Genomic DNA, 1153433 nt, shown 5'->3' with positions numbered 1-1153433 from the left:
ACCCCATCCATGGCCCCACGAAGTCGCGGGACCTCCTCGTCCACCTCCTCCTGGCCCTGGCAAAAATGGCCATCTATAACACCAGGGAGAGGAGGTTGGCAGGGGGGGTGCTCTGCGACTGTGGGGCCTACTTCTGTTCCCTTGTGCACTCCCGCATCCGGGCAGAGTTCCTCTGGGCGGCGTCCACTGGCTCCCTTGACACCTTCTGGGATCAGTGGGCGCTGTCCGGGGCTTTCTGCTTGGTACCTCCTTCTGGTTCCCTCCGTTTGACCCTTTGACCATCACACCCCTTCCTGTTTTCTCATTTGTTGTCCCCCGTATTCAGTTGAGTCCTGGATCCAGTGGCTCCTCCCCTTAGGCTGGGGGGGGCCTTTAGTGGTGGGCGGGCTTGTGCCCGCCCACCCACCGTGGTCTCAAATAGTAGCACTCTCCTGTAGCCATCTAGTCTGACCCTGTCACAATTAACTCCTTGTTTTGGGTCCTTAAACAAATACTGGCAATGTCAGTAACAGACAGGAGACTTTGATGCAGCCTTTTGTTGGTGGGGACTGATTCTGCCACCCTTACTTACATTGAGTAGTGCTTGCCCATATGTGAAGTCTCATTGACTTCAGTGGCAGAGAACTAAAACTATATTTAGGCAACTGTTTAGGTGCTCAAGTTTGAAAATTGGCTATTTGATTTAAACTGCATTTGTTGACTGCTATGTCTACCCCCAAAACATTAATCAAAACAAAGATGTTTTAAATTGTCACAACTCATGGTGAAGTCAGTCAGAACAAGGAGTAGAGCCTTCTTTTATACAGTATTGGGGTGGAAAAGGGTTATAGATATGTTATATGCAAAAAGGTAATTAACCATACACGGAGATCGAAGTGAAGGCTAAATACTGATTCAGCTGTCAAGCTGTACGATTGCTGCAATGACACTATAGTCTTAGAAGCTAAAGGACAAGTGAAGTAACTAACAAATGGACAGAATAAAAGCAAAGTGGACAGGGAAGGTGAAAGGAGGAAAGGTATTACGATAACAAGATAGTGTGGCTGCTTAGAGAGTAATGCACTCATCCTGATGGGTTTGTTTTGGTCTATCTTATTTATATTATAAAAACATAGGGCTTGATTTATTATTGTTACTATATTGATTACTGAAATCAGTGGAGGTACACTAACGTAGAACAGGAGTAATTCAACTGTGAATTAGGCACATAGGCCTGGGCTACACGACGAACGTAGATCGACAGAAACCACCTTTCGTCAATCTAGTAATGTATGCGTCTACGCTACCCGGTCCCTTCCACCAACCTAACTCGCCTGTTACATCAACTTAATTACTCCACCTCTGCAAGAGATGTAGTGCTTACTTTATTGTTGATGGGTCAACAGAGAAGCAGTGTAGACACAGTGTTGTGTAAATTGACTGAATTGGTCTTCAAGAGGCGTCCCACAATCCTCCACTGTGACCGCTCTGGAGATACTTTTCAACTCTGCTGCACAGCAGCCAAGTACACCCCTACCCTGTTAAAGCCCCACGAACTTTTGAATTCCCATTTCCTGTTTGATCAGCGTGGAGAGCTCACCAACCCAGCTGATCATGGTGACTCAATGCCCTAAATGGGCTCCAGCCTGGAGCACAGAAAGCGGTGGATCTTATTGGTCTGTAGGGAGAAGAGTGTGCAGGCACAGCTCCAATCCAACTATAGAAACGTAGACATCTATGAAAAGATCACACAGGGCATGGGGGAGAAAGGCTACACAAGGGACATATAGCAGTGCCGAGTGAAAATCAAAGAACTTTGGCAGGTGTACCAGAAGACAAGGGAGGTGAACAGTCATTCTGGTTCTCCACCACAGCATGCCACTTCTGCAATGAGCTACATGCGATTCTCAGTGGCGACCCCATCACTACCCTCAAATGCAGCATGGATACTTCCCAGGAGTCTGAGTCCCAGGACACCTCAGGCAACAAAGAGGAGAACATTTTGGACAAGGAATAATCTACATATCTTAACAAAAAGATGATTGTGTTGTTAAAATGGTCCTCCATACATACGTTATGCCATCACACAGCAAGCTCAGGAGGACGCTGGGCTGGCAGAGTGGTACTTCAGTCTTCATGGCCATGAACTCCTGCCCACCTCCAGAGGCACTGCTGGTAAGTCACATAATTCAGAATGGACATGAGCAAGCACTCAAAGAAAAAAGAACGGTTACTTACCTCGTAACTCTTCTTCAAGATGTGTTGCTCATGTCCATTCACAACCCACCCTCTGTCCCCTCTGTCGGAGTTCCAGCAAGAAGGAACTGAGAGGGAGGGGGGCCAGTGGTGCCCTATATATGAGTGCATACACGCGCTACTACAGAGGGTGCTAGAGACAGCCCTACCACTAGGGGAAAAGTTTCTGGTACCAGTGCATGCAGCGCACACACACCTAATTCAGAATGGACAGGAGCAACACATCTCAAAGAACAGCAGTTACGAGGTAAGTAACTGTTCTTTTTTGTTGAAAAGCCAACGCTGCAAAGCAAAAATGTCAAGGTTTCTATGAAGGAGGCAATCTTTACTGTACACCCCCTGCCCCCAATGGGTTCCACCTCGACAACAGATATTAGTCTGGGTGTTACCTTATTTAGTTCACAATAATCCACAGCTAGCCTCCAGGTTCATTGGTCAGCTTTGAGGGCTGGCCAGATAGGAGAATTGCACACTCTGGAAGTCTCTATAAGCATCCCTTGATCCACTAAGGCTGTTATTGTTTCCTTCAATACTTTCTCTGCAGCCTGTGGATATTCGTACTGATGTTGCAGTTTTGGATCTGGACTATGGACCATTATCTCCTCCTTTATCTTGCCATATTGCAGCTTCTTTGATGCGAATGTGGCTAGGTGACCTGTCACCACTTCCATCACTTCCTTGTTCCAGAAGTTTAAGTTCTTCAGGCACTTTCAACACTGCTACCCGATGTGATGCTGGAATTAAACAACACTCTTCATAACCTGTTCCTTGCAACAGGGTTTTGTCAGGTAATTCCACTATGGCCTCGAACTTGGTTAGAGCATTGATGCCTAGAATCCTGTGGCTATCTAATTGCTGAATTCCAAACATCATTGTGATCTTAAACAGTACATAAAATAGGTTTTTAAAAAGGGCACTGTGCTTTCTTGGCCATTATAGCCTTCAAGGATCTTTATTTCTACGACAGGGAGTTATTTTGCTTCTGGCTCAGATCTTGTACAAATGAGTGATATGGTGGCACCCTGTATCGCAAACATGGTTGGATTAAAATTTCCAAACTCACCCCTCAGTGTGGCTTTCACCGCTAATCTCTCCCGTTGCTCATTAGAAATTGGTGCCATAAATGATGGGGAACAAGAGTGAGTTTGGCCCCATCACAAGTTGGCATTTTCAGCTTCATCAACAATCTTGTGTTCTGCCAGTCTTCTCAGGAGCTCTTCTGTTTTATAGTTACATAGTCATAGAAGCTTAGGGTTGGAAGGGACCTCAGGAGGTCATCTAGTCCAACCCCCTGCTCAAAGCAGGGCCAACCCCAACTAAACCATCCCAGCCAGGGCTTTGTCAAACCGGCTTTAAAAACCTCTAAGGATGGAAATTGCACCATCTCCCTAGGTAACCCATTCCAGTGCTTCAGCAACCTCCTAGAGAAAAAGTTTTTCCTAATATCCAACCTAGACCTCCCGCATTGCAATTTGAGACCGCTGCTCCTAGTTACGTCATCTGCCACCACTGAGAACAGCCCAGCTCCATCCTCCCTGGAACCCTGCATTCAGATAGTTAAAGGCTGCTAGCAAATCCCCCCTCACTCTTCTCTTCTGCAGATTAATAAGCCCAGTTCCCTCAGCCTCTCCTCATAAATCGTGCCCCAGCCACCTAATCATTTTTATTGCCCTCTGCTGGACTCTCTCCAATTTGTCCACATCCTTCCTGTAGCGGAGGGCCCAAAACTGGGCACAGTACTCCAAATGTGGCCTCATCAGTGCTGAATAGAGGGGAATAATCACTTCCCTCGATCAACTGGCAATGCTCCTACTAATGCAGCCCAATATGCTGTTAGCCTTCTTGGCAACAAGGACACACTCTTGATTCATACACAGCTTCTTGTCCACTGTAGATCCCAGGCCTTTTCTGTTGGTCCCCAGTCTGTGGCAGTGCATGCCAATCTTCCATGCTAAGTGCAGGAGTCTGCACTTGTTGAACGTTATCAGATTTCTTTTGGCCCAATCCTCCAATTTGTCAAGGTCACTCTGTATCCTATCTATATCCTCCAACATATCTACCACTCCTCCCAGCTTAATGTCAACTGCAAACATACTGAGGGTGCAATCTACCCCATCCTCCAGATCATTAATGAAGATGTTGAACAAAACCGGCCCCAGGACGAACCCCTGGGGCACTTCACTTGATACCGAAATCAACTAGACATCAAACCATTGATCACTACCCATTAAGCCTAATGATCTAGCCAGCTTTCTATCCACCTTATAGTCCATTCATCCAACCCATACTTCTTTAAATTGCTGGCAAGAATACTGTGGGAGACTGTAGAAGATCCCCTGTAGGGGGCAGCGCTGGTGGATCTCCCTCTGCGTCAATCTCAGAGGGAGGCCACACCTCCCAGCTACAGAGACCATAACAAAGGCTTTGTTAAAGTCAATGTATATCACATCCACCGATTTCCCCACATCCACAGAGCCAGTTATCTCATCATAGAGGGCAATCAGGTTGGTCAGGCATGACTTGCCCTTGGTGAATCTATGGTGACTGTTCCCAATCACCTTCTTCTCCTCCAAGTGCCTCAAAATGGATTCCTTGAGGACCTGCTCCATGATTTTTCTGGGTACTGAGATGAGGCTGACTGGTTTGTAGTTCCCCGGATATTTCTTCTTCCCTTTTTTAAAGGTGGGCACTATATTTGCCTTTTCCCAATCATCCGGGACCTCCCCCGATCACTACGAGTTTTCAGAGATAATGGCCAAGGGCTCTGCAATCACATCAGCCAACTGCTTCAGCATCCTCAGATGCATTTCATTCAGCCCCATGGACTTATGCATGTCCAGCTTTTCTAAATAGTCCTGAACCAGTTCTTTCACTACTGAGGGCTGCTCACCACCTCCCTATATTGTGCTGCCCAGTGCAGCAGTCTGGGAGGTGACCTTGTGTGATGCTCTGCACCCCCATATTCAGCCTTATAGTATAATTGTGTATTGTTTAATGCAAACTATGTCATATAAGATGTTTTTGGAATGTTCATGACGTACTGAGCATTATTGTTATAGTAATATGTCTGTTGTAATGTCATGTGTATGGTTATGAGGCTCCGTTATGTAATATTCCCAAAGATGTGTCCTCATGGCTTGAAACAGATCCAGGCAAAACTCTCCAGGAACAGAGGGGCAGTTCACACCTCATTAAAGTGTGTATAGAACGAACCCAGCACAGCATTCCAGGAAGAAAGGACTGGCAAAGGCATCAACAAAGGAACCACAATAAGGTAATGGTCATTGACTCAGGGCATGGATGAAACCATATAAGGACATTGTTTGTCACCTGACCCTGCAAAGGGGAGGGTGAGCAAAGCCCTAGAGGGGAGAAGGAACATTTTAAAAAGGGGAGACATTTGCCATGCTCTCTCTCTTCCACCTCCATCTACAAACACCACCAAGCAACTGAAGTGCTGACCAAATGCTGAAGGGAAACTAGCCAGTTTATGGTGAGAATCATCTGAGTCTGTAAGGTTGCTGAAAGTGTTAAGTTTAGTTTAGAATGCGTTTTGCTTTTGTTTATCCTGACCAAATCTGACGTGTACCCTTTGACTTATAATCACTTAAAATCCTTCTGTAGTTATACATTTGTTTTTGTTTGTTTACCTAAAGCAGTGCATTTGGTTTGAAGAATCTTGACTTCACTGGGAGTAAGAAGGCTGGTGCATATCAATTTCCTTGTTAAATTGACGAACTATTGTGAGCAACATAATAGACTGGGCAGCACTGAACATTGTAAGATGGACGTTCCTAGAGTTGCATCTGGGACTGGGGTTTTTGGTTGGGATCATTCTGTTGTATAATCCAAAGAATGGCTGGCTAGAATCACTCACTCACCTAGTTGGGATCAACTTGCTTGCTGGAGGCTGTGCATGAACAGCCCAGGAGTGGGAGTTCTCACAGCAGAGCAGAGTAAAATGGGTTCCAGGAGTGGGGAACTGGGGTGGCACAGCGATTCACCAATCCAGATTGCACTAGGGGAACATCACACCTTGTCTGCGAAGACAGAGCATTGAGTAATTCAGCATTTTCCACAGCATCTGTCACGAGGTTGCCTCTTATTCAGTAAGTATTCACACTTTCCCTGACCTTCTTGTTGCTAACATACCTGTAGAAATCTTCTTGTTACCCTTCACGTCCCTTGTTAGCTGCAACTCCAATTAAGCTTTGGCCTCCCTGATTTCATTTCTGCATGCTCAGGGAATATTTTTATACTCTTCGCTAGTCATTTGTCCAAGCTTCCACTTCTTCTTAGCTTCTTTTTTGTGTTTAAGCTCACTGAAGATTTCTCTGTTAAGCCAACCTGGTTGCCTGCCATATTTGCTATTGTTTCTGCACATCAGGATGGTTTGTTCCTGTGCCCTCAATAAGGTTCTTTAAAATACAGCCAACTCTCCTGGACTCCTTTCCCCTTTATATTAGCCTTCCTGGGGATCCTGCCCATCAGCTCCCTGAGGGAGTAAAAGTCTGTTTTTCTGAAGTCCAGGTGCCGTATTCTGCTGCTCTCCTTCCCTCCTTCCTTTTGAAAGGTCCTGAACTTGACCATGTCATGGTCACTGCTGCCCAGTTTGCCATCCACTTCTACTTCCCCTACCAATTCTTCCCTATTTGTGAGCAGCAGGTCAAGAGGAGTACGGCCCCTAGTTAATTCCTTCAGCACTTGCACCAGGAAGTTGTCCCCAACACTCTTCAAAAACTTGCTGGATTGTCTGTGTACTGCAGTATTGCTTTCCCAGCAGATGTCAGGGTGATTGAAGTCCCCCATGAGAGCCAGAGTCTGTGATCTGGAAACTTCCATTAGTTGTCTGAAGAAAGCCTCATCTATCTCATCTTCTAGGTCTGGTGGTCTATAGCAGATGACCACCACATCATCACTCTTGTTGCTCTTTCCTCTAAACTTAACCCAGAGATTCTCAATAGGCTTTTCTCCTGTTTCATGTGTCATACTGCTCTCACATACAGTGCAACTCCTCTACCTTTTTCCCCGTCTGTCCTTCCTGAACAGTTTATACCCATCTATGACAGTGCTCCAATCATGTCAGTTACCCCACCAAGTCTCTATTATTCCAATCACATCATAGTTCCTTGACTGTGCCAGGATTTCCAATTCTTCCTGTTTCCCAGGCTTTTTGCATTCATGTACAGCACTTAAGTTAACTAGCCAATTGCCCTACCTTCTTAGTATGAATCAGGAGGCTTCCCCAGTTGCACCTTCCTCCTTGTGCTTCCTCCCAGTATCCAACTTCCCCACTTACCTCAGGGCTTAGGTTTCCACCCCCAGCAAACCTAGTTTAAAGCCCCCCTCACTAGGTTAGCAAGCCTGTCTGCAAAGATGATCATCTTTCTTTTCGTCAGGTGGATCCGTCTCTTCCTAGCAATCTTTCTTGGAACAACATCCCATGGTTGAAGATTCCAAAGCCCTCTCTCTGACACCATCTGTGTAACCACACATTTATTTCCACAATTTGATGGTCCCTACCTGGATGTTTCCTTCAACAGGAAGGAGGGACGAGAACACCACTTGCACCTCAAACTCCTTTATCCTTCTTCCCACAGCCACATAGTCTGCAGTGATCCATTCAAGGTCATTCTTGGCAGTATCATTGGTGCCCACATGGAGAAGTAGGAAGGGGTAGTGATCTGAGGGCTTAATGAGTCTCTGCAGACTCTCTGTCACATCCTAAATTCTAGCTCCAGGCAAGCTCCACACTTTTTGAGTTTCCTGGTCTGGATGGCAGATGGATATTTCTGTTCCCCTTAGGAAGGAGTCCCCAACCACCACCACCCACCTCCTCCTCTTGGGAGTGACTGTTGTGGAACCCCCATCCCTAGGACAATGAATCCCATGCCTTCCGATTGATGGGGTCTCCTTCTGATCCCTTCCCTCAGATGACTCTTCCAAACCATTCTCCACAGTAACTGTGTAGAGAGCCTGAAAATGATTGCTTACTTCTATCTGCATCGGGGGTATATGGGTTTTCCTCTTTCTTCTTCTGGAGGTCACACTCTGCCAGTTTTCTTCCCCGATCTTCAGCCAGCCCTTCCTGCACCGCGCTTTCTGATTCTTCAGCACGCTGTGCCTGCAGAAACAAATCCTGACTTCTATCAAGAAAGTCTTCATTTTCTTGGATGCAACACAGGATTGACACTTGGGTCTCTAGTCCTTTAGCCTTCTCTTCCAATATGGAGACCACTTTGCACTTCATACAGACAAAATCGCTTTTATCCTCTGGGAGAAAGACAAACATGGCACATCCTGACCTGACATGGAACAGGTCAGAAGATCTGATCGCTCATTATCCACATTATCTTTCCTCTGAGAGCCTCTTCAGATGCTGTATTTACTGCTCACAGAAGCCTGAAAGGTAAAAAAAACATCATGTGAACTGATGCAGCCCAAGCTTTGCCCATGTCTGCACTCCTGGATCCTGCCAGCACCTCTAGGAATGCAAGTGGCAGGGGAGGAAGTGGTGCTGGCAGTGGGCTGGCTCCAATCCCCTGCCATATGCTGCCTCTGGAGTGCTGCAAGCAGTGCACAGAGCAGGGTGAGCCCTGGGGAGAGGCAACTGAGGTCTGGGGCTTGTAGTGCCAAGGGTGTGAGATAGGACCCCTCAGTTCAGCTCAAAAGCAAGAAACAGGAATATGGCAGGGAGCTGCTTGAAAACCAGGCAGTGTTGCCAGCTGCCACCTTTGCAGAGATCTCTCCCGGCCTCAGCTGGAGGACACTAACTGCAGGGAACTGTACCATAATGTTTTATTCAAAGTTACGAACATTTCAGAGTTATGAACAACCCCCATTACCCAGGTGTTCGTATCTTTGAGGTTCTACTGTATATGTGTACTGCTGATAACATACAACTGTTAGACATTTCTTATCTCATACATATGCTTAAAATAATACTTTCTGTTAAACAGCTACTGTTTGAGCTTATGACATAGTAACCCAAAATATTTTAAATAGACCCATATATGACATTACTCAGTGTGCAAAAAATGAAATTTCATAAACATCAACACATGACTTCAACTTTTATTACCAAAAATATAGCAGAGGTCATTAAGAAACCTCTGAGCCATCAGCCATCTCAAGTCTCATATTTTATTTTGTAGAAATGATGCCAGAGGTTTCCAAGATTGCTAAAAATCGGTGCTTTTTCTGTCTGATAGAACATTTCAAAAGATGCAGGTTGCAATTTTCAAAGGGTCTGAGGAATTTGAGTGCCAAAATCTCAGAGTTAAAAACTCAGCCTCTAAAATACATTTAATCAATTATTTCTTTTCTTTCATTTCATGCAAACTTTATTTCATCCAAAACCCAATAAAACTAGTTGTTGAATCTGAGTTGTTGTAACATTACAAGCTAGGCTGTTAGTTCTGCTAAAATGTGCAATGTGTATTCCCTTTCACTTTGCAGGTGACAAGAGGAGAATGAAATTGTGTATTTTTATATTTGGCCAAAACCTGGAGGTCTTACTTTATATTTGTACTTAGTTCTTACGCCAATAAAACATCCATTGACTTTTGCAGCAATCTGATAAAGGCCACAAGGACTTGGCCAGTATTGTACATATGGTCCATACTGTATACATTGTAGAGACCACTTTCCAATAGCATGAATATTGATGTAGAAAGTGTTAAGGGAATTTGAATTCCTTATTTATTTTTCAGGAGGTGCATACAAATGATGATAGGGAATTTGGGCAGAGAGGGTCAGGAAGTTGTGAACAGAATAGAATGAAAATGCATCTTAACTCCTAAATATGTTTTATACCCGCAAATATCATAAGTTTCCTATCTTCCTAACATGAAAGCTGCTTAAAGGTTTTGTGAACAGAATCCTTACCGAAGGGAATTCCAGTTATTTTTCTATCAGAGATGCACAGTGCTAGTGCATACGTTCCTGTATGAGTTGTGAAATGGAGAAAATGGAATATGAGGCAGCTGTGACTAGGTTAATAGTAAATTAGCATTTTTCTATTGGAGTGTGAAGAGGGAGGTGAGAAGCATTGTTAATTCTCAGTGTCCCTAAAGAGCTTTAAGAAAACTAGTCAGTTATCTCACAACTTAACATTTTCCAATGCTGCTTAACATTCAGCTACAGTAAGTGAAAACCAGCATTGGCTACTGTGCTGTACTTATTAAAGCTAACAGAGCATTACAGAAAAAGATTTACGGTTACCAGAAAAAAAAGTGTTTCCAACAAGAATTAAAATAAAATGAATTGAAGCTCAAATGCTATTTTTGGTTTAGTTCATATGCCATCTATAATTTACACAATGCCGAAAACCTAAAAAATACATAATGCTTATAACAGAAAAAATCACTCAGTAATAAAATAAATCATTCATGTAATAAATCAGCTAACTGCAGTACAAATAAATCAGCTAACTGCAGTACAAAACATGTCCCTGATTCTTCTCCAACTGTCTCTATATTGAAGACCTGAGTGTATTCTCAGCTTGATACATGTGGAGTTAAATACATAAGGCTGTAAATTGATCCAAGTTACAATGGAGTAATTCCACTGAAACCAACAGAGCTACTCAGCCTTTATACCAGTGAATGTGAGATTGCAATCTTTCCCATAAAATCTCTGTGCATTCAAAAAAGAATGTACCCTTTTGACTGTTGAGTGATATAATCTTCTATCCCAAAACAATGCACAAAGAAACATGGACATATTGCATCCTAATATTTCTTGAGCAACCAGGTCAGAATATGGGGCTCTATCCAGAAGAAAATATGTCCCATGTGCTGGGTTATACATGCTAGTTGTGCATTAGCATAGCATGGAAAATCTGCTTGCTGCTACATAAGGAAAAGAAGTGTGAAGAAAAAGTTGGATGTGCGGTGAGCTCACAGAAGTAAGCTAATAATAAGTAAGTGTTGGTGTAGCCACGTTAGGCCCAAGTCTGTGGAGCTTGAAAGCTTGTCTCTTTCCCCAACAAAGTTGGTCCAATAAAAGATATTCCCCACCTTCTTTCTCTCAGTAAGTAAGTCATTAATTCTAGTCCATGTAACTCAACTCTCTGTCCTGGGTCTTTCCTCAGCACTCCTACTACATATCTCCTCTCCATGCCCGTCGGGAGGCAGATGGATAATTCCAAAGCCCAATCCTCTTTTTAAACATAAAACAAATATACATAACTTAAGTTAGGTGTTAGAGGTTTTCTCTCTTTTCTCCCTGTCTTTCCCTCATTTGCCCTCAGTTTCCCATCAATTGTTTTAGTGGTCATTGTCCCACATAATCTTTAGCTGAGCTCTATTTTGAAACCTGGCAGTCAGCCAGGGAAGAACTCTCTCCCTGTCTCTGGGCAGTCTCCTTCTTTGGTGATTACACATTTCATGTACTTACCATGATGTTGGAACTTTGCAAGTGGTGGGACGAGAGAGTGTGTGTGTGTGTGTGAAGAATGAGAAGATCTTTAGAATGCCAGGAGTGGCTTGAAGATTACTGGTAGTAATTTCCCTACCAGTGTCACAAGTTTATATTGGAGCCCCTAAGCCTGAGTGATTAGCCAATATTTGGGGCTTTGCCATGTTGTTTCCTTTAGGAAGAAAAATGGTTACACAAGTCAGGTATTTCTTTCGTGCAAACCTGTTTATTTACAAAGAATGAACACAAAGTCCTGTTTCTCTGAAGATAGTAGGAACACAGTAGGCAGTTTCCTTGCTCACAATTTCCAAGCTTACCTTTCCAGCGAGTCTTGTATCCCAAAGACCTCCCTCATTGCCCCCTCTTAGGGCTATCCTTGCGACTGCTTCTCTAGTTATCTGTTAGCTTTCCGGCTCTGATGCACAAAGGCACACACAGCTGCTTCAGCTCCTGTGCTTGCAGTCAGTCCCCAGGTTTAGCTTCTGCTCAGCCCTTGTATGCTGGCCAGTGCATTGGGCAGTAGCTTTCTATTATGTCAGCTATCACAACACAAAGGGGCTTTTAAAGTGTGCTTAATACACCCAATGACTTTACCCAGGTCTGTGATTGATGGATGCCATTAGCACCTTCCAACATAACAGTATGAGGAAGGATCAGTCTCCTAAACCACCCTCCCCTCTCACAGGTCCCAGCGCCTGAGCTCCAGCCTGAGCCCAGATTTCTACACTGCAATTATATAGTCCCACAGTCTGAGACCCATGAGCCCGAGTCAGCTGATATGAATCAGCATGGGTGTTTTATTGCTGTGTAGACATACTCTCAGATACCTCCCTGTACTGAAAATGTTGACATTTAATCATGATTATTGTATTTAAAAGATCAAAAAATCCTGCAAACTGCCTTGTTTCTTCTTTTAGATTGAAAACTCGCTGGACATGGACCATGTCTTCCTCTGGATTTTGCGGAGTGCTGAGAATGATCTTGGCACTTAAATAATACAAAACCTGTTCTTCCTGCAGGGAAAGAGTGAAACATAATCCAAATTTTGTAGTAATTCTAACAACCAAAACTTGTGACACTTAATAATTTCCTTACATTAAGAACTAAGCTTTGCTGATTGTTTGTTCTACTGAATTCCTTTGAACCAAGTTATCCACTGTGTTGGGGGGAAAAAATTAAATCTGCCACATCTGTTCTGTTTCCATTCAAATCAGTGAAAAACACCATTTGAAGAAAAGATACATAAGATCCATTATCAGAGCATTCAAACTTACAAAACACAAGATGACTAATCTCTCCTTTTGGGTCTCTAGAGAAATAACAGCATGGTCTCTAAGGATGTAATTTAAATGAATGCTCATTACAGAGAGTACCATTTAGATGTTTCATTTGGGTATCTTAGTCTCTTTTGGACTTAATAAAGAAATGACTCTTCCATCTTTTTATGATTTGATCATTGAAATGTTGTTTCCTACTTTCCATCTGTGAGGAGAGGTAGCAAATTTGTTAAAGAATTGTTATAGTAGATCAATTAGATTATCTAGTAATTATTTTACTTTGTAATTTGCAGTTCACTGATGATGTCTTGTTTCTAACAATATTTGGCTGATTATGGCATTGTCGGATTCTTTTATACTTCAATGCTTTTATTCTCAGTAATTAACATTCACAGTTGCTAGCCAGGATTGCAATCCCATGAGTTTTTGTAGTCACATCCTACAATCCATTGCGTAAAATCTGCATTTAAATATCAAGGTGACAGATGCCCTAGAAATAACGAAGATAGACTTGTGGCTACATTCTCTAATCTTTCTGCATATAGATTTTCTCATTTGTTACATTTACTTGGTTTACTAGGGATTCAAGTTATAATTTCCAGATGGTAGTTACTAGTGCTTTTTTTTTTTTAAAAAAAGATCAATACCTTATTTACTTTCTCAACTCCACAGGTATGTCTCTGGCTCTCCATAACTTATGAACTATAATTATTCATCATTCAGTAATTTTATTAGCTAATTCACTTAAAACCCTGGGATGCATATCATCCAGACCTGCTCATCTGTATATACTCCATTGCCCCATATATACCCTTACCTGCTATTTATCACCAGATGTTTTGACACAGTTTTCATTACTTAATCACCAGGATCTTTCAGCAGCTCCTAGCCCAGACATGTAGCTTCCAAAAAAACCCTTTTTAACAGATCAACAACCAGTTCTAAAAATACTTGGCTCTAGGAATATTGTCTACTCCTTGTCTAGAAAAATCTATATGAGACTAAATAATATTATATTATTTGTGGGATACTATTTAATGATTGTCATAATGCAAACAAACAAGGGTGCAGAATTAAGGTCGTACATGCATTTACAGCTGTATAATTTCATGGCTTTTGAAAGCTCTAGAATGCAAAGTCAGTGTTCTGTTATGTTTTGTGTGGATTTTTTTAAAAGAAAAAAGATGGAAAAACAAAAAGGAGCTTGAAACTGCAGGTCTGTGAAACTTTTCTGAAACAAATTGGCACTAGTACCTGTAAGTAGTGCTTTAGGAGGGTGGCAGGGGATAGCTTCTCTTCTATGCTCTTGGGGATGGCATTTTGTTGTGCTTTTCCTAACTATGCAGGAATTACTTAGCTGCATCAGAGTGAATCTAACATGGTGTGCAGCGGCCCTCATTTGGTTTCATTGTGCAGGAGGCACAGGAAAGAGGGTGACTGTTCAAGGTGTTTGAATCCCTGCTCTCTATTAGATTGTGCGTCTGGATTTTCCTTCTGTGCTGTCATGGAGAGGATTTTTTTTGGCAGAGATGGAGAAAGGTAGATTAGGAGAACAACATTAATCTGCATTTACCCAAATGCACTAGCTGAACCCCCTTATCAGGGCGGGGAGGTACAGCAGTTTCATGGTAATTCTTGTCTCTTATTGGAGAGAGTTCCACAGTTCAAGTCATTATTGTTATTTGCATTTTGGTACACTTAGAGACACCAACTAAGTTCCAGGACCCTATTGTTCTGGGTGCTGTGCATACACTTTGTAAGAGAAAAACCCTCCCCCAAACAGCTTATAATTTAAATGGAAATACTTCCTTTGTCTATATTTCTCATCCCCATTCCTCAATTGGGAAATTGAGACACAGAGAGATTAACTGACTTGTGGAAGACATATGTGGCAGAACCAAAAATTAAAAACCAGTCTCCTGAGTCCTAGTCCAGTGCCTTAGAAACAAGACCATCCTTCTTCTCAGGTCCAGCTCCCGTGAGCGTCCTGTCTCTTGCACTTCAAACTCTCAGTCTAACGGACAACAGTTTTGTTGTTCCGGTGGAACATAGCTGTCATGGAAGGTCATGGTTGCAGAGGGAGAGGAGATCTTGCAGGTAGCAATCCTCCAAAGAGCTCTCATTATTGGGAGTGACCTTTACCTGGACTCTGTTCAATGGGTAAGAATGGCACAGAGCAGAACACCATTGTGATGTGTTCATGCTGACCCTGTGCTGCTGGTCAGAAGGGCAGAAAAGGAGTATTTGGCAACCAGTGGTATGAGAATGGATATCATTCCATTGTCTGTGGAGAGCAGGAGGTCATCCCCTACAGTAACAAGTGCTGTCTCTGTATCAAGCCTGACTAAGATAGATCCAGGATGCTTGTAGGTAATATGGGCGGTGTGGGAGAGTGTTATGCTATGTTTTTAGTTGACTTGACTGAAAGAATGAGCCAAATTATTGGAAGGAAGGTGTGGTGTTTCTGATCTTGCTCTGATGGAAATTTTTTATTACCTACCAGAGAAGGAAGCAGCTTGATTAGGACAGAGGGTTGATCTTACATTTCTTGTGTATACTTCAGCCCAAGGATCCAGTCCAGGTTATGGTCCTGTAACTGAGCTCCAGTCACCACATGCCTCCTGCTGGACTTCTTGGGAATTAGCTCCACAGGGCAGTACACCCTCTCCAGATAGTGTCTTACCCACTGTCAGTTCTGCTCCTGAACCCATGTCACTCAGCGTCCTCTTCATGACACAGCCCTCCGGACAGGTTATGATCTGTGCTTCCCCCTTCTGGGGGTGAGTACTACAGTTCAACTGTTCTGCCACTTCCCCAGTAGCGACTGTTAGGGGGAGGAGGGGAGCAGCCTGCCCACTACTCCATGTCCCAGCCCAGGGACCCTGTAGATGGTAGCTACATGCTGTATCCCCTTCAACTCCTCAGTGCATTTCCCATTGCCCTAGCACCTTCTTCACCCATGCCTCCAAGCCTCAGCCTGCCAATCCTAGCAGCCAACCAGGAGCTTGCACTAGCTCCCCCAGTCCCTGCTAGTAGCACTGCTCTGTCTAGGTGCTACCTGCTTCCTCCTGACTACCAGACACCCAGTCCTTCCTCCTTGAGCTCCAGGGAGTAACTGACCCTGCTCTGCCCTGCAGCTCTTCTTATATGGGCCTGCCTGACCCTGATTGACTGCTCCTCTCAGCCTCTCTCTAATTGGCTGCTTCTTGCACAGCCTCCCTAGGGCTCTATTAACTCCATAGAGGCCAGTGTGGGGCCAACATCCCATAACAGGCCCATTATGTGTATGGGTAATTCTTCACCTGCGGGAAATATAAGGTGAAGAATTAGGGGAAAAAAAGGTTTGGTTTATCCTGTGAGAGTCATCATCTCTGTGGAGGTTGAAATCTCCCAGAACAACAAGTCTTGTGAACTTCATAACTGTGTCAGACAGAATCTATATCACCTTCTCTGGAAAGCTTTATATGTCTAGGAAAGTTATGGATTAGCAAAATGGCCAAATTAATTTTGCTTCTAGACTCATGGATTCAGTGTGACTGGATAATGTTAATAGAATAGTTTCTCTGCTTCCAATTTTGTACTTCAATAGCCCTGATCTGTGGTGAATAAAAAAGTCACATTGGGAAAATGATGTGAGAACACTTGTCGTGCATTGTTAGTCAGTTTGGGTTCTGTGTCAGCTTTGGTGTCTCATCAGACACTAGATTGTGGATGGAGATGAAGGGTTTATCAGCAGCAAATAATCTGTTCCTAAATCTTTGGCCTGGATGCTTATGAATAAACCCTTAAAAAACTGAACTGAGTGAAGAAAATGCAATGTTTTTTTGACTCTCTAACAGATTGAAAGAATAGGTTTGAGAAGAGTGATCTGCTTCTTAACCAGATGCCAGAACTTCCAGAAGTCCCTGACATCCTCTACAATGTAATTATGCAGTCTCAGTAGAAAAATCTTAAGATCACTGAAAATTGAAGGATGACATAGAATGAGTCTTGTGATCCTCATTCCTATGTCAGCTTGCACTTGTACCCACTTGTACAAATTCTTTTGGATATTAGAAGCTTTTCCTTCAAGATTCCATTGTTCTCTCACTAATTGGCTTATTTTCTGCTTCCCTCCTCCTTGCCACCAATAGCAATTTGGTTTCCAAGGTACATCAGAGGCAGCTTTTTTATTTTCAATCAATATCTTCAACTTTCATCCATCTTAAATTTTTGCAAGAAAAAAAAGGGTGAAGGGTTACAGAAAATCAGAAGTTCACCAATTTGGGGAACCTTTTTCAAATGAAAACCAGAAATTTGATTCAGTAGTATGTCCAGGAAACACAGGACCAAATTCTCAGCTGGCATAAAATAGTATAACTTTATTTACTTCAGTGGAACTTTGCTGTCTTCCACAAGCTGAGGATCTGGCCAGTAGCTTTGCATGCTAAACACAATGGTTATTTTAAAGTTAGATTGATATCTGAATGCCATTGTTTCACTTAGACGCCCAGAGACTTCTGTGCACTTTAACAGAAATAGATTTAAAATATCATTTACAATAAACAGGCAACATAACAGAATAGGAATAAAGTCTGGAAGGGAAAAATCAAAGTAAAATATAGTGCAAACCCACACAGCACCAAGAGGAAACGAAAAAGGTCATGAGCCTAGCCTTAACGGCAGCTACTGATGTACTTTTGACTATATAGAGGAGAGAAGGAAAGGCCCTGTCTCTCAAAATTGCATCTTGGAAAGGTCACTAATTCCAATTCACTGATTTCAGTTGCCATAATGGGACATAGAGCATCAGAAAGACCCCTTCAGGTACGCAGCTTCTATATTCCTTACAGAGAATATTTTCAAAGCCATAAATGAGATTTAGGCACCCAACTCTCACTGAGAGTCAGTGGGAATTGGATGCCTCACTGCCCTTCGTGCCTCTCAAAATTTCTCCTTACAGCTCTAACTACTGTTGAAGAAAACATAGTCTTCACTTCTGCTTGGGTGGGCAAGGAAAAGACCTTTATTAACAAGGTAATTACCTGGGGCAACAGCTTAGCTGAACTGCGCCCCCGATCTGCATTGTGTGAGGGTTTTTATAAAGACTTATTACCAAGTCATTGTTATACAGCAAAATGCATTAAGCATGCGTAAAAAGAAGACATAACGGTGAGTTTGCACAAACAGTGTCACGTATACAAGGAACTTTCCGTATTTGGTTACAAAGGAAGGCATGCGCATAGCTTATTGTTAAAATGAAAAAATACAACTTTCAGTTAAAAGAAAGAGACTGTCGGGCAGTTTACTTATCTTATTTAGCCTCAGAGAAAACTTTGCCCATGCCTTGCTGACCACGCTTATCGGTCAGCACATTCTTAACTGCCTCTTAGCTTTCAGCTATATGCTCAAACTGTCTATGTGACAAACTTTATGTTTCCACATTACTAATCAAAAATCATTGTATCACATTCTCTAAAGAACAGGCAGCTGGTGCAGGTTATAAATTTAATCTTATAACTCACATAGATTTTCTTGTATTTAATTAAGAGGTGGAGAAATGCTAATAAAAGCAATGATATATGTTAATTTGATTATTAAACTTGTAAAGTGTCTTTCTTTGCTCCAAGACAGCCATCCTGTTACTATATACACTTAGAATATTGAACTATTAACCTGGTGATATTTTATTTCCATATATGATACTGAGCATGATGTGTTTTAATATATAAGCCAGCATTTTATGAATATGTATATATTACTGAAATGCCATTTACTCTATATCTTCTGTACAACCTAATAGATTAGATTTTGCAAAAAAGAAATAAGTTGTTACATACTATGCAGCAAATAAAGGTAGTGTCCTTAAAATAAAATGGTGTTTCATAAACTAATTTAGATATTTATTTTTTCTCTTAAAGGCCCAGTTGCTGAAACCATGAGATTGCATGAGAATCTTGGCTTTCATTTAAAATAAAAAGGAAGTTTCTAGTCCTCATGGTTGTGGAGAACAGCTTGAAAATATGATCTGAGCATAACTTAAAAGTTCAGAAACCAGAAGGCAAATAAAAAGAACTTCAAAATTATGTCTTGTTTTTTTAAAATCTTAGTTTTTTGAGATGTGACATATTTTTAAATACTTGGTCAGAGGTGCTGGAACTTGGGGTGCTGGGGTTACTGCTGCACTCCCTGGCTGGAAGTGGTTTCCATTATATATGGGGTTTATAGTTTGGCTCAATGGCTCTCAGCACGTCCACTATAAAAACTGTCCCAGCACCCCTGTATTTGGTGTTGACAGTAGTGGGATTAGATTCTCTGGATAAGAATGGAAATAGAGTATGCTAAGGTCATACCATCATTATGGACACATCCGCTCCTTTGGGCTAATATTGGGCCTTCTCCTCTCTTCTGTTCATGTGGCAGACATCTTTCAGTCATTATTCCCCAAAGATCAATGGACATATTAAGAGCCAAATTATTACTTTACACCATGGCCCACATTGGGTGGGGCAGAAGGGTGAGCAAGGGCCTCATTGCAACAACCTGATGCCTCCTACGACTTCTGACTCTTCTAAAATTCCCTTTGAAGTTCTTGGGGATCCCATACTGGAGCCACAAGTCCACCTACCTTTAGAAGGATGCAGCATGTGATTCCTCCATTGCCAGTAGATGTTAGCATGAACCAGAAGCCATAATGCAGAGGACCAACTTGTGCTAGAAAAGAAGAGTGCTAATATGTACTGAGAATTTTAAAATTAAGATTTAAATTTTCTAATTTTTGTGTTATGTTAATACACTAAACTTGCAAAAGAAGATAGATATTTAGAGCTGACTTGCAAAGGAAATGTAGTGCTATTCCATAACCTCTTAAAAGTGACATGCAGTTCTCTCAGGTTGTTTTGTTTGTTTGTTTTTCCCTTTCCAAATGCTGAGGTTAGAGCTTGGGCATATATATTGTGAACTGATATTCTGGAGTTGTGGCTGAAGTGCATGAATATCAATTGTGCTCATGAAGGTGAGTGAGCAGATCTCCCTGGAACAGTTCATTCATGTCCACTTGCCTCGGAGCGGGACTTGGATACTCCAGCAGCTGCCCACCATGCTGAGCGCAGCTGTCACCTTGAGGGAGGACTTCCTGGCCACAGAAACCGTTATTGGGCCCCGGCCCTAGCCCCCAGACCAGACTACTCCAGGCCTGGTGAAGAAGCCTGGGACCAAGGCCGAACAACGACCTGAAACCCAAGCATCTGACAGCAAGTCCAGTGATGCCCCTCGGCAACCTGGACCAGTGTTTCATGCGAAGCCAGACATCCTTCACAAGAAGACCCAGGAATAAAACCAATGCCCCCCTGTGTTGGCGACGCTCCGGCCAGGGTACCCGGAGGTGAGGCCCTGTTTCTCCTGCAGTCAATTCAGGCACTTGCAATGGGAGTGCCCCGAGATGGATTGCAGCTTCGGACAGGTCTAGATGGGGGAGTCCCAGGCTCACAAACAACCCATTCTGAAGCTGATTATCCCTGTGGAGGTGGGGTAGAATGGAGTCATGGCCCTCATTGATTCAGGCTCATCTGTAGGGAATTCGCCCCTGACTCTGGACCGGCGTTTGGAGAGAGAAGCCTCCAATCCAAGTGCAGTGCATCCACAAGGACATGAAACCATACCCCAGTGATTGGGTCCCGCTGACCATAAACAGAGTGATGCAAGTGATGACAGTGGGGATGGCCTTCACCCTCGACTATCCTGTTGTCCTCAGGGGAGACTGGCTGGGCTTCGCCAACCTGCTTCTGGTCACAAATCTCAAGGTGCCCTCTACCTGGGTGGCCCTAGAGGGAGACTCCATTGGGGAAGGTGGTGAGGAAGCCATGGAATGAAAGCCCTTCAAGGGTAGCCTCAATGAGGGGACCCCAGTGAGCCTGTGACTATGATACTACCTCAAGACCTTCTGGACGAGGGTCCTGCGACGATCCCTGTTATAGATTTCTGTCGAGACCATCTGGGCCTACAAACAGGTGGTCCGTGTCAATGGACCTGTGACTGATCCCTAGAGGGCGGCCAAGTGGCCCCGATTTGAGGTGGTAGGCGATCGCCTTTACTGTGTTGAGTGGTACCCCAAACTCATGAGGTCTGGACCCAATTGGTCATCCCCCACAGCCATCGGAGGGCCATTATGAAGTTGCTATTGGGCATTAAAAAGCTACAGACTTCGGTATATCACCAGTGGATTGACAAACTGATCGAGTGTTTCAATAGGATCCTAAAGAACATGCTGCAAAAATTCCCCCCGCAAGAACTCCATCAGTGGGACCAGCTGCTCCCACTGCTATTGCTGGCTATCAGAGAGGTACACCAATCCTCCACCAAATTCTGCCCCTTCAAGCTCCTGAATGGCCAATAACCCCGCAAGCTGCTAGACCTAATGAGAGAGGACTGGGAGCACACCCTGTCGGCCTCCTAGGGGCTCTTGCAGTATGTCCTGAAGTTGCAGGAATGCCTTGCCCGGGAAGGGGCCCTAGCGAAGGAGAATCTGCAGATGGCCTAAGGGGCTCAGAAACAAAACTACAATCAGAGGGTCTGCACCGGTACTTTTAAGCCTGGGGATTGAGTGCTCCTTTGTCCCTCGAAACTCCTTGCCCATTGGCAGGGCCTGTGTGAAGTGGTCCGTTGGGTTGGGCTGGTCACATACGAGGTCCAACAGCCAGACTGGAAAAAAAGCAGATTTTCCATGTGAACCTCTTGAAGCCCTGGCATGTCCGCAAAAGACTACTGATTACCCGTTATCCTCCAGCCCGGCCCCCAGGTTCCTCATACGACCATGGCTGAAAAGCCACACTTGGGTGACACCCTCTTAGCCAAACAGCAAAGACAAGCCTGGAGCCTGCTGAAAGCCTTTCGCATGACTTTCACCTCACTTCCAGGTCAGACCACAATCGTGCAGCACACTATTCAGACAAAGCCTGAGGAGGTAGTCCAGGAGACTGTCCTGCAATAGACACGGGAGGTCATAGAGAGGGAAGTCCAAGCTATGGTGGGCCTAGGAATCATAGAGCAGTTGCAGAGAGAGTAGTGTAGTCCCATCATGCTGGTTCTGAAGCCTGATGGGACTCTCCAATTCTGTATTGACTTTCAGAGAGTAAACAGGATCTGAAAGTTTGATGCTTACCTGATGTCCTGAATCGATGAGCTCCTCAGTCGTCTTGGAACAGCCAGATATATCATGACACTCGACCTTACGAAGGGATACTGACAGATTCCCCTGGACCTGAGCTACAGGGAGAAGACCATGTTTGCCACTCCAACTGTGCTATACCACTTCACCTGGATGCCTTTCGGCTTTAACGGGGCCCTGGCAGCCTTCCAGCGCCTGATGGACTCCCTGCTGCAACCGATATGGAGTATACTGTGGCCTATTTGGATGATGAAATGATCTACAGCCAGTACTTGGAAGATCACTTAAATCAAGTGGCCCCCATCCTCTGGACCCTGCGGGATGTCAGGCTAACTGCCAATTCAAAGAAATGCCAAATCGGGTGACAAGAAACTACGTACCCGGGATACTCTGGGGCAAGGCTGGTATGCCCCCTTGAAGGGAAGGTCCAGGCTCTGCAGGTCTACCCAGCACTGACTACAAAGCAATAGATGTGGCAGTTTCTAGTCCTGGCCAGGTATTATCGATCGTTCGTGCCCCAGTTTGCATCAATCGCAGCGCCTGTCACTGCACTGCTAACCAAGAAGAGCCCCTGCTGGGTGCACTGGTCAGCAAAGTGTGAAGATGGCTTCTGAGCCCTCAAGGAAAGCCACTGTCAGGAACCCGTTCTTTTCAGCCCTGATTTCAACCATGAGTTCCTGGTTCAAACAGATGCTTTGGAGATGGGGCTCGAGGCAATCTTCTCCCAGGAGTTGGATGGAGAAGAACATCCCATCCTCTACATCAGTCGGAAGCTATTTCCCCAAGAGCGAAATTATTCAGTAACAGAGAAGGAGGCCCTCGCTGTTAAACAGGCTATAGACACCCTCAGATAGTATCTCGGGGCCCCCTTTATGCTGGTCACTAACCATGTGCCCTTTAAATGGCTAAACACGATGAGAAGTACCAATGCCCAATTAATGCGATGGTACCTATTCCTCCAACAATATGCCTTTATTGTCTGACACCAGGCAGGTAAGGAGAATGCTAATGCAGACTTTCTGTCTCACTTGGGGGGGAGACAAGATGCCAGCCCTGAAGATCCGGAGCTGGATGTGAAAGAGTGTATGTGTAGTGGGGCGGAGTGGCCTCCCACTGACCCATTGAGGGAGGGACCACTCCTTGAACCCAGGTGGGTTGAGCCAGGCAGGGCCTGCCCCTCCCACTGGAAGCTAAGGGTGGGACAGGATGTATAAAAGCAGGATTCTGTAGCTCATTTGGCCTGGAGCCACCAGAGGAGATGGACACCTTCTGCCTGCTCTTGGATCTGCCATGTGGAAGACTGGCTGGAGTTGCTGGAGCCACCAGCTGACTGAGGCACCAAGGAGGTATTGCTGCTGGAATTGTCACTGACTATCTACCCCAAAGAGATGAAGGACACCCACAGATGCAGGTATTCCCCAGGGGAGGGTAGGAAGTGGCCCAGGGACAGCCAACAATAGTCCAGCTGCATTGTTGTCGGTGCTTGCATCAGCGTGTTTCGACTGGATCCTTGATGACAACAGTGGTGGAACTATCTGCCACTGTTAGGGCCCTGGACTGGGACCTGGTGGAGTAGGGTGGGTCTGGTTCCCCCTTCTTCCTGGCTGCCAACCTCACCCCTGGGATGACAGCCTCTCCACCTGAGGCCGAATGGCCTGTATTTGCCTGCTGCTCTGCCCTGGCTTGTGGGCCAGAGCCCCATAGATAGCTTGCTAGCTCTGCCCCTGCCCGAGCCCCATAGACTGCTTGCTTGCCCTGCCCTGCCTGAGGGCCAGAGCCCTGTAGACTGCTTGCTTGCCTTGCCTTGCCCTGCCTGAAGGCCAGAGCCCCATACATTGCCTCCTGAATGGCTAATTCCCCTGTCACTTGGCTGAGCTCTATCCTCTCTAAAGGGCACAAAGGTAATGGAGACTGGCTGCTAAAAGTTGCCATAGATCTTTCTAATGAGAAGACTAGTATTTTATTTAGATTTTGTGCTCATCTAAAAAAACTAAGTACCCAGGCCCAGCCCTGTTCTGACCAGTAGTCACTTTGTATAAAGAGTATAAAGAGGCCATAAATCCAGGGTAGCCAGCTACAGATGAATCCAGTGCAGTGGGTATCTTCTAGTACTGTAGAGCTGGTGAAGTAATTCCTAGGCCACCCCTCTGTGGGTGATATTAATTAATTAATTTGCAATACTGTAGTGCCTAGGAACCCTAGTCATGGACCAGGACCCCATTGTGCTACTTGCTGCACAAGCACAGAAAAAAAAGACAGTCCCTGCCCCAATGAATTTACAATCTAACTAAGGAGCATGGCTGGGAGAATGAGGGTATGGCCAAGGCATATACCTGCTGATCCCCAGCTACACTGGCCCTTTGGGACTGTTAGCAAGTGATACAAATAAGAACTGGCTTCAGACTGCTCAAACGGGGGAACCTCCCCAGGATCAGGTGAAAGTAAAAGGTATTTAAACGCCTTTGTGCATACTGTGTTCCTTAGCTGCAGCTGAGTCCCTGGGCCATAGATTCTTCAGGCATACAAGCAAAGTGAACAAGCAAAGTGCTAATGGCTGAGCTAAGTCAGGCTTTCCTTTCATATAACAGATCTTCTCTTGAGGTGTTACTGGTTGCTTGGATCTCAGAGAATGCTGCCTTTGCAACAACAGGTGGATGCCTTAATGAGAGCCAGAAGCCTATGAAACCTTTCCAGTAGGTGCAGATGTAATCACCAGATTAGCTTGCAATGATTAATGGCAGCATACGTTACAGATACCATGATTATCACAAATACTACAGAACCCATAGATGTAGCAGTCAGAATAGAATTTATGACTTGGCTCTTGATGTCCAGATCATCCACTGTGCCTACTATAGTAATATTAAAGTAGTGCCTAGAGACCCCATTGTGCCAAGGTATTGTATATACATGTAAGAGGCAGTCCCTGCATGGAAGAGTTTACAGTCTAAATAGACAAAATGAAGACAAAGGATGGGGACAGGAAATATCTCAATTTTACAGGTGGGGAACTGAGCTAAAAGAGAAGCTGAACTAATATTTGCAGACCATCATTTGTTCATTCTGCTTGTATGTTGCATCTCTTTCCCCTACCCAGAGTCTGTCTTATCTATTGAGCTTGTAAGCTCTTTGGGGCAGTGACTGTCTATTATTCTGTTTATACTGTACTGAGCACAGCAGGGCTCCATTCTTGGTTGTTCCCTAGGCCCTACCATACCACTAATCAGTCGTAGGAGAGATTGAGGATTGCACGAGCATTCTGATATATTCTGTCCAATAGGGGACAGTCATACCAATATATACACTAGCACAACACAAGCAGACCCTGCTGATGTCATTGCTATATATTTTAAACACAATGGCTTTGGTCCAGCCATTTCTGGTAGCAACATCTATTGCCTTTCATCATTCTGCAGTGCAGTTATTGAGAACGCTCTAGAACTGGAGTAGAAGTTGCCTCAAAGTAGACTCAGGTGCTGAATAAAGATCTTGCTTATTAACCTCCTTTTTCCAACTGCTGTGCAAACAACTGTTTGCTTGTAAACACACCTCATTTGTTTAATCGATGAAAGGTGATATTCTTGGTGAGGTGCTCATTGTTTGTGTTGTGTTATAAAACTAATGGACTGTTATGTCTGAAGTCCTGCTTTTCTATTGCTTAATTATTTTTTAAATATATAAAATGAGTTTAATTATGCAAACTCAGGGCACAAGAACAAAATTAAAAATGTTAGTGTTCAACTGATGTGCTATTAATGGCAACAGACTTAGTTCTGTTGGACCAACAGGCAAAATGAATTCCAGCACACAGGGCCTGTCTGCCCTCAGCCCCTAAGCATTTAAATTTAAGGACTGGTCGCATGAATACCTCTCCTAATCTCTACTGCCAAACTGGAAAGGGAGCTGTTTCTTCAGTTAGCTAGGATCCAAATCAGACAGGACTTCAGCATTCATAGTTAACACCTTAAATTGCACCCACTATTATTCTTTAATTGTATTATGATGAAAGGGATTGCATTTGTCAGTCAGAGAGAAAGTTGTGGCAATAATTGAGACAGGAGACACAAGAGCCTGAATTAGAGTTTTAGCTGTGTGGATGGATAGGAAAGACTGCATCTTAGAGATGTTAAGATGATTGAAAGGTCCAGCAATGGCTATTAACCAAGATGGTCAGGGATACAATCCCATGAGTGTCCCTAGTCTCTGTTTGCCAGAAGCTGGGAGTGGACAACAGGGATGGATCACTCAATGATTGTCTATTTTGGTCATTCCCAATGAAGCATCTGGCATCGGCCACTGCTGAAAGACAAGACTATGGGCCAGATGGACCCTTGGTCTGACCCAGCATGGCTGTTCTTATGCTCTGCAGAAAAAATCTGAAAGATGTATATGTAGGCTGGATGAGAGCACCTAGAAAAGTATTTGATTTGAAGAGGATGCCCATATTTGCAGGGTTGAGTGATAAGCAGGATAATGGTGTTGTCTACAGTGTCCGCAATAGGAGATAGCAGGGAGGACATAGGCCTCATATGCATTTCAAACAACATCATGGTGAATCTTACTTTCCTGGCCTTAAAAGAAATCTGTTGAGCTGAGGTGTAAAAGTTAAAAATATAATCTTTGGTATTTTAAACACTTTATTCTGTCAGATAGCCCTGGCCTTTCCTGTACACAGTCACGTAAGCCTAACATGTAAATTGGCTGTGAATTTGCCGATTAAGGCCTGGTCTACACTACGAAATAAGTTTACTATAATTATGTTGCTCAGGGACATGAAAAATCCACACCCCCTGAACAACGCAGTTAAACCAACCTAACCCCCACAGTAGACAGCACTAGGTTGAGAGGAGAATTCTCCCATTGACCTCTCTGCAGCCTCTCAGGAGGTGGATTACCTGCGCCGGCAGGCGCACCCTTCCTGGTCTGTTGGCACAGGTAGTGTTTATACTCCGTCCAGTGCTACAGCAGCGCTGCTGCAGCACTTTAAGTGCAGACAAGCCCTAAGCCACAGCATAGCCAGTGTCCTCAAGTGCCAAGAGGCTCGAGCCTTCAGGTGCTGCGGCCTGGCTGCTGAGACCTGCGGCGGGGGGCGAGACTGGGCAGGGGCAGGGGCTGCGTATCACTCTAGGCCCCGCGCCGTCAGCGTGGCACACTTTGGGACGGAGGCAGGCTCCCGTCAGAAGAACGCAGCCTCGCCGGGCCGGGCCGGGCCAGGCCAGGGTTGAGGGAGAGGCCAGGCTGGCGGCTCCCCAGGCTAACCAGTGCCCTGGCGCGGCCGCGGCGCTGGCTCTGCCCAGACACCAGAAACCCAGCCCCGCCCTCTCTCCCCGGCCGGCGGCGGGGGTGGGACTCGAGCGGCTGCTTCTCTCTCTCCCAGCCGGCGGTTCCCCTTCCCCTCCCGGCTCGGGCCCGCGCTCGGAGAGCGAATCCATGCGCTCGGCCATCCATTGCGCAGCTGCACTGGCTGAGCGGAGCCCCGCCGGAGAGCGCGCGAGGAGGAGGAGGAGGAGGAGGCCGGAGCCGGCGGTGTCTCATGGATCCCCGAGCCGACGGATGAGGCGAGGGCCGCTAGCTCTCCCCAAGTCAGGCACTGCAGCTCCGGTGCCCGGGCTGAGGGGGCGCCTGGCTCCTCCCGCGGCGGCTCCAGCTCCTTCCCCCGTGGCGGTGTTATGGCCCCTTGTGGGAGCACAAAAGGGTCCCCAGGGTGGCGGTCGGCGCAGCTCCTGCTCCTCGTCTTCTCCTGCTGCGGTACGTACCCGTCTCTGAGGGGCCCGCCGGCGGAAGGGGGGGGGGGGGTTGGAAGATGAAGGCTGCTTTGTCCCCTTCCTCCTGCGTGTGTGAGTGTGAGAGGCGGGCATCGCACAGCCCCACGACTGGGGAGAGGTTCCCCCCCACTTCCCTCCTCCCTTGGTTTAATTGCCCCAACCCCCTCTTCCCGAAATCCCTCCCCCGGACCTGATCGCTATTTAACCCCTTCCCCCAGCTCCCTCCCTAAATCTCTTCTGCCTTGTTATCTCCATGTAGGGGTGTTTAGTCTGTTCTGCTGGTGGTGGAGTCTTCCCTAGGGGCTCCCCTAAACTCAGCCTGGGACTTGGCCCAGGTTTCCTCCCTCCCCTCCCGTGCACGCATCTGCAAACTCCAGAGCTGGTGTGTGACTGTTTAAAACAAAACAAAAATTACTGAATCTTGAAAGATGATTTCATAAATCCCTGCAGCGTGCTCCAGCCAGGCCAATTTGAGACGGATGCAGCCTGGTCAGTGCAGGACTTGCTTCCCCAACGATGCTGGATGATAAAATGATGATAATAATATTATGCGATGCTTTCCTGATCCCTCCACACATACAGAAAGGCCTTGAAGCAATTCCAGAGCTCTGTGCTCTTGTTTTGGCTGTTTTGTTTTTTGTTCAACCTTTGAAATGATACTGTGTTTATGTTAACATAAACGCCCATATTTCTTTTCAAGCCTTGTTTAAAGAAATATTTATCATTTCTATCTCCTATAGTGTTTCTCTTCCCAAACTATCTCAGAGTGACTTACAGACAATAGGCCAAGTCCAGCAGTTGTTACTCAGATTTTACTGTGGAAAATTCCTGTTGGCTTCTTTGGGAATTCTGCCTGAGGACAGAATTTCATGACTGGGTTCTGCTGTTTGTTTTTTCTTTAGGTCACACAGTGTTTTAAAGTGCTTTCCTAAGGTAAAAGATGGCTTATGCCTTGAAGAACTTACAAATTGCAGCACTGATTCAACAAGCTACTTAGGCACATGCCAAACCTTAAGTCTGTTTAAGTATATTGTTGAATTTGGGGCCTCTGGGCCTGTTGTTAGCACAACAGGCCTAAAGCCCTGATCCTGCAAATGCTTAGGGTATATCTATGTTGTAGTTGGGAACAAATCTCACAGCTGGGTTGAAAAACTCATGTTAGCTTTGCTAGAGATGGTGCACTGAAAATAGCAATGTGGACATTGTGGCTCTGGCAGAGAGTCCGACTAGCCACCTGAGCTCAGACCCAGGAGTTGGGTGGGCCTGAGAGCCTGAACCACAGTGTCCACCCTGCTGTTTTTAGCTTGCATGGATGAGCAGAGCTATATTGTGTATCCAGGCCAGGAGGCACAACTCCAGTTGCAGTGTAGACTCACCCTTAGGGATTCCTGTGCCAGAGATTTTTGCACCAGTATAACTACACTAATGTAGTTACATTGCTGACACCACTGCAAACCCGCAGGGTAGATGCAGTGTACTTCTGCAAGTTGGAAATGGGTAAATTGGATGGGTGCAAGCCCCATTTTACATTGGTGCAGCACATCTATACTGGGGGCTGTATTGATGTTGCTACAACTATATTACTATAGTGGTGCACAAATCTATAACATGGACAAGCCCTTACACATGTGTAAATTTACACGTGAGTAATCCTGTTGAAATCATATATGGGAGTACTTATGTGTGTAGAATGTGGCCCTGATCCTGTAATTAAAGACAAAGATGGGGGAAAGGGTATAACTTGTAAGTAAAGTGGTCAGGGTTTGGCGTATGTGCACCAATATGTTATCAGCACAAATGAATAAAGCCGCAGTTGGAAGAAAACAGGTCTGTAGTACTGCAGGCAGTGGTAGGGAAATTTTGGCTCAAAAGATACTGGGAGTGCTATGAGATCTTTCATTTCTATGCAAAGCAGACAGGACTTTGGTTTTTAAGAAACACTGTGTGCATGCCCACCCATAAAGTTTGCATGGGACTGAGCCATTATAAGAGTTAATTTTTTTTAATTGCTTTGTGGTTTTTTTGATTCAACCTAACAAAAAGAAAATCACGTTTATAATATGGGTCCTGATATCACTTATAGTATTTGTTAGCATTTCCATTATTATAAAACCATGCACATGTTTTTCAATCAGATGTCTAACCTATCTATATATTTGGAAAAAAAAATCTTCCTTGATGACAACATGCAGCTTTAGTCAAAACTTACCGAGGACCTACTAGTCAAAGATAAGAAGAGAGCAAAATCTGGGGGCTCCACAAATGAGTTCCATGGGCAATGCCTTGCTGAGAAGCTCAACTTTGTCTGTTATCTCTGTTACCAAGGAGAGAGAGGGTGCTCAGACTTCTACCAGAGTGCGGTCTCTAACCTTTCTTGAAGGAATAATCTTGTACATAAGTCTTTGACGACTCTGACTTATTTGAAGTTCCATCCCCATCTTGCTACTTGAAGGGAGAAGAGACTGAAAGTATCTTCCCAGTCCAGAGTCTGCTGGGGAGAAATGGGACTCCCCTAGTCTAGTCTCATCCCCCTCTGTCAGTTTGCTAACTATTGCTGAAAGAAGGGGGAGGTTTTCTTATTCTCTAGAGACTATTTGTGGGTTCAGTTCCTCTTCCTATTGATGCTCATAACTTCTCCAGGCTAAAGCAATATAAAATTAACAAGAATTTGATTGTTTTGCTGCTGCCAACAGTGGTTCTGAATAGAAGCATTGATATTGACCAGAGTCTTATAAATGTCATTATGGTGCTACATGGTTAAGCTTTGAGTAGTATCAGAAGCACTTGAACACTCATCTGTCTGCAGGTTAGAAAGGCAGTGGTGCATCAGTTTGCATTTGGTGTCCTTTGTGAAGGTTCACAACTGTAAGGTCTAGAAATTCTTCTGTTTAAAATGAAAGTTTAGATTAAGTAGATTTTGATACTTGGCTTTCATGCTCTCAGGAGAATGCTTCCCTCTTGCCAGTGGTGAATTGATTTTATTTTAAAAATTCTCCTATTTAAAAATTAGAAGGTGGATGCTAGTGTGTGGTTGTTGAGTAGCTAGGTTCTGATTTAGGGCTTTGTTGTGAATTCTTAGGATGCCCAACTTCCCGTTGGTTTCAGTAGGAGTTTTGTGTGGATAAGAAATGCATGATTTCTCTTATGTGCACGTATAACTCTAAAGTGGTCTTAATTTAAAAAAAAAAAAAAAAAAAGGGGGGGGGGGGAGCTGAAGTCTTTCCTAAATATCATATGAATTGCAGATCAAAAATCGGTTTTAAACAAACAAAAAAACCAAACAGTTCACGGTACAAAGTATATCTTTTTAAAAATACTTTAGAAAAATGGGCCTTGTTCTCAGGATGGTGCCTGACTTTTCAAAGCAAGGTGTGGTGAATGCTTAAATAGGAAATATGGAAGTGAATGAGTCGTTTATGCTTGTTTTCTTGTTGACTATCACACTATTTTGTGCTTGAACTTAAGCCAGACTGGTAGCATTATTTAACTATGATGTGTGGCTTTTTATTAACATTTCACAGGACAGTGGTTCTCAAATGATGGAGTGTGGAAGCCTTCTGTGTGACAAAATGCAACATTTTGAGAACTAAGCAGGGAGAGATTGTGATTTTTGGAATGGAAAGTGGGCCACGAAAGGATTTCTATAATAAAGTGGCATATGGAATGAAAAAGCTGGTGAAGACTTAAAATGGGACATTTTGTGCTGACTTCTGGACAGCTTCACAAAACTTTTGTGACATGCTTCACAGTAACAGTGCACTTTGATGTACAGTGGGGATATTCTTTCTTTGTGCATGTGTAGAGCTCCCTTTAGCATCACTGGTGTTTTAAGCATCAAAGACAGAGTATTCCTACTAGTCAGATGGTGTCATGGAAATAGTTTGAAGCTTGAGGTAGATGTTATTTCTCTTTCCCTTCTGCTGGAACCTGTGAGTGCCTCTTCTAGCACCATTGAGTGGGGGTCATTAGAGAGCAAGACAAAATACATTGAGAATAGTCAGAGCTTGAGAACAGTCAGTGCTTCTACTTTGGTCGCAGCCCCTGCTGACCAGGAAAAAAAATTAGTGTTTTGAGATTTGAGATGTTTGGTCCTGGACTAGTCCAGGTTTCAGAGGTACAAAACGGTGATTTGATTTACAGTAACCTTATTGTAAATCAGTTAGTTATTTTTCTTTTTTAGTGAAGTTTGCAGAATTGCCATGAAAAATTACCATTCCAGGAACAATTTTTACTCACCCACCAGTCTATAATGATGACAGAGGGAGGAATAATTTTACTCGTCCATTTTAAAACAGTTGCTTGACTCAGGCAAGTGGGTGAGAAGAACTTTGCTAGGCTAGTTTAGTTAATTTCCTAAAGAAATGGTAATTCTTGCAGGTTGATTTGAGAGCCAAAACACATTCTCCCAACAAGATGGTTTAACTTAAATTACTGTGTGCTCAATTCAGATTCTTAAGTGTCACTTTTTAGTAATATTATTTTTACAATTTACTGGACAAACATTTTGATAAACAGTCATTGTTTAATTACTTTCAACATAACTACTAAAATCAATATGTTAGAATGGTTTTGTATTCCTTGAAAATGAAACTTAATAAATTTAATGTTATATCAACCTAGGTGAATCAGATAATAAACACTACAGTATATTTATGGGGTTGTACTGTCACAAAGGGTCCCAGAGTTTGTCTGACTAAAATCGCTCACCATCTTTTGTGCAAGGAGGTATAAATCTAACTTTCTTTTCACAATTGTGCTTAAGTGCCATTTGGGATCAGGGCCAGATTAGGCATACTTACAATACACCTATGGCTCCAACTGCAGGGTCATATTATGACTTCTAAATTGTAGCTTTCATTTAAAAAGTTTGTAGACCTCCTGGTTTCAAAATGCTAAAAAACGTGACCTGCAGGTAATTGATGCAGTGATGACTGCAGACTCGGAGAACCTCCAGAAAGTGGAAGAGCAGCAGCCACTAGAGCCTGTTCACCATATCACCTTAATGATGCCGTTTAGTGTGCTGTTTACTCTCTCTTCCAGATCTTTAATATAATTAACCATAAATGTTAAATAACACTTAACCATCTTTAAGGCAGCGGTTCTCAAACTTCATTGCACTGCAAACCACTTCTGACAACAAAAATTACTAAACGCTGGGAAGGGGGATTGAAATCCAAGCTCTGCCACTTCAGGTAGGGAGAGCCAAAACCCGAGTCCCGCCACCCTCGGTGAGTCCCAGGCCGGGGGACTGTAACTCAAGCCCCACTGCCCACGTCTGAAGCCAAAGCCTGAGCCCTGCCATCCAGGGCTCAAGCTCTCGGGCTTCAGCTTCAGCCCTGGGCAGTGGGGCTTGGGCTTTGGCTTCAACCCTGACCTTTTGCAAATCTAACGACAGCCCTGACGACCCCATTAAAATGGGGTTGGGACCCAGTTTGGGGTCCCAACCCACAGTTTGAGAACCGCTGCTTTAAGGCATTCTGCCATATACATTTCTTTAAATCATGCCATTTTTCATAATTCTTTGTATGAACATTAAGCCATTCTTGCAATAGACACAACTTTGCTTGTATCCAGGCCAACTTTGTAGGCTATTTTACAGAATATTTGTCTACTGAGGTGACAGTTGCTTACATGTGATTAGGATATTTAATTGACATTTAAAAAATGTATTTAAATGATGTCTTTCAGAGAGAGTATCACTTGTATACATTCAGTAATATAGTGGCAATGGTTGTAAATTGAAAGGCGAGTTTTAACAGATCTAAACTTAAATATCCAAAATTAGATTTAGGGGATTTTGTAAACTTTTTTTTTAATTTTGTTTATAGGCAAGATATTGGACTTCTGAAAATCACATCATTCTGATTACCTTCTTTGTAATACTGCTTGAATTCATGCACTTGTGTAGCAGCAGTTATGTGAGGGACTGCTAAAGGAAGAGGCTAATGCCTTATCACCTGAAAGCTCAAAATCACATGAACTGGAATGATATAAAGCATTGACTTTTGTGTCCGGCTCAGGGTGGCTTGATTTAAGTCAAAGTGATTTAAATTATGGATTTTAATCATGATTTAAAGCAGCAAGCAGACACTTTGATTTAAGTAACCAATTTTTAATCAGGTTTTGCATTTGTACATTTTAATATTTTCCTAAAGAGAGGCTGATTCTTCATGGTTGGTAACCATTAAAACATGTTCATTTTTAACTGAATATTCTCTTTACATAAATCACAAGAGGATACCCTATAACTGTACACATTTATTTAAGCAATTATATAGCTTAATTTACATTTAATTTATTCAGATCCTTTATTTTCATGTTTTTTGTGTTACAAAATGATGAATGATGCCTTTCTTAGTTCTGATTTGTGTTAAACTGTATTTGGATGGAAATTTGAATTCAATTAAACATACACAAACAGCATCTAAATTTTTTTTATTAGTTAAATGTGCTGGATACACTGTACATAAGAATAAAAGGTTGTCAGACATGTTTTGTATTTAAAACTGATTTATTACACAATGAAAATATTATCTAAAGTTAGTAAATTGAACTAATTGTTTTGGTCACCATTGAGATTTTAGAACTAGTAGATCTCATCATCTCATACCTAGTTTTTATTCATAGATTGGAAGAAGAGAACAAGTTTTCCTGCATTTTCAACTCCCAGTTGGTTTCTTAACTTTGAATGAATTAGTCATTGAACTGAAATGACAAAAATATTATCTTTGCATCTGCACAAAAGGCTACTGGTGTTGAGAAGTGGCTTACCACTTCAACTAACTCTAGTTCAAGGTGCATAGCCCCTTCTACCAGTTAGGGGTTTGACTTTTGTTAAAATTTCAGCAACAGACATATACTGTTTATTATTATTTTTTAATTTAATTTAAATCATTACAATAGATTATAGTAAGTTTTAGTTCAATTTAAATGAAACATTTTTTATTTAAAAAAAACAGCGATTTTTATTTACTTTGGTCTTGCTGTTCACCAGGGTATCAGCTACTAAAATGTGGGAATAGTGCTGGGAATGAACTTATTTGGCAGACCAGTGTAGCACGTTTTCAGGACTAGTAAACTTTTCCAAGTTCTGATCCTGGATTAGCATTCCAAAGTGGAAGTTTACACTTTGGATCTACTATGAATTAATTTTGCTGCATTTTGTTTATTTTGCTGGTCTTGGGAAAGGATTCCGCTCTTAAAACTGTACAGATATGCATGCTAGTAGTCTCCTTTCTTACATTAGCAGTCCACTAGTGTTTTTCCATCTCTGTATTTGAGAGTCTTGACTTTCAAAAAGTTTATTCATGACAGGACTTCCTGATCATTTTCACTATGAACAGCTTTCTAGAAGTAGTCTTTTTAATAAAAAAAATTCTTTAGTATCTTGCCAGTGGTTTGTCTGAGCATGTCTGTTACCACATCAGCAGTAAGTTGGCAAACCAGAACAATTTTGCCTCTGAGCCAGAAAGTTCTGAGAGTTCAAAAGCATAAGTCAATTTCAGAGGAAAAACTTAAACATTTAGTGACAATCTATTACTTATTTAGATTTCAATACCTGAATATTTGGTTTACCATTATTAAATTCCTATGCAAATAGCTCTCTGGCTTAAAACATTAAATACAAATCACAGTTTATCTTTGCAGCTTTATTGATTTCATCATTAGGAAACACAAATTTCAGTTCTTATTCATATATATTAGATTTTTTTTTTAAATGTAAGTTAATGCCGTGAGTCCCTTAAAGTACTAAATCCTTATTTGATGGGGGATTTTTTGTTAACTTGAAGCACACTATAAAAGTTTTCTGTCTTGTTTAAATATAATCTGTGACCTCTTTCAGGTTTACCAGCAGGCCCTGTATGGAGTATAAGAAATGTATGTCAAATTGATAACTCTGTACACTAGTTATGAAGAGCCAATAATAAAAAAAGAGCTAAAGAGGAAACTGCTTAGTGGTGGAGAAAAGTTTTAGGAAAAATATATCAAACTGGCAGATTTGGTTCAGTGACATGAATTGTCACAAGCTGTTCTACTTTGTATCAGCATGAAGGGTGAAACAGCTTTTTTTTTTTAATCTTGTGACTTGTACTTTACCAGATACTCCACAAAAAAATATAGTAGAATCTCACTTAGTCACCCTAATGGTAATTTAGCAGCAAAGCAAACAAGTTAAAACAAATCTAACATACTATCATTTAACAAAAATATTCTGTAATGTGCAGTAAAATATAAAAAATATTTGAACTTTGTAGTGGAATCTACATGCATCAATATCACATTTCTGATGTGTTCTAGTGTCAGGGAGTCTATTGTAGAAGCCAGTTGATCTCATTAGTCTGTACTTAATTAATATGCAAAGTTCTAGTGTATACAATTTACATTCACTGAAACATTTTCACTTAGTTTAACAGGAGACTCCTGATGCTGTTTCAAGAGCTTCATTTTAATGTATTTTACTATGTTACTTAATTTTGGTAGAATTGACAGTTTGGCAGCATGCACATGTAATGTACTGTATTAAAGATATTTTCTTTGTCAATGGCCACTTGAAATTTGCTGATTATAAACTGGCTTCCAAGGAAACTGAGAACAATCATGGTCAGTTTTATTCAGACAGAAGATTATGTGGGTAAATGTTTTTGAGAACATACATAACTTAAATCTGGAATGCATAATAATTTAATGAAGGACTTTAAACCTTGCTCAAGTCAGGTTCCTGAAATGCTGTTTTCATGTTATCTTATGCTCAGAATAGCCTTATTAAACCACCACTTTTTGTTCATTCACTTTTGCAGCATTGCTTGTGATATGAATGCATAATCTTTTTTCCTGTAGCCAATGATCCCCTTCCCCTTGCTCATACCTAGTGTATATCATCCCAGAAGAATGCCTTGGAAGGAAAAGTACTCTCTGCTTTATTAGCTCGGGAAATTCACATGTGGAAGACTGCCTTCATGTCTGTATCTCTGGCCGACAGTCCAAGGCAGTGTTTTTTAAGTCAGCTGCAGATACAGAATAGTGAAGCAGAACTCTGGTAGGGAGTATACACTGAGTTGACATTTGGTAGATGATTGGAGTGAGGTCTTCAGTAATGCTGATGTGAAATTTGAGGAAAAAGTATACACTTTAAAAGGCTCCAGTATCCTGGGTTTAATAGTCTGATTTTTCTATGACGCTAATGGCATGCTTTCTAACCCCTTTTAGCACTTAAGTATAGATTGAGTAGTGTATTCTTCTTATTTTGTCATCTAGGAATTAATGCAAACTATCCTCTTTCTAGTGAGCTACACCACAGTGCACTAGTATGAACTAGAAAGCACTGCCTTTCTGCTTGACATGATCTCTCTTGAAATGTAGGCTTTTCCTTTTTTTTGCAATATGAGTGCATCCTAAAAGAAATTATTGGAAATTGGAGTCCGGCACTTCAGAATGCAAGTTCTGCTGCTCTACTTTGTAAAGGAAAAGCAGACATTCTTGTTTATATGCTTTGACTTCTAGATTTTAATCAAAAATAAATTTCAGTATCCTAACAAATGTCTACACTATATGTTCTGTTCCCATAGCAATATATTGGAATCCAGCAGGTAGCCGCCGTCTCTTACAAGGTTCATTCAGAGTGGTATAATCTAGGCCTATCTTCTGCACCATAGCAAGAATAATATTCAGATGTAGAAATTGAGACTGAATTAGGCCTGGTTTACACTAGAAAATGTATCTATGTCCCCGTGTAGATGGCGCTAGGTCACTGAAAGAATTCTTCCAGCAACCTAGCTACTGCCTGTCACAGGAGAATCCCTCCCATTGGCATAAGTAATGTCTACACTGAAGTGCTGCAGCTATGCGGTTGTGCCACTGTAGCATTTTAAGTGTACGCAAACCCTTAGTACTTCCATAGAGAGCCTCAGGTTCACATGATTTCTTTTAAGAAACTGGAGCTTGGTTGGAAGTAGTAAAAAAATGGAAGTTTTCCATAATCAGGGGTATAATAGTAAATGCATACAAATTATCCTTTATATAACAAAACTCGGTGTCATCCAACAGTAGTTCTAACTACCTTCCCCCCTTAGGTAGAGTTGAAGCAAGTTGTCTTCAGAGGCAGATTGACCCCAGAGGCTTAACTCACAAGATGTGTTCATAATACTTCCACCAAGAATGTGGTCTGCTTCTCATACAAATCAGCACATTTAGTTTTCCACTTATCCTTCTTTGAATATGTGCTCCGGGAATTCAGGAGAGAAACTACCATAGCTTGCTTGCCTTAAACTAAATAAAAATATCTTTAACAGACTGTGTAGAACTATCATCTCAAATTATGTTTCCAAGAGAACAGTTATTTACCACTAGTTTGGAAACATAACATTATACTGACATAGTAAAGTAAGGCCGGCTAAAGCTGAATGTCTGTAAGAGGCGTTTCAGAGTTTTAGTTTGGAAAAGGAAATGTAAAATGATCATTTCATATCTTTGAATCGCAGCACTCTGCAGCTGGATGCCATATCCTGGGGCTGAATTGTACTGTGGGTTTAATTAGTGAAGGCGTCTCTGCTGTGGAGACAAATCTTTCCATTTCCCTAACATGTCCGAAGGTACTGAAAGAGCAACCAATTCCATAGCTAAGGTTTGTTTAATAGCTCTGGGAAGAGCAATCACAAAGTCTGTAAAAGCTGAGGTGGCAGAGGATCACAAGTTGGGAAGGGCCTCCACTAGAAGGCACACTCATGCCTTCTCTGAGGGAGGCAAGGGAGTAAGTCCTCCTTAATAGTGAAGAGAAGGAACAGTATAGCCCAGGCTTCGCTTGGTTTTCTTTTCTGTTTTTAATCTTTTTAATTTTTGTTTAGGTTCTTGTGTGTGGGGAAGGAAGAAAATAAGAGATCCACTTGTATTTTCACTGGGAGCAGGCGGGAGAGGGGAGGAATGAGGCTCAGGTCAGCCTGTGAGTCACTGCTCCTTTTAAGAATAGGAAGGGAAAGTAAGGAACAGAAGCACCAGTTTCAGAAGAAGGATACTAAGCATCTTTTGCATTCCAAGTGCTAGTATGCTTAGTCCTCGGCAATGAGGTGTCATGGAAATTTTGAATCCTTGCTGTTTGCCTTTTGTCCAGATTGAGTGAATGAGTAAGCTTTGACTTGTGAACGGTCAGGTGATCTAATCCCTGACCATCCCCAGACTTTTACTGGGCATGTTTGAGCAGCTCAAAGGCCCATATTTGCTTGCCAAGACATGAGCACAAGAAAAGTGTTTGGGAGTCAGGCCTTTTCTAGCTGCCTTACCTGTTGAGTACCGGCCCCTGCAACCCAGCTAATTAGGCCTGAATGTTGCTGCTGTCTTGGCTGACGTTGTTTCAGTGTCCCTTAGCTGTTGCATGGTTGCCGTAGTATGTATGCTGCTGAACTTCAAATCCTGCTCTTCTTTCCCCTGCTGTCACTCCTGTGCATGCACCCCCCCATCCCCAATTATAATTAAAAGCACGAGTAGGGTAGATTGATTACATAGATGAGGGTCAATTGAATAGGTTTGCCAGTAACCCTCTTTTGTTCTTGAACTGTGTCCCTGGCCTTAGGAACCTAAAAAGCTGGTGGTTTTAGAAGTTGGCAGCCAACAATATGGAGGTTGGGGACTCGGAGACATCAGCTATAAAATGCAGTAGCATTTGAGAACCATGAGCAACCTCAGTGAATACAGAGGAAGTAAAATTATTAGTCTGAGGTCCTGCTTGGTTCCAAACTATAGTCTAAATATACACAAAGGCCATCTATGCCTTGACAGTTTCTTACGATATTGCGTAACACTGTCTGGACAAAAAATGCAAATCAAATGTGCAGTATGGTTGGCAATAAACTGCTAAAGACATCTAGGATTTGAAACAAACTTCCACAGTTCCAAAGTCTTGTGTGCATTATTTAAGTTTTGTGATCCTTTCAAATGATAACTTTTCTCAAGGATTATAAATAGATCTGAAAAGAAAGTGGATTGGAATAGCTTTAGAAACTACAAGGTGCAGAATTCTTGCCTGCATATAAAGGCCATGTGTGTAGATAGATAAATATATCAAAATTACTTGTGTGTGTACAAATATGAAGCATTTAAGTATATAAATCCCAACAGCAGCAAGTTGTTCAGCACTTCCTTGAAAAGGTCTAATGGTGAAATCTTGGAAATGTAGGGACATATTTTAGAAATGCTTGAGATTATTTACATATATTTGAGGGTGATAACCAAATTTCCATTGTTTTTGCACTGGTTTTCTACTTTTTGGTCACATCTGGAAATCTGCCGTTAATAATCTGTTTAAAATACATACTATAATTATAGCATTTTAAGCAGTCCATTCTTTTGTGCAAGCGAATGCAATTTAAAGAGTTAAATAGAAATTAGAAGATATAGTCAATCTACCTAAAATTAACTCTCCCATCAGGAGCTAAACTGTAAGAGCATGGTAGTGTGTTTATGGTGGCATTCTATAAAGAGGCATTACGAATAAATTGTGAATTTTGTCAGCAAAGAGGCTCATAAATTAGGTAGAACATGGTTTTTATTACATTTTTTCTTCTGTAAAACGTAGTGTATTGAAGCCTAACTCATTTTTCCCCTCCCAAGTGTATTCCTTCAACTAGAAATTTTAACCCACTTTTGTTTTGTTTCCTACTCATAAGAATGGGCATATTGGGTCAGACGAATGGTCTATCTAGCCCAGTATCCTCTCTTCTGATAGTGGCCAATGCCAGGTGCTTCAGAATAGGATGTATCAAATAATCTATCCCATTGCCCATTCCCAGCTTCTGGCAAACTCTGCCCACCTGGCAAATAGGTCCATCAATGGCTATCTTCCATGAATTTATATTCATGGAATATCTTGAACCCTGTTATTGTCTTTGCCTTTACAACATCCTCTGGCAAGGAGTTCCATAGGCTGACTGTGTTATGTGAAGAAATACTCCCTTTTGTTCGTTTAAAATCTGTTGCCTATTAATTTCAGTTGGTGACCCCTAGCTCTTGTGTTATCAGGAGTAAATAACACTTCTTTATTTTCTTTCTCCACATCAGTCATGATTTTATAGAGGTCTGTCATATCCCCCTGTCTTTTCCAAGCTGAAATGTCCCAGTCTTATTCATCTTCCTCATATGGAAGCTTTTCCACACCCTAATAATTTTTGTTGCCCTTTTCTGTACCTTTTCCAATTGGAAATGGGACAACCATATCTACATGTAGTATTCAATACGTGGGCATACCATAGATTTTATAAAGAGGCAAAATGATATTTTCTGTCTTATCATCTATCCCTTTCCTAATGATTCCCAACATTCGGTTAGCTTTTTGGACTGCCACTGCACATTGAGCGGATGTTTTTAGAGAGTGAATGTTTTCAGAGAACTATCCACAAGGACTCCAAAATATCATTTTTGAACGGTAACAGCTAATTTAGACCCAAACATTTTATATATGGGGGGATTGTTTTCCCAAGTGCATTACTTTGTATTTATCAACATTGAATTTCACCTGCCATTTTTGATGCCCAGTCACCCAGTTTTGTAAGATCCCTTTTGTAACTCTTTGCAGTCTGCTTTGGACTTAACAATGTTGAGTAGTTTTGTATCATCTGCAAATTTTGCCACCTCTCTGTTTACCCCCTCTCCAGATCATTTATTAATATGTTGAATAGTACTGATCCCAGTATTGACCCCTCTCTCCATTCTGAAAACTGACCATTTATTCCTAACCTTTTTTTCCCCTATCTTTTAACCAGTTACTGATCAGGAGAGAACCTTCCCTCTTATCCTAGTATCACTTACTTTGTTTAAGAGCCTTTGGTGAGGGACCTTGTCAAAGGCTTTCTGAAAATTTAAGTACATTATAACCACTGGATCACCCTTGTCCACATGTATTTTGACCCCTTCAAAGAATTGCAATAGATTGGGGAGGCATGATTTCCCTTTACAAAAACCATCTTGACTCTTCCGCAACAATTCATGCTCATCTATGTATCTGATAATTCTGTTCTTTATTATAGTTTCAGTCAATTTTCATGGTACTAAAATTAGGCTTCTTGCTTGTAATTGCTAGTATCGCCTTTGGAGCCTTTTTTAAAAATTGGCATCACATTAACTATTCTCCAGTCATCTGGTACAGAAGCTGATTTAATTGGTAGCTTACATACCACAGTTGTTAGTTCTGCAGTTCCACATTTGAGTTCCTTCAGAACTCTTGGGTGAATACCATCAGGTCCTGGTGACTTATTACTGTTTAATTTTATCAATTTGTTTCAAAACCTCCTCTAATGACACTTCAGTCTGGGGCAGTGCCTCAGATTTATCACCTAAAAATCTCCCTCATATCGTCCTCCATGAAGGCCAATACAAGACTTTCATCTGAAAAGAGAGAAATCTGGTTCAGAAATCTCCATCTTATGTGACAGCATAAAGTACTAACCACTGTATTAGCTTATTTTATGGCATGTATCAGCCTTTTAAATCATATAAAATGCAGCATATTGGCACAGCAGGATCCTTGTCAGCCAGGATTAATGTTTTTTGTGAAGAACAAGCTGGGAACTTCCATGTTATCACTAAAACATTTTGCGGATTGGGTTCCCAATCCAATATCCATTAAAGTCAATGGAAAGACTCCCATTGACTTAATTGGGTATTGGATGCTAAACCAGGGCCTGATCCAAACTCCAAGTTGTCAATTGAAATTGATAAAGTTAGAGATAATATCTGTGTTAGGTATTTCTAAGATGAACATCACTTTGATATGTAAGTGCTGGTATGTCCTCTGTTTTGCTCAAAATTAATCATTTGCAAGAATAGGGGTGTAACTTTCAATAACGCTCAGCTTGTTACCTTGGATTCTGCCAACCCAAAGTTTGGGGTAACTTTACTGTGTGCGAGGTAGTGTCAGGAAATAAGCCAAATGGAGACATGGCCGTCTAGCCAATAGATGGACTGGTAGAAATAGTATAACACAAAAGTACTCTTACTACAAAGCTATACTTTTACTTAGGCTTAAGCACTTACACACGTCCACAACAGGTTAATAAAACACCCCCACCCTTAATAATTACCGAAGTCGGGGGCTGCTTTCGAGTGGAAACAGTGACGGCTTTCCAGTTGGCCTGATCTTCCAGCTGCCATTCGAGGATCCAGAAGCTGTGTCCAAGAAGAGATCCCAAAGAGTCCAAGCCTCTCCCCTTCCATTTATCCTTGTTAGTAGACATTAACAGGTCAAGAAAGAGGGAAAAATGTTTCAAAAGCTAGACCTAAGATCACCAGAGTACTTAATTAACTAGATGTGTTCTTACAGAATCTGCATATCTTGAGGCCCGGACAATAAGCGTATTGGTCTTTTCCTGAAACACAGATCCCAGGACATCCACCAGAGCATCAGGGAGGGGTGCAGGGTCAGGCAAAGATTGAGCAAGAGGCTCCCCTCCCCTCCTGGCTTAGTTATGCCAAGGCTGCACAGGCCTGCAGAAAGGCCTATCAAGTTTGACTGCTGTTAGCAACAAATCTTATACTATCAAGTGGTGTCTGGCCCTGCTACTGGTCTATCAAAATATCCTTGTAAAAGCCTTGACCTAGCTCTGCCTCATTGTAGTCCAGTGGAAGTTTTTTACTGTTGGCTTCAGTGGTAAAGTTAGATCAACATTGACGGCTTTTGAAAAATCTCATTCCAGAGGGCTAATAAAATCAGTGTGTCTGAAGCACTTCCATCATAAGTGAAGAAACTATTTTATTTTAGACATTACATATGTATACCCTTAATTTGTATGCTTTAATTATTTGGTCATCAGTTCAGAAGTGGTTAAAAATAACCCTTAGTTTGTGGATTTCAGTTGATGGTTAATGGAAGTTTTGACCACTCTGTAGATCTAATATTAAGAATTTGCCATATTGTATTGCAAATGAGACACAGTACTGTAGGTCATTCATCTTCCTAGTTAGGGGTGAAAGGTTTGGCCTTACTGAAGAGCTCTAAATAGTTGATTGTTAGACAAAAAAGCCAACAAAAACAAATGTGTTATTTTTAGCAGGCAGCATCTCTAATAATTGCCATTTGGGGACTGATCCAGGTGGAATCTTGAAGAATGAACATGCAGACTGCATGAGGGATCAGCTCAGTTGCAGCTGCCCCAACACTTATGGTGATGACTGAATCTATATATACAGGTTATTTGCTAATGGGCATGTTCAGTCTCTATATCTATTCTCACATATCAGAGGATCCATCATTTAATGTCGAACCACATAGCAATTTGAGTATTTTGTTTGCAAAGTATAAATGTTATAAAAATATACTGCTGTTGCCATCTCTGTGGCAAATACTTCAGTGTGAAAAGGGCCTGCCTTTTAGATTTAAAAATCTACATATCTACTTGTTTTATTCAGTAACATTTAAATACTGTCAATAAGGGAGGAGGAATTTTTTTAATGGAAAATTAGGTACAATGAAATGTTTTGTTCTCCCTTTTACATCCTTTTCAGAACTGTAGTTCTCATAGTGCTGTCATCCTCTTCTTGAATATCAGCCACAGCAAGAAATCAGTGCTCTTAAACTATGGTTTATTACTATTGATTATACATAGTTACCAATAAGGAATTATGCATTGATGAAAATAGATTACATTCCTTGCAAATGTAAGAATACTTTTAATGCAAACTGAAAAGAAACACACCCTAAATAATACAACTGCTTTTCAAATACAGTGAGTGTAATTGTAATATATAAAATTTTTAGTACATGTTCCTAGAACTGAGTTCTAAAATATTCTTTATCCACCTCTGTAACAGATGCTGTCTGAATATTGGGAGTTTCACAATAAATGGCCTTTTTTGTGTGTGTTTACTACCTTTTGTACTTACATCTGGGATTTCTTGCAAAAGAACTTTCATTCATAAACCAATGATTTGTTGGAGCTGAGCTACTTAAAAATTTTACATTGAAAGAACAGTTAACCCAATTAGCTTAAATTACTGTACTTCACAAATCTAATCTACTAATAAACATCCTCCCAAAGGTTGGGGATTTGTACGTAATACGCAGTTTTGTATAGTAACTCTAGACTCCCGTACTGTTTAATTTCTGAGTGTTTCAGGTCATGGCAACTGCACCTGTATTTTCCCTCAGTGTTCCAGCAGGGTTACCCACTCTCAGGCTTCCAGCTTCCTAGCTGCCTTTTCTTGGGTGGAGACATAAGTCTCTCCCCCTTCTGACTGGAGTATTTCCAGGCTGAACAGTTCTCTGCCTTCACTGTATATTTCCCAGAAAAGACAGTCTTTTTAAACAGACCTGCTTGCTTTCTCTTCAGAGACTGATAAGAATAGTACTACAAATATGTTATCACACAGTTTTCCAAGCAAGGTAAAAATAAATTACAGAGAAAATATACTAAAAACAAAAAAAGAACTGACATGCATGCTAATAAGTAGGGCTGTCAAATGATTTAAAAAATGGCCATTGTTAATGACAGTTTTAATCGCACTATTAAACAATAGAATACCAATTTAAATTTATTATAAAAGTTTTGGATGTTTTTCTACATTTTCAAATATATTGATTTCAATTACAATACAGAATACAAAGTAGTGCTCACTTTATTTTTTATTACAAATATTTGCACTGTAAAAAAGATGAACAAAAGAAATAGTATTTTTCAGTTCATCTCACACAAGTACAGTAGTGCACTCACTTTGTTGTGAAAATGCAACGTACAAATGTGGAATTATTATTTGTTACATAGCTGCACTCAAACAAAACAATGAAAAATTTTAGAGCCAAGGAGTTGAATTATGAAGAGACATACGAATATTTAGCATATCTGGAATATAAATACCTTGCAATGCTGACTACAACAGTGCCATGTGCATGCCTGTTCTTACTTTCAGGTGATATAAATAAGAAGCATGCAGCATTATCTTCTGCAAATGTAAACAAAAGTGTTTGTCTTAACGATTGGCTGAACAAGAAATAGAACTGAGTGGATTTGTATGAATTAAATTGAAAAATACTATTTCTTTTGTTCATCCATGAAGTTTGTGTGGATATTAAAGGATAGTGTCAGTCAGTCACACTGAGTACAAATAGGGAAACAGCTATGGAGAAATCAAAATCAAGTGGCTTCTCCAAAGTCACACAGGAATGCAGAATCAGGAATACAGCACATCTCTCAATTCCCAGTCCTAAACTATTCTTTGGTAGTGAGTGCTGAGCACATGCAAGATATGCATTGGGTGTCTGACAAACACCCTGAAGAATGGTGTACCTGTAAAATGAGGGATGATGGTGCGGGAAATGACAGTAGTTTAAAACATTTAAATAATGAAGGAAGACAAGCTTTCTTTCCATCCCCCACTTCCCCAGTGGAGTAAAAAAAAATTCCCATTGGAACTGAACACATAGTTACATAGAGGGAAAGCAAAGGTAAAAATTCTCCTATGTTTCAGATCACCCCATTTCAGCTTTATATCAGATGTAGGAAGTAGCTCTTCAATTCTCCTCCTCCCCCTCAAATTCCCAGTCAACTCCCTTGCCTCTGCCCCTTCTTACCGGGAATGGGAGTCATTTGTAGACAGAGGCCATTCTTTTCTCTTTTAAAAGAAGTTCTGCTGCAAGCTGCTTAATTTGAGTCCATTGTTGAGAGCTGATGCTACTACTTAGAGTTGCCCATTAGGATAAATTCTCATCTGGAGGGAACAGATATGGCTTGGAGGGTCTTGCTGAAATTCTGACCTGATTGTGAAATGCTAGTAGCAGCTTCATCTTTTTACATGCCCCTCTTAAACATACTTGTCTCCTATATCGGCTGGCATCAGCAGCATTTTAAGAGTTGCTTAGTTTTAATAATGATCTCTTTGTATCCTCTCACTGAAACTTCTATTGATCAGATTAGTGAAGGTAACTTTGTTTTTTATAATTAAATGTAATTGATACTTCAGAAGCACCTAAGTGAGAGTCTTTTAGATGCTTTTGTCAAGTTTATCTGCTATTTAATATGTGTGTGAAGTTGCTGTAGAGTCCCAGTGTTTGGATTCATTTAGAGATCATTACATAAGGTCTAATAGGCTGACTTTCAGAGATGTTGAACCTTTCCAGTTGACTTTCTTGAGAGCTGTGGGTGCTCATCATTTCCAGAAATCATTCCCTAAGCCTCTTCTGCTAGTTAGATCGTAGCATGTATCCACAAGTATGTTCCTTATGAGAGAGACGTGCAGCTGTTCTGATCACACAAATAATAGGATGTGATTGTTTTCCTGTGCCACTGCAGCAGTTTAATATCATACTTACCTGAACTGTGCAGCCATTAGGTACTGGTTAACAGAGAACAATAAACAAGTTAACCATTTAGCTAGAGCAGCAATCTGTACATAGAAACATAAAATTGGAAAATTGGATTCCCTAAGGACTGAGTACCAATCCCACTATGCATTTGTTGAATGTCCCTGTATACTTTCTCCAACCCCTTTTTTGTAGACTGTCAGTAACTGAATATGTAAATAATTTATATAAATTTAAATATTCATATTTCATACACTTTCATTCCACACTTCTCATAGGAAAGAGTGGAGAGCTGTTTGTTCTGCGCCCCAGTGGACCTCAGATTCTGTAATGGCATGAAAGATGGGAGGGATGGGGAAGTTGAGAATCTTCATGTTACCTACTGATACACTCATGATATTTTAATCAGATAGAAAGCTCAAACTCTGAGTACTTGTCTGTGCCTCTCAGTGCTGCGGGAATCAGCACTGGTATAAAGCAGGAATTGTGAGAGGGATTTTTGATACAATGTAGGTCCTCTGTGCTGTAGAATATAGTTCTCCACCCCCTCCCTCCCCTCCCCCTTCTTTCCCCCCCCCCACTGCTGATTATAAGGGTCTTTCAGCTAGGGAAGAATGGGCAGGCCTAAGAGCAACAGTACTAAAGGAACTTTGGCGTGCCCCACTCTCTCAGCCCTGAAGAGAATTTAGATTTTTCGTCAGCCTAAAGTAAAACTACATAGCATGAAAAACATAGTATTTACCATTCTAATGCCACTTGTTAAAGTCTTAAGATATTGTAAGCTAGCTGTTTTATAGTGACTTAAGATGTTAACGAATCATAGAAACATAGAGTTGGAAGGGACCTCAGGAGGTCATCTAGTCCAACCACCTGCTCGGAGCAGGACTAACCTCAGCTAAATAATCCCAGCGAGGGTTTTGTCAAGCCGCAGCTTAAAAACCTCTAAAGCTGGAGATTCCACCACCTCCCTAGGTAACCCATTCCAGTGCTTCACCACCCTCCTAGTGAAAAACTTTTTCCTAATGTCCAACCTAGACCTCCCCCCCCACAACTTGAGACCGTTGCTCCTTGTTCTGTCATCTGCCACCATTAAGAACAGCCTAGCTCCATCCTTCCTGGAACCCCCTTTCAGGTAGTTAAAGGCTGCTATCAAATCCCTCCTCATTCTTCTCTTCTGTAGACTGAACAAGCCTAGTTCCTTCAGCCTTTCCTCATAAGTCTTGTACTCCAGCCCCCTAATAATTTTTGTTGCCCTCCGCTGGACTCTCTCTAACTTCTCCACATCCTTGTTGTAGTGGGGGGCCCAAAACTGGACACAGTACTCCAAATGCGGCCTCACCAATGCCGAATAGAGGGGAATGATCACTTCCCGTGATCTGCTGGCAATGCTCCTACTAATGCAGCCCAATATGCTATTAGCCTTCTTGGCAACCAGGGCGCACTGGTAAATACTGTTACTATTTAGACATTGTTCTTAAAGATTTTAAGAAAATGTTATGTAACAGTATAAACTATCTGGTAATAGCCCATAGCATAAATTCAGAGTCTTATTCTGTGGTTTCATTGGTTCAGATATTTTTGGCTGGACTTCAAGCAGAGGAAAATTCAAGTCACTAATGATTTCATTGGTATGAGTCCTCAAAGATTTCTATGCTCTTTGGTGCTAAAGGTGGACAACATATTCTTTGGTATATTCTTGTATGACCTGGCTGCCCCTTTTTCTTTTGTGTGAGGCTGGAGTTTGAGAATTCCCCCAAAAGAGTGTCTGACAATTGATCACTATTGTTACTGTGACCTTGGGCTCTAATAACAAGTCAATTTACACTTCTCTTTTCTGGGTGCTGCAGGCATTTCTGACTCAAGTTAATGGTCTTCTGTTCATGATCCCTCTTCTGGATGTTTAATCCCAGTTTGAGCATGTAATTACAAAAAACCTACTATTCAAGTTGTTGCTGCTGTCTAAAGCTACTGAACCTGCTGGCTACAGTTTTTGGACATGAACCTAATTTTTTGCATGTCTTCCTGTATATATTTGTTTACATACTCACTTTTACATAGTGCCATAGCTGTGGTGCCTATGTACAGTCATGTTTCATAACACTGAAACTTTATTTGCTGCATATATATATTTTTTTTTAATGGCTGAAAAATCCAACCTTGAAAATCCTGAGCTTGGGTTTTGTCAATGCTTCGGGTGCTGGTTAGTCACTCAAACCAATGTGTGATGACTTTGTGTAGTTTGAAACTTTTGATATGAGTGAAGTGCTTGGATACATCAGATTGGGAGGGGGACAGATGTTGAACTAGTTGGAAAATTACTTTTCTCTGAAATCTCACTTTAATTATCTGGAGCTCAGTCTAAAATGATTCCTGTAGATTACATATATACACATCAAACACCAAAGAAAAAACAATGAGAGTACAATGTTGATTCTGCCACAAAGATTTCACTCTTGACACTGTTTATCATATATAATGTCTAGGAGACCTAGTCATAGATCAGGAATCCAATTTGCAGGGTGATGTACAACACAGAACAAAGACTATCCTAGCCCCAAAGACTTTTTACAATCTGCTTGTGGTTCTCAATCTATTTACCATTGTGGGCTGCATATGCAACTCTCTATGTGTTATGTGGATGGCATCCCACATTATATATACTACCTGTATGGCCCTCAGGATGTTATGTGGACTGCAGCTGTGTGCTGATTGGGGCACAAGCGGGCCATGGGTTGATCTTAGTATAAACCAAGAGACAATCGATGAATGCTGACATAAATCAGGAGGAGGGAGAGAGTACAAGGAAACAATGAGACAACATTAACATAATGAACTTGTGTTCGAGCACCAGCAACCTACCCATTACACAGCACACAAGTTGTCTCCTTGTGCATAGTTGTAGATTACTAACATATCAGTGCATGTCTGTTTGCCAGAATATTGTTAAGGCTGTATGTTTGATGTCAGGAGGTGGGAGAAACTGTGACCTTTGGTTGTAGTTTTTGTTTTTTTTTACACCCCCCCCCGCCCCCCCCCCCTTCACCACAAAATGTCCTTGTTGAAGACCTCAGGTTTTAGGAAGGTTCAGCTGGAGCAGAAGGTGTGGTAGGGAGTTCAGTGGTAGCATGACAAAGGCACAGAGGCGAGAAAGAGGGGAATAATAAACAGGAGATCGAGAGAAATATTTGTAGTATGTGCGGGGGATTGGACATTTCTGAAGTTACACAAGACTCATTATTACGGAATTGTCCAAATAATTCCCTCCACTGCAGGAATTGCTGGATGCAATTTTATGGCCAATTTTATTGCTACGTAGGCAGTCTGATCAAATGATTTTTGGGTAGGAAGCATATTTGAATATTCTGACTTGCTTTGAGCCTCTGTTATTTTGTTTTTAAATTGCCTGACCACTATTGATCACATCTTGAACACAATTTCTTTCCTACTTAATTTCTGCCTTCAGTTAGCTAAAAATCTAGGTTTTAGTAATCCACTTTTTTTGCACAAGTTGAGATAATAGTGAATTACCATTCCAATGGTGATGTGTATAAAGGCAGAAAGGTTAATACAGTGCTTTCCTCTCTTTGTAACACTGTCATTCTGACATACACCTTGTGTGAATGTTTTCAAATAGTGTTAGTCTCATCTTTGTGTCTCATGTTGTATGTCCATTTGTTTGAGCCAATGCTCAGTTAATATCTAGTTCCTGTAATACCATTACAAAGTGTTAATTGGAGCTGGGTTCACTTTCTCTGTAAAGTCTTTCTAATTTTCCATCCCTACCAGGTACTCTTTCCCACATTGTCCTATTTCGAAAATAACTGTGAAGCCCTGTGAGTCATGCCATCACTCATTACTGAAAAGGATGTGAAGCTTTAGGTGTTCCATATGCTGCCAGTAGGATTAAGTAGCTTCTTCATATGCTAGTAAGGTGAAGGATTCCACCTCTGAAAAGCATGAGGTAGCTTCATAGTTGTTCTTATGTAAGTTTATGAATCATATGGTTTAATTTAGTTTATCTGAACTTTCTTTCAGGGAGAAAGCATGTCAAGGCATTGATGAAACAAGGCTAACACGCAGTTTCAAATCTTGTGAGCATATCCAGTGAATAACACTTTTGTAAAATACTAATTTGTTACCTGACTCCTAGTACAGGCCTGCCACACGACTCTGATCACCAATAGACTTTTTCACAGCTATTTTACAATGTAGCAGTTAAGTGGACTATTGCCTACTACCCCTTCCTCCTTCTGTTGTGAGGCATTAATGGTAAGGTTAGTCTGACCAGTATAGAGCGGAAGAAAAGTATTTTGCGCCCAAGGTTGTTTAAAATAAGTGGATGGGACCAGCATGCATTAGGTGGGCAGCGATATGGCAAGAAAAAGCATAGCTTTGAAATAGTTGCAGCATAGTTTTTCAGCCTGTAAAGACTTGACAGTTCACATTCAAAACTTGCCTCTCCTCTAACATTTCAGTGTCTCATGTATGAGCTGCTTCTTTCTCTCTGCAACTGTGCATTCAGATTACTAGGATTACTGTTTTTGAAAATGTACAGTAGCTCCAAACAGTTGATTGTGTTACAATAAAATTGCTACTGTTCTTTTTTTAACTTTAAGATATCTAATAAATTTCAGCATTTTCTTTGTAATATGATACATTCGTACATGGCATTTGAGTGCTTTCAAATAAGAAAGCAAATAGTTAGATTGGAGTTGTAGGTAATAGGATGTAATTACTTTGAGACCAGGTGTATAAACCTTATGCAGGAGATATTTTAAGAAATGTGTGGGTGGAGAAACTGTTCTTTGCTGTTTTTTTTTCTAACTAGCTTCCTTGTGACTGATTCCTTGATAAAAGTTGCTTTTTATTAATTTCCTAAAGCAATAAAAGGGAAAATGGATTGTTTACTTGTAATGCATGATTGTCAGAAGAGACGGTGTAATACCAATATATTTATATCCAATATTTAAAGTACTGTCAGTGTTTTCAGTCTTGGGTTCCTTCTGTAGTACTCTCTAGACTGGCAAAATAAATACAGCCTAAACATATTTTCTCTGGACCACCTCCACGGAACATCTACAACCTAATATCCAGATCATATTTTAGCACATGCCCAACTTGTACTAGGAGTTGGCATCAGTGGACCCAACTACTTGCATGTTTAATGTTTAAGCATCTTGCTGAATCTGAGCCAATGTCCCAGCTAGATTCCAGTTTTCATCTCCTACTGCTAAAAGTACAAGAGGGGTTCATAAAAAGATTGCAGAAATTTTGAGTGAACAGACAAAGTGGTGGGTTTTTTTACCTCAGTCTGGTCATGTTTGGAAAAAGTCTTAACTGTTTGTTTTTAGTGAAACTCTTAGGTAAAATTTCTCCAAGTGTACCAAATTTCAACCGAAAAAGTAGAATATTGAGAACATTGGCCAAACCTTTCAACTACCAAGCACAGTCTTAATATTGGTATTGTTCTACCCATCAAACAGCTAGTTACAGGAAAACTGCAAAATGCATGGGACACTAACCACAAATTTTCATCCATTGTATAATATTGCTGAAGTGACCATGTAAATTGTGGTGTGGTTTTTTGGCTTTTTTTTTTTTTTTTTTTGGACGCATCTGGTAAAATTAGAGCCCCTGGCATTTGTGGACCTTGAATTTTCCTTCCGTTGTGGAGTGCTTGGGTCTCTGTAGAAAGCTTTTCCTGCTGCCTCCTGTACTATCTGTCAGCTGCTCTCCAGAAGACAGATCAATTGCCTGGGGGCTAGTGTTCAGTCAGAGGCAGCTGAGTATCCATTCCAGAGATGTTCTCTGCTTAATAAATGCAACTGGTTGTGATTGGGAGCTGCTGCTTTTCTTGCCAAGTGGAATAGAGAAGGAGATAAGGAAGAGAGAAAGGTGCCACGAACCCAACACCCACTAATGAGAGAACCCAACAAGTGTATGTGGTCCTGTCCTTCTGAACTACTTCAACTTCAAAAATTCTAATTCCTCTTTCTCTCCACTGCCAAGTGTACCAGCTCCACCCTCAAAATTGCCCATTACAATATCTCCTTAAGGTGCCAAATCTTCTAGTTTTCCCTGGTATAATGAGGTGTCTTATTAAATTCTGTAATAAACTGAAATGTGTTTTCAATTTTTTACACTGCTTTTGAATGCTACCAGTTGTTGTTTAATGAAATATTAAAAATATTAAAATAACCAGTTATACATGAAGTTAAAATATATAAAGCAGCTGGAAGTTTGTCAACAGAACTGAGACCATGGTGAGCAGAGAAGAGCCCAGTTTAGTCTCCTTGTGCTATTATCTTTGCAGTGCTAGCTCTGCCAGCTTTGCAGTGCTAGTTTTAAAAAACTTTTGTCATTGAAATCAGTAAATATTATTCAGAATACACTCAAGGAACTGATTTTACAAGTTGTAATACTTACATAGCTGATTTTTTAAAAGTGCAGTTCTAATTTGAAACATACTGTTTGCAGAGAAAATGAGTTTATACAGAAGTATTTTTTAATACATGTAATGTGTTATATTCATGTTAAGCTGTATGGTAGAAACAGAAGTTTTTCTCCATAGTAGGATTCTAGATTCTAGGCCAGTCACTATTAATAGGCAGGCAGGAGATAGAGATGAATAATCATTTAGTCTGATTTTCTAAAGTGCTGAGCAACTACATCCGTATTTGAAATCACTGGGAAATGCAAATGCTCAGACACTTTGAAAATAAGGACTTAATTACACAAGTTCTTTCTTGCACATCAGTGCAGACTTTCAGCAGCACTGTGCATTCTTCTTTATACTTCAGCAACAATTTTTCATGGCATAAGGTAGTTATTAAAAGGGCATTGTCAAGATTGTGCATTATGAATCATTTGTCAGAATTGAGTGTTCTAATTGTTTTGTCGTATTTTTTTAAATAAAAATTACACCACAACTTTACTTAAAATACTAACTCTAGGTTATACTTTCAACCTTAATATAGTTAACTACACTAAGTATTGTAAACACTGTGTGGGTGTATATTTTATTCAGGGCTTTGACAGTGAATATTTTTGCACTCATCTCCTGCATGCATATCTTTAAAATTGTTTAAGTAAGCCATAATTTCAGTGTGTCCTCATCATGTATGTCTCTTTTAGTTAAATAGGAAAGGGAAATTATCAAAAGGGGTTAATTGCAATATTACAATACAGTTGAAACATCCATTTTCCCGTTTCCCATGAAACACTTCACTATCACTAAATGTATAGATATAATATTTACAATACCTTTGCAGTAGAGATTCCTCAGTTACAGAAAGAAATCTTGTTGGTTTTTATGCTCAACATGGTTAAGCAGGAAATTTGGTTGATGTTTTGATAGCACCAAGGCAGTGTAACTCAATTATCTGAGCATTTGTGCTCCCGTTGAATGTCTAATTTATATTATTAAAACAAATGGTTACCTATTCCTTTCTCTACCTGCAATGGCAACAGGCCTCTTATTGAACAGCTTACAATGTTAACTTTATTTGACAAATGTCCAACTGAAAGTCCAGTTAACCCAATTCTTAATTCTAAAGAAAGATAATAGAGAACATGCAGTTAAATAAAATATGTAAAACTTTTTAACAATCCTGTCATGTGTTCTTCAGCCAAACTGGAAATTATTGATCAGAATAGATAATATCTTAAAAGCCAGTTGCATCCCTCCACAATATCTTTTTTAATAGTCTATTGACATTTAACAATAAACTATGAAATAAGTGAAGACTTACGTGGAAAGTGTTACCCTTTCTTGCGCGCACACACAGAGGGTCAGGGGTATGTCTACACAACAAAGAAAAACTCCCAGCTGACATGAGCTTGCACGACTTGGGGCTGTGGGGATGTTCGATTGCTGTGTAGACTTCTGGGCTCTGGCTGCAGCCTGGGCTCTAGGCTCCTATGGGATGCGAGGGTTCCAGATCTAGGGCTCCAGCCTGAGGCTGGAAGTCAACACAGCAGTGAAACAGCCCTGCAGCCCAAGCTCTGTGAGCCTGAGTCAGCTGGCATTGGCCAGCTGTGGGTTTCTCTTTACCATGTAGATATATCCAGAGAGAGGGGGAAGTAAGCAGCAAGTGGATCCCACCTGATAAAACAATATGGTGTAACAGAGATGCAAGGCATTATACTTGGGCTGTCAATTAATCGCTGTTAAAGAATGTGATTAATGCAGAACAGATTAACTATATTTTAAAAAAAAAGTTGCAAAAGTGGATCACTAGATTCATCTTGAGTAAGCAGAGTAGGCAAATTCAAATGTATATTGCAGCATAGATCAGTTAAAAATAAGTAGGCAAAGATATGAAAATATTAGTGATTAACTGTTTCATTTTTACCAGCAAAGAGATTGCAGGTGCTTGCATTTTGGAAATGGGAGAATTTAACTTTGATAATAAAATAAGTAGCGAATCTGAAGTTTCTCACCTGTATTACTAAATAAGTTCTGTGGATATAGTTATGTGTAAGTATTTAGGAAATGCATGAGTGTGGCTCATTATTATTATTGCTGTAGAGACTAGAGCCCCAATCAAGAAAGATGCCCCATTGTCACAGGCAATATGCAGTCACATTGAGATGGGCCCACCACATACCACGTACATACTTACAAGTAGAACTGGTCAGACAATAGTTCCTAGCCCCAGTCTGTTTTTTTGCTTGCTTGTTTGTTTTTTACTCCCCACCCAAAAATTGTTGTGGAAAGCAGCAGGCACCTTTTGCAAAATCAAATAGTTTCAACCAAAAACTTTCAGTCAGCCCTAAATACAATCTGAGTGGATAACAGTCAAAGGGTGGGAGAAAAGAAATGTCATCCCCATTTGATAGGTGGGGAACTGAGGCACAGAGAGATTATTACTTTTCCAGTGTCACACAGGAGGTAAAGTTTGTGTTGCACATATTGTGCATGAGTGGGGAAGCCAGGAATTGTTTAATTAGCCAGTCCCAGACATGTTTTTGTAAGAACCCAGTGGCACACTGAACTAAGTCCCTGCTGAAACCTGCCCTTTTCCTGCAGTTCTACTCATACTACATAAGTGACTTACATAGGTCACCTCAAATGAGTGCCATTAAAACTTTATACTACACCATTGTGTATTTTGTATATACCACAGAAGACCTATTTTAGGAGTTGTTGTAAAGATATTAAAAAAGTACTGGAACTGCCTCTTATCTCTCTGTTTGTAATGTCTTGGTTATTAGCAGTGACAATATACAGGATACAGAAAGAGCCTTAAAAACCTATGATTTACTCAAAATAACTGTTCTATAACTAAAAGTCACAGTTTAAAACTTGATACTGTACTTGGGGACTTTCCAGGGTTACAAGCAAGTGCTGGTCCCATTAGTGAACTGAGAATCTCCCTTTCTCAGTGGCTTAAAATCCCTGCTTCTATCCCTTCAGGTCTTAATATTAATGATATTTATGTATTAAGATTAATCCTGTACCAGTAGCATGCTTATCTGTTCTTGCTGGGTCTGTGGCAGGAGGAGACATTTCCTGGGTGTGTTGAAAATTGTTTAAATTAAAGGCAGCTTTTTATAGTTGGTCAGGGGTTTCGGATGTTGAAATAAATCCCAGTAGAGAAGATTCATGCACAGTGTTCAGAACAAGCACTCACCGATCAGAATCGAGCTTTTAAATCATAATTTTTGCAATTTATCACATGGATATGGCCCAGAGATGTGGAGGAATATATAATGAGAGAGAGAGACTATTAAAGAATGGGAGGCTTCAAAATTAAGTTCACAAAAGTCAAAGAACACCAAAGGTAATTGTGAATTGCAAAGCTTTTTTTATATATAATATAAAATATGAGTTTGTGCGTTTCTCTGTTTGCTACTTTTGACTGTTTTTGCTTGATGCTGATTTAGATATAATTCTGGGATGTCAAGTCTGGTTTTGCTAGAGCACTTCCTGGAAGTGTATTGTGAGCTCTCACACCTTAGCTGAAGGGAAGAGGAATTGAATCTGTCACAAGAATGCCCTTTCTTCAAAATGCTCATTTGTCAATGAAATTAAATAGATGCTAAAACAAAGTTTTATTTGCTCTAACTAAGCATCCTTTCCTCTCAGTTGTTCAGCTTTCAGTCCCTTGACTCTTGTGATGTCCTATCACTCACTGGTGGTTCAATCACTGTGATGTCTTCAGGCAAGGAAGGACCTGAATTTCTAATAAAAAAATGTTTAGGCATGAGAAATAAAGAAGGACAGAACAGAATTAATTTAATGAATCATTATCTTATTTCTGCTGAACTCCATCACACTAAGGTTGGATAGTTGGTAGTGAACAAGACTGTTTATCCTGTAGATTTAAACCTCATTTTGCAGTTACTACATCGTTAATTTCTCTAAGCAAATGCATTTACTCTGACTGTACATTGGTGTAATGGAGAGCAGATTTAGGCCTTCAGTATTCAGGGTTGATGATGGTCTGTGCCCTTCCCTCATTCAGTGTGCAGATAGAACAGTGTGCTATCAACAAAACCAATGTTTGTCCTCACCTTGAAGTATAATATTGATTGATGATTTCTTACACACTGATTAAGACAGTGTTCCGGATTTTAGTCTGCTATAGGATGCCCTGTAACTTTGCCATGCATATATGCAGTTTGACTGTTGAGATATCATTTTAAAAAAACATACCCCGCTTTATTTTAATTTAGCACATGTTTGGAAGTAAGGTATTTTTTTTCCAACCATTACTATTCTTCTAAATGAAAGTGAATTTCTGCCAGCAAGCACATGCTTAATTTAAGGTCTATCTCCTATGTCAAATTCACTTTCTATCCCCTTTGCTTAGGAGTTATAGTTGTTTAAATAAAGGTTGTAAGCATTTGTTATAATGGCAAAAAATGTTAGGAAGAATATTTTGTTTGCTCCATCGACATAAATGGTTGACCTTAAAATAACAAAAGAACACATGTGCAAAAAATAATGAATTTTTAAAATTTAGATTTTTAGACCTAATTTTTTCAGCATTCAGTCTGGTTAAATTTTGTGTTTTGGCTTTAGCATAGATAAGATTTTTCTGATAACAAATGAGTGAATTTGTACTTGCATTGTGACTGAGCAGACCTGCAAAAGGGATGGCCACACATTTCTTGTCAAATTAATCATTGTCAGGTTACAAAGATGGACAGGCATTGGAAAACAGCTGAAGGAAACCAACCAGAGTGGCTCTTAAAGTGTATTCTGTTGAAAATTATAGCAAGTTGAAGTGCACACAGTGTGGTAAAGCATATTTGGAAATATCTGTAGAAGATTTGTTTGTTTGGACACCTTAACTGAGTTCAGCTGAAGTGCTTCCATCCAATCCGGTGCTGTGGCATAATGTTAGCACATTACAGTTTAGCTTTTGTTAAATTAGCTATCATTATCACTTTTTATAGCAATTCTGCCATGGCAGGTCTTCAGTTTATAAACCTTTATTTTAGGTTTCATAATCTGGCTATTAAAAATAATGGCCCAGACTTAATCTTGACATGGAAGGCTTCAGCTGGTAAGAAAACATGTCTGCGAAAATTTTGTAGGAGGGGAGTAATTACTGGTCTGACTGCAAAAACATAACACAGTTAAATCTTCATATTTTTGCACTTGGATAAAGACCTCCTTTATTTCAGATGAATTCCCCTTTAAAACAGGCTTTGCATTTCTTCAGTCCCAGTGTGTATGCATGCAATTTCCCTTAATTACTGCAATAACAAATTAATTAAATGAAAAGTTTTCCCAGACAGTGCACATATATATTATGAATGTTTAGTTTGTGTGCACTGAACAATATTCAACACTTTAAAATAAGATTAAATAAATGTAATATCATAATGTCCAGTCTGTCTGAGTACAATAATAGGCGTTTACAATTAAGGTGACTTTTGCAATTTCACTCTTCAGGACTGAGGCACAATTGGTTGTTTTTATTCTTAAAATTCCAAACTGCAACTGTTGATAGCCCCACATAGATAAGGGTAGAAATACTGGTCTATGCAAAACTAACTTCTGATAGAAAATGAAGGCACAATTAATCAAAATAATTGTATGCAATTAGTCTTCAAGATGCTTTTTTTAAATATCCTTGTTCACCTTGTTCATCAGAAATTTTTCTTGTTCTTTATTCTGGACTGAACTGTGCCTACATCAGAGCACTTCAGATAATATATAGCTTCCTGTACTTTTACTAGTGCCATGGCAATTCTTTCTTCCCAGAAAAGTGTGTGTCCATTCTGTTTGGACAACTGATTAATTCGTGTGAAAATTGGAGGAGCAGACCATTTGAGCACTACAAGATTTAGAGTTTAATATTTTGTAAGAGTCACTATTGGCTAATCATTTGAGCCAGACATTCCCCTCCCCCCTCCCCTCTCCACACAGCCACATTCACTATCCAGTTGGACAGGATGTTCGTCAGAACTAAGAATTGTGAAGGTAAAAGCTCAGGTCTAATTGTCAGCATCCAAAGTGACCTCAGAATGCCTTTCATCTCTGCATTCTGTACATGTGTGTACCAGTGCAGTAGAACCTCAGAGTTACAAACACCTTGGGAATGGAGGTTGTTCATAACTCTGAACAAAATGTTTTGGTTGTTCTTTCAAAAGCTTACAACTGAACATTGACTTAATAAAGTTTCAAAGCTGTATTATGCAGGGAAAAAATGCTGCTTTTAACCCCCTTAATTTAAATGAAACAAGCACGGAAACTGTTTCCTTACCCAGTCAAATCTTTTTTTTAAACTTCCCCTTTATTTTTCTCGGTCATTTATATTTAACACAGTACTTACTGTATTTGGTGTTTATTGTGTCTTCTGCTGCCTTATTGCGTACTTCTGGTTCCAAATGAGGTGTGTGGTTGACTGGTCAGTTTGTAACTCTGGTGTTCTTAACTCTGAGGTTCTACTATACTTGCATTTATATCCTTCTATCAAAGGATTTTGAGGTGCTTTTCAAGCATTAACAAATTAAACATCCAGCATCATTAACTTTCCACAGACTGTTGGTTTTATATCTGCAGTCTGGTGAGTGGAGCATTTTATTTACTGTGACACCTCCCGACTTTACCCCTACCTCTTGTCCTGACCACTTTTCCTACTTGTTTCCATGCTTTTTGGAATTGGATAAGAAAAATATCCTGAGTAGTAACTACTTCCTATTCTACACTGCTTGAGCCATGGCCTTTTTCCATGCACTTTTCCCTTCCAATACTTGAGGGTGGGGAGCATATATGCCTATGGTTCTTTGACCAGACTATTATGAAGGGACAACTGCATGGTTTTTTTTTTGTTTTTTTTTCTGGGTATGTCTACCCTGCCAGCTCCGTGGGGGATCAGTGCAGCGGGATTGATTGAGCGGACTGTGAAGACCCACTCAATCAATCCCGGAAGTGCTCTCCGATTGATGCGATTGATCCACGTCCCCCCCGCCCACACACACACACACACACCCGCAAAAAAGAGGAAGGTTGCGTCAACTGGAGGGCATTTCCGTAGTGAAGTGAAGACGCCGCAGTATGGCATTGTAAATAAGTCAACGGGAGATACACAAGCTACAGTATATAGCTTGCGTATCTTCCATCAACTACTGGCGACAATGAAGACCAGGCCTCTGTCTGCTGGTAGGAAGAGTTTTATATATATATTTTTTTCTTTTTCTCTCTCTCTCTCTCTGAACGAAGATGCTAAGTGACATGGAGAACCATATTCAAAAGAAAGAAATCACCATTCGGGGGGGGTTCAAAGTAGCAGGAAATTAATCTTAATTGGTCAGCCAAAATTGATGACTTGTATAAGTGTTCACAATTGTGTTTTTGAGCCTTGGAAAATACTTTGAAGTAGTTGTTCTAAGATAGAATGTCTCCTAGTGGAGATTGTCCTAGTGCAGGCTTTACTGTGTAGCACTAACTCATTTAACAATGACTAACTGGCAATTTTCATCGCAGCTGATGAATCATTATATTTGTTGAGGAATCAGTGTAATAGACATTGATTCATTTTTTTAATTCTTGAAGTGAAAATCTTACTTAGAAATGGATTCCAAACTTAAGTTTATCCATTATTACTACAAAGGATTTTAATTTGAACTTAGAAATTTTTTCAATGCATGTTTGTTCTGGCTTGAGATTTTTAAATAAGTTTCAGCTGCTGTACTTCAACCACATGTTTGGCCAAGGCTTATTTTAGTTTTATGTTTCCTCTTAAACAGCTGCTTTATATTGGTTTTAATGGAATTACAAAGGTCTGGCCCATGTGTCAAATGTATTCTCAACCATGTACACCAGAGATACCATATATTCCTGGTCTGTGATCCAGTCAGTTCTTTCAGTTTTAGTGAGCTCCTCAAACAATATTATAAGATGTGAATTTTCTTGAAAACAAGCTCTTTATGGCATGTAAGGTAAACTAGTATAAAAGATACAGTGGTGCATCAGAAAGAAACACTATTAATCAAAAATCTAAAATATCCAACTCTCATATAATGGATTCAGGCAAATTTTACCTCAAGATTTGTTTAATCTAAAACACATATATTTTTAGATAGTACCTCTTTTAATTAATATTTTGGTAGGTTTAAAATGAGGTGAGCTTAGAGTGTGGTTTTTTTAAACTGAAAAGTAGTAAATATTAAACGTGAGAAATGTCATTGACCAAATAAATGCCTTTTTGCTCAAATTCCATTGTAATGGATGTCTAGAATTTCAGGAATTCAAAAAGACATTTAATATTCCAATTCTTAGTGAAAATTACCATTTTATCATCAAATATCTTGATTTTTCCAGTGGATTAACTTTATGGCAGAGCCATTCTGACATCATAGTTAAAGTCAAATAATTAAATCTTTTCAGCAGAGTTCCTTAAGCCTTTGCCAGTAGCAAAGCTTAAATGGCATCTGGTGTAAGTGTTTACACATTTTTACTGAAAGTTCCTAATAAAAAGGAAGTATCTAGTACCCTGGTCAGGTCCATAAGATTTGCATTTTTTATGATGCAAAGGGGGTTATGACCAGGAAAATAATAGCAAAATAACTACCTTTAGTGTCCGTTACCCAGAACCATTGGATAACTATATTTTTCCTTCATTTCCAAATAACAGCCCGCTTGTGATGTTGTTTTGAGGATGGCTTGTTAGATAAATGTGATCTCTGTTAATATCAGATGTTAAACTGGTGGGCTGAAGCACTCATTTAGAGTGGAAGGTGTTTAGAAAGGTGGTCCTCTTTCGGAAATTAATTTTAGTTTACATTGTTTTCCCTTGATCTATCGTCATTACTTCTGACTTATGTCCTGTTATGTGACAATTCCTATCCATCCTATCCTATCTTGGTGTGTACAGCTATTTTAAGGGGTATATATTTACATTCTGTTTGCTTCTAACAGTCTAAACAAGCTATAAATAGTTTTCTTAATCTTAAATCATTCCCTCCAACCTCTTTATAATTCTGTGGCTGCTGTTCTCTAACTTCCTCCAGCTTTTTTCAGTGTCTTTTGGTATTGTGTCCAGAATAAATGCCACATTCTAGATCAAGTTTCATCAGAACTATTACCTTCTTAGTCTGTCATGTGTATATGAAGCCCAAAATTACCTTGTTTTTTTTTTTTCTTTCTCAATCTCATTGGAAAAGCAAGCTCATTTATTGTCTAGATCTTCTGGATATTGCTGGTTCTTAAGTCTCTCCTGTCCACTGAATGTCATTTTTGGATTATTTTTCTCTCAGATGTATTGGCTTGTTACAGTCTGGATAAATACTTTTTTGTTTTTCCTTCCGTATTTCTTTCTTTTCCTCTGTTCCCACTGCTCACTTTGCCTCCAAATTAATAACATTTACAAATTAAATGTAACATGCTTGCTACCTCTTCTTAAAATCGCTAATGAAAATGTTGAATAATCCCTGCTGCAATTCACCAGATAAAGGCTCTGTAACTTAAAACAAAATGTTTTATTATTTAATATTAGTGCTTTTCTTATTCTTGTACTTCTTAAACCAGTGGAAGAAACAGGACAGAGTTGGTTTGTGCTCTTTTGGGGCCACCATACTGCCAGTGTCACAAATAATATAATTTTACATCATGAGTTCTGCCTATAGCACACGCTCAGAATAGCCAGCTGTTATTAAAAACTTGAAAACAAAACAGAGGAACAAAAGTTTCTTATAATGTGAATATCTAGACTTCCCTCTGTGTAAAATGGAGGCAGCTTTAAATGTGATATATTATATAAGGCTATATTTTAAACTACTTTGTGTAGTTTGGTCAATAAAGTATTAATTTGAGGTTTAATATTTGGGTATGGGTTACAGGTATTCCTTTCAATTTTGGAAATCCTGTTTGTTTAATTGGACCCAAACCATTTATCATTAATTAAGCTGTTTGAAATTTTGCAAATTATTTTTTTATTGGAATGTGGTGTGTGTTTTTTGTTTTTTGTTTTGTTTTTGGTTTTTTTAAATAAAGGGGGAACTCAATTAGATATACCTTTTGGGTTTGCTACAGTGTTCCTTGAAAGTTTTCATCACAAATGTTATCAAACCCAATATCAAAATAATTGAAATTTCAATAACTTTTTCAATAAAATTCACAAACTTTAGGAAAAATGGATCCTTTTCAAATACTGAGAAATGGAAACAACTTGGACATTTTTATGTATTTATTTATTCCCTACCACCTCTGGTCATTAATAATATTTTTGTTATATGATTAAGATGTGTACAGTTTTCTAGGAAAGTGAGTGAAAGAATAGTCTTGCTCCGCCTTTGGTTCTTTGCTATCACACAGGAAACATTTTTGTAACTACTCAACACAGTAGTTGAGCATTGTGAGGTGTGTTCTTGGTGATATGCTTTCTAATTTGCGTATTAGTATGTGTTTCTCAAGATTCTTTGTCCTCGTACTTTGTCCTGTCACTTTCTACATTTTAGATTTCCATTAGAAGAAACCTCCTGCTGCATGCCCCCAACATGGGTTCTGAATTAAGAACTCAGCCCGATCTATTTGGGGTTGAGTCCTGTTTGTGGCTGTTTTGGTCTTACTGGTCTGGTTCAAGCTAAAGGTTCCTTTATCTCATCAGTGCACACCATTCATGAAAACAGCTGTCTTCTGCAGCTCCATAAACTGGTTGCTGCATATGGTTGTGTTTAGATGGCTCCAAAAGCAGTTCTAAAAGTTTAAAAAAAAAAATTGCAGGGAAAAGGAAGAGAGAGTGAAATTGATGTAGTGTGGGGAGATGGGGAGAAGTGCACAAAGAAACAGAGGAATAGAAATGGAAAAAAAAATGCACAGAAATTAACAAAAAAACCCCACCAAACTCCATCAGAAAAATGTTAATTTAAATTTGTAACATAGCGTAGCCGTGGTCAGCAATAAAAATATCCTTTTTGCTTGACCCTCAATTTTTAACTTAATACACTTTTCCATGCAGTCTTTCCATGGCACATTTAATTTGCAATGCATATTGGTTGCTAGTCAGTGGTTAGATCGAAATTTATCTCCTTAGATAGATGAGCAAGCAGCATTCATTAGCAGAGTTATCTCTCATGGATGTCTTTGTTTGCATAGCAATTGCTTTCCTTTTTGTATCTCTGTTTAAAAAAAATGGTTCATTAAAGCTATCTTCCATGAAAAAATAGAATGATTGAAATAAAATAAAAATGTTATAGGAAATCCAAATTCTTTTTTTTAAATGTATTGGAAGTTTTTCAAAACCCAGTAATCTACCAGGTTCTCCCTGCCTAATTTTCCAGTTTATTCAACCACTCTGTACAGACTGATAAAAATGCTTTGTTTTCCTCATAATTGTACAATAGTTCTGTTTTTCTAGTCTCCCTCAAAGGTATTGTGGTAGAAGAGGCCTAGGATCTCAAATATTGAATATTAATCAAAGTAGCTCAGTTTTGTTCTTTCTCTTTTCTATAGAAGGGTATCTGAAGAATTTTTACAAATTTTATCTTGGAAATTAGTTTATTCATTATGTTTAATTTTAGGAAATGGTGCTCTTGCAGAACATTCTGAAAATGTGCATATTTCAGGAGTGTCAACTGGTAAGTCATTTTTTGTAATGTTTAAATTTCATGCATGACTTAAATGGTAAATATTGAAAGCCACCTGGTATCTTAAGAAGAGATATTTGGCTATAAAATTATTACTGCCTTTTGCAGCATGTAATAAGGAATGAAGCAACTGGAACATGGAAAAATTCTCATAAGATAAAATTGATACCTGCATGCTCATGAACAGATTATGCTTTTCTAAGTGGACTGCTTAATTATTTTTCCATACAAACATTGAACTAAGAGAAAAGTTGGTTTAAGTTGAATTGATGTTTTCTTTCCACAGAAAAGTTTTGTGAAATGAAATTTATTGAAATGTAATTTTGGACACTGTTTCTATCAAAGAAAAATAAATCCAGAAGTTAAACAATTTGCTTGATTAGATTGACACAGTACCTGAAACTGCTATTCACTTGAGTGCACAGTTTCTTTAATAAAAAAATAAATAAAAAATTTGGAGCTCATGAAATTGAGGAACTGATAGATGCTGGTATAATACGGGCATAGCATGGGCAAGCAGTGCTAAAAGGTTGCTGCACTCCTTTGCCAATATACTATTATCACAATCCTGCCTGCAGCCTTCTGTTACTGTAGCTCATGGGCCTTTTCTGAGTAACTACCATTTATGCTGAATTGTTTGTTTGTGATGTGGACAAATGTCCACAAAGGACTAGGTGACATCAAAATAATCTTCATTTGTAACTTCAGTCTCCAGAACAAAAAAGGCTAGTAAATGAAAATGCTGTCAGGTGGGCTGAGAGCAGAGTTTTGCATGGCTAATACATATATTTGATATTTGTACCTAGAGAATTGAGCCACTGGTAAACATACAGATTAGATACCACCCAGGTAAGGACCAGTAGTGCAAAATGGCTGTTCGGGGTGCAGTATTTACCTTGCATCCATCTTTTCACTGTACTACACTGTTTCCATTACAGTGCCTTCTAGGTACCTATCCCACACTTTCTGGCACATCTGCTTGAAGCAGTGGCTTATGGGAGACTTCAAAAAGCATTCTCAGAGCCTAGTGGACTTGAGGGTGAAGAGATCTAGCTCCTATAATCTCATGGGGAAACTTCCATTAGTTCCTGGGAACCAATAGTTCCAAATAGTCTTCTCAGAGTGGAGGCCGGGATGTAAACTCAGCTCTTACTTTTGCTCAGCAAAAGAGGCCAACAAAACTTGAAAACCCCATCCTTGGTATTTTTTATTGCAATATAGTGTCATGTGAATTAAACTTCTCATTTTATATGCAGATAAACTTTTCTTTAGGTAAGTTGACAGTCTCCATTATATTTATTGCTTATTTTCTTTTCTTTCCATTGCTTGTCAGGTGAAGACTTGTCAGTTTCAAATTACAGTAGACCTTTACTATCCTAGTGTGGCATCATCATCCTCATTTCATCAAAGTTGGTGTGCAAAGTAGTAAAGTGCCATGCATATTTATGGCATTATATTAATAATGAATAGCACAGATGCTAACAGCTCTTGTGTATAGTCATTGTTGAAGATAGGGTGAATCCAGCCTCACAAAGAATGTGAAATGTCTCCACAAAACTTTTTGTTAACTTCCTGGATTTCTTCTCCTGGACATTATCCCTTTTTTCTCCTTGTGACAGCCTGCATCGTGTGTCACAATCCAGGGGGAGAAAGCATCTGCTGCTACTCCTTTTCTTGTGTGGATGGGTAGAAAGTGGTGGAGTCTTGGGTCAGTCAGTCCCTTAGCAATCTGACCAGCACAGCTGAGTCAATGCAGAGGGTGATCTGAGCTATGGTAGGAAGAAGCATGACACAACTGTCGCCATGGTGTTAGGGTAGACTTTAAGGGTATATCCACACTGCAATTGAAAACCCTCGGCTGACCTGTGCCAGTTGACTTGGGCTCGGGCTAAGGGGCCGTCTAATTGCTGTGTAGGCTTGGCCTGGAGCCCAGGCTATAGGACCCTGTGAGGTGGAGGGTTCCCGGATCTCAGACTGCATCCTGAGCCTGACCAACTACACTTCAATTAGACAGCCCCTAAGCAGTGAGCTGAGTCAGCTGGCATGGGCAAACCACGGGTGTCTAATTGCAGCATAGACATACCCTATGGGGCCACCAGCCCCTCAGGAGTAAGATAGCAATATGGTTCTTAATTTTTGTAAATGTCAGTTTTTCCAAATATCTACAATTCCCAGATGGAAATGATAAGTAGTCTAACTTACCTATTTCCTTCACTCTCCTAAATGTTCATCATGAAGTTTTTTCACTACAGAATTTTTGTAATTACCTTGCCATGGGCATGCTTTTTCTGCATATTTATCTCGGATTGTTTTGCAATATAATGTAATGATTGCAGTTAAAAGACAAGGGGCGAGCGGGTGAGTTAAAATAATAAGGTCTGGTGAGAAGAATACCGCCAACTGATCTGTCTATACCTTGTTTTTGAATGTGTCCATTCTGCAGATACTTGTAGGATGCACTTAAATCACTAAGGATAAGGACATACTACCTGCCATACTACCAGCACCTGCCTTTCAAACAATTATGATTGTATTTTCAAAACTCTCCCCCTCATCCCCCAATGTATCATTCCTCACTGAGGACTACATACACCAATGAGTCAAAACAAAGTAATTTTATCAGGATATCTTAAAAAGACAGAACAACTTCCTTAAAGCCAGAAAACTTGTTTAAAAACACTTGACTGATGGCTGAAGACTTTTGCCCTTTAATCTTTTCAAATTCAATTTTAAACTTGATGTTTAAAAAAAAAAAAAAAAAAGCATGAAACTTTTTCAGAAGGTTGTAATTGAAGAGGGGTTTAGTATGAAATGGCTGTCTTGACTGGTCTGCAGATTTCTTATGCTGCTACTCTAAAACTACATTACTAAGCTATGCTTTAATATCACAAAATACCATGATCCCTGGTATTTTTGTATGTAACAGGTTATGTATGTCAGACTAGCACTTGCTCCTTAATATAAATGAGCACGGCTTTTTCAGCATAGCAGTAAAAGACAGAATCATATTGTCTGTGTTCATGTTTGAGCAGTTTTTTGTGTATATGCAGACGTTATTGTAACCAAGTGTTTCAGAAATATCCGGGTGGGAGAGAGAAGTGCCAGTTTGGAATTCAAGGGGGCATTTCTTGGCAAATAACACCTAAAGTACTAACTGAAAAAGATTGGGGAATATTTTTTTCTGTATTTCAACTTGTTCATATGCTGTATTTGAAAATATATGTTGTACAATATTGTTAATATTGCTATCTCTTTCCCTGAGTGATGACTCAGTTCACCCATTGTGTGTATGAGTCGTTCACATGGCAACATGTGAGAGAAATATATCTTTTAAAAGGCAAATGTGAATATAGCAGCACAAAAATAGGCAAGAGGTAGATGTAGTCCCTATTTTTTTTTAATTGTACAGATTGCAAGCTGATAATGGTGACTCTACAGTCCCATCTTCATTGTGAAATAGAATTTATTGAATCTGTTTTATAAAACCCAAAAATAATTTCAACTTGTACAGTTTTACCACCGCTCTATATTGGTGGTTTTTAAAACAAGGTGTGTGTTTGTTTTTTGAAAATTGCTCTTAAGGCACATTGAAATCATTTTTAAGATTATTTATAAACATTGTTTGAGAACATTGTCAGTTTTGCAGTGCAGATGGTGGTTAGTGTTTTAGCTGTCTCCTGCAGCATTTCAGCTGAAGTTTTTTCAACTTCATCCTTCAGGCTGGTAAATATTTTCCTAAAGATGTTTTTCTGGCTCCTTTTCCTCTTAGTAATCCTATCAAGTCTGAGTCAACAATTTTAGATAGTTACCAAAAAAAAAAAAGGGGGAGTGGGGAGGCGAACTGCTCCCTATTTTTTACTTGAACTTTATCACAATCTTGGTCCCTTGTTCTGTTTTTGTTTTAAAACACTTAAACTCCTTCACATCTCTTACTGAGCAGTATCCTTGGCCTTACCTAGTCTGTTATAGTACAGACATATCATAGATTTATAGCTTATTCTTTTATCTTTTTAACTAAACTTCTTCTATTATTATAAAGATAGATCATGGATTTATCGCCTTCTTTAATGAAGTCTGTTTTCCCTGAAATGTTGCTCATTGTTACATCAGGTAACTTCTTACTTCTCTAGTTCATGCTTGGTAAGTCTAGCTTTCTGTTTCTTTACTATTTTGATATTGATTCTTGCAAAATTAATGTCTCATGATGTTTCCAGGAACTCTTTCTTTCCTTCTCTTCCTCTTTGACTGACTAATGTCTCATGATGTTTCCAGGAACTCTTTCTTTCCTTCTCTTCCTCTTTCACAGGCACCCAACTAATGGTTTTAAGTGATGTTTCCCAACCTGGGGAGATGGTAGACTTCTACAGATTTGGGGCGGGGGAAGGGAGACATGGAGCAGAGGTCAATAGTTGTGGAAGTGGGGAAAGCTGCTTGGCCTGATATGTACTTAAAGCTAGCCCTACCTGTAGTCCATATGTGCAGGGATGCAGACTATGTCAGCAACCCATCACATCCACTTTGTTTTAGAGCAAATTACTTCAGTCATGAGAGCACATGTGGCCTGCAGGACACCTTCAACCTAAGCAACAGGTAGCCGTATGTCTATAAGAAGGGGGAAAAAAACTGCAGGAGATGAATGACAGGAAAAATGAAAGATTCTAGCAATGGAACTAGGAGATATTAGGAGGAGTAATGGGGTGGAGGACAGCACTGACTAATGGATTATAAGGAAGGGATACAACCCAAAAATGTTGGGAATCACTGGTGTAAGGGGATCTGAAAAAAGCTATCCAACATCTATGGCAATGTGTCGACATCTCTATGGGACTAGTGTAACCCATCCACTTACATATATTTTATAATATATTGCCCCCTCTAACCATGCCCTAGTACAGTTGCCAGTAACTTTCCTTTTTCTTGCCCCGTATCTTGCTCTGCTCATTTCCTCCTGCTGTTTTTTCTTTTTTCTTAATAATTAATTCACACACATGCGCAGAAAGCTGCTTTATTGTCCTGTAATCCTAAACCCTTCTTTTCTTACAACCCTTTAAACCACACAGTAATTTACTTAAAGGGGCAGTGTCAACCTGAAAATTGCATTTGTATAAAAACTTTGTACTCACTGTAGTTACAAGTAACATCTAACGTCACTAAAACTGAAAAGCTGTTAGTGAAAATTTTTTCATCTTATCAATTTATTTTCTGCACTGTGTGTACTTAGTTTAACTATTTTGTTGATTCATTTAAACTTCTTGACATAACTCTCATTCACACATTCACAGGCACACGAAGAGGTGTTCAGGCTTGTCCATCTGGAGTTATTCAGTAATAGCTATTGCTCTTTAAATCCACACCCTGCCTTAATCCAAATTAATTCTGAAGTGTGGACAAGCTTTTAGTCATGTTCTTCCACAGGTCCTGCTCTGGGATAACTATCATTAGCAGCTGTCATAGGTGCACACAGAAAAGGGGATGGGAGGGGCAGGAAAGATCCAGAGCCTGTCTATTATGGCAGCTTTTGTAAAGCTCTTGTAAAAACATTCATCAAGGCTGCAGTAAAGTATTTATTAATATATTTTCTTTAAGGGAATTTAATGTCTGTTCTTACATGATGCTCGTGATGACCCAAAAATACAATATTTTGAATTTATTTTTTTGTTTAAAAAAATAAAAGCACATCTTTGATGTTCCTGCCATTTAATATCTTTATTTTGTAAGTGTCCCTTAAATTTTTGAAAAAAATTATTCTTTTTTTGCTTAGTAAAATTTTTTTTTATAAGGAGATATTTTGATAATCTTTATTCCCTTTCGAAATGGTAGATTATTTTTTGAAGCGCACCCACTGTACAATTAATAATCCTGCCTTTACAACCCTCTCTACCTCTTCAAAAGTTCTGCTTAAATTTGCTCTTGAAAATAGTCATAGATATATTCATAGATTCATAGAAGGAAACTGTTGTGATAATCTTATTTGATCACCTGTATTACGCATGCCGTAGGACTTCCCCAAAACAATTCCTAGAGCAAATCTTTTGGGGAAAAAACATCCAATTTTGACTTTAAAATTGCCAGTGATGGAGAATCAACCACAACTCTTGGTAAATAGTTACAATGGTTATTTACCCACACTGTTAAAAATGTGTGCTGTATTGCCAGTCTGAATCTGTCTAGCTTGAGCCATTGGATCTTGTTAAACCTAGATTGACGGTCTCTATATCCAACATTTGTTCCTCATGTAGATGTTGATAGACTGTAATCGTCCCCTCTTAATCTCTTTGTTAAACTACATAGATTGAGCTCTTTAAGTCCATCACTGTAAGGAATGTTTTATAACCCTTTAATCATTCTAGTGGCTCTTCTTTGAATCCTCTTCGTTTATCATCAGTATTCTTCTTGAATTGTGGGTACCAGAACTGGACACAGTATTCTAACAGTCGCATCAGTGCAAAAAGTAACCTTTGTATTCCTTATCTTTAGTAAAGAACAGAATCATCATACCCACAAATGAACATGATTTGTTGGGGGAAGAGTCAATGTGACTTTTGTGAAGGGAAATTATGCCTTGCCAATCTATTAGAACTCTTTGAGGGAATCAACAAACATGTGGACCAAGGATACAATGTACTGGGACTTCCCAGAAAGCAGTTGATAAAGTCCCTCGCCAAAGGCTCTTAAGCAAAGTAAACAGTCATGGAATAAGAGCGAAAGTCCTCTCATGGGTCAATAACTGGGTAAAAGACAAGAAACAAAAGGTAGGAATAAATGGTCAGCTTTCACAATGGAAAGAGGTAAATAGTGGTGTCCCTGAGGGATCTGTACTGGGACCAGTGCTGTTGAACCCATATTCATAAATCATCTGGAAAAGAGGTGAACAGTGAGTTGGTAAAGTTTGCAAATGATACAAAACTACTCAAGATAGTTAAGTCTAAAGCAACCTCTGAAGTGTTACAAAGGGATCTTGCCAAACTGGGTGACTGTAGAACAAAATGGCAGATGAAATTCTGTGTTGACATATGCAAAGTAAATGTACATTGGAAAACATAATCCTAACTATACATATGAAATGATGGGGTCTAAATTAATTGTTACTACTTAAGAAAGAGATCTTGGGGTCATTGTGGATAGTTCTCCAAAAATATCTGTTCAATGTGCAGTGGCAGTCAAAAAAGCTAACAACGTTAGGAAGCATTAAAAAGGGCTAGATAACAAGACCGTAAATACAATAATGCCACTTTATAAATCAATGGTATACCCACATCTTGAATACTGCTTGCAGTTCTGGTCACCCCATCTCAAAAAAGATACATTAGAATTTGAAAAGCTACTGAGAAGGGTAACAAAAATTTTAAGGGCTATGGAACAGCTATCAGATGAGGAGACTGGAACTGTTCAGCTTGGAAAAGAGATGACTAAGAGGAGATACGAGAGGTCTATAAAATCATGAGTGTTGTGGGGAAAATGAATAAGAAAGTGGTGTTTACTCCCGCATCACATAACACATTAACCAGTGGTCACCCAAGTAAATTAATAAGCAGCAGGTTTTAACAAACAAAAAGTACTTCACGCAATGCACAGTCAACTTGTGGAACTCGTCGAAGGTCAAAGGTGTAAGTGGGTTCAAAAAAGAATTAGATAAGTTGATGGAGGATAGGTCCATCCATTGCTATTAGCCAAGATGGTCAAGGATGCAGCCCCATGCTCTGTGTGTCCTTAACGCTATGTCTAATTTCCAGTTAGATTCCCACAGCTGGTCTATGCCAGCTTACTTTCAGGGCTCAGGCTAAGAGGCTTTTAACTGCAATGTAGTGTTTGGGCTTGGGTGGGAGCCTGGGCTTTAGGACCCTTTCATCTCACAGGAGCTAGCCAGCACAGGCCAGCCATGGGTTTTTAATTGCAGTGTAAATATACTATAAGCCTCTGACTGCCAGATGCTGGGACTGGACAATATTGGATGGATCACTCAATTATTGCACTGTTCTGTTCATTCACTTTGAAGAATTTAGCGTTGGACACTGTCGGAAGATAGGATACTGGACTACATGGACTATTGGTCTGAGCCAGTATGATCGTTCTTATGTTCTAACTGAGATACCCTCTTTATGCATGCAAGGATCGCATTAATCCTTTCAGCCACAGCGTCACACTGAGAACTTGTGTTCAACTGATTATCCACCATAATCTCAGAGTCATTGTTTCCCAAGATAGTCCCCACCATTGTGTAAGTATGGCATATATTTTTTGTTTCTAGATGTATACGTTTACATTTAACCATATTAAAATGCATATTGTTTGCTTGCACCCCAACTTATCAACGATCCAGAACACTTTTTATCAGTGACCTGTCCTATTCATAATTTACCACTCCCCCAATTTTTGTCATCAGTAAACTTTCTCAGTGATGATACTATGTTTTCATACAGGTCATTAATAAAAAATATTAAACCGTGTAAAGCCAAGGATCGATCCCTATGAGACCCCACTAGAAACACACCCCTGCTCGACGATGATTCCCTGTTTACAATTTTATATATTTACAATTATATTTTGAGATCTATCAGTTAGCCAGCTTTTAATGCATTTGATATTTGCCATGTTCAATTTCTCTTTCTAGTTTTTAATTGAAATCTCCTGCAATACCAAGTTAAATGCTTTACAGAAGTTTAATTATATTACATCAAATACTATCTTTGTCATCAAAATTTGTAATCTCATCAAAAGAAGATACCAAGTTAGTTTGACAGGATTTATTTTTCATAAACCCATGTTGCTCGATATAATTACTGCCAGTCTAGTCCGGTATCACACTCCATTATCTTGCTCAAGATCTATGTCAGACTGATAGGCCTGCATCATCCTGTTTAGCCTTTTTAAATATTGGTGCAACGTTAGCTTTCTCTTAGGGTATGTCTATACTGACGAAGGCAAAGTCACCACTGTCAATTTGACCTTTCTGGATCGATTGAGTGGTCAGTGAAGACCCGCTCAATCGATCCAGAAGTCGACCTGGTTATAGCACCACCTCAAGTGGCGTAGCGCTGTGTCGACGGGTACGCAGTTTCTGTCAGCACAGTGCAGTGAAGACTCGGCGCAGAATGGAAGCACAGCAGTCGACGTGAGTTACGCAAGCTACTCTGCGTAGTTTGCGTAATTCCCGTCGACTTCCACCAGATCACCAGGTAAGTGTAGACCAGGGCTCAGTTTTCTTTAACTTATTGAAAATCAACTTTAACATTCCAATGAGCTCTTCAGTTGGCACATTTAAAATTCTTGGCTGTCAGTTATCTGGACCTGTTAGTTTGGAAATGTCTAACTTTAATAGCTGCTGTTTTCCATTCCAATAGAATCTCTGGAGGATGGCAAGAGTGTTATATGATATGACTACGTCATCTTTTTTCCCAAATACAGAACAGAAATATTTATTGAACACTTCTTTCTTTTTTGCATTATTATTGATAATTCTGCCATTTCCATCAAGCAGCGGACCAATCGAATCATAGAATTGGAAGGGACCTCAGGAGGTCATCTAGTCCAATCCCCTGCTCAGAGCAGGACTAACCTCAGCTAAATCATCCCAGTCAGGGTTTTGTCAAGCCACAGCTTAAAAACCTCTAAAAATGGAGATTCCACCACCTCCCTAGGTAACCCATTCCAGTGCTTCACCACCCTCCTAGTGAAAAACTTTTTCCTAATGTCCAACCTAGACCTCCCACCCTGCAACTTGAAACCGTTGCTCCTTGTTCTGTCATCTGCCATCACTGAGAACAGCCTAGCTCCATTCTCCCTGGAACCCCTTTCAGGTAGTTAAAGGCTGCTATCAAATCCCCCCTCATTCTTCTCTTCTGTAGACTAAACAAGCCTAGTTCCTTCAGCCTCTCCTCAAAGTCTTGTACTCCAGCCCCCTAATAATTTTTGTTGCCCTCCGCTGGACTCTCTCTAACTTCTCCACATCCTTGTTGTAGTGGGGGGCCCAAAACTGGACACAGTACTCCAAATGCGGCCTCACCAATGACGATTAGAGGGGAATGATCACTTCCCGTGATCTGCTGGCAATGCTCCTACTAATGCAGCCCAATAGCTATTAGCCTTCTTGGCAACCAGGGCACACTGCTGACTCTCATCCAGCTTCTTATCCACTGTTACCCCCAGGTCCTTTTGTGCAGAACTGCTGCCTAGCTCGTCGGTCCCCAGTCTGTAGCAGTGCATGGGATTCTTCCGTCCTAGTTGCAGGATTCTGCATTTTTCCTTGTTGAATCTCATCAGATTTCTTTTGGCCCAATCCTCCAGTTTGTTAGATCCTTCTGTATCCTATCCCTACCTTCCAGGGTTTCTACCACTCCCCCTAGCTTAGTGTTATCTGTAAACTTGCTGAGGGCGCAATCTACCCCATCCTCCAGATCATTGATGAAGATGTTGAACAAAACCGGCCCCAGGATCGACCCCTGAGGCACTCCACTTGTGACCGGCTGCCACTGATCACTACTCGTTGAGCCCTATGCTCTAGCCAGTTCTCTATCCATTTTATAGTCCATTCATCCAACCCATACTTCCTTAACTTGCTGATAAGAATACTGTGAGAGACCGTATCAAAAGCTTTGCTAAAGTCAAGGTATATCACGTCCACTGCTTTCCCCACATCAACAGAGTCTCTTCATAGAAGGCAATCAGGTTGGTAAGGCATGAATTTCCCTTGGTGAATTCATGTTGATTGTTCCTGATCACTTTCCTCTCTTCCAAGTGCCTTAAAATGGATTCTTTGAGGACCTGCTCCATGATTTTTCTAGGGATTGAGGTGAGGCTGACTGATCTGTAGTTCCCTGGATCCTCTTTCCTCCCTTTCTTGAAGATGGGCACTATATTTGCTTTTTTTCCAGTCATCACGGTCCTCCCCCAATTGCCACGAGCTTTCAAAGATAATAGCCAATGGTTCTGAAATCACATCAGCCAACTCCCTCAGCACCCTCAGGTGCATTGCATCCAGCCCCAGGGACTTGTGTATGTCCAATCTTTCTAAATACCATTGGTATGATTCTTTTTGTTCCTAATATACTTTTATAAACTCTACCTCCTTTGCTGGTGATAGAATTCTCCTTGTGTTTGCTTCCTTTACCAATTTTCTGCAGTTCCTAGCTACTGATTTATATTCATTACTATGCGCTTCCCCTTTCTTACATTTGTTATACTTTTTTAAAAAGTAATATATAGCTGCCTTCACTTCTCCTTTAAACCAGGTCAGTTTTTTTTATGAATATGGCCTTTTTTTGGGGGGGGGGAAGGCAGCCAGTAAAGTGTTCTTGAAGTGTTTTTTCATGTTTTCCTGATTAAATTCTTCCTCGCAGTTGATTTGGTTCATAATTGTTTTCAGTTTTGTGAAATTGGCCCTTTTAAAACACCAAGTATATATTTTAGTGCTGGTCTGGACTTTATTATGTTTGCACTTTATAAATGTGCTCAAGTCATGATCACTTGTACCTAAGCTACCATTAATTCTACTTCGAGTGATTGCTCATATCCATTCCAATATAGGTGAGTGCGTGCCACCGTGCACTGGTTCCCGGAACTTTTTTCCCCTTAGCAGATCCCGTAGGGTCGGCTCAGGCACCCCCTGGAGTACTGCACTCATGCCGTGGTACATAAGGCACCTTCGACCCTGTGGGCCCTCAGTTCCTTCTTTCTGCCCATGACGGTTACTGGAATGTCTTGCCTCTTGCCTCAACAGCAAGTAACTTTCCCCGTTTGAACTGTTCTTTATAGTTGAACTTTAGAGTTAAGTAGTTAGCATAAGATTAGATAAGAAGCCCTTAGTAGCTTACTGTTGGGCCATGCCTGTCACAACAGGATTCATGTCCTGCGCCGCTTGTGGCAAACCCGTCCCCGTGATCGACCCTCACGACTGCTGCCTCCGCTCTTTGGGAGAGCAGCACTGTAAGGACAAGTGTAGGATTTGCAAAGCCTTCAAGCTGCGCATGCAAAAAGAACGAGACGCGCGCTTGAAGGTTATTCTGATGGAGTCCGCGCTTCGCCCGGACTCCGAACCAACGTGTTCGCCCACGGCACCGAGCGTCTTCTTGGTGCGGAGCGCTCCACCGGCACCGGAGTTGACCTGTTGCGAGTCACCGGTGCTGAAGAAGAAGAAGCGCCAGGGCATCGAGCGCCTGGACTCCCCTGCACCGCGGCCGTGGCCTGGGGGGAGTCAGGAGATGCACCAGCCACGGGCCATTGAGGTTACTCCAGCAACTGCATCTCCATGCAGGGAGCTTCTCCCGACTCCTGTGGGTGGGGGAGCGCCCCTGCAAGCGCCGTCGATGCCGGGGGCATGCCCACGTCTCCGTCCCCCCCTCGGCCGAGGGCGCAGTGACTGGCGTCTCAGGGTAAACCCACGCTGGGTGGCCCTGGTGGGTGGCAGAGACAGGAGTCGAAGTCTCCCCTCAGATGGTCAGAGAGGGTAGAGCGTGCGAGCTCCCCTCTCAGCTCCGACTAAGGGTCGTCGAGCTCCTCCGCACCGCGGCACCATCGACAAGCTGCGGCACCGGAAAGGTCCCACTCGAGGCGAAGTCATTATAGTCCCGTCTCATGCAGCTCCTCGGCACCTAGTTCTTCACCACGGCACCGGTCACGATCCCCGGACCGAAATCCGGCACGGATCCCGGTGCCGGAGGAAATTGCACCGACTGCACCAATGGCACCAACAGCTCCGTGCCGCCACTTGAGTTCCTCAGGCTCGGCACCATGGAGGCACGGCCGGCACTGCTCCCGGTCCCCGAAGGGGAAGCGCCGCCGCAAAACCTCAGCACCGAGACGGAGGTCTCACTCAACCTCGTCCAGCCGTGCACGCCTCCTCACCGGCACCGCACACGACGGCACCAGCGCTCCAGGTTGTCGTTGGGGTCCTCGCGCAGCAGATCCTCAACGAGGGCGGGCAGGAGCCTGAAACACCGCCGACACCGCTCCAGCGGCTCAGGGTCCCGCGCTCGCCGACTGGACCCACTGCAGCCGGCACCCATGCCGGCACCGGGCTGGCCACAGGGACTGTGGCAGTGGCCATACTGGGAGCCATGGGGGGCCCAGATGGGCAGGGCACGGTCTCAGTCCCGTCATCAGTGGCCCAACCGGCACCTCCCCCGCCTACTCAGCCAGACAAGGGCCATTCCTCCAAAGAGGAATGGGACCCTGAGGAGGGATCCCCTACTGGGGCCCTTTCACAGTCCTCCTCCTCCTCCTCCCTGACGAGGAGACCGCCAGGGACCATAGGGCACCCCTACCAGATTTTAGAGCTCACTAGGAGCTCCTAAAGAGGTTGGCAAGCAACCTCAACCTCGAACTGAGGGAGATCTCTGAGGAGGGGGACCCCCCTCTTTGGGGTGGCTGGGTCAGCAGGACCGTCCAGGGTGGCCCTGCCTGTCCACGAGAGAGTCCTGAAGTTGGCCAAGGCTCTCTGGCAAACCCCTGCCTCGGTTGCCCCTATATCTAAGGGTGCTGAGAAGAAATATTATGTGCCACAGAAAGGGTTTGAGTTTCTGTATACGCACCCGGGACCCTGCTGGTTGACGCGGCCAACTAGAGGGATAGGCAAGGTGGACAGGGCACCACGCCTAAAAATAAGGATAACAAAAAAAACTAGACCTGTTTGGCCGCAAGGTCTATTCCACAGGGACCATGCAGTTGCAAATAGCGAACCACCAGGCACTCATGGGTCGCTATAACCTGAACCTGTGGAACTCATTGTGGAGGTTTGTGGGGGGCCTGTCCCAGGACCAAGCGGCAGACTTTGCCACGGTACAGGAAGAGGGCGCTACGGTGGCAGCAGCGGCCTTAGAGACTGCTAGCGACCCTGCGGACAACGCCAGCAGAGCCATGGCCTCTGCGATTGCCATGCGCTGCTGCTCGTGGCTGCAGTCTTCAGGGTAATCCCAGGAGGTGCAGCGATCCATCCAAGACCTGCCCTTTGATGGGGCATGTCCGTTCTCGGACAGAACGGATGAGAAGCTGCACGCCCTGAAAGACTCTAGAGTGACCCTCCACTCTTTGGGCCTTTACACCTCCCAGGCCTTAAGGTGCCAGTCTCGGCTGCAGCCCCAGCACCAGGCCCAACCGCCCTCTAGGCAATCACCCAGACCATCGCAGCCCCATAGGGGCCGTGATAGAAGCAGGGGCTTTGGGCGCCGCGACCGCCCGGGATCTTCCGGGGTACCCCGGCAAGGGACCTCCAAGGGACCAAACCCCGGGAAACAATTTTGAGAGTGCGCCCGAGGGTGGCACCGATACCTCACTCCTGGATCCACACCCCCTGTTTGCGGAGAGGCTCAGAGCCTACTACATCGAGTGGCAAGCTATTACATCAGACCGTTGGGTCCTCCGGGTAGTCCTCAGGGGATATGCCCTCCAATTTATGGCTTTCCCCCCAGATTCCTCCCACCACCCCGTCCCTCTTCAGGAACTCCTCTCACGAGCAACTCCTTTCGCAAGAGGTTCCTCACGAGCAACTCCTTTCGCAACCGGTTCCTCCACAGGAGATAGGGAGGGGATTTTACTCCAGGTATTTTCTCATTCCCAAAGCAAAAGGGGGCCTGAGACCCATATTAGATCTCCGCCAACTAAACAAGTTTATCAGGCGTCTCAGGTTTCGCATGGTCTCCCTAGCTTCCATCATCCCTGCTCTGGATCCAGGAGATTGCAGGAGGTCGAGGGCGGCATACCATACTTCCACATTTCCATCCTTCCCAGCCACAGGCGCTTCCTCAGGTTTATGGTAGCTGGCTGCCATTACCAGTTCTCGTCCCTCCCCTTTGGGCTCTTGTCCACCCCCAGGGTCTTTACAAAATGCATGGCGGTGGTAGCGGCCCATTTGCGCCACAGAGGGGTGCATATCTTCCCCTACCTGGACGACTGGCTTATTCGGGGCAGATCCAGGGCCCATGTTCGGAACAGCCTAGCCCTCATCTGCGCGACATGCACCAGACTGGGGCTGCTCATAAACAAGCAGAAATCTACTCTTACCCCGGTGCAGTGCATAGATTTCATCGGGGCCACGCTGGATGCCACTCAGGTCAGAACCTTCCTCCCACAGCCTCGCTTCCAGGCGATGGCCGCCATAATCGACCAACTTCACAGGTCTCCCATGACGACAGCCAGGCACTGCCTGCAGCTGTTGGGACACATGGCGGCATATACGTACGTGGTGAGGCTGTCTTACCTCAAACTCGCGCCTCTCCAGATGTGGTTAGCCTCAGTGTATGCACCAGCCTGCCATTCCTTAAACAGGTGGTCACGGTTCACCCACAGGTCCTGACCTCCCTGAACCGGTGGAGGATCCCCGGGGAAGTACTAAGAGGGGTCCCCTTCCGGGATCTGGTCCCATCTGTCACTGTAATCATGGACGCTTCGGATGTCGGGTGGGGGGGCCCACATCAGCACCGACCTGAGCACCCAGGGGCTCTGGTCGGAGGAGGAAAAGAGCCTCCATATCAACATCCGGGAGCTCAGGGCCGTATGACTGACCTGCAAAGTATTCCTCAGGTTCCTGAGGGGCAGGATGGTGCAGGTCCTCATGGACAACACAGCGGCCATGTTCTACATGAACAGGCAAGGGGGGGGGGGGTGCGCTCCTCGGCCCTTTGCCAGGAAGCCATTCAACTTTGTGACTTTGCGGTGAGGCACAACTTCCATATATCTGCCTCTCACCTCCTGGGGGTCAGGAACGACAAGCCGGACTGCCTCAGCAAGTCGTTTCTACCCCGACACGACTGGTCGCTACACCCGGAGGTGATAACTTTTATTTTCCGCAAGTGGGGTGTTCCCCAACTGGACCTGTTCGCGTCATCCTGGAACAGGAAGTGCCCGAGGTTCTGCTCGCTCCAGGGTCGCGAGCCGGGCTCCGTCTCCGATGTGTTCCTTATAGACTGGACGGGGACTCTCATGTATGCATTTCCCCCCCCATTCCGCTCCTACCCAAGGTCTTCTTGAAAATCAAGAGGGATAGAGCGGACGTGATATTGATCGCCCCAGCCTGGCCGAGACAGCATTGGTTCAATATGCTGCTGGACCTATCCATCGCCCCGCCTGTGGAGCTTCCGAGGCGTTACGATCTGCTCTCCCAAGACCAGGGTCACTTGGTGCACCCGGACCTGAATTCACTCCACCTGACGGCTTGGAGCCTCTGTGGCTCACGGAGGGAGAGAGAGTCTCTTCGGCACAGGTCCAACAGATTCTGCTGGGCAGCAGAAAACCTTCCACTCAGGTTGTGTACTGGGCCAAGTGGAAACAGTTTACCTGTTGGTGGGAGTCCCGGGCATCCCTATACAGGTGATCCTGGAGTATCTGCTCCACCTGAAGCTTCAGGGCTTAGCACTGGCATCCCTGAGGGCGCACCTGGCAGCCATCTCGGCCTTCCACCAGCCGATGGAGGAACGGTCGTTGTTTTACCACCCCATGTCGGTGAGGTTCCTCAAGGGGGTGGAGAAGCTATACCCGCAGGTCCGTGACCCCGGTGCCTCCCTGGGACTTGAACCTGGTCCTTACCAGACTAACGGGACCCCCTTTCAAGCCCCTGGCTACATGCCCACTGCTCGTCCTCTCATGGAAGGAAGCCTTCCTGGTGGCCATTACATTGGCTAGGAGGGTCTCCGAGATAAGAGCTTTGACCTCGGAGCCCCCCATACCATCTTTATAAGGATAAAGTGCGGTTGAGACCCCATCCAGCTTTCCTGCCTAAGGTGGTCTCCCAGTTCCATTATAATCAAGATATTTTCCTCCCCGTGTTTTTCCCAAAACCGCACAGGTCAGAGGAGGAGCGAAGATGGCATTCACGCAATGTGAGACGGGCCCTGGCCTACTACACTGAGAGGACGTGGCTGTTCTGGAAGTCTACGCAGCTGTTCATTGTAGTAGCGGACCAGATGAAGGGCTCACCTGTCTCCACCCAGCGCATCTCCACCTGGATCACCGCCTGCATCAGGTGCTGCTACGAGCAGGCAAATGTACTGCTTCCAGGGGCTGTTTCAGCACACTCAACCAGAGCCCAGGCCTCGTCCGTGGCCTTCCTGGAGAGGGTGCCCCTGCAGGACATCTGCAAAGCTGCCACCTGGTTGTCGGTAAACACCTTCACATCCCACTACGCCATCGTGTAGCAGTCGAGAGAGTACGCGGGATTTGGACGTGCCGTGCTGTGGACAACTTACCAGTAAATCCTACCTACCTCCAAGGTATGGCTATTTAATCACCTATATTGGAATGGATATGAGCAATCACTCGAAGATAGAAAAGAGGGTTACTTGCCAGTAACTGTTGTTCTTCGAGATGTGTTGCTCATATCCATTCCACACCCACCTTCCGTCCCCACTGTCGGAGTTGGCAGAAAGAAGGGACTGAGGGCCCGCAGGGTCGGCGGTGCCCTATGTACCACGGCATGAGCGCAGTACTCCAGGGGGCTAAGGGGAAAAAAGTTCCAGGAACCAGTGCATGGTGGCGTGCACTCACCTATATTGGAATGGATATGAGCAACACATCTCGAAGAACAACAGTTACTGTTAAGTAACCCTGTTTATTTAGTTCTGTGGTCAGTTCCTCTCTAGATGTCAAGAGGAGGTAAACTAGAATTCCTGTAAAGACAACAAGAGTTCTGTGGCACTTTAAAGACTAACAGATTTAATATTTGGAGACATAAGCTTTCGAGAGGCTAGCTCTCTTCTTCAGATACCTCTGTGTTACCTATTTTTGTATTACTGCATCTGAAGAAGAGAGCTAGCCTCTCGAAAGCTTATGTCTCCAAATATTAAATCTGTTAGTCTTTAAAGTGCCACAGAACTCTCGTTGTCTTTGCCGTATACAGACTAACACGGCTATCCCTCTGGAACTAGAATTCCTGTGTGTTGGATGCAATACTTTTTGAGTTAGAAAATTATCTAAAATATTTAGAAACTCCAAGGATGTTTTAGTAGTTGAAGCATGAGACCACCACCATATGTCACTCAGATTGAAGTCCCCAGTGTTCATACCCATTCTAGATAGGTGCCTAGAGGGTCACCCATTCTGTTCCCTAATGTAATTTGGTAGTCTGTAGCAGACACCAGGGAATACTCCTTCTTGTGCGTCATCTATTAGGATATTGATCTATAGACATTCAAAATAATTTTTTTTCTGAGTTATCAGTGACTTGGAAACAGGTAATGCTGTTTTTTGACATAGAGAGCTACTTTCACTCAACTTTTGCCCATTTGATCCTTCCTAAATAGGTTATAACCATTGATTAATGTTCCAATCATGTGAATCATCCCTCCAAGTTTCAGTAATACAAACAAGATCTAATTTGTGCTCATAAATGAGCAATATGAGTTTGTCTTGTTAATGAGCAGTTTGAGTTTGTCTTGTTTCTTACCCAGGCACCTAGCATTTCTTAAGGCAATTCATGAATTTCTTCTCTTCATGTCCTTTGGTTCCTTGATCAATTTTTTTATTCTCAATGCTTGATTTTTTGTGTGCTGAGTACTGAGACCATCCAGTACCCACACTTCATGGCAACCCTCTGGCACTGCTGATAAGCCCCTGGATCTTTTGGGCATAGGCACCAAAGCCATGGTACACAAAGACAAGGGAAAATGCCCTAAGATGCTCCCGGTATGCAAATCAGTGTCGGTACCGCTAGCGACATCAGCCCAGTCTGCACCAGAGAGGTTGTCATGGGCGGGGTACTTATCTCTACCACCACCTGGGTGGTCGGTAATGATAGATTTCTATTAAGCCATTGATCAAACTCTCTTAGACCTCAACTCTCTGCACCTCAGTACCAAAGTTACGGAACCATGCCATAGCCAACCAGGAGGTATTTCCCCTTGTCCATATCCTACCCCACCATTGTCGAGTGAGGGATCAGAGTGAGCCAGATGAGGCTTCAGTGTACTCCTACCAGGTTCCATATGGGATCCAATACCAAAATGGTCTGAGAATGTACCGCCAGATTGCACCACCACCATCTAGTATGGGCACTTGTGGGCACCTCCACTAGGCCCTATGCCACCTCACTTGGCACCAAATATTGTTCAAGAACCATCATGACATGCTCCCTTGGTTGCAGCATTGTGGGCCTCAGAGCAGGAGGTGGAGGAGCTGGAAGTGGATGAGGAAGAAGAGGCTGTCCCCAAGACCATATTCTCCTCATTCCCGCATGAAATGGTCATTCCGTCACCACCATCCTTGGGGGATGACTTCCGTCTGTTTTAAAATCTAGCAAAAAGAGTAGCGGATACTCTCCACATACCTTTGGAGGTGATGAAGGATACACACCATCAATTAATAGATATATTTCATGCATCTCCAAAATCACCCTCCTGGTCAATGAAGCCATTTTAGACCCAGCGAAGATGGTATGGCAACCCCTGGCATTGGTGGCCCAGACTTGCAAGCGGGCAGACAAGAAGTATTATGTCTCCGCAAAGAACTCAGTTCCTCTTCACCCACCTGCTACCCAACTCCATCGTGGTGGACTTGGTAAATTCTTGTGGCGCATACCACCACTCCAGGGCCACACTGTATGACAGAAACTGGAAACGCCTGGACCTTTTTGGTAGAAAGGCATACTCTTCAGCCACTCTACAATTCAGAATCGCCAACTACCAAGCAAAATACAATTACACCAATTATAACAAGTTAAGTGACTTTATAGAAAAATTGCCGGAGGTCTCTCAAGATTCTTTTTAGGCCATAGTCCAAAAGGGGCAATTTGTTAAGCCCTCTTTGCCATTATCAGCCCTTGATGCTGCCGACATGGAGTCCAGGACCATTTCCACGGCTGTAGTGATGAGGTGAGTGTCATGGCTCCACCTCTCAGGATTCCTGAAGGAGGTACAAACCAAGGTGGAGGACTTTCCTTTCGAAGGTGTAAGTCTCTTATCTGAGAAGACCGACACCTCTCTCCACCCCTTAAAGGACTCCAGACTCAGGTCTCTGGGGATCTACACCCCAGGGCAAAAGAAATGGTTTAGCCCTCTGTACCATCAAAGGCCTGACTTATCCCGTTTTTCACCACAGTGAGGCTATGAGCCGCAAAGGAAGAAGGGCAAATTTTCAAGGTAAAAGCCTTCTGGTGCCCAGTCCTCAACCCAACCACCTGCCCAGAAACACCACTTCTGATAGGCAGGTCAAGGCTCTGCAAGACCACTCCCCACAACTGTCTATACACACATTTGGCCTTGTTCTGCAGTGCCTGAGAATGCATAACCTTTGACAAATTGGGTCCTGAGATCACAAGTTCAGTTACTCCATCCACTTAACCTCCCTACCCGCTCCACAACACCCTTCCCCATCCCTCCTCAGGGACCTTTCTCAGGAGAGTCTGCTATGGCAGGAGATAGACTGCCTCCTACAGATAGAAGCCATAGAACGGGTACCTCAACATCTTCGAGGCAAAGGGTTCTATTCCTGCTATTTCTTAATACCCAGACAGAAGGGAGGTTGGAGACCCATCCTGGACCTCAGAACTCTCAAGTTTGCCAAAGCTCAAAAGTTCAAGATAGCTACCTTATCGATGATCATTCTGTCACTGGAACAGGGAGACTGGTTTTCGTTCCTCAACCTACAAGATGCCTACTTTCACATCTTGATTCTGTTGGCTCACAGATGCATCCTAAGGTTCACCTTAGGACACGACCATTACCAATACAGAGTCCTGCCCTTCAGACTTCCATCAGTCCCAAAAGTGTTCTCCAAAGTTCTCTCGGTGGCCACCCACCTACGTTTTTGAAGGAGAATGATCTACCCTTACTTGGAGTTGTCTCCTCAGAGGTTTGTCAAGCCACCGAGGACATCATACGTTTATTCTAGGAATTGATTTGTAGGCCCAATTCCGTAAAGTCGACCCTCATACTGGTACAATGCCTGGAGTTCATAGGGGCCGACCTGGATGCACAACAGGCCAAAACCTTTCTTCCTCAAGACAGGTTTACATCCCTGATATCGCTCATAAATAGGGTTCAGTGCAGCCCACAGGTGTCTGCCAGAATCTGCCTCCAACTCCTGGTGGCATATATCAATCAGCATGGCAGTGATTCCACACACCAGGCTTCGCATGCAGTGCTCACAGATATGGTTTGTCTTGATTTAGTGTCAATGCTGCAGCACCAATAACAGAGTAGCTGGATAAAAAGAGAAGTCAATCAAAAAACAGTACAGGACATACCTAACTCTGTGAAGGGAGATTGCAGTGGAAGGTCCAAGGGAAAACTCTAAAGAATGTAATGAGTTAGTGAATGTTGTAGATTAGCTTTTGTGTTGCACCATGAGCCTAGCCAGCGCACGCGGGCTAACTATCCTCAGTTCCTTCTCTACTGCAGAGTCACGATTAGACTCTGAAGTAGAGGGGAGAGGACAGGTAGTGGAACACCCATAGGGGGACACATCTTGAAGAAACATCATTACTGCATAGGGTAGTAACTTTCCTCTTCTTCTTCTAGTAGTGTCCCTCTGGGTTTCCACTGTAGGTGATTACCAAGCAGTACCCTTTCAGAGGTCTGGGACTTCAGAGTCCAGTTAGTCAGCATTGATAGTATTGTGGAGCTGAAGATGGCATCAGAGGCAGAGTCCCTAGTGATCATATAGTATTTATAAAGGTGTGGATTCACACCCACATCACTGTTCTGCAGATCTCTGAGACGGGGATATTCCTAAAGAAGGCAGCAGATGCAGAGATCAATCTCGTGGAATGCGTATGGATCGAGTCCGGAGGGATCATATTACAGATTTGGAAGCACTGTTTGATGCAGTTCGAGATCCACTTGGAGAGTCTTTCAGCTAATATAGCTGAGCACTTAGATCTTTCTGCAATGGAAAGAAATAATCTAGGGGACTTCCCAGAAATCTTTGTCCTACCAAGGTAGAATGCCAGAGCTGTCCTGATATCCTGCATATGGAGTATGGCCTCCATATTGTCTCGGTAGAAGACTGGAAGGTGAATGGATTGATTCATGTGAAACGATGAGATCACTTTAGGGATGAACCTTGGATGTAGCGTATGTGTGACTTTATCTGAGAAGAAAACTCTGTATGGGGAGGGGGGATGTGCTATCAGGGCTCTTATTTTCCCATTCTTCTAGCCAAGGTAATAGCAATCAGAAAGACTGTTTTCATCGACAGGTGTGCTAGCAAATAGGTAGCCATAGGTTTGAAGGGAGGCCTAGTCAGCCCTTTCAACACCATGTTTAGGTCCCACAAGGGTGTAGGGAGACAATGTTGAGGGAAGAGGTTTTTGATTCCCTTAAAAAACTTTTCAGTGGTGAGATGTGACAGAATTGAGTACCTTCTACAGGTTGGTGAAAGGCTGTAATAGTTGTCAGGTGGACCTTGAGGAAGCTCAGAGCTAGTCATGATTTTTTAAGGGTCTGAGCATAGTGGATATGCAGAAGAGTTGCCGAGACTGGAAAGACTTGTTGGGATGCATACCAAGCCTGGAACCTGGACCATTTCTGCAGGTAAGTACGTCGTGGAGAATTTCCTGCTGTGTAGTAGACCTCCTGTACCTCTTTTGAGCATGAGTTTTCTTGGTACTGGAACCACAGAGAAGCCAAACCATGAGGTGGAGGATCCCCAGGTTCGTATGTGTCCTGAGAGAGAAGATGCGGCATGGCCAAAAGGAGATCAGTAGGCATATCGCAAGCTGCATCGTAAGGATACCAGATGTGTCTCAGCCACGTGGGACTGATGAGAACTACATGAGCTCTGTTCCTCTATCTTTAACAGCAACTTTGATAGGGGAAGAAACACACTCATGCTCCCAAGATTACCATGTTAACATAAAGTAGTATTATTAAAACTCCTAAAATATCTGGTATAAAACAAAAATAAATAGAATTTCAAAAGTGTTGTGGCTAACCTGCAATTACCATCTGCTTCCAGCACACCAAATCCTGGTGGTCATTTGAGTTGAATATTCTGTGCTGAGAGTGAATCCTAGAGAAATCTACTCTTGAATGTACAAATGCAAATTAACAAGTAAGACTGGATGTGTATGAGCTCTGTCAAATCTGTGTTCTTACTTGCATCACATGAAAGACAATGACAAACAAGGGCAAGCCACAGTAAAATACACCTTTCTTAGGGTTAAGAAGCTAAGCTAGCAATGAATGGGTTGTCATGTCACAAGAACACAACCTTGAGAGTATTTATGATCAGATAAACAGTTATTGGATGGTAAGTATAGCGAGGTTTGGAATGGTCAAGATGAAGAGATTTATACTTGATCACATTTGTTTTAAGACAGAGCTGTTTGGTAGCAAAATCGTTAGGCTTTTGTCTTGTAGTCGGCTGAGTGTTAAAGTTCTCTGTCTGTGGCAAAAAGCAATCTTCCTTATTTAAGAGGAAAATTCCCTTAGTTATTCCTGCATATCACTGCTAGAATTTCATGTGCTTTTTAAACTGTGCTGGTTGATTAGTCATTTTGTAAAATGTAGAATTATTTTCAAATGAAGAATAAGTTATAGTGACTTAAGGTTTTTTTTGATCTAAGTGCCATACCTACTCAGAATGAAATGTTCTGTGTGGTTCAAATTGATGTGTTTTTAACAGGCTGATTGAGTTAAACAAAGGCAGTTATATTTGAAAGGTAAGTATGGTTTCAAATGGATAAAGATGGGGAGTTCACCTTAAGATAGGGTTGCCACCTTTCTGATGGCTGGTAACAGATCCAAAGGCCACGCCTCCTGCCCCTGCATGCCACAGGCCGCTGCGAGCCACCCGAGCAGCCTGGCCCCGAAGGTGGTGGCTGTTGCTGCTGCACTGCCTCCTTTCTTTCGCTTAGGATTGCAACTGATCAAAAAAAACGGACATCAGGGCATGTTAAGTGGCTCCTGGACATACAAACTGAAACCCGGTCTGTCCGGGTGAAAACTGGACAGGTAGCAAACCTACTCTAAGAATACATACATATTGTAGAATCCAACACTTAAGTTTTTTAAATCTTTGGGTTTCCCCCCCCCCCCAGTAGAAGCAATAAAAACCCTAGCAGGTAAACTATGCATGTTACTGTCTCTTTCAGAACAAAAAGCACATGTGGTAACTTGCTGGTGCCTCTGATTTCTAATGCACAGCAGCCGTAACATATGCTTCAATGTGCATGCTTTGAAAGCATTGAAACTATCTTTTGCCATGTTACAAAGCCTTATGTTAAACTGGTTTGTGGAATTTGTCGGTTATATAGCTTATAAATACTGCAACTTTCTTACTGATAACACTAAACTAACAAAATTTTCATGTATTTTTTTTTAAACTTGCATAGCAAGTGAAAATTGGTTTTGGTGCCATCCTTTGCACAAATTACTTACTGTTACAATTTAATTTCTTTAGCAAATGTCTGGGAGAGGTTGATTGTTGGTGGTTGGGGAGTTTGGTATGGGGTAACACTGTATTGGGAATGGGAAGAGGTTGTAAGATTTAGTTAATAGATCTACAGCTGTTGCCTGTATTTGGACAACCTTTTCTTCATATTTAATTGTATTATGTATATCTTGTAATGTACGTAGCATTTTAGAAAGTTCAGCTTCATAAATTTGAATGAACAGATGGCTATTTTGAGGTTCTGATAGTGTTTCACTTGCCCTAATATTATATATGTAAGCAAATTTAAAGGTTTCTTGAAATGCTTCCTATAGCAAAAATTTTATATATCAAGTTACAAACGTGCAAAACCACATGGATTTTCTAACTGTGTGTATTTCATTTTAAATAGCTAAAAGTAGTATAAGATCTGTATCTTGTCACTAATGAAGTACTTGTCAATAATAACATGTTATATTTAAAATACTTTATACACATTATTCATCTCTTACTCTGTGGAGGTTTGTTCATGTTAATGGGTATTCAAGGAAAATAGTAAACTTTTTAAAATAATCTTTCTTGCTATTCATTGAATCCAATTCTTGTCAATAACATGAATATCAATCACAAACAGTCTGTATTTCAGTGCAAGGACATAGAAATGCAGTTGGCATTGCAAAGTATAATGGGGTAAGAGCACCACCTATGGTGTTTACTGGAAACTAAAACAATTTTTATTTTGTGAAAAATTTATAGAATAATGAATAAAAAGGTATTTCTATATTTTTGTTTGCTTTTTTCTTCCATAATCTTTGTCAAACCTTGTGATGCATACCATAAGTATGCCACTGCTATATAACTCATGTATTGAATTATTAAAGCTTGTTAAAAAACATTACTATTTTTGTAAGCAATGTTTTCTTAAACTCAAAATGAACTTGTTTTACTTGATGACATTTATACTGGTAAAGAGGAGTTAAAATTTGGCAACATCTAAAAGTCTTTTTAAACTTCATAACTCTTGAAAGAAATGTGTTTTCATTGATTGTGACACACCAAAATATTAAGGTTGGGGAGGATGTTGGGTGGGGGGATTACCACATCTATTCTGTGTACGTTAGTTCATCAAAAATTTTCAAACAAATGTGGGTTTTTTTGTTGGCTTATTTTTTAAATGGCCTATTTCACGGGGGAGGGGGGAGGGGATAAATAGGGAAACCAATTAGCTGTCTTAAAAATTTTTATTCAGATTATAAATTGAGTCTTTATGTGGTCCATTTATTATGTGATCTTAAAAGACCTCTGGACCACATCACACACATTTTTGTTAATTTTTTGTCTTCAGTTGTATTTTTTGTGTTGCCAATTTTGATTGGTTATAGCCAAATGATTTTGAAAATTTTCTTTTGAAAATTATCAATTTTGAAACAAAAATCTATAAATCCACAAAACAATTTAAAAAAATCAGTCCATAATGAAATACTTCCCAAAATGTCATATTTTTTGTAAAAATTTGATCACCTATATGGGGTGAAATTATAGTAATATTGCCAATCCCAAATATTTAAAACCTCAAAAATTATCTTAATTGTGAGATTTTAAGAGTAATATATTTGGAGTTCTCCATTTGCTTTTTGAACCTTTAGGGTCTCATTTTCCAGTTATGCAACCATGAGAACAACGAACTGTTTAAAATAAAAGCTGAGCTTCTGGAGTTCTGAAATGGCTTTGGATCTAGGACTTTCAGCAAAAACAGCATAGCAAACTGTAATAAAATCACAAAAATTAGCAAAATTGGTATAGATTAAAACACCACTTAATTATGGGGTATAATTTTGTATAGTGGCTACATGGATCATGAGAGCAAAGCTGAAATGTTTTATGTAGTCACTACAGTCCAGAGGTAGAATGAGTCCCAGAAGTCTAAACCTTCCTGTTTGTTTGCATTTACAAGTGACCACCTGCACGGGTCAGGAAGGGATCCCCATAAATGTATTCTTGGAGGCATGAGGGGGAGGCTGGTCTCCTTTCTCTCATTCTCCAATGCTTCAGAGATGACTGCTGCTGGAAATGGGGCATTGAACAGGGTGCGCCAGGACTCTGAGGTGGCACTGAGCATTCTCTCTCTCTCTCGAGTGCCTGGCTGGCTGGTTCTTTCTCACATGCGCAAGGTCTAACTGATTGCTATATGTGGATTCAGGAAGGAATTGCCCTCCGGATCAGGTTGGCAGTGACCTTAGGTTTTTTTCACCTTCTTCTGCAGTGTAGGGTCAATCACTTGCCAGGATTATCAAATTTAATCATGTCCTTGCCATCACAGGGGCCTCAGGTTTTGGTAAACTTCAGTCCCTTCTATTCTCTGCCTATGGCACTTAATAGTTTAGTCTCCTGTGGGCTGGCTAACTTCATTTGTTGGGTTTAGTGTGTGGTGCAGGATAGTATTGATGGGTTGTTATATACAGGAGGTCAGACTAGATGATCTGATGACCCTTCTGATCTTAAGCTCTGACTCTCATACTGAGCACAAAAAGTACTTTGCCTTCAAAGCACTTGCTGTCACGTGAGGGGAAATTCACTTCTGTGCAGACCATTTAAACTCCATTTAATCCTCAAAATATGGTTTAAGTGATGGATAGGCTTTGTGCTGGCTCTCCCCACAAAAGCAAATTTTACCTATTTATTAATTTTATTTTGTTATTTCACTCTTTCCTAATGCACCTATCAGCATAGTGTCTGAGTGCCATAGTTTCAGTAAAATTAAAGAACGCATCATGTCCCAAATTACTTTATGCCACTAATTTTTGCCGGTATTGCTTTCTTAAAGTTAAACCAACCCCAAGCAAATTAGGAGACAGATTTTCAGGGATTTCCAGTACTCATATTTAAGAGAAATCCTGAGCAAAGGAAGGGAAGAGTGTGGTGATATGCTTTCCAGTTTTCTAGTGTGAATTAGAAAATGGCCTGCTGCTGAAAATGGCGTACTCTGCACCAGAGTCCCTTGTGCCGTTAATCCAAGTATCACCCTTACCAGCTACATAGTGATATCCACATTTTACAGATGCGGGAAACTGATACCTTGGTTGTAATTAGACCAAGGCCATGGAGGAATATTGTCACAGTTGGGATTGAAAATTGAGCATGGTTTGGAAGTCAGGAATGCTTATCGCCAGGAAATACCTCTGTCTGGATAAGTGTTGATATATGCCCTTCATGGGCCATACTGGCCATTTTTAGTCAGACTTAATGTCATTGCTTTCTACTGATAAAATGATTCAAGGTTTACCAGAAAATAATTGTATCATGCTAGTTTTTTAAATATGTAGTTAGTTAATTTGCTTTTAATATCTTTCAGCTTGTGGAGATAGTCCAGAACAAATTAGAGCACCAAGTGGAGTAATCACGAGTCCAGGTTGGCCTTTTGAATATCCTGCCAGAATCAACTGTAGCTGGTATATCCATGCAAACCCAGGGGAAATCATCACTATAAGGTAACTTTAGTACTGTATCATCCTGGTGTATTTAATAGTCATTAATTACATGTTTCTAACTATAGATTATTTATTTCTCGGCTTCCTATATTCAGAATTCAATGCTGCAGTGTTTTACTCCAAAATCTTTCTTTATATTTCTCTACATCTATTTTGCTGCTATTTTGGCTTGTAGCATTTGTCACCTGGGTCCAGTTCTGCAATCTCTGTGTACTCAAAGGCCCAGATGCTCAGAAGAGCACAGTACCCAGCAGCTACCATTGAAAGCAATGGGAGCTACTGAATGCTGAAATGTGTTTAAAAATGTGGTCACTGAATGGGAGCTGAGTGCTTCTGAAGACTTGAAACATGGCTCAAGGTGTCGGTCTGGGTCAGGGCACTTCTGAAAATCTTATGCAAAACTCTTGTAGAAATTGGTGGGAGTTTTGGTGCACAAGTAACAATTATTCAGGACTTATGTAAGTGCTTAAAAGAAGGAATAAACATCTGCATTCAGTGGTATGGAAAACGTGATCATTTTAATGTAGTCCTCGATGCTGAGGAGACAGAGTTACTTCAGCTTTTCCATTAAGAATTTATTTTGGCTTAGTCTTTTTTTAAACCATAAATTCACAGTAGTCTTCATGCTTTCACACTTATTTAATTTGCTTTTAATTTCTCTGTAGCACTACAATCCATCTGTTTCATCAGGGTTTTTTTTTTTTAAAAGGTACATGGGAAATTCCAAAATTCTGCAGTGTTGATAGAATTCATCTTAAAGAAATCTGAAATAATCACAGGCATCAGTTACAAATTTTGAGAAGGTTGACTTTATTTTTTGTTATCAATTTCATATAGCTAGTAAGTTCCTAGAGAAAGTAATGTCCTATCTTCTATACCGTATGGGGATGTACTTATCGGTTCATTCCCTCCCTGACCCCCAATTTCCAGGGAAATCTAAATTTGTTTTAACATTAAGTTACAAGTTAGAACTTTGTATACAGTCCACAGTGCTGATTGTGAAACTGCTTTAGCTGCAGATTTTGTTTGCTCCCAGTGCAAACTTGCTGGCTTGGGAAGAAAGGAGAGTTATGTCAAAATAAATACTTTGCTAAGAATGTAGTCTTTTTAAATTGTGTTTTTCAGTTCAGAGCTTTTATTTCTACCAGAATCATCTTTTATACAGTGACATGCCATGAAGCTTCAGGGTACAGTGGATGCAGCTGTTTAGCTACAAAAAATGTTTCCTAAAAAGCTTTATTTTAAGTTAGATTGATAAAATTTGTTATTTAAGTGCTATCTTTCTTCTATTAATCTACTTTGTTTTATTAGCAATACCATTTCTGGTCCAGTGCTTTGTTTTCTGCACTGGCCTACTTTTGCCCATGCATAAAGAAATGTTTGTCTCCCATTCACATCACTCCATGGTAATGGGGTCTCCTGATTCAGCTTATATATTTAGTGTAGTCAGGAACTAGCACAGTTTAGTCAGCTCGGGTGCACAGGGCCAAATGATGTTTAAAATCATAATTCTGACACAATTTGACTCTGTCTACAATGGCAAGCCTAACCATAGGAAGCTGCTTTAGCTGAAACAACGTTGAGACTTGGTTTAAGTAAAATCCCTTAATTTGATTTGAAAATCATTAGATATTGGGACTATAAAAAGTATCTTTGCAACCAGAAAGATTAAAATCTTTTTTTAAATGAAAACTAAAGTCCTGTCAAAAACAGAGCTTGCTAAGTATCGGGGGCAATAGCCTAATTGCTTGGAAAGGGGGGGAATTACAAGGATGTGAATTTCTGGGGTCCTGGTAATGGAAAGACCATATCATTTAAATCATTACAAGGTATATAGTAAAATTCTACCTGCAAAAAAGTAATACGGCCTTACTAGTCATTTTCTTAGGTTTTTTTTTCAGTTTCAGACCAGCAAAAACTATTTTTACTAATTTCCATTTTTAATTGCAATAATTTATCAAATACCTTGTAAAATAGCCGCTTCAATAGCAAAGTTTGACTCTCTATCTTTTGCAGTTTTCAAGATTTTGATGTTCAGGGATCACGACGATGCAGTTCGGATTGGTTAACAATAGGAACCTACAAGAATGTGGAAGGTTATAGAGCATGTGGCTCTTCCATTCCATCGCCATACATCTCTTCACAAGACCATGTTTGGATCAGATTTCATTCGGATGATACTATCTCTAGGAAAGGCTTCAGATTGGCCTACTTTGCTGGTATGTTTCAAATAAGGACCATTAATGTTTTCTTATTACATTAAAAATTCTTCTAGTCTAGGTTTTAAAACCTGCAACAGTTCCTTCAGCAGCATACAAAATATGGTACCTTGTAAGTAGTGGTGCACTGCACTGGGAGAGAGACATACATTGCCTGAAGTATTTTAATAGTTTGGGAAACGTTTTAAAATATACCTGCAAACCTAGAGTTTACAATAATAAACAAAGTGAATGAGGTTGAAAAGAACTCCATTATAAAAATCTGTTTATCTTTCCATAATTTTAAAAAAAAATTGTTCAGGGTTGAAATTCTTAACCTCAACTCTCAACATTTAGTAACATTTTTAGGTAGATTGTTTCACTTGTTTGATTTGCTTAAGTGTCTGTGGGGAGAGGAAGGAAGTATTTTGTATCTCCAAATGCTGTAAATACAAATTTCAAACTTGCTATGATTGAGTATTTATCTTGCAGGAAGAAAGGCTACGTTAACACTTTATGCATATGAAAATGCACAAATTTAATCTCTTTGGGATAAATTATTTTCCATGCATATGACCTATTAGCTAATCTTCAGTAGGTAATAGACTGAGGTTGGCAGGACTCCTTGCCCAACCTGGAAGGCAACTCTTGGCCTATCACTTATCCTCCCATTGGAGAGAAAGGGAAGCTAGTAGCAGAGCAGAGAGCAGGTTGTGAGGTTGCTCTCTAGCTTTAAAAGTAGGGCAAGAGAGGCTATTATATGACAGTCAGCATGGATTCACCAAGGGCAAGTCATGCCTGACCAACCTGCTTGCCTTTTATGCTGAGACAACTGGCTCTGTGGATGTGGGGAAAGCGGTGGATGTGATATTCCTTGACTTTAGAAAAGCTTTTCATACTGTCTCCCGCAGTAGTATTGTCAGCCAGCTAAAGAAGTATGGGTTGGATGAATGGACTAAAGGTAGCTAGAAAGCTGGCTAGATCATCGGGCTTAACAGATAGTGATCAGTGGCTCGATGTCTGGTTGGCAGCCGGTAACAAGTGGAGTGCCCCAGTGGTCGGTCCAGTTTTGTTCAATATCTTCATTACTGAGCTGGACAATAGGGTGGATTGCACCCTCAGCAAGTTTGCAGATGTTACTAAGCTGCGGGAATTGTAGATATGCTGGAGGATAGGGATAGGATACAGAGTGACCTAGACGAATTAGAGGATTGGGCCAAAAGAAATCTGATAAGGTTCAACAAGGACAAGTGCAGTGTCCTGCACCTAGGACAGAAGAATCCCATACACTGGTACAGACTGGAGACTGACTGGTTAGGCAGCAATTCTGCAGAAAAGAACCTGGGGGTAACAGTGAACAAGAAGGTGGATGTGAGTCAGCAGTGTGCCCATAGACTCTTAAGTTCAGAAGGGACCAATATGATCATATAGTCTGATCTCCTGCACAATGCAGGCCACAGAACCTCACCCACGCAATCCTGCAATAAACCTCTAACCTATGACTGAGTTACTAAAGTCCTCAAATCAAGGTTTAAAGACTTCAAGGTACAGAGAATCCACCAGCAAGTGAACAGTGCCCCATGCTACAAAGGAAGGCAAAAAACCCCCAGAGCCTTCGCCAGTCTGCCCTGGGGGGAAATTCCTTCCCAACCCCAAATACGGTGATTAGTTAAACCCTGAGCGTGTGGGCAAGACTCATCAGCCAGACACCAAAGAAAGAATTCTCTGTAATAACTCAGAACCAACCCCATCTAAAATCGCTTCACAGGCCATTGGCATATCTACCACCAGTAGTCAAAGATCAGTCAATACCCAAATTAGTCTGTCCCATCATACCATCCCCTCCATAAATTTATCAGGCTCAGTTTTGAAGCCAGCTAGGATTTTGCTCCCACTGCTCCCCTTGGAAGGCTGTTCCAGAACTTCACTCCTCTGATGGTTAGAAACCTGCATTTAATTTCAAGTCTAAACTTCCTGATGGCCAATTTATATCCATTAGTTCTTGTGTCCACATTGGCGCTGAATTTAATAATTCCTCTCCCTCCCTGGTATTTATCCCTCTGTTGTATTTATAGAGAGCAATCATATCTCCTCTCAACCTTCTTTTGGTTAGGCTAAACAAGCCAAGCTCTTTGAGTTTCCTCTCAAAATGCCCTTCTCTGCACCTGTTCCAATTTGAGTTCATCTTTCAAACATAGGGACCAGAACTGCACACAGTATTCCAGAGGTCTCACCAGCGCCTTGTATAGTGGTACTAACACCTCCCTATCTCTACTTGAAATACCTTGTCTGATGTATCCATGAACCGCATTAGCTTTTTCACAGCCACGGCACATTGACGGCTCCTAGTCATCCTGTGATCAACCAATACGCCCAGGCCTGTCTCCTTTTCTGTCACTTCCAACTGATGTGTCCCCAACTTATAGCAGAAATTCTTGTTACTAGTCCCTAAATGCACGACCTTGCACTTTTTCAGCTATTAAATTTCATCCCATTTCTATTACTCCAGTTTACAAAGTCATCCAGATCGTCCTGTATGATATCCTGATCCTTCCCTGTATTGGCAGTACCTCCCAACTTCGTGTCATCTGCAAACTTTATTAGCACATTCCCACTTTTTGTGCCAAGGTCAGTAATAAAAAGGTTAAATAAGATGGGTCCGAAGACCGATCCCTGAGAAACTCCACTAGTAACCTCCCTCCAGCCTTATCAGTCTTGTTCATCTTTCAGTATGACCTGTTGTAGTCTCCCTTTAACCGGTTCCTTATCCACCTTTCAATTTTCATATTAATCCCCATCTTTTCCAATTTAACTAATAATTCCCCATGTGGAACCGTATCAAATGCCTTACTGAAATCTAGGTAAATTAGATCCACTGCATTTCCTTTGTCTAAAAAATCTGTTACCTTCTCAAAAAGGGAGATCAGGTTGGTCTGGCACGATCTGCCTTTTGTAAAGCTATGTTGTATTTTGTCCCAATTACCGTTAACCTCAATGTCCTTAATTACTTTCTCTTTCAGTTTTTTTCCAAGACCTTGCGTACTGCTGAGGTCAAACTAACAGGCCTGTAGTTACCTGGATCACTTTTTTTTTCCCCTTTCTTAAAAATAGGAACTATGTTAGCAATTTTCCAGTCATATGGTACAGACCCTGAGTTTACAGATTCATTAAAAATCCTTGCTAATGGGCTTGCAATTTCATGTGCTAGTTCCTTTAATATTCTTGGATGGAGATTATCCGCTCACCCCCCGTCCTCCTCTCCCCCGATTTAGTCCCATTAAGCTGTCTGAGTTTGGCTTCTACTTTGGTTGTGGTAATTTCTGCCTCCATATCCTCATTCTCATTAGCCACCCTACCACTATTCCCAAGCTCATCATTAGCCTCGTTAAAAATGGAGGCAAAGTATTTGTTCAGATATTATGCCATGTCTAGATTATCCTTAACCTCCACCCCATCTCAGTGCCTAGCAGTCTCACTTCTTGTTTCTTTGTTTTCTTCCTATTTATATGACTATAGAATCTTTTACTATTGTTTTAATTCCCTTTGCAAGGTCCAGCTCTGCTAGGCTTTTGGCTTTTCTCACTTTATATATACATGTTCTGACCTCCAAGAGGTAGCTTTCCTTTTTGATCCCTCCCATCTTCCACTCTTCGTAGGCTTTCTGCTTTCTCTTAATTGCTTGTCTGAGATGCTTACTCATCCAGCAAGAAGGCTAATGGCATATTGGGCTGCATCAGTAGGAGCATTGCCATCTGATGGGAAGTGATTATTCCCCTCTATTCGGCACTGGTGAGACCACATCTGGAGTATTGTTTCCAGTTTTGGGCCCCCCACCATAGGAAGAATGTGGTCAAAGTGGAAAGATTCCGGTGGAGAGCAGTTAAAATGATTAGGGGGCTGGGGCACATAACTTATGAGGAGAGGCTGAGGGAACTAGTCTTGTTTAGTCTGCAGAAGAGAAGAGTGAGGGGGGATTTGATAGCAGGCTTCAGCTACCTGAAGGGGGGTTCCCGGGAGGCTGGAACTCAGCAGTGCCAGATGACAGAACAAGGAGTAATGGTCTCAAGTTGCAGCGGGGGGGGGGCCTAGGTTGGATAGTAGGAAAAACTTTTTCACTAGAAGGTTGCTGAAGCACTGGAAATGGTTACCTAGGGAGATGGTGCAGTTTCCATCCTAAGAGATTTTTAAGGCCCAGCTTGACAAAGCCCTGGCTGGGATGATTTAGTTGGGGTTTGTCCTGCTTTGAGTTGGGGGCTGAATTAGATAACCCCTTGAGGTCCCTCCCTACCCTATAACGTAAGTTTTAGATGATGACATGGTGTTATGGTAAGGAATGAAAAGGATACAGCAAACTGAACAGGAAAACGAGTACTTCAAATTATGGTGCCTTGTGTATTGTACACCATTCGTTTTACTCCTGCACAGATGGATATACAGACCTAACCGCTCATGATTTATGCTGCTTTTAAACTTAATGCATTTTACTCAGTTTAGACAATAAAAATATCCAATTTCACTTTGTTTCCACATAGTTTTGATTTTTTTTTTTTTTTTTGCCCCAGTACAGTGCTTGTAGTATTTGAGTGGCAAACACTTCAAGAAATGCATAAATCCAAAACTGTTTTCAGGCATTTTAAATTTAAAATATTTTTACTAGTTTATGTTATTAGACACAGTCTTTACAGAAATCTTAAATTTTGGTCCTGAGATACTAGTTTCCTTTTAACTTTTTAATAAACTTGATGCACTGCTTTGAAGATGTTTATCTTTAAATTTAGTGTGGTGCTGCTCAATTGAGTAAAGCAGTCCTCAAGTGTCCCTTGCACAGGGAAGACTGGGAGACCACACAGTAGTGCAGCAGTTCCCAACCCATGGCCTGGGGATCAAAAGTAGCCCGTGGGATCTTTCAAAGTGACCCGCTGCGCTCCTCCTTTTGACTGCAGAAGGGAGCTGCTGCCATGCAGGTTCCTTGCTGCACCCAAGGAGATGGGAGATCAGCGCTCCCCTCCCCTGGCTCCCAGAGGGAGCACAGCAAAGTGTTCTGCCTGGGTCCCTAGGTGCTGGGGTCCCTGCTGAAGCTAGAGGAAGGGGAGCACTGATTTCCCGTCTCCCTGGCTGCAGAAGAGAGACCCTGCTTAGGGACCCAGGTGGAGCACATAGGGCTACAGGACGCATGCAGATTTTCTGCTGCAGCCATGGGGATGGGAGATCGGCAAGGAGGCATCCTCCTCATTACTCCTTCTGTCTGGCTGTGGGCGGGGAGGGGGAGGGTTCCAGCGGAGCAGCCAGGACCCACCATGCTTGAGGAGAGGGGTAGGACTCTAAAAATCAGTGCCTTCTGGTTTGGCCTGCACTTAGCAGGCCACCCACCATGACTTAGTTGCCAGGCCATGTGCTTCAGTGTGTAGTGACAGTCACTGATATACACTAGTGCTTTGTTGGTGAGTGTGTGACATACTGTGAGTAATTTGTGGTGTAAAATAATCAATGTAAAAATGAGCACAGTATCATCAAAATGTTTACTTTAAATATGCAAAACAGCGAGAGTTCAGTGGCACCTTAAAGACTAACACATTTATTTGGGCATAAGCTTTCATGGGTAGAAACCCACTTCGTTGGATGCATGAAATGGAAACTTCAGTTTGGTAGGTATATATACACACATGCAAGGATGTGTGAGTTACATCACAGTGAGGAGGGCAAGTGTTAACGGGTTAATACAATCAGGGTAGATGAGGCCATTCACAACAGTTGATGAGCAGGTGTGAACCTCAAAAGAGGGAACATTATTTTTTGTAGTGTGCTAGCTGCTCCCAGTCTCCGTTCAGACCTAGTCTGATAGTGGCAAGTTTGCATACGAGTTCCAGCTCTGCAGTTTCACGCTTAGTTTTTTTGTTGAAGTATGGCAGTTTTCAAGTCTGTTACTGAGTGTCCAAGGAGGTTGAACTTCTCGCCTACTGGTTTTTGAATGTTACCATTCCTGATGTCTGGTTTGTGTCCATTTATTCTTTTGCATAGAGACAGTCCGGTTTGGCCAATGTACATGGCAGAGGGGCATTGTTGGCACATGATGGCATATATCACATTAGTAGATGTGCAGGTGAACAAGCTCTTGATGGTGTGGCTGATGTGGTTAGAACGTGTGATAGTGTCGCTTGAGTAGATATGCAGGCAGAGTTGGCAACGGGGTTTGTTGCAAGGATATATTCCTTTAAATATGCAGTGATTTGTAGTCCTTAATGGTGTATACATCAATACATTTTTTAAGTTGAATGACTGACTGGTGGCGCTTCAGGGTTGTAAAAATGATATTTGGGGTCCTTGAGCCAAAAAGGTTGGGAACCACTGCTGTAGTGTGTACAGAGAGATGTTGAAACATAAACACAGTTTCCCCTGAACACATCAGGGATGGTCTAGATTAATGCTTGGTCCTGCCATAAGTGCCACTAGATGACTTTTCGAGGTCCCTTCCAGTCTTATTCTATGATTCATACCAGCTGTTATGTATACATTTAAGCAGCTGTTTCAGAGAGAGAGGATCAGAGCTGTGACTTCACTGAATCAAGGCTACACTATTGTTGAGACAATGGTCAGTATGTTGAGTTTCTTTCCAGCTGGGCAGTAGAAACCACAGTAAGATGCGGTTAACTTAAATGGATATGGTTACTATGATTAAGAGTTGCAACATTAGGCCCTTAGTTTGTACTTCTACAGTGGCTAAAGAGCACTTGACTAACGCCAGCTAAATGACTGACATTTGATAATTGTGTGCAGCACTAAAAGTACCCACTTATGTTTCTTAACATGAAATCTGTTATTAACAGGAAATATATGGTGCATAATCATGACTAAAAATTAATAGCTGTGTAAAGTGATGGTAGTAATTTGCCATGCAGTATGATGCCTAATCATGAGTAGAGAAATGTTGAAGAAATAAAAGAAATCAACACTCTGAAAATAAGTAGTAGTAATGGAGTCCTGTCACGTCAAAAGATCTTTGCCACCTATGGTGGGTTAGTTAATTACAATACCTGATTATTAACCTGTTTGGCCTATGGGAAAGGAGTTAATGAGTGTCCATATCAGAAAATCAGCTGACGAAGAAATATATTTAGGCCACCATTCAAACCAATATTAATTAACACCCTTCTTGGCAAGCTTGGTGATTGATGTGACACAGAGAGCTATTCCAGAAGCCTCAGAGGGATTTGCCACCTCTGGAGCCTGTGCCAGGTCCATTGAGGCTGTCCCCTGAGAAACATTTGAGGAGCCAAAAGTCGATGCAGCTACTGTCTACCCCAGAGGCATACGCAGCTGCAAGAGACTTCCTTAACCTGCTGGTACTGACTTCACCAGCATTTGAAACTGTCCAACTGGTTCCTGCTCCAGCAGCTCACCCTTCATCTCACTGAGAACCCATTGTACCGCTACCTAGATCTCCTCTCAAACCAGTTTTATCAAGAGGGAAAGCTCCCATGGCTTCTCCGGTACTGCTATTTCTGGGTTCAGTATACTTTTCTCTATTACCATCTATATCAGATCCTCCGTCATTGGAAGCCTTTGATTCCACATCTAAGGCTGGGACACAGCACTTACCTCTCCATCAAGGTCAAGACCATGGATAATGCAACAGTCCCAACAGTGGCCTTTTCTTAAGGGGCAATGGCCCGGACAGGGATGGGTCCCAGGTCCATACTAGTGGCCACTTCGAGCTCCATGGAATGTCCATCTTCCAGCCACAATGTCGTCTCAATAATCTTGAGGAGCCCATCAGATGCAATGGCACCAGGAACACCATTGCCCAGTACTCAATGTTGAGACAGGGAACAGGCGCCAAGAGCATCACTCTCCAGTGTCCATTACCGTGACTGCTCCTGCCAACCTCAGGAGAAGGTTCTCAACCACAGATTACTACCCGCTGTGGGCAGCACCATCCCCCAAAGGCACAGGAGCAAGGTCCCTGCCCTTCAGCTCCTGGTTGGCCTCAGGGCCAGTGGCCAGCACATTGGCCATATTAGGAACCTTGGAGGTTTCCAGTGGCCCCGGGACCATACCCCTACAGGTCTTCTCGCAGGCAGTCCACGCTGGTAGCCCCACAGGGGGCTCCCGATCTGGTGTCAGAATCGGATTCTGACCCCCAAGAGGGGACATCTGTGCCAATTCCCCAGCAGCAGGAGGAAATGCTGCCACCTCCTGTGCCAGCACAGTCTTGTGGTCATCTCCAGACGAAGTGGTCACGACAGGGCTGTCTGTCCCTCTGGATGATTTTTGAGCCCACTAGGAGCTCCTTAAGCGGGTGGCCTTGAATTTAGGCTTGGAGGCAGAGGAGCTCAAGAAGACCTTGGACAAACTCTTCTATGTACTGGCAGCTGCGGCGCTGGCCCGGGGGGTCCTGCCAGTTCATGAAGGGGTGGTTAATGCCCTGTGGCAGACGCCATCTTCCCTGCCACCGTCTTCAAATAGGGCAGAAAAAAAGTACTACATTCCCGCCAAGAGCTTCAAGTACTTGTTCACTCACCCTTCCCCGGGTTCTCTAATAGTGGTGGCCGCCAATAAACGGGACAGGCAAGGTCAGCCTAGCGCAACTCCCAGAAATAAGGTCAACAAAAAGCTAGACTTATTCGGGAGAAAAATTTATTCAAAGACAAGCCCGAAATTTTGTATTGTAAACCAGCAAGCACTATTGGGCAGGTACAACTGGAACTTTTGGGATTTCTTCAAGCATTTTTGGGACCGGGCACCGGGTTTTGCCACCATCCTAGAGGAAGGTAGAATGGTGGCCAGAGCTGTCTGCAGCAGCCTCGTATGCGGCAGATTCAGCTGAGAGATCCATGACCTCTGCTATTTGCGTACACGGTGTTCATGGCTGTTGTCTTCTGGACTGTCCCAAGAAGTTCAACAGTCCACACAGGACCTTCCCTTCGACAGGAATGCTCTGTTTTCAAACCAACTGACGCTAAGCTCCACAATATGAAGAATTCAAAGGCCATGTTGCGCTCCTTGGGCCTTTACACACCTCAGGCTTCTAGACGGCAGTTCCGTCCCCAAGAGCTGCAGCAGCCAAAGTACCAGACCCCATGCTTTGTCCTCTACAGAAGAAAGGACAAATATAGAGGGTTTAGGAGGCGCCAATCAACTGTGACTTCTGCTTCAGCTACCCAACTGGAGCCTTCCAGGCACTCAAACGGTCAGCACCAATCCTTTTGAAGGTACACCCAAGGACTGCGTTTCACTCTCGGAGCAGGATCCTCCCTCCCATTCCTCAGCCAACTCGTTCCCTTCCTATCCAAATGGGCCAGAATAACATCAGACCGTTGGGTCCTTGGCATCATTTCAGCAGGTTATGTCCTGCAGTTTTCTCTCCCTCCACCCCATAACTCCTCCTCCCCATCCCTCTTCAGGGACCCCTCTCGTGAGCAACTTCTCATGCAGGAGGTGGAGAGTCTTCATGGACTGTGGGATATAGAGGAAGTTCTGCCAGCATGGGAGAGAAAGGGTATTTCATCATCCCCAAGGTGAAAGGGGGTCTCAGGCCCATTCTAGACCTGCGTCGTCTCAACAAATATCTCAAGAGACTGAAGTTCTGCATGGTCTCCCTAGCCTCCATCATCCCTTCCTTGGATCCAGGAGACTGGTATGCCGCCCTCGTCGACCTAAAGGTACTTCCATATTGCAAACTTCCCTGGCCACAGACATTTTCTCTGCTTTGTGGTGGCTTGTTTCCACTACCAGTTTACGGTTTTATTCTTTGGCCTCTCTTCTGCCCTGAGGGTGTTTACAAAGTGCGTGGCAGTGGTTGCTGTACACCTAAGGCGCCAGGGTGTGCAGATCTACCTACACCTGGACGACTGGCTGATCAAAGGCAGGTCCCAATCTCCGGTCCGGAGCAGCCTAGACCTCGTATGCATCACCTGCCACCGCCTGGGCCTGTTAATAAATAAGCAAAAGTCAACATTAACGCCGGTGGAGCAGAGAGAGTTTATCAGAGCAGTTCTTGACTCCACTAAGGCCAAGACTTTCCTACCCCAGCCTCATTTCAAAACCATGTCCAGACTTCTTATGTGCTTTCACGCATGTCCCCTCACAACAGCCAGAACTTGTCTTCAGCTGCTGGGCCATATGGCGGCTTGTATGTACATGGTGGAGTTCACACGCCTAGGGCTCAGACTGTTCCAGACGTGGCTGGCTTCCATGTATGCTCAGAGCAGACACTCTCTGCCCACATCCTGTCCACACTGGTATGGTGGCAAGACCCTCGCTCCATACTGCAGGATATGATGTTTGAAGAGCTAGTTCCCTCAATCACTTTGGTGTCAGATGCTTCAGACTTTGGGTGGGGGACCCATGTAAGCTCCAACGACAGCACTCAGGGGACTTGGTCTTAGAAAGAGCGAAAGATGCACATAAATGTAAGAGAGCTAAGGGTGATGTGCCTAGCTTGTAGGGTATTCCTTCCCTTTATCTCAGGCAAGGTAGTACAGGTTCTGATGGACAATACTGCCATAATGTACTATATCAACAGATGGAGGGGGCTCGCTCACCGGCCCTTTGCCGGGAGGCAGTGTGTCTATGGAACTTTGCAGTGAGCCACGACTTTCACCTCAGTCTCCAACCTCCTGGGGCATCAAGAACAACGCAGCAGACTGCCTCAGCTGGTTCTTCTTACCCTGCCACAAGGGGTTGCTCCACCCCACGGTAGCCAATATGATCTTCCAGAGGTGGGATTTTCCCCAAGTGGACCTTTTCGCGTCCAAGCTGAACAGGAAACGTCACCAGTTTTGTTCAATTCACGGGCTCGATGAGGGGTCACTGTCAGATACCTTTCTCTTATAGTGGACAGGAGCTCTGTTGTACGTATTTCTGCACATCCTGTTAATACACAGAGTCCTGCTGAAGATCAAGAGGGATAGGGCAGATATTATCGTGATTGCACCGGCATGGTCCCACCAACATTGGTTCAGTGTGCTGCTGAAACTGTCAATTGCTCCCCCGCTAGAGTTGCCCCGTTGGCACGATCTTTTCTTCCAGGACCGGGATCTGCTCCTGCACCCAGATCTGGAGTCTGCATCTGACGGCATGGAGACTGCATGGCTGAACCCTGAAGAACAGGCATGTTCATCACAAGTTCAGCAGATCCTGATGGGCAGCAGGAAACCTTCCACTCTGGCTTCATACCTTGCCAAGTGGAGAAGGTTCACCTTGTGGACAACATCCCAAGAAATTCCGCCCGAATGGTCATCGATTCAGGATATTCTAGATTACTTGCTGCACCTTAAGCATCAAGGCCTAGCTATTGCTTCATTGAGGGGTCACCTGACAGCCATCTCTGCATTTCAACCTCCGATAGAAGGGAAATCAGTTTTTTCCCCACTCTGTCAGTGAGGTTCCTGAAAGGAGTAGAGAGGCTCTACCCTCAAGTTCGGGACCCTCTATCCCCTTGGGATCTGAACCTAGTTCTGTCCAGGTTCATGGGCCCTCTCTTCAAGCCTTTGGCTACCTGTCCATTGTTGTTGCTCTCCCGGAAGGTATCCTTTCTAGTAATGATTACCTTGGTGAGAAGGGTATCTGAGATTAGAGCACTTATCTCAGGACCATCATACACAATCTTCTAACGACAAGATTCAATTGAGGCCTCATCTTGCTTTCTTACCCAAGGTAGTGTCTCAATTTCATTATAACCAGGATACATTTGTTCCAGTGTTCTTTCCCAAACCACCTGGCTCAGAAGAAGAACGGAAGTGGCACACGCTTGATGTTAGGCGTGCCTTAGCATTCTACATTGAATAGACTAAGCTGTTCTAGAAGACATGCACATTTTTGCTGCAGTGGTAGATAGGCTAAAAGGCTTACCTGTCTCCTCCCAGCGAATTTCTTCTTCAATAACATCCTGCATCAAAGTTTGTTATGAGCAGGCAAAGGTACCTCTGCCGGAGATTGTCACAGCCCATTCCACCAGAGCGCAAGCTCCCCCGGCAGCCTTTCAGTGCAAGTACCTGTGCTGGAAATGTGTAGGGCCACTACTTGGTCATCAGTGCACACCTTCACCTCCCCCTATGCCATCGTTCAGTAGGCATAGATGATGCCAGCAGAGCAAGGCTGTGAACGGCTCATCTGTTAACTCCGGGCCCACCTCCAAGGTACTGCTTGTGAGTCACCTAGAATGGAATCGACATGAGCAAGCACTTGAAGAAAAAACAGTTACTTACCTTCGTAACTGTTGTTCTTCGAGATGTGTTGCTCATGTCCATTCCCTGCTGTCCCTGCTGTTGGAGTTGATAGCAAGAAGAAACTGAGGGGTGTAGGGCCAGTGGTGTCTGATATACTGCAGCATGTGTGCAGGCTCCAGAGGGCGCCAGAGCCAGCCCTACTGGTACTAAGGGTAAAAAAATTTCCGATAACCATGCATGGAGGTGCACACACACCGAGAATGGAATGGACATGAGCAACACATCTCGAAGAACAACAGTTACAAGGTAAGTAACTGTCTTTTTTGCAGTTCTTTAGCTAATTATCGATTCACTTAATGGTAGTTTTACGAAGACCTCATTTCTCCAGCTTACTGATCAGAATGTCATGTGTGACTGTGTTAAAAGCCTTGCTAAAGTCCAGGTATATTATGTCCACCATATTTCCCCCATCCACCAGATTAGTTACCTTGTCAAAGAAGGAAATCAAGCTGGTTTGGCATGATTTGTTCCTAATAAATCCATGTATGGTTTACTAGACTCTGCTGTTCCTCTTTTAATCCCTCGGGAACTCTGCTTTTCTCCTGTTCACTGCATTCTGGTTTGTATGCTCTAGCTGTGGCTATTATACTGGACTCTGCTCCACCCAACCCTTTTTAAACTCACTCAAATATCAATTTTCATTCCAGCTTTCAGCAGCATTAAAACACACAATACAATAAAATGTGAATCACCAATGAGCACTTTGCCAGCCAGTGTTGGCAGCCTCAATAACTAAAAATTATCAAATATAAAATGCTTGTCTTCACTGTCAAGGCCCTTCACTGGCTAACTGCCACCCTAACTATCTTCTCTCATCATATTGAGATTTTGACTCTAGCCTATGGTTGGCCCATGATGCCAGATTCTGTCGCCCACTTGTTACATTTCTGAACAAGCATCTTCATGCTTTCTCCCATTCTACCCATCACATTTGGGAGGTGCTTCCTGTAAACATCCACAGAACTACCTTGTTATCCTTCAGATCACTCCTTAAAACTCTCCTTTGTTGTGATTCCACAACTTCGCTAGGAACAGGTTACCTAGGGAGATTGTGGAATCCCAGTCATTGGAGGTTTTTAAGAATGGGTTAGACAAATATCTGTTGGAGATGGCCTTGGTATATTTCATCCTGTCTCAGCACAGATGAATGGACTAGGTGACTTCAGGGTCCGTTCCAGCTCTACATTTCTATGATTCTAGGCCTGCAAAAAACTTAAGGAAAAACTTTTTTGCTGCAGGTGCCTTCATACCGCTGCCTGTCATGCTGGCCTGTATTGTCTCATTGTGTCCTTGTACTCTGTTGGCTGTATCCATCTGTTGTTTCTTATCCCATACTTAGATTGTAAGCTTTTGGGGGCAAGGACTGTTTGTTTGTTTGTTTTTTGTTCTGTTTGTACGGCACCTAGCATAGTGAGGCCCTGGTCTATGCGGAGGGCTTGTAGGTGCTATGTTAACACAAATAATAATTTTTAAACGAGTTAAATGCTTCCGTATTTCCCAGGAAATTCATTTTTAGGATAAGAAACTTCTTGTATTTAAAGTTATCCATTGGTGAACGTGGTGCTGTATGGTAGGTCAGTGTGCCAAACCAGTAACACGTCTGTGTCCTCAGCTCGAATCAAAGGCACAACAGATATAATACAGTACAAAAGAAACACAAAATGGTTTAGCCATTGCTTTATGGAACAGATAGGTAATTAAAATGCTGCTGTTCTTTTAAGTAATAGCAAGAAGTTTTTCATCCAAATGGGTAACTTTTTTTTCAGAAAGTTTAGAAGCATGTGAAAGTAAGAGCTTAGATTTAAATCACTTCTGCCGTCATTATTATGGTATTGTTTTTAATTCTTGAATCTTTCAGCACCTGAAACCCTCGGAAACTGTCTTCTGTCTCATTGATCAACCCTTTTCCATTTATATATTCAGGGTTCTTAAAAAACTAACTTTCATTACTTATTACTAAAAGACTGTGGTTGCAGTCTTGCAATTTGATCAGTGCAGGCCCAGCAGTTCATTCACATGGATCCAATTCCGGGACGAGGGCTTATATATATATATATTATATAATATATATATGTATTTTTTTAATGCAAATGTCTATAGTATTTGTAGTAATCCTATAAAGAGCACCTTTCCAAATGTAATGAAATTATATTAATCTGAATCTTAAATCACATGGCCTTCATTAGATTCTTTGGGAACTGATCTCAAATTTTCAAACATTGAAAACTTGGTCATTCCAAAAGGTAGGTGTGCCATAATGTGTGGGATGTATAGAAACAACAAGCTGCTAATTTGCAGTTGAGTTTATATTTTTCAGTTAAAAGGCTTTAATAAAAAGACAGTCAATCTGTTCATTTAGTTAAATATTTTGGTGTGCTAATATTAAATAGGGTATTTTATGATAAGAACAAGGCAAAGTCACTTATATCAAATCTGGTTTTCCTTTAGTTGCTGCCCTAAAAAGATTAGCATCTTCCAAAGCACAATTACTGACTGATTTTGTATCCCTTCTGTGCCCTGCTCTTGCTATATGTGTAGCTGTTTGTTAATTAAACACTCTTGGGCAGTGCTCACTGGGTTTATCATTCGTTTGCTTTTTATTTTTCTGTGTAAATTTTTTTTAAAAGTGTTTAGGATTTGTGTGGCTTTTTTATATGCTAGAGATGCTGTTTTATCCTATAACTCTGTTCCTCTCCTTTTTAATTGCTGAGATGATAAACTTAGTATTTAATTGATCTTTTGCGTGGTAGTATTAGATGTTTAGGCTGAAAGAGAGGAACAGGGAATTGAAGCGACTTGCCCAAGGTCTCTCATCAGCTCATTAGGGGAGCTGGAAATAAAAACCTACATCTCCTGAGTCATAGTCCTATGTCCTAACCATTGGAGAACACAGCCTCTGTATTGCTTTCTTTAAAATACCCCATATTTATTTTTGTTTCAATGCAGTTTTCATCAAGCTACCTTCCTGAGGGTGTGCTGTACAGGGTCCACCCCTCATAGTTTTTAAACAGCACCTGGGAACTTTGTAAATTTAAACCTAGGTTATAAAATGGTTTGGCAAAAACTGGTTTTTAAAACCTGTTCACATTTATTTTAAATGTATAATATATATGTCCCAGCTTGATTGTGGAACCAGGTAAGTGTTCTCAAAGCATGCTTTACAGCTGTGTATAGATGGAGTCTTAATAAATTAATCCTTGATGAGAAGTGCTGTTGCAACTGCAAGATGGCTCTGGAAGAGAGTAGTGGCCAATAGAGTGTGTGGCTCTCAGGATAGTTCTTAATACTGAATTAAATACATTTATGCAGGTTTTAGTATCTTCTAAAGCTATCAAAGATCTAGGCAGATCTGTCAGATATCAGGCCTGCTCCCTGGTATCTCCAGCTTCCTGGGTATATATTTTTGTTTCCAGTTTTCTGTCCTGCTTGCCTGCTACTGGGCTCTGCTCTCCTATCTGTTTCAGGATAGGCAGGAGAAAACTAGGACCAGCCAAAGAGTGATCGTCGTCTTGGTCCTGTAGGGAGGAAGTGGGGAAAATAATGTCTTCCAACTCCTCCTCCAGATTCCTGGTTGCAGAGCAGAAGCTGAGGAGCAGGCAACAGTCTGCAGAAGAGAAGAGTGAGGTGGGATTTGATTGCAGCCTTCAACTACCCGAAAGGGGGTTCCAGGGAGAATGGAGCTCGGCTGTTCTCAGTGGTGACAGATGACAGAAGGAGAAATGGTGTCAAGTTGCACCGGGGGGACGTCTAGGTTGGATATTAGGAAAAACTTCTTCAGTAGGAGTGTGGTGAAGCACTGGAATGGGTTACCTAGGGAGGTGGTGGAATCTCCATCTTTAGAGGTTTTTAAGGTCCAGATTGACAAAGCCCTGGTTGGGATGGTTTAGTTGGAGTTGGTCGTGCTTTGAGCAGGGGGTTGGACTAGATGACTTCCTGAGGTACCTTTCAACCCTAATCTTCTATGATTCTATGAACATACAGTCAAGGGGAGTGGAGCCTGCTGCTCTTGTGAAAAAGATCCTGTTCCTTGGAGTTATTGGGGGATGACAATACTTGTGCTTTGGTTGGGAGGGGGAATTGATTTTTATTTAACCATTCTTATCTAGCCATTTTTGGTATCTTTTTGCAGACCAGGGGGCCAGATTTTCTACTAATGTAAATTGTCATCTCTCCGTTGTCTTCAGTGGAGCTATGTTGATTTACAGCAGCTGAGAATCAGGCTCAAGCTGTCATACTGACAGAATTTGCTGTTTAAAATACTGTATTATATTTAGATGTATTTGAGGTTTCAGTGATTTACAGAGACCTAAATAGTTATAAGGTACTTTCTAACAACATGGAATTTATAATAAATATTCAATAATGACCAGAAAGTGCTAGATAGAGTCTAATAGAAGTTACCTATATTTACAAATTGTTAAATATGTGTTTTCAGGGAAATCTGATGAACCAAGATGTGATTGTAACCAGTTTCATTGTGCTAATGGAAAGTGTATTCCAGAAACTTGGAAATGTAATAACATGGATGAATGTGGAGACAACTCTGATGAAGAAATCTGTGCCATCGCTAATTCTCCAACAGCTTCTTCCTTTCAACCTTGTGCTTACAACCAGTTTCAGTGTCTTTCTCGCTTCACCAAAGTTTACACCTGCCTTCCAGAAACTTTGAAATGTGATGGAAACATTGATTGTCTTGATTTAGGAGATGAAATAGACTGTGATGTGCTAACATGTGGGCAGTGGTTAAAATATTTTTATGGTACTTTCAATTCACCCAATTACCCAGACTTTTATCCTCCTGGAAGCAACTGCACCTGGCTAATAGACACTGGTGATCATCGCAAAGTAATTTTGCGCTTCACTGACTTTAAACTTGATGGTGCTGGTTACGGAGACTATGTCAAAATATACGATGGATTAGAGGAAAATCCACGCAAGCTTTTGCGTGTGTTAACTGCATTTGACTCTCATGCACCTCTTACAGTTGTTTCTTCTTCTGGGCAAATAAGAGTGCATTTTTGTGCTGATAAAGTGAATGCTGCAAGAGGATTTAATGCTACATATCAAGTAGATGGCTTCTGTTTGCCATGGGAAATTCCATGTGGTGGAAACTGGGGTTGTTATACAGAGCAACAGCGCTGTGATGGCTATTGGCATTGCCCAAATGGAAGGGATGAAACCAATTGCAGCATGTGCCAAAAAGAAGAGTTTCCATGCTCTCGAAATGGTGTTTGCTATCCTCGTTCAGATCGCTGCAACTATCAGAATCATTGCCCTAATGGTTCAGATGAGAAGAATTGCTTCTTTTGCCAGCCTGGAAATTTTCACTGTAAAAACAATCGCTGTGTATTTGAGAGCTGGGTATGTGATTCCCAAGATGACTGTGGTGATGGTAGTGATGAAGAGAATTGCCCGGTCATTGTACCCACCAGAGTAATAACAGCAGCTGTCATTGGGAGCCTTATCTGTGGATTGCTGCTTGTCATTGCACTGGGATGTACTTGTAAGCTGTACTCACTGAGGATGTTTGAACGAAGGTAAGTAGCATATGTTCCCAAACCTAAGATAAAGTACTGTAATTATATAATTTACACAGTAATTGTTTACTGTGTAACATAAATATGTATCAATAAGAATGGTTTTATAGGTATGATCTGATTTCTAAAGATATTCTTCCCTCAACACATTTTTGAAATTCTTATTTGGCAGTGAGGGTGGGGATGACGGGAAGGTATAATTTTGATCACTTGCCTATGGGTAGCAAAAACATCAAATTGAGTTATCCAACAGAAAAAAAAAATGGTACTAATTTTCAGGTTGCGGTCTCATTCTGAAGTAAATTAAAATTAATATTGTTGCCATGATTGACTGGCAGCATTTCTCTGCATTCTGCTTGTTCTGTTTTGGACTGTCATGTGCCAGAGTTTCTCATTTTTATCATTTTTAGTGTTTCTCCCTCTCACTGTCTGGTGTTTAAATTTTGTCCTTGTTTTAATATGAATTAAAATGCTGTTTTTGTCACCAGTCTTATATGGAGAATAGCACTGGAATTGTGTAATCATGTAATCAAACATAATTAAAAATTCTATTACTTAAATAATATGAATCTTCTCAGTCTGATGTGGTCTTACCCCTATCTGTGAATACATGTTTTCTGTTTATGTACTACATAATTTTTTATTCTTCTTGAAAGATCATTTGAAACACAGCTGTCAAGGGTTGAGGCTGAGTTGTTAAGAAGAGAAGCTCCTCCATCTTATGGACAGTTGATTGCACAAGGCTTAATTCCACCAGTTGAAGATTTTCCTGTTTGTTCACCAAACCAAGTAAGATGTTTCTGATTATTCCAAATTAACAGGCCATCCATTTTAAATTTTTACAAACTTTGCTTTCTAACTATCATGTTCTGGTTTTGAGATTTATCACTTTTTTTCAGCCAACATCAATATTTTGTACCACAATTACTTTTAAATATTGGACAACTCTCCATCATAAGACATGGTGACAGCACACAACTGAGTCATTTGGCAAGCAATTTAAACAATTTTTTTTAAAGTAATGTCAATATCTCACAATAGTGAAAGCCATTATTATGTGAAAGGTTACAATTGGTAGGTGCAGTGGTGGATGTTCTGTATATATTACATACAAAGAACATTAAGGTTACAAAGTCAAGCATTCAAAAGTTGGGAAAAGTCAGAATTAAGGTTTTGTGTGCAGAACATAATTTAATCCCCTGTTAATACACATGTTGATTGTCTAGTACTAAACCTCTTCATACAGGTAAGGTGTCTACCAGTTCTGTCTATAATATATGCCTAAGTCCCCAAACCTGACTATATTTAAAGAAAAACTTAAGACATCTTTCCTCAAACTTCCATTTACCTACAGATCTTGAAATCTATTGATACTTCATTCAGTGGCTACTCTCAATCACGGATCCTTTCAGGGAAACTTGGTGAACTGCAGAGTACATACTATTTTCAAGAAAATGCCATATAATTACCAGTCCAACCAATGTAAAGTGCATCCATATGCTATGATGTTTAGTCAATGTTTAATATTTTGTCTGAAGTTTAAAAGGGAGGGGTCTTCTACCTGAACATTCAGATATAATTCTCCATAACACGTGAGATACACATCCATCAGACCTTTTAATGTTAACTCATATTAGAGCTATTTGGTGATCTGAGATTCCAGGTTTCATATGTGACTGAGGTGTTTTTCAATAGAAATTGGGTTAATGTCACTTTCCTAATTGTACATATTAAACTGAAACAGAACAGCTGGCTTCGTTGATGGAAGTAGGTGGAGACACAAGGCCAACAACAGATAACCTCACAACTTTTGTTGGAAAGGGTATCTTCTATATTTATCCTGGCAAAAATACTCTTCCCTCTGTCTGGAAATTCATATTCAGCAGTGGCTGTGGATAGGATTCTGAGCTCCATGGATGTAATAGATATTAGAATTTGCCCCTCTATGACGCCTGTTTAAAAACAGTACTTTGTATTTACAGATGTGGCTCATACAATTCGACACTTCCTTTGCCTATTTTAAGTATAAGCAATTTGTCTTATGATTCAGGAATGTGGACTTTTCAAGCTGAATATCATAAATCCCAGTTGTATACAGCCAAGTTCTTTCAGTGTTTGGTAACATTCAGAATAAAGAAATTAACAGGACATATAAAAATTGGTAAGAGATTAGTTCCCCACTGTAACAAAGAAAAGAAGGAATATTCTTCACAAAACAGATTGCTTTTCTTTAGGCAACTAGGATATTGAATTACCAGGTTGGGAATTAAATAAATCAAAATCTATCATCTTAATGTTTAAATGACTTTTGTTCCCTAATCAAAATTGTTTCCAGGTGAGAAGTGGTTTTTTACTACTTGTATAAAAGATCCCTGTGAACCTCCTGTGATGTGTGTAGGACTCTGCACTTCCTTTATAGGAGTAAATTTGAACAGTAGTACAGATTTATAAAGACATTTTAGACTCCGTAGCCCTTCATGTGTTTCTGAATCTCATATAATCTAAGGAAATATAATTTCAGTGGAGAGGGTTATACTGCAGTTTTGAGAGGAGATAAGAGGCAATGCTAGAGGAATACAGAATATTGAATGGTACAAAGTAAATAAATCAGGCTCTTCTGTTTACTTCTTTTCATAATACAAGATCAGAGTGTATATGTGAATATTATTAATAAACCACAAGGTATTGCCTAAAAACATTTTTAAAAACTTTGGGAAATGAAGTACAGTAGAAGCTAATAAATGGGCTTTATAGCTAATTACTGAAATTTACAAGTTACCAAATATAAAACAAGTAGTATCATTGATATCATATCGCAAAACATATTTTCATCTTAATTGTTTATGATAGTTTATAAGAGCACAAGTGAATGTATAAAAATTCTTTCAGTGAAGTGACACTAATGAACTCTTAACATTCTATGATCCTGCAAGCCCACATGTGCTTAACTTTAAGTACATGAAAAGTAGTCATAGTGGGTGACTACTCCTGTGTAAACCCATGTTTCTTCTTTGAGTAGTGTCCCTGTGAGTGTTCCACTGTGGTGTCCCTGTGGGTGCTCCAATGTAGGTGTGTCTGCATCCCTGCACTGCTGATGGAAGAACTTCAGCAGCAGTGTCCTTCGGGCCCTCACATGCACTGTGGCTAACCATTCTCAGTTCCTTCTCAACTGCTCCTGGCTAGAGGTGGAGCCATTAGCTGTCCCTTAGTGGATCATTAACTCTTCTTTTCAATTGCTAATTTTTAGTTTTTAGAAACTTTTTAGCCTTCTTTGACTTTGTTTGTTTGTTTGTTTACACACAGCCAAATAAAAGACTGTATTCTTGTGTCAACCTGCCCCCACAAAGGTATGCCTAGCTCTCTAGGCTTCAAGAAGTGTCATACTTGCAGCAAGGTGATCCTGATTGTGGATAAGCACTCCCAGTTCATTCGCTGCCTCAGCAAGGGCCACATTCAACAAAAGTGTTTTCTCTGCCAACAGCTCCGACTGAGATCCTGCAAAGACAGAGAGCTTTGCCAGAAAATCATCTTTGTAGAGACTGCTCTCCAACCACAGCCCTCCAATAGGTGTGTGTCTTCCCCTCAACCTTCGACTTCAAAGGATAATGGGTCAAAAAAATCGGTCAGGGGACTCCTCTCACAAATTGAAAAACAGAATGGGAAGTCTTGTCAGCAAGCCCAGGGATAACCAAAAGCGATCTCCATCTCGCTTAGTAACCTCAGCACCGACGGCACCAAGATCATCCAGCACCCACCTCACAGTGACTGTCACTGTCCAGTACCGTTGATAGGCCCATGTACCCATTGGGTATGGGCGTTGAATCTTCAGTACAGAGAGACAAGAGCAAGTACCCTAAGATGCTCTCAGTATGTGAGCTAGGGTCAGTACTACCAGTGTCATCAGCCCATTCAGCACCGGCGAGATTGGTACGGGCAAGGTCCTTATTCCCCCTGCTTATAGCACCACCACCGGCACGCCTAGTACCGACAGAATCCCATCAGGCCAATGACTGGGCTATGTTGGAAGCCCCTGACTCTCTGCACCTTGGTATCAAGATCATGGAAATGAGGCATAGCCGACCAACTGGTATTTCCCACAATTATGCCATGCCCCTCCAATGTCAAGCAAAGGATAAGACAGTGAGTTTGATGAGGTTTCTTTATACTTCTCCCAAGATACATATGGGACCCAATATCACCAGTGTCTGGGAATGTACCAACAGATGGCACTGCCACCATCTTGGTACAGTCACCCATGGGCACCTCTACCAGGCCTTATACCACCACAGTAGCCATACTGGGACCCTTGAGCGGCGCACTGACCGCCTGTCTCGGGCATGGAGCATTGCTCAAGAACTTCCCAGACATGACTCCTCAGTTACATCATTGCAGGCCTCAGAACTCCAAAACGTGGAGGAGAAAGAGGTGAACACAGAGGAAGAGATCACACCTAAGGCCATATCCTCCTCATCCGCAGATGAAACAGTCACGCCGTCACAACCATCCATGGCAGATGACTTCCATCTGTTCCAGAGCTGGCAAAAAGAGTAGCGGATACCTTCCACATAGCATTGGAGGAAGTTAAAGATACACACCATCAGTTTATTGAAATTCTCCATGCTTCAGCCGCCTCCAAAATCACCCTCCCAATCAACAAGGCCATCTTAGACCAAGCTAAGACCAGTGTGGCAAACTCTGGCCTCAGTGGCTTCGACATGCAAGTGGACAGACAAAAAGTATTATGATCCTGCAAAAGACTGAGTTCTTATTTACCCGTCCACCACCCATTGTGGTGGGCATTGTGAACTCTTGTGGCTGACAACACCATTCCATTTAACACACTACGATAGAGACTAGAAGTGCATGGATCTCTTTGGTAGAAAGGTGTGTTCCTCAGCCACCTTACAACTTCGAATTGCTAACTACCAGGTGCTCATGGCAAAATATGATTATATAAATTATGTGACTTTATTGAGACGTTGCCAGAGGTTTCCCAAGACTCCTTCAAGGCCATCATACGACAGGGGCAATTGGTGGTAAAGACTCCTTTGCAATCAGCCTTTGATGCTGTTGACACAGCTGCCAGGACCATCTCCATGGCTGTGGAGTCCTGCTCTTCAGACTGTCGTCAGCCCGAAGAGTTTTCTGCAAAATTCTCTTGGTGGTGGCCATGCACCTACACTCTACACACACTCTACACACCTACCAGGATAATGATCTATCCTTACTTGGATGACTGTTTCCTCAGAGTCTGATCAATTCAAGAGAGGCTTATTGAGCCACTGAGCACACAATACGCTTGTTTATGGAACTGGGCCTGCAGATCAATTCTCACAAGTCGACCCTCACACCAGTGCAACATTTAGAGTTCATGGGGGCTGACACAGAAGCACTGCCAGCCAAAGCCTTTCTACCTCAGGACAGGTTTCTCTGTCTCTGGTTTTGCTTATAGACACAGCTCAATGCAGCCCACAGGTGCCAGCCAGAATCTGCTTCCAACTCCTGGGGCATATAGCAACTAGCATGGTGGTGATTCAGCACACCAGAATGCACATGTGATGCCTGCAGATATGGTTTGGCTCAGTTTACAGATCAAACAGGGACAGTCTGGTCAAACCTCAGCCACTACCCACCAGGATCAGGAACACGATGGACTGGTGGACGAACTTGACTAATACAGGCAAGGGTGTCCTCTTTCTACAGATACTGCCTTCGTCACTTCTTATGACTGCCATGTCCCTCATAGGATGGGGTACACGTTTGAATGGCCTCACAATGCAAAGCTAGTGGTCACCTGCAGAGATATCCCTGCATATCAACCTCCTCAAGCTGAGAGTAGTCAGGAACGCCTGCACCTATTTCCTTAGGCTGATAGCAGGATCACATATAAAGATCATAATGGACAACATAGCATGTATGTATTATTTCAACTGCCAGGGAGGAATCAGATTGCCTCCCTGTGTTTGGAGGTTATGGAACTGGTGCACCTCTCACGTCATCTTGTCCGCTTACCTCCCATGCACGCAAAATTCGATAGCAGGCAATCTAAGTCACAAATTCCTGCACAACCACAAGTGGGAGATACATCCGGCAGTACTTCCCAATGTGTTCACCCAATGGGGAAAACCATCCACAGATCTGTTCATCACTTACCGGAACAAGAAATGCCAGAGATACTATTCTAGAGCGGGGATTAGTCAGCACTTTTTCATGCTCTTCTCCTCTAATGGGACATGGACCTTCTCTACACCTTTCCTCCATTTCATCTTCTGCTAAAGGTCCTGTTAAAGATAAAGAGGGACAGACTCATGTAATTCTGATTGTTTCCACGTGGCTGATACAGACCTGGTACCCTTACTTAATGCAGCTCGTGATGTGTCCTTCTGGCCACTCTGAATCTTCTCTCTCAGGACATGGGGCACACACCATACATCCCATCTTGGGGATCCTCCGCCTCAAGGCATGGCTCCTATGTGGTTCCAGCACCTAGAAAGCTTATGCTCAAAAGAAGTACAGGAGGTTTTTCTACACAGTAGAACTAGTCCTCTACATGCCGCACTTACCTGTAGAAATGGTTCAGGTTACACACTTGGTGCACATCCCAACAAATCTCTCCAGTCTCGGCAATTCTTCCGCATATTCTGGAATATGCCCTGACCCTTATAAAATCAGGGTTATCCCTCAGCTCTCTCCTAACAGCTATAACAGCATTTCACGAACACTTAGAATGGTACTCAGTTAAATCACACCTGAACGTTAAAAGGGTCCTGAAGGGAAAAACAAACCTTTTCCCTCAACCCTGACTTCCTACCCTCTAGTGGGACCTAAACCTAATGCTAAAGGGGCTAATGAAGTCCCCCTTTCAAACCTACGGCAACTGTTCACTAGCGGACCTATCTAAGTTAAATCCTATGAGCAAAATAGAAAGGAGCATAAACTCTGGCAAATAAAGTGTAAAAATATAATTAGGAAGGCCAAAAAAGAATTTGATGAACAGCTAACCAAAGACTCAAAGTAACAGCAAAAAACTTTTTAAGTAAGTCAGAAGGCTGCTAAACAACCAGTGGGACTACTGGATGATTGAGATGCTAAAGAAACAGCCATATCTTCCTTGAATATTCGAAGAAACTAAATGAATTCTTTGTATTGGACTTCTCGGCTGAGGATGTGAGAGAGATTCCCAAACCTTGAGCCTTTTTTTTTAAGGTGACAAATCTAAGGAACTATCCCAGATTGAGGTGGTGTTAGAGGAGGTTTTGGAAGAAATTGGTAATTTAATCCATAATAAATCATCAGGACCATATGGTATCCACTCAAGAATTCTGAAGGAGCTCAAATGTGAAATTGCAGTACTAACTGTGGTATGTAACCTATCATTTAAATCACCTTCTGTACCACATGACTAGGGGATAGCTAATGTGATGCCAATTTTTAGGAAAAGGTTCCAGAGGTGATCCCGGCAATTACAGCCAGTAAACCTAACTTCAGTACTAGGCAAATTGGTTGAAACTATAATAAAGAACAGAATTATCAAACACATAGAGAAACATGATTTGTTGGGGCAAGAGTCAACATGGTTTTTGTGAAGGGAAATCATGTGTCACCAATCTACTAGAACTCTTTGAGGGGCTCAATAAGCATGTGGATGAGGGTGATCAAGTGGATATAGTGTATTTAGATTTTCAGAAAGCCTTTGACAGGGTCCCTCATCAAAGGCTCTTAAGCAGAGTAAGCTGTCATGGAATAAGAGGGACGGTCCTCTCCTGGATCAGTAACTGATTAAAAGACAGGGGGAAAGGTATAGGAATAATTGGTCAGTTTTTAGAATGGAAAGGGGTAAATAATGCCGTCATCCAGGGGTCTCTAATGGGACCAGCACTGTTCAACATATTGATAAATGATCTGGGAAAGGGAATAAACAGAGAGATGGCAAAACTTGCAGATGATACAAAACTACTCAAGATAGCTAATTCCAAAGAAGACTGTGAAGAGTTACAGAGAGATCTTACAAAACTGTGTGACTGGGCAATGAAATGGCAGATGAAATTCACTGTTGATAAATGCAGAGTAATGCACTTGGGAAAACATAATCTCAGCTAAACATATCATATGAAGGGGTCTAAATTAGTTATCGCTCAAGAAAGAGATCTTGGAGTGATTGTGGATAGTTCTCTGAAAACATCCACTCAGTGTGCAGTGGCAGTGAAAAAAGCTAACTGTTAGGAATCGTTAGGAAAGGGATAGATAATAAGATAGAAAATAACATATTGTCTCTTTATAAATCCACGGTATGCCCATGCAGATATGGTCACCCCATCTCAAAAAGAATTGGAATTTGGAAAATGTACAGAAAAGGGCAACAAAAATGATTAAGGCATGTGGAAAAGCTTCCATATGAGGAGATTAATAAGACTGGGACTTTTCAGCTTGGAAAAGAGAGAACTGCAGGGGGATATGATAGAGATCTATAAAATCATGACTGGTATATGGAAAGTAAATAAGTACTATTTACTCCTTCTCATAACACAAGAACTAGAGGTCACCACATGAAATTAATAGGCAGCAGGTTTAAAACGAAGAAAAGGAAATATTTCTTCACACAACACACAGTCAACCTGTGGAACTCTTTGCCAGAAGATGTTGTGAAAGCCAAGACGGGGTTCAAAAAAATTAGATAGGTCCATCAATGGCTATTAGCCAGATGGGCAGGGAATGCTGTTTGCCGGAAGCTGGGAATGGACAATGGGATGGATCATTTGATGATTACCTGTTCTATTCATTCCCTCTGAAGCGCCTGGCATTGGCCACTGTCAGAAGACAGGATACTGGGCTAGGTGAACTATTGGTCTGATCCAGTATGACTGTTCTTATGATTGAAAATGGTCTTTCTGATTTCTGTTACCTCAGCTAAAAGAATTGGGGAAAGAGCAGCCCTGATAGCACATCACCAATATACAGTGTTCTAATGCTACATTTAGGCCGCATCTGAGGTTCATCCCTAAAGTGATTTTGTTGTTTCACACGAATCAGTCCATCCATCTTCCCGTTTTCTACCCTAAGCCTCACTGAGACAATATGGAGGCCATACTGCATACTTAAGAGATCAGGAGAACCCTGATATTTTACCTCGATAAGACAAAGGCCTTCAGGAAGTCCCCTAGACTATTCCTCTGCATTGCGGAAAGATCTAAAGACTCAGCGATATCAGCCCACAGACTCTCCAAGTGAGACTCGAATTGCAACAGACAATGCTACGAAATCTGCAACATGACCCGTCCAGATTCTATCTGTACACATTCCATGAAATTGATCTCCTCATGTGTTGCCTTCTTTAAGAATATCCCTCTCTCAGAGATCTGCAGAGTGGTGACGTGGGTGTCAGTCCACACCTGCACAGTACATTATATGATCAGCATCAGAGGCAGCGCACACAGTATCTTTGGCTTCACAATACTATCATCAGTGACTAACCGAATTCCAAAGTCCCAGCCCTCCAAAAGGGGTACTGCTCAGTAGTCACCTACAGTGGAGCACCCATAGGGACACTATTTGAAGAAGTTATTCACCTTGAACAGTAATGATGTTTCTTCAAGATGTGTGTCACTGTGAGTGCTTCACTGCCCGCCCTCCTCCTCTGTTCTCATTATGACTCTGTGGTAGAAAAGGAACCTGAGGATGGTTAGCCCACGCACACTGGCTAGCCTCATGGCGCAGCAAGAGGGGAGACAGCACATATGCAAGCCCAACAGACACTGCTACTGAAGTTCTCTGATCAGCAGTGCAGGGACGCAGACACACCTACAGTGGAGCACCTTAGGGACACTACTGAGAGCTCCCATAGGGGGAGACATCTCAAAGAAACACTCACATTATGCAGTAATGATAACTTCTTCATAAGTGCTTGAACGATTAAGGCTTAAAGCGTATTTGAAAAATGAACACAGCCAGCAATGTTTTTTTTAACAAATAGATCAGCAAAGTCTAAAAAATGATATTTTATCTTAAATTCATATTTTGGTGTACACTTTTTTTATGCTGTTCGTTTAATGAGGAAGTATTAACAGGTTCACAAATCCTTGTTGTGTAAATATCAGAAACCAATCATTACAACAGTAAACTCTTGTTTTAAAGAGACATATAGGAAGTTAGTCATCAGAGGTCTCTATGTTAACAGGAGGGTTTTACCATAATACAGGGGGAGCTGCATTACAACACCTATGATTTTCCATTTGTGGTGATTTTTATTAAATTGAGTGAAATCTCTGATTACACACACTTAACAGGCCAGGCATGTCTATCAAATGTTAATATTCAAAAAAATTGGACAGGTATACTGTGGTTTTTTGCAGATGTTTATACTTAGAGTATTGAGTAAAAGGTAACCAAATATCTATGATGAATGTGACCAGTCAAAGTACTGGGATGCAATCCATAACCATATATCACAAATCATTGGATATTTATAAAAAAAAAAAAGAGAGAAAGAAAGAAAAAAAAAAGTGAAATCAATTTGAGTGACTGAGAGAAAAAGAGAGAGAGTAGTTTTTTTAACCTGACTGAGTTACCACTGAAGCAGTATCTTAAATAATTTTTCTGTTACTGTCCTACAAACTGAGATTGCTGGTCCTCTTTTCCAGCTCAAACCCTTTTCCTTTAGGTAAGTTTTCTATCCAGTATGTTTTCTATCCTTTTCCCCCCCCCCCCCCCCCCCCCCCTTCCTAATTGACCCAGGTCCCAGCACTTCTGTTAAAAGTTAGATTTCTGTATAAAAGTTTTTTTTAGAAAAAGTTGAAAAACATAATGTGCAACTTGAATTATGGGAGAGTAGGCTAGTTAAACTTAGTTTTGATTTCTAAATACATTAAAAAAGTTTCTTTTATTGGATAGCTGGCCAATCTTATGTATTCTATGGCGCTCTCAATGTTTAAAACTCTCTGGTTCATGATTTGGGTTAAGATCCAGATTATTTGCAGTGGGTGTCATTGGGCCAGTGTAAAGAGCAGTTATCCATTAAAGAAACTGGGAGGCCAAAGTCCATATGGGACAGGATTGAAACAAAGTTCCATTTTGTTCTCTCAAAGGCTTTCTGTACTTCTAGTGATGATAAAAGAAATTGACCTCTTTTTTTGTTCTGGCATTATGGATGTTTCCAAGTACTTTCTAACAATTGTTTATCTTTAATGAATCCAGCTTGATCAGGATTTTATATAAACTGAGAGCATGAACTGCAGTCAACTAGCTAGTATTTTTTTACTAAAGCCTCTGTCATAATTCAACAGTTATATAGGTTTCTAGGAGCTGCATATGGTTAAGATCTTTTCCTACTTTAGGGAAAACCAACACACTAGCTTTTTTCATAGACTGTGAAAACTCCTCCCCCAACAGAATAGTGAGAATTGAAAGAAACCCTCAAATAACTCACTAATACCTCCTTTAATACCTTGTAAAATTTTGGCCTTCACTTGATATTAAAAGTATGCAAGCATTTATGCAAAATTTGAGAGCTTATTTCATTCCTTTGCCAACAACTGGGAAGCTCTTGTTCAGGAACAGATGCAACATTACAAAATACATACATGCTGTCTAAGGAGATAAAGAGAATATTATCTGAATTGTTTATAAATTACCGCCAACCCATGCTGGAATTCTTAAAGGTGCCTATCATTTGCCAGTAGAGAGGTAGTCATAAAGGACTGTGTCTTTCTCCAGTTACAAAAATGGATGTACTCCTAATTTCCATTGATGTCAATAGTTATTCTGATGTAAAACTCAATGTGTTGAAAAATGGGAATATGAAATGGAGAAAATAATTTTGCAGTTCTTTTAATCAGCATATGTAAAGTTGCAAAGAATTCTTTAGATTGATTTTAGTAAAATATTCTTTTTTTAATTCCTTATATCCTGATCAGCAGGCACATTTCAAATTTGCAAACATTTTTTAAATTTAAAATACAAGTATATGGCTAAGATTTTTTCCAAAATTTACTAGTGACTTTGGGTGATTTTCAAAAATATGAGGCTAAAAATAGACTCTTTAAATCTATATTTAGGGCATCTAAATAATACCTTGATTATTTTTCAGAAGTGTTGAACATCTAGAAGTTCTTGTTGAGATTAATAGAAGCTGCTGGATGCTCTGCACTTCTAAAATGTCAAACTACTTATTTAGATGCCTAACTTTAGGCTCCTGTTTTTGAAAACCGTAACCTTTGTGTATAGGCTTTATTATCACTAAAGCTTAGAAATTTGGTTTTTGTGTTCAACTCCCCTCTCTCATCCTCCTTCAGACTCAAAACATTTGCCAAATTTTGTCACTTCTTTTGAATAACACCTCTAAAATTGATTATTTCATCTTTAACCTTCCAAATAAGACACTCTTGATGCCTTGATTATCTTGTACCTCAACTACTTCAGCCTCCCTGAATTTTATTATGCAACTCCCTCATCTTTATAATTTTTGTAATGCTGTTACTAAAATCATCTTCCCCTGTTGCTCTTCCAACCATATTACATCCCTCTTCGTGTCCACTCACTTCACACAGGCCCTTGAATTTTGCAACGCCCTATCCCATTTACATTACTGTAACGCAGCCTTCATGTTAGTTGCCCCATTTATAGTATTTTCCACACTCTGCAGGATCAATGCATCTTCCATACCAATCTTACACTCAGAATAGTTTCCCACTTCTCATATGCCCAACCTCTCCATTTAAATCCCTCTAAAATTTGCACTAAGGGTTTGTTTACACTGGAGCTTATGCCGGCAAACTTGTCGCTCAGGAGTGTTAAAAATTTTTTTGCCAGCATAAGATCTAGTGTAGACAGTGCTATGTCAGCAGAAAAGCTCTCCCGCCAACACAACTACTGTCCCTTGTTTAGGTGGTTTTATTACGTTGGCGGGAGAACTCTTTCCTGCCAAGATAATGCAGCTACACTAGTGCTTATGCCAGTAAAATTTATGTTGCTCAGCAGGGTGTTTTTTCACACCCCTGAGGAACAAAAGTTTTGCCTACATAAGCATCAGTGTATACAAGCCATAAGTGAATCTTTATTTGATCTTTCTAATATTCCAGCAGTATTCCAAGATTATATCTACATCCTGTGTATTTCCTGGACTGTATTTTATTTTGTATTGGTTCTAACCCCACAGTCATCACTGTAGTATCTGAGCGCCTAGATTTAGATCTTTCTCATTTAGATTCTGTGTTTCTTTGGGCAAGAGCTGTATCTTCCTCCTCTTCTGGCACACTGTCAGCTCTCAATGATTAATTTGTGTCATTTTTTTCAGGCTTCAGTTTTGGAAAACCTGAGACTAGCGGTACGATCTCAGCTTGGATTTACCTCAATCAGACTTCCGATTGCTGGCAGGTCAAGTAACATTTGGAATCGGATTTTTAATTTTGCAAGATCTCGTCATTCTGGATCACTGGCATTAGTTTCAGCAGATGGAGATGATGTTGCCAGTCAGAGTACTAGTAGAGAAGCTGAGAGAAATAATACTCACAGAAGTCTATTTTCAGTTGAGTCTGATGACACAGACACAGAAAATGAAAGAAGAGACACCGCAGGAGCAGTTGGTGGTGTTGCTGCCACTTTGCCTCAAAAAATCCCCCCTGCAACAGTAATAGAAGCAACAGTAGGAGCATGTGGAAGTTCCTCAACTCAGAATACCAATGGTGGTACTACAGATAATGGAAGAGAAATTACAAGTGCAGAACCCCCAAGTGCAAGTCCAGCACGCCACCAGCTCACTAGTGCACTAAGTCGTATGACTCAAGGATTACGTTGGGTACGCTTTACTTTAGGGAGATCAAGCTCAGTAAATCAGAACCCAAGTCCTTTGAGACAGCTTGATAATGGGGTAAGTGGAAGAGATGAAGATGATGATGTTGAAATGTTAATTCCAGTTTCTGATGTAGCATCTGACTTTGATATGAATGACTGTTCAAGACCCCTACTTGATCTCTCCTCAGATCAAGGGCAAGGGCTTAGACAGCCTTACAGTGCAATGCATCATGGAGTAAGGTCATGTAAACGAGATGGCCCATGTGAGCGCTGTGGTATTGTACACACTGCCCAGATACCCGACACTTGTTTAGAAGCGGCACTGAAAAATGAAACTAGTGATGATGAGGCATTGTTACTTTGTTAAGTATGGATTGAATAGGGAAGATTGTATACAAGTTGGAGCAATATCAGTCATTGTTTTGTACTTCATAGTTAAGAAAATTTTATTTTAGTTTTAAAAAGTCCAGGGCAAAATCATGTGATTAACATGTTTTCGCCTGCATGGCTGAATAAACATTTCTTATACCGGGTAACTCTACACTACTAAAGTGAACGTTTTAATGACTTGGAATAAATAATGTGTATCCAGTATAAATGAGTTGCTCTTTAAGTAACCAGTGTTCATCCAGTTAGTTTCAAATTAGTTTATCCTGGTACTGTAGTTCACAATAGAAACATGGCTGCTCGAGACTTATTGACTTCTTATTTGTTTACCCAATGTTAACAGGTTAATTTGTACAGAATTTTTCCTTTGAAAATTGAATCCATTGTATTATTGCCAACATACTTGTAACTTAATATAGTAAATGCTGGTAAGGATTGTTAATGTAAAAATGTGTATTTTTCCTTTTGAGGTTTATATAACATTTCATCTAAATAGTCTTGAATTACATCATGTGAACTTTTTCAAAGGGAGAGACTTTCACCAAAACATTTTTTTCTTTCAAAAGTTCAAAATGAAGTGATGTATGAAATTTAGGTATAATTAAACTGATGGCAAAAGCCCTTTATAGCTTTTATAATATTGGAATCCAACATTTAATAAATTGCAATCCAATATGGTACAACCAAGTAGTATGTAAAATCCCAGGTCATTAGTTATCTCAGTTTGAGGACAAAAATCAAATAGCTGAAGATATGCATTCTTAAAATTCTGATATAGGTACAAATACTAAACAGGATAAGTTCCAACTGGTAATAGATCTTTCCCTAGTAACATAGGGTATAAAAGCTTATTTGGATTCAAGGGATTTGCACTAAAATCATAGGTCTCTAATGAGCTTAGTGCACAAGCACTATCACTTTAAGTACTATTCTCTAATATTGCAATTACTATAGATTTCCCGAAGCTCTTTTCTTGGGGTGTTGCATTTTTGTTACAATTGAATTTCCTTTACTAAATCCCTATTTATTCGTTGTATTTAAAAATTGGTTTACTTGGTTACAGACTGGTTGTTCAAAAAAAAATCAACTTCAGTATCTCAATTTTTATTTTTTTGTAATATTACATGTTGGCACAAAACAGATAAGTGAAAAAAATTATTCATAATTTCCAATTTTGTGATAAGCAGGTAAATATGTGGCAACTAGCGTGATAGCAAGAACCTACATCTTTTTTTTAAAAAAAAATTGTCAACTACTGTCTTATTTATTCTTTGCCAGTCTGTTTTTAGTAGGCTTAATGATTCAGTATGAAAATGTATTTGTGTGTGACTGTATGCTATTTATTAAATTTTAAATACTTTGCTGAATGTCATTTTAAAGCATGTTTAAAGTCTTGTGCATTTCTGTCATGTTATGCTGTCATGCAGAACTGACTAAAATGTTTTAATATGTATCAAAATTAAAATGAATTTTTGTTATGTTTTGAGGTACTTTTTAAAGATAACCCCAAAATCTATTTGTTTTTATTTATTTTTTTTTAAAAGCAACCCTCATCTACTGAGTAGAAACACATCTAAAAGAAAAAATTGAATAGATTGCAATAGGCACCTTCTCTCTCTCTCTCTCTCTCTCTCTCTCTCTCTCTCTCCATTCACAGACAGCAAGCCTAGAAAGTGAAGCAAAATTTAACACACTGTACATTGACTTTATTCTCAAAAGGTAATATGTACATATCCAGCTCAGGCTGTGATCCTGCAGGTTTAAGCTTTGGGGAACCCGTGTTTAGTACAAGTGTTGAGGATTCTATGAAATTAGTCACTCTTCAGTTCCTGAGTGCAAGTACTAATTGCAGTTGCACCGGAGGTGCTTGAATACAAAATCATTAGCTCCAGATTTTGCAGCCCTTAGTCTCATTGACTAATACCATATTCGATTCGTTTTAGCAGGATTACTTGCAGAGCAAGGTACTATGCAGCATGAATAAGGTGCAGCAAAAACTAGCCCTAAAATATATTTGAACCAAGTAAAATCTCCATGTTCTGATGTAAATTAGTATTTTAATATTTTTTAAAAAAACCCTAACTGAATGAATGACATTAGAAAGTGGTTCTGAAAATGTTTGAATAATTGAGGTACAGTCTTTCTATCGAGTATTAATACAAGGACCCATGAAACATTTCAGACCACACATATAAACAAGTGAACAGTATCAATTCTATTAGTCTATAGGTTTGTATATATAGCTTTGATGGGTAGAAGTGAAGAGGTATACAATGGTCAGTTGTTCTTAAGGAGAATGATTAGACAGAAAATGGAGGAGTAGGATTTGATTGGGAATTTGATGCACTGGCCATTGAAAATATAGATTTTATTTACAATCTGTTTCAGTGCTTTTAAGGCAACATAATTTAAGGGTAGCTCATTGTTACCAGGAATACAAATAATATAATTAGCATTCTGAGCAGATAACTGTATTTCTACACTTTTGTTTGTCTGACCTGCTGGAAATACACATAAATGGTTTTTTATTTGTCTTTTCTGGAATGTGAGGACATCTGAAGAAATGCTAAAGATACATAGTTGATGTCCAATAAACATTTTGCTTATGCTTCATTTTTTTTAAATATAACATCACTTTCATCAGACTGCACAATTTTTATTAGGGGTTTCTGTTTTCTGTGCATGACAAAGTTTCTAAATGTGGAAAGAGTTGGCATGTGCATGTAATTTGTTCCTTTCACACACCACAATTTCTCTTTCACCATCTGTCATGCAGACCTAAATATAAGGTTGGTTGCTTGAGTCTCTGTGTAACACAACTATTTCAATTATCTAGTTTCCAGTTACAGGTTCACCATGTGCATGAATACAAGTGAATATTTTTGACCCATCCCTGCTGCAAAATTAATTCCAGTAGAGCACACTGAAAATAAAATAACTTCTTTAAGTTGTAATTATTATTGTATTTTATTTACTACCTTGTCAACGAAATCAGAACTCCCATACAAAGTTTGTGCTTATTCAAACTGGGTTAATCTTCGTTTTAATTCTGGGAAATTCAGATTGATTTTTGTCATCAATGAGTGTTAAATCCTTTATTGCAAATGGGACTTAATCCACAGGCTCTTTAAGTGATTACATAAGTCCATTTCATTTCACTTCATTTCAGGTGCGTGCACATCCAGTGCACCATGGTGAGAGATTTTTTTCCTTAGTGATACCCATTGGGGTGTCACATGCCCCCTCTGCTTTCTCATGCAGCTGCGCAATGGTATAAAGGGTGAAGCTGTCCCCCTACTTCCCTCAGTCCTTTCTTCCCGCTGGTGGGTGGTAGTGAGAGCACTTTCCGCTTGCTTCTGCAATTGTTCATCTCTCCCCCATCACCCTTTAGGAAAATTGTTCCCTTGTATATAGTTGGCACTCATTTTTGTAGTGTTTTCTAGTTTTCATAGTAGAGTTCATAGAGTTGTGTGCTCCTGCTTGTTCTGGGTGCTGATGCCCAGTACTGAGGAAATGCCTCACTCTCTGGGCTTTCAGCATTGCTTGCACCAGCTGCAGGAAATCCATGCTGGTAAATGACACCCATTCTCGTGATTAAAATGCCTGTGAGGTTACATCTGAGGCAGGTGCAGCTCTCCAGGGACTTTAAACCCTGAACCAAGAAAGGGAGAGAGGTGAGGTTTCATCACCTTCTCATGGAGGCTGCCCTGTGTCCAACTTCAGAGCCTTCCTGTTTGGCGTGAGTACTAGGCACGTCAACTTGAGTAAGGAGTGCTCTTCTAGCCATTGCTGAATCCTGGAGCCTCTCTCCCTCCCCAGTGCCAAGAAAGCAATGTCAGCAGGTGCTTTGCAGGACTTGTCCTCCAAAAGGTTGAAGTCTCCAGCACTGTCAACCATTAAGTGTGCTCAGAAAGGAGGCATCTGTTTGTCATCAGTGGAGGGGATTGATCTCCTGAGGGGTCTTCTCTCCCTAACTGAACTAGGAAACCTTTTTGATTCTGTTCTGACCACGCCTATTACCTTCATATGTATGCCTGAGGGTTCCACACCTCATAAAACTTGGGGTGACCTGGTTTTCATAGTCCTCTTTGTTCCCCCTATTAGCAGCTGTGTATACTCATCCCCATGGTAACCTGCAATGCCAGCAGAATTTCACACCATTTGGTGTCTTGTGGCCTAGACAGATACATTGTGGCATATTTTCCCAAACATTACCCATGGGCATATTCTTTACACTAATCTTGTTGCTTTACCGCTACAGGGTTATTCCTGGGTCACCTGCTTTTGTCAAGCTTCCCTTGTGTTTGGGCCTAGTATGCCTAGTGTACCTGTGTTTAGGCCTAGTAAGCCTGTATGCCTTGCAGTATAGCCTTATTTTGCTTATATATTTAACACAGTGTTCCCAAACTCTACCATGTTGCGCACCACCAACATAAAACATAGTACCACCACTAATTTTTTATGAACGCTATGTATGAAAACAGTCTTAAAATCTAAAACACATTGTATCAATAGGATAGCTATGTATATAAAAAGCTGTAGTCTTGCAAAATATTAATAAATGCATTACAAACTTACCCCCCGTGGGAGAGGGGTGAGGGAGGCCCCCATGCTGCTTGGGGCAGAAGCGGCTCCTGGTCAGGGCACTGGGTCCATGTGAGAGAAGGGCAGGGGAAAGGGGTAGGAGGGGGGAGTGGCCACAGTGTTTCTTCGGGGTAGGGCCGGTGCTGGAGCAGCTGCTAGACAGCTGCTGCGTGTGTATCCAAGGAGGAGGACAGGACAGCCTGGCAACTTTGCAGGGCCACTGCGCTCTGCCCCTGCACAGCTGAGCGTCACTGGAGGCTCCACGACCGACCCCACTCTCCCCACATACACACTTCCCCGCAGCACAGAGATATTGATGGAGCTAGACCCACATTCCTGAATATTAGTGGAGCATGGGCACCACGGGTCCATATAACTCACCGCCTATGGTCAAGATGGCAGAGTGAAATGATTTTTTTAAAGAATTCTGCAGTCTTAATTGGTGGATGTGTACCTTTAGGACCGGGGTGGGGAACCTTTTTTATGTCAAGGGCCTGATGCTGGCCCTGGCGGCGGGGGAGAATTCGGCGGTGGCACGGTTTCACGGCGGTGGCGGGGTTCCGTGGGAGGCGGGGGTCAGTGCTCACCGCCGAAAAGGGACAAACGGCGGCAGGGTTTTCGGCGGCAGGGTTTCGGTGGCGGGCACTGCCCCCCGCCGCTGCTGTGAAACCGCGCCACCGCCGAATTACCCCCTGCCGCCAGGGCCAGAACAAATGATTTCGTGGGCCGGACCAAATCATTATGCGGTCCGTATACGGCCCACGGGCCAGACGTTCCCCACCCCTGCTTTAGGAGGTGGTCTGCGTACCACTGTTTGTTTGATTGCACATTAATTGCTTATATTTAATCACAAAAATTCTCTATTAAATGAAATAATTGGCTACATGTTCCCTCTGTGAAGTGAATATTATGGAAAAAATAAGAATCTCATCACACACGCTATACTAATACACATCAAACACTATAATTAAATACAAACATATCTTAAAACTTATATGTATACTTAAGTATCTTATGCTTATTAGGGGCTGGCTATTTCTTTGTACAGAAGATTGGGTGGTTGATGATGTACAAAGCACATGGAAGTTCTGATATTTGATGTGGATTTATGCTATGTGTTTCTTCATAAATACTCCCTCTACACCAGCTATGAGTGCTGCTGGTGAATTAACTGTGGCTAGAAAAGGAATGGAAATAGAGTGGACTGAACGTGGCTGGATCCTAGGCATTTCTTGACTTAATGCCCTAATCTTTCCTCCCATGTAACATAAGGCACAAATAATGCCCCTAATGAGGTTACTGTGGACGACAGTTGACCCCTTCCAACCAATTTCCATCCCTACAAGGTAGTCAATACTTCATCTGTTCAATCAACTTATTTAGTGTTGGTGGTTCTTGATCCATGTCATTACTAATTCCAATTAAATGCAAATTTTTCCTTTCTAACTGTTTAAGCTGTAAAATTAATGGTGTATGTGCATGAAAGATTGGGGTACTTTGCCTGTGTAGATCTAGAGAATCTGGATTACTAATAAGTATTGTCTTCAAATCCAAGTATAGGAAAGTGTCGTGTGCCCAATAATCATATCTACTTTGGGCTTAAAACAAAAGTTTGGAGTTATGATCACACACCTAATTTGAATATAATAAAAATCTTTGCAATTAGCTACTACACAATATTGTCCCTCTCCACTGTAGGTCACCAGCTTCATGGGAGATTTCCATTTGGTTAGTTGCACCGGTACTGATGTGTTGACTTTCACTAGGTTCTTTTGGTACACTTCCACTTGGCCGCATACTGGCCACACACACACTTGGCCACACACACCTCAAACATGTTACACCTTCAGATCCACTGATGCCCCCTCCGAAGGCAGTTTGCGGGACTTTCCACATTAAGGTGTCTTAATACAACACCAATAGAAGTACTTTCATTCATTCCTTGTAAATGTCTTCTAGTTGACCTATGGAGTGGAGAGCAGCTGCTTGATCAAATGCATACTCATCTGAGTCAAACATGTATAATGACAGCATGAATGAAATATATCAGGATTCTGAAATGCCACATGAGTTATGATTAGGATGTAGTGTCACAGATCCTAGGTTTCTTAATTGCATCTGTCGTAGGAAAGCTCAGGGCCCGACTAAATAGTTCTTTGAGGCAGTTTATTACGAGCAGCTCGGAGAAATGTCGGTCACCCTAAGGCTCCCACGGACTTCTGCCTTACAGACTCACATCACTAAGTTTTATACAGTATTCAGACAAAGAGAACAAAGAAAAAGATGACATATTACGGTACATTTCCATTAGCTCAACCTTTTCTTCATTAAGATATACTAAGAAAATCCTCCATACTGCCAGTTAACCAGGGCCTCTGGTTTCTATAACAATTATCTATTAGAGCTAGCTAGCAATGTCCTGTTATCTACTGACTGCTGCAAAAACCTGCAACATCTGCAAAATGTACCTGTTTCAAGGCTAAGAAAGCTAGTAAAAATCCAAGATGGAATCTTTAGCGTACAAGATGGAGTCTTAAAAGCTTAATACAAAATAGAATATATAACTTGATAAGAAAGTAGAATGCAAAATGGAGTATATAAAAACTTTTCGTTTCACACATCAAACAATATATTTTGACACTTAGTCTGACACTTGGCTCTCTGTCCTGCATGTTTTTTAATATATTTTGGACAATACCAATTTAAAATGTGTATCCTTAATCAACTCTGGAACCTTTCCTAATTCTAAGAATTGTAAGGCATTACCAATAGCATTTACCACAAATTTATCATGTGCCAAACAAATAATTTCCTTTCCCATATACTGATTTTTTCCCTGATCATTATTGTGTCCTCTTAACTGGTTAATCTGAGTTTCATTGAACAATTTTATTTCATGCATTTTATAAACTGTAAATCTTTCTTCAATTGCTGGACCTTGGATTCCCTTTAATATAGGGGTTAACCACCTTGTTGGCTTCTTCCTGGGCCACATAATTAATTTGTCTTTTTAATGATTTGAAAATCCATCTGGTTCCAAATTGACGTTTCTGTTTCAAATAGACCTATGACACTTCTTAGAATGCTAAAAGGATTAATTCCTTGTTTCCTTCTAGGAGAATAAAGGTTCTGAATTTACATGAATACATCAATTTGCAGTATCTTGCACTCTTTGATAAGCAGTGATTTTATCCATAAGGAGTACTGAAAAGAAAGAAGCCACGTTCGTGTTTACAATAATTAAATTCACCCATCTGCCAGTTTAGAAAAAATTAATACAATGGGAATATGCATGAACTGAACTTGATTGATCAATACTCCAAGCGTAGGAATAGCCATGAGAACACTAACAGAGCCTTCCTGTAGAACTGGATGTTCCACAGGACTTGTAAATCGTAGTCTCTCTCCACTATTGGTGCCTGTATTTCTACTTTAAAATAACATGGCAAGAGACGGTGGTAGAAAAGAGTGACCGAGGAAGCAATGGATTGATAGCATCAAAGAAGATGGTAAGCAGGTGGGCCTTCGTGCTGCTTTGGACAGATGAAGATGGCGGATGCCTGACTCAACTCCAGATGATGGGACACGGGGAAGAAGTAGTGATGGTGATGACACCACTTAGGAGTCCCTGTTACGGATCAGGAACCCACTGTGTCTAGGTACTGTGAAAACACTAAACAAAAAGATAGTTCCTTCCCTAAATAGCTTACAGTCTAAATATAAACCAAGAGACAACAGGTGGATGCAGATAGGTGGAGTACAAGAAAACAAAGTGAGACAATATTGGTCAGCATGAGAGGCAGTGAGCTGAGCCTAACCATTGTCAAGTTTTTTTATAGGCCTCATAGCAAAGTAGAGTTTTGGAAGAGGAGTTTGTTTTGTGGATGTTTGTGGAGAGCTTCTTGCAACTGTGAGGAGCAGCATAGAAGAAAGCACAAAAGTACTTGCTTGAACAAATGGGCAGTGGAGCCTGACATCATGGGCTAATCAGAGGCAGGGGTCAATTTTTCAATACTTACTGAGAGATAATAGATAGAATGGGGACAGGTTATGGACGGCCTGGAAAGCGAACACGAGTAGCTTATGATTGAAATGATAGAGAAGAGGGAGTCAGTGAAGAGTTGCAAAGAGAGGGGGTGATGGTCAAATTAATGGGCTAGAAAATTATCTTTGCAGCAGCATTCTGAATGGATATCAGCGGGATAAGATTGCATTTGTCAAGGCCAGGAAGAAGGATGTTGCAGTAACCAAGATGTGAGATGATGGGAACGTGAACAAGAATTCTAGCTGTGTTGATGGATAGAAAAGGCTGTATCTTAGAGCCATTACGCAGAAAAAATCTGCAAGACTTAGACAGACATAGCCAGGATGTGAAGACCTACAGCAGTCTGGGTTGAGTATAACACCAGGTTACAGGCCTGAGTGGTAGATAGAATGGTGGTGTCCACGGTGATCAAGAAAGGAGGTAGTGAGGGAAGCTTGTGGGAAAGATTAAGAGCTGTTTTAGTCAAGTTGAGCTTGAGTTGATGGCTAGACATCCAGAGATGTCAGACACAGGCTGAGATTTTAGTTTGCACAGCAGGAGACAGGTCTGGAGAAGAGAGGTATAGAGATAGTAGTTGAATTTCGTGGTACAGAGGAAGAAGAGAAAGGGACCAAGGACAGAGCCCTGTGAAGCCCCACAGTAGGTTGGATGGGGATGAGGTGGATCCTCTAAAGTACATGTTGAATGAGTGATTAGAGAGGTAGGAGAAGATCCAGGCGGGGAGAGAGTTACAGAAGCCAAAGAAGGACAAGGTTTCAAGAAGCATGGTCAACTGCATCAAAGGCAGCCGACAAGTCAGAGGTTGAGGATTCGGGGATTTGTCTAAGAAGAGGTAATTGGAGACTGAGAGCAGCTTCTGTTGAGTGAAAGGGGAAGAAGCTAGATTAGAAATGGTCTAGGATGGAATTGGAGGAGAGGAACTCCGGATAGCAATTGTAAACAGTGCATTCAGTGAGTTTAGATAATAAATGGAGATGGGTAAGTGGCATCAAGCATGGGTTTTTTTAAGAAGGGAGAGACTAAAGCATGTTTATGTTGCGAGGAGAAAGAGAGCTAAAGGAGAGCAAAAGGTTAAGGAGTACAGTAGGGGATGAGATGTGAGCATAACGGAGAAGGAAGAGGTTCCTGGGGCATATTGAGGAGCAGAGCAGACAAACGTCTGCATCTGAGACCAGGGAGAAGGAGGAGAGAGTTCTAGGAAGAGAAGGGACAGTGAGCCAAGGCGGCATAGAGGAGATGTAGAAGGTCATGTTCTATTTTGTATTCAATCTTTTCTTGGAAGAAATCTGTAAGATCCTGTGCAGAGTCAGAAGTGGAGGCAGGGGGAGGGGTAAGAATTATATCTCCAATTTGGTGTCCAGGTGAAAAGGCAAACCACTGTATCTTGGATAAACGAATGTTTGGGGAGTTGTGATTTAGAGAAACCGTAAAGAAGGAAATGACTAAAGTTTAGATGAGAAGATGAATACACAAATAGGATTCTGCAAAGGAGTTGCCGTTCTGAGATGGACAATGTTCAGTTGGCATTTAGTCTGAAAGCCAAAACAATTCAGAATGCCCAGATTCCTCAATGTGTGGGTAAAAGTGAGCTGAATAGAGGAGGGCAGGAAGAGGTGTGATGGGAGTATTGTTCAGGGTGCTTTTATTAGCAATTAGTAATGTCTGTTTAGGGAACATTTAGAAGAAAAATAGCTGTCAAGTGATTGAGATTAAGAAACAAACACTAAGGAAGAGACTCCAGGGGAAGGATATAAATGTGGATTGTGTCTGCAGAGAGTCAGAAGTTTAAAATCTGTGCAGGAATGCCCTGCTTTGGCCTGTGCTGTTGTAGCTCCCTTCCAGGACAGCCCCACAGGGAGAATCCCAAACATGCTTCTGTGACTGCCCAAGACACAGAATGAAACAGGCGTGTTCCTGGAGATGTGATATTTTAGAGCATGATCCTTTCCACTCCTACCCCAATCATCAGGAATACCCTGTGAAAATGTGCCCACTTTCTCTGACTGGCTGACAATGCCCTTCAAGAAGCAGCCTGCAGATTGAGTGAGTTGCTTTTCCATAACAGCTGGGAGCCCAGAACTTTGACTCTTGAGTTGAACTGTTCTCTTGTTCTTGGTAGGAGGAAGTTTGCAAATAAATGTCATTTTGTTGGACACTCTCCTGGCTACTAAAAAGTGGGTGACCAAAAGAACATAATGTGTTCTCAATGTTTTTCATGAACTGGATCCTATCAGGATCCTGGTACTTCTCTTCCTTGGTTGTGGTCACACTGGTAGGCTCGATCCCCCACACTCCAACCACTAGGCATAGGGTGTAAGATCAGCTGCCCCTGAGCCAGCTCACCACAAACTCAAGCACTCAGTCCAGTGAAGGGAGTAGTGGAGTTTAGTCACTGAACTGAGGAGCCAAGTTGTCCCTCAGTACAGAGCAGCGGCTCTGGTTAGCTGCCTTTCCCCAGGAGGCAGGTGAGTTGGGATAGCAACCCTGGAGACTAAGGAAAGCCTGCACTATGTAGGAAAAGACTTGGCAAGTTTGCTTATCTTTTCTTCCATGTTATTGTAGCAAACCAATGGGTTTCAGGTTGGAAGGGATTTGTAAGCCTAGAGGTCAGTTTAAAATGTTTACTGTGTGTGTGTGTGTGTGTGTGTATTTATATATGTATACTATTTATATAATAAAGACAGACACCAATATCTTGTTTCCAACAGCAGCCAGCACCAGATGTTTGAGAAGGTGGTGTAAAAACTTCCATAATGAGCAATTATAAAAAGACAAAATTACAGTTAGTTGACTAATTGATATCTCTTAAGTTTTCAACCTACTTCATATAATTAGATATTATTGTTATTCATCCAATTTAAAAAAAACAAAAAAAACAACGTCTTTGCCAGAAGAATATACCGTGGTAGTGTAATCCAAAGGAGCACTGTGTAAAAATATATATCCTGTTTATCAGTTTTAAATTCACAAACAGGAATTGTCTCAGTTGTTCCATAATAAAGTCCAGTCCACTGAAATATATGGCCGGATTCCCATTGACTTAACAGGAGCAGGACTGAATCTGTAAGAAACAAGGAAAAACATTCCAGTGTAGATAGCCTCTGTGATTTATTTCCAGTGTTGACTTGTTCTCTAAGGAAGCATCCATGAAATGTCTGCTACTAACTGCTCAGCAAACTTAGTTAAAAATCTTTTCTTTTTTTTTTTTAAGTTAAGAATCTCTGTTGACATTTTACACTCATCAGGTCACCAGATAGGTGAGAGAGTTCTGTTTTCCAGAGTAGTTACAGAGATCAAAAGGATGAAAGAAGAAATATAATTTTAAAACTGCAAAAGAATAGTACCGAGACAGAAGACTTTACCTTTGGCTGCTGATTCAAATAGAATAGTGCGGCACCTTTTCATAAGTACTAATATTTTTATAGTGGACATTCATTGAAGTAATGAAAATGTATTTGAAACTGAATGATGAAAGTTAAAGAGAATTATACAGTGAAGAAATGGCAGTCAGAGGTATGTAATATAGTCAAAGGTTATTTTTTCCCCACAGTGCTCTATCGCACTGTCTATATATATGTGTGTGTGTGAGTGTGTGTGTATGCTCTTCAGACATCAGCTCAGACAGAATTCCTTGCATGTGCAAGAAAGCGCAGCTGCCTGCTCCTCAACAGATTCCAGGATCTACTTTAAAACTGGCATATTAACACTCCATTGATCATTTTCAGCTTACATATATAGGGCCTGATCCAATGGCTGTTGATGTCAATGGGAACCTTTCCATTAACTTCAGGAGATGCTAGATCTGGCTCATAAAGCACTTCGATATCCATGGAAGAAAGGTGTTATAAGGTCAAGTATTATTACTCAATATACCATATCTAGCTTTGTACCCTTCCTAACATCTAATGCTTCCTTCTTCTGTATCCAATGTCACTACTTTTGGCATGAGAGCATCCTGTGCAACTTGCCTGCTAGTACCTCATGGGCTCTCCACCTGTGTTCATATTTCATCTGAACTATTCAGCAGATCTTTTTTCCTAAGCTGTAGTTCCCAATTTCTCCCTCCCACTCTGGCTTTCATTTATTCTCACTTTGTAAACAAGAATTAAATTCTGCTCTCATTTACACGGGGGTAATTCCCAATAACTTCACTGTAAGACCAGAATCTGGTCCTAAATGATTCTGTGAAGCATTTTAGTATACAGTACATCTACTAGGAGAGAAGTGACACAAAATAAAGTCTTACACATTTAGTGCTGATGATGTGCTTGGTACTGTACAAGCCACGCAGTGTGACATTGTCTGCCTCAGAGGTTTGAAATCAAAGGCAGATACTGATAAGACACAGCACACTGGAAGAGCCAGAAGATAAGTGAACTTAGAATGCACATTTTTATTTTACTTTTTGTGTGTCTTCCCCACTGAGAGAGAGCCTGATCCCAAACCCACTGAAATTATTAGGCATCTTTCCATGTTTAAGAGGCTTGTGTGTTTTTGAGAGAGTTGAATGATGAGAATGGGGGAGAGTGGTGCACGGGAAGGGTGGGAGTGTTTTCCATGAATAGGGGCCAGTATGGACATAGGCATAGAAATGAAAGCAGACAAAGGTTATTAGTGGGGTCGTGATGAGGCTGACCATTAGCAGGTTGAAAGGTGTGGTCAAGACTTAATGTGAAACTTCCTAGGGGTTCCCAAGCTTGTAAGCACCTCGCTACCACCTGCCCTTAGCCTGCGAAAGCCTTGCTTTGCCTAGCTGAAGGATCCCGTGTGTTTCCTTTCACCCCCAAGATGCTTTGTCTTTCTGAATAAACAAAACACCTGCCTGCTCTTTTTCTCCTGTAAATTTCTTTTGTCATAGATTTCACAATCTTTTATTTTGCCTGTAGCTCACTATGCAAATAGGTATACAGTACATAAATGACCAGAGAGGGAGATAGCTGTCTGTTGCCTCCTGCCTGAAAGGAATATTGCTGAGGCATGTCACCTCCTGGTGACTTGCCTTAACCCCAAGACCTTAAGCATATATCTTTTAGTATAGATACATAACTCATTAAATATTATCCACATATATTGCAATGATTATGATGACTAGTGGGCCACTAGCTCTTGGAAAGACCTTGCAGACCTTGCAGCCACCCTTCAGTGAAATATTCTGCAGATATCCAACCCAGAAGATCCCTATAAAACCCTCTGCACCTCCTGTGCCAGGTGGCACCAAAGGGGTCCTCAGTCACACCTCCCTGCCCCTTAAATTGATGCAGCAGGGTTAACCACTGGCTAATCCATAGCCAGCAGCTCCAAACCCTTTTGCCTGGAGAGTGCATCTGCCACCAAATTTTAAATAATAGCAAGATCTGAAAGAGGCTGGGATGGAAAAAATCAATGGATTCAAAGAGCGTGTATCTTTTTCAGAAGAATTGAAATATGTTGCATCTTAATTTAACGTAACTTTGAGGCTGTACTATTCACTAGATTTATTAAATCCTACAAAACTACATTCTTGCATTCTAACATCCATGTCTTATAAACACATCCTTTGGTATGTTGTACAGTAACTCACTTCTTGTTGGTAAGAAATAGATCTAGCTTGGGTTTTTGTTTGCTTTTGAGATCATGAAATTAAATTGATCTCTGACGCATAATCTCTCTGCCTCTTAATATTTCTCTGTATTTGTCATGCAACTGATGTCTAGGTATAGTTCCACTAGAATACTTACTTTGCTTCTGACCACATAACCATTAGTCTGATTCCAGTTAGGCTTTGAAATCTCAACCATTTCTACCTAGCTCTAGAGAAGTAAAAATGCTAGGGCACAAATTATTCTTACACATTCTCTCAAATCACAGATTTACTGCGTAAAAGCGTTATATGAGCAAACATTGCTCAACAACAAAATCTTCTATGCAGTACGAAGTCAGGTTTTGATCCTACAATAAAGACAATTTTTCAATAGTGTGAAGAGAAGTTTTGGAAAAATATTTGAGGTGCAATTTTTTAAAACATTTAGGAGAACAAGTCCCACTGAAAGGCAAGGGTGCTTAATAAAACCCCCACCCTTGGGGAAAGACATTAGCAATAGTAGATGATGAAGAATTCTCTTTCCATGGAGTCCAGTGGCAGGTACTTCTATCAGGAGAGGTAATTCAGGCCAATCCGATTAGGTGCAGTTGCACTATGACCATATCAAACATTTACCAAGTTTACGTAAATGTTGCTGATATGAGATTTTCTTGTTTGTCTATGTGAGATAAATAAATGGACTATTGGACAGAGCTTCGATATCTGCCAACAAAATATTTAGCTCCAAGAGTAAAACTTTGAAAAGCACATAAGTGGCTTAGGCACTTAGACGTGTGCCTCATTAAAAGCCAATGGGACTTAGATTCCTTTCTCGGTCCTGCAGGCACCTTATGTACCATGCTACAGTGCTCTATGTTTGGGGCAGTAGAGATTAGATCAGATCCCTTTCCACCTGGCAGACAGATTGTCTGGGCATGGTGGAACTCGCTATGAAGGACTTACCACATCTGCAGTGCTCCAACTCTTTATCATGGTTCACCCTATAGCTAGATCCATATTATCATGTAGGTTGTTGGTTCAAGATACGTTATTCTGTTAGTCAATCACATCTCCCCTTCTCATTCATATCTGAAAAATAATTTGCAGTGGTTGAAGTTCTTAGCTCATAACCTTGGTACCTTAGGGGACACATTAGCAGGCGAGGGTAATTCCTCCTTCTTCTAGGACCTGATTCTGTGAGGCGCTATCCATCCTCCACCTGAAGTCATGTATGAAAGCTGTAACTTTCTCCTTCCCTCCTTAGTTTAATGCCTTTCTAGCAAGCTTTGCCCATTTTGAATCCAGGAGATTTAGACTCCTTCTGCTTAAGTGAAGTCCATCCAATGGAAGCAGCCATTCCAAAAGCGGAGAAGAAGAGTCCTGACTGCCCTGCCCCCAGTAAAGGCCTCCCAGATGTGGCAAGTACGTTGGGGGAAGGGGGCAGCTTAATATCACTTGGCCACTAACCAATCTTCTTGTGGGACAAGAAGGATGGGGTTGTGGGGGCAGGGAAGCAGGCCTCCTTCAGGCAAGATGGAGGGAGGGGCCCTCCCGCATCCACACAGTCCTGTGAACAACAACGGTCAAACAGAAAGTCCTTGGATAGCTACTCCAATATCCAAGCAGTGGTCCTTGCAGGGGGGTAAAAGGGTTTTCCCAGAGCACAGGGCTCAGTGAGGTTGAAGGCCTTCCCCTTCTCCCTCCAAGAAACAGGCTCTGTGGGAATGATGGTCCCCTATTACCGCATAGGGAATGGGTTCAGTGAGGGGGTCTCTTCCTTCCTCATGAGCAGTGAGCTCACCCCTTGAAGTGGTGCAACTAGAGCGAGTTAGGGCTGGAAGAGAGCCCTGTGGAGTGGCGAGGTGACCCTAATTGTTACTGTCCCTAGGGCTCAGGTTTGCTTTAACCCAACCCTGACTGATGCCTTCTGTGAGGGTGGGAGGGAAGCCTGCACTGCTGCTGCTTGTGTTATCCCTCATCTGAGTAAAAACAGACTCTAGGGCCATAACCCCAGCACTAGACACTAGCTTTTTGAAAGAATTCAGCGCTCATTTAGACACCAAAATAAGTAGCCAGGTTTGCAAAATAGCTCTGAAAATCTGTCGGTAAGCATCAACACGGAGCATGAAGGCTGAGCACTCTTGAAAATCTGGCCCTTATTAGTTGCCTACACAGGAGCTAAGCTCTGTTGAAAATGTGGCCCCACAGTCACTATTTAATTTTTTTTTTAACGAAATTGGCGAGACCCCTGCTTTCTCTGGCCAGTGCAGAGTGTAGCTGATCAGCAGATGTTACATGCTAAACTGTGGCACTGGGAGGAGTTAGTGGTGCAGCAGGAGTGTCCTCTGATAGAGATATAAATACCAATATGTTTGGGAGCCACTTGCAAATGACTTGACTTGCTGAGAGAAGTGGGCTGGTGAGAGAGCGAATGGGCAGCAAAGCACCTTTCAGGAGGAGCTGCTGGGGTCAGTTTTAGAAGAGGAACCAGGAATCTGTCTGCTTCATTCAAAAGGAATGCATGCAGTGTGCTCTTGCCCTCCCAGTCTGTGTTCCTGCTGGAACTATCTTCCTACAGAAGAGAGGCCTGAACCTGATGCCTAATAGTGCCACTGCTTCTCCTGCTACTCTCAAAGCTTAGGCCCCACTGCTGGGAATATTTGCAAGGACCCTGTAGCAAAAACCATGGCTCCCCAACAGCAGAGGATTTTGATCAAAGGGGGCAGAGTGGTGAACGATGACTACTCGGAGCTGGCTGATGTGTATGTGGAAGATGGAGTCGTGCAGGCGGTGGGACCACACCTGCAGCCACAGGCACCTGCTGGGATCGTAGTGATAGATGCCTGCAACAAACTGGTGCTGCCTGGGGGGATTGATACCCACACACACATGCAGTTCCCTTTCATGGGCACCCAGTCCAAAGATGACTTCTATCAGGGAACAAAGGTAAATCAATCTGTCTGTCTTCTCTTTCCCCGGAGGAAAATTCATTACCATCTACTCTATTCTCTTGCTCTAGGAAAGAAGTAATCTCTGGATACCCTCTCTCACTTTTTAGAGGGTTAGCACGGGAGGGAGGGAGGTTTTCTCTTCCATTTTTCACTACCTCTGTCTCTCTCTACCAAGGAATGTCCAGTTTGGATCCAATTTGTATCTGCCAGCAATGTCCTCATTTTCCCTAGTTCTGTGCTTGGGTTCTGTTTGCTTCATCTTTGCAAGCAAGGTAAATGACATGAGCAGCTCTAGTGATGCGTTTTTTCTTCCTGGAGAGAAGTACACGTACATGTAGAGTTTATTTAAATTAGAGAATCAATTTAATTCTTTATGTAACTGGCTGATATCGTGCCCTGGAGACTGAAGTTCACTGTCCCCAGAGCAGCTTCAGCGCTGCAGCTGCTCAACATTCCTCACTCTGTCCTGCTGGTAGAATTGGCCCATCACCAGCTTCCACTAGAGTCAAACCAATGTCCCAGAACTGAGCATCTGTATCCCATTACCTGTCCCTTGACCTATCCACTCCTCTAACGGCAGAATTGCTGTTTGCAGAAAAGAGAAAACAATTGTGTATCCTCCTAAGGAGAACAGGGTTAAAATAAATCTAGGTTACATTAACTATGAATTTATCTTAAATTGTAAAATATATCCAATAATTGAAATACATTAAATTAAACTTTCATTCTGTTATGTAGTGATGTCATGCAATAACCATGGAATTATGATTTAAGGCATTTTAGTATCTGTGATCACAGATTAGATTTATCTGATTTTTAAACATAGATCAGATATTCATTTCCTGCCCACCCCATGTTTTCACTACAGAACAGTGTTAAAGTTGGTTGGGTGTCTTAACTATGCATTCCCGTACTTTAACCTGTTTGGATTTCTTTTATGTTTAACCTTAACTCTGAATTTCAGAGTTTGTAATGTTTGTTTTTTGGGATAATTACAAACTGTCTTGTAATGAGTGTTACCAAGATGTACCTTCAATATTAACTCCAGCATAATATATTATATAGGAATCTTTATACTGCATTTTCAACTTTATTAAAGATTGCTTTTTCTCAACATGCACCAAGTCCACTGCCAACTGTTAAAATAGATGGATCTTAAATTTACTGCAAAGTGTTCAGTAAAGAATGATTTTTGTATCACAGCAAAGCTATTTTCTAGCATAGTAAAGTAGCTTGTATGTCAAACATGTCATGTTTCCTGTTTAAGGGAGATTTATGAGTTAAAAAAGACACTAAAATATTTGATCTCTATATGCATGAATATGTATTAAGCTTGACAACTGAACAAGCATTTTAAACTTAATCATGGAGTTTTTTTGCAAAAATCCAGGTGCTGTGATGGGTAGCTGGTAGATATGAGAGAATAATTAGCAGTGAATCTATTATATGAATTTCATACTTTTATAGGTGTAAGCTGTCCATGAGTTTATTACATTTTTCTCCAAAACCCTCGTTCTCCAAATAATTTCCACAAATAACTCTTAGTTTTTAAATCGTTCAGTGAGTGGCTTTTTGTGAGTATTGGGTATTAGAAATTTAAAATTCAAGTTGTTTGTTAGTTTTGCTGGGACATATGGATCACATGGTATGTAATCTGTTAACTGATTGGAGGAGTAAAACTCCTAGAATCAGGTTTCTGCTCTAAATATTCATGTTAATATATTCAACATTCACTGACACTGAATATTCTCCAAAACTTAACTTATAGCTTGCTGTTACTACAACCATTCCCGCCCATAAACTTGTTCATCACAATATACTCAGAATGGGTGAAATTCTAGGTGAGAATAAAAAGCTCAGTGTTGTGGTTCAAGCTTCATCTCTGGGAAACCTAGTTGATGCTGGCTGGCAGAAGGAAACACTTTGAAGAGTTGGCAAAAACTATGACCTTGTTCCAGTTGAGGGCATCTGTCTTTTACTCATCAAAGAGTCACCAAACTTTGGTACCTGGTGGATTCAGCTCAATTTATGGATAGCAGCTAGGACCAAAAACACCTTTAGCAATCTGTGGATGGCTAAATGACTACGCCTTTTTTTGTCAGGTGAGGATCAAGTTGTGGGGATTTATGCTCTTCTTCACCTCCAGAGTAGAGGGCTATGGCTGAGACTGACCTTGGAAGTGCAATAGTTATATTATGCAGCAGTTCACTTGCTAATGAAGCATGACATAGATCTGTACATTTTAAGGTCAGAAGGGACCATTAGGTCATCTACTCTGAGCTCCTGGATAGCAGCAGCCATAGAACTTCATCCCATTATCCCTGTATTGAGCCCAATAAACCTGCACTTGACTCCCTTCCAAAAAGTCTTTAAGAATTCAAGGGATGGAGAATCCACCACTTGCCTTGCTAGTTTGTTCTCATGGTTAATCACCCTCACCGTTTGTCCAGATTTAACTTCCAAGTCAGTTGATCATCTTATGCCTTTCTCCATTTAAGAGCTCTTTAGTACTTGGTATTTTCTCCCCGTAAATATATTTATATGCTGTCATCAAATAACATCTTGATCTTTTTGATAAACTAACTAGATTGAGTTCCTTAAGCCTCTCGCTGTGAGACATTTTCTCCAGCTGCCGAGTCATTTTTTTTTTTTTTTTGGCTCCTCACTACACCCCCTCACATTTTTCAATATCCTTTCTAAAATGTGGACACCAGAACTCTAAGCAGCATGCAGCGTTCCAGTATCAGTCTCTGCCTTATGTGGAGGTAAAATCACCTCTCTTCTCCTACTCACTATTCCCCTCTGAATACATCCAAGTAACGCATTAGCCCTTTTTGCATTGCAATAAGAGTTCCTGGTTCAGTTTTTTGTCCTATATGACCCCTAAATCCATTCCAGAGTAAATGCTTTCCAGGATATAGTCCCCTATTCTTTAGTTATGGCCTGCATTCTACATTCCTAGATGTGACCTTGTGTCTCTTTTTGTGTTAAGTGCATTTTGTCTTATCATGCTTATGAAAAGATCCAGGTCACTGTATATAACTGCCCTGTCCTCATCATTATTCACCACTCTCTCAATCTTTGTGTCATATGCAAACATTATTAGCCCTGATTTTATATTTACTTCAAGGCTTTGCCAAAAATATTGAATAGCATTGGGCCTAAAATCAATCCATTAAAAAGATATTAGAAATACCCCCATTCGATGATAATTCCCCATAGACAATTACGTTTGGAGATTTTTCAGTTAGACAGTTCTTAATCCATTTAACATACTTTATTGATATTGTATAGTGCTAATAACATAATATGCTTAGAAAGGCTTCAAAACCCAGAGCAAAGCAGGGGTCCTGCAGAAATACCAATGTAATCATGCCAGTACAGGCTGTGTTTAAAGTATGTTTAAAGTATGTGCACAGGCAGGCAGAATGCACATGCAACAATTCTGTCATTTCCTGAATGCCTCACATTGCAGCCATGTGATTCTTTTGACATTGGTTTTGAATAGACTAGATCATTTTACGTATCTTCTTTTGTGCCTCTTTTTATAAGAGGTTCTCAACAGCAGTTAACAAGTATTAATTTCCATAGCCTCCTATCAAGGTAGAGAAATAATACTATCCTCATTTTCTAGATAGGAAAACTGGGACACAGAGATAAAGCAACTTGTCAATTATCATCACACAGTAAGTATGTGGCAGAGATGGAAGTAGAACCAAGTTTCCTGACCCCTAACCACTGCTTAACTCCAGGGTCAAATACAGGAAGAATATATCACACACATGCTCCACCAATGACACCGATGACATGTTTAGTCCCACATCCAAGTCATATAGTAACATAGTGGTGAAATACTGGCAACATGTGAACAGACAAAGTGCATAGGCTCATGCAGCAAGAGGGCTAATACACATTTGAGGCTATAAAGGCCAGACAAGCAGACAGCTGAAAGAGAGATCGGGAGCTGTGAGAGAGGACCTGGAAGCAGCTGGGAAGCACATTAAAATTCTTGTGTTAGTTGCTTATGCCCATATGCAGTAGATAGGATAAAAAGAACTGTCTGTCCTAGTGCCTCAGCATAATCTGATCACCAGCTGGGCCAGGAGAAACTTTCCCCTATGGTAGAACGTGCACAGTTTGCCAGCTGCATTATAGATTTCATTTGGTTTTACTTTCTTTTAAGCATCTGGAATAGGCTACTTTTAGAAATGGGATGGTGGAGCCCAGGGCTCTGTATTAGCTGCAGGAGACAGAACTGCTTGGTTGATTACCCAGAAAAAGGGTTGAATTCTATGTGGGTTACACCTGAGTGAAACACATCTTCTCTACCTCTTTGACATGATTATCTGTGATCAGTGAGTAGTCAAGAACAGCCCTCATGTTCTTAAGAGATCCTCCATTTAAAGTGGACACATCTTTGCATGGTGGTCCTGTTCACGTCTGCCTTGGTCACATTAGGAACATAGGAATTTGCCATTCTGGATCAGACCAACACCCATCTAGTCCAGTGTAGGTTCAGTGCTAGGCATTTATCATGTAACCAGTCTGTAGTTTCCACAGACTATCAATTGATAGAGCAGCCTTCAATTCCTAAATCTTAATCTTAAACCTAAATCTTAAATCAGATAAATCATGATTTCCTGAGTGAGTTAAATTGGGGGAAGCTCTGTTATGAAACTGTTTATAATTGATCATTATGGAAACTTTGGTAAGTGGTACTGCACTATTTATGCTAGGTAACTAGGGAAGGTTTAATGCATGTTACCTAATTTTTCTAGGAATTTTACTTTGGGCCTGAGCCTTCCTCTATTAATCACGTGAGCAAGTGTTGAAAGAATTGGCCCTGTATATATCTACTTCATGTCTATAAATGATTCATGCAGTAGTATTTATTCAGATTATATTCAATAGTAAAAGCTGCTATCTATGGAATAAACCAAACAAATTATTTATTCTGTAAACATAAATATTTCACATTAAAAGTTGAAAAATAAAACTTAGATCCAAATGTCTATTTAAATGTACTACAATAGGCACAAGGACATTATCAGTAGAATAAATCTGTGTTGCTAAGAAACAAGAAAATTCTCCAGATGCATAAAGTCTAGCAACTTCTCTAGACATATAAAAGATGCCACACAGTTAACTCTGATTGTCAGGCAATAACCACATATACAGCAAGAGGTTCTGGTGCTATTCTAATAAAATTAAGAACAGAGCAGAAGTGTTTTGTGATGTCCCTGGAACCAGTAAGTTGTGCATCTTTTAGCCCCTGGGGGTTAATTGAAGTTCTGATGAAACACAAGGTTTTAGCATATGTTGTGTGCATGTCGGTCTCATGATATTACTTTACCCACCTTGTCTCTCGGTTTTAACGTGATTTTTGTTTGTTCACATTGTCTGTAATGCATTGTCCTACATGCTCTGGGATAGATCCTGAGCTGTGACTGAGGTATGCATAACATATCTTAGGAGGGAGAGTGCAAAAGTGGCTTTGAGAGAGCTTTGCTCTCTTCACAGTCCTGGCACAGCTGTGTACCATGGCAGTCCCCTGGTATAAATTAGAACAGATCAATGGCTGTGTTAACTTAAGCCAACTCTCTGCAATCCAAGGGGCTAATAGCAGCCAGGGGGTGGAATGCTGTGACCATATCTCTTGTCATGCCAAGCCCCCTCTACTGACGACAGGAAGACATTTCAGTGTAGGAGATGCTGTGCCACTGGAAGATTCACTTTCACCGGGATGACCTTCCAATGGCCAGCAATTTAGGCTTTAAGACTGTTTTGTACCATTAGTGTGGCACAGCCGGGCTTCTTCACCTAAATCTTCTATTGTGTGATTCTGTTTGCTACACACACTGGCACCCCATCCCCACACCCCATTTGTTAGGGTTTTTTAAACTTGGCTTGATTTCAAAACCAATATGGAAAGTTCTGTTGGATTCTAGGGGCACAATTACATACTACTGGGCAAAATGCTCTCTTCTCTGAGTAACCTCACACCTAATAGGTCCTGGTCCGGTAAACACTTGCTAAGACTGTGACATCAGCGGTTCCTCAGTCATCATCCAACTGACTTTGCATCATTTGCATGCAACATTTCTGTTTGTTCTAAGGCTGCAAAATTATCCCCTACTGTAATATCTTGTATTTCATAAGGCTAATCTAACTGCTGTGAAATACACAGTAATGCTCTGAAAGCCACATATAATTACAATAATTAATAAAGTGCTAGGTGCTGTAAAAACGCAGAACAATAAGACTGTCCCTGCCCCAGGCAGCTTACATATGAGTTTTTTTCACTAGCTGCAAGTGGTACTTTTGTTATATGATTATATAGCGAGATATACTTTTACTTTACTTCTATTTTGAGAATTCATGATTTTTCTTCCAGTAAAATGATTCAAAGATACCTAATAGCAAGAATAACATAATATACTTAGAAAGGCTTCAAAACCCAGAGCAAAGCAGGGGTCCTGCAGAAATACCAGTGAAATCATGCCAATACAGGCTGTGTTTAAAGCATATGCACAAGCAGGCAGAATGCACATACAACAATTCTGGCATTTCCTGAATGCCTCACATTGCAACCATGTGATTCTTTTGACATTGGTTTTGAATAGACTAGATCATTTTACGTATCTTCTTTTGTGCCTCTTTTTATAAGAGGTTCTCAACAGTACTTAACAAGTATTAATTTTCATAGCCTCCCATCAAGGTAGAGAAATAATACTATCCTCATTTTCTAGATAGGAAAACTGGGACACAGAGATAAAGCAACTTGTCAATTATCATCACACAGTAAGTATGTGGCAGAGATGGAAGTAGAACCAAGTTTCCTGACCCCGAACCACTGCTTCACTCCAGGGTCAAATACAGCAAGAATAAATGTTTTATTATCACCATATTTAAAAGCTGTTCTACAACGTGTATGGCATTATATTAGACTAAATTATAATTGTTCATTTAAACATCCCACCTTGGTTTGCTTTGGCTGAGTCACTTTCCAATTGGTGGCAAGTTGGCCCACTGAAAATTATTTAAAACCGAAAAATCTTCTGATATTCAAAAAAGGATCCAGTGCACACTTCATTTGCAATGGAAAATATCAAATCAGATGACTGTAGATCAGAATGGAAAATGCATGACTTGCCCTTTTGTTTTTTTCTGAAAGAAAATTGCATATTATGTGACATTTCGCTCCACTGAGCTTTCCTGCGTGTTAAGTTTCAAGAATGAGTTGGGGAGTGGATTTTTATGAGACTGAGGGTAGGTCTTCACTGACGGTGGCAAATTCACCGCTGTCAGATCGATCTATCTGGATTGATTTAGCAGTCAGTGAAGACCCGCTCAATCGATCCGGAAGTCGATGCCTTAAAACCACCCCTTCAAGTGGTGTAGTGCTGCATCAACAGGAATGCATTTCCTGTCGGTGCAATGCAGCGAAGGACGTCGTGTAGAAGAGGAGTTATGAAGTCGAGAGGAGTTACGCAAGTTGCTCTGCATAGCTTGCGTAACTCCTGTCAACTGCCGCTGAATTTCCAGGTAAGTGTAGACCAGGCCTGACATGACATCAAAATCCAGTCATTGTGGTTAACTCACATTCAAAGGGACATGTGCTTTGTCTTCATTTTCCATAAGCATAGGGGGCCTGAAAAGCTGTGAAATTAGTTCAGTGAAATCTGTGGAGAATTAAGTTACAAAGGACTAAAGTTACTTTACTCCTGAATGAGAGGATCCACACGTGTTAACACACTTTAACGTATGTGCATTGACTTCACACCTCCAGTTTACACACACAGCAGATTCTAATTATTTTGAAAAGATGCTTAAATAATTATGTAATTTCTAAAAACCATCTCCCTTTTAAGGTCTGTACATAGTATCCACATTGTGCTAGATAGGGTGACCATACGTCCCATTTTGGCAGGGACAACCCTGTCTCAGACGTCCTGACTTTTTTGGCAAAACTGGGCATTTGTCCCATTTGTTTTTGTCAACTGATAGGGGCCAGCTCCATGCCGGGGGAGAAGGGGGGCTCAGGCCAGCTCCTTGAGGGGGGCTAGGGGGTTCAGGTGAGTTCCGTACAATATCCCATTTTCCCTTTGGGAAATATGGTCACCCAATTGCTAGATTAACTTTTCAACTGGTTTGGTCAAAAGTTCCCTAGCCCATGGGTTCTCAACCTGGGGTCATGAACCTTAAAGGGATTGCAAAAAGGTCAGGGAAGGTCACAACTAGAGCAGAGTGAAAATTTTCAAATAGTTCATTTGCTGAAAAATGTAGCTTTGGTCAGCCCCAAAATATTTGTGAATTTGACATGAATTTGCTGCATGGTTTTGCCCCAAAAATAATTGAGGAGGAGGGCGGTTAGATTCGTAGTGGTGGTACCGCCCCTCATAAAATTTTTAGCCCAGTGGTAACCACCAGACTATACAGTCATTTTCCTCTGGCTCAAAGTATTTTATACAAAATGAAATAGCTCCAACAGGAGAGACTGAGCAACCCACCATAGAACACACTATAGACTCTGATTAGTGCACTCACCCGGGAGGGAGAAGACTTGGGTTAATCCGATCCCGAGAACGAATTTGAATTGGTGTCTCCCACATCACAAGGTGAGGTCCCTACCACTTGGCTAAAGGTCATAAGGGGATTCTTTTGGAAACTGGCCCTTCATTTCCTTTGCTTATTTAAAAAAAATGCTCAGAAATTAAATAAAACATTGCATTTCAGGTCAAACAAAATGTTTTTCTTTGTTTATCCAAAATGAATATTTTCCAACTTTTGTGAATCCCAAAATTTCAAAAATTTGTGATTTTGGTTCTGATCAAACCAAATTATTTTGGATTTTTTGGAACTGCCAGCAAACTGAGAAATCTGTTACTTGTACAGTTCTAGCCATGATGATCTTTCTTTTCTTTATGTTTAGGTGAAATGGAAAGATCCCACATTTATGATAGAGGTCTATAAAATCATGAATGGTGTGGAAAAAGTAAATAGTGAAGTGTTATTTACCATTTCACACAATACAAAAACCAGGGGCCACCTGATGGAATTAATAGGGTGCAGGTTTAATACAAACAAGAGAAAGTAGTTTTTTTCACAGTGCACAACTAGCCCATGGATCGCACTGCTAAGGGATGGTGTGATGGCTAAAAGTATAACTGGGTTAAAAGAAGAACTGGAAAAGCTCATGGATTATAGGTCCATCAATGGCTGTTAGCCAATGTTGATCTCTCACCTTGTTTCCTTTTTTCTTGTTTTGAAGCCTGCTGTAAGTAGAAGATATTATAAGGGTATGATATTGGCAGGTATGCATTGCTGGCAAGGTTGGAACACACATAAGGGAAGTAAGTGAACATAAGTAACTGGGTTACTAAGTTTACGGGCCTGTTTATTAGTGTGAGGCCTTGTAAGTAGTTATGCTAAGGGCTAGATTTTAGATTAAATGTGATAGCCTAAGTGGAGAATCCCAGATCATATATATTTGCAGTCTCATTCTGAGAGACAAACAAATGACCATAAATGGGTACAGTACACTGAAGGATTTCACAAAAAGGAAGTTTTGTGGAGGGTTTTAGAAATTGGGTTGCTATGCAGTAAGCTGGCAGTTAAATCATATTTACATATCAGAATTAAGAAATGTGTGACGTACTTCCTATAGCGAAAGATACACAGATCTTTTGGAAGAGAAAATTCTGTCTAGCCCAATTTCAAGAACCCATGTTAATGGATAAAATACACGTGTGATCATCAATAAATAGACTAGAAGAGTGAAATATACAGTGTCATAATGTATCAGGGCTACACCAAGGTGATCAGGGATGGAACCCTATGCTTGGGATGACCTTAAGTCTCTGACTAGAAAAAGCTGGGAGTGGAAGACAGTGGGATCACTCCATAATTGCCCTGTTCTGTACACTCACCCTGAAGCTCTGGTGTGGGCCACTGCTGGAGATAGGATATTGGGCAAGATGGACCATGGTCTGACCCAGTATGGCAGCTCTTCTGGTCTCCTTTTTTGTTGGTGTTGCTGTTGTTGCTTCTGTTATAATATCATTAAACACCTATTCCAGCAAGAAGGATCACAGGGCCACGTTTATATCAGAATTATTGTGAAATATAGTGCGAACAATTAGCTAAGGGATGGATTGAATTCCTCTAGCTAAAGTATGTGCTTAATGATGCCGTAGGGCAACAGATCTTTATTATCTGTACTTGCAGATGTCAAGGAAAAAAGATTCAAGGACAGAATAAGGAGGTGGAAATACCTATTTTTTAAAAGTGCTCACAAACAAGGTATTATTGTATTCTGTATTATGAGAGATGGTCTATTTTGTTTCAAAATAAAATCTCACTATAAAGTGAATGCAAATGTGTGTGAAAAGTTGCATGGACATTGATAAAAGTGGTTTGCAAAACCCAAACTGACTGAATGTTCAAAAGTGCTTTGAAATCCCCAAAGACAAACAGAAATGCTGTTGTTGCAAAAATGTCTCCAATTCTGGCATCCATGTAGTGGTAGGTAGAATATTAAATTGTTTTGGAAAACAAAGAAGAGGACTAAAAGGTTGAAAGAAAGAAATAGCTCTAAAGCAAATCATGGTGGCTTTAGCAAACAGGTTTAGGAAAAAAACAGAAACAGGCTGAGTGAGATAGAAATAGGAAAAGAGCATTGCAGTGTTAATGTGAACCCCAGTGTACTTTGATCTGAACTGGGATTAACAGCTATGCAAACAAATACTATTCAGAGGAAGAGAACTTGTGGCTGATCAAACTAAATAATAAGAGCAGTGACAGGCTGGATCAGATTGGTTCTTTATTTTAGTCCAGTAACCTGTTTCTGACACTGACCTATTGCAAGATGCTTCAAAGGAAAGTGTAAGAAACCCCACAATGGACAATTAATAAATAATTTTCTCTAGAAGGGAAGTTCCTTCCTAAATCCATGCAGATAGTGGTTGACTTATGTCTGAAGTATGAGTGTTTGTGTCCCCGCTAAAAAGAGAATTTTTTCCATGTAAAAAGATATTTCCATGTAACTATCTAATCCTTTCTGGATTACAGCCATGCTTTTGCAGTCAATATATTGTGGCAATGAGTTCCAGAGGTTAAATGTGGACTGCTTAAAAATGTATTTCCTGGGTCAATCCTAAATTTTGTCAGTGAACGTTTTCTTACATGTACACTATGCATGAGAGAGGCTAAATAAGAGCACCTGATTTCTTTTCTCTGCACCTCATGTCCCCTCTTAGTCTTCTCCTATTTAAAATAAACAGTTCCAGTCTTTTCAATCACATTGTATACAGGATTATTTCGTAATTATTTTTGTTGCCTATCTCTGAAACACTTGTATTTCTGTTTCTGAGATAGGGTGACCACAGCTGAACCCAGTATTCTGAGTGAGGCTGTATCATTGATTTATACAAAAAGCTTTAGAACTGCTGTTCTGAACAGAGGTTTCCACTGAATTGCCCACATTGAGATGGAAGTCTTTTACTGAGTGGTTCTAGTTAAGAAAGAACCCAGCAATGTGTTTCGTCCAAGTCTGCATTACATTGCATTCCTCAACACTGAATTTCATGGGCCATTGTGAAGCCCATCACCTACCTCATACTAGCTCTTTTTGAGGTCCCCTCACAGTTCTCTTTAGTCATGACTTACCTAAATAATTTTGCATCATCTGTGGTTTTGCCACCTCACATGGTTACCTCCTTTTCAACTGATAAATACTTTTCAAAAATACTTTTAAAGTAATTTTGGTGTTCCACAGAACTCAGGTTTTTAAACTGATGCTGTTCTGTATTGGAGGTACAATAATTCAAAGGCATCCTTTCTGCCTCTATTGTTGTTCTGCTGATACTTGGATTTATTTTTCCAACTGGGGAAAGCATTTTCCACTTTGGTTACATGCCTAAGGTGATTCTGGCACTCTTCTCTCTGTTATGTGTACCAGCTGGTTAGAGATGTTCAATGATGCATGGATGCTGCAGACTCTGAAATCTTTACTGTGGTTTGGGGCCTGTGTAACTACTTTTCCTTTAGTTTGTTTAGTCTTAGAGTTTCCTGTGTTCCTTCTGAATGCTGGGTTGGGACCTCTTTACTTTGCTCTTTACATCTAAGCAGAAATTTAACATCCTACTTGACGGAAACCAAGTATGTCTCTGCACCATCAAACTTTGTATTCAGATTTCATGCAAGGTGAGTCTTCACTTGCATATAGCATTTCATGTTCAAGGGTGGGCATGGAGAGGAAAAAATGGATTTTTGAAGATTTACAAGATGGAGAAGGAGGAGGGAGTGAGAGGAGCCTTTCTTCACTGATTGCTAAATAACTGCAACCCCTGTGATTGCAGGCTGCTCTAGCAGGAGGCACTACTATGATAATCGATTTTGCAATACCTCAGAAAGGATGTTCCCTTATTGAAGCCTATGATACATGGAGGAGATGGGCAGATCCTAAAGTATGCTGTGATTATGCACTGCATGTGGCAGTTACATGGTGGAGCAGCCAGGTAGGTACAAGAGTGTGTTAATGCTATATTGATTTCTTAATGTTAAGTTGAATTATTCATGACTAGATTTCAGATGTAAAGTGTAACTTGCTAACATAAGTAAAATGTATATATACTTAACTGTATTGCAAAGCCCTGCAGTAGTATTGCCTTGGTCTGTGGTTTTTTTAGATCTTACAAGCTGAACACAAGTGGAGCTGTCAATTTCTTGAATGAGAGATTTCCAGGAAAACCCCATTAATTCTTGTGTATATTTGGCCTGACCCAGAGAAGTGCTAAGACCCTGCTCATCATCTAAATATGCCGTTGATTTCAATGGGACTTTCAGGCACTTTGCACCTCACAAAACGATGCCCGTTCTTTGGGATCATATAGAATGTGAGGTGCTATAGTAATAACGGTCAGATACTAATATTAAATATCAGAACATGGTCCTTTTTGGTTCCCATTTTTAACTCCTAAAATCACACACCAAGACCTTAATCCTGTAACATCTCAGGCATGGGATTCTATGCACTGAGCACTTAATGTATTGGTCCCAACCTTATAATTTAAGACAAAGGTATAAAATAAGTTATCCAGTAAAGCTAAATGTATGATGATTTCAGGTAGAAAGGGAAAGCTGAAGAAACCAAATAAAGACATGTGCATATGTCATGCCCTTTTGTCATGGTACAAACTCCTCATGCTCTAGCAGGTACTGCATCTAATTCTAATTTAAGACAACAGAAAATTGAAATTCTTTAGAAATTCCTTCACCATATCATAGTATTTACACACAAAACAGACCTATTGGTTTGTCATCTCCATCCCCCTGCCAATGTGGGATCATGCCTACGTGAATATAGCAAGTGTGAGACGTGTCAAACACTTCTGACCCAGTGTGTACACTCTAGTATTTTTATCCTGTTCAGAAGTCTTTCTTAGGTGACTATTCCACTCCCTATTGGATCTCAGAAATTCCCTGGAGTGGTTCCCACCGAGATGTACTAAAATGTTAGAGAGATGGTCTAATTTTTGCACTGTCTCACAGAGGACTGCAAAGCACATGCAAACTAACAATCAGAAGTCTATTTTCCTCAGGAGTTAACACTCCAACCTTGCAACTAGCTATATGTGGGCAAATTCCTGCACCTATGTGGAACCCCATGGTTGTACCCATGCAGAGTCAGCTGCAGGTTCGGGGTCTAAATGACTTACCCTACATCCCAGGAATTCTGTGTCAGTTCTGGTAACAGAACCAGGTTTTTGAACTCTCAGAGCTGTTCCTTATCCACAACACTGCCTTACATCACTATATAAACAATTTTAGCTGGTGACCAAGAACAAGCAAGTGATATTGTGATGTCTCTTCTACTAATGAGACAGACTGCAGTTTATCAGCCATATAAGATAAGAATATGCCCTAGAATGGGGAAGGAAGGGCTTTCTAGATTGGCATATACCCTGCAATAATGGGAAGTGGGGAAGAGGGAACTTTCTAGATGGGCACGTATCCTGATATTGGAGAGGGGGGCTCCCCAGATGGGGCATATTCCCTCCATTCCTCTCCTCCAATTCCAGGGTCTTTTTAGACTTATGTAATTTGGTTATTTTCAACCTAAATATAAATTGACATTTTGGCCACCCACAACATATAGGGGCCAGGCTTGGAAATCTCACGCGGTTGCCCTCGCTCTTTGGACTCCGAGGTTCTAATAAAATTGGAAGCCCCAAATCCCAAAGTTTCCTGGTGGCTTAGCAGCCATTACAGGCCTATGCCTTTAAACCAATACACTTAATAGAGCAAACTACTTGGATGTCATTCTACTCATTTGTTCCATCTTGTGTCAGTCTAGAGTCTGCTAACTTCACAAGCTGCCTGGGAAGAAGTTACCTGTAAATCCCAACAGTTAATGTCAACCTGCCCTGCAAAACAAATTAAAAAAAAAATCAAGTTGAAGTTTAAGGCACCAGCCTGTGAGAACCCACTTGATTACTGTCGCAGGGCTGGTACGCCCCGTCACGGGTGTCGGGTCACTTAAGCTGGGAAGGTGGGAAAAAAGATGATGGCTTAAGTCCACGCCGCAAGGCTTCATTCCAGGACAGGGGGGCCTAAGTCACTGGGGCTACCCTTTTCTTCATGGCAGTGCAGCCTAATGGCCAGAGTCAGGAAAATAGTCCTCCAGTCAGGGCAGCACGGCCTAAATGGCCAGAGTCAGTACAGCAGCCCGCCAGTTGGGGCAGCGTGGCCTAATGTCCCATTGAGGTAGTGGGGCACTGCCCACAGAGGCGCAGCGTCCAGGGTAGGGGGTTTCAGGCCCTGCCTGCTCCTCTGAGCCTCAGCGGCAGCATTCCATAATTCCCCAGGGCTTCTGGGGTCCTCAGCTGGTGTGGTTCCTGGGAGCTCAGTCTCTCTTCGAGGTTTGTCTGGCAGCCTAGGATCTGTCCAGGGCTCAGCGTAGTTTGGCTCAGTGGTCAGCATCTGCAGCAGTCCCCTGGAGAGAGCCAGTGATGTGCATCCTTCCCAGTCAGCAGTCCACCCAGACTGAACTGGGTTGCTGTCTTTTATATCCCCCTTCCATGTGGAACATGCCCAGAAGGGGTGGAAGGGCATGGCCTCCTCAGCCTGCAGTGAGTCTTTAGCCCTCTCTAGGGCAGAGCGGGGCTAGTATGCTCTGTCACAGTTACCAAAGAGAGGTTTGGGGGAAGCCTCTGGATCCAGTTAGTATGTAGAGTTGGGAGGACAGGAGTATGAAACATGCATCCCTTTCTCCTCCAGGATATACAGTTAGGGATCAGGGCCTGGACATCCCAGGCTCTGGGATCCATGCCAGCAACAAAGGAGACTTCCATGCAGATGATGTTTAGATTTGCTTTTGAGAACTGGGGCAAAATATCCCAAATGACTGAATACTACTTAGCCCCCAGGTCACAGTTCTAGATAGCAGAAACCTTTTCCTTATCAGTCATTCCTGATTACTCTTTGAATATGCCAGAGGTTAATTCTCAGCAGGAACACTCTTTTGGTTTAGCATCTGGAGCTAAAATCCTGAATCAAAACTTGTCCAGACCTACTCGACTCTCTACCCTTTTGAGAGAGAGAACTTGAATTAATCAGCTTATGGCGCAGGACTCTTTCCACAAATTTCAGGCTCTTTGCACCAGTTTCTTTGGTAAAAATGTCCTTTCTCTAAAATTGCTTTGTGTCTTGGACATCTATATTGCAGTGGTGTTAATGTATGTAGTTTGTGAAGCCCTTTGATACAAAAGACGCTATATAAATTGCCCTGAAACATTTGACTTTCAGGCTTGCTTGCTTGAACTGAGTATATTTTTTCTTGATGGGTGAGTAAAATATCATTGGTTAGTTCATTATCTTCATCTCATGGCAGTTTAGCAACGCTGATAGAAGTGGAAAAGATAATTATTATATTTTTCACAGTTGCATTGTGGGAATTCTTGATGCTTTTTTTCTTTCAGGTCAAGGAAGAAATGAGAATTCTTGCTGAAGACAAAGGTGTGAACTCCTTCAAGATGTTTATGGCCTATAAAGATTTATATATGGTTGGAGATAGTGAACTATATGCAGCTTTTTCCCAGTGTAAGCAAATTGGAGCGATTGCTCAGGTCCATGCAGAGAATGGGGATTTGATTGCAGAGGTAAGTGTTAGACAGATTGATTGAAATTTGGAAGTCAAAGGTATTTACATGGTCCCAATTCCCATCAGGATGCCTTACTGTCTTTACTGTAATGTCGGGAAATGCTGTTATTCCCATTTTACTTGCCAAGAAGCCTGCTCAGTGCAAAGTAAATCAACAAATTATTTTTAGGGATCTGACCCAGACACCTTTGAAATCAACAGGAGTCTTTTTTTTTACTTTGGTGAGCTTTTAAAGCAGCCCCTTAATGTTTCTGAATTTCTTTTATACAAGTTAAATAAACAACTGTGTGAGAGCGTGAAGGCTAATATTGTGCATGTTTATTATATACATAGTTTAGCTCCCCTAAGTAGTTAGTGTGTTGTGCTTATATGCACAAAGTGAAAAGTGCTGAGTAGGGCCAGAAGTATGTGGTGGGGTGGGAAATGATCCTGCTGCAGTAAGAGCAGGACTGCACAGCTGCTAAGAAGAGCAGGAGTCGGAGCCTTATAGCAGGAGTGAGGTCAATGGGGGGAACACTTAGCTAAATGTCTCAGTGGCATGATGAGGATAGTACTTACCTCCAGGCCTTCTCAGAATATGGCCGTTCCCCATATGTTTCTTACGCTGTGTAATTATGAGTAATGGAGCCAAGCACACAGAGGACTCTGCACTGGGTAAGCACAAGTCTCAAGGCCACTGTGTCTATATGTAGCCTCTGCTTACTCTAGTGCTGGTGTGTAATTTCTCTGTGTCTCCATCTAAGCACTACCCTGGGATTTACAGGACTTACAGGATCCAGGCCAAGCTGGCTAGAGTTTTCAGTTTCTTCAACTACTCTAGCCAAAGGTACTTCATTAGTCTCTTGGGTCCCTCAGTAAGGAATGCATTTGTCACTAAACTGCAAACCAGTGAGTATTTAAATTCTTCTAACACAATGGCAATGTCAATACTTTGTGCTTGCCTAGCCCCTTTTCATCCCTAGACCCCAAAGCACTTTACAAACGTGGGTAAGTATAATTATCTTTACAATGTGGGTAAGTATCTTTGCTACCGACTGGGCCACTTGAGCAACTAGATGTTCGGGCTAGGATTTTCAAAAGCATCTAAGCATCTCTGAAAGCCAATGGGACTGGTGCTCCTAAGTCATTTTGGCATTTTTTTTAAATCTGACCCCTAAATATGGGAGTCTGCCCCTTTACTTCAATGGGAGCAAAGGGAGGCCAGTGCTGAGTGGTCTGGAAAATCCCACCCTGTGTGACTTGTACAATGTCATATAGCAAGTTGGTTGCAGTGTCTGGATTAGAACCCAGATCAGCTGACCGCTTAGTCCACTAAATCCACTGCCGCACTTATATAATTGACACTGCTAATTAAAACAACACTTGCATATATATATTCTTGTGTGTTCTGTAGGGTGCAAAGAAGATGTTAGCACTGGGGATAACTGGCCCTGAGGGACACGAACTGTCTCGGCCTGAAGAGGTGGAAGCAGAAGCCACACTGAGAGCAATCACTATAGCAAACTCAGTGAACTGCCCTCTTTATGTAGTTCATGTGATGAGCAAATCTGCAGCAAAGATGATAGCTAATGCACGAAGAGAAGGTAACTGTCCTACTTGCACATTCATGCTTGGTCCAGGGCATGAGAGTAACAATCAGGCTTGTTGAAGGATGGTAGCAGGAAAGTTTGTTAACTGGCTCCTTTGCTGGGGTTTTTGTCAGGGGGCTGAGGGTGGGAATGGTATTTGGGAGGTAGCAAGGGGAATTTTAAGCAGTTGGGGGAGGGCAGAGAGACAATCGATCAGAGCAGTATACGGCGCCTGAGTGTACTTGTCCTCTGTGTGTTAGACATACTTGGTTAGTCACTGCTATGTCATGGCACAGAAATCTAAAAATATTGTGAATTTCTGAGTCAGCTGCTTCTTTAATAAAAACAAAATAGATTTGCAAGATGAAAATCTCTCTCTAATTTTCATTATCTACTTGGTGTCTAGGAATTCGGATAGCAGGAAATGGGAGCACTAGAGGGTAGTCTGGATATTAACTCCACATTGTCTTTGCCTATAAAAGCTTTAGTCTGGCCCTTGCACTGCTGTTGAATTATTAGTGCACTCGGTTTTTAATCAAGTAGTGGGACGTCACATACTCGCTGGCCAGCGCTGGTATTTGAAAAAGTGCTCACTCATTTTGGGTGCCCAATTTGAGGCACCATCCACCCCCCGTCATTTTCTTTGCAAAGTTAAAAAAGTTAAAAGTTAAAAAAATGCCTCAGACCAAAACATGTCAGTCAACAGGATATGAAACTTTTTCAACTTTTTTGATTCACCAAAAATTCTGAAGAATTTTGATTTTAGTTTGACTTGAATGGAATTATTTTTCCAGATTTTCTGAACTGGTAGCAAACTGAAAAACCAGCTATTCACACAGCTCTAACCATGATGTAAAGGGCCCGAATCCTTATGGAATACTAGCATTTTCACATCCTACTTGGCTTCCTTCTTGATCCAACTTGATCCATACATGCCTTAGTTCCCCCCCATGCATTTTGGATACCTGCCTACCTTGTAGGTTTGATTAGATGGAAGGTGCCATAGAAGTGCACAGTAATATTGTTACATGTAGGATTAGTGTAATGTTTATCCACATCCTGTTTTGAAGTATAGACATACTGGCAATAACCAGTGTGTTATGGTCTACTAAGACGACTCTGTCCTACTGATTCAAATATGTAAAGGAATCTTTTACGTATATCTTATTTAGCAGCACAGATTATCAATACTGTGCTAAACTAGATTTATCCACTAGGTGTCACTGTTGGTAGTAATGTGGAATCCAATTTGTACACCTTTGCAAATTCATTCAATGACGTGGTGTCAGAATCAAATATAAGAAACTGTAAAATCAGTCAAAATATCCAGGTGAAAGCAGACATTTTGACAAGTGAATGTAAAGGTCTGATGACAGGAAAAGGGTGTTTTGCACTATGCTGTGTCAATACTTAATGCTAGCGAAACCCGAAACACACTTGCAAAGTCTCCTTCATGCTATATGTACATCCTGGAGTGCATGTAGGATCACTGGTGACTGCCTCAGTGTGCACAAAGAACAAACCAGTCACATTCTGATCACTGCTACCCTGGGAAAATCTGGAATTACTTCATTAAGTTGCTCCCGGTTTACCCTGGAGAAATGAGGCTTGGCCTTTACTTAAAATTTGTTATCAGTATAACTCTTTCAGTTAGGCGTGAGGGTTCTTTGACTGAAATATAGTTTATACCAGTAAAAGCCCCAGTGTGGGTACTAGTGTAAAGGTGACTTGTACAGTTTACTCCGCTTCCGTACAGCACAGCTGAACCAATATAAGCGCTTTGTTTCTGGTATAACTGTGTCCATGCTTTGTGTGGGGAGGAGGGAAGTACCAGTATAGTTAAAGCAGCAAAACTTTCTAGTGTAGACAGGGCCTGAGAGTAGAAATTGACCAACTAAGATGTCCAGCCCACTGAATTTTTAAAAGATTGATCCAAAAACAACATACCAAGACTTAAGACTGGCTTTGTATTTTTATTAAATACAGGAAAACATGACAAATGCAAAGGCATTATAGGTCTGATCTGTCACTGCACTATTCCAGTTTAGTGTCTATAGGCAAAACACAGGTTGAGCTAATGGAGCCTTCCTTCATAATGACCTTGCTTGTTGGTTTAAGGCAGGTTCTTAATATTATTTTACCACTAAATCCTGTGAGTCACGGTCAGAATGAAATGCAAGAAATAGTAAAATCAGCAAAAATGTCCAAATTTAATCTGGCAAAACTGCAGCACTCTAGACTCAAGGCCATTACTGAAAATGAATCTGCAGGTTTATGCTCCTTGCCACTCAGGGGAGCAGCTCAGGTTATGTTCTGCTTGCAGAAACTTCAGCATGAGTGATGATACATAAACCAGAAAGAACCAGCTTGGCACTTGCATCCCAGAGAGTGCGGGACTGACAGATGAAAACATCTATGCACTTGTAAACCCTGAAACTCAGCTATGGAATTATTGGCAGACAATAATCACGGAATACCACAGTGACATTTTTACAGGCTTTTTTCACAGTAGTTCACAGTGAAGCTCACTTTGGAAGGAATTCTCTCCCCTGCTGCTGACCCAAACCCAACCAGGGGAGAATTCCCCGTGGCACAGGCTTTGTGCAAGCACTGCCCCCACAGGACCCAGTGTAGGACACATGGCGAGTGTGGGAGAGGAGTGTTGCAGGTTGAAGGTGAAAGTCAGGCTGCCACCCATAGGCAGCTGAGGACAGGCTGGTGTAACCTGAGCAGACTCTCAGAATTGTCTAAATTGTCTCACAGGCCCCTGCAACAGCCCAGATTTAGGAGGGCACAAATGTGGTCTAAAGTCACATTAGCCCTCGCGCCCCTTCTCCCCCCCCCCCCCCCACCCCACCCAACCATGCTGTGAATTTTGTGCTGTGACTCTTAGAAGTCAGTGCAGAATTCTGTCCTTAAAGATTTGAAAATAAATGGACATAATAAAAGGAATCTACTGCTTAGGTCTTGGGAGAGTGTCCTGGGATTCCCATCTTCTTCTCTTTGTATTTCTCTCCTCTCTTTGTCTAACTCCATAACACAGTTAGATAAATGGGACTGGAAGCTTAAAACTCCACAAGCCAAAGACCAAGCAATAAAGCAAAAAATAGCATTCCCCAGTATGTGACAAATGAGACAATGGGAGAAGATAAATAATATCTGTGTTCTGAGAGATGCTGAAACCGTCTGGTAACTGGTGTAACTGGAAAATAAAATTAGAACAGTGCTAGAAGTCCTATACAAATAGGTGCAGTCATATAAGGATTGGTTAAAGCTTAAAAATGGTCATAAGGGATTTTTGTATACCTAAACTTCACAAAACAATTGAGGAATAGTATAACACCTGGAAAAAGAATGCCAATCGCCAAAGAAAGGCACACTTGCATGTCTGAAAACTTCAGCCCCTTTCGAACTGGTGGAACTAGGTTATCTTGAAATTGAATGAATTAGATGTTTTTAGTGTTTTTCATTGTCATCTCACAGCCCTTCACAAAGTAATGGATTACATACCGGTAATGCAGTGAGTGCCTGTGCCAATACAATAGCCACACAACTCACACAGATATTAGAATCTGGTTTATTGAGATATAGCTTGTTGGTGAGGCTATGACTTATCCCTTTCGGAAGGTGAGAGTGGATATTTAATTTCCACTGGGAGAGCCACAAACAGAAGATGCCCTTCAGAGGAGACGTTAAACTGGGGTAGCATCTGTAACAATGCAACATCCTTCTCTCATACTGCACAATGCTGTTAGTATTGAGCCCTTGAGGTGGGAACTTTTCCTAAATCTTCTGGCTCAGAGAAAAATAATAGAAATTGAGCCATGCAATCATCTGTGTGAATAGTGTTACCTGTTTGTAGTAATGTATCATTTTACTCTGTGACATAGCTTCACCAATATGGGTCCAAGCTCTTTGACAGCCGTCACATCATGAGTCTATGTATCTATCATACTTATAGGATAGTACATATACTTATATAGTACACTCACTTATGATTAGAGCGGGGCTTCTCTGGCCCATAATTTTTTTCCCATTCTGCATCATGAAGGGCGAGGGGAAGAGAGAGGGGGAAAAAAGCCCTAGCCTAGTGGTTAGGACACTTATCTGGGATGTGGGAGTCTGGGGTTCGAGTTCCCTGTTCTGGATCTGAGTGCCCCAAATCCCAGGTGTGTGCCCGAACCGTGGGGCCCTACAGTGCCTCTTTCTGTGACTTTGAACAGAATGTCCATCCTGGACCTGAAAAACTTTTCCCCACAAGAGTTTTGGTTTTGACACATTGTGACTTTTTTTTAAATGGAAAACCATTACATCAAAAAATTCCTAGCCAGCTCTCCCTATGGTAGGCAGTATCTGAGCACCTCACAATCTTTAACACTATGAGGAAACTTCCAGGTCTCTATCATAACTTAATGTAACCTCGGATTATAGTAGTCTATCTGACAGAAATATAATTGAAAAAGCTTTCCCAAGCAACATTCTTATGAGAAAACATATCTGGGATGATCAATAACATGTTTACAATGGAGACCCCGTATTACAGTTTACATGTTGTATCCTTCTGTACATTAGTGTCTAGTTTAAGATGACAGAGACCCTACATGTTCTTTCAAACTTAAATCTACCATCTTCAAGAAGAACCCAGAAGAGAAATTACAAAACCAGCATATTTATTTGTTCATTTGCTTTTCAATGATTATATTAACGCTTCATGTTTTTCAGGGAAGGTAGTATATGGGGAACCTATTGCTGCTGGTCTTGGTACAGATGGCACTCACTACTGGCATAAAGAATGGCATCATGCTGCAGGACATGTCATGGGACCTCCACTGAGGCCAGATCCTTCAACACCTGAGTTCCTCATGAACTTACTAGCCAAGTAAGCAGACTAATACGCAATGACAAGTCCTGCTGTATTATGTGTGAGACCCATTTAGATTATTGATGAATGGGTCACAGCTACAGCACTTTCTGTATTCAAAGAAAGAAAGAGAAAGAAAGTTACCAGCACAGGACAGTAAGGCTGCATGTTGGCAGGAGAGGTGTAACCAGGTGGCGGGATCTATGACCACACCTGGGGATGCAGGGCTCTTTGGCTGATCCCTTTGGTTAGCAGGCATTTGAACCCTGCATCAAACTGCTGAGTAAATTCTGCTGACTCATTGTGGCAGTTAGGGCTTGATCACTACAGAGGTTTGGCCCTCTACTCAGAAGGAAGTAAGGGCAGAGCCTGGGGGTCCTGCAGAAATCCTTAGGAAACCAGCCCTGAGGAAAACGCTTAGCCTGAGACTTATTTTGTTGTTGTTATTTCAGTCACCAATAAAGTCAAACTTCAGGAAGGGGGATACATTTGTCTTTCTACAGCACACGCAGATGTGGGGCCCAATTCTCTTCTCATTGACACTGGTGCATATTAGGAGTAATACCACTGAACTCCAGTAACACTGGTGTAAAATTAGTGTGGGAGCAGAACCAGCGCTTTGGTTGGGACAAAGTGGGGATGCTACGAGCACACAGAAAGCTTTCGAAATATCTGAAACCAACCATAGAAATGGTGGATGTCTCCCCTTGGGTGGGATGGGAGAGAACTGCATTGCCTCTACTTCGAAGAAGCTATCCTTCATGGGGGCAACGAACTGAACTCAGACTGGCAGGGGCTAGCGGTTCTTTTCAGGAGGGATAGCTGGGCATTGCCAACCTTCCCACAAGCTCTCTTTTCTATAGGAGTGTGGTGGCATACTTCCCTTCACTTTATGACATATCTTGTTTCTTTGTAGTGATGACCTAACTGTGACAGGGACTGACAACTGCACCTTTGACATCTGCCAGAAAGCTCTGGGGAAGGATGATTTCACCAAGATCCCTAATGGGGTGAATGGTGTAGAGGACCGGATGTCTGTCATATGGGAAAAAGGAGTGGTGAGCATTTTTCTCATGATAAAACTGATGCTGGAGCAGAAAAATCCATCAGTATCCTCAGCAAAAGCTAATCTAACTGCTTAAAAATACCAGCTCTCCAAAACTGCTAGAGTAGCTATTACGGCACTTGATTAGATGAAGCGGCATGGTTGGACCCAAATGTGATTTTTGGTAACACATTTTCAACTCCTATTGACTCCAGACTCCCGGTGCCCTCAAAGGAAGTGCTTTGTATCTCTCAGGATCAGGCCCTTTGAACTATAAACAAAACCAAAAGCTGAAAGCTAACAGGCACATTTTCCAAACGTTTATGATTAAAGCTAGAAATCTAAATAAGCGACCTGGCTTTCAGAGGTGTTGATTATCTACCACACACTGGGGTGAGTTGGCACTAGAATATAGAACACTCTGCCCAATTCAGCAGTATTAAAAGCTCCAGAGAATGTTGGTTTAATTGAAGTTTAATTACATTTCTTTTACCTGGTGAATCTGAATTTTTGCTGGTAATGTAAGTTCAGAATATATAAATGTATCACTTAAAATCTCTCAGCCCAGTTTGGTAATTGTATTGATTGTTATCTATTTTGTAAACCTCTACTTGGGATGCAAAGCAAATATGCAAGTTATACACTGTGGGTGGCATTCTGTCACAATTTATACTCTGTGTAATGTCAGTGGGCTACGAAGGGTGCAAATCAGGACAGAATTTGCCTCTAGATTTACTATGCAAGTGAGTCATTAAACACGCAGACCATTTGCTGCTTTTGAAAGTGTAACTCAAAGTACCGTTTCAGAAAAGATCACCAAATGGGACTTCGTCAGTAAACCTCTCTCTTTTCATTCTTGTAGGATGTTATGGTCACTTTTTTTATAGCTAAAATTTTTCTCCTTCTGGGGCACCTGTGCGTTTAAAGCTGTCGCAATTTCCTTTCCCTCCCCATCATAAATCTTTATTCTATGTAATTTAATCCAGAGTATTTACTGAGTAGTTCTAGCAGAGAAGAGATTTGCAGACCATATTTTGGTGTTGCACAGTAATCAGTGTTGCCTTGCCTCATTGTTACCAATTCACAGACTACCTTAATGTCCACATTGTTACAGTGATTCTGCTCTTGAATCTTAATTTTTTCCCGAGGTATCTAGAGGATGTGGCATCCACAGGTGAAATTTAGAAGGATTACAGAGCCTAATCCGAAACCGACTGATGTGAATGGGATCTTTCCATCCATTTCACTTGGCTTTGGGGTCAGATCCATAGATGACTACTCTTTTGGAAAGTTAAAAGAAAATTACTGTATAAAACTCAGCTAATGTACATTCCAATATCTGTGTCAGTGTCATGATATTCATGTTTCCTTTAAACTCATCAATACAGCACAGTTATTGGGAAAACTGATGTGGTGTTAGCTGAGACCTCTACTCCAGTCAACCATGTGTTTTGGATGGCAGGCACTTATTTCATTCCTTCCTCCTGACAAAATTAGTGTTTTTCTTCCATGTACTGTTTTTCAGCACAGTGGTAAACTAGATGAAAACAGATTCGTAGCTGTTACCAGCACAAATGCAGCGAAAATCTTTAACCTTTACCCAAAGAAGGGAAGAATTGCTGTGGGTTCTGATGCTGACATCGTTATTTGGGACCCAGAAGCTACAAGGTAAGGTCTGAGTAATCAAAACCCATCCACCCAGCCTTTATGTGGGGAAAGAAACATGGAAGCATTTTGTACTGCAGTAAGTCCCTGGGGGAGGAGAGGGTGAGGGCAGGTCTTATTTTAACAGCACTGCACATAACGTATTTACAGATTATTTGGCACTTACAATAGTGTATCTAAACAGAAGTCTTTGATGTTTAGACGGACTGTAAAAGTTCCTCTGGACTGCTGACCTTACAGAAAAACAAGGAGGTTTGTACATTATACTAAACACCCTGCCCCTGTGCCTGAAGAGTAAAACTGGGTTGTGATCAGTCACCAGGTGGCGCTTGGTACCAAATGCCGTATTAAAGCTAACCTTAGCCAAACCTGGCAGAGCATTAAAAGACCTTACAGCAGCGGTTCTCAAACTTTTAGTACTGGTGAGCCCTTTCATACAGCAAGCCTCTGAGTGTGACCCCATGAGTGCCTCCCCCTTTCGCCTCTGGCCCCTTTGGGCTCCCCACTCTCCCTTTGCCCCTAACCCCTGCACTGTGCCCCCTTCGCCCCTAACGCCTGCATCCCCTCTCCTGCAACCACCCGCATACACAGAGCAGCTGGTATTAGCAGCTGCATGCACAGAGCAGCTGGTATTGCTGCTCGCTCCCACCTCGAAAACTGCTCCTCCAGGCACTCTTAGGGGCTGTGAGCGGGGGGGAGTGAGGAGCAATGCCAGGGCTCCCTGCATCCAGGTCACTTTCACCACCTGGGCTGCATAAGGGGAGAGCAGCAGCTCCTAATGCTTGCCCAGGTGGGGAAAGTGACCTGGATGCAGGGAGCCCTGGAGTTGCTCGTCACCCCGCCCCCAGCCCGCTACAGGGGGTGGCTGAGCAGTATCTGTGTGTCACCGCTTGCCCTCCCTCCCCATGTTCCTACGCAGGGAGGAAGCAGGGAGGCTCACAGCCCTGCAGTTGGTGACACTCCAAACTCACACCCCTATGCCTGACTGGGGTCGGGGTTCACAGCTCGCGACCCCCACATAACCACATTATGACCCCCTGAGGTGTCATGACCCCCAGTTTGAGAACCAATGCCTTATAGTGAACACGTCCAGAGTGTGTCTCTGAGAAGTAAGTTCTATAGTCAGTGTCTATCCGAGATCCGATAGATATCAGATATCAGAAGCCTGACCGGTTAGTAGCAGCCCTGCAGCCTGCTCTGTACTCTGTACATGACACACTAGCCACGCTGAGACCTCTGCGTAACTGTGATCCGTGCTAGATTAAGTTCAGCCTCCCACCAGTGCAAGAGGGTGGGAACAGGAAACAAGCATCCCTGGCTCCCCTGCAAAGGGCCCAAGCGTAATCCTAGTCCTTGAACTCAGGGAGTGCGAGGGCTGCTCTGGCTAGTGCCTATTCAAAGAGGGCTATGAGGATGGAGCCCAGGCCTCATTCTGCCCCTCCCCCAACCAGTTAAGTTACACTCACCCACTGGTGTGTGTGTGTGAGTGTTATAAGTTCCCCCTCTGGGCTAATGCACAGAGGATACAGCTTCAGTTAGAAAACCTGGTTCTGTAGTTCAGGCTGTATCTGCTCATGCTTTTAGCTCTGGAGGTCCCTGGGGTTTCAGCCAAGATGGAGGCCATCCCGCGAGTCCCCCCCCCCCCCCCAGAGTATGCTGTACCCTGTCAATGGATGGTTCAGCAGCTACGCTCCCCTGGGCTCCCAGAATAACAATGTCTTGCCAGGAGTGCTGACTGGAGCAGGGCACCTATGCACTACGCCCAGTTGTAACACCTCCATCTGTGTGTTAAAGTTTAGCCCTATTTGTTGAAATCCTTTTGCTGCTGTTGTCAAAATAGCAGGGCCCTGTGTCTGAAGACCTAACTCACCAAACCCAACTCTTTTAGCTTTGATGAATGTGCTATTGCAGCATTGCCAGCTCTTATTATTGTATTGTGATATTAGGGGGTTTTCTTAGAGCCCCAGCTGCTGGAATCAAGAGATTGCATGAGAATCTCAGCTTCTAGCCCCCATGGCTGGGTAGAAAAGCTGGTAAATGTGACCCAAGTACACCCAAAAGTCTCTGAAATCAGAAGGCTAACGAAAAGAACCCAGTTACCAATTTTAAAAACCTCAGGATTTTTAAGCCAATCTTATGATTTTGGGGTCTGACTCATGACCTCTTAACACTTGAGGTTGGCAATAATGCTATTGTATATTTCAGGGTTGTGAGTGGCAACATTACTTTAACGTGACTGACATAGAAAAGATTTTGCAACTGAGGTTTGCCACGTTGGAAACATAGAAGTTATTGTTTTCAAAAACAAACAGCAGACGTGGGCAGTTTCTGCTCCCTTTGTATTACCTGAGCAGTGCAAAGGGAGCACAATGTGTCAGAGATTCCGCTGCTTCTTACAGAATTACTTCCAGTTTATTTTGCCCACCACTTCACGCCTCTGGATCAGAGGGGCTCTCCTTCCTTGTACTTAGTGTATACAGTATTTGCTCATATGCATAATGCTTTCTGGCATCTCAGGTAAACACATTTTGAGAAGCTGGCTGTGAGCTGTTTCAGGAGAGTGAAGCTGTGATCTCTGTGGAGGGAGCTGGCTGCTGTTCTTCAGAGCATACTTCCAGTATGTCAGGATAAATAAGAATTGTTCCAGTGGGGATGTCATTGTCCAGTCACTGAAATTATCCATGCTTTCTCCACTGCTTTTTGTCTGCTATCACAGTCCTTTGTCACAACAGATTTCAGCTCCAATTGCAAAGGTACAGTTTTTCTGTCGGCATCTTTTCAGTCAGCAAGGCTCTGCTTCCTTATCTGGACATAGGAATTTTAAGTTCAGCAAATGCATTTTTGTTTAGGATCTGATCCTGCTCCTATTGCATGGGACGGGCGTTTTGCATTTGACTGTAACAGGAACAGGATTAAGCCCAGACAGTGGTTTGTGAAACCAACATATTACTAAGTATATAGGTAATGCTAATTCTCACTAGTAGCATCTTTATAAATTTCACCAAAATCCTGAAGAGGGCGCACACAACTTACTGGAAAAACCGTGCTAGCTGACAGCCTTCAGCCATTTGAAATATTGCACAAGGGCCAGGCAGCCGCATGAGCTTTGTTACATGTTGGCAGTGATTTGAAATTTCATAATAGTTGTGCTCTTCTTATTTATTAATACATCTTAGATGCTGGCACATTTGAACCTAAATTATTAGCATCACTAACATGCCTCAAGTCCAGCCCCCAATGGGGCTGCAGTTTTAAAACACTGGATGATACCAGCAGAAAGAATTGGATAAGTGCTGATTCGTAACTGTGGAGCACTGAGTGAGGAGACTGGCAGAGGAGGCCCCGTAGGAGATTCTGACATCTCTCTGAAAGATTACCTACATTAATGTGAGGCAGGAAAAAAAAAAAAATCCCTACAAAATCAGCTGCATTAGCCTTTCTATATATCACAGTAAGAGCAAATCGGGTGCTTTCTGTGCATGCTGAGTGTTTTTGCTTTGCTTTGCTTTTCTTCCTCGGGTTATAAGAATCTAGTGGATTCAGTGTGACAGCTCAACAAGCCCGTAGCAAATGCACTTGACAGAGGTTCCATTTCCAACACTCCACCAGTTTGGCCAAGACTTTCATTTTAAGGGTCCATTTCACATTGAAATTTTCGGCCTATTTCTGCAGGCTTCCCTGGTTATTTTTGTTGAAAAAGTGCTGAGCATAATTCTTGGTGGTGTATGTCTTTAAAAACCTCAGTCTCCTAGTTTTAACTGTTTCCGCATAGGAACAAGTAGTCTGAGCAGAGACGTGTTAGATGTACGAACTAATTAAAAAAAACACTAGAAAAGATGTAATAAAAGTTACTTGAAATCCCCAGGAAGCAGGAGTAACTTATTTTCCACCAATTTAGAATTATTTTAAACTCCTGTACTTAAGTATTTATTAAACAGCACTTAGATAGCAAAAGAACTGTCATGTTAAAGTATTTGTGTTACAGGACATCTTCTGACAAACCCCCAACACACACAGTCCCACTGTACATCCCGTACATAAAAGTATTGGGTGAAGAGACCTGGGGAAAATGTGTGTGGGTAGCAAATGTGCAGTCTTGTACTCGCTGTACTTTATTATTTTTAATCAATGCTTTGGCTCTGAATGTGCAATACATTTTGATTGAACCCCATTCCCCGATTGCTCTTGTTGGCTGTTGTGTTGTTTGTGTGCATTTTGACGACCAAACCCAGTGAAACAAAAGCAATTAAGTGTTACATTCCAAAGAGGAGGGACAGTGGGGAAAGCACAAAAATGTGCACATAGGAACACACACAGTCAGCTGTCCTTTAGTTGACACCTTTTAATGCCTGAGAGATATTGGCAAGTAGTGATTTCTAGAGTTAATTTTAGGAGGGTCTGACATGGAATCAAAATACTGCTGCAGCAAGTAAGGGCTGGGCCCTGCAAAACCAGTGGGAGCAGAGCTTCTTGTAGGGTCAGGCTTTAAGAAGCTTAATCTCAAGCCCACTGAAATCAACTGCAGCCTTTACATTGATGCCAATAGACCCAGGATCAGGTCCTAAGTGCCTACGCATTTTTCTGATGTTGATGGACAAATCTGCACTCATTTAAAAAAAAAAATCTACAGCCTGTATCGGTCACATTTTTTATCAGTCTTCTGTCCCAGTTGCACATGGGGAAAGCCACATAAGTTAACGACTCTTTGCTGAGAGACTATTTGCTATTTTTCATAAGAAAGAGAAACACAACATGTTAACAGAGTAACTTGTGCTGTCACAGTGTTCTGAACCCCTTTGACGTGTGAGCATAATTTTGAATACCTAATATATTAAATACCAACAATTAAATATCATGGTGAAAGATGCCATAAAAAAACAAGGATACATAAAAGTATGTGCGTGTAACCTGTGTGCACTGATATTTTCAGCAGATCTTATTCTTCTATAAATACACACACACACACACACACTCAAAATCAAAAGTAGCTTTACTGAAGTCAGTATAGTTACAGGGTTGCGAATAAGAGCAGAACCAAGCCTGTTGGCTTTAAAAAATCCCCTTACTAAAACAAATGGCTCTGTTCTTTCTGACCTGTCCCACCATGGTTGATCTCAGCTTGCATTTGATAATATCTAGCTTGGAACAAGAACCTATGTAATTAGTAACCAACATTGGAGTACGTAAACAAATTCATCAACAAACTCTCTTGTTCAGATCTTGGATGCTTGCAGTGAGATTATACCTTCCTTACACTGAGTAATATCTTAATTCACCGGAAATCCCATTGCTCTCAATGCGACCACTTTCAGCCCCAATAAAGGTGGCAGATTTGGACATTTGATTGTAAATTGGCAGCAGCAGTTCAGATGCAAGTGCCATTAGCTGAGCAGTCAATATCACTCAGACGTTCAAAGCAAATACAGGAACATTCAGAAGCTTCCTGGTAATGTTGCTCAGTGGTGTTGTCAATGATAACAGCAAACACTTTGAGGCAAAATTGAATTGAGTCATGATCTCCAGGTCAATCAGTGCTCTCTGGCTTCTGTTTAATCAGATGTTCACTCATTCTTTCTACTTTTGCAAGTCTGGGGTACTTTAACTGTTGTGGCTAACACCTGGATTCCCAAGGGTCACACCTAACTGTGGAAGATTTTTTAAAATCAATCTATTTATTTATTTTATCAAGGGCTGTTAAGGAGACTGTGCTTAGATCATGCTGTACTTTCTGAAGATTAATACTTGAATTAAATTGCTATAAAGGAGCTTTATGGAAGGCAGTTTCCAGAAAATCCATTATGTCATCTAGTAAGTTTTATCACTACCATTGGATTTTTTTTTTTTTTACTTGTGCCATATCCCAAGAATGTCATGTGTCCTCCTTTTGTTTAGGACTATGTCTACCTGGGATGACTCTATTATATTATGCTTAAGTAGCCTCCATGATGACTCTTTTTATTAGCTTTCTGATATCCTTCTTTCCAAAGTTTAGTGTCTCAGTGCTAGTGTATGATAGTATATGATCCCTTCCCTGAGGATGCTAAAGATAATTCCATCATGCCCACTATTTCTTACCGTTGGGGCAATTGTACCCAGAAGGGTAACGGAGAAAGCTGTTCATAGAGACAAACTCTTTCTATAGTTATTGTAGTGCCTGTGGGTGTGCTGGTTCAAAGTTTTTGGTAGGATTGATTTATGTTAAGAAAAGGCTCTTGAGCTTTTACTTCCATCTCTTCAGTCTTGGAGGTGCATGTAGCCAAGATTCTAGAAGACGATCTTGACACTGAGGCATGCTTATGCATCTATCTTCTCAAAGCGTGCTAAATAAAGAGCACCTTTTCCCTAGGGCAGAGCAGCCATTGAGAATACAGCACATGTGAGGCATCTAATGAAAAGTCAGCTGCCACTGGGATTCCCATATAACACTTAAAATCAGTCCCTTCCACTAAGTCTTCATGATTTACAGATTGATATGAAAGGAGAACCACACATTCTTCTGAAGAATCCGGTAGCCCTTTCACTAAGATTTTCCTGCATGTGTTTGCCTAATTAATCTTTTAATAATGCCAGTGCTAGCCCAATGGGGATCTAAGTAGGAATATTACCCACTCCCAACACATAATAAAAAGCAAATAAGGGGCCCCCATGAGCCTTCTAGTCTGCTTATGCCTAGCACCAACTCTTCCTTTAAAGTACATGATGCATGAGCACTATTGAAAATGGTAAACCTTCAAGAAAGTATTTATTCAAAGTCAGTCAGATATATTAAGATTTTTAGTATTGCTCTCAGTGAAAAAAATAATTATTGCTTATAATTACTCTTCTAAAACAGATGAACATAGGGAATTCTATCTTAACTTTGTCTTTGAAAACTTTTTCACAAGATAAGGCCTCTGACGTAATGTTAAGGCTTTATTTTCACATACATAGTACTTTTTTTTGTACAACATGAGTGGCCAAGTTTGAAAATCTCTGGCTACTTTCAGAAGATGTTCAGTAAGTGAAAACGTAGATGACAATAAAAAGGCAAAATGTCCAAGTGAAAATAAAACACAGAGAGGAAACAAAAATAATAACTAAATAAAAATCACACTCCTCATCATACACTTAATGGGAGCAGTGTGTCAGGCCAAGGGGCAAAGAGACAGGATGTTTGAGTTCTAATCTCAGCTCTGCTACTGATTCTGTAGTCACTTAGGGCTTGTCAGTATGGAAATAGCGATTGTAGAATAAGATATACATAAATCACACTAATTATTCCAGAATATGGGGCTTTTTATTCCAGAATAGAATGTCCATACAGGGAGCTATTACAGAATAGCTATTCTGGTCAATTTCCTCATTCAGACAATCCCTTCATCTCTTAGGGTTCATCTGTACAGCCCCTTGAGCAAGTATCAGAGCTCAGGTTGACAGACTCGGGCTTGGGCGCTAGCAGTAGTTGTGTAGGCATTGCGGCTTCAGCTGGAGTTCGGGTTCTGAAGCCCCTCCCCCTCCTTAAGCAGCAGACCCCAAGCTCCAGGCCAAACATCTATGCAGCTATTTTTAGTGCCATAGTGTGAGCCTGAATCTGTTGACTTGGGCTTTGAGTTTTGCTACCACTCACCGAGTGGACGTACCCTTAGTTCTGTGTCTTGTTTACCCGTCTATAAACTGGAGATAATACTCATCTACTTCAAAGTAGTATTGTGAAGTTTAATTAACATAAATTGCTTTATATCCTTGGAGGAATGGTACTACAAAAGTGCAAAGTATTATTAGTATCATAGCACAGTAGAGTAAAGTAACACAGCATAATAACAAGGCCTCTAGGTCACCAGTTCAAATCCAGGCCAGGCTCACAGTGCCCAAAAATTCATTATCAACTTCTGACTCTCCAGTGTCTTGTCTTGTTCATACCTCTCAATATCTTACATGCCAGAATTTTTACACTAACCTCTTCACAGTGGAAAATTCTACATGTAAGGCTGCACAGTCTCTTCCATTTTAAACTCTTCTTTATTCTTTTGAAATGCAATTACTTTTCAATGAAATGTTAATGCTGTATTCTATTTTTACAGCTGCTTCCATGATCTACAGTACAAAGCGGCAGTTTAATAATGGTGCTAAATTCTCTCCCCCTCCATTTCTCGGTACTTTTTTAGTGTAGAATGTCAGGATCATAGTAATTTGTTTGGGTTTCTGTTTGTTTTGTAAACACAGGACTATATCTGCAGAGACACATCACCATGCCAACAATTTCAATATATTTGAAGGAATGATCTGCCACGGGCTGCCAGTTGTGACAATTTCAAGAGGCAAAGTGGTATATGAAGGTGGAGTTTTCAATGTCACAGCAGGAGATGGAAAATACATTTCACGTAAACCATTCCCTGAATATGTCTACAAAAGAATAAAGCAGCGGGATGAGGTTAATTAAAATAATACATTGTTGTAGTATTGCAATCTTTGTCCAACATGAGGAAAACTAGCATTTGGGAGAATTTCTGGGCTTCTGTGGTTATTTCACTTGCCTTTATGATCAAAATGTGCCCAGATTGGAGAAAGTGAGGCTGGAAGTTGGAGTTTTATTGCTCTTCCTTCTTTTATACAAAAACATTTTGGGCTAACTCTTGTTCTCAGGCATACCAGTGTAAGTTGGAGGCTTGAATCATGTGCCTTTGAAATCTTGGTCCCATTTATTGTACAACAAGTGGTCACACTGCTCTAATCATGGAAAGCTCTGAGAACCTGTAATCGCTATTGACTTCACGGAAGTCAGAGATGCTCAGCAGCTTGCAGAATGAGACCCTAAATTGTGAAAAAAGAGCAGCAATTTTCGAACTCATAGTTACAGATATTTGGGGCTCAATCCTGCAAGGTGTTGAACACTGTAGGATTTGAGGCTTAAATAGGTGAAGAACAAGTTAAGAATAACTTAGACAAGTGAGATGTCTTTAAGATGGCAGAGCCTGATGAAATACATCGTAGAATACTTAAGGAACTGTCTTCTGAGTCATTAGTGATTATCTTTGAGAACTCATGGAGGATGGGAGAGATCCAAGAGGACTGGAAAGAGGGAAAAATAGTACCTATCTATAAAAAGGGGAATAAGGACAACACAGGGAATTAGAGACCAGTCAGGTTAACTTCGGTACCCGGAAAGATAATGAAGCAAGTAATCAAACAATCAATTTGTTCACACATAGAAGAAAATAAGTAACAGTCAACATGGATTTATCAAGAACAAATCATGTCAAGCCAACTTAATATCCTTCTTTGACAAGATAACCATCCATATGGATGGGGGAAGCAATAGATGTGAGACAGAATCAAAAACCTTACTAAAGTCAAGATATATCACATGACCTTTTAATAAACAAATTAGAGAAGTATAGCCTAGATGAACCTACAAGGTTAATGCACAACAGGTCGGAAAAGTGTACTCAGAGCAGTTATCAAGGGTTCACAATCATGCAGGAAGGGCATATCAAGTGGGGTCCCACAGGCATCTGTTCTGGGTCTGATTCTATTCAATATCTTCATAAATGATTTTGATAATGGCATAGAGAGTACACTTATAAAGTTTGCGGATGATACCAAGCTGAGAGTTGTTGCAAGCACTTTGGAGGACAGGATTAGAATTCAAAATGATCTTGACAAACTGGAGAAATGCTCTGAAATAATTAGGATGAAATTCAATAAGGACAAATGCAAAGTATTACACGTAGGAAGGAATAATCAATTGTACAAATAGAAAATGGGAAATGACTGCCCAGGAAGGAGTACTCTGGAAAAGGATCTGGGGGTTTCAGTGGTTCACAAACTAAATATGAGTCAACAGTGTAATAATGTTGCGCAAAATGTGAATGTCATTCTGGGATGTATTAGCAGGAGTGTTGTAAATTAATTCACGCAAATTAATTCTTCCACTCTACTCAGCACTGATAAGTCTGGAGTATTGTGTCCATTTCTGGGCACCACACTTTGGAAATACGTGGACAAATTGGAGAAAGTCCCGGGAAGAGCAACAAAAATGGTTAAAAGTCTAGAAAACAGGATCTATGAGGAAAGAGTGAAAAAATATTGGGTTCCTTTAGTGTGGAGAAAAGACTAAGTGGGGATATAACAGTGTTCAAGTATGTAAAAGGTTGTGATAAAGAGGGGTGTGATAAATTATTCTTCTTAATCACTGAGGACAGGAGAAGCAGCAATGGGCTCAAATTGCTGCAAGGAAAATTTAGGTTCAACATTAGGAAAATCTTCCTGACTGTAAGTGTAGTTAAGCAATGGGACAAATTGTCTAGGGAGGTTGTGACTGTGTCCCTGAAGTTTTTAAGAACAGGTTGAACAAACACCCATCAGGGATGGTCTAGATAATACTTAGTCCTGCCTCTATGGAAGGGACTGGACTAGATGACCTACTGAGGTTCCTTGCAGTTCTACATTTCTATGATTCTATGATCCAGCAATGCACATCTCAGTAGCGGGACTACACATATGCTTAAAGTTAAGCATGTGCTCAATGCTTTACTGGATCAAACTAGAGTGGTCAGCATTTTGCATGATCAAGTTCTTAATGTATAAATGACTAAAGGAGAAAATCAGTGAAACATTTAGTTTGAATATCCTATGCCTGTTTACCATGTACTGCTCATGAGAAATATTTTTGTTGCCTTCACATTGCTGACTGTGGGTGGGATTTCAAAAACACCTAAGTGACTTGTGTTTCTAAAGCACTTGGGTGCTTTTGAAAATCCTGCCCTGAATCTGTAATATTCATAACACTTTCTCAGAGACGAAACAAATCAACATACATGTGAGCCTTTTTCTGGTTGAAATGTTTCCAAACCAATTAATTGTGCACATAGTTTCCCCCAGTGCTTCCCTCTTGCTGGCCTGATGAAATATATGTGCCAAAGGTTAAGTGGTCCTTTCTCTCTCTAACTCCCTCTTCCAATTGACTCCCCCTCTGTACATGTATTTTCTGTAGGAATTGGTAGCCTGCCTGCTAATTGACATACCTAATACAAATAGGGCTACAAAATGCTCTTTTTTTTTCTCTCTGCCAACCTCCTAAAGAAACATATATTCTTTTGGCTGAGAATTAACAGGAGATTACTGTGTAGTATTGCGTGTGTACTGTACTGTTAGCATCACAGACAAAAAAGAAGGGCTGGATCCTATACAACTGTAAATTGTAAATTGGCAAAAATGGAGCTATCCTAATTTACATCAGTTGAGGAACTGACCCAAGGATTCTTGATTCTTTGCCTGTTATTTGCCTTGAACCCAGTCCTTCATTTAAACATCTGCCCAGGTTTTTATATACATTATATTCACCTTTCAATGTTAACAAGAGTTTTGTGTTTGAGAACCTCTGCTTTACATAATACATCTATACTGTACTTTCTCAAACATTCCTAAATTAGGCAAGCTATTTTTCCAGAGCACTACTTAAAAATTGTCACTTTTGGCCCAATCCTGTGAGGTGCTGAGCATCACCTGCAAGGTGCTGTGTGCATTGAATTCCATTGATTGCATTGGGAGTGAGAGACATTCAACACTTTAAGTCAGGGCACTTTATTACTAGTACCATGTCTACACTGTTTACCTTTAGCTCTGTGGGTTTCTAATGCAAAATAAATGACATTGAATGCTAAGTCACTAAAATTTCTGGAGCCATATTACATCGGCAAATACACAGGAAGTTCATCTATGTCTCTGGGAAAGGGCCATGATTTATTTAATGCATAGTGAGAGGCTCAATGCAGAGTGCCGAGCATTCATATCAGAACATCATTACATCCAGATTTGGGCATTATGGCTAAAATAGCAATCCACAAGTGGGATGGAGATTAGTAGGGGCACTGGGAATGCAAAAGAACAAAATTGGACTGGATGTATCTTTTCAGTGGCAAATTCACAGATGAACTAAGGATAGGCTTGGCAATCTCAGGATTTCTCAGACTTTAGTAACTGTGCCAGTTTACATTTTCCATCAGAAAGAACGAGGGAGAATTTTCCCTGAACAAAACATGAAGAGAAAAAGTCTTTAAAAGTTACTTCAACCAAACTTGATCTCTTTCTGACACGAGCTAGAAATGCTGGAGGGATGGTGCGCAGATCTGCAGGGGGGACATTGTGCATCACTGTTACATACCCAGCTATCTTGCCTGTAGTCAGAACAACATTGACTAGTTACTGAGGAAGCCCCCAACACTCTGGGCTTTGATTGGACTAAAGGTTTGGAGTGGTAGGGAAGTGACAGTAAAAGGAGATGGGAAAAGGCCAGCTGTTCCTAAAAAATGCTTTCAATGGCACTTAAAGGTTGATGGGTACTGAATGTCAATCCCTCTTGGCACTTTGAAACACTGTAGTTTGGGATTTTCAAGAGAGAGATGATGATAATGTTGTGAGGCATAAAATACACAGCCAGGAGATGACAGGCTTCCACTTTTGATTGCGTACAATTTGCAAATGCAGAGGGAAACAAATAAGAATGAAATGACTGAACTGTTCTGTTACAGGCCTGCCAGCCTATCCCTGTGGAGCGAGCACCATATGGAGAAATTGGCTTTGTCCAGTCCAGCAGCAGAGGAAAATAGACATCTCTGAAGTGTGGTTCTTCCAGGTAATTCTTTCCTACTTTCATTCCTGCACCTTTTTGAAAATATGCAGAAAAATATGGCAACCCCTCTTGTATATCACAGGCTCATGTGGGCTGAACACTCATGGAGTGCGGGGGCCCTTGTATCTTTAATTTTGATGAAAATATCTGGCAGCTTCTGAAGCCCATGTGTGGGAGACCTCTTGCTGATCAAAGCTTCAAACAGGAAATCTTGTGGGATAACTGAGCTGAAGCCTGGATGAATTAAGTACTTGAATGAAACTTGGATCTGAGGAACAGTGAAAAGGTTGAGCTAAGTCCATTGCTGAAATAACACTCCTCTTTTCAAGGGAACTATGCCTGAACTATACAGCAACAGGAGCACTAGCAAAATCTAAACACTTAATGGCTCAAAATCCAATGCCAAATTTTACAGAAGAACTGAAAATAAGCTGATTTTTTCAATGAATTCAACTTCTCAAAAATAGAATGCTACCAGCCCCTCTGTTTCCTAAGCAATAAACTCATTGGGCTATAATGTTTATGTTAAGCACATAAACCTGTGTCTGAAGGAGACCAATGAGTTCCATATCAGCAGAGGTATTTTAGTTGATTCAGAGGATTTCAAGATAGAAGAAATAAGTTAATATTAGCTGACTGAATGTATGATAATAAGACAGTGCTGTCCCAGTGACAGAGCAGGGATCTTTCCATCCCAGTTCTGCTTCTTACTTCTCTGTATGACTTATTGCAAGTCATTTAATTTGTCTATGCCTCAGTTTCTCCATATATTCAAATGGCATAAAAGACCCTACCTGCCTAACAGATGTTTGTGTATAAAATGCTTTGGTGATTGAAGACATTGTGTAATTGCCAAGTATTAATTATGGTGATAATTTAGATTCTTTAGCAAGAATGCTAAGTGGACACACTTGTATCATGTGCATTAGTAAAGTGAGTTGCATTAAATAAGTTACCACACCTTATTATCTAAGTTACGTTACCCTTGTTATTCCCTATTCTAAACAAAGAGAAATGCAGGTTTATTTCAGATGCTGCTTTGTGACAACTGTTGGTAAATGTCAATTTTTTCATGGTGACTACTACATCACTACTTCAGCATCTTTGCCTCAAGGAAAATATGCTCCACTAGGAGGGTATTGGTCACGTCTTTTCTTTTCTACAGGAAAATGCCATTAAGTGTTTAAGATACAGAAGGAACTGACTTGTAAATAAATAATAAAAACTATAGTTTCACCAAACAAGAAGGAGAGGGCAAAATAATAACTCTGAACAACAAGTATTTAAAGGGCATATGCCCCATGGCAGGGTAATAATTTAGGATGGGCCAGGCATGTAGGAGTCATCAGATGAAAATAAGCAAAAAAAAATTTAGGCTGAACATGGAGGGGAGAAATTTGTTAATAGTGAGGTCTGCTAGCCTGTGGAACAGTATTCTAAGGGACAGGGAAGAAGCTCCAGTACTTGCTTCACTTAAAAAGCAGCTGTACAAGGCACCAATGAATAAATATACTGTTGGGAACAAACCTGCAATAGCAGGATTATGGACTTATCTTTTCCATCTTAAATTTCTATAAGTCTGTGGAAGTCTCCAGCAGTGTGAAGCTTCATCCAGAGCATCAGTAGCAGCAACAATGAACAGCACGTTGTTTGTTTTCCTCTGTCTTCTTGTAACAAAGAGGAACAAAGGCTAAAGCTGCAACAGAGCAAGGGATCTGTAATCATTCTTTCCAGTTCTTAGTGCTCTTCCTCTGTTATTATCGCTATGGGAGACAAATGGCAACGTAGAGTCTTTCTTTTGAAAGATTATATCATATTGTCTTCCTTGTTTCTCTGTAGATAAAGCCAGATGAAAATGATCCTGCTCGCCCAATGCATTCTGCTGCCCGTCATGAACAAAAGCAGCATCAACTTCTGAAGAGACAAAATTTACCAGCTGCAAAAATAGCACTACAGATCTTAATATGCTTTAATGAGTGAATGTTGTCATTCTAATAATTGCTTTAAAGGAATTTAGTCAATTGAACCAAATGTTTATAAAATCAGAGTAACACAAAAAAGCAAAGCATTGTTAACATGACAGCTACTCTGCAAAATCTTAAAACTCCCTGCAGCCCAGGGAGGGAGGAAGCAGTGGCGTGACTGGTGGCTGGTTGAGCTGCTTCCCAGCCACATGAGGCTGCTTTGCCTTCCCTGCTGCTGGAATCCCAGCAATGCTGCCTGCTTTGCAGACCATCTGCTGAGGTGAGTCAGGGGGTAGAGGTGGAGGCAGTGCTGGGACTCCAGCATCAGGAGACACAAAGCAGCCTGATGAGGTGGGGGAGGAGCTCAGCTGGCAGCCTGCTGCTTCCTCCCTCCCTGGGCTGCAGGGACACAGAAAATGCTGCTGCCAGGGGGAACCACTGCCTCCTTGCTGCTGGTTGTTTGAGCCATAGGCATCCTGAAAAATCGGGGGGGGGCACATGACCCCCCCCAGAACCTTTCATTTGTTCCCCCCACCAGTATCACAGATACATGTTGCCTCTGGCTGCCACTGTGCCAAAGCTGATGGTGGCCTTCCTGTCCCTGCACCTAACGAAATTTGCATATTGCCCTGGAGCTCTAGTCCAACCAGTCTCAACAGGTGCTTCTTTTATCCCCTCCCGAAGGCTAAGCTAGGCGACTGGAAAGCTGGTGGTGATCGTACAAATGGGTTAGCATTACCCAGCTGCACTGCTTTCATCAGCTGTGCACAATGACATGTACTACGTGTAGAGAAGCATGGGCACATGATGCAATAAAAGTTTAGCAGGGCAACTTGGCCCAGAGTCAATGAGCAATAACTTTTAGGTAGAGCTGATCAAAAAATAGCTTCAACATTTAGAAGATTTTTGCAACTCTGTTTTGTTTCAATTTTGCAGAGTTTGAAACAGACCTATTTTTCATAGTTTTTCATTCAAATCACTGTTGAAATTTTTCATGAACCAAAAATTGGATTTTTGGCAAAGGAAATGTTAACAAATTCAAATAGTCAGTGTTTCCTGGAATCCTTTTCTTTAAAAAAAACAATTTTTAATCAAAAACTTCTAGTTTGTTAAATTTCAATCAGCTCTTTCTGTGGGAGGCAACTGTATTCCCAGAAGGACTGTTACTGCTAATATGGTTCTATAATTGTATGTGTATTCTGTTCCTATGCAAGAAACCAAAAGCAATCCCTTTGCTACACATCAAACCTGTTTTTTGTGGTTTTTTTAAACTGAATTTTCCCCTGTATTCTCCCGTGTTTGACAGCAGTTACTAATAAAGTGTGTACCACAGAAAGCATGGGAGAGTGGTGAACCCAGCAAACCTTCTCTAATGCATGGAGCCAATGGGTCCCAACTCTGATGTGTTTGATAGCTCCCAATCCTATGTGTGGAACCAGCAGAAGCATTCATGAGGTGTGGGAAGATTTAAAAATACTGTATGAACAATATACCGTAGCAGTATAAAAAAAATCAGGAAGGTCAAGGCATGATTGGAATAGCAGCTAGGTAAGGGATGTGGAAGGTAACAAGAAAGGTTTCTACTGGTATATAAGCAACAAGAAGATGGTCAGGGAAAGTGTGGGCCCTTTACTGAATGGGGGAAGCAACCTAGTGACAGATGATGTGGAAAAAGCTGAAGTACTCAATGTTTTTTTTCCCTCTGTCTTCATAGACAAGGTCAGCTCTCAGACTACTGTACAGGGTAGCTCAAAATGGGGAGGAAGTGAGTGGCCCTCAGTGGTGAAAGAACAGGTTCAGGACTATTTAGAAAAGCTGGACATACTCAAGTCCATGGGGCCAGATGCAATGCATTCAAGGGTGCTGAGGGAGTTAGCTGATGTGATTGCAGAGCCACTGGCCATTATCTCTGAAAACTCATGGCGATTGGAGGAGGTCCCACATGATTGGAAAAAGGCAAATGTAGTGCCCATCTTCAAAAAAGGGACAACGGATTACCCAGGGAACTACAGACCAGTCAGTCTCACCTCAGTTCCCAGAAAAATCATGGAGCAGGCCCTCAAGGAATCCATTTGGAGGCACTTGGAGGAGAGGAAGGTGATCAGAAACAGTCAGCATGGATTAACCAAGGGCAAATGATGTCTGACCAACGTGATTGCCTTCTATGATGAGATGACTGACTCTGTGGATGTGGGTAAAGTGGTGGACGTGATATACCTTGCTTTTAGCGAAGCTTTTGATGCAGTCTCCCACAGTATTCTTATCAGCAAGTTAAAGAAGTATGGGTTGGAAGAATGGACTATAAGATGGCTAGAGAACTGGGTATATCATCGGGCTCAACGGGTCATGATCTAGTTGGCAGCCGGTAACAAGCAGAGTGTCCCAGGGGTCGGTGCTGGGGCCAGTTTTGTTCAACATCTTCATTAATGATCTGGAGGATGGAATGGATTGCGCCCTCAGCAAGTTTGCAGATGACGCTATGCTGGGGGGAGTGGTAGATACACTGGAGGGCAGGGATAGGGTACAGAGTGACCTAGACAAATTAGATGATTGGGCCAAAAGAAATCTGATGAGGTTCAACAAGGACAGTGCAAAGTCCTGCACTTAGGACGAAAGAATCCCATGCACTGCTACAGATTGGGGACCGACTGGCTAGGCAGCAGTTTGGCAGAAAAGGACCTGGGGGTTACAGTGGACAAGAAACTGGATATGAGTCAATAGTGTGCCCTTATTGTCAAGAAGACTAATGGCATATTGCGCTGCATTAGTAGGAACATTACCAGCAGACTGAGGGAAGTGATTATTCCCCTCTATTCGACACTGGTGAGGTCTCATTTGAAGTACTGTGTCCAGTTTTGCCCCCCCCCCCCCACACTACAGAAAGGATGTGGACAAATTGGAGATAGTCCAGTGGAAGGCAACAAATATGATTAGGGACTGGAGCACGTGATTTATGAGGAGAGGCTGAGGGAACTAGGCTTGTTTAGTCTGCAGAGGAGAAGAATGAAGGGGATTTGATAGCAGCCTTTAATTATCCGAAAAGGGGTTCCAGGGAGGATGGAGCTAGGCTGTTCTCAGTGGTAGTAAATGACAGAACTAGGAACAATAGTTTCAAGTTGTAGTGGGGGCGGTCTAGGTTGAATATTAGGAAAACGTTTTTCACTAGGAGGGTGGTGAAGCACTGGAATGGGTTACCTAGGGAGGTGGTTGAATCCCCATCCTTAGAAGATTTTAAGGTGCAGCTTGACAAAACTCTGGCTGAGATGCTTTAGTTGGGGTTGTTCCTGCTCTGAGCAGCGGGTTGGACTAGATGACCTCCTGAGGTCCCTTTCAGCCCTAATATTCTATGAGTCTATGAACTGGAAAAAGGAAAATATAGTACCCATCTTCAAAAAAGGCAAGGAGGAGGATCTGTGTACTACAAACCAGTCAGCCTCACCTCAGTCATGGAAAAATCATGGAGCAGGTCCTCAAGGAATCCATTCTGAAGCACTTGGAAGAGAGTGTTGTCAGTCTGTCAAGGTGTGCGGACTGGTGTGAATTCCCTAGCTGGACGCCGTCTCAGCTTCTACAGCTATCTGAATTGACAGACCTCGTTAAGCATGACCCATAAATTACCACAGACTTGGATAAGCGGTGAAGGCACTCGGTCAGATTTATTGCAAGCGAAGTACGGTGGTAACGCCCCATAGGAGCTACAGGTACATTAGGACATGTATGCTGGTCACAATGAACCAGCTCAGTTAATGGCGGGACTTTCCGTTATCCCCTCAGCCAGAAAAAGATGCTCTTGCTAGGATCCCCTTCTTATATCCTGATGTAAACAGATTACACAATACCTCTTTGATGTCTTTGATATTGATTATTGTACCTTGCCTCCAAGTCAAGCATAACATCTTCATCCATCCTCCTGTCTCTTACTTTAAGGTCAGGGTGTCTCTGTACTATCCTTTATGATTATGTTTATGCACTACTGTATCTTGGGGAGAGCTTGTACTGGCTCCCTGTATTGTGCTGCTGTTCGGGGAGTACTTGGACTATCTCCCAGGATTATGTTTCTGCAATCACCATGTATTGGGGGAATTAGGACTAATATTGCTCTTAACAATACTGTGTTATTCTGCTACTGCTTCTTAGGAATGCCAATGTATTACCAATGCTGTATTTCTGCCGAGTGCCTGCATCAATCAGTGAACTTTTAAGCAGGCAAGCAGTTGCTGTTTCCTAAAGCCAGACTTTGGTTCAGGCCTCAGATCTTGCATCTAGGCTCATTATACTACGCCTCAGGCCCTCATTTCTACTACAGAGAGGAAGGTGATCAGGGACAGTCAGCATGGATTCAACAAGGGCAAGTCATGCCTGACCAACCTGATTGCCTTCTATGCTGAGACAACTGGCTCTGTGGATGTGGGGAAAGCTGTGGATGTGACATATCTTGACTTTAGCAAAGTTTTTGATACGGTCTCCCACAGTATTCTTGCTAGAAAGTTAAAGAAGTATGGGTTGGATGAATGGACTATAAGGTGGCTAGAAAGCTGGCTAGCTAATCAGGCTCAGTGGATAATGGTCAATGCCTCGATGTCTAGTTGGCAACCAGTAATAAGCAGAGTGTCCCAGGGATCGGTGCTAGCGGCAGTTTTGTTCAACATCTTCATTAGTGATCTGGAGGATAGAGTGGATTGCATCCTCAGTTTGCAGATGACACTATGCTGGAGGGAGTGATAGATATTTTGGAGGGCAGGGATAGGATACAGAGTGACCTAGACAAATTGGAGGATTGGGCCAAAAGAAATCTGATGAGGTTCAATGAGGACAAGTGCAGGGTCCTGAACTTAGGATGGAAGAATACCATACAAAGCTACAGACTGGGAACCAACTGGCTAGGCAACAGTTTGGCAGAAAACAATCTGGGGGTTACAGTGGACAAGAAACTGAATATGAGTAAACAGTGTGCCATTATTGCCAAGAAGGCTTATAGCACATTGGGCTGCATTAGTAGGAGCATTGTCAGCAGATCGAGGGAAGTCATTATTCCCCTCTATTTGGTACTGGTGAGGCCACATCTGGAGTATTGTGTTTTGGACCCCCCACTACAAGAAGGACGTGAACAAATTGGAAAGAGTCCAAAGGAGGGCAACGAAAATGATTAGGAGGCTGGAGCATATGACTTATGAGGAGAGATTGAGGGAACTGGGCTTGTTTAGTTGGGGTTGGTCCTGTTTTGAGCAGGGGGTTGGACTAGATGACTTCCTGAGGTTCCTTGCAACCCTAATCTTCTTCCATGATTTCCCTTCCCACCCTGCTTCCATATATGGATCAAGCAGGAGAGAAAGTCAGCTCAGAGGCTGGTGGTATTTGCCACCCATGTATGAATCCTGCAACTTTAACAGAGGTATAGAAGAGTCATGGTAGGGGCTGTGGTGCTAGATCTGACAGAAAATCATCATGGCTTCTGTTATAAAAACAGGTCCTGAGTCACTTATTGTCTTATAAGAGAACTAAGCTCTTGCTAGGCCAACAAGCTCTTATGCCTATGGATAGCAATCTAGAAATAGCTCAGCAGGGTGGCCAGTTAAGATATTCAGGAGGAACTAAGATGGATTTCCACTACACAGATTAGCTTTGAGATGGCAGAGGCAGCGGGGCAATTTATCCATACAGTATTGCTGAAATGTTCGTTATAATTCTCTTCACCACTGATGAGTTGAAACTTCTAACATTCATGGAACCTGCAGATTATTGCAATCTGCTCCACTCTGCAGCTATAGCTGTCAACCAAAGAGCCAATGCATTTTCTTATTAACATCTTTTGCTATTTGGGGGAGTGAGAGAAGTGTGGAAAGAGGGATGAGGATAGGAGAAGATAAACTTTTGGATGTAACAATAGTAATTTGCATTGATACTATGCCTTTCATGCAAGGATCTAAAAGTGATTTTACAAATATTAGGAAAGCCTCACACAATATACCTGAGAGGCAAGTAGATATCATTACACTGATTCTGGTTCTGGGATCTGTGAGTGCTCAACACTTCTGCAAACCAGGCCACTCTCTTAGCTGATTAAATAAAGATGTTGATATCAAGTTTGAAAGGGTTGGCCTCAGTGATTGGCCTGAGGTGACAGTAAAACAGTGAGTCTGTGATAATCAAAACTAGAACCTGGGAGTCAAGACTCAGTCAGCTGCATATCATAAATGTGCCCAGAATTGTCAAATGTCCTTTGGGCTCAGGAATTTTCTTGATGGCCCTGCTGAGATGAGTGTGACACAGAAGGCTGCAAATCATTACAGCCCTAAGGAATTGAGTTAGTGATTTTTCTAAAAACAGATGTTTTCACAGTGTGAGACAGACAGTAGCTTTATGAGTTATATAAAAAACTCATGTAAACTGAGCTCTCTAAACCATGAAAGTATATTATCTGTGAAAATATATAATCTCTTTAGGCTCCCTGCACATATTTTTACGGCAGAAAACTTTAGAAATAAGGTACCTACATTTCATCTCTTTACCACAAAACTCACCATTTCTATGTGGACATCTTCTGCTATTTGGATATCTTCTGCTTTATGTCGTGGCTTGCACTCCTTACAGAAGGATTCCTTGGATTTCTGGTCATTAATGAAGGGATGAGATTTCTGTTTATCATTTATATACTTTTTACTTGTAATTAGCTTTTAAACAATGGATAAACTTCATGAATACCATACTCTGCTCTTAGTCACAGACTGCACCCTGGGATCTGCCCAATGTATGTTTTAGCTACAAGAAAATTATGATTTACCGCAACAGATAGTTAGGGTCTCTCATTTGCTGTGGTAAATACAGCCATTAGGGCCCTAATAATCGAATCTTAGAAATGTAGGTCTGGAAGGGACCTTGAGAGGTCATCTAGTTTAGCTCCCCAGACTGAGGAATGACCAAGTAAACCTAGACCATGCCTGACAGGTGTTTATCTAACCTGTTCTTAAAACCTCCAGTGGCTGGGATTTCACAACCTCCCTTGGAAGCCTTTTCAAGTGTTTAACTAGCCTTAGAGTTATTAGCAAAAACTTTCTAACCTAAATCTCCCTTGCTGCAAATTAATCCCATTACTTTTTGTCCTACCTTCAACGGACATGAAGAACAATCTGTCATTGTCTTCTTTATATCAGACCAAAACATATTTATTTTCAGGTATCCTTTCAGACTTCTTTTTTCAAAACTAAACACGCCCAGTTTTTTTGACTTTCCTCATAAGACATAGGTCATTTTTGTTGCTCTTCTTTGGAGTCTCTTTAATTTGTCCACATCTTCCTCAAAGAGGGGTGCCAAGAATGGGACACAGTATTCCAGTGGAGGCTTTATCAGTGCCAAATAGAACAGGACAATTACCTCCTGGATTTATATACAAGACCCCGGAATGCTATTAGCCTTTTTAGCAGTTGCATCACATTGTTTGCTCATATTCAATTTGTGATCCATTATAACCCACTGATCCTTTTCAGTATTACTGCCTAGTCTGTTATTCCCCCATTATATTGTTTGATTTGATTTTTGCCTTCCTAAGTGTAGTACTCTGTATTTGTCTTTATTACATTTAATCTTGATGATTTCAGATCAAGTCTTCAGTTTTTCAAAATAATTTTTAATTCTAATCCTGGCCTCCAAAGTGCTTGCAACCTCTCCCATATCAGTGTTACCCACAAACTTTATAAGCATACTCTCCACTCCATTATCCAAGTCATTAATGAAAATATTGAATAGTTCTGGACCCGGAGCAGTCCTCTGTGGGACCTCACTAGACTTGTCCTCCCCGTTTGACAGCAAACCATTGATAACTACTCTTTGAGTGAGGGTTTTGAACCAGTTGGGCAGTAATTTTATAGTAATTTTATCTAGACCACATTTCCCTAGCTTGTTTATGAGAATGTCATGTGGGGCTGTGTCAAAAGGCTTACTAAAATCAACCACTATTGCTTCCCTCCTATCCACTAGGTCAGTAACTCTGTCAAAGAAGGAAATTAAGTTGGCTTGGCATGATTTGTTCTTGACAGATCCACGCTGACTAGTTTTTATAATCCTATTATCTTCTAGGTGTTTACAAATTGATCATTTAATAATTTGTTCCAGTATTTTTCTAGGTGTCGGAGTTAGGCTGACTGGTTTATAATTCCTCAGGTCGTCTTTGTTCCCCTTTTTACGTTTCTTCTTCTCCAGCCCTCTGGGACCTCACCCATCCTCCAGGAGTTCTCAAAGATAATCACTATTAGCTCTGAGATTGCTTCAGCTAGTTTCTTAAATATCCAAGGATGAATTTCACCAGGCTCTGCTTATTTGCCTACATCTACTGTGTTAAAATATTCTTTAACCTGACCTTTCCCTGTTGTAGCTTGTGTTCCTTCCACCTTGTTAATATTAATTGTGTTAAGCATCTGGTCCCAATTAACCTTATTAGTGAAGACTGAATCAAAATAGGCATTAAAGAGCTCAGCCTTCTTGCTGTTGTCTTTTATTAGCTCTCCTTCTCTGCATAGGAATGGACCTATGCTATAAACAACAGATTTCAGCAGCCTAAGAAGGAAATGATTTGTTTCATTGTTGGTGAGAGGAAAGATCAGCACAGACCAGCAAAGACCCTTTCACTATTAACGATGTTGAGCACTTCTTCATAAGGGTGAAAAGAAACCACTCTGATTCTGTTCCCTACCCCTCCTTTCCAGTATTGTCCATGCAGAGGAGTCTTCCGACGCACTTTAATAGTAAATAAAAGCCTCTGTTACATACATTTATACTAGTTCTAGCCAATCAGACTTCAGGTTCATCAGATCTAGATTAGAGCTGTGTGAATAACTGATCGATTCACTGGGCATACAAAAAAAAATTGTTTTGGATTAACCACAAATGAAAAATTTTCAAAATGTTTGGCGAATCAAAAAATCAAAACAAATTTAGATTTGGTTCAAACAAAATATTTTGTTTTCTCTGAGCTTTGCAATTTTAAAACTTTTAAAATAAAACTGACAAATTTTGAAGTAGTTTTGAATTACAAAACAAGGAGTTTCATTTAAAAAATGACAAAATGAAACATTTCATTTGTTCAGATTTTTTTTATTTTAAACAATTTGGTAAATTCTATATGAATTTGCAAAATGTCAGTAAATCCAAACCTGCATTTTTTGGGTTAAGAAAAAAACTTTGGATGAAAACTTTCACTAGGCTCTACTCCAGATGCATAGATTTTATAGGCATCAGCAGAGAGAGAATTCAGGGGCTCCTGAACCTAAAATAGATATCCCCTATGACATAAACTAAAGCTGAATCTCCATTGACAATTGTAGTGTTATGGTATATATCTTTTCTGGGCTACTGGAGGACAGGACTGATATTACATATCCAGTAGAGAGAAGTTGGTCACAGGTACATTAGGCAGTACATTGCACATTTTCTACTACTTCATAGCCTAGTATGATCACCCTCATCAAAACAACACTCTTGCTCTCAGGCTTATTTTAACAACAGCAAATTAATCTATTTACCCTGACGTTTAGTACTTTGCAAAATTCACAGATTCCGAGGCCAGAAGAGACCATTGTGATTATCTATTCTAACCTCCTGTATAACACAGGCAATAGAACTTCCACCAGATAATTCCTAGAGCAGCAGATCTTTTAGAAAAACATCCAATCTTGATGTAAAAATTGCCAGTCATAGAGAATCCACCATGACCCTGGGTAAATTGTTCCAATGCTCATTTACTCTCACCATTAACAAAAATATGCCTTATTTCCAGTCTGAATTTGTCTAGCTTCAACTTCTAGCCATCAGATGTTGATAAAGAAAAACAAAACTGGAGGCTTTTTATAATTGTTAATTTCTCAGCATGAAATAGCCTCTGGGCAATTTAGACTGTACTGTACTGTACTGTCTACTGTACTGTACTATACTACAGTACCTTGCCCACCCACACAAAATTCAGCAACAGCCCTAACACAAAAGCAAAGCCTTCAGCCTGACCTTGAAGAAAGTCAAAGCTGGAGGGTGGCATATTTAGTAATGAGGGGAGAGAGTACACAGACTCAGGCCATTAATGGTTCATGCCCTTCTGAATCCTGTTCCCCTCATTTAGATCATGCCAGGCTCAATTGCCAGCACAAGACAATCAGGCCAGCTTTTTATGAATTTTAAAAACAGGAGTTGATTTGGTGTGGGGATTTTTCACAGGAAACTAAACTTCCTTACTGGCAAAGAGTGTCTAAAAAGGGAAGCTGAGCACTGCCGTGGGTGGGGAAAGAGAAGGGACAGATGAGTCAAAGGGCAAATCCAGCCTTCTAGTTCATTCTTTCAGTCTGAGTCTTGGCTGTGTGAGTTTTATATCTGGGACTCACTTAAGAGAGAGGTTTGGGAAGGGGTGGTCATAAGCAACCATGAGAGAAATGTTAGGAAATAAATCCATTTTAAAATTGGCTGCAAATAAATAAAATCCTTATTTCACATTTACACTGAGGGAGTCTATGTTGAGGTGAAAGTCTTTCATCTGTTGAAAAACTAAAATAAAAAGGCCGGTGGCTGGAAGGACCAATGCCACTTGAACAATCTATAAAAGGAGAGGTAAAATCCACCAAAACAAACAAGAAAACAGCAAGGGAGGGGTGGAGTGGGGAGGGAATAAAATGTTCTGTGTTGTTTGGATATGTAAGGGAGAGAGAGCAAGAAGTGAGACACAAACAGCCTCTGAAAGCAGGACAGCTCCAGAAAGGTACTGAGATGGGGAACGTGGCATAAAAACATAAGGCCAGAGTCTGCTGCCATTACTCATGTGGAATAGCACCTTCTTCCTTGAGTAATCCATTGGAAATGAATAGGGCTACCATGAAGTACGATGCAGCCCAGCGTGAGTATGGATAGCAAAATCTGACCCTTGGCTAGGTAGATCTCAGGCTTCCACCATGATCATGATTCATCCTGGTAGCTTATTTCTTGAGCGCTCTAGTTTTCTACCTCCTCCAAGTCAAAACTGCACAAGTGTCCTTAACACAGAGTCAAACAAATGGCCAGAGGAGCTTGGGTGTTACTGGACCTGCAGACACAAGTACCAGTCATACGTTTTTTATTTAACTTCAATTAAACTTTATTGGCATGACAAGCTATGCAAGCATTGGCAAAGTATCAGGGAGCCCTAGCCCCCCCTGAGTATCTGTCAGAGGTAGGTATGTTCCCTGCATGGAAGGGCTGTATGGTGTGTTTGGGGTTTGACCTACCACATTTTGCACTGTACAGTGGGGACTTGATCGCAACTCATATAAACAGTGCGGCACCCTCCTCACCAAAAGCATTACCAGGATGGAAGACCCACCCTCCTACAAGAACTTGGACTTTGTCTGCAGCTGAGAGAGACTGAGCAGAATTTATAGAGGCAGCTGGTAACAGATTTCACAGCACCAACCTTTTGTAATTAAATATGATCTATGTATCAAAACTGAAGATTATTCACATAGCACCATATGTGTGTATGGCAGTTTGGTGGTATGATACAAGGTTGCTGCCCTACGGAGCTGGCAGTCTGATAATATTAGTAGTATCATCAGAGACTATCCTGGGTGGTCTCAATGCCAACCAAAGTCTGGGGAGGCTGCCTTAGTTCATTATATAACAAAGTGGACTTCTGGTGACCAGGGGCCATAGTTGGAGTCTCTGGGAGCTGTGAATAGATACAGCAGTTTCCTGGGCCCTGTTGTGGGTGATAAGAAAGAGGGTAGGCCAATTTGCTCACACCTCCCCAGTTCATGGAAACAGAGGAAAGAAAGGCCCAGTAGGGGATACTGGAGGATCTGAAGCACATGGGTGAGGAACAGAACGTTTTGGAGGACATGTGCAAGAGAATATAAGAGTGAACACTGACAGCACATGCACACTTGGACATACACACAGAAGGATGAGGAACATTGAAGGGGGATATGCAGACAATACACAGAGGGGACACTGGGAGATGAAGGAAACCCCAAACCTCCCCAAATCACAGGACAGAGGCAAACAGGAGAAAGACCAGGAGGCCCATCATCCTCCAGTAGGGAGAACAACCTGTCCCCTGAAGACTCCAGAGGGGAGACAAATCTTCCTGAAGATTCTGGAGGAAGGGTTTCAGGCCACTGGACCTCCTCCCCCACACACCCACGCAAGAAGGCAATTGAGGGAAAGGGGATAGTTAACAAACAGAAGAACAAGAGGCTTAATGAGGCGCCTCCATAAATTCATATCAGTATCCAAATTTCCCAGCACTGCTATGAGCCCCAGTCTCTCTGAGGCCCTGAAGATAGTTAAATTTAGAACACAGAATCACCAGGAGGCATAGAATTCTCCCTTTCCTCTTGAATAGCCTAGCTTTTGTGAGAATGACCTCTAGAAATTGCTCACCTGAAAACCAATATGGAAGACACAGCTGTGAGTCTGACAGTGCCCCAGAAGAGCAGCATAGCTTCCCTAATCATCTTTTATCTGCTACTCATGCATCTGTCACCAGTGCTTTGAGATAGGCAAGAGGGCACCTGACCAAGTGACGTGTCAGTTAATTCAAATATTCCTCAGAGAACTGGGTGTAACAATGACAGAGCATCCTAGAGTATTCACATTACACGCACAGACTAACACCACCTTTGGTAGTGTATTTCTAACCATTTACATTTATGGAAACATCTTTGCGAGAGGTGTCAAGCAGCTGGACAAAAAAATGAGTATATAACTCATCTATAGTTAATTCAATTTTATTCTTAGCTGTTCAGGGCAGAGATTGGTCTTTACCCTCTCTCTTGTAAAACACTAACCATGTTGTCAGGCTAGATAAATAATAATTGTCCAAGAAAACAAGCAAATGCAAATAACCAATGAAAAGCACCTCAAACTAGCAGCAGTAGCATTTCCAGCTGAGGCTACATTCTGTAAACATTTCTAGCCCAGCTGAGCCTAGTATGGATTAATAAGCTGTTATTTCTGAATCAGCTATCCCAGCAGTCCTCGTTTCTTTAAAGAAACACTAACATGAGTGCAGCATAAATCTAGTAGTAAACTCTTAATCTCAAAATCCCCAACCTCATTTTAGGGGTTCAAACCAAGTGTAATCCCCTTCTGGCTGTCGTAGGACAACCTTACCATTGCACCATGAGGCTTTCCTTGCCATCGTACAGAGAAGAAAGAAATACAAGAAAGAAGAACCAGGAAACTAGCCAGTCACAAAACAGAGAGAGACACACACCAGCCATACAAGGTAAGTGGTTTTACATTCCTGTTAGCAAGTATGCCACAACCCTCCACATCCACACTAGTATGTCTACCTTCTCTTTGGTATCCTAATCAGCCCCAGGGAAGGAAATGCAAGGGGGAAGAGGGAGTCCCCATCCACCTGCTCTAAGAGCTCTTCTTTCAGGGCTCACAAAGAACAAAACTGGAATCACACCAGCCAGGAGTGTGTCAGTACTCAGTCAACATGCTAATCAATTCTTCCTGAGCATTAACTCCTTTTTCCATCATCTGCTATCATTTTCTATGTAATAACTAGGGCAAAAGAATGTGCCCCTTCCACACCTTTTTTTTCTCTTAGCCAAGATTGTCAATGGTGCCAGAGTAGTCCAATGGCTTTGTGGCATTCATATATGGGGCACAGGATGGACACCTCCCAAGGATACAGGACTAGGGGGAAATTTGGAATTTTCCTCCTCTATGTTTCCCCTTCCAATCCTGCTCAACTTTCTCCTTCTTTAAGAGTGCTATGGCAGTACTTCTTGTACCTCTCCGCCCCTGTTATTAGCTGCCTTCCATGCTTTGCCTGGCATACATGGTCAGAGTGTGGGAGCCAAGCAGAGGTGTTTAAATAAAGCTACTGCAATGACTGGGGCTTGTGTGTCAAGCAAAGTGGGGAATATTGCTGACAGAAGTGACGGCGCACTGCAGAGCACGCCCACACTGCTCTCAGAATCAGGGGAAGTGGCTGGTAAAGTCTTCTGCTGATTGTCTGGTTTTTCTCCTGCTCTGTTGCCTCTGGCCTCTTCCCACTCCTCTCCCTTCTTACTCTCCAGTTGGACTTCAAAGTGAAATGTATTACTAGCCCAACTAGAGGGCAGTTTAGCAGTTCTTGGTGACTACGTGGATTCCTGTAGCTGGCCAGAGCCAGTCCAAAATTAGGCGCTGTTAACCAGGGAGGGATCATGACCTGGAGACCACACTGATTCAGCACATCCCCTGGAAGCCTGTATATATGCTCTAGAACAATGCTTCTCAAACTTATTTGATCACACCCCCCCCCCATTCTTTATGTCTGGAGTAGTTTACACCGCTCCCCTGCCACACAATTAAATATACTAAGAAAGAAAAACCAACATGCAACTCTCACTAAATATGAAAAGCAGCAAGGCATTGATTGAAACAACCCATGATCCATTGTAATAAGAGCAAAAGCAAAATTGCCCTAGTGATTGATGCTTGCAATAAATGTGCACACCGCGTCGCAGCAAACGGATTAAAGTACAGATGGCAACAACTTTGTATAATGCTATGCAAGCTTAGCAGAAACCCGTCCAAATGCACTGCGCCATCTCGAGTCCAACGCACAGTGCCAGCTGAGGACCTGATCTGTCTGGAGGGATCAGCTTGGCTAGTTAAAATGTGTGCAGAAAGGATTTTTTCAATAAAGGTTCTCATGCCCCCCTCAGAATACACTCCGTGCCCCCCTCGGGGGGTGGAGGGAGCCCACCCCCCAGTTTGAGGGGGGCCCACCCCCCAGTTTGAGAACCTCTGCTCTAGGATGCAAGTGTCTAGAGGCAAAATGTTAATGCGCTAGGTCACTGTACCACAATATCCGCACAAGAGCTAGTGTTGTTTTGGATGCTGCTTGGCTCTATCTTTGGTAAAGATATGAGATCTAACAGGATTCAGTAACCCTGCTTTAAAGTGGACATCAGCTTTGAAATCTGTTCTCTATTTTTGACTTGCCTTGGAAAGGAAGTTCAGCTCAGTATTCAGCATCAGAGTGTTCCCAAGCAGCTGATAATGACTAATCCTGTGTGAATTTACTTCTCCATACTGCTTTGTGTTGCACATTCATGCTGACTCATCATAAATTCCTTTGGGGGGGGAAGCGGGAAGAGAACTGAGTGGTTTGGGGTAGCCAATATGCATTTATTAATACCATTCTGTGGAGGATTATTGTATTCAGCAATAAGATAGAAAAGCAATATCTCTCTGCAACAGTTCTTACTTGCCTATAGGGTTTTATTGGCTTCATAACACAGCCATTTGCAGAGAGGAACCTCACGTTCATTTAAGTGGAAAGTAGCTTCATATATTCAGTACTGGAAAACTTTAAAGACATCTTTATTACTGTATGTTGGAGAGACGAGTGTTAATAAGTGAATGGGTTTTATGTACACATTAGACCGTAATGGTGTGTAATTGCTATTTCTAGGTAGCATTGAGGGGGAAGATGGTCTTATGGCTAAAAGCACAGGATTGGCAGGATTTCTTCCCCCTCCTCCTGCTGCAAAGAGAGTCTACTTTAAAAACTGTTTATCTTTTTGATATCCCTTCTTCCCAGAGACTAACTCACTTTTTACATCGTTTATAGCCCTTTGGTCTGTTAGTTCGCAGCATTGCCAAAACAGCTATGTCACTTTGGCTACAGTCAGGATATAGGATGCTCAAAGCTAATAGCTTCACATCTTTCAAATGTGTGCTAGAGAGTTCTGATCTTGAGAATCATGGAGTTACCGTCCCGCTTGTTCTTCCCACAGCCCCACTGAATTAAAGCAATATAAGAATAGTGGATTAACCGTCCACTGCCCTGGTGTAAGCATACAGGCTATCTTGATAGCTAGGTTATATACAGTGTTCATAACTTTATTACAACTCAACATTCTGAGATTATTACATAGCAGCTGCCTGTCTGCCACAATCCCCTTCAAACCCATCTTTAACATGCATTTGCACTCTGAAAAGTGACTGTAAAAATGACCTGCTTATCATGCCTGTTAATGATTTCATAGCAGATTTGCTGTTTACAATTAAAGAAATTGTACCTGGGATCTGTGAGTCAAATTGGTCTCCTTCTGGCCCATGCCTTATCCCCACTAACATAAATTCTGTCAGTGAAACTTCACAAACAATTCTGTTGGTGATACACAAGCCAGAGAAGAATCCTTGCAGAAATCAAATGTAGTAAATCTATTTGTCTCTAAAGTTGGCATATTTGGCTCTCTCTTTCCATACACTGTGATCGAATGAGTCATTTTAATAGTCACTTTTCCTACCATAACTGCACTTGAAAATATGTTTCTTTGCTACAGCCATTAAGTGAAAATCTACTAAGTATAATTCACATATTATGTTATAGGAGGGGCCAATAGTAAGGTTGCCTGACACTTTGCACTATAAAACGCTGTTTTAAATTGCTTATAACTTTGCCAAACTTTAACTGTTTAGGCTGAAAATTACATGCCAAGTGTCTTTCTCCGGCTGAACTTTGTTTCTGAAACTGTCAATCAAAATGGTTTAGCCATTTGTGAGAATGAGGCAAGGGAAAAATAATTGTTTGGCCCATATTAAAAATTCTGGCAACCTGTGAAGCAGGAACTTGAATTTAGCAGGAGGATTGCTATTGTGCCTTTTGCCATCTCCATGAAAATCCACCCAAATTTGGCCTATTTATAAGCCTTTTGAAAAATTGCAGTTTGAATAATCTCGGTAGAGCGTTGTTTTATTTTAGCAGCTAAAATTTCCAAAGGTTTCATCCTCACTGACCATGCCTGAGCCTCTCACAGCAACTAGTATGCAATAGACCACGCGTGTGCCATCCCTGCAGAGCACCTGAGCATACTCTGTCCCATCACAGCAGCTAACACTGAGCAGGCTGCACATTCACCATCCCCATAGAGTGACTGAATATGCTTCTCCAGCCCAGGGCTACAGGCGTAAAGCTGGGCTTTTCCCATGATGGCTGCTCAAGCCAGGGTGGGGAGTTGAGAGCAGGGAGCCGGATTCTTCTGTGTGATTAATGACATCCCTGCTGACAGCAAGGAGGAGGAAGTCACATGATTTGAATGCAGAAGATAGAAAAACTGGAAGAGGGGAACTAGACTGAAACAAGGAATTTGGGGAGAATGGAACTGGTGTAAGGAAGAAAGAAATTGTAACTGGGACAGGCTGGGAAAGGAGACTGGGACGTGGGGAGGCTGTGACTGGGAATTATGGGTGGAACAGAGGTTTTGGACTGGGAACCGGTAGGAAGGGAGTGGAGGCTGGATTGGAAGCTGGTGAGGGAAATTGGGGAGGGACTGGAGCCAGATAGCTGTGGGAGAAGGAAGTAACACTCAGATCAGACAAGGAGCTGGGGGGAGATGAGGGATTAGGAATCTGTGCGGCGGGGAAGGCCAAATGAGGGCAGAGGGAGGTGAGAGATCTCAGGAGGAACTGAGTTGCAGGTGGAAAAATGGGACTGGCTGAGCAGAGACACTGGGGCAAGGCACCAGGAAGGGTATATGAGATTGGATGAGGGGTCAGAGAGTGAAACTAAGATTGAGAGCCAGTGGGATGAAGGAAGACAGATCAGACAAGGAGCTGGTAAGGAGGAGCTGGCACTGGCTGAAGAAGGAGACTGGAACTGGGATGAGAAACCTGAGGAACAGAGACTGGCACTGAGTAGGCAAGGCGAATGGAAGTGGGACAAGGAGCCAAGGATGAGGAAGAGACAGGACTGGAAAAAGGGCAGGTTGGAGGGGATGGGGCAGGAGGGGTCAATCTTGAGACGAATGGGCAGAGATTCTCAGTGCACATTAGAGCACATTCTACTCCAGAGCCTGGAATGGAACCCAAGATTCTCTTCTGTCAATAAAGTTCTGTGAAACTCACTGGTCTGCAGAGATCAGGGGTTCCCAACCTTTTTGGCTTGAGGGCCACAAATATCAGTTTTACCACCCTGAAGGGCCACCAGTCTGTCAGATCATAAAAAATGTATTGACTTATACACCATTAAGAACTACAAATCACTACATATTTAAAGTAAACATTTTGATGCTACTGTGCTCATTTTTATTCCCTATTTTACACCTACAAATTACTCACAGTTTGACACACACTCACAGACAAAGCACTAGTGCAGATGAGTGACTGTCACTACAAACTGAAGCACATGATCTGGCAGCTAAGTCATGGTGGGTGGCCTGCTAAGTGCAGGCCAAACCAGAAGGCACTGATCTTTAGAGTCCTGCACCTCTCCTCAAGCATGGTGGTTCCTGGCTGCTCCCCCCACTGCAACCAGACAGAAGGAGTTCAGTGAGGAGGCTGCCTCCTTGCTGAACTTCCATCCCCCTGGCTGAAGCAGGGAAACCTCACATGTCCTATAGCCTTGTGTGCTCCATCTGGGTCCCTAGCTGGCTCCATTCTGCAGGCAGGGGGATGGGAGAAAAGTGCTTCCCTCCCTCTGGCTCCAGCAGTGACCCTAGTGCCTAAGGACTCAGACAGAGCGCTTTGCTCTCTACTGGAGCCAGGGGAGGGGAGTGCTGATCTCCCTTCCCCTGGGATGCAGCAAAGAACCTGCACCGGTTATGTAGCCCCACGGCAGCATGCTCCAACTGGGTCCTTAGGCAGCACATCCCTTCTGCAGCCAGTGGGAGGGGAGCAGCAGGCCACTTTGAAAGACCCCACGGGCCACAGGTTGGGAACCACTGGCATAGAGGATAACAACCTACCTCTGCTGTCAGTTACCCTATTAGTTCCAATGGCAGAGATATGTGTGATGGAGCTAAAGATTCTAACCTTGCAGATGAAAGATGTGGTGTTAACATGCTTTCACAGGACAGAATTTATGTTTTTACAGTTTGCTTTTTGAAAAACCTAAGAAATTACACTCAATAAAACTTTGTTCACAGAACATTGTTAATATTGCAAGTCAAAAGTTAGGGAATGCCTGAATTAATGTTGCTCTTGCAACCATATACATACCCATAACTTTATTTACAAACAGTGTACTTCCCTGAAATTGTTTAGGGGAGAATAAGTCAGTCCAAGAGAAAACAAGGATACACGGAAGGCCTGTGTAAAATGAGTCTTGAGTGGTTGTCAGATGCTACCAGTTCAGAATATAGTATCTTGCTCTCATTTCACACATGTGAGGCTACCAGTTCAGCAGGAGCCATAAGAATGTGTTTAACTTTTATCCCCTGAGTAGGCACAGTGATTCCAATGGGACAATGCATGCTTAAAGTTGGATTGGAGCCTAACCGCCTGATTCTTATTTTACAGTAAAGCCACTTTCCACACTCTGGCACAACACAGAGTGTTCAAGGTGGGTGCAAATGTAAGTTACAGAGTAATGCTGCCAGACCAAGGTAGGATGGCCGCACCATGAATAGGAATCAGGCTCTGAATATCTGCACAAGGTGCAAGGCAGTGCAGAATCAGTGTTGAAAATGAACTAATTAATAAGAAAACTAGGCAGACCTCAAATGCTAATTTATATTATTTACAGTCTCCCAGATTTTACTAAAATATTGCAGGCTGCTAGCTTTTGACATCTTTTTTAATTTATTTATTTAAAATTAATATATAATATGCAATTAAGTGGCAGCACTTTACGGAAATATTTAAACAAAGCAGGAGCAATACGGGTGCAATATATGGGACCTGTTGAAACAGAGAACTGTGAGCTTATCCAAAAGGTTATTTGACCTTCTTCAAACATTGTTCGTATTTATCATGTCTTTTTCTTTCTTCCTGACCATCCCAATTGCCTTGAATATTGGGAACCAGAAGTGGAACTGAGAAGACAGAAAAGGTATGTTAGTGACATGTTACCACTGAATACCAGTCCTTCACAGACCCTGCCATCCAGCTTCTTAACTACCAAGAGCTATTTTTGCATAGAAATCTGTTAACGATATTTGGGTAGTTCGTTGTTATTTGCACGTGAAAATAAAAAGTTCTGCTTTCTATATGCTATTTGCAATATTCATCCAATTCTTTTGCAGACAGAAATGCATTACCCATAATGCATCTTGATATACTAGAAACTGAACATGGTTCTTAACAGTAAGAAGCTGACTACCAATACTGTTATTTAATGTTTGGATCATGAGAACATCATTTATATAGTAGGCACTTTCCACATAAATATGAAGACACAGTCCCTGTGTTGAAGAGGTCAGAGTCTGTGAAGTCTAACTGTGCCAGGTGCATGATTACCTGGCCTGTTTAGATGTGTCTGCGTTCTAATATAGTTTGTGTTGTGTGGATAGGACACCATGGCGATAGAACTGCAATTTACCTCTGGCTCCAATTCAGAAAAACACTTAAGCATGTGCTAAAGTCCAGTCCTATTCAGGAAAGTATATTAGCATGTGCTTAAAGTTATGTTAATGTTTAAGTACTTTCCTGAACTGGGGCCTCTATGACCAAGCAGACCAAAGCCCTGGTTTCAGCTACACCTGGACTTTGGAAAAGTTCTGATCTGCATCTGAACCTCAACTGTGAAATTATTAGGAGACAGAGAGAGATCGCTTTTTCCATGGTGTTAATGGCTTACCTTTGTAGCAAATGAGTTCAATTTCCTTTTTACATTTTTCTGTGAAAATTCGGATCTTTTTCTCAGTAGTTTTGCGTGCAGATAATGTATCCGTTTTATCTCTATGTTAGGATAAAATGACGTTGACACAAGTACTTTAAGTTGCGTCAAGGTGGTGGACAGTAACACAAATATTATTAAACAGAAGATGATGCATCCAAGCTGGATCCATGTTGCGGAGAGTGAAAACTCTGGTTTAGGCAGACACTCATGCTTAAATAGAGAAATGTTAATGGGACCATCTGTTTTCTTGAACTCTCCATTGTTGAAAATAAATCTGTTTTCATTTTTCTGTACAGGGGGAAAAAACTGGTGTTAGTACTAATTTCTGTTAAAATAGTTATTGCATTTCATATTCAGCTATGCAGAATCATCTATATTAGATATGATTATCTAGTCCATCCTCTGTGAAGGAAAGATTGTTCATAACAGTATATTTATTAGTGAACTCTCCAGTTGTGTTTGAAATATACCAAGTGATAGAATTTGTGCCACTTCTCTTAGGAGATGGTCCTTCAGCCTAAGGAGTCAACGTGTCAGGAACTTTTTCTTGATATTGTCCCTCTTCTTAATTTTATCCCTTTCTTTCTGTATACCATCTAAATAATTTCTCTCTGGTGTTTTATACCCTTGAGACATTTGTAGACATGTTTCTGCTTAATTTTCAGTTAGGCAAGAGCTAAGTACACTCTCCTTTATTCCAGATTTACAGGGGTGCAAATGGAAGTGGTATTTTGCTGCTTACTCTTGCCTCATAAATTACTCTCTGTGCCACCCAATAACTTCTGTTGCTTTTCTCTGATCTCTTATGATGATTAACAGGTAAAGAGCGGGTGAGGGAAATCTATTCACAGAGATACTGTGTAAATAGACAGTGGATAAGAGAAGAAAAAGCACATTAGAAATTCAACACGAAACACAGATACAAAAATGGAGCCAGATTGCACCTGCCTTTATTGGGAGTAAAGCTTTCAAGAGGTTGAAGGGTTCATTCTGCATGATTAGTCTTTGGCTTCTATCTCTGAGATTGACAACTATGAGGCCAGTTGTGGTGAAGATAGGGGTATTTTTATGTAGATACTGCCTACAGGGTATTAGAGCCACTCCATAAGATCTAAATTCCATAGACTTTAAGGAAGTTGAAATAAAGGTTTGAACTTTGCAGCATGGGTTCATATTCCTAGGAACTGGACTCATTTCCCACACAGTTAGAAAAATGAACAGTAATCAGAAGGCTACATGATTCAGTCAAATCCATCTCTACATAACCAGACAGCTCTCCACAGAGCGCAGTTTGGATTACTTGTGGATTATCTTGTTTGTGTACTACTTTCCTCTATTATAGATTCAGAACTACTCATTTGTCCAGTACAGGTAGAACTGACCAGAAGTCAGAATCTCCATCCCACAAAATTCTGATAGTTTGACAATTGTTTATGCCCAAGTTGAAATATTGATTTTTTTTTTGTGAAAAGAAAAGTCCTGAATGAAATGTAGAAATGTTTTGCTTCAGCTCAATACAACATTGAACTGCATTCCTTCACCTGAACTGCTGTGCTGTCTCATGGGAGTTGTAGCTTAGTGCCTCATATCCCTATGCTCCTCTTTGGGTCGGGCTCCCCAGCCAGATTACATCCCCCATGATGCTCTGTGACCATCGGGGTTCCCATTATATCCCTCAGTGGTTCAGCCAGAGGGGAAACTGCAGTGTAACATGTATGTTATCTAGGGGTAAATGATGGCACGAAGCCAGCAAACTACAAGTTCCATGAGACACTGAAGTAGTACAAGTAGATATAGATTAATATGGAACTGACCCAAAACGAAACATTTTGATTTGATTAGACAAACTGAACTATTTCAATTTGGGAAAACCCAACCCAAAGTATCTTGTTTCGATTTCCCCACAGAAATCTTTGATTTTGAAGGAAACATGCTTTCCACAGAAAAAACACGTTGTTGGAAAATCCTTGATCAGCTGTAGTTACAAGTCTTAAAGCTAACGGCTCTCCACCTTTGGAGTGACAGGAAGGCGCCGGGTTGGATTAAGGCAATTGCCTCTTAGTTGCCCCATTCCTTTGCAGCCCCATCCACATCCACTCCTGTAGCAGAGCAGGGGAAAGAAAGAGGCACTGAGCCTACTGCTCATAGTAGGGTGGAGTTGGAGACAGGCCCATCCACAGATGCCACTGCTTGGGAAAGTCAGAGAGGTATGAGAGTGCCATAAAGCACACTGTTTGAGAAGGCGAAGGGACTATTATCCCCAGAAAGCTCACTACTCAGGCAGCTGGTGGACCAGCATCCTCATAGAACCCACTGCTTTGGGAATCCCTCTCACCCTTTCTCCAGAACCTATTGCTCTGCAGGGGGATGTTCCCCCCCCCCACACACACACAGTCCTCTGTGCGAGTGGGGGCTGCCACCTACAAAGAGATCTGGGGGTGGGACCTGCCCTCTGCTCAGAGCCAAGAGCCTCCCTCAGAGACGCAACTGGTCTGGTCAGGATGACACAATGAAAACTCACACAGGGATCCTTATTTATGGGTCTTGGGAGAAAGCCAGAGCCTTAGAACCCTCTGCTCAGATGCAGAATGGAGGTAGGAGGTCCCAGCCATCTGCTTGGGTGGTGAGGGTCTCTCCCATGAGCAGCCCTCTGAGCAACCGGGGGTCCCAAAGAACAGCAAGTGTGGTCCAGAACCCTCTTCCCCAGGCCTACCATGCCTACTGCTTGATCCAGTACTGTCAGGAAATATCTGTTTGTCCCTTTGAAGAAGGGGGAGCTGAAGTTCTATCCATGCTTGCTGTGTAGATCAAAGTGGCCACAATGTGCAGTACAGCTGCCATAGTACCATTGGCCTGTTTATGCTAACATACTTTCAGAAGCTTTGCAAATGGATTTCAAGGACTATATATTCTATATATTCAAGGACTATACTATATATTCTAACTATATATGTTAGAATGCAATGCACAATTTATCTCTTTGTGTGGACCTCCTCACAATACTGCAACATACAGACTGGCTGGTGAAACTGTCCCTTCTCTTGTGTATCTTCCCCTAGAAATATGAAACCAGAGAAGAAGCAGAGAATTGTCTGGTCCTGTACAGCAAAATTACTCGAACCATTGTATTTGGTGCATAGACACTAGGGTAATGGCCCTACTAGAAATACAAGCATAGGTGGGTAATGATGACTTTTCTGGAACAAAAGAGTTGAGGGAAGTATCTATGCACCTGATCCATTATCTGTTGAAGTTAAGCGGAATTTTTCTACACAAAAACTTATCAAGAGCCATATATTATAATATAGGTAAGGTACTTACTTGGTAACCGACTTTCAAATTAACCTCTAGCTCTGGCAATGCTTGGAGATGCTTGCTCACTGAAAAAATTAGCCAGTAAAGCAAATAATCTACTGCTGTAAACAGAACCCAGATGCAAAGATTAGTAAATACAGGTATTAAAAAATATCCTATGCGTTTCCTTTCCTTGTGTGTTAGGCAGAGGGATGGGACTGTCACATACACTTTTCTTTCTTTTTTAGTGAGTGGAAGGACACAGGGCATTTCTTGCTGCCTTTGGTGCTCATCAAATTTAATGAACTGTTTTGTAATGTAAACGTTCTTAAACTTCACAGTATGAGTGCCCAAGAATTTTCTGATGAAGAGGTATGTGCCAAGAGGAATTAGAAGAATTCCCATTATAGGTAATATCCTCTGGCTCAGTATAGCCAGTATAGAAGATATATGTTTAGCAACAGTCTGGATTTGTTGTTTTGTGGTGTTTAGTTTCATTTTCAAACCTTCATCTGAAATTAAGTAAGAGACATTGAAATTGTCTCTCAGTGATACTACTCCTTCCAGTGAGTTTCTTGGAAGTTTAGCCTGATTATAAATCCACTGAAGTATTTTAACATAATATTTTATGAAGGCAAATTGCTCAGTTTCTAGATTGCAAGTTATACAGTCTGCCAGCATCTTTAGATTGTGAAAAATATTTTGGATGTTGCCAGCTACCACAACACCAGTCCCAGCTGCAATAAGCGCATTTCTTCCATCACGCAATCCACAAGAAAGAACAAACAGGGTGCCAAAGCAGCGCACATGCTTGGAGGAACACAACACAATAGAAAGGCCAATCCAGATGGATGCAGAAATTGCTAAGGAAACCAAAGGATAATGTGGTAGAGAGGAATACAAGCCAAGAAATAAAAAACTGCTTATGATGAAGCCAACTGTACAGCAAACTGCAAAAAGCTTCAACAGATTCTTCCAGCCAGGCTTCCTCTCTGATACAAAAAGTCCCCAAATGTGTTGAGTTATTGAGGCAAAAATTCTCATTTTCTTTTTTAGGCTGGTAATCCACTGATGGCTCATACTAGAAATAGAGGAAAACAAAACATGTCTTTAGTCACAGTTAGTTGCAATCTATTTGAAATATGCTTTCAACAGACTGACAATCCTTTGCACTACACAATCTGCAGGAGGAAGGGCGCAAAATGGGGTAGCCAAAGAGGACTCTGAACCAGAAGGACCATCTCTATGGGGCAAAAGGGTAGTTTCATCTGTATGTCCATTCAGTCCTTCACCTCTCACCAATTGTATTGGCAAAGCGGCTGATACACAAGATATTTTAGCATTTTTCAAAATATTTGGGTCCTTTTTCTTAAATTGTATACATATAGATTTAGTGTTTGGCTTTATATGTATATTCATTTTGGGCTAGACTGTGTCCTCACGCCATAGAGCTGTGCATGGGAGTAAGCCCCACCCTTCCTCTCCAACACACACATACTCCCATACACAATTATGTTTGCCTTGACTGTGTTGTGGCTATAGTGCTGATTAGGTAAGAGAAGAACAGAAGCTGCATGTCCAGTACTTCCCATTGTGAGCAACTGGGTGGTGGATCTATGGTTCATCCCCTCCCCCAGTACATCAGCCAATGGAGCTATCTGGGTGGGGGAGTGTGCTATGCTCTTAAACAGGGAGGATGTAACCAAGTACTCCTTCCCCCTGTCCTGGAGGAAGAACTGTACCTCCTCCCAGGCAGCACAACCACATACTGTCCTTAATATACAGTTAACCTACTGTGTATTACTGTTACCCTACTGGCTCACTCTCACCCTCTAGAACCTTATTTCCTATGTACCCCTGTGTGTGTATGTGTTTTAAATTAGAATATTCTTGTGAAATGAAATCACAATTCAACGTTTGCTAATTAATAATATGTTTCCTGCAACCATGTCTTTCTTCCCTTTATCTTTTACAATATGTTATTTATAGTGAGATTTCTCAAAAGATGCAGGGCAAATTTATACACATATTAGAGTTTTAACATATTCTGATGTCAGATACCAATTAAATAAGATAAACTATTGCAATTTTGTCCTATAATAGAAAGCTGTGGTCTTTACAAATACCATTTGAAGATATTACACTAGGTTTTCTTTAGTCTGAATATAGCAGTTCAGTAATTAGGATAGTAGTTATACAAATACAGTATTTTATTTGCACTTGAGTTTATGAATTCACTTCAGCATTCATTGTATTGCTTTCTCTTCCTCTCTTTGGTGTTACTTATTTGGTTTTAGCAATACCAGTTTTGCATATGATGCAAGTTTAAAATAAGAAAGGATCAAGTTGTCTAGTGCCATGGTTATCAACCTTTCCAGACTGCTGTATCCCTTTCAGGAGTCTGATTTGTCTTGCATACCCCAAATTATTCACCTCATTTAAAAACTACTTGCTTACAACATCACACGTAAAAATACAAAAGCATCACAGAACACTATTATTGAAAAATTGCTGACTTTCCTTTCTCATTTTTACTATATAATTATACAATGCAGCAATTGGAATGTAAATATTGTACTTGTATAGTGCCAGTCCAGCCGGCTTCCATCCTCTGACCTGGCCAGCGTGCGGGGCCTCGAGGGGTAGGTGGGAAGGGAGGAGTGGAGCTGCCACCGGGGCTGTGCCGCTCTGATTACAGCACTGCTGTTTGGGGGGGCAAAGCCTCCCTGTTCCTCCCCCAAAGTCCATCAATGCCCCTAGCAGAAGGAGTTGGTCCAGAACTACGGAAGCTATTCTACCTATTAGGCTGGTGTAGCCTCCAAAGATCAGCCCTGATTTCACCCTGCAGCTTGTGTGGGAGCATTTCATCCCCACATACCCCCATTACAGTACTCCAGTCCCCAAATGAGTTATGTCAAATAAATCTGGTGCTTAATTTTTACAGTCCTGGAGACCTTCTGTGAAACTCCTAAGCTACTCAGCTACTCAGGGAGTTCCCCAGGGGTCGGTCCTGGGGCCTGTTTTGTTCAACATCTTTATTAATAATCTGGAGGATGGGGTAGATTGCACCCCCAGCAAGTTTGCGGACGACACTAAGCTGGGGGGAGTGGTAGATACCCTGCAAGGTAGGGATAGGATACAGAGTGACCTAAACAAACTGGAGGATTGGGCCAAAAGAAATCTAATGAGGTTCAACAAAGAAAAGTGCAGAGTCCTCCACTTAGGAAGGAAGAATCCCATGCACAGCTATAGACTGGGGACCGACGAGCTGGGCAGCAGCTCTGCAGAAAAGGACCTGGGGGTAACAGTGGATAAAAAGCTGGATATGAGTCAGCAGTGTGCCCTGGTTGTCAAGAAGGCTAATAGCATATTGGGCTGCATTAGGAGGGCCATTGCCAGCAGGTCACGGGAAGTGATTATTCCCCTCTATTCGGCATTGGTGAGGCTGCATTTAGAATATTGTGTCCAGTTTTGGGCCCCCCACTACAAAAAGGATGTGGACAAGTTGGAGAGAGTCCAGCGGAGGGCAACAAAAATGATTAGGGGGCTGGAGCACAGGACTTATGAGGAGAGGCTGAGGGAACTGGGCTTGTTTAGTCTGCAAAAGAGAAGAGTGAAGGGGGATTTGATAGCAGCCTTTAACTACCTGAAAGGGGGTTCCACAGAGGATGGGGCTAGGCTGTTCTCGTGGTGGCAGATGACAGAAGAAGGAGCAACGGTCTCAAGTTGCAGGGCGGGAGGTCTAGGTTGGACATTAGGAAAAAGTTTTTTACTAGGAGGGTGGTGAAGCACTGGAATGGGTTACCTAGGGAGGTGGTAGAATCTCCATCCTTAGAGGTTTTTAAGCTGAGGCTTGACAAAGCCCTGGTTGGGATGATATAGTTGAGGTTAGTCCTGCTTTGAGCAGGTGGTTGGACTAGATGACCTCCTGAGGTCCCTTCCAACTCTAATATTCTATGATTCTATGATTCTATACTCAGGGCTGTAGTCCTGTTGTGGTACAAGGATTTTTTAAGATCTACTAAGAAAGCAGGTGACACTTATAAGTTCTGCACACCAAACAGAACCAAATCAAGGAGACTGCAAACTCCAATGGTGAAGTTTTGATAAGTTCTATGGGTCAGATAGTCAACTCCAGAGCTCCACAAGGGACTCAGGAACAGGACTGGAGGGCCACAATGGAGCTATGACAATGTTTGCTAGCTGAGAATCTGACCCAGTATACTGAAAAGCTCTGGATTTCTGTTTTTTACTGAAGAATTATATACAAAAATTTAGCATTAATGTAACATTAAGCTTGCGCTCAAATGTGAGGCAATCGCAAATTATAAGGCTGATTTCTCTTGCATCATCCCTTTTACACAAGCATGTTTTCTCTTCTGCTTCTCCTTATTATATAGATACTTCAGTGCCTTATTGTTTAATGATTATACTCCTATAAAATATGTAGGCTGCGATACATGACTGAGGAGCTCAGCATGCTGCACAGAAAAGCTCATCTGGGTCTAAGATAGCTTCTCAAATTAGGGAGAGAGAGAAATACAAAAGCAAGACTTTGGACACAATGAAAGTATTGGAGCCAGGATGGTGGATATTTGAGACCCATGATATATGCATAAACTCTGAAAACAAACTTCAGTGTCTAATTCCAGGATGAATGTGCTGTTGCTATGAGGTACAAAAAATGATGTGTTTGCATATCACTTGCTAAAGTTTAGCAAATACAGGGCCAGACTGTCCCTAGTCTTTGTGCTGATACACAGTGGGGACTTCACAAGGGGCCATTAATGATTGGAGTCCTATGGCCCCACTTTCCTTCCACAGTCACCCAGGGAAATCTGGCTCCCCTGCACCAATCTCATCTGGGACTGAGCAGCTCCAACCCACTGCTTACTCAGAATAGTACCAGAATCACACCACCTGGATCACTGATTGCATCCTTTGTGCTCAGCAGCTCTTTGTTTTATTCCCCCACCACCCCATTCTCACATATAAAATGTCATTACCCTTGGCACCTCAGTATAGCAGGATCACTATAAAAGGTGAATGCTGGAGACTTTCTTAAAAAAAAAAAAAAAAAAAGCCCTTGAAAGCCTATTATTCTTTGGAATTGCACCAGCTACTCACTCTCTAAAACAGCTGATAGTCCTTAGGGCTAGAAATTAACACCCTTGTTCAGAATTAGAAACAAATCTGTGTCAAATGGTTCAGCTAAAAATCATGATTCAATCCTTAAAACAAGTGGTAAATTTCTGGAGCTTTCTGGAACTTTTTAATATGGAAAAACTAAATCAGTGAAACTATGCTAAAGTCTGGATACATTGCATTCAAGTGGGAGGGAAAAGAACCACCCCTCTATATCTACTGTAATATTGAGGCAAAGTGCCCTCCACCAAAAGGGCCTCATCCTTTTATGTCTGTTCCCTAGGGTCAGAGCGTTTTGCCAGCCAGAGACCCTGCACTTTCATTTTTACAAGTCCTGTGTCTGCCTTTGTCACAGAGCAAGAATGCAATATGGTTATTCTTGTATTCCCTAGCAAACACAGAGTTTTGAGACCATTACCATTATATATAATAAAGAAAGAGAAACTAGTCTTGGAAAGCAATTTCCCCCCCATGATTCTTATTTTCTGTCAGCATCCATATATTATTGAGGGAAGGTGGCTGTTAGTAATCTGAGCAAAAGATGGGCACCACAGACTCCTGCGTTCTATTTCTGGTGCTGGCCCTGATTCTTCTTGTGTCCTCAGGCAAGTAATTCAATCACTCGGTGCCTCAGTTTCCCCACCTATCAATTAGCGATTTAAAATAGGAAGCATCTACTTCACTGGGTGCTGTCAGGATTACTTATGGGGACAAAGTCTTTACAGGAGTTATGCCAGCAGAGAATTTGGCCTGTAGTATTTAATATTTGTCATGTGCTTTGAAGATGTAAGGATTATATACTGTAAGAGCTAAAGACTATTATTTAATCTCAGTTTTAAAAGAAAGGCAGGAATATTGTGAAAGGCTTTTAGGCCAGATTGTAGTCTTCAGACACCATCCACTAGGTTGGAGTGGGGTGAGGAACAGCTGCACGCTACCAGGAGTTCCTGGAGAAAGTCATCTCACTCACCCACAATCCCTCTGCTAGAACAGGAGTTCTGCCGCCCTTTTGCAGTACATGCTCACAACACTGCCTGTTCCAGCCCCCTTCCACTGTCTGGTATGGAAGTACTTGGGCAGTAAACTTCCTCTTTTGGGGGAGTCTAGCATTATGCTAGCCTGTGCTTCCCAGCCCACCATAGCCTGCGCAGGACCAAAGGGGAGAGAGGGTTCCTTTTGCATCGTTTCTCAATCTCTTGTTCTCCTATAATCTAGCCATTACGTTATATTTCACAATCACATTCTAGAACTAAAATCAAAGACAATAAGTGTCTGTGGTGCCCAGGTGAGAGGAGGCCAACATGGGAACATTTCTGAAAACATCTCTACATGCTGTCAATCTGCTTTATACATAACGTAATGAGAGCTCTATTACTGATCTACCACTTCACCGCCCTGCTGCAAATTCTTTAAATGTCTTTCACCTTGAAAGGAGCATGTAAAATTCTGCCTCATGAAAATGTATAGCGAGAGAATTAATGGAATTTGCCAGCTAATATAAACTAGCTGCCACAAAATATTTTGACTTAGTGCAAATTCTTCATCAAACTGAACAATATGAGCATAGCTTATTTGAAAGCCATGACTGCATATTATAAAGACACACGGTCAAATACTGGAGTCTTTATTCCATTTTGACACAATCTTTGCTTAGGAAGAGGCCAAGAAGTGCAATGCTGCCTGGTCCATACACCAGCTGTGCAGGGGGAGGGAGTAGGCACTTGCATAATCTCACTCTGCTTCATGCCCATATAAAAGTCAAGCGTAGTCTGACCACAAATGGCACCATTATTTCAACAGCTGCTTGAATGGGAAAGGATTAATCACAAGAAGGGTTGCATTATGAAACCATTGCCCCATGCAATATGCAGTATTTTTATACAAAGCAAAAGTTTAATAAATGGCTGCATTTTTCATTGTGATTTAATCTCATGCACTATATTTGTGTTTTGCATATTGTCTAATTTGATTTTTAAAACCCACGGAATATATATATAGAATACATAAAAGTAGGGAAAAATGTCATAGTCGAGTTTCCAAATATATTTTCTCTATTCCCCACCACCCCCTGCCCCATTTTCAGCAGTCCATGGTGGGTTACACTGAGACTTAGGGTAGTTATTTCATTTTTGTAGGAACTACCAGGAAATACTATGAGAATTTCATGAAGAGAAAAAATAAATGTAGAAAAGTTGGTTCAAACTTCTGTTTGCTTGGTAAGTGTGTGGCATTCAGCACTGAAATCAGAGCCTGGCTCAGAAGCCCCGTGAAGTCAATGGAAAGATTCTGAAGGTATGTCACCACTGCAATAAAATACCCATGGCTGGCCCATGTCAGCTGACTCAGGCTCGCGGGACACAGGCTGAGGGGCTATAAAATTGCAGTGCAGATGTTTGGGCTCAAGCTGGTTCCAGAGGTTCTAGAGCCTGGGCTCCAGCCCAAGCCTGAACGTGTATGCTGCAATTTTATAGCCCCCCAGACCAAGCCCCACAAGCCTGATTCAGCTGACACAGACCCACCCTGGGTGTTTTATTGCAATGTGGACATATCCTTTCTGAAGTCAGTCAGGCCCTTGTTCGTATATTTAAATTGGATTTGGAGGGTGGAATGATGGCAGAAAACACATGTGAATTACAACACATACCTATTCATGTATGTATTATTATCTAAAATACAAACATGGCAATACGAACTAAATGAATTTCAATAACTACTCCTCTACAGACAAAAATGAAGATGTATCAAAACCCCACACATCCTTAATAAGAATCAAAGGACAATAGACTGCCTTTGAGGTGTATGACTCAGGAAAGCTAATAAACAGTGCAAGGTACACTGGATTTATTTTATTCTTTTTGGGTAGTAAGTTTCTTCATTGTAAGCTCATCCAGTGCTGGACTGAGCCAGATGCTCACAAGTCTTGCAGCTACTAAAAGAAAAAGGAGACGGGAATAAATTTTTTAGTGGGAAGATTGTGATTGACATCCACATAGGCCCCGATGCTGCAGACCTTTACAAACACTCTTAACTTCAAGCACATATGTACGCATTTGCAGCCATAGCTAATTGTACGGGAAAGCCCAAAGGTAGCTTGCATTTAGACTTGTTCCCCAAATATTTGTATGAATGTACAGTCACAGCACATATGTTCTTGAAAGAGCCTAGAGCTGAATCGCAGTGCTATGGTTTAGGACCAGATCTTCTGCTGGTGTGATTTGCTCTAGCTTCACTAACTTTACTGGAGCTACAGTGATTTACACCCATGGAAGATCTGGTCCTTAAAATGCATGCTTAGTCCTGAAATATTAATTTAATTTTTTAACAGTGTTAAATCAGTGCTTAATAGCTACAAACAGTTAACTGATGTTCCCACTTAAAGCCCTTTTAGAATATAACCCTAAAGATTTACTTACAGGCTCTTCTGTACAGCACGTGAAGATTCTTCGGGTTACTGTACTTCTTGATTTTGGTGAGAAGCAGGGACTGGAGCTAAGAAAAAGTTTCACATGAGTCACTTGTCGTCCCCTCCTCCCCACTGAGTCAGGCATATCACAGTTATGACATTATTCTGGTTTTGACAAAGATAAATGAGGATGTAACTCATGCATGAAACTGAAATAATGTATAATTTGCAAGTGCCATTTTTTCCTAGTACTTGCCTCCTGTCAGAATAACAGCGATCAGCAAACAAGTTTTAGGAACACTTTGATACCTTTAATTTAGGTTGAATAGTGCTATACTCCACAAGTGCTCCCTTTGAAATCTATATAACCATTTGTGGAGTAAGGTGCTGCTCACCATGCGTAAGGATTTTGGAACATAGCTCTTAGGAAATACATAAGGAATTCCACCAATGTCATGCACCCTAAAAAAGAACCTTGAATTATGTCAAATGTAGAACTGAATGGTCCTTACGCTCAAAACAGAGCTTTTGTATGTGTTTTTAACTGTAAAAAATGCTTTAATTAGAGACAGAATAATACTCAAACACTGCATAAGTGTTTTACTTTTTCAAAGTTCTCTTCCGATATGAACTAATTAATTCATATGCCATCGCTGAGCTAATTAAGTATGTGAGCAGGCACCTTTTACAGCCTGCATAAAAACAAGGTATCAGATGCCAGAGGCTCTCACCCTTTCCAGACTACTGTACCCCTTTCAAGAGTCTGATTTGTCTTGCATACCCCAAGTTTCGCCTCACTTAAAAACTACTTGCTTTCAAAATCAGACACAAAACCACAAAAGTGTCACAACACACGAATACTGGAAAACTGCTTACTTTCTCATTTTTACCATATAATTATAAAATAAATCAATTGGAGTATAAATATTGTACTTACATTTCAGTGTATACAGCAGTATAAACAAGTCTTTGTATGAAATTTTCATTTGTACTGACTTTGCTAGTGGTCGTTATGTAGCCTGGTGTAAAACTAGGCAAATAGCTAGATGAGTTGATGTACCCCCTGGAAGATCTCTGTGTGCCCAGAGAGGTATGCATATTCCTGGTGAAGAACCACTGTCATACGCATCATTAACTTTTATTATTTGTATGAGGGTAGTACCTGGAGCCCTTGGTCACGAATCAGGGCTCCAGTGTGGTAAGCACCATGCGAACATACAACAAAGAGATGGTCCGGTCCTGCTCTAATCTAAGTATGACCAGAGACAACAGGTGGATACAACAAACAAATAAGGTTAACACAAGGAGACAATATTCAGCAATGGTAGCCTTAACCAACCCTTACACCCACCCTGATTTTAAGGCCAGCCAATGATCAGATTGAGTCTTGGTACAAATTAGAGCTACTCAGGGCTCCCAAAGGGGCTGTGCTGGCAGAAGGGTTAGCCAAGACATAAGGATGCCCAGTCACATACCACTTTCTCCTAGACATGCCCTTGCACCAGGTTATAACCTATGGGTTGCCAAACAATGGGAATTCACCAAGGGCCGGATCAACTGGTTTTAATAGTTTTGTTCTGTCAGACCAGCACAAAGCTGACAGCGTGCAGACTGGAATCTGGCCTGCAGACCACACACTAGATAGATTGGAAACTGTCTGGTTCTCTGCTTGATATGAAAGGGTGTGTGAAAGGGGGAAGGGATAGTAAAGCTGTGTGGGTCACATGACATGATTCAATTATATATGGGAAAGAGAGGAAGGAGAAACACTGCCACTTGGGATGGTTTTATGGTTTGTATCACCTATTTTATGTATGTCTCAAAACTTTAGATGGGGTTCCTTTGGTGTGGAGTTTGTTTTATATTGAAATCTAAATAAATAAATCAACTCACTCTTTGATCCTATGCTATTGAACATTTTTATCAATGTCCTGGGAGAGAACATAAAATCATCACTGATAAAGTTTGCAGATGACACAAAAATTGGAGGAGTGTTAAATAATGAAGAGGACAGGTCACTGAGAGAGTGATCTGGATCACATAATAAGCGGGGTGCAAGCAAACAGATTTATTTAATTTAGCTAAATGTAAATGCATACATCTAGGAACAAAGGATGTAGGCCATACTTACAGGATGCGGGACTCTATCCTGGGAAGAAGTGAGTCTGAAAAAGATTTGGCGGTTATGGTGGATAATCAGCTGAATATGATCTCTCTATGCGATGCTGTAGCCAAAAGAGCTAATGAAAACCTTGGATGCATAAACAGGGGACTCAAGTAGGTCCTGAGAGGTTATTTTATCTCTGTATTTGGCACTAGTGTAGCTGTTGCTGGAATACTATGTCTAATTCTGGTGTCCACAATTCAGAAAGGATGTTGATAAGTTGGAGAGGGTTCGGAGAAACACCACAAGAATGACTAAAGACTAATAAAACATGTCTTATAGTGATAGACTCAAGGAGAACAAGTTATTTAGCTTAACAAAGAGAAGTTTAAGGGGTGACTTGACCACAGTCTTTAAGTACCCGCATGGGAAACTAATATTTGATAAAGGGCTCTTCAATCTAACAGACAAAGGTATAACAAGATCCAATGGCTGAAAGTTAAAGCTAGACAAATTCAGGCTGGAAATAAGGCATACATTTTTTACAGTGAGGGTAATTAACCATTGGAACAATTTACCAATTATCCATCACTGGCAATTTGAAAATCAAGAGTGAATGTTTTTCTAAAAGTTCTGCTCTAGGAATTATTTTGGGGGAAGTTCTGTGGCCTGTGTGATACAGGAGGTCAGACTAGATGATCACAGTGGTCCCTTCTGGCCTTGGAATCTATGGATGTTATTAACCAATGTTGGGATTCCTCCAAGACCTTTCCATGTAGCTTATCCAGAACACCTTCTCCAGTTGTGGCAGAACACTTAATCCAGTTCTCTGGGATACAGAAAACTCAGTTTGACTCCCACTCATCACTCAGGTTTCTTCATTACGCATGTGACAGCTTTTTGCCCATGCTGGGAAGACCCAGAAACAGGGGATTTAGGTACAGGGTGATGCCACAATTACAATTCATGTCACACACTAAACGGTTTATATACATCTTTCCTAGCTACTAACATCTATACTGCTCAGATGTAAGGCTGCATAAGGCAAATATATCAATTTTGGGTGTACCTGCGTACTTTGTCTGTTATAACATACTCACAATAATTAGTTCATCTAGATTCTGCCTCCCTTATATACTATAAACATATTCTCAATAGTTAATTGTTTCAGCAATTACTTGTTCAGGCATGTCTTATCTTAACTTAGGTCTACTCACCTAAGGTAGCCCTGCAACGAAGAGTACAACATAAATTCACTCAAATATTCCCATTAAGCTTGGCTACTCAAAAAACTTCAGGATTGATCAGAATTGATCTATCCACACCCTAAGTATATACTTTCACCAGAAAGCCACTCCCCTATGCCTTACATCAAAGTTTTTGCCGTCTCAAGAAATTGCCGTCTCAATTTGTTTGTTACATATGGGTCCAATCCTTTATTCCTTGTGCATCACAAACCTCCTTGACTTAAGTGAGAGTTTTGCTCAGGCCCTGGCTGTACAAATAGTATAATTTAATTGAGGAGATCAACAGTTTGGAGCAGAAAGTATATTTTCTCATGGTCCAGGATTAAGCACCTGGAAGGCACTTAATAAATACTAGTTATAGGCAGCAGAAATGAGACACTGTCAAAGGCAGTCTCATAAATCATATTAGTCACATAATAAATATGAGCAATGATTTAGAATGAAACACCTCAGGGCTGATTGACTAAGCAGATACCAAATCATTCAAAATCCTCTTGTGATTTACTTCATTTCATGTACTGTATCAAATGTGTATGTGTCATGTTCAATTTGCATAAGCAGCATATCAAACCAAATTTTAAAAAAGCATAGCCTTGGCACACAGATTCAGCCCTGTAACTTTCCGCAGCTTGAAATTCTGAAGGAAAGTTGGGATATATACATCCTCCAAGAATTTGCTCGCATAACGACTGAGTAGGGACTTTGGTCATGGTGTCTTGAATGCCCTAAATCCATTGTAATGTGAATAAACTGGGACACAGGCTGTTATTTTGAAAGAGAAAATAATTCCACCGTAGAGGAATGATGAGTTAATTTGAGGTGGTAATTCAATGTATTCCTTGTTCGTGACACCAAAAACAAAAGGTGAGCATTGGTCATTTATATCTCAACATGAGGAGAGAGTTTAAAATCAGGTAGCGGTTTCACACACTGTGCAAAGGGTACAGGATGTACAGAAGAGCCTTTTATTAACTACTAATTAATGCAGTAGCTGACAAATAGCATAACGTCTTACATCTCGCAGAGAAATCAACAGAGGTAACCAAATGTGTTCAATTCTTTAAACCTTCTAACAGGTCTGTTTTGACACTCTTGGTGTGTATGGGGGTGGGTCCTCCCATTCTATTGCTCAAGTGGATCCCAGATGCATATTCCTTTCTGTTCTAGCAATTAGTTTGTAACAGTGCACATTTTTAGGGCCATCTTGACAAGGAAACATGGTAGAGAGTTACTTAAAAAAAATGAAAGCTGAGATTCTTTTTACAAGGACCAAGGTGTATCTCTTAACAAAGGGCTCATATCACTCCCCCTGTAGTCCCTTTGTCAGTGTACCATCCTTCTGATAGCAGCCTGCATATACTGCTACTTAATGTTCCCTTCAGAACTCACTTAAGATTGAGGTTTTAATGAATTTATTAGATGTGAACTGAGAGACAAAATTCTGATCCACATTTGAATATAGAAGTACCCATTTCTCTCCCCCAAAAGATTCAGGGTGCTTAGATCTGGGACTATGGTTTGATATAATCTGCCATAACTACAAAACTCAGGTCTAGATTTGGATTCAATACTTAAAGACTCAGGGTTTGCATTCAGGTCTATCCCAGAGTACAATTCAGTCAGCAAATATAGAACTGCTGACATGAAAATGATCTGATTTGTGATTGCTTCAGGGACCTGGATATGAGTGTAATTTCTGGACAGCTGGTTCTGCAGCAGGTGCTGGTAACTTTGGAGCAGCAGGTCACACTAGCTCACCACTGGAACAGGCTTTACATCCACAGTGTGGCCATGGCCCTGCTGTTTCAATGGTATCTATGGATAGGCAGGCAGCAAGATTAGCAAGCACAGTCTCTAAATTATGCAAAATGTGAGTATAAGTAAATGTGATGCAAGAAAAGCACCCTTTATATTTGGAGACTCTTTTCATCATTAGCTATTTCAACAGCATATTCTGTAAAATATGTAAGTATAGGTACATGTAAAATTTTGTAAGTAGATCTGTGCAGAATAGAATATAAAACATTGCATACAACCTGCAAAATGCAATATTTGCTTCCATTGTAATGCTGTTTGTATCTGAGTCATTTTATAGAAATGGGATTTACCTAGTAGGCACTGGCCTGCATTGTGGGTGGTACAGAACTGCACATCTCCAGAGGCACAATGACTCTCACAGCTCCCTAGCAAGCTGAGGGAGTGTGTTCACTGTACTACCCCTTAAGAGGCTGCAGCATGCATTCCTATCCATGGACAACCAGCTGTGCTCGCTGGCATGGACCGGTTTCTTCCCTGCTGCCTTTGGGGGGGCCTAGTGTCCTATGGGTGCTAGCAGAGTGCAGTCCCTACATGAAGGAAACCCAGGGCCTGTGACTGTGCTTGGCTCCTGCATGAATGGAGGTGTGGTTGTAAGGGTGCGAAGGTTCTGCATTCAGACAGACTACTGGAAGGAGAAATGGGTGACAATTGGCTGGATGGGGGATTTTATACATCTTCAGTTCCAGAAAGCTGGGAACATGGAGGTATGTGCTCTGTTCCCAGTGGCTGGCTGTTGAAATGGGTTCCATCACTGAATGGCAGGGCATATGGTCGCACAGTGGGGATTTGCAGAGGCAGTGTCATGAGGAAGACAGTGTCCACACTTTCTTTCTTGAAATCCAAGTAACCCTGTAAAATCCATGTAGCAAACAAAAAACAAACAAAAAAACCCAAGAAAAGCCCAGAAAATTCTTAACAACTGTAAAGTCAAGAGCCCAGTTACCTATGTGTGTTTTGTCCTTCCAATGCCAGATTGTTACCCTTGGTTAAGATGACCAGCTCACAAGTGTGAAAAATCGGGACGGGGTCAGGGGTCAGGAGGGAGAATAGGTGCCTATATAAGACAAAGCCCCAAATATCGGGATTGTCCCTATAAAATTGGGACATCTGGTCACCCTATCCTTGGATAACTAGCTTCTGGACAGTAACCGCTAAGGCTGCCTGACGCCTGAACTGATGTCTAAATCCTGTTCAGACGTAACCATTTCAAAGTAATAAGAGCTCCCAGCTTACTGATTTGTTTAATAACTCTCATAACCGCAGTTCTTTTTCTCTTCACCTCTGCCTGCTGGTGCACTGCAGATCTATCCGCTCCTCATAATTGGTACTCAGTGAGGATAACTGCAGTAACCATTTCATTTTGACCTCTTTTCCTCTTAACTATTTAATCCCTGCAGAGTGTAAGCAAAGTTTGTCTCCAAAAATAGAACCAAGTACCTTAGAAGCTGTCTCCTGCTGTAAGTAATATAGTTCTGGCATATTTCCTGTTGGTCTGCTTGGATTTATGTGGTATTGCAATTAATATAACTGACAGAAGGCAGTATTTTAGCTGTTGTACGATGCAGTATTCAGACATTTACTGGTGTTGGTTTTATCCTCATGATGATGAAGAATATTTCATTTTGTGACAAACATTCTGCAGGAACAAACAGCAAATACCAGTCAACATTGCATTGCAGTGTGATTGTTTACTCTTCTGATCAACCTCAGTCCATCTAAGCAAGGTCAACTAGTCACTGATTGTTCTTTCCAGCATTTAAATTCCAGGGCAGGCAGAATCAAAGATCAGCTCTTGTAAACGATTGTACTCAAATTCTGAGTCATGGTTTTCATACATGGATCTGCTTTGCTGTTACATTATATATTTCAATGAAAAATAAAAGGAAAAAATTAAATTTTGTTTAAAAATATTAAAGGAAATTAAATAATGATTCAAACTGAAAAGCACTTATTTGCGTGAGTTATCTTATAGAAGCAATGAAACTACTCTGTAGAATAAGTGCTACTCAGTATGAGTAGGGGATGCAGGATCTAGCTTATTATGTTACAGACAGAGCCCAGATGAAAATTTTGGGCCTGGTGTACACTTAAAAATTAGACTGACCTACTCATGTGAAAAATTGTGTGCACTGTGTGCCATAGTTAGGTTGACCTAACCCCCGGCATAGACATGGCAAGGTCAATGGAAGAATTCTTCTGTCAACCTAGCTACTGCATTTAGGAGAGGTGGATTAACTACATTAATGGAAAAACCCCTTCTGCCAGTGTAGCTGTGCTGCTCTGGCTGCTGCAGTGTAGACGTACTCTTGGATCCAAACATTGCTGAACTTTGATGACGTTACGGCGAAAGCTGATATTTGTACTTTCCAAGCAAATATTGCTTGATTTACTGTAAATGGGGTGAAGTTAACATCATTATGAGACATTCATGGTCAGAGCCCTGGGGAACATAATGTATGATTGTAACAGAGCAGTCAGGTGCAGATGTGGCCAGCATGTCTATCATGGGGACATAGACCCGTTAGGACCAGGAATTGCTGGGTGATGTAATCTCCAGACAGGGAACATAGTGGTCAGCTGATGAAGGATTGAGGTAAGACCCTGAGGGAAGTTTTTCCATGGGATCCTGGCAGGAAGCCTAAGTGATATCCAGGAACATAAGGGGAAGAATATGTCTCATGCTGCTTGATGAAATGTGGAAAAGATGCTCTTTGCTTTGCAAGTGTTTTGTGTTACTTTGGTTCTGTTTTGGTATTTATTTTAAGAACTGCATCACAATTTGCACTTTGCTTTAGTTCTTTGACCGGTGTATCTGTCCACGAGCTTACACTGATCCTAACTCTACATATTACCCTCTAATGATCACTAGTTTACAATGACCATAACTCTAACTCTATTATCCTCTAATACATCTATGGGCTTTGCTGGACTATTCAGATCTGGCTTCCCCTTGGTGGGAATTATCTGCTGTTCTTGGATGTGGCTCCTTGAATGGAGAAGGAAGCATGTGGTATGTCTGCCAAGCACCATCCATTCAGGGTGCAATAATGAGAGGTCACTCCCAGTAGATTATGCAGATTGTCATAACATAATTCTCCCTCTCCTTTCTTCCATGGTTTGATCAGCAGTGAAGTAAATATCAACACTGTTGACTATTATAATTGGATATTGGACTTAATAACTCACTTAGATAAATGGGGCAGTTCATGTGCCCTAAAGCCATTCTTTCAGGGTGCCTGCAGTTCAGGGTATGTCTTCATTGCAGAGTTAACTTGAGATATCTACACTCAAGTTACACCTCTTGAGTTAACCTGGTTCCAGTGAGAGCAGTCACACTGTGAAATAACAGTTGAGCTGTTGTGTAGCACTTCATTCACTTGTGTGTGGTGCGAAAACTTCCGAGGGGTCAACTCCTATGGTTCTCTGCACTGCTATAGCCAGAGCCACTATGAATTGTGTCCCAGTGAATTGTGGGTGAAGTTGTCTGTCCTTCCTGGGCATATGGGGGGAATTGTGGGAAAGCACTGGTGACTACAGGCACTCGAAAGGAACCCCCTTTTATCCCCACTGCAGAGTGGTTGTATTAGCAGCTGACAAGTTGTGCTAATCCAAGCTGTAGCCTATATCCCCTGACAGGCCATCTTGAGTTAAAAGCATCACCACACTTTAATATGTGAGCAAGAATTGAATTAGGGGCAACATTGGAGTTGATTTTGCTGTGAAGACAGGTCCTCAAGCACACATCCTGGTCTTGGTTATGGTTTACCTTGATCTCCAGAACCATAGGGCTAAAGACTTTTTGGTTTAATAAAAGTGGATAGTCTGCAGTATAAGATGGCAGCTCTAAAGAGATGGTGATATGTTGTACAGCCATGTACTCTTCCAGTTCCTGTTCCGTGCACATACTTCATACTTCATAAGCTGGATCGTGGCTTAAAGGCAGGATTCTGAGTCTCAGTCCACTGCCTTAACCACAAGAATATCCTTCCTGTCATGCATGCCAAGAGACTTGCTGCAAGGTGCTATGTACCTCCTGCAAACATGCAGGGTGTCTTCAACTTCCATTGAGTTAGATGAGAATGGGGGGTACTTTGAATATAGCAGGAGAAATTCAACACCTCATAGGACTGGGCCCCCAACTGTCATCAGCAGCCTAAAAATAACCCCCCAACTAGTTATATGTTGATAATATTTTTATCATCTTACTCATTTCTCATTCTCTTTCTTTTTGTGCTATTATCTTTTCTACCAATGCAATGGGAAGTAGGCCAAGGGAATGATTATTCTGAATGGATCTAAAATGAAAGCAAATCAAATATAATGCAGCTGCAATAAGATTTTTCCCCAGACAATTAAGTTTAAGTCAATGATCAGAATATTCCAATCTAATTCTCCCATACTGTATGCAGTTTTGGCTAACTAAACTCAGTGGAGAGGCACATACAGTGCAGAATGCCAAAGTGATGCAGAAAAAATTATATTTAAAAAAAGAAAAGAAAAATGTAATCATAGCTTTTGATGGAGCATGTCTGGAGATGTGCCAGGAGATCTGATAAATTACTAATAAAATGCCTACTGTATCCTATTCAAAGTATCAATAGATAAGGAAAGGAAAAATTTATCCAATGTACAGTAAGTGGACAATTTTTTGCTTAGAGTATTATAAGTAAAATGTATAATGTATTCTTCACAGTGTCTGGCAATGCTGCTGTGCACTAGTTCTGCTTTGCCTGGCATTTCCATTATTACGTCTCATCTTCTCTTCAAGAATTTTATAACTTCGCTGATTCTATTCATTGTTAAATTAAAAAACTGGTTTCCAGATGTGGAAGTTTGGTTTGTTCTCTCTCTAGCGAGATAGCGCCCAGTTACCAAAAATATATGGCAGCCCTGGCTTTCATGGCATCATCAGACATGGCTCTTTCGAGGGCCATTCCCTATCAATGGTCCTGTCTAATTCTGGTAACAATTGCCTGTGGCAAAGACGTAATTCCCTACCTGATATAATACACACCCCCTGGAAAGTTGCACTTTAGCTACACTTATTGTTGTCTCGCGACCTATTGATGGTCACCAAAGATCTCAGAACCAGCTTTGGGAATGGAACCTGCCATAAAATGGGTGGGAGTGTTGCAGGCAGGTGACTGTTGGGTTTGTGGGCACATAGAGCTGTGAGGACTTGTATTTATAGATGATGAAAAGGGAATTGGATGCAGCAGTGTGGACAGATTGTCGTGTTAGCAGATAGACACTAGTCTCTAAGGGGAGAAGAAGAGATTGACCTCAAAAAAAAAAAAAAAAAAAAAGGCAAGTAGATGACACAATAACACTAGTCCTTGTGTATAGCATCTTTTTGATGCTATGTTTACACTTGGGATTTGCTACAGATAGGCAGAATGGCTCCAGTAAAACAAGAGGTCAGGCACAAAGTGTGGTGACCCCAACACAATGGAAAATGCACTGTGGATTGTCTGATTTTGCAGGGTTATGGAATAAGGTTGGATCTGATTTGCCAGTTACAATGATGCACTTATTGTCTATTTTGTAAAATAACTATGCCAAGACTCTTACAGGCACTACACCCTGTGTCAAACTAATCATCTATCAGCAGCAGTGGTAAACAGTAAAGATTCCCTATCCATTAAACAAATATTAACCATGTGCTGTATGAACATGAAATGCGTTTTTAGCCAACCGTGCCTCTACTCAATTAGAGAGATGGCAAAAGCTACTGTTTGGTGATGCATAATAGGTGTGAGAAGGTTTAGGAAATGCTGCTTTTTAAGGTACAGGAAGAACAGAAAGAAAGCAGGATGGGATATGTAAACAATATCAGCTTTCCACATTTTTATAGTTTGTTATAATTACATTTACAAGTGAACTACCAGTGTATGAGTATTAATACTCATTGACAAACTTAAATGAGACTTTTCAAACTTTGGTGTTTTAAGATTTGTAATGAGAATGGCTTTTCACAGCTGTATTTGTAAGAGGGGAATAAATTAGCACTTAAAGTGAAATACATTTTTTGTTTTGAATTTTTTTAAACACAATTATTTTTTTAAAGTTTATTATTAGTCATTTTAAAAATTTTAAAAATTCTCCAGCCTCCATTTTGTCTGCCTGATCTCTATTTTGAACAAGCAGGAGCTACTCCATGCTAAGATGAAAACTGCCAATCTTGAGCATTCTCAGTACTGAGATAAGGGGAAATGTTCAGTCAGTTGGCAGACAGACCAGAATTTCTAAGATGGTAAAAAGCCAAGTGAGTGTAAGGGTGGGCAGAATCATAACACTGAAGTAAACAGCAACAGTGAGCATGTGCAAAACATGTCTAGGCAAAGACTGGACAGCTGTAGCACACTATATATGCCAGGCACACAATAGCTTAATCAGTCAGTCGGAAGAAGACGGATGAAGAAATTGGAAGCCAGCGAGAAGGACTGTTGAAAGAATTGCCAGAGGGAGAGATCGGAGGGGCTGACTAAGAGGACAGAACTGCTGATAAGATAGGCTAGAATTCTGAAGAAAATACCTAAAGCAGCAGTAAACTTCAGCAGCTACCACAGCATCAGCAACATTGAGACAAATAACTACTGGATGCAAGGACAGAGCCAGAAAAGCTGCCAGGAGTAAGCTGCAACTGTGCCCAAAACAGAGAAGCAGGCAGCAACTGTGATTAAAGGATACCAAAGGATTTATAAATTAAGCCTGTTAGTTTTTAACTGTAATTTAGCATGTAGGGTAGTGGGTATACATGTATATGTAGACATAATGTGTGAGAGTGTGCTGCATAAAACACTGTTATTAATTGCAACTTACCTGTGTAAAATTTAGAGCAAATTTAAGAACTGCTGTTGGCAATTTGTTACAAACTGGCCATTTGTAGCAAAGCACGTCACTTAGAATCATTTAGACTGTATGCTATTGTAGTCTGAATGCCTTTTTAAACTTGCAATAAGGAATTTGTGTAAGGGATTTTGTGCTTTAGGATATTTTAGAAAATACTGTATTAGGGATTATTAGTTACATTAATAAAAAGATACCTATTTTTGGAAAAGAAGATTGCCTGTGTCAATTACTTTATCAGAAGGTTATATCCCTGACCTTTAGTGTGTTCCTTAACAACCTTGGAAACTTATACCTCAGAAAGGAAAGCTTAAAGAGACAATAGGCAGCTAATTCTAGGAATGCCCACGAATCCATTTTTAGGGGTAACAACATGAGGAACTTTTTAATGGTTAAATTCTTACGGAGATACTTCAAATTATGGTAAGACAGGGCTGAACCCTCAGGTGCAGTACTTGGTGCAGCTAAGAGAACAGCAAAGGTGTCTTACCATCTTTACGCTCCTCCCCTGCACTGATCCTGTAATCAAGCATGGGCTGGTTTTGCCCGGGATGAAATTTAGAGGCCTCAGGGCTGCTCTAAGTTTCACCAGTGGGAACAGTCACCTACTAATCATTACAGCAGTAGGGATTGCCTGAACGAAGCTTGCTTGAGGCCATGCTCTATTACATCTCCAGCATGTTCCGTATAATGAAGGTGGGCAGTCTAGAGGGAGGAGTTATAGAACTGAATACACTGATTCCTCACCACTTGAAGCTTCTCCCACACTTGGAAGACACTGTATAATCCCTTGCAGCACTGAAACAATGCAAAAGGGAGTTAGCAAGGTCAAAGCTCTGGCTCATAATGTTCAGGATAGGTTATGTAGTAAAGCTCCAGCAAAAGCCAAATCACTAACTGCTGATGCACATGTTGATTCAAGTTGCAGGATAGGCTTTTATGTACATTTCAAAGAATTCTCAGAAGCCTCACTGGCAATGCAGGGTTTTTGTTTCCTTTTGCTTCTGGTGGACTGTAAATGTTCATATCTGTTAGAGGAAAGGAAAAAATCTCAATACATTGCAATCACTTTTCCTTTTCCCCTGATCAGGTTCCTGTCATCATGTGGTCTAAGTATTCCTGATAGAGATTTTTTCCCCCTCATCATAATTATAATAAAAGCTTTCAACAATATCAACCATTCTGTTTCTTCCCGGTGGAGATTATATAAGCATTGATGGATGCCATATCTGTAAAGCAAAATATCAGTCAATCCCTTTAGAAGCAGAGATAGCGGAGCACCAGGACCTTTTCACTGAAGTTTCATAAGAAGATTTATATCTTAGTCACTTAACAAACAGGCACAGACTTAGATCAGTGAAGAAAAAGCCCTTTGCAATACTTTCAGTCAAATTGATTCTCTACTGTTTGTTTAGTATACTCTATGCCCCAGATTGTTTAATCTTGCTGTCATGTAATGGATTTTGTAAATAAGCGTCACGGTGTATTAACTCTTTGCTTCCCTTAACTCACTGAGCATGCATTCTGTTAAGGGGCAAGTACGCACTGCACTTTGGATACTCATTGCAGTTATGGCATTCTCCAAAAATTCCTTTAATAATAGCTTAAATGGTAGCACCTTTCATTGAGAAGGCTCCCAAAGTACACTACAGACTTTATATCTAGGAATCAGTTGAAATGCAGCTGCCTCTGGCATGGAGCAGAGCAGTTCAATAGCACATAGCAGTGGTATACAACAGTTTAGGACAGGAAGTGAAGAATGCTATATTCAATGGAAGTTGTAAGCAGGTGATTATCCAAATGCTAATTCTGCTAGGATACTGGAGCTAACATTCAAGCTGTATGGGACCTTTAATGTGCTCAAATAATGACAGGATCTTAAGATCTGCTTCTCTTCTCATACCAGATTTACACTAGTGTAATTCCATTGACTTCAATGAAATTACGCCTGATTTGCACTGGGGTGAATCATGTCCTCATTTTTTTTGAGGACCAACTCCAACTTCATTGATTCAATGGAATGACTCCTACTGACTTCAAGAATACAGGATCAGGCCCTCGATTTCATCTGAAAGATGCCCCTCTCTAAGCATATTATATCCTAACCTCATACTGGGACATTGGCATATTAGTGACTCGCAGGGAAGCGCACCAGTTAATGAAGTACCCTGGATGGACCTGGTTATAGTTTTCAGTATGGAAGATGATACGGACCTGCCAACTTGGCAGGATTTCTCTATATACTGTGGAGTTTTGGTCTGCAGGGAAAGTCCTAGCCTCTGGGGAAATCCCAGGTGACTGGCTATCTTTTCCAGTATCCTTGCTCTTTGGGAATGCTGAACCTCAGCATATATAGCATGGATTGCTCTCCCCACCTCCCTTCCTGGAAACACAGGGCTGCAGCACACCTGCAGCACTCGGCCCTATGTGCTTGTAGCTGGCTGAGGAGCAGGTGCTCCCTGCCATCTCTGCAGTGACTCCTGTCCCCTCTCTTCAGGCTGCGATGTGTAGAGTGACCAGATAGCAAGTGTGAAAAATTGGGATGGGGGGGGGGGAGGTAATAGGCACATATGTAACACAAAGCCCCAACTATTGGGCTATAAAATTGGGACATGTGGTCACCCTAGAGCTGTGTATGATGACTGTCTGAGGGACTGAATCAATTATAGGGCATATGGAGGTGTTTAAAGTCAAAATTAGCTCTGTGGGAGGCCCCAGAATTAACTGGAGGCTTGGAGAATACCAGAATCAAGTGTATGGGAGGTTCCCCATTATCAAATGTGTGGTTGCAGGGGGAGAGGTGCCAGAATCAATTAGTCTGTATTGTTGGCAGAATAAACTGTGTGTGTGTGGAGGGGGGGAAGGGGAGTTTGCAAGGAGGCAAAATTAAATGGTCTGTGTTGTGGGAGGCAGATTAGACAATTTTGGACAGGGAAGTATAAGGGTGGTGGTGGGAAGTGAGAGAAGGAAACATTTAGAATGAGAACAAATAAAGGAAATAGCTCCCTTCTTCCCTCCCACATAAACTGCAGTCACTAATTTCCCTACACCCACTCCGTGATCTCCTCCACAGGCCACATTTCCTTCCTTTTTAGCCCTCCTCTTATAACATAAGGAGAAAAAGTTTGACCAGGGGTCTAGAGGGAAAGCATATACCCCACCCTCATCCAGGGTAGGAAGAGCTGAATGCAGCTGCCTGTGGCACCAGGACCAAACATAACCACTTCCTGCCCTCAGCCCAGTGGGAAAGGAAGAGCCATACAGTGGCGTTGGAATAATTTTTACAGTGGAGGTGCTGAAAGCCATTGAACAAAACTGCAAACCTTGTATATGATGGAAACCACATCAAGTCAGGGGGTGTTGCTGTGCCTCCAGCACTCCCAGTTCAAGCACCCCTGGAGACATACACCCCATGCCATTGAGAGCTCCGTCCACACTAAGGGAGGGGAGCTGGATGCCTTGATCATTAGCAAAGTCTGTAATTTGGTTATATATAAATATATGGAAATTTGTATTCTATTGGGCTTTTTGTCAGCCAATGTTAGCAGATGGCTGACAAAAAAAACTCAGTAGAATACAAATTTGCAATAAGCATCGGGCACCTCCTGTGAAGCTGCCCCCTCACCCATTGAAAAGACATCCTAGAATTTAACTATTAACATTTGTCACCTTGACAAGCTGTGTGCGTGAGAGCGCTTCAAGGTCTGACTAAAAGCTCATATTCCCAGTTGTTAAAGTGGTGTGAGAATACAGAGAGCAGGGTGTCTCTTCACCTCACTCTTACATAATAGGAACCACTGGCTAACCTGCTAATGATTGTACTTGATACAAGATGTGCTTTGTAGTGCTTGTGTGTGGGCAGAAACTGGTGTCCGTCCCCCGCCCCCCCCCCCCATATTTTGTGGCAGAAGATTCCACTGTAGCTTCTGCTAAAGATTTTGGAAGAACCTAGAGGAACATAGCCATCATGGTAAATGTCCGTTATTAGCCTGAATGACATATAATAAAATGATATTTGCTGCTATTTCCCACTTCAAAATTATTTTAAAAAATAAATTGCTTTTGCAACATCTTTTGGGTTTGTGGTAATGACTTGCAATTTAGTATCACAAAGGAATTGCTTCAGAATATAGATAATTCATGTTAATTCACTCTTCTGTGTCTCTTTGGACCTGCTACTAGGTCAGGAAATGTATTTCACCCTTCCTGTATTAGTTTAGTCACTGGGGACAGCTGTAATCTTTTGTGTTAATCCAGACAGTGCAGAATTAAGCAATAAAACAGACACTGTATTTCTTGCTGATTATAATGTAACCCCCTGAGGAAGCAACACTTGCATAAAAATGTTTTGTCTGAAATGCCTTTTTTTAAAAATATTGTGCGGAAGTAGTCAGTGCAAATGGGTATAGGTTTATGAATCACTGACAGCAAAGATCAGAAGCTCCAAATTTTCCAGACCTTTCAATCCTGTTGCCCTTGAAATCAGTGAAATCAAAGCTACCATTGACTACAATGGGAGCAAGATGGAGGACTGAATGAACTACTAAAATAAGGTTGTATAAAAAGCCATCTACATCAGCATTAAGGTTGCTACTTTGGCCCCACATACTGTTAGGTCTTAGAATTCAGAGAAAGGGAGTTCTGTACATAGAGACAGGTTTCCTCCAAAATAGCTTCTCTGAAGTCAGAAAAAACATACTACCACAAATACCAGGATGTTACATCCAGCCTCCTATAGGGTATAAAAATTACAGTATACACCACCACAATTTGTTTAAAACAGAGAGGCACAAACAGCTTCTCAGAAGCTCAGTCTCTAAATACTCCTGGTATCACTGGTTGGGGAGGAAATAATATTATAATGGCCTATTAAATTCTAGGGTCAGCTAAAAGGGATCTCAAAATACATGATAAGAATGCATTCATCCCAACATCCTGGTACCAGTCTCATTCTTCGTATGCATTAAGAATTCAGAATGAGTTATGTTCCACCTCATGATTCTCCCTTATTGTGTTGAGTAATTCCTAAGAATGCCCAAAAGAAAATATAGGAGATAGCACTATTCCACCAGGTCTCCCACAATCCACCGAACATAAACACACACATTTCTGCAGGTCCTGACCACCAGCGACAATGTACCAGGGGTAAATGTACTATGGGCACAACAGTTGTGGCTCCATAGTTAAGGCTGTCTTGTTCTCCACTTATAACAGGGATTATAACTCTATATTGTGTATGAAAGTACAGCATATCCTCCCCTAAATTACAGGACTTACTCCTTGGGTACAGAGTGATTTTCTTTTTTAAGAATTAACAAGTAAATCTGTTAATTAGTTTCTGAGTTAAAGTTAATTAGAAACTTTATTTTTAAGAAATGTAGCATGTGTCAGTCTTTTCTTTGTCTGTAAAGATCCAGATTCTTCAAATTTTAGATATAGTTAAAAATCATTGAAATCTTGTGCATTGGCTATGTTTGAAGACATTAGTTTATAATTAAGCCAAGTTATTAATGCTAGTATCTAATTGTTATGACTACATAGACTACAGACATGGTCAGGTCAATATCTGAGGTAATTCTTAGGTGAGGCCATTGTGAGACCACAGTTACCTCAACCCATCACCAAACTTCCTCTACAGCTAATTTGCATGCAACAATTCTGTTGCTTGTGATGATCAGTGGTATGAGGGAGATTGGACAAAAGTGTGAATAACATATTTTTAAATAATTCCAAAAATATAAAATAAAAACTTGTTTACATTAAAATGGAGTTGAGGTTGAGAGTACTTATCAATATAAGGGTAAAAAAATACCCAAACTAAGCATTACAAAGACAGAAAATTTAGAGTTAAGGTTACACTTTAAAAAATTCAGTTATTAAGGTATCAAAATGCAGCATCAAGGCACCCAAATAACTTTGACTCTGCCCAGCAGTGACACCATGAAGGAAAAAAAAAGAGTCTTTAAAAATCAATTTAATCTTATCTGGGATCACAGACACTAAAAATACCTTAATCGTAATAATATGGTATCATTATAAGGCAGAGTTTAAGATGGCTTGGATTCCTTAATGGTGCATTTCCATTCCTTAACACATTTACATTTCTTTAAGTATAATCCTAGCTCTAAATTTCCTGGGTTTGTAATGCCTGGGTTGGGGATAGTTATAACTTGTCTGTAATGTACCTTCAAGTTATTGATGCACACGCTTCCTTAACTCCATATTAAATGTAGTTTTATGGTTGGGAAAATTCAATAAATTCATTCAATAAAATTCAATAACTGCCACTTCAATTTTTATTGAGTTTATACATAAGCAAGTATATTACAAACCTATCGTTTTTTCTGAATAAAGCTGTGTCATCCTAATAGATATTTAATTTCTATAATTATTAATGATTTTCAAAATACCCCAGATTCTGGTTGTTTGTGGTAATAAAGTATTTGCTTATTAAGATTGGAGATACGGGTGATTAAAAACTTACTGAGCAGATGACAAGGGTTAAAGAAAATTTCCTGTTTTCAGAATTAATACTTGGTTGTTTTTCCCTGTAACACTTTATACTGGTAATCCCTATATTTAGAATGGAAGTTCCACACATATTGAAGTAAAGTTAATGCCGAAGGGTGATAGGTGTCCAGTTTGTAAAGCATCCACTGTAGACTGATCTAAATGGAGCTTTAAGTGAGCTTTTCCAGGAGCTGCTAAAGCAAAAGCAAATACTTGAGAACATGAAATCTACAATGCATTCATATTTTGTTTCAGGACCCATCTATGATTAGAAGCATTTAGTTTAGCCCATGTCATGACATACATTGGTGGATTATCACTATAGACTATAAATGAAGGTGCATAGAAGATGTTGTAGCTCACTTCAGAACTAGAAACTCTAGTTTCCCAGAAAGTAAGCAGTAGTTCTTCTCTCCAAGTGTTAGGGCTCAGGAGCCACAGGCAATCAACCAAAGTTTTCCCTCTTGATGCTGATACATAAGCGCTCCCAGGTCCTCATTTGAGGCATCATTATGCAAGGTGAATGATTTCTGGTTATCTGGGTAGGCCATGGACAGAGCATCAATCATTTGTTCTAAAATTCTTGCTGTAGTTCTGTCCATGCCGCTTGGGTGGCAGGTAATTGTCCTGTTCCCCTGACAGTTCTTGTCTTTCTTTTTGAAGCATGGTGTTTGGGATTGGAAAGAAAATTGTATGGTGGTTTTGACATCCTCCAAAATCCTGTATAAATCACCTGCAATAGCAAAGGTTCCTAACCAATTTATGAACTGCCCTCCCCATGAAAGGAGTCCTTTCTTTCAAAGTCTGTACAGCAGCAATTTCTGTTGGTCCATTTTATACCCATCAGCTGACACCATCTATCCACAATAACACACCTTCTTGAAAAAATCACATTTACTCAGTTGCAGTTTAATACCACTTTTCTGCCAACTTTTGGGAATTTTCCTAACATCCTCCACAAGATCCCTGAAATCTTATTAATGTAGGATGTGTATATTTCACCTCTCATGTCTTCTAGGCCTTCTTCCACACAGTGCTGGGATGCTGCAGAGGCATTAGTGAATCCAGAAGGAATGAGAACCCATTCCTGTGATCCCCAGAGTGCGATGAATGTGTGCACTTTGTTCACCTGATAAATTTTATTTTAATCAAGGACAGAGAAACATGAGTTTTCCACCTAAGCTATTGAGGATCTCTTGAATTCTGGGTATACTATAGGATGTCTGTCTGGATGTCTTGTTTAACTCTGGATAGTCTATGCATAGTTGTACTGTGTCATCCTTTTTTCTGACACAAAACACAGGTCAGAATATGTTGACTTAGACTTTTTTTTATCCACCCTCTTGCAAGAAGATATTTTCCGTAGCTCTTCCCTTCATTATACAGTGGTTAGGGAGTGCCATTAGTATGGTTTCTAGACAGGAATCTTTTCAGACAGTTTTACGTGCATTGTCACAGTTTCAGAACACCCTACATCTGAATCTTCCTTTACAAAGGCTTTACATTCTTCATGCAGCACTTCTCTGATCACTTTCTGATCTTCCTCTGTGAGGTGTTGCAAGTTGACAGGAGGGTCCCATATTTCACTAGGGTTTGTGATGTACTTTCATGCTTGGTTAGCATTGTTGTTTCGTTATTACAATGTTCATTTCCTTTCAGTGGGGACCCACTCTCTAGCTTCTGTGGTAATTGCAAGGTCAGATAACGCTGACCAGCTGTAATCATCCTGTTATGGTTTTCCCCTTTAAGGTGATACTGTGTTTAGTGACATTCATTTCAATCTTATGAGAGTTTCTTTTTGGGAGACATATTAGGTATTCTTTAATATCTAGTGCTTCAGGCCCTGGTGCTGTTTCCTTTGGAATAAATAGACTCATAGACTTAAAATCAGAAGGGACCAATATGATCATCTAGTCTGACCTCCTGCACCCACCCACTCCTGGAATAGACCCCTAACCTATGACTGAGTTATTAAAGTCCTCAAACCATGGTTTAAAGTCTTTAAGGTACAGAGAATCCACCAGCAATGCCACATGATACAGAGGAAGGTGAAAAACCCTCAGAGCTTTTGCCAATCTGCCCTGGGGGACCTTCCCGAACCCAAATATTGTGATCAGTTAAAGACTCACCAGCCAGACACCCAAGAAAGAATTCTCTGTAATAACTCAGAACCCACACATCAAAAGTCCCATTACAGGCCATTGACATATCTACCACCAGTACTCAAAGATAAGTCAATTGCCAAATTAGGCTGTTCCATCATACCATCCCCTCCATACATTTATCAAGCTCAGTTTTGAAGCCAGCTAGGTTTTTTGCCCCCACTGCTCCCCTTGGAAGGCTATTCAGAACTTCACTCCTCTGATGGTTAGAAACCTGCATTTAATTTCAAATCTAAACTTCCTGATGGCCAGTTTATATCCATTAGTTCTTGGGTCCACATTGGCACCGAATTTAAATAATTCCTCTCCCTCCCTGGTATTTATCCCTCTGATGTATTTATAGAGCGCAATCATATCTCCCATCAACCTTCTTTTGGGTAGGCTAATCAAGCCAAGCTCTTTGAGTCTCCTCTCATAAGGCAGGTTTTCCATTCTGCAGATCATCCTAGTAGCCCTTCTCTGCAACTGTTCCACTTTGAATTCATCTTTCTTAAACATGGGGGACCAGAACTGCACACAGTATTCCTGAAGAGGTCTCACCAGTGCCTTGTATAATGGTACTAACACCTCCCTATCTGTACTGGAAATACCTCATCTGATGCATCCTAGGACTGCATTAGCTTTTTTCCTGGCCACATCATATTGGTGGCTCATAGTCATCCTGTGATCAACCAATACACCCAGGTCCTTCTCCTCTTCTGTCACTTCCAACTGATGTGTCCCCAGTTTATAGCGAATATTCTTGTTATTAGTTCCTAAATGCATGACCTTGCACTTTCCACTATTAAATTTCTTCTTATTTCTATTACTCCAGTTTACAAGGTCATCCAGATCTTCCTGTATGATATCCTGATCCTTCTCTGTATTGTCAATACCTCCCAACTTTGTGTCATCCACAAACGTTTCCCCTGTGCAATTGGTTCTTGCTATATACTTCACGTCAGCATCTTGTCCTCTTGGAATAGAGCTATCCCCTGTTCCTTTCTTGACGAGCAAATATCCTCTGTCCTTTTGTCCTTCTGCTGTATTACATTAACTATAGCTTTCGCTTGATTTAACTCTATATGAAGTGTTGAGGTTAAGAGTTACACACAAGGTGAGAAAGGAGCATTAATCTTGATAATCTCTTCAATGACATGGAAGCCTATTACAGCAAAGGGGCTAGTATTGGGACATATATTTTAGTTATATGATTGGCAATAGATGTGATAAGCAGAATTCTATTTCAAACCATCCTTCAAAAGGAACCTCAGTGTCATTCACTACTTTTATAACGAGTCTTCCTTTAGCATCTAACAATTCTAACAGCATCTAACAACTCAGAATAATGTACTCATAGAATCTGCCTTAGTCTGGGCAATGTGAGATCACACTTGCCCTCCAGATAACTAGAGAGTTTTAATCCTGGGCTGACTGTACATCTTCCATAATGTCTCGTTCTATATAACATTCTTTAATCCATTTTCAATTTGGTATTCCAGACAATTAAAACTTAACTTGTCCTTTTGTGTGGAATTACCAATCTGTCCTGTAATTCTGAAATCTTTCCTAAATACCAGGTTTTGCTGGATCTGAGGCTGTGTTTCCATATGACCTTAATTTCCAATATGTTGAACTGATTCAGTTTTCATCATACGTTTAACTCTAAATTGCTCTATTTTCTTTTGTTCCTACAGCTCTGCCTGTTTCAAGTTCTGATTTCCACTCCTGAGTGAGGTTTACCTGTTTAGCTTTTTCTGGATCTGGTTTGCCCATTTCTTTCTGAATCAGATCCTGAATGTGATCATTCTGATGGAGTAATATAGATGTTCCCTCCTCCTCCATTGAGCTAACAGATTCACCCTCTAAAGACTACAGGTTATACTTGAACATGCCTCTGTGGCTTTTGACCCTTACATTTAGTTGATCATCCCCTGCAATTTGCAGCCATTCAGTCACAGCCAGGAGATCCTAAGCTGCCAAAGACACCGACAGCTTTCAGTCTCAACCAGCAAATTTTCAGTCACCACCATTTTGTGGCCTACTTAACTGCAGTCCTTCAACAGAACAGATAGTCGCAGTGGGACGTTCAAATTTGTTACACACTTAATCACAAGACTCAGTTTTTCAATGAGAACATTGTTTATTCTGAGAATCGAAGCCTCTTGCTTTAGCAGTTTCTTGCAGACAGAGACCTCCCCAATTCCCAGCTACAGACTAATAGGAGCACTATTCTGAGCATGCCAGCGCCTGCACTAACTCAGTCAGCCTGTCCCCACCCTATTCTTAAAGGGGCAGCTCCCATTTCTCTAATTATATAATTTATATCACATTAACAAAAATATATACAATAATAAACAAATATTCAAATGATTATTGAATACCAACACTATCAATATATTTCTAAAACATCCATTCCAGGGCCCTCACATAGCCATAGGGATTCTTTTTATGACCACTAGTGGAAGATCATATTGCACTGTATTAAGGCAGATACCACTAAATGGCAATATTTCCTATTTGCAGGTTGTTAAATACTGCCATCTTGCATGTTCTAAGGGCTTGATCCAAAGGCCCAGGCCTAAGTAAAGGGAATAATGGCAGTAATGTGGCAAGTCAAATACTATGACACAGTGATTTTAGTGATTTTTTTTTAATAGTGCCTAGGGAAGTGCTTAACTCTTGCCAATGTCTGCTAGACACTGAGGCACAGTGTAGTAAATGAATCAGTGCGACTCTTTAATAGCACCTCATAACCTTTCACACCAGTTCGGAACAGACAGTGAATAATACCATTCTCAACTAAAACTTCATGGGGACTCTCAGAAGGGAGCATGTAATTATCCAAGCTGAAATTTCTCCAGGACACCAGTGTTAACATCAGCACTCTTACAGAGTGATGTAAGCTGTTTAATGACCAGAAATGGCCAGGACTTCAGTTTGGTCTAGAAACGAACAAGAGGAACCACACCAAAAAACCCAGTACCTTCAGCTGAATAGTATTCCTGTCTCCATGCTGGGGCAGTGGTTCCATCCTGACATGCTGGAGAGCATGCCACGTACTACATCACCAGTACCGCTTTCCTGTATCATTGCTCCCATTCAAGTCTTCCATCGCATCCTTAGGCTTCTCATTTGGCCTGACCCAGCTCAGCTTGTGAGATCTGATGAAATCACAGCACAAGATAAGGCTGAAGATAATCCACTGCCTGTGCGTAGCTGAGGCCAGGAGATCTGTTTGTGAGCAGGCACACATTGTTTCAAAGTATAGATCAAAAGCCTATATTATGCTATCAGGTAAATACTGGGAAATAATACATTATATTTCTAAAAAGCAAACATTAACAAATGCATGCTTAAGAGAAGCTTGTTTCAGGTTCATATATCATGGGTGTCTTAATTTGTATTTAGACACCTAAATAGGTGGCTGATTTTTAAAGCTGCTGAGAACCTCAGAGTTCCCACTAAAGTCAATAGAGGCTGGAGTTGCCCGGCTTCTCTGAAAATCAGCTTACTTATAGTTAGGTGCCTAAATAAGGATTTAGGTGCATAACGTTGTGCACCCAAGTTTAAAAACCTTTGCCTGTGTGTAAATATTACCTCTGATCATGCTGAGACCAAGAGTGACCTACAGTGTAACTGTGGGGGCAGATTGAATGCATGGATTTGTAGCCGGAGAGTTTGTCTCGGTTGTCTAAACTGCCAAAAAAAAAAAAGTTGAAGTAAAAATTTATAGAAAAGCCTCCAAGGGGTTTAAAATTCTGAAGTTAATAATCTAATTTTTTGGTTAATTAAAGAGTGGTATCAGTATACAAACATTTTGTAATATTTTGAAGTAGGGATTAGTTTTAGAATAAAGGTTTTATTTAGGTAAGGATTAGTAGTAGAAAATCCAGTGGTGGCAGTTAAGAATGGCAGTTGAAAGACTATGCCCCATAAGAATACATGATATTCCATTGACTCACATGGAGCCTCCCATCCTTATGTGTGACTCCTCCTCTTCCTGAATATAACCCCTCCTTACATGCAACCCCTCCCTTTTTCATAATTCCCTCCCCTTCCTTCTCCTCCATACATAACCCCTTCCTAGACATAACTCTCTCCTGCTCTCTTTTTCTCCGTAAGTAACCTCTCCCTTCCCTAGGCATAACTCCCTGCCCCTTCCTTTTTCCTCCATACGTAACTCCTCCCTTCCTAGGCATAATCCCTCCCCCTTCCTTTTCCTCTGTACATATACCCTCCCTTCTGGGTGACCTTTAAGCTGATTGGCTGGAGCCAACTGGTATGTAAATTGCCTTAAAACCGGATTGACTGACCTTGGGTGACCAAATTGTATATAAGACCAATGGCCAGCAGGCTCAGGTGTCGAGAGCAGTATGCAAAGGAAGCTGAAAGGAACTGTTAAGAACGGAGAAGAAAAGAAGGAGAGAGGAAGAAGAGCAATGAGAAGCATTGAGAACTGAAGAAAGAAGACAGTTACGACCAAAGGCAGACAGCAGTGCACGGTGACAGAACCGAAGGATCCCATAGACGAACAGAGGATTTGAAAAACTTTGTAAGTTAAGAGTGTGCCTGTCCATAAAAGCTGAATGTCTGTGGTCAAAGTGAGATCCTTCCTCTCCACCCATCTAGCGATTGTCTAGCGAATGCTTGCTGGATGTTAGGATGTTGTTGCTGGATGTTGTTAAGGATTTTAGCATACAACAATATATTGTTAGATAAGTAGTGCTAAGAATATTAAAGTACAATATTAATCAGTGTATTAAGTGCATTGTTACGAGTTATATTCTATCTATTTCTATTAAATGTAACCACACACTTCTAAATAAACATTGTTCTATTTTCGAAGTATTGGGGCTTGTGTATCCTATCTTGATTGGAAGGCTGTATCTGTGTCCTTTCAAGGGAAGGCAAGTTGCTTTCTCTGGAAATTCCTTTGGAGTGGACCACCTGATTGGCAGTTTTTAGAGTAACACCATACTCTAAATTCTCCTGGTAACAGGCTCATTTCTTCCTGGAACTTCAGAATAATTTGCAGAAGAGAAGGTTTAACTTGTTCATTTGAGGCTCCTCCTCAGATACTTTCTCAGTTCTCTTTGGGATGCTCACTACCTTTCTAGGGGCCTGATCCGCTTCCCATTGGGTGAATCGGAGAAAGACTCAAGTGATTTCAGTGGGAACTGGATCAGGTTTCCGATATACAGTACAGTCTCTTGTGTCAGTCTGAAAGACACAAAAAGGGCACGCAGAAAAAAGAGAAAAAGTAAGTTGGGATGGTTTGGTTTTTGCAAATCTTTGTCAGATTACTTTACAATGCCATGAATGGTTCACAGAGTCATTCTTAGCATTTTTGGGTCAACCTGCAAAATGTTTGTTTTTAGCTATGTTGTTTTTCCCATTTAAATAAGTAGAGCTTGCATTCAACAATTACATTATTTTATTCTTGTTATGTAAATGTATAAACGCACAGAAACAAGAGCTTGCCCTTTAACTGCCGCCTGCAGCTCTTTGTTCTGTTCAGCAGCCACTGAGTTCCACCAGCCAATATGGAAGGTGACCTTTGAGCTCTTCAGTCATTTCCCACCTCCTTACCCAACATCACCATGATAACAGCTGCTGCGTGTGATAGCCAACTCCTGTCCACCACAATCACAGCACAAAGAACAAGGCAGCCTAGGGAGTGTGGGGAAGATTGGTGAAATAATTCGTTGGGCTAGACTCATTTTACATACAATGTGGGAGAGTGAGAGCAGATTTAGGTTCCTCAGAGCTCCTTTTGCAGGAGTGTAGCTCAGCTGCTTTTTCTTTTTAGTCCTGCTGATTGGTTTATAGTGGTTTCCACTTTCAAGGTTATCTACATGTCTGGATATGTGTTATTTATAAAAAAGAAACAGATTCTCCTTCACATTATGAGCATCCACATAAGTTTGTGGGCCCAGAGCCAGCATTAGCAGTTCAGATGCACATCCCCATGTTGCAGATCCCTAGTCTTTCTGTGTTTCTTTTCATCCATAAACTTTTTTGCTCCACACCTTGAGCACAGCCAGGTTTTCCTACTACGTTGTACAGTAATGCCAGCCATGTGTTGTAAAAAACCAAAACCTTCAGCTGACGGTGAGCTTCCACTGAAACCATAAAACCCAGGGGCAGATTCATCCCTGCAGTGGAACAGGGGTCAGCTGTAAGTGTTTAAGGTGCTCAAGTGCCAGTTTGATTTTAAAGCTGAAATCTAACAAATTAGATTTGCCAATTAGATAGATGTTATAGCCAACATTAGAATGGAATCTAATAGGACAACCCCTTCTCACTGAGTACAGGGCGCATTAGTTTACTAATTTAACACTAGGCTCTTTTTCAGGTCACCCTTTATCTTAGACAATATTTCTTAAATCAGGACACCTGATTACTCTTAGTCAATAATTTATTAATTCACCTAGAACCACATCATTATACAATCACTAGTTCACCAACCAAGAGCAGACATGAACAATGTTCTAGGTATCTACTGAACACATCAATACAGTCTTGCAAGCAATTGTCATAGACTAGGGTTGGGCAGAGCTTAATTTGTAAGGAAAGAGAAGCCAGGGCACAAGGAAGGAAATGCTGGAGAATCAAGCAATTTTTTTGCATTCATAATTGATGTAGCAAGCCCAGAGGTGCCAGGGCTATGGACTGCCAAGCCCTGGCACAAATTAAGCACTGGGGTTGAGGCTCTGCAGTTATGTCAAGAAACAACAGAAATCAGCAAGAATTCGTATGACATGTAGGTGTAATTAGTCATTAGTTCTTTAATACCGAACGTATTATCACACCCACAGAGGCATGTTCAAGTATAACCTGTAGTCTTTAGAGGGTGTAGCCTCCCTCCAGTGGCCCATCCTCAGCCTGCCCTGGAATTCCTTCTGATCCAGGGATTCCTGCTTAATTGGTGTGACGCAGATAGAGCCGTCTTTGCACCTGGTGTTTCCCCCTGCCTTATGCCTGCCCTATGGCCTCCAACAACGAACAATTCCCACACTGTCTTAGTGATGGTAAAAAAAAATAATGTACATGAACTTCTCATAGCGTCACCTAAAAAATAAAGCTTAACGTCAAACCAGTCACTTACAATTTCACTATTGATGAGCTGACTAGCTAGTGCCCATATCTTCCCACCTCTGACTTCACCGAATAGCTGCCATTGGTACAGCTATTCTGAAGAGCTGCACTGAAATGTTGTTCCCAAAAAGAGCCTCTGGAACTTCCAAGGTTATCATCCAGTTAGCATTTTCCAGTATTTGTGCCACAGTGAGATTCTTGGAAGCCCTTTGCTGGCACAAAAGCAGACAGTAGAGCTCCATCTTGCTTCTGTCTAATTCTCATAGATGCATAAACTTTAACATCAGAAGGGATCATTATGATCATCTAGTCTGACCTCCTGCACAATGTAGGCCACAGAGCCTCACCCGCCCACTCCTGTAGCAGACCCCTAACCTCTGTCTGAGTTACTGAAGTCCTCAAATAATGATTTAACGACTTCAAGGTAGAAAGAATCCACCAGCAAGTGACCTGTGACCTATGCTGCAGAGGAAGTCGAAAATCCCCCTGGGCCACTGCCAAGGTCAGTAATAAAAAGGTTAAATAAGATCGGTTCCAAGACTGATCCCTGAGGAACTCCACGAGTAACCTCCCTCCAGTCTGACAGTTCACTTTTCAGTATGACCTGTTGTAGTCTCCGCTTTAACCAGTTCCTTATCCACCTTCCAATTTTCATATTAATCCACATCTTTTCCAATTTAACTAATAATTCCCCATGTGGAACCGTATCAACTGCCTTACTGAAATCTAGGTCAATTAGATCCACTGCATTCCCTCTGTCTAAAACAATCTGTTATCTTCTCAAAGAAGGAGATCAGGTTGGTCTGGCATGATCTACCTTTTGTAAAACCATATTGTATTTTCTCCCAATTACCATTAATCTCAATGTCCTTAACTACTTTTCTCTTTCAATTTTTTCCCAAGACCTTGCATACTACTGAAGTCAAACTAACAGTTACCTGGATCACTCTTTTTTCCTTTCTTAAAAGTAGGAACTATGCTAGCAATTCTCCAGTCATGCAGTGCCAAATCTGAGTTTACAGAGTCATTAAAAAGGCTTGCTAATGCGCTTGCAATAGCCAGACATCCACTGAATGTAATGGAGTCCTTGTAGTAAACTGGCAAGGGTTTGTGTACTGTTGCCCCCTACAGGCTGGATTACAGTAAATAATTCCACTACTAATAGCGTCCCTTACTGGATATTCTCCCTTAGTTTAAGTGATGGAAGCATGTATATCTGGAGCCAAATATCCTGGGCTCTGTACATGATTCTGAATGTGTGTAGTTTAGCTGGTGAACATGGTGTCAGTATGTAATGCACCACATACGTTTGTTACACCCTGCATTCAACAATCCTCACTGTGTTCTGAACCTGCATGTCTCATCACCAGCTGCCATTCTGTGCTTTCTATCATACAGAAAGGCAACAGTCTCTTTGTATATAGTAGACTCTACCAATAATGACCTACCAGGAGGACATTACTAGCAACTAAGGATTGACTGAAATGAAGAGTTTGTAAATTTCCCCACCATAAAAAGTGCCAGATTGTTCTGGGCTTTGGATTTGCCTTTTCTTTTTTCATTAAAATTCCAGAAATATTAAATAAAGTCACTTTCGCTACCCACACTGTTAAATGGGAGGCAGTGGATACTGACTGGCCGTGCCAAAGGGTTAGTCTGGTGAACTAACACAGATGCCCATAAAGACTCAGAAACACAGACTTTAGTGGGAAAGCTGTGAGCGCACATATATTCATTTGCCAGTTCAGTATAGACTCCAAAAAAAGGGAATGAGCTACTCACAGAGCAGGCTGAAAGTTTGCTTAAGAATTAGAAATGAAGCATGCAAAGGTCAGGCAGTTTGGCTAGTTAAGATTTCACTTACGCTTTCCTATGTTATTGACATGGTTTTTATTACAGTAGCACCGAGAGGCCCCAGTTGGGATTGCAGTAGGCAGATTTAAACACACAGACCATCTCTGTCTTGAAGGATTTACAATCTTATTGGACAAGACAAAATTATTCTCTCCATTTTTACAGAGGGGAAACTAAGGCACAGAAAAATTAAGTGACTTGTCCATGATCACACAGAGAGTTTACAGAAGGGCAGGAAGCGAACGTACATTTTATGACTTTCAAGCTATCGTCTTAGCCACAAGACCATTCTGCCTCCCTGGTCTAGCTGTTCAAGTCCTTTGATAAGTTAAATGTTAATATATTCAGTTTTATTATTAACATTCCCATAAAATACATAGAGTGCAGCTGTGCAGGATGATTCAGTCCATGCATACAGGCAGGGAAGCTCTGGAATAGGCTTCCAAAGGAGGTTGTGGAATCCCCATCACTGGAGTTTTTTAAGACCAGATTGGTCAGACATTTGTCAGGGATGGTCTCAGTTTGTTTGGTCCTGCCTCAGTGCGGAAGGCTGGACTTGATGACTTCTTGAGGTCCCTTCCAGCCCTACATTTATAGGAGTCTATGTTTTCTGTGCAGCTTTTTGGAATTTTTTATACTTGGGCTCTCAACCTTAAGAGTTAATTGAGACCTCCAACCCACAATTAGCTCCATCCATCCTTCCCTTCTGCCTATACAGAGCATGTGCTGAACTACTTCTTTGGATAAAGAAAGGACTTCATTGCCTGAGGCTACAAATCCAGTCCTGGGTTCACTTTACACATTAAGGAAAATCCACTTCTAACAGCCACTATTCACCACCCCTTGTGTGTGTAAAATTATAGTGTTAATTACTCACTTGTGGGACTAATCAGGGAAATGGGTTTACATCAGTCCCTTTTGCATACCTCTATATTTTTTGTGCTAGGATAAGTGATTTATAGTTTGTTTTCTGAACAAAGCTTTGTGCTAATTAAGGGCAAATGACTGCCAGTTCTGTAGCAGATCGCATATACATCAGTCTGAACACTCATTAATTTAATAGCCATGTTATGAATGCATTTCAGACTTATTTTATAGCTAAGCATATAGGACTTTATAGTAATTCTGAAGTTAAGTCAAGTTAATGCAAAACCTATTATCATATGGATCCAGAAGAGACCACCTGAGAATCAAAAGTGGTTGTCACACATACCAGAGGTCAGTGTCTGCAAAGCAGTCACAAATGCTTGTGATAATAAAATCTCATTGGCTTCCATGTTTTAGGATGGGTTTTCACAGACTGAATGACTGAGCACTTTGTACTGTAACCTGAGCAGAATGCTCTCTTTTTGGTTAATTCTTTCCCATTTCCTACTTCTAGCTAATGTAATGTTTTGTGTGTGTGTTTTGGGGGTATTCTTTTCAAATAATTAAGCCATTTGGAAAAAGATAAAGTCTGCTGGTCACACACAGGACTGGCTGATGGTAATGCAGTTATATGCAATATACTCACCAACACTAAAGGATACATTACAATCCAAGGAAAGAGCATAGTGAATATATTGGAAACTGAGCAAATATCGTTTATTCCCAGGGTATTGTAATTGTGATATTTGTGCCATACAGATATTGGAGTTTGTCTCTATTATGCATAATTTTGAGTGTAGGGGGTATGAGTAGGAAGAAAACCCTGTAAGAGGTTGGTTTAGAACTGTGTGTTAAATAAATATTGAAAAGGGACTTTAGCAAATGCTTTCATATAGCCGTGAAAGGCAGTGGATGAAACACAACTCAGTGGTGAAGCACTGTAATGGCTGAGCATGCAGACTGCATCCACTGCTTTTTATGGAGCATTGCACTTGACGAAAGAAATAATCAAACCTGAAGCTCCCTGCTGAGTTGCTCGTCATGTGCCTGGGAGTGTGACTGCTGTGAATTGCCACATACGGGCAGGAAAAGGAGGCAAGGATGGTACCAGTGTTAGGAGAGAGGCTACTGGCAGGCTATGGTCTTTGTAGGCACTGTTGTGAGTTAATGACATTTAGTATAAACATCTATTGGAGTGGAGGTTTGTTTTTTGTTTTTAAACATGCTGAGATCTGCATTGCTATGAAGTAATCCTCTGCTGCAAAACTCTGTCCTCCGCAAGAGCAATCAGAGAGCCTAAGCTCCTTTTCCACAAGCAGTGCAGAGCCCTCGGAGCTAATTAGCAAGAAACAAATAATAGAGATAAGTCTTCATTTTCCCTTTCCTTGGCCAGTGAAAGGGAAGATGATCCAGAGTATCATTAAAATAAGAATTTATTGTAAGATGTCAATAGGAAGTGGGAGGCTATCTCCTGGAGATAAAATCTTGCTTTAATTTCCTGCCACTGTATAGTGCATATCCCAGATGTAATTTAAGCCTTTAATATTTCGCCCATTTCCTTAAGCTCTGTAGAGCCCTTGCAAACTCAGGCAGCACAATTCACACTCAGTGTAAAGATCCCTCCATATTAGTCACTGTCAGCGTGCTACAGGGTGAAAACTTCTTCAAGAGAGCTACTATTCTGCTGCTACTGCTCATCCAGTCTGGAAATCATTGGTGTCTCCTAGGGAAAAGTTTTTGTTTACCTTTGCTGAATTCTGAAGTAGTCTAGTAAGTTTTAGTATAGAAAACTGAGACACTCTGTACCTCCAAGTAGCACCCTGGATTCCCCCATATTCACCACTGCAATATGATTATGATATGTTTTTTACAATGAATGTTTTGTGAGATATCATTTGAGAAGCCTTGATCTACTGAACATGAACATCCTATTGGATTGTATGTACTATCATTGTATGTGATGTTATTAAATATTGCCATATGTGTTACTGAAATATGTTGTGCGGTTGGGAACACCCATAACCAGCCTCTCAGTTACAACAAAGGAGTAGCCATCCCTGCCCAGACAGTGCTGATGGCCCATTAAAGGGAAGCCACTTTCCGAATGGTCATCCCAGAGATTTCTCAAGGACAGCATGGAGACTGCCTGTTCAATAGGGGCTGCCTGACCCCAATGTCAGAGCAAGGATCTGTCTCACAGCTGGTAGAAAGTGTAAAAAGAGAGACAGTGACATCATTATTTGGACTCCCCCCAACTCAACACCTGGAAGAATGTCTGGGGAAAAAGACTTTGAACTGGGGCAGGGTTGTTCCAGGCTGGGAAAGAGCCCCAGTCTGTGTATTGAGGAACTGTGACCTGTTTGTACCATCTGTCAGGGTGAGAAAAGCTTTTTGATTCAACTCTTGCTAAAAGCTTAGGATTTAGAATGCGTGTTTACTTTTTACTTTCTTAAGCCAACTATCTCTGACCTGTATGTCTACCACTCATCATCACTTGAAATCTATCCTTCTGTAGTTAGTAAATCTGTTTTATGTTTTACCTAAAACAGTGTGTTTTGGTTGAAGTGCTTGGGAAATTTCAGCTCAGTTTACAAAGGCTAGTGTGTGTCCACACTCCACACTGAAGGAGTGATTAACTGGATAATGAACATACACTGGCCAAGCTTTTGATCAGTGCAAGATGATATAGTTCTGGAGTGCAAGGCTGGGGAGCTGGGGGAAAGTGATTGGAGTTTCTCTATTGTCGGCTCATGGGGGGCTGGAAGATCATTCATGTAACTCAGTTGGATGTGTCCCTGCCTGTGGATGTCTGTGTAAGTGCAGACCCTGCTACAGGTTTGTAGCTAGACATTAGTATCACAGTGTGAGAGGCAACCCAGGTTGGTGGGACAGAGGACTCCGCAGTCCCACAGTCCAGGTTGCAGCCCGGGGATCCTGTCACAAAAATACATTGCATTCAGTAGCTGTTGTCAACAGTGATTTAAAAGCAGGTTATAAAACTTTTATGGAAATGCTTTACACTGCACTGCCTTAAACCAACAGAAATGATCTTTAAGTGCTGCTTTCATTGCATTGGGCCATCTCCTACTCACTGCTGTGACACCCTGGGTGGCTTTGTGTCCCTTGTGTTTGATATCCATGTGTGTGGTTTGGGGTTCACACCTACAAGTCTTCCTTTCACAAAACTTCACTGGATGTAGTGACTGAAGGCAGGGGAGTTTTGCCAGTGAAAGGTGAGCAGGCAAAGCCCGCTTTTTTGGATAATGTAAATAATAATAATTAATAAAATGACAAAAATCCTTTGAAGTTTTTGCCCATTTCAAATATATAAATGATTATCCTGAATCAGGGGGCTGCCAGAATTAAAGTGTTGCTCTAACTCTGACCCTTACTTGGTGAACAAGTAAAGGGTCCAGGCCAATAACAGACCAAAATGGGTATGTTTTAAATATATGTAAATCTGTGAGCGGATCTCTATTTAAAAGTATGCCCCGCCTCGTATTATGTCATTGCACTTTCGGCCCCAGGTTGCTTGACTTCCCTATTCCCCATGCCCATCCTTCCTACATGGTGTTGTGTACTTTGTGTCCTGTCTAGGTTGCCGTAGTAACAGAGCCTAGCTTGTTGCCATAGCAACAGAGTTGGACTATTATGGGATAGCTCAGCCAGTTCTGGCTGATCTTTAGAGTTGTTAAATAAACCCTGCTTGTGTGTTTATATCTTTGTGTCTCTGTTTGCTGATTTCCCTCTGCATATAAGTAATTTCCAAGGATCTATACATAACAAAAGTGGTGATGAAGAAGGACGGACCTGTGCTGCTGGAAGCACCAAAAACATAAGGAAAAAAACAAACTTTTGCTGGTATGGGGGGTTGGCTGTGGTGATGGAGCAAAACAAAAGTGAAATAGACATTGGGCAGGGGGAAGAAGCAGATTGAACACAGATTGCTAAGAAGCAGAAAAGCAGTGCTAATGAAAGGAAATTACTAGCAATTGTGTGTGAACGATCCCCCAACACACATGAATAAAAGATTCTAAAGGGAGAAAGAAAGAAAAGGGCAGCAATGGCTACTCTTACTGGGCCCCTGGGGCATTTTGATGAAACTGTGGAGCAGTGGAACTCATATACTCAACGTTTTGAGGGTTTTTTTAATGTCAAACGGATTGCAAGATGAAAAGAAGGTGGCAACCTTCTTAACTGTCATGGGAGCTAAAACATTTAGTCTACTGCACAGTTTAGTGCACCCTGATAAGCCAGGCACAAAATCTTACAATGACATTGTGCAAATCCTGGAGGCACATTTTTCTCCATAACCACTGGTGATTGCAGAGAGATTCAGGTTCCACAAAAGGAATCAAGAAGAAGGTGAAACAATTGCCCAATATATAGCAACTCTTAAGAATCTTGCTGAACGTTGTGAATTTAATGGTGTGTTAAATGACACCCTATGTGATAGGTTAGTGTATGGTTGTGCGGTGAAGCAAGACGGAAGTGCCTATTGACAGATGCCAAGATCGCCTTGCAGAAGGCCATTGAAATTGCAGTTTCTATGGAAGTGGCAGCAAAGGAAGCACAACAATTAAGTCCATCAACCAGAGTGCATAAGATGTCACAAGAACCTACTAGCCAGACAGTGGGAAGCTGGAATGTTACCGCTGTGGGACGCATGGTCACCATGCATCGGAATGCTGGTGTAAAGACCTTGTGTCAACAATGTGGCAAAAAGGGACACACTGAGTGTGCCTGAAAACAAAACAAAGAAGAGTCAAACAGCACAGGCATGCAGGAGAAAAGGAAGCCTGCTGTGCGGCAGACCAAAAAGGAAAATCTGAACGCAGTAGAGCAGGCTCAGTATGATCAAAGTGACACCCAGCCAGAAGAAGTGCTACTCCACATCTTGTCCATGGCAGTTGGCTCACATGAATACTGGGTAATCCCGCTGTTGGAAGGTAAACCTGTACACAGGAACTGGACACAGGTGCAGCAGTTTCGCTGGTCTCGTGCACTGTTTATACGGAGAAGCTAAAGCATCACCCGCTTAAGCCAACAAAAATTGTTCTGAAGACATACACTGGAGAAGCTGTATCCATGTTGGGCACTACTGATGTTAAAGTGGAGCTCGATGGACAGACTGCTCAATTGCCATCATTTGTGTTGGAAGGCAATTACCCAGCCTTAATTGGAAGGTCATGGTTTAGGAAGATCCTGCTGAATTGAGAAGACGTGCACAGAAATGCTAAAGAAGAAATAGATCTGACAGCTGTATTAAAGAAACATGCTGCTGTTTTTGGAGAGGACCTGGGAAGTATGAAGGGAATCACTGTAAAATTGAACATTAAGCCTGACAGCCAACCAAAGTGTCTGAAAGCCAGAATTGTGACATATGCCAACAGGCCAAAAGTTGGCTGGAGTGCCTGATCAAAAACAGAGTCCTAGTACTAGTTACCCACAGCCAATGGGTAACCCTGATCGTTCCAGTATTGAAGAAAGATGGTTCCATTTGGATTTGTGGGGATTTTAAGCTTACTGTTAACCCGGTGTTGTGTGCACAGCAATACCCTCATCCCTGCATTGAGGACCTCTTTGCTGGCTTGACTGGTGGATAAAAGTTCAACGAGATTGATCTGTGTCAGGCGTATTTACTGATGCTCATCGATGAGAAGTCCCAAGAGCTGTTGACTATCGTGACGCATAACGGGCTGTACTGATACTGTCGCTTGCCCTTTGGAATAATGTCTACTCCAGCTTTGTTCCAGACAGCTATGGACCAAATCTTGAGTAGCATACCAGGAGTCCAATGATATCTTGACGACATCCTGGTCACTGGCAAGAATAGGAGGATCACCTTAAGAACTTGGAGGCTGCCCTGCAACGACTGGAAGAGTACGGCCTACAAGTCCGCAAAGACAAATGTGAATTCTTTCATCCCTCTGTTGAATATTTGGGACATGTTATTGATGCTACTGGCCTTCGGATGGCTCCTGCAAAAGTCAAAGCTATTGTGGAAGCTCCACCCCCTAAAAACATAAGCCAACTTCGCTCTTTTTTAAGGCTATTGAACTACTATGGAAAGTTTATTCCACAGTTAGCAATACTACTAAAACCACTACATAAACTCCTTGGCCAGAACAAAGTCTGGAAGTGGATTGAAGCTTGTGATGTTGCATTTAATAAGGCTAAATATGCATTGCTAAACTTGGAGGTTTTGACACATTTTGACCTGTCCTTACCTCTACAGTTGGCTGTGATACTTCTCCTTATGGCATGGGAGTAGTTGTGTCACACATTATGCCTTCTGGAAAAGAGAGACCCATTGCTTTTGCATCATGTACCTTAAGCAAGGCAAAAACTAACTATGTCCAAATCAAACATGAAGCACTGGGAATCATTTTTGGAATTTGGAAATTTCACCAGTACCTGTTTGTATGGAAGTTCACACTTCTCACCAACTATCAACCTCTAATACCAATTTTTGGACCTCGCCCAGGCATTCCACCACTGACTGCTAGTCATATGCAACGATGGGCATTGTTGCTTTCCGCACACACCTATGAAATCAAATATTGGAGATGCACTCTGCACTGCATCGCAGATAGTCTCTCAAGACTGCCTTTACCAGTTAAACACCAAGATATCGATCAGAAAGACATCCTCTACTTTGAACAGGTAGAAAACACACCCATCACTGCTACTCAAGTAAAGCAACTTGCGTTCACCCAGTACTGTCCCAAGTTATGGACCTAATGATGCATGGAACATCTCTACCAGACTCTCAGGTCTCACCCAACCTTCATCCCTACTTATCTACTTATCCACGTTGTTTTGCCAGCCCATTTGAAGGAAGCATATTCTTGGTTGTTGTCAACGCCCATTCCAAATGGCCAGAAGTCTCAGTAATGCCTGTTGAACTGAGGTAATGCCTCAACTACTGCTGAAAGTACCATCAAGAGATTGCGTGGAATCTTTAGTCATTTCAGTCTGCCAGAACAACTTGTGAGTGACAATGGACTGCAGTTCGTCTCTCAGGAGTTTGAAAATTTTATGAAAGCTAATGGGATACATCACATCACTTCAGCACCGTATCATCCATCCACCAATGGATTAGCAGAAAGGTTTGTGCAGACAATGAAACAAGTTTTAAAATCTGCATAGGGACAAGTGTCCATTCAAAAGCATCTGGACACTATCCTGCAGAAACACATCTCATGTTACGACCAAAGCGTCTTCAGCCTTTCTAATGATGGGATGACAGCTGCACTCTTGCTTTGATCTGCTGAAACCCCCCAAAGCATGACATGTTGTGCAATGTCAATAGCACAACCAAGTCATCAGACGTGCACACAGAGCAAAAGACCGAACTTTTCGTTCTGGACAGCCTGTTTTAGCTCAAAACTATGCTTCTGGAGCTAAATGGATCCCTGCTACAGTCATCACCCAGACAGGACCTGTTTTCTATACGGTCCAGACTGCAAATGATCTCACTTTGTGGAGGCATGTAGATCAGTTGTTGCCAGGTCAGACAAGTCCCAAGAACACATCTACAGTTGAACTGCTTGATCTCACCACTGCAGATGAGATAACCTTGAGTCAAAAGTCACCTGTTCCTGACTCCCCTCCTCCATCTACCTCTGCAGCAGATACAGCACCCTCACCTGTTCAAGCTACAAGTCCTGAGCCCATTGTTATACTGAGCCCATTGTTATACCCACACTAATAACTATCAAATCCCCCCTCACTCTTTCCTTCTGCAAACTAAACAACAAAAATCCTGACACTTGCCAAAATGGTTTTAACTAATTTTTTTTTTAAACCAAGTAAGGATCAGAGAAAAGGTGACTCCAACTGTGCTTTAATTGTAAGAGTTGTTTTTGAGGATTTGAAAGCCTGCTGTATTTATTAAAGCTGATCTATTACCAAAGCATTAAAAATGTACATGCATAGGACACTACCTTTACAGAAATGTAACAAGCCACTCAGGACTTAACAAAATAAACTCCAGCTACTCATCTCAAAATCATATTAACCAGATGGATAAGCTCATATGCTAAAATCTTTCTGTTCAGTTGGATTGTACTGAGCCTCTTGTTTGCATGCAAAACATTTTTTTGATTTGCCAATAATTCTTCATCCACACAGAAAAATAAAAGCATTATTTAAAAAGTGTAAATGCATGTAAAAGATCTAGATTCAAATATATATTAGCCTATAAGTATTCATGTTTTGCTTCTAAATTCACTTCTCAGAAGTGTTGTCTCTCCCATCCTTAAGGTGTCAAAATTGCTGTTTCTCACACACAGAACGTGACTTTCTTGAAAAGAGAAGAACTGTGAGAACTCCTTCACTGCTGACGCAACATTGCTGTAGAAGATTATTCAAGCAAATGTCTTTTATACCAGATGTACACAAAGTTTATCATGGAGATAAAATTATATGGTTTCAGAGTGAAAATAGCAATTGAAAGCAGAGGGAGAAAGAAATGAAGAGATTTGGGTATGGTTAGAAAAAATATGATGAGATATGAGCGCAGCTTGTGTGCGGTACCAGACAGGGTGCTGGACTGGGAACAAGTCTATTTCCGACTCTACCATTCACCTGTTGTCTTACCGTGGGCAAGTTATTTCACCTCGATTTTCTCTCCTAACCATTGTTTGTCTTGCCTAATTACATTGTAAGCTCTTTGGGGCAGGAGCTGTCTTATGCTATGCTACAAACAGTGACTCATTGGGGGTTCTAGTGGTTAGAACACTAGCCTGGGCTGAGAGGCCTGGGTTCATTTCCTGCTCTGCCACAAATAGCCTGTCTGACCCTGAGCGAGGCTTAATCTCTCTGTGTTTCACTCCTCATTTGTAAAATAGGTTAAGTGCTGCCCTACTGCAGGAGTGTTGTGAGCATAAATACATGAAAAGCTTGTGGAGCATTCAGCTAGCTAGTGATGGGGACCATATAAATATGTTAACTCGATTTCAGTTCAGACTGTGAGGTCCCTTCCCTACTGCAATCTAAGAGCTATAGGAAGGTGTTCCAGCAGTCAGGAGCTGCAGAGCAGACAGCTTTTCTACTGATCTCTCCAGGATTGTGTGAAGGCACAGACAAAGGCTGATTCTAAATGAGCAAAGGGAGTGAGGCGGAATGTAGAGAGAGGGGCTGTAAGGGAGGCTGGAGAAAGTCCATGGAGGCTTTTTAAACTATAGAGAAGAGATTCTGAAAAAGACAGGGAAACCAGGAAGGCAGGAGTCAGATAAGGTAATGTGTTTGTTCTTTGTAGGTGTGACAAGTCAGCCTGGAGATAGGGCTATACCCTAAGCATTGTGGTGGAGGTGATCATCAGACACAGGCCTGTGTCCGACTATATTAGGTTTCTCTATAGCATCAGTTACAATAGCTTAATCCAAAACCCACTGAACTCAATGGAAAGACTCCTACTGTCTTAACAGACTTTGGATCAGCCCTTAGGCAATGACATGGGAAGAGAAGGAAACTTCAGAGTCAGTGAAGACACCAAGACTACAGACAAAGGGACAGGATCTCTGCAGAACTACCCATTGATCCCTGCAGATCTCAGGGAATTTGTGGATTTTTTGAGGGGCATATCAATCCCTTTGTCATTCCTCAGGGCAAACATCAGCTCCTTTACCCCCAGAGGAATGTGTCCATGAGAATTCACTGAGCGGTGGGCAATAATCCTTTCTGATTTTTTTCAAGCATAGAGAGCAATTCTGGGCCATGCTTTTTCTTAAAAAAGAGAGAGAGAGAGAGAGAGAGAGAGAGAGAGAGAGAGAGAGCCTACATGACTAACATCCTCCAGCGACTGTGAGTGAAATTTGCCTTCATTTGAGTATTGTACATTAAAGGGGCTAAACAGGCTGACCCTCTTCAGCAAGGCATTTCAGCCCGGGCAGTTCCTTGTTCTCTTCCCATTTACCATTTTGTTCCTCCCACGATCCAAGAAGAGTATATTTTTCATGAACAGCAGCATTCATCTGCAAAGGGCTCAAGCTGTGTTAATAGTGATGAGCCATATATATGTCATCAGTAACTTATATGCTACTAAACCAAAAAATGTATTGCAGGTTTTTTGGAGGGAGACAGAAAGGTATTTACTCTCTTGCAGCCTTAAAGAGTTCAGACCAGAGACAAGATTAAGGACAGCTGCAGTGTTAGGATAAAGGAAACATAGGAACATAGGAATTGCCAGACTGGATCAGACCCAAGCTCTATCCTGTCCAGTGGCCCATTGCCAACATGGCCTGAACCAGATGCTCCAGGGGAAGACATAAGAACCCAGCAGCAGGCAGATGTGGGATCAGCTGCCCCCAGCCCCCTGCCATGAAGGTCTTAGCCTGGTCCCTATGGTTAGGGATTGGTTTAAGTCCTGAAACACAATGTTTAATATTCCTTCCAAAATTTGTTGTAATTAATTATAGTACCTCTGGGTATTCTTGACAGCCTTATAAATATGCAGTCCTTTTCATGTTCTTGGCCTCAGTGACTCCCTGTGGCAATATGTTCCACAGTTTAATTACATGTATGTATGCAGTTATTTATTTATTGATTTCTTATTTGTTTAAACAATAAGGGCCTGTGTTTGATCTATTTCTCAAATGCCTATAAACTAGAATCGACAACACAGTGAAGAACATGCTGAAGGGAGCCGTGTTGCAGGATCAGGGGATGGAGATTAGATAATAGGGTTTTTTCCCCCTAGTTTTTACTGTCTGTTGTTTAGAGCAGCATGCAGGAGTCATCCTAATTAACAGAGCTTAATAGAGCTGGAACCCCCTGCTCCTTTTACAAACAATCTCTATTATAGTAATTCTCATTCCTCAAATTTCTTTGAATGCTGTCCCTGTCTGTTACTCATTCAATGCTGGGAATAAGGCGTTTATAGTTAATGGAGGTGGAATGATAGACTGATCTTGAAGGTATAGATGCTTCCTGCTCCCTTTTTCAGGGGGATTTGTCTTTCCTTTGATCACAGTTCTCTTGGGATTCCTGCTAACAGCTGTGTGCAAGCGTGCCTTTTTTAATTTACACCTGCCTAGGTGCTTTTCATTCTCCTTTCAGCTCTAGACTCTACCACAGTTACTCATGCCTTTATTGCCTTGAAATTGGATGACTGTTTTAGACTTTAAATGGCAGCTAGACTGAAAGACCACTAAGGCTTGGTCTACACTTACCTCGGCGATTTGGTGGCAGTCAACGGGAGTTATGCAAAGTATGCAAAGAACTTGTGTAACTCCCATTGACGTCTGTGCTTCTCTTCTGCACGCTGTCTTCACTGCACTGTGCCGATGAGAATTGTGTTCCCGTCAACGCAGCGCTACGCCACTTGAGGAGGTGGTTTTAGTACGTCAACTTCTGGATCGACTGAGCGGGTCTTCACTGACCGCTCAGTCGATCCAGATAAGTTGATCTGACGGCGGCAACTTTGCCGCTGTCAGTGCAGACATAGCCTCAGACACTACAGCTGGACCAAAATACAGCTACCCACCAGGGAACATACAATAGCAATTCTTCAGCAATTGTACCGACTTCTTATTTGCTCCCCAGTGAAATTCAAGATGTAGGTTTTGGTCTATAAAGTTCTATATGCCCTGTGTAGCTGAGAGCCAGCTCGCTCTGCCCGAGTTGACCCAGAGGTTGAGGTCAGCCAAGGCACTGGAGCTGACAGTGCTGATATTTAAATGCAAGGAGCTAGAGGGGGCGAGGCTTTGACATTTGTATGTGCTCCCACCATCCCTCTCTGACAAAAACTCAAACTTGCTGTCCTTCAGGGCACAGAACAGAGCCATTATTCTTTCCAGGCATGTGCCTGAGGGAGGAAGTGCAATGGCACAGGAGAGTTTTGGCTGCGCTCCGAGAGGTAGAGTTGTAATTATGTTGTGTTTATTGGATTAGCTATGTTAGCTTTACAGAGAGGGCAACTTAGAAAAGTAAAATAAATCAGTGTGGTATTGGGATTCACCGAGACAGTGCTCACTGCTAAACGACCCATGAAATAGGTAATTCCACTCTTGTCATCCTAACTGTATGAGAAAGCTGCTTTTCCAGGTACAACACCAATGTTATGGTGTCAAGAGGAAATCAATACATTAGAGATATGACCTTAATGCTATGTGGCATGGGGGTTACAGGAATGTCCTGATTCTGGTACGTTCATTCTGGTTCACCAAAGAATGTCATGCGAGGTCCTAAATGAAAGCTGGGGTCATACCAGCCATTAGTATTGGTGTGAACTGTATGTGCAGTTACTATGTAAGGAGTTATGTGTATATATACTGAAAATATGTTCTTAGATTCTGTATCAAGGCATGAGTCACCAGCAGAGATGAAGAAACAGGTTTCCTGTCAGACAAGAGATGTTTATTCACCACTCTTGCTGTCTGAAGTAAATACAACATTGTAAGCTAACACAATGGATGAGCATTTACATACGGAGTTATTGAAGAGATGTGAAGCCAACAGGTAAGCAGCAAACAGGAAAAAGAAGCTGGGCGGGTGGTTTCTGCTGTCTCTGAGTTCAGACAATGAATTTTACAGTTGTAAGTAGAAGGCAAAGAAGACATCCTCTAATCCTGCACCTAGGAATTAAACAGGCAGTGTGTTTACCTTCATGAAAATAGGATCTCAGCCAACTTTGGTTGAAAAGCTGCAAAAGACATTGGGTGAGATAAATGACTTTAGACAGGAGGTTAACCTGTGAATTAAGTTTAGGATCCAGAAAGTGTGTTATGATTTTGCTTTATATTTAACCTTTTGTTTCCTATATTCTTACTCCTTAGCACTTGAATCTTGGACAATAAACATTCCTGTTTTCACTATAAATATATCTAAGTGATATTAAGCAAGGTGCTGATCCTGAGTTCACTCACACAAGCTGGTGTGTAAACTGTTCCTTTGAGGTTGGCAGATCTGGTATTTCTGTAGATGTTCAGTGGCTGGACATAGCAGTGGAATGCTTCAAAGGGACTCGGTCTGGGGCGCACTGACGGTTAGACTGCAAGGCAAAGTAAGGGCTGGCAGTGCCCAGAGGAGTGTCCTTGGGTGGCTAACAGGCTCTGGTGGCAGTTAAGCACAAGCAAGACTCCCTCATGCTGGAGGCAGTGGGGAAATAAGGTGACGCGCAGACCTGGGTACCCTGAGAATGTCACAGGGGATCTTTCGGCTGGAAGTGTGTGTCAATGTATAAACTACAGAAGAGGCTCATTCAACTGCACTGACACACCAGTATCAGTACTAAGTTTTGGGACACAGCTTTGATTAGCAAAGCAGTGCTAGTTTGTGTGTGAAACAGACACAGAGTATATAGAGGGTCATCACCGGATCAAATAGTGTGCGGAACATTGCTGCCTAGCCAGTTATTTTTTTAAAAAAAATCATAAACAAAACTCAGTTCTTAACTATGCCACTGTGTGAGCGAACAAAACGAATAGTAAATACTCACCTCCCTGCTGTGGGATGGAATGGGAGTGTCAGGGCATGGCACCACTACACACTTAATTTGACTTACATTGAGTCGACATGCAGCCCCCGCAGTAAATAAGTCGGTTGTTTATGTCCACACCACACTCCTTGTGTTGGTGGAGCACATCCTCACTCGTAGTGCTTGCATTGATGTAGAGAGCAGTGCAGTGTGGCTAACTATTCCACAGTGCAACTCGGCACAGGATGTTTTGGGATAGACTTGCAGTGCCTCATGGGAGCAAAATATTCTAGCAGGGGTGCCTGTATATATGGCTGGAACGTACCAGGATGCAGGTTTTCTCCCTCCCCGATTTCATCTGCATCCCATAATATTTTGTGCCTTTTTTCAAAAGCCTGGCATACCTGCACAGCTGCCATCGCTAGAGAAGCATGGACCCCATACAGCTGTGCATTACTGAGTTAAGTGTTGCAAACACCATGTACCTTATCCTGTAGGATTTCCAGAGCCACGAGAGGAACTGCTCTACAGAACATGACAATGTCCTTCAAGTAGCCCTGCTGGAAGCCATGGAACAAAACAATTCCTGCTTGCTGTTGGCAATCACACAGCAGTTGAACGTGGTGCAGAGCCAGTTCTGGTCAGGAGAAAGAAGCACTAATTGTTGGGAGTGCATCATTATGCAGGTATGGGATGACAAGCAGTGGCTGAAGAGTTTTTGTACGCTTGAGGACACACTCCAGGAACTATGTGGGGCACTCTCCCCAGCCCTGCAGTGCAGTAGCACTGAAAAGAGACCTGCTCTGACAGTAGAGAAGTGAGTAATGATTGCTGTGTAGACACTTGCAATGCCTGACTGCTACTGATCCGTAGGGAATCAATTTGGAATTGGGAAATCCATCAGGGGGTTGCTATGACCCAAGTATGCAGTGCCATTAATTTCCTTCTGCCAAGAAAGGTCGTGATGCTGGACAATGTGCAGGAGATACTGGGTGCTTTTGATGCAATGGGGGTCCTTAATTGTGGTGGGTGATAGATGGCACATATAGCCATATCTTGGCACCAAACCACTTTGCCACAGAGTGCATAAACAGAAAGGGATACTTTTCTATGGTGTTCCAAGTGCTGGTTGATCACGCGGGGCATTTTACCAACATCAGTGTGGGAGTGTCCAGGAAGGTACATGATGTGCTCATCTTTAAGAAAACAGGCCTGTTCAGGATGCTGCAAACAGGGACTTTCTTACAAAATCACCACTGAAGATGTTGAAATGCCAATAGTGATCCTGGGAAACCTAGCCTATCTCTTAGTACCGTGGCTCATGAAGCTGTATAGCAGACACCTGGACAGCATCAAAGGAGCACTTCAGTAATAGGCTCAGCAAGTGCAGAATGGTGGTTGAATGTGTCTTTGGCTGCTTGAAGGGGTGCTGGTGGAGCTTTCTCATTAGGTTAGACCTCAATGAAAAAATAATCCCCATGGTTATAGCTGCCTGCTGTGTGCTCCATAATATCTGTGAAGCAAAGGGAGAGAAGTTTCCACAGGGGTGTGGCGTGGCGGTGGATAGGCTGTCTGCTAATTTTGAGCAGCCAGATACCAGTGCTATACGAAGAGCTCAGCGAGGAGCAATGCAGCTCCAGGAGCTTTGAAAACCCATTTTATTAATGACCCACAGTACTGTTGCATCTAATGAAGTGGGTTGCAGCCCACGACAGCTTATGCCTGCAGAAATTTTTTAGTCTGTAAGATGCTATAGGACTCTCGTTGTTTTTGCTGTATACAGACTAACACGACTACCCCTCTGGAACAGTACTGTGTTGCTTTTCTGTGTTGTGCCTGCCCCTAATCTGAACCTTGCTGTGACTTGCAATGTCCTTGGAGAAACATAATAAGCATGTGATGAGTTTACTAACAAATAGGCTAAACCTGGAGTAAATAGGCTCAGTCTGGTAAGTCTGACAAAGCTTTGAAATGCATACATCATTTTTTATTCCCTTTAACAAACACGTGATATTGTTGTCAATTACTGCCTTCAGCTACAAACCAATTTAAGATAGTCCACCTTAGTTCCAGTCTTAATTCAGCTAAAACTTACAACCATCTTTCTTCCCAAGGCCTTTCCTTCCCTCCATCTTGCTGACTGACAGTTTTTTCCATTGCAGTTGGAGTCACTTAAGCTTTCTTTTAAAGATGACACTGGTATGTGGACTAGGAAGGTCCATTTCGGTGCCTTTTAAGACAGATTCCTTTGTCTTATTTAAAACCAACAGTTGTCAGCCCTATTGGTTAGAAGAGCTTTTTTTTAGCAATGTCCCTTTATCGCATTAGTTATTCTTTGAACCAGACAGCCTCCCTAAGTCATTCTTTCTAGCCTTATAACATTAGTGTCAAGGTCTTCCTTCTACTTGCTGGTTAGGGCTTTTCTTTACAACACATATATTTCCTTAAAATAACTTTAATTTCATATTTAGTCAACAGTGCTGAGCACTAAAGCTTCCATTGACATCAGGCACCCAAGTCTGAACATGCTGGAGATTGTGTCCTACTCTTCCTCCCATGGGTGGTTTCTAGTTCTATCCGCAGCATGGCTAGATGATTGGTTCCCTATGGCGTAACACAGCCCATATCTTACAGTACTGTCAGCATGAACTTACATGCTCTGTTAACCAGAGACCACCAATAACATAGCTCATGCTTGTATTAAAGCTACATGAAGAGTAAGAGCCTGATCCTTATTCCCATTTAAATCCATGACAAAATTCCACTGGAATTTTTCCACTGTTATTCTCACTTCCAATTGTCTATTGTATTTCATCCCAGTCTATCATGTCTGGTTTTCATTTCACTTGTAAGCCCTTTGGGGCAGTGACTGTCTCCCATATCATGCGTTCTCTGTGCCCAACACAATGGGTCCCTGATACTGGTGATACAGAAAAGCATGCTGATGTAACAAACTTCTGACTTGGTACCCCATGACATTTTGATTAAAAACTAAAATGCTTATAAAATTAACATGGCCCAAATTAAATGAATTAAATGCTGAATAATTGATAGGTCTCAAAAATGGGACCTTATCATAAAGGGGTTGTGGGATCCTGCAGGGATTGGTTCTCAGCCCTCTGCTATTTAATATTTTTATCAATGTCCTGCAAAAGGACATAAAATCTTTACTGATAAAGTTTGCAGATGACATCAAAATTGGGGGGATCATGGTGGAAGGTGGTAAATAATGAAGAGGACTAGTCACTGCTACAAAGTGAACTGGATCACTTGGTAAACTGGGGCATAAGCAAACAATATGCCCACTGCAGGTGTTTGCCTTTCAGGCGTTGCTGAGCAGGAAATTGAGCATCTGAGGAGGCTCTCAGAGCAGAGATATGGAGATGGAGCGATCCGTTGTTGTCACCTGCACTGGGTGTGCTATGTTTGTCTTCCTCCCACAGGATAGAGATGACTTCATCTGTACCAAGTGCAGGCTGGTTTCCTTATTAGAAGAGGAGGTTAAAGGACTAGAGACCCAAATGTCAACCCTGCGGTGCATTACAGAAAACAATGTCTTTCTCCATCAGGCACAGGCAGAGCGTAAGGAAGATTCAGAGAAGGCCGGGCAGGCGAAAATGAAGAACAGGGAAGAAAATTGGCAGCATGTGACCTCCCGAAGAAAGAGAACCCATGTGCCCACCATGCAGATAGAAGTAAGGAATCGTTTTCATCCTCTCTGCACAAGTACTACGGCGGAGAATGATTTGGAGGACCCTTCAGAGGGAATGGATCATCAGGAGACCCATTTGATCAGAAGGCAAGAGATGCATTCTCCTAGGGATGGGGGTTCCACGACCACCATTCCAAAGAGGAAGAGAAGGGTGATGGTGGTCGGGGACTCCCTCCTAAGGGGGACGGTGTCATCCATCTGCCATCCGGACCGGGAAACTAGAGAAGTGTGCTGCTTGCCTGGAGCTAGGATTAGGGATGTGACAGAGAGACTGCCAAAACTTATCAAGTCCTCAGACTGCTACCCCTTCCTGCTCCTTCATATGGGCACCAATGACACTGCCAAGAATGATCTTGAGCGGATCACTGCGGACTATGTGGCTCTGGGAAAAGAGATAAAGGAGTTTGAAGCGCAAGTAGTGTTCTCGTCCATCCTCCCTGTTCAGGGAAAAGGCCCAGGTAGGGACAGTCGCATTGGGGAAGTAAATGCGTGGTTACGCAGGTGGTGTCGAAGGGAGGGCTTTGGATTCTTCGATCATGGAATGCTGTTCCAGGAAGAAGGATTACTAGGAAGGGACGGGATTCATCTAACGAAGACAGGGAAGAGTATCTTCGCAGACAGGCTGGCTAACCTAGTGAGGAGGGCTTTAAACTAGTTTCAACGGGGGACGGGGACCTAAGCCCGAAGGTTAGTGGGGAAGAGGGACACCACAAGGAAGCAGAAGGAGGAGGGTGCAGCAGGGGAGGCCTCCCGATTCATACTGTGAAAGTAGGACACTCGGCTACTTATCTCAAGTGCCTGTACACAAATGCAAGAAGCCTGGGAAACAAGCAGGAAGAACTGGAAGTCCTGGCACAGTCAAGAAACTACGACATGATTGGAATAACTGAGACTTGGTGGAATAACTCTCACGATTGGAGCGCTGTCATGGATGGGTATAAACTGTTCAGGAAGGACAGGCAGGGGCGAAAGGGGGGAGGAGATGCACTGTATGTAAGAGAGCACTATGACTGCTCTGAGCTCCAGTATGAAACTGGAGATAAGTCAGTTGAGTGTCTCTGGGTTACGCTTAGAAGCAAGAACAATAAGCATGATGTCAGGGTGGGTGTCTGTTACAGACCACCAGACCAGGAGGATGAGGTGGATGAGGCTTTCTTTACTCAACTAGGGAAAGTTTCCAGTTCACAGGGCCTGATTCTCATGGGAGACTTCAATCACCCTGACATCTGCTGGAAGAGCAATACAGCGGAGCACAAACAATCCAGGAAGTTTTTGGAGAGTATTGCAGACAATTTCCTGGTGCAAATGCTGGAGCAACCAACTAGGGGCCGTGCTTTTCTTGACCTGCTGCTCACAAACAGGGAAGATTTGGTAGGGGGGGGGGGGGGGGGGGGGGGGGGGGGGGGGGGGGGGGGGGGGGGGGGGGGGGGGGGGGGGGGGGGGGGAAGTCAAAGTGGGTGGCAACCTAGGCAACAGTGACCATGAGATGGCCGAGTTCAGGATCCTGATGAAAGGAAGAAAGGAGAGCAGCAGGATATGGACCATGGACTTCAGAAAAGCGGACTTTGACTCCCTCAGGGAACTGATGGGCAGGATTCCCTGGGAGGCTAATATGAGGGGGAAAGGAACCCAACAGAGCTGGCTGTATTTTAAAGAGACCTTATTGAGGGCACAAGAGCAAACCATCCCGATGTGCAGAAAGAATAGCAAATAATGTAGGCGTCCAGCTTGGCTTAACAAAGATGTCCTTGGCGAACTTAAACGCAAAAAAGAAGCTTACAAGAAGTGGAAGCTTGGTCAGATGACTAGGGAGGATTATATAAACACTGCTCAAACGTGCAGGAATGAAATCAGGAAGGCCAAAGCGCAATTGGAGTTGCGGCTAGCAAGGGACGTGAAGGGGAACAAGAAGGGTTTCTACAGGCATGTTGCCAACAAGAGGAAGATTAGAGAAAGTGTGGGCCCCTTAGAGAATGAGGGAGGTGACCTAGTGACGGAGGATGTGGAGAAAGCTGAGGTACTCAATGCCTTTTTTGCCTCTGTCTTCACAGACAAGATCAGCTCTCAGACTGCTGCACTGGGTGGCACAGAATGGGAAGGAGGCGAACATCCCGCAGTGCTGAAGGAACGGGTCCAAGACTATTTAGAAGGATTGGACATTCACAAGTCCATGGGGCCGGATGCAATGCACCCGAGGGTGCTGAGGGAGTTGGCTGAGGTGATTTCAGAGCCATTGGCTATTATCTTTGAAAGCGCGTGGGAACAGGGGAAGGTACCTGAGGACTGGAAAAAAGCAAATATAGTGCCCATCTTCAAAAAAGGGAGGAAAGAGGATCCAGGGAACTACAGACCAGTCAGCCTCACCTCAATCCCTGGAAAAATCATGGAGCAGGTCCTTAGGGAATCCATTTTAAGGCACTTGGAGGAGAGGAAGGTGATCAGGAACAGTCAACACGGATTCACTAAGGGAAAGTCATGCCTGACCAACCTGATTGCTTTCTATGATGAGGTGACTGGCTCTGTGGATGTAGGGAAGGCGGTGGGTGTGATATACCTTGACTTTAGCAAAGCTTTTGATACTGTCTCACACAGTATTCTTATCAGCAAGTTAAAGAAGTATGGGTTGGATGAATGGACTATAAAATGGATAGAGAACTGGCTAGAGCATAGGGCTTAACGAGTAGTGATCAATGGTTCCATGTCTAGCTGGCAACCGGTCACAAGCGGAGTTCCCCAGGGGTCGGTCCTGGGGCCGGTTTTGTTCAACATCTTTATTAATGATCTGGAGGATGGGGTAGATTGCACCCTCAGCAAGTTTGCGGATGACACTAAGCTGGGGGGAGTGGTAGATACCCTGGAGGGTAGGGATAGGATACAGAGTGACCTAAACAAACTGGAGGATTGGGCCAAAAGAAATCTAATGAGGTTCAACAAGGAAAAGTGCAGAGTTCTCCAGTTCTCCAGAAGAATCCCATGCACAGCTATAGACTGGGGACCGACGAGCTGGGCAGCAGCTCTGCAGAAAAGGACCTGGGGGTAACAGTGGATAAAAAGCTGGATATGAGTCAGCAGTGTGCCCTGGTTGTCAAGAAGGCTAATAGCATATTGGGCTGCATTAGGAGGGCCATTGCCAGCAGGTCACGGGAAGTGATTATTCCCCTCTATTCAGCATTGGTGAGGCCGCATTTAGAATATTGTGTCCAGTTTTGGGCCCCCCACTACAAAAAGGATGTGGACAAGTTGGAGAGAGTGCAGCGGAGGGCAACCAAAATGGTTAGGGGTCTGGAGCACAGGACTTATGAGGAGAGGCTGAGGGAACTGGGCTTGTTTAGTCTGCAAAAGAGAAGAGTGAGGGGGGATTTGATAGCGGCCTTTAACTACCTGAAAGGGGGTTCCAGGGAGGATGGGGCTAGGCTGTTCTCGGTGGTGGCAGATGACAGAACAAGGAGCAACGGTCTCAAGTTGCAGGGCGGGAGGTCTAAGTTGGACATTAGGAAAAAGTTTTTCTCTAGGAGGGTGGTGAAGCACTGGAATGGGTTACCTAGGGAGGTGGTGGAATCTCCATCCTTAGAGGTTTTTAAGATGAGGCTTGACAAAGCCCTGCTTGGGATGATATAGCTGAGGTTAGTCCTGCTTTGAGCAGGGGGTTGGATTAGATGACCTCCTGAGGTCCCTTCCAACTCTAATATTCTATGATTCTATGACATATAAGTGTATACAGCTAGGAACAGAGAATATAGGCCATAGAGTATGGGGATCTCTAGCCTGGGAAGCAGTGACGCCAAAAAAAGATTTGGGAGTCATGGTGGATAATCAGCTGACCATGAATTTCCAGTGTAATGCTGTGGTCAAAAGGGCTAATGCGACCCTGGGATGCATGAACAGCGGAATCTTGAGTAGGAGTAGAGACATTATTTTACCTTTTTATTTGGCAATGGTGCAACTGCTACTGGAATACCATGTCCAGTACTGGTGCCCACAATTCAAGAAGGATGTTGAGGGTTCAGAGAAGAGTCACGAAAATGATTACAGGATTAGAAAACATGTCATATATTGATAGACTCAGGGCTCACAGCAGAGCACTGATTAAGGGGGGTTCCCTGATTAATGAGCCTATAAAGGCAGTGAAGCAGCCAGCCATCAGCACAGGAGCAGTGGCACAGAAGCCAGCAAACAGAGCTGAAAATAGAGGAATCTCAGTGAGAGTTTGTAAGGGGAGTTTGGAGGATGGGGTGAGTTGTATTCTGGTTTTGTTTTGGTGTGTTTGGTTTTTTGTTTTCCTGACAGGAGCTTAGGTGAGAAGGCTATGACAGCTCCTGAGGCAGCAGTGGTAGTGAACCAAGGAAGTGACCATTGAAGCTGATTGGATGTGAATGCTGTGGGATGTACAGTATCCTGGAACAGGTACCTAAAAAGAGCTTCGTTTGAATGAAATGCCACCTGGTAGAGCTGATTGAAGAAAAAAATCCGAGGCTTGGAGGTGCAGGTGGAAACGCTGGTTGAGTTTCGAAGGGGATTCAAGCAGTTGATGGAGCAAAGGCAAGAGGAAGCTGAAGGGAAATGTCAAGACTCACAGACCCAAGCTGGACTGGAGAACTGTGAGGGAAGACTGCGGGGTGAGGAAAGTGGCCAGTGAAAGCATGTGACTAAGAGAACCAGGCAGAGGAAAAGATGATCTAGTGAAGGAGAAATAGAGCTCAGAAACAGGTCTGCTGAACTGGAAAATGAAGAAGTGGCACAGAAGGCCGTAACAGAATGTGGGAGGGCAAGGAAGAAGAGAAGCACAACTACTCTTACAAGATGAGTCAATGGAGCTAGCCAGATTTAGAAGCCCTAGTGAGCCTTAGACTACACACTCAGACTTGTGCCGTGGCACTAAAAATAGCAGTATAGACTTTCATGCTCAGGATATAGACTGGGCTCTGCGAGCCACCCCCGCCACCAGGTTTCAGAGCCCAAGCTCGAGCCTGAGTTAGACCAGCTACACTGCAATGCTGCGAGCCCCGCAAGACTGAGTCATTTGAGCTGGGGTTTGAGACTTGTTGCTGCAGGTGTTTTTTTGACAGTGTAGACATACCTCTAGCAGCCTGGGCCATTCAAAGAGTTAGCACTCTCTCTCTCATGGCAGCTACCCTTACTCACCAGCAAGACTCCTTTCTTCCTCCGAACAGGAATCTTGAAGTTAAATTGATAATTATCTAGAAACAAAATAAGGGATGAATGAGTGTGTCTGGTGTCAACCTGATGACTTTGCATTTTCCCACCATCCTTTAGTTTATACACTATTCAGGGTGGGGAAAGGGTTGTGTTTGTACAGTATTTGGGTGTCACCGTAGTATAAATAATAACAATATTGCTAATTTCCCAACAAAAATTGCAGGCAGACATCATTTGACTGAATCATTTCTGCCAGTCGGCATGAAAGTGCCCATGCATTTGCCAAAAGACGTTTAGCTGAATCTGCTTCTGCCATCCCCAAGTTTAACCCTCCTTGGAGAGTCATCCCAACACCTATCACTAAACATGGTATCGCTGGCTCCTTCACCTACCCATTTCATCCTCAGACATCACCAGCAGCAGTACTAAGGAAATTTTAGGTAGACCACTGTAACCCAACTTTAGTTGCAGATGCAGTTATAAAGGACAGGCATTTCTGGCTGTGCTCCCTAAGTCCTCTGTTACAGCTACTAGGCTTTTTACGGCACTGCAGGTGCCCTCCATAAAGTCCAATGGCTTCTTTGTAACTTAGTAGATTGCCAAATATCCACAAGGACACCACGGACTTGCACAGACCTTTCATCTGCAAACTCTACATGGGTAAATGATCGCGTTCGGTGAAAGTACATTTACTTTATCATTCTTTACTTTCTGTGTTTGTGTGTGGGAGAGAGGAGCAGTGGTTCAGTGATTCCCAATGCTTGACTTGGCACTGGCCCTTACCCCCCTCTGTCAATTAAATGGTTACTTGTTGGTTGATGCCATCAAAGCTAATGATGCAGGCAGTTCAGATAGGACTTCTTCAGCTGAAGGATGTTTAAACTATGTAGGAAATTACTGACAGGGTCATAGTTCCTTTATTCTATTAACAGTTACTAAATGTGGGTTATCTCTTGTATGTTAAAACATATGCACTTTCTTCTGCCTATAGCAATCTCTTCCTAAAGAAAGGCTATTTATAAATAGGAAGAGCCAGGGAAGATGGTCACACTGGGATAAGCACTCTCAGATTTTTAATTGTGCTTAGTACTTAGTTATTTTGGTGATTGGAGCATTAGCTATACAAAGCTATTGGACAGAGACACAGACAATTATGCCGTTTATGTAGGCTCCCTTAACTGAATTTGCAGAAATTCTAATTTGCAGAAATCTAATGCTTTCCTAATTTTATGCCAATTTAAACTTCATTCTTTTTCATTGTTATATAATTAATCTTCTATAAAATGCATTTTAATTTAAATATAAAGTATACAAGTGTGACTGACTTGATGACAATGGTAAGTTGTCATTGGCCCAGAGAGGTGTGTACTGTTCTAAGTATTTCCATGCTACTTAATTGTCCTGAATGCTACACGAGTGATTTTAAAGCATGCTTCCTCTGATTTAATTTTTAAAACCTGCAGTCCACATACATGTAATAGAATAGCTAAACAACTAATGTTCCATAGCATTTACACTGCACTGTCCATCTGCAAAGTGCTTTCCACACAAACTAACAATGCAAATCACAAGGGAGGTGGACCAGTGTTTGTAAGAGTGAGTAACAAGGCAAAGCCATTAGCTAGATTATTAGGATTGTGTGTGTTGGTGGTCCATCGCTGACGCTGCCAATATTATTAGGATTAAGATGGTGATATATGGTTTGGTTTGGTTTGAAATGAAGGGAGATATGGGGGAGGGGAAGGAGAAAGGACAATGAGGAAAATAGCAAACCACTAGAGATCCCCCACAAAAATTAAATCCTGTGACCATGCAGCATATAGACAAGCGGTTCCATATTGTTGCCCCTTTTGGTCTGAGTACTTAAGTGATATTCAGACCTTGCAATTGTTTCTGTTAGGTGGAGAAATTGCAAACAGAGTCAGATGTTTATGTGGTGCAGTTCTGCTTATTTACAAAGAATGAATACACAGTCCTGTTTCACTGAAAATATAGGAACAAACAGGAGACAGTGTATTTGCTCACAAATCCAAGTCTGTCTTTCCCACCAGCACGCTTCTCAAAAGCAGCTCTCTCTTGGCTTCCTCTCATTGCCACATTCACCACGGTTTCTCTTGCTTTCTCCTGACATTCTGCTTCTGATCATAGTTGCCTGAAGTGGATTCCATTATGTACAGGGTTTACAGTTTAGTAAGGTGGCTCTCAGCACCCCCACTATAAAAATTGTTCCAGTACCCCTGCTTCTGATACAGACTCACACAGCTGCAGTCTAAAAAATGCCTTAGCCCCTACATTACAATCAATTCCCAGGGAAACTCCTCTGATTCTTCTTGAGTTAGTCCTTGCTCAGGCCTCTGCTTTGGGCTTCTGTTATTTCAGCAATCTTAATCAATAAAGGAATTCAATTGCTTTTTTCCCATTAGCCAGAATGAAGGGCTGCAAGCACATGCATCAGATCTGTGATTGCCTATAAATTTCACACATTTGCTGGCAGAGTCCAACACTCTCCGGCATAACAATATATATTCTTAATGTAGTGCTCCCAATTCAAGAGATTCAGCTTGGAAACCAATGTATGCATTCATAAAGATTTCATTGGCATTATACCTACATATTATAGTGCCCAGTAAAGTGCAACGTCATTCAGTTTCCATTAACCAATCTTTGCTAGACATTCATGACACAAAAGCTAGATGGATTCTTGAATGTTATAGTGAGTCTGTAATGCCTCCCTTTAGGAGGTGGGTTCCTCATTCATTAGTGAAAAGTACCATATACAGTATAGAGCTTGTAAGAGCAAAACACTTTAATGTTGGCCAAAGCCTGAACAAAGAGCCCTTGTACTGTGGTTCTGTGAAGGTTTCCAGGTAAAGAGAGCCCTCCTCTGCCCTCCCCCAGTCAGACCACAATAGGAGCTTCTCCACTGCTGCTACTGTACTTTCCATATCAGTTCGGGGATTTTGGCCAATAGAACTACAGAGCTAAGGCAGCATTGGCAACACGTTCCTCCCAGACTACTGCACACTGCCACTCTGAGCCTCTGTGATGTGCACAGAGGTTGTGTAGGAGGCTCATGCCAGGTTGCTGTATGTTGCCGTATCCCATGATGCAAAACAGTACTGGTTTTCTGCTGCATTTAGGGATGGAACAGAATGTTGTCTTAGAAGTTTAATCTTCTACAGTTTAATATTACAGTACAATGACTAGAAGATGAAGAAAACCTCTATTTCTGGCAATAAGAGTGCTGCAGTATTAAGAATGGCACTTCATTTACATCATTATTGTTCTGAAACTAAAAGCTACATTATTCTTTTGTTTTCCTGTGTGATGCTTCATGAAGATCAAAACTTCCTTTAAAGAATGGTGCAAGTCATCCCACTTAGGAAAGAAACAAAGCATCATGTACCAAGTCTGTAAAGAAAATGTTTTATTTAAAGTGTTAAATACCATCACCAGAATGAATTTGATTTACATTAGTTGGTGTTCATTACAGGCCTAATCTGCCCTTTTTCCAACTGTAATTCCCTTTAACTTTTAAAACGTACTATGTACAAGACAGCAGTGATCACTGGAATAGTGCTATTTACATGACTAAATCATAAGTAGAGTTGCAGATGTGTGAAAATTAAAAAAAATACATTAAATTTTCAAATAAATACTGCATAATGCAAGTATGTACAATCTTTCCATATGGTCATGTCCTCCTTTTTAAAATTAGAAATAATTTATATCAGAATATGCATAAAAGAATGTGTAACTGCATCTGACAGTAAAAGGATTATGTACTTTTTTTTTTTTTAAATTCTAGGGGATATAGTAGACTGTATGTCTTTAGCATTTATTTGTTGCTGGTACACAGGTGTCTAAATTATTTTAATAAACATAGTTTTACCAATCTGTTCATTAATTTAACATTGATCCATCATATAATCTCAGAATGACAAGACACAGTCTTGATGTGTATCATATTGCACCACATAAAGTAAAAGGCATATAAAGTGATACTGTTGTTACTTTTGCACTCTTATGAAGCATGGACAATTTTCTAATGGGCAACATTAATAGATTTTTCAAACAAAATCAGAATAATTATATGTGCATGGCCTTAATTTAAAGTTAAATGCAATGTGTATTTCAAAAATTATTGCAAGTTTTCAACATTAAACAATAAGTATGTATTAAAGACATATAAAGACCCAGAAAAAGAGAGTTTGTCATTAAATGTTAGCCAGTTACATTCCCTTTAAATATGAGAAGTGAAAGAGAAATCTGAACTTGCAGCACATTGTTAGTAACTCCTTGCTACATGGAGATAGGTGTTTTATCATTTGTTGACTTGGCATTTAGGCTTGTGGTGATGGTGTCAAATAACTGTTTGATTGTACATGTTCTACTTTAAGGCAATTACAAATCAAAGTTTGACATTTTTGTGGCAGATGGATGTTCACTAATTACATCTTTGCCATCACAAATATAGACCATGAAAAACTGAACTTTACAGCAGAAGAATTATGAAGAATTAATAACCTATGTTGTTTATTATGACTCCAAATATGTAGCAATTATTTGGCTCAGTGCAAATGAAACTGCTGAAATTTAATTCAAACATTTGGTTCATTTTTTTCTCTCTCCAAGACCTTCAAGAAATTATAGTTCAACCCTTAAATGAATGATGCTGGTGCTGAAAACAAATTTATTGAAGACATCTTACAATGGCCACATGATTCCAGTATTTTGCTGTAGAATTCAATTTGAATGTGAAAAAAAAATGAAAATAAGTTACCATGCACTGTACAATAAATTGCAAAATGTTCAAATATCTTCTTTATCAAATACATGCTGAATTACTTTAATGAACTCCCAAGCCATGTTGCAAAATTCTTTTCAACATGCTTGAAAAAAAGTAAGTTCTTAAACAATATTTTTCTCTAAGAATTCAGAAATGCAGAACAATCTGCAACCCTGAACCAAATATGGGGCATAAAAGAGTAATAAGTGAAAAGGTAGCAGTTTAGGATATAATGGATCATCCTGGAAAGTAAGAGGGGGAAAAAAGAGCCAAAGGAAGATTCAGAAGAGAGAGAAAGGAGGGAGAAGAAGTGTACAATTTGCACATAATGTTGAACTTTACAAGGCTTGTAACTTTTACATTTAAATAAATTTAATATATTACACTTATTTCTTGTCACATAAACAGAATTTTAAATATTAGCTAGAAATTATCATCTTTTATTTTTAATATATGTCTGCAAAAACACAGACCATGATTGGTTTAAAGAATGATAAACGTGGTGTGTCTTTGTATCACCCTGTTGCATTCTCTCCCCTTTAAAACCATGCACTAGTGAAATTTACTTTTAAAAATAATATAAATTGTTGAAAATGGCTGATTTATTCTTCTTTTTTTTTTTGCAAGTTGCAGCCCCAAGAAAATAATTTAAGTATTCAGCTAAATCTGTGTCCATGCAAAAAAGTTTCTTTAATTTCATACAGTACAGTATATCCACAGAATTTTATTTTTCAGAGTATCCATCATATCTGGGGTTTCACTGTAGCAATAGCTGGAGTTATGAAGCCTGCCACTATAACTTTTAAATCATTCCAGTATAAAGAGATTTCTTCATGGTCTTTGTTCCATCTGACAGCTGACTTTTCTTTTCTGATAGTCTTCTATTCTTCTTTTGTTCTACTAACTTGTAACATGGCTTCATGGGGCAGGGGTATAGCTCCATTTCTGTGGCATAACCAGGCTTTGGGGGCAGTTGAAAGGGAGCAACAAAACAGATATGCCATTGAAAAGGACTTTTGTTGCAATAAACACATTGATTCTTTTAGTTTAATCCATGGCTTCAGATTGGACCAAAACTGAGTGTCACTGAACTCCAAACCTGTTAGTTCTTTGCAGCGCCACTCTTTCACCTGAGGGCCTTCCTTAGTGCACAATGTGTGCAACTTCCTCTGAGAACACAGGATCGCTTTGTAGCCCTAGAAACAGGCTCAGAAGACACAACATTAAGCATGCAGTGTTACCAGGGTTTGCGACCTGTAATTATATTTTTTTTGTAACGCTGGTTGCTATGACAACAGTTTCACAGCTGCTATGAGCGAGCGTAAGAAGGTCCTGTTGAACTTTCAAGAGATGACTGGGAAGCTCTTCTAGTCAGAGGGGCCAAAGTTGGATCTACTAAGGAGGAAGGGGGGAAAAGTTTGAACCATCCAATCACCATATTTGACAGGTCCAGTTCATCTAAAAGTATCTGTGCCACTCCCATAAAAGATTTGTGATCCATACGTCCATAGTCTCCCCAAACAATTATCTGTTGGTAAAGCAAACAAAAGATAGAGAAGTTTCAGCAACGAACATGAAAGCTGTGATCTGATGCAACTTATTCTTCAGACGTAACCACTTACTTATTAAGAAACCAACAGTCCATTGAAAGATGGTGAATTTGACTTTTCGGCATGGCCTCGCCTTGAATCTACTAGAGCGGTACAGCCATAGGAGTACTTTGGGCTGTAAACCCATTTAATCATGTTAAAAAAGAACTGAAAGATTGAGACACAGTTTGAAATGGAGCCCATATATTTAGTATAGGCAAAATATGCTCATACTAATGCCACCCACATAGATTAGTGGGTGGGAGACTTGACTGAATCCACAAAGTGCTGGACTGCTTTGTAATGAAGGGGGGAATATAGCCAAGGCTAGGCCCTCATCTTCCTGAGCGTTCAACCACCTTTTGCCCAGCCAGAGAGAGATGAGAGCAAACTGGCTCTTTGCTACCCACAATCATTAATCTAAACCCTTGTCCAGGTTTGTTCTCTTGCTCCATTTTAGCTGAACCCTCCTTCCCTCATATATTAGTTATATAATATTGGAACTGTGTTCTAGGATGCCGTAGAACTGTTTTAGAGAAGGATTTTTTTCCCCACTGGGGTCAAATTGGCTGAGGCTTGTTAGGTTTTTTGACCTTCCTCATAGCATCATGGTGACACGGTCAGGTTAAACAAGAATTGGACTTAGAAATTTAATATTAGGAATTTGTATGAATCTTTAGTTCATCACAACTTGCAGCCACTGTACAATGTAGATAAAAGGCCAAAAGGGCCAATGACTAGAAATCAGAGACTTGGGATTTCACTGGTGGACCTCAGATCCATGGGAAAAAGGGAGACCTAAAGACTTTGCAGACCGAGGGTCCTTTTTTGGTACCTTCGGTCCCCTTCTCAAGGCAGGAGGGTGAGAGGATTCAGGGATAAGCAGTGGAAATTATATCTTGAGTTAAGAACTATCTGGTAGGAGTCCTGAAAACCCTGCACTGGACCCAGTTAAATGCCTAGTACAGCGAGATGGGGCAGATAAGCTGGTGTTAAGTTTAATAAAGTTGCGGCCTGACAGTTAAATCCTTCCCTGTGCCCGTTTTCATTCGTCTGCGTCTCCTGATCAGTGTTCATGCAGCACCTCTTCCTGGCTAATCATCAGTCAAGTGTAAGGCATTGCTTTGGTAGCCATTTGCTCAGCCAGGCTGTGTAATAACAGGACTAACAGAATGAGTCATGGAGGGAAATCTTGGGCTCATTCACTGAGAACAGTACAAGTGAAACATTTTCAGATAGACAAGAATACTGATGTAAATTACCTGTAAAACTTTTCCTTGGGGGCTTTCTTCAAATGACAAAAGTTGCTGATAAAGAGGTTCCAGTGTTTTTCTTGCTACCTTTGTTTTCTTTTTGGCTATGCAGGCTCCATTTTCTAATAGATACACCTTTACGTACGGTGCTTAGAGGGGAAGAAAATGAAGAGTAAGTGAAAGGCTAATCTAGATTTTGCATGCTAACTGCAATGTTGTATCACCATTTGCTAAGTCCTGTCATTTAGTAGATAAATACCTTAATTAAACAAGCACTTGAATACAGTATTCAGTAATTATGAATCTTTATCCTTATGTAACATACTCATATATATCAGATTACAAACCTTCTCTATGTTTCTCGCTCTTTTGGTACTATATAGTTTCTGAATCAATTCCGTTTTTGAACTGAAAAAAATCTAACATTTCTTTAACGTACAGTATGTGCCACAAAGCTATGGTCTGATCCAAAGCCTGTTAAATAAATAAAGGATAAAACTTCAATGGGCTTTGGATCAAGTTTATACTTTCAAATTATCTGTAAGGCAAAAAGTTGTGGAGAGAAAGATTCTGAACTAATTTCTCTTTTGATAGAAGAACTTGCTAAACATGTCACTGTACTGTCCCTTCATTCAACACTTTAGTAGGACAATATATTGTAAAAAAACAAGAAATTAAACATCAGGTACCTGTCTGTTTTCTAGGTTGTGTATCTATTCCAAGCATTTTGTTAAGTAATATATGGGAGAGGAGGAAGTTATGTCACATTTTCAACACAACCTTCCTTTCCCTGACCCATAGCCAAAGAAACATTTGCTGTTATTAAAATAGCTTTAGTCCTTTATATGACGCCGAGAGCACAGCACCACCACCACAGCACCAGATTTGCTGTTAACATTTTCTCCTGAAGTTGGGGTTGAAACTGAATCTTTATATGCACATGTAGGCTTTTATACTAGATCAGTATATTTTTACATTTCAAAGTACAATGAATGCTATAACCCACTGCTATTAGCTATCTGTTAATAAATTTCACTCAACTTGAACAGTAAAGCCACAGAAGTTTTTCTGCAGACAGAATTTAGAATGCTAGCAAGGTATTCTTATTCACATAAATATGCTCTTCTTTTCTCACCTGGCAGTGTCTTTGAACCTGGTTTTACAACAAGGCCACGGGCTCGTATTATTTCAACCTCCAACTGTCCTTTTTTGTCCATCATTCCCACCTGGATATCACCTGGAAGAGGAAAAATCTGATGCATTGCAATTCAAAAATATCCAATCATATTTAAACTAGTGACATGATATGGAATTAATGTATGACATCTTGTTTCTTTCCTATAACACCAACAAAGTCAATAAGGAAATACATATAATAGATACTTTTTATAGACTTTTTTCCCACCACTGTGAAGCCCTACAAATTACAAAACCCATTTCAGATAATATCCTCATCTTGTTCTTCTCTCTCCTAATCTAAATTTCTTTTTCCCTTTACATACACTTCAGTGAGCTAACTGCCACTAAAAGATCCCTTAAAAACATTTATAAAGCTGTTGCAAACTATTTCCATCATGCTTCTGCTTTAAAAAATATGCATCAAAATGTGTTTGTACATTTAAAGATTACATGAGCAATAACTACAATTATTTGCACTTAAATAGCACTTTTCACTTTGCAAACTCCAGCTGCTCATAACAGTGGGCAAGTATTATTATCTCCATTTTACAAATGGGAAACTTACGTATAGAGAGATTAAGAACCAAATTTTCAAAACTGGACCTCTAGTTTTGAGTGTCTGAATATTTCAATACCCAACTTTAGTCACCTAGGTCCTGATTTCAGAGTTGTTGAGCATCCACAACAATCACCAATTTCATCTGAAGATGAGGTATCCATAGTTAGAAGCCACTTTTGAAAATTTGGCCCTAAGTGACTTGTTTAAGATTATACAGCAAGTTCATGGCATGGCCAGAACTTGAACTCAGATCTCTTGACTCCTAGTACTGTTCTTTAATTACGAGACCACAAAGATTATGCTGAGACTGCAGGACATTAATTCTTACCCATAGATGGTGTTGCCAGCGTTTGGCGCCCTACTAGCTGGGCAGGGCCAAGTCCATCCAGAAAATCACTGAACTGGCTGTCAGAGGCCAACCGCACACCCGGGAAAATCAGACTAAAGGAAACAGAGCAGTTTAAAATACCGATTTGCAAGCTCTTTTAGCAACCTTAATAAATGGCAACTCAGGCTCCAATACACAGCTGATTAGGCTACTCTAATCTCCACCCTTCTTTCCTCCCATTATGACATTTCTCCACCTTGCTTCCTTTTTAGATACATTGAAGATGTTTGTTAATTACTGCAGTATTCAAAGGGCCTGGAATCCACAAGGTACCTAAATACAATTTTTAACCTGAAGCAGTTGCTTATCAAAGTAGGTGTTTTTGCAAATATTTGTTTACATTTTTAAGTGAACTCACTTTGACTGTGTTTGCTTTCTACAAATACTCAAGCAAATGAATGCAAATGTTTGGTGAAACAGTGAATTTTAATTGAATGTTGCACAATATTCATGGAAACAATTTCAGAATCACATGCATGTGTATTTGCATCAGAAACTTCTTCTAAGAGTTACACTTATCTAATCAGGAAAGAGAATTGCACCATCAGGCCTACCTAGTTAAACAAAACAACTCAAATTTCAAACACTAAAATCTTGCCTGTGAACAACTACAGACCAAAAATTAGTCACATAAATTATTTGCTTACTAACTAATACTTTTGACATAACCTTTCTCTGGATGATTTATGAACAGAAAAAGAGGCAAAAAGAGTCAAATTAATTATTTATCACAAATTATTTTCACATCTCCAGCCACATAAAAATTATGTACTTTGATACAACAAGCTCGGTAGAGTACATTGCTTGGTAGAGTATACCACATTAGTATAAGCCAGTTCAGATAGTAGAACCTGTGGATCATGGGAGATGTGCTAGAGTTCCTGTGCCTGAAGGAGGTTTCACACAGTAGAAAGACTCCTGATGGCAGATTCTCTACCAGTTTACAAGAGGTTCGATGCACTTAGTATACCCATCTGTATTCCTCCCAAACTGTACACTCAGATCCTGGACCCACTGAGAACTCTCTGTAGGTCTTGGTGATGGTGCTGCAGAAGTGACACTAACAACTTCCACATAGGCAACAGTAGATCCCTCCATACACAGATCATGGAAGAACATTTTAGACATTGTTTTTACTTGAAAAACTTCTTCAGGCAAACTGATTTACATGGGACTTTTGCCCTGAGTATGGATTTTAGGATTCAACACCTGTTTTTTTATAGGACCAGTTTAGTGGGGAAACATAAGACAAGAACATCATAACCAGTAAATCTTACTCACTTTCCCTCAGAGCTGTAGCTGTTCATGCTGCCATCTGTAGATTCCCTGCTGGCCTGACGTGTCATCCAGTTTCTCATTTCCACAGCCAGCCCAGTTTCTGTGCTTCTCTGGACAGTGCTCCGCAGCTTTTTACCACCCGCTTCTGTAAAATGAGACCAAAACACTTAGTGCAATTTTACTATAAATGGATCTGCTTGGAGGGCAATAATACATACATAAACATTACAGAAATATGCAGGAATGCAAAGCAGGAATATACAAATATGTAACAAAGTTTGTATTTTAAAAATACTGTGAACATGTATTTGAGCAATAGACCTTTTGATACAACAATCAGCAGAATGTGATATTGTAGATCTTTTCAATATATTGGTTGTATGACTTACTGCTTTTTTATGGCAGCATTGAGATATTGAAAACATAAAAACCCTTGAAATATATTCAACTCACAAAGGTAACTAGATTTATTACACACACAACTGAGTGTGCTTAAAAATATTTTGTCCTTAAATAAATGCAACCTTCTCCAGCGATTCCATCGCAATGTCACTATTAAACTAAAACCTACAATATTTCAGAAATGCTCTGGTTCAGGTTAAAAAGCATTTGGTCATCACTTGCTAAATGAAGTTATAGATATCTATCAGTGAAGAAGGTGAACAACAAAATATGATCCCTGTTTTGGATTTCTCCTTTTCCTTTCCTATTTGTTTTAGTTAGCTAGCTTGATCTATGTAATACAGAAAAAATACTGCTTGTGCTTAGTTTTATGTACAGTAAAACTCTATACCTAAAAGTAGACATCAGTACTTACATTTGTTATATTTTAAATCAAGATACAAAAAGACAGCTAGAGGAGAAAAAATTAATAAAGTAGAATTTTGGTGTAGTGATTTTACACTAGGGATTATGATCTATTCCCCAGGTGGCACACTTACTGAGAGCCTTGACAAAAAAGCTAAGTACTGAAGTGGCCCAGCGACTGAATTTCCCTCTTTCATGACTAGAGGTGGTCACACCAGGTCATGTCCGAGGTGCTATGGTCTCTCTAAACTCAGCGAACGATGTAGGAAAGCTTGAATTCCAGTTGCTTAGCCCTATTCTGTGGATAAATAGCTGACTTCAGCCTGTGTACTGCGCAAGGCTTTTACTTTTAATCACTGCAGTGATATGATGAATAATAGGACGCTTAACTTTGCTGCAAAATTTTGGCCACTCATATGAATTTATCATCCAATAAAGCAAAATCTGTTTTTGCTACATCAAAATTAATTATGTCCATCAATATCAATAAACATAATACAAGAAGCTAAAAGCTTTGTATTAGATCTGAAAAATGAAGGGCAAAAGCTGACAATTTCATTTGTATATGCTTGTACTGCTCCAAGTGTCTGCTGGTTTAATTATTTAGATTAAACTAATGGAAGTTGACAGCCGACTTCCAACATTGGTTCAGAATTGATCTAAAATCCAGTTACTATGACAGGAACAAAGAAAATATTCTTACACAGCTACATGGCCAAACAGGCATCTTCTATCTCTTGTATATTGCATTACAGTGCAGTCCACATAAGAGGCTCTCCATACTCCTTACATTAAGAGATTTGTGATATCACATTTTTTTAAAATGTTCTTGTCCCATTCAGTGTTAGGTTTTGTTCAGTTTATATTCAAGTTCTGATCATTTCCAGTTCACTTAATTGTTATACTCTGATGCAAACATGATAGAACATTTCTACCGTGCATGATTCTACAAGGTCACTATAATACACCTTCAGAATGGTCTTTGGTCTTGTCCTTAACTGTTGTTAATTGTCTAAGGAAAAGTGACAATTCTAAATCTATTTGCCTTGATTCTTCAACAAAACTTTCATTAAGAATGAACACATATGTTGCTATTCAATGTACTGTGAAATTATGGCAGTAGCATAAGAATCAACAGAGCAAGAGCTGCTCAAGGTACACATGCACACCTGTTTCACCAGCTGTTCCGAGTGTTGCTATCCTGGTTTCTCATTTTTAAATATTCTTCTTTTCCCATATTCACTGTATCTGAAACAAGTGGCTCAGTTCACATGAGAGGCTAGAGTGATGGCTGAGTGGACACTGGTACATTGCTGTTGCATGGAAGTTACCAATCCAAAGCTAACCTTAGCCTTTATGTGTATGTTCCTAGTCTGGAATAACTTTAAACACTCTCATCCTCCCCAGCCTTTGGTTGGGATTGGGAGAAAGTTGTGTGAAGAATCACTGATAAGCGCTCAACAGAAGTCAATTTATGGTCTCAAAAGAGACTGTCTGCCTTTTCAATTGCACAACACTACACCCTTATTTTTCCAGGTATTTCTGAGTAGCTCATTTTTTTCTTTTCTTCTCCATACTCACTTGTATTTGCACTGATATTAGTGACAGTTATACCTGTGAACCCACAAGGAGAATATATCGCTCAGTCTTGACCCTTGTTACTTTCCTAATCCCACCATTACTATTTTTATCAATAAACTGCTGTTGTTAAGTGACTCTCTATAAGATACAACAAATATAAAACCTACAGTAGGTGCAATTTATATTTCATGTGATCATCATTTATCTAAGAAAAGCTAAGTGGAACACTTAATAAACCAAGAATGCAGTTTTATAATTGTACAGAAAAAATATTTCTGACATTAAGGCACAAATATTTATACTACAAAAAACGTTATTCGTGCTAAATCTTCAGTTGCTTATTTGGCCAAAATGAAATGAAGACATACACACAATACTTATGATGGAACATTTCCTGAAATTTTTGCCCACAGCTACAAGGAGTAAACCTGAATTCCTCATTCTGCAAAATAAATTACAGTACAGCGGCTGATTTGGGAATATGCTGATTTAGAAAACCACTCATTGAGGAAATGTTCTCCTCAATTGCATAAGCCTGAATACATACAAGAGAAAGAGTGACTGAATCAGGGGTGTGCACAAAGGGGGGACAAGCAGGAGCACAAGACCCCCGATAATCAGGTGGGGGCACAGAACTCCTCCAGGGCTGGGGCAGGGAGAATAAACTCTCGGGCCCCAGGATGGAAGCCTGCTGGGGGAGAGGAGGGAAGCCAGCCAGCTCCACCAGTGCCACAGGGAGCACAGAACGTGGCCCTCTAAATGCAGCCAAATTTTTTTCCTTTGCATGCCCCTGGACTGAATAATACAAAATGATAATGGAGAGTGACTGAATAATACAAAACACATTAATATAATCAAAACTGCTGATCATTTGTCTTAACTAACTCCTAATCACTTTAACCTAGCTAAGCCTAACTTTATTGATGAGATTGTTACAGCACGACATGGTTCATGCACTGAAACTGAAGGAGTGGGTTATGTCTGTTAGGACAGAAAAATAAGTAGATGGCAAATGCAGGCTTATTAAATTATCCTAATCTACTTTTCTTTACAAATGTACAGTTCCTGATAATAGGATATGAACAGACAGCACAACTCCTCAGAGCAACTCTCCTTGGCAATTTTCCAGATTCAGATTAATGCTCTCAAACCTCAGACACCATAGGCCTGATTCATGACTGCCTCGTACTTTGTGTTGTCATCTATACCTGTGCAGAGTGAGTGTAAAATGCTACCTTATTAGAATGGTAGCACTTTACATCCCCTTACACAGTCTATGTACAGATAGAAATGACTTCACAAGATACAAAGCAGTGGGGAATCATACCCACCCCAAAGTATTAAAATCCCTAAAAAAATTAGAGCAAGTAATTTTGCTGAATAAAACTCTTATTTTATATACTGTGTATATGAGGATTAGAGAAGGAGATACCATCACTCAAACCATTCAACTAACAGACTTTAATTTTGCTAGTTAGAGGTCAAAAGCTGATCATCCTTAGAGATAGTCTATGTCAGAATTACTAAAATCATTGCATTTCTGGGTTATGCTGTTAATGCATTCATAGAATTTTAGGTGGTATACTCTCTTCATGTCCTCATTAATGTTACAAGGAATTCTGTAGTGTCTTGGGCAGAATACACTTCCTTCAATTGTAAATGTTGTATATATTTAGGTGAAATCCTGCCTTTTTAAAAATAGCTTTTTATTGCAACTGTATTACTATTATATATATTAGAAAAGTATACATTTAAAACATGCAATAATCATAGTAAACCCAGTCTCTACCCAGCTCCTGTTTACGGTTAGAGTTTCAATGGACCATTATACATATTTTCAGCAGGATCCGTGTAACATTTTTTAGCAATGTAGCAAGTGTGTTGAAATAACTCACCACCCTCTGTTAGGACTTAATGAGAGACATCTTGCCAAATAGTTGGATGACACTACTGAGATTACACAAATTAGCCTATTTTTGCAGGTGAGATATAACGAATGAATATCTATACTATCCCAGCCAGCACAAACAGCAAGCCAAGGTTTGTGCAAGGGGACTGCAGGTGTTTTCAAACAGTTCTGGCTACACATTTATCACTCCAGTTGAAGCAACGGCACCTTAGTGTTTTACTCTTCTGACTATATAAGAAACAGCTAATGAAGTCTAAAGAGGAATACGGTTTTAAAGCTCTACCCAGTCACTTCAGTCAAATAGTCACGTTGTGTTATTGCTCTGACTCTAAATATCAGCCCACCAGCAGTCCTCTTCTAATTTTCTCCCTGGGTTTTCCTGCTAGACTTGGGTCCCAGAATATGCAAGTTATGCTTCAGTCACATTTTTAGTTGTGCTCAAGCTGTTTTAATATTTCTTTATAAGAAGGTCTATCTATCTAGACATCAATGTCACACTCATCACCACAGTATCTGAGTATAGTTGGTTAAGTCTACTTGGGGGTGGGGAAAGAGTTGCAATCTGCCTGAAATCAACTCCATCTCTGGCAGCATGTTGGAACCAGCCAGAACAGCTGGAAAAAGCAGGTGATGCTGGCCAGGGAAGGGCTAGGTCCAGGGCAACGGAAAGCTGTGCTGATTCAGTCCTTCTAGGCAGCTTTGCCAAGCTGCTGTTTAACATTGTACACCAATATCACAATACCATTTAGAAGAGGAAGTAAAGGTGTTTTTATGAAAATAACAAAAGCCAAACTGGACCCCTTGTACTCCAGCTTGGGGTATTTTTATGAAAGGTGTTTTTATGAAAAACATCAGGTAACATTTCTATGATATGGAAGTACACATACCATCTGTGCCTGACTTAGACCTTGTCTTCACTGATGGTGGCATTGCTGGCATGTAAGGTATGTGGAGCTACACGCTGCAGTGAAAAGCAGGCTGTGTCCACACTGTGTTGTGTAGCTGCTTGTGGTAGTGAAAATCAGGCTTTTCCCCTGCCAGAGCCCAGAAAAATCTCAGCAAATTCAAACTCACCATTTTTACATCATGGTACAATCTTACATTGTGGCAGTCGACCATCTAAAAAGGTGTCTAACAAACTCAACTCGCAGGATGAATTCCTGAGTGCCATGAAGTCAATGTCAAAATGCCCATTAATTTCAGGATTTCATATTCAAAAGTAGCTGGATTAGACAGGTGGAGATTGCCACCCAAACCTTTCCCCATGCTAAATGTGATTCAATTTTGTTTCAAATGTCACCTGCTACTTGCAGTATGGGCTACACTTCAACTTTCACTTAATGTATTACACTAATGCTAAAAAAAAACCCCTTTGATAGCATCTACATGTGACTCAAGCTTTGCTCTACTACCATATGGATGTCTACTCATGTGTTGTGTTCACCATACACTTCTCTTTGGCTGTCTAATCTAGAACTAGTTTCCTAATAATACTATACATACCATAGATAAGAATAATAATGAAATAAAATGATATTCAGAATAAATAACTGGCTGAAACTACAGTGTCCACACAGATTCAACAATATAGAGGCAACTATGAAACATAAAGCACTGTACACTGTAAAAGTTGCTCTATTTCTTGTCTCTTATTTGTGATTGTTACAATCACTATATCTCAGCAATACAATTTACTTAGTAAATACTGACTAAAGGCTAGCTTTTCCATTCTGCTAAATGGTGCAATGTAGCCTTGAAGTGACTGGAGATTGCCAGTGGAGAATTCTCCCTGTGCAGAGGAACTCTGAGCTGCCTCTGCCACATTCTATGCCCAATTACATCCCCACCCCCTGCCGAAGGGGAAAGAAGGGGTTGTGGTGTACTGGCAGAGAGATGTGAAGGGGACAGGCTGAGGAGGGGATATGGTGAAGTAGAGTTTTGTTATATCCAACTGTCCACCGTCATAAGCTCCCTGTGACATAAACTAGGGCTACCCATGGGTAGGACCTGACTTGCACTGAGGGTGAGGTGGTTCTGAATCAGGGAGCTCCCTGTGTCCATCCTTTTCCACAATATTTGAGCACAGTTTGAATGTAGGGGGGAGTCAGGGCCTAAATCTTTCTCTCTATAATTAATTTCCACTGTGCTATGTTCTCACAAACATGGTATTCAAAATAGTAGCTTAACTCTTATTAATAAATGTGAATGATTTACACTTTGATTAGTTCTCAAATGAAGATTATTATCCATGTTATTCCTTTCTAGGTGTAAAAATACATATATATGTGAAAGTAATCAATTCAATGGTTTATGAACCAAAGGTCCTCCAGTCAGTATCACAAATCCTCACAAATGTCCCATAAGACAGATTTTCCATTTGTACTATTATGTCTGATTTAGCTGAAAAAATTTGTAAAAACTCACGTGGTGAGACAGCTCTCTTTTGCCTACGCACCACATGCAGCAGTTATTCAACCTCAGGGTTGGAACAGTTTACTCATGAAATGACTGCATGAAAAGATTTGAGGGAGGAGGGGAGTTGTTGGTGTATACTGCTCACTTTGGATCAAACCACACCTACTTATGGGATCTGACAGCACATGAAAATAATTATATAAAATGTTTTGGAATATGACAGATCCTGATCTGAGTGCAGAGGCTACTTGGAGCCCATCAAATACATCTGTTTATTTTCACAGATTCATTGAGTGTTTTGAGAGAAGTATTTAGTTTCCATGCCTTTTCACTCCCTTTATAACCTCATGTGTATTCAAAATATCAGGGAGCAGAAACCCAATTTTATACAAATTATATGGGAAACATATTTCAATGTTTTCATCTAAATTACATGAGAATTACTGCCATGTGTGGCTGAACTCAGAACACGGCCAGTTATTAGAGATTAACAAAACTCTGAAAAGTGTACATACAATTTTTTTTTCTTCAAATAGAGAGTAAAAAACAATCTGAATGGGAAAATATACAAACTAATATTACAAAGTAAGTAAAGGAAGGATTATATGTCAATTAATTTTTAATTAGATATTCTAATTGTTCCTCTTTTGATTTACTAACCATTCATTAGAAAAGTTTTTTAAGGTGGTTGAAATTACACTAAAATATCGATTGACAGTTTTTAACATACAAAAGTATCAACTGAATAGTAATCATTTACCTAGAGAAACAAAGTAAGTAGGCCAAAATAAAATAAGTAGGTGCACCAATACCATGGTGATGAGACAGGATACATATAATTACTGTTATAACCCATGCTAGAAACTGAAAGAACAACTGTTCTGCAATGTACAGAGATGTTCTTTTAAAAGAAAATCTAAATATATTCAGCATAATTCATGGTAATTTAATTGCTTTAAAAACAGCATGTTTTTAACAAGAAAAAAGGTTTTATTACAACTGTGAAGTTTGTTTTTGTTTGTTAATATCACCTGTGATCAGTTCCATGGCCTACCAGCAGTATTTTGGGGGGTGTTTCAGTCCCTTGCTCTAGGGTGAGGAAGGCATGATAGCACTGCAATGGCAGCACATTTAGCCTCTGGGTGAAGTGCTCTTTATCACTCCCTCCTAATCTCTCCAGCCAGCCCAAGGAACAGTGTTGGTGGGATATGGAGGGAACCCCAACCTACCTTTCTCAGCAGAAAGGAAAGATGGCCATAGGGTAGGGTCTTGGGGAATGGAGAATAACATCAGATTTCTCTCGTCTATAGAAGCTGATGTGTGTGTATATATGTATTTTACATACAGATTATATACTGTACACACTTGAGCTTTATGCACTTTTGTCTACTGGTATTTCACAAATACAGCTACTCTAATTTTATATTTCCAAAAACCTACCAATAGCTGGAGCATATTTTAATTACTATTTCTGAAGACATAAACCATAAATTCCTCATGATAAATGCTAATAAAATATCAAAAAATTCTGTCTGTAAAATTATGAAAATGCCAATATATTGGCAAGAATTTCGTATCATGCTTAAGCACACAAATGTTCTATACATACACTCCAAACGGTAAATGACAAATAGATACAATTTTGTTTTTCAAGCTCTGTGTTTATTAGGTAGCTCGGTTTTCCTAATTTTCCATTATAATTATAATCTATTTTAACTACAGTCAAATCTGACTTGAATTAATTTACTACTGTTATTTGGGAAAATATTTTTCCATTATTTTTCACGTAAGGGTCTGATCCTGCAACTCACATAAGTAAATCATACTTATGCTAATAGCCCTGCTGAATTCACTAGGGCTACTTTCATGAACAGAGATTATTTGCATAAACCAGGATTTACAGGATCTGGTTCTAAAACTGGTCTTCTGCCTACATCCATAAAATGAATTACCAAGGAAGTGTTAAACAGGGACAACATTTAATTATTCAAAACGGATTATTACTGTTTTGGAATTTGTGTGTTAACTACAAACTAAGGAGAACTGCTGGCAAGATCTGTATTGCCAACATCATTTTAGAAGACTGTATTTACTGCTCTCCAGACAGTTTACTAAAGAAAATAAACCCGAAAAACCCACCAACACTTTTCTGTATAACTAATGCTTAGCAAATGATCTAATGTCAAAATTACTCTTAAAGTTATCATTGACCATGTAAAAGGCTTCATCTAAATTACAGCTCAGTTCTGACTTGCAAAGCAGGGTGTCATTAATTGCGTTCTTAACCCAGGGTATCATTATGTGTAATAACACACACCAGATTCAACGCTGCATATTCGGCATGTAAACAAGAAGCAATGGCAAGAGGGAAAACAATCTGCCGTCGAGCTCCGCAGCGCTATTCTCATCTAAACGGGGGAAAGCGCAGCTCGACAGCTAAGCACCGCAGCAGCCTAACCCGGTCAGAATCCAACCGCGGCCTTTCAGGAGCAGAAGTGACACTTTTCGAGCGCTAGTTTAATTTAGCCCCGCCTCCCCCCTCGGCCCAGCGAGCGCTCCCCGGTCACCACCGCCCCGCGCGGCGAAGTTCGCACGGTGCCCGGCTCCCCGCGCTCCCCGTCCCCAGCGCACGGGTTGATCTCAGCCCGTCCCGCTTTCAGCCCAGCTGCCCCCCTCCCGCCGTCTCACCGCCCATCGCCCGGCTCCTCACCGCCATCGTCCTCCTCCAGGGAGCCCATGCAGGGGAAGTAGACGGCGAGCGCCTCGAAGGAGGCGGAGAGGCTGCTCCGGCTCGGGGACCTCTGCACGCTGCGCCCTGCGCCCGTCCCCTGCCGGCCCATCCTGGACGAGGCGGACCGGCCTTTGGCGCGGTACAGGAAGCGAGGCGTCTTGGCGGGGTGCGCAGCCCGGCAGCAGGTGCCGCGGGAGCGGCCAGGCGGCCCCTTTATTCGTGTGTCCCCGTCCCCCCCGGACACTCAGGGGCTGCCGGGCCGGGGCTGAGGCGCGCCTGTCAGTCAGTCCGGCAGCGGGCGGCCGCGCTCGGCGTTAGACCCAGCTGCTGCCTTCTGCCCTCGGCGGCTGCTGCGGGCTCAGGGGAGCGGGAGCGAAGCAGCTCCGGCGTCTCGCAGCCCAGCCCGGGAGGGGGGCAGGCAGCGAGCCGCGCCTGCAGGAGCCAAAGCCGCAGCCGCGTGGCGTGGCGTGCACTGGGCGGCTCGCCTGCCGCTGAGCGCCCAGCTGGCAGCCGGGAGTCAGTCCGGAGTGCGCGGGGTGAAGGCAGGAGCACGGACAGGCGAGAGCGCGCCGCGAACTCGGCCCTTCCCCGGGAGTCGGCTCCGCTCTCTGTTAATAGTTAAGCTAGCGAGTGATTCCGCCAAAACGCGAAGCCGAAGGTATCAGCAGCGGGAAAGGGGCCGCAGGCGGAGAGACGAGACAGATGGCGAGAGAGCAGCTGGTGTCAAGATCTGCTCCCCCCCCCCCCCATTTGTCGCTCTACTTTACGTTTTCGAGCGGGGGGCTCCTAATGGGGCAGCACTGCCGCCTCTGAATGTCATGGGTCTCCTCCGCTCTCCTGTCAGACAGGCTGTCACTTCATGGTTGTTATTCCACACTTTTCACCCCACGTTTGTCAAATGGCATCATAACATTCAGAGTCACTGTCTCCCTGGTGATGCAATCTGGTAGCATTATTCATGGAATTTGTAGTACTTGGATATTAAACACAAAACAACCCAAAGCCCCGGCTACGGTAAAAAAGGGCCATTATAAAACTTTTACTGTATTTAATGAATTATTCTACAACAAATGAATTATTCTACAGACGATGCAAAAGAGGCATCAAGTTGACAAAACTGCTTTAGAACTCAGCATACAAATGGACTTCCTCACTGGCTATTTATACCCATGTCTTTACTGACAAGTAAATGAAACATTTAAACTGTTTTTAATGTTATGTATTAACTCCTCAATAAATAATAATAATTTATTATTTAGGGCCTGCATGCAAAATGCCTACCTGAAGTTCTTCATGCAGAATGCTTATAGGGTCAGGCCTATTATTATGCTTAGATAATAATAATGGTTATAAATGGTCAATATTATTATTCTTCCACACTGGTAAAAAATCACTTTGGGATGGTCCCTCTGCACTCAGAAAAAGTGATTCTTGTGTATTTGTAACCATGTGCTGCTAGCTATTTTTATAGTGTGCATCATGTTTTCATTTCAAAATCATTATAATCCAGTATTCCTAATAAATTATATATTAGATATGACTAAATAAATGGGAAAAACCTTGCTTTTCTTTCATGAGCAACTAAACAAGAAAAAAACTGACATTAAAATTTCCACAAGAGAGTACATAATTGAATGTTAAAGTGAGGCTGTGGGTATACCTGCCCTGTAAACCCAGCATTCAAAATCGGGTTCAAGCCTAACCCCCCCTTCTGTCCACACAAATCACGCTAACCCAGGGCTTGGTTCCAGGATCCCACAGGGTGAAGGGTCCACATCTGAGTCAAGTCGAGACCCAGGGTTCAAGCCCTGTTGCTTTGCAGTGTAGACACAGCCCCACTGGATTTATGCTCTGGGATTCTGCCGAGTATTCCACAATCCCACAGGTTGACATTCTTTGTCCTCTGGACACACAAGTTTTTCCACATTGTGCCATGCACAAAGGGCTAGAGCAGCCACATTTTGGGAGGGCACTAGGAAGTTTGAGATATAGGTGGTTGGACTCAGACCCACATAATGCAGTATAGACACTGGATTCCCAGGTTGGGATGCAGGGTTCAACAATTCCTAATCTGGGGTTACAAAAGACAGGACGCTCAAGCCCTAGGTTAAGAAATCCAGGGTCTGCTAATTCAAGTTTTACTAACCCTGGGTTTACATTGCAGTGCAGACATACTCTGTGGCAAATTTTGTCTGTAACATCACATGCTGTATTCATATTCAGCTAACCATTGATATTACCTCATTTTCTTTATATTTTAAAAGGCTGTGTATCACTATATATTTTTATTAGAACAACAAAAAGCAAATATTCCATGCAGTATATTTAAAATTATGTATATTCCTTGTCAATGATAAACCTATGAGATGCTGTCTGGTATATGAGTGACCATTCATAATATCGATATCAATATTGCAAAATTGCAATAATTCATAAAAGATATGACATGTAAGGTATCATTGGAAGTTATGATTTACTGAATATGATAAACTCATCTATATGTGTATCATTGTAAGCTATAAATATGTGATATTTCTGTATCTAAAACGTGCTGTGCTACTGTGCCCCTACATATTAGTCTCAACACTGTCCAGCCTGATTGAGAGACAATCAAGAGCCATAAGCTAGCTATACAGTGATCCTAGGAAGACAAGCCTATGAGTCATCAGGACCTATAGAGATATGCCGGTGAACAGGAGGGAACTCCAAGTGCTTTTCCATGCACATGTGCTGTGGTGGGCTTGTGTTTGAAACAGGTCACATCATGGCAAAACGACATAAAAAACAGCTTCACAGTTTTCATCTTTTCTTCATTCCTGCTTTCTACCTCTGGATCAACTGTTCTACATTTGAAGCTATGAAACAAAGAACTGAGACCCATCCAAGTACTGGATGTACCCCAGAGGAACAGTCAAGCCTGCAAACTCTAATACTGCTAAGAATCTGATATATATGGACTTTGAAGTCATTTAAATGTACCTGATTGTTTTGACCATTTAACATTTTTCTTCTTGTTTGTTTCTTACCTTTAATAATAGACCTTTAGTTTTATATACTAAAGGATTGGCTGGCAGCATGGTATTTTGAGTAAGATCCAAACTCATATTGATCTTGTAATAAAGCTGACCATTTGGGGAGGGAGAACATTTTGGTAAAGTGAATAGAGGTTTTAAATAACTTATCTCTTTACTGGACCTCCTTGCTGATTTGGAGCCAGAGACTGAAATGCAATAAAGTGGGCTGTGTAGCTTTTTGTTTTAGCTTCTTGATTACCAGTGTGGGGAATCAGAAGCACTGTTTGTGACTGGTGGGGAAATCTAACTTTAGCCACCAGTTTAGGGAGAATCTGCTCTCCTTTTACAGCCTGCCCTGACTTTGGCATTTTCAGGCTACCCTAGGTACATACGGGTCACAACCTACTTGGACCTATTTGTCATTTATGCTTAGAACCTCCCCCCCTCCCCTCCACACACACACCTTGCACACCAGTCAGGCAGCATAAGGAGGCTTCAAAGTGGATGTAAATGTAATTTATGCCACTTCAAAGCCCATTTTCACTGCCAGAGCTTTGTAAAGGGGCCCTATATATTAGTTTCTATTATAAAATCATCGATAGCATTTAAGGGCTAAATTCCCCCTTTGACGGGAAAAATAGCAAATGTGCATATTATTGGTTCTTTTTCTATAATTGGGATAGCAGGTCCAATTTACCCAAATAATGGATTAGTCAGAGCTAACATCTACAGAATTTTCTCTTTAGTTAATCCTCTCCATTTGGGACTATTCTGCATCACATTTAATTACTTGTAAGCTGCAGATAAACTTGGTTTCAAGCTAAGGATGGACTGCAAATAAACTTTTTTTGTTTACAGCTCACTCTAAAATTTAAATCTCTCCTAAAATATAAAAGTAATCTCTAAAATACAGTAATGAAATCCCTGATTAAAAAGTCCTGTCTTCAAATAAATGGTTAAAGCAGAGATGTAAAATGGCCTTTGAGTTTACAGAACATCCCCCCCATTAATAAAAACTTAAGTGCCCTAAAAATAAAATATTTGATCTGTGCAAGTACTGCAAAACACTGAACAGAATTGCCCATGGTTTGATTTATTGTATTATTCACTGAAGAGTCCTTTTGGGATGTGAAATGTAAAAAACAATAAATATTAGTTACTCTTCAGTTGAACTATCACTGATTTCCATAAAAACAGTGGAATAAAAATGAAAAGAAATATGATAGGGACACAGAGGGGAAAACAAAACACTGGTTGAGCAACTAACATTTGCGACTTTTACAGAAGTCTGGACAAACAATAGAATCTGCTTTTCAAGCATGTCAGAAGATTTATACTATTATTTTATCTATTTCTGCCATCTTCCTTAAAACCTTATCAGGAAATTTATAGTACACCTTTTGTATTATAAAAGAAGAGAAAATATAAGCTGGACAGAGTATGGGGTTGTAACACTGACAGGCAATTATCAATAAAATCAGCTCCTAACATGAAAATCACTTTAAATGTTCCAGAAAATCTATGAAGTCAATTAAAAATATATATATATATTATAGACAAGGAACTCTAGAACAATAGGAGTGATATCCAGGAATGATCCCCACTATATTCAGCTTTACTGTGTCAGATTCTCAGTGTAATGCCTACACACCAAAATCTGCACTCTGCTGCAAGAGTGTGGAGCTCCCAGCAAAGTGAACTGGAGCTGCATCTACACATCCAAAATCAGAATTTGATGCCAAGGAACAAGACAAAAACACAACGTTGCTGTGTACCACATTTCTTTAACATTTTTTCTAGTAGTTTGCTACAAGGAACGCTACATAGCAAGAATCCAGGTCAAATGGATCCAAGTCAAACCTCTGCTTTTAATGTATCTGATGCCCTGAGAAACTTCCATTCATAGGATAGGGTATTTCATGAATGTTTCTGGTGCAGTATTACAGAACTATGAAAGCAATTGTTGAGTGCTTCTTTCCCCTACATAGTATGAATAAGAAACCCTATAAACACACATTGGAGGCACTGGGCCTTTAAAGCCCTCCTACTCTGCTTTGTGATTACAAAAAAATGGCATCCTGGGATTCCATATTTATTGTGTGTCAATGACTCTACTTAACAGGGTGATTAACCACTAGAACAAACTTACAAGGGACATGGTGGAGTCTCCATCTCTTGATGTCTTCAAATCAAGTCAGGATGCCTTTCAATAAAGATATGATTCAGTCAAACACAAGCTCTTGGGCTTAATACAGGCCTACCTGGTGGTCATTTAATGGCCTGTGATAAACAGGAGGTTAGACTAGATGATCTAATGGTCTCTTCTGGTCTTAAAATCTGTGAAAATGTACTCAAGCTGCCAAGGAAAAGATTTCTTTCTCCTAATTGCTAGTCCTTCAAATTGAACCAGGAAACCAAGCTTAATGGGATGCAGGGCTCAGAAGCACTTGGGATGGTAATTCTCTTTAGATTTTTTTTTTAAAGTAACTGCACTCTGGGTGAGACCCTCATGCCTGCTCTGGCCCTTTTATGCCAGGTAAAAGGGCTGGTGCAGTGTAAAGGAACTCTGAAAACCAAGCAGGTAGTACAGAATATAGCCATAAAGCTGCCTTCTGAGGACCCGCTCACAACTCTGGTGTATGTTGTGTGCCGAGGTTGGGGCAGGGAGCAGGAGGAGTGTGTTAGAAGATGCCACAGTATTGCAGCACTGTGAAGATTTTGTAAATGTTGCAGCCCACAGGGCAGAGCAGCTGGCGGCCATAACACAGACTGCTACAATCCAAGGTGTTAATTTGGTACTCTGGAAAAGGAAGAACTAATACTACTTGCTAGAGCTGGCCAAATATAGAAACGTAGAAATGGAGGACTGGAAGGGACCTGGATAGGTCATCTAGTCCAGTCCTCTGCGCTGAGGCAGGACTAAGTATTATCTAGACCATCTTTGACAGCTATTGTCTAACTTGTTCTTAAAAACCTCTAAAGATGAATATTCTACAACCTCCCTAGGTAATGGGTTCCAGTGCTTAATTTCCCTGACAATTAGGAAGTTTTTTCTAATGTCCAACCTAAACCTCCCTTTCTGCAATTTAAGCCCATTACTTCTTGTCCTATTCTCTGTGGATAAGGAGAATAACATCACCCTGCTCTTTATAACAACCATTTATATATTTGAAGATTGATGTCCCCCCTCCGGCTTCTCGTCTCCAGACTAAACAAACCCAATTTTTTCAATCTTTCCTCATAGGTCAAGTTTTTTTAGACCTTTAATAATTTTTGTTGTTGTTGTCTTCTGGACTTTCTGCAATTTGTCCACATCTTTCCTATATCTGATGCCCAGAATTGGACACATTTACTCCAGTTGAGGCCCTACCAGTGATGAATAGAGTGGAAGAATTACTTCTAGTGTCTTGCCTACAACATTCCTGTTAATACATCCCAGAATGATGTCAGCTTTTTTTGCAACAGTATAACATTGTTGACTCATATTTAGTTTTTGAGATCCACTATAACCCCTAGATCTCCTTCTTAGGCAGTCATTCCCCATTTGTATTTGGGCTATTGATTATTCCTTCCTACGTGTAGTACTTTATATTTGTTCTAAATTTCATCCTATTTATTTCAGAGCATTTCTTCAGTTTGTCAAGATCCTTTTGAATTCTAAGCCTGTGCTCCAAAACACTTGCAATCCCTTCCCGTTTGGTATCGTCTGCAAACTTTATAAGTGTACTCTCTATGCCATTACTCAAATCATTTATGAAGATATTGAATAGAACCAAACCCAGGACAGATCCCACATAGTTATGGGACAGACTATTAAGCCTCCTTACTCTGGACCATACCCTCCCTTCCCATGCTTAAAACCACTGGGAGGAGCTCTGCGGGAGGAAATCTCTGTGAGGAACCTCTCCTTCCTCCTGCCCCGCGACCCATGGGTGCTGGCAGGGCAATCCCTAGAGGGGTGCGGACCCGAGAGGCAGGTTGCAGCCGCCTGCCTCCCAGCCGGTATCAGCATAAAGCCAGATGCCTGCTTCCTGCCCAGTCCCGGCTCGAAGACGGGACCCTGGCAGCAGCCACCTGCCTCCTACCTGGTCCTGCTGTGCAGGTGGGAGGCAGGCTGCAGCTGCCCGCTTCCCGCCCGGTCCAGACACAAAGACAAGACCTGGTGGCAGCCGCTCGCCTCCAACCTGGTCCTGGCATGAAGTGCAGGGCCCCCCAAAGTGCGGGGGCCAGGGTGGTCACCCCGATTTGCTGTACCCTAGGGACAGCTCTGAGTGCAGGAACAACTTTATAGTGAGGGTACTGAGAGCCATGGAACCAAACAGCAAATCTGGTATATAATGGAATCCACTTCAAGCCAGGGGGGTACAGCAGCACCCCCAGCAGCTATCCAGCCCCCAGGCTTTGGCAGGTTGTTGTGAGTGGCTTCAGACTGCCAATGCAGTTCCAGAAGGAGAAAAGCAATTGGTCCTTAAAATAAAGAAACCATTTGAAGGAGCTCATAGGCTGATATAACAAGCTATTAAGAAAAGAAAAAGAGAAAATTTGTTTGAGAAGCCTGCAATTACCTTATTCTGGAATATTAGAACAAAGGACTAAAAATATTCACTGGAGGAAACATTATTTGTGGTGAAAAATATTGTGTTAATTATAAATACAGTTAAATTCAAGAACAACAGATTTTTTTCAGTTGTCCTTCAAAAGTCTGTCTGTAGCCTATCCACATTCAATAGCACGCTTACTGAGATATAAACGAATTCTTACGTTTGAAAGAGGAAAAAACAGTCTGACACAAAGAAGCCATAAAATGTTGCCCACATCATGTGAAACGTGTTTGATGTCAACTGAATCTAACAGCATATATAGTGACTCATACCACTGAAGACTTTCCTTCAGATTTTAGTCTGAGGAAAATAGTGCTGGACATACCACTGAAAGCAATGCATGACAAAACATTCATAACAGAACTCAAAAATAATGACCGAATTCTTCCAATATATGACTACTGATAAACACTTGGCAAAATGTAAAAGCTTTCTTTGATAACTGTATCTTGGAACTCCGCAAAGGATTTTGTGAAGTTGGAGTTTCAATGTGTGCTATTTGATAGTGTGTTTTGTTTGTATTTAGAGGTGACAGATTAAGTGTTTTTTCCTGATTGATCAAGTGAGAGATTGCATGGTTCTGAATAGGCTATGACTCATATGTTTCTTTTCATAATATCGTATCAACTGATAATTTCAGAATAAAATTGTTAACTTGCTAAATGTGACTTTTAAACTCAGCTAGACCAAGAGAATAAAACAGAGAGCCATCCAAAACAAGGTTTCTTAAGGACCTGCACCACATTGGTGTTGGAACTCGCATGGAATAAATGTATTTTAGAAACACTTTCAAAGGACTACTCTGAATTTCAAAGAGCTCCAGAAAAGGAGTTTTTCACATCCCAGAGAAGACTGTCATGTGCTGAAGCCATCAGAACATTATTCAGTCCAGGGTCTAAAAAAACCTGGAACAGTAAAAACTTTAAAAGGCTTTCCACATGCAATTTCATACGGACTATGCTGTGCACTTATTTTAGACCTCAAATTTACATTCCATAAAGGAAATGCCATTGAGATGTATATGGTCTGATTTTTAGATCTGCTGAGCTCCCACAGCTGTCACTTGGGTCCTGATTCAACAAAGCACTTAAGTATGTGCTTAAAACCACTGACCTCCATGGGATTTAAGTGCATGCTTAAGTGGTTCGCTGAATCAAGGTCTAAGTACACAAAATTAGCGTATTACTATTGCACTGTAGTATTTTATGAGAGGTTGATCAGTGGGAATGGGGGATGCCTAGCACCTCCAAGACCTAAAGTGTAATAATTATATACTGGCTTACATATGTAGTAGAAAGAATAATGGATATGGCTCACTGTTCACTGTGAACCTAAAATGATTCCTACTTTAAACAACTGTGATTTTTATCCCTCAAACACATTTTGGCTATGTCTGCATTCTATGTCTACAGTCCTACAGTCAGTCTAAAGCCTATGTCAGAAAAACTTATGTCACCCAAGGGTGTGAATATTCCACCCCCCTGAGTGACTTAAATTACACCAACATCAGCATTCGTGTGCACAGCACTATGTCAGTGGGAGAGTTTATGTCGCTGGCAGAGGTGGTTTTGTTATGCCGATGGCAAAGCTCTCTCCTGTCTTCACCATACGCGCTGCACGTATAGACTAGGGATGTAAAAATTTGTTTAATTAAGAATCCATTTAAACATTCTAAAAATGAACGTTTAAATGGTTAAAAGTGTGTGTGTTGGGAGGGGGGGGGGAGCTGTACTGGGCTTGGCTCCTCACTGCCAAGCAAGAGCTGCCTAGCTGCAGCTTCCCCCTGCCCTGCGTGCTGAGCCATAGCTGGGCAGCTGTCACTGGCAGGGAGCTGAGCTAAGCCCAGCTGCGACTCCCTCCCCCACCCCCATCCACTGCACATTTGGGGGTAACTGCGCTGGGCTCCTCGCCTCCCCGGAGCAAAAGCAGCTGGGAGCCAAGCCCAGCTGCTGCTCCCCTCCCCCCCAGTTTAAGAGCTGATTACCATTTAAATGGTTAGGGTTTTACATCCCTAGTATAGACATAGCCTTAGTTTTGACATTTTTCTGTATGGATCCATACATGTTTGAAGTTTTAATGTATGTCACATTCACCTACGGTTTTGTTTTTACTGAGATATAAAATGTTTATTGATTTAAGAATGCTGTTTAGCAAATTCTATACAATTAATAGACTAATCTTGAATTAATAAATAAATAAATTAAAAATTTACAAATTAAAGGTACTTTCCATACAGGATTAGCCTTCAGTGGTTAGCTACTGTCCTCCTATCTCCATGTAGAATAGTTCCAGAGGGGTAGCCGTGTTAGTCTGTCTACAGCAAAAACTACGAGAGTTCTGTGGCACTTTAAAGACTAACAGATTTAATATTTGCAGGCATAAGCTTTTGAGAGATTTCAGCTCTCTTCTTCAGATGCAGTAATACAGAAAATAGGTAACACAGAGGCATCTTATAGATATCCAGATGCATTGAGAACAATGTGGGAGGTGGAGTCCGGTACTTAAGACCTAATGACAACCATTGAGTAGGAGATGAGAATGGGTGAACAAAGTAATTTACCTTCAGTAGTGAGATAGCCACTCCAAGTCTCTGTTTAAACCCAGTTTGAATGTGTCAAGTTTGCAGATCATTTCTAACTCAGCAGTTTCTCTTTGAAGTCTGTTTTTGGAGTTTTTTTGGAGAAGTACAGCAACTTTCAAGTCAGAGACAGAATGCCCTGGGGAAATAAAGTGTTCTCCCACTGGTTTACGGATGTTGTTATTTTTTATGTCTGATTTGTGTCCATTTTTCCATGTGCGTAGTGATAGTCCAGTTTGGCCAATGTACATGGCAGAGGGGCATTGCTGGCACACGATGGCATATATAACATTAGTGGATATGCAGGTGAATGAGCCCCTTATGGTGTGATTGATGTGGTTAGGACCAGTGATGATATCATTAGAGACGATGTGTGGGCAGAGCTGACAACGGGGTTTGTTGCAGGGATAGGTTCCTGGATAGGATTTTTTGTAGGGTGTAAGGTTGCTGGTGAGTATTTGCTTATATAATTATAAGCTTACAGACAGCCCACCAACCTGAAGCACCCTACTGAATTCCCCAGGGCATTCTGTCTCTGACCTAAAAGTTGCTGTACTTCTCCAAAAAAACTCCAAAAACAGACTTCAAAGAGAAACTGCTGAGTTAGAAATGATCTGCAAACTTGACACATTCAAACTGGGTTTAAACAGAGACTTGGAGTGGCTATCTCATTACCGAAGGTAAATTACTTTGCTCACCCATTCTCACCTTCTACTCAATGGTTGTCATTAGGTCTTAAGCACCGGACTCCACCTCCCCCATTGTTTTCAATGCACCTGGATATCTATAAGATGCCTCTGTGTTACCTATTTTCTGTATTACTGCATCTGAAGAAGAGAGCTGAAATCTCTCGAAAGCTTATGCCTGCAAATATTGAATTTGTTAGTCTTTAAAGTGCCACAGAACTCTCGTTGGGTTTTTTTTTTATCTCCATGTAGTTTACCATTACAAGGACCTCTCTCACAGCATTCCTGGAGTAATTGCATAGCAATTTGTTTGATATCATTTTCATTCTTTTTTCAATAGTTTTTGATATTTTCTGAACATCCAGCATTTAATACTTTGATATAAACTCAAATATTTTTGCTGCTATATAACTGACAGCAGTAGATTTTCCATTCTCTTGATTCTCATTAATTTCCTACTTTGAGGATCAACTTCATCCCAAGTGTTAGTTTACTGCTCTCAATGGATGACTTTAGCCCTGATAACGATAATCTGAAAATCCTGATTCGTAAGTGTCTGATTGGACCAGCAATTATTTGAAGATCTCTAAGTGATCATCACTGCTTCCCTTTTGAAGACATACATCTCAACCTCTAAAAGTGAACTCTTGAGAGCTGTAGAAAAAAAAATCTCAGAAACCTGAGAAGGAAAAATAATTAAAATCGGTTGATTTTTTATGAAAAAAAACTGAACAACAACAAAAATAACACTCTAGATTAGATATTTTGAAATCCAAGTAGATGCTAAATATTTAGATTTAAAAAAAGAAAATAAGTCAGCAGAATTAGTAGCTCTGCACATGATCCTTCCTCCTTTATTATGCCTTAATGACCATCAAGGATCTCTGAAAAAAAAAATCCCTATGGATTATTTTAACCTTTGCCAAACTTGAAGACTTTTTGTTTTATTTAAATAAAATAGCCTCACCATTTCCCTCGTATTATAAAGAAACTACAAAGTAGGCTAAGCCACACACTGTATAATTAGACCATGTGAATGGCCTATCATGCATTGGCACACTGTTATAGAACAACAGTAATTAAGGCTTCCGAACCAGAGCAGAATACTTAAATCAGTTAAAGTAATGCTGTTTTGATTAAAATAATTTTGCACCTTGAAGATCACAGGACAATTTGCAAACTGGGGAGGAGATCGGCAAAATATGTTACTTCATAATGTTTTCAATAGGGATGAGAAAAGAAAGTGAATGGAAATCAAATTACATACTTTTTAATAGAAATATATTTGAGAAAAAATATAAACAAAACAATATAAATATATATATAGATAATATTTAGATTGTAAAGAATTGCAAATTCACACAGACTGTCCATTCTCTTCATTCAATCCTAGGGTATGTCTACACTGCTGAGGCTGCAATGGGCTCCACAGATTGATGCAGCAGGATCGATTGAGTGGGCAGTGGAGACCCGCACAATCGATCCCAGAAGTGCTTTTCAGCCAAAGCAGTACATCCACCCTCCTGAAAAGAGTAATGCTCAGTCAACTGGAGGGCATTTCCTGTTGATGCAGCGCAGTGGAGACACTGCAGTAAGTGAACGATAGTAAGTCGACAGGAGATACGCAAGTTTTAGTACGATGCCAGCAGTGTAAACCCAGCCCTAGTCTGCCCTTCTTACATAGCACGTAAATCCAGATAGTCTAAAGTACTCTATAACCTTTCAGAGCCCTCAGATTAAAAATAATCTGAAGGAATTCACAAAAAAAAATTCCTATTTGTTTCTTTACAATGGCACGTATTCCACACTGTAGGGATACAATGCATTAGATGACTACAGTGTAATTGAATTTGGTTTCTGAAACCATGTCTTTACGAGACATGGTACGTCTCCACACCTAATTCAGACTTCACTTCAGAAATGGCAGAAGCTGTCTAAAAATTTTGACTTTATAGTAGCCTCTGATGCATGATGCATAGAGTTATTGTAGCTGTGTTAATGCGTCAGTCCACTGGTATTATTTAATTAAACTGTGGAAAAACGCTTTCTGAACTATATGCTGGTATTTTTGACGGTAGCTGGCCACAGAAACAGATTCCAGTATAATGCCGTTACAAGTTGCATAAGAAAATAACAAATGAAAACAATACGGTGAGAAAAAGAAGACACAGAAAACAAAATAATTTAGGTACCACTTCCCACTAAGATAATCACTGAAGTGTGTATCAAGAAGAACACACAAGGTATGCTGATAGTTTAGTGCTGAAGTTCATGTTCAGTCAGCCATGGCACTTCAAGTTATGAAAAGTTCATTGTCATCAAGCAATGAAAGCTTTTGGAGAATCTAGTTGTCAGCACCTAAATGAGACATTTGAATGTGAAAGTCTATGCCCTAATTTTGACATTACCTTTAGAAACGTAAAAGTCCACTAAATGCTAATCATGGATGCAACCTCTGTGCATAATGAAATGGTCTGTTTTTCTTTACACAACAGATAATGTGCATTGGACACTGACTTCAGCGAGTGTTGAGGCATTCAAGACTTCATAGGAGTGTTTCATGCCATTAGCCCTTAATCGTTTAGACCCATGGACTTCACTGGGATTCCACGTGGGTACAGAAGTCTAGTGTGGAACCAAATGCAGGACTGGGGCTTTAATGTAGGGCTGAATGGCACAAAGAGCCTTATATGGCACATAGGACTGTCTGCACATTGGGGGTGGATTTCATCTCCCAAGAGTTCAATTCCCTAAAGGATCACCCTAATATAAAAAGTCATTCATTAACTCACTGTCTACAAGAACTGGAGTTTGTAAAGCTGTCGGTGTGTATCAGGACCCATCCAATATTCATCAGTTTTTCCAACCAACGTAATTTTTAACTGACAGAATCTCAAATTTTGGTTTTATTTTATAGAACTGAACAACAATTGTAAGATCTATTTAGGTGCTTATCACTATAGTAGCTGAGTCCTGGCAGTATCTTGCAGCCTGATTCCCAAGGGCCTTTTCAGTGTAAGAGTGGCATTCACAATACCGACACGCATTTCTTCTGTTCAAGATCTCCAACCAACCAATATACAACCAAACCAACTCCCCCCCCGAAAGAAATCAACCTAAATAACCCCCCAATAAATGTAACCCCCCAACCTAAATAAACTCAGAATATATATAAATTAATCAAATTAAAAAAATCAGAAGCCCTCCTCTAAGGAGAATTTTAACCCTGAAAAGAGAGAAGTGACAGTAATTCCATTAAGTTCACTAGTGATTTCACTATTTCTATAGATTTTACATGGAAGGTGCTCAGATACTATAATAAGGTGAAGCAGTATAATACTCTAAGGCAGGGTATCTATCTAAGGTAGATAGGTAGACCAATGACCACTGAGGTCAGTGGGAGGAATCTTATCTTCAATGGACTTTGGATCAGATCCTATAAAAGTAAAGGTCCATTTCCATTAAAAATCTACTTTTAAAAAGTATTAACAAAACAGAGGTGTAAAGGATGAGGCTATATGGTGAGTAGAAAAATTCTTACACTATTCTGGCAATCAGTTTCCTGTCAGAAGTCAGATACTACCACAGGTTTGAAACTCTGGAGGTATAAAAAGGATTATGGGTACTGAAATGTAAATATAGCATATGTCCGCCCCCCCTTTTTTTGTTTCAGAACTTTTACATGCAGTATAGCACAAATAACTTCTGAACAGAGTTAAGCATTATAAAGGCTAGGTGTAGTATCATACCTCGTATTCTTGATCTTAAAGGTGATTTGAAAGTTTAATTCTGAATTTTGTTGATTCTGTTGCTTCTGTCAGATCACTGACAATTTTTTTAAGTACTTCTGTGTATTTAATATAGTCAAGGGCAAAAGTATGCTCTCAGCTACTCTGGTGTAAATCCAGAGGAGCTCTATTGAAGTCATTGGAGTTACTCTGCATTTATACCAGGATAAACAGGAGCACAATATGGTTAAAGTGCTCTGTTTTTAAAGATGTAATAGTTTGCAGCCAAATTCTATCATTAGATTCCCAGCAAAATAAAGTACTTTTTTTTTACTGAAATGTATAACCTGGAATCTATAAAAACCCTTTTCACTCTAGACAGCATTGTACATCAAATCCACACTGCTACTAGTTGGAGCTGAGTAGTATATGGTTTGGCCAAAAGGAGGCATTTTTAGCATCATCATGCATCACTAAAATGAACTGTTCCATCCAAACATTACAGCCTTGAGGTGGAATAACTGATACACCATCACATCTTCAAATGTGAAGCCACGAGGCAGGTGGCAGGGTACGTATCTTCACACATATATCTGTTAATTTAAAGGTCACATCACACAATCATTATCACACAAACATTATGTAGATTTAAGATGCTCCCCAAAGAATTTCAATTTCATTTAAAAAAACCTGACAGTTTAAGATTAAACTTGGTACCTTAGTTTTCATGTAAGTTAAAGGAAAACTACCCCATTTGGGGTCCCATAATGGGACTACCTGCAGTCATATAAATAAGAACTAAACCCAGACAATGAGAAAAGGACCCAAGACTACACAGATAGTAGAATGAACAGACTGAAAACAGGACTCTAGAATTTAGGACTATAGCTCTTATCTTTGTAATATCTCGTGGTATATATTTTTGTAGGTACCTTCCAACACTAGCAAGTAAAACAATAAATACAAAATTAAAATAATAAACAAAAATAAGATTTTAATACAACTATATTACTGTTAAATTGTTTCTCCATAAATTTCAACAGAGGTATATTTCCTGTTTTCCAGAGCAGCTGAGAAACTGTATCTCTTACTTAGTTCAGTAGGAGCTATTGGGAATTTTGGGTGCTGAGTACAGTCATAATCAGAGCAATAATTCTTTGCTGCTCTCTCTCCCTATTCTCAAAATACATCAGTTTTGGGAACAAAGAAGACAAGCATTTTGTAAATTAAAATGCCCTTTTTGATGAATGAACACTCTGGCTGTTGTTACTTTCTGAAAAAGTCTTTTGCAGACTTAATAAATGCCAGCCACTTATCAGCATTCTGAACCAGCATTCATGTATAGCCTTCTAATAATGTTTAAAACCTCTACAAAATCCAATTAGACTAGATTCAACTCACTAATGCAAATTGATTATTTGAATACAACTTTCCTGCATCTGCCCATTATGATGTGCATAAAAGACAGTTCTCAACTCTCATCTCATTGCCATAAATTTACAAATCTGGCCTCCTAGATAATGTTTCAACTATAGCTTAGTGAATTACAAAAACACCTCACTTAATTTTCCCAGTCTGACCATATTTAGTAACTGCCAAATGTTACTAAACAACTTGGGATATATTTCACCAGTCTTTGGAAATAGAGGCAAGATGTTCTGTACCTTTAAATGTGATAAATGAACTTTAACATTATTTTAGTCCCTGCAATTAGGGACAGATTTAAAGGCAGGTGACCCAGGTGACTGCCTGGAGCTCCAGACTTGGGGGACGCTTGGCTTAGGGTGCTGTTCTTGTTGTTACCGACAAAAGGGAAAATAGAATGTTTAAAGTAAAATATTTCAGGTATTTTGTATGTGGATTCATTTTTCAGTAATCTCCCGGAACCTTCCAGACTTTTTGAGAACTACATTTTCCTCGAACCTCCTAGAATGTTGTCAGCCATGTCCTCATGGGTATATAAGGGGTGTGGCATCAACAGTCAGTCAGTGAGATATAAGAACTAACTGAAGTGAGGTGAGAACCCAGCTGCGATATTGTGAACCTGGTGTTATTGTGTTATTGTGAAAAAGTACTTGTGTTTTAAGAGTGTAAGTAGTGATTAATAAGGGACACTTTTTAATACTGGTCCACCCAGTGTTGGTGCAGAGTTCAATTTCTTGATGTAAGAACATTTCAGTTATTCTTAAAATTAAAAAGTGTCTATAACCTTAGAAGAAATGATTTGATCTGTTTATATATGGCATGAATAAATACAGAATTAAAGATCCTAGCATGCAAATTTATCATCTTATATCAGTGGTTCCCAAACTTTTTGAGTGAAAGCCCCAATAGTTAACAGTAGGTAAAATATGTGCCCCACCACCACTGGCCATAAACACATATAATGACAATAATAATAACACTAAATTACATAATTACAGAGTCAGGGCTGCTGCTCCCATGGGGTGGCTGCTTCTTTGCTTCAGCTGGGCCCTCAGGCAGTGCGGCGCTCGGGACGGCTACAACCAGCCAGCATGCGTCTTGGGGGGGCTGCTCCTCCTGCTCTGGCTGGTGTAGAGCTCAGGGCTGCTGTGCCTGGTCAGCACAGGCCATGGGGGGGGGGGGGTGCGCTAAACAATCTCAATACTCAATATTACTGAAGCCTCACAGTCCCCCTGTAATTTTTGGTCCCCTGCCTCAAGGTTGGGAACTGTTGTCTTATATGACAGGGATAAATGATGCATGCAGATAGTGCAAAGGCATGGAACGGGCTACAAATGCAAGAAAAAATAAGGTATTCAAAAGTTTAACAAATGGGGGGGGCATCAAAGACACTCGTTATCTGAGGCGCCATTTGATCTAGGGCCAGCCCTGCCTGCAATGTGACAATAACACACAGTATATTGAAGTAAATGTACTCTTATGCTAGGTTTTCAAAATCCCAGTTCTAGATCTTGGGGCAACAAAAAAAATATGTAGATTTTTCCTCTTACAATGGATTAATACAGACAAAAGTAAATCAAATGGCTTAGCTTGAAACTTAGCTGGATGAAAGGGATAAACTCAGTTTTATACAAAAGCTATCCAGCCACTCAGCCCAAGCCAGGGAAATGCTGCAGATATGAGGCCAGCTTCTGATATCTACATATATTTAAACCTGGAGTCACTCCATGGACTTCAGGGGACTGAAGAAGAGCTCTGTGTAAGCTCTAAAGCTCACGCCTCTCAGCAACAGAAGTTGGTCCAATAAAAGATATTACCTCACCCATCTTGTCTCTCCATACTAAGGTGATGATTTTCAAAAGAGCCTAATGTAATTAGGTGCCCAATTCCACTGAATTTTAGTAGGAGTTGGGTTCCTAATGCCCTTAGGCTGCTTTGAAAATCACGCCTACATTGGTATAACAGAGGTCAGAGAACGCCATGTGAAGACAAAAATTTTTTAAACAGGATTAGATAAGAAGAGAAACAATTTAATGAAATCTTAAGCCTGCCTAACAGGAGTGAAGAAAAGCCAATCTTAAGATAAGAAGATCAAACTTCCATAAAGAATCAAATAAAACCCAGCATGGGCCAATGCAAAGTGTAGAATAAGAAAGGTTCTTTAGAAACTAGAATAATCTATGTTGAATAAACCATATATAAACTTCTGATTTCCAGCATCCATGGAATTGGATGGTCAGGGAGCTATGCTGGTGTTGGAGGAATGTTGGAGGTGTTGGAGGAATCAACCGCAATCCAAATATTGGAACAGAGAACAATATTGAGAGAAAGAAAACAATATGGAAGTTTGACTGAGGAGCTGGTATCAGAGGAAGGAAAGGATTAGAACACATTGCCAGATTTGAAGTGATTTAGCAAGACAACAAAAGTTTTCTGGAGAAATTGAAAATTAAGAAGTGAGTGAAAAAAATATAATGTAACTGTTATATTGTTTCTTAAGATATATTTTTTAGGAGTTTATCTTTGGGGAAGTTGAATATGAAAAAATATTATTCAGTGCAGTGGTCTAGCACCCCAATTTTCAACCCTGGGTGCATGAAGTTAGGGACCTATGGGTAATCATTGATTTAGGCCCAAATCTTACACAGTGAAGGGCACCCTGTAGGTTTGAGGCCTTTGACACCTACTTTGGACACTCAAGTTTGAGCCTCAGGTAGGGCTGGGATAGGTGGATATGTCCTGCCCTTGTGCCATACCCTTCACTTCTTTCTGCTGCAGGCTGGGGGGTATGGAGACAGGAAAAAATATATGGGTAGGAAGGGTAGCTCTTTTTTCAAATTAGATAATTGTTTAAAAGTAGGTTAAGTTATATGAGAGGACATGGAAAAGTGAGTGCTTAAGACATTATCAAGCAGGTAATGAAGCACAGGTACAGTAATAATTAGTCAGTGAAATCCAGCAACCACATCTGTACGGAGAATTGAAATCTTAGATTTCAGTGACAACCCAAGGTTATGTGAACAATGAAATAAGATAGATTTTTTTCTTCTGGCATATACCAAGCAAATGTTAGAATGAGAGATCAACAGGATTAATTAGAAAACGTTGTGATTCTGTGATTTGATGGAAATAGTGTAATTGTTTTTTGTATAAGACAGAGAGAATTCATTGAGAGGCACTAATTAGTTGGAATGGGATGAGGAATGGCCAGTTTACAAGTTGTTCTCTTCTAGGCATTTCTGGGGCTACCCCCATGCGGCCAGTGCAAAAAGATGCTAATGGGCCTATTACTGAATGAAAATATGGGCTTTAATTGCATAAAGGAATCCATACAGATAGACTGGCAGACAGTGAAACCAATGGGATTCTCCATAGACAAAAAAATCAGCTGAGAAAAGGAACATTATTTAAGAAGCATGGCAAAGGTGTGGAAATTTAAGAGACACAGCATGTATACGAGGCAGCTAGTGAAGAGCTCATCAATCAGTTGTGTCTGCAATATGTAGATGAAATTCTGCTTTGTCTTTCTTTCACCGGATCTTGACAGGGTCTATGATCGGCCTTGGATAAGAGCTAACTGGATGATACTCTGTCTGGAAAAAGACCCAAATTATGCTTCTGGGTTAGGGAAAGCAGCCAGAGAATGCAACAGAGAAGCTTGTCTGTCTTTTCTTATTCAGGTGCAAACCAGAGAGCCTTGTTAGATTTTTGACTGCTACTGGATGTTCAGATAGCAACAGTTGCCAAAACTGCTTTTTTTTCCCCATCTGCACTTGGTGAAGCTGAATTTTCTCCTACTGTGGGATGTCACCAGAGCTCTCCATGCCTTTGTCATGTCAGGAGTGTAATATTGCAAGGTCCTCTATGTGGGGGCCACAAAGGAAGAAGGCTATTTGGAAATTGCAGTTCGTGCAGAATGAGGCTGAGTGTTTGCTTAGCAATATTTTCTATACAAGGACATTACATCTATGACCAATGATCTGCGCTGAGTTCTGCTTTGGTTCCAGGTACAATTCAAGGTAATGTTTTTTAACTTATAGTCCTAAATTGTTTGGATCACAGCTACTCTAGAAACTACCATCTCTCCACATAATGCCTCCACAACTGAGATCAGTTGAGGCACTTGAGCTATTAAGGCTTCAGTTTTAAAAAGGAAAGGCCCGGCAGCAGGGTGTTTTAAGTAGGAGACCATCAACTTTGGAACATGTTTTCCCTTTGATCCAACAAAGCATGAGTTTGCTGATTTTCCGGGGACTCTGCAAGACTTATCTTGTTCCCTAGGCTTTTCAGGAGGATATGAGATAAGAAAGGTTATGGAGGGGAGGGGGAATTAAAGGTTATTATAGTCCTTTTGGACTCAGTGAATGAGGAGAATATTGTTATAGATAGTCTAATTTAACATTTATATTTTAAATTGTTTTTAACTAAGAGCATGAATGAAGTACATTTTACAAAATAAATAATTTTTAAAAGAGGTGCCATGAAGATATAATTTTGTCTTCTTTGAAAGAGAAGGAAACTTATTTAGAATTTCTGTGACATCATTGAGTAAGTAAAGTTTGCTCAGTGTGACAGACTTCAATATGGAACAGATTCTTTTTAGAAATAAGTGGGGGAAGGGAGGTAGAGAGTATGCTTTAGACAAGTTATTTCAGGCTTGGTTCTCTCAATTTGGTATAATTTCCCAATTCATTTCTAGAATCTGATTTAGCATCCTAGTCAGGGAGACTGAGCCAAATCCATGGAGAAGAACTTTTATGTCTGGCAAAGTTAATGCAATGTTGTGCTTTCAAAAAGCCGTTGCTACTAATGTTCAATAACTTTAATTTGTTCCAGTTGTTCAGCAAGAGGTAATAAAATGCCTTGTGGCAGAAGACTCACTTCATCTGAAGTCTCTGAGAGTTGCACATGCTCAGCATCCCACCGGATCTGATCCCTGTGTTTGCCACAAGCTGTTGGTGAAGGTAAGCAAGTGGCAACATATTCTGGGCCAAACAAAACTACAGTCCTTTCAGTCAGCAAGTTTGTAAGCAGAGGCAAAGCTAAATGTGGATTGTTTTGGAGAGGGAAAAGGAGTGTTTATAAATAAACAAACAAATAAATGAAAATAAAAGTGAAGCCAGGAGATGGTGATAACATTACCAGTTTAGCAAACTTTAAGAAGGGTAACTGAGTACAATAGGAGACACATTTGTCATTCCTCTTACCTTGCTCTCTTACAGACACTTCATTTAAAATCTCTGCTCCTCAGCACTGCACTTCTATTTTTAATATCATGTTTAACTCTTCCACAAGAACAAAAGATAGTGCAAACTGCCAAATGCTCCTCCCCTCTCCATCATGGATCAGACACATTGATCCAAATTTAGACTCCCTAACCTATCCTAATCCATCACTTCCCTCCCGCTCACGTGAAAAATAATAATGTTCTTTCTTCCCTGCAGCTGAGCTCTGCCATCTCTGCATACATATGTATCTATTCTCTTCTCTGTCCAACAGTGACCTCCTTTCCTCACTCTGAGCAGGAAGTTCACATGGCCATATATACTCACAACGTGCACAGCTTGATGATTTGGGGCTTTTTACATATTTTGAAATCAATAAATAAATCTGCTAACATTAACTGCCACTCAACTTAGCCATCATGAGTTGTTTGATTATTTGAAGACATCACAAAAAAAGTGAGTCTTGAGGAAGAATTTGGAGGAGAAGAGGCTACTTTTCTTACCAACTAGCTCAAGGAGGTGTAAAGGTCGGAATGGTAGAAAAAGTGGTTGTGTGAGAGAAGTGGAGAAAAAAGTGGTTGAGATGGGGGAACCTAGGTAATGAAATAAGAGACGAGAATAAGTAGTATACGACAGAGTTGTGAAGGACATTGAAGGTGAGGATAAACTTGAATTTGATGCAGTGGAAAACAGGGAGCCAGCAAAGTGGTGCGGTTAGATCAGTGGTCAAAGAAGGCGAATTTAGCAACAGCATTTTGCATGGACTGGACAGACACACAGAGAAAAGCTGATGCACATATTCAGCAAAATAAAGAAGTGGAATAAAGGAAACAAAATGAGAAACTCAACTATACCATGTAGAATGATACAATAAGAAGACTTATTTTTGTTCTTTTTTCTGTTTTTCCCATAGAAATACTATTTTGTGCTCAAAAAATCCGTTTACAATTTCAGATATAGATAGGGCAAGAGTCTGTTCTCAGTAGCCTCTGTCTAAGTGGCATTATTGACTTCTTTGGAGTTACATGTGAACTGCTGTAATTAAAAAGAATCCAAACCAGTGTCCACTGCAATTGCACCTGCTTTACACATGATGTTTCTTTCCTATGCCTATTAAATAGTGCCCGGAATTAAATGGCTGAAGTGATTTTCATGGATGAATTAAGTCATTTGACAAAACAAGTACATTTTTAACCACATCACTGCCACTGCTTCGCTCACTCATAGCCTGATATATTTGACTTGTATATTAATATGATAATAATACCTACCTCTTATATACTGCTTTTCCTCAGATCTCAAAGCACTTGACAAAGCTCAGCACCATTACTCACATTGACTTTAAAACATTTTTAATACCACTATTCCTCCTCCTTTGTCTGTATGCAGTGCCTCTTTTGAAAGGGGCTCACAGAGTTTTACAGAAAGTGAGGGTCAAATTATGGCTTTCTGAGCATCTACAGCACTCTGGTGTGGCCAGCAATTCTAATACTCAAGTAGTAGCAAAGGGGGCATTCTGGGATGCTAGGGCTAGTGCAGTAACGGGAAGGTCTTTTTAGGTCTGCATTTCTTCTTGCATTCCACTGCCAGCATTTTCTCAGAAAGTGGCTCCACACCTACTAGATTAATACACTCTGCCAGCAGTGCTATCCAACCTCCACCTCTGTGCTCCTGAGCATAGCCAGGCAAGTTATAGCTGCCTTCTAACCAGGTCTGTGTGTGCGACAAAGGGGCTCACTGCACCCTGTCTTTGCTCTGTTGCACCCAAACTATAATTTGGTCTAACTAATTAAACCTATCAATCTCTTAATTTTATAGATTAAGAAATGGAGAAAAGGAGGTCTCCTCCCAGGCTTCGATCCTAACACATGGACCCGCTTCCATCTACCAAAAATATATCCCAGATAAGAATCATTAGGAGAAACCTTTGGCCCAAAACATTCAGTTATAAAGATCCAAAAAGAGTAAATACAGAAAATACAGCTCAGATAATAATTAATAATGATTTCCACTTTTTCTTTCCTTCTTCCTAGGTTTTCTCAGCTTAATAAATTGGAGCTGCCGTGTATTTCCAACCCTCTAATAACTAAGTGGGAGATCATTCCCCCAGGATGTATTCTCAGAGGATCATATCCGCACATGGATCTCACCCTTTCCCATGTGGAATGAGTCAGCAGCCTCCAGGGCACCTATGTCCCTAGGCCCATGGAAGTTTGCATGTGGGAGAGGAATCTGCTTATTGATCCCTGAAGTCCTCTATAAACAGGACAAAGAAGCACAAACCTATTTCCTGCTTAGTGAAAATGTATTACAAAACAGATAGCATAATTAACACAGTACATAGAAAACATCAGTCAAAATTATTGTACAAATTGCATTGCTGCCTGGCTCTTGGATGGCAGAGTCTGTTAGACTAGACACTCTGCTTTGACAAAATGGTTTCTTTCCTGTTCTGAACTATTCAATTCAGAGGAAAGGGATGAGGGTGGAAAATTAAGGCTTGTTCTCCTGACAATGAAACAGTGACGATGAAACCTGTTGGTAGATGTTTACACTTATCTACCCAATGAATAGAGACAGCCATGATGGCACATCAAAACCCTTTTTTTAAATAGAAGCACCTTCCTTATTTGGTAATGTCCAACATGTTGCAGAATCTGACAATACACAGCATCAAAGCAGCTGTTAAATGGAATGGAAGAAAGCACAAAAACTAATGAATTCCACTATACTCCACTATACACAGGCATTTGTACTCCACTATATACAGGCATTTCCCTAAGAAAGGCAGTTATCTACTTGTTTGAACTGCGTTCTGCAGACTGATCATTGCTCATCATAATCATTACTCAAACTGACCTTTGTTTTGCTGCTGTTGCTGTCATCTGGCTTTTCTCAGTGTGTTCACTGAAGGAGCAAAATCTATTGGCTTGAATACTAGCTAAGCAGTATTGTCTTCAGGAGTGACTCCTGAGCTGGTGTTTGCATTCTCAGCTAGCAGGCAAGTACAGTGATAACATGATGAATTGTTGCTCTTACCTAGGCAGGATGGTCTCCTTTGATAATCTGAATTTGTCTTACTAGTTTTGCCCTAGAGAGTTTTATTAGTTCCTTGGACAATTACCCAATATGCAAAACTTCAGTTTAAATAATCTCTTGATTATTTTTTATGGGCCAATTCCAGAAGTGAAGTTCTGGCTCAGGGAAAACTCCTAATGAAATAAACTAATAGAGTTTGCCTATGTAAAGACTGAATACAAATTTTGTAAAGACCTCAAGATTTGGCCCTTATGACAGTGAGCCTTGGCTAATAATTTAAAGGACTAGCAAGAAAATAGATATCCTTCACCAATGGTACCTGATGGTGAGTCTGCCATTCACCATCAACTTATATATCATTGCACACTATCAGATACAAGAGAACATTTTCCATCCTACATGACTCAAGCAAATGGTACTATAGCATTTACTCAGTAGAGGCCCAGCCTGGAACTCCTTACTAGTCACTGCTTACATGAAGTGAATGAAAATTTGTTCTCCAGTCCCCCTTATTAGAATATTGAGGATTGAGTCTTTGCATATAACATTCCAGTTTCTTTAAGAAGTATTTACAACAGTTGGTTTTGCATGCCTTAAGAACTGTGCAATTACATTAAAAGAATACTTATCTAACACAGGAAGATTCTCATTGAGTAGAACTCTTCTCAGGATTTGCATCATTTTTGTTCCATAATTTGGGAGTGGGGGACATATCACGCAGATTATAAAAAAAGTTTGCCTTTTGGTACCCATGGTGGGGGTGCTGCCAATATGTTATTCATATATTTTTAAGCCTCTCCCTCTACCCTCTGTCCAGAAGTGGAATAGATTCAGCTACATCTTGTACCTCTTTACCAGAAACCCTTTTGATTCATCTTAAGTTCACCATCTCTTTTTAATTCTTGTGGAGAAACATGTACTGCTGTGACGTTCTCTTCTTGATGAAAATTTTCTTTTCATGGAGGATGATACGTCCTCAGTTGCTGCTTCAAGCTATCATTTATAAAGTATTAAACCACCATTGTAGGAAATGGTATCAAAAGATGCCAACACATATTTTTAAGAAACATCATGGACACTATCAATAGCTTCAGTTCCATATTTAACTCAGCTGTATAGGGATGAAATAAATCAGAGGAATCAAGGTGTAGTCAGAATTGACCTTCTCAATTACTTTCCATAAAAATGGAAGGTTCAAAACATAGTGATTCTTGAACAAGTATCTGTTGTAAGCCTACCAGTAAAACAGACAACTTGTGTTGTGCTTAACCTTTTGATTACTCAAAATCAGTGACTGGCACTTACTTCGGTTCCTCATCACTCCTGTGCTACTTTATTCCCCACTTTGGCCTAAATCTGTTCCCTTAACTTCTCCTTTCTGGTTGGTTAGTTCCTCCTGGATGTTACAAAATGTTTTATTCTAAAGAAGAGATTAAAACTAAGACATGAGTTATATTAATTTACAACGATGACTGTAACTGCTTCTGAAGCAATGAGAGCTAGAGCATGACTGTTTTTATAACTAATTTATTTACTCGGAAAATCTCAGCTTAATCACAGTGTCTGGTTTTCAGTGAGGTCTTGCTCTTTAGCCACTATCATTTTGATATCAATCTGTCTCTAAAAGAGCTAATGGCAACCACCCCTCACTTGCTTCCCCCACAGATAAAACAACCAAAACCCAACAACAACCACCACTGCTTTATCTAGGTCCTTAGGCCTAGGAAAACTGCACTGTATATGTAATATTCATGACTGCTTTGACAGCATATTTTCAGGAAAAAAACTGTCATATTTTTTTCAGAATTCAAGAACAGCTGAAGCAAGACTGCCAAGCACAATTCCTTCCTTCCTTAGTGTATACATCTTTCAAATATTTGTGACTGTATGTCCCCCTTAGTTATCTCTTAGACATGATTATACGTATCAGATGAGCAGTATGAACATTTGCTAGAAACAGTCAACTTATTCCAAGTAAACCTCAGTTATTTTAGCTTTTTTCGTTTTTCCTGCTAAATCTGTTTTCAGTCCCCTAATTGTTTTTTTTTTACTCTTTTCTAACACTTTTCAATTTGTTAATATTTTTCTCTTAATGTAGTATCCAGAATCAAACACTACTTTCCAAGCATGGTCATACCAAAGATGAATGGAAAGGGAAAGTATTGCCTTCCACCTTCATGACACCTCTAAGTATGCAGCCCCAAAATTGCACTGGACCCTTTTCCTGTCATGTCATATTGCAAACTCACAGTTAATTTGCTCTCCACTATTATTCCTCTTTGTCTTGTAATATTACAGTTTGTGACTCCTGAGTATTTGTGGTTTGGATTATTTTTTCCAAGATTTATTAGCTTGCTTTTTCCCAGGTAATTAATGAATAGGGTATAACATAATAGATGGTATCAGAGTATCATTTTGCCCTTTCTCTTTAACAACAGCTGAATCTTTAGTAAACTTTATTTAAACAAGTGTTTCAAAACTGCTGCTAAAACGTAGTCTATTAAGGCAACAGAAAGGTCTGGAGACTACTAGGAGTTGCAACTACTCCCATTCTGGGCAAGCCAGTGGCTACACAATATTGCAGGAAAAACACATTAGTCCTGCAGGGTGCCAAGACCTTCAAAATCCATGAAGCACCTCAGATTATCTAAATGTTGAGTATGATGTCAATATGCATGCACAGTTTGCAAGCATAAAAAGAAACATCAAAGATTGTTGTTCAGCTGAGTGAAAACTAACCACTCTAAAACCACTGAATTTTAACACTCTTGCTACTAGCAGTAGCTTTGCCCCTCTCTTCCTGCAAGGATATGAAGGAATATTAAAAATTATTCCAATTCAAACAGTAATGCTTCCATTAACAGAAAAGAAAGGATAATTTTAAAATCAGTCAAGTCCCAATTTAGGAAAGCTTCCCTCTCAGGAAAACATTTGAGCATATGCTTCACTTTAAGTAACTGCTTAAGTCCATTTGAAGTGTTAAGGTTAAGCACATGCTCAAGTGCTTTGCCTAATTGGGGCCTTGTAGACTATGGTCTTCAATTAATGGTTGAAAATCTAGTTTTTTCCTTATTTAGGGAGGGTAGAAGAAGCAGATACACTGTTTGTATTGACACAAGTCTTAGGTAAAGAGTCAGACACTATAAAGTCTGAAATAAAGTGAATCTTAGCTCTAACTTTGTGTTTTATTCTATTTATTAATTTAATAGGTGTTTTTATAGTGCTCAGCACCAGAGTACTTGAGTTCCTGTACAGAGTGAAAGCATTAAGTGATCCTCCACTGTGTAGACATTAGGAATCTCTGTCAGATGACAGAATGTATATAATTAAAGATGTATAACTTTGCACTGTGCAGAACACTATTTAAAATAATTTAATTTTGTGCAGAAAAATTAGAGAGTGTCACCGCAGATTTTTCACCTTAAATTAGCTTTTAATTAAATTGAAGAAGGAAATAGTAGAAAAGAGATCTGATAATAGAAGGAGCCAAAATTCCCATCTGATTTTTTTTGAGAAATAAGGCACATGACTCGGAAACCTGCCTCATATATTTAATTTTAAGGTTACATTACCAGGAGAGGCCTTTTCTTCTGAATACCCAAGAAAACATTACTTAGCTATAGTAAATGAGCTACTGAGGAGATGTGAACAGACAGATTCACAGAAAGCATTATAGTACATAGCTTACAGCAAAGTTTGTGAGAAATGAAACACAATCAAGAAACCTTTGGCTCTTTTGTGATAGGCATTAGATCAGGGGTCCCCAAACTTTCAGCTTCTAGGGCCCCATCACTCAGTCTTGCTCTTATAATGGGCTGGAGCGGCTCCTCCTGGCCAGGGTGCTGGGCCCACATGACATGGGAGAGGGGCAGGAGAAGGGGCGGGGCCGCAAGGGGGGAGCATCCACTGTGTGGCACTGCTTGGAGCTGGGAGTGGCTCCTCCCCGCCAGTGTGCTGGGCCCATATCATGTGGGAGAGGGGCAGGCCGGGAGGGGGGAATGAAGACTTGGCATACCACTTATGAAAAGTTGCCAACCCCTGCGTTATGTTATGAAGGGCTATACGCAATTGTAACGCCACTGAACTCAGCGAGCCAGTCAAAACATGTTGGTAGGCCGGATGCAGCCCACGGGCCATCGTCTGGGGACTCTTGCAATAGATCAATGTATTTTTCCATGTTGTGACCACATATTATTAAAAAAATAAATAAAATAAAAAAGGTTTCAGAACCCTCTCACGTACTTTTATGACCCTCCCACAACTAACAATAGAAACAAAGAGGGTGGTTGCGGCCCCTCTAGATCTGTTAGGGTCTACCATGTGGTGAATGACCCCCAGGTTGAGAACCCTTGTGGTAGGTGCGTATAACCCACTGAAATGTATAATATATTTTAAAATGAAATATATACTTGTTTTATTTTCAAGTTGTTGCAAATAAACATAGGCAAGAATGCTACAGTAATTATAAAGACAAATACAACCTGCTAAAATTGCAATCCCCTCCTACCCCCTATCATCAATGTGTGATATCTCCAGAACTGCCACTGACATAAAGAGAATTCCATCCATTTCTCTATCTATCTTAGGCATTTATACTGTCACCCATCACCTTAATATCTGAGTACCTTTAATGCAAAATCAATAGCAATAATGAAATCCTAGTAGACTTCACAGACTCTCTGGCTCTTCTCCCTTTTGGAGACAACAAATCTGCTTGGCATATGTGTTGGTGTTTTGCCTTTTTTTTTTTTTGATTAGTTGATATGTTTATTTCAGGTTTTTTAGGGAGGCAACAGCATTTGAGAAGAAGGGTTGTCAGTGTTGTGAGTAGCATTCTTGGTATGGTGGAAAGGCTTTTTCAAAGAGAGGTTTTGCAGAAAATCTTAAAGACGGTTAGAGAAGTTCCTCCCTTCCAAATGATCAACTGCTATCTGGCATTTAAAAAAGGTTATGGAACTACATGCTGCATTAACCGAGAAGTTTCTGTCTGATTATTAACAAGCATGCAGACTGATATGTATGTTTGTCATAATAATAGATTCAGTCAGTAGCTCACACTTTAAGATACAACATTACCTATAAAGACTATAGTAGACCATTTTATGGGGCAACATATTTCTGATTATTTTGACAAGTGTACAAAAAAGCTGTATTCAAAATAATAACTAATATTTTATAAAAATATTAAAAATCACTCCCAAAGTAATTCAGTTGGGAAGGAATTTCTAGAGGTTTATCAATAACTAGCCCATCCCCCACATTATGGAATAATTGCTTTAATTATTTATACCACTTTTAATAAATGGTTGCCCTTCTTTGAAAATCTTTGAGAATGCTTCAGCAGTCTCTGTTGTCATTTTGTCCCATTGCCCATGTGGTCTTATAATTATAAATGTTTTCTAATATTAAACCTGAAGTCTCTTTGCTACATCTTAAATGCATTACTTTTTGTTCTGTCCTTGTAGGTTAATGAAAATTGATCTCTTTTCTCCACAGAACATCTCTTTTCTCTTCAATCATTTTTGGAAGCTGCTTAGAAATAAAAGACTCCTATTTAAAAAAAATAACTAAGATTTTTTGTTAAACTAATGTTAATTTGTAGGTATGGCTGAGCTAATACTTACTTTGTAATATTTTAATAATACTTTGTACTTCTTTGATGCCTTCTATCCAAGGATGACTAATCACTTTACAAACATGAATGAATTAAATCTGACAACACACATTTTACAGATGGGGATACTGAGGCACTGAGCAGCTAATGCCACCATTTTCACTCTTGAGTTTCAATGTACAATATTTGAATAAATACCTCAGACTATATTACATACGGACTTTCATCAGTCGTTATATTTTTGTGTATCTCTTACTAAGGGGAGAAAAAGCCAATGATAATGGAAAGAAAGATCAACCAAACCTTGACATTCATGAGTTACTGGAAATGTACAGAGGTATCTTCAGACATCTGACTTTTGAAATACAGGGCATTTCATCTCAGAAAAGCCCTTGTGTAGCACGGGCAGGACAATTATTAGAGTTGCCTCACTTATTTTTCCTATACCATTTTGTCTCTGTTTCTGGTAATCAGCAATGAACCAGATCAAGCATGAGCATCGGCTTCTGCCTGTTAAGTCCTAGTGTACTTTCTGTGATATTGTGGGAATCTAGCCAGCAACAGCCAAGCATCCCTAAAAATAACTGGTGCAAACCAATCTTAAAAAACAGATTTTCTATCGTCATTTCACTAGGAGAAGATGAGACTTGCATATCTGGTAGCCAAGCAGCCAAACAGTGAGATAAGGTCTAGAAGCTAGAAGAAAAGGAGCATCTTGTCTCTGTTCCCATCCTTTTTCTTTGTATTTCTATTGTTTTCTGTCTGTTTCAAAGTGATGTGCATTACTGTTTTTATAAGTAACTGATGAGATATGACCCAATCTGGATACTAATACATTTATACTACCAGTAATTAAATATAGGAGTATTTTCTGTATCTCTTATGCTTGGGTAGCTGAATTGCTTTACCGATAAAGAACTGACCTAATATACGGCATTTGATTGGAAGAGTTAAACTACAAGTCACATCAGTTGCTATAATGGAGTATTTTGAGGCTGCACAAAGAGGTAGTGCAGCTTAAGGGCTGCAGTAACTCTCGACCCCTGTGTGGCCCTAGCACAGAGAGAAAAGGAGTTGAAAATAGGAAATAGGGCTGCTTTTGAATAGGGCATGAATTTACATTAGTTCCCCACTTCTTGAGTAACTGCATCTCCCTGCTGTACAGCAAATACCATTGATTTCAATGGGACTGTTCAGGTGCCTGAAGCTAAGCATGTGCTCAAATGCTTTGCTGGATAAGGGCCAGAGTGTTCAGCACCTTTCAGAACTGAACAGCTCATACATAATATCAGAGTGGCCCTGTAACATCTACATCATAACATAGTTCACCCCTAAATCCCCTAAACTTCCTTCATGTTCAACAATGGCACTTATTCATAAAAGCTATTAGACTACATGGTAGGAGATCCATTCTAGGTCAGATAAAGTACAATAACCCAGTATGCAGATCACAAGCTGAAGAAGTGCATCAAGTATCTCCGAAACCTCAATGAGCAAAATGATGAAATTCCTTCAAAGATATTACTACAGATTTGCCTCCAGAGCAATGACAATTCAATCCAGATCAGATCTACCTTACCTGAGAAACAGACAGAAATTTCCTAATGTTGAGAAATACCTGACTGCGTCTGAGTGGATGCAGCCTGGAGAGTCTGATGCAATAAAGAAATGCAGCTGGCATCAGAAAAGCAGTCGCTACAAAATCCCAGTGCAGAAGCAGGTATATTTTTTGTTAAATTACAGGCAATGCGATTAACTAGAACATCAAGTTCAATAGTGGTTTTACTTTAGCTTTAAAGACCTTTACATAATGTATGAATTTTAACAAGATAAATTATTCCAATTACTAGATATGAAGCTTGAAAAACACTAATCTTGCTCACTCTTGACATTACTGAAAAAATTAAAAGACTATTAATTGATTTCAAATGATAAAATGACATTTAAGTCAAGTGGGTACTGTATTGTAAGCATGCTTATTACCAGAGAACTTGTTCTCATGATTAATATACTGAATACATCAATGGGTAAATGCATGCAACATAAAACAAATCTACAGAGAGTCATTCTAAACCTTATGTACCATAGCACAGATTGACGCTATATAAGAACATAGACAATCAACTTGTTAAAACAAAAGTATTTTAATTAAAAATCTATATCATAAAGGGTATCTGAAAAAAATCATAATTCTAAAATGGTGTGCACATCATCTAAATTTACTCAATTATTTAGATGTTGTCATCTTCTAAACAATATTAGGTTTCACAACAATACAGCATGAGTTTTAAATTTAGTAATATATTCACGATATCCATGAAAGTTGATCAATTAAGAGGCGAAGAGGGGTGTTCATTTAAATTGTTTAAAAGTCTGGTTTTGTTTATTTTTATTATAAGCTATTTAACTTTAATGCCTAGTTAACATTTTGGAACACACAACTTTGTTAAAGATGACCAAAAACCTCCTCTCCAACAGTTAAGCTGTTAGAGCTCACTAGAAACATGTTCTGAGTCTTCAGTTAGATCCTTCATCAAAACTAGAGAAGACTCAACTATATTGTTGCTATTTCTAAGGTAAAAAGAAAACAGAAAAAGGGTTTCAAAAAGCTTTCAGGACTCCTTTATACGTCATTTAAAAAGGACAAAATGCCATTAAAAAAGACCCCCACCTTTGCAAGATCTGAGAGTAAAGATCTGGGCTCACCATGTCCTTGAACAGGTAGGGCCAGGATAACTAAACCAGCCTGGGAAACCTGGCTTGGTCTACAAAGGAAATAAATGCATCTAAGGTCTGATCTATGCTTCAGCTGTAGAATAACATTCCTTTTTTAGCAGGAATATTACATGGCATTTATATTCCATACTTCCTTAGTAGATTTAAATCTACTTTATAAAGTAATATTATTTCCATTTTACAGACAGGGAAATGGGAGATAGAAGGATTAAGTGGCTTTCTCCAGGTCACACAGCAAGTGTGACAGAGATGGGAACAGAACCTTGGTTTACTGCAGCTCAATCCAGTGCTTAAATTTAACATGTTTCTTAGGTAATGCAAAGCCATTGCCAAATTAAATTTGTTAATTTTCATACTTAAATAGTTAAATTGAGCCTCCAACTGATATGATAATACTGATAACTGAATGCACTGTGTGATGTCACAACATTGACATGTCATCTGTTTTTTCCTCCCACACACTGTGTTATATGTTCTTGAATTCCCTTTTCCTGCTGTTTCATAGGCACAGGGCTTAGAAACAGTTAAAACATGCCCATGTGCCATACTGGCACTTTTCTGAAGGTAACACCTAATTCTCCAAATGAAAATGTCAAAAATGTGAAGAAAATGTATGCAGATATGAGTCTGTAGACAGCCTGGAACAATAGCTCTCAGAGGAGAGGTGCAAACTGACCCATTCTTCTCAGGGAGGTGATAACTCAGGGGCCCAGTGATGATAATATAAATGTCAACATTGTTAACTAATTCATTCCTCCTGTAAGAGAGGAAAGGGACGATGACAAATCTGTACAATTTATTGGGAGCAAGTCTCATTTTGGTGCCACAAGTGGGTGGTATTTGGGAGACACTCCACCATTATTCTGTCCCCAAATCAAGAGGGAACCAAGCCTAAGGAGTCTAGCAGCGCTGTGAGCATATTCAAGCCCCAGTGAGCATTTGTCTATATCGCTATAACACACCTGCGGCTGGCCCATGTCAGCTAATTCAAGCTCATGGAGCTTGGGCTGCAGGGCTATAAAATTGGAGTGTAGACATCTGGGCTGGGCTGGAGCATAGATTCTGAGACCGCACGAACGGGAAAGGTCCCCTAGCGTGGGCTCCAGCCCAAGCCTGAATTTCTACACTGCAATTTTATAGCCCCACAGGCCGAGCACCATGAGCCAAGTAAGCTGACATGAGTCAGCTGTGGGTGTCTTTTTGCAGTGTAGACATACTCTGAGAGGGAGTCAAGCTGAAGGATCTCAGTGGAGTAAGTGAGCACACATAACCATATGTTGAATATCTGCACAAACTACATGAGTACTGTGTCATAGATGCAGTTTTGGAGGGTGGAGTTCGGAAAAGTAAAACTACTACTTTTTGCCCCCAAATCTCACTCCTGGAAGAGGGGAGTCGCAATGTAAAATCTCGTTTACTACAGTGGGTCATTATAAGCAGAGAGAAGGCCTGCTCAAACCTGCAATATTTTACTAGCTAGCAAAAAAGCAACTGAAAAGTTTTTATACTGCATCACTTATAGTGTACATAGGCTGAGTCTGAAGAACTATCTTGAATTATTCTGCAAAGGATGTTTATTAACATGGGATTTACTTTTTGGACCACCCTTATTATTTTCTGTTGAGACGAATTATTACAAATTATTTTTTGTCCTTAGAAACACATCCACTATGGAATTGCTGATTGCAGGGATGATGGTTAAATGTAATTTCACTAGTAAGATTTCACTTGCTAAAAGGCATTGCATATATCCCTCTCTGAAAATACAACAACTTCTATGATAATAGAAAAATATTGGATTAAAAATCTACAGCCTATAAAACTCTAGTGTTTCAATTATATAAATAACTCCATAAAATAATATCACACAGAATGTAATATACAGAATGCAACTCAAATTTTGAGCACCATTCAAAATATGAATTGAATCAAAGTTCAACTGCTATAATTTTTGCGTTGTCAGAACAAGTTCTCATTATTCTCACACACAAATAGACCCAGTAGCCTTCCTCTCGGCCAGTGCTAATAGTCCTCTCCTCATCAACTTGTTTGAAGCTAGAGCAGAGTCTCCCTCCACAGCACACAGCCAGCAAAGTTGGTCTGCCCCCAACTCCCAAGAAGTCCTACATCAGGATTTCTACAGTGCAGACGGCTTTGTGCAGGCAGTCTGTGAGTGAATAAATGTCATCCTTTATGGATAACTGAGGTTATTTTATATAAACATTTACTTTGGGGAATGGCCACGAAAACTCAAGGCAATACCAGAAATATTGTTCCATCTGGAAACAAGAAAAACTAAAAGCCTATTCACTAAAGTATAAACTATGTACTGAATATATACACAGTGTAGTGATCTGGAATACAAGTATATTGTACTGGGAATATTGGCAGATTGCAGAAGTGAATAATTACTGGAACAAAAATATGAAAGTAACTTATAAAAGTATTTATTATACCCTCAAGCTTTTGCTGAGTTCCCTTCTGCAGAACATCTGTCAAGAAATTCATACGTATTAAATCAAGTTAGCAGGAGGCTTAGAAAAGCAGCAATGGGGTAGTCTGCCCCTTTCAATTCAAACTGCAGCTTCTCTATAGGAAGCCAAAACTGGTATTATAGAATGGAGCTCACCTAACACGCACACACACAAAATGGGGCCATATCCTCAGCTGATGTAAATCAACAACTGACAAGATAGTCCATGATCCCAGATGAATTAGTTTATAAGGAATCATCACAGACTTTTCTTATGTAACAACATTTTTAAAAAAACAACTGTTTTATTGTAAAAACAGATATCATCAAAAAAGCTGAAAACTTATAATGAGGAGATGTGTATATTCTTTAATCACAGAGCTCTTGAGAATTCATACGCTCTGAATAAAAATAAGCTAATTTAGCAATACTCTTACCAACAAATATCACATTACATTTATCTCACTATTCATACAGTTAATTACAAAACAAAAAGAAGGCTGGTAGAAGAACGTCAAACTAGAGCTTATATTTTACTCATAGCTTTTTCCACGTTACCGGTGTAAGAATATAGATTGTATTGGTTTTCTTAAGGAAAAAGCTGACAACATTGAAAGTCATTTGCAGAAAATACTGCTCAGGTTGATTAGTCAATACCATCCGGACCCTGCAAACACTTATGCTTGGGTTAACATTACTATCACTGAAGTCAAACAGAGTACTCGTATGCCTACATTAAGCGTGTGCTAAAGTGGATTGGGCCCGAAGTACTACTGGACACATTTTAAAATGAACTGGGGCCTGATTCAAAGCCTGCTGAAGTTGTTGGAAACACTCTCACTGACATTAGTGCACTTTGGAACTGGACCTTAATGAGACTAGAACCATAGAATCACAGGGTTAGAAGGGACCACAAAGATCATCTAGTCTAACCCCCTGCCAAGGTGCAGGATTAGACGTTAGCTAATAGAATAGATCTTTTCTGTAGCTAACTTTCATAATACAATAAAATAAATAAATAAATATAAACTATGGCACTTTAAAAAATATATATATATCTATTGGTTCCAGAGGTACCAAGTTAAACAATGTCCATGGAACTCCTCTTTTTGGCGCAAAACATCAGACTACACAGAACACAAAATGAACGCTAATACCACCAATATTTTCCAGATTGCCATTTATGTAAATGCTTCATCTGACATGTATACACACATATACACACACCTTGTGCAAAGATCAATCCTTTTATTTTTCTTCCCACTCCCTTCAGAGAACATTCTTCTGATATACCTGCATCTTCAAATCATATATGGCATACGGAATATGCTGTATTTTATATGAGTGAAGGACCTCCCATGGCTGATAGGCCACAAAACCACTGCTGTACAACAATAGTTGGTCTTTTTTAAAGTCAATGTGAGTTTTGTCTCACTATAGAGATCAGATCCTATAAGGGAGTGCAACCATTGAGAGGAAAATATGCATCTATGTCCTGTTCAAAATACCAGTTAGGCACAATTCCATTAATTTCCTACTTCATTTCCTCTTTTTCTACCAATAGACATCTTACTTGTAACTGGGATATTTTCTGCTCACAGGTTAAAAAAAATAAAAATAAAAATCAACAGCACATGGGCGTTGCTAGGGGGAGGGGCTTGCAGGGGCTACAGCCACCCCAAAATTTGCTTTAGCCTCCCCCGGAACCATTCCTCCCAGCACAAAGGTTAATTGATACACAGAAGTGAGCATGGTATGGCATGGTATTGCCATCCTTACTTCTGCAGTGCTGCTGGTTGCAGCGTTGCCTTCAGAGCTGGGCGCCCAGAGTGCATGGCATCAGATCCTCTTTTTCCAACTGGAGTCCCACCACCTTGTGCAGCTGCTTCACCTTCACACTTTCCTCCCAGCCACAGCATGGCACACCTTCTACATTTCACTTCCTTAGGTGAGTATCATACCCACTTGCTACACCTGGGGGCTAATTCACTGTCACTAGCTCCACTTCTATGTTGCTGGCCTCCATGATTATTCCTTTTTGGCTCGTCTCAAATTCCAAAAACAACCTGTTGCTACCCTGGGATTGATTTTAAGGTCATTTCCAGGGAAAGCAGGTTGCATGAAACACACAGGGTGAGCTGTTTCTTGTAGCAGTGAGGTAATATGGAACTCAGAGTTAAAGCCAGCCCCGACTCACCTTGTCTGTCCACCATAAAATATCCTATTTCATACCTTGGCTTGCACACATTAGCAGCCTTCTCACAACCCATCAAAATTAGCTAGTTCCCAAGAGTCATCCAGCCATTAGCTCAGTTCCTAAGAATTAAAGGAAATGCAAAACTTTTATGCATTGCTTTGTCACAAATCAAATCAGGAATCAGGATGTTCCCTGTATATTCAGTAATTTACATTTTTTGTTAAATCTAATAGTCATGAAATAACACACTGCAAATTTGCACAATTGTACAAGTAGACAAAGTGACAAACTTTCTAAAAATAAACTGCAGTTATTCTTCAAGTACAAATTGAAACCAGTAAGTATACAAAGAGGTATCCTCCTCTGATTGTCTTCGTATTTTCTGTACTGTCATCATCTTTTCTTTATTCCTTTTTACATATAGGAGAGTATGATACTATTTCAAGTCTTATGTATATGTGCTCATATGTCACTCATATTTACTGTACATACAATACTGTCTCCTATGATCAACAGGGAAAAAAAAAAGGTCAGTGCTTACTAGTTGTTTCAGTCAGGTTAGGTCCCAGATCTCTCAGAACTGCCTGAATCCTAATGCTGCACTGGTACATTAATTTTGATAAGTTTGGTCAGCAGGGTTAAGTAGGCTGGCAATTTATCATCTACTAAGCATTACAAGTTTGTATTATTACCACTCCCAAGAGACCACAATATTGCTTATCTAGGCCTTTGTTACATTTCAGATGGATTATCACAACTCTCTTGGAAGTCCTTCCAGCACAGAATATACACTGGCTACAACTTAACTGATTCAAAATGCCTGTGCCAGGATTTAACTTTGATTAAATATATTCTCACATTTTACTTGTATTGAGCAATATATACTAGTTTCTAGTTAAATACTGTATTAATTTTTAAATGTTAGTGAGTGTATGTAGGACATTGCATTAACTCAATGCATCTTATTTTAAGGAATTTACCATACTTCACTGTTGTACCACATCCTATCTGCTGCTGATTTACCTGTTCATGAAGTTCATTATGACTATATGCAGAGTATACATGCCCCTTGCCTTTAACATTTTCAGCTGTGGACAGTTAGCTGGATGACTATCTGTAGTTTTTAACTTAAATTTTTAACATCTAATTTTTAACAAGCTCCAGCCTAAAATATTTATTTGTATTGTTTAGCTGAGTTTCTGGAAATGAGTAGGGGCTTCAGTCTTGGAAACTACAACACAACAGTCCAATTAAAGTGAATGGGATTCCACTCAGGAGTAAGGACTGACACTAGAAGACCCTTTGGAAGAATCAAGGCCTGTATCAGTATGTTGACTACTGCCTCTGTCTAGAAACTTACATTGTTTCATATACTGTGCTAGATAAGAGACTCAGAGGATTCCTTTCTTATTAAACTAAAATGGTTTTTTATTATAACAACTATTTAAACAGCTGGTCAAACTGAGTTTAACTTTTCCACAGACTGACTTCCTGGTGCCTCCTTCAAACTCTTCCTCCCTGCAAACCATGAGGGTTGCCAAACTTGCATTTAAATTTTTAGTGACATGAAGATCTGAAGCTGATTTTTTTTACTGACATGGTAAACTTTTTACTGACTTCACTAAAAATAACATAATATAATAACATCACAAAAGCACGTACTCACTCGCGATATTCTGTATTTGTATTCTGAATTCGAAATTAAGCAATTGTTTTAGCTGTAGTTAATTGATCAGTCGGGTTCTTTGGACATGTGCAATAACAGAAAATAGAAAATTGATAAAGTCATGGGCAGCGTATTTTTATGATACAAGAAGTGATTCTGAATGACAACAACAATCAATGTCAAAATACAAGATGTTTTATTTCTACCCAATTTCACTGACATTTTCATTTATTTATAGGTTTACGGACAGTGTTAAAATTGTACATTTTTTTACTGACTGTCTGTAAATTTATGGACAGTTGGCAACCCTGATCTGAGCTCTTTTTAGATTGTGATGTAAGCTACTTTTAATATTGACACAGAAATAAAGATGGTTTTATTTTTGTATTTTAGGGATAACATGGAAATGACAATAAAATATGTAATGGTAATAACCAGGCTCCAGTAGCCACAGTTGCTTATACAGCATGTCCAAATATCGACTATGATATTATGTCCATCTAAGCCACCACAGGAAAATACTTTGTGAAATGGTGGCTGAAGCATAGGACTGTGAGTTCAGAGTTTTGGGTATCATTATTGAAACTTACTGTGTGAGCTTGAGTAAATCATTTAATCTCCCTGTGCTTTTGGAGTAGAATGGCAATAATAACAATACTAGACTGCCACAATCATTTGAAGATGAATCTTAGAATTCTTTGAAATTGGTTTTAACTATAGTAAATGTATGCAGAGAACATATGAGGTACATGTTAAATATATTAAGGGTTGTACCATGTGTCATTAAAAATGAACATGCATATAGGATGTGTGCTACTGGACATCTGTTTGGAGAGGTGTTCTGGGTGGTGGCGGCTCAGAGTTAGTTGAGGCATGCTAGATGAGACTAGTAGTGGGTGGGGTGTGCTTGATGATGATGCTATATGTTGCTGGTGGGGGACTGGGAAGAATGCTAAATGCTGAGAATGGGAGGATTACTGTTGGGATGGTGGGAACTTAGAGCTGGGTGTTGCTAGGATGTGTGCTTGTGAGCTGGATGGGGAGTAATAACCTAGAAGACCCTTCTTTCTTCTCCTTCCATCCCAAACTATACTAATCTCTTGGGGAAGTTACCATTTAAGGATGATATTTGATCAACTGTGGGACTGATTGCTTTTGAGCAGTGTGGGCCATGAGCTCCACGCCATCTTTAAACTCAGGGTTTGAATATGCTACAGGGGTTGGAGGAGAAGTAAAGATCTGTAGTGGAGGGCAGCAGTAGTAGAAGGAGGGTTCTCCTTCCCTCCGATTCTCTCCTCCTAGGCTATAGCAATCACTTCTAACCAGCAGGATAATTTAAAAAAAATTGGGTATGTTGATTTTCTACTCATTACCTTCTCCTCTTGATCTACTTTGGAGTCATGACCCCAGTGATAAGGACTGTTGATACTGGGGCAATAAATGGATCTCCTTATGGTGGATCAGTATAGCATGTGCACAAAAACAAATTAAGACTAGTACTACTATTATTCTAATTTGAAAGGCAGTCATAGGGCCACTTCACTAACTTACTTCAGTGGGAATTTTGTCTGAGTAAGAACTGAATAAGGCTGGTCCTCACCTACTGGTTAGGGCACAACCATATTCGTATAGGTCTTAGGATACCGGTATACCAGGGTATTGATTTTAAGGGGTGCTTCAATGAAAGTTGTGTGTGCTTCCATCTTGGAAAATCAGGCTCCATGCCATGTGATGCTAACATCCCAGATATTTTAATCTGACCAGTCAACTGGGAACTAGATTTTGGGATCAATACAGGGCTAATTTAGTGAAAATTAATGATCTGTAATATACAGGAGCTCAGACTAAATAATCTAATTGCCCCTTCTGCCCTTAGAATCTATGAACTCAAGATGCCATTGTTTGATCAGTGGGAAGGCCTGTTGAAAAAGGTGACAGCTCTTTCTAAATAAGGCCAGGTTTATGTTTAATTGTATTTCTGGATGATGCAAGTTCTAGAGGGCCACGCCTAATAGCAAAAATTCCTATCTTTAGCACCAAGATGGGCACTGCATTCTCACCTACCCATAACTTCTGAGTAGAGAGCATGAATCCAGTCAAGCGGTTACAAATGTGTGGGTGATCAAGGAAAGATCTACATATCACTGAAAGTAACATAGTCTAGGAGTAGATAGGATTCTTGTAAGACCCCAGATTGTAGACCATGTGGACAATGGTTAAGCAGATATTTGCAATTGATGGAGAAGGTATAGATTTTGCCAAGCCCTCAAAGCAATTTTCCCTGCCTATCAGCAACACCTCCAATTTTTCCATACCGAACTGTAACCAGCTGGCTTTCCTTCAACTTCTAACTTCTGTCAGGCATTGAGAAAGCACAGACGTAGCAGTGCCTAGGTCAGAATATGAGAGGCAGAATTGAATTTTATCAGCATACAGATGATGCTGCAACCCATATTTTTGTCAATCACCCCTGGTGACTTCAAGTGGTTATTGAAGAGGTGATAGGACTGATCCATGCAGGACCTCACAGATGAAAATTCTTATGTTGGGGAAAGTAGCAGCTACCCATCATCACTCACAAGGAACAATCAGAAAGAAAGACACAGAACCATTCTATAGCAATCTGTCCACCCCATGCAGGTCTTAAAAATATCAGCGACACCTTATGATCAGCAGTGATGAAGGAAGCTGGAAGATAACTCTGAGTAGCCTTAATGGCAATTGAGTACTCTCAGCACCTAGCTGAAGGCATTCAGCTTTTGTAGGAGCAAGCACCTAGAGAATAACAAAACTGTAAACAAACAGCATTAGATTATAAAGGACAAATTGGCCAAAAGACCATTCACAAAATGTCATAATAAAAGGTTCTGTGTCAAGTTGGGAGGAGAGAAGATATCCATTAAGATAAGAGTTTGGCCTCGTTTTATTTAAAATATTTAATATTGATATTCCAAAAAAGGACACCAGTGCACTGAACACTCAGAACATATGAACTTGGGAGGTACTGCAAACACAAATGAGGACATAAAAATAAGGGGACTTAGAGAGATGAGATATAAAGACAGAAGACAACAGAAGATCCATATTTGTGCGATGTAAATATTAATCCTGGGGAAAGTAATAAAACAGAGGTTCATCGGGAGGCTGATACTTGGAAATCAGTAAAGCTGAAGATACCAGACAGCAAGTTGGATATGAGCTTATAATATGGTATGTTGGCAAAAATTCAATCTGAGTTTGGCCCGCATACACAGAGGCATCGTGTCAAGACTTGCTAGGAATAGGTCTTTTTACATAGCAGTACTAAGTCCTTGAATACTACAGACAGTTCTGGGCCAATTCAATAGCAGAAAAACATCGTCAATAAGCTTACAAAAAAGTTACTAATGGCATAGAAAGGGACAGACTGAATGGAAGACTAAACAACTCAATTTGTATAGCATTGCTAAATAATGACTACAAGTATTTGAAGGGTGTAAGTACCAAGGGGAAGAGGAATTGTTTAGGTATAGCACATTTTCCTATGATTTACCAGGAAAACTTATGGTGCCTTATTAGATAACTATTCCCTCCCCATTGTTTCTTCCCCCTTCTTGCCCATACTTCCCGCCCTCCTATTGGACAATCATTGGAGAAAGCAAAAGGAATATATGTACACAAACCCAAATCCAATCTTCTAGCTTTACCATCTCAAGGGTGGGAAGATTTTTGTTATCATTATGACCAACGCCCCTTCTGCTGAATGGGAGGGCCTGAAAATGGTGCATAAGTGAATCAGGCCTTTTCACTATGTGGAAAATTTAGTTCTCTGTTATAGGCATTTCCCACCTAAAAATGCCAGTGAAAAAGAAAAACAAGATTAGATATTGCCTGAAAAACTCATAACTGTTGTCCACATGGGAAATTGGTCGTTTTCAGCAAAAGAAGGAGCTGCATTAATGCAAACCCCAATATAGATAAGGAAAGCTGCAATTTGCACTCACAGAACTTACCCTGGCTTGAAACCAGCATGAATTCCACCAATGTATGTTGCAGCTTGCTTTTTCTACATGCTGGGAAGGCATCGAGCACCAATGTAGCCATGCCAGTCAGTGGTTGAAATCTGGGCTAAATCCAACTTCAGACTCTGGGAAGTGGTACTCCACAGAAGGGAATTAATTTCATAGTATCTGAGTGCTTCATAACAATGAAGATGGATGTAGTATAAAGACAGATTACTTTATTATTTATGTATTATTCAAAATACATAAATTGGAGAACAAGAAAAAACTGAATCCTCCTATTGTAAACTTACTGCAACATCTCTATTAGAAAATCATTGTAAATCTACAGGATCACTAATCTTTTGGGTGTCCTCTGATGTATTTAGTTCAGTTGACAATCTCAGCAAAAAGGCCAAGGAACAAAGCAGCCTGTTGACAACTATTTCCTTTCACAACTGAAGGAATGTGTCTGAAGTAGGGGAGTAAGAAGAAGCATAGTCCCTGTCTTGTACTTGTTCTATGGAGATATAATCTTGGTTTCCAGTGCTGTCAAACTATCAACACAGCAACTTTCAGGAGCACTGACAAGTCATTTTAAAACTAAATATAACAAAACATTTAAAATCAAATTCAGTCCTCTCTTCTTGCTTTGCCTTCAGGGTCGTACATCCCAGACCTGCTCTAATTTAATGTTGTCCCCTGCCCTCTCCATTCAACCTGCGAGGTAGCCTTGACAACCTCAGACATCTCTGTGCCTTCTTCCATGCTTGGAATGCCCTTCTCCAGCCTATTCATGAAGCCACCTGCCTTGCTACATTCAAATCCTTCCTGAGTACTCACATCTGCTATCAAGCCTATGAGGAGAGAGTGGGGAAAGGAAATACACACACACACACACACACACACACACACGTAACAGAACCATAAAGATAATGATATGTACATGCTTTATTGAGTAGCAGTATGATTTTAGTATTGTCCTCTTTCCCCCTTTTATCCCCTCTTGTTGATTTGTTCACTTGTTATGTCATGTTGAATTAATCTGCATGCTTTTCAGGGCAGGGACTGTTTTCACGTATATCTAACACAATTTTGGAGCTCAAAAATAGACAACAAAAGCATTTGAGTACAATAAAAAAATGTTAAAGATTAGAATACAGAATACATTCCTTTACTCATCCTTTGAGATAAATTTCCCAATATCACATCTACTAACAGCAAAGAATGCATTAAATTTGCCTGTAACATGAAGTTAAATTCAAATGATAATAGAAATGAGCTCTTTTATGGAATTATGTTATGAATATACAGTATGTTTGGCTCATAGCCACAAAAGCCAGTCATGAGATGACCTCAACTTTTTAAACCAAGCCAAGTTCTATCACAGCTTTTAGCCATTAAATGTAAATGAAGACAACTACTAAAATACACCTGGGAGGCATCAGCATGTAATTTTATAGTGACACTAATATACAGCTACCTATGACTTAAATTTGCCAACATGTTTTGGAAAGTAAAAATTAAGCACTTGTAAGTGTGATGACAATTTCAACAAATGTTGTGTTGTTATTGCATGATTGCTTTTTCAGCATTGGCATACCAATTTAAGAGTTGCTTAGCTGACACCTTAAACATGATACCTGTTGAACTATGTGGGTATTGCTGGAAGTTAGATTTCCTACTCCATATATTGGGGCAGTTTCTATATCATGCTAGTGCTTTGCTATTTTAATAGTATCCATTGCTTCCATTTTTAGTTATACTTAAAAAAATCTACTTACAGGTACTTTACAGCACATTCAGTGATTTGTGATTAGGTCTTACAACCATTGTACAAATACACTAAATGACATGGTCTCTGTCTCAAGGAGCTTATGGTCTAACGACTGGACAATGATGCAATGGATAAAATAGAAGGACTTTCCAAGTATCAGTAAGTAAATTAAATTTGAAAAGTTTAATAGTTTGTTCTTAACTTACGCCCTCACTTCCAAAGGGGAAGAGCTGAAGAAAAGTCTGCCTTTCTGCCATTACTGTACTGACTGTAACTAGTTTCTTTCACAATTCTAATAGTGAAATTCATTTTTTTATATTTGTGAATTATTTAAAATACCACCTGCTTCTCAGTTTTGAAAATTTTACCCCTAGTCTTTGTTTATAACTATAGGAAACCAGATAGCGACAAAATGATTTTAAAAAGTAGTGATGGAGATACTTCAGATTAAAAATATTATGCCACATAAATATCTCAACATAATATTTAGCATGATTCAGTCTTACTTTGGATCTAGACTATGTCAATCTTCAGACTCTTACAACAGAGCAATGTACTATGAACTGAATATCCACCTTGAAATCATTTGATGTTTATCATAATAAGGGAGTCCTGACAAACCATCCCTAGTCATATAGCATGTTATTTTCAGCTCTGAAATCCACTCACATCTGCACATTTACTTTACATGAAAATTACTGCATGCGCAAATCCTTGATTTGTTTGCATATCGTGTCTAGGCGGGCAAGCATTTAGCCATGGGTACACCTGCACACCCAGTTAGAGATTTCCCAGAATTGTGCAATGGAGAGCTTCCAGAAGGGGGCACCAGGCTCTTTGTAACCCCATTTTTTCCCATTCAGGCATGTGAGCTTGGGGAAGAGAGAAACAGCAGAAAGTTTCTGTTGCCAGAGACTGAGCTGGCAGGAGCTGAGACAACTAACTGCAGCAGGGACCTTAGGATGCTAATGATATCACCAGTGTCTGACTTTTGTTCTTACAGCTTTCATTCTGGATATTTTTTCCTCTCTGCTGATTGGGCTGTTTGGTACAACAGCCTTCCCCTCTGCCCTTGCCCACAGTCTCTTCCTTTAAGCCTCACTCCGTGATCCTCCTGTCCCCACAATTCTGCTTATTCCTATCCTCTCCCTCCATTGTCTACCTCCCTTCCTTTAGTCTCCCTTTCTCTGTTCAGCTATTCCCCTCACAACAATCCACCCAAAAAAGTTTACAAACCAAACCAACCACAAAAAATAGTGATGCTTGGAAATCATCCCATTGTTCACTTTGTTTGTATGTTATATTCCTTCTCTCCTTCCCTTTGTCAGCCGTGTCTACTTAGACAGTGAACTCTTCAGGGCAGGGACTGTCTCTATTTCCATATCTGAACAGTGCCTACTGAAATGGGGGCCTGATCTCAGTTGGGTACCCCAGGTACTACATATACAAATAATAAATAATAATTCCTCCATTTATGTATGAACAGAAGAGAGTGAGCTATTTTTTGTTTTTTTTAACCATATCTAGAATAAACCACCACACACATGCATTTGAATATAAATATCCAATTTCCTTTGTAAGAAACACTAGTTTTACTCAACTTCCTTAATTGCTAATGACAGCTTTTCAGAGTGAATTATATGTAACTGAATTTTTCCCCCAGATGTTAGACATGAAATAAATATTAAGTACCTAACACTGATTCTGGATGTCCTGGTGTTAAGTCAAAATATTATTCTATACCTGTTTATGTACAACATTTAGGTATTAAATTTTAACTGGTAAATGTAAAAAGCAATGAGGAAAATTTCTACCAATGATAAATGTGTTTGCAAATTGAAAAGAAGGGAAGTAGTGAGAAATAAAATGGTTGTAGTAATCCAATGAAACATAAGATACCATCTTGGTAATGAAAACTGTTCCACATCAAATAAATTTAGCATGTTCAAATGTGAGAAAGAGAGGACTTAAATATACAAAGAATGTTTATAATAAACGAGAAACAATTCTGCAACTGCATTTCAGTGATCCTTCACAAACCATTAATAACAATCCCTCAAACACAAGCATAACAGCTCACATTGGTTCCTGAGAAGGAAAGGATTATTGCATTAGGTGTGCTCTAGTAAGCATAAAAACACAAGCCTCAGTCCAATCTGCAGAAGGATCTTTGCTAAAAAAAAAAAATAATTTGGTAAATGTTCAGATGGTAAAAAGTTTCAACTCTCCCCTTTTCCCCTAGAATATTGTTAATTAGGCAGCCTCAGCACTACATTCAAATGACTAAACTGTGACATATACATATTATACATATTTAAATAACAGAGTATTGAAGAAAAAAGAAATCCACTTCCTACCAGTTTGGCTGAGTTGTGAAGTGCTGCGGCTTTTTCGTGACAGACCCACAATCGCTACCATCTTTGCACCGATGCTGGAGCGTCGTTTTTTGCCACTGGTTCCCACAGTGCCCACTGCTGTGTCAGACTGGCTGCCATCATTTTTCTCTAGCGTGTACATGTCTCCGCCAATGCTGGTGCTCTTAGTCATGTTCTTTCCTGAGGCGCCCATCTGTCTGCTTTGCATTTTGGATGTAAAGACACTGTCAGCCAATGGATGGGCAAACAGTGTAGACAAAAGAAGAGTAAAAAGGGGAAGACAGAAAAGGACAGGTTTCAGATGGAAAGCGTTGGGAGATTGTAGGGACAAAGCAGCTAATTCACACAGGTGGGTTTTTGCTTTTGTTAGAGGTAGAGATGAACAACTTTAATTGCCAAGATCCTGTTAGCACTTTTTTGGTTTTCTCTCTCTCTAACCACATACTTGACATACTTAAACTTTTTTCTCCTTTCTCTTTATGAAAGTTCTTAAAAGTACCTTATCTGCACATAGCATAACGATAAATATACTGTATACATTTTGTAAATGTAGGGAAAACCTATATTTTCATATTTAATATACAGTTTATTATTTCAGTATTTCCTTGCCATGTTTAACTCTTGGTCAGTCAAATTACATACATCTGTTTCTCCAGTCTACCACTAGGCAGATTCTGCAAATCAGCTAAGCAAAGATTGCCTAGGCCAGGCAAGAGAGGCAAAGTTGGTAAAGCATCAAAAGTGTCACCTGTAATGTCACATTTCTGAACTAGAAACTTAGTGCTGCAGAATCCCTGAGTAGCTGAGTAGTTTTTTTGCACTGGATTCTTTTTCCTGAGTTGGCTTTATCCTGATACTAAAACTTATTTGTACTATATTGACATTTGGTTATATTATCTTATAAATGCAAGTGATCAACCTCTTTTATAGATCAGTGGTTCCCAAACCTTTTCACAGTGTACACCCCGTGGTAAGAAAGAATTGCTCATGAATAGTCACTTCCCAATGATCATGAACAAGTCACTTCCCAACCTCCCAGTCCTAATTCCACACCTTCCCTGCAGGAACTGTGGTACTTGAGCAATATGAGGGTGACATAGTCATCAGCCACAAATTTACTATGTGCACTATGCAGAAAGACATGAAGGACAGCCTAATTTGGCTATTAACTGATCTTTGACTACTAGTGGTACGCCCAATGGCCTGTGATGGGACGTTTGATGGGATGGGTTCTGAGTTACTACAGAGAATTCTTTCTGGGTGTCTGGCTGGTGAGTCTTGCTCACATCCTCAGGGTTTAGCTGATTGCCATATATGGGGTTGGGAAGGAATTTTCTCCCAAGGCAGATTGACAGAGGTCCTGGAGGTTTTTCGCCTTCCGTTGTAGCTTGGGGCACGGATCACTTGCTGGTGGATTGGTGATGGTGTACCTTGAAGTAATTAAACTATGACTTGAGAACTTCAATAACTCAGTCATTGGTTAGGGGTCTATTACAGGAGTGGGTGGGTGAGATTCTGTGGCCTGCGTTGTGCAGGAGGTCAGACTAGATGATCATATTGGTCCCATATGACCTTAAAGTCTATGCGTCTATGGCTGCACAGAACGATGCAGATGGGTATTTGTTATTTGCAGGAGGTGGTTGCTTAGTTTTGTTTTGTTTAGTTTACTTGGTCAAAAAATCCTCTGGAGATTCCTAATCACCCTTGACTGGGGAAAAACTAACATGAAGTATCACAACTTGAAAACTGGTAGATGACAAAGCACTATGACAGAAGTTCAGTGTTATACCATTTGGTGAAAAGGGACAGTCTGAGAAATGTGATGTGGGGCGCTTGGAAAAAAGTTACAGTTCTACCTTCAGAAAAATGGAAATATATGAGACACTTTACGGGACTGTGCTTTTGCATTAATTTTGGCCTGATTCTACAAGTACACCATGTTGATTTCCATGGGAACTCCTCACACAGGATTGAGCCCTTATTAGTTAGATTTGATATGGTGCTTAATCTTGGTAACTCTGCTTTAGACACAATTCTGGGTACTAAAAATAGAACAAAGAGTGGAACATTTTGGTGAGGCAAGGAAAATAATTAACACGGTTTTGCTTAAAAGTAGTGACAGCATAAAGATTAACAAAGGTTTCTTGTTGGTTTGTTTGAAACAAGGGTTTTGCAAAACTGAGATATGGAATGATTGATTTCCACCTGCCTAGGGCTCCAATGTGGCTTTTAGCCACAGTCCTATGTACTCAATCCTCCTGCTGCTTAAGGAGAGTGGAGCTACTGCAGGGGTTCCAGCATGTGCTCCCACTGGAGCCAGCAGTGCAGAGGAGGATTGGGGCCATAAACCTGCCTCCTTCTTGCTGCCTTCGGGGTGAATCCTGGGGCTACAAATGTCCTCACCCCTACGCAGGATAATCATGTGACTCTCTCGCTTGTGCCTCTGCACAGGCAACAGCAATACTCTGGTCCATAGTTACTTTATTCCACATCCATTTGAAAAAGCAGGGGGGAATCATGCAGTTTCCACAGTAGATGTTATGCTGTTATAAACATATTCACTGAAGGCGCACACTCCTCAGTTATTCTACACTCACAGAAATATAGCAGTTCCACTGTACTGGGTGACTGAGTCTGTTCCTCCCGTCATGGAGAAGGAAAAATCCAGCATGAACAAAGCAATTGGTACATCGGTTCACATTACTGGAAGTCAGCCACTATGTTTGGGTACATACTTTACAAGCTAATTTGCAGTAGTGGCCTGACCAGGCACCCCAGGCACTATCTATAAATAGTAAAGTGCAAACATCTGGAAAAATATTGCATACTTGAATACATTTAACTGTGAAAAATAAAGGCAATTATGCTGACTTTCAGAGCAGATCTGCATCTTTTATGCCTGGAGACTCCACAGATATGGTGGGGGCTCTTAGTGGGCCTGAGGTAGGGAAACCCAATCCCCTAATGGGCAGAGGTTCCCCATTCTTGGAAAATCCTGCCCACACTGATGATGAAAGTTCTCTGGCCTTGCCTATAAAAGCAGATTCAGAATTCATCCACCCTAGGGAGCCAGACAGACTGGCTTCAAGATGATAACTACAGGAGAAGGAAAAATGAGCATCAGATCTCTCCATCTCAAAGATTCCAAGGATAAGTCATGGGTGGCCCAGGATCATGTCATTAAATGGGTTTATTAGGCCAGGATAGCATAGGAATGATATGGAGATTAAGAGGTGGGGAATCTGGATCACTGCAAGTCTCTGTAATTATCTGGGCCAAGTTTTGGGGGAGAGTAAGGGTGTTCTCTTTCAGAGCCTACTCAAGGAAATGCTACTTCTCATCCTTCTGTGAGTCCTTGAGTCCCTTTCAAGGACTGGGAATCTCACTGGAGAATTGATATGTTTTGATTACTGAACACAAATCAGAACTGAAGAGTCCAACAATGTCAGGCTCTTTTAAGGAGGAAAAGGAAGAGGATACTTCCTTTTTTTTTCAGGGGGAAGTGAAGGGAGACAGGGTGTGAGGAGAGACAGAATTTGCAAATTACAGAGCTTTTTCTTTTTGATCCTGATTTACATTTAGAGTGTCTGAGGAAAAGAGGATGAGACAGAAAATTAAAAGAGGTGATGAGCAACTGTATGGAAACAGGGTTGTCTCATTAGTGAGAGAGGCCTTAGACTCCTAGACTGCCTGACCGATTAAGGATAAGATCTCAGGATAAATCTCCAGAAAAAAATGTCTTATTGCCTGAAATTCAGTCTTTTTCAATTGAAGACCCATGGTTTAGGAGTAAGGGCTTCAGATAATGTTTCCTGTTGCACCCCTGAGGGGAGAGGGGAGGTAGAACTGGAGTGCTCAGATGATCCCAGCCTGAAAGAAACTTTCTTATGGGTGACTCTGGTGGTCTAAGGTGCTCTGTCCCTGCAGAAAGAGAAGGGTTGATGTACTGGAACCTGTCAGGTTGCTCAGCAAATAAACAGTTGGGCCCCTTTCATGTGCCACTCACCCTGAAGAGGGAGCAAGATTGCTGAGGAGAGAGGGGCCAACAGAACACAGTTTGGAAAATTTGTGGAACACATTGCCTGCCCTGAAGTGGGAGGAGAAGTGGGAGCCTGAGGTCCCAACATTTGCAGCCTGATGAGGAGGTAAGCAGACAAGGGTGGACACAAAACCTAGGGCCTGAGATGAGCCTGCTGGTCTGCCAACATTGCTATGGCCCTTGTTATAAGAGTGAAGGGAGACTGGGCCTCTTCCACACGGTCTTAAGGGAAAATGAGAGGGGACATTAAATTTGGCACCAAGAACCTTCCACTGAAGAAATTTGGGGACCTGTAACTTTCTGCCGTCTGGCTGATTGCTTGAGGAAACCACGGTCTCTGTCTGGACCCAAAGCAGAAGATGAGCAGAGGAAAGTGCAGAAGCTAGTCTCTAGAGCAGCAGTTCCCAAATATTTTCCCTGCATGACCCCATTTTTAGATGTGTTGTTTCTTCTACCTTATACAGCATGGAAATTGCAGTTTAAAAATGGTATCCTCCTGCAGTGTGACCTCACACGCACTGTACATGCAAGGTCATGCTGCAAGGAGGATGCCATTTTGTAAAGCAAAAATTTCTCTGGACTGCATAATCTCACACACATACGGCTCATATGAGGTCACACTGGGTGGAAGAGATCATTTTGTAAAATGGCGTCCTCTGCACGCTCGGTATTGCCGTGACCCCATCTGCTGATGAAGTGAGCCCACTTGGGGTCACGACCCACAGTTTGGGAACTGCTGCTGTAGAAGAAATACAACTGTGGGGTGAGAAAAAAAATCTTGCAGGCCAGTGACAGGTCACTTGGTTTAGCAAGTCTGAAAAATAGGAGGCATACCCATTCGTCCAGATTGTCAAATGGAAACTGAAGTCTTCTGTTTACCCACAAAATATGTACAGCAGCAAATGCCCCCACATGTCTTAGAAATGTGCCATTACTAATCCTGAGACTGAGCTATCCAATTCCCCCTGAATGAAAGAGGTTCAAACAGTCATCCCCAGTAAATAATAAATCTGTAACAAGGTGCTTAAAATGACTGTCAAGCAAAGTTGCTATAATTCCATTAGACACAGAGTATTGAACCTCATTTTTAAAGTACTATATATTAGAAAGGTCAGCTAGTTCACTACAGATAGGTACTAGGTAACTGGAACGATAAGATCATGTTCTGCTTTGTCTACCGCTATACAGTGACGTAGATTTAATTCAGACAGGTTCTGTCAACTGAATTAGTGTAGAAAAAAAGGGATTCAGCTTCTGAACTGTATGTAAAATCTCAATCTTTCCACTCTGTGGAAAGTAAAAATTACTAATTTTGAAAGTTTATTGGGTCACAAAATGTAGGACAAAAATTCAGATTTTGCTGGTAGATTTTTGTAAGTATTTGCCTCAATTTTACATTTTTCGGCATCAAAAACAGCTATTCCTAAACAGAAGTATTAGAAGCCCAGGAAATTCAGAGTTAAGATTATATTTAAAATAAATTCAAAAATATTAAGTTATGTAAATGCACAAACAGAGCACCCAAACAACTTTAACTCTGACTTGTGGTGATAAAATCAGGTGAGTGGGTGTTTATTTCACAGCATTGTTACAGGTCAGAGTTTAGATTGTTTGGGTGCTTTGTTTGTACATTTCCATACTTTAACATGTTTGGATTTCTTTTAAACTTAAACATAACTCTGATTTTCCTGGATTTATAGTACTTACAACACCAGTGTAATGTTTTACCCTTAAATTATTGATATGTAAAACCTTTAAATCCATCTTAACATGGCTTTATCTGAGAATCTGTACATTCTTTCAAATCTGCATAAAATGCCTCCCTGCCATCCCCCCCAGAGAGGTATTTTATTTTGTCAGAATGGCAGGGAGCAAACAGCCTGATGGGCAGGAAGGATAGAAGGCACCTTCCCCCAGCTAACAGTGTGTTCAGCCCCCCACTTCTGCTCCTTTCCTCGTAGGCATGAGAAGTGTGTACATTCTGGGCTTGCATGGGTGGGGGTGAGAACTATGCCTCCAAGTAAGGCTATGACTAGCCAGTCTGAGTGGGGGTCACTGGAGTTGTTTGGTTCCTGCATCAGCTCCCTCCTGGAGATAAAAAGTCTCTTTCAGGAGTGTCTGCCCATTCCTCACAGAGTTGTACTTATCCATCTCATCCTTGGTGCCTGCAGTTTCTTGGCTGGATTTCCAAGTATGCTGTGGGCCTAGCTGGGTTGCCCTTTTAGGATATAGGGAAGGGATTATCCCCAGTGGATCACATTGGCCCATGTTGGGTTTGGTTGGGTTCACCTGGAATACTGACCCCAACCTGGATTGGCTTGGGACAAAGGATATCTTAAGTCTTGTACTGACTGAGTCACTCTCTTGGGCACCCTCATCCCTCACACCAGGGGAAAATGCCAGGGGTTCCGGCACAGGCTGGAATCCCTGCTAGAGGTTTTGGGGGTTATTTCCTCTCCCTCTTGGTTACATTTGATAGTTTTACAGCATGTTTATTGATTTGTATTACCACAGTGCCTACAAGCCCTAGTTCTGGACAAGGACCCCAGTTTGGTAGGTTCTGTACAAACACAAAACAAAAAGATCCCTGTTCTAAACCTAAATAACTACCTGATATTTGAAGGGGTCATTTTCTGTCAGAGAAATTTAAAGAGGCCTTTGGGTAAAAGAGAATCAGCCCCACAATTTTTTCTTTTATAGAAAAAAGATGGGACTTCTTTACAGAATTTTTTTCTAAAGAATAGAAAACTATTATTTTTCTCTGTTCCACAGATCTAAATGTTCCCGATTATGTACCTACCAAGTATTCACATGTTAATAAAAATACATTTAGTTTTAAGTTTAAGAAATTTCCATATATAGTACTTGCATCACAGGTAGTCTAGATACACCAATGTCAAATGTCTGAGCCTGGGAATGGAAATACAAACTCAGCTTGTTTTGCTTCATTTTAACTGTGTTATTGTACCTGTATTGGTCCCAGGAGATGAATAAGACAAAGCAGGAGAGATGTATTTTTTATTGGACCAACTTCTGTGGATGGAAGGTACAAGCTTTTGGGCTACGAAGACCTGAGGAAGAGCTCTGTGTAACTCAAAGGCTTGTACCTTTCACCAGCAGAAGTTGGTCCAATAAAAGTTATTACCTCACCCACATTGCCTCTTTCATTTTTAATTGGCATTTTCATGAGACTTATATGTCAGGTACATTGTGCAAACTTAGATTATCCAGTCTAAAAGGTAATACAGTATTTTAGCACAGCATTATACAGATGTAATTGAGGAAATATGATTCACAGAACAATAGAAGGGACCCAAAATATAGCTCCCCCCATCACACAGGTACATGTGCATTCATAATAAATACTTTACCACTGAATTTGTGGGCAACTGGGAAAAATACACAATAACTAAAATATTAAAGAAGAATTAAAGTAAGCCCTTTCCAGTCAAGTCAGAGCAATGTAATTTGTATTAAATACTCTTAAAAATCGAGGAAGAACTAAATCATTAGGCAAATGATATTTCTCTGGCAGCCCATAACAACAACAAAATGGTCCAGAAGGTGAAATGTACTTACTTATTACATAGACAAGCGACTGACTTGCACTTACAAAGCCTGGGTGCATTAACTGACCAACAAGTCCAACCCAATGGGCTCAAAACATGCCTCCTAACTTAGGCCCCAAATCAGCAAAGCACCTGAGTCTGTACTGAATTGTAGGCATGTGTGTAAATAAATGGGATTTAAATATGTGCTTCATTGTAGAAACATGCTTAAGTGCTCTGCTGAATCAGGTCCTTAGTATTGTAATGAATACAACTGAATGGCAGAGGTGAATGACTTCTCCAGCTGGTCTTCTACATTGCTAACTTTATTTTCTAGCTCAACTCACTCAATTGTGAGTGTTATGCACTTTCCCCAAAGTACAGCACGAAAAACAACTACTATGTGGTGGTACTTACCGTACAAAGAAACAGAGGCTGAACAAAGGACAAGTGAAATAACTAATACCAGGTAAATGAAAAACAAATGCATAGATCCATAACATATATATGACCACAACTTCACATACATGCAGTTGAGTATAACAACTTGGTCCAAAATAAACTAAAAATAGATCATTTGGACATTCATATTTTCCCATGGAATAATCCTGTCATATCCAAGTTTGTCTTCGAACAAGTCAATGTTCAGTGTTTTTCCTAACTTGCATAAAATTAATATGGTAATCACATACAACACAGAGAAACTTTGGAGGGACAAATTTCCAAAGCTGAAGCAGAATATATTCTCTTCAACAAAACAAATCAGCAAAGGTATTGAATTTTAAAAGGAATTAATTGCACTTTGACTGTATTTATATAATTAGTACTACATCATGGCTTTTAAATCCACAGACCATTTAGGAGGTAGAGCATAGATGCACAGCACCAGCATGCAGGAAGAGCATAGCATCAAATCCACACTCCAAAAGTATGCAAAATATACTTCATCCCTAGGTAGAACCAGCTTTGCTTGCCAGTTATAAAGGGTAGGGAGCATAGCCACACCCACTTAAACAAATCTAGTGCTGTCCTTGGTGCTACTATACACTCGAGTCCTTGCTCTCTCTAAGCTCCTTATGCACTTTCTCCATGCATGGCCAGGCAAAGTCTAATATTTAACGAGTTCCAAAGGAATAGCCGTGTCAGTCTGTTTTCAGCAAAACAAAGAGAGTTCTATGGCACCTTAAAGACTAACTGATGAAAGACTAAAGACTGCATGCATCTGACAAAGTGGGTTTCTGCCCACGAAAGCTTATGCCCAAGTAAATTTGTTAGCCTTTAAGGTGCCACAGAACTCTAATATTTAAGCATTTCATAAAATGTGGGAGGTAGAAAATTCAGAGTGGGTAGGCTTGTACTTTGAGCCCTTATTTCTGAAGAGATGAAATTATGTTTCTGAATGCATCACCTTTAAATGCATGGGGATCAAAGTCCTCTTTGTCCAAGATCTAGTTTGGTCTCAAAGCAGGAAGTGTTATCCTTCTTTGGGGAGAGGTTTCCTACCTCTTCAGAGCTTTCTAGCAATTTGAGATATCAGATGGCAAGAATCTGCCTTCCCCCCACCCTCTGCTCTGGGCTGAATCTAGGAAGGATTGGAGAAATGAGACAGAGGAACACTCCCAGAACATAATATCTAGGGTGCTTCCTTCCTGCTTTGACTGATCGTAAGAGTTCCAATCTACCTGAAGGAGACCCTCTTAGAGAGGTGAAAAACAAGTAGGTGCCCATGAGGGCCAGAAGGCAGGACTAAGCTCTGCTCCATTTCTCTGCTTTAGTCATAGTATCTTCCATTTTAGACACGTCACAGCCTGGTATTTGCCCAAGGAGGAAATAGTATTCTGTAGAGTACTATTGAACACAATCGAACTGGTCATAGATGAAAAACTGTATATTGAGCACACAGTATGCCTACCCTGATGTAGGCATAGATTTTGCTGGGCATTAGTAAACTTCCATATGGCTTGATTTGAGTGCAAAGTTAAACTGAAAAAAAGAGTGTGACAGGCTGTGTGCTCAGACTGTTTTCAGGCTAGTTAAGGTAAGTGGGAACGCCCTGAATAGATAAGCTTGAAACGTAGGTAAGGTGAGGACATAAGCGATTGGTTCTTACACAATCTGAAAAGCGATTGGTCCTTACATGATCCATACAACATTGAAACCAATTAGTTATAAGAAGCATAGATGTTAGTAGCCAGAAAAAATGCATATAAACTGGATAGTGTGACAAGATTGCGAATTATGATATCACCTTGTACTTAAACCCCCTACATCTGGGCCTGTCCAATATGTACTGTTACGTGTATAATGAAGTAATCTGAATGACAAGCAGGAATTGAACTGAATTTTTTGATCTCATAAAACTGTATAAAGTTTTCTCCCAGAACTGGATGAGGTGTTCTGGATAAGTTGAGTGGAAAAGGTCTCCAAGGGAGTCCCAACACCTCAGATGATTGATTGAGAAAGGTCTTGCTTACCAAAGAAGATTAGTCTTGAACCATATAGATTTCACCAAAGCTTTCAACTGTATCGATAGATATTTGCTATGGAAGATCTTGTGAAAATATGGGCTTCCTAGAATGATACTGGCAGTAGCTAAGATGCAGTATGAAGGTTCAAAATTCTGTGTAAAGACAGAAAGTGCAGAGACCAAATGGTTTGATATTGTCTTTGGAGTGAGACGGGGATGCATCTTCTCACCTCTTCTCCTCTGCACTGTGATAGATTATGAGATACAAAAAGCAACATCAAAGGAAGATACAGGAATTATGTGGAGTAGATGAAAATGTCAAGATCTCAATTTTGCAGATGACACTGTTCTGTTGGACACAGATGATGATGTCAGGAAAAAGGCCATTGACAATGTCAAATGTGAGGCCACCAAAGTAAGATTAAGAATCAGCTCAAAGATAGCAAAAGTCGTGAACACTGAAAGAGGAGTCAGCAATGATGGTGAATATGTGATCGATAGTAAGGAATACGGCCTGGTTAACGAATTTTTAAATTGTGGAAGCATAGTTTAGTGCTAATGGCCAACTCTATAAGGAGATGGAAGTAAGAATTGGGAAGGGAAGTGGTTCCTTTCCGAGACTGGCAAATATCTGAGAAAACCAGGAGATCCACACAAAAACCAAGATAAAGTTGTATAATGCCATTGTGATCCCAACATTGTTATATGGTCCTGAAACTTGATAAATGCTAGAAACCCACACAGGAAACTTAATGCATTCCATCAGAGATGCTTGCAAAGAATACTTGATCTCCAATCATAGAATAAAGTAACAAATGTTGATGTGTTACAAAGGACTGGCCGGCAGACTGTAGAGACAATGATTGGAAAAAAAGGCTGAAATGGTTTGGATATGTTGTACGGATGTCAAAAAACTGCATTCCTAGACAATCCTATTACCAGGTGAAAAACAGAAGAGAGGATGACAATAGATGACTTATAAGAAAACCTCTGAGAAAGATGCCACTGTCATGAAAACCGGCTATAACATAGCAAGAAACTTGGCATTAGCCAGATGGAGGTGGAAAGAGTGGGTTGCTTCATGTGTCAGAAAGCACAAAAGCATCTAATAAAATAAATTAATTTTTTTAATTTAAATAAAATCTGGTCTCTCCTCCTTCTCAGGGGAGAGTTAAGATCTCATAGGGCAAAAGGAGCCAGCCACAGAGGACCGATTACACAGTTGCAGAAGCACCTTAGTGTGCTGCAGTGATCCTTGGAGCTATTGTACTATGTTAGAGGGGTCCCACTAGGAGTCAAAAGCACAGCAACTTCTGGGGCATGAGAGGAGTTGGAGCTACCACAAAAATGTAGCTGGTAGGTTCCTTGCAGAAATTTACTTTAGCTCATTTTTTTTTACTGTAAACAGAGAAATCAGGCAGAAACTTCATCATTATGACTCTTCCTGTCTCTGATGGATTCATTAATGCCTCACAGGCTCCTTGTGTGCCTGCAGAAGTTGCTTATTTTAGAGTTAATCTAATTTACTAAAGGCTGAAGGCATACTCTCCTTTAGCACAGTCACCAAAGCTCAGAATCCTCATCTGTTTCAATGCTCTTAACTGGGAAATATTTCCTCTGTGCCCATATTTGAAGAACATACTTTGTCTTTTGACTGCCTACTTTTCTGCCCATTTCTTCAGATCAGATGGTCAGATTCTTGCCTTAGGAAATAGATTGCAGGCAGAAATTGTTTTACATATGCAGGCTGGATAGTCCTGCATGTGCCAAATTTCTGCAGAAAACCTTTCCTCTATGCCAGTGGAACACTGACATTATGCATCTCCTTATGCTTGATTATGCCACATGAAACTTACCAACCAGAATCGTATTGAACAAATGGAAATAATTAATTCCACAGAAACATCTTGCTACTATACAAACTCAGTTATATAGTCCCAAATACATGAGAAACTCATTAAGATGTCTGTGGGCATCATACATTGTAGAACAGGGAAGTATTGCCCACTCACTCAGTATGCAGCCAATCCAGTAGCCAGTGGAATAAAGGGCAAACGAAGAAAAAGTACTTCCAATACCACAAGCTTAATTGAAATGAACAACAAGACAAAAAGGCATAACTACAACTGAACATCAGAGTGAGTGATGCCTTTTGATGTGGGACAAAAACAACATTCTTTGTATTTGTTTTCCAGACAAATGTCTCTGACTGCATGGGGCATGTGCACATCTTGTAAATTAAATAATCATTTGCTGTACCACAGTCCTTCTAGGAATACAGATTGTAATAGAGTTGTACATGATTGTAGACCGTGGAATTTCAGCTAAGCTGGGCCTACTTATAAAATTAAACTACCAAATTAATAAGTGCATATTACAGAATATGTGAAATGATGGCTGGAGTCCCTTTTGAAAAGGGGTGATTGTTTCTCATTGCAACACACCCATGCTGTCTTTCTATTCTCAAAGTATGTCTGGTATTTCATTAAGATAACTGTTTATTAATTGCCTCTCTGTCTGGACCATTTTCCCTAATGAATTTATCCTCTGGGAGTAACGCATCTATGCAGTAAACAGAAATGTGTTAAATGCAGTGCATGCTAGACCTCCACGGCTCCAGACCTCTCAAAATTCCTTATGATCAAAGCTAATGGCTGGATGCCACCCCAGGTATTGCTCAACTTAATCACAACAACCCCAATACTCCTTTGTTTGAAGGGTGGAACACTGAAACTAAAGAACAAATCTAGGTGGCTAGCACCTTTTCACTAATTAAAGCACATGGGTCTCTCCCTCTTGTATTGTTTTCTGGAATTCCTGTGTTTACTCATGTAAATTACCAAAATACTTTGAAAAACATTGGATTTAAGAATATAAAAGAGAAGCAATGGATATAAGCAGGCAAGCAAGTTTCAAGAGAAGAAGAATCACTCTTGACAAGAAACTGAGAAGAACTACCATCTTGCCCAGCTGCCTTCTGAGACCACGGATCCAGGCTCTCGGGGAAGCTGCTAAGAAACCATCACCGCCTCTTGCCTGCATTGGTGAGGATAATTGCTTTTGCAACTAAAATATACTGGACTTTTGGTTTGGGGGCTCATTTTATATGTTTATAAGTATAGTAATTAAAGCCTTTCTGTCACTATCGAACGAGAGTCATGTCAATTCCTGAGCACACTAATAGCAGATCCCAGTCTGTGAGTTAACAATGATCCAGCATAACACCCTGCCATTGCCTCAGATTTCCCTTCTTGAGGTTCTCAAAAACTGCACCCAGATTCTTGAAGTCAAACAACACCCCTTCTTCACATCTGGTTTATTCAAATAACATCACATTTCCAACATCAGCTTAAATTAAAACAAGTCTTTCTCCAACTCTACAGTTCATTCAGCCACTTGTTAGACTGAACATTTCCTTCCTGTAACCCAGGTCCTGCTGCCTGGCCTTTCTTTAAATCTCTTCCTCATAAGGCTCTTGCTCCTCGCCATTAGTACCTCCAACCAGGCCTTTGCATCTGGCTGGTGTAGAGAGGCCCCTCCCTAGTCCTCTCTGACCCTCCAAGTCCTGCAGGCAGCACACCATGTTCTCCTTCCTCAGAGGTCTGTCTGAGCCAAACTGAGCCAAGCAGACTCCCTCAAAGCCCATCACTCGAGGAGGCAACTAACAAGGCACAAATAAAGCTGAGTCCACCTCCCTTAAATGGGTAGCCAGCCTGTGACATAGATCAATATCATGATTTTCAAACATCATACTACAAAGCCTACAAATGCCTGTTTGCTAAACTCTTTTTGAAATAAACCCCAAACTATATATGTCCTTTTAATCTGCTGAAGTATTGGTTTTTGTCAATCTCTACCTGCATGTCCCTTCTCCATGTCTCAGAAGCTGCGTTCCCTAACAGCATAGGTCAGTATTATACCACAAGTCACCTCCCATATAAGTAGGGTTGGAAGGATTAGGTTTTTATTGGTGTCAGTAAGCGTAAATTTTGCCATGCACACACAAACCAATGAAAAATATTTTCATCCATGATAATATAAATTTACAGATGTTGCTTGAGGTCTTACTAAAATTTAATGTAAGGATATTTACTTTGTATATATTGAAATGTGATGTTGACAATTTGTGTTTTAACAATTATAAAACTTCAACTTTTTTAATCTCAATGTCTACTGTCATTAAATAATTGTCTGACCCTCCCTCATTGTCAGACCTCCAATAACTGTGAAAGTGCAAATCAATAAAAATAAAAAATAAATGCTTAAAAACTCATAATTTTGAGGAACTGTGAACATTTAAAATCAATAAAAATATTAAAAATACTTAAAAATAAACATTGATATCGGTCAAAATTATAAAAAATAAAAATTGAATTCTGCCAAGCCTACATGTAAGGGTATGTGTTAGTTATGTGATTTCTTTCTCTGTGTACTTCATTATAGTGTTGCTAAAGTCCAGATTCTGAATATTGCCAGCTGGGTGGATGGAGACAGATTGTGGACATCTGACTCAAATGGAATAGTACTTACCCTTGGGGTATTTCCTCTGAAATCATTGTGACTACTTGTGGAGTACGGTGATACTAAATGTGACTAAAAGTATTTATCAGAATCTGGTCCGGAATCAAGAGTATCTGTTTCAGGAAACAACACAGTGGACTCCACATAGGTTACTGAGCCATAACTGAGAAAATGGAATTTTGAAGTTCAGTAACTGCATAATCAGTGGCAACTTAATTAGAAAAGTGTCTAATTTAATTTTCCTTTATTAAGAAAAAGTAAAAATGTTATCACTTGTGTTCCAGAGTATAATTGAAAGCCTACAAATTATGTGTATATTTCAAATATTTTACTATTACTTACTTGTGAAATACACTTTAATAAAAACTTTATTACCAAACACTGCCTCTTTTTAATATTTACAATATTGTTAATATAAATAGTTTTTAGAGAATCAAAAGGTAAATCTAGATTATAATTATTTATCTCGAGATATAATCTAAATAATTGTATCTCACTTATTGGATCTTGTAGAATTTTGTTAGTTTATTTTTATTTTTTATATTTTTTATATATTTATTTATATATTTATTTTTTATGGTTTTTATTTTTTACACCCAGCAATACTTTCTTGTCTTTATACGAAAGATGTAAATATCAGAATCTGATTTACACTGAAGTCATTTGTTTTTTCCAATAAAAATGCAAACATTAATACCTCCTTGTGATTTTTCTTACTTCTTTGATGAATTCTTTACTAAAACAAAGCACTTATAGCCCTAACATAACATTATGCCATAGAATGGGTATTGTACTGAACTAAGATTTTTATGCACCTTTTTACAACTGAGAAAGGAATTTTAATCTTAATAGATGTTTTCTATTCAAAGATGCTTTCATTCCATTGATTTGCTGAAAAAATTGAACAATAACAGCATTTTTGGGACAGCATTTTGAGGTAGAAAGTAACATTTTTATGGAAACTCTGCTTCAGGCTAATACATGTGTTCATCTGTCAATTCACATCAGAGAGAGACACTACAGTTTGAAATTATAATGACTTAGTCCCTAGAGTCCTCATTTGGCCAAAACATATTGTATTGACTCATGCTTACCTATTTATACAACTGATGTAAACCTCTAAAAGCTACACTTTAAACCATAATTATTAGATTTATTTAATTGAACTTATAATTAGTAGGTTGAATTAAAAATTGGGCACGTAATTAATGTATTTAAAAGAATGCTCTCAACATGCAATATTTTTCTCTTTCTATAAAGAGAAAGTCGTCCGTAATAAATAGGTAACTTCAATTTTTGGGGAAGATTGGGAGATGGATGGGATGGGACATGACTGGACTTGTGCAAGAGGTCTCACAGCCACAATCCCCTTGGACAATAGCTTAGCAATTCTTAGCTGATCACTGGTGGACAGCATGCTATGAAGCACGAAAGTAGCTCATTAGGAAGAGAATAAAAGTATAAAAACAGATCCTGGCATTTTACACTGTATTTGGACAGCACATAGCAGGAAGTATTGATCCTGCTAGAAGCCTCTAATTCTACCATAATACAAACCATAAATCATCTTTATCACCTGGTGGTGTGGGGAAAGCCTATTTCACTCTACACCCTTCATGCTTACAACAATTTTATTAATAACATATTTTCTTTCTTTCTTTCTTTTGGTGTGGCCCTATCTTGTCAAGTTTTTCAGAATCATATTGTACATTGTCAGGCGGGATATATTTGCAGAATTTCAATCAAATGGCACAAATCTTCAAAGAGCAGACAGCAGTACATTAAAGGAACTGAAGAATGAGTTACTGCAAGAGATGATGATGGATGTAAGTTGCTCTTTTTCAGAGTATTGTCATTGTTTTGAGATGAAAATAATTAGTGTAGGAGGTCGCATTCTCTACTAGAGTTAGTGTTATGCATGACGAGGCTGGCATGACAAACTGAACCATGATTCACTGAAGCAACACTACAAACAATTCAAACAATACACTAAACTTCTAAATAGACACAAAAAAAGTATTATCCTTTCATAACATGTGGACTGAATTGTTAAATTAACAATGAAGTCCAAATAAAGTTTTAAACTAAAAGCTATTGAACAAAGACGTTTGAAGGTAAAAGTTTCCACTGTTCACTTCAGAATTAAATTAAAACTAAACTTAGGCAAACACACAGTAAGAACCAATTCACAGCTTCACTCAGAATCACAATGAAGGCTCTTGAAGTTTTTAAAAAATAGATAACGTTTTAAACCTAAAGAATATATTTTTATTATTGTTATTCTTGGGTAACTATGGTTTATAGTTCTGGCCAGGAGCAAAAGGAGAAACGCAAAATATTATGAGGAAGGCTGTTCTTGTATTGCCCTATCACAAGGAAGAAGAATAAAAAACCAACAAAAAATCCATTCTTGTGAGAGTTACAGACTGAACATCTGAGATGTTTGGATATTTTAGGTAGATTTAGAATAAGCATTAGCATTCTGGAGTTGTCCAATGGGAAAATAACAGAACTGGGAATTAGCAGACCTAGATTCTATGCTCAGTGTTGTCAGTGACTCACTGTATGATCTCTCTGTGACTTAGTTTCCCCAACTGTACTATGGGGATAATACAATTACCTACCTAATTAATTAGTGTTTGGAAGCCCTTTGAAGTTTTAGACACCCATGATGCTGTAGACAGAATGTTATAAGGAGAAGGAACAGGATAATACGTATTTCATAGCAATCCATCTAAAATGTTAACAACATGCTAATCAGTAGGAACCATCAGCATAACCCCATAATCTCTTTAAAATACCATATATAACTTTAGACAATAGAAATCGAGGCACACAAAAATAAGATAATACATATTCAGGATTCCTCCCACCCCCCAAATTCTGATGTTTTCCGGAGCTTTTAAAAAATGTCTTGATTTGTTCATTGTGAAAAAGCTTTCATGTTCGCTGAAAGCTAACACACACATATTCATCCACCCCTACAAACACTGTCTCTGACAATAACCACAGCCAAGATGAAAGTCTCACCAGAAAAACTGAAATGCTAAAGTTATTATGCAAAGGAAATCTAAGAAACTAATACTCATCGGGAATCAGTGTACTATTCTGAAACTCTGGGCAGACTCTATTCTCAGTTACTGCTGGGCAATCCAGAGAATTTGTAGTTGGAATGGTGCAAAGTGGGAGCAAAATTTGGAGGGAGGGGGAGTTTCCTACAAAGGAGAGGCCACAGGAAGCACTGGAAGCCAGGAGGACACATAAAGGGTGGATGCTAATCTGAACCAGTAAAAACTATGTACATAAACTATATTATCCAATGTACATAATGTAAATGTTGCCTTTTATATATTTTCTATGTTTCCTATTTTGCTGTATCATTTCTACCAACTGCACCTGAGAAAGTGAGCTAAGGCTCACGAAAGCTTATGCCTACTGAAATTAAAATTGTTAGTCTTTAAAGTGCTACAGAACTCAAGTTGTTTTTGCAGTAATTATATTGGTAATCCATAAATATTTCTTAAATAATCAATTCAGTCACATTCAAATTTGAAACAAATTTTAAATCACTCTTCTGCCTATAATTCATAACTACATAAATATATATATTACCTAGTAATTACAATACATTTAGAGTATTTTAATAAAAATGTCATAATTAGTTGTCCAAGTAGATGCAAATAATTCATTATTTTTTCATTATTCTCCCCTCCCACAGCCTCCAGGGACTTTCCCTTTTCCTGAACCCATAAGCATCTCCTCATCAGTTCCCACTTACTTCACCTCTGCTCCTTCTACAGTTCTTCATTCCCCTCTCCTAGGCCTGGTGGCTGCAGCAGGGCCCCTTTCCCTGGCAGGAGATGGCAGCTTCAGGCACTCTTCACTCCCTCTGCCCCTTCCAAGCCAGGTGCTGTGGGGAGGGCAGGGGAAGAAGCAGAGGCACCATCCTGTATGTGTTTCTCACAAAAAGGACCAGGGAGGAGGGTGTGGAGACATAATGGACTACCTGTTCTTCGCTCCCTCTTTCCCCCTCCCCTGGTGTGAGAACACTGTGAAGGAGTGGAGGTGAGAGTCTCTGCTTTCAGCAAAGCTAGGGGATGGAGCTTTTCATGTCATTGTGAAATGGGCTTCAACAGTCTATGAAATCTCACTACTTGTAACAAAATAGCTAGATTTGGTAATGCTAACATAAGAAAAAATTCCCCTCTACCATGTACACCAGAGCAGTTCACTTTTGGTTGCACGTCCTGTTGCATGAGGACATTTTTCTATTACAAAAAAGGGTGATATTGATACTTTTTATTTAAATCAATAGCAGGAAGCAAGGCAGGAGGGGTCTGAGGAAGTTCTTACGCAGAAGCTCTGCAGTAGCAGAGAGACAGTATGGAAAAATCTGCTTTTCTTATTCTAAATGAGTTCCTTGTTCAGTGTTAGAAGAAAGTGACTGATTTTTTCCCCCCTATTGTCACATGACAAAAAGAGGGGAGACGCATTCAACCAAATGTTTTACCAATGAATAAATCAGATAAGGAATATTACATTTTCCCATTGTAAACTAAGTGGAAAACACAGCAAATGTAATAAATATATATTATATATTACAATTCTGGACTATTTAATTGTAGCCATAATGTAACAATGTGTAGAAGTAGGAACTTCATTGGTAACAGCATATCTTATAGTACTGTCACAGACCCAACTGAGCCTATGGGTGTTGCATGAAGTGAGCTAGTCTAATTTCAGTAGTCTAATAAATGCCTAACTCAGGATGGCCTGCCTGGGCCTGTCATGCCACAAAATAAATCAAAAGTCTCTCCCTGACCTAAATGCAAAGTAAACTCTGAATTAGGTTCTAGTCAGGATTGGCTTTTTGAGCTAAGGCAGAGGGAGAATCCTTCCTCCCTCTCCTCTCCTGGCTTCACCCAGAACTGCCATCTGACAGAAGCAGCCAGCCCTTTTTATCTGGCCTGCAGAGCTCTCACTGGCCTCTGCCTGCTCCCAGTCCTTCTAGCCCCTGGAGGACAAAGACTCATTGGTTCCACCAGCAGCTGAGCTTTGGAGGCCTTTCTAGACAACTTCTGAAAATCCAAACTCTTCTGCCCTTCTTTTCTTAAAGGGCTGTTTCCTAGGGCAGGGTGCACCAAGATAGCAAGGTATCCAGTAGGGGGCAGCAGATGCCTAGGACATCACAGGCAACTAAAAATGTTTTAGGCTTAGAGCAGCAGAACTACACAACACTCTACCACACCACACCATTAACACAGATGGGTGAAAGAACCATTTTTGATTATCCATGTCCACAACCAATCCACAACCACACATTTATCAGCCTACACAAAGGTAATTTCAGTACAGATAAGACTTGACATTACAATAAAAATCCAATTTCTATTTTTCATGCCACCATGCCAATGTCTTTTAATACTGGTATCACCCAATAAAATATCATTTCTCTGAAATAATAGTTCAAGCTGGGACTATGAAAAAGGCAACTTTAAAGCTCTAGTATTTATTGCAATCTGTAGCAGGGCATGCTCTCTTCCTGCATTCTTGCACCACAGAAACTGCTCAGACTCCATTTGATTAGGTATCCACACCATGCAGTTTATTTAAATTCCCTCTACCAATATCTTTAAAGTTCCATGTGGAAGTACTATTTACAGTGTCCCTTGTATTGTCAGCCCTCTCCCCAAGGCCAAATAAGTGGGGGGCGGGGGGAGGCTTGTTTACCACTCACTGAATTTGCGCTAAGCTAGCCCTACTTCTCCACCCAGCACTCCCTTCCTTGCCTTTTTATCAGTCCTCGGTTCATTGGCTAATTAGCTCTCCAGCACCCCCAGATTGCCAGCCTGATTAGATGAAATTACATCCCAATATCCAATCAGACAGCTCTGGGTGACCTAAGAAGTGCTCACCTGCTAGCTCCCAGCACTGTTACACAGTCAAATGCAAATTGTAAACCAGTTTAAAAGGAACAAAAGGCTGTGGCTGCATGCATCCTAAAGGGTCGTTAAGGTGTTTAATTATTCTGTTTGCAGGACCATTCCATTAAAGTCAAGAGAGAAATTTGTTCACTACTAAAGAATTATGGTTGACGGTGAAGGGAGCTGTAGCAAACATAAACAACAAGCTATGGCAAATAAAATACAAATGGGAAAATGAATAGGGTGTAGGCATGGGAAAAAGAGCTACAAGACCGAAGGGAACTATCTACAAACAGAAATATATTTTACCTGACATCATCTTGTGATAATCGCCTTTGTAAATCCTCTTTTTCTCTCTGTTTATTCTCATTCCCTTCCTCAGTTTGATCATCTTGGGTCTTTTCATCATCTCCTGACTCTTTGTTTTCCTCCTTATCAGAGTTTTCTGTCACCTCTTGTCCTTCCCCCTTTTCATTAACTTGTTCTTTCTTCACTTTTTCCTCAAGCTCCTGCTCCTCCTCCTCCTCCTCAGGAAATATCTCCTCATGCTCATCCCCTTCCTGCCCTCCCTCTTTTTTCCCCTCTATAGCCCTTGACCTTCTGAAGTCAACACAAATTGAGGAAGGCATGCAAACAAAAAAGAAGACAAAGTGAGTTAGGGTTGTAAAGAAAAAGCATGCATGCAAGCACACAAAAAGAAATTCAAAAGAAAAGAAATAAACTAGAGGAGAAAATGTAGTGATTGATAAAAGCATGCTGGCCAACTTCCAGCATAGGCTAGACAAAGATCAAGATGCAATCACTTCTTCAGGACAGTCTGTAATGCACACATTGTGTACACAAAGTTACATGCTATAAGTCACTTATGCAAAAAGGTACATAAACACATAGAATGCACAGTTCTGTGTTCCAGGCATTATCAGTCATGCAGAATGAGAGATACTTAAACCTACTCTTTTTAAAAAAACATCATTTCTCTTGGGAGGGAAAATTTCCAAGAATTAAATACCAGTTCCAAGTACATCTGCCTGTGAAATTATTATTTAGGGCCCAATCTTGCATTCTTTGCGTGTCCAAACTCCCACTGAGTTTGATTGGTGTTTTGGGTGTTCAAGTAATGGAAGGTGAACCCATTTCTACTTTCAGATACACTGTGCAATTCTTACTGAAGACTAGACAATGAGAGTTGCATAGCAATATATCTAGAGTAGAACTGGATCCAGTATCTGTATAAGCACTTTACAAGAGGTTTTAAAAGTCTGGCACTTCAAGCATAGAAATTGTGGAGATACAGCAGATCATTCTCAGCTCTAGTTTATAAAGTATGTTGTAATGTCTCTGAGACTGCTGGCAAGTTTTTTGTAAATAAAATGATCCTTTCAACTGTGTTTAATATTTTTTGAGAATCTTTTTTTCAAAAGATGCAAATGTAAGTGTAAAAAAAAGGCCTCATCTCAAGATGCGAAAGTTTGAACCCTAGAAAATCTCTCTACTGACTTACAAAAAATATACCTTGCATAAGGAATCAAAAGAGCATTAGAAACACAATAAACTAAAACCAGTATTTTGGAAAGCCCTGTAAGTTTTATTAATATTATATATGGTAAAGGTTAACAAAATATTCAAATACTCTCATGAGGAAAGTATTCTGTACCTTAAAATAAGTATGCAAATGAATAACTTCCCAGTCCCTGTTACTCACCTTATTTTCTTGTTCCCTCTCAGTCGTTCTGATTGGACAGACATGTAGCTTGTGCTGCTGAAACGAGAAGCACTGCTTGTCCTCGATACAGCTGACACATCACTTACATCACTGTCTGAAGACTTATTGGAAACATTGTCTGAGCCTCGCTGAGGATCCCGTCCTGACCGATACTATAAAAACCGAATGACAAAGATATAAACGTTGTCAGTGAGACCACCATAAATAAGATGTTAGGTCTTCCCTATAACAGTATGTTAATTGATTCCATCACCAAATCCTGCCTGCATTTTTACAACAAAGTTCTTAATTGGTCATGTTGTATTGAATACAAATCTTGGTTTTGTATATCTCATTTATCTACTACCCAACTCAAGATATTACATTAAGGTCCTTACCATGGGCCATATGTTTGGTAACTTGTACAACACCTTTCATTTGAGAATTTTCAAGGGCTTTGCAAACTTTAATGAAAACTCCCGACACCACTTTGAAGTATTTAATTATTATATCTGTTTTACAGATGGGTAGAGTCATAGAAAAGATAAATAAATTGCCCAAGCTTGTTCAGATAGCAAAAAGCATTGCTGGGGATAGAACTCACATTCTAACTGCTAAATAACACTGGTACTCTAGGGAACTATACTTTATCTTCAAACGAATTTTTAACAAATATTAACTCTTCTTTACTTAAAATAAATGGAAAGATGAGATTATTATACTAAAACTGGGAACAAAATTGTAATGGCACAACTGCAAACCTAAGCTGCAAAACTATTTAAGTTGGGAATTTTAAAAGATTTTAAGGGAGCTAGTGGCCAGATTTTAAAAGATTTTTTAAGCACACAAGGATGCAGATGAACATTTACATACCTTTAAAAACCTGGGCCTGAGCATTTAACTTGCATTGACTTTCAAGATCACACAGAAAACTTGTGATAAAGCTAGGAACTGAACCTGAGTTTCCTGAAGTCCAGATCACCGCATAATCTGCTAAATCAGCCTTCCCACACTGCTAGCTATGCAAGGCTGTGACATAAATGCCATGGTATAGCCTCAAATCTACATTAGGCGTAATCTGTATGATTCTTAAATATGACAAAACTGGTTCAGATAAAAGTAAAGATGTTTTGTGAAACTTAGGATGCAGAACCAAAGATAGGAACAGTAACTACCCACATAAATTCCAGGCTTCACCTGTTCTGTCCCATCAGACTTTATGGGGGAAGTTCTATGTAGTTAGCCATAAGCTTGCAAGAACACCATGCACTTGAATGTCACAGCATTTATTGACTTGTGTTGTAGCCAAACAATCAAACTTTTTTACCTGATAGAATAAAATAAATTCCTCTTTACTGGCAAATCCCAGTGGAAATAGAAATATGACAACTAAGCAACTGTTCAGATCTTCAGAGTTACAGGAACACATCATATTAGGAGAATCTATTTATTTTAGAGATTGTTAAAATAGGGAATGTAAAACACATTCACATAATAAAGGTGAATATAAAAATGGTACATTCTTACTAAGCAGATTTCTTCTCTGTGTACATTTAATCATATCTATTTATATCTGCTCCATTTGATTTCCCTTAGCCATCAAGACCCAATGTAGCTATACTATAGTGAAGTAAATTGGATTATATTTTGGAATTTAAATAATCAACAGAGTTGTTAACTAAATTCCAATTCCAGGATATTTAATTACTTTGCATGCATTAACACAAGTTGACTAATAGATCCCATATTAAGCTTGCATCATCAGCAGGAAAAAAAGTATAAATGAACAAATGAGAATGGCATTAAGTGTCAAGCAGTGCCAGAATTTTGAGAGTCACTTTACAGTGTATAATTGCACTTCAAAAATGTTTTTAAAAACTGTATTAAGATCATTTAACTTTTTGTGGCAGCCATAATCAAGCCAGAAAGAAGCGTAAAGTGAACAATGGGACATTCAGGTAACAGGGCTGCAGACAACATCTAGCAAACCATTCAATACTTTCAACTTTCTATAATTTGGTGTACCCTCCAATCCATTGCTCAGAGGCATCAAAAAGAGTTGCTCTGGTTCTGTTCCCTGGCTATCAGCCCAATTTATCAGGGTGCTCATGAAGGTCTAAACAATGGCAGGCTTTAAGCATCTGGCAACGGAAGAGAAAGTAGTGAGGACGTTCACCCCAACCTTGTGCAGCCAGTATAAGGGCTGCCCAGAACTGCAGCCCCCCATCCCTCTTAGATACTCTGGGAAGTACTGTACTTTTCTGAAGCAGAATGTTCTCTGATATTCTACCCTGGTGGTGATGCTTTGCAGCACTCCTAGCACAGAGCTGTGCCTAAATGCCACAATTCAACTGTAGTATTTTTTCTGTGTTTGTCGTTATTTTTTTAATAAAATCCCTTAAAAAGTTTATGAGCTACACTGTGACAGCTCTATGGCACTTACACGCACATGCACACGCACACACGCACACACACACACACACACACACGTATGCACATAAAGAGCAAAAGATAGACAGATATTAAATAGGCCCCAAATGTTCATATCCCTTTTTCAAAAGGATTGTAAATCCTCAATTATCTTTTATCATTTGTTATTTCAATAGCTAATAACTGCTCCTGTAATGCATTAAGGTATAAATTTATAATTGATGCAAGCATATAAGTCCCACTACTGTTTATTTTATTTATTTTGATTTATAACAATATATATTAAAAAGTTCCTGTTTAGGGATATTTGCAAAAAAATAAAAGTATTATTGCTATAATCCATTGATATTACATCATGGGGATTATTTTTTAAAACAATTAGCCTTTACAGCATACAAGATCTTTAAGCATAGAAAAGAAAAAGCTACTGTCTAAAATTTATCCCCATGAGTCATCAATAAGTCTTGATCATGAACTGGCTCCATAGGTTTGGAAAGTCAGGAGTTTAATTAAACCCTCTGCAGAATTTCTGCATATTAGGTGCTCAAATGCACTTGTTCTCTGACTTTCATTAAAATTCTTGAAGTGCCCAAAAGTGCTATCTTCTGGAGGTCACTGATTGTCACATCTTGCATTCCTAACATGTTCTTGTGTTGCTCCATCATACCCTTAGCAACTGTGCCAATATCTCCAATAATCGCTGAGGTTATCTTTGTTCTAGTTTTCCATAATCTTTTCATGGCAAGTTCTTCATATATGGCTATCTTCTCTTTTTGTTTCTTTTTATGTTTCTATCTGCTGCTATTTCAATATCAATTACCATGGTCTTGTTTCTCTTCTTTTTAGCAACATCCATGTCCAGCCAGTTTGACTGCACTGTTCAATCTGAGACAATTGCCAGATCAAATAAAATTTTACACTTTTAATTCTCTAGATGACTTTCAATTTGGTGGTTGTAATACTACCTGGTTTGTTTAAATCTATACTTGCCATAGAGGTTCCAATGCAGAAACTTGGCAATCTCATTGTGTCCTAGCCAGGCTTTTGCAGGTGCTCAGCACCTGCTCCACCATCTCTTTCTTTCCGGAAAACATTATGAAGTTTGGGAAGCAGTTCTATCGATCAATTTTGTTTCAAATGTAATGAAGCCTTAAGGACTGTTCTTGTGTACTCATAATGAGGCTCTCTGTCTCTCTTTTCAGGAATCCTTCTACAAGCCATAAGTTAGTTAATCTTTGATATAATGGGTTTGCTTTCTCTCCACCAGTGTCTGTGCACTGATTAATTGTGTAAATCTTTTAAGTCTTTCTTTGGTGGTTTACTTTTTCCTTTCTTTTATGCTTTCTTGGGCTGCAGGCTTGACCATCACTTGTTATCATGGCCAAATGATCTTTTATTTTGGCTGATTCCTCATATATTTTGATGTCATAGTCTTCATTGTCAAATGCTTCCTCCATAGATAGCAGATTTTTTCCTCCATCAAGTAGTCAGATGTACATCCTGCCCACATCTTGATTGAAATTCATTATTTTATGCATCACCAAGAGCTTTCTTATTGGATGTCAAATTTTGTTCTTCTCTTCTTTCCACCTCCTCACTCCAGCAGTGTACCATACTATCAGAAATTGTCCACACATTAATGGTTGGGATCAAGTTCTTTGAATTGAGTTCTGTCCTTAGAGAAGTTCTCTTCTTCACTTCTTCTTTGACTTCTTTATGTTATGACTTAGACAGTTCCTTGATTCCACATATTTGTGGGTGTCATGCTGAGAGATATCTTTGATAGTACCTTTGTTAACTTGTATGCCATCTCATTGTACCAGTTTGCTCCTCTTTATAGATGCTGACACACAGTTAGACAAGCCAACCCACAGTTTTATATCTTCACCAAACTTGTATACAGTAGTCATCAATCTCTAGCTCCTATTGTGACCATCCATATAGTTTCCGATCATCCATATATAAAAAATACTGTTGTTGCTCTTTGCTGATACGATAACCACAATTCTTCTCCTGGAGCATCCATATCAGCAGCAGCATTACTACCATGACCAGCATTGGTGATAAGGAATTCCCGTTATTATTATTTATTACTATTATTAATTATTCATATTGCAGGGCCTTGGAGCCTAGTCATGGATCAGGACATCCCTGTGCTAGGCACCTACAAACGCAGAACAAAATGGGGCTTACCTACATGCACTGAAAGCAGAATATATCCCATAGCTTTATTTTTTCTGCCACTGATGGTTATGAAAACTAACTTTTTGTCTTAGAAGTCCTTACAAATTTTTTGGAAGGAATCTACTGCAAATACCTAATTAGACATTTTCCTAAACAAAATAACTTTATTGCTTCTAGCTAGAGTTGAGCAAATCATGGATTTTTTTATTTGGAGGCTGAAATGAAAAATTCAAAAAAGTTTCAGTTTGGATAAAATGTTTTTTCTTGACAAAATTTGAAACTGAAAAAATAATGGTTTTGAGTTAAACGAAATATTTTGTTTGATACAAGGATTTTTTTCCAATTTTTTTTGTTTCCTTTTTGGTTGGTTTTCAGGTGTTTTCCACCCCTTTATAATTAGGTAAATTGTGAAACAAAATGCCATTTTGAAATTAAAAGTGAAAATGTTTTTTTTTTTGTTTTTTTTTGGAAATGTCAAAATGAAACATTTTGAGATTTCCTAAATTTTATTTTCCAGGTTTTTTTATTTTTCTGCTGAAACTATTCAGTGAATTTCACATGAATCTGTGACTAGTTTAGGTACTCCAAAAATACATTTTCCTGTGAATTTATTATTTGCCAATTTTTTTGCCTAATTCGGTTTCTATCTTTCTAAAATATTTAAATGACTAGTGCACAATGAGAATCAAGAACAGCAATAATTTTAATTTTAAACTGAGACTTCTTTTGAATATAAGAGCATTCAAGGAAACCATAATCTGATCTCTCTTCTCTTAATCATATTTTTGTTCAAATTATGTTAAAAATAACACTCTGCTCTTGTATTTTATGTATGTGTTAATCCCAATAACATATTTTATGATTGGGTTAGAACATACATAAATTAAAAGAGGATAAACTTTTATCATTATAGGGTAATGTGGATTTGGGATGAAGGATGTTTTTAGCAGAAATAACATTTTGTACCCTCTATGAAAGTCTTAATATACAATACCTCTTTCACTAAAAAAGGCAAAGTATCAGTAAGAGGTCCCACTACATAGTCACACATATCCCCGTGAATTTAAGATATCAATATCTCTAAATTGCCTACCACAGTAATAGCTAGACTCTGAAACTTCACTGTCTCCCTGGACCAAATTCAAATGCCTCAACCTGACCTTCAAGGTATGCACAGATCTGCTCTGAGTTACTGTTCAGCCTTTGCTTTCTCATAGTACTGAACTAAAAAATTATGCTCTTCTGCTAACTTCATTTTTCAGCAATCTACTTCTGCTCTTGTATCTGACCTCTTGATAAAGACAAGTATTATAGCAGTAAATGTGTTGCATGTTAGGGTTTAAAGGCTTGATCTGAACTACTGAAGTCAATAGAAGTGTTGCCGTTGACTTGAGGGAGCAGTATAGGGAGCCCTAAATGCACTATAATTCAATACAGAGAAGCTTCCAAAGTGCCACTCTGTACTATGCCTAGACATTAAATTAGTCCTTCAGTTTTATAGTAATGGTAAAAAAAAAAAAAAAGATAGGCAACATTTTTTCTCATGTTGTGTAGCCTTATTTTAAATTTATATATTTGCATAATTCAAGTCAATTTTTGTGAGGTTTTAGATATTAGCCTGAAGATGCCAAATTAAAGCATTCCTTCATCCACAACTTCCCATTCACCTTGTTCAGAATCTTCTCAAGGTGTTTTTTAAAAACTGTTTTTACTTTATGGATTACAAGTACGGTAGTGACCTTTAGAAGAATACTGTGTCCAGTTTTGGGTGCCACACTTTAGGAAAGTTGTGGACAAATTGGACAGAGTCTAGAGGTAAGCAGCAAAAATGACAAAAGGTTTTAGAAAACCTGACCTATGAGAAAGATTTAAAAAATTGGATATGTGTAATCTTGAGAAAAAAGTCTGAGGGGGAACCTAGTAGCATTGAAATATGTTAAGGGCTGCTATAAAGAGCATAGTGAACAATTGTTATTCATGCTCACTGAAGATAGGACAAGAAGCAATGGGCTTAATCTTTAGAAAGAGAGATTTAAGCTAGATACTAGCAAAATGTTTCCAACTATAAGGACAATTAAACACTGGAATAGGCTTCCAAGGGAGGTTGTGGAATCCCCATCAGGTTAGACAAACACCTTTCAGGGATGGTCTAGGTTTACTTGGGCTAGCCTCAGTGCAGAGGGCTGGACTAAATGACCTTCCAGCCCCATATTTCTATAATTTACAAGAAGTTTTCATGTCTTGATATCTGAGAGACATTAGTTATTTCCTATCTCAATCAGAGGAAGGGATTGTGTATCTCCGACATGTTGTGGGAACTGCTGTTAAGCACTGACTTGTTATCTCTTTATTTATTTAGGAAGTTTGAATGGGTTTACAAATCATTGCCATGTAAATATTAGAGACAAAATGATCATCAAATATTGAAAGAAGCAGTTATTTACTTTCCTTCTGTTGGAAGTAGAAATCTTTTAAAAAATGTATTACTTAGGTTAACATTTTCAAAAGGACCTAGATGAATTAGGTGTCTAAGTCCCACTGACTTTCAATTAGATTTAGGCTGCTTATACATTTAGATGCATTTGAAAACGTTACCATTTGTAAGATACATGCAAAGCTGCCAAGGCAACCAAGCTCTTCTGTCATTTCAGTTTCAGCTATTGCAACTTTGTTGCAAATAAGAGGGCTGACGAAGAATTACTCCTGATATGCCTGTCAGAAACCAGTATAACACTTCATGGTTACACTAATAATAAGTACTGTATCCAACAACAAGCTTTTGTGGTCTCTTAAAATCCTATCCTCTGTGGGAGAGAAAGAATCCATAAAAGGTTATAACAAACTGGTATTGAAGAACTTTTGTGATATCTGATTTCTTTGCATTGGCAAGGGAATATTTTTCTGTAGTGACAAATCTTACAAGAGCATCACATCTGAAAAAGAAAGTTATTCTGTTTTCTTCTATTACAATGGGCTTTTAAGTGCAAACACAAACTCTGATTGATCTACAAACCACCATTATATAAGCAATTGATCGTGTGAAAATCTGAAACCTTCTTACACTCATTTCTTGAAGTTAACTATCCTGGAGCACCCTTCACGCAGCTAAAGAAATTGCTATTGCAGAGGTTTAATATAGCATTACTGACCTTCCAGGTTGAACTAGAAAATTCAGCTGCCAGATAATCACTCAACTCCCAGGCAATTGAAATTTGCAGAGATTTCCAACTCCCTTCCAATTTTACTAGTATAGTTTCTTTCTCATGTTCTTGTCATCAGTTTTCATTTGTTAGCATTTATATTGGGACATACTGATCTGGTCAATTCTACTTTCTTACTAATTGATCAATCTATTGTGGAATTGTTGCAGACCACAGTACAATGCTCCACCATACCAATATTAAGGAACAGTCCCAACCTTTTTAGGGCTTTATGCTTGCTAAATTTGTCTGTGACTGCAGAATCCACAGAAGCTCCATGAGCAGCCTGAGCTCAGCAATTGCAGGGTCTGCTTCTTGATGTGAAGGGGAACTTGCAGACCAGTTTACAGCCTCAAGGGGCTGTGCAACTTTCAGCTGCAATACAGCACTGTAATTATTCTCATTGGATTGTTGTTTTTTATCTAATACCTTGATAATATCTGCACCACACAGCAAGCCAATAAAATAAATACAAATGACAATAGTGATAAATAGCAATACTACTACTACTATTACTTTTATATTGCACCATTCACCACAAAAGATTCTAAACCACTTTACAAACATATACAGATAAGGGATACATATATAAGATACATATTTGTTTGTATACTATATACTCACAAAGTACATGCAAAAAGTATACATATACACTGCACATATAACTTATATCTATTTTAATATAAAATATTTTCAGCTACACATTTTAAGAAGGGATATGGAAATAAAAATATTAAAGATGTGTAATGTGGCTCATTTAATTTGGGACCTTAGCTAAAATTTTCAAATGGGGATGCTTAAATGGGCACCTAAATCCATATTTAGACATCTAAATAAGTGACCTGATTTTCAGAGGTTCTGAGCACCCCCAGGTCCTATTAACATCAATGGTAACATAATGTGCTAAGCCACTCTGAAAATAAAATCACTAATTTAGATGCCAATAGAAGCTTCCCAACTAAACAAATCCAGTGTGTGAATATAACACCCAGCCACTAGGAAAACATACTATTCTATTTCAAAGGCCCTTGTGCATTCTCATTTGGGGTTTGGAGCCTAGGACTTATCAGTTCTGCTCTCTCTCATAAATCAGAGAGGTGTATAAGTATTATGTGTAAGATTATCTTGTATGAGAGGTCCTAAACCAAGAGGGAGGTCTAAGGAATATGCTTCCATTACCTGATGTAGGCTATCTTGTGGAGAACATCCCCGTGCCAAATTTGGGAGCAACTGAAACCTGAGTACTGAGAAAGAGCAAGTGAGTCAGGAAGCTGAGGGAGAAACTGCAAGCTCAGCAGCTGATACTGAAGCCACTCCTGGTACACTGTCTGAGGAGAAGAGCAAACCTAGAGGGAAGTAGTCTGGAGGCAAGCCAGAAAAGCACCATCTGCTTCAGATATGCAAGCAGATGGCGCAGTTCTTTAAGGACTTCCTGGATGCAAATGGCAATGTGAAACAAAGATATAACAGCACTAGAAAGGACTCTCAGATTACATTAAGCAGAAGATCCAAAGCCTAGAGATAGCTCCTAAAGTGGGAGAGGAGTAGGAAGACTCTCAAGAGGTATTCAGGGCCCTTAGTGAGTTTGAGAATTAACTTGTCAACACCCAAATATATCTGCTCACAGTCAGTTTCAGGACCCTGAGTAGTCTCTTGCCCCAGCTGTTCATTAGAGGTCAGCAAATAATGGATATTTTAGTTTGCTGGCAGTTTCAAAAAAACTGAAAACAAAAATTCATTTTGGGTCAAACCAAAAATGACATTTTTTTGGAATTTATCAATCAAAAAGTTGAAAAAAATGTCATGTCAAAACTAATTGACATGTTTCAATATTACTGACATGAAAATTTTTTAGTTGAAACTTTTTGACTTTCAGGCATTTTGATGAAAGCAAATAAAAGATTCACAAAACATCTGGAGCAGGAGGAGGTGGTGGCACCGCTGCTGCCGCCTCCCTCTACATATATTAACCCAGTCATTCATTGTGACGTTCATTATAATAATGAATAGTCATTGGGGCAGGGAAAAAGAGGGAGAATGACTCTACAGACTGATAGTTAGGCACTCATCTAGTATGAGTGAAATCCAAGTTCAGATCTTTGCTCCAAAAACTATTTAATTATTGATAAAAAGTGGAACAGCCACAAGAGAAAAGATTGGGAAAGCCCCATACAAGAACATCCAACAGTCAGGGCGCTCTTCTGCAATGGGAAACGGCCAAGTTTAAATCCCTTCTCAACAAGGGGAAGAAAGGATACCTGAATTTAGGTTTCCCACATCCCAGGGAATTAGCAAACCACTGGGCTACAGCTTATATGGGAAAAGATGGTGGCACCATTGCCTCGACTTTCTCTTGCCATTTTGGGACTCCCTTGCTTGCTTTTGTCAAAGTGCTTGAAAGTTAAAACTAATTTTTAAGAGTCAAAATGAAACAAAAAACATTTTGTTTTGACATTTTGTTTGTTTCTACTTTTTCAGTTTGGCTAAAAAAGTATTCAGGGAACTCAAAATAAATTTGCAAATAAAAAATAGTCTGAGGAGGAAATATTCTGGGGAAATAGTCTGCAAATAGTTCTGGTTGACCTTAAAATGCATTTTCTGGAGAATAAACTATTTGATCACCAGAACTGTCCCAGCTCAACTGTTCATTTCCAAAAGATATGAACAAAAATAAAAGACAATCCCTAATTCCAGCTGTACAAGCACCTGTACTTGCCAAGAAGAAATCTAAACTCTCTGGCCCTAATATAGATCTCATTCACAAGCAGTTTTTCACCCGTTTAACTTCACAGACATCGATGGAGTTGCTCCTTTAGACATCACAGTGACTTAAACAAAACCAGGCCTTATGGGTTTTGAGAGGAAGAGGTTACTGAGAATATTCTCTTGAGATTTGAAAAGTTAGAACATAGTTTCCAAGAGAGGAATGGACGTTATTTTAATTCTCCTGCTCACTAGAAAGGTATACATTGCAATGGATAAAAGACAGAGGATTCAGAGAAAGATAAAGGACACATAAAGCCAGAAACTTGCTGGCAGTATGTCAGCAATTTCCAGATACTTTTCAGGAGGACAGAAAACCCAAAAAGATATAGCTGTTTTTCCACACAGATGTGTGAACCTGACTGAGGATGTCATAGACCATATTGACCAAGGAAGCACCATATCTCACCAAAATCTACTTCCAGTTCCACTCAGACCCACAATGAATCGGAAGACGACTGCTAGCTAAAACCATCAAGATAGCCGTAACTAGACTGAATGAGAAATCCAACAGTGAAGATCTCCTTCAGGACATGATCACTCATAAAAATAAGAGATGTAAGCAAGGTATGGACCCATTGGCCTTAGTCCATTTGTAGTACAAGTGTTGTGTCATGAGGCTGTAATATACCCTCTTTAAAGGATTAAAGTGACTAATTTATGCTATATACCAAGGAAAGAACCTGAAATTTATAACAAGGGTTCTCATGCTGGAGATTAAGGTGGAAAGGCATCCTTTAATGGTCTTGCTTGACTCTGGTAGCCCACTTGAGGCAGAATGGATTGAAATATGGGACTTAACCCAGGTGAAAATGTTATTGCTTACTGTATGAATGGAAACCAGCAGATAATCCCTGATCTGCCCTGTGAGTGGACTTTAGGATACTGCAAGATCTGTTGATTCCAGCATGGTGGGGACATGCTCACAGATACACCAGGAAAAGCTTCCTTATATCCAGGATAAAATTAACAAATTCTGAGTAGAAGGAAAGAACAAGAAAGAAAAAAAAAAAAAAAACTGAGCCCGGACAAAGCGGGGGATGAACAGATAGGAGCTTCAGAAGAAGAATTCTTTATGGAGTAGCAAGAGGTAGAAGACTTTGCACCCTCTGTCCAACCAGCCTTTCCCAAATTAAAAATTAATGAAGAAAGGCAGGAGAAAAGGAAAAGAAACAAAACTCTTTCTTGGAGCTATTTGGAACAGGTGGCATATCAATTTTCCCTTTCATACTCCTGGCCCATTTCCTGGCTTGTCAACTGCTAGTTAAGAGAGATTGGATAGTCTGCCATCTAATTTCACTTACAAAATTGATGACTTACAAATAAATGTGGCATTCTGTTTATTCATCAAGTGAAGCTCTTAGAGTGCCTGATGAACTTTTGCCCCAGAAGATAATTCTTCAACCTGCGCAGCATCCTTTTAATTGACACATATTAATTTTTTGACTCAAACATAACTGGTCTCTGGAAGTAATTGTTTCTGTTTAAAGGAGTTGATAAGCAGTTCTTTATTCTTCTGGGACAACAATGTCCCAAATACTATTGGAAATGTATCATCCTGGACACAGAATTAGCTGCTAAAAATCTGAGTTGTTCAAGCCATGACAATCACACACAAGCTGTTCTCCTAGGTCTGAAAGTCAATTCACAGTCCACAATCTACTTCACTTTATTAGATTTTGCTTCCAGAACAGATCTTCTAAGGGAATTGCAATGGTGGAAAATGTGGGCTATATTGTCTAATTCAACTAAAAAATCCCTGACCCTCTTTTGGTCTGTTGTTTAATGGCTGGGTTAAGATTTTACATTTGTGATTTAACTTTCCCATTATGTATCCCAAGTACTTTACCTCCTGGTGAGCCCAAGCACACACATTAGGGTTTATTGTCAAGCCCACCACTGAGATATTTTCTGGCACAATCTGTGGTTAACCCACGGATTAACTGGGTTAATTCTTGTTGATGGTCAGCAGTTCCACTTCTGGTTCCTTTTGGCCTTTCATCTCCCACAAGTAGGCTTGGGATAAATATCTTCAAATGAAGCTCTTGTATTTTCTCCTTTCCATTTCTCAGAAAGTTCACATGCCATTTTTGTTGCCTCTTAAATCTGTCTGGCATAAACCTTTAGTAGATGACAGTGCTCACCTTCTTCTGAACCTCACAAAGTCCTGCCACTTTGCTATCAGTTCACTCTATGATCTTCTGCTCTGCTTTAAAGTCCCTCTTTTGGCTATGATTTTCTGGGTGGATTGGATCTCTTCCAGATGTTTCTGGGCAAGTTCCCTTATCTGAGTCAAACAGTCACACAGGTTGAACATCTTCAGGATGTATGAAGCCAAACTCTCCAGAGGCTTGTTTTATACCAGTGGTTTCCATGATTACATCTGTTGGCCCTTTCACCTGTCACAAAATGTGAAAAACCTTTCAAGGCCTGTCAGTGAAGCAAAAGGAAGGCAGGGCAATCATCTTTCCTTGTCTCATAAAAACTTTCCTATTTTTTAAACATTTCCCTTGAGGCCCAGTAAAACTTTCAACAAGCCCATGGGTTGAGACAGTAGGGTGAGGTTTTAATCACCTTAATCCTCAATTCTTTATATAAAAATTTAATCATGCTTTTTGTAAAATGTGTACCTGGACTTGTCAGCACCTCCAATGGCATTCCTGCCTAAATGAACAGCTGGGTCAGGACAGGATCCATCCGGTGAGTTTTTATTTCCCTAAGCAAAAATACCTCAGTGCAAGATGTAACACAGTTGCTCAAGAACAAGACATAAATCATGTTCACATGACTGTACCTCAAGGGTCCTCAAATGTCCATATCACAGATATTCTATCAAACAGGGCTTCCCTAGTGGGTAAGATTACAGGGAGCCCATAGATCTTTTCCCCCTGAGGTCTTGTTTTTATTGACACTCAGGACAAACCTTGCAAAAGTCCACACAAAATAGTATGTACCAGGTCAAGAACACTCTTTGGCTACAGGTTTTCTGACGACTCATATATCTAAGCAAGGGGATGAAATCAGCAGTGAGCACATACTATCTGCTAATCTGGGACCCCCTCAATGTGTAAAATGTTGTTTCCTAAAATGTACAATTGCTCCCTCCAGGTAGATTGCCTTAGCACCATTACTCCATTTACCTTGGTAACTTGAGGAAAAGGGTCTACAGGGATAGATCTTATGACTGCAGTCTCTCTTATGTAGGGATTGGAAAAATATGTCACTTTCTCTGTACCTTGAACTTCACCTCTGGAGGAGAGAGGAACTAGAGAGAGAAAGATTGTTTACCCTTAGGCTGGTGAAAGACATCTAGCACTTTCTAAATATTCTAATTTGATTGTTTTACTCACTCTCAAACTCAAACTGTAGTCACTTTTCACTAAACAAGCAGTGCATGTTGTAACTAACCAGTGCATGTCATAACTAACCAGTTGTAACTAGCCAAAAATGCAGTGTAGTTGTAGCTGTGTCGGTACCAGGATATTAGAGAGACAAGGTGGGTGAAGTAATATCCTTTATTGAACCAACTTCTGTTGGTGAGAGAGACAAGCTTTTGAGACACAGAGAAAAAACTCTGTGTGGCTCAAAAGCTTGTCTCTCTCACTAACAGAAGTTGGTTTAATAAAAGATATTACCATATCCACCTGGAGGAATGACTATTATTTACAAACTCGTCTCCAGATTACACAGATCAGTATGATAATATAGACCAAAAATATGTAACATTTTAGGACAAGAAATGAAGACTATCCACCCAGTTGAAATTGCAGGAGGAATTTAGGCCATTTCAGAAAATAGTTTACCCACATTACAATTTGACTAGGATACTGGGGTTGATGCCCTTAAAATGTTCTGAGATCTTTTGTGACTAAAAAGGGAGATGACTTTGGTTTTTAATCTCATTTAAAATATAGCATCTCCCTTAGCACAACATTACATAACACCATGTTAGGGTATTGGTTTAGTATTGACAAAGAAAGAAGAATGCCATCAGCACTACTTCCTATACATTTACCAGCTTTTTACCGTTCTTGAAACACTTTGATTCTGCAGGTTTTAAAGTAATCAATTACGATTGTCTCTTACGAGCTTTAGGTAATTGTAAATCAATAAAATGTGGGAGAGGTTTTTTTGTTTTTGTTTGTTTGTTTTTGGAAAATTTGTTCAGAGTAAAAAATATGTAGAAATTAAGCATTAATAACAGGATCATTGATGCTGGTGTGGGAATCTAATAATTGACAGATTTGGTCTTTAAATAAGAAATGTGATTTAGCATTCCAAACAAAAAATGATTTCAAAATGAAACACCAAACTCCTAATTCTGAAAAATGTAATTAATCTAAAATATTGAATACAAAGAAAGGTTATATAATTTCTTTTCAACATTTGACATAGTTTTAAGTAGAAAAATACAATTATAATTTTTTGCTTATGAGTAAATCTGTGTTGAACTATAGAACAAAGGTAGCACAGGTATGACTATGTGATAGACGACTTTTCCCAAAGTGGTTTATATGGGGACAAGTTCTTTCAAAATAATTAATTTTCAATTTATGTTGCAAAAAGGTTTTAGATGAAAAATCATATATTCTCCAAGATAAGAAAAAAAAAAGGGAGAAGATTCTTCTAAGAAAGATGTGGGAAATTTCTTTTTTGCCAAGTTTTAATTTTAATTATAACTTTTAATATGCCTTATAATCTATATTGATTGATTTTTACTTAATTATGAGGGAAGACTGATTATATTTGATAATTATACCTTAAATTTGAATTATACCTTGGAATTCTACTAGTGAAATTAAATTTGTTTCAATACTCTAACCATTTCAAAATCTGATTTATAAAAAAAATATATCTCATGAACAGGAATGAATGGCGATGTTGTACTACTTCCTATATCTGCGTTGGGATGAGAAGACGACATCTCTTGGGAATGTTTTTGTGTATAACTATTACCTCCATCTACCACTGGGATTTGGGTTTTTAACATGACTTGTGATGTATTCTTCTTCTTATTTTGTTGGTTCTCATTGGACCAAGTCTGCTCCGACTAAAGTCAATGGAAAAACAATGATTCACTTCAATGGGAGTAGGATGGTGCTCTTTGAGATGTACCATTAGGTAATATGTGTTATCTAACAATAAATTAATAAAGGTTTTTAAAAAGTGAAAATTATTTCCCCAAGGGCAGATAATGCAGGCAGGCAAGAAATGCTGCATTTCACATCTCATGTTTTAATGGTGTTCTCAACACAAAGGGGCAGAAAAGTTTTCTGAAAGAAAGAACTACAAGGAACAGGGTTCACAGCTCTGATGCTGCTTCTACTGATTTCAGAAATGCAGGATCTGCATCCAATAGAACAAAAGTAGTGTATGACTATTTGCATTGTTGATTAGCTCTATTATGCGTTCAAGCTAAATTTACACATGCATTAGTTTCAATACATAAGCTAAAAGTCATGGCAATAGTCCCTAGGATTAATTGTAACATATATATATCTGTGTGTGTGTGTATATATAGACAGAGAGAGAGAGAGAGAAAGAGAGAGAGAGGATATTCCAACATGAGATATAAAATGTAGAGAGCTTTGGAAAATTTGATGTGATTCCACATCTTAAATTCTTGTATAACAGATGGCAAAAATTTCTAAAAAAGTGTCAAATCTGCTCTCTGGAAAGAGTCTAGAATTGGCCAGATTCCCACTGATTTCAATGGAAGCAGAATTTTTTCACAGAAAATGAATTTAATTGTTTTTTATGCTATTTTTACAAAAATAAGGGCTGGTTTTTAAAAAAGTAATCAGTCACCCATGATAAAACTATTACATATGAACCATTATTATAGTCAAACTGTTTTTTGTGAACCAGCATGCTGGTGGCCCAATTCTGCCTTTACTTACACTGGTATAAATCAGGAATAACGCCACGGAAGTCAGTGTAGTTACACAGTGATAAAACTGATGTATATGAGAGGAAAAGGCCCAAGTTATTACTTGTTGTTGTTAATGTAACTGTATGCATAATTCTATACACACATATAAGTATAATATACCTCACAATGGTTTCTTGACACATAACATATATTGATTTTGGGCTAAAAGTTCAGCTATACCTAAGCACTGCTCTAACTTTCCCCAACTTGTAGTGGCTCCCTAGTGGCTATCATGCCAGTAAACACTGCAGAGTACTGTGCACTCTGGCTCTGACATCCAGGGCCCAAGCATAATTTTTTCAGGCTCAGTACAAACTTGTAACACGGGCCCCCTCCCACACACATACCACAATCCCTCATCCCATACATACAATGTCATGAGCCATGAAATTTTTTTCCTCATCGTAATGGGGGTTGCAACCTGGGCCAGGTTTGCCAGCTTTGCCAGCTTTACACCAGCTGAGGATTCCCTCCACATCCTCAACTGCCTAATTTGGGAAGATCTAAGGTCCTTTTTGAAACACCTGGCATGGGCCAAACATCTTGGTCTGGTTCCTTCACTGTCAATCCCACACACTTTGGCATATTCGATGTAACCCCTATACAATGACTTTACACCCTACATTTTATACTTTTGCTGACATGAATTAATGCCTGATTTGACATTTTCAAATGGAAAAAAACCTACTGAATTCAGGCTAATATGTGTCTGGCTTATCTAGTAGTTTGGCAATGCACTCAAGCACTGCTTTGCCATTGCTAACCTTCTTTAAATGTCAATAATTTTCTTTCTCCGTCTGTTCTGGCTGTCATAGAAACTAATTAGTACTAAAAGTCTCTGGACTGGAGACACAACATTAATGTTCTTCCTTTCTTGACACTTTTACCCCCTCATCAATTCAATTAACTCATTAAACTGTTAATTTACTAACTGTTTCATGAGTACTTCAATTCAGCACTGAGATATTTATCTAAATTATACCCTAATCCAGCTAATTTTATTCCTTGCTTTTCCCAGCTTTTATTAATACAAATAGGACACCATTTTATTAACAATAAGAAACATAATTCTGTTTTTTGTGTGTCTTAGACAACTGAAACAAGTTATTTCGACAGCACTATTTTACGTAATGTTAGCAAATTATTTGTTTATATAATTTTATATCTCCAAAACTTTTACTGATTAAACTAACATATAAACTATATACAGAGATCATTTACTTCATCATGAAAATATAGCCACCTCTGATCTAAAATATAGTAATGGTTTATCAGTTTATAGCAACAGACTAACTTTGGACACAAAATGAAGATATTCTATTTAATAAAAATTGTGAGAGAAAATCAGATAGGCAGGGTATGATTACCCTAGTTGGAATTTGGGTAGGACAATAGCATTAATACCCTTATTTTTTATGAAAAGTAACATGAGATCATTATTAGAGCTGATTGAAATTTTCAATTGAAACTGCGTTTCGATGGAAAATTGGGTTTTTGACTAAACAAAATTTTCCATGGAAAACATCTGCATAAAATTTAACAGCACCCTTACTAAGGTTATAATGCAGGAAACAGAAATTAAAAAATTAAAAACAAAATAAAAAGGAGTGGAAGCAAAATAAATAGAACAATATCACAGCTTGAACTTCACAAATGGAGAAGAAACTACAGCTAATCAGTTTCGTGACACAGGTGCAACATAAATGCTTATCTTGTAATTTGGATTTCAACAATCCCAGAAGAAAAAAAAGCCATTGAGGACAAAATAAGCAATCACATTAGTCTGCATTTATATCCAAACACATTAGATTAATATTTTAAAAACTGATGAAGGACTTGGCTATATTACATCAAAGAAAGGAGAGAAATTTCCCAATTTTCATCATCACCTTGCCAGTGAAACGCAAACCTAGAATTTTGAAATATATTTCACCTCATGTAAATCTTGAAAAATACATGTTTGAATCTTTCACATTAAACAGGATTTAGCAGGAAACAAATCTGCAATGTCAACATCCCGTTCCACAAACTTTACTGTTTATAATAAGTACTCTTGACTGGAAGTTTACATGTCATAAGTGACACCAGAAAGGAGATGAACTATTTCTATAGATATAATATTTTTGTTCTACTAACGTTATCATATGCTGTTTGTCATCAAGCAATGAAAAGAACTAATATATATCAAGAATCAAAACAGTGTTTGGCAACTTCAGTGCTCACAGACTTCATGGGGACATAGGAATTACCACACTTGATCAGAGCCAAGATGCATCTAATCCAGTACCGTGTCTGACAGTGGGTAGCACCAGATACTTCACAGGAAAGTACAAGAAACCTTGTAATGAACAGTTAGCAAATAGCCTGCTCTTGGGGAAAGTTCCTTCCTAACCCTAATTAGTGGTTAGCTTATGTCCTGAAGCATAAGGGTTTATTATATCCCTTCTAAAAATCCTCCATACAATGTAACTGTGGATGTTCTCTTTCATCTAAGTATCTAATCTTATTATGAATCCTACTAGAAATTTAGCTTTCCTGTGGCTTTGAGTTCCACAGGATAATTATATGGGGTGTTATCAGTGTTACTTTTCTTTGCCCCTCAATTATTCTTCAGTGTAGCACTTCAGGGCTCCATTTTAATTATTTAGCCCTTTCAAGCTCAATCCATATATTTAGAAGTTTATCCCTTAAATCTGGAAATTTAAAAGGAGTCTAAGGACTTGTTTACATGGTGCATTAGTCCACGCCAACATGCCAGGCTCTAACTGGCCCATGTGGACCTTGCTGGTACACATTAAAAGTTTCCAACTGTGTGTTTGAAATAGGAATACGTTAATACGCACTTGGGAACGTTTAGTGCACACCAGCTGGGTCCACAAGAGCAAGTTAGTGTGCGACATGCTGGTGCAGATTAAAATTTAAATCCCATTGGTGTGGTCTAACACTCTGTGTGAAAAAAGCCCTAAGGGAGATATGTTTCCAAATTCAATGGAATTTGGTGCCTAACTTTCTTAGGTACCCTTCAAAATCCCAGCCTAAAGTTTTAGGTTCTATTTAGGATATTCTAACTAGATCTAACAGTTAGTCGGAAACTGTGAGAGACAATTATAGATGCAAAGGGAAAGAATCTCAGCTGGTATAAATTTTCATAGCTCCATAGAAGACCAGCTGAGCATCTGCCCCAGAATTCCTGATAGCATGGAAGATTGAGCCCACACACCTGCAGAAAGTGCTACCAGTCCCTGGAACACAGGCCACAAATCGCCAGCTTTTAGTATCTGGTGATGCGAGCAAGGGGTCTGAAACTACTCCTTTGACGAATATTCCCTCTCCCCTCCACCTCTGAGGGCTTACAGGCAAAGAACATTTTCAGTACTGTACTGGTAGTTTCTGCTGTTCTTTTGGCTGCTATTTTTTAGACATGCAAAATATTGAACACAAAGAGAGGTGTCTAACTCTTCTCCAGTACAGAGGTAAATCACATTTTAATATATTGTCTGTAATGGTACAAACTGGAAGGGCAGCACACACAAAAGTATCATTCAGGCAAATATCTCAAGCAGTGCACAAAAAATAGATAAGAAGGAAATTTCTACAAATTGAAGCAAAACTCTGTCCTTCATTCAATTCTCAGTCAAATGAAAGTCACCCATACTGAAGCACTAACTTTACCTCTTGAGCATATAGGTATTTCAAGGAAGTATTTTGTCCACAATGTAATTTGGCCTGATCCAGTTACCGTATGAGTTCTAACGGGATCACAAAGTAAATATGGCCTTAGCTTTTTTTACTACTTTTCTCCCAAATCAAATACAGTGCATTCCTGGTCATACATGTATTTTGGACACAATATTTGGCAATTGTGAGACTTGGATTGTCATTGTAGATTAAATGGAATTACAGTATCATACAAAATGAATATATAGAGGGTTTTTGTTAAAATATATGCATCAGCTATCACTCTAATAAAATACTGTTCTCTGTAGTATGAATTTGAGTTCCATGAGCATGAAGAATTTTTCCTCCATTCTTTACTCCTATTTTGAATTCAGCCTTTTCTTTCTCAATAATAACAAAGCTGTACACTTCTCTTTCATTATAGAATGCCTCATTGTTCCCATCTTGATCTTTCCCTCTTCTCTATTTACCTTCTCCTCTACTGCTTCAAAACACTGTAGTCCTTTTTCTAGGTAACAAGTCATTGTGATAGAGGACACTGGTTCTAGGAATTCTCTAAGGGAAAATACCATAAACCACATAAGCATTGCAGAGATCTGGTATAGCCACTGGCTGTTATCTTGGAAGATAATTGTTGGAATATTTGTGTGGAACTTGGTGCTGTTCCACAATATCAAAGTTCCTACTGAGACACTCAGATCTCAAACCACTGCCCACATTATGCTGTGCCCTTCTGGGTGCAGATCCATCAAATCTCCAGTGGGAGTAGAAGGTGGTAGTCAACAGGGAAACATTTTTTGATGGAGAGATACTGGGACTGATAAAACTATAGATAAGCCACATGTCATGAAACCCCATCAAACGTTCCCAGGATGTGAAATCCAGATTAAAGTTACTAGTGTAAAAACCTTTGCTCTACATACAGCACAGATTTCTATAGACCCAGGAAGGGTCAGGGCTGCTGGTTGTAGGTGTATTGTCAGATATTCCATATTCTTTGCTTTTGGGGAATGATTTTATGGCTTTAAAAGCAAAGGGGTGAATCAGATCCTCTCATTTAGCTCCAGATTTGCAAGAGACTGTTAGCCAAAATGCAAATAGAGTAGCTGACAGGGAGGAGAGGAAGGTGTTCCCCTCTCTTCCTCCCCCCACTCCTCCCCACCACTATCCAAGAGAGAGAGAGAGAGAGAGCCTCTTACTCCATGGGAGTGAGGAGACCCACTGACTTGAAGGGAAATTCTCTGTGAATCCTGGGAAATAAGCTCTCTGCCTACCCTGGCCAGGGGACCAGAGGCAGTACAGAGCATGGTTATTCATATATCTAATAATTTTTGGAATCCTACTAAGCATTTTACTTCAATACTATCCTGTGGTAGTAAGTGTCACAGTTTCAGGATAACTACACTTGTATTTCCCCCTCTGTGGTCCTCAAAGGCAACCACTTAGAGGTTTCCAGTTCCCAGCCATCAGTTCTCCTGGACAAAGCCCCACGTCTCACTCCCTTCTGACTGGGGATTTTAAGGCTGTACAGTTCTGTACCTTATACTGCAACAACCCCAACTAGCTGGTCTGCCTAAAAAGCCAGATCCCGTGCCTTGGTTTCTTTCTGAGGGCTATGACCAGTGTATTGCCAGCAGTTACAAGTTACCACACAGCTCCTTCTGAGCAAGCATATTTATCCTGCTAAAAAGCATACCAGAGGTCACCCTTAATTCCAACATAAGGCTACAACACTGCAAATATATATATATATATAGTCTGCAGTCACATCAGCTAAAAGAAAATCTTTCCCTTTCCAATATTGAAAAGTGGAGCCTGGCAGGGACATAAATCTGACAGTATACTTCTAGAGACAGTTTGCATAATTAAGAAATACTTATTTTCAAAAATCAATCCCATATCAGACTTTCCATCCTCCATGCAGGACGATAATGGTGAATATAAACTCAAATTCAGGGGGATATAACAGAAATGATGAGGCAGCGAGAGATGGTGTCGGCACGGGGAGGAAGTTTATCTTTGGAATAACTGTGTTCTATATGGCTTTCTTTGGGAAACCCTTCTGAGGGCCCAGTGATGCACTTTACTGCACATGTAGTCCCACTGCTCTCTTACTGAGTCAGGAACTACACAGTGTAACTAAGGTGACAGAATCAAGCACTGAGGGAGCAACTGAATTGGCTGAATAACTGCAGATATATTTATATATTCAAAATCCTGATATAATAAAGAGGACCACTGCAGTTATTTATGGGGAAGTCTGGTCACAGCACCAAGTCCATTCCTGTACAAGAAAAGATAATGCCTTTCAAGAGAGGACATAATGTATAAAAAATGTAAAAGTGACGTTTCCATATAAAATAAATATGAAAACATTTCCTGACCCAAACCCCCTTCTAAATGTTATTACAAAGCCATGTATCTTACATTACATATTAAGTACTATGAGTGAATACATCCTTTAAGTCATACAATGCATCTACTGGTCTAAATATTCAGAACATAACAGTATAGTTTTCCTTTTGTTCGAATTAATTTTAAATCTTTTCAGTAATAGACTTCCATTTTGTCTAGGATTTCTCATGAGGTCTTCAAGTAATACTCTCACAATATTATATACAATTTTTGCTATCAGGAATTATGTTACTAGAAAGCAATTTACTAAATAAACCTGAATTCTCTATAAAATTAATAGGACTTAATACAATTAATGGCGTCTTTGTTTTCACATATTAAATAACCTAGTTTTACCTTATCTTCCCCATTATTTTGAGCAATGAACTAAACAATTAACATAGAATGTCTGCAATAGTTCTTTTCCTCAGCAAACTTTTATAGGTAAGAGGTCTTATGTTTACCATTTACAGTCTGACCTTGATTTATCCAGTCTCAGAGAGGACACTGAATTATTTTGTGTAATGGAAATTTAAAATAATCAAAATATTTTCAATACAGTTAACAAATAGTATATGACATGACCCACTTCCAGATAACAGGAAATTTGGATAATAAATTTACAACCGCATTGCTACATGTTCAACCTGATTGCTGGCAAATCACCACAATTAAATTGGAATCTTGTGTACTGATTTGACTGGTATGGTTATCTTTCTAATGGCTAAACTTTCACTACCAGAATAAATAAAAATTCTGATGTCTGTGTTGCGGAAGTCTTTAGAAGGCCAACAAAAACTATTAAAAAATCAGTTTTGAGGGCTGTATTACTGCTGGCTCCACAGTATGAAATTCAGGCATGGATTTTAGTGAATCTCCTTCTGAATTAGGACTCCAGGTACTTCCTGAGTCTGTTACTTCCTCTTTAACCTTTCTAAATTTGGCTCTTAATTGTTCAGTCCACTGGACAACTAAATGGTTATTTCTCACTTTTTGAAGCAGTGAACACTACATTTGATCAATTAACCCCTATATCTTAAATTTTAGCAGTCAAAAATGTTTTATATTATAGTGGTTTGTGTGTTTGCAGCACTTCTTTCAATTACATTACAACAGACAAGCAAGAACCTCTTAGTGAAACAAAAAAGCCCTCTCCATGCAATTTTCACTCATCTATATCAGCCTAAAAGGATATAAAATGTTTCAGATTAGCATATTTTGCTGCTTTTCAAAACAAAACGCCCTTGCCTTAGAATGATAATCTTGCTCCAGCCTGGAATCTGATCCTGCTGCCTGTTTGTACTTGCTTATTTTCATTTGGCGATTTCTTTCTTCTACATCCATAGCACCTGTTAAGTAAAAAAAAAAAAAAAAATAAATAAATAAATAAATAAATAAATATGCAATTAATTTTCAGTCCTGAGTTTAAAGTGATGCTCATGCAATTTCTAATAGAAGGGATACAATCTGACTTTTGCTTAAATTACTGTGTATGTATTTCCAGGTAAAGTAAAAACGTTTTAAAATTATAGTTTTGTGGAAAACTAGGGAGAAAAGCCGTAATTGCAAGAGATAGTAGTAGAGAATAAACCATTTTAACAGAACCTTGACAGATATTTTATTCTCCACAGTTCATATTAACATAACTTTCAAATGAGGAGAGAATGTTAATGGAATAGAATGTTTCACTGAATAGTTTATTGCTGCTACAGGAGAAATCAAGGATTTTATTTAAAGAAAATAAACAATAATGCAAAGGCAACATGTTTATTTCCAAAGAAGATATTGATCTTGTGACATGTTCTATTATGGTGACTTTAGCTCTTTTATATGAAATGACTGATTTAAGGGTCTGTCAGTAAATAATGGTCATTAGAAATAATCTGATTGGTTGGCCTAGTTTTGATTTACCATAATTTAATATATGCCAAAGAATTTTTAAAAATTAATTTTGGAAAGGAATATTAACAACCTGCCCAGTGGTGTTGCTGTATCACTTTGCAATGACATTCAGCTTCAAGAGTGATTACAGGATTCACTCTTCCTGTGCTATAGGAGATCAAGCACATAGTTAGCCTCAGTTTGGAAAATGGGTGCTTGATGTCTCTCAGGGAGCAGCCTTTTCAGCCAACCCGCAGTAGCTGAAAGTATCAAAAATGCCAAAAGAAAGTACCAAAACAGATGTGTGAGAGAGAACACTGGAGGTGGAAAAATGAGAAAGTAACAGCCCGGAACAAAATGGTGGGCAAATGCACAAGCAAAAAGGGGCTATCTCCAATCAAACAATATATAGATACATACTGTGTATCTAAATGGTTTTCCTCCCACTTATTCTGATGTAAATCAGGAGTAACTCCATTGCAGTTACACCAGTGTAAACAAAAAGAAGGGAGTGGAGATTCAGGCCTAAAGTTTTTAGCTGAAGCAATGTAACTAGTAGTATTACTTTTCCTACAGTATTGTGGCTAAGTGACATTAGTTTTGACTGACATATCTTACAAACTATACATTTTTCTGAGAAAGATAAAGATTTGCAAAGGAAAATTTCATTTCTGAATGGAAGCTGCTGTGTACTCTGCACTGTTGAAAATCAGGCCATTTATTTAGGCACCTAAATATAGAATGAAGAGGAGCCTAAATTTATTCCCTCTTATGTATCAGTGAAGTCCCACTTAAACCCTAACCCTGGGTCATAAGGAGAAATCTAAGTGGTAAAACATGTCCAAGTGGAGGCCTCCTAAACTATGTTTTGAATATCCTCTAGCGGTAGTTGTACTGATGGCACTACTTGGTACAAGAGATGCTGGTTGACTACGAAACGTGAAACTCTTAAAAGGAAATTGTGAAGCGAGGAAGGGCATGGAAAATAAAAAATAAACATGATGTGCTGTCAGCAGCATGCCCTTATGGTCTCTGCTTATCCTTAAAAAAAAATTACCTAAAAGAAAACCGTACACCCCAAATTCTAATTCTGGAGCTGAAAAATCAAAGTGAACAACGAATAAACAAGAAGAAAATGCTATTAGAGGAATAGAGGCAGCTGATGATAAATCCTAAAAGAAGATAAATCTAATATATTCCACAACATTTAAATCAGCTACTATATAAACCTGAAACAATAGTTGGCAAACATCAATGGATCACACTGATTCTTTGGTAATTTTCTATTTAATTAAAGTGCTTTTGTTACTGATTAACTTTCTTTTTCAATAATTATTTTATTTTCTACTTTGAAAAGAGAGATGCAAGTGCTTTGATTAATAGATTGAAAGGTAGTTGGATTTCTTTATAGCTTCTAAAAAGCACAGCTAAATGCTTCCTCACTTGGAATATTTTTCTTCTCTTTTCAATGACAGAAGCAACACACCAGTGTCACTAACGATGAAGGAAAACACTCCACCCCAATTTAAAAAAGAAATAGATTTCCATGGAAACAGAATATTTTGCAGATTAACCTATACTTTCTTGGTGTTTTTAATGAAAGGAGAAAGGGATGAAGGGTAAAATATTAGCATTTTGGTTGTGCCCTCTTATGAAATTATCATTTCTGTTAAATTTGGCAAGAGTCTACATTCTGTCATTTTTGCCATGAAAAACCGAGGAAATTGTAAGAAATGAAGAAATATTACCTTTTGGTCAGATATAGAAAATCTCACAAATATTTTTAATATTAATTTTTATATATGAACATTTGACAAAGTGAAAGCTGATACTTTGCACAGCTCCAACCCTACTATGATACAGGCCCTGAACTTATAGCAAATATCAGCCAAGTGCAGAGGCCCTGCTCAAGACCCAATACAGCCCTTTACTACAGCGACGGAAGAACCCCTTCTGTTGCTGCAGTAAGTGTCTACACTACAGTAGTGCAACTGCAGCTCTGATGCTGTAGTGCTTCTTGTGTAGACATATCCTTTAATAGTATACAGGACCTTGTACTGGGGTGAACATCACTGATGAATTACCTGAATGAGTAAGATTACCTAGGTTTTTGTTTTATTTTATATTAATTTTAGCCCAATTTATAGACTCACGGCTGATTTAATTATGCTGGGATACTTTTTGTTTCTTGCAGAGAGAACTTTGCAGACTTACATTGTTTATAGATCCTATTACCTCTCTTGAGTCTTAGCATTGTTAATGAACTTCTGAATTCCTTCCTCCAAGAAATCTTAAATTCTACTAGTAAATCAATGAAAACTCTGCTACTGCTATTTATACTGCCCCATATTTCTGAATCACAGCTGGACGGGAAGATGGTGAGAATTGACAGCCATTTTGATACATGTTCTGGTTGGGAACAGGAAGGGAATGCAGGATGGCTGAATTGACCATGTGTCAAAAACAAGAAGCTGAAGTTGATGGCTCATTGTAGTCTCAGTAAGAAGAAATATATAAAAAACGGATTCAGACCAGCAACAGAGACAAAAATGAACCAAAATTCACAAAATGGAGGTTCTTAAGGACTGTTATAAGATTGCATTAATCAAAATCTGACGTTAGAATATATTTTTATCTAATATTAAAACATCTTCGGCAAGTAAGTTTTACGCACAAAGGGGAAATCCTGGGTGTGGTGGGAAGTTCATAATGCAGCAGATCAGCTGTGATTCTACTGTGCATGGAACTGATAGGCAGCAAAGCCAGCTCTGCAGGGGTCACTGAGCACTGCAGGCTAAATTCACCTGTGACCCATTGCGTGGGAATACAGGAGAGAAAAGGTGTTGCTAGAGTGTCGAGATCTACTGGTATTCAAAGATTTGTATAGAGAGAGTAGCATCTGTCAGTTGAGCTGTTACTTCTGAACATAGCCTGCAGTAGTGGGCATGAATCAGCTCCATGCAGGGGCGTAGCCAGATGTGCAGGGCCTGTGGCTGACAGGGGTGGGCCGGCGAAAAAACATGAACTTCCTGCTTCCGGTCATGTAATTTTCTTATGCTGTGCACCTCCTTCTCAGAATTTTACTAATAGATAATATTCTATAGGTGACAGATGAAAAGTGGCTGGCGAAGAGCCAAAATAGCTTGTCCTGTGTAACTTCTTCCCAATCCTGGCAGAGTGTATGTGTCCAGGGGAAGTGGTCATGGCTGTGATGCTGCTAAAATTCATCATACCAGGCTACAGAATGGCAACTTGGGGGTGCTTGAACCTGGCCACAGTTTACAGCAGCCCTGAGAATGTGCCGGCAGGCACCAGACGCACTGCTCCAGCACAGCTTACAATCCAAGTTTCTATTTTTATCCTGAATTAAAGATTCAACTATTTCAGTGTCAGGTTCCTGGATTTTTTCCCTACTTTGGGAAATTAAATGTTTGCTTCATGTTAACAGTTTTAAAAAGAGGCTTTAACTAGTGACGTGGTTAATATCTAATTTATCCCAAGCCCAATTGTGTACAGAGTCAGATTTTTGCATGCAAAGGAGACAAACGCTCATTCAACTATATCTGTAATGAGACAGTATAAATTTGATTACCTATTAAGGTCAAGTAGAGGTTTTATTCTCCAGGGAAACCCCAAAATGTATTTCCTATGTTATGTTTTCTACTCCTAATTTTGCATCCATCAAAGGAAGAACAATGCTGTATATCAGCTGTACAACACATATTCTATCTAAATATTGCAGCTCTACATAGTCTAGAGGGCAAACACACTAAGAGGTTTTGAATAAACTGCCCTACCTGCATTCCCATTCTCTGGATCTGCTTTCTTTTCTTCTATAAACAAATGAAAGCAATGTGTAAACCAAAAACAAAGGGGGAGAAAGAATGCAGAAAATAATAATAAAAGTAATAGAAATTATGCATTAAAATGAATAAAATCCATCAAATTCATTTAAATTCATGACTTTAGTCAACCAAGTAAAGTGCTCCACACTCAGAAATGTACTCACGGCATACTAGCATTTACATTTTTGCACCCTTATTAGAGACTTTCTAGAGGGAACTGATGGGTATTTGTGCACTTCCACTCTCATTAATACAGTCCATACAAAAGACAGCAAGGCAGGTCCAAACATAGTTAGCCTATAGTTCCCTTCAATAGTGTGTCATACAAAGAAAAGCCAAAAAACATGCTCGTGCTTCATGTTTTATGAAGCAAATACAGGATGCAGTCAAGTGGTTCAAGCAGGAATATTAAATGTCTTCGAATTTTTTCCAGTAACTACTTTAAACCTTTCTCTGGCTAACCAATTCTTGTAGCTCCTACAGGTCACTAGATTTAATAATGATGCTACTGTAGTTTTATCATAGTCTGAGTATGATGTAAAATAAAACAAAAAATACTATAGGCAGTATACAGCCATCAGTTTATGAATATTTTGAATGCAGATAAGGGTTGTATATGGATTTAAGTGTTCCTCTGGAAACAGGAAATGAAAATGAAAATGAATCCCTATCAAAAAACTTTGCCAACACATACACTATCTTTTGAAATCTAAGTTTAGTAATTAATATGTAAGCATTCTATGTCATTAAATTTACTTTAATTAGAAGTATATTTATTCTTCAATTGTCTCTCTTTCTCATCATAAGCCAAAATAATATTAATTAAAAACAAACCAAAACCAACACACCAAAAATCACTGAAATGTAGAACAAAAAACTCCCGCAAATCCAAAATACTTTATATCATTTATATTTTTAAACTTTTTTTTTTCAGAACTGTCACTTATTAGGGGATGGTTTCCACATTATGATTATTTATAGCTCACAGACCACCTCTGTGCTAGAGGAATAATACAAAAGATTAATCTTAAATAAATATCACAAATTTGATTTCATATGCAATTTGTAGTTTGCTATCAAAGGTAAGGGCCAAGTTGGGCCTAAGGAACAACTCACAGCAGGGGCAGGGTATAGGTGCATCATACAAAAATAGGCTCTGCGAGTGTAGGGAAAGCAAGGATGGTGCATCGCCCTTTGATGCAGTACAGCTTTCCTGTGAAAAACCACCTCTGCTGGTAAGTGTGGAGGGGCATATGGGAAGCCATCCTTCTCTGCTCACTTGGGGAAGTCAGTATATTACAAGGGTTGTTCTATATATGTGCAGATTTGGTGGGAAGGTTCTTTGCACCTCCTATCCAGCCTTATGCTCTTATGTACAGTAGGTCTTTGTATAATCTGACCTATAACATCAATGGTTTTAAAGAGACAAGGTGGGTGAGGTAATATCTTTTATATACCAACTTCTGTGGATGGGAGAGACAAGCTTTCAAGCTGCACAAAGCTCTTCTTAGAAGTCGATCCAATAAAAGATATTACCTCACCCACCTTGTCTCTCTAATACCCTGGGACAGACATGGATACAATAACACTGCATGCAACATCAGTGGTTGTAAGTAATGGTAATTAGATATTTAATAAAACAGATTATTTTTGCTCTTTCAAGTATTTTATCATTTGCAATTATAGTTATTTGTATTATCTCTCGCTAAAATTTCATGACATGTGTTATATAAGCCACTGACAAACTCATTTCATTCTCTTAATTAAACAACTTGTAAACCTTTTGAGTTTTCTCCACATCTTTGTTTTCTTTTATGCCACTGGGACAGATATTCAGAAAGTACTGAGCACCAACCTAATGACAATCAGCCATTTTAAATGATCTCAAATTGTACACCTTAAATTTGAGGCACCCCAAATCATTAGTTATTTTTGAAGATTCCAGCTCACAGATCATCTGGTTGTGTTATCTTTCAGTCCTTAGTTGTGTGAGGCTGGTCAGGGGATGGTCTCAATGACTTCAATGGAACTACACCAATTTATGCCAGTTAGGAATCTGACTGCCATTTTTAATAAGCTCAAGAAAATGCCTTGAAGAACAATTAAATAAGTGTTTTGAAAATGAGGTGTCTTACTCCATGTATATATTTGGTAAGAAAATAAGACTATCTGAGACTCAAATTGAAATATAACTGATAAGCTTACATAATTACAGCAATGCTGCAAGAGAAGCAATTAAATAAGTTTAAGTATTTCAGTATTTATATGATTATTTAATTAGCATTTTCTTTCCATTTTATATCTTTCATATTAACTAATATTTTTTGTTTTGTACTTTTCTGTGTCTTAAATTAACCTTGATATATAGACTGAAATCCTTATATTGTATACTGTGTATGACTAGCTGAACTGAATAAAGTATTGAACTCTAACTGTATCAAAGTTATCCACTTTGTCTGGAAAAGAATGAATACATTTCACATAAGTGGACCTCTGTACATTGTAAAAATGACCTGTGTTGGGCTTCAACTAGAACAGACTATAGGTCTGAGTATTTGTGTTTCTCTTTCAATATTCACGTATTCTTCACTTTGCTACAAAACAGAATAGTCCCTGTATTTGACAATAGTCCCTGTATTTGTAATCACAATGATCCCTAAGCCTGCATACAATAGTTACCCACTGCATATGCTCCTCACTGATATTGGAGGGAGCCTATTTTTTCAGTTAGGTTCTATATGTCTATTTAGGAGATGGAATGAAGAGTACAGAATGCTATTAAATTCATAACTGATTTTAAAGCTGAATGAAATATTCATCTGAAGTGTTTTTAACAAAATGTATTAGTACAAATGTGCCCAGTGCAGTAAAAATTACAACATAAGTAATATGAATTGTTGAGGGCTGTGAATATAAATACCACCATTGTGGTAGTGGAGCTCAGTTCAGAGGCAACATGATTTAGAGAAACGTGCACAGGGCTGGAAGCCCAGACCTCTTCACTTGTATTCTGTTTTCTGTAAAAATAAAATAAAATAAAAAGAGAGAGAAATACTGTCCAAATTAGTACTGTATTTTGTGAAAAGAGTTTTATGTGGGGTTTTTGTCAAAAAGCTAGAAACAGATATAATGGACTCAATTAATAAAAAAGCTTAATGAGTTGTTTTCATGTAGTAAAAAACAAATGGCTCTCTAATTTTAAACTATTTTATTACTTTTTAAATGTTAATGAGTTAATGAATCTTTATTTTTATAGAAAACTAGTATTTGGAAAATTGCATTATTGGATATTAATGAAGTTTTGGTTTTCTATAAGTGCGTAGATCTAAATTATAGTAATAAGCGCAATTGTCAAAGAAAATAATGAGAAAAGCTGGTTAAACTGTCAGCTGTGTGTATATATTGTACTTAGTGAATATGAATGAATCTCTTAAATGCTGGGTTTTTTTCTTTTTTAGTTTGCTTTTACATTAATATATCAGCTAAAAACACTGTGAAAATGTCATACCATTTATCAATAGCAAATAAAACACATATTAATAAAACACTGGCTAAGACTATTCCAAACCCAGGCCAGTACAAGCTTTGTAACAAACTATGCTATCATTTACTCCATGTTATCCACCGGTTATGATAGATTCTCCATCACTGGCAATTTTTAAATCAAGATTGGATGTTTTCTAAAAGATATGCCCTAAGAATCATTTTGGGGGAAATTCTATAGCCTGTGTTATACAGAAGGTCGGACTAGATGATTACAATGGTCTTTTCTGGCCTTGGAATCAATCAATCAATCAATCAGTCAATCAATCACATATCCATCCATCCATCCATCCATCCATCACTAGCTACTACAATACAATTGTTTTTTCCTCAAACTTATACTAACATACAGCATTAGGTAGGCGGCTACAAAATGAGTGGGGGAACTTCGCTTTAGGAGTGTTGTAGAATCATTTTAATCAATATCATGCTGATAAGAGAAAATATAAACTTTTAATTCCAAATGAAATGACTGTGATTAAAACATACAAATAAACTAGAAGCATGTCAGCATTAAGAATTATGGCCAACCAATAGTAACAACCTCTCAACAGATGCCCCAAAGCTCTTTGGGATAAGAAACACAGGTCATTTTCCAACCCAAAAAGATTAAAAATATATATATTTTTATAATCATGTAACATATTTTTCTAAACACTTAGGCTAAAACAAATGATATAACTATGGTAACTGTAGTCAAGTTATCCCCTAACCATATTCAGGCACCTAAATATAAAAAGGCAAGGAGACTGATTTTCAGAGGTGCTGCATACCCACAACTTCCATTTTATTGAGGTGCCTCAATGTGGGTTTAGGGAACTAACTTTTGGTACCCTATTTATAAAATGTTAGCCAAAATTACTGTAAATTGCCACACTTATTTCCAGACAATATAGAAAAGGAGGTAACCCTCTGGTAATTTGCTTTATAACGAATACAGTCACAAATTTGTATTAAAACAACTTACTAAAATAATATTCTTCTCAAAACAGACAAACATTTTATAAGAATTTTGGTCTCATTTTTTTTAAAGTGTTTTTTTCAAATAGCAAAACTAGGCTATATCAACAGCTCTGTAATCCTCTTACATGCAATAACAAAAAGTTAGGCTTCCTCAGATTCTTCAAAGCATTCTAACTAATTCAATTTCTACTTTCATTTCTACTCCTTCCCGCCTCCCCCCCGCCCAAAAAACAAACAAACAAACAAAACAAAAAAAACTCTGACTTCATCTCAGTTCCTAAAAAATATTTTACTATATGCCTTACCTCCTGATTCAAGAGAGAGCCTGGCTGGGTACTTGCCACTACTTTTATTCATATCCCATGAATATCACACACTTAACAACAGTGAAACTCTTCCTAAGAGTAAGCCAAGCTATGGTGCAACCCAGGAAAATGTCCATGTTTACCATCTGTTTCCACAGAGTCAGCTATTACAGAATTTCTCAAATTATTATATTGCAAGAGTAATGCAGGAAGTGAAGTACAGGTTGCAGTTGAGACCTTTAAGGACAGTCTTCAAGGAAACTAGCACTGCTATTCCTGGAACAAGCATATTGGCTAAACTATCTATTCTACCCAAAATGAGGAGGATGCTGGAGTAAGAAGATTGGCGAGCCTCATCCTGTACCTTATATTGTGAATCTATCCTGCTGCTCTTTATTCCTGTGATCTACAGTTCCAAAGAAACGGCTGGTAGTGGCTGGTATTCATGATTGTTGTACTACAATCAGGGGTTGTACAGCCAAATAGGCAAATGTGCAAAAGTTACCTTCAATGCCACCTGAAAGACCTACAGATATTTGACCCCTGACCTCTGGAAAGACACTGTATGAACCAATTCTTTCCAGGGAGTTTATATTATCATCATCTAGCTATGACCTACACACAGTATGAGCACAGAGAACTTGAGTAGCTGTTGTGAAAAGAAGTTAAATGTTTCTGGACAAGAAACAAAGTCAGTTGTTTTAGAAAAGGTCTCCTTTATTATTTTTTGAGATTGAAGGATCAATCACAGTTCTCCCAGGGGAAGGGCATGATGAAAACTCTTCAAGTCAGTGGAATCCCTCAGGAAGGAGCACATCTTTAAGGTTTTCTATTTGACAACTAGCCAACATGCCTTTTCTAGGCCTCAGTCTGATACATTAAAAAAGTGACCCTGAGGATATTTCTCATCAATTACACCAATTTCTATCACAATGCCTAAAACATATTTATGATGTTACTTTAAATTGACTGTAATTCAAAAAATAAACAACACTGCTTAGTAGAACAGCTGAAGGAGATGACTTGGTGATCTAAAATTTAGGACAGAAAGACCAAGACTCACTAGAACCACAAGTTCAAAAAATGACAGGATCAGCTCAGTTCTATATTCTTCTGAGCTAGATAAATCAAGTTGGTAAATTGCATAGGTTTTTTGGAGCAGGCCTTAAAAATGAAGTGCTGACTGTTTTACATGGACATTAAAAATCCTATAGTATGTTTAAAAAATAATAATTGAGGTTTCTTTAGTCAAAAGATCCCTTCCCACATTTGTTTTCTAAGATGTGTTGTGTGGCATTTGTCCACCCAGCTGTCTACATCCAATCACAGAGGTCATTGCACAGATTCCTGTATATACTGAAGAATAGCTCTGAGATCTGAAAAGGTAAAAGATGTTCTTATAAGAGAAGTGATAACCCGTATAGTAATGTTGTCTAACACTCCCCACTATATTGTTCCCCCCAGTTTTTTTTAAAAGAAGGGCTCTAATATCTCCATAGTTTGCAAAAGGACTTTGAAATTTGGCAGAGATATATTCCTGGGATCAGTGGGCTGTTTTTGGCCATTCTTGTGAAAATCCATTCAGATTTAGCTAAATTATAAACTGTCAAACATCATCATTTGCAGTCTGTGTTATGCCCAGTAAAGCTTGCTAGAGGCTTGCTCCTAAACTCTCCAAACACTGTATGTGATAAGCATGCTCCAGTCACACTGACCCTCCTCAGAGACCCCAACACTGAGCATGCTCCTGAGATTTTTTTTATATTAGATGCTCTCGTGCCTTGTGATACATTAGACAGCCCCAGTCTTTCCACCTCTGTCTAAGGCCAGATTTTTTTCTCCATTACCGTCTGTTTCCATGATAGTGACATCTTTCTCAGTGGTTTTACTTGTCATCTGTTGTTGTCCCCTTTTCTGTCTTCTACCAGGTGGTATCCAGTCAAGCGATTGTCTAGGAATACAGTTTTTTGTTATCTATACAACATGTCCAATCCACTTCAGCCTTTTTTCTCCAACCACTGTCTCTACAGCCTGCTGGCCAGTCCTTTGTAACACATCAGTGTTGGTTACTTTATCCCATCAGTGGACAACAAGTACTCTTCACAAGCATCTATAATGGAATGCATTAAGTTTCCCGTGTGAGTTTCTATCATTTGCGAAGTTTCAGAAGCATATAACAATGTGGGGATCACAATGGCATTGTATACATTTATCTTGGTTCTTGTGTGAATCTCCTTATTTTTCCAGATATTTGTCAGTCTTGAAAAGGAACCACTTGCCTTCCCAGTTTTGCTTCCATCTCCTTATGGAGCTGGCCATCAGCACTAATTATGCTTCCAGGATATACAAACTCAATAACCATGCCAAATGCTTCAATATCCATCACATACTCACCCTCATTGCTGACTCCTCTTTCAATGATTATGGCTTTCATTTTCTTTGGGCTAATTCTTAATCCTATTTTGGCATCCTCTTGTTTGACAGTAGTAGTGGTATTTTGCCTAGCATCATCACCTGTATCCAACAGAACAATGTCATCTGCAAAATTGAGATCTTGAAGTTTTTGTCTACTCCACATAATTTCTGTATCTTCCTATGATGTTGCTTTTTGTATCACATAATCTAACACAATGTAGATGAGGAGAGGTGATAAAATGCATCTCTGTCACTCTCCAGTGATGTATCAGATCAGTCGGTCTCTGCACTTTCTATCTTTATACAGCATTTTGATCCTTCATACAGTATATTATCCACTGACACTATCTTTCTAGGAAGCCCATATTGTTGCAAGATCTATAGCGGCTCTCTATGAATGCAGTTGAAAGTTTTAATGAAATCTATAAAGTTTTAGAAAAGTGTTTTCTGGTTAGCAAACCCCTTCTCAATCTGTCTCAGGGTAAAGTATGTTCCTCAGTGTCTCTCTCTATCATTCGCAAATAGCCACTTGTATTATTCACCATATTCACCAACACTGGGGAATGGGGAAATACGTTGTCCCCATCCCCAAACTTTTACAACGGTTATATTCCTATCTCCGAAAACCTCCAAAAAGCAAGCAGCAATCAAGAGATTCTTCAACCAACCTAAGAAGGCGAGCAATTCTCACTGGCAACTTCACATTAAGAAGAGTGCACAGAGAATTTAACATGGAACACAACAACAAAAGATGATGTGCTGTCTCCCTTCAGCAAAAATATGAGCTGTAAATGCAAGAGTGGGTGGAAGTACAAAGTCAACTAAGTTTCCACCGGTGATGATACACATTGGAATCTGACATGGTAAGATGTGGAACTACACAGTTTATGGTAGATTTCAGGGATTTTGGAAGGGAGCTGAAGAAGAGGAAAGTCCAAACGATATTGTGAGAGATCCTTCCACAAGCAAGAGAAGGCAGAAAATACTGAGGTAAACCATTGTAAACTCTATGGTCCACTGACATTAATTTTTAATACATTTTGGCATTCCAGGGAAATTCCAGAAGACTGCAAGAGTGCTAGTGTTGTGCCCATATTCAAAAAGGGCATGTGGAATGACCTGAGTAACTATAGATATCAATCCCAGGTAATATAATGAAAAAGCTGATATGGAATTCAGTTGATAAAGAAATAAATAATAGGAATATAATTAATAACAGTCAACATGGTTTTATAGAAAATAGGTCTTGTCAGTGAAACCTGTTTTCATTCCTTGATGAGCTTATAAATTTGGTTGATACAGGTAACTGTGTAGATGTAATATATGTAGACTTTTGTAAGGAGTTTGATTTATGAACAGTTGACATTCTGATTTATAAATTAGTACAATTCATTATCAAAAGAGCATTAAATGGATTAAGAACTGGCTAACAATATTTCTAGTGGGGTTTTGCAGGGATCAGTAGTAGGCTATTCAACATCTATATCAATGATGTGAAAATAAATATAAAATCACTGCTCACAAAATGTGCAGATGACACAAAGTTTGGTGAAGTAGTAAATAATGATGAGGATAGGGGAAGCATAAAATATGATGAGAATCACTTGGTAAGCTGGGCTCATTCAAACAAAAGGCTTTTTAATACAGCCAAATACAAAGTTTTACATTTAGGAACAAGGAATGCAGGTCATACAGAATGGGGAACTGTATCCTGTAAAAAAAGTGACTCTTAAAAGATTTAGGTATCATAGTGAACAAATAACTTAGCATGAACTCCCAGTGTGATGATGTAGCAAAAAAGGCTAATGCAATTCTTGGATATATAAACAGGAGTAGGGGTAGGGTGGTGATTTTCTCTCCATGTAGAGCATTAATGAGACTAGTATTGGAATACTATACACAGTTTTAGTGTCCATATTGTAAAAAGGATGCTGAAAAATTTGAAATTTGCCCAAAACAAAATAGCCACAAAAAAAAAAAAAAAAGATAGATAGATTCGAGTCCTGGAGAAAATATTTTGCAGTGAGAGACTTAAAGAGCTCAATCTGTTTAGTTTATCAGAAAGAAGACTAAGAGGTGACTTGATTACAGTGTACAAGTACCTTGACCGGAAGAAAGTACTGAGTACTAAACGGCTCTTTAATCTAGCAGAGAAAGGCATAGAAAGAACCAGTGGCTGGAAGCTGATGCCAGGCAAACTCAAATTAGAAATGAATTACAATTTTTTTAACAGTGAGGATGACAAATGATTGTCATAATCACTGTGAAAATTTTTTAATGTATTATTTACTGTAGCATCCAAAGGACTAGTGAGGATTGGACTCCAGTAAGCTAGATGCTGTACATCATACACATACAGAAGGAAGGCACAATCCTGCTCAGAAGAGCTTACAAGCTAATTTAATACAAGACACAAATGAGTGTAACAAACATTAGGGGGAAGTAGGAAAGGAAAGACAAAGGTAAGTACTTGGAGTATGCAGTTATATAGGCTTATAATATGCAAAACTGGATGATTCAGAATTATTTAAATGTTTTGTTTTTAAATATAAATAAATACAGCAATGAGCAACCCCCACTGACCCTCTGCATAGTCATAGTATGTATGTGAAAGAGATTATGATGTGATACGGGAGGAGTGGTAGCAGACTCTCTGGGAGATTCATCCTTGCATCAGTGCAAGTGGCAGGAGAGGTAGATCTACTAGATCTAGTAATACTACTGTCAAGTTCAGGGACTGCAGGAATCAGTGCAGCCTCTGGCACAGGTTTGGGAAGCCCTGAGTGCTTTGCAGAGGCACAGAACAAGCCGGGATCAGGTCCTCCTTCCTCCTATCCCTGTTCTGCCCCTTTCCAGCCTTCCTCTGAGTTGTTACATAAGATAATTTTGACAGGAGTTGAGAATAGGCTGTACATCCCTTAATACAGCAGATCCAATTCTCATCCACTTGGATGCACTGCCTCTTCGAAAGGACCTGTACAATCCCTGTGTTTGACCATGATGTCTGAAAAATGGAGCAACTTCTGTATATGTAACCCACTATTTCAATATGTTATACTTCCTCCTGAAGTGTCTGGTCCAAAGAGGATAACTGCCTACTCTAGCTTCTAGCTATTGTTATTCCTTTAGCTCAAGTGGTAGAGGTTTACATCGTATTGCTGAAGAGCTAGGGTTCACTTCTTTCTGATGACCCTGGAGGAAGGATTACAACTGCACATTACTTAACTTGTTATTTTAAACAAACCAACAAACCAAACAATACTAGGAAATTACATGCAAAAACTCATTTAATGGAATTTATTAAAGTTGTAAATTCAAGCTCTCAAAACTTATGAAATGCTAGAAGTAAGGTTGTCCATGCAACCTAAATTCTGTCTCTTTGTGCTTATTCATTATCATTCATTCATTCATGGTACAGTCTTTAATTACATGACCGCACACTATTTTGTTCCTGGGACCCTTGACTCATTCAATCCACAGGATGGACAGTGTCCAGGCAACTGTTCAATATTTCTTGTTTTATTCTCATCATTCAGGGTATGGCCCCAGACCTTCTTTAGTACTCATCATCTAAACTCAGTACTGAATATGGAATTATTAATTTCCACATAGGGTTTTCTATGACACTCATCATAGAAGTACCTGAGTGCCTCACAAATGTTAATTTATCTCCACAACTCTCCTTTGAGATACAAAACTATTATTGTCACTATTTCACAAATGAGCACAAAGAGCATAAGCCCAAAATTTGCAAGTGTTGACTAATTATGGTGCATCATTTTTCCAAATACTTAGCATTTTATAATTTTAAAGCATTGTACAGATAATAAATGAATCTTCACAACACAACAGTGTGCCCTTAGTGCCAAGAAGGCTAACTGCATATTGGGCTGCATTACTAGGAGCATTACCAGCAGATCGAGGGAAGTGATTATTCCCCTCTATTCGACACTGGTGAGGCCACATTTGGAGTATTGTGTCCAGTTTTGGGCCCCCCACTACAGGAAGGATGTGGACAAACTGGAGAGAGTCCAGTGGAGGGCAACAAAAATTATTAGGGGGCTGAGGCAACGACTTATGAGGAGAGGCTGAGGGATCTAGGCTTGTTTAATCTGCAGAAGAGAAAATGAGGGGGTATTTGAGAGCAGCCTTTAACTACCTGAAAGGGGGTTCCAAGGAGGATGGAACTAGGCTGTTCTCAGTGGTAGTAGATGACAGAACTAGGAGCAATGGTCTCAAGTTGCAGTGGGAGAGGTCTAGGTTGGATATTAGGAAAATAAATTTCACTAGGAGGCACTGGAATGGGTGACCTAGGGAGGTGGTGGAATCTCAATCCTTACAGGTTTTTAAGGTGCAGCTTGACAAAACCCTGGCAGGGATGGTTTAACTGGGGTTGGTCCTGCTTTGAGCAGGGGTTGAACTAGATGACCTCCTGAGGTCCCTTCCAACCCTAATCTTCCATGATTCTGTGAACACCCCTGCCTGAGAGGTAGCTGGGGAAGTATTGCAAATGGAGAAATGAGATAGACAAGCACAATGAATTGCTTAAGGCTACACAGTGAGTCACTATCAAAGCCAGGATTAGAAGTTGGGGCCTCCTGACTCCCAACCCCATGCTCGTTCCTCAAGATGACACTGCTTTACTGCCAGAGGTTCCACAGCTCCCATTTGCTTTAGCTTCAATTGTGAGTGCTCAGCACGTGTGAAAATCAGGCCCTATATGTTTCATGTTGGGTTCCCAGAACATGAGGAACACACAGCAAAAGTCTCGTTTCAGTAACTCACATAGAAAGTCTATGGCAGAGGCAGGAAGAGAATCAAGCTCTGCTAGGTAGCATTCACTTGTTTACCTGCCTTAATGACCACAATCTTTTCTCTGCTTTATTCTTTATACACCTCTTAACTTCTACGGTAAATGTGACAGGTTGCAGCACATTTCAGTCTCATTCACCACACAACCCTAATTAATTCAGTGAGCTCTGTGCATTCTGTGCACTGAATAATTCTGGGTCCTTTGGAAAAAGTAGTATCTGATCATGTAAATACAGACTGTATCATAATGCATACACACAATGCGGCAGAATTAAGGTTGCATGACCTACTTTCTTTCTGTCTTTTATTAACTTTTGGGAAGTTACTTTTGCAACCTTCATTAAAGCATTTAAATGTAGTTTTATTATCTGCAATATATTGCATAACTGGAGTGATAGATATAGTTAAACCTGGCTATGAATTTCCATTCTAGATCACTAGGGGTCTTCTAGTCCAATATCCTGCACTGAAAGCAGGACTAAGTATTACCCAGGCCATCCCTGACAGGTGTTTGTCTCACCTGCTCTTCAAACCTCCAATGATAGAGATTCCACAACCTCCTTAGGCAATTTATTCCAGTGCTTAACTACTCTGACAGTTAGGATGTTTTCCTAATGTCCAACTTAAACCTTCCTTGCTGCATTTTAAGCCCATTGTTTGTAGGACTCTGACCTCTGTGGGCATATGCACTACAGCAGGCTTTGTGGCTCTATTGGACACTTATTTAAAATATTTTCAAAGAATATGAGATGCTGTTTTTTGATTGGGCATTGCCAAATGTTTTATTCATTTATTCCTAACATAAATGTTAGTAACATATTTAAACATACCCAGGTTTGAACTCTATGCTCAATTAGATATGTTAACATTAATATTAAAATAAGTTAACATTATATGTTGCATTACATATAGTGGACCCAATCTGTTATTACAGAAACAGAAGAGAACATGAATAAATCCAGGTCTCTCTATCCCCTCTTTTGACAAGTATAATTTGGGCTCCCCTCTTTGTACTCCGAATTACTGAGTTCTTGGCTCTCCTGTTACCCGCTCTCCCAACTAATAAACTATGGGCTCTCCTATTTCTCCCAATTGTTAAGTTTATTCTATGCACTTCCCTCCTCTGCATATTTCTTTGCAGGCTCCAGTGTTGCCAACTCTTCCCAATTTGATCACAAGTCTCACAATATTTATTTTGTTTTGTTTTTTAATTTCCAACCCCAGTGGTCATATTATTACATACAAACCTCTGATTTTGCTTGCTTGTTTGTTTTTAATGTCTAGCCATTATAGCTGTGAAGAAAAACTTAAAAATGTGAACTCTACAGGCTCAAAAAAACAGAATGCAACATCTCTTATTTTTAAAGCATCGTGATTTTTAAGTCAATCTTGTGATTTCAGAGCCTGACTCGTGATTTTTGAATTCTCAGGGTTGACAATACTGCTGCTTATAATGGGCTGTCACTTTCCAAGCTCGTCCTCTCCACCTAACTCCTCTGCTCTCCATTCCTTGTCCTCACTAAGGAGCGTAGCAATGGCTCTATTCACTCCTTCCTTACTCTTTTTAAAGGATAAGTGGCAATTCAGCTGTTATAGGTCCTGGAAAAGAATTCTGCTCCCTGTCCTCTGTTCCCCTCCTGAAAAATGGGCAGAGTGGTGGGTTGCTCAGGACTCTCCCTTCCACATCACCTACTACTAAAAACAGCAGCAATGACTAGGCAACCCTACTCTTTTCCTCCCCCTTCCATCCTGAAAAAGATATAGGAGTTCCCTAGCTCCACAGCCCATTTGTCCAGAAAAAAAGTTCTATCCACCTCACATAAGCAGGTTTTATAAATCCTGGACTAACAAACAAAATATCCTTTGCCTAACAGTTTAGATACTGTCAGGTTAAGGGGTGGATTTAATAGATCTATAGATGTTAAGGCCAAAAGGGACCATTATGATCATCAAATCTGACTCCTGCATAACATAGGCCATGGAACCTGATCTAGGAATTTCTGTATAAAGTCCATAACTTCTGTTTGAGATACAGCATATATATTACAAAGACATCCAATCTTGATTGGAAGACTTCAATTGATGGAGAATCCAGGTAAATTATACAACAGTAAATTACCCTCACTGTTAATGGAGAATCCAGGTAAATTATACAACAGTAAATTACCCTCACTGTTAACATTTTGAATTTTAATTCTAATCTGAATTTTCCTAGTTTTAGGTATCAAAAACCAGTCTTTATTATTCCTTTTCTGCCTAGATTAAAGACCCATCTCCTGTCAGAAATCTCTTCCTCATGTATGCACTTGTAAACCAAGATCAAGTCACCTCTTTATCTTCTTTGGATTACTATCAGGGATGTTTTCCAGACCCCTAATCATTCTTGTAGCTCTTCTGTGAACTCTTTCCAATTTTTCAACATCCTTTTCAAAGTGTGGAGACAGTATTTCAGTATGGTCTCACAAATGGCTTCTATTGAGGTAATACCACATCCCTACTGCTATATAATATCCCCCATTTAAGCATCCAAAGATTGTATTCACACTCTTAGCTACTACACTGCATTGGGAGCTTGTGTTCAGTTGAGTGTCTGCCATTACCGTGAAGTCTTTTTCAGTGTCACTGTATTCCATGATATAGTCCTCTATCTTGTAAATATGACCTACCGTCTTTGCTGCTAGCTGTGTGACCTTGCATTTGGCTGTATTAAAATCCTTGCTGCTCAAGTGAGCCTACTCTACCAAGCAATCCAGATTGGCTTGTGTAACTGACATGTCCTCATAATTATTTACCACTCCACTATTTTTATGTCATCTGCTAATTTTATCAGCAATTATTTTATGTTTTCTTCCAGATTATTGATAAAGATATTCTATAGCATTGGACCAAGAAACAGATCCCCGTGGGACTCCACAAAACATCCCTATTAGATGATAATTACTCTGAGTGTATTTGGAAAAGACTATTGCACACGGTTCCTGAATGCCAACCTAGCAAGACACAAATGTACACCTTCCACCTGCCAGACTAAGCAAAAACTCCAGATATGATGGGATGGTACAATTCTTGAGCAGTATGTACCTTTGGTGTACCTTTGGGTCACAACAGATGGATACTGACAATCAAAGAGCACATCAAGAAGCTGAAAAAGAAACTCCAGGAATTGTATACTCCAGAAACTACCCAACATAAAATGGGAATTGACTCCAAAACACTTCAAGCAACCAGTCTCACCCTGTTTTATTCAACTATGGAGCACTGTGCCCAAGTATTTTCTCACTCAAGCCAGGCACATAAAAATTGATACTGAACTCAATCAATCCATTAGGTTCATCACGGGATTTTGAACTTGATTCACACATTGTCACTATACTGCCTCGTGGGGACTGCAACACCATTAGTAAGGCGAATTCAGGAAAATAGAGAGATAAAAATAGGTACAAGACCTAAGATATTCACTATATAGACACCTTCCCCCACCTGAGAGACTGAAGTCCAGAAAGAGCTTTGCCTCTGAAAATCCCTTATCCCAAAATACAGTTATGAAAGGCTACAGAGAAACATAATGATTGGAAATGCCAATGATCTTGGAGAACCTGATTCCCTCAAAACAACTCCCCCAAGGCACTAACCTCAAACAAAACACTGGAGTACTCTAAATCGAGCGAGAACTGGGGTGGCAAAGACTGGTGACAATATGACTGAGTGGAAGCTGAGGAATGACCCCAAATGTGTATCTGGAGGATACACCATGCATAAAACCATGTTTACTGGGATTAATTATGTTACCAGCTTTAATTCTTTACTGACTGTATCCCATATTGATCTTTCTGTGATTTTGCCAGGGCAGAAAACAGGCTAAATGGCGTATACTTAGTCAGGTCATCTCACAAACAAACAAGATGACAAACAAGATGACAAATATTTCCTGTCTTTTTTAAAGTTGGAGGACAGAATTAGCACTATTGGCAATTTGATGGCAGACCCAATAAGGACTGTGTAGACATGGAACCTGAACAACTTTAATGTTGAAGGAGATTCCTCCAGATCAGGAGTGGAGCTCATTGGCTGGGCAATACGGGCAAGTTACTTTGCTGCTGCTGCCTGTAATGAACTTGTATTAAATAGAGGGCTATTAGTCAAACACCTTTCACAATCCCTAATTCATTTGAAATATTTTAACTCATTTTAAGTCACAATTTCAGAAAAACATTAAATCTCTTCATGGCTAAGCTCCTGATTCTCCCAAAGGAGAAAAGGAACTATGGAGACTGACATTCCATGTTACCATAGGTCACAACACTCGATTCAAAATCATTCAGATTGTTAGTCAGATTCCTGATCTTCTTCTTGGGACTGAAACACAAGAGTATAACCCTAACATAATCTACAATGGGAACTTTCCACCTAGCAAATATTGACAATTTGTTTCCAGGGAGTGAAATTTTTGCTAAGAAAAGTGATCTCTAGGTGGCAGAATCTGTGATATTTTGGCTTCAATTGAAATTTTGTGACTATTCAAACCAAAAACTTAGTTTTGCACAGCTCTAGAGCACTGGTTTTCAATTACTGTACCTCTGAAGCCAACGTGGGACTAAAGCCAGAGCCCCACCATGCGGGACTAAAGCAGGAGCCCTGCTGTGCAGGGCTGAAGCCTGTAACTTAGATTCACAGCTACAGCTTCACAGCTACAGACCCTTGTAGCGTGGAGGTCCCAGGCAATTGCCATGCTTGCCACCCCCTAACACTGGCCCTGTACGTGCAACCCCCCTAAACCTGTCCCATGACCCCCCGATGGTCACAACCTCCACTTTGAGTAACATTGACCTAGGTGGGTTGACGTATCCACTGATCTAGAGTATGGACTAGTACCCAGGGGGTAGGTCATGAATAGGTCCGGGGGGACCATAACGACTCTTTTATTTATGGAGAGATAGGAGGTGGGTCCCAAAACTGTTTTCTGTTGTAACATGGGGTCACCATATGAACGAGGTTGAAAAACACTGCACTAGAACTAAAAATGAATCCGATACATCGTTGGAACATTGCAAGATAAGCAAGCTTAACTTTCCAAAAGTGTATATTATTAATTTCTAACATCGGTGATTTAAAAGGAAAGATACCTCAAATCACATTATTATCAGTACCAGCTTTACTTCCCACCCATCCTCAACTTCAATTTGGATCAGATTTGAATGATTGCTATCTTGTAACCTGCTCAACATAGAACCAACGATAGATAGCACCTGAAAGCTTGGAATCCTAGGTTTCAAAGAGGTATATAGCAATTATCTCTAACTCTAGGAGATTGGCAGGGATATGGTTGAGCTCAAGAAGAGCTATCTGCACTATGATCCAGTGGTATTAAGTAAAGAAAAATATTGGATTAAATACCATTTCATTGGGCTGTTGTAGCTCCTCCTAAATATACAAACAAGAGCTGCTAATGATGTGAAAGGCTAAGGAGAACCCAAACTCTGATCTGCTGGGAGATGGGGGAGCCACAAGGGTACCTATTGCAACTTTCCCTTAACATTTATATATTTAAAATTAAATAATGATGAAAATATTTTCATAAATTAGAGGACATGTTGCTTTTAAATCTACTATTTTATGACATGACAGAAATAATGTAGGTCTTTTGTTAAAGGTAACATCTTTTGTTAAACTAACTTCTGTTGGTGGAAGGTACAAGCTTTTAAACTACACAGAGTTCTTCTTCAGATCTGGGGAAAGAAATCAGAGCCTCTGTGCTCAATACAATTTGGGACAGATAGTTACACATAAGGAGTATCTGTTGTGAAAGGTCATTTGAAATGAAGTGGGCAATAAGGGTTAGATCGATATACAAAAGGGGTTTAAAGTGGGCCATTTAGGGTTAGCAAGCAGATATGTGTTCCAGATTTCCTACTGAGACATGAAATCAGTGTCTCTGATACGTCCATGGTTTTCAGTATCGAGCAGCATTATGAATTAAAGTTCCCAAGCTCATCTTTTGAGGACAAGTACAGAAAGATCAGATATGGCATGATCGCTTTGTGAAAAGTGTTTGCCCAGAGGTGATATGGTGTTTTTGTCTTTTATCAATTTTCTGTGTGAGTTCATGACATTTACTGTATTTTCAGTGATCTGAGTGATTTGATCCTTGCATATGTGAAACTCCTTAAACCACAACAACTAGATGGAAAATTCAGTAAAACTTTATATGAAAGATGAAATCTCCAGAAGAAATAAGAGGCACACAGCCTTGATAAAAGCACTGAATTGTATAGATATTACTCACTATTTAAACCTTTCTCCAATGTTTAGTCATTACATCCTTATATTCTTATCACACCCTGTCTGATACGAGAGGACAGTGCTTGAACTCTAACACGTTTACTCTCTCAAATTAATGCTGCATTTGATTAAGCTGATATTAGGATCTCAAATGTAACCTAATGAAAAACTTCAATTTTGAAACTACCTCCTCCCCTTGGAAAAAAAATTGCTAAAATATTTGAGTTTCTGTAACTTCTGGAACAGTTTTCAAATGCAGTGATAAACCAGACCTCACCAATAGGCAATGTGAGTTTACAAGGATCTTAGAAGCTAATATGCAAAGAAAATGGATATGGGGAATAAATAGTGAGTTGAGAAAACTATAATGGGTAGTCTGAAATGAGTAAGATCAGGTATTTTTAATGTGTACGGCTCCATTCAATTTACTTTAACACAGTAGTTTTTGTAGAGTACATAGTTTACAGGTACTGGTAAAAATAATTAACTATATAAAAATGGCAAGCATCTAAAATTAAATTATTGCAATCCTGAAGTTTTTAAATATATTGAGAAGACAAAAGAGGAAAAAATATGTGAGATGGGTATGATAAAATCTATAGGACAAGAAAGATGATAAAACCTACAGGACAAGTAACATGAAAAAATAACACAGAGAAAAGCAGTAGAAGAGACAGACCTGGGTTTCTTCTCCTTGATGATTCCGCTTCTTCTGTGATCACATCATATAATGGCCAGACATAGACAAAGGAGATGGGCGTGAGTGGATGTATTCAGAAGGTAAAAACAGACACTGAGGGAAAGGGCTGAATACTGTTTTAGAGAGAAGCTTGTAGTGCAGAGTTAGTATATGGGGGGGAAATTAACACAACAGGCACGAAAAAGGAAAAAGAAAGCTGAGAAAGCTGGTTAAACCACAGTTGGTGAAAAAGAACCAAAAAGACAGAGTTAGTATAAGAGATGAGGAAATAACAAATGTTACAATTGACTGCAATACCCCTGCAGGGAAGCTGAGGAAAGACTTGGTTAGTAAAAGGTATGCTAACTAGCAGTTATCATTTTGTTCATGGCATGGTTTATTCAATTTCTTGAAACAATATCTACTTAAAACCACGTATCTTTTTTCTTTCTTTAAATGAACTTTAAAGATAAATACTGATTTCATTCTTAAATTGCCAACCTTGGGATCTGTATTATTAATGTATTTTAATTATTTCTTTTCCTTTCTTATTTATGCTGAACCAAACTTCCACATATCCAAAATGAAAAAGAAAGGAAGCAGATTAATAACTGGAAAAGGACAAAATAGTCCATTATTTTCCAGAATCCACATAACATGCTTTGCAAATGATCTGTGTTATCATAACATTGTGCTACTGCAATATTATCCAGACCAAATGGTAGAACATGACACAAGACAATAAAAACCAGAATATATTATTATTTACTCTTGTATTCAAATGCGTAGATGACATTCAATTTAAGGCCATAAAGTCCCATACTTGTATACCACATACTTACTATAAAGGATATTTATACAAAACAAGTGCATGAAGCAACTGTGTCTGTAAATTATATTAAAATGTCATATTCAAAACCATGCACTACCATTTAAGTCATGAAGTAAATTTTGGGGAGAATTTCACTCACTGTACTGTATGTTTATTTGCTGTAGGAGGATGGAGGGAAGCCATCTTTAAAGGCAGTGGAATTTACCAAAAATACTGGTGACCTGTCAACATCAGCAACACACATGCATTCTTGTCTTCCGAAAAGGAAGCAGAGCCAAAATATCCTGGCCTAACTTTAACTTGCAATCCATGCTGATCCTCAGACTCTCCTCATATATTCATCAACCAATCAAAATTCATCATCACTGCAAGCACTACATAAAGTATCCCGAAAAGCTTGGGCAGTTGGTTTTGCAGTGTTGTGATTCCAAAAAATATTATATAAATTAGAACACAGTTGCATAAGTTAATAAATTGAAAATACTGCTAAAGACAAAACAATGTTATTTGCTACCAACTTAACGTTGTCTGTTTTAAGCACTTTGAATGACATTTCTAACTTTGTGCCATGTTAAACTATAACTGGCGTACTCTAACCTATTACATACTGGCAAATGCCAAGATTCTGCAAACCTTCTGTAATACATCAACTTGTAAAAGACACATCTGATATATATTTATGGTAATTGATTAGGAATTTGTTTACACTATGAACATCTATCTGCGTGTTAATCAGTGAGCATATATGAAAGCATTAAAAAATTAAACAAAAAATACCAGAGCAACTGAAAGTTTTGATAAAGACTGTTATGTGCCTACTTTTCTAAAAGGTAAAATGTTAGACTGAGTATGTATCGTTCTAGATAGGCAAGACATATACATCATAAACCAAGATATAAACAAGTGAATGTAAAAACTCAGCTTCTCCTAGGTACTAAATAACCTATATTGGTAATATGTGAACATAATTGCCACAACCATATAAAAATGTCTAACTTTGTTAAGCTCTTTGAATATGTTTTATGTTGTATGCACATATCCCTGATATCCACACTACTACCTCAACTGAAAGTATTATTTCAAAGTGTTAAAATGAACAGGGAAAAATATAATCCATCACTCTCAGCCTCCTTATACTTTTCATTGATTATTTTTAATATCCAGCAGTGTGCTTAGCTTAGAAAAAGACACTTGTAGTTGGCCAAATCTTTCTTTAAGAAGTTATCAGAGGAGTTTGGCTTGAGTAAGGAATAAAGCCCCAGTTTTGCGATGGGATCTACCCATGAGGAGTTCCAGCAAAGCAAACAGGACTCTGTGTTGATGTAATCCATGAGGGAAGCTCCTTTACTTTTGCAAGTTGGGGATATTAATTAGGCCCAAATGATCAATATCTAGCTTCAATAATATTAGTAACATGTTGCAATATTTGCTGCCAATTTGCTACCTTGTGCAAAATTTGTCATGAAAATGTGTGTATTTTATTTAAATTTTAACAATCCAACAGTGTCATTATCAATTAAGTAAAATATTTTTTTAAAGTACAAATTTACTGTTGTTCTTATGATTCTGTTACAAGACAGAAATGTATTAGAAGACCAATATTAACACAAACCAGGTGGGAAAATAAAAAAAAGTTATTTGTTTACTTGAAGACATCTGTTCTGCTGGTTTCCCAAGAACACAGAAGATTTTGCCATTGGTAATCTTTTACTTTTTGATAATCACTGCTATAAATATTCAGGGATTACTCACTATAAGTTATGGCATAACAACACACCCCTTTTAGTTAATCATCAGTAAAAGCAAGTCCTAATAGCACTATTGATTTAGCTGCTACAAAACTTTTATGAATCAATCTCCTTTTGATTAAGAAGCTTTGCATACATCCCAAAAAGCAGAGTTTTAAAATTCTCTATCTCTATTTCTTTTAATCTACTGAATTAAATCTTTGTTGTTACAACGTATTAGCATCTGAGAGTGAAATTATGGGGTGAATGGCTGTTAAATTTGCATGGTAGTAATAGGCAGTTGGCTCATTTACATAGTCATAGCTTTGGTGAGTAACTAGCATTTATTTGGATCTATTGTTTGTTCTGCTGTGGAACAATACTAAGTATAAATGCCTATTGCACATAAATTAGGAAACAAGTGAATATCTTCTACTGAATACATTTTATAAAGAAAGGTAATACCAATTATTGTACCATATTTGAATAAAACAAAAAAAAAGTTAATTGGCGATTCTTTTGTGTTGCTCTGACACAAAATTCTGTAATGTTTTTCATGACAAATCAATTATGGATTACTATAGAAAAGTATTTAATTAAAGGTATCAATCTCAGTACACAAACAACTTTATCTGAAACTTTACATATTACTGAAGTCAAACTTTGTTTTAACCTGCAACAAGGTAGGGTAATCACACTCATCAGAAATGCTCATATTAAACACTAATACAGGGCATAAAAGTAAAGGCCAAACATCTTCCCCTCAGGGCAGATTTTGATTCCAATGTTCTTTGCTCCTCACACGTACACATCTTCCATTATATCTTGAGGCTCAGCAGCCTCTATGGATCCCAGCTTTGCAGGGCTTCATTACTTGATGCTGTCCTCACAATATAATTAATTGTGTGTAGAAACAGAATGTCAGGTTCAAAATCCAGGAACATGGGGAAGATTCTAGGATAGCGATGTTCCAGGATGTTGTGCATTTCACTAGCACACATATAACAGAATGGGGAGAATAGAGGCAAATGGCATCCCACCTCCAGCACTCAGAAAAGGCAGCTGGCCCCTGAGGCCATTAGAACTGTGAAAGGGTGGGGACCCTGTAAGTGATCTGGGAGTAGTTAAGAGTAGGGAGATAATTATTAGAAGAGGAGTTAGGAGAATGGCTAGGCAGTCAATTATAATGAAGTGGGAATAAAAATCAGGTTTCAGTATAATCTCCCTGCCAGAGACAAACCAGTTCAACTAGTCATCCCATTGTAGGTATATTAAATCCCAGACAGAGATTTCCAGTTCTTTTTCTAATTATCTATGATCCCTACTAGTTAAAGGCTAGTTCTTTAAAGTTCAGAATCATCCACCAACAATCATTACCACAGACTGGACAGCTACTGGGATATTTTGACAAAACAATAAACAAAAGCTATGATGTAGAAAATCCCTCAGAGAACAAAGAATCAGCATACTTTATTTTGCAGTTTGATCTTCCAAAATAAATATATGATTAGATAAAAACAGAATAGGAATATGGAGAACCTAGAAACACTCCTATATATAGATAAGGGCAATAGATAGAAAGAAGGTTGGGAAACACATAAAAGAACAACCTCTAAATAATTTGGGTAGCATTATCTCTGTATTTCATGAAAATTATCCACTATGCATCGAAGTTACTGCTTTACAAATCTCAAAAGATATAACTTGTCACAGAATACAAGAAATACAAATGAGAAATGCAGAAAGATTGCAATTATGATTTTGTTCCTTTGAACCAAATTCAGATTATATGTTTATATAACAAACAAAGATTTTTCAAAATGCTAGTCTGTTACTGTTACACACTGAGGAGCATTTTGAAATCCAGTTAATAAAAAGTATGACATTATCTGTCATAGAAGATGATAGAGGACTCCCACCAATAGGTCATCTGATTTAAATTATTAAATTATTAAAACTCCAATTCTGCCTAAGAAAATAAATTCTTCAGGGTACGTTACCACGTTTATATACAATCTACTTGCAATATAGGCTATATTAGCTATTTTGAATCAAAGTAATTGATGTCAGAAAGTTGATCTTTCTGGTCTAATCCTGCTCCCAGGTATGTCAGTGGACTCGACTTGTGATGAAATCAGGCCCATGATAAAAGAGCTCACAAAAATTCTGTCCAAAGCAGCAGTCAGAAATGGAGTTGGAAATAACTATACACAAAAAGTAGCATGAAAAAGAATGCTACATCAGACAGTTGGTCTGTCTGTCATACATAGAGTCCAGCAAGCCATATGTGGTACGCTGTACATGAAGGTAAAATTCCTTCCTGACCTCTGTACAAGTTCAGTTTATATTCAGAAACCCCAAGATTTCATTATGACTGTGTCCTATGGAATAGCACCACAGCAGCAATCAACTAAAAAGAGGCATGGAGATGGCAGGATTTTTTCCTATGAGAAGTCCTTATGCTCTGGACTGCACGTCCGTGTGAAGTCTACTAAAGCCTGGATTTATTACCATTGATAGCAGCCATGAAAAGTAAACCTTTTCATGTAGACTTTTGATAAGGATATGTATTAAGAGCTGCACGTGATTAGATATAGAAGGGGGTCATATATTGATTTTAGTCAACTTATTCTAGTCTGAATCATTTGGGCTGGGCAGTTCATTTATATAAGCTTGCTGCTGCTGCTGCTTATTCGAGGTACTATAATATAGGCTTGGTCTACACTTACCCAAGGTATTCGGTGGCAGTCGACGGGAGTTACATAAACTACGCAGAAAACTTGTGCAACTCCCGTCGACTGCTATGCTTCTCTTCTGCACGCCATCTTCACTGCACTGCACCAACAGGAACCGTGTTCCCGTCGACGCAGCGCTATGCCGCTTGCGGGGGTGGATTAATAGCGTCGACTTCTGGACTCAGTCAATCCAGATAAGTCAATCTGACAGCGGCAATTTTGCCACCGTCAATGTAGACATAGCCTTAGAGCCAGGGGTTAGTAAGAAATTCAGAATTCAACATATATGAGTTTAGACTATTTTTGTGACCGTTCATTATATTTCTCTTATTCTAGCTAAATTCAGTCTACATTGTGCTACTTCTTCTAAATCATGAAAAATACATTAAACAATATTGGTCCCCAAAAATGACAATTGGGGCTCCCAATTTTTAACTTCATTGTATTTTGAAGGACAGAAATCCACTTCAATTACTCTTTGTCTTCAATTGTTTAATCATTTTTAAATAAATGCTAAGACTTTCCTTCTCACCCTGGAGTTATTCATGTCCCTTAATTGAGGCTTGTAAATTATGAGTGCTAGTGGCAAGGTCTGTATCTTTGACTAAATGCTGCAATTACCTTGACAGACAAAGATGAAGGAAACCAGTCCTGGTTATTACTGTACATGGCCATATAATAGCAGATAGAGATCCAATAGGACCCTGATTACCCACCTTACTAACAAAAACTGGGGGAAACCCAAATATCAGCGTTGTCATCTTATGTGGATATTTTCTGCATCACTTTTATCATGTCTGGATTGAACTTTAACTGGCAAGACCTCATTCAAGCCCCAGTTTTGTCTGGATACTGTGAAATCTGAAAGACTGAACAATCCAAATAATCATTTCTGTGTCACATGTTACTCATATCATCAGCATATTACTGGTGTAGTAATCTAAATAGTTCAATCTCTCCTCCAGTAGCTTCACATACACATTGAACAAAAAAGATGAAATAGCAGTGATTTGCAGTATCAGCACAAGAGAGCTGTTGGGATCAGATGATACTATCCTTTGGTCTCTCTCAAAGATTATAGACCCACATCACCCTTGCACAACCCTTGCACAACTCTTCATCTATATATAATAATGTCAACAATACATCATGATATACATTATTATAGAGAGAACTAAAGTAAACAACATGGCCATTTAATTTTTGCCCATTGTCAAGAGGTCATTGTCAGATGATCATCAACAGATCAGTGCTGTCTTTATAACATAATTAGTTCTAAAACCACTTGGAAAGGGGACTAGGAAATCTGAACCAAGAGCTTCTTCAGCCCAACTTTACCAATAACCTTTTTGAAAAATGGAACATTAGAGATAAGGTGAAACTGGCAAGATTACCAACATCAAGATAGACCAACTAATTGACGATTTAAGAGATCCTCGCATCTTACCCTACCTTATTTCCATCAACATAGGATACACCTATTCTCTGTCCATACACCATTAGCTTTTACCCTACACTCTTCAGAGTAATAAATCAGGTATAAACAGGGTGTGAGAGTTACTACCTCTCAATGCAGCGGACTATGCCTGGTGGTTAACATTTCTCCTAAAAATGGCCTCCATTCATACTTATGCTAGAGAGCAAAGGACTGAGGCTCTATCCCTTTCCTTGCACTGCATAAGAAAACAAAGGTTTCAAGGTCTCCGAATGTGATTTCTGACACTGAAACTCTATCCCACCTGCCTTCATGCTTCATCCATCATAGCTCAGAGGAGGCGGTGTTTACAGCAGAAGCCACTATATCAGTAGTTAAGAATAAAAGGTCAGTACTGTATTCCATCAGGTTGTTGACTCAGCGGTGCACTGAGTGTACAACATTCTCTCACGGAACCACGAAACAATTTAAAGTAAGGTATCATGCTAGCCTTGAGTTGTTAGGGTTCTTAAGGATATATTGCTGACATATATCAGTATTTTTGCCTTTCTGCACTTAATTTCTTTCAAAATCCTTAGATAAATACCATTTACTCTTGGTGATTTACTGAACAATAGCCACCCAAATTGCCCCATAACTTAGAGATTTCAATTTATTTTCAAAAAGCTTTGATTTCCCATTAAGAATACCTTAAGCATAAGAATTTTCTCATCTTCAATTATAGTAGAGACGGATCCATTCTTTTCTCCATATCTTTATTATAATCTTAACTTGTCCCCCAATAACCTTGCTAGACTCTAAAGCATTTCTAGTCAAATATGCATCTTGCTTCTAATGCTTTTATAGGCTTTTTAAAACAATATATTTCTTGTGATTCTGAGCTATTTCTTTTTATTTTCATCTCTTTACCTTTTTATCTTTTTTATTTACAATTTGCCATTACCTGATCTGATTAATGATAGATGGGATTTCTAATTTTTAAAAAGATGCTTTATAAACTATAAAAATGTTCCATGTAACCATATAGGTTATATTGTCAATTGCATTCTGTTCAAATTGGACTAGATCCATTATGTCACAGCAGGCTATGGCAGAGGGGCCTTAGCAGTGGAAAGTCCATCAGGAGCGGGGTGCAGCAGTGCAAGCTGCCCACAATCTCTCCAGTGTCAGCAGTCCAATGCAGCCTCAAAAGTTGGTGGCCTGGCCAGGGACTGTGCTGAATTAGTGGCTCCCTGCTGCAGCCTGGGTTCCTAAAGTATTCTCTGTAAAAAATTAAAGTCATTCCTAACTAGAGGCTGAATCCCATCTTGGAAAGTTTCAGGAAACCTGCTATAACACTGGCAGAATCTGGCCACAGAGCAATGTATCCGGCCGTAGCAAGATTACCCCCACTGTGTGTGTGGACAGCAGGATTGAGGAGGTGATTGTCTAATGGCACGCAGCCTGTACACAGGCTTTTACACCACCTCTCCTCTCAGCTGCAGTGCATAGGGTCCGAGCTGAAAAAGGGGGACAGTCACAGCGCTCCTATGCTGTACCTTTGCCAATACTGGGCTGTGGCTTTGGCCCACTGGAGTCATTAGCAGTAATGTAAATTAGAACAGTCTCTAGGCCATTTTACCTTATCAGGCATTGACCTTGAACACAATCCATTGCTTTGCATGCATACAGTCCATTGCCTTGCACACAATCCATCTATTTTACCTTGTCAGGCATTGGCCTTGCACACAATCTATTCAGTCACAGAAGCCAATGTGACTGAATGGATTTCTGAACAGACCATATATGCTCTCTGGGCTATTCTTAAGATCAGTTAAAATATTCCTGAGAACAACTGATAGATTTTAGAGAATATAACTCTACTTCAGAAAATTATATTTAAAAATGACATCTTCTTACTCCTCACCTCTGCTTTCTGGACGAATTCTGAGTGTTACCAGTTTCCTTTCATGACAAAAGTAAGATTTTCCTAGGTTTTACTCCTATTAATATTATAGAGCCTATACAGCTATAGGGAGTGTGAGCTACCTTCTATTCTATTTCATGTATTAACAGAAATACCTACTAACCTCCAATTACAGGGCCATGTTACAGTGTGCCCTCACTTGGAGGGTGCCTCCTCATGCCTGGACACAGTAGTGCAGGGGTCTTTCCCCACTAATGCCTCCAGTAGGATATCTGCCTTTGCTTGCCACTCAGCCCTCCAGCTGAGAAGTGTCTAGTTCAAACCCCTTCCAAGGTAACAAAGTGCCCAATGCAGTCCAAAGTCCTAAAGAATCAAGAGTCCTATCTTCTGGTCCATCTGTTAAAACCTTTCCTGGGGTTCCACTGCGTTTTCCCAGAATCTGGTATCGATCACTTTCCTGCCTATGTCTTCCTAAGGCCTCTAACCTCCAACCATCTTTGGCACTGGGACCCTTCACAGGAGCCTGCTTAACTTTCTCAGCCTATTCATAAACCCTACAGGTGTCTGTTGAGTAAACGCATGATCTTTCTTTAGTCCTTATTCCCATCCGCTCTGGCTGACAAGTAACTATCTAATTTCCAACCAGGTGAAATGAAAATGACTAAGAGGGCCTTTAACCGTTTCTCACCAGTGCTAGGGGTTCACCCCATCAAAAGTCAATACTGTGCAATCCCTTTGAAGATAAAGGATAAAATGTGTCACTGACAGCAGAATTTGGCTTGCCAAATCTTGTTACTGGTAACGATGCCGGAGAAGGAATGAATCTAGCTTGATTCTCAGAGCTCAGCTTAAGTTTACCAGACTAACAGTTAGAAAAAAAATATTTTTATCTCTAAAAGGGCACAACTGAAATGGAAATCACTGACACTCCATAAACATAAAACTGCACAATGCCACTGTTTAAAATCCACTTTTCAGAGCAGAACCAACTTTTAAGATTTGGCTTGAACTATCTTTCCACATTGTTATATTTAAATCATATTCCTGTAGATACCTTCTTAAGGTTCTCACACAACATAAGACTTGGTATAATAATTAATTTAAATCAGGGGCTTAGAAACTCTGTAATATCATGATGATTGTGTAGAATCAGATCCTAAATAGAGTAGATAGAATAGATAAGATGAAATAGATAGCCACCCCTTGGGAAATAATACATAGGGGATCTTATCCAAATTAATTTAGTGAGTGTTGTTTATTTTTTTCATACAGAACAATATCTTTCAGGTTAGTTCTATCACCCTAACTATCTTATAAAAGTCTATAGAAAATAATGAAAGTGTTTAAGTTTAGGTCATTATAAAATTAGTCTTTTCATTAATGATACTTTCAGAATTTGGTATTTATATCTTGGCTATGACAGAGACCTGGCTGAGATCAGGTAATGAGCTTGTGTCACTGAATGGTTATGTTCCTCCTAGTTATGTTTGCTTTCATTATCTAGAAATAAATTTCAGTGGCACAGCACAGTTTGCTCTACATCAGTGGTTCTCAACCTTTTTTTCCTGAGTACCACTCGGGTCAGTACCACTTGACCTGACTGTACCTGACCCGAGTACCACTCGGGAAAAAAGGGGGGGGGGGACTTTCAGCGGTGGCAGGGTTTCGCAGCGGTGGTGAGGGGGGCTTTCGGCGCGGCGGGTTACATGGGGGGAACAATGCCCTCCGCCGAAACCCTTCCGCCGTTTGCCCCTTTTCGGCAGCAGGGTTTCCTGCAGGTGGGTGGGTGGGCACTTCCGGCGGCGGATTCGGTAGAACCGCTGCTCTACATCATTTCCATCTTCATTACTGTATTTTATCATCTTTGGTAACTTTTGTTTAGATTTCTGAATGATTATTTGCCAAAATCTCTATTTCTCAAATGTGATGTGCTATTCCAATTACCCGAAATAGTTATCTATTTTTAAAACATTTTTATATACACACAGAGATATATTCTGTGAACAATATGAATATACTATCATTTTTAATATTAATTCAAAATATTTCTTCCCAAAACACATTAGAGATCATAGTCTTGTCCTTATTATTTCTGTAGATTTTATCTTATTCTCCATTGAATTATATTACCTGTGCTGATTACTTTTGGCCACCATATCAAATCTTTTATTTAAAAAAAGTTTCTAGCATTTATTTTTGTGAAGAAAATAATCAGAATGTGAAACAAATGTAAACTGATGCAGTGCAGTGTTACTGAATCTACAAAAAGACAGCCTGAAAAAATATCTTTCAGAGATGTGTGAACTGTCTCATTCATCAGAATACTTTGTTAACTCTGAAACCCAACCGTTGGCAACGTAGTAAGTTTTCAGTGCTGATTATTTTAACAAAAATATTCAGCTTTTGTGCTTATCCACATTTTCTGAATGCAGAAATGGGTATTGAATGGGTGATTAGGGAAAGTTATTATTTTTAATAATTAAAATGGGGAATTAATAATTCAAGGCTCCCCAAAAATCCAAGTGAAGACTTTTCTGACCCATACGGGAAGGGAGAGAAAAAGTATCTCCTCCCAAGTACCAAAAGCCTCAACCATTACATGGATTCAAAAATCCAAATGGCATCCCACTGTTTTTAATGCATGTCACAGCTATTCAGCTGTCAAACATTCCTGCTTCCCCCTGACAAATACTACTATGCGATTATGTGTAATTAATAAAAATTCTGTGTTGCACTGAAATGAAAAATGGAGGCAATTAAAAACAGGAAAACATTCCATAATTTAGATTATACTGATTTTCATATCAAACCAAATCACACAAGGAGTTACATACTGACTGAATTATTAATGTTTATATTTAACTAAACCTCTCTGGTTTTCAGTTTACTTGGAGTTTGACCTATGATCAAAGGATGATATGAGCAAGGAATATGTATGACTATGTGGCTTCTCCTTCGGTAAAGTCCCTGAATTAAAATTCTTTTATATCATTTGTTTCTCACTCAGCATCTCCTCTGCTTATCTAAAATTTCCTGGGCTCCTCCTCAAGAAATCAGAAGACTGGGACCCTCCCCCAACTAATTTTTTATCACCAAAATCTCATTGTCAGTCCCAGTCATCAGTCAATAGCAATACAGTTATTTGCAATGCTATTTAATTCAACCAAACATTCAGTGCATTTTTTAGTTCTCCAACCTGGTCATGTGATCACCCAACCTGGAGGGCTGAAACAATCTGCTGAGTATTTGGTTGAGTAACAGTGACTAAAGTAACTGCTTTGTTATTGACTGATGACCCTCTTACACATGGGGATTCCCCAGTGGTTGGATAAGCTAGCTTTACAGTAGTGTTATAATAAAAGAACAGTGAAAAGCTGCTCATATGCAGCCCAGAATCTGGTCCCACATTTTAAAATTATTGAAGTACTTTGTACATACAGCTTCAGAAAGCTTGGTCTATATTTCAACCCTACCCATTCATTACACTTGTTTAGCATTTACTTCTTATCTATCCTTCCACACAATTTCACCATTACTGATATGAGATCCTTCTCCTCTGCAGCTCCTCCCATGTGGAACCCCCTACACTATTTCTTCGTCTCTTTCCTGGCTTGTTTCAAATATGAACATCTATATTTTCTCCCTGCTATTGATTTTTCTGAACATCTAACTCCTGCTACTATTAATTAAAATTTAATTATGCAGCTGTAGAGCATTTTGAGACATAGTATGTTCGAAAGATGCTATGTGATGTCATACTGAACTATACTAATAATAATGTGACCCAGTATTTTCTCATATAGCATCTTTTTAACATACTGTATCTCAAAATGCTTTCTTGATTGCAGAGGTAAATGATTAAACATCATTTTCATTTATTAATTTAAAATCTTGTCCAGAAGATATATAAAGGGTACGTCATGTTCAGAATATTTATCAGGCTCATACATTCAAAATTGTTTAAAAAATAATTAGGATTATTTCCCTAAAAATGTGTATGTTTTTACCCAGATAAATTATTTTAGACTGCATATCTTATATTTGGGAACAGTACTCATTTAGAGAATGCATAGGACTCATTTGGATGGGTCTTACTCAGGTCTCACACAGACAAATTCCCCATTGATGAGTAAAACCTGAATAAAAATAGAGTAAAACCCCCCAATTGGCTCATAGTAGTCACCCAATAGACAGCATCAGCTCTGGCCTGTTGCACAAAGGCCAATCCTATAAACCTTTACTTGCATGAGTAAGAATTCCTCACATGAGTAAGGGTTTGCAGGATCAGGCCCCAAACCTGTATTTAAGCACTCCCTAAAAATTGAGTCAGATTCTCAGGCCCAGTCCCTTTGTGTCATGTGAACAACACAAAGAAGACATAACTTGACTGCAGCTGAACAACTGAGAATTTAACAAGTGGAACAGAAATCTCAGTTGGCATATAAGAGATGAAACCAGCTCTTACACCAATCACCTCCCCACAGCTGACATAAAGGGATTATAGGCAGTGGGCCAGAGCCCACAGCACATAGGTGCTGGAGCGAGGGGTGCTAGCGGTTCTGCTGCACCCCCTGTCTTGAAATGCAGGGGTTACAGTGTGATTCAATGGCTTGCAGCACCCCCGCTATAAAAACTGTTCCAGCACCACTGCACAGCAAACCTCTGCACCTTACAGCAATTTGCAACTGGTATATTGTCCTTTAGGAACATACTCAGTTGTTCTAAGTAAAGCAGCTCCTAGGCTGCTCCAATTTGTGTCAGGGCTGGTGTAACTTAAGAATGGTTCCCTCACTGAATGTATCTTGGCACAGGAAAGAATCTGGCCCTAGATATTTGTGACCAGGTAAACAGCAACAGCACCTACAACTGTAAATCAATTACAATCTATTTTATCTTATTTCATAGCACAATGGCCTACTTGGCCATAGTAATTCTTTCAAAATAATTTAGACTGTTTTATTAATATATTTGATGTACGGAAGAATGAGGTTACTCAAGTATAACCAAAGGCTGAATTTAGCCCACTGTAGATACTAAATTTATAAACTAAAAATTCTGTACTAAATTTTTATTAATAACAAAAGCACTGCTGTTCAAACCAATAATTCAACTTCTTTCAACTTCTACAAAATTTCATAACACAGAAACAAAACACATAATACATGAACAATCAGTAAAGTTCCTTTTTCATATTCATAAAACTTGAAAATGGATGAAGTAATATTTTCAGAATTTTAGGACCTAATTCAGATCCTATAGAAGTCAATGGAAAGACTTCAACTGACTTTAATGGGCTTTGGATCAACCCTTGAATACTGTGTTCCCAAGGCTGAATCTTTGCAAACTAAGGCCCCAATTGTATTCTAGTCTTTGTGTATTCTGATTACTTGTATGTGCTTATTACTGTAATATCTGAATGCCTTCTGGTAGTTATGCGTCTGACATCTGCCACATGTTGTTTGTTCTCTCATGCTCTTCCCGGGGAAGAAGTGCATGTTGTGTAGTGTCTTGTTTTAGTAGGGCATTTTTGTTTTGTTTCATTGTATTTTTAGAAATGTGCCTTCCACTTGGAGCAGCAGATAGTGAGGTTTGCAATGGTCATTAGTTCCCAGGGTAGTTCATTCCACAGTCTTAGATCAGCTCCTGAGAAAGTTCTGTCTCCTGCACACAGAAACTTTATCCTTACTGCAGATAAGTGTACACAGACTTAAGTACATTCTTAACTTTAAGTATGTGAGTAGACCCATTGAGCTCAATGCTATGCACATCTCTGTAGGATAGGGGATACATTTCCAAACTCAGATTTAAGAGTACCTATCTTGGAGACATGCAGAGAATGGCACTGGATTGACGGGGATGTTTGCACCTTGTTTATGCTTTAAGCGACATCTGACATAGGTAGGATTCGGTTTCAGAACTTGGGGAGGTGAGTGTCCCACCTCCTTATCCGCAATGTATACCTTGGTTGGGATTAACCAAGATAAGGATTGGCAGAACTCATACTTGGGTTTCTGAGACTCACATACATATATAAATCAAAATAGAACTGAAACTGAAAAGCAAGGTAATGCTAATATTAAACCAAATTATTTCTTTTTCTAATGCATGTGCAGTCTAACACAATTGCTTACACAAGTGGATCTACTTTTGCTAATCTAAAACAGAATTGTGTACAACACTAAACTAAATGGTCTCTACATACTAAAAATTTCACACCAAAGTGAAAAAATAAGGTACATCAAGCACACACTCATTACAAAAGCATGAAATGTAATGCTTCTATAGTCTCATGCTTTCATGTGGTTTTCCAAACCCTGACGAACCTGGCTCAGAATGGTGTTTCTTTTTCGGCAATGGTTTGTCATCAGTTATTGTACCATTCACCTTTTTCTGCTGGTCCTCCCATGTAACTTCTAGCATAAACCAAAAGAAATCAGAGCTTGTCAGAAACATTATGTAACTTCCATTATAAAACACCTAACATCATTTGGAACAGCTTAATCTAAACAGGCAAACTGTAATTGGCAGGGCAAAACTTGAGTTCAGTTCTTTAGTTTTTTTTATCAAATGTCTTAAAATACAGAATAGGACATACAATGAACAGCAATCTCCATACAATCTACCGAATATTTTGGCTGCTCTCTGTTATACTTAACATTTTGAATAGAAAAAGTGTATGTTGTAATGCATAGTGATTTCTTCAGTTTTTAAAGATCAGTGTGTTATAATCTATGGAGTTTTAGGATATTTTTATATTTCTGTAAATTAAAAAAAAGACCTTTACCAAATATATTTTGGTAAAAAAGGCTTTGCAAATTTATAATTCAAACAAACAAACAAACAAACAAACAAAAAATGAAACTATCAACCATGTATGTTTCTTTTTAAACCAACAGACTATTTTTAACAGATACATCAGTTGAGTTACCCACAATCTATATTTAAATATTTATGCCAAAAATAGTTGAGGTTTCCATTTTAAAAAAACATAAATATTCAATATTTTAACTTACAGTTTATGATAAAGTATTGGGTTTGTTTTTCTTTCAGTTAGTATATTAAGAGTAATAAATCACTCAGGTAACATTCTCATAATGTGAAAGTAGCCTCCAGGTTCCTATACTTTGTAAATTAGCATATCTGACCTCAATACCAAGATATGATAGTTGTCCACAGAAGCGTATGTACCTCCTCCATCCAGGACCCCGTTCTCTTGATTCAGATAGATTCTGAAATTTCTTTCTTTGGCTTTTATATTTTGGGTCTAACGGTTTACTATCTATCTTTTGCTAGGGTTAAACTGGCTTCAGCAATCTCCTTTTTAGGTTTTAAAGCTTTTTTAAGTTAATCTCTTACTAAAGGGGATTTTAGACACATAGACCTTAAGGCAGAAGGACCATCAAGGTCATCTAGTCTGACCTTCTGCACATTGCAGGCCACGGAGCCTCACCCACCCACTCCTGTAACAGACCCATAACCTCTGGCTGAGTTTCTGAAGTACACAAATCTTGTTTAAATCTCAAGTTACAGAGAATCCACCATTTATTCTAGTTTAAAACAGCAGGTGGCCCGTGCTGCAGAAGAACATAAAAACCTCCCAGGGTTTTTGCCAATCCAACCTGGGGGGAAATTCCCTCTCAACTCCAAATATGGCAATCAGTTAGACCCTGAACATGTTAGCAAGACCCACCAGCCAGACACCTGGGAAAGAATTCACTACAGTAATTCAGAGCCCTCCCACTCTAGCATCCATCTTCATCCTTTGGGGATATTTACTATTAGTAGTTGCAGATGGGCCACATGACATTATAAGCAATCTCACCACACCATCCCCTCCATAAACTTATCAAGCTCAGTGTTGAAACCAGTTAGGTTTTCTGCCCCAACTCCTCTCCTGGGAGGACTGTTGCAGAACTTTACTCCTCTGCTGGTTAGAAATCTTTGTCTAATTTCGAGCCTAAACTTGTTAATAGGCAGTTTATATCCATTTGTTCTTGTGCCAGCATTGGCGTTTCTTCCTCCCTGGTATTTATCCCCCTGATGTATTTACAGAGAGCAATCATATCTCCCATCAGTCTTTGTTTAGACTAAACAAGCCAAGCTGCTTAAGTCTTTTCTCATTAGGTATGTTTTTCATTCCTCTATTTATCCTAGTAGCGCTTCTATGCAACTATTCCAATTTGATTTAATTTTTCTTAAACATAGGAGACCAGAACTGCACACAGTATTCCAGATGAGGGCTCACCAGTACCTTGTATAATGATAATAACACTTCCCTATCTCTACTGGAAATCCCTCATCTGATGCATCCTAAGACTGTGTTAGCCTTTTTCATGGCCGCATCATATTGGTGGCTCATAGTCATTCTATGATTGACCAATACACCCAGGTCTTTCTCCTCCTCTGCCACTTCCAACTAATACATCCCCATCTTACAGCAAAATTTCTTGCTGTTAGTCCCTAAGTGCATGACCTTGTACCTATTAAATTTCATCCCATTTCTATTATTCCAGTTTTCAAGATCATCCAGATCTTCTCTGTGATATTCTGGTTCTCCTCGATATTGGCAATACCTCCCAACTTTGTGTCATCTGCAAATTTTATTAGCACACTCCCACATTTTGTGCCAATGTCTTTGATTAAAATGTTAAATAACATTGGTTCCAAGACCGATCCCTGAGGAACTCCACTAGTAACCTCCCTCTTTTCACCTTTCAGTATGATCTGTTGTAGTCTCCCCTCTAACCAGTTCCTTACCCACCTTTCAATTTCACATTAATACTTATCTTCTCAATTTAACTAATAATTTCCCAAATGGAACTGTATCAAATGCCTTACAGAAATCCAGGTGGATTTCCTTTGTCTAAAAAATTAGTTATCTTTGCAAAGAAAGAGATCGGGTTGATCTGTCATGATCTACTTTTAGTAAAATCACATTTATTTTATCACAATTACCATTTATCTCTATGTCCTTAGCTATTTTCTCTTTCAAAGTTTGTTCCAAGACTTTGAATACAATGGAGGTCAAACTAATGGATCTCTAGTTTTCTGGATCACATTTTTCCCTTTTCTTAAAAACATATGCTATATAAGCAGTTCTCCAGTCATAGGGTATGATCCTACTGTTTCATTAAAAATTCTTGCTATTGGGTTTGCACTTTCATGTGCTAGTTCTTTTAATATCAGCCTAAACAGTTGGATAGCATATGCCCTGATAAATCTTTGTGTTAATTTTGGGCTATTTGGGCATCCAGATGATTTGCTGGCCCAGAAAATCATTTGGACTACTCATAGATGTTATTCATGGGCATGTTTACAGGATCACACCCATAACAACAAATGGGAAAAAATCATGACAGTAGTGAAGCACATATGGCAATTTGCCATAAACGGGTATTATTCTACTATTATTATATAGGAGGATGGATACATCTCTGTGTCAAAATGTAGAAAAGCACTTGTACTCATCCTTCAGGCCTTCTGATCTGAAGTTGCTCCATTTCACTTTTCAGTGTCAGGAAAGTAGCCCAAGCCTATTATGATGACTATATTAAAAAACAGATTCCATAATTCTATGGTGATATAATCTCTAAATTCAATTTCTGAAAATTCTGGAGGTATTAATTCCCCAGTTCTATATATTTCTGTCATATATATATATATATATTTCCGTCCTATAATTTCACCAGTTCTATATATTTCTGTCCTATAAACAAAGTGACTTAATTTTGCCAGTGAGTGTTTATGCACAATATCTGTAGTGCCACCTGAACTATCAATGCAATGCTGATAAAAACTAATCCCACTAGCGTCTACACTGATCCTTGGATACATCATGAAATAAGAATAAAATGTCATGTAATCTGACTTTGTCAAAAAAGAGTGGTCACTATGGAAGTTCATCTAGTCATATCACAGCATGTATTTTAATGTTATACACGTAACACTGAGAATTTATGCTATTTTGCTGTAGAAAAAAAATCAGTATAGGTAATGACGTACACATTGACTTGAAGGCCATATCTAGACTAGGAAACAGGTTGCTTTTTAAAATGTATTGGCCAACATGCTTTAACTAACAAGATTTTAAATAGTACTCTGTACCTACTATAAACAGGACAATTCCTGTTTAAAATGTATTAACTGGTCATAGTCAACATCAGGGAGGGAACTTACTTTCTTAGTGCAGATATTGCCTATGTAGAAGATGATGCATAACATATGCCATATTACGTAACCACTGCATTTCAATTTTAAAGCTATTGCACTGCATTTATAATCACCTGTTTCAAAGCCAAGTAAGTTTGAAATGGTTCTCTAAGATGAGATATGCAGAGATTTTCTGAGGCATTAAGAAGAGATTTTTTTTCAAAGGTGCTTAGCAACTCCAACAGTACCATTTGGACTCTTCGCTATTATCAGGATCTGTGGGCACTCAATATCTATGAAAATCAGGTCATTTATCAAAATCCCACACTTTACACACCTAAGTTTGAAATTGTTATTATAAGCCTCCAAGTCCCCACGTACTTGCCTAGCACATTTCAATTCCTATAGGCAACCACTAAAATCCCATAGTACTGTGTATATGAACTGCATTAATGTTAGATATTTAACCAGACCAAAAAAAGCATAAAGTACCACATGGACAAGTTAACATGGAAGGGGGAACTCTAATGTTTCCATATTCTTTCTTTTTAAATTTGTAACTGTATTAAGTTCAACGCAAATCTTCTGAGGCACTGCAGTCCACCATATAACTCTGGTGGATCCAGCCAATGAAGGATTTTCCTTGCTTAGTGGAATTCATAGCAACTCCCATGCCACTGGGCTAGAGGCTGTGGCCATTAAGAGGGTATGGATGACATCCCTGACTTTCGGACACCAGAATGGTTTTGGAGGCCTAATGGCAGCTGGTGTAAAGTAGAATAACCCAGAGGCTTCTTTTGTTCATGTTGAGGATTGGACTGGTAGATAGTTTCAGGAGCAGGAAGGACATAAGGGTAGTGTACAGTGACCTTTGCTCCCACCTTGACCTGCACCAAACATAGCTCAGCTACACCCCAGCATCTGGCCCTTAACATTGCATTATGGAGGTCTTTGCATTTAGGACCAAATCTAGACCAGCCCAGCTAACTGAGCTGAGCACTGGGGAGATGCCTAATGAAAATGTGGGAGGCATCTGTTCCCTAAGTTTGGGGTGGCTACAGAGCTACTATTCAGTTACTCTGTTCAGCTATTTCAGACCAATAATGTAGTGATGCACACACCCAACATAACCCTCCTCTAAGCATAGGCACTGAACAATGCTCACAGCAACAGATCACCTGTCCTCTTCTTCCTGTGGGGCTGAGCTATGTTCTGTATAGGAGGTTTGCACCCCCTGCACATTTCTCCAGAATCATACCCACCTCTTATGGAGCAGAGTAATAGCAGTTCTGCTACCACATGAGCCTCTATGGACACAGTAGCAGAATTTTTGCCTCAGGTGAGTAATATGTTGGTTGGTGGTGGCATTACACTAATGAAGAGTCCATTTTAGCTGTTTCTGGTTTGAAAAAAAGATATAAGTAGGTTCTCATTGAACCATTTCCTGGACTCCTGTGAAGTTGTACAAAACATGTCAATGAAATTCTAGAAGCTTCTAGTGCCCTTTCATCTGTTTAATACTATCATTAGTCATGCTAAAACTAATGATAAACTGAACAGATTTATACTCTTTTATTCAGCTAACTAGGCTATAGTTCCTTGACTATTCTCCTCTCTTCTCCAATTAGTGCACACCAAGCCAGACAGTATATAACGTAATATTACCATTTAGTAATTGCTGTATCAAGGGTTTGATTTATGTTTACAGAAGAATATAAAATCAATAAAAAAAACACACAACAGAGCCAACCTAGATTTTGTGGGGTTCTGCACTAAGTAGAAGATAAAATATTCATGCAGAATTCTATAACCCTCAGAACCAACTCTGGGCTAAAAGGATTTGAGAGCTGGACAGATCCAAGATTTATTACTATTAGACATAGGGGGATGGAAACACTGGCCTTTGTACTCACTGGGTTTCCCAGTCTTTACTCAATATATAGTAACACACTGTTAGCAATATCAAAATAGTAAATGATAATAACATACTTGTAGATCCTCAGACTTTGTGACTTTCTGTCCATGCCCTTGGCTATTTCTTAGCAGATGAGTTGGGATGATAGAGCAAAACTGCAGAGCTAATGATGATGCAAGAAAATTGCAGGGCTACTGAAGCTAAGAATCTTTCCTATGTAAGTTCTTCCCTTTCCATGTGTTTTTCAACAGTAGGGGAGAAAATGTCCCTTGGTAAGCTAAAACTATATGTTAAATACCCTGTGCATCAAGTCCTTTTTCATGCACTTTCTATTTTATCCAAATTCCTAATATTTTAGATTAAATTCACTCCCTCTGAATCAATTTTTATCAATTCAGTTCCAAATTCTAAAATTTTAATTAGATCATCAGAAAGTCTTCATTTTTCTAATTAGAACAAACAATGTAGTTATCTTTCCTTACAAATGAAAACTCTGAGAACTTCTTTCTATTCTTCACGCTGTAAAATGAATTCCCAAAAAGGAATTATAGTCTTACTAAGGTCTGGAGAAAACTTCTGTGAAAATTAATCAAGGGTGGCTTTGACTAATGCCTTATGAAATACAAAACAGTACACTGAAATACCGTTAACACTATGACATACATTTTCAAAAGCAGAAAAATTACATGTAACACCAAATGCTCATGCATTAATAGAGTAAAATATAAGAATGATGTGAAATAGGGATAGATTTATTTAGGCCATTGAAAATGCATGGTCCACATTATACACATTTTTACTTTACAATGAAAAGTCCTCTTTGAGTGTTAAGAGAATAAAAAAGCCAGGCAGGTCAATACATATGCACACGTTAGGCCAGATTCTCAGGGCACCACTTGGCACAGCTGAGGGGAGAGGGCAAAGGTTGTCTTAAGACACATTTGTGCTTTCCTGATATCTAAGGCTGCAGAACTTATTATATTATCTTGAATCACTCCAATCCCTTCCTCCACCCCAACATGCTGCTCATATCATGAAGGCCAAGAAGGAATGGTATAGAACCAACTTTATTGGCATAATGCCAATTTAGGACTCCCTCACACAAGAAGAATCTTCAATTGCCCTATCAGGACAACTTTCCAAACCCTGTGTACAGCTGGAACATGTGATAGGCTCCTTCTCAATATGTTATATAAATAACATTTCTACAGTATATCTTATAAAAATCTAATTATATCAAAAATTAGTAAAAATAACACCATTTCTCTGGGCTAAGTCATTCACCAGGTTGATTTTCAATCATGTTATAAACTCTGAAAATAGGATTTTATAATGGAAACCCTATCACACTTTTAAACAAAGCATGTCACCCACACAATACATTCACCCATCAATACCCAATAATATTTCTATGTTTTACAAAGCCCATTAAGAGCTGATAATATGGCTACAAGTTTTTATGGATTATTCAATAACTCTTCAATGTCTATCCTAGGTTGCATAACATACACCTACTGTATATATTCATTCGCCATACATTTCATTTTGCTATCAATTTATTACTATGCTCTTTGCTTACTAAACTTATAACTTATAACTTATAACTCTTCTATGTAATTATTTTTATTTTAATAAGCCAGATTCCTAGAATTAATTCCAGAACAGCATAGCCTGTGTAAAGCTGCAATTTGATACAGCCTCAAAGAACAGGTTTTCTTCCTTATTAAAGACTCAGCATTGATCCTGTGTTATCACGAACTCATGTTATTTGCATGAGCTCATTCTTTTGACCAATTGTGACTTCCAGCATCAAATAATTTTTCATTAAAAAAGACCAATCCATAAGGTTCAGATATTAAGAGCCCTTCTTCTTCCTAATCTCTTTATGTGTGTAAATAATTCTATGCTCATTTTAAAATCTTTGTTTGCATACTAATTTTAACTATCTGTAGTATTATAGACAAAATATAAACAATACATGCTCTCCCAATCATTTGTCGTTATGGCTTCAACTTCCTTGTTGAATTTATATATTCTGCAAACAACTTGGACTTTTTCTCCAGGACTGGAAATGTATATGAGCAACACTGATTACGACTCAGGGAGAGTTTTAGTGTAAATCCTTGGGCACTGATAAAAATAGAGTCACATGTCTATATTTTATATCATTACTATAGCTAGTATTCTAATACAGTCTAGTTTAATTTTTTCCTCTAGTTATATTTTCTTTGACAGACTTTGGGTAGTCCAATTATTTGTAGTAGCAAATTACTTAGCAACTTAGGGAATGGAATGGGATTGCTTATCACAATACTATCTAAATGCAAATCCCATCCATGTCTGCCTTAATTTTTTTTTTTTTTTTTAAATAATTAATGGTACTGGTGGTTTCTTCCATTTTTAGATACAAAAAGTGGTATATAGACTCTCCTATTCATTAATACTACACTTTTAAAAGAAATTACTTATGCACCATTACTCAAACAAGATACTTAATTGAACACTACTTGTGTCACTGCTTAATTGACATCACCTCTTCTCAAAACAAAAGTATATTACTATTGTTAGTATAAATATGATTTATTTTGCCAAATATTAAGAAACTCTAGATACATTTGATAAAATTATGAAATCAATAGATTCGAAGTAGTAATGTAATCGGTAAATGGTACTTTCAAGTTGTATGAATATATTTAAATAACAATTTGGAAATATTAGAGAGACAAGGAGGTGAGGTAATATCTTTTACTGGACCAACATCCACTAGTCAAAGAGACACTGCAGTGAGCAAATGTGTTGTTTTTAAGCCAAAACTGAGGGGAGGAGGGGGCAGGGTCCTCACAGCTGTTTTTTGTTTGGTGGTCTTTTGTTTTTTGGTGTTTTTTTTTATTTTTTTGGTTTTTAAATATCTCTACTCTGTTTTTAAAAGATGGAAGTTTTGCTCCCTCTTCTGGTTACATGCACATAACACAATAGAAGCAAGTATGTTGTAACAGGTCTAATGACTTGCTCCTGTAGACCTTACTCAAATAAGAAGTCCTATTAAAGTAACATGAGTCACTTCAGTAGGTGAGTGCTGCAGTATAGGGCCCCAACTCAACATGACTGTTTAATGGGTTTTGGTTTTGTATTGTGGGAGGGAGAGGGGGGACGGGACATAGGAAGGAGGAGGGAAAAAACCAAAAAACATCTTCAGAATCCAGCAGTGCAGTCCTAACTCCTAGTAAATTCACAGAGGGTCTTGCCTGAATCTGAACAGTAGGACTTGGCCAATGTTCTCCATCAGAATAGACTTTAACAAATCATCTGACAGTTAATAGTAGTCAAAGAATTTAGCAGACATTGTAATAAAGAAATTTAGAGGATTATCACCAACACAAATGTGAAACAAAATTCTCCCCTCTGCTCTGCACTAGTTCAGATCTCTGTTGCTACATTCATTTTGCATTCAGCACTCACAAATGTCACTGAATGTTCAGAATATGCAACAAAGACCCACACTGCAAAATGCAGAGGATAAGTTTCTAGTTGGTGCAATATTTGTTTAAAATTATACTTCAAAGATCCACACTATACATTACCTCTGTATTCAGCAATGTAATATATAAGTGGAATTTGTATACAAAACTTTCTCTTACAGATTCTGAAAATATAAAATAGATTCATCTACATATATTTCTTGGCACATTTGAGGAACAGTTCCTGCTACACAACACAATTCTGCATCTTTAGTGTTCATGATAAATCTGTATCTTCAGGAATTTTTTGCATAGGTTAATCTACAACCAGAAAACTATAGATTTTGTTCAAACTATTTAAAATACATGTTATTTCTTATGTTTACAAGATTATTAAGACTTTCTATCATAAAGTATGTGGTAATGATTACAAGATCTCATTAAAACTACATTAAGCAAGACAGCAAGTTTTGTCATCTATAGTGCATACTTTCCTAGATGAATAATACTTTCATACAGCAAGTTGCTCCTGCTTTACTATAAAAGGTGTATTCTTAATAAAGTAGTCAAGTTTATCAAATTACTTGAAGAATTTCTTAAGCAGAAAGACAATTAAAATTAATCTTTACATCTTAAATGCTCATGAAAACCAGCAACTGGTTTGAAAAAACAGAAAACATCAAAGCTGCTTATACAAAGTTGATAAAAGTATAGATTTGTTTATCCAGAAAGCCTTGTGTACTTCTGAATATCATGGTATCTACAGATCTACTAACTGACACATTGGATATTTTTATTATTCAAATTTCATCCAATCTGTCGGTAGTAAAAACAACCCCTAAGCCATTTCTTTCTAAATCATACTTTTGAGAGAGACCATGCCAGACTAAGTATGTTTGACTAGTGATAAGGTGCCATCACTTTTGAATGTACCACTTTTATAGGTGCCACTGCCAAGTGACACAGCTTGGAAAAACCTAGATGTGAGGGAGATTCCCACACCCATGCTTTTTAGGTGACAAATCTGAGGAACTGTCTAAGATTGAGGTGTCATTAGAAGAGGTTTTGGAACAAATTGATAATTAAACTGTCAGAAGTCACCAGGACCAGATGGTATTAACCCAAGAGTTCTGAAGGAACTCAAATATGAAATTGCAGAACTACTAACTGCTGTATGCAACCTAGCACTTCTGTCCTAGATGACTGGAGGATAGCTAATGTGACACCAATTTTTAAAAAAGGTTCTAGAGGCGATCCCGGCAATTATAAGCCAATAAGCATAACTTCAGAACCACCCAAATTGATTGAAACTATAATAAAGAACAGAATTATCAGACACGTAGTGGATGTTTTCAGAGAACTATCCACAATGACTCCAAGATCTCTTTCTTGAGTGGTAACAACTAATCTAGATCCCATCGTTTTATATGTATAATTGGGATTATGTTTTTCAATGTGCATTATTTTGCTATTGAAATTTAGGTGCCTACAGGGCTTTAACAGTGGAGACTTAGGTGCCATGGGACTTTAGTCAACTACAGAGTTAGGCAGGAGCTGAGTTGTGGTTTTGTGAATAACAGTGACACTTAAATGTTGGATTGAGGAATCTAAAGTGGGAGTTAGACACCCAAGTCTCCCTTGTGAATCTCACCTCTGGTCTCTACACATATCCTAACACTCCTCATGGATCTTGGGACATTTGCTGGTTTGAGTGGCCAAATTCTATGACTATACTGGGATGGAGCAAACCCTATCTCCCTATAATTTGATTAGGAGGCAACTCTGTGAGCTGAAATTTGCTCAGTTTCTTGTCTCTGAGAAACATATACATGCGTAAAAAGATTTCCATTTGTATTAGATATTTCATAGGGACCAGGCTAAATTTCAGACCACTACCGTGAGCCCCATTCTAGTGGGTATCTGCATTCTGATATCTTTAACTTTTTAATGGCTATATAAGGTATCATGGGATTTTTTTGAGGTTTACTTTGTGATACTCTTCCAGATGCAATACAGAATCTTTTGCAAAATCTATCCTGTGAATTCCTCTTAGTTTATATTAGATCTCGCCATACATCCCAGTTGATACCATATTACTCCATCCCAAGGTTCAAGTACCACAGTGGAAATTGACACAGACAATCAAATCCAAAATAAGTAAAACTTTATAAAGAACTAGGAAAGTGATAACCAAAAGGTTTTTAGGTTCCACAGCTCTAAGTATGTCATCATTTATGGGCCCTAATTAGCACATACAAAAGAAGGAGAACAATACCAGTAGCCTTATCTCAGAATCCTAAACTATCATCCAATAGTGTCACATAAGAGAAATGAAAAGGAAATAATTACACAGGAATGTCGCAGAGTTAAGGGGGATCTAATGTATTTGGAAATAGACTGTTTGAGCCCAAGAATCAGGCACAAACTCTGTTGCTTTGGATGCAAGGAGCTCTGAGATTCAACAGAAGCTTTTGCGAGAAACAATATGTAAACTGGGCCCATTAGACTGATGACTAAATACATAAAAAGTGAACTATTCTGAATATAGTTTAGTAATATAAAGTTCATTGTACAGAGTAAGTCATTTGATATATATAAGTATGCAACGGACAGGTTTGTAGTTCAATTAATGAAGACAAATTGTGCTTGAAAGTGAACTGCATATACTATAACTTAATCAATGAGAACCAATTTCTGGTCCCACTGAAGCCAATGGCAAAAATCACAGGATTTCAATAAGGTTTTGGCCCTACAATGCAATATAATCCATGAACTATCTGTGTAATCTATACAATGTATACTATCTATACAATGCAATATAATCAGTGAACTACCTATTTACCACTGAAGCACACACTCTGATCAGTAAAGTTTACACAGTAGAATTCATTCAGGACTAGATTATGCTTTAGTATGGAGGTTACAGTAATGGATGGCATAAGGTACACTGCCCCATTCTGTGCAATATGAAAACCTGGTTGAACTGGATGTGGGGAGAGAGAAATAATTGATTACACACCTCTAAAAAGACTGCAGTATCCTCCACACCACATGCATACGATCAGCCAGCATAGGGGGAGGTGGAGCCATTGCTCTCCCTAATACATACTCTAGCCCTCCCTGACAACTTGTTCTTGGAAGGAGCCTGTGGGCTCTCCAAAAGTGGTGTGCTTGCAATTGTGGGTAGCTCTTTCATGGGCTACAGGCTGAGAGAGAGGGTAGGGGGAATGCTTACTCTTGCTTCTGTGCTGCTGCATAAAGGCAGGGCACTATCTAGTCCTTAAATCAGCCCTCTGAAAAAAGAAATCCTTAATGGAAGGAATAGGTTCAGTGTAATGCATTTTTCAGTTTCTTTAAACACTGGATGAATGGCACACATGCGGTCTTCAAAGCTCTCACAGTAATTTACAAACATGAAGTGGTATTTTCTAATATAAAAATCTCGCTGTGGAGACCTGTGGTTGCTTTATGCTGCTTTCTTGTTCTAATTATGGCTAATAAATCAAACTATATGTTTGAATGTCTGAATGCTTTATACTATGCTTATTTTCAGAAACGGAAGTGACTATTTACAAGAAAAATGTATTCCTATGAGGCCCAGATAATTGGGAAGACTGCCTAATGGCATGAGCCTATTTCCACCAGGATGTACCAATTAAGAGGATTCTATTGTACTCTGATTAGTAAAAATGTGCCAAACTTGCAAAATATATCACCTGATTAGGTAAATGACTGGAAAAAACTGGATGACAATGAAGTCTACTCTGTAAATTATTATAAAGCTTACTCAGTCCCTTCGGATTTAGCAGATTGGGAGCTTCTACATCTGGACAAATGGAAAGCATCAAGATTGGAAAACTTGATCCCCAGCAGTTAATAGTTAACTTAACTACACATAAAGATGGTGTGAATTCTGTCTTCAGTGTCATGTAATAAATAAGGGTAAAAAATGTTGGAACTACTAGTTCCAAGAAAGATTTTAAAATCACACAGATAAAATAATTGTAAAACAGGTTCAAGAAAGTAGGACAGCACATAAAAGCTAAACATGAATTAAGCTACTTAGTTTAAGCTAATATAACTGAGTAAATACAGACTCATGCAACACAAAATACAAGTGGTAAATCTCCAGATACCCAAAAGTCCACGATGTCATAAACTTGCCTTTTCTCCCATTAATCGGTGGATATTGTTGTTTTTCCTCATAATCTTTATGACATTAAAACAGACAATGATGATTAATAATTAAGACTAATGATAATATGAACAATTTAAGCATAGCACACAAGAGGAAAATACAAGCTATGCAGACACAAATCCATGCACTATGTTTAATCTATCACAAAACTGCAAATGATGCACAATACACACAGAGAGACACAATAAAAACAATAATGTAAAATGTGCAACTTAATAAAAAAACAGCAGGTGCCTATGATCACAAAGGCACAACTACATTGCTCTAATAATTTCACTATGAAAATAAATGCTATAGATCAAATATTATATCCACAGAGCAAATTATTTGTGAGATGAGTTTTAACCTGAAAATTGTAACAGATATATTGCCTTTGATCTACTTAACTTGTAATATGTGCAACTATACATTTATATCTTTTTAACGTTCTTCCTTTAAGGAAGAATTTTGAGAGCCAGGTTGCAAAACTGTAGTTGGCTGAATAAATCCTTTGAGCTCTGTGTGTTACTATAACTGTAGGAAGTATGTTTTCTGTTATTTATGTCTTTAGTATCTGCATCTCTATTTGATTTACAAGGGACAATGTCAATTATAAAAGAGATTTTGGGGTTTTTTAGTCTCCATTGGGCCTGATTTCCCACAGCCCTCCTCACACTGATCTCCCACTTGTATCAACTGAAAGTTTCTTGCAAACAGGATCAGGGCCATTGCTTGAAATACATTCTTAGGAGCTTTAAAATAACAAACGTCTCTACTAATTTTGTACTAAGCAATCACTTATCTGTGCCCTAGCCACACCTATATTTTTATGGGCAACAGTGTGATATGACAAAGTCTTTACTTCCTTGTTTGTCAAAAGCATTAATGTTAGCCAGGTTTTGGGGACAGGGTTTGTTAATTAACCTGGGCTGATTCTGCTGATCCTATCTCTGCAGCAACACACAAAAATATTGCAAGACTATACATTTAATAATTGGTGAGATTTGATCTTGGCAACAGAGTAGAGGATTTTTAGGAAAATGGATATCTAGAAGCCAGATGACAAGACTATAACAATTTTGTAGGTTTAATATTTTGTTGAGAAATGCTTTACAGTGTCTCTTTAAGCATTTTTAAATCAGTAAATAATTCACAATGCAGTGAATTTTTTTTTTTGGTCTTAAATGAAATGAAATGATTATTGTCTGGCTTTTGCATCTTAATACATTTCCAAGCTAGCTAGGGAAGTTTGCATATGTACTCATAGGGAAATATATCTAAAGGGAATATGCAGATGTGGTCAGACAGACCTGCCTCAACCTCTGACCCCTGCTCTCCAATATGCTTGTTTTCTTCATCTCCTGCATTCATATAAGCAAAATGAAAAAAAAAAGTGAGACAAAAACATGTATATGTTGTTACAAGCTGATCAAATAAACAATAAATGTCAGACAAATAATATACAATTCCTCAGTGTTTGGCACCAATTAATGTTTTGAGTGAATCAAGGGTTAAATAAATTTTGTATACGTGGATGCATCTAATTCTACTAGCATCAAATCCTATTTTGATTTTTTTATGCATAACTCTCAGTTCAATGAGAGATTTGTACAAGGAATGAAGGTAGGATGTGGCCCTTAATATTCCTGACCTGGTGGTTTTCAATTAATTAATGATGCATAGGAAAGCAAACAATAATTACTGAAGCAGAGAAAGATCTAAAGTTAAAGCATCCACTCTGGTTTGGTTTTGGTTTTTCTTGCAACAATCCTCCAATCAGTGAACAGCTGATATTAAAATGTGGGCAAATCATTAGTAAGAGTTTGAGAGTTACCTGCATATGTCCCCAAAGAGCAATGTGAAAATACCCACCCCTGTCACTTTCAAAAAAAAAAAAAATTAAAAAAAAAAAAAGGAAGAAGAAGATGATCAATTTGCAACTAAAGAGCAAGCTAGCTAAATTCTGGAATGCCTAGAATTCAACAAGAAACATTAGTTCAATAAACTTTTCTTTAGGAACTACAATTAAAATGAAAGTGCTACTATAAGTACATGTATATTTTATTGACACCTGAAAAAGTGCAAAAGAATCAGTAAAGGCAACACCAGGCTGTACATTATTATAAGATAAACAACATAAAATATAAATCTTATTTGATCTATTTAATGTACCAATGAGTACATATAAAAAAGAACCAGAACTCTCCCTATGTGACATATCTGTGACCATAGTAACTACACTAGAGACAGAAAAAGCATATTGAGTTGGACACTTATCTTTCCATAAACCCAAATTTTTGCATGCAGTTTTTATTATTTGTTTATTTACTTATTTTTAACATTGCTTTTTCTCATTGTTATTTATTGACAGTTCCCCACAGAATTTTAAAACAAATATTTTCTTGCTTTTATATTTTGCTTCCTCACTGAGTTTTGATGTTCTGTTTCTAATTCTTTGTTAATGATTCCACTGCTACACAGGTTTATTGCAATTTTACTTGTAAATATACTGTGCAACTAACCAGCATACTGAATCCCCAGATATTGGGATTTTCTAGTTTGCACTCACAATTTACAAGAACTGACAACAAGGCATTAATATTAATAATAACTAGTATTAATGTAATGGAAATAGATGGGTGCTTAGATATTTCTCTAGAATTCTACAATAAAGTTATGGTATTTCAGATTATTAATAGCATATTGTAGTCAGCAGAAAAAACTAATTTCAACGGGAGCAGGATTAAGTCTGCTATGACTGTGTTAATGGAAATACAAGATTGGGTCCACTAAAAGTTGTAGAACTGAACTAGAATGTAATTGGTAACCAGAGATATTAATACAGGATTCAACTTTGGCTATCACAAGCCCCAAGTAAGAGCCAATGCATTGTTGCGCTACCACAGGAGCAGACTGGAATAATATTATAACAGCTATTTTCCTCTCCGAGCTTCTACCAATAATCAAGGTAGCCAGTGCAAGGGAATAAGGGGGTGTGAAGCTCTGTAAACTGGGCCACAATAATGTGCACATTATCCTAGATTAACTCTATGTGTGGCTACTCCTTTCTTAGAGTAAGAAGGTTCACACATGGAGTTAGTTAAGAATGGCTAATCAGAAATAACTACATATGTAGAAAGCCCTAAGTGACTTGTCCAGGGAGACACAGGGTGGTGGTAATGTAATTAAAGGCTGTATCATAGATCATATATGCAAGGAAGGCAAATTAAGGTTGCACGGCCAACTTTAACATGTCTATATCCTAACTTCTGAGTACTTGACTTTGTATCCTTAAAGTTCTTTTAAATTTATTCTTCAACTTTATAGGTAATTTTACCCTTTTCCCCCACCTTTATTTTTTTTAAGAGCAAACTGAGAAAACAGAAATTACATCATATGGAATCATAGTGATTATCATTGGTCATCAGTACGGAATCCTGCACCTTTAGATTTACAGCACCGACCTCTATTGACTGAATTAAAGTAGTAACCAACACTACACGGGAATGCAACACACCCTTTGCCAGTAGTTTATGCAACTTTTTGCAAGGTGAGGAATGTTGGGTTTAATTCCTAGCCTGGAGTAGAGCCTGCAACCTGACCCAAACCCAGCAGGACCTAACTATAAGTGTTTGGGTCGAGTCGCAAAACCAACAGACTGTGTCAGGCTTGGGTTGGCTTTCTTCCTTCTGCCTCTCAGGTTGGCACCAAAGCATCTGTGTACCCCGTTCCTGAAGGCCACCACCACCTTGCTACATTGTGTGTGCTCTGGAGACAGTGTGCTGGTCAGTCTGAGTATCTCTAACTCTGCAGCATGCACAGTGCAGCAGGAGGCGGCAGACAGAAGAAGCAGGGCAAACAGCCACTGTCTCACTCACCTCACAGGCAGGAGGAAGAGAGCTGACCCCATGGGCAGGAGGTGGCAGCATTGGAGCTGAACCAGGCTTGGTGGGAAGGCTCAGGATCCGGTTTAAAAAAAAAACTGACCCTCTTAAGTTGGGTGGGCTTGGGTCCAAGTTGGGTCCTAGCCTAAAAATTAGGCCCAAGCAGACCTCTACTCTGGATGGTCATGTGATCTGATGGTTACAGACAGCACAAATAAGCACATGGATTTGATATATTCATTCTTAAAGGTGGTGTGAACTCCCAGTTCTACCAGAAATGACCTCGGGCAACATCTTAGTTATCCTGTCTGTAAAATAAAGGGGTGTGATATGCTAAAGTAGGAATATAAGGCTTTGCTAAGTTATAAAGTCTGTAAAATGAACAGAAATAACACATCAATGGAAGGGCTGAGTCTAGAAACTGAGGCTGAGGTCACCTCTTATCTCCCAATCTATTGCACAGTTCCCTAGGACAGAGAGGGTTGCCTAAAGCTCTTACATCCCCCATCTGGTGTTCTTGTACTATGCTTAATACATAGCAGATTCAGTGGAGGATGAGCACATACTCAGAGCAGCTGCCATGTAATGAGCTCATGTTGGGCTTGAAAAGGTTTAAGGCACATGGAATGTTCAGACATTCTAGAAGTACCAGTCTACAAGCTATACTGAACAAATGTAAGGGACAATGCTCAGAGACTCAGAACATGGACAAATCTGAGTGGGTTTTCATGAGGACAGAAAAAGGATTTGACCCTAACACTATCCCCCTGTTAAATTTCAAGTCCCTGCTCCAAAGTATGCAGGTTTTAGAGCTCTTACAAAAACAGCTGGATGGATCTTTTTTGCTAATCAGCCTGAGAGGAAACATGGAAAATTTCAGCCCCAACAGTTAAAGTTTGGCCAAATTATTAGCAACTGAAAATGGGATTTTACAATAGAAAGTATTATGCAGCTTTAAGAACAGATGTTGCTACCAGTTCTATTATAATTTCAGTGTAATATAGATCTTAATAAGTAATTACTTAAATACTAAAACACAGAAGCTTATCAATAATTTGTGACTTCTTTGAAGAAAAATGAGGTATAAGTGAAGCACTTAATACTTCAAAGCGGTTCAGAACCTTGTGAAGTGAAAGATCTTATTGCTATAATTAAATGTAGTAAGTAGGGTTAAAATATGGGCAGTCAAGAAGACTGATATTTGAAATAGTTTTTAAGAGTAGTTTCATGGGTTTATATTTAAAATATAGACTGCAGACAGTTACTGAATTTAGTCATGTTCCAAAACCAAGTAGAATCAAGACTTGCATTTCAGCAATGTATAAAGTGAAACCTCTTATTTTCCTCTTGTTAGACTAGCAATAGTTGTAAATGTTCACTGTTAATATGCTTTCTATATCTCTAATACCGCTATAAAATTTTAGGAGGTGTATTTTCAGTTCAGTGCACACAGTTCTAGCTCTGTCACTCCATTCAATACTAAAAGGAGTTGTGTAGCTAAAGCCCAGAACAAAAGATTGAGAATATTCCTACAAATGTTAAATTCAAATAGATGTGAAAGAAAGAAAGAAAGAAAGAAAGAATCTTCCAAGCCTCTAAGCAGGACCATGCCATATGCAGGTTCCAACATTAAAAAAAACAACTGTTTTCTAGCCTACAAAATGTCCCTTGAAATATTATATACTTAACAAACAAACAAACAAACAAACACTTTCCAGATCCAAATACTTCACTGCACTACAACCCCTTTGTACCGGTTCATCAACACAAAGAAGTTATAAATGTGGGAGATCTAGCAACTGTGGATTCCCTCCAGTTTCTGGGGGGTATGGCAGTGAAAAAGAGGGTGTGGCTAAAATTGTCCTATGCTCTTGAGAATGGACTGGCTTCCAGCCGCCATCCTAGTCACCATTGTTTAGAGCAAGCTTTCAGGCTGTTCCACACTAAAAACTGAGTACTCAGCTACAACAAAAGGGGACCCACATTGGGGAGCTGTGAATAGCTCCTTTGTTCCCACCTACAATCACAGCACTTTTACTATTTTTCTTCAGACATATGTAAACAAGGGTCTGACCTTGCAATGAGTACAGATCATTCATGTCAGCAAGAGTTGACAGATCACGCTCTTTTTTTTTTTTTTTTTTTTTTAATTTTTTTACTTCATGTACAATACAGAGATGACATGAACTAATTCTTGTTTGTTATCCTTTGATAGATTTTTAATTATCTCATTTGTTACATTAACATCTGAGCTAAAATGTTGGCTTTTAAAAAGCAAGAAAGTTAAATAATACAGCATATTCCACATATAGTACTCAATCCTATATTTTGTAGTCAATTTATTTAATTCATGGGAAAGTTTGCCCTCTTCCTATCTGCATATACATTACTCTTAAAGACCAATTCTTAGCATGTGTTAGTACAATGCCTAGCACGAGCATCTGAGCATGACTGTGGTCTTGGGTACTATCAGGTTACATAAAATGCTAAATAATAACCTGCAGAATGCCTGTCAACTTTCAGTTTTATTTGCTGTTGCCTTTAATGCTCTTCTCTTTGCCTCAGTGTTCTACTCAGTTTTGTTAATTATTTATTAATTAAATATCTCTTCCATTGTGGTCAGTGTTCTCGGTTCCACTGGTTTTCAGTCAAATCAGACTAGTTTTCAGTCTGAACAACATCAGAATCTCTAGGGTATATAAAAGTAAAATATTTATATTTATTCTACAGATTCCCTTTAATGACATTTATACATTTTCTTCACAAATTATAGAAAAAATAGATGTATAAAATTTAAAGTACCGTAACTCTAGCCATTGTGACCTGAATGTATGATCATACTTTTATTGTATATTGAACTACAGTATCTTTGTACTTTACAGTTTTCTGTAACCCAAATTTTCAGAAAAATCTACTTTTTAGATTGATATTCAGTAGTAACAAAATACCACTTTATCCTTTGAAACCATCAGTGTAATTTCTCATGAAACATCAGTACAGCTAACAACTCTAGCTTTCTCATAAACAAATATTATAATTTTATAAAATGTATTTTTAGGATAGTGCCTAGGAGTTGACTGAATAGGCCCTGTACAAACTCAGAGTAATAGCCAGTCTCAGCTGCAAATGTTTACAATCTAAATAGATTACACAGACAAAGAACAGGGGAAAACGATAGAACATACAAACATAGTGAGCAATGGCACAACATCATGTTAGTATATTATATTCTAGCATATCTAGACTACATTTAACTGTGATATAAGCATTTTCACAACACAAAAGACACTGCAGAAAAGTACATACTAGGGTAATGATCTGGAAATTCCAATTCCAAAATTGAAATAAACACCATAAACGCTAAATAAAAAATCTGTTGAGACAGATACGTATAGACCCTCAGTGACATAAACAAGGACTGCAATTGATATCTTCTGGTTTATCATGAAGCAATTTAAATGGAGTATCGAAGCTGGCATTAATTATATAAAATATTTTGTCACTTCCATGTGGGGAGATTAATTTTTAGCAAAAATCTTGTTGCTTTTTGTTTTAAGTCAGGGAATTTTTACTTCTTGGTCCAGTGGGTGGGACTAAAAATTCAGCAATTGCTTTAGACAACAAAATAATGTTACATGTGCATTTGCAGTGAACACTAAGGCCCCGATCCCATAGAGATGTATATACATGCTTAACGGTAAGCATGCTGAGTAGCCCAACTGGAATTAGTGGAACTACTGAAGTACTTAAATTTAAATATGTGCCTAAGGTCTTGATACAGCAAATAGTAATGCATGTGTTTAACTTCATGCACATGAGTAGTCCAGCTGACTTCAGTAAGACAACTCATGTAAGTTTGTGCAGGATCAGGGCCTCAATATTTCCTATACTCTATAAGAAATCATATAGGGCCTGATTCAGTAAAGGACTAAAGCATGTGTCTAACTTTAAGCACATGGAGCAGTCTCATTTAATGCAATATGACAACTCATGTGCTTAAAGTTAGGCACACACTTAATTACCTTGCTGAATTGGGGCCATGGTTAGGTAATGTTATCTAAAGCAAAATTCTACATTTCAGGAGTGAATACAGGACAATTTATGAACTACAAATGGGAAAAAATACATGAGTGAATAATTATCACAAAAATCCTTCCACTGACCTACTAAAAGGCTATGCAATCAATCAACATCAATTGCAGTTGGGTTTATTTTTGCTTATACAGCCTCCCAAAAAGACTTTTGAGCAGAAAACAAACCCTCCTTTATGTACAGACCTTCATAAGGTTCTATCTCCTTGTCTCCATTGTCTAGGGAGAATAAAAATAAAACAAAAGGGAATCAAAGAATAGGGGTTAAAAACAACAGAGCTTTTACAAAATATATAACATAGATCTTCATAAGAGGGAAAAAAAGAGAATGCATGGGCATTTAGATTGATTTTGCAAAGCACATCTATGTACTATCAACGGAAAAGCTGAAAATGTATTTGATGCCAAAAACGTGCTTTTATTCCTATAATTTTGAAGATTTCTGAAGATGTTTTGTCCACTGAACAATGCTTTCATGAGGCATTCAAAATAACAGTATTGATAGTATCAGTACAATACGCATTACCAAGCATCTTTCTGGTATTTATTTTTGTTAAAGATTATTACCTTTTTCTGTGTAAAGAGGAATCACTTTACTTATGCATGAGCTATTCCAAACTTTGTACCTGTGAGACTTTTCCTTTATTGTTATGAATATAGGAGCTTTGTACTACTATTCCATTACACACTGCTCCTGTTCCTGAAAAGGATGCTATGTTCTCAACTTCCAGTGAAGTCAGTGGGCACTCAGAACCTTTCAGGACTGGATGCTTTATGAAGCACATTCATTACACAAGAATTTTATCAGTAAAATGCTAAACAATTGATATAGGACCTTCTGCTCCTGTTGAAGTCAGTGCAAAATGCCCATCGACTTCAGTGGGAACAGGACTGAGTCAATACATAGTCCACTTTGGTTTCTGTTTATTGAATTGTTGTGATGATATAGATTAGTTTAATTCAAATAGCAGTAGATGTTAGATTTTGAAAGAAATGGTGGATGGTACAAAACACAAAAGTATTGGCAAATACTGGTTCTACACAGAAAAAAACTGAAGAGCTTTCAGTTCTAATTCCAAAAGAAAGATAGTAAATAATAACCAATCCTTCTTTCATTTTAGAAATCCACAAGCAATTCTGAAGTCACTTTAAAAATAACACTTACTTCTCTCCAAAGTCCCCTTTGGTGGGAGCTGCGGTAACTGCCTGCCTCTTCGTCCTGCTACTGGAGTACTTGATGGGCTTGTTTGTACAGACCCAGTTCGAGGATGTGACCTACAGAATACACATCAAAACAATACATGGCCGTTAAAAGCCACATTCATCCTTAGATACTTACAGAGCTAATAAATGACTCTGAAATTTTTGGTGAACTTAGGACCCTTGAGGTACTGTAGTGGTACTGCTGTCTTTTTTCATAGAAGGACTAGCTGCTAATTAAACAGAGAAAACTCTATCTGAAGAAAAAAGCCAAAATAAGGCTAAGTATTAATATGTAATATGTTTGTATAGCTAACTCTGAATATTTTCTGTGTGTATATATTCATGTATATGCGTGTGTGCTCTTACTATATACACGCATACATACAAAACCATCTATGGGCCAGATTCAAAGATCCTTATTCCATTTATATTCATTTAGACTCCACTGACTGACAATGAAGTTATGAGAGTTTGACTAAGTAAAAATGAAGTAAAATAATGAAAAATGACATCAGGATTTGATTCTTGATATAATTAGCTTTACTATCAGAAAACCAAGTATATTCTACAGTCCTAAAATAAGGTGACATTTCATTCAACTTCCTACTCAACCAAATTAGCTCCACATATTGTTGTACTATCTTTACAGTACTTGTATTAAAGAGAATTTACTTAAATTGGAAAATTCTGCATCAATAGTAATATAATGTACTTAAACAGGAACAATAAGGACTATGGCACAGTAAAATGTAGTCAGAGAAAACAGTGGTTAATACACAAAGTTAGTACAATCCATTTAAAGAAACTTTTTTTTAAAAAAATAGTTTCATTTGATGTTGTTATGATGGTTGTTCCATAAGCGATGTCTGATGAACACAAACAATTTCTCATTCTGTAAGAGAAGAACATGATAGTTATGAGGTGCTTTATGTGGGAAACCAGCCAGGATTCCTGATAAATGAGAAATCACGAAACAAATGTAGTTAAATACGTTAGTAAACAAATTACAATGGCAGCCACACCATTATATCCACAATAGAATATAAATAGTGTGTTGGCACTGACACGGTTAGTAGCTACTGCTACTAGTGATCAGCCAAAGATGGAAGGCGATACCAATTAGCTACTGGGAAAATAAAATGTGAGTTGGTGGGGCAAAAGGGGATTAGTCTGATTGATTTGTCTGTTTCACCTCGATAAGGCAGGTGAAGGAGGGGCAGATCTTCCAGTCATTAATGAAGGCATCGACCTCATGAGGTTTGAGTCAGGACGCTCTGTGGATCGGGAGCGGGAGTTGGTCCGCTCTAGCACAGGACGCTGTTCTGTTGATCTGGATCTTTGATATGGCTGTCTATCTGCTGCTTCACAATTCCTGTAATGTTAGTCAAAAAGCAGCTCAGTTGACCTTTACCTTTTCTGTTAATTATCAAATATACTGCATGATATTGGTTTGGAGAAAAATCATTGTTACGTACATTTTGGTAACTTTTCTGAGTTCGCTTCTTGATAACATACAGTATTTAGAGATGTATGCTGTCTCTTATTCAAAACTCTTGATAAATGGGCTGGAATGTTTTCAGTGTCTCAATAATGACTTCCCATGCTATAATCTGTTTCCTGGCAACTTCTTAGTAAAAACATTATTAATTTGTTAACTGACTACCACAATATATCAAATGTTGAAGGAAAAATTGATTTGATTAGAGCATACTAAGCCTAGTTAATATTAATAAGTTGCCTGGTTCTGCATTCTCACTCATATAAGTAGTTCTTTATAGATTACATTCACTTCAGTAGCACTACTCACATGAACAAGAGTCTGCAGAATAAGGCCCATAGTAAATATTTACAAGCTATATCTGATCTAATTACAGTATGTTGAAGTCAGCTGTAAGACAACTTCAGAAACAGACAAAGGACATCTGTTAATATATATGCCATGCATTAAAGATGGCTTCATACAGTCAGAGTACTCAATGTTCTAGTTAACGGAGACCTCTAATGCCACTAGCACAGTACATTTTCAGCTGTTCCACAGGGTAACACAAGAATTGTCTCTGGTAAAAATTATCTTCCCATTTTCTTGATCTAAAGTATGGTGCCAATGTAATGATGGAAAGAGGAAACATTTGAGAAGTGAAAGGAAAAAGATGATCAAATAAAATAAGAGAGTCCAAATCAGTTCACTAAATTAAGATATAGTACAAAATAATTTCTAGGTTTAGTTTGTACTTAAATAATTATTGGATTTCTGTAGTACTTTTCTATCTCAGATCATAATCTGATCCTTTTTCTTGCAAAGAGACATGCGAGGAGAAAAACTTGGCAAACAACTTCCTTAAATATGTAAATTTATTTTAAATTTTAAAACTAAGTTGTACATATTGGTTGGGCTGATTCTATAATAATTTGTACCCCACACTCCTCCAATGGAGTTGATGGAATTTCCACAGAATTACAAACTCTTAACCGAATAGTACCCTTTTAAAGCTCTTCCTACAGCTCAGTCCTATATTTTACAATGAAGTTAGTTAATAAGAAGAGTGACTGGATGGAGATTAAATGTAACAAAAAGCCAAGATTTAATTAGTATGTTAAAAAGAGAGACACACCACAGGCAGCCTCATTATGAAGAGTCTTATGTTATTAACAGCATTAATTTTATAAAAGACTGTGCTGAGACAGAGCAAAGTTTTCTCGGGGGCTGCTAACTTTGCTGAGTGCTTTGATAAAAGAATCATTAAAATGAATGTCTGTTTGCGTCTTCCATGAGATAGTAATTGGATTCCTAGAAAACAAAATGAAATTCCCCCAGACAGGTCCAGAATAATACCAGCCACCAATATCCTACTTCTAAAACTCCTAAGAAACAAACACACCACAATGAGACACAAAATGGTAATTATAAACTGCAGGCACTGACAATCAGGTGAGAAGTAAAACTAGCCTGGCACAAAACCACAAAGATTACCTCATGTCTTCTTCTGGCTCTATCAATTCTGTTTCTGAATGGGAAGCTTGATCTGCCAAAACATCCACTGTCTCGCTTCTTTAACATTGTGGATAAACAAAGAAGTGTAACCTTAGCTTTGTAATAGACGTTGCTTAGCTTAGATAACCATTTAAAGAAGGGTTTTAGTGCTACAAATGATGAAGAAGGGAGTCAGGCACCAACATGGTTGTGAAGAAGTAAGCTTTATCTGGCTACAGAAATAAATTCTAAGGAAAGCAATTCTCCTCAGTCTTGAATTATAAAAAATTGTCCATGACTAAAGTCAGACTCTGCCTAGCCCATGTGCAGGTGGGAAAGAGAAAGAGTGAGCACAAGGAACTTCTTTCTGTCTTCTTTCTGCCTTCCACAGAGGGGCCAAGCAAAACAGGAGTTCTTGTGCTCAGGGAGTGCTATGCTGCTGCCTATGCTAGTATCTGTAAAAGGTGCAGTCCCTGCTCACTGTAGGAGCTAGGTTTATTGTCTGGGGGCAGGCAGGTCTGGTCCTTGCACCCTCTTCAAAAGAAACACATGCTGTAATCCACAGAACTTCAAGGACTGCCTGAGATACAATGCCAAGCAAAGAACTAGCAGCAGAAATGCAGCTCCACATCATCATAATATATAGCTGTATTGGTCACAATCCAGCCGTAATAGTGGATGGATGGAATCTTTAAAACATCCAAGTGACTTAGGGACATAAATCCCATTGTCAACTGATTTTCAGTGGGACGTGAATGCCTAAGTCACTAAGGCACTTGTGAAAATCCCATCCAATATGATTATAATTTATTGCATATGAACTACTGAATGCCATTTTAAAGGGGGGGAATAGATAATCAAAGTTAAAGCTATCCAACACCCACGTCACTACTTAAAGTGTTTTGAAATTCCTTTGCATCACCAACAGCCTTTGTGCAAAGATTTTCATTTTTAAATCTAATGAAATGTCAGAATGGCCTCCCACTTCTTCTTTAGTAATACCTACTTCACCATCCTTCTGTCTCTACTGGCAAGGAACATTCACTTTAGGTGGTCTATTCTCTTTTCAGTGTGTGGGCGATTTGCACATATAAGTCTCCCACACACTGATGGAAGAATGGATCAGTAGGTGATTACATCTTAACCAACCATATCTATCACATTGACAAAGTTTCAGTTTTCTGTAAGCCACCATGTAGAATAGTTCTGTGGTTATTCTAAGTTTAAAATAAACACTGTAAAAGGCCAAAATTTAGAATTGCCAAAATGTTATAAGCAAAGCCACCCCTAGAATACAGTAATAGCATCTAGCCTGACAGGCAACAATGCCTTGCGTTAACTACCAGCGTACGTGCATTGGTCCATGCTCACATTCTGGGAATGTCCAAAGTTAATAGTTTTTTCAATGCACAGTTAGCTCATTTTTAATTATTCAAAATTAATGTTACTTTTCTAAACAAGTAAAAAGGAGAATCTTCATCAAATGAATAAATAGTAATTTATCTAAGTTCATTCATACAAAAAGACTTTTAGGAGGCAAACATTTTACAACAGTGAACAGTCATAAAAGCTGTCAGTGCAAGCACACAGACATCTCACTGTTTCCCAAAACAATTGGATGTCCTTCTCATATCTTAGCTGCCATGCCATGTGCAATATTCATTTTACTGTCACATACACAAAAAGCAGGTTACAGCAGCAGGCCAGTTAAAAATCACAGTTCATTAAAATTTCAAAAGTAATGAATATGATGTCCTTGTAATAAAGTACTGAAGAAACAAGCGTATAAATGAAGTAGAGCTACTGTACACAATACAAGGGTTTCTAGTGCAACTTTTGTGATCATGTCAGATGTCTACTACTTCTAGAAACACTGAGCAGAAAACAAGAGAAATACAAAAGGTACAATATCTAATAGTCACTACTTCAAGAATAGGCCAGCTACTATCCAAAGGGATACCTGTCAGTGTCCGTGGAAGGTTGCTGGATTTCAATCCTCGGACATGCTGTTCTTCTACTAGCTATAGGAACTTTGCTGTTTAGTCACAGACACAAGATCCTCTGTTAGCATAACATAAATAAGCATTTCTGCAAAAAGTGAGATTTCTAGTAACAACCATTCAGTCATGAATATTGTAACAGGAAGTGTGCAAAGATGTGAAGACTAGTTAGCAGCAGCATGTTAATTTCATTTTTAAGAGGATCACAATCAATACCTATAAAGAAGCTTAACATAATATAAAAGTATGTTCCGGTATAGTATTTCGTGAAGAAAAGAATTCAATGCTTGGATCAACTCCAGTAAATAAAATAATAATGAAGTAATACATCTGAGTAGCCAGTCATATATGTCATATACTATGGTGTGTGTGTGTGGTAACTATACAGATAATAAGTAATGATGTAGTATAAAGATTTTCAGTGGAACTATACTCATTATCGGGCTCTTTACTGACATCAGTTTGGGATGGTTGCATTACTTATGAACAATGCCAGGAGTGAGTTATACTAGTCATCCCAAACAAGTACCAATAAAAACGTTATGCCACACCACGGTCTTGTGTCATCTGTTAAGATTAGAAATATTTTAGAAAGTTTTTAAAAACAGATTTGGTTCATTTTTTCCTGTCTCCTCTTTCTAGAAATCCAATTCACTTAATACTGTTGCCCCTCTTTGACCTACGCGGCTAATCAAATTTCAAGACCCTGGGGACATTCCACTTGGAAATAGAAATTGATGGAGACTGGTATTTTCTTTGATGCAATCTTGTTTATTTACAAGGAATGTACAAATTCTGACTTCAATGAATGAAGGAGGAACCAAAAACAAAAGGAGAGGTTTCTTAACTTACAGCTCCAGAGACCAAAAATCTCTCTCACTAGCTTTAACCAGGGTCACACTACTACCCTACCACTACTACTACTACTACTAACCAGAGTCACACAGGCTATTGCTTGGCTTGCTTGCTTTTTGTCTCTTCCTCTTTCTCTGTTCTCATCTGTTCTCAGTTTGAGCATGTTCTGCTTTCTCTCATGCACATGCACAAATCCACTTGGTCACATACCCAGTGGAATCTCCCGCCCACATGGTGCTAGTTTTCAGGAAGACTTTATTTGGCCTTGTTTTAGGTGTGGCCCTTAAATATCTCTTACAAGTATCTTAAATGAAGGATGCATTCACACATCAATTGAAATGAGGTTTTAACCCATAACAAGGTTTTACCCATCTCATAACAATATCATAAATTCAACAACATAGGCCTAGGAGGAAAAGAGAAAAATAATACATTTTAAAAATACTTCTGAAATTATCTGAATAGTTTTTTCCTTACATTATATCTCAGTTTAAATATTAAAAATATCTCACAATATTTCAAGACTTGGTACAAAATAGAATGTGAACTGTTCAGAAAGGGGATTCCTGTCTTACTAATTGTTAATAAATCTTTCTAATAAATCTCCAGATGTTACAGATCATATTTAATACTATTTTCAAATGAAAGCAGACATAGCACCATGAAGTGATGACATTTTTAGCTTACTTTAAAGGATCACACTTTCCAATTTTAGATGTTAAGGATGCACAGCAAACTGGGTATAAATCTACACACACTAGACTGCTGTGCACTAACTGGCTATACGGACCCTGCCACAGTGCACTAAGGGTGTGTCGACACAGCAGAGTTAGTTCGAGTTATAATTGGAGTGTTACCCCTAACTTGATTCCTGTCCACATAAAAATCTCTGGTTTGAGTTAAGTGATGCTTTGGCCTTGAGCTAGCTAGCCTGTCAGGAGGGGATGGATTGAAGCCTGAGTGATGCTGATGGTCTAGCTACTAATGCAACAACTCAAATTACAAGTCAGCAGCAGCTAATCCAATCACTCTGCTAATCCAACCACCATGCTACTAATCAAATCACTGTGTGGCTCCAGTGCTATTTTGAAGTATGATCACTCTCACTCAAGCTAGGTAGTTTGAGTGTAGTAACTCAAGTGTACTAACTCCTGGTAAGTATTGCAGTGAAGACAAGCCCTAACAGTTCTGTAGTGCACTTTGACCTACTGCTGGTCAGAGTAACAGTCAGAGTGCACTACAGACATTTTAGTGCGCAATAGCAGGGCCCAAATAGACAGTTAATACACAGCAGGCTACTGCACAGTAGATTTACATCCCATCTTGCCATGCACTCAGTCTCTGTGTGAACAAGCCCTAATATGATTTCTCAAAAAACAAGTATACCAATTCCACATGGTACAGGGAGGTGCAGGGATCTATGAATGCATGCAATGGCATGGCTTGCCTTATTTTTATTTCAGTATGGCTCCTTCCTTTTTAATTTTAATAAAAAAAAATCTTTCAAAAACCAATATGAGTGGTAGGATATTTATGTAAGGTATCCTTTCACAATGAATATAAACATATGTAAATGCCCTTTTGCCATAACTTTGAATATATTATTTTAAAAAAACATCCCAAGTTTCTTGTACTCGTGGGATACCTTCTCCCTCCTTCAATCTCTACAGGAACCCAGATGCCTTACAGCAGTACTTTGTATCTCAACAACCACGTTTGACTCTCACTCTCTAATCTCTTTTCTCTTCCGCTGCCTTCTCCTCTCCCACAGCCCATTCCCTAAACCTGAACTTACTAAACCTCTTTAAAAAAATCATATAACAGTTAATGGAAGTACTAAAACTATTCAGGCATGCAAATCCAGAACTAAGTCTTACATTATATCTTTAAAACACTATTTTCCCCAAGGTACTTCACAGCATACGTAAATTCACCCACTCACTGGAAAGCTCTGATATATTTAAATAAAATGGCACCTTAAAATGGAAAGATGCTTATGCACAGTAACAATTTTCAAAATTGTCTACTAGCTATATAATTTAATGAAGGAGGAGTAAGGGATATATCAGGCAATACAACGAGAAACAATGCCCAATAAAGGCTCTTTTCTTGAAGGTGCTGAGCACTCTAGTCCAATCCAGCAAAACACTTAACTACATGAGTATTCCTACGGATGTCAATAGGACTGTTCACAGGCTCAAAATTAAGTTTGTGCTTAAGTGTTTTCCTGGACTGGGCATGAGTGGTCAGAATTTTGCAGGGTTGAACACTGCATTTGGTTGAAAAACATGCCATATAATTCAACCTAAAAGTGGTTAGTGACAAAGGTTCAACCTCAGCTATGAATTCTTCTGGGTTTTTTTCCAAATCTTACATAGAATCATAGAACCATAGAAGATTAGGGTTGGAAGGGACCTCAGGAGGTCATCTAGTTCAACCTCCTGCTCAAAGCAGGACCTACCCCAACTAAATCATCCCATCCAGGGCTTTGTCAAGCCAGGCCTTAAAAACCTCTAAGGATGGAGATTCCACCACCTCCCTAGGTAACCCATTCCAGTGCTTCACCACCTTCCTAGTGAAAAAAGTTTTTCCTAATATCCAACCTAGACCTCCCTCACTGCAACTTGAGACCATTGCTCCTTGTTCTATCATCTACTACCATTGAGAACAGCCTAGTTTCAGCATCCCTGGAACCCCTTTTCAGGTAATTAAAGGCTGCTATCAAATCCCCCCTCATTCTTCTCTTCTGCAGGCAATTTCTGATTTAATTTTCCTTTATTTTTCAGAAGTAATTTTCTTTTAAAGACTGATACCCTGGCAGATCTTTAATTATAATACTAAGAGTCCACAGAAAGGTTTTGATCCTGGAAAGATTTATGTATCTGCTTAACTTTATGCACTAGGCAGTAGTGCCATATCTCAATGGACCACTCACAGGGTGTAAATCTGGCCCTACTGAAATCAATGGGAGTTTTGTCATTGACTTTAATGAGATCAGGATTTGACCCAAAATCCATGAAGTTAATCCCTTGTTTAATTCCACTGATATTAACAGACTTTGTTTCATTATTTGCATAGTTTGCATAATTATTAAGGATTTTTAAAATATACAAAATATTGTTTATGGTTTGTTTAAATGTCATATTGAACCACAGCTGCCCCGAACCAACTTTTACTTTTCTGTCACTGCCTTTTTGGATCTTAATTTAATTTGGGACACAGAGTACCAACACAAATTGTTTCTTGAATTACAATCCTTGGTTATTTTTTCCTCTAATACCTAACCATATTAACCTCTATTTTGATCTGAGTGTAAAAAATATCATGTAAATAATAAATAAATAAAAAAATAATAAAGGTATTCTACGTTTCTAGTGCAAAAAAGCAGTTTGGACCTATAACTTTTTTTGTGTGTGTGTGTGCACTCCGTAGCTTAAGTTTAAATTGACCAAATTAATACTTTTACTAATTTGGAGTTAAAAATAAATAAATAAATAAATAGAAGCAGCTTAGTCCTAATTGTGAATTTTCAGTACAAATCCATTTTTATACTACAATTGCTGATAGATCATTTAATTACAGATGTCCTTATGAAATCTTGTATTGTTGGGAAACTCTCAACTTGGAAATCACATAATCAGTAGATCATTTTTACCTAATACTGTCACAAGTAATATCTTATATGTCTAGAACTGAAAGAGAGAACAGAAAGAATTTGATTTTTCTATTTCTTTTCAGTTTGTTTACTTTGTGCATTTGACAGCACTTCGTTTCACTGTTTTGTTGATAATCATTTGCATGCTTCTCATACACTGCTCCAGGGGGAGCTCACATGCATGCTCTTCCCCAGGCTCTGCAAGAGGATGCTCCCCAATACCAGTAGAACTGAAACTGAAGAATCAGCAGATAGGTAAGTGCACAGAAAGAAAGGGGCCAGGAAAGGAAGAATGGTCCCAAATACATTGGGTGATATTGCTCTAGGGCTCCTACAAAAGATGGCTACAAACATAACTGGGGAGCGGTACCACTGATAAATTTTATTTTTTTATTTTTAAGTCATAATTCCTTATCAGAAAATATATATACTTTTTAAATTCACATTGATATGGTTCCTTTACTCCTTTTCACTCTCTCGCCTCCCAAAAGAGTAGAAGGCTGAGAGGCGATATGATTGCTCTCTTTAAATACATTAGGGAGATAAATACCAAGAAGAGGGAAGAGCTATTTAAGCTAAAGGACATTGTTGGCATAAGAACAAATAGGTATAAATTGGCCATGAACAAATTCAGGCTGGAAATTAAAAGAAGATTTCTAACCATCAAAGGGGTGAGGTTCTGGAACAGCCTCTCAATAGGAGATGTACAGGCAAACAACTTGATTATTTTTAAGAGAGAGCTGGACAAATTTGAGTGCAATTATATGACAGGATTACTGGTAATGGTAGAGGTGTTCCTGGTCTTATGTTCCTAAAAGTTCATGCTTCACGGTTTCAGCCAGTCACCTGCACAGGTCAAGAAGGGATTACCCCTCACCAACAATGTATTCTGGGAGGGGTTTTGTAATTTCCTTCCTCTGAAAAATCAGGGATGGCTAACGCTGGAAATGGGACATTGGACAGGGTAGGGCAGGGTCCTGAGTTGACACTGAGCACTCTCTCTTTCAAGTGCTTGGCTGGTTGGTTTTTGCTCACATGGTAAGGGTCTAACTGATCACAATGTGTGAGGTCAGGAAGGAATTTTCTCCGACATCAGATTGGAAGTGGGGAATTTTCACTGTTCTCTGCAGTATGTGGGTGCAGGTGACATGTCAGGATTATCTGAGTATATTTCACATAATCATTTCCCTGCCACTGCAGGGGCCTCAGGCACTGGTGCACCTTGGTCCCTCCTATTCCCTGTGTGTGGCACATAACAGTCTAGTCTTCTGTGGGCTGTAATATTTTGGTTGTTGGGTTTAGTGTGAGGGTGCTGGGTGGTGTTGATGGCCTGTGATATACAGGATGTCAGACTAGATGACTAAAAGAAAATTCCTCATATACACTGGTTCACACAGAGCAAATACAAATTACTATTTTAGTTAAATCTTTAGTTCTAAAGATATTACAATAAGTGATCATGTATCTACAAATTCTTTCAATATACAGGGTCAATCATTCACAGTTGTACAGTTTATTATATTCAGATCAGCACAGCTTGAGAACTATACATCTGTTTTATACAAGTAAACAAACATTTGACTAAATATTACCGCAAAGCTAAATGTCTACTTTGTGCTGCTATAGAAAAATGAGTAAATACACCATTTCCAAACTAGAGACACAAGTAACGTTACTAATGAAACACAATGAAAAAATAACTTTGTACTCTTTCGATGGTTTTGGAACTTTTCTACACTACTTTAGATTTGAAAAAGTGGCACAATACATGTAGTATTTTAAATATCCATTTATATTTACAGGCTTTATTCTGTGTAATTTAAAACTCTTTTTGAGATTTAACATATTGTAGGGCAGAGACAGATCAGTGGTTAATTTTTCACACAATGAATTCATATTAATCTAAAATAAAATAAGTTTTTCATAAATTGATGTTTTTCATAAATTGATGAAGAAAAGAAAAGAAAAGAAAAGAAAAGAAAAGAAAAGAAAACTTGCAGGCCCACTGCTGAAGACCTTAACCAGCCCTCATTACAGAAAAATTCCCAGTAAGTCAATGGGAGTAAGGACTTTAGAAATGACCACTGTACGCATCACATTATGTGCTTAATCCCCTAAGCTCCAACTCACTGCCGTAAGGGCTGGCAGGATCAGGCCCAGTTTCTTTAAGCTAAATTCTGTTGCTGGACTTTAATTTATCTTGTTCCAAATTGTATGTGTTCTTTGTCCTACACAATCCTTTTTCTCAAGTATGACCCAACATATTAAAAAGAGTCACATAAAGTAGTTCAAGAATCATCAGTGTTCTTTCTATCCTCATAATGGAAACCTTGGGGTCAGTGGAGAAAGAAATGAAGGATGATTTACATGATATCAGAAATAAAATTTGTTACTGCAATTATTCAACTCTACAAGCAGATTAGGAACATATTTCTTTAAATTATATTTGGTAACACTACACTCTTTACTTACCCATAGTTTTCAGCTGAACCATTGACTACATGATCTGCCCATGAACTTGCACCATTGTACCACCTTTACAATGCAGTTAAAATAAAGAAGTGTTATAAAAAAATATAGGTCATATTAATAACACTATAATTCATGTGTCATATCTGCGTCTCACTATTCTGGAGATTTTTTTCAGTTGCTTCCAATATGTTTTCTGTATTTCCTCTTCTTTGCTCAGAGGTATCAGGAAAAACAGGTGCTTTTGGGCAACAGTTGTGTGTATTTTTTTCCAGGTCTAATTCCCAACATAGTTTAGTAAGTCAATTCTATCATTTTTCAACAAGTTTGTCTAACCATTAATTTCTTTCTTTAAGGTTTGATCTTTCAATGCTTTTGCATGCAATAGTTCCATTGTCTTTGAGGGGTGTTCAGTGTGTGGAATATTTTTAAGATTAGGCCATAGAGGAATAGTGTCAAACATAAAAACCATATATTGTAAGCCAAACCATTTCTTTACCTATGTATTAAAACACCTCTAAATAGTAAAGCAATTTTTAAAATTCTATTTACTTTTATCTATTGAAGAGTTTTTGGTGTGATTTTTTTGTTTATTTATTTTGAAGGGAGGAGGGGGATGTTGTATTTGATTCAGCTCCAACAATGAAAAATGAACAAAATGACCATCCTTATTATCCTGTGCTGTTTTGTAGATGAGCTAAATGATTTAAACATCTGTAACATGACATCAGCAACATCAGTCAAAAACAACATCAAGAGGCTTGTATAAAGGTTATGTTTGAATGGAAGCAGAATTAGAAAAAGTGATTCTGGGCAGATGAGGTCACAACCTCTAAATTAAATACCTGTCCTTCTCCCAGAAACCACATGGCAATCTTCGTATTATCCATTACCTAAAAACTCTGGAAACATATGCAATGCATATAACTCAGCGTTAGAGAAATGGTGATGCCAAATCAACTTTGCTACCACATGGAATCCTCAAATTTCCTGCTTGCTGCCTGAATATATAGCATTGAGATTGCCATGATTTCATGGATCAATGATCTTCTGATGATGGTGAACAAGAACCAAGACTGGGATTTTGAAAGAAGCATATGGGATCCTTGAAAGTAAAAGGGAGTTGGATGCCTAACTTTGTTAGTCTCCTTTGAAAATCCCAGACCAAGTGTCCATGCTGAACCTCTTAATGATTTTGATACTGTTGAACACAAGGATTTTGCTGAAACTACTGCAAACCATGGAAAAAATGGATGGAATAGTTCTTGAGTTACATAGTTCTTTCCTCTGAGGTCTCAGAGTGTAGTATTGGAGCAGCCTCATGTGGAGTATCACACAAGTCTGTCCTGTCACCTTTCCTGATCAACATGTAGATTAGGTAGTTGAGGGAAGACAGTGAAGTGGTATGGGCTTTACTTGTATCTTTACTATGTGGATGTCACTGAGTAGTTCATCTCTGTTTCATGTCAAACTTGGCTGGAGCAGTTCATTGAGTTATGTAGTATCTGGCCAAGACCAACACTTGGATGAGGGCAACCTACACAAAACACACCAGTTTCTGGATGATCAGGAAGCAGCAGAGGGCAAGAGTGCTCCTGATCATGTGTGCTTGACCAACATATTGCAAACTTTTGTTTCAAGTACAAAATTTTCAACAGTGAACTGCTATTTTGTCAACTCAGATTTGGATTACTGCAGTGCATGCTACAGTAAGCTACTTCTTAGGGCCACTCTGAAACCTTAGCTGGTGTAGAACATGGTGGTCCATTCATTAAAGAGTGTTTCTCACAGGAGGTGTATTATCCTTGGTGATCTTCACTGGCTTTCAATCCAATTCTGGGTGAAATTCAAAATTGTTGGTTTTAATCTGTAAAGTACTAACTGGGTTGGATCCTTGGTTACCTATGAGATTCCCTTTTTCTTCATATTTTACCATGGCAGTTGAGATCACCTTAGGCACTTGATATCTTAGTTTTATTGGAAGAATACTAGGAGTGGTGGGGGGCACATTTTCAGCTTGGGGTTCTCAACTGTGAAATCTGATTCTCTTATAAGTTTGCTAAACTGATAATTTGTTTACTTTACATACTGAAATGCCCATTTGTTCCCTTATCTTTTTCCTTAGGGATAGGAATAAATTGATGAGTTAGGGTGGGGGAAAGTTTTAATTGTGGCTTGTAATTGTGATCTCAGGGATGTGTTGCAACTCAGTTTAATGAACACTGGCTGTCTTTTTATCTGAGGTGTTTTGGACTGAATGTATATATATGCATCCAGAGCCGTGGATGAGACCATTTGCTATAAATTGCAATACATACATAAAATACAATAAACTGCTATTGTCTGTATTATGATTCCATTGCCTCAGAATGGCTCATATTCCATTCTAACTCAATGATCTTGCCTAATAAGTAATTTGAGATTACTTTGTAATTATTATAATTATTATGCTTAATTTTCAATGATCAATAATTTAATTATTTTAGGGAGAGAAGTGGCATTTCTTGTAGGAAATCTAGCTGAAATTCTACACCATATCCACAAAAGAAAATAAGGAGGGAACAAAAGGAAATGGAACATCTGGATATCCTGAGAACAAGAATTTTTCTACTTGAGTTAATGTCAAATCCTTTTGTTTCTTTATTTTATTAATAAGAGCATTTAAGACTAAATAAGCACTATATTAATTTTGCAGTTGTAACAGTGGCTGTTTATGAAATGATTGAGACCATATTGATTTTAGAAAAATAATTGTTTGGATTAATTAAACTTTAATAACAATATCAATAAAATATCACACCTCTGTTTAAAAATATTGTAGAGGTGTTTTACTATGGACAATTGTAATGTATAAATATGAATCTACATTATACAAAATGGGTATAAATATGGTGGTATTTGCAAATGATATTTGAATGTAGATTAAATAAATTGTTTGTTGTTAATGAGTTACAAGTTCTTTCAACTCTTCCCTTACTTTTGAGCTGAGCAGATGTAGTCTTGGAATTGTGCAGATTTTCAGATATATTCCAAAATTTAGGAGGGACAATACTGAGTTAGTCCCCAGTCCAGCAAAAAACTCAAGCATGTGCTTAATCACACTGAAAGCAATGCAACTACTTACATATTTAAAGTTAAGTACATGCTTAAGCACCGCGTTGGATCAGAGCCTTAAAGTAATGCAACTGAGAGAACTAAACTGCCTCTTTAACAATAAAATTACTTGAAAATCCTAGCTACATGAGGCATATTGCAATTAAGGGGGGAACCGCCTAACTCACCTATATTGTTGGTATTTCCCCTTCCCCTCACCTCTCCAAAAATAAACATGTTTCCTGGTAACATTTATACTTAAAATACAGAGTGTAGTTCATGTAGTGCTAAAATAACACTAGCATTTCAAACCATGAAGACTGATTGTTCCAAATTTAAACAGATATTCAGTATCATGATTCTTGGCCAATTCATAATTCTATAGTACACTGCTCACAAAATGTTATATTACTAAATCTTATCTATTTCTACTATATAAATGAAAATACCTTTCAGGAGTATAGGTAGTGTCGTCATAATATGTATTAGGCACTCTTCTCTCCTGCCTAGTCCTCCTGAATATGAAATAAATAGCACAGATATTTTAGACATTTTTACAGTGTCTTATAATTGCGTGTTTTTCCTTGTTGTATCATAGAGATGATGTACATACAGTATGCTAGTGCACTTCATGTACAGCAATATCTACTAAAAATACAATGCCAAATTAATTTAAAAAAATGTTTTCACATTCAATTAGTACTCAGCCATGATTAATAATGTATTCAGGCCTTGTGAGCTATACAAAGATGTTTCCCAGCAGCCCAGTCATATCAGCATGTAAGTGGTGTTTAAGCAGGTAAGAATTTCAGCAAAAATAAGATATGGATATTGTGAAATTCCATGATTGGCAATAGGAATCAAAAGCTTATTTCCTTACTGTAAAGTGGGGCAACAAAATAGCTGAACTGAAGAGAAATACATATCCTGCACCTACATGCATAAATCAGCGTCCATTGTTCTTCAAGCACAATCTCTTCAATGTATACAAAAAGGATGAAAATTAAAGTGTCATGAAGGTAAATTCAAAGAATAAAAAACAGTGTGGTCTCTTAAGTGGTGAAGCTGGTCTCCGAGATGCCAGATGAAAAGGGAAGCATTCAACAGAGTTAGTCCAAACAAAATAAGAGTTTGATATGAATGTGACTATTGAATATTGGTATAGTTAGACTAGATATACAGAATATTTTCATTTTAAAATGAATTTGTAGTAAAAAAGTTGAGAACATTATGCTATACTTCTGAGTTCATCTGAGTGTCAGCCTATTTAAATGGATTGACTGTCTGTGGAAGTGTGAACTGAGTTCTGAAACAAAATCATTGCACTGAATTTGTGAATTAGGAAAGAATTGTAGGAGGGAAGCAGCTGAATGATTTCCCAATTCTTTATAAAAGGGCAAGATAATGAAAGGACAGGTGAAACTCTGAAAGGCAACCTGAGATGATGAATAAAACAACTTTGAACTAAGTAGAAATTAGGTGCTGTGTCGTAAAATGGGGTACCGATTAGTGCAACCATCTGAGCTATTACATTAAAAGAGGTCAACTACAAGTTGGAACCGTAAATGCTTGAATTTACAGAGTATTTTGATATTTACAGTTTCCAAACAAAAGACAACCTGCAGTAATAGCAAACTGTCATGAAGAATGGCTATTGAAAGATCTAAGACAGCATGAGGTGGCAAAGTTTCCTTTTCTGTTTCTGAAGAAAGGTCATGAGAGCTATACATGCATGAAGTGCAAGAAGAGTTCTACTATGGAGACACAGGTGGACTCAAACGGCAGCTAAGTCACTGAATGACACAAAGAAAGCCAAAATGGTTAGAGAACAAATGGAATGATTATCAGGATAGTAATGAAAAGCTGAAAAGCTGTAGGGAATGGAGGCACAATATAAAGGAAAGCTGAAGAATACAGTATCTAGGAAAACTAGAAGCTAAAGGAAGAGCAAAAGAGGAACATGCATGCAGCCCTCTCACACTAATATCCACAATGGTTATTAGTCTAATTTGACAAGAAAGAAGAAGATTCCAATGAGGAGACCCCTTGGGAGGTAAGTAGCTGGCTTTGAATGAATAATGACAAGCACTGCACGACAGCTATCAGACAGAAAGAAGCAGCAAATAATCTTGATTAATGACTCCATAGTGAGAAATATGCTATAAGATATATTTGGGCTAGAGGAAAACTGGATCGCATGCCTTTTCCTGGGTGTCAGTACAAAAGATGTTATGAAATAATGCTTGATATCCTCATGAACTGTGGTAAATTCCCAGTGATTGAAGTCCATGTGAGAATGAATTACACCTGTGAAAGAATATTTAGCATAATCAAGAATGACTTCAGGGCCTGGGAAATGAACTGAATTTGGGATTGATGTAATATATCTTCTCAGACACTCAGTGTTAAATAAAAGTGAAAGAAGTATGAGAGATAGTAAAGACTAACAGCATAAAAAAGTGGTGTTTGGATTTAAGGAACAGTTCCTGATAAGAGATGACTGCATGAATTAGCCAATCTTCACATGGGTTCCAAATTGGACTCAAAAGTAATAGTGCTTGTTAGATAGGTGTTAAACTGGAAAATATGAGAAGAGCAGGGAGGATTTGCTTAACTGAAGAAATTTTTCATGTGCTTCTAAAACACAAACACAAAATAAGAAAGAAGATTTAAACGATTTTGTTTTTTTTTTAACAGATACTGAAGAATAAGATAAGTTCTGTGCATTAATTAGTACTCAAGAGTCTATGAACAACTGTCAGAGTATAGGAGGAAAAAAACCAAGAAAATTTGGAGAAATGATGGATATTATAATCTATTATATTTAACTAAAACTTGGTGAGATTATTCTTATAACTGGAATATCAACATAGATAGATACAGGCCACCTGGATTGAAGAGATCAAAATATTCCTTAAATCCAAAGGCACTCTGAATCTCAATATACCATTGTAAGAGTTGAATTAAGCCCGGCACAGTGCTATTTTTGATTTACTAGACTTCTGACTCCAGCTGAAGTTTGTTATGACTACTCAGGGCTTTGAGCAAAGTTTCAAACTATCCTGCAATTCACATATGGGTTTTCAGGTATAGATACACACACTTCCATGTTCTGGCATTACTGTTCAAAGCTTTTCTCTTTTAGGTGACTAGCTCAGGAGATAAAACGAACAAAATCCTGAGCTAGTATAATCCGGTATAGCTCCATTCTTCAGCTCTGTTGATTTATACTATCTGAAGATCTGGCCCACAGTCTGAAACCAGGCTCAGACAAACCAGGGTAAATGTTTCTTTATTATTATGTAAAAATAACCTAATTAATCAAGAAATCTATTTTAACTGGCTAATTTCTTTTCATGCTTTCAAGAAATGCTTTACATATGCGACACTTTGGTTAAATTGTCTCTCTCTTCTTGAATCGTAAGACTGTGATTAAGAAGATCTGGAGCCAGATCCTCATCTGCTGCACATCAGCATAGCTCCACTGACTTTAATATATTCCCTGCTCTGCTTTGAAATTGTTGTGTGAACTCTGGCAAACTGCATATCCTCTCTCTATATCTCTGTTTCCCCATTTGTAAACTGGGGATAATCTCACACACAGGAATGTGTGAAGCTTGAATTATATTTGTAAGCAATCTTGAAGTCTTCAAATTGAAGGTACTTTGGAAGTTGTAATTTGATTGTTATTTTTCTCCTCTTGGTTACACAACAGTGACTGAAATACCTTTTGAATGTTCTGGGTAATTTGGAGATAACCCTAACATGTCTGTTGCTTAACTCACTACCTTGTTTACAAGAGTTAGGTTCTACATGTTGATTTAAACTGAAAATTATAATATTTTTTCATGTTAAATTCCAGAATCATGAATATAAAGCAACATAACTTTAATGGAAAAGTTTTGCCTGAGTCTAAAAGGTTGTAAGGGTGTCCCTTAAAATATAGCTGCAGGGGATTTAATAAACAAGATTGCTTTAGAGTAACAAGTAAAATAGAGTTTTCAAGCGGAGAAGAATGCATCTAGATCATCAGCTTATGAATAAAGGGCACTAATAGAGAATGTGGGAGTAATGAGGAAGCTTAGTATCTCTGACCATTAATTACTTGCGTACATCATAATAATCAAGGGATTCAAAGGCTACAGAAATACAAAGCATCACTGGATAACCAGCACAGTAGATTTGAGAAATAAAGAAATCTAGTGAGTAAATTGCAATGGGACGAGGTAAAATCCAGAAATGGGAAAGAATCCTAAAAGACATCAAAACGAGGGTATAACAGGGCACAATAAACCACAATTCCTATGAAGAAAAGAATCCAAAGGACAAGATGTAGATAATTTTGCTTTAAGAAGGACTGTTCAATGATCTGAGGTTAAAAAAACCTCTTTGTAAGAGCTTACATACATTACTGTATAAATCTCTCTAAATTCTGATTAACCTACTTAATGTTCTCTAAGAGCTAAAAATTCCCTGATAAAAATCTGCATATAAATCCAAAATCTTTTTTTAAAAAGGAACTATAGTCCTCAGATTAGGCAAAATAAACTGTATGAAGCTTGCTAAGTGATTGCTATTTAGTGTATATATTATTAGTGAATATATATATCATTAAAGGAGGAAAATAACATTATAAAGGAAATAAAGTACTGATATTAATAATTCATGATCGTTTAAAATTTTCATGGAGACAGATTCTAATCTCAGATGTACAGACCATATTGCCATTTATATAAAAACCTATTCTGTGTTGTTCCTGAGCAACAGTAGATATTTAGTTGCACAGTGATATTGCTTTATTAGTATCATGGTCCCTAGCAATAGAGTACAGGACTTTTCTCTGTCAGGACAATGATCCCCGAGAATTTTCCATGCAAAGAATGACCTGTTCTACTTGCTTTGACGGCTACATATAACCAATAACAGCTAATATACAGACTTAACCATGAACATTTAAGCAACCTAACAACACGTATCTTTTGCTCTTGTACCTACAAGTGCAAGTCTTACCATTATCACAACCACTGTACACCACGGACTAGGCATCATGCTTTGGCGCACACCCCTTTACCAGATTGTTTCTCCTGCCCCCCACCTACACAAGTGGTTCTGAATGCTTGGTGTAGGAGTTGGTTTGGTATAGAGACTGTAGGTTGGTAAAGTGATCCAGTTAAAGGGGTGATGGAGGACTGGCATCCCCAGAAGGGCCAGAGTTAATACTGTGGTGCATTGCTGGGGTGACAGAGAGGGATGGTCTCCCTGCTCTCAGTTCCAGTTCTCTATGCCACAGTGGCTGGTGGCAGCCAGGAGGAGTAATTGTAAGGGAAGTCCAACTCAGCCCTTGCAGCCTTGGCAGGACCTTGCTTAGTGCAATGTTTTTGGAGACAAATGAACCATTATATCTTCAACTTAAATACAATACAATACAATATAATATAATATAATATAATATAATATAATATAATATAATATAATATAATATAATATAATATAATATAATATAATCTGCCTGAGGCTGACATCACCATGGAAAGTTACGGTTTGCAGTTATAACCACTTGAAAGCAAAGTCTTGTAACAGAAAGTGTTAGGGAACCTTAATTATAGGCCATGCTGCCAGCATTCCCTATCATACCCACAGCAGCAGTACTGCCTTAAGAAGTCTGTCAGCAATGTTATGGCAAAAGTAACCTCCTCTTAATTCTCTTGAGGATAGTGGTACAAACCACAAAACAACAAAATCTATGGTCATGGTTTATTAATCATTCAATTTAGAATAGCCAAAAACTACTGTAGGTAGCTTGCTAGGAAACAACATTTCAGGGTGTTCAGTCTCATAGACGCACAGACTTTAAAGCCAGAAGGAACCATCATGATCCTCTAGTCTGACCTCTTGCACATTTCAGGCCACAGAACCTCTTCCACCCACTCCTGTAATAGACCCATAACTTCTGGCTGAGTTACTGAAGTCCTCAAATAATGATTTAAAGATTTCAAGTTATAGAGAATTCATCATTTGCACTCGTTTAAATCTGCACGTGATCCATGCTGCAGAGGCAGGTGAAAACCCCCTGGGTCTCTGCCATTCTGACCCAGGGGAAAATTCCTTCCTGGTCCCAAATATGGAGATCAGTTAGATCCTGAAAATGTGGGCAACACCCACCAGCCAAATGCCTGGGAAAGAATTCTCTACTCAGAGCCCTCCCCATTTAGTGTCTCCCGTCGAATCAGACAGTACATCATCAGGCAGGCAGAAATTGTCAAGCTGTCCTGACATAGAAAAGTCCTGGGAGGAATTTTCATGTCAAGGAAATGTATGAAAAGGAATATTTGAACAAGGTACCTTTGGGACTTGAAGAGTCTTGTGGGACTTTAAAAGTTCTGCTACCATTTTATTTTTATCTCTGAAGCTAGTTCTACAGTCACTAAAATGATTGTATGCTGTTTTAATACAAAAAAAAGCTTTAAAAAATACTATGAGGATTTGTCCTTCAGATTGAGTTAGACCAAGATGGCAAGCATGAGCTAATGTAGCAAGAATTTTACAGTTCCTGCAATGGACAATTGCAGAAGAGCTATATAGCAGCCCCTCTTTAAAGCAATGGCAACACCTACCATTAATACTAAATGAGATTATAATCTGGTTTTAATAATTTCATAGCATATCAGAATGATATTATCATATGGTAGCATTCTCACAAAACCATTCAGACTTTTTTCTTACATTTAGCATTTTGTTGAAAAAACTGTACACTAATAATCCTTTCCAAATGCAGTACCATTCTAGCACTTCTTGTTACTTCTTTAAGGGCTTGTCTACCAAAATACGATAGGGTGTGAATTTAAAGTGCAATAGCTATTCTGCTTTAATTACTCATGTCAACAATCTTATTATGCATAAAGAGTGCCTTTTTTTGCAATTTAGGTTAATCCACTTCCAAATGCACTAGTTATGCTGGACTATTTCCCCATGTAGACAAGCCTTAGAAGCAACTACATTCCACACATAATATTTTATATTCACTGATATTGGCTAAATAATAAATTAGCTAATATGGGCTAAACTTCTCTCTGCCTCAGCTTCCCCATTTATAAAACAAAGTGAACAGTGTTCCCTACTACATGTGGGTGTTGTGAAATTAAATTCATTAATGCATGTGAGGTACTCAGAAACTACTGAATGAGCACTTTACAAATCCCTGTAACTAAAATGAACGAACAACAAATATATACTTTACAACTATTAAAATGAATCTCTGCCAAAATTTTTCAATCAACCGAATGATGGGATTTTCAAGATTTTTACCTTTGTTTCCAATGGGAGCAGAGTTAGGTCAGAAACGATCACTTTTGAAAATCCCAACCAAAAATTATGAGCTATAAAAACATCCTTATATTTATATTTATTCTCTGTTTTCTAAACTTAGCTGTTTTTTTAAGCAAACCATTCAGATCTTCTTAGTATTTAAAGATATAAATATACTTCTACATAATAAATCTTAGATTAATATATTTGCCAAATAATCACAGTATATCGTACAGTACCTTTATTGTATACATTTACTGCTGAAAAACATACATTGTTTAGTTCTGAACCTGAATGGATTACTGTCTACCTTAGAATAAGTGGGAGAATAAACAATACACTCCACACCAATTATACCTCTCAAGATCATAGTAAGCACCCTCAGAATAAGTACGACACATCTTACGGGAACGAAGTAATCTGATTGCATCTTCACAAAAGAGAGGATACATTGTGTGCTCCTTGCTGCCAAAACATAATGGGTGAATGAAAAGCAATGAAAAGCAACACAAAGATGAGATGAGGACAAACAAACATGAAAATCAGGAACTTTCAGCAACCGAGGTAAACATCGGAAATAGAACTCAGCCAATACAAATTGAAATGAGAAACAGAGCATTGGTCAGATTAGCAAAATTACTCGAAATAAAAATATGTAAGATAAATTAACATGCAAGTGAGAATATATAAAAATTATTAGCACACTTAAGATTTGTCTGTTGTAACCTTATAGTTAAAAGGCTCATACAGTTTAAATACTGTATATGACAGATATATTTCCACTGAATGTTTATGTTGGTTGATTTTAAATAGTTCTATTTACTAGACTTCTTGAAAAGACCACTGCAATTGAATAAAGGTAGTTTCATTTTTATGTGGTACCAATTACAGACTTTTGGGGCTGAAAAAAGTTAAAAAAAAAAAAAAAAAAAAGTCTTACAAAATGAATTATCCTATCCAATTGTCTACCAATTGATAATCCACATATCAAATTTTTCTAAAAATACAATATTTATTTTGGTACTAAGCACAATTCTTTTGAATTTTATCTTCTACCACTGTACAATGACTTACTAAGAGAGAAGTGGAAATGTAGGTACACAGAGATACATGCATTTATCCACACAGTGTCACACTGAGGAAAATATATACCTGGCGTCTCTGTGGTGGTGGTCAAAGGACTGAGTATATCGACAGCGAGGTAGAGTGAGACAATGACTGAAAGCATGGCAAAAACAAAAATACAAATATGAGACAATAAAACACAGAGGGAATAATTTACATTGCACAACAGAAACATGAAGGTCAGATGGCTTGTGGACAGAGCATCCTTAAAAACATTGCCTAGAAGTACTGAAATAATTACCTAATTTTAAATCTGAAGTGTCGTACCAATTATAATAACTGACTAAAATACTTGTACATTTTCAAGGAAAAGTTATTAATATTTTGAGAAAACTAGATTACTTACCTGTTACTTGAATTTTCTATTTGTTTCCTCCACAGATTCATATAACTGGAGCATGCATAGCATAGCTATGTGGGACCCCAGGAGATAATAAAAAATAAAGTGTTTTTAAAAAATGTTGATTGTTGGAAACAAAGTACTGACTATAAATCCAAAATCCAACAACCCATCCTCCATTTCTCAGATAGCTTCCACTTAAGAGAAAAATGAAGATTCTCCTACAAGCAGGGATGCCAGAAGCCAATATAGAATTATGAAGGAGACAATTTCTGAAAATTCCAGTTACAGACCAATAACCCAGTTTTTGATTTCATAACATCCACCCAATACCAACTAGAGTATAGTGGTTTTAAAATTTCTGGTCAAAGAGAAATGAAAGACTAGCCTTACCAAAATAGGTAAGGTAATCTAAATAATACTGTTTTTAAAAGTTGGTCCAAATATTATGTGGAAATCTTTTACAAATTATATGACTGGAATCTAATGAGCACAGGCTTCCAAAAAGGGAGCAGGATCCAAGGAGCATGCAAGCCTTCTAAAATCTTCCTGAATCTAATGCAGCCCAGATCTAGGTCCTGACATTTCTCTTGGAAAGAGAGACAATGAGCAGGGTGAAAGATTTCTTCCAGAGCTACAATCTGATTGCCATAAAGTCTTGGTATTTCACAATGTGAAGGGTTACAGTGACAAAAAAGTAAGCCTTTACTCAAATGATTTCAAGCCTTCCCTCTAGCAAAAGGTACCTCCACTTCTTAGTTCTCATTGGAAGGCTGGGAGGAGCAGTTGGCATTGTCTTTGAAGTAGTTATACTTTTTCTTGATCAACTGGAGGCAGCTGGTCAAAAGTAGGTTGCAAGGACACGTCAACTCTACTTAGTCAGGGATTTCTTGCCCAGGTATCTGTTGGTTGTGGCCTTTGTATATTCGTGTACAAAATTTAACTCAAAATCAGCTCCCTTGGATGGCTTCTGCAAAAACTGGAGAAAAGTAGAAACACCCTCTTTGCCATTAGTATCTTGGTGTTCTTCCACAGAAAACATGAATTTCACATCAGATGAGTTCTCCAGACCATGAGTCCAAAGCAGCAGCTCTGGTCATCTAATCCTCAGCCTGTCCCCTCCCAACCATCTGGAAGTGTCACTGAGATGGGGAAGCATGGTGTGTCACCAGAGTTTTGGAAACTGACTATGCTGAAGTCTTTGGTATAAGAGGCACTGACATGAAGTCCTGAATTTCCTGTCCCAAGAACACTAACTTTTAACACAGAACCATTAGTCTTGGTGCAAACAGTACTCCTCTGTTCTGAGAGATACCCCTTTACAGACAGGGAGAGAACAATGCCTCAAAGACAGTACTGTGGCCTTCATGGCAGTCTCATAGAGAACTAGGAGCAAGAAGTCACTTAGCACTGATCAGAATCCCCATCTTCCTGTCCACGTTGAGCACAGGGATGCTAGGAGGGTAAAATCCTTCATCATCAGTACAAAACTATGGATTCGAGGCCTTCAGCAGGAGAATGCGTCTGTTTTATCCAATGATCTGGAGCTCTATAATTGAGAAGCCAAATGCTGCATGGAGTCTGTAACTGAGCATGTTACTCCATCTGGTGCTTCAATAAGCAAGTTGCCCATCTGGTCTTATCAGATGACGGAGTGGTCTGCATCAGTATAAGTAATGCCTTATGTTGGACTTACAGGAATATCCATGGTGTTCTTCAGAGGCAGTTTGGAAATGCTGCTCACATTGGTGGACATCTGCAAGCAAACTTGTCATCCCTGCACACCCTGGTCAATTCAAAGGCAGATGACACGTGGAACATGACTGTCCGTCCTGGACATAGTTCTGCAGTACTAACATGATTTGAAGCCTGCCTTTCTTTCTTTCTTTCTTTCTTTCTTTCTTTCTTTCTTTCTTTCTTTCTTCAAAGACATATATGAAAAGGAAAACAGGCAGTGGAAATGAACAACAAAAATCTTTCACACCAAGAATATGTAGTAAGAGTCAATGTTCCAAGAAGCCTGCTAAATACAAGGTGCTGGAAAACCATAACTTAGGTGCTAGTTGTTCAATAAAATCAAACTTGTACATTGACACACTAACAGGAAATTGCTTTTTGAATAATTCAAGAAGATACAAAGGCATGGAGGCTAGTATTGAAACATCCGGGCAGGTGCAGATGCACAGAGAAAAAGCAAACATTTGAGTAAGCACCAAGGTAACTCCCACAATAAAGGGACAGGTACCAAAATGCTGAGGTGGAAGATGACCCACCAAGAAACAACTGCTGAAGTGGTACAAAAATGCTCTTGACAATTTAGGCAAATGACCAGACTGACTGGAATGTAGGGAGTCATTTGCAAGGCTAACAGAGAATGTGTGGAAGAGCTGGAGCGATGTAGAGGCACAGAGATAGGGAACTCCTTTGCTGACCCTCAGTCAAGAAGAAACCAACTGGAATGTTCAGAAGGCAGCACTGATACCCAGCAGGGGATTATGTGCAACAGTAGGGGCTTGACTCATTCTCTCCTCTGCTACTGCTGTCCTCAGGGATACAGCAGGAAGAAAACTGCTTTACAAACAGAAAAAGTACCAATGATCTCACTTAAGGTGCTAAGATCCAGGACTGAGAAATCTCATAGATAGTACATTTAGAGAAGATCTTTTACTTCTACATGCTGAAGAACTGACTTCTGTAATTGTTGACAGTGAATAAGATAGGATGCTTATAGTCATCATACACCATTAAGTACAAATTGGAGAATTGGTCTGAAATCAGCAAAATGAAAGTCAATACAGACAAGTATTAAGAAGGAAAGATCACATGCACAAATACAAAACATGGAATTACTGGCTAGGCTGAAACAGGATCTGGGGTTTATAGTGGATCACAAACGGATTATGAGCCAACAATGTGACTCAGTTGCAAAGAAGGCTAATATCATTCTGGGGTGTATTAACTGGAGTGTCATATGTAAGACATGGGAAGTAACTGTCCCGCTCTACTCAGCACTGGTGAGGCCTCTGCTGAAGTACTGTGTCCAATTCTGGGTGGTCACACTTTAGAATGGACATGGACAAATAGGAGAGAATCCAGAGAATAGAATCAAAAGTAATAAAAGGTTTAGAAAGCCTGACTCATGAAGAAAGGTTAAAAAAAAATGGGCGTGTTTAGTCTTGAGAAAAGACTGACTTAGCAGACATTCTGGTTTTTAGAGTGACACATGGATAGACTGACAATCCTGGAATTTTATTATATAAATTATAGGTAATATTTTCTAATTTTTGTTATCAAAATATTATACCTTATCAAGATTAAATGTTTAGACATTAAAATGAAACATTTTGATGACCCCAAATATACATATTTCAGAATTTTTGTTCCATGGGAAATTTTGACTTTTCATTCCAATTTGGAACAATTTTTTTTTATTTGAAATGTTGAAATTTCCTGCAGAATAGGATTTTCATTTTCCGACAAGCTCTAATATGTCTGTAGAGAACTTTTGGTGCCCTAAAAATAAGGAACAAGGAAAAGAAGCAGAAAAAAAGAATGGTAGATCTCAATGTGTGCTAATACAATATTTCTAGTTTAGTCTTCATACTTTTCCACCTATACGCTTGCAGTTGGTGTACTTAAAAATAACTGCTAAAAGTTCTTGGGGTCAGTGCATATAATGGTACATGCTTCAAATCAAGGAACTGTGAAGGGAGACTTCATGAAAGAGAACACTAAAATAATTCCACAGCTTGTTTTTACTAAAAAGTGACGTACTATTTTTTATGTCAAATGGATTTAACACATTGTCCTATTATTGTTTAAATAATATAGGAGGCCATGTAGCATTTTAATAGAGTACATCAAGAAAAATAATAAGTTTTAAAGTAATGCTGATAAAGTCGACTGCAACAGAATATTACCTACCCTTCAAAAACATTTTAAATCCATATAATTCTTTATAAACATGAGAAATATTTTTCCCAAACCCCCCCCCCCCCCCAAAATCTTCAATGCTTATTTGAAAACAAAAAGAAGTTCATTGATCCTGAACAAATCTATAAGAGGAAACTAATAGATGTGAGAAATATACAGAAAAATTAGTAAGGAAATATATATTTGTTTCCAACCTAATGGTGTTTACAACAGTGAGAAATAGAGGCCCTTATCCTCTGCTGGTGTAACTAAGCATGGCTTCTTTGAAGCTAGGGTCATTAACATTAAAGCAGTTTTTCATAGCCTACAAACTAAAACACACACACACACAGAACCCAGTACCTGACTATATCTGAAAATTCCAGGTTTTCCCAATCACCTCTAATTCTACCCCCTACATGCGTGATTGGGGGGTGATCATTCAACAACATGAATAAATATGCTATGCCGCCATGATGACCATTGTGTACATACATGCTGACAGTGTCAGGTTAAATCTAAAAAAAGAAACTGTCTTGATTTTATGGCGGCATGACATCAAAAAATGGCATTTATGAACATTTGGTTAAGCAAGATAAAAAATGCACAGAAGTGATGTAGTATTAAACGCACTAGTCAACATGTGATGTCTAATATGCTCACAGATCCTTTACAAGTTACTAATGATCATATTTGAAGAATAAGTGATCAGTAAATAAAATTAAGGAAATTAACTTTATGAATAACTTGTTTCTAATAATCTTCCTTAATTCTACCATAAATAGGCAAAGGTTGCTTTAACTGATTCTACTCTTTCAAAATTTTGCACTCTCGTAAAAATTCTGTTAATAATTATTTGAGTATAATCTGAAACATCTTACAGCAACTTCACAGATGAATAAACTAAAGATAGAAATGGAGAAAAAAAGATTCAGCTAGCAATGAGTAATTAAATATTTGCTGTGATACATATTTTGGATTTTAATATTTTTCTCTGCAAAAAAGAACAAAAAATGCAGAATAATTCCTAGATTTGATTTTAAAGGCATAAAGGATCAGCAAGAGAGCAATGAATATTGTTAGATAACAGTCAGGCTGATTTATGTGCAATGTTGAGAAGAAAAGGAAAAGTAGTATTAAATATGGTTATGCCCTCCAGAATCAGTTTAAGCAAACATCCATTAATGCTTCTTTGCTACAGGATCATTCTAGTGAGTGACTGTGTTTTCACCCAGATGAGAGCACTAACTGTTCAGATGTCTATTTCAATTTCTGAAGGCCAGAGTGGATAAAACTAGATTTTTCCAGTTCAGTACCAGTCTTATCAAGGTGACTTTTTTTTCAGTAACACTGTTTGGAAGCCTGGACAAAGTCATGGATCAGGCACTAGTCTTTCATCTCAAGAATCTCATTTTGGCGGTTTCACCTTACTTTGTAATAGGCAATAGCCCTCACCACAAACCAACTACATACAATTTAGTGCAATGCAGCATGATTTGCAAGTCTCAGAAGAGAGTCATAGTAAAGCCTGCATAAAGACTAAACTGTCTTTCACCTCACAGGACCAGGCTTGTCTGTCAGGAGAATACCAAATCATTATATCTTATTTTTATCAACATGGAGTATATTACAGGCTACTACTCCATCAGAAACTGATATAAAATAGATTTTGTAGATTTTCAAAATCATGTTCCCATATCAGTAACAGCATAGTGCACACTGACATTGTAAAAGCCCATCTTAGAAAAATACAGGCCAATTTTATCAGAAATACAGAAAAAAGAAATTACTATGGAACTGTTTTTTGTCTAAATTCATGTATTTCTCACTTGTTATTTGTCTAATAATAAGTGATTCGGCATTAATCAGACAGACACATCCATTAAAGGTAGCCCTTGAAGTCCCATAGCATACTTTCCAGGCTTTCCAGGTTTCCATTCTGACAAAGTACATGGATAAAATACGCCAGCAGCCATAACATAAGCTTTAAAAAGTAGATGCTCCTTACAGCAGCTATATGAGGTTATTGAAATAATGCATGAAATCTTTGTGCTCAGTGCTTTCGAAACACATATGATTGCATAGTCAACATCCAAATCAGTTTATAACCTAAGGCCCAGTCCTGCAAGTTACAATTGCTGCACCCGTGCACAGCCCTACCAGTTTCAGTGGGGTTATGCTTGGGTGCAGCATGTAGTAAATTGCAGGAGAGGGCTCTAACAGAAAATTAACAATTAAAATAACTTACAATGGGGGGAGGGGTGGGAATAAAACAAACATGCCGATTTCTCAGGGTGATGGCAAGCACATGTGGGAGTGTTTCCATGCTCTCAATTTGTAAGAGATGGGGATGTTTATTACACTGTCTACCCACTCCTGCCCTACTACCAAGCAATTACTAGCTGACTATATCATTAAATGTTAAGCATTCTAGTTTTATGGTCACTGATAACTTTTAACTATTTGATATACTAGATATAGTAGATATACTAGAATGAGTTTCTGAATTTTTTCAGGGCAACATTACAGAGATTAAAATGTCATTTTCCTCATCACCACATCACAGTCACTGTCTTGACAGTCCTCCTTCTGAGGAAGTCAATCAGATTACTAGATTTCTACAATACATATAATAAACTGCTGTTAACATTACAAATAAAATGTGCATAGTAACTTGGAAGGATAATGAGTTTCACAAAGCTATCACTCAATATTTGATATATCAGTCCCAAACAACCCTATCAAAAGATGAGCCTGGGAAATCCATTACATTCATTACTCTGCTAGACACTAAAAATTATGGACTGAACAAAGACAATGGTTTTAGGGCTTGTTACAGCAATATGTAAGCTACTAAGTACCTCTTTTTGTCCTAAGACTCCAGAGGTGTTAAGGGGCCACTCTACCTTGACTGGTCCCTTACAATACGTGCTAACTACTTACGCTAAACAATCTGTCCCATCTTGCATTTTGCTGTGAGGCTGGGAGTACCTTTCCCAGACCTGAAAAAGAGCTCTATGTGGCTTGAAAGCTTGTCTCTCTTACCAGCAGAAGTTGTTCCAATAAGAGATATTGCCTCACTCCCTTTGTATCTTTAAAAAGTCCTGGTTTCATTTATCTCCTGCTATGCATAAACTCCTTACAATGTTCCCCACATCTTTACATGGTCCAAAATATTTCGTCAGGCACTTCACTTCTTTATAAAGGTTCAGGTATTATAAGGGAACAGAAACCATACCATGTGGTTCAGGTGACCAATCACACAACCCACCAATTCCAGGTCTGAACACACAAATGTTAAACACACACACACACTAATATTGAAAGATTGTATTGCACTCTATTGTCCTTCTTTCTGCTCTTCTATTGCAAAGAGTTAAATCTGCCTTTGATTCCTGTGATTTTTTTTTAACAACAGAACTGGGTCCTTAGAAAATAATTATCCTCTTTTCCCTTTCCATTCCTTTCTGACCAGCCTTATGCCACTGCGTAATGCTCTGCCCCCCCACTCGCAGAGGTGGTGAGCCGGGGCATGCTCTGGGAAGGGGGCATGGCTGGAGCACTGCTGCATTCTGAAGACCCTCAACCACTAGAAACTACAATAAACAGGCCAGGAACTGGTTGTGGGGCTTAATGGTGGCATAAAGCCAATTTTGTCTGCTGCTTTCACAAAGCAGAGCCTGTCTGAACCCAAAAACATGTTGTAGCCACGTATTGTTTACTCAGTTTCTTTATCTACATTTTCCAATGTGATCCCAATTATTTTTCCTTTAATTGGTGAACTAATTACATTAGTGACATTAGTAACCTCCATTTTTTTAGTAACAATCCTTTTACTATCTTTAATTAAGTTTACAAATTAAATGTGTAACTAATTAAATATATAACAAGTATCTGGCTGATTAAAATATTCATGTATCAATGAATTTGCAAGCAGTTGAGGATAACAGGTGATAAGTGATACCCAACATGGATTTTTCAAAAACAAATCATGTCAAACCCACCTCCTTTCCTTCTTTAACAGGGTTACTGGCATAGTGGATGGGAGGAATGAAACAGTAGATGTGATTTATGTTTATTTTAATAAAGCCTTTGACAAAGTCCCACATATGACATTCTCATAAGCAAACTAGGGAAATGTGGTCTAGATAAAATTACTATAAAGTGGGTGCACAACTGGTGAAAAAATGCACTCAAATATTAGCTATCAATGTTTTGCTGCTCAATGGAAAGGATATATCCTGGTCATCCTGGGATCTAACCTGCTGTGCTGGTCCAATAATATTCAAAATTTTCATTAATGACTTGGATATAGAGGTGGAGAATATGCTTATAAAATATGCATATGACACCAAGCTGGGAGGGGTTACAAGCATTTTTAGCGGACAGGATTAAAATTCAAAAGGATTGGTCTGAAATCAACAAGATTAAATTCAGTAAGACAAGTGCAAAGTACTATGCTTAGTAAGGAAAAATCAAATGCACAAATACAAAATGCGGAATAACTGGCTAAGCAGTAATACTGCTAAAAACAATTTTAGCATTATAGTGCTTCACACTATGAATATGAATATGAGCCAACAATGTGAGGCAGTTACAAAAAAAAAACTAATATAATTCTGGGGTGTATTAACAGGAGGGGTGTATGTCTGACGTGGGAAGCACTTGGCCTGCTCCACTCAGCACTGGTGAGCCTTAGCTGGAGTACTGTGTCCAGTTTTGAATACCACACTTTAGGAAAGATGTGGTCAAACTGTAGAAAGTCCAGAGGAGAGCAACAAAAATGATAAAATATTTAGAACAACTGATCTATGAAGAAAGGCTAAAAAACACCTGGGCATGTTTAGTCTTGACAAAAGGAAACTGACTGGGGGCCTGATAAAAGTCTTCAAATATATTATAGGTTAGTAGTGATTGGAGGTCTAACATAGTGAACAACAGTGAAAATGAGGTAGGATCTGAGGCTAAAATAGGGAAAGAAAAAAATAAAAAATTACTAAGACAAATTAGATGCCTTCAAGTCAGCAGGACATGGTGAAATACATCCTAGAACACTCAAGGAGCTGACTGAGGAGATATCGGAGCCATTAGCAATTGTCTTTGAAAACTCATGGAAGACAGGAGAGATTCCAGAGGACTGGAAGAGGGCAAATATAATGCAAATCTATAAAAAGGGAAATAAGAACCCAGGGAATTACAGATCAGTCAGCTTAACTTCAGTACCTGGAAACATAATGGAGCAAATAATCAAGCAATCAATTTTCAAACATCTAGAAGATAGTAAGGTGAGAAGTAACAGTCAACATGGATTTATCAAGAACAAATCATGTCAAACCAACCTACCAGGATTGACAGGATAACAAGCCTTGTGGATAGGGGGGAAGTGGTAGAGGTGATATATCTTAACTTTGGTAAGACTTTTGATACTGTCTCGCTTGACCACCTCATTAAGAAACTAGGGAAATATAGCCTAGCTGAAGCTACTATAAGATAGGTGCATAACTTGTTGGAAAACCATTCCCAAAGAGTATTTATCAGTGGTTCACAGTCAAACTGGAAGGGAATATCAAGTGGGGTCCCATAGGGATTGATCCAGAGTCCAGTTGTGTTCAGTATCTTCATAAATGATTTAGATAATGGCATAGAGAATACACTTATAAAGTTGGTGGATAATACCAAGCTGGGAGGGGTTGCAAGTGCTTTGGAGGACAGAATAAAATTCAAAATGATCTGGACAAACTAGAGAAATGGTATGAAATAAATTGGATGAAAATTCAATAAGGACAAATGCAAAGTACTCCTCTTAGGAAGAAAGAATCAACTGCACACATATAAAATGAGAAATGACTGCCTAGGAAGTACTGCAGAAAGGGATCTGAGAGTTACAAAGGATCACAAGTTAAATACGAGAACACGAGAAGTAATTCTTTCACTCTGTGGTGATAAGGCCTCAGCTGAAGTTTTGTGTCCAGTTCTGGGTGCCACGTTTCAGGAAAAATTGGAGATAGTCTTGAGAAGAGCAACAAAAATGATTAAAGGTCTAGAAAACATGATTTATGAGGAAAGATTGAAAAAAATGGTTTTGTTTAGTCTGGAGAAGAGAAGACTGAGGGGGGACATGATAACATTTTTCAAGTATATAAAAGGTTCTTACAAAGAGAAGCGTGAAAAACTGTTCTCGTTAACCTCTGAGGATAAGACAAGAAGCTACGGGCTTAAATTGCAGCAAGGGAGGTTTCGGTTGGACATTAGGAAAATCTTCCTAACTGTCAGAGTAGTTAAGCACTGGAACAAATTGCCTAGGGAGGTTATGGAATCTCAGTCATTGGAGGTTTTTAAGAACTGGTTAGACAAACAATTGCCACGAATGGTCTGGTTATTACGTTGTCCTGCCTTGAGTGCAGGGGACTGGACTAGATGACCTATTGAGGTCCCTTCCAGTCCTACACTTCTATGATTCTATGTTAAGGGCTGTTATAAAGAGGATGGTGATCAATTCTTCTCCATTTCCACAGAAAGTAATGTAAGCAGGGTCTGAATGAGTTCTCCCCTGCTGAACTAGCTGGAGGTTGGGGGTGGGCAAAAGGCTTCAGGACCAGACTGTATTTGCATGAGCACACCCACCCTGCCTAGGTGCTCAGCATGATGGGAGTGCTTTGCCCAAATGATCACTGCAGGGTTACAAATCACTTTAGTGCTAATTGCAGAGGTAATGAAATGTTGTTTCCCTTATTGTATGAATAAAGGGTAGCAGAACTATGCTTAGCCTGTCCTGATGGAGAGATCACTCTCAACTGAACAGAACTGGCTAAGCAAGGGGCTTGGATGCCAGAGCCCTGTTAAAGTTGATAGGGGGTGAGGACAGGTATCTGCCTAGAAATGAGGGCTCTGCCTATGAGCCCCAGGCCTGGTTCAACCTCCCTTCCCACTGTTCAAAGACAGAGCTAATTAAGATTCCATTCTTTTGTTTTGTTAAGTGCTTGCTAGAGCTGAAAATCAGTGAGAGCTGAGAATCAGGGAGATGGGTGGAACCTCAAGAGACTGACCTACAGAGGTCATAGCAGAGAAGCAGGTGGTAGCAGAAGGTAATGGTGTGCAGCAGAGCGGCTGGTAGGGTAACTGGCAGAGAGCGACTGACAGAATGTTCCACGGAGCAATGAGCAGCCAACAGAACAGCAGGCAGTGTGGCTGGAAGGGCAGCCGGCAGAGTGGTGAGTAGTGCAGCAGTGACGGCCTATGGGGCAAGTAAGGTGCTTTCTTCCTTCCCTCATCCCCAGCCACAGTGGGAGGTGAATTCACTCAGAATTCTCTTTGAACTCTGGGTCATCACTGACCAAGAACAACTGAAAGTGGTGTATGGGGGAGAAAGAATGGAGAGGCAAAGGACACTGGCCCAATGTACTCTTGGGAGGAGGTTTTGCTCATGGTTTTACATTGATGAATGCTGCTTGAACTGTTTTCCCAAATTAATGCTGAGGTACTTCCTTCCTTTTATTAAAAAGTCTTCTTTCTATACTCAGATTCTGTGCTTGCGAGAGGGGAAGTATCACTTTTTGGAGGCACCCGGGGGTGGTGTATAATTTCCCAGGTGACTGGGTGGGGGCTTGAGCCAGTTCAGTTTGTATTGTTGAAAAGGAACTCCATCTGGCAGAAGGGTTACAGTAGATCAAGAAATAATTGGCTTCATCTGCAGCAAGGGGGAATGAGGTTAGATATTAGGAAAAGCTTTCCAACTATAAGGACACTTAAGTACTCGAATAGATTACCAAAGGAGGTTGTGGAATACCTGTTTTTAAGAACAGATTAGACAAAAACCTGTTAACGTAGGTCTAGGTTTATTTGGTCCTGCTTCTGTGTGGGCGGCTGGACTAGATGACCTTTCATAGTCCTTCCATTTTTATGATTCTATGATGTAATATGTTAAAAATAACTTTTACCGAAAAAAGGAAAAGATAAACAAATTTAAATTAAATCCCAATGCACAACTATGCCATCAAAACCAGAATTCTAAAAAGAGAACATTTAGAGTGTCAGGGATATACCTTTTGCCATCCCATGAAATTCCATCCAAATTTGGCCAAGTTTTAGTCTCTAAACATGCTCAACAGAGCCTTCTTGGATTTTGGCAGTTAAATTCTCTGAAGATTTCATGTACTCAGTCTGTTCCATCCCCTCTCAACTTCCATGTGTTGCCGGATTACACACATGGCATCCCTACAGAGCTCATGTGAATCTTGGAACTAGTTGAGACAGGCTTTCCCTGCAATTGCTTCTTCTGGGTTTCAAGAGCTGCTGTGGTATTGGGCACTGGAACTGTGAACTGGGAGAACTGCTCTTAGAGCTCTTCCTGGAGCCCAAGGAGAAGGAGAAAAACAGCTGAATGGGATGCAGAAGGGTAGGAGCCACGACTAAATGGTTGGTGAGGCAGGAAACTGGGACAAAGAGACATGGTGGAGGGACTGAGCTGAGAAGCTGGGGAAGGGTGGAGGACTGGAACTAGGACTGGTAAGTGGAACTAAAGAAAAGGACTGGGACATGTACCTGAAGGGAGGTGGATAGTAGGGGCTGTGCCTGCACATGGAACCGAGCAGGAAGGGGAACTGGGTCTGGAATGAGGACACGTGGAAGGAGTCAGGAGTTCAGGGTTGGTGTGGTCAAGAGCTAAAGAGTCTGTAACCATTAAAGAACACTTTCCCAGAAACTGGAATAGTTATAACTCTTGAATCTCAACATTCTTCTGCTGTCAGCTGTGAAACACACTGGTGAATAAGTACTTCATCTCCCACTAGTGGCTTGCCCGCATAGAAAATAACCTACTCCTGCTATCCGTTACCCTGGTAGCTCAAGTGACAAAGGTCTGTGCTGTGGATTTAAATATTCTAATCCTAGTGATATGTGCGTATCATTATAGTTCCATGTGCTAGAATTTTTGTTTTTTTTCAGCTTGCATTTTAAAAACCTAGGAAATTACATACAAAAATCTACTTGGACAGAATATTAAGGTTGCAAAGTCAAGCACTCAGCAGCTTGGAAATGCTCAAAATAAATTTGGCCTGGACCTTTAATTCACCACCCTTTGTGTATGCATTATAATATAGTCATTAATTACATGATCACATACTATTTTTTTTTCAGAGGAGTCCTGCCTAATTCAGTATACAGGATCCTTGTCTCACTCAGTTCTCACTGAATGTGTGGTTATTCATTATTTCTTTTTATCTTCATCAGTCACAGTTCCTATGCCCAGTGCCATAGTGGCCCCTAAGTGCTAGTAGGAGCAACTCTAGGAAAAGTTCTGCTCTATCTTTGCAGTTCTGGGATGAAGCATGGACAATATTGATGGATATTCATGAGAATTTAGTTGCTAACCTCTAAAGAGTCTTTACTAATAATGTGCATATTGAGATTTTTCAAAGTCTCATAACTTGGCCAAATTTGGGTGAATTTTCACAAAGATGGCAAAAGGCATATCCCTGACATCATGGCAACCCAGCAGCCAAACGTCAAGTCCCTGCTCCAAGCATGAGATATTAGACTTTCTCAAAAAAACTGTTGTAAGTATTTTTAACATGGGCAAAACAATGCAAAATGGCTGAACCATTTTTGTTCGTTAGGTCTCCCAGTAGGTCCAGGGAGAAAACCACAGTTCTATGAAGTTCTTGTCTCAGCTTCATAGAATATAGCACAAAGTATTTCATTTTGCATTCTCTTAGGAAGTTTTCTGTCCTCAGAACTCTCATTTATATCACTTACAGTCTGGGTTGAAGGAGCTATGGGAAGTGATTTAGAAGATGATAGATTCTACCCACGCATACTTAAGTATATTTTCTTTATCTCTGATTCAGGAAGTGAAAGATGACAGTTCTGGGGAAGTGGTCTCGAGAGGTGTTTTATAGGTTTTGGGTGAATTGTTTAAGTATGCATTTTAACATGGCTAAATGTAAAACTATACATCTAGGAACAAAATATGTAGACCATATTTACAGGACTTTGGAAAAGACTTTGAAGTGACTTTGAAAAATATTTGGGGGTCATGCTGGATAATCAGCTGAACATGAGATCCCAGTGTCATGCTGTGGCCAAAAGAGCTAATGCGGTCCTTGGATGCATAAACAAGAATCTCAAGTAGAAATAGACAGGTTATTTTACATCTATATATGGCACAGGTGTGTCCACTGCTAGAATATTGTGTCAAGTTCTGGTGCCCACAATTCAGTAAGATGTTGATAAATTGGAGGGGGTTTAAAGAAGAGCCATGAGAATTATTAAAGGACTAGAAAACATGATTTATAGTGATAGACTCAAAGAGCTATTTAGCTTAACAAAGAGAAGGTAAATGGATTGATCACAAGTCTGTAAGTATCTACATGGGAAACCAATATTTAATAACTGGTTCTTCAATCTAGCAGAGAAAGTTATAACATGACCAAATGGCTGGAGGTTGAAGCTAGACAAATTCAGAGTGGAAATAAAGCATAATTTTTTAACGGCGAGAGTAATTAATCTCTGGAACAATTTATCAAGGGTTGTGGTGGATTCTCCATCACTAACAATTTTTAATTTTAAATATGAATGTATTTCTAAAATATATAACCTAGAAATTATTTTGGGGATATTTTATGTCCTATGTTATATAGGAGATCAGACTAGATGATCACAATGGTCTCTGCTGGTCTTGGAATCTATGGAAAAGACAGATTTTAGCAGGTTTCTCACAAAGTTTCCTATAGTGGTGCATTTTACTCTTTCTAAGAAGCAAACAAGTTTTCTGCTTCTTATTCTGGATCTGTTTTTCAGATCCTCTCAATTCTCTCTTTAAAAAATAAAACAATGACAAAGACTTCTTTTTGTTGGAGGATTCTAATTGCCCGGTTTTGTCTTTACTGTCATATCTTCTGGAGAGAGATTAGTCTCAATATTATCCATTTTTACTTAGATTTCTTCTTTTATTTATTTGTTACCATCCCTAATTGCTTTCAGGTCCCTGAGAAGAGAGGGGACAATAGTGCACCAGTCCTGCCAGTTGCAATGGGATTCTCAATGGAAAAGAGAAAGCATATGCAACAGGGCTGTGAGCAGTAATATCTGCAGTGAGAGGTGACTCCAGAACAGAGGTGTGGAATTTGCTAAAAGTAAATATCCCTAGTGTCCTTAGTAGGCCCTTGTGGGCTGCTGAAGAGCTCATCTCCACCTTTAAGCACATCATTTAGCAGCAGCATCACATCAGCAGCTGTTGTCATATTAATAGTGTATTTTCTGGGATATTACAGGATGTGTGTTGTTTGTTTGTTTTGTTTTTTTCCCCACTCCAGATTTTGAAAAACCCAGTCAACCACTTCCTGCCTGGCCCAGGGCATCATGAATTCTCACAATGCTGCTCAACATAATCCTAAATGATCTGGAAAAAGGGGTAAATGATGAGGTGGCAAAGTTTGCACATGATACAAATTTATTCAAGATAGGTAAGTCCAAAGCTGACTGAGATGGAATCTCAGAAAACTGAAGAACTGGACAAGAAAATGACAGATGAAATTCAAGCATAGACAAATGCAAAGTAAGGCACATTGGAAAACATAATCCCAACTATACATACAAAATGAGGGGATCTAAATTAGCTGTTATCACTCAAGAGAAATGTTGACATCATCATGGATAATTCTCTGAAAACATCTCCTCAATGTGCAGCAGTACTCAAAAAAGCCAACAGAATGTCAGGAACCATTAGGAAAGGGATAGATAATAAGATAAAAAAATATCATAATGCCACTATATAAATCCATAGTATGCCCACATCTTTAATACTGTGTGCATATCTGGTCGCCCCATCTCAAAAATGATTAGGGGTATAGAACTGCTTCCATATGAGGTGAGATTAAAAAGACTGTGACTTTTCAGCTTCGAAAAGAGATGATTGAGGGGGCATATGATAGAGATATATAAAATCATAAATGGTGTGGAGAAAGTGAATAAGGAAGTGTTATTCACCCCTTCATGTAACATATGAACAAGGGGTTACCCAATTAATCTAATAGGTAGCAAGCTCAAAACAAATAGAAGGAAGTACTTCTTCACACAACACGCAGTGGAACTTGTTGCCAGGGGATATTGTGAAAGCTAAAAGTATAAGTGGATTAAAAAAAAAATTAGATAAGTTTACGGTAGATAATAGTTAAGCTATTAGACAAGTTGGTCAGGGATGCAAACTCATGCTCTGGGTGTCCCTAAACCTCTGACTGCCAGAAGCTGGGATTGAATGATGGGATGGATCACTCGATAAATTGCCCTGTTCTTTTCAAACCCTCTGAAGCATCTGAGCCATTGTCAAATGACCAGATACTGGGCTAAATGGACCATTGGTCTAACCCAGTATGGACAGTCTTATGTTCTTAATACATTGTTTTTCATATGATTTTTGTGAACCACACAGCCTGGGCTAAAGAGCATTCCAATTCATGTTTGCCTTCCAAACAGTAAGTCAGCTTGTCTTATATAGCATCAAATCCTGGGCCTATGTTATGTGGCAGCAGCAGGGTAGCCCCGTAGTGCTGGATATGCTAGCTGAACTCTAAACTGAATGTTCCAGAAAACAAGCAAGGTTCATGGAGGGAGGAGTGTCCACACCTGCAGTTTAGTCGGGTAATGAAGAGTAGTTTGAGGTGGGGTGAGAAACGTATGCAGATGAGTTCCATTTCCCAAGCACTCCTAAACAGATCCCAGTACCCATGGGGCGATGCAGGTAAATGCACCCCTAGGGATTCATATTAAGCCATCAAAACAATAGTAGTGCAAAGCATGCATTTAGTTATTTACAGCTAAGTGTGAGAAAAACTCAGGATAATTTTGCAGCAAGAAGAAAGACTTTAACGATACAAAAATGTAGAATTTTTCCTTCCTCTGCAGTGGGGTACAGAGAGGAGAGGCGGAGCCAGGTCCCCAGGTGCCAGCCGGCGGGGGGCACCCCTCAGAGCCTCCTGTGCCCCCTACCCCCTGCATATCGTGAAGGGTTGGCCTGGCACCCTCCCCCCCAAGCAGGGGGGCGAGGCCGCCCCACCCGAGCTGGCACCAAGCTGCGGGGCTGGAGTGAGAGAGGTGGGTACCTGCTGCCACAATGAACCGCAGAAGTCCCCGAAGCAGGAAGAGGTAAGCAGCGTATTCCCCCCTCTCCCCACAGGTACAGACCCCATCTTCCTCTGGGCAGCTGGGGGGCAGCGCTGTCTGATAGGAACCGGGGACCCCTCCTGCCCTGCATGGGAAGGGCAATGAGTCCGGAGGGGGGTGCAAATGCAGGCTTGGGCCCCGGGTGCCGGAGACCCATGGTATGCCACTGTTCCTCTGAAAGTTATGCTGCTATTCAGCTGTGTCAGGAGCTGATCACGCTCAGGAGTTCTGTTACCAACTTCGGGACAGACATTTCCCTACTATATCTGGCAAAGTTGTATATTATTCAACAGTAACTAAGAATTTCCAGCAGGAATAGTGCAATACCAACAAAATAAGAAATCAGGTCCAGGAGTGAAATCTTCGCTCCACTTAAGGCAATGGGAGTTTCACCCCAGGAATTTAGTGTGAACAGATAAAGACTATAGAACACAAGGAGAATATCTAAAATATGTTCAATACTATTGTTTTGATTCTTTAATTACTCTCCCATTCACATTCCTGCTGCTTGGTATGCAAAAAAATCTAAACTGTGAAAGGTTTTGGACTATTCTTCCCCTTTTCTAGTAGCTCACAGCCATTAATACTTTAGAGAATGTATTTCACAATAGAAATTGTTAAATGGTTAAAAGTTTAGGATATACTGCTAATAATACAAGATAGACATGAGAGATCTATGTGGTGGGTATTGTCCCCCTTTTTTTTTTTTATAAATACAGAACAGTATTTGTTTAGAGATGGAAAAAACAAGAAAATAATTTTTCAAGTGTTGCCACATATGAAAATTCAAGAATTTCATAAAACAAACATGCAACCAAAAAAATCATTAATCCTCAGACTTACAGATCTGGTGAGCCACTCTGTCAGCTAATGGAATTCCTGAGTGCGATAAACTAAGATTCAGCATCCTGAGAATCTACTGCCAGGTTTGGATCATGATGTTGCATGATTACAGTACAGAGTACCATTGTATTGATTCAATACTATGCTACCGCTTCAAACATCCCAGTGCAACATCAAAGCATACTGTCATAACTCTTGTTTTTCTGACACATCTATTAACAAAATATCCATTATCTAATTAATGCTTCCCCACCCAAATTTGACTGAAGCAGGATGTGTTGGCTTGGAGGGTTGAAGAGGGATCCTGTTCAACATCCCTGAACTGCTTTGTGTGTGTGTGTAAGATGGCAAGAAGAGCACTGTGCCTGAGACCAAACAAACCTGGAAACAGTTGCTACAAGACCCATATATGGTGCTTCAAAGAGTCAGAGCTTCAGGATTATTGACTATATAATAACACCCGAGATCACTCGGGCTTTTTTCCTGTTTAAAAAAAAGACATTTATCAGTTAGAATCCTGAGCTCATTGCTTTAGGACATCAAAATTAAATGAACTGGCCTCAGCACCCAGCTAATTAATGTTTTTCCTGGTGATGGCATAATTACAAAACCCAGTTAAAGATTCTAATACAAGAAATCTTGAAAGATAAATTTACAACCTATGTGTAGTTCTAACAAATACAGTTAGAAATCAAAGATAAAAAAGATTTGTTTGCTTTTCAATATTTTACTTTTATGCATTTGCTCTGTTATGTAAAAAACTTTCCAATATTGATTTTTTCCTAATATTTTTGCATGGATTATAATAGTAACTATGATTTTCAATTTGCCTGGAGATTTTTTGCCTCACATTTATGAACCATAGCATTAATATCCTTTTAAAACACAGTGGTCTTTTCTATTCAATATACTTAACATAAGATAACTTGGTTTCCTAAATTCTTAATTTTATTACAATTAACAACTTCAGTTATGTAATTTTGATATCACTTATGAGATGACCCATCTTTACTAATAGTCTGCAAAAATATTAACTTGGCATACATCAACTACATAAGTGCCCACAACATATGATTAGTGAAGATGGAAAAATATATCTGTATTGCTTATTAGTATCTGAAAATAACAAATGCTACAGTATTTGGCAATCTTTCCTGTACAATTGTGACGAGTACATTGCCATCTTGATGCACAAAACATATGCAAGTGGTGGAGTATTTTAAAACTAAGGGAGATAAATGCTTTCTCTTTTTGTTTTATGACCCAAAGCCAATGAGGTGGTAAGCACTGAGACTTTTTTTTTCTTTTAAAGTGAAGGCAGAAGAGACCTCAGGTAATATAGCAAAATGAGCTCCACTACCCGACTATCAACTGTGTTTCACTTCCAATTCATTAAAATTCAGATAGGATGATGTGTCTCTGCTCACGATTTATGAAGCCCTATTCGGCTGAAATGTTTCTCTTATGGTGAGATGTACATTCCAAATACACAGGGCTCAATTCTGATCTCAGAGACTGGCACCGTAGCTTATTTTAGGGGTAAATGGTTCATAAAGTTAAGAACAGATAAGAACTGTTAGTACCATATTCTACTTTTGTTAAATGCACATTACCACCACTGTAGCCAATGGGAGTTTTTCACAAAAACTGAGTACAAAATATGGCCTTTTATGTAATTTCCACATATCAATGAAAATTATCAACTAAGTATGCTGCTACATATTTTTCAACATATACACCAGTCTGGAGATCTTACAATCACAATAAATAACAAACATTGTTTAAAAAATAAAAATAGTCAAAATAAAATAAAATGTATAGAGAATCAGTCTTGCTGCTTGTGTAACAGATACACCTCAGAGATATTTTTGTTTTCTTTCTTTCAAAGAGGAAACAAGATGGAAGTTCAGGCAGCTCTGTACACACTGTGAATTTTAAATATTAGACCAATAAAAAGAACAGAGATATCATCATCTATGGAACTCTGAGGCTGTGTAGGTTTCTGTGTGTTTTCTGTTTACTTTAGTGACCTGAATTTAGGATTAAAATATCACACTGAAATAACTCACTTGTGATGACTATAAACTAAAGATGTTTCTAATTCCTATATGATTTTTACCTCTCTCTGTCTGGGGAGTAGTGGTCATCTATTACACGATGTCTATCCATTCGGTTCATGGTATTATAATGTGCAGGAGTAGATCGAGTCCCTCGAGGTCCCTGTTCCACATTCCTACTGAGGACATAAAAGCCATCAAAGTCTTAGGATGAGAAGTGAACCATGTCCTTATACTGATTTGTAAAATTTTTCTGTTAACGAAAATGTCAGCTATAAAAAGCTTGAACATGTCTATCTTTCACATACTTGTACTGTCACATAATTATAAGGCTCACGGTGAATTGTTGACATAATGGCTATCATTACTACAAAGAGAAAAGGCATACCTTTGTGACAGAGATATTGCAACTTTAGCACATGAGGAGATTTGAGCCATTATATTGATCAAAATGGCCTGTACTTATAGAGTGATGCATTGTAGCAGGAGTCTGTTTTCTAACTGATAGATTTATTGTAGGGAACTAGAATGTTCCAGGGTTCATCAAATACAGGGCTGGTGTTTTGCCATATTTGGCAGAGGCAATCTATTATGGAGTGAAATGAGGACTACTAAGGGAAATTAAGCCTGCTGAGCAAATTATCACTTGTACAAATCACTAGATATTAGTTTTTCAATGAAGTAGCAGCATGACAACTTAATTAGCATAATCTAGGAGTTTAAAGGAAGAAGATGTATTTTAATTAAACATTTTCTACATTTCAATAGCAACAAGTAATTATTATAGTAGGTGAAATCCTGGCTCCACTGAACTTAATGGAAGTTTTACCATTGACTTCAGTAGGGCCACGAATTAACCCATATTTCATTCAACATGAACACTGATAACCAGTGGTATCCTATGACCCCACTGCTTCTGCAGCACCACAGAACAAATCAATCAGTAGTAGGAAGAAAGGAAAATAGTACTATCAACTGCAAAGTTTATCAGGTAAATGCAATAGAATATTTTCATTTGCATGTTCACATAGTTTATTAGAAAAGACTATCATACAATGCAGGAAAAAATGCATACATTTCATACAATTGTGTTATAATTTTAATTACGCGAACAAGATGAATCAGAATAATAAGGTATTTCCATATCTTGGCATCTATGGTCTGTAATATGAAATCACTAATTATGCAGTGACAGTAATCTTCATAGAGATGTATATACATTAAACATGTATGTTTTTGTTACACACGCATGTGTGCATATGTGCACACAGAAATACATATGTGAATACAAAATAATGTTAACAAAATTATAAGATTGCAAAGTCAAAGACTCAAAGTCTAGGAAGTGCCAGAATTAAGGCTTCCTTGTATGTATGAATTATGATAGTCTAACTACGCATAACAAAGAAAGTCTGTGGCAGAACCATGAATAGAACCCAATTCCCTCCTGTTCAGGGCCAAAAACACAACAGAATATCCCTTCTCTTTTTGCAGTCTTCTTCTTAACTGTGCATCCTGTGCACTGAATGAGGCACAAATAGTATGTGAGCACATAATTAAAGACAGTATCCTAATACCATACATGAGGGCTGAAGGACATTGTATAGGTAACCTTAATTCTGGCATTTCCTAATTTTGAGTTCTTGAGACTGTCATAATAATGTTATTTTAACTTTTCTTTTTTAAAATGTTATTTCCTAGGTATAATAAAGGCAAACTGAAAAACAAAAAAACATCAAATGGAATCATATTGATCCCCTCAAAGATCAATGCAGTATTGGAACCCAAGTACTTTAAATCGACACCCAGAATTCTGGTAAATTATTTTCTATCATGTCATATATTCATAGGTTTTAAAGCCAGAAGGTACCATTGTGATGATCTAGGCTCAGTTCTGACATAACACATGCCATATGATTTCCCTGTATTAATTCCTGTTTCAAGTTCAATAGCTGTGCTTGAACCAGCGCATATCTTTTAGAAAAATATTCAATTTAGATTTAAGTAAGTGAAATCAGAATAAGCCCCTCTATTTAGCTACTTTCTAAATAGATTTTGGTAAGGTTGTATTTATTTATTTTTACTGGATTTTTAGGTAAGAACCTACCATCGGTATGTGATGATTTATGATAATGTATGTGATGTTACTTGTGTATAAGTATTGAAAATTAATAAAATATGTTGTTAGTGATAAAATAGTAAGTAAGTAAATAAATAAATAAATAAATAAAGGAATAGCAAGTTAACAGTTTAATCTAAAAAGAGAACAAAGGAGAAAGGGGAAAGCAAAAAAAGCAGAGAAGCAGAATAGCCATGAGAAAGCATGCAAATATGTACCTGATTTGGGATATTTGACACTGTGCACTCAAGTTTAATAGGTAATATTAACTTTATGGCATGATCATCAGCTGGTATTAAATCAGTGCACTCCATGGGCTTCAGAGTAGCTATACTGAATTACAGTAACTGAAGACATGGCCCTAGAAAGTGACACTAAACACCAAGATGAAACCCATTCTATTCTATATCTCTGTTTTTGCATCCTCTTGAAGGAAACCATCTCCATGAGAGCCATGTCTGTCTATGTTTAACAAGACTGTTCTTAAATAGTATTTTCAATCCTATAGTAGTCATATGTTATGTGGCTGGGGTGTGGGAAAGACGTCCTGATCTTTGTTTCACATGATATTTCAGAGGCTACCTGAGAACAAGGATGCTTATTCTTTTCTATACAAAAAGTGGTTGTAGAAATGTTAATCTATTTTATTGCTTCCAAAATGGGTAAAAAAACAAAAACAAACAAACAAACAAAAAACCTAGAGAGTGCAGAACCTCCGGTTTTCCCAAGGCTTTACAGACATAGTGGTAGAAAATAGCCATTTGATACATCGACTGAACAAAAACAAGAACACCATAAAACATTTCACCTTGTAAAACTCTCTTGAAAAAGAATGGGGATTAAAACCTCTATTTCTATAGATTGGAATGTACTGTACTTTGTGATAGACTAATGTAAAAAAAAAATGAAGGAATAATTTATACATGTCTATATTATTTTAAAAAACTAATTTTTCATTATTTCATAAGAACAAACCAGTTCCTCTGTGTTTCTGTCATTCACTATTTTTCTTGAATTCATAGTTATTTCTGACATCCTCTTGGATTCCAACAGCACTTAATTTCATACCCTCACAGGCACTGAATCTAAACAATGATTTACCTTTGTGGAGGAGGGACACTGGGAGACCAAGATCTAGTCCGTCCTATACTATCTGTACGGTGAGGGGACCCTGACCGAGAGCAGTGATTGGATGACATCACTTGATCTGGCACCGATAGTGTTGAACTCTGAAGATCTCTTCCATTATGTCGGTAATCTAAAGAAAATATAAAAGATCAGCAAAACTGAAATCACATTTGTGTTTATTTGATTATTTTCTATTTTATTAAATATGTAGCACTTGTTAAAGATGCCATAAAAGATGAAGCATAGAGCAATGTTGTTTTAACTCTTGACAGACTTATGACATGTTCATTTTAACATGCATGTAACATAAAATATGTGCATAGATATGTTTCCTACAGTTATGATGGAATTTCCCATTAAATGACTAGCATTTAAATTGCCATACATCCAAACAGTTATTTAGAGTAAAAAGATCTGTGACGAGTATGATACATTAATTGCATTCATTTAAAACAGGAATTTTTTATTAGAACAAAAAAAGATATACAAAATTAGTTACTGCAATTTCAAACAAATGGTGTAATATCATGATCCATCATATAGAGGAATTTTCATAGTTCAAAATCCTTTAAAAATTGGTGATCCTAAAAGAAAAGTAAAACTCTATGGCGTTAGGTGGGGGAGAGGGGAAAGTTTGGGAACTCCTACTTCAGAAACAGGTACAGCAGCACTGACATATTGAAATGGGATTCCACTCTTGGGATCAAATTTAAGCAATAGTGATTGCTTTGTAAATGTATGCAAAAAGGAAAATGTGGATGTCCTGAAGTTCACATCTTTGATGTTTAGATAGTATGAGTCATGAAAAGTCCTAACAAAAACCTACCAAGTTCTAGCAGTACAAAATGCGATCAGACTACATAATGCAAACAAATGGTTCTTTTTGTGTCAGCTGTTTCCATTCTACAGACATCAACAGAAAGAAATGGAATCAAAGGGGATAAAGATGGATAGACATTCTAAGGTATTTCATATACACAAAGAAGAAACCCATTTAATATCAAGTTTATGGAAAAGGACCTCAGCAGAATGAGCATATGCATATGAGAAAAAAGTTGGCAGCATGATAGAGTCATTAAGGTGGAAATCTGTCTCCAGTTTTGGAAAGAATTACAGTAAGTAAATACCATTATATTATCTTACTTAAATCTGCCAGTTCCTGAAGCTGAAGTCACTGCCCTGGGAACATTACCTTCTATGTAAGATATATGGGATCCAGATACTAAGGAGCTCTAAAGGAGCTTTCATGAGGTTTGTCAGGACCACATTAATATCCAGTGATACAGGGAGCTGTTTTACAAGAGATGAAAGAATTTCAAAATTGATCCTGATGACGAAGGGCTGCAGAGATGCTGGTTTCAAAGAGCTTATGACAAACCATAGTAGTAGTGCAGTAAATATGGATGGAATTGGTTTTTCATCCAGAAGAAGGTAGTCAAGCAGTTTGGTGAGAAGTACTTAAAGGGATCCGCATTGGCCTGATTGCACCACACTGAAAAATGTTGCTACTTAAAGTTATAAATCCTTCTGGCAGACAACATCTGAGATAACAAGAGGACTTGAGCTAGAACACCTATAGAACTCTACTCAGTCAAGAACCAAACTTTTAAAAGTTAGGGTTCTCAGCATGGGAGAGAGCAAGACAGTCTGGATTTGAGGAATTATCTGTGGGAATGGTCACTCTTATCTGCAACAGAGCTGAGAACCATACAAGTTTGAGCCTACAAAGGGCTATTAGGATAATCAAACCCTTTCACCAGAGTTTGTCAGGACCTTTGCTAACAGAAAGGTTCTGATAGAGAGGCCTGCAGGCACCAGTGATATACTTCAATATTCTGGTCTCTTCCTAGTGTCATGAGCAGAAAACTAGCAGTTTCTTGTGTAGGTAAAAGGGAAAGGGATTCATTGCTGTTGTTCTCTAATGCCTTGTTCAATGTCACTAGGCATCCTTGAATCCAGTCATCAGTGTGTACAATGGCATGCAAGGTGGTGCCTTTTGCTTCTCCCTTTACCTCTTGTGGGGAGGAAAATAGGATGATCTCAGAGACAACAGGGTGACTTCAAGTTCCTTTGCATTCCATAGAGATGCTCCACCTAAGTCTGAAGTTATCCTTTCTGGGGAATGAAGCTTCTAGACCGCCCATGCCTTCAGCAAGCAGACCTTCACTCTTCAGCCAATAGTTCTTGGCAGTATACCACATACATCAAAGGCTGCCCAAACCTCATATTGTGCCAGGTGCATAACACTCATGCACAGACTTGATACCTATCCTGGCATTCTCTGCCTGGAGAAAAGACTCAACTAAAGCATGAGCATTCATCCCCAACTCAATTTGTTCTCTGGCCTTATAGACCACAGTCCATAAAAGAGCAGCTGCAAAACAGGAAATCTACTTCCAAAAGGACTGCAGCACTGAGACTCTGTTCTGGGGTCCACTTTCATGGATTCAGATGGTTTTCTCTTTGCTACAGCAGATCTGTCTCAGATCTTCATTAACTCATCAGAAACAGGACACAGCCATATTTTTCCAATGTGCTCCTACTCCAGGTACTTCTCAGTCTTGGCCCCTGGTAACAAAGTAAACCAAACCCAATTGGCCTAGTCAGCATCATGGTTCCCATGAAGCAAGCAATGAACCTCATCAAGCAAATCTAGTAACCATATACATCATGCTTGATGCCAAGACAAAAGATGGAGCAATCATGTTAATCTGCAAGCAACTTCTTCCTGCTACATCCACACATCTTCAAGTCTAAATATTCCTTCTTTCTTCCTTTGTGTGTATCAAGGGAGAAGGATGTCCCTGCAAAAAAAAACCCAGTATGAATATTACCTGCTCTTATCCACAAAGATGTATCAACCCTAGTGAGGAGGGCTTTAAACTAGTTTTGACGGGGGACGGGGACCTAAGCCCGAAGGTTAGTGGGGAAGAGGGACACCGCAAGGAAGCAGAAGGAGGAGGGGGCAGCAGGGGAGGCCTCCCGATTCATACTGTGAAAGTAGGCCAGTCGGCTACTTATCTCAAGTGCCTGTACACAAATGCAAGAAGCCTGGGAAACAAGCAAGAGGAACTGGAAGTCCTGGCACAGTCAAGAAACTACGACATGATTGGAATAACTGAGACTTGGTGGAATAACTCTCACGATTGGAGCGCTGTCATGGATGGGTATAAACTGTTCAGGAAGGACAGGCAGGGGCGAAAGGGGGAGGAGTTGCACTGTATGTAAGAGAGCACTATGACTGCTCTGAGCTCCAGTATGAAACTGGAGATAAGTCAGTTGAGTGTCTCTGGGTTAAGCTTAGAAGCAAGAACAATAAGCGTGATGTCGTGGTGGGTGTCTGTTACAGACCACCAGACCAGGAGGATGAGGTAGATGAGGCTTTCTTTACTCAACTGGGGAAAGTTTCCAGTTCACAGGGCCTGATTCTCATGGGAGACTTCAATCACCCGGACATCTGCTGGAAGAGCAATACAGCAGAGCACAAACAATCCAGGAAGTTTTTGGAGAGTGTCGCTGACAATTTCCTGGTGCAAGTGCTGGAGCAACCAACTAGGGGCCGTGCTTCTCTTGACCTGCTGCTCACAAACAGGGAAGATTTGGTAGGGGAAGTAGAAGTGGGTGGCAACCTAGGCAGCAGTGACCATGAGATGGTCGAGTTCAGGATCCTGATGAAAGGAAGAAAGGGGAACAGCAGGATACGGACCATGGACTTCAGAAAAGCGGACTTTGATTCCCTCAGGGAACTGATGGGCAGGATTCCCTGGGAGGCTAATATGAGGGGGAAAGGAACCCAAGAGAGCTGGCTGTATTTTAAAGAAACCTTATTGAGGGCACAAGAGCAAACCATCCCGATGTGCAGAAAGAATAGCAAATATGGTAGGCGTCCAGCTTGGCTTAACAAAGAAGTCTTTGGCGAACTTAAACGCAAAAAAGAAGCTTACAAGAAGTGGAAGCTTGGTCAGATGACTAGGGAGGATTATAAAAACACTGCTCGAACGTGCAGGAATGAAATGAGGAAGGCCAAAGCACAATTGGAGTTGCAGCTAGCAAGGGACGTGAAGGGGAACAAAAAGGGTTTCTACAGGCATGTTGCCAACAAGAGGAAGATTCGGGAAAGTGTAGGCCCCTTAAAGAAAGAGGGAGGCGACCTAGTGACGGAGGATGTGGAGAAAGCTGAGGTACTCAATGCCTTTTTTGCCTCTGTCTTCACAGACAAGATCAGCTCCCAGACTGCTGTACTGGGTGGCACAGAATGGGAAGGAGGCAAACATCCCGCAGTGCTGAAGGAACAGGTTCAAGACTATTTAGAAGGATTGGACATTCACAAGTCCATGGGGCCGGATGCAATGCACCCGAGGGTGCTGAGGGAGTTGGCTGAGGTGATTTCAGAGCCATTGGCTATTATCTTTGAAAGCTCGTGGCAACAGGGGGAGGTCCCTGACGACTGGAAAAAAGCAAATATAGTGCCCATCTTCAAAAAAGGGAGGAAAGAGGATCCGGGGAACTACAGACCGGTCAGCCTCACCTCAATCCCTGGAAAGATCATGGAGCAGGTCCTTAAGGAATCCATTTTAAGGCACTTGGAAGAGAGGAAGGTGATCAGGAACAGTCAACACGGATTCACCAAGGGAAAGTCATGCCTGACCAACCTGATTGCTTTCTATGATGAGGTGACTGGTTCTGTGGATGTGGGGAAGGCGGTGGATGTGATATACCTTGACTTTAGCAAAGCTTTTGATACGGTTTCTCACAGTATTCTTATCAGCAAGTTAAAGAAGTATGGGTTGGATGAATGGACTATAAAATGGATAGTGAACTGGCTAGAGCATAGGGCTCAACGAGTAGTGATCAATGGCTCCATGTCTAGCTGGCAACCGGTCACAAGCGGAGTTCCCCAGGGGTCGGTCCTGGGGCCGGTTTTTTTCAACATCTTTATTAATGATCTGGAGGATGGGGTAGATTGCACCCTCAGCAAGTTTGCGGACGACACTAAGCTGGGGAGTAGATACCCTAGAGGGTAGGGATAGGATACAGAGTGACCTAAACAAACTGGAGGATTGGGCCAAAAGAAATCTAATGAGGTTCAACAAAGATAAGTGCAGAGTCCTCCACTTAGGAAGGAAGAATCCCATGCACAGCTATAGACTGGGGACCGACGAGCTGGGTAGCAGCTCTGCAGAAAAGGACCTGGGGGTAACGGTGGATAAAAAGCTGGATATGAGTCAGCAGTGTGCCCTGGTTGGCAAGAAGGCCAATGGCATATTGGGCTGCATTAGGAGGGGCATTGCTAGCAGGTCACGGGAAGTGATTATTCCCCTCTATTCGGCATTGGTGAGGCCGCATTTAGAATATTGTGTCCAGTTTTGGGCCCCCCAATACAAAAAGGATGTGGACAAGTTGGAGAGAGTCCAGCGGAGGGCAACAAAAATGATTAGGGGGCTGGAGCACAGGACTTATGAGGAGAGGCTGAGGGAACTGGGCTTGTTTAGTCTGCAAAAGAGAAGAGTGAGGGGGGATTTGATAGCGGCCTTTAACTACCTGAAAGGGGGTTCTAGGGAGGATGGGGCTAGGCTGTTCTCGGTGGTGGCAGATGACAGAACAAGGAGCAACGGTCTCAAGTTGCAGGGAGGGAGGTCTAGGTTGGACATTAGGAAAAAGTTTTTTACTAGGAGGGTGGTGAAGCACTGGAATGGGTTACCTAGGGAGGTGGTGGAATCTCCATCCTTAGAGGTTTTTAAGCTGCGGCTTGACAAAGCCCTGGTTGGGATGATATAGCAGAGGTTAGTCCTGCTTTGAGCAGGGGGTTGGACTAGATGACCTCCTGAGGTCCCTTCCAACTCTAATATTCTATGATTCTATGATTCTATGATTCTAACGCAAAAACACCAAAACACTCAGTTGAAGTAGATGTCCAACAGAATGCTCATTGATTGGGTCAAGAGATACAAGCCTTGAAATGTTGAGAGTTGACAGACATATCAACGTGTGGAAGACCACTGAAGCAAATTCTTGACGTGTCAAAGCCTTGATACCAATGCGCCGATGCAACTCCTTGTTACAACAATAGGGTTTTCAGAACTTGAGTCAAATATTTAATTAACATCTCTTTAAATAAGGTTGAGCTTTCCTCATCAACATTTAATCAGAGAAAACCAATTTGGTGTGTTTTTATGGCTTTTATTCAAGAGCATAAACAACTAGAAGGTTAACTAATTTATTATACTTCCATAAAATACTAAAAAACTAAAAATTAGATTGAGATTACAGTGTAAATTAAGTTAGCCAAATCAAGGAATAAACAATAATACAAACTAGGATTGGAGAGAACAACATGAGACCAACAACTGGTCAAAACATTGCATGAGCACAATCAGTAATCAGATCACAAAGTTAACCTAACACCAAAGATTAATTGGTTTACTTGGTCTTTCTTTCCCTATGCAGCTTACTTAGCAGCTTATACTTTCCCTTGTAGAAACAATGGGTTACGTTTTAATGAATTAAATACCACAGGTGACCTCTAGTGATCTGTGGTAAGGTTTGCTTTCAGCCTAGATTAATCAATGCCCAACTGTAATTTGCTTTATGAACTTACATGCACACACTATTACTGGCCATACACATGTACACATGCACCCTTATAAAGGCTAGGATAAGAAATCTTTTCCTGGCAGGCATCTCTGCACAGATATTCAAATATCCTTAAAGAAACAAAACTAAGAAAGGTACTTAGAAAAAGAAAAAGGATCTGCTCTTGGTCTGTGAAGCTTTAGAGTCATTCAGAAACTGCCCTTTGGGGAACTAAGAGATGTCTTGTGGCTCAGATATCGTCAAGCTAGCAAGCATCATCCTCCAGTCAACTGGCCATTCTACAATGTCTTGATCTCTACTTTCCTTTGGAGGAAAAGTAAGAGTACCAGCCATATGGCTGTCATCATAGTAACCTCAGGAGGAGCACACTCTCTATCATTTATCAGGTCTTTTTAAGGCTAAAACCCAAGCTGGTATTGTCCCAAAGGACTTCCCCAGTAATCTTTCTGATCAAATCAGAGGATCACAGATTTTAGACTCCAACTGCATTGTCCAATCCTGGTCAAGTGAAATCAGTCTGACCTTTGGTCCATTTTGGGGGCCCTGCTTCCTAGGGTATTGATTCTTTGCCACATCCACAATTCCAGGTGTTTTTCCCAAGCAAGCAATGTTAGGGGAATAACAGGAAGTGATGACTCTACCAAAATGATCTCAACTTCCCTTATCTGGGTCAACAATCAGAGCTCCTAAACAGTTTCTTGAACATTTGGGCCTGGCCACTTTCCTAGTCCTAGCTTATGACCCACCATCCTTTGACTTAGAAAAGTTTTTCCTTAGCCATTCACATGTCTCATGCATACACTTTTTCAAAGTCTATGAGGCCTCATGACCGCAATAAGAAATTGCAGAACTGATGCACAGTATGGGAAACAGATGAACTGTGTGAAAGGTTATTTCACTCTATCAGGTTTGTACTTTATAGCTTCATTCCTATAAGCATATATATCCTATATTCTCAACCAATCTGAAGTCAAAATAGAAGAAACACTGGTGCTCAGATTAAAATAGAAGTGGAAAAGGCAGTTGAAGGTAGTCTGAAGCACAGACCTCAAGGAAGTTATATTCTGTGGCCATATACATCAAAGCATCAACAAAAACAAACTATAATTTATTACTTAAGTAGTGCCATAGAAACACATGCCATTTTTAAAAACTAGTAAAGAGTCTCTTGCACAAAGACATAATGAACATGAATAATTTCTGATTGATTAAATGGGCATTTCTAGAGAATGCAGGAAAAAAGGAAGGCTGGTATATGGTATATAGAAGGTTGGTCATGTACATGTGGCTTTTATTGGGGCTGTCTGGAAGTCAGAAGAACCAGAAAGCATACAGCTGAGCACTGATAAGCAGATGATAAGACAAGCCTGCTAGACAAATGATCAGCGATTGAACAAAGCTCTTTATATGAGTGTGGTAAAGAAGAAATTGACTGGAAAGTTCTATGGGTGAGAGATAGCACCAACTGGTGGCATATGATTGACCAATGAGGGGTTTTGCAGGCTATCATCCACTAGCTCATAGGGCCAAATAAGCTATGAACCATGTTGGGAACATAAGATACAAGAGTGAGAATTCTGTGCAGACATTATCTTGGACAGTTGAGAAGTTACAGCAGATATTCTCATAAAATATTTTTATATTATTTTTTATATTATTTATATTATGTGCATCTATAAGAAAGACATAGAATAAACCTTCTTCCCCATTAAATCCAATCTTTTGGCTTCTTTAGTCATATAATTTATATCTGTCTTGTCTCACTAGCAGCAGTTGCCACAAACAAATCAGGAGCAGGGTGTGAGTAGAAACATTCAAATCCTTGCATAGGGACAGTATCGCTTGTTGGTGTGCTTGGGAGTGGGTGGCAAGGACGCTGGCACGTGCCATGGGGACTTTGCAGGCTCCAAGAAAGCATAATTTATAGGAAGGACTACCCTCCCTGGCGCTGAAGGTTGCAGGACTTCCACTAATTTATGGACGTTCTCTTGGACTAATTCAGCTTGAATACCCAGGACTGCAGCCATCCTCCTTAAAAGGTCCTGGTAAGATTTAAAGTCTTCCAGGACAGGGGAGGCTGAGTCTGGGACAGTAGAATCATCTGGTGAAGTTGATGATAAAGGTGGTGGAGCCACAACCTCCTCCTGAGTTAAAGTGTGCTTCTGTTGCTGTATCATAGATTTAATAGGAGCCATACTGATCTGTGTCTCCCATCTAGATGGGGCATGAGGAGAAAAAGCTGGAGAATTTGCGGATCTCTGCCAAGAATGAGCAATTGACTGGGATCATGGAGACCATGGGACACCCCATAGATTTCAGGGGGGCCATTTTAGAAAAGAGTATGGAACCAGAGGCCAATAGATGCTGGCCCACTCCCAGACTTCCCCACACAATGACATCACTACTGAGATCAGTCCTCCACTGAAGGTCTAGAAAACTTCTGAGATCAGTCCCAGGGAGGAGATGTAGAGGAAGAAGCTGATCCCAAACTCGAGAATGAGGAGCCCCCCAAATGGTTTGTAGGTAATGGAGGGGCCAAACCTGCTGGAGTTACCACACGCCCCAATCAATTCACCGTCCAGTACTGGATTGACTTCACAGATGGTACAGCAGATTGTCAGTATGGGCTGGAGACCTGAAGCCACACTAACATTTAGTGCCAGCATCAGTGGAAGGGCTGAAGGTGGTATCAGGACTGAGGTCAGTAATAGAGCAAAGATCAATCCTGTTGGCTCAGAGGTCTGGATTAATATGACCCTGAGTGCCAAAACTGGAGTTGGTACAGAGGAAGAATGTCTTGGTAGCAATGACAGGATATGTATCACTTCTTTAGCAGGCCTACTAACTGATACAGAAGAAGGCACAAGGTCAAATAGCAAGCAACAAATCCAGATTGTGCCAGTACCGGTGAGAGTACCCCTGCGGAACAGGACTCCTGAAACATTGAGAGTTGGTGATGAAAAGGCAGAGTAAATCAGTTGCTGTCTGATAAGCCAGCCAGGTCGAGACTGGCAGTGCCAAAATCAATGTTGGTACCGGACTCACCTGTCAGACAGTGCTGGAGTAAACAGTATAGTGCCACTCTGATCCTGCCTTGATACTGACGTGCATCCCTGCTTTATCTTGGGCATATGGAGAGCCATGGTGATGTCCCCCATTCTTCCTAGAATTGGATGAAGAGTCTCTCTGAACCCTGGAATAGCTCCATTTAGTCTTCTGAAGTCTTTTCTTAGGGGCACCAGAGAAAGGAGAATGGTTCCTTTATCTCCAGGAAGAAGAGTCTGAAAGCAGTGGCATGTCAGAAGTCCTCACTGGCTCTGAAGGGTGATGGGTGGCTGTTCCACAGAAGGCCCCAGGCCGAAATCTGGCCTCATGGCTTATTCCATGCAGTGTTTTTTTAAATGCAGGTCCTGGGCATTCTGTGTCCTCTTCTTAAAGGAGTGACGAAAGGAGAAAGGAGCACTTTTCCTTAATGTGTCCCCCTCCTAAACACAATAAACACTGAGTGACAGATTCATTATTCAGAATAGCTACCCCCACAATGGGCAGTGTTTGAAACCGAATGAGGGAATAACTATTTACAAATGGTGACAGAGATCTCTGTGTTCTCAAAACCTGTGAGGTAAAATCCACATGGAATCCTTTCACTCAGACCATGTGCGGTGAGAAGGAACTGAGGGTGGCGTCGCTGTTATATAGCCATGGGATGGGCTATGAGGGCCAGAAAGTGCACATGCTATCCCTACAGATACTGCTGAGCAAAATTCTCTGGCTTCATGAGCTGGACCCTTGCACACCTGAGTGGAATACACATCTGCAACCACTCAAAGAAGAATAGATCGATCTGGAATGTTCTATATTAAAATATAAGTAGATTTTGTAATGCTTCTTAATAAAATTCCTTTATAATAATTTTAAAAGCAACCACTTCAAACACATCACTTCATTCAATTTAGTATCAGTACAAGTAACTGTAACAGATATTGGATAGTGTTTTAGAGCTGGATTAATATGCCCAATGCCTTGTTGCCAGAAAATAATTTTAGCAAATTTGTTATTAATTCACTCAGAGGAATACTTATTGCTTTTGTAAACCCCTAATCATTAGCAAAATTGTGATACTTTACATAGTAGCAACACCTGTTACATTTTATATTAATGTAAGTTAATTGCAAAGTAGTCCTTCAGTTATGCATTAATTAATGCATCTATCTGCCATTATTTCCTTTAAAAAAAATTCCTGTGTCTACAAGTCAGCAAAACATGGCATGCAAACTTGTATGCCATGTCATACTGGAAAGTAACATAGCCAGCTTCAATTTTACATAGTTGGCTTTCTGTCAGCATTTGTAGCAGTTAAAATTATTATTCTATTAAAATGGATATTCTATATGGTGCAAAAACACAGAACATTAAAATGTGTTTGAATTTTAATGTGGAGATACAGGGGCTTAGAGATTAGTTAATAACTGGACTGGTAATATATTTGGAGATGGATGAAGATATATAGATACCATTTAGCTGCAACTAAAACATTTATTTGTTTGAAAACATTTCTTTTTTTTAAATATCCTCTATTTTGTGGGTGTTCATGACATCACTGAAATCTGATTTCCATGTAACTTTGGTTTTAAAGTGAAGGAATTCAAATCATTAATTTATTTTTAAAAATCCATATCTTCACTGTATATTAGTGCATTCTCATACTGTATAATAGGGTACAAGAGTCTAAAAGGGGGTTAAAAATGAGGAATGAAATAATAATCTATCAAAGTAATATGGAACACTGATTCTTAAATGAAAAAATTATTTGCTAAACAATTTAAACTGGCTCCACACATCTTTAGTTTGTGTGATTGGCACTTGTATGTCAGATAACTCAAGATCACTTTCTTCTACACAGCATTATATGGGTAACCGTTATGAGAGAATGAACTATTCCTTACAAATACATTTACTATATCAAGCACACAAACACCTGCTCCCAACATCAGACATCCGACACAACTTTTTCTGGTTCTCTATGTTTCCTCCCCTGAACCCTCTCCTTTTTTTTCTTAAATAATATTTATAGCGTTTTTGTGGCCATTGTAAGACAATTCCCCTCTATATCCTTGGATGAATTTTTCTACGATTCTCTTAGAATATCACAACATGTTAATGGTGTGAAAGAATATGTTTCATGCTCACATATTTTATGACTCAAAGATGTCTCTTAAATGTCTCAGAAAATGTATACAACAAACAAGAGAGACAGAAATATCTAATACAGATTTAACAATACTGGCTTCCCTTAAATTAAATGTCTGCACAAAAGTTTATATAAAGATTATTCCTTTACACTACATTTTAACACAAGTCTTACTTTATTTAAGATAGTGAAGACATATAAAAATAAGACATTCATTTTTAATTTGAGATAACTGTATTATTATCTAGCATTTGTTTTGTGTTGAAGTCTTCTTTCAGACTTCACTACAATAGTAATCCTTAGTGCACCTTCTGCATCTAGAATTCTAAGTCTTGGTAAGGGAAAGATGTGATTTAAATTAAGTCCTTTAGCATATCAAAATTCAATGTGTGCCATTTGTCTTGTTATCTTAGGGTGAAATCTTGGCCTAACTGAAGTCAATAGTGAAACTCCCATTGATTTCAAAGAGGCCAGGATTTCATCCCAAAATTATAGCATCAGAAGATGTAGAGGCAGCAGCATTTGAAGCACTGTAAGTGACAATGTTGTAAATATTACTGAGTAAACTGTTTACAAACTGCAATAGAACCTACTTAAAGTGAACTCCAGCATAGTGAAAGTCTGCTGATAATGGAGTAATTGAATAGGATGTACATTTTTAATTGATTCAATCATCTTTCTTTATGCTTATAGTTTCATTCCACTATTAGTTGGTTCCACTGGCATTTGTTGCAATTAACATCTACCAGGTAAAATACCTGTACATGTAGGAAATATGTGTCTTTTACTGCTCCCCTTGAACCTGCAGAGGGATAAGTTAGGAAGCCTCTGGCTCCTCTGCTGACTTCAATCCTGGGGGCAGTTACAGTAGCATGAGGAATCCCATCCCCCTGCTTTGCTGGATGGTTTGATAGGGGGCTTGGAGTTTCAAAAGTGGGCAGTGTATAATTAGATTAAGCATAATGGTGGGAGCAGCAGCCATCAGAGGGGCTCCTACAAAGTCCTAACTGTACTTCAAAGATGCTCTCCCTGACAGAACTGTCCATGGAAGAAGGAGGTGTGAACATTGCCTGCCTAATTTCTCTGGGGGGAATGATGCAGCTGCATTGCACCATTGTCCAGAAGGCACAACAGTCAATCCTCTATGCCAACAGAAGTGACATTTCTAAAAAGTGTTATTTTCAGCCTGTCAATTTAAAAGTATTCTAATTGTTTTCAATTATAAGAAATAATTCTAGTATACATTGAAAATAGAAAGGGAGAGGGAGAAACAGGAAAGAAAAGAAGAAAAAAATATCCAAAACTATAAGGACACTAAAAATAAGGCTTAAAAGGCATCCCAAAACAACAGAGAGAACATAGGCCCTGATCCAGAAAAGCACCAAATCTCAAATCCTGCATATATTTACACGTGTTTAATATTAACCAGCTGAACAATCTCAGTAAAGTAACTGATTTCAGTGGTATTGCTCACATGCTTAAAGTAAAGTAAAGCATGTGCATAAGTGTTTTCAGGAGTCAGGCCTCAGTGTTGTGGGCTGGGTGAAAACATTGTTTAAGTTGGTGAGTGTACCCTTCATTCAGGGTAAATGTAAGAAAAAATAGGGGTCTCAAACAAAAACTGTGGGATATGTCTCTACCCAGAACAAAGGTACATGTGAGTCTGCTCAAGAATTAGCAATTTGTGTGAAGAGAGTTTTTTGCAGAGTATTGTTTGATGTGTGGGCGTGCATGTGTGTGAGAGAGAGAAGGGGAGAAACACTAGTGAAGCAGACATAAGGCAGCAAGGAACCTCCAGACACAGATGGAACAAGCATGGCCCTGAAAAAAGCCTAGAGAGAACTTTTGGACTGAGGGACTTGGAGTTGTTAGCAAAGAAACTATCTCCTGTTGTTTGATTTCTCCTATGTCCAAGGACACAGGTCTTCTGTACATTATTTGTAAATAAGTATGATTGAATCAAAGATGCCTGACTCCATCATCAGTTTCATTGACTTGCTGCTCAGGTGAAAAAGGGTATATGAGTATTTCCAATAATAACTTGCATAAGTACTTTGCTAAATGAGGGCCCTACTTGTTTCATTCCTACCTATTTTTAAATTCTCTATGAATTGCTGGTATGCTATGGGCATATTATTCTCAAGAATAATTCTCTTAATTCTCTTATTCTCTTAAAAGTAGCTGTGACAACATTTGATCCATTTTAATATACAATTGTTATTAAATAATTAGCCTAGATAAATAAATAGGAATTGATGGCACTCACTGCTTGACTACACACAGAATTTTTCCTGATCAACTCCATATGTGGATGCTATTATTCCAGAACAATGGTGCCTAGTTCCTGTTTAGCTTAAGCCACTTTGGGTAAGTCAACACTTCAATTAAAAATCCATGGCTGGCCTGCGCCAGCTGACTTGGGCTCATGGGGCTCAGGCTAATGGGCTGTTTAGTTATAGGGTAGACATTTGGGCTCAGGCTGGGGCACTGGCTCTAGGACCTCGAGAGGTGGGAGAATCTCAGAACTCCAGCTGTAGCCCAAGCCCAAATATCTGTGCAGCAATTACACAGCCCTGCAGGCCAAGCCCTGCAGCCCAAGTCAATTGGCACGTGCCAGCGGAAGATGTCTAATTGCAGCATAGGCATACCCTTTGAAAGGCACTCTTGGTCGTGGATAATCTGCATTAACTTTCAAGACCAGGCATGAAAAGGGAGAAAATAAGAGGGTGTCTGCAACACCATGATTTTACTTTTCTTCACTGTTTGGTTTCATTAACTAAAATTCATTTTAAAATACAGCAAGGATCAGATTAAAGCATATTTTTACAAAAAAATACTTAGGGTCCAAATGCGTGAGGTGGTGAATATTTCCGGTAATGTCCTGACTGTCCTCAACTCTCACTGAAACAAACTTCAGTGGTAGTTGAGGGTAATCAGCACCTTGCAGGATTGGTTCCTGAAACATCAATAAATTAAGTTTTAAAATGAGAAAATATTGCTAGCTACCATTATTTTTATATTTTATTAGAAAGTTCCTCCACATATGCACACCGTCATCCTACAATATGATCATATTTGCTGTGACTCTTGTAATTATTTATTCTGTAGTGCTCTGTAATCTAATTTGTACTCCCAAATGAATCATGATGCAATTTAAAGCGAATCATGTTTTTAATTTGTCTTTCAGGGGCACATGCAAAAATAACTGCTAGCTATATAATTTCATGGAAGTTACTTCATTAATATTGATTATCACCGGTGGAATGTCAAATTGATTACGAGCACATGAGTACTATATCAACTTTTACAGAAGTGTTTGGTTACAACAGATGTGTGTGTATGTGTGCACACATGTGCATATAGCCTTAGAAGGCGGAGCCTTAGAATAATAGAAGATTAGAGTTGGAAGGGACCACAGCAGGTTATCTAGTCCAACCCCTGCTCAAAGCAGGGACAACCCCAACTAAATCATCCCAGCCAGGACTTTGTCAAGCCTCATCTTAAAAGCCTCTAAGGATGGAGATTCAACCACCTCTCGAGGTAACCAATTCCAGTGCTTCACCACCCTTCTAGTGGTGAAAAAGATTTTCCTAATCCAACCTAGACCTCCCCCACTGCAATTTGAGACCATTGCTCCTTGTTCTGTCATCTACCACCACTAAGAACAGCCTAGCTCCATCCTCTTTGGATCCCCCATTCAGGTAGTTGAAGGCCGCTATCAAATCCCTCCTCACTCTTCTCTTCTGCAGACTAAATAAGCCAAGTTCCCTCAGCCTCTTTGCATAAGTCATGTGTCCCAACCACCTAATCATTTTCATTGCCCTCTGCTGGACTCTCTCCAATTTGTCCACATCTTTTCTGTAGTGGGGGACCCAAAACTGGACACAGTACTAAAATGTGACCTCACCAGTGCCAGACAGAGGGGAATAATCCCTTCTCTTGATCTGCTGATAGGGGGACCCAAAACTGGACACAGTACTAAAATGTGACCTCACCAGTGCCAGACAGAGGGGAATAATCCCTTCTCTTGATCTGCTGATAGTGCTCCTACTAATGCAGCCCAATATGCCATTAACCTTGCTGGTAACAAGGGTACACTTGTGTGAAGTTCAGATCAATATCTCTAGCATAAACCAGAAAACACCAGTTGCAGAGCCTATATGAATCTTTAAATATAGGTACAATATGTTTTGTTGCTTGCTTGTCTATAGGAGAAAATTAGCTTTCAACCATTTAAAAAAAAATATCAGTTATATTATACTTCTGCATATCAAAGACACCATAATTCACTTGTTTCAGGTTGTTATGCTAAATGTCATTCCTTGATTTAACATCTGTACTTTCTGAAGTTTCCAGTATTGTCTTTATATAGTATTTAATTTTTAACATTTCACTGTGTTTGGGCTTAGAACAAGTACTAACTAAAAGCAATAATATAATCAACTTGCCAAAATATTTAACATACTAAAATTTCATACATCAGCATGTCATGGAAATTCAAATCCATATTTGGACATCCAAGTAAACACTTTTAGCCGCATGCATACTCCCGCTTACATGCTGATTTGTGCATCCAAATGCAGGCTTTGAATGTCTTATTAAAGAGTTGTGATAGACACTAATCAGAGAGATAAGGTGAGTGAGGTAATATCTTTTATTGGACCACATTCTGCTGGTGAGAGAGACAAGCTTTCAAGTTTACATAGAGTTCTTCTTCAGGTATTACCTCAAGCACCCTACCTCTCTAATATCCTGGCACCAACACAACTACAACAACCCACACATTCTAATCAAGCATAACTAAACTTTAAATGTAAGTACATTAGATGTTTTACATATTGTCTTGAAATATAGTGTACATAGGAAAGAATGAATAAATAGGAAAAAGATTCATAAATGATTTTTAGTGATGACGAACTACTGATGATCAAAGTTTTGCAAACAATGTGAGTTTCTCTTTCAAAGATAAATTGTATGCAATTGGCTGTTTTGTTGAAAGGTCAACCGAACAATCACCACTAACACAGGGAGGGTGTCTAATTTTCCATTTTAATTTTCTTATGCTTTATATAGAAAAAACAGAGAATGCTCTTGATGATTTTGGAAAGTAACAAGTTTAATAAAATATGTTTTTGTGAGTATGAGTTAAAGTGAAATTTTGTTTGTGTGTTGATTTTGTACATTTTATATTTATCATATTAAAGTATATTAAGTAATTCTAGTTAAAAGGTATTATTTGAGAATTAAAGTCAGAGAAATTCTTTTTGAAAAAAATTGCTGTGCAGACTTGAAAACAAGTAAACACAATTAAAGCTCCCTTGAGTAAAGAGATGAATCCAGCTGGCAGAGATCTTAGAACACATACTATAAACATTGATGAAAAAAGTGTGAATGTTTATAAAATGAACATTATGACAGTTTTATGATAAAGATGGTCAAAAAGCTAAGCAATGACATCTGTGAATGATGAAAGGACTGTAATGCACCTTTGCATTGTTTTTGCATTAAGAGGAAAAGTATAGTTGGTGCTCAAGCCTTGTCAACATACACACACACAAGAAATAATGTAAAAAAGATTACTGAGCTAATGCCTTCAAGATAATAACATCTAAAGCAAGTAAAAATCAATGAAATACAAAAAAAAAACATTAAAAAGAAGACCCCAAAATGTTATTGGTTTGGCATAAAGATGACAACGACAGGAGGAGGGATAGAAAGAACTCTTGGCTACAGAATCTGCAGTTAACACAACCTGCAGTTAAATTTCTCTGTGGAACTACCTATTGAGGTAACCAATCTCCAGGGAGAACTCATCAAGGACAAACTATTAAAGAAATAAGCAAGAGCTCTCTTGAAGAAGCTTCGTTAACCATGAAGATGAGTTGACAGTTAGTGGATGACACAATAAGCTTGCTGAAACATCACAAAGAGAGTGAGTTGATTTTTTTCTGCCTCTCTCAATAACGGTTAGACACATGAATCTGGAAACCCAGTTATTTCTGACTTAGAGACAAGAAAAGGTATTGATTACAGTTGATAAGTTACTCCAGCCATAGACCGATTTCTAAAACAATTTTGATGGGACTTGTAAATTAGTCTTTAGTATATTGATACTTAAGTAATTTCCCTTGCTGGACTCTCTAAGTCTTTTACTTCACAAAGGCAAAACACATAAAAAGGATGGCCCTCTTATGAAACAAATAAAGCATATTTTGAATCAGAAGTTTAGCATAATTATATACCCATGAATTATGTGTTGTTAAAATAATGCAGATAAGATTTATTCAGTAACTGATAAGTACTAACCAAGAATTTCTAGGCAATAAATATTAACTGTAGTATCCAATAAGTGTTGAGTAATAATTAAATAAATATTAATCATCACACCAACATATACTGTGTTAATAACTGTATTTTGAGAGTTATGAATGACATTTAAAAGTCACTCGTGTTTCATATGAAGAATATGAGATGAAACTCACCCCAGTGTAAAAGGTCAGCACATGGCCTCTGCACCAGTTACATTTCACTTGAGATCTATTTGAGGGGGCTTCAGCGGGATTTAGATAGTACATAGGCCTTGGACTGGCCCTCTACTCAGAGGTAAGTTACCTCCATCGAGACCAATCTAAGAATTCACATAGAACAGTGTTAGACTATGGACATTGACCCTAGGAATTAGGGGAATGTTTATTTTGGTAGTTATTGGGCTTTCCAAGGGATACGGGCTCTCACTCAGGGATAAGCCAGAAATCTAGTTTGAAATCTTGACCCCACTGAATTCAGTGGCAAACTCCCATTGACATCAATGGGGCCAATATTACACCCATTCTGTATATTTATATTTTGTTTTAAAATAACTTTCAAAGCGCACTTGGTTTCAAGCAGTGACCAAAGCATTCTATTGTTTTAGATCTACTTTAAACAGTAATTCCCCTACAGAACCCATATATGAAAACTCAGACCTCATTGTCAGCAATTTAAAATGCCTAAGATAACTGAAAACCAAATTCTGCTTGAAAACAAGCCTTTTGCTTCAATTACAGAGAAGGATGTGATGTCAGATAGAAAGAAAGCCAATTTTTTGAACAAAAAGACTACATAGGTGCTTCAAAAAGTGAGGTAAAGAGAAAAAGGTGGATTTCATTTTCTTTTGGAAAAATAGTTTTGTGAGTTACAGAATAGTTTTACCTGTTCTTACTTTTTCTAATCTAGGTACTTCTGAACACTTGCTGAGGAATACCTCATTTATATTCTCATTTTGCTCTTCAAGCATCTCATTACATTTTACACAGTGAGAAATACTTAGTGTAGAATCACTGATAAATACTGCTGTCTTCTCACAACTGGACTACTGCAGTCCTTTACTTCCAGGTGTTCCTGAATATAAAGTGTCCAGAACACGGGTGTTCAAAATATATCTTCTCTTTCATTGGCACCCCATAAAATTCTCTAGTATTGATTATAGAGTTTAAAACATTTATAAGCCACTTGATAGTTGAAACTCATCTTTTGTCACTAAATGCTCCTGCTTCTTGATTCTGACTTCCATAAGCAGGTTACTCACTTAGTCCAAAATACAACCTACTGTAAAATACCATAGGAAGAATGGTCTTTAGCAACCATGTCCCACAATTTTTTGAACTTACTTAATATTTCTAATTGCAATAGCAGTCAGATTTGGCATTTAAAATAGGACTAATGAAAGATGTCTTAGCTTTTCAATTCCTTTTAATATAAGGGTAATTTAAAGAGTGTCTTATTATAAAGCACTCTGGAATTCTTTTAGGGAAAACAGAATGTAAATAATTGTATTGATGTTAGCCAATAAAAACATTATGCAGATATGGAGAGAGAAACCCACATAAATGGTCCATATTCCCTTTTGCAATCTGGATCCTTTGCCCCTACTCTTGTCCTACTTTGCCCTCATCTACTTTTGTGATGTCACAAAAGAGCCAGAAACTAGACAACTCTCCTCAGCTAAGAATTTTCTGCCACTGAGGAGACTTTAGCTGATGTACAGTAGGCACAGAGGGCTCCTGTACCACCCCTTCTCCTCTCTGCCATCTCTGCCCTGCATAGGAATCATTCTAGGGACAGGAGGAGCATGGCAAGATGCTGATGTGCTCTAGCTATTCTCTGATGGCAGTCATCTCCTTGAGGGCCAATATCATTTGGTGTAGTTTGGGACTGCTCTGAACTACACCAGGGCCAATATACAGCTAATCTAAGAATCAGGAAACTGCAAGTGAATTCTCTGTAGTTACTCTCACATTGCACCCAGTCTCCTGCTGAGAATCTGGCTCCATGTTTCTAGTTTCCCAAGCATGAACTCTGTATTGTATATATTGCATATGAAGGGAAACACTTTTAAAAATTTATCCAAAATCACTATAACATTTTTATTTTAATTGTTATAGCCCTCTCTAATACTAGGTAGCACAGAATAGATAAATAGGCAGAAAAAGCCATTTGAAAAGATTTCTGAAGTCCAGCAATTTTTTCTTAGCCTGATTTAGCATTATTTTCTTTGATTGTTATGAAAGATACACTTTTCTTGTTGAGGTACAGGATAAAGCAACACTTTCCTTAATGAACTGAAGAATACATATTTGTCTAAACATGACTACAGGTGCAAACCATCAGAAGAGACAGCTTTGTAAACAGCTCTCACCAGATATCTTTGAACTCCGTTATGCTCAAAAGCTAGAGAGGGCAGAAAACTAAGAAAGGATCAGCTGTAAAGGGAATTTAAGAATAATTTTTTTTACTGAGTGGGTAATTAAATGTGGATCAAATTGCCATAGGCAGCAGCAGAATCAGCGTTTATGAACATATTAAAAAGAAGATAGAAAAGCACTTCAAGGAATTATAATTTGCAAGGTTCCTGCCATTTCATTTCATTTTCAAGCAAACATGAATGGATATAATTTTGCTTAGATATGTGCGCTAAGAATTGCTTTAAGACCCTTCCATGCCAATATTTGATTTCTAGTCACAACCAGTTTAGCCATTGTCATGTGAGTAATTCACAAGGTACTGCGATTTCATATGAGCAGTAACAGGGTACCTAAATTAAAAAGGTGGGTATGTATAAAGAAATGCATCTAAAATGACATAAGGTGTATCTACAGTAGATGAAAGACCAGCTTTTATCTTGTGGATAATAATCTTGTGGATTGCACAGTAGGCCAAGAAAATCATCCATGTGGAGAATAGGAAATATAATTGTTTATTAAGCATAATTATGGAAACATGATGAGACAAAGGTTTCTAAAGGTTTCTGAGGAATTTGGGTTGCATGTATAATACTTTGAATAAGCAAGGATTGCTATGGAAAAGATCAAGACAAATACTTGACAGATGTTAGCAAACTTATTTGAGGTGATACAGTATTTATATGACAAATGGAACAAAGAGCAAAGTGAGCTGTCATGTTAAATAAAACCTGCTGTTAACTAAAAACCAAGAACACAAAATGAAAGAATTGGGATAAAGAGGAAAAGAAGAAAAAACTGGAGAGGCAACACTTGATGAAATGATGGCAAATATTTAAATCAAGATGACATTGTGATGAGTTTGTAAGCTGAGTACAACAACCTCAACTGAGAGATGTATGTGGATGCTGAAACAAGACAACAAGGAAAACAAGGAATACATTTTTTTAAAAGTACACAGAGTGATAGCAGTACTGAAAAGAAAGGCAATAAAATAGATTTTTCAAGGCCACAGGAATCTTATACCTTCCCCACCCCCCATAACCAGCCCCAATTATAATGCAACCAAGTCAACAGAAAACCAAAACTAAAAAACACCAAAAGAAATGTGCCAAGGCATATTGCAAACTCTATTAAGAGAAGGAAATTCATCCACAGAATTGTGCAGACTCTCTAATTATACAGGCATAGATCAAAACAGAAGTTAAATAAAGAAATTTCTTTACTGTATCACCAGGGGTGCTAGAACAATTTTTATACTGGAGCTGCTGAGAGCCATTGAACCAACCTATAAACCCTGTCTACGATAGAAACCACGTCAAACCACGAGGGTGCGGCAGCAACGCTAGTTCCTGCACCTATGTGTATAACAGTGTTTAATTTAGAGGAGATTCTGCTGACTGTATAAATCGTCTTAATACAATCTATGAAGATATTTAGGTCTTGGATAATGGACTGATAATGCTAATCAATTCTTAATCCAGCATCTTAAAAAGGAGATTCATACAAATGAAAGAAATTAAGAACAATCTCATTAATCTTGTATGAAATATGATCACTCAACATACTGTCTGCTACACTATGTTAGGAAACAGTGGATGTCATAAGTGGCTGATAAGAACAAATTCAGATGAAGTAGATGAATGGTGATTATCAGCTTTATTTAAGAATCAACATTCAAAAAGAACAATATGGATAGTTTAGCATTTTGAAAGATTTAACTTGTTTTTAAATAATGTACAAAGGTAGGGGAAAAAATACAAATGCTATCCACTCACCTAGGAAAAAGGGAGTTGCACTCATTTATGTGAGATAAAAATATGGTCCCAACTTTGCCACACAAACTTTAAATACTACAAAATGGATTGGTACTATGCTGAAGGATTTCAAAATCAAAATATGCACTTTTCATCACATACAGTAAGCAGTAATGGTACTCTTCTGAACTAACACACAAGGATTAAGAATACAAGTGAAATAAAGGAGACTTTGGTCTTTCTTGTAAACTGAAATTCTTGTGGTGTGTGAGGCCACTAGTTCGGACTGGGCTTAATGTTTAAATGTAAGTAATTCTAGCATCTATTTAGCTAGATTTTTCACACCCAGCTCTCCTTTGTTCCATTTTTCAGCCCTTATCAATAACTTATTTAGCACCCTCCATTACTACTGTAATTGAACTGAAAAAATCACAGCCTGGATAAAAGTAACGGTATGCTCAAACCACAAATTACAAAGTAAGAATAAAGGGCTGTATTCTCCAGTCTGCTTTTATGTGGCAAACAATGGACTTAAACTGTCCAGAGATGTCCAGTGGAAAATTTCCCTTTGTGTAGCTGAAAGCTCATGGAAGTGGCTTCTCTGCTTCTTGCACCAGCTGCCCCTCCGACTCTTGGTGAATGGAGAGGGAGGAGACTGTCCTGGCCTGGGTACGGAAACTCTAACTTGCCCTGGAGCCAGGTAGATGGGGTCAGGGAGTTACAGCTGGCTTCCCTTGCCCCCTACACCATAACTGTATGCAAACTGAGCTTAGACACAGTTAAACACCTGGTCCAAAATCTCCTTTTCTGTGATGAAGGCCACAGATTTGGACAGGTGTATGCATAGCAATAAACCTAACCAACATCAGGAGGGACTAACTAGAGATACTACTAAGGTCATGCTGCTCTGCACTATGGGTCCCAAAACTCTCAGGGTCAAATTTTCAAAGTTTAGGAGCCTTAAGAAGCAGATGGGCACCTTGTATGATATTCAAAAATAACTAAGCAGGTGAGGTGTCTAACTCCCATTTTTAGGCACTTACATGCCTTTGAAAATCTAGCTCTTAGTCTAGCAGCTATATCTGTAGGCACACAAACATCTCCTCTGAAATGAAGCGTGAAAGCATGAACTGATTACCAACTTGCTGACTGGCCAATCTTATCTACAAAAGCATACTCTTTCTGGCCAGGAGGCACTCATCCCTCCAACTGACTTTTGACTCCTTAAGGAAAATTTATGTATAGTTACTTGATACAACAGACTAACCATTCTAGTTATGACTGAAATACATCATTCCTGCCTACCCCTTTGGCCCTTGAAGAGTACAAATAGGAAATCTGATTTCCAAAGCTCTGGAGTTCTGTGTGAACAGAATGTAACAGCTATAACTATGCCTAGTATATACCATACGGGCTCCTTTGGATATGTTAGCTGAAAGCAAAAGGAAGGGAAATTAATGGCTTGATTTCAGAGAAATCTAGAGCTAATTTCAGGAGTGAAACTAGTAACTATCTGAGGCATACCTTGTCATTATGCATGATCAGGAAAGCAGCTAGTTCCTGTATATTCCTAACTGAAGTAATGGCCACCAGAATAGAAGTAACAGCCACTTTAACAGAAAACCAAAAGAAGGAAACTGATACTACTAAGGGCTTTAAGAGATGAAAACAGCTGATGAAAAATACTGGTTTTATGGAATGAGGCTTTGCTGAAATAGTTTTCATTGTCCTCAGAAGTCTATTCATTAAAGAGTCTAAATCTCTGGTGAAAGGAAACAGCACAGGAAACGGAACAAGATTTCAATTTCATTCTCCAATCCTTTCCAACATACCAATAAAACGTATCCCAAATGTTGTGGTAAATTCTAGAGGGGGTTGTTTATCTGGACTACAGTAACCTGTCTAATGCCCCCATAGTTTCAGGGCTTTCCTTTCATAAGCCAGACATTTGCATGTAGTTTACCCAGTGCACCGTATGACTCTAGTTCATGCAAAAGTAAATCTGGGTTTCACTGGAGAAAGATCACATTTGTGAGTGAGAGCATCATCAGCCTTGAATCCCCTGACCAGGAAGGGTAGTTTGGGTTTTATTAGAATGAGTACTCCTTTGTCCATCTTGTCCTTGAAAGGATTTAGAGTCTTAATAGGAAAGGAGGAACAGCATACATCAGCAGGCCTCTCCAGTTGATTGAGAAGGTTCACATTGCCCAGGCTTGAGACTTCACATATCAATCAAAGAATCTAGGGATCTTGGTGTCTGTAGTCACAAGAGGTCCATTTCTGGGAAGACCCATTGATTGCGTACTGATAGGAGGTCTTGCAGATTCAATGCCCAGTACCCATTGGTTCAGCCAATCCACCTGCAACTTAAGAAAGCCTATCCATTGCATTGCTTTCATGGACATCAGGTGATGCTCTGCACACTGAACTAGAATATCTATATATTGATATCTATAGGATTCCTATATCAATCTTTTACCTCTGATGCCTCCTTGCTTATTGATAGAAATAACTACCATGGGTATTGTCTATTCACAATGGCTATAAGATTCAGGATGTGATTTCTGAAAGTTTGAAGGCCAAGCCTCACTGTCTTGAGTTCCAGCAGGCTGATTTGAGACACTTCTCCTGATGGGACCAAGTGTATTCACCTAACCTGGACTGGACTTCTCTACATCCTTGTAGGCTTGCATCTGATGTTGTTATTATTGCCTGAAAATCCTGCAGAAGTATCACTTTCCAATCACAACAAGGACTTCCTGACCACTGGTGAAAGTAAGATTGTGGCTGGCAGGTCACCATTCTTTGGGTTCCATTGCTCCAACAGATGATGCATGATATTAGCAGATTTTTGTGTCCCAAGTTACTAGATCTATGGATGACATTTCCAGTATGTGTTCGGCTGAATTACTCAGGTCCCTCTTGAGATGGGCTGCCAGCTTTGAGGATTCTTTCCTGAAAGCATTAACCTACCCTTGAAACCATATCAAACATAAGTTTCAGCAGCTAATAAACAATTGGCTAGGTTCTGTTACTATATTGTAAACCCCAAGTCTTTCACAGCAAGTCCATCAATTCTCAAACAGTAGTGAGAGATTCTGAGCGTTGGGGTTTTCACCTGCCAGTCACCAAGATAGATAGATGAGAATACAAAACTGCTATTGGCAAGGCATGATCATTACTGCTGAGTGCTAACATCAGGCCACATGGACTGATTTTCCCCCAAAGTTAAATAGGATATTTTTGAGGAGACTGAGTAATAAGAATATGAAAGCTCTCATCTTTAGAATCTACAAAGGCAAGAGAAACATTCCAGGCCTTACTATGGTGATCACTGAGCATACACTAGGAGTTAAGCCACTTCAGATCTAAACTAAGATGAAATCCTATTGACATCTTTGGCACAGCAAATAGGAGCAAGCAGATCACTAAGAATCACTGTCTGTCTGTTTCCAATGTTACGGCTAGAATATGCCAGAAGGACTGTGGTGCTGCTTCATCTCCTCATTGTTTTCTAGGTACAGACAGATGGGGGGGCCAGAGAGAGACCTGGATATTCACTAAATCCACAAACTATTCTAAAGAATTCACCAAATGAACCTCATGTCTTCTGAGATCTGTACCAAGTGTTGTCTGAAAAAGGAAAATAGAAGATTTCTCTTGAAAGGAGAGGAGGAAGGTTCAGGGCCCTGGCAGCCAAAGCTCTCCATGGCTTGCTTTGCAAACTCTGCCAGTTTCAATTTGTTCTTGAGAAGTATTTCATGGTGAGATATTTGGAACCTTAGCCTTTAGTGAGACTTGAAGGGAAATTAACAGCAACATGAGTGTTCTTTATGCTGGAAAGAAGAGTATGATATTTTGGTAACTGGGACAGAATTCTTCTCATTCTCTAGAGTCTACAGAGTTTGATCATTCCTAAATAGCTTCTCTCCTTTAAGGTGCCGGCTATAAGGCACTGTTTAGCTTGGAATTCTGCTTTCCATAAAATTCTTCTCCCTATAAGATTACTAGTTAGCAGAAGAGAGGAAGAAGTCACCGGATTCAAGGAGGCATCAAGAAAAGCATCAAGTCATGTTTCTCCCAGGATTCCTCAATATCCTGCGGTCTGGGAAACAGACTTAGGGCAGGGGGAATCCTACAGCCTCTTTGGCCATTGAGGGTGGGGCCTGGCAAGGAGAAGATGAAGGAACTCTTAAATAATACCTTGTGGGGTGAGGAGGAGTACCCTACAACTAACTTTCCTGTGCTTTCAAGCATACAGAAGCTTAGCGGGAGGGAAGAACAATCCTTGAAAGCTGAATTTAAATGAATTATGGTATGATTAAACTCAGATGAAACCCAGGGCTTTTAGATCACCCTCCTTGTACATAGCTTTGTGAACCTTGTCCCAGGAATCTTGACTCAAGCCTGGTGCTTGCTATGGAGGTTGGGCTGTCTGTTTGATGCCTGTCTATGGAGGCCAGGGAACCTGAATGAAATCTCCTCTGAGGACACAGATCTGGAGCCAGAAGACAAAAGAGACAAAAGGGGCTAGATATATGGAACCATATTTCAACTGCAAGCCTGACACCAAAAAATACACATCTTCAAAGGCATAACTGCCATTTGGTTGTGTCTGCTATGGAGTAGAACTTCCTCTCAGGGCTTGTCTAGACCAAGAAGATGCATCATGTTAGAAATGTTTTAATTAATATAATGTGTAGCAACTAGTGTAGACCAGGACAAGTTTCAAAATGTATTGTCTGGTTGTGGTAGGGAGGACCCTCAAGTTAACCATAACTAGAGAACACATTAGCAACTTGTCCTTGTCTACGCTAGATACTAAGTTGAATTTTATTTTCTGTTAGTTAAATATACTAGTTAATAATGGTTTCTAACATAATTCCTTTCTCCACTATAAATAAGGCCTATGGCCATAAGATAGCAATAGATATGCAGCCAATTGATGGTTTAATTGATGGATATCTTGGAGAACTCAGTTATTTATTGTGAGTTCTTGCATATTATTAGAAGAGATGGGGATGTTGAATCTTTGACAATAACATTTTTTTGTCTCAAATACTCATAAAGCACTGAAATTAAATACCCGTTAACAAAACAGACTTTTAAAAACACATGACTAAAATTCCCTTCCCCAGTCAAATGCTCAGTTTTTTGAGCCCTTGACCACTGTGTTGTCACAATTTCACCATAGAATCTTCCAGATTACATAAAACCCAAATTCTAAGGTAAAAAAGAAGCAGAACAAATAAAACTCTTTTTCATTTTTTGAACTTAAAAACATTCATTCGTTTATACATCATAAAGAAGCAAAAGAAAAAAAAGGGCTCGTTGTTTTTCCACTTTACAAGTCACCTTTGTAGTTTAATCATGCATTAAGAAAAACTAGCTCACATAACATTGCATGTTTGTTTAAAAATGTGTATTCAGTGCCAATTTATTTTTACCAGGAGAACAGCAACATTAAATTAATCATTGTAAATTATAAATAAGGAAGCTCTTTACGGAACCTAGAAGAGTGCATTTAGAAATTCATACCTGAAACTACACCAATTCCATCATCACAGTCATAATCAGAGACTTCACTGTCGCTGATTCTTTTGGACCCTACAGAAAAAAGAATGGTCACAAACCACTGTGTTATTACTGCAAGTCAGAACTGCTCAGGCAATAATACATAAACAAATGAAATGCATTTCAGACTACACAGCTAGACAAAATTATATAAATAAATACAAGGGGAATCAATACAGGATCCTTGAAACAGAAATATATACACATTATTGTAATTATTATTAATTGGTGGCACATTCACTATTTTCCTCTAAATCTATAAAGTAATATTTCAAAAAGGAAATAGTGAAATCCAGCTGCAAAACAATGAAGTTATACTATGTTTGCATATTTTTGTGCTTGTTTGCAATATAGCTAAACACATATATAAACACTTGGAAGATGAATTATAGCTATTATGTTAAATGAATGCTACATTTTCTAAAAGATAATGAATATTATTATTAGGGCTTCGCCACTTCATACGCATAGTTTGCATCCTGCAACACAAATTATAGCTGTGAAAATTCAGAGGAAAAGATGTAGATTATATAGGATATATAAATATGTTAGCCTCTGTTTGGCTTAATTTTACTTACACACACTTATCTCTTTCTTCTTTGGCATCTTCTAAATACAGAGGGGTGGATGCTCTGCCCAACCTGTTCTATTGTTGATGTTGGAATTTTAAAATCTGTATGCTAACACATGGGTGATATTCACCCATTCATAAAAGAGAATGTACTTTTTGAAATAAGGACAAGGAAATTCGTATTTTTTAGCATTCTGTAATAATACATATTAACAAATGATTACAGTGTGTCGGCTCAGCTGTTTGCAGTCATCCAATAGATCACTAGTTATGAGATTTAACCTACTTGCCACCAGTTCTTGACATGTGTGTAAGGTTTCTGATGTGTGGGAAAGGGACGATTAATCCTCCTGGAAGACGCAGATAATATAGTAGTTTTCAGGGGGTAAAAATAAGACACAGAGACTAAGAATCAATGCTAATACTCTACTCAGGGGAATGGAGATTATTCACATATCTCTTAGGGTGGATCCTAGTCCTCTCCTCCACAGTAGGGAAGAACTCAATTGTAATAGAACCATGGGGTTCAGACCAATTGGGGATTCCATGAAGAGGATGTGTCCCTCTTAAGCATAGTGTATGCCATTGTACAGTGTGGAGTTTTGGATGGGGGTGTCTGAACTGATCACAGTATTGGATTGATGATCATTCCCCAGTAGCTCAGAGCCCACAATCTACAATTCAGTCCTTCATTGCTCAAATAAAGCTATTTAACTTGGAAATGCTTCAAAATGTAATTTTTACTCTAAGTGTTATAAGAGTTAACTTGTTTTATTACTAAATTATTTCTGTAATTGCATAAGAAAGATGTTAATTGTCATTGTTTATATACTATAGCAGGTTTTTAAGCATAGTTAAGAAACTGAAAATTGTCAATACAAGGAAAGCCAGGCCTAGTCTTACTGTAATGTATAACTTTAAGACAGACAGACTATGATTAGTTTAGTAGGCTATTTAAATAATTTAAAATAGCCATGGCATGTGGTTTTTTGTTTTTCTTTTGAAGTCCAATGGGTTAGATTAACACAAAGAGAAAGAACAAGCTGGAGATTAAAAATTTACCATTAGGGAAGACCCAAAGGATCACGGTAAGAGTGAAGGAGAAGGTTCCATGCTCCCAAAGGACCTACTGTGAACAAGCTAATTAAGGAGAATACTTAAATCTATATTGGATCTGATCATTCTCTAATTGTAATGCCCCTGAGGGGACCCTCCATGAAAATCTACTCTATCCCACAGAAAAGAGAGTCAGCCACACTTATAATATTGTCTCTGCTGCTCCAAACCCAGTAGAGAGCCTTCCATATGGTACTGATACTAATGCCAAGGAGGAAGACGGACAGGAGTACATGCTTACATCCTCACTGCCACCAGTACAAAAACCAGACTACAACATATATTAACCCCAAGCTAGTCTGTGACTCAGGGACCCTTTTGTGCCAACTAACAGAGGGCACATGGGCTGCCTAGGGTTTAACAGGGATCCCCTGGGTCAGATATCTTCATAATAGTTCACTGAAGGGTGACATGTGAGGTCTATACTGAGAGCCAGTAGCCCACTGGTCTCCATAATCATTGTGAAATATGTGTATAGGTAATGTTTAAGGAGTTATAAACTGTGACAAAGCTCTTCCTCTACCTTGGTGGGTCCAGCACTTCCTTCTAGCTGTAGGTCAAGGAACTGCTTCACCCTTAGTGTTCTTCCACCCTCTAGTGGTGGGGGAGGATAATCTCTAAGATGGCTACTCCCTTCTGGCTCCTGGTCCTGTCCCTGATTTTCAGAGGCCCTTGCCTCTTCACTGGAGCTCTTACACCTCCAGTGAATGGCTGGTAGGGGGGGCCTGGTCCCACCCTCAGCTCCAGGCTCCAACCCAGTGACCCTACAAGTAGCAGCCTCATGCCATGGCTTCAGGAAAGCTGCTAGCTTCCCATGTTACTTCCCCATGCCCCTTAACTTAATGTCTGGACCCTTGACCTCTAACAGCCCCACTGGGCAAGGTAGTGCCGGACCAAATGTCCACTTCTGTCTTCCCCTTTTGGCAGGGTCTTTTCCTTCCAGCCTCCAGGCCTGGGAAAAGTCCTTTGCCTTCTTCAGGCAGAGTTTTTCCCTCCCCAAGTTTTTGTATCTACAGGGTTCTCTTCTGCCAATGTTCTGCTCCTTTTCCTAAACCCTCCTGGTTTCTGACAGTCTTGCCTGCTTACACACACTCTGGTAGCTCGCCTCACATCTCCAGCCACACCCTTTCCCTGGAGGGGAGACTTTTAACAAGTCCTGGGTGGGGCCTTGATTGGCTCCAGGTGTGTTAATTAACCTGGAGTAACCCCTGATCAGCTACCAGGGGAAAAGGAACTTGCTGACCCTGGGGCTGATGTATTGGCCTTCTAGCACTCTCTGGTAGCCATCTAGTCTGACCCTGTCACAATATCTATATTGAAAATTATGTTCTTAAAGTCTTAGAGTGAAGACAGGTCAACAGGAGGCGACATACCTCAGAAATGTTCCTGTCAGGCAGGAGGTAACTGATACCCATCTCCCTGTCTGGTCATTTGTGTACTGGATGCCTCACAGTGCGTGCCTATTTGCATACTGAGTCAGCTGCATGTTAAGATATTGTGTAATATAGAAGAAAGGAAATCTACATAAAGAAAAACAGCATGGAGTGCCTTGTTTATGAATAAAAACAAAGGAATGGTCTGGTATATCTTGGAGGGCAAACAAACAACTGCAATCTTTCACCCAGGAGACAAACTGATAGTGTGTCTACCTCATGAAAGAAGGGTTACAGCCAGTCTAGCTGTGAAGTGCTGCAAGGGTTTTCAGTTAGCAGTACTTTATTAGACATGAGTGTATCTTGTTAATTAAGCATAGACACTAGAATGTATGTTATGATTTTATTGTATATGCAACCATTTGTTTCCAGTACTTATACTTGCTACTACTTGAATCTCTATGCTTCATTAAATAAACTTATACTAGATTTCACTGTAAACCTGTCTGAGTGATGTGAATTAAGCAATTTGGTTACGTGAAGTGAAATTGGTAAACTGGGCTTCTTTAGAAACAGCAGATTGGTGAATACTACAATATCGGTGAATACTGTCCAGTGGATCAGGGCTGGACACTCCAGGGAGACACTCAAAGGGCTCAGGGGTTAGAGTATGCCTGTTGCTAACCTGCAGAGTAACAATGGGACCTGCAAGGCATAGAAAGGAGTGCTTGTGTTGTCCATGGCTGGTGGAGTTGGGGAGCTGATCCCCAGCAGGCACAGGCAAGGCTTCTCCATGCTAAGGGCAGGTGGTAGCAAGGAGCCTCACAACCCTGGGTACCTCTGGGAAGTGCCACATACTCCTGTAGAGGAATGTCCCCAGAGGCAGCAATAGCTAAGGGAGCCCTGCAATGGCTCCAATGGACTAGCTTTGTTATTGGGGGGCAGAAGGTCCCAAAGCCAGTGCAGGGCACAGAAACTCTGTGTAGAAGGCCCTGGCCTCCTGCTGATTTTGACCCTGATTTGACAACTAGACCTTTGCTGCTGTGAAGACCCCAGAGGAATGAATCTGACTGAAGAATCAGGTAGAACTGCTATTTGCTACAGGGAACAGGTGGGAAACTGAACAGCTGGGAGGAAATTTCTTGGGGAATCTTGCAGAGGTACCCAGGGTCATCTCCCATGGAAAGGGTGATCTGGGCCATGACTATTAAATCTAATTTATTAGCATTAATATTACTTTTTATGTTCTTATAATTGCAATTAACAGGGCTGTTTTAATATATTTTAGAATGCCATGTTAAATATTCTAGAGACAAGCGATGCATTTTTAAGGATGAAAATAACATGTTTTTATTATCTTTTAAAGAATTAATCAAAATATCAAATTTAAGTGTTTTTAGGGGTTTGAGTTTTTTTGAGGGAGGGTGAGGATTACTTTAAAAGGGTAAGAAAACTTTCACTTTAAAAATATTGCCTTTGGACATGAATATTTTTAGGTAGGATGGAGGAAATAAAGTGCTTGTCTGAACAGAGAGAGATGAAAATACTGCTTGGAGTTGATAAGTTTTGTGAAGTATTTGCACAAAACTGTTTATTTAAAATGTCTCTCATTAGCCTAAGAAAGAGAAAAAGGTTCAGATCCCTCTTTGAATCAATATCTAAAATACTAGTGTAAATGGTGGGTGCAGACTTTAAAATAGCTCATAAATTTTGCAAGTGTGGTATAATTTAGTAATTTGGGATGGTTGTTTCCTCTACAATGCATTGAAGATGCAATTCTGAAATCACACATCAGAACTCTGACCTAGATTTCAATCTTTTCTTATCTGTGCTCTGTAAAATTAACCCCTTCATAACCTGAGCAACTATAATAAATGTCAACAAGGCAAAAAATTGCAGTCTCAGCTTTATCTGGCACTGTTGAAAATGAAACATGCTTACAAATAACTTATTCTAAAGGAATAATAATAATAATCATAGAATCATAGAAGATTAGGGTTGGAAGGAACCTCAAATCATCTAGTCCAACCCTCTGCTCAAAGCAGGACCAACCACAACTACATCATCCCAGCCAGGGCTTTGTCAAGCCGTACCTTAAAAACCTCTAAGGATGGAGATTTCACCACTCCCTCGGTAACCCATTCCAGGGCTTCACCACCATCCTAATGAAAAACCTTTTCCTAATATCCAACCTAGATCTCCTGCACTGCAACTTGAGACCATTGCTCATCTGCTACCACAGAAAACAGCCCAGCTTCATCCTTTCAGATAGTTAAAGGCTGCTATCAAATCCCATCTCATTCTTCTCTCCTGCAGACTAAACAAGCCTAGTTCCCTCAGCTTCTCCTCATAAGTCATGTGCTCCAGCCCCCTAATAATTTTTTGACCTTCGCTGCCCTCTCTCCAATTTGTCCAAATCCTTTCTGTAGTGGAGAAATAAATAAATAAATACACGTTGTGAATAATGTTCTTATTTAGTACTTTTCAATTGTATATCTCAAGGTGTTTTATAAAAGAAAGTATGTATTATATAAGTACAAAAAGGGAGTCATTCTCTCTGAAACCAATTCAGACTCCATTAATGTGGTGTATTTGACAACCATGTCACCATGTAGGGTGCTTTCAAGACTGATAGTCTTACAGAATATAAATGGATGATTGACTCTACCCTTTAATTCTATCATTGCTCAATTTTAATGTAAGGAATAGCACTAATAAAGTGTACTAGAATATAACTTATTAACAAATCATCCAATTCTATGGTGAGTATTGTCTTTCATTAGGTGATAAGAGATGGAAAATGTTGACTTTTGAATTTCTTCTGCTATAACTTCCACCAGCAGTAAAGGTTATTACATTTGTATGTTGAAGGCAAATATATACCATACTATAAGATTACCCAGTCTAGACCTCAGAAATTACCTCAAGACATAACTGGCCTGATCCAAAGCCCATTGAAGTCAATGGAAATACTCTCTTTGGCTTCAATAATCTTTGGATCAGGTCTAATAGGAATAAATTACCCAAATATCACAATCCAGCTTTAAAAAAGAGAAGTGATAGAGATAAAAATGACTCTGTAAATATGGTACCTTAATAGTGTAAATACAGTATGTGTTTCCTACATTTCTTCCAAGACATCTCTCTTTATCTTACTGCTAGTAATACAGTACCAAATTGAAGAAAAGCAAACTATGTTATTCTTCTTTACACATCAAATGCATACAAGTTTATTTTTGGTTGGCTATGTTAGAATCAGTCCACAGTCCTGGTAGTTAGAGAAACCTCTTCTGATTTGTAACTGAGTGAACATGATATGTAAGTCATTGAGGAAGAATAAATATGTCATATCCAAATGGCACATTTTTAGAGTCGCATTTCTGGGCATTACCAAACTTTACAAGACTGCAATTCATTGAACCATAGGGTTAGAAGGTACTGCAAGGGTCATCTAATCTAGCCCTCTGTCAAGATGCAGGGTTTGTTGTGTCTAAATTATCCAAGACAGTTTGCTATCCAGCCTCTTACAAATCATGAACGAAATACTCTATATGTTGGAAGATTCAGCAGGCAGAGAATTCTGGAAGGCCTCTTGAAACTACTTTCCACATTGGACCAGATTTTAGACAGTGATGCAGAGACCTGTGCATAGTCCTGTCATGAATATCCCAGAAAGGTATTTCTTTTACATGCAAGGTAACACAAACATCTGCCGTGTTTACCACCTCTCAAGTAAATTTCTTAATCACTGGATTACAGACTCATTCTCACTGTGTCTCAGGCACAATGTATATTGAGTTACATATACAAAGTGGAACAAATTCAAAAGGAGAGATTAAGACAGACCCACATCAGAATATCATATTGTCCAGTGGTTAGAGATATCTCAAGCTGGTAGATGGCCTCTTGGGTGGCATAGTCATTTGAGGCTAGATTCACAAAATAATTTAGGTGCCTAACTGCCACTTTAGGCACCTTAATCCGAGATTCAGGCCTGACTGGGAATCACCAGCCCCCCCACTTAGATGCCACCAAAATCTGCAGGTCCCTAAACTTGCTTGGCACCTACATTTTTGCAGTAAAGTTCCTTTGGCATCTATGTTTCTGCCCCTGATCACGTGCAAAGCAGCTCCACACCAGATGTCCAGATGCCTAAGCCCTACAGCAATGCAGGAACCAGGGAAAGATAGGTGGTCCTCTGCCTAACTCGCCTGTAGTGTCTGATCTGGTAAATGGACTCATATTGGGCCTCTATAAGCATGCTTATACATGATGATGATCATGAGAAGTGAATGTAGCCCCTGGTCTAGTTTAGTGCATCCCCTAAATTGTTCTAATTTATGCCAGGCTTGAAACGGAAACAGCTTTAGATTTAGGGAGCCACAGTTGAATACCATGTGGCTCTCTCTCTCTCAGCTTCATTTAGAGAACCCAGGTCTGAATATCAGTGCCTCAAGAGATTTTTGTGGCTATAGCATTTGCTTTACTTTCTTAGTAAAGTGTGTTACATTTATTAAACATCACTAAAACATAATTAGATGAACCAAATCTCAGCAAAGTTCATGTAATTAAAACTGTTTGACCTGTGGAAAGTCCCACATGAAATGTGTAATAGAATTTAAGTTTGTATTAGGAAGGCTTTAAATTATTGGTTTATTTATATTTAATTAAGGAAAGCTAAGTGCCTCACTTTTCTCTCTCAGATATAGCAAAATGATTTGCAACCAGGGAGTTATAATACAGCCATATCAAAATACACTTATACTGATATTAACAGTATTTTACTTACCATATTTCTGCACTCTTTAACTATTTAAAAGAGTTCACAAAGCAGCTGCAGTACAACAGTTTTCAATTTTAATAAATCTCTGACCAAAATAACGTAACATTTCCCCAGTATAATTAGTGAAGCATACTACAACTTATCTATCAAAGCTCTATCTCCCTTCAAATAAAGACAGACAAAACAAATATTGTACTTTCAAAGTCACTGGAATTTCAGCAAGGTGTTCCCAATACTAAGATGCTGAAAAAATAAAGCCAATACAAAAGAACTATGATTGAAAAGCACACAGGAAAGCCAAGGAACTCGTTAGCGATTTAACATATGCACAGTATGTAGCACAAGCACATCAATAAAATGTTAAATTAAACTGTGCGTATATATATGCAAGCAATAAACACCTCAGGCATGCTGAAAATTTACCTGAATTATATGAATATAAGCCTTTATCTGCAAAACAAATATTAAAATGAAGTGATGTCAGGAAAAAATACATGAAATCTATACATGTAACAGGGATGCTTAGAACCTGTGAACTTGCAATCACTTTTCTGTTTAGAGTGAAGGAGGAGTTATGGCCATATTAATGCTTAACCATTTCCATAACAGTATTTATTTCAAAACAAATTAAAATACAAAAGAAGAAAACCACAGTAAATAGTGGAAATTAAACCACAACAATGTGATTTGGTCACCAGTAGAAAGTCAACTTCTATTCCCAGTAACCATATAATATTGATAAAGATACTCCAATTGTTGCCTATTCTGAACTAAAACTATACTATAATTGTGAATAAATGCTTACTTTTTAATGGCAACCCTGTCTGTTCAAATAATATTCGGTGATGTGAATTTTAACATAATAAAACAATTAATTACTGTCCTTAACTGATTGTACAGTGCTTTTGAATTGGAGGTGTCTCCAGCACAATATTATCAGCAGCGTTCAATTGTGGCAATTCTGCATGCTGTCATGAGCTGGCACCTAAAGTGCTGTTCCTGATTTACCAGCCTAAAACATGAAGTCCCTGTCAATCTTCGCCTCCTCCCACCAACTCATTGCCCCCAATCCTGTAAGCCTCACTGAGTTTGGGACTACTGACATGAACAAAGTTATTCATGTGGGCAAATCCTTGCAGGATTTAAGTTATTGTTTGTATTCCTTCTATGCTTCCTCACCTAACAGCCCAGCAGACCAAATCACTTATTTTGTGTGGTTGACTTATTTTTTAATATAGTTTGTCTATTTTACAGGTCTCAAACTCATATGCAATTGAATAAATTTTTTCAAAATTTCAAATTTTTTTGAACAAAATTCATTATTTGAACGTATGTGAAAAAATGAAAAGTCACTTTTGCATTTGCAAATTTGTAAATTACCACAGGAGGAGCTGATGCAACTGCCTCCACAAAGCAATGAGAATAGGGTTGGGAGACAGGAAGTCCTGAGTTCTATTTGGCCATTAACAGGCTCTAATAATATTTAGCACATAACAGCTTACTAATATTATTTATGCTTTGCAACACCCTTATAATGTTGTGAATTATAATTGCCCCCCTTTTAAAGATGAAGAAACTGAAATTCAGTGAGGATATGACCTGTCCAAGGTCACACAGCACGTCAGTATCAGAATCAAGATTGGAACCCAAGTCTACAGACAACTAGTCTTAGCAGTAATCCGTTAGATCAGTTTGACTTCAAAGGCAAGTCACTTAATCTCTCTGAGCCTCAGTTTCCCACTGGGTAAAAAGTAGATGATGTTACTAACCTACCTACAAATGGCAATCTTTAGTTCTGTATATTATCAAATTTTGTTGTTGATCAATATAATTAATTTCTGGGGCTTGGCCCTCTGATCTTTCCACTAGACCATATAGTTTCAAGGGACACACAATCACTGTAATCACTGATTTCTCCAGCAGGGAGTTACACATCTAAATACTTTTGTGAATCTGGGCCAAAGTTTCTTGTAATTACAGAGGAATAGACTTTCTAAGGCTTTAGTTCTGCAAAGAGCTGTACAAAGGCAGATCTTCCGGAAGGCCCAGGCCTATGTCCATGTGGAGATCATTACATGATTGGGGCTTATGACTATCAAGCAGCCACCTTTGCCTTTGCATACTTATAAGAGAGAAACTGAAACATTAGAATAATTTTAAACTTTTAAAAGATTTTTCCAGAAATTATTATAAAATGATATATGATCGTTTATTATGCCAAGTCATTATATCAAGAGTATATTACCTTCAGTCAGAATAGAATACTCCCTTCTGGACCTACATACTTTAAACCTTTTTTAAATACCACCTAATCTGCTATCTTCGTGGTATTCAACAAAGTAAATTTAGCCTGCAAATGGGGTAATCTTCTATGAAGACATGTATTTTTTCTCTCACAGTTTTCATTTTTGGCCCTCTTGATTCAGAATGAAATTATTATGGGAGCAGAATGGTTTATAACTTCATTATATAAAGTAGCCAGACCCAGAGAACTAGAAACAAAATCCAAATTCCCATCCATGGTTTCGGAAATTTTTCCTGGCCCTTCAAATGTTTTTGTGGTTTATTCACACTTTACTGTAGCCTCTTTTTAATTATCCAAAACAGCACAAAATTCATAGCCTAAATAGTTTTCCTTTCATAAGGAAAAATGGTAGTTTAAAGGCTTTCAGACACCCCTGTATCATGTTAAATACCTTTTTGTTAAAGGATTTAATAACTCATCCATGTATAATAATAAGATAATACTGGTACTTATAGTCATAGCTTATGAACAAAACACTTATACATGCAAACCAAGATAACATGCCCAAGGCCTGTGTTCCACAAAAGAGAAAAATTATGTAAAAATCATGAAAGAAAAGAGAGACATTATTCTTACTCACTAGAGTTAAATATGTATAATATAGTCACTATTTGTGGGTCTGTGCTGCTACATGTAAAATGCTCCATATTATAATACTCAAAAATTATTGATATGCTTCTCTATTAAGTGCCACTTGCCTATTGACTGGTGAGGCTGAATGGTTATAATTATCTCAGATTTGATGGTGGTGGCATTGATTTAAAATTATTTTATTGGTTTTTCATACGCATAGTACAGTGAAAGGAAAGAGATGAGATATAAACGATATATAAGGTCCTGATCCAGCAATGAGTTGTACATGAGCAGATCTCCGCCTGTGCAGAATCCCAATGAAGTCAATAGAGTTTCTGTCAGCATGGATCTCATTGCAGAATCAGGGCCTAAGTGTACAATAACTCTGTTTTCACAGGGTGAAATCTCAAATACATCACAATACTTATATAAGTAATTAATAAACGTTTCTAATTTCAGTAATATCAATACAAAATCTTGTGGTTTTTCACAAGTTGCAACAATACGAATTTGCAAACTTGAACATTACAGTGCAGTGGGAAGGATGGGTTGAATCTACAGTATAAAATTCTATTCATCCCCAGTTTGCTGAAGATAGAGGGAAAGTATTGCCAGTGAACTCCAAAGTACTCCATCCAGGATCACAAATGCAGTCAATGATGTTTCTCAGAAATTAACTAACAGAAGAAAACTCTTTGGGTCAGTCACCTATGAACTGAGTCCTCTAGTTTGTTAAATTCCCAATGTTTATGGTTGGACCTGAAGGTTTCTAGTAATTTAAAATCTGAAGCATAGCCCCAGAAAAAATAGGTTGTCTCCTGGTAAATAGCCTAATATTTTAGCTATGAAGAGGTCTTCAGAATTCATACCCTCATCTATATCTCTTTTTAGGGATATAAATTATTTTCTTGTCATCCAGATTAATGAGGCTAGATTATGAAAAGAATGTTTTTCTTTCATATACTAAATGCAGATTTCTTTTGTAGCATGTGCTGCATTCAGTCTTTGTCCCTTTGATCTGAAATGCTGATGGCCACAATTCCTCCCTTACCAGATTTCTTTTCAACATCTCATTTTGGAATCATGTAGATTGGTGAAGGAGATCCTCATTAACTTTAATTCTAAAAATAAACAATATAAAGTTCTTCATGTAATAAAACCAGTTGGTAATTTCCTTATTTTCAGATATTTTGAGGACTCTAATTTGATTTTCTAGATATTGGGTTTTTTTTTTTCTTCTGGCAATCACATTCTCTTTCACCTTTTCAGGATAATGCAGTTTAATCCGTTATTTTGGACTTCAGTGTGTTGATTCTCACAGTTAATTTCCAAATGCTGTTACTTCTGAAAAGTTCTAAATCCTTCCTTGAAGATGAAAGTTTGACATGAATTAATTTTTTCCCCTAGTGAAAGTGCTCATAGTATAAAACTTTTCTCTCCCAGGATCTCAGCCATATTATGTATCCATATGAATTCTGCAGGTATCCACTCCTAGATACTAGACGTTCTAGAGAAGATGTATTCCAGAGGGACAGTAAAAGTTTGTTTTGTACATTTTTTTTCTTTTTTGGCATTTTACCACTATCAATGCTGTCCACTTACACTCTGTGGTTAGTGGATGAATAATTAACAGCAGAGCGTGGTTTTAAAGCTGTAAGAACTAACTTTGAAAATATTAATCTGTTGGTTTTTTAATACTAAGTAAAAATAAATAACAATAATTCAATTATTTTATAAATAACTAAAACAAATTCTAATAAACAAGGGAAATGACTCTATAAACAAAACAGAATTAGTACAGAGTAAAAAATAACACTCTATGTGCCTCAAAATATGAAATAATTTTACAGCTTCAGCCTATATGATTCAAATATAAAACACTATCCACCCCACACCCCAAAATATGCTAATAATTGTAAATCATAGAATCATAGAATATGAGAGTTGGAAGGGACCTCAGGAAGTCATCTAGTCCAACCCACTGCTCAAGGCAGGACTAACCTCAGCTAAATCATCCCAGCCAGGACTTTGTCAAGTCGCAGCTTAAAAACCTCTAAAGATGGAGATTCCACCACCTCCTTAGGTAACCCATTCCAGTGCTTCACCACCCTCCTAATGAAAAACTTTTTCCTAATATCCAACCTAGACCTCCCCCACTGCAACTTGAGACCATTGCTCCTTGTTCTGTCAAGTGTGAAACAAATATATTTTTCTTTTCAATTTGAAGAATACTACATATGTCCCCTGGGATACACAGAGAGGAAAAGTCATCCAGATTTGCAGGCCCACAGTACAGAAGACTTTGCCTCTCAACCTCTTGAGAACTACAGATAGCTTTAGTTCTATTGATCTGAATGCTATAAAGTATTAAATATGATACCATTCCACAACATTTAGTTTACCTTACTTATTTACTTTTCCATGGAATTTGAGGTATTTTCTACATCTCATATGAGAAATATTACAAATGCCACAATTTAATTATCAACTACAGGTGTCAAATGCCCGGTTTTTTTTAATTACCTATAATTTTGTGTGTACAATCAGTTGTGAGAAGCAAACTAATGCAAATAACTCTCCAGTTATACTGTTGAATTGACAATAATTTTTATTAATTTTGCCTGGAATTTTTTATGCACAGCCGATTTTGGGTGCATAATTAGAGGCTGGGTTGATGCTGTTGTAAAAATGTAGCTCAAATGTCCACTTATGATCAGTGAGATGGATATTTACATTTTATGTTACCTTAGACTTTATGTGCTGTATGAATGAAAAAGCTTAAACCATAGTCATTATATAAGAGCCAAACAGTGCCATTTGTATAGTATGACACTATGAATTCCTTTGGCTGAAAGGCCTTAAGAAAATATACTTTTATGTTCTAATGTTGTATATTTGAGAGTTCTGCATTAGTTGTAACCTATGAGTGGATATAGATATAAAATATATGATACCTCCAGATAAAATGCACCGCATTTCTCAATAGAACGTCAAGGGATTGGATATCATGGGGGGATTGGTTAAGGATACAAGGCCCTTCATCTGCACCAATTCAAGTCCAGCACTGGCTGGAGATGACTAAAACTTGTAACCATCTGTTGTATGTTCAGTGACAAAAGTGAAAATCAATGATGGGTTTAGACTGATTCTTAGTGGACATGTCTGCATCACAAAATCTGTCTGTTCAGAGAAATCAAGGAATAAATGGGTATAGAAACTGAACTATTCTCTGCTAGAGCTGGCCACTGCAAAGCAGCATATGGAGCACTGTGGGAAGCTTGCTGTACACCTCTGGCTGTGCATAAATACACAGCTGCATTTTCAGGGCTGGGAATCTGCCAGTTTTCATGAGCACTAAAATTCACTGAAGCTAAAAAGAGTGACTCAAGTAAAACAAAATATCCCCAACTCTAGAAAGAAAAAAAGTTGGGTGACTGTAATTGGCTCTTTTATATTACCTTCAGAGAACAAAATTAAGTGATTTTCTTTTCTTTGAAGATACATATTTATAGTAGAGCTACACTACTGGAGTTCATAAAGCCCAAATATGTCTGCATATGAAAAAACAAATAACCTTGTAATTCAAGTTCTTTTTTTTTTTTTTTTTTTTTTGAGTGAGAGAGAGAGTGAGAGAGAGAGAGAGAGAGAGAGAGAGTACCTCTAATACAGTGAAAATGTCTATCTTTTTAAAAAATGAGAAATAAGACATTTCTAAGAGCAACAACTTTTTTATACATGAACTAAGACAGCTCTTATTGTACAAACTAACAATAATACACTTAGTGGCATTCCACAATACAAATAAAAGATGTGAGGGTTGATCTACTCTTGTCCCAACCTAGAGACAGCTTTTGTAACCCCAGTAGCCAAAAGCAGAATTCACTATGCAACACATAGTCGAAGCAACAAGGTCTATAAAAAGTAAGTAAGGGAATTCCCGATAGCTGCTCTGTGTATCTTCTGAGCAGGATCTGATCTGAAACTAACTAATTTTGCTGTCATACCTCTGACTAATAACAATAGATATAGTCATGCTACCATTGTGATATGGTTACTTCAGACAGTTTGGCCTTATGTATCAGTGCCAATGAAAGAAAATGGCTAGATTGACTTTCTAAAGGATTTTGTCTGTTCCAGAACAAACACTGAAGACTTTAAAAAGTCTACATATGTAGAAGTACATCAAGACAGAGATTAGGAAAAGGAAAAAGTATAAACAGGTGACTGACTGAGGTGGAACTCTGAGACCAGCTTGGAAGGTATTTGCATATATAAACACAACACCATTGTCTCTTCGTAAAATCATAGTCACTAAAGTCTGGAACTCAGTTGCCCTATAAGATGAATTCACTGACACCAGATACAACATTTTATGTATAAGAAACTTGATTTTCCAAGTATCTCTTTGCTCAATATAAGTTTCATCATCTAAGAGCCACATTAATTTCCATTATACATAAGAATTTTTAACACAGGATTCAGTAAGACTTTCACAGGTCACAAGACATGGTGAGGCCTTCAATTTAACTGAATCTTCTCTTGAAATCTCCAACAAAGAGAACAGGAATTTTCTTCACCATTATGGTGTTATTAGTTGAATATAAACTCTCTCTTCTGAGTGCAGTCACAGGGATATAAAAGTCTATTCCCCAAATACTTCCATGGCTCTCCCACTTTCTTCAGCAAGATACTGATCATTTTAAATTCAGAGATGTGACACAAAAATTTAATTCAGGCATATTCCAGTTCAAGAAATACCTAATTTTCCAATTCCTGATGCAGATAACTCATGAGATTTATTAAAGCTCAATGGAAATTCTTAGCTATCACATAGTCATTTTGCTATAAGAATTCCTAGTGAATACTACATTTCAGTTTGGACACCGTCCCAGTCCCAAATCTAGATAGTTTCAGTTCCAAAAGACATTGTTCTGTATTTCTGTGTTTGCAGAACTATGTAAATTTGAATTGTGAATAATTTATGAGCCACCAGGTTTCAAACTCTTGAAGTACATATAGTCTGGAACAGTGAAGAGAAGTTTGGACTACTGGAGCGATCATGATTCTGAAATCCTTGAGTGGGTTTCTCATCTCAATTTGGAAACACATATTGTTACTGAAATTCGGACAGCCTTGTGTCATAGCGAGAAATGTGTGAAGGTTCCAAAAATTATATTGAGTGCTTTTAACCCCTTCTTTGGCTCTAATTCTTTGGAACTCATGGAACATTTTGAGGATGTCAAAGTACGGCTTGGGAGTCAATTGGTTCAAAGCTATGTTGAAATGAAGGATTTCTGCACTAAAGTCCCGACCTCCAACCAAAGCAAATATTTGATACTGTACAGCCTTTGATAAAGCTTTCCATACTTGCTTCCATTCAGGCTTATGAGATTGGTTGGGTGAGGACAGGAAAATACAAGACATTCCTTCTCAGATCTGAAGGTATGAGGCAATATATTTGATCAGATCTTGAATCTCACAATGATCTTCCCCAAAACAAAGCAACTAGCAGTTATGGTCATCCACAATGGCCATCATCTGATTGAACATAGGCTAAGCGCTAAAAACAAACAGGGTTGCTACTCGGGGTTTAATCTTTTCTGAAAGCTATTAAAAATGAACTAAATGACAAATACAAAACTACTCTAGCACACCAGGAAAGTTAAATTTAAATTTTTTAAACGTTTTACAAAATATTAACTGCAGGAAATGAAGAAGGAACCACACTAAAAAATCACAGGAATTTGTGAATAACAGCAACATAGCTTCTGAGAAGGATAATCCTCAAAGAAGATCCTTACCTGTCAGTCTGAAAAAAACCCTAAGTATAATGATAATCTGACTGGTTGAAAGCTATGCACCACAACTTGGTGCAATAGTTTATCAATTTCAGAATATTAAAATATGGAGCATTCCAATCCCTCTCATATTCAGGTGCATGACCCAAAAGTGGACAATTATTAAAAATACTTATGTTTATGAGATTAGTTACTGGAGAGCCCATCTGGAGTTTATAATATACTGAAGGTTGTTTGGGCTCCACTGTCAAAAAAAATTTGTTTTAACTAATTTTCTTTTCAAGGTGTGCATATATGTGCATGTGCATGGAGAGAGAGTATGCATGCACAAAAAAATCTTATACATTGATTTACAATTTTTACAAATATATCTGTCGGACTCACAAAGGATACTTCACAATGCGCACAGAAATTTTTTAAAGGTAAATCACAAAGCACAACTTTGAAATACTGACTCAAGAAAGTAATTTAAATGGTAAAAACAAAGAAGGTGATAAAACAAAATGTGGTCATACACTACCACTTATTCTGCCCTAAGTATCCAATTACATTTTCCTGTACCGAGTGTAAGTTCTGTTGTTAACACTTCTGTTATTTACTGCTGTCTACTGTTGACCTCTAATACTATACTGTACAAAATGGAGTTTGCTCCAATGGAGTTATTTTGAAATAAACTTCTCCTTGCAAAATCAAACAAAAACTTTTGCATGGCAAATGGTCTGACAATTTGGAATTGTAAGAAATTAACATGCTCTTTTTACTGGTGGCATCAAAGCAATTTTATAAAATTCAATACATACAAGTCATTGAGCTTCGTTTCTTTAAGTTTAGGCTGAAGACAAAGTTACTGTGCTTTCACTTTGGGTTGTAAAATCAAATTACAAACATAAAAAAGAGGACTAGGTTCTCAGCTGATGCAAAGTGGCATAGCTTATTGACTAATTTCCTTCAGCTGAGGATCTGGCCCATATATTTTAAGAAAGAATGCATTGTCATGCAGTATTCAGTGTTAGCATTTTGAGCACTTCAGAACCTCACTGGCAATTATAAAAGGCACTGATTAATGATAATGAAAAACAAACAGACAAACAATGTCAACTTCTGCTTTTACAAATCTTTAGCCTAGAATGTAATATACTGTACACACTAATTTAGATAAGATATACACAGCGTTAGTAATATTAATCACCTACTTTGTAACCTCCGTGTAGGGCTTTCACCATGTAGTTGTCTGCGTGGCAAATATGGAGAGGGATGGGGAAGTGGCAATGACGAAACATCATGTGTCTGAAGTTTGTACCAGTGAGGTTCATCGTCTAGTAGTGCTGTCTCTAGCTCAATAAGAATCTACAAAAGAAACAAGCAAAGGTATTACAATGTAACACTATTTTAAAATAGGTATTTCTACACATTTATTCTCTTCATTCTTTTAATTTTAACATACACATTTGAAATTTTAAAAAGTTTTTAAATTCACTCAAAAATGAGCCATCAAGCCGCTTATGAACATATAGTACTTGTAACAAATCTTAACACCAAATAAGACAAATACTTATAGCTTTAGTAGCAACCTTAATGATAATCTGAACAGCATCTAAACATCTTGGGATAAATTAATGAACAATCATATTTCAGTGTGTCTTCAGTAAAGTTATACCAGGGATAAATTTGAACCATTATCAACAATCCTTAAAGAAAATGACTTGTTGAAACTATATGCATGCTGTTACTAAGACAGAACAACTAAAGAATGTATCTGATACCAGCATTACATGGTAAATTTCACGTCACTTTTGGGAAGAGTTACTATTAAGCAGTCAAATAAGTGCAAAAGTGTCAGCTTTTATTTATTTATTTTTACATCAGATAAAAATATTTTATTCAGAGCAGCCAAGAAAATCATCTGTCATTTATGTACAAAATCCTCAAATTACTGACTGATTATGAAGATTCAAAACAGTTCCAAATACCTCTCCTAAAAATTCACTTTCTTCCTCACGAACTCGTGCTTGATCCCAAAGGGTAATCTCCAACATTCGTTCTCGAAATTCTCTCCGATGAACTGGAGAATAAATGAATGTTTGGTTCCACTTGGGTTCCAATGTTTTCTTTACTGTTTTTGTTCTTCTTTTGTTTTTATCACTGCAAAGACCAATTTCAACATTAGAGACTTCACAAAGTATTTCTTGTAAAAGATTACCAAATCACAGTAAAATTCCAAAATATATCATTATTGGTATCTATACATTATTTTATTTTAAAAATATATTTCTATTTATTTTATATTATTTTGGAGCTTTTTTCTTCTTTTCATCACCTGACCATCCATTTCCAATCTAGGGCTTTCTGCCCAGGTCCTACTGCATGATAAGAGCCCTAATTATCTGACAATGTGAATACAGAAATTATTGGTTGGCATATTGATCTTCAAAAAAGTAGACAAAGTAAATATAATAAAACAATGAATCTGATCCCCTGCTAATATAGATCTTCACCTTCATTGTCTTCAATGACACTATGCCAGTTTGCACAAGTTGAGGATCTAGCCGATTATATTTTATTAGGCCAATGGTTTAAAAAATTTTGAGACAAAGTGGTCCAACAGGACTTTTTTGTAAGAAAAGCTTTTGAGAAATACAGCAATATATATGATTATGTCATAAAAGATATCACAGTATCCAAGTTGACATAAAATGGATAAACCTTTCTTCTTTGGCTAATGTCTCCCTTTTGTACTATTTCCAGTTACTTTAACATACTGTGTATGGGGAAGAAGAAAAGGGCAATCTTGCAGGGAGCTGAGCACTCTCAATCCCTATTGAAATCAATGCATATATCTTCTCAATTCTGCATGCCATCTGAATATCTTCTTTAACTTCTACTCACATATATCTTACTTTTCCCGTGACCCTACCTTCTATCTGGAAGAAAGTAAATTTTAACATAAGGATTCCTTGGCCTCCCATCTTCCCTTGAAGGAAGATCCTTTGCTCCCAATATTGTGACTATCAACTGATGACCAACCTTGTCATACCACAGCTTTATCTGTAACGAGAAAATATGCATTAGTCAGTTCATTTCTTGAACATTCTAGCATACTATTCCCCCCAAAGATCTATTTTACTCTTTAGCCCTTCAAATGTGATGGTTTTATTGATTACTACAACAAAGATAATTTGTATTCCCCTTTGTAAATTGTAGTGAGGCAGAAAAATGAAAGGATACACTGTAATAACATCAATGTGTATCAAAAGTTGTTTCATTAAAAAAATCCACATATAAGTATATTGTTTCTTTCTCATTGCTTTCCAAATAGTGAACTGTTTAAGATTATGTTCCTTTTGTAGTCTTGGGTTCTGCTGTATGTTATTCAGCTACATGGCGATCTTCAAATATTTTGCCATTTCTAAGGGCTCTATTCACAATGAATGAATGTTTCCTAGCCTGTTGGGATGGAAAGACTATGGAATGAAGCCATGGGCATTATGGATCTGTTCAAATTATATTCATAATGGCTGTGAGGCATGTTTATAAGCCTTCCACAAACCGATGAAAGGATGGGTGAATGTTTCATTATGATGATTCCCTCCTCAATCCAATTCAGCATAATAAACAAACCAAGAGGGCAAAAAATTATCTTATTCAGCTGTACAAATTATTTTTATGATTAATTAATCTCAGAATTGGATTAACCATGGAGTATCCCTTTAACTACAGATGTTAGAAGCTCAGAACAAACTGCTATTTAAACATTCCAGCCTAAACATTTTGCCTCTAAATATATATTGCTCACATACAGGACATATCTACATTAAAGCATTGCACTCTTTCAGGAGCGCATGGTGCAGCCATAGCAGGATTAAGTATTAAAAACAATCAGGGTATCACGATAGTGTGGTAACATCACTGTGACATCATTACAGACAGGCTGAAAGAGCAGACTATCTATACAAGAAATTCTGCTCCAGATAAAGGAAGAACTAGAGGTTTCAGAGGAAGCATCAGCTATTAGTGACACCCACTAGAGCCAGGAATGAGAGTGCTCAATCTTGTCACTCCACACCCACCATACCAGCACATTTTCAGGCACATACACATCCCAGCTGAGTTAAATCTTGTGATGGGAGCTGCCAACACAACTCTTGATGGGCCGGAGGTTGGAGACTGCTAACACCTCTCCTGATCTCCACTCACACTCTTTGGGTAGGCCAGTGGAAGGGGCACCTCAGATGACACCATAGCACCTAGACTTCAGGCAGTCAGAGATAGGCCTTGGCAGCTGACACACTTCTCAGGTCATATGGCAAGAACACAAGAGGCTGGCACAGGCTTCTGTAGTTTCTAGCACTTCACTCAGGTTGAACATCACCACAGCCACTCAGCTCATTTTCTGGTGAGCCAAGCAACCAAGCAACGGACTCTGAGAGGGGCTGTCCCTGCCCAAAAAATGCCTTGGGCACCCCCACTCACCCATAGAGAGGTCAGTAGGGAGGTTCTGTCTCACCAGAACACTCCCAAGCAAAAAACTCTGCGGGTGAGGGCACAGTCATTATGGGTTGCCCCTGCTGCTACCACCACCATGCATGACCAGAACTTTCCCTGCAATTGTAGCTCTGGACTGCTGCAGGCCTAGGCCAGGAACCAGAACTTAGAGCAAGGAGTTGATCTTGCCTGTGTTCTCAAAGCCCCCTCTGCTGGGTCCAGGCAGCATGGAGCAGGAAGCTGCCTGATTTGAAAGCTGAGGAAGAAGAGATGGACTGAGAGGGGCAGATAGTGAAAGTAGATTGGGACAAGGAGCCTGGTTGGGGGAGGCTGAAGTGGGAAAGAGGGACAGTGAGACTAAGAGTTGAGGTTGAGGGAGGGAGTTTGGGACTGACTGGCCAAGAAGACTGGGAGTGGGAGCCCACGAGAAAAACACAAGGAGACTGGGACCAGTAGGTAGTGGGGGAGAGAAGGCTGAGATTATATGATAAGCAGAGGGGGAGGCAGAGTCTGGAAGAGAACAAGACTGGTAACCAGTGGGGTGCTCAGGGGAGGTGGTGGTGGAAGGGAGACAGATCTGATGAGGAGCCATGTGCATAGTAAAGATGGCTATCATATGCATGATCCCTGCTTCATTTGTTGCAAATGTTTGAAGGTGTGTAGTGAATGAGGCAGGGGATTACAGGAAGAAGGAGACTCTCATGCTTAAGGCAGTTGAATACTCCTGTGAGGAACTGGATTCTATCTCTGCCTCTGTCAAAGAGTTCCTATGCAATGCTGGACAAGTCACTTAAACAAAACTTTTCACAGGTGGACACTAATTCTGTGTTCTTCATTTTATGGGTGCCCAACTTGAGACCCTGAGGTCTTATTTGTAGAAGGGCTGAGCACTCACAGCTGGAATTGAAGTCAATGTGAGTTGCGCTTTGAACATATTAACTGTTATATGATGCTAAGTAGTATGAAAAACTCGGGCAGCCTAGGCATCTCAAAGTGGACATAGACAGTTGTATGTCCCAGATGTAAAAACAGAATATAATCCAAAATTTGTGGATTATTTTTACTTTAAACTCTTTGTGCCTCAGATCCTCATTTGTGAAATGAGGATAATGCCATCCCTTCATCTCACAGGGATGGTGTGAAAAAAAATTCCTTGATGTTTGTGAAGCACTCAGATATTATAGTGATGAGCACCACAGAAATGCCCATGATAATTCTGTCTTCAGAGCAGGATTTGAATAGTGTGCAGTAATTGACACCTAGAGCCACACATTGAATAATGCGGAGAAAATATCTACTGAATAACTGCTTATTAATAGAGCACTGTCCATCCTATGCACTGAATGAGGTAGCTGAAAATATAGTATGTGATCATGTAATGAAAGACTGTTTCATAATGCATATGCATAATGGAACTGGATTAAGATTGCACAATTCTCATATGTCCTAACTTTTGAGTTGGTGAGGGGTGCATGTTGTATACTACATAAACAGTTGTATCTCCCAGATGTAAAAACAGAGTATATTGACACTTGTTAACATTATGGTATCTTTGATTTCATTATTGATTTGTTCCAATCATCACAGCCTGTCTCGGGGCAGGGAGGTACATGCAGATGTCGCTGAAGCTGACCACAAGCTTTACTGGCACCCTCTGCCATACAGACTCTAGCTCTAAGATGACTATGGTTAGCACCACCAGCCTTGGGTGGTATTGACCTTTTTTTCTCCTTTTATATATAATTTTGTTTTGTAGCTGAAATAATATGTTACTTTCTATTTTGTATCATTTTGGAGCAAATGATACCTCAATGGGATGGTTTTGTTTAAAAACTAAGTTTTGTTTAATTAAAAATAGTGTTAAAATTTTATTTAGATTAAGCTTCTATAAATGCAGATATCACTTCTGAGTTCGGGAAGTTGTGGTATAGCTGACATGAACTTTTGGCTAGCTCTCCAAAATGAAGAGTGGCTCCTGAGTATAGCCAAAACTAGACTAATGCTTTATTCTGTTTCCTAGCACTGATATATTGACAGTGCATACATTGTTATACTTGGTTAAACTTGTTGATGTTTGTGTGGCAAATTGAAACCGCAGGATAAAACAGGAATTCACAGGAATTCTGGCTGTCACGCTAATTAAAGATAGTGAACGAGAAATACGTTTAAGACTATATAATTTCCAAGGAAAGTATTGCCTAAAAGCACTCTGTATACATTAGAAAATTTCACTCGGAGTTAAACTGAAACACAAAGGTGTAAATACATCAGTGTTCAAGATACAAGCTTTGTACTTTTCAAAAAATGGTATAACCAGCCCAGATCAAGGAGGAGGATGCAAGCAAAAGAGAAACAGAAAACTATCTTTTTTGCAGTGAAAAAATAACAATGAACAAATATTCTGATTGTTGGGAACATAAATGGAGGTTACTTACTTGTAAATGGAGGTTCTTCGAAATGTGTGGTCCCTATCTGTATACCAGACATAGGTATGCATTCACACCATGCACCAGAAATTTTAAGTAAGCATTGCTTGTTGGTCTGCACATGTGCAGTTTCTTCATGCTCCAAACAGACTGTAAAGGGCAATATGGACCGATGCCTCTCCAGTTCATTTACTTACCACAAATCTGGCTGTCATCCGCAACAAAGGGGACAGAGGTTAGGTAGTAGAATACAGATAGGGACCACACTAGCAATAAGAACTCTAGGTGTCTTTCTATTTGCTTTTGTTCTCTGTAGATAAAAGGTCAGTGCACAACAGATGTCTAGGGAGCGAAGCCTTCTTTCCTCATCTTCAGCATGTGGTTTCGGAAAAAATACGAATAAGACGATGGTTTGATTCATATGAAACTACAAAATTATTTTATGGGTGACTTTTGGGTGGAGGTGAAGAAATACTTTATCTTTATAAAAGGTGGCATATGGCAGATCTGCCATTAGCATTCCCTGCTCACTCACCCTTCTGGCTGATGTGATGGCAACTAGGAAGACAACTTTAACCAAGAGATGGGACATAGAGAAGGTGGCTAATGGTTTGAATGGCAGTTTGGTAAGAACTGAAAGAGCGAGGTGGAGGTCCTACTGAGGTACTGGCTTCTCCACTGGTGAAAACGATATAGTAAGTCCATTCAGCAAACTAGTCATCATAGGATGAGTGAAGACAGTGTGGTCCTCAATAAGAGGAAAAGCACTGATTGCTGCCAGACAGACCCACAAGGAACTGATAGAGAAACCCAGTGTCTTATGAGTAAATAGGTAATCTAGGATAGCAGAAATCCCAGCAGATTCTGGAGATGATTGGTGTTGTCGTGACCTAAAAAAGAAATGTTTCCATTTGATTGAATAATATTTCTTGGTAGAACCCTTCCTGCTGTGGTTGAGAATGCACTGAACTGCTATTGAACTTGAGAGTTCTACATCCGATGTCCATCCAAATACCAGACCTTGAGTTGGAATGATTGATCATGCCATTGCGTTGCATCAGCAGATCTGGAAATGATCAGCTGTGTGTGTGAAGACAGGTTGAAATCCTCAGGAAGTCCAAGAACTGGAATTTCCTCGGACAGTTGGACATAATGAGCATGATCTGAGCCCTGACATGAGGGATCTTTTGCAGGACTTATAATATCAGTGGAATAGGAGTGAAGGCGTACCTGCAGTGGTCAGTCCAGGGTAACAGAAGGGCATTGCCCTTCAAGCCTTGGTCCAAAGCTACTCTGCAGCAGTATGGATAAGTTTTCTGTTCCCTTGTGAGGCAAAGAGATCCCAGGACAGAGATGGTTGAATCCCATTGGTTGAAGATCTCATTGAGACTAGAATCTCCCATTTATGGTCTGTTGAAAAACATTTGCTGAGACTGTCTGATAGGGAGTTCTGAGTGCCTGATAAGTTTACTGATGAGAGTGTTATGTAATATCTGATATACCAGTTCCAGAGGTCAACTGTCCCTATACATGGGGGAGGGATATTGCTCCCTCCGATTGTTTATGTAGAAGACATTAGTCATATTTTTGGACATTACTTGGATATATCAGGATCAGATGAGTGGGAGGAATGCATTGCAGACTACCCTTAATTCCAGTAAGTTGATGTGCATCATGGCCTCCTGAAGGGTCCAGGTGCTTTGTACGGTTTGATTGTTCATACAAGCTCCACAATCTACTAGAGAGACATCTATGATTATAGTGACCTAAGGTGTAGGTGTGGGGAAAGGAATTCCCATTCAAACCTTCTCCAGCTTTGTCCACCAGGCAAAAGAAGCCAAAACCTTGGTTGGAATTGTTACTTTGGTATTGACGTTGTCTTCTTCTGGTGAGTAGATGGATTACTGCCAGTTTTATAGGCAGTTTAGCTGGAAGCTGGCAAATGGAATAATGTGGATGCATGAGCCCACGTGGCTGAGGAGGGGAAAGGCAAGTCCTGACTATGGTTCACAGTCTGAGAGTGACCTGTTTTATTAGATCACTCATGACATGGAATCTTCTGGTGGGCAGATAGGCTCTTGCTCTACTTGCAATCTGAGACCTGTGCTGGGCTCCAGCCAATCCACAAGACAGGAACTGGTATGGTAGCTTCCAGTGCAGGTATATAAGCCTCACAGGAGGAACAGTAGCTCATTCTGCTCAACATCACCCCAAGGTTTGGAACTCACTCCTTTTTGATGGTGGCAACAGACTCCCCAAGTCTGAGCTGCTCCAGCCTTGTGTTCACTCCAGCCCTGTTTCTAGTCCTGCTCCAGCCTTGCTCTCAGTCCAGACTCACTTCAACCCCATTCTGGACTCCTAATTCCAGCTCTGACCATAGCTCTGATCACTAGGCCCAACTGCCATGGCTTTGACCACTAGGCCTGGTCATCTTCATCATGATTTCTGACACTGGTACATGCAGGTCTTCCTGGCCTGAATCCAAATGGGGCTTCATTGCCTGCTCCATGAGATGCTTTCGCAGACCAAGCTCTGGTCTCTCATGAGTTTGGGGAAGGAAGGAGATGCATATATTGCAAACTGGAGGTGATATGAGCCTCCCCAAGGCAATAGAGGGAGTACTAGAGACTGCCATTGACAGGGAAGGAACAGGGGCAGGAGACACAATTCTTCAACCTCAGACTCTTGACAAAGATCCTCTTCCAAGGGAGAAGCTCCCTCGAGCAGGAAGAACAAAACTAACTATGCTAGTGTGCTAAATACAGGAAAATACTGTTAAAAACTATTTACAAATTGTATTCATAGGTTCACAGTAGAGGAAGATCGAAGCAGATATGGAGGATTCCAACTCAGGTCATGTGGTGATAAAAAATAACTGGAGAGGTGTCGATCCACAGTGCCCATGATACTCTCGGTGTGGAGAATAACTGTGCATGTGCAGACCAATGGATATTATTTAAATTTACAATTATTACAATTACAAATATACAAAAATTAGACCATATCTAAAAATTTCCAAACTCAGGTGCATAATGTACATACATACCCACGTGTTGAATACATCAAGTATTGTGTAGTAGTAGTGAAGGTTAAAAATACCCAGGGACTCAGGGGATATAGAGGAAGTGTGGTGGTGGTCAGAGGGTGGGGGGAGGAAGGGGAACAGTGGGGAAACTGACAATGGAATCAGGGGCACACACCACCTTTCAGAGTGAAGAAATGAATGGGTGTTGACAGTGTTGTGTGGACATCCCTGATGTCTGTATATGAATCCAGATTAACCCATCTATCTTCCCTACTGAATATTGGGGGTCATGACTTTTTCTTCCATGATAGTTAGGAGGATGTTGTCAAAGCCATGAGCCTGAATTTCCTGGGAACCGAACCAAGCAACATTTGGCTCTTTGTCCAGAATTATGCTCTGCAGAAAACTATGCAGAGAGGTCTATAAAGGCTCCATGGACAATATGCAAAAATAAAATTTCATCTGAATAGAGCCCTTAATTAGAACTGTAATAAGTAATCATTGTTAGAGATGCTTATTCCTTACACACTCATGTCATTTGCTGTGTATTCTGTGTACAAAATTATGTTATTTTTACTCTCTTAATCATGAGTAACATGATTATTTGGTCAAATGAAGATACCTTTCACTCTTCAATGAAATAAATTATTTTAAATGGGATTTATATCAGGATTTTTGTCATATGTAATGTAATTAAAATGATGAGCTACCACATGTGACTTTTAAATTACTATACTGCATAAAATCCTGGAATTTAGGCTGATTTTTCCTTTTCAAGTGAACACTTGATTATCAGGTGAAATTGCTATTTCATAATTTCTTTTGAAAATATCTAAGCAGAAGAGAAAAATAATTGAATTACTTAAATGATATATAAGGTAGTGGCCAGTACTTGGCCTGCTGGGAATTCTAACAATGTATGTCTGAGTTTGTATATATCTTTTATTTTCCATTTTGATTACCACCTTCAGAAACCAGCATTATCAGTCATATATTCAGGGATCTGCATGGAAGTTCTTAATAGATATCCAGTACATGTCAGTAGCACATAGTAAGAATTATTATTTTAAACAATATTACCAGGATTTTAGCCTTCTGCTCCCAATTTTTTTACATTTTTATTCTGAATTTATAGTAAGGCAAATGTATATACCACTTTAGGGAAATCACAAATTATGGGGGGAAAATTAGTCAGTGTGCTTTGCTTATTAAATTTTAATCTCAGCCAAACCCTTTTTCTGCTGTCTGACCTATCTCATATTCCCTTCAAGTAAATACTATGATAATTTTTCTTCCATTTCAATATGAAAATTAAAAATTTCTATCTCGTCATTTGGAACCTTTCATTTTCACCTTTACTTGAGCCACTGCTTGTGCAATACAAGAAAAAATTATACAATTCTCAAACAAAATATGAACATTTCCATAAAAATATTTTGTAACAAAAGCAGGTAATATTCTACATATAAAAAAACTGGAAAAAAAAACATGCAGCAAAACAAAAGAAGCATTATAACATATTACAACTACATTTGAGTTAATCTACAGTACCTTACGGATTTCCTAATGAAAATAGGCAAACAACTTGTACCCAAATAGGACTGTAAAACTCAAATTCGATAACAGGCAGACAGAAATTATTTTTGAATTAAATCAGATTTTGATTAAATCAACCTACTTTTCAAAATGCAAGCACTGAGCATAATATACATAAAATTCATTTCTTTAGACAAGGTACAAATTTATTTGCCGATCTTCCACTGAAGGAACAAATATTAATTGGAAAATGCAAAAAAGGATGTGTTAAGTAATGATAATGAATGATTTAAAGAGACATCAACCTTGTTATAATGAAATCAGACATCCACAATACAAGATTATTTACTACTTGTACAATACACATATGTATGTATGCAGAACACAGTCATTATCACTGATGAAATCTGTGTGAGTTTAAATATATATCACAAAAATAGCAAACTAAAGCTAGTTGTCTCTTTAAATTTGAATTTACTATTTAACTCCCATGCAGAATTTTACAAGCTGCTCACACAATGACATGAAACTTGTTAATATGGTTTGAAGCAACACATTAAAAAAATGGGAAAACGGGCCAAAACGTAACGTTTTCCTACTATGCATTTTCCAAAATAAATGAAAGAAAAAAACCACAATTTTAGTTTCTGTCAGGCAGACGAGGCCTTTACCTGAACCCTAGGAACAAAAGGCGTTGTTCTTCTACTAAGGCTTTGGCTCTGGTAAGCAAAATTAAAGAAAAAGCAGTAAAACAAAACCAAAAAGGACAACACACTGGAAACTAAAAGACCAAAAGTAAAAACAAAGACATACAACTATTACTTTAAACACAGCTTTACACCAAAGACATAGTTATCTAAAACAAACTACTTTAATGCAGTGCATAAATTAAATCTGCATATATGTTACTGAACCATGTCAAAACTCTGTGGTGAAATCTTGACCTTACTGAAGTCAATGGAAGTTTTGCCATTGACTTCAACAAAGCCAGGATTTCACCCTGTATGTCTGTTTACTGATTACACTTACAGCAGATTAAGAAATAATATTAACTAAAGCAAAAAATGAGTATAGTGTGAATTAAAAGTGGGGTAGAAAATGTTAATTCAGCCTGGATATCTTTGTCAGAAACATTAAAGTGTGCACTGAGAGGCTAAAAACATATATCTAAACTAACATAGTTCAGATGTTGTCAACTACACTTGCTTTACAATGTAAAGCAATATCAGGTTTTTTTCCCTTTTCCACAGTTTAAAGTAGCATTTTTACTGGCAGCCCTCATACATGCTGTAGCAACCCTTAAACTGAAGTTGGAGCATCTGAATATTAGAAGTGGGGAAAAGGTGCAATAATGTATTTCCATTCCTTACCAGTCATGACAGGAATGACACATGGTATATACAGAAAACTCTTGCATGAAATGAGTTCTGAAAAATTTAGCAATAATTAGGAATGTGACCATTCTGTCAACTTATTCATACTGAGTAGTACCTTACTCTGCAAGTATCCCCAGGGATTTCAATGAGACTAATCACAGAGTAAGGTATTATACAATGGGATAGATAGGGCTGTGCAGGGAAATAAGAAAGTCCCATTCACTCCATTGGTTGGCCTTGCTAAGACTGTTGCTCTACCACATGGTGAAGAAAGGAGGGACTAATTTGCATAGTATTCCCTCCTGTAATAAAGTGGGCAGACAAAGAGTGGAGAAGGGCAGAGAGTGGAAGGGTAGCTTTACTTGCTGGCCATATGCACAAGAAGGAATAAGCTGCACCATGAAAAGGAGAAAAGAAACTTAGTCTCACACCAGAGCAAGGAGGAGCATAAGAGGAGTTGTGATTCTCTCAGGGTACATCTACATTGGAGCTAGAAGTATAATTTCCAACTGATTTTAGACATATGTGCATCAGCTTTGATGGAGCTGCCATGATAAAAATAGAAGTGTAGCTGTGGCAGCGTGAGTGGTAGGACATGATTTCAAGGTCTTTGTGATTCTCCTACATTGTAACAACTTTAAAAAAAATTGAGTTCCTCTATTACAGGTCTTCTCCAATGTCTTTAGCATAACAGACTGGTCACCTAAAAGAGATTGAACCGCTCCTACAATGAACTGAAACCCTTGACTCTCACTCACGGCAGCAGGAACTGAAAGCAGCAATGCTCATCACTTCGCAGGTTTGGTTGGGCCCTAGGTTAACAATGGAATCCATCACTTATTCTCCTTAAACAATCTTACACATTACCATACGCCATTAAAGAACAATTTCAAAACATGAAACAGTCTTTGTTAGAACAGGTTTTGTTTTTTAAAGTAATGTCGCTTCCAAAAATAAACCAACCATTAAAAAACCCCAATGTGTTCTAGTTTTTTTCCCCTTCTTTCACAGAACCAATCAAATCTCTTCTCCTTCTACAAACATACAGTCTATGTACATCATTATGACTATTGCATCTATCGATCCCCTATATAGTATGCCACAGAAGTTAATTTGTGATGGAATATGCCTTTGTTATAACGTTTTTAACAGCTGAATATACATGGTCTATATAATGAGGTGCATAGAGATATAATGAAGTTCAATTGTATAGGCAAATAATCATATACTTTATACATGAAAGATACCTCTTTTTTGCAGTGCTACTCTATTTGGTGCGAAAGTGAGTAAATGTGATTTTTCATATCTACTCATTTATGAGTTCTAAAGAGATTTTTTTCATTCTCTGATTCTAACCACTGCAGTATTGTCTCCAAGCTATTCTTTTCATGCAGCACTGAAGAAATAGCCAGAATTTAGTAATGAAGCAAACAGTACCAAGGCTCAGGGTTGCAGGAACAATTTTTATAGTGAGGGCACTGAGAGCCATAGAACCAAACTGCAAACCCTGTATATAATGAGAATCAACTCATTAGACACTACCAACACATTCCCCATCCCTCCAAAAAACACACACTAAAGATTTTCTTACTTTTGTTTGGGAATTAATGTATTGGGAGCAAAGTTAAATGTATAAAGTTAGGAACCTAACTCCACATTTAGACACCTAAATAATTGGCCTTTTTTTCTAAGGTGCCAAGTAGTCAGGACTTTTATTAACTTCAACAGGAATTGTGGATGCTCACCCTTTTTTGAAAATCTTGGGTACCTACCTTTAGTTACCTAATTCTGAACATTGTGGCCAAGGAATACAGCAAGTTATGGGCTCGGGCAGCCTTGTTTGGTTTTACATTTCCAAGGCCAAAATAAACCTCCAGACTTTTAGCATTGCCCAGCTACACAAACATATACACAAAATCCCACCTACACTGATGCCAAAATATATGTGAGGGCACACAAAATTTCACCCTCAGCATTTTAAAAATATTGTACACATAGATCCATGCAGGAAGCTAGCATCAGGCATAGCCAAAGTATATATGAGGAAAATGAAATCCTGTCCACAACACTGCCAAAATACATATAATAGCATGCAGGAAATCAACCCCATATCAGTACTTATGCTGTTGTGGGGCCAGTTTAATGTGTCCTGTTATGAGCATTTTTGCTGGAAAGACAAGCAGTAAACCAGCCTTAAGACAGCAAAAATATATATTGTAGTCCCAAAATACTACCAATAACAGAACTTTTAAAAGTATGTAGTGGAGTTTAGATAAGCACACACAAATAGATATGTATCAAAACTACGCACATCTCTAACAGAACTATAGAGTCCTCCATCAATCCCAGCAGTCCTTTGTTACAGCACATCCTACAAAACACTAACTACCCGAACAATATTTGATAGTGTCTCCTGGTGTGGGAGGCGAAGCAGCCTACTACATCCTCCCAGAATTTACTGAGAGCAAACAGGAGGCCTTCAACCCTTACATCAGCCACACCACCAGGAGCTCATTCACCTGCACATCTATTAATATAATATATGCCATCATGTGCCAGCAATGCCCCTCTGCCATGTACATTGGCCAAACCGGACTGTCACTACACAAAAGAATAAATGGACACGAATCAGACATAAAAAATGGTAACATCCATAAGCCAGTAGGAGAGCACTTCAGTCTCCCAGGACACTCTGTAGCTGACTTGAAAGTTGCCATACTTCAACAAAAAATCTTCAAAAACAGACTTCAGCGAGAAACTGCATAGCTGAAACTCATATGCAAACTCGACACAATCAGACTGGGTCTGAATAGGGACTTGGAATGGTTATCTCATTACAAGAAGTAATTGTCACCGTTCACACATTCTCACCTTCTAATTAATGGTTGTGAATAGGTCTCATCTACCCTAACTGAACTGACTTTGTTAGCACTTGCTCTCCCCATTGTTATGTTTCTCACCCTTGGATGTATATATATTACTCCTATCTGTGGTTTCCACTTCATACATCTGACGAAGTGGGTTGCAGCCTACAGAAATTTGTTAGTCTTTAAGGTGCTACAGAACTCTCGTTGTTCAAACTAAACTTACGGATGAAAACAAAAGAAATGAAAGAAGACTTTTTATGATCCAAAGGGTTTGTCTGTCTCAAAGAAGGAAGAATTAAGGGGTTCCAGAAAAGGTTATATGAAAAACATTTGTGACAGAAAACTTTGTTTCTGCATGATGCATTGATAGCACATCAGTGAGCCCAAAGAGGGGAAACCTGGTGAAGATCTCTCTGAATTCTTCCTAATGCCATTTGGTTTTCTTTGAGGGAAAGATATTTTAAAAAGAAAATATTTAAAAGAACTAAAATAATTAAGATATTTAAATGCAGAGATTGAAAATAAAATTCATTAAAAAATAGGTAAATGTTGACCCTGGGTAATATGCCTTTTTGACATTTATTTTTCTTTTGATGATTTCTGCAGTTGCAGTGCTTAAATCAGACCATATCTCTAGATCCCCTAATATTAGCTCATAAACATCCTGCGTGTCCATTATCTCAAAGTGTGACATCATACCAATCTGGAGAATAAACAGAATTACTCCCTTCTCCTGAAAAATCTCATCTTAAACCTGTGCCAATTTTGTATTTAAGATACAGAGGGCAGAGAGATGGGGATTCTGGAATTAGGAAAGCCAGGAAATCACTCTTGGTTTGTCCCCTGCTTTGAGGCTGTAACAAGCCCCAGAACATTTTTGCTTTTCTACATATAACTGGCTAACTCCTTTTTTTATTTAGGTTTTCATTATGTTTTGCAGTGCTTGAAAAGTTATTCTATATATTAATCCTCAAATAAAGTTTCATATTTGTACCTTTGATAGCCCAAGTTAGTGTCCCTTTGTTCTTGTATTTTAAACTAGAGCAAAGAGCTTTGCAGTCTCTACACTTACTAATTCATCTACATTGAGGCTATCTAAATCTCACTTTTCCAAATAATACAGTCTCGCAGAGTAATTCAACAGCAAAGAAGTACAGGAAATTAAAGAAAAATCGTTACAGATGGTTGGACTCTTGAGCAAAACGAATAATGTTTCATCCAAAACTAAAGAGTAGCAGAAAAGACTACTGATCACATTGGAAACATAGTCACTCCCCTCATCTCTACATACCATTGCATCAGTTGTGAGAATTTTATGAACACATTCTTTAGATTCTCTATGTATTTTTATACTGCACTGATCATCTACCTATAAATTTTTTTAAAGAATATAAAGATGGGATGTGTTCAACATCGGCCTAACTCTGTTCCCACTGAAATTATGAGTAGCTTTACCATTAACTTTAGTGGACGTAGAGTTAGGCCATCACTGAGCACTTTTGAAAATTCCACCCTAGTGTTCCAAATGTCATACGAAGCATAAAAAGCCCCAAAACCTTTAGCTTAGTCCAAAAACCATCATTTCAGAGGATGTATTTGTGGATTCTTTGGATGAACTTTGGTCACAGTGAGGATGGGAGAAACGAAAGTGAGCACCATGAGCGATCAGTGGAAAGAACAATACTCTTTAAATTGGTGAGAACCTGAACCAAAATTTTCAAAGAGTGAATACTAGCTGAGTATATGGATATGTACCTGTGTGTGGCTTTTTGAAGTATTAACACACATGCATGTGGGGAAAATAATCTGTCAAATGCATGGGCAGGCATTATTGTTCAAAAAGTGTGTGCACTCAATTGCACAAATACAGCTGGAGGCTAGATTCAGGCACATTTGAAAATTTGGACCTATACATCTCAAAATATCACTTTGATAACTTGTTAGATATATATAAATTCCCAACAGATGATGAAAAGTATGCACTTAAAAAGTATGAGCTGCCTATACTGAGATACATGGCACTAAAGAAAAGAATTAGATTCTAACAAGAACTTTATTTTACAGCTAGCTGGTATTCTGCATAAACACTGCGTATGTTATAAAAAGCAATATGAGATGATTAAACAAATGTTTACATACTGAAAGTTGTCCAGACAAGAACTGTGGAACATCCCTCAACATGCCAGGACTCATGGGAGAAGTCACTGAAATAGACGGTCGGTCCATTTTTTGAGATTCAAATGAACTAGAACCTGAAATTACAAATAAATATAATTTATAAATAGTAACAGTTACCATTGGCATTGTGCTTTATAGACTCAAAGTTCTGTAAAATCATTATTTTTGACATATTACAGTACATAATTACAGCCACACATACAATAAACTTGTGGTGAAAACTGGAACCTTATTTTAATATATTCAGAATGATCAAATAGCTCGCATGGGGAAGAGCAAAATGTAATAAAAAGTAAGCCATGAAAAGTCACCTCAAGCACATAGCATAAATAGCAAATTCCACTACTTATGACTGTGCGTTATGTTTATATGCTGAGCATCCTCAATTCCAACTGACTTCACCAGGAGTTGAGGGAACTCAGCATATTGCACAAGGTGCTCAGCTCCTATTAGAATCAGTCTCTAAACTTTTTTGCAAATTTTATAGAAATATTAGAATGCAGATGCTAGAGTTTGGGAATTTTAATCAAGCGGCTGCAAGGATTTCTGCAAAATGGCAGATAACATGCTTGTGATGTTACAAGTAGAGTAAAAGGAGGATATCCAAGTTATTATACAATGCAGGACACTGGATATTAATATCCCACATCTTGCAAAAAACATAATGGGTTTTATTGTAAGGGTTGGATCATCAGTGAAGAGTTATTGTAGGAGCTTGTTCACATTAAAACAATTAAATTTGTGCCACAACTTTAATTAGTAGTGTTTATCATAACAGCACAGCAAAAAAAAAACATAAAAAAATAACTCTGGCTTAAATCTGACACACCAGGTCTAACCCAAGGCACAAGTTCTTTTTTTCCCAAAATACTGGTTTGGTCAGTTATACGAATAATCTAAACAAAACAGAACTACGCTGATTTCAAAATATCCACCTACTAGGCCCCCAGTAACAAAAAAATTCATCAAAATTGTTTTGTTTAATAAGGTTACAGTTGAAATGCAAAAGAACAAAGGACAGAAAATTAAACATTAGAATTGACATTCAACCCTTTATGTATACTATTTACCATTGTGTTTTTCTATCTTTCTAATAAAGAGCAGCATGAGTCTATAACAGAATGTCTACCTTAACTTCAAATTTCCTGACTTTTGACAGTTTATTATTAAACAAAGAGAGATTAGATAGATAGATAAAATGGGTAGATGAGACAGATACATAAAGAGAGACAGAGAGAGACAAGAGTTACACTGAAAATAGACATCTTTTCAATTTGTGCTCACATAAGGGAGATTTAAGTTTTTCCTACCCAGAATATGAAACTTACTGGACTCCAGCTGTGCATGGGTACTGTCAGGTATTCTGGGAATATCCCTGTAAGCATGAAAAGTAGACAGTCTGATCCTTTATCTAACAATAGTATTAAAACTTCAGTCAACTATAACACATTTCAAATCAGCACATAATACTTTGAGAAAACCGTACACCTACTGGCTGTCCTCAGCCACAGGCAATATTTACTCTCCATTTTTTATGTGTATACATATAGTTCAAAGACAAGTAAAGGTCTATGTAACGACTGTTTAATGAATGTAGCTGAGAACCCATAAAATCAGAGATACAGTGGTTGAGTAAATAAAATGAAAGAAAAATAATCCAATCATTCCCAAGTTAAGCACAAATGAGAACTGTGAATGGTAGATTTTGTTGTGATGCTATAAATCATCTTAAACAAGTTGGACCCTTACCACTGGCTTTGTCAGTGTGTCCATTATTGGCAAATGGTCATGGCATTGATAAAATCTTACTCTTTCTATACAAGTGCATAATATTGTTTGACAACAGGACAAATAGACAGGAATAGCCTGAATATATTATCTTCTAGTAGGTGAGAACTATTGGCAACCAGTCTGGGTGTGAATACAGGTAATAAAAAACATACAGATCACAAATTAATTTATGTCCAAATAATGGTAAGGATTTGACTTGAATTCCCAAACTAGGATCTTCATTGTGCAGACTAACACGGCAGATAGAACTACTTGATACTGATGCATGTACCTACTACATGAGGCAAAATGTCATGTCAGATGCTGCTCCATGTACCAACATGACACTTTGAAGCACTGATATTCCAATGATTAAGTACCCCACTATGCCTACAGCACTCAGAGGTCTGTTCCCCTAACACGTATAATTTGTATCATATGATGTATTATATGATGGTAAGAACAAATACTTTCAAAAGCACTGTATGGATATTTGGACAAAAAAGGGTAAGATCAAGAGCTTCATCTGTGAGCCAGACTAAAAACAACATTTAAAGTAATTATTTATTTGTATTTAAATGTGTTTGGTTTTGTGTTTGTAAAAGGGAAAGTTCAGCATTAAAAAAATCCTTCTGGAAACGTCTGGTATCTGACACGTGTAAAACAAGTCTATGGTATGATTATCAAACACCTAATCTAGTAAAAAAAATGTGTATAGTCTTACCAAACACTTCTCAAAATATTACAGATAATTAGAAAGATACCCTTACTTAATGATGCAGGAATCTTTCTGAGTTCAGTGGCGCTGCAGTATCCAATAATCCAAATGCATCACAAGAGATGCAATTGGCACAATAAATCACAGTGGGAAGAAACTGTTGCAGTCTATCATGTTAGTAAGTAAATACCTATAAGGTACTTATTAAAGCTATTGTATACAAACATATTCAGGGTTTCACATATTCCACATCCATGATCTCCTGCTTGCCCCATGGCTCTGATTTGAGGTATAGAATCTAAGATGCCATTTTAAAAAAAGTATTTGTAGCACACACGGTTGTTAAGAAAACCTTGAAAACATGAACCAGTGTGAATGGATGAACGAATGTCTTCCTGAGTCTGTAGATATCTGAAAAAATAAACCAGATAAGTAGGAGTCTCCCATTCAGTCCTCTGATACCTATAGATTCCAAGTTTCGGGCAGCAATATGTGTGACATTTCTAATGGATGAGAGTAACTAATTTTCCTCACCCATCCTGCCCCGCCAGTGGAGCTGCAAAAAACTTGGCAGCTGTGAATGGGGTAGGTATGTGTTGGAGAGTGTCTAGGTATCAGAATTTGGTAGGTGGCTGCTTGGGTATTTCTGGGATAGGTGGGAGGGTGGATCTGAAAGTTGGGGTAATTAGGTGTTGTCTGGAGGAGTACATCAGGGGTGGGGTTAATGAGGGGTTAGCAAGTGTTGGGGATTAAGGGAGGTTGAGAAGAGGTTAGCTGGGGTTAATAATAGACCCTTACACTTTTGTCCCCACCAGTATTTCCTTTCCTGTTGGATCCAGTAGGGAAGACAGTGAGTGGAGAAGCAAAAAGGCTACCTTGCTGCCTGTATAGCTGGCAGAACACCAGGCCCCTACAACTGAAAAGAACTATGGCGCTATCCCTGAAGCCCAGCTGGATATATGAGAATCCAGCTAGGCTGCAAGAATGCATCACAAAGCTGCCTCATGTAACATGTAAGATATGCAAAGATTTGCAAAGATCGAGCAGCCAGCCACCCACGGATGAAAGGCCGAGATCGTGGCCAGGTGGACCTTAACTGAAGCTATCGAAAGACCTTGATATTTAAGTGTAACAGGTAGTCCAAGATAAAAGGTATAGATTGCCTCTCCGGAGAAGTGCTTTTCTGCATGGACCAGATAGAGAACTTCTTCCATTTTGCTAAGTATGTAGCCCTAGTGGAGGTTTTTCTACTTCCCAGGAGGATCTCTTTGAATTGTTCTGAACGTTCCAGCTCCTTCGGGTTCAGCCACAGAGCTTCCATGCTGTAAGGTACAGGTCAGATGACGGAGGCAGCTGTGATCTTGAGTGATCAAGTCTGGCACTAGTGGAAGGCTGATAGGAGTCTCTACTGACAACTCAAGAAGCCTGGTGTACTAATGTTGGTGTGGTCAAGCTGGGCCTACCAAGACTATTATAGACCTGACCTCTCCTGACCTTTAGAAGAACTTTGTGGACCGGAGTATGGGGGAAATATCCATGGGATGAGGAAGGCATCCACCATCGGTTCTAGACTGAGATTCTGGAAGGAACAGAACTATGTGCACTTCCTGTTGAATTCCATTGTGAATAGGTCTATCTGGGGAATCCCACACGTCTGGAAGTTGCTGTTTGCCACATCTGGGCAGAGAGACCACCCATGGGCAGATATCAATCTGCTGAGATAGTCCGCCAGCATGTTCTGAGATACCGGTAAGTGCAAGGCTTCTATATGTGTCGCGTGAGCTATGAAGAAGTGCCAAAGATCAAGGAGGAGCAAGCACCACACTGTCTATTTATATAGAACATTGTTGTTGTGTTGTCCTTACTGCAACACATTTGCCTTTCAGATAAGCACGGAAGGCTTGACAGGCTAGTCACATTGCTCTGAGCTCTCTTACATTGATGTGGGCAGCAAGATCTTCTTGTGACCATAGACCTTGGGTCCTGAGGTGGCCTAGATGAGCTCCCCAACCTGTGTCCAAAGCATCAGTCACCAGGATCAGGACCTGAGAATGGGACTGGTCTAGCCATCAGTGGAGTGTCTCCAATACTGATGCCGGGGATTGATATTACTTTGTCTATGCAATCCCAGGATGGTCAGTAAATTGAGGCAAGCCATGCCTGCAGAGGTCTGAGGCATAGTCTGGCATCTTAAATCCAGTAAGTACAAGCTTCTAAGTGGTCCAACAGTCTCAGGCAGTTTCTGACAGTGATCATGGGGTGTTGTTTCCATTCTTTTATGATGGAGCATATGGTTCAGAACTGTGAAGGCCCTGGCTTGGTTTGAGTCCGTGATTACCCCTATATATTCTATCTTTTGTGTGGAAGTCAGTACTGACTTTTTTACATTGATCAGAAGGCCCAGTCTGGCAACATCAGTTTTATGAATCCTATGTCTGATTCTACCTATTGTCTGGATCGTCCAATCATCAAATTGCCTTTGATCAACCAATCATCTATGTATGGGTAGACCTGTATTTTCCACCTTCTGAGGAACACAGCCACCACCGGCATGCATTTTGTGAAGACTCTGGGGGCTGCTGAGAGACCGAACGGCAGTACTGTAAACTGGTAGTGTGATTGGTTGACCACGAAACGGAGAAATTTTCTGTGTCTTGGGATGATTGACATGTGGAAATATGCATCTTTCAGATTGAGGGCAGTGTACCAATCTCCTGGATCCAGAGAGGGGATGATTGATGCCAGGGAGATCTTTCGGAAACTCAACTTCTTCATGTATCTGTTAAAGTTTCTCAATTCTAGAATCAATCTGAGACCGTCCTCGGCTTTTGGGATTAGGAAGTACTATGAGTAGAAGCCCTTTCCCCTTAGCTCTGGAGAAACCTCTTCCACCACTCGCACTTTTAGGAGTTGCTACACTTCTTGAATCAGCAGTTGCTCGTGAGAAGGGTTCCTGAAGAGGGACAGGGAGGGTGGGGAACATGAGGAAGGGAGGGAGCTGAATTGGATAGAATATTCCAGTTCTATCATGCGTAGTGCCCAGCGGTTTGCCATAATTTGAGCCCACTCATGGTAGAAGTGGGACAAGTTGTTCGAAATAATAGGGATGGAGGATCCAAGATGTGGGTTGGTACACTGTCCCCAGGCACACTGTTTCGGCCCTGGGGGTTGTTTCACTGAGCACCAACCATGGCCGGATAAAGCCTGATAAGGTCTCCTTCTATTGTTCCTGCCCCTTTTACAATCAAAGTCCTTTCTTTGCTGAGGCTGGTAGAAGTGTGGGAATATTTGAGGCTTATAATACCTCCTCTGGGGTGTTGGTGTATGTAGACCCATGACTTGAGGGTCTGTCTTTTGAGTCAGTCTGATTGAAAATAATGAGTGGCCCTCCAAAGGGAGATCCTGCGCACTCTGTTGGACATTCTGAGGGAGGCCCAATGCCTCTAACCATGAGATGCGGCGCGTTGCTACTGCTGAGGCCATAGTACAGGCTGCTGCGTTGGATGCGTTGGATCTTGTGGTATCAGGTGCTCTATTTCTGCCTCAGTGCCCACGGCCTCAAGCTTGGTGCCCGTACTGGTGACGAATTCGGTGCTGTTTCTGTGTTCAAGATCATACTCGATACCGGTATCAGCTTCAGGTCGTGAAAAGGTCTCTTCCTGGGTTTGGTGGTACCTGCTTTCTGATGCCAGGGACAGAGACTGACCTGACTGGGGCGCCTGGGCTTGGTGAAAGGCCCATGTGGTCCAAAAGGGCCACTGAATTGGGATCTGCCATTGTGGGGGCCATGGCATGGGGAAGGAGTGAGCCATCTCTTGGCTTCGGTATCCCACTTTGTCCAGGTGCTGAATCCTCTGTGAGGTATAGGATTCCACCTCAGAGTTGGATCCTGAGTGTTCACTCCTAGGGGACCAAGGGGGTGTGGTGCCCCTCAGTCTTGGTGAGCGATACCAGGGTGATGGCTGGCAGGACATCATCACCGACTTCCCTTTTGAAGGCACCACATGCTGTCTCGGTACCGGGGTTTCTACTTCCATTGATCTTCAGCGAGTTTGTGGCAGTGGCAGCACAGTTCTTTCAATGAGCTACCTGGACGCTTTGAAGGTCTCTGGAGTGGATGCAGCTGGAAGTCCTCCTCCTCCAATTCCCTAGCTGTGGAGCTCATCAGCACTGGACTCAACATACCCCTCTCTGGGGCTGGAGTCAATGGTGCCACGGCCACAGGAATGATGCCTCAGTGGTCCGACATGGGTCGCACTCCACTAGCACTCTTGTACCCCGATGGTCTAGGCATGGGCAAGCGACTCTGTCTGTTTTCATCTGTTTCTTCTTAGGGACAGGGGATGGAATCTAGTGAGAAGAGTACAACTATAATCCAGTTTTGGTCTCAAATCCCAAACTGTACCTAAATCTAATTTGGATCTAGATCCCAACACAGCTTCCTTGGCCTACCTGTCAATGAGACAGAGAATTAATCATATGAGGGCCAAGTAAGTACTTCCAAAGGGAAACCAAGCATTCTGAATTAGCACTTCACCTACAAACGCACTCAGATTAGCCACTGGAGTGCTGGGGATGAAATACCGCATCTCCTCCAACAGGACTGCAGTAACACACCTTTTCTGGGGAAAGACAGTAGGAGTCCAGCATGCAGAGCTCAGTTTTTCAGCCAGTGGAACAAACTGTTGCTGACATGGAGAAGGAGAGCGGCTTGAGAGCCTACATCATCTTCCTAATGCAATTACAGAAAAACTGTTCTGGTGAGGACACGTGATGTCAGGGTCAACAAGAGGACATCATGCAGAGAAGGAACAGCACAGAGGAGATGGAGCACAGGGAAGAGAGGTGGGGAAAAGACACACAATGAAGGGAGAGCACAAAAAGAAAAAATGAAACAAATTACTACCACCATGAACTATATTGCTAATTGAAAAGAAACTGAGAAATAAAATTTACTTCTGTCTGACAAAATGTGAATCCTCCCCATCTAAAAAAGTGTGCATGTTAGTATGTGCCTTATCATTATTATCATTTGTATAGCTTCCCAAAGTGTCCTAGCTGTTTTACAACAAATAGAAAGATGTGGTCCTTGCCTTTTGCAGTCTAACGTATATGTAAGAGATATTCTCCCACCCTACAGACAAGATAGACATTAAAATCTTTGATCATTACTAAATAAAGCTTTAACACTTCAGACCAAAATATCCTCAAATAAAAGCCATACAAATACTGTAACATGAAACTGAACCCATATGGAAATATCCCAACTGAAATATCAAACCAAATTACATTTTTGTTGGAATTTTGGTTATTCATCACCATGATATTCAGATATCACTAATCTGTAATTTGTAGCTAGAGGAATTTTGTAATTATAAATACATAACATTAAAGTGATTCAGAACCAAAGTCATATCATCAGACACATAGGGCTATATGCAATAACATTAGATTCAATATTAATTATGCAAAGCCAGACACCTAGAGAGAGGAAATAAATTAGGGAGATATCTTCACAGCCATGTGAAATAATTCATATACTACTGGGACCCAAAGGCTAGGAAAAATATAAACATAATAGAGAAAATAAAAAGGGCGAAGAAAATGATACAAGCACAAGAGAAGACAACTTATATGGAGAAAACGAGGGAGATACGTTTATGGAGTCTAGGAAAAGGAGGACATCACCATCTGTAAAGATCTTCAAGGAATTATATAAATGAAGGAAGGGAATTATTCACAGTCTCTGAAGACAATAAAGCAAAGAGAAATGGCCTGAAGCTAAGGAAGAAAATGTTTAGGCTGGATATTAGGCAATAAGTCTCAAAGGTAAGAGCAATTAGGCAATCAAGTACAATCAATAGGAGGTGGGAGAACAGTTTAAATAAGACATTAGTGTTAATTATGTAGTGACCTGACACATTACGTCTTTAAGCGGGATGGGGGGTGAGGGGCAATTCATATGGCTGGCCCAATGAAGGAAACGGGGCTTTATGGCAGAGGGGGAGTCAAACAGCTGCAAAAAGAGAGAAGGGGTGACACACTGACTCAAAGTCATCCCCTGGAATCAGGATGGGCGGAAGGGTTTAAAAGGGGCAGCCCATGCGGTGAAGCTACTTTTCACAGGGATCAGGCTGAGGCAGAAGCAGGGAACAGAGGACTTCAGCGAATCTCAGAATGGATCCATGTGGAATCAGGATAGTGAGAATGGAGAGGGTTGGGGAGGGTTGATTCCCCCTTCCCTTGGTCCAGATAGGGTGAGGCAGGCAGAGGAGAGTAGTTTCAGAAAGTGAAGGGACTGGGGAGTTAACGAGCAAGGAAGCCTGGAGTTGGATCTGCCCCGGGTATAGAGACAAGAAGGGGGAGGAGAGTGGTCCCCTCTTGTAGCAACCGTGCTGTGGGTAGAGGTGTAAGGGATCGGGTTCAGGTTATTCCTGCTGTGGGCAGGAGACAGCAGGGGGGAATTTCGCTTCTCCCTCCATATTGGTCTTGCCAGGGCAGGGGGTGGGAGGGAATCAAACTGCTCAGGGGAGAGAGAATGGGGCTGTGGGGGGCCAGTGGTGAGGGTCAAGATCCTCACAACAACAGCAAGGGGCTGGTGGAGCTTGGGTTAGCGTGTTTGATTACCAAATGCAGCCCCCTAGACTGATGGAAGAGGGGGCTCTATATGAAGCAAACACCCACACAAGTGAGCTGGCTGTTTTTGCTGGTGGGACAGTCAGCAGGGATTTGATACAAACGGTCAGGGTGATTGTGTCTGAGGTTGTTTCTGCAGCATTACAGGGCATACAAAGTGTAAGGGGTCCCTCAGAGCCAGGACGTTCGATTCAGGAGATGATGGAGATGCTGAGGGCTGGGGTGAGTTGAATTAACAGACAGAGGTTCCTAATTGCAGTGGTGTTTTGGATCTCCATTGGGCGGAGGCCACAGGGACAGGTGGTACAGGTGGGCCTCTTCCCCACAATGTGCAACAGAGAATTGTGGGGGCCTCCAGCATAGGCAGTGCATTATATGGGCCTGTGGTACTCGTGCTCCACCAATATTCAGGAATGTGGGCCCGACTACACCAATATCTCTGTGCTGCTGGGAGGCCGACCGTGGAGCCTCTAGTGGTGCTTGGCCATGCAGGGGCAGAGTGCAGTGTCCCCCAGAACCCAGCCTGGCTGTTCTGCCCCCCTCCCTGGACACACTCACAGCGGCTGGCCAGGGGCTGCTCAGTCAATGGCCCCCCACCCAAGCAGCATGGCAGCCGCTCCCCCCTTCTGGCCCCGTCACTTCCCTCTCCCCTCTCCCACATGGGCCCAGCGCCCTGGCCAGGAGCCGCTTCTGACCCAAGCAGCATGGCGGCCACCCGCTCCTCTCTCCCACGTGGGCCTGGCCAGCGCCTCCTCCCCCTCTCCCCCACAGGGATTTACAAGGCAGGGGTAGGGGGTGGGCCTTGTACCTGTTCTGGGCACTACCAAAAATTATACAAACTTGGGGCCCATGACCTCCAGGGGTGCCATTTAGGAGGGGCAAGAGGGGCTCCTGCCCCATCTGAGTTTTGTACAGGAGGTCTGATCGAAGTGCATGTCCTAGCCCCAGGCAGAACTTTTAACTGCAGCACAGCCTGAGTGTGGAATGTGAGTTCTCCAGAGGAAAGGTGCTGCTCCCAGCTTATGCCCCTGGGGCAGGAAGTCCATATTTTGTTTATAACAAAGGCAGGGTGATTAAGCCCTAGTCTACACTTACCTTCAAATTCGGGAGCAGTTGACAGGAGTTCTGCAAGCTACGCAGAGTAGCTTGCATAACTTTCATCGAGATTGTAACTCCTCTTGTACGCGGCATCATCACTGTGCTGCACCACTGGGGGTGGTTTTAACACCTCGACTTCCGGATGGATTGAGCGGGTCTTCACTGACTGCTCAATCGATCTGGATAAATCAATCTGACGGTGGCGAATTTGCCACCGTCAGTGAAGACGTACCCAAAGATAAGAAAAGAATGATGATTAAATTAAGGATTTGGAAGTAGTTAAATGAACCTGTGAAAAAGGAATCCCTCTGTGGGGATGGGGAAAGGTGTTGAAGAGAGAATGCAGACGACTCAGAAGAAATACAGTCAAGCCCTCTGAGCCAAGGTTACATTCAGAAAAGAGGGAGATGTGGGGGATAGGTGAAAAGAAGGGACCAAAATCAAGGGAAGGGATAGAAGTGGTGTAAGTTCCCACTCTGCCTATGGTACTTATGTGGCCCTATCGCTGTAGTATCTGAGTGCCTCACAATGTCTAACCTATTTCTCCTCACAGACCCCTGAGGTAGAGCAGTGCTGTTATCCCCATTGTACAGATAGAGCATTGAGGCACAGAGAGACTAGGGTCAGATTTTCAAAAGAATTTAGGCATTTGGGAAGGATGTCATGGTTGATAGCATGAAAAACAGCACAGAGGTCAGGAAGGATAAAGAAAGAGAGAGAATGAGAGTCAAATGAGAGGAGATCATTTAACTCCCAAAGGGTGGCAAGTTCTGCCCCATGCTGGGCTGTTGAGAAATGGCTGCTGTGCAATTTTACATTTTAACTGAAAACCATTTTTTGTTCTGAGTTTTTGTTCTGAGTTTGAGAAAAGGAAGGAATGAGAAAGTGTGGTATGAGTATCAGGTGTGTTAATGCCTCAAATTCTTAGAGTTTCAGCTGTATCCAGGCCAATTCCAGAACAAGGAACAGAAATTGCATCCACAGAATCCATAAAGTCGATGGTTAATGTCATGATTTGTATTATTCAATGGGTACCATTTGTGTGCTCAGCACTGTTCAGAATATGTCAGAAAACATAGTCCCTGAGTCAATGCATATAAAATGTGTAGTCCTGGATAAGATGGCTCAGATATTTAAGTATGAAGTGTATAGTTATTGAGCACATATTAATATCTATGAGTGGAAGCGCTGATGACAATAGAAGTTTTACCAGATTAAGGATTGGAAGATTTGATTCTCCAATTTTTTTTCAAAAAGAAGAGCTACCCAGAGCTCCTGTGCCTGTTTACTTTCCTTTCCTGCCTGCAGTGGCCCTGATATACCCCAGAAGACTCAATTTTTTCTCAGCTTTAAAATGTGGAATTTTCTTGGTGTTTGGTTTAAATATTCTCCTGTGAGAGAACTGCAATTCAATCATTGTAGTGATAGATCATATTCTGGACCCTCTCAAGAGGTGATGTAGCAGGCGGGTCGAACCTGTGAATCAGGAAATTCCAAAATGCCTCACGGAACTTTCACAACCGTTACCCATTTGCGCTTGTACCTAACAGGGACAATTTGGCCCTACAGTTATGCTTTTTGATTATAGAATGTTGTATACCGTTTTATAATCAGTATAAAATCTATACAATGTGTGCTGGGTCTAAAGTGAAATGTAACACTTTATTTTAATCAGTAAGAAAATTTAGAAAACAACTCACCCAATTGGCCTTGAAACCACAAGCTCCACTTGTGGCTCAGGCTTGGATTCTAAAATGATGTTGTATACCTCCTCAAACGTGGCTCCTTGCAATAGCCTTCCATTCCATTCTAACACTTCATCGCCTGCAATTGCAGTAATAATAATCGTCTTAGAAAGGAAAAGCTAATTCTATGAACTGCACTGGTAGTGACACCTCACTACTCTACTACAAGCTTTCTGAATTGTACAGTCCATACCGTAGAACAAGTCTAGTGTTTTAAATATAAGAAAGACCTGGAGAACTAAAAGCTTTCCACACTTCAGCTTTGTTTGGATAAATACCAGCAAAATATTAACATTACAACTAAGACAACTACTGCCTACTAAAACTAACACAGTTATTGACCGGATACAGCATTGTAGATGTGGGTTGTTTTGCGTTTTTTTAAGGTCAAGTGCTTTTTTGAAAAAAAATGTGAGAGTTGACAGAGTCTGTAAAAGTGGCAACATGGATAATCTAGTGACTGAATGTAGGACTTGGTTTGAACTTTCAAATATATCAGCTGCACTGCTGCAGCTCACCACATTTAGTGTACACGATTACTTCAAATTAAACTTTTAAGAACTTATTATCTTGCTTATTGTCTCCTGTACAGTAGCTCAGCTGTTCATTTCTAAAGCAGATACATACCTGGTCTAAGATGCCCCACTGTATCAGCTAAACTTCCTTTTTTTACTTTTGTGATAAATGCACACAGGCGACCAGTTTCAGTCATCTTTCCTCCTACAACCTGTTTGGAAGAGGAAGGGTTTTCACAGAAATAATCATTAAAAATAATTCTGAGACTTTATGGCAATATAAACAAAATTATTAGTTGATTTAGGTGAGGTAGATACTGATATACATATAAGAAAAACTAAACCCCTTAGAGTACTGTCAGTGACTGGCTCAGTTGACATATACTCTGCATAGTTAACTGGTTTAAAGATAATGCAATACAAATACAGAATTTTAAAGCTTATAAACTGTATGGTTCATATAAACAGAACAAATTTATAGTCTCACAGCACTGTAACTGCTAAAAAAAACCCCAAACATTTAATGTACCAGTGGCTAGACTGCTTATATCAATAAAAATATATCCTCACAACTGTAATTTTTAAGGGAAAAAATCTTAGTGCATACTGTTCTACCTACATGCATACAGATCAGATTGGTATTACAGGGTTTTAGATGCAGGTATTGAGAGAGACTATATTTCTTAATTTGTAGCTGGCAGGCACAAAATTAATTGCTATTAATTGAAGATGAAATCATTTAGTTACAAAAAGAAGCAATTTTGTAAGGTCTATTTTATACTATGTTTCTCTTCCAGGGGAAATATCATAAATTTTGACTATCACTAAAAGAAAGTAAGTTTCCAGATATTTAATATTTTTATCAAACTTTCTACCAGCCTCAGTAAAAATATCTTTCAACAGTAAATGACTATTTTTACCACACAGTTTTATGAAAAAAACTACCCACCATTCTTTTAATGCCTTATTTGGGGAAAAATATAATATTCTCTACTGTTGACTCTTTTTATTTTATTTTCTTTGGCTGTAAAGCGGAGCAGCTTGATGAATCTATGAAAATGTTCATTTAATCTATTTTAAAGTGATGTGAACTTTTAATTGCATAACAATAGGATTTGTGCTTTAGCACTATTTGCTTCTTGTATTATTTCCCTTTAATACAAACCTCTAACTTTAGGGTACAAGTAATTTGCAAAATGATATTACTAAGCAGAGGAGTTTATTCAAAGGGATTAATTAATTAATTAAATCTAATCTGGTTCATTACATTTATTAAAAATACTTGTCATGTTAAGGATTTCTCTCTGCATGAAGACCAGGCACATTGACTTTACTATGTATCTCTGAGAATCAGGAAACACTGTATCATACAGTATAATCATCTAATTCTATACCTTAGATTTCTTAGCAGTTTTTATGCAGGAATAAAATTACAATATCAAATCTGCTTTAAGGTTAGTTTTAACAGTTTAAAGAAACAACCTGACAAAATTAAAATCTATGACAGGCAAAATCGTTTAAAACAATTTTTCAGAAGCAGTATACTGTCGTTAAAACAATAGTAATTCTTGAGCTCAAAGTGCTGATGTATTCCACAAAGCCAACAGTTCATCAGTATAACAGAATGCAAAGTATTTAAACATAATTATCAACAGTGATATTATATCCCCTTGTCTTGAGTTTTCTGATTCCTTAAACACTGAAATACATATCAAAGCAATGACTCAAGCTTCCATCTTCACTGACCTTGTCCTCTCACAATGTAACCATTTTTCAATTAAATAAAAATTCCAAAAAAATTCTAAAGCAGATTAATATAGCTCATAATGATTTGTGCTGACATAATCCCTATTTACAGTATCCCGTACTTACAGACTAAGCTGTTCACTTAAATTGAAGCCAGTACTATGTTAAATGAAGAATATTGGATTAATCAAACTTGTCGGCAATTTCCCATAAATAAAGAAGTTCAAACCACATTTACAGGCTTGTTTGCATTTGTTTTTATAAAATTGTATTCATTCTTATTCTTGTCCTAGTATTCTATTAGAATCACAAACCATTACCTCCAAATCCACAAGATACACATGAAATGAGATAAAATAAAAACATGAGATACAGATATGTAAGTTATGAGCTGGCAGATATGTACTAGACATCAAACCATAATAAAGCTGAAAACATATTGCTTAGCAATCATATACAATAAATAAATACAAACTAAACCAAAACTTGGTTTATTTAAAAAATAATAGTCCATAAACGCAATACAAAACGATACAGTACAATCAGGAACAAAGTTCCAATGCTCTTCTAGTATACATTTTATTAAGCACATCTAAGACCTTGAAAAGTAATAATTTTGATAACTGAAGATAAAATGTCGTTATACTGTATTTCTGAGTGTAATGGCAACATTTAAAATAATGTTTTCTTGCATATTAAATTAGTTTACTGAACTTTAAATGTGATTACTTAATTTTAGCTAACAAAGTAATAAATATTTTCAAAATTGTCCATTACTAACCTTCAATCCAAGCACTGCTCCTGAGTCTCTAGGCACGCTTCCATCTTTTAGTCGTTTATTTAACAAAATCCGTCCAATCAGCCGGTCTCCATCTTTGGATGGCTGCCATGTCACAGGATGCTATGATATAGTATTAGTAGAAAATATAGTGAGCATTCTTTTGCAGAAAAAAATCTCAGTACTATTTTTCATTTCCAGATACGTTTACAATTTTTAAAAGCAGTATGATTACACCATTTTTAGTTTCATAGAATTATAGAAATAAGACCTGGAAAAGACCTATTAGGTCATTTATTCTATCCCTGTCTTTTTAAAGACTGAATAAAATCTCTACCTCACAAATGTATTCCGACATCCAATTTATGAATATTTATAACTATCTTTATACGTAACATGTTGTTTAGAGTGTTGTTTTAGCTCTATTAGTCCAAAGATATGAGATATGCAAGGTGGGTGAGATAATATCTTTTATTCAACTAACTTCTGTTGGTGGAAGGGATAAGCTTTCGAGCTTCACACACCTCTTCTTTAGATCTGGAGAAGGTAACTAGAGTGTCCAAGCTAAATGTAAAGTGGGACAGATTGTTAAGCATAAGGGGTTCACACATGATATTGGAGACTACTTAAAATGAAGTGCGCAATTAATACCTCTTCAGCCACAGGACAATGGAGGGCTAGTTTGCAGCAGGTGTGTCACAAGTTGTTGTAATGGGAGAAACAACCAGGGTCATACTTGATGAGGATCCATCCTGAATGAAAACTTTCCCCAATCCCTTCTTCTATCATTCAGATAACATCCTAACCCAGTGGTGGGCAACCTGCAGCCCAAGGGTCGCATGTGGCCCATTAGGCTTCTGAGAGCGGTCCATGAGACATTTTGTTAAAATTTGCTCACAAGCATGAAAGAATCATACAAGAATTGTTTTGACAATTTGTCAAATTTTTGGCAATTAAGTATTTTTGTAATTTTTATGTTATATTATTGTAATTTTCAATAACTCATTATGATATATTTTATATATATATATTATATATTAAATGTATTTAAGCTTATTTGTTGGTCACGGTTAGTGCACATGCCCAATTTCAATCTTGCGGCCCACTGAGATAAAGGAGGGCCACTCATGCAGTCCACTCACTAGCCTATGTTGCCTATTACTGTCCTAACCTCATCAAAAGAAGAAAGCTCCCCATAGACCAGGACACACCAGCTCAAAACAGCACAAGACCCTGCCAAAACAATACATACAAAATCCACAGACACATATCCACTGCTACAATGATCAACACCATCGGCAACACACCTTTTAAAATCCATGTCTTGTACACATACCTATCATAATATGTGGTGCACCTCATTCTGTGCATCAAATGCTCCAACAACTATGTGGATGAAATCAGACAACCATTACGCTATCAAATGAACTCACACAGGGAAATGATAAAAGACAAAAGCACTATCATCTGTGGATCAACACTTTTCTCAAAGAAATCACTCCATATATGTCCTCTTAGTCCTCATTCTCCAAGGAAACCTGCATAACACTTTCATAAGGCAAGCCTGGGAACTTAAATTCATAACTCTGCTGGACACTAAAAACCAGGGAGTTAACAGAGACTCTGGTGTTATGGCCCCTTACAACAACTTGCAACGCACATTGCTGCCTACTAACCCTCTTTTGTCCTACAAGTGCAGAGGTGTTAATTGCCCACTTCATTTAAAGTGGTCTCCTACAACTTGTCTGAACCCCTTTTGCTTAACAATCTGTGTCACCTTGTATTTAGTTTGGACACTGTAGTTTTGTTCTCCAGACCTGAAGAAAAGCGGCATGAAGCTCGGAAGCTTGTCCCTTCCACCAACAGAAGTTGGTCCAATAAAAGATATTACCTCACCCACCTTGTTTCTTTTGTGCAGAATATATAGAAAGGTACAGATATTTAAATATGAATGTTATATGTGATCATTACACTTGAGTTGTAACAAAAATGGATGTTGAAGTCTAACATAGTAATCCTGATGCTGAATAGGAAATAGAACTCAAAACTGAAACCTGATATATTGAGGTTCAGACTTGCTCTCTTTTCCACCATTCTAATCATCTCAGTTTTCCTCTCTGTGAGTATGTAAGGCCTTTCAGATATCTTTACATTCTCTCAGTGCTCCAGAAATAACAAAAAGACAAATTAGATTTAAAGGTATAGTATAGTAACTCCACTTTCTGATGTAGTATTTCTTGAAATAACATTAGCAGCTCTAACAGTTCATATATATTAAATATATTCAGCACAATTACGTTTGAATATTCCATCGTCTCAGTACAGTGTGTGCATACATGTGTATGTACACACATACATATTATTACTGTGTATTATTATAATGTGCTGAGTAATCTAATAATCTAAATAATTTTATGATTTATTTGGTGTAATCATAGCACTTTTTTACAACTTACACTAATTTCATGCTCCTCTCCATGCAAAATTAGCAGGCACAGGACACCTCCCGTCCCATTACATCTAATAACTCTAAAAAAATTTATCACAATCCCCACCAAATGAAAGGCAAACTAACAAATATCAAAGCAGATGACAAAGACTCTAATACTACACAATATTGCACAAAAATGGCATGACAACAAAACAAAAGAACAAACATGACAGTGAAAGGGAAAAAAGAAAAACAACTTTTCTGTGCAAATGGATCAATTTTTCTCCCTTTTTTACCTGGGATTTAAACTATTAATTTAATTTTAGCCCCAGGAGCATGTATGCAGGAAATCAAATAAGCCAATCCAACAGAATCCTCGTTATTAACTACTTTGTAGTTGAACGTAACATCACCAAATACTACCATGCAACCATAAGACCAAACATTCCATTGTGCCTTAATAATTTTTTTTCTTATGCTACCAAATAGGAAAAGTGACAAAGCAAGCAGGAATTTTTGGTTTTGTTTTTCTTTTCTGCACCTTAAGAAATGCTACATTGTCTCTAAAAACACCCTGTCTTTTTCTTAAATGCACTGTTTTAATGAGTGACAGAGAGCAAACGAAGACCAAATGAGCAGTTTAAAATGCAGGCTGCACAATCTCAGTACCTTCTCGCTATGGCTATGCTCCTCATTTAGAGTTGTGCTACTACACGTATCTACCCCAGAGTCTTTAATCTGAGGCTCAGACCATTCCAAGTCCTCTTCCAAAGAGTGGCCGCCAAAGCACACCATTTTCTTTTGTCTCTCAGACAAGATGTTAGAATCCGACAAAACTGCCTGCTCACTAGTTTTTCTTTTTCCCCTTTGACTGTCCCCTACAAGTGTGGGATAAAAAAAAAGGGATACAAAAAAGAAAACATGCAAAGGTGTAAATAAAACAAAGGAAAAGTGAAATGATAAAATAAACTGATTTGTAAGGCTCCACATGTCTCACCAAAGACATTGGGGATGCCTCACTGCTATGCCAAGACGTATGGTCCACCCAGTTGTAATCCATGTCTCCTGTGAGAATCAGACAGACAAGATAGTGCAAGTAAAGGAAAAGCAAAAGAAAGGACAGACACAGATATAATAAATTTTAAAAAGATTGTGGTTATCCTGACTGATTCATAACCTCTGTCTGTAGCACTTGCTACAATGTTTTCAAGATAAATTTGAGACTCCAAAATGATGGAATAGGTGGAATGTGGAAAACAGTGTGTGAGTGTGTATGTATATAGACATTCAATATATGTAAAATATAAAAAGTAAGTGATTCAATGCCATTAACAGTTCTTTGATGTTCTTATGAAAATACCTACAAATATCACAAAAAGATGCAACAACCTATTGTGTATACATTAAAAACTTTCTGGACACCAAAGACATTAAGTGTAACTTATATCACCTTTGTTAGTATGATCTAAAAATGGGTTTGTCTTTTTGGAAGGGCCTTCTTGCCTTTTTATATCAAAATAATTATTTTTCTCTAGCAGCTATACCAAAACATCTAAACAGTACAATACTATATCTCACTGTATTGTAATGATCTTCAGAATGTTGAAACACCTGTCATGAGATAATATATCATTAAGAAAAATTAAAGGTACAAAATACTCTTAAAATTAACTAATATTAATTTTACATAAAATTAATAGAAAAAATTAATATTCTTGAATTAATACAGGAAAATTATTGTTATTGTACTGTTATCTCAAAACATGGAATCAATGGACTGTATTTTGAAACATTACAATCTTAGAAAATATTTTCATACAATATAAATGTAATTTTTTTACCAGAAAGGTGACTTCTTAGATAAACTGAGAGATACTTCTGAACAGTTGTTCCAAAAGATTAGTGCTGTTGTCAATAAAAATGTGTGATAATACATGACTATGTGCTATATAAATATTTCCCCTTTATCTAGATTCTGTAAATTGTAGAGTATACCTAAGTCTTTTGGCCTTATAATGTTTTCCTTTTACTTTAGAACCGTAAATGTCATGTTACTATATGTGCGAATTTTTATCTTAATTTTCTTATTCAGGGCCAAATCCTGCCTCCTGCATCGAACTGCAAGTGTAAGGTCCACTAGGCAACAGAACCCATGTGATTCTAGAATCCATGGCACAGGCCTCTGAGAGACCTCACCTGTATCTGTTTTGTACCTCAGACGATTGCTCTGTGGGGGCTCAATGCATGCTATTGAAACTGCAGAGAAGTTTGGGGCAGTTCACGTCAGGGAACAGGGAAGAGTATGACTAGATATCGCTCTGATCCACTGACCAAAATGCCTTATTCATTGTTTTGCAGGGTGATAGGGTTTAACCCTCAGTGGGGCTATTATTAGCTGAGATTCCAAAGGCCTTACGCTCAACTCAGTGGCATTTCTCTGTCTATAACATGAAAACTTTTGAAGAATGCATCCAGTCAATCCCAAAATTTCAGGGAATGCTATAGGCATCAATGGTCAAAACCCTATTGATTTTGGTGAAAATCAGAAAACCAAAAGCGGGAAAATGGGAGACAATGGAGCTTTGGAAAAGCAAAAGCCCCCAGCACACTGCAGTTGTCTGTGGATCAAAGAACTGGTAGATAGTACCCATTATGCCTTCCAGCATAATAATACCAGTGCTCATCTCTGCTTATCCTACCAAAACATATTGACATATTGAATGACTTCTCTCCCAGACAGAAGGAAGAATAATGGTGGGGGAAAAGAGGAAGAGGAGCATAGGGGGCACACAACCCATGAAATGTACAGAGAGAATGGGGAAGCCTGGTATGGGGGGAAATAGGGAACACTCAGAACCTCCGCCCATGGTGGGAGAATGGGGGATGCTGCAACGGGTGGAAGATGCAAAGGGGGCACATAGAATCTTGGGTGGGGGAGAGGAATAAAGGATCCTGGTATGGAGGACATAGGGAAAAGAGGAAAATAGGGTTGCAAACAGTCCCTGGCATGGGGTGGAGAATGGAATACCCTGGTATACAAGGGAATGGGGGAGGGGTGCAAACAGAACGCATGGTAAGGAGATTGGAGGAGACTGGTATGGGGGAAAGGATGGAATGGGAGCCATGGGAGAAAGGGGGAATAGGAGTGCATATCACCACTGGCTTTGGGGAGCAATGAGGGATCCTGGTATGCAGGAGGAAGGAATGGGGAAGACAGAGCCCTTGTGATAGAGGGGAATGGAGGACATGGGGAGAAATGGAAATGGAGGTGCACACAGTGCAGCTGGTTTGGGGAGAGAATGGGGGAACCTGTTATAAGAGAATGGGGGTACACTAAGACTGTCGGCAGGTAAAATATTGCAGGAACTGGCAGAGAATCCTTGAAAAGGAGGGAATGGGAGTCTGGCATGCAGGGAGTTTGTATAGTGAAATGGAGGAATGCAAGGAGCATCTGGCATGTGCAACAAGCTCTGGCTGGCACAAGCTATGAAACGTGCGACCCCCCCAGTACACAATAAGCACTGCATGAAAAACAGAAAGCTTGAAATGTATCTACACTCTTCAGTATCAATCCCTTAGCCCTGCAAACATCTTCAATTTTTTTTTAAAAAAATTCTCTTCATGTATACATGAAAATGGCATTGAAATAATATTAAAGATTGGTTTTAAGATCCCAGTGGGACAAAATACAGGGGGAAAATATGAAAATCTCTTTTTAACTCAGCCTAATGGGTATACATAATACAGTCCACATAGTGTATAAGATCCCCCATTACTCTGAGGTGCTCTGGAAAAAAGTCTTAATCAGTTGTACTAGTATTCCTCGTCATATTTATGATCCTCAATGATTCCTGATAATATCTGCTCAGATTATAAATAAAGAAAGTTTTTTTTGGGAGGAGGGGGGATACTTGGAAAGATACTGGCACAAATTATTAAGCAATCAATTTAAACAGAACTTGGAGGATAATAGGGTTATAAGGAATAGCCAACATAGATTTGTTAAGAACAATCATGCCAAACCAATCTAATTTCCTTCTTTGACATGGCTACTGACCTAGCGGATTGGGGGAAGCAGTAGATATGATATATCTTGATTTTAGTAAGGCTTTTGACACAGTCCCAAGTGACATTCTCATAAGCAAACTAGGGAAATGTGGTCTAGATTAAATTACTATAAGGTGAGTACACAACTGCTTGAAAGACCATACTCAAAGAATAGTTTTCAAAGGTTTGCTGCCAAAGTGGGAGTGTGTTTAGTGAGGTGCCTCAGGGGTCAGTACTGGGTCTGGTACTGTTCAATATTTTCATTAATGACTTGGATAATGGAATGAGTATGCTTATGAAATTTGCAGATGACACCAAGCTGGGAGGGATTGCAAGCACTGTGGAGGTCATGGTTAGAATTCAAAATGACCATGACAAATTGGAGAATTGGTCTGAATTTGGCAAGATGAAATTCAATAAAGATAAGCACAAAGCACTTCACTTAGGAAAGAAAAATCAAATGCACAACTACAAAATGGGGAATAATTGGTGAGGTAGTAATACTGCTGAAAAGGATCAGGGGTATATTGGATCACACATTGAATATGTGTCAACAGTGTGACACACCTGATAAAAAAGTTAATGTCATTCTGGGGTATCTTAACAGGAGTGCAGTATGAAATACTTAGGAGGTAACTGTCCCCCTCTACTTGGCACTAGTGAGACCTCAGCTGAAGTACTATGTCCAGTTCTGGGTGCCACACTTTAGGAAAGATGTGGACACATGGGAGAGAGTCCTCAGGAGAGCAATACAAATGATAAAAGGTTTAGAAAATCTGATTTATGAGGAAAGGGTAAAAAAAAAATGAACACATTAAATCTTGAGAAAAGAAGACTCAGGGAGACCTGATAACGGTCTTAAAATATGTAAAAGGTTTATAAAGAGGGCGGTGATTAATTGTTCTCCATGTCCATGGAAGGTAGGACAAGAAATAATGGATTTAATCTGCAGCCAGATTAGATATTAGGAAAAACTATAAGAGTAGTTAAGATCTGGAATAGGCTTCCAAGGGAGATTGTGTAATTCCCATCATTGGAGGTTTTTAAAACCAAGTAGGACAAACATCTGTCATGAATGGTCTAGGTTTACCTGGTCCTGCTACCACATAAGGGACTAGACTTGATAACTTCTCGAGATCCCTTCCAGTCCTACATTTCTATGATTCTATGTTCATGTAAACTAGTTAAGTTTTCAATTACCTAAAAAATTTCCTTTTAACTTATTACCAAATGGGAAAACAGCTAAAACTGTGTCTTAATGGCAAAAAGGAAAAAGGGATTTTCATAAGAGTACCCACTATATCATACAGAAATTATTTTCTGGGTAAACATGTAGGATTTTCTAAAGCATTCACTGTTGGTTTACCTTTGCACCCTCCTGAAGGAGCTTCAATGGGAGCAGAGTTAAGCCATCAGTGACCATTGGAAATTTTCATCCCTACCATATAAATATATATTAGGGTGCTCTATAAATTAATGTTATTTACCTTAATAAATGGCAAAACTCCTTCCTAGCCATATGGTCTGCCTTGTAAATCCCTGTTTAGACATATGTTCAAAAGAGAATTTCATTATGAAACGGATTAATTCTATGACTCTGATGAGGACTTAAGACTTTTTAGTGCATGAACTAAAGGCATAATAAAATACACTCTTTTCTTCAAAGCGATTATTATCTATAGCGATTGTCATCTATATAACTGCTGTGCCCCATATCCAGACTTAGGTCAAATTTTTCTAGTTTAGGTGCCTAAATTTAGACACCTAACTCCAGATAAAACTGGCCTTGTTTTCAAAGGTTCCAAGCACCTGTAACTCTCACTGGCACCAAAGGGAGCTGCAGATACTTGGCACCTCAGAAAACCAGGCCATTTTCATTTAGATGCCTAAACTTAGATTTAGGTACCTAACATTAAACACCAAAGTTTGAAACTTTTGGCCAAAGTGTGGTTTTAAAATTCTAGGCACCTAATCCTAGCTTTGGCTTATGAATATGCCCCAGAAGGTACAGCCACAAGAAGATCCAAGAGGCAGAGCTATTGGGTCTTTATCTTAGCTCCACCAAAACCAACAGAGTTTACACACACACACATATACACATTAACTTTTGTATGGCAGACCCCAGTGGAGTGTTCTAGAAGAGAGCTCTAATACGTCATCCTTATGCTTTCATAAGTATTCCTCTGATTCACTCACAGCCCAAAAAAATCCCTCCTACACTTGGAATATTCATACTCATATTAAAGGTATCATTTGTATTGGTTATACAGGCATTCCTGGACTAGTTGAAATACACACGCCAAAACAATACAAAATAATACTGCTTTTACAGACTGTATTTGCCCGTTTTCAAGGTAAAACCAAAAAAAATCCAGAATGTTTAGCTATGTGTGACAGAGTAGAGGGTGGTAAACCACTCAGCTGCCTCTGTTGCCCCTAACCCAGTGGGCTGAGCTGAGGCAGAGCAGGTCAGCAGAGCCAAGAATTATAAAAGGAGCAAGCAATAGCTGATCTCACCAATTAGGCTAAGCCAGAGCACTGACTAATGAGGCAAAGGGGGAACAGTGGTTACCTTGCCAGGGAGGGTATATAGGCCAGCTTGGAAAACAGGGGAGGTGTGGCAGGATGGTGAGTCAGCCTGCCTGCCAGCCAGAAGGGGGTGAGCAACCGCGAGCCTCTGAGCCCCTAGGGCAGGAACTGGGACACTGACTGTGTGCACTGCAAATAAACAAACATGGGTGACTGCAACGCAGATGGTTATGAGTCCTTTGTACAAAGGAACCAAGGGCCAGGAGGGCCTGATGGTGTGGTGCGCAACAAGTACAGGCTTGTCTGGGATCTTACCATAGCCATTGCTAAAAGTGGTGGCCAAGATGGAGGAGATGCTTCAGTGGCTAATGAAAACAGTGCAAAAGATGCAGCAGTCCCACCATGCAGAATGGCAGGCGTTGATGTCCTGGCAGGCTGACCAGCAGAGGAACCTCCAGGACTTCATAAAAGAGCAGGCTGCTGCCCAACAGCACCTGGTCCAGCGAGTGGTAAGTCCAGTGAGCGGGGAAGGCGTCTGGACAGTAGGCTGGGGACTCTGTAAAATGGGCCCAAGTGATGATCCCGACGCATTTATTGGGACTTTTCAGAGGGTGGCGACGGCAGCTGGGTGGGAGAGGGGGACCTTGGCCGTGGCCCTGTGCCTTGCCCTGTATTTAGGGGATGAGGCACAAGCTGCCCATGTGGCTTTGGCAGAAGCCCAAGCCAGGGACCACAACTCTGTGAAAGCCGCCATACTGGACTGGGTCAGACTCTCGGCCGAACAGTACCACCAAAAATTCTGAATGGGCAAGTGGACAGGAGGCCTCCAACCCTGGGCGTTTGCTCAGAGGTTGATGGACTGGGCTACACAACGGCTGCAACCAGCCACCCAGACAGTGGAAGAAGTGTTAGACACTGTAGTTCTGGAGCAGTTTCTGCAAAGCCTACCAGAGACTCTCTGGGTCTGGGTCCAACGGCATCAGCTGGGCCGGATGGCAGAGGCCGTTAGGTTAACGGAAGAGTATGTGGAGGCTGAGACACCCAGGAAGGTGGCGAAACCTGCCAAGGACATGGAACCCGGGGGCCTATGCCCAAGAAAGGACCTGAGCTTGGGAGCAGTCAGGGCCAAGAACTGACATTTTGGCAGTGTGGCTGCCCTGGTCACAAGAAACAGGACTGCCCCGATATGGAATGCGGACTAGCAAACTTTTGTGGGTGGGCTGTCGGTCAGGGTAGGCCAAGGGGGCAGCCGTTGGCCACCATACCCGTCAGCGTGGGGAGAAAATCCCAGCAGGGTTTGGTGGACCTCGCCTCCACCCAATCGCAGATCCGGTGGGGGCTGGTGAAGTCATGATAGGTAGTCCCAGGGGTTAGGGTAGAGGTACTGTGTATCCATGGGGACACCAAACAATACCCGATGGCACAGATGCCCCTTCAGGTGAAAGGGCATTTTAACTGGCAGCAGGTTGGGGTAGTGGGAGGATTACCCTACCTGGTCCTGCTGGGGGCAGAGTGGAGATCTCCTCCCAGGGAGCTGGGAGGACAAGGAAGCCCCCGGAAGAAGAAAGGAGAGAATAAGGGGATGCAAGGCTCCTCGGAAGACAAGACCTCTAGACACAGGCAACGAGAGGAAAAAGCAAATAGTCCCCTAGGACTTGAGGGAGAGGGAAGGGGACAGGAAACTAACAAGGAGGAAAGGACAGGTAACCCAGACCCCTCTGAGCCCACAAGCACGTGGGAATGTTGGACTTTTAGGGGAAAGAGGCATCAGTGGAAGCAGTGCCCAGGCCCAGCAGGGTGGGGACCCACAGGCATTACTTCCATGGAGGTGTGGGTAGTAGATCCCCAGTGATATCTAAGGGGCCCAAGGGCCTAACCAGCCAGGAGGCCTGACGCGAGGAAAAGGCCAATAAGGAACCCCAGCAGAGAAGCTTAGGGGAGCATGGAAAGGACCGGTCCACCTGGGGGTCCAAGTGCTGGATCTGTGGGCTGAAGGAACATATGGGGAAGAGTGCTCGTATGGAGTATGGCCAGAGCAAGACAGGAGCGAACCCCAGTGAAAAGGCCCTGTGCATCCACAGGTGGAGGAGAATGAGCTGTCTTATAGCACCCCATATAGCCGGTCAAAGAGAAGTAGGGGTTGGGTGAACCAGGTGGTTCATTAAAGGAGGGAGGTGTGTGACACAGTAGAGCATGGTAAACCCCTCAGCTGCCTCTGTCTTCCCTAACCTAGTGAGCTGGGCTGAGGCAGTGCAGGTCAGCAGAGCCAAGAACTAAAAAGGGAGCAGGCAACAGCTGACTGCACTGATTAGGCTAACCCAGAATCTTGACTAATGAAGCAAAGGGAGAACAGCTGGCTTCCTTGCCATCCTGGGCAACCAGGAAAAGGGTGGAGGTGTGGCAAGCAGGGTGGGGAGGACCGTGAGTCAGTCTGTCTACTGGCCAGCAGGGGTGAGCCTTCGAGCCCCTAGACTGCCTGGGGCAGGAACTGGGGAACTGACTGTGTGCACTGTAAATAAACGAGCATAGGTGACTGCAACGCAAATGTCTGTGAGTCCTTTGTACAAGGGGGGAACCAAGAGGGTCCGGCCACATGGCACGCTACACTATGTGACCTTTTTTCTTTTAAAAAGGATCTGTGCAGGTACATTGGATATGTCTGAAGTATTCTTTGTCACAGATACCCAACATGCCAATGCAAATGCATTATTTAATTTCTTAAGTGAAAACTTTTAATTTAAAATAAACCTTTTTGATTTCACAAGCACGAAAAAGCATTATAAACATCAATAATTTCTATCTTTTGTTAACACTTTGAATTTTCTACTTCTTTCCAAGGCCATGAAAAGAATTTTCCCTAAGGCAAAGCCTTATACATTTTATTTCCTTTTAAACTTGAAAGAACTTTTTACAGCCAAATTATGAACACTTGAAACTGGAAGTTACTATGGATGAAGCCTCAACTACTTGTGTATATATGTGTGAAAGCTCCAAAATTATCGTGGAAAGCACTCAACTGTAATGGCCTAAAAAACCCCCAAAGTCTACATAAGTTCCGTATAGAAGGATTAAGAAGAATAGCCAGGGCCCAAGCATAATTTTTTCAGGCCCAATATGAACTTGTAACATGGGATCCCTCCCACAAACATACCCCAATCCCTCATCCCATACATACAATCTCATGATCCATGAACAATTTTTTCCTTATGGTAATAGGGGTTGCAGCCTGGGCCGGGCCCCCAGGTCCTCCAGGCCTCGGTAAAATGTACCTTTCCCCTGCCCCTCTCCCCGCCCTCCATGTGGGGGCCCTGAGAACAGCTACAAAAATGGTAAAAGAGAAAATCAAAGGTTTTTCTCAAATGATTTAATATAATCAGAAAAACCTGGTGCAGATTTATGATATCCCATTTGAACATGCATACTTTATTTTTATTTTAAAAGATTAAATCTGTAGCAACAATTATTCTTTATTAAGACATAAACACAGAGCCTAAATTTGCACTGATTTCTACCACATGCACAACCACTAAAATCAGTGAGATTACACTGGGTGCAAAATCAGCGAAGGGTCATTGTTCTCAGAGTAGAGCAGGGTTTTTTTTTTTTAACCTATTAGGCTCCCAGTAAAGTCAATGGGAATCATAGCTGAAATGCCAAATTTCTCTATATCTGTTAAGAAAATGTCCCAAAAATGTGCACTGTCTTCTTACAGAAATCCTTTATCTAGCTCTACTATGCCATTATTGCTGCATATTTAAATCATTCCACTTAGATTTTTAGTCTAAGACAAAATGTCTGTTTCAGGTGATTACTGGTATATTAGAAATGTGTGAGAGGGAGACATACGGTTGTTGCTGGATGATTTAAAAACTCACAACTCTCTCTACTTTCTTTCTTTCTAGAGTTGCTATCCAGAATTCTCCTAAGCCAAATGCCCTGAACATCATGCAAGTTAATGAAATAGAGTAGAATTATTATTTGTTAAAGCATATAAACTAAAAATATCCCCAAGAGTTTTGTCTGGGAACAGGACCAGATTTCCAGTTAGGCACAGTAGGCACGTGCCTAGTGATGACAGTGTTCTTGGGGCGCATAACAGTGGTGGATTATCGCACGGGCCAATGGGGCCATGCCCAGAGGTCCCAGCCAATTTGGGGGCCCCGCACAAGCACCAGAATTCTGGTCCCACCCCTGCTCCTCCTTCTCTCTTCCGGGTCCCCATCACTCTGCTCCTCCTCTTCCCCCTGAAGCCCCATCCCCTGGCCAGGCTGGAAGCCAGAGTCCAGGGGTGAGCATATTCCCCCCGCCCAGTGATGGCTGAGCTGGTTGCCCCAGTCTCTCTTCCCCTTATTCCCCGCCTGCCTCCCCCCCCCACGCAGATCTGGCCCAAAAAGCCCAGAAAGCCCCTTTCTCCCCCATCACCACCCTTCCACCCCACAGGAAGATCAGCTATAAGCAAGGTGGTGCTGAAGATTCTGTGCCTAGGGGTGCATAAGACGTAAATCTGGCCCTGTCTGGGAGACTACACAGCAATTGGGTGGTCACTAATTCATCCCCACAATATTGGACATGGCATTTCTTGCCGGAACAGTGTGGACCCAATCCCAACCCTGCCTTTGCTGGTGTGACCTTGCATGCAGAGTACATGTGAGCTCATGCTGCACAGGGGATGCCATTTTGCAGATTGTGCTGACCTCGCTGCCATGACTTCACATACATTATGTATGTGAGATCAATGTGGTAGGGGCAAAGCAGCATACTCTGATACCAGACAAAATCATGTCTGGTACTGGATAAGGAAAAATCCTAACAAAACAGGATTGTTCAGTTTACAACTAGATGATTGGTCTGCCTACAAAAAGAATAATTGCCCATTGTCGTGGGACATATTTATTGCCTTGTACGCCCACAGTATTTTGAGATGCAGTTAATAATTTTAATAAAATGATTAAGCATATATATTTGGCACAGTAAATTCCATTGATGTTAAAATCTTGAGTGGGTGTATGAGGTGTGAAATCTTGAGATTAAGAATAATGCATGAAAAAACACAGTTCTTTGCTTCCTACAGAAAAGACTTGTATATCACAAATCTTTGCATGTTAAGGCAAAATATGTTCAACTGTCAATTCTGACTAGTGGAGAGCACCATTACTGGTCTTTGCTCAGAAACTTCTCTGCCCTAATAGCAGATTCTTTATTACTGAGAATAAGTGAATTTCATGGCTAAATACAGTACCCATGAGAAATGAGTCAGGAGAAAATGTCAGACTATCAGAGAAATTATATGCTACTATACCAAATTTATTTTATGTAAAAATATATAACAAACTTTCAACACTAATTCCCCAAATCAACCAGTATATTCTCAAGTACAGTACAATGTTAGCTGGTATCATTATCATAATATTCAAACTTTAAATAAATAAGTTCAGGATTGGGAATGGGGGGAAGGCTAATCATCTCATTGACATAGAAGCTCAATTCTTATTAATGCTAGTATAAGATACATATGTACATGGAGAGCAGAATAAACTTGGCATGGGCAAATCAGTTTGGAAAAAATAAGTAAATCTATGGTTTACCCTGTGTTTTTTTTCAGTGGAAACCAAACCAAATCTTTTTGGAGGTTATAAATTGTGTGAGTATATTTTTCCCCGTGTTATATTTTTCCCCTCTGAGTTTTGGCCAGAACCAGAGTTGTTAAAATAGTAAAAGAAAAAAAAAATTCTTACAATATTTCCAGCCCAACAGGAAGTTAGAAACAATGGAAATCTGAAAACAAATTCTACTTTTGAAACTTTTCCAGTCATGTAGTTCAGATAAGCTTCCAAATATTTTATTTTAAAGTTTGATTCTAAAATGTTTGCCCACTGAATAGCCTCCTAGGAAATACATCTCACTTTCATGATGTTCTTATCTAAACCACACTCCAGACCTATTTTTAGGTTGTTTGTCCATTAACAGACTGTACTATTGAGGGGGAAAAAATTCACTGGAGGAAAAAAACATTGTTTAGATTCCTCGCACAGAATACCATACATTTTTAATGGTCTTATATGAGAGCAGATTTGTATCAAAATGACCTTTGAACAGTAAGGTATTGCAATTATTAGCTATTTCCACAACATATTATATTCCAGTGAGATGTGTATATCACACCCAGCCTGTGGTATCTGAATACCTCAAGAGAGGCATTAAGCAATATGACTGTGACATCCTGTTACCCTTTTAACCCAACTGGTTAGCCAACTCTGGGTTTCTTGCAGGTTGTTTCTGTTAAAAGGAAAAATTGATGATGAAATCAGGTATTTATTTGAAACAATCCTATTTACACACAAAGAATGTACATAATGTCTTGCTTCCCTAAAGAGTAGGAATCAAACAGCAGGAGACAGTTTCTCTGCTCACAGGTCCAAACCTCTTTCCAGCCAGCACTCTACCCAAAAGCACAGTCTCTTCAATTTTCTCACTGTCATTTTATTAGTATTTTTCTACATTTTCACCTCAGACATTTTCAATGTGTGCTTCTCTCTAAGGAGAGCAGAGCATAAGTAGGCTATGAAGGATAGTGCGGTCTGGTCTCCAAAGCCTAACAATATCCAAAAATCCTCAAGCAATTAAAGTTGAAAGCCTGCAGAGGATCCATTCCTCCACAATGTTGAAAAGCTATAATCTTTAATGTCTACACACGCTGCATACTATGCTTAACCAGATACAAGAATACTATACTACAAGCACAGCATAGAGTATATTCCTGCTAAAATCTTAAGGAATCGTAGATAAACACCGAAAATCAAATAGTCTACATAAGCTGGGATGTTCAAAGGAGCCTGAGGAAGTTAGGCACTCAACTCCCATTTAAGCAGGCTCCTTTGGAAATCTCAGCCATAATGAACAAATACCTTACCTATTATTACCTTTTCACATGAGACTGTTTTTAAATTATGGGAGTGCAAATAAGAATAGAATCAATAGCTTCTTTCACTGAAGCCCGTGACAAAACTTCCAGTGAATTCAGGCCTCACTCCTACTTCCCTATCTGACCTGGCAAAGTTTTTTTGTTTTCTTTTTTCCTATTTCTTTTTGCCTTTCTACAAATCAAAAATGATCAAACCAAGTTAAATCAAATATACTAAAAGACAAACAAATTATGGATTTTCTTTCAAGCTAAAAATTTACTGTCAAGTTTCTGTCAAGAAGAGTATTTTATGGTTGTTATAAACTGCTGGAAAACAAGGTTTATAATGAAAACACTGACAAACCCTGAGCTACGGCAGCTCTAGATTCTGTCACTGTATTAGAGAAAGGTACATTGTTATCAACAGAGGCCTAAGCTAGAGAAGTTAATTGATGGTTTAAATATTTCTGAAAGGTTACTCAACAATACCTATGACTTCCAAGTTTTTCTTTCTGTTAGATTTTTTATGTCACAGTAAGAATTTAAAAAAATCCCTTCATTTACATTTGATAATCTTTATGAATTTAAAAAGAACAGGTGGTTGCTTGAGGAAGAAATATTGTAAGAAAATGAGATCCTTAGTTTATCCTCAAGCCAAATGTTTCCATACACTATTCTACTAATTCAGCTCAACCTTAATATAAATGATGACCCTCCAGTATAGTGAAATGGTTTCAACATGAATGTTCACGTTAGCCATGCTCTCGCTTTCTCTCTCTCTCTCAATTAGGGATCCTCAGCATCATTGTTCAGAGTTCAAACATGGCCTACTTAAACTGCTTTCTTAAGTGCGCTTCCCCAGAAGGGTTTAAACTGTAGGAAATACATATGTAAAAATTACATTTACATATACATTCTCATAACCAAACTCGATCCATCAATCACGTACACTTTGATAAAAGCCTTTACTAGAGGAATGAAAAGAGGGAAAGCACATCAATACAAAAACAACATTTTGTGTGACGGGCTGTCCACTCACAATGGATTCTTGATGGTTATTTGAGCCAATGGGCTCGAGTTCAAAAAGGAAGGCTTCTTCAACGTAAGGACAATAAGGGAGTATCTTTACAGAAAGAAATAACAGCAATTATATGTTTTTTGTTTGTTTTTCATTTTAAAAGAAAAGGTAGTTATTGTCAGGAAGACATGGGAGGCAACCAGTCATTATGCATGAAGTAACCAGGTTACCCTGCACACTTGATATTTGGTTCAACTGCAAGTTTTTTGTGATTGATTTATATACATTTTCAAATGACTTGTCTAGACTAAAAGATGAAATGGAAATCAGCTGAAACTTTAGGCACAATAGGAAAATATAAAAACATAAGAATGGCCATACTAGATCAGACCAATGGTCCATCTAGCCCAGTATCCGGTCTTCTGACAGTGGTCAAAGCTAGATGCTTCAGGGGGAATAAACAGAACATGATCCATCCCCTATAGTCCAGTCCCAGCATCTGGGAATCAGAGGTTTAGGGATATCCACAGCATAGGGTTGTATCCCTGACCATCTTGGCTAAAAGGCATTGATGAACCTCTCCTCCATGAACTTATCTAATTCTTTTTTTAACTCAGTTATACTTTTGGCCTTCACAATATCTCCTGACAATGAGTTCCACAGGTTAACTGTGCATGGTATTACGAAATATTTCATTTTGTTTGTTTTGTTTTGTTTACTTCCTATTAACTTCATTGGGTGATCCAGGTTTTTGTTATGTGAAGGGGTAAATAACAGTTCCTTATTCACTTTCTGCACACCATTCGTGATTTTATAGACCTCTATCATATCTCCCCTTAGTCATCTCTTTTCCAAGCTGAACAGTCCCTGTCTTTTTAATCTCTCCTTATATGGAAGCTGTTTCATATCCCTAACATTTTTGTTGTCTTTGTCTGTACCTTTTCCAAATATACTACTTTTTTTTTTTTTTTTTTTTTTTGAGATAGGATGACCAGAACTGCACACAGTATTCAAGGTGTGGGCATACCATGGATTTATATAGTGGCATTATGATATTTTCTGTCCTATTATCTACCCCTTTCCTAATGATTCCTAACATTGTATTAGCTTTTTTGACTGCTGCTGCACATTAAGTGGATGTTTTCAGAAAAGTATCCACGATGACTCCAAGATCTCTTTCTTGAGTCGTAAAAAGCTAATTTAGAATCCATCATTTTATATGCATAATAGGGATTATGTTTTCCAATGTGCACGACTCTGCATTTATCAACATTGAATTTTATCTGCCATTTTGTTGCCCAGTCACCTAGTGTTGTGAGATCCCTTTGTAACTCTTTGCAGTCTGCTTGGACTGAAGTATCTTGAATAATTTTGTACCATCTGTAAACTTTGCCACCTGACGGTTTACCCCTTTTTTCAGATCATTTCTAAATATGTTGAACAGCACTGGTCCCAGTACAGATCCCTGGGGAACCCTGCTATATACCTCTCTCCACTGTGAAAAATACATTTCTTCCTCCCCTTTCTTTCCTGTCTTTTAACCAGTTACTAATCCAGGAGAGGACCTTCCCTCTTAGCCCCTGACTGCTTACTTTCATTAAGAGCTTTTGGTGAGAGACGTTGACAAAAATTTTCTGAAAGTCCAAGTACACTATATCCATTGGATCACACTTGTCCACATGATTTTTGCCTACTTCAAAGAATTCTAATAGATTGGTGAGGCATAATTTCCTTTACAAAAGCTGTGTTGACTCTTCCCCAGCAAATTGTGTTCATCTATATGTCTGATAATCCTGTTCTTTACTATAGTTTCAATCAATTTGTACTGAAGTTAGGTTTACTGGCCTGTAATTGCCAGGATCGCCTCTGTAGCCTTTTTTAAAAACTGGGGTTACATTAGCTATATTTGATAGAGAGGCTGATTTAAGTGATAAGTTACATAACACACTTAAAAGCTCAGAAGGAATTCAAACATGAAAGTGCAGAACTACTGGATGAATACCATCTGGTTCTGGTGACTTATTACTGTTTAATTTATCAGTTTGTTACAAAACCTGCTCTAAACCAGTCTATAACCTTCTCTATAACTTCCTCTAAATCTGTCCCGCAATCTGGAACAGTTCCTCTGATTTGCCACCTAAAAAGAATGGCTTGGATGTAAAATCTCTCTCACATTCTCTGCAGTGAAGCCCAATGCAAACAATTCGTTTAGCTTCTCCGCAACCACATTGTCCTCCTATAGTGCTCCATTAGCACCTTGACTATCCAGTGGCCCCAGTAGACTTCTTTTGCTAGTATCTTTGTGTTTTGTTAGTTTTTCTTCAAATTATTTTTTGGCCTGCCTAATTATACTTTTACACTTGACTTGCCAGAGTTTATATTCCTTTCTATTTTCCTCAGTAGGATTTGACTTACAATTTGTAAAGGATACCTTTTTGCCTCTAACTGCTTTTTCTAATCTGATGTTTAGCCTTGGTGGCATTTTTTGGTCTTCTTACTATTTTTTTAATTTGGGGTATACATTTAATTTGAGCATTTTAATTTGGTGTTTTAAGCAGTTTCCATGCACCTTGCAAGCATGTGACTATGCTTGCAGGTACTGTGACTATTCTATTTAATTTCTGTTTAACTAGCTTCACTTTTGTCGTTAAATGCTACTGTGGCGGGCTTCTTTGGTATTTTTTCCCCACAAGTATGTTAAATTTAACTACATTTTGGTTGCTATACCAAGCTGTTCAGCTATATTCATGTCTGTGCTCCATTTAGAACTAAATTATGAATTACCTCTCATAGACTCATAGTCTCTAAGGTCAGAAGGGACCAGTATGATCATCTAGTCTGACCTCCTGCACAACGCAGGCCACAGAACCTCACCCATCCACTCCTGTAATAAACCTCTAACCTATGACTGAGTTATTAAAGATCTCAAATCATGGAGACTTTAAGGTACAGAGAATCCACCAGCAAGTGAGCCATGCCCCATGCTACAGAGGAAGGCAAATCTGCCCTGGAGGAAAATTCCTTCCCGACCCCAAATATGGCAATCAGTTAAACCCTGAGCATGTGGGCAAAACTCACCAGCCAGACACCCACGAAAAAATTCTCTGTAATAACTCAGAACCCACCCCATCAAACGTCCCATCTCAGGCCATTGGCATATCTGCCACCAGTAGTCAAAGATCAGTCAATTCCCAAACTAGCCTGTCCCATCATATCATCCCCTCTACAAATTTATCAAGCTCAGTTTTGAAGCCAGCTAGGTTTTTTGCCCCCACTGCTTCCCTTAGAAAGCTATTCCAGAACTTCACTCCTCTAATGATTAGAAACCTGCATTTAATTTCAAATCTTAACCTTCCTAATGGCCAGTTTATATCCATTAGTTCTTGTATCTACATTGGCACTGAACTTAAATAATTCCTCTCCCTCCCTTGGATTGATCCCTCTGATGTATTTATAGAGAGCACTCATATTTCCCCTCAACCTTCTTTTGGTTAGGCTAAACAAGCCAAGCTATTTGAGTCTCCTCTCAAAAGGCAGGTTTTCCATTCCACGGATCATCCTAACAGCTCTTCTCTGCACCTGTTCCAATTTGAATTCATCTTTCTTAAACATGGGGGATCAGAACTGCACACAGTATTCCAGATGAAGTCTCACCAACGGCTTGCATAACAGTACTAACACCTCCCTATCTCTACTGGAAATACCTCGTCTGAGGCATCCAAGGACCGCATTAGTTTTTTTCATGGCCACATCACATTGGTGGCTCATCCTGTGATCAACCAATCATCAACCAATGTGATCGGTGGCTCATCCTGTGATCAACCAATACGCCCAGGTTCTTCTCCTCCTCTGTCACTTTCAACTGATGCATCCCCAGTTTATAGCAAAAATTCTTGTTATTAGTCCCTTGCACTTTCCACTATTAATTTTCATCCAGTTTCTATTACTCCAGTTTGTAAGGTCATTCAGATCTTGTTGTATGATATCCCTATCCTTCTCTGTATTGGCAATATCTCCCAACTGTGTAACATCCACAAACTTTATTTGCACATTCCCACTTTTTGTGCCAAGGTCAGTAACAAAAAGGTTTAATAAGATTGGTCCCAAGACCGATCCCTGAGGAACTCCACTAGTAACGTCCCTCCAACCTGAGAGTTCACCTTTCAGTATGACCCATTGTAGTCTCCCCTTTAACCAGTTCCTTATCCACCTTTCAATTTTCATATTAATCCCCATCTTTTCCAATTTAACTAATAATTACCCATGTGGAACAGTATCAAATGCCTAACTGAAATCTAGGTAAATTAGATCCACTGCATTCCCTTTGTCTAAAAAAACTGTTATCGTCTCAAAAAAAGATATCAGGTTGGTCTGGTATGATCTACCTTGTGTAAAACCATGTTGTATTTTATCCCAATTACTGTTAACCTCCATGTCCTTAATTACTTTCTCTTTCAAAATTTTTTCTAAGATCTTGTATACTATCGAGGTCAAACTAACAGGCCTGTAGTTATCCAGATCACCTTTTTTCCCTTTCTTAAAAATAGGAACTATGTTAGCAATTCTCCAGTCATATGGTACAGCCCCTGAATTTACAGATTCATTAAAAATCCTTGCTAACAGGCTTGCAATTTCATGTGCTAGTTCCTTTAATATTCTTGGATGGAGATTATCCAGCCCACCGATTTAGTCCCATTAAGATGTTCGAGTTTCACTTCTGCCTCAAATGTGGTAATTTCTACCTCCATATCTTAATTCCTATTAGCCACTCTACACTATCCCCAAGCTCATCATTAGCCTCATTAAAAATGGAGGCAAAGTATTTGTTTAAATATTCGGCCATGCCTAAATTATCCTTAACCTCCACCCCATACTCAGTGCTTAGAGGTCCCACTTCTTCTTCCTTTGTTTTCTTCCTGTTTATATGGCTATAGAAACCTTTACTATTGGTTTTGATTCTCTTTGCAAAGTCCAACTCTACTTGGCTTTTGGGCTTTCTCACTTTATCTCTACATGTTCTGACCTCCCTGAGGTAGCTTTCCTTGCTGATCCCTCCATCTTCCACTCCTTTAGGTTTTCTGCTTTCTCTTAATCACTCATCCAGCTTGGTTTACAACTCTTGCCTATGAATTTTTTCCCCTTCCTTTGGATGCAGGCTTCAGATAGTTCCTGCAATTTTGACATGAAGTAATTCCAATACTCCTCCACCTTTAGATCCATGAGTTCTTCAGTCCAGTCCACTTTCCCAACTAATTCCCTTAATTTTTTTAAGTTAGCCCTTTTGAAGTCACAGATCTATTTTTGTTTATCCTTGCATTGTGGGTTCCAGGTCTTGCTGCTTCAAAATGCAATCATTAATGCCATGTAGAAATTTTATCTCTGCTTCACATCTTAAGTTGACATGTACCCAGTCAATATGGGGATATTTGAAATCCCCCATTATTTTTTAGTTTTCTCTTTTTATGGCCTCTCTAATCTCCCTGAGCATTTCATAATCACCATTCTGGTCAAGTGGTTGGTAATATATTCCTACTGCTATACTGTTATTATTCAAGCATAGAATTTCAATCTACAGAGATTCTATGGTCCAGTTTGATTCATTTAAGATTTTTACTATATTTGACTCTCTCTCTCTCTCGCTAGATATATATTTGACTCTTTCTTTCACACGTTGTGCCACTCCCCCCACAGCACAACCTACTCTGTCATTCCTCTACATTTTGTACCTTGGTATTACTGTGTCCCATTGATTATCATCGTTCCACCAAGTTTCTGTGATGTTGATTATACGAATATCATCATTTAAAACCAGGCACTCAAGTTCAACCATCTTAGTATTTACACTTCTTACATTTGTATACAAGCACTTTTAAAAATTGTCAACATTTAGTTGTCTGCCTTCATGTGATGTAATTGAATGGGACACTTTCTCATTTAACTGTTTCTTTTCAGCTCCTACCTGTACTTGATCAACTTCTATCTTCTTCTCTTTTCTAGGGTATAGAAAATCCCTGTTAATAGAACTTCCCCTATGGGATGTCTTGTCCGAATCTGCTCCTCCAACCTGTAAGCTTTCCCTGAGCCCTTAGTTTAAAAACGCCTCAACAACCTATTTAATTTTATGTGACAGCAATCTGGTTCCATTTTGGTTTAGGTGGAGCCCATCCTTCCTGTAGAGGATCCTCCTTTCCCAAAAGATTTCCCAGTTCCCAATAAATTTAAAACCCTCTTTCCTACTACATCGTCTCATCCAGGCATTGAGATCCTGCTATTGTACTTATCTAACTGGCCCTACGTGTGGAACTGGAAATGTTTCAGAGAATGCTATCATGGAGGACCTCCACTCCAGTTTGATGTTCTCCTTACCCATGACTTTCATCCTCCTCAACAGCACAAAGGCTCTCAGACTTACTCTTGAGGGAATTCTGAAACAAAAAATTAAATATACTGCACAAAATATTTTAAAATTCTGCATATTTTATTTGTCAAAATAACAATATAATCACATCATTTTCCATTATTTTGGTAATTTAGTTAAAAATACCTGTCAATTATGTCTGTTACAATACAGACAAGAAAAAACATTCAGGAAATGCTTTTTGACTAATAGATTCCTTACGAGGGATATTAGAATATGTAAGCGAGGGACAGAGTCTCACACACAGGCCCAGCCATGCCCCCCGATCCAGGTATGGGGCAAGCAGGCCTGGCAGGATACAAGTGTGGAGGGGCTTACTGGGGGGATCTAGATGTGGGGTGAGAGGGTTCTGTGTGAGGCAAGTTGGGTGCGGGCAGCTCAATGGGTGGGAGATCTGGATGCACAGAGTTTGGGGCAGATTCCAGTTGCAAGGGGAATGAGACTCTGGGGGGAACCAGGTGAAGGTGACTGGGGCTTAGCAGGGGATCTGGGTGTGGAGGGGGTGAGGCTCGGTAGAAGGCTACAGGTGCTGGGGGCGTAGGGCAGGGGTCCAGGTGCAGCTGGTTTGGGCTCATCAGGGTGGTCCAAGTGAAGGGAGGGGCTTGGCAAGATGGAGATTCAAGTGCAGGGGTTTAGCAGAGGGTGGTCTGGGTGTGGGGGCAAAGGTCCAGATGCAGGGGGGTGAAGTCGGGGGGTGAGTCTGGGTGCAGCGGGGGGGGGGTGTCTGGATGCATGGGGTTAGGCAGACAGGAGGGAAGCTCCCCATACAATGACCCCTCCCTCCGCAGCTCGGGAGCAAGGGGGGCAGGCAGCTGGGGAGGTGTGCAGCTTTCTGCAGCCAGGGGAGGTTCCAGAAGGTGAAACTGACCCAGCCCAGGAACTGCCCAAGGAGCAGCCAGTGCAGGGGAAAATGAAGTCCTCACCGCCCAGCACAGCTGGGACTAGAAGATGGAGCCCAGCACACAGTAGCCGGCCAGGGTGTCTCCAGCCTGCCCCTCCCTTACTCAGGGCACACCTCAGTAGCAAGCGAGAGGGACAGAGAGCCCAGCCCCATGCCAGCCCCTGAGGTGGTAATTTACATCTCCCACAGCTGCTGCTGACAGCTGAACCAGATGCTCCCCTCCCCCTGACCACTGCCCTGGAGGAGTGCATGAATCAATTTTTCTGCATGGAAAGAGTAAAATCTGTGGTGGACATTAATTCTGAGCCTGCGCAGTGGTGAAGAATTCCCCCAGGAGTACAGACTGGAGGTGGGACCATTCTATTATGTCCCAGAAAGTCTTGTCTGCGTACCCCTCTGTCTGCCTTAGCTCCTGTAGTTCAGCCACTCTGGCCTCAAGGTCCTGTACTTGATCTCTGAGGGCCATGAGCTGCTTGCATTGAATGCACACATGATACCTGCCCACAAGGCAGGAAATCATACATGCTGCATTCAGTGCAATCAACTGAATAGTCTCCATTCTGCTGCTGAACTTTTGCCTGCACTATTTTTATTCTTGCAGCTTTTTGATTGTTTGTTGGGAGGAACATTTGCTGGCCTAACTTTAGAGAATGTTAGCTATACCTGGCTCTCTCGCTCCCTCTCTAAAACGCCTCAACAAACTCCCCTGGTCACTAGTTCCTTCCGTCACTTAGGAGCTGGCCTTTTAAACCACTGTTCTCCCTGAGTGCCCAGGTCCTGGTTAAGGGCTCCTAAAGGGAGGGATTGGAGATCAAAACCCCATTAAGAAGCTCTCAGCCTTGCCTAGCATGCTGCTAGGCTCAGCACAAAGCCCCCAAACAGACCATACTATAAACTTCAGTCAAGCGGGCACCCAGCAAGCAGAAAGTACACAACAAACAAACAAACTAACAGATAATAAAGCCCCCCACAAGGGTGACAGAGTCACTACTCCTTCACCTGGAGAACTCCCTTGCAAAACTTCTTTGTTTGCTGCTCCTGTTCACTAGCTCCTCAGGAACTACACATTTAGTATTCAGTACTAAGGTACTGAAGACAATTTGTCCTTAGTACTTCCTTTTTTTCTCTTTTCTCCAACCCATACAGGAGGCCCAGCTTCCTCCTTCTCCTGTTCTCTTCCTCTCTCGAGCACACTCTTTTCCCCTCCTGCCTCATCAACCACCTGCACCCCCACACACACATATTTGGGTTCACAGCCTCACACATCTTCCCTGTCACCTATACTACCATCCCAGTGTCCTCATGGTTGGCTTCCATGCTAGTTCTTCCAAGCCCTTGGCTTTACCTAATGCAATTCCAGTGTCCCCTTGCTACTGCCATACCTAGGAAAGGACCAAGAATTGTGAGCTGTGGGAAACAAGTCACATTGGAAATGCAGGCCAAAGGACATTTCTGGTAGAAGGCCAGCAAAGACCCAGTCCCATCTCCAGCCTTCATCTCAACAGCTAGTTTTTTCACATCCCAGTGATCCCTAAAAGTTAACAAGCTCTAGATGTCATCTGATTGGAATTAGCTAGTTTCTTGAGGGTAAAAAGAGTGCCCGTCATAACTAGATTTGCACACAAATTTGCGAGAAACATCTAAAATGTTGAGAAATGGGAATATATGATTAATGTTAAATTACTATACATATCCCACCTACCTATCTGCCTAGGGTGATACAAGACTAAAAGAACTAAGTAATATTTATAATGTCCTCAGAGAGATTCAGATGGATTGTTTTGATTCCCTGGTGAGTTTGGCAGCCAAAAGCTATTAACCCATTTTCATCAGATGCAAAATTTCCTGCAGTTATCTAGGCATACAGTATTTTTTATAAGGCTACCCCCAGACACCTGGAGGCTTCAGTTGGGGCAGAATGTGGCAGCCCAACTTACTGGAGTTGGTGAAGGAAACCCATTACATCAATGTTCAGTGGATTGCATTGGCTTTCTGGGTTTTTTTCGGATGCAATTCTACGTATGTATTTGGGCACTAGCTATTAGAGAAAACACGTGTTCCTAGTCACAATTATGACAACTGGAACTGATTGATCTGCTTTTGCACAGATGATGGCTGCTAGTATTTTCAGTGACAGGTTCTCTGCTTTGGTATTATAACCCCCTATTTGACAATACTGAACAATGACAGTGGCTGATGATATTGGCTGACAAAAAAAGATTGGAGGCTTCCTATCACAAATGGCTGAGGAAGATATTACACATTCCATGGAAAGACAAAATAGGAAATGTGAGAAGAAGGAATCTGACAGAGCAGGACATGTTAGAAAATGTCATCAAAGAAAGAAGGCTTAGATGGTTGGGATATGTACACAGTATGGAAGATGTTAATCAAGCATTGAATTGAGTACCCAAAGGAGGAAAGAGAAAGCCAGGACGGCCAAGGAATAACTAGCAGAAGACAGTGACAGAAGACACTGAATGCACTGGCAACATTCAGTACCACAAACTGGAAAGAGTACCACAATTAACAAACAACCATAATCAATGGAGGAAGTGGATAGCCCCATGTGTCAGTCAGGCAGTGGAGGAACTAAGGTCTAAGGTAAGGAAGTATATTAACCAATAAGACATGATGCAAAATTAATCTGTTTGTTCAGATATTTGTCTGAAAGAATGAGAAGAATACATTTATATCTTAGGTTATGTGGTGAATGTTTTGTGCAGTTTTAATTTTTGTATTATTTGGCTTCCTGTGTGTACCCAGAAAATTGTGATGGGCATATTTTAAAATTGAAAAATAAAATTAATAATGGGTCTTTTTGGACTGGGAATTGGCAAAGAAGAGATTCACCAACTGTGCTTTAGCCAGCATCTTCTTGGCTATCAGCAAAGATAAGGGCATCAGGAAAGGATGGAGAATAATGCACCCATGGGAGAGTGCTATTTTGGACTCCAGGGCATACTTGCATCACAGACTCTTTGACTATAGAGATATATTTATCATCAGTTATGGTAGAGGCTGAGGAAGGGCTGTAGAGCTGTTAGACTTGACTTGAGAGGCTGAGAATGGATTTTATGTGTTGCATATCACTTCTTTTCCTCTTTGACTTCTCATATTTATTAGCAATTTTCTGTGCCCACTGTGGAGTCCTGACTAGACTGAAGAAGAAACAATTATTTTTAGGAAAATTCTGAATAGCAATAGTAGAGCTAACCATTTGTAATGTTTACTCTGAGATGCTCAGTGTAACTGGAGAAGCTAACAGAAACCTCAAGACTACCTTTTTCAGCACTCAACACTTCTGTTGTTCCTTTAGTCATTTGTGCCTATTGAAGTATGATACAAGTGAAATTCATGTAGTTTGAAACTGACCTGCACATCTGTAGCTAAACTATAGCAATATTTTCCCCTATTAATGGATTATAAGCTATTACAGTAGTCAGAGCCAATGCTAATAAACATAGTACCTATTTTCCTATAACACACATACATCTCATATTAATTTAAAGAGAGCTTGAGTACACACATCAAATGTACAATAGCCACCTATTGGCTATTTGTCTAGTTCCAAGTTTTTAGTGTTTTAAAATAAATGCTAATTAATTACAAAAAATAATCCTAAACCACACTAAACCAGTATATCCCAAATGTAACTGAAGCTTAAAGTCACAGGCCCAGATGGCAGAGGATCAGCACAAGGAATGATGGAATAGAGTGTGTCTCCTTTATAAGATATGACAGCAGTTGCAAAACCAAATTTTAAGTCAGGTTGTAAATTATACAATAACAGATTTGTATTAATTCTACTACCAGAGCCGAGGTGCCTAACAGGTCTGATTTTGGCCTCTCTATATGAAATGTTGATATTTTACGTAGAAGTTATAAGGTAATGGTACAATGAAAGAGCTCACACTTGAATCATATATACTTGCATTAAACTTCACAAAGACCTGATTATAGGCCAAGGTAGCTTCAGTTGAACCCTGAGATGTTTTAAACAGTTTTATTTTCCTTTTCCTGCATCCTGAGCTAACAGATCTTTCCAACTATAGGAATGTTATCTTGTTACAGCCATATATTTCCTTTTGAAGGTAACAAAGGCCTCTCAACTTCCCAACACATTCCAGACTCTAAAAGGGTGACCTACCCCTCTGACTAAAATAGTGGGAGTCACATCTCCTGATACGATCTCATGACTAGCCCATATCAATCATTCCATCTTTCTATTGTGGTGTTCCTTGAACTAATCACATCAGAAACACAATTAGTTAACAATTGCATCTATTTAATTGTTGTTTCTCCAAGTTATCAATTTTAGTAATTTGGTTTGTTTTCTTTAAATAATTTTTAAGTAACATTACTTGGTGTTCAAATTAGGGATGTAAAAGTGTAACCATTTAAACAGTAACCAGCTATTTAAACATTTAAAACAGCTGATTACCATTTAAACTGAGGGGAGGAGAACGGCAGCTGGGCTCAGCTCCCCACCAGCAAGAGCACCTGGGCAGCTCTCCCTGGCACAGCATGGGGCGGGTGTGAGTCGCAGCTGGACTTGGCTCCACACAAGAGGGGGGGAAGCATGGAGCCCAGCACCAGACAGAGGGGGTAGCTGCAACTGGGCTGGCTGGCTGGGGGGGAGGCACAGAGCCTAGCACTGAAGTAGCCGTAGCTGGGCTGGCTCCCAAGGGGGGGAGAAGCGTGGAGCCCAGCACAGGGGGCAGGCTCCTGCCAGCCAGAGCTGCCCAGCTGCGGCTACCCTCAACCCCCATCATTTAACTGTTTAAGCCCATCTTGTGCTCCTGCTTGTCTCTCTCAATCCTAGCTCTTACTCCTAACTCCCTACTCCCCAGGTTCCTATCCCCTGCAAGCCACCCTCACTCCTGCCTCTGTCCCCCAACCATCCTGTATCTCTACTCCCTCCATACCTATTCCACACCCCTATGTAGTCAAGTCAGTCAGCTTCCTCCTCCATGCAGCCTAGGTGCTAGCAGGAGGCATACTGATAGCACAAAAGAAAGACATTCCTGGCTCAGATTCATAGATTCCATAGGTTTCAGGAGGAACCACTGTGATCATCTAATCTGACCTGTATAATACAGGCTATAAAACATCCTCAAAATAATTCCTGCATCTTTTAAAAAACATCCAATCTGAATTCAAAAATTGTCAGTGATGAGGAATCCATCACAACCCTTGGTAAATTGTGCCAATGGTTAATTACTCTCATTTTCAAAAATGTACACCTTATTTCCAGTCTGAATTTATCAATCTTAAACTTCCAACCATTGGATTGTGTTATATCTTTCTAGGGTACATTGAACAGCCCATTATTAAATATTTGTCCCCCATGTAGATACTTATAGAGTGTCATCGAGTCTAACCTTCTTTGTTCAAGCAAACAGATTGAGCTCTTTGAGTCTATCACTATAAAACATGTTTTTAATCTTTTAATCTTTCTCAAGGCTTTGTTTTGTACAGCGATCCAGGTCACTCTGAATCAGTGATCTGTCATCTTCATTTTTTACCACTCCCCAATTTTTGTGTCATTTGCAAACTTTATCAGTGTTGAGTTTATGTTTTCTTTCAGGTCACTGATAAAAATGGTAAATAGCACTGGGTCATCCATGCAGGACCTCTCTAGGAACACACCAGCTTGATTATGACTCCTTGTTTACATTCTGAAACCTATCAGACAATTGTGAATCCATGTAATGTGTGCCATGTTAATTTTTTATTCAAAACGTTGTGCAGTACCAAATCAAACACCTTACAAAAGTCTAAGTATGTTCCATCAACACTGTTACCTTTATCAACCAAACATAATCAAAGCTCATCAAAAAGATATCAAGTTAGTTTGACAGAATCTATTTTCCATAAATCCATGTTGATTTGCATTAATTATATTACACCCCTTTAATTTTTTATTAATCAAGCCCTGTATCAGCTGCTCCATTATCTTGTCTAGCCTCAATGTCAGGCTTACAAGCCTATAATTACCCAGATCATTCTGGATACCCTTTTAAAAAATTGGTATAACATTCATTTTCTTCCAGTCTTCTGGAACTTCCCAGTGCTCTAAGACTTACTGAAAATCAACATAGAGAGCTCCTCAGCCAGCTCTTTCAAAACTCTCAAATGCAAGTTATCTGTTCGTGCTAATTTAAAAATGTCTAACTTTACTAGCTTCTGTTTAACATTCTCCAGAGATACTAGTGGAATGGAAAAAGTATTATCACCATAAGACGAGACTGTATCATCTTTTTTTCTCTCAGACACAGAACATAAATATTTACTAAACACTTCTGCCTTTTGTGCATCATTATTGATAATTCTATCATTTCCATCTTGTAATGGAACAATACCACTGTGAGGATTCTTTTTATTCCTAACATTTTAAAAAATGCCTTAGATTTCACTTTGTGTCCCTTTGCTTCTCTTATCAATTTTCCACAGTTCCTAACTTCTGATTTATATCCCTTACTATCAATTTCTCCTTTCTTCCATTTGTTTTATATATATAAAAAAAATAGCTGCCTTCACTTCTTTAAACCATATCAATTTTTTAACCAGCACAGCCTTTGTCTTCAGTTATGGGATTGTGGCTTTTGTGTCATGTTGTAAGGTGTTCTTAAATTATTCAATTCCTGTGCCTGGTACCAGAGTGGCCTCTGCCTGTTGGGAAAAGCAATTGAAAGGAAATTCCCAGTCAGCCTTTGCATGTTCAATCACTTTTTGTGGATTGTGCACACACAATCTGATCAGCACCAGCAACTGTGAGGGGATAGAGCAGGCTCATCGATAGAATAGATGGATAAGTTAGCTACCAAACACTAAACAGGTCTCTTCTGCACACATGTGAATTGCAATTTTTCAGCAGCTTGTAATTTGGACAAAATCAGGTGAATTTTCACAGGGAAAGCAAAAGAACAAACTGAGAAGGACATCCTCTCACCCAACCAATTTCAATGATCTTTTCTAAAGCATTAGAACTTCAGCAAAATGGTAGTATGAATTTTAACATAGGTAAAAAAAAATGTTTTCCCTAATCATATTCTTGAAAACTGTCGAACTGTTTTAATTTAAATTTCCCAAAACAATTCAGTCTGAGGCAGACACCCAATAAGGGAAATTTTAGCCTGTTTGGTTAAATTTTGGCAAAGTTATTAACAACTGATCTTGCCTTCTTTGACATTGCCTTCTCTAACACAAATACTTAGCAACATGTGTATTTTAAATACAAAAAACAACTAAACAACCAAAATAATCCTAAATACTACCAAAATGAAACACTCCATTGCACATGCTTCTCCTGGAAAAGGATGAGAGAACAAACATGTGACAGATTTTAGTCACGTTGCTTAATGCACCATTGGAAGGTGTGTCAATACCTGTACCACCTACTTATACCTCAAGTTAAGTTATAAATATAATCAAAAAGCATTATCCATAGCCATACATGGATAGCAATACACAATTAAGGTTTCCTAAGCATTTCCAATAGCAGTAGTCACTTTCAATTGACTATAACTTTCCCAAAGTTTTCCTTCTCAGCTGAAATTTGGTATGCTTAGTTAAGGGTTAATTTTTTTCTGAAAGTTTCTTTAAAAACAGTTGAGATCATACAATCATAGGGCTAGAAAGGGCCGCAAAGATCATCTAGCCTAACCCCTTGCCAAGATGCAGGGAGTTAGACTAGATTCTTTTTAAAGCACAAAATGAATTTAAAAATGAAGTTTTTCTGCTAAGGAAAATATATTTGTCCTTTTTCTGAACTGCTCTAGCACTTCAGTAGACCATTGGAAACTTGAGTTATAGCAGGAACTGAGTCCCTCGGTTGTAAATGTGACTTTCACTGGTTTGGTGATAATCAGACTTGATTTAACTAAGTTATCAGAGCGCTAAAAAAATGTATTTCATGAAAGTGCACAGAATTATGTTCAATGATTAAAACTGACAATTTCCATTTCCCAACATTCCACTGGCATCGAGCATTTGTGCATATATAAACTGGTCAGAAATTTCCACTGAATAGAAGATATGTAAGGATTTGCTTGGATAAAAACATGCACATGTAACTAACTGATGATCTCTAAAGGTGTGAATGTAAGACGGCAGGGCTGCTAAGGGCATATATTCGCTTCTCAAAATTTAATTTGAATCTTTATCATTAATTTCTTAATATGAATTTCCAATGGGTTCATGGGTTCAAAACAACACAAGAAATTTCAACGAAAGTATTGTTGCTTAGTGTGAACTATGTAATTATTTCATTTAGTCAAAATTATAAACAAGTATGTGCTTATGGACTTTTCCATAGTCACTGAGAATTATTCCCATAATTATAGTCTCCATGGTACAGAAAGCACAGTAAAGGTTATGTAGGGAATGTAATCTTACCCTCCCATTTTCAAATGCTCATAACTTTCGAAAAATATATCTATTGAGGCTAAATTTTTCCATGGCTGGTTTCATCCAGAAGTCAATATTTTTCAAATTTAAGGAAAATTCTTTCAGTCATCTTCTAACTTTTGGAAAGACATCTGGTGAGCTGAAAGCCTTTTTCAATGTACTAATGAACTCAAAAAGAGCTGAAAAATATATCGCATACTTTGGGCCAGAACTTATGCTATGCAGTGCACCAACTGCACAAAGCGGCTCTAAAGCTAGCATAGCTGGCCCCAGGAGGTTCACCTCAATGCAGTAGGATCCCGCAGAGACAAAGAGCCAGTGTAGCAGTTCCTATGTGACCCTTCCTTCTTTTTAGTACGTGTGAAGGAAAATGGTGGGGGGCATGTACGGGTGGCTCCCATTCCCACTGATACCCACCTGCTGTTTTTGTCACTTAGGGCCCTGGACTGATCAATAGTCAGAGCAGCCTCATGCACAGGACCAGCATGATGTAGAGCTAGCCTAGAAGCAGGAGAGTACGGAGATTGTCTGGCATCCCTCAACCCCGGAGCTGCACTGTGAACTCCTCATTTGCAGCTGAGGAGCTGGGCCTTTACATGTAAATAGTTTTTATTGAATAGAAGATACTTTGCAAGGCTGGGGTGTAAATATTTAAATCAAAATGTTTAAGTAATTGAAAAATCTTTTGAGTAAGCTCAGTTAACAACTGCTAGTAGAGCCCTAACTCTTTTTTGACACTGCAGCGCCCAGCTTCCCAGCCTGACAATGTTCATTACAAGAACCATATTGTGTGAGTCAGCACAAACTGCAGTATGACAAGCCCAGGGGCTGCAGCTGGGACAATTTGCAGGAGAGAAATTGTAAATTTCTAATTGAAACATGCAAAGAACAATCGTTCAAAAAATACACACATTAAGGCCTCATCTTTATTACAAATATAACAATAATAGAGACGAAAGATAAAATTCTCCAAATCACCCAAGCAACACAGGAACCTAAGTGCCATTTTCAAAAGTGACAAGCACTTAATAGCCTAAGTCCCACTGGCTTTCAATGGCTTAGACTCCTAAGTGCCCGAGGGTTGGTCTACACTAGCAATTTATGTTGGTATAGCTATGTCAATCATGGGTGATATCGATTATACCAAAGGTAACCCAACTAACTCCCTGTGTAGACAGCATTATGTCTATGGGAGGGCTTCTCCTGTACACATAGCTACTGCCTCTCAAGGAGGAGGAGAACCTATGCTGATGGGAGAAGCCCTCCCATCAGCATAGGTAGCGTCTTCACTGAGGCGCTATAGTGTTTTAAGTGTAGGCAAGCCCTAAGTCATTTTGAAAACGGGACCATTTAACCTAGATTCAGAGACATTTAAGCTTCTGTCTGCACTACAAAATGGATCAGTGCTTTAACTGTGTCAGATATTATTATTTCGTGCAACAACATGATAGTATTTGTAGTTTGGACAAGATCTAAATTATTATCTTCTGTTGCTGCTGCCCATATCAGTTCCATTTTCAGATGTGTTGCTACCTCTTATCCCAGTATTGCAGAAAAACTGTATTCACCTAAACAGCAGCAGCAGCAGCAGCAACAAAGGTGTGACTTCCCCTCTACGCAGCCCATCTTCTCAATTTGTGAATTTGACTTCTCTGCACCTTATTAATCTCAGTGGGTTGTGAAGATGAAAGCCGAGTTGGGGCAATACAATGAATAATATGTATAGGCAGTTTCTTTTTCTCGGTTTTCTTTTTCTTAAAAAAATCACAACGGTGGAAATTCAATTTAATGCAATGCTAAGGTTTCATACTGTATTTAAATATAATAAGCCAGGGAATTCATGCTCACCCATATTCCACATATATATTTAACAGCATAACTAAAAAATGAAAATATAACTATTTTGTAACTAAAATGTAACTAAATATATACAGGGCGTGCAATGCGTAAGTTAACATTGCTGTGTGAACCTTAAGTACAGCATCCCTTACTTTTGGGGGTTAAAATATGCAATAATAATGCTGCACCAGTGTAAGATTTTGCATTTTATATAACTAGCTAAAGTTAATAATGTCAAAGATATTAAAATTAATTCACAGTGGGTAAATACAATATAAAAGTCTTACCATAGTTATAGGTAAAAGTGTGGCTGCCTTGCATGGTTAGGGGGAGGGGCAGAAGGAAGCTGGGCACAGGGAGCCTCTTTCCCCCCCACTCACCCACTCCCAGCAGACCTGCACAGGAGCAAGGCAGAGTGGAGATGGTTCGGGGGCCAGCTGGCATGTCCAGTGGTACTCTGTGACCTAAGGGGATATGGCCAGCTGGGTTGCAAGCAGCTGTAAGGACCGGTCCCCTAATTTAAAACTCACAGCAAGCCCTTGAGAGAGCACCCACTACTCCTTTCAAATGTAAGGAATCCTTTCATGTGTCAGGGCTACTCAGCTCACTTTTCTCAACACTCCGGGAAGTATTCTGACATTCTGTCTGTGTCTGTACCAGAGCATTTTTGCTCAACTTTGCAAACCCTTCAGTCCTTCTCCCCCAACTCAAGTTTCCTGAAAGGAGCAAGGCCCTAGTAAGTGTATAAATTATTATATTTAGTACAAAAGTATTTTTATTTTGTGCTTAGCTAGGTCCTGCACTAAAAAGAGTTCTGATCTGTTCTTTAATGTATTTATTTTGCTGAGATTTTAAGCAATTTTATCCAAAGTATCCTTTTGCTGGTATTTTCATTTATGAAAGCAAAACTGGATTGTTTAGATCTTTCAAAGAAAAAATAAATTGTCTTAAAAAAAGAACTTGATTAATTGTGCTACTTAAAGAAAAAATGGAACCAATAACATTTGTTACTCAGCATTTCAGAACAGATCATGATTTATTATATTGAATATTTTTTAGAATTGTGGTTTCTCTAATAGGGTAACACCACAAGATTTTAGCAAATCTAAGTTCAGTAGTGTTCATCAGTATACTAATGTAAACAACACATCAAGCCGTTAATGACCTTTGAGTGTGATATTGCTTTTCCTGCCAGTTTTTTTGGATTAGAGGCTTCACCCTCTGTCGAAACCAATGAAGGACTGGCAAGTACAATATGCTTTAGGAATAACAACTATGGCAAGCAGCATGTCTCAAATGAAACATTTATAGAACATAACTGTTTCTCTGCCACAATTCAATCACATTTTCTTTTATCTTGTTCTTTTCAAATGAGACCCTATTTAAAAGGCATTTATATATTGTTCTCTGTTCATAAGGACAATATCCTGTGATTTTGTTTTCTGTAACCAGTTTTTTAAAGGCTATGGTGTAGTTAGCAAAATTATTTTTAAAAAAATATATATTGGCAGTAGCAACAAGCACAGTTATAACACAAGGCTTTCCAACCACCAAGTGGCGTACCGAGGGCTGGGCAGGAGGGGGCCATGCCCCTGGGCACCAGCCTGGAGGGGGGCGCCAGCTGGGCCTATGTGGGAGAGGGATGGGGTCAGGAGAGGGGGCAGCCGCCACGCTCCTTGGGGCAGAAGTGGCTCCTGGCCAGGGCCCTGGGCCCACGTGGGAGAGGGGCAGGGGGAAGAGGCGGGGCTGGGACAGCCTTCACATTGCTTGGGGCCGGGGAGCATGTGCCGGACCTGCAGGGAGATGGGGGCCCGGCCTGCCAGTGCCGAAAGCGAGTCCAGGGGGGCTCAAGCCAACACAAGACCAGGTTAGTCCTCAGCCCCTGGCAGCACTGCGCCCCTGCCGTGTTCTGTTTCCCTCCCCCCTCCAGCAGCGCAGCCCCTGGCCATCTGTCCCCGCACAAGTAGCACATCCCTCTTATCTGTGTATGCCTCCCCTCAGGCAGCATGCCCCCACAGCTGTGTGTCTCCCCCACACCAGCAGCCTGCTCCTGGGTGTGTCTTCTTCCCCCCACCCCCCGCAGCAATGTGGGCCCCCGGGCCATGCCCTCCCCCTCCTAGCAGCACAGGTCCCCCCGCACGAGAAGGAGGGGGGCATGCAAATGGGAGCATTGGCCCCCAGGCACCAGAGACACACAGTATGCCACTGCAACTACCTCACCCTTACCACATTACTACTTGGGAGATGGCCTTGACTAGATGAGGGCAGGAGGGGAACTCCCAGTATGGATAAGAGGATCCCAGAACCAATATGGTTGAGAACTACTGCACTCCCCATTCTGTCTCTGGCATGCCCGTCCACCATGAGGTTGATGTGAAGCTGCCTACACTACTCTGCCATATACCACACTGCATAGGATAATTTCCCAGGGGACTGTTCCAACCCCTTTACAGTCCTTTTCAAATGCCATAGCAGCATAAAGGGGTCTCAGCAGGGGCCAGATTCTGGCCCACAAAATGTTATTCACCCATAGAAAAATGCGTGTCTTGGCTTTCCAACATGGTATAGTATTTTTCCTAGCCTTGTGGTTTACAAGATGTCAGTCCTTAAAATTACCCTCTTGTTTCTCCCCCACTTCAGTTTTGACCTGATTTTAGCTGTTTCCACATCAAAAACTGTTTGAGCTAAAATTAATGAGGAACAGAATATCATCTGAAGTTTTAGTATCCCACCTTTCAAGTAGTATAAAAGATTAATCTGTAAGCCTAGAAGTATATGAAAATACTGGTAAAGACATAAATCTATTGATGTTCAAAAAGCAAGAGAAAGCGGATATATCCAAACAATGAGTTTATAGGCCAGATCATCACCTCGGATATGTGATAAGTACATTGACTTCATCTGAGTTACGATGATTTATGCAAGGACAAGATCTGGCACAGAATGGATGTTGCCTAATTTATTAAATAAATTTAATATTCAAAATTGTTGTACTTATTAAATACTAACTATGTAATTTAAATATAAATGTAAATAAATGTAAATTTAATATTCAATATTGTTGTACTTATTAAATACTAAGTATGTAACATGCCTCTATATTGTCACTAAAATTAACAAAAAGTAAATATTTGTACTTGGGCTGGGATTTTCTTCCAGTAAACTCTGAAAATCCATTTGAATGCTAGTTCAATGCTGCTGTCACAAGCAGTTCCTGTTTCCACATTCCTGGGAACTACAGTGGCAATGAAATGAAATGAAATAAAATGAAGAAAGTATAAAACTTTACATTTTTTCTCCAAAGTCTAATAATTTTTCCACGTAATTACATGGGGTGATAATAGTGATTTTGGAATGTGGAAACAGGAATGCTTATGACACCAGCCTCAACATGAGAGTGAAATGATCTTTCAGACTTTCTCGAAAAGGGAAAGGACAAATGTGAAAACTACTGAAGGCTATGTGTACACTACAGACTTCTCTGCCAGCATATCTATGTTGATCAGGGTGAAGAGATGTGATCCCTGACAAACATAACTGTGCTGGCAAAAGCCCCTAATGCAGACACCTTATACTGGCAAAACTGTGATTTTACTGGTATCGTTTGTTTCACTCAGGATGTGTGTAATAAGCTAAAAATGCAGCTTACCAGTATAAGCTGTGTCCACTCTAGGAGCACTTTGCCAATACAGTATTCTGGCATTCCTACAGTTTTATACCAGTACAGCACTCAGAGTCAACACTGCTAAAGTGCTGCATAATTAACTTTCAGAAATGTAAACATATATACTGAGAAAAAAATAAAGTAAGTGGCATGCACACTTTTGGTCCAATGTTATGAGACTTGACAGGGCACAAGAATACTTTAGCAGTCACTATAGGACCAACGCTCACAGGACCAGGATTGGGTTTTAAACACAAAGGTCCAGATCCAGGAACACACTTAAATACATGCTTAACTTCAAGCACATGAGTAGGGCCAGCCCAAGACCAAATGGTACCCCAGGTGAGGAGTGCCTGCAATGCCCCATCCCCCATTTGTTAAACTTTTGAATACCTTATTTTTTATTACATTTGTAGTCCATTTCACAGCTTACATGCTGCAAGTTTTAAAACACAAGTACACTCTCACAATTACACAATAAAACAAGGTTCACAATATCGCAGACATGCTTTCATTTCAGTTCATTCTTATATCTCGCTGACTGAGTGGCGATGCCCCACTCCTAATATACCCACGAGGGCATGGCTGACAACTTTCTAGGAGGTTCACAGAAAATGTAGTTCTCAAAAAGTTTGGAAGATTCCACAAGATTCTACAAAAGTCCAGAACTTTCCAGGAGGTTAATGAAAAATGAATCCACATACAGAATACCTGAAACATTTTACTTCAAACGTTCTATTTTCCCTTTTTGTCTCTAACAACAAAAACAGCACCCCGAACCTAGCGCCCCCCAAGTCTGGCATCCCAGGCGGTCGCCTAGGTTGCCTGCCTCTAAATCCAGTCCTGCAGATGAGTGATCATACTGAAGTCTGTGGGACTACTCCCTTTCTTAAGTGTTTTGCCACATATAGGCTTAAATCAGACCAATAATGAGCACAATATTTTCAAAGCTTGTGTTCCAGAACCATCATGCACTAGCACAAAATACAGGCTGCCAGCCTGGGGAAAGGAAGGAAAGTCATAGCTGCCAGGTTTTGTGATTTCAAGGAATATATTTGCGTATTATTTCTTCTTATTATTATTAGTTTAGATTTAAGTAATAATAAAATAAATGTCTATACAACAGCTCTAGGAGCCCTGACTTAGTATTATAAAAGCATAATACTCAGAGAAGCATCAAAAAACAAATGTTCAATTGGAACAAATTAACTCAACTCACTTAGCCATTAAGTCAGCTACAAAAACCTCCTTCCCACTCCTTATCATTTCCAGGCACCCCAACTTCTCCAAAAACTCTGTCAAATATCATATAACCAAAAATTTCAGCTCTAAAAAATGATATCAATGTAATGCTGGTCTAAGATACCCATAAGGTAAATGAAGGGATTTATATAAGTTTGGTAATTCAGTGGGTTCAGAAGAAGTGGAAGAGTATTCTCAGCATGAAAAAACACATGGAGGAAGCATCAACAGCTGTCCTACTCAAGGGACTGTACACCTGCCTTGTTGCATGGCCACTGGATTCTGATGATACTGGTAAGCACCCAGACCCCAAAAGCACTGAAAGTGTCAGTGCTGAAGATGATTTTGGTACCAGAGTTCATGTGGCAGGAACAGTTGCCTGACACTCATCCTGCATCAATGATGAATCCAGAGCTGAGAGATAAAGGAGGTCCTTGGTTATACGCGTTGTTGTGGTACCAAGAGCATAGGGACATCACAGAGAAGACTAATCTGTAAAAGGTCACAGCAATGGAGTTGGTCTCAAGGGTATCACAAGCAGTGCTGGAGTCAATGATCTGTATCACTAGATGAGGAATGTAGTCGTAGGGAGCACTAGCTGGGCCTAGTTTAGCTCTGACCTCAGCACCAGACTTCTTTTAATGCATCTCTGTCGGAGACCTGGCTTTCAAAGAGGAAGAGGGCTGATTTTGGCTAGAGGAATTCAAAGTGCCTGACTTCTTCTGGTATTTATGTGGTATTGGGAGAAGGGGAATGGCATCTGCTCTTGGGTTTCCTCTGATGAGGAGAACTGCCAATTCTGGTACGCATTCGAAGATGGAGTACGGCATGAACTCTTGCATACAGAGTGGCTGGATTCCGAATGAGGGCACAAAGTAGCTTCCATCAGGATATGTCAAAGCTGAATTTCCCTCAACTTCTTAGACCTAGTCTTAAACCATCTACAGACAGGGCACTTACATCTTACGTGTCCCTCTCCTAAACACTTTAAACAGCTGGAGTGAGAGATGCTGACTGGCATGGATTTATTACAGCCAGAACAGCGCCTAATTCCCAGAGATTTAGGCAGACTCTGGTACTGAGCTTAATATATATAAACCCAAATGAATTACTAGACAAGTATCTCTAACACCATAATCAATTAAGAAATCACACTAAAAGATCTAACTAACTTTCTCTAAAGAGAAGCAAGGGACAGAGTGTGACAAGCACACACACATTCTGACAACCGACCCTGGGTGCTGAGAAGGAACTGACAGGGAGGAGTCAGTGCGGCTCCGCCCCTTTATACTCTCAGTTAACAGCACAAACATACACAGGGAACATGCACCATCCTGACAGATACTGCTATGGGAGAAGTTCTCTAGAGGCACACTGGGGTGCACACACCATAAGGGAATGGACATGTCCAAGCACTCAAATAAGAATCTAATTTTCATAAAAGGGGAGGGGGAAAGAAGGGAGCAGGCACAGGGCCACCCTGAGTTTCTGAGCTCTTTCTGCTTCCTCCTGCCACTCCCCCTCTTGCAAAAAATGGTATTGGCTGTCCCCTCTCCAAAAACGTCTGATTGTCCTTGAGGGAGCAGGGCTTTGCCTGCCTCCTTCAGTAGCTGTGCTTTACAATTTGTCTCCAGGAAGCAGAGAAGGCAGACAATTAGACATCATTTTCCCCTTGTCAGGGCTGAACATGAGGGTTGGAACTCTTTGCATTGCCACAAGATTGCCTAGAGTAGGGGCAAAAATTGTATTATTCGGGATGAACCTGATATTTGGCAACACTGTGTCCTGCTGCCAGCTAATGTTGTAAATCCTGTAATTCAAGCTGTACTGCAGCACTGAATGTTCAGCATTCAAACTCTGCCAACGATGCATGACAGTAAAGTTGTCACAGTAGCACATAATAGAATTTGATTTTACCTTAAAAAAACCCAACAACTTAGGCATTACTTTAAAAGAACATTATTAAGTTGCAAAGTCAAGTATTCAAAATTAGGAAATGAAATTATAGGCAATCTTAATTGGTCCCCCTGTGCATATACATTATGACCCAGTGTTTAATTACATGATCACATACTAGGTTTTTTTTCACAGGACCCGTTTCATTCAGTGCACAGGATCAGTGGTGCTCAGGGAATGAATCAGAGCTGTGTAGTGAATGAGTTTGTAGGATCCCTGCCTCATTTGCTCTAGAAATTGAAAGGTGCATAGAGAGCAAGGAAGGGCCTGCAGGAAGAGAAGGGATGGTCTTCTAGAGAAGGCAAGTGAAAGACACACAGCAGAACTCAGTTCTGTTGCTGCCTCTGTTCACAGTCTTTCAGTGTGACACCAAGCAAATCACAAGCCAAATTTTAGCAGGTGGCCACAAATTGTGTGTCCCTCATTTTTTGCATTCCAATTTGAGCCACCTAGGCCTTGATATGGACAGGTGCCGAGCACTAACAACTGCAACTGAAGTTAAAGAAGCTGTCGTTGCTCAGCTCCTCGGGCAGTGTGACCTGGAAGAATGAGTAGAAGGGTTGGAAGTCAGGGAGACCTGAGCACTAAGCTCAGCTTTGCCACTCATTCACTGGGTAACTCCAGACAACTGTCTTTTTCTCAGTTTTCCTATCTGTAGAATTGAAATAACAATGCTCTCATCTCACCGTGGAAATTAATTGATATTTGGGAGGCACTCATATTACAGTGATGAACACCATGGAAAAGAACTCAAGGAAATTAATAGATTTGTATTCAGTGCAAGGTTTGGATGGCTAAATCACCAGCTCAGATCCAGTATATGTTCCTAAAAGTGTTTATCCTCTGATGGCTATTTGCGATCTGTATTAAAAGAGTCAGCAGCATCAGTCCAGTTCCTAGAAGACTATTACAATAAGCACTCTCATTAGGGTGACCAGATAGCAATTGTGAAAAATTGAGGGGGAAGGAAGGAGATAATAGGTATATAAGAAAAAGCCCTGAATACCAGGACTGTCCCTATAAAATCAAGACATACGATGTCTAACTCTCACTACCAGTCTGAGCAGAGAGCAAAGACTGAATGGGAAATAGAAATATAGTCTCACAGCTAGAGGCAGATGCTCAGGGTTGAGACACATTGGGGCAGCATGGTGAAGCTTACTTTGCCATTGCCAGTGCTTTATCTGATAAGTGCAAGAAAGAGACGACTACTGGGTAGGTTTGTCAGACTAGCACTTTTCACAAAGTTTAAATTCACATTTAGGGTCTGATTTCTGAGTCAAACCACATTCCACCTGGTTAATTTATAACAGTGGTGAAAGGCACAGCTTGCAAATTATAACCCAGCTCAACTGTTGCCACGATATCTTTCAAATTTGCTACAAAAATAAGCCAACATGTATTATTATTTATTTACAAACATGTGATATCTAAAAGTACTTATGGTAAAGAACTCTGAAGTTTAATGCATACCTCATTATCTAATTCAAACTGAGACATTATGAGTTCCTGTAGTAAGAAAAACAGGGTTACTTACCAGTAACTGTTGTTCTTCGAGATGTGTTGCTCATATCCATTCCAGTATAGGTGTGTGCGCGCCCTGTGCACAGATTCCCGGAACTTTTTTCCCTTAGATAGCTCCGTAGGGTCGGCTCAGGTGCCCCCTAGAGTACCGCACTCATGCCGCGGTACATAGGGCGCCGCCGACTCTGCAGCCCCTCAGTCCCTTCTTTCTGCCGACTCCGACCGTGGGGACGGAGGGTGGGTGTGGAATGGATATAGCAACACATCTCGAAGAACAACAGTTACTGGTAAGTAACCCTGTTTTTTCTCTTTGAGTAATTGCTCATATCCATTCCAGTATAGGTGATTAAATAGCCATACTTTGGAGGTGGGTAGGAGTTAACGGTGAGTTGCTCTCATCAGCACGGCCCTGCAGAAGCCTGCGTCCTCTCTTACCTGCTGCACTATGGCATAGTGGGACGTGAAGGTGTGGACCAACGACCAGGTCGCTGCTTTGCAGATGTCCTGCAGGGGCACTCTTCCCAGGAAGGCCGCAGATGAGGCCTGGGCTCTGGTTGAGTGCGCTGTCACAGCTCCTGGAAGCGGCACCTTCGCACGCTCGTAACAGGTCCTGATACAGTCAGTGATCCAGTTGGAGATGCGCTGGGTGGAGACAGGTGAGCCCTTCATCTGGTCCGCCACTGCCACAAATAGCTGTGTTGATTTCCGGAACAGCCAGGGCTCGTCTGACATCCAGGGAGTGCCATCTCTGCTCCTCCTCCGAACCATGCGGTTTAGGAAAAAACACGAGGAGGAAGATACCCTAGTTATAATGAAACTAAGACACCACCTTAGGCAGGAAAGCCGGGTGGGGTCTCAGTCGGACCTTCTCTTTGTAGAAGACTGTATAGGAGGGCTCCGAGGTCAAAGCTCTTATCTCGGAGACCCTCCTAGCTGATGTAATGGCCACCAGGAAGGCTACCTTCCAAAAGAGGATGAGCAGCGGGCATGTGGCCATGGGCTCGAAGGGGGGTCCTGTCAACATGGCGAGGACCAGGTTTAGATCCCAGTGAGGCACTGGGTCACGGACCTGGGGATACAGCCTCTCCACCCCCTTGAGGAACCTAGCTGACATGGGGTGGGAGAACTGGGAACGCTCTTCCATCGGCTAGTGAAAAGCCGAGATAGCTGCCAGGTGCACTTTCAGAGAAGCCAGTGCTAAACCCTGGAGCTTCAGGTGGAGCAGGTACTCCAAGATCGCCTGTATGAGCAATCCGGACGGTGGGATACCCCGGGACTCCACCCAACAGGTAAAACGCTTCCACTTGGCCCGGTACACAACCTGAGTGGAAGGTTTTCTGCTACCCAGCAGAATCTGTTGGACCTGCGTCAAGCAGGCTCTCTCTCCCTCCGTCAGCCACAGAGTCTCCATGCCGTCAGGTGGAGGGAGTCCAGGTCCGGGTGCAGCAGGTGACCCTAGTCCTGTGAGAGCAGGTCGTAATGCCTCGGGAACGGAATCAGCGTGTCGATGGACAGGTCGAGCAGCATGCTGTACCAGTGCTGCCGCGGCCAGGCTGGTGCAATCAGTATCATGTCCACCCTGTCCCTCTTTTCAACGCGAACAGGTCCAGTTGGGGAACCCCCCGCTTCCGGAAGATTGAAGTCGCCACCTCCGGGTGTAGTGACCAGTCATGGCGGGGTAAGAACGACCTGCTGAGGCAGTCCGCCTCATCGTTCCTGACCCCTGGGACGTGAGAGGCAAATATGTGAAAATCGTGCGTCACCGCAAGGTCCCGAAGAAGAGTAGCCTCCTGGCAAAGAGCCGAGGAGCTCGCTTCCCCCCGTATGTAAAACATGGCCGCCGTGTTGTCTGTAAGGACCTGGACCATCCTGCCCTCCAGGAATTTGATGAAGACCTTGCAGGCCAAGCGGACTGCCCTGAGCTCTCTGACATTTATATGGAGAGCCCTCTCGTCTGGTGACCATAGCCCTTGGGTGCTCAGGTCCTTGCTGATGTGGGCCCTCCAACCCCATCTGAGGCATCCGTTATCAGAGTCACTAAGGGGGCCAAGTCTCTGAAGGGAATGCCCCTCAGAACCTCCCCGGGGTCCCTCCACCAGGCCAGGGAGGACAGTACCTGGGCGGGAACTGTGACCACCTTGTTCAGCCGGTGTCTGGCCGGTGCATAGACTGAGGCCAGCCACCCTTGGAGAGGCCTGAGCTTGAGGCGAGCCAGCCTCACCACATAAGTACATGCCGCCTTGTGTCCCAACAGCTGAAGACAGTGCCTGGCTGTCGTCGTGGGGGACTTGGGCAGATCGTTGATTATGGTGGTCATGGTCTCGAACCGAGTCTGAGGGAGGAAGGCTCTGGCCTGGGTGGCATCCAATGTGGCCCCTATGAACTCTATGCGCTGCACCGGGGTAAGAGTAGACTTCTGCTCGTTGATGAGCAGCCCCAGTCTGGTGCATGTGGCACAGGTAAGAGCCAGGCTGTTCCTCACATGGGCCCTGGACTTGCCCTGGATAAGCCAGTCGTCCAGGTAAGGGAATATCTGAACCCCTCTGCGGCACAGGTGGGCCGCTACCACTGCCATGCATTTTGTAAACACCCTTGGCGCGGACGAAAGGCCAAAGGGTAGGGCTGCAAACTGGTAGTGGCATCCAGCTACCATAAACCTTAAGAACTTTCTGTGACCTGGAAGGATAGTGATATGAAAGTACGCGTCCTTCAGGTCGAGGGTGGCATACCAGTCCCCTGGATCTAGGGTGGGTATGATGGAGGCTAGGGAAACCATATGAAACCTGGTGTGCCTGACAAACTTGTTCAGACGTCTGAGGTCCAGAATTGGCCTCAGGCTCCCCTTGGCCTTGAGGATTAGGAAGTACCATGAGTAGAATCCCCTTCCTTGTTCCTATGGAGGAACCTCCTCTACCACACCAAGCGTGAGGAGGGAGTTGACCTCCTGTATGAGGAATTGGAGGTGAGAGGGGTCCCTGAAGAGGGACTGGGTAGGGGAAGAATTGGGGGAGAAGGCCGTAAGTTGTAAGGCATAGCCCTTGAGGACTATGCCAAGGACCCATTGGTCCGTGGTAATGGCTTCCCATTTGGCGCAGTAAGGCTGAAGCCTGTGGGTAAATAACTTGGAGCGATCCAGTGGGAAAGGAGGAGTGTCACGCTCGTGCATCCCGTCAAAATCTTTTATTGGCTGAATTGCCCTTCTTTGGGCCTTGCTGAGACCCCGTAGAGGGCCCTTGACAGTCGCGGCGACTGGGCACCCGGAACTGATTCCGACCCCTCCTGGGCTGAGCGGGTCTGGGGGGCAGCCTTGTGGAGGCTGCAGTTGCCTCTGGGCCTGAGGGCGGGCCTGGCGCCTCGAGGCCTACAGGGTGTATAGCCCTAGGGACCTCAGGGTGGCTTGTGAGTCCTTTAGGGCATGGAGCTTTTCATCCGTCCTCTCGGAAAAGAGGCCAGTGTAATCAAAGGGGAGGTCCTGTATTAACTGTTGGACCTCCTGGGACAGGCCGGAAGCTTGGAGCCAAGAGCAGCAGCGCATGACGATGACCGAAGCGATCGCTCTGCTAGCAGCATCCGCTGTGTCACTAGCCGACTGAAGTGCCGCCTTGGCCACTGCCACCCCTTCCTGCGACACCGTGGCAAAGTCTGCGGCCTGGTCCGGGGGCAACCCCAAGGAGAACCTCTGCAGAGAGGACCAGAGATTCAAATTATACTTCACTAGGGGGGCCTGATGGTTTGCGACCCTTAGTTGTAGGGTCGCAGTGGAATACATGTTGTGCCCAAAAAGGTCTAGCTTCTTGCTGTCCTTGTCCTTCGGGGTGTTGCCCTGGCCACCCTGGCGGTCCCGCTGGTTCACTGCGTCCACTACGAGCGAACCTGGGGCGGGGTGTGTATAAAGGAATTCAAACCCCTCCTTAGGTACATAGTATTTGCGCTCAGCGCCCTTCGAAGTGGAGGCCACTGAGGAAGGGGTTTGCCAGAAGGTCTTGGCTATCTTCATCACCCTCTCATGAACAGGAAGGGCCAGTCGTGATGGGCCTGCTATCTCAGAAACCCCAAAGAGGTGGTCATCCTCATCCGACAATTCTTTAATCTCTAAACCGAGATTGTCCGCCACTCTCCTCAGAAGGTCCTGGTGGGCCCGGAAGTCAAAGAGGGGGGCCTTATGGTCCCTGGCCGCCGCCTCATCCGGAGAGGAGGAGGAGGAGGATTGAGGCAGGGCCCCTGTAGAGGGTCCTTCCTCTGGATCAGACCCCTCCACCGAGGGGTGGCCCTCCTGTGGACAGGTCGGTGGGGGTACTGGTTGGGCCACCGAGGAGTGAACAGAGGCGGTCCCTTGGCCCATCTATGTACCCCACGGCCCCCAATATGGCTATTGACAGGGGCCTTGGGGCCACGTAGGTCAGGCATAGGAACCTGCTGGGTCATCTCCAGGCGTCGCCCCTTGGAACCCGAGCCGCTTGACCTGTCCTTGTGGGTTCTGGAAGGGGAGCAGCTCCGGGACAACGACAACCTCCGGTGCCGGCGTCTGCGGTGCCGATGAGGAGAGTTGCTACTGGAGGAGCTGTATGTGGAACGCCCCCTCCTTCTGGAAGACTTACGGCGACACTTCCCAGACCTAGAGCGGGAGCGGTGACGCCTGTGTCGTTGCGACGCTGATCTGGAGCGTGACATATCACGCGGTGCCGAGGTACTCGGTGCCGAGGCAGGCGGTGCCGAGACGCATGGTGCCGAGGCAGGCGGTGCCGGGATGCTCGGTGCCGAGGCAGGCAGCGTTGGGGATCGATGCTGAGCTGGGCTCCGCACCGGAGTACCGGAGCCCAAGCTATGGTCCCCGCTCGAGGTGAAACTGTAACATCTTCGCCTCGAGCGCTTGTCTCTCGACCACCCTCAGTGCCGCGGTGTCGAGGAGCTCAACGACTCGGAGTCGGAGCTGGGAGGGGAGCCCGCACTCTCAACCCTCCTTGACCATCTGGGGGGAGACCTCGATTCCCATCTCTTCCGCCCACCGGGGCAACCCAATGCAGGTTTACCCGAGACACTGGTCCCGGAACCTTCGGCCGAGGGGGGGACGGAGGCATGGGCAGGCCCATGAGGGCACGTGCCGCAGTGAAAGCCTCTGGTGTCGACGGCCCTTGCAGAGGCTCTCCCCCACCCCCAGGAGTCGGGGGAGGCTCCCTGCGAGGAGATGCCGGTGCTGGAGTACTCTCCACGGCACGTGGCTGGGGCATCTCCTGCTGTACCCCCTGCTTTCCCGGTAGCAGGGGGGAGTCCACGTGTGCGGCCTCTGGCCGCTTCTTCTTTCTCGGTGCCAACAACAGTGCTGGTGCCCGTGGAGCACTCCGCACCGATGAGACGCTCGGTGATGCTGGAGAACACGACGGCTCGGAGTCCGGGCAAAGCGCAGACTCCATTAGGATCGCCTTCAGCCTTGCGTCCCTCTCCTTCTGGGTGCATGGCTTGAAGGACCTACAGATCCTACATTTCTCCTTTCCATGTTGCTCCCCGAAGCATCGGAGGCAATGGTCGTGAGGGTCACTCACAGAGAAGGATTTTGCACATGTGGTGCAGGCTTTAAAACCGGTGGAGCCAGGCATGGCTCAGCTCTAGCCCCTAAAGGCACTATCTCTACAACTTAACTACTACTAATCACTATGAAAACAATGAACAAGAACTTGAATAACAAAGCTATAGTACTAAGGGATGCTACTTGCGGTATGCAAGAGGCAGATGTTCCAGCAACCGTCACAGGCGGAAAGAAGGAACTGAGGGGCCGCAGGATCGGCGGCGCCCTATGTACCGCGGCATGAGCGCGGTACTACAGGGGGCGCCTGAGCCGACCCGACAGAGCTAGCTAAGGGAAAAAAGTTCCGGAAATCTGTGCACGGGGCGCGCACACACCTATACTGGAATGGATATGAGCAATCACTTGAAAAGAGAATCCTCATTAGGCTTAAGAGGATGTTATGTTTTATTTAACAACAAAAAAAATGCTTTCTGTATGTATTGGACATCATCCAGAACATATTCAGCTGATACTGCAAACATTAACATAAGCTAAAATTTAGTCAGCATTTCTCAACATATTTTTTTTCACTTTATTTTTTTAACATTTGTCTAAGGAATATTCTTGATCATGCTTTGTTCTCAGATGCAAAGATACAAATATTGCTTATTTTCCAGTGCTGATGGCTTTTTGATTGATTGTTTTATATATATTACAAAAAACAAAAGACTCAGAGTCAAAAAAGAAAAAGGTTTGTATTCTAACTGCTTAAAGACCATAAAGTATTTAAACAGGAACAGTTTTTTGGTGATAACTGTGATGCTGGCAGACCAGGTGCCAGCTCATGCCAAGGCCCCTAGGCCTTATTGTACAATGACAAATGCATAGCTGGGAACCAATCTTGCTCACGTGTGTTAGCACTGTTAAAATAGGTATTAGAGGTTTATAAATATGTGTTTAGCATTTAAACTTACAAAATGTTTCTGAGGTGCTGCATGCATTCATCTCACTTATAATATCTGTATCCCATGTTATAAGGTAATATTTCAATATTTGCTCTGAAACTATGAAAGTGTTTGTTATTAAATGGTAAACCCCCGTAGTCAGGAGAGAAGCATTATCAAATGTGAAATACTAATTTACCCCAAGAGGTGTCATCTTTCCAACGAAAAAGGCCCATAGACGCCAAACAAGCCATTGTGGAACATCAGGGAACAAAATATTTTGTTGATTGCTCCCCCTCACCTCGAAACTCATGAAGAGGAGACATGAACAAACACTCTTCTCATCAGCTTGAGCTCTGGGGGAACGGAATAAAAATCCCTGTCAAGAAGAAATTATCGCTATGCTGCTTGGACTTCAGGGAGAAGACAAGACTTCTAAGCATAAGCACGGGATCCCTAGCTGTTTAGCTTAGGTTAGCCCTACAGGACACATAAAGCTTGCACATTATAGCAGCTTCTATTACTTTTTGAAACCTAAGGCTAACTCATTTGTGTGTATATGTTTATCTGCTATAACCTTGTAAATAACTAATTTCTTTTTCCTAGTTAATAAATCTTTAGATAATTTACAATAGGATTGGCTATGAATGCTGTCTTAGGTGTGAGATCTGAGGTACAATTGATCTGGGGTAAGTGACTGGTCCTTTGGGACTGGGAGTAACCTGAATATTGTTGTGATTTTTGGGTAAGGGACCATCTATCACAAAGGCAAGTTTGCCTGGGTGGCAAGATAGACCGGAGTCCCCAAGAGGACTGTCTGTGACTCCATGTTAAGGTTGTTATCATAAGTGCTGGAACTAGGAGTGCAGGGGGTACTGTCACCCCCTGGCTTGAAGTGGTTTCCATTACATACAGGGTGTACAGCTTGGTTCAATGGCCCTCAGCACCCCCATTATGAAAATTTTTCCAGCACCCCTGACTGTTATAGTGCTTGAGGAGTTCACACTAGATACTTGGTTGGTGATATCTAAGTATAGAGCTCACAACCAATTTGGGGTTTGTGCCTAGTTTGTAACAGTCTGCCCTTAGGTTGGCACACACATTCTTGAGCCACTCCAGACAGCTTGACAATAACAATGGAAGTGTATTCCTTCATACTGTACTTTCAAAAAAGTGTAAAGATAGAATTTAAAAAAAAAATCACGACCATAGTTTTAGCTATCAGGTTAATTATTTTTAGAGTTTGAAAAATTATGCCTTGATATACTGTGTTATGAAAAGTATAAAATGATATAATTACAAAAAAACTATGTTCATATTAGCAATCCTTTTGTATCTTGTTATACAGCATACAGTACTGCATACATAATTTCAATGATGCTAAAATTGTTTCTGTATTTCTCTGAAGCAAAAGTCCAGGTTTAAAATTAAAAAACATATCTATTTTACAGAAAATGAATACAACTTTATTTGAGTTTAATATTAATCTCCTCTGAGATTGCAAATGCATTCTATTTCTGTTTTATCTTCACATTTGTTCCATTAGTATGCATTCATATGTTCCTAAAGGCAACTGCTAAACTAAGGGCAGGACAAATGGATTCAAAAGCTAATGCAAGAGCTGGGTTTGTCAACAGATAAGACAGATAACAAACATTATACATCCCGTAGATTATAGATGTCTACTATATAATAAGTGTTGATTTACACTATTTTTAGAACATCCAAAATTAACATTCCTTAACTTTTAATTATTCCATATAATTTGCAGAAAACTCTTTAAATCTGCACCTTATTTATTAATTTAAGACAGATCTATACTGTATTGTGTAGCTTCTGCAGAATGTAATAAAACTAAAAAATAAAAAAGACTAGTATTATAGCTAATCTTCACATTACTACCAATATTCAGCACTTATAGACATTCTCCCTTCTATATCAATCTCTCTTCCTAAGCACATATTTATATTATGATGTATATGTTTGTATGGGGAGAAGGATGTCTGGGGTAAATTATGGGTACAAATCAGTTAATTATTTAAACTTCAGGATTTTACTGCACATTAACACTGTACTTACTGAGAAAGATAGATCCATGTACATGTCTCCAAAGGAAAAAGAGAAGCTCTTAGTTAAGATCTAAATATATGATTTACCCATTGTGCCCTTTGGTATGCCGTGTTCTTTATTCATGACTCAAAATAATGAACTCTAATTCACACGAGCATTTCCAACTGAAAGGTGAATTCAGATGTCCATATTCCCTTCTGCCAGTGAAGATATTTTGCAATACAGGCAACATTTTTCACTATACGTGTGCTAAAATTAAGAGTCTTTTCTCAAAAGGGGATTCCTCATTTTTAACAAAGTATTTTCCACAAGAAAATATTAATTAAAATATGGATTTTCATTTTTTATTTGGAAGCACTTTGATTTACAGCCACTTTGTTTGCACCAGTGGAGGGCAACAGAGAATAAAGCATCTAATCTCCTAGAATCTGGTTGGAAGAACTGTAGTGAAAATATACCACAGTTCCTCCTTTCCAGGCCAGAACAATAATTAACCAGGATCTTGTAAATGGGGGGAAAGTGACTGTCTGAGCCAAAAAGGGAATGCTAGCCATCAGGGCGCAAGCATAATTTTTTCGGGCCCAGTACAAACTTGTAACATGGGCCCCCTCCAACACACATACCACAATCCCTCATCCACCATACAATCTCATGAGCCATGAAAAAGTTTGAATTCTGAAATTACTGTTACATATTCTACATTTCTGAAAAATGCCCCCCTTTTGATATTTTTGTTTAACATAACACACAGCCTAAGTTTGCTGACTATTTTGTAACTTTTTGGTCATTATAAAGTATTATATAGAATCATAGAATCATAGAACATTAGAGTTGGAAGGGACCTCAGGAGGTCATCTAGTCCAGCCCCCTGCTCAAAGCAGGACTAACCTCAGCTATATCATCCCAGCCAGGGCTTTGTCAAGCCTCAGCTTAAAAACCTCTAAAGATGGAGATTCCACCACCTCCCTAGGTAACCCATTCCAGTGCTTCACCACCCTCCTAATGAAAAACTTTTTCCTAATGTCCAACCTAGACCTCCCCAACTGCAACTTGAGACCATTGCTCCTTGTTCTATCATCTCCCACCACCGAGAACAGCCTAGCCCCATCCTCCCTGGAAGCCCCTTTCAGGTAGTTAAAGGCCGCTATCAAATCCCCCCTCATTCTTCTCTTTTGCAGACTAAAGAAGCCCAGTTTCCTTACCCTCTCCTCATAAGTCCTGTGCTCCAGCCCCCTAATCATTTTTGTTGCCCTCTGCTGTACTCTCTCCAACTTGTCTACATCCTTTTTGTAATAGGGGGCCCAAAACTGGGCACAATACTCTAAATGCGGCCTTACCAATGCTGAATAGAGGGGAATAATCACTTCCCGCGTCCTGCTAGCAATGCCCCTCCTAATGCAGCCCAATATGCTATTAGCCTTCTTGACAACCAGGGCACATTGCTGACTCATATCCAGCTTTTTATCCACTGTTACCTCCAGGTCCTTTTCTGCAGAACTGCTGCCTAGCTCGTTGGTCCCCAGTCTATAGGGATTCTTCCTTCTTAAGTGGAGGACTCTGCACTTTTCTTTGTGGAACCTCATTAGATTTCTTTTGGCCCAATCCTCCAGTTTGTTTAGGTCCTTCTGTATCCTATCCCTACCTTCTAGGGTATCTACCACTCCCCCCAGCTTAGTGTCATCCGCAAACTTGCTGAGGGTGCAATCTACCCCATCCTCTAGATCATTAATGAAGATGTTGAACAAAACCGGCCCCTGTCAGTGTCCTGATTTTTTTTATTCTAATGGACCAAGTGACTGCAAACTTTTATAATTAGGCCAATTAACTTTAAAGCTTTATTTTTCTGGCCTTCTTCATTGCAAAGTCATGAATTAGCCCCCCAACGTCAATTTCTCTTGCAAGTTCACACTCAATAGACAAGATAGCTAGGTGGCTTAACCGTTCTTGCCCCATTGTAGAACACCTGCAGTTTTTTACTTCTTTCAGCTTCTGCCACAATCACTGGGAGGTGGAAAAAAATCTGTAGGACTATGCACACGTCACTAAAAATTATTTGCAGTTGGTTTTTGTAAATATCATTTAATAAGATAAGTGGGGGTAGTTCATATTCTTTTCCAAAAATAGACTTGAAGATTTTTTTTCAGGTGCAACATTTCACAAGGAAAATTCTAAGAAAGACCTGTAGGATACTTGTGAAGTAGACATTTAGAAGCTTAGTCCAGTTCCCTATGCTCTAGTGTTGTATATTTTAGGACTGAATGGAATGTCAAACAAACGTTATTGGTTGCTTTGAATCTGTGCTCTAATTTGCAGATGACATTGTCCAACGTTGCACTGAAAACATTCCTTCTGAATAAAGACTCTGGTTCATTTTCAGAGATGGTAGAACATGATTCCTCAGGCTCGGATGTCTCATCATGAAATCTTTTCCGTTTCATTCCTCTCTTCTTTGGCAATTGTGCCAAAATTCCCATGCCTTCTGCTATAAGACATGCTTCCTGTAGAATTTTGGGCCACTGATCTCTAAGTTGTTTTATTTCTTTAATAATATCAGCAATGAGAGCTACCTCTGATTCAAGAGAGATTCCACATACTTGTAAAATCTTGTTTCTGTCCTCAATACTTGAAAGAACTTTGTACCAAAAGCTAGCCATCAAAAGGCATAAAAATGAGCTGAAGTACCTTTACAGTGCTTCTACTTGTGATTGAGCTTCATGTGCCACAGACACAGTCTCTATATTGAAATAATTTTCATCTTGATTTTGTTCTTCTTCTTCCCTAATTAGTATATTGCCTGACTGCAGAAAGGCCTTGTCTGATTTGAAAAACTGGAGGATAGATTCGTGTCCTTTAGCTTCTTTTAGTTCCCTTTCTTTTACCCCCGTACATTTTTGGCTGCCTGATTTGTATTTATAGCCAGCACCAGACATGGCAGTATGGTGTGTGTGACTGTGAGTGAATTAGACACTTACTCACATATATTTCGGGCCTGCAAATCTTACCAGAAGAAGCAGCAGCACTGGCTCCCACTGTCTTATGGTGCTTTGCTTTGCCCCTCCCACCAGCTGTGCCTCCCTCCAGCCTATGCACAAAGAACTCTGGGATTGGTAGTTCTTGATATGATAGACCATGTCACAAAGAGGAGCACAAATCTCTCTGTCTCTCAGTCTCCAACTACAAGTCCTAGTTTAACTGCACAAGCACACACACTCTATTCTAGAGAAGGGTCTGGGCTGGGCCAGGAGGCCCAGCTACTCACTGTTCAGAATGTTGCTTGAGACTGCTCTAACACTGCTGCTGATTTGTCCAGATCTTGTGAGATTTGCTGGAGCCATAGATACATATCCTCAGGCATGATCTACAATTTAGCTTCCATTTTTTTCTTCATGGTAATGGAGATTGCAGCCTGGGCCAGGCCACCCAGGGCCTCGGGGCCCTGGTGAAGTCTACCCTTTTTCTCCCATGTGGGGGCCTGCTGGCCACTATGACACACCAAGGAGTGAATTTTCAAGTGCCATTCTCATCTGAACAGTGACTGTATAAGAACAGCATTGTAGGGCTCCACATTTATTGATTCAATGATTTACAGAACAAATCTGCTCAGTTTACAGGATTATTTTTTCTAAGTACTTGCACTGAAAATTCAGTCTGCAATCTGAAAGTCAAGCAGAGTCCTTTCTGGCTCTTGCATCTCCATCAATAAATTGTTCTGGGAGCAGATCTTTATTAGCAATTCTGTTAATGATGTGTAAGCAGATCAGAAATATAACAATTTTTGTAAATTTGTAGCATATAAAGTTGGTCCTATTATTATGTTACGATTTTCAGTGTTTCATAATCTTCTCTTTTCAAACACTGAGATTTGTATTTATATTGAGGTCCCAACATTTTAAATACCTTATCTAACAGAATGATTACATATATAAAAATGTAATTGTTTATAAAGTATTAGTCATACATTAGATACCCTTAACTTGCAGTACCTTCATCACCCCATTTTCACGATACATAAATATACAGAGCTTAGAAATTATTACCACAGTATTTCCATCACTAAATGCACTGTGCTCATTTACCAAAATCAATGAGGAATAACACTTTTGTTACCTTTTTTGTTACTTCTTGAAGTGTGATTTTTTTGTATAATACAGTCTGAAATGGTAAATGCAAAGCACTAAAAACACTTTTCAGATGTGCACTTTGCAACACTTGCTTTCAAATTTAATTGTTGTTAAGTACTGAAATATAGTGAACCACTGAAGATACTTCGTCACATTTATCTTTATTTCAAATGGTTACTGATTTCCTCATTCATTTTTTTCAAGTCTTTCTAGTACTAGAAAGGAATCTTTTAAATAACTTTATTATTTCAGTTTGCCTCGAAAATATAGTTTAAATAGTAGTTTTTATATTTAATAAATAGTTATGGATTCATCAGTACTGTTATTATCTGTCTGTCAATTTTCTTCATCTTATTATTTTACCAAATATTATAAATTATATAAATCAGGACCATTCAGTTTTAACTGCATTTTCTGACTTTGTAAAACTTAGTTTCTCAACCTAAATGGAGTATTAATGCTAGATTTTTTAAAATTTAGAATTTTCACAAGGAAAGGAAAGGAAAAACCTGAGATGTTTAGCTTCTCTAACTTTTTACTTTCCTTTACCTTTCCAGATTCAGACTTCTTGAATACAGGTGTCCTTAATCTACTCTTCCTAGACACAGCTGCTTTTATCTGGGGCTTCCTGGACCTAGCTATCTCTAACTTTCAAAGATGCCTCATACTTTTTAGATCTGCCAAAAACTGGTTAGAAAAAATGTTATGGCCCATTTGCAAAATTGTACACCACAATAACAATAATAAAAACTTTAGTTCTATAAACACGTGTTCATTTTGATTTTCCTCCAGTTTGTTTTGCAGTTTACTTTTCTGAACCGTATGTATTGTGTTATAGAAGCACATGATGACACATTTATATAGCTGAAAATCTGTTTGGGTATTTTTTCTTCCTTTTATTAATAAGCCATGTTTTCAAGTGGTTTATAACTAGGCTTGGCAGAATTTGATTTTTTTTCTTTTTTATAATTTCAATGCATAATATCAATGCTTATTTTTAAGCATTCTTTTATTTTTATCTTTTTAAATTTTCACAGTTGCATAAAATTATAGATTTAAGCATTTTTCTTTATTTTTGTAGATTTAAATGTTCACAATGGAGGAAATTATGGTGAGGTCAGATAGTAGGGGAATTCAGAATGCTAGTAGAGATTGAGATTCAAAAAATTAAAGCTTTATAAGCATTAAAACACAAATTATCAATATTACATTCCAAAATATACTAAGTAAATACCCTTAATAAGGGTAATAAGTTCTCTAATAAGTTCTCAAGCAGCATTTTATTACTTTGCCTATCTGTAAATTTTGATTATGATCAATGGAAATATATATCATCGGTTTGTGTATGTGTATGGTGAACTCCACATTTACCAATTAAAAATATAATCTATCCAAGCCTATTTATATCACAGGAAAGTTCCTTTAATCACAGCGTAGTGACAAGCTGCTCAATGCAGAAACGACACATTTAGCTTGTTAAAAAAGAATCATGCTTTCCCCACAAATTTCTTTAAATCTGTTTAACCATTTGAACAAGAAGAGAAGTGAGGGAAGGTAGAAAGGTAAAGCATGTATTTATTTCTCCTCATGCATCTGTAAAAGTGCCTCATTATAAATCTTGATGCTATTGGAGGGAGGTTGTTTTGTTTTTTATACAATAAAAATGGATACAAACAAAAGGATAGAAGTTCAGAATAGATAGACATGCCTCTTTATATCAAGCCACTATTATATACTATTTATATTCCACTAGATCTCCCTACAAATCACAATCTGCCCCATCCAGAATCAAATTCCTCAACCTAACCCTCACCAAATGTCCAAGACAATAGCCTAGAATTCAACAAATTCAAGCTCTGATATATATTGGGATAGAGCAAAGTTCAAAAATAAACATATAATTTCAAAATTCAACTTGACAGAATCCCATTAAGTGATACCATGAAGGAAAAATAAAGGTGATGAATTGTAGTATATTTTTAAAAAGAATTCAAGATGTGTTAATAGAAATGTATTAGGATAAAGCAATGGAGAGGAGGAGGATGTGAAAACTGTTCCAAGGTTAGCATATGGACAATGTTTACAGTCCGTATGGTCATCATAAACTTTTTTGAAGAAGTAAAAAGGAACCTGTGCATAAAATTTACTGGATGTTAAAAAAATAATACAGTAGCACAGGAAAAAAAATCTATGAAATTAGCAGTTGTGAATGGGGGAATAAGCAGAGGAGTACCACAAGAATTAATATTAGGACTGGTTTTGTTCACTTAAAGGGCCCAAACCTGCTCCCACTGAGGCTAATGGCAATGCCTCAGCACCATGCCTCCATTCACCACATAGTAATTCTATAACCTTTAAGGCAAAACCTGGGCTACACACAGGATTTACTGGCCTTTTTTCCTAATATGCAGAAGCCCCACTCATATTACCCCTTTGGCTTTGTCATAATATCAATTTTTTCCCCCACATCTGCTCTTTCCCCTTGCTCCACACTCCTCATGTTATTCTCCCTGACCCATTTCCTCCTTTTTCCTCTCTGCTCTCCATTTCACCTGTTTTGCCCTTTCCTCTAATAGGATGTCAAGATGGCCAAAGGTCTCCTTGCCAGACCTTCTGCTGCTGCTGAATTGATATCCATTGTGCCGTTGGGCACAGCAACCCAGACCAGCTGATGGGAATGCTGACAGCCATATATCCCCCCCACCTCAAGCCATGGTCCAAGATAACAGTCATAGCTATGGTTCCTTGTTTTCAACTCTTCCTATAAGCTGCAGAGTGTAATTCACATTCTTTACAAATGGGAAGAGTTTGCTTCAATCAATCTTACCCAATACTTACATCATTTTTAAAAGTTCATTCAGGTTACAATCACATCACTTCTTTTACAGGGACAGAGAACTCCAGTTTCTCTCTCTCCTTGTGCAATATAAATATTTGAAGAAGGTCAGATTAGAATGGTTTTGACATCAATACATAAATCCTACAAGATGGCTGTTATATTAAAAAGACTGTCTTCTTGCTGATCTTTATGGCAATATTGACACTAAAAATAGAAGAAGGAGAAAGAGAGAGGGAAGCATAGTAATGACTACAAATTAGATTCATGAACTTGTTCAGATGAAATGTGGTTAATCCCAAATGGTAGGTTATATAGCATCATAGGTATTGTGTAGGACAGGTAGTTTTTTATGCATGCCTGTGATAGGGTGCTAGGCAAAAGAAAGCTGAGCCAGCCCTCTGTCACATGAACTCAATTAAGAAAGGAGAATTGGAGCTGGCTGAGTAAGACAGAATTTAGTGGGCCAATAGGGAGCAGCTGCTGACCTCGATAGCCAGGGGCTACAAAAGGCTCACAGGAAGGAAGTGGGGGGGGGGGGAGTCAGAAAGGGAGAAGCCACAGAGTTGTGAGGAGGGTGAGCTCCCCTTGGTTGGTGGCTGAGACTGCAAGACCCCTGAGACTGTTATGCTGGACTGCTTGTAAACAGAAGGTGGTAGGCAAGCAACCGGTAAATAAATCGCACTGGTGGGAGCATGAAGCCAAGGTGTCTGAGTGGTTTGTGGGCACAGAGTACCTGAGCACCAGGAGGGCCCTATGTGAACCTGCTACAATGCCTCACAGCATGCAAAGCTAACATAGAGGAAAGTACATAGCTCTGTAGGGACTACAAATTAGAAATCCACACAACTGCTAGTAAAAAATGAAGATACTGTACTTCAGAATTGCAGGGTGCTTAGTAAATGTAAGTGTGAGAGCGCAAAGAGAGCCCCAGGTATTTATCAACTTTGTTTATTTACTCAAAGTGCATATATTATAGAAATATTATAGTGCAATTGCAGCTTACAGCAATTTGTGATTTGAATTCATAATAAGAAACATAAGGACTCAAAGAAGAAAAGGACAGAAAAAAGATTATCCTGCCTAGCAAGATTGTCCTCTAAGTTCATCTTGATGTCTGCTCCCTGCATTATCATTGTATTTCCTTCAATCCTCATTGCTCTCCCTAAAAGGTCTAACTGGCTCATGCTATCTGCCTCAGTGGCTTAACCTGACAACCCATTCAAAAAAAAAATCTACTAATGTGAAAATGCATAATGTCAAACAAAGGATTATAATACACAGTGAGGGTATTAATGAGCGAAGTTAAGATACTGGTTAAAGGAAACAAAGGTCCCTTGTAGACATAAGTATCTAACATGCAATCTATTTCAGGGCAGAAATCAAGGTTAATCCTTTCAATTCAATAGATATCTACTACAATGCAATGCTTTCACTGTATTTTTGACTAAGTATAACATTTAATATTTACATCTAAAAAGCCATTTACTAATGGCTTTGTTTATCTCATACTCAATTTGTTGATATAAAACAATTATTCAATGGCTGCTAGCTATTTATATAAAAAGTAAAACATATCCCTTACTTTTCTTCCCCTCTAAAACTTACCCAAATTGTGAGGTAGTACAGGAGCATTTTGTCCTATGTGGAATGCACATCAAGGAAGTTGGAGCATTTTATGGACACACCTTTTAACTAGAGTGTCAGTGACACCTAAACTGGATGATACTATAAACCAGCAGTGTTATGCCATATCCCAGTGGTTCTCAACCAGGAGTACATGTACCCCTGGGATCACTCAGAGGTCTTCCAGGGGATATATCAACTCCTCTGGGTATTTGCCTGGTTTTACTAGAGGCTACATAACAAGCACCAGTGAAGTCAGTACAAACTAAAATTTCATATAATGACTTGTCTATAGAGTAGTATAAACTATATACTGAAATGTAAGTACAATATTTATATTCCAATTGATTTATTTTATCAATCAAAAAACAATGGCACGTAGCAGTGGCCACTGTTGGAAGTCTGGATACTGGGCTAGATTGATCATCGGTCTGACCCAGTATGACCATTCTTATTTTTATAATTATATGGTAAAAATATATATATATATATATATATATATATGATAATTATATGGTAAAAAATTATATGGTAAAAAATTTTTCAGTAATAGTGTGCTGTGACACTTATATTTTTGTCTGATTTTGTAAGCAAGTATTTTTTAAGTGAGGTGAAACTTGGGGGTATGCAAGACAAATCAAATTTCTGAATTTAGCCACATCTGCACAGGCATTTGTGAAAAGACATAATGTAATGCTGCCAAATTTCTTCCATTATAGTGAACAGAAAAGTACTAAATTGTCAGTTGTCTGCTTTTTTCTGCTTATCAAATTTCTTCCATTATAGCAAATTATTAGAGTTTGTCAAAAAAAAAGTTGGTAAAAATTGTTTTCACTGAAAATTGGGGGTTCATTGAAAAACAATTTAAAAAAAAATCAAAACAAAATTTGGGAAAAATGGAAATTTTCACAAAAAAAGGTCAGGAAGACAAAATCATTTTTTTTTAAATTTTGTGCAGGGAAAAATGATCAGTTTCAACAACTCGAAGCATCACATGGGCCTTCTATGTAAAATTAATACCTCCTATGCTAGTGATGCTTATCCAGTCCATTTCACATTTCATTGGCTCAACTTTTCCACAAGAAAAGTTTTTTTAAAATATTTTACTGAAGAGATAAGAAAGACAGGTGCATAATCATGGAAGAGATCTATCTCTGGTCTGGGAATATATTAAAAGTACTACACTGTACTATAAGAATGGCCTTCTTCTGGCTAATTTCTCTAATTAGCACTAATAGCATGGAAGCATGAGCTCTCTCCCATCAGCATAAAGTGTCTGCACAAGCAGTGCTTCAGCGATACAGCTACATCGATACGGCTACACCACTGTAGTGAGTGTAATGTAGACTAGCCCTAAGTCTTTCCAGAATTAGGGTGTAAGTCACATGTAAGACAAGAATCAATGGCTGGAAGATGAAGTCAGACAAATTCAAATTAGAAATTAGGCACAATTTTTTAACAGTGAGAGTGTCTAAACACCGGAACAAACTATCTAGGAGAGTGATGAATTCTCTGTCCCTTGATAACTTCAGATCAAGACTGGATGCCTTTCACAACAGAGCAGCAAAGCAGGTTTAACTGGCCAGCTGAGGATTTTGCCAGCATGACTGAATTGCAAAGCTGCATAAAGCCAGGGATGTTCCATCTCCCTCACAACTAACTCCTGGCATGGCAGAGTGAGTCTGGAGCATTTCTGCATTACAGCTAGTCTTAGCAAGCAGAGTCTACTTTAAATTGCACAGGGAACAGAACAGGCCCTAACCTGGTCCAAAGATCAGAGGAGTTGGAGAAGGATGTTGTCAAAAATTACATATTATATAAATGATCATGTTAAGATAGATGTGTACTATAGCTGATCATGGAATAGAAGCCTGCTAACAGAGGCAGTAATGTCAACTTATCCCTTTAACTTCTGCAACTGAGTTTAATTCTCCTATCTCACTCATTATTAGACAACTCATTTCAAATTCTTTGCAAGCTAACTTGACAGACACGAAGAGAAAAGTTTTTTGCCAACAGCACTAGATGTTCTCATTATAAGGATAAATCTTAATCAACTTGCATTCTCCCAGCAAAAGATTTTTCTAAAGGAAGTTGGAGGAAAGAAAGGTCCCACATCCAGAAGGATCTAAAGGATTAGGAACTATTAGAAAACCTTATATATCTGCAGAAGAGAACAATGATGAATTTTATTAACAAAACAAAATGTTTAGATGCATGTTTCACCATTGTCAGCATTTGAAGCACTGTTTGTTCACTTGCTGATCCCATTGCAATAGTCTGATGAGGATTGAGTAAAAAGAATACAAATGTTTGCCTCCTCCATGTTCTGTCTTTTCCCCTTGTTGCTGGAATGACTATTACCTAACACTAATTGCTAAGTGCATTAGCACCAGGAGCCTGAAATCACTGGTTGAATTTCCAAATTCTAAACCCTCAGGTTACAGAATTAATGTGGATCAAAGGGGATAATAAATAATAATAATATTTTAGTCCATTAATAAGAACCACTTTCCAAAAAATAATTTAATACATTACAATTTTTGCTGGCCAAAATGGAGAATAGTATATTTTAAACACCACATGTGGCATAGGGAATTAAGCAGGCACACTTAACTTCATTGGAAAAAAGTTGCTATTTGCAAATAAATGAATGTTAATTTTCTAGATCAGAAATGAATATTTAATTCAGTTCTCTTACTCAACAAACTTCAATTGTTTAATTTAACTGTTTAAATTATGTTAATATGAGAATATTTCTGTTTGTTAGAAAGGACAAACCAACACACCTCATCCAGGCAGAATTTTTAAAAATTTTGTCGGGGAATGAATCTCAGTTTGGTTCTGCAGCATTCAATTTTCCTCAACCTTGGGTTTCTCTTGAGTAAAAATAGGTAAAATCATGCTGAAATTTGTGATGGTTTCTGATATGAACAAACATCCAGTTGGGACTGGAAACAGGGTTTAAAGTAAGAGGGGTAGGAGACAGTGGTTGCAAAACAAATGATCATTATAGAAATGTTGGCCCAGATCCTCAGGTAGTTTAAGCCAGCATAGTTCCATTGAAGGATTTAAATAAACTGAAGATATTGCATCTGCTTCCTAAGAATGAAAGATTTAAGAGAAATACAAAGATTTATTGTCTGTACTTGTTAACAACTGAACTATGTGAGAAAAATGAAGCAAGTGACATGAACTGAGAATAAAACAAATGACTGATTATATACTGTTTCATATAAAAATGACTGATTTATATACTGATGAGGTTTTTTTACTACTGCTTATAAAAAAATTACACATAAAAATGTATATTAAAAGAACATTAGTAAGGTTGAAAACTCAAGCACTGAAAAGATAGGAAATGCCAGAATTAAGGCTGCTTGTGCAACCTTAACTCAGCTCTCTGAAGCATGTCCATTATGACAGTCCTTAATTACATGGTCACATACTATTTTTTCCACAGGACCCCTCTCATTAAGTATACAGGATGAATAGTGCACTATTAATGAGCAGCTGTTCAATATTTTATTTTCTCTTTACTTTTCAATGTATGGTCTTAGGCCTTATTTCCTGCACACTGTTCAAGCTTTGCTATGAAGAAAAAATTATTAATTTCTTTATGGCCTGTTCTATGGTGTTCATCACTGTGTTATCTGAGTGCTTCACAAACGTCAATTAGCTTATTTACACAACACCCAGTGAGATGGGGCATGACAGTATCCCCACTTAACAGATGGGAAACTCAGGCACAAAAAGTATCCACTAATTTTTGGTGGGTTCCCAATTTGAGATGCCTATGACCTCATCTTTCAGAGTACTTAGCATTATATAGAACTTTACCACAGACTTCAGTTCCATCTGTGAGTGCTCAGCACTTCTGCAAATCAGAACCCAGCGTTTGACACTAGGCACTCAGAAAATGAGAAACACACAATTAGTGACCACCTGTGAAAAGTTTGCTTTAAATGATTTACTTATCACACAGAAAGTCTGTGGCAGAGGCAGGGATAAAATTCAATTCTCCAGGCAGCAGTCAATTATTTGTCATGAGACCCTCCTTTTTCTTTCTGAAATCCCCTGCCTCATTCAGTACATTGCTTCTCACTTCTGTAACAAATGAGGCCTGGGTCCTACAGACAACAGTCTCCCTCACTACACCACCCTGATTCATCCCAAGAGTATTTTCATCCAGTGCACTGAATGAGGAAGGGGTCCTGTGGAAAAAAATAGTATGTGATCATGTAATTAAAAGCTATATCATAAGGCATATGCACAAAGGGGGCTGATTTAAGGTTGCACAGGCTTCCTTAATTCTGGCATTTCCCTATTTTTATATGCTTTACTTATAACCTTAATACCATTCTTTTAATAAAAACAATTTCTTTTTCTGTGTAATTTCTTTGGTTTTTAAAAAAGCAAACAAACAATAGATATTCCATCATGGGGCATCACACGGATACCCACATGGCTCAAGCAGCAGAGGTGGAACATTTAGATCACCACACAGACCTCTGCCACTGAGCTAAAGCACTAAGTAATAGCGGAATTAGATTATCATCCTCTGTGTGAACCAGCATGAGAGGAGGATAAGACGCACACATTGCCAGTGGGTTTCAGAGATATTTGCTGACAGCAGAGGAATGGTGAGACACCAGAATTTTGGGTGCATTTCATGCTCTGGAGGGGAGTGTTTTCTAGTGGGCACAGAATTTTCTGCCCATTTCCCCCAACTTTTATCACTTCTGCTCTGTCCCCTGCAATTTGTTCCTATCCCAGTCCTGACTCTTTCTCACCCCGGCTCCTTGCCCCAGTCCCATTTTCCTTGCCTGCCCAGTCCCAGTTTCCACTCCTCAGGCTTCTCCTCCCAGTCCCCGTCTCCTTCCTCAGTATGCCCATCAGAGCTTCCTTTTCAAGTCCCAGCTGATCCCTCTCCATACCCAGTCTTCAATTTCCTTGTCCATCCCATCTCAGTTTCCCTCCTCTTACCTCCTCATCTGATCTGTCTCTCTCTTTCCTGCCTCCACTGACTCTCAGTCACACTCCCCAGGCTCCAATCTCATCCACTCTCAGTCTCTCCCAAGTCCCATCCCCAGCTCTTCATCCCAGTCTGTTTGCCCAGCCACTCCCAATTCCCTTCTTTCACCCCAGCTTCTTGCCAGATCTGTCTACTCTCCATCCTCATCCCCATTCCCTCCATTGGTTCCTTTTCCCAACCTCCTTGTCCAGTCAGTCCAATCTCCTCATTCAATTTCAGTATCCTCCTACCCAATCAAGTCCCCCCATTTCCCTCATTAGTTCCCATTCCCAGTCTCCTCCCAAAGCTTCCTAGGCCAACTCTCCCCTTCTTTCCCCCCATCTTCCACTTCCTCTTGCCCATTCAACCATGTCCAGCCTCCCTACCCAACCAGTCCTAGCCACTCTACCCCAGCTTCGAGTCCTAATCTCCTTGTGCAGCCAGTCCCAGGTTCTCTATCTCCAGCTCCCAGTACATTTCTCTCCCTCACTCTTCAGTCTCAATCTCACCAGACTCCTTGTCTACTCCTTTTTGTCCTCTGGTCTGGCTTTTGTTCCCTCTGCATTCAAATCAGATGGCTTCCTCTTCTATGGTGCCTGGATGCCAGCAGGGCTGTCACAGGCCATGTCTATATTTTGCACAGGTATAAATCACTGAATAAGCTGCATGCTGCCCTAAGTGAACGTAAAACACTACCAGATCAGGCTGGTGGTATATCACACTCACATTTCACAAGTGTAAAGGACTACACAAAAGACAAGAGGATGGAGAATTAGGTCTACAGTTTCCTTCTACAGTGTAAAGTTTGCTTTAGCACCCTCCAGATATTTAAACAAAAATGAAACTGGGGTTAAGCACCATCAGCTCTCATTAAATTTAATTAGAGTTTGAAACTTCAATTCTTGTGAAAAGTCAGGACTATATTCGCCACTGCCTTGTACCATGTGCAGCCATTTACACCCTGTTAAGTGAATACAAAACGGGTGTAAAATGTTACCAAATCAGAATGGTAGTGTTTTATATCCACTTTATAATCACTTTGCACACATGAGCAGGATGTATGGCAATCAGAATCAGAATCAGGCTTGGACAGTTTTTGACTGGAATCATAGTTCTTACTTCAAGTTGCCAAAAAACAAGACACCTATTTTTCTTTCAGCTATATAGATAACAGAAAAATTAACTACTCTGTCAACAAAATGATACTTTTGAAAAATTTTCAGTATAAAAAACTACCAAAGTATTATAAGTTTGCTTGTTGCTCAGTTTGTCACCAAACATTTTTTCCTGATAGCTAAAACCTGGACAACAGATGTAATGCATTACCCTTACATGAAATAATAAATAGAACTTAACACTTATGTTGTGTTCTTAATTTTCATAGAGCACCTTTCCTTAGAATGAATTCTTCTCTCAAAGGAATAGGGCCACAATAGTGCTGAGGTGCAGTCTCCATCTCCTTGTGTCAACAACAGTGAATCTGTCCACTAAATAGTCAGAACACATGAGTGGTTAGGATAGGAAATGATTCTTTGGTGGAAATGCATTTTTTTATTGTCAACTATCTTCTTGTATCTTTAAACAAATGGAATGTTTATTTTAAGTTCCAGAAAATCTAGGATTTCTTGTTTTAGATGACCAGCAGTTTAACAAGGAAAAATAGTGCCGTCTAATGGCTTTCTTCAATAATGACTGGTTTATTTTCTTTAAAGTTTATAATTGTGTCCTGCATGACAGGGCTATGGACCCAATACTGTAAGATCTAAGCATTCAAAACCCCTATTGAAATTAATAGGAGGTGAGGAAGCTCTGTTGCTATCAGACAACACTGAGCACCTTGAAATACCAGGTTCTAAAATCTAAGAAAATAAAAATCCTCTTCTCTACCAAATGCCACCAAATTCAATTCTTTTCTGTGGCAAGCAATCACTAGTGTGCCCTCACTTTGTATTTCAAATGTCAGCAAAACAAAATACTCTAACCTTAGCAATAGTCAGAATGATAATCCATGGCTATGTTTACACTACAGTTTATGTCGGCATAACCTACATCGTTCAGGGAGGTGAATAAATCACCCCCTGAGCAACATAAGTTGCACTGACATAAGCACTGGTGTGGACAGTGCTATGGCAGCAGGAGAGCTTCTCACATAGCTGCACCGCTGTAAACTCTTTAGTGTATTAGTGCCCTAATTTGAATTTCATCTTGAATATACACAGAGTGGACCACCTTTAACATGTATATCCAACGACTCGGCTTCCATGAGCCATACCTCCAGAGTGGATCACATTATATAAACACTTTAACATTTATATCCAATAAATTAGGAAGGAAGTATTCTGTAAAAACAACTATATCAGAAGATTATTTCAGGTAGTTTTAGTGCAGTAGCAGACCTAGTTCTCAAGGAACACCAGATATTGCTCCACAGCCACACAACTCTTAACCCAAATTTTGTTTTGTGCGAGTTATCAAGGTTAGGAGGAAAAAAATCTTCAGAATTTATTTGCTTCACTCCATGCCAGCCATTCTGCTTTATTAATTCTATAGCTAGTGCTTCCAATTTCACCTCTAGAGATGTTACTGAAAGTTGCAATTTATCCTAATGTGTTCAGATTTGCTCGAGCACACTGCTTATGGAAGGCTCATCATTCTCCTTTTGCCGTGAGCCAAAAGCTGCTTCTTTCAGTTGAGTTATTTATTTTGATTTTATGAAAATGTTGTTTCAGAGTGGCAATAAACTTCCACGCATCCAGTCTAAGACCTGTCAGGCTCCACTCTCTTTGTAAATTTATATTTTTGGCTATACTGTCCAGTAGTGTTTGTAAGTGGTAGCATTATCTACTAGCTAGTGCAGAGAACTCTGAGTAGATCCTCATGGGTTCTATTCCTTGGTCTGCCTCCTTTGGCAATTCTCTTAAAAAAAGACACCATCAATTTGACATCTAGTCATTTAAAAAAAAAAAAAATTAAATGAGTTAAAAACACCTGGATTGATTTCCCATGACAATTTTGGTGGATTGAAAAACAGAATTCCTATTTTTCTGTGTTTCACTCCTCTGTTGCTGTGTTAAAGATTCACACCAATAATATAAAAAACTGGCTAATTACAAGGGGAAATTGAAACTGACTATATATAAAGTGTACAAAAGTAAACAAATGGAAAAACAGAAAACTATAATTTTCTCTAATCTTTTTTAGAAATAGTAATTTTAGGTTTTCCTTGCAACAATAGGTTGTAAAATATTTTCAGACAGAAGTTTTATTTTTATGCTAATGGTATTCCTTTAGCTTCTCTATTCCTCAGTTTAGTCTTCTGTAAAATGGATAACATTTACCTACATCACAAAAAATTTTTGAAAAAGTTTTGTGATCCTCAAATGGAAGACTGTTTATAACTGCAAACAGACACCAAGTCAGTAAAATGCAATGTAGCCCTTAAAAGAATGTAGCAGAAATTGGAGAGGAGGATAATTGTATCTGCAATAGCTAAATAAAAGCCTTCATAAAAGGTCTGTTCAATTCAGCATTAATTACATTGGATAAATTTGTGAGGATTTTTATTATTGACCAACCTTGGTTGTATTTGGAGAGAGGTACAGTATTTGATCTGAGGCAACTGATTAGATAATTATACAACAAAAAACCCACTTTTTAGAATCTCAAAATATACTTTCCATACCGTAAAGAGTGTAGCTTTGTATCCTATTTATATAGATTTAGTTCATCAGTCAGAGATTTAGTTGTATATCTGGTGGCCTTCTTTAGTCATAAACATTCAAGAAACAAATTTAAACTCCCACAATTCAGCAATATTTGTTTGAAAAATTAAATTATATAAATTCCTGTAATTTGCTTTTTTCATGTATGTCAGACTTGCAGTGTGAAGCCTCAAGGTCCAGATTTTCAAAAAAAACCCTCAGCTCCCAGTAGTTCTCATTGAGACACTTACGGTCAGATTTAAAAAAAAAAATTAGCATTCAACATGTCCCTAAGTGTACTGGAATGCTAAAATCCCAAGTAATTCTAGAACTCCTAGAATCTGCAGCATGAAAGCATTTCCTTTATTGGTAGTGTATCATGTATCATCTTGTCAGTACACATAAATGGTCCAGTGCCACACAATTATTTTTAGAGACTGTAGATGTAGAGGGGCCTTTCCTTGTTATTATAGAAACACTCTGATGTATATAAATATGGTCAAGGAACATGTACATGCAGTAAAAAAAGTCATAGAGATTTGTAATGAAAACTGTAGTTTGACTCTAATTCATATTATATAACTGATGTTCACATATTCTCCATATTCCAAGTAAACAAATTATATAACTAAAGCCCTCAAAGAGAATCATAATCTAAATGTTCATTAAGGCATCTAATGTGCCAGTGGAACTCTTTTTTTTAATGAATATTTTCTTAAGAATATTACTGAACTATAAGTGTTCATTAAGAATTACTATGCCACTCCAGTCTGGAAAAGTTTCCATGTGGAACTCAGCTATTTTCATATCCACAGAACCAATAACTATTTCTCTTCATAGATCTACAACAGTTACTGTATCTTCACACACAGAACACTGCTACATTAATACAGGTTGTAAACTGCTACATTAATACAGGTTGTTGGATTAAGTTTTCCATTGAAACCAGATTTATAAAGTAATCCAGAAACTGTACCACAATTTGCTCTAAATTCATAACCTGTAAATCTCCATGCTGGCAAGTAGTGTTCACCATGTTTTGGCAATGAACTATTAAATACAAAATGTGAAGCAGGGCAGTCAAATACATTTGATAGAATAATTGATTACCAATATAACAGCAGATTCCAGCACACAAGACAATTCACCAGAATAATCTGAAGTGTGTACAGTATTTTCAAATTTTCTTAAAATCTGGAATCCTTGAAATGGTGCATGCACCAGTCACAATATTGCCTAAACTAAATGTCTTCATAATGGGACTAAGAAGGAGAACAACATGAGAGGGCAAACACAAAATCTGTAGAGGAAAAGGAAATATTGAACAGTGCCGAGATCTGAATAAATGATATTAAGTGGAAGCACTCTGCTATGCAAGTAATGCAAATCTCTCTTTAAGGACCTTAACCAATATTTTTTTATCCTCTCTCTTTAATCTTGTGATAGCTTCAAATACAAATGCCCAAACATAATCACCTAGTTTTTATGACTGAAACACTGCTGCTGTACTCTGTATTTCTGGATTTACTGTAATATAACTATTTTGCACCAGAGCTGATAAATTCTACCACAGACATTTCCTGAAATAAAATAAATTATAGTTGTCAAGTGCATTCACATTTCAATTTCAAATCAATGTGAAGAAGAGTGCCGCAACTGAGACAATGACTGGATTTATATCTTTTTCTGCCGTAAAATCTCATATGAAGACACCATTTAAGCAAACAAAACAAATACAAAAGTAGGAGTTATACAAAAAGACAATGTAATGCTAAACACATTCCTCTCATTCTTGAAGGTGTCTTTATTTTCTCTATGCTACAGTACACTACCCTATCCTTAACATTTCCATGACAAATAGAATTAGTTCAGTAGGATATCTGAAAAATGTTAGGATATCACATTTAAAATGTCATGCTCAGGAAAAAAGTCTGTTTTGACGTACTTGGTGTCTAATATACGTCAAAATATATTTCTCCATGGAACTTTACAACATAACTGCTAACTACCAATTTGATAATTTGCAATTTCTTGATTTTATCCACATAGATTTGGAAATTCCTTTATGTAATATTTTTCCTTTTATTGAAAAAGTCATTGCAATTACTAAATGACTCTTGTACTTTACTCCTAAAAATTGGAGTTTTCTATTAAATGATAATATTGAACCAAAGTGGAGAAAATATTTTATTAATCATATGAAATATATTATCCTCCCAAAACAAAAAACAAACAAAAAAAGACCATAAAATTGAAATCAAGAAGCACAAGAAATCATTACAAATATTTCTCTCAGTTGAAAACACAAATTTGTAAAAGAAAAACGAAACTTGGAAACATTTAGTTTTGTTTTCTTATGAAGAAAATACTACTGCTGATTACAATGAAGGACAGGACTTTCATAAATTATGTCCTAACATTAGGCTATTAAATCCGTATTAGGACACGTAAATGCATGGCCTGATTTTCAAAATTACTGAACATCCTGCAGCTCCCATTGACTGCTGGATGCTTAGCACTTTGGAAAATAAGGCCACTTACTTAGATACCTAAATAAGAGTTTAGGACTAAGATTTTCAAAATTAGGAGCCTAAGATAAATTGAGGGGATCTGACTATGGAGCAAAATTCCAGGACTTAGACAAATCCAGAATCTGACATTTTAGAAAATGCTGCCTTTCCACCTTAACAAGAATGATGTTCACAACATTGATACCCGCATCTACCCAACTGTGCCACCCTCTCAAAGGAAAGAATACCTGAAACGAATGAATCAACCAACGAACCAACCTCAGAAAAACAAGACAAGAATACCCAAAAAAGAGTTTTATGCCAAAAAGGGAGAAGAGACTTCACTTCTTGAAGTCAATTATTCACTTTACTATTACTATTGATTTTACATGGAAGGCGCTCAGATACTACTGTGATAGGCAGTGATCTTTCATCAGAACAAAAGTTTTATTAGCGCATGATAGCTAGAAGCAAATGGGTGCTACTATACCAGAATATAAACATTCATGTGGCTGAATACCTAATTTGAATCCTAATGATTCAATGGAACTATTCACTTGCTTAAAATTAAGCCTGCCCATAAGTGCTTACAGGATAGGGACCTTAGGCCCCATTCCTCTACACATCTCTATTAATGCAGACCCCTTAAACCCATTTCATATGTGAGATCTAAACGGCCCTCACTAATGGATCCGAGGACCAGGTCCTAAGCTAGAATTTCAAAGGAAAAACCCAATAGTAAACAGCAGGTATCCTGGAAGACACTAAGCAGACTTAAGTCTAATTCAAATTGAAAGGACCAAACTATTGTGGAAATAAAGAAAATATACACCACTTAAAGGGACACTGTCAATTTAAGAATCACATTTGTCTGAAAATTTTGGACCTACTATAGTTACTTATAAAGCCTAAGATTACTAGAACTAAAAGAAGATATCAATATTTCTATATCAATTTCTATATCGTCTAGTGTGTTTGCTCAGAACTTGGTGTATAGTCAGTGTCACTGAACCCTGTATAATCGGTCTCTCCCTTGATGAAAAGACATGAAACAACAGGGAAATAGGAAAATCTCTTAGCATTTTTAAAGGAATTTGTTAAAAATAAAAAAATCAAAACTTATTGCTTACAGGGTCCTCCGTCAAAAATTGATTATTTTAAACAAGATAATTAAAAAACAAAAAATCTTGACAGTGTCCCTTTAAGTTTCTGATAGATTTACTGGCAAGTAAGCACATTTCAAAGAAAGTCAATGTATGTAAGTAATAGTAAAGAAGCAAAATCATTTAAAAATGTTATTGAGACTTATTTACTTATCTAGCTGTAAGAGATGGGTTTGGATTGTTTTGTTTTACTGGAAGACTAATGAGCTTCCAAAGTATGAAGGAAATTATAGCATTAGAAATACAAGTTTCACATTCTCTGCAGACACCACATTAATGTTTAACTTGCAACGTTAAACCATTTCACCAAATGTTTAGGAAACTCAGAGGTAAATTCTATGCTGACTTTCACTCTAATTAACTTAATAGAATTACACAGGGTGAAAAAAGTGCTGAATTTGGCTCATATCTGCAGTTTCATGGTAATGACTACAAGATTCAGAACACAATTTCTATGTTTTGATTGTGGACACAAATTTTGAATAGAAATGGGTGAACCAGTGCAGATGAAGTAAGAACCACACTCTGCAACTTGAAGCCTTACACATTTTTAGAACCAACCCCTTTTTCAGATTCTGAAATGTTTGAATACATGCTCTTTTCACTATTTACAGCTACAAAATGTCAATGAATATTTCCACACTTCACTCCATATTTTCAGCAAAACTTTTACTTTTACCCCTTCACACTTCGACAAGCTGTTTTTGAAACTACAGAGATTATTATTTTATTTACTTTTTATATTGTGGCAATAAGGCCTAAAATGTGTTGGTTGCTTTCAAACACAAAAAAGCATAGTAATTGCCCTTAATTCAATCTAAAAAGACAAAAATGGGAAACGAATGTTTTTAAAAAGTCAAATTTCAATAAAAATAATGTTAATGAACTGTACTTCAAACAGTTTGATGAATTTTCTTTTGAATTTGCAAAATATTTCCATTTTGCATGACAATCTGAAAATCTGGCAGTTTTCAGACCAAATTAAATTTTCCAGTCAAAGTTATGGAATGTTCAAATAGGGCTTTATAATGGAAACTGGTTACAACCTTAGCCAAGAAAACCGCATAAGAGGAAAAATATGAAAATATATTAAAAAAAACCCTAAAGTCTTTAAAAATTAATTTAATCTAATCTGGAAGCAAAGACTAACTCATTAAAAAGCCTTAATCATAACTGTATGATTATTGAATGACATCACCATCACAAGGCAGAGTTAAGGTTGTGCTTCCATATCCCAAAGCAGAACAACTAGATGCAGTTGGCAAATGTGACTACAGAATTATAGTTTCAAGGGTGTTTTCATATACCATCTGAGGGCTGTAATTTAGTAGTGAGTTTAGTCAACAGTTCTAAGAACTGATTTTTTCACCAGAATCAAAGCATCATGAAAAATAATTTACATCCAATTATTCATGAGAACAATATTTCCCATCTCTTTCGATTTTTGATGTGTGTAAATCTTTCTGCACTTCAACAAATCCACATCCTGGCATTTTAACCTTCGTAGTGTCCTTGCATTCCAATAATGGGTTTTCAATTAGAAATCATCGTCCAAATACGCATTACAATATCAAATAGCACATCAAATGAAAAACAATTTTTACCAAAAAAACTAACTGAACAATTTGATAATGGAGAACAAAAATAGCAGTTCTTAGCTGAAGCACATCCCAACAATTTTTAGAAGTATGACTATAACTTCTGAAGGCAGATACTTTGTATTCAAATATGAAACCCAAAGACTAAGTTTCAAATTGTTCAAATGTTTCAAATGTTTATCATCTTACTTCAAAGATCAAGCCAATGGCTGCAAGTGACTGCATTACATAATAATCTAATATTTACCTTTACAAATTTTCAAAAGTTTCTAATTAGAAAAAGGTTTGGCAAAAGATCATTTTTACAACTACAGCTTTTTCTCATTATAATTTATCATAGAGTTAAGCACTCTAATTCTACTGCCTGCCCCTCCTCCCCCCAAACATCTTGAGCAATCTTTCCTAAGGAATTCCTATAATTGTGAGTAATAATATTTTACACTACTGAAACATTTTCCATATGAAGATGTTGAAAGTGCTTTACAAACATTAATGATGCATGGCTCAAACATGCCTGAGACAAAGGAATACATTATTTTACGGATGTTGAAACTGAAGCATAGTTAAGAGATTTGCCCAAGGTCATTCATAGAATCTGTGGCAAAGACAGAAATAGAATCCAGATCTCCACATTTCCAGTCCTATATTTTAGCCAATATACCACATTTTCGTGTGCTGCAGCATCAGGTACACAGTTTGCATCCTTGCAAAGGAGAGTCCCTTCAGAGTTTCAAAGCACTCTGCATTCTGGATCATTGCAAAATTAAGCAAAAATTAAAATTAATTGATGGTGAGCCTCCTTTAAATTAGTTAATTAAAATGGAAATATACCTTGCAAGATTTCTGAGGGCTTTGGGTGGGTAAAATAATTACACTGCCTCACATTCCTTCATAATTTCATATCTTTATCTCTAAAATGTCCCCCTACTGGGATATTTGGGATGTTATATAATTACCAAAACCACAGGTGCTCAAGACACTGTATCTTGCAATTTTCCCTTCTGCTGCAATTCATAGCTGTTATATGAATGTTAACGTTGTCGCAAAGAAGTGAAATAGTAGGCCTGATTCTGAATCTAATTTAAATCAGTGTAAATAAGGAATAACTCTTTGAAACTGGTGCTACACAGGTGTAAAACTGAAACAAGTGGGATCAAAATCAGGCCCATTGCCACTTAGAATTTTGGAAGCGAGAGCACTGTGTAGTACATTGTCAGAGAAATAATATTCTATTTTTGCTTCCCATTGTTCAGACAAGGAAAACATCCACTGCTCTTGCACAGCAATATAAAGTAAGCTCTTTTTCTCCTCAAGAAACAAGCAAAACTATCAGTTTTAAAATTACAAATCAAATTGTTTCCAAGTGGATATTAGTCAACTGAAAACTAAATATTGCCTGCATTTCACAAGTTGATTTGTTTTAATTTTGCAAATATAGAGAAGTGCAAAATAAAATTACGTCCTAATCCTGCAGTCAGTTCTGTGTCGGTAGACTTTTGCATCTACACAGAACCCCATTGACACCAATGTAATGCAAAGACTGTGTCTTCTTGTTTTGGAATATTATTCTATTTTAATAATTCTTTGCTGTACAAGAGGCTGTATAACTTTTTATCAAAAGATCTCGGGGCCCTTTAAAGTTATTAGTGAATTCAACCTCACAACCTTTAGTGAGGTAAGTATTGTTAGTCACATTTTGTAAATGAGCACAGTGAGACACTAGTAAGTTAAGTGACTTGTCCAAGGTCACAAGATAAATCACTGGCAAAGCTAGTAAAAGAATTGAGTCCTGGGTTTTTGTCCTGTATGTGTGTATGCACATTCACACATATATGCACACACACACACAACCACCTGTGCTCTGTAGCCTTCACTCCATTTTCTTTTAATAATTAAAATGTTATTAAAATATTATGATGTATCAATAAAGAGAGTTCAAAGCACAGAAGTATATCTGTGTGTATTTTTATTTATTTGGATGTCTACAAAAACAAGAAGGATGCTTATCCAGAGCTTTACGAGCCCCTCAAACAGTTTAAAAACAAAAATTAAATTAAACAGCAGTCAACAGAACTGAAACCGCTACAAAATATTAAACACAAACCTCATCTCTTTACCACCTCCACAGCAACCTATGTAAATAGAGGCAGCTTGCACCATGCCCTGAGAGCTATCTCAGAGCAGGAGGGGAGCTCATTCCAGACATAAAAGAATCCTTCCCAGATAATTTTTTACCATCTGCCTGTTATAGTTCAAGAGGGATCCAGATAGAGCTGACGGCTGCTCTGGCAGCATGACATAAGGAATGCCTGGACACTGCTGTTCTGATTGTGAACATGAGGAATACATAATTTCAAATTACTTCCCAAATCAGCCACTTTGTGGAAACAGTTTGAATTAACAAAGCTGTCTACCACTCTAAACAAAATTTTGCCTCACCATAGCATTTGCAAAATTTCAAACAAAAATATATGGACCATCGCAACAGGTGCCTTACCTCAACAGAAGTGTGCCCAACCAAAAGATGCGAGTGATAATAGTCAGACCATGTCAAAGGCCTAGTTTTTAACTGTCTCACTTCCTATCCTATCACATCCCTAACTCTAGATTCAAAGCATGGCCAGTTCTGAGAATTGAGCCAGTACCCAAGTAGGATAGCTCATGGTTATCATGATGGTGACTATGAAATCCTGAGCCAATTCTAACGATTCCTTATCCATGCGGCTGTTGAAGTCATTAAGCACTATCAGCATCAGTCCCTTTGATGCCACCATGGTAATGAACACAATCAGCTCATTTAAGATTTAGTGGAGCAGAGTGATTAGCACATCAAAATATTAGTCCCATCCTTGGACTCACATAAGATGAACACACTGTATCAAATCCAAAATTGTTGTGGGCAGCCTCCTGCATTTCAGGTTGGATCTAAATAGCACAGTCATAACTTCACCTCATTGACCACTCCTTAGCTTCATGATACTTTATACAAAATATCCAACTGGCAACAGATGCACCAAAAATCAGACCAACATATGGAAGATCAGGTCTCTTGTTCTGAATTATTTCATGGATAGTGGATTCTTTATTGGCCAACAATCTTACATTAAACAGCATGACCCTAAGACTGGGTTATTGGTTACCCAATTCCCTGGCTTTACAGGAGCTGACTGCAAGTGAAATGGGTGGTATTGAGAATAAAGATCTTGATTCTGGCTTCTGCTAATGGTACCTTTCCTTTCCACCTGTCTCCCCTGACCCACTATTACAGGGTTAGAAGGACGCTTATCCCCATTGCCACCCCAACTCTCTATATCCCCAGCTGTAAAACACTGAGCACACTGGCCAGACTAGCACCTTAGTGTTTTTATGCAATGTTAGTATAGCAATTATATGTTAGCTTGATTTTACTATCTGAGTTTTTTAAATTAAATAGAATATTTAGAACTATAATGCACCCTTTATTTGATTACATGCATCAAAACATAACTAATGATGTGTTTGTATATGCTTTGCTCTTATGTGGCTTTTTTTGTGTGTTCAATATAAATTTATTATGTATATCAAAATTAATAAAATGATTTTTATTTAAATCATGTTTTACCTTGCTCATTTTAACAAGATAACTATTCATATCACAGAGTGTAAGAAGTAGCTGAATACACACTTCCTTAAGGGCCATATTGCTCCTCTATGGGATCACCATGTGTATGGGATGAGAAACTGAGCGAGTTCTCATACATGGAGTTTCCATTACATTATTACAATAGAGGATGATTAGATTATGTAAGATGTGCCTTCTTGCCAAAATGGCAAATTATTTGGCCTATAGAACCCACAGATCTTCCAAGATCCCTGTGGATCTTAAGGGGATGTAACGAAGGCCAACACCAAACACACAGAAGTCCTGTACCATTGCACTGACTCCCAGCCCCTCCAGCCGCATGGCTCCAACAGAGGTATTCTGGCATAATTTCCCTAAGTGGTCATTGCTCTAGGAATTTGTCCTCCCATCCCCTAGGGATTTTAACATTTCAGGATGGAAGCCACCTAAGTAAATGCTAACATAGACAGTCAACATAACTTAGCTGGGCAATCACTTCAAGATTGGAATGGAGACTGCTGCAGAGATTGTTCATACCTTGGACCAGCTCTAACTCCTTCCAGGCACAGATTCTGAGCCCCTCACTTTAGAGGATTATGGGAATCATATCTGCAGCTATAGTGGCAGTTCCCTATTCTACACCCCTACTGAATGCAAGCAGAATGATCAATTTGTCCCTAAAACTACTCTTAGGGCCTATATTATTTTTCACAAATGCTACAAAAAGCACTATGTTCTTCCTAGGTCTGAACATTGGGGTTGTGGTGATAGTCTCATTGTTCATGGTGCTACAGTTAATACTGTGACAACTTTTAATTTTATGAACAATAAAATGTCTCTCGGGGGCTTGAAACTAGGCTGTAAAAAGCTTTCTTTGGGTTTCTGGCTTTTAAAAACAGCCATATAGATAGAGGGATAGAAGGGATAGAAGCAGTGGTGCAGTGAAGAACACTACCATCTTTTCCCTTCACCTATTCTCCAACCTCTAACCTTCCTCTATACAATTAGGTCACAGTTATGGCTTTTCTGCTGAACTAAGTAAGGAGATGGAGCACATGGCTCTATACACATATGCATAGCAGCTGGAATAATATGATGATATGATCTAAGTGTGGTGTATTGAAAACTGTTAAAATTATAAACTATCACTTTGAATTATCAGTAGTGTTTCTGGTCCTACTTGCAGGTTAGGGGGCTTTGTAGGGAAGCATGTGATCTGGGTCTATCAGCAACCAGTCTGAGAGCCATCTTAGGATACACTGGATTGAAGTGTGCATCTCTGTTTTAGGGAGCAGTCTGCTTTGTCTCTCTTTGTTTGAGTTCTTGTGTGTTACTGTTTAGAATTCTAAGAAATAAAGTAGTGTTACCACTTCCAGCAACAGTATTTTATGTTTTGATCTAACTTCTCTGTGTCTGTGCTGTGAACATAACAGTAATATGACCTAAAATCCCACAGACTCAATATTGTACAAAATGATTTATGGAGCCCCCTTTGCAAATGTCCATGTCAGCAGTGCACAAAAATTAGCCCTACCCATATGAGCCCTGATAGGTTGTGGGGCAGGCAGAGAAAGGGTTGACACCAGAGCCATGGCTACGTAGAGGAATGGGAGGAAAATTTCACCCCTGCTGCTAGCCTGTCTCTTACTGAAACAGAAGAATGCCAGTCCAGAGCAGGATTTTAGCCCCACCCAGGTGGGGATAGGGGATTGGTTTCAGATTACCTGTTTGGCTCTGGGTCAAACAGCTGATGCAGGAGCAAGGTCAGAGAGACAGGCTGAGACCAAGGCATATGTGGTGCTACATCTTCTGTGAGAAGCAGGCCCAAATGCACCACAAACCTGAGGCTGGGGATTGGTTTAGGGAACAGACTGAGGCATCACCACAGCCAGGCTGGGAGAACGGCCCGGACCCAGTAGAGGAAACCTGACCATCATAGCAACCACAAAGACAGATACCAGACAATGCAGCAGAGACCATGGTTCATGAACAATTTAAAATGTTTTTATTTTACTATTTTTGTAATTACTTTTATGAAAAAGGAAAAATAATGCTAAGACAGTCATTGATATAAGCCATGAAATTCAAAAGGAAAGGCTGATATTCTTTCCATAATTTTTATCTTTTATACCATGAAGGTTGGTTAGTTTTATGTTTAAAAGTTCGGGGGAGGAGAGGGAGACAAATGTAATGGTTGGTTTAATCACACAATTTACCATTATTTATATAATCTGACAACTAATTAGAAAGTGAAGCATATTGATAAATCTAACACATACTCTAGTAGTATGCACAGACACTACATTTACTTCATTGCCAGAATATTAACATAAATAAATTCTATAAAAATATGTTTTATACTTGTATATTCCCTCCCTCCATAGACTGAGATTAAATCCAATACTGAAAATCAAAGACATTCAATACTCCTTCAGGTGCTGATCCTGCAGCCCTTACATACACACAGAGCCAGCTTCTGGGGCCTATAGCTGCAGGTCACAACTGCTTTTGGACCTAAAATGGCAAGGCTAATTTCAGTTGTTTTCAAAAAAATGTAAAAGTCAGTTTCTAGTCCCTTCCTATTCAAGGACTGTTCTGAAAATGTAAACTGACTGACAGAGCTGAAAGTTTGTCAGTGCAACTTTTCCTATGATTTGCAGGCTACTCATGATTCTCACTATAGATACTCAGGGCAAGTGTTTGGGGCCTGCAAAAACTCACAGCCACAGGTCACTGAATTCTGAGAGGACTCTAGAACAATTCCTAGAGATAAGGAGCTGCTACAGCAAGTTATGTCCTTGCAAGATTCTAACAGCTGAGCAGGCTCTTTTGTTTAGTTGCTAATATTGCCTGTGGCCAAAAGACAGGTAAACTCAGTAATGCAAGAGATGGTGTTGTGCAGTGGACCAAGCATACCAATCTGAGACCAAAGTTCTACTGCATTCTAATCCTAGTTCTAACACCACCTCCCTCTGTGGCCTTAGTCAAATCACTTAAAAATTCTCCCATAAAGTTTAATAATCCTTGACCATAGGGACCTTAAATCATGGAAAGGTCGTAATGGAAAGGTTATGGATTCCCCTAGTGTGGGGGATCCTCAGATAGCATAAAGCCAGCATATTTTGTTTGGAGCTAATTTTGTTGGAGGAGCCAAGACATTTAGAAAATTTGCTACTTTAAAAATATTGCAATAGAAGAGATGTGTGTACGTGCTGGGATTTTATTTGGATTTTTATGGAGAATTCTCTGTGACCGTTACTTATATAGGATTCTGGATGAAGGCTGCTTTAAATCCAATGAGAACGCTTGCTGTTCATGAAAATGAAAAGAATTACTCAAGTGGTATGCACTATACAGTATGTGAATTGTGTATATTAACTCACTCAAGGTCAACTCATAAAATAGATTATTTCCTCATGGCTTTTTTTGTAGGCATTAATGCACACACATACCAAATGGATGCATTATTTAGCTTCACTGATTGCCTGAACTGTCAGATTAACCAGGCCATTTTTAATAATATAATTCAGTTTCTTTGATAGCCAAGGCCTAAGAACTGCATAGGTTAAGATCACCAATCAGGCTACTTTGATTACAGAGAATTCTAGTATTATTTTATATCATATTTCCTATGATAAATACACTAAACACACATTTCATTGATATTTTCTTTCTAGACACTAGATTGGGTCATTTATCTGTTAGGTTAAGTTATAAACATTATGGGTGAAATCTTGACCTCACTGAAGTCAATGGGAGTGTTGCTCTTGATTTAAAGGGGGTCAGGCTTTCACTCTAGGAATTTTAGTGTAAACCCTACTGTACCTAACTGAATAATTTCATTCTTGGAGCCAGAATTTGCTCCCAGTGACATGTATGTCATTTGGCTTTCACAAGCGTAACTGAAGGAAGAATTTGGTCCTAAATACTTTACTGTTTCAGCCAACATCATAAAGTGTAGCCTTTTGATAGGTTTGTGATTTCACCCAATCATTTGACCAAGGAAATCTTATGTGACAACACAACCCAGATACTTAAAAAGTTAATTGAAAGTTTTTAACAGGCGCAATTTTCCCTGTCAAAATGAGTAGCATATCTAAATGCATTTATAAACTGGAATGTTCTTCTCCATGTGACCCTTACTACAGTTTGTCATTAAATAAACATATTTTAAAACAACAAACAAAGCAAAAAAACCCCACCAGGTGAATCTGAAAACCACATGGGAACAGCTATAGATAACATGATTTAATCAAGTATATTAAATAAGATACAAAAACAATGGAATAAAATTTACCCATATTAAATATTGAAATGGTCAAAAAAATTAAGTCTTACCTTTTTCACTAACACTTTCACTTTCAATCTCTACATCATCACAGCTTGTATATTCTGGAGTAGAAGCCAATTCTTCTTCTGAACTGCTCAATGAAACCTGACGCATTTTACCTCCCTTTTTTGTTTTATGTGGCTTTGGTGGTGGAGGCCTGACTGACTCAGACTGATCTGAGCTGAGTGAATCATTCCTTAACATGGTTTCCATTTTTTCACGTTTTGTTTTCCGTACAGCAGAACTGGGATCCAAATGGTGCTGTTTCCTTAGTGAATCAGTGCGCCTCATGTCTGGCCTATCCAGAGGAATTGGACTCCTTCGAGGTGTTGGAGGGCTATGATTTGTGGTCCTCTGACGATTGGGACTTGGTCCCTGAGCCTCTCGAGTTCTTTCCACAGAATATGAACGTTGGTTTTCCATGGCAGCTCTGCGCTCAGATATAGATCTTTGCCTTGACGGTCGTTCCATCCTCAGCATAGACATCCGGGACTCTTCCAATTCAGTGTTTGCCAATGAGACATCACTGTGTCTTCGTTCATGACGTGCTCGGGACATTTCAGAATAGAAACGCATTTGTTCTTCATATGGTTGTGGCTTGACCGGATAACGAGCCAAATTGGGATCACTTCGGTATCGTGCCTGGTACTCCTCTTCTCGCCTTTGCCTCTCATATTCCTCTCTGTTCTGCACATCATCTTCCTCTACAGAATACTCTTTGGAATGTCTGTGACTTCTTCTGTTAGAATCTCTGTAGTCACCAAGTTCAGGTTCTTCATACAGCTGAGACCCACGTTGTGATCGCCTATCTGTATAATCTGATGGTGACCTTGGCATTGCACTGTCTGATGTAGCATACTGTGAATATTCGTCTCTCTCGTCCCTTTGGTCGTATCTTCTGTTCTGATCTCTCGATACTGATGGGCTTCTTTTCCTAAGTAATCAAGACAAACAAGAGGTATGAGAATTCTGTTGATACTGCCAATAACACAAATGCATCTGTTACATAAAATGGACTAAGAAGGCACTTTGGTCAGCAGATTAAAACACAATCATTCCACTAGCTTCTTTTCTGATTGTAAGTGTGCTTTCACTTTATTTATGTATATATTTGTTTATTTATTTATTTATTTTGCAGAAACTTAAAGAGAATATGCCATGTTGTACATTTAAACATTCATAATTCACTGATGCCAAAAACATTTGGAAAAAAAATGTTAATATCATAATAATTAAACATTGAAATATAGACTGTAAGTCCTTTCACCACTTCTATAGCATGACAACCATCTTACAAGCTTCTATATGTCATATAAGTCATGGTATAAATTTCAAGCCAATACAAGTATAAATTGATTTTATAATATTATTATTGAATCATAAAAATGTAGGATTGGAAGGAACCTCGATAGGTCATCTAGTCTTGTCTATTACTGAGGCAGGACTAAGAATTATCTAGACCATCCTTAATAGGTGTTTGTCTAACCTGTTCTTAAAAACATCCAGTGACCTCTTACCATACTTCCAATCTTTCTTACGCATAGGTATAGTTTGCTCTTGTTCCCTTAATAATGTCTTTTTTAAAAACTGCCAACTCTCCTGAACTTTTTCCCCTTAGACTTGCTTCCTGTGGTATCTTTGCTACCAAGTCTCTGAGTTTGTTAAACTCTGTCTTCTTGAAGTCCATTGTCTTTATTCTGCTGTTTTCCCTCCTTCCATTCCTCAGCTTTGACCCCTTCCTGATCTTCACAGTGAATCTATACTGAACCTACCACTTCACCTCTTGAATGGAATCTCACCTCATCTCTCTAATATCCTGGGACCAACACGGCTACAATACCACTTTATATCTCTGTTGTTATTTTTAGATCACAAGTTAATTCCCACTGATCATCATGAGCCTCTGTCTAATCCATTCTATGCCATTAACTACTTTTAAAGTGTCTTATAAAAACACTTCATTTTGCTCCCCCACCGAGGTGCACTGATGGAATTAGGTGCACCAAGGGAAATAATTACGGTTGCGTTCACCCAAGTGCATTGGCACATTGAAAACTAACAGGACCTTGAGGATGTGCCAACAATTCTGATGTGCAACATCCAGCTATCATCTCAAAAAGGCAATATTTGAGGTAATTGTTCTGAAAATTAACACAATTTTTGAAAAGGTTACTATTTGACTTTAAAGTGAGCACAGAAAGCTTGACTTCTGCTCCTTTTAATTAATACAAATAATACTTAATATTTAGATAGTATTTTTCAACTTCAAGCACTTTACAACTATTATTTTGAAACATGTACATGAGGCACCTTCCATAAATATTATCCCAATTTTACAGATGTGAAAGCTGAAAGAGATTAAAAATGAACTGAAAAGAAAAAAGAATCCTAACAACCTTCACATATGTTTGCTATCAAGTCACACTAACATGTTTTTAAAGCTTTCCTTTTTCTTTTACAGATCTATGAAATTTAGCTGTGCATCTCATCCTTACCTTCATATCAGGGGAAACCTTGTTTACAGTGTGGTAGTGACATACTAGTACCATAGAAATGCAAATAGATCAACTGTAATCTGAGCTCCTTCTGTTCAATCAGTCAATTTACTCAACTCCCTTCTACACAACATGCTGGAAAAGTTGGAGGATAAGTACTTAAAGCAATACAGAGAAGGAATAATTTGCCCCTTTTCTCATGGCAATGAATTCAGGGGGTGGAGCCTAAGCCTGATGAGACTCTCATTCACTTGGACTTTTCACTGAAAGGAAAATCCACAGATGTATTTTGATTTTGAATCAATTCAAGAGTTTTGTGGGGAAACAAAATAGGCTGAGGTAAGTTTTCATTAAATTTTAAAAAGTGCCTACACTCAAAAATTCTTTGCAATTCACACTCAGAATTATTTCTCAGCATTCTCTGGCTCCCAGGTCTTTGCTCAGACCACTACAATGCAGCTCAGTACATCTATAATCATCTTTATTTATGCTATATACACTAGAGTAAGTGTTGAAGAAATTATGCTTGTACTCCCTACGTAAAAAAAATAATTTAAGCACGAAATTTATCTGCACATGCCTAAGTTTTCACACAGCTGAGATGTTATTGCATAGCTAAACATAAAAAGAAATACTTAGTTTAGCCTGCACCATACTCATCTATTTAAAGATATAATAATTAGTTGTCTAGTTGCATAGTGTAATTATTATTTACTAAAAGTCATTATTTTAATTTCCTACAAATCCAATTACTGAAAAAAAAAATTTTTTTTAAATCAGTTTGAAAATGTTTCCATCATACATAATGTAACAGAATTAGAAAGATGATGGATTTACTTTGTTAGGGTTTTTGTTTAAAAGTTTGTTGTTGTGAAAAAAATTAGTTTTTCTAGATTTTCAGAGATATAAATATTTCAATGTTTTAGGCCTGACATTAATATCTATGAAAAATTAAAAGGAATTTCTTAAGGAAGATTCTTCGTGTTCCCAGCATTAGAAAAACAAGGCTCACTTTTCAATTGCAGGTGCCATTGTTTCGATAAAGGGAAAAAGCTATTTCAACACTGCCATAAATGAGCATGCAACAAGAAGAGGGCATTTAAAAATAAAGAGCACTGACTAATATGCAATGTGTGCTAAAAGTATTACTTACATGTTTTAAAAATATTTTTCCTTACACAAATGAGTTATTTTGAAGTGATATGAAAATTTCACATGCTAAGTACTATATTAACATCAGCATTGCCAACCTCAAAAGATAAAAAATTATGAATCAGAGCCACAAAAATTATGATGGGCCCAAAAAACAATGAGATTCTTTTTTTTTTTTAAATTGTGGGTTTAGTCTGTCTTTTGATTTTTTTAACTCCCATCTAGCCTCTACCAACATGTGTGATAATTTCAGGTTGAAAAATCAACCTTTCATGCACACAAAAATGTACCTCTCCTTGGCTGTCTACATGGTGACTTCACTTACCCTCTTCTCCCCCCTGAGATAGCATTTCCTGTTACTGTTTTGACCCTGAAGCAACACTTATTTGCTTCCTGCTGTCCAAGGACCTCTCTGCCCGGGACCCAGCAATACCACTTCCCTGGCCACCCACTGCCTCTCTGTGCTATAGAGCCATACATGAAGGCAGGGCACAGTGGGAGAGCAGGTCTGTGTCCTTAGTCAGGAGGCTCTCAGGCAGAGTTCTGCCCTTGTGCTCAGCCCTGCAAACTGTGGGATTGTGAAAGTTTCTTCAGGCAATAAAATCCCATAACTCCCCTTACCCACTACTCCCATCAGGCTGGGGGAGCTGTCATTCAATGCCCTCCATCTTCCACCCCCATCCCTGCACCTCCCTCAGCTTCCCTCCTCCCCCGACATCCCTCTGCACTCCATTCCCCTGCAACTCCTAAATCTTCCTCCTGCTCCCCCGCAGTGCCCTGCTAGTCCTCAAGATCCTCATCATCCTTTCACAGTGTCCCACTCCCTGCTGCTTCTAGGGTTGCTATTTTTGGCTAGATGTATTCCTGGAGGTTTCACCACATGACATACTCTTTAATTAAAGATTAATCTTTAGTTAATCTGGAGACTTCAGGACAATCCTGGAGGTTTGGCAACCCTATTCCTCAGTCCCTGTGTCCTGTTCAGCCTCCTGAACCATAGAGTGGCACTGTTTTGCTTAGGGGCATTGGTTCAATCTCACTGAAAATAGGAGGTGGCAGCCAACTTTATTAAGGGCAGCCTCACTTCCACATGCAGACAGAGTAAAACCTTCCTTAGCGACCACTCTGAAGAGAAACCACTTGTCACAAACGACTACTTGCAGAGGCCATGGAGCTTTTCCCCCTATAATTTAACTGTGAAGAGCTACCACCTGTCATCTGCAACCAGAAACCACATTTTCTTATTCCCCTCAGAGCTGAGCTCCCAGCCAGCAGCCACCAACTCTGCTCTGCCTTAAGAACTGGGAACCCAGCCAGCATCAGCCCAACTCTGAAGGCAGCACCACCACCAGCAGCAGCGCAGAAGTAAGGGTAACAATACTATACTTTTGCTAATTCCGATGGTCGCTCTTGGCCATGGAAATGGTGGCCACCTTGCAGGCTTCAGCCCCATGGACAATCATAGGAGATGGTGGCCATTTTGAATTAAGGGAAAATTTGTGAGCTGGCGGCTTTCATCATCTTTTCATGAGACAGGTAAAAACAAACACCCCAAAATCAATAGAATCATGATAAAAATCACACAAGTTGGCAATACTGTAATCCTCAGAGTGAGAAGCTTGACACTTAAGAAGCAATACATGCATCTGGTTCCCTCCACTTTCACCTGGAAATCTACAAGGAAAGCTGTACAAGACAGGCTTATTATGCAACCACTTGTAAGAAACCACCCCAGAAAATCCCCAAATATATGGAGAAAATTTTGCTCCTCCTTTAATAGATGATCACTTTTGTTTGGTTACCAATATTTTTGCTCCTTTGAGTGATTGCCTAAGAATGGTTCCAATGTACATAGGCTTTAACGGCTATATTTGAAAGATATTTAGGTGCCTAAAGATGAAGTTAGGCACCTAGTGGGATTTTTAAAAATCCATAGGTGCCTAATCCCCTGTAAGATTTAGGGAAGCAAATGAGAAACTATCCCTTAGTGATGTGCAAAAAAAGTGCTTGGATTGAGCTGGACACATTCAGGACCTTGCATGTTTGGATCCTAACAAGATACATAAGACATTTGGGCCAAAGTGATGAAGTGCTAATAGTGGCATCTGCAGCTGTACACATAGTACATTCGTATCGGGAAAGAGAAGCAGAGCAGAGCAGGCCATCCTACTGGCCACTCATGTTTAGCCCCGCTGGCCCTCTGTCGCCATGGAGAGTGGCAGACTCAAAACGGAGTGTGTGGTGTTGCAGTGTGATGCACAGAAATGTCAGCACTGCTCATGTTTGGCCTTGCATCAAGATGGAGGGACCGTGGGGCCAAACCTGAGCAGTACTGCAACCCCTGTGCACCAGTTTGCAATGCCAGTCACTCAGTTTTGGCCCCACAGTGCCCCCCCCCCCGTCCCTCCCCTCCCCCATCATGATGGAGGGCTGTTAGGGCCAAATCTGAGTGGGCAGTGGGTTAGCCATTGCTGCTTCTCCTCGCTGCTGCTGTGGGGACAGCTCTTGCACCAAGGCTCTCCCCAGGGCAACCTGACCAGACTCACTCCACTTCCAGCTGCCAGTGTCATCTCTCAAGGATGGACAGCCTGGGCTGGAAGGCAGGGGCTGAGCATGGCATGGACTTGGCAAGCGAGGCCCTGAGGCCAGTGGCTGCAGTAGGGATGACTTCACAGGAATTGATGGTCTGTACCATGTGAAAAAATTCTGGGGTTACCTCTTGTTCTAATTACTTCCCTATGTAGAGTATAGAACTTTAAGTGCCAAAGAAAGGAGTGGAAACTAAATGCTCAAAACACCAAGGGTTTTGGACCTAAAGAGAGAGAATCCTGCAAAGTGCAAGAGATCAGGCCGAAAGACCCAAGGTCTTTTTTCTGCTTCTACAATAAGATTATTTTATTGAAATATTTCCTTATATTTCCTTTTCCACAGTAATGAATCCAGCCACATTTTAGCTGTTTTGTAAGTGTTATGAATGCTGTATCTGTATTAATTTCAGTCATTTTCTCATTCTGTGTACATAACATTCCTGCCGCAGTATTGCTGAATCATATTCTACATAAGCAACCATTTTGCACACATTTTGAAAAACAGATATTGCTAAAGCTCATTGAGAATATTAACCTCTTTCTATAAAAATGCTTTAAACTACTTTCACTTTCTCCTCAGACCTCCCTTTTCACAATTCTCACATATTATACAATGCTATATCACATGCTATCTTTGCTGGTATCTGTGCCTTTTCATTTGGTTTCTCACTCCACTGAGAGCCTGAGAAATGGGACACAGACAGCTGACCCTGTGTTTTTTGTGCTGAGTCAATACAGCAGCCTACAGTGTGATACACAGACAATATATTCATTTTATTGGCTACTTTAACTAAAATTCTTTTGAACAGATGGTGCCGTGATTGGTCCAGCACTGAATCATGTAAGCAAATCACTACATAAATTGTATCTGAAATATCACTCCATTTCTCAATTCAACAATCTCCTTACACATTACATTTTATAACCATACTTTGCACCTCTGGAATGCTTTCTATCTAAGAATTTCCAAATGATAATGAGTTAAAGCCTGCAATTAAGGTTATAAAATTTACTGAAGCCTGAAAAATCACATTGCAATTGTTGATCTGTGTAGCTTGAACTGGAATATAGAAAAACACTGACTATGGGCTCAATCTGGTATCAACAAAGTGAAAGGAAGTTTGTGGTAAGAAAAAACATTAACATAATGACATTTATCACTGATAATAACTACGTTTTGACCAGGATGTGATTGCAGCGGTATTAAAAAAACAGGTCTTTCATTGTGAAATCATATACATCCTATAAAATATGCAGCATTCAGTACAAGTTTAGCACCACAAATTCTGTAGAGGATAATTAATTTGTGTAGGAGAAGTGGCTAAAACTGAGAAAGAGAAGCTGATCCCTGTAACTAAAATAAAAAAATATTCTCTGTCTTTTAAGTTAAAGAACCAAAATGATTTTAGACACTTGCTCGTTAGTCTGCAAATCTGATTCCTTTGTTCAAAAAAATCACAATTTTCAAGTAAATAATATATTTTCTTTATTGCATCGTGTGGGAAAATGATACCGATGATAAAAGATGCTCTAGTCTTTTCATTATGACTGATTTTTACAACAAATATTATTAATGTTCAACTATTTAACTTAGAAAATTATAAACAGAATTAGCCTCAACAAATGAGCACTATTACTTTTATAATTATGAAACATGAAGTTTATAAAATGCCCTCTTTGAAGATCATGTGACAATTTTAAACTGTAGCCTCAAAGTATATACTTAACTTTATTTGAAAGTTCACTAATTTACTATGATTTAGAAAGTAACTGGAAACAACACACATGTTCTTGAGAATGAATATAGCAAACAACTATGAAAATATTAACAGATATAAATTAATAGTTTGGTAACTTCAATCTCATAATCTTTTAGACAGCTATACAGATGAACACTTACCCCTCATAAAATAAATTCTGAAATATTTTACTTATCTTTGTTTTTTAGTTATTTTAAAACATTTTCAAAATTATTGATTTCTAAATTTTCTATGTTTTATAGATATGTGAACTGTAGTTGACCTACTTTTTCCAGAAAACAATGTATTTAATATGTTGAATATAAATATTATACTAAAATGCTAAATTCCTTTTACTGAATTAATTAGTCACAATGCATACTGAAATTATTAGGTTCAATCCTGCTCCCATTGCAATCAGTGGGAGAAGAATGGGACCCTCAACCAACTGTAATACAGTAGTAAAATAAAAAATCGAGAGTGAACTAAACAATAACGGAGAGCTCAATTTAAAGGAGATTGCATGATGAAAAGGATGGATGTCCACAAACTATGTACTAAACTATTAAGAAATGGCATTCTACATATGAAAAACACTAACATTGTTAGTAGAATTCCAAAATTTTGCAAAAACTGCAATTAAAACAAATGCAGTATTGCAAGGAAATTCTATAAATTTCAGATGTCATTCAAGTTAAAATACTGAATTAAAAAAATTAGCAACTGCTAAAGACACAACAGCTATACGCCTGTAGCCTAATGCTCAGTAAATTATCTTCCAGTCCCTGAAATACATTTTTTGTTTAAAATAAATATTTTCCTAATTCCCCCCAAAAGGAAAACAAATACTGAGCATAATACATTGTTTTCACAAAGCACATTCAGCACCTTTCTTTCTGGCATTACCTTTTGATCAGCCACTGCACATCTGGGAAGCAGGAAGCATCATGATCCTGAGAATACATCAATTTCTGTGCTGGCTAGCACTTTCATTTAATCCTTCTAGCTTCAGTGTAATCATATGAACAGTTTCTTAACTAGTAGATGCAACTTGCCGAATATTTCTTTACAATCCTTCCCCTCCCCCAAAATACAGTTACAAGATATAAGGCATCTAGAAAAAGGTACAAAACAAAACTAATACTAATAATTCAAGCCAGAGAGTTGACCCAATGAGGAAGCTGTTGAGAGCATGAGAGGAGAGTTATAGTTTAATGCTGTTACCATGTGCTGTATATAGCTGGAGGTCAAGTAAGAATTTACCCTATAAGGAGGATTATGGTACTTAGCTGATTAGTGCCTTGCTACAGTAGTACTGTCTGCAAAATGTACACTCCAGCCGCAGACATTTTTAAAAAAGTATTCTTTCAAGTGCTTAATTCTAGTACTTGTATTTTAATGGTACATCTGTTCAACCTCTCTTATTGTGTTATGATATTTCTCAGAAAAAACTATGTAATATTTATTAATTTAAAATATTTGTTGGACAATTTTGACATACTTTTTGAAAACCAGCTACTGGACCTACTGCAGTTTCATGTGCTGAACGTATTGTAGAACTGAAAATATTCACTTTATATTATTTTTTGCTATCTTCGCTAATTTGAAAAAATCAGTACAAATATTCATATAGTATTTATTTCTAGCAACACGCAAGTATTAGAACACACCTTCAGAAGCAGATGGGAATGTGACAGTAATATAAAGCAAACACATGGCTACCCTCATTTGCATTAAAATAAGGAGTTCTGCAGTACATTCAGAACAAGTACCCTGATCAATACCAATTTCTTCTTCTTATTTCATAACTAAGCTTGCCTCTGTCTACTAAAAAGAGATTCAGTCTTCAACGGACCTTGTGGACTGAAAGCACCATCTCTCAGTTTAAATCTGATTTAGAAAACATACTAGCCATGCCAGTGTGGTATCTCACGGGAAAACTCAGATTCAGAAACAACTTAGACTCTGCCCATCTTGGATGGGAGAGTTGTGAGGACAAGGAGCATGAAGAGACGACATTCTCATGGCTTAATTCAGTTCTTAGATACAAAGGGGAGTATATCAACATATATATTGCAGCCAATTTTCAGTCTCAAAGGTAAAAAGTTCTTAGTTAGCTTGCCACAGAGCCATTTACCATGTAGATTTTTCTCAACATTTTGAATTATTTATATTTTGGTAAGAATGTTGCACAGAAAGCCTTAATGATTGGTGAAGAGGATAACTATCCTTTTAAAGAAATAATCCATTGTTGCTAGGCAGTTTTCTTAATTAAAAAATTCATAAGTCAAAACAAAAATGCAGTGACCTACCTCTGCAATCATAAATCAAATGATTTATAATAAACTAAGATACCTCTTACAAGGTATGAGTCTCCTCTCACCCGAACCGTAAGTGCGAGAACTGATCAACTTTGCTTCACAGTACTCTAAACCCAGACTTTTCACAAGATAACACACATAACCAAAAGGTGCAGCTACATCTGACAGTATGATGTGAACACAACTAAGAAAAGCTGACATGGGTATGTATTTATAATACGAAAAGACAACAGTTAAAAAGGAAGAAATGAGTAAAGCCACAATGACCCTACTCAGAGCATATAATGGTCTGAGACCATGCTCTAGGGAGCTGAAGTATTGCATGTATAAGACCATGAGTGAAAGAGAATATATGATTTGATGTTTTGGTGTTCTGCTGAAAAAAGAAAGATTCAATGTTTCTCACTCAGCCTTAAAGAAAAAAAAAGTAATCTAGATTTTCTCACATAGTGGGAGTACAGAATACACATTTTGTAAACTTATTTGTATATTTAAATAATTACAAATATCAACCACAATACATAAAAATTAATTCCATCTTCACAACCCTGTCACAAACATATATTATCTGATAAACTGGATTTTTCAGGATCATCCAAAGTCAGGATATGCAGGATGAGCTTGTGGCTAATGCCCAGGAACGGGTATCAGAATATCTGGGAGCTATTCTTTGTTCTCAGTCATTTCTTCTATGAACTAAGGCAAATCACTGAAAGTCCTCTGTGTCTCAATTTCTACATCTGTAAAGTGGAGATAATGCTTGATATACCTCTCTCAGAGTTGTTCTTAAGCATAATTCATTAATATTTGTAAAGGCTTTAAGAGCCTTGGATGAAAGGCACTATGGAAATGAAAAGTAGTTTGTATTATTATAATTTGTTATGGTGCAAGATTTACATCTGATATTAAGTAAATTGACAGGAGTACTGAAGAAGGAAATTAGGAGACATATTGAACTGTGGATACTGGAAGATTTACAGTTAGAGGAAGGGGAAGTAGATTGGTCAATTTTCAATCCAGATTCCCAGCTGTTTGAATTTGAGATTCATACAAAACACAACATTAGAATTAGAAAAATACAGAGGGAATTTGAGGCATCACCACTGAGTGATTTGTGCCTGTCTTAAGGATGCCAGGCAGCCCATTCAGTTGCTGGTATGTAGGAACTGTTGTGGGATAAAAAATGGGACACTTGAATATTTATTTAACCTACAGAAATGTTCTGAGAACTAATCAAAGAAACCAAAACCATCCAGAAGACCACATGCCAGCAAGTGGAAAAACATGGGTCACAAATTGTTGAGTGGTGTAACAGCTGGGGCTCTTACATACAAATTGTCAAATGAAAAGGCCGTGGAATGAGTAGAACTACTGGCCATGATTCAGTCTCCCAGTAGAAAGTGAGCCATAAGTTAACAGAAAACGATAAATTCCAAAGACGTGTTAAAATGCTTTGTGAAGATGCTGATGACAGCTATTAAAATATTTCATGGAAGCATTTTTCACGTCCGAGAGCCTCTGGATGTTTCATTAGACAAGGAGGCCAGGTCAACTTTGGGAGAGGAGATAAACGTCCATGTGAAGTCTGGTATGTTTGAGTTGACAGATGAAGCAGAAAGTGGGGAGCTGGTGTCTGTTGAAGCATCTACTTTACAGTAAAGAAAGCCTCAGGGGAGTGTAGAGCCATGTTGAATTTTAATCGTTTAAATACATTTTAAAGAATCAAACATTTAGAATGGATAGTTTGAAAGATTTGAAGGTTGAAGCCTGGAAAGAACACTTTATGTGCTATATAGATTTTTTTTTTAAAATGCACAGCAAGTGAACCAGAGCATGACAGGTACAAGATGTAGCTGAGATTTTGCTGGGAGGGGAAGAAGTATCACATTAAATTAATTATATTTGGCCTATCAGTGGCACCAAGGTTGTTTACCTTAATCATGAGGGTGATGTCTCCCCAAGCAATGGAATTAGATTACTGGTTTATTTAGATGATATGCTATTAATAGCATAGTCTCAAGAACTCTTATCTTTCCATTACAAAGTAGTCGGCTACTTCCTTACAGCTTTAGGGCTTGTGCTAAATCAAGAAAAATCAATGCTGCTTAGAGAGTTGGAATTTTGGAGATTAACTATCAATTTGGTTTACATACCCACAGAAATTCCCTCAGGAAAGAGAGGAAAAACTATATCTGTGTACAAAAATCACGACCACAAAAATAGATACTTAATGAAAGTTAGCCCCACTCCCAAGATTTTATCTATCATCACTACCTATATTTTAGATGACAACTTTTATTACTTGGGCTGCAAGCATGTCTGCTCCAGGAGAGAAATAACAGAAAAATTGGGATCATAAGGTTAGTCTAACAGGAAAGAATCAGAGAATATCTACTGTGCTGGAGATCACTAAAGATACTTCTTCAGCGTCATTCTTTTCTGCCACTTTCACTACCCATTGTTTTGGAGACAGCTTTCCAAGGATGTTTTGGAGAGCATCTCTAAATGGACAATTCAGGTAAGGTTATTGGTCTGCAGTGGAGAGAAATGGAGTATAAATAAACTAATTGGCATTAATAATTTGGAAGCCTTTAGCAAGCTTTCAGAATTCTACAGATGATTCATATACGACTTCTGAAAGAATCTAAGAGTATACAGACCTTATCTGAACAAGAAAAGAAAAGCCAGGTCTGCATGGATGAGAAATTTATCAATCCAAATATCCAAAGAATAGCGAACAAGAATCTGTATTTGCCAGCAGTCCCAGGCACAAAGAATGTGGTGGCAGAAGCTATGTTAACAAATACTGGTTCTATGTGCAAAACCACAGGTCTGAATCTAGATATTTTCCAGAAATTAGCAGAGATATGGGGAGAACAGGAAACAGATCTGTTTGCCAGCAAAGACAGCCATTAACTCTTTCTTTGTAAGAAGTCTTCTATATTAGGAAATGCAAGAGGAAGATACAGACTCTTTGCTGGAGAGAAAAGTTATCCATATATGTTGCCTTCTTTCTCACTCATTTAGACTGATAAATTGAAGTAGTTGAAAGGTCCTCCGCTTTATTTTATAATTTTCTTGCTGGTTGCTTTTTCTGGTACAATTGTACCCTTCTGCCTTGTCAGGGAGCGTCTGTGCTAGAGTATGGTACCATTAGTAAGTGAATTAGTCAGACTGCAGCAGCATAAGTAACAGCAGTACAGTGCCTTCAGACTAACCATCCTCTTTTGGATGAAGTACTGCCCCATGGCCACACACAGCACCCTTATCAAGCATCAAAGTTGTACTGCTCTCTGTGCACTTATCTTCCAGCTCCAAGTACACCTCCTTGTAGCAGTGACTTATGGGAATTTTGAAAACAATTCTAGAGAAATGTGAGAAAAGAGGTCAAACTTCCATAAATCACTAGGATATACACACATTTTTGTAACACATTCCCCAAAGAGCAACCAACCTAAACAATCAGTTTGCTCATTGCTCAGAGACCCAATTTTTTGCTGCAGCTCCTGAAAATTCTTTGTCTAATATCAAAGCCCCAGGATCATGAGCTGTAGAAGCTGTTCCAGGTATGCATCTGGAAAGCCAGATACAAAGACCAACAGTAAATGGAATATGTGCTGCAACTCCAGTAAGGAGTTCTGTTGCCCACTCTATTATCTCCATGAATTATCTGAAAAGGACATTTGCTTGGTGTAATGCCACTTTTGGGTCAAAACTTCATTGGTGGGCCTTTATTGTTCTCAATACCTGGAAAAAGTAGTAGTGGCTGCAGAAGTACTAGATGAGGAAGAAGACCTTTATATAGGGAGCTGAAGGCCAGACTACCAGGGATGTGAGCCCCACTCGCAAGAGAAAAGGAAGTAGCAAGACAATTGTAGAAACGTGGCAGCACCTGCTGACATACAACAATACAATCCACATTAGGTTATCATAATATCTCCTTGTTATAGGCTACCCAACATTCATGAAAGCAAGGGTAAGGTGTTTAAAAGATTGTGGAAGCCACAGAACTCCATACAAATTATGCACAGCCAGAGAGACAGGCAGAAGAGTCCAAACTAAAAATGCTGTTTGCACCATGTGTATGGAATTATTCACAAACACTGTGTTGTTATTGTGTAAATGCAAGGGAATGTGAATGGACAAAGAGGGGCACGTATAAATGAACCAGACTGTAATGTATTTATTTGTTATTGTTATTCAGGATTGTTTTATTTGCAGGTGGTAGGATTAACCACGGATATTCAGTAATAATTTGATTATGTAACATTTTGGAGAAGGAAGATTAGAGTAATAAAGAGTAAAGCAGTCAGGTGCTGAATATAATTTAATGAGGAGATGCTTGGGAGGTTAATAAAATCTGCTTAATGACATCTTGATGAACAGATAAAGGCTGAGAACCACTTTATTTAATGCAAAGTATACAAAATATCAGCAATAAATAATAATGACTGGAGTGACCTGAACAAAACAATGCAAGAAAATCACACAAAAAACAAAAGATGGTCTGCCTATTGGGACTATAGGAAGGAAATACTGTATGGGTTACTTACATCTATTCCCTCTAAGTCTGGGGTGGAGTTCCATGACTCTGACCCTTGGGAGGAAACAGGTGAAAACCAGAGGGTGTAGTATGCACTGGTACTTGCCTGCATGATGGTACTAAATTCAGAAGCAGGTACATGCTGTATATGTGAATGGACAGTGCAGGGACAGGGTGGGATACTATAGTTTGTATTGATGTCTGTGTACACTGCCTGAAAAGCTCACTGTAAAACTTCTGCTCCAAGAACCTCATTTCCCTCTGATTACAGATTTGCTCCATCCTGGCATCCATTGCTCTCCTCACACCTGAATTTCTCCTGGTGTTCAAACAAAGCCTTCTGTATCTTGCCCTCCTCCCCACTGGAAAGGTTGTCACTATCCCCTTTTGTATTCTTCTTAAACCCAACCATGATTTCGCCTCTTGTTCTCCTCTTCTTGACCTGGATATTGGTCAAGCATTCTGCCACTTGAGCTCTTCAGCGCCCATTTAATCTCCTGGTCTGAGATATGCTGGTATTTCTTGACTTTGGCATTGGTGCAGCAATGAGCTGTGAACTGAGGAAGAAGAACAGGATTAGCAAGAGGTACGAAAGCAATGCCCATCCCTGGAATACCAACTAATACAGTCAAACTTATTTTGTGTTCACTTCTGAATTCCAAATACTTTTAGGAAGGTGATGTGATGGAAGATTCAAGATTGCAAGGGCATCACCACCTACATTCTCTTACTATTTAATTGTCATTAATTTCCCTGGTGGGGTTTGGAGATTGGTGCAGATGTAAAGCGTTAGCATTTGGAGATGTTGTTTACTTACTGCTGGCTAAAACAACTTCTCTCAGATAAGTAGGGAAGAAATTACCTGCATAGACTGAGTGGGGGAAAGTCCAATAAATCTGCTCTATAGTTGCTTTTACAAATGGTAACATGAGACAGCATCAAGAAAAGAAGAGTCACAAGTGAATTTCAAAGGGGAAATGGGGAAAGTAGTTTGATCACCAAAGTGCATCTCTAATTTAACCAGAGATTATCTCCAAAGACCGAGGGCACATTAGTCCACTTCATTACTGTCCTAGGCTTGCAGGCTGCCAGAAGAGAGTTTGGATAGATTGAGAGTTTCCACCCGTCCTTGTTTCGTCTACTTGTTGCTAAATAGGTGGCTAGCTAATAATAATTACACATCCATTTCATGAGATTAACAGAAAGCAGAAAGAAAGGTGATCCCACTGGACAGGTGTCCTGGTCTGGTTGCTGACAGCAGCCTATGGATTGGCTCAAACATCATAACCTACAAACCAAGTTTACTGAAATAACTATATATCTTGCTTTGCCATTTTGTATACTTCTGTGTTTTTCTGACTTTTACAAAACACTTACATTTACCCTTTTTGCCACCATTTTGAGGCTGGTCACGTAGCATGACTCATCCAATCAAACTTCTTACAAAGCAAGCTGTGAATGTATGGGGGGAAATGCTGCCACGTATGCTACAGTGATGAAATCAGTAGAGGAGGTGGATGGAGTCTCCATCTTCTTGTAAGGATGCACCTGTCCATTTAACAAAACAACAAAAGTGGTGAAAATACAGAGCAAAAAATAAAAACCAACCAAACAAACAAAAAGCCATTTCCCAGCCCCAATATATGCAGAAAAAACCCAAATCAGTAAAAACAATAAAAAGCAACATACCTTAGGTAGAGGGATAGCTCATCTCCTTAGTCCTCCTCTTTCTGAACCTGCTAACATTCCCTTTGTGCGCTATCTGCCTGAGAAGGTGTCTTCTGATCATGGCATAATCTCAACTACTTCCTCAGTTTTGCTCCTAGTACTGAGCTGTGACATCTTCCTCCCTCTCGGTCTCTCAACAACATAATGTACGATGCTGTAATGCTGTCCACAATTAAATCCAGCTCCTGTGTGCCATGAATCAACTTTAAATTTTCAGAAAAGGAGAAAGGTTTCCTCCCTTCATCACAGCAGCTTTGCAGTAAAACAAACCTGAAATTCTTTATCCTCTCCTGGGACTCTTTCACAGTGACTATGATACCCTGGAGGGGAGGCAGCTTCTAAGACACTCAGTTATGAAGCAGTGTGTATAGGATTGAATCTCTTCACCAAGCCAGGCATATGAAGGCTTCTCCTGAGTTAAGATCCAAAAGCAGCATGGGAAACTAGTACTGAAACACAGGGATCATACAGAAATGGAGACCATGCACACAATGAGATTTAAGAGGCATAGTTTGTACAGGTGGAGGATCCCAGAATACTCAATTGCAGATGATGGTCAGTAGAGTACAGAAAATCAACTAGTGAGGCCACTGCAGGAGAGACCGGTGCACTAAGTCCCATTAAACTGAAACAGCTGTTATGCCATAGTTTGAACAGTTGAAAAGTTAGCCTTGTACCACAAGTGAAATCCCAACCGTTAAGTGAACACTTACATATCACTGGTATTAACTGAGCATAGAGAAGCATCGTGTATTACAGCCGTATGAAGACGTTTCAGTTATGATTGCAATAGCTACGTTTTGTAAATTAGACAAGGCCATGGTGTGTAAATTACACCAATTTACACTTACACTGACCCACCAATGTAATTTACAGTGCCACTTATGTCACCTTTTCTTTGTCCCCTGAGTGTTGGAATAGAGAAAGAGGTATTGGCTCCTTGGTGAAAGCTAAAATCTTTATTTTGGATTTAACTGTATAATGCAAGAAGGAAAAAGAAAACTTCCCCAAATAAGACATGTGGTTCATCCATAACAGATACTTCTATGAATTTCTCTGAGAAGTGAATACAGTTAATAAAAGCAGTAGTTTTCCCTTGGGCAATCCATTTTAAGCATTCATGCTGAAATTAGATGTGGACACAGAAACAATGAGACAAAGACACGGTAACATGGTTAAATGCAGAGTCCACAGCTTTATTTAAAACTATCACCTAATAGGGATAATCACCCTTAAAATATTTGACAGGGTTGTTCTATTGTGGTTCTCAGTGCTCATGAATGGCCCTGGGTAGATAAGCAGATGATAAGTGTGAAGGTCATGCCCTCTCTATGTCCTCAGGCCTGCTAAGGGATCTTGACTTGAACGGAGTGCTCCAACCATCTCCCCTCCTCCACTCCAGAGATAGGAGTGATAAAATGAGGGAAACCATAAGGTGCATGACTCACAAAAGCACATCCCCTCACTATGCAATGTTGTGCTCAGGATCAAAGCCCCAGGCAGCCCATTGAATTACAGGGACCTCAGTCGGACACTTTTCAACCTACCAACCACATTAGAACCTGCCAAAGTTTTGATGATTGTAATTTAACCCCACCCAGAACTTCATCCCCTACATGCTGGATGGAAGATAAAAAACCCACCCAGCAGGTTGCCAGTTTTGCCACATGGGAAAATCCCTTCCAAAGCCCAAAACTAGTGATCAGCCTAGGCCCCAGCATCAGCAGAGATCCAAGAACTATATTAAGGGTGAGAAGGGTGAGGTTGAAACAGGGGACCCACAATGGCTAGGTGGCAAACTGTATTAACCCACCTCCTGCTCCCCAGCCCCCAAAATGGGAGCCAATCACCCATCATAGTTACCCCACCACTCAATAGTGGAAGAAAAGTCTCAGAGCCTGGGCTCCATTTTCATCATATGGCACATCCCCACCCATATACTCCTCCCTAAACTCTGAGTATGAAGAAGAAGATGAGGAGATTGGGGGAAGAGAAAAGCATCCCCCAGACACTGCATGGGGGAGAGAAAAGAAAGGAGCACTATTTACTTGTTCCCAGCTGAGGTCTCTCCCCCACCCCGGTCCCTGCAGGTGTCCCTACTGCTCCTGGCCCCAACAAAGCTGCACCCTGGTGAGCACTTGAGCACTTCCAAAGCTGCCTAAAATCTATGTCCAAATTTCATGGCTTTTCCTGCTGTAGAATGAGTTTCTTGCTGTCCTAACTTCAGATATTTCCTATCATTTAAACTGGAAATGGCAGCCTCCACAGAGTATGTTTTTTGTTTGTTTGTTTGTTTTCTTTTGTTCATTATTATATTTTTAAAAATAAATAATGTTGTTCTTTATACAAAAGTTTAGACAATTTGAAAACACTCCTGTTTTCCTTTAAGGGTGTCAGAATCCTCATGTGACAGGGAGCAGGGGCATTAAATGGTCCTCAGTGAACAAGTGGTTAACTCCAACTCAGTTTCCCCTTCATCTTGCATTGGTACTCAGTTAAAAAAAATCTTTCCCAGTTGCTTCATGGGAGACCAAAGGAAAAGCGTGCATCTGAATAGGTGGGGCTCCACCCCCCAGAGCTGAACCTCAGATTAGAGGGTTTGTTTTTTTTGGGTTTTTTTTCCTGTTTTGCTTACAGTATATGTAACTGATTTCTAGTCATGAACATTATTCCTTAAGAAAATGACAGACATTTTTTCTACTGATTCATTTTACCGCATTGGTTTAAAGGTTAATCCACAAGGATAGGTGTTTTAAAGATGATTCTCCCACAAAACAGTTCTGATCTTCATCATTAGAAATGAAGGGAAGAAAATAGTTTGTGTATAATGCCTTCTTGTATGGAGTTCTATATCAGATGTTCTAGGAGTAAATTCAGCACTGCTATATAAGCTGCTGAAACTGTAGAAATGTAAATATGGAAATAAATATTTTGGGGTATTTAATTAAAACATTTGGTGGCAGCAAGTGGAGGAGGGATGAGGGGCAGGTCTTCCTAGAAAAGAAAGAGTAGTTTCCAGAAACCCTGACCCCCAAGGGAATATTTGGGGGATGAGGTGGGGGGGGGGAGGGGAGGACAGTTGTTTCAGGTATAGCATTGAGATAAGAAGTCTGGTTATAATTTCTTCACATACTTCTTTTATTTGATGTGTTCAGTTATTCCCACATTATTATTTACATGTGGGAATCTATTAGAATATAAATTTAAGATTTATTTTCTTCTCAACCGAAATACAAGGTGGTGGGGCTCAATCCCACATCCTACGGCAGGACCTAGCAGAGACAAAATGGCACTATCCCACAATGGGATGGATATATTTCTGGGCATGTTATTGAATGAGTGCATCATCAGTATCTGTTGGAGAATATTCAGGCTGACAGTGTCCCTTTTATATTTTTAGGCTGTTCAAATTACTTTGCTAGGCTTCTTGAGCCTACCAGTATTCCCCTGGTAATAAAATTTAACTACAACAGTCTGCTCTTAAATCTTATCTAAGAAGTAGGCGTTTTTTAGTTTTGTTTTCTTGTTATTTTTGTGAATGTTTTTAGTTTCTTTTGGCAAATTATGATTATTTATTAGATAATGAGAACTATTGATATTATTGATATTCTACTAGGAAAATCCTAGGAAGCTAATATAGTATATTCACAACATTCATCAGAAAAAAAATATTGGAAAATAGCGCTCAAGGTTCCAAAAAGAAAAATACATATTTAACAACTCTCTCCTACTACAGATGTAGGAAAGCTTTTCTTCTAAAAAGAATATCAGCAGGTAAGGTACTTTAATTTCATTATTCATATCTCTGTAGGAGGGTTGCTATTCTTGCCAGGTACCTTTAAAAAACCAATTGAGATCCTTCCTAGCAAACCAAGGCAAATCACTGTCAGGAGCTCTGAAATCTAACTGAAAAGGATTGCTTTTTAATAAAACGTCTCTTTAAAAAAATCATTAGCTATGGTATAATTAATTCTTTTCCAGCAAAAATACTGACATGGTCAAATACTATTAAAACTGCCTGAATCATCATTCTCTTATGAAACACTGAACGTTAGGTAATATAAAAGCTAGGTGGGTGGGACAAAATGTAATACAGTTGATCTTACACTGCTAAGTATATGGTTAATATGATTAATGTCTCGATATATTGTTAAAGATTCTCCTTTATTAATTTAGAGAGTGATATCTGTTCTGGTATCACATGCCTGGATTACAAAATAGGTACTACCCTCAACACAACCTTGAAGATGTCATACAATTGCCCTGAGAGAAAATATCCCCACATTCTGGTGTTTGGAATGCAACACATGCTGACACAAGAGCTAACCATATACCTTCAAGGGACCTATTAAGACTTGTTCACAGAACCAAACAGAAAACATCCAGAAGACACAATTTCTTTAAACTTTAAAGAAGCTGGGATTATTTTTTCAACTGCAAAAACTGACTGAATTGGAAATAATTATTTCATGGATCACTGGATTTTTTTGCCCTCCTTACTAGCACTTCCACTTTAGTTGATTTTGTTGCTGGAAGTAAAAGGAAAGTGAAAATTAGAGATACTGAGGCAAATATAACTCTGGTGTAATTCAATTCAAAACAATAGAGTGGAGTAACCCCACAGCTTAATTTGTCTTTGAACACCTTCTACTAGGATCACTGCTGATAGGGTTGTAACAATTGTTAAAGATATTCAGCTTCCTAGATATCTAATGCTTTTTTATGCAATTTTGATATTTAAAAAAAAAAAAAAGTAAGGCTAATCTATTGCCAAATCTGTTGCTATCCTAAGTTTCCTGCAGAGAATCAGAGAGCCAAGAAAAATATCCAAATATACAAAAATGTGTATAAGTCCTGCCTTTCCCTTGCCCCTTTCTTCACCATGGCTTAAATGTAGCTTATGTGAGGAGCCAGATTTTTAGAAGTGCTTAGAAGTCCAAGTAGTCATAACCCTTTTTGTAACTCCAGAAACAAACAAAGATATTGCCATATTTTTCAGCATATCACAAGAGGTATGTCAGGAAGATGAAAACTGGCTGAGACCAAGAAGTAATTATGCTTATATATTAAATGAAAATTTCAAACCTTTTAACTAATAGACTGTTGGCAGTTCAGCTAGGTAGTAGCATTTTAAGTGAATTTTCAGTTGTTAAATATCTAAGAGCCCAAACTGGCTTTGGTATCAATATGGGTGGAACCTTATGCCCACATTCCCATTGTAATTAGTAGAACTCCATGTCAACACAAGGCTCCACTGGCATAGATCTTACTGCAGGACTGAGATCTAAATTTTTAGATCCAGTAAAATATATGCCATTCTACCACTAAACACTTCCTTTCTCAGAAGACATTATCAGGGCAGGGAGAGCCTTAACTAACAAGCTCCAAGAAAAAAAGCAACCGATGGAAAGAATGAATCAAAGCAATAGACATGACCCACACTAGAAGGAAAGTATGGTTTATCATTTGTAAGCTGAATAATGACCCAAGGAAAGTAGAGCAACACCACAACATCACAGACAACCAGGAGGAGCATCAGCTTTTGCTCAATGGGAAAGTTCTGAACAAGCAGCCTAAAATACTATTCAGAGGGCAAACTGATTTGGAAGAAAATCATTTCAGCGTGTCATATATAATAGATGAATTCAATGCTGGGATAAGTCACTTGAAGAACGGTAAACCAGCAGCACTCAATGACATATACACAGAGCAGTGGTTCTGAAACCAAGTGATGGCTATTACGCCTTTTTGACAATTGCTCATCAACCTTTAGAATACATAAATTATGGTGACAAGCCATTTAAGTCAGAGAAGAATGCCTCTGACCCAAAGAACTTTAGGCCAATATCACTACTATGCCACCTCTATAAACTTTATACATACCTCATTCTCAATTGCCTCTCATCTTATATCAAACAGCATCTAATGCCAGAACATGCGGATTTAAACCAGGAAAGTCTGGTAATGGCCAAATACTAAATATCACCCAACATATAGAAGATGGATTCGAGAGACGGATGATAACAGGCACTGTGTTTGTAGACCTATCAGTAGCATAAGACACAGTCAGCCACCAAAACCTGCTTGCCAAAGTCTACAATATGATGCATGACTACCACCTAGTGCAGCTCATCCTCTCTCTTCTGGAGAATAGACATTTTCATGTAGAACTGTGCATGAAACGGAGCCTCCCACAGGGCAGAGTGCTAGCACCAATTCTCTTCAATATATATATATTAATGACCAGCCCACCTAGAGACATGAGGAGCTTCATATATGGCCATGATCTATGCATCACGTCACAAGAGAAGGACTTTGCCACTGTCGAGAACAAACTGACATGTGCATTGAGCAACTTCTCTGCTTATTACAATAAGAACCAGCTTCGTGCCAGCCTGACCAAGACATAGGTGATGGTCTTTCACCTACATCATTGAGAAGCCAAGCAGAAACTAAACTTTACCTGAGATGGAATCCCACTGGCTAATCACCCAAACCCTGTCTGTCTGGGTGTGACTGTGGACAAAATACTTTCTTCAAAGCACATGTAGGGAAGACAAAAAGGAAAGTTAATACCTGCAACAACATCCTCCAGAAGTTGGCCACCTCAAAGTGGAGAACCAACCTAGCTTTTTCTGAACCACTGCTATTGCCTTGTGCTACTCCATAGGATAGTATTCATGCCCAGTGTGGGAATGATCTGTCTATGCCAAGAAACTAGACCCTGTTCTAAATGACAGCTGTCATGGAGTAACAGGATGTCTAAAACCAGCATCAAAGGACAGACTGTACTTACTGGCTGGCATCACACCACCTGATATCAGGCTGAAGGTAGCAAGCCAAAGAGATAGATCATGGCAGACAGAAGACCCAAGGCATCCACTGTATGGTTACACAGGAGTAACCAAACACCTTAAATCTCAAAAGAGTTTTATGACCGATGTTGTGCCTTTGGATACGACAGGTGGCAAGATACGACTGAGGTTATGGAATGAAAGATTATGCACAGTTGGATGCATTGAAATAGACCTGGAATGCCAGGCAGGATCTTCCTGGAAGGGCTGATACAGACTGGTCAATGTGGTGATGCCTGAACTACCTGCGCATGCAAATTGGTAGATCAAAGATTAGCATGATCAAATGGGGCTATTCTAAAGACATGAATGCATGTGAGTGCAGTGAAGTGCAGACCATGGAGCATCTGCTTGTTTGCTGACTCTTTGGGAAGGACCTCTCTGCAGCGATGGAAAGAGCCATTGCTTGATCTGGAAAAACATCTAGTTTGTGACAAGGACATATGAAGATGACGACTAACAACTGTAAAGTAGAGACTTCTGATATGTGCTTAAAATGGGTATATAAGACAGGACATATGAATTTTAATGACCTTTAGATCCCAAATGTCTTCCATTGCGTCTCAGGTTAAGTTTTTTTTGAATGCAACAAATCAAATCTCTGTCTATCTGGAGGTCGTTCTTTGTACAATGTTGAAACACAAGAATCAGACTAATTCTTGAGTAGCACTCAATAGAATCCATATGACAATCACTTAATTACCATAATTCAATATGCCCCTCAACTTAAATCCCTGTTGAAAATAATGTTTAAATATGTTCAAAAGAAGAGGGCTGTGGAAACCATCTATCCATTGCATCCATCTCATCAAGGCAAATGATATGAGGCAACCATTCTCCTATTATCAGGTCAGACTAAAAAAACCACATTGTTGAAGGAACAATCTGAAAAAAAATAAACTTTTCTAACATTTAGAAACAAATTGTTGTTGGAGGCTCTTAAAATAACTATAGCAATATTATCGTGATCTAATATCTCTGTCAATTATTTAACTCGTTTTGCCTAAACTAGTTTTTCTTAAACATCAGCACACCATGAAAGACAATTACATATGGCAGTTTCACAGTATTTTTATAGTCTGTTAATGCACATATTTCTGGAAAAGTTCAAAGACTTTATTGGGAAAGGGATAACGTTTTTCAAATAATGACTGCATTAAGTCAGTTGTCTCTGACTCTGCATCCTTTTCATGTCATTATCAGAACTATAGAGTACATGCTGGGACAGCATTGTACTTTAACAGTTGAAAGAAGAAAAAACTTCAGATCTATTCTGATTTTCACTTTAAAAAAAACCCTTAAAAATCCACAACCCCTCATATGTGTTTCAAAAGGTTCACTCTAAGGGATACAATAAAAACGTGAACATAAATATCCTTCCAACAAATAACCCATGCATTTAGTCTTTGTTGATTTTCTCTTACTGCACATATGTAACAAAATACTGGGTCACTGATTACACAAAATGTAAATGCATGTGTACTGTTACAAAAGCATGCTCTTTTAGAGACTCCTTTAAAAATAGGAAGTAGCTAACCCAATCAAAATATGCAATGTATTGTACTAGACATGCCGCTTTAATTCAAGAACATAAAATGATATGCCTCAATCTACAGTGTCTTATCTTTTATTTAAAAAAATGTAATAAATTGACCAAGAAAAAGATAAATCCAGTCGTGGCTGGATTCTTTGGGAGTGTTCTATGAATCGTAGAACAAAAGCATATTTTAGTGGAGGCACCACTGTGACCCAATGAAAATAAAAACATCAGAAAAAAAATACTGTAGAATATAAACAGTCTGTCTGGAGCTTATTTTCCAAATTGCAAGCAGCCAAACAGAAGTAATAACTATAGAAATCAAGGAAAATGTTCTTCATGTGTTTAATTTGCAATAAAGATATAATATGTGATAGTAATAGTGGAGCACTATATTCCAAAAAACTATTAATGTTACCCTGGACTTAAAAGCTTATTAAGACGCTTGAGGACTTTTAAAAGCTGTTGTTTTTTTACCATTTCTGTAAGCCTCTAATATTTTAGAACAGCACTTTAATAATAAAGACTATTTAATATACTTATTCAGCATGTAGATACTACAGATATTGGAGATGTAGAAAAATCTAAGACAAAAACGAACAGATTTTTGGTTTGTTTTTAAGATAAAGAAAATACACTAATGAGAAAAATGGGTGTTTATTTTAAACCAGAAGAAATTCATTTTTGCTAATTTTTAAAAAGTTATTGAGTTTCAATGTGCTTTGTGCTGTAAACAATACAGAAGAACTTAAAGTCATGCCACAAGGGGCTAGACATCTGAACTGACAAGTAATGCACTTCAGAATATAACAATTGACCTGAATGTGAAGCTATCAACCTGGTTCTATTTAGGTGTTTTGATAAATATGACAGCATTTCTTAGGTGAGTGATCAACATTTATAATCTACATTGAAGACTATTACAGTAGGACAAATGTCTTAATAAAGGCTTTAAAAGGGACACCAGCTTAATCACACTTCTGTTTGACATGTTTATCTATTACAGTTACAAGAAGTGCCTAAAATTACTATAAATGAAAGGGATTAGAAAGAATTATTTTTCTCTTCCTTCATTTAGTTAATTTTTGCATTTGTCAGTACTTTGTGTATAGTCAGTATCACTGTTTCCCCTGACTGGACAATTAGTCAGTTTCCCTTGTTTGTGGACAAGGGGTGGAAAATGTCAAAAATAGGAAAGAACAGTTACTTTACAGTAACAGTGGTTCGTCAACATATGTTGGCCACATGCATTCCACGCTTGGTGCACATGCACCCCATGTACTTGAGATCAGAAACTTCTGGCCAGCAGTGTCTCTGGGGCTGAATGCTCCCCCACTCCCATTTCTCTCTCTCTCTGATACACAAACACACATGAGGGTGGAGTATGAAAAGCATCTCTCAGCTTCTTCACCAATATGGAAACCAGGTGTTAGAATCCATAGTAATATGGAAGGAGGACAGGTCATGAACACATATGTACAACACATCTGGAAGAACCACAAAGTCCACATCTGGGCGATATCCTCCTTTCTTTTGGGGAATTAAAAAATAATAGGGGTAAAAAACACCTTCTCCTTAACTGAAGCAGAATCTCTTCCATTGCTCCAGGAGCCAGAAGCGACCCCACCACCTGCTGTAACAGGGATGAAGAAGCGCTGTGGGAGATAGAGGGGCTCTGGAACTGTATCGAATATCCCAACTCAATGATTTCCAAAGCCCAGTGGTTCAAGGTGATTTGCCTCCAGAAAATGGAATAAGTGGTCTCCAAATGGGGCAGGAAAGGGGGAAATATTCATCAGAAGTGGGTCCATGTTGTCCTCAACCACACCATCAAACTAGATGTCTGGAAACGGGTGCTGAATTCACTGCTATAGAGAAAGAAACTGACAGTGGGTTGTGACAGTTGGGCCTATACATTTACTTGAATTGTGAGCTCAACTATAAAGAGTTCTTAAGATGTCACAATAACCTAAAATAACCAATGTTAATGGGAAAAGGTACAAAAGGGAGACAGAATAACTGCATTAATCTAATAAAAAGACCAAGCTGATATAGTCAAGAACTGTGTTGAAATTATGCTTGTTAAAATAAGGAGATGTAGAGCCAGAAATGAATGAGCCATAATTGGTCTGTTGGACATTGAGACTAACTGGTGGACAAAATAATGAGGGGAAGGGCTTTTACACCCATCCCTCCCTTTTTGAGTTCTTAAAAAAAAAGATTTTGTGGGGAAGGTTCTAAAGAATAAAAAAGAAGGACAGATAGAAAGGACAGACAGAGATACTGGAGTAAACATTACAATCAGGACTGCCACTCCCACCATTCACTGGGACCCCAAGCCTTCATCATCCTTATCCTGAAAGGTGTCCTGACTGGAACGGGACAAAGAGTGGGGGACTTAGATGATATCACCACCCTACAGGCTCCAGCTGAATCCCAAACACTACCTGGGATGACAGTTATTGCCATCTTAGATACCATCTAGAGCTTGTGAAACAAGGGAGCTTTTCCATCTAAAAACTGTCTACAGCTAAAGGGAATAACTAATGTTGTTAAAATGAATGCCTTACTTAATAATTTACATTTCAAATACTTTAACTGTTTTTCCTTCTTTGCTGTATCTTTAATAAAAAGGTTAAAAAGGACATTTAATGGTTCATTTACCATGGTACTAAGACGACTGAGGTCTCCGTATACCAAATCCCAGACCTTTTAACACTGTTTAATGTTGGAAAGTGACTGGGTTATGTTAACAGCTTTAGCCCATTTATTCCATCTAAATTACTACAACAGATCTTCTTGTGTGAAAACTTTGTTTCTTTCTCCGGTGCTCCACCTGCTTTGAGGAGGGTAATGCAGAGGCTGAGGAGCCTGTCTACAGGTGTCTGCTGTCTAGACTGTTCTTCTTGGCCATGGAGCATAAATGCCTAGAGACTAGAGCATTGGCCAGATGTCTTTAAGGAGTGCAAAGCCTCATCCATTTTATTTCTGAACAAGTCCACACCCTTGAATGGGAGATCTTTATATAGTGGTCTTCACCTCCCTTCATGGCTCCTGGTTTCCTGAACCCTGGGTTTGGGTACTGCTACCATCACAAAGCTTCACAATTGGAAATTTTATATGGTGTGACCCCTCACTCTGCTTTCTGTTTCCAAGGACCCTGTCCCTGAGAGAAAAATGCTCACCGTGAAATATGGTACATATATATGCTCTTCGAAGGTGACTGAAGGAATATCCAGTCACCACAGCTCCACAATGAACCCTTTATTGCTTACTAGTAAACCCATGAATGAACCCATTTACTCTTCATCTACGGGTGCCCTCTCACACACAGCAAAGTCTTTAAAAATATCCCAGTTCAGACTTCCTTCTCAGAACCTGCTGGGATCTAGGTTCTCCAAACTTGGTCTCTTCCTATTAGGCCAAATTCCTACAGTCCCCAATCAGATTGTCTCTGGTATCTTAAGGGTCTGGTCCTGGCATCTTCATTGCGATCCCTCAAAACCCCCACCTCTCTCTAGCTAATCTCAATTCTCTCTTCTAAAAGTCCTAGTCCAACTGCTAATTGGGGCCACACAAACACTGCAGGGTCCACTACAGCACTATAGATTTACACTCCAGCTTGCCTCACACTGACTGTTCATCCAGACAAACCCTTATGGGTAAGTGGTGTTGATGCTGGTGTATGACAGAGGTTGTGCTGGCTCCAGCAAGCCCTCATTGATTGACAGAGCCCCTCATGCTGAGGAAGCTGGCTCTCTCTTTAGATTCCCCCCTGCTTCCAATAGTAACATGACCTAGAATCCATCAGATTGTGAGACTCGCAACACTCACCGCCAGACTGGCACCTCCTGCTGGTGGTCTGGGAATTAGCTCAAGCAGCCATCCTGTCCGCAGCCTGTGCTCCATCACTCTTCCCCAATAGTCCTTCTCACCACCATCAGGACCCACAGCATCTTCTTCCGGACTTGGCCCTCTGGCCAATCCACAACCCATGCCCCCCGCAGGGAATTTGACAGTCCCGGCTCCACCACCTACTTCTGTGGCCACCGCAGTCCACCACCACTCCACTAGGGGTCTGTGGGAGGCAGGGAGGGACCAGGGCCCACCCATTTCTATAGGCCCCAGACCAGGGACCTTGTGTGCAGTGACCTTGCACTGCCTCATCCCCCAAATCCTTATCAAACTTCTATGGGCCACTTCCCCATAACCCCAGTACCTCTTCTGCCCTTGCATCAGGGCCTCCGGCTCACACAGAGCCCCAGCAGTCAGCAACTGCTCTATCCAGGGTGCTGCCTTCCTGTAGCCTATAGGGCAGCCAGCTTTACCTCCCTCAGCTCCTGGAAGTGACTGACTCTGCTCTGCTTGGCAGCTCCCTTTTATACTGGGATCCTGGGCTCTGACTGGTTACCCTGCAGCTTCTTCCCATTAGCTGCTTGTCCCAGGCCCTTTTAACCTCTTCTTGGCAGGTGCAGGGTAGCTGCCCCACCACACAGATATATATGGATTATAAACAGAATGGTGACACCATGAAGTCACTCAATACCATGAACTTCAGCACCACGATGGTTGATACTGGGAGTAGCATGTTGGAAACCATTGGCAACAGAGAAGAAGGTGCCAAAGAAGTCAGTACTGAAAGGGTTGGTGCTGGTACTGGGAGTTCCAGAATTGGTACCAAGAATACCACTGAAGGGACAGCAATTTCAAAAATACAAGCAGCTTAAAGCTGCTCCTTATCTCATATCATAGTTGGGTGATTGGAGTCCATCAGGGTGCCAGAAGGACCCATCTCAGGATGTATGCTTCCCTTTTAGGGCATGAAGTGATCTGATTTCTGCCTCTGTATTTTACTCAATCTTTGGAAGGTGACTATGCCTTTGCTCGTTTGTAAAGAGATGCTTTGTTATATCCCCTCTCAGTAGTCAGTGAGGAAGACTTGAGGGAAGAAACAGCAGAAAAGGTCTTTTTACAAGAAGGTACTCAGTAGTTAACAGCAGAGTCAGAGCTTACCAGAGCACTCTTTGGTGAAGACTGCTCTTTTCTGGGAGGGTCTTGTTTTCCCTGGATCTGAAGCAGATTTCATTGATCTGTCTAATAAGAACAGTTTCAGATAAGCTTCTCAGGTAAGCCATTGGGGAGAATTGAGAGGTGTCACCATTGGTTTCAGGGCCTAGAGGAATTGGACTGCAGAGGCCCACATCTCAAAGAAGGGGGCCAGACATAGGTGCTGGAACTAGGGGTGCTGGAGGTGTTGCCGTACCCCTCCCTTGAAGTAATTTCAATCATATACAGGGTTTACAATTTGGTTCAATGGCTCTCAGCACCCCCACTATACAAATTGTTCCTGCACCCCTGGGGTCAGAGAGAAAGTCTGCACTCAGGAGTGTGCTTTAGAGACCCAGAGTTAGAAACAGTGACTATACACTGCCCACTCCTAGCTGGCTTGAAAGGACTTGGGATCCAAAGCTAGTGTCCAATTATAACAGACTGATGAGAGTCCACTATGGTGAATCAACCAGGTCTATATAAGAAGCTTATTTTAAAAACTGATTTGATTTCAAGTTGATGGTGCCCCATATTATCTGAATAGATTTTTTCTTCTGTCCATCCCCAACTTGCCCCCACTCCCCATACACAAAAATTCTGTTTTCATATTTTCAGGAAGACAGTCAAAAATACAGTATTCACATGCATATTAAATATGTCCTTCCTTTAGGACATTCTTTAAGAGAATATTATTTTTCTATCGGTCTATTGAACTCAGGCTCCTGTTTAATTTACATTTCCCCACTCATTTAAATTAAATTCATTATAACAATGTATCTGTATAAACACACACAATGACAATGTTTTCTTTTGTCTGTGAACTGGGCTTCAAAGTTCAGATGCACTGAATTAGAATGCAAGATTTTTTCCTGCTTCTCCTCCTGCCAGTTGGATGGTGAAGAGGCAAAGTCAGACAGGAAGTTTGCCAGGCCACCCCTAAACTATCACAAGAGAAAACTGCCCCAGAAAGATACCAGGCTGCCCTATGAGACTGTTATAAAAAAGTAGAAGAGACAAGATGGATGAGGTAATATCTTTTATTCAACCAACTTCTGTCAGTGAAAGAGACTCACTTTCGAGCTACACAGAGCTGAAGAAGAGCTCTGCGTAGCTTGCAAGTGTGTATCTTTTGCTGACGGAAGGTGATCCAACAGAAGATATTACCTCACTAACCTTGTCTCTCTAATATCCTGCTACCCAGCTACAGTAGCACTGCAAACAAAAACACAGGGAGAACTCAAGAGGGGCTCCCTACCTCAGAAAAAAATCCAACATCCAGAAAAGGAAGCCAAGGTCTATTGAGGGGGAAGAGAAATTGTACTGGGAGACAAAGAACAGTACAAAGAAAAGAAAGAGAATAATAAATATTTTGCACATCTATTGTTCTCTCCAAAAAGGGCATCTAAAAAGTGCTGTATAATCATTAACGAATTAAGCCTCACAACTTCTTTCAAGGAAGTTAAAGGATTTATAGGAATTAATTTACCCACCACCTAAAATGCAGCAGAAAGAAGGGAGGTTGCCAGGCAGTGGTGTACTGAGGGTGGGGTCGAGGGGGGGCCATGCCCCCAGGCACTAGCCTGGGGGGCACCGGCCAGGAACTCAGAGGAGGAGCCACCCCCTGTTGCAGGCAGCCAGGGCGTACTCCCAGCCCTTCCACCCCTGCACTGGGTACAATGGGGGAGTCACGGGGACCAGAGCCCATCATGCCCCCCCTCCCGCCACCAGGCAACTCCCGCCACCCCCACAGTGGGGTGAAAATGGGAAATGGGCCCGCAGACACCCCCCCATGAGGTGCTGCTGCTGACACTGCTACCGCCAACGGGGGAAGTGGGGGAGAGTGGGACATGAGCCGCAGACCTCCCCCCCGTGGGGCACTTCCACCGATGGGGGATGGGAGGGCCGCCAATGTACGTTTGTCCCCCAGGTGTCCCCCACTGTCGCTAGGAGATATACAGCATATGTTTACTAGTACATATGACTGCCTCACTGCTTAGGTTAATAACTGAAACTATTAGAGAAATTTAAAAATGCAGAAGTAATTACAGATATGGAATCTGGACAGGACATGCAGATTAACACCCTGATTCTTATGAAAAGTGTCAGTATTTTTAATAACTACAAATGGTCAGGACCTTAGTTTTGTTGGGATTCCCTCCAAGACCTCTTTACATTCTGCTTCCCAAGAACTCAGTTCAACTCCAGCCCTCATCACGCAGGTGTCTTTATCTGGCATACAGCAATGCTACGCTGAGTTGATCAGACTCAAACGTAGGGCGGATGGAAGCAGGGTACATCACAGCTCCAATGTTATACAGAAACCCTCTCCCTTTATATACATTACACATCTCATTGCATTTACTATACATTGCATCACTCATTTTTGGATTGGCTTGGTTACTTTGCAGGAACCAATCCTTGTGCAGCATGTGCTGTCCACGCACTGTCCATGATTTAACTTCCTCTTTACCTCATATCTACAATCCTTGTCCCTTGTTATCTAGTTCATAGTAAATAGTTCACTGTGTGTTCTCCCTCTTATCTTAGGTAGCTCAGATATTCTGTCTTTTTAGCCTACTGACCTTTTACTTATCTTATTTAACACAAACATTCTGTTTTCAACCTAATGATTCATTTTCTTCCCTAATTCTCTCTTCCAAAAATGAGGCCTCCGTCCACGTGTTAATTATTTGTATCAGGCTGGGCCTCAGCTATAGGTTTTACATGTCACCCAAAATACAGTAGCAGCTGCCCCTTAATACTATGCTGGGGTGTTTATTCAGTACTCATTCAAAGGACAAAATGCTACCTACTGAAGCACTCACAGGGGCATAAAACACACCAGTTTGGTATATCACTTTGGAGAGCATTTCTGATGCATTCTGTTTTCCACACAATTCCTTTTCTTACAAAAGATTACTGCGATTATTAAAGGGAATGAAGAATAGATTATTATTTTCAGGATTTATCAGGGAGAGCTGAATTTCACTGTGGGACTTGACTTTGAAACTATTACAAATTATTTCAGGTTTACGCTTATGGCTTCCATAAGGGGAGTGGGTCCTGTAGTTTGGTAGGCACAGCAAAGAACTGAAATAAAGAGTGTGGGGAGGGATTTTTGACTCTTTGAACACGTGTCAGTAGTTGTAAACCTGGACCAGTGAAAACAATTTCTTACAAATGCAGCTTGTAAATGTCATCAGTTGAACCCCTGTTCCTCGTTAGCAGCAAGAGTGTTAGAATATCCTTTAATGACAGCTACATTCATTAATTGCAACCACTGGAATGCACATCTGCCCCAGCCATTATGATGTGTGCTGTGCTATCCAGTTCCCGCGGGGCATGGTAAAAATTGCCATTTACATTTTTTACAGTTAGATGCGGTATTTACAGTATTCCCTATACACAGAATGGAGATGAATGGTAGTACCAAAAATACTGTAATAAAAACATAATTGACAGCTTTTAAACTGTGCACATGGTAGTGTACAAAATAAAACAGAATCCCACTAACTGGGGCCTAGATCATCGCAGGGAAGCAGCTCAGGGGGATGAAATCTTTGTTTGGATTCCTTCCTGGAGTTTCTCCTCTTTCATTAGACTACAGTGCACAGTTCCACCTCTTCACCCACTGCAGAACAAGAGGGGCCCACCCCACACCAGAATTCCCAGTCAGTCATTTGTTTCCAATATTCTTACTCATGACTTGAATCCAATATTCTTACTATGACTTGAATCTTGGATAATAAACGAATTCTTGTACTCACTGTAAATATCTTGAAGTGCTGTGGTATTAAGTAAAGAGCTGGTCCAGAGTTGAAGCTTACAAACTGGTAAGTACTCTGCCTTTGGGAATAGCAGACTCAGTAATTTTATGAGTGTCCAGTGGAAAGGGGATTGGACACCGCAGGGAATGGGGACACTCTGAGGACTCAGCAGTTGGTGTGTGCCTATCGCTACCTAGAGAGAGAGAGCAAGGCCTGTGGAGACCTGGTAGGCAATGCTTGTGCTGCCAGAGGGTGCTAGTTTCAGGGAGCTGATCCACAGCAGGAACAGACAAAGCTTCTTCATGCTAAGGGCAGGCAGTGGAGTGGAGCCTCACAACCCTGAGAGCATCACAAAAGCAAAATATAATAATTAATCTAGTAATCTGAGGAGTTAAATCAAAATATGTTTATCTTTCATGAATGTGAACTCACTCAGTTTAAGAGTTATTTTTTTAATATATATTTTGCTTTCAAATCTCATCAGAATAATTAAAAGTTTCATTCTCGGGAAATATTTTTAAATACATATACAGAAAGACTGTATTTTTAGATAGATCTAAATTGTTTCTACATAAATGAGGCATCTATTCAATTTATTTTTAAAATTGTTAGAATTATTGAATCTGTACAAAAACAAAAAAAATACAAAATTCTGAGCTTGATATTGTCAAGACAGAATCCAAGATTGCACAGCAAGTTTAGTTCTAATAGACTGGAATAGTAGCATACTGATTTTCCTTGGCTTTGAATTGCAACATGTCCACAATTCATCTCACAAATGGCAACCTTCCTAACTTTGAACCATGTTTGGGAAAGAAAGCTGAGAAAACTTGAAATGATAAATTCAATAACCATGGATAGTAAGGCCATATAGCTCGTTTACCATTTGAATTTAACTTACTCTGTTAAAAATCAGAACATTTTCATTACACAAAAATGAACATACTACACTATATCTGACATGCTACTCTACGATTTCACAGTATAATACAAGATGGAATAGAGTATATGTAAAATTATCTACGTACATGCAATAAACTGGAGGAAAGGGTCTAATTTTCAAAATCTACCAGCCTTAACAGGATGTCCAAACTGACACTTGTGCATAGAAAAACAATTTATATGTCTATGTACCCATAGCATCAAACTGCTAAATTTAGACAACCAGTTATAGTCCCCATAAATCAGCTCAGAAAAGAATTATTCACTTATATATAGAAGCCTCCGAAGGTACAAAATGAATTTGAAAAATTCCAAACTTCATGTATCTGACCTTAAAATTTTATATAATAAAACACTCAAACTATTTATCATTATTACAACCAATCAAATCAAATGAGCCTTTAAGCCTCAATTGACAGCCATGAAAACAATATTTGTATGAAGACATCATAAGCTCAGTTTTTACAGAAAGGCTGCCCTCATGACACTAATGGTGCAAAATATGCTAACAATCTTACTCGTTTAATATGCAAAACTAAGACAAACTCACAAAATACAGATTTAGGGAACAGAAATTAGAGGTGGAAACTGGGAGACACAAAGAAAATATAGTCCAAACTCAAAGAAGCGCAACTAAAAACAATGTGACAGAGGACAGATTGAGTTTGAGTGGCACTTTCTATGCAATTTGTGAAATATGAGGGAATCATAAAACACTTCTTAGGAAAAGGTGATGAGAAAAAACTATGCCTAACCTTGGGACTGAAATGGCAGAAATGGACTAAGCACTGTGTAGCAGCCTGCCAGTGGGTCAGAAATGGACAGTAATAATAAATGGACACGGGTTGAACTTCACACACACTTGTATGGGTTGTCATGGTATAAAGGTTTTATTGGTTTGAATTGACACCAATACAGTCTGTTATAAGGAGCCACTGACTCCCAGTCTTAGAAGGTCAATTGAAGACATATGCTGTTTCCCCTCTGCTTTCACATTCTTTCCATTATAGAAGAAAGTTGGTAACCGCAACTAATTTTCCTCAATCTGGTGAAATCATTTCTGCCACCAATAAGATCAGTTGTCTCTTATTTGTCCTTGACAGTGAAAGGTTTCACAATGTGTTGTCACTGAAGCAAGGCAAGTGGAATACTCAGCTCAGAGCAACCCGCACATGAGAATTTAACAGTCTGACCATGCTCCAGGTGAGGACAACCAAAGGGGCACTCAAACGTACTAGCAAATGTTTTCAACCTCACCAACTCCCATGTAAATGTTGGGATAGCCATCTTTGATAGTTGAGAGAAAACAATGAAGAGTTATATGGGAACACAGCAAAAAGATCAAAGAACAGATTATCTTGTTAAAAAAACCAATGATATTTAAACCATTCTGAGGGCAGTGCATTTTGTTATCTGAATCACATTCATAATATTTTGTCCATAGTAACTGATGTTCCAAAAGAATGACATCTGTGAGGCTGTCAAATGAAAACTAGTTTAGGATGAGCATCCTGATAACATGAAAGCACTATGTGGTTCATGTCTATGTGAAGTCTGTACTTTTTCTTCACACAGAACTGATTTCTTTCAAGCAGCCTTGGAACTAAAAGATGCGCTTTCCGGCATGAGCTGATATATTATATAGTTTTAGGAGAATATATAAGAGTCTATTGTAAAAAAGAAACCTGCTTTGATAGAACAGATTACATTTCTATTTAACTATTAACCTGGTAGTAGGTCTTTTTGGACTGGAAGATTTGAAGTTACACATGTAAACTGCTTCCTCTAAGGAACGGGAGATCCTTTCACACTGCATCAGCACCTAATTCACTATTCTGCAGAAAAGATGACTATTGTAACTGTTTGACATCTACCTTAGTTTCTTTCCTCCTTCATCACACTCCCCTTCTTCCCTGCTAACTCAGATACTGCCTATCACTGGTACATATCAGATGAAGAGAATGAAGCCCTGTGGCAAGAATGTTCTTCGCTCTCTCTAGGGTGAGTGACAAATAGGAAGATTTCACTACATTCCAAATGTTAAATAGAATGGAGTCCATGATATTAAGAGTCTGTGCACAGTTCCACTGTACCCAGTGCATTATTGTTACACCTAATGCCACTGGTTTCTCGAGGCAAAAGCCAGCAAAACTATATATAAAAAAATAAAGATTTTAGATAATGGCAGAATTTATTTTTCCCTTGATATGCATTTTCAAATCATGTATTGTACAGATATTTTACTATATTGTAGTTTCAAGTAATGGCAGCATCTCCAGAAACAGAGTAATTTCAATCAATCCACTGGAACAATATTAAATGCTATGGAGTCTTAGTTGACTAAGAAACAATTTGTGAAATATGAACTACTTTATCCTCAAAAAGACAGCCAGATAACAGCTGTCATTTATTTCCTTAAAAGATTATTTTTTGCAGTTAACCAATCTTGAAGGTCCCATCCTCCAACAAGGTCAGGCATTCTAGTTGTCATGTGATTTCACTAGGAAATTTTATTGTGCTTAAGCATGATTAGAAGGAATTGAGTTAGCTAAGTGACTGTCTGGTTGGTGTAGGCAAGGATAAGACATATTTAGGATTGTGTCAGATAGTCATGATAAAAAACAGGGTTAATTACCAGTAACTGTTGTTCTTTGAGATGTGTTGCTCATATCCATTCCAATTTAGGTGTGTGTACCCCGTGCACAGATTCCCGGAACATTTTCCCTTAGCACATCCGCAGGGCCTGGTGGCGCCCCCTGGAGTGCCGCCCTCATGTCGTGGTATATAGGGCACTCCGGCCCCACGGGTCCCCAGTCCCTTCTTTCTGCCGACTCCGACAGTGGGGACGGGGGGTGGGTTTGGAATGGATATGAGCAACACATCTCAAAGAACAACAGTTACTGGTAAGTAACCCTGTTTTCTCTCTTCGAGTGATTGCTCATATGCATTCCAATTTAGGTGACTGAGTAGCCATACCCTTGGAAGTGGATAGGAGTCACTGACGAGCAGCTCTACTCAGCATGGCTCTGCCAACTGCTGCATCATCTCTTGCCTGTTGAACAATGGCGTAGTGGGTCGTGAAAGTGTGAACTGACGACCAGGTGGCTGCCCTGCAGATGTCTTGTAGTGGCACGTTCTCTAGGAAGGCCACCGAAGAGGGCTGAGCCCTGGTCGAATGTGCCGTTACCGTTCCTGGCAGTGGCACTTTCGCTTGCTCATAACATGCCTTGATACATGACGTGATCCAAGAAGAGATTCGCTGGGTGGAGACGGGAGAGCCCTTCATCCGGTCTGCCACTGCTATGAACAGCTGTGTCGATTTACGGAAGGGTCTGGTTCACTCCACGTAGTGTGCCAGGGCCCGCCTGACATCCAGCGAATGCCATCTCCGTTCCTCTTCTGAACCAAGGGGTTTTGGGAAAAACACATGGGAGGAAATGTCTTGGTTACAGGAATTGGGACACTAACTTGGGAAGGAAGGCCAGGTGGGGCCTCATCCTGACTTTATCCTTGTAAAAGACAGTATAGGGGGGCTCCGAAGATAATGCCCTTATCTCAGAGACCCTCCTGGCCGAAGTAATGGCCACCAGGAATGCTACCTTCCAACAGAGGAGTAGCAGGGAGCATGTAGCCATGGGCTCAAAGGGGGGTCCTGTCAACATGGTGAGGACCAGGTTTAAATCCCAGGGGGGGATTGGGTCCCGAACCTGTGGAAATACCCTCTCCACCCCTTTCAGGAATCTGACCGACATGGGGTGGGAAAACAGTGACCGCCCTTCCATCGGCTGGTGAAAAGCCGAGATGGCTGCCAGGTGTACCTTCAGGGAGGCCAAAGCTAGGCCTTGGAGTTTTAGATGCAGGAGGTATTCCAGAATCGCCTGTATTGGCGAGCAGGTTGGCGTGATACCCTTGGCCTCCGCCCAACCCGTAAAGCGCCTCCACTTAGGCCGGTATGTAACTGGTGTGGAAGGTTTTCTGCTACCCAACAGAATCTGCTGAACCTGCAAAGAGCAGGCTCTTTCTCCCTCTGTCAGCCAGAGAGTCTCCATGGTGTCAGATGGAAGGAGTCCAGGTCCGGGTGCAGCAGGAGCCCCTGGTCCTGGGAGAGCAGGTCGTATTGCCTGGGGAGCGTAAACGGAATGGCGATGGATAGGTCGAGCAGCGTACTGTACCAGTGCTGTCTCGGCCACGCGGGGGCAATGATGATGATATTCGCCCTGTCCCTCTTGATCTTGAGAAGGACTTGAGGGAGGAGCGGAATGGGGGGAAATGCATACATCAGGTCCCCCACCCATTCTACTAGAAACGCATCGGACAGGGAACCCGGCTCACAACCTCGGAGCGAGCAGTATTTCGGACACTTCCTGTTCCAAGACGACACGAACAGGTCCAGTTGGGGAACACCCCACTCTTGGAAGATTGAAGCTGCTACCTCCTGGTGTAGCGACCACTCATGTCTGGGTGAGAACGACCGGCTGAGGCGGTCCGCCTCGTCGTTCCTGTTCCCCAGGAGGTGATAGACAAATAAATGAAAGTCGAGCCTCACTGCAAATTCCCATAGACATGTAGCCTCCTGCACAAGGCCGAGGAACGCACTCCCCTTGCCTGTTCATGTAGAACATGGCTGCGGTATTGTCCGTGAGGACTCGTACCCCCCTGCCCCTCAGGAATCTGAGGAAGGTTTTGCAGGCCAAACGGACCGCCCTGAGCTCGCGAACGTTGATGTGTAGAGCTCTCTCCATCGGTGACCATAACTATTGGGTGCCCAGGTTGCTGCTGATGTGGGCTCCCCATCCTACATCCAAGGCATCCGTGATAAGGGACACGGATGGAGCCAGGTCTCTGAACGGGACTCCCTTGAGCACCTCCCTCGGGTTCCTCCACCAATCAAGGGAGGACAGCACCTGTGGGGGAATCGTGACCACCTTGGTCAGTAAGTGTCTGGAGGGTACGTAGTCCGAAGCTAACCACGCCTATAAGGGCCTTAGCTTAAGCCGAACCAGCCTCATCACGTAGGTAGAGGCTGCCATATGTCCCAACAGCTGTAGGCAGTGCCTGGCTGTCGTCATGGGGGACCTATGCAGCTCCACAATAATGGAACCCATTGCCTCGAAACGCGGTCGTGGCAGGAAGGCTCTGGCCTGTATGGCATCTAGGGTAGCTCCTATAAAGTCAATGCGCTGCACCGGGGCGAGTGTGGACTTTTGCTCATTGATAAGCAGCCCCAGTCTGGTGCATGTGGCGCAAGCCATCTCCAGGCTGTTTTGCACGTGATTCCTGGATCTGCCCTTAATGAGCCAGTCTTCCAGGTAGGGGAAGATCTGAACCCCCTTGCGGAGCAAGTAGGCTGCCACTATGGCCATTCACTTGGTGAAGACCCTCGGGGCTGAGAACAGGCCAAATGGGAGGGCCACAAATTGGTAGTGGCCTCCCTCTATCATGAATCTCAGAAATCTCCTATGCCCTGGTAAAATGGAGATGTGAAAGTTAGCATCCTTTAAATCGAGAGCAGCGTACCAGTCCCCTGGATCTAGGGCCGGAATTATGGAGGCTAGGGAAACCATACAGAACTTGATACGTCTGATATATCTATTCAGATGGCGGAGGTCCAGGATCGGTCTCAGGCCGCCTTTGGCCTTGGGGATCAGGAAGTATCTAGAGTAAAATCCACTTCCTCTTTCCATCTCCGGCACCTCCTCAATCGCACCGAGGTTCAGGAGTGAATGGACCTCCTGTATGAGGAATTGCCTATGCACAGGGTCCCTGATAGTGGACAGGGTGGGAGGGGCATCCGAAGGAAAAGAAGTGAGTTGGAGGGCATAGCCCCTGAGAACCACCCCCAGGACCCAACGGTCCGCAGTGATTGTTTCCCAAGCATGATAGTAAGGCCGAAGCCTGATTTCAAAGGGTCGGTCAGGCTCCCGGGGAAAAAGAAGAGCGCCACCCTCATAGTTGCTGTCAAAAGCGTTTATTACCATTGCCACTTCCGGTTTTGCCACCATGCTGCACCCGCGCTGAAGAGCCCTTCCTTTCACGGCGGTTAGGCCCTCGAAAGCGCTCCCGCCCCCTCTTTTGCTGAGCGGCCCGAGGGACTTGTCTTGGCGGGGGAGGTGGCTGCCTTTGTGGCTGGGGGCGAGACTGGCGTCTCGACGCCTGAGGGTTGTATAGCCCTAAGGACCTCAGGGTAGCCCTCGAGTCTTTGAGGGCATGTAATTTATCATCCGTCCTCTCCGAAAAGAGGCTGGAACCTTCAAAGGGGAGGTCCTAAATGGCTTGCTGGACCTCTACCGACAACCCCGATGCTTGCAGCCAGGAACAGCGGCGCATGACGATGGCGGACACCATCACCCTGCCTGCGGTATTCGCCGCATCGCTGGTGGACTGCAGAGCTGCTTGGGCCACTGTTTCTCCCTCCTGTGCCAAGGTGGCCAGGTCTGCAGCTTGATCGGGGGCAGCGCTGAGATCAGACACTGCATCGAGACCCACTGGTTTTGATTGTATTTCCCCAGGAGGACCTAATGATTTGCCACCCTTAATTGTAAAGCGGCCGTGGAATAAACTTTGCGGCCGAAGAGATCTAATTTCTTCCCCTCTTTATCCTTGGGGGTACTCCCCTGACCCCCTTGGCGATCTCTCTGGTTCACCACATCCACATGTAGAGTCCCTGGGAGGGGATGATTTACAGGAACTCAAAGTTTTCCTTCGGCACATAATACTTCCTTTCTGTTCCCTTCAATGTTGGGGGAACAGAGGAAGGTGTTTGCCAAAGGGCCTTAACAATCTTCATTACCCTCTCATGGACGGGGAGGGCCACTCGAGAAGATCCTGAGGACCCGGAAGGGCCAAAGAGGGGATCATCCTCCTCCGACATCTCCTTAAGCGGTAACCCCAAGTTGTTAGCTACCCACTTAAGGAGGTCTTGGTGAGCCCGGAAATCAAAAAGGGGCGCCTTACGGTCCCTGGAGGTCCCCTCGTCCGGGGATGAAGAGGAGGACAAGGGGACGGAGGGACCTTCCTCCGGGTCTGACTCCCTATCAGAAGGGATTTGTGGAGGCAGCTGTGTTGGGGGAGGTGGAGGCTGCACCACCCCAGAGTGGAGCGACTCAGCACCCTGTCCCGGCTGAGTGGTCCAAGGTCCCCAGTACGACTCTGCCATGGCCCTTGTGGCCACCCTGGCATAGGTAGCTGCTGGGAGTCCACATAGTGGCCTTTATGGACTCAGCCCGCAGACCGTCTCCTGCGACCCTTTGGCGGGGAACGGCTCTGGGAAGAAGAGGAGGACCGGTGCCGACGCCTGCGGTGCCTTTTAGAGGAGGACTGACTGGAGGAACTGGTGGACCTCCTGCATCTGCATCCTGACCGTTTGTTGCGGTGCTTCCCACTACAGGATCGGGAGTGACGGCTTCTGCGGCTGCGTGCCGTTGAGGCGGAACAGGAACGCGCTGGTTTTCCCGGTGCCACAAAGCCCGGTGCCGAGGCGGTCGGTGCCGTGGTCGTCGGTGCTGGTAGCCTTGGTGCCGGATACATCGGTGCCGGCGGTGCTGGTAACCCTGGAGGCGCCAAGGTCTGGCCCATCAGTGTCTGGGTCCCCATCAAAGGTGTGGACCACGCCAGGGAGACGTGTGACGCCACTGTAGGAGCCGGCGTCGTTATCGGTCCCTGCATCGTCTGTACTGCAGTCAGTGCCGGAATTGATGGTGCTGCTGCTGTCGATGCCGAGGCAAGGGGGGCCTCCAGGACATCGCTGCTCGGTGCCACCGGGGTGTCAACTGGGGAGCAGTGCCGCAACGTCCCCCGCACCGGAGAGCTCGAGCCCAAGCTGCGGGTGGTGTCAGAGTTGGCGCTGACACTCCTGCGCTGGCTCTTCATGCCTCTTGACTGCCCCCGGTGCCGCGGTGCCGAGGCGCTCGACGACCGTGAGTCGGAGCTCGGAGGGGATGCACTCTCCACCCTCCGTGGCCATCTGGGCAAGGATTGGGAGCGTTGCTTCCTCCACCCACCAGGGCTACCCAGCACGGGTTTGCCCCGAGACGCGAGCCCCGCACCCCTCGGCCGAGGGGGGAACGGAGGCGTGGGCAAGGCCATGAGGGCCCTTGCCGCAATGAACGCCTCCGGCGTCGACGGCCCCTGCAGGGGCACTCCCCCACCCCCAGGAGTCGGGGGAGGCTCCCTACGAGGAGACACTGGTGCCGGAGGGACCTCCACAGCACGTGGCTGGGGTGTCTCCTGACCATCTCCCTGCTTCGCTGGTTGCAGGGAGGAGTCCATGGAGGCGGTGCCGGACCGCTTCAACTTCTTCGGCACCGAAGACTTCGGTGCCGATGTTGGTGCCAGCAGTGCGCTCTGCACCGAACGTCCACTCGATGCCGGGGATCTTGATGGCTTAGATGCTGGGTAGAGCGCATACTCCATGAGCAGCACCTTCAGCCTTGCGTCCCTTTCTTTTTGGGAACGGGGCTTGAAGGATTTGCAGATCCTGCATTTTTCTTTGCGGTGCTACTCTCCAAGACAACGGAGGCAGCGGTCATGAGGATCACTCGCCACAAATTGCTTGGAGCACATGGAGCAGCTCTTGAAACCAGCGGAGCCCAGCATGGCTCCTGCAGAAGCCCCTCAGGGCACCTGACAGTACAACTATCTACAATTTAACTGTTTTTGAATAACAAAACTAACTATCTAACAAATCTAGAGCTCTAACGAGAACGAAGAGGCTAAGGACTGCTGCTTGCAATAGCAAGGGGCAGAAGTTCCAGCAACCGTCTGAGGCAGAAAGAAGGAACTGGGGACCCGCGGGAACGGAGCGCCCTATATACTGCGACATGAGCGCGGCACTCCAGGGGGCACCGCCTGGCCCTGCGGGTGTGCTAAGGAAAAAAGTTCCGGGAATCTGTGCACGGGGCGCGCACACACCTAAATTGGAATGCATATGAGCAATCACTCGAAGAGAGAACTTTGCTTGTGTAGCTTTTGAATTTCCATAGAATTTGTATTGTTCTGATAATCTATAACTGAGGATTGGATTGCACTCTGAAACTCCTGGCCTGCCAACTCAGTGTCACAACTGATGATTCAAGAGGGATGTTTCAAATCCCTTGTACCCACATTCCCAAAGTAGAAAGGATGAGCTCTGTTAAGAGGTCTTCTTCATTAACTACTCACTTCAATTAGACTTGTGAATGCTCAGCACTTATGAGAATCAGGCCTGCTGTGTCCCACCTGGGAAACAAAAATCTGAAGCACTCAAAAATTAAGACTCTTTTGAATGTTTTGACCATAAACTCTTTGTAACTCAGTTAACTCATCTGCAGCATGGGAATAACAATACTTGCTTGCTGTAAAGTGCTTTTTGGTCTACTCTTAAAAAGCAGCATAGTAAATAAGGTAGACATATTATCAGTAGTTGTATTATGAAATAAGCCCAGTCACTTCACAATGGGTTGAAGTTTTATAGTTTCACTGCACCTTTTACATAATCAGTTTTTCTATCTGAAACATTATTTTGAGCACTGAGAGGCAATACACCTTAAATTAATCAGAAGGAGACATTCCTAGAATTCCAGCGGGAACAGAATACTAATGAGCTTACTGTATTTTTCCCTTTTCTCCACTGGCAGGAACAGACCAATATCACAAAAGGATTTTGTGCATCTACACATCTAGATTCCTGTCCTCTCTTTACTTATCTCAATAGGCCATATGAAATTAAAAGACTGATATTAAGGAAGTATGGAAATACTCAAGTTCCTGAGAAAATGATATTGAAACTTGGTTTCTACTTTCTCTTATAGACCTCCTGAACTCCAAATTAAAATATTTGGGCTCAGAATGTTAGATGTAGAAAGATATTAAAATGACCCTACCTTTACTGAACTTCCAAGGGAAGTGCTGGAAAAGCCCACTCAGATATTTGGGAACTCCCTGCTTAACCTTTTCTTTTCCCCCTATAAAAATGCTATTATTACATTTGGATTTTTATAGTGAAGAAAGAATCTGATGCTGTAAAAGCCATTAGCACATATACATTGAAAAACTGCAAAGAATATGCATACATAATTGCATTCCATTTTAATGTGTCATACATTAAAAGAAAAATAGAATACAGAATAACATTTTCAATAACTTGTCATGTAAATTCATGGAAACTGCAGCTATTTACAGCAATAGTAAGCAAAATGGTTAAAAAAAAAGAAGGAAATGCTTTTACAAAATGACTGATTCAAATAACAAATGCTTTGTTATTTATTTAAAGACAAACCAAGGCTGAACATTGCAAGTAAACCTTATAATCAACAATGCAGTATGTACACTACATCAATAAATCATTTTCTGGAAATGATAGACAGACTTCCAAAGAATTAAGTGAATATTTTGGTGATCACAACTGAACTCATTCACACTTCTTTGAACACTGACAATTTAGAAAATTTCCAGAGGGGTAGCCGTGTTAGTCTATATACAGCATCTGTATACTTCTGCATCTGACGAAGTGGGTTGCTGCCCACGAAAGCTTATGCCTGAAGAAATGTGTTAGTCTTTAAAGTGCTACAGGACTCTCGTTATTTAGAAAATATAAACCTATTTAAATGCAATAATCCAAATTAGTTGATCAAATTAGGGCTGGTTGAATAATTTGGAGACTGTTAATTGAAATATATACAGATTTGAAATATTTCAGATTCTGATAATTCTCATTGCCTGCATGCCACTGTGCTTTTCTCATCTTACCATACTATGGCCAGGCCTACACTGGCGACGTAGGTCGACATAAAGTCACTTACGTCGACCTACGTACACCTGCATCTACACTGGCACTAGTTAATTCGAATTAAGTCGCCTCAAAAATCGACTTAATAAGACCACCTCTGCAAGTGGCGTAGCACCTAAATCAAATTGGTTAATTCAATTTAGTGTCAGTGTAGACACAATGTTTCTTAAATCGAATTAATTGGCCTCCGGGAGGTATCCCCCAATGCCCTGTTTTGACCGCTCTGGACAGTCGCGCTGTGGTGCTCAGTGGTCATGCTAGCAGGAAAAGTCCCCTCCCCTCAAGCCCCGGGAAGATTTGAATTTTCATTTCCTGTGCTGCCAGCGTGGAGAGAGCTTTGTCACTGTTCTCTGCATGGCTACTGCAAAGCCCAAACGCGCTTCAGCATGGAGTCGACCAGAGGTCTTAGATCTCATTGGGCTGTGAGGAGTCTGTTCTGGCTCAGTTCAGAGCCAGCAAAAGGAATCTGGACATTTATGGGAAGATATCGCAGGCCATGCTGGAGAAGGGAGACAAGAGGGACTCTCAGCAGTGCCATGTCACGATCAAGGAGCTGTGCCAGTCATATCAGAAAGCAAGGGAAGCTAACAGCTGTTCTGGCTCCTCGCCCAAAACATGCCGCTGCCATGATGAGGTGCATGCAATTCTTGGTGGCGATCCCACCACGCTGCCTCCCCACAGCATCGATACCTCCGCTGGCTCACAGTCGATGGACAATGATGAGGACTCAATGGACGAGGCTGAGGAGAGCAGGTTGCATGAGAGCATGCTGTCTGTTCTCTTTGAAAGTCAGGACATATTCTTGACCCCAGAGCAGTGCAGCAGCCCACAGGACAGCACTAATAACCCTGTGGAAGGCACAGCTGGTGAGTATTTTTTTCTTCTTAGCAGTTCTGTCCTTTTACATTGGGTGCGGGGGGAGGGCACAAAGGGGATTTCAGGCATTTCGGTGACTGTACTGGGGGGTTACTCAAGGAACAGTTTATTTATGTGATGAGAAATGCTATGTATATCAGTTAATATCTCACGGAAACTTTCATGTATGTAATCTGTTAGCCTTCACAAAAGTTTTCAGGGAAGGGCTGCCTCATTCCTCCCTCCACAGTAGGATACTTTGCTGCAATCAAGGGAGCCTGCATCATGGTGGAACACTGCTGGTTCCCCGCTGCGTCCATCAAATCTTTGTTTTAAGCAGAGACTTCCCCCACACACCTCCCAGCACCACACTGTCCTCAGATCTTCTCTGTAAGGGCAAAGAGAGCAGACCCTTCTGGGACTTCAGGAATGGAATGAGGCTCTGTGTTTGCCCTGTGCACTGCATGGGAATTGTTGTCTACATTGTTGCAGTTGTATCATTTTCTTCACTATTCTAACAGTGGCTACCTTGTTGTTTTTTTTTTTCATTCTGTAGACACCTTGGCCCCACGCTTAAGGGAAAAAACAAACAAACAAAAAAAACCCAAGAGATGACGTTTTGTAAGCTCATGAACGCCTCAGCGACCGCAGAGATAGAGCAAAGAGCGTGGCAGCTCACCTTGTCCCAGAATATGGGCATGTACAGGGAGACTCAGAGAAATGATGGACCATGATCGCAGTACCACGCAGGAGATGCTACGAATCATGCAGGACCAGGCAGACATGCTGCAGAACCTTGTGGAGCTTCAGGAGGAGCGGAGGAAGGACAAATTCATGCTGCAGCCCCTCCATAATGCTTCTCAACCAAGGGCTTTGATGCCCGCCCCCTCTCCCGCCCCCAGCCTATCTCTGAGGAGACTGGCCAGGCTGCAGTACGTGCTCGCCTCCACTAGGCAAGCTACCACCCTACCCCTTGATACAGTGAATGAACACTTCCCCTTTCCCCCCATGACTTGAATGTTCATAAATAAAGTTAAACATGTTGAAATGATGCTTCTTTATTAAATCATATCTTGTTCTGGAGGGATTTGGTGGGTACAGATATTGATAGGGGGCGAGGTGGTTTCACCAAAGGCAAACAACATACAGGAACAGAAATCAGTCCTGCATCTCATTGCAGGACCTGGTTTTCAAAGCTTCCCTAATGCAAAGCTCTAAGCAGTTAGCTCTCAACTTAGTGGTGGCATCTGGCCGCTCATAATTGGCGGCCAGTATTTCTGTCTCCACAACCCAACCCTAGGGGAACCTCTCACCCTTCGCATCACACACATTATGAAGAACACAGCACGCAGATATCACAGAAGGGAGGTTCTTTTCAATCATGTCCAGCCTAGTGAGGAGACTCCTCCACCTACCCTTTAAACGTCCAAAGCACATTCTGCACCTGCTTAACCTCTTATTAAAACATTCCTTGTCACTGTCAAGGTGAGCGGTGTATGGCTTCATTAGCCAAGGGAGCAAGGCATAAGCAGAATCCCCCAGGATCACTATGGGCATTTCCACACCCCCATTTTGAATTTTTTGGTCTGGGAAAAAAAGTGCCTGCCTGCATATTAGAAAACAGCCCTGAATTATGTGTGCACCTTCCCAAACCACCCCACATAGATGTCAGTGAAATGATCTCTGTGATCCACAAGCCCCTGCAGGACTATGGAGAAGTACCCCTGATGGTTTATGTACTCAGTTGCTAGGTGGGCAGGTGCTAAGATAGGGATATACGTTCCATCAATGGCCTGCATGTGCGCTTCAGCTTCTTGCTCTACCTTGAAAATACTCTATAAGTTGCGATGTATTTGTAACGCTCACAATAATAGTGCAGAGTTGAGCTGGCTCCATGTCTCTGCAGCAATGGGGAGTGCGGGGAGGTAAAAAAAAAAAAAAAACGGCGTGAAAATACTTTTCCTGTTTGTTGGGGGTAGGGGCGAGAAGCAGTGTTGCATCATGGGACGATGACACTCATCCCAACAGACACCGTGGCTAGTTGCACTGTGGGATAACTCCCCACATTGCACTGCTTTGCAATTCAAATTAAGAGCGCTCAGTGTAAATGCAGGAGACCTGCGCAAACAGCGTAGTGTATAAATGCTGCTGCAACTTCTAAAAAAATCAGCTGCTGAAAGTAAGTTGACTCCACTCGGCAGTGTAGACATGGCCTATGACTACCTAGTACACTCTAAATTTTAAGGTCAGCTTTTCCACCTCAAAACACCATCAGTTTTAGCTGACATTTTTATGGAGTCTGCAAAACATCTTTTGAAATTAGCAGGAGAATAATGCTTCTTGCAGAAGCTTATAAATAACTAATAAAGCACTTAAAACACAGTAAAACCTGCATAATGTACTTGCTCTAATTTGAAAAAGGCACTTTGTTCTTTAGCAGACTTAGACTGAGTACTATATAACCATTTTAGTTTAGCATACTTCTGCTGCTGGTTGAAAATTCTATTCAACCATTTAAAAACAGTGTAAGATTTTAAGGTTAAATGTCTTCATGCAGTGCATTTAATCTTTTTTTTCCTTGGTTTGTCAAGTGAACAATTTTCCTTTGTGATTAAAAAATGCAAATGCTAAAAGGTAAAGTTAAAATGATCCTTGACATTTTTGTCTCTGTAAACATTGTTTTCATGTATAGAAATGCTCATGTTGAAACCAGAGGCTAAATGAATACCTTACCAAGCATAAAACATGGTGAACTAATTAATGTACAGTGTAATCTCATTTATAAAATTAATTTCCAGAAACACTAGCTGAGCAAGCAGTGACTATTGATCTTTACTCCTAGCTATTAGAACCATGTGCCTTTGGGTAATTTAAACAAACAACAAAAAGACATGGGAGATATGATGTACATGCCTATACCTGCGTATGCCATCATATATTCATGACATGTCACAACTTAGCTCAGTACTTGAAGTAAAGAGTACAATGGCACAACAGTAAATTTCTTTCATAAATAAACAGGCCAAAGCTCAGCCTGCCTAATGAAGCTAAATATGTGGTCTACAAAGACATTCCATATACATGTTTAAGGGCATTTAGAATAAAAATACATTTCTGAACAAGTCACAAAAAATTCAGTTTATTAGCTGGTTGCAGTGCTAATTGTACTTTTCTTATAGGGCAAAAACACTATCTGTAGGAAAATAACTACAGTTTCTTTTTAAAAAGGACTTTAATGTCCACAATTAGTACTCAGTTTTTAAGTAAAAATGTAGTTGGTCACATGCACTAGAAGTAACAATATTAGGCCTGATTCTCTACTCTCTTCCACTAAAGTAACTTCATTGGAGCCAATGGACTTGCAGTGATGTAAAACTGGAGTAGCATGGTGGAGAATGAGACTTGTTAACTTTTGAATTTTATTAACAGTGATTGTGTTCCTGAACATTCAAACACCAAACACATTTAAATGAAGACTGTACTTAGTGAATATAGTAGTTCAATCATTTCAAATGTTGGTTAGAACCTTTTTACCGGATGTTAAGATGATTATCAGCTTTACTTCTCTAGATACCACATCTACGAAACAACTATCAAGTATCCAAGAACCATAATGACAAGGAGCATTAGAGTATGTATGTGTTACATTCATCCAGGCAGCTCACTCTCATTTTCAATACTATTTGACTTTTGAGGCAGTGTTGTGGGATAATCATCAACTCTGTAGCTCTGGGACAACTGCTGTCATTTATCTTATTGATGTACTGGCATCTTCACATGATGGCCCAGAATTTCAAGATTTCAGCACCCACAAGTAGACCACATTGAACTGGATGGATTTTTTAATATGCTCATTAGAGTAGCTCCCATAATTCTCAATGGGAATTGCTGGGTGCTAGGAACACTTGAAAAATCTTACCTCTTGATTTAGGTGTCTAAGTCAAAGCTGGGGCTCTGGAAAAGCAGGTCTTCTCTCCAAAAGCATTGTGTAAACAAACTTTACAATTTTAATACAATCTATTCTCCTCAAGTACTGTAAAATGAAAGTAGTCTAATGACATATGTAGTGATTTAAATGAAGCATTTTGAGAATCTTGAAGGAATGGTGTTATATAAATGTGAAGTATGGTATTGTTATATTTTGCAAACATCTTTTGAGCATTAGTAGTGAAGTACTCTAATTAAATGCTGGTTCACACTCATTCTAATTTTATTTAAGATTATGCATAACATTCCTTACACAATTATTCTTCTCTCACTGATTAAACACCTCTTAAATTTGTTTAGAAATATAAATTGGATATGTGTCATTCACACACACACAAATATAGCATAAAGAAATAAGTACTTGAATGAGAGAGAGAAAATATTTTCTATACTAGTCTGTTAGCTTTTTGCTAACAGTCTCTTTTAGGTTTAAGGCCCTGTTAGTACTAATGTAAGAAACAGTGTCCAGACACAGCACAAATCTCTTTTCTGAGAGTGGTCTTTTTCCACTTCTGTTTTGAGGATACAAAATGTTAGGTACATGTAGTTCAGTGGGTAGGCATTTGAGAGGTTGGTCACATTTGGAGGTGAGAAGTAGCTTATGAGAAACACCTAAAGTTGGTGGGGAAAAAAAGCTATCAGGATTGGAGTGCTTGCTCTTTATGGACAGATGATTTCAGATGTTGAAAAAGGCAATTAAATAGGAGGAAAAGTGATCAGGGACACTCCTAATTAGCAGTATGTGGAAGAACTAGGATCAATAAAGAACAGCAAAACAGGCACATCAAAATGCTTAATATTATAAGTCTGCAGGTAGTAACCATACTGTAGTATAGAGTACTATTGAACCTTTATAATTGTGGCACTTACGTTACACCTCCTATCAAGCTTGCTGCTTTCTCTCCCCTCTATTTTCTAGCATAGCTGTCTTTCTTTTTAATGAGCATTGCCTTGCAGATTTGTTAACAAGACTGAGCCGTGTTTCTGCAACTGCATCCAAGACAGGTATCTGCAAAATATAGCTAGGATTATGAGGGTTTGGAAGCACTCGCCAAGTTCCCAGTAACAGTCATGCCACCACAGGATGCCATTGCACATTCCAGCACTTTGTACACTACCAATGAAAACTGCCTAAGATGAGGCCAAGATTTTCAAAACTGACTAGTGACTTTGGATGCCCCAGCTTTTCGATGCCCAACTTGAGACAGCTTACAGCTGCCTGATTTTCAGAGAGCATGTGCTGTACTTTTGAAAATCAGGCCCCTGTAAGTCATCTCAAGAGGGGCAGCCAAAAACTGACACTCCCCAAATCACTAGCTATTTTTAATAATCTTGAATATAAAAAGGAATGGGAGGGTCTCTTAAAAGAGATCAGCCGTTGAGTCTGAAAGCATGCTCCATCACAGAACAGAAAAAGAAATAGATATTAGAAATGGGAAAGAACTAGCTGATCCTCTTGTGTATTTCCCTGCCAAAGCAGGATTATCATTTACAATACTTTCTATTGCTTTATGTAGTTTTGTTTTAAATTTATGTATAGCATATACTTACTCATGCATCCTTCAAACATCCATCACCATAGCATTTGAGTGTCTTCCAATAAACTAAACCCTCTCCCCCCACACACATACTCCTGCCACAAAATCATACATCAAATGGGTCAATAAAATTACTCCCATGTATCTTCCATGGGAAATAATTACTCCCTTACCCTGACATGGTGGTTGTCAGTTTAAACCCTGATTTAACAGATAATCCATACACCATGCGCCGAAGGTCATGGGTCCCCACAGGATATCAGAGGAAATAAATTTTGTAAGTTAAGACTTCAATATCGCCTATTAACTGTGAGTGTTCTGCTGTTGGTACTCAACATTTCTAACCAAATCAGACAAAAAGCATGCCCCAACCAATTCTAACTGTCCCAACCAGAAATAGAGGAAGAGATGGTTTCAGATAGACAAATCCCAGCCCATTTAGGGGTGGGATTTTTTTTGTTTTTTTTTCCTTTCGTTTTGCTATTCAGTATGAATTTTTCCTTTGCTTAAATTTCATCTATTTTCTCCTAATTTTATTCTGTTGGACAACTGTAAACAAATGCTTGTTGAAAGTATACCACTGAAAGAGAATGCTTGGCTTAGCATTTTTAATTTCTCCTCATAAAAATCAATCCTTTAGTCCCATACTCATTTGTGTTGGTCTTATTTGAAATCTTCAGACATGACATCATTCTCTTCTAGTACTCTAGAAACATTGACATATATAGGACAATCCATCCTTCAACCATCTTCATATGTAACCCAATACTACACTGCCTCTTTTGCTGCCACGTGACACTACAAGATCATCATCCCTACCCTAGCTCTCTCTTGTGACACAACTGCTTTACAAAGGATAAATTATGGACTAGATCCATAGCCCTGCAGAGGTTCATGAACCCAATAAAGCTCAGAGAGTCATGCCTCCCAAAGAACCTGGGGACTATAGTCACACAACCACCCTAAAAGAATAAAGTATATACTCCCCTATGCAGTGCAGGCAGGAGGGTGGAAAGGAGTGAAGTCATAGGCCTGCCTCTTCCTAGAGCCCCTGTCAGAAACTAGTGCTGCTTAACCAAGTCCTTGCAGTTCCTGAGATCAGTAAATGCCCAGCCCCAGGTATATGCATTTGGGATGGGGGGAGGCACAACAGAGGGAAGAAAAGCATCTGTTCCTCATATGCATACTTGCATAGGAGCAGGGCACCATATAAGACCAAATCTGACTACCACTGACTTGCTGTGTTCCCAGTTCTCCCCCTCCAATCCCCCCCCCCCCCCCCAACACACACAGGTCTTAGGCTCTGATTCAGCAAGCTATTTTAATGCCTGCCTATTTCACACATGATTAGGCCCATTAGAACATAACAGCCATAGTGGATCAGACCAATGGTCCATCTAGCCCACTATCCTGTCTTCCAACACTGGCCAATGACAATGCCAGGTGCTTCAGAGGGAATGAACAGAAGAGGCGATTGAGTGTTCCATGCACACTGTAGCAGTTACATGTTTAAAGCAAGACATATGCTCTAGTACGTTGCTGAATCTCCATTTTTCCAGGTTTCATCTCATTTTATTTCCTAGCTATACATCTATTTTAGGTTACATCCTATTAATTATTTATTTCCTCTCTGCTGTTGGCAACAATCCCAATTAGTATCATCCATGAATTAGCATGATACTTACCCCTTTTTGTTGTTTGCTAATAAAAATGTTAAAGATATTGATTTAGACTGGGCCTTACATAATCTCTGTGGCACTATCATTCTATGCACTGCCATGTATCCTTACCTATTGTTAACAGTCCTTCAGTCACTTTTCAATGTAATAGTATATTTTTGAAGTAAAATATCTTGAGACTGCACCAAATAATTTTTAGAGCACAGTTAACTACTGCATTGCCTTCATTCACTAATGTAATTTTATCAAAATAGCAATAGAGTTTGTCCAGTGAGATTTATTCTCTATAAATTCAGGCTGGTTGTTTGTTCCATTAACCTCTAGATGCTTACAGATATTCTCTCAATATTTGTTCTATTATTCTGCTAGGAATTGAAGTTGGATTTAACAGACAGCAAATGACAGGTTGACACCTTTTAGTTTTGAAGATTCATATCACATGTCCTTTCCCACTTCACCACAAGTTCTCCATGACTTTTTAAAATTGTAAAGACTCAGATATAAGCAACTGGCTGAGTAAAATTGAGAGATTGTTTCACTGGAACTCCTTTTGGATATCTGAAATTGTCAGAAATACATTAGAGTAACTATGAAGATGAGAGAAAGGGAACAGACCTGGAGGATAGAATCAGAGCCTGACCCAGCTTCCAGTGAAGTCAATTAGAGTCTTTCCATTGATTTCAATGGAACCTGAATCATGCTATTCGAGTGAGTAAAAGCAGTTAAGTTAAATAGCAAAGGTAATGGACTTCAAACAGAGCACTTAGATTTAAGGAATTCGGTTAGGGAAGCACTTAGAGAGCAAGAAAATATATATGCTTTTCTTCCTCATTAAAAATGTAAGTGACCTGGGTTTATATGATCCCCCGTGTCAAAAGGAATTTATTTTAGCGTAAAGAAATTATGGGAAACCTGAAAGAAAGGAAGGGGCTTTGAAGGCAACAGACACTCAGAGAATCAAGTATACACTGAAAAAATGAATTTGTCTCCTTTTTAAATATGTTACCCACAAGACATCAGGACCAGGGAAAACCTACTGGGTTCAGATTGTTATTGCTCAGTTCTGTTTTGTGAAGAACTTGAGGCTGGTTTACACTTACTGCGTGATTCGGCGGCAGTCGACGGGAGTTACGCAAACTACGCAGAGTTTGCTCTGCTTCCCTTCTGTGCGCTGTTTACACTGCCCTGAGCTGACGGGAACAGCGTTCCCATCGACGCAGCGCTACATTTCTTGAGGGGGTGGATTTACTCAGTTGACTTCCTGATCAATTGATCGATCTGGCGGCAAATTTGCTGCCGCCAGTATAAACGCCTCCTGAGATGATGGCTAGCTAAATTATGATGGATCAAACTCACTCTGTGGCCTTGTACACTCTGAGCCTGTGGATACTAATAGCTGTAGTATAACAAAAATTAGAAAGTGCTTTAGTCACCTACTTCTCTAGTTGACGTCTTCTTTGGTTTTGTTTGATTTGGGAGGCACTCAGTTACTATGGTGATGGGCTCCAGATAACTACCTAAATATAAAAGGAGAAAGTTGCAAGCACTGGAAAAGATACACTAGTGCCTCTGAGTCATATAGTCATGTTCAGCCTTCTTATGTAGTTAGAAGACAAACCATTGAGTAAAATAAAGAGAAAAAAGATTTTAAAGAAAAAGGGTACAGCTAGAACAAGCTGGGCCAAATTGAGATTCCGTGTCTGTGGGTGGAACTCACCTGAAATAAATGGAGTTGCATTCATTTATATCCGATTTGTATATTTTGCGGTATATACACATTTGTTCCCAAAGAAAGAATAAAGACTTTTGAACCATCACAGTTCAACATAGCTTGTGTTTTCCAGTGTTTTTTATACTAATCTGCCTCCCTCCCTTTGTTTACCTCTCCCATTCTCTCTCCCCAACTTTGGAGCTGGATGGCATGTAGCTCTTCAGTTCCTGCTTGGCAAAAATATCACACAGTGATGTGCTGCCAATATTTTAAACAAGGAACTCTTACAAAAATGTCTTCCCTAACCTTGTGATAAGCCCCACTTATTAGGAGTGCATGTCCTTACATTGGGTGGGGCCTACAGACTTGGGAATCTATTAATGTGTCTTCTTATTTAAACAAAAACACTTTGTCACAATCTTAATCTGACTGATTCCTGAATGTCCATCTTGTCCATTGTGAGACGGTATGAATGGATGACAAGTTGACTGCCCTGCAGATCTCATCATATGATGCATAAGATCTCCCAGGTGCACTCTCTCAGTGCATGCAATGGGTGTAGAATTGCAGGGTTCTACAAATGTCCAATGTAGAAATAGAGTCCTTTTCAAGTCAAGGGTATGCAAATGAACTTCTCCCCTTGTCTCTTCCCTAATGCCCATGCCCACACAGAAGAAATACTCTGGTTCATTTAGAAGTGTGTAAATATTTGGGAATTAAATTAGGATCTGACCTAAGAGCTACTTTGTCTTTGTGTGCACTGGTGAGTGATGGACTACCATCAGTGCTTGCAGTTCACTAACCCATCTGTGAGAGGTCATAATATGCTATAGGAAAGGTAGTTATAAATGATAAATGTGCAATGGAACCAAATTTCTGGGGATCCAAATGCTGCTTCCATCAGTTTTTTCAGCACAAAAATTAAATCTTAAGAGGAGACTGGTTGTCTCACTAGTGGAAAGGCATAGGCAAGGCCTTTTAGAAATCTGGAAACTGCTGTATGAATGAACATTGTTGTTCCTTGAACAGGGCTACAATGGAAACCTGCAGAAAACATCTCTGAAGATCCAGCTAGTCAAATGGAGAGTTGTACAGGACATAGCTGTGGATAACTCTTCAGTCCAATCCAAAAGACAATCAAGCATGCCCACAAATATCTCCAGCTGTCCAAGAAAAACAGAGGATCCTTGCTGGGCATTCTATGCTAAGCAGAATTAAAAGAACATTTTGCAAGGGGCAGGAGAACAACAGGATGGTGTGCTGCCGTCCCAGAGCCAAGGCATGAGATGGATTAGAAAGGACTGCAAGGGTCATCTAGTCTAACCTCCTGCCAAGATGCAAGATTCGTTGTGTTTAAACCATCCAAGACAGATGGCTACCCAGCCTCCTTTTGAAAACCTCCAGCAAAGGAGCTTCCACAACATCCTAGGCAGTCTATTCTTACAGTTAGGAAGGAATCTGCTATGCTGTAGTTTGAACCTATTGTCTCTTGTCCTGGAGGCAGGTGATTGAACCCATTCAAATGCAATGTGGGAAGAGAGGGAACCCCGACTGGAGATGCATGGCAGGAGGGAAACCCCTACAAAGCAGTAATAAGATGTCATTAACACTGGAGAAGCTTCTGAAGTCAGCAAGCATGAACCGACCAGGGAGGGTGCATATTAGCACTAATGACACTGCTTCACATGACACCGCACAGATTATATATGACTTCAGGGAAATCAGAAGGGTGTTGAAGGAAAAGAATATCCAAGTGATATTCTCTGAGATCCTTCCTGTCTTGCATGTGAAGGAAGATAGAAAGCTTAAGATTCTGGAAGTGAACCACTGGCTAGGTAAGTGGTGTAATATAGAAGGGTTTCATATTGTGAGGAAGGGTCTGTACTGTCAAATGGCCTCTATCTTCTTGAAGACAGGATAGCTAGACTACTTAGGAAGGCATTCAGCTAATAACAAAGGGGGAGGATGAAAAGGAGGAATAAATGAGCTCTCATTTAAGACAAAAATCAAGATGTTGAGAATAAAATTAACTAAGGCGCCAAGGAATGTTAGGAGAATAAATTCCTTAATTACCTATACACCAATGCTAGGAGCCTCAGTAATAAAGAAGTTAGAATTTCTCATTTATGAACATGAGTTTGACCTAGTTGGTGTTACTGAAACCTTGTAGGAAGGTATACAAGATTGGAATATTAAAATCATTAGTTATAACCAATTTAGGAATGACTGAGTGGATAAAAGGGGAGTAGAAGCATCACTCTGTCAAAAACGGCATTATCTGTTCCAAGTCACTGACAACGCAGAAGGAAATGATCTTGAATGCTTATGGAGCAAAGTTCCAATAGATAAAGCAGAAGATAGGTTACTAGTTGGTGTATGCTAAATCACATCAGAGAACAGGACTACCAACTCTTTAAATACCTATCTACAGTGTATTGGAAAAAATCTGCATCATCATGAGGAACTCAATCTGATTAAAATATGCTGGAAGCATCAGGGTGCTAACACATCACTGGAATTTAAAAAAAAAAAAAAAAAAAAAAAAACTTATAGATGTCAATTTCCTAACTCAAAAAATATTGCATCTAACACAGGGGGATTCTATATTAGACCTCATGTTGCCAAATAAAGAGGAATTAATCACAGAACTAAAAATTAGTGGTTACTTAGGTTCAAGCATTCAAACTTTGATTATATTTGTTATGTGTCAACCAATCAGGTAAGTACTTCATGCTTTAAAAGGCCAATTTCACAAAGCTGAAAAGAATTGTGATCCAAATCTACTGGGAGAAAGAATTTAAACTGAAAAACATGAGTGATAATTGCGAACTGTTTAAGAACACTTTACTAGGTGCCTCCAAAAAGCCACAATCATACAACCAAGACAGAAGGCTACACTCGTTAAAAAAAAAAAAAAAAAAAAAAAAGTTAGCTGAGAAGGTAAGTGAAAGTAACTATAAAAAAAGCAATATATAACAAACAGAAAAAAGTTAAAAAGTTTATAGAAATCTATATAAATTAGAAGCCAGTAACTGTAAAAAATTGTTAAAGGAACTAATAGGATAAGAGAAATGGCCAGCAGAGTTAAGGACAATAAGGAGAAACTTTTTAAACATATTAGGAACAAAAGAAATTCTAACTTGGTACTGATCCACTGCTAGATGGAAATGGTAGAATTATCAATAATACATAAAACCATACCAGTATTCAATATATTTATGTTCTATGTTTGGAAAAAAGCCAGATGTTTTCATATCAGATAATAAAATTCTTTCCATTCCAACAGTAACTCAGGAGGATGTTAAACAATAGCTACCAAATTTAAACGTTTTACTATCAGCAGGACTGAATAACTTGCATTCAAGAGTTTTACAAGAATGGTCTGAGGAGTTCACTGGACCATTAATGTTCATTTTCCAATAAATTTTGAAACACTGGGGAAGTTCCAGAAGACTGAAAGCAAGCTAATGGTGTGTCAATATTTTAAAAAGGTAAGCGGGATCACCAGGTAATTATAGGCCTGTCAGCCTGACATTGATTCCAGGCAAAATAATGGAATGGCCAACACAGGACTCAATTAATAAAGAATTACAAGAAAGTAACAATTAATTACAGTCAATATGAGTTTATGGATAGATCCTGTCACACTAATTTCATATTTTTATGAGATTACAGGTTTGGTAGATAAAAGCAATAGTGTCAATATAGTATACTTAGACTTCTGTATGGCATTTCACTTGGTATTGCATGACATTTTGATTAAGAAACTAGAATGATACAAAAATCAAGATGGCACACATTGACTTAATTAAAAATTGGTTAGCTCATAGGTCTCAAAATGTAACTCAGAAGGTGAATCAATCCTCAACAAGTGGAGATGTTTCTAATTTGATCCTGCAGAGGTCAGTTGTTGATCCTACTCTCTTTAATATTTTTATCAATGACCTGGAAGAAAACAATCATAACTGATAAAGTCTGTAGATGACTAAAGATTAGGGAAGTGGTAAATAAAGGGTACATCTTGCTGATACAGAGTGATCTGGATCTCTTAGTAAGCTAGGCACAAGCAAACAACAAGTGTTTTAAATTTAATATAGCCAAATGTAAGGTCACCATCAAAAATGAAAGAATGATGGACTCTGTCCTGGGAATCAATGACACTGAAAAACATTGGAGTCATGGTGAATAATCAGCTGAAGTGTAGTAAAACTCGCAGAATGGATAGGCCAGAGCTTGACACTCTTTTCACCTCTAAAGTCCTGGGATGGGCTTGCCTGACAGTTAGCAGGCCCAGTAGTCAAACCGCAATCAGTTGTTCCCCAGACAGAAGGGAGAAGATGGGGAGGTCAGAGTATCTAAGCCCTCCCTCTCCACCAGGTCCCTGCCCACAGCCTAAGTGAGGGAGGCATGGAGTGTCTCAGTTGCTTCTTCCAGATGCACTTGACCAGCCTCCCCTGGGCCACTTCTTATCTCCCCTCTCTCTTCATTTTGGGGTGGTGGAATCTCCATCCTTAGAGGTTTTTAAGGTCTGGCTTGATAAAGCTCTGGCTGGGATGGTTTAGTTGGGGTTGGTCCTGCTTTGAGCAGAGGGTTGGACTAGATGACCTCCTGTGGTCCCTTCCAACCCTAATCTTCTATGGCGGGGTTGCAGCCCCCATTTCCCCTCCAGCAGGGAGCTCCCAATCAGCCTCAGTTGTTCCATTAGTCAAATAAGTATTCCCTAGCTCTGTTCCCAATGTTCATTTATTCTCCCCTCAGCCGGGAGTGGGGGAGGGAAAAAGGTCAGGCCTTTCCCCTTCTGGTTGGGATCTTACCAAAAGTCCAGACCCTTCTCCTGTGGAATGCTCTGTCCCCAGAAGCTGCAAACTGGCTTCCTCTCTTCCAACTGTCTCTCCAGTCTCTCCCCTTGCTTGACTATCAGTCCCCTTTTGAGCAGATCCTCCATTTGGAGCATGATCCCTGGCTGCTGAGGAGTAGGGCCTCCTTGGCCCAGTACTGCTCCTTCACTGCCTTAGTCTGTGTGGGGTCTGTAAACCCCATCACACAGTCCCACAAATTGAGCTAAATTTAAAAAGGTAGGCATTTAAGATTTGTTTTTAAAGCTATATCTATTAAAAATACCAAAAGCATTTTTTTTTAAAACTACAATGAAAACAGTTTTTGGTTTTGACCATTTTCCCTTCAAATGTCTGCATTCCCAAAAATCACATCATTGTTTATGAATGACAAACAGAACGTGTATGAAACTGACTAGTTTATTTTTATTCTGAAAACTGAAAGCGGTGCAAAAAGGAAACAAACCGCAAATGATTAAGATTAAAAGTAATTAAAATTTTAAAGATTCTTTCAAGTTTATTAACTTAGTGTGTTATAAGTAACACTGATTAAGTAATCTGTCTTCAGAAATATATTATTTTTCACCTGACTGTCAATTTAAATATGTGTTATTCTAACTGGAAATAATATTTGAAGTATATTTTATATTTTTGCTGGATGACCAACTTCACAACAGCTAATCAGAAAGATATTCTTTGGTATACTGTATCATGGAACTATCAAAGATATTATCACAAAAAGCTCAAAGATCATGTAACTCAGGAGAACTGGGTTCTATTCCCAGCTTTGCTACTGACCTGCTGTGTGACTGTAGGCAATTTATCATTGTATACGTCTGTTTCCATTCCTACTCTTTATTTGTTTTTTTCTGTTTAGACAGGAAGATATTTGAGGTAGGAACTCTTACTATGTGATCAGTTAAAACTTCTGGGTATGACCAGAATATAGAATCTCAATACTTGCAGGTTACTAATATCAGCCATTATATTATGAAAAGTTATCTGAAATGTGACTTGCTGCTATGGAAATTATTTCCTTATAAAAATTTCCTTCCTTTTCTTTCCCCAACAATATTATGGTGCAATTGGCAAGCTTCATTTTGGGAGGGAACAGTTGCCATACACTGAAGCACCAAATATTGGCCACGGTTGGAGAGAGGATACTGGACCTGATTCACGAGCAGTCTCTCTCGTATAGAAAAATCCTATGTCATGCCATGTATCCTTATCCTATCCCACATATCCAGCATCACAAATCTTGTCATACTCTTCTTTTCCTAAATATGACAAATCTTATTGCTATATTGTAAATTGGCTAACTAATCCCTTCTTTCTTATTCTCTCAACTCCAATCTTCCCTCACTTCTCTCATCTTTTATCTTTGGTAACTTTTCCCCTCTGAGTCCCTTTCATCTGACTATAAGGACACTCCTGTATCTACTATTTTGAAAAAAATTCTTCACCAACTACCCCTGCCTCTCTAGCTACAATCCTGTCTCTCTTCCTCTCAAATATTTGATGGTTCTGTCTACCCACCCGTACTGATTTTCTATTTCTATTTCTGAATCTTCCAATCTGATTTATGTCCTGTTCATAAATACATAGATTTTAAAACCAAAAGGGACCATTTTGATCATCTAGTCTGACCTCCTGCATAATACAGGCTGTGGAACTTCACCAAGGCCATAATTTCTAGCTGAGCTGAAACATATATTTTAGAAAAAACATCCAATTTTGATTTAAAGACTTCAAGTGCTAGAGAATCCACCACATCCCTACATAAGTTGTTTCAATGATTGGTTACCATCACTATTAAAAATGTGGTCTTATTTCTTGTCTGAATTTGTCAAGCTTCATCTTCCAACCACTGGATTATTTTATGCCTTTGCCTGCTAAATTAAAGAACTCTTTACTATCAGAAATCTTCCCCACATAGTTATTTATAGACCATAATCAAGTCACCTTAAACATCTCTAAATAGATCAGGCTACTTTAGGCTGTCACAATCAGACAAGTTTTCCATACCTTGAATAATTCTTGTAAGCCTTATCTGAAGCCTTCCCAATTTGTCAACATCCTTTAGCAGTATGGACTCCAGAACTGAATGCAGTGTACTAGTAATGGTCCTACTATTAATGCTGTATACATATTGTGGCAGACAGCCAGCTTCCCTCTAGTGAGTCTCACTCTTTCCTGCTTATAGCAAGCCAGGAAGTTGCCTGTCACCCCATCTTCCCAGGGGTGGGGGTAGGGACCCAGACCCACCCACTCCTTCAGGTCCCAGCCCAGAGGCCCTATGAGAAGCAGCTATGTGCTACAGGTACTGCTTTCCCAACTGCACACTCTTCCCCTGGGCTAATTTCCCCCTCCTTCAGTCCTTCTGGCTTCTTGAACCAGTACCTTCCTCCTGGCAGCAGCGGCTACTCCAGTTCATTCATCTACACAGATCAACATTCCTACTTCCTCCAACTTGTGCACTGACTGTTTGGCACAGAGGGTTTTTATGAAGCACCTAGCTGGTCCTTAATTGGCCTCAGCTGCTCCTAATTGCCCCCTAATGGCTCTGAGTTAGTCAGCAGGGAACAGAGCCCTGAGCATTCTGGGGCTCACATATCTCCCATCCAGGACTCTCCTACTGCCCTCTGCCCTCGCTATATCACAATATATAATAGTACCTCCCTATTATATTTAGTTCACACCTTGACAGCTACAAAGAGGAAAGACAAGATATTTTTTATTTGCTTGCTTGTTTAGTTTAAAGATTAAATTATGGAACATAAGATCAGTGCCCATTCCAAAAAAATGTACTAGTTTGTCAAGTCACTGTGAACTAATCCAGTTCAATCCCTGGGCTTCTTCTTCAGCATCTCTTTACCTGAATTTTTGTTGCAAGGTTTTATTGTGTATGCAATAAATTATAAGGTCCTCAGGTGCTGCCTTTCTCCATTATTTTTTCGGAATAATGTGTATATTTTTAATGCCTTATAAGAATTGAATTCTGGTCTGTGTTTAAACCCGTGCAACTACATTCACATTAGTAGGACTGAATAGGATGTAAATCATGGCATAATTGTGCTCTGAAACATAGAATCATAGAAGATTAGGCTTGGAAGGGACTTCAGGAGGTCATCTAGTCCAACCCGCTGCTCAAAGCAGGACCAACCCCAACCATATCATCCCATCCAGGGCTTTGTCAAGCTGCACCTTAAAAACCTCTAAGGATGGAGATTCCACCACCTCTCTAGGTAACCCATTCCAGTGCTTCGCCACCCTCCTAGTGAAAAACTTCTTCCTAGTATCCAACCTAGACCTCCCCCACTTCAACTTAAGACCATTGTCCAAGTTCTCTCATCTACTACCATTGAAAACAGCCTAGCTCCATCTTCCCTGGAACCCTCTTTCAGGTAGTTGAAGATCGCTATCAATTCCCCCCCTCACTCTTCTCTTCTGCAGACTAAACAAGCCCACTTCCCTCAGCTTCTCCTTATAAGTCATGTGCTCCAGCCCCCTAATCTTTTTGTTGCCCTCTGCCAGACCAGAGGCAACCAGGGCACACTGTTGACTCATATCCAGCTTCTTGTCCACTGTAACCCCCAAGTCCTTTTCTGCCAAATTTCTGCCTATCCAGTCGGTCCCCAGTCTGTAGCGGTACATGAGATTCTTCCGTCCTAAGTGCAGGACTCTGCACTTGTCCTTGTTGAACCTCATCAGATTTCTTTTGGCCCAATCCTCCAATTTGTCTAGGTCACTCTGTATCCTATCCCTGTCCTCCAGTGCATCTACCACTCCCCTCCAGTTTAGTGTCATCTGCAAACTTGCTGAGGGTGCAATCCACCCCATCCTCCAGATCATTCATGAAGATGTTGAACAAAACCAGCCTCATAAAAATGTTTAATAAAATAATAATCTAATTCTTTAAATAAAGAAACAGTAAAATTAACTTTTACTTGGAATATGGCTAGCACTAATTAGTTTTTAAAATGATACTTTGATAGAAAATTCTCACTTTGCTTAGCTCTAATGCACAAGGGGGCTTAGGTATAATGACAAGCTAAGTAAATGCAGTTTACGCTACTAAAAGTGAAAATGGAGGAATATAATCTCTTTTATATCAGAAATTCTATATAAAGGATGCTTATTTTTTGTTTGTTACACTGTATTAGCTAATCTACACACAAATGTCAAGTACTAATTTGCAGTGTAATTGTAGCTTCAGCTGTCCCAGGATGTTAGGTTGGACAAGTAATATCTTTTATTGGACCAATTTCTGTTGGTGAGAGAGACAAGCATTTGAGCCACACAGAGCTTTTCTTCAAGTCTGGGAAATGTACTCCTACCTACACAGTTAAATGCAAGCATAGTAAGCACATATTCTAAGGGACCATTCAAGATAGAGTGGCCTGTTAACACTTCCTCAGTCATAGGACCAAAAGAGGGTGTTAATGGATTACAACAACCTTGAATGGTCCCCTAGCATATATGATAACTACTTATGCTAAACAGTCTTTTCCACTTTGCATTTAGCTTGACCCTCAGAGCGCTAATCTTCAGGTGTGTGAGCTTGTTTGGTTATTTGGTTTTTGGCTGTTTGTGGTTTCTTTCTTTCTTTCAGGTTACATAAAGTTACAGTGTAAATTGGGATTGTGGGTTGGGCCTTTGTTCCCTTGATCAGCCTCCATCTGCCTTGTGATAACCCAGCCCCTGTGTGATTAATGAGGGAGTAGGGCTGACCTAGGAAAGAAGGGCTTAAAAGCCAGAGGATAAGGTTTTGTCTACATTAGAAATTTTTGTCGATGCAATTTACAGCAATGATCAAAAAGCACTCTAATTACAACGCTTGTGCCTGTCCACACACCACTCATGGTGTCACTGAAGCACGTTCACACTTGGTGCTCTAGCATCAACATTGAGAGCAGTGCACTGTGGGCAGCTATCCCAATGTGCAACTTGCCGCCATATGCTGCTAGAGGTTGTGGGAAGACGGAGGGAATCACAGTACATCATGACTGCGGGCTCAATATCCCACGATGCAGTGATTTCCATCCCGTCATTCCATGGGTTTCCAACTGTTTCACAGCATTTTTCAATGACCCCAGTTTCCTGAACACCTGCTATCTCTATCTCAAAGAATGGATCCTACACACTGCTCTCCACTGTTGTTGTCAGTGTTCTGAACACATCACAGCTGTTCCTGCAATGCATCATGAGCTCCTACTCAGAACTGGAATCTCAGGCACTTGACCTGCTGTGTGCCATGCAAACAAATGCCAGATTACTGTTTGCATTCACAGAGCATCTACACATGGTGCACTGCCGCTTTTGGGCGCATGAAACAAGCACGGATTGGTGGGATCGCGTCATTATGCAGGTCTGGGATGACGAGCAGTGGCTAAAGAACTTTTGAATGTGCAAAGCCACCTTCATGGAACTCTCTGCGGAGCTCTCTCCTGCCCTGTGATGCAACGTCTTCAGAATGAGAGCTGCCCTCTTGATGGAGAAGCAGGTGGTGATTGCTATATGGAAGCTGACAAATCCAGTCTGCTACAGGTCAGTCGCTAATCAGTTTGGAATCATGAAGGGTCCACTGCTGGAGCTATGTTATTGCAAGTGTGCAGGGCCATTAATCACATTCTGCTATGAAGGATTGTGAGTCTTGGAAATGTGCATGTAATAGTGGATGGCTTCATGGCAATGGGATTCCCTAACAGTTGCGGGATGATAGATAGCACACAATTTTGACCCAGGACCATCATGTGACAGAGTACATCAAAAGAAAGGGGTACTTCTCTATGGTACTGCAGGCACTTGTGGATCACCATGGGCATTTCACTGGCATCAGTGCAGGTTGGTCAGGGAAGGTGCATGACACACTCATCTGCAGAAACGCTGGCCTGTACAGAAAGCTGCAAGAAGGGACTTTCTTTCTGACCAAAAGATTCCAATGGAGGATGTTGAAATGCCCATAGTAATCCTGGGAGGCCCAGCCTACCCTTCAATGGCTCATGAAGCCTTATTCGGGCAACATGGATAGCAAGGAGCACTTCAATAACATGCTGAGCAGGTGCCAAATGACAACTGAATGTACATTTGGTAGATTAAAAGCTCACTGGTGATGCCTTTATGGCAGGTTAAACCTAAATAAGGACAATATTCCCATAGTTATAGCCACCTGCTGTGTGCTCCATAATATTTGTGAAGATAAGGGTGAAAAGTTTCCCCCTGGGTGGAGTGCAGAGGTGGATCGCCTTGAGGCTGAATATGAACAATCAGATGTCAGGGCTATTAGAGGGGCACAATGAAATGGGGGACCATTTGAATCAGGGAGTTCCTGAGGAACTATTTTCACAATGAGCATCAATAATGTGTCTTTGTAAATAACACTGTGCCATACTATGACTGCCATCCAGTTTGCACTGTGTATCAATGTGAGATGCAACCACCCTGTGCAAGAGACAAATAAAGATTTTTTATTCTTCACAGAGTATGTCTTTATTAAATAACAAGTATTCACAACATACATGAAAAGCTGAGCTGGAGGGGAGAAAGCAGTGAGGGGCAGTGTGAGCTATGACAGCTAGATGTAAATCTAGCTATCGTTCTGGAAGCTGTCTGAAGGGGTGGGGTGAATAATAATGGTCTACTACAGACCATCTAACCAGGAAGAAGAGGTGGATGAGACTTTTTTTAAACAACTAACATAATCATCCAAAGCACAGGACTTGGTGGTAATAGGGGACTTCAGCTACCCAGACATCTGTTGGGAAAATAACACAACAGGGCCCAGATTATCCAACAAATTCTTGGAATACATTAGAGACCATTTTTTATTTCAGAAGCTAGAGAAATCAATCAGGAGAGATGCTGATAGAGATTTGATTTTGAAAAATAGAGAGGAACTGGTTAAGAATTTGAAAGTGGTAGGCAGCATGAGTGAAAGTGATCATAAAACGATAGAGTTCATGATTCTAAGGAATGGTAGGAGCAAAAACAGGATTTCAAGAAGGCAGACTTTAGCAAACTCAGGGAGTTGGTAAGTAAGATCTCATGGGAAGCAAATCTAAGGGGAAAAAACAGTTTGACAGAGTTGGCAGTTTTTCAAAGAGACATTATTAAGGACACAACAGCAAACTATCCCACTGAGTAGGAAAGATAGAGAAATGGTCTGAAGTGAATAGGATGAAATTCAATAAGGACAAAAACAAAATATTCCACTTAGGGAGGCACAATCAGTTGCACACATACAAAATGGGAAATGTTCTCTTTAACCTCTGAGGATAGGACAAGAAGCAATGGCCTTAAATTGCAGCAAGGGAGATTTAGATTGGACAGTAGGAAAAACTTACTAACTGTCAGGGTAGTTAAGCAGTGGAACAAATAGGTTTTTAAGAACAGATGAGACAAACACCAGTCAGAAATGGTCTAATTATTATATAGTCCTGCCTTCAGTGCAGGGGACTGGACTAGATAACCTATTGAAGTCCCTTCCAGTCCTACATTTCTGATTCTGATTTCCAGACCTGAAGAAGAGCTATGTGTGGCTTGAAAGCTTGTCTCTCTCACCAACAGAAGTTGATCCAATAAAAAATATTACGTCACCCACCTTGTCTCTCTAAGAAGTAATATAGTCCACATTAGTGTGTGCCAATCTGAGATTCTGGACTACTTTTGGCCTTAAGGCTTGGTATTGTGGACCTCAAATGTGACTGAGTTAAGAAGAATATTTGCATTTGATTATGAACTGAAAATGTGTTCCCTGAGCCCCACACAGTAATGTTTAAATGTAAATGTTTGAATTATCCCCATCACTATGGCAAGGAGCTAAGGGGGACTGCCTCCCACATCAGTGAGTTATTCCTGGTACTACAGAGTCAGAATGTCACCCACCTGATTCAACAGATGGAAAACTTGACTGGATTGGTGAGTGGTGGACAACCTCAGAGGGAAGAGGTAGGGGGAGAAGCACATGCAAGAAAGATGCAAGGGCAGCCCCTCATATTTCATGGGTCTCTGCCTCCTATTGACCAGCCAGAGGGAGATGTATTGACTCCTCACTCTCCATCCTCCACCCCTCATTAATTTAAACCCATGTTATGGTCTTTTGGAGCCTCTTTTTCCATTTTAGCTGAGTCATGGGTAATATGGTGAGAGCTCTGTAACCTCCCTGGACCCACTAAAATGCCTGGTACAAGTAGATGGGGAAGATGACACTAGGGAGGGGCACTAAATAAAGTTGCAACTTGCCACTTAAATCCATCCTTGTGTCTGTCCTCATTCACTTGTGTGCCCTGATCAAGACTGAGTAACTGTTCAGCAGCTCTGCCACTTAATGCCTACTACCTGGCAGAGGAGTAAGGGAAAATAGCTCTGGGTTCTTCAGTGCCTGACTCCCTGATGGGCTGTGGGAGCCTGAGGGAGAACAAGATAAGAACACAACTGACTTTGCCTGAGACTACAAGAGACCGTAGTCAAAGATGGCTCCCATTTGCCCCACCCAGAGTAGTTGAGAGAAGGGAGAAAGCTCCAGGGGCTTTGGAAAGTGAGGCATAAGAGCCAGCTATGTGGTCTTCATTCTTGCTGGGATTCCTCTATGCTACAGGAATCCCCAGCAGGATATTTGCAAGTAGTTTCTACTCTTTTGGTGCTGCCTGACTGGCACAGAGAGAGCAGAACAGGACATAGAATGTGCCCCAAGGTATTGATTTTAAAGACAATATGTTCCACCCTCAGGCTGAAGAGGTTGGATACCATGGATCCATATACCATCTATGAAATCATTTTTTTCTTGTTTCTCTTCTCAGTCGCTTTTCCAATTGAAATCGGGGATATTTTGAAGTATTCTGCTTTATCTGTGCATGAAAAAATATGACCTGGAAGCAGCACATTTGACGTTACTTAATGTACTTCTCAAGCACATATAGCACATATAACATATAGCAATTGTGGATTTAACTATTTACAAGATGTCTAACTAGTTATTAAAATCTCAGCATTTTATGACACACAGCAAAGAATATGAAAAAACTGCATCAAAGAAAAATTGACTGATAAATTATTAAATATACAGTCTCAACACATATACAACTATGTCCTCTTTATTTTTATACCATTGACAATTTTAATAGTATCTTGTTTCATTACCTATATATTGGAACCAAAAAAGTGAAGAGCTGCCTGAGTAAAAATTGTTTCCCCAAAAAGATTACAAAATGGACCAGTCAGAGTTTCACTAGGGGAAGCCAATGTTATTGAAAAGCAGTAGTGTTATTCACATGAAGGTAATTTGCTTAAGGGATCAAGTCTAAGTGATAGAAAACAGTAAGAATAGTAAGTGCTAACAATTATTACTATGAGGCACCAATACTATTAAAAACTATTAGATCTTTTTTATGAAATTCATTTTCATTAGGAATTCTGAGTTAAACAAAGAAATAGACATGAGGAAGAGATGGAGATTAAAAGCAAAGGGGAAATAGCTTACCATCCTCCCTTTTATTGTATCCTACCCCTTTCTCTACCAACAGAGAAAGTCAGAACTGACTGCATTATTGCTTCCTACAAGCCAAGAGAAAAAAATATCAGTCTAGGACCAGTCTCCTCAGATCCCTTCAGTTACAAACATCCAGTGTAATAAATTAAGCATAATAAATAAAACAGACATAAAAAGTAATCAGCAACACCATGTTCCAGATGCAAGAGAGGGTGGGAGGTAGGAAGGAAGAGAAGATGACAACAAAAGGAATTACTGATTGTTTTCTTTATACATCACTCTTTTTCCAGCCTATCAATGGAGAATGAATGAGTGTAGCGGAACCACACACAGAGGAGTACTTAACTTTACTGTTCAGACAACTCTCATAAAAGGTTGCATACTGCAACACAGACAAATCAGACTAATGTTGCCAGATAAAAATGTGCTATGATGATCAGAAGATGTCCTTCAAATTTCAGAGATTATTTCTGCCTTCACTTCCCAAGAAATGTCCTTATTTTTGGTGGAGTGATATTTAACAAATTTGGGACAGGGACATTTGACTGGATTGTACACCATTGTAAATCTTAATTCACAAGGCAATAAACATCTGTCTTGCTTCCAGTCTTACTCACTAAGCAGTTTTCAAAACAAATTGTTAACTCCTTAAAATCTTAATTATAAGAAAGAAGGTTAATCATGCTCTTAAGTTTTTCCTGTAGATGACAGTTTCTTTGATAGGAGGAAATGGTTAGGACAAAAACAAGGTAGGATTATGGACTTGTTAATATGAAATTTGGTTTTCACTTTAGTGATAAAATCAAGTGAAAGTGAAAAAATAGTTTTGTCCTGGAAAAACCAAAGATACAAGGCTGTGTGAATTAAAGGAGTTCAGTACCTTGACCCTTTGATGGATATTATTGGAACAAAAAAGGCTTTCTTCCAATTAAATTTCAAAGGACAGATATAGCCAAAGAGTAGAGATGAAGCATACTAACTTTAAATTTTTGAATTGTACTAGAATAAACTCTAATAAATGTTGCAGAGAGGGAAGAGATCATCAATGTTCTGGTAAACTTCCTTGCCAGATAAAAATCTCCCTGTTGACTTCAATGGAGCTATGTCAATGTATACCACCTGAGGATCTGGCCCTCAGTATGCAGGGAGTTCCAAGGCTAGACTTCCATCATACTCATTAGGTCTGAGAACTATGGAAGATGAGGCCATCAAGAAACCAGTAAAATCAACGTCCCACTGTCCGCTTCATCTTTTTTCATGCTTTCAGGATCCAGAATGCAAAAGACCTGGAGTGAAGTGAGCCAAGTGGGGTGTATACATAAGGCTAGATGGACAGAATTTTGCCTCTTTGCTCCTTGCTCAGTATAACCATAGCACTGCCTATTTTGTTCATCTCCTTTATTAGGATGGGAGCAGAAGAACATGAATAGTCTGAACAGTCATAAGAGATTAACAATGGCCAGGAGGCCAACAAGAAAGGAGCAAAGAAGCAGCCAATGCTGGCCATGTGAAGTCAGCAGAAGGCATCTACTGGGAGCAGAGACAAAGAGAGCTGCCTGCCCAGGTGAAAACCTAGGAGTAATGCAAAAACTCTGTCCCAGTGCCTCCATCTGATATCAGGCAGTGGGGCCTAAGCAGAAGGCCAGCTTCTTGGAAAACATCTCTTAAAGATGCTCCATGCTCAAGAAACTATATTAGGCCGATGTTCAATAAGCCATCTCTTGGCACCAATCATCTGTCATCCTTCCATGGTTGTTGAGAAGGTAATGGTAAGGCAGCTTTTGGAGTTCTCAGATTTCCATCTCCCCTTTCAGTCTGGTTTGATCTTGTTGGGTGATTATCTTTCATAATGGAACTAGCAAGGTGTCAGTCTTAAACCTTGATACACAGGGCTCTTAGGAGCTAGTAAGTTTGAACCTGCCACTCAGTGACCTGCTAATAATTGTTGGAATAAAAGCTGAACTCTGACAGAGAACTCCAGTCCTGGAATCCGATTACCAGAATGATGGGGGTCCTAACTGGTTCCCAGCTTTTATTTAAACCAAGCACAGGAACAGGAAGTTGTCTATGCAACTGGGTTCCCCCTGTGTAGGGCGCTTCCTCTGCAATAGCTGCTCCTTAGCCTGCTGCTGCTATCCTGGTAACCTGACCTCTTCTGACTCCCAGTTTGCCCTCTGATTTGTCTTGGACTCCGACCTCCTCGTATCTGATTAGGCCTGATCCCTAACACCTGCTCTGACCACTAGGTCAAACTGCCCATGTCCCAGCTGTGACACTAGATTTCAATAATGATTATCAGCAGCCTTTGCTACAGTTGATCATGAAGTATTGTTAACATGTTTGTGGACCCTGGAAGGAAAAATGGATACGTGCTTGAAGAGCTCCATTCTTTTCTCTCTTGTGAGAACCCAGAAGGTAGTTTTGAGTTATTGCTCATTTTCTCCAAGTATTCTCTCATGTAGAATGATTCAAGTTTCTGTTCTGCTGTCACTCCTATTCAATTTATATGTGAGGCCAATAGGATAGTCAGACAGTCCGGGCTGCAGTTTAGTCAACATGCATTTCATACTAGGTTCTATGTCTCTTTTTCATCTGAACCAGGTGGGGCAATTCTTTTGCTTTCCCTGTGTTTGGCTGCAACACAGACCTGGATGAGACAGAAGTGATTCTGGTATGATGAGGGATACCATCAGAGATGGTAGAGATGATATCTATGCCTTCAATAAGATTAGTAATCTCAGTTATCCCATCTGGTTGGGGCCTCTAAACACTGTTGTAATACAAACCAATAACAAATAAATAAAAATTCCTACTTAATCTTGATAAAGATAGAAACAGTAAAAAGGATTTCCATGAGTAGCAGTAGCCAAAATTGTTTCTCACCCCACACTCCCCAACTTCTATTGACAAGGAGTTTTTTGGAAATATAATATAGCTAGAGATAAAACATACCTAATAGATCATCTAGTCCATCTCCATGGCAATTCAAGGTAAATATTCTAGAGTTTTGCCAAGTCTAATTGCAAAAGTCTTATTTTAATGAGGCTTCCATTACTTTCCTAGGCAAATTATTCCACAGCATGGTACATCTTCCTATCAGTAAGATTCTACTGACACTCAACCTAAGGTTTCCCTTTCCAAATTTCATCCCATTCATGCTACTACCTTAAGCAATTCCTCTCCCTCCTCGCTATTTACAACTCTAATATATTTGTAGCCTGTTATAGTGTATGTTCCCATCCCCTAGGTCTTGTTTAACCAGGTTGTTCAATTTTTCCTTATTATCCAGTCTCTCCTATCATTTGTTCATTTTTGTTGCTTTGCTCTAAAGTCTCTCCAATTTGTCTTTATGACAATTGATGTCCAGTATTGAATATTATATTCCAGATGTCATTGCATGAGCATCATATGGGCCCAGTCTAGACTATGTTTAAAAATACCTTTTTCAGTGTCAGCTGCTGAAACACTGTAATTAACATATCTTTAAATACCATTCAACACCTTGCCTTCACAGAGTTTAACATTTTAAAAATGTGTTAACTGGTCATGGTCAGCCCTATGGGGAGCATAGGATTGATCATGAGTTTTTCCACTAGGAGGGTGGTGAAGCACTGGAATGGGTTGTCTAGGGAGGTGGTGGAATCTCCATCCTTAGAGATCTTTAAGGCTCGTCTTGATAAAGCCTTGGCTGGGATGATTTAGTTGGGGCTGGTCCTGATTTGAGCAGGGGGTTGACTAGATGAACTCCTGAGGCCCCTTCCAAACCTAATCTTCTATGATTCTATGGGCAGCCAACACATTATTAAAGGTGTTAAACCTTGAATATACTATGTACTAAGAGTTGTTTAAAACTATGTTATCTAACAGCTAAGGCTTTTCTAAAATTCCTTATTCCACGTCTACACAAGACCAAAGGGGATCTCCCAATCCCACGGTTTTAATCTTTCTTTCAGATACATTACCTATGTATTTAATAGAATCAGAAATGTAGCGCTAAAAGGGACCATGAGAAGTCATCTAGTCCAGTCCCCCATGCTGAAGCAGGGCCAACTACACCTAGATCATCCCTGACAGGTGTTTGTCTAGCCTGTTCTTAAAAAAATCTCCAGTGATGGGGATTCCACAACCTCCCTTGGCAGCATTCCAATACAAAACTATTGTCACAGGGTCCACTCACTACAGGTGGCACCTCCTCCTGGAAATTCTGGAGAAACAGCTCTTTCCAGGTCCAAGGCCCCTTTCTGCTGCTTGCCGCACACTGTGTGGCCACTCTCTTTTTCTCACTCTCAACTCAGGGTGCTCCCTTTTCATGACTTGGCACTTTGACCAAGTCACTATACGTGTTTCCCCTTTCCAGTGTATCAAAATCTCTTCTTATGAACGGGCTCAGGCAGTCATCCCATCCATTACCCAAACCAATGCCACCTTCTCCTTGGCTGTTTGAGGAAATGGGCCACGTCTGTACTCTGGGTTCCAGCTCTAGTCAGCAGTCAGGGTCTGTTCCCTCCTCAACTTTGCTGCCTTTCCCTGAGCATCTTCTGTACTTTCTGGCTCTCCCTATTTCTCTGCCAGCCTCACACCTCCCTCCTTCCAGGAAGCAACCGTAGGCTGCTTGCCTCTACAGCCCCCAAACACACCTCCCTTCTCCCAGGGAGTAACTACAGACTTTTCCAGCAGTCTCTCTCAATTATCATCTGCCTGGCGTTATAGAAGACAAGCCTGTTCCCCCACAGGTGGCCTTCCCCTAACTAGGGCTTCTTTTCTCAAAACTAAACATACCCAAGTATTTTTTTAACCATTCCTCACAGGTCAGATTTTCTAAACATTTTATCATTTTTGTTGCTCTCCTCTGGACTCTCTCCAGTTTTTCACCATCTTTGTAAAAGCGTGGCACCCAGAACTGGACACAGTACTCCAGCTGAGGCCTCACCAGTGCTGAGTAGAGTGGGACAATTACCTCCTGTGTACTCCATAAGATACTCCTGTTAATACACCCCAGAATAATATTAACCTTGTTTGCAAATGAATCCCACTCATATTCAATTTGTGGTCCACTATAACCCCTGGATTCTTTTTAGCAGTACAACTGCCTAGCCAGTTATTCCCCATTTTGTAGTTGCGCATTTGATTTTTCCTTCTTAAGAGAAGTGCTTTTTATTTCTTTGTTCATTTCAGATCAGTTCTCTAATTTGTCAAAGTTATTTTGAATTCTAATCCTGTCCTTCAGACTGCTTGTAACCCCTTGCAGATTGCTGTCCCCAACAAATTTTTATAAGCAAAATCTCCCCTCAATTATCCAAGTCATTAATGAAAACATGGAATTGTACTGGACCCAGGACTGACCCCTGTGGGACCTCACTAGATATGCCATCCCAGTTTGACAGAAAACCATTGATAACTACTCTCTGAGTGCAGTCTTTCAACCAGTTGTGTACCTACCATCTAGTAATCTCATCTAGACCACTTTTCCTTAGTTTTTTTATGAGACTGTCATGTTGGACTGTGTCAAAAGCCTTACTAAAATCAGTCTATATCACGTCTACTTCTATCCACTAGGGCAGTAATCCTGTCAAGGAAGGATATTCGGTCAGTCTGGCATGATTTTTTTCTTGACAAATCCATGTTGGATCCATGCTTGATATCCTGTTATCCTTTAGGTGCTTACAAATTGTAAATTACTAATAGTAAATTAATTGTAAATTAAGAATTTATTCCAGTGTCTTTCCAGGTATTAAAGTTAGGCTGACTTATCTGTAATTCCCCAGGTCCTCTTTGTTCCCTTTTTAAAAAATAAATACTAAGTTTGCCCTTCTCCAGTCCTCTGGGACCTCACCCATGTTCCATGAGTTCTCAATGATAATTGCTAATGGTTCCAAGATTGCTTCAACTGGTTTCTTAAGTACCCTAAGGTGAATTTCATCAGGCCTACCAACTTGAATATATCTAAATTAGCTAAATATTATTTAGATAATAAATGTATTATTTGTCATGCCCTCATTGGGTTACTGCAATGCATTCTACTTAGAACTATACTTATACATCATTTTGAAAGCAGCTAGTTTACAAAATTAACTGATTTATAGCTCATTTCTAGGTGCTCTTCAAATTGTGGACGTTGCTCTGTAAAGGCCTATATGACTTGGATCCCAATTTCTGGCTAAGATACTATTTCTCTCTAGGCTCCAGCCTAGTAGTTAAGATCAGCTGAGATGCTTTTGCTGATATCTTTAAATTTATGTATCTCAGGGCTGAAGACAACATTATCATCAGAAAGCACTCAACTATGGAGTTACCTTTTCTCATTGGTCCACCAGACCCTGAGTTTGGACACCAAGGTGCAAGGTGAATACAGTAGTCATTCAGGTAGGCTTTTACCGGAAAATATGTTTTTGGGGAGGATGGGGAAGATCAGAGAGAACATGTTGAGGGTTTGGGGGAATTATTTAAGATCTTGTCATAAGAAAATCCACATATTTTGTATCATATTAGTGTCCAATTGTGGATGAAGGGAAGTTTACTGAGGATAAAACAAGACACAATGTTGTACTCCTCTTTTAACCTGCTCTAAAAAGCTTCTACATATCACATCAATGAATGGAAGCAGCCAAGGTAAACCACGTTCTCCATTGGCTAACCACGGCACATAAAGATTTAGTCATGATGAATAATGCTTTTTTCCTTTTTGTTAATTAACAAGCTAATAACATAACCACAGAGAAAATCCCAAACTTTCTCTATATCTGCAGTTTTGAATTTCTACTATTTGTAGCTGTTAGGCTCAAGGATCCTAAAAAATGAGATTTAGAATGTGATTGTTTTTAAGGACAGTTTTTGAGTGATTAGAACTCAAACAAATTAACACATTTACTTCAAAATCCTCAGAATATTCAAGTTTTACTCAGAGAATATATACAGAAAATTTTGGGCAGATCAACCTTTGTTTCTTGTGTGAAAAGTACAGTGTACACCTTAAGTATGGTGTTGCAAAGAATCCATCATGAAACATATATCAACTTAGTACCTTTCATACTTAACTATTCCAAAGTGCCTTATAAATTATATACATATTTCACACCAGTGAAATGCAGCCACCCAAGGACCAAGATAGCTGGAATGGGGTGGGGGTACAGGTTAGCATCCTGGTTCTACTCTCTCAGGCTGGTAACTTGCCCGGTTTGCAGTGATGATGCAGGCTATATCACTTGAGTGCTGATAGTCCTCCAGTGCCTTCTCATAATTCCCGTGTGTCCTGAAGGACAGACATGTTATCCCACAATTCAGTGGGAAAGAATCAGGTCTGATCAGCTTACTACAGCACAAAGTACCATGGGATATGCCAGCGGAAATCCTAGCAACCCACACAAATGAGTGCTGCACCAGTGAGGACAGAGTAACTTATATATGGCTTTGCAGTGTGGCTGCTCACACTTGGGCTAAACTAACCTAAGTGCCAATCACCAGAGCTAACTCTTCAGTGACAGCATATCTTTATTGAAAGTGCCATGGGATCTTCAGTGCCCATGAGGAGTAGACAGGAACCCAATTTTTAAGGTTTTATCTTCAAGTTACCCCACTCATATGTCACCAGTTTCATAGTGGCAACATTTTTCATTAGAAGAAGTAACTAGTCATTTTAGCATTTTCTTATATTTTTCATCAAGTTTATCCAGTTCAACCTTATGTAAAACATTCTAAATATGCTATAATAATTCCAGTGAGCAATTGATGAACTAAAGAATCATGGTCATGAGCATACAAAATGCAACATTTTTTTTTATTCAGCTCAGTACACAGGCTAATCTAGTTACAGTGCTGATAAGCGTGGATTCATTCTGAAATCAGTACATTATCTTTGGTGTGCATTAGTGTTCACTTAATCTTATAGTTTAAAGCATTACACTTTCCCTGGAAAAGAAAAAGTCACCAACGACCACTAGCTCAATAATTTGTTTAAAAAAAACCCAGAAAAGCTATTTGTTTTTAGTTAGCCATATGAATAAGGAAAAATTCAAACCTCTCTGTGAAGAACTCAGGTGCAACATTTGCTGTACACTTCTGGATATAGAAGTAGTCAAAAATTAAATGTATTCTTCACATGAAGTGACCAGAAAAAATATGGATGTTTGGGAAATGTGAGCTCTTTAAACACACAGAAAATGTAATATTAACTATCAGAGCACTACATGGTTTTAATGCTATTGGTGCATGGTGGAAATGGAAGCAGTATTATTCTATCATTTTTTGGCAGGGTAAAGAACAGAGGCAACAGGGTAAGAAAGAAATATAACTATAAGGGAGAGAAAAAGATTTCATCTCAATGGGAGTGCTGGCCTAGGTAGGAAACTCCATTTCCTATGTTGTTTATCTCCTTCCCCATATTCTCTCTCTCCCTGAAATCAAAGGTTAATTTTTAATCAATTTTCATAGCCTTTATAGTGAACTAACAAAACTTTGTGAATGAATTTCTGAAAAATAAATAAACATAATGTATTATCCCCTCACTTCCAAATTTGACAACTATTAAGCTGAAACTGCAAAATTGTGAGTAATACATGTAAGTTTAGAAATCCAACTTCTACTTTTTTTACTTAGTTCATTTCAGATAAAGCTAGTAATGTGGTTACCATTCCTGCAATTAATTCCCCCACCCACATGAATTCTGTCTGAACCAAACCAGTTGCTTCAACTTCTACTTGCTGCTACTAGACAGTAAAGTTTGCTCTGGCTGTATGAAGATAGAGCAAGGAGCCACGGAACACAGATTATTCACCATCCCCTCAGCAAAGGCAAATCAGTAAGGTGCAGTGCCTGTGTGGCTACTGCTCTAGCCAGTGGGCTAGAATAATGGTCATAATCCCCCTGCAGCAGTTGCATGGAAGCACTGAAGCCAGAAAATCCACAGAAATACAGATCTGCAGTCCCTTCCCTGGCTTGCCTTCATGAGCCTATGAAGGGCTGATGTGGTCACCTTTTTTGTGACATGTAGAGAAGGGCACAGCCTTTCCTGAAAAGTGATTCAGACAGCAGATTCTCTTCGTAGACCACATGCTAGATTTACATGGGCCTTGCCCCCGCCCTCCACATCTGCGTTAATTTCACCCAATATATAAACTTCTCTGCTCTCTTACAAAGAATTTTCTTAAAAACACAAACTTTATATTTAACTCATTTTTATGTTAGTTTAGTATTGAAAAACAGAATAAAACCTAAACAAAAAACCTAAATTCTCAAATAGCAAAATAAAAATGATTTGCATTTCTATAACACCGTCCATCTATGGATCGCAAAACACTTTATAAATATTAATAAATTAAGCCACACAACACCCCTGAAATATCACTTTATTATATATGGGTATATTGAAGCAAAGTGAGGTTAAGTGACTTGCCCAGCATTATACAGGAAGTACTGGCAGAGGCAGGAACTCCTGGCCCCTAGCCCTATGGCTCAACAACAACATTATATTCCTTCCTCCCATGGATTATTTGAAAATATAGATTTGGGTTACCACTACAGATAATCCATGCATACAATTATTCTGCTTTATACTATGAATGGATTTACTTTTCAGTCAAAACATATGTCAAGAACACCAGTTTGTGTGTGAACAAATACTGTAATTAAATTTTAAAATAAATTCCTCTCTCCAGTTATGTTCACAACCCTCTCTGTCCTTTTTGATATCGCAGATCTCACATTTTGGTTACAAGAGTTTAATATTTTTAAACCAATTACCAGTTTTCCATTTCCTTGATGATCCACTTACATTTATTATCTTTTTAACTAGTAAAGCCAATCATCATGTACAATCTTAATAAATATTAGTATCCAAAAGACACAAATTAAAAATGTTTTACTGAAAATACTGATTGTGCTACACAGGAACAAATCTGTTTGGAATTTTACAAGATAGGAGCGTGAATTACATCCTCCTCAGAAAGATCAATCAAAAGTTTTTTCTGTCCTCCTGTTGCCAGGATGATAAAGTGTTTACATCAAGATATCTTTAGTCTTCTCACAAATTAGGATACCATACCTGTTCACATTCAAAATAACTTTGAATTCTGCAAAACAAAACTCCACATAGCCCTTGAAAACTTGAAAATTCTAGTTTCATCAAGTAAAATCCATGAGTTGAGTCACAGATGCAGGATATATGCACTCAGTACTCTAAAACCAGAGAATATTTCTTTTATCATTCTTAAAATTTGTCTCTTCTCAGCAAAAGAAAGGAAACAGTAAGCCTATAGCAGCTGTTAGAAAGCAACCTTTTTCATCCGTTACAAAGCATATCCTGAGGTGAGGCCAAAAATTTAAAACACTGTTGTGACTTCTGCATCAAACTTTATATTTAATATTTCTTCAAAGGGTATCTAGGCACTGTTAACGGTGTTACCATTCTCTGATCACTCTGGTTAATGAAGTATCAATTCATTTTGGACCACGGACTTATTCTGCAATACTTTCACCTTTCTTTGTATTCCTTTTATTAAAGCCTTGGAAGTCACATAAGACTTGTAGACTCAGTTATCAGAATTTCTTCATCTTTGTTCATAATTTGTATTTTGTTTAGGAAAACATTTCAATTTTCAAACTTTTCAGAGCATTGGTATCCAAAATTGCCTGCCTTTATCTGTATAACCTCTTTCTTGAGCTCAAGCAGTGGCTGACATGCTTTTGCTCTGTTTTGCTTTTGCAGTTTCCTGGGCAATTTTATCTTTTTAGGTAGTATCACCACTGCCCAAGTAGATCAAAAGTGAAAAAAGCCAGTAAATCAAGAAATCAATATCAGGAGAGCCCACACTGTAGGAAGTAACCCTTCTGCATCTCACTGACTGTTTCAACAAGCCAGTAATGGAAGCAGGATCAATTGTGCAGCTTTCTCCATGCAGGGTTGCAGACCCTAGAATACTTTTGAGGACAATATTTTGCTTAGCTGTTGTTTGAAAAAACAAAAAGCACTTGCTTTGTAACACTTTTATACTAATTTAGAAATGTGTATGCTTACTTGTGTGCATTGAATATCTTGTTCTTTTAAAGTGCCGTCAGTATGAGCATGTTAAATGATCTAGTGCCTGCTTTTGTCTTACTTAAAAGAAAATAGCACCAAACTACTTTAAGGATACATTTTTACCAGTTTGGGAAGACATAACAGAAAATGGAGAAAAGAAGTCGTCTTATTTTAGATCTGTTAGGTCAGAAAGGAACAGCCACAAAACACTAAGTTTTCTCCTATTTTACAGTTCAGCTAAGGAAAATTTTACTTTTTGTTCCTATGATGCATTACAACAATTACTGAGGGGAAAATTATTATTATCATTATCATCTATACAGAGCCATAATTTTTCACAGAGCTCTGCTGACATAGGATCAGTCATGACCCTGAAAAGGAGAAAGGATATGAAGGGGTAAGAATGAAATGGTGAAAGACAACATGAGTTTTAATACCAGCTCTGCCACTGACTTGTTGTGTGATCTGGACACAGTAAGAAGCCTTTAAGCTCTCTGACCTAGATTTTCAGAAGTGACTGGTGATTTTGAATGTCTCAGTTTCTGGAAGCCCAATGTAAAATACCTTAAAAGGGCCTCATTTTCAGAAACTACTGAGCACCTACCCACAGAAAATCACACCTCTTTAAAATGTTGCAAGGTGGGCACCCAATTCACTAGTCACTTATGAATCTCTTGACCTCTGTCTTTTCCTCATCTGGACAAAAGAGACAAGAAGACTTACTTACCTCATGGGGACATTATGAGGAATTAGGAATTATCTGAGTTATTTAACAGTGCATAAGGGAAAATGTTTTTCTCAAATGTTATCAGAAATGTACTTGGCTAACTCAAAAATAATTTAAGATTTGTGGATCTCACCAAGACTTAAAAATCACATCGACTCTGAAGAAACATTTTAGCATTTTTAAAGTTCTGAGCATTTCAAGTTGTTTTAATATATTATGTGAGTTATGGACATGATAGTAAGCTACCCCTCTTTTTTTTCTTCCTGATGGAAAGGAGAAGTACGGGTAGATTTTTATACCCTCAACAAGGAGCAGCAGCTGTTGCCTGAAGAGTACAGTGAGAAACCTGCTGCTGCAAAGATCCCCAATTCTAACAGACTCAGAGGGGGAGCATCTGTGCTTCCCATGAAATCTGTAGCTGCTAGGGCAAAGGACAGAGAGGGAAGTTCCCCTCAGAACTGGAAGAGACAGAAAGTGGGGGAGGATACTCTTTTCAACGATGCAATGGACAGTAGGTAAGAGGGGATAGCGTTCCTTAATATCCTTTTCCAATTCACTTTATCCAATCTGTATCCCTTCCATACCAAGTAGATGCACCGGACATCTGCCACAAGTTTTATGTGCTAAATTGCAAAATTATAACCTAACCCCCTACCCAACTTTACCAGCTCCCAGACCGGCTGTGGAGAAGGTGAACAAACCTACCCCATCTCAGCCAATTGGTTGTGAAACAAATATTACTTCCCAGCCCCACAAGGAGAAGGGCAACTAGCATAATGCCCACAATGGGTCAAGGGAGTACCCAGTCATTTTGCCAAGTTCATGGGTGGGTGGGTGGGTAATGGCAGCTCTATCCCAATAAAAGTGGGTGACTCCAAGCTGTATATGGTATAAATACCCACACACACACATACACTTTTCCAGCCAGTAGGAAGAGCAGTGACCTTCTCCTGACCTTGCCACAATTGGTTCTGGTCCATCCCTGTAATCTCCCTTCTCACTCCCCACCATTTGTAAGAAGCCCATAAAGGGGCAACACTCCTTTTGTTCCAACTAGCCAGACAAAGATCTCCTTGCATTAAAGTTGCAGTAGGCAGAGTAGAAAAAAAACACAAAAAGATAATTCGGAAAGAGTAGCTCCTAAAATTCCAAAAATCCACAATTTTTTAAGGTCAGTATTGGCAATTTACAACTCTTCTTTTTCAAAAGTAAATTTTTTTAGGTAGAACTTTGATTTCAGAATTTTTGTGTGCATGTGATAATTAATTAATCTTTATATGGCTTTTTGAAAAATGTAAAATGCTATGAAAATGCTAAGCGTTCTTATGTCTTTAATCAAGAAATGATCTTCTGAATGCTTCAACATTCTGTGTTGGCTTTAAAATTATCCACACATCTTTATGTAAACTCGGGTTCTAAATCAATATCAATGGTGCTCTATTAGCATCATGAAACTGTAAGAACCAGTAACAACAATAAGAATAACCCATAAACTGGGGCATAACCTGAGCAGGCTACTGCTCTGCAAATGTTGTGCTGAAGCAAATCAGACACGATACTGGTATTAGCTGAGTGCCCTGGTTACTATGTAAGACACAACCTGACAAAAGAATGAAAAACATAATAAAATTTTACATGCACTAATCCTGTCAATCATTAAAAAGTATCTATGTTTTAAGATAGAATTCAAATAAATGTTTTGTCCAACACTGCAGGTTTTGTATATGATTAAGTTGATCAGTCACAAATGTCAGGAAATGGCTAAAGACAGAATTACATAGATGCAGTAAACAAATTAAAAATGAGGAAGATATGAAAATCTCAGCAATAAAATCTTTAAAGGAAGTTAGACATGCTAAAGTACATTCTAAAGTAAGAGGAGGCAGATCTAGTTAATGCTTATTGTTGTATTTCAGTGTGGTCAGAATAGGCAATATTATCTCAGTTCTAATGCCAGCAGCATGTTTTTCTTTTTGTCTCTTGGAATCGTAGAATATATCTAGACAACAGAGTTATATCATACACATAGCTCTACTGCAATGATACAGAGAGTCTAAATCACACAAATCATGCATATTGCACACATATAACTACAAAACTGTATCCAAATAAGAAAAGAAAAGAAAAGAATTCTTGTTCCTTCAATGTCAAAGTAATCGTTAGTGCACCATGATGAATAACAAATGTCTGTGCCAATATTCCTGAACATCACATGATGGCTTCATTATAAGACAAAGTGATAGTAAATTATATTTGGAAGACAAAAGGTGTGGGCCAAAATATTCTTTTGTAAAATAAATAACATTTTACTGCCAGAATTATTGTATTTTCAGCGTAAAATATGACTTAATCTGCAAGCTAATATTTTAGAGGAGATAGTAATCCTCTTCTGAAAAAAAATGTAATTAATAATTATCACCTCCAAACATACCTATCATCCAGTTCTTCTTTCAAAAGTACATAATCCTAAGAATCTCCAAGCATGTTTGTTTTTAGTTAAATAAAAACATATTTTACTTTTTGAAGCTAAAGTCCTTCTAATTTTATAGCATCAAAATATAGACCACTATTCTGCCTCTGTGATAAGAACAACCCTTTTACTATCTATTTTGATAAATTGTTAGATGTCTTATGCCCCTGTGTGGCCAACCTGCACAACAAATTCACCTTCACACTGCTAGTAACAAAGAAGCAATAAAATAGAAAGGGGGGAAGGCTAGTAGTTCTCTATTTCCATTCCCCAAAATAAGCTATTAATATACACTGCAAATGGTAAATTGGACTGATATTGTATGTTGCAGTTTGTATCAATTTTGGTCACAAAAGATATTCATCATTATGCAGCGATGTGTTAATTTGAATATTGCCCAAAGCAACTGTGAATTCCAATGCAGTGCACAGTATGCTGCTACAAATAGAGCATCTGACAGCACAATATTTGTGCATTAAGCTCTAAATGCAGAATCACAACCAGAAAATCCAGTAAATGTATCCAATAATTAAATGCTTTTAGTAGATACAAGTACCACTTTAATTTGTTCTTAGTAATTTAATTTAAAAATAAATTATTTTAGTAAACAAAAATATTTAGAGGCCAAAAATCAAAGGGTCACTTAGTCTGCATTTAAAATTGGACTGTGGCAGATACAAGCATTTAATTATAAGGACATCAAATGAATTTTAAAAAATAAGATAAAAGATGTACTGATTTCTGTTTCTGCACCTTTTATTTTGACTGCAAGATAAAAACCATAAACAAGGCAAGTTTGTTCAATGCACTAGTTAGTGGGCGAGAAAACACACACTGTATGCAGAAAAACTCAAGTGACTTTCACAATAATAATCACAGTTAGATAGAAAGAGCTTATGTAACCCAATGCACAAGTACATATCACTATGATCCACAATCTAGGAGACCAGAGTTTCTGAAGTAAACTCATGGCTCTTGCTGCTTCAACTAGCTGAAGTTAGGAATGTCAGGGAATGACACTCAGCATCTGGGAGAGGGCACAGCATACCAGAACATCACATGTTTGAACATCACAACAACAGCTTATGGAGCAGTGTTTCCGTTTATTTAGCAAAGGCTAACTAAACTCACATCTAAATGGTAGCATCATTCTACCACAACAGGGGTCCAATTTCAGTTGAGGTTTGTAGGTGCTACTATAATTCAATTAATAAATATTAAAAAAGGCAGCCAGTCCAAGTAACATTCCTAATTGGGGGGAGATAAAAGCCAGCTTGATGTACATCCTGGCTAATAGGTGTTGAAGGGCTTAGAAAGCCAGTGCTAGGGTACTCAGTGTCTCTCAGAACCAAACACCAGTTCTCATTATGCCCTCCAAAAAAGATAAAGTCCCCTAGTTTAAGAATCTATATCATGTTAATACATTAATAGTGATGTGTCTCTTGCTAAGGTTATATGTACCTACTTTCTCTCCCTATGATCCTTAGTTTGCATTTTATATTGTATTTTATACTGTATTAGTACGCTTGATCCACTGTGCTATTTTATGTATTAACACATTAATTTTATGCTTAAAAGATCAGTAGTTATCTTTCTATAGTCTGACTTTTTCAAATATAAAAACTGAAAACTGAATGGAAAAAAATAATTGAATAAGCAAGAGAATGATTTCTATTTAATCCCATGAACTGACAATGAACTTCAAGTCTTGGGACACAGATCCCATTCGTATATCTGAAAAACACAAATTATTCTTTGTAAATATATTTGTGTGCTTATCTTTCCATAGTTCTGAAAAATTAACTCAATGTTTGAGCAATTAGTTTAGAGCAATAGTTTTACACTATTGACCAAAGTTTTCAGTGAAACATTTACATAGAGATAAAGAAAGATGTATACTATATTGATTTAATTAGAAAATTTAAATTGCTTTTTTAAAATCATAAAAAAAACAACATAGGTAAGTAGCGTCCAAAGCAAATTTTGGGCAGACCTATTACTTTTTGTGACCATTAAATACATGATTTCTATACAGCCCTACCATCAAGATGCACATTTAAAATATTGAAACCTATCCAGAAGACAGGGAAAAAAAACTACTTACACAATAGCCTTAAATAACTTAGAACTAATCAGACAGTTTAAATTTAATTACCACAGCAAACATGGCTTAGTCTCTATATACTTTTAAAAAACAGCACAACAGCAAGGTTTTCTGAAGCCCCAAATCACTAGCTTGAAAAAAAACAAACCACTGTGTAAAAAGGTAGAAATATCATCAACCTAAAATTATAAACAATACTGAGTTTGAGATTGAGCTTCCTGGTAACTGTCTTTCATTAACCAGTTTCCTGGAATAAACAATTCTAAATCTCAGCCATATTAACTATAATAAAATATTTTTCTGAATGTCTTATGATTTTAAACTGCTATCATTTGCAGCTTCTCTTTTACAGACACACATACACACACCCATAAAAATATCAAATTTTCCTTTTTACGAGGAGCGTGCACTCTGATTACTGCAAAAGCAGAAACGAGCAAATCAGGAATAGGTTTATGGATGCTGAGAACAGTTGCTTAGGCTATGTTGGTAGCTGCAGGCCTAAGACTATACACTTGGAGATGTGCACTGTTTTACAAGCACAGCTGATAATATACAAATTATTGCTCCATTTTCTAGATCTTCAAAGATATCAAACCATGCAAAAAAGGCATGTTAGCAAAAAACCTTAAACTGACTACAGGTTTTCCTTTATGTTGGAAAGGATACCTAAATTCCTTAAATGGATTAACTTTACTTCGCTATTGCCCCTAAATTAAACATAATTACAAACCTCAGCTTCATAAATTTACATGACTAATTAGAAAATTATCTCTGAGATAGTAAAACTTGTGAAGAACAACATTCAATAAATATAATGATTGTACGTAAAAGAAATAGCAGCAATAATGGAAATCCTTAGAATAACAGTCTGTGAAATAAACAGTTTTCTAATTTTTAAATGGAAATGTGTTGGCATTTCAGAGAAAGAAAATCCCCTTTAACAAGGACCTTTCTTACAGATGGAGTGGGGAAGATTAAAATGCTATGTATATGTTCTGTACCTATTACTTCCCCCCTTTTCCAGAATATTTCCATTAGTGCATTATCTTTATACAAAACTACAGAATTCTCTCTCCTTCATTTGCCTTCACTAATTTTTTAGATAAAAGTCTTCATCTTTTACCTTTAATATTTAATAATCATTAAAAAGTTATAGCCATAATTTATACAGCATATATTTACTGAACAAATGCAATGAAGATAATAAGTAATATTTAATAGAGTTCACCAGAAAAAAAATATGGCTAAAAACCTGTTTAGAATTCAACTACCCTATCACAACTATAAGCAATACCACTCTCTGCCATCTCCACTTCCCACAAAACAACAGCTGTTCATAACAAAATAGCCTTCAAAACTGATAGACCTACTGCAAAACATCTACTGATCTTTCTGTAATATGGCTAGTTTAAAAGATTATTGAAAAGCACTAAACACATATATAAGTCTTTTGAAAACAAGAAACTGTTTTCTGCATATTTTACAAACTGCTAATTTATATCTTCCAACAAATTATTTATGATTAAATAGCCATATCCTTGTAGCTTTAATCCTTTCACTGCCATAGCCACATAAAAATGATTTTCTCAGACATATTTGACTGTGAATATTTAATATGTTTTTAGGATTTCACTTAATAATGCTGCCTGGTAATGGTAGCTAATAGGCTTCAAAGAGACATATACATCTTAAATATTTTATTTGAGTTATGTTTTTTTTATTCCTGCAAAACAAGTTTCATTTAAATTCTGATAAAATTACCAATGGAAGAGACTCTTTGCTACAATAAAATATTAATATTTCAAAGTCTAATTATAGAGGCTCTCTATTAGAATATACATATAGATAACACTGTTGTAATGAGCATAGAAATGCTAAAAGAAAAATGCTTTATTGCTACTTACCTAGTGTTGTTCAGTGTTTGTCCAAAAAGATCATTTTGTAAAACATTTGGAGGGGATGAAAAAACCCCATGAAAATGAGATAAAACAGAATTGCAGACTTGGCGCAATGTCTCAAATTGCATTTTCTTTCTTTTCTTCTCCTTTATTTTTCCTCCCCACCTGTCTTAAAAGTCATCTGTTTTGCAGACACCATCAAATGCAAACATGCCAGTCAAGTTCCATATTTTTCCTGATCTCTGTAAAAACTGTGTTCAAATGAGCAGGGGTTGATAGTTAATTGTACAGTCATTATTCTTCTAATTCAGTCGTAGAAGATTTAGTACCCGTGCGGCTTTCTCCTGACTGTAGCAAGAATTCTAAACAGCAGTAAGCTTTTTGGGCATTCCCAGCTGAAGTGTGAAGCTGAGCTGCTTTCATGTACTCTACTCATATTTCTCTAAGCCTATTAAAACACGCAGTGAATAGATGCTGTCGTCAGGAGTTTCAGCACATCTGGCTGCCAGCAATAAAATCTCAGAAGTAATAAAAATGAGGACAAGGCATCCTCACAGTGTTGGTACTGTCTAAGAGGAGGAAGATTTCTGCATCTTCCCCTCCTTTTTCCCTCCCCTGTAAAAATGACCAACCCCAGTGACCAAGTATGTATGTCTTTTTTTTAATGTGAAGGCAGCTGTACAGGCTAGAGAAACCACTCTAAAAATAGCTATTGTATTCTTCATGTGATAATATGTACTGATGAGAATGTAACAATATGCCTTTTTTCTCTAGTATTTGAAAAGCTATGCAGTACTTTGCATGAGTTAATAGGATATTCAGCTCTTAACTATTTTAATTTATTCACAGTTCTATTCCATAATATTATTCAGTTACACACTATACATATAGCATAGAGGCAATGATTTATCACAGAAATTAAAGAAAATCCAAAATGAATTGTCCCTCATATATACAGTAAACTCCAAAATAAGCAGCTTTCAGCACCTTTTCAAAGTTTTTTGTACATAATCACCATGTTAATAGTGATCAAGGCAATCTTTGCATCAAGTTCTCCATACCTATCTAACCCCAAGGAAAGCTATAGCCTTGGAAATCTATTGCTTTGGTGCATGTACAGTACAGTAAGTCAATGAGCAGGAGGCAGAGCTGTTCATTTGATGGAATACTGTTAGATTTTGCAGTGTAATGGGCTCAATGTTTAAAATCTGACAAATAACTGTCCATGAATGCAAATTATTTTTTCCCTATTTCTTTCAATACACAAGCCAAATTATAGCATAACATTACAATATATCCTATCACTGTCAAATTGTAGAATATTAATAAGATTTTCCTTAGAATCTCTTATTTTCTATGTACTGCTTTAAACATCTCACCAACTAATCACAAAATCCGCAAATAAATTATCATAAAAGGATGGCTATTATTAAAGCCTGAGCATGGAAAGCGATTTTAACCCTCAAGGAAAAGGAAATTAGCAACCTCCCAGCTAATTAAAAAGCTGCATTTGATGGATTCAGAAGGGAGTCCCTGTCCAGTCTTCCCATGCCAGAAGGATGGCAGCCACAACACAGAGCTTTCACAGGAAAAGGTGGACAGGGAGATGGGAAATGGGAAACATTTCCAAGTCTATGAAAGGGATACAGAGGATTCCCCACTGGCACCTGTGTTAAATAATCTTTCAAAAAACAATGGTGAAAAATTATGGAATACATTAAGACAAATATTATTAAAGCCCATACTAGAAAATACTGGGAGAAATAGTCATTAGCTTCTTCAGGCAATAGCACGATACTATGCATCACTGAAATATAGTTATATCTGAAAAACATATTGCCATGCAAATGGTGAAAAAGAGGAGGCAAGCTTGAAGCATAGCTATATAGGGCAACTGTAGTAACTCATTACTACAAAGCACATTCTTTATGGATATTTTACTATATGAGAAAGAATGAGAGTTTAACTCCTGAAACTCGTTAATCCAGATGAGGGGGAAATGACATTTGTATGCAATGCACTGAAATTTGTCTATTTAGCTGTATATTTTTGTGATGGAATGTAAAGATTCCATTATATCAGTCAAGATGTATAACTGCTTTCTGTTAAACATGGTGCAAGCTTCATGCAAGTACTAGGCTGTGACAGTCTGTTAATAGTACTGAGGCAATATGGTCCATTGAGAAAGTACAGGATTGGTAGTCAGGAGACCTGTGTTCTATTCCCAATTTCCGCTACATAACTATACTGCTGGGTGCCCTTGTTCACCTTCTCACCAAAGCCAAAATGCATCATAGTTGTCACTCATGTGAACATTTTGGTATTAGTCTCTCTGTGCCTTTGTTTTCATATCTGTAAAGCTCATGATATGTACCCTCCCATGCAAAGAAATCTGAGAACTATTGATTAAAATATAGTACATATTTTAAGTTTTCTATTATATTTTTATTCTCGGATAAGAAATTAACAGTAAACTTCTCCAAGTGTAGAGAATACCTACTCGTGCAAGTAATAGCATCCTTCATGGTAAAAAAAAAAGAAACTTATTAAAAGCATTCACCCACCATAACTGCTACTAGAAAAAAGGTATGTAATTGGTTCTATTTGTGAAAACACACATACATATTTTTTTCTTACTCATTTTCTTTTGTCCATAATCCATATAATAAGATTCCAGGAATGTCACTCTGTGTGTCACACTAAAGCTTAAAATACCTGTTGAGTGATTGTGAAGCCATGGAAACTGCTACAAGCATGATTTAGAGCTCTTTTTGTTCAGAATATAAGTAGGCTAAATTATCACTGGGTTTCATGGTCTGTTACCATCCAGTTTTTAAGTTCTCAGCCATTTGACTTTACAAATTGCATCTGCGAGGTGTACAGCCCATACTAAAGCATGTACTATGCCATGCCAAGCATCCTAGACCATTGCGAGATAAAGTAACTCAACCAATCACCACCCTTACTCTACAGTTAATTTGAATGCAACAATTTAATTGGTTGTATGAGAGAAACTGCACAGATGGTGGATCACTTGGCCCAACTGCTACACCCCAGGTGCCCAACTGCCACCTGCACAAATCAACCAAAATCTCCCAGCTAAATCCCCCTAACCACACAATGCCACAACCAGCATGCACAATAATCCCAAACTCACACAGGCTCTTAGCACAACACACACCCCTCATTCTCTGCCCACACAAATCCACACAACTTCCCCAACACAACACACCCCGCACATAAATCAACCCAGTCATCCACACAACACCACAACCAGCACACACACTAACCCCAACAACACTCCGAAACCTAGAATTTTATTGAGTCAGTATGAAGTCATGGAAACAGTTACAAGCATGGTTTAGATCTTTGTGTTCAGAAGAACACCAGGTTCACTCACCACTGGGAGTCGCAGTCTGTTACCATCCAATTTTTTGGTTCTCAGCCATTTTCAGTGTTTTTATTCACATGACTTTAAGATTTACACCCATGCAATAGCACAGGCTTTCAACTACTAGTACTTATTATCACTGCATTACAACAACATGTATAGCAAAGTTGAGCTTACCCAGTGCTAACAGAAAGTCATTTGATAAAAGGAAATAATGGAGTAAGCCATCCCATCTACTCTCCTCTGTATAAACTCCTTAAGGTTAAGAACTTACTACTGGCTTCAAAATCTTTCATACAGTACCTGCTCTTGAGTCTCTTATGTATGGCAGAATCATAGTTTGTGCAATTTCAGGGCACACTACAACCTGTCTGTTTACTTAGGGAGTCCTGAGAAGGAGGGTTGGGTGAGCAGAGTTTTCCTATATCATGGTGGAAGAGAGAAGAAGTGTGTCCTTTTTCTACTATGGTTTATATTACGTCAATTTGGAACTGAGGCAGTATGGAGGAGGAAGCCACCTGATTTGAATATAGAGGGGCAAAATCTGGACCAGGAGGGAAGGAAATGAGTATATTGGGACAAAGAGGCAGGTGAGACTGGGACAGGAGGTGAGATAAAATGGAGCTGAGACTAGCTGGGCAAAGAAGACTGGCTGCTGAAGGGGAAAAGAGGAAGCTACAATTGGTTGGCAAGGAGCCTGGGAGCCAGTGAGGGATACATGGGTGTACTGGGAGCCAGCTGGATGCGGTGGAATACTGCGATTGAGATGAGAAGCTGGGACAATGGGGGGATTGTGATTGATTGGACAAGGAGACTGGGACTAGGAATTAGTCTGGGGGGAATAGGGGCAGGTGAAAGTGGAACAGATCTGACAAGGAGCTGAGGGAGGGGAGAGACAGATTAGAAGAAGAGGTGAGAGGGGGGAACTAGGCCTAGCTGGGCAAGGAGGGAAGAAGGAGAGGTTTGGAGTGGGTGGGGAAATTCGGATTCAGACAGCAAGACCTGAAGGGGTGACTAGGATTTGGCTGTGCAAGGAGACCGGGACTGGAATAAGAAGCCTAAGGGATGAAGACTGAGTCTGAGTAGGTGAGGATAATGGGACTGGGACAAGAAGACAGAGATGGGGAAGACACAGTACTGGGAAAGGGACAGGTTGGAGAGGACAGCGCATAAGGAGTCAAAACTTGAGGTGAATGGACAGAAGAATCTGTGTCCATTGGATAACATTCCCCTTCAGAGCCTGAAATGGATCCCAAGACTAGAGTCTCACTATTCCTCTGTTGCCAGCAAATATCTATGAAATCCACTGGTAAAGTGTGTTTCATTCTTCTCTGATGTTTATCCACATAAAGGATGAGCAGCCTAGTACTGTTATCAGTTATTCCATTAGCTCAAGTAGTAGAGGTCTGTGTGGTGGATATAAAGGCTCCTTCTGATTCATAAAGTTCAAGGCCACAAGGGACAATGGTGATCATCTAGTCTGACCTCTTGTATAACACAAGCCATACAACTTCCCCAAAATAATTCCTAGAGCATATCTTTTAGAAAAAAACATTCAAACTTGATATAAAAATTGTCAGTGGTGGAGAATCCTCCAGGACCCCTCTATAAATTGTCCAATTGTTAATTTCCCTTCCTGTTAATAATGTATGCCTTATTTTCATTCTATATTTGTCTAGCATCAATTTTCAGCCATTGGATTGTGTTATACACCTTTCACCACTAGATTGAAGAGACCACTATTAAATATTTGTTCCCCATGTATTTACTTATAGACTATAATCAAGTCACCCTCTTAACCTTATCTTTGTTAAACTAAATAAATCGAGCTCCTTTAGTCTATCACTATAAAGACATGTCTTCTAATCCTTAATCATTCTCATAGTTCTTCTCTGAATTCCTTCCAATTTATCAGGATCCTTCTTGAATTGTGGACTGTGGTGTCAATATAATGCCATATGATGCAATTTCTGGATTTTTTTTTTCCTTTTGCTTTTTTAAAAACCTAGAGAATTAAACACACAAAATCTACATTAAAAAGCATCAAATAGGAACTCTGCCTTAAGCATGAGTTCCTCCTTTCTCTTCCTGCAATCCCCTGCCTCATTCACTGTATACCTTCAAATTTCTGCAACAGATGAGGCAGAAGTCCTTCAGATAACAGATTCCTTTAATACATAGCTCTCATTTTTCCCCAGAGAAGGCCCATCCTGTGCCCTGAATGAGGCAGGGGTCACGTAGAAGAAATAGTATGTGATCGTGTAATTAAAGACTATCATATGCGCGTACACAAGATTGCACAGGCAATCTTCATTGTGACACTTCCTAAGTTTTGAGTGCTTGATTTTGCAATCTTAATAATATTTTAACCTAGCTTATGTGTATAATATATATATTTATAATGATAAATAATAATTTGTACTTTATACAGCTTTTATCCAAACATCTTAAAGAAGTTAACCAAAGTGGTTAAAAAGCATTTTTTACAGATGGGAAAAATGAGTATCACATAGGTTAAGTGAGTTGTACAATGTCACGCTCAGTCATTTTCAGAATGAGGAGGAGGATGGTTGATACTGGATGCTTAGTGATTAGTGGGGATATTAGCGAGATACGGTATGTTTGATTTGCAGATTAATAAGGTTTAATGTATAAGGTTTTTTATAAATATATTAGTTAGATACAAAGTTTAAAATTAATTATAATATATTTATTAAACTTGGAGAGCTAAGCAGTTGCTTAGAAGGCTTTATACAGGAACAGCTTTTTTAAAGGGGCCCCGCCAGGGATTCAGTGGATTTTTTGGTTTGATTGGTAGCATTTTTTGCAGAATTAGGCATTGATGGAGTGCGCATTTTAGTTTAAGTGGTGATTTTTTATATTTTTATATATAGTTTTTATTTAATTATTTTGTATTAATTATTATATATTTTATTATTTATATTGGGTTTTTATTTTTGACTATATTTTGCTTTTATTATGATAATTGGGGTTGTTAAAACAACATTTGGTGATAGGAAGGGGGGTGAGAAAATATGTCCCTTTGTAGTGAAAGTGTACTTTTAAATGTTTAAGCATAACTTGGGTTTTTTTTAAAACTTATTTATGTGCAGCTGCAAGCATACATGTTATGGGGTTTTTTTATTATGTGCCATGGTATGCTGAAACTGAGACATCTGCAAGGTTTCTCGGTATTTTTATTTGTCTTTGCTAACTGGAAGATGTCAGGCTGCGGAGGTTAGAATTGTCAAGCAAGCAACTTAAGCTATGCTAGGCCTCAAAACCATGGTCAAGCAACTTAAATTGCACTGGGCTTCCAACAAGGACCAAGGGCACATATTTTCTGTTATGTATGTTGATGCAATTCAACTGAGATTAGTGAAGTTATTCCAATTTATACTAGCCATGAATTTATCCCCAGGTCTGTATCCTAACAAATGCTGTCATGTTTTGAATAATTTGAAAGCTGATGATACCTTCAAATATGTTATCTCAAACATTACCTAAAGACGTCGTTTCCTCCCTTATTAAAGCCATACAAAATGTATGTTTGAAGAAGGGTGGAGCTTAAACAAACTAAAGTCAGGAAAACCTCATTTCATATGTTTTGTAATTCATATGATATAATATGTAATAGAAGTCCATATCAAGTACAATTTAAGCTTAAGTTTCATTCTTATTTATCTAGTATTTCATAAAGTACATTTTTGTTTGTTTGTTGGGATATGATGGAGAAGGCTTGGTTGTGAGTCAGAATGAATATGTTTAAGTATTGAACCCCTAGATCCCCTTTTATCTAGAATCTAGATCAAATTGGATAACTTTATTATAAGCTTCCCTGCATAGTATCCATGACTGACTTCCAACCAAGCCTTAAAAGAGCACCTTAAAAGAGCACTTCACTCAGGCATATTTTGTTCCAAGGCATGAAAATGACATATCAGTTGTTGGGTTTTGGGGGTTTTTTTTTTTGCCATGGTGATAAAAACATCTGAGACCTGTCTACACAGGTGGGTTAGAATCACTGGAGTTGTACCATTGTTGGCTGCTGTGGCAATACTAATTTTACTAGGGTAGACACACTTTTCAATTCTGGGGCAGGTCAGCAAGATGATTCTTTGGGCATGGGCCATTACCTTGATGGATTATTTTATAGTAAATTTGGTACTGATGAGGAATTTTCAGGCTGCATATCAAATTCTGCAACAAGTTGAATATGTAGTGAATAGCTTCTGAAAACTGTCAAGGAGATCTTCCCATACCAACCAATCATCTCCTAAGAATACACTGAAATGTTCCTTTTCCTTAAGTGTGTTGCAAGGACTGCTAGTACTTTGGTAAATACCTCCTCTGTGGTTGATAGACCAAAAGATAAGACTTGGTACTAGTAGTGTTCATGTCCTATCAGAGGTCTTAGACACTTGTGAGACAGTGTTATAACTGTGTGGGAGTATGCATCTGGAAAGTTGAAAGATGGGAACCAATCTCTTAGATCCAAAGTAGGAATTATGAAAGTGAGTGTGACCATTCTGAACTTGAACTTGTTTATGAATGTGTTCATCTTTATTAAACCCAAAATGGCTGCCAGCCTTTTTTCTTTTTTGGAATAAGAAAGTGCTTGCTGTAGAACACCTCCCAGTACTAAGGCTGGATTTATATCACTCCAAGAGGAGTGAGAGAACCATCTTTTGTAAAATCTCTTTGTGAGGTGGGTCCTGAAAAGATTTGGGAAAGAGGGTTGGGTTTACACACATTGAGAAAATGCATGGTGTATCCTGTATTATTGTGTCCTTAACCCACTTGTCTATGGTGATAGAGGACCATGAAAGTCTGAAGAGGGTTAGATGGTTGCCAAGAGAAAGGACCTCCCAGCAGCCCTCTCAAAATGAATGCTTCTGTGATGCCAGTTGTGACTGGTGGGTTGCTGAGCACAGTTGCCTCCATGCATGTAGATGTTGCTGCTTCTTAGGAAGTTCCATGGATCTCTGGTGGAAGAAGGGTAGTGGGGTACATAAGATTGATGTCTACAATTTTTCTTTTAGGAACTGGTGTGTAGATCCCAAGGGATCACAGAGTCATTCTGGAGTCCTTCAAGATGTGAAAAGCCTCATCTGCTCTTGCACTAAACAACTCAGAGCCCTCGAGTGGTGGGTCTTCCATGGTGGATTGTACTTTCTGAGGGAAGCCCAATCCCTGAAACCACAAGGATCCCTCATAAAAACCACCACCATGGTCATCAACGGGCTGGCAGCGTGTGCTGCATCCAGTGCCACCTGGAGGCTAGACTTTGCCACAAATTGGTCTTTGTTGATTAAGGAGACAAACTCCTCTCTAGCATCTAGTGGAAATTTGTCCATAAAGGCCATTAACTTCTTGAAGAGCTGGAAGACATACCTGACAGCTGGTGACTTGAAATTCTAGGCTTATTGAGGAGTACGCTTTGTGGTGAAATAAATCAATTCCTTTTGGCTCCTGTGCTTTTGGTGTGGCTGTTTCGTTGCAAGTTCTCATGTGCAGAAGTCATAATCAGTGATGATGGCACTGGGTGTGTGTAGAATTTAGCCCCTGGAGGGGAAACTTGGTACTTTTTATCCACATTTCAGGAGGTCATGGCTGCCAAGGTTGATGTTTGCCGCACTATTTGTACTGAGTCCATGATGGTTTCCTTTATGGGTAGAACAATTCTGCCAGAATAAATGGATTGTAAAATCTCCACTATCTTGTGGGTTAACTCCTGGACCTCTTCTGGGAATCTGTAATGCTGTTGTGATGCAAGTTTTGAAATCCCTTGACATCATCTAGTGGGGGAGCAGGGGCTAGATGGTGCCCTAGGTACATAGGGTATGTCAGGATAATTATCCCTCCCCTACACAGATTAGGTCCCCAGTACAGCTACATCAGGATTGAGGGGTATGGATTGGGTGGCTAGGGTTTCAAGAACCATGGTCCATCACCTGGTTGGCAGATGTCCAAGTGCCTGTCTCTAGAAAAATCTGTAAACCCTATGTAGGAGATTAAAGGAGGGAAAGAGGTTCTAGGAAAGTACAATACCTGTACAAGTCACCACTGTTGTCTTAGGCCACCAAGGACACTGAGAAAGAGTATGTCAGCTCAATAAGAGATGCAGTGGATCTCAGTATGGTAGGCAGGTACTCATCGAGATACTCAGTGGCATGGTTTTGGCATCACTAGGGAGACTAATGTAAACAAAAGCAGTGATTCAGTCTCCTGAGTTATAATACTCCTGATACTGCTATACTTATCACCAGTGTCATCTGGTGCTGTAAAGTTTCAGTAGAAGAGCAGGGCAGGGGAGGAGATATCATTTTGGAGGATCTCTTTATAGGGGGATTTGCCCCTGAAACTCCCCAAGCCATGAGATTCCAGAAGGCTTTTACTGAGTGTACTGTTGGAGCTGAGGAGGAAGCCCTGTGAGGCAATGAACCCACACTCGCACTCTTCAGAGCCAGCAACTGACATGCAGGAATGTTGAGGTCTGATGCTGGCCTCATGAGGTGAATCTGGAATCCTGGGTCCCTGACCTTACAGGTTTGGGAAGTAAATGATTTAGAAATAGCACATTTCCCCAAAATGTGCAAATTCCCTAGGCATCGGGACCACTTACAGTGCCTGTTGTTTGCCATCACAGCCTCTTCACACAAGAAACAGTACTTAAATCTTTCTGGAACCTGGAGGAGACCATCCCAGTACCAGAAGTCTAATTCTGGAAAAGCTAACTAAATTAATAACAACTTGTCAATGGGCAACTAAATAACTAATTATTTTAATCACTAACTACACTAAACTAAGGTCAGAAGGTTACAAAGAATGCTAGTCTGTTTGCAAGTATGGATGGGTAGCTACTCCATCTTGATGCCAGGAGGTATTGAGAGGAATTGAATGATGATTGACGCACTTCACCTTTTTATGCCCCTGAAATGGAGCATGAGGATTCACAGGGCACAGACATGCCATACTGACAGTGCTGGCCAAAAGACACCAAACTCATGCACATAGGCCGTGTGTACACCATTAGTACAACATGCATATGGACAGTCACTCAAAGGAGAATTTATAGTTAGGGAAACTAATGTTGAAAGTTTAAAAGACCTGAGCCAGGCCACAAGTAGGACTCAGTGTCACAGCCAAGGTTCAGATGCATGAGTCCCAGTCCCATCCTTTCAATTCTGTGTGCATAATCTGCTATATTATGTTGTTTCTGATTCTATTGAGCTGCCCCTTCCTTGTGGCCAGAGGCGACATTGGCTGCTCAACAGAGGTCTGATACAAAACCCATTGAAATCAATGGAAGTCTTCCCATTAACTTCAATGGATTTTGGATCAGGCCATAGAAGAGACACTCACCTCAAGGTTGTTATCAGGGACGGTAATGTGATGCCCCTAATGCCAGTGGAGGCATTTTGGCAGCACTCCCCATCCATGAACTGGTCTGGTGCTTATATCCAAGGAACGCAAGGTCTTGGGTTTCACAGGCTGCAGAACTAGTCCTGGATTAGTATAGAAAGACCATGAATAATCCATTTATCTTTAGGAAAAAATACAAGGATAAACTTTTGACCTAGTGATCAGTTTACATTTTGTACTTTTAAATTTATCTAGATCTTTTTAATATGCCCATCACTGAGATATTTGAGGCCAAGGAATGTAATCTTCACAGCAAAAATAAGGAAAGCAAATGTCTTTATTTTTAATGAAATCTGAAATTAACCTTGACATTTCCCCCCAAAATGTCAATGGATGTAGACTTCACAAGTCCCAGAGGCCAGCTTTGGATAACAGATTCCAGTTCACTCTTGGAGTTTTCCTTAGCATAGAGTGCCAACTGTGCCTAATTATGTGCTGCAGTTTTGTGATGAGACTGAATAATTCAATTCCAAATGACTAGTCCCAGTCTCAGAGGTAAAGAGCAGGGGATTAACTACTAACTACTGACCATTCTGGCTTTTTTAAGTTGATAGAGGTGACAACAAGCAATTTAAGCACAACATTTTACATAATGTTTACAATTTGGAAAGGAATACCCTCTAAATTGGACATAATTAGAAGATGAGGTTATCTTCATTACTTTGCTGTTACCAAATTTCAAAGGTTCACTGACCCGTTGCTTATAGATTTTATTTAAGGGGGGAAAGGATAGAATTACAAAGCTTAATTTGAATAGAAATGTTAAATGAGTTTTGTTTTAATGTGAATTAATTCAGATTTTATTAACATTTCTCTGCAGTGCTGGAAACCCAAACAACAAAATTGTGAGTCTGATGTTGCTCCCATTACAGTCAATGGGAAATCTGCCTCAATTCAAATGGGAAGTCCTGTCATTGATACTATTCTGGCTCTGCATGAGAAACAAAAATTGACCTTACCATTCTAGTTTCACTTTCCAAGATAAATGAGATACAAGAAACAAGAACACAAACACCACAAATAGGAAAATGTAACATATACTTTAAAATTTATTTCAATATTAATGTCAATTACACAGATGGGTATTTATTAATTTTTATCTGCTGGTGATTCATTTAGAACTATATCAGTAGCCTTAGACCAAATAGGTCTGTAACTACAATTATTTCAAAATTATATTAACAAAAAGCTTTAGGTACCGATAAACTTCCTTAGATCAATGTTTCAATGGAATTTTCAAGTACTTAAACATATAAGTTGAAGGAAGACAAGGGCAAACTTTTTCAAATAAAATAAAAACCAATGCAAACCTTGACCTAATAATTACGGTTAAAAAAAATTAGATAACCTTTCTCTCCTCTATTTTTCATCTCTCTCTAACCTTCATGAGGATTACATGATTCCTGTCTTGTAACTTGCAGTGTTGGAGCAGAAAACTGCCGCTGTAATTAGTGGTTGAGGTAGACAATTCAAAAGAGAGCAAAGACACATAAAGGGTTGATTCAGCTCTTACTTCCACTAGTTATACACTGATGTAACTCCATTGTATTAAATAAAGTTACTTCTGATTTACATTGGTGTAACAGAGCAGAAACATGAAAATGAGGGCTAAAGTCATAGTGTAGGCCTGTTGGTTCTGTAGCAATTCCCTGTCTCGGAGCTTACAGCTGGCTCACAATTAGAGATCTATAAGCAGAGGTTGGGGTTGGAAATCAGTAGGTCTTTGTGGCATATGCTCCATAAATCCCCAAATCAGCAGAATTTCACTCAGAACTCTAATTGGACCAGAAGTCACTTGCCCTTCCCTTAAAGGAGTATAGGGTTCAGGAATGGTAGAGAGATAATAAAAAGAAAGAACAAGTCTCTTGTGGAAGTGAATGATGTAGAGAGTTTAAAAAATCATTATTTATTCTTTCTTCTTTATATTATTGTTATGGTTACTGCTATGATTTATCATGCACAGTAGCTATGTATTTTAAAAGCATTGAACCTAATATACCATAAAGACTCCAGGAGTGATTATAGATAATATTTAATATTCCTATTCATGGTATATATGTACCCCAGAGGTCCTACACTTATGCTGTATCAAATGCATCCTTATTTAGGGAATTTCAAAATAAGTGTTTGAACATTAGACTGAACTTGTGCAGGTAATCAAGATTATAACATTAGTGGTTTGGAATTACTTTAAGTCAAAGTCGCAGAAACTATCTGAAGCCTGCATCCCACGCAAGAAGAAAACATTCGTAGGGAAGAGTTGCAGACCAAGCTAGATGAGCAAGCAACTCAAAGAGGTGATTTTGGCCTGGTCTGCTAGAGACTTTTGTCAACCATTTGCACATTTGCAAAAACACAATGCCAACGATGGACTACCCCACTCTAAACTGATTAACGACCAACCGGTAGCAGTCTGGAGTTGCCAGCTTCCACAAAGCGATCACCACATGCTTCTTCACCAAGAGAGAATCTCTCATGTGGTATCCTTGCACAGCAGGGCAGGGGCAAGCTCCGCACAGCGTTTCATGAAGGTGGCTTTACACATTCAAAAGTTCTGCAGCCACTGCTCATCATCCCACACCTGCATAACGATGCTATCCCACCACTCAGTGTTTGTTTCACATGCCCAAAAGCAGTGGTTCACCATGGGCAGATACTCCATGAATGCAAACAATGTGGTGCTGTTCGTTTGCATGGCACACAACAGGTCAGGCTCCTTGGATTCCAGTTCTGACTGGGCGATCATGATATACTGCATGACCAGCTGCGATATGTTCAGAACACTGACAGCAACAGTGGAGAGCATTTCGGGATCCATCCTTTCAGATAGAGATGGCAGGCGCTCAGGAAACTGGGGCCATTGAAAAATGCCATGAACACACAGTCAGAAACCACGGAATGTCAGAATGGAAATCAATGCATCATGTAGATGTAGAGCCTGCACTCATGATGCATTGTGACTCAATGGCCTTCCCACAACTCCTACAAGCACAAAGTGGTGAGTTGCACAGTGGGATGGCTGTCCACAGTACACTGCTCTTAATGTCGATGCTAGAGCCCTGAATGTGGATGTGCTTCAGCAATACAGTGAGTGCTGTGTGTACAGGTGCCAGCATTGTAATTACAGCACTTTTTGATCACTGCTGTAATTTACATCAAGAAAACTTTCTAGGATAGACGAGGCCTAAGAGAAAGCAGAAAGTCTTCAAGGAACAGAAAATGGGATGGATCAGCAAGGAAAGCGACCTCTTGGAGGTCAGAAAGTACAGGGATAAAGTGAGAACTGCCAAAACCCAAGCACAGTTGGACCTCGCAAAGGAAATTAAAACCAATAGTAAAAGGTTCTATAGTTATATAAATAAAAAGAAAACAAGGAAAAAAGAAGTGGGAGCACTAAGGATGGGGTGGAAATTAAAGATAATGTAGGCATGAACCAAGACCTAAACAAACACTTTGCCTCAATTTTTAATAGGGTAATGAAAAGTTTAGGGGTAGTGTCTAGGGTGGCTAATGGGAATGAGGATATGGAAGAAGAAATTATCACATCCGAGGTAGAAGTGAAACTCAAGCAGCTTAATGGAACTAAATTGAGGGTCCTAGGGTATGTCTATACTGACGGCAGCAAAGTAGCCACCGCCAGATCGATCTTTCTGGATCGATTGAGCGGTCAGTGTAGACCCGCTCAATCGATCAGGAAGTCGACTGAGTAAAACCACCCCCTCAAGTAGCGTAGTGCTGCGTCAACAGGACCACAGTTCCTGTCGGTGCAGTGCAGTGAAGATGGCACACAGAAGGGAAGCACAGCAGTTGACGGGAGTTACGCAAGTTTGTGTAACTCCCATCAACTGCCGCTGAACCTCCAGGTGAGTGTAGACCAGGCCCTAGATAATCTCCATACAAGAATATTAAAGGAATTGGCATGTGAAATTGCAAGCCCTAAAGCTAGGATTTTTAATGAATCTATAAACTCAGGGGTCATACACTATGACTGGAGAGTTGCTAACATGGTTACTATTTTTAAGAAATGGAAAAAAAGTGATCCGAGAAACTACAAGCCTGTTAGTTTGACCTCAATTGTATGCAAGGTCTTGGAACAAATTTTGAAAGAGAAAGTAGTTAATGACATAGAGGCAAACGGTAATTGAGATAAAATACAACATGTTTTTACAAAAGGCAGATAATGCCAGAACCAACCTGTTCTCCTTCTTTAAGAAGATAACTGATTTTTTTAGACAAAGGAAATGCAGTTGATCTAATCTACCTGGATTTTAGTAAGGCATTTGATATAGTTCCACATGGAAAATTATTAGTTAAAATGGAGAAGATAGGGATTAATATGAGAATTGAAAGATGGATAAGGAAATGGTTAAAAGAAAGACTATAATGGGTCACACTGTAAGGTAAACAGTCAGGCTGCAGGGAGGTTATTGGTGGAGTTCCTCAGGGATCAGTCTTGAGACCAATCTTATTTATCACTTTAATTGATGACCTTGGCACAAAAAGTGGAAGTGTGCTAATGAAATTTGCGGATGACACTAAGTTGGGAAATATTGCCAATATGGGGACGACAAAAATCATACAAGAGGATCTGGGCAACCTTGAAAACTGGAGTAATAGAAATGGGATTGAATTTAATAGTGCAAAGTCATGCACTTAAAAACTAACAACAAGAATTTTTGCTATAAACTGGGGACTTAGCTGGAACAGCCAGAGGAAGAGAAATACCTGTGTGTACTGACTGAGGTTGATCTCTATAAATACATCAGTGCCTTGTATAATGGTACTAACACTTCCCTATCACTACTGGAAATATCTCTCCTTATACAGACCTCATCTGAAGTATTGTTAGGAATTCTGGTCTCCCATGTTTCAGAAGGGCTGCTAGGATGATTCAAACTGAATACAAATTCAAACTGGAACAAAGAAGGGCTACTAGGATAATCTGAGGAATGGAAAGCCTACCCTATGAGAGGAGACTCAAAGAGCTTGACTTGTTTAGCTTAACCAAAAGAAAGCTGAGGGGAGATATGATTGCCTTCTATAAATACATCAGAGGGATAAATACCTGGGAGAGAAAGGGGTTATTTAAGTTAAGCATCAATGTGGACACAAATGGATATAAACTGGTCATCAACAAGTTTAGGCTTGAAAATAGATGAAGTGCCAATCTGTATTCTAAAACCTCACATGAAATATTTTTAATTTTTCAAAGAGAATAATATAGAGACATAAACCTGTTGCTACATATTGATCAAAAAATTTTCACAGATATAATATATCCACAGACCTCAGAAAGGCATAATACAGAAATAAAGAACTTTGAGTATCAACAGATTCTTCTGGCCTGGGGTATATTTTGCATAACAATATTGGAATCATTAGCAAATTCTTGAGCAAATTAGAAGTGGACTTTTTGCTGAATGAAAGTGAGAGGTGATACCTTGGCTATAGTTATTTTCCACTGAATGGGAGAGGTGTTATAAGTGAACATCAGAAATGATATATGCACTGAACTGATTATTCACTTCTACTGCAATTCAAGCTATTGATTACATTCTAATACTTTACATGCTCTGGGATCCAATTATAAGAGATTGCTGTACTCCCTCTCTCTCATTACAGGAGTCAAGACCCCCTGGATTGCTCCTGCCTTCAGTTGCAGGGGTTAAAACAATTCACAGATAGGAACAGGCACTTTACTGAAAAGCACACATCTCTCTTTCCCTATAGCGGTTTCCCCACAACCTGAGTTTAGTAAGCATTACAGCATAGGGCAATAAATGTAAGGCAATAAGTTGCTTGATGATGCACGACAATATTAATTTTGAAATAAATAATCTTCCTTTCAGGAAAGAAAAAAGCTTAGGGAAAGTGTATGCACATGCCACACAGAGCCTTATTTCAACAAACTTGGACTGGAGGGAAATGTCAGCAGTTTTGTCATTTCAGCATGATTATTTCTGATAATCATGGCCTCCTGTATCACTGAACAACTACTAACATAACTGAGGCCTTTTCTCTTCTAATTTTTTTAAAGTAAGAAAAGTAAAAAGATAAGCACATGAGACTTAGTAAGGATGATTCTGTAACAGTGCATCCATCATTAGAACATTGTGGCTCTATATTGTCCAGGGCATCTTTCTTGAATAGGGGTTGAAATGCTGCTAGGGCTAGTCTCAATGTCCACATAGTTTGTTCTTTGAAATATTATTGTCTAGAGAATAGTCTTTGGGCCAAATGTTTCTCTTATGATTTTTTTATTCTATATAATTTCTTGTGCCATGTCTGTCACCATATTTAAGCACTTTGTGTGAGCATAGATCCTGCTACTTCTCACATGCTAAGTAACTGTTCTGATATTTGAGCTAATTCCGCAGCACATGCCAAATGTGATCCCAAGTGGAGTCTTTACCCTTTGAGGCACAATATCTGTCATGACGATCTTGTGATTGACTCTATAGTGGAATCACCTGCATTAATAGGCTCTCTGAAATCCATGGATGAAAGCACTTAGGAAGTTAGCAGTGAGAAAGAGAGGGAAAAAATTTTCTTCCAGGTTCTCTCTTTCAGTTTTCTTTTCCTTTTCTGTATGTATACTATCATCACCATGTAATCTGAACATTTTACAAGTTAATTATTAAATAAAACAAGGAATTCTATATTTCTTTCTCCTCCCTTCCTCTTCTGGTATAATACATCTTTCCCCCTGAGAAAGAGTCAGATTGTTCTGGAGTTTTCACATGTAGAATTCTTACCCAGTGAAAAATCTCTGTGCAAAAGATCATCCATCCTAGTTTATATTTCCTTTATTTCATGAATTGTGTTTTGGATCTTGGTAAAACTCTTCCAAGACAAACAAACCAACACAAATATACTTCCAAATGTGGAATATATTTGAACTCTCAAAAATGGAGGGCACCAGGAAAGCTTAAGACTGTTTCTCTAGAAACGTATCATAAACCTATGCTGATGCAGGGTACATGTTGTTTTTATACTTATCTGTAATGATAGCTGTTTGGACTGTTCCCTGACGAGGATATTATCCAAGAATGGAAACAGTTATATACCCTGGGTTCTTTTTCAGACAGACAGGATTATCAGAAGAGCAAATTCCTTAGTGCTGTGGAAAGGGTAAATGGAAAGGTGTTGAATTAGTAATGATTCCTATTGTAATCTGAGATATTTCCTATGATTCTGGCTGATTGGACTATAGAGGTATGATTCTTCAAAGTTCATTAAAGTCATGAAATCACCTGATGACATGGCTTACACGGTTGATGGAATTTAAAGTGCCTGCAAAGAAAGGCGCTTTATGCTCTTGGTTAGTACTTTCAGATCCAAGACCTCTCCCTGTTTCCCCAGTTTCTTTGAAACTATAAAAGAAAATTATATTTTTTTGGTTAGCCTCTTCTGCCTTAGTGCCAAGAAGCATCACACTTTCAAATACAAATAATGATTTCCTTAAAATTATTTCAGAACAAGAAGTTTGGCAGGTAAAACTTACTATTCAATGGATATCTCAGCAACTCAGTCTTTCATCACCCAATTCAGTTTTTCTTGTTAATTAGCAAACACAGTTTCACAAAGAGACCAAGGAGACGTGCTGTCACAGATTTGGTGATGGTGATTACAAGCAGATGGGAGGTAGCTGAGTGAACTGTTGTGGGCTCAAAGATGTAGAGACTGCACGCCTGCTGTAAGCAAAGAGGCAATGGAAAGGGTCCTGTGAGAACATTTGAATGGCCATACTAAGTTAGACCAATGATCCATCTAGCCCAGCATCTATCTTCCAACAGTATCCAGTGCAGATGCTTCAGAGGGAATTAACAGAACAGGATAATCATTAAGTAATCTATCCTCTATCATCCAGACCCAGGTTCTAGCAGTCAGAGCATGGGGTTCTGCCCTGACCATCTTGACTAACAGCAATTGATGGACCTAATCTCTATGAATTTTCCTAATTCTTTCTTTAACCTTTGGCCTTTACAACATCTCCTGACAACAAGTTTCACAGATTGATTGTGTGTTATGTGAGGAAGTGCTTCCATGTTTCTTTTAAATCTGCTGTTTATTAATTTCATTGGCTGACCCCTTGTCCTCCTGTTATGTTAAGGAGTAAATAACATTTCCTTATTCACTTTCATAGACTCATAGATTTTAAAGTCAGAAGGAACCATTATGACCATCTAGTCTGACCTTCTGCACAGTGCAGACCACAGAACCTCACCCACTCACTCCTGTAATAAATCCCTAATCTATGGATGTTATTAAAGACCTTCAATCATGGTTTAAAGACTTCAAGGTACAGAGAATCCATCAGCAAGCGACCTGTACCACATGCTGTAGAGGAAAGTGAAAAACCTCCAGGGCCTCTGCCAATTTGCCCTGGAGGAAAATTCCTTCCCGACCCCAAATATGGTGATCAGCTAAACCCTGAGCATGTGGGCAAAACTTACCAATCAGACACCCGGAAAGAATTCTCTGAAGTAACTCAGAACCCACTCCATCTAACATCCCATTATAGACCATCGGGCATATTTACCGCTAATAGTCAAAGATCAGTTAATTGCCAAATTAGGCTGTCCCATCATACCATCCCCTCCATAAACTTATCAAGCTCAGTCTTAAAGCCAGCTTGGTTTTTTGCCCCCCACTGCTCCCCTTAGAAGGCTGTTCCAGAACTTCACTCCTGTGATGGTTAGAAACCTTCGTCTAATTTCAAGTCTAAACTTCCTGATGGCCAGTTTATATCTATTGGTTCTTGTGTCCACATTGGTGCTCAACTTAAGTAATACCTCTTCCTACCTCGTATTTATCCCTCTCATATATTTATAAAGAGCAATCATATTTCCCCTCAGCCTTCTTTTGGTTAGGCTAAACAAGCCAAACTCTTTGAGTCTCCTCTCATAGGGTAGATTTTCCATTCCTCGGATCATCCTAGTAGCTCTTTTCTGCACCTGTTCCAGTTTGAATTCATCTTTCTTAAACATGGGAGACCAGAACTGCGCACAGTATTCCAGATGAGGTCTCACCAGCACCTTGTATAATGGTACTAACACCTCCCTATCTCTACTGGAAATACCTTGCCTGATGCATCCTAGGACCCCATTAGCTTTTTTCTCCACACCATTCATGATTTTATAGACCTCTGTCATATCCCCCTTAGTCATCTCTTTACCAAGCTGAACAGTCCCAGTCTTTTTAATCTCTCTTCATCTGGAAACTGTTCCATACTCCTAATTATTTTTGTTGTCTTTCTCTGTACCTTTCCCAATTCCAACATATATTATTGAGATGGGACGACTAGACCTATACGCAGCATTCAAGGAGTGGGCATACCATAGATTTATATAGTGGCATTATGATATTTTCTGTTTTATTATCAATTCCTTTCCTAATGATTCCTAATATTCTGCTAGCTTTTTTTAATGCTGCTGCATACTGAGAAGATGTTTTCAGAGAACTATCCACAATGACTTCAAGATATGTTTCTTGAGTGGTAACAGATAATTTAGACCACAGCATTTTGTCTGGATAGTTGGGATTATGTTTTCCAATGTGCATCACTTTGCACTTTCCATTGTTGAATTTTATCTCCCATTTTTCTGCCCAGTCATCCAGTTTAGTGAGATCCCTTTGTAACTCTTTGCAGTCAGATTTGGTCTTCACTAACTCGAATCAAGGCCCAGCAGGTCTCAGACTTGGGTCTACAGAGCTACCAGGGAGTGGACACCTCCATGCTGCCACCCAGGAGCAGCTAAAATTAGTTCATGCTTCACGATCCATTGCGGACACAGACCTCAGGAATTACCACCTCAAGGGGTCTGACAGTCAGCAGACTCATAGCTCCTGATTGGCCCACCCTATATAAACCCACGGGGTGTTCCAGGAAGTGTTTGGATATCAGTGTAGATCTCCTGTAGCTGCCATGATCATTCCTACTCCCAATTTCCCAGTATTAAATCTCAGCTTGATTTGGACCTTGCCTCCTGACCCAGACTCTGAAACCTGACTCGGATTCTGATCCTTGGTATCCAGCCTGGAACTTGACTACAAACTCCTCTGCTACTTTCAGCCTGAGGTTTGACCCTGCTCTGACCATTGGTCCTGATTGCCCTTGTCAGGATCCGGACAGTAATTTTGTATCACCTGCAAATTTTGCCTTAACTGTTTTACTTTGCTTTGATACTGCAAGCTACTATCTCATTCTATCTCTGTGGGTTTTTCCCCCACTTACAATAGAGAATAAATTACCATGCCACATTTTTCCACTGATAACAATGTACATTTGATTCAAGAAGTTGACTCAGCATAAAGCCTGCCATCAGGATAATACCCCAAACAAATCACTAGCTCTGTCATACCACAGTCAAAGCCATGATTCAGCACATAACTCCCTGAGTTGTACTCCTATAGAGCAATAATGATCCTACAAATAGTGTTGATTCTGCTCAATGCGAAGAATAAAAACAGTGTTTACTTTAGACATTCATGTTACAAGTGGAAGCCTTTCTGCAGGAATATTTGTGGTCTTCCTGATAGCAATGCAGCACAAGAATAGAGATCTCATATTAGTATATTTATTTCTGTTTTATTCTTCAGCCACTGAGAGATAGTACACAGACACAAGTTGTCAGTCTATTTTTAGTATAACCAATATGCATAATTAGGAAAAGTATTTCAATCAAAAAATATATAATAACAAAAAAAAAAAAAAAAAAAAAAAAAAAAAGTTCAGGCAATCAGTATTAACCCAAATATTAAGTTACAGTTAAGTAATCAGAAAAAATGCCCATCACACTAAATAATACAAATTAAATTCCCTTAAATTAACATAACCATAACCAGTGAACTGCTCATTATGAAGGTGATGGTCATGGCTCCATAATTAAGGCTGAGCTGAGATTTGCATTTAATGTAGGGATTCAACTTCTTTGTTAATTTATTATTGAAATTCATTTCAAAACACTTTTTAAAGTTTAAAAAAACCAACAATATTCTTAGGCCTATTTTTTCATATTGCTATAATACAATTAGTGGGTTTCTACTGTTTGGGAAAAAATATTTAGTTTACTCATGAAAGGGCTTGAAAAATTCCACTTACTACTAGTCATTGGCACACAGGAAGCTTTCCCTGCTTAATCTGGGGCCTATGGCATCAATTTCTGAAGAATTTAAGCTTTAATTTAAAAAAAATCTCTCTCCTTTTGCTGAAAAGATAATCATATGTGAATCTAATGTAAACTGAAGCAATGTTGTCTTCCTCACTGTTCAATGCAACTGCTGCTGCTCATAGCTTTGCCAAGCAGCAGCAGCATGAAATTAACGACTGGTTAGTTTCGCTGCAAATATACAGAACATGTGGGCAGCAATGAAATTGTCCAGAATCATGTCAAAGTCACAGTTACTGCTGCTTCTATCTTGAATGCTATGAGCAGCAGCAGAGGTGGTTACTACAGTTGTTCACTAAGGAGGAGATCCTTACAACTGAGGCAAGGAGATGGATAGAGTAGCAGAAAACATCAAGGCCCCAGAGCATACAAGCTCTACAGTGGGTAGAAGAGATGGAAAGATCCCTCTCCCTTCCAAAAGCTAGATTGAGGTGGAGCTGCAATTTATAAAATACTAGCATGAGACTGATATAAAAGATTAAGTCCCAAAAACAAAGTCAAAGGACAGGATTGTTGGTAGAAATGACAATTCTTCACCAGCAGCAAGAGTGGCTGGATATCTCACAAGGGCTCTGCACCTATGTCTTGCAGATGGACCCCATTCCCCACCTCATCGTTCATAGCTAACTCTTGCTAATAGATTTAATCCATGACTAGTAAGTGTCTGGTAAATTTTTTTCAAATCCTGTGCGTTGCCATGACATGGTGAAAGGTTTGTCTCTTTTTGTCACCAACATCCAGCAACGGTTTCTCCCACTATCACTAAGTACTGGATTTTCTCTGCCTTTCTCCTTTCAGCATGTTGCAGCTGCTTCCTGTAGCCAAGACCAGAACTGAGCTTACTTTTGTTCCACCCTCAGCTTCGGAGAGCTAATAAACCCAGCTTGTGTAAGGAAAGAAGACCACTGACAGTATTTAAAAACTATGGAAGTAGCCATAAGGATGACAGGGAAACAGATCCACACTATTATATTTTTGAAATGTCTAAAAGAGTGGTTGAGATTCTATTAAAAGGAGCTGTTCTGACATCATTATCTCAAGACATATGGCAACCTAGATTGAGACACAGCACAATATGCAAGCAGAAAAGTACTGAAACAGCAATCTGCATATATAGATTTTATTTCAGAATTCTTAAAAAGGGATCCTTTCTGAGTGAATTGTAAAGATAAAGCAGAGAGATAGATAGCAGGGGATGGAAACTGATGAAATAGAGGCAGGGAGACACAGGGCCAAATGTAATATTCAGATGCAGGTGTGAGAGCCCGACCAAATTCAGTCTTAAACTAGATGCTGAGACCATTGGTAGTGTTCCTCTGATATTGTGCATTTTCTCCTCCTGTTCCAGCACTTAAGTCAGTGAGAGGAAGGATTGTCCAGCGATTAGGCATAGGCCTAAGATGTGGAAGACCTGGGTTCAACCCCCTGTTGTGCCCTAGGTTTCCTGTGTGACCAGTTATTTAGCCTCTCTGTGCCTCAATCCACTCCATCTGTAAAATGAGGACAATAATGCTTCCCCACCTCATGGGGTGCTGTGTGGATAACTATAATAAAAGATTGTGAAGATTAAAAGATTTAATCTACTGATGAAAAGAGCTATAAAAGAAATAGGTATTATTAATTATTATTATTATTTTTATTATTTTATTATTATTAATAGGAGCTCTGTGCACCCATTCAAGGACAGAATTCAGTCCTGCAGCCAATTAGTTCATTTTATCATTTATTTATTGTGTGATTATATGATTAAATAACATGTCATGTCATATATAATCATGATATACTAAATAGATTTAAACTGTAGGATTATAGAAGTACAAGACTGATAACTATTTAAAAGTGATAAGTATGCATTAAGTACAATATCTAAGTCAGGGGTCGGCGACCTTAACAAAGGACCATGCCCAATCTTCTCCCCCCCCCCCCGCCCCTCTCCCTGTGCCGGCGGCTGTGTCAGTGGTGGGTCTACAGCCCCCTTTCCTGCAGCACTGTCGGCAGCGCAGGTGGTCTGCAGCCCCAGTTCCGGTGGCTGTGTCGGCGGTGAGCACAGAGCGGCATGGCTGTGGCTAGGGCGCCGCATGCCGCTCAAAGTCGGTACACGTGCCACTTTTGGCACGCGTGCTGCAGATTGCCAACCCCTGATCTAAGTAAGCAGGGATGAAATGCAAGGCGTACAGGCTGAGGCCTGTTAAATTTTAGCTTAGCCATACTAGGCCTTAAGATTAAAAAATGCTTGACCTCGGTAAGTGACCAAAGAATAACCCGATTGCACAAGATTACGGGAAAAGATGTGACAATGAGTGGTATTTCAAAAAATTAACTGCAAGGTTAATTTTGGATCACAAGGTGCCCAGTAGCCACATTTTTTCCAACATATGCCCTAACTGATGTGTATAAATGCTTATGAGGATAAAAGGAACTACAACCAACCTATGAAAAATGGGTACCCCAATATTTTGGAATAAGGAAATAAGGAAAAAGAGGATGGACACTTTCATGCACATGCACAGAGTGTTAGGCATAGTCAGAATCACATTATAAAAGAGGGCTCCTGTAGTGGGAAAAATGAGCTCTCCCTACCAGAAAACACCAGCAGGAACCATCTCTTTACGGATGATCATTTGGCAGGACATCCATCAGACCTTAAGAATATCATTATGGATGTGAGTATGACTATATTTGTAACTTGTGCATAGATCTTTATAGGATTTCTATATGCATGGGTAATCATAACCTTAATTGTAACTTTAATAAAACTTGCAAAACAGATTAGACCTTGTACTTGTGAATGTATGTATGGTCACTGTCCTTGGTCTTTATGTGTTCTAAGAGGCTTAAAATAAATCTGTAGCAGTTAGCAGAGGTGACTTTCACTCTGTTGAGCTTGAAACTGTAGCTACCAGAGCCAAACCCATGGTGGTGTTATCATCAGCGATCCCTCCAAAGTTAAGGATGATCTCTTTCACAGGTTTTATTTTATATGGGTCCTTTGCTGACTGAGAAGTCCGATCCTTGAGCTGCAGACTTGTTGGCAGATGGTGTTGGGAGGAAGGGTTAGGCCATGATAGCTGCATGACTGTTGTCTGTCCTGTCATGCAGCAATCAATACAACATTACTAAGTTCATTTTAAATAAAATAAAAGGCTAGAGCACTAAGACTCAGTTTCAAACTTATCTGCACAGATTGCCTAAATACTTGTGCTAATTTCATGAAAATTCAGGATTTAGAATACATTTTTCTGTTTACCTGACAATTGATTTCTTATTTCTTATTATGGTCAACCATGTTCATTACAAGAAGACACTCTTATACATTCAAATTAACAGATCTACAGATTGCAGAAACTGTACTTGTGTACCAGTTTTTTTACATGATACCTCTCATAAAAACCAATATCATGAACCATAAATTTCAGAAATATGCATGAGGCATTGTCAGTTTGATTCTTACATAATATTTCTATAGTCATGTGTCTGAACCCACAAACTGAAAATATTTTACTGCTACTTCAAGAAAAGTTAAAGCAAAAATGTTAAAATGTAGCCTCAGTTTTGCTCAACTTGAGATACCTTGGTCCTCAGTGTCAAATGTGCTTAGCACCCACAACTCCAAATGAAGTAAATGAGAGCTTCGGCTCAGTATGTTGGAAATTCAGGCCAAAGATCTTTCATGTCAGGTACCCAAAATCAGAGGCCACAATTCAGTATTTTGGCCCAAATGTTTAGGTGAAAATATGAATAATTTAGTAGATAAACAGTTTTCCTATTTCTAAAAAAGAAATGTAACCAATCAACTCTTGTTAAGATTTCATGGTTTAAGGGACAATAAATTGAAATAATATTTAGTGAATTTCCTTAAGTCTTATATGACAAAAACTGTCTGGAATATTTGGAGAATCACATTGCCTGCCATTCCAAATTACTTAATATAAATTCAAAGATATAAAAACAAATAGTGATGCAATGTCATGCTGTATGTATTTGTTATACAAATGTTTATATAGCACTAAGCACGCTGATAGTGCTTAATAAATAATAGAACAGTGGTTTACTGCAATATACATACTGGTGAAATTTTGATATTCCCTTACTCGACTGCTTGAAAGCTACTCCTTGAAAGCCACCCCTCAGAATAATATTACTTCAAAAACTTGATTAACACACTGTAAAAAACTCAGCAGCTTGCATTTGGCAGTTTGTATATTCTTGTAGTTTACATTTTGGCAGCTTGATTTTGGCAGTTTTTCTTTTCACACAATTAATTACCCTGTACAGGTACATTTCAGTTCATCCATATTTTTAACCTTAACTAGTCTTCCTGACTTTTCTGCAGCAGATGCTCTCTCTCTGGATTGCTTTACATATAAATAGCTTTACTTAGGCTTGATGTTACACATTCCTCACACCTATGGAAAACATTTATGCACCTTGGCAATTTTGAATCTGAAGTCACCTAGGTGAAGACATTTGTTCTGGCCCACTCAAAGATAATTCCCACTGAGTGACAAACTAGAGCCAATACTACACTGGAACTCCTCTTTTGGTCCCACTGACTTTTCTTACACTGAAGTTATTTATAAGTTAGGATAAGTTAGGCTGGGTTTTTGTTTGGTTGTTTGTTTAGGTCAATACAGATCGAAACTGAATAAGCAATGGCATATCCCTCTTATAGTCAACTAATTGTAAGGATAAACAACCATTTCAACATGCTCATGTGAAGATTCTGCCGATAAGACCATATTCCTTGTACATACATGGACTTTGGGCTCCCAGTGTTCATGTCCATCTGTTATGATGGACCTTTGCCTGCTTAACCATTAGTGAGATCTTGCTTAAAGGCACAGGTGCCAGAAAACAATGACATTGCATGAGCTGTCTGCATAATACTGAAAATGCCATCTCATCTGCAGGAAGTCCTTCCTCTGTGCCAACACTGAAGAATTGGCAGCATGTTTGCTTATACTTGCTCACATCTGTTCACATATACAGTATGTGCCTAAAATAGAATATCTGAACAGTGAACGAAGGAAAAACATTGAACTCATGAATACTTGTGACTGATTAGACCCTTTTAGAGAACAGGCAAAAAAGTTTGCAAATATTATAATACTGACATGTGAAAATTAAGATTCAGATTGCTCCAAATTTAGGATGCTAATTACTATTTTAGAGCTTTCTCTTCCAGCCTACTCTATAACTAATCTTATTTTTCCCTTTTTTCTCTCCCAGTTCAGCCAGATCCTTCACCCGTCTCCAAGTTCTCTGACTCAATGCAGGACCCTGATCAGCTCTTTAAAATACAGTTAGCTCTCTGACTCTTAACCTTCCCCCCACGCACACACTCTCTCTTTCACCATAACCTATTGACTGTCATTCTCTATTCTGTTGCTCCCATGGATCATTTTCTTCCACACTCTCTTTCCTCTCCTTCTTACCAGCTCTCTCTCTGCCAATCCGACCACTGTGGAAGTTCATCAGCTTGCATAGTAACTGTTGGGCTATGGGAGTCTGCAGTCTTCAAATCTTGCATTCTTTTTATCATTCCTAGGTCAAAGGTGAGCCACAATGTATTGTATCCATCTGACTTTATGGAAATCCCAGAGAACAAGATTTTAAAACAGCAGTTAATTCAGCAGTATCTGACATACCTGATGAAATCCAGGAATGGAAAAAGAAAAAATTTGGATTTTGGGTGGAGGTTTGTTTTTGTTTTGTTTTGTTTTGTTTAAATTACAGAATGTGCTTATCACAACACTCAAAGGGTATGTTTAGACAGCATATGAAGTGTAGATTCTGAGTCAGGTTTTAGCCCAAACCCAGCTTCCATCCACACACAAATCAGTATGACTCAGGTCAGTAACCACTCAGGATCTAGGTCCTAGAACCCTGGTAGGGGGATGGGCCAGAGACTGAGTCCAAGCCCTGCCATTTTGTAATGTGGATGCAGGTCAAGCTGCAGACCCAAGTCAGAAGTTCTGCATATGCAGTGTGGATGCATTAGCACAGTTGTGAGACCTAGGTCCAGCAATCATAAACCCAGGTTTACAATGCAGTGTGGACACTCAAGTACAGGCTTGGAAACACCAAGTCCACAAGTTGAAGTCCCGCAGACCTGGCTTTTGTGCACAGGATAGACATGTGCTGAATATAAGCATAAGCAATATAGCATTTAAAATACAAACAGAAAACCTCTTTAAAAGTTAAAGTTTGTATGAGTTTACAGTTCAATCAGTTGTTATTTTTCCTGAACTAGTTTGCCAAGTCCTAGAAAAGTCACTCCTGAGCATATTGAATATATTAAAAGTTATGGGCACACAAGAAAGGTAGGTCAGCTGACTTTTAGCCACAGAAACAGTCTGACACAGCACATTGTGACTACTATGAATCAGAGTCCAAAAATCCCATTTGGGAGAAGAAATATCTATATTTGTCTTTAAACTCAAATCACTCATGGATTTATTCTTACATCTGCTTCTGACTAAAGCTTCTTAGGAGACAGAGAATCTATTTAGCATCTGTTAATGGTGTTCTCTTAGAGTCTACCATTGCTCATCGTTTAGTGGCTAGAGGAGAGTCACTTGAGAATGATACAATACAAAACAGATAAGGACAATGCCATTCACATCAATTTAATTCATGCTGCTCCCTGCTGTCTCTCAGCCTCTTCTTTCACCCTTTCTATCCCTTCTTATTTCTGGCCTTTTTCCTCCTCCTCACTTTTCTCTTTCTTTATTCCCTCCCTGACAACCCTTATTGCAATCCCAAAAGACTGTACCTACATTGCACGCACATTACTGCTGCTCCTGCAGAAGCACTGAATGAAAGTGACAAGTATCAGTTTCACTCTGCTGCCTGTGCTGGTGTTATGGAAAACAATTAATATATAGGAAGCACATTTACATACTGACCAAATACCCCATTTTGGCTAGAAATTCTCTAGGTTTATCAATTCGATATTAGATGTTTTAAACATATATCCTGTCAAAATCCCAGGCCCCTTGTATGGAAGGAAACAAATGTTGGACTAATGCCAATAGATGGAGAGCTAGCAGGAGTTCTTATCTGTCTCCACATCCCCTCTCCCAGAGCTCCTCTGCTCTCTGCTGGAGCGTTGGACCAGCTAGACAGGCAACGGAGAGCAGTCATAAAGATCTCAGCTGACCGACTGCACACCTCAGCCCCTGCAAGAGCAGAAAGTGGAGAGGTAGGAGGCTGTCCATACTAGACCAGGCAGAAGGGTCTAGGAGATCTAGGAAGCCCTGAGCTGGAGCACAAAGAGCCAAAATGACTGAGCCAAACAGAAAGGTGACAAATTACAAAGCACAGAGGGGCCTGTGAAACCCTGCTCCAAGGTCAGACAGAAGATTAAGACTTAAGGGACAGACTGTTTGTGAACCTCCTGTTATCCCTTGGTAGGAAGTGCTTGTGCTTATATTTAGTGTGTGCCTAATAAACCAGCCCCCAAGAACAACATGGGTGTGTGCACATTCAATAGGGAGCCAAGAAAGGAAAACTGATATTGCAGATAGCTGATCTGTTGGGAAAATTATTATTATTAATGTGTATTACCATACCATCTAGGAGCCCTCGTTCTGGATCAGCCCTCCATTTTGCTAGGCACTGTACAAACACAGAAAAAAACTAAAAGATGAAAAGGTAATCTGATTACATTTCCCATCATATGATGTCAAAATTAAACCCCTGCTGCTGGCAATAAGTTGTATCTTTCTAAGCAACACTCTTACTAAAATTAATTCATTGTAAAACAAAAAATGCCCTAACACTGGCTTCTATGAGGAAGTAGAATGAATTAGGGTGCTGCAGAATGCACATGAAATCCTTCCTGATTTTCCTTGCATGGCGTCCTTCCTATTTGAGGAACATTTGCAGAGAAACTGAACTGTCACAACCCCCTATACCTCAAAAAATAGTTTTACCACTTCCTTGTTTGCAGTTCTTGCGCAGAACTGGAGAATTATTTGTCCTTTGGCTCCTTATAAAGGAAGCCACTATGAGCAATCAATGTTTATTGCGGAAAAACAAAAACGAGGAGAGAAAATGCATCCTGAGAATACATCTGCATATGGAGGGGAGAGAGTACAGGGTTTGTACTATCTATGTCTGTTGGCCTGGAAAACAGATATTGCTGTTATCCTGCTGCTTGATCGCTCAAGAATATTTTTTGGTTTTGGTTTACTGATTTAATTTTATTTCCCTTCTGTTAGCCTGAAAAAGGGACAGAGAGCCCTATCTACTAGTCTTGCTCCAAACCAATTCACCATGATGCTGACAACTCCCTACTTCATCCAGAGAATAAGCACCCCTCTCTCTTTCCCTGAAATAGCAGACTTAAATAGATGCAGCAAAAGCAGCTAAATTCAGCATTGAAAACTCATGAAAACAAGCCTTTTTGGAATATTCTCACTACTTCCTGCATTGGACCTGGTAGGATATACTCTGAGAATAGCCTTCCCTACAATATTTTAGCCAAATATAGGAAGTACAGAGATGTACGGAAAAATTTTTTTTAGAAATTAACCAAACTTTTTCAAATCTCTGAAACAGTTTGGGGTTTGTATGGGATGAACAATGGATGAACAAGAATGTAGCCAACCCTTATTTGTCTGAATTGAATAACCCATTCCTGCTGCCTACCTGAGTCCATGTTACATTATCACTGAGGGTCATATTTCCTGTACTGGTGTAGGGTGAGGCATGACTTCTTATTTCATAAGTCAGGGGAGATATCACATAGGCAGATGCTAGAAGTCTAGGTAATTAGTAGAAGGGGAAGTGGCATCTGCAGCAGTGGCTCTGGAAGTTTTGGGATTTCGCTAAAGAACTTATAGTTCAAGCTGCAGAAGTCAGATTTGTACAAAAAAAGTAACCAATGACTTTAATTTCTTCATAACAGTAATCCTGCTAGGATCATGAAGGATGCTCATGGCAGTATTCAAACATGATAACATCTGTTATTCATGTACTCCACATCTGCACTCCTGACAAACAGAGTGTGGTGCCACGCAGACAGATTGAATTTTGGAATAAACATAAGGCTCCACCTTGCCGTCCCTTTAATTGTCTGGGGTTTGGATGAGGATGGGGAAGATTGAATGTCCCCTACAAAATGATTAATGAAGGAATATTACAGGTGGTTTCAGAAAAGATAGTATTTCTATCCAGATAGTATTAAGATCACTGTTGTTGCTGGGATGGAAACATGATGTATTAGAAGGTGGCTATTAAGTTGGTTTTGAGGACCAATGACAGTGAGTGCTGTCAATAAAAGTAAAATAAAAAGGGCCCTTTTGAGTAATCCAGGAAGAAAATGTAACTGAATAGTACAAATCAAAGAACTGCAATGCGCAGCAGCATGAATAAGCCATCTGTGCACAGCATATCTCAAAATGGACCTTCTGTATCTACTGTTTACATTCTATTAAATGTTTTAGATTACTTTTCTTGGATTCACATTGCTCACCAGTTTTCAGAGGCCCCGGCCCTGTGTCCCCACCAATACCTATATTTTGCTCAAAAACTGGTTAAATCTTTCAACAACGCTATATATTTCTTGTCTGCCTATAGGACAAAATCTCTACATAACACAAATAATGTCAGTCTAGCATCTCAATGTCAGATACAGGTGGGTCACTGACTCAAAGCAATGTCACACGGGGTCCAGTCATAAACCTGCTGGCTCTGACTTCTCCATAGATTTATTTCACAAACAGCAATATAAAAATACTTTAAGGCATATTATAACATCCAGATATATACTGGAAATATATTCAGTAATGGAAGACTGATCTAGTGATGACAAGTACAACTTTCTGTTAAGTAGATTTTGACTTCCGTTTTTAGTAGACATGGCCCCAAACTAAAATCTCTTTTCCAAACAGCCTTGGGGAACTTCAGATCTAAATTTTGCAGTTCAAACCCATCTCCAATTTATAAGGCAAACTTCTGCTCTTAAGTCAATAAAACACGATCTTCATACCAATACCTTGCTCTTTCTACATCCACAGTGCTCTCATTGATATCAAATAGGAGTTCTGTAAATGTAGCAGGAACAGAATATTAGTCAAGATATTGATAAGATATTGAATATTGTGTTAATCAAGATTATTACTTTTGCAGAAGCACTCAAAACATGTTAGACGATGCACAGATATTCAAGAAGATATGATGCCTGCTCCAAAGAACTTACAATCAAATGAGTCAGACAAAGAGATGAAGGGTCAGAGAAAGAGATAAACAGGGATGTGGTAGAGAATAAGGCAAGGACAACAAGGATGATTTCATGATTAAGTAGGTGAGTGCTACCCACAAGAGCTCAGTTCACAAATTTCATATGTGATTCTGGGCAAGTAATTTACACCAAAATTTTCCAGGTGGCAACTAACTGTGCATTCCTCATTTTCTCAGTACCCAAACTGAAACATCTGGAGCCTGATATGCCGAAGTGCTATGCAATGACTACTGCAACTAAGATCAACGAAAGCTGTGGGTGATCAGTAGGCAAAAACTCAAAACAAATTAAAGGCACCAATTTTCAAATTTAACTGGAAAACTATATTCATCTGTAAGCATACTTATTCTTTGTTATATGCTGTGAAAAAAAACAACCAGAATACACTTTATATCCTCAGCCATCCTGTACAAGCTACTTACTATACATACAGTAAAAATAATTAACCAAACAACCCACACAAACTCAAATCCATAGATGAGACTTCAAAACTATAGCACAATTACATGCAATACATCAGTGCTATACATTATATATATATGCTAACATAAGTAAATAAATACATTTTAAGAAAATAAAACCAGTATACAGATGGTCTTATTTGTATAGCCTTTTGGATGTGTATTTGTTGGGTAAATTTTGAAAGAGAACCTATAAACTCTCATGCAGCATTTTGAAAATATTTCAGCACACTATGTCCTGGAGAGATATTCCTGGGCACAGGAAAGCAACAATACACCACAGCCTTGGAGATTCTTTGGGATAATGTATAGCTTTCTCAAACATCAGAATAAATTATCTCATCTTATTGTTTTAATTTTCCAAAATTAAGCATGGTGTAAACACACTAATAAACTTGGGGACACTGAAAAAGCCTGGAAACATGTATCATGTTATTTTTTATATTTTTGTTCCCTTTCTGAATACTTACCCTGCTCTGGATATAAGTTCCCTTTCTAAACTTTTGCCCCACTATTGCTACTTCACTGTCAGAGGGGTCATTTTGATTTGTCTTCTTTCTCTCTTGGGTTTATCTTATCCAGAAAAGTAAAAGGAACAAAAATGGCCTGTCATACTAATAAGGAAAAACTTATTCCCTTTGTTGAGCTCTCTTGTAACAAAATTCTATCAAGGTGATATCACATCCAATATGCTTACCTAAGTGGCTGGCCATTTTGATCCTTCAGTTGCTATTAAAAAGATACATCTGTATTATTAAATATTCCAATTTATATTTTTAATAGAAGATATAAAATCAAGCCCCGCACTCTTTAAGATACTTTGGATATGGTAGCTTATCCAAAACTGGAGGGATTAGAAGATGGAAAAGCTTCTTAGGGCATGATCAGCAATAAAAAAAAAATACTTATAGGCTAATAGGTATTGCTCCATTAGCTTAAGAACCTATCCCAAAATACCTTATAATTTAAAAAAGAAAATATTTTATTATTACTAAAATGCAGTGTAATATTTTAATGGAAGGATAAATTAATAAAATGCAAGCCTTCACTTTTAAAATTTTGTTTTAAATAAAATTATAATTCCTTTTAAAAATATTGTTACCATTAGGACTACCATAGTGGTAATGCAACACACTGTCACATAATGATCCGTGTTTGAGACATAGTTCAGTCCCCGGATTTTAACCCAGCACCCCTCACAGAGCCTGACAGAAGGACAGTCTGGCGTCCTTCTTAACAGACGCTATGACCAGCTCAGGAAAGAGAGGTTCATGAATCAGGAGGTGTCCTATTCAAGCTCTCCTTCAATGAGAGGAAGATTGTCTCAATGAATATTAAGATGTGTATGACAATTAAGGGAGATTTTCTCAGTACTTAAAGGACCCTCTAAACCTCAAGGATATGCAGCACTTACCATAGAAACAATTTTAGGTGTGTTTGTTACACAAGTTTGTATGGATGTTAATTAAGAGACAATAGGATGAGTAAGTATCCAAAAAAAAAAAAAAAGAAAAGAAAAGAAAGAAGAGGCTGCATCTAAGGAGCAGCCTGGATTAATATAGTCTAGTTTATTACCCAACACAAATATTTTGGGTTAGTATATACCACATTATACAAATGCCTGCCAGTACTAAGACCTGAATGGGCCTATGTTTTTCATAGAATCATAGAAGATTAGGGATGGAAGGGACCTCAGGAGGTCATTTAGTCCAGCTCCCTAATCATTTTTGTTGCTCTCCACTGGACTCTTTCCAATTTGTCCACATCCTCCCTGTGTGGGGGGCCCAAAACTGGACACAATACTCCAAATGTGGCCTTACCAGCGCCGAATAGAGGGGAATAATCACTTCCCTGGATGTGCTGGCAATGTTCCTACTAATGCAGCCCAATATTCCGTTAGCCTTCTTGGCAATAAAGGCACATTAGAATCATAGAATATTAGAGTTGGAAGGGACACATCTAGTTGCTCAAAGCAGGACTATATCATCCCAACCAGGGATTGTCTCATTGTCTCATATCCAGTTTCTTGTCCACTGTAACCCTAGGTCCAATTCTACAGAGCTGTTGCCTAGCCAGTCGGTCCTTAGACTGTAGCAATGCATGGAATTCTTTCATTCTAAGTGCAGGAATCTGCACTTGTCCTTGCTGAATCTCACCAGATTTCTTTTGGCCTAGTTCTCCAATTTGTCTAGGTCACTCTGTATCCTATCCCTACCCTCCAGCATATCTACCACTCCCTCACCTTAGTGTCATCTGCAAACTTGCTGAGGGTGCAATCCACTCAATCCTCCAGATCATTAATATGTTGAACAAAACCGGCCCCAGTACCGACCCCTGGGGAACTCCACAGTTCTCAGAATTCTGTTCATTTATGCTAAGCTACATCCCACAATACCTTGCAATAGTACAACTCAATATTTGGCATAAGAGATAGGAAACTTGTCAAAAATCAAGATATATTTGTTCTATATCTTGGTATAAGCCGGGGAAGTACCTTCACGGACCAGGATCTGAAATGCTAGTATCCAAAACAAAGATAAGAAAAGATACAGAAAAGTTAAGGGATTAGGAGGAATTGAGGATTGGATTTTAGGGACATATAAAGAGTTTTGTAACTTGTAAAATTATCCTATAAACACTTCTAAATGAAATGGGTAACTTTGGGAGCTCATCTTCCGTATAAGGTGAATGTAACAATACTGTGTGAGAAGGATTCCCTAAGACTAGTATAGTATTGAATGTTTTTTCTCCACTATATTATTAATGGCTTTCAGCAATAAACATGACTGATATTGGTTATTTGGTCTCTTGAATATATTTCATAATGAACCAAGTGTAGTCAAGCAATTGACTATACAATTTATCCACAAGTTGGAATTGATGGTCTTAATAGGAATGGATGGAATTCAAGGACAGAGTATTTTTCCCTGTTTGTCTGTTTTATTCTGTACTGTGTATATTTATATTATTATGCCTGTATTTAGCATTTTAGACAACAGCATTTTAAAAATCTAAATATATAGATATAGAGATATAGATATAGCCCTTATACAGGAATTGAAATACTGCTGAGGAGATGGGGCACCTGTCTTATTATCATTATAATACTATAGGGATGCATGATTCCATTTTCTAGGCATAATTATGGAAAAAATTAGAAATAGAATACGTTTTTTTTCTCCCATTGTGCCTGCTGCTCTTTAGCAATGAGTTCAACTGCCAGCTTCAGTATTGTGTAGCTCAGAGACAGTGAATATAATTAAGGAGCACTTGAAGCCACTCAGCACTGAACTTGTCAACTGAAATCAGAGCAAAGGGCAGTAGGCAGAATAGGTGAAGCAAAAAGGTCTGATTAATTACATTCAACTTTTTTTCAACCAGGGCAGAAAATAGGAATTAGATTTGGTGAGGCGGGTGGAAGAATAGTTGCAATTATATTAATTTAAAAAACAGTTGTAATTTCAGCCAGTGATAGGTGACAGTAAGAAAAATGGGTTAAGAATTTTTTTTATATTAATAAAGAGAAATGAAGTTTAAACCTGAGGTTGGAAACTCTGAGGAAGATCAGTGCTGATGTCATCACTCAAAGATATTATAATATTCCATTCAAAATACAGTAAGCATTATGCAAAGTAACACTGAAAATCTGAATGACTTCCAACTTCAACACCACCACACCTTCTCATGCCTTATTTTTTAAGTATTGGTAGTAATCACAATACCTATGCCAGAAAGTTAGTGATCACACAAAATTGGGGTCTACATGTTTTATAACAAGTATACAAAGAGCGTATGGGGGAAATGAGTTAAGCACAATACACACTTTCAGAATCACATTTTCAGGTGTGTCATGACATTATCATTTTTTGGCTAATACCTTTTTTGAGAAGGAGGGGATGAAGAAGAAAGCATGCTCTCTGCACCTTTCTGAACACAATGAAAGGCTCCTCAGCTGCTTACCAATTAGAACTGTTAAAAAAATAACCTAAAAATATATGTAATTAGTAGATGCAAGAGTCTCATATAGGATTTGTAGAATAAGATCAACTTCAACAAACTCTCTTATCAATGTAAAGAAGAAACAGTTCCTTACCTGTCTGAAGTTGTGTCACTTGCAACCTGGTGCTTCACTCCTGAACCATTTTTAATTGAGTTTTGTCTTGTGAGCCCTTGAGATCTATTTTTGTCCAAAGCTGGTGTAGATATTTCACCTGAGGGTCCTTGGTACTGGGACTGCTCCTGCAGCTTCGCTTTTTTCTCCTGAGGTGCTTCCTCGTTCCGCAGCCCTCTAATACGTTCTTGATCAGGGTGCTGTGGTGTATTTGATCCACTGTTGTAGAACCAGGCTCCTGATTTTGTGAGGATTTCTTGTTGTTTTCGGCACAAGTTACATACCCACATTACCTGTACATAGATTTAAATGAAAAACACATTAATTTTGTCAAAGAATGCAAAACTAAAAAAGTTTTAGTCAAGCATATGTCATTTGACTGCTAGTTCTGGAAGCAGAAACAGGAGTATAACTTCACTTCTTTAAAATAAAGTTACAGAAAGGTTATTAATAAGCATAACAAAATATGCCTAGACAAATGTGGAAAGAAAAGTTTTTTTAGTAAAATATAATGCAAGAAAGAATTTTTGCTTTCATTCTTGCTTTTCCTTGTACTGTAATGGGAAAGATGGTAGATGGATTTGCAAGTTGTGGAAACAGAAGAGAAAAGGTTATTATTAAAAGTATAACATGATAGAAGCAAAAAGGGGGGAGGGGTAAAAATATAAGAGAATGGATTAAATTAAAGAAAAGTCAGGGTTAGGAACTTTGGATCAGATCTTCAGCTGATCCAGATAAATTTTGATCAGATCTTCAGCTGGTGTAAATAAACATAATTCTAACTTACACTTTGCTATGTGAACCTTTATATTTAATTGTAGGGCTCAACAGGGCATGTGACTTGATTTTTAAACTACTGTAAATTAAACTGATTTAACAAATACAAAGGTAAAAATTCAATATTTATGGGAGGGTGTTGATTTTTAACAAAGTGGAGATATTAACTCTAGTTATATGTCAATAACTGATTATTCAAAAATGTTTTGAAACTTACCAATTATATAACTATTACATATTTTGTGCTTAGTTATTTTTATTATTAAAATGTGCTCGCCTAAAGGGTCTTGAGATTGTAATTTATTCCACTAGTGCAGGACATTTCCAGCACTAGGAAACTTGGAACTTAATTATGTAGCTAACCTTACCATGGTACAAGCCAAATATATAAGTCTATATGCCAGAAAAGGTCCAAAGAGTAAAAGCAACAGTCATATTTTACAAACTCATTTTAATAAAACAATCCGTCTGTTTTGATTTGTTTGTTTTAAAACAATTTATATAGTACTCATTCACTAATCTATTTTAATTCCTTCCTCTTTTCATGGCTCAGCTTCTCTAATCTAATTCTTCTCTCTTTTTGTACACTTCCTTCTACTATTTTGTGGTCTATGTGCTGACATTTTTATATATCATTTGCACACATTTTTCAAGATAACCACACTCAGCCATGGGTATGGATGATCAGCCCTGCAAATCATAGTTTGATCAACCATTCATTTTTATTTTACACAATAAAACACTCAACCAGAACTTGCTTAATGCTCCTGATCAGTTTTTTTAGTAAATGTAACTAACTAGATTATCCGATCCTGGAGGTATAACACGCTGTGTCTTACTCAAGTAGAGAGTTCAGTACAGAGAAAGACATCACACTGAAAATGTAGTACGTATCTCTTAACACAACTGGCTCAAACCATGAGAAAATATCCAGTACGAAGAAGCTACAAACTGCAAGGTACTTTTACTCTCCAATGTGTTATCCAGTTAAAAACTTGGGCCAAGCTGCCTAATCAATTCTGACCAAAAACATTTCTGTGGAAGCCTCATTTGGAAGGTGACATAGAAGAGAGAGGTCCTGCTAACTCTAGACTGAGTGGCTTCTTCCTCATTTGTAAACTGCTAGGATGATGCCTGTTTCTCTAATGTTCTGAGGGGGTGTCCTTTTCATTTTCACTGTGACAATATCTCCATCATTATTATTCAAGCTTTGAGAGCTCATTACTATTCAATTCAGTGAGATTTTATTGGTGTGACAATAAAGCATTATCAAAGTGTCAAAAAGAGACAGACCCTCTCAGTTATCTGTCTGAGATAGGCATGATCTCCCCAAAAAGAATATCAGTGAACCACCTGGTGTGTCAGACTTGACTATCTTCTATATATAAATATTCTGAAGACAGGTTTGCTATGTATTCCACAGATAAGTCAGAGTATAGACCAAAGCTCCAAGATGAAATTTTAGAACCAAAGCAGGGAGACATATTTGTCTTCTGAAACAGCATTAGGTTTTGTAATTGATGACCAGTGAAGCCTGTAATCAGAGGTGGTTCGGAATTTTTCAATGTTTAAAAAAAAAAAAATCAGAAAATTTACCAAAACCAAAACTTTTTCTGGGAACATGTCAGTTTTGATTAAATTTTGTCCAGAAGGTTTCTCAAATCCAAGATAGAATTTCTACTCAAAATGAGAATGAGAGAGAGAGAGACCCTCCTAGAATATCTAAATTATTTACAGAAGGAGGAAGAGCAGGAACTTGACCCTAGATCTTAAACATCCCAGTTGAGTACACTAACCATTTGGTTATTACGGGACCTTTCTTTTTCTCTTTCTGTTTTTTCATGAAAAACTTAGAAAGGTCTCCATTTTGTTCCACTGTGAAATGGAAAAAAAATAAATTTTAAAATTTTTCTGGGGTGGAAAAAACATTTTCCATCTAGCAATACCTGTAATGCCTTCTGCACAAGCAAAGTTTCTGCTGAATAAAGCTCTAAAATTTTCACATACATAAAGGCCCAATCCTTCAGTTATTACTCAGTCATAGAAGTCAATGGCAATTTTGAATGAGTAACCCACGGCAGTATCAGATCTCTAAAAACCTTTTTTCCAGTATTTTCCTGGTATTGTTAGAGATTTAAAATGTCATTGAAACCAAGCAGCACAAGCTGAACAACTCAGCATATAACTTCTTAGTCCCCAGTTACATTTTTCTCTAGAAGAGTGGCACTTCAGGATGATCAGCATTTTCACTTTTGCCTCCAAGCAATGTGATATAGGTGATCAGTCCTTCCCATAGAAGATGGTTGGAGGTTTCCCCCTCCAAGAGTCATCAGCTGTGCTCCTTGGTTAGCTAGAGTCCGCTGTCAGAGAGAAATATACCAAATTTCTTCCCTTATATCCCTCTGTGATTTAATGAGCTGCCTCTGCAGTAATCACAGCCTCTGCTGGGCTGTGTAGCTGAAAACCTAGCTCAGCACACGAAGCACGGTTGCCACTGCCACTAGACAACTGAGGAAACAGAAAATTTTATGATAAAAGTTTGATCAACATCTGTTTGTCCCTTTCTTTGAAGGCACTACTCCAATCTTAGTGGTAGGAATCTGTGTATCATGTTTTGTCATTTCATTTCCATCTCTAAAGTTTGGAATCTGTTTTTCATAGACTGCCACTGAGATTGGATCAGCTCCTTTGTTTCTGATCACACTTCAGGGAAGCAATCATATCATATCCAATTGACTGTCAGCAAAATCAAATTGGCTCCAAAGATATTTCACAATGTTTTTTATACACTTCCACAGCAAATGGACCAGATCTGAAGGAAATTATACTATAAATGTTTAAAAGACAACTCTACAAAACATGAAAATAAAGGAAATTAAAAACAAAAAGATAAATTAAAGTGTTCCATAGTAGATTAAACTTTTAAATTCAGCTTGCCAATAATATATAGTCCTTTGCTTTTCAGATGTTTTTCATCATTTTACCAGTGTTTGCTAATATCAGAAATACCAGCTGCAACTATCACTTATTTTCAAATACATTCCATAATTTATTCAAGTAGAAAACTGCTTCTTACATTTAGATGTTCAGATTGCTGAGGTAAGCCATTACAGTTTTCTTTTAAAGTAACATTAAAGAACTAACAAAATGCCACTGTCACATATGTAAACATACTTGTAATGTACACAAAGATATTCAGACTCTGATTTATTAGAAGACAAAGTTGATTTCTACATCTTATTCCTCAATCTCTAGTAGCATTTCTATTATTAAAAGTATTTATTTTCAGTAGCACACACAACATGCTAATGTTAGATTTTGTTTTAAAACTGAGAAGGACTGATTCCTGCCCTAATGAAATCACAGTCTAAAGACAATCTGCAAACTGCTGTTGCGTTTTAACTACTCTATCTATTGATTAACAACAACGTAAGGGGAAAATATACAACAAAACAATATGTGCCATGGAAGATTGTGGGTGTGAATTATTTTAAAAATTAGTACAGTGTCCATCTTAAACGGGGGAAAAGGCAAAATTCTGCTCTCTAACACCTCTAATCATTTTTATTTTCTGAAGTTTGTAAAAAACTTGCATCCTAAAAGGTTGCCGGTATCTTTTGAAATACACACGTACATTAATTCACAGTAAAGGATGAAACACCATCTAGTGCCTACAGTAGGTATTGTTGATGTTCCAAAAAAATAAATATTCCAAAAAGTAAATGTCACAATAACTATATAAGATATATTAAAGATGATATTTCAGTATGAACTTTGAATTTAGTTTATTTTTCAAAACATATTTTATTCTTTTTTTACATAGCTATCTTTTTTTAGCCAAGTACTGGTCCAAATTGAAGGTAAGATATAAATTTACTTCAAATCTCCACCTTATTTGACTCTACACAATCTGAATCTGTACAAGAAACAGAGAAGTTCCAAACGTTTTAGTATGGGCCTTCCTTTACTCCATCAATATTTAAAGAACATAATATGATAAGTTTCTGACTACAACCACGCCCTCTGAAGAGCACTGGTGGTTAGCACCTCCACATTTGCAGCAACCTATTTGAATAAATAATTATATTCCCTACTTTCATAGCAACTATCTTAATGTAGTTGGAAAGGCAAGAAGACACCTCAAAGACAGAAATGCAGTTTAATCAGCCACTGTTTGGAGAAGAGCAATGAACATTTACATAGAGGATAAAAGCGACATCTGCAGCAGTCTCAGACATAGCTAGACTAGTAAGTATGATTTCTATGTACTTTGTTATATCAATTTACCACTTGGCAGTATGTAGTAGTAATTCTTCTTAACAATGGAACAAAACGTATCCATTATTTTAAATTCATTTATAGTTGAAATGTATAAAATATTGTTTATTTATAAACAACCATTGCCCCCAGATTTCTTTTAAAGTAAAAATACATCTTATATTTAATCAAATGGATTGAAATCCCAAGTCATTTTTATTTTAAACCTCTTACAATAAATTATATGAAAAGTAAGATTCCTATATCTTGCAGAAAAATTATCATTTGCTGTACTTCTGGATAATATTAAAAGTACAAGGTGTATCACGTTAAATTATACAAAAAATATAGGTCTTATAATAGTTTTAATATTTAAGATTTAAGATTTAAGATTATTGATAGAGGGGTATAAGCAAAACCATAGATCATGTATTTTATTGTGTACTAGTTACAAGTTTGATTGTGATCACAAATGCACTATATTCCAAAAGCAATGAAAGACCAGATCACCTGTTTATGTTCAACAAGCAGATGAAAGTTTATTTTTAAAAAGGCTCAACACATGTTCAATTTGTCACTGCCTTGTACATTTGTATCAGAAAATAAGTATCTAAATAAAACTAAACCAAAGTTAACAAAAGCTCTATTGGATCTATTTAACCAGCATCACATTATATCTTTTATCTGGTTTAATTTTTTGTTATAACATTATTACAGTAACTAGGCTATTTAGCAGAAATAATAAAAGGTATGTTAGAAGTAGATTTTAGGCCCCAAATCCATAGTTGAAATGGCACTGAGGCTCTTGGAGCAAAAGTCAGTGCCAATTATTGCAATTCTGTCAATCGTATAACAATAGGGGATCCCAGATACCTGGAGCAGATTGTAATATTAGTGTGATGTTTATTGCTTATGCACCCCGGACTTTCCCAAATGTGGCAATATTTTTTAAAACATTTTATTTTCTCCTCATATTCCAGTCAGATAAAATGCTTTAAACAGTAAATCCTGACCTGAATCCAGATTGTGCCAGGTGTAGAATGTTAGTTTCAATTAGATGAGCTTGTAGTTGGCCAAACATCAACTTCACTAATCATGTTTACTAATGTCAATCCTTTGTACCAGTTATTGATGCTAAAGGAGTCAGTGCCATCTTGGAACAGCACAATAATTGAAGTCAACCTGTGCAAAACGGGTTTCTCTGAGAAGTGTTTCAATCTCTGTTTTGATCACTGCTGGAGATTTGGAATAGAAACTGGTGAATCAGCACTGGGATTCAGCAGAATGAGTCAGATGTTTCCGGACAGTTTTTGGAGGACATAAGAAAAGTTTCTTAATCAATTAGGATTATTCAAATGGTCAAATCTGTGGCCTTGGACAATTTGGCATTATTTGTTTTTTCCTAGTGCAAACTGGGATCAACTTTATCATCCATCTCGCTGGCTCCAAACTATGCCTTCCCCATTTTGTGTATGTGCAAAATAACAATAAGGGATTTCAATGAGCAATTAGTTTAACCTCTGTTTCTCTTGGCGGGGGTCACTTCTGGGCTTAGTCTAACTCGGAAAATGAGAGAATGAGCTACATTTCTGGAGAAGGATATTTTGCCTAGTCATCTGTTTCTTTCTAAGGCACTGAAGCTTCCAAGAGCTTTTCAGCAGCATACCAGCAGCGCTGGACATTCTAATATTAATGGTGCAAGACACAGGTCATTAGCTGTTAGGTATACTTCCTGTTGTAAACAAATATGTACCTTAAGAAGCCCTTTGAATCAAAATAATGTTCTTTGGGATTAGCCACAAATATTTATTCTCATCCTACTTGGTTCCATAAAAGGTTAAAACACAGACTTTCGTCAGATTTCTAAACAAGAATTCTCATATTTTTCTTGCCTTCAAGTTTGGATACTCTAGTAACTAATTCCAGAATTTACTGTACATAGAGAGCTGAAAAAAATTAAACATTTGGATTGTTGGGGAAACAATTATTACTTCTTACTGGGCACTCTCTGATTAATGCAAACCAATGGCTTATGATTGCTAAAGTGTCTTACTGAATCATGTCAAAGATCATTATCCATATTTCACAGGGTAGCTGGCCCTCTCAGATGGTCAGGCACTCAGCTTACCTGTAACAGACTCTGATAAAGAGAACAAACCAATCCTGATCCACATGAGAGTAGCTAATTATCTAGGAGGAAATGACAACTTTCATGCAGTCTCCCCCGTTACATGCTAAATTTTAACACAATGAATGTCATCAAATCGGTGACTAAACATCCTTAAAGGACTCCCAATCAGAAAGCAATGGCAATAATGGCCCGTATCAGAACCAAACCTTCCTATTGACCCATCGCTGAGTATTATGCAGCTCAGCATCGAGGGCTTATCCAATGCAAAGTGTAATTACATCGCAATGATCCTGCACACTCAAAACATCAATGTCTTTGCACTACAAGAAACACACCTGAACAGTAAAGGACACCAATCGAAGATCAACATATATTTCCTTATATCTGCAAGCCATCACCCCAAATATGGACTCACACCATATGTAAAACGTGACCTTATGGATGGAATGCCTATCACGAACCCCTATTCAATTGCCATCAAGATCAGCAATTTGACAGTTGTAAATGTGTACAAGACACCGTCAATGGAATGGCCACGTCTAGTGTTACCAACACCAAGCTATCCTACCATCCATGTCAGCGATTTCAATAGCCACCATACTCTGTGGAGCTCTAAGAAGAATGACCATGCTGGAGAACAGCTGACTTCCTGAGCTTTCATCAAAGACCAGCACCTCCTCTATGATGCCAAAGATGGTGGCACATTCAGATCAGCCCGATGGAGGAAGTGCCACACTTCTGACCTTTGTTTTGTGTCACACAACATCAGCAGCCACCTGATACTATTCACAAGGTCAGTTCTCAGTGACTTTCCCCACAACCAAAACCACCAATAGTGGTTTATAGGCCTACAAGTTCCATTCATTTGATCCCTCCCAAAACCATGTTGAAATCTACAACCTGTTGATTGGTCCTGCTATGCAGCAATAATAGAGGGTTCAATAAACCAGATCCAACCATATATATCCACTGCTTTGTAGGCCTACTAATATCAGCTGTCAAATCGAGCATTGCAAGGGTCTCTAGAAAAGCATTCACTCCTGCTGGACAGAAGGGAGCGAGGCACTCTTCCGGCAATATCAAGCTGACAAAAGCCCTGAAATTGCAACGGCATTGCTTGAGTCTTTGAACTTAGCAAGAAGAAAAAGGTTGTGTGAAACCATGATGGTGCTTGACTTCACAAGGTTAAGCTGCAAAACCTGAAAGATCCTCAGTCTTTTAAACAGTGCAGCTCCAGTAGCTTACAAACCACATTAAGTAAGTGCAGGTGCCATCTCTGCACAGTTAATTGCCACCTCCCATGTGCCAAAGGATAAAAACATCAGGCGGAAAGTCCACAGATGACTTTATCATGCACTGAATCAGTACCAGTTGTCTTCATCCCTTTCTGACCCCGATCAGTAGATGAAGTGGACAAGGGTCTCTCCAACATAAGTCCAGGAAAGCAGCAGGAATGGATTGAATATATCCAGAATTACTGAAGAATTTTGGTCCGAAGGCAAGAAGGTAGCTGGCAGATTTCTTCAGCTACATCCACTTTTCTGGCATAATACCAAAAGAGTGGAACGTAGCCAAGATCATAGCCATTTTGAAGTCTGGAAAAGAGCCACTGACCCAGAAAGCTACCTGCTCATCTTCCTCCTTAGCAGTTGTTATAAATTGTTGTAACAGTTCCTACTTCAAAGGTTACAGCCGATCCTGGAGCAACTGGTCCCTAAGAGCAGGTCAGATTTAGAACTGTCGCAATTGCTGTGACCAGGTGTCGGCCTTAGCCAAGTACATAGAATCTGGCTACCAGTAACAATTAAAAACAGCAGCAGCATTCATTGATCTTTCTTCTGCATATGATACTGTGTGGTGAAAAGGTCTCCTTCTAAAGTTATCATTAGCTTTCCCAAGCCAATCAACCATCAATTCATCACCAAGTTGCTGAATAATAGAAGATTCATCATATGCATTGGTTTGAGGCGTGGATTGAAGTATTATATGCAAATTCAGCATAGCACATCAGGGGAAACCAATTGTCCTGGTGGGCTGGATACATGCATCATTCAGGATCTGGTGGATCTTGGTTGAGAAGGGGTCATTGGAGAGCAGATGGAGCACATCAGACTGCTGTCGATCATGCTGTTGATAAAGGGTGAATACATTGAATACTGTGGCAGAGTGTTCTTCACTGAGCTCAAGATATTCCTTCTTGAGGGATAGGGATAGTTTCTAACCCCTGGGCAACAGGTCACAACAAAGTCAAATCAAGTGAAGAAGAGGGACCTTTGATTAAGGCATCTAACAGTTCATAGGTACTCCAGGATCTTGTCATCTGTCAGAACTTGGATGAGGAAATTGGGCTCCTTCTAGGAGATGGTGCCACTTCCTGAAAGCCACCTTTATATCCAGTATCTCCTTGTTCCAAATATCAGTTTTTTTTCTGCTGTGGACAGATGCTAAGGTAAATGCTCTCTTACTTTGATCAAAGGCTGATTCAGCCTCAATGAACCGAGTGAACTGGGCCCCCTTTTGCAAGAACATTGTTTTGGGTGCTAGCAGGCTAGAGAACCCTTTAATAAATTGCCTATGGAAACTGGTGAACCCCAGGAATCACTGCATCCCACAAAGTCTTTGTCAGGTATTGCAACCAGGTTTTGTGGCCCAGTCAGATATTGCTGCCACCTTAGGCAGGCCCACAGTGAGTCCCTTGGGAAAGATGATATATTCCACTGTGTTCTTATAGAACTTGCATTTCTCGAACTTCACATAAATGGTGGTTTTGGCAGAATCTATCCAAGACAGTGCACACGTCATGATTGTGGAGGGCCTGACTTTTGCAGAAAACGAGAATGTCATCCAGATAAATAATAGCAAACTGATCCAGCATGTACCTAAATATGTTGTTATGAAATGCTGGAAGGTCACTGGGGCATTGCACAATCCAAACGGTATGACCAGATACTTGAAATGGCTATACCTGATATAGAAGGCGATCTCTCACTTTTCTCCTTCCTGGATCGTCACCAAGGATAAACTTGGTGGCAGTCCAACTTTGTGAGGACTTTGGCAGAGTGGAATCTTTCCAACAGCTCAATAATAAGTGGTAAGGTTTTGGTACCAGTTTCAGATGATAATCTTATTCAGATCTTGGTAGTCCACACAAAGTTGAAGGGAGCAGTCTTTCTTCACTATGAAGAAGAATGGAGCCCCTGCTGGGATGTGGAGGGGCAAAAGAACTCCTTCTGTAGGTTTTCATTGAGATAGCTTTGGTGTGTCTCTACTTCCAGTTTGGAGAGGAAGTAAGTGCGCCCAAAGGGAATCTCTGCTCCCAACTTGATGATGATGTGGCAGTCATAGCTACAATGGCTCGGTAGGGTTTTGGTTTTCTTTTTGTTGAACACATTGGCATAGTGTTGATATTTAACAGGAATCCTTGGAACCATTGGGATGTCCCAGGGGTTGCTCGAGTTACTTTTGGATACTCCCTTCATGCCTATGAATTCTTTTGAAAATCAAATACACTGCAAAGGGTTCCTGGTCCCAGGTCGGCTTTTGAGAAATAGGATTGTCCACACAGGTGTTGGGTGATGAGCCAGGGGATGCTAAGGGTAACTGATGAACATGGTGCACAAATGAGTCCAAACTGGAGAATTTCTCAGTGGCTCAAAGGGTAGTTACTTCCCTGAGAGCTGCCCAGTGGATGACCAGTTCTGATGAAAAGAGTGACCCACCTATTGACTCCACTAACTCGGGGGAGTCCTTGCGCTTAGTGGGGATAATGTGTGCTCATGCAAACTCCAAGTCCATGACACTGCCTGAGGCATCCAAGTCACCAGCACCTCTATGCTGATGTCAGGCATCAAAGGAGTGCCACTCAGCCCAACTGCCTACCCCTCAATCAGGGCTCAGGCTTAGCATTTCCTGACCAGGGCACAAATTAGATCAGACACTTTATGCAAAGTGTTCTGGCTCCGTGCAATATATCCAGAGGCCCAATGCCCTGCATCAATTTTTCTCCACATTGGAGAGGTGGGGCTGGGCCTAATTCACTTGCATGGGTTCAGGCAACATATGGAGAACTGGGTCAGAGCTGGCAGGGCTGGCAGGAACTGGTAAGACCATCTTTTTTTCTTGGCGACGTCTAGTCGGGTAGTTGATCTTGATGCACTGGTTGCTTAAGGCATCCAGGTCAGGTGAGGATGCCACCTCAAATTGTCCCAGGAGCAGACACACCCAAGACAAGACCTCCTGAGTAAGCAGACTAATAATCAATTCCATTTGGGCTTGTATCACATTCTGGGGTTCAATCCAGACTAGTGAGGTGTTGTGTCACCACCTGCCCTGCAACCTGGGGTGCCTCACAATGCTTTGCTGCTGTAGCTCCCAACCTGGGCCCCTCATGAACAGCCAAACACCATGCAGGTCACACTCTGCCATCTGCCAGCTATACATCAGCTACATTCTGGTTTCCAGCATCCTTGGTTTCTGCTTACAGTGTGACCCCAACACACTCCCAGTCCTGAATTTTCCCCAAAATGTGTGTTCTGCACTGTCCAGCCCTCTCCTGGACAGTTTGGATATCAGAGGTCTGTTGCCTTCGTAAGGGGTCAGTGTACAAGAGTTCACTGCTTTAATTGGAATTGCCAAACAATTCCGTTTAAATACAACACTGGATTAATTTTGATTAAAGAATAAAATAAGATTTTCAGTGAGTTCAAGAATAAGGCATTAAAGTCATAAGTGGTTATAAGAGAAATAAAGATAAAATGCTTTCTAGTGCTAAAACTTAAACTAGATTTGGTTCAAAGTAAAATCCCTTACCACTTGTTCGCAGCAATATTGCTGACCAAATTCTCAAGTTAGGATCTGCCCTCAAAGTCCAAAGGGCTGGTTCCTTTGTCTGCTTAGGTAAAAAGCGCGAGAGAGAGAGAGAATACCTGTGGTGTTTTTGCCCCTCACTTTTATAGTCCAGTCACCCTTTGAAATACATTTTTCTGAGAGTTACCTCTAGATAAAGTTCCTTCCAGCTGTGAAGACTGAGGCGTGGAGTATAGTGGCAAAAGAGTTTCCACATCGTTGCTTGTTTAAATGCAAATTGATCTATTCCTGTCCCACTTTGCTGCCAAAGAATGGCCACTAAACTGGTAATTACCAACCAACTATGATAACACCTGGCTAAAGGCGTCAGCTTTCTTTTGTCTTTGTGTAACAGGTTTACCCCCTCCCCAGACTTATCTAGTAAACAGATTTCAGTCATAATTTTAGCTTATGTTCATAACTTCATATATATATGAATATATATATATAACTTTATGATTTAGCTGAGGTTGGTCCTGCTTTGAGCAGAGGGTTGGACTAGATGACCTCCTGAGGTCCCTTCCATCTTGAATATTCTATGATAATGTTGTTACACACACTTCACCATGATATGATTGACCAGCAAATTATTAGCTTTCAAATGATATCTCACAAAGCATATTTTGCACAAAGACTATTACAATGGTGAATTGGGTGTGAATACACAGGTGCACTTGGTCAAAGCGTGGTCAGTGGGGTATAACTGTGGGCGTGGCAGAAATAGAAGCCAACACTGATTTAAGAACCCACAAAATTTGGTGTGATCACCATTGACCTTGTCCAATGGACCAGGGGCTGGCAGAGAGCAAAGGTGAGAGCTTAAAATGGTGCAGCTTGAGCTTGTAGGACCACATACTGTGCCTTCAGGGTAGTAACCTGGGCCTGCAAGGTCTGTAAGGCTCCCACACTCTCTGTCAAATTTCTTCTTTAAAAAATGTATTCTGTCAAGTTTTTCAATGGAGAAGCACCAAAGCAAGATGAGGAAAAACACAAAAAATACATTCTCCACCAGTTTGAGACTGGATTCTCATCCAGTGCCATATATGTGTCTGAACTGTACAGCCTGTTAGAAGGTAAACTCATGGGGGTAAGGAACATATTTTTCTCTAAAGTGTACCCAGATTGACAATGTTCAAATAATAATTGCCCATGAGTAGATGCAGCTGTGTTATACTGGTGTAAATCCTAGCTAATTGTTCTGTTGGCTTGGAGGTCAACAGAATTACTCTGGATTCACACTATTATAACTGAGGCAAGAATTTCCCCACAGTGAGTATTGTACTTAAATTTTTAGTTTTACTTTTAAAATAATTAAGTTTGTATTCAATATCAAGTGATTTTATTGCCTCTGTTTTAAAACAGAATAAATGTGCATGATTTTATATTCTTTATTAAAAATAATTCCCTCAACACTTAGTGCAAAATGATTTTTCCTGCTCTTGTACCGTATCAAATAGAGGTTATATTTTATTATGTATCCCTTCAACCATACTTTAACACACATGAGCCAAACTCACTGATGGTGTAATGCCATTTATTTCAATGAAGTTACATCAGGGATGAATTTGCCTCATTAAATCAATTACAGGAAAAGGGCCATTTCTTAAAATCGTAATTATTTGTTGTAAAATATTTTATAAAAACAGTTCTTTCGCTAATGATTTTGCTATGCCACTAATCTGTATTGCATTTTTTCTTTCAGACGGAAATGAAGATGCAATCAGTTTGGACAAATGCCATAACTGTTGCACTGCTTACTTGTCCTACATCTATACTGATGCATTTGGCTTTTTATGCTTGCCCCAAAAACTAGAAAGAAAATGGCTCTTAAGTAACTACAAGGATTCCAACTGCTGCTGTTAAGCAAAAGATGAAAAAGGTCATTACATGAGAATGAAATTAATGTCTTAATACTATCTATTGAAAAGTGTGTGTGTATTAAAATACACATACATACACTCACACTTTTTGTGCGTTTACCTATACAAGAACATAAGAACATATCGATGGCCATACTGGATCAGACCAATGGTTCATCTAGCCCAGTATCCTGTCTATGATAGTGGCCAGTGCCAGATGCTTCAAAAGGAATGGACAGAACAGGGCAATTTAAAGTGATCCATCCACTGTCATCCAGTTCCAGCTTTTGGCAGTTAGAGATTTAGGGACACCCGGAGCATGGGATTCCATTCCTGATCATCTTGGCTAATAACCATTGATGGACCATTCTCCATGAACCTATCTAATAGTTTTTTTAATCCAGTAATAGTTTTGGCTTTCACGGCATCCCATGGCAAAGAGTTCCATAGGTCAACTGTGCATTATGTGAAGTAGTACTTCCTTTTGTTTGTTTTAAACCTGCTGCCTATTAATTTCATTGGGTGATCCCTACTTCTTGTGTTATGTAAAGGGGTAAATAACACTTTCCTATTCCCTTTCTCCATACCATTCATGATTTTATAGACCTCTATCATATCCCCCCTTATTCATCTGTTTTCTAAGATGAACAGTCCCAGTCTTTTAATTCTCTCCTTGTATGGAAGCTATTCCATATCCCAATCATTTTTTTTTTGGCCCTCTACACCTTCTCCAACTGTAATATATCATTTTGTGATGAGGTGACCAGAACTGCATGCTGTATTCAAGGTGTGGATGTATCATATTGAGAGAGAGAGAGAGGGAGAGAGAACATGACTATGGAATGTAGCATAAAAGGCTAATTGCATGAGTTTGAGATGGATGGGTTACTTACAAGAGACACAGACATGTTAGAAGTCATGTGGGTCACCCCAAACAAATCAGCAAATTCCAAAGTGTGCAACCTCAAACTTCTACACCTTTCTATATATGCATTTTGACACAGTCTATAATTATATACTATTTCTCTAATAATAAAGTATCATAACTTTTTCCTATAATCTTAGATACATATACAATATTTTGTAATTTTGTGGAGACAGCCTGCTCTTCCTCCCCATATCTACAAACATAGAGGAAACACTGTCCCAAGCTAACTGAATTCTTGATAAAAGTGGATAACTACAGTAATTCAACCACAGAGAAAGGATGTTATATTGACTGGAAGAAGAAGGCACTTTGGGAGATTGACTGGGACTCTAATCACACTCTCTATTAAGGGTATTAGGGTTCATACAGTGGAAGTGATGTAGATTCATCACTACAACGGCAGCCAGAAATACTCATTTCTATCTTCAAGTGGTCCAAACACCAAAAACTTTCAAATCAGATGTGGACTTTGCCTGAGTTATTCACATGCTGGTCATGAGCAGGCAAAGCTATTGCAATGATCTCTACCTGTGAATGACCCTGAAAATTCTGAAAACTACAGTTGGTGTAGCCTGCAGAAAACTCTCTCTTGAGTAAAGCACTTCAAGAAGAGCACTGTGTACTAGTGCTCCACATTACATGCTAGGTGCCAATATACCACAGTCTCTAGTGCAAGGTCTTTTTACTTTTCATTAAAGCCCTAACTGGGTTAGAACGCAGTTATCTCAGTGACTACCTCAAGATTGAATTCATAATGCAACCACAATATACTAACCTCAATATTGTTCTTAGTGAAGTGGTTTAAGTGTACTGTACAAAATTAACGTTTGGCATAATTAAATTAAAATAAGTCTAATGTTCCTGGGTCACATGTTCTTTGTATTGCAGAGTCTCCTTTGATTAAAAAACTACAATTGTAACTGCCATGTTAATTTAGAAAAAAAAAATGCAATCTCGGATTATCGCAAAAATAAATCTTGTGTACCTTTTGTTCAATAACAACAGTGCACTTTGTCCTGCAGAGGAAAAGTAAACTAACTCTTCTTTGCAGTTCTTTTTAAAATGTACTATAAAATGGTGGCATTGATAGACCTATATGATAAATGGCAAGCCAATTTTATTTGTTCCCTTAAGAGCATGTATGTTTGCATAAACCATTCAGCAGCAATATTCCTTTATTGAAACAATTAAGGCCAGGATATCTGATATGCTAAATTTTTTTTCTACTTTTCCCATTTCTGTCTGCCAAGTAATGTGGGATTACACATTACAAAAGAAAAACCAGTTGAGGCACACTTAAGGCAATACAATTTTCCTATTCATATACAGACTATAAAAGCAAGTTATTAGTGAATACATAATTTCTCCACTTGCTTTACAGTTTATAAAGATGAACTAAATCCAACATCAATTAACAAATATTGAAAAAGTTATTTAAACCCAAACCCCCAAAACACTGTAGAAGCTGGTATGATCTTTGTGAAAGACGCTATGGATAATTTATACTTTCCCTATCTAAAAACTATATGAAAGCTATGCTAAAATTTGGTAGTAACACTCAGTATAGTCTTTGATACTCACATTATGAAAGTGTTTGGGAGCAGGAATGCTTAAATTAACCAGTCATGACTCTAAAGCCATGTTTCTACTGAGATGAAGTTGAAAGATGAGCAGATACAAGAAAGATGTTGATGAATGATGCCCAAGATGTTCAAAACGTGTAAAGATATATGGTAGATACGTCTACATGTTGACGGCAAATTCATCACATGCATAGTTAATATTTTAATTTCAGTTAACGAGATGACATTATGACGCCATCATAATTACAAACTTTTCAGCAATTTATATAGCTAAGGTGCTTTGTATTACTCCCAGCCTGACTCAAGACTTGTATTAATCTTATGTATACAGGTTTTAAAATGTAAGTAATTTATTTTTTAAAGACCTATAGTGAGAAAAAGATCTTAACTATGCTGAAACTCTGTTTACAAGAATCCACAAACATATGAACACATCAATTGAAATTCAATTAACTACCTGAAATCCAGGCTTCTCCGTTGAGCTCCTTTATCCTGAATGAAGGCATCTTTATAATTATGAAAGCCAAGGAATTTGTATGTTTCAAATCCTTATTATTTAAACGTTGGTGAAACCTTGTTAAAACACAGTATCTTCCCACTTTACATCATCTCACACCATAAACTCATTAAAGTCCAAGGTCTGCAAAAGCCGTCTGCATAAAGCCACTTGTGTTAGCTTGGTAACAACTGTCACGCTTGTATCTCCAATGTACGATGTACTTGACATATAAATTCTTATTTTCACACAGCAGATAGAAACAGCAGAAACACATTAACTCAGTATTAAATTAGAAACCTTATTCCAGGTGTAAGTCAGGCCTTTTTCACTTAATTCCTCAGGCTATCAGTAAAGTACTCCTTGTAGACATTATCCAAATAAAGCTCTAAGCAAACAGCACAGGAAAAAGAGAAAACCTGGGTATGTTTTCTACTTTACTCTATTACTAGTAATGACCTCATTATTTATATATATAGGCGCGGGTTTCCAGACACTGAAGCCAAATTTAGCTGATTAAATATTCATAGAGTCTCCTGCTGTGCCATAATGCCCAACTGTGCTCAAAGAATCCTAGGTGTGCTGTTACACACCTGTGACTGAAACAAGGGATTTGCTGAGCTAACTTTGATAAAGGTCTATGCCTGGAACTTAATAGCACTTGATATGGTTTCTGAATACTGCAACAGGTGGCAAATATAACTTAATGCTCAAGAACTGTTTAGCCTTCTGGCTCTGTAATTTCAAAGATCTCTATATTTGAAAAAAATGAAGTGCAGCTTTATAGATGTGCTATTATAAATTATATGTTCTCATATAACATTATGTTTCAGTAACAAAGCAACATTTTAAAACAACTTGAAGAAATATGGAAGAGATAAGCATATTTTATTTGTTATAATTTGGTAATTAAAGAAAAATCTATCAATGCCTAGAATTTCTTTTTCTATCACTATAATAGCTTAGTTATTAATATTAAAGGCAATAATTTTGTTTATAGGAGGCTTTGTATTAATCCCTTATTTGATTGTTTGTTTCAGTTTCTTATATGATCAGGCAAAGTATTACTAATTTCTTTGCTATCACAAATGCATAATGCCAGTATCTGTATCTAGCTGTGAAAGGCTATTCACATCTGCTCACTACATAACCACATGTTAGTTTTCAACCAAAAATTAGCATCATATGTGGGAGCCAAGAATACACGTGTGTTTTCCATGTTCAGTGCTCATTAACAAGAATGTTATGGGCTGATGCCACTTGCAGTCATAACTAATAAGATGAAATCAGAAATGTATAATATAGTAATTGTGCTTATAAAGCCTATTTTGAAGCTACTGTCACATCAAGAAATTATTGTAGGTTTGTTATTGCAGGTTGCAATTGGTGCTGGGTGTCCTGGACTTCCTCAAAAGGGAGGGCAAGATCCACCACCACATGTTTCAAGAGCTCTTGATATTGTCAGTGGGGAGATGGAGGCTAGAAGGAGCGCCTCATCCAGGGAATAAGATGCTACCATGGGCACTAGTGGTACTGATTCCATCTCTCCTTCCTCCTCCTCCTAGACGAACAGTACCTGGAGACACACCAGGAATGGGTGGTATGAGGTCATGGATGAAGCGAGATGACCACGGTAGGGACCCCAGGGCACCCAGAAATGTCAGTAGCAGGGATCACCTGACATCGGTGGTCCAAGGGGATAGTAGTACCACGGGTCTGCTGTGGGGTCATACGCTGGGGGATGAGGTGGTATGTGCCATGGGTCTGGACTCTGTCGGATGACTGGTGAGAACGAGGGCTCTGATTCTGAGAAGCTCTCAGACTCAGAGGATGGATCTGGCAGTGGTGGAGCTGGTGGACCTGGTGGTCCAAGGTGGGTGGGAGGGACATGCCTCTCTGGCAGAAGCAACAATGTTTCATCCACCAGAGAAGGCATGACAGAGGTGTCTGGTCCAGAAAGGAGAGGGAAACCTGGATATGGCAGCAGCAGTTCCTCAGTGGACAGCAGTGGTTCCTGGTGGCTGGGAGTGCAGGGAGCTGCGCAAGGCAGGCCACAGGGTCCAGGTGGTGTCACTGGTACTGAGAGTTTAGGCAGCAGTCACTGCAATGATGGTGCCAGGGCAGTGGTCAGAGCTGGTGGTGGGAGTTGCAGATCTCGCTAGCACTTGTCTTCACACTTTGTCCAGAGCATCTTGGAAGCTGGAGCTCAGGGAGGCAATGCTGCATTTGTGGGCAGTCCTAAAAAGGGACCTGCCCTTATGCCCATGGCCATGCTACTTGTGCTCATGGCAGGGCTTGTCAGATTTCATCATCACTGATGGATCTAATGCCTGGGAGGTAGCTGGAGGGGTGCTCGCCGCCAATGAAGGTCACCAAGACAGCAATTCCACCAGTGCTAGATCTAACTGCAGACACAGACACATAGCTTGTTCCATGAGAAACTTTCAGAGATGAAATTCCCTGGCCTCCTGCATCCAGGGTGGGAACAAGCAGCAGATGGTACAGTGGGCATGAACTTGGGTTTCACCGAAGCAATACAAGCACCTTTGGTGCTCGTTGCTCACAGAGAAGGAGCATGGGCACGAGTCACAGTTTTTAAAACCAGCTTGCTGGGGCATACTCCCCGGGAGTGGAGGTGTCCCCAACAAGGGTTACTCACCCTGTGCAGTAACTAAGGTTCTTAAAGATGTGTGTCCCTATGGGTCCTCCTTAGTAGGTGTGCTAGCATCCCTGCGTCTGGGACTGGAGATCTTCAGTAGCAGTGCCCATGCCGCATATGCACTCCTCCCCGTCTTATGTTGTGAGTGTTGATTATATAGCGCTGTGAGGTCCAACTTCCCTCAGTTCCTTCTGTACCACAGAGTCTACATTTGAATTCTGAAGCAGAGGGGTGGAGGGCTGGTAGTGGAACACTCAGAAGGACACACATCTCAAAGAACTTCAGTTACTACACAGGGTGAGTAACTCTCTCTTTTCTTTGAGTAATGTCCCTATGGGTGCGCCACAATAGGTGACTGTAGAACAGTGCCCCTAGTTAGAAGGCTGGGGCTTCAGAGTGACATCAACTAAGGAGGATAGAACAGTGCATCCTAATAGGGTATCAGATGCCACGTTGTGGGTGATTGCATAATGTCGGCTGAAGGTGTCTGTGTACGCCCAGGTAGCTGCCTTACAAATGTCCATAATCCACACATTATTCAGAAAAGCTATTGAGGTGGACAGCGATCAAGTGGAAAGTGTCCGAGTTCCAGGTGGAGACCGAAGTTTGTGTCATTGGTAGCGAAGGTGGATGCACTCTAAGATCCATTTTGAAAGACATTGTTTAGATATAACTGATCCCTTTGATCCTTTGGCAATAAAGAGGAAGAAGCATGGCAACTGTCTGAACTATTTGGTTCTGTCAGTGTAAAAGGCTAGTGCTCGTCTGACTTGTAAGGAATGTAGTGTGGCCTCATGCTTGTTGTCATGTGGTTTGGGGAAGAAGGAGGGAAGGTGAATAGGTTGGTTTAAACAGAAATAGGACAGTATCTTGGATAAGAACTTTCGGTGTGGTCGTAACATGACCTTATCTTTGTAGAAGATTGTGAATGTGGGTACGCCATTTGGGCACCTATTTCTCCTAATTGCTGGGTGGATGTGATGACTACGAGAAAGGCCATTTTCATGGATTGGTGCAGGTTGGAGCAGGTTACCATTGATTCAAATGGGGGGCTGGTGAGACAGCGAAAAATTAGACTGAGATTCCAAGGTGGGGTAGGTTCTCATACTTCAAGGTAAAGGTTTTGAAGGTCCTTAAGGAATCCTTTTGTCATTGGGTGGGTAAATATCAAATGACCTTCTATCTTGGAGTGGAATGCAGTAATGGCGGCCAGATGTATGTGAACAGAGCTTGTGGATAGTCCTGACCATTTGAGCTGTAGGATGTAATCCAAAATGAGTGGTAAAGGAGGCTCATTGCTAAGACTTGTTTGGCATCGTGACAAACTCAGAATCTTTTCCATTTATGTAAGTACGTATAGTGTGTTGTCAAACGTCTGCTAATTAAAATAATTTACTTTACCTCTTCTGAACAGGACATCTCCAGATCCCGGAACCATGAAGGAGCCATGCATTCAGACAGGGAAGTTTTAGATTCAGATGGAGAATCTGGCCTGCATCCTGCAAGAGGAGGTGTGAAGTCAATTGCAGGGTGATCAGTGGACAGATCATTATGCACAACAGGTAAGGATACTATATCTGTCATGGTCATGTTGGGGCTATGAGAATGACTGTGGCTCATTCCACTTGTATTTTGTCAAGCACTTTGAATAGTAGGGGAAAGGGTGGAAAGGTTTAGAGATTGGTGACCCAGACCTGCTCTTAATCTGAATTGTGGGAATTTGGTGTTTTTGGGTGTGGTGAACAGATCTATGTTTAAGAATCTCCAGCGGTTCAACATGTGTTGTAGGGTTCTTGTGTCTATCTCCCACACATATTCTTGTGAGAACCTCCTGCTCAGTTAGTCTGCTGTGATGTTCTGGTGTCCAGGTAGGTACACAGCAGAAATGTTGATGCCATGTTGGATGCACCAATTCCACAATTTTAGTGCTTCTGCACATAGGGATTGAGACTGCTCCTCCCGTCCGTTGATATAAAACATGCAGGCGATGCTGTCCATCATTACTCTTACAGTCTTTTGTCTGGTTATTGGTAGAAAGTGTAGGCATACATTGCAGACTGCACGTAATTCTAGGAAGTTGATGTGCAATGTGGATTCCCACGGGGACCACTTGCCCTGTACCGTGTGAGTCTGTAGATGTGCTCCCCAACTGAGAAGGGAGGTATCGGTCATCAGTATCAATGGATGGTGTTGATTGGAGAAAGGGAACCCCCATGCAGACATTCTGGGGTGTTGTCCATCAGTCTAGTTAGTTCTTGACCTTGAATGGAATCGAAAGAAGTTTGTTCAGGTTGTGTCTGTGGAGTACGTATACTATGGTACACTATGGTACACTATGGTGGAGGAAATCTCTGGCCTCTGTAGCATCTAGATGGCCCCAATAAACTCTAGTTGTTGTATTGGTGTCAATGTTGATTTTTGTATGTTTATTTGGAGGCTGAGTTTTGAGAATAGGTTCATCGTTTTTGTTATTGCTTCCAGCACATTAATTCTGAATGGAGCCTTGATGAGACAGTCATCTAGATATAAGATTATTATAATCCATTGTTTGTGGATGTGCGCTGCCACCACTGCCAGGAATTTGGAAAATATCCTGGGTGCTGTAGACAAGCCAAAGAGTAGTACATTGTATTGATAATGGTCACACCCCAGGACAAATCTGAGGAACCTCCTGTGAGAAGGGTGTATAGTGGAAGTATGTGTCTTGGAGGTCAAGGCTGAGTCCCCCTATTCCAGTGATGGGATTATTGTTGTTAACATGACCAACTTGAACCATTGTAGTTTGATGAACTTGATGAGGTTCCTCAAGTCTAGGCTAGGTCTCCACCCACCAGATTTCTTTTGAATTAGAAAACAGTGGGAATAATAGCCTTTCCCTCTGTGGTGGAATAGGACCAGTTCTATGGCTCCCAGTCACAGAAAGTGGTTTATTTCTTCTGGTAGAAGGTGCTCAAGAGAAGAGTTCTTGAGAGGGACAGGGAGGAGACTGGGTGGGTAGGAGAGAGAAAGCAATGGAATAGAGTACCTGTTGCTGATGATTTTCAATGCCCACTTGTACAAGGCGATTTGCCGCCACATCAGATAGAATGGGATCAAATGATCGCCAAACTGATGGAGTAATTTGGATGGTTGCAGGATCTGGACCAGAGGGAGGCATCTCAGGACCACGATCAAATTGTCAAAATTATTGTTTGGAAGTGGATGGGTGGGGTATAGCCACATGCGTCTGTCTGCATTTGGAAGGAGGTCTCTGTTGCCTGCATTTTGGATAGTAATGCCATTGAGCGGTGAAACAGGGAGGTCGATATTTCAGGGTAGGTTGATATCTACCTTGTCTTCTCTTTGGCACTAGTGTATAGATGTCAAGTGAGCACAGTGCCACTGAATTCTTTAGTGAATGAAGGGATTTATCAGTGTGCTCAGCAAAGCGTTTGGATCCTTCAAACAGGAGATCTTCCACAGTCTGCACCTCACTGGGGAACCCCGAGAGGTGAAGCCATGAAGCCCGTCTCATTACCACAGACATTGCAATGGACCAGGCCACCAAATCAGTGGCATCCAAAGAAGCTTGTAGTGCTGTACTTGCCAGAAATTGTCCTTTTGTCACCAGTGCCTGGAACTGCTCTTTTTTGTCCTCTGGATGTTGACTGAACTAATTGAATTTGGAATAGTTCATATGATAATACTTGGATAGAAGTGCCTCATGATGATCAATTCGAAACTGGAGCATGGCTGAAAAGTATGTCTTGCAACTGAAGAGATTTAGTCTCTTCCAGTCCTGGTCATATGGGGTTGTTCTGGCTTAGTGCTGTCATCTTTTATCATACACTGCATTGACCATGAGAGAGTTTGGAACAGGATGCGAGAATAAGAATTCCATGTCCTTGGCAGGGACATAATACTTCTTGTCCGCTCATTTGCAGGTAAGTGGTATTGATGCTGGGGTCTGCCAGATCAGCTTGGCTGGGTTCAACAAATCCTCATTGATTGGAAGTGCGATCTTTATTGATGTGGAGGCGTGCAATATGTCAAGCAACTTGTATTGATGCTCTCTAACTTCTTCCAGTGGGATCTGGAAAGTCCGCAATCCTGCGGAACAGTTAACTGTTTAAAATCATCAGCTGATGTTGGAGATGGTGGCATGATAACTTCGTCGGGGAGGATGAGGAGATGTTAACTGGTGGTGTAACCTTTTCCTCTATTTCTTCCTTGTGCTCTTCTAACAATTCTGGCTCTGGTTCGGGAGGCCTAGATATCAATGAGGATGGAGAGTATATGTGTCTCTATCTGTAATCCGCAGGCTGTTTGGGAAAGTGTGGCCTATACGCAGCCCAAGGGTCCCAATAGAGCCAATGTGGGGGATAGGCACAGGGGGTTGCTTTCATAGGCACCAGTACCAAGAACCTGGTTCACTTCTGGTCTTTGGATATCCGGGCAGGAGTACAATTCTCTGTGTGGAGCCCCAATTTATGATGTGGGGGTGCAAGGTGCAAGTGAGTACTCCTCTTCCTCCTCACTAGAAAAGGGTGGTGCAGTTCTGGATGGTGAAGGAAAACAGTGTGGAATAAGTTGCATCTCTGAAGGAGAGGCATGAACCATTGGGAGTTTGGTACAGAGTAGCAGTGACTCTGGGGTGTTAATGGTGCTAAAGTCAGTGCATTCCATCAAATGACTATTAGCTGGTACTGGGGGCTGCGTCAGTACCAGAGGATTCATCAGCACCAAAGGCTTCATCAATGCCAAGGACTTCGTTGGTGCTGATACACTCAAAGTTATGTGTTTCGTTGAGGCAATCGGTACCAATTTTGAGATCTTTGATTTGTCCTTATCAGTCCTGAGTAACAGTGTCACTTTATGTGGTACTGTCCACTAAGGCTCCTTGGACCTCTCCACAGATATTGGAGGTATCTGGATGGTCAAAGGAGCCATGTCTCATCCCATAATATGTTGAGGATACCACCTTGCAGGGAATGCCTTTAGGTGGCTCCTTGGGAGGGAGCTCAGGGCCCGTTTCTTCTCATCTTGGTGAGAGAATGTACATTTGCTTTTTGTAGTGAATGGCAAGTGGGGATCAGCAGATGACAGTGCCAATGGTGATTGCTGCGAAGGAGAGGTATCAGGGCCAGGGTCTGAGGCTGGTGGCAATGAGCTCTCCATTAATACAAGTTTTAGTTTCAATTCATGGTCTTTTCTGGACTGTGCATTTAGTTTGAGGCAGTGAGTGCGCTTCTGTGATATGTGCCCCTTACCCAAACAGCGGATGCACCGTGAGTAGCTGTAACTCATGGGGATGGCCTCACGACAGGAGAGGCACCTCTTAAACCCAGGAGACCAGGGCATAAACCCGAGTAGAGAGAACTTCCAGGTAGAGAAGGGCATAAAAAAGGAAACCTATGCTAATCTAAAAGAGTAACAGGGAGGAAAGAGCAAAGGAAAAAAAATTTGAGAAAGAAGGGGTAAAGGGAAGAAAAAAATAAAGGAAACAGGTACTAACTAAGAACTTGCAACAGAAGCACTAATATTACTGAAAGCACTGCAGGCATATGGAGAGCTCTGCTAGGGATTCCGTCCCAGACCACGGGCAGTTGAGAAGGAACTGACGGCAGTCGGACCGCACAGCACTATATAGCTACTGCTCACAGATGGGGAGGAGCACATGTGTGGCCCAACAGGCACTGCTACCAAAGATCTCCAATCCCAGGCACAGGGATGCTACTGCACCTACAATGGAGCACCCACTTCTTCGGGACAATACTCGAAGAAGAACCTAACTAACTACAACACTAAAAACAGGCTACAAAACAAGAAAAGACTTTCTATAACTATATACAAGAGAGGAAGAACGGACAAAATCACTCTCTTAGCTAAGCTAAAAGTGCAAAGGAACAGAGGTTCTGACTCAGGCCATGTGGCAATAAGAAGGAACTAGGGAGGTGAAACCCGCAATGCCAGTAATAACCTTGGCAGGGAGCACAAGGGGACACACGGCTCACATGCAGGTCAACAGACACTACTACTAAAACCTTCCAGCTCCAGCACATAGTGTGCATGTGCACCCGTATTGGAATCCATATAGAGACCATTATTCAAAGATGAATAGATCATTTCTTTCCCTACAGATTTGGTCCTGCATTTGGCAAACATATTCTGCTATCTCCGATGATACAAGACTGAAGCATGAATGGGATTTGTTTTTGCTTTTTAACTTTTCTCACTAATCCATCACCATCATCATTATCAGCAGAAATGTGCACATGAAGTACAATATGTGGAAACAATGGCTTAAAGCAGGAGAAGCTGGTGTAAAAAAAGGAAGCAGGAGTGCATAGAGAGTCTCTTCCCTCCACATGAATAGCAGGAATCATCTTTAATACATACAAGTGCCTTACTAGGTGCATCTAACTAAATCCGAACCATACATGTTCAAGGACATGGGCACTATATTCAGCCAACTCCAGCTTCCATCTAAACTGCTGCATATGCCCCCTTCAACAGCATACATTGACTGGCAGATAACATCTACACACATTGTACACTGAGTAATGCCCCAGCTCTTTTCTTGAAATCCTCTCCTCACAGAGTCCCCATGGCACAGACATACTGGACTGTTTCTTTGCTTCCCATCTCTGCGAATCTGAGTGCGGCAGATTCAACTATGGGAGGAGTTTCCACATGGCTCGGCCATACGGTCAGTGTTCAGCTATTAGCCACCCTAGTATCTATAGCTGTATTTGAAAATGTTCTGGGTTAAAGATACTATATTACAGTTACCAAAAATAGAACATGGACCTTACAATATTGGATGCAACATTATTTTATGGCACATTTGTTAGTACTGGAAAATGAGGGACAACAAACAATATAACTTTTCCATGTTGGTAAAACACTAGAATAATCCATATTTTATATATCACTTAAAAGCCAAACATTGTACATGGTATCCATTTTGTGGATGTCTGAGTGCAAGGTGCTGAGGAATATAACTGAACTCTTGACACTACAGGGTGCAAAACCAGGATTCCCATTGTTCCCTTCACAGATGCACATAGAAGGAGAGCTTCCTGTACCCTTCTCTCACACTCACAGTGCACGTGGGCAGCAAGAATCTGGCCCAAAATATGCCTTCAGCTCTCTATCTTCATTATTTCTAAATATACAATTCTAAATCAGTAGAACTGGGTACTACTTAAAGCAGTTTCAGATGCAATCACTAACCATTAAAAGCTAATCCAAATACTAATAGCTTCCAAAATTCACACCCACAAAAATGTAACCATCATGATATATACATCATAAACCCAGGTATTCATGTATTCTTGTCATTGTAATCTCCTAATCTCCTAAACTGCGTTGTTTATTACTAATTTAGAGTTTACTATCTGACTAAATTTAGAGCTTGATACTGTAAACATATACACAAGAAGTACCTTTATAGAAACAAGTGATTCTGTTGACTACAATGATACAACTCGTGTGTAAGTAGTTTCAAGACCACCCTTACATTCTAAGCTCTTCAGGGTGGAGGACAGTTTCTTTTATTGATCTGTTACATAATTAGCACACCTTGGGTGCTGCATAAGTAATAACAAGTGATCATGTGCCACATGGACTATGTTAAAAGAAATGTATCTAAATCACACTAAAATAGTATGTCACAGCAATTAAACACCTGCAGCTGGCCCAGGTCAGCTGACTTGTGCTCATGGGGTTTGGGCTGTGGAGCTGTAATATTGCAGTATTGATGTCTGGATTCAGGCTGGAGCCCAAAATCTGGGACCCTGTGAGGTCCAATTAAACAGCCCTGTAGCCCGAGCTCCATGATCCTGAGTCATCTGACACAGGACACCCACAGATTTTTAATTGCAGTGTAGACATAACCTGTGAGACATGAATCAGCTCCCAATGAACAGTGGTAGCAAACTCCCATTTATTTAAATAAGACTCTTTGCTCTGTGTGCTCCCATTTGGATACATGTAAAATGTAAAGAACTTTTTAGTCTGCAAGTGACAGAGACTTCATTGCTAAGTACTAGAGGACAAGAGTTTGTATATCTGCAGTTGGTTTTAGAATATGTTACAGTCACTTTCATGGAAAAGTAGATTTAGTCTACCTAGGTTGTTTTGTTGTTTGTATTTGTTTTTTAAATTAAATTACATTCCTTTCAATAAATGTTTAAAGCTGTCCAGGCATATTCATATTCTCTCTTACACCTCATCTCCTAAACATAGCTAGAATAAAATCAGTATTTTAAGAGGATACTTTAAATTTAGTATTTATAAAACAAACTAGTAAAGCATTGGTGGCATGCAATATTGGTGGCATTTTAACATTCTTTCAACATTGCACTCAATACAATATGTGCACTAGGACTTGTGGATGACACATGCTCACAATTTAGTTTAAATGTTTAATTTAAATACTAATTTAAATACTAATTCTTAACTCCACAATATTATAGGGATTAAATAGTATTTAGTAAATTGTTCATTCTTAAAAGTTTAGGACAGACATGTTTTCTTGATGATACTAACTGATTAATGTTTTGAATTACTGTGAAAAGATCCAAAGTATTGAGCTGTCATTCCATCAAAATCAGAAGAATAAAATGTATTAAAAAACTAAATTTTAACCATGCAGATGTTCATAATACAATCAGAGTTTTCATTTTGAACAAAGCTGATATTACCAAATTTATGCCACTTAAGTTGTAAAATTGTTGTAAAATACGTTTGGAAGAAAAACATTAGTATTGCACCAATCATCCATTTTCTTTTTTTTAAAAACTGCACACATATCATATTGCAAAATTAAAGAAGAAAAATCAAGTGCATGCTCACAAGTTTACTAACACAAAATAATTTTCATGCATAATATTTACAACACTTTAAAGTCTTATATGTTTAATAATTATTCATCTTAAAAAAACATGAGGGCCATTCCTGCTCTCACTTAAACAACAGCAACTCCTTTTGATTTCAGTGAGAACTGTATATGTTTAAGTGAGGGCAAAATCTAGCCTTTAACATTAAAAATACTCATAAAAATAAATAATGTTAGACATAAAAAGGCTCTAACCACTTTATCCTCCTGGAGTTCATATCCATGAAAGCGAGAGAGAAAGGACAGAAAAAGACAAAGAAGGAAAAACAGTTACTTCCATGCTGAAAGCAAGCAGTAGTATTTGTTAGTAAAAAAAAAAAAAATTTTCAAAGAAATTGACTCAGATACAGCTTTTTATTTCTTCTAATTATGAAGAGTATATGATGAAAAGGATGGTATTTTATTAGTTTTCTTGAAGTTGTTTATGGGTTAAATTTTAAAAGAAAGCATTTTACATATGTCAAAGTACAAATACATGCACAAAGAAAATTATTTTAATAAAAACAATTTAGCAGTCAAATCCCACCTGCCTTATTAAAATAATTAGTCAGTGGAGCTAATGTGAATGAAGAATGGGTGTCTTAGGTCCTAATCTGCATATTATCAGCATGAATGGAACCCTTGCACACTTGCACAGAAGACCACTGGTTTGAACTCAATGGGATTCTGTGTGGGCAGATGCCTTTGAAGGATTCTAGGCTAATGCAATTGGAAACAAGAGACTGACAGTGACATAACTGCATGCCAATCACTCAATAGCTCATAGAAAATATCAGAATTTGAATCATAGGTGTAAATTAAAACACATTTGCCCCCAACTGTTTCTTATATGTTATGTAGAAATACATTATTCTGGATTATTTTATGCTTTTTTTTCCTTTGCATACTTATGAAAACATGGTTGTATTAATATTGCCATTTTTTTTCTTGGAGGGAAGACAGTCTTTTCAGCTGCCTAAAAATGTAACAGAAAGCACATTTTAGAAAACAAAAAATATTCAAAATAATTTCAATCAAAACTATCCTTCAGTCAATCAGTTGGGTGTTGATGGAGAATAAAGCTTTATAAATGAAAAGATTTTGATAATTCAGTTGCTTACACTTGCCAATAGACTGACTAAACCTAGGTAAACAATTAAGCACTTAATTGTGTTGAAAATGGAATTGCACAATTAAATAGGTGACCACTTTCCATTTGCTTTAGTGCTTTCATTCAGGTACCGTTATACAAACAGTTTTGTGCTCTTACAAACTAGCTGTTGAAAATGTCAATGTGCAGTGAATTAAATTTGAAGTATTTTGAAAGATGTTACCATTTCTAGTGGTTTTCCCATTATATAGGTAGGGAATATAACTGAAAATTATAAAGTATTTTAAATCATAGAACTTCTGAAGTGTGACCACCATACATACAAGTAACTTTTTTAACTGTATTGCACCAAGCCATCTTTGTTCCTTTACCTGAACTCATAAAAAGGCTCTCTGGCCTACAGGAGCAAAAGTGGAGCAATTTATATTGGGAAAAGAAAAGCCATGTGGATGTCCTATGCCCCTGACTCCTATACCAACTCTCAAAGAGATACTCCTGACCTTATAGGAGCCTGAGCAATGTCAGGAGCTTCAAGCAAAGAGATTCAGGGTGGATAGAAGAGGTTGTGAATACCTTTAGACACGTGAATCTTGAAGTGCCTACCTATTTGGCTGCTTTCTCTGTGACTGTCTCTCAGCCACAAGTGAGATATTCTGAGTAGACAAGTGACAAAGAAGAAGAAGAATAGGGTGGGAATAGATCAAAGCCCCAGACTGGTTGGAAATAGAAAGGAGTGAGGGAGGTGGGTTTAATTTTAACATAATAGAAACTTGACAAGACTAAATAATTACCTAAAAGGGAATAATAGGCAATGGTTAATTTTAACAATATAGAACATAAGAAAGGGTTAAAGAAAAAATGTACAAAAACAGAAAAAAGAAAGGGTAAAAGGTAATATACAAAAATGTAAAATAGATATTAGTAATATTTAAAAAACAGAAGATAGCAACAGTTTTAAAACTGAAAATAAAATAAAGATATGGGCTAGGAAATAAAAAATAATAAATAGACAAGGTTTAAAATTAAGTAAAATTTCTCAAAAGGCAAGAGGTTAAAAAAATAAGATATTTGAGGTCATGTTTATGTACATTTATAACCTGCTTGTTTTACATCTACTATTATCTGTCCTATCTGTTCAGACTGTAAACACTTTTTTGAGGTAGAACTGTTAATTCCTAGTAAATTAAATAACTCTTAATTTCTGGTTTTGTACATTTATCTTTCCATATTCACCACTACAAATAACTCTTCTCTCCTACACCATATGAACTCTACTTCTGAAATTCAAGAGAATGTGTTACTCTTATAATAATAATATTTCCAGAAACTGACTGAAAATTGTGCTGTTTCACAACTTTGCACATACTTTTTCTCCAAGAGAATGAGGGCCTCACACTACTTATGATTTGCACACACAACTTCCATTGATGTACCCTGGCATGATGCCCTTAATTTTTAAAACATATGCCCTTCAGATCATCAGGGTTTTTTTTTATTATTATTGTTTGTTTTTGTTTTTTTATCATCCCCTGAAGTTCAATTTAGTGGCAGAGGTGACCTGCCAGGCAGTCTCCATTTGTTTTTGTAGCTTCCAGCATGAAACTTACCGAGATCAAAAATCTTGGTCCTTTTAATGATAGTGGTCAGTCTAGAAAAGGTCAGTGCACACTAACAACTGCATGTACTTTGATGGCCAGATCATTCCACCAGATCCTGAACCATGTTAGAATCAAGAGGTCACAACAACAGCCAACATTTATTTTAAATAAAGGAAGCTGGATATAATGCATAGCAAAATAGCAAGGGATGTAAACAAATAGAATCCAAATAACACACCATCTCACAAACATCCCTCCAAACTCAAGAGAGTGGTGGGTTAGTGAGAATCCTGTGTGAAGCAGAATTACAGGCAAGTAATTTTCCCTGCATTAGAGCCATAGAGTTAAGGCCAGACGTGACCACCAGATCACATAGTCTGTCCTCCTGTATATCATAGGTTACCAACACCAGCCTGCACTTACACACAGGTAAATGATTAAATGAGAGATACCAAGCTAATCCTGGCAAGTGACCTACACATTGCAAAGGAAAGTGAAAAACTCCCAAGATCATTCCTAGTCTGACCTGGGGGGAAATTTCTACCTGACCCCACATATGGCGATCAATTAGAGTCTGAACACATGAGCTAAAACCAGACAAGCACCTGAAAGAAAGGGTGCTTGGTACCACCTCAAACCCCTGGCCCTCCCCATCCAATGTGCCAGTCATGGACATCCCTGCTGCTTCAGAGGAAGGAGAGGGAAAAAAACTAAACCCCCCCAAAAAAAACCAGAATACATTTGGAATAAAACATAATTTTTAAAGCACAAGGCTATGCTCCTGTTGGGCACTGTCTCTTTCAATGTGCACTTCACTATGCAGTGTATACATTTTATGGTGTAGCCCAACCTTATTCATCTATAGTAACTACTCAGTTATCTGCACATACATGAAGAGTAGAGCCTCATGTTAGTGGATCGTTGTTAAAAATGCTCTGCATATTTGCAAAGTGCAATTTACAAAGCTCATAACTTTAACAGATCAAATCCAGTTGACATCAGAACACTCAAAGGCACTTCTAAGTGAGTGAAAGCTCCCCGCCAAATTACCTCCAGCCATTGAGGCTGCAAAAGTGTTTAAATAAAAATTTTAGAAACTTAATACAGCATAGTTTATAAGGGGAAAAATGTGTTTTATTCATCCCATCATTACAGATGAATATCACATCAATACCAACATTTTAAAAATCAAATAAAAATTACAAGGCCTGATTGTCCTCTCACACCAATGTCAGTCAAGACATTTTACTCCTTTTAAATGAAGTTTATATAAGTGTAAATGATATCAAAATTATGTTAACTGAATCCAAATCACCTGATCATTGCCAATACCACAGAAAATTGATTGTTTAACAGAAGGAGTCTCATAATAAGAGGCAGACAATTTATACTCAGTTGGCCAGATTCTCTCTTTCACAAAGTTTACACTTGGCAAAGCCGATGGGGAGGCTGTCAGGGAGCCAGTTACAGCATTTTGATTTTTTGGAGAGTCTTTGGCTAAGGCACAGGTTACTGTCACCCTGGAATTGCTTTAACCTGAAGCAGCAGGCAATTGTCCCCAGAGAACTTTCCACCAACTGAGGACAGCCAGAATACACTCCAGCCACTCCTCTTCTCACCCCCGGCTAAGACCTGACACTGAAGCCCAGTGGAAGGATGATATAAGAGCTATCTCTATACCTAGTGGGGAATCTCCCAAATCAATGAAATCCCAGTTAGGGGGATGTGGCCAGTCTCAGTCCACTTTGGGTCAGCCAGTCAGTTCAAAGAATCTAACTCACTATGGCTATGGATGCTTTGAGATGTCTCTTAAAAACAGTAAGTTACCTAAAAATTGTTGCTTCTGTTACATGTTTCCAGAAGCCTCTGAAAATTAAAATCTTGCTCTGGCCCTATTATGCTCTAGAAATCATTGGGAAGAAGTTCTGTGGCCTGTGTGATACAGGAGGTCAGACTAGATGATCACAGTGGTCCCTTCTGGCCTTGGAATCTGTGAATTTGCCTTTAAAAATATTATTATTATTATTATTACTACTAAGTATCTGTATTGTGGTAGTGCCCAAAAAGCCACAATTAGAATAGGAGTCTTTTTGTAATTGGTGCTGTATACACACATAGGAAGATAGTCCCTTCCCTAAGAGCTTACAATCCACATTAAGACAACTAGGGAACATAACAATGACTAGCAGGATGAAGGCAACAGTAATAAAATCACAGATACATAGACTAACAATATGCATAATTTAATGATTTCAAGTCTTTTCATTATTTTTCTTTTTAAATATAGTTATGATGGAAGACATGAGGGATGGGTTAAATGGCAGGCATGAGGGCAGTTAATGTGATTAAGAGGACAGAAAGAGAAAGGGCAGAAGCAGTGGAGAGAAGAAAGAACTAAAAGAGAAAAGGAGGAAGGAGCCTCAAGAAGTATTCAGTCCAAGAGAGGACATATCAACACTTGTGTTGTTGGACAGTTTGAGGTCAGGAACAGCTTTAAATTTATTGGGAGCTATAGAAGAGCTACAGCCACTGAGTTTACTGAAAGTTTTTGCTCCACAGAACACTTTCAGCACACGCTCCAGCCATGTTGCCATGCTCCACTCGCAGCCATACATCATCAACTTTTTAAGCTATGGTGGCCCTTTGTGATCACTGTAAAAGAAGTATGCAGTGTTGTTGTAGACATGTAAGTCTCAGAATATTAGATAGACAACATGGGTGAAGTAATATCTTTTACTGGACCAAATTCTGTTGGTGAGAGAGAGACAAGCTTTTGTGCTACACAGAGCTCTTCCTCAGGTATGGCAAAAAGTGTCACAGTGGCCACTTAACCTCAAATGTAAACCTTATGCTATGTGCTAACTACTTATGCTAAACTCCAGCTAAACTACATGTTTGATCTTGTATTTAGCTGTGATACTTTGAGTACCTTTCCCAGACCTGAGAAGAGCTCTTGTGTAGAGCAAAAACTTGTTTCTCTCACCAGCAGAAGTTGGTCCAGTAAAAGATATTAACTCACCGACCTTGTCACTCTAAGCGAAGGGCAATTGTGGCTGCTTTGTACTTCAGCAACTTCCTTTTCTGATATGTTTGCTGCCTCTACATGACCTGCACTGATGTGTATCACAGCAGAAGATGGCATAAACCTGGATGAATTTGGAATTATGGAAAGAGATCAAACAGGTCCATCAACAGACACAGGAAATAAAAGTGACCCAGTCTTAGAATGAAGTATCGCATAGCTGTATCTCAATCATTTGTCATCTTTCTACTCCATGGTTGTAGATACAGCTTCCACCTTCTTATTTCTTAACTGATCAATCTGATGGACTTTGAGGACACACTTTAAAAAGTGGCAACTATTAGAGTTGGTAAAAAAAAAATAATCTAAATGTTTTTCTGATGAAAAATTCTTTTTACAAAAATGAAATTTTCAGTGGGGAAATTACAGCTTTGCTGAACAATTTTGACTTTCCCAAGCCCCTGGCTGGCTATTGTCAATTTCACTTTCTTTCAGCAAAACTGATTTCTTTCAACAGAGTAATTGGCACACAACATGCACAGAGTATCCCTGCATTTCTGAGCATTTTTCTGGTTGTCAATTGGTGATATCTTTCCGTCGTGTATTTTGTGTCTTGCCTAATTGCCTAAGTTGTCATAGCAACAGAGTTAGACTATTAGGGGATAGCACAGCTGGCTGGTTTTAGTGTTAGTTTGATAAAGATGCTCCTTGTGTTGCATCTTTGTGTTCCTGTGCTGGTTTCTCTCTCTCTGTATACAAGTAATTAAAAGGATTCAACATAACAAAAGTGGCACCAGACGATGGGATCAACCTGTGCTGGGCCAGCAAAAAAATAAAAGTTAATGTAAGAAAAAACCTTTTTGCTGTTTTCGGAGCTGGACTGTTTACACTGATGGTTCAAAATGAAACTAAAACAGGCTCTGCTTTGTTCTGACCGAAGTGAAGCAGACGACTGGGAATGGGGAAGAAACAAAAGCAGTGCTAGTGAATGGAAATCACCAGTAATTGTGTGTGAATGACCCCAACACACATGAATAAAAGACACTAAAAGGCAAGAGAAAAAAAGGAGGAAAAAAAAGAGGGGCAGCAATGGCTACATTTATGGGGCCCCTGAGACCTTTTGATGAGACTCTAGAGAAATGGAACTCACATACTGAGCATTTTCAGCTTTTTGTGATTGCAAATGAAATTACAGATGCAAAGAAGGTGTCCATTTTCTTAAGTGTTTTAGGAGCTAAAACCTATATTTTATTGCGCAGCTTAGTGCACCCTGATAAGCCAGAGACAAAATCTTACAGTGACATTGTGAAAATCCTGGAGACACATTTTTCTCCAAAACCACTGGTAATTGCAGAGAGATTTAGGTTCCACAAAAGGAATCAAGAAGAAGATGAAACAATTGTGCAATTTGTAGCAGCTCTGAAGAAGCTTGCTGAGCACTGTGAATTTAATGATGTGTTAAATGACACCCTCCGTGATAGGTTAGTGTGTGTGGTCTCCACAATGAAGCAATACAGAAGCGCCTATTGACAGAGGCCCAGCTCAGCTGGCACAAGGCCATTGAAATTGCAATCTCTATGGAGTTGGCCGCAAAGGAAGCCCAACAACTCAGTGCATCGACCAGAATGCATAAGGTGTCAGAAGAACCTACTCACAAGACAGTGGGGAGCCGGGAATGTTACCGCTGTGGAAAGCCGAGTCACCATGCATCAGAATGCTGGTGTAAAGACCTAGTGTGTTGACAATGTGGCAAAAAGGTACACATTGAGCGTGCCTGCAAACAAAAGAAAGAAGAGTCAAAATGACCAGGCAAACCGCAGAAACAGAAGCCTGCTGTCTGGAGGACCAAAAAGGAAAATCTGCATGCGGTAGAGCAGACTCTAGATGATCAAAGTGACACCCAGTCAGAAGAAGAAGTAACATTCCATATCTTGTCAATGGCAGTTGGCTCACATGAATACTGGGTGACCCCACCGTTGGAAGGTAAACCTGTACGCATGGAACTGGACACTGGCACAGCAGTTTTGCTGGTCTCAGACACTGTGTATAAGGAGAAGCTAAAGCACCTCCTGCTTAAACTGACAAAAATGGTTATGAAGACGTACGCTGGAGAAGCTGTACCCATGTTGGGCACTATTGATGTTAAGGTGGAGCTCAATGGACAGACTGCTAACTTGCCAGCCTTAATGGAAAGGTCATGGTTTAGGAAGCTCCAGCTGAACTGAGCAGAAGTGCACAGGATGGCTAAAGAAGAAACAGATCTGACAGCTGTATTAAAGAAACATGGTGCTGTTTTTGGAGAGGACCTGGGAAGTATGAAGGGAATCACTGTAAAATTGAACACTAAGCCTGACAGTCAACCAAAATGTCTGAAAGCCAGAACTGTGCCATGTGCCATCAGGCCAAAAGTTGAAGCGGACCTGGAGTGCCTGGCCAAAAATGGAGTCCTAGTACTAGTTACCCACAGCCTTTGGGCAACCCCGATCATTCCAGTATTGAAGAAAGATGGTTCCATTCAGATTTGTGGGGATTTTAAGGTCACTGTTAACCCGGTGTTGTGTGCAGAGCAATACCTTCTTCCCCACATGGATGATATCTTCGCTGACTTGGCTGGTGGACAAAAGTTCAGCAAGATTGATCTGAGTCAGGCATATTTACAGATGCACATCAATGAGAAGTCCAAAGACCTGTTCACTATCATGATGCATAAAGAGCTGTACCGATACTGTCACTTGCCCTTTGGAATAAATCTGCTCCAGCTTTGTTCCAGAGGGCTAGGAACCAGATCTTGAGTGGCTAGCCAGGACTCCAGTGCTATCTTGATGACATCCTGGTCACTGGCAAGAATGAGGAGGATCACCTTAAGAACTTGGAGGCTGCCCTACAAAGACTGGAAGAGTATGGCCTATGAGTCCGCAAAGAAAAATGTGAATTCTTCCAGCCCTCTGTTGAATATTTGGGACATATCATAGATGCTACTGGCCTTTGTAAGACTCCTGCAAAAGTCAAGGCTATTGTGGAAACTCCACCTCCTCAAAATGTAAGCCAACTTCGCTCTTTTTTAGGGCTATTGAACTATTATAGAAAGTTTATTCCACAGTTAGCAACACTACTAAAACCACTATATGAACTCATTGGCCAGAACAAAGTCTGGAAATGGACTGAAGCCTGTGATGTTATATTTAACAAGGATAAACGCGCATTGCTAAATTCAGAGGTTCTGAAGCATTTTGATCCGTCCTTATCTCTGCAGTTGGCCTGCAATGTCTCCCCTTACGGAGGGGGAGCGGTCGTGTCAGACATTATGGCTTCAGGAGAGGAAAGACCCATTGCTTTTGCCTCATGCACCTTAAGCAAAGCAAAAACTAACTATGCTCAAATCGAATGTGAAGCACTGGGAATCATTTTCGGAATTCAGAAATTTCACCAGTACCTGTTTGGACGGAAGTTCACACTTCTCATGACCATCCACTTCTAACATAAATTTTTGGACCCCGCACAGGCATTCCACCACTGGCTGCTAGTCACAAGCAACAATGAGCATTGTTGCTTTCCGCACACACACGACATCAAATACTGGAAATCCACTCTGCAATGCAACACAGATGGTCTCTCAAGGCTGCCTTTACCAGTTAAACATCAAGATACTGGCCAGAAAGAAATCTTCTACTTTGAACAGGTAGAGACTACACACATCACTGCTACTCAAGTAAAGAAGGCAACTCGCGTTGACCCAGTCCTGTCCCAAGTTATGGACCTAGTGATGCATGGAACATCTCTATGGACTCTCAGGTCTCACCCGACCTTTTTCCCTACATGTCCAGAACGATGGAGTTAACAATCCATTCTGGTTACTTGTTGTGGGAGATGCACGTCATTATTCCACCACTACTGAGATCACAGATGTAAGAACAGCTACATTCAGGACACTGTGGAATAGTGCACATGAAAGAAATTGTACAAAGCTACTTTTGATGGCCAGGGCTGAACAGTGCCATTGAAGAGAAGGCAAGAGCTTGTACTTCATGTCAAAGTGTGAGGAATGTGCCTCAGTTGGCGCCCCTACACCCAGAGGACTGGCCTGAAAACTCGTGGCAGCATATTCACGTTGATTTTGCTGGCCTATCTGAAGGAAGCATGTTCCTGATTGTTGTAGATGCCCACTCTAAATGGCCAGAAGTCTCTGTAATGCCGTTCTAAAAGTACTATCCAGAAACTGCGTGAAATCTTTAGTTGTTTTGGTCTGCCAGAACAACTTGTGAGCAACAACGGACCGCAGTTCATCTCTCAGGAGGTTGAAAATTTTATGAAAGCAAATGGGATACATCACATCACTTCAGCACCATGTCATCCATCCACCAATGGATTGGCTGAAAGGTTTGTGCAGACCATGAAAGAAGCTTTAAGACCTGCAACAGGACGTTCGTCCATTCCAAAGCCTCTGGACACCTTCTTACTATCCTACAGAAACACACCTCATGCTATGATTAAAGCGTCCCCGGCCTTTCTAGTAATGGGATGACAGCTGCGCCCTTGCTTTGATCTGCTGAAACCCGCCAAAGCACGACAAGCCTGTGCAATGTCAACAGCAAAACCTAGTAATCAGACGTGCACACAGAGTGAAAAGCTGAACCTTTAGTCCTGGACAGCCTGTCCTAGCTCAAAACTATACTTCTGGAGCTAAATGGGTCCCTGCTACAGTCATTGCCCAGACAGGATCTGTTTCATACACCGTCCAGACTGCAGATGATCTCACCTGGCGGCAGCATGTAGCTCAGTTGTTGCCAGGTCATACATGTCCCAAGGACACATCTCCAGTTGAACTGCCTGACCTCACCATTACAGGTGAGATATCATCAAGTCAGGAGTCACTCATTCCTGACTCCTCTTCTCCATCCACCTCTGCAGCAGATACAGCCCCCTCCTCTGTTCGAGCAGAATCAACATCCTCACCTGTTTTTGAGCTTCGAGTCCTGAGCCCATTGTTAGACCTGCACCAATAACACCTTCCAGTACAAGAACACCAGAAGTCCACTGTAATCCACCTAGAGAGAGAAGGCCCCCTCAATGGCTGAATCTTTAACTAGGGCAAACCCAAGTTACGGGGCAAAATAATTCCCAGGGTTTAGCTGGGAAATGAGGCAACCTACCTTCATTCCTTAATTTAGTGATCGTTCTGTTAAATGGGTGTTTTCATTAAAGGGGGAGGAATATGTTATGTATTCTGTCTCTTGCCTTATTGCCTAGGTTTCCATAGCAACAGAGTTTAGCTTGTTACCATAGCAATAGAGTTAGACTATTAGGGGATAGCTCAACCAATCCTGGCAGGTTTTAGTATTAGTTCAATAAAGACGCTCCCTGTGCTGGTTTCTTTCTCTCTGAATACAAGCAATTAAAACGATTCAACATAACACTTTCCACCACAGAGGTGTCTTCATTTCATGATGTTTGAGTGTACAGCATTTGCCCTTAAACAGGGGCGTGCGCAAGGGGGGGCAAGCAGGGGCACCGACATCCTCCCCAATGGGCAGGGGCACAGAACTCCTTCGGGACCAGGGAAGGGAGAACGAGTTCCTTCTGCCCTGGGCTGGAACAGGAGATGACAGCTCCTCTAGACTCGGGGCCACTTGGGGACAGCCAGCTTCTCCAGCCGCCAGGAGAGAGTGAACTCCTCCAGACCTGTGGCTGTGAAGCTGGGGGAAGAGGGGAGAGCCACAAGCCCTGGGGGGCACAGAAAGTGCCCCTCCAAAAATGGCCAAATTTTTATTCCTGTGCATTCCTTTTACCCTAACGACCGTCCAATTTTGCCTTTGATAACTAGATAAAATTATCACAGTATTGATTGTATTCTCTATATCAAAAATAATGTAGTAACCTTATTTAGTTATCAAAAACAACAATTGTATATGACATCCTTCAGGATAAAAGGCACTAAAAATCTTTTAAAATATATTTATTTTTAGCTAATTTTCATTATGTTCAACACAGCCTGAAAGATTTATATACTCTCAGGTACTTTTAGCCATCAGTGAGCAGAAGATTTCTGTATACTCTCTGATTTATAACTTGCATCAATTCCTGACATACGTATTGAACCTCTTACTTTTCCTGTATACTTTAGCCTAATGATATGATAAGGAGAGCAACTTCCTGTAAAATTCATACCCATTTATCTTACTCTGCATAGATTAGGAGGGATGCTATGTGCATGTTGTGCCAATTACTCTATTGAAAGAAATCATGCATGTTCCCATAAAAGATTATCATAAAAATAAAAAGTTCAGAACAGTGTCCTGAATATCTGAATCTGTCTGAATCTGAGTCAGACTTCTATGCTGAATGTGATTTACATTGTTATGCCATTATTCCCATCGTTTATGAGATTTTATCTAAAACTTTCAGTAAACTAATTTCTCTACTAAACTAAAATATTTTTGGTAATGACTCGAGTTCTGCTGTTCTGGTTTTAATTGATTAAGTAAGTTTTAATTCAATTTAATAGTCCACTTGATCTCTCATAATACAAATCATTATGATAGCACCGAGTATTATTTCTTAGCACACTAATCTTTTTAAAATGAAACACACATTCCCAAAACTGAAAAATGTGATTAATGGGTTTTTTCTGTACATACTTGGCATTTTGTACTGCTTCTTATGTGAAAATTTCAAAGCAGTTTACAAACACCATTTAATAGCTCCCTCAAATGACACTATGGAGGTAGGTAAATCCATACCCATTACTAAACTGAGATAAAATAAAGCTATAAGACTTATCCAAGTGAGCCTGGAGCAGGCAAAGCCAGGAACAATTTCTTGCTCTAACTTCTAATTCTAAATACCCCAACATTATTGTCATTAAATAAATTCCTTTCCTTCCATACATAGGCACCAATCCTGTAATTGGATCCATGCAGGTGCAAGGATGCACTTGTATGATCCTACAGCAAAACTGTGGTATGTGTTAAATTGAAAGCAATATTAACTGGTCCACAGGTGGACCAGAATCCTAATGAGGATTCTTTGTCAAAAGAACAAAGGTCTTAATAGATCCTAAATCATAGTTTCCTCCTTGAAGGAAAAATTGTTTGAGCAATAACCATAAGGTATTGATAGTGATTCTGAGCAATTGATAGTAAACTTGTAGACAGGCACAGGTATGTCCTAGGAGAGCCATTTTTTCAGCAGATATATTTCCAATAACTAAAGTAACTAACTGTGGACAAATTACAAAAAAAAATCTTCAAAGAACTTCTGTACCAAATTACATCACACTACATTAAGCAGCATCAATATGAAAACTCAGTGGTACTTATTTAAAACAAATTCCATACCTTATTAGAGCGTAAAGACACTCTCCCTCCGCAACGTGCACAGAATTTAGTTTGGCAATATGAACAGTTATGGCCACAGCCATCAGCAAATTTTGTTTTGTGACAGATACCACAGGTGGGGGCATCACCCTTCTGCTCCTGCTGCTGCTGTGATTCTTCACCCATCTTCTTCACTTGCTCCTTATACATTTCAAATTGTTGATGTAATTTCCTGCAGAAGAAAACAAATCAATGAAAAGTTGTTTTATTCAAGTTTGTGTATATATCTGTGCTTCAATTTTCAAAACAAAATTACAAAACAGTAAAGAAAAGCTGAAAATTAGTGTATTGCATGCAGAAAGCATATCCTTCATATTTTACATGAAGTGTTACCTTTTATCATCCATTTTAACAGTACTAACTATAAGGGACTGAGATTGAGTCTCAGCAGTGATCATGTGCAAAGTACACACCCTGTAAATCCACCTACTGTAAAGGGGACTTCATTGATTAGTTAACTTGCTTTCGTATGTGACTAACTATTGGCAGACATAACAACAGTGGGAAATCCTGGCTGAGAAATCAGAAAGACAGGGCTAGCTGACAAACCAATTATAACTATATAAAAGAAAGTCTAAGTGGTTCTTCCAGGTGCCCTTTTCCCTATTTTCACCATTCATAACCTAATATGCCTAGATTATTTACCTTCTTTTTCCCACTACTACTATACAGGTGAAATATACTCAAATGTTTTAACAGACACATGCCTTGCAAACATAGCATCCAAGTTTTGTGCAGCTCCATACGTAACATTTCTTACCAGTGAGGAATTATTATTCAGTGTTACCAACTCACTATTTTGTTATGAGTCTTGTGTTAGTTGTTTTTCTTGGAGTCAAATGATTACAGGAGAATCTCAGCTTTAATTTTAAAAAAAATTACATTTCTAGCCCTCGGGGTTCCTGAAGAAAGCTTGAAAACATGACCTGAGCATACCTATGGGCTCAGAAATTAAATGACAAATAAAAATAATTGCACATTTTCTTGTTAATTATTAATTACTATATTTATTATTAATTATTATTATTAACTCTCATGATTTTAAGGGGCCTGACTCATAATTTCTGAATACTTGATATCAGCAAAATTGTCACTTATTTCCCATTCAGGGTGCCACGGAACAGTGGGAAGGGCAAAGAGAGAGACATGAGACTATCTCTTATACCTTGCAGAAATGGAGCTTGGAAAGAGCATTTTCTGACTGGGGAATGTGGAGAAGTTACTAGAAGCCAAAGAGAGTCAGGTCCTTACTGAGGGAGAAGGAGTCCAAGGGCTTTTTTCTAAGGCAACTCGTGAGGAAATTGTTGCCATCTCCATTCTGCTCCTCATCCCCCTGCATTCGTGTCAGGCTGTTTCCTTCATTGCCTCCTCACTCGCTGGGCACCAGCAGAAGCTGCATTCAGAATACAGGAAAGACTACAGGAGAGTGCACTGCTCTCAGTGCTGGTGCTCAGCATCTCAATCATCTCCAGCACACACTAGCAATTGCAGGAAGATTCTTGTTCATTCTCTGAACTCTGCTGGATGTCTGAAATCCCTACAAGTCTGCTAGAATATATAAGGAGAGGGGCAAATATGAGACAACAGCTTATATAATCCCCTCCTTGGGAAAGTCTACAGCAGAGGAAAAGTTATTATGAAAATGCAATGTAGTCCATGACATAGAATTCCCAGCTCATCCTCATTGGGGCCATGTTGATCACGGTTCTGAGACAATTAAAGGGAGCATAGCGCTCTAAAACGTATATGTCACAAGATACACTGAGAAATCCCAGAGAAATCCCGTGGATCTCTAGGCATGAGTGAAAATGACCTGCTTCATTCAATGCTTCCTGCCCCCTGGCAATACATTCGTTCAAGAACTCTCTGATGTAGGAGTAGGAAGCACAGAGCAGGAGATAATGCTGTCATCATTAACTCCCACTGGAATTTCCAATGAAAACATGGCAGATTTGTTGGCATCTGAAGCAAAAGCCATAAACTTTTGAAAAGAGAGGTGCGTCCACCATATTCTTGGCTTGACAAGGCTAAACAGAGTAATAAACTTTGACACCTGTAAACAACTGAATATCTATTGTGTGGTTACAATCATTAAAAGTGCCAACTACAATACTTTGGCCATGTTGCTAGAATGTCTCCATATTGACTACCTAAAATAATTCTCTGTGGAAGAGTGCACAGTGAGAGAGGCTGTGGATGTCCAAAGAAACAGTGGTATAATACAGCATATAAAGCCATCTAGGCAACCCTCCAACAGGTTCAAATGGTGGCTCTAACAGACAAGGATGGAATTTGCTCATTACCTCACCTCTACCTAAACTTGGTGTTGGAAAAAGGTGGTGATGATGATGATTGATGATTATTGATACACAATCTGGCTGATTAATCAAGTAAATCAATACCCTACAGAAAACTATTAAAATTAATATTGTTATTTTTAAAAAACATGATTCAAAAGATGTGGATAGTGGAAGCACCCCTTTCTCCCAGGAGGTGTCAGCTTATTCAGATCTGCCCCCCCAACTGTAACTCACAACACTCAAATGCCTTTGATATACATTTATGTACATTTTATATATGGGCAATTGAGAGGGGCAATTGTGTGTCATATCCAATGCATGATACTGGTAGGTCTGCATAAATACTGGATAGTTTTACTACATAAAATCATGTTATACAAAATGTATTATACACACACTCATACAAATGGTCATTATGGAATAAGAATTTGATTTGATTGGTTAGTGACCTTATGATGATGTATCTAACATACCTGCTGAAGCTGCATATTGTAGACTGGCACCTGCACATTTCAGCTGACATCCAACAGCTACACGGGATTCTAATTAAGAGGTCTGATGCTTATTAAAAAAGGAAAAAATACTCCTCTGGAATTCTACAGGAGTAGCTCTCTACTGCTTATCAGCCTTCCCACTGATATAACAGTCATCTCCATGACAAAGAAAAAAGCATGTTTACCAGATGCCCATCCACCCCCCAAAACAGCCCACAGCAGCTTTTCCACCCACTTAGCAATACCACTACCTCACAGCAAAATAAACGGTCCCACTCCAGGCACTCGAAAGCCTCCTACCTTTGCTTATTCCTACGATCTATATCCCACAGACTTGTGAAATATGGTGCATCACAGGATAATTTTATTTTGGCATTCTGGGAGTTGCACACCCAAAGGAAGTAGTTAACCATTTTTCTACAGTACTGCTCCAACACACTACACTACAGTCACAATATAAATACATTTACAATGGTATTATTGCTAAGATGTTTTGAGCCATTACTATAGAATATTGTGGATCTATTGAACTATGATTAATCTCTCTCTCCAATCACTCCATTCATCCTCCCTCCTCCTGGAATCACTTTCATGCTCTGCCTCTTTTTTCATATTAGGTCAAACTTCTGATTTCCTTCTTAGACAGGGTTATTGGCCTAGTGGATGGGTGGAAACAGTAAACGCGCTACATGTTGATTTTCGTAAAGCTTTTGTCACAGTCCCGCATGACATTCTCATAAGCAAATTAGTCAAATGTGGTCTAGACGAAATTTCAATAAGGTGGGTGCATAACTGGTTGAAAGACTAGTTATCAATAGATCACTGTCAGACTGGGAGAATGTATCTAGTGGTGTCCCACAGGGGCAGTCCTGGGTCCAGAACTATGCAATATTCTCAATAATGGAGTGGAGAGTATGCTTATAAAATTTGCAGATGACACCAGCGGTTACAAGCCCTTTGGAGGACAGGATTAAAACACAAAACAACTTTGACAAACTGGAGAATTGGTCTGAAATCAACAAGATGAAATTCAGTAAAGTGCACTTTACTTAGGAAGGAAAAATCAAATGCACCACTACAAAATGGGGGATAACTAGCTAGGTGGTAGTACTGCTGAAAAGGACATGAGGATAATAGTAGATAATGTATTGAATATGAATCAACAATGTGATACAGTTGTGAAAAATGCTAATATTCTGGGGTGTATGACAGGAGTATTATATGTAAGACACAGGAAATAATTGTCCCACTCTACTCAGCACTGGTGAGGCCTCAGCTGAGTACCTTGTCCAGTTCTGGCCACCACACTGTAGGAAAGATGTGGACAAACCGGAGAGGATCCAGAGTAGAGGGGAAAAAAAAAAAAAGATAAAATGTTTTAAAAAATCTGACCTATGAAGAAATCTCTATTGATAGAAATCTCATGCTTGAATAAAAAGAATTAGCAACAGGAATATACCACCAGCCACCTAGCCAGGATGGTGATTGTGAAATGGTCAGTGAGATTAGAGAGGTTATAAAAATAGAAAAACTCAGTAATAATGGGGGATTTCAACTATCCCCATATTGACGGGTAAATGTCACCTCAGTATGAAATGCAGAGATAAAATTTCTAGACACTGCTTCTTGAAGCAGCTAGTCCTGGAACCTACAAGGGGAAAAGCAATTCTTGATTTAGTCCTAAGTGGAGCACTGGATCTGGTCTGAGAGGTGATTATAGATGAATCACTTAGTAATAGCGATCATAGTGTAATTAAATTTACATCCCTGTTGGGGGTACCAACAATACCAAAGAAGCCCACCAGAGTAGCATTTAATTTCTGAAAGGGGAACAACACAAAAATGAAGAAGCTTGTTAAACAGAAATTAAAACGAACAGTTACAAAAGTGAAATGCCTGCAAGATACATGGAATCTTTTTAAAAACACCATAATAGAGGATCAAATTAAATGTATATGCCAAATTTAAACAAAAAATGTGCCACCATGGCTAAATGACAGAGTAAGAGAGGTGGTTAGAGGTAAAAAGGCATCCTTTAAAAATTGGAAGTCAAATCCTACTGAGGCATAGTGAAAGGAGCACAAACTCTAACATGTCAAGTGTAAAAGTATAATAAGCCAGGCTGAAAAAGAATTTGAAGAGCAACTAGCAACAGCTAAAAAAACCAATAGCAAAAAACATTTTAAGCACATCAGATTTTTTAAGTACTCTACCAATATTTGCAACTGAAGTAGACCCTATGCAGTATATACATTATTTACTCTGTGGAGTAATCTGTTTTAGGAAAGTGAGTACTTGCTTATTTTAAAATATGACTAGTGCCTATCTTTATCAGGAAAAACTTTACTTCATAAGATCATTATAATTAATTTCCCTAAATTGGTATTTAGGTTCCTAACATGGATCAACATCCCAAATTTTTAAAGATATGTAGGTGTTCATCTGCTCAGCACTGTTCCACATAACTGAGTTAGGAGCCTAAATCTCATGATCAAAAATGACTTAGGCCCCTAGGATTCATCAGGAGGACCTTGGCATCTAACTGCCACTTTAGCTGCTGAAGTTCAACATTTAGGCACCACTCTCATTCACAAACCTCAGCAGCTCCCTAACGCTCTAGGCATCTTTTCACTGGAAAAGTCCCCAATGCATCTAAATTTCAGCAGCAGGGAAAGTACACAATCTTGATGGCATTTAGCTCATGCCTAAGCACCAGCACGTTTCACTAACTAGGCATTCCCCCACCTATCTTGCCTTTTGGGCCCAATACAATAAGTGTGCTCAGAGCATGCCTACACCACAGAAAATGGAGGAGCAGGAGCTGATGGTTCTGTCTTCTTTATAGCTTTTACAACAGGACTCACCTAGGATGTGGGAGACCTCGGTTCAATTTTCCCCTCTGCTTCATGTAGAGAGGGAATCTGAAGTTGGGTCTCCAGCCTTCTATATGAGTGCCCTAACTACTGGGCTATAGAGTCATTCTCATCTTCTCTCTGGCCCAGTTAGTATTTAGTTATTTATACAGAGTGGAACGGCTTCAACAGAAAAGCCTAAAGGAGACCTACCTCAGAATACGCCATTGCCTAATGGGAGGGGGAGATCCAAGTTCAAATCCCGTCTCTCCATCAGGCAGAGGGGGGAAACCAAACTCCAGTCTCCCACATCCCAAATGAGAACTCTAACCACTGCTGCCACCACTTCCTGTCCTTCTTTGGAAAAAAAAATGACTTAGGCAGAGAGAATTTACAACTGAAAATCCCAAACTGAGATAAATGTCTAACTACCTTTGAGGGGTGGGGCTTAGGCCACACCCCTTTCCTCAGTATTGCCTACTAGCTAGTTTAGGCAGCTTCCCACTCAGCATGCTGGCTTTTGAGAATATCATTCTCAAGAACCTCTTTCTGTTCTGTTTTTGTACAGCATGTAGAACAATGGGGTCCTGATCAATAACTGGGGCTCCTAGGCACTACAATTATACAAATAATAATAATTAGGCACCTAACTCTTGTCATGGATCGCATAAGGAGCCTAGGTGTCTAACCTGATGCTATGTATTCCAGTGGTCAGAAGGTATCTAAAAGTTAGTGAGTGTTGTATTGCCTAAGTCCTTTTGTGGATCTTGCCCTTGGCCCTAGCTCCCCCTCTGTAAAATGGGGATAATAGTACTTCCATACCTTACAAGAGTGTTGTGAAGATGAATAGGTTAAAGACTGTCATACTATGATGATGGGGGTTAGGTGCAATTGTACCTTAGTTTTCCTCCATGACAGTCTGATTTCATACCTCAAATACAAAAATGTATAGTTCCAAAATGTCCCTGACTTAATCAAATCTTTAAACACAATTATATCCCCAACATGACTGTTATGTTAATCATATTTATTATGGTAGTACCTAAGGACTAACCAGGAATGGGGGCCCATTATACTAGTCATTGGGGAAACACAGAGCAGTAGATTGTAAACTCTTTGGAGCACATCTAAATAGATAAGACAGACACATGGTGGGGGAAGGGATAGGACACAAGCAGAGTGAACAACATAATGGCAGAAAACACTACATTAGTTCTACAGTTTTTTTAAGAGGGTTTAATTAGGAGAGGATAAGTGAAATGGAAAAAAGTGAAAAGAGGGGGGGACATCGAACAGAAGTGTCAGGGACAAGGTAAGAGGGGCATGTGAAATGGAGGTGAAAAGACTGAGAGAATGGGATGGATGGTTGGAGCAAAGCAGCCAATCAGCACAGGGCAGAGAAAATCCAGTCAAAACTAAAGTTCTTGAAATGTATTTTCCAAAGGTCTCTGCTTTGGCTGCTTCTGTAGCTGCTCCTACAGCTGGCATCTCTGGCTGGTTCTTGTAAAGGGTCCCCTCCTATTCTGGACCCTCACCTCAGGCTTGGGTTGTCTTTGGATTTCTTCTCACCACATCACTTAGATCTCAAAATCTTAATACTTCCCCTCAGGCTTCCACAGCACTCTCACTAGGGTCTGCCAATAGTCCTTTCTGTAGGGCTTCACAACAGTCCTTTCACCTCTCAGCTACAGAGGACCACTCAGCTGGAGAGGTCCGCAACAGTTCCAGATTCTTAGGTCTTCCATGAGCTTCTAGTTACCTATCACTAGCTGCTTCCAAATACTCTAGCGAGAGGGATCCAACAGCCACAGCTATTCACATATAGTTTCCCATGCACTCCTTGCTCTTTCCTGGTCTAACTTCCACTATGAAAAAAGTCTATTTTTTAAACCCTGCTTTCTCTCCTAGCAGGCTTGTTCCCAGGCATATAAATCATATAGATCATGTGGGCTACAAATCCCAGAATGCCTGCTCTTAAAGAGCCAGAATACAATTACAGAAGTGCTGGATCAAACTGGCCATAGTTTGTAATCACATAAAAATACTGTAGAAAGAAACAATACCAGAAAAAGTATGGCCTCAGACTCATATTCACGCTAAATCCATCCATCTCACATCTGGAATGTCAAATCTCAGTCTTAATCCAAAAGTTTTGTTTCTAACCTCTAAAAATGTATGTAATATATTATTATTATTTATTATATATATTCCTGTAGGGCCCACATTTTGTGCTAGGCACTCTTCACATGTGCAGAAAGACAGATTATAAACTGTGCGAGAGAGGACCTCCAAACAGAACATCCAAAATAGTATAAAAATGGTATGCTTAAAGCAAAATGAAAAAATGTGTATGAAGTCTTCACATTTGTTTATGATTCTTTATCTTTCCCAGATGTTTTGCAGATGAGATTATTTAAAAAAAATACACATGACGCATAATAGAGTGCAATATAACTAGTCTCCTAGAGGAAATTAAATCTGGGAGACCAATTTCCTTAACAGTCTTTGAATACCAAGATACAAATAAATGACACAAAATACTTTGATCCAAAATGTTCCAATCCCTTTCCAAAATAAGTTGTTTTTTAATCATACCACTTCAGTTTAAAAAAATCCTGGAGGTGTCACAGTCACTCACACAGCTACCCCCTCTGCTCTGGACTAGATAAGAGACCTTAAGATCCAACTGTAGTTACGCTTTTGTTTTCACTGTTCCACTATTGACATACAAAAGAATGAGAAGAAGAAAAATATCCAAAACTGTATTTGGTTATTTACATCCAAAGACAATACTTTTTCAACCCAAACAGATATTTTAGGAAAATTGTAGGCTTCAAGTATGTGGGCAAGGTGCCTCATTGGGCTCAGCTTTTCCCACTCTGGTGATGGAGGTGTGTGGGTGAGGGAGTAAATCAGTCCCACTCCAAAGAGTTTTTATTCCTCACTTAAATTTATTTTCACTATTTACAAAATGGGCCTCAGGATAGGCCCAAGCAGCACTCTTCAGCCAAACAAAAGAAACAAATTCATAACACAAAAAGGGAATACCTCTCCCAGCTCCCTCTCTGGGGTGTTGCTTTGTTATGCTGGCTTTTGGGTGTAGTCAGTTAGCTTGGTTGCTTCCCCTAGGGGAAGGAGAGCAACCTTCCACGTAGGAGAAGCCTTTTCTCTCTACTGCCACTGCCCCTATTGCCGCTCATCTCTCCTTCCTGTCTCTTGCACCAGAAGAGGGGTTTTTAAAGCTTACTGGCAGTCCTTAACTGGACTCAAATGTCCCTAGCTGACCTGAGGTAAACTCTTTTCAGCTCTTAGGGAAAAGGGCCTTTACCATTCTAGAGCTGATATACCTGCCTTTCACCACTCTCTTACAGCTGTCCAACCTAACTTCATCAAAAGTGGAATTAAAAACATGGGTTAGAGGCAGATCAAACAGTGAGCATAGGGACTAATTTTGGAGATAAGTATTATTGATATTATAATTTTTAAAGGACTTTTCTGATGGCCTGGATCAGAGTGATTATCCACAAAGTGGATCTATTAACTGGTCAGTGCAAGACAAGCAGCAATCTTTCAACTTCTGCATCCCAGCAACGTTACCCATCTGATGAGTCTGAACTGCACTGACTCACAAGATTTCAAGCTACTTTAACATATGATCTAATTTTCAGAGGGAGCTCAAGCTGAATATCGGGTGAAATCTTGGCTCTATTTAAGACAACAGCAAAACTTTAAATAGAGCCAGGATTTCACCTCAGATCTTGAGCAGTTGCTCCTAACAGGTTACCACACTGCTATTATGTTTACAAGGAAATAAGTACAATGTCAATATGTGAGTGTATACTTTTTGGGTCTTATAAAACTTAATACTATGAACCTTATCCTGAATTTCTTGTACACTCAGAACTTCCATTGAATTCCTTAGGAGTTTTTAGTGCACAAGAAATGGGCCCTAAATTTTCTTCATGTTAATATTTTTAACTTTCTGTGGCACAATATGTTTATTATAACAATAACTTACAGTTATATCATCATTATATACCATCCCTCCTTCTTCAAACACACACAAACAATTGTTATAGCAATCCTAAAGCAAATACTAATGTCTCAGATGTCTGTATCTTTTTTATTGTCTCAGGGAAGTGATAGAAATACACAGTCTTATTCTGTACACAAGCTGTTCTTGATTTAAAGTGTATTACATATGATGAACATCAAATGTATGTTCTAGTCCATTTAGTACTGTGCTTCTTTGTAACCTATAGCTTCTATTATTATTATTTTGTCCCTGGTATCATTAATTTATAATTATTTACATTAAAAGCATAAACCTCTGCCATTCCATAAGCCAAATATATTCATATAGTCTTCTTGTTGTCACATATGCACACTTTGTGTTACTAGTAACCTCTGACTCTTGACTTACAACCTTTTCAAGGTTACGTACAAAATTAAAACTTTGGCTACGGCTACAATGACGGCGGCAAAGTCGCCGCCATCAGATCGATTGCTCTGGATTGACTGAGCGGTCAGTGAAGACCCACTCAGTCGATCCAGAAATCGATGTACTAAGACCACCTTCACAAGTGGCATAGCACTGCATCAATGGGAACACAGTTCCCGTCAGCGCAGTGCAGTGAAGATGGCGCACAGAAGAGGAGCCCAGAAGTCGATGGCAGTTATGCAAGTTTTTAGCGTAGCTTGCGTAACTCCCGTCAACTGCCGCTGAATCCCGGAAGTAAGTGTAGACAGGGTCTGTGTGTACTTTCTTAAAACCTTTGTACTTTTAACAACCTATGTATTACATCTTTCCTTTATTAATATTTTCTGTTTGAAGGGATATACTAAATAGATTAATTGTATTGACAATTGTCAGAAGGGAAAAAAACAACACAGGACAAAATTTCATAGACACACTTCTAAATTATATGCCATATGTATTCATTAACTTAACAGAGCAACCCAGGATAAATAATCATAGTTGAACCAAAACTGTAAAGTCCTTAGGTTAGGAAACTCATAAAATTACCTGAATCTGTATTTTATACTTCAATATTTACTATTTTTCTAGGTCTTGCAGACAATGGCTTAAATCAAAAACTAAATTTCTAATGTCATCTGGTGATAAAGCTAGTTTTTTTATAATAGCATAGAATGTAATAAGAATTTTGTAATACTGGATTTTAATAAAATATTGTGCAAATAAAACCATAGCTTGTTCAAATTATCTGTATTCAGGTCTCTACACAATATTTCTGTCTGAAAGTTCTCAGAAGCTTGGTGCCAGCACCCTAGAAGTAATCACTTTGTAATTTGGCATCAATATCAGTGTAGTCTCAATATCAGGCCAAGGTAAGCACAAATAACCTCAATCAACACTTCAGGTTGTTGTCCAAGGATATCAGTTCACTGAGTCCACATCTTCATATATTCACCTAAGGCCTTGTCCACACTAGCACTTCTGTCAGCAAAACTTTTGTCACTCAGGGGTATGAAAAACTCACATAAACGCTCTTACAGCTGTATGGTTTAAGTGTAGACTAACTCTAAGAATGTTTAGCTTAATCATAGAGAGGCAAGGTGGTTGAGGTAGTATCTTTTATTGGATCAACTTCTGTTGGTGAAAGAAACAAGTTTTTGAGCTACACCGAGCTCTTCTTCAGGTCTGGGAAAGGTACTAACAATGTCACAGCTAAATACAAGATGGAACAAACTATCTAGCATAAGTAGTTAACACATATTTTAAGGAACTATTCAAGGTGAAGTGGACCATTAACACCACTGCAGTCATGGGACAAATAAGTGGGGGTTAGTGGGTTATGGATTGTTGTAAAAAGCCATAAATCTAGGGTCTTTATTAAGACCATGATTTTTAGTATCTAGCAAATTTATTAATTTAAACTTCAAGGCTCCGCTTTTTAAGATGTTGTGCAGGTTTCTGCTGTGGATGAGGAGTGGGAGTTCAGATGTGGAGTTATCATTTTGTTAAAAGTGTTTACCCAAGGGTGATATGATGTTTTTGTCTTTTATCATTTTTCTCTGTGAATTCATTTGAGAATATAGTGATTGGTTTCACCCACGTAGTTGTTATTGGGGCATTTAGTGCAGTGGATGAGATACAATATGTGCATGTCTTCATGGATCTTGGAAGGTCTGGTGTGGTGTATATTAATCATCATAGCAGTGGAGATACATCTTCAGGTTTTGTATCTGTTGTTATGGCAGTGTCTGGTGCCAATTTAAGTTGATGGGTCTAGTCTGTGGGGAGCTTGCTTGGGAAGATTGAAGCCCGAAGAGTCGGATAACAGCTTGATCATATTAAAAAAATGTATTTCTTTTCCACAAAGGAGTAATTTTTGCAAGTTACAGCCACGGAACTTGTATATTCTGTTCCTTAAACTCAGAATTTAATAATTCATATTTTTTATCTTAGTCGTGTGCCAATTTAGAAAAGGTATAGTATATATTTCTGGAGGAAAAAAAGTACTCTCTCTCTCTCTCTCTCCCTCCCATATGCATGCATGCAGACACACACACATACACATACACACACACAAACACACTATAAAAGACACAAATAATATTAGCAGGCATATATTTTGCACTTATCCATCAGCGTCCTAATTTTTTTTTATTCATTTCAACAGTTCCTCCTCACACAATTCTTTCTGATTTTGTAAACTAATTTACTGTGCGGAACAGGAACTGATGCTTTCCTACATACTATTTCACCCTTGTCTGTCACTTTAGCAATGTACTCAAAAAAAATTCAAGCAAATTTGTCAGCCACGAGGCGAAATGTCATTCATTTTAGTCACGTGAGTAGTCTTATTGACTTCAAAGGGACTAATTGTATGGATAAGATGAACAGGATTTAGCTCACTATATTTGTTTTAAAATTAATGTGTTTTTCAAAATAAGCATTACTAAAATATTTTGCAAGCTAGCCTTTTTCAATTTTCTATTATCTATCCCACAATAAAGCCTTGCTTATCAATCTGTAGACTAAAAGTCTAATATTGGCTCACGGGTCTTTGAATAGCATAAGATGAAATCTTGCAAAAAGGTTAGCTCATATCTTCATGTGAACATAAATGGAGCAGACAGTGCCACCTTTATTTAAGATTGCTCAACACCTCCCATTATAATATTCTGTTTTTAGTTGCTTAAACCTATGTTTAATTATTTGGAAAGAAATTTTCCATGCTTAGGCTGAATTTTTTGGGGGAGATTTCAGCTAAAATGGTTCTGCTATTTCCAAGAATGAGATCAGGAGAAAATACTTTATTATATGAGGTTTTAAGATGTATATAATTTGTTTTGCTGAGAACTCTAGCATCTCCATGCAAGAGACAGAGGCAGAAACTGTCTGATTTGAATACTGAGGGATGAAAATAGCATGGAGAAGGGGAGAAGAAAGGGGGATTGCAAGATGAAGAGGGTGGGAAGGAAAAGACGTGGCATAGGTGTAGTAACCCCAGCCCTGGAACTAGCACCTTGTGCAGTTTTGACCAAGAGGGGTAATGTTAGGACCTACAGCTGTGATACAGGAGCATAGAATGCTATCCTGGGGAGAGAGACAGCCAAAGAGAGGGCAGCTTAAGCTGGATAGAGGGCTCGGAATCCACCCAAAGTGGGCAGTGAGAAGGAGGTTAGAGAAAAAGGAGGTGAAAGGGGTAAAAAAGGGACTTTGCTGATGAAGCTGGGGAGAAGTTTCTGGACCTTGAAGGGCAGAGTGCAAATAGCCGGGTCACAGAGCGTATAAGCAGTGAAGGTGGTCATTGGGACAACAGAGGGAACACAGTTTGGGTGCCTAGGGAACATAGGTAGCTCTCCAGGTGAGGAGCTATCATTTGCAGGTGGACTTGTTGGAAAGAGGTGCAGTCATTGCAGCCACAAAGGAAAGAAACATTGCAGTCCAGGGAGAGGTGAAGGCGGGACAGCTAGAATGAAACTCGAAAGCAAGCTAGGGTGTGAATGTACCCCCACATTAGCCTGCCACACATTGTCTGTGTGAACCCTGCTGACTCACACTAACAGTTCCTTAGTGAGCTTTGATCTACTCCTGTTTAAAAGTGGGCAGTAGGGTAGTAGAGGGTAAACATGAGTAGACAGAATTTACCCATTTCTCATTTGGGGAATACGGAGATTAGTGTAGGTTAGTTTAACCATTTCCTTTTGTTACCACTACAGCAATGAAAGCAGGGTAGATCAAAGCACACTAAGGAACTGTTAGTGAGAGTCAGTAGGGTCCACATGGACAGTCAGTGCATGGTAGATTCTCACCCTAGCTTGTTTTGAATGTAATGCTTTAATGTCTGTAACTCAGACAAGCCCTGAGTTATAGTAGTCCAGACTGGAGGGTGACAAAGTATGTGGATCGCTGTAGCCTAATTCTCCTGTAGGGGGCAGGATTAGAGTTTCATAGCAAACTGCAAGTGGAAAAAGCCATAATGGTTTATATTACAGCTGAAAGCTAACTGATTGTCACAATTTAGAGCAACTGCATCTGTTATCAGCCTCTATGGTACAGCAATGGCACCACTCTCAGGCTACTGGCTCCCCTGGCTGTCACCTCTCTTCGGTGGAGACAAGCATCTCACTCCCTCCAGACTAGGGTATCTCCAGGCTGAACAGTTTCCTGCATTCACTATGTTATTCCCAGCAGAGACAGGGTGCCCAAAAAGGCCTGCTTACTTTCTCTTCAGAGATTGTTAACAGTGTGACTGCCTACAATTACAGTTACCACACAACTCTTTTAAGAGCTTGTCTTCACTTACCTTGAAGATTCGGCAGCAGTCGACCGGAGTTACACAAGCTATGCAAAAAACTTGCGGAACTCCCATCAACTTCTCTGCTTCTGTTCTGCATGCCATCTTCACTGCACTGCGCCGACGGGAACCTTGTTCCCGTCAATGCAGCGCTACGCCACTTGAGAAGGTGGTCTTAATACGTCAATTTCTGGATTGACTGAGCCACTTGAGAAGGTGGTCTTAATACGTCAATTTCTGGATTGACTAAGTCAATCCAGAGAAGTCAATCTGATGGCAGCGAATTTGCCGCCGTCAGTGAAGACATAGCCTAAGAAGCCTATTTTATTGTTAAGGTAAATGCAATACAGAGAAAACATATTAAAAACATTAAAAGAACCTACATGCTTATCAGAGATCACCCCAACCCCAACATAGGCTTTGGCAGGAGCAGTCCTTCAACATGCCAACCCAGGGGTTTCTTTGTGGTATCAAGTTCATCATGGCTTTAGTATAGAACAAGCACAGAATCTTATATCCTGTCCATTTGCTGGATTAGGAACAAGATCCTAAGACTGTTCAAAACCAGGCTATTTATCCAAAAATCTTTTCTCTATCTGTTGGTCCCTGGAGTTTGAACAACTGTTGTATATGCCATTTTCTCCAGGGGGTGGCTTCAAAGGGTTGATAACCTGAAGAATTACATGAGCACCCCCCTCCTCCTGGAGGAACTTCATACAATTCCACAATAACACATATATAATTGCATTTTAAACCGATGAACCTTAAAGGTATTAAACCTAATTCTGTAAGGTTTAACTAAATTCACTAAAGTGTATCTTAATTCCATAAGGTTTGTCCAGGATATTGCAGGATATTGTCAAACTGTCACCGTGATCATTTAGATTTAGGGATAAAGTTGCACAGAATCCCAACTCTTAACACCACTTTGATTACTTGGGAAGGGAGGGCAGATGCCTTCAATGGAAGTGGAGTACAGAAACCCATCTAAGTATTCAAAATATTTTCCCATTCTAACAGCCTCACCTCAGTTTTGCATGGATTTAATTTGAGCCTGCTATTCTTAATCCAGGATCTGATGCCTTGTAGTCATTCTGACAGCTTTATGATGTTACTGGTTTGTCTGTGCAAAATGAGACATACGTCTGGATATCATCCATGTAGTGTGATCATAGGTGTGTGCAACATCTCACTATCTCTCCAAGGCTCTCATGTAGTGGATGATTTCTTCTGGAATACATCAGGTAAGGGACTAGTAAGGGCTTTCTATTTTCTACATCTTTTTTCAGATGAGGTAACCAGAACTGAACACAGATGAGAGGGCATACCTCTGGCATCAATATGTTTTCAGTATTATTTCCTACCTATTTTTATAGAGCCTAACTTTGCTTACTTCTATGACCACTATTGCACGGCCTTCCCCAAGCCCACATACTCTTTGCCGGTCACGTTTAAGTGTTTTAAATAAAAATGTTATGATCGTATTAAAAGCTGTAAAAGAATAATTTTACATCTGTCTGAACCTTTTGCATTTTTACTCAGTCTTTTGAATTTGGTAATCACACAAATATTGGCAATCAAGAAAGCAGAGCCTTAATTAGACGGGCTTTAGAAGGTTTTAACCTGTGTTGGTAAATTTGACACTGACCTCATCTTTAAACAATCAAATTTTATTTCAGATAAAGAGAGTGAGTAAGCATCATGCAACAATTTCTTTCTTGGCAGATTTAAGTGACTAGATCTTTCTTTTTAAAACTTTAATCTTCACTACTTATAACTATACAGTTTACTGCTTTATTATCAGAGTTCTGTAAGCTTCCCCATGTAAAAGGGCCACAGTTAGTTTTACATTTTACTTATTTCAGTAAGTTATACTTTTGATTTACTTTACACTATGGTTAAATTAACAGTTACTTTTAAGAGATATACAATATTTACAAAATGTACTTTTAAGAATAACTAACTCAGTCACTGGTTGTTAAGTACATTGAAACATTATTTCAATTATGAAGAGTCTCTCTACCTGAGATAATATTTCTGACAAGTCACTCAAGTTACTTTATTTGCATCATCAGTGGATGTACACTAGATAGTTATAATCCTTACACCCATGTTATTAGAAGAACAAAAAATACTACAAAGTTGCAGTGTTAACATTTTTTTACCCTTACTATTAGATGCAAAATTAACTGTATGTAATACTTTATTTCATACAACTAAAATAAATGTGTACAAAACTAGGTCACTCTATTTTAGTTCAGAAACTTAACACCCCTTGACATTACAGTATCATGATTAGAATGAGTTCATTCCACATCATTTACAACATTCATGAGAGTTTTCAATTATTAAGTAACCCCTATCCTTTTACTACTGTGACAGTATTGTTCTTATCTTAATGGTTTTCCTTTTTAATGAATAGGAGATAAATGTGGGCAATGTTAGAAGTAGTAATGTATACAGGGCTCAGAAATATTTACCACTTTGTTGTCTAACACTGCCCAGAGCTGGTTGTGGTGACTCTAAATTAAATAAGGTCTGAACTTCATCTACACCAGAACTCCTACTGTTGCACTATCACCAGCAAAGCTGCATTAGTGGTAATGCAGTAGTAGATCTCCTGAAACAGACAAAACTTTAAAGTGCTTGTCAATTTTCCTATTTTTAAAATAGGAAATATGCACATAAGCACACTATTTGTTTTTATATCATAAGCTTTTCCAGAAAATCAAAAGGAATAGACTTTTAGAAATAAAGTGAAAATGCAATTCAAATAATTTCTTTTGCTATTAAAATTAAAGTAATTACATTTTTGTATTAGCAAGTGATTCACTATGGGGAAAATCCTACTTATATTATCCAAATTCATTGGTACTATTTGCATGAGTAAGGTGAGGAACAATTGTTATTAACTTCTATGTTATTAACTTCTTAGGCTGTTCCTTTTTATACCTTACTTTAACCCAAAAAATGATCCTTCGCTCACAGGTTTACTCAGTACAATGAACGCACTAATATAAATAAATATTATATAAAGAAGATGTGACAGTTTCCCTATTTTAGCTAAATCAGAATATGTAATTGAATAATTAGATAACAAAAATAGTAATTAAAGCTTGAAATCTTCACCGCACCATATAAATCTAACTAATCTGACAATATTCCTGAAAAGTATCATCTCAATTTTTTAAAAACAGAAACCTAAACATAGAAGTTAAATGACTTGTTCAAAGAGACATCAAAAAAGAAAAAAATGAGAGCAGAGACAGGATTAAAATCCAGTCCTAAACTTAATCTATTTACCTCTCAATTAAAGTTCATAAATGAATCATTAAGGACTTAGTCCTATAGGGATTTAAGGGAGGGTTGTAGGACTGCAATAATGAGCCACCACTAAGATTGCTGAATGTGTTTTGTTACCCATAATCCATTAAAATAAAATAAGCAGATAATAGCAAGCATATGCAGGTGGGGGAATCAAGAACATTGTGCCGAGCATATGTAATGAGACACTGACTAGATGACTGTGTGAAATTCTGTTTTCCCACAACCCTTGGACATTTTTCTATGTCAAGAGCTTGTCTTCATATCAGTTTATTCTAAATACCTCTCTTAAAGCACTCTTTAGTGATCTACTTTTATTTGGAAACAGAGATAACTGAACATTCTAAAAAGAGATGCTACTCATAAAAGCTTGCATTGACTAGACTGCCTTTAAACACTATCGGTACCCTATCTTTACCTGATATCATAACCATTTTTCTTCTTGCTTTACAGTTCTCATTTCAGTCTGGTATAGAAGTTTGCTCACATTGTCAAGCAGCTTTCCTATTTCTCTGTACTATATGCTGATCTTGCAAGATTCTGAATAGGAAAATATGTCTGTGCTTACCTGAAAAATTCTTTCCTTCAAGTAAAAAAGCCCACAGACCCATTATAGTGGGTATTTCAACCTGCTTGCAACTTGGGGTCAGAACTAGACCTGTCAGTCACTGACAGCAAGAGAATGCCCCCCTCCTGAAGTTCCCTCCAGTTAAAATAGCTTCTATAGTTGTGATCATTCAAATCTATTTTTCTAAATTACAGACTGTGTTAAATGTACTTTGAGGAAAATGCATAGCTATTTCTCCTGGTGCAAAGCATTGTAAATTCCACCTAACAAATCCTCAGAAGTCAATTTCCATCTTTGTTTTGGATGATCCCTTTGTCTTCAGGGTGGGTCAGATCTATGGGCATTATTCCTCAAATAAATAATACATTTTCCTATTTTTTTTCATGCTAATATCCACAAATCCATTAAAATGGGATATTCATGAAAGTGTGACTGTAGATGCAAAGCAGGATCATCCTTTAAAAGTGGACATCCAAAAATGAAGTAGATTATATATAAATATAAGCTTCCATCTTCCTCTGAGCACTAAGGCATGGTGAATACTTCTGCCAAAAGAAAGGAAATGACATTGGCAAAGGCTGGATGACCAATATGTAGAACATGATTAATTTTTTTAAGTGATTGCCAGTGGCTTTCTGCTGATGTGAGCACAGGAGATATGACTACTCTGCCCTGGGATGGTCAGTGCTACTCAGGATGACTTTCATGTTTCACTGAAGGAATTTACTTAGGGAATGAATGATATGGCTTTTGTGAGAACTACGGTCCTGTCTGAATTAAAAATACAATACAGGGTCCCATTACAGAAAGCTCCCAGCATCAAAAAAAAAAAAAAAAGCTCATCTGATTGGGGATAGTGGCCATCAGGAGGCCAACTGTAACGGATAGGAAGTATTATGACACCTCCAGCAGAGGTTCAATCCAGGTAGCGCTGTAAGGAACAGAATGAAGTTCCAAAGTAGTGTACTATGATCTTGAAGGGTTAGAATAAGGTTGATGCCCTAAGAAAGCATTTATTGTTAGGAATTGTACAAAAATGTTCTTGAACAGGCTGAACACATTATACAACAGACTTGACCTTTTTTGTTTAGACACTATTATACACTCACAATAAAATCCTCCCAGAAGAACTCAACTTAACATGGTTGTTAAACAATGAACTTTGCATCAGCCAATAGAATAAGTTCTATTTGCTGATTTCTTGGGAGGTCCATGACAGTGATAATCACTTCATCCAAGCATTAATTTTATACCTTTCTGGTCCCAAATGGAGAATTGGTTTTACAATAGCAGTCCTCTTCTGCAAGATAACTACATCTGAAGATTCAGTGCTAGGTACATCAGGCCTGAGAGCCATAGCCTCTATATCCAGAAAGGTGTAAACATTGTCACTGCCACTCTCATATCCCTATCTTTTGAATTGTCCTGGAAAAGGTGGGAAGACATATCTCCAGAACCTTGTCCAGCTTTCTGAGATGTCATTCACCACCTCACATCCTGGGTTCTGACAAATACAGAGGCCACAGGGCACTTTATTTATTGTCTCAAGATGCAAAGAGGTTGATCACAAGCCCATCACATTGACTTACTGCGAGTGAGATATTTGTGGACGTGGAAGCCACTTTCCAAATCCAACTTCTGCTGTGTATGTCTTGCTATTCATCTCCCCCTTGATGGGCAGTGCTCATTGTAATGGGAAACCTTGTTCTATCCAGAACAGAACATTTCTCTCTGAAGTAGGGCTAATTGTGGTCTTCCCAGTTGTTATGAAAATCCTATCAGATTCATAGACTGTTACAACCAGAACAGGGCTGTTACCATGAAAGAAGCAGTGCTCTGAGATCTCAATGAATCGTGTTCCAGCTGGTGGATGTTGTGCTCTCTTTCTGGTACAGTTCCCTGAATTGAATTAGGAGGATGCTTTCAAAAGTTAAAATAAAATCTATGTTCAACAGTTGCTGGAATGCAGAATAAACAATTGGAGCTAGATCTCTGCTACTTGCAAAGAGGTATTTTTTCCTATTGTACTTCATACGCTACTTCAACTTACCATATGACCTGTATTATTTTCTGTATTGTCTGACAGGACCAAACTTTTCTGATGACTCTGAATAGCCTCAGATCTCCATGACATTTCCCACTGTATCAGTAAGATAGCTGGGAACTGATTTGTCTGAGCATCTGATGCCAAGGACCAAAGCTCCATATAGCTGCATGAAACAGATCTGAATCCTACTTTTTCATCCCTGGAAGAAACTGTTAGGCCAAGCAATCTTTTACATTGAGAGGAATCATATTTGCAATATCGTCCACCCATGTTAGCACTGCTTAGGAAAGCATGTGGTGGAACTTAGGGTGTCATGACAGTTCATTTTTATTTATTTATTTTTGTTGGCCTGACTTCACATGAGAGTTTTCATGCCCAAAGGAGGGAATTGAGACAATGCCTGCCTGGACTTGGCTGCCTATGAAGGGCCCTTATAGTGAGGATACCACTCTTTCAGGTAAACATTTCCTCTTGCAAGAAACGCTGAGTCCATGACCACCAGGGAAAGTAGCTACTTTTATCTTTGGTAGAGATACTAGATTAAACTTTGACTGCTGCACACCGAGGAAAGTTCTTCTAGCCCAGAAAGTCTTCAAACCTGCAATGGACACCAGGCAGATGATGAATTAGAAATAAATAAATGGTGGGGTAAGAGATCATTTAATGAATGCTAGTTCTTCAACATTTGGTCTGCGGTTCTTCCCTTAACTCTATAGCCATCTTATGGGGGGAGGTATGCAACCTGCAACAGAAGCATGAAGCAATAACTTGGACATTACATCACCTAGTAATGACAGCTCAAAAATTCTTCTCTTGCATGCAGATGTCAGAGCCCGATGTTCAGGTTCCATAACCAGAGGATAGCCTGTGTATGTAGGGAGACTAGGTATTATAAACTAGCCTCCAGATGTTGGGTTGGGTATGCTTCCATGATGGAAATTATTGACTACAATGGTGCCCCACAGTCACAGCATAGGGAGGAAACCAGGCCAAGCTGGTGCATAGCTGTGGTTCCTGGTCCAATATCTGCAATCAAGTGGACAAGGAGGTGGGTGCACTGATGGATTCCTGAATTTACTTAGTACATTAGACTCTCTTTCCCATTGATGCCTTCATGTTGTAAGGTCATAGTTTTCAGCTCCATGGCAGTGCTGATCATGCATGCATAGAAAAGAGCCAGTAGCATTCTTGTCCAAGAGAGCCTGAGCTGCCGCAGCAAAGTAGCGTCGAGAGATCAGCTGTTGTGTCACATCCCAGTCCACAGGCCTGGGAATCCTCCCCTGAATATGAGCAGACCTTCGACATGGCACTGTGGGTTTCCTGTATGAGAATGTGGGAATCAGTCAACCAGAGGCATAATGGTTGGTTTCATTTGTCACAGCTTCCAAACAGACAACAGTAATGGCTTCTCATCAAAGGTCTGGTGGAGCTGTGTGTCCTAGCACATACAGACTGGAACTTGGTGTATAATTCAAGAAGTCACTAGTAATATGAGTGGCCGAATTGAACACTGTGTTGACAAGCTGGGTGTGGTGATTGTGACCCCAGAGCAATATTCAGCTGGAGCAAACACCAGGGCAAATACATATGTACAAAGGAGGAAAGGGTCTACTCCCCAGGACATTTGCCATAGTTTTCAGATCAAGGCAGTGTGGGAAGAGATCTTCATTTTCAGGTGTTCCAGGTAGTATGTGACAATTGGATGAAATGTCAGTAGCCATCCTTGGACATGGATCAAGATGTGTTGATTGACAAGCAATTGTTTAGATGGAAAGTACTTGCCATCGTCTTGGTTTCAATGAGCATTAGTCTCCATTGCTGGAAGTAAGTGGTCAAGGTATCCATGTCTTGTCTAGGATTCTCTTCAATCCTGTGGAAGTAGTTTCCAGTATCAGCAATACAGATGCCATCAGCATACACCTACAAGTCAGCCTGCATTTCAGGAAGATCACATATGTATATATTGAACAAAAGAGGAGCCAAAACTGACCTTTGGCAAGGCCACTAAGGAGATGTTTTAGGTGACTGATTTTTCTCCCCAACTTTAAGGATAAAGCTTCAGTTGCTAATCATTTCTTGAATGAACTGCACCATCGGCCTACAAGGAATAACCTGCAGCAGCTGGCAGTCAGCCTGATGCCACACAGTTGTTATAGGTTGCCATCAGATCAATAGGAACTCTACCGACTTTCTTTCCTGAATCAAAGGAGTTTTCTATATCTTGAGTCAGACAGAGTTCCTGGTCTTGGGTGCATCATCCCTTCTGAATCCAGCTTGAATGCAAGGCAGCTGAGGATCAACTATCTCATTAATCCACATTGTGATTAATCTTTTAATCATCTTGTAGATGACACTCAACAAAGAAACTGCTTGGTAGCTCTTTGGGTCTATCAGTGGTTTCACCCATTTTCCATCTTAATACCTTATTCTCTTTCTTTGATTAATTTAATCAAACACTCGCTATAAATGTTGCATAAAGTAGGTTACATTACACAATCTTGTCTCATTCCTTTCTTGATCTCTATTACATTTTCATTTTCATCTACCATTATAATTGCCTTCTCATTCCAGTATAATTTTTTCATTACTCAGAATTCATATCCATCAGTCCCTACTGATCTTAATACGTTGAGCAATTTGTAGTGACAGGTTTTAACAAATGTTTTTTGAAAATCAGTGAAACACAAGTATACTGTTTTCTCCATTTCAACTGATCTTTCTAATATAAGCTACAAGTTTCTAATGGCATTTATCATGCCCTAATCATGTTTGAAGCCATATTGTCATTTGCTTATTTCCTTACCAATCTTTCCTTTATTTGGTCTTGAACAAATTGTAAATGTATCTTAGAGGCTGTGATACTAGGCTGACTGTTCTGTAATCTTAATAATTCATAGCATTGTTCTTTTTGGGGATTTGGATGCACAGTGAGGTTGTAAAGTCTTCTGGCAATTCTCCTGTCTCAGACATATTCTTCATTACTTCTGACAGGGCTTTCAAGCCTTCATTTTCTATATTTAACAATTCAGCTGGAATTCCATCACAGCCTAGTGCTTTTCCATTCTGAACTCTTTTTACCGCTGCCTTGATACCTTCATCAGTTATTGACAGGCTTACTTGATTAATCTCTACTTAATATTTTTCAGTTCTATCATTGAGATATAGTTCATTGATATATTCTCACCATTTTTTGTTCGTCTTTAGGATCTGTCATATATTGTCCATTTTTGTCTTAAGGGTCATATTGATCATCTTCCTTCTATAACTGAAGGCTCTTCTCTTTTGATAATCTCACTTGGTTTGTTCTCTTTATCTAGTTGTTCAATTTCTTTGCATTTCTCATTCAACCATTCCGACTTTACTAATCTGCATTTATTCTTTATCATTTTATTTTGTCCTCAGAAATACTCTTTTTTTGCTGTCAATCTTTGTGCTTTTACTTTCCTTCTTTTGTCCATCAGAACAATGATTTCCATGAGTTTTTCTTAGCTAATACTGTAACTTCTGCCTTACATGTTTATCTACAGCTTCTTTGATAGCATCTTTCTGACATTCCCAGGTCACTTGGTCTTTGTTTTCATTAATGATCTGAAACACTTCTTCTTGGTAGTGACTTTCTATCTCATGATTCCTCAGAGTTTCAAGGTTCAATCATAGATAGTGTTTGGCTTTCTGTAACCTTTTCAGTTTGCTATTCAGTCTCATCAACACCAATCTATGATCTGATCCATAATCTTCTCTTGGTATAACTTTAACCTTCCTTACACTGTTTCTGTATCCACTGTTAATTGTGATAAAATGAATTTGGTTTTTATACATACATCCTGGTGATTTCCATGTATGTCTTGAGCTTTCTTTTCATTCAAAATAAGTATTGCAGATAATGAGGTCCTGTTTCTTGCAAAATTCTGTGAATTTTTCTCCTGTCATTTCTTTCCCCAAGGCCAAATGGGCCAATTGCCACAGATAATCTCTCCCTTCCTACTTTTGCATTCCAATCTCCCATAATGACTACCACTGTCTTTCTTTCCACCGATTTCCAGCACTTCTTCAATGTTTTCATAGAACTTTTTGACAATCCATTGTATTGTTCCTCATCAGAATCAGAAGTTACTGTGGTATATACTTGAATAATCCCTGGCAGGGTCTTCTGCCACTGAGTGCATCCACAGGCTGTGGATAGTGGAACATTTTTCAAATATGCAGGTTAGCTACAATATAAGCAGGGAAACCTGTTGAATAAGCAGTCATGGGCAATTTGATGATAGTATTTACAGGTTGTGGTACAACAGCAGATGGTGCTGTTGCCCCTATAAAAATGCCACTAACCTCCAAAGATGATACTGTGATATGGCAAGCGCAGGCCACCACTCAAGAAGCCTGTTGCCAAAATCTGTGCTGCATTGTACGGTAAGCCTTCTGACTAAAAGGGTTCCAACCCAAAAAGCTGGCTGCACTTGTTCTTGGGGCCCTTGTACAGTATTAGCCCCAAAGTTATACCATGATAATATAATATAATATTCCACAACTGCCATGAAATCTGACTCACCTTCTGCACAAACCAGTGCCCCACATGGCAACTGCAAGGATTGCTACAAGGATTGGAATATAACCCCAGAAGCTAGCCAATATGCGCAGAGAAATGGAAAGGCTAGGTAGTACAACGGTGAGACTAAGTGAGACATTCTGGAGAGGTCAAGATGACTTTGTCAAAAGGTTCTAGAGCAGCAAAAAATACAGAGTTATCAGTGCAGGTGAATGTCAAAGTAGGAAAGGAGTTGCAATTATAGTAGACAGAACTGTAGCTGGAATGAGGGGGGATTTGATAGCAGCCTTTAACTACTTGAAAGGGGGTTCCAGGGAGGATGGAGCTAGGCTATTCTCAGTGGTAGTAGATGACAGAAACTAGGAGTAATGGTCTCCAGTTGCAATGGGGAAGGTCTACGTTGGATATTAGGAAAAACTTTTTCACTAGGAGGATGGTGAAGCACTGGAATTGGTTACCTAGGAAGGTGGTGGAATCTCCATCCTTAGAGGTTTTTAAGGTATAGCTTGACAAAGCCCTGGCTGAGATGATTTAGTGGGGCTTGGTCCTGCTTTTTTGGTCCAACAGGGCGTTGGACTAAATGACCTCCTGAGGTCCCTTCCAACCATAATCTTCTATGATTCTATCATTCTTCTATGGAAGGATTGAACAAGTGACTATTTATCTTCATGTGTAATAGTGATAAAAGATGTCAAAAAGATATAATGATCATTCAGGTATATGGCCCAACAGATACCTGATGATGATGCCTTCATCCTCTAAGGAGGAAAAATCCCTTTGTATGTGTATGGATCTTGGGGGGAAGGGTATGCATAACTAGAGTAATTAGCATGTGTCTATGGCCTAGTCTCTTTTCTGCATTGATCTGCCATGCAGCACACTTGAGATAGAGCAAGAGAAACAGAAACTGGGAATTATCTGCCTTGCTGCACTCTGAGAAGGTGAAAAAGAGAATACACCACTGGTTTAATATTTCATTTACTTCTCCTTTGGAAGCAATCCTGCTTCAGGGGACGTGAGGAGTGGGGGAAGGGAGAAGCAAAACTGGGTTCAGAGACTGCTCCAAAAATATTTCACGTTTCTAGCATTCTCCATCCCCTCAAAGAGGCTGGGCTTATTTGTCTCCCTATCCCGCATGAACCCCTTCTGGGTCTCTCAGAGATGATACTGGCTTGGGATTCAAGAAGAGCTACCTAGAAGCAATACCCCTCTTCACTGAGTAGTATCTACATGGGCCAGATGGATCTGTGTTTCTTCTAGAGGTTTCCTATTAGTAGGGAGCCCCTGAGGTTGGGTACCTGTTACAGAGCTGGTAGTAGGGGGAGGCAGCTAGGCCTGAAGTCCCTGACTCTACACTTTGGCACTGGCAGTGTCTGTGCTGTGTCCTCCATTCATGATCTGTGGGGAAGTAAATGACAAGGGAGAAGATGGCTGAGCTCTGCAATCAGAAGAGTGGATGCTGGTGCAGGCTATAGGGACTCAGGCATCCATCTGGTGAACTGCCCTCCTGGCTTCAGTAACCTCATGGAGATGGGGAATGGGGGGATGCCTGCCCCAGAGCAGGCAATTCCACTCCTGCCTTGTTTCTTTCCAGCTAGGGGAAGGGAAGCCAAGACAATCCCAGCCAGCTGAGCTGTGAGGCAATCTATATCCTGCCCACAGAGCTGGTTTAGCTCCCCAGCAAGACACTCAATAAGGCAGTGGGGGCAGGAGATACAGTCGTTTCCTTTTGCTTCTGTTTTTTCTCAGCCTGTCTAAATCCCTGAAGCCTGCAGGGCACCAGCCACTGCAAACACCTCCGAAGGGGAAGTGAAGCTGAGGAGTTCTCCCCAAAGGGCAAACGCAGCTTTGGGACACAGCTGGGAAATGGACGGACATGTCAATAAGCTCACCTATTAGTTAGAAATTTTAACTAAAGTTTAGGAATTCCCTCTGAAAAGCACTGCAGCAGGAGGGGCTGGATGAGCAGCTGACCACTAGGGAAGCAGAGAAAATGGTGAGGAAGTGAGGGGGCAGGGCAATGAGTGACAGGTCTGGCTCTGCCCCCAACCTGCAAGTAGGTAGCAGTGCCTATTGCAGTAGGACTGTGGACCTTATAACAAAGACCTGGTCTACACTTACCTGGAAATTCGGCGGCAGAGTAGCTTGCGTAACTCCCGCCGACTGCTGTGCTTCCCTTCTGCGCACCGTCTTCACTGCAGTGTGCTGACGGGAATCGCGTTCCCGTCAACGCAGCGCTATGCCACTTGAGGGGGTGGATTTACTGCATCGACTTCCTGATCGATTGAGCGGATCTACACTGACTGCTCAATTGATCCAGAAAGATCAATCTGATGATCAACTTTGCCACCGTCAGTAGAGACATACCCTAATGCCCTCAGTTTCCACTGGAGTAATTAACGGTTGAGGATGTTTTACTCATTACAGGAGCACTGGGAACCGCACAAAATTGGGTCCTAAGCAGAAGATGTTCCTCATAGGTGCTAAGCCTTTGCACTTTCGTTATGTGCATTTCTTTCAACAGCAGGCATCAACATGTAGGGCTTAGATCTTAGTTTCCAGCCCTTGTTCAGTGCAGATGATCCTTGAACTCCTGAAGAAATCAGATGCAGTTGAAGGGCATTCAGGACCTCACAGGAACTACCCCTTAGCAATTATTACTTTTTAATAGCCTAAAGTTATGGCCAGAAGTTGTAAAAATGTTTGCTCGTTTAAACACCAGAATGTTATTTATAGGATTTCAACAAATTTTTCAAATTTATTAATGGATTGTTATCAGGGCTCAGATTTTTAAAGGTATTTAAGTGGTGGTGTGCTTTTGAAAATGAGATTTAGTCTCTTAAATCAGTTAGGCATTGCTACACTGATACCTTTAAGAATCTGGGCCTAGGAGATTTGTGAAGTTTGAATCAGCTATAGTCATCTGACCATGAGAGCTAAAGCCTTCCAGCCAAACTTTTATTTTGAGATGCTGATTATGCTCTTTTCAGCTTTTAAAAATTATTCTCAGAAAAGGTCAAATCACATACAAGATTAAGAATTATAAGTAACTGTTGACTTTAAAACTGCACAATTTTTTTTTTAAAGAAAAGATGATAATTTAGAATACTTTGTTACCAAAAATTACTGTTCAATAAAACCAGCATTTAAAAAACCGTTTATTCCATTAAAAATAACTTTTGGTTTTCAAAGGATTAACATATGAGATGTACATAGACTATATAAACCTGATCCCAAATCTTTAATTTGCAATCTAAAAATTTTCTCACTATCACTATTTTTTCTTAAAACAATAGAGATTATTTCAGGAAAGGTGACTGCAATTTTTAACTATTAATATTTACAACTATTCTGGTTCCATGAACATAAAATCACCATATGTCCAGCTACTCAAACTCTTTGTCAGCGTCCTTCCAAAATAATCTGATTTAATCTGAAATGTAGTTCCTATAAATCTATAAATTTTCAGAGATTTTATTAATTTTTCTTTAAAAAGGACAAGAAATGACAATCAAATGTCATTGCATCATTAACTAACACAACAGGAATACACCTACCTTGTGTTTTTCTTGTTATATTATAAACATGTGGAAAACAAAAATGGGATGGAACAAGGGTATGGGTTTCACCCAGGTAAGAACTGTCACAACGCAAAGCCATGCTCAAGTTACTGTGTCTTCACTGGTGCGGCACTCAGCCCTGTAAGTCTCTAAGATATCCCCTGGTACTTTGTGCTGCAGTAAACTGAGCCACTCTCATTCTTTCCCAATGAATTGCAAAATAACTTGTCTCTTTCTGGGCACACAGGGGGGATTGTGGAAAGGTATTGGAGAACTAACAGCACTTGAGCGCTTTAGCCTGCATCCTCACTACAAAGTGGAATGGGTACCAGCCTGAATGAAAGTGGCTGTAGCCCCTAATGAGCCAGCTAGCCCAGGTTGAAAACAGCATCACATTCATTATACAGTGTCTCTGTTTTCTTGGGTTCGTTCTTGCTACACACACACTTTTTATGTTTACACTGCTTGTAAAGTAGGATTAGGGTTTATTGAGTTCACAGAAAAAGCGTGCTTTGAAAAGGGAGTTGAAGGAGGAATTCTATTAATCAGTTCTACAAAAATGACTAGTTTAAACATCCTTAAATTTGTGGATTTAATCCTTAAATTAAAAATCCTTAAAATCCTTAAATTAGACACTTACGTTTATTATTCCCTCCTCCAAACTCCAACCAAAAAGATTTTAAGATCATGTTTTGATTTATTTTAAAACTCAATCTAGAGGGTCTGAACTTGTAAGGTGCTTATCATGCCTAAAATACGCTGAATGTCCTCAACTCCTACTAACATTAATGGGAGTTGAGGATGCTCAGCATATCACAGGAAGCACTGAGCATCTTACAATTCTAGCCTTGTCTTTGTGAGTTTAATATTTTCCTCAGTAAACCAAATTGTTGGAAAGACTGCATGTTATTTCAATAAAATTGAATTTACATTTTGGTCAGGGTCCATGTTCTAACATGATGTAAATAAGCCACTGGCACTGCTGAAAGATATAACTTTTGTGAATTGAGTGCTAATATCCCCTCCCCCCATTATGAATGGCCTCTCCACATGAATGTGCCATAGGCACTACTGACAACATCAGGGAAAAGTGTGGTGAGCAATGGTGAACTCAGGGAAAAAAGCAGAAAATGGGTAGCTCAGGCCTGAGAACCAAAAGAAGAGCCATTGGGGGAGAGATCTCTTGGCAGAGTAAAATGGACATAGGGGTCTGAACTAAAAAGAGAGAAAGCCAAGTCAGAAAAATGTGGCCAATGAAAATATTTTTGTATTACACTGAATAGAATTGCCTCAGCTAATCAGAGCACCCATATTTATTGAATTTCATCTTGTTGATTTCAGAAAAATTTTCCTGTTTGTCAAGATAGTTTTGAATTCTAATCCTTTCCCCAAAGTGCTAGCAAACCTTCCCATTTTGGTGCCACCCACAAATTTTATATGCAAACACTCTGGTTGATTATCTAAATCATTAATGAAAATATTGAACAGTACCAGACACAGGATTGACCCCTGTTGGATCCCACTAGACATGCCCTTGCATTTTGACAGCAAATCATTGATAACTAGTCTTTGAATATGGTCTTTCAACCAGTTAAGCACCCACCTTATGGTAATTTCATCTAGACCCCATTTCCCTAGGTTGCTTATGATAATATTATGTGGGACTGTGCCAAAAGCCTTACTAATATCAAGATATGTCACATCTATAGCTTCCCCCCATACACTAAGCCAGCAACCCATCAAAGAAGGAAATTAAATTGTTTTGGCATGATTTGTTCTAACAAATCCATGTTGGATAATACTTAAAACTAAGGATACGATTCTGTCACAGAGGTCACAAATTCCATGACTTTTCTGGACCTCCATGACTTTTTCTGGTGCAGGACTGGAGCAGCTGTCAGCCCTGGAACTGCTAATCCCAGGGCCGCCAGAACAGCTGACCTCTGGCCAGCCCCAGGGAGCAGCGGCCAGGGCTGTGTCAGCCCCCCTGGGGCTGGAGCAGCAGTGGGGCTGGAGCAGCTGCAACCCCTGGCAGAGCTCTGTTTGTTCCCCCTTCCCAGGATATTTTTAGTAAAAGTCAGGAACAGGTCACAAGTTTCTGTGAATTTTTGTTTATTGCCTGTGACCTGTCCCTGACTTTTACTAAAAATATATGTGACCGAATCTTAACCTTACATATAACCCTATTATTAAGTTTATGGAGGGGATAGCATGATGGGACTGCCTGCAGTGTATTTGCTTTCTCCAGTTCTGTGGGACCTCAAGAATCCTCCATTTCCTTACAGATTCAGTAACAGCAACTGGGGAGAGAAAAAGATTCACTATTCTACCCTGATATCCATTTAGCTTTTCAATAGCTTTGAATGAGAAAAGTAATATTTTTGAGGCGATAAAAGAAATGATGAAGGAAGGAAAAGGATCAGAGGAAAGAAGAATGGGGAGGGATGGGGTAAAGAAAAAAGACAAGAAGAGGCAATTGGGGAGTCTGAAAAGAACAGATTAATAGAGAATCGGTATTTAAAATAAATATAATGTAAAAAAGTTATTGATGGTTGTGTGGTGCTGTGGGAAAAGCCTATTTCAACGTAAGAACTTGAGGGTACCCATTACCTCATTAATTACCATATGCTGGGCTGATAATCCTATAGGTTTCTACAATTGCTCTGGGACAGAAACAGGCCCTCAGATAGTCCCAGGATTGGAGAACCACTTTTATCCCAACCCTTCCAGTCCTGCATCAAGCACAGTTTGGCTGGACCAAAGGATTTTTATTTTAAGTTCTGTATATAATATGTTAGAACCAAGCAGCTTTTAAGGCTCTACTGTACGTTAAGAGATGGTAATTCTATATTTATTCTAAGTCTTTCTTTGCACACCAACAATTCTTCCTCCAAACACAATACCTCTGAAGTAATTAGCACAAAGGAATTGCAGTAATGCACAATACATGATACTCAACATTTTTCCTAGTAAAATATTATTTACTGACAATTTCAGATCCACCTGTATTTATCTTCAGAGAATCTAGGTTCATAGGTTCGAAAGCCAAAAGGGATCATTGTGATCATCTCATCTGACCTCCTGTATTGCACAGGCCTAGAACTTGCATAGAACTTCCCCAAAATAATTCCTAGAAAATATCATTTAGAAAAACATCCAATCTTGATTTAGAAAAGGCCGGTGATGGAGAATCCACCATGACCCTTTGTAAATTGTTCCAATGGTTAACTATCCTCTCTGTTAAAAATGTACACCTTATTTCCCATCTGAATGTGTCTAGCTTCAACTTCTAGCCAGTGGATTTTGTTATATCTTTCTCTGTTAGACTGAAATGCCCATTATTAAATAATTGTTCCCCCTGTAGGTATTTATAGACTGTAATTAAGTCATTCCCTAACCTTCTTTTTGTTAAGATACATAAATTGAGCTCCATGAGTCAATCATAAGAAGGCAAATCCCTCATAATCCTTTAATCATTCTCATGGCTCTTCTCTGAACCATCTACAATTTATCAACATCTTTCTTAAATTGTGGACACCAGAACTGGACACAATATTCCAGTAGTGGTTGCACCAGTGCCAAATACAGATGTAAAATAACTTCTCTATTCCTAGTTGAGATTCCTCTGTTTATGCATCCAAAGATCGCAATTAGCCCTTTTGGATACAGCACCACACTTGAGAGCTCACATTTCATTGATTATCCAAGTAATCAGCTGACCGTCAGGCCTGGGCTTAGCTTCCAGTCTTGTCTCCTGCGTCCCCTACAAGAGGCTTCACTCCTGGGCAAGCTTACTGTTCCCTCAGGAGTTGAGCTCACTCCCGGGGGTCCTTTCTCAGTCTAGTTACCTCCACTCCCTAGAGCTGCTCCTCAGGTCCAGCTACAGGGCGCTGACAGAGAGCAGATATCCAGAGCCCCTCTCAGGGCTGCAGTGTCTGTCTGTCCTAAACAAGGGGTGTGGGGAGAGACGGCTAGTCCCTGCTTCAGGTTGGGCTCCCTTGGCTACTGGGCTTCCTAGCAACCTCTCCTCTTGAGCAAACTTCCCCCCCTCCATTTTGTTGCCAACTTCACCTTTTTAAGTTCCCCTTCTCCAGGTAGCGCATACTATGCGGGTGCACCTATTTGGCCTTGCCTTAATGCAGGGACACTTGTTAGGTTTGCTGTCAGAGGGATGAGAGCATGTTCCATCACAATCCACCACTACCCCCAAGTCTTTTTTCAGACTAACTGCTTTCCAGGATACTTTCCCCAATCCTGTAAGTATGGCCAAAATTCTTTGTTCCTAGATGCATATGTTTATATCTAGCCATATTAAAATGCATATTGTTTGCCTTTGCACAGTTTACCAAGCAATCTAAATTGTTCTGTATCAGTGACCTGTCTTGTTCATTATTTATCACTCCCCCCAATTTTTGCTGCTTCTGTAGTTCCTGGCTCAAAGAGCAAAAGACCCGAATCAGAAATCAAATCCAGGTCTAGCACTAAGATATAAGTCCATCTGCCCCTACACTCATTCTGTTCATGTTGGTTAATTTCAAGAAATTGAGATGATTAGAGAGGCAGAACTTGCTAGATCAGTCATAATGCAGTAGGGACTGAGAAAATATTTCTCACTCACCACTCCTTTCTTTCACCCTGACAGCTCAGCCAATACACCTCAATAATGACTTACACAATTCCTGCTAGCAGGGTCTTCAATCACATCTAAAATTTAGACTTGATTAATTTAAATTGTAACAAACTCTTTTGCAATTTTGTAACATAGATAAATATTAGACTGTAAGCTTTTCATTGAATGGACCATCTCTTTGTTGTGTGGATACTCCACCTAGCACAACGGGGCTCTGGTTCATGACTGGGGCTCCAAAGCACTGTTGTAATACAAATAATTCAGTATAATAATAATAATAAAAATAATAATTTAACAGAGAATAGGTTGAGAACCATCCAAAGACATTTGCACTTGCAATTCCATACAGGATTTGAATCCAGTTGTCAAGAAGTGGAAAGTGAGAGCACTAGCCGTTAACTCTCAGAATACAGACAGGGTTCATTACATAAAATCAGACAAAACAAAAACAAAAACATTTAATTGACTCTGCATCATCTTATCAAAACACCTGCAGAGCTGGACAGCATTGAATAAACCTTCAACCAGGTAGCAGGGATTGGTGCAGTCCAGATTAATCTTTTAGATAGCCCTTATGAAACCAATAATAAATAAATGGAATAGATACAAAGCAGTGACTATCCTGGTAATAGTAGATTTACATTATACTGGAAACAGCTTTTAACAACCAGTTGAAAAGGAAAGTTTTACTGCATCAGTACTATAACCACAGAAGATGGCTTCATGCAACCATCTGCATACACTAGTATTTTGCCTGGAATTTCCACATAACTTCCAGCTACCAAGTTAGTCCTGTTATTCTAAAATAACGGAATTGCTTCATTACCTTTATTGGGCATTTTGTTGTACAATTATATAGGAATTTCAGCCCCATATTTTATAGAATGCTGTACTAATAAATCCTATCATATACATGGCAAAACCTTTTTAAATACTGTTAAAATAAAAATACTCCTTAAAAATAAAGTCAGAGAACATTAACAGTTGCTAGATGTGACTAGAGTTAATCACTCTGACTATTTAAAAACCACAAATTAACTTACATTACAAACAATTTTAATCAATATTTCCAAATTTATCCTTCGATCACATATCCATAACTACTCCACACAGCATATATTGGCACAAGCTTCTAAATTTGAAACTAATCACTGGAAATACTTTAATACACTATCATTGTGAAAGGCCATAAAATGAACAGCCATGAAAAATTTCACACTGCTATATCCTAGAATTAATATGTAAACTCTGAGGAATGGCTGGAAAACATACTTCACAATACGCTATCCAGTATCTGAATGTATGTAGAGAAAAGAGCGTACTTTTGTTTAAATCCTTGAAATATCTGCATTTATTTCCTATTTTAACATCAACTTCTTGTCATCTGTTCATAGATTCCAACCAGACCTTATTCTCTCAAAATGGAAGAGGAATAAGAATTAAATAAATAAGTATAATCTCCCCAGAACTGGAAAAATAAGTATGCACAACATACAATACAAAATACGTATCGCTAAGGTCACTTACCCAATTCAGGCTAAGGAAAATCCTATGAATGCTGGGAACTTTGCTTTGAAAACTGAAGTTTTAAAAAATATACTTTGAGACTGTGACCAAGGACACTTTGTATACAAAGTTAAGATTGTTTGGGTTAAAAAAAAAAACTATTGAAGAACTCTGAAAAGAGCTACTATGCACGGCTTGTGTACTTTTCATAGACTAGCAAAGTATAGTATTAGAGTGAATAACCCTGAATGAGGAACTTAGTCTTCACTTTTTTATTCCTTTTTGTCCATCTCTTTTTTAAATCTTCTCTAATTTACAGATCTAGTCAATGTAAAGTCTATTCAACTTCAGGCCATGGTGTTTCTTAGGTTACACAATGTACCCTCAACAGTCCTGAATTTGCTCTTTGCCTATGTGTCTGATACCATCTCTGCTGGTTTCTACTTGGCAACTGGACATTGCACCTCTGGATCCAGCTTTCCAGCTAGACCTCAGATAGATATGGGACTCTCCCAGCCTAAGGAAAAAGCCACAAGTAACTTGAAGCTGACAACAACCACCACATACCACCAACCCATATGAAGAATCCTTTCCCTTTCCTCAATCTTCTTTAATCTGTGTGTGTCTCCCTGTGATTGGATAAATTGAATTAAAAAACAGATTGTTAGGACATTTTGGTTGTAATATTTCTACCATTAATAAAGAGAGTAAATCAAAAGAGCAGGTTTTATAGCTTGCAAGTTTTTCTTCATGCTTAAGTTAATAAAATAGAAGATTTACATCATGCATGACTATTGAAAAATTAAGTCTTAATCCATAAAAAGAATCCTGCATTTAGGGGTACATTAAGTAATGACATCTAAGTAATGATCCATAAACCATGATGTATTTCACATATTTTTCAAAGTTTGGAAACCAGGCTGCCTTCAATTAAGATAGTTCACATTTCCCTATATTATATAATCTCTACACTGAAAGCGAGGCTGCCCTTCCAAAAAGTGGCAAGCATCTCTTATTGTTTCAAATGAGTTTGAAGCCAGGCTGCCCTCAACAGAAATAGCCACCCTCATTTTTCTTTGAGCTGGGACATGGACAGGAGACAGAGGTGATGGAGTGCAGGGAAAAGAGCAGGAGATGGGAAGGAGACAGTGAGGAAAGGGAGGTAGGTGTGTGTTCATAGAGGGGAACAGAAAGAGGAAGAATGAAAGTCAATCTCTGAGATGAGTAAATTAAGTGTAATCCTTCTAGCAGATGGGATAGGACAAGAACTATATTGACATCTGCACATGGTGTTTACATTTAAAGATTAATATTTCAAACTAAATTACACTCAAATTAGGGAGGGCAGTGTTTAGAAATCAGTAGGCAGGTCAAAAAGTCTTATTTTCTTTTTCAAAAGCAGTTATGATTTCCCCCCCTCCCATAAAATTGGAAATCTTTGGAGCTAGTAGCAATACTGCAAGTACAGAATTAAGACTCACATTAAGTTTATCCACAAAATATTCATGTTATGGCTTGGCTAACCATCTTCAGGATGAGGACTAGAACCATGAATTATTTGGATACTAATGGGTAAGCTAGTGAGTGTCCCATGCTTGGTGTGATCTATGCAGTTTTTCCTTGCTCAAGAGATGGGCTGCTACATATTGGACAAAATGAGCTTTCCATGTGGTGTTCACCTTCAGACTCTCACATAAGGACTTACGCAAATGACAAGTCTCCCTTGGAAGTGATTAGTCTTGTCCACAGTGGCTAGATCCACATCTAGGAGCAAAGGGTATAATGTCAAGCCTTAAGAAGAGGGAAGTATTTTTGCCACTCTTTCTATGTGTGTATCAAAAGAGGGTGAGGTTACAGACTTAGTGCTCAAAGTGTTTTCCACTGGCTGTGGTATGAAGATCACCTGGGTCTTAAGTTAAGCTATTTTTAACCTATATGCTTATCTCCTGCAGGCACCATGACTCCCTGTAGATGTGTTATCCAATACTACTGAAAAGAAAATCTTAAGTAAGATGTTGTCATCCTATTGGTGGCAATGGAACTCATGGCATATCATGATCTCACTGAGAAGTTTCAAAAATATGTTGGAAGGAAGAACCCACTTGTGAAGGTTCTAGGGGAAGAGAAGCAGCTTCTGTACATCACAATCCTCTGGAATGCACATTACCCAACTAGTCATAGACCCATCATATATCAAATTTGCCACGCATTTCCTTCTCAGTACTTCTGCAATGCAATTTATAAAGGTCTTCTTCACTTCTCAGTTGTCTAAACTTTTCCTTTTATTTCTCTCTCTCTTTTGTGTGTTTGTGCGTAAAACATATAATTAACAATGAGTTCAGTATATTAGACAGTTTAGAACTATTATTAATTTCATCCCTTTCTTGTTCATTAATGGAATTATTTTCTCTCTCTGGTATAAATTTTACTTTTATTTCTAAAACCTTTTCTTATGCTACTGAGGCTAGGATTAACTCATTCTGCTTTTTTGTTGCTTTTATCTTTCTCTGCTAATAATTAATTATAACAACAACTTGCCTCTCTTGTACAGCAAGTCTGATCTCAGTATTAAAGCTCAGTTGTCGCCTCCTTTTTCCATGTACAGTACAAGGTGTTTTTTCTTTTGATCGTCAAGCAGTTCATCATGAAGCCACACTTTCTGCTTTTTGTTTCTTTTTTTTTTCCAGAGGAATTATAGGTAATTAAAGGATCTTAAGAGTCTTCAGGTTTAACTTATTGGGGATTTTATACTTCCTTTTAACAAACTTTATTCACTAGATTTCTCAATTTTCCACAACTTTGTTTTCCTGACATTGGATATCATTGGACTTACTGCATTCTGTGAAACCATAAATGATATACTTAAGTGTATATATTTTATGACTGTAACAAATAAGAGTAGGATATAACAGCTGGTGTCTATATAAAGTACAAAATATTGTATTTTGTAATCACTCTATTCACCTGCTCTCTACAGTGTTCCTTTGTGCTTCCTGATAAAACAGAGGGCTACCATCTTCCCTAAAAGCAGCGTAGCTTCACTGCCACTGGGGACAGTATAAGTGACTCCATCAGGTAGTAACACCATGAGGAAAAAAATATGAAAAAATCTAATATATCTTTAAAAGTCAGATGGATCAAATTTGGAACCACAAGCACTGATATACATAAAACATAATAGTATTATTACTTCAAGATGTCACTATAGGGCAGAACCAAGGTTGTCCGACTATACCGAAAGACAGAAGACACTTGATATGGCTTTAATCATGCTGCAACTTTATTATTAGATGTCTGGGACTACCCGGCAGATAACAGTGTACAGTGCAGATAACTTCATGTTCATTCAATATCTACCTGGGGAGCTTCTGCCAGCCCCCACCTTTTTCCACCCAAGTCCCCCAGCCAATCTATTGCTGGGACTTACCATCCTCACTCTCGAATGAGGGTTAAAGTTGGGCTATAAGAAATGGGGGCTGGTTCCTTGCCATACCAGTCATAGGAGCCCCAAACCCTGATTCCGTTCCTTTCACAAGCACCTCCTTTTTAAGTTCTTTACCAACCCATTTATCTGGTCACTGTATACCTTCCCTATCGAGTACCCACACTGGACAGCCACCCTACACTCACATAATGAGTTGCAACATCATAGCCTAACTGCCTTCCCTACTCACCATAATAAAGCCTTCCCAAGCCACCATGGGGAAGGTGGAAAAAAACCCCACTCCATCTTGGCTAATCTGGTGGTGACAGAAAAATTCCTTCCCAGCCCCCCTGTAGAAAAGAACAACTAGCATGATGTCCACAGCAGGTCCTGACCAAACCTGGTATTTATGCCACCTCTAAAGAGAGGGAGGGTGGGTGCTGCTTCACCTGATCTGAGGAAAAGGGACTTCTCCTGGCTGGCTTACCCCTTTTCAACTCCCCATCCCTTTCAGTCCCTAGGGATGAATCAGTGTCACCACAGCAAGCTGGACAATGCCACCTCTTCCCCCCTCTGCTTAAAGGTGCAGTGCAGTCATTGTCTGGGTGCTTATATATGCATTTCCATATCTTATTATGTTTAGATTTCTTTTAAAGTTAAGATTAACTTTGTATGTCATATAATTTTTATTTGGGGGAGAATTCCAACATTCCTGTAATGTTTGCTTTACTTTGAATTACTCATATTTGCTGTCAACTTAACCTTTTGTTTTTGTTTGCAAATATAAACACTGGATTTGCACAAGAGCTCATGTTTGTAGTACCATATGTGTCATCTGAAAGACACATTTTTGTCTTAAGAAAAATGTTGCTGTAGTCTGAGAGTAAATAGTCTTGAAGTGAAGTGCTGTTTTTATTAAATGCTATTTAAAATCCATTGCTATTGAAAAGAGAGTGTTACTCACTTGTGAAGCAATGGAGGTTCTTCAAGATGTGTGTCCCTATGGGTGCTCCACTGTAGGTGTCGCAGGGTCTTTGCATCTGGAGTCAGAGACCTTCAATAGCAGTGCCCATCGGACTTCACCTGCACACCTACCCTGCCTTATGCAGCACGCAGGAAGTATATACAGCGCTGTGCGGTCTGACCGCCCTCTGTTCCTTCTCTGCTGCAGAACCAATATGTTACACTCTGAAGCAGAGAGGAGGAAGGGATAGTGGAGCACCCATTGGGACACATATCTCAAAGAAAATTACCTGCACAAGGTAAGTAATCCTCTCTTCTTCTTCGAATGATGTCCCCATAGGTGCTCCACTGTAGGTGACTACAAAGCAGTGCCCCTAGCTCGAAGGTTGGGGCTTTGGAGTGGTTTGTATAGCCAAGGATAGGACTGTATGTCCAAGGATGGTATCTGCAGAGGAATCCTGCATAATGGCGTAGTGTTGGATGAATGTATCTGAGGACACCCATGTGGCTGCCTTGCATATGTAAATAATTGGACCATTGTTAAGAAATGCAATGGAGGTTGACAGTGCTCATGTGGAGTGTGTTCTTATCAAGGTAGGAGCTTGTTCATAATGGAGTTCATATGAGAGACGTATGCATTGTGAAATCCATTTAGAGAGGCATTGTTTCGATATAGCATTACCTGTGGACCTCTCGGTGATGGATACGAAGAGATATGGTGATTTTCTGAATGATCTAGTTATATGCAAGTAGAATAATAATGCACGCCTTACATCCAGTATATGGAGCGTTGCTTCTCATTGGTTACTATATGGTTTGGAAACAAAGGTGGGGAGGTGTATTGGTTGGTTCAAATGAAAAGATGTTATAACTTTTTGTAGAAATTTGGGATGCGGACAAAGTGTCATTTTGTCTTTATGAAACACAGTATATGGTGGCTGCGCCATGAGGGCCAAGATTCTCCCACCCATCGAGCTGAGAAGATGGCAACAAAAAAGGCAGTTTTCATAGCTAGGTGTAAATGTGAGCATGTTGCCATTGGTTCAAACGGGGAACTCATCAGAGATCATAAGACTAGTTTGGGTCCCATGTAGGGGTGGGGACTCGTATCTATGGATATAGATTTTGAATGCCCTTTATGAAACGCTTAACGAGAGGGTGCGAGAATACCGAGTATCCTTCAATAGGATGGTGAAAAATAGTGATGGCAACCAGATGTACTCTAACTGAGCTGTTGACTAGTCCACCCTGTTTAAATTGGAGGAGGTGGTCCAGGATGACTGGTAATGGAGTGTGAGCTGCCTCGATATGCCTAGGAGCACACCAATGTTGGAATCTATTCCATTTATGTATGTATGTGCATCTAGTGGTGTCACGTCTACTATGTAATAAGGCTATTTCCAGATCCCTGAACCAAGAAGGAGCCATGCTTTCAGATGGAGTGTTTGTGGGCTGGAGTGACAAACATATCCACTGTGCTGTGAAAGGAGCCTTCATGCCAGAGCAAGGTTGATAGACCAGCATAGGGTCATACAAAGCAGGTTGGTGTACCATACTCCTTGAGGCCATGTTGGGGCTATTAGTATGATGCAAGATTGGTCTTCCTGTATTTTGCGTAAGACTCAGAACAGGTGGGGGAAAGGGAGGAATGCATACAGTATTGGTCCTTTCCAAGTCATGAGGAAAGCATCCCTCATTGATTCTCATCCCAGACCTGCTATGAAGCAAAACTGGGGGCAACGGGTGTTCTTTTGGGTGGCAAACAGATCTGTGGTGGGATGGCTGCATTGACGGAATATGGGTCAGAGTGCTCTCATGTTTGGTTCCCATTCGTGTGCATGAGAAAAGGTCCTGCTCAGTGTGTCTGCCGTTATCTTCTGATGCCCGGGGAGGTATGCAGCCAAAACAGAGATGTTGTTTTGGATACAAGAGTTCCATAACTTGATTGCTTCTGAACATAGAGAATGGGATCTCACTCCTCCCTTGTTGATATAGTACATGCAGGGGACATTGTCTGTCATCACTCGTATTGCTTGATGTTTGAGGCGTGGTAAAAAATGTTGACAAGCGTTGTGAACCATTCTTAGTTCTAAAAGGTTGATGTGAAGAGTTGATTCAGAGGGTGTCCATCTGTCCTGTATCTTGTGTTCAGGCAAATGTGTTCCCCAGCCGATGAGGGAGGCATCGATGGTTAAAATCATGGTAGGGGAGGATTGGAGAAAGGGGAGCCCAACAGAAACTTTGCTGGGATGTGTCCACCAAAGCAAAGAGTCCTTGACTTCTCTTGGCAGGGACAATACTTTCTGCATGCTGTGTTTGAGAGGAAGACACACAGCGTGGAGCCAGCCCTGGAGACATTGCATATGTTACCTTGTGTGTCTGACAACGAAAGTGGCTGCTGCCATATGTCCCAGGACCTGTAGGCATGTGTGTGCTGTAATCCGGGGGGGCACATTTGTGTATTGGAGATGAGGTCTGATATTGCTCTGAACCTGTGAGGTGACAGAAATGCTCTTGCTTGTATGGCTTTGAGTTGAGTGCCAATGAATTCCAATGTTCCAATGTACCAGTCTCAAGGTGGATTTTTCAAGGTTGATGAGACCTAAGCTTTTGAAAACATTCATCATTATGTGAACCATTCAGAGTGCTTTGGCCTCAGATGGACTTCGAGAAGGCAATCATCCAAGTATGGGAAGATCATGATTTCTCTCTTTCTTAAGTGGGCTGCAACCACTGCGAGTACTTGGAAAGAACTTGCGGCGCTGTTGATAGGCCAAAAGACATACTTTGTACTAGAATTGGTTGTTGCTGACTGAATTGTAGGAAGCATCTGTGAGCAGGATGTATGGTTATATGGAAGTATGCATTATGTAGGTCGAGGGCCGAGAACCAGTCCCCCTGTTCCAGTGCTGGTATGATGGTGGAAAGGGTGACTATCTTGAATCGTTGTAGTTTGGCAAACTTGTTTAGGTTGTGAAGGTCCAGAATGGAATGCCAATAGCCGGATTGCTTCAGAACCAGGAAGTAGTGGGAGTAGAATCCTCGTCCCGTGTTATACAGGGACTGGTTCTATGGCTCCCAGTTGCAAAAGATGGTTCACTTCCTCCCTGAGGATAAGCTCATGAGAAGGGTCTCTGAAGAGGGATGGGGAGGGGTGTTGGTGGGATGGCATAATTAGAAAGGGGATGGAATATCCTTCCTTGATTATTTCCAAGACACATTTCTCTGAAGTGATAAGCATCCAAGATGGTAGGAATGGAGCTAATTGCTTACCAAATTGGTGGTATGTTTGTGATGTCATAGATGGTAGGGACAGGTGGAACAAAGGGGGTGTTCTTGGGCCCTTGACCACACATTCAAAATGTTTGTTTCTTGGAAGGTGTACAAGATGTTGCCTCTTGTGCAGCAGGTTGTCTGTGACTCTTGTGATTACTGGGAGGGCATTGATGGCGGCATTGGTTGTTGAACTGCCGCTGCAGTAAATAAGGTTGAGGCCGGGAACCTGGGGTGAGTTGGTATTTCCCTGATCTCCTCTTTGACTGCAGAGGGTATATTCCCAGAGATCTGAATGTAGCTCAGGAATCCTTTAGCGAGTTTAGTGCGTTATCAGTACGCTCTGAGAAAAATTTTGTCCTTCAAATGGTAGGTGGTTGTTTGTACCTCCTTGGGGAATCCTGAGAGATATAACCAGGAGTCTCACCACATTACTACCGTGGTAGCAATGGATCAGGCTGCAGTGTCAGCTGATTCCAAAGAGGCTTGAAGAGCTGTGCAGGCTATAAAATGGCCTTTCGCTATTAAGGACAAGAATTACTCCTTCTTAGACTCTGGGGGGTCTCAACATAACTCCTCCAATTTGGAGTAGTTATTATAATTGTATTTCGCCATGAGGGCCTTGTAGTTCAAAATTCTAAACTGGAGGGTGATGGAGGAGTAAGATTTTCTCCTGAATAAATCTAATAATTTCCAATCCCAGTCAGAATGGGCAGGTTGGGATTAGTATTGGCAGTTCTTTTCTTGCCCTGCATTAACAATGAGGGAGTTTGAAGCAGGGTGTGAAAATAAGAACACCACGTTCTTTGCTGGTACATAGTATTTTCTATGTGTCCGTTTGCATGTAGGCAGGATAGAGAATGGGGTCTGCCATAAAAGATTGGCTGGTTCAAGTAATGCCCTATTGATAGATAGTGCAATTTTTGCTGCCAAGGAGGTATGGAGAATGTCAATCAGCTCATGCTGCTTTTCTTTAACCTCCTCAAGTTGGATGTGTAGAGCATCTGCCACTCTGCGGATCAAGTCTTGAAAATGTCTAAAATCATCGGCCACAGTAGGAGGTGATGCCATGATGACCTCATCAGGTGAGGATGATGAGACATGCAGGGTCCATGGTGCCTCTTCTTCTTGATCATCCTCGTGTTCCTCTTCATGCTCCTGCACTGATTCTTCCTCCTGTGCTTTTGGAGGCTGTACATCCAGAGATCATGAGATTATTGAGGATGGGATAGATGGAGGACACTGTATCTCCTGTGCTGGTGGGTTACGAAAATGATCCATATACATGGCCCAAGGGTCCCAGTATGGCCAGTTAGGTGGAAGAGAAATGTGTGGTTGCATCCAGGGAGGACCTTGCTAGGATTGGCTACCCTGAGGTGTTGAAAGGTAAGCTTGCAAGGTCGGCACTATTTGCTCCAATGTTGATGGGGCAAAAGATTCAGCATACTCCTCCTCTTCTTCCTCTGCATCACTCAGGAAGGGGGGAACCACTCCCATCAGGGAAAATAAGGCACAGCATGAATCAAGTGAATGGGGACTTGAGTTAAGTCTCATTTAAGGAATGGAGACTCTGGACTCTCAGATACTCTGGATCTGTACTCCTGTGGTTCATATAGCATCAATGATGCTGCTGTCATACACAGTGTTGTGGTGTGTTTTTTAACATGGTCAGCAGGTGGTGCCAAAGACTTTTTCAGAGCCAATGGCATAGCAGCAGTTGAGGTCGGTGCAGATGTCTTGGTCAGTGCCGAGGTCGGTGCTGTCAGCTGTTTCGGAGCCACAAAGGGTCTCAGAGCAGCAGAGGAGGTCAAGGGCTCACCTCAGTCACCACAAATACAGGGTGGCGCCAATAGCTGGTAATGTGTCCTAGTATAGTCTTTCAACCTTGTCTTAAGAGCTGAGGAACTCAGTTTCTTTGCAGCACCCTGCCTTTTATCAGAAGCCATTGATGCCACAGATCTAGCTGGGGACAGCATTCTTGGGGTTTGTGCCTCAGAAGTTGAAGAGGGGACCGCTTTCTTCTTACCCTCGACCCAGTCAAAAGATGTTTTTCTCTTACTCAGCTGTGGAGAGTGAGGGTTGGTAGTCAAACCTGATGATCATGAGAGCCCCTCTAGGAAGGAGTGGGAGGAGGCTGGACGAAGGGACTTCTTCATCAGGAGCAATTTAAGTCTGAAGTTCCTGTCCTTTCTTGCTCTGGGTTTCAAATCCATGCAGTGGGAGCACTTCTGAGGAACATGTTCCTCTCCCAAACAATGAATGCATTCTTCGTGACCATCCATTATCGGGAAGGCAGCCCCGCAATAGATGCACCTTTTAAACCTTGGAGAACCGAGCATAAGGTCAAGGTAATAGCTTCCCGACCAGGAAGGGAGGGAAGTGGGAAAATGGAAAACTACACTATGCTAAAGACTGTAGGGTCATAGAAAATAAAATAAAATAGTAGGAAAAAATGAATACCAATGAATTTTTTTTGAAGGAAGAAAGAGGAAAAAGAAAAGAAAAAACAAAGAATTAACTATCTAAGGGAGAGTTTACTACAGAACTATCTAAGGAGAAGATAAAAACAGGCTCTGCTAAGGGTTCCGTTCCAGATCGCATGTGGTAGAGAAGGAACTGAGGGTTGTAGGACTGCCAAGCACTATATATACTTCTCGGGCACTGAGCAAGGCATGGGAGAAGTACATGTGTGGTCCGAGGGGCATTGGTATTGAAGCTCTCCTACTCCAGACACAAAGGCACTGCCATACCTACAGTGGAGCACTCATGGGAACATCACTCAAAGAAAAACAACTTTTTTCCAAGAACTATAGATAATGTAAATAAAGTAGATTGCAATAATTAATTAATCATTTGTTTGTGTTCATTTATTTCTGTGCTTGAAGTAAATAATCTACTGATGGACTTCCCAATTGTTTGAAAGTCATGACAATATTAATAACTGTTTGAGACATTTCAATGTATTTTTCAATGTATTTTTCTTGATATATTTCATTTTAACTGTCAATGTAGAAATCTATTTTAAAAGATACTTTTATTCAGACACTGATAAATATATCCACTAACATTTCCTTTAATAACCATTTGTAATTATATGTAAAAAAATAATGTACATCATCCCAAAAACCTCTACTTTTCAAGTGATCTCCTAGCGGGTTAAAGAGATGGCACTGAGGTCATAAACTGAAGCAATGTTATATCTTGATAATGTTTTACAATTGATTTCACTCCTTTGTTCTATTTTAGGCAACTGTGCCTTGAGGGAGATCAGCTGAACAATGGCATTGTCTGCTGCATAGATACAGTGCATGATGGTTATAACAGAAACATTCATAGTTCCAAATTTTGCCCACTGTATCCAGAGGCCACTCTATTCCAGTGGGGTAGGACACATATGACAGAAGTGTAGGCATGTGAGCAGGAGAGCACAGTGAATGAATATATATTGTAGAAATCAAATATTACTCAAAAACTTGCATAGCAAACATTTGATATCATTCTAATAAATAATCAAAAGTCAGGGAAAAAGTTTTGCTCCTATTCCCATTGTAGTCAATGAGAGTTCTACTATGATCAGCAGCAGGAGCAGTTCAGTTCTAAGGTGACCTTAAAAACTCTACCAGCCATTAATGAAGTGAATTATGCATGTAGTCCTCTGATTACACACGTAATATGTTATTTAGTATATTTAGTAATAGTGGGTGCTACACGTGTGCCAAAAGAAAAATATGTTTACGTATTTCAAAAAATTGTTTAGTAACTGGCTAGAATTATTTTTTAGGTATTTCTTTAACCTTAAATGTAATTTAGGGCACCTTGATATGTAGAAAATATGGTATTACTATATTCTTAAAACTAAAATGATCAAATCACATTACTACAGTAATAATGACTATATTATGCAACTCTTCAAAAAAAAAAAAAAAGAAAGAAAGAAAGAAAATGAAAATGAAAAAGAAAGAAACCAACATGTCCAAATACAGAAATAAAATATTTATATTTTGGACATTTCTTTAAGAAGCAAAATTTATAAATCTTCTTATGCTGAAGGGAGCTTACTATAGAATACAAATGCATGACATTTCAACTTGCTTACAAGAAAAAATATTATAAACTCAGGCCCAAATCCTGAGGCATATTGAGCACCTGCAACTCCCAGTGAAGTTGAATAATATGAATCTACTTTTTACAGAAAACTATACTATACTAAACCTATTTGCATTAATCAGAAATGGTGGGCCAGATGTTGGTGTGAAAAGGGGCCATAAAACTGCATTAACTGGGCAGCTGAGGATGTCTCCAATGTGAGGAATCCCTGGCTGACATACAAACATCTGGGACAGAGGAGCATACAAAACCCAAGATGAAGCATGTGAGACAAAGTATTCTAAGTCAAGAGGCTATGCAATAAACTCCCAGGGGAAATCAGGCAAATCTATTGTCTGCCCTTGTTTAGAAAATACTGTGAAATATTTCTCTTACAAAAAGTCTCTCCAACATAATAAGAATGACATTCACAGGATTAACACCCCTATATATTTTCCCCCAAAACAGAACCACAAGCTGAGTTTTTACACCTAAAAGGGAAGAGGGCAAGAGACATGTAGTCCACTACAGACTCCATGATTGCTATTGATTTTCTGTGAAGGTGCTCAAATACTACAGTGCTAAGCATCAGCATACATCTGTAAGACAGACATAGCTAGTGTAGCCAGCTCCATGCTATCTCCCAGTTGCCCCCAGCAGTCCCCAGCTGCAACAGCCATCTGCAGCAGATTAATAAGAAGAAAAAGTTAGGGAACTCAGCTAAGTTATACCAGTGGCAGAACCAAAATGAATGAAATGCTAGCATTACTACTTAGGCTCCAGAACTGAACAGTGAAGTGAGAGCTGCTACTGCTTCATGATCAGAATTCTGTATTGTTCATAATTTGAGACCCCTCAGGAATCAGGATGTTTCCCCTTTTATCAGAGTCCTAACTGGGAAAACACTGCAGGATTCTATCTCCTCCTGTTTAAAAAGACATTTCCATTCAGGATTACTTTAACTTTTTCACAAATGTACCAATTCTGAGCACATCACCTATTTTTTCTCCTCTTCCGCCTCTCCCTGGTGGAATGACAGAGCAGTTTGGGGCATGTCTTAGGGAGAAGACAGCACCCTGGATGACCCAAGTCAATGATTTTGAAGGGGGGTCTGAGTTTTTTCTTGAATCAGCCCTCATAAAGAAGGCATATTGCCCTGAGCAAATTAGTCTCTATTAAAGAAAAACTGTCAACTTCAAAAATCACAGTTTAAAAACAAAAAACAAACACTTTAACCTACTTATGTTATCAAAAATAAATGAGAAAAGTAAAGGTTCAACTTGATTTTCCTTCTCCAAATTTATATGCTAATTTCATGTGCTAATTCTTATTCAAATGAGAAAGTTTGTTTGTTGACCATGGTACTTCCAGATCATATACAGCAGCATGGCAAAATCATCATGTTTATGTACCGGTCTATCTAGAAATTCTAGTACATTATGTCCCATTTGCTCTAGAAGATCAGTGTGTAGCAGTTCTTCAAACCTGTCTATTAGGGATGTGAATGTATAGCACTGTTACTAAATTAATTGTCAGTTAACAAAGAGTATTTTAAAAGTGTGTAGATTGCTTGTTTTTATTTTTTGCTTATAATAGACACCTAACATTACGTTTATGGACCAACAGGAGATGCCTTACTACCTTCTTCACTTAGTGTACATTTCCCCCTCCCCCCACTCAAAGCCCCTTTGCATGTGTCCAGTAGACACACAAGTGGAATCCTGACCTTACTGAAGTCAATAACAACATTACCATCCACAATTCTTTCAACACCCCTGCTACACCTTCCTCCCTACCCTCATTGATTTCATATTGGGAACTTTAGATATGAATTTAACCACCTAACTTACCCTCTTTTCATCTGTGCACACCCCTAATTGTCAAAGACAACAAATTAATTATAATATCTTTATACACAGGTTTTAGACATTATAGGTATTACGGTGATCAATAACATATCTGAAATAATACAAAATGAAATTCCAATACTTTTATGTCCTGCAAATATCACACTAGACTTTTTGTGTGAAGTTTCTTCATATTGCCTGTTATTAGTGAAAAAGCATTACAATCAAATTGTAACCCTAATTCATCAAAGATGAATAAAGATTGAAGGATCAGACCTTTTGATGACTTCTGAATAATTATAACTGAATATCTGAAGACACCACATAAGTGAGTTTTCTTCTAGTAACTGAATTTTGTACATTTTTATTCTCTATTAGATTTTGTAAGCTTATTCATGAAACTTGTCAATATCAAAATAACTTTTTTAAAAAAATGAAAAATGTAATATTAAATATTTTACCACTTCCTCCACAGACTGCCACCAAATTTTACTCTCAATTAAAGGTGGTTAATATTTTTCATTAAAACTTTTTCACTGAAAAATGGCTTTTTTTTCCAAACACACAACTTTCATGAACATTTTATTTGTTTAGTTTTTTTTTTAATTTCCAGTTTTCCACTGAAACTTAAAATTGCAAACATTTTGAATTTGTTTTTCTCCCTACCCATTTATCCTCCATCCTTTCATTAATGAATTCAACAGAATGAATGATGTCTTAGTTTTTTTTCATTACCCCACCTCCCCAGCCCCGCTTATTCATTTTTCTTCCCCTCCATTAGCCATTTTGTAACTTTTCAAAATTTCCTCACCTTTGAAAAGTTGCAGAACAGAAAACACACACACACACACACAGAGAGCCTGGACACCATCATTTTATTGTACTCATTGACAAAAAAAAAATAGGGGGAAAAGGAGAAAAAAATCAAATTTTTCAAAATATATTTTGGCCAAAAAAAAATTTAAATGAAAAAGGTGTTGTTTTGAACACTGCAAAACAGAAACAATTTTGAAAATTCAAAATTTGGGGGGAAATTGTTTTCCCTCTTTGTGACCAGCTCTACCGCTAGATCTAGGAGCTCTGCTGTCATGACTTCTGTGGGAATTGCACAGATACCACAGCTGAATTTGGCTCAATATTCACTATGACAAATATCTTAGTGTTTTAAGTAATCTTGTAGCATAGTTAGCTGAATGTAAGCAGTAACTAAAAAGTTGTATTCCATGAAGAAAAGATGTATCTTCTATAAATTTTACAAAAAATTTATGATTTTAGGATCACAAATTATACACCTATCCTGTAGAAATTTTTAAAAGGATCAAATCACAGTTGGATTACGATGACTACTCTTCTATTTCTCCCTGCCCCCTTTCCTTTTCTGATTTTTAATTCTAATAAATCATGCAAATTATTAGACAGATATTATAATGTTAAAAGTGAATATTCCTCATAGTAGATCACTCAAAAGTAATACAGCCTGCAGTATAATTGAGTAAAATTAGATACTTTGGGTATCGTAAAAAAATATGAGTAAAACTGAAATAGTGTATGTGTGGAAAAACACAAGTAATAAAAAATATATAACTTTATACCTAACATTTCTGCTGCTGTAGTCTAGTTTGTCAACATTTCCATTATTAACTCTTTTGGAGGTTATTGCTTGCCTTTAAAAAAATTCTGGCTGAAAGGTTTGAAGTTTCATATGAAATTTTGCACTCTTTTTTTTAATACGCTTATAGACTAAAAATAAATTTGACAAAATCTATGCAGTAATATTTTTTGTCTTTGATGTGTGTGTGTGTGTGTGTGTGTGTATTCAAAAGTATTGTGAGACAAATCATACCGCCCTTTCTAAAACATTTATCGTAGGATTGCAAAATTCAGGGTTTAGTATACCCAATTCCACGAACTGTTCTCCTATGCAATTTTTTGAAGATTCTTATATTTCTAAATATATATTTTCACAATAAACTAACAACTGCCATGGCCTATAATAACTAAAAGAAACTCAGCTAAATATATATTTAATAAAGGGATCAGAAACATCTCTAAAAATATATTAAAAGAAATAATAAAAATGCATGTTTTAAAATTGCCGAAGCATGTGCCCAAAATGTAAAAAAATAAAATAAAATAAAATATAAATCAACAGGACTTTTTTCCATAAAATAAATAAATAAATAAAACTCCACAAATATTAAAAAGCTATACTTAGATATTATTAAGGCTGTAAATCTTAGAAAATCTAGGAAATTTGAAATTAAAGTTATTCTTGACTTTTTTTCTTTTTAAATTTTATTTGCAGCTGCGTGATTTAAATCCAACCATAAGTCTGAGTCTCCTAGCTTTGCCAGGTTCTGTTCAACCTTCATATTTTCAAATGGCAAGGACAGTTAATTTCTCATATGATTCTCCTTAAAAGAAATCTATCATGGCATGACACTATAAAAAGACCATAGGTGAAATTCTGGCCTCAGTGAAGTCAATGGCAAGACCCCCATTGACTACAATAGAACCAGGATTTCATCTCATATCTGTCAGAGCTCAGAAACTTTCCAGATATTTCAACAGCATGAAAAAAATTAAATGGAAAATTCCTTGCTCTTCAAAGAGCTCTTCATGCGTATTATGTATGTTTTATAGGATTCTTTTCATGACCCATATCATCAGTACTGTGTATCTACATAGACATGCTGTATATAATACTACACGTCTGATAATTCAAGCTTCCCAGGCACAGGACTCATGTTAACTTCACTGGAAGTTTTTCAAAAAGAGTACTTGCAGGGACAGACCTTAAATGGAGTGGTGAGTGTTCCTAAGATTTTATTCTAATCTAATCAACTCAACTGACTGGTAAAAGTGGGCCTTTACTTAATTTTCATATTTCTCTTTGCCAATCAAAGTCTGAAAGCAAAGGCAGTGTCAGCTTGTAAAATGCTCTTATAAGGATGTTATCAATGGGAAAGTATTTTACACATACTCTCCAGTATGTTTTAATGCTACAGAGACATTAATTAGTCTACAGAGAGCAGCTTACTTACGTCTGGGGCTCCTTTTCATTTTGTTGTTTTTGCTGTGGCTGAAGAACGTTATTTACCAGCTCAGTGATCCCACTAAAGGGAAACCACCTGTTTAAATAAGCAAATAATGTGACTGAATAACCAAATAAATCACACTAGTTTAAATGTTTCTTACCCAATAATAATAGAAATGTACAGGCGGAAAAGCTACAGCCAATGGGAATGTTAGCTGCAATAATAAGTCAGCCACTAAGGATGTAAGGGAAATAAATTTTTACACTTAACCAGTCCACAAGCAGGCAGCAAGAAACTACATCCAGCTAACACGTGGATGAAGTAAGAAGCTGCAGGCAGCTCTCTTACAAGCCAATCAGGAAGCAGATGACAAACTAGCTGCAACCTATCAGGTATTAGTGAAAGCTAATACCATCAAAGGTGCAGAAAGCAGAACATGGCAAAGGTAGAAAAGTCAAGCCTACTGCACTTTTAAGATATTTTACTTACTGCGTCAGTTGTGGTTTTTGTTCTTCTTTGACCCTAAAAAAATAAGTTTGCACAACTGAGTGCAATGTACTGGAAAACATTTTCTAACTGCAGTTCTATAATGTACATACAATGGGCAAAAAATGTTAAATTTTATATTAAATTAATTTACTTAATACTTGCCCATATATTTGTAGTGAATTGTATTCTTTGCTAACTTTCACTAGGACTAAAAAATGAGGTAAAGTAACATTATCATCTAAAATTCTCTGTTGAAATGAGTAGAGTGATGTACTGTGATTGATTCTTAATCTTTAGACAAAATAGTTTAGCATATTAGAACATTTTTGGAATATATTATACTACAAAATGGAAAAATGGTGTTTTAATCATAACTGACTGTATTAATTTTTTATATTTTTAAATTTCTGATGGAGATAAATATTCAGGTCTAAATATATAGTTAAATTCTAACTGATTGTAATTCAAAGTGATTTTAAATTCTTAACCAATTATTTAAAAGCTAGTTTCCTGAACCAGTGGATTCAATTAGAAGATAAATCTTATTTCACTTACTAAATTACAGTTCTGTTTCAAAAGCATCAGTGTACAGTACAGCTATGAAAATTAAACAAGCCAATTTTATTTGAATAAACTTACTAGAACTTGAAAAAGCCGCTATTTATTACACACAATAGCTATCGAGCAATTCTAGTAATGACGAATGTCTAAGAAAACATTTCAGCTGAAACACATCCTTAGATTTGAGCATGCAATCCAGTGCTCTACCAACACCTAATTACGCTCCAATTTCACACAGCAAGGGCCACATATACACATAGGGTCCCATATGGCTATGATTTTCTGTACTTCACAGTATGGACTTTTCTATGGTACTCAAAACAAATATTAATGAAATAATCTTCACAACACAGTTGTAAGGTAAAATTATTATCTTCATTTTACAGATGGGCAACCAGAGCACCGAGCGATTAAAGCCAACTTTGACATAAATGTCCACTAATTTTGAGTGCACAATTTGAGTCTCCTAGGAACTGATTTTTCAAATTGTTTAACATTTTATATGTTCAATACACAGCTCCAATTAACTTCAATTGCAGTTGTTAAGTACATTTCCTCAAATCTGATCCCAGGTGTCTTTAATTGGGCATCCATAAAATAAGGGACACACAATTAGTGATCACCTGTTAAAAGTTTTGCTGAAAGAGATGGAACTCTTAATTTAATCAGGGATAGAATCCCAGTTCTTCAAGGCACTATTCAGCTGCCTAAACCATGAGACTATTCCTTCTCTTCCTGCAATCTCCTGACTCATTCACCATCCAATCCTCTCACAGGCAGAGTTTGGCTGCTAAATTTGGGAGGGAAAGGGGTAGGGAGATTAGATATATATGTCTAACTAGTCATCTTATTCTCCTGCCAATGCTCCACTTAAGCTACCTTGGTAACTGGAGCAGGCAGCTTAATTTCTCAGCTGGTCGCTTTCCTGAACTTCCAACTTCCAGTCACGTGGCTGGAAGCAGGAAGTTCAGGAAGCAACCAGCTGAGAATAAGCTGCCCGATACTCCAGTTGCTAAGGTAGCTGAAGCAGAGCATTGGCAGCAGCTTATTCTGCTGCCAATGCTCCGCTTCAGCTACCTTGGCAACTGGAGCATCAGGCAGCTTCATTTTTCGGCCGGTTGCTTTCCTGAACTTGAAATGCTTGATTTTCCACCGGGCCCACACGAGTCAGCCAGAAGCCCTGCCAAAAGATAAGTCCTAAAATAATCATCATAAGTTTGGGGGGGGCAATGCCCTTAGGCCTCCGCTTAACTCCGCCCCTGAACCCTCTACAACAAATGAGGCAGGAAGTCTGTTTTGATAATTGGGGCTACAAATTTACCCGAATTGTGAGTTCAACTGTAAAAAATGAGTGAACATTCATAAAGTATTTGTAATGGGGTATACAAACCCTACACTGGGCCGGAAGGGATTAAAGGACATTACTGGGTCCAGTTAGCCCTGCCTCTCCAAAGCATACTTTACTGCTAAGCATACTTTAGCTGGAGAAAGGACTGAATAGGGAGTAACCCAGCTCAGAAAGAGGGAGGCTGCAAAGGAGGACAGATGTACCCTGAAGGTTCCTGACAAGGGTGCTGAAGAAGCCTCCCCAAGGGAATAAAACCATATGCTGAGCTTGGTTACGGCTGATGGTTTGGTTGCCTTTTCTTTTTCTTTTCACCTTACACTGGACTGGAAGTTGGGGGTTCAATGAACCAAAATTGGTGTGTTGGAAATTAGGCCTAATTGGCAAACAAAATAATCAGGGGATGGGCTATTCCACCCACCAATCCCTTTTGGGGTTCTTAAAAAGAGAGACTTTGGAGGGAAAATACAGACAAACGGCTGCAAACCTAGGCTGATTGAAAGACAAGAGGAAGGGGAAGGTGCGAGATTCACCATGATGGCTGCCACCCAACTGTCTTGTCACTACTGAGCTTTTGTGATCCTGATACTGGCCAAAGAGATGTCCTAACCAGACTGGGCCAGAGAGAGAGGGACCCATATGATATCACCCTCTTCAGTGACTCCAGCAAAATCCCAAAGATCACATAGAATGTGAGACTTTGTCATATTCCTTCCCCACCTGACTTCTCTTTCCTATCTCTCTCTTTTGCCTTCTGTTCAATAAGAGTCTGATTTAGCCGACCAAGACTGCATATTTTACCACACTGCTGTAAGAGACACAACTAAAAGTAATGCCCTAGAACAGCCCAATGCTGGTACAAATTTGCCAGGTATCTGAGTGGCATTTGCTGTTCCTGTATTTTTCCAGCAGTAGGAGTAAACACCAGAGACAGAAGCAATATTTTCTATCTTTGCTATCTTTTCTTTCCCCTTTTGTGTATTTTTGTTTTGTTTTGTTTTCTAGGAAATGAGATAGGTGTTGAAGGCTCAGTACAATTTGAGTTGCTTGACCATGGTTTTGAGTAGCTTAAGTTGCTTGCTTGACTATTCTGACCCCTGCAGCATGACGTTTTCCGGTTGGCAGAGATAAATAGGACTACTGAGTAACCTTGCAGATGTCTCAGTTTCTGCATATCAAGGCACATAATAAGACAAAATACATAACATGTATGCTTGCAGCTGCATATAGATAATGGTGAGAGGAATAACAAGCTATCCTTGAACGTCTGGGGGTACATCTTTTCACTGCCAAGAGGCATATTTTCTCACCATCCCGCCTATCACCAGACATTGTTTTAACGACCCCAATTATCATGGTAAGAATGGAATGTAGTTAAGAGTAAGAACCCAATGTAGGTAACAGAATATATAATAATTAGTAAAAAGGTAATTTAGGTGAAAGTTGGTTATAAAAAAGTATAAAAGTCGCCACTTAAATAAAGAGGCATGCTCCATCAATGCCTGATTCTGCGGGAGGTGCTGCCAGTCGGACCAGAGAATCCACTGACTCCCTGGCAGGACCCCTGAAGAAAGCTGTTCCTGTATACAGCCTTTTGAGCGACTCCTTAGCTCTCCAGGTTTAGTAAGTATGATATATTGTAGTTAATTTTAGGCTTTGTATTCAACTATTATATTTATAGAAAAACTTGCACATTAAATCTCATTGATCTGCAAATCAGGTATACCGTGTCTCACTGGTATCCACACTGATCACTAAGCATCCAGTATCAACAATAGGACTTCTACATAACAGCAACAAGGACAGTTCAAGCTAACTTCTCTTTTCCACCAAAAAGACATTTATTACCATCTAACCATCAAACAAGAGAGGGGTGCTTCCTTCTGAAGACTCTCTACAGGGAAAGGGAACAAGGAATGTTGTTAAAATGAAACCCTTTCTTAAAACTTTACATTTCAAATGCCTTAATTGTTTTTTCTTCTTTTCTGTAGCTTTAATAAATGGTTTAAAAGATTTTAATGGTGTGTTTCCCATAGTACTAAGCAGGCTGAGGTCTCTATACCACACACTCTAAATCTTGATTAACACTGTCTAATGTTGAATAGTGACACAGTCATATTAACATTTAACTCTTTGGGCCCATTTATTCCATCTAAATTAAGACAAGAGGTCCTACAGACAACAGACTCATTCACTGCACAAACCTAATTGATTCCTTGAGCACCATCCATCCTCCTTCTCCACTGAATGAGGCAAAGGTCCTCAGTGACTTTACAACCTTAACTTTTTTAAGTAATTTCCTACATTTAATAATAATAACAACCACCACCACCACGTTGGGAAAAATAAAATGCTAACCTGTGGAACCACACCGACCCCATACAAGGAATATCACCAGAACTGGAATCTTTAGATCCAGAATACACAGAGCTCACTACAACTTGAGCTCATGGAGTAGAAGCAGTAGATAGCAGTAGAAGGCTGTTATGCTGTATGTGAACCAGCCACTAGATGGGGGATGCGACACACACTTTGTCAGCGAGTTTCAGAGCTATTTGCTAGACATCAAAGGAATGCTGAGACTCAAGATTCTTGGGTTCAATTCAGATTTTGGAAAAGAATATGCTTTAATGGTTACAAACCCATTTTCACAGATTGCCTCAGTTCCCCCATCTCTTTTTTCACCTTGCAGCCTATTTCTGCCCCCCAACCACCTCCCTATATTCCTCCCTGCTGCTCACCCCTCTTTACAGCAGACAGGATTCTTCCTTCTCCTGTGTGCCTGCAGTGGAACCCTTGAGAGCACATAAGAGAGACATACTCAGTGCAGATGTAATCTGAAAATTTAGCTGCCAAATTCCATCAAGGCTTAGCTGAGTAAGTGTCAACTGTGATTTTTCAGATTCTTAGAACTTGTTGAAATTTGGGCAGATTTTCATGGTCCACCTGCCAAAGCTTCTGATACAACTTGTAATACAGCTTCTGACTTCATTTATTGTAAAAATTTAACATAGGCAAAACAAAATATTTTCCTTAACCCCGTTCTGAGAAATGGCTAAACCATTTTTACTCAAACATTAAAAAAAAAAAAAAAAAAAAAAAACCACATTGCTGGAGTCCGTCACTTAGCATGGAAAATTTCAGATCAAACAGCTAAATTTTGGCAAAATTATAATCAGCTGAAAACAGGTTCTTATAATGGAAAGTTTTAGGCAGCCTTAAGAATAGGTGGTTCTACCTACAACCTATAGTAATAGTCATTACCAACCACTGAGAGACTACTGGAGGAGACACTGGAGGAGGTATGTTCATTTTATCTCAGACAGCAGAGATAAAAAATGACTGGTGCTAATCCATTTACAGGACCATGTAAAGGAAAAAAATACTTTATTATCCCCCACACAGAGTCTGTTGGTTTTAGCTTTCTAAAATATATTTATTTATTTATTATTCAAGCCTGAGCAAATAGCCCCTCTCTCTGTTCCCATTTGCAATGGAATGTGGCTTGCGGTAGGGTATATTCAATGACGGATACTGACTGTGAAACTCATTCCTCCATCCTTACTTTGACACTCTGGCATAATTGGAGTTGGTTGACTTGTAGGGAACATGCCTATCTCTTTTCCAAGGCTTTTGCTGAAGGCATGACTTAATTAATGCAAAATTGGTAGTGGGCTGTATGGGATAGGAAAGATTTATTATTGACATCTGTACTGCTTGAATATTTATGTAGGTATTTTGTATAAGAAATATTTGTATCTGTATCTGGTGCATGGAATAGGCACACTTCCAGAAACCTAAGCAAACAATTGAATTGCTTTCCCAATGTTTGTGTTCCCTTCATATGTGTTCTGTGGAACCACTTTGAGTAAGGCATGAGGAACTTAAAAAGAGAGTTAATGAGCTGAAAGACAAAAAATTCTAAAGAGAAAAAACATTTAATAGAAAAAACACACTGACTCATAATATTGATAATTCTATGTTAGCTTCTATGGGTCTTTTTTTAAATCAGATGTGTGTGGCAGGGTAAGTATTCAGGCAGTACAGATTGTCTTCCCTACATTCTTTTAATTGTTTCCTGGTTCTTTTTTCTTTCTGTCTTTGTCTATTTCCTTCTTTTTTTTTCTTTTCTTCCTGCCTCTGCCTTTTGATTCTTTGGAGGGTGAATGGGGAATGTGGACTTTCGCTGCATACATATCTGACTTTTTATCATTGAAGCAAAATGTTTGACAATCCCAACTTATCTATTTAAAACTTCAGAGAAAATGTGAATAGGCAGAGTAAATCCAACCTAGAATATATCCAGTGCACCAAAGAAACTGTATAGTCAGTGGATTAGTCAGTCCTCGGAGGTTTGGAAGTTGGAACTAAATAGGTTCTAGTCTCTCCTGTTACTAACTTGCCATGTAACCTTGCTCATGAGTAGTCTTACTGAAATCAATAGGACAATTCATGAATAAGGTGCTATCTTACATAAGGCCTATCCGGCCTTGTTTCCTCACCTTACTTATCTGTAAATGGCTGTAAAAATACATATCTAAAAAATATCTCAGAAAAGAGTTTGAAGACTTAATTAATGTTTGTACAGTGATTTGAGATATGTGAATAAAAGATGCAGTATAAATGCAAAATATTATTAACACACCTGCAAAAATTGCCATGGGAATACTAAAGGTCTCAATTTCTTCTTTTAATATTTCGCAGTGAATCTAGGGCTTGTGAAAGGAGTCAGATAGACATTGTGGAGACTGAAACCCTCTGACAAATGGCCCTGATCCCACAAACACTGATTAAAATGCTTAACTTCAAAGATATGAGTAGTCAGAGCCTTTTCAGTGGAATCACTGAAAGTTTAAATTTAAGCACATGGTTAAATATTTGCAGGCTCAGGGCCTAAATGAGAAAATGTAAATGTGGGCCTGATGATCCAGCTGTTATTTTGGATGAGATCTAATTCTTGCCATAAGTGGAACTGGATGTCTCAAAGGACTGGAAATGGGATGCAGAATCTTTCACCTTTTAGATTGTTGGGATGAACTGAATCCTAGTCTTTGGTGATCAAAACTCATTATCATGTGCTATCTGTTCACTGACCTAAGTTAAATGAGTTTGTGATCTCAGTCCAGTTCAGGTAGACAAGTTTCCTCATCACAACTGCCATACTCGCTGGCAATGTCCCTAGAAAGGATAAGATTGAATAGACATGGAAACTAACTATTCTATCAGAGCAAAGTCATGTTGGCAGGGTAGCATGGGAGAAAACTGCACTATCATACTGCCCAGGCTGTACTTGTTCTTGGGATAAACAGAATATTTCTCTTTCCAAAGTTGTTAATCAAACTCCTTTCATGAACAGTTAATTCACTAATTTTTTAAAGGAGAAAAATGTCCCCATCCCCACATGCATTACTTTTATTCAATAATGTTATTATTGTAAGGGAGTCTGGGCAGTCTACAGGAACTAGCACTGGAGTATCAGTCTTGATTTCTAGTTCAAGCTTTGCTGTTGATTTGCTTTGTGCCCTTGATCAAGTCACTTAACTCCTGTGGGTCTCAGTTTCTCTCTTCTGTAAAATAAGGATAATGATAAGTTCTAGTGGTACTTTGAAAACTGGTTGATATTTGTGCATTGCTTTGATTATAAGAGCTATGTAGAGCTAAATATTGTTATGAACATTTTGAGACTGAAGGAAGTTGTGCAGCTCATCTACTTACCTATTGATCTATTTACTCAGTTTATTAATTTTTGCAACATTATTTTTTATGTAAGTGCTTGATATAGCAGTTTTTTTTCAGGCTGTGCAAGCTACAAAATTCAGTGAATGCTGATAACATAATGGTTTACTTATTTAGGAGAAGTTCTAATGATCTAATCATGTGATGGTAAGTCAGGAACCACTGACTTCCTAAAACATTTTAAAAACTTTAAAAACTTTTAAAATCAAGAGGCAGTGGATTTAAACAACAGCATAGAAGATTTAAATTAAATCTCAGGAAAAACTTCCTAACTAAGAACAGCACATACTGCCTAACAGGAAGGTTGTCCTCTGCTGAAGGGGTTCAAAATGAGGCTGGATAGTCATCTGTCTTGGATGGTTTAGACACAACAAATCCTGCATCTTGGTAGGGGATTAGACTAACTGATCCATGTAGTCCCTTCTAACCTTATGGTTTTATGATTCTAGAGCTGTCCATAAATGAAGACACTCAGTACATTTAATCATTGGTTACAATTAGCCTGCAATGCTGTAAGTACTCTCAAAACAGCAAAACCGCCCTTAGGAGCAAAATGTAATATGGCCACTGAGGCAAATGAGTTGAATTTCAGGGTGCCAGAAGAACTAGTAATGTACTGAAAATAAAGAATTGTACAGCAAGTTTCAGCATACCACAATGTAAGTTTTAAATTATTTGATGAACATGTCAATGTTAGCTTGTTACATCACCACAGAAGCAACACTAATTTAGGTAGCCATTAATACCACACTCAAAAAATTAACTTTGGGACTGAAGTTTTTCATGCTCATGCTCTGCACAATACCCAAGCATTTGAAAACTAAAATGATTTGACAGATTTTCTTGAAAGGTAATTTTATTTTGAAATTTGATAAAATAAGAATGAGCATTTTTCAAAGTGGAAGTTTTTCCACCTTATTTTAAAAAGATTATTCCCAGATTCTTTGGAAGTCTTTCCCCATGTCATAAAGAGTCCAGACTTGACAGCATGCTCCCATCAAGTCTGTTATGTTTCTAACTGAAAAACATCCCAAACACAACTACAATCCCCTCACCCATTGTGAGGGTCAGAGGGGCAGCTGCTATGGAACAGGGGTGCCAAACATAGGAAAAGAACCTTGATCTCTTTTAAGTTGCTCCTGCCCTTGTGAATATCTCAAGATCTGTTTTTCTAAGGGAAGAAAACCCTTTTAATCTGAAAAAGTGAGAAACCCGGCCTCCCAAACCCCACTTCTATTGAAATAATTTGGATAAAACTGCAAATGTGGGGCATTTGTTAGCCTTATGGCCCAAAAACTTTATTGTGGCATTTATGTATAATAATCCTCAATGAGAAATGGATGTTTTGCTAAAGTTGAAATAATTTGGTTGAGGAATAAAGAAAAGATTAAATATTAAATACAGTACATGTGTAGTACTGTTCATTGCCTCTAAAGAAAGACGCACAGAACAATGAGGGAAAATTCTTAGATCCATAAGAGGAATCCTGGTATTTTGCTTTCTCTACATGCACAATACTGACTCTAACTACAAATAGTGTTTACCAAAAAGGAGTGGAGACTTTCTTAGATGAGAGCCAAATAGTGCAGATCTGAGACAAGAACTTTGTCCCAAATGTTGACTTCCATTTAAAAGTCTATTTACAAAGGTGCCACACTTGTAATAAACATAATTGCATGTATTCCAATTATTTGATATACATATGCATTACAAAGCTGATTAAACTCAGCACTGTCCTCAGGATTTGTAATTTGCTCTGCATCACACTGCAGGTTCCCCAAACCCAGATGGCAATGAGGAACCAGCAGCTAGCTAAAGAGGAGGAATGCCAGCATGAAAGCTCTGAGGGAAGCTTTCCTAATTAGCCAAATCCCTAATTATTAGGCATTTTCAACTATTCCAAGACCTTATATAATCATCAGGGTTGTAGTTGCTATATAAAGATATTCAGAAGCATGGTCTAAGCACAACTCTGGAGTTTTAAACTTGGTGCTACTATCTCCAGAACAAACTTGAGCGTCACTTACTCTCTGCCTCTGGTTCCCATCTATAAAATGGGTATAATACTTAACTAATTCACAGGAATACTGACTATTACGTATTTGTAGGACACTTTGAAAAAAAAGAACTACACAAGGGCTAAGTATTACTATTTATTTAGATTTATAAACAGTGAAAAAGAGAATGTCCCCTGGCTCTAGGGTCTTGTGACAATTTTTTTCCTTAAAGGACATTACAACATAGATAACACCTATGACAACTCTATAGGTAACAAATGGCATGGCAGCTAGAAATATTTTTAAGACTACCCCTCCTGACACTATCACTCCCTGACTTCACAAATCTTCCAACTTTCCAAAATCCATAAAAGAGAGATGGGCCTTGCAGGATGCCCTCAAGGCTATCAGATGCAAGGACTTCAGTCCAGGGGAAACTAAATAAAGTGGAGGAGCCTTCACAGAGAATGCCCTGCCACCCGACTCATCTTTTATCCAGGGGACTCCCACTCAAGCACCTTTACTGACCATACCAGCATGGCATGGAGAGAAAGATTGTCTGTCTTTCAGATAGATGGATCCCAGATTACCTTAGCCATCTAGGTCAAAACCAACACCATAAGATCTACACTGAAACAAAGAGGTAGTCAGTGCAGATTGGAGAACATATTTGTAAAATACTCAAAGCAAGAGGAAGAATTTGTAACTATTCTTTGATAATCTGCAAGAAAAGAATGGTGCTATCCAAAAGCAGTCTTGTTCACACATGCTGTAGTGCACAAGCAAATCAACATGACCTCAGGACCAATGGTATCAAAAGCAACTGGTAACTGAACATCAGCATGAACAAATAGTCTTTATCTATCACCCACAGGATATCTTCTTCCAACACAACTAGAATAGTGTGTAAAAAGCAAGCAGGTACCAAGATTGACAAGGATCAGGAGATCTGAGGCAATGAAAAATTCAACAGTTCTTCCACCACAGTCTTTTTAATAAACTTAACCAAATAGGGAAGATTAGATATGGGGTGATAATTAGCCAGATAGTCAGTGTCTGTTAAATTATACACCCACAGGAACACATATCTCAAAGAACTCTAGTTATTGCACAGGGTGAGTAACCTCTCCCCTTCTTCAAGTACTTCCCTGTGGGTGCTCCAATTTAGGTTCCTAGCAGTAACCCAGGAAGGAGGTGGGATTTTTGGAACAGAATCCATCACTGAAGACAGAACGGTGTTGCCTACTACTGCATCTGATCTCACAGCATGAATTAGGGCATAGTGGTTGGATAACATGTACACTGAGGACCACGTTGCAGCCCTGCAGATTTCAGCAACTGGAATGTCTTTGAGTAGAGCTACAGACAGACTGTGATCTAATAGAATATGCAGTCACTCCTAGAGAAACCATATCAGGCAATAAAATCCACAGATCCATTTAGAAAGTCTCTGAGTGGTGAAGGCACTCCCTTAGACCTATCTGCAATAGAAACAAAAAGACTAGGGATCTTCCTGAATAGCCTAGTCCTGTCCAAGTAAAAGGCTAATGCCCCATTAGCATCTAGGGTATAAAAAGCTGAATCTTCTGTATACTAATGCGGATTAGGAATAAAAACAGAAGGTGACTAGTTTGATTGATATTAAATTCAGAAGACACCTTACATAAGAAATTTGAATGAAGTTGTAAAGATACCTTCTCCTTTGAGTCAAAATAAAAGGAGGGTTTGCCATTAGAGCCTCAGTCTCCCCAACCTTTTGGGCAAAAGTGATGGCCACCAAGAACCCATCTTCATAAACAGGTGTAACAAAGAGCAGGTAGCTAATGGTGCAAAGGGTTATTTCATGAGACAGGTTGGTATCCAAAATGGTGTAGGAGTCCTAATCTGCGGGGAAAGACTGACAAATCCTTCTAGGAATCTCACTGTGGTTGGATGAGTGAATAGCAAGAAACCTTTTAATGGCACATGGAAAGTTGTTATTGCCGCTAAATAAACCTTGATGGAACTCATAAAAAGGCCTGAGTTTTCCAATTCCTACAAGTAATCCAAGGCTGAGGAAAGAGATGACTGGTTAGGAGAAAGATGGCAACAGTTACACCAAAGGTTATATCTTCTGCATTTCTGAAGGTATATAGATTCCTTTTTACTATTTAACAGTATTTTTTGTTCTTCCAATGAACATGTGGTCTCTAATCCCAAGAACCATTGAAACACCAAGCTTGTAGTTGCAGGACAGTCAGATTGAAGTGAAGAGTCTGACCCACATCCTGAGACAACAGTTGAGGTTTGATCGGAAACCACCATGGAAGGCAAGAAGTGAGTTCGATGAGGTAAGGAAACCAAACTTATCTTGACTTTGGCTTGATCCTGTCTGATCTTGATAAGGACCTTTAGGAGTAATGGAATTGGAGGATATGCATAGAAAAGACCCTTTGCCCATGTAATGAGGAAAGCATCTCCTAGAGATTGGAGATCAACCCCCTCTACAGCAGAATTCCCTACACTTTGTGTTGGCTGCCATGGCAAAAAGATCAACCTCTGGAAGTCCCCAAATTAAGATTATTTTGTTGAGGATTCAAGATTCTGACTCCCATTCATAATTTAGGGAGAAATGTCTGCTCACATCATCCACCACAGTGTTTTGTGTACCTGGGAGATAAGAAGCTGAGATGACTACCTGATTGCCTATGCACCAGTTTCAACATTTTATCACTTCCGTGCAGAGTGAGGGGGAACATGGTCCACCCTGATGATTGATATAACACATGCAAACTATGTTGTCTGTCATGATCTTAATGGACTTGCTTTTGAGTAGGGGAAGACCATGGAGGCAAGCATTTCTGACTACCCTTAATTCCAACAGATTGATGTGCAAGCACTGTTTCTATGGTGACCATGTGCTTTGGACAATGTGCTCCCCATCCCAAGGAGGAAGCGCCTGATGTTAATATGACAGTAGGGATATTCTGATTGAACAGGATTTCTACACAAACTTTGGATGCATTAATCCACCAGGTGAGTGACTGTAGGACCTGACTGAGTAAGACACTTGTTTGTTGAGACTATGTTTGTTGGGTATATAAGCAATCCTAAGCCACCCTGGGAGATATCGAATATGCAATCTGGCATTTTGTCACAAAAATGCAAAGTTCCACGTGTCCCCGAAATTGCAGACATGTTCTTGCTGGAACTTGAGGGCTGAGTTGCACTCTTTGTAGGAGATTATTTTAGAGCAAGGAACCTGTCAACAAGGATATAAGCAATGCCCATTTTAAAATCCAGAAGCGGGTCTATAAACAGAATTTGTTGCTTGGGGTCAAGACAGGCTTCTCAAGATTTATATTCAGGCCTAGACTTCAGTGATGAGATCTCCTAGGACTTGGAATAGGGCAGGACAGCAGGAACTGGGAGTAGATGGGCATCTGGGATAGGAGGACAGGAACCAGGAGCAAGCAGGAATGCAGGGCTCAGGAGTCAAGTAAGCAGGAGGGGTCCATAGTAGCTCAGACAACTTGCTGTTGTTACTTCCTGGTTTATATAGAGCCCCTCAGGCAATCAGGGGCAAAATGTTTCCCCCAGTCAGATTTTGGGATGGGACCCTCTACACTATAACCCTATCTTGGTTACTCAGTTGAGCTACTGGGTGGCAATCACAGCCTGGGGACCCATGGGACCAGGTTCAAGGCCCATGATCTCCCACAATAAGTATTAAGTAATGTTGTAACACAAAGCCTTCAGGCCTGTAAAATATTAGTTTAGCCAAATTAGGCTTTAGGATTAGGATAAATTAGCATACGTAAACTAATAATAAACCTGCTAAGCTTGTATCTATGCTAGAGATGTGCTGATGTTTTGAAACTAACTGCTGAGTTTGGATAATAATGTCTATGAGAGATCAACAGACACCACAAGATGACCATTGGTAGTCAGGATGATATGTTAGAGACTTCCTTAATGTAACTGCCTATTACTATGGTGGCAAGGTGACATAAATGTTAATGAGTACAAACGGAACAAATGAGTTGGCCTATGAAAAATGGGGCAACCCAAAAATAGTAGGGTGTGGAAGTTCAAATAAGGAAAGGGGATTAAAACTTCAATAAATATGTATGAACCCCGGTGGGCATCAGAATAATACATTAAAAAACTGTATCCTGGCCTGCCTGCCTTGGTGGTAGGGGAGATGTCAGGATGATGACCACTGGTGATGATAATGGTGAAGATGAGGATGAGACTGAAGACTAGCACTTCAGGTTTTCCACAAGGCATTGTGTAAGTAATGCAAATATTAAGCATTCTGTATTGGTCTTTCTCTCCTTTACCAGATTGCAGTGTGTGTATTGTTTAGGCGGTTAATAAAAGAAATTATTGTAGAAAGAGCACTATATAGTCTCCTATGCATGGTGGGGTCCCCCTTCCATTGATAACCTCTGTATTGTAGTTAGTCTTGGGGGCTGAACTCTCACAGATTAAAGTAACTGTAAACTCTCACCTTGGGGTTGCTAATTGGTTAAAGTAACCTATAACTATAGATAAGGCTCTTGCTGAAATAGAGAGAGGTAGTGTACAAATTGGGGAACGGGGGTTGTGTCATGCAACTGATAGAAACTGGTCACTGGGTGGTCTGGACTGTTGACCAAACCATCAAAACTGACACTTAGATGTTATTGAAGGCTGGGATGAAGCAATCAAGGTAGCTGCAGGTTTTTTCTTTGAAAACCTTGACCTCTTAACTGGTGTTTCCAGTGTTGTATAGAAGGTAGAAAATTGAGCAGAGCAGGATCTTTGTGCTGACTGATACCTGCTAAACTTAGCTAGGTTAGCCTTTTATTTTACTTATTAGTAATGCAAGAAACCTACAGGTCTGTGTCCTGTACGACACTGGTTTAAGCAGGTTAGCAGAAATAAAGAAGGTCTATGACCCTTAGCATAGATACAATGGCCCAACAGTTTCCTTAGATTTTGGGGAACTGGGAATAATAGTTGCTCAAGAGAAGAGTTGGTACATAACTATACCAGGCAACCACCAGAATATTGAACTGATAGCAGACTTGGATATTTTAGGATACAATTGGTGGCAGATGTTGAACCACAAACTTGCTTTAGCAATAGATGATGTATATGGTAATGAGCTAAAAGGTATTAATATTCTATAGGATAAAGGCATCCTGATATTATTAGAGTGAGGAAATTTAATATGGGCATGAGGGGACATCTGAATGAATATTCATAATAGTCCTAGGCCCTATAATAGACCAAGTGTCAATAACAATGAAGAGCTGAAGGGTCAATGATCATTGACCTTTAGGCATTGGTGTCTGGACCATCAGACTGATTTGGCATGTCAGGGCTGGTCTTTTGTCTCTTACCACCAGATCCCCAAGAAAGGGTGTGAGTATGTAAGTATATCAGCATATGCATGGGATGATACCAAAGATATCCCCAATACAATATGATTGCTGTTTATGTGGTTTGGAATTTTCTTGTCTTTACTGATTGTGTTAATAAAAGCGGATAAGGATTTGCTTTGCTCTCAGTGTGAGTATTTTTGCCATATAACCCAGTGTTCCCTAGAAGATACTGAACATGTTAGCTTTAATTCTTTTGTGTCTGATTCCAGGACTAGAACCCTATTACACCCAGCTCATAAAATTAGTATCATTGGCAAACAATTCTTTAATGGTTTATAATTGTATCAGGCTACAACAGTTGATTATACCTCATGGAAACCCAGACAACTGAAGCCAGGAAGTTCATCTCATCACTACTGTTGTAGAAACATACCTGGCTGCAGTGTCCACCACATTGAGTGAAACCTGTTGTGAAGTTTTTGCCAAAAGTTAATGCTCCTTTATTATGGCAGTGAACTGTTCTTGATGTTCCTGCAGTAAATGGTCAATAAAACATTAAACTTACTGTAGTTCAGATAGTCATATTTGGACATCAGCCTGGTAGTTAGCTACCTTGAACTGAAGCATTGCTGACAAACAGTTCTTACAACCAACCAGGTCCAGATGTTTCTGGTTCTTATTATGAGGGATGATTTTCATTGACTGCACCCAGGACCAGAGAGTTTATGCTGGATGAGAAAATAAACTCAGAATCACTGGCCCACACATAGTATTTTTTATCACCCCTCTTGCATGTGAGTGAGGGGACCACTGCTGGAGTTTGCCAAATGGACTTGGGTGGCTCCAAGAGAGCTTCCTTAATTGGTAGTTCCTCCTGTGCTGAGGTAGAGGTGTGCAATAAGTCTAGGAGCTTGTAATAGGATTCCTGGACTTCTTCCAGGGGAATTTGCAGTGTCAACAACCCACTTCATCAGGTCTGGGAATTGTCTAAAGCTATCAGCTAATGAAGTCAGTGATGTCATGATTGCCTCATCCAGTGATGATGACAAGATGCTTCTGAGGGGGGTAACTTCCTGGTCAGGCCTGGCCTCTTGCACCTCAAAAGTCTCCCCAGGCTCAGAATGGGGAGGAAGGATGGATGGTACTGGGGACAAAGTCTTCTGTGTTCCCTGTGGGACTGAGTTGAGGTCGCCTGGAATTGCTGGAGGTATATTGCCCTTGGATCCCAGTAAAACCAGTGAGGGAGACCATAAGGCAGGGGTGTCAAACATATCTGGCCCACAATCCTTTTTGGTCCAGCCCCTGGAGGCTGACACCGAAAGGTAGGACGCCGTGAGATTTCTCGGCGGAGGTAAGACGCCACGAGCTATTGCCGCAGAGTAGGACAAGGGTATGGCCCACTTGAAGTACATTTAATTCCAATCTGGCCCACCATAGGAAGTGAGTTTGACACCCCTGCCATAAGGCATGGGGGGGGGGGGAGGAATCCAACACTGGCCATCCCAAGTGTTGGAAGGCAGCGGTTTGATGTCATGCCTCTGTTGCATCTGCAATGGGAAATAACTTCTTCTGGAATAAATGGAGATCCTTGAACTGAAAGTTCAGAGACTGAATCAAAATGTGCCTCCACATATTGTATCAAAGGAGACAACCTGCTCTCATGGATAGTTGAAAATGGAGAAGAGATAGGTCTCCAGAAACAACCCAACCTTGGTACTGAGAGGCATCCAGAGATTGCAAGGAGTGGAACTCAGGCTTATTTGATACCATAAGGTCTTTCAGGTACTGGAATTCCTGCAGTACTGGAAGCACAACAGAACTCAGTACTAGCACCGATGGTATTGCAGAGTCTGTAGCGTGAGGCACTGACGTCAGTACTGAGTGGCTCAAGCATTCCATTGAAGTTTGTCTCTTGATAGTAGTAACCTTCAGTATCAGGCTTTTTACCTTTGCGGTATGGGACTTAGTTGAAGTCTTAACATGCTTCAAAATACCCAAAGTATTCAGAGCCTCACTACCACTCCTCTCGGGGCCTTTGATGAGGAACTCTCTGTTGCTTTGCTCCTTTTGTCCTCTTTCTTATACATGGAATGGGAAGCTCTTGGTACTGGTGATGTGGTTCTTGGTACCTCAGTCAAGGAGAGTATTGGAGATCAGGATTTTGGTGCTATCTTCCCTTTGCAAGTTCTCAGTGACCGAGGTCTCAAGGACGATGGGAGGCACTGACAAATGTGGAGGGTCCCTGTAGAGAGAGGTTCTTTGTACCCAGGTCTGAAGCCAGTTTTAAGGCTCGCTCCATCATTAATAGCCTATACTTAAATTTCCCTATTTTTCAGGGTCTTCCCTTAAAAGAAGGGCAGATTTTACACTTATTGGGAATATGAGAGTCTCCCAAGGAACAAATGCAGTTGGAGTGCCTGTCATTAACTAGGATTGCTTCTCTGCAAGAGATGCACCCTTTAAATACCAGGGAGCTCAGCATCCCTGCAGAAGAAAAAGCTGTTCAAGACTCTCAATAAGGGAAAGAGAAAAACACATATGTGTGTGTGCATGCGTGCCTACATGTGGGCATGTGTGCGTGTGTATAAAGGAAAACAAAGAGGGAATAAATGTTCCAACTATCAGATACTAAACATACTATTACAAACTAACTATACAGCTAAAATACTAATAAAAAGGGCAAACAAAAACACACATTCCATCTCTTTCCAAAGATGGTTAAGAAGGAACTGAGGGCAGTTTGTTCACACAACCCTATATCGCCTCAGTACAGGGCATGAGGATATGTGGGACAACACTACTACCAAAAATCTCCGATCAAAGATGCAGGGGAACATATACATCTAAAGTGGAGCATCCACAGGGACACTACACAAAAAAAATGATTGTTGTAGTAATTTAAATGTCATAGTCATTGCATTTTTTTCTTCTTGGAAAGATTGTGTAGATTTTTTTAAAAAAACTATGAAAATCTTAATGGAGGCCACCTCTATTAGCCTGTCTTCATCAATGAAGAACTATCAAATTACAGAAAAGAGATGTGTGGAACTAGGACACCAGAGGAAATCCATTTCCTTGGTTGCTGATCTGCCTAAATGACAAAATTAAAGAGAGATTACTCATCACGATGCACTAATGGCAATTTAGTCGTGGAAAGAAAGGCTAAAGATTGCACAGGATGGAGATAAAGAAAGAACATCAGAGCAAAGCAATAATTTTACAAATAATCTTTGGCATTTTTGAATACGCTTTCTTGGGTACTTATAGGGGCCCCACCACCATAGTGTCTGGGCACCTCACAATCTTTTAGAAGTATTTACTCTCAACACACATCTGTGAAGTAGGGAAGTACTATTATTCCCATTTCACATATGGGGAACTGAGGTACAGATAATATGACAAGCCCAAGGTCACACAGGAAGTCTGTGGTAAAGCAAGGACTTGAACCCAGGTCTTTTGAATCACTGGCTTGCAGCCCAACCACTGAATCATACTTTACCTTTGTGGGGAGAAATGGCAAATGTATTATACTAAAAGGGGCTAAGACCATTACAAAGCAATTATTTAAGATATTTGGAAAGGTCTATAGGAATAGTTAGTGATACCCCACTGATTATGGCACTTTCTAAGTCTCCTTTCCTCTATGGTCCCTACCAGAAGATTATGAAAACATAGCATTCCTCACAGTAGAGTGTGTACTAAATCAAGGAATTTGTCAGCCCAAGTGGGAATATTATTTATTCCCAGTGGGAATCTTTCCCACCTGTTCACTCCTGAACTTTTTTTTCTTTCTTCCATATTTGAATAATACCAGTCTAATGACATTCACTCAATGACTGGGAAACAGAGGAATAAAGTCTTGTCTGAGGATTAAACCATAGTGACTACATGCTTAGAGGTCTGAAGACAAAACATATTTTGTGCATACTGCTTGTAACTTTTCACACACAAGGCTTGGACAACGTAACAGAAGTTTCCCTAATGGCATGCAGTACCTCCTCTAGGTAACTTTGTTTTTTATGTCCAACAACTGTGTTCAGAAATTAACAAGAAAAGTGCAGGCATTGTACAGCTTGCACTAGAGTCTGACAGGTTGGCATGACTATTTTTACTTAAGTAACACAACACAAACAGTTAAACCTGTGAAAATAAGGCTATCTTCTGAACAAAGGAGACTTCTTCAGTTGAAGGATAGCCAGGAAAGGACCCAGAATATCAAAGGAGCACTTGATTATTGCCATGGATAAGAAGTTGTATTTGATTCCTAGAATACAGAGTGAAGTAGGTTAAGTGTAATTGGCACATTAATTGGATAATTGTGAAATATTTAAATCTTAAAGGCAAACTGAATTGATTATCCTAATTATGTTAGAGAGAACAATTGAGGTCATCATATAACTTTAATTTGCTAATTGATTTTTGTTCACTTTATCATTATACTAAATTATATTTTTAATCAAGTCAATATCTTTATATTACACAATTGTTGCTTATATTGTTTAATACAGTGATGCCCAATCTGTGGCCTGGGGCTCATAAGTGGCCCGTGGGGTCTTTCAAAGTGGCCAGCTGCTCCCCTCTTGCTGGCTGCAGAAGGGAGCTGCTGTGTAAGGACCCCGTCAGAGCACGTTGCCATGGGGCTACAACAGGACCGGCCCAAGCCATTCTTGCACCTCGGGCAGACAATATAATTGCACCCATAGGCGTGTGCTCCTTCAAATTTCTGCGGCAGCTTGTCAGTTTCACATTTGAATTTCCCATCGCCTCTTACCCGCTGCCAAAAAATCACGCTGAGCCTTGCATTTTGGCGGCGGAAGGTAAAAACATTTTGGTGCCCCATGCAATCAGGTGCCCCAGGCTGTTGCCCGGTCAGACCGTAGCTCGGACTGGCCCTGGGCTACAAGGCCGGTGTAGGTTCCTTGCTGCACCCAAGGGGATGGGAGATCAGTGCTCCCCTCCCCTGGCTATAGCAGGGAACAGGACAAAGTGCTCTGCCTGGGTCCATAGGCGCTAGGGTCCCTGCTGGAGCCAGAGGGAGGGAAGCACTTTTCTCCCATCCCCCCAACTGCAGAAGGGAGTCACCTAGGGACCCAGGTGGCGCACACCGGGCTACAGGACATGTGAGGTTTCCCTGCTGCAGCCAGGAGGATGGGAAATCAGCCTCCTTGCTGAATTCCTTCTGCCTGGCTGCAGTGAGGGAGTGGGGGAGCCAGGACCCACCATGGTTGAGGAGAGGGGCAGGACTCTAAAAATCAGTGCCTTCTGGTTTGGCCTGCACTTAGTAGGCCACCCACCATGACTTAGCTGCCAGGCTATGTGCTTTAGTGTGTAGTCACAGTCACTCATCTGCACCAGTGTTTTGTCTGTGCGTGTGTCAAACTGTGAGTAATTTATAGGTGTAAAATAGTTAATAAAAAAGAGCACAGTAGCATCAAAATGTTTACTTTAAATATGTGATTTGTAGTCCTTAATGGTGTATAAGTCAATACATTTTTTATGAGTTGGCAGATTGGTGGCCCTTCAGGGTTGTAAAATTGATATTTATGGCCCTCAAGCCAAAAAGGTTGGGAACCACTGGTTTAATAGATAAGTGAGCATGAGAAGCTGAAATACAGTCCAATAGTTTTAACATAATAGACTTCTGTAAGATATTTGACTTGGTGCTACATGATATTTTGAGTTAAAAAAAAAAAAGAAGAATATAAAATTAACATGGCACACATTAAATAAATTAAAAACTGGCTAACTGATATGTCTCAAAATGTAATTGTAAATGGTTCTGTTTCCAGTGTGGCCCCATAGGGATCAGTTTTTGGCCCTAAACTATTCAACATGTTTATCAATGACCTTGAAGAAAAGATAAAAGCATCACTGATAAAGTTTGCAGATGACACAAAAAATGAGCGAGTGTTAAAAAATGAAAAGGACAGGTCACTGATTCAGAGAGAGCTAGATCACTTGATAAACTGTACACAATCAAACAATATGCATTTTAATGCAGCTAAAAGTAAATGTATATATCTGGGCACAAAGAATATAGGCCATACTTATAGGAAGGGGAACTCTATTCTGGGAAGTAATGACTCTGAAAAAGATTTGGGGGTCATGGTGGATAATCAACTGAACATGAGTTCTCAGTGTGATGCTGTGGCCAAAAGAGCCAATGAGATTGTGAGTCGCGTAAACAGGGGAATCTTGAGCAAGAGTAGAGAGGTTATTTTACCTCAGTATTTGGCACTGGTGCAACCTCTGCTGGACTACTATGTCCAGTTCTGGTGCCCACAATTCAAGAAGGATATTGATAAGCTAGAGGGTTCAGAGAAGAGGCTCATGAATGATTATAGGATTAGAAAACACGCTTAATAGTGATAAACTAAAGTAGCTCAGTCTTGTTAGCCTAATAAAGAGAAGGCTAAGGGGTGACTTAATTACAGACTATAAGTACCTATATGAGGAACAAATATTTAATAATGGACTTTTCAATCTTGCAGAGAAAGGTACAACATGATCCAAATGGCTGAAAGTTAAATCTAGACAAATTCAGACAGGAAATAGGATGTAAATTTTTAATAGTGAGAATAATTAACCATTGGAACAGTTTACCAAGGGTCGTGGTGGATTCTCCATCATTGACAAATTTAACTGTAAATTGGATGTTTTTTCTAAAAGATATGCTCTAGGAATTCTTTTGGGAAAGTTCTATGGCCTATGTTATACAGAAGGTCAGACTAGATCACAATGGTGCCTTCTGGCCTTAATCTATGATATTAGTAAACAAACAGGAAGATAGAGTTAAATTCTCAGGGTAGGAACAATATCCGTATCATATTCATAATGAATTTCAAATGCTTCTGAGAATGAACAAAGGCAGGATTATTTATTAGACACATAAAGAACACTAAGGGAACATCATACAGCATTCAAAAGCCAATATTGACCTAAGGTTGGTTCTCATCATTGCTGCTGTACAGTACTGTTGGTTGAATGAGCTCCAAATGGACCCCCAAAGGACAACTGTCTCATGACAATAACTATAAGAAACATAAGAAGACAACTATTTCAACAAAATCTCTGAGACCAAGGCTGTTCTGATATTTAGGTGACAAAAACTGGATAACTTTCCCAAAGACTTGATGTTCTTCAGATAAAATTCAATTCAGGACAATCAGTTCAGAAGATGGAATTTTGACACCAACATTTTTAGTAAGTATATAATAAAATGTGTGTCATTTCATCTTAAGACATAATAAAATTAAGATATTGCCAACAACTAAACAGCCCCATATACACTTTTTAAAATTCTAAGTCTATGGAGGCTTACAAGAAGCCTTCTTTATTTCAGACCAGACTAACAATTCAAAATTTGTTTGCAGTGGTGTTGTAGCTATGTTGGTCCCAGAATATGGCAAAGACAAGGTGGGTGAGTTGGTCCATTAAAACATAGCAACTCAAATGTCTTAGAATGTAAACTCTTTGGGACAAGAAATGCTTATTAATCCAGGATTATAAAGCAATATGTACATTAAACGTGTTGAATGAATTATTTATACTACCTATATTATAGGGGTGCAAATGACAGCATTTTCCTACTGCAAAATTACTATTTATAACTTTTTTAAAAGTTGAGTTTTAATAGTCTTTGGTGGAAAGGTACTTTGGTACGTGACCATACTGTTCTGAGCTCTGGGAGAAGTGCTGCTGAGGTGCTTATTGCTAGAGACATGACAATGCAGACCTGAGCAAACCTACAAAGGAGAGGTAAGTGACTGATTGTGCAGGTCAGAAACTTTGAGACTCTTTGATTTACTCTGTGGAGAAAAGGAGACTTGGGTAATAAGTGGTCCATGGGGGTGGCTGCTTAGCATTCCCAGGTGTAAAGCACAGCTATCCACTATCGGGCCCTGGCCTGGAGCCCAGTGGAAGGGGTAGACCCAGGCTCTCCTATCCACTGCAAGATAACAGAAGCCTTCACCTCAGGGGAGAACCCATCCGTGGAAGACCCTGACTATTCAAGGGCCTAGACCCCAAAGTCACTATGCTAAAGGAAAGGATCAGCAACCATTGCAGGGTGCTGAAGGACAAGGCTGTATTTATAACTGGGAAATAATCTGCCACACTCTCATCTGACCACTAGGTGGCACTATTGGTGGTGGTTCATGCACCTGGATATCTATAAAATGCCTCTGTGTTACCTATTTTCTGTATTACTGCATCTGAAGAAGAGAGCTGAAGTCTCTCAAAAGCTTATGCCTGCAAATATTAAATTTGTTAGTCTTTAAAGTGCCACAGAACTCTCACTGTTTTTGCTGTATACAGACTAACACGGCTACCCCTCTGGAACTATTCTACTATTCTATTATTGAGCTCCTCCTCTTTCTTCATGCTGAGCTGCTCCCAGCCTTCTCACTTACAAGTTTTCTAGAGTGGTCAGATTTCCACCTTCACAATTGTGGCTTTGATATTTAACCTACAGAATGTGGGCCAAACTCATAAGTCAACAAATAAGGAGTTGAAGCCAGTGCAATAGCAATAAGAAGCCAGATCCACATGAAATGTTAACCTCATTGTTATGTAAACTTTCAGTAAATTAATTCAGGTAACAGGTAAATGGAACAGTAGCATCAATCCTCTCTTTTGATGATGATCCAAAATTGGGAGCAAAAAGACTCAGTCGTGGAAATGACACACAGAGGTCACCATTTAAAAAAAAAATCTAGCATTTCTTTAAAAATTACCACATTATTTAATGGGACACTGCAGCTTTTCCCCATATTTAGACAACAATATTTCAGATGCCACAATTACAGTATTGTAATTGGTTACCATATGGAATATGCCAGCTGCTTCACACTTGGGCATCTTGTATCTGCTTAGGGAATCATGAAAAAAAAATGAGCAGCAGTAACTTGAGTCCATTAAGTTGCTGGATCAAGAAAATATTGTATATTAGGAGCAATGAAAAAAGATAAAATGAAGCAAAAACAAAACTAATAGCTTTTAAAAATTAAAGACAAAGGAAATGTTTTCACATTTTTCTTCATGTTCTATAAATAATGGATTCCATGTAAGGAAAAAAAATAAAAAGAGAAAAAATATTTCCTCCTATCTTGAATTTCCAGCAGGAATTTTTTTTAGGCTGCCTCGCTGCTGACATTCTTTAACTAGAAGCTTTACAAGCCTGATCCTCACTGGATAAATTTCCTATAACTCACTAGTTGCTTAATTTAAGACTAAAGAAGAAGAAGAATTGCAAGATCAGCAACAATTAGGTTTTAAAACGCAAAAGCAGGCATTAGCCTGTTCTGGAATGCCCACTAGGAACAAAGAAGAGATGTAACCAGAAACATTTTGATGGGCATTAAGTGGGTAGTTAGAAAAGTGCAAGCAAGCTCCTAATAGTCCATGAACCGTATTGAATATCATTTAAATAAAGATTGTACAAATTTAGCTCCTAGAAGTTCATTTAAGTACTGCTGCTATTAGAAAAACTTTACTAGAACTAGTCCAGTTTTGATAGCCGAAGAGATCGAATCAATACCTCCTTCATTTCAATCTGTATGTTGTCTTAGTGGAATCATTTCTCAGCAGAAGGAATATAAACTTTTAAATACACTAAAATGTTTCCATGAATATCAATTTTCTTCTCCTTAAGGAGACATATGAGAGAAATTAGACTAGAGATTCTGTATGGCTTAATACTGCTGTCTCAACTTGTTTTGCATGATAATTATACTGTAGTACTGCTTCTCCAACATTAACTGAAAAGTCTTAGCTAATATACTCTGATTTTGATTAACAGAATTTAGCTCTACTCTGCAATGTCAGTGTTTTATCCCTTTAAATGACAGAAAATGATGCATGCAGATGTCCCTTTTATTTTTTGTCCTATTATTTTTTTATTTTTATTATTTGTTGATGTCTCTTAGGTGCCAACTTTCTGTTTTTACTAATAGAGAGATAAGGTAGGTGAGGTAGTATCTTTTATTGGACCAATGTCTGTTGGTGGAAGGGACAAGCTTTCGAGCTTCACAGAATTTGTTCTTAGGTCTTAACTATATTAATAGCGTATAGATTAGCATCCCCCATTAAGGAAACAACTCTGGTTTAGTATATATTGACTGATTCTCTCTTTTCTTTTTTTGGAGGTGTGGAAAGGGAGGAAGCACTATGAGAAATTTTCTTCATGTTAATTACCTTTCTTTCTTTGAAATTGTCCATGTCAGTCCACACACATAACTATAGTTCCTCCAGACAGCAGATGGAGACATTGATAGACTTTGAAGGGAAGTAATAAGGGGCTCACTAGCTCCCAGAACTCAGCTGGATCTTCAAAAGCAGTTCACATGTTATTTAGTAAACAAAATATCTCAAATTTTTAATCTTTGAAATTGTAACATTAAAAACTCTTAGTGCTAACTAAAAGAGCGCTAGTTTCCAAAGGAAGGCGTCTAGACTGACACGGAAGACCTCAAATGCAGTAAATTAAACAGAAAGAAAACCCCAACCTCCCCTTTCAATTTTCCATGCCAGTCCTGAGGTTTGGAACTTCCCAAAACAATGCAGTACCATGCAGTCAGAAGGGATTAATGCCTCACAGTCATCTACCTCATTCTTTCACCAAATGATGCATTTGCTAATAAATGAATACTAACCCATGGTGGTTAGCAAATGTAATCAAGGAAGAACATAACCTAGGAGTAGGAACCAACTTTAAATATCTCCAATAGCAATACATACACCTTCTCAGCCCATGATGCAGCTAACATTTTAATGTAATAGACTGAAAACGTATGGGATTCCTTTGCCTGCATTGAAGCAAAACTGCATTGATTAGAGACTTTATTCACTTAAAAGAATGCTGTGCAGTGACTTTCTTCCCCCCTCTTATCTTTTTATAGAAACGCTGACCTCCTGTCTTTTCAATAGATTCATAACACCTTTCCAAGGGTGGTTTAGGTGTCTAAAAGATTTGGGGGTTCCCTGGGTGCACATAGCATTTTCAAAAAATGGAGGGTTTGCCTCAAATGTGTTCTGAGAAATCAGGTGGGAATTGGACACAAGGGATGTAGTGTGACTAAGAGCATAGCTGGTTCTTTGGAATATTCAGAAGCCCCAACAAGAATCCAATGCATCCAAACAGTAGCTGCTGCTGTAAATTCTCAGGCATGACTAATGCAGCAGGCATAAATTGACACAACCACCCATTGGTTCAGACACCCTATAACCAGATCCCTCATTGTGCACAGATTGAAAGCCCAGTTACATAGTTTAGGGGAGAGGGACACAGAATCAAAGGTTGCTAGGTGTGGTTTCGGTTGGGCAAGAGAGGGGTTGCATTATGGGGGCTGGTTGTACCTGTAGGGGGAAGGTGAAGAGTGGATGATGGAAAATTCTTCTCTGGCTGGGGCTGCTGCACAATGTACCCAATATATACTATACATAATATGCACATTTTAAGTGACCATTTTGTATGATTGAGTTTTATTATACAAGTCTGTACCATACTATTTAATCACCTCACCTAGTCAATTATTTTAAAGAAAATCTGCCTCTTCCAAATGACATTCTTGAGTGGATGAAATTATTCATGAAACTTTTCAATTACCTTACCTAGTAGTTTGCAATCCCTTTCATGATCTCACCAGAAAAATTTAGATCCTGTGCCTCTGGGCCTGCCATATGCAGTAATATGGAGGATTTTACCTCTTTGGTTTCTGTGCAATGCCACTTGCTTCAAGGAAAATCTGGAAGCATTGTAGCAGTTCTGCAAGTTTCTTTACAGTCTGACATTGTCAAGAAATTTCATTTGTTCAGTTTTTGCATATTTTAATTCTCATACCAGGTGGCATGACCATTTTTGCTTTTACTGTGACAGAGTATGGTCTGTCAAATAAATAATTCATAACAACAGAAAATGAGGTGGGAGGCTGGTACCGAGAAGGTAATGTGCAGATTAGTCTGTGAAAGGTGGTCTCTGAGATCATTGGTTAAGCCTCTAAAAGCAGGTAATAAAGGTAAGCAGGTATCTCTAGTGGGCCATCCTCTTGCAGAAACCACCAATTCCAAATACTGTTATGTGTGAAGGAAATTGGAGAAAACTGATTTGGAAAACCCTGATAATTGCCCTAACTCAAAGGGAGGCATGTCTGGGCTTGAAAACTAACCCAGTCTACATGGGTTGATAAGAAAGATCTCTGGATAGAGCAAGAGAGGATTTTGCTTATGTTTTAAATCTGTATAGCACGCAGTGCTGACCAGGGAACGGATATGAGGATTGCTTTCTAGCCATATAACTTTTTTGGTTTTTCTTTTTCCTGCATTTAAGTTTAAAATGATGTATCTAGTTTAGCTTATGAAAAAGTGTATATCAGGATGTGCTAAGCAAACAATTGTGTTGGTTTAAATTCATTGTCTGTTTTTTTTAATAAATCTTGTTTTTAAAAATCCTAATGATGCCTAGCTGTTCCAAGAAGAAAAGAACCATGCATTCTCCAAGGAGAGGTGCTAAAGAGTAAGAACTGATAGAACATCAACTACCCACTTAGTTTTTAGATGAAGGGCATGGATAGAATTTTCCTCTTCCAGTGAACTGTGTTGCAGAATATTACAATGGGCAAACACTGCGAAGACCCCAAAACGACCATGGAGGAGATTTGGGTCAAAGGTAAGGTAACCATCTGTCTCAAACTTGGTGGGACAGTCCTGAAAAGCAGAGTTCAAGTCCTGTTCCCAGGCTGAATGACTCCAGGACAGCATTTGTCCCAGATTCCCTGTGGCGCTGCTCTGCACCTGCCTGAGGCTCAGAAGCAGCGCCAGCTTCTTCCCAGTGGGGGAGGGAGGGCCTTAGCTCTCCCTCACTACAAGGCCCTGCCGCCCTGCTCTTCCTCTCCCCCCGAGGTCCCATCCCTGGTCAAGCCAGAAGCCAGATCCAGGCAGTAGCAAGAGCTGCTCAGAAAGCCTGGGCCACTGTGGGGAAACCCGGACTGTCCACCTGCCTGGGATAGCGATAACATAAGCTGGAGGCTGGACTTGGGAACCCCAGTCCCTGGCCCAGAGGGAAGAGGAGGAGCAAGGGTAGGGGCTTTGGGGGAAGAGGAGGTGCAGGGGGTGGGGCCACAGAGGGGGCAGGGCTCCTGCCTCTGTCCTGCTTTTGCCTTTTGAAAAGGTGGTTACCCTAGTCAACAGATGTTTGGGTCACATCTTCATTACTAAAATTTTTCACCACACCTGAAAAGGATTAATTTTTTAGAACAGAATTCTAAGCATACAATTCATATTTAACAGTTATTACCTCTAAAACCTTTATATTTGCTTCAAATAGATAAATCTGCTGTTTAAACAAACCAAAATGGATAAAAATTGAATTTATTCCAGAAGGTAGCGTTTTTGGTTTTTTAAGGTTTCACTCTTATGCCTGATAGGACATGATGAAAAAAAAAATTTTCTATAGATGTGATCCTTGAGACAATTACTCTTATGATGTATCTTTGTTTCTTGAAATAACACATTTCAATTGTAGTAAAAGTACTAGAAACTATGTTAAATTTATTTAGTTCTGCAATCATTATCTCTTGGGCTTTGTATAATAGAAGAAAAAGTTTTGAAGTCATTTCTAGAGTGTTTGCAGTGGATAAAACTACCCGCAGTTGTATGAATCCTACTCTATTGCTGGAAATTAAGATGGCTGTAGCACTGGGTTGATGACATATACTGATCCCTCAATTTCTTTCAGAGTAGTAGACTTAAAGAGTTAGTCAATAAAAATGAAGTTTTAAAGAAGGCGATAAACATGAAATTCTGTATGCACAGACGAAGGGGCTGATTTAAGCTTTTTCAGTGCGACATGCAGAGATATACCAAAACCATTAATGTTAGTCAGTTGTGAATGCCTCGATCCCTACCAAGTGTAATGCAGATTTACCCCTGTAAGTCTACAAATGGTCTCTATGTGCAATTTCACCAAAGCAAAGTTCACTGATAATTTCACAACAAAAATACCAATGTAGTTCTCATACATGTCTGAACAAAAAGTATGCCATTTTAAATTACTCTGCCAGAGGAAGGAACTGTTTTGCAAAACATTCATTACATTTAAATGAAGCATTGCAGAGTATTCACCTTGCAGTTTAACTCAGGAGTTTCCCTTTCGCTGTGTGTGAATTGGGGTGGGAGAGTTACATAAGCCTACACACGGAGGCAAAACCACTGTAGATAAATCACATTTATTTGAGTTAATCTATATTGCTGTTTACAAGGGCTGCTTTAAGGGATATGTCTGAATATTTATTGTAATATCTGGACTGTTGTTTCCCAATATAGCTTTCAACATGAAAAAATACATGGAAGATATTTAAATTTCTCCTGTTTATGTCTAGGTCTTTTTTAGACTGGCTGAAATTCTTAATGAACTCTGTATAAAGAAATTAAAACAATCCTTTTTTAAAATTATGCCAAAATTACTATATTGAAATTAATAGTTAAAACCTCAAAGCATTAACTGTAGTAAAATATAAAATGTACAATAACTATTAAAGATATACTACGGAGTTGATTTTTTGTAAATGATCCCTCAAGGACTATATGTTTAGGCTTAGACATTACAAGTACATTTTTAACAAAATATTTAAAAAATTCTTCCCATGTAGCTGCCATGATCTGAGTTCAGTGTTCTGTGCCTCTCCTTAAACAGCAGATGGCATCCCAACCATCTACTGCAGGAAGTGCTTTCATATGTGCTTGCTAATGTCACCAGTTGTTTCAGACCATGCAATGAATCCTGAATTCAATTTTTAACAGGTGAATTAAAGAGAAAATTAATTTTCAAACCATATAATTGATTTAAACTTTAATTTTTAAAGTCTTCCTATGCTATATATTCTGATATTATAGGACCTTAATTTTATTTTATTTTATTTTTTTTTTTTTTTTTTTTTGCAGTATCCAATTAAATAAGTTTGAAAATAGATCAGTTTAAATTACTTGCTAAATCACAGTATTCAGCAGCTTGGAATTATACATACTAATTGTAATATTACAACAGTTATAAGCAGACATTACGTCAATGTTTCTCAGATAACAAGGTTGAACTGACTGAGCATTATCCAACTATGTTCCATCTGAGGCCTCCCAGCTCTAACTGGGTAAAGCTTCCCCTTCGTCCCCATCTACTACCAGCTGCAGAGGGGGTCCTTAATGGGGCAATAACCCCTTCTGGCCAGCCGGACAAAGGACCACCACATACAGCTGCGGTGATCACATTGTCGTATGTCCCAACTAACAGCTCTGTTTCTGCCTCAGAGTTATATGAGTAATGACATCTCTGATTAATAGTTTTCTCCACTGAGAATGAGTTGTAAGAAATGGTAGTATTGTCAGTATAGTTGCACGGTAATTAAGAATAGCCCATTAGTTATACTGCATTGAAAACAAAACCACACCACAGAACAAAATCTCTGACCTGAAAGTAAGATTACAATCTAGAATTTAGACATGAAATGACAAAGTGACAGGGGGGGGAACAGATAAGGGAGAAACGGCATGTGGCTGCATTGTGTTACAAAAGTAAGATCAAGCAGTGACTCAGGTGATCCATATACAATTAAGAAGTTTGATTAGATTGTTGGACTCCTGCTTTTTAAATCAGGGTGCTGGGATGCTATACAGTTACTGAAACAACATTTTCAGTTTTTCCCAATTATGTACTTTTCACAACTCTTATTGTTAATATCTAAGTGTGTGGTTATTTTTATGTCCATATATTCTGTAAATCCCTGTGTTGACTTAGCTAATAAAGCTCTTCAAAATTTTTCTGAATTTCAAGTTTTTGAGTAATTTTTAATCAAAATTTGATTTTTTTATTAAAACAAATGTTTCAAACATGTTGGGATTCATTTTGACCATCTCTAGCTAGTAATGGCTGTGACCCATGAAATTGCATGACTTTAATCACTGTATGGCTATTTTTCAATAACTATATTGTGAACACAAAACTCCTTCTACTCTTTTGGGCTACTCAGCATTTTCAAACTGTTTGCCAGCAACAAAGATGCTGAATCATTTCCTTCTGAATTTGAAAAATCCTAATGTTACATAAAATTAACATTAAAAAAAAATATTTTAAAAATCCACCAACTTCCTTCATCAGGCCCAATCCTACTCCCATTTAAACCCAGAGGAGTTTTGCCAGTGCTCCACAATGCCCGCTTTCCCTTCCTACATATCACCAGGTTTATCCCTCAAACACTTTCAAATATTTGTGTTTACATTGTTTGCATATATTAGAATAACTCAAGCCTATTCCTACAAATTTAGCATTGAATTTATGTATAGACTTGTAAGGTAAAAAAAGGAGATAACAGAAGGAAAAAAAGAAGAAATGTTAGGCGAGGGCAGGCGAGAGGCCATTTTGCTTTCTTTAAATTCTTTTTTTATTTAAAATTTAAATATTTATTTTAGAGTGTTAGATAATACTAATTTAGGGATGCTTCCTCTTAACTCTGTGTTAACTCAACATTGTTAAGATGAACTCCAGTGATGATGATTTTTTTTTCTTTTTTATAATTTCTGTCTATTACTTATTTTAAAAAAGCTTGCATTTTGGACTGAACTGGTTAATCAAGTCCTCAGTTTAACAGCCATATCTGAGGCTGACTCTCTCATGAATAGGAAACATCCACAAGTTTCCTTTATTATACCAGTTACTATATTATTTCCTTTATTATACCACTGTTTGTTGGTCCCTGGCTATTGGCAAGGTATTCTGGACACAGACAGGTATAAAGGAACAGGATAAAGAGTGTGGTAACCTAAGCATCACAGGGACAAAAAGAGAAAATATGCCAAGAAGAGTGATAGAATAGAGAGAACGTCGTATATCTTTCTAACTGTGGATCTGATTAGGAAAGTATCTTTTCCTGCCACTCAACTGACAATTTCTGCACCTGCTGCAGTATCTTCATCACTGTTATACTTACAAAAGCTATGTTATTTAGCATATAACTTTGAAAGTTAGTTTTTTACATAAGCAGTTTATCTGAACACTGCTCAGAGAATAAGGGACTGATCTTAGAATATAGAATAGATGTTAGTGTTGGCTAATGGATACAGTACTGGACTGTAATTTAGAAGACATGGGTTCTATCCTCATCACTGCCATTGGCCTGCTGGATGCCTTGGACAAGTCACTTCACCTCTGTGCCTCAGTTTCCCCATCTGTAAAATAGGAATCATACTTGCCTCCTTTGTAAAATACTTTTCTATCAGTAGTTGAAAAGTGCTATATAAGAGTTAGGTATAATTAGTGCTCTTTGAGGTCACACTCTAGCAAAGCACTTTAAGCAAGTGAGTAGTCCCACTGGGGGCAAAAAGATAAAGCACATGCTTAAATGTTTTGCTGGATCAAGGTCTTAGGATTTGTCTATGCTACAGAAAATGCCACACTGAAAAACTGTTTCAGCTAGAACAGTTTTTCCATTAGTTCAAGCAAACTACAACTTTGTCAAAATTGATTTTAGTCTTTAAATTTTAAAAAAATTTAACCCAGTATGTGAGGCACTAAAAAAGAACTCTGTCACTTCAGAGGGTGAAATCGTGGGCCAATCATCCTATGAAATTTACCTGTGTATGGAAAGAGAAGCTCTGTGACACTTCCTCTTTGAAATTTTCCCTGGTATCTTTTCCTAAGGATGATTCTAGACTGCAAATGAAGGTCTAATTACAGCACAGGTAGTCAGACTATGCTAGCTTTAATTCAGCTAGCACAGGCACCAGTGGCAGTGAAGATATGTACCCAGAGGCCCCTGACAGCTAGCCTGTACTGAAGCCTGTTCTGCCACATCTTCACTACCACTACAACCCACGCAAGCTAGATTATAGCTAATACAGGTACACCTACCCCTGCTGCAATTACACCTTCAATTACACCTTAGAGTGGGGGTTCCACTCTGTCATGAAAATGAAATGTAACCCCTTAAACCAATAGATCTTTGGAAACCCATAGAAGTCTATGACCAATGATACAAAGGTCCTGTTCTCCTCCCATTGACTCCTGGATCTTACTGGCAGGACAATCTCTTCAACAGTTGCATTTCCAAGGACCTCCCCTGTGGAGGGAGGATCAACATAAACTCACCTTTAAATGAGCCATAGGGTTGAGAAGAGAATAATGCTAGAGACCTTGTTTTTCATTTCTTAAAGAATATTAAAATGTAGTTTTTTGTTAAAGTGATCATATGCATATTTTACTTAATGCACATTTTAGTGCAAGTTAAGTACTATTATCATCATTGTGATTTGAAAAGAATTGGACTAAACGGAGCAGTGATGGTGTCTGAAGGCTTGTTCAGATCCCATGTTAACAAATGGAAATCAGTCACATGTCCCTTTGTTTTTCATGCTTAACTAGACAGTATTTGATATTCAATTTAAAGAGATCAGTACCTTTTTGTTGAATGATTTCCTACAGCTGTCCACTTGTGTGTGGACAAGTGTAAAAAATTATTATTGGAAGGTTTATTTTAAAGACTTTTGCAAGGAATAACTTGGAGACTCCAAGATACTGGAGAAAAAAGCGCATGTAAAATGTATAGTTTCAGAGGAATCTTATATATATAAAAAGGAAACAATAAAAGCATAAATTGAAAAACATTTTCGCTTGAGCATCTTGAATTCTCTATTTAAAAACCTTTTTGGATAGTTATTAGTTTAACTAAATAAAATGTAGTTATCTACAAGGTCATTGAAGCGTGGTCTGAGCAACACTAACTGAAACAAGAGATACTTGGAGTAGCTATGATGTCTATTCACAGACTGTAGAAAGATGGTACAAATTATTAGGTCAGATCATCCTGCCTTTTGGCTAATAGCCCTTTTAAAAGCAACCATTTGGGGGCTATTAATCCTAAAGATAATCTGATGCCTGAAAAAGTAAAAATCAGTGAGAATACTTTTGCAACCTATAGACGGAAAATAGGTATGTAACTATATTTAATACATAATACTATATATATATATATTTGTATAATTATATAATTACAATTATATTAACACTCACAAAATATTGTGCTGACAGACCTATTTCCCTTGGCTATACAAGTCTAGTTTGATGTTCAGTTTGGAGAGAAGATAAATCAGTGTCTTTTTGCTGATTGATTTGCTTTCGCTGTCCACTTATCTTATTTGATATATCATCACTTAGCTTTTTTTTTTTCTTTTTTCTTTTTTTTTTTTTTAAGTGAATTAAGGATATACAAGACTCTGAACTCTACAGGATTTTTCTGAGCTTTTGATTCCTTTATAAGCCCATATGTTTTGTGCCAAATGCTATAGGGTAGGGGTAGTCAATAGGCGAACTGCAGACCAAATCTGGACTTTCTGATGCTTTTGAAGACCCCGAAATCTTATGTACTTATTATCATCATTATGATTTCTTTTATTACCACCTCTCGAGTCTGATCTTGACTATACCTTGATGAAGAAATTTGGACCTTGACAAAAAATAATTGACTAAATCTGCTCTAAGGGCAAAGTTTTCCTTACCTGAAAAGCTTGAGTTTTTTGTAATTAGTGGATTCTGAGGGGTCTACATTGCTCTTGACTAACAAATTTCCTTCTTTATATCTAGGAAAGGAAGTGTTGAAAATGCTAACATTTTAGATGCAATATAATCCAAAAGAATTATAGGATAGTTCATGATTATTTTTGTTCAGTCACTGTATCGATGCATTAGGCTCAGGAAATGAATGCAATACAATGCTGCCAACATATTCAGAACCTGAAATTATTGCTGTCAATTTGGATACATTCCTTTTAACTCTAAAGATAAGTTCATTTATAGGATATAAAACTTGATGTTTAGTGGACGTGTTTTAAAACAGGAGCTATTTTGATCCTGTCTAATTTTTCAAGATAATTCAATTTAACCAAAAGGTTTTTAATAAAAACATACTTTGAGACTAAACTTAACCTCACCTGATTCTATGGTCCCAACAAACTCTTTGCAAGTAGTTTCAATATCAAGCTTTGCAAAGACATTGAAGTAGTACAGTGATATATCATATTATAAAGGTTTGGGCTAGCTGTAAAGCAATTAGAATCTGATTGACCTGTTCAGGGCTTCATCTTCAATCTTACTTATTGTTTCTTCCTCCTGGGTCTCTCCTACACCTATCATCATGCCCTCTCACTTTCTTGGCCATGCAAAATACAACCACTAAGACCATCATCTTTGCCTGACAATCTGATCACATCACACACATCCCTTTGATTCTCACTGTTTCCCCTTTTCCTCCCCATCAAATTTTGTTTCTTTTGTGATCATTTTCAGGCCCTTTATAACTGTCCCTTCATAATTATTCACCTTCTTTCTCTTTGCACCAGCCCATAGAAGCCAGTTTTGTCACCAATTTGCCCATTTCCTCCAAAACTATATCCAAGCTTTCTTCATCTCTGTCCACTAAACATGGAAAGCCACTCCTGAAATGGTCTACATAACCATTATCTATCCTCATTTTATGCCCCAACCTGCCCAGGCATCTATTTATCTATTTCATTTATTTGTTTCATGAGAGAAACACTCATCTCTATGGAGGGATGAGTTGAAGGACACTAGAAGTGAAACTGGAAATTTCTGCTGGAGGAAGACTGCAGAGGAGAAGAAATTTAAGTGAATTTAAATGGATTTTTTTGCTTGTATGTTACAATCCCATTCCTCCCGCTTTATCTTTGTCATTTAGACTGTATGCTCTTGAGGGCAGGGGCTGTTTTCATCTATGTTTGGAAACTGCCTACCATATTTTGGATATTAACACAAATAATAAATAATTTAAGCACCCAGATCATCTATCAAGTTAGGAACAAAATCCTGTTCAGTTTACATGGGTAATCTCAAATTATATTAATGAGACTACTTACAAGTAAGCAAGATCTGACTCATGTAACATATACAAATAGTTAGAAACTTTTCACAACCAGATTTTTTTTTTAATCTACTGGTTACACAAGGAAAAAACGAAACCCTTTCATCATAAACACCTGCTCTTTATCAGAAAGGACATTTACAGAATGAATACAAATTTTGCTAACTTTTCTTTTGGCAGCTTATAAACATGGTTAATTTGCCATGGGATAGCTAAATATTTCAAGAGAAAGATCAATTCCTTGGTAATTACTTGTCAAATAACCTGGAAAGATGAAGGTGTTTTAGATAATCCAGAAATATTTGATTTGGAAAATAAAAGGTGAGTTGCAAAGGTTTTAATGGAAATACTTATGTTTGTAAGTTCCAAGAAAAGAAAGTATTACATAGCTAGTGTTTTAAAATGTATTTAGCACTGGACTTTAAATAAATTTGAAATGATAATTACTTCTCATATAGCATCATGGGGAGTCTGACATGCAATTGTCCTGATGATTTAGCCACCATAAGTGTGGATGAAGTGCTGAGCAGGAAAAAGAAAAAAAAGCAGAAACTGCTGAAGCAAATAAAAAATAAATTCAAATGGATGCTAAAAGTTGAAGAAGAATCCAAAAGTTAATCACATCTAAAAGATAGTAGGATTTTTATGGAAAACACTATGTTTTGTCATAAAATGAAAGATTCTAACCGCAGCAATAATTAGCATAGCAAACGTATGGCTCCAGAAAATGTTAAACTTGTACAAGAGAATAACTATATATATTCCTAAACAGATAATATCCTTGACAGGGACCCTTCATGGATACTGGCTATAAGAAATGTTACTCACCCTGTGCAGTAACTGTACTCCTTTGAGATATTTCTCTCTATGGGTGCTTTACTTCAGGTGTGCATGCACCTCTCAAGCCCTGGATCAGAGATTTCTAGCTAGCAGTGCCCATTCGGCCCTCACATGCACCCTCTGCCTCCCCATGGCAGACACGGCCATATAGGGGTGTGCAGGTAAACCACCCCCAGTTCCTTCTCTACTCAGTCATCCCCTAAGAAACTACCGAAGCTGAAGGGAAGGAGGGCAGAGAGTGGAACACCCATAGGGTGACACATCTTTAAGAACTACAGTTACTGCACAGGGTGAGTAACATTTCCTTCTTCTTCTATTATTGTCCCTATGGATGCTCCACTTCTAGTGACTTCTGAGCAGCATACCCAGAAGGAGAATGGAGCTTCAGAACAGGGTTCAGAACTGAAGATAGTACGGCAGAGCCAAGTGCTGCATTGTATCTCATGGCATAAAGCAGGGCATAATGCTTTGAAAACATATAGATTGAAAACCAGATAGCAGATATCTCAGAAACTAGATATGCTTCAATAATGCAGTAGATGTTACTTGCAGTCTAGCTGAATGTGTTCTCACCCCCTGGGCAGAGCTAAGCACCTGCAGGCTCATAACAGCTCAATACAACTCAATTTCCCTTTCAAAAGTCTTTGGGCAGAAATGGAAGCCTCCTTATCTGCAAAGGATAGGAAGAATCTAGGTGATGTCCTAAACTGCATAGTTCTATCCAAGTAGAAGGCTAAGGCCCTTCTAACATTCAGGGTATGGAAGTAAGATTCCTGTTGAGAACTAAAGTCTCAGAAAAAATATCGATAGATGAATAAATTGGTTTAGAAGAAAATCAATGTAACCTGTAAAGTGGATGTAAAGAGATCCCATCATGAAAGAACATGGTAAAGGGGTGATCTGCCATCAACACTCCAATCTCCCTGACCCTATAGGCTGATGAGAACATATGCCCTAAACTGTAAGGGTGCTGCGGTGGGCTCCCCACCCTAACAGGAATACTTGGGTGTTAGAGTCACTGATGGGGTTGGGCAGCAGAAAGGGATGCCCATACAGATATAGAGTTGTTCCTTTCACCAGTTTAGGGAGTTCTTTACATGCAAGGGGACCCCAGCTGCCTGTTCAAAGCATCTCTGGTTGTAAAATTGACAACCAACCCTGGAAGCAGTGGAGGCATAGCCTTGCATGATTCGTCACAAAGATGTACGTTGCCATATGGCCAAGAAGATGAAGACAGTTACTTATTGGATGTCTGAAAGCTTTCTTGAATCATCCCTACCAGTCCTGATACTCACAAATCTGTCTAAAGGGAGTTATGTTCTGGCTGTCACTGAGTCCAAGTACACCTCTATAAACTGCATTCCTTGCACCATAGATTTCTTTGCATTCAGCTGTAGGCTCAACTCCTGGAGCAGAGCAAGGGCCTTCTGAGTGGATAACAGCACTGCCTTGAAAAAACAGCCTTTGAGAAGCCAGTTGTTGAGGTACGGGATGACAAGAATAGTTTCCTGCTGAAGGTATGCCACCACTACCACTAGAACCTTCACAAACACCCTTGGGGCTGAAGATAGACCAAAAGGAAGCACTCAGGGGTCCACTGGTCTTGGGTACCCCAAAAACTGAGTAGGGGGTGATCTCTGGGCAGTCTATGACCTACTGAAGCACTCTGCTTGTAGGTTTATAAATGTCCAAGGAACATAGAGTAGACCTGGAGTCCTGGAGCATGTGCAAGGAGTCGTTTGTGGTTGCCCAGAAAAGTGATGAAAGGGGCGATCCTCTACAGTGTTTTGGACCTCTCTCGGAAACACTGGAGCCAGGAATCCTGCACGAAACTACCACTGTGGAGATGGATCTGGCAGAAGTATTTGCGGCATTTACGGATGCTTGGAGAGCCATTCTGGCCAGAAGTTGACCCTCTGCAACAATAGACTGAAATTCTTCCCCTATAGTCATGTGGCAGTTGTTCAATAAAGGCTGTGAGCTTGTTGTAATTAGTAAAATTATATTTGGCCATGACCACCTGTTCACAATCTGAAACTGCAAGGTTGCAGACGAGTAAGACTTTTGTCCAAAAAAATCCAGTCGCTTTTGATCCGTGTCATAGGAGGTAGTTCTCAAAAAGCGCTGCCTACCCTGTTCATTCACAGCATTCACCATGAGGGAGTAGGTGAGGAATGGGAAAACAAAAAATCAGAGTCCTTAGGGGGCACATAGTAATTCTTGTCCTCCCTTTTGCATGTTGGAGGAATAGTGGCTGGTATCTGTCATACTGGCTTAGCTTGATTCAGGAGAGCCTCATTAATAGGTAACACCATACTGGGAGCTGTTGCTGACTGCAAAATACCTAGCAGCCTGTGCTGCTGATCTTTGACCTCCTCCAGAAGGATCTGAAGTGTGTCAGCTACCCTTCTAATGAGGTCCTAGAATTGTCTGAAGTTGTCAACAATGAAAGAAGGGGGAGGCATAATTGCCTCAACCAGTGCCGACAAAGAAATGGGAGTCTCAGGGGTGACTCTAATTTGCCCTAGCTTCCAATTCCTCAAAATCTCCTGCTGCCTTGGAAGATAGGGGGAGGATGTGAATCCCCAAAGAGATGGTACCAGTGATTTATTGACCTGTTGCCAAAAGGCTAATATGGCTAGTGCAGGCTCCATAAGGGAACAGGGGTAGCATACAGGCTGGTTTCACCATCTTTGAAGCACCTCAAAGTCCTCCCTGCACAAGGGTGGATTTCCAAAGGGGTAGGAAGGAAAACCCCTAAAAGAAATTGAGGAGACCAACTGGGAGTCCTTTTCTTCTTCCTCATCCTTCCATGGGGGGGGGGGGAGCCAATGAGAATAGAGGACAGTCTTGTGCAACAGAATGGCCACTCAAAGACCAAAGTCTTGATACCATGAGTGTCTTAGTACCTGACAGCAACAGGGATCTGATGCATCTGACACTGGGGGATCCCTCAATTATCAGAACTCTTGTAGTACTAGAAAGGACCCCGGTTCTGACACTGTAGCTGATGGTACCAGTAACAACGAGCGTACTGTAGGCTTTGTCAGTTGTCAGTTCTTGCTCAGTATCTAGGATACCACTTGTACAGGCCCCCTTCCCTCCAGATGAGCTACTTGCATCAGTACCAATAGCTGGGTTAAAGGCATGCGACAGCACCAGTGGCTGAGCAGGATGGTTCAGTGCTGATGACAGGGCCTACCCTGTGCTCTCTCTCCTTATTAATAGAGAGTACAGGTGCCTTTCAGATCTGTGCTGCTTCTCCTTAGAGATCCAGGACTTTGTGGGCTGGCCGGTACCGGAGGAAGAGTCCTTGGCCTCAATGGTACCCTTGGAGACTGAGGAATTCAAAAGGGACCTGGTCTTTTTGAGGGCTGGCTCCTTAGATTTAGAGTCCATGCTCCTCTTTTTGGGAATCTTCCAAGGGTTCTCCAAAGACTTCCCTTTCATAGGAGAAACATGCCCCAACAGTGACAGGAAGCTGAGTCTGTCTGAGGACAGATACAGGGGGAATCTCCTGACAGGCTGAGAGGGTGGTTGCAGGGAACGTTCCATCGCAAACAGTCTGACCTTTATCTCCTTGCTTTTCCTAGGCCTGGATGTAAGGGGTAAATAAAAAGAGCATTCCTGGCAGATGTGGGACTCTCCCTGGCAAGAGACAGACTTGGAGTGTCCGTTGCTCACTGTTATAGCCTCCTGGCAGGACAGGCATCATTTGAAGCCTGGCAAACTAGGCATACCCCATCAAGAGAAGACAAGTCTCCCGTGGGAAAAGAAAGGGAAAAACCTAAACTAACACACTATACTAATACTAACAACAACTGTAAACTAACTAGTTTTGATAGAAAAAAGTAAAGTGAAAAGGCCCAGTATGCTCTAGAAAAACACGCTAATATTCCATCCCATGCCAAGGCAGAAGGGAAGATAATGAGGGCAGTTTGCCTGTGCACACCTATATAGCCTCCGTGTGCCACGAGGAGGCACAGGGCACATGCACAGGCTGAATAGGCACTACTAGGTAGAAATCTCTGAACAAGGGCTTAAGAGGCGCATGCACCCTGGAAGCGAAGCCCCCACAGGGACATTACTCGAAAAAGAATAGTAAATTCACTGAAAAATGCATTTTGGAGTGGCACTAAAGTTGTTCACAAATTTCTGGCCAATTTGGTGAATACTTTTGGCCAGCAGCTTTTAATTTTCAAACTAAATCTTCAATAAAAATATTAATCTTCTATATTTCTATCTTATTTGTTTATTCACCATTCAGATTACTTTTGACTGGGTTTTACTATAAAATATAGTAACAAATCCCCAGTCACCTAAAAACGTCATATTTGTCTCTAATCCACATGCACTGGCCCCTCATGACTTCATGACAACAAGGTAAGAACTTAAATCCTTGTTCCCCAAAAGCAATGCCACTTGCCAGTTACACTAAAGAAAAATCTCCACTATTTGATAACGTCTTTTCTGCTCTTTCTGCTGGATTTCCCCTCTCTTCATTCAGGACTCTCACTGTATGTTATCAACACTTTTGCTGACATTTCTTCTGTGTCCTCTGTCAGGATGTGCCCTTTTGCCTAATTTCCTACTCCCTTCCTTTCCAACTGTTCTTAGTTTGGTTAAAACATGCCATGAGAAACACATGTTAAAAAGTGTTAGATTTCACTTTTGGACTCTTACAAGTGCCATTTTCTTTTTTACAAAACCTTTTCAAGTCACCTTTAAGTAATATCTAAATCTAATACAAAGGCAAAAACCAACATGGATAGCTCATTATTCAGCATAAACTATGCAAGATATCAGAGACTCACAGAATTGTAGGACTGGAAAGGCCCTCAAGAAGTCATCTACTCCAGTCCCCTGCACTTACTGCAGGACTAAGTATTATCAAAACCATCCCTGACAGGTGTTTGTCTAATCTGCTCTTAAAAATCCCAATGATGGAGATTCCACAACCTCCCTAGGCAATTTATCCCAATGCTTAATTACCCTGGAGTAATTTAATTTAATTTAAAATTATTAATTAATAAGTGGAGTAATTTAACTACCCTGGAGTAATTTGCATTTGTCCTTATTGAATTTGATCCTATTTACTTCAGACCATCTCTCCAGATCATTTTGAATTTTAATCCTATTGTCCAAAGCACTTGCAACCCCTCCCAGCTTGGTATCCGTCTGCAAGCTTTAAGGGTACTCTCTATGCCATTATCTAAATCATTGATGAAGATATTGAACAGAACTGATCCCTGCGGGTTATGCCCTTCCAGCTTGACTGTGAACTACTAATAACTAATCTCTAAAAATGGCTTTCCAACCAGTTATGCACCCACCTTATAGTAGCTCCATCTAGGTTGTATTTCCCTAGTTTGTTTATAAGCAGGTCATGTGAAACAGTATCAAAAGCCTTACTAAAGTCAAGATATACCACATCTACACCTTTCCCCATCCACAACGCTTGTTACCCAGTTAAAGAAAGTTCAGTTTGGTTTGACACAATTTATTCTTGACAAATCCATGCTGACTGTTACTTATCACCTTATTATCTTCTAGGTGTTTGCAAATTGATTGCTTAATTATTTGCTCCATTATATTTCTGGGTACTGTAGTTAAGCTGGGTACTGGGTATTTTCCGGGTACTGAAGTTATGTTCTTGCAATAGACAAAGTGAGCTTCTGAAGTTTAATTGTTCTTTAAGGAAGGTTTACTATTTCTGTAGACAGCTCTTTAAAAAAAGATTGTGAATAATGTTACATAAGATTGGAAAAAAATGCACTTAAATATCATGATGGTGTGAACATTGTAAAATACGTAAATTGAAATTATCCTTTTTATCTGTTGAATAGTCTTGTGTCTTCTTGAACAGAATTCCTTGGCCTCTACATAATTGTTATCAAGGCTTGTGGCAAAGGAAGAAATAATTTTAAATGTAAAACCTACAGATAATATTCTCACTAGTTCCATTTGAATATGAGCCTGTAGTGTCACTGGTTATATCTAACTGAGATGAGTTTGCTGCTCAAGTGAGCCATGTTTCTTGTTCATTTCACTAAAACATTGTAGTACCAAAGCTGGCAAATAAGGGTGTTTTGGTTCTAATTTATCTGATGTTCTGAAACATAATTCAGACAAACTAAACAAGCACTACTGAGTTTCAGAGGGTGTACTGTCATTCGTGCATTTCTCTCCTGTTTGGGTTTTCATTTCCTTCAACATCTATGTATACTTATAGATAGTTAACAATTTGATAAAGTAGCCACAGGAGCAAATTAACTCATTTAAACCTACATCATGGACACATAGGACAGAAAAAGGAGTTGACCCAGATTACTAGGGTGACCCAACACCAGGATAAAACGCGCAATCCAAAGATTGTCATCTGACCCTTCACCTGAGACCTAAACTCAGCCTATAAGACAGGTTTAACAACCATGCACCAAATTCTATGCTAATTTACATCCCATTCAATGGATTTGCAGATTTTGACCTCATAGGTATCTTTTCCTGGTGGCAAACTATACCTCTAAGACCTTCTGAGTGTATATAAATTAATCTCAAAGACAGGAAAAGGTTTTCAAACAATTTGTTATGTTGTTCCTCTACTTGGGAAACACATAATAATGGTAAGGAGTCCAGGCCCTTGAAAATAGTGGAGGTTTTCTTCTGTAAATACAGCTGTCTTCCTATAACAATCTATTCTAGAAAAAGTGAGAAGAGAGACTCCGTGAGACATGAAAATTAATACATCATTTACAAGGGAAAATATAGCTTTAAAAACTAATTATATTTTTTGTTTTCTCCTATTTTCTGTTGAGCTTTGTATCATTACCTTTTTTCCCAATGTTTGGCAAATAAACTCTCTACTGGACTGCACTGAAAATTTATGGATGTGCCTTTTATAATATGGGTTGTCTCCAAGATAGCATCACCTAAATCAATATCCATATGATAAGACCAAAAATAAAAATAGCAGAGGGTGTTATAGCTCAAAACTCAGGTGCATTTCTGGAGCTATGTTTAGAGATTTGCACAAACTTGCTTTGTACTATTAATCTAACCACTTTTTTCCTCAAACACTAATCTCAGCCACAAAATTTAAATAAAAATGAATACTCTTTTGATTGTTTACTATCAAACTACAAAATCCAGTTAAAGAATATAATTATAAAAATCAGCCTGTTGATGGCTCACTCTATCATGCTATTTGGGTTGCAGGTTGCTTCCCCATTAAATCCTGCTGCAGATAAAGAGTAGGAGGCACTGCCAGAGGTCTGCCCCCATCAGTATCATCCTTTTCTAGAAGAGTTTGTAGCCCTCTGTGGCTTCTACTTATAGGAATATAGTACCGGAAGGTACCTCCTTGATCATCAAGTCCCATTCCTTGCTATTGCAGGAAACATCATCATGTAATCCCATTCATATATATGATTCCATCATAAAACCAGTTAGGTTGTTTTTCCCCTCTGCTGCTCACTCCTCTGATGGGTTAAGAACTCTCTTCTAATTTCTAGCCTACATGGCTAGTTTATATCCATCTGTTCTTGTACCAGCATTATCCTTTAGTTTACATAGCTCTTCTCCCTCCCTGGTTTTTGCCCTCCTGATGTACTTATGTATCCCCTCTCAGCCTTCATTTTGCTAGACTAAACAAGGTTCCTCTAGTAAGATAGGCTATCCGTTCCCCTGGTCATCCTAGTAGTGCTTCTCGGCACCTATCCCAGTTTGAATTCATCTTTGCTATAGATGAATGACTAGAACTGTACACATTATTCCAGATGTGGTCTTATTAGTGCCTTGTACAACAACATTAATACTTCCCTATATCTACTGGAAAAACCACACTTGATATAGCCTACAGTTATATTTGCCTTTTTTATGGACACATTACTTTGGTGGATCATAGACATTCTGGAGTAACACATCCAGGTCTCTCGCCTCTTATGTTGTTTCCAACTGATAAGCCACCCATTTTATAGCAGAAATTCTTGATCTTAGTTCCTAAGTGCATGGATCTTGAACTTTACACTACTAAAGTTCACCCCATTTCTATTACTCCAGTCCTCTAGATCTTCTGGTTCTTCCTGTATAACATTCCAATCCTCCTCTGTGTTTACAATGTCTCCCAATTTAGTGCCATCTGCAAATTTTATTAGCACACTCATACTTTTTATGCCATAGTCATTAATGACAATATTAAATAAGATTGTTCCCAAGACCGATCCTTGAGGAACTCCACTAGTGCCCTCCCTCCAGCCTGACAATTCTCCTTTCAGCACAACCCATTGTTATCTCCTTATTAGTCAGTTCCTTACCCATCCTACAATTCCTGTACTAATTCCACATCTTCTCCAATTTAACTAATAATTTCCTATGTGATACTGTGTCAAAATCTTTAGTAAAGTCCAGCTAGATTAGATCTATTGCATGTCCCTTTTCTAATAAATCAGCTTTATTTCTAGTGTTTACTTCTATTCCACAATCAGAATATAAATGTAATGCTATCTATACAAATATTTACCTTTGTGTGTGTCACTCTGTATAAAGATGGGTTGGTTATTCAAACTGTTCTTTGAAGAGAAATGCTAAATGTTTAATAACTGAATCTTGAGTCACAGCTTCAAACCATTTAACCCATAAATCATTATTGTAAAGCAAGGACTCACTGTTCTTGTTACTAGCTAATTAGAAGCATTCATTCATGTCTGTTTACAGTTGGAATGCGTCTGAAATGAATAGGACTATCATTCATGAAGAAACAATATGGAAATGAAAGTCAGTAAATACAAAATGATATCAATAGTAGGCTAAACAAATAGTTCAATGCAGCTGTAAGAATGTGGACATCAGCAGTGTCTTACTAAAATCACTGGTAGTGAACACAGTTTTATAGAGTCACAAACATGATGATAATTCCTCCCAACTCCATTTCAAATAAATGTACATTTCAGGACAAAATTAAAGTTTACACGTCAGTGTTTTCTTTAACATACACTTGTGTAAATGAATATTATAGAATATTGGATAAGAACTTACTTCTTTATATTCTTAAAAGACACCGTTTTAAAAAACAAATGCTAGAAACTTGTCTGCATTGATTCTATAAAAATAATGCCAACTCCACATTCAAGCAAAGATAATGTGCATTGTAAGTTCCTGGAGAAAAGAGCTCATGTCTCCTCTTTGTTCTGCAAACTGCTAGGAATGCTGTTGGCACATAATGGATATCACCATTTGTTGTGTTCTTTCCTCTCAGCAAAGAAAAATGCATTTCTGCTTTGAGAACAGAAATATTATGTAAAAATCTACCTTAATTCAACATTAAAAGTGGAGTTTTCAGAAGTACCTAATTGATTTATGAGGACAAGTTCCATTTCCTTTCATTGCTACTTGTGCTCTTAAATTACTTACATATTTTGGAAACTCCATCCTAAGATTATAATTTTAACACACACACACTCACATGATCAGGTAAATGAGAAAGTTGTGGTTTCCATCACAATCTTAACTTGCCCATGTTGGACATACAATATATCAAGCAGCTTACCTTGTAATAAAAATACTACAAAAATGTCATATGCTCAAGTTATTGTTGCAATAAGAAGCTTAACATTTTTATTTCCTTATCATACATATGTTTAAATTTACAATTTTAGGCCCAAATCCTAGTCTCACAAACTAGATGAAAATTTCATGGGCTACCAAAAACAAGACAAATTCAGAACCAGAAACACAAAACTCCTTTGAAGAATTTGGTCCATTCTCACAAGTGGTGGACATGGAAATACTGACGATAGTCATGGCCACCATCTGCAAATCTGACCCGGTCCTTCCTGAATAGTAAGAGAATACAGAATAGCTGGGATCTCTGATCACAGATTCACAGCACCTCCTTGACTATACAAGTCTGGGCCCCATGCACACCTGAAAATATTCAATAGTCTGACCACTACTAAAGGCCTTGCAGACTAAACCTTATAGTCTAAGCTCCCTGTTATAAACAAACTAATCACAAAATTATCAGAACAAAATACTCTTGCAGCCAAGAGGCTGCAGAAGTGGATGGTAACACTCTTAAATAGCTCAGGTTCATCTCCTCAAACTGAACTCAATGGGCAACTGCTCCTTTGTCTCTAAAACTCTAACGTTTGGCATCTCATGAACCTCAATCATCTCCTCCACATTATTCAGTTGATACAACACAGGATGAAGCGGCACTGATGCTGCTCAACTCTTCATCTCCTTTAGGTCAAACAGTGCCATCTCCCAGCTTTCTCAAATCCTAGCTAAAAATCAGCAGCACAATGAGAAACTGACTAAATCTGAAGCCAGGCAAAACTGGGGCCTGGTCTATACTTACGGGGAAATATGATGGCAGTCAACGGGAGTTATGCAAGCTACACTTACATTGACATCCTAAATCATGTTCTGCACACAGAAATGGGTACCCATCAATGCAGGGTTACGTTTTTTGGGGAGGTGGTTTTACTAAATCAACTTCTGGATTGATTGAGTGGGTCTTCACTTCCGCTCAATCGATCCGGATAAATCGATCTGACGGCAGTGAATTTGCCGCCGTGTGTAGATACCCTGACGTAATGCTAGTGGAACAGAGCTTTGTAGTATCTGTAGTTTGTTTCACCTGAGATCCACCTCTTCCTGGATATTTACATTCAATTTTTGCCTGTTAGTTTTCTCCCTCTATTTTACAATGACATTCAGTTTAGCAAACATATATTTTTATCATTACATTAGTATGATTTTGTAATAAATTGGGGGGACATGACTTACTACATGTTAATTTATTATTCTAATTCATATTTCTGGCTCACATAATTTAACATATATGTTTGACAAATATTTGTGTTTTGGTAACATCTCCCAGGTATCACTGAAGAGACATCATAGCCAAAAGTGTACTTACCATACAAAATGCATTTCTTTACAGGCTTAGAGAATGAAAATTAGGATTCCTCTGAATCTTTTTTTCACCCAACTGCTAAGTTTAATGACAATTTTTTAAAATAATTTTCTTTTCACTGAACATCTTTTCATTAAGTCTAATTTATAAAAAACAATATTTCAGCTGTTGAATTATAGCATACATTATGTCACCATCAAAATATATTTACAAACTATTTTTCATGAAGAGCTGGATCTTAAATGAAAAGTTAAATAAAGAGATAATAAATATATTTAATTAGTTTATATCACAGAACTCAGATGAAAATATATTTTAAATATACAATTTCTGCTACACTGATTGGTCTATGGGGGAATTACAGTAAAAGAATCTGGATGCAAATATGTACAATATGCAGAAGCAAATTTCATTTTTTTTGGTAATTTAAAAGTTTTGTAAAATCCCTTACAAAAGCATCCTCCTCTTCCCCCTAATTTTAGCAACAGACTTAGAAACAGAGTTAGCCATCATTCTCTGCAGGGCTTCCTGATTTGTTTGTTTGTTTGGGGGGACTGTTAGTTTGCTTTAAAGCAGCAGTTCTCAAACTGTGGGTGGCAATCCCAAAGTGGGTCACAAATTCATTTGAATGGGGTCACCAGGGCCAGCGTTAGATTTGCTTGGGCCCAAGGCAGAAAGCCGAAGCCCAAGCCACACCACCTGCAGCCCAAGCCCCATTGCCCAGGGCTCAAGTCCTCGGGCTTTGGCTTCAGCCCCGGGTGGCAGGGCTTGGGCTTTGGCCCTGGGCCCCAGTGAGTCTAATGCCGCCCTGCTCAAGCCCGAGCCCCACCATGCAGGGCTGAAGCCGAAGCCTGATCAATTTAGCTTCATGGGGCCCCTGTGGCGAGGGCCCCAAGCAATTGCCCTGCTTTCCATCCCCTAATGCAGGCGCTGTGCATCGCTTCTCCTCAGGCACACACCTGTTGGAAGTGTCTGAAATAGTTACCTTGCAACCAACTCAGCAGATTGTGGTTGAAGCCAGTTTGAAAAGTTGCTTTAGAAATATTTTTAGCAATGGACCATTTTCTGAAGATAAGTGGATGAAATGGTGGTATGAAGGGGAGTAGATTGTCACTTATAGCAAAAGAAGGGCTGACAAGGATCAAACAGCAGTAGCAAACCAAGAAACTGCAAATATGATCCAAAGTATGTGGAATATGGATTTACATGGACTGTTTTGAGGAGGACCCATGGTCAGAGTGTGTGGCAAAGTTCTGGCAAAGGAGAGCTTAAAACCATCTATAATGTTGTGACACTTGCAGACATGGCACAGCTCTCTTCAAATAAAACGGCTCGATTTTTTTCAGGAAAAGCTGAGACTGCTACAGAGCCAGAAAACAGTACTGAGAATGGCAGCTACAGGAAATGAGAAAGCTCTTGAGGCATCTTTTGCTGTGTCATACTGGATAGCTAAAACTGAGAAACTGCATACTATTGGAGAAACTTTTTTTCTGCCATGTGCCAAGGAAATGGTTTCAATTATGTTGGGGCTAGGTGCAGAGACTCAATTTGATTCAATTCCTCTGTCTAACAACACTATTGCCAGGCGTATTCATGGTATGGCAAATGACGTTACTGAACAAGTGATCACCAAAATTAAGTGAAGTCCTTTTTTTTCTTTTAACTTGATAAAACAGATGTGTCGAGTGCTGCTCAGATATTGACATATGTAAAATTTGAGAATGATGAAAAACACCAAGAGGAATTTCTGTTCTGCCAGTCATTACCGCAGTGTGCTACATAGGAACAGCTCTTCACACTTTTGAATGCTTTTGTCTCTGATTCTGGCATTGAATGTCAGCGCTGTGTCGGAATTTGCAGTGGGAAGGCTTATTGTACAAAGCAGGTACAATAGGGATAAGGAGAAGAGTGGATGGATGGCTTGATCAGAGAATTTTTGAGTAAAAGAACCATGCAGGTGAGAGTTGGGAAAGAAGTGTTATCAACTTAGTCTTATTTAATATTATAATAAATGATTTTCCACAAAGAATAAGTTCTGGGGAGCAGTCATTATTTGCAGACCACTGTGCTCTGTGGGCTGGGAGCAGAAATACTGAAGTGACAGTAAAGAGAATCAACAAAGCATTACGAAAGGTATTGAACTGGAGAAATGCATAGGATTTCAAGTTCTCCAATGGTAAAACCACAGGACTGATCTTTACAAAAAGGAAAGCTGCAAAGGAATGTAACCTGTATCTGTATGGAGAAAAATAGATATAGTTAAAAGGTTTAATTTCTAGGGGTAATATTTGATACTACATTGCTTTGGAAAGATCATATAGACTATGTTAAAGATAAATGCAAAGAAAGGATCAATCTGCTTAAAAGTATTGCTGAGATTAATTTGGAAGCGGATAAGAAAACACTGCTGGTGGTACACAGAGCCTTAATCACACCAGTTATTGACTATGGCTGCCATGCTTTTGGATCAGCATCAAAATCAGAACTTAAAAGATTAGATTTAAAACAAGCACAGGCACTACATGTTGTATGTGGTGCATTTACAACAAACCCTAAAAAGCACACTACAGAGAGCTGCCAGTGAAATGCCAGTTACCCTCTACAAATGAAACTACCAGACCTACCTTTCTGGTCCAAAGTTAATGGAAACTGCAGTGATGATAGTCAAATAAATATATAAGAATTGTTAGAATTCAATAAGCAAACTATAGCACACAATGTTAGAACTCCACATGCTGTTTGAGTTAAAATGTGGGTGCAGGAGTTGAAAGATAAGAAAATGCTAAACAAAGTCAAAACTTTTAGTCATGGGAAAATTAGTTAGGGATGGAAAGCCACATGTCCAAATGGGGATTTAGATTTATTTTATAAACTTAATGATAAAAAGGAGACAATAAGAATAAAAATGAAGTGTACCAGTATATAGATGAAAAGTGCAGTCAATTTGTCAAATATATACAGATGAGTCCAAAAAACAGGAAGAGTAAAGATGATATATTGTATACCAAAATTAGGAATTAGTACATTTCAAAGAATATCCAATTTTATACCTGTCATGATGGTCAAACTAATAGCAATAATGCTAGCATTAAACTGGATATAGGATGTACATCCAGTAGCACCAGTCATTTTGGTGGACTCAATATCAGGCCTCTTGGCAATAAAAAAGGGTATCTGAGTATGTAGAAGTGATTTAATCAATGAAATTATATATCTAATAGAGGCAGTACAGATGGGGATACATGTAGCATGTCAGGATAACAGGGAATGAAATGGCAGACAAAGCAGCTAAAAGCACTGTAAGGAATGGAAGGACTGACAGCAATATCCTTGAGTAAACAGAAATTCTAAAGTCTAATACAGAAAAACTTAAGAGGAATGGCAAAAATGTAATTAACAAAAAAAGAGAAAGAAGATTGTTTTAATTATGCCCCAGTGTTGAGGATAATGTGATATTTCAGGTCCCAGATAGGAAAAATGAATTGATTTTGTTTAAATACAATCTGGCCATTGTGATTTAAACAAAAATGTTTTTCAAACAAACACACCAAGATGGCCTACATGCGCATTGTAAGATAAAAGAAACAAAAACAACCAATCACCTTTTAGGATATGTAAGGGCTTTGATACAGAAAAGAAAAAGCTTTGAGGAAGTAACAAAAGTTACATTACTTTATTTAGTAAAAATATTGGGGAAATAGGGTAGTATTAGAAAGGTGTTGTTACATTACCTGAAAGACATAGGGCACAATGAGAGAATATAAACCACTAAGTATTTAAGAATTATAGTTGGTGGCGGCTATAGACCATCCAGTTAAGTCTGCTTTGCTAAGGAAAGGAAAGGAAGATCCAGACCTCTCCCTAGTAGCTCCCAGAAAGAAGCACTGTGGAGGATAAAATTGGCAGGGGGTTCCTGAGAACAACTGCACGATAGCTCTGAGAACACTGAGCCAGACTATGGCTCATTCAGTATCTCCTGAAACTTTGTTTGAACTATTTTTGTATTGCGTCTTTCCTTTATTACCTTTCCTATGAGGCCTGCAAAGGGTGAAGACTTAGAGGCAGGCCACAGTAAGAAATAACCCAGGGAAGAAGCAAGATACTGAAGAAGCGGATCTTAACTGCAGAAAACCCAGGTAAAGGGAAGGACTCGGTTCTCCTACAGACCACCTATGAAAGTTCTGATAAAAGCCCTGGACAAGGGTCATAAGGCCTCCTGGGCCTAGAGTCAGACTGATGCCCTGGCACAAGACTTTTGGATCGTTAATGGACTGGACTCTGATTTACTATGAAAAGGGTCAGACTAAAAAGTGACATAGCTGGAAGAGCAAGTCACAAGACCAATGAGAACCACCAGCAGACCTAAATGGCTGGTCAGTGAGGCTTCAAAGAAGAAAAACTTAACAATTCCTCACCCACCCATAAGGCAGTGCACTGGCTGAGTCACTTTGTCACAGTAAGACTTAAGGAGCTCAATCTATTTAATTTATTGAAAAGAAGATAAAGAGGTGACTCGATCTCAGTTTTAGGACTACCTCATAGGAAGAAGATATCTAATACTACAGGGCTCTATAATCTAAGAGAGAGTGTCATACGATCCAGTGCCTGAAAGTTGGAGCTGGAAAACAAATTCAAACTAGAAATAAGACGCAAAATTTTAACAGAGGATAATTAACCACTGGAACAATTTCCAAGGGCTGTGATAGATTCTCTACCATTGGAAATCTTTAATCATGACTGGATGTCTTTCTAAAAAATATTCTCTAGTTCAGCCACAAATGATTGGGCTTGATGTAGGAGTTAATGGGAGAAGTTATAAGGCCTGTGTTATTCAGGAATTCAGACTAGATGATAATAATGGCCCCTTCTGACCTTAAAAATCTTTGAAGAAACCCATTATTGCATTTCATACTGTATTTAATACAATGGTAAATATGCCCCGCCAAAGTAAATGATTAATATCAGCTTCATTTATGTGATGTGGATATGAAACATGAACAAGATTTATTGTAACTTACTACAGATACTCTTTCTGGATATGCTTTTATTATTTATAGATCAGAATTAGTTCACTCCAATATTTTTCTCCTATACTCTACCCTACAATAAATATATTCCCTTTCCTCTCTTCACCCCTGCAACGATAGTCCTCTAAAAGATCCAAGGGGTAGCCATGTTAGTCTGTATACAGCAAAAACAATGAGAATCCTGTAGCACCTTAAAGACTAACAAATTTTTGCGGGCATAAGCATTCGTGGGCTGCAACGCACTTCATCAGATGCATCAGATGCAGCCCACGAAAGCTTATGCCCGCAGAAATTTGTTAGTCTGTAAGGTGCTACAGGACTCACATTGTTTTTCCTCTAAAAGAGTTTCCCATTCCTTATAGTAATGGAGACTCAAATGGCTTGGGGAATCTCCTAGTGGAGCCAGAAGACTTTCTGCAGTAGTTGCATTACCGGCAGTAGAGGGAACTAGTACAAGACATGACTCTCAGAGCCTAATTCAGATTAGCGCCATTAGAAGCCGGGTATGGACCCCCCTCCCCCTATAATCCCTTCTACCCCTGCTCCAGCTTTTCCAGAATCAGCAACATTTGTCCATGGATAGATGGGTGTTACTCAACTGGTCTCTGTTACTTTGTGTTCTCCTCATCTGTCTGTTGTATTCACATGTTGTCTATTGTCTTATATTAGGATCATAAATGCTTGAAGACAGGGAGCATCTTTCTGTTGTGTGTTTGTATAGTACGTAGCGTAATGGTGCCCTGATCCCAGATTGGATCACAAAATAAAATAAATAATAATAATAATAAATAATGGGGGTTTCTGAGCCCAGGGAAGGTTAAGATTGGTTTCTGAGAAAGAAGGGAGAAATGTAAAGGGGGAGGCACTTATGATCTGGTGAGATCAAATGGGAAGAATGGCAAAGAGCCTGGAAAGTACTAGTTAGAAAATTTTTCAGATAGCGATTACTGCTAGGGAAAAAAAAAGGTTTCCTAATGCACAGAAGCAAGAAAATAATTCCCAGGATCTTTAGATAAGAACAAGTAGATAGTTCACCAAAGGCACCAAAAACAAATGATGGACTGGTAACAGAAAAACATTTCATAGTGTCAATTTTCAGCTACAAACAAACCAAGACAATGGAGGGGGTCTCATGACAACCAAGCTACCAGGTCTGCTTTGATAAAGACTGGCAGCATGTTTGTGCAAGACATGCATGAAAACAGTGATGATTATTATTAATATTGAATTGAAATTCTTCACCTTTCTCCCACTGGAGTTCCTACAACAATGGTGCTATTATAACTAAATTGAAAAATACCTTTGAAAGATTTGGTCATCACCTTAGTCATTGATAATGGACCACAGTTCTCTGCAAATCTGCTCAAGGAATTTCATATATGTGACTTCAATCATGTTACTTTCAGCCCAGTGAAAATACTGGAAAATGCTTGCTTTTTAATGGCAACCATTAAACTATGCACAGTAAAGCTAGTTCACTTACAAGCAGGATGTTTGTGAATCCTTGATGTGTTCTGACCAAAAGTAAGCCAGCTCATGATGCAGTTTACTCCTTCATTAGGAAATTATTTCATGGGATTCACTGTATTTCCCTAAGTTTTATTTTTGTGCAATTATTTTTTCCTTTTACATTAAAATTGAGTTTATGAAAAATGTAATTAATTTATAAAATTAGATTTCTCAGAGATTATCAGTCATATGACAAGTATCTAGTTTAAAAATTATATATTTTAACATAGAATCAGTTTAAGGGCATCTTTGTAGTTATATATGTTAAATCAGGATCAAATATTTGAATAGACATTACAAAACTAAATATTTTATTAACATTAGAATGAAGAATGCATGTTCTAAAGCAACAATTAATATGCTACTCCTATACAAGGTTAATTATTTTCCCTCTAATCTGAAGAGTTACTTCAAGGCTAAACTACATTTTGAGACAGTAAATAGTCAACAGAAATTCAATAATGAGCAGTTTTACAGACTAAAAAAGGTACACTTTTTTCCCAAGTGTCCATTTTGTTTTATGCTTTACCTACACACAGTATTTTAAATCATAGAAGTGTTATAGTTGTCGCTGCTTCCAATTTTGCCTTAAATAACTTTACTTCAATGCTTCCTATACTATTATAATATTCCTATAGGAATATTGCAAATACTGAAATAAGATTTTGTTATCTAAGGTAACTAAAATGTTCTAAGCACCATCCCTGTATGTGCAGAAAGAATAAGACTGAATTCAACAAGACCAGATGAAACTAAGAAACTACACATTAATCAGTCTCCCAGAAGGGGAAAGGAGCAAATTCCATCAAGTTTTGTGAAACAACCATTCTATCCTGTAGGGAATACATGAAGAGTGATTTATGTTACTGCTCAGAGAACACATCACACCGTGGCATGGAAAACAATGAGAAAATTAAACACTGAGGGCAAACTTTTTAATGTCTGATGATAAACAAATTCTAGAATGAGCTATGAAAAAAATCTGTAAAAATGACTAATCAACTAAATTCATCCAAGATTTTTCACTGGCAATACAACACTATAGAGCAACATTTATTGATCTGCAAAGTGTTCTTAGTGCAAGAAGCAACTAACAGTCACACTATGTGCCCTAATATCTTATAAAGTTCTTAAAAGGAAAACTCCAAATATTTCTTTGTATGAATAAAGTTGAAATTATATATTCCAAAAGTAGTTTATTTGCATTGTGTAGCAGCGCATGCCTTCGCTTGTCATCTTCTCCACAGAAACTGAGCAAACCCCAGTGATTGTGCATTCACAGCAGCCTATTACAGGGGTGGCCAACCCGCGGCTCGTGAGCCACATGCGACTCTTTGGTGATACAAATGCGGCTCGCGGCTCTTTGCATGCGGCTCTTTGCTGTTTGTTCTTTGGGGCTCTTTGCTCTTTGAAATTAACAAGCTTTTCGGGGGAGGGTAGGAGAGGAAGGGAAATTGACAAGTGAAATTGACAAGCTGCTACCGAAATTGATGGATCAGCACGAATTTTCGGCAGGGAAACTGAAAAGGTAAATGTGGCTCTTTGCGGCTCTTCATCTCTGACTGGTTGGCCACCCCTGGCCTATTATATTAGGTTTCCTTCACCATTACCACAACAATCCCCTGAAACAGTCTATTTACAATATCTACAGTCCTTTGGCCCTCTCCTCAGGACTTGAGAGAAACAGATGTCTCCCTTCCTTGGAGCCCCCATGTGACTAGGCTCAGCTAGCCCTATTTGTTTATTCGTGCGTGCGTGCCTTTCTCCTCCCTCCTCATACTTCCTTCCTGTGCCTCTTTATCAGGCCTGGGTTGATGGGTTAATTGAATCTTTATCCCACCCAGTCCACCAGCCTGATTAGATAATTACCCCCAATCAACTTCTGCTAGGAAACTAATTAGCATCTGAGTGATCAGAAGGCAGGCTCACCTGTTCACTACCTGCTCTCGGTCACACATCCCTAACAATAAGCACTGAAAGACTTCATTAAAAAATAATGGAATTTTCCCACTTTTAAACAAAAACTGATTTTTTTATCTTAACAAAACAAAAAACTAAAAAAATTTAATTCAGATCAAATGAAATATTGTGAATGTGAAATTGAAATTACTTTTTGAAATGAAATGAAATTTGAATAGACCTTTTATAAACTCAAATGTCAATTTGAATTGACATTTGAAACATTTCATTTTGACCTGAATAAATTGGGAAGGGGATGTTTTGTCAAGAAAATAAAAAAGAATCGGTTTCAGTTTCGTTCAACCAACATTTGTTAATCATTTTGGCGCTCCAAAAATACATTTTTCAATTAATTTACTATTCACCAGAAAGAAATGCATTCAGTTGTACATACAGTTATAGCACTAACACGGCCTACTGCTTAGACAAGATCAGCTCATGGTTAAAGAAAAGTGGGTGAAAAAACTGAAGCAGAGCAAGACCAAGGTTATACTGGGGGATAGAGGAAAGCACTTTGAAGAGTTTGCAGTGTCCTTTGGTTGAAGGTGCACAACCACAACTGGCCAATTAAAAGTGCTCTTAGGTTCTTCACTGACATTACCCTCTCACATAGCAGTATACACAAGTAATGCTTTCATCATCTCCAGTTGAATAGGAGATTCTGTGCCATCATGGTCGTCTGTTACACGAGCCTTCATCACTTCCTGTCCTGACTAAAGCAATGCAATATGCCCAGACATGAAGCCATCCAACTTGTACAATGGCAGCTCATTCCTCAGCAACACAGGCTGCAGCAAGCACATCAAACCTGTCTTCCGTTCTTTTCATTGGCTTCCCCTAAAATACAGTCAAATTCAAGGTCTCCGTTCTTATCTTCAGTGGCCTGGGTCCATGATATCTAAATGATCATCTAATCTTCAGGATTAGGATGATGGTTGACAACTCTGCTCCTCAGGCACAGTGGAACCATAAGGTAAAGCACTGCTGTGCAGGAGATAGAACTTTCTCACAGGCTGGTCTGAGATTGTGAAACAAATTCACAGGAACTAAGGACTATCAAAAACCTCATCACCTTCCATTCCAAGTGCAAGGTGCATTTCTTCGCTTCTTCTGATTCAAACACATTGCAGTGTGTACATTAAACAACACCGTATCAAAGCAAAACACTACACTGCACATATGTTTTTCTCCCTGGGGAGAGAATGAAAGACAGAATAAACTACACATGACAGATGTTAGTCATGTTGTTTAATCATGAGCAAAAGACACTCAGATGATGAGGGTGGTACAAGAACCTATACTTGTCAAAACTGCTGAGACAGTGTAAAATAAACAATTCAATATAAAAAGTTGTACAATATTTCTCATTTTCATATCTAATTCAATAAAATGAACTTTTAAAAATATCAAATGAAGTTGTTGCAGAACTTCTAATCTGCTGTATCAGAGTGCCACAGCTACATGGGGCCTTGTTCCACAATTTAGATCCGGATTGCCATGGAGGAGACAGAGTTTGACTATACAGACCACTATCAACTCTGTTTTGTTTTTTATTGTCCCTATTCATGTCTTCAGAATGTAAATGCAGAGACTGTATTATAAATTTGGCACAAATTAGTTACTGGACATCCCTTCCTCCCCTCCCCCCCAAATGAATACTTATGATATTGTTCCTATAAGAAAATGACGATGTTTTATCAGCTATGGTTTGTACTATCATAGCAGAAAACAAATATGGACTCAGTCTTTCTCCAAATATAATGGAATATTGTTTTGTATGTCTGTGGTGTTAAATCTGCATAACATTTATTTAAAATTACAAAAATACATTCTAATATGATAGTCATAAATCTTATTTGGTTCCAATTGTTTAAAAATATATGTTAACTCATATACAAACATATTAAGGAAAGCACTTAAACATATCCTTAACTTTAAATGTGTGTTTAAATCCCATTGAAGTCAATGGGATTTGAGCCCATACTTTCTTGAATATTAGCCATAGTGAAGAGAATTATCATATTATGAGATCAACTAATAATCAGAGAACTAAATATATTGCACATGATAAATACAGGTGGCTCACTGAGTTACACACTTAGATTTATTACTTTGAGGTTTTGTCACTTCTAATTGATATGGAATTCAATTTCTTTCTGCAAGTGGGATTAGAATAGCAGTCTTTCAATAATGACATTCTAAGAATTTATGTGCCGCATTTGCAAAATTAAAAAAACTTTATTAGCGTTATTTAGCTGGTCGGAATGCCATTGACTGGCTTAAATAGACTGATATAGCTCCTTCCACATAAATCATCTGATTAAGGATGCTATAAACCATTTTTAGATTATTAAACAGGAAGTAGTCTTAGCAACAATGTATCTGAAAAATAAATTCAATACCATGCGTCTCCTGGGAAGGAAGGGAAAAATACTCCCTTGTAATAATTTTTAAAGACATAATTTCACAATATTCTCACTCTTGGATCTCTCCACTAGCTCAAAACTTTTTGGCAATCAGAGGTAGGATCAAGCTCACTCACTTCCTAAATGGCTGTTCAGGAAATTGATTATTAATTGCATTATGGTAGCACCTAGAGACCCTAACTGAAGCAGGCACCCATTTTGTTATGGGCCATGCATATAATGAGTCTCAGTCCCAGAAAAATTAGTCTAAGGGCCCAATCCTTCAAAAACATACACACACCCTTGAAGTTAACCACATGTTTGAGTCTTTGCAGGATCAGGGGCTTAGCCCAAATGTATAAAGTAAACATTTTATTTCCTGATTGTAACATGGTTCGACTCACTCCCTTGGCACCTCTTGCTGGCTATCTGGGGAATTGGCTCTCAGCCAGGCAGATGCCCCTCTCTGCTGTGTCTCGCCCTCCGTCCTGTCTCCACTAGGCCCTCCTTCTCATGACTCGGCCCTCTGGCTGAGTCACAATCCATGTTCCCCCCCTTCTAGGGGATTCTGCAGTCCATTCTAGCCACTTCACATTGTGGCCACCACAGCCCTGCCACCATTCTAATGGTGACTGGGGGGGAAACAGTGGGGTCCCGGACCTGCCCACTACTCTGGGTCCCTGCCCAGGGAACCTGTGTGTGTGGTAGCCTTCCGCTGCATCTCCCCCCAACTCCTCTGTGGATTTTCCTGAGCCACTTCTCTACAGCCCCAGTATCTTCTCCATCTTGCTCCAGAGTGCTCAGCTCTGCCGAGTCCCAGCAGCCAGCCAGTACTCTGTCTAGGGTGCTGACAGTTCTCCCTCTTTGAGCTCCTGGGAGTTACTCTGCTTGCTCTGCTCTGCAGCTCCCTTTTATACTTGCCTCCTGGGCCCTGATTGACTGCCACTAAGCCCCTTCCTATTGGCTACCTTTCACACAGCCTCTCCAAGGGTCCTCTTAACTCTTTCCAGGCCATTGCGGGGCATATACCTCACCATACACCCTCCCCCTCAAGCCTGCAACCCTTCAGGGTAGGAATGCCTCATGCTCTGCGCTACCCTGAGATGGCTTCTCAGGGTCTCTCACTGCTTCTCAGTGTCCTTTAAGCATAGACACACATCCTCCTTCTCCTTTACCATCATCCACAGCGCTTGTTCAGTAGCTACCAGCTTCCCTTGTACCTCTTTTATCTGATCCATTGAATCCACCAGCACCCTCTCCTCCACGGTCTGGGTCCCTTCCTCAGCCTGTTTGACTTCCATGTGGGTTTCCTTATTGACCTGGGCCCTCTCTGTCCCCGTCATTTTATCCATCACCTTCGTTACTTCCAGCAGGCAGTGAGGGAGATGACTCTCAGCCAGTCCCTCAGTCCACACTGGCCCATCCCTCTGGTCAGTCTCTGACCTGGTCTGGATCTCGGGCATCCGTTTTCTAGCTCGCCTTTGTTTAAGGGGGCAATGCCTTTTTAAGTGGCCCTCCTCCTGACACCAGAAACATCTCTTTAGTTCCCCGTTGGCCACAGGCCTCCCCTTGTCCTTCTGTTATTCAGCCCTTCAGTTGGGCTAGCCTGGTCTTTCCTGCTCCTGTCTGGGCATTCCCTCCACAGGTGCCCTTCTAGTGCACACGCACAACACACCCACCCCCGCCCGGTTCTTTTCACAGGTGGGATTCCCTGGAGCTTCCTTTCTGTCCCACTTTCCAGGTGAGGCTTCCACCTTTCCCCTTGGTAGGGGCAGCCCCACTGCAGGTGATCCTGCTGGTTGCATAAGTAACAGTGCTTTGGTCGGGCTCTCTGCTTCCAGACCTTGTATCTTCTCTCACATCTCCAGTCCTTACAGATTTTTTCTTCCTTTCCTCTCTGGCCCCTAATTAAGTACTGCTGCTGCTCTACAATCTCAAGCAAGTATTCCTATAGGTGCCGGTTCACCTCCCGTAGTTTCCGCTGATTTTCGCAGATCCCGGATTTACCCTGACTGTTTGTCTGTCTCTTTCATTGGGATTGGCAAGTCCAGGGCCCAGCTGGGGAGGGTTTTGCTCCCCTCAGCAAAGAATGCTTCCACATATTGCGGCTCCATCGTTTCGGCACCTGCTCTATCTCTGAAATGATATGCCAGGCAATATTCCCAATGGTCTTCTATTTTCCACCCCCCAATATCCGGGGTGACTATATTCTCCACCATGTGTAACATGTTTTGACTCACTGCCTTGGCACCCTTCTGCTAGCTTTCTGGGGAATCGGCTCTCAGCAAGCAGATGCCCCTCTCTGCAATGTCTTGCCCTCCATCCTGTTTCTGCTGGTCCTTCCTTCATGTGACTCGGTGTCTGGATGAGTCATAATCAGTGTTTTCCCCTCCTTCTGGGGGATTCTGCAATCCATTCTAACCACTTCCCACTGTGGCCACCATAGTCCTGCCACGACTTCAATGGCAACGAGAGGGAACAGGGGGATCCAGGTCTGCACACTACTCTGGATCCCTGCCCAGGGACCCTGTGTGTGCGGCAGCCTTCGACTGCATCTCCCCCCAACTCCTCCGTGGATTTCCCTGGGCCACTTCCCCACAGCCCCAGTATCTTCTCCATCTTGCTTCAGGGCACTCAGCTCTGCTGAGACCTGCTCTGTCCAGGTTGCTGACAATCCTCCCTCTTCAAGCTCCTGGGAGTCACTCCACTTGCTCTGCGCTGCAGCTCCCCTTTATACCAGCCTCCCAGGCCCTGATTGACTGCCACTCAGCCCTTTCCTATTTGCTACCTTTTGCACAGCCACTCCAAGGGTCCTCTTAACCCTTTCCAGGCTAGTGCAGGGCAGGTACCTCACCACATTGCTTGATTCTTCTGTGAGTTCCACTCCCTCCTTCCCAATTATGCTAAACTTTTCAGCCTAAAAAAATTAAACTGGACCCTTAAATTATTCCCCAATTCCACTTCTTACAGTGAACTTTAACTTAAAATCTGCATCTGAGATACTTCTATGCACTAAGACTCAGCTAGGAAGCAGTGGTTTCCCTTTGAAGCATCATCATTAGTGCTCTTCCAAGCATATTTCAATGGGAAATAGTTGCTTCTGCTCCCAGACCAGTACTCATTTGTTTTTAACATTCCATTTTGTACGTCACATTAATTATATTCTTTATGCAATTACAATGCTTCACACAATATATAGTAGTAGTAAATGTACTGTAATGTATTTTGTACAGATAATCAAATGTTAGCATTTTACAACTCTGTTAATGAATCTTTTCTGAGAAGTTGGATGAGGATGCTGGGCAGCCTTCTGTGAGAATAAAAGGGATTTTCCAAATTAGAAATATTTGCTTTCAAAAAGGAGTTGTAGTATGAAGTTACTTTTGTAATTGTAAGTGTTGAAAACATTAAAATTATATTTGAAAAGTTCATGTCAGTTTTTTTATGATTGAACATATTGTAAATGTACTGGATGTGGTAATTTATTAGGACAATAAATATTCATACTAACACTTGCAACATACTGCCAGGGTTCTTACTTAAAGCAACACATATCTAAACAGTCAGCAATATCAAGCAACCTAACAGGTGGTCTGTGACAAATGTCATCGATCTTTCTTTGTTTAATATGGAACAAGCTGTTACTGAGTAACATCATGAACAAAACATTTCTAACATTTGTTGTTCATGAAATTTACTGAAAATGGCAACTAGTGTGCAGGCTGACCTTATTCTGTAATCATAGAATCATAGAATATTAGAGTTGGAAGGGACCTCAGGAGGTCATCTAGTCCAATCCCCTGCTCAAAGCAGGACTAACCTCAGCTATATCATCCCAACCAGGGCTTTGTCAAGCCTCAGCTTAAAAACCTCTAAGGATAGAGATTCCACCACCTCCCTAGGTAACCTATTCCAGTGCTTCACCACCCTCCTAGTAAAAAACTTTTTCCTAATGTCCAACCTAGACCTCCCGCCCTGCAACTTGAGACTGTTGCTCCTTGTTCTGTCATCTGCCACCACCGAGAACAGCCTAGCCCCATCCTCCCTGGAACCCCCTTTCAGGTAGTTAAAGGCCGCTATCTAATCTCCCCTCACTCTTCTCTTTTGCAGACTAAACAGGCCCAGTTCCCTCAGCCTCTCCTCATAAGTCCTGTGCTCCAGCCCCCTAATCATTTTTGTTGCCCTCCGCTGCACTCTCTCCAACTTGTCCACATCCTTTCTGTAGTGGGGGGCCCAAAACTGGACACAATATTCTAAATGCGGCCTCACCAATGCCGAATAGAGGGGAATAATCACTTCCCGTGACCTGCTGGCAATGCCCCTCCTAATGCAGCCCAATATGCCATTAGCCTTCTTGACAACCAGGGCACACTGCTGACTCATATCCAGCTTTTTATCCACCATTACCCCCAGGTCCCTTTCTGCAGAGCTGCTGCCCAGTTCGTCGGTCCCCAGTCTATAGCTGTGCATGGGATTCTTCCTTCCTAAGTGGAGGACTCTGCACTTATCTTTGTTGAACCTCATTAGATTTCTTTTGGCCCAATCCTCCAATTTGTCTAGGTCACTCTGTATCCTATCCCTACCTTCCAGGGTATCTACCACTCCCCCCAGCTTAGTGTCGTCCGCAAACTTGCTGAGGGTGCAATCTACCCCATCCTCCAGATCATTAATAAATCAATAAAGATGTTGAACAAAACCGGCCGCAGAACCGACCCCTGGGGAACTCCGCTTGTGACCGGTTGCCAGCTAGACACGGAGCCATTGATAACTACTCGTTGAGCCCTATGCTCTAGCCAGTTCTCTATCCATTTTATAGTCCATTCATCCAACCCATACTACTTTAACTTGCCGATAAGAATACCGTGAGAGACCGTATCAAAAGCTTTGCTAAAGTCAAGGTATATCACGTCCACCGCCTTCTGATTTCTTCTGATAGCAGTTATCTAACACAGTTGTGAAATAGTCTCTCTTTCACTTGATAATTAACAAGGAGTAAAAGCTGTCATGTGAGGATTCCTCAGCAACACCTTAAAATACTTTATGCAAGAAGTGCAAAAATACTAACCCATCACTTCATGTTCATGGATGTCAAATGGGTATTTCTACCTCTTCAAGTTGCAGTACTGGCAATAACCACCTATGATTGTCTTGTCCACAGATCTGGATATGGAAGGGGCCTTCACATGTGGCTATCCAACTTTCTGCATGAAAACAAGAGAGTTCTACCTCTGTAGCACCTTTCCCACGATGGGGACTCCTAGGGACCTGGGGGCAGGATTAGGTGAGATGGGGAAATGCTGCTGTCCATGGTGCTGTCCCCTGCTTTCTTCAACTCCCAGAAAGAGATACAAATAGAAGGTAATACAACTGCGGACTGCATTACATCCCCCTACCAAACCTCTCTGATGCTACTGTTGTGAAGCAGCAAAGAGACCCAGGACCCAATTCATCATTGCCCTATGGTTTCTTTGTGCCAGCTAACCCAGTGCAAAAGATTCAGAGAGCAGGTGAAAGCCCTTGCAACTCTGTCCCCCTGCAGTGAATAGCATCAGTGCAGGGGGGAATTCTGGGAGGGATGAGAGTGGATTGGGGCCAGAAGACAGCATGGCTGGGATGAACCTACAGCTCAGTATTAGTCTACTGTGGCCAATGAAGCAGCTTAGTCTGCATCACTTCCCAGCAGCCCCTTAACAGGAGAAGAACAATTCATCTCCCTTCTGATGTTGCATCAGTGATGGGGTGAACCTGGCCCAAAGTCTATGGAAAAGCAGTTCCTGCTAGAGCTTCAGTAAAAAAAAATAATCTAATTCACTCTGCTAGGAGCTAACTCTAAAATAAAACCTAAATAATGATTATGACTTAGCAAGTTGTGATAGCTGTCAGAGCAGTTACTTTTATTTAGTACATTACTTAGAGCAATCATGTTAAAATCACTGATAATTTTTAAGTGTTAGTATCTCATAGTGTGAGGTTTTTATTAGTTTCAGGTTTAAATATTACATGTGACCTTTCCCAGTAAAGTACAATATCCATTTCAACACTTGCACTTGTTGATTATTAGTATTATAGTAGCACCTGGAGATCCCAGGCAAGACTGGGGCCCCATTGTGCTGGGCATTGTACATACTCATAGCAAGAGATGAACCCTGCCCCGGAGAGTAGGAGAAAGGACCATTTCTGCTCAAGTAGATAGGTACTGACCTCATGGCTTCAAAAGTGGCAGTACAAAGAAGGCTAGACATCAAAGGTGGTATGGGGGAACTTTTGTTTATCTCAAATAATATGGCACTTCTTTGTTCCTCAATAGAAGATTAAGAAAAGGAAAAGCAACAAACTGAAATGTCTATGCAAATGATATAAGAAAGATGTAAAAAACTTGAAGTGTTAAAGGCAGAGATTATAATTTAGGGTCCATAATTCTGATGATGTAATCATAAGTGGAATATAAATACATAGAGGTACAATTTATATAGGAGAAAAAGGAAAAAGAAGAGGTGGAGGTCTGCCAGTATGTCTCCAAAATATTTTCATGGTCTTTGAGATACTATATGGCAATGAATCAGATGAGGGTAAAGTACTTTAAGTAATTACACTAGTCATGAAAAATAAAGGGAAAACGACAGTGACTATCACATACATACATACCACCAGGGAGGTAGGCATCTGGAAAACAGTATTTCTAAAAGAAACTGGGAGTTGATAATAGACAGCAAATTAAATACTAGTACTCATCCTCAAAAGAACATACCTTCAAAAGGCAAGCCTGGGAACTTAAATTCATAACTCTGCTATACACTAAAGTCTCTGTTGAGTCCAGAGTTAACAGAGACTCTGATTGCTCATTACAACAATTTGTAATACATCCCACTGCCTGCTAAACCTTAATTGCCCACTTCATTTTAAATGGTCTCCAACAGTATATGTTAACCCCTTTATGCTTAACAATCTATCCCAACTTGTATTTAGCTCAAACACTCCGGTTTCCATCCCCAGACCTGAAGAATAGCTCTCTGAAACTCAAAAGCTTTTAACTTCCACCAACAGTAGTTGGTCCAATAAAATATATTACCTCATCTACCTTGTCTCTTTTATGTCCTGGGACTGACATTGAAAACAGCAAATTAGATATAAATTTATGGTGCAATATGGCAGTGAACACACCAATGTGATTTTGGGTGACATAAGTACAGCCATCACAACAGAGAGAGATTGCTCTTCTCCATAGGCCTGATACTACTTGTACACTTTGTAACTCCAGGCATTCTCTGTCTGTGCTATTTGCTCCAAGCTCCTCCTGTCTTCTCTCACTGTCTTTTCACCTCAACCTTCCTCCACCTGCCCCTCATACCCTTCTTCTTTCTCCTATCCCTTCTATGTTCCCTCTGATGCTCTTTGATTTTAATCTAGTGATTCCCCTTCTAACAAAACTGCAAAATATAAAAACAAAAACCACCACCACTACTTCTAAAAGGGACAGGAAAAAAATTATGGCACTCATATGACATTTGCAGGCCATAACATGGATCACTTTGCCTGTACATTGTATCAGTTTGCCCTGTCCTTAATTTGTCTTGTCTTGTAAGTTCTTTGGAACAAGGACAATCAACTATGTTTACAGGGAGAGCTGGAAGATATGATTCCCAGCTTAAAGAGACATACTCACACCACCTCTTATCAAGCTAGCATGCTAAAAATAGTAGTATAGCCATGATAATATGGGCAGTGGTGAGCAGCAGGTGGGGCTAGCTGCCTCTAATACAAACCTGTCATGACCGGTCATGATAGGTATTTGGGCACCTAGCCCAAGCTGCTGCCAGCGCTACTGTGGCTACACTTGCTATTTTACATTCATAAATTGCCTAGTACAATGGGAGCCCATTCTTAGTTGGTCCCTAGGCACTACCGTAAGACTACTACTACCACCACCACCATCACTACCACCAGGAGTTAAGCAGCAAGATCATCATGCAACACTAGAATTTACTAGGGTCAAAGCAGAAATGAGAGAAAGTTTCATCTGTTTTTCTGCTATAAGTTTGGAGGAGAGGAGAGGAGAGGAGTCTACTTTTTTCTTTGCAGTTTACAGACACAATAGTTACACACCAGGAATGTATTTGAACAACAGTCACATGACCAATGATTTATTATAACCAGTCTGTTTAACTAATACTTTCTTAAATAATATAAAGATTTGATCTGAGATTTCCATACTGTCAATCAATTTTCAATTGAAACACATTCAAATTTAACCTTATGAAATAGCAGCATTCACTTACTTTTGAAAAAGAAGAGTTCAGGTGAGGAACATCGGTATTTTATGAACTAATCTTTATCAGCTATCCAGTTTGGGAACCCAAACAGTAAGTTGTATGTGAAAAATGTAGCGCAAAAAGGTGTCAAACAAATGTGCTTATTTTTAACTAAAGTTAAATAGCTCTTTTCTCAAACTTGTACAGATGAAATGAGATATGTAACTTTACATAGAAGTTATTTGATAAGTTTTACACCTGAACAATTAATCACACTTTTCATCCAACTGAACAACTCATAAAAAAAGGAGATTGTAAATTTTGTTTGTCACCCTAGGAAAATTAATAGCAAAAACTAAAAATCTACAATTCAACATATTTTGTACGTGTTAAAAGTTTTGCTTTAACATTTAACATTAACCTTAAACTTTGTTTAATATGTTTAATATCATGAGGAACTCTTCAATTCCAGATCCATACAGAAATCTAGATTTTGCAGAGTCCACTAATTGGTTAGCAACAATTCAGACACAACAAAGGTAAACTCAAAAGGTGGCACTAAGAAAACTCTAGTTGATTGAATATTAACAAAATTTACACCATCATGCATATTGTTAAAAACTGTTAGTTTCTCCATGAAGTAAGCATCATGACTATATCAGTCTCAACTTCTCTGTAATTTTGTTAGAATTTTTAATCAACTGCCTTGGATATCTGTGTCGTTCAATGATCCTTCCAACTAGGCTCTATTACAGAACTCGAATTATTTTACTTGTTTGTATACAAATTAACAGTTTTTAGAGAGGTCCATCTTGAAAAAAATATATAAATATGATGATCCTCAAAGAGCCAAATAATTAAATATATTTCTAGACTCTTCTTGGAAGAAATATTTGCAAATTACTTAATGTAACAAGGTGGCTTGCCCCATGGACTGAAGAGCCTGGGTCTAAGCCAGCCCTGATTACAAGATGAGCCACACCTGGGTTGATTCAGTTGATCAAAAAATAAAAAGGGCAGGAAGTTGCACTAAAGAAGGGAAGCTGAGGAGATATTAGCTGTATTTGAGTACACTGTTGGGAGCAATAAGGGCTCTGAGTCAGCAAGCTAAAGAAGAGGGAAAGAATGTGAGAAACTTCTGCAGGCAGGAAGGCCTGGGAAAGACCCTGTACAAGCAGCAGAGAGACTTAAAAGGTAAACTAGGATGAAGACTGTATGAGTTTGTGTTTTGTGTTTTATTTTCGATTAATCAGGAGAGAAACACTGAACTGAGCTTGAGGTCCAAAGGGCCAACATGTATCAGAGGACTAAATAAATAGGGTCCCTTTTGGAGATTGTTTGAACCACCTTTGAACTATGAATTCTTAAAGGGTCCTGAAGATGGGGGGAGAGGAGTGGACAGAATGAGGTCTGGCCCTGAGGGGGTGTTTGGCTGGTAGCCAATCCTGTTAAAATTTCATAAACAAGTTCTATATCACTGCAGCTTAATTTCCCTATTTATGAAAAGTCTTAGCAGTGTGCTCAATGCTATTGCACTAGAGCTATTTCATAGGAGTAAAATAAAATAACTGAAATAAATGGACTTAAATAGCTTACTGATAAAAAATAATAATGATTCCAAATTAATTAACATTCTGTACAATAGCAGAAGGATACCTGTGCTATTCTGATGAATAGCCCAGAGCAGGTTTCAGAACGGATTTTCTCACTGGATCAAACATTTGAACAACTAAATATATGCAACAGATTATTTTTGATAGGGCTGGGAAGGGAAAGGGATCAAGTGATGTGTTCATTTCAATAGCAGCAGATCGTTGACTACCTCTTTACTTCTAGTTTTACAATAAAAATTCTGCTAAAAATTGTGCTGACACCACCTCATCACCTCCCCTCCCGAAAAAAAATCTAAAAGTCAGGAAAAGATAGAGTCCTGTCTGACTTATGAGGGGAAAACAAATATTCCTTACAGAAAACTGCTTCAAAGTAAACAGAGAAAGCAACCAGTGGGCCAAGCACCAGCTAATACTGCAGCACCAGGAAAGACATATCGAGTGAGGAAACAACCAACTATATTGCTAACTTAACTTTTGTCCTGCAGGCTAAATTTTAAAAGCTGGATAGTAAAATGGAAACACTAGATAGCAAAATTATACTGAGCTACGGTCATGGAAGAAGAATTAAAAAAGTAACTCACAGCAATAGAAAATAACCCAGAAGTTTGTACAGGAATGTATGATCATTCTGAAGAACTATAAGATTCTGGCACATAAAGGAAAAGAACTTGAGAACAGATACATACAAAATATATGTATAATATGTTTCCTAGAAGGCCAGGATGGTCATGATTCTGTGGAATAATTTGAAAATGGTTCTCCAACACATTAAAAATTAGTATCCTGCTAACTGAAAGAGCACACACAACTACAGGGGTGATAAGCAACAACAGCCTCAAAACTATAATTGTCAGATTCCAAATGTACTTGGATCAGAGGGTCCTCCTAGCATCCAAATATGTAAAAGAGATCATGAAATCTGGGAACCAAGTTTTCAAGGATTTTTCAGCTACAATACAGAGTCTTAGGGAGAAACATACCCTGAGGAGGCAACAACTCCATCCTCAACAGATTCAAGCATTGATTTACTCAGCTGCAATGAAGATTTTCTTTAAAAACATGCTACACTTACCTTTGCCACATTGGCAGGAGCACTGAGCTTCATCAAGAAATTTCCCAGCATATCAGATAAGTGAACATTCTAATGAAGTATGTTACACAAGCCATTTATTTTATTTTTAATGTCTTCTTTTCTAAGAATACTATTGTGCGGGTGTTTCACAGATTGCTTCTACAGACAGCAAAGTTCTTCAACTGGTAAGAACAGGGAGAGAAGGCAAATGGAGTTTCAGGAATCAAAGCTGTTATTGACCTCAGTCTCATTCGAAAGGGTCCAAAAAGAGGTGTCATTTCCTAGTGATGTTAGCAAGGGGCTATATAAGGGGAGAAACTTAAGGAGAAAATCAGTTGGAATGGTGCAAGTGATGGTTTTTCACAGTGCAAACGCTGATATCAGAAAAGATTATTTCTCTGACATCAAAACTTAATAGACAAATTAATCCATATCAAAATTGGAAAAGTGGCATTGTCAGACCAATTTTAAACTGGTTACTAGAAATAACAGCCACAATCTGTAAATTTAATAATTTTAATTGAGTTTATTCAATTTAAAATCTGTCAAAATCAATAAGTTCCTGTGCTATGTTTTGATTTTGACTAAACTGCCTGTTACAATGAAAAACTGCTCTGCTGAAAATTTTTCAATCAGCTCTATTAATAATTTACCAGCTTCCATCTAAGAAGCATGAAGAACACTAATACCAAAGCCAGGCAGAAATCCTAAGCAATGTGCATCACATAGGCCTGTATCATTAATGCATGTGACTGCAAAGATTCTAGTTAAAGAAATGACATTAGCTGGGAAGGTTTTTAACATCTCTTGTAGACATTGATCAAGCAGGATTTATCACAAGGAGAAAGCCTTCTAGTAAACTGAAAAGGTTATTGAATATATCAGGGGTGGCCAAAGTTACTGACCCCCCATGACCTCCCTCCCCATTGGACAGAATCCTCTAGCTCCACCAACCCACCTCAGGGCAGAAGTATGGTAGGTGGAGAATGGGGGGATGGGCACAGAGGGCTTCACAAGCTGCACTTTAATTGTAAAAGAACTGTGTGTGACTCACAAGCCACAGTTTAGCCACCATGTGAAAATGCTATGCTAAGCAATTTCTTTTGATACCTATAGATACAGAAAAAGGTTTTGAGATAGTGGAATGGGCTTTTATGATGCCTATACTGCAGAAATTTAATATAGAAGACTCTAAAACTGGGTAAAAACTCTATCATTCCTTCCAAGCACCTTTATTAATTCATGGAAAAAATATCATCCCTTTTTCAGGTAACCCTGTTCACAACACAGACCCAGCCATTATATTTAGTACCAGAAGTATTAGCCATAACCATAAGATCTTCCCAACAAGTCAGAGGTATCAATATAAATGTGGAATGATGCAAACTGTTACTGTATGCTAATAAGTTGTTAGCTTTCATTATACAACCAGAGGACTCCATCTCAGGATTAACAGAAATCAGATTTTTTCATCATACTACAGGTATAAAATAAACTACACTGAATCTTAATAGCTCTAAGTTAGGCTGGACACACACTCCCATCCCATTCACTTAGCATTTAAAAAAAACGAAGGAGAAAACTAGTTACTAGGGAATACTAACCTTCATGAAATTGAAGAATATGTATAAACTATCTATGTCAACTATAATGGCACCTGTTCAAAAAATAATTTATTAGATAGAAAAAGCCCTCTCTTTTGTTATTAGGTAAAGGACTGCAATAAAAGACTACTCTGCCCAGAATACTATGCCCTATCCATATGCCTCACTTTAATGAAAATACTTTTCCTGGGCCTGAATGGAATTGTCACTCCTTTCTTATTGGACGAAGGGATTCGGGAATACATCACATTTTGGTTTGAATTGACTCAGATACCCAAAAAAAGGGAAATACTGGGCTGCCTTTAAAAAAAAATTGTACTTTGGGCCATCAAATTAAAATACATTTCACACTAGGCCCAGGAGTCCATGAATAGCATTTGGCTGGAAATAAAAAAAATTGCCTGTGTCACTTTTATTAAACAATTTATTTCTCAAGAACAAGTGATGATTTCCATGGTCCACCCATGGATCATCTCCTTATAAAAAGGTACAATAAAGACCTGGAATTGGAAAACACACTAAAACACAAAATTTCACGTGTACAGTCAGTAACAGGAGAGCTGAGCTTTTCCCAAGAAATAATAGATCCCATATTCCAAACATGGCAAGCTTAAACCTGAAATTTCAATATACAAAAAACCCACAAACAAATAACAGGTTTTGCATATCTACAGCAAAAAGGAGTTTCAAACAAATGCTAGCAGCAATACCTCCAGCTCAGAAGCTACATTTTTAACACTTCAGTATCACCAAAGGTCTGTGGGAACTGCATCCCACTGAAAAGTTATTTAAGATCTACTAAGGCTAAGGATTTATATTAGCAGCCTATAAAGTACAAAGAAACCTCCCCCAAGGGAACTGTGTAGGCAATCTCAGACTCTGGAATTTAAATATTTTAAACAAAAGGTATTAGTCAAAAGTGATGGCGTAAAGCTATAAAAAGAGTACATTACATTTCCATAAATAACATACTTATACAAACAGATCTTTATGGAGCTTTATTTCTCCAGAATTAAATGAGATAATACACAAAACACACCCACAGCATTTGCAGTGAATGAAAATTTCAAGAAGACTCCTACTTTAACGTAATCTGATCATGTCAACTAACAAACTTTTGGGGTAGAAGTAATACAAACAATTAAAGGTCATGTTGGAAATTGTTGTTCCCAAAATACCACAACTGCATTGTCTTGACATTGACATGCTAAAACATCATCAATCATATATAAAAGTTCTGTTACTATTGTTAATGCTAGCCAAAGAAAGAAGGAAAGCAATCCTGATGACCTGAAGGAATTCCGTGAGACCACAGCTCCAGACCTATAGCTCAAGCTGATTTGAGTAAGTATCATTATGGAGCAAATCTTAGCAAGAGCAACACAGAACTCAGATCATTTTTAAAGAAAATGGGAAAGAATATTGAATGTTTTTTAAAAAAAATAACTGTATGGCTTTGTATGTGTTTGATATTATATTATACACACAGTGCCATCTTTAAACTTTGATTTGCTAGGTGGGCAGGTTGGGGGTGGTAGAATATATACATGCCATACCCTTGTTGCATTTTCAATTAAAGTTTTAACAATAAATGGCTAATTCAATTTCTGTATTTACTTCATATTATTTGAGAGTTGCATTTGGACTGAAGTTATTTCCTCAATTCATCTACTTCTGCTTAACCCAAAAGTGAAATCATAATCCTGTAGTAGTTGCATCAGTCTTTTCCAATTATATTGACTGATTTCAATATAGTGTTGAGAAGAAAGTCAAGGTGGACTGGGAAGGTCTCTCTTTAATTACATTATCTTTAATCATCAAATATCTCAGTAAAAATTATTAAATGTCTTCGTATCATGATAGATGTAACAGTGAAGGACCATGTCTTTGTTTTGACTATAATTGTTTACCTCATAGTTAACAGTCCCATAGAATATTGTCTCTAGAAGTACCTACACATTTACCTTAATTATTAAAAGCATACAGGGCCTGTATAGTAGTGACAGTCCAGAATCAAGCCCAAAACTTACAGTCCTGCCCTTTATTAAAAATGTGCTTACCTTTTAATACATAACTTTGGTGTTCTTGCTATGGTACAGTCCTCTTTTACTTATACATATGTTCTTTAGGGACCAATAATATAGACCATACTTGCAGAACAGGGAACTCTAGCCTGGGAAGCAGTAACTCTGAAAAAGCTTTCGGGGGCATAGTGAATAATCAGTTGAACATGAGCTCCCAGTGTGATGTTGTGGTCAAAAGGGCTAACGCAATCCTTAGATGCAAAAAGAGGGGAATCTCAAGTAGGAGAAGAAATGTTGTTATACCTCTGTTATATACTGGCACAACCTCTGCTGGACTACTGTGTCCAGTTCTGGTGCCCACAGTTCAAGAAGGATGTTGAGGGGAAAAATGGAGAGGGTTCAGAGAAAAGCCACAAGAATGATTAAAGGTTAGAAAACATGCTTTATAGTGATTGAGCTCCTTAAGTCTATTTAACTTAACAAAAAGAAGGTTAAGGTCACTTGATTACAGTCTATAAGTACTTACATGGGGAACAAATATTTAATAATGGGCTCTTCAATCTACCAGAAAAAGATATAACACAATCTGATGGCTGGAAGTTAAAGCTAGGCAATCTCATACTGGAAATAAGGCATAATTTTTTTTAACAGTGAATAATTAACCATTTGAACCATTTATTGAGGCTCATGGTAGATTCTCCATAACTGACTATTTTAAAATCCAGACTGGATGTTTTTCTAAAAGATTCTAGGAATTATTTTTCTAAATTCTAGGAATAATTCTAGGAATTATTTTGGGGAATTATGCCTGTGTTATGCAGGAGGTCAGACTGGATGATCACAATGGTCTTTTCTGATCTTAGAATCTAATATACATAGAAAAGAGAGGTGAGGTGGGAGGGAAAGTTGTAATAAAATGTTAATGATTGCCAATAAAAGACACTATTTATTCAAGATTCCATGGATTTCTCTATGCTCAAAATAGTAGGTATTGGTGTCTTCTATACCAGTATGATAACTATGGGTAAAAGACAGCTCTTCAATGCTGAACACTATAGTTTACAGTAGACAGACATTCTTAAGGTTAAATGGCCTAAAATTAGACCTAAAGTACCAGCTGTTTTTCTTTTGGAAAGTGCATATTTTGCAGTATCCCTTAGCTTTGCCCATCTGATTCTTCAATATCAGCATATGCAGGGTATTGAAATGCTTGCCCTTCTACAGGAACAAGATTCTTGTATATTTCATATCAATACCCTTTCTGGTCACAAGAACTGAGTAGGTACCTTAAGCACAGCAACAGACAATAGTGTACAATCACCTTCATGGTCACACTTTGGTTATTTTATTATTATTTTTAGTTATTTGTATTGTGATAGAGCCTCAAATGTATTACGTGCTGCAAAACGTAAGAGTCTTTGCAGAGCTCACAATCTGCAAAGCCACAAAAAAGATTGAAGGGTAAGGGTAAGGAATACAATATGTTAGCTAGATAATCAAAATGATGTACAGCACATAACTTGTTAGCTTCAGGTTCTTATAAAGTTACCAAAATTAACTGTTTCACTGTACAAGTGTGGGGAAATACATCTATTTTAAAAGATAAGTGTAAAATTTTCAAAAGCACTTGAGTGATTTAGGAGCCTGAATCCTATTTTGAAAGTGACTTAGACACTTTTGAAAATGTTACCCCGTCTGCATGGTTACAAAGATAACTCAAAACATTTTGTTTTAAGAGGTCTGTAGAAAGACAGGTTCAGTGTCTCTGCTGTTGCCACTCAGAACTTTGCCTAGTTGCTATAGAGTGAAATTAACAAGACTCTAGTCAGTTTCACAGCTATTATTTGGAAAGCTGTAGGGAGCAGTGAAACTATCAATTATATACTACAGGCAGTGATGTTTGGGAAAGCTATGAGCAGAGACAAGTACTAGTATGATTCACGAAGAAGAGGAGGCCATAAACAGGTTGGGGGAGAACAAAGTACAAGGGATGTACTCTCCATCCACCAGCATCTGGAGAATTTGGAAGGGAGAGAAGACTCAAAGTTCATTCTCCCTTCCGGAAGCAACATAGGAGTGGAGCTTCCATTTATAATGATTAGCTGAAGGCTGGTACAAAACATGTAGCCCCACCCCCCCGCAAGCAGGGCCAAGGAGCAGTTCTTTGTTAAAAATTCAGCACTGGGTATGCATGCGCATGCACGCGCATGTGCACATGCACACACCCTTTCCAGGAGCAAAAAGTTAACAGTGGGCGTCCTCAGCTTTTGAAAAGGTTGTTGATCCTGGAACTCACTCTTAGGACATCACCCTACTCTTCCACATTGACTTCTGAATAGTAGATTGGATTGAATAGTCTGGCTAGCAGGTATCTTCAAGCTCTGCCCTTATTTATACATTAGAATTCCCTGAAAATTAGTATAATATATATCAGCCTTTTTAAAGATTTGTAAGCTTCTCTATGGTAACTGGGAAAGTAACAATGCCAAATTTCCCAAAATTTACAATAAAAAATGGAAATTGCTATTTAAAGATTAAAGCTAAATAAAATACCAACACTTGGCATGAACAGCACTTCAACTGCTCTGTTATCTGAATTATGGTCACATACACCATTTTAACAAGATTCCTAGTGAAGTAAGCTGTAACCATATATAGACGCTCTATATTCTAATTATCACCCATATTACTCCTTTTAATGCAGACAGTAAAATCTTTACCAAAATCCTAACTAACAAGGAGAGTTTTATAACAAAGCTAAATCTTCCAATTTAGACAGATTCACCATAGGTAGATATATCCAAAACATAATATGAAAACACTTGTTCTTGGTTTGGAGGTTGAACAACAATACTTTGTTTCTGTAAGTCAAAATCAAACTAAGATGTTTAACAGAACTGAGTGATCTTAGATTTCACATACTTTGAGGGAAATTTGTGTACTTTTGTGAGAAATTCCAAATATTTTGACTATTCATGATGCTACACATTAATGTGTGTAAACGTGTTCATGTACTGACGATTTAAAACCTATGTACTATCAAGTTAAAATGTATAACCTTCTACGCAGTTTTGGGCAGCGAAGATGCAGATTAGGGAAGAACAAGATGTCATTTGTAATAGGGAAGTGAAACTGCTATGTTTCCCTTCTAAAACTATTTCAGTGGAATTTATGATTAAGGATACGATTTAGTCACGCTTCCACTATCAGTGGCTACAACCGGGGCTGGCGCTGTGCGCCTGTGCCCCACGACTGTGGCCAGAGTCGAGGCTGTGCGCCCCTGCTTTGTGGCTTCAGCTGGAACTGGGCTGTGCACCCTGCCCCTCTGCAGTGGGGCTTTGGCTGTCAGTTCCTTCCCCCACCCGCATCGGGTTCCAGCTGTCATTCTTCCTCCCCAGCCCTCCCTGATTATCTTTAGTAAAAGTCACAGGCAGGTCACAGGCTCCTGTGAATTTTTGTTTATTGCCCGTGACCTGTCTGTGACTTTTACTAAAAATAACTGACAAAAATCTTAACCTTAGTTATGATGGCTATGCATTAACTAAATGATTTATTGGAATAAGCACCAAATATATACAAATATATACAAAAATATATAAATACACTAAGGTCATTGTCTGAACATGGGGTCATGTCTGGCACTGGCATTTTTACAAATGCTGATGGTAAATAAAACGTTTTGAAATGCTACCATGCCTATTAATCTGGAAGATTTTGTGATTTGTGGGGGGAAATGATCAAATCTGGATTTCCCATGGCTTATGTCAAATGACTCTAAACTGTGCCCAATGCTGAGTTCTTGAAGAATCCTAAAGGAGATATCAGGGAAGGAGTGAAAGGGATCTTTCTGGATAAAGACTGCTTCCCAAATAAAAAAGTGTCCAAGCCAAAACACTTGAGAAAGAGATCAAAGTATGGGAACTGGAGGAAAGTAGTAATACCAAATGACCTGTGAATCATTATTGTTTGTCTTTCAACATCCAGTTTTAAGGGCACTTACTACTGACTTCCAGAACAACAACACAGCTGCAAATAGTACTTTAGCGAAAACCTGATCTGAACTGAACTTCCTTCTGACTTCAAGAACTTGTCACTGCCTACTGTCAACCTGAGCTGGGGAATCTACCTCCACAACACTTCTATTTGATAAACAGCACAGACTCCAATACATGTATCTTCTTTTATTGAACAAATCAATTTATTGAGTCAATTAATTGAAGTTAAATACTTCCCCCAGAAAGTGTGTAAATCTGTGCTTATTTATAGCAAAGATAGTAACTTAAAATCTGCATTCTAAATAAAGTTATAGTATTATAGGTAAAATTTATTTGAAACATAAAAGTGTGTTTTCCATCTGAATATTTTGTTTAATTAAATTTATAAACTCATAAGGATTCTTAATCTGAATTTTAGCTAAACCAGAGATCTAGAGAGCTGGAAGAACTATAATAAGGGTAATTTAATTGGTTAATTAAAATCACTTAACCAATGAGTGTTAATTCCATATCTAGTCTGTTTTTTCTCACATTTTATAACAGGAGTTCTTAACACTTTTGATAGCGTAGACTACATCTTAATAGAGTGTCATGGATCACTTCCCCTCTCATTCACAATCAAATAATATCCCCAGAATCTTAGTTATCTTGGAATGCTAGTTAGCATGTAGAAACCATGGGGAGGGCTAATACCTGCAGACCAGTATCAAGTGCTGACCAAACAATCCTAGTCTATACATACCAGTAATTGGGAAGAGCGCCTGCATGGGCTCTCAACCCTTTTAAAGGCACACCAGCAGTTGAATTTTTTTTTTTTTTAAGTTTAAATTTGCAGAAGTCTTTCTGGATTTCAGCAAGAAGAGTGCCCTGTTTAACAGCACCACTGAGATAATGGAACAAGAGACTAGTGTACAAAAATCTGTGTTCCTGAGGGACTGAACACAATGCGGTCTGGTACACTTCAAGATGATTCACCTGTTTGGTAGGCTGTGTTTTCAAATGGACTGGCTGAATCAAGGTTCTATCTCCTCAAGAATGGGAATTGAATCAAGTGGAGTTTCTGCATGTGTTGGGGAAAACTATCACTTCATCTGTTTTTGACAACCAAGAGGGCCAAGCTTCCCCTGTTTTGCAGTTGCTATAAAGAGCAAATGGCCTGGGTGACCTATGCATTTCTTGTCACTTGGAATTTGCCTGATGTATGTCTTTATTCCCCTCCTCTCCTGAGGAAAATGTAAGATAGACAAAGTAGTTCTGATTCCTCAAGATTGGCCCTACTGGTAGAGATTCTTCAGACAGATGACCCTAGTGGTGGGAGAATCCTGTCCTCTTCCTAGTATCCTAGGTCAAGGTCTAGTGTGTCTCAGGTCTCTAGAAAAGCTCTATTTTAAAGCCTGGACATCAGTTTTCCCAATCTAAGCTACTAAAAACACTGCTTTGTTAATCTTCTGCTGGAGAGGGTAGACAAGCCTCTGGTAAGTGTGGAAAGCTGCTCCAAAAGAGGACAATTTCTTGAGAGAACTTGTTCTCTCTTCACAATAGAAAGAGCTATAAGAATAATCAGTTTCACATACCCCTAAACCACCCTCTAGAACTAATAGGACCTTCACAAGCCAGTTGTTGAGACAAGTCAGGCTGTGCAACTCAGGTAGCCAATGCAAAACAAAGTACTGAAAATATGTTTGGCTTGATGCATAATACAAGTATTCCTGCTGGGTACATGCAAGCTGAAGGTGCTATCCTCATCCAGATTGCCTCTATATAGATTTTTCAGTAGACCACAGAGAGAATGAAAATAGATCCTGTGAGACTAACTTGATATCATCTTTTTTGAAGAGTTTTGATTGATAAAGGTAACAGAGTTGATGTAATATACTTAGATTGCTGTAGAGTGTTTGATTTGGTACTGCACATTTAAAATTAACCTAGCATACATTAAATCGATTAAAAACTGGCTCACTGATAGGTCTCAAAATATAACTGTGTGGAGAATTGTCATTGAATGGATCTGTTTCCAGTAGGGTCCCACAGGGATCAGTTCTTGGCCCTACACTATTTAACATCTTTATCAAGGACCTGGAAGAAATTTTAAAATCATAATTGATAAAGTTTGCAGAGAACACAAAAATTGGGGAAGTGGTAAATAATGAAGAGGAACAATCGCTGATTTAGAGTGATCTAGATTGCTTAGTAAACTGGGCACAAGCAAATAATGTACATTTTAATATGGCTAAATGTAAATGTATACATTTACAAACAAAGAATGTAGGCCATACTTACAGGACACAGGGCTCTATCTTGAGAAGCAATGACTCTGAAAAAGATTTGGGAGTCATGATGGACAATCAGATGACCACGATCTCCCACTGTATCGCTGTGGCCAAAAGAGTTAATGCAAATCTGAGATACATAAATAGGGGAATTTCAAGTAGGAATAGAAAGGTTGTTTTACCCCTGTATTTGGGACTAGTGTAACCGCTGCTGGATTACCGTATCCGATTTGGTACCTGCAATTCAAGGAGGATGATGATAAATTGAAGAGGGTTCGGAGAAGAGCTATGAGAACGATTACATGATTAGGAAAAATGCCTTACAACAATAGACTCAATGAGGTCAATCTTGTTAGTTTAACAAAGACAGCTAAGGGGTCACTTGATTTCAGTCTATAAGTACCTATAAGGGGAAAAAATATTTTAAAATGGGCTCTCCGATCTAGCAAACAAAAGCATAACACAATCCAATAGCTGAAAGTTGACGCTAGACAAATTCAGACTGGAAATAAGGCATAACTTTTTAACAATGAGGGTAATTAACAATTGGAGGAATTTACCAGGGGTTGTGGTGGATTCTCCATTACTGGCAATTTTTAAATCAAGATTGGATGTTTTTCCTAAAAATAAGTTATAGGAATTCTTTTGGGGAAGTTCTATGGCCCATGTAATACAGGAGGTCAGATTATATGATCACAGTGGATGCTTCTGGCCTTGGAATCTATGAATGAACCACATCAAGCTTAAGAACAGATGAAGACTTCCTCATCCCTGACACGACAAACACCCACAAAATAGACCCAAAAAGCCTCTCCCATTCTGGCAATTAAGGCAAATTTGATGTGCAAGAGATCACACTCTATTACCTCCTGCTTTTCTGTCTAACAAGAAATAAGAATTGGAACAAATCTGCAGGAACTAAAAAGAACATCACAAAGTAACCTGGAGATATCATAGAGAACACCCAATTGTCTTTTGTGATCTTCTCCACTGCTGCTGGAAGAAACAGTCTGTTCCTTGAAAGTGAGGAGGCTGGGGACGGTTTGCTTCCCTAGCATCAAATCTCCTTAGCAAATCTAATAGACTATTCCAGCATGAGTTTATTCCTTCAGACTTGCATTATAGGCTCTCTGCAACCCTGTCTTGTAGAAAAAGTTAAAGGTGTATCTCTGTGGACTTAAAACAAACCAGGAGGGAAAAAAAGGACATCAAAGAAAACTTCCGGGGTTCCAGCATGACATTCTTCTACATACAGAAGCCCTAAAGGCCTCATCGATAAGCTTCCCATCTTTAAAAGGAGTGATGATGAATTTCTGCTTTATCAGGAACATTTGGCACCGTGACCTTGACCAGAGGGTCCACCTCTTCGTGAATTTATTCCTAAATAAAGGGAGGCCATGGTGACAGCAAGGCATCAAACAAGAAGTTGAAAACAAAACAAAGATTAGCCCAGAAGGCCTTCATCTATATGTGATTTGCCAGAGAGATCAGATACAGAGGCTGGAGTCAAATAGTTAACAACATAGACTGAATACACCCCCTCCTACTCCTCTGCCCAAAAAACGGTTTCTAGAACAGCATACAATTCTTCCTGAGTTTTTGCCAAAAGGAACTTTCAGTGGCAGCAGCTGACTTTTTCAACAAAGTGACTGCTTTATTATATGTAGGAGGAATCCCTTAGATCTTGCAGCATCTCTTAGGTAAACTGTTTTATTAAAAACACTCTTAGGAAAAGCATGCAGCTTTTCTAAGGGCACCTTGACAATCTTCTCAGGACCAGTATCGAGAATAGGCTTTTCCAACAGTTTGAATAGTTTCCTCATAAGGGCACAGGACCAGATCTTCAGCTGGTGTAATAAGTCAGCATCTTCCAACAGACCCTTTGCAGCCAGGACAATACCCAATAGCCAAGTTTTCAATACCTAACCCTGGGTACTGCTGTCTCAGCCGATGTCCCAGGATTGTATAGTAGAAAGTTTCTTCTTCACCAAACTGTCCATCTCCCAGTAGCTTAGCAGCCTTCTCCTTCATTCCTCTGGCTGCTTCTCTTCCACCCCACACAGCTGCCAACTCCAGTCCCTCTCCGTGCAGCTACCTCACAGCTGTTCATAACAGAAGAGAAGAGACAGAACTAGAATTGATGCTACTGATAGTGAGGGGACATCCAGTAAGGACTGTGGGAGTGGAGCACTAAGCTATTAATAGGAGCAGAGCCTAAATGGACATCAAGGTCAGCCCATGGGGCAGAGGTAAATCGTCTCCACTTAGTCAGATACACAACCTGCGTAGAAGGCTTCCTGCTGCCAAGCAGGACTTGTTGGATCTACACCGAGAAGGCTTGTTCACCTTCTCTCAGCCACAGAGCCTCCACATCATGAGGTGCAGGGGGTCCAGGTCCAGGTGCAACAGGTGACCGTGATCCTGGAACAGGAGATCATGCCGTCTCGCGTGCTCCAGGGGTGGGGAGGGAGCGATCGAGAGGTCCAGCAGCATGCTGAACCAATGTTGGCACGGCCAGGCTGGAGCGATCAAGATAATGTCCACTCTGTCCTCTTGATCTTTAGCAGGATCCTGAGCAGGAGGAGAATGGGCGGGAATGCATACATGAGGCTTCCTGACCAGTCCAGGAGGAAGGCGTCAGAGATCGACCTGGTCTCTTGACCATGGAGAAAGCAGAACTGTGGGCACTTCTTGTTCCAGGCCGACGCGAACAGGTCCACCTGGGGGATATCATAGACACCACCTCTGGGTGTAGCAACCAGTCATGGTGGGATAGAAACGACCTGCTGAGGTGGTCCGCCTCGTCATTCCTCTCTCCTGAGAGGTGAGAGGCTATCATGTGGAAATCGTGCCTCACTGCGGATAGCTTCTCTGCAGAGGGCTGAGGAGCGGGCTTCCCCTAGGCTGTTGATGTAGTACATGGCTGCAGTGTTATCTGTTAGCACCTGCACCACCCTGTCTGCAGGGAAGCAGAGAAACACTCTGCATGCTAGGCGAATGGCCCGCAGTTCCTTAACACTGATGTGCAGGCGCCTCTCCTCTCTCGACCAGATCCCTTGTGTGCCGAGGTTGGCACTGATATGGGCCCCCTATATCCAAGATGTCTGATATTTGGGTAATCAAGGGGATTAGTTCCTCGAAAGGAATGCCCTTTAACACTGCCCAGGGGTCCTCCACCAGTCTACTGAGGCTAGGATGAGTGGGGAAACTGTGACCACCCAATCCAGGGGGGTGTCTGCTCAGGACATACACTGAGGCCAGCCATGCCTGAAGCGATCTGAGCTTCAAACGAGCAAGTCTCACCACATAGGTGCAGGCTGCCATGTGACCTAGCAGCTGCAGGCAATGCCTGGATGTTGTCATGGGGCATTGGTGCAGATGGGAGATAATGGAGACCATTGCCTTGAAACATGGTTGGGGCAGGAAGGCTCTGTCCTGGGAAGTGTCCAGGGTTGCACCAATAAACTCTATGAGCTGCACTGGATTTAATGTGATCTTTTGTTCATTCATAAACAGGTCCAGCTGGCAGCAAGTGGCACAAGTGAGGGTCACACTGCTCTGAACTTGAGACCTGGACCTGCCCCTGATTAGCCAATTGCCCAAGTATGGGAAAATGTGTATACCCTTTCGCTTCAGGTGCACAGCCACTACCGCCATTTCATTCATTTGGTAAAACATCCTCAGGCCCAAAAATAGGCCAAAGGGTAAGGTTGTGAATTGGTAGTGGGAGCCGGCCACCATGAATTGAAGGAAGCACCTGTGGCTGGGGAGGGTAGATATGTGGAAATATGCGTCCTTGAGATCAAGGGCGGCATACCAGTCTCCTGGATCCAGAGAAGGGAATATGGAAGCTAGGGAGACCATGCGAAACTTGAGTCTCTTGATATATTTGTTGAGATGACACAGATCTAATATGAGCCTTAGACCCCCTCTTGCCTTGGGAATGAGGAACTACCTCAAGTAGAATCCTTTCCCCACCATGCCCTGAGGGACCTTTTCCACAACTGAGGAGGGTCTCCACCTCCTGTATGAAAAGTTGCTCATGAGAAGGGTCCCTGAAGAGGGACGGAAGGGGAGGGTTGTTGGGGTGGAAAGAGGCAAACTGGAGGGCATAGCCCACCGAAACTATACCAAGGACCCAGTGGTCCAAAGTAATTTTGGCCCACTTGGAGTGGAAGGGCACTAGGGGGTTCAAAAAGGGGCAGGATGGATCCAGGAGAACGGTTGGGGCGCCACCCTTGGGCACACCATCAAAAGGGCCTCCTTTGGTTGCTGGACCGCCTGGAGGACCCCTGCTGGGTGGCTGAGGAGGAACCTGGGGGCAGATTGCATCTCCTAGACCCCCTATTTCTGTCCCATTACCTATAGGTTGGGAACAGCCCAGGTTGGAACCTTTGTTGCTGCTGCACCTGGGGACGTGACTGACGCCTAGAAGACTGTGGTGTGTAAAGGCCCAGGGAGTGAAGCGTGGCCCTCAAGTCCTTCAGACCATGCAAGTTAGCATCAGTCTGATCAGAAAACAAGGCTGACCCATCAAAGGGAAGGTCCTGGATGGACTGCTGAACCTCTTGGGACAGTCCGGAGGATTGGAGCTACGAGCATCTGTGCACACAGATGGCGGAGGCTATAGCCCTGCCCGCCAAGTCAGCTGCATCTGAAGACACCTGGAGCGCTGCTCTAGCCATCGTGGTACCGTCTTCCACAACTGTATTAAAGTCCAGCACCTAGTCCTGCAGCAGAGCCTCAGCAAAGCGTCTCAGCGAGTCCCACAGGTTAAAATTATACCTGCTCAGGAGAGCCAGCTAGTTGGCAATCCTGAACTGTAGGCTTGCCGTAGAATAAATTTCTCTCCCAAACAAGTCCAGTTTTGTTGTCCTTATTTTTGGGAGTAGACCCTGGCTGCTCCTGCCTATCCCTCTGGTTGGCAGCTTCCACCCCCAGAGTCCTAGGGGAGGGGTGGGTAAACAGATACTCAAACCCCTTGGTCGGGACGTAATACTTCTTCTTGGCCACCTTAGACGTCAGGGCCACAGAAGAGGGGGTTTGTCACAGGGCCTTCACTATTTTGAGGACTCCTTCATGGACAGGGAGGGCTATTCGAGCTAGGGCAGCCATTGAAAAGGCTGTCCAAAGCCTCTTTTAGTTCCTCCACCTCTAGCTCCAAGTTGGAGGCAACCCTTTTAAGCAGCTCCTGGTGCACCCTGAAATCATCCAGTGGCGCTGAGTGACCCTGGGAGACTGCTTCATCCGGTGAGGAGGAGGAGGAGGATTGAAGGGGTGCAGCAAGAGATGGCACCCCTTCCCGTTGATGAGTGGTACCCACAAAGGTCCTCTCCTGTGGATCTGAATCATCACCCAAGGGTGAGTGATTGACCTTCCCTGGTACCAGGGGCACCGATTGTACCCCCGAGGACTTAAGAGATTGGGGTCCCAGCCCCCCCCGGGAAACCCCAAGGACTCCAATATGGCCATTGGGGTGGCCACTGTCCTTGAGGCCATCCAGGGACTATCTGCATTGGGGGCTCTGGCACCTTTTGTCGATGGCAACTCACCTGTCAACTACCCCCCCTCCCCCAGGAAAGACCCCAAAGCAGTGTCCAAAGACTCCGAAGCCTTTGCCGTACAGTACTGATCCAGGGGGGAGCGGTGTCCCGAGTCACGGGTGCTCAGTCTTTCCGGAGAACACCCTCTCGATGCTGCTGAACTCGATGACAGTGCGCACTACCCATGATGCTTCCTCCTCTTCTTCTGCACCTGGGAAGCGGTGCAGTGCCGAGTCGCAGCCAGAGCCAACGGTGCACTCTGACCAACCCCACGCTCAGTACCGAGATGGAGCATGTCGGCTCGGAGACTGGGCAAAGTGCTGCCTCCATGACCAAGGCTTTCAAATGGATTTCTCTGTCTTTTTGAGTCCTTGGTTTGAAAGCCTTGCAAATCTTACTCTTGTCCTTGTGATGGGCTTCCCCCCAAACACTTCAGGAAGCTGTCATGGGGGTCACTGAGCCCTTTCCCGCAGGAGGCATACGGTTTGAAGCCCAGTGACCGGAGCACACGCTGGTCTTAGCTAAGTCCCAGCCGGTACTACCTTAAGTCTCTAACTACCACTGTTAACAACTAATAACAAAACTATCTAATAACATAGCAATAGAAAAAACAAAGTCCAGAACAAGGGGAATTAGCACTTATGAAGTAAGCAAGGCTAGTTCCAGCAACCGTCACGGGTGGAAAGAAGGAACTGAGGGGGTGTAGGGCCGGCAGTGCCTCATATACTGTGGCATGTGCGCGGGGCTCCAGGGGGCACCTGGGCTGGCCCTACGGGATCTGCTAAGAGGAAAAAAGTTCCAGTAGCCATGCATGGAGGTGTGCACACACCTATAATGGAATGGACATGAGCAAGCACTTGAAAAAGAACAGTTAAGTTACTTGATGAAAGGAAAAATCAAATGCCCAAATGCAAATGCTAGTTAAGGAGTAGTTCTCTGGAAAAGGATCTGGAGATTATAGTAGATCACAAATTGAATATGAGTCACCTATGTGATGAAGTTGCAGAAAGGATATTATTCAGTGGTGTATTAAGAGGAGTATCATATGCAAGACACAGGAGGAAATTGTTCTTTTCTACTCGGCACTGATAACACCTCAGCTGGAATACAGTGTCCAGTTTGGGGCACCACATTTTAAGGAAAATGTAGAAAAGTTGGAAAGAGTCCAGAGGAGAGCTACAAAAATGATAAAAGATTTAGACAACATGATCTATGAGGAAAGGTTGAAAAAAAAACTGGGCATGTTTAGTCTTGAGACTGAGAGAGGAACCTAATGACAATCTTCAAATATGAAAGGGTGGTGATCAATTGTTCTTCATGTCCATCAAGGGTAGGACAAGAAGTAATCGGCTTAATCTGCAGCAAGGGAGACTTAGGTTAGATAACAGGAAAACCTTTCTATTTATAAAAATAGTTAATTACTGGAATAGTCACCAACAAAGGAAGTTATGGAATCCCTGACAGGTGAGGGTTTTAAGAACAGGTCAGGAATGGTCATGGTATACTTGGTCCTGTCCCAAGGGTGGATGGATAAGATGATTTCTCAAACTCTTTCAGCCCTACATTGCTATGATTCTAAGACAGACTATAACTACATTTCTCAGAATTCTCCACTTCTTCTATTCTGAGGAAACTACATAGACTTGGATAGATTTCAGGTCTTCATAATTTAATTTTCTTTTCATGTGTAGTTGTATATACCAAATGCACAGGTAACCTTCATTCTGGTATGTCCTCATTCCTGAGTATTTCACTATGTAATCTTAACATTCTTTTAACAAGGGAGCAGGGGATCTGATGTAATTGTTTATAAACCAATTTCTTGCATCTTTTCTTAAAATTTAGATCATCAGCTCTTTGAGGCAGGGAATATTTTTTACTCTGTTTGTAAAGCACCTAGCACAATAGGCACCTAATCCCAACTGGGGCCTCTAGACACAATCATAATATAAATGCATCAATAGTAATACAATATTTTGAGGACATTAAAAATCAGAGAGAGATGTTACTAATAACCACCTCCCAAATGTGACACTGCCGTGAGAAAGAGAACTCATCTCTAAGACTTGTAAGACCTCCAGTTATCTAAATCTTTGCAAAGTACTATTTATTGTCAAGGAAAATTTCCAATCGTTGTAGATATGCCTTTCAAAAGACAAAAGCAGGATCATATCATTGCAATCTTGCCTTCCCCTTCCCTACCACTTCCTTCCATATTTTTCCAAATACCCAAGTGAATCACATTTCTGATCCTGCATAGCAATTGCCAGAATTATTAGGAAACAGCAGTCTTGCAGGAGCATAGTAACAATTACATTGAGCATCAACATACATCTGTTAAAGAGGGTGATTTTGAGGAATAAAAACTACATTACAAAGCATGATGGTGATAAGGAGGGTGTCTGAAAGAGAGTGAAAGTGTGTAACCAAGTGCACATAGCCAAAATGAACATGCCCCACTAAAAATATTTAAAAATAATTGAAACCTTTTCCTCACCCCAATTTGAAACTATATAGGACATTTCCCCCAGATAATATTAAATTTAATTCAGATTATTCTTCCAGTGCTTTAAGGTGGAATATTAGTTCTTGGAAAAGACTGAGGAAGAGAAAATTCTGGAAACAGCTGAGCTAGACCCCTGAACCAACTTCTTTTAAGAGCTCTCTGAATGACTCGAGCTTGGTCTCACCTGATCTTTTTGAACATTTTGGGCAGGTAATGGCAAAGATGATAAAATAAGCAAAGCAGACATTTAGTGCTGTGATTTCTCTTCTGCAAAACCTACTTTGGGTTTGAGTTGTCTGTTTGTTTTCTCCGGGAAGTATAGTTTAAAACAGTGACAAAGGGTGTCTTCTTTGCAATCTTAACTAACCAGGAGACTGTATTCTTTCCTCTTAGATGAATACACTGACATTATGTTTCATGCTTTCATCACTTCCTGATTAGACTACTACAACTATGTCTACTGGGGATTAAAGTGAAAGCCACATGGAAATTACAACCTAGTAAGAGACACCTAGTAAGCAAGAAAGACCTGTGAGAGCTATCTTACCATACACTCAATGATTCCAAATTTGATTTCAGGCCAAATTCCAGAATTTGCTATTTTAGACACTGCTGATGAATCTACAACCCACCAACACAATGCAGCTAAGGAAATCCCAGGCAAGATTATCAGGGGCCAAGAGCAGAGTATTCTCAACTCTGAGACCCCAGTTTTGGAATTACTTATCAAGTCATTAGACTAAACCCATACTCAACTGTTCAGATTAAAATGCATGACCTGGCTCTTCTGTAAAACCTTCAAGTAATAGCATCTTTTCTCACGAGCAGATTACAATGGGAGGATAAGGAGAAAGACAGATGGGGTGAGACAGGAGGTCTCTTTGGACAATGTAAGTGCTATCTTAGAGTTAGATTGTATTTTACTACATGCCTTGGGAAAGAGACAACCCCTACTCAGGATACTCCAGAAACACAATAAATTACCCACTTGTTCTAAATTGTGCATGGATGCATGGAAGGGGGAGGAAGAGAACAGGGGGGTTAAAGAGTAATCCACACCAGTCCTATTTCTATCTCAGTTCACTTCCACCTCCATGCCAGTTCAGATGGCTGGCACTTTTAGAGACAGAATAGATGGTTCATCCCACATCTGCCCCTCAAACATCCAACCCTCCTGCACAGAAGAGGTAGTGGCTGTTGATACTGGACAATACAGTGGCAATCCTGCAGAGGCTGCACTCCACAATGTAACTAACCCATCCAGAGAAGTAGCTTTATATCCCATTACTCTCTACATGGGCACACAACCTAGGCCATGGTTTTGCCCTTAAATTGTGTGTTCATTACTTCAATACTACTATTAAAGGTGCCTTATGTTTATGTATGCATTTTTTTAAGGAATTTAGACTCTACCTGGAGCAAAGAGAATGTGTAGGAAGCCTAGAATAGTAGGAAGCTCAGTACATGGTGAAGGGTTTGAGGACAAGGTGAAAACAAGACCCAGTTCCCTGGTTCCTTCCTCCAAAGCATGAGACTCTGAGCAGGCTTGGCAGATTGTTTCCACCACAGCAATAATACAAGAAGCACTACAAAATTTTTCTTACTTTCCTGCACTCCTATTTCTTTACCTTGTCAATAATTGGATCATCTGTATCTGGAATAAAACAACCAAGGAAAAATAGAAATGCTTCAGAAGTCAGACCTAAGATTTGCTGTAAGCATGTCTAACAGCATGAAAAAATGCAATAACTGGGTTACAGAAGAACAGGAGTGTGAGCATGTTAACGATCAGAAACTGATGACATTCAGCATCTCCAGTTTTGATTGGTGTTGCTTCCTGTCTAAGTAATGAAGAACACCACTTCAGTTTGAACTGGTGGAGCTGATGGTACAGAAATAAAAGCTTAAACTACCAAACATCAAATGTGGTAGGTACTTCTTATTTAAATACTTCCTTTTCAAATTTCTCTGCTTTGTACCATACTTGACTGAATTGGATGTATTTAACTCCAGATTGGATTGTCATCTCGTCCTTACTCCTCACAGAGATTTATTCCTTTAAGGACAGGCACTCAAAGATTCAATACTAAAGAAGAGTTAGAAACAAGATATTGGGATAAGAATAATTCAAGGCAATCAGACACCATTCTTAAACAGTGGATTAATGAAGTGAGGAAGAACAGTGTGAGTATTTTAAAACACTGTATGGGTACCAAAATGTTTCAAATGAGTAAAAGAGAAAAGGGGTCTCCTAGAGCAAAAGCAAAAAGATATTGATTTGTTATTGCATATTTTATGGAAATATCCACTAACCTCATCAGAAACGATTGAATCTATGTATTCCAGAATTAAAATTTGGACAAGCACAGTGCACAAGTTCTACTTTTTACTTCTCTCAAAAATGGAGAGACTATATTAGCCTTACAATCCAGAAATCGTCCTTAAGCATTTTTGAAAATCTCCAAAATAAGTTGAACAAAGAATGAGTTGAGTAACTGATGCAGATGGCATCTTCTGAAAGTCCAATTAACAGTCAATAATTAAGCTGGGAAGCATTAGATACGAAGATGAGCTACTTCTATTATGGACCCTAGTTAAAGCCAGTAGCTTTATCTGAAATTATTTACAATACACCCAAGATTATCTCATAATGTTGAAGATGGGATCACCACTCCCTTTACTGTTAATTTATATTTATTGTATTTTGCTGTACATGCAATGGTTTCTTGAGCTTTGACTCCCAAAGTTGTATTGCCCTTGTGAAATGTGTGCTGATAACATAGTTTATCATCATAACCTCCATATCCACAAATACTCCACACTCTGAAGTTATGCAAAAGACCTGGAGGTAGCACACTTGTCACAGATACATGTGAGTGATAAAGAAAGTTTAGATTAAAAAAAAAATAACAGAGGAAGAAGTCTGGAAGTTGAAGCCAGACATATTCAGGCTAGAAATAAGGCACAATTTTTAACGGTGAGGGTAATTAGCCATTGGAACAACTTAATAAGGCCTTAATGCCAGTATTAAACTGTTAAAATACCTTTAACAAATACTGGTTCTGGAAAATCAGGCACATTGTATACATTTGTTACTATTTATTACGCATACTATCATTAAACAAATAATACATTAATTTATCCACCGAATCTTCTGTAATTTTTTAGATGTTCAATTTTATGAAATTTTCTGTTTTATGAACTCCTCAGTCCCCAGTTAGTTCATAAAATAGGGATTCTACTTTACTGTTCTTTACCCCAACCCAGAACCAGCAATGCAAATTAAGGGGTTAAGTTTCCATTGTTAGAATTATACAGCAGAACTAGACAGGGGTATCTGCCATCTCCTTTTCTAATTGCGTTGACCATGGAGACTTTTCATAGAGGATAAAGAATAATGAGCTTGATTCAGATGGCAATAAGATTAGTGTAATCGGAAGTCAATGAAGTTACAACAATGCAAAAGCAACGCAAGCTAGATCAGAACCAGACTTAATAAATTTATTATGGGAATAAAACTTTCAGGAACACATCACCAAATAAATTATATCACTGGCAAATAAAGCTAATTTTTTATCTAACCCAAACATTTCCCAACAAGTATTATCTAAAAAAATTCAGAATTTGACAAAAATGTCTGGCTTTAAAATAAGTTATATTAAGTCTAAAATGCTAGCTATAAATCTGTCCAGAAAATCTTTGGAGATAAATGGATAGCAAATTCTGTAAAAGGAAACTGGGAATTCATATCTCAAATAATCTAGAATATCTGTACAATTTAAATGACAAACTATTATCTCACCTGGAAAAAAATTTGAAAGATTTGGAGAAAATATACAATATCTTGGTAAGGATAAAAAGCTATGCTCAAAATGATATAGCTTTCTTATTTCAAAAATCTTCCTCTTATTTCAGATAAACTCCAGTAGGAACTGTCACAGGGCACATACACCCCATCTCCCTTTGGAGGCGGGGTATGTGCCTCATGGCACCACGGTTATGTCTGTCTAGTTGTCCTCAGCCTCAAGGCAGCGTGGCCAAGTGGCTGTAATCAATAGCTGCCTTCCTGTTTAGGGCTACTGGCCGGAATCAATAGAGCCGCTCCTGCCTTCAGAGCTGTGTGGCCTTATGTTCAGGGCCAAGTGGCCAGAGTCAGGAGAGCCTCCCCTGCCTTTGAGGCAATGCAAAGGGTCGGACACAAAGTGATGGCCAGAGTCACTGGAGGAGCCCCTGCCTTTGGGGTGACGCAGCCTAATGGCCAGAGTCAGTCGTGCCGCCCCTGTCTTCGGGGGCAGTATTGCCTAATGACCAGAGTCACTAGAGTAACCCTGGTCGTTAGGGTAGCATGGCCTTATGGCCTGAGTGGAAAGGGCTGCCACCTGGAGGATGGGGGGGTTGCCAGGGTAGAGGGACATGGCCCCTCCCTGCTCTATTGGGTCCCAGCCCTGGGCCCTGTCAGTGACCCATGAGTGCCACTGTGTCAGCGGGGCTCCCGCTGACATTGCTTCTTCATGGGCCAATAGGTAGTCCTCCTCCTGGGCCACTTCCTACCCCGATTCCTGAAGCTTTTGCCCAGGTGTCTTCGGGCTCTCCGGCTCCTTCAGCAGCCTGTGAATCCAGCTTCCACGGGGTGGCCATGGGTTCCTCTGGCCCCCAGCAGGATCCTCCGCCTCACATCCTTCCTCCTTAGCATCCTGTCCCAAGTGAGCTGGGCTGCTCCCCTTTATACTGAAGCAGCAGTTGGAGCATGCCCAGTATTGGCTTAACCCCTTCATCTCCAGTGTACATCCAATCACAGAAACACTGAGAATGACGTTACAATATGAAAAGACTAAGAGTGAGTGGATCTTCTTTGTTTACAGCCATTAAGATAGAAGACCAACTGCTGCAAATATTGTATTATATTATCAAGCCCATCAGCTCAAATCAGTTGTGAATTTGGGACAATTCTAATCCAGCCAAATATTGGAAATGTATTGAACAAGAACACTGTGGTACTACTAGGTTTCCATGGATTAATAAAATATTATGTCCTCCAGAAATATGTACCTGCTGTTTGACAAAAGATATCCATTTACGTCTGAGATAAAATAAAAACGAAGTAAATTACAGTGGAACTCCATTTATCTGATCTAATTGGGACTGAGGCCAGATCAGATAATCAAAACTTTGGATAAATCAGGAGAATAGGCAAAGAGTTTTCTATTCCTTATTTTAAGATACTGAATTGCTTTCATATTAGCTGACCCCTCCTGGAAAAGCAGGAAAACATACCCCTCCCCACCCCCTTCTTACCTATTTTACAAAATATACATATCCCTAGTTCTTATTATGCAGCAGGTCTCGGGCTGTCAACCCGAGCCCTGCCACCCAGTTCGTTCAATACAGACAGCCAGATAATGGAGGCTCGGATAAACAGGTGTCTACTGTATTTTCTGTCATCAATTAAACCAACAGCAAATAATTCAGACTTTAATCCAGAGAGTGCTGAAGAGCCAGGGAATACATAGAATTGATAAACTGTTTACTAAAGAAACTTTTTTAACTTAAAAAAAAAAAAATCAAGACCAAACTTTCATTTGCCCATTCTCCCACGGTACTAGTACCTTCAAGCTAGACATTATGTGGGGATAGATATAAGAGAAATTGTGGTGGGAAAGGATTTTATACATATATAGTGGTTATGTCCAGTTATTAAAGAATACTGGGGTACTATTTGTAACCAAGTATTACAAATTGTTGAATACTTATTTAAAATTGTTGAATCTTTGGAAATCAATACCGCTATATATTTTAAATGGGAGAAATTAACCCGTACATTTTGTTGACTTCTACAGAATTTAGGCTCACAAATCTAGGAGTTTTATATCAACCTTAAGAAAATGTAGCATTATGAGTAAACATAAAACCCAAATGCATCTATAAATCACACTAATTAACATGCAACAGAAAGTGAGAACAGAGTGTCACATGTATGAAACAGAGATATACTGTTCACCAAGAAAGGACTGTAACTTTTATAGTTAATTATAGAAATGTACCTGTTATAATATATTTTTTTAAAACACTCAATTTTTCAATAAGGATTTGGATTTTATATTCTAAAAAAGTTATTGCACATGTGTGTGTTTGTACTTAAGTTAAAGGAGTTGGGTGAGGGACTAGAAGTTAAGATTCCTATTTTGACAGTATGAGAAAGAAAGGGATATTTTAAACTAATTTGAGCTTACATGGAAGAAGATGCTAAGTTATCAGTGCCTCTAAAAATACAAAATCCCATGATGATCTTTTTGAAAGGGTAGTGATTTCCAAATCAGGATGGTAGCATAAACGTAATTTGATTTTCAAAAAAGTGTATTGCTTTAGCAAGGAGATGGACTGGAGCAGGAGTTACACTCTACACTTTTGGGCAATATGGCTAGATCGATGAGAAGAGCCACAACCCCAACTGGGGAAGTGCAGCTCCTGCAGACATTTCCTTTATGGACCATTGTCAAGAAGAAACTAATTGAAAGTTTCCAAGAGCAATGGTTAATCTTAGAGGGTTGCATGCCAATGCCACAGGGGAAGTCAGTACACTGTCTAACCTGGTATCATTGCCCTTACTGATGGGGCCCTACCAAATATATGATAATGAAAAACATGTCACTGTCCATGAAATCAGACCTCCCCCATAAAATCTAGCTTTTGGAACGGAGGGGAGGGGAAAGGGCAGGGCTGGGGGCATCCCAGCCTGGGGCTCCTACTGTGTCCCAAGCTCCAGCTGCTAGTCCCAACCAGGCTGGGGAGGGACAGATTAGAGAAGACTGCATTTTTGCAATAAGAAGAAAAAAGTCAGATTCAATGGTGGAGAGGATGGCAACAAAGCTGGAACTGTAGGAATGACAACTTTAGCAACAGGCTGGGGGATAAACTATGAGTAAGGAAAAAGGTGAAAATACATGACACCACATAAGAGGCATGGCATGGCGTGAAAGAGACCATGCAATTACCCTAACAGCTACACAGAACCATATACCATGCTGCATCCAGGCCAAAATTTTCAAAGTTGCTTCTAATTTGGGTGCCCAAGTTTGTATGTCCTGAATTTGATTTTTCAGTGCTAAGCATCCACACCTCCAGAGTTAAGTCAATGGGAGATGCTAGTCCTCAGCACTAGCTGTGGTCAAAATATGGAAAAATAAGTTGATTCTGTTTCGCAGGACTCAAAACAAAAACAATTTTCTTTTAATTTTTCACATTTTTGTGAAAAGTTCAATTTTAGGCTTTTCATTTTTCCCCATCTTTTCCTATTTTGCCATTGAGTGCAATAAAATTAATGATGCCCAGGGCTTCCCCCCCCCCACACGTTTTCCACAGGTTTGTTATTTTGTTGGGGTTGTTTGGTTTGTTTATTTTGAGGGTGGGAAGGTCCATTTTTCTGTTTGCCACTTTAATTTTTCAAAACTATTCCAACTTTTGAAAAGTTATAGTGCTTCCTTTTTCCCATTCTGTAATTTTTCCAACATTTAGAAAGTTTTGAAAAGTTAGAGTGGCAAAAAAATAAAGGGGAAAGGAAAAAATATAAAGGAAAAGTGTATGTGGGGGGAGGAATTCCTAGACATAGTTCATTCTATTGTATTAGGGAATACAATAGGGAAATAGGGGGAAGAGAGAGAGAGGGGCAGGGGAAGGGAACAGAAATTTCAAATTGGGGGTTTTGATGAAAACCCAGAAATTTTGAAAAGAATGTGAAATTTTTGTTTAAAAAGAGCTATTTTCTTTTAATGAAAATTTTGACCAAAACTTTACTTAGCATATCTTTAAATCAGGCCACAACTGCCTCAAATTGAGTACTGAAAATTAGAAGCAACTATGAAAATGCTGGCCTCAACTTTTCTCAATCAATCTAGCATGACTAAATCATTATCAGTGATTGCATCTTGTGCGAGGAGAATCATGAAAATATTAGTGGCCCATTGGGGTAATGGCTTCTAAATGTTTGGGAACCACTGTGCTAGGTAATCTAAATGCAGCATCCATGAAGTTGATAGGTACACAGGCATCTGATACAGAAATGGAAAGGTTTCTCTCATGCCATACCTCTTGAATGGCAGCATTGGTTCTCACCTCTTACCCCACAATAGTCTATCCAAAGCAATGTAACAAAAGTAATCTGTCTGTGTTAACTTCCTTCAAAATTAGAAGCCAGTTTTGAAAAAGTGAGCCTAAAATAATATTATCCATATTGTACTTCTCACATGATTTTAATACAAATCACTTTACCACTCTGTATTTCAGTTTACCCATCTGTGAAATGGGTGTAATACTTAACACAAAAAGTTAATTAATTTGTGCAATGCATTTTAAGATCGTCTAATAAAGGCACTGGAAGTGCAAATTATTATTATTCCACACCAAAAGAAAGCAATGCAAATTTTAATGATGAATATTTAGACAATGAAGCCCTTTAATTCACAATTAAGGTACACTAAGGCTGATAGGCAAGAGTTCAATAATAATGCTCACCAATAGTTTTTTTTTTTAATCCAAAGAATTAAAGTGTTGAAACTCCTTCCCCCATCTTGTTCGTTACTTAACCACCACAGATTCCCAGATATAAACTATATTAAACTAGACCTAAGGTTGAAATACGGATCTATAATTTAAGGGTAAAAACACTGAATAGATGTTGTAATTATCACTAAAATGAGCATTACAAATCCAGCAAATTCAGAATTAAAGGTTAAACTTAAAGGAATGCACAAGTAAAGCAACCACTTAAGCTTAACTCCACACAGTAATGACACCATGCAATAACCTTACAATTATGACTACTGCATAAATATCCCAATTTAGATTAAACTGATTTTTAAAGGCACATTAGATTTTTTCAATGTTTTTCTCCCTTATGGTGTCAGGTGCCACCATCTTTCCTGAGGGAACCTTGTCTGCCCTTCCACTGGGAACAATGGGAGGGGGTGGTCACCATATTAAAAGAGGGCATATTTACTAAGGACCTTTTAGCCTCACTGCCATTCAGAACAATATGGATTTCTCTATAACAGAATATTATTCTTCAAACTCTGTTCAAGAAGAAACTCTCAGTTGCAAAGAATGGCAAAAAATGACCAATCGTATGAAAACTTCTTCTAATGTAGCTAATGCATGAGATTTCAATGTGTTGTAATTCTATGGGAAGTATGTGGGTCTGTGTTATTCTGTTTCTAAGGTCATTTGTGACAAGAGAGTTCCAACAATGCTCAATTTATTAAAAGGAGCCATTGTTTAATTAATTTTAACTTAAACTAATTAACCTGCATTCTGTATTAATTAAATGCATTCTGTACTCAAAGAATAAGTGTTGTAATTTTGGGAGGATATGCTGTATTCTTCATTTGTAACAATCTCTGCTTTAAGTGCAAAATTCTACTTATCATTAACTATCAAAAACCGTGACTGTTGCTTCCATAATAAGATTGAAAGCTCTTTCGGGCAGGAGCCATGGGGTTTCTTTTCTTCTTCAAGTCTGATCTGAAAAAATGCCTATCACACTTTTAGACTCTGTATAAATAATAAATAGAAGTTTTTAAATGATGCTGTAAAAGCTTGTGCATTTAACTTCGCGCATGTAAGTAATCCCATTTAACTCAATGGAACTATTCATATGTGCAAAGTTAAGCATGTGCATAAGTATTTTTTGGTCAGGGCCTAAATATTGAAATTAATTTATTTTTATCTGACAAATCAAAAATGCATTTCTTATTGTGATAACTACAGTGAGTCTTGTTTGTATAGAACAAACATATGCTCTTAAACAGAAAGTGCCCTTACTTAATGTTATTAATCATTTATTGAATTATCTGACAAAAGGTTTATTTTATTTTTTTCCTGGGCAAAACATACATCTGCATTTAAGATCTGTTTCATATAAGAGAATATCTGTGCTTGTGAATATTTTTAGATATATAAGTAACATGTTCTAGACAAGAACCCATAGACGTACTACAGTAAACTACACAGATAATAAATGCCGAAGTACAATAGTCACAAATATATGCTGCCAAAGGACTATCATTGTTCATCTAAAATCCATTCAGCTAAGACCACCTGCACATGCCCATCTATAAATACTAATTATTTTTGTTTGTAACATGAATAAACTGCACAGAGAAGATGCCTCATTGCCACTGCTAGGTCAGGAATGTAGTGCCCAGTATATTAAAGCATTGTTTCTGTACTCCGCCCTGAAATACCCCTTCTTGGCTGAATGCCTGCAGAGCACCCTCTCTATAAGTTTGTGTTGGCAAAGACAGAACCTGGGCATAAAAATTCCAGCCCATGCACTTCCTTTCCTCTCAGGTTTTCTGTCATGTCCTTCTTTGAACCTGGAAGACATAGTTTGGCCAGAATCGTAGAATTGGAAGATACCTCGAGAGGTCTTCTAATCCAGTTTCCTATACTCAAAGCAGGCAAAGTACTATGTAGACCACCCCAGACAGGTGTTTGGAGATTTTTAAGAGCAGGGAAGAGAATGAGGGAGATTCTACAACCTCCGTACCCAATTTATTCCTGTGCTTAAACTACCATGACAGTTTTTCCTAATGTCCAACCTAACCGCCCTTGCTACAATTTAAGCCCATTGCATCTTGTCCTATCCTCAGAGGTTAATGAAAGCAATTTTTCCCTCCTCCTTGTAATAACCTTTTATGTATTTAAAAAAGTATGTCCCTCTTCAGTCTTCTCTTCTCCAAACTAAACAAATGCAATTTTTTTCGATCTTCCCTCATGTTTCCTAGACCATTAATAATTTTTGTTGCTCTTCTCTGTACTTTCTTCAATTTGTCCAGTTGTTTCCTGAAATGTGCTGCGGGGCGCGATACTCCAGTTGAGGCCTAATCAGCACGGAGTAGAGCAGAAAAATTATTTCTTGTGTCTTGCCTACAACACTACTGCTAATACATCCCAGAATTATGCTTGCTTTTTTTGCAAGAGTGTTCATTGTTGACTCATATTTAGCTTGTGATCCACTATAAGCACCCAAACCCATTCTGCAGGGATCCACAATACATAGATACCAGGGGAAAATATAATTTTTTTTAAATACACTGAAGGGTTTATTTTTGTTTATTTTAAAGCCTCTTAACCATTGATTTCCCCTACATTCCTTAATATGTATTTACAATTAATGTTTTCAAACACTAGTCTATTTAAGGTAATATGTAACAGAATTACAGTCTCTCTTACAATGCTCTTCCAGTGCCAGATAGACAGACTTAAGAAAATATTACTGCTGAGAGAATGTCTCCAATTCTGGTATATTTAGATCAGTGAATCGGCAGCTTGTATAATGTATGTAACAAATTATCAGCAATGCCCCTGCACATGGATATAATTTTACAAATCAACTAATGAAACATTGCAAAAAGCAGCGAAAATATTCAAAAGCAAAATAAAAAAAATATTCTCTACACAAAAATAAAAGGGAATATTTACTCTTGAATAGCTTAGTCCTTGTCTACACTAGAAAGTCTTGTTGACGCAAGTTACAGTGATGATAAAAAAAAGTGTTGTAATTACGCTTGTGCCTGTCCACCCAGCACTCATTATGGTCACCAAAGTGCATCCACACTTGGTGCTCTAGCATCGACAGTGAGAGCAGTGCATTGTGCAACTCGCCACCTTGTGCTGCTAGGGATTGTGGGAAGGCAGAGAGGATCACAGTGCATGATGGGTGCAGGCTCAATGTCCCATGATGCAGTGATTTCTGTCCCATCATTGCATAGGTTTCTGATTGCATTTCGTGGCATTTTTCAACAGCCCTAGTTTTCTGAACATCTGCCATCTCTATCTGAAAGGATGGATCCTGCTCTGCCCTCCACTGTTGTTGTCAGTGTTCTGAACACATCATTGCTGGTCATGCAGTATATCATGAGCTCCTAACTGGAACCCAAGGCACCTGACCTACTGTGTGCCATGCAAACAAACAATGCCGGATTACTGTTTGCGTTCACGGAGCATCTGCTCATAGTGAACCGCCGCTTTAGGGCATGTGAAACAAGCACTGAGTGGTGGGATCATATCATTATGCATGTCTGGGATGACTAGCAGTTGCTGCAGAACTTTCAAATGCACAAAGCCAACTTCATGGAACTCTGTGTGAAGCTTGCCCCTGCTCTGCTGTGCAAGGACACCAAAACGAGAGCTGCCTTCTCAGTGAAGCACATGGTGATCACTATGTGAAAGCTGGCAACTCCAGACTGCTACTAGTCAGTTGCTAATAGTTTGGTCAGGAAGTCCACCATTGGAGCTGTGTTATTCCAAGTGTGCAGGGCCATTAATTACATTCTTCTATGAAGGACTAAGAGTCTTAGAAATGTGTGTGAAATAGTGGATGGCTTCGCAGCAGTGGGATTCCTTAACTGCAGTGGGGTGATAGATTGCACACATATCCCAATTTTGGCCCTGCACCATCTTGCGATTGAGTATATCCATAGAAAGGGGTACTTCTCTATGGTATTGTGGATCACCGTGGGCATTTCACTGACATCAACATGAGTTGGTCAGGAAAGTTGCATGACGCAAACACCTTCAGGAACACTGGCCTGTACCGAAAGCTGCAAGCAGGGACTTTCTTTCCAGACCAAAAAATTCCAGTGAGGGATGTTGAAATGCCCATAGTGATCCTGGGAGACCCAGCCTACCCCTCACTGAGATGGCTTTATGTTAGACCTAAATGAAGAAAATATTCCTATGGTTATAGATGGCTGCCATGTACTCCATAATATTTGTTAAGCTAAGGGTGAAAAGTTTCCCCCTGGGTGGAGTGTGGAGGTGGATTGCTTTGCAGCTGAATATGAACAACCAGGTTTCAGGGTTCTTAGAGGGGCACAACAGGGGGGCCCATTCAAATCAGTGAGGCCTTGAGGAACTATTTGGACAATGAGCACCAATAAGGTGTCTTTGTAAACAGCACTGTGCCATGCTATGACTGCTATCCAGCTTGCCCTGTGTGTCATGTAAGATGCAACCACCCTGTGCAAGAGACAAATATAGATTATTTAATAAAGACGTACTCTATGAAGAATAAGCAATTATTCACAACACACAAAAAAGCTGGGCTGCAGGGAAGAAAGCAGCAAGGGGCAGTGTGAGCTATGACAGCTGGGTGTAAGTCCAGCTATCATTCTGGAAGCTGTCTGAAGGGGTGGAGTGAATGGGGTACCAAGATAAGCCAGGAGTTTGGTAGAAATGTGTGGGTGGAGTTTGGGGAGGGCATGGAAAGCAGTTCTGTATTGGCTGCAAGGGAGGGGGGCGAGCATGCATGAATTCAGCCTGAAGCATTATGAGTGACTTCAGCAATTCCGTTTGCCCCTTTATGGCTTTTATCATGTGCTTGTAACCTGCTATCACTTGCTCTTGGTTTTCCCTCCTCTCTTGCCTATCCATTTTCTGATCTTCAGACACAGTGTCTCTCCATGCCCCCCCCCCTTTTTTTTCCCCACACCCCCAGCCTCAGAGGACTGGAAGAGTTCTTAGACCATCTCCTCTTTGCTCCTCCATGGTCGTTTTTTTTAATCAGCCACAGGCGCGTGGCAGATGTGGAGGGGTTTCCCCCTTCAAGGGCACATTTGTAGAAGTACTATCAACAATGAACAGAAGCATTATTGTCTGAGTGCAACAGCACTGATGCATTACTGTAAAATACACCTCTTTCTCACTGTCCCCTGGCAAGTACACAGCTCAACGATCAACCAGAGCACTGTCAGTTGTGCTCAGAGGGAGGAGGCACTCAAGTTGGCGAAAAAGGTTCTGGGTGGTTGTTTGAGATAGTGCTGCTGGTAGATAGGGACCAAATGTCAAGTTGTGCCACTGGTATCCCATGTCAGCAAATGACCCAGTCCCCTGCTCTGCATTGTTCTCCAACTTAACCTCCTCATCCATGACTTCTTCGTCAGGGTTGAGTCTGGTGTCCACTGCTCTGGACCCACAGAGGTATCCACAGGTCTCTTGGCAGTGGAGGTGGGGTAATCACTGAGGATGGCTTCCAGCTCTTTATAGAAGCACAGGTTTTTGGTTCTGTACTAGAGGGATGATTTGATTCCCTAGCCTTTTGGTACCCCTACCGCAGCTCCTTGATTTTTGCATAATACTGCATCGTGTCCTGTTCATAGCTCTTCTCTGCCATTAAATGAGAAATTTGACCATAGGTATTGAAGTTCCTTCAGATGGAGCAGAGCTGGGACTGCACAGCCTCCTCTCCCCAAATGCTGATCAAATCCAGCAGCTCTGGTGTGCTCCAAGCAGGAGAATGTTTGGTGCATGAAGCCACCATGATCAGCTGGAAGATGTGATGTGAGCTCTTCATGCCGCCTAAGCAAGAACTGGAATTTCAAAAACTCTTGGGCCTGTAAAGGAGGAAGGGATAGCTGCAGGGCAGTAGAGTTCAAACTGATGGTCAAAGCAGTCAGGATGGGCATTGTGGGACACTTCCTGGAGGCCATTTACCACAACATAGCCAAGCATGGTATCTACACTAACGCTTTGTCACTAAACGTTTGGCGCAAAAAGGTCTACGCTTCTCATCAAGGTGGTTTTATTGTGTCACAAAATCAGGGGAGTTAGGTCAGCGGGAGTGGGGGGTATTGTAGTATGTATTTCATCACTTTTTTGGCGCAAAAAGCTGACTTTAATCAACAAAAGTCTCTAGTATAAACCAGACCTTAGAATCTTTGTAACTATCTTTCACATCTATTATATTATCACTCATGAGAAAAATAAGGATTTTCATTAACTACTTTTATGTTGGTAAAATACATCAGTGTTCAGTAAAATGTAATTCTCAGCCTTCTTAACATGACAGGGGTACTATTTTTCTAACTGTTCAGTAATGTACAGTTCAACTGTCACTTACTGTGCAGCAGTTGGCTACCCAGAAGGAAGTGAATCATAATCACAATGACTAACCAAATTAATGAAAGCACACTGAATCAAAAAAGCTGTCTGAATGCCTGATCTGGCAAAAATTCATTTTATTTCCATGCCACACATGGTTGCAGATATCAGTTTTTCCAGATGTCCACAGTGCTGAATTCAACCTTTAGATGTTGCAGATATTAGAATCAATTCAGCAATATTCATGTTAAATTTACAGAAACAGACTACTGTCATAAACTTATGTAAAGGTGATATAGAATAGCAACATAAATAATGTTAAGGTAGTGTTAAGCCAATGGCCAACTGACAGAAAGGAAAATATTCACATTCAAAGTTGAAAGCTCTTTAACACATGCTATTGTGAGGGGAGGAGGGAGAATGACAATATGTGAGCGAAGAAGAAAAATGACAGTCTTAATTGAACTTCTGGTTGTAAATTTGTGTCACATCTTAACAATAAACTGTTTCCTGAGTGTTATTGGAGGAGGAGGAATCTAGATGAAAAATTCTTTCCTGTATTTATAACATTTAACCTAGAGATTAGACTAGCTTCATCCATATTATTCTAACCTATGGCTTGAAATATCCACTCTCCGCTCTCTACTGATCAGTAGAAAGCTTTCCTTTTCAAGACAGTCCCGCAGGACTTGCACACAAACCCAAATTGAGACCACCTAGAAGGAATTCCAAGTTCTCTCTGGTAGAGAGGCATAATCATACACATCAGAACAATCATACTCTCCAAATTGCCTGAAGGTTTTTTTAATTTGAGCAAGAAATATACTAGTATCAGGAATAGACCTGGTCTAGAAGGAGAGAACATTCAGGTTCTAGGCAGTGTGTCTTAAATGCTGGAGGTCTGGGTAAATAAAAGTGATCTGATTAATCAAGTCTTGAAAGATTGGCAGGAACTAGGGGTGGTGAATAGGCATCAAAAAAAATCTGGGGAACCATGGGAGCCAGAGCCAGCAGGGAGGTTGACCATTATTACCTTTGCTCAGTCCTGCTGTATCTTCCTTGCCACCCTGATTATCAGTGGGAACATATAAAAGCATAAGACCAGTCCAGGGTAATGACAATGCGTTCTCTTTCCAGGCCTGAGGACTCCATTGCTATAAACAAACTTTGCTATTTTCCTGTTGGATCAAGTAGTGAAGGAGGCCATTTGGAACAGAAAATCTGTAACTTTTCAAAGATTCTTTGGGCTCAACCCTCAGCCCTGGCTTCTACCAAGGAGCAATGTAGGGGGTCAACATCAGTATTTTTGCACAATCCACTATTTTCTTCTTATAATTTTAGGTTATTATAATTTTGACTTTGTCTTTACTAAATTTTAGGACATACAATTATTTTCATACACGATGGCTGGAGAATATGGTAGCTCATATGCTTATATTTTTGGTTGCTTATTTAATTAAATTAAATGTTCAGGTTAAATAAGGGAATTCTTAGAAAACCTCTGCTTTCTGTCAACAAGTGACAAGCTCCAAAAATGTCAGGAGATGACATTTCCTTAGCCATAAAAGCATATTTATTACCTCTATGTGTATTTACTGAGACTTTGCAACGCAGTTTTGTAACTTCTATTTTGCATTATCAGTCTAGTTATTGTGATTTGTTCCTTGTATAGAATATTTTATAGGAGTCTTTAACTGTGATTGTACTGAAAATCATTTATTGTAATTCTAGGAACCATTTGATCAAAAGGCCAAAAACCAACAAGACTGTCTTCTCAAAGAACAGATCACCTCCCCCTCTTACAAGACACCAGTTTGATACAGACATGATCTTTACCTCAAGAAAGCAAACTTCTAAAGATATTGATGTTTTAGAAAGACATCTGGTTGTGTAAAACAATGTGAGGATGCTCGCTATTCAAGACATTCCAAAGAGGAGTGATGCTTAAACTGTGTTATCAGAACTTTAAACTAAGCCATAAAAGTGGGCCTCTTTCTCTTTGCCCAGAGAAAAATCCTGAATGTTTTCACCCACATGAAGAATTCTACAAATATTCTAAATGAGTGATTTATTTTTATAAAGACTAAAGTCTTCATTCTTCAAAATGTTAAGGAGCGCATTTAGGGTTGAAAAAATGTTTTACAAAAGATACTGGTTACTTCTAACTCATGTTTCCACTTAAAGTTGAAAACCTTTGTTGTCCCCCAAATGCTTAAAATGATATATAATAAAACCTCAGCGTTACAAACTGCCAGGTCATCCACACACTTCATTTGGAACCAATCAGGCAGCAGCAGACACCTCTCCCACCCCAAAAAAGAGAGGGTTACTCACCTTGTGCAGTAACTGAGGTTCTTCGAGATGGGTATCCCTGTGAGTGCTCCACTTTAGATGTCGTCATACCCCATATCCTTGATCGGAGATCTTTACAGCAGTACTTGTCCGGGCCATGCGTGTGCAGCTCCCGTGACCCAACCCCTTCTGTTCCTTCTCTACCATAGAGTCCCATGTTTGAACTCCGAAGTAGAGGGGAAGAGGGTGGGTAGATGGAGCACAGGGACACAAATCTTGAAGAACCTTAGTTACTACGCAAGGTGAGTAAATCCTCTCTTTTTTGAGTGATGTCCCTGTGGGTGCCCCACTTTAGGTGACTCTAGAGCAGTGCCCCTCATTTGGTGGAAGGGATTTCGGATTCAGTTGTTTGGACAAATGAAAGTACTGTTAGTCCACGATCAATTGCGTAATGTTTTGTGAAAGTATATGCAGAGGCTGAGCAAACAGAAATTCCATTCCTTTAATGGGAACATAGTATTTTCTATCATTCCTTTTACTGGTAGGTGGATGGTAGCCAGTGTCTGCCAGATGTTATTAGCTAGTTCCATAAGTGCTTCATCCATGGCCAGTGCAATTTTAGATGACATTGTAGTATGAAGGATCTTCAACAGCTTATGATGGGATTCAGTAACCTCCTCAAGGGGGATTTCCAGGTTTTCTTCCACTCTCGAACAGGTCATGGAATTGTTTGGAGTCATTCACAACAGTATGGGGTGGGAGAGATTACTACTTCATCTGGCAAGGATGAGAAGTCGTGCCTAGGAGAAGATGTTTCTTGATCAATACTTGCCTCTGTCACCTGTGCATTTTCTGGAGCGGGCTCAGATGCAGATAGAGCGGAGCGTGTAGAGGAAATCACTCTGCTTTTATGTGGGCTGGGTGGTCTGCTATAAGCTCTGGAATAGCTGGACCATGCATCCCATTTCTGCCATTGAATGGGATATGGCACAGGTGGTCCAAACCATGGAGGCCCATACCAGAGATATGCACTGGTTCCCTTGCGAGGTGTATACCTGGATGCCTCTGAAGATGGTCTTGTAGGAAAGGAATGCTCTGATGAAAATTCCATCTCTTCTGCCTCACTGTCCTCTCCATTTAAAAAGGGTATTGTGGAGAGAGCTTCGTCATGTGCAGAGTGCAATGGGAAGTTGATCGTCCCGGACATTGGTGACTACAATGTTATTACTGTCTCAGTTTGGTGACAGTGGTGTTGCTTGTCCTTTTTCTTTCAAGACAGTGCCAATGGTGGTGCTGCATCTTGTGTTGGTGCCATCGTCGTGCAAAGTGCCATCATCAGCACCTTTCCAGTAGTTGGTGCTGGTGTTATCTCCAGTGCCAAAGTCAGTGCCAGGATATTTGTCGGAGCCCTGATTGTTCTCGGTGCCATACTGAGCGAATGGATTGTTATTGGCGTATGCCGTGGTGTCTGACAGCACAATGCCCAGGATGGTTGACCATTGGGCCATCGATCTCTAATCCGTCTCATTCATCAGTGCCGTGCTAGAGGAGAATGGTTTGTCTTTATCTCTCAACTCCGCACTACGATGTTTCAAGTCCTTGAGTGCCATGGCCTAAGGAACCTGTCACAACATGGGTACTAAGCCCATGGGCTGTTGTTAGCCCTTTGGGCAAACTCCTTTTCTTTGCTGTGCTCTGCTTAGAGACATTAAGTTTCTTTTCTGGTAGTTCTTTCAGTCTTTTCTGAAGAGGTGTTCTCTGGTCCCGGTTCAGAGGAGGGTCTGAGAGACTTCTCCATCAAGATAAACTTCAACCTCAGATCCCCATCTCTCCTGGCTCTGGCCTTAAGATTTTTACAGTGCATGCATTTTTGCAGCACATGTGTTTCCCCCAGGCAGCAGACACATTGAGAATAGCTGTCAGACGCGGGGATGGCATCCTTACATGAGGCATACCTTTTAAATCCTGGTGAACTAGGCATGGTGTAATAGCCTATATATCCTATATTTTGGAATTATTCTAATTTTTTTAATTTATCTAAGTGGAGTATTCAGGAAGAGGGAAAAGGAGGAAAAAACAACCCAAGGTGGGTTGTGTTTTGTATTTTTTAATAGGAAGGTAAGTAAGGTAAACTACTGACTAAACTAACAATTATGGACTAAACTAAACTATTTCTAAGGACATTCATAGTAGGACGAGTTAAATCTGTAGCTGCTGAGGACTCTGTCTTGGAGTGTGGACAGTTGAGAAGCAATTGAGGGGGTTGGGTCACACATGTACCAGAAAAGGCACCAACGGTGCTGCGAGATTGGAGTTGCACATGCGCAGCCCAGATGAGTACTGCTGTAAAGATCTCCAATCAAGGACATAAGACACAATGACAGCTAAAGTGAAGCACTCACAGGAACATCATTCAAAAAAGAAAAAAGGTAGATACAGTACAGTACTGTGTAAAGCAAACTACTAAAAAAAGGGAAGGTTTAAAAAAGGTTTGACAAGGTAAGGAAACTGTTTCTATGCTTGTTTCATTTACATTAAAATGGTTACAAGCAGCATTTTTCTTCTGCATAGTAAAGTTTCAAAGCTGAATTAAGTCAAGATTCAGCTGTAAACTTTTGAAAGAACAACCATAACATTTTGTTCAGAGTTAGCAACACTTGAGAGTTATGAACAACCTGCATTCATGAGGTGTTCATAACTCTGAGGTTCTTCTGTAAGTTTCTTTTAAGATGTATGTATAAAATATTGAGATGCAATATTTTGCATCTAAAAGCAAGCTTTAATATAACTGCCTGATAAAACATCAGACTATTCATGTAACATTGTATGTACAAATATAACAAGATCATATGATGATGTAACTGATTACTAACAATCTGTTTGAGTATAAAAATACTCATGTTAATTAGAGAATTAATTAGTTATCTGACAATGTTTGAGCAACTGAATAGCAAACTCTCAGAGGATGGTAAAAGAAAGGACAATAACTTCTTTGACCACTTAAGTTTAAAGACTTTCTTTATGAATAATTTAAGTTTAAAAAAAAACTCTTAAGAGCTGAAAGATTTAATAAATGAGAGTATCTGGACTAATCTGAAACAAAATTTCAATTCCTATGACACCCCTTATGGAATTAAAGGGATATCTCAGAAAACAGACTGAATAAAAGAAACAGTTCAATCTCTAACAATGATGTTTTGAGAGTTTCCAACCACAAAGACAAAAGCAATATAACCACAAAGTTGAAGAATAATTATAACCCTGCTGCATAAGCATTAGCAGTATGCATGTTTATGAGCTGAAGATGCCACTGGTGTTGAGCCAATGGAAGGTGACAGCAGCTGATATTTGAATCCAGCAAAAACCCTGAGAGAAGTATGTCTTCTATCTTCAGTGAAACTATGGAAAGAGAATAGCATAAATTGCTCTGAACTCTTGTGCTCTCATATTCCTAAACCCCTTACATACTGTAATGCTTATATGCTCCCTATCCTTTTACATTAACTCTTACACTCACAACTCAGCCTGTTCATCTCATCACACCTTCAAGACAGCACTTCTACAAGCAAGCAAACAGCAGGGGCAGCAACAAGACAACTAAGACAAAGAAGCCACAACACAACATTAAGAAGCAGCAACCTTCCATATTGCACAGCTGCTGCAACATGATGACATCACCAAGACTTCAACATCACTGGTGAGATGGAGTTTGCAAAAGCACTGCCAATAGATTAGATTTAAATTGTTGTAACAGTTTTAATGGGATATTGAAATGCTATTGTAATTTAAGGTTCTAACATGTTTTCTTGTTAAACACTAGGTATTTTTAGACTGTGTACTGCTGGAAAGAAGACATAAGCTAACCTTGGTAAACAAAGAGAGAGTGAGATGTAATTTGAAGTTAAGAATTTTAATATGCATTAATTTGCCATCTGAAGACTGCTCTTTTAATGGCTTCTTTTAAGTAACCAATTTAATTTTTTTGTTTCATAAGACATCGCTCACCTTTGCCCATTTATAAACTGTTTATATTCCCATGATATACCAAACAGGATCCAACAACCTTTAAATTAAATTCCTTTGCATACATATAAACTGTTTTTGTTATCTGTGATACACTGAGACTGAGCTCACTACTGACTTTGGAGATAATACAATTTGGTCTTACCTTACCTAGAGAAGAGAGTCCCCACCAAAAGACAACTCACTCTTAAGGTGTAATCTCTGCTGAAAGCTCTCCACAGAAAGACACATAGAAGAGATTGTATCTGAAGTAACCACTGTTTGTTTATATTGTGTTTTCTCTTTTTTTTTTTTTTTTTTCCCCTGTATCTCTTTCCCAGATGCCTTGTCATGGCAGCTACTCTAAATTACACAAGGGCTGTTCAGCCTCCAGTTGACCCTAGGATCAGGGAAGTGGAAAGATAGCACGGAAGCACCTTTTCCCACATCTCTCCATATGTGTAAAGCTAGCTTCTGCTTTAAAACAACACCTGATCTCCTCAAATAGCCTTTACCAGTATTACTGAGGAATGAGGGAGTGGCTGCACACATGCTGAGCAGAGCAGGTGTGAAGGCTCATTTGATCTGAAACCTGTGCCCCACCTCAACAGCGGGATGCAAAAAACACAGGAAAATCCTCCAGTTCCCCTAAAATCCTCCTGACAGACTGTCCCCCTATCAGAACAGCAGTTGAGCTAGAGGCAGAGGGAGAAAGACAGACAGACAGACAAAGGTAAAACAGTCTTCCAGAAAAGGACAGTTAGCGAAGAGTGTACCAAAGAACATTCACCTTTATGCGACTCAACTCTCAATATTCTGTAATACTTCAAGCATGCCAGGAGGGGGTGCTGGCACCCAGCTTGAAAAAAACTCCCACAAGCTCTTCTGCCTACCTTTGAAGTTCAGAATGAAGGTTTATGTACATGAATAACTTTACACATAAGTAATCCCATTGTCCTACATTTTGAAGTTAAAACCTTTTATTACTTTTTCTTCTCATTATGGAAAGACAAAATGAATATGCTCATTGCAAATATTTTAAAAGTGGTATGGGGAAAAAATACACTTTTTAAATCAGGTAAGACTGACTATTTTGTTTTGTATAATTTAGCACTTGCAAGATATACTGTAATTAGGCTTTAGTTTCAATGCAAAAAGAAAAATCAAGCTTTAAGTGTTTTCATAGGTTATAAATTATCTTACTCCTAGATTCATAGAGTTTAAGGCCAGAAGGGGTCATGAGATCAAGTAGTCTGACTTCCTATATATCACAGGCCATTAAATTTCACCCTGTTACCCCTGTACTGAGCCCAATAATTTGAGCTCTGTGCTGATACAAATATGTGGATCCCCATCCGAGCCACGTCCACAAGAATAAACTTCTATCCCACCAGCAATCTTCCCTCCTTCTTTTAGATGTATTGCATTCCCACTGCCAATCAGCTGTTTGCAGCCAGTCACCTACCACCAGCTGTTCAGCCTCACCTGCAGCCTAACAGCTGATCTGCTGTTCAGACCCTGCTGCTACCTATCAGCTGTTCCACCAGCACATGGGGCTAGCAGCTGCTCCAGAAATCACGAAGGTCCCAGAAAGTCAATTCATGACCTCTGTAACCATCCAATCCATAATCAGAAAAAATGGTCTGCAGATATCCACATCTAGGGATGCAGATATTTGCAGATATAAAGTGGATATCCCTGGATTTGCAGGACACTACAAATAACTTGACTAAAGCATAACTTGCATTTGGTAAAGCATATCTTCCAGAAAGGCATCTAGTTTTAATCTGAAGACAACATGTGGCAAAGAATCCATCACTTCCCTTGCTGGTTTGTTTCCATGGTTAATCAGCCTCACTATTAAAAATTACCTTATTTCTCATTTTAATTTGTCTGGTTTCAACCTGCAGCCACTTGTTACTGTTATGCCTTTCTGTTATAATAAAGAGCCCTTTAGTATCTGGTATTTTCTCCCTGTGAAGGTACATACTCACTGTAATCAAGCACCTTTCAATCTTCTCTTTGATAAACTAAACAGATTTAACTCTAAGTCTCTCATTGTAATGCATTTTCTACAGCTGTCAATAATTGTTGTGGCTCTTTTCTGTACCCTCTCCAATTTTTCCAATTTAAAAATATGGACACCAGAACTGTATTCCAGTATTGGCTATTGGTCTCAACAGTGCTGAATAGAGAGGTAAAATCAACTCCCTACTCCTATTCACTACTCCCCCTGTTTGGAGTCTGCCTCATCTCCAAATGCATTCTGCTTAGTCACTGACAGAAAGTAATTCTACTAGTATTATTATTTATCCAGCATCCAAAAGTGTGCTAGAAACTTTACAGAAAGGAAGAAGAGGTAGTACAGACCAGTGGAAGAATTCAACAGAAAACAAGGGAAGAGGAAAAGAAAAAGAATGCCCTGTCCTTCTTCATTCAAGTTTCTTCCTCCGATATCTTTTTGTACTTTCTATTTTCCCACTGTTTCAAGCCACTACTTTTAAAGTTATCTTCACCATATACATATGTTGTACAGCACAAGTAAATAAAAACAAAACAACAAGCAGTGTAACAACTGTATGCTCCATCCATCACCCAGTTCTTGGCAGAATGCACAATGAAATCGTGGGAATATTGCCTGAATAAGAAATGTTGATTACAACCCAACAACAACAACAGATTCCAAGGCCAGAAGGTACCTTTCTGATCATCTAGTCTGATCTCCTCCATAACACAGGCCATATAACTTCCCCAAAATAATTCCTAGAGCAGCTCTTTTAGAAAAAAAGGGAGATTAGAGAAGAATATTCCAGAAAGAGCATCCAGTCCCACATGCAATATCCTCACCTTCTCTTGGTGAGGCAGCAAATTCACCTACATCTGTCTCTGCATATGAATAAGGTTTTGCAGGATTTAAACTGCATGGTAGAAATCTTAGACATTCGCCAGGAGGCTGTTGAAGAAAAATACCACAAGCTCTTAAACATATTGCATTAACTAACACCAGGGAAATTAGCCATGCCAAGAAACAATGGCCCACTGGAACCTGCCAAATCCCTCTGGCATAGGCCTGCTTCCATCTCAACTACTTCTAAGACAGAAGGCAGAAGGTCAAGTCCCTGAAAAAGATTTGAACACTTACTCTCATCCTGCAGCTGGCTCTCTTGTTGTGCAAGCAGTACAGGAGAGAATAAAATAGCAAAGTCCACTAAAGTAACCCCAAAGAAAAAAGATCCCAAAAAACTAGAGCTTTTCAGTAAGCCTTCAAAGGAAAGTAGCAAATTATCAAGTGCTGCTCTACAAATGTTTTTAATTTGATACAAATTGTTTAATTTTGTTGATCAGTTACTCAAGGAGCACTAACAGTTGCTGAAGTAGTTTCTGACCAACTGATTGCTCAAACATCTTATCAGGCTGCCCTGGACACATGATACAGCAGGGCATACCTTGGCTACTGAAGTAAGCAGGAGGAGGTTGTTCTGGCTTCAGTCCTCTGGAATTCCTACAGAGATTCAGATGATAATTGAGGACCTCCCATTTGAGGGAAAACCTCTTCAGCAGTGGACAGACAAAGCCCTCCATATTTTAAAGGATGCCAGGGCAACTCTATCCTCCCAAAGCTCTGTATCACAACTCCTAAAAGAAAGCAGCCATGACAGCACCCATATTACAGGCAGTGCTGAGTTACATTCAATTCAAGATCTTTATAGCCACCAAGGAAGAGGCAGAGATTCCATCAAAGGCAATCCTATGCCTCCTCTTTGGCTGCCCCACAGTCTGAGGCTTTGGATAGGCATCAAGTCTGATGCCTGTATGGACCAAAGGATCTTTGTTCTACCCTTCTCCCCACCCCTCCTTTGGCAACCACCAGTTTTATTTTCAAGAATATTAGGCTGGGATTTCGCAGACCAGTAGGACCTCAAGATTTGCATCATCTTACAAATTTTTTATTCCCCCAAACACACATTTGCATTTCAGAAAAAACATACAAAGAATTCACACACACATAAAATAAAAAAACTGAGCAATTAGTGTTTTCTATCTTTAAAAGTTAGTATAAATCCTAACTGATCAATCTGCATAACACCTTTGTGAAGTAGGCAAGCTCCACTCATATTTTATATTTCAGTAACTCCTACAGAGAGTTTATGTAATTTTGAAGACCACAAACTGGCAGATGAGGATTAGAACTCAGGAAACAATCTCCTCCCACATCAACACTACTGCTAGATCCTAACTACTTTTCCCTTCATTTACTTTTCACTTCATTCCTGCCATTAAACACTTGATCTTGACTCATGACTACTGAAAACTCCTCTTCTCTGACCTCCTTGACTGTCACCCGACTGCATCAAAAAACACAGTTGTGAAAATCATCTCCTCTTCCAATCCCTTAATCACACTCACTCTGCATCATGTGAATGAACACCACATTTTCAGTTTATTTATAAAATAGGATTATGATATATACTGGAAAAAAAATGAAATGTACATGTTTTCAGAGCCTGTTCCTGTTGGTTTTACAGAGAACAACATTTTGTCCTGGTTTTTATAGGCCATAACAGACTGGTCACCTGAAATAGCTGCCAACCACTGGTGACATTGCAAGTAAACTGGACAAGCACATATGCACCTGAAAGACCACTGCCAAGTCTGTTATGCAATCTTGCCACTTTGCTAACCCTTGTGAGGCCTCCCAGTGAGCTCTCCCCTCAAGCCAGCCTTCCTACACAAAAGTCAGATTCATACAGAAACTTAACTTAATTTATATATTTTTTCAAATATAGGGCCAAATCCTGCACAATGCCCTCTATGCCAATAAAATCAGTGGAAGTTGGAGGGTACTTAGGACCTCACAAGACTGGGCCCATAAATTCATTTATATAGAGACAACATGACCTGAAAATCTGTTAGGAAGCTTACACAGATAAAACTAGAAAAAGGTGCAGAACACATGTATTGTAAACAAAAATTCATCATGCAAATTTTATACATAGTCCCTATAACAACAGAGGTTCAGATCACATTTTTGAAGTTTAATTGGGATGAATTTGTATAAATTGTAAAGGCAAAATATACTGCCTCTGGACTACATACATTATGTATATTAAATATTGCTCACAATCTTTTTCTATCAAGTTACCTAAATTAAATAACTTCATATCTTCTCAATATACTACATTTACTTTGCCTATTAATTCAAATACTTTTGTTAGAGCTCAGAAAAATGCTTTTTTCTATGGAAGGAACATTTTTAAAATGTGCAGTTTTCTAAATTAAAAATGAAAGTCCAATATCAAAATGTTACTCTAGTGTCTAATAAAGATAGATCGCCTCACAAATAAATTACAGTAATATACATTTAAATACTTCTAAGTTGAAACACAAATCAGCAAAAGCAAGGAATATCAAATTAAGGCCTACAATTGATTCAGAAAAAACACACATAGCAGAGTGAGCAAACTATAGAATGGCAACTTTAAGGGCCAACTGCAGCAACTATTACACTGAACCAAATCAACATTCAACAAATCAAGGATGAAAGAAACAAAAACCCCACTCCAGTAGGACCAAACTTCCAGAGGAGAGGCTCAGAGTCAAAGCAGCACAGTATCCTTCCCCCTCCTCCTCCAGGGGAACACTGCATGGCTACAGCTGTATGCATTTAGGAGACAGAGTCTACCAGAAGGGAGCAGATTTGGTAAACAGCCACTTTATATGTCATCTTCTCCCAACAAATCTCAGCAGGAGTTCATGCTGACCTTATCAGAATTAACTCCTGCAGATTCAAACTCTAAAGCATCTACTTCCCCTCCCCCCAAAAGATTAGAGCATGAATAGAGATGGAAATTATATATCTATATTTTTTAAAATAGACACACACACACCAAGAGACAGAAAGGGAGAGGAATAAAAAGAAACAGTCCATGTTACAGATATTAGTCACATTATTTAATGAACTTCTGGAAGGTGCTAAAATATCACACCATGGGCACTGTGAAAGAATTTGAAATGGTAGGAAAGAAAACAGCAGCATAGAGGAAGGGGCTAGCTCCTCATACAGACATTCAGTTATCATAAATTCCTCCAAAGTTTACAAGAAATCCATCGTTATTCCCTTTGATACTCTAATAAGAATGTTATCACAAGACCTCTCCAAGTCTCAGCTCAGAGTTTTCAGCATAATTTCACCTTCCCATGTTTTTGGGTTTTTTTCCTCTTTCATGGAATGGAATGATACAGCCTCTATTTCTAACTGAGACAAAAAAGTCCCTTTCACTTCAAAAGAAGTTTGCCTTCAATGCAAATTTTGCTTGAAGAAGTGCAGAATTTGGCTCTAACTTTCTGCATCATAACAATAAGAATAGTTAAATGTATATGTTGTATTAATATTCTTATTATCTTTTAGAAGTTGGGGAACATACCTGTCAAGAAGGTTAAACTGCAAATATTTACCTTAGAGAGCAGAATAAGATTTTATATGATTATATTTTTTCAAGTAAATATAAAGAAAGAGAGAATTTTTAGAATAAACAGTGCTTTGAAACTATCAGATGCATATCTCACATTAAATAATGCAAATAAAATATCTAGAAAATAAAATGGATAAGCTGTTTACCTGAAACTCTATCACTTATTAAGGTCCTGTAAAATTACTATTAAGCCACCTATATAATCCCATTGACAAGAATACTTCTATAAAATAGTTGTTTCAGTCTATCCTGTACATACATACTTTGGCATATACTCTTTCCAAATCCTTATACACAACTCTCAGCCTCCACCACACAATCTACACACACAGCTGTGGCAATTGAAAAGCTGAAATTATAGCAATGACACTTCTTAATGGGAAGATGTTAGGTCAGCTCTTCAGCTGGTATAAATTGACATAGCTCCAGCAATAGGAAGTTTGAATGCAAAAACAATGAGAAACTAAGCCTCTCAGAATGCATATAGCCTTTCCCGAAGTTCTAATGGAGGGTGTGGTATCACCTTACTTTACTTTGCAAATGCATGCATTACTTTCCCACACAAACTTCCTTCTGCACTGACTCTGTTCTCAAATAATAAGAGAGCAAACTTAAATTTTAAAAAATAGAAAATCTGTTTACATTTATAATCCTTACATTTAAACATTTGATGTCACTTGGAGTTTCTCCCTTTCTTAAAATACTGCAAAATTACCCTACCTGTAATTTGCATATTAGTGATAATGTATGAAATTCTTAGCCTTGTAACAACCTTATTCCTAAAATTAGATGACTCCTCATGCATATATGTCACAATCACATTTAAAACACACATAACACAACATACGTTTAGATTTTAGAATTTTACATATTTGTTCACTGTAAAAAATCAGTTATCTGTGAATCCAATTTTTAAAATCACAAACATTATAGAATCCAAAACAAAATTGCCAGCAATATTTGTTACTCTTTAATGCTATTATATATTGAAGCTATCCCTGTGATTAATAACTTATTTCATTTTGTGCTAAACACAAAAATGTTAAGCTAAAAATGTACATTATTTTATTTTGATGCTCCATATTATTCAGAAATGTAATAAATATTTTAATTAATTTAAAATGTGGGTGCCACAATAGTGTAAACTATAATATTAAAATGTTAGCTATTTAATATTCTGAATTACTTTTGATGACGTAGAATTTGTGACAAAATTAGATATGTAATTTAATTTCCAATGTTTAACTCACACATCGGTGTTCTTCAAAATGTTGACATACTAAAGCACTTTTTTAAAGGAAAGGGATATTGAAAAGGATTTAAGAAGTGAAGCATGCTTCTTTCTTCAGTAACTGTTATTTAAAGAATAACCATAGCTTATATTTCTACTAGCATATGATATTCCTAATGAAACAATGACTGTAACACACACACTTCCAATCACGCATTAGGGCCCACAGATAGCTTTTAGCAACAGATTTTGAAGGAACAATTGAAGACCACAATGGCCAAGAGACAGTGCTATTCATTGAGTTCTCTTTTTTGCCTTAACTACTGGTATTATGATAAAATATTGTGAGGCCTCTTTTCTGGCCTTTTTATATTTGCACACCTAATATTGTAGATAGTAGTGTGGTTTTATACTTCCAAATCATTAGAGGTGAATGTGACCCTTTCACTAGATAGGGAAACAGTTTTCATGAGTGTTTACATGAGTTTGGTAAATAGTTGTATGGGAGAACGGCAGGGATTCAGGCTACAAACCCAGTATCTTCACATTAACCTGCAAGCAACAGATCTAAATCCCTCCCCAAGTGCCTGAGATAGGTAAAATGAACCGAGGAGTCCAAGAAAAAGTTTGCATTTCCTCAGCAACGTTCACTTCACGCTGCACCTCTAAGAAACAAAATGCATTAAAAATGTAGCGCCTTCCGAGACGAGTCCCCGCATCCCTGATAACGGCTGGGAGCTGAGGGGCGATGATGGAGAGACAAGAAAGGACAGCAGGGCCATAACCACCCCCCTCCCCGCTACGCGTCTGGACAGCTCCCAGGTGCTGAAGTTACAAGAGCCGCTGTGGAAACGGGCTTCCCTCCTCCGCGCCCCGGTAGCTGGCGGCCGCAAGCCCCGCACCCTGCGTGCGGTTAGCGGGACTGGGAGCCAGGGACAGGTGCCGGGAGCTGCGTCCCCACCCCGCGGAGACACTTTCTCGGCTAGGAAGAGCCGCGGAGCGGGGGCGGGCGGGCGACGCTGGTGGAGGAAGATGGCGGCTCTTGCAAACCCACTTGGAGACAGTTAGAGCCTAGGCCCCGGCCACACATCTCCGGCCCCGGGTGTGGGGGCGAGCGGCACCGGGGCCTCGCCACATGCTCAGGGCCCGGCTCGCAGCCAGGACCGAGCCCGCGGCCTCTCCCTCCCCACCTAGCCCCTTGTCTTTGCACACGCCGGGGTAGAACGGCAGCACCTGTGCGGCCATGTTGGTGCCGAGCCCCAGTCCCTGGCCGATGCCAGCCGCCTCCCCCGGCCCCCAGAGAGCCGGGTGGGGGCAGGAAGAGGGAAAGGCACCGGGGACACGGAGCAAATGCCACAGCCGAGCGGCCTCCCTTCCTCACCTCCACACCCCCTTCACCATCACCTCCCTCCCCCGGCCAGCGGCTGCTAGGCCCCCGGCCGAAGAAAGTCCCCGATCACCCTAACGCCTCCGCGGCTGGGGTCCAGCCCGCCAGCCCGGCCCTCTGTGCGGCCCCGGACGGGGAGGAAAGGAAGGAGGGGGCTGCCCTTACTTGAGCACGGACTGCTCCTTCTCTTCCTCCTTCTTCTGCCGCTCCATGACGGCCAGGATGATCTTCCTCTCTTCCTCCGTGAGGTGGCTGAGGTCGGGCATCTCCGACGGAGGGGCCTGAGGTGGAGGCTGAGGAGGAGCAGGGCCGCCCCGGGGCTCGACAGGAGCCGACATGTTTGGTGGAGCTCAGCCACGCGACCGGGCTCGCTCGGGCGGCGGCGGCGGCAGAGCCAGCGGCAGAGCAGCAGCCACCGGCGCGGGGAGCAGCAATACATACGAGTTCAGTCCCCGCTCGTCAATGGGCAGCCTGGTGAATCAACAGCGCCCCGGGGAGGGGGCCGACCAGGGAAGCCCGGCCTCACAGCCACACGCTGCCCCCTGCCCACTCGTGGGGGGAGCCGCGGGGGGGAGAGGGGAGGAAGCAGGGGACGGACAGTGACGCGGGGGAAGGGGGCCGAAGCAGAGTGAGCTGGGGGACCGGGGACTTCGGGAGGGGGCAGCGGAACGGCCGGAGACCTGAAGCGAGGGGCAGAGGGGGATGGCAGCGAGACAGAGAGCGGGGGGGACAGGTTTCACCCCGGGAGAAGGAGCGCGGCTAGATTACGCTAACCCCGGCGCCAGGGGAGCCCGGAAGCCGGCGGCTGCAGGGGCAGGAGGCCGGCTGCAGGGGTAGAAGGGGGGTGTGCGTGTGAGAGGAGCCCTGCCGCCCAAGAGCTCAGAGCGGGGGCGAACCCCTGCGGGTGAGCGCGAGTCCCAGCCGGCGGCAGCTGTAGCCGGCTCATGGTTCCAGTCCGAGGTCCATGGGGAGGGGAGCTGTGGGGGGCCGCCGCCCGCTGCAGCTGCTCCTGCGCTGGCCTCGCCGCCGCGCTCGGCTGCTCTTCCCTCGGCTGCTGGATACAGTCCGCCTAACCCATCGCCACGCCGAGTGCGGGAGTCACGGGAGGGGGCTCCGCATCCTACTGCCGGCCCCCGGCCTGGCCCCGAAGCGTCGCTTCTTCCCGCCGCTGGGGGTGCGGGGCTCCGGCTCCTGCGGGCGATCGCCGCCCAGCAGGGGGTGGGGGGAGGAGATTTATTAATAGTTATTGTTATTTATTTATAAATGCACAAAAAAATGGATGCGATAAAAATCAGGCGAGGAAGGACAAGGAGGAGCCAAGCGCCGGGGACGCGCTGGGAGGACCGAGCCCAGCTGCTCAAGGGGCGGACGCACCGAGGGAGGGGGCGGGGAGACAATGCACGGCAGCTGCCTCTGACTCGGGCAGCCGCTGCCTGGACTCTTCCGAGAGGCGGGGGTGGAGAGAGGAGAGAGTGAGAGTGGGAAACGCGGCCAGAGAAATCGGATTAGGGAGAAGGGGGTTACGAGAGGGCGAAGTGGTTGGGACAGGATGTGGCGTGAGATGCAGCGGCCCCTGGGGAAGAAGGAGACGGGGCTGGCCGCAGCGGGGAACTGGAGCAGAAAGCGCGATGAAGCAAAGGTACAAAGTGGAGATGGGAGCTCACCGGGCGGTGTGCAGCCGCCTATGGAGGGGAAAGCGGCGGACGCCAGTGTCTTTATTCACACACAGGGACATAACTAATAACAGTCCAATCATTAAAAGCGTCTGAGCTGAGCTCTGCCCTGACCTGAGTGAGGGATCTGGAACAGCCGGGGCATTCTGGCTGCTGGCTGTTAACAGGTGGAGAAACTCAATCCTTGTGCAGGTGGCTCAAGTTCTTATCGGAACCTAAGACAGTACAGGGTCCCATCCTTTAGCTCCAACATTACGTGTAGGAGACAGTGAATAAAAAAACACCCACCCATATCCAAACTCTGGTCAGAGGGAAGGAAAAGTCAAATTTGTACTTGGCCACATACCTTATGGATGTTTGTCTGGAATCAGAGAAACCTATTGAAAAGATAACAGCAACGGTGAGTCCTGTGAAACGAAACAGTAATTCTCTTTGACTAACGTAATTCCTCTGAGTTTTCTACTATTCTAACTACTATCTTTATACTCTTCTTCAATTAATAATGTGTAACATCTATTTCCCGTCTATTACCTAATTTACACAAATTATTTCCTATGTTTCTTGCTTCCCTTTCTTTAAGTACAGTACTTTTCATCTTACAACTTTTCGGTTGATTTCTTTTCCTTGTTTCTTTTAATTACTTTGCTTTCTCCATCAGTCATCATAGGTTCTTTATCTCATCTTACTTAAACTACCCTGACCTGCCACAGACTCATAACTGAAGCATCATTCATCATTCCGCCGATGCAAAGGGTAAGATTTGCCCGGAGGTGTATGTGTTGGGGTCGGGGTTCTTTTGCGCCTTGAAAGCAGAAACTCAATGGGGCATTACAATGTAAAGGGAAGAGGAAGTTTTCACGCATAACTGAATCTTTCTTCTACAATACGGACCAGGTTGCACTGGAGCACGACACTCAAAACTCCATAATTTCTATAGGACGCAATCACACCTGGGAAAAGAACTAATGGGTGTCAAAAAATGCCACCTATCAACAATAAATGGCAAATAACATATTTGGATGCAGACTTAGATAACCTCATTTAGTCCAGATCTATTGTATTTCAATATATTTATAAAAATGCAGTTAAGATAGCCACCTGACATTCTTTCACACGATGTGCAATATAAAATATTACTAGTCAGCTTTATTATTACTACAAATTTTATTTGGTGTCCATCAGCATAGTGTTACAAAACTTAAACTGAGAGATTCAAATTCCCAGTAAAGACCAAATAGCATACTCTGCTGCTGCCGCCACCACCCTTTCTGGTGGGCTAGGAAACAAAGGTTTAACCAGATTGACTGGGCTGAGTAAAGTGATGCCTCTTTCTAAAAGTGGCCAGGTTTATCCTTAATTTGTTTCGACAAGACATGAATTCTAAGGAGTTATCTCAATACAAAAACAAACAAACAAACAAAAAAACCTCTGCCACCAGCACTCATACATTTTACATATTTGGGACAAATTCTGCTGTTCTGGAGGAACACAGACCATATGATAGGTTAGATATGGTGAAGCAGTCATATAATCATAGATTAAGGTTGGAAGGGACCTCAGGTCCAACCTCCTGCTCAAAGAAGGACCAGCCCCAACTAAATCATCCCAACCAGGGCTTTGTCAAGGCTCTAAGAATGGAGATTCCACCACCTCCTTAGGTAACTTCTAGTGCTTCAGCACCCTCTTAGTGAAAACGTTTTTCCTAATATCCAACCTAGATCTCCCCCATTGCTACTTGTTCTGTCATCTGCAACCACTGAGAACAGCCTAGCTCCATCCTCTTTGGAACCCCCTTCAGGTAGTTGAAGGCAGCTATCAATTCCCCCCTCACTCTTCTCTTCTGCAGACTAAATAAGACCAGTTCCCTCAGCCTCTCCTGATACGTCCGTCCTTTCAGTACTCCTTGCCTAGACCATTCAAATGTAACTACAGTATATAAAAGATAACCAGCCCCTTGAATTTCATCTAGTAAATCTATTTGCCATCCTTAGGTGAAAGAAGGGTATTCTGTTACCTGATGTGACTTGTACATATAGGAATAGTGTGAAGTCTAGTAAGACCCCTTGACTGTGAACCACTTTGACACTAGTTGAGCAGATGCAGTCAAATGATAGAATAATTAGAGCTTTCACCAGGTCTTCAAAGCACTTCCATCTGCCAATGAATATCACCTTCATCTTGCCAGATTTTAGTCCAACCAACTGGCTTTCATCAAGTGCCCAATTTTTGCCAAACACTGGGTAAATCTCTGGGCCAGAAGAGAAAGATGTGGAGCTAGGTGTCATGAGCATAGGGAATGTGTTACAGCCCATATCATCTCATGATCTCCATTTGTGGGATAACAGATGTTGAACAGACGAGCCAACAAGACTGGTCCCTATGGGATTCCACACTTCAACTTTCAGGAGGGAGAAGTAATCACTCATCACCACTCTCTAAGAACAATCAGAAAAATGATCCAAACCCCATTCTATTACAGCTTTCTCCACTCTGCCAGGTCATAAAGCTGTCTGTGACTGCCAAAACCACAAGGTGGAAGGGATATGAAAAAATAATGTATCTTTAAAAATCAATGTAATCTAATCTGGGGCCTCAAACACTAAAATTGCCTTAATCATAACTGTGGTTATGGCATGATATCACTGTAAGGCAGAATTAAGGTTGTTTGTGTGCAGTACATACATTAACATGTTTACATTTATTTTAAGTGTAATCTCAACTCTCAATTTTCTAGGTTTATAATAACTGGTTCTGAAATTTTCAATGTCTGCCATTTTTTTACCTTTAAATTACCGATATATATTCTCAATCTCAGCAGGGCCGGATTAATGCAAGGGCTTTAGGGGCTGCAGAGGTGGACCCGCAAAAATAAATCCGAGGGGCTGCTGCACCGCCCGTTCAGGGAGGCTAGCACCCGGTCCCACCCCTTCCGCCCGAAGCCACGCCCCGTCCACCCCTCTTGCGTCAAAGCCCGGCCCTGGGCGCTTGCCTGAGCACCAGCCAGGCTGGAGTAGCTGGGTGTCCCCAGGGCCGGAGCACCCCAAGCACCCCCCCCAGAGCCCCGCCCCAGTGCCGTCCCGCGCCCCAGTGGCCCCCCTACCCCACTGTCGGAGTACCCCAGCACCAGGCACGGACCCAACCCGGCCCCAGGTTGGCCAGTCCGTCCCAGCCCCCGGAGCGCTGCCAGGCCACAGCGCCGTCCCACCCCCGGGCTGGCGGGTCTGCCCCAGGTCCCGGAGCGCCTCCGGCCCGAGCGCTCTCAGCTCCCAGAGCGCCGTCGGCCGCCCAACGCCGCGGGGCCGGCCCGCCTCTCTCCCAGGCTGGCCAGCCTGCCCCAGACCCGGGCCGAGCGCTTCTTCCCAGCCCCCAGAGCACCTCCAGCCCGCGCCACGCCACAGCGCCGGCCTGCCCCACCCCCCGGAGCGCCTCTGGCCCCAGCGCTCCAAGCCCCTGCAGCTACGTTCTGCACAACGCTGCCCCCTAGACCCCAGGCCGGCCCGAGTGCTCCCAGCCGCCGGAGCACCGCTGCGCCGGCCAGTAAGGGAACCCACAAAATCTAATAGCCGTGGGCTCACAGGAGAGTTAATCAGGCCCTGAAACAATTTAACATTTCAGATTTCCTCTCTTCTATCCCTTCCGTCAATAAAATTATAATTATAAATAAATCGGAGAATAGGAGCCAAAATTACACACATCTTCAGAGCATTATCCAGCTATTTATTTTGTAAGGGAAGCAAGATTCTAGAGCAGAAAATATTCTCTGACTCATTGAAGAAGTGGTTCCACTTGACTTTTTTAATGCATCATAGATTTAAACAATTCTACCTTCTCTTTCTCTCATCAAATCCAACCATAATTGTGCTCATTTTCCTGCAATTAAGGGGAAACATTACCTATAGTTTTCTCTCATGCTGTTATTGATATCTACTTTAGCTGAATGACTTACTGTTGAAAATGTACTTGAAGCAAACTTCTTCCCACACAGTCCAGATTAACTGCAGCAACAGCAATCCCTAATTAACCAGCCAAACAAAATATCAATATTGGGTTTTATCAGTTATGGAATTCATTTTCAAGAAACATTAATAAGTAAATCTCTCACCAGTGAAATTTCTATAAATGCTGGGCTGGATTTCCAGAGATCCTGAGCACCTGCATCTCCTGTTTATTTCATCTAGATTTGTGGGTGCTCAGCACTTCTGAAAATCAGATTCCCAGTTTCTAATCCTTCTCCAATGTTCTGTTGAATTTGTTCACCTGCTGCACAACCCTCACCTAAATTCACTCCAACTGACTGTTGTCAGATACATCCTCCAATTTATTTTTGATAGCCTCCATAAATGATTAAGCCCCACTTGCCTAAAGATATACTCTTACATACTCTTGGGGTTATAAATCCAAGTTTTCTGGTCTCATCTTTCTCTTACAATGTCATACTGGTGTCTCCACTTTCTTCAACACTGCTGCACAAGAGGCGCTTCAAGTGAAACAGCAGCACTTCAATATGATTTTGAAAACCCTCAGAAAACCTCCTTTAATAGAGGCCTAACTACATTTGTTTCCATTACCTACCTGTAGCAAATTTTTCAGGTAAGAGAAAATGAGTTGGTAGCTTTGTCCATTAAAGAATTCTATCTCCAGTTCTTCCTTGACAAGATGGAGCTCAGTCCAGCTTTTGGTTTTATATACAAACAAAAATGAACAGTTCCATTTTATCAATTTCTTTTAGTTTTGCCTTAAGTCCAACATCCATTTGAAAATCATCTTCATATATTTGATAGGGAAAAGAGTTTTAAAGGCTATCTGTGTTGGACCAAGAACAGGAAAAAGTCAGATATCCTCATTCTTGCATGAAGGTCTCCAATCTTCAGTCTCTAGATGGAAAGAATCAGACAGACACTAAGCATGCAAAGCCTCCAGTAAGACCCTTCCTAGAGGCATCTAAGTACATTTTACAAGGGGCTCCTCAAAGTTCTGGGCTGAGAAGCAAAAATCATTGCATAATGAAATTTGCAGTGCAACAATTTGAGATTTGCAATTCCTTTACCAAGCACTACAAAACAGATTAATTCCTTGACTGATGCAGCCTTGGATCCTTCCAGAGCATTATCCAGGTATTTACTTCCAGGCTGCCCTCAGTTTACATTAAGAATGCAAATAAAATTAAAATTACATAAAGTAAAAAGATCAAATCAGGTAAGAACAATAAAATTTTCCATTGTCGTTTCTCTTAGAGGGATTATGTTGCATTGCATATGATGTTTCTTTCCATCGAAGAAATTGCCTCTTACTGATGGATATTTCCCATAATGTTAAGATCTCTGAATACTTTAATGAAAAAGAGAAAATTGATTTCCTTATTTGTTATTTCATTTTTTGTAAAAGAGGGATACCTACTAACCTGCACTGACACCCACACTGTGTCCCCATATTATATATCAAACTATTCTGGATGAAATTCTCTCCAGCCTCAGAGAAGGGGAGGGCTTTGTCTGGGCCAGCAGTGAAAGAAAACCCATGTCCAATTTAAGAATTTCCCTCCCCTTTTTTCCCCTTTTCTCCTTCTGGGCACTCAGCCTCCTCCTGGGCTTGAGGAAAAGGGGAATGGGAGGACTCCTTGGCTGACTGGACAGACAGAAGATTGTAGTGTAATCCTTTTACCACCTGTGAGCTAAAAGGGAGGGTTTTATAAGCCCTTCCCACTGCCTAGGGTGCCATTCTGCACGTGGAGAAATAGCTCCCATTCCCCTCCCCCCTTTGGCATTAGAGTATGATCAAGTTTTTGGGCCTTGCCGTGAGCATCACGGCTGGTTTTTTGCCTGCTTTACTAGATTGGCCTGTGTGATGTGGAATTTTTCACCTTCAACTCTGCAGCCCAGGGACCAGGTGAATAGGTTAGCTTGTTGAAATTCAGTAGCTTCCCAGTGCAGGTAATCATTCAGTAGGGGATCCAGTTCCCTGATAAACCAGAATTAGAAGTGGATTAGGAGAAGGCATCTCCTAAAGAAGGTGGGGAAAAGGGATGGGGCGCCTAATGTCCGGTAGAGTGAGGAGGCAACCCACTTCTCCCTATGCCCTCAACTCTTGTCTAAGGGGAAGATGACAGGGTTCCCACAATGTTGCTGGGACCAGGTTAAAGATGTAGGAGAGCAAGGGCAACCTTCACCCCTCCTCCCCAGTGGTACAGGTTATGGAAGGAAGAATGAATTGTACTGAACAAGTCATTGCTGCATAGTTTCCCAAATGTTTTACAGTAGAATATCAATTTTATGAACAACGATCTTATGAATGATCAATTATATGAACCATTTTTCCCTGACAGAAAAAAAAAACGCATAAGAAAAGTGAGGTCGATGAAGAACAAGTCAACATCCCTTCATATTCCAGTGCCTTGAATGCATTGGAATTCACTTTGCAGTGGTTTGAAAGACAAGAAGAAAGTGATGTGGTGTACCATACTGCAATTTATGCACTGTACCTACTATAATTTTGAGATAATCAATTTTATGCACTCCTCTAGCCCAATAACTTCATAAAATAGGGGTTCTATTGTACTCAATAAAGCTGCAACCTTGTTAAACCACATTTCTGATTACCTGTCTTCCTTTCTGGGGTGTCTGGAATAACTAAATGTATGTATGTTGTACTTTAAATGTTATTAATCCTATCATTAACAGTATCATGCCCCAATCCTGCAAAGATTTATACACAGGCTTAATTTTCAATATAAGTAGTCCCCATGAACTCAATGTGACTTCTCATGTACTGAAAGTTAAGAATATGTGTAAGTTTTTGCAGAATCAGGGACTTATATTTTCTACCCTTAGCTTATGCAGTTTCAGCTTTGGAAGTCATTTCTGAGAGTGGTACTGCAGAAGTTCAGCAGAGTCACTCTGAACTCAAAGAATTAAAAACATATATCTAAAACAGCCTTTCTTGTGGTAAAATGAGAAAGTCTTACTAATATCAAGATTAGTGGGTATGAGTTGGTATCCAGTGCCATCCATTACAAGAAATAAAAATTACAGGTATGGAAACTAAATTTCTCTTTTACCCAAACCACAAAAGCTTTTGTATTTTACAAGACCAGTTAGTGCTTGGCAACCGGGCTGTACATGTACAGTGCACCTGCTTGAAAAGTGCAGCATGCTAAACTGCAATCTGGGATTTTCACTATGCAATAGCGGAGTACACATGGTGAGATAGCATGCTGCAAACTGGCATACTGTAGATTCACACGCTGGCTTGCCATGCACTAACTCACCATGTAGACTAGCCCTAAATTTCATCTGCCATTGCAATGTCCACTTATCAAGCTTTGGTAGGTCTTTCTAAAGTTTCCCACAGTTATCCCTAGATTTTACTAACCTAAGTAATATTGCATCATCCAAAAAAATTGGTATTTAACTGCTCAACACCATTTCCAGATCACTAGTAAATTCGCAGACAAAAATGACATTAAAGTGGAGTTAGGGTTGAGAATACATATCAGTAAGCAAGGATAACGTACATCGCAGGCATGTTATAATTGTCGCCAAATCAAGCAATATAAATCTAGGAAATTCAGCATTAAGGTTAAACTTAAAAGAAATCCAAACATACTCAGGTATAGTTAGGAAACCCAAACAATCTTGCATGCTGCCACTATAGGGCAGAGATAATAGCCATATTATTATGTTTATGGATTATGATTAAGGCATTTTAATGTTTGTGGTCTCAGATTAGATTAAACTGATTTTTAAAGACATATTAGATCTTTTTCAGTGGGGTAGCTGTGTTAGTCTATATACAGCAAAAACAACTTGAGTTCTGTAGCACTTTAAAGACTAACAATTTTAATTTCAGTAGGCATAAGCTTTCGTGAGCCCCAGCTCACTTCCTCAGATGCAGTTGGTAGAAATGATACAGCAAAATAGGAAATAGAAAATATATAGAAGGCAACATTTACATATCCAAGGGCATAGATAACAATGGGAAGCTGGGTACTTGAGACTTGATGACAACCATTGAGTAGGAGGTGAGAATGGGTCATCAGAGCAAATTACTTCTTGTAATGAGATAGCCATTCCAAATCCCTGTTCAAACCCAGTTTGAATGTGTCAAGTTTGCAGATAATTTCTAACTCAGCAGTTTCTCTTTCAAGTCTGTTTTTGGAGTTTTTTTGGAGAAGTACAGCAACTTTCAGGTCAGCGACAGAGTGCCCTGGGAGACTGAAGTGTTCTCCGACTGGTTTATGGATGTTATTATTTTTTATGTCTGATTTGTGTCCATTTATTCTTTTGCATAGCGATAGTCCAGTTTGGCCAATGTACATGGAAGAGGGGCATTGCTGGCACATGATGGCATATATAACATTAGTTGATGTGCAGGTGAATGAGCCCCTTATGGTGTGATTGATGTGGTTAGGACCAGTGATGCTGTCACTAGAGTCCATGTGTGGGCAGAGTTGGCAACGGGGTTTGTTGCAGGGATAGGTTCCTGGATTGGATTTTTTGTAGGGTGTATGATTGCTGGTGAGTATTTGCTTCAGGTTGGGGGGCTGTCTGTAAGCCAGGATGGGTTTGCTGCCCACTACCTGAGCGAGAGACGGATCATCTGCTAGGAATAGGTTGTGAATCTTTAATGATGTGTTGGAGAGATTTTAGCTGGGACTGTAAAATACCATCCTAGCCACTATGGATGTAGAAGCTCTCTACACCAACATTCCACACAAAGATGGACTTCAAACCATCAAGAACAGTTTCCTTGATGATCATATGTCACATCTGGCAGCTGAACTTTGTAACTTTGTCCTGACGCACAACTACTTCAGATTTGGAGCCAATCTATACCTCCAACTCAGTGGCACAGCTATGGGCACCCGCATGGCCCCACAGTATGCCAACATTTCTGGTACTTTTTCCTGAAGATAGTCTCTGTGGTGCTAGCTGCCATACCTCAGATTAAAATCAAATATACAAGTGCAGCATGAAAGTTTATAAAAACCAAGATTAATCAACTCTGGCATTTTACTATGCTAAGGGGAAAATTGCATTAGACCAAATTAGAGTCAGCAAATGCATGGTAACACTACATTCACGTCTCTCCAAAAAAGTGTCCTGCCAGATCTAATGGAAAGACTTCACAAGAGATTTCACTGTATGGTTATATTTTAACACTATTTCAATTGAAATACTTGCATTCATTATAAGTAAGTTAATAAGTAGAGATGAGAAGTCAAAACATTCTTTACTGTATGCTGTCCATTAGAATCTCATAAAAGATGATTGACGGAGGATACTTTAGGATTTATGGACTGTTAAAAAATTAATATCTAAATATTAGTTTTGATAGTTGAAAGGTTTAAGAGTTTGCCTTTTATTCCAGCTTTTCCTGATTGTACAGGGTTTGAATAAAAATAACTTGAATACATCATTTATCTCTGTGCAAGAGGTGAAGTTCTGTACATATGGTTGTTTTGGGAAGTTGGGAAAAGGGGTGATAAAATATCAGTTTCCTCTTTGTGAGTTCAACTTCCACCTTTAAAAAAAATTAAGTGAACTTTCTTTCATTAGAGGTGAAGGAAGTTCCTTCAGTCTTACTGAGACTGAAGTATCTGTCATTGAAAAATTACATTAGACAGAGTGCCAGCTTTCAAATCTGTCTTGTACTTTTTGCATCTTACATAAAATAATGGGTCATGCTTTCAAAATCAGTTTACCTTGAGATGGAAAGAAAATGAATAACTGTACTAGTACTTATAAAGCCTACATAACTGCATTGGAACAGCTATACGGCCCACGTTTCTTTAAGCAGGATGTTACAAAACAGGTTAAACATCTGATGTAGTAAGGGCCAAAACAAGATACACTGCATAGTCAAACTCCACAGCTCCCTGCGTACTGTGGAGAAGATATTCACTGCAAGTTTCTTGGTTTACCACAAAAAAAAGTAGACTGTGGATAGGCTTTGAAGCCTGGGACATGGCCAATGGATCTGTTCTGCACATAGGGATACTGGCCCACAAAACCTGTCATGTGTGCAGTTGGCTCCATCCACTTGTGAACCCTAGACCCCCCACACTGCTTTAGTGATGTGATTCAGATGCTCACAGGAGCATTGGGATAAGATTCTGGCCCCCACGTCTGCAATACTAGCTTACATCAACAGCCCTTTCTGCCCTAATATTATATGAAAAGAAAAAAGAAAAGAGATTTTTACATCCTTCCCTGGGTTCTCCCAGTGTGCCTTATCTTCTCTTTGTCTGTCTCTTAGACTATAAGCTTTTTTAAGACGGGACTGTCTTTTTTTTTTTTTACTGAATCTTATACAGTGACAAACATGATGGTGGTGGTTAACAAATAAAATGCCAATAATTATAATTGTTAGTTTATTAACAGTGACTGTTGTGTCTTTTACATGGACTCATCCTTCACAGACTTCTATTGTCAATGGTATTAAATGACAGCTATAAAAGTATGCCTGATTTTTGTCTATCATTAGGTCATCATCAACAGAGACCAACATAGTCTCTGCATAACACCCAGACCTACAAATTAACTAAAAGGGTAAAGGAAATTTGAAGATATAGATGACAGTGCTGCTTTGCTCTGAGTTCTACTATCACTGTGCCCAAAGATGAAAAGTTGGGACAGGTTGAAAATTAGCAAGATCATGCCAACAAAAATGATTTCTCCTAATGCCACCTTGTTTCAGTGAAGCTGGCAATCTTCCTTCTCTAAGGAAACATTAATGATCTACAGCAATAATGAAGCTAATATGTCCTGTTTGTGTTCATAATCATGAGGCACATGGATCCAACTTGCGGGTGGCAGGCTGAAGCGCTCCCAGCATCAACTCAGGCACATCAAGTAAGCAACACAAACAGAAAAGGCAGAACATTTGTCTCCTATGTTCTGCATTAAAAGAGGCAGCTAATCCACTCCAAGTCCAAATGATGTGATCTATGAAGATAAAAATTGCTGACAGCAGGAAATATTCAACTCATTTCAAGGTGGAAGCAGCTACAGCCAGGGTTTGCCAAGCTGTTACTCAAAGTAGTGGAGCTGGCCAACACTCCATTGTTTCTATCATGGAGGAGAAGGCTGCCTTCTTCATTTCCCCCAATAGCCATAGCATAAGATTTCAAAAGCTTTCAGTGCTGCAAATGAGAACCAGAATGGCTCTTTGTAACAGACTACTGTGTGACACTCAAGGATAGCGTCAATGGGCTCATATAACTAGATAGGAATGAGAGAGGCTGCGTATGTGGCTAGATGTCTCCTTCACATAGCTTTATTTATCATCTTATTTCTGTTTGATAAATTGTTTGATGTGGCTTTGTTTACCTGGCATAACCATCTTTTCCTTTTCTTTTCTCCTGTCCCCTTCCTGTTTATACAACACTGGATCCTGCATTTTTAATGCAATGGCTTTATGGCTTGTGTCTAGCTACAATATAGGTTAACATCTCTTGTTTTTGTTCCTTCTCACATTGATACATATTGTGGGAAGTAACTGTTCTTTCTTTTTGGAGTGATTGTCCACACTAATTTCACTTGGTGACCAGCAAGCTGTTCTCTAAGACTTCCTCTTCTTCCTTCTGTTGAAAGAGTAACTTCAGGACAGGTCTACTGAAGCTGGCATCTGATCTGGAAGCCTGGACCAAGGAATAATGGATCAGGGTTCTTGACCTCTAGCCTCTCTGTTCTTGACAGTGCTCTTAGAGAATGAGCAACATACAGTGCATTGCTCTATTATGTGTCCCTCTCCTAGGCAGATGTGACACTGGGAGTGCCCACCATTAATGGGTATGGCACAATCAAAGGAGAAGTTCTTGAAGCTAGATAGAGTGCACTGTGATGGAGGAGCACCCTCCTGTAAGGGGGTAAAAGGGTATCACACTATACATAGCGCTTAAAAGGTTTGTGTTCATTTTAAGCCAACAGGCAGAAAAACAATAACTGATACTAAAAATAAAAATAAACTAGGATGGATGGTCCCAAAACTAAATGAACTAGAAGTAGCAGCTACATCACACAGGAACACAAATAATGCTGGTGTTATATCTTGTCCCACGGGTGGTAAGAAGAAATGGAGTGGCTGCTGAGGCCACTATGCCCTTTATGCCCTCAGCTGCAGTGGCGCAGCTGCAGCCACAATGGATGGATTAAAAAAGAATCCAATCTAATTTGCTGAGCCCCCAGGAGTTGACAATTACTCAAAGAAGAATCTACATTCCATTAGATTTTTCCTCCAGAGCTCAGATTCTCACAGAATCTGTAATGCTGCAAACAAAATGTTAAGCTTTTCAAGTGCCACTTAAAACTAAGATTGGATGACCTGAAGTTCTTGTGGTAATCATGGCTGTGTCCCCAAAGTTCCAGACCATAATATATAAGTTCCTTAGCACATGTATTGTCATCCCCAGCATCAGTTTACTCTTCATGAGAATGGATTACTTAAAGATAAACTATCCACTGGAGAAAAAGAAATCATTTATATTTTTGTATTTAAACTAAACACAGATCAAGGAGTCAAATTCCCTATGCAGTGAGAAAGAATAACCAAGGACTCACATTTTAAGGTGGCTTCTTTGTTTGCTTTCATTTTCTCCCTCTGAGTTGCTTTCCTCTTTTGCTCTTTCTGCACCTTTCCTTTCTTCACTTCACTCCACTCATACTGATATTTTCAACCATTTATTTTTGTCTCCTGTTACATTTCTGCCTTAATTTTCTGTGTTTGTTGCCTGTTCAAGGGGATTCAGCAGTTGTTGCTATGCTTTCTTCAGTAATAAATAAATAAATATTGTTCACATCAGTCTCTCTCCCTAGCTACCCACTCCCAATTTAGTTCCTCCCCCAATTGCCATTCCCTATCTGGCCTTCCCCAGCCCTCTTCCAAAACTCACTTCCAATCTGCCCCTCAATCTTCCTACTGCTGCCAACTGTCCAATCCAATTCCACCGGACATTCCAGACCCTTGATTCCAACATTTCAACCCATCTCCTGATTAAAAGGGCAGTATCCAAGACGTATTTGCTGCTTGAACAGTAGTAAAGAGGCAGTTACAACACCAGCAAAAACCAGAAGGGGGAAGGCAATAGCCTGGACAGGGCAGCACAGAAAAAGAAAGGCAGTGGAGGATAAGAGTAACAATAGAATGGAAAGGGTATGGTGGGATGAATACAGTACAGGAGGGAAGGGAATTAGCAACTGAAGAAGAATATGGAGAGGCTGGAGAAAGCAATACAATAACATGACTAGAGAAGGAAAGGAAAACTGTAGAGGACATAAATACATGACTCAAATCCATATATAGAAAATAAGCAACAGGCAAATTTTGATTTATGGACCTACACTTCCACTGAGAGTTTCTAGTAATCGTACAGATAAACCACTTGAACTTTATTCTTGTGGTTTATAACATCACTGCAACTTCTTGTTATAAACCCATTATACATAATAGTCTGATATCTATTCTATCTATGTGTTTGTGGTTGATTTTGCTGTTGTCACTGGAATCTTTAGGAACTTCTTGAAGGATCAATTGGAATACCAAAAGGTTCCAAATTACAAAATTAGTAATCACACATCCTGCAGCTGTAAGAATTGCAGAGACTTATTTCAGTCAGAATTTTCTTTTACTTCAGAACAATACAGAGAATGTATTTAAAAAAAGGAAGTTTGTGAAGCAAAACAACATTTAACAAGTCTACAAGACAAGACACAGAAGTTGCTTCCTATGTAAATTAAACCAAATGAAGACTGAGACTACGAGTTTAGAAACCCTTTTTATACTAGATATATGAGCAAAGAGTGGGAGGAGCTAAAATAACCAACTTAATTCTAGGATTTTATGTGTATATATTATATATATATATATATATATATATATATATATTTTTTTTAAAGGGGGGCTTGATTAATTTGCAAATTCTTTCTAGTAGACCTCTCATTAAAAGAATTATTTAACTAGTTGTTTTAGCATTCTACTATGATATATTAACTCTTTCCAAATTGGGTATCAATTTCTTGGTTATTAAGCAAAATTTTAGCAGAAACCTTTTTAAAAGACTTTTTTATACTGCATTTAGTGAAGACAATATCTAATTTATTCTGTTTAGGTTTTATACTATGCCCTTTACCATGATATCTGAACTTGTTGATATCTCTATCCAATTACACGTTGACCCAGCACCAATAGTCATTGTGAGGACACATCTGCTGCAGATACAGCTCAATAAAATTACATGTCAAGCATACAGTTTGCATAAAAGATGCTCTATAAAGTAAAGCCACAGAAACAAAAAAGTCATATGCCTTATGCAGCAAATTAGCATATTCTGCTTCACAATTCTAAAAATTGTCATTGGGCCAGAGTTTTGCTTTTACCCTTTTCATTCCTGATAGGAAAAAAATCTTGACTAAACCTTAGTTTGAAGTCTCACTTAGATTTTCCCAACAATTGTATTAAATTTATTCAACAGTTTGACATAAATATCCTAATCCAATTACCTACTCCATGCTTCTTTAATTTTGGACAGTGAACATTTACTGCTCAAGATATTTGTATTGAAGCAACTGGATTCTTATGGACAGCCATAACAGCTAGGATTATTTAAAAAACACTAGCTTATTAGGAATGTCCTCATATTTCCTGATTTTAAATTCTCTGTTGAGAATGATGCAACCGCAAATATTGCCAATGCTTTTCTTTGCCAAGGTTACGTTTTGCCTTAAGTCATGCAGGCTCTATTCCTGAAATAGCTGGTCTATAAATATGACACCTTTAGTTACCCAGCAGAACCAATGAATCTTTTCACCATCAACCTTAAATGCTGGATTACATCCCTTTTGAAAATAAATAAATAAATAATTGTGGGGCGGCAGGGAGTAGATTACATTACTTTAGGATGGCAATAGCAAAAATTTGTACTGATTTTTCTTGTCATCGCTGCTCAAATTTAGGGTGGAAAGCTGCTCATATCCTCTTTCCCTCTCCCTCTGTTACTTGATACTCCTATTTCCCTACAATCCCAAATCTCTGCCCTTTGGTGACTTCATAATTCATATGAGATATGCCATGTCAAGTACTGTTAGAAAGGCTATAATGTACTAAGTAAGATGATAATGTTTATGTTCATGTGTTATATGTGTAATGGAAGTTATGGATATGGCTGAAATATCTGTATTTCAAATTGTGCTGTGTCTGGGCGACACCCCAGACAGGATGGCTGCAGCACTATTCTGCTTAATGGCCCATTAAAAGATTCACAGGTACAGAGGGCCCAGGGAGAGAAGCCAGGGATATACCTGATGAATCACCAGGACTTATTCATGTGACTCTGGACTCCATCTTATTCCTGTAAAATTCCACAAGCACCATGGCAAGGCCAAAGGACATGAAAGGCAGCTGCACGACATCCATTTTGTCTTTAGTCTGTCTTCAGTCTTCACCTATCTCTGGATCAACTCATCTACAACTGAACTGAACTGAAGCTGTGAAACAAAGGACTGAGACCCATCCAGGTATTGTATACTAGAGAAACTATACAAGCCTGCAAACTCCACAATTCTTCTAGAAACCTGATATATATGGACTTTCAAATCATTTGTATATATCTGATTGCTTTAATCCTTTAACACTTCTCTTATAGTTTGTTTCTTTCTTTTTATAATAAACCTTTAGTTTTAGTTACTAAAGGATTGGTTGGCAGTATGGTATTTTGGGTAAGATCCAAACTTATATTGATCTGGTACTGTGGCTGACCCTTTGGGGTCAGAAGAAACCTTTTTGGTAAAGAGCATAGAGTTTTAAATAACTGGTCTCGTTACTGGACCTAGTGACTGATTGGGAGCCAGAGACTAAAATGCAGTAAAGAGGGCTGTGTATATTTTTATTTTGGCTTCTTGATAACCAGTGTGGGGAATCAGAAGCACTGTTTGTGGCAGGTTGTGAAGTCTGACTTCAGTATCACCCACCAGTGCTGGGAGAATCTGCTCTCCTTTTATAGCCTGCCCTGACCTTGGCATTTTCAGGTGGCTACCCTAGACATGGATGGGTTACCAAACAAGAAGAGAAATGTTAAGTGATCAAAACAATCAGGTACATACAAATGACTTCAAAGTCCATATATAGCTGATTCTTAGCAGTACTGGAGTTTGCAGGCTTGTACAGTTCCTCTGGAGTACATCCAGTACCTGGATGGGTCTCAGTCCTTTGTTTCACAGCTTCAGATGTAGACTAGTTGATCCAGTGGTAGGAAGGAAGTAGGAATGAAGACAAAATGGAGATGGTGCAGCTGCCTTTTATGTCCTTTTGCCATGTGGCTTGTCCCAAACACAGTCACACAGCACATGGCATGGAAAAGCCACAGCCCTGGTCTACACTTACCTCGCGATTCGGCGGCAGTCAACGGGAGTTAGGCAAACTATGCAGAGTAATTTGCCTAACTCATGTCGATTGCTCTGCTTCCCTTCTGCATGCTGTCTACACTGCGATGCGCCAATGGGAACAGCATTCCCGTCGACGCAGCGCTATGCTTCTTGGGGGGGGGTGGTTTTACTCAATCGACTTCCTGATCGATTGAGCGGATCTATTCTGACCGCTCAATCGATCCAGAAAGATCGATCTGGTGGCAGCAAATTTGCCGCTGTCAGTATAGATATGGCCTCAGAGTCCCCTGTCACTAGGTATGTTCCTACATGTCCTGATGACTCATAAGGTGTAGCACCTGAGTTCTTTCACTAGATTCATAAATAGTTGATGGCCCTCAATGAGTCATCAGTGCTGACCTAATCTGCCTGGGGGTGTAACCTCGTAGCACAGCACAAATTTTTGGATACAGATATATCACACATAACCATAACTTACAGTACAAAGATGATCCATACACAAACAATATGATCATACTTAGCAAATTATAACCTTTCCAGCGGTACCTGACATGGCATATCTTGTCATATTGGCATTAAATAATATTATAAATGATCAACCCTAATCCAGACAGCATCACAGAGGGCTGGCTCATCAATCTCATAGACTATGGTATAATAAGATTCAATGGCTAGAAGTTGAAACTATCAAGTGTAGACTAGAAATAAAGTGCAATTTTTTAACAGCCATAGTTAACCATTGGAACTAAACTTACCAAGGCCTGTGGTGGATTCTCCATCACTGACAATTTTTAACTCAAGATTGGATGTTTTTTTAAAAGACATGCTCTAGTTCAAACAGTAATTAATTCAGGGAAATTCTATGGCCTGTGTTATACAGGAGGTCGGACACACACACGGTCACAATGGTCTTTTCTGGCCTTATAACTAACATTAACGCACACACATGGAGTTGGGCAACTTCTGGTTTAAGCCAGCTCCATATTTTAAAAACAACATAGTAAAAAACAGTTCAAAGGGTTAACAGTGTTTTTTAAATGCTCAGCTCCTCCAGAAAACGTTGACAAATCAGTATTGCTTTATTTTTCAGACCATAACACAACTCAGTATCTTTGTCCCTTGACAATGGAACAATTTTGACCTACCTGTAAATGCACCATTTCAAAGAAGTGTATCTGCCAATTTGGTTTCCAGCCTCCTGTACAGGCCTGTCTACTGCTAAGAGTTTAAAGGCAGTTTAAGAGATTTTTGTGTACCTGGGCTTGGAGGACTGATTATAGGGCAGGCTCAGCACATGATCCTAGGAAGAGCTTGATGAAGAAGAGATCTAAAATAATGAAAAGACAAGTGGAGGAAAAACCCAATAAATGAGGGATTGCACTTCTCTGAGCAGATCAATTTACAGGTCAGACAAAACTGTCCAGGCTTCAGATGGAATGCATCCTCCAGTCCTGGTCCCACACTGCTAAAATGTAGCAAAATCATAGATACTCAAGAAATGGAAAAAAGAAAGAGAAATCAATGAGGAGAAACCTTCCACTAGCCACTTCGCCAAGGGCTATTTACAGTGTGTTTTTAAAGGTGTGAACTGATGATGAGGCTGAAACCCTATGCAAATTTCTAAGTATGATTCTGTGTTCTGAACCGCTTGCTGAATGCAGCATAATGAAAAGAATGAACTCGAATAAGAGTAGGCCTATAAACCTTGGTGTAGGCCTTGGTCATTCTAATCCAGTGGCAAATAGAGAACAAGTCCAAAAGATTATAGATGAGATATGTTCTGGAAAGATGCAATCTGAAGGCACAGAAAATGAAGGAGGTATTCTGTTGGAATTTTAGGCTCAGGATATAGGGAGAGTAGGGATGTGTCTTCATAATAGAGCTGTCTAGAAACTTCCCAAAACCCCTCCTGTTGCCTGGCTTCCTGGTAAAGATTTAACTAAAAAATACCCAAAACCACACATTTTCTTCCCCCACTCCCTTCCATTGGTATAAATAGGCTTGGCAGAATCTGGGTTTTATTTTTGTTATAATTTCAATAGATAAACATTGATATTATTTTTAAGCATTTTTTATTTTTATATAAGTTTTCAGTTGTGCAAAAGTATGGGTTTTCATTTTTTATCTAGTTACATTTTCACAGTTGCAGGAAATTATGGGGGGAGCAGACAATAATTATTTAATGACAGTAGATGTTGAAATTCAAAAAGTTAAACTTTATAACCATTAAAACACACACTGTTAACATCACGTCAAAACGTACAATGTAAATATCCTTAAATCAAGCTTTAAGAAGTTCTCAAGCAGTGTTTTTCTTACCTTCACTTTGAAAAATTATCCTGCTAGTCACCATCTGCACAATTTTGTCCAGATCTCCTCATCATTGGGCCTTGAGGAAGGGTTGGTCAAACTGTTTCACTTGGATTGTCAAATTCCAAAGGTGTAGGTTCCAGTTCAATAGCATTAGATTACTCCCTACTTCACTTACACTGTTGTGCAAATATCATTGTTACTAGAGTCCTGTGGTAATTCAGTTGGTTTTGGAAACACTAAGATGCCATCTGATTCTTCTGTACTGCGTACCTTAATCAGTCTCAACTGTTGAGGGTCTCATGTGCAGCTATATCCAGCGACAACAGCTGGATTTTTCCCTATTTTTTCCCTTATCCCTTTTACTAGATTGGATCTCCTGGTGTAAGCTTTAGGCAGTATTCTGACAATTGAATAAGCAAGCTCTTAGATGTGGCATCTTTAAATTTCACATTCTTTAAGCAGAATCACTTAGGATGAATATTTACCACTAAAGTTGACAACATTTTGGTCTGTCAACCCATAAAAAGGCGACCTGGTGACTACTGTGGTGGTTACCTTCAGCAGAGCTAATACTTTTTTTTTTTCAGTTATGTTCTTCTTGCCATCCTGCCTCATGCTGTGCCACCACATCAACATTTAGGCTCACCACCAAGATTTTGTAAGTTCATGACATCTCATGTGTCCTTTCAATATGTCACCTCACAAGAGCTCATCACATAATGGTATTAACTACAGTATGATTGCCATACGTAATGAGATTTTCAGCTTCAGAGTCCCCTGCTCCTTGAAAAGAAATAACAGATAGGAAGGATGTAAGATCCCTGATACGTATATGGGTCAACAATGTCGTATAAATCCTGAGAGTCTGTAGTTGTCCATCAGCAATAATGACTATTTAAATCAGTTTTCCTAATGAGGCTGGGAGGCCATTTCAAATGGCACCCATATGTGCTTTGATATCTTACACTTCTGGAGAATCTTGGTAATCAGTAGGACTCCTAGATCTGGAATGAGATCCTTAGAGCCCTGCAAATCTGCAGATATCCCCTTTATATCCACAGACCATTTTTGCAGATCATGGAGCAGAGGTGAATACAAATTTTGTATCCACCCAGGGCTCTAAAAATAGTCACCCCTTCTCTGACCTCTTAAGGCTCCTTAAAAGGAGCAGCAATGTGGAAGACAGCCGGAAGATTACATGCTGAGGACTCCCTCACAAGCCCTGGAGTAGGGGGCATGCTGGGGACAGCGCTGGGGTTTGAAGGACATGCCATGGGCAGGGCACAGTATACAGTGCTGTGGGGATTCTGTGCAGCACTATAGCCCATAGGGCTGACCATGACTGCCTAGGCCAGGTCCACACTTAAAACATTTGCTAGTTTAATAACGCCAGTTAGGAGTGTGATTTTTGTTTATAACAACATTTTAATATAAGCAAAAGCCCTAGAGTAGATGGAGGGATACCACCAAAAACATGCTTTCACTGGTATAAACTGTGTCTACACTAGGAGGGTTTGTTATTATCTCTATATGGGTGAAGCTATTTTGGTGTAGATTAGGCCTGTTACAATGGAGGTGGTTCTCCAGCCCCCAGAGCAACTCAGGCTTGGGAGCACACACAGTTATCATGCAGCCACCTTAACCCTCCTTCCCCCTGGGCTATAAATTCTGTGCTGCATCTATGAGCTATGAACAAGCTCTGCATTTAAACCAGATTATGAGTAGCTTGTGGTCTAACTTTAAACTATGAAGACCTGCAAATACCTCTCTATGCCCATATGCTCACCAAACATTCTCTGTTCAGGCATATCTGGTCTTGGGCATTAGAAAGCCATTTGATAGCTTCCAATCATCTCCATTAAACATGGAATAGTGTTTCACCAAGACCATAGATGCTGGCATCTACTGAAATGGCTCTGGACTTAGGGAAAAAAATGCCAGCATTGCAGATCTATAACAATAGATGGTTTATATCTTCAAAAGCGTATTTCAGAGCTCTATCGCAGATCCACACAGGCAGCCTGAATTTCTGAGGTGTTGAGAACCTGTAGCTTTTATTGAGTCACGAGAGCTTGTGGGTGCTCAACATCTTTGAAAGTAAAGCCCGGGGTCTGTCTTACATTGTTCATAAAAAGCATTTTTAAGACAAGTATCAATTTCCATCAAAATTTTTATCATATTGCTAAACTACTTCAGTTCTGATATATTTTTAGTGGGTGGCTCTTGAACTGTGGTTTTGACTTATTCTAGATTTCCGTGAATTTCCTCTGTACAGCCTTATGACCAAAATCCATAGCTGAGTTTGTTCTTGCCTACGTCTCTATTTAATTTCAGTCCAGCAGCCTCAACTGCCTTCACATCTTGTTTTAACTTTACATTGTTCTTGTCTTCAAACTTCCCACAAACTGTAATTCATGGAAATTTTTACTCCCCTCTTTACAGAACCTAATTTATTTCCTTTTGGAAGATTTTTGGGGTGTTTGTGTTGACGGATCAGAGGTGACAAAAGCAATAGCTTCCAAATGATATTATAAAAGTTGTTGGCTTGGCACTGCCAGGACAGAGTGAAATTTACCAAAATCCACTATCTTCAGGGTTTCCTAGGCTTTAAATAATAAATAATAAAAATAGGATAGACCACTTCTTTATAAAGTATCAGTTCCCCTCCCACTCACAATTACACTGACCACCCCTTTTTCCCATGCTCAATCACCTAAGATAGCTGGGGCAAATACAGCTAACAACTGCTTACATGGAAAAATAGTTTTAGGAAAATGTACTTTTAACAGTCTTTAATGCAATTTAACAGCTGAAACAAGTGGAGAAGCCAGCATCATGTAACCAGCTTTCTGCACCTTGTCAGCAATTAATCCATGGATGACAATTTGGGAACCTCTGATATAAGAGGTTGGTTGTGGTGACCCCAATAATTATTACAAATTTGTCAAACACTCTTCGACTTTGTAGCTAGTGCAGGCTTTGAATTGTCTTGGGCAATTTACCCACTCCATTGGGCCATTCTAACCTGGGTGATTTCGTCTATACCTTTTTTTCCCCTTTCCCCATCACAATCATGGTCTCTCTCCCCCTGCTTTTTGCCCTATTATTCTACTTGACCTATCTCACTCATGTCTTTCTCACAGAAGTTCCTGAATCCTTTTTCCTCGAGTCTAGAAGCTTTCTCCAGAGATTCAGAAGGGCCTGGAGAGGAGTTTCTAAATCTGTCTACATAATATGTCTGGACACATCCTTTTAAAATATGTAAAACTTCAGGTGAGTTTTAATTAATCTTATTTGAGCTTTTGCCATGTTCCCCAAATAGATATAGAATGGCATTTGTGGTTTTGAGACTCCACATCAGAGTATTAGCCACATATCAAATCTTTACATTCCTTCTCACTCAACTTTTATTCTTTTGTATTATTATTACTTCCCAAAGCAACTGTGTTTGGCTGTACAGCCAAATTAAATAATAATGAGGATAATCGATATCCCTAGATAGTTATTTTATGTAATGAAAAAGCATGTAAATTGTGTTCCCACACCAGGCTATAAATGTATCTGTTCAGAGAAGCCTTTTTAAATGTTATTTCCAAATCCAGATCTATGCTTAGTATAAAATATTTTAAATTTACCTTGTGAATTACCTCCTCCACATCAAGGATTATTGCTACCACTTGATCCAACCTATGTTGATCTGTATTAAGTCAATCAATCTTGTGATATGCCTATACAATCTAAATAGGATGCATTAATATGGGTAGAATATGCTTAGTCTTTCTGGCTAATGCTTTCAATTTAAAAATATAAATACAACCTCATTCATTTTAAATTGTGCTAATACATATTGTTTTGCAAATTAATTAAATATGTGAAATGACAAAGTAATCAGGTTGTGAAGAGGTTCTGTAATCTCAGTGTGAGCATTTGCTAAAAGGACAATTAAATTGGATGGAAACCACTTCCATCAATCAGTTACTTCATCTACTCCCTTTTCTCTCTCTCTCACTCACTCACACACACACTTTTTCAAAAGGGGGATGCAGTGTACACACATGATGTATGTGTACTGTATCAAGTATAGAGATCATTTCACCACACAAACTAAAATATAGCTAGCTTAGATATGAAGTCCACTTATCTTTCTTATGTAATTATTGTAACCTCAACTATTTCAAGCCAAACCCACGTTTAAGCACCACAGTTGACAATAATTATTTAGCAATCTGAATTAAACAGACTTTCATCATAAACCAGATCTACACAGAATCTCACATTCAAGCCTTCACCATATTGAACAATAATAGCTCTCCAAAAATAAAGTAATTTTAAAAATGAGCATTTAATTATTTCCTGAGCTCTGGTTCAGTGGATTTACCTCCCTGATTTAACACTGTTTTGTTTTTAAATCTAGTTTGCATTACTTGGTGCCTCATATATTGGTCCAGTACATATTATGAGTGTGCAAAAGAAATATCTTCATATAAAATAAATACATAAAAATCACTCATAGGGACACTGGCAAAAATTCTAGGAAAGCAGTTTACTTTACCTTGACTTCCACTGATTTATGTGATTTTCAGAGTTGTGTAGCAATTTATTTGGTTCTGGAAATTCAGATCATCATGCATATACAATGGAAAATGTATTTGGCTCAAACATATAAAATAGGTATAAAATTATGACGACAGCTGGAAGTGTGTGCATAATGATGTGGATCTAACTTGCTTCCAAAGCACTCATCACAGTTCCTTTAATAGATAACTATTTACATTCATTTCCTTGCTGAAACAGTGTATGGAAAATTACCCTTTTTAAGTAGGATTCGGCCAATATCTCAGCTGATATTTTTCTACTTCCCTTTCACCACATCTTTTGACATTCTGCCTATTTATAAGCATTATAAGACCATATATAGCAAAATCCTGGAAACAGGGTATCATCGTTTTCTTTTTGTTCAAATACAATATAAAAATATTTAAACTGACATGTATACATATTATATATTTGTATGTGTATATATATTGTGAGTGTGTTTGTATGCATGCACACATGCACATAACTTCTATTTTCTTAAGATGTAAACACTATAAATCCCTACATGTCTCCTTTAGCTAGTGTAAAATTTCATGTAAGTGGCCATGATTGGAAAAAAGTCATCTTTAATTTCTGGAATATCATTTAAAGAAATTGTGCATAAAAGAATAATTGGTGAACAAAGCCAAGTCCTTCTCAGAATAAACAGCCACTGGTTTATAATCCTCCATTTCTATTGGAACATTATCAAACATGACCTTTGTACCATTAAGCAAGGTACTAAAAGTAGGCTGCCAGGTAACATTTTATCAGAATAGCTGTGATGAAATAAAGAGTTGCAACCCTGGAACTTTTTTAAAAGAATGATGTCAGTGGTGCTCAAGGTAAATCCAGGATGCATATCTATTATTTTAATTGAATGAAATTGACTTAGGAGTTTAAGACCCCTAAATACAATCTTTCCCACACTTTTTCCACCTGTAGGAACAGACCACATATCAGGTGTCTGATGACAAACTGGATTTTAAGAACAGTCCTTAGTAGGTACAACATCAACAAATTTTTACGTCATGACACATTTTTTCCTCTTTTGGGAGTACATATGGACACACACACACACAATATACACACATATATATATGTATATATAAAGTTTTTGCTCTTGTGCGTAAATATAGTTTTTAAACTTTTAATTTGTGGGAAAAAAGGGTCACCAGATTGTTAAAGGAGTGAGGGGAGCTGGACAAGTTAAAAATTGCTAGAAAACAACATCCATATTCCCCTACTTTGAAAATTGTGTAGGAAGAATCCATCAGCTTTAGTCATTGAGGTCCTGATCCTGCCCCATTAAAATCAATGGAAGTTTTGCCATTGACTTCAATGAGCATAGGATCAAGCTCTGAAATAAGTAATCGACAAGCAGCGATAGAATATAGTCTTCACTGTCTTTTTTCTTCTATTAGTATCAGTGACAGAGAATCACATTTTGTTTTCAAATAGCGTCATAAACGTTTTATTCTAGTCTTTTTAAAAACTACATCATGCGTGAGCCAATGACAAAAATCTACCTCGGTTTTAAGCTGTGGTGTTGTGTTTTTGGTGGATAGACAGACACTTCTTTTATAAACTCTTTGGGCAGGAACTGCCTTTTTGTTCACTTTGTACAGTGCCTAGCACAATGGAGTCTACAGTAATTTGGCAGGAATTTCAAAGAGGAGCTATTTTTACTTTTAATCTAGAAGACGACTTGTATAACCACACCTGTTCAAAAATGGTTAATGACACTTAACTCTACTTTTGAAGCATAAGATGTTTTTGGGTGCAACAGCAGGCGTGGGGATAAAAATAAGCTTAACTATGGGAAGGATAATATCTCCATAACTAAACCACACAACTGAGAGCTCGGACTAGAAGCCTGGACACACAGATCCAAATACACAAGCCTCTACCACGCTGAATGAAAACTTGTTATAGTTAGTAGCTGTGAGAGGACCTCTATATATCCTTTCTAAGTGTAGGAGGGTCACGCAGGCCCTCTGTGCCCACAAACCATTCATAAACGCTGGCTTCATGCTCCCACCAGTGCTCATTTACAACTTGTTACCCACCACCATCTATTCATACACAGTCCGGCTTACCAGCCCGAGGGGCCTCACTGTTCAAGGGAGATCACCTCCTCCTGTGGCTTCTCCCTTTTCTGGTTGTTTGCCCCTGCTGCACTTCCTTCCTGGGGCCTTTATGCTGCTCTGGCTAACAGCCCAGCAGCTGCTCCTCATCAACCCACTTTGTGCAGGGTTTACTCAGCCTTTTCCAATTCCCTCTATTGGACGCTACTGGCAAGGGGCTGAATTGGCCTGGTCTCTCCCAGCACCCTGTCACACAAAGATACAACCGCCAAAATGTAACTCCCTCATCCCACACCAAAAGCTGCCAAATGTCATAAGTCTATGGGTATGTCTTCACAGCATTTTGCAGCGAGCCTCCCAGTCCGAGTCATCAAATTTGGGGTTGTGGGGCTCACACTAGCACTCTAAAAATAGCTGGGTAGACAGTGCTTTGACTCAGGCTACAGCTCAGGCTCCGAAACCCACTCCCCTCCCTAGGCTTCAGAGCCCAAGCTCCAGCCTGAGCTGCAACTTCAAAGCAATTTCAAGGCTTTCTTGGATGAAAGAGATACACTGAATAATTTCAAGAGGTTTTTAATTAAGTTGAGAAGTAAGGACATTTATTCAACAACTCTATTAATATTATCAATATACAACAGCCTTGAAGGTTTTGACTGGGTACACAGAACAAAACTAATAAAACCCTGTTATTTACATTGGTCAGAGTCCTACTGAATCCCTTTTAATCAAAGAGAAACAAGAGTATGTTGCCTGGTAACATATATAGTGCAATGCATAGTTATTGACCATAATCCTGATCTACCTCATTGTATGTGATATTCATTGTCTTCACTTCTAGTTTTTCCTCTTGCGAAATTGCCATTTAAAAAAACAATGTAGTTTGTAATTTCTAATACCTGGGAAGTCTATTTGCCACAGGCAATGCTGAAACACATTCACCCTTTTTTTGTAGGGAAGGTGGGAGGGAAGAGGGCTGATACACTGATGTACCATCCCAACAGACAAATTCTCTGCTTGTATTACAAGTAAAGTTCATTGGGATATATAGGGCTGGGTCAATTGTCACAAGCTGCAAATTGGACTATAGGACTTTATAAGGGCCAATTCTTCTGACTTCCAAAACTGGATGATGATCTGAGAAATGAAGGAGGATATACAAAGAAGAAAAGTGAGCCATACCACTTGTGGCTGGGTCTGCAGCAGATCTTCTAACTTTTGTACAGCGTTGCTAATTATTTCAACAAAAAATTACACATAGTCCTGTAAATCAGCAAAAAATTATTTCACTACAGCCACAACGTGCTTCTTCTTCTCTGACACAAAAGGTAAGGATCCTGGCTTGCTGTGTTTACGGCGATTCAATTCCCTGGAAACAGACAGAAGAGAAAAGTAAGATTGAGAATGTCAGCAATAGGTGTTCAGACTCAGAAATACTAGCTTCTTGCTTAGGGTACTACTGCAAGTGTTCACTGCTCCTAAAAATTAATGTTTTCAGAGTCAAAATCAATTGAGGTGGCTGAAATGTATTACATTTTTCCCTTTAAAAAGGAACACTATCCATTTGAAAATCCTTATAACTGACAAATTTTGAAGAGTTCACATTTGTAAGCACCTTCTTTCTAGAACATGCACAGATGTATTTATTTATTTTTAACTGTAAACAGGATTATCTGCAGAAAGCAGATATTTATAGGGGTCTTTCAGCTGGGAAGCACGGCCAAACCAGAGTGTAACAAACATGTTTAGCCTCACCACCTCCCCTTCCCTATACATGCATGTGCCCGTCAACTTCTCCTCTTTCAATACCATGGATACAGTAATGCATAGATGCTTTCACCTCCTCACCCACTTCTGCTCCCAGAGTTCTGGAGAAGTGAAAAATTCTCACACTGATCCTGAGGCCTAGCACATCCAAAAAGCCAGAAGATCCTCATCCTCCCACATCAAGACTAATCCCTCTGACATCTAACTACACCTAAGGACTGGGAGGGAGTACTGCCTCCCCCTACAACCTGATGTATTTTCCCACCCTTTCAGAGGGCCTGGGAAGGAAATTAGTCCTTGGTACTACTGGCAGCTTGGTCTGAACTTACTAGCCCCACAGAGGCCAAGACAACCAGTCTAATAACTGATTTATTCATTTGACCAAATCGATACCTGTCATTCATAAGAGCTGTTCTCTTGCTAGAGGCCCCATGCATTGTTGCCACAGAAGTAGGACAGCATAAGTTTTACTAGGACAAATGAAAACATACTTCCGCCGACGAGCTTCCCGCATGATGCGCTGCTCCTTGGTCTGGCTGTAGATGGCTTTGGGCAGGTGACGGTGACGAGCTATACGTTTGATCTGAGGGTGGTGTTGGAACTTCTCCTTCAGCTTTTGGTTGTAATTCATAGCTGCTCTCTCTCGTGGTGCAAGCTACAGAAGACACACGTATTATCAACAGCACAGGTTGCAATTACATGACCTAGTCTGCAAAGCAAACTACAGGTTTAGGAAGCTTAAATGGCTTTGTTTGGCCATTTCTCTCTCTGCATTATAAACCTAGAAGCAGAGACTTTAAGAATAGAAAATATAAAAAAAAAAGTGTTAAATGTTGTCACCCCACTGCTCAAATGCAGAATATAGTACCATACTTCTGAGTTTCACAAAAGTCATTACATAAGTTCATTTTCCTAAAAGCAGACCTTATTCTGCCAAAGAGAAGGGAGAGGGAGTGGAAACTGTGACCTACCAGTATCTCTCACAGCAAAGGATTTGCCCTCTTAAAGTAGGGGAGAATGTGGAGCATAGAACAGCAAACAGGGAAAGAAGTATTCCTAGCCCCCCAGCTGGTGATGAGCTTTTGCTATGAAACAAAAGATTCACAGCCTTTTCAGTTCTTATCTACTGTAACTAGAGATGCTACTAAGGAAGAGTCTTGCTGTAGCCTCTCCTTACAGCAGGAATATTATCTTCAGTGGATCGGGGGCATGTTCCAGGCTTACTCAGCATCTTCATCCACTTTAATGGAATTAGTCCATTGGGAACTGCAATGTGCACTTGAGAACTGTAAGTTTTAACCTGCCCATATTGCACATATGGAGTAATTTTTATTTCTCATTACGCAGTTGAATTGATACTTTCGTGTAGAGAGAACAGGCAATACAAGTGTGTTAACATTGCTATGAGCACTTTAACTTTTGCATTATGTCTATTTTAAAAGACAAGCCAAAATGTTGTCAACCCATTTACCCCCCCACCCTCTTATTATTAGAAATGGGCTATCCCATTGCCTTACAGATGGCCGCAGAAAGGGTGTTTGTTAAATGGGGTTTGTGCCCTTTTATTGCTTCTTTATGTTATATGAGGATGTTTGTTTTGTTTGTGTGCTTTTAAACACACTGCTTATTTAGAATTCACACATTTGGTTTTCTCTGGTTTTGCTGGAAGTAAATAAAAGTTATATATGCCCTGCATTTTCCCGCATGTTGTGCCTTCCGTCTTCTCTGCCCTCCCCGACAAAAAACAGAGTTTGACTAAAAACCTTTCCTATTCTTAGGAGATTACCAACATTACACCTCTCCCTACCCCCTCTAAATATTTCAACTGCTGCTACAACCAGTGGGAAATTTTAGAAAAATAAGGATAGTGTAGACAGCTTCTATTGCTTAGCTTTCAATTTGACTCAGTTTCACTAGTTCTTTAGTAACTAGAGCCTTTCAGGTGGACAAGATATGAATTTCTAATGTAAAAGAACAAGCAGAAACTCTCCCCTCCACATAACACACTTAAACATGGTTTGGTTTGGTTTTTAAAGACTCCCCCTCCCCGCCCAATTGTTTTCCCTTTAAGAAGTCACCTTTAATGGAAGTTCACAGACTGAAATATTTCTTAAATTCTGAAAATATACTTCACTTACAGACTCAGACCAAAAGTGTGAAATATATTGCTTCAAAGTCTTTAATTACACCACAAAACACCACAAAAACTCTCTCCCTTTGGCGCAATAGAGTAACTAAGTGCCACACATGCAGTTAACAATTATCCATCCCTTAAACAGAAAATGTATTCAAACATCAAAGTAGTAAAAATATTCTAAAATTTGGTTTCTAGACCTTCTAATCCATTAAACAAATCTTTCCATTCTATTTGCATCCGGGATAATCTCCTACATTTCAATCAGTGAGCAAACCCAGCAGCCATTACTGGTTAATGCCCCCCCACACCCCATGTAGTCAAGTTCATTGTACTGAGCTAGCCTAAATAGCTGGTTCCATTGCAATAAATCTCATGCGTTCTCACTGTGCAGCAAACTGCCAACATAATCCAAATTAAAGGGCTTTTATTTTAATTAAAATAAATGATTTTCTTTAATTGAATTTAAGAAGAACAAATTGTTGCAGAGTGAGTGTAATCTTGCTGACAGAAAAGATCCTGTAAATTAATTTATTAATTTATCCAGGATGTCATATTAAAAAACTGATAGATACAAGCACAGAGTCAGTTATTTTAAAGTCTGTTGCATCTTTTTTGGGTAATTTTTATATGCCTTTTATACACCTTATTATATTTGGACATTTACTGCCTAACTATGAAGAGTGGATGTCTATATCCACAGTATGGATAGCAACCTTATCCAAATGGTTATGAAAGATAATAATGTCCAAATGATCAACTAAATGACCAAAGATGAAGACATAATGTACAAGAGAAAACAGACAACAAAAGAGAGGCTAACAGTGGACCATGCACCTAGACAGAATTTCATTGACTTCCATGGCACTTTATGCAAGCAGAGGAGGCCACCATGCACAACAGGCTTGAAGTACCAGGGCCACAGTGTTTAGAGACTAAAACATTTCACATTTTAATACATTAGGATTTATGCAATTCTATGGGTGGGTAACAAATCCTGCCCTAAGGTCCTTACAATCTAAGGGTATGTCTTCACTGATGCAGCAGCAGGGATTGATGCAATGGCATTGATTGAGTGAGTCTGTATAGACCCGCTCAATCAATCGGAGTGCTCTCTGGTCAACTCCATTAATCCACCTCCGCAAAAGGAGTAAGGCTGCATCAATGAGAGGGTGTCTCACGTCGAAGCAGCACCATAAAGATGACGTACTACGTGAATGTAAATTCATCAACAGGAGATACGCAAGCTACGCTATGTATCTTGTGTATCTCCGGTCAACCGCCGCTGCCAGTGTAGACCAAGCCTATGTGCACATTCCTAACAAGCAACAGTATGTAGATAGCTTTGGGTTCTGACAAATGTAAGCTCAATTTTCATCAAAACACAAACTCTACTTCTCTCCATAAAAGAAGAGTTTAATACTGCCATGCAGAACAATTAAAGTACAGGATTGACGATAAAGAATCTTATCAATCCCTAGACCGATGGGGACTGGAAATGTAAGGGATAAAAAAAAAAAAAAAAAGGTGATGTAGGGAAAGAAGGAGATTAATTTGTGCTTCTGTAGGAGTGGCTGCTGGGAACAGAATTCTGGAGTGAGAAACCAGAGGGAAAAAACCTCTAAAAATGGCACCTATATTGTCAGTACTGGTAAAATCGGTGCTAGAATCAACTTTCTCCACTGTTGTCTCTTAGGCCTGGTCTACATTTAAAAATTAGATTGAGTTAGATAAGTCACTCAGGGGCTGTGAAAGATGTCATGTCCTGAGTACCATAGTTAAATTGACCTAACACCTGGTGTAGATGCAGCCAGGTCAACAGAAGAATTCCTCCATTGATCTAGCTACCACCTCTTGGAGAGATGGATTAACTACATCAACTAAAAAAAACCCCTTCTGTCAACATGGGAAGCATCTTCGCTACAGCACAAAAGGAGCACAGCCTGTAGCGTAGACATGGCCTTAGCATGAGAGGTACAGCCCAATAATTTTCAATGCCCTCTCTATTGTACATAGAAATTACACAAGCATTTCTCAAAGGAGTCCTGTTCAAAGCACTGTCTATTGAAAAGCAGTAACTAAGAAGCTGAAACCATGCTCCTTTTAAATAGGACTGCATTTGCATTGCACTTAAGTTAAAAAAAACAGCAATAGGGGACTTCAGCAACTCAGCCTGAGGAATACGAGGCAGCTCCTATCTATCCTGCCTTTTAAGCTAGGGCAGCTAAATCCCAAATGCAACATTTATCAGAATGCAGACATATTCTAGCAATGCCTTTTACTTCAGCTCATTTTTATTTACACATATTCCCTATCCCTAATGAAACTAACTGGATACTAACTGCTACTAATTTTGTTACCTTGAAACTTAATTTACATCCTATTGAACATCTAAGGGCTAGTCTACACCGGTGCAGCACTTAGTGCCTATGCCAACAGGAGAGCTTTTCCCATCAGCATAGATATTCCACCTCCCTGAGAGGTGGTAGCTATGTCGATGGGAGAAGCCCATCCAACAAGTTTGTAGTGTAAACCAAGCATTAGTTGATAACATTAACAAAAAAGAAAGAAAATCTAAGCACAAAGGCTGAATTGCATCAGAAACTACACACCGATAATTTTGAAAGGGCAGGGTCAGCGTCCAAATGCAAAAGTGGGTAAAACAAAAAGGATGCTTTAAGATCAAGGAAAATGTTGTTACCTACAACATTTTGTTTCTTTCATTTGGCTCAGATTTGCAGATTTTACAAGTTGAGTGATGAATGGATCTAGCTAGCAGAGGTGCTTTGTACCATTGGACAAGAAAAGGACTTTGGCTTAAGATATGTCTTCTTGCTCCCATCTCAGGTGGACAGGGGGCTGTGCAAAGGCACTTCACTCAGCCACAGGGGAGGGGGTGGAGGAGAAGCCTCTCCCAAATGGTGAACTCAGATCAATGATGAAGCAATATTCATGATTAAGGATATCATTTGGTCACGGAGGTCATGGATTCTGTGACTTTCTGGGACCTCCATGACTTCTAGGGAAGGGCTGAAGTAGTTGTCAGGCCCAGAGCTACCGCCTCATATTTGTAGGGCTGGAGCAGCTGACCAGTGGCCAGCCCGGGGCTGTGGAGCAGCTGACTGGCGGCCAGCCCAGAGCTGCAAAGCAGTAGATTGGAGCAGCTGCAAGCCCCTGCAGACTGGTTTTCTCCTCTCCCTCAAGATATTTTTAGTAAAAGTAAGGGACAGGTTGTGGCTTCTGTGAATTTTTGTTTGTTACCCACAACCTGTCCCTTACTTTTACTAAACATACCAGTCACAGAATTTTAACCTTATTCATGATTGCTGCAACACAAAGCTAGGATACTCAAATTGAGCATTGCGCCTATAGCAAGCTTTAAACTGTAAATTCTTTGGGTATGGGAACTGTCTCCTACTACGTGTTTGCACAGCAGCTAAAGCAACAATCCAGATTATCTGGGGTACAAAAATAAACCAATGGTGGAAAAAACAAAAAACCCTTCTGCAGAAACAAATATGACCCTAGAGTTATAATACAAAGTAAACACACATCTGTATATAGATAGTGCTCCTATGTAAAGCTTACTTACAATTTAGCAAAATGTTTTCCTTCTGTCAGAGGGCAATTCAACAAGAGAGTAAATTCAAACAGAGCTGTTGAACAACAGCACAAAGTTTTAGCTAAGTGGATGAAGTCACATTCACATTTCATCACAAGCACCAGAAATCACTCCTAAACCAATGCCATGTCACTACCCAGGCCAGTCTATGTGTTAGCCTTATGTCACAGAATGGAAATTTATGCTACTGTAGATTGAAAGCACACTCAATTATTTAGACAACCTCAATGCTCCCTTGCTAATGTGGTTTGCTAGAGCAAGACACAAGGAGCTGTAAATGCACTTTCCTTTAACTCTCAGTCAATCCTTACATCAAAAGCTTTTGCTGTTTCCATATCTCCTATAGGATAACAATGGTAAACAGCAACCCTAAGTGCTACCAGGGTTACAGTTTCTCCTCACACTGTTTTGCTTTTACGCTTACTGGACTATGAACCATTCTTAACTAAAAAGCATTTTTAATTAGTCAGTCTCCTGCTCTGTTTTCAGTCTATTCCTTACTTTTATAAGAGATGTAACAGAACCAACTCCAGGCTAATTCTGCAGCTTTTACTTATGAAAGTAATCCTGTTAAAGATTCATCATGTATGGGTTGCTGGATCAGAGAGTTACCAAATGTCTTAACAATTCTAAGTTTAGTAAAGATCTTCAAAGCTTTGGTGTAGGTTCAGTGTACCCGGTTTTCTACAATTCAGTAAAAAAGACCCCTTCTAAGATATATTTAGAGAATATTTACTTATTTTATTCAATCAATGCTGCCTTTCCCACTTTTCACTCAGATGTAACATTTTGTTAAATACACGTTTCCTCCAAATCAAAATAAAGGCAGCCCGCTTTTAAATTCCTAGGCCTCTACAAGACTAAGGCAGGCATGAAATTGTTTGTGTATTAGAAGTCATTTGATGTACTCCAGATTATACATTAATAGGACTCTACAGTATCTGAATTGTAAATTATAGTTTTTATTAAGCCCCTGGTGAATGTTTTAGGCTAAAGTCCTATTTTAAAATTTATTTTTATGTAGTTGCTGAAAAGAGTTTATCTTCTATTTTGAAGTGTCAGACTGCTAAAATTGTTTTTAAAAGGCCAATCTCTCCTGTAGCTCTAACGACTAGATTTAGTTTAACTCCAATCCTTACACAGAATCATGTAGATTTAATTGCCAGTGGAGTGTAGACATGGTATGCCTCTGGCTCCTGCAGAGACTTTGATTCTTGAACGTTTCACTGATTTTGTGTAATGAGAACAATGTCAAAAGCATTAACAAAACAAAGGAAACATGCATGTCAGAACTGATGAATACTTGGGCAGCCACAGTACAACTTTCAGGCAGTACAACTTTCAGGTCAGACCAACATTCATCAGCCACAAGACACAAAATAAGCAACACACTTAGTCTCATTTCTATAGTGCCTTAATGGGAAATGAAAGACTATGCACAAACCAAAGAAGAATTCTCTAATTAGAAAAAAACACTTCAATTGCTATTAGCAGTAATAAAACACAATGATGCAGACCTCTCCACCATAAGTAAATCTTGAAATACTGTACAACATAGTACCTTGTTTTACAAGGTGCTGGTATATTAGAAATGAAATGATATTTGGATGCATCAATTCAATCAAATCCTCCCATCTAAAAAAATACTGCAGCACAAATTCCCCCAGAATTTATTACAAATACTCTGACATTTTTTACAGAATTATCAGATGCTCAGTTTTGAATACTAATCAAATGCTAGAGAAGGACTGGACATTTATGAAATCTGAGCATTCATGCTTTTATCAAAACAAAAACACAGGTACACTGAATGCAGAAACAGGACACTACAAAAAAAATCAAGATAACCTGGTAAGAAGTAACTGTTTAACAATTAAAAGCTAGATGAACATAGGAAGTGCCATACTGGATCAGACCATCAGTTCATCTAGCCCAGTATCCTGTCTTTGATATTGGCCAGCATCAGGTGCTTCAGAGAAAGATGCAAGAAACCTTCGGGTAGGCAGATTGTGGGAGGCAGCTTATCCCATATGAAGGTTTTACCCTAATCCCTAAGAGTTAGATTGTTTTAAACTTGAAATAGGATGTTTTATATCCCCTTCCAAAATTCTGTGCATTACTATTATACCTACAGATATTTTTGTTTTCCAGATAGTGTCCAACCCCTCTTTAAACCTTGCTAAATTGTTGGCCTCAATTACCCAATGTGGCATTGAGTTCCACAGCCTAATTACATATTGTGTGAATGAGTATTTTCTTTTACTGGTTTTGAATTGACCTTCTTTCAGTTTCCGAGAGGGTACTCATGTTCTTGTGTTATGAGACAAGATAAATTGAAGCTCCCAATCTAACTTCTCTGTACCATTCACTATGTCTCCTATTATGTGTCTCCTTTCTAAGATAAACAATCCGAACTTTCCCAATTTTTCTTTATTTGAGAGCTTTTCCATGCCTCTAGTCATTCTCTGAACCCCAGCTACATTTTGCAATATCCTTATTGAGATAGAGTGATCAGCGCTGCACGCAATATTCCAGATGAGGGCGCACCATTGATTTTCTAACTGATATATAACAGCATTATATTTTTCATATTGCTCTCGGTTCTGTTCTTTATGCATTTTAACAAATACATCTATACACTACAGTGATAAAGAATCTCATAAACTGAGTCATACAGCAGCTGATGGGGCCAAATTCTGGTTAGCATACATTCCCACCAACAGTCACACATACATCCTACAAAAGCTGTATGAATAAGAAAGAACATGTTAGACTGGAGACCCACACACAGCCTCCAATTTCAACATACTCCAGTGCTTAGATACCATGCTGAGAGGCACATTAGGTAGTAACCATCTAATCGAAATATTGTGCTAGGTACTTTGCACAGAAGTCAAGGAGTGGAAGTGCACTAAGTATGCAGACCGCAGCCCAAAACCCCTTATCCAAACTTGGTGATGCCCCTTTTGTAAAAGCAGCCTCTCTCCAGTGCTTGGGAGGCCAAAACCAGAGCAGCCAGCTTCCACACATACTTCTCTAAAAAGCCTTATATTGTTTGGTATGCATCTATGCATCACACCCGCTAGAATTTAGCGCTGTATTTGATCTTCAGAATTTAACTTCATCTCTCTGACTTGTATACACATAATACACTAGGATAAAGACAGAGGGTAACATTTTCAAAAGTATCTAACTGACTTAGGCTTCTAAGTCCCACTGAAGATCAATGGGGCTTATCCTTGTAAGTTATTTAGGCACTTCTGAAAATTTCCCTCAAAAGTATGATCTTATACAATCATAGACATGTAGGGCTGGAAGAGACCTTGACAGGTCGTCCAGTCCAGTCCCCTGCACTGAGGCAGGTCCAAGTAAATCACTCCAGACCATCCCAGACAGGTGTGTGCTTAACTTCCAATGATGGGGATTCCACAGCCTCCCTTGGAAGCCTATTCCAGTAGTTAACTATATTTATAGTTAGAAAGATTTTCTTAATATCTAGCCTAAATCTCCTTGGTTTCAGATTAGGCTCATTACTTCTTGTCCTACTTTCAGTGGACATGGAGAACAATCAACCAGTTTTCATAGCTAGCTGTAAATGTGAGTATGTTGCCATTGGTTCAAATGGGGGGGGGGGAAGGAAGGGGTGGAAGGGGAAGGAGGAGAGAGTGCTCGCCAAAGATCGTAAGACTAGGTTTGGGTCCCAGGTAGGGATGGGGGTTCGTTTCTGTGGGAGTAGATTTTGAATGCCCTTTATGAAACACTTAATGAGGTGGTGTGTGAATACTGAGTATCCTTCAATAGGATGGTGAAAAATAGTGATAGCAGCCAGGTGTACTCTAACAAATCTGCTGACTAGCCCACCTTGTTTGAGCTGGAGGAGGTAGTGCAGGATGAGTGGTAACGGAGTGTGACCTGCTTCAATACGCCTAGAGGAACACCAATGTTGGAATCTGTTCCATTTATGTGTGTGCATGTGTCTAGCAGTGTCACGTCTATTATGTAATAATAAGTGCTTTTACTGGGTCAAGAGCAGGCTACTTCTGGACCTCTGAACCAAGGAGGAGCCATGCTTTCAGATGGAGTGTTTGTGGGTTGGGGTGATGAACATATCCAGTGTCCTGTGAAAGGAACCACAATGCCAGAGAAAGGTTGATAGGCCAGCATAGTGTCATACAAAGCAGGTAGGTGTACTATACTTGTCGAGGCCAAGTTGGGGCCATTATTATGATGCAAGACAGTCTTCCTGTATTTTGTGTAAGACTTGGAACAGGAGGAGAAAAGGGGGGAATGCATACAGTAGTGGTCCATTCCAAGTCATGAGAAAAGTATCCCCCATTGATCCTCATCCCAGACCTGCTCTGGAGCAACACTAGGGGAAACGGGTGTTCTTTTGGGTGGCAAACAGGTCTATGGTAGGATGGCCCCATTGAAGGAATATGGCTCAAAGTGCTCTGATGTCTAATTCCCATTCATGAGAAAAGGATCTGCTCCATGTGTCCGCTGTGATGTTCTGATGGCCGGGGAGGTACATAGCCAAAAGGAAGATGTTGTTTTGGATACAAAAGTTCCATAACTTGATTGCTTACGAACAGAGAGAATGGGATATTGCTCCTCCCTGATTGTTGATATAGTGCACGCAGGCAAGATTATCTGTCATCACTTGTATCATCTGATGTTTGAGGAGTGGTAAAAAAATGTCTACGGGCATGAAAACCTCTCTTAGTTCTAAAAGGTTGATGTGAGGAGTGGATTCGATGGGTGTCCATCTGCCCTACATCTTATGTTTGACAAAATGTGTTCCCCAGCTGATGAGTGAGGCATTGGTGGTTAAAATCATGGTAGGTGAAGATTGGAGAAAGGGGACCCAGGCACAAATGTTTTTGGGATATGTCCACCAGAACAGAGAGTCCTTTACTTATCTTGGCATGGACAATAGCTTCTGCATGCTGTGTTCGTGAAGAAGGTACACAGTGGAGAGCCAGCCCTGAAGACATCACATATGTTACCTCGCATGTCTGACCATGAAAGTGGCTGCTGCCATGTGTCACAGGAGTTGGAGGCATGTGTGTGCTGAAATCTGGGGACACACGCTTGTGTTTGAGATCAGGTCTGCTATGGCTGTGAACCTGTGAAATGCTCTTGGTTGTATGGCGTTGAGTTGAGCGCCAATGAATTCCAAAGTTTGCACCAGTCACAAGGTGGATTTTTCGAGGTTGATAAGGAGACATAAGCTTTTGAAAACATTCATCACTGTGTGAACTGCTCTGAGTGCTTCGGCCTCAGGTGGAGCTTTGAGGAGGTAATCGTCCAAGTATGGGAAGATGGTGATTTCTCTCTTTTTTAAGTGGGCCACAACCACTGCAAGTATTTTGAAAAAAAAACTCACAGCACTGTTGATAGGCTGAAAGGCAGTACTTTGTATCGAAGTAATTGTCGCTCACTGTGAATCGTAGGAAGCGTTTGTGGGCAGGGTGTATAGCGATATGGAAGTACGCATCCTTTAGGTCGAGGGCCAAGAGCCAATCAGCACTGGAACAGGGGGACATGATGGTGGAGAGGATGACCATCTTGAATCGAGGCATTTTGACAAACTTGTTTAGGTTGCAAAGGTCCAACCAACCGATTTCTTCTGAACCAGAAAGTAGTGGGAGCAGAATCCTTGTCCCCTGTGTATTGTACAGGGACCAGCCCTAAGGCGCCCAGTTGCAGAAGATGGTTCATTTCCTCCCTGAATATGAACTCATGAGAGGAGTCCCTGAAGAGAGACAGGGAGGGGGAATGGCGGGATGGCATAGTTAGGAAGGGGATGGAATACCCTTCCTTGATTATTTCCAGGACTCATTTGTCCGAAGTGATAAGCATCCAAGATGCTAGGAATGGAACTAATTGGTTGCCAAACAGGTGGTCTGTTTGTGATGTCATAGATGGCGGGAACAGGTGAAACAGAGGAACTGTTCTCGAGCCCTCGACCACACCTTCAAAACTGTTGTTTGTTGGAATGTGTATGAGACATTGCCCCTTGTGCGGTGGGCTGTCTGCAATTATTGGGAGGGCGTTGATTGTCGAACTGCTGCTGTGGGTAAAAAGGTTGAGGCCAGGATCTTGGGGGGAGCTGGTATTTCCCTAATCTCCTCTTTGACTGCAGAGTGTACATACCCAGATATCTGAATGTAGCTCGGGAATCCTTTTGCGAGTATAGTGAACTGTCAGTATGCTCTGAGAGCAACTTTTGTCCTTCAAATGGGTAGATCTTCAACTGTTATTTGTACCTCCTTGTAACCACGAGGCTTTCCGCATTACTACCGCGGTAGCAATGGATCAGGCTGCCGTGTCAGCTGATTCCAAAGAGGCTTGAAGAGTTGTGCAGGCTATAAGATGGCTTTCTGCTAATTAGGGGCAAGAATTGCTCCTTTTTAGACTCTGGGAGGTCTCGACATAACTCCTCCAATTTGGAGTAGTTATTATAATTGTATTTTGCCATGAAAGCCTCGTAGTTTGAAATTTGAAACTGGAGGGTGGCGGAAGAGTAAGATTTTCTCCTGAATAAATCTAATCATTTCCAATCCTGGGCAGGATGGGTAGATCGGGATTGGTATTGCTGGTTCTTTTCTTACACTGCGTTAACAATGAGGGAGTTCGAAGCAGGGTGTGAAAATAAGAACTCCATGTTCTTTGCTGGTATGTAGTATTTTCTATCTGCACGGTTGCATGTAAGCAGGAGAGAGGATGAGATCTGTCAAAAAAATTGGCCTGTTCGAGAAATGCCCTATTGATAGGTAGTGCAATTTTTGCTGCAGAGGAATTATGGAGAATGTCAATTAGCTCATGCTGCTTTTCTTTAACCTTCTCAAGTTGGATGTGCAGAGTGTCTGCCACTCTGCGGAACAAGTCCTGAAAGTGTCTGAAATCAGCGGCCACAGTAGAAGGCAGTGGAATGATGGCCTCATCATGTGAGGATGATGAGTAGTGCAGGGCTGATGGTGCCTCTTCCTCTTGATCATCCTCATGTTCCTCTTCATACTCTTGCACTGGTTCTTCCTCTTGTGCTTGTGGGGGCTGAACATTTGGAGGTCGTGAGATTGTTGAGGAAGGGGTAGACAGAGGACATTGTATCTGCTGTGCTGGTGAGTTACCAAACTGAGCCCTATACATGGCCCAAGGATCCCAGTATGGCCAGCAGCTAGGTGGAAGAGAAATGTGTGGTTGCATCCAGGGAGGACCTTGCCAGGACTGAGTATCCTGAAGTTTTGAAGGGTAATTTTCAAGGCAAGCATTATTTGCCCTGATGTTGCTGGGGCAAAAGATGCAGCATATTCCTCCTCTTCTTCTTCTGCATCACTCGGGAAAGGGGGAGCTGTTCCTGTTGGAGAGAGTAAGACACAGCTTGACTCAGGTGAATGTGGGACTTGACGTAAGTCTCATTTAAGGAGTGGAGACTTCGGAGTATTAGATACCCTGAGGTCTCATATGTATCTGTACTCCCGTGCTGTGTATGGTATCAATGGTGCTGCTGTCGTACACGGTGCCATAGTGTGTTTTTCAACATGGCCAGCAGGTGGTGATAGAGATTTTTTCAGCACCAATGGCATAGCAGCAGTTGAGATTGGTGCCAATGTCTTTGTCAGTGCCGAGGTCTTCGTCAGTGCCAGCTGCTTCCTTGGTGCCAATATTGGTACTGTCAGATGTTTTGGAGCCACATAAGATCTTGGAGCCACGGATGAGGTCGAGGGCTTGCTTCAGTCACTGATAATAGAAGGTGGTGCCGATAGCTGGTGATGTGCCCTGGTATGGTCCTTCGAGCTTGTGTTAGGGGCTGAGGAACTCAAGTTTTTTTGTGGCACCCTGCCCCATCAGAGGCCATTGACACCATGGATCAAGCCGGGGGCGGCATTCTTGGGGTTTGTGCCTCAGGAGTTGAAGAGGGGGCCACTCTTCTTACCTCCGGCCTGGTCACTGGATGTTTTTCTTTTAGTAGGACGTGGAGATTGAGGGTCGGTAGCTGATCTTGATGATCATGAGGGCCTCTCCAGGGAGGAGTGTGAGCCAGGATTGGAGGTTGGACAAAGGGACTTCTCCATCAGAATCAATTTAAGTCTGATGTCCCTGTCCTTTCTTGCTCTAGGTTTGAAATCAAGGCAGTGGGAGCACTCTCAAACACCGAATGCCCTCTGTGTGGCTGTCCATTATTGGGAAGGTGGCCCCTCAGAAGACACACCTCTTAAACTGGGCATAAGGGTGAGGTAACAGCTTCCCGATCGAGAAGGGAGGGAAGCAGGAAAATGGAAACCTACACTATGCTATAGACTGTAGAGTTGTAGAAATCAAAATAAAGTAGTGGGAAAAAATTAATACTAATGATGATAATTTGGGAGGGAGGGGAGAGAAAGAAGAAAAAAAAATGAAGAATTAACTATCTAAGGGAGAGTATACTATAGAACTATCTAAGGAGAAGATGAAAAAACAGGGTTTGCTAAAGGTTCCGTTCCAGACTGCAGGCAGCAGAAAAGGAACTAAGGGAGGTTGGACAGCACAGCGCTATGTATACTTCCCATGGATTGCATGAGGCAGAGGAGGTGCGCGTGAGGTCTGATGAGCACTACTACTGAAGATCTCCAACTCCAGATGCAAAGGCGCTGCCGCACCTACAGTGGAGCATCCATGGGGACATCACTTGAAGATTCCCCATTTTTTAAATGGGCATTTGATTTTCCCTCCTAAAGTGTAGTACTTTCACTTGTCTTTAATTAATGTCATCTCGCTGATTTCAGACTAATTCTCCTATTTTTCAAGTTTGTTTTGAATTCAAGTTTGAATTCTAATCCTGTCTTCCAAAGTGCTTGCAAACCTTCCCAGCTTGGTGTCATTTACAAATTTTATAAACGTACTCTCCACTCCATTATATAAGTCATTAATGAAAATATTGAAACATACCATACCCAGGACAGACCCTTGCAGGATCTCACGACATACATCCTTCCAGTTTGACAGTGAACCATTGATAACTGAAACACCGTACTCAAAGAGTAATCAGTTCTTATATTATTATATAAAAATATATGTATCTTGATATTTTGTCATTCCATTTTGAATTATTCAGACATGTATCGAAGTCTAGCAGAGGTTTCAAGACTTACATATCCTGTTATTGGGACCTATTAATTCAACGAGGCATTCTTACTATGTGTGTAGCACCTAACACAAAGTATCTAGACTATGATTAGAGCTACTGGACACTACAGTAATGCAAATTATAAAACGGGAATCAATGTAGCATCCTTACATTAAATAAGACAAATGTTATAGAAAATGGCAGATTGCATACCAAGTTTGACTATTGAATACTACTTGACTATTTTAAAATAGTTCAGAATACTTAGTGTTAGGTACCAATGTTCATTACATGCAAAAGGTATGCTGCTTTTGTCCATAATTTCCTAAAACCAAGTATCCATCCTATTAAACTCAAAGCAGCAGTTCTTAGATTGTAATCCATGGCCAGCAGTAGTCAATACAATGAAACTCCAGGAAGCTGCAGCTAAAGATTCTGCAAAACAACCTAACTCCAGATCATGTATTCTGCCTCTGTCCACTAACAGGGATACTGGAATATTCTACATTTTGCAACAAAAATAACATATACACATAAAATGTTAATCATTCTATATGTATATCAGAATGCTTCAGATACTCATCAATGTCCACTGTGTAAAGAACATGCAGAGTAAAGGTTCATATCAAACCTGTTTCTGGACAGCACTTATTTTAGAGCCACACGGGGGATGGAAACAGTAGATATAGTGCTTTTCTCAGTCAGACAATGAATGAAGTAGATGGAGTTTTGGCTCATACTGTGAGGCCAGATGTGAGAGGGTGTATCTGTATTGTTTATGATGAGCAAACAGTGGGATATACTAATTATTTTTATTGTGTTATTCTGCTGTCCATCACTGCAGTAGCAGAGCCCTTTCCAAATAAAATCAACAGCAACAGAAGTCCCTAGTGGACATTATACAGTCTCTAGAACTGGAGGTGTTTTTGTCTGATACTTACAAAAAGCACTTATCTGGAAGCTCTACATATAAAACTTCCTATAAAGAAAGTCAAAATGAACACCAAAATGACTACAACAGCAGCCTGTGAAAAGTGACCAATCAACCAAGAAAAGTGACCAAATCAATGTTTTACAGAAATTTAATTTCAATGATAATTTGTTACCATATAAATGTTTATAGGGCTACATATATTTTGCCTGTCAGATTATAGTTTAAGATTCCTCCTTTCCTGACTTTTATAAAAGAAAAATGCATTACTGTGAAAGATATGAGACTGACAGCTCTGCAGATTAATATAGAATAAATAGTAGCAGCGCAAGCACCTCCAAACTGCCTTACTGATATGCCTCCACCATGACCTGAAGGGACTACTTCAAGAGAAGGAAGGGGCAAATTTCAGTCTTGATGACCATGCAAACCTTGATCTTCTTACTAAGTCTGTTCAGGAGCGTACAAATTAGCATCAACTGTGATACTAGATTTTGCCCTTGTCTGTATTACACAACTTGCATTGGGATAACTGAAAAATCTATCTAGTTATGCTGTGTCAATCCCTAAAAGACACGCTTAAATCAATTAGTTTATTACACTGAAGAGAACTGATTTACACTATATCTATAGTAGAGGTTCGCATGGGCTAACCAGACAGATATTCAATTACATCAGAGCAAGCTGTCCAGTATGTACAGGACCTACCCCACTAGGATCTGGACAAAGGGCACCAACTTATTTCATACAGATCCTAGAACAGATGTTTACAAATAATGACACTGCACACTAATGGAATTGCACTGGATGTAAGTCATGCTAGAATTTGTATGCAGTGGTGTTGTAGCCGTGCCGATCCCATGATATTAGCAAGACAAGATAGGTGTAGTAGTATTTTTTATTGGAACAACTTCTGTTGGTGAGAGAGACGGAATTTGGTCTTTTGTCAGTAATGCCCAGGGCTGAATTCACACCTGCATCATAGAGGTGGAGCTTAAATCCAGTTCAGATTGGTACAAGATGAACAGTTTCCTTTAACAAATATGATAAAGAAATACTTTACAGGGCAAAAATGCATGATTCTTTAATATTATAAACAATGGAAAAGGTTAAAAGGTTGCAATGAATGAAATATTTGCCCATACTGGGTATACTGATTTGCATATTATCTCCACATTTTCCCAACAATTCAATGAAGTTTCCCTTTAGAACGTTCTGAATTTTTAGAATTTAACATATGAAACAATATTTTTTAAAATTAAAAAAATCTGTCTTGAGATAACTAATGAAGCTAGCACAAAATCTTACCACGCCCAGTTTTTCAGAAGCATTAGCTTTCCACAGACGAATGTTCATCTCATCTGAACCACACAGAATGTACTTGTTGTCAGAGGTCCACTTGACAGTGATGACATGCTGCATTCGCTTTGTATGATATACCTCTCTAAAAGAAGCAAAAAGAAACATTAGAAAATATGTTATAGTTCCCTTTCTGATCATTATTGCCTTTCAAATATCATGAAGCTCTCTCTTCAAAGTCTGAATATTTGTTCTACAATCGCCATAACTGATTAAAATGGCTTTGTTTAGAGAGGAATAATCAGCAAACTGATACATGGCAAGTTCTCCAACTAAATTCCACCTAGAATCTACTGACAAAAGATTGTCTGGATAATTAACAAAAAAAAAAAGCATCCAACAAGCAGAAGAATTGCTCTCTTTAGCCTACCAAAGTCAGTCATACAGACATGTGCTAACTACAAGTCCTGGACAGCTATTTCTTTATAAACTGCACTCGCAATGGAATTTATTAGTATAATGTCCTATTGAGTAAGCATTACAGGATGGGAACTATGGAGCTAAACTTAGTGAGGATGGCACCAATACTGTGAATGAGTGAAAAGATGTTTGAACCCTAACAGCATTAATTTGAATGAAGAGATGCGTCAGCTCCTAGTCACTGCAATTTTCCCCTGGAAAACTAGCCTCCTCCTTTGTCAATTTGTGAGGAATCTGCAGAACCTTACGAGAAAAACAGCTTAAAATAAAAATACTTTAACACAAACTGAGGAGTGACAATTGTTGACTAGCAGGTGAACGATTTATAATAGTAGAGTCACTTCTAAAGCAATAACTATACTTCATTTCTGCACACAGATAACAGATCAACCTTTTGTTCAACAATACTAGCAATATTTGAAAATTAAATTTGAACTGACCTTCAGGAATGCTTCATTTTTGTGTTCAACAAATTATGGATTTTGAAACTAAATTATGAGTGAGTGCTTCTAAATGTTACATTTAAATCAATATTTAAAACAACCTCCTATTTGGATTTCATTCAATATTTACCAAGCAAACAAATGGATCAATAACATTCACATAAAGCAATAGCTTAGTTTCAGCCACATAAATAAACAAACAAAAATGTACTAGGTGTTATATTTATCAATATTCTAAAGTTTAGAACATTTTAGTTTGATTAAACTTCATGTTTTAGCCTTTAAGCTTTCATTTTTTTGATTATTTAAATCTATGTTAAATAATTAAACTAATAAACCATATACAAAATAGCTGTAATTAGGGATGTAAAAGCCCACATGTTTAAACGGTAATCAGCCTTTTGAACAGTTTAAACAGGAGCGACAGCTGGGCTCAGCTCCCCATGAGCGAGAGCAGCTGGGCAGCTCTTGCTCACAGAGAGGTGTAGTGCCCAGCATCGGCAGGGAGGAGTGGACAGCCTTATAGGTGGAGGAGTGATTTTCGTAGGTAGGCACTGAAGAGGTCAAAGGGCAGAGATTTGGGATTGTATGGAGATAGGAATATCAAGCCACAGAGGGAAAGGGAAAGAGCATATGAGCAGCTTTCCTCCCTAAATTTGAGCAGCGATGACAAGAAAAATCAGTACAAATTTTTGCTATTGCCATTCTAAAGTAAATTGTCGTTCCCCCCCCCCAAACAATTATTTATTTATTTATTTATTTATTTTCAAAAGGGATGTAATCCAGCATTTAAGGCTGATGGTGAAAAGATTCATTGGTTCTGCTGGATAACTAAAGGTGTCATATTTATAGACCAGCTATTTCAGGAATAGAGCCTGCATGACTTAAGGCAAAACGTAACCTTGGCAAAGAAAAGCATTGGCAATATTTGCGGTTGCATCATTCTCAACAGAGAATTTAAAATCAGGAAATATGAGGACATTCCTAATAAGCTAGTGTTTTTTAAATAATCCTAGCTGTTATGGCTGTCCATAAGAATCCAGTTGCTTCAATACAAATATCTTGAGCAGTAAATGTTCACTGTCCAAAATTAAAGAAGCATGGAGTAGGTAATTGGATTAGGATATTTATGTCAAACTGTTGAATAAATTTAATACAATTGTTGGGAAAATCTAAGTGAGACTTCAAACTAAGGTTTAGTCAAGATTTTTTTCCTATCAGGAATGAAAAGGGTAAAAGCAAAACTCTGGCCCAATGACAATTTTTAGAATTGTGAAGCAGAATATGCTAATTTGCTGCATAAGGCATATGACTTTTTTGTTTCTGTGGCTTTACTTTATAGAGCATCTTTTATGCAAACTGTATGCTTGACATGTAATTTTATTGAGCTGTATCTGCAGCAGATGTGTCCTCACAATGACTATTGGTGCTGGGTCAACGTGTAATTGGATAGAGATATCAACAAGTTCAGATATCATGGTAAAGGGCATAGTATAAAACCTAAACAGAATAAATTAGATATTGTCTTCACTAAATGCAGTATAAAAAAGTCTTTTAAAAAGGTTTCTGCTAAAATTTTGCTTAATAACCAAGAAATTGATACCCAATCTGGAAAGAGTTAATATATCATAGTAGAATGCTAAAACAACTAGTTAAATAATTCTTTTAATGAGAGGTCTACTAGAAAGAATTTGCAAATTAATCAAGCCCCCCTTTAAAAAAATATATATATATATATACACATAAAATCCTAGAATTAAGTTGGTTATTTTAGCTCCTCCCACTCTTTGCTCATATATCTAGTATAAAAAGGGTTTCTAAACTCGTAGTCTCAGTCTTCATTTGGTTTAATTTACATAGGAAGCAACTTCTGTGTCTTGTCTTGTAGACTTGTTAAATGTTGTTTTGCTTCACAAACTCTTTTTTTTTTTTTTTTTAAATACATTCTCTGTATTGTTCTGAAGTAAAAGAAAATTCTGACTATGAAATAAATCTCTGCAATTCTTACAGCTGCAGGATGTGTGATTACTAATTTTGTAATCTGGAACTTTTAGGTATTCCAGTTGATCCTTCAAGATCCTAAAGAGTTCCAGTGACAACAGCAAAATCAACCATGAACACATAAAACAGAATAGATATCAGACTATTATGTATAATGGGTTTATAACAAGAACTTGCAGTGATGTTATAAACCACAAGAATAAAGTTCAAGTGGTTTATCTGTACGATTACTAGAAACTCTCAATGGAAGTATAGGTCCATAAATCAAAATTTGCCTGTTGCTTACTTTCTATATATGGATTTGAGTCATGTATTTATGTCCTCTACCGTTTTCCATTCCTTCTCCAGTCATGTTATGGTATTGCTTTCTCCAGCCTCTCCATATTCTTCTTTAGTTGCTAATTCCACAAGGATTGGGAATTTTCCTCGACAATAAATAGTTCTTTGCCATGTACAGCCATGAGCACCAGAAAGTTCCCAGGGCGCAGGAAGAGGAACATGGCATGTCTTCCCCCCTCCTGCAGATACAGACCTCCCCCCTCCTCGGGGCAGCCATCTGGTGGGAGCCGGGGACTCCTCCTGCCCTGCGTAGGGGGTGCTGGAAACCCATCGTATGCCAATGTCATAAGCGAGAGCTGCCCAGCTATGGCTCTGCATGGGCAGCGGGGAAGCCACAGCTAGCCAGCTCTCATTTAAACATTCTATTTTTAGAATATTTAAACGGAGCCTTTATTAAACAACTTTTTACACTATTTGTTTTAATAGAAAATTAGCTCTTATAGTGCCTTTTAAACATACATGGAGGTCAAGTGACTTCAGTGGACTTCAGATCAGGGTCAAAATACATTACAGTGGTGGCCAAGCATCATTATTGCTATTTTAAAGTTGACAAAATAAGGGCTTGTCTACACTTGAAAATTAATTCAGATGAAGTTAGGGTGTGATTTTAAAGCACAAGCTACTCCTGACCAACTCCATTTATGCACACACTTATTTTGGAGGAAAAATGCCTTTTTCCTGTTTAGTTTAATCCATTGGGCTAAGCTAAATAAGATCAAGGCATACTTATTATGGAATAAGAGGACACATGGAATTAGTCCTGAATAACTCCCTATATAGAGAAGTCCTAAAGCACACAGAATGTAAGAGATTTGATCTAGTTACATAGGAAAGCCATTTCAGAGCCAAGAATATGCCTAAGTCTTTTGACTTCTGACATATAGTTGGGAGAAACCTTTCCATCCAAGATACTTTCCCTACTTTTTCAGGACCACTAGGAGGAGAAGTTCATTAATGTTTTGCATGCTCAGATGCCATGATAGTGATGGCCATAGAAGTAGCTAGGTTTTACAATAGATGGGAAGGTTTTTTGTACGTTTCCCCAGTGTAGAAAATGCTAGAGTGACTGTCCAAGGAACTGAACCCAGCTTTCCTATATCTGAGTCTTGTGCCTTAGCCACAAGACCATTCTGTCCCTCCATCTCCCTTTTTAAAATAAAAGCCAGGAAACAGATTGGCGGGGATGGGGAGCAGCATCTTTATATATATAAAGGAGCAGTGACAAGCACAAAATAACTAATTTTCCTTTGGAGTTCACTTGCAAGCAACCTACTCTTTGTGCAAGAACAATACAGAGTACTGACCATAGTCACAAGGATTTTGGTTAATTACTTGTAGAACTTATGAAAAACACTTACATAAGTGTTTTCTGACACTGATTTTTTTAATTTTAAGAATATGTATTCGTTTATATATGTATCCAAAGGATGTTCATTGCATTGCAATTTTCCCCTTTGCTCCAATAAGAACAAATATCATCCCACTCAGCTTTAGGAAAAGGGTTTTGCTACTAACCTTGAATTTTCAATTTTTGTTGCTACTGCTATCCTAAGTCATTAAAAATCATTGCCAGGGGACAGGAGATCAACACAATAGCACAAGGTGAATAACCTGGATCTTTCATTGAATTACACAAACATCTGGTTCCATTTGCCAAGGGTAATTACTGAATTTAAACTCCGAGGTAGATCTTGTTTCTTACAGTCCCCCAAGTTTCAAATTTAAGCTTTCCTTAAAAACAAAGAGAAAACCATCTGACTGTGAAGAAATTTTCTGAATTAACTGTGACAAGCTTGTGGGTCCTGATTTAAAGATGTACTTAAGTCAAGCTGTTCAGTTCTCAGAGCTACTAGTGCACCAAGGAGACACAAACAACAAATACTTCTTGATACACAAGTAGATACCATCAGATCAAATGTCTTTTGGCAAAAACCTGGTAGATTGCACTTATGCTTTTTTCCTCCTCATTCAGTGCTACATCTTTTACTCTTCTATGAATCAAAAATATTTAGAAAAACCAATTAAATACAAATTAGATTGACAGGAGAGGAACAGTTACCTACTTTGCTTAGCAATACCAAATTAAAAAAATAGTTATAGTTGAGGAACTATATAGTGGGCATCTGCAACACAATTCCAGGACTGAAGGAAAAGTTTTGTAGATTAATTATCAAAGACTCTGAGGAAAAAAGAAAAGTTGGAAAGGGGCATCTGAACAGTTTGGAGAGTATGCTAACATAGCGGTCAATAATAAAATTGACTCCCCACAATCAGTTGGTTTGGTTAATACGCATTCTAATATCCTGGAGGAACTAATTAATAAACTTAAACCACTGGCAATTATTTTTAAGAAAAGGCACTTTTTTTTTTTTTTTTAAAAGAGCTAGTCTTGCAAATGCTATTTGGCAAGTTTTCTCCACTAAGATAAAGCAACAAGAATAAAAAACTGGAAGAACCCACAAAAGTAGAGAATAATGGAATGCAGACAAAACAAACAGCACAGGCTTACTGTGAACAAATAATGCCACACAAATCTGATAACTCATTATTTTTTCAATTTGTTCAAGATTAAAGAAATCAAAATCAAATTGATCAAAATCAAATCACTTTAGTGTACTATTTAATATGCTGCCTTATGAAATCTTACATGAAAAAATAATTGAAACTGTGTTGGATACAAAACACTGTCACATGGATAAAACCTAGTTAGAGAAGCAAGAACAAAAAGGTAGAAATTAGTGGAAATGAATTAGATGGGAGAGGTGTTCAGAATGATTCTATAGGAATCTTTTACATCCTGTTGTATGTAATCATTCAAAGGAGGGAAAACACAGCCCATAAAAAGACAAATGCTACAAAATTGTATGTGTTGCAAACATCAGTGATGACAGAGATATAATACAAAGGGACCTACACAGATTAGAAATAAAGGCAGGAAATAAAATGAGATTCAGCCTGGAAAAATGCAAACTAATACATCTAGGAATAATAATTCAGAACTGATATTCAATGTCAGACATATTTGGAAAGCAATAATGTCAAGAGAGACTTTAGGTGATAGCAGAAATCAAAGATGTGTTTGCAAGGAGATATGGTACTTGGCAGGGAAGTAACATTGGGCTACCTACCCCAAGGACATCACATCATGAAACCAGGAGTGATCCATCCCGTTCTATATGGAATGGTCAATGTTTCAGTTAGACTACTACTTCTGCCCTGGGCCGCTTAGCACCAGAAATATCAGTAAGATAAGATAAAAAAAATGGTTACTAACCTTCTGTAACTGTTGTTCTTCAAGATGTGTTGCTCATGTCCATTCCAATGAAGGTGTGTGCTCGCCCCAAGCACCACCATCAGGAAGCTTTTCCCTTGGTGGTATCTGTCGGGTCAACTCTGGTGGTCCATGGTGCTGCGCATTCATAGCGCTGGTATAAAAAGCCCCATCACCTCTCAGTTCCTTCTTGCTGGCTAGCTCCGACAGAGAAGTAGGAGGGGAGTGTGTGGAACGGACATGAGCAACACATCTCGAAGAACAACAGTACAGATTGTTAGTAACCATTTTTTCTTCTCCAAGTGCTTGCTCATGTCCATTCCAGTGTAGGAGGAGGGTTTGGAGTTCATTGACAAGCAGATTGTAGCACCACTCTGCCAAATCCAGCATCATCTCTAGCCTGCTAAGTGATGGCACAGTGAGATGCAAAACTGTGGACTGACAAGCAAGTTGCCACTCTACAGATTTCCTGGATAGGAACCTGTGCCATGAATGCAGCTGAATATGCGTGGGCCTTGTGGAATGTGCAGTCAGGGCTGGAGCAGGGATCTTTGCCAGGTCGTAGATTGTGCAGATACAAGAAGTGATCCACAATGAAATTCTCTGGGCTGAGACTGGAAGACCTTTCATTCTGTCCACAACTGTCACAAAAAGTTGAATAATTTTCCAAAACAATTTAGCCCTTTCTATGTAGAAAGCAATTGCACGCCTGATGTTTAGTGAGTGATGTCTCTGCTCCTATTTGTTGGCATGTCGTTTTAGATGGAAAACCGTAAGGAAGTTAACCTGATTACTATAGAATTGTGAAACCACCTTCGGGAGGAAAGCTGGGTGAGGATGCAGCTGGACCTTGTCCTTGAAGATACCATGTATGGAGGTTCTGAAGTAACAGCCCTAATCTCTGAGACCCTTCTTGCCATAGTAATGGCCACCAGGAAGGCCACCTTCCAGGACAAGCAGAGAAGAGAACACATTGCCAGTGGCTTGAACGAGGGACCCATGAGCCTTGACAATACCAAGTTGAGATCCCAGGGAGGGACTGGTTGTCATACCTGGGGGTACAATCTGTCAAGTCCCTTGAGAAAACGATTACTTTGAGAAGACGGACCAGCCCACAGGTAAAAAGCTAAAATTGCAGCCAGGTGGACCGTAATTGATGACACAGATAGCCCCTGCTGCATCAGATGTAGCAAGTAGTTCAGAATGAATTGCACTGATTACTGTGTTGGTGAGAGACACCATACTACACCGACAAGATTGAGAACCTTTTCCACTTTTCCAGGTACACAGCTTTAGTGGAGGCTTTCTGCTTCCTAAAAGAATTTCACAAACCAATCCCAAAAACGCAAGCTCCAAGGGGGGTTCAGTCATGTTGCTTCCAGGCCATGATATGAAAGGACTCGAGGTTCGGATGGATATCCCATGGTCTTGGGATATCAGGTCTGAGACCTGAGGTAGTCGGATTAGTGTTTCAACCGACAGGTTCACTAGTGGTGAACTAGTGCTGTTATGGCCAGGCCAGGGCTATCAGGATGACTCTTGCACTGTCCCATCTGATCCTCAGCAACACCTTCTGTATGAGGAGAATGGGTGGAAAGGTGTAGAAGAAATGAACCATCCCAGATAAGAGGAAGGAGTCTGTAAGAGATACTGGACTATGGCCCAGGAAAGCAGAATTGGAGACACTTCCTGTTCTGTTTTGTTGCAAACACATCTATTTCGGGATTTCCCCACTTCTGGAAGATGACTTTTAGAACCTCTGGGCGAATGGACCACTTGTGGTAGTTGGAGAAGACCCTGATGAAGTGATCCGCTAGCTCGTTCTGAGAACCCAGCAGATGGGAAGCCTTGAGGTGAATCGAGTGGGCTATGCAAAATTCCCATAAGCGAAGTGCCTCCTAGCACAGGTGAGAGGAATGTGTTCTGCCTTGTCTGTTGCTATAGAACATGGCTGTTGTGTTGTCTGTAAAGACTAACATGCACTTGCCCGCTAGGTGGGGTTGTAATGTCTGGCAGGCCAGGAGAACTGCCCTGAGCTCTCTGACGCTGATGTGAAGGAAGAGCTCTTCCAGAGACCAGACACCCTGAATTCTGAGGGACCCCAAGTGAGCTCCCCACCCCATCTCCAATGCATCTATGATGAGGGACACTGATGAATGAGGCCTTGAGAAAGGGATTCCTGAGCACACCACTAGTGGGCCTAGCTACTATTCAAGGAAAGAAATCACTGATGGGGGACTGTAATGACTGAGTCTAGCTGGTGGCATCTTGGCAAGTATACAGACGCCAACCATGCCTGACAAGGTCTGAGCTGGAGTCTCGCATGCTGAACCACGTAGGTACATACAGGAGCTGCAAACAATTTCTTGCCATGGTGATGGGGTGATTCCTGAGGCTTTTTATAAGCCTTGTTATTGCTTGGAACTGTGCTTCTAAGAGAGAAGCTCTGGCTGGTACCAACTTTAGTACTGCCCCGATGAATTCTATCTTCTGAACTGCAGACAAAGTCTAGTTCTGCGCATTTATGAGCAGACCTAAGTCTTGGAAGGTTGACTTTATTAGTCTCACATCCGCCTCTACTTGCAGATTGGACCGACATCTGACCAGCCAGTTGTCGAGGTACAGATAAGCCTGAACCTCTTGTCTTCTCAGGAAGGCTGCAACGACTGACATACATTTCCTGAACACCTGCGGGGCTGCCAGCAAGTCGAACTGGTAATGCACACAGCTCATGATGATCTGAGGAATCTTCTGTGACCTTGAAAGATTGCAATATGGAAATAAGTGTCCTTTAAATCGAGTGCGGCATATCAGTCTCTGAATCTAGGGAGTGGATGATGGAGGCCAAGAAGACCATGCAGAACTTCAGCTTTTTCATGAATTTGTTGAGGTTTCGCAGATCCAGAATCGGTCAAAGATCACTGTTGGCTTTCGCAAGTTTGCGGACGACACTAAGCTGGGGGGAGTGGTAGATTAGGGATAGGAACATAGCAGGAGTAGAACGCCCAGTCCCTTAACTCCGGTGGGATTTCCTCCACTGCTCCCACCCTTAGGAGCAACTGCACCTCTTGGCCTAGGGGTGGATAAAAAGCTGGATATGAGTCAGCAGTGTGCCCTGGTTGGCAAGAAGGCCAATGGCATATTGGGCTGCAGCCGCATTTAGAATATTGTGTCAGAGGATGTGGACAAGTTGGAGAGAGTCCAGCGGAGGGCAACAAAAATGCTCATGAGAAGGGTCCCTGAAGAGGCACAGGGAGCAGAGGTGGGAAGGAGGGGAAAAACAAAACCGAAGGATGTATCCCAGTGCTATCGTGTGTAGCACCCAGGAATCTGAGGTAATACAGGCCTATGCCCGACAGAAGTGGGATAATCAGTCCAAAAAAACTGGGAAATTTAGATCCACAAATTGGCCTGGCACATAGTCCCTGAGTATCCTATCAAAAAGGCTGCTTTCACCCTGTCAAGTGTCATGGGGTGAATGCAGACTAAGACTGTGGTGGAGGCCTCCACCTGTAGCCCCTATCTCTTCTCCTGCTACAGTCCTGTCGAGAAGATGGCGGGAAGAAGTGAGCCATCAGCTGGAGCCTATAGTGCTTCCTCAAGGGAGCCAGTGTATTAAGGCCTAAGGACTAAAGTGTGGCCCTTGAGTCCTTCAAACTGTGCAGTTTGGAGTCCATCTGCTCAGAAAAGAATGACGTACCCTCGAAAGGGAGGTCCTATAATGTCCGTTGGACTTCGTGCGGCAAGCCTGAGGATTGCAGCCACAAGCTTCTACGCATAGTCGCAACCAAGGCCATGGATTGGGCTGCCAAGTCTGCTGCATCCAAAGCTGCTTGTAGGGACGCGTTAGCTACAGACTTGCCTTCCTCTACGAGGGCTGCAAACTCCCATCTGGACTCCTGCGGTAGCAAATCAGCGCCTGCTAATTGGTGATCCTGTGCTGGAGCCCCCCATTGAATAAACCTTCCTCCCCAGAAGGTCTAACTTTTTGGCATCCCTGGCCTGGGGTGTTGGCCCCTGTTGGTCCTGCCTTTCCTGCTCATTGGCTGCAGACACCACTCAAAGAGTGTGGTGGTGGGTGAGTGTACAGGAACTCAAACCCCTTAGCTGGGACAAAGCATTTCTTTTCAGTTTTCTTGCCATTGGCTGAAGGACTGCCAGAATCTGCCATAACATCTGGATGGGGTCCAAGATGGCATCATTCAGCGGCAACACTACTCTTGCACGGCCCATTGCTGCCAATATGTCTCCAAGGGAATGAGAAGACTGATTTTCTCCACCTGGATACTCAGGTTCTGAGCTACCCTCTTTAGGAGCTCTTGATGCACCTTATAATCATCCTGTTGGGGTGCAATATCAGTTCCCATGACCACCTCATCTACAGAAGAGGACAACAATGCCTGGACCGGCACCGGGCCTTGTAGTGCTGTCTCTTGATACTTGGCACTGGCCTGGGTACTGGAGCCTGGATCCTGTTCTGGGGCTGGTGGGAATGCTCTGGGCTCTGAAACCACCAAATACAAACTTCTGGAGTGTGACCCTCTCTGCGATGAAAAAGCCCAGGGGCTTCAGAGAGGCTACTGTACAGGGAACTGCCACTATCTTGGTGGCCACGCCGCAGGTGGGACTCCTTGGCTCAGCTCTGTAATGAGATAGTGCCAGCTAGAATGGCACTGCCAACTCCTACTCGAGATGTGAGACTCTGCCTCTGAGTCAGTCTCTGAGGATTCCTCCAGAGACGAGGGTGGAGCGGTGCCTGCAAACAGTGCAGGGAGGGATGGGACCAGGATTGCACCATCATGGCCAGTTTTGCCTTTAAAACTATCTGAGGCCTCAAGCCTGCAGAAGTCTTTCCTGCTGGTGCACCACCTGCTGGTGCAGTATGGCTGGGGACAGCAGTACAGGTAGAGTGAGTAAGTCTCTTGCTGCCATGAATGTGTCTGGCATTGACAGTGCCAGCAGAACAGTGGGGCTCCGGTGACTCTCCCATGGTGGTGAGTTTATCGGCACCAGACTCAAGGCTCCTGCTCTAGGACCAGAGTCAACAGTGTGGCGTGGGCTGTTGGTGCCAGAGTGGCCCAATGTGGGTCACATCCTGGCAGTGTCCCTCTGCCCCAACAACCTTGGGGTTGACGATTGGCCTCTGTCAATCTTTCTTTGCTCCTTCCTTAGCATTGGCAACGGGGAACAGTACTGAGGTTCTCTTGCCGGCATGCCTTTGTTCGGTACCGGGGATGTTTGATGGTGCAGCAGCTCCTTAGACAGAGACGGAGTGTATTGTTGCAGTGCCCGAAAACGACATCGAGTGTCCCAAAGTGTAGCCAGGGAGCTCCTTACTGAGACCTAAGTACTCAGTGCTAAGTCCGAGTAACCTGGCTCCGAGGGAGGTCGGAGTGCTGCCTCCATGAGGACAGACCCGGAGTCTTGCGTCTCTATACTTTTTGGTGCGAGATTTGAAGTCCCTACAGATTTTGCATTGCTCCCGTACGTGAGCTTCCCCTAGATCAGTGTTTCTCAATTAAATTTGGCCATGGAACCCTTTTGAACTCTATAAATAATTGCAGAACCCCCCAAACTCTTAACACAAACAACTAGGTCAGCATTTCTCAATTAAACTACACTTACCCTCTGCCAAAAAATCCGGGACATCTTCCCTTTTTCGGCAGTGGCGCGGGGAACAGCTGCTCTCAGCGGCGCGGGGAACAGCTGCTCGCGGAACCCTAACAGTGTTCCCGCGGAACCCTGGGGTTCCGCGGAACACCAATTGAGAAACACTGCCCTAGATACTTCAGGTAGCTGGAATGAGGGTCACTCACAAGCATAGGCTTTTGACAAGACTCACAAGGCTTAAATCCCGGAGACCAAGGCATGCCCTGGTGCCGGGCAAGGTTAACCCCACTTAGTGGTGTTCGCTAACTCCTACTTAGCTATTTAATTAATAACTGAAGCTTTACTACTAAATTCAAGACAACTATATACAATAAGGCAATGAAAAGACCACTGAGGACTACTTGCAGAAGCAAGGACAAGGTAGTTTCAGCAACCATCATGGGCAATAAGAGCACATGACTCCTTGGGGCATCAGAGCTGGTAGCGGTGCTTTCCTGTGGTGGTGGTTGGGGTAAGTACACACCTACACTGGAATGAACGTGAGCAAGCATCCAAAGAACAACAAATGATTTAACAGACTAGAGAGATTTCATCTCTGGATTCCACTTGTAATTTTAACCCAAAATGAGAACACAATATTGATTGCTCATTAAACAGGAGTTTCACTCTAACACATTTAATAACAATTTAGACAATGATTTACCGTATTTCCCCATGTATAAAACGCACCTTTTTTCGAAAAATTGGGGGTCTAAAAACTGGGTGCATCTTATACAGTGGTACTTACCGGTGATGTACCGTAATACATTTATTTTCAAATTTCAGGCCCCAAAATTAAGGTGCGTCTTATACATGGGAGCATCTTATACATGGGGAAATACGGTAGTATTTACAAAACTATTCATATGATGAAACTCTGCAGGCATGCAATGGGAAACTATAGATTATATAGCAAAAACAACGAGAGTCCTGTAGCACTTTAAAGACTAACAAATTTAATTTCTGCAGGCATAAGCTTTCGTGGGCTGCAACCCACTTCGTCAGATGCAAGAAACAGAAATCAGATGAGGGGTATATATATACATCCAAGGGTAAGGAATAACAATGGGGAGGGCAGGTGTTAGCAAAGTCCATTCAGTTAGAGTAGATGAGGCCTATTCATAACCATTGATTAGAAGGTGAGAATGTGTGAACAGTGACAATTACTTCTTGTAATGAGATGACCATCCAAGTCCCTATTCAGACCCAGTTTGATTGTGTCAAGTTTGCATATGAGTTCCAGCTCTGCAGTTTCTCGCTGAAGTCTATTTTTGAAGTTTTTTTTGTAGAAGTATGGCAACTTTCAAGTCAGCTACAGAGTGTCCTGGGAGATTGAAGTGCTCTCCGACTGGTTTATGGATGTTACCATTTTTTATGTCTGATTTGTGTCCGTTTATTCCTTTGCGTAGCGACAGTCCGGTTTGGCCAATGTACATGGCAGAGGGGCATTGCTGGCACATGATGGCATATATTACATTAGTAGATGTGCAGGTGAATGAGCTTCTTATGGTGTGGTTGATGTGGTTAGGACCTGTGATGGTGTCACTAGAGTCGATGTGCGGGCAGAGCTTATGCCTGCAGAAATTAAATTTTTTAGTCTTTAAAGTGCTACAGGGCTCTTGTTATTTTTGCTGTATACAGACTAACACGGCTACCCCTCTGGAACTATAGATTATAAAGGTTAATGAGAGAGCTAAGAATCTTGTGGGGGTAAGGGACCAAGAGATAGATTTGCAAAAATCACTGACCTGCTGTGACCTTTGTCTACAGGAAAAATGCGAATAGATTTATCAAAGCTGGCAGACACAAATTCTTTCCCAGTGGGGGAGAAATCCACATCAAGAACTGCAGACACATGATCCATGTGAACCATTACAGGCGTCTCGAGAAAGCGCATATCGAAAGTATATAAGCTGTAAAAGAAATGTGCTATTTAAAAGAAGGCACCATGCTTTAAATACGATCTCTTATAAACACTTCACATAGCTTTATGTGAAAAGGTTAGTGTTTTTCAGATACCCATTTCCAAATTAACTGAATTATCAGATGCATGCTACATCGCCATACATTTCTTTGAAGTATGTGACTACTTGTACCCACAAAGCTCATCTTGAAGATCCTGGGCCCTAAAATAGTTTATTTAAAATCAGAAAACTGTTAATAAAGTATGAAAAGAAAGCAAAGTACCTAAATGTAGGACTTGAAAAAAGGTATAACACACATACTAGCTGGTAAATTTAGTTGTATTGCTAGAGTTAGGATCCCTTCCCTGTTTCCTACAGGAAAAGCGGGTCTCCATTACTCTAGTCTTCCTCAGCCAGTCTCTAGCTCAACCTGCTTCATAAATTACCATACCTTCCTTCTTCAGTCCACTCACCTCCAGATTCAAATGTACCATCTACAACAGTTATTTGAGTGTTTCCTCAAACTCTATTTGGCACGCCCTCCACCTTTGCTTCCACACTCTTCCCCAGCACACTGCCCTAAGGCGAGATCTATACTATAAAGTTACATTGGTAATAATTATGTCGCTCAGGGGTGTGAAAAATCCAAACCCCTGAGCAACGCAGTTATATCATCCTAACTCCTGGTGTAGACAGCACTGTCAACAGGAGGGTTTCTCTCATCAACATAGAGGTAACCTCTGTGAGAGGCAATAGCTGAGGGAATTCTGTGCCAAAAAATTAAAAATTCTGCACACAATATTTTAAAATTCTGCAAATTTTATTTGTCAATAAATAAATGTGGAAGCTCCAGCACAGCAGTGGGGAGCACAGGCCACTCACTGCATGGAGGGACACTGACTCGGTGGTGAGGGGGTACCTGACCCTGACCTAGCCCAAGGGCCAGGCCTACCCCAGAAACACCCTGGGGCCCTGCCCTTCCATACCAGACACAACAGGCGTAGTCAGGCAGGCTCAGTATGGAGGGGCTTAGTGGATCCAAGTGTGGGGTGAGAGGGTTCTGTGTGGGGCAATCTGGATGTGGGGAGCTCAATGGGGGGTCCCCAGGTGCAGGTGGGATCCAGATGCACAGGTGGGTTCCAGGTACAGGGGCAATGGGACTCTGCAAAGGGATCCAGGTGAAGATGGTTGGTGCATGGGTCTGGGCGTGGGGTCTGGATGCAGCTGATTGGGACTCAGTGGGGTGGGGGTCCGGGTGGAGAGTGCTCATCGGGGTGGTCCAGGTACAAAGGAGGTGGGGCTCATTGAGGTGGGAGTTTGAGTGAAAGGGGCTCTGCAGGGGTGGAGGGGTCTGGAAGCAGGGGGTGAGGCTCAGCAGGGTAGGAGTACAGGTGTGGAGGGGAGGGATTTGGGTGTGGGTGGGGGGGTGTTTTGAGGCTCGGCAAGGAGAGCATGGGGGCGGTCTGGATGCTCGGGAGTTGGACGGACAGGGGAGCAGGCCTCCCCTCCCCCCCTCAGCTGTGGAGTGATGGGAGCAGGAAGCGGGAAGGAGGGGCAGAGCCTATTGCAGCCGAGGGAGGGTTCTGGAGGGAGTGGGTGGAGAATGGTCTGACCTGGTCCCGGCTGCTCTGTTCAGGGAAAGAGGAAGTCCCATCTCCAGCCCAGCCAGAACTAGCAGTTGAGCCTGGCACAGGGTAGGAGCCACTGGTCGGGGCATCCCCAGCCCACCCTCGCCCCCAGTGATTTCTCTCTCCACCTGCTGCTCTGATCGCCCGAAACAACGTGCTCAGGCTGCTGGGGAGGGATACATGACCACTCTTGCATCTTCCTTTTGCTTCCCTGTCAGAGTCATTTTTCTGTGGGGAATATGAATTCACCGCATGTGCAATAGCACAGAATTCCCTCAGGAGTAAGAGGTGGCTTTAACTACACCAACAGGAGAAACTCTCCCATTAGTATAGAAGTGTCTTTGCTGAAGGCAGGCCAGGTCAACTTCACAGTTTTCACAGTAGGAGCCTACAAGAAAATCCTTGCCTGATTGGAGAATGGAACCTATTTCCTCTGGAACGCAGGACAATTAGAGGTGCTGCAGATACTAAGGGACAGCATGGGCCCTCAGCCTGTGGAGCAACTACTGGCTCTGCAGTTTCGGTTCTGGATCCTAGTACTGGTCCTCATGCCCTCAAAGCAGGGTGGTGGGGAAAAAAATTATGTGCAGCCACCCTAGGCGTATAAAAAGATGAGGGGAAGCCATTTGGTATTAAATTGGATTGGAGGTGTGCGTGCGTGTAAAGTGTCTTAAATTTTTTTTTTTTTTTTTTTTTTTTAAAGGGAGGGGAAGTGTAGTTTGTCTGCTTGTTTGTAAATAAAATTGCTGGCTTTGGGGACTGTTAAAAATACAATTGGATTGAGATGATCTTTTCTTAATGAATAAAATTGTTTATGGGAGAAGAATTTATCAAATAAAAGTTCATCATTAATGACAGTGAGGACTGTATTTGAAGAATGAAATGGTCTTTGAGGGGAAAAAAGAATGAAGTGTTTTGGCAAAGAGGAAAAGAAAAAGCACTGGGATATCTCCTGAGCGTACCTGTCTCTTTCCTTCTCCATATTTTAGTGCATCTATGCAAATGTAGGAACATGCAGAACCTGCAGACCAGCCAATTTGTGCATGACCCACAGCAATTTAACAGGAGGCATAATAATTGTAATCAAGACTATTTACTTGTATGTGAATTTCAGAGATGTACTAGACTAGCAATCATTAACCCACTCATTTGTAGTAAAAGAAATCAAGTATAGATGCTAAGTGTATTTGTCTGTGTGTACCTATATCTTGTTAGAAGTTTAACATTGTAACCAGATTAGCTCAGAGATGCTAATCCCCTTCAAGTCTTAATTGCCTTACATTGTGCATGCAAATGGTTCAGTTAACCTTAAGATAAAAGATGAGAGATATTATCTGCATTGTCTTCTGTTTAACCATCTCTGTTACAATGAATGACCGGTTGTTGTTTTATAGTGTAACTGGATTACCTGTGTATGCATAGTAAATAGGATGTTAACTTCGAAGTGATGAGACTGTGTGCACTCAACAAAGAAGAATTCTCAGTCACACGCTGTGCTCAAAACACTTAACAGCCCTCTTCAGTTATAGAAGTGAAACCTCAGGACTGATCCTTTCATTTCTAGTTTGCTTCAACTTTGAATGGGCAAAGTGTAAACTGTAGGATGGAGATCTTCCAAATAATTATTTAGAATATGCTGGAAAATGCATTGAAAGACTAATAGACTTTACATCTAAGCTGCCTTTAGATTCTGATCTGGTGGGATGATTCCAGAGAAACTTTTACAAGCCAGCAGTTTATACCATCACTGCTATGATCCTGAACTATGAACAACGAAAAATCATTTGTATGTATATTGATCTTTTAACTATTTGTAACTCTCTTCTTTCTTTTCATTAATAAATCTTAGATTTAGTTATTAAGGAATGGCTGACAGCGTGATATTTGCATAAGATCTGAAATATTCTTTGACCTGGTGGGTAACATGTCCCATCCCTTGGGATTCGTAGAACTTTAAGTATGGTGAATAAGGTTTTCAGTAACCTGTCACTATATTAAACTTGGTTGTCTAGATGGGAACCAAGGGCTGGAATGCCTTAGGGGACTGTATTTGGCTTCTTGTTAACCAGTGTCATACTACAGAAACATTTTTGTTACTGGCTTGGTGAATCAAATTGTAGAATAAACCACCGGTTTTGAGGATTGTTTGCCCTATTTCTTGAAGTCTGCCCTGAGTGTGGCAATCTCAGTGTAGCCCATCCAGGCACACTGTCACATGCAGTCTATTATTTTTGTTCTTGGAATCTTGGTAGGTATGTCAAGGTCTCTAATTAGCAAGACAAAGTGAGTGAGGAAATATTTTTTGTTGGACCAACTTCTGTTGGTGAGACAAGCTTTCCAGAGCTTACAAAGAGCTCTTCTTCAGGTCTGCAAAAGATGTTCAGGTCATGTCTACACTACAAAATTACATCGACCTAAGTTACGTAGGCATGCAGATGCTGCAGTAATTAAATCGCTTTTGCGTGTCCACACTATGCTACTTGTGTCAGTGGTGCACATCCTCAGCAGGAGCACTTGTACCGACTGTGTTGTCAGTGTAGGACACTGTGGGATGTCTTCTGAAAGCCACTAACAATTGATGTAAGCAATGCAGTGTCTACGCTGACACTGCATGGAGCAAACTACATCAACATTGACACTGCGCCTCTCGTGGAGGTGGAGTTAGTAAATCAGCACAGAGTGGCAGTTATTTCAGCAGAAGCGAAATTTTAGTGTAGACACTTCATGGTTAGGTCGACGTGAGCTGTCTGGCATTGATCTAACTCTGTAGTGTAGACTAGGTCTCAGATCACCACAGATAAATCAATAATAAAGAAAATGCATTTATGGCTTATTACTAAAATCTGTAACCCAATAATCCCCCTTTTTTGTCCTATGACTGCAGGGGTGTTAATGGGCCACTTCACCTTGAATGGTCCCTTAGTATACCTATTAACTACTTGTGCTAAACAATCTATTCCACCTTGTATTTAGCTGTCACATTGTACCTGCCCCAGACCTGAAGAAGAGCTCTGTGTAGCTTGCAAGTTTCTCTCTTTCACCTACAGAAGTTGGTCCAGTAAAAGATATTACTTCACCCACTTTGTCTCTCTTGTATCCTGGGACCAACACGGCTACATCACTGCAAATCAAGTTTTTTCACCCCCAAACCTCTGTGCCTGTTCTCCTTTCCTCTCTTCACCTCTATTTTTGACATTGTCAACCATATGTTCTTCTCAAAATCTAGTCCTCCATTGGCTTCCACAATAGTATCTTCTCCACAGTCTCTGCCTACCTCTAGACACTTCCTTCAGCATCTCCTTTGGTGCATCCTCCTCCCCAGCTCTGTGAAGCAATCTCAGGGCTCTGCCATTGGCTCCTTTTCTCTCTACACTCTCTCGTCAAGTGATCTCATCAACTCAGTTGCAAATATCTTCTTTATGCCAAGGACTCACTAATCTCCTTCCAGTCAATGCCTCACCTCAGTCTGCCTCTCCAGGATCCTTCCTGGATATCTCAATGTTAAATTCACTTGCGTCCAGTTTTTCTTTCTGTCCACACAGCTAAACTTCCCATCTAGGTCCTCAACACTTCCCATCTTGACTACTCTAGCCTACTCAACACCCACATGACACCAGCCCCAGTCCATACAAAATGCAGCTGCTAAAATCATCCTCCCTGCCCATTACTATGTCCGTGTTGCCCCTCTTCCCTTTGAATCCCTTCACTGGCTCCCCCTTTGTAACTGCATCAAGTTCAAATCCATCTTTAAAGTCTTTCCCTTCTGTGATCACATCCTCTTGCCCTCCCCCCACACCCTTTCCTCTGCCAATGATGCCTCCATAATCATCCCTCATTTATCCGCCTCACCACAACTGTCTTCTGCTTTCTTCCACCTCAACCTTTACATATGAAATGCCTGAGAGTGGACTCCTAAGGCCAAGACTCTCAATTCAAATACCTACTCAAGACCACTTTCTACCATGTCACCTACAAGACATCAGACAGTAATGGCTAGCTAGAGCTGGGGACAAGATAGTTAGTATGTGGTTAGCAGGGACTGTCTTCCTAAACCTGTGTCCAGCATTTTGCTCACTCTGAGTACTACTATAATACATATAACAACAGCATTAAACTGGTTGCACAGCAAGGTTCTGAATAGTATCAGTAAAAATGAACAGTCTTGTTAATTTCATCCTGTTGCTGCTAAAAAAAGATTGCAGGAGCAGAGGCACTGCAGCTCTCTGTCAACATAGGTTTAGTTTATACCTGTAACTTCAAAAAAAATAAAAATAAAAAAGGCATCTTCAGTTATGCAGAAATTGGCTTAGGCCTCGCCAGTCACCAGTGAAAGTTTCCCAACAGAGTGGGCAAGTAGATTTTTCAAGCCCTGCTTAAATGTGTTCTGAAAAATTAGTAAAGGCTTGTCTACACATGGAGTTCTTCTGGAATAGCTACTGTACTTTAAATTCACACCCTACCTTAATCTAAATTAACTTTCAAGTATAGCCAAGCCCTAAGAATGCTCTTTCAGATACAAGATAGATCTCTTTACTAATAAAGGAAAACCTGACAGACACATACCAATCTGTAACAACTCGCTGGATTATTAATTTGCATAGTGCCAGCATGCAAAGATGCTTTATAAACACTAATATAGAACATTTATTGGGGCTAACTTTAAGTTATGATCTTCACCCTCCCCACCACAGACAAATGGATAGCTGGAATTAATTTGATGCATAGTCTTTTTCCTACTTACTGGCAGCCACTACTTCTTCCTTCTGAATTCTCCCATTCACACGCGCTACTCCAGCATTTAATTAACTAATGCTTGTACAAGGTGTTGAAGATGTACAAAAGTAAACAAGTATTGTTACCCCCCGTATTTTTTTTTAAAAAAACACAAATTAGTGGAATTAATAGTGGTTGCCAACTTTGTAAAGTTTTGGTCACTTTAGTGATGCTACAAGCGATGAGCTGTACTAAACTGCTTAGGAGGCATTACTTTTACCATCACCCAAATAAGGAATGAACAGAGCATCCAATGTATGCCCCTTTTCAAGGACATGGTCAGTTATAAGTTCTTTGGAAGAATATCTGCAAGAAGAGTCACTAATATTAACGTCTTCTAGAACAGTGGTTCTAAACCAGGGGTTCACAAACACGAACACAGAGGTCTTCCAGTGGGTACATCAACTTGTCTAGATATATGCCTAGTTTTACAATAAACTACATAAAAAGCACTAGCAAAGTCAATAAAAACTAAAATTTCATACGACTGATTTATACTGCTCTATATACTATACACTGAAATATAAGTACAATATTTACATTCTAATTGATTTATTTCATAATTTCACGGTAAAAATTAGAAAGTAAGCTATTTTTCAGTAATAGTGTGTTATGACACTTTTCTATTTTTATGTCTGATTTTGTAAGCAAATAGTTTTAAAGTAAGGTGAAAATTGGGGGATATGCAAGACAACTCAGACACTTGAAAGGGGTACGGTAGTCTGCAAAGGTTGAGAGCCACTGTTATAGATGAAAACAGTGACCTCTGTTTTTGGACTATTGGTTCCTTGGAAAGAAAGGAATAAAGTGGATCTTGAGTGCTTCTGGGTTTGAACATCATTAGAGAGTGAAGGCTTTTTTCAACATTAGGTTAACTGTTCAAATGGCCAATGCCTTCCAAAAATAAAAAAGTGCTTTAGGAGACAGGAAGAGCTACCACAGGATAAGCACTAAAACCTTTTGTGAAACAAATCAAGAGGCTTTTTTTCTTTTTTAGAAATCCTCTTACCAAAATAGCTGATAAACACACTATGCCAGGACTCATGATAGCTGGCAAGAAATAAGCACTTTCATTGCTGGTGGCTGGATCAATTACGTTTAATTTCCAAGTGCCACTGCAGGTTACACTTACATCTATTCACTTTTTCTTATTGTGAGCTAAAATGGTGACCCAAGAGCTGTCATTTTATATTCCTGTTTCCTCCTCCTACAGAAATAGTTACTCTGATTTTGATGATCATGCATAACTTTCAGTGCAGATAAGTTACACAGGCATATCAAGGACAGACAGACCTTGTAAATATATGAACAGCAGATTTAGTCTGAGAAAGCGAGTTGGGAGTACAACAGTAGCTGCTGGGTACATAGTACTGCAACCCTCCTTAGTACCACTATCTTTTGGTCTTGCAAAGATAGGGAACAAATCATGCAGTCTTTCAAAAGTCTCACTGGCTTGAAGGTCAAATAAGAACTGCTGCATTAGGCCCTTAGAGAACAAAATGGTGGCTAATTTTTAGTAAAAGACAAAGTATTAATTCCTGTTATTGGTTCATGGGGAAAGAGTAGTATACTACTTAATATAAATTTTAAATCCAACAAACCTGTGATTTTCTAATTAACCATTTACTTAAGTGACTCAAATGTAAAATTTGAAGTGATTTTATAAAAATATTGTAGAATAATGATGAATTAATAAGATTTAGGTAAATAAACTAACAGGGTCATCAAAAAGTGGGATCATGCTTACTTGTGGTCCTCATTTGCTGAAGTGAAAATAAAAGCTTCCATGGGGTTCCAACAAAGTGCATTTGTCCTCATGTCCAAGATAACCTGAGAAAAGTTGCATGTTGCTACATTGTTATAAGCAATAAATAGTGGACATTTTCCATACACACCAAACCTCCCAACACTTCCGGGAACCAGGTAAACAACTTCATACTACAGAGATAGAAAGGCAGAAGGATGAAGTGACATATCCAAGGCCACAGAGGATTTCAATGGCAGTGCCAGGATTAGGACTCAGGACTCGCTGTCCCAAATTCTGAGATCTTTCCTTCCAATTATGCTGCAATTAAGTTCTCTGTAGAGACGTGTCATGTAAGAAAGGCTTTATCCCATGCTGTCCTCTACCCAGTGATTATTATTCCTGAGCTGCTCCACCAAGCTACTTTTAAATCCCCACTGATGGCCCATTTCTTCCATAATACCCCAGGAACCTTGCAAATTAAGGCTATTTATCTGTTCAATGTATTTATTTCAATAAAAGACATTTTTGATGGAAGATACAGTGGATTAGATTCTGTTAAGTAACCACATAAAATTAATATTGCATCCGCCTTTTCTGCAACTACTCCCCACTCCAGCTGTCGTTATCTTCTTATTGTGGTATGTAAGAAATGAATTCCTCTGACCAATGATGATTTCTTTTCTGCTTTGAGAACTGCCTAGCAGTTTTGGGTGAGTGCAGTTATAATACCGTGGCTATACTAAAAATGGGACCTGTACCACTGGCACTAAGTTTTTTCACCACTGAGGAATTTTGCATCCTGAGCTTGTGGAAACCAGATGGCCACAGAGGAGACCAGCTTGGTCTTGTAGTAGTAGGGATGAAGCTGACAACTACCCTAATAAGACCACCCACAGATTTTGCTGACAGCTGATTAGCTGAAAGGTATTAGAAAGCCAAGCCATATGTTCTATCCTTCCACCTTGAAGTGGAGTCCTGCAATGACAATGACAGCTGGGGAATTGTTGGGGGAGGAGAAAAAAGTCATCTATTAACAGAGTAGCTTTGGCCTCTGCTGAGGCTTGGAGGAGCTTCCAACCATTATATCAAGAGAGTTATTTGCACACAGTGATTCTTCCAGCAACATATTAGAAGTGTAACTACACAGAAATTATTAATAAAGTGAGCAATTCAAACAGAATTTCCACTACATACTGGGTCAATTCTAATCCTAGTCAAAGTTTTGTATTTAATCTTTATTCTACTCAACTCTCTCTCTATTCTTAGCTTATTATATATGGATTTAAATTTCAAGGCTTTTTTAACTAATTAACAGTAACTGAACACTGCACGGCTTACACCAAACCCACAAAAATAAATTTATAGCCATGTTGTTGTTAATTTACTGTTATGGATTTATAATCTTACGCTTCTATGCTTCAAGAGATCCATATTTTCCATGTATGGCCACTTCATTAAACAGGAGAAAGTCCAGATTCTACACTACAAAACAACATTCTCCTTTTCAGAGGCTACTTAAACCCAGGATTGCATCTTATTGAGCCAAGTATCAGATGCTTAAAATGTGTTTCTATACTAAAGAAGGCCTGTATTTTAAAAAAGTCACTGCAGGGATCCATATTTATAGTAGTTCAGTATCTACACTTTGTTCAGTTTAGAAAATCAATGGTGTAACTACTACCCTTGCAAATTCACCCTTGAAGCTAGAAGTCAGACTGGACTCTTCCCCTCCACCCAAAGTTTCAATTTATAGAACAATACAATAATAATTAGCCGCTATTACATATATGATCAATATTCTAAATTTAAATTTTGGTAAAAAGTAACTACTTGGTATTACTGGAGGATCAGAAGTGGTTAAACATTTGTTGGTTTTGATTTGGGTAGCTCCCTCTCAAAAGGGTCTAGATTTGGTCAACGTCTATGCATTTGTCTCGTTTCATAATAGTTCTTTTCCAACTGAATGATGTGTAGTATATATGGAGTTCATTGCTTCACAAATGGCATCACTCTACATTTTTCAAGTAAGATCACCACCTGAACAAATAAGGTCATACATATCGAATACTGTGCCTGACAGCAGTTGTGGAAAACAGTCCAGGGTTTGAAGAGATTTGCGTTACTGTGGATATGATTTTTACACCACCACTACAGCAACTTTTAAATTTCTAACAGAGACACCTCATGATCTCTATTCTTAATTCTAGGTATATCCAGACATTTAATGAAGAGAAATCTTTACTGGGGCAAGTTTCAGATACCAAGTCCTTGGGGGCACTGGTTTTGTTTGTTTATTTTTAGATCATGAACATCTGCTAGAGGTTTCCTATGCAAAAAGATTCAGAAAAGAGACCTGAAGATTAAAGTAACACAAATACAGATTACCCATATATAATCAGATTTTATTAATCTCTTCCATTTTAGTACCTATCAAATTTTTGGTCTATTTGAGCAGCTAAGGCTTTTATTAGTATCGCAAACAATGGGTGACCTGTTTTGCTTTTCTGGGCAATACAAATAGAGGGGAAGTTGATTTTTTTTTTTAATCCTAAACTCTTTACTTCAATGATTTCTTATGACAGTGAATCCCACAGATTCTATAAGAATGATTGCCTTTTATTAGTTTTAAATTTGTTGCTTTTTAATTTAATTGAATGTCCTCCTGTTCTTGTATTACGGGTGCTCCCATTTTACCTTTTCTACCTTCTCTACACCACTCATTTTATATACATTTAAAATAGCCCCAATCTGTTCACACAGAAGTTTATCCATACCTATATTCATTTTTATCACCCATCTCTGAATCCCATATATTTGCTATATATGTTTTCAGGTTCGGTGACAGAACAGATCAGAGTATTTCAGTTAGGTGTCCCATCGATTTATATAATGGCATTAATATTTTTAGGCTTGTTTTCTATCTCATTCGTTATACACCATAACACTGTTCTCCCTGCCCCCCCCCCCCCTTTTTTTTTTTTAAAAGAAACTATTACTGAACATTTAGCAAATGTTTTCCTCAACCTGTCTGCAGTGACTCTTAGGTCTATTCCCTCTCAAGTGGTTACAGTTGATTTAGATCCCAGCAATTTGCATGTGTAGTTCAAGTAATACCTTCCAGTATACATTTATTTGCTTAGTCAACTTTGAATTTGGTCTGCCATAACGCTACCTATTTACCCAAATTTGTTAGGTACCTATGAAGTTCTTCACAGTCTTTAAGGGTCTTGACTATCCTAAATAACAATGTCATCTGCAAGTTTTGTCATCTGTTTGCTTCCTCCCCCATAATACATTTTATCTTTTCAATTCTGTTGGCTAATATTTTGATGTTCATCTTTAGTACCAAATCTATAGAGTGTATACGATTAATTTTTTATATTTGTAGGATTTGCAGTAAACGATGAGCTGCATATAACAGTTGTGGAAGGGAATGCATGTGAAGAAAGTAATGGTAATGTGATATCAAGAATTTTCAAAATTGATGTACACATTTAAATAGAACATAGAAGAAAAACAGTCCAGTGCAAGGGCTTTATTTACAATTCCCTGCTGAACGTTGCCATGGTATCTCAGCCCCTAAATTAAAGCTAGTACATCTGTAAGGACAGAGATCTCTGCTCTTTTTTTAGGAAGTCATTAGCTTTGTGAAGGACTGAGATTAGGGTGATTGCACATAGGCTTTTATAAATACTGCAGAAACATTATTTAATAATGGTCTGATCAACTGTTATCAGTTCTAATTAAGTGATAAATCTTGCCAAGCATCTTGCTTATAATCAGGCCAGGAGTTTTCCATTCTCATTACTCATTCACAGCCACTTTGTTTTAAACATAGCACAGATTTTTCCAGAGATTATTTATCTCTTAAAAATAAATCATTTTGCACTTTCAGATATTCTTGCGCTGTATCATCAGTGTACCATTTATCTTTCTGCAGGAGCAGTGCTTCTAGTTTTGAATTCTTTTTTTAAACTGCTTTTCTGCAAGGAAATAGCACCTCATTACAAGTGCTTTAAAAGCATCCCATCTGCAAGTCATGGGTGGTTTTGTGGTGGAGTTTGTTTTTTTTAATTTTACCTCCCATCATAGTTTCACATTTACTATTGTTAATAGTAGACAATGGTAACTCACGATGTAGCTCTCTGTTTCCACCCAAGGTTAGGAGATCTATATATTAACGTTTAATTAAATTAAGGTCCTCTGGGGTCTATTTACAAGACTGCATGGCAGTAACTAAATAAACAGATCACCAGTGCAAGAGAAGAGCATAGAACAGCAAGAAAATTGTTGAATGTGGATTTCTACATTTCCACACAGCCTAGATTCTCAACTCTGACATGTTCCCTTTAAATTGCATGGAAGTCTATTTTCACTTTCACCTGTGTTTTATGGCTAACACATCACCACCTATGAGAGATTTTGTGGGCTAAATTCTACCCTCAACTAGATAGAAGTGCAACTCCATTGCCTTCAGAAGAAGGAGGTAGGGGCCAGAATTTGGTTCTGGAATTGGAGCTTCATTAACAGTTCTGGTGATACATGAAACAGAAGAGAATCCAGGTCACTCACTCAATTATATTAGCTTTGCAGAACTATCAGGACTTTAAGAACATATTTTAAGTTTGAAAAATAAGCAATAATGATGGCTTGCAATTGAGAGAATGTAGATTTATAGCTGTCTCCCACTGAAAGCACTTACACACTAGAAATCTTGAAGTATTTCCATTCTCTTACAAGAGACCTATTCTGCCGTCAGGATTTTTTTATATTTATTTATTTTAAATCAAAGAGCAGATATACTGTTCTGCTGGAACTTTCTAGGCATATTATTCTGGATCATCACTCAGGATCTACTGACCTTTGTGTGCTTGTTTCCCCACACAAGACTCTCACTCACATCAATAACAGATTTTTTTGTGAGGACAGACTGCATAATATACCCTAAGGACCCTCAATGCATTACCAAGAGCCAGAACACCGTGCTCCCGTAGAAGCACAACTGTCATCAAGATGACTCAATTCTTGAGCTCAATAACCACATTATCTGTTCCTAAATACTCAATTGTGAATTATCTTGTATTTATTGGTTTGCCTAAAATGTTTCTGTAAAGGCAAGTGATAACTCACATATTGGATATAAATTATATAAATATAAATGTTATTTGATTACTTTGTTGTCAACTGTACCAATCACAACATTTAACTCAAGCAAGCTCATGAAAAACTTGTCATTTCCATTTGTAAATAGGTGTATGGTCAATAGTTCAGTATAGCCTCAACCAGGTTTCCTTTTTTGAGAGTGAAAATCTTTTAAGAGTTAAAAATTACTTTGAGTTCCAGAGGGGTAGCCGTGTTTTGCTAGAAATTACTGTGTCCCCCTCTGGCAAGAAAAAAAAAATCACATTATATATATAGATAGATATCTAGATAGATAGATACATATAGAAACTGCACATTAAATGAACGCAACTAAAACTCTTATCAATATGCTGCCAGACTGGGCATGCGTTACAGAGAGAGTAGGAAAGCCAATAAGAATTGAAAAAAGGTCCCTTTTCAATCCCTTTGCATGGCTTAAATCGCAAACATTTGCCCCCCAGATTAGATTAAAAGGTTCAAATGGAAGAAGTGACACACACACACAGAATTCCCACTTGGTCCAAAATCCCCTGCACTTACTATGTCAGGAACTAGCTTTAAACTGCCTGGGGCCTATCCATGCTAACATGTTACTTAAGTATTCCTATATTACCAAATCTGCTATCAACATTTTATGAACAATTCATTAAAACAGGAAGAAAACAAAGTTACCTTCTTTAATGGAGTTGATTGCCTCATGTCATACAGCACAATATTTCTGTCTGAAGCACAACTTCCCAAAAGATATGTCTAAAAAATAAGCATTCCATTTTAATCAGGTGCCATCTTCTAAACATAGTTATGCAAAAAGAACAAAAAAGGGACACGAGTATATATTTTACGCTAAATATTTAAGCAACTGCTGTTTTGCTAATTTAAGTAGACATAGCCAATTTTTCTAATATATGGCTCTCAAAATTTAAAAATCACTGAAGAAAAGCAATCACAGAACAGGAACATGGTCTTGAATCTCTTTACAAAATGAAATTTTGGTGTCAAATATTTTATATTTGCTTTAACCACTAGAAAACGGATTCACTGTTCTTTATGTACAGCTGAACAGTCAATCCAAGGATTGTTTCAGAAGTAGCTTTGTTTGCAATAAACAGAAATCAGAACCCATCCATTTTTCCCCACTTGTGAAGTGGTAACCCTCTCACACATCTAATCGCAAGGACAGTACAATCAATAAAAAAAATTCCCCTCAATACCATGTTGTCATTGGTTTAGTACTGATACAAAGGGACTACTTTCAGTATTATCTACTGAAGCAACATCACCACTTTAAAAAAAAAAAAAAAAAAGCTATATATCAGATGTTAAATACTGTTTTGGAAATTTACATTTGGAAGAAACAGCTGAAGACAGTTTAATAGGAATCTCTGAGCAATATTAATATAATTTAGTTGTCATACTGATAAAATAAAATACAGACAAATAGAATGTATAAAGAAAATATTACCTCAATTGGATTAAATTTAACACTGCTTATGCTATCAACACCCCATGTTAAAGAGCATATGGGACTGGTCCTTTGTTCATCCCAGATGTCTACTTGATGCCCACAAGTTGCAAAAACAGCTTCCTTCCAGTGGTGATCAATTCCCGTGTACACTGTCTTTAAAGGCAAAAAACAGTTACAGGAATGATCAACTCAGCTTTGTATAACAAGTTTTCCAAGCTGTTACATTTATTATTTAAATTACTGACGAGCAAACCATCACCTCTGCTGAACAGTTAACATGTTCTAGTCTTTCATATATAGCTATTTTTAAAAGTATTGTAGCCTTTCATTTTGTGTGTGCAAGTTCTTCTTTGTAAATTTTCATTAATTATATTTACAGTGAAACCCCTATCACTGACTGAACATTTTACTCTGAAGTACAACATATTAAAAAGTGTGGTAATATAACCTACAAGAAAAAAAACCTTTAAAAATGTTGAGTGTATTTCCAGAGGCAGTCATATAGGTCCCATATATTACACAAGTGTATAGCTGAATATTCTGTTAGCACTTTTCCTTGTGGCTGTACCCATAATTAATTGTAAACTCTTTCCAGGTCAGAACACTTTAAAAAGAATAATCATACATAACGTACAAAAAAAAACATGTGCAGTGTTAAAAAACAGCTTTTTTAAATTACTTAACACAGAACCACAATCACATCTCATAGATGCATAGTGCTTAAGGCCAGAAGGAACCATTAGATCATCTAGTTTCAACGCCTGTATATCACAGGTCATTAATTTCACCCAGTTAACCCAGTATTGAGCCCAATAATTTGCATCTAAGAGTAACTTGTATTTGACTAAAGACTATCTTCCAGAAAGGTATCCAGTCAATAAAATGCCATAAAGAGATGGAGAATCCACTGCTTGCATAGGTAGTTTGTTCTAATGGTTAACAACCTTCACTGTTAAAAACCTGTCCTAATTCCTAATTTGAATTTGTCTGGTTTCAGTTTCAGCCACTGGTTCGTGCTATGCCTTTCTCTGCTAGAATAAAGAGCCCTTTAGTACCTGATATTTTCTCTCCATAAAGATACTCATACACTGTAATCAGGTAATCTCTCAATCTTTTTGATAAGCCAAACAGATGGAGCACTTTAAGGACTTGTCTTCACTGCAATGTTAACTAAAGGTGTAACTAAAGAGTTGCCTCTCTAACCCAACTCCTGTCCACACACAAAAATCTCTAGATTCTCCATGACTACCATAAATATTGTCAGGAGATGCAGAAATGTAAATCCCAGACCCAAAATCAATCAGCTTCCACCCCACTAGTCCGTGCTTAAGTAACTTAAGTAGTAACAAGATATAATTTGGAATTGCATCAAGAGAACAGAAGTGTGAAATCAAAACTAAGTTTTTATACCTTTCCAAGAATTGTATGCATTGGTTCTTCCTCTTCTCCATATCCTGGGCCATCAATTTTCCAGTGCTTCACAGTTTTATCATCACCAACCTAGAAGTATTGGAGAAAATGTATACAGCTAGCTCTTTCAGTGTTAAACACACATCTATTCTATTTACATGATTCAGACTTCCACTTTAATCAACTACCTGAAGCTTCCCTCCTCCTTCCCCCATGACACTTATCTAGTGTCTACTTCAGAGCAGTGGATACACATTCAGTTGTTGGTAGATGGACATACAAGATTTTTGTTAACAAGGGCACCCATCAACTAATTCTGTTTTGTTCTTTTCACTTTTTGATGTTATTCCTATTTTCATTTGAACATCAAACACTGATATTTTATGACAGTGAGTTTATATGCACCTGAACCCATTATACTTGATATAAAGTAACAATGAAAGGAAGTTTTATTGAATCTAATTACTCAACTGAAACCATCTTGAATTAATCATAGCAACCATTCACGTCTTTCAATGAACACATTTACCTACTTGTTTTGTATAGTAAACTGACTTACTCAAATTAATTCAGTTGCTCTTATGAAAAGGAGAACACCAGAAAATTGCTAGTCTTGGATAACAAATGCATTGTAGCACCAAACATTTTTGTTCAGAAACAAAAAAGGCTAGGTTTGCAATACAAATGGAGTTTAGTGGATGTTATTCCTAAAAACTATTGATATTTTAAACATTCTACCATAGAGAAACTCTCCATCCAAATGACTACAATAAGTTTCCGATTGGAAAACCAAGGGTGAAAGTATGCCCTGGAATGTTGCTCTATAAGTCATATCAACATTATACTTACAGTGAAGAAAGAGGTACCACAAAAGCGGGTACATATCCCTCGTACAAAGCCCTCATGTGCTTGTAAAGTACGGATGCATTCTCGCTTGGTCAAGTTCCAAATTTTAACCTGTTAAAAGCACACCAGAACATTTTCCCATTTAGTAGTTTTCTAGCTTAAGATCTCATGAAAAGTCATGTCAAAGGGATGTCAGCATTCTGAAATCTAGCCAGTTTTGGAAAATGAGTACCAAGAAGTTTGAAACAAACCTTCCCTGAATTTCCCTGTCTATTTTTGTGGATTTACACAATCATATTTCCCTTGTATTTTAAAAACATAATTTACTGAAGTGAGTGTCACTGCTATCACTAGTAAGAATTTGATTTTACAACATAAACCCAATACTGCAAATTGTTCCACATGAGTAGATCAGCTTGTAGGATAGGAACCATAGATGGCGCAGAAAAATAAATTATTGTATAGAATTGTCCATACCTAAAAGTTCATAATATTTTTGAAAAGTTGTAATTACATCTCTCAGTCCACAAATTCGTATTTAGAAGTTTCAGTTTGCCACCAATGACCTAGTTTCTCATATAGCCATACTTCATCATAATAGTTGTAACTTCTGATATTCCCTGAGATACATAAAATTATATAAAAGAAGAGAATATGCAGAAAATTTTGTTTCTGAGAAAAAGTAGAGCCATCTTATAAAAGGAGAAATCCAAGAGAATAATCTTTGGATCCAATGTAAAAATTTCATTCCATTTCAATAGTTTTTTCGCTGCCTACTGGGAAGCTATACAATAGTTTTGCACTTGTACTGTTTCACTGTGAACATATTAAGTGAACATTTTCTGATTACATTTCCAACATCTGTTTATCTCTAATAAATATTTCTATTTCAGGTTTTTTTGTGATCCAACTGAAATGAATTAAAAAAAGTACTTCAGGTTTTATATTTTTTATTTTGTGTTAATGCCCAAGACTACTTTTGTTCTACCAATACTGAGGCTCCAAATGTTTTCTATACATTTAATCCAGTGGCTCCATTCATTTCCCTACCTTATTTTTAAAAATATTTTGTTCCCCCACAATGATGTATGTGATACCCACAAATAGTGGAAAATAAATGAATATCAGAGAAAACAATTACAACACCGTACACAAAGAATTAAGTGCACAAAGTAAATCAAGGATGGGAATGAGGTGTTTATTCTGTAATTGTTTCTAATTATTACAATACTCATTTGCTACTTGCAACAATAAATATGACCTTAAGTCTGTCTATTTTTGTAAGATATTGTGCTATACTAACAGTAACTGGATACACTGCCTGCTCTATGCAGAAGCTTAAAAATGACATCTGTGAATCAAGGCACAGGACAAAGATACAGAAGTCAAATCCTATCAGGGAAAATTGAAAGACAAAAAGTCGGGCAAATAAAATTTAAAAGTATAAAATTAGGCAGGCCAAAAAAGAATTTGAAGAGCAATTAGCAAAAGATGCAAACACTAACTGGAAAAAAAAAAAAAAGTTAAGCACATCAGAAGCAGAAAGCCTGCTGGACAATTAAGCAGAAGGCCTCTGGACAATTAAGGTGCGAAAGGAGCCCTCAAGGATGACAAGTGCATTACAGAGAAGCTAAATTAATTCTCTGCATTATTCTTCACTGCAGAGGAAGTGAGGGGACTCCCACATCTGAGACATTATTTTTAGGTGACAAATCTGAGGAATAGTCCCAGATTGAGGTGTCAACAGAGGCCTTTTTGGAACAAACTGATAAATATAACAGTAATAAGTCATCAAGAGCAGATGGTATTTACCCAAGAGTTCTGAAGGAACTCACATATGAAATTGCAGAGCTATTAATTGTGGCATGTAACTTATCACTTAAATCAGCCTCTTTACCAAATGACTGGATAGCTAATGTAATGCCAATTTTTTAAAAAGGCTCCAGAGGTGACCCTGGCAACTACAGGCCAGCAAGCCTAACTTCAGTATCAGGCAAAGTGGTTGAAACTACAGTAAAGAGCAGAATTATTAGACACACAGATGAACACACTATGCTAGGGAAGAGTCAACATGACTTTTGTAAAGGGAAATCATGCCTAATCAATCAGTAAGAATTCTACAACGAGGTCATCAAACACACATACAAGGGTGATCCACTGGATACAGTGTATTTGGGCTTTCAGAAAGCCTTTGACAAGGTGCCTCATGAAAGGCTCTTAAGCAAAATAAGCAGTCATGGGATAAGAGGGAAGATCCTCTCATGGATCCTACTTAAAAGATAGTAAACAAAGGGTGGGACTAAATGGTCAGTTTTCACAATGGAAAGACGTAAATAGCAGGGTCCCTCTAGGATCTGTACTAGGGTGTGTGTTGTACAATATATTCATAAATTATCTAGAAAAAGGGGTGAATGATAAAGTGGCAAGGTTTGCACATGATACAAAATTACTCAATATAGTAAAGTGCAAAGATGATTGCAAAAAGAGTTACAAAAGAGTCTCACAAAACTGAGTAACTGGACAACAAAATGGCAGATGAAATTCAATGTTGATAAATGCAAAATAATGCACATTGGAAAATATAATCTCAGCTATACATACATAATGATGGGATCTAAATTAGCTGTTACCACTCAAGAACGATCTTGGGGCATTGTGGATAGTTCTCTGAAAATATCCACTCAATGTGCAGCAGCAGTCAAAAAAAGCTAACAGAATGTTGGGAATCATTAGGAAATGAATAGATAATAAGACAGTAAACATTATAATGGCACTAAATAAATCCATGGTATGCACCTTGAATACTGCGTGCAGTTCTGGTTGTCTCATCTCAAAAACGATATATTAGAAATAGAAAAGTTATAGAGAAGAGCAACAAAAATGATTAGAGGTATGGAACAGCTTCCAGATGAGGAGAGATTAAAAAGACTAGGACTTTTCAATTTACAAAAGCCACAATTTAGGCAGGATATGGTAGAAGTCTATAAAAATCACGAATTGTGTGAAGTAAGTGAATAAGAAAATGTTATTCATTCCTTCACATAACACAAGAACTAGGGGTCACCCAATGAAATTAATAGGCAGCAAATTTAAAAAAAACAAAAGGAAGTACTTCTTCACGCAACGCAGTCAATCTGTAGAACTTGTTGCCAGGGGATGTTGTGAGGGCCAAAAATATAACTGGATTCAAAATATAATTAGATAAATTCATGAAGGATAGGTCCATCAATGGGTATTATCCAGGATGATCAGGGAGGCAACCCATGTTCTGGGTGTCCCTAAACTTCTGACTGCCTGAAGCGGACACTGGACAACAGGGATCATTCTATAATGCCTTGTTCTGTTCATTCCCTCTGAAGCATCTGACACTGGCCACTGTCAAAAGACAGGATACTGTGCTAGATGGATCATTGCTCTGACCCAGTATGGCCATTCTTACATACAAAATATTTTTTTTAAATACAAACTTTTTTTAAAAAAAATTTTCAAAGTCACTCTTACCTCTCCATCACATGCCCCAGAAAGTACTGTAGATAAACTCTGTGGATGCTTAGCCATACAATTAACTCCATCCCTGTGACCATCCAGTGAAGCAAGAAAAGGTTTTGCAAACACACGTTCTAATTTTGTTGCATTCAGGGCTCGCATATACTCTCGTGGAACCTCAAATGGATGCAATGCAGGATCATAATTTCTTGGAACTGGAATAAGATCGATAATCGTAAGAACCCATGACATCCTCTGTGGTGCAAGTTAAGTTGAATTCAGATAAATTCCCCCTTCGATTTTCCCTGCCATGATGGGAACACCACATTTTCCTGCAACAGTGAGATTTCTGTCAGGTAGATAATTGCAAAGATCTGTGGGATCACCTGCAACTGGAATGTTTATTTAAATTTAGAGTTGGTCCTACTAGATTTTTTGAGTTTAAGAATTTAACAGGGCACTGTAAAGTAATTTTTTAAAGATTTTATTTTTAGATTACTGACGTCTAGCTATCAAACCTTTTGTCTTACATTTCAAAAAGAATTGAAATTAAAATGCTCATAATTTAACTAAGCATTGGATTTATGCTAGTCAGGTGAGCAAGCTGGGAACTGAAAGTTAAAAGAACCTTGCCTCTCAAGAGACATACCTGCTCAAAGAACCAAAACAAAACCAATGTTGAGAATGCCAATGGACAAGGATATTTTGTAATTATTTTGTTTCTTCCACACTGTTGGGGATAGGAGGGGAAGGACTGAAAATCACAAGAATAAGGGACTAATACTTTTTGTAGTAACTGCAGCAAGAACTACATGAAACAGAACTCTTAGTTACAGTCTCCCCACAAAACCCAGAGAAGAATGTTAGTATTAAAAATATATATACATATGAAAACCAGGAAATACCATTATGGTGCTGCATCACACATACCACCACCACATAACTTTAACTCTATCCATATAACTAGATGTGGTTCTAAATACACATGAGACCTTTTCTCTTGCAAAACCAAAATAGCCTCTGGTGTACTGGAACTAGGAGACGATGCATTCTACTTCCACCTCTTCCAGTGAGGGACAATAATTCTCTGCATTTTGTAACACTTATTACCAGCAAGGTATCATATCCCTACACTATTAAACTTAGCCTCTTCCTTACCCTATCATACAGATGAGATAACTGAGGGGCAAAAAGATTGCATAAATTCATATCTGGCAATGCTGAGGAAAGCATGTAAATAGACTAGAAAGCGGAAAACCCAAATCTCACCCATTAGACCACAGTCTTAATGCATCAAGAATGCATCAATTCTGACCAGGACAAGGCTGTCTGTAATATGGCACTATTCTGACATGCTCATCTTTACTAAGTACCCTGGGCTCTACAGATGAACAAGTTCTACATAAGGGCAAAACATCACTGAAAAATAACTAGCAGGCAGGAGTCCTAACTCCCAGACCCTTCATCTAACTCCCAGATCATGCTCCATATCCAGAGTCAAAAACAGAACCCTGCATTCCTGACTCCCAATACATTACTGGGGCATGTCTTCATCCAGAAAGAGGCAGACCTTTTCTTACTGCATAATGCAGAACATTATACCACTGCCTAAAAAATAAATGCAGACGATAGAAACTAAGTCTGGGAAATTTCATAGAAAAAGAAACCTCTACTTTAAAAGAACATTCAGGTTGCAAAGTGAAGCTCTCAACTATTCAGAAATGTCAAAATTAAGACATCATACATATCTTTAATTCTGATATCTTCTTTGCTAGCATTAGGATATCATGATCACAACTATTTTTCCCATAGGACCCCTAATTCATTCAGAACCCAGTTTGAGTAGTGAATGAGATCTTGTTAGAAGTAAGCTGAACAGTGGACAGTGGCACAGACTGCAAAAAGGGAATAAAAGGTGTTCTGATAAAGGCACTTGACTGAGATCCAGGAGAACTGGTTTCTAATCCAGGCTTTGACACTGACTTTCTATGCAATAGTGGGGAAACTACTTAAACCAGACTTTGCAGAGGCAAACACTACGTTTGCGTTCCTCAATTTCTGAGTACCCAATCGGAGATATCAAGAACCTGATTTTCTTTCATTCTCAGCTCCAGCTGAAGTCAATGGGAACTGCGGGAGCTCAGCACTTCTGAATATCAGGACATAGGTTATCAGGCATCAAGTTACTGAGACATCCAAAATCAGCAGACACTTCTTTAGGTGCTGGTTTAGTCTCCCTGAGCCTCATTAATCCACAAAGTGTGCATAATAATACCTCCCTGCCTCACTCAGGTGTTGGGACGGTAAATTAATCAGCGTGTGAAATGCTCAACAGAACAAGGAGAGCGACAGAAGAGAGCAAACACCTTCAGGCAGTGCAGCGCTCGGAAGTGTGCTGTGAGCGAGGCCCCATCACTTGCACCAACTAGACAATCTCACCCGATGCCAAAGCACCGTCCAGCCGGGCACAGAATGGAGACCCGGCTGCTGCCGGAACCAGCAGGCGGCCGCGGCCTTAGAGGCTACCCCTGGAGAGCACACACGACTGGCGGCTTGGCGCTGTCCCCGGACAGTGTTATCGTTACTTACTTCCAGTCTGGAAGGGCTTCATGTCCTGCGGAGTGTCAGGGTCTGGGACCAGGACGCCGTTGTGCTAGGCGCTGTACACACGCAAGGCCCACTCCAAGAGGCACACAAGCCAGACCTCCCCCGGAAACCCTTCCCCAGCCGCGCCTGCCAGGCCCATGCTCCCGCATCTCTCACGAGGGGCAAGTGACCCAAAGTTCCCCAGCACAATGCGGGCCCAGGAGTAGGGCCGGCTCGCGCCACCATCGCCCCAAGCGCCCGCCCGCCGCCGTGCGGCTCGGGAATGGGGAGATTTCTCCCAACCGCCCCCGCGCTCACCGCGCTGGAGATCCTGCTTGGTCTCGCGGATGTAATCATCCGGGTTCCGGCTCAGCACCTTCACCCTCATCCTCTCGCTGCACGGCCGGCGGCCCCACTCTGCTCCCACTAAGTGCTCGCGCGCGCCGGCACACACCGACCGGAACCAGCCAGCCACGCGTCCGGGTCAGAGGTCAGACCCGCCTCAGCGCGACCGGAAGCGTTGGCGGCGGTCTCACGTCACGTGACAAACCTCCCGCCCCCCGAATGCCACGCCCCGCCGGAGGAGCTGGGTGACCCGCGACACGGGGGCAGAGGTCAGAGGTTGCCGTGTCTCGGCCCCGGGGCCCGGCTCCAGCCCCGCCCACGGGTGCGGCCGGCCGGCTCCACCCACCACCAGCGAGGGAGCTTGGCCAGCCCGAGCCCGAGCCCACACCAGCGCGCAACAGCCACGGCTGTCGGTAGGAGGCGGCGAACCACGGTCCCGCGGCGCCGGCTCGCCGAGGCTGGTGCTGCGGCCGCGGCCAGGTGCAGATGAGTGCGGCTCCGGGGGCGCGTGGGCCGGTTTGTGCAGTGGGGTCCCCACCGGCCCCGCCCGTGCGGCCCCTCCTCAGACACGTGCGGTACGAGAACCTGGTGGCAGGGCTGAGCGGCGGCGTTGTCTCCACCCTGGTGCTGCACCCGCTGGACCTGGTGAAGATCCGTTTCGCAGGTGAGGCGGCACCTCGCTTCCCTCCGTCTGCTACAGAGCTGGCACCTTCCCCTGCACTGGCCCTCCAACCCCAGCGCCTGCTGGAACCACTCCCGCTGCGCAAACCGAGGCATATCTGTGGCCCAGCATGGCCCCCTGTCTAGTCTGCCTCTCACCACATGCTTGCCATGCTGCTGGAAAGTTTGTGTTAGCTGCGAAGGGCCGTGATGTGTGCGGCGCCCCCTCCTCCTTCCTCGGACACCGGAAACCAGCCATGTCTCAAGATTTCTGGTGGGAGCAGGGATGGGGACTGCAAATCACAGCAAAACCTGAGCAGCCCGCGTGTCCTGGGATTGAGAGCCTGCTATTAGCACGATGCAGCATAATGCTAAGTGATGCTAAACTTTAACTAATTTTGTTACACTGACTAGATCCAAACCTCCCTCAAAATACACTTACCCTAAATACACCATTAGAACAAGTGTTCACTTATCTTGTTTGGATGTGACAACCAATATTAAATTCTATATGTGTTACATTAACTTCTCCCCAGGCACATAACTAAATAACATCATTAAATCCAATACATTAAGTAGTAGAGGCAACAGAGTATTTAACTCTTTAGCCCCATTGTTGTAGGTTGTGGTGCCTGACAGCAGAGGATGATAAACTGCAATTCTATCATCTTCTGGAGGGATGGTGTCATACTCTTTCAGATGAGCTACAGTTGATATGGCTGGTTTGTTGTTTCTTTGAAGCCTCTATTTTATCACATCAGTTTGTTTATATGTAGGTTAAGAGATGCCTCATTTCTTTACATTTGTCTAAAATGGATTTGTGGATAATTTAATCTCCAAAATTAAATTTAGTGAATTTTTTAAAAGTTTTACAAAATCTTTTTTCAGTAATTTTTAAAAAATGTATGTGTAATTTACTTTTTTGGTTAGGATTTAAACAGTGTGTTATAGTTACATATGGAGCATTGCGCCTATCATATGGACACTGGAAAGTGCAATTGACCAAGAAGAAGCAGAATTGACTTGTTTTATTTTTATTATGAAATGCTCATTGATATACTAACAGCAAATAGCATAGGTGGTGAAAAATAAACTCTAGTTTCAATACTCATAAAGGGTTGGTAAGACAAGATTTTTTCTTTTTTTATCAGGGCAGTGTCCCTTCCTCTAAATCTTGTCTCCTTCCAGCCCTGTCTTATTTTCCCTTACATCTAATATCACATTTTTGCCTTAATTTTGCAATGCTGGAAACTTCTGTTTACCTCGGCCTCGCTATTATTTCTAACTTCCACAGACCCTTCTAAGTTTTGCATTCCATCTTTGCTTATGGGCTTTGACAGTTCTATTTTAGATTGTATTCGTGATTTCCCAAGCCTTGGTTGCTGGCTGTTTCTCAAGAGCTTCCTGGTGTAACTGGAAAAGGGTCTATCCCAAACCACTGAGCTTCCTTCATCAGAATGGGCCCTTCACATGTTCTTTTCTGATTCTCAGAGATAATGCGGGGAATGAGTGTTCTGATGCAGAAAGAAACATAGGCCTTATGCAAGGATAAAAGCTCCTCCTTTTTGCTCCATGTGATTTTCAGTAACCCCTTTATTCCTGCTGTGTGTGGCCACAGGTGGTGGGTTTTAGTCCCTCAACATCACCAATCAACCAGTGACGTTTGAGCTGTCCCGGCTACTGGGATGCCAAATCCATTCCACCCCACCAAGCTGGCTTCTCACCAAAACTGTGTAGATGGGTTGAGGGGACAGTTTTCATTTACCTATACCAGGGCTAAGCCCAGAAAAGTCTCCAGCCTGTGCCTTCAACCGGGACCTGGAGTTAGGGAATGAAAAATCAGGAGTGATTTTTTTAAAAACCTAAACTATTAATTAAAGTGAAAGTTTAGAAACAGGCTTAGGGTAAGAGTGCCCACACCCCAAAGTCTAACTAGGTTTAATTAGGGTAGTTAGGAAACTTTTAAAGTGAAATTAAGATAACATGAGATTAAGACCACCCTAATAATGTAAGTTCTAGGCTCTGACTTCCCTGTTGTTTTGAGGTCCTGCTGAACCAGCCATTTCTTTCTTCAGTCATGGTCTTTGTCACAAAATATGAACATGGGGCAGGTCAGAGAATGGATGTAATAAACAGAAAATGCTGTCTGTGTTTCATTTACCAGACTACCATTTCTGCTGGGGGCATAGTTCCTCTGCATAAGTAGGGCAGGAGGCCACTCTGTGGTTGCAAAACTTTGAGCTGACTTCCTAGTTGTGACAGTCTTAACAGAGTTGGAAAAGTTTGCTTTAGTGTGAAGTTCAGGTCACTCTGAATCTCACCCTCTGGTTCCTACTTTAGAGGTAAATTCTTGGTATTGCAAATACTGTAGCCAGCAGTCTTACAGATTTACATTATAGTAAGAGCAGCAACAACAGCTATCGTGGATATAGTTACGGCTGCACAAACATTTCTGCTAATCTGAAAATCTGTCAAGTCTAAAATTTTCCATATTTTGTCTCTTCTTTAGGTGAATGTCTTTTGAAAGTTTGGGCAAAAACAGCTCAGCTGTTGAGTAGAAAAGGGGGAGGGATACACTTTTCCCATTAAAAAAATATGCAATGCAGCCCAACCTGTGGTGTAGCAGAGAAAAAAAGTTAGAATTTAGCATGGAAATATCTTTTGACTGTTGTGGTGAAAACTGATTTTGAATTGACTGGGTCATGACCTGTTGAAAATCCAAACATGGATGGAACATTTTAAATAGGGGTTTCATGTTAGTCATAATAAAAATTCCAAGGGACCAAAATCTTTTGTGGGGAAAAAATAGTAATTGTAGTGAACCACAAAAATGTCAAAGATTATAGGTTAGATGTAGCATAAACTCGTAGGATATTAAGAAAAAAAGACAAACTCTATCTGTAAAATTGACAAAAAGCTTTAAGTCAAGGCTGCTATTCACCTAAGTACACAGCAACAGTTACCTCTTCAGCAAGAGGTGCTTCTATCCTGTTGACCTGAGGTCTGCAGGAGAACTGCATCAATCCTCTGTAAAGTTCCCGTAATGAGCTCTTACCCTAATTCACATTCACCTTCAGAATACAGCTAATTACTTATGCTGGCAGGTTCACTACAGCTTTCTTTAACGCTGCACATTTCCCTGCTCAGTCTGGAGAAAAAGATACTTGCTTCGTAGTTTTTATACAGCTCAATTCTATACAGCTCAATTCTTTATGGAATGTTGTTTTTTCTAGCGTAATCTCTCTTTTAAATAGTGAGTGATGGATTGGAATTGAGACCAAAATACAATGGAATTCTACACTGTTTGACCACTGTCTGGAAACATGAAGGACTACGTGGCCTGTATCAAGGGGTAACTCCAAACATATGGGGCGCTGGTGCCTCCTGGGGACTCTACTTTTTCTTGTAAGTGGATCTGTAAAATATTCATATTCTTTGCAAAGTGATCCTTGAATGTGGGTTGCACTTGGATTTTGGGGAGATGATGTGGGGGTGCATAAGTATAAATGTTACCTTTTGCCATCACTTGCTATTTTAAGTCTTAGTTAGATTGTAAACTGTTTGGGAGAGCGACCTGTAACTTTTGTAAAGTGTAGTGCATGCCTAGGAGGGTGGTATGGCCTATTGAATAGTGTGGTTAGTGAATTGACACGAGTATTTCTGGTCACCATGTCCTTCAAAATTTTAGAACTAGTAGATCTCATCCTCACACCCCATTTTTATCATAGATTGGAAGAGGGAAAACAAGTTTTCCTGGTTTTTGTTTTTCCAGCTCCCAGTCAGATTCTTAACTTTGACTGAACTAGTCATTAAACTATTTGAATAGACTACAATAGGGGAAAAAAGTCTCTCTGCACCTGCAGAAGAGGGTACTGTCAAAAGCTGTTTCAGCAAACTCAGGTTCCAGGTGCTCAGCCAGTGACTTCAACCACATAGGTGGTTTGACGTTCTTTAAAACTTTGTCAGCAAACACAGAAATGTAGGGCAGTCCACAAGGGAACTCAAGAGGTCATCTAGTGGCTCTCAACCTTTCTAAACTACTGTACCCCTTTCAGGAGTCTGATTTTAGTACTGCCAAGTTTCACTTCACTTAAAAACTACTTCATTACAAAATGAGACCTAAAAATACAAAAGCGTCACAGCACTCTATTACTGAAAAATTGCTTACATTCTCATTTTTGCCATATAATTATAAAATAAATCAATTGGAATATAAATATTATTCTTACATTTCAGTGTATAGTGTATATAGAGCAGTATAAACAAGTCATTGTCTTCATGAAATTTTAGTTTATATTGACTTCACTAGTGCTTTTTAGGTACCTGTTGTGAAACTAGGCAAATATCTAGATGTGTAGATGTATCCCCTGGAAGACCTATGCCTACCCCCAGGGATACATGTATCCCTGGTTGAGAACCACTCATCTAGTCCATCTACCCATGCTTAGGTAGGACCAAGTATACCTAGACCATTTCTGACCGTTGTTTGTCTAACGTGTTCTTAAAAACCTTCCATGGCAGGGATGCCATAACTTCCATAACCTATTCTAATATTTAACTTCCTTATAGTTAGCAAGTTTTTCTTAATATCTAACCTAAATCTCCCTTGTTGTAGCTTAAGCTGATTGCTTCTTGCTCTACCATCGGTGGATATGGAGAACAATCAATTACCATCCTCTTTATAATAGTGATTAACATTATTTAAACACTGTTGTGTTTTGTGTCTTACTCTCCCCCCCCCCCCGGCTGGGTTGATTTGGCATGATTTGTTTTTGTCAAATCTATGTTGGCTGTGGTGTATTATCCTATTATTCTCTAGCCGCTTACAAAATTGATAGTTTTATAAATTTGTTCCAGTATCTTTCCAGGTATCAAAGTTAGGCTCACTGCTCTGTAATTCATTGGGTCCTCTTTGTTTGCTTTTTAAAGATAGGTACCATATTTGCCCTTTTCCAATCCTGTGGTATCTCAGCTTTCTGTAATGAGTTCTTGAAGATATTCACTAACGGTTCTGAGATTGCTTCGGCTAGTTCCTTAAGTGCTCTAGGATGAATTTCATCAGGCCCTGCTAACCTGAATTGATCTAACCTATCTGAATATTCTTTAACTGGTTCTCTTCCTATTCTGGCTTGTGTGCTTTTCACTGTTGTAAATGTTCTGTTAAGCATCTGGTCACAAGTAACCATTTTAGTGAAGACTGGCGCAAAATAGGCATTAAAGAGCTCAGCCTCCGTTATTAGCTCTCCTTCACTGCAAGTAGCGGACCTACTCTTTTGCCTTCTTCTTTCTCTTGCTCCTAATGTATTTATAGAACCGCTTTTTATTGCCTTTTATGTCCCTCGCTAGGTGTAATTCACATTGTGCCTTAGCCTTTCTGATCTTGTCTCTATGTGCTTGCACTGTTCTTTTGTACTCATCCTATGTCATTTTTTCATGTTTCTACTTTTTGTCAGATTCCCTTTTGATTTTCAGGTCATTAAAGAGCTCCTAATTGAGCCATATTGGCCTCCTAATATTCTTTTTAGCTTTCCTGGGCATCATGATAGTATATTGTGCCTTTAATATGGTCTCTTTGAGAAATTGCCAGCTCTCCTGAACTCCTTTAACATGTACTGCTTACTTTTTTATGTATGTTTATTTATGTTTTGCGGTTATAATTTCAAATGTAATTTTAAATTAAAAAAATCCAATTTTTAATCTAAATCAGATTCTTTGGGGTTTTTTATTATTTATTTTTATTCATTCTGACTGGGATTCAGAGATCTGGATTACATTTCTGGCTCTGCCACTGGCCCACTGGGTTATGTTGGACAAATTACTGCCCCTCTGTGCCGCAGGTTCCCTATCTGTAAAATGGGGTGCGGGTCTGGTAATGAATTGACCTCCCTTGTAAAAGGCTTTGAGATCTGATGGAAAGTACTGTATAAGAGCTAGGTTTTATTAAATATTAAATAACTTCACTTAGCTTGTCTTATGTCAGCAGAGAGAGGTGAATAGCAGGTTCCCCAAGGTTCTGTACTAGTACCTGTGCAATTCAGCATATTCATTAATGATCTGGAAATGGGAGTGAACTGTGAAGTGGTAAAGTTTGCTGATGATACAAAATGATTCTAGACAGTTAAGTCCAAAGGAGATTGCCCAGTTACAAAGGGATCTCACAAAACTGGGTGACTGGGCAAAGAAATGGCAAATGAAATGAGATCTTGGAGTCAGCGTGGAAAGTTCTCTGAAAACTTCCATGCAGCAGCAATCTGAAAGGCTATAAGTATATTAGGAACTATTAGGAAGGGGATAGAAAATAAGGCAGACGATGATATGCCACTTGATAAATCCATGATGGGCTGATACATTGGATATCTCAAGAAGGATGTAGTGCAACAGGAAAAGGTTCAGAAAAGAGCAACAAAGATAATCAGGGGTATGGAGTGGCTTCCATATGAGACGAGACAAAAGATTGGAGCTGTTCATCTTGGAAAGGAAAATACTAAGGAGGATATGAGAGAGCTCTATAAAATCATGAATGGTGCAGAGGAAGTGAATAGAAAAATGTTATTTACCCTTTCACACTATCCAAAAACAAGGAGTCACCCAATGAAAGTAGTAAACAACAAGTTTAACACAAACAAGAGGACATACTTTTCTCAAGACGCCCAGTTATTGTGGAAGTTATTGCCATGGGTTGTTATGATGGCCAAAAGTATAACTGGGTTCAAAAAAGAATTGGATAGGTTCATGGAGACTAGGTCCATTAATGGTTATTAGCTAAGATGATCAGGGACACAACCCCGTGCTCAGGGTGACCCTAAACCTGTGACCACCAGAACCCAAAAGTGGAGGACAGGACGGGGTGCATCACTGTGTAATAGCCCTATTCTGTACTTTCCCCCTGAAGCTCAGGTACAGGCCACTGTTGGAGATAGAACACTGAGCAAGATGGATCATGGTCTGACCCAATATGGCAGCTCTCATAGTCAAATATCATTAATCTTTTTTTCTAGAACCTGAAACAATTTATGCTAAATAGAAAATAAGAATCTAAACTTGGACAGATATTAGGAATTAAATAGGTACTTTAAATTATTTAGTCTGCTGAAGCTGAAAGCATTTAAGACATGCGTAAAGAACTCTGTGTGTCCAAGTCAGCTTCTCAGAATTTCTTGTGAGCTGATGGTTTTTTGCTCTTTGAGGCTTTTTCTTCAATGCAAAGTGTCTTAAATTTGTTCATTAACTATATAATGGTAAACTGATTCCATGCTGTCCCAAACTGATTCAAAGTAGAGAAGAATTATGTGCTACAACTGTGCAAAAGTGATCTACTGATTATCTAGAGCTTATTCTCTTTTCATTTCCACCTTTTCACCTCCCAGTGAACGTTCACTCAAAATCCAGAATGCAGACCAGAGGGCATGAGGTCAATCCAGCCAAACAAGATTGACGGAGTGCTAGAAAATAGATACCTATAGCCTAGGTTTTATGTCCTAAATGATCTGTATTTCCTTTATTCTATCTAAATATACTTTACCTCTTCCAGCTATAATGCCATCAAAGCCTACAAGAAGGAAAGAAAGCTGGAAAGTCTTGGTGCAACCGAACACCTAGTGTCAGCTGCTGAGGCCGGTGAGGAAAATGCAAACAAGATTAATGTTTACCTCTAGCCTGTCCATATGCTGTTTTTGCCTTTGTCTGTCAATGTTGCTTTTTCTTCCAGATGGCAAGTGCAAGTGTTTCAGTCCAGCCGCATTCACTTATAAATTAATAAATAATTTAATAATGTTTGGCTGGATAGCTATGAGTTCTACATTTTTATTCATAAATAGCAACAGCTAAAATGTTTTGTGGCTGCATAGGCCTCTTTTCCTAATATTTTATACAAATTTTAATGCGTAAACTATATGCAGCTGTGCAATAAGACCAAAGTTTAGTAAACATGTCCTGATAATATATTAGTATTAATTCTGAGCACTTAGAAGACACACACAAGCAGATATATAGGGCCCAATCCTGCACCCACTGAATCAGTGCAATAACTTCATTGGCTTTAATGAGCATTGAATTGCACTTGTAGTGTCAATAAGATCTGGAATTCAGATCCATTTTATTCTTAAAGTATTAAATATATCTGAATTCCAGATCTTATCGACACTACTGGTCCAATCCAATGCTCAAAATACCTTACCTACAAAATACAAATATCTGATCTCTTCAGTTTTTAATCTAAATCATTCCTAATGTTCTTGTACACATTTCTCTGATATAGATGTTAATCTTGGAGCTTTGGAAACGATCTTGTTGTACTACAACATTCCTTTAATATTTAGATAAGGGAGACATCCTACACATTAAATTGTATCATTAGTTTACGGTCCTATGACTTTAAGTAAACTGTAAAGTTACATCAGGTTGATCATTCTGAGAGAACTAGGTGATTCATTACATGGACACTTTATTTCTGTGCACTCTTGTTTAATTTTGAAAATCTGTGTACCAGAAGGCTAAACTGAGAGCTTTATTTTATATGTGCTTTAATTATCTCTTATTATGTTTAGATTCCACCATTTGGACCATGGTGGAGTAAAAGAGGATATATCCACTGGCCCCAATGCAAGGGGTACACAATTTCCTATAGTCTGTAGCATGCACCTCTGGACAGACTCTTCAAATTGTACCAGCTTCCCCTCCTACTCCGTGTTCAGCAGAACTGGGGCAGTAGGATTTGGCCCTCAAAGTTGAGAGGGAAAGAGTGGGCTGCTTAAATTTTGCTTGTTAAGTAATATAAGTACTCTTTTATAGGATGGTTGTATGTTGTTGTAGAAAGGTCTGTTTGTTGTACTGAACTGAACAAATTGGTACAAACTTTCAGAGCTGACATTCATAATATTAGTCTAACTTCCATCTGTTCTTAGGAGTCATGACCCTCTGTATCACAAACCCAATATGGGTAACGAAGACACGGCTTGTGTTACAATATGATGCTGGCATTGATTCATCAAAGCGCCAGTACAAAGGAATGTTTGATGCTCTTGTGAAGATATACAAGCTGGAAGGTGTACGTGGTTTATACAAGGTAATATAATTTGAGATAATGGATAGGAATTCTGGAATTTATCCTAGGTGTAATAGCACTATGGCTTTTGTGGAATTGGAAAGTTGTTACATATAAAAGCTACCCTTCATTGTCTCATAAGTCTATTTCTGTGTCACCAGAGGATTGCAGCAAAAAAGGCTTATAATGGTAAGTAAAGGTTGCAGAAGGATAAGCAGTAGTGAAAGTAGAAGGAGGAATGTTATTAAGTACACTGACAAAAGCATTGTGGGCTAAAATTCAGATGAGCAGAATATAACAGAAATGGAAACGTTTTTTTTATTTAAATTTTATTTAATATTTATTTTATTTAATGTTTGACATTTTTCCTCTGTAGTAGTATCTTCTAGTCGCTGGAGGAGAGAGCATAATTTCTAGGGCAACTGATGCTGTTACTGATCAAACTGTTCGCCTCCATCCAATCCCATCTCTTTGCCTGTCTTTTTGACATCTCATGAATATCCAACCATCATCTTAAATGCAGTACGACTGAAACATTTATTAATCTTCCCTCCATTACTATGAACAATAGTGCAGTCACATCCCTCATCCCATTCCCAGTCATCTGTAAACCCCATTCCCTGTAATCTCTCATCTTCATCTCTGGATCCACACATTTTGTAGGATTTTAAATTTGGCTACAATTACTATGGCTACACAACTGCAAATGTGGCTCTCTTATTCTCTCCATGTGAGAATTTATTTAGGGAAACAAAATAACAGCTAGATTTGAACTTCACTCTGCCTCCTTTCCTTCCGGCCATGACATTAGGACAACAGTCATCAATACCCTGGAGACCTGAAGAACTCTGGTTCTTCTAATTCAACTAATGTGGAAGAACAGGATTATTGGCTCTTAGCAACTATGGATAGGTTACTGAACATTCACTTCCACAGTTTACTGAAGGAAATCTGATCCCAGTACTCTGAGATTGTTATAGCAGGTACAAATGAATGCCAAGTTCTAATAACTCTGAAACAAGATATTTCACTTACTCCGTGATGTGAAGTTGCTGGGATTCTTTGGTGTGTTTGGATAAATGTCTGTTCTGTTCCATGTAGGTCAATTCTGATTTCTTGCATCTGTTAAGACTTCTTAAATTGTTTCATTGGGTTGCTTTTCAAATTTTCCATGTGTTTTAGTATGTGTCTTGGCCGTGGACGTTTCTCTCTAGTGCTAACTTTACCTGCAAAAGTAGGAATTCAAGCAAGGTACTTCCTTTGAAAGAGTCAGTTATATGCCTATAATAGCTGTTATCTAACAAACTATCTGCACTAAGCAACTTTTGTTTCAGATTAGGGTTGTCTCAGTCTGTTGTATTTTAGTATAGAGTACTTCAGGCCTTTTTTTAAAGAGACTAAAGCACAGGATGGCTTCCCCCTCTGTGTGCCATGTTTGAAGCTTTGCCAAGTTTTGTTTAGCATGCACTAGGCACTGTGTGACTCAGAAACACAAATCTGTATTTTGTATTTTCTTCAGATAACCATTTTTGCAGATGAATAAGGTACATTTCCTCATGCTGCACAGCTGAGTCTAACCGGTTCTTACCTCTCGTATTTCACTGCCTCTGTTTCTCTTCTTTAGTTTGTGGCTGCAGTCTTCCTCTGGTGGATGAGGGACTTGGAATTTAGCTCTCCCCAGCCAAACCACAATAGGAGTTCTCCTGTCTGGACTCTAATTATCCCAAAAGTAAAATGCTTATCTTTCACACCTCACTGAAACAGGGTTGCCCTTCCAGGAACTGCAGTTTCTTTTGCTGTCCCTGAGACGGAGCTTTCTCTTTATCCTGTTGTGCAGATGGCCTTGCATCCAGGTCTCAGCCCAGGTCTCAGCCCAGGTCTCAGCCCTGCCTGGGATTAGTAGTTCATTTGCCCTGTTGACACAGGGTTCCTCAATAACTTGCCCTCCCTGAACTAAACCATTTCTTTCATGATCCTTTCCAGGTCCAATCAGAAGTTACTCTGTTGATGCAGAGTGAAGGGGGCTTCATTCAATCCAGCTTGGGGCCCCAAATTAAGCGCAAGTGCTTAGTGCCAGGTTTCAAGCCTGCACCCTTACTGTATTGCCTGAGGCCTTTTCCTTCAGATGCTTGACCCCAGGGTTCTGTTCTTTTCACCTGCTTGTTTCTCTAATCCACCCACTAGGTTGCTTCTTTGGTGGAGAGACCAGAGAGAGAGGCTATGCCACGCTGAAGCAAGAACAGCTCTCTGTTTATAGCCCCTCATGATATGCCCTGCCCATCAGCTCCTCCTGGAAACTTCATCTCCCAGAATTCTCTTGTTTGAAAGAGTTGAGGTCCAGTAACCAGCAAGCCGATCTTGCCAGCTCTTAGAGAATCCAGCACAGTAGTCCCAGCCCTGCGTATTTCCAAATCATGATTTAGGCCCTAACATATTATGAGATTGACTTAAAAATCTTGAGATTTAAAATATACTAATTTTTTGGTTCTCTTTATTTAACCTTGAGACTTCAAAGTTCATGTTCTCTAGTTTTTCTCCATAACCATTAAGGGTAAAAACTTAAATTAAAAAAACAAAAACAAAAAACAGATTCTCATAATTGCAAGGCCCTGGGAGCAGGGCTTTTAAGAAAAACACCAAATATTGTGAAACTCACAGTAAAATCACTTGAGTTAGCATGCCAGCTATGTAGCCCATTTTTTCCTTAGATTAAAGCTGCTGATTACATGTCCTGTTGACAATGGATTTATTGTTAAACATATCTTGAAGAGACTACAGCAGAGGGTTTTTAAATCTCATGCCTTGGCTATTGCAGTCACCTCCTGTGGCCTTGGTGCCTCCAAACTCGCATCCTTCAGGTTCATCCTAGTTCAGTGGTGAGCTGATAGCAGCAATTAGAAATAAAAAGCAATATGTAAGAAATGGAGAAGGAGGGAATAGATGGCGGCGTCCCTTATCCATTTTCTACACTTCATAATTTGTAATGTATTGATTCCAAAAAATACCAGGGAAGAATCCATGGTTGGCAGGGCTAAGGATAATAAGAAGGTGTTTTTAATTATATTAGGAACAAAATCCTAGCAATAGTATAAATCCATGGAAATGGCTTAATTTTTTTGATGATGATGGAGAAAGGGAAGAAGTGTTCAATAAATATTTCTGTTATGTATTTGGAAAGAAGCGGGATGATGTACTCCTGTCACATGAGGATGATGAAATACTTACCAGTCAACTAGTAACTGAGGATGTTAAACAACATCTGCTAGTGATAAACATGTCTGGTTGCAAGTTGTCCAAGCCTGCTGATGTAAGAATCCTAAAATAGTTGGCTAAGGAAATCTGGCCCACTGATGTTCTTTTTATCAGTAACCTTAAATAGCAGGGAAATTCCAGAGGACTGGAAGAGTGCTAAATTTGTGCCAATATTCAAAAAAGGGCAAATGGGATGATCTGGGTAACTATAGGTTGATTAGCCTGACATCAATATCTGGCAAAATAGTGGAAAAGCTGATATGGGATTCAGCTGATAAAGTAGTAAAAGATAGTAATATAACTAATGGTTTTATGGAAAATAGGTCTTGTCAAACCTGACATCATTCCTCATCTTTGAGATTCCAAGTTTGGTTGACAAAGGTATCTGCATAGATATAATATACTTAGTACCGCACTATATTCTCATTACAAATTAGCAGTATAAAGTATCTGTAGAGTTCACATTACATGGATTAAGAACTGGATAACTGATGGATCTCAAAAAGTAGTCAATGAGGAATTGCTTAATGTGTTGGGGTGATTCTAGTGAGATTCTGCAGAGATTGATAGCAGGCCTAATGTTGTTTAATATTTTCATCAGCAATAAATATACATGTCAGTGATCAGGCTGGTGGCTGTGGCAGCTGAACTGTCTGTCGGGCAGTCACTGCCTTCATAGTGGCATGGCAGGCCTTGTCGGAGCCCACCTTGAGGGAGTTTCCCAATTGAGGATTGGGAAAATTGAAAAAAAGTTGATCTGTGAGGGGAGCCGGATGCTCCATTCCTCTGTTGCTCTCTGCTGCCCTCTCCACTGTGACTTCAAAGGGAGGGACTACCTCCACCGTCTCTCTCAGCTGTTTGCAGGGTAGTAGCCATGCTGGTCCCAGGATATTAGAGACATGAGGTGGGTGTGGTATTTTATTTAATTTAGAAGTGTTCTGTGTAAGCTGGAAAGCTTGTCTCCCCAACAGAAGTTGGTGCAATAAAAGATATCGCCTCACCCACTTTGTCTAACTAAATGGTCACCCCAGAGGATACAGAACCATCTCTTCTCTCCAGGTCTCTGGGTTAGAGAACTAATCAGAGCTTCCCTATGTTGGGACATCGGGGGCCACTGGTTTAATTCCTTCCCTCCAGCTTGGAGGTCACCTAGCAACAGGGCAGCAACACTTGTGGGATGCAATCTTGGGCCCTGGGCCAGATAAGTTTCACCTCCCTTCTGGCAGGGAGGTTGGGGGCGTTACAGCTGTAAGCTGTTTGTGGCAGGGGTTGACATTTGTTTTTATGGTGTCTAGCACAATAGGGCCCAACCTGGTTGTAGCCTTTAGGTTTTACAAGACTATAAATGTATGAGTTGTGCGTACTGGGAGGGGAGCGCAGAGCATATGTTGGAATAAGCTGATGCAAGCAGGTTGTCTAGCTTTCAAGGGTTGCAGTTTAACCTGTTTTTTAAAATAAAAATGTTTTAGGGATTTGTGCCTGGTCTGTTTGGAACTTCACATGGAGCACTTCAGTTCATGGCATATGAAGATCTGAAATTGAGATACAATAAACATAGAAACAGACTTTCGGATGCAAAATTGGTAAGCTGACTTGAAATGGAGACATGTATTTTATAGTATGTGAGCATATGGAAACCAGAACTGTATGTTTAGAACACAGGTCAAATGAGATTGTACTGTTTCTGTAACTGCCACAAACTACCAATTTTATTAGCAATTAATGTTATATTAAGTTCTGGCAAATCACATTAGAAAAAGAAGGAAAATATTTCCCCAACACACACACACACACACACTTTCAACTTTTGGTACAAATTACCTCATCACAAGCCAATTAACACTGGGTTTTTCATGCTGGAGAAATCCAGTTTTCATTTGTAGTTTTGAGAACTTGAGAATTATTGTTTGTTTTAAAATTAACTTTTCCTTTGCGAGAATGCTTGTAGTTCCACAAATATAAACACATTAAAAAGTAACTGTACCAAAAAAATAATTTATAACTTACTTTTTAAGGTACTACTTAAGCGTGCTATTACACTTGTGGTATAAGTGAGAAGATCCAGTATAACTAGTTTTTACACCAAAATAGGTACCTCTAACACTAGTATTAATAAACATTAGCACTTGTTGGAATTTGTGTACACTTCTAGAAAAAATATCTTGAGTACGGTTCATGCTTTAAAAAGCAGTTTGATAGTTCCTAGTATTTTAATTAGTTGTCTGTAATTTGACTTAAACTAACATTGGTAACTTTCTTATCATTTTAGAATGCTTTAGAATACATTACGATGGCAGCTCTATCCAAAATATTTGCTGTGTCAGCAACATACCCATATCAAGTAGTGCGAGCTCGTCTTCAGGATCAACATAATAGGTATTCTGGAATGGTTGATGTTATTCGCAGGACATGGAGGTAGGCAAAGAAGTAAAAATGCAATTCCTCTGTGAAAATGACATCTCCTTAATCAACAGATCTGCCCCCAGTGTGTAGTCAGAGTTTGGTTAGCTGTGTTGGTTCTGCAGGGCCAAGTGTGAATTGGATTCTGTTCCTCCTAGTGCACCATCTACTCAACAGATTTATTTACTTAGGGCTTGTCTTCACGTACACCGGTGCAGCTGCACCACTGTAGCGCTTTAGTGAAGTTGGAGTGCTCCCATATGCATAGTTAATCCACATCTCTGAGAGGCAGTAGCTGTGTCGACAGGAGACGGTCTCCCGTTGACATAGCACTTTCTACATGGAGGGGGTTAGATCAGTATAACTACATCACTCGGGTGTGGATTTTTCACACCCCTCAGTGACTTAGTTATACTGCTATCGGTCTGTAGTGTAGACCTGGACTTAATTAAATATGTACAAATTCTTTGTAATCAGTGGGGTTGCACAGGTGTTGTCAAGGGCTAGAATTTGAAGACAATGGGTAGGTTTAAGACTGTATATTGGGGCTACAGAGAAGGCATCCTGGGGTTCCACGTTTGTTTGACTCAGTGATTTTTTCATTCAGATGTGCTTAAAAATGCTTTTCTCCCTCTCTCGAAAGGAAAGAAGGAGTTCATGGATTTTACAAAGGAATCCTCGCCAATGTGATCAGAGTGACTCCTGCCTGCTGTATTACTTTTGTAGTGTATGAAAATGTATCTCAATTTTTGCTTCATTTTAGTAAAGAGAATAATTAAATTAATGCTAGGAGTTTGCAGCAAAAGGAGTTTACTGTCCTTTATTTGAAACGTGTAATCAGAGAAGTATTACACAACCTCTTGCTTGAGATTGTGAACTGCTCCAGTAATCAAGAATTTGGAGATCAGAACAACCTGAACTGCCTTCTCTTCTATTGGAGCTCCCCTTGCCCCTTTATTTCCTTCTTCTCTGTGAATCAGCAGCCTCTGCCTGAAACAGCTGCCCACATCCCAACCTTAAAACAGCACAGTGACTGGATAAAGGCTGCCTTGGACCATCTCTGTCCTTGGATGAACTGATCTCTCTAAATGAGTCACAAGAAAGGAAAGGCAGCTAAATTCTTTCCTGTACAAGAGCAAGAAGCTGATGATATCCAGGGATAGTCGAATGTCGTACAGACATCAAAAGTTATGACAGGGTCATTGAAGTGGATGGACGTGTTCAGACAAAGATTTGTTTAACAAATGGTTTGATGCTTTTGCTCTAGTTTTTTTAAATAACATAGCAGTTTTCAAAGTCTTATCTTAAGCATGGTTATTTCAGAATGTTGGTCATATTTATTCAGAGTAGTATTGCTTGACACCATAGTAGACATGCATGCATCCATATTAGTCTTCCACTATAAGCACTATGCATGGGAGAATTTATCTTCTTTTTATAAAAAAAAAAAAAAAAAAAAAGCCACCTTGCCTCTTAATTTAATGGAGCAATTGTCATAACTTGTGTCAGCACTTTTCCCAATGAACAAAGATTACAGGGCATTTTATAGAAGAACATTTGAAACATAGCAGTGGCATCTCAGGGGTCAGAATCAAGATAAATGCTTTTCAGAGTTAGCAGACCTTGGTTTTTCTTAATTCTGCATCAGGAAAATTCATTGTTTACAAATATCCATGCCTGTAACTACAGCATGAAAGCATTCAATTGTTTTGTATAAAGTATCAAATGAGAGGCAGGAGTTAATACATCTAAATGCAAGAATTATTCAACTTGTAAGTTAAGTAACTTGGAGCCAAGCAACTGATTTGCATTCTCTATTGCTCAGGAAATTGATTTATTCTGAAAGCTCATCCTTTCATAGCAAGCTAACCTAACCTGTGAGTTCTTTATACATAATTAATTTGGATTGGAGGAATTGGTTTCATTTTATGAGGCTGGAATTTAGGACATTGTCCCTTCAATTTCCTCTCAAATTTTGAATTAAGAATGCTCAGCATTTTAACTTTTACAATCTTAAAAGTGTATTGCTTATTTTCTTCAGAACCTGGCTCTGACAAAGTACTGCTTTAAAATAAGTTAAGATAACCTGAATCTAAAGATGTGCAGTTTTTTTCTTTTTAATTCTAGGGAAAACTATTCATTACACTTGTGCATGTTATACATGCTTTTGTGACTTTTCTTTTGGTTTGTCTCTTCAGTGCAAAATTTGAGTTCTTTGTAACCACTTAGCTTTCTTATTCTTACGTCGTAGTAATTTAAAAGAGCCCTACTTTTGTGGATACTATCATTTGACAGCTGCATTTTGGAGTGAATACTGAGAATGCTCCAGTTAGCTATGAGAAATGCTGAATGATCAACATGGTCATTTTATCTCATCTTGTTAGACTGAACACATCACCTTTTGTGGTGTGATTGGCTTCTACCACTTGCAAACTATTCTGAAGGCCATATAGTATGAGGCATTTGAGCGTACCTTTAAATATTTATTTTTTCTATTCTTAGTAATGTAATGCACTTAATACTTTTGTGCTGCTGATTTATAATTATCTTAGCACCAAAGTGATAAGTGGTGATTAAGTAAACTAATTGGTTGGTAAAATGAAACACCTTAATAATTAAGGTAAATTGTTTGTTATAGTAAAATTGTCCAATATCTTTAGTCTTCTTCAGCACTAACTTTCATACTGAAAATAAATTGGGTGTTGAGAACCTCTTAATGAATTATTTAATTTAGTAGGGAAAAAGCCCCAATGGCATGCTGAAAACTAATCTTTTAAAATGAGGTATTTTATGCTCATTATCAGCCCTAATCCAATTCTCATGGAAATCAATAGGAGTTGGATCATCTAGTGCTCCAGTAGTACAATCAGGTTCATATGATGTGACTTGATGCTTTTAAGTAATGCTCTTGAAATCTAAAATGAAGAATGAAGTCTAGTCTTTTCTCCATAGATGTTACTTTAATGTCTGACTGTCAAGTTAATCTAGTGCACCTGTGTCATAATAGCCATATAAAAAAACCCTTTACATTTTGCTGACAATAAATAGCCTGGATTGTTTGCTCTTTTTGTAAAAGATCTTATTTATTTAACACACAAAAGGTTTAATCTACAGTTTTTACAAAGATGGCAGATATTCAGTCCAAATTATCATAAAACTGGACAAGCTTGTTTCTAATATTTGTTTGAAAATTATATGGTAGAAGAACTTGTTAGGTGTGTTTAACAGTGATGTGGCTACATGTTAAACATTGTGGCTGGAAAAATTCAACTACGGTCTTTGTAAGCAAGTTTGTGCATTCTGGCCAGACGCTTACAAAGCTCTATAGAAATATTCAATTTCAAAATAAGTTGTACAAAACGTGTTTTAAAAAAAAATTGATATGAGAGTTTGGGAACGATGGGCTATAAGCAGGTTTGGAAAAAAAACTTCTATTTCGGCAGCTCTTCAATGATGATACGAGAGACTGAATTCCATCCAGTAGAAGCATCACCTCTTGGGTAATCTGCACAAGTACCAACCCAAATAGCAACATCCACCAACCCAGCACTGATTCCTTCACATAGTCCTTCCACTGTTTAAAGACAAACATTGTATCTTATTTAAAATAATCAGTATCACTTCTTTCACTAATTTTCCATATCCTGACTTATATAGTTAACATGCCAAAGAATAGCAGTTCAGTGCAACTCTCTGTATAGAAACAGCATTAGTTAGGGTCACTGTGTTGCTACTGTTTAAGAAAAATGAATAAACATAATTCTAAATGGTTGTAATCTTTCGGGAGGGAGGGGGGGAGAAATCATTGTCTTCCTGGGTACCATGGCCTTGGTAGAAACTATCTGCAGCCAAATGGTTTTTAAAGCAATTTTGAGCCTCTGTTATAATATTAGTTTTTAACTATACACAGTTCCTTATTTCTGTTCACTTTTTCAACAGTCTCCATTGTAGTGGCAGTGCTAATCAGAGACAAGAATATAATGTTAGCAGCCCATTCTAATACTTCATGGAAAGGCCTACTATGGCCACACATGTGAGTTTTCATGGATTTTCTTGTTACTGTGGAGAAATATACCATAGAGGAGAGGAGAGAGTCGGAGGCCTTCGGTCACAGGCAAAAAGCTGAGCTGCTACCTTCCCATAACCTTAGACCTGTTACAAGCCTCAATTGCTCTGTGGAATCTTAGCATATTCTGCTGATGTAGAATGGAGAATATTCACCACACAACAGCTGATAAGTTTGCAAGCCTTTGGCTTTATATACATATTTCTCTCACTATATGCCATGATTCAAGGTGTAAAAGAGGACATAGGGTGTAGGTATATTTCAGTTGTTACTCCCATTTTCCACATATTGTCATCTTTTGATATTGAACAAAAAGTGTTTTGCTTTGCCTCTTTTACTTAGAAGAGGGCATAATATAAGATGTCGATAACTGTTCTGAATATGATTTGATAGTAGCTTTTAATGTGATAAACCCATCTTCACCAGGGAGGCCTGTGTTGGAAATTTCAGGAGAAATTAGTCTGTCTGCCTAAGGATGCTGCATACATTTCCATATCTGATGCACATAACTGCACAAAAGACCATACTTGTCCAAAATGGTACTGCCTACTTAAAAAGTGGTATTCCAATTTCATCAAAGCACTAGTGCTATTTAGTTATATAGCGGTTGGGCATAGTGTCACACATGCCATTTTTATCCTAATTTGAAACATCAGTAGTTGAATAGCTCAGGGGGTTGGGCTGGATAAGGTACGTCTCTTCCATCTTTAACTTCTTGAATATATTTAAAGTATTACGAAAGCCAGTAAAAACCTAAAAATGGAGTGGCGGTAAACCCAACTCTACAATAAAAACAATGCAGTTACTGTATTTTTAATACTGATACTGAATTCTGACAAAGGTGGGAAAAATCAGCAAATAGCCACTGTCCCTCTCTGCCTCCCCTTTATGGGTCTTGGACTTCTAAATGGTAGTCCTTCTTAGGTTTCCCATGTCACTTGCTAACTGCACCCTTTATCTTGAATGCCATTCCTAAGTACATGGCTTTGACATACTTACCTGAAGAAGTGCGATGTATATTAATAGTTGAATTCAACTCTGGGCTTCCTTGGTCTAAATAAATTATGGCTTCAATAGGAAGTGGCCCAGAGCATTCAGCTCCATTAAATGTAAAATACCAACGCTGGCAGCATGCATTTTTGCATTTGAGTCGAAGTGATCCACTGAAGAGAACTCTTAGAGCACTATTAGAGCGCATCTTTGTGAATGTACATTCCTAAGAAAAATAAGAACAAATTGTTGGCTGTGGCTTTTGAATCCACTTCACTCATTCTTTTGAGACTACATTAATCCCCTTCTCTGTTCTGCCCCTTCATTCCCCCACCCCTTTTATTAAAAAACAGCACCTTACAAATAAGTCAATGCCATAAAACACTGATCTGTATTTCAAACACCCCAGCAGATGGGGGAAATGTTGAAATCCTATATTTTAATATGAGATAATATATATGCTGTCAAGTTAGGTATCTAAATATTGTTGGGGTTTTCTTTCTTTCCTGTCTTGCAGATAAAATGGTGTTACCAGCTGTCTCAAGCCACTCCACACAAAATGCTAGCCAAATGAGATTGGTGGAAAGATGCAGGTCTATCTTGGTACAGTACAGCAGGGTAGATAAATCAATGTTTAAAAAAAAAAAAAAAAAAAAGTTTTAATAGGATTATTTACATAAATCAGATTTTCTAAATTTTAAATATTTGCTTTTCAAAATAAATTTACAATTATGACAACTTATGTTAAAGCCTTAAACTTACTATTATCTATTAAATATTTATTTGTTTTCAGTATTAAACTGTACATGTTTGCTACTGATGTTTTAAAGACCATCAAACCATTGACTCAGCATGTGGACATGAGAATTTGCTAAAGCGTTAAACCTGCCTGACAGCAGTAGCCTGTTCTGCAAGGGCAGAGAGAATATTTTTTTCATTTCAGTTTATTCAACTAATTCACTTCAATGACTTGTTAATTCAAAGTTAAGTGGGAGTTGAAAAAGCAAGAAAACTTGTTTTTCTTTTCCAATCTATGGATAAAAATTAGACATGAGGGGATGAGATCTTGTTCTAAAATCTTGACATGGTGGCCAGAAACAATAACTTAAATTCAACAACTACAGATAATACTTCTGTTTAATAAATCAGTTTTAAATGCAAAGCATGGTTTTTTATAATTTTTTTCTTTTATGGATCCCTCCACATTTTAGTTTTGTTTTAATTAATAAAATAAATTAAAATTGTGTGTATTTTTACTTGAATTTTTATTTCCATCCAAATCAAGCTTAACATAAATCATAAGTAAAAAAAATAAACCATAAAGCAATCTAGTAAATAAGAAATACACCATTATTTTCTGACAAATGCAAACCTTAAAAATTTGAATAAATAAGTTAACCTGTATAATTGCGTAAATAGGTATAGTGTATTGTCCTGGTTAGCAAAAAGAAGTACCAAATTTCATATAAAGGCTATATTTAGTTGCCAATCAACATGTTTAAATGGTTACCCACCAATGAAAATCAACTTTTCTTTAGAAAAATAACTCAAAAGTATAAATGCAAGACAAATCAATTATTGAAATCAAGGTTTCCTGCTTGCTGGTTAAAATCATGATTAAAACTGGTGATTTAAAATCAATCTATCCTGATGCAGTTCTCTGATGCAAGGTAATGAGGGGTGTATTTGAAATCTGAATCCCCACGTAATATAATTTTATGATTTCTCTCTTCATCACTTAGGCTTCCTGGATTAAGCAGTCTACAAGACATTGTTTTAGTGAAAACTGAAAGACCCTTAATACTGACAGTCTGTAACATTTAGTAGAAAATACTTTCAGTTGAATTTTTAAGTGTACCTTTCCTCCTACCCAATGCTGAATAACTTGCTGACTGGGCCCACTAATTGGCAGTTCTAGAGTAAATGGAAATTAGATATTTCTTGTGTCTATTGAGTTGGTTCTCACACTGTGGCTGCAATTGTACTAGTTAAACAAAGTAGGCCTACCAATCTCAGGCTTCAGGTGTAGCTCCTAAAGGGTTGAGAATTTTTATGGGTCTACTGTATGTATGCAGAACAACCCAACTCTCTCATCTGAAGCTACTGAAATAAGCCACCTGGAGTGTCCAAGCAGCTATTAAGCGTAATAGATGTGGGCCTGAACTGAACTAGATGGGATCAACCTTGAATGTTGAAGAACATTTGCATCAGAATTTTGTGATGTGAGCCCATCAATGTCTACTGTGGTGTTGCTTTAACATTAGAATACAACATCACGGATGGAGCTTACTTACTGCAATTTTCCCAAGATCTATGCCATAATTCAGCGCACTCCATGAACACTGTTTGAAGTTGGGTGTCCATGACTCCGCAATGCTTTCTCGCATACATTCTCCTTTTTCGCCTTTCAACCCATCCCGACCAGGGATTCCAGGTGTCCCAGGGATTCCATTGATTCCAGGGTTTCCATCTCGGCCAGGTACACCACCAGGTCCTTGTAAGCACATTCCGTTATACTGAAAAACACAACCTTTTTTCACACTTTGCCTACTGATTTAAAAAAATAGCATACCTCACTTTATGCAAGCTGTGAGTCATTCATAGAAGGCCATGAAAATGCCTCTATTAGTGAGAAAATCATGGCAAGAAATTACATTGTCTCTTAAATGCTGAAAATTAAATGAATATGTTAAAACTGGCAGTTGAGTTCGCTTTTATTTGGGGTCGGGAAGGAATTTTTCCCCAGAGCAGGTTGGCAAAGGCTCTGGGAGTTTTTCATCTTCCTCTGTGGCATGGGGCATGGCTCACTTGCTGGTGGATTCTCTGTACCTTAAAGTCTTAAAACCTGATTTGAGGACTTTAATAACTCAGGCTATGTCCACACTGATGGCGGCAAAGTTGCCGCCATCAGATCAACTTATCTGGATCGACTGAGTGGTCAGTGAAGACCCACTCAGTTGATCCAGAAGTCGACATACTAAAACCATCTCCTCAAGTGGCGCAGTGCAGTGAAGATGGCGCACAGAAGAGAAGCACAGAAGTCGATGGGAGTTACGCAAGTTCTTTGCGTACTTTGCGTAACTCCCATCGACTGCCGCCGAATCACTGAGGTAAGTGTAGACCAAGCTTTAGTCATAGGTTAGAGGTTTATTACAGGAGTGGAGGGGTGAGGTTCTGTTGCCTGCATTGTGCAGGAGATCAGCCTAGATAATCGTATTGGTCCCTTCTGATGTTAGAGTCTATGAGATGCAGGGCAGTAGTTTCATTAATAGAAAATATTCATATACGTTAACTACAAAACTACATGGAAAACTATAATAATGCCCCTTACCTTCCAAAAAACAGTTTCCCCAGCTCTGGGGAATAACTCCAGAGAGAAGAAAATTTGGGGGCAGAGACAAAGCCAGAAGAAGCAGACATAGAAGAAACACCAGCAGGGACCTTCGGACACTGCTGATCTCCAGTATAGTTTTTACCATGAACATTCTTTCCCAACTGCTGACTGGGTGCTTATTCCAATCTTCACCCTTCCACCAAGTCTCTTCACCTCATACTGCCCTGCTCTTTTCTCCCCTTCTCGCTCATGCTTTCCTCCCTCCCTTGTGTCCTTTTGTTCAGCTAATCCTCACCCACCAAACCTTAAACAAAACCAAAAAACAAAACAAATAGAAAGAGAATTATGCAATTAACATGACACCTTCAAATCATTACACTGCTCACTCTGCTTGTATGTTATAGTCCTTCCCCCATTCCCTTTGTCTGACTTGTCTATTTAGATGGTAAACTCTTCAGGGCAGGGAGTGTCTCCTAACCTGTCTGTGGATAGTGCCTAGCATAACAGGGCCCCAATCTCCATTGGGGTCCCATTGTAATACAAATAATAAATAAATGAAATGTAAAATCCGACTAAAGAAGTAAATTGAGATCCAGAATAATGAACCTTTGCCATTTCCTACTTATTTAAAGAGAAAGATGCCCTGTTGGCAAATATAGTAACAAGAACATGACAGTGAAACACTTGATCAAGGAACATATCTTTTAAAAGGCCCAATAAATATACGTTTGGTCTCAGAGGCACCTACAAAACTAATAAGCAAGACACAGTTATGTGAAGACATTTACATTTCTTACGGTACCACCTCTACGGATTTATTTGCCATTAATATTGAATCTGGTTGTAATGTTGTCTGGTTCTGATTTCTTAATATGACAGATGAAAAGAATATTAAGCATGTCGAAGTCAGTGGAAGTTGGAGGCACTTAACTCTTCACAGAATCAGACCCTGTAGCTAGAATGCATGAGAAGCATGTTCTTACAAATAAAATATGCTGTTCAGCTAATCTTTGCTTTAACTGATCTGGACATTTTAGTTTTACACTCCACCAGGGGGCAGAGTTAGCCAAAAAGAGGGCGTTCCAAACAGATCTAACATTAAAGAAATTCTGAACATGTCCAGAGAGGGTGGTTTAACTGCAGACCCAGAAACTGATGTAGGCAAAAGAATTTACATGGGTTTTGGTCTCCTCTTCAGCCAAACCTATCTGTACTCACCAGATGAATTATTTTCACATATGGTATGCTGCTTTTGAAGTGGAATGAGCATCTGGTTATAAAAATGACCATGTAGTCTCCGTTGAAGCAAGGTGGCCCCTTTTCATGTTTTTGGTTCTATTTTTGAAGACGTCTGTGTGAAAGTCATTTTAGCTGACACAGTATACATTTACTTAAGTATGTTTCCTTAGTTTCCACTCATTTATCTGGGTAATAGAGCTCAGCCTGCCAAGGCTGAAAAGTAGGATGCAGCATCAGGCAAATATTCAAAATGAGAAACATAAAAATATTTGTTCAGACAGAAAACGTAAGCTGGGGAATTCACTCCTTCAATTTCCCATGACCTCAGAGTCATTATTCCTTATTTCTGATATAAAAAATTTTCAACTATGAAAGTGAGATGGCACCAAAGATGTGTGGAACACAGGTGGCTTTGGGACTGAAACTAGTGATAGCCCTCAAACTGAAGTACCTTTAAAGGGTATGACCTAGGTACATCTGCTGACAATGGCATGTACATACTAAAGAATAGAAGCATAGATTTGTTCATAGAATCAGATGTGTAGAATTGGAAGGGACCTCAAGAGGTCTTCTAGTCTAGTCCCCTGCACTCAAGACCAGGACTAAGTATTACTTAAACCAGTGGTTCTCAATCAGCGGTACAGGTACACCCTAGGGATACACAGAGGTTTTTCCAATGGGTATATCAACTCATCTAGCTATTTGCCTAGTTTTACAACAGGCTACATTAAAAGCACTAGCGAAATCAATACAAACTAAAATTTCATACAGACAATGACTTGTTTATGCTGCTCTATATACTATACACTGAAATGTAAGTACAATATTTATATTCCAGTTGATTTATTTTATAATGATATAGTAAAAATGAGAAAGTAAGCAATTTTTTCCATAATAGTGTGTGTGCTATGACACTTTTGTATTTTTATGTCTGATTTTGTGAGCAAGTAGTTTTTAAGTGAGGTGAAACTTGGGGTATGCAAGACAAATCAGACTCCTGAAAGGAGTACAGTAGTCTGGAAAAGTTGAGAGACACTGATCTAGACCATCCCTGACAGGTGTTTGTCTAACCTGCTCTTAAAAAATCGCCAGTGATGGAGATTGCCCAACCTCTCTAGGCAATTTATTCCAGTGCTTAACTACCCTGTCAATTAGGAAGTTTTTGCTAATGTCGAACTTAAACCACCCTTGCTGCAGTTTAAGTCCATTGCTTCTTGTCCTATCCTCAGAGGTTAAAGAGAACAATTTTTCTCCCTCCTCTTTGTAACAATCTTTTATGTACTTGAAAACTGTTATGTCCCCCTTCAGTCTGCTCTTCTCCAATCTCAAACAAATCCAATTTTTTTCAATCTTCCCTCATAGGTCTTGTTTTCTAGACCTTTAATCAATTTTGTTTCTCTTCTCTGGACTTTCTCCAATTTGTCCACATCTTTCCTGAAATATGGCACCCCAAACTGGACACAATACTCCAGTTGAGGCCGTATCAGCACAGAGTAGAGCAGAAGAATTATTTATTGTGTCTTGCTTACAACACTCCTCCTACTACATCAATGTTGACTCCGTGGGTGCTTCAGGGCTGGAGCACCCACCAGAAAAAATAGGGGGATGCTCAGCACCCACGGGGCTAGGCTGGCCCATGATCTGGCGCTGCTTCAGCGGTGCCCTTCAGGGACAGTGCTTCAGACCTCATCAGCTGATCAGCGGGGAGCAGGCCAGAACTTCACTGCTCAGCCTGCTCTGCTCCAGCTGGACAGCGGCTCAGGGGAGGAGGGAGCTACTCTGCTCCAGCTGGGTGCCAGCTGGGGCTGTGGGGGGGACTGCTCTGCTCTGCCTTGCCAGGGCTCAGAGGGCTGCTCTGCTATGGCTGGGCACTGGCCGGGGCTCAGAAGGGTCTGCTCCACGCTGGCTGGACTGGGATGAGGGGGCTGCTCCACTCTGGCCAGGGCTCAGAGGGGAGGGAGGGCTGCTCCGCTATGGCTGGGCGCCAGCTGGGGCTCAGAGGGGGCTGCTCAGCTCCAGCCAGGGGTGGGGGGGGGGCCAGGGCTGGGCTGGTGGGCGAGTGGGGGCATGGCCTTTGGTGGAAGAGGCAGGATGGGGGGGTAGAAGGGGTAGGACAGGGGGCTAGTCTCCCTAAAGGGGGCATGCACGCACCATCCACTGGCCGGAGATCAGGGTCAGCCGTGACTGTGGCTCTGCCCATGCCCCGCCTCTTCCCCCCCAGCTCCACCTCTTCCCACAAGACTCCCCTGCCGGCACCCACCGGTGAAAGGAGGAGTTGGCACTTAGTACAACTGATTGTTCCTTCCTAAGTGGAGTACTTCGCATGTGTCCTTATTGAATTTCATCCGATTTATGTCAGACCATTTCTCCACTTTGTCCAGATCATTTTGAATTTTAATCCTATCCTCCAAAGCACTTGCAACTTCTCCCAGCTTGATATTATCTGCAAACTTTATAAGTGTACTCTCTGTGCCTTAATCTAAATCACTGATGAAGATATTGAACAGAACCAGACCCAGAACTGATCCCTGTGGGACCCCTTGATATGCCGTTGCAGCTTGACTGTGAACCACTAATAACTACTCTCTGGCAATGGTTTTCCAACCAGTTATGCATCCACCTTAAAGTAGCTCCAGCTAGGTGGTATTTCCCAAGTTTCTTTATAGGAAGGGCATGTGAGATAATATCAAAAGGCTTTATTCCTGGGGGAATTGTGCACCAATGCGGGCACACAAAATTCATGCTCTGCAGATTTCTTTGCTTCCCTGCAGAAAAAGGACTTTCTGACTCACCCCCTACATCCAGAGCCCCTATGAACCCAGATGCCCCCAGCTGAGCTCCCCCCAACTCACACCGAGCTTTGAGCCCCCTAAATCCAGACCCCACCCCTGCACCCAGACCACCCCCCCGCTGAGCCCCTTGCACTCAAACCCTCACCCCTGCATCCAGAGCCCCTCTGCACCCTGACCTGCCTGCTGAGCTCCACCTCCCGCACCCAGACCCCCACCAAAGCCCTCCCCCTTGCATCCAAACCCCAACCTCTGCACCCAGACCACCCCCCACTGAGCCCCATATGCAAACCCCCACCCTGCTGAGCCTCACCTGCTGCACCTGGAGCCCCCTACACCCAAACCTTCTGCCGAGCCCCAACCCCTCTGCATCTGGACCCCCACCTCTGCAGCCAGACCACCTCCCGCTGCCCCCCCCACTCAAACCCCCACCCCAATGAGCCCCATTCCCCCTGCATTCCCCCAATGAACCCCCACACCCAGACCCCCACCCTACTGAGCCCCAACCAGCTGCACCTAGATCCTCATCCCACCAAGTCCCACTACCCCAGTATCCAGACCCCTTGGCTGAGTCCTGTACACCCAAACCCCCCACCCCACCGAGCCCCATCACCTCACACCCAGACCTATCTGCTGAGCCCCAACCACCTTCAGCTGCACCCCCTGCAGAATCCCATTGCCCCTGCACACAGAACCCTCTAACAAGCCACTGTGCATTCAGATCCACCATACACCCGGACCCGCCACTGAGCCACCTGCACCCAGATTACTCCACACAGAACCCTCTACTCCACACCTTGAGCCCCTCCACACTTGGATCCTTTTGGGCTGAGCCTGCCTGCCCACACCTAGTGTGCCTGGCACGGAGGGGCAGGACCCCAGGATGTTTCTGGGGCAGGACCAGTTTGCACTGTGTCAGAGTCGGGTGTAGCCTTACCATCGAGTCCGTATCCCCAGGGGGCAGGTTGCAGGGTGATCTCCCACCTCCATGCAGCCAATGGCCTGTGCTCCCCACTGCCATGCTGCAGCCTCCACATATATATTTATTGACAAAATTTGCAGAATTTTAAAATACTGTGTGTAGAATTTTTAATTTTTTAGCGCAGAATTCCCTCAGGAGTAAGCTTTACTAAAGTCAAATACCACATCTACCGCTTCCCCCATCCACAAGGCTTGTTACCCTGTTTTTGGCCTCTCCATACTAAAAAAATAAAATTGTTAGTGAGTACAAGTGGGGAATCCCTGCAAAGACTTACCTTTGCCTGGAGGAGAGAAAAATCCATGTTGCTGGTTTTCCATGGCTCTATAGCCTTCAATGCAATATAATTTGTAGTTGCAATGAAACAGCTTCCAGAAAAGTGCCATGTATAAGCATCAAATTTGTTTAACACATGGGAAAGTGGGATTTAATGAAATAACAGTTTTGTTGTGTTTGTGGCTCTTCAATTTCAAAGTAACCTTTTTTCTTTATCTTGTCGTATTTTCATGTATTGTTTATTTACTATTCTAGTTTACAGAGTTTAAAAATTTCAGTTTTGTCCAGGTGATCTGTCTTAATAAGGAAAGATAGCAGTTCACAGTACACTCTTTCTTATTGAAACAATCCAGCCACACTAACTTGGCCTTGCTTCCTCATGCGGACATGACTGGAGAGAAGGGTATGTATTACTTTAACCACAGACTCCAGGCTCTGCTATGTAAAAATCCGAAAAAACACAATCTGCCTCTGAAAATAAATAGCTTCCATGAAGACAAATCCATTCTAAACATTTCCCCACATCCTCACAATCAGTGAGCAATAAAATGTAGAAAAGAAGATAAATCAAATGACTCATCTTTCCTGCAAAAATGACCCCGCATAACTGAGACTGTGGTCAGATCTTCAAGTTACAGCTGGGTTTGGGACGGGGGAACTGTCCTGGCTGGCAGAAAGGAACAGTTTTCCCAACAATGGACAGGCTGCAGAGACCCGGGCCCCTAGAGCTGGACTCGCCCCTCGCTGGGATAAAGGAGAGGAGGACGGGGTGGTTCCAACTCTTTGAAGGAAAAAGCAGCAGGGAGGATTCTCCCGCAGCTCCTCACTCGTTACTTTCACCACAATTCAGTGCTTACTTTGTGCCAGAGCTTGCCAAGGCTGAGTCCAGGCACATCTAGGCGCGGCACCTCATAGCCCCAGCACCTTTGGGCTTGGTACATCAGTTAAAAGGGCACAAAAAATTGCTCGAGCGCCGCCCCCTCTTTCATTACAAATGAAGCACTGCCTCAGATCCACAACATCACCCCAGCCTTGTCCGCTAGCTCTCCCACATCAGACCCCCTGTCCCCGTGCCCATCCCAGACCCCAGCCCCACTCCATCCCCTCCCTACGCTCCCTCTGGCCCCAGCCCCCGCTCCACTCTCCAGCCCCAGCCCCCCTCCAGCCCGACCCCTTGCTCCAGAGTCTCCCGCTGCTCCAAACCCCTCCATCCCCCGAGGCGCGGGCAGACTCACCACGTCCACCACCTCCCTCTGGCGCAGCGCCTTGTGCTTCCCCTTCGGGCTCTCGGACTCCCCGAGCGGCGGGGCAACCAGCAGCAGCGCGGCCAGCAGCAGCGAGGCGGCGGCGGTGGCGGTGGCGGCGGCCGGCGGAGAGCGCATGGTGCGGGGCTGCCGGGGGGCGCGGAGCCGGGCGGGGACGGGAGGCCGGGCTGGCTAGGAGCGGAGCGAGCAGGGCGGGATCAGTCCGTGTGTGCAGCGCCCCGCGGCAGCGCGCGGCATAAATGAGCCTTTCACAGCCCTGAGCCCGAGCTCGCTCCCTGGGGACGCCAGGAATTTCCACCCTGGAACACGGCAGCAACTCCCAGCCTGTCCGCAGCCGTCCGGCCAGACGCGCCGCGCAGAGGGGTCCCGCCCCCACGCTCCCCGCCCGCCGCTTCCACCCCCTGGCAGCCGCCACTCACAGGGCCAGGGACTGACCCTTAGCACTGGCAACAGATATAGTGTAGGGCCGGCGCCGTGTAGCCCCCCTGCCGTGGAATCGGACACCTGTACCGCCTGCGCCACACAAATTTACAGCCCTCCCTGTAGGGCTGGACCACTGTACCGCCTGTGTCACGCAAACTACAGCCCTCACTGTAGGCCTGGACACCTGTACCGCCTGTGCCACGCAAACTACAGCCCTCCCTGTAGGCCTGGACCACTGTACCGCCTGTGCCACGCAAACTACAGCCCTCCCTGTAGTGCTCGACACCTGTACCGCCTGTGCCATGCAAACTACAGCCCTTCCCGGGGAGTCAGACAACTGAACCATCTGTGCCATGCTACCTACAGCCCCCTCACATGGAGTCCGACAACTGAACGGTTTCTGGCACAACCAAAACCTTTCACACGGAGTCATACAACTGTACTATCAGTGCCGCACACACATATGCACCTTCCTCACATCAGACAACTGTACCCTCTGTGCCATGCAACCTACAGCCAGTGGTGCTGGAACCAGGGATGCAGTGCTGCTGCAGAAATAACAAGCATCAAATACATAGTTTTCATGGTTTCCATCATCAGCACCTCCAGTATAAAAATTATTCCAGCACACCTGCCTACAGCCTTTCGCAGGGAGTCACACAACTGAACCATCCGCACCACACAACCAAAACCTCTCACATGGAGTCCTACAACTGTACCTTCCACAAGCAGACACATACCCCCACGTGGAGTCAGACAACTGTACTGTTTGTGCCATGCAACCAGAACCCCTTCACATGAGCCATGCAACTGTACCATCTGTGCCACGCAATCCACAGCCCCTTCACATAGAGTCAGACTACTATACCATCTGTGTCACACAACCAAAATCATAATAGTATTAATGAACTAATTTGAAATAGGAATGATCTGCCATAGATACTGTTAAAAGTCTTATGCAAATTCATATTTAGACACCATTTTAAAAAAAGATTTGTGGAGTTATTGTCCTGTGAGTCAATATGGCTGCTATGCAGAAAATTACCATGTAGTCCTCTATTCAGAAGTTACTTTATACTTTTCATATCTCGTCCATTTTTCCATCATTCTTCTGAGAGCTCTATAGATCCTTCTATTAAAACCCTCCTTTTAAACCTTTGAAGCCCTGCTTTGCAGCTAATATCTTTCTGTTTAAGGAGCTCTTTCTCCAGTAACTCACAGATCAATTGATTCTACAGGAGACAGAATGATGCTATTTTAGCTACAGCAAAGATTCCTAGCAGAGGCATAATGTGGTATGAGTATTATTACTTTTGAAAATACTATCTAAATATAAATGTTTAGATGACAGGGTCTATTTCATTTTAACAAGCGCAAAGAGTAGAGACACAAAACCCTTTTTCCCAGCAGTAGAAAATTAGACTTTTATGAAATAATATTATACAGCCTCCCACTGAGCATTTTTGATCTTCTAGTATTTCAGGGAAATGCCACAATGCTAAGAACTACAACCAACATAATACATCTCACATTGCATTAATTAAAATAATATTTTATTATGAAGTCATATTAGAAATAAAAAGAATCCAAAATAAATTACATTATATGTTGCCACCCATTAAGATTGGAAGTGTCAGATAGTTAGGTGAGAGCTAATCCATGAAGACAGCAGCCTGAGTAGGATTATAGAGGTAAGGTTTCCACAGGGATGAAATATTCTTGAATATTTCACAGCAATATTACGTATTCATGTGTGTGAATGCCTGTGTGTGAAACTTTTTAAGTAAGAAGACGGTTGCATGGGGTCCATCTCACTGTCTCAGCTACTGAAGTTGAAGACCATTGGCACGAAAGGTCTCAAAGACTGGGAACGTCATTAGCTGTAGTAAATAGCCATTGACATCTCTTGTGCCTTGTCAAGCCTTACATACTCTGCAATACGTACTCATCCACCCAGTCTGCCAAAGCGGACTTGGTATGTTAAGAGTAGGCATTTCCCCTCATGGCTACCCTCTTCCTGGTTTAGCCCACCAATCGAAATTCATTTAGGTACTCAGAAAGTTCCAGCTGTGTTTTGATATTGCTCCTCTGTGCTTAATTTTCATCTGTGTGTGTGCACACGTGCCTCAGTCATTCTTTCAGGGCCCATGCTGGCTGAAATGTCTCCAGGAAGCATCACCTTGTTAAAGGCTCAGGTGAAGGAAGCAAAGCTGGACCTTATATGGCAATCTCTGTAGTCTCTCTCAGAATGCCTTGTATTTACACAGCGCCCTGCTAATTACAATCAATGCCAAATGGGACTGTGATTTTCTGATGTATGGTCCACTGGGAAGTGAACTAAACATCCAACTCACTTGATAGTTTCCAAACAGCAAACAGATAGTGTTGACTTGGAACTACTATTCACCTGGACCAGCTAGGTACAAGTATGCCTGGCATTAAATAATGCTTACTAATAATTGCACCCATGGTTGAACTAATGGCTTCCATTGTGAACTGTTATTCTCATCTATTTTTGAGACCTTGAGATCTAAAACCATTAACTCTTCCAGAATGTTTTCCTTTCTCTGAGGATAGCTGAGAATTTTTTTCTAGTGAAGGAATTGATGTTTCCACTAGGAATAGCATGTGTTCTATTTATTTAATGAACTTTGGATGTTTTTCAGCATTGAGTGAGAAAAGTGAGTCAATGAGGAATGGTGGAGGAGATGCTGCACGTTTCAGTAAGTATGTCTGCTATAAAATCTCTGGTATTCATTTGTCTGCCATTCTGGATTACCATCTGGGAAAAATGGAGGTAGACATACTCCCAAACTTAGTCCAGTTTGAACCCTAATCTCTGACAGGCTCCATGGGATGTGATTTTGACACTATTTGCACATCTGAGGATATTCATTGTTGCGATTAATATTCAGATAGCACGAAATACAATCAAGTAATATAAACAGATTTTAAGGCTGACCTCTTTCATATCACAACCCATAGAATTTCCCTAACTGATTCCTGCATCAAGCCCATAATTTCTGAGGTAGAGTATATCTTTTAGGTAGGAATTTAGTGCATGCTTTTAATTTCAGTAATCATATGTTTTATCTGAGTTTAATTTTGTTGCTGATATTCTGGGCTGGGTTTTAGTTGGACTCTGTAAGTGTGAGAACATCTTGTTTCTCTCTTCATTATGTTCTGTATGTCTAGAGTGAGTAGTATGTGAAAATGTGTAAAAGTTTGTTCTTTTTTTAAAAAAGTTTGAGATCAGAGAAGGCTGTTGGGTATTTCATATGGCACTGTGCAGCCTGTGTGTCTGGTTAAAGGAAGAAAGAACAGTCTGTACTGCAGAAGTGAAAAGCCAAAATATGAGTTTTCTAGGAAGCAAAACTTACTGCTGCTTTAGGAAATATATTTAATTTTCTTACAACAAACCTCAGAACAATATAAAAAATTATTGTGCCACCCTTCATTGGTGAAAACTTTCTTTTCAATAGCTATATTTGAAATTGTAATTCAATTCATTTCATTTATACACTTCATTTGAATTAGAAAGCTGTTTCTGCTGGTTACTTCTACTGTCCAGGATAAACTGTGTTAGATGTTTGTTGACTGAAAAAGATTCCTGGCACAGTCTGGCATTTAGGTGGTGTAGTAAATATAGTAGTTCTTTGTAAGACATGTAACCTTTTAAGACTTGACTGTAACACTAGTTCTGATGGCAGAAGTAATGATTTTACAGCATGTTTCAGTTCATGTTGCTCTTTAGACTCTGATTTTTGTCTTTGAAAAAATTTGAAATTGCAAACTGTAATAATATCTTACCATTCTGAGCAAGCAAAGCATAAGATAAATTCACATAGGGTAAAAAGCACCCTGGGGCAGAGAGCTTGCTCTAAGCCTATGCCCTACGTAAATCCTCAAAATATTTATCTGGCTGATAGACCTAGTGCTGGCTATCTGCACAGGAGTGAATATTCAGAATTTGCTTTACTCGCTTGGAAAGGGAGGATATTAATATATTACTTTCATATTACAGTAATTTAGTATAGTAAATAAATACCAAGTATAATTTTGGATAATATCTAAAGGCAATATTTCTGGCAGCAGTTAAAAAGGATGGTCGGGAAACCACAGTCACTAGTTTTCCCCTTCTTGAGATATTTAAATTCTGATCATCCTAACAGTTCAAAGCCAAATGGCTTCACCAGATCCTAAAGCCTGGATGCTCCTGCAGTAATTCCAAAGCCTTGATTGGCACACAGGCCCACAAAAGTTACTGTGCTAGCTAGGAAAACCACCAAACTTTGCATGGAGAGGTGGGGTGTTCCTGTGGGGCTATCCCTCTGGTGGCATGAGAACAGGTGTTGATGCTTGAGGAAGAATGTTACTTGGCTTACAGTAACTGGTTCTTTGAGTTTTGTCCACTCAGATCCCACTCTAGATGTGCATGCATGTGCCCCATGCATTCGAGATCCGATTATTCTGGCCAGCAGCTTCGCCTGAAGCTGCACATGCACCCTGCATGCCCTTGAGCCTCTTCTCCAGTGGTTTAAAATGTAGAGCAGCCCCACCCACCAGTCAGTTTCTTCACCGCTACAGAATCCCCCAGGCTAAAGGGCTCTACATTAGAGGGAAGGTTGTGGGATCTGTGTGGACAAACAATCTCAAATATCACAGTTACTGCAAGATAAGTAACAGTTCCCTCTTCTAGTGATCACTGAGCAGAAACAAGGAGTCTCAGCTGAATCTGCTCACCTGTCTCTTTTAAACTTAGGCTGATTACATGTATCTAAGATTCTTTAAACAACATCCACACCATTAGGTAGGAACACCAATCCCCCACTTTCACTTGGATTTGACATCACTATCCCCCACTCAGTGCATGAGGTTTCAGTTAGGGTGATCCCCTCCTCAATTAGGGCATAGTCAGTGCAGTTCTGCTGCCCTTTAGTTATACAATAAGGATCACAACATTTCATTACTCCTGCATGCAAGAGTAAAGTGAATTTTAACCCAAAAGAGCTGAAATTGATCACTTTAAAAAAGCAGGTCTGTCGGCTGATCACCTAGGCAGAGTAGGTGTATTCATGCAAATACAGGCTGGTCCTGAGGTCTTTTCCCCCAGTTCATCAATAGATGTCCAGGGAGAGGTCATTCAGACCCTGGCTGATAGAAATGCTAATGCAGTCTGACACCTATTTTGAGAATCTCTGTGTTGGATTACCAAGATACAAATAGTTTTGGGGATTTATGCAATGTTTTTGTCCTTTTGAGGTAATACAAGATAGCTATTGTCATCCGAAGTGCAGTGTTTAGCCTCTGCAGGGGATGAATGAGGTCTTGGAAAGAACACCAGCAAGCGAATAAATCGATTTAAGTGAAAGTCTGAGACCACTGGAAGCAGAAATTTAGGATGAGGATGAAAAGTAACTCTATCCTTACAGAAGGTAGCATAAGATAGTTCAGTGCCATCAGTGCCTGCTGTTTCTACTGCCTCTTGCTGCCACTCACTGCTGGTCGCTATCACCTTTGCTGCTCGCTGTTGTATCTCTTGAGAGTATTGAGCATTCTGAGAGCAGAGGTAGTATCTTAATAGACAATTGATACAAATAACAGGACGACACGGATTCAAACAGACATAGCACTACATTTAGGTCCCAGGAAGGGAAAAAATTCTTAATTGGCAGGAAACATGGCATTAACCCCCTCAACATTTTGGTTACTGTAGGATGGGATGATAGAAATAGATGTTACAGGGTGTAAATTATGGTTAGAAGCAGTGATGTTTTGGGGTTCACCTAGGCCAGAAAGGGGTTAGATCATCATGTGCCTTGGAACCCTGGGTGTCCTGTGGCTGTGCTGTTTCAGCTCAGAGCTCGGATTCCAACAGCCTGCCATCAGACCACAAGCCTCACCCAGGCTTTGCTCAACCTGGTTACTCTTTGCAGACTGACCTTAGTATTCTTCCAGCCCCATATTTGCCCCCAAATCATCCTCCTGCAGCGACTACTCCCGCTCACTGGACCGTCACAGAGAAAATGTTAAGTTCGCTGTTTCTACAGGAGACAAACACTCCAACCTGTCAGCTTTCTAGAAGCACACACTTCATTGAACTTACACAGCAGTGATGATTTATAATGAAAGCAAAATGAGTTCATTATAAAAGAACAGGGAATAAGTGATACCAAGTAAAAGGGATAAAAGGTAAAAACGGTTACAAGCAAATAAAAGTGAAAACACACATCAAAAAGACTAAAACTTAAACTAACGAGATAGAGTCTTTGTTCAAGTGGATTTTTTTATACCCACAGTTGCCTTTCCAGCTTTTACTGGCCAGGATCCATCACAGAGATCAAATTGCTTGGTTTGTTTGTCTCCTAAAATGAAGGATAATCCAGAGGTTCTTTGCTCCTCTCTTTCGTAGTCCAGGGAACCTTTGAAACACCTTCTTCTGAAGGCTACTACCAGATAAAGTTAATTAGTTCATATTGGATAAAGGAGCCAGGAGGTCTGGAGAATAAAACTCTGTGCTGGTTCCTCCCCCACTGATGATTGCTACAGTGCAAATTGATCTGTTCCTGCAACCTGTGATATGCAAATGAATAACCAATTGACTCTAATTTCACCTGGATAGGGGTGTCAGTCTTTCCTTTGTCTAGGAAAACTTGTTTAGCAGACTTTTTGGTTTGAATACATTTCAGTCCCATATTTCCAGCACAACTGTACAGTCCTTTGTGGTTTACTGTACATACACCACACAAGAATATTAGTGATCCATGTGTTACTAGTTTTCCTGTGATACCTTACATAACATCTACTAGATACACATTATGAGGTTAGTGAGTTGAGGTACACTGAATTGGTTTGGTCAGCTGAAATTCATTGCTAGATACCAGGGAGTCCCTTGTCCTCTGGCACTGGAATGCTGTTAGGGTCACAGAAGTACATATTGAAAAAACTGTTTCCACTTGGCTCTGTAAGTAAACCTTGTTGATGGTTTTCAGCTCTCAGTGAGAATGTTCTGGACCTCTTCGGAACAGCGCCTAACTTCCAGGCTCAACCAGCTAGCATCCAAGCTGTGAGATGTAGAAACACTGGGTCCAGGGTGTAGAATCAGACCTTCATCCTGCAATATGATGTCCAGAGTGACCGGCTTGAATTGTGATTGAACTGATAGATGATAGATGTACCATGTCTGAGTACCAAAGTTATTGTGTTAATGCCAGGACTATTAAGAAGACATGAGCCCTGCGCAGTCTTATTTTCCTGAGGACTCTAGGGATTAGGAGAAACAAGCAGAACAGATTCCTGTCTGAGCAAATCAGAAATGCATCTGAGAGGAAACCCAGACTCATTCCTCCCCTGTAGCAAAACGTGATATTTGTTTAGACTGGTTGCCAAGAGGTCTGTGGTAAGGGACCCCCACTTCTGAAAGGGGATGATCTTGTTCCACCTGGTTTGTTTATGTCGTGCATCACTGTAGTATTGTCTGTCAAAACTTAGACAGTAGTGCTCTGAATCAGAGGTAAAAATGCCCTGCAAGCCAGATGAATGTTTCTGAGTGCAGGTATATTTATATGTAGTTGGGATTCCATCCGAGACCATAAACCTTAGGCCTGCAGATGAGCAACATGTGCTCCCCATCCCTCTTTGGAGACATCTGTCACCAGAATGTTTGTAGAAGTTGGAGATGCAAATTCACCTGCTGACAGACATTCTGAGGATCATTCCACTGGAGTAGTGATGAAAGGACATTCCTGGGAACAAACACTGGCAAATTCATGCTCTATCTGTTTGTCTGTTGACTGACTTCAGCCAACCTTGGAGAGGAAGACGATGCAATCTGGCATGTGGCATCACCTAACTGCAAGAGACCATATGATGCAACAGATTGATTTAAGTGACTCAGAAACAGCTTCTTTAAAACAAATAATTATTTATTAACCCAAAGGTGTAGAGCAAACAGAGAAAAGGGACACCAAAAACAAAAGGCTTATATGGCTGGTTCTTAACACTAGCAAGAAAATAAAGTTTAATTAAGGTCCACTATGCCCAGGCCCTCTGTTCCTAAGCTGTGAGTGTCAGACAATCCCTGCAGCATCCTCTGTGTCTCTTTCTGCCAAAGACTCACCTCCAGCCAGTGCTGCCCACTCAGTCCCCCTTTTTCCCTAGGCCAAAGTCTTCAGGGTTTTAGTATTCCCTTTGATCCTAGGTTTGGGCCCAGAAAGAATGAATCTTGCTAGCCTAGCTGGAGCCAGGCAGATGGACATTACCCAATTAATAGCATCTCCACTGTTTCCTAAAAAGGACCTTTGGTATTCTCTCTGGCAGTACTTTGTCCTTGTCATTGTTTCGTTTCCTGTTTCCTCTCTAACAGCCTCCTTTGATTTAACTTTTTGCAGTCAGACAGGCTAATATAAAAAAAATAAAATAAAGTGCATACAATGTTCATAAAAATAATACACAACTCCTGTATTCTCCACACCTGGCCAACACTGAATTCCCTAGTGTTTTCTCCCACACTCTCTTCCCACCATTCTCTCATGTTGCAGCTGATGACACTACCATCCTTCCACTCACTCAGGCCTACAAACTGAAGGACATTTTCCACCTTTCCTTTTCCCTTGTCTCAAAATCCAGGCAGAGTCCAAATCTTGCCTCTTCCTTCTCCATAATATTTTCTACATCAGATTTTTTTCATATCTACACTGCTAAAGCTCAAATTAAGACTCACATTTAATGTCTTGATTACTGTAGCTACCCTCTTTTTGTCCAGCCTGAAACAGACATAATGCCTTTTCCAATCCATTCATAACACAGCTACTAATATAATCTTCTTGGCCTGACATTTTGATCATTTTATCACCTTCCTCTTTGAATCCCTGCACTAGCTCCCTCTCCTCCATCACATGAAGTTAAAACTTCTTGCCCTCACCTTAAAAGCTCTTCACAGCTCTGCCCTCTCTAAATATCTGCTCTTGTCTCTTATCACATCATTTGCATCCACTCTGCTCAACCAACGCCAGTTTTGAACATTCACTTGACTGCGGTTCTCTGCTTTCTTCCACACTGTTCCTTATCCATGGACCACCCTCTCTGAATTAATTCAGAAACCACTTCCCCCCCGCCCATTCCTATCCCTCCTCAGCACCTGTTTGTGTTGTGATGACTACAACGTCAAAGTGGGTGAGATAATAACTTTTATTGAACCAACTTCTGTTGATGAGACACACAAGCTTTTAGGTTTACAAGGAGGCGCTCTTCTTGAGATCTGGGAAATGTATTCAGGCTATGTCACAGTTAAATACAAAGTGGAACAGACTGTTTAGCATAAGTAGATAATACTTACTTCAAGGGACCATTCAAGGTAAAGTGGCCCATTAACACCCCTTCAGTAACAAGGGGGAAAAAATTTCCATCACAACTTCAACAACCACCACCACCCATCTATTAAACTCTCTCTAAACACTCCCACACTAGCATCAGCTTCGGTAATGGAGCCCTATAGTCAACTATATATAAGAAACCCATGGATCTCCACCCCTACCTTCACAGACCCAGTAACCACGCCAAACACACCAAGAAATCTGTTATCTACAGCCAGGCATTCAGATACCACAGAATATGCACCGAGGAGAAAGTCTGGGATGTAGTCTTTAACACATTTAAAACCCCCTTCACCAAACAAGGACACTCAACCAGAGAAGTCAATCATATCAAATACCCCAAGAGAAGCTGCTTCAATACAGAAATAACACCCCTTTGGCCAACACACCCCTAGTTGTCACCTGCCACCCCACGCTGGAACCCATATGGGGTGTCATCAAACAATTACAACCCATACTCGATGGGGACCATATCCTGAAAATCATCTTTCCTGAACCCCCTCTTCTGGCCTTCAAATCCCCCCCCCCCCCCAATCTCATCAGAAGCAAGCTCCCCACAGACCAGGACCCACCAACTCAAAATGGCACCAGATCCTGCCACAACAACAAATTCAAAACCCGTAGACATATCTTCACTGCTACAAGGATCAACACCCACCACACACCACACTGAAGGACCTTTCAAGATTCATAGGTCCTACACAGGCCTATCACAACATGTGGTATATCTCATCCTGTGCAGTAAATGCTCCAATTACAACTATGTGGGTGATACCAGACAATTACTACGCTCTCAAATGAACTCACACAGGAAAATGATAAAAGACAAAACCACCGTATCACCTGTGGGTGAACACTTTTCACAAAGCGATCACTCCATATCGGATTGCTCAGTCTTCATCCTCAAAGGAAACCTGCATAACACTTTCAAAAGATGAGCCTGGGAGCTTAAATTCATAACTTTGCTAGACACTAAAAGTCATGGACTGAATAGATAAACTGGATTTATAGTTTATTACAATAATCTATAACCCGTTAAACCCCTCACCCCATCTTTTTTTTTTTTTCCTGGAACTGGAGATGTGTTACCAGGCCACATCACCTTGAATGATCCCCTGAATGTTAACTACTTATGCTAAACAATCTTTTCCATGTTGGTTTTTAACTGTGACACTCAGAATAAATATCCCATACTTGAAGATGAGCTCTATGTAAGCTTGAAAGCTTGCCTCTCTCACCAACAGAAGTTGGCCCAATAAAAGATAATACCTTACCCACCTTATCTCTCTAATATCCTGGGACCAACATAGCTACGACAACACTGCATATGACTACAAAATGGCAGCCAGTCATTGATGGTTGGTTGTGGGGCAGTTGGGGATAGCTAGTTGTTTTAATTAAGATGATTTGGAGTTATCAGGCTCCATTAAATCACACAATAGCTGATCAATATGTAACCAGTTGATCTTATTTTTGTAACTCTGATTTCCCCCCTCCAGTTCCTTACTCTTGTTTACCACAGCCACTTGTTAAATGTGGTCTCAAATTAGACAAACTTGTGCTTTGTACAGCACCAAGCATAACAAGGCTCCAATCTTGACTGGGGCCTCTAGGCACTAAAGCAATACAAACAATTACTACTATTAATAATATTAAAAACATATTTAAATCTTAGTTAGATGTAGGATTTAAAGAAAAGAGGGCAACAGATAGCTACCTTTAATTATATGCATTCCTTTTTAGAGGCACACTGGTTTTTAGGTTTGTTTCTTGAACAAAGTTGAACTGTAGAGGACAAGCCTAGTGAAGTATTCTGATTTAATTGTCATTGCCAACAATTTTAATATTCCACTTTATAATATTTTAAATGCGACTAATGCTCCAGTTAGTGAGAGAATAAACTCAGGTTAATACAATGATGCATTTGTAATGGGCAGAAAATTGTTCCTACATTTAATAATCTTATCTGGGTTTCATTTTTCTGTCGTTTTGCATCAAAAAGTAACTCCTAATTCAGCTTCCATATGTACAAGGCAGGCAACACATCAAGGGAAGTGTAGGGAGCAGGACTTCTTTGATTTTTAAATACAATTATGTTTAGACTAAAAAGTTCAAGGCTTGTATAATGAATCTTTTATTCTATTTGGAAAAATAAAGTAAGAAAGAGGGTGAACATGATGAAGGGGAAACAAGAAAGCAAGCATAAATGCAAAATCAGCAAGAGGCACAAAAGAACATTTTTGTCCAGTGAGATTCTAAACCATGAATCACCTGTGGTGCCAGTTCTCTTAAGTTTTTGCTAATACCAGAGGCTAGTATTGGCAAAGACTTTTATTAATAAACACAGCCAAACAAAAAGGAGCTTGACACCTTCAAAGAACTATTGAGCACAGCAGCTAGTGCCAGTCAACGGACGCAGCATTTTCCTGTGAAGTGTGGTTTTCTGCAATGGTCTGGTGAGAGTGGGTGGTCAAACTTCAAAGGGAAATGTGATTCCTCATTCCATACAGCTCCTGCAGTCTTCAGTGCTTTGCAGAAAGCTAGGTTTGTTTTTTAATTTAATAAATTGACCCTAGGCCCGAAAAAGCCAAGCAACTTTACAAATTGCATGGCCCAAATCTGACCTTTAAAGATATTTATAGGAAAATACAATGATGGTGAGGGTCATTTCTCATAAGTAGACTAGAGATTTGATATGCAAGTGTATTGTTGGTAGTTATTTGATGTTGTTTACATATCTCTTGTTAGAGGTTAGCAGTGTGGATAAACTGCTTTCCTGTCCACCACTGTCTATTGATTAAGAGTGCAAAAGGAACATAGGAACATTTAGACGGAACTTTGAATGTAACAATACTATTGTTTGTATTTCTCTTTGAAGTTTAAGTAGTAAATACCTGTAAATGGCCAATTGCTTTGTGCTCATGTCACTAATTACCAGTGTGCACAGGACATAGGAGATGATACTTCAGAGTCCCAAGTAATCATCTATTAATTGTTCAAGGAGGCACCTGATGTCAAGAAAATATTGGTCAGCCTGCATGGATCTATAAAAGACTCTAGTGGACTGATCCTTTTTAATCTCAAATCTGTCCAAGCTCAGCAGAGAAAGTTTGGATCGCAAGATTGAGATCCCAGCACCAGCCTGGAATCACCCTGCTAATTCTCATGGGAGAATTTGAACAAACTCTGCCCATGGATTATTTAGTCTTCATTTCTCTGGACTGGATTTCTAACAAAGACGCTCTAAATAAGGACTGATGACGTCCAACCTGTTTGGGTAATTTCAAAGACTTTGCAATTTAAGAATTTTGCAATTCAGTTATCACCTCTACTTTGACCTAAGAGCTTTATTTTCATCTGTGTATGTATACTGACCTTTTAACCATTACTCTGTCCTTTTTTAAAAATAAATGTTAGTTTAGTTAATAAACATTGGCTTTAAGCGTGTATTTGGGTAAGATCTGAACTATGCATTGACCTGTTTCGTAATGTGTCCAATCCTTTGGGATTGACAGAACTTTTTTACATAAGATGGATAAAGATTTTCAGTAATCCCCATCATATTTGACTTGGCTGTCTGGATGCTAGCCAAAGGGCTGGATAGTTTTAAGAGAACTATATTTTGTCTACTGAACGACCAGTGAGATTATCAGAACCTGTTTGTTGCTGGCTTGGTATATCTTACGGAAGAAAAACCACCAGTATTTAGGGCTTTGCCTACCCCATTCTTTGTAGTTTGCCCTGTTTAAGATATCTCAGCATAGCTCCCCTGATGGCCAACATCACAGGAACATTTAAACAATTCCTGATTTAGTTTCTGAAACTTGGTAAAATGCAACATGGCTGCCTCTGAAGTACAGGTGAGTTTGGTGGCTAAGAAAGAGGAAGAACCTTCATTTCCCTGTGAAGCAACTGACCAAATTTAAAAGAAAAAAACTCAGATGATGTATCAGCTGTCTCATTCCACTCAGCTCATCTGTGCTTTGCAAATGGTCAGATCTTCTTGTAAATTTAAAAGGATAGTATAAAGATACAAATCATATGCAGTTGTTTTCCTTACCAAATTTACTAACATCACCTTAAAAGTATTACAAGTAGGAGACCTAAAAAACAATGTAATGTATTTTTCGCCATTTGTTGGTTTACTTTTTGCATTCCACCACTAGGTTAGCTCCAAAATTAGACTGATTTCTAAACCAGTTAATTTATATATCCTGCAACATTGTATTAGGTAAACTGCATCCAAAAACTCTCTAAAAAGATAAATAAATAAAAAAAGGAAAGTAAAATAGATTATACAGAAAAATACATCATTGCAAAACTAACTGAATGATTTCTAATTCTAGCAGACAGATTACAGCATACAAAATTTATTACAGTATACTTTTTTTTTTTTTTTAATCTTGGCCTTTGAAACGTCTTTCACATATGACCTGGGAACTAATTGTAATGCATTTGTAAAGTGATCTATCTTGGAGATCCATTTTGCATAAACTAAAAAAATAGAGGTACTCTGGTGTAAGGGACTCACAGATTTTTAAGGCCAAAAGAGATCATCATCATCTAGTCTCAGCTACATAGGCCATAGAACTCACCCAGTAATTTCTGCATCAACCCCATAATTTCTGTTTGAACATACTCCTTAGAAAGATATCCAGTCTTGACTGAAGGACTCCAATCCACCTCATCTGTAGGTAAAATGTTCCAGTTGTAAATCACCCTCACTGTTAAAACTGCAGCTTGTTTCTAGTCTGAATTTGTCTAGCTTTAGCTTCCAACCATTGGATTTTGCCTTTTTCTGCTAGATAAAAGAGCTGCCTACAATCAGAAATCTCTTCCCCATGTAGGTACTTGTAGATTGTGATCAAGTCCCTCTTAATCTTTTCTTGGATTAACTAAGTAGATTTAGCATCTTTACCTTATCACAGTGAGGTAGGTTTTCCAAACCTTGACTCATTTTTATAGTTCTTTTCTGAAGCCTTTCCAATTTTTCAACATCCTTTTTGAAGCATGGACACCAGACATGGACACAGTATTCCAGTAATGGTTGCACTAAAGCCATAATACTACCTCCCTATTTGATATTTCCCTGCTCATGTATCCAAAGACAACTGTGGTAAAGTCAGGCCAGATGGCTACAAAAGGGATATTATTTGTGAGCTGGGAAGTGGGTGGGCGCGAGCCTGCCCACTGCTAAAGGACCCTCCCCCTGGAGGAGGAGGAGAGGCTCGTGGGGCTGGGGCCAGGGACTGATGGAAAGCGCTGGAGGGCTGGGACTGAGGGGGGGGCGGTGAGTGCCCTCCTGCAAGATCCACTTGAGGTAGACCCGAGCAGCAGGGGGCAAGGTTGCCTTCACCTCCTGGAGTACACGCCGGGGGGTTCGAAGAGTGAAGAGCCCCATGCGCCGAGTCAGAGCCCGGGGATCCACCAAGTCCCCCCGTCATAGTCCAGTAGATCTCCAATCTTGATGACTCCTGCCAGGACCAACATTCCTTGCACTGAGGGGGACTCCGCCACCCGCACAGAGACTGCTCCAGGGCCCGCCTGGGCGTACTGCCGGGGGACAACCCTGGGGCCCAAGCGGAGGTGACGTCCCACGACGGAGGAGAAGGAGGGACGGCCACAGGGACCGGATGGCTAGTGTCGCTGCCGCTGGCCTGGCTGGCACCCTCCTGGGTCCCGGGCCTCCCTCCTTGCCAGGCCAGGGGGCAATCCCTCCATATGGGCCCCGTCGCCCAGCAGTGGTAGCATCGAGCCTCCCCTGTTGAGTAGTGGACCCGGCACTGAGCCCCTTGATGGGGCACCAGAAACAACCCCTCGAGCGCCACTTCGCCATGTGCTGCTGGCAGCAGCAGCAGCTGCACCTGCCGGCAGAAGGAAAGGACGTGGTGGAAGGTGGGGTCCCCTTACAGCAGAGGGGAAGCGGGCTGATTGTGCAGAGGGGCTTCCCCAGGGTGGAGAGGAGAGGGAGAAGGGCGGCGTTGGGGAGGAAGGGCGAGACAGAGGTGAGGATCACCTGTATGCCCAGGGGCTCCACACGTGGATGCCCCTCACCATCAGGCCCGTCTCCACCGCCCGGAGGTGGTGGCCTCAGATGCCAGGAAGACGACCATCTTCCCATACGTCTTCGAGGCCGCCACCATGGCCATGGGCCACACCACCCGCGACATCGCCCGCACATAAGTTTCCATGTGGGGCAAAGTGGGCACCAGGAGGCAGCGGACCCCGTGCTTCATGGTGAGGGTGGGAAAGGGGCCACGGCCCCCAGAGATGGTGCCGGAGGCAGTGGTTGGGGCAGATGACAAGGCGGTGAGCAGGGGGCCCGCGGCCGCCTGTGCGTATGCCCTGGGAGCAGCGCCGCCCCCAGAGCTGGTGGAAGGGACAGCAGGGGAGGGTAAAGGGACAGGGGTAGGGGGCCCCACCCTAGGAGACATCACCTTCCAGGCAGGGCCCTTGCTCTTCTTTTTCCCCCCCAGGCCCTTCTCACCAGCCAAGGGTGCTCCCCCTGGAGCAGGGGGGGCAGGAGCCATGGCAGCAGTAGAGGCCCCGGAGTCCCTACGCAAGCTATCCACCACCAGTGCCCTGGAACCAATGCCTGGTGGCTCAGCAGCGGTAGCGAGACCAGTCGCCACGGGTGGGGATGGATTGTCAGGGCGAGAGCACCCAGGAAGGGGGTCCAGGCCCAGGCATACCTGCCATCCTGGGAGAGGGGAGGAGTGGGGTCGGGGGAGAGTAAGGGAGGGAGGAGGAGGGGTAGGGGAAGTGAAGGGGCAACCGCTCTTCCCTGCTAGGCTGAGAGCAGGGGAGGAGGGACCAGCACAAGAGAAGATGGGGAGGCCAAACCACGTGGGGGTACAGGGGCGACACACTCACCAGCCCTAGATGGAAACCCGTCTTCTCCGGCTGCATGGGGGGAGGGGGCAGGGGCTAAACCAAGGGAGGGGAGGGCAGTGTGCAGGGGGGCAACTAAAAAGGGTGGTGAGGGTCAATTAAATGAAGGCCATGAGCACTGCTGGTGCAGGAGCACGGGGGCTAGGGCAGGGCAGAAGCAGCAGCAGGGCTGGGAAGGCTCAGTGACAAACTGCTGAAGCCGGGCAGGGCAGGGAACAAACCAACACAGGGGCAGGGGCAGGGCAGACAAACAGACCAGCAGGGAGGCCAAAGCAGTAGAGTTCCCGGAGTCCCCACTCAAGTGTGCCACCGCCGGTGCTCCAGGACCGGTGCATGGTGGCCCAACGGTGGTAGTGAGACCAGTCGCCACGGGTGGGGATGAAGTGTCGGGGCGAGAGGGAGGGGCGGGAGCATCCAGGGAGGGGGCCGCAGCCCCAGGTACACCTGCCATCCTGGGAGCAGATTTGGTTGGGGGGGGTGGAAGGGAGGAGATAGGGAATGAAGGGGAGGGGGTGTGGAGAGGGAAGGCGAAGGGCAACCGCTCCTCCCCACTGAGCTGAAAGCAAGGGAGGAGGGCACCAAAACAAGGGAATATTGTTGGGGAGGACAAACCAGCTGGGGATACAGGGGCAATGCACTCACCAGCCCTGGTTGGAACACCGGCTCCTCTGGCTGCACGGGGGCAGGGGCTAAACCAAGGTAGGGGAGTGCAGTGTGTGGGGGCCAACAAAACAGTGGTGGGGGTGTCAATTAAAGGAGGGCCATGAGTACCGCTGGGACAGGAGTGCAGGGGCCAGGGCAGGGGGGAAGCAGCAGCAACAGCAGGCAGGGGAAGGGGGCGGGGTAGGTTGGGGCTGAAGCAGGACGGGGAAGGCTCAGGGGCAGACTGCGAGGGCTGGGAACAAACCAACACGGGCTGGGGCGGAACAAACAAACCAACCAGGCCAAAGCAAGGAGGACGGGGCAAACAAGCCAACACAGACAAACAGAAAAAAAACCAACTAACAAACCGTGGGGAGGGGAGAGGAGGGCAACAAAGGAGGGGGAGGGACCGGTTAGCAGGGGCAGCTACAGCAAAGTGAAGGGGGGACAGGGAAGGGTGGGGGTACCCCCAAGCAATGGGGTGAAGTGGGGCAGCAGCAGGTAGGGGACACTCCCAGCAGGAGCAGTGGGAGGAAGCAATTGGCCAGGAAAGGCTGTTCTGCAGGTGGCGGTGGTAGTAGTAGCAGCGGAGGTGGTAGAGGGGCCCCACACGCACTCATCCTCTCCCTCCTGGCCAGGGGGCAGGTAGGCAGGCCAGCAGGGCCCCCCAGCAGCACCTCCAGTAGTCCTCCAAAAAAGGGGAGACCAGGGCCGGTATGTGATCCCTAGACTGCTACAGGCCCATTTCCCTGCAGGCAGAGGAGAGGTTACTGCAGGTCAATTAGAGACACCTGGACCCAAGTAAGGGCTACTCCAGGTCTACTTAAAGCCTGCCTCCCCCGAGAGGAAGAGCTGTCAGAAGGTGTGTGGTTGCAGGAGAAGAGATGGAGACTAGGAGATAGTGTTTCTCTGCAGCCAGAGAAGCAGAGATAGAAAAACCCTGGCCCCAGCCTGCAGGAAGGACCGATGTGCCTCTGCTCTTCCAGAGCTTTACCACCACCTCTACAGCCCTGTGAAAGAGCTGCAGAAAGGTACCTCCCTGGGCTATATACATGCACTGGGACTACCTGCCCCCTTCCGTGCGGGGTTGAAGGACACTCCACAGGCCTGAAATAAGGCCTGTACCAAATGCTCTGTAACACAGGGGCTGACGGGAAAAGACCAAAGGCTTATCCAAGTTGGGACAGAGTTACTTTAGGCCCCACTCCAAAAGGAGACTGTTGCCATTTGGCAAGACCAAGGCGGGTTGCTGTACCACACAATGTTCGCCCTCTTTGCTACAGCATTGCACGAGTAGCTCATGTTCAATTGGTTATGTATGCTGGGGCACTGGGAGATTTAAAATATGGCTCTACTATTGACTTGCTGAGCCTGAAATTCTATCTTGAGCAAGTCACTTACCTTCTGTGTCTGGTTGTCCATCTGTAAAATAAGAATACATACCACAAAAGGGTGTTGTGACTATTCGTAGCATTTGTACAGTGCTGTGAAAAGGCCGTGTTATGCAAATCCAAAGTAGTGTTATACTCAGCTTTTTAGTGTTCTTGTACTACTTTTTAAAAATGAATATTAAAAGAAATGAAAAGCATCTCAAGTCAAACTACTGACATACACTTGTGCACTGACACAACACTACATCAAGATGACATTATGTAAGAATGTATTTAATGTTATCTAAAGGAGGCTTTTGATTAGGACCAGAGAGAGGAAGAATGGTCCAGTTGTTGGGATAAACTCTGCTCCGTTACAGATTTCCCATTAATTTGGGCAGGTCACTGTCTCGCTATGCCTCATTTCCCCACCTATAAACTGGGGATAATCTTATTTCCTTATCTCACAGAAGTGTTGTAAAGACAAACACTTCAGAGATTGTGAGGTGCTCAGATACTATGACAATAGGGGAAATAAAAGTACCTTAGAGAGAAGCTAATTAATGAGAAAAATATTAATAAAATCAACTCAGGGACTACTATTGTATAATAGAAAATTTTATTACTAACAAAGACCGTAAAAAACAAATCTATTAAAAATATGTATAGTTTTCAGTTTACAAACAAGAGAATGAAGAATATTTAGTATGTTTTTTCAGAGGATATTTCTGATGTTTCTCTTTCTTTATCTCAGTAGTAAGAATAGTGTGCTAACAATAAAAAGGAAACACTAAAAAAGAACATCCCTTATTGAAGGCAATAAATTACAAGTTAAAAAAATGCAGAAGACACAATATAAAGTAAATACATTCAAATTTCAATATATGTTGGATAAAAAGTAATTTTGGTTTACCAGACCTACAATTTTTTATTCAATCAGTATTTACATGACCTTTCTGTGTTCAAACAATCCCCACCAAAGCTGTTCAAAGTGGAATAAAATAGCCTCACTGTATCATATCAAAGTGGGTATGTCAGACTAAGAGCCATCCTGTTACCAATAAGGCACAGGCAAAACACAGAAGAGCCCTATAGAATGCATCAACATGAGTGTTACAGATGGAAGGTGAAACCCTGGTTCCCTTGAACTCAATAGCAAAACTCCCATTGACATCACTGGAAACAAAATTTCATCCAAAGGACTCTGTCCTGCAACCCTAACCACACCAATAATCCTTACTCATGTGACATGTCCCACTGAAAACAATGGGACTACCTCCATTATTAGGGACTACTCTGAATTGGGGAATTGGGCCTTAATGCCAAAAATCTAAAGAAAATATGGCATTTCTGTATACACAAACAGACAATTAAAGCAGGGCTCGACAAATTTGTTTTGGAGCTAGGAGCCAGCCCAAAAATTAAGGAGCCAGACAACGTGGGCCCAGCAGCGGGGTGTCCACTCCCAGCCCTACCACATGGGCACAGTGGCGCCCTGGCTGGAGTGCAGCGGTCGCTCCCCCCAGAGAAATACTAGGCGCCAGACTTAAATTTCTAGGCACCATGGTGACCTAGCGCCCGGGGTTTGTCAAGCCCTGCATTAAAGCATGTAGAAAATTACAGTGCATGGAAAATGCATTACTGTCCTGTTTTGAGAGAGAACCTCATCAGATGAATTTGCATGTTAATATTTCAAGGGTTTCTTTTTCTGTAAGTTTATATTTCTCTACATATAATCTTTAACATTCAAGTCATTTAACTGATTGTAAACACAAAGGAAACAGAATATTGGATTTTTTAAAAATGTGCTTCAGAACATGCTGTTCTTGGGTATTTAGGGCTCTGTTCTGCCTCCTCACTGGGGGTGATGCAGTTGAACACCACTCCAGCAGAAGATCTGGGAAACATCCTTTTTGAAGTGGAACTGCATCTCATGCACCAATTCTTGTACAGAATGCACAAATACTGCACCATTTTGAAGAGAACAGCCAGTGAAGAAGATAAACCTGCCTCTCTCTGCCTCTTCCCTGCCCCCTTTGTAGAGCCACTGGCATTAATTTCTCCCAGTCCTGCTATCCCTTAGCTCTGCCCTTGCATAGGTGTGCAAAAGTAAAGGTCTCTCCTTGCTCATTTGTGGAGGGGCCAGACACAATCTTGTCCTAAATGTGGAGGTTATGTTAGTGTTTACATTATCCAGTAGTGATTATTGCTCAGAAGGAAATGTCATCTGATCAGCACAATATTGTTGACCTTTGTGGTACTTGAAGGAAGCACCTTAGCTATAAGATTTGTGCAACATAAACAAAACAGTAGTTCTTAATGTTGAGTTTATAAAAATAAGTTATTTACAAGATTCATTTTAACTACTAAATCACTATAATTCCAGAGTCCTTTTCAGATTCAGTGTAGAAACTACCATAATAGTGCTAAAATTAGTACATGATGACAAATTTACACATTAAAAGTATTCATAGATTTGTATAACTCCTAATTATTCTAAATGACACAGCTGTTTAAGATGCAGTTAACTTTTTTCCTTTTAAAATAGACAAAGATACCAGTGAAGCAAATTAAACTTTATACTTCAAAATAACACAACTGTCTTCCATAAATTATTTTAATGCAATTTAACAGCATATTCATAAATTGGAAAATAAAGAGATTTAATTCTCTCATCTTTTTCTCTTAAATTATTGCTTGCCTGCCCAGTTTTGTGCTATTAGATCTTCAGTTTCAATTACTTATGAGTTTAAATACAAGACCTCCCCACTATGCAATATAACTTTTGTTTGAAGTGCAAAACAAGAGATATGTTTCTGGTATTTTTACAAGGCACAGAGTATCAGTAATCTTCAGTGTAACAGAGAACTCAGAAGTTTCATAAACTGAAAATATTCATATAGAAATTGTAATCTTTCAAGGACTTGAATGGTTTCCAGAATCCTGGTCTTTTCTAGTGTCTGAAACTGAGTGGACAAGCATTGATATGGAGCCGCTGGTACTGCCTGGTTGTGAAACATTGGGTAGCTGTGATTTACTGACTTGCAATGGATGAGTTTCAGTAAAATCATTTTTAGGAGAAACCCTATATGTAATTAAAAAAAACAACACTCAGACATTTTTAAGCATACAATGCTTTAGATTGAAACACAAATATTTAGCAGTAAAATGCTAATATACATTGAACTAAACAACACTCCTTTTAAGAGACAATAAGATATTTTTTAATACTCTTTCCTTAGCCATTTAATAGGCTTTTGTGTCCCTGAATCCAGTGGATCACCACTAATGTTTTTCATACCAACCACCCACCCAAAAAAGCAGTATGGCAGCCACGAACAAGCATTGATTAGGGAATGCTTTTCACAGCCCATCAGTGCTGTTCCTTTAATGGTCTTAGAGATCACTGTTCGGCAGTACAAGGCACATCCTATCTGAAGAGCCAAAAACTATAGTACTTCAGGCCTCTGCTGGCAAAAAAAAATCTCCAAATCATATATCCACATATTGAAACACATCAGCTGGATGGTCATGTGGAAAGTATATTATAAGCATTACTTTCTCCTTGCAGCTATTGTTAGTTATTGGACAACCTTTCTTCCAAGGAAAAGGACACAAAAACATACCACAGTATTGGTAGTATGAACTTACACCAGAAAACTAAAGTCCAAAATTAGATTAAAAAATAAGAATGTCTTACCTTCCTTCACCCATTCTTTTCATATTCTCAGATAAGCTAGTCATATCATACGTGTTGTCTGCTTTGCTGCTCTTTTCCACCTGTTCCATAGCCAGTTTAGAACTAGATAATATTTTTAGTGCGTGTTCACCACCAACATTCTCCCCTTCTTCCACTTTCTGGGTGGATGTTCCATCTGCCTCCATCTCTTTCTCAGATGTTTCTGGAGATGTTTTAATTTCTGTGAAGTTCTCTCGATTTAAGTAATCATGGTTAGTGATAGCCATGGCAGAAGTTCCATGATTTGTTGTGACACATGTACTAGTTCCCATAGACTTAGAAATTACCTTCAGTTTGTGTGAACTGGATTTGTAGTGCTTCTTTTTATGTTTAACTTTAGAATTGTGCTTCAAGAAAAATTCACATGATTCTTGCAACACTCTTCGGCTCTCACTGATTGGACTGAAAGAAAAAACAAAAACATATGACTAGTTCATCAAAGATCATTCAGACTCAGCAGAAGAGTGCTTCTTTTGGCTGGATATATTCCTAAAGGTTTCGTCACATGACTTAATTTTTAATTAAAGATTAATCTTTAATTCCTGGAGATTCCAGGACAAATCTTGAGGGTTGGCAACCGTAGAGGTAGGGGATGTAATTCTGGCTCTAATGTTAACCAACACTGAGGAAAAGGTAACCTCTGAAGATTGGGAGGAAATCTGGAGGTAGTGGCTACAAAATAATTATATCTGTGGAGCAATTAAATTTTACAGACAGAGCCAAATCCTACATGCCTCACTCTCGCCAATAGTTCCAATGACTCAAATGGGACTAACCATGTGAGAAAGGAGAGCAGGATTAGCTCATAGATAACTTAATTTGGTGACAGTTTTCTTAAAGCAAACTTTGTTACAGTGAAAAAAATGTGAGGTAGTGTAAAATAGGCAACATTTTTTAAATCACTTAGCTGAAAGTAGTTTACAGCTGAAACATCAGAAAGAATTAAACAGGAAATAGAAAAGAAGGGAGATGGAAAGGAAGCTATAAGCTCACCAACAAGGAATGCAGACTTAAAATAAAAAGAGCAAAAGAAAAATCAAACTAATGTTGACTGGGGAAGTATAAGGAAATAAAGACTTCTATAAATACATCCACAGTTTAAGAAGAATATAGGAAATCTAAAGAAAAATAAATCAGGGGAAAAGAAAAGGATACAATAATTACAAGTGATGAGATCTAAACTTATAGTCTGCTTATATCCAAAAGGATACGACCCAGGCATCTCCTAAAAGAGAGAATTCTAGGTAAGTTTAAACAAAGGAATGAAATTACTCTTGCTCAGAAGATAGAAGAAGAAGCAGTGTTCTGAAACAAAAGAAATAACTAAGGTAGGACATTAGAAATAGTAAGAGAAATAGGGTAGCAGAGTAAGCCATCGGAAAAAATGGTGGAGTCACAATCACTGCAAGATATGGCTAAAGCATTAGTGCGAATGATGTAGGCAGCAGACCAGCAAAATGAAAGGAATCAGAGTTGATAGTCAAATCAGGGAAGATCACTTGGCCTAAAAGCAGAACCATGTTAGTCCAATGTTAAAAACAACAAAATCCCTTTTGCTCAATTGAAAGGACTAAATCAGTAGGGAAATATGACTTCTACCTTATTAGGACCCAATCATGTAGTCACTGAACAGAGAAAACTTGAACTGATTCCAGTGGGAATTTTACCTATGACAGGATTGAGCCTGAGAGAGTAAATGACAATTTTCTATATTACCTGACTTAGATATAAAGGGACATGTTACAAATACGTTACTTTGAAAGCTTATCAGTACTACATACAAAGAGTTTCTCTTACTCTCTCTTGCGATTTCTGTTGAAGAAACTGGCCCATTCAGAACAGGTCTTTTTACTTCCCACCCAGAATACTGGAGAGATGCCAACAATTAACGTCATCAGGTATTTCATCAGAAACAAAAATATTTCTGGTCTAGCTAATGCCTTTGCCTGGAAGATAAAGTTTAATAAACATAAACACACAGATACATACACACACTTTGACTCTTGAAAGTGCAGAAAATGAACAGAAACCATGTACAAGAGCATACTGGGGTACTTCCTATTTTACAGCAGTTCTATTCATAGTGTGTGTCTGAATGCAGTGTAGCTAAAACATACTCAGTCAAGTCAGATCTGGTTAATCATTGCTTGCAGAGATGTAGCTGAAAGTGTGGACAGAAGGTGAGGCAGAATTTCTTAAACTGGAAGAAAAGATTATCTGGATGGAAGAATAGTATTAAGTGTTTCTCCAGTGACACACTGCATATTTGGTAGCTTCTGGATACAGAGGAGATGGAATTAATTACATGAATCAGGATCTTCAGAGAGCCTCAGGACAGTATAGCAGTGTTTTCTGCTGTTTATTGCAAAATTAATCCACCTATGTGCAAAACAGGAACACAGTTGCTATGACATTTAACTCAGTGGGGTTTTTTTAAACTTCCTCTCCCCAAATGTAATTTGTGTTATCTTGATTAATCCACTTTTCTCTGTATTCTGGACTTCAAAGTGTCAGTTACTCTTTGTTATCTAGGTACTGTGAGCTGTTGAAACTGAAGTTTTTGTTTTGTTTTTAACTAATCAGGGTAAAAAGAGAAGTCTGCAAGCCAGCTTTGATGAACCCAGGTTGACTATCACATTAAGCCACTCTGTAGTTATAGGCTTTTGTCACTGGAAAACAAAATGTACACTACAAATGAACAGATCAAATTGTAATATTTCTTGGTATAACATTTGTTTGATTATATATGCATGTTCTGTTACTATTTACTCTCTCCAATAAGACAAATTATCTTTGAGAATAAATGTCATTAGTTTCTTATTACCTGTGCTGCTATATTTAAGCACTGCAAGGCCAGTTTGTTAAAGAAGGAATAGAAACCTTAACTCTGAACTTCCTTACTTTTGAGGGTTTAGGTTGATAAGAGACTCAATACTGTATTCAGTGAAGATAGTGGATATTTTGTCACTGACTTTAAATGGGAGCAAAAGCAAGTATTAAGAGCCCAGTCCTATGAGGTGTTGAATTCTTAACTCTCACTGACTTCAATGAGCAAAGGGTACTCAAACTCGCAGGATCAAGCCCTAACATTCTAATAATTTTGTGTTTATTTTTCTTGTATTTATGGTAGCTCAGTGCAATATAAACATTAATGGTGGGATGCAAGACAACTGAAGTTTGTAACTTGAAATGAAAAACTAACAGTTCTTAGTTTATTTCCTTCTTAAAAACGGCAGCTCATAAATAGGGAGGTATAAACTAAATATTACTTGAGATGACAGGGAATTTTATGCATTAGAAACAAAATCTAATCCATAGATGAGTACTGCATATGTGCAGTTGGTATACATATTAGTTTTCTGAAGACACTTTTGATTAAAAAAATTTAATTTTTAAATTCCCAAAACTTTATTCCATATTATGAAAATCAGTTTGCAAATATGCAGTTGTAGCTGTAAGAAATAAATAGTGAAAAGCTGTGCTTTGTACTTATATAATTTAAGAAAAGACAAAACTGATTTTAATCAAAAACGTGATTCTGACCAAAATGTTCTACAACAGAATCTCAGAGTTATGAACCCAAGTGTTACAAATTGACCAGTCAATCACACAACTCATTTGGAACTAGAAGTATGCAACTACTAAAAAAAAAACACTAAAAAACTACTTAAAAATGAAGGGAAAGTTTAAAAAAAGATTTAACAACGTAAGGAAACTATCTGTGCTTGTTTTCATTTAAATTAAGATGGTTAAAGGCAGCATTTTTCATCTGCATAGTAATGTTCCAAAGCTGTACTAAGTCAATGTTCAGACACCATACATAGGTACCATACATAGGTACCTATATGAAGGCAGCCTCATTTTCAGAAATGCTCAGTAACTTTAGGCACCTCAATTAGAAAATGTGGGCCAGTGTTTTTTAGGAATAGATATTATGTACAAAATTTCCATCAAGAACAATTTTATGATTAAGTTCAAATAACCTAAAGATTAAAAAATCATTTTGCAGTCATGAGTTAGAATTTAAGTGCCACCAACCTGATTAGCATATTTATTTAAATGTTTAACTGGTCTATAAGTATTGTGTGTGCTTCATTGGAGTCCTTAATTCTATCCATTAAATGTGGTTACAAATATAATAATGCATCTCAGTAAGACTTTTTTATGTTAACATTACAATATGAATTATATAAAACACTACTCCTTACCTGATAAGGACAAGGAATATGATATTGATCACAATGGTCAAAGACCCAAGTGGTCTCCCAGATTCTCCTATACATCTGCTCATAAACATAACATCCAAGAAGTGCCACCAGTGGTACCAGGTATAAGCCACTAAAGACTCCAATTCGAATCATAAATTTCTTTAGCTTCTCTTGGTTTCTGCCATCATGCTGTATGACTTGCCGCACATGATTTAAAGAAATAATGCCAGCTAAAAGGAGAGAGAGGCCAACAAAAACACACAGGCACAAAGGCAAAAGGACAAAGTATCGAGATGCATCTAGGTCATAGAGACCAACAAAGCACACTCCACTGATATTGTCCCCTTCAACTTTGTTCATTGCAAGAAGCATAATGGTGAGAAAACCAGGTATGCCCCATGCAACTGCATGAAACCACATTGCCTTTTGTTCAATAGCTTCACAGCTCCATTTTCTTCCTGCTGCTAGGAACCAAGTGATGGTAAGAATCACCCACCATATAGTTCCTGCCATAGTGAAAAAATACAAAACCATAAAAAGGACAGTGCAGGCTTTGTTTTGAGAGCCAAGAACAACTGTTTCACCAATTTTTAACTTTTCATCTGCCTTGTTACAAGCAGTTCCATTTCCCAGCAAAAAGCCAATGAAGTACATAAGAGACACTATACTGTAACAGACAGAATAATATATGATTGGCCTCTCTGGGTACCTGAACCTTTTAACATCGATCAGAAAAGTCAGGAATGTGAACAGAGTAGCAGAAAGGCAAAAGATTGAAACTATTCCAATGAAGCTTTTGGCAATATCCAGCTCATAATTTTTGAAATACATATTGGGACATGGGGGTGCACACTGATCAATTCCCAAAAACTTGTAGCCTTGTCCATTGGAGGTCTGCAGATGCCGCGGACACCAAAATCCATAGTCCCTTCGAGCCTGCCCTGGGGTCTTCTGTGTTCCATGCACCTTTGTGGTTACAGCAGCAGTGACAGGAACAGTTTCATCACAATCCTCCAGTCTACACAGATTAAGAAAAGTGCATGTACATTAATATTTTTCCACTGTCAATTGTTCCCTTATTTTACAGCTATTCTTCCTAAGTGTGAAAAAGCTTTTAAATAATCTTATTTTTATATGATCAAAACTTAGTTTGAGAACAAAATCATGTAGCATTTAGAAAACATTTTAGTAAATCCAAATAAAATCTTTACTGTTATGTTTAGAAGAACATTTTAAATACAAACTATTTAACTGTTCTTTACAAAACCTTAGGGGTTTTTCCAGTTGGTTATGAAACTTCAGATTCTTAAATTAAGAGACATTTTGCAGTTTTTTTACTGGTCTTATTCCACATCAAAATTGTTTATATATATGTAAACTCATGAAACACTCATCGTAGATTTTATCTAGTTGACCAATGGTTGTCAGACTCACAGGAGCTGGTTCAGTAACAATGCAAGCTCCAATCCACATATAGGAGTGTAGTATTGAACATCTGGGATATACAGATGGAAATTATTGCTTTCTTTGGACCGGGCCAATGTTTAACTGCTGACAGTTGATTGCTTTGTGTTTACCATCACCTACTCTCAGAAGGCTCTCATCCCAGGGTAGCTAGTGATTCCACACTTCTTCCTGTTCCTGTTGTTCTCAACTCTGTAAGGCCCCTTACTATGCTAATTAATTTGAAATGAAGAGATCAAGACTACAAGGTCAAAGTAGGGATAAACAATTCAGGCCAGTGGGAATTTAGAACATTTTGTGAAAGTCCCACAATGGCAGTGTAAATCCATTCAAAAAGAAAAGGACTCTGAAATGGAGAGATATCTTTTTTAACATTAAATCTGCCTTCACTAATGGATCTGCTTGGTTTCATATCAGTTGATAACATTTTACCTCAGGGGAAAAATATTTACAGCAGTCAGATGGTGAGGACTCTGTCATACAATGAATAAGGACTCTGGTCGTCTTAATACATTACTGGAAATTACCTAACTGAAAAAAGACAGGAAAAATAAAAGGAGAGAGAGTATAAAAGTTGAACACAATTGTACTTATTTTTCTCTAACTTTTAAAAAAGTTAATTTTAAATATAGCTTGGGACATTTAGAATTTGATTGGAAAGAATAATTTAATCGGTTTTATAATGAACAGCTCTGCATTAGCAGTGATGGATTTAATAATTTATGGCTAAATTATGCAACCTTTACTCGAATAGGAGTGCATTTACTCACAGTGGGATTACTTGTGTGTGCAATTGCTCACCAATGATTGCAAGAGCGCCACCATCTATCCCTGAGAGTGCGATTAGATTATGACTAGTTTCTGTAAAGATGTCATTATGGATCATCATCATTTCTCAGTGATTTCCATAGGAAATGTGCTCAGTTTAAAAATAGATTTTTTTCCCCCCTAAATGCGAGATGGGCAAACTCAAATCGGGCTCTTTGCTTCTCATTCATCATCACCATTCTAAATGTTCTTCTGGACAAATTAGGCTGGACTGAGAATTCTAGAGACTGAAGTCCTTTTTAACCATACAGCAGGAACATCATGCACTGCATCATTACAGGCTTTTCTCACCAACTTGCTTTATCCTTCTTCTGATGAGATCATCTCTAAGGAATCAGTATCTATCTTTGGGTTCTCTTTAGTGCTTATCACTCTTAACACCCTCTATGCTCATTCAATCTTTGGCCTCACTGAGACTGCCAGCAACAGTCATTTACTGCTAACTCCAATTTTTATTTTTTTGTGCTATGGACTCTGTGTTAAGAGCTAGACAGAGAATACCACCTCACTTCACAAATGAACAATAGATGGGGTTAACTTTAAGTCATTAGAGATGATTCCTAGAAGAAACTGAGTATTTGATTTAAAAATATAATTTAGAAAATATACTGAATATCTGAATAAGATTATAAAACGCTAAATCTCCAGAACAATTCTGGGAGAAGTTTGCAGCTGTACACAGTGGCAGGGGTGACAGTGTGAAATGCAGTAGGGACTGAAGATCCCAGTGTTTCAAGGTTGCTGCTCAACCTGTCCCCCACCTTTGTGTCCATACTACCACAGGCTCTCCTTCCCTGTGGCTGTGCACAGTAAAAAGGTAAATGATCATGGTCTACAAGTGCCTTCATTGGGTAGAGATCTCTAATAGTAGATAGCCCTAGAAGAAAAGGGCATAACAAGATCCAATGACCGGAAACTGAATCTAGATAATTCAGACTTAAAAATAAAACATGCACCTTATTTAACAGTGAGAGTTACAATTGGAACATCTTATCTAAGGATCTGGTGGATTCTCCATCACTTGAAGTCTTTAAATCAAGATTGCATATCTTTTAAAAAAAAGTTATAGTTTCAAACAAATTATAGGCTTGATGCAGAAATTACTGGGTGAGGTTCAATTTCCTGTTATGCAGGAGGTCAGGCTAAATGACGATGATGATCCCTTCTGGCCCTAAATCTATAAATTTATTCTCTCTCTGGGGGCTAGAAAAAACACAGATAAGATTGTGAAATACTGAGTCTTGGCATGCAGCGTAGGTAAAGTAACGGGAGGTTTAATTTGTTCAGCTAAGTGGTTAAGATTAAAATAAATGGCTTCTGGTGCTTAGCTGTATGTAGATAGTGATTTATATTTCATAGCACTGTACAAACAGTTACTCTTTGTAGGTTGCAATACTCTGGTCTAATTTTCATTGTAGGGTTTAGTGCGTGGGTGCTGGGTGGTGTAGGGGGCTTGAATATACATGAGGTCAGACTAGATGATTTGGGGGTCCCTCCTGACCTTAAACTCTAATTCTTCATAAAGCCTCTGAAGTAAATAAGTATTATTATCCCAGTTTACAGATAAGGAAGCAACAGAAATTTATGATTTAAGCATTTTGCACTTCATTAAATGTAAAAAGGATTCCAGTTGTAAGTATTTGAATATTGGGGGGGGGGAAATATATATATAAAATATTTAACTATCCAATCTGCAGGACCTCATTCTAACTAGAGACAAAATCACTAATAGGAAGTCCAGGAGATCAATTTAGTAAAATTTTTTGAAGAGAAATTTCTCACTCGCTCAGGCAACCACCTATCAATGTGATACTAACACATTCTCTGTCTCAGACTTTCAGTTCAGCTGTGGGTCAAATCTGATGTGTTTGAAAATGTCACCTTCATTGCCTGTCAGATTCAAAGGTACTACACCTGTTACATTCCAGCTCCTCAGGCCAGGTGATCCCAAAAATGTCTATCAACCGTTTACAATCGGAGTATACTCTCTCACAAAGGCGTTGACAAGGTTGAATCACATGAATTTGCTCTATGCAGGCAGGAACAAATGCTTTGCACAGAAACATGTGGACATCTGGTGAACAGTGGAGGTTCACAAGAGGAAGAAAAGGCTTTAGGAGAAAAAAAAAAGATTGATTAGTAATTTTTAAAAGAAAAAAGTAGCAGATTTAAAAACCATGGACTTAACAGAGACACTGGTTTTATGGATCATTACAACAATTTGTAACACACCCTACAGCCTGCTTACCCTTAATTGTGCACTTCATTTAAGCCATCTCCTTCAAAATGTGTGAACCCTTTGTGTTTAAAAATCTGTCTCCCCTTGTATTTTAGCTCAGACACTCTGGTTACCTTCCCCAGACCTGAGAAATTGCTTTGTGTAGTTTGAAAACCTGTCCCTTCCACCAACAGATGTTGGTCCAATAAAAGATATTACCTCACCTACCTTGTCTCTTTTATATCCTGGAACCAAAATGACTACAATACTGCAAATAATTTTAATCACTACAGTTCACATTTTGTTTTCAAGTGGACTTGAAAAGATTATGAAAGAAGACTACTTGTTTGACAGTTATAAAAAAGGATTGTATCTAGTGATCTGAATGACTGGAGTCTGGAACTAAGGACTCCTGAGTTCAATTAACATTGCTAACTGTAACTCTCCTCTGATATCTTGGCCCAGTGGCAACCTCTCTAATTCAATTTTCCTGTGAAATGAGGATAGTACTATACACCTACAACTATTTCCTAAGACCAAGATTTTCAGTGAGTGCCTAAAGTTAGGATCCTAATTTCATATTTAGGCACCTGAATAAGTGGCCTGGTTTTAGTAAGTGCTGACAATCTAACAGCTTCCATTGACTTGAAAATCTTGGCCAAGATATATCACATTCATCACCATGGGATTGGAATGTTTGAGAATTGTTATGATTAATGTAACTAAGTAACATTGATTTTCTATATAATATATTCCAAAATTCAAAAAACAGACCAGATTTCCTCTATCAAAGGGTTCTGAGTTTCTATCTTCACCACATAAAGTAAAACATTGAATTACGCGTGACCACTTTTACCTAGCAACTACTAGCATAAAATTAAATAAAACTTTATTAATAGCTTAATGCACAGTTTTCAGGTGGATGGGCATAATAAAGTTAAAAATAACTTTTTATGTAATACCAAATTGATTAATAGGTAAAAACATGGTTTAGCTTAACAGAGTGCAATCCAATCCACTAGTTTCTGCCCATTTTGGGGGGATTCATTTGCCACTATATACCTAACAATACACCTAGATCAGTGGTTTTTCAACCTTTTTTTTGTTTGTGGACTCCTAAAAATTTTCAAATGGAGGTGCAGACTCCTTTGGAAATCTTGGACATAGTCTGAAGACCCACAGCGGTCTCCGGACCACTAGTTGAAAACCACTGACTTAGATCAAGACAGTTATTTGATTAAATACATCTCTTTTTGTGTTCCTGTAAAAAAAAAAAAAAAAAAAAAAAAAAATCCACACAAACTAAAACAAAAAAACCCCCACACCCTCCAAGATTCAGGTAATGTTTGTACTAAGTTATATCTCCAAGTAGTAGTCAAATATGTACAGCAGAAAAGTTGAAATAATGTATGATTCATATGAAAATCTGTAGGTAAATAGGAAAAATGAGAAGATCTTACAGTAGAGCAGAATGTGTGGTGTAAGCAAATGTGGGCAGAAAGGAAAAATTTTTACCTAGCTATTTCCTTCCAAATAATGGACATGTCTCTCAATCCTTATTATATCTTATGGCAGCTAGAAACAATTCAAAAGCTCTCAGTCAGTGATTGACATAGGGAGAAGTCGATTTTTTACTCTAAAATGGAAACTAACATTAACAAGCCTCTTTTTAAGCCATGATACTTTAATGTAAAACAGTAAAGGTCCCCTGAGGGAGAGTCTGAGTGGTGGACATGCTATTTAAGAGAAAATAAACTGACAAAATAAATACTTTTTTTCCCTCACAAAACTACAAGTCAAACAATCTTCATGGAACATAAGTAATAAAATTTAGAAGTGTGTTTGCGAGGGGGAAGATAAAACAGACTAGTAACAGAAGAGCCCCTCATGAAAAATCAAAAATATGCTAAGATGGCACTATGCCACCACTCTGGCTGCATGCTGCATCTGCAGATTCCATTACAGAAAGCTATGCTTTGTGAAAGTATGTTCACTTGACCAGCTGTCTTTGCAACTGTCTTCTTTTGAAACCCTAAGGCTTGAGCACTTTCTGTTGAGGTGGCAGGCACAACTCTGGTATAACATGCAGAGAACAAGAGACCCCTAAATATCCAATAGCCTGGTGGTTAGCATGCTGGAGACCCAGGTTCAAGTCTCTGCACCAGATCAATGCCTCCCACATCCTAGGTGAGTACCCTAATCATCAGGCTATTGGGGTTTCTTTTAGTTTTGTCAAAAAAATCCCAAAGGCCTTGATTTTGTCCCAATACAGGGGACAGGGAAAATTTCCCAACCAGCTCTAGTCCTAATGTTCAATTTACCCTGGCTCTCCTCTTTTTTGTACTGGGATATAATAAACAAAATAATGGAACTACTAGTATCTGGCTCCTATGGAAACTGAATTTACTTTTGAAGTGGTTCTATTGAAATATTTACTACATTTCTTAGTGAAAGAGTATTATACAACCCCATAAAAATAGAGCTCAAATTCTCCTTGCATATGTAAGGCTATTGGAAATGTAAAACGTCTCTTTTTGGATAAGGAAGAGTGAAAGCTTCAAATGACAGGTAAAACTTTAGAAATGTGTGAAATTAATACATATTCTACACAGGTCATACAGCTAGTCTATGTAAAAATATTATTTTACCTCATCCTTCATTCTTTCCACCCCCAATTCTGTTTCATGCACCAGTTGCATCTTATCAATAAACTAGCTTGTAGAATTTTAAGGGCTTTACTTGTACATGGTATTTCATGTTTGTTCAGTCCGTTAAACAATGGGGTCTTGATGAAGGCATCTAGATGCCGCTATAAAAATTAGTGGGAGATATTTTTCTCCTACAGAAAATTTCAACAAAAAGTGGGGGAAAAAAATCATTTGTCAAAATTTTGACACTTCATTGAAAAACTAGAAATGGAAAGTTTTCATTTTTTGGCTGCCAACTGAAAACTTTTGGGTTTTTAGCAAAGTCTAAATTTTATGCTGAAAGCAGACACTTTCCACAAAACCTTTCATTTTGTCAAAAACTCAATTTTTCACAGAAAAACAATTTTGATGGACAATTTTCAACCAGCCCTACCCACTATAAAAAAAAAGAACTAATATACACTTGTTGCAGAAAATGACTAGAAGACGACCTACTTGCAAGAAAACTCTGCCACCTGGAAAAAAAAAAAATCTTAACGCAAATTAGCTTCATTTCAACATAGGTCAGTAAATTATAACAAATTCATTCTAACTGTAAAAATATCCCATTAGCACTACATAATCAGCAATGCCACTGAAATCTATTCAAGTGCAGCTGGTAGATGCTGACAAGTGAGGACATTCAACTCAGAGAAGAAATCATTAAAATACTTGCTAAAACTATTGTGTATTGTAATATGACAAATATTTTGGGATGATATAGCTGAGATTAGTCCTGCTTTGAGCAGGGGGTTGGACTAGATGACCTCCTGAAGTCCCTTCCAACTCTAATATTCTATGATTCTAAAAACAATAGTTTAAAGAATACGTTTTATAATTTTTTTTAAAAACAAAAAAAATCCACTTAAATGATTTCATTGTAATGGGAAAATGGGGAGGGCTGCCTGTTTTCATCCTATAATGAACATCAGGATTCCAAGAGCTTGACATAATTTAGATACATGTTGCTGTAAGATTTGTGTGTGTGTGTGTGTGTGTGTGTGTGTGTAAATTGTGTTTGCCTAGAACATTTCACATTAACAGCAGTTGGTCTGGATGTTTTGGTTATCATCCATGGAAATTATTTAAGCTATGTAAGTCTCTGCCCGCACAGAAATGGCAGATTTTCTTCTAAATCTAAATATTTCTTTCCAGAAATTGGGTACTTTCTTTGCATTGAATGAGAGTTGCAAAAAATGTAAAATGAGTGTGATTTGACCTTTGGTTTCAATTATATGCCCTGCAACGTGGGCTTTGTTTCCAGTTAGCCAATTTGGAAATGTTCTATTACAGAAAATAAGCAGACTGCATTTCCTGGAGAACCATTAAAACAAAAGCTCACCAAGAGCTGAGAAAAAGTGTTGTCCTCCTGTTTGTGGGGAACAAAATGTAAAACTGAGGTCACAAGTCCACTGGAAATTAGTTAATTGCTTCAAGACTTGACTGTCCTGATCCAGGTCACTGGGCTCAACTGTTTCTGTAGTCCATTCCCATGGTTTTGTTCTCTCCAAGCACAGCATTGGCAAGACAGACATGTAATTCCTCTGCTTCCCATAAATTCAAACATCCTAAACTCTCTGACCAGTGGGAGTAGAATTTTTTGGACCACTGAGAGGGAGTAATCTCCTGAGCACAGACCAGAACACTAGAATCTGACTTACTACATTTTTAGATTCTCTAAGACATCTTGATGGCTCCGCTCCTCTGGCCTTTTGCTTAGCAGGCTGCCAAAGTTGGGAACATGACAGAAACAATGTTGCAGTATCCAGAAAGTAAGTGCAGTGATATTGCTCTGCATCATGTAGCCAAGGATAAAAGATACCAGGTATATTTAAGATATAGAGGTGAAATGTAAGTATTAAAGTTGTAACACTTAGCCATCTGGTCTCAGGCCTGTCAGATACTTAGCTTAGCCAAAAAAGGCCTCAGGCCTAGAGATAGGTTAACTAACGAATGACCCTATATCACTAGATGAAATAGTTATAGTAATACATACATTAGCTGCTTATATTTAGGACCTATACATTGCAACATACCATTTAAAGCCAATCAGATTTTGGGGGATTTTTGCAGACATAGGGTGTCAACAAGGTGCTAACCACAAGTTGTCATGATGATTGAATGATGTAATGTTAATGAGTATAAGGGGAGCTAATAAGTTAGCCTATGAAAAACAGGGCACCCCAAATTTAGTGGTGTGCAGGGTTAAAGAAGGAAAAGGCTGAAACCTTCCTAAATATGTATGAACCCCAGTGGGCATCAGTATAACACATTGTAAAAGCTGTATCCCAGCCTGCCTGTCTTGGAAGACACCAAGATGATACCCAGCGGTGGTGGTGATGAAGATGACGTGGAGCACGACTGACTCTCAGGGTTCCCCAGCAGGAAATGTGAAAGAGGGCTGAATACTTCATACTATCTCTTTATCTGCTGTTGTATTTCAGTGTGTATGGGATCACTCATCGCTTTAGATTTGTTAATAAAAGGAATTAGGTTAAATTGCAATTGTCTCGTGTGCTCCTCGGGTCTCTCATTCTAATAACATTCGCACTAATCTTCCTGATGCTCCAGCTGTTCAGAAGGCCAAACCCTTACCAACCTCTGTGGTCTAAGAGATAAACACTAACTACATCATGAGGCGACAATCACCACCTAGCATTCCCCAGGAGTAACATTACAAAAGACTATTAACCATCTCAATTTCTCCTGCTGAAGCTGTTTCACTTTGTATAAATAAATATTCAATGGACCAGAGAGAAAGAATGACTCTTTAGTCTAGTGGCTAGGACACTCCCCTAGTACACAGGAGAGGTAGATGGCAGCCCTTGCTCCCTTTGAGGAGCATCTTAGATCCCATCTCTCTACTCACCATTTCCTATTGGCTAGCCTAGGTAGCTCCCTACTCAGTGCTGGCTTTTGTGAATCCCATTCTTAGATGCCTAACTTTGCTCCTACATCACATATGGAGCTTGGGTGCCAAACTCAGGGCTGTGGATTCCATTATGGCAGCCAGGGGCCTAAAAGTTAGGTGTTGCAACACTGAATCTAAGTCCCGTTTGTGGATCAAGCTCTACCTGTAAAGCAGCAGTACTTGCTCAGAGTAAGATATAAATCGTGTGACCTGAAGTGCCAACATTGCAATTCCTTTATCATAACAAAAATATGCCCTTGCTCCAAAATATAAAATACAACATAGTCTGAGAATATTTATAACCTATATCCTATTTAAAATTGAGCAAGCATTTGCAAGACTGTTGCTTTGTACAATTCTGTAATTTCACTTTTGGAAGCAAAGGTATTTGTGCTTTCATTTAAAAAACCACTGCATTGTAACCATAAGTTCAAGTCTACATTACAGATATTATTGACTTTAGTGCAGCAATGTTCCTCTTGCTTGGAGCAAAGGTGACCTCATTTGAAAGGCACTCTGTGTAAAAGAGTTTATAGCACCAGCAGCAAACACAAATACCTTTCAGTAGGTGTCACTCTAGAACTAAAATTTATCTTCAGAATCTAACTCAATTTTTGTGGTCTGCTTAAATCCCTAATATGAGGGCAATAAGGATTGAGGCCCCCCTCAGCCAATTGTGTTTAGGTAATGAATACAGTAGTCTCAAAAGAGCAGGCAATCAGTTTTTGCGTGTATGGTGCTGTACAAGCAATTAAATGTAATATATCTGTAAAGGCTGACAAGTGTAATTCCCCCCCAATTTAAAATAGTGAAACAAACAGAGCAGGCCTGAATCTAATATCATACCGCTGCTTCAAAGGAGTTCCTCCAGATTTGATGTAAATAAGATCAGAATCAGGCCCAGAGGGTTTAGTAGCTCTATCTACCTCCCACTGAGGTCAATGGGGGTTGGAGTGTGACATAAGTTCCTTGTTTAAAGCTATAATAAGTCAATGGTAGAGAGTTTGACTCCTAGTCCATGCTTATTAACCAATTACTTCAATGTAATGCTTCATTAAACCATGCTACATAAATGTATTACACCACATTGAGGCGCTGTGGCTGATGTGAAGATGAAGTTTTAACTATTTTTATATTTGTAAATGAGATTTAAAAAAATGGTCTACAGAAAAAATTAAGTTGTTCCTTACTTGGAAGGGATTGGGAAATGTCCTTAGCTAGGTGTAAATTAAGAGGTAATTAAGGCATTCTGCAGTGGAGCTGTAAGAAGGACCCACCTCTTCACTGTTCACCACCCATTTCAAAACGTGGAGTCATTCCCAGCCCTTCTTCTGAGCTGTTTAGAAGAACTACAGAAGTCCCAATCCTTTTCAAGTTCGGACGTTTAAACTAGAACGTTGCAGTTTGTTGCTTCAGTAGGCTGCGTGCATTGCACACAAGCAGGGATTCCTTGCATTCTTCTCTCTCTCCCATCGCTATGTGCTCTCTATGTGCCACTATTTCATCCCCCTCTATTCCAAGGGCTCCCTGCAACCCTCTGACTCCCTCCCTCATGCCACAGACTCAGTGCCATTTCCCCATTCTTGGAACTGTGTTCCCCTCCATACCAAGGTCCCCCATTCTCCACCCTGCCAGGGTCTCTAGATGACCTCCCACTCCCACCATTGCAATATGCCAGAAGCCGTTTACAGATCCTGACAGGGACATACGATTTGGGTAGTCTGACATAGTGGTCAGAGCCTCCAGGAGAATCATGGTCATGACCCAAAGATCAAACTGGAGTCAAACTGAAGTTAGGGCAAGGAAAAAGGAACTAGGAGTCAAGGATCTGGTCAGCAGTAGGCCTAGAAACTACTTGCTCAGAAAAGGGGTGTAGCAGGAACAGGAATCTTTAGGCCACGACATATCCAGTACATAGTTTGCCGCTGTCCCCACTGAATCAACACATCCAGCGGCAGTTTGCTTACCTGCCCTTGTAGAAAGGTGGTGCAGAGGATCAAGCTCTTGGCTCGGTAAACCCACAGGCCTGGGTTTGAGACCTGTGGCACCTGACAGTCCCCCATTTACTCCTCTGCTATGTGCCACTGGCTCTCCCTTCTCTGTCCTATCAAATATAAGCTATTTGTCTTCATCACCCTTCACAACCTATTTCCATCCTGTCTTCATCTCTTTTTCAGTATAGAAAGGACAACTCTTGTGTTTGATTGGTCCTACATATCAGCCTCCTTCGCCCACTTGACAAATTTGCAAACAGGCACCTTTGTGCTTTCTCCCATGATGTCCCTCACACCTAGGAGAAGCTAGCATGTTAAAAATAAAGTGTAGCTGTGGCAGTACCAGCAGTGGTACAGATTAGCTGTACTGAGTACATGCCTAGGGTCTTTAATGGGCATGTACTCGAGCAGACTACTCATCCTGCAACTCATGCTGCCATGGCTACATTCTATTTTTAGTGCATTAGCTCAATGAGAGCTAGCTGAGTATGTCTCCTTGAGGTAGGAATCACACACCCAGCTTGAAATGTAGAAATACCCATTGTTTCCTTGTACTACCTTGATGGTCAGTCTGTATTCATCTGCTGTCTCTTGTCTTATATTTACACTAAGTTCTTTGGGGCAGGGACTGTCTTTTTGTTCGCTGTCTGTAGAGCACTTAACACAGTGGGGTCCTGATCCATGAGAGGGACTCCTACATGCTATAATCATACTAATAAATAATGAGAGACTTCTGTAAGGCATTTGACTTTGTACAGCATAATATTTTGATTAAAAATTCAAATGATACAAATCATGGCACAGATTAAATGGATTAAAAATTATATGACCGGTCTCAAAGTGTAAATATATGCTCTAGTTCAAACAGGAGTTAATTCAGGGAAGTGTTACGGCCTGTGTTAAATAGGTCAGACTTCATTTCTAACACGGTCTCTTCTGATCTAATAACCTATGACTACCATTACTGTAGCTACAAATGTTAACAATTCTATTCAAATCCCCATCTTTTCATTAGTCAGAATTCCAAATGGGATGGGAGCAAAGAACCTGGGGGAAGAATCTTAAAGCCACAAAGGACAGTTAGATGTTTAACTCCCACTTGTGACCAACTTCTGTTGGCCTTCACTGACTTGTGCCTTTGAAAACACACACACACACACACACACACACACACACACTAGAGAAGGCACGCTGTTTTACTTTTATTATTTCTTCACGGTTTAGCCTGTTAGTTATTTTACACACACATTAGTAAGAGTAGGAGCTTTAAAATCATTTATTTGTTGTAAAGATGCCCTCCCTATTATATTTCTTCCAAATTCAAAATAATTTTTTTAAAATAAACTGTCAAAGGTTTAGAAGTTGTATCAATATAAAATCATCATTTAAATCTTAATAAAAGTAGCTGCTGTGAAACAAACTGAAGTAAAATAATTCAAAATCCCAGTTTTCCCAAATGGTTTACTAGAAAATACACTGCATTTTTAGGTCCTAACCTAACTTATAGATCATGTGTCACCATCTGTAATTTACAATTCAAGACAATCATAACAGAATGCTTCTATTCTAAGCATACAGATCTGAAGTCTTTGTGCAAAACTTTCAATTATATATAGTTCTTTCCATGTAGATTATACACAGTATAGGTGATAGACCTTCAAATAACTTTATTATATACCCTAGATTCACAGATTGTAAGGCTATGAAGGACCACTATGATCATCTAATCTGACCTCCTATATAATACAGGCCACAGGACTTCCCTGAATTAATTCCAGCTTCAAGTTCAACAGCTATGGTTGAACTAGAGCACATTTTAGAAAAAACTCTCCAATCGCAATTCAAAAATTTCCAGTGATCCATCACCACCTTGTAAATTGTTCCAATAGGAGGGCAAACCTGAATTAGCTGATGATAAAACTAACTCAGGGTTCAGGTGCTATGTCCTTCTTATATTTGTTGTCTACTATAATAAATGGATATAACTAGTAGAGCTCTGTGCTCTTTGCAAATACAAAACAAAACAAAAAAACAACCCTGGCATGCAAGGTCACAGTGCCACTCAGGTTTGGCCAGGCCATTTTTTTAAAAAAGGCTCCAGAGACAATTCTAGCAATTATAGGCCGGTAAGCCTAACTTAAGTACCAGGCAAATTGGCTGAAACTATAGTAAACAACAGAATCATCACATACATAGATTAACACGATATGCTGGGGAAGGGTCAACACAGCTTTTGTAAAGGGAAATCATGCCTCACTAATCTATTAGAATACTTTGTCAACAAGCATGTGTATAGGGGTGATCAAGTCATAGACTATAAGGCCAGAAGGGATCATCATGATCACCTGGTCTGACCTTCTGCACATTGCAGGCCACAGAACTCACCCACCCACTCCTATAACAGACTCATAACCTCTGGCTAAGTTACTGACATTCTCAAATCATGATTTAAAGACTTCAAATTACAGAGAATCTACCATTTATACTAGTTTAAACCGGCAAGTGACCCATGCTGCAGAAAAAAAAAACTCCAGGGTCTTGCCAATCTGACCTGGTTCAGGAAAACTCTTTCCTGACCCCAAACATGGCACTCAGTGGACCCTGAACATGTGGGCAAGACACCAGCCAGACACCTAGGAAAGAATTCTCTGTAGGAACTCATTAGTCCAGTGGAGATATTTGCTGGTAGCAGTCACAGATCGGCTACATGCCATTGTAAGAAGTCTCATCATACCATCCCCTCCTTAAACTTATCAAGCTCCATTTTAAAGCCAGTTAGGTTTTTTGCCCCCACTGCTCCCCTTGAAAGGCTGTTCCAAAAATTCACTCTTCTGATGGTTAGAAACCTTCATCTAATTTCGAGCCTAAACTTGTTGATGGCCACTTTATATCCATTTGTTCTTGTGTCTACACTAGTGCTGAACTTAAATAATTCCTCTCCCTCCTTGGTATTTATCCCTCGGATGTATTTATAGAAAGCAATCATATCTCTCCTCAGCCTTCTTTTGGTTAAGCTAAACAAGCCAAGCTTGATATAGTATATTTGTACTTTCAGAAAGCCTTTGACAAAGTCTTTCACCAAAGGCTCTTAAGTAAACAGTCATGGGATAAGAGGAAAGGTCCTCTCATGGATCAGTAACTGCCTAAAAGATAGACAACAAAGGATAGGAATAAATAGTTTTCACACTGGAGAAATAAATAGTGGGGTCCTCTAAAGCCCTGTACTGGGACTTATGATGTTCAACATATTCATAAATGATTTGGAGAAAGGGGTAAAGAGTGAGGTGGCAAAGTCTGCAGACTAGACAAAATTACTCAGCATAGTTAAATCCAAAGAGGACTGTGAAGAGTTTAAAAGGGACTGCACAAAACTGGATGACTGGACAACGAAATAGCCAATGAAATTCAATGTTGATAAACACAAACCAATGCATACAGGAAAACATAATCCCAACTATAAACACAAAATGATGGGGTCTAAATTAGCTGTTATCATTCAAGAGAGAGACATCGGAGTCATCATGGACAATCCCCTGAAAACATCTTCATGGTGTGCAGCAGCAGTTCAAAAAGCTAACCGAATGTTAGGAACCACTAGGAAAGGGATAGATAATAAAACAAAATATCATGAATGCCACTATATAAACGCATGGTGTGCCCATGCCTTGAATACTACATGGAGTTCTGGTTGCCCCCATCTCAAAAAGATATATTAGAATTGGAAAGGCACAGAGAAGGGCAACAAAAATGATTAGGGGTATGGAACAGCTTCCATATGGAGGAGAGATTAGAAAGACTAGGATTGTTCATTTTAGAAAAAAGAGATGACTAAAACGAGCTATGATAGAGATGTATAAAATCATGAATGGTGTGGAGATAATAAAAGTGTTATTTACCTCTTCACATAACACAAGAACCAGGGGGTCACCCAATGAAATTAATAGGTAGCAAGTTTAAAAACAAACAAGAGGAAGTTCATCTTCCACAGGTTAACTGCATTGTGTGAACTCATTGCCAGGGAATGTCATGAAGACCAAAACTATAACAGGATTCCCAAAAAAAAAAAAAAAGAGTTGGATACGTTAATGAAGGATATACGTCCATCAATGGCTATTAGCTAACATGGTCAGGGATGCAACCCAATGCTCCGGGTGTCCCTAAACCTCCAACTACCAGAAGATGAGACTGGACAATAGGGGATGGATAACTTGAAGATACTCTGCCCTATTCCCCCTGAAGCAACTGGCATTGGCCACTGCCAGAAGACAGGATATTGGGCTAGATGGACCAGTGATCTGACCCAGTATAGCCGTTCTTTACTTTTTAAAATTTTTCTGGAATGATGTGTTAGAGTGTAAGAATTTCATAGGACTCTAATAATTGGATTATTGAATTTCTTTTGCTATGTGGCACACACTTATTTTTTTAAATATCAATACAGCTGGTACACAAAGAAATCTCATCACCTGTGGGTGCTTATAGAAGTAGTATTTAGTTCACCTTATGGTCCTAAGACACTGAAGAGCCATTAATCTTCCCTCAGCCTCTGAGTGGAGAGGTGTATCCTGATGGCAGGGCACAGAATGCGGCTTGAGGGAAAGAGGAACTCTCGCTTCACCAGCATGCTTCCCTTCTGGCCCCTCACCACACAAACATGCTCATTAGCACTCAATGAAAGCTTATCCAGCAGAACTCTGTACGGTGGGCCCTTCCTGGGAATTCTGAGGCATCAGGTAGAGGAACAGCTGCACCCCACCCCACTTCACTTGTCATGGTTGCTGGGGTACCCAGGACTTTGAGACACCTTGTTACCTCCTGCCTCTAGCAAGAAGTAGCCTTGCCAATGGTGGCTGTTAGTTCCCTAACACCACCAGCCAGTTAGCTATGCCAGCCCTATCTTCACCTGAAAGAATAATAACAGGTGCACTCTAGCCCTGAGTTCCTTTTAAGTATTTCCCTATAATATCCAGCCTGTGACCCTGGTTACTCTCAGAAATCTCAGATCCTCTGCCCCCAAAGGAGCATACCCCAGTTTACTAGTTTTACCTTAAATCACCACTCCTGTATGACACACACTATTTGTAATAAAATAAATGAAGGTTTATTTAAGAAAGAATAGATATTCAAATATAAACAAGAGACAGTGATGGAAACAAATGATTGATACCAAACAAAATGATAAAATGCAAACTAGGACCTACAGTTAATAATAGTTACCTTTCTTATCTAATAAAGTAGGTTCCCGCCCAAAGTTCAGTCTGTTATAGAGCAGGCTGGCTTCATAGGAACCAAGATCCAAACTTTTCTGAAAATACCCCTCCCCCCCATTCCATAAGATATTTCCTCCGTGAATGGATACAAAGTGCCTCTCCCCACTGTGTTTACTAAAACAGTCTTGTCTTTATTCATAGGCATGGTGATCCCTTTTCTAATGTTCCTTTTTTTGCCTCTAAGTGGTTTCAATTATTTGCCATTGAGTCTGATGGTTTTCCATTGATAGTCGTGAGATGGAACAAGGCTAGAAAACTAAGGTGAGGCTAACCAAGGAGGGGTGACAACTCTTTCCTGCTTGAATGGGTCATCACCAAGCCATATTATCTTCTGGTGACTAACTTTTACTCCAAGTCCATAAAGCATACCTTCAATATAGTTACATTATTTCTTAATTATTACTCATACATATATCTAGCAATGATTATGAATCTTGATAAGTTACAAGCTTTCAGTAGATACTGTATATTACCCCTTATGGGTAAATTCCCTACACAAGGTGTGTGGTGTAGTGAATATGTCAGGTCTGAGGCGAGTTGTTTGCAGAGAACTGGGGACCCTTTACCAAGGGGTCTACCTTCAGTTTTATTAGGGTTTGAGTATGTGAACACTTTTACAGTCACCTCCACTGCTGCCCAGCTGATGAGAGGGTAGGAACGGAGGGGGCAAGAACTTGATTTATGGCAAACAGAGTTTTAATAACCTCTCACTATATTAGACTTGGTTGACTAGATGGGAGCCAAGGGCTGGACTGCCCAAAGGAGACTGGTTTTGGCTTCTTGATAAACAATGTGGTATGACAGAAGCTCTTTTGTCACTGGTTTGGTAAATCTAATTATAAAATAAACCACCAGTTTTGGGGAATATCTGCGCTATTTCTTGTCTGCCCTGAGTGTGGAATTCTCAGTGTGGCCCATCCAGGCACCACAACCTCCGAAACTGGTGGATTAATCTTTCCATTTGTGTACAGTACATAGTGATTATCCATTATGCACTTTTGCATAATAGTTAAAACAAATCCATCATCTTAAGGGCAAGCAAAAATCAGCATTCCCATCAATCACATCACACAAATAAATGCTTTTCAACATTTTCCCATCTTCTACCTGTATTGCTGTTATGATAATGTAATTGTATTTTTCATTTAAAACTCTACCCTAGAGAGAAAAAATAAACTAAGTACCTTTTATGTTGGCGCTTGTATGTTTATTTGCTGGTCTCCTTAGCTTTCAGAGTGATTCTAAGGAGACACAGCCAACAACTTCTCCCTGGAGAAGCAAATACCTTTGCTATACTAACATACATACAAATAGTCCAGTCTTGAAACTAGCCTTATTAGAAGCATGTAGGATAATTTAAATAGATTTTTTTGTATTTATAATTCAATTTTTTTCCTCACCTTCTGGTGAAGCTTTCACCTTATTACATTAATGTAATATTTACAATTACACTAAAGAATTTATTTAAGCATTTTACACGGCAGATGTGCCACTATTACTTGTGAGCTTTACGCTATGTTGTTCTTTAAGCCAAGATGTATGGAATACTATGCCAACATCTGCAAAATCTTTTTTCTAATTTAGATCATAATCTCCTTTGTCTTCTTCCAGATAATTTTCATTTAAGATTTTAAAGCATATCTATCTGCATTTCAGTGTGTTAATAGCATTCTGAGCCAGTCATTTTGCAGATTTCCTGACGCTTCCCATTTGTAGGCACTGCATTTATTTTCTCCTACTAACCCCCTCCATGTGCTGAAGATATACTGCAACTTAAACAGATGTCAATTTTCCCCAGTTGCATGGGTTTGTTGTTTAATACTGAACTAATCATGACATCAAATGTATTTCTCCCAACTCCACTCTTTGTAAAATGAACCAATCTATTATGTCAATAGAGAAATTAAACTGACTGAATTTACACAAGGGGAAAAAAAACCAAAAAATTGTTTTTTGGCACAGATGTGTTGCTCTTATACTAATTTCTTACCCCCTGCTTTAATAATTAAGTGATACTATTTTTGGTACATCTTAGAAGATGTAAAGTTACTGTCAATTTAATTTCTCCTGCTGCTATACGTAGATTCATTTAGTTCACCACTATAAGCACAGATAGCAGGCACATGAACACCTGCCTCAGAATTTAGAAATGGAAAATGATTCAGGTCATTTTTTCCATTCCTCAGCAGTACAACAATTGTTCTCTATAGGATATTTTCTACTGCTTTTTATAGTCCTACACTCTGCAATGTTTCTTCCATCATTTTCCTCTATAAAACTTTATAATATAATCAATCAATCTTACAGGCAGGAAGTTTTCCTGATATTCAGCCTAAGGACTTAACAACAGGGAAATTGACCATCACAGCTATCGCAAAATAGATTATACAGCCAGAATAAACTATTATAAAGATGGAATAAACTACTTTGCTACAGCTATGAAGGTCAATTTCCTGTCTAGACAAGCCCTAAATCTTTAGTTTCTCAATTTCACGCAACTACTAGCAATATCTGAACAATTTTTTCAGCCTTCATTGTATGTGCACTCTTAAGGTATCTATAAATGTATTTCTATTCTTTACTTGTTAGTTAAGAACTAAATAAATCAATCCTTCCCGCTGCTAAGTCACTTTTATTCTTCTCTGAACTCCCTTCAGTTTGTCAATGTTTGTGTGCTTATAGTCTGAAATTGTGAACATTACCTTTAGAGAGACAAAGTGGGTGAGGTAGTATCTTTTATTGGACCAACTTGTGCTAGTGAGACACACAAACTTTACAGCTTACACAGACCTCTTCTTTGGTCTGGGAAATGTACTCAAAGTGCCACAGTTAAATAAAAAATAGAATAGACTGTTTAGCACAAGTAAACATCTCAAGGGACCACTGATGGTGAAATGACCTGGTTCTCCCCTCCCTCCCCCCTCATGACTGGAAAGTATTTAAGGGGGAAAAAAGCTGGGAAGGGGCGGTAAGTGGGTTATAGATTGTTGTAATAAGCCATAAATCCAGTGTCTCTATTCAGTAGAGGATTTTTAGCATCTAGCAAAGTTATGAATTTAAGCTCCGAGGCTCATCTTTTGAAGGTGTTTTTGAGGAGAACGAAGGTCAGCTATAGAGTTACTGTTTTGTGAAAAGTGTTCCACCCACTGGTTATATTGTGTTTTAACAAAAGAAGAGCCCGGGATCTTAAATTCATAACTTTGCTAGAGACTGAAAATCATGGCCTGACTAGAGACATTGGATTTATGGCTTATTTCAACAATATATAACCCACTTACCTCTCCCCTAGCCTCCCTCTTTTATGACTGGAGAAATAATGGGCCACTTTTCCTTGAATGGTCCCTTGAAATGTGTGTTAACTACTTATGCTAAACAATTTATTCCCCTTAGTATTTAGCAGTGACTTGAAGTACAATTCCCAGACTTGAAAAAGAGCTCCATGTAAGATGGAAAGCTTGTCTCTCTCACCAACAAAAGTTGGTCCAACAAAAGATATTACCACACCTTGTCTCTCTCACTGCCTTGTCTCTCTAATATCCTGGACCAACATAGCTACAACACCACAGCATACTTTTTCTAAGATGGTGACTTTTATTGCTCTCTCTACTGAGTAAGAGCTGAAGCAACCGCATTTGTTTCAACCAACCTAAACTAAGAAATATAAGACAAGACCGAAATAGCCTGAGGGAAGTCGAACAATCAAAGTTCATAAGGAAAAATTAAAAATAAAATCAATGTTTTGGGGAAAAAGAATTACAGTTGGTAGCTTTCTATTAATAGACTGTAAGGCTATTACGATCATCTAACCTGACTTCCTGCATAACACAGGCCACTGGACTTCCCTGAATTTATTTATGTTTGAACAACAGTCTATCTTGTAGAAAAATATCCAATCTTGATTCAAAAATTGCCAGTGATTGAGAATCCACCACAATCCTAGGTAAACTATTCCACTGGTTATCTTCACTGCTAAAAATTTACACCTTATTTCTAGTCTGAATTTGCCTATCTTCAACTTTCAACCATTGGATCTTTGTCTGCTAGACTGAAGGCCCATTATCAAATTTCTGTTCCTTACATAGGCATTTATAACTTGTGATCAAGTCACCCCTTAACCTTCTCTTTGTTAAGATAAACAGATAGTTCCTTGAGTCTTTCACTATCAGGCATGTTTTCTAATCCTTTAAATCATTCTTGTGGCTCTCCTAAATCCTCTACAATTTTTCAACATCCTTCTTGAACAGGAGACAACAGAAGTGGATACAGTATTCCAGTAGCAATTTCACAAGCACCAAACACATAGTATAACCTCCCTAATCTTATCCGGTTTCCACATCCAAAAATTCCATTAGCATTTTTGCCACAGAGTTGCATTGGAAGCCCATGTTCAGCTGACTATCCACCAAGACCACCACGGTCTTTTCAGAGTCACTGCTTCTCAGGATATAGTCCCCTATTCCCTAAGTATAGCCTACATTCTTTGTTCCTAGATTGTTCCTATTGCTAGTGGCCATCTGAAAAGTGGCATCATTTGTGACACTAGCCATAGAAAACTGCATTTGTTTGGGCTGATGAACTTTTGCTCTCTACAGTATACCTACCTAAAGACAGTCCCTGTCCTAGAGAGAGGACAGCTAAAGCACAAAACAGAAGCAGTTTAGTCTGTTTTCATAGTGATTTAAGTAACGGGGAGAAAAATCTTTAGGGCCCAATTCTGTATCAATTTATTAATAGGTTTTCTATGTCACCGGTCATTGTATTCAAGCACCTCACATATATTAGTGAGCTTAGCCATGCAACTCTGCTGAAAGGTAGGGAAGTAGCAAGCTCATTTACAGATGGTAAACCAAGGCAGAGCAGCCCCACATCATCTCCTCTTTTGGGAGAAAGATCTGAGGAAAAAAAAGAATACCACCATGGAATATCCCTCATATCACCTTGTCACATTAGAGGATAAAAGGAAGGGGAAAGTTGGAGCCACCTATGCAGAAGTCCTGTGACTCTGCATTAGCTCTGGCCCCCCTACCCCAAGCACATCTCCCTGGCTCCAGTAAAACTATACAAGAAACTTCCCCTCCCCCTGTAGATGCCCATGGGAAAGTCAAGGTGGGCTATACAGACAAGGTAATATAGCCTGTGGATCTATCATCTATACCACAGATTCTTCACAAAGCCGGAGAGAGGACAATATGTACCCGGGGACCACCTCACTCCTTCCCACTGGCCTGCCAAGGCCTCATTCATTATTCCCAAGAGGGACCTTGTGCGGAGGCCTCCACGAGGTCAGAAGCAGTGAGAGAAAACAAAATGGTGCCAACAGGGGAGACAATATCCCCTTTCTGCACAAAAAGTTGGGGACAGCTGCATACAGAGGGTCCTCTCCTTGCACAAACTTGTTCAAGGTCACACAAGAAGTCTATGGCAAAGTCAGAATTAGACTCTTAATTTCAGCTCAGGCCTTAAACATTCCTGCTCTGTGTCCTGAAAAATCCAAATAGCTATGCACCAATGATAAGGACTTGTTCATGGCAAATGGTGATGGTAGGGACTAAGACACAAGTTCCTGCAGAATTCAAGCTTTCATTTTAATGTAATTGGTTTCTACCCCTTTCAGTTGCAAAGATAACCGTCCCAATGTTAACTGATGCACAATCTGTAAGATACTACTGCAAACTAACAACTCCAGTGCCTCTGCCACTCAAGATACCCAAAGCAGCAGCAGAATCAACATTAAACAACTCTGATCAATTTCTCTGCTGCCATGCAGAACTAGTGGCAGCTGTCGAGGGACTGGGCTCTGCTGCTCTATCCTTCTTCCACCATCCATTATTGTGTTTTCATCCCCTGAGAAAAGCTCCAGTGCCTAGCACCTGTGCAGAATTAGAATGACTTTTGTCAGTTCCACTGCTGCCCACAAGGTTCTGCAGGGCAATGGTGAAACTGACCAGAAGCTAGAGGATGCTCATGGCCTCAAATTTACCAGAAAGATGAAAGAGCTTTTTCTTCCCCCATTATTGCTTCAGTTACTCAATCCCTCAATCAGCCTGCTGGCAGCTGTTTGAGGATTTCGTGTTACTATTCTATCCTTCTCCCAGCATCCATTACTGGGTCCTCAGCCCCTGACAAAACTGCTTGAGTTTTTCTTGTGCCCCTCTCTCCTCCATCTTTTGCATTAGCCTTTGGCTCTAGTACATGTCTGGTAAGTATTTCAAGCCCTGAATAAGGAGGGGTTTTTTCCCTAACTATTAAACCATTATTAAAACAGGTTTGAAACTTGTTTTACAAGTCTCTTAACAAGAGCTCTCCTGCCACTCAATCACAACTGACAATGCTTTTCTGCAGATGGCAAGCCCCCAGAAAAACTAAGTGTATTATAAGGTTACAGAAACAATTTGTTTGGGGTAAGAAGTGTTTCTTTTCTTGTCAACTTCCAAAACAGATGCAGTTTTCCTTTAAAAAAGTTCAGTTGGGAGACATCAGGAAACAAAACGGGAAGTAGGGATGAGATTATGTGCCTCCTTGATGCAAAGCACAAACAAAGTATTGGGGGCGGGGACTTTAAGCTACTTTTGCACCCCTTGGATTCTGGGATGGTAAAGAGTCTACTTGTCCATAGGCATCTTTAGGCATTCCAAGGAATTGCTTTAAGTTCTGGCAACCCCCAATTTCTGCAATCCAGAGAGGCCCAGAATAGCCATAGTAGTGTATGCTATTGTCTCCTATTGGCATGCCCACTCCTTCCTCAGCTACTCTGCTTGCACACCTTCTACACAAAGGCCTACACGGATCTACACAGGACAACCTACAGCTGTCATACACCCTATGTGCACATCCAGGAGGCTACGACAGGGTGAAGAATCGCTTTCTAGTTGTTCAAATGGGCAGCTACTTGTTTTACATTACCTACCTTCCCTTCCAAGTATTACAAGATGTCAGAAACATTTAGCTTGTTTACAAATCATTCCTTTCAAATTATTTCCAGTTATATTACTTGAATGCAACAACAAATATAATATAGGGAGGGGCAACTCACCTCCATCTGGACAGCAGCAGTGTCCTGATCATGATGTCTCATCATATTTGGAAAAAAAGTCATATTGTATGTCATTCCTGTACACCTGGGAACAGTAATTGGTTCACAGGTGAACAGACTATGCCCTTGAATCTGGGTTAAGATTAAACTGTAAATCACAAAAAACACAAGTATTCCCATTTTTGTCAAGCTTTCTGATTTCAGCACATTGTTTTGGTCAGTGATTAGAGATGATTTTTTCCATAAGGAAATCAGTGTTCATCTTTATCTTTTCCTCTTCTTCCAGAAGAACATGGATGAAGAACAGTGAAAAGCTGATCAAGCTCCTTGCTTCTCATAGGACTTTTCCCATTCTGTACAATTTTGATTTCTTGAAAAATCTTTTTCTCCTTATTTGTGAACTGTAAAAACAAAAAGACATAATACTCATAGCAGCTCAGCTGTAACTATCTGAGCAAAGACCAGTAAATGACATTAAACAGTAGATTTTTTCCAGCAGAGAAAACAGGTTTCTATAAATTGGTAAAATGAAAAGACAATTCTTCCACAAATTTCCCTCTGGGGGAAACCACCAGGCCTCATTCTCCTCTCACTTGATAGTGGTGTAAATGAGAAGTAACTCAGAAATGTAAGGCTGGAAGGGAGCTCAAGAAGATACCAAGTCCAGCTTCCATGCTGCAGCAGGACCATGTCAAGCTAGATCATCCCCAACAACAGGTGTTTGTCCAGCCTATTCTTAAAAACCTCCAAGGACGGAAAGCCATAGCCTCCCTTGAAAACCTAGTCCAGCACCTAACTACCCTTACATCTGGAAAGTTTTTCCCTAATAGCAAACCTAAATCTCCCTTGCTGCAAACTAAGCCCATTACTTCTTAACCTACCTACTTCAGTGGACACAGAGAACAATGGATCACAGTCCTTTTTATAAGAGCCTTTAACACATCTGAAGAGCTATCAGGTCTCCCCTCTGTCTTCTTTTATCAACAATGAACGCACCCGTTTTTTTTTTTAAATCTTCCACCATAGGTCAGGTTCTCTGTCCCATCACCCACGGCTCCAAACAGCCAGTGGCTTCCCAAGAAATACACCCCCCACCATCTCCTCCACGCCGCAGCGAGTTACCCCAGGGAAGTTTCAGGGACACGTTCAGTCAGCAGACAACCCTCAGGCACAGGCACTCCCCACTCACACGGCTCCGCGATTCTCCCAGGCCGGCCGGGATGAGCTGAGGGCAAGTGCCCACGGCGATCGGGTCCCTTGGACGCACCTACCGCCTTGCCCCGGAGATGGCGCGGCGGCGGTCGCGTCGCCCCGCGCCGGGACTTGCCTGCCGCAGCCCACGGGGGCTGGAGGCACCCAGAAATGTGCTTCGCGTCCCCGCCTCAGCAGCTGCTGCCCCGGCCGGCCCCGAACCAGCGCCGCGCGGGGCGGGGCGGAGACGACACAGCGCCCCCAGCGCTTCAGGGGCCCCACCCCGTGGTAAAGGCAGCAGCGCGCGGCCTCAGGTGGCCCCTCTGCCCCCACCCTCGGGGGGCCGGCCCCCGATGCAGCGTTGAGAAGGAGGGGCCGCCCTCCGGTACGCGCCCCCGTCCTCACGCCCTGCCGCGGCACGAAGCCCCGGGAAACAGAGAGGGTGACTGAGCCCTTAAGGGCGCCCGAGCCCGTTCTTCACCTCAGTGACGCTCGGCGGCGGCGGCGGCTCCCCCCCGGTCCCGGCGGCTGCAATGGCCGGCCACGAGGCACCAGCGCAATAGCCGAACGAGTCAGGACGGTCTCTCCAGCAGGCCGCGGAACCGCCGAATCGCGCGATATCTGAACCTCCGCCTGGGCCTGGAGGTGGGGGCCAGGGGCAAGGCCAGGCCAGGCAACGCAAGGCCCGCGCACACAGCGCAGTGACGGCGGCGCAGCCAGCCGCGTAGCGCCCCGCCCGTCGGGGCCAGAAGGCAGCCGGCAAACAGGCCCAAACCCGCCCCCGTTGGGGGGCAAGTGCTGGGCTGGGCTACCTGGGAACCAGCGATGCACGGGGATAATTGAAATCGGATTTTAAACCAGTGCAGACTTCTCTGGGAACACTGCAATTGGGTGTCAGGGCGGCTTACTGTAGTTCAGTTAAACCTGGCCCTAGGCTACCTAGGGACGAGCCGCGCATTAACTGAAATAAGGACGTCAACAGTCTTTTGCACGGGTTTAACTTCCCACCTCAAATGAAATCGGTGCAACTTTCTCATGGGGATAAACGCTCAGATGAGGAATCAGGACTCCCGGGTTTTCTTTCTCCTTGTGCCACTGACTTTCTGCTTTGGGCAAGTCACACAACCCCCTTGTAATCTTTCTAAAATGGGGATAAAAATGTCTTTGGTATGAAGCTTGCTTCCTTTGCACATGTAAATCGCTTTGAGATATCAAATAGAGAGTCTTAAGATCGTTACAAAGTGGATTGTTATGCTAATATCTGAGACAAGGGTGTTAACGTCAATCTCTTGTGAATCTGTTCAGGATACACACTGCACTGAAGACCTAAATTAATTTGTAAGAGTCACATGAATACAGGAAATGTCCTAACTGCAAAGTGTTTTCCCCCTGCTTCTCAATGTTTTTCATGCCTATGAAAATGGAAAAAAGAATCATTTGCCCACATACTGCATTTATGATCCTGTACCAAGGAATGGTATATGCAATGAAATTTTAGAGAAAGGTGTACACTGTTTTAGGAATATGTGCACTAAATATTTTCAACAAATCACTGCAATGCCTAGTCTAGATATACCATTTTATATTTAGTTCAAAAGATTTTTATTGAATTACATCTTCATTGAACAGAGTACATATAATACAGATATTGAATGAGAAAGAAACATTACAAAGGATACCTAATATTTTACACTGTAATTATACTATACCATAAATATGAAATATATAAATATGAGCTTTAGATGGGGAAATGATTTGCAGAAAATCAGCTATCAAGAAACGGATCCATCCAATTGTTTTTGAGAGCATAACCTCTCAAATGTATACAGAACAGATTGAATCCAGTGATCTTCATTCTTACTGAGAGCATTGTGTTTCATAAATATAAAAGACATGTCCCCTCCCC

The 1153433-nt window shown here is 39.9% G+C and overlaps 8 protein-coding genes and 1 long non-coding RNA gene across 29 annotated transcripts; 4 read left to right on the top strand and 5 right to left on the bottom strand.

Moving 5' to 3' along the window:
- Positions 1-26871: 26871 nt before the first annotated feature.
- On the top strand, positions 26872-128557 carry LRP12 (LDL receptor related protein 12). Its single transcript, XM_067537377.1, is given in 8 exon segments — positions 26872-27669; positions 27672-27825; positions 65098-65154; positions 92810-92945; positions 94962-95164; positions 111806-112907; positions 113564-113696; positions 126196-128557. Coding segments are annotated over 8 exon segments (2811 nt in total). The 5' UTR covers positions 26872-27507; the 3' UTR covers positions 127060-128557.
- Positions 128558-143651: 15094 nt separating this feature from the next.
- On the top strand, positions 143652-185421 carry DPYS (dihydropyrimidinase). 2 transcript variants are annotated; one of them, XM_067537375.1, is made up of 10 exons: positions 143652-144214; positions 156579-156737; positions 160200-160379; positions 161775-161964; positions 166672-166828; positions 167727-167868; positions 169381-169523; positions 177723-177930; positions 182030-182133; positions 183970-185421. In XM_067537375.1, the coding sequence occupies exons 1-9, from the start codon at positions 143954-143956 to the stop codon at positions 182105-182107; spliced, it is 1518 nt and encodes a 505-aa protein (XP_067393476.1). In that variant the 5' UTR covers positions 143652-143953; the 3' UTR covers positions 182108-182133; positions 183970-185421. The 2 variants fall into 2 exon arrangements, with proteins under 2 accessions (XP_067393476.1, XP_067393477.1); XM_067537376.1 differs by lacking the exon at positions 143652-144214 and adding an exon at positions 154104-154521.
- An 18364-nt stretch (positions 185422-203785) lies between these two features.
- On the bottom strand, positions 203786-209049 carry DCSTAMP (dendrocyte expressed seven transmembrane protein). The gene is made up of 3 exons (XM_067536023.1): positions 207997-209049; positions 204634-204963; positions 203786-203869 (listed from the first exon to the last, which is right to left on the bottom strand). Exons 1-3 carry the CDS (start codon positions 209047-209049, stop codon positions 203786-203788), a joined length of 1467 nt encoding a protein of 488 aa, XP_067392124.1.
- A 64930-nt stretch (positions 209050-273979) lies between these two features.
- RIMS2 (regulating synaptic membrane exocytosis 2) lies at positions 273980-1012671 on the bottom strand. 18 transcript variants are annotated; one of them, XM_067537355.1, is made up of 37 exons: positions 1012630-1012671; positions 987613-987673; positions 985759-986784; positions 816142-816352; positions 803293-803304; positions 774664-774974; positions 650097-651022; positions 571290-571498; positions 568193-568312; positions 565778-565877; positions 565106-565229; positions 554512-554558; positions 553145-553257; positions 547434-547481; positions 538208-538338; positions 537264-537435; positions 536487-536640; positions 527041-527067; positions 518739-518807; positions 490912-491068; positions 487754-487867; positions 459401-459466; positions 455862-455924; positions 445101-445280; positions 443871-443980; positions 443541-443543; positions 436041-436091; positions 421355-421444; positions 406397-406429; positions 382923-383023; positions 359094-359266; positions 336875-337116; positions 280339-280480; positions 278998-279110; positions 278067-278168; positions 276941-277080; positions 273980-275617 (listed from the first exon to the last, which is right to left on the bottom strand). In XM_067537355.1, exons 3-37 carry the CDS (start codon positions 985929-985931, stop codon positions 275399-275401), a joined length of 5046 nt encoding a protein of 1681 aa, XP_067393456.1. In that variant the 5' UTR covers positions 985932-986784; positions 987613-987673; positions 1012630-1012671; the 3' UTR covers positions 273980-275398. The 18 variants fall into 18 exon arrangements, with proteins under 18 accessions (XP_067393456.1, XP_067393458.1, XP_067393457.1 ...); XM_067537357.1 differs by lacking the exons at positions 421355-421444; positions 436041-436091; positions 443541-443543; ... (8 more) ...; positions 987613-987673; positions 1012630-1012671 and adding exons at positions 467409-467474; positions 571618-571685; positions 737880-738178 and having other exon boundaries at positions 406397-406438; XM_067537356.1 differs by lacking the exons at positions 421355-421444; positions 436041-436091; positions 443541-443543; ... (9 more) ...; positions 987613-987673; positions 1012630-1012671 and adding exons at positions 442892-442924; positions 467409-467474; positions 571618-571685; positions 737880-738178 and having other exon boundaries at positions 406397-406426; positions 487754-487870.
- Positions 987348-993845, top strand: LOC137146187 (uncharacterized). Its single transcript, XR_010917843.1, has 3 exons — positions 987348-987666; positions 987925-988019; positions 993589-993845. It is a non-coding gene; the product is annotated as an uncharacterized lncRNA (long non-coding RNA).
- A 503-nt stretch (positions 1012672-1013174) lies between the features above and the next one.
- Positions 1013175-1069195, bottom strand: DCAF13 (DDB1 and CUL4 associated factor 13). The gene is made up of 11 exons (XM_067537354.1): positions 1068965-1069195; positions 1066076-1066275; positions 1062578-1062685; positions 1061729-1061818; positions 1060316-1060471; positions 1059526-1059603; positions 1053712-1053794; positions 1045408-1045572; positions 1031486-1031621; positions 1014873-1015036; positions 1013175-1013983 (listed from the first exon to the last, which is right to left on the bottom strand). The coding sequence occupies exons 1-11, from the start codon at positions 1069032-1069034 to the stop codon at positions 1013896-1013898; spliced, it is 1338 nt and encodes a 445-aa protein (XP_067393455.1). The 5' UTR covers positions 1069035-1069195; the 3' UTR covers positions 1013175-1013895.
- Positions 1069196-1069266: 71 nt separating this feature from the next.
- SLC25A32 (solute carrier family 25 member 32) lies at positions 1069267-1085151 on the top strand. 2 transcript variants are annotated; one of them, XM_067537352.1, is made up of 7 exons: positions 1069267-1069655; positions 1072906-1073056; positions 1077183-1077268; positions 1078555-1078715; positions 1083416-1083529; positions 1084216-1084361; positions 1084995-1085151. In XM_067537352.1, the coding sequence occupies exons 1-7, from the start codon at positions 1069478-1069480 to the stop codon at positions 1085077-1085079; spliced, it is 921 nt and encodes a 306-aa protein (XP_067393453.1). In that variant the 5' UTR covers positions 1069267-1069477; the 3' UTR covers positions 1085080-1085151. The 2 variants fall into 2 exon arrangements, with proteins under 2 accessions (XP_067393453.1, XP_067393452.1); XM_067537351.1 differs by having other exon boundaries at positions 1069283-1069655; positions 1084990-1085151.
- A 2613-nt stretch (positions 1085152-1087764) lies between these two features.
- CTHRC1 (collagen triple helix repeat containing 1) lies at positions 1087765-1099689 on the bottom strand. Its single transcript, XM_067537353.1, has 4 exons — positions 1099255-1099689; positions 1091697-1091918; positions 1089412-1089628; positions 1087765-1087920 (listed from the first exon to the last, which is right to left on the bottom strand). The coding sequence occupies exons 1-4, from the start codon at positions 1099399-1099401 to the stop codon at positions 1087778-1087780; spliced, it is 729 nt and encodes a 242-aa protein (XP_067393454.1). The 5' UTR covers positions 1099402-1099689; the 3' UTR covers positions 1087765-1087777.
- An 18912-nt stretch (positions 1099690-1118601) lies between these two features.
- On the bottom strand, positions 1118602-1152434 carry FZD6 (frizzled class receptor 6). 2 transcript variants are annotated; one of them, XM_067537349.1, is made up of 7 exons: positions 1152009-1152434; positions 1150337-1150737; positions 1130138-1130334; positions 1125932-1126949; positions 1123521-1123669; positions 1121685-1122125; positions 1118602-1121069 (listed from the first exon to the last, which is right to left on the bottom strand). In XM_067537349.1, exons 2-7 carry the CDS (start codon positions 1150514-1150516, stop codon positions 1120901-1120903), a joined length of 2154 nt encoding a protein of 717 aa, XP_067393450.1. In that variant the 5' UTR covers positions 1150517-1150737; positions 1152009-1152434; the 3' UTR covers positions 1118602-1120900. The 2 variants fall into 2 exon arrangements, with proteins under 2 accessions (XP_067393450.1, XP_067393451.1); XM_067537350.1 differs by lacking the exons at positions 1150337-1150737; positions 1152009-1152434 and adding an exon at positions 1127828-1127926 and having other exon boundaries at positions 1130138-1130250.
- Positions 1152435-1153433: the final 999 nt, after the last annotated feature.

Source organism: Emydura macquarii, unplaced genomic scaffold, assembly GCF_026122565.2.
Source record: "Emydura macquarii macquarii isolate MOO-44397 ecotype Brisbane River unplaced genomic scaffold, CSIRO-AGI_Emac_v2 contig_383, whole genome shotgun sequence".
NCBI lineage: Eukaryota > Metazoa > Chordata > Testudines > Chelidae > Emydura > Emydura macquarii.
This window is presented reverse-complemented; position numbering and strand designations above follow the sequence as displayed.

What these genes read in the sequence shown, in the direction of transcription:
- DPYS (XM_067537375.1), top strand. Translation starts at nt 143,954, where the DNA reads ATGGCTCCCCAACAGCAGAGGATTTTGATCAAAGGGGGCAGAGTGGTG. An exon ending in ACTTCTATCAGGGAACAAAG is followed by an intron (nt 144,215 to 156,578) that starts GTAAATCAATCT and finishes CTGTGATTGCAG; the next exon opens with GCTGCTCTAGCAGGAGGCAC. An exon ending in CTCATGAACTTACTAGCCAA is followed by an intron (nt 166,829 to 167,726) that starts GTAAGCAGACTA and finishes GTTTCTTTGTAG; the next exon opens with TGATGACCTAACTGTGACAG.
- DCSTAMP (XM_067536023.1), bottom strand. Translation starts at nt 209,049, where the DNA reads ATGAGCCATCAGTGGATTACCAGCCTAAAAAAGAAAATGAGAATTTTT. An exon ending in ATTTGAAAGTCGGTTACCAA is followed by an intron (nt 204,964 to 207,996) that starts GTAAGTACCTTA and finishes CCCCCTGTACAG; the next exon opens with AAAAATGAAAACAGATTTAT. An exon ending in TGAACTCATTTGCTACAAAG is followed by an intron (nt 203,870 to 204,633) that starts GTAAGCCATTAA and finishes CTGTCTTCTCAG; the next exon opens with TTCCACTTCTGGTTCCCAAT.
- RIMS2 (XM_067537355.1), bottom strand. Translation starts at nt 985,931, where the DNA reads ATGTCGGCTCCTGTCGAGCCCCGGGGCGGCCCTGCTCCTCCTCAGCCT. An exon ending in CTTTTGTTCCTAGGGTTCAG is followed by an intron (nt 538,339 to 547,433) that starts GTAAAGGCCTCG and finishes TTCTCGTTACAG; the next exon opens with ATAAAGCTGTGGTATGACAA. An exon ending in GGTTCAGCTGAAAACTATGG is followed by an intron (nt 445,281 to 455,861) that starts GTAAGTAAAGAG and finishes CTAACATTACAG; the next exon opens with GAATTGTGAAGCAGCAGATA.
- DCAF13 (XM_067537354.1), bottom strand. Translation starts at nt 1,069,034, where the DNA reads ATGAGGGTGAAGGTGCTGAGCCGGAACCCGGATGATTACATCCGCGAG. An exon ending in GTGGTACCTCTTTCTTCACT is followed by an intron (nt 1,061,819 to 1,062,577) that starts GTAAGTATAATG and finishes CAATACTTCTAG; the next exon opens with GTTGGTGATGATAAAACTGT. An exon ending in TCAGCAAATGAGGACCACAA is followed by an intron (nt 1,045,573 to 1,053,711) that starts GTAAGCATGATC and finishes TTTCTTTTACAG; the next exon opens with CTTATATACTTTCGATATGC.
- SLC25A32 (XM_067537351.1), top strand. Translation starts at nt 1,069,478, where the DNA reads ATGAGTGCGGCTCCGGGGGCGCGTGGGCCGGTTTGTGCAGTGGGGTCC. An exon ending in GGTGAAGATCCGTTTCGCAG is followed by an intron (nt 1,069,656 to 1,072,905) that starts GTGAGGCGGCAC and finishes TCTTTTAAATAG; the next exon opens with TGAGTGATGGATTGGAATTG. An exon ending in TGGGGACTCTACTTTTTCTT is followed by an intron (nt 1,073,057 to 1,077,182) that starts GTAAGTGGATCT and finishes TACCTCTTCCAG; the next exon opens with CTATAATGCCATCAAAGCCT.
- CTHRC1 (XM_067537353.1), bottom strand. Translation starts at nt 1,099,401, where the DNA reads ATGCGCTCTCCGCCGGCCGCCGCCACCGCCACCGCCGCCGCCTCGCTG. An exon ending in TAGATCTTGGGAAAATTGCA is followed by an intron (nt 1,089,629 to 1,091,696) that starts GTAAGTAAGCTC and finishes TATTTTTCTTAG; the next exon opens with GAATGTACATTCACAAAGAT. An exon ending in TATACATCGCACTTCTTCAG is followed by an intron (nt 1,087,921 to 1,089,411) that starts GTAAGTATGTCA and finishes GTCTTTAAACAG; the next exon opens with TGGAAGGACTATGTGAAGGA.
- FZD6 (XM_067537349.1), bottom strand. Translation starts at nt 1,150,516, where the DNA reads ATGGGAATACTTGTGTTTTTTGTGATTTACAGTTTAATCTTAACCCAG. An exon ending in GAGGAGCTGGAATGTAACAG is followed by an intron (nt 1,126,950 to 1,130,137) that starts GTGTAGTACCTT and finishes TAATCTGTGTAG; the next exon opens with ACTGGAGGATTGTGATGAAA. An exon ending in AAAAGAATGGGTGAAGGAAG is followed by an intron (nt 1,121,070 to 1,121,684) that starts GTAAGACATTCT and finishes AATTACATATAG; the next exon opens with GGTTTCTCCTAAAAATGATT.